Source organism: Pleurodeles waltl, chromosome 1_1, assembly GCF_031143425.1.
Source record: "Pleurodeles waltl isolate 20211129_DDA chromosome 1_1, aPleWal1.hap1.20221129, whole genome shotgun sequence".
NCBI lineage: Eukaryota > Metazoa > Chordata > Amphibia > Caudata > Salamandridae > Pleurodeles > Pleurodeles waltl.
In genome coordinates this window covers 868,872,607-870,026,039 of record NC_090436.1, presented here as the reverse complement: position 1 = coordinate 870,026,039, position 1,153,433 = coordinate 868,872,607, and the positions used below count along the sequence as shown (strand labels likewise).

Sequence of the window (1,153,433 nt, the reverse complement as noted above, 5' to 3'; positions counted from 1 at the left end):
TGTACTCATGGCCTTGGTAGGAGTAAATCTCAGACCAATTCTATTGTAGAAATGGCCTTTGGCAAAGTTTGTGAATAACCACAAACAAGTATGTGTGGGGTGTTTTATAACTTGTCAGGGTATTCTCACCCAAGAATGCACATTCCCCATGACTGGAATTTACTCATGCAAAAAGTATGTGTGAGTAACTCTTTTTAAGGGTACAAATCCATGTTTTGTTAATCAAAAACATGGCTTTACACTTACTGTCAATAAGGATTTGTAAACTGAAGTAACTCCAACATATTGCTTTTCAAAAGAAGCCGAAACGTTGTAGTGGAAATATATTTTTGTTCTTTGGTGAGACCTGTGTTTGAGTCACTTCTTTCTTGGATCCTACATATATATATAGTTGTATGGTCCACTTCAGATTATATATTATATACATGGGTTTGTCATTCGCGTTAATTAACCAAAATGCCAGGGCAACGGAAGTGAAATAAGATTGCATTTGACCTTTACTTTAACTCACACACTCAAGTTTACACATAAACTTGTGTGGCTCCTCGGGATGGGTCGAGAAGCATTGCCTCCCCACCTCCCTCTGCCCCCCGCCAGCAGCAACCACTGCAAATCCTTTTACACAGAAAGAATAATAAACTCTGTTTCTATCCTTTCTGTGTTAAAGGGGCAGGGCATTGGAGGTGACGAGCCGAGGGGAGTGCTCTGTGCACTCCCCTCGGAGCGCATGTGTGTTTGGCTGGCCATCTCGGGCTGGCCAAACACACATGCGCTGTTGGCTCTCTCCAGCCCAGCAACATAGTTGCTGGGCTGGAGAGAACCTGCACATGCTCCCAGTCTGCCAGAATTGGTGCAGGGCAGGCTGGGAGCCTGTGCCGGCAGCAGCGATGGGAGAGGAGCGGCGGGCGGGGTGGGAGCAGAGGTAAGTTTAAAAAATATATATTATTATTTCATTTTTGTATTCCTGTGCCCCGCGCCCTTTTCCCCATCCTGCCCCAGCCACGCGAGCCGCTCCTGCACATACACACACAATCACACACTCTTGCGGATAAACACACTCACCTGAAAGCATGCGTACAATATATATTTTAGTTCATTTTCTTACTTATCTTAGTTGCCAGATAGGTCTTATTTCAGCAAATTATACTCCAGTATTATAATATGATTCAATATTTGTGTGAAAAATAATGTGACAGAAAAGAAGGAAAATAGGCTCCAACTGACGTCCACTAGGACGAGCTGCCCCCATACTGTAGGCGCTGGTTTTGCCACCTCTGAGGCAAGGCGTCGCAAAGGCAGTATCAGGGGGCACTGTGACAAGCCACAGGTCATATCTGTGACCCCTGGCAACCTCTAAATCACGTCCATGGGGTTTGTTTCCTTACGCGAAATATATAATATCCCAAAGTACTATATAATTCTCTGTAAACGGAAATGCATGAAGCACTTTGAAGATTTGAAAATAAAAAAAGACCTGATAGTGTATAGGGGAGTAGGTCAAAAAGAAGAGAAGAGTAATGATGCAGACAAGAGCAAACCATGGTTAGCAATTTGGAAAGTCAGAACAGACAAAATTAATAGGAACAGAAGAAAGATGAGCGCTCTACTGAAGATAATAGAGAAGGAGCAGGTGATAAAAAGTAGTACAGGCCAGCTGCCTTCAGGATTACATTGCCCTGGTCCACAACTTTTGTCTCTCCCTTGCCTCTTCCGTTCGTGAGCCTACTGCTGGCTCTGGTGACTCAGTGGACTAATGCATCCATTAAAAAAATGTGTGTTTGTCTGCATGGTCACAGGTTCAAGTCCTGGTAGTTCCACTCTGCCTTTGATCCTTCTGAGGTTGATAAAATGAGTACTACTGAGTTGGGTAACAATAAATATCTATTATTCAGTGCCTAGATACCCTTCTGGGTGAATTTGGGCTTTATAAATACAGGTTATGCTATGTGGAGCATGGAGACAGGCAGATGATATATCTTTGAGTAAAGAGTGCAAGATGCGTCTTCCCAGAGCACAAACTGTTACTGGCATGCCAATATATTAAAACCAGAGCTGTAGAAAGATGCAAGGCAAAGTCTCCACCGTTTCCCTGTTTATCTCTGCCTTGCCAAACAAAGTAAAGTAATTTGGCACGGCAGAGGAGGAAGTAGAGCTGTGAAGACTTCTCTCTCCCTTCTTTGACAGCTCTCACTGTTCCGTAATGCCTGTTAGAGGGGGCAGCACATTTGCTAAATGCTAAAGTGCAAGTGCTCCTATGTCAAATGTATGTGTAATTGGCTTTCCATTATTGGCATAGTTGATTTACTAGTAAGTCCCTTGTACAGTGCACTAGAGGTGCCTAGGGCCTGTAAATCAAATGCTACTAGTGGGCCTGCAGCACTGGTTGTGCCACCCACATTAGTAGCCCTGTAAACATGGCTCAGACCTGCCACTGCAGTGTCTGTGTGTGCAGCTTTAAACTGCCAATTCGACTTGGCAGATGCACCCACATGCCAGGCCTAAACCTTCCCTTTTCTTACATATAAGGCATCAGTAAGGTAGGCCCTAGGTAGCCCCATGGGCAAAGTGCAGTGTATGTTTAAGGTAGGACATATACTAATGTGTTTTATATGTCCTGACAGTGAAATACTGTCAAATTCGGTTTTCACTGTTGCACAGCATATCTCTCTCATTGGTTAACTTGTGGGCTGCCTTCAAATATTATTAAAGTGTAGATTCCCTTTGGGAGCAGATAGAAATGTGGAGTTTAGGGTCTCTGAGCTCGCAATTTAAAAATACATCTTTTACTAAAGTTTATTTTCATATTGTGTTTTTGAAAATGCACTTTCGGAAAGTAGGCATTTTCTTGCTTAAACCATTCTGTGACTCTGCCTGTTTGTGGATTCCCTGTCTGGGTCAGTTTGACAGTTGGGCTGTTTGCACCTCTCCTTTAGACAGTGACACAAAGGGAGCTGGGGTATAATCTCCATATCCTGATGAGCCATCTGTGCTGAGGGGAGGGGAGGAGTGGCCACTGACACCTGAAAGGGTTGTGCCTGCCCTCACACAATGCAGTCTCCAACCCCCTGGTGTGTATCTGGAGCCTGCCCTGGGCAAGGCAGGATCTTGAAAATAACAGAGACTTATCTTTGAAGTAAGCCTACTTCATAGGCAGAAAGGGGTATAAGAGGAGCACCTAAAACCCCTGAAAATTCGATCACTTCGGAAATCAAGAGGAACCTCTGCCAAGAAGAAGAGCGGAAGAGCTGAGGAGAAGTGCTACCCCTGCTTTGTTGGGCTATCCTGCAGTTGCTGCTTCTGCCTGTCAAAAGGGACAAAGACTAGACGTTGTTGTGCATTCCTGCTTGAGAAGAATCTCCAAGGGCTTGAAATGAGCTTGCCTCGTGTTATTGAAGTCTCAGGGCCAATAAAGACTGACTATAGCAGTACACACACTCTCTGCTGAGACTCCTGCCCTGACAAGTGGTGCCCTATCCAGTCCCTGGGCCCTTGAGAGGTGAAGCTGGAAGCTAAGAATTGAAAATCCACAGAAAGGCAGCCGTGAGGGAAAATTTTTGAAGCAACACTCTTCTCGCGGCTGATAAATGATGCGCCGCTGGCCTCACGGCTAAAATCGACGCTCCACCTGCTGCGCAGCTGGAAGATCGACTCAATGCAGCTGGAGAACCAACGCGCAACACCCACAGCGACTGCTGTTAAGGACTTGAGCGCCAACGCAACATCGCTGGGCGTGGAAAATTAACGCAGAGCCTGTCTGGATCTGAGGTGCCCATCTGGATCGACGCATCACCCTCTTGCGGGAGAGAAGAAATATTGCACGCCGACCCGACCGAAGGAGGAAAGACGCACGTTCTCACTGGCAGGTGAGAAATGGACACATCGCTGACCTTTTTCGACCCCCCCTCACCCGTGCGGCTTTATTTTGACGTTACCCAGGTACTTTTGTGCGCTAAAAGTGTTCTCACTCTTTTCTAAGGACTAAGACTCTTCTTTTTTTTTTTTAAATCATATCTTGACTTGTGTATGTTGGATTTTTGTCGTTTTGGTCTTGTTTTGTTTACATAAATATTATCTATTTTTCTAAACCTGTGTTGTGTCATTTTGTAGTGTTTTCACTGAGTTACTCTGTTTGTTGGTACAAATACTTTACAGATTGCTTCTAAAGTTAAACCTGCCTGCTCATGCCAAGCTACCAAGAGGGTGAGCAGGGGTTAACTGAGAGTGATTCTCCTTTACCCTGACTAAAGTAAGGGTCCTTGCTTGGACGGGGGTAACCTGACTGCCAACCAAAGACCCCATTTCTAACAAATAACGTTAGCTGTCCTAGCAACGAAGGCAGCATCATATCCATATAAGTATTACCGTTATATAACGGCTCCCTATCTTTGGTAAATCCTTTCCTTTGGATGATAAAAAGGTCCCCACTTTATTAATCTATTTGTTTTATTTATTGTTGCTTTATGGATTCTATTTATTGAGTGTTCTTTTATGGCATGCTACCGAATGAAGATTAATTGACTTACTGACTATCGAAAAACTCCACCCTCATTGGTCAGAATGGTCTAATAGTTTCCAGTCTGCTACAGCCGGCTATATCAAATATCAAAGTCCCAGTCCCATGTTATTGACCCTTACTTCTTATTGGTTTATTAGCCTAGAAAGGGATTTTAAGAGCTAGGATCTCTCTCTGCTGTGGGCTATAAGGCCATGTTCAGTGGTATTTACAAGTATAAGCATAAGAAAAATGTAAACAAGGAATTCAAATGTGACAAAGATTTTAGGCGGACACAGGGAAGAAAGGGGAGGTGAAATAATATGTAATATAATATTCTCAAGGTGCATAGAAACTGCCAACATACATATCCTAATAAGAGAAAGGAAGAAATGGCCCTTTGAAGTTTGAAAAAAGGAATAAAAGGAGAACAACATGTTACTAGTTTAAGTATATAAATGACAAGGGATGCCAAATCAAGTAGTATAAATGTAGAGTAGGAACACAAACAGAAACGTCTAGATCTTGTATGCAGGAGAAGGAGATCAGAGATCAAAATGTTTGACAAGCCCAGAAAGTACAAAGGGTGTGAGATAAAGTAGGTAAAATATAAACTGGGATAGAACCAATCTTGAGATATCAAACGCCATACAATTCAACAGCTTTTAGCAAAGTGGATTACTTAACCTCACTGAACTACTCTATACGCCATTGGCAAAAGAGAGAGATGAAAGCCTAACAGGGACAGAAATTAAGATAAGATAATTACAGAAAAAAGAGGGGGCAGGTTGAAATGGGAGAAGGATAAGTAGAGGAAAAGCTGTGGACAAGTCACTGAAAGAATTCAGAGAGGAAAGGAAGTGCTGACTTAGGAAAGAAATTGAAAGGGGAAGAATCCAATATTTTCATTTTAAGGATAACCAATAATGTAATTGTAATTTGATAACATTGTATTAGTAATGTCTTTGAAGGAATCAGGAAAGGTGTTTGTGGAAAGTGAAAATTTAAAGAAAGCTGTGAGATTTTAAATAACAGTGGCTCCATAAGGATAATTGAGGAGGCAAGGAAGAATCAGTTGGAGCAATTGTAGTATTTGCTACAAAAAATACAAGAGATCCAGCTCTGAATTAATTGCAAAACAGGAGAGGTGGCAACTCGGGGATATAAACAAGTGGGGGTAGGAACTGTAAAGAAAAGAACATGGAAGATCAAGGGGGAAATATTGGTTTATAACTAGGGTGACATATCAAGGGTAAGGAGTCGAAGACCTAGTATGAGATTGTCCAGAATCAATAAATCTTTGAGCCCACACAGAGGCTTTGTAATTTTCTTATTATGTACTTTAAAAAAATATTAATAAAGTTATGAAAAAACATGCAAAATCATAGATAGCATGCAACAACACCAAGAAAGGAGTCAAATTTGTTGGAGATTTGGACATTTCACAACACCTGTTGAGGGCAAACTAAGGGGTATTTACTTAAATGGTGATCTTGCTGCACTTCCCTGCACCATAGGGAAAGGGCAGAAATGCACTGTATTATGAAATATGGCACATTATTGGCTTTTTCGCCTGCTCTGGTGCAGTTTTGGCAGCCTAGCGTTAACTCAGGCACGCTCGCACCGTGGTGCAAGGCTGCCTCCATTGCATGCAGGATAGTTTTTGTGCGGAAAGGGGCACCTTTCTGCACAAAAATAATCCATGGAGGCATTTTCCTCTTTCTATGTGTGCTGCACAAATCACAAATAAAGATAGTTTTCCCCATTATGCCTACCCTACGGGGACGTAAGATTTTGACGCATTCCCAGGTTTACAAGTCCTTGTAAAACTGGGAATGCATGAAAACCCGTGGGAGTTGCATGTGAAAATACACTGCAATGCCCATGGAAAATGCCTCCCTGGTGCAGATTAGGGCAATGCAGCGACTTGTGCTGCCTTGTCTTACTCCCTATCTATGACCCCATGGAAAGCCATGTAAACTGGCTTTGCGTGGCCTCAAATATTTGGGCCCATATTTATAGGAAAATGATGAAGTGTGACACTGCGCCAAAATTAGCAGCACTACTCCATCATTTTAACAACGCAGAGATGCACCGCATTTAATTGAATACGGCACCCCTGTGTTGTCCCCTACGCTGGAGCTAAATTTAGCTGCCAGCTCCAACACAGAGATCCTTGCACCATTGTGCAAGGTTGTCTGCGTTGACGGATGTGATTATTTATGTGCGGGAAGGTGTCCCTTGCTGCACATAAACAATCACTAATGGCAGTTTGGCACTTCTGTTTATGTGCAGGAAGGGACACCTTCCCCTTACATAAACAGTCATTTCTGGCATTTTGCTCTTTCTATGCGTGCTGCAGATTGCAGCATGCATAGAAAAAGCAAAAAAACGAGGAGGAATAAAAGTATTCCTCCTCGTTGTGCCTTGCTAACGCCACCCCTGTGGTGATGTTAAATCTGAAGCAGCATCAAAATGCAATGGGTGTGGCTGTGGCACGCACACAGCAACACCCATTGCACGTCCCCCTGATGCAGAAAACTGCGTTGGGGGGGCCCATATTTACAAGGAGACGTAATGCCACAAAACATGGTGTTACACATCCTTGTAAATATGGAGCAGAGGTTAGTGCCACTGGATCATCATGTAAACTGGTGGCACTAGGGGCTCTTATAAATACCCTTGGTTCTGCAGTTTGCACCGTCGAAGCATCACACTCCGGCGGTGCACTGAGCTCGTAAATAAGCCCCGTATTCAATGCAGACTGCAGTCTCACTGCCTGATCAACTTATCATGTAATCATTAAGAGCTTCACCAAAAAAAAGGCTTATATATATTGCTGTCCTGGAAACCGTCAGTCCAGATTTGCAATTCTCTGGTAATAGACAAATAACAAAGGGGTCCAATATTGGCCGAATATTACAAGTTATCAAATGAATTGAAGTTATACTCTGTCCATAACATAATGTGCTTTGTTCAATCACACATAGTAATCACTTGGTGCTACCTGGCTCATATCTAAAGCTACATACTAGCATAATACTGGCTGAGCTCTTTTGTGGCTATTCCTAGAACAGAAGCATTAAGAGCCAGATGTATAACCTTTTATTTTGCAACTCACAATTTGCAATCCATTTGGGAATCGCAAATTGCGAGTCGCAAAACAAAATGTACAACAGTGTTAAGCACACTGTTTGTGATTCCCAATGGAGTCGTAAATTACCTACCTCATCCATATTCATGAGGTACATTGCAATTTGTGACTGCTCTGGAATGGCTGTACTCACAGGGATGGTGGCCTGCTGGGGACAGCAGACCACCATGCGTGTAACTGCTTTTTAAATAGGGCAGGTTTTTTTTGGAATAAGCATGTTTTCCTTGCAGGAATACAGGATGCATTTCACACAAAAAATGAAAAGGTTAATTTCATTTTTTCAGAGTAAGCAGTTCATTTTTTCAAAGTAGGCAGTGGTCCGTGGGACCACTACCTGCTCTGAAAAACATATTTGCTTCCATTCACAAAGGGTAAGGTGTCCCTTGGGACCCCTTCTAGTTTGCGAATTGGTTAGCACCAATTTGATACTGATGTTAACTGTGATTATTTTGCAACTGCAATTGCAGTCACAAAACAACCATACATGCAACTCGCAATTAGGAGGGGACGCCCATGGAACGCCCCTTCCTAATTGTAAGCTGCAATCCCTATTTTGTGGATCAGTATTTGCATGTCGGCTCACAAAATAGGGATGGTACATAAGGAAAGGCCATTTTGCGGTCGTAAAAGAAAAAAAACATATTTTGCAACTGCAAAATTGCAATGTATCTCGGCCCTAAATTCTTCCTTCAAAGGGACAAAAATGAAATTATCTTTACCCATTCTGCCCAATACATTATCTGCTGGCCTTCCTCTGTTCTCTACTCTGTAAATTATATCATGCCCCTTTCCTTATGTCAAATACAACACATGAGCTTGGTTCATCTTTCTTGCTGAGGAGCAAATGAAAAAGAGGAAAGAGGTAGTATATGAGGCTGTGTAAATCATAGCTGAGACCAACACCCCCAGTGTTTTAGAGGCACTTAAGCTTTCCGTTGACATGTGTCTATGTTCTGCAACAATTGTACATTTGGTGCATAAAACAACCCACAAACATTTAACAAATAAAAAGAGCTATTTTATCCAAAATTGAGCAATGTAGAAAGTGAACAATGGAATTAAAAAAGAACAAAGCCCTCAGATATGATCCCTTTTTCACAAACTAGTTTCTAAAGGTATTGTACTGCAGAATAATTAGTCGTTTGAAAGGAGAGTGTTCATTCATTAAATAGACTGTGTATAAGCATGCATTTAAGGTCAGCATATTATTAATCAGACTTCAAGCAAATCTTTACCTAGTTCAGATTTTCCATGGAAAATCTTGCTATCTCCCACAACGTTCTCAAGATTACTTCCAGCCGTTGTTGGATGAAGTGCTCCAAAGCACTCCACATTGGTATTGCCATAATTAGTATGCAGTTCTTCATCTCCACAATCACTAGCTTCACTTTCAAAAGCCAGATCTTTCTCAATCCTGTTATCTTCCAAGTTAGTTATCAAAAGTTGACTTTTAGAATAACTCTCTAGGGGGAGTACAGAGGAATCTTTTGATAATGAAGATGCTTGTTTGCCATCTCTGCTTAGTCTATTCATGCAGTAATAATATTTATCCAGTACACTAGAACCAATATTTGAAATAACATCTGAATCATTGTCCCAACATAGCTTTTTGTGGTCCAGTGTTCCCTTCTTTAGTCTGAAGATTTCCTCTGAGCTGGATTCTGAACATTCAGTTGATTCGGAACCTGTCCTTGATGATAGCTTATCAGCTGTCATGATTCCCTTTGTTAAGCTATTTCTATGACTTTTGTCAGTTCCAGGTGAATTACCAACTAAAATAGAACCACACTCAGCACACCAATTGGAATCTGAAGTGTTAGCAGTGGAACAGATGGGGCATTGCTTGTCTGAAATTTCTTCATGAGGTTTCACTGCTACTCTCAATGATGATCTACTGCCTGTAATACCTGGCTCATTTGTGCATATAATGGGGCCTACTTGCTTATGTTCTTTTTTGCTGTAAATGGTGGTATCACTGTCCTTTTTAAAGTCGAATACTCTTGTCACAGTCTTTCCTTCTCTCATGTTATTTACAATGAAGGTCCTGTCAGTCATATCTCCATGTTCAATTGCTGCTTTACTTCTATTACCTATAAAGGTATAAGGTGGTGTAAAATCCTGTGTAAGAGTCTTATTGTCATCTTTTTTCAAGTAGTGTTCCACAAAAAAAGAACTATTTTCAAACTGCTTTTTAGTTTCGCTTTCAGAAAACTTTCCTTCAAAGAAATGGCTATCTTTGTAGAGTGAAGTATAATCTGTATGCTTATATTGCTGCAAATTGTCTGACATCCACTTTTGTGTTGTGTTCCACCCCTCTCTTGTGATGTTACCAGGCTCTTGTATGGATGAAGAACTGCTTTCAGGGTTACTATTGGACAAATAAGGCAAATGTTCATGATTTTGGGATAAAGTACTGTAAGAAGATCTATAAAACTCTTTGTTATCTGTATTAAATGTAATATTTGACTTTTTTGTTCCCAATTCAAATTCATCCTCTGAGCTATCATCAGGTGGGACCCAAAAATAATTAAAATCCTGAGCTGGATTTGGGGTTCTACTTATTGACTTGTCATGTATGCTAAATGTTCCGCTGTTAGACTGTGTGTGGATACTGTCCATACACATAGGTAAAGAATGCATTGTACATCTGTTATTTCCATATTCATGGAGTCCGCCAAGTTGTACTAAGCTGTCTTCTGAATCTGACTTAACCCCAGAAATGTTGATATTTGCCTCCTCTTTCCAGCCTTTCTTTTCCTTGATGTCATACTGATACTTCTTTTCAGAGGCTAATATACTATCCTTGCAAAAATACAAAGATGCAGCTCCTTCTTTAGTATTTTGGTTTTTACCCAAATAGGAGCTAAGACAAACTTCTGATGAAGGACTAGATTTGTAATCATGTGACTGGTGACGCTTTGAAAGTTGCAATCTTTTGGTGTCCTCTTTCCTGATATTTGGTGTTCTATTGTCTCCAGTAATTGGTGAAATCTCATCTGATTCAGATACTGTTGCGCTTGCTTCAATGTCATCTTCGCATTCACGCTTCTTGAGAAACTTCTGTGCCCAGCCCATAACATGCTTTAGTTTCTGTGTTTCTGGGACATGTACATCGTCAAGTAAACCATCATCCAGATCAGAAACATAACTTCTTCTCATAACGCTTCTGTCACTTTTGGGCTGGGTGAACATTGTTTCTTTCTTTAGCCTATGTAAATAAGGCATGGTTGCCTCTTGAGTGTAGTGATGGAGTTCATGGTTATCTTGTCGAGGTTCAGGTGGCCTGGGGGTTTCTTTATGGTCACTGGTGCTCTCAGTAGACTCCTCTGTGCTACCCCTAGATTTGTGCTTTTCTGAGACACACAGATCTTCGAGTGAAGGATCCTCCAAGCCTGATACAAAACTTCTCACCAAAAAACATGCATTCTTCTCCAGCAAATTTGGCCTAGGTGTTTCTTGAATTCCATTGTCTGCTTCATGATTATGTTTTGGAGAGCAGTCTTTATGTTCAGTAGTGTTTGAAGACTTCTCCATCACATGACTAAGTTTCTGTACCTCTGGGACACATGTGCCCTCTACTAAGCAACTGTCTAAATTCAGAACGACACTTCTGTTTGTATCAGACAGTGAAAGCATTGTTTCTTGCTTTTGTTTGAAGGAATGTGAAGGTGGGGCCTCCTGCACAGCATTGTCTTGTTTACACTTAATTTGTTGAGGTTCACATAACCTGGGAGTTTGCTTTTGTTTGTTACTGCTCTCAGTAGCCTTGTTCTTTAAGTTCTTATCACCAAGTGAGCTTTGCCTCACGTTCTTTCCACAAGAGCTTCTCGCCTTTTCACCAGTGAAGAACGCCAAACGCTTGGACCGCAAAAAGTTTAGATTTTTTGTGCGGGGTGTATCTAAATCATTTCCATCTTCTGACTGAAGCTCATCACTTGATATTCCCTTTGGGTGTTCCATCTGCTAAGAAAGTGAGAAAATATATGCTCTATTAATATTCATTTGTTATACTACATGGGAAAATATTTTACTTATTCAGCAATTGTTTCCTGTACTTTAAATTGGTGTGTGCACTTCCATTTTTTTGCATTAAATCATTTTTTACATTTTCCAAAAGAACCGTAAAATGGTATCATGAATTAACATTCTCTATCCTATTACCTTGCAATGTACAGAGCACCTTGCTGTGCAATCAATATTTCCTTTCAACAACCTTGCAGATTGCATCCTATAGCCTTCTACACCACTAAGAAGTGTTGCCATGTGCTGTGTACATCGCAGTATATTGCAACAATTCATGGTGCTGAAGAAGGCATATGAGGCCAGATGTACGAAAATGTAACTTTGCATTTCTTAAATAGCGACTTCATAGAAATCGCTATTTAAGAAATGTGAAATGCTATGTACAAAGATACTGATTTCCTATTAGCAATTCCTACTTTGTAGGAATCGCTATTAGGAAATAGGTATTAAGAAATCCCAATGCATTCGAGCCAGTGGGACGGTTTTCCACTTCCTAAACAGCGATTTCTCATTAAGAAATCGCTACTTAGGAAATGCAAAACCAGGGACGGCGATGGGAAAAAGGCCCCTTTTGGCGCACCCTAAAAATAGGGGTGCACCTTTAGAGCACACACATGCCTAAGGTGCAGGTGCGTGCTCTTTTGCAATTAAAAAAAAGCACCTTGGGGTGGTTTTTTTTTAGATTGCACCTAGTTACAACCAACTTCCAGTCTGTGGTAATTGCATCTCAAAAAAAATGCCCGAATCGCATTTTGGAAATGCATGGTCCATCAGAACAGGAAATGCTAATAGGAAATCATGGTAGAAATCGCAATTTGTGATTCCATAAAGGGCTTTGTACATTTGAAATGCCTAGTTTGCATTTCTTAATGGCCTGAAATACCAATTCGGACCATTGAGAAATGCAAACAGGCTTCATACATCTCGCCCATGGATATATAGAAAATGAAACGTCAGAACATTTTTGAAGTACCATAGCTAACTCTTCAGAATCCAGATAGTTCTTCTTCAGACTATGGGCCTGATTCTAACTTTGGAGGACGGTGTTAAACCGTCCCAAAAGTGGCGGATATACCACCTACCGTATTACGAGTCCATTATATCCTATGGAACTCGTAATAGGGTAGGTGGTATATCCGCCACTTTTGGGACGGTTTAACACCGTCCTCCAAAGTTAGAATCAGGCCCTATGTGTCTGTCATAAGCGCTGTACGGTATTCAGGATATCTATATTAATTCGATGCACTTACTCTGAGTGAACAAAATTGTAGCGTTTCTTAAACTGCCAGCGAGGATAGACTTAAAGCCATGGAAATACGCGTCCTTTAGGGCGGAGGGGCCACGCCCCACCACCTTTTGGCCCCCATGAAGAGTGTTTGTCAGGCTGAACAAAGGTCAGCCTGACACTCTTCATGTTCAGTTCAGACAGCCAGGAGCAGACATGCGCAATTTGCGCACACTGCTGGCTGCCTGAGCTGAACTTTGCTGGGCTGAGGAGGTCACAGCTCCTATGGGTGTGACCTCCTCGGCCCAGCAAAGGTACCTCGAGGCGCTCCCGTGGGTGACGAGGAAAGCGTCACCAATTGACACTCTCCCTGGGCGCTTCAGTTTAAGCCCTGAAGGGCCCAGGGCGAGTGTCAATCAGTGACACTTCGTCACAAAGTGGGGTGGGGTCAGCAGTCTCACTGACCCCATCCCACTCTGTGACGAGGCTGGGACTGCTGCCTTCCCTCATTGGGAGGGAAATCAGCAGTCCCAAACCTCCTGGGACCTGGAGGCCGAAGGTAAGTGTGTGTGTGTGTGTGTGTGTGTATGTGTGTGATGTTTCAAATTGAATGTTTGGTGCGTGCGTGCATCTTTGAATAGTATGAATGTTGTGAATGGATGTGCGTGCGTGCGTGTGTGCGAAAGAATGAGTGTGTGTGAAGTTTTAAAATGAATGTTTGGTGCATGGGTGCATGTTTGAATAGTATGAGTGTTGTTAATGGATGTGCGTGCGTGCGTGTCTGTGTGTGAAAGAATGAGTGTGTGTGTGTGCGTGACTGTGCCCGGCCCGCCCGCCTCCCTCCTAAAGCTGCCGGCCGCCACTGGAAATACGTCTGTCATTCTCAATACTTTTTCCACCCTGTTTTCACGTCTTTTGAGCCCTACAGAGGCAGAATCATGTAAATGTAATGTTTCGTCTTCTTCTTTTAGGGTTCGAATTCCCTTTCTTTGAATTTCCTTTGTGTTGAATAACGCGTGTGATATTTAATTCATCAAAAGTAAATACATGTGATGAAATTAAATGCACATTATCTTTCATAATGGTCTGCTATTTCATATATGATAATCAATCTTAAATGAATATAGCTGTATTTAATCATTGCTTTTGATCATTTATATGTTTCAACATTATTGTGAAATAATAAAGTTCCTAGACGGTGGATGATGCCTGTTACATTTGTTGTCCTTCTAAGAGAGCACTGTCTGGAAGATTGAAAATAGCTGAGAAAGGAATTATGCCCCTCTGTTAAATATTGATCCTAAAAATCTTCAACAAAACCTAGAATAAGCTATCAAAAAAACAGACATAAAGAGCTAAAAGTCAGAAGGGACTTCAAGCCAGGCGATGGAAGGATACATGGACAACCTGATTGCGTACCCACCTTAATTGAAGCTGCAAAGCTTCTGGCCTGCACTGATTGCTTGGCCTATAGTCCCGAAGACTGTGCCATACCATGGGGCACAGCTGCCTTTGTCAAATGAAAATAGAATTTATTATTCTGGAATAAAGAATGCAGCCGCGAACTATATTTGGAACTCAAAATATGCTTTTATTGTAACTTGCTATTATTGTTCTAAAACTAGAAGTAGTGAATGTTATGTTATAAGGGACTGATAGAGCGCAAGTACAACAAAAGGTCTCTTGGAGCTTAGGTAGTAGAAGTAGCAACTAGCAATAAAAGTTAGCCATAAGCTCGTCTAAACAGCCACGTTTTTAAGTGTTTTTCTGAAACCCACATAGATGGCTGTAGATTTGTTATCAGGGGAAAGAGTGTTCCGAACGTGAGAAGCAGTCACGGAGAACCTAGCCCCACCCAGCCTCTTCCTTTTGCTTCTTGGAGCAGTTAATAGGTTCAGGTAGGCTGGTATAACATGATGTATGGAGGTGTAGCTGAATTCTAGAGGACATAAAGGTTGGACTTTTATCCTGAAGCAATTTTAAAAAAATGCAGCCTGCTTTAAACATGTTCCTCTGGGCTACAGGGAGCCAGTTTAGCATTTACATCAAGGGCTTAATGTGGCAATGTCTAGGCTGATGAAAAACCAGCCTGATTTTGATTGGGTGTATGCTTTAATCAGTTGAAATGTTCATTGTCACTTGTTCTTTTGCTATGCCATTTGCTATTTTTGCATTAAAGCATGTTAGAATGGTAAGCCTCTCAACATACCGACTTTTCACCGTGTACTGCGATTTCCCATTTGACATAGATGGCAGTGTTGGCAACCCCTCAAATACTTTAGTTCTGTCACTGAAAATCAATCCTACGAGGTATCCTTTGCCACTTAAATATCTTTCTAAGGCCAGACTCACAAGCTCTAACATTTAATATCATTAAATGGATTCACTTCTGTCTGTCTAAAAGGGAACAATTTGAGTCCATGCAGCTTTTTGAATCTTCCCTTAGTATGTGAATTGTGGCACACTCTAAAATGCATCTTCTTCTTTTTTGCTATTTTGTCTGTACATGTAATCCTTGGCAACCACCATCCAATCACTACCATGTTCATGTACTCCAGTGATGATTTGATTCCAAGGAAAATGGTTAGAGACAAGTAGACAACAGCACAGGACTCAGACTGACTTGCTGACTTTTATAAAGAATATCTGCCAAATGACTCAAACTCAATCCATACAATTCCTTGACCCAGATTATTTACAATAATCACAGCCATTACGTATCTTCCTTCCGGGTAGATACCCTATGCTTCTGCCACAAACTGTGCACTTGATTCTAACTGAATGGATTATTGTTGGTATCTACTACTTTTTGGAACGCTAAACAAAAACAGTTAATATCTAACATTGGCATACTTTTGATAAAACCTTTTCTCCTTTCCATGTTGAGATGTATGAAAGATTATGTATTTAGTCATTCTGAAAAACTTTTAAATCAGCCACAAAGAGTTCAGAAGCCAATCGCCTCTCATATTTTAATAAAAATTTAGTAATGCACCTGGTTCTTCTTTGTTTCATTCCATACATAATGAAGCATGTTGCCTCTTCACAAACATTTGAAGCTCTTGGTTTCAGTCCAGAAATCCCTTTTTTCTTTCCATGACTAACCTCATCATGCCCCACTTCCACTATTTGCATAATAGATGAGAGCTACGAGAACATCCTTTTTTACTTGTTCGTCTCTCACAGATGCATCTCAAAGTCTGGGGAAGGCAGTTTCACTTGAAGCCTTGTGCCAGTGGCCTTTGCAAGTTTCCCCTTCATGTTAATTTAAACTAAGGATCTGAAGAAGTCACAATTTTCCTGCACTCCCAGATCAGGCAGGGACAGTATACTGATGTCAGAATGATAAATGTGAAGCTCAAGCTAGATGAGTGTGACAAGAGGTTACCCGGTACATGAAGCTTCAAGGGAGACAGGTAAGTGCCACTTTGATGCACATAGGATCATGCCTATGAGAAAGAGATCCAGGAAATCATCTGGCATGTCCTATTCAACATACCCTTCACTTCCTCACAAGCAGCACAGGAACTCTGACCTGCCTGCAGGAGAATTGTTGCCAAACTGCAGGACTCATGTACATTCATTGATTTACAAAGCAATATCGAAACCTATGGCTAAGACTAGAAAGAGATGTGATGTCACTTCATCAGATTTTGAAATGTAATTGCCTTAATGAGCAGAATAGCCCCTCTTCATGGTAAAGGAATTGTTGCAGCAGTTTCTAGGTTCACATGAGAAACAAAGTGGGTCTGTTCCCTGTTCAGTGGATTATGAAGATGCAAAAGACATCTTTGACTGTTTTGATTTGCTGTCGGCTTTTGCGTTCCAGTTATACAAATTATAGAAGAATGTGGTAATAATGGAATGGAAAGATTTAAAAAACTACTCACCTAGTTCACATTTATGACTAGGATGTATCCAGTTAGTGGGAAAGAATGCATTTGGCTGATCAAAGACCTAATGATTTTATGCTTCTAAATTTAGCTGAGAGGTTGCCCATGTTTGCACAGGATATGTTATCAAAAGATTCAGTTGACCATAAGATGAATGCAATGTTGAAACAGATATAGTTAGGATCCAATCTCCCTGAGAGTTGGAGTACACTCTACCTATGTTGCTAAATCTTTGAAGCTTAATTTGGAGTCTCTTTTTATCAAATACAGATCAAGCAGGGCTCCTCTGAGGTTCTTTCAATGATAGACCAGAAAGTGGATCATATGGCAGACTTGACTTTTGATGCTATCAGGACTGCAGCATTCACTGGAAGCTTGGCTGCAACTCCAAGATGAATATTGATCAGGGAATGGCATATAGATTCTACGTAAACATGATTATTCCTTCTTATGTGTTTTCAGGGACTAAAGTTATTTTGGCATATGGTGTGAAAAGCATCTGAGAATCAGACATGTGCTTACACATTTCATGGCCAATCTTCATTTGGCTCTGGCAAAACCAAGGAATCTGATGTTTGGGTTTGGGAGTCTAGTCCTAAAGAGGAGAAGGCTAGCTTTCAACCATCAGGCTAGAAAAATCTAGGTGCTGACTGCTTGTTGACTCCACTGCTGGATATCCCAGTAGGAGGGTCGTCTCCCCATGTTCAGGATTTTTTGGCACCAGTCTTCCCAAGATTTTGTAGGTGCTTTTGGTGGTCTCCAGGGATTACCAGTTGATAATTTCAGAGGTAACAGGCCTATTGAGACTTGTGGTGGCTCCAGTTTCCAGAGATCTAGCCAGCAGGTTGGTGATGTCTACAGGTCTTATATTTTTATTAAGTTCAAGGCCATACTATCTTTCCCAAAGAAAGAATGTGGTCAGGGTTCTGCTCTGTAGCATTTATGGTTCTGAAGAAGTCAGGAGGCATTTAGTTTAGTGTTAGAGTTTAAGGACTTGACCTCTGGATTATTGGTATCAAATTCAGGTTAGAAACTCTACAACAGATTATTCCAATGTTTTCTTCTCAGGTGTACATGATATAAATGGATTGTCAAGACTCCCACATATTTATTTGTGACTATTTGGTAACCTCACCTGAGCTCTCCCCGATGTGCCATGTGTGGAGGACATTTTCAGTTCACAGCTTTCCCAGCTCCCTGAATTTTCACCAAAGTCATGGCTCCATTGTCTGGCTGTTACACACAGAGGCGTTTATAGTATTCCCTTATTTGGACGAATGGTTGATACATACCCCTTCCTGTCAAATAGCGGCTCACAAGCAGAAGATCTGTTCAGTATCACTGGAGCAAAGATTTATAAACATCCAGATGAAATCTCACTTATTGCCCTCCCAGTCATTGTAATGCACAGGGAGTGGCTTTTGCACTCACCTGGGTGGGCCTTCATAGCAAAACGCAGAATGAAGGTACTGCAGTCCAGATTGTCAGCTCTATTGACCGCCAACAAGGCTTCGACCTGTTGAAGGTATTTTGGCCTTAATAGTGTTCCTGGTCCCTTGTGCTCAGGTTAATTTGCAACCCCTGATGCATCATTGGTTAGGGTCAAGTGATCCAGCATTAGAATGCTTCAATCTTTTTATAACATTTCACACTCTCTTCAGACTCAATTAAAGTTGTGCCTTCACCCTTTATTCCTGAGAAACGAGATGGCTCCCTTGTCCTGTGCGTAGTCACAACAAATGCCAATGCTGTGGGAACGAAAGGCTTTCAACAGCAATATTAACCTATATGACCACATCCTGCTATTTTGGGCATTTTGTGTAAAAGTAGAGAGAAAATAAATATATCCTGAAAGTTGAGTTCATGCCTTTTGAAATCAGGAATGCATTATGATAAACCAGCTTAAAATAGAACACAACCAAACTGATATCCTTCAAGTAAAGGATCGATACAGAAGATGGATAGGTACCTGATAGGTATTCCCCTGCCTAACTTATGAAGGAAGCAACATTTATAGGCTCACGATCTGACAGAATAAATCGTGAAATCAATAGAAACACAGATGCTGCACATCTTGATGCTGATGGAGATAGCTAATGACCCTGTGAAACCTTTTATCCACAACCATTTACACCATGCAGCCTCCATTTTTAATATGCTCCTGGCTTCGTGAAGGTAGTGAGTACATTTAAGAAACTAAAGTCCCAATCATACACACACCCAATCATACACACTACCAATAAAGACCCTTCTGGTTGTGGGTCACATAGTGCAATATCACTTAAGAACGTGAGCAAAGAGCTCTTCATTAAGATGGTGGCATCTAAATTAGAGCAGTTTCTGTGCATCCTGGAGGGTCAAATTGGATTCATATTGTAGGCGTGGGAATTGGGTAACATATGAAAGATTGTATGCCTAATCCATACACATTCAAAGTTTAATGAATGGTGTGGTCATCACATCTGATACAGAGCATGTTTTCCTTAGATTCAAAGTGGTTTTTCAGGATGCTCAAGCATTTAGCATGGGGCCTAGTTACATAAATTAGATTGTTATGTGCGTTAGTTATACCGTAGAACCCCTTCCCCAAAGCGCAATTAATAGTATACAGAGTATCAGACGACCACATATTTACATATCAAATCCCCTCTTACAGACTAATCACAACCTTGCATGTTTTCTGATGGGATACCAACACCGCAGTTTCAAACCACGAGCGGTGAAAGACTACAAATAATTAGATGCCCAGGGTCACTTTTGACGTGTGAGAGCACTCTAGAATAAGAAAATATCAGACATGTTCTCACTTTCTGCCCTTGTGCCCCAGGCTTGCAGCAAGGGTGCAATAGTTGCTCTCTAGGGACGCCATGGCATTACGCTGCCAAAACTAAGAACACATCTAGACCTCCTACCTCATGACTGAAAACGGGACTGGTACATCTCCTGGGAAGACACACATATCAGGGGGTGGCTGGAAGGTGTTCTTGTTTATAGGCTATCCTAGAGAGGAAATACTTGTTTTAAATATTAAAAACAGGTTATGCGTGAGATGTCTCTCTGTGGAGCGTATGCACCTCAGTGACTCAATGGCCGTGATGAGAGAAAATAATCTGGGAGAGGGACAAATATTAATGACAACGCATTTGGCAGGCTGTAAAGTAAAACAATGTATATCAAATTTCACGTTTCGTTCACAAAAAAGTGAACCTGGGCTGTATTTATTTGGTAAATTGTCCCACTGTGAGCATTTACAGAAGGCTGGCATGGTTTTCCACCCTATTATCTACGTTTTAACACTTTTTAATCTCTCTCCAATTATAAAATGTTTTTTTTTTTTTATTTAAACAAAACCCCTCATGTGTTTTTTTTGCAGTGTGCAATCTCGTCTACTCAAAACACTTACAAATAGAACAGCTTTCACTAAAAACGCAACATATGTGTTGAAAAAGAAAGCATCCAAGTGTTAAACGGCATAATCTGCAATCGCCTATTAGTGATTTTTTGAATTCGCAAAATGATTAGATCGTCATCAAATGTGCTTGGTGATCCACCAGATCAGGTGCAGTCAAGCAGGTGCATTGTCTCTCAAGCACAGCAGCACAATCAGGCAAACAATACTACGTAGCCATGTCACTGACAAAAATACATTTATGTGAGGCGTCGTACGTTACCCCAGAGCATCAGTGTTTTGAGCCAAGACAAACTCCAGGTGTGATGATCCCAGCAGTTCCTATGTCTTCACAAAAAGTGTTCCAAAGTCTGCAAGAAGAATGCAGCAAGTCAAAACGGCGGAAGACTAGAAAGCATACACAGTGACCATAGTAACTACCCGGGCCACTTAGAAGCAGGGCTTATGAAACCGGAAGTTAAGAGCTCTTGCATGTGTTGGCATGGCTACTATACAGCAGTGTGGGAGCCTGGAACATAACGCCGTAAGCTGAGTATGCTTACTTAGTGACCATGACAACCACGCAGCAATTCATGGCGCCCTAGGCTCTCTGCTAGCAACGGCAATGTTACAGTGTAGTGATTTTAAGTATGTTCTGCGTTTCTGAAAAAGTTATCTTTGCGAGACAATATTTGAAAATAATCTTATTGGTTATTCAATTCTAAGTGCAAACGTCTTACACGCACAACAAACGAATTAAGGAGCGAGAAAGGCGCTTTTAAAAAACGTAAACGGAGCTGCAAGGTGACAGGGTTACTGAGAGAGAGAAAGAAAAAGGCACTGGAGAGATGTGTGTGCGAAACAGAGGTAGACTAGAAAGATAACTGGCAGAGTGCTTTCTAAATGGGCAATTAATTCTTCAGTGTTTCCTTGAATACTTCAGAAATGCTGGGTGAGTGTGCAGAGTCAGCGGTGTTTGTGAGTAGGTGAACGGGTTGTAAGTGTTGCGCAGCAGAATACAATTTTCTAATACCTAATTCTAAATAATTAAATACATAAGTAATCAAGAAATAAATAATTCTGCAACAGTTTAATGCTCTTTTGCATCGTCCCTCTAGTTTAAAAAAAGGCATTTACTCTGGCCATTCATTGCAAACATAACATTTACTTCGACCACTGAGTCTGCAGACATTTAGCGAGGACGTGCTCATTCCCTACTCGGATTTCACCATTAAAGACCTGCGTGGTCTTTTAAATTCTGGTTTGGTTAACCTCGCCACCGGGAAGCTCTAAGTTGATATGAATAACATTGATCTGGTGTGCCTGATTCACAGTGAGCTTGTAAAGTGGACATTCAAGCCGTGACGTGTCAGTGGCGCATTTTTGTGGAGGGCGGGAAGGCCATTTTTGAGTTGTCACAGAGGAGAAGAATTGAGTTAGTGTGGGAAACTGGCACTTTGTTGCACGACCCTCCCACATTTTGCCTGGTTTCTGGATGCAACTTGGACTGGAGTGCACTGGGATCCTGCTAACCAGGTTCCCAGTGGCAGTGTTCTTTCCCTAAAATTGCAAGGGTAATTGGCAACACCTTTAGCTGCCACTATAAGCCCCTAGTAAATGGTACTTAGATACCCAGGGCATGGGTTACTAAGGGTAGGCCCCTGAGGGCAGCAGCACTTATGGTGCCACCCTCTAGGGCCATGCATCTAGGTGCACCCACACTGCCATAGCAGACTGAGGGCCTGATTCTAACTTTGGAGGACGGTGTTAATCCGTCCCAAAAGTGGCGGATATACCACCTACCGTATTACGAGTCCATTATATCCTATGGAACTCGTAATACGGTAGGTGGTATATCCGCCACTTTTGGGACGGTTTAACACCGTCCTCCAAAGTTAGAATCAGGCCCTGAGTGTCCTGGTGCAATCCTAAAATGCAAACTTGACATGCCCAGATCACTATACCACACAGGTAAGTCACCCCTCTGTCAGGCCTTTCAGCCATAAGGCAGGGTGCACTATATTGAATGTGAGGGAATAGCTGCATGAGCAATATGCGCCCATTGTGTTCTTGCCAAACCTGGGCCATAGTGAGTGAACAGAGCAGCTATTTTAAAAGCATGTGCTGGACACTGGTCAGTACGCATTTCACAGCTACATGATGGCTACTCTGAACCCTGGGTTGTTTGGAATCAAACAACTAAGAATGATAAATCCAAACTGGTACCAGTACTGGGTTTATTATAAAATGCATCCAGGCGTCACCTTAGAGGCTTCCCCTGCAAAAGCTAACCACCATCGCATGGTTGCCGACTGATCATCTCCAGCCTGCCACCTCCAGACACCCAATCTACAAATCTTGGGGACAGACACATCTCTCTGGTTTGTGGAACAATGCCCTTCCTGGGTGGAGGTGCTGACACTCCCTCCCTCACGAATGTGCACTGCCCTGCTGGTGAGCTCCAAAGGGCTTACAACCGTTGAAACTCGACTCCCAGGCATCCCGCTAGCAGCAGATGTTCTCCCCTTTGCAAATCCCCACTTTTGGTGGGAGCAGAGGTGGGAAACTCCACAAAGGGTAGGAGGAGTGGCCCCACCTGGCATGCACCACCCCTAGGGTGTTGCCCGTGAGGTGGACACTTTATTTTATTTTCCTTCATCTTAGATGGAAGTGATTCTTCCCACAGGAAGTGGTCAATGTATTGGGTGTAGCCACCCAAAGGTAACTACCAGGGTCCCCGTAATATGCCACCTAAATCCAGTATTTAATGGGCATCCCTAGACCAGGTAATGAGATTCGATGGACAAAAGAAGACTAGCAAAAAGAAGATCAAAGGCACAAGAACTGTGGACCTGCTGCACAAAGAAAAGGTGCCAAACTCTCCCTGCTGTACCCAGGACCCAACAATCACCACTTAGGAGCTGCTGGAACACTGGAAAAACTCTAAGGAACCCCAGAGGACCTCCAGGCTTCAAAAATCACCCAGGATCTCCCTCCAAAGTGGAGGTACCGCTCTGCAACAAGAAGAAACCAGCAAACCAGTAAGGGTCACTTCACTGACCAACCACTAACTCCTTAACCAGACATCACAGCTGGACCTGACAACACACCAATGACCGCGAGCACAAACCCTGCAAGTATGCCATGTTTGGTGGCACTGCACCCTCCAGTGGTCAAACTATACTAATACTCTGGGTAATGGTCAACCGACATCGGACACCAGGAAAACCAGCCCGCCTGGTGCTGGAAAAGGACCAAGAGGAAGCCCCAGTTGAGGGGCTTCAGGAACACCCTGGACCTCCCACCTGAGTGCCCCCGTTGTCCTGTAAATGACCCTTCAACCAACTTACCTCGAGCTCCAAAGGGCATGTTTGTGCACAGCTCCTGGCTCACCGATTCACACTGCACTGTCTACCCTGTGGCCCTGCAACAAAGAACTTGCTGAGCCCTTAGGGTCCCTCCCCTCTTGCGACCTCAACACTCCAAGGGGACCCCAAAGACCCACCTCTAAACTTACCTACACAGACCTTTTTCAAGTGGTCCCCCCAGTGGACCTGCACCAACTCCAGAGACCTTTCACCACTGCTCCCGCTGGAAGTGGGAACTGCCCACACTTTTCCAGCTGGCATAGTGTGCCCACTGACAAACTTGACAAACTTGCTAGAGAAGAACTTGGTAAAGCAACTATGTGATCTTATATTTATTTTTAAAGGTGACTTTCCATTGATTCCTAAGGTGCACTATTATGCACAAAAGTCTATTTTTATTAAACTTCAAAAAGTACTTAACAAATTTTGATAATCTTGGTATTAAAATTACATAAAAATCTGAAGCATGTTTATAAATTGGTCTTGAGTTATTCCATTGAGTGATTGCGCTGCATGATTGATACTGTGAGTACAACTAATGCTTTGCACTTTTCCAAGATTGGCCTAACTGCTCGACCAAGCTAACTTAAAAATTAGAGCTAAGGTGATCTAGTTTTTACCTCTGTAAACCAACATGTGGTTGCCTGGACCCCCTGCACAGTGCACCTAGCTTTGCAAACTACCTAGAGGGCCAGCCTCCTACAGTTAGGTCACTTTAGATTACTAAATCTGACAGACGTGATGATTGTGCATTAGTGAAGAGATATGAACATGCAGGCTAAGCAGAGCTATCTCACTGCTGTCAGTTCAGTTATGGCACTCAGGAGTAAATGCAGAAATAAACCAGGTTATTTAAAAACAAATGAAACGTGACCAAAAGCAACTAATGTGAAAGAAAGAGAATTGTGTACTAGAACATCACCAGACGATTAGGTACTCAGATGCAAAAAAATAAATTTCCAAAACTTGTTTCAGTCATAAGATCACACATGACATACATTGGTTAAAGAATTAAAAACTACCGTATCCCTGTGCAAACATTCCAGCTGACAAGTAACAAACACATGGATTGGACTGGAACCAGTTAGTGCAATGCCACCTGGACAAAATTGACACTTGCTGTAAAAGAGCACACACAAGCTTACCAAGCAGGGATAGTAAATGACGTGAAGGCTTTGTGGAGTGCGGGGCTCAGGGCTGAAAGCAAGGCTTGGAGAACGATGTGTTCCAATCCTCGTGTAATAATAAATGAAAGTAGCAAATAACTTGGAGGCGTTGCAGAGGGCGGAGCTTAGGGCTGAAATCGAGGCTTGGAGAATGATGTGTTCAAAGCCTCGTGTAGCAATAAATAAAAGTTACAGAAACAAGAGAACAATGCTCACACTAGAGAGAAAGCACACTAAAACACTGACCTTTGTCGGCAACAAGACAGCCACAAGGAAATTACGTAAAGAGCGGAAGATAAACAAAACAAGCATAGCAAAAGCACTGTGCATCCAAAGCATAAAAAAGTTCACCAAAAGCAGCTGTAAACAGTACTTGGGCCCCAGGACACTGATAAGAGCAAACAAATGAGGATGAATAGGAAATCGTATGCAACAGCCAATTAAAATGGAGGAAAAGTAAGTGGCAAGCACAGGAACCAATGAAAAGCAAGGGGATGGGATGAAAGTCCCTTTTGAGATATATAATAACTATACATTTTGCACAAGCACAGTGCAAGCGATGTGCAAGCGACCTAGAAAATAATTGTTTTCTTGTAGGAGACTCCAAGAAGGGAGAAAAATAACCGGACAAAAAGTCTTGCACTTAGCACTCTAAATCACCATCGATATGAAGACTAGAAGCTCCAAAAAGTAGTTTGTGACCAAGTTAAACTTTTCTCTTGCACTCTGTTATTCTGTTTGCTCTTGCTAACGAACCATAAAATTGTATTCTGCCTACCAGAGTTATGATCTCATGGTAACTAATATGTTCTAGTACTGTTCTTAACTTATTCCAACTGCTAGAAGTTAAAAGAAAAAACAGAGGAGCCTCAAAGATTTTGAAGTAAAAAAATGCTTGAGAATAGTAAGTGGAAGTAATAGGCATTGGTTAACAGATAGGCGATACTCAAATAATATTACCACTATGAACTCTAATTCGTTTGAAAAAGGCACTTGGGGGGCTGCTGGGTAAATGTAAGAACTCATTTAAATTGTATGATAATGAGATCCGTTGTCTCAGAGAGTGGTGTATGAGAATTAGGGTGGTCAAGAACACCGAGTCCCCCACAACATAAACCACTAACAAAGCTCTAAGTTACCTATAAAACATATGTAATAAATACATTGGATGGGTTTTAACCCCACAAAGCAGTAAATAAGGGATGGTGCACGTTTAAGAATACAAAATCTACTGCTGCTGGGTTAGGCTGATCTACACACAATCAGTGGCAGGACAGGGTAATGGAGATTATTCATGACACCAGCCCAAATAGGTCCAAGTGCACAGTACAAATAATTAAAGACTGAGCGACAAAATGACCCACATAGAGAGAAAGCCATGACAGAGTTTCAGAATGAAGGAAGACTATGGAGAAAACTGCCCCCTCACTATTTGCTAAAGCAGCTGTTTTCAGTGTAACAGCAGAGCTGAAATATTTAGAGAACCCAGAAAACACCTATGCAGTCCGTTACATCTGATTCAAGCTACTGGAAGGGGAGTGGAGGAATTTGTAGTGGGACAAAGGCTATCCACATACTGCGCTGAACATTATTATTGGTTAGTTTAAAATTGTGGTTATGGATGGCCAAATGTATGGAAGTATTATTAGGCTCCCTAGCAAAATAGATACTAAAAGAATGGGCACTGTCACATACTGCAGAGCCGTAGCCTAGACTGGGCATGCTACTCATGGAGTTAAGTGCTACTTACAATATATTTGACAGAGGTGAGACAGCCACAATTGTGGGCAGTGCTTAAAACATTGAAAGCATGCACCACAGGGATAAAGTAGAACAAGCACTGGCAAAGTCATCAGGAATTTGTTTAATGTGCTGAAGCAATACTGACCTGGTCAGTGCATTGCTCTGCCTCCCGTGGCTCCACCTTCTAAGTAGAGCCCTTTCCCTGGCTCCTCTGAACTCCGGAACCCTGTCGGGAGTTTGAAGCCCTCCTCCACCCGCAGGCTTCTGCCTGGGACTCATCCCTGGTGTCTAGTAGAGGAGCTCTGCTCTGCTCTCTGCGCCACTAGTGTCTCTTAGTGCTCCTTTTCCTTGCTTCTCTCTCACTCTGCTCTCACTCTCTCTCACTTTCACTCTCCTCCTCTCTCTCTCTCCCCGCCGCTGCTGCCCCCGTGGCCCCACCCCTTTTTGAGCCCCACCCTCTTTTCGGTTCCGCCCCCTTTTTCGCGCCAGTTTTCATCCCCCTCCTGCCTCCCAGCTGTCCTCTCCTCCCCCCACCTCTCTACTTAATGGCGGCCGCTGCGTGGCCGTGCAGCGGACGCGCTCAGCGGGTGCGCCAAAGGCAAACCCATCCACACCCGTCCGCACCCGTCCACGGCGTGACCGCGCCCAGCGCCAGAACCCCTGGCTCCTATCACCCCACCGCCGCCACGCACGTCTTCACTACAACACCGCCACACTCCACGCCCTCAACACCGGCCGCTCTCCCGCCTGCCTTCAAGCCTCCCCGCAGGCCACCTGCGACCCTTCTCCTGCTGGAACTGCGCCTTCACCAGCCTCCACGCCAATAACACACCCACCAAGGCAGGACGCAACCATCTCAGATGTATCCTCCTCAACACCCGCTCAGTCCACAAGCATGCAGTAGAGCTATGGAATCTACTTGACTCAGCCTCCCTAGATGTTGCCTTCCTGACCGAGACCTGGATGAACCCCTCCTCAGCACCTGACATCTCCACAGCCATCCTGGATGGCCACAAGATCACCCGCAGGGACCGCTCCAACAAACCAGGAGGAGGCATCGCCATCATCCACAAGAACACCCTCAGGATCACGACCAACACCGAAGACACCCTCTACACCGCCGAACTCCTGCACTTCCTCATCCACGCTAACCCAAACACCACCCTTCGAGGGACCCTGGTCTACAGGCCTCCCGGCCCACGACAGCAGTTCACTGACTCCATTACCAACATTATCAGCGCGCACACTCTTGCATCCACTGACTACATATTTATTTATATTGTTTTATTTTATTTAGAGAGTTTTCTATAGCATTGGCAAGACCAGAGGGTATCAGAGCGCTTTACAACAGTACAGGCAATCAAAAGAACATATTCATAATTATACAGGAAGGTTTCACATGGCATAGAAGATGGAGTGTTGGCAGTGGTGGGGGGGTAGGAATTAGAGTGAACTGTGACACTTTTCTGAGATGTTGGTTGGTTGAGGAGGAATTCTTTTAGTTGCTTCTTGAAGATGTGGAGGGAGGGGTTTGATCTTATGTGAACTGATATGGAGTTCCAGATTTTGGGGGCGTTGCTTGTAAAGGAGCATGCCCAGGTTTTTTCTTTCTGAGTTTTGGGCGGGATGAGGAGAAAGGTGTTTGAGCTTCTTAGTGTTCTTGTCTATCCTGCTTTCATGAGTTTAGTGGCAAGGTATTCTGGTTTCCCAGTGTGTAGGGCTTTGTGAGTTAGACAGGCAGTTCTGAAGTTGCAGCGGGCCTCGATTGGGAGCCATTTTAGTCTTTTCAGGGCAGGGGAGATGTGGTCATATTTTTTAATTCCTGTCACCATTCTGGCCGCTGCATGGAGAGTAGATCTCATGGGAGAAAGCTGGAATTTAGCAGTGCCGGTGAGGATGGAGATCTGGTGCTCTAGTCTGGAGAGCACCAGTGCTTGTGTGGCATGTTTAGGTCATCTGGGGGTATCACGCCGGTTTGCAGGGAGCTGTTGATGATCTTGGTCCAGATGGGGGTGAGAGTCTGGTTGAGTTTTTTTGCCAGGGAGGCTGGGAGAGGGTCTGCCAGGTGAGAGGATGTTTTGGAAGTGCCCAGCAGTTTGGAAATATCTGTCTCCATGAGTGGGTCGCAGGTCTCCCAGCTTCAGGGAGTTGTCGTAAGTTTATGGGTAGCATGATACCCATCAAATATTATTGGAGTTCGAGGAGAGTGAGCAGTGGTTTTTGTTGTCTTTACTGGGAGATATAGGGGGTCATTACAACCAAGGTTGGACCGCCGGGCGGCCGCCAAAGCGGCCACACTCGCGCTGCGGCCATCATGAGATCCCCGCTGGGCCAGCGGGCGGAAACCAGGCGGAGATCTCGGCCGCAACACAGGAGCCTGCTCCAAATGGAGCCGGCGGTGTTGCGGCTGTGCGATGAGTGCAGTTGCACCCCGTCGCGCTTTTCACTGTCTGCACAGCAGACAGTGAAAAGCAGCACGGGGCCGTGGTTGGGGGCCCGTGCACTGCCCATGCTGGAGGCATGGGCAGTGCAGGGGCCCCCAGGGTCCCCAGGACTCCCCTTTCCGCCAGCCTTTTCATGGCAGTTCAAACCGCCATGAAAAGGCTGGCGGGAGGGGGACTCGTAACCCCCTGGGCAGCGCTGCAAGCAGCGCTGCCCTGGAGGATTACTCACGCCGGGACAAAAGTGGCGGGAAACCGCAGGTCCCGGCGGTGCAACCGCAGCGCTTCTGCCGCGGTCGTAATACCCTGGATTTCACCGCCAGCCTGTTGGTGGTGAAATCCGACTAAACAACCCTGGCGGTCAAAGACCGCCGGGGTTGTAATGACCCCCCATAATCTCCGTAGTTGGCAGAGTATCCGTTTCCAGGGAAATCTCAATCCTGGTGATTTTGTCATTGAAGAAGTTAGCAACGTTGTCACAGTGTTCTTTAGTTGTTAGCAGAGGTTTTGGGGTGGTTTGGAGGTTTGTTGTTTGATGATGTTGAAAAGCTCCTTTGGGCGGTTTTCGGCTCTATCTAGTGCGTTGCGGAAGAACATATTTTTTCATTCGTTATGTGTTTTTTGTAGTTTCTGTGTTCTCTTCTGAGTTGTTCGAGGTGCGCTGTGGATGGGTCAGATCTCCAAAGTCTTTCAGCTGCTCTCAGTTGTCTTCTTTCTGTTTTAAGATATTTATTAAACCAGGCTCTTGAGGGTGTGTTTCTCACTCTTTTCATTTTTATAGGGGCTAATTGGTCTAGTATGGAGGAAACTGTTGTGTTGTACTGGGTGGTGAGCTCGGTTGTTGAGAGGTTGTCAGATGGGGGCGGTAGAAGTGAGCTGATTCTTTCTTCTAGGGTTGCTACTGGAATTTGATTCATGTTTCTTTTCCATTGGAGAGACTTTTGTGTGTGGTTTGGGTGTTGTGGTTTTTTATTAAGATGGAATAGAATAATGTGATGATCTGACCAGTCGACAGGGAGGTTTTCATCAATCATGAGTGAATTTTTCTGAGCTATTATGGCATCCAGTGTAGTGCCTTTATTGTGGGTTCGACCCTTGCAGAGCTGGGCGAGGTCTTTCCTATGTAGGAGGTCATTTAAGGATTGGATTACAGTATTGCTTTCATCATTCCATTGGAGGTTGAGGTCTCCTAGGATGATGAAATTGGTGCATGAGAGTGAGCAGTGTGTTATTAGATCAGCTAGTTGTTCCCCAAAAGGGAGGGTGTTGCCAGGAGGGTGGTAGAGTAGGTGGCAAGTCACATTGGTGTTGTCATTCATTCTTATGGAAGCGTTGAGATGTTCAAATTAGTTGCAGTTGAAAGTGTCTTTTATCTCTACGTTGATGTTCTTCTTGTAAATGACGGCAATGCCTCCGCCGTGGTGGTCTTTCCTATCTTTGTTGGTAATTGAGAACCCTGGCGGTACTAGGGTATCCATGATCGGTTGTGAGTATTCATTCAGTCACGTTTCTGTGATGAAGGCCATGTCAATGTTGTGGTTTAGGATTGCATCTGCTAGTTCCATAGCATGTTTGACTGTAGATCTGCAGTTGGTTTGACATTTATTCTTGAGGTCTTGAGTGATTGGGGACAGGGGATATTGATGAGGTGACCTGGAGGCCTGGTTGTGGTCAGAGGTGCGTGGTTTCGACCTAGACCCGTGATGACCTGGATTTTGGATGGGGGGTTAGGTATAGATCGGATCAGGTTGTACGACTGTCCGAGTTCCACTGCTTCACTATGTGACAATGGAACACTCGTTCTTTTCGGTCTTTGTGCATTGAGGTTGCGGGGCATGGAGGGCCAGCTACATAGTTGGGGATTGGTTCTGTCAAGGCATGGTGTGTGGGAGTGATTCAGTGAGGGGATCAGAAGTGGATTGAGGCTTCTTGCTATCATGTTGATGCCCTGTATTATTGTTTCTAGTTGGGATTCTAGGTTGGTTAGTCGCTCATTTATTTTTAATGTGGGTGTCTGATTGTGGGGGGTGGGTGTTGTGTTTATAATGTGCGGGGCTGATGAGCTTGGGTCGGATGGTTTTCAATAGTAGTGGGAAGTAAATTGGAGGAAACAGCAGTAGAGCGGTTTGATTTGTTATTGGGGTCTTCGTGATTAACAACATGACATGTGGGGGGATCTTGGGGGTCTCTTCGGTTTGTGGCCCTTAGTCTATTTTTGGGAAGTGGGAGCGGGGGTTGAGACTGTGGCCACTCTGAGGGTCTCCTGGTTGTTTTTTGGGATAGGAGCGTTATTGTGCAAGGGAGTTGTGGTGGTGTAGGTTTGAGTGCACCCCAGGTTGTTGGGATTGTTGTTTGCAGGGTTTAGGGTGCTGAGAGTTGCATCAGCGGGCGTTGTGGAGGTGTGTGTGCATCCCGGGCTGTTGGGTGTGTCATTTGCAGGGTTTAGGGGCTGAGAGTTGTTTCAGGGGGTTTTGTGGTGGGACTCAAGGATATTTCCTTGTGGTTGAGGATCCGAGAGGAGGGCTTGTGGGGGGGGTTGAGGTTGTGATATGGCTGTTTTTAGCATAGGGAATATGGATTCAAAGGAACGTAGGTTAGCATCATTAGCTTGTATCATGATGGTTCCATTTTTTAATATGGAAATGTTGTCATTGTCCTCGAATGAGGGCGAGCTGGAGATCCTGAGTTTGCAGCCATATGGGATGTTGGTGGATTTGGAGGTAGTTGGTTTGGAATGTGTTCCACCTAAGCGGGCGTTTGGTGAAGAAAATGAGGTCTGTTCTTTCTAGGCCTTTAGAGGCGTTGAAGTAGGTGTCGGCAATTAGCAGCTCAGAGTGTTGCCTGATCAGTTTGTGTTTGAGGTTTTTAGATGCTGTGAGGGAGAGGTTAGTGAGGAAGGATATGAAGAAGGAGTTAGGACCGCAGGTTTTCAGGAGGGGGGATATAGTAGGGTTAGCAGGTTCTGTGGGGGTCATCATCCTAGGTCCTGTAATTGGGAGTAAAAATTATAAGTTGGGTGCAGGGTGGATGAGATTTCTGTGTCTTCAGGTGTGGACTGTTGGGGGTAGGGTTGGGGATCTGAAGTATGCTCTGCTTAGTTATGGGGGTGGGATTATCACTCACTATTAGAGCACTAGAATAAGTATTGGGAGGTAGGGGGATCTGCTGGGGTGGGGTGTTTAGAGGACGGTGGTCCAGAGACTCTCTATTTGGGAGTGGTCTCCCGTTGGGGTGAAGAAAAGTTAGGTGTTCGGGTGCGCTTCAGGGGGGTTGGGGAGTCTTTCTTTATTTCTAATGGTGGGGAGAAAAACTGGTTGTGATAGTCCTTCTTGGAGTTGAGTTAAGAAGTGCTTCTTGATTTTTGGTGGGGTCAGGGAGTCCTCTTTTTAATTCTGGTAGTGGTGAAATTCAGGGGTGCTTACTGATTTTTGATGGGCTTCTAAGGATTCAGGGATTTTTTTTAAAAATCTAAGGATGGGGTCAGAGAGTCCTCTTTTAGTTTCTAGTGCAGATGGAGGGGGGTGGGGTTGGGATGGCTTTATTGGTCCTACTTTGGTGTTGTTGCTGGCTCAGGTTATTCTTGGCCCGACTTTTGTGTTGTTGCTGGCTCAGGTTATTGTTGGTCCTACTTTTGTGTTAATGCCAGCTCTGGCTTGATTAGGACCGATTAAGGTCTGAGAGAATGCAAAATGGTGGGCCTGCAACCCCCTAGGGTGGGGGAGCTTAATGTGTCCAAGAGAGGGTTCTTCCCAAAAAGGATATTTGTTCCAGGGCTTATTGTGTCCATGAGAGGATTATTCCCAAAAGGGATATTTGGTCCAAGACTGTGGCCAAAACTGCTCCATTTCATTCAGGGGGATGAAGGGGTCGAGCCCTCATAGCTCTGGAGGGCCTGCACTGAGCCCCAGTAGCCGTGGGGAGGACTGGGAAGCCTTGGGGGCAGGTTAGGGGTCAACACGCTCATAAGAGCCGCGTCAGCATCCCCAGCAGCAGTCAGTGGCAGCGTCACCCTGTCTTTGCCGAGAAATCGGCTCAGGGGACTCGGATCCGTCCAGCCAGAGCGATCGCCCTGCTCCGACCAGACTTCCAAGTGCTGGGGGTGGAAGGACGCGATCTGGTGTGTCCCCTGGGGGAGAGTGGCAGCCGATGAAGGAGCGCAGAGGAGAGTGGGCTCCCAGGGCAGTTGGACAGCCTGCGGCTGATGGCGGATGGTGGGCAGCCGATGGAGCACCCAGGGAGAGATCGTCTGTCTATCAGCAAAGCACCGAAGGTGAGGAAGCTCTCACCTTCGTGAACCCGTGTCCGGATTTGGGGCTTCAGTCGGCTGGACAGCAAGCAGGCGGCCGATAGCAGATGGAGGAGTCTGGTTGGTTTTCATTTGTTAGTTTCTTTTCCGTTACTTGTTTTCCGTTACACTTTCTGTTCTTTTGTAGTTAGGTATCTTCACCTGAAGACTCGATGAGGGAGAGGATGCCTAAGGGAAACCTGTGATTTTCACAGATAGTGATCCCGTCCCTCAGGAGCTTGGGTAGATCCTTCCTCTCTCACGGCCATCTTGATCAGAACAGCTGAGTGTTGGCATTGCATTATCAGGTTGCTCTTCCCCATACTCTTCTTCCAAAGGCTCAGCAAAGGCTGATAGTTTACCACGTTTAGAGTAGATAAACTGAGAAGCTGTTGCTGGTGATATGCAGTAATCATCCTCCACAGACTGGCCATACACGTCGTCGTCATCAAAATCTTCGTCGTAGTTGTATCCGTGCACATTCCGGTGCCGCGACATGGCTGCGGGGAGAGCTGCCCGTCCTCAGATGGCCAAAGGCCAGCGCGTGCTCTAAAGAGAGCTGACTTCTCTCCCCAGAATGGACGGCCGGTGCCCGAGAAGCACGTTGGATGCATCTCCTCAGAGACTTAATCTTCCACCTCGAGAACACCAATGACAACAACACCGCCACCCTGCTCAACAACCTCTCCAACCTCAGCCTCAAACAGCTCGTCATGACACCAACCCACTTGGCAGGACACACACTGGACCCTATTTTCTCTGCCAGCAATCACGTCTCTTCCAGCCACGCCACCGGACTCCACTGGACAGACCACTACTGCATCCACTTCTCCTTCAAGAAACCCACAACACACCACCACCCAAAACGGATCCCCCACCACAGTTGGAGCAAGGTCACCGAAGACCAACTTATCGCGACCCTCTCCCAGAACCCATCCATGGACACCACCCACACTGATGCAGCTGCCCGCAACTTCAGGCAATGGGTCAACACCAGTGCGAATACTCTCGCCCCAATCAAGAATCCTTCCAATAGACGCATCGACAGAAAGGCCTTCTGGTTTACCCCGACCTCCACGAATCCAAGCAAAGCTGCCGAAGACTTGAAAGAAAGTGGCGTCAAGATCAGACTCTGGACAACCACACAGCCTTCAAAAACTCCATCCGCAGACACCACCAACTCATCCGAGCTGCCAAAAAAAACACCTTCAAAGACCCGAATCCACAACAATGCACACAGCCACAAGGAGCTCTTCAACATCTTGAAGGAACTCTCCAACCCCAGCTCCAACGACAACGGCATCCCGCCATCCCAAGACCTCTGTGTCTCCCTAGCCTCCTACTTTCACCGCAAGATTGCAGACATCCACGTCTGCTTCAGCATCCAGACCCTCCCGGCAACCACCAACACCATAGATTCACCTCCGACCAGCCTCCTGCTCTCCTGGACCCCCGTCAATGACAACAACACCATCGAAATCATGAACACCATCCACTCCGGCTCTCCATCTGACCCCTGCCCTCACGACATCCTCAACAAAAAAGCTCCATCATCGCACCCCAACTACAGAAGATCATCAACATCTCCTTCGACTCCGCCACCTTCCCGGAGAGCTGGAAACACGCCGAGATCAACACCCTCCTCAAAAAACTTCAAGAACTTCCGGCCTTTCACCCTGCTCCCCTTCCTGGCAAAAGTCATTGAGAAAACCGTCAACAGAAAACTAAGGAATTAGATGCCTATTGATGTGACAATGGCAACAAGATGACCAACAGCTGCCTGTAATACATAAACGATAATGTTGAGTAGGACTAATCGGGGCCCCAAAAGATGTATATATACTCTAATGATGAATAGTAAGTTACGGGTAAAGCGCTAGATTGTTAAGGAACCCTCTATGGGATGCTTCAATATTCTCAAGTATAAGCAACATTTCAGAAGGGGAAATTCAAGGCTCAATACAAGTGCCAGTTGGGATGAATCCTAACAGGCAAACGTGGTGTCTGTATATGTATGTCGCAATATTGCGAACACAAAGGGAAGTTTGTTTTGTGTTAACATGAAAGTAAATAGTGTTTATGTCCAATTCTTTGCTTTTAGTACAAGTCTGATGATTATATGGGGCTAAAATCACTTGTGTGCAGCAAAGCTGTCAGTATGTAAGAAAATGCACAATGTTTACCTTTGAAATATGAAGTAATTTTAGTCGCAGTTTTGGTTTATTGTTCTGTAAGTTTAATGGAGTTTTGTCGGAAAAAAATGACTTAAAACATAAAATTGACTGACCAGATTTTATGGTCCTCCTATTTAAGGTATTTGGGAAGAAATTGTAAATTATGAGGGGCAACGAAGATGTGACTATCATACACAAACTCCTGTATTTATACTTTTTTAGCGCTGCATTTGCGCCACTTTTTGACGCAAAAGCGACGCAAACTTACAAAATCCAATTGTATTTTGTAAGTCTGCGCCACTTTTGCGTCAAAAAATGACGCAAATACGGCACAAAAAAAAGTATAAATATGGGCCTAAATATTTAAACTGATAAAAATCAGGTCTGCCTGAACGTTCAACCAGCTGAAATCCAGTCATTCAGCTATATAAATTGACTGTTGGTCGAATAAAAGAGAGAAATACAAAAGAAATAACTGTCACAAACGTAAAGAAGTGTAGATTGCTGCGCATGTTACAGTAGTGGGAAAAAACACAATAGTTCAAGACCAAAAAGCAAGTTTAAGATACCCAATGAGCAAAGACATCTATTCAAACTTCAGCAGTACATAGTCACTGCAGTGCTCGGAACTGTGGTCATAAAGTACCACGAAAACTATTCTAGGTTTATAAGGATCTCCAATTGTACAAATCATGAGACCTTTAATAATGATCATGTTTATTTTTTCAAGGAAACGTATTTACTTTTACACCATAAAGAGGCATGCATGGGAAAGTCCGGGCAAAGTGCAATATTAAGAGTTTAAAATATGTACAATGTAGCGGCCAAGACAAACTGGAAAAGCTTCATACACAGCAGTGTGTTGGGATTCCAGTGAGATGCCAGGCACAGCTTCTCCACTAGGGCGGAGGAGCGCCGCCCCCTGGCCAGCAGCTGCTGCTGCAAACCTTTTACCAAAAAACAATAATAAACTATGTTTTTTATCGTTTTTTGGTAAAAGGGGCAGGGCCCCAGTCTGTGATGAGCACTGAGGGGGAGTGCTCAGCACTCTCCCTCACTGCTCATGTATGTTTGGCCGGCCGTTTTGGGCCAGCCAAACACATATGCGCAGAAGGCTGTCTCCAGCCGGCACTGTGTTGCCAGGCTGGATAGAGCAGGCACAGGCACCCTGGCTGCGCGCACCCAGCCAGTCCTAACATTGCTTTGAGCAGCATCAGGTTTGGCCGCAGGGCAGGCTGGGAGCCTGTGCTTCTACCCGGTCTGCACAGGAGAGGAGCAGAACGGTGGTGATGGCAGTGGCCGCAACGATTCAGGTAAGTTTTATTTTTGTATTAATCCCCCCAAACACTCTCACCCCACCCCCGCCAGCATGCACGCCTCCCCGCCCCTCTTAGTACCGCAAGCCGCTCCTTTCAGACACATGTGGAATAAATTTATTTGGACGGACTTTAACAGCCTTCCCAAAATCCCAACACAATCATGGTTCAGGTGATCTCGATGATAAATCCCCTTCTGTGCTGCTGCAAAGGTACCCTGAGCTGAATCCAGTAAACACCACGAAAGACTTAATTATCAAACATTTACAACATAACTCTGAAAATGGTAAATATTCTAAACATACACAATGTCAGCTGCAAATGCTCATGTGTTAGTGGTGCGAAGACCGAGTTCTCTAAAACGCTTGACAAAAATCTACAGACAGCACTGACACTCTTGCAAATTAGTTTCGAGCAACGCTGACCAACACCACCAAGAGTTAAAAAGAGATTGCTAGTCTGTGACTCAACATTACGAAGAATAGCAAGACCTTCACTGCAATATATTTTGTGGCTAACATTTTTAGATAATCAAATTACAGGATCGAGGGGAATCAATGGAATCCTGGCTGCAGCAGGATACCCACCTGGGTGAGTTCTGGCCTGTACAAATACACAACATATACCATTAAACTTTAGGCATCTTAGTCGATGCAAGGGAATCTTATTTTGAAAGCAAAACAATTGCACATTTAAAAATCTCTAGTGTTTACTTTACATGCTTAAGAGTCTCTCTCTGTGGAAATCCCAAAACATTGTTTTTCACATGGCTCTACTGTCAGTTTGCCAGAATTCACAGCGAATCCATTGGTGCCGATTGCTGTGTAATAGAAACAACCTCGCCCAGAATAAATTAAAGCCAAAAGCATGAACATTTGCTTTCAGACAACACTTCTCCACCACTTCACGGCCACATTTTTTTCAAAGGAGGTGGCTAATAAAAGATTTCACTTTGTGACAACACCCTTGTGATGGCTGAGACCATAGGTTGTAGATCTCGGTCCGCTTTCACGTAAATGATGAACATCACTAGTTGCGGAAGGGAAATAAGATCAGGTGCATTCAGCAAAATAAACAAAGGGAGGTGGGATTTTGTGAACAGTTTGTGTGGTCAACTGAAAAAAACACAACGGAGACTGTGGATCAGATGAAAGACAAGCTGGCCGATGATGCTTTGGATAACATAATTGAAATGCTTTTAAAGTGTGTATTCCAAAGGAGAGTCCCCTATCCTATATGGTGAGCTCAGTCGTAATGGAGAGGAGAGACAACGTGGCGTAAGGACTTGAGTGGCTGAAGTTGAAGCTGGGGAATCAAGTTCCAGTTTCAGCGAGAGACTCCTAAAAAAATCAAATAATGGGATGTGCAAGGGATTATGCAAATATAAAAATAGAAGGGATTGCAGGAAACAACAGGGAGACGGCAGAGGTGATAGGGAGCACAAACAGAAAACACGCATTTGTATAGAGTGTGAAGATGAAAAAGAATGAAGCAAGCTTGAAATGTGAGCTGCAAAGGAGGGATTAGGTAAAGGGCAGAGAACAAACAGATCAAGTGCTGTGCAAGCAAAACCTAAAGAAAGAGCTCTAAAAAGGGGATGAAAACAGTACTTGGGCCTTAGAACACTGATAACAGCAAACACATGAGGAACAAGGAGCAAGCATTGGCAATAGTATGCTAAAGCCAATCGAAACAGGAGAAAAGTGGCAAAGACAGAAACCAATGAAAACCAAGGGCTGGATGTAAGCCCTTTTTAAGATTTACATTGAATACAATAGATTTCACAAGCACAGCACAAGCGCTGTGCATGCAAAACCGAAAGAATATGCACGCGAGTGCACAAATAAACAAGCGACCTAGTTCTAGAATGCAGCAGAAATCTCAGTGGCTTACTGCTTTTGTTGCAGAGATCCCTGTGTTACACGCAAGCAGGTCAAAATTTACAGTCTTTGTAATACAGTTTAGTGAACTTTGAACGGGCACCAAGGCCAAGGAGCTGCATCCAAACTACAAAGCATAATGTTGTAATGAATGAACAGGAGACAACACTTGAAGACAGGAACTTTATTCCAACTCCTCATCGGCCATCACAGATCCTCACTGACTCAACATTCCATAGTAAACTCCCATCTAGTCCACTACTCTCCACATTCTAAGGTGAGTCAGGACCATACCATTACCAACTATTTATAAATAATTGAATAAATATACAAATTAATCAATTTCCTCACAGAAGAATGATTATATATATATATTACACTTAAAATATAACAATAATAACAATGAATAACTGCAACTTATTCTTACATGGTACTGGAACAATAGTACTGGTTAATTATACATGTTCCCTCAGTGACTTGCTTACAACATATCTCCCTTCCTTAACGAGAGAGAACAAAGTCCTTAAACCTTGCAGGGTTCCTTCTGACCCAAGTGTTACGTCGTTGCTTGTTCTCCGCTGGATCAAAGGATCCACTTTCCGCCGTACATCCTCCTTTCCCATCATTTTCCAACTCCTGATGGCTCACTATACGATCCATGCTCCAGTATCTACCATCTTCCAATCTGACGACATTCTTAAAAACTTCTTTGATTCTGAGAGGGTCTGAGAATTTACTAATTCCATGTTGCAAACGATCAGGGAGTTTGACTTTTACCTGCTTGCCATAACCTGTCTTTAGTGCTGAATTTATCGTTGTACCAATTCCTATATTTTTCTTGTTTATGCTTAACGCGTTCAGCAGCCACTTCCCTTCTCTCACCTACTTGCTCGCCACCCTTCAACCAGTTAGGATTTAGTCTAGTACCAGGAAGTCTGCCCTTCAAGGATTGGAATGGTGATATACCTGTAACCGCATTAGGTGTGGTGTGATAGGCCCACAACATCTGTCTCAATGCATCCTCACACAACATGCCTGATACACTCGTCTTTGTATGCATTCTTTAATCATTCTATTCATTCTTTCAACCAACCCATTTGCTTTAGGATTATATAAGGCGGACCTGCGGACCTGAAATGATGAATGCCCCAGTTTTCCAAGAAAACTTTCATAGCATCGGATGTGAATTGTACACCATTATCTGTCACTAATGTGCTAGGGATTCCTTCACACATAAAAGATTCAGTTCGAAATTTGACAACGACACTTGTCGTGACCTGATTTAAAATTTTGAACATCGTCCAATGGGAATGATAGTCAATCTAGACACAAATATAACGTCCCCCACATCCTAAGTGATACATTGGTCCTAAAATATCCAAGCCTAGCTTGTCCTACGGTTTCATTGGCACACTCATAGGAGACAAGGGTGCTTTGCGTGTTCCGTTGGTTTTGTCGCTCTGGGCACACGCTGTACATTCTCTCACAGAGTTCTCAACTAAACCATCCATTTTCGGGAACCAATATGTAGCTCTATATTTGTTTTTCGTCAGGCTCCTCCCTAAATGACCTTCATGTGCTGGCTCTATTAGTTTATTCCACAACTTCTCTGGAGGTACAACTCTTTCCCCCCTCATGATTAAATCACCCGAGAAATGGAGTTCAGATCTGACATCCCAGTATCCCTTAAGGTCATCATCCACATCTTTTAATTTATTTAGCCACCCATTGATGATTTTCCTCCTCAATAGGTTCAGTACTTTGTCTTTCTTAGTTTCTTCTACCCATTCCTCCTTAGTTAGACTTGCCAGTTCCACCCATAATACCGGTTCAGGAATATATGTTTCCTCCCAACATTCCTGCACATCGGTATCTTCCGACTTGTGCTTCATGGACCTAGATAAATAATCGGCTACTGTGTTTTTACTGCCTGGAACATCTATTACATCAAAATTATAGCTTTCCAGACCTAACATCCACTCTGCAATGCGAGGAGTGGCACGTTCCCTGCCCTGAGTGGTAAACACACTAACTAAGGGTTTGTGATCCGTTCTTACTGTGAATGGTAAACCCCAAAGGAAGAACTTAAAATGATTCACAGCCCAGAAGCATGCTAACGTTTCTCTTTCAATGGTTGAGTAGTTTGCTTCCGCTCCACACAATGCTCTTGAGGCAAAAGCAACGATCCTCTCCTGACCATTGACAATTTGGGAAAGAGTAGCTCCCAACCCTTGACTACTGGCATCTGTGGTCACCCAAGTTTTAAGTTTGGAATCGTAAACTCCCAATTGTGGTGATCTAACTATTGCTTCCTTGATCTTATCGAATGCCTGTTTGCATTCTACATCCCAAACAAAATGTGTATCTTTTTCCAAGAGCTTCCTCATAGGTGCCATAACCATGGCAAAGTTCTGTACGAATTTGGCCATATATTCAGCCAGCCCTAAGAAAGATCTAAGTTCTTGTTTATTTGTAGGAGCTAAGGCTTCTTTTATTGCCTTCACTAAATCGTTTTTGGGTTGGACTCCATCTTTCGTGATTCTATGTCCCAAATATTCTACAGAATCAACCCCAAAACAGCACTTTTCTTTTTTTATAGTCATTCCAGCCTGACTCAATGCTTTGAACACCTCCCTTTACGTGTTATCATGTTCTCGTTCACTGTTGCCATAAAGTAGCATATCATCCTGGAAACATCAGACATTCTTGATGTCCTTTAGGACATTTTGCATAATTCGTTGGAAAACAGCTGCCGCAGACGCCAGCCCAAACGGCATTCTACAATATCTGTATGCCCCAAACGGCGTGATAAAGGAGGTGAGTGAACGCGAAGAGGGGTGTAATTCAACCTGATGGTAAGCTGAGGAAAGGTCAATAACACTAAAAACGTTAGCTGGGCCCATGGCACTCAACATTTCATTTATTCTGGGTAAGGGGAACCTTTCTACCCAAATGTTAGCGTTTAAATCTCTGAGATCTACACATACACGGATACCTTTTCCCTTTGGTTTGCGGGCCACAACAATGGGAGCTAGCCGCAATGAACTCTCAATTGGTTCAATCACTCCCATTTGTTCCAATCTGCACAACTCTTGCCTCAACGGTTCACGCATGAGGAATGGGACAGGTCTCACTTTGTGGGAAACAGGAATTGCTTCTTCTTTCACTATAATTTTGTGTTGGTAGTCAATCAACCGGCCAAGTTTGTCATCAAACACACGGGGGAACTCTTTACATATTGTATGGTCACTACTGATATTTCCCACCACCAGAACAGGTTCTTCTAAATTAGGATCCAGCCATATACGAAACTCCCTTTGATGTTGCCACCCTAGAAGATTGGATCCCTTGCTGGTAAAGTAGACTTTGCCCTTGGTTTGTCTATCCTTGAACGTTATCTGTAAGTTCATCATTCCCTCCAATGGTATTGGATCATTGTTATACCCACCAGGGGATATATCCGCCGGTTGTAGTACATAACCTTTCTTCCTGAATATATTTTCGTATATGCTATTATTTATAAATGTAAACGGGGAACATGAATCTGCGAACACTTTTACATTCTCACCCTCCAAAGTAATGTTACACGAAGGGTAAGACTCATTAGTGTGCTTCGTCTCACCACCATCCTTTACCTGTAACACAAATTTACTATGGTAATCTTGCCCTTCCTCCACTTTATGTACAATTTTTTTTCCTCCCACTTCATTCTTATCACTTTTACACATCCTGGCATAATGTCCTCTAGCTCCACATTTCCTACATATGGAACTCCTAGCAGGACATTCCGGATTGTTTGCCCAATGTCTATTATTACCACACCTATAACACTTATTTTTAGTGTTATCTAAAGGGTTCTTCCTATGTAGCACTTCATGAACTTTACATTCCTCCTCCCTCTTGATTTCTCTGCTATCCAGTTTGGAATTGACTTTGACTTCTCTTACTTCTTCCACAACTGTGGAATTTTTAATTCATTTTATACATTCTGCCGTATGCTTGATACCCTTGGCAATTTCAATTGCCTCCTTCAACGAAGGGTTTAATATTAATAGCTTTTCTTGCACTTTGTTATTATTAGTGCATCTAACTAATTGGTCTCTAATCAATGAGTCCTCAAGACTACAAAAATCACATGTGGCTGCCAGACCCTTCGCACAAGCTATATAACTTGACACTTTTTCATCCTTGACCTGTACCCTACAGAAAAACGTGTGTCTTTCAAGTACAACATTAATTCTTAACCCAAAATTATCCTCCAATTTCTTGAGAGTTTTCTCATAATCATCCAATTCCTGACCTTCTTCGCCCTCATCCTCCGGGTCTGGTAGGTTGTCAAAAACTTTCCTTCCCTGTATTCCTAAATTATGTAAAATAATATGCTGCTTCCTTAATGGTGAACATGTTTCACCCCCTATGGCTATTATATAAGACTCAAACAATTTTATCCACTCCTTCCAAGGTACACTTGGCTCCCCTGCTTCATTTAGGAATGGCAGAGGTTGGTTCATACTAGCAGCAGCCGTGATACACTGAGATCTATGTGCATTGTGTGGTTAACTAACAGAAAAGGAACTACACACCCCTTGCTGAATTCTTCAGATTCTTAAGCCTAGGTTATGTTTACAGGAAATCAACAAAATAATAATAAAACTCTCCTACATAAATCAGTAATCGCTAATAACTGCTCCAATCAGTGACCGTTGGTCATCATTCAACGTTGAACATCAAACAGTTAGTGTTGTAATTATATGTGTAATAATACAAGTTTTTTTTTCTTCTACAGGACTCTTAAACAATTTAAGCTATTACTACTTTTGTCCAACTGAAAATATGTTCATTCGGTTGCTGAATGCGCTCACAGTGCGCGTGACCACCTTCTCCACATAGAACCGGAACAAACAGACATCCGATCCTTCCCCTTGTTAGCCGTAAAAATATGCCTCACACTAAGGCCCGTATTTATACTTTTTTTGCGCCGCATTTGCGTCGTTTTTTGACGCAAAAACGGCGCAAACTTGCAAAATACCATTGTATTTTGTAGGTTTGCGCCGTTTTGCGTCAAAAAGCGGCGCAAATGCGGCGCTAAAAAAAGTATAAATACGGGCCTAAATTCTTTCAGGACTTCCGACGTCCTGACTCCGCCCTTCACAACCAGCTGCTCCATCGTTCAGGAATACTCGCTGTTATGACAGACGCTGAAGATCTGTTGCCTGGCAGCAGATTTGTGAGTTTACACTTCGGTCCGCACACCACGCTGACTCCGCCCTTTACAACCAGCTGCTCCGTCGTTCAGGAATACTCGCTGTTATGACAGACGCTGAAGATCTGTTGCTGGCAGCAGATTTGCGAGTTTACACTTTGGTCCGCACACCACGCTGAGCGTCGCTTCATCTAGCAGCAGGTTTGTGATTTTCTCCAGAGCGTCCGGAGCGTCCCGTTGTGCCAAAGCCCACAACAACAACTATTCCGCGCTAACACTTTTCCGTCCGACGGCTTCCTTTTCTTTTCTACTCGCACATAGTCCCTGAATGCCAAAGCTGCGCGCGATGTTTTCCTGATGACAGCTCACACAATTTCTACGGCGACACTAAATTGGCACCCAAACAAGGTCTATAAATAAATGTCAGTTCCTCACAGTTAGGATTTCGATGTACCTCACTACATTTGGGCCAGAGACAGCCTTATATAGATCTTGGTCTTGGATTACTCCAGCAACCGCAACAATACTAGACACAGATCCTCACTGGATGGCTAAGGAATGCCTTCTTGTCCGAAACACCGGCATCAGGGGTGAGGAGTTCCACTGTACCCTGCACAGTATCCCACCCTCGTCGCCAATTTAAGTGTTGTAATGAAAGAATAGGAGGCAACACTTGAAGACAGGAACTTTATTCCAACTCCTCATCGGCCATCACAGATCCTCACTGACTCAACATTCCATAGTAAACTCCCAGCTAGTCCACTACTCTCCACATTCTAAGGTGAGTCAGGACCATACCATTACCAACTACTTACAAATAATTGAATAAATATACAAATTAATCAATTTCATCACAGAAGAATGGTTATATATATATATATATATTACACTTAAAATATAACAATTATAATGAATAACTGCAACTTATTCTTACATGGTACTTGAACAATAGTACTAGTTAATCATACATGTTCCCTTAGTGACTTGCTTACAACACATATATTTAAAACATTACTGTGGTTTTTCAATCTGTCATCACTCTACCTGGTATGAAGTGTTATATAAATTATTATCATTAGTGTAATTACTCTTACAGACATATATAACTTGAAAGTTTGAATACATGCATATCACTAACATAAATAGATTGAAATTATCAAAAACCTGCCCCCAAATTGTAGCTTTTCTCTTCGGCATTTGCAAAGTGATAAGTCTATTGGCATCAAGCTGAAGAATTTATGTCGGGCCCAGCTGGAACTGAAAATAGAAGCCCTTTGTTTCAGGTGATAAGTCATTTTTTTAAATAAATATGTTTGTAACTGATGAATTAATGCTGTTTCACTTAAAACGATTTTGCTTAGATGTTTAGATTTGTGGGCTTCATTTACAAAGTTTTGATGCAGAGAAGCGCTGCAAGCCTTCTCGCTGCACAGCCCTGCATCAAAAGAAAAGGGCAGGAATTCACCTTATCTACAAAATACTGCACATTCCTTTCCTTTTCCTGTGCGCTAGCATACAAATTGCTGCAATGCGCAAATGCAGGCACCCTTGCACTATGGTGCAAGGTTGCCTGTGTTGCAGGGGTGGTTGTTTTTGTACAGCAAGGGACACCTTCCTACACAAAAACAATCATGAGAGGTGTTTTCCTCTTCCTATGTGCTGCAAAATGCAGCACCCTTGGAAATGCTTCTCTGATGCAGAGTAAGGCAACACAACAACTCTGCGTTGCCTTACTCCATGTCTACAAGGCCATGGAAAGCCATGCAAAGTGACTTTGCAGGGCCTTGTAGATATGGGTCAGCAGCGTGTGCCGCTGATGCATCACAAAAAGTGACGCACTGGCGACGCAGACCACTTGTAAAAAAGCCCCTGTGTTTATCAATGATTGGTTAGTTATGCCACTGTAGGAAAGGTGAGTATTATGCAGTGAGGCTGGGTAGGTCTCACTATACAATGCCCTAACTTGGGTCCTTTGGATTCACAATAATAAATTCCCAGTTTAGTCCTGGTAGTGTGACACAAAGCAGTCAGGCTTTACAAGAGTACCAATATGGACGATAAGTAATTGGCATGACTCAAAAGAATGGAGACACCAATTTATAAAAATAGAGCAGATTTTTATATAAATGTAGACACAAAAATTAAGTCAGTCAGGTACATATAACCAAAGTAATGTATTTTAGAAAGAAAAATAAATCAATGCAGTTCACAGCTGTCAAACTTTAACACTGCGGTCAATGAAGAAAACAGTGACAATCAGTCACTTGCAATTCGAGTCCAGTGGAAACCATGGTTAAGGTAATGTGGATCCCAGCATCAGGATTCAGCACCCAGTACAATTTCACCTGGCTGGTAGGACCTGTGTGCAACATTGCTCGGCTGTCCTTGGTGTGGTAAGTGGGACTCCCAGTACGTGACATGAGCTCGCTTGTAGGTCAAGTTCAGGGGAACCCACTGGGGGTTAAGCTGATGTGGATCCCTGGACCAAGGTTTACCAGGCAGTTACATTTTACCTAGATCGTACGGTCTGGGAGCAGAGTGCTCTTGGCTGTCCATGGTACTGAATGTGGGAACTGCGGGTACTGGTTTTATCACGTAGACGGTGTTGATGTGGAAGGGGATGCAAAAACTCAGCAATGGAGCCACACAGGTGGAAGGTTGAAGGTGCGGTGGGGTTCTCTTGGGGTGAGGGCTTAGTTGGCCACCAACAAGTCTTGGCAGTAGTAAACACAGCTTACAGTTACTTCAATGTCCTGGAGTCCGGGGGAAAAACAGAAGGTACTTGAAACTTGCTGGACATCAGGATTATGTTTCCTATAATGCACTAGACCATTTACGTTTGGGCTTTCCTTTGGCGGATCTGATAGCCAATGATTCTTTGGCTCGAGGAGCGTGCGTTTACCTGTGGACTACAGGGGATTAGTACCTTCAGTCCTAGGGAGTTCCCGAGTTGCCTTTGGTACTCAGAGAAGATCCTCATGCCTTTGAAATGGGTCTCTGATCTGGGACAAGTCACAGTTGTGCAGTTGCATGGTGGTTGTCATTGGTACAGAGTACGTCTTTGCTTTATGCAGGCCATGAAGTTGCAGATTCTGGTCTTTTCTTTGTCTTTTGTTGCAAGTTTAATCACATTTGAGGGTATGGTGTCAGGGGGGTCTCTTAAATCCTAAATGTAGACGTTATAGGGGTGGTGGTGCTAGTGGCCAATGGGCTGCCAGCTCCAGTGGCTAATCCACCCCTGAGGTGGCCACATTCATGGGTGTGTGCTACCTTTGTGACCCAGAACTCTCCATTCCAACACTTACAGACCAGGTAGCAAGCCATAGGGATGTGTCTAGCTTTCTGGCAGTGTACACCTACTGACTATCTAATTTTCCCACCCACCTGGGTGCAAATATGACTGGGACAGTAGGATGGCTTTGTCTTCCTTTAAGAGGCAACATGCTTGCATACAGAGGCTGAGTGGTCTTTGAAGCTGACTACCTTAATGTGCAACTTCATTAGCCATCCTGTCAGGGGAGGAAGTGACATCTCCTTCCCAGGCAGGCCTTTGTCTCTGACTCCTGGGAGGTTTCACACTTCCTGACAGGAGATCAGATTCCTGTCTTGGTGGCAGCAGCTGCAGGCTGCCAGCCAGTTGGGCAACCAGGTGGGCAACCTTTAAAGTAGCCACCTGGGTGCATGTCACATCAAAGTCAACTTGGGAAACAGGTCGGGTTTGATGAGACAAGTTGTTTGATACCAAACACGATACCTTTCAGTGGGACCATCACGGAGTTGGCAACCCTGGGGGGCCCAGGTGCCAGTCCGTGTTATCCTATGACCCTCTGAATACTTATAGTAGCTTTTAATGAAAAGAGTCCACTATAGGGACATATAGGCTTGCACTTATATATATCCATACCTTTAATATAATGCACCCTGCCTCCTGGGCTCAGGAAGCCTTCCTTAGGCGTGACTGACATTTATTAAAAATAGTGCTGTGACCTTGCCACTTATTGTGAGGGTAAAGTCGAATTTGTGCAGTTTGCACTGTTCCTGTACTCTGCAATGGCAGGACTGCTGTGTGCTATTTACTTGGGCCAATCAGGGAGGCACAATCAGTGCTTCAGGCCCTGGTGACCCCTTTAGCTCCCATGCCCTGGGTACCACCTCCCAGAGACTTATAAGGGGGTTAGAGTCCTTGCCAATTGGGGCTACCTATTCATGTTCATCACATTTAAGGAGAAATCACTGGCATTGGGGCCTGGAAAGCAGCCCCAGAACACTTTCAGAGTCTAAACCATCAGCATTGGAGAAAAAAGTGTGGTGGTGACCATATAAAAAGGGCACTTTCCTAGAGTCATATTTTATTAGAGGTAACATTTGTATTAAAATGAAAGCTTTTTTCCTAGTATTTTGTTTATTTTGCCCCTGCTCACTAACCCTCCCAATGAATGTCTCCATGCAAGTCTTCTCTCTACACAGTTTTCACAGAGCACATTACATTGTGATGCTGGTGATTATTTTCCTTCAAGAGTGTTGATTTGGAATAAATTATTTGTTAATCCTACGCTTCAAAATCTCCACTTACTACTGGACACCAAGGCAATAAAACTTTGAGGCAAGTGAGAAGGTAAAGAGCTGCAATTCAAAACCATAACTTTTTTCTTTTTCAAAGTCAATAATGAGAGATTAGGTTATATTTTAAATTTCTATTAATTAATTTGTTCATCATTCTCTTTATTAACCAATCACTTAGTCAATATACAGAACAAGGTAACCAGCATGTTCCATGAAAACTAGTCCCTAATCTTATTTAGTTGCAGGAAAAATAAAGTTCAATAGACCTCTTTAAGTTTGTCTTCTTAGATGTGAAAGCATAGAGGTGGTCATTATGACCCTGGCGGTCTCCTGACCGCTAGGGTTAATGTGGCGGCAACACCGCCAACAGGCTGGCGGTGAAGATCGCCACATTAGCAGTGTCTCCACCCATACTGCCATGACGGTATGAACCGAGGTTCATCTCCGACCCGGCAGTCCACAGAGGACCACCTGCGGTATTCGGTGCGAGCCCACCGTCGTAGTTTCCGCAGCAGTAGCACTGCCACGAAAACCATGGTGGTAGGGCTACCGGTGACAGGGCTATCCTGTCACAGGTAGACAGCTCCTCCACACCACCAGCAAGCACCTGATACCCCCACCCCTCCCACAGTCACAGCAGCCCCCGTCCCCCTACTCACATAGCACCACCCACTCCCCTACTCACATAGCGCACCCCACCCCCCACTCACATAGCATCCATACATACATTCACTCACACATACTCACACGCATCCATACAAACATTCACACACACATACTAACACTCATTCAGGCACGCATACACACAAACATCCAAATGCATACAAACATGCATACACACTGACATGCAGACACGCACTAACTTCAGCATTCATGCACGCATTTACTCACACGTGTACAACTATGCATACACCACAACACTCACAGTCTCACTCATTGACACACACACACACACACACATTCATACACACACACACACACACACACAGACACCACACACTCACACAAAACACCCCCCACCCTCCCACCACCTCCCCTGTCGGATGCCTGACTTACCTTGTTCAGTGAGGAGGTTGTGCGGCAGGGAATGGGAAGTGGCGCTGCCACCGCCAGCAGTGCCCCACCAGCAGGACACCGCCAGGCCATAATAATGGTCTTAATGCGGCTGGTGGCGTCCTACTGGTGGGGCGGTGCAGGTTGTAGCAACGCCATAGCGCCACTGCCCGCCAGCATGGCTACCGACGGATATCCACCCACAGTGTGGCAGAAATCCAGCAGTACCCATTACATGGCGGGTAGAAGACCGGCAGCACTGGTGGTCATCTAGCGCCTGTGGCTTTGTCATATGAGGGCCATAATTTCTAGTCAAACATCTCAATACGATTTTCAGTAGAGTCTCTCAGTAATAAGTACAAGCAAGATAAAATCAGTCTCAGATTGAATCTAAGACATCGGCAAAGAGAATAGAACAAAAAGAGTCAGAGGGTTCTCAGAGTCCAAGAGTGCCTCTTAAGCAAGAGTTGGCAAAAGTTTGAATGTGTCTTTAACAGTATGAAAGTCTCTCTCTCTCGCTCCCTCTCTATCTTAGGGCCTTATTACAAGGCTGATGATGGTTGGACCACCGCAACTGCGGTGGAACAACCGCCACATTACAACCCTAACAGGCAGACTGCCAGGACACCACTGTACCCGCCAGGAACATGGTTCCCAACAGCTTGACAGTTGTCTGTTTTGTACTCAGCCAGGGTGGTGCTGAACTCAACACCGCCTGGCAGATTACAACTCAGCTTTCTGTCAGCCTTGTGGAAAGCCAGTGCCAGGGCCACAGGTGGTTCCCTGAACTGCCCAGGCCTAGGGCATGGGCAGTGCAGGATCCCCCCTGTGCATCACCCTCAGAATGTGCACTGTCTGCTTTGCTTTGCAGACAGTGCGCATTCTTAGGATGCTGTATGCTACAATATTGGCCTCGGCTCCCTTAAAGGAGCCGAGGCCAATATCGTAGTACGTCATAATATGGACAGCCCGGCGGTAACATTGTAATATGACAGTGGGAGCACCACTGGTATGACGGTGGAGTCATCCCCGCAAGTTTGGCGGTCGGCTCGTCTAGCCGCCAAACTCGTAATGAGAGCCTTAAGCTGGGAACACAATTAGTAGCATGTTAGGCTGAAACAGTTGACAAAACATGTGTAAAGAATCTTCACCTTTAGCCAATCAGTATTCAAAGTCTTCATGTGAGCAGGACAGCTTTAGTCAATATGGCAAGTTTTAACAGAGAACATTGAAGTACTCAATACATTTTACTATTTTTCTAAACAGCAACAAAACACTTGTGTTTCTTCCCACTGTTGTCTGTCTATGAAAGAAAGAACAGTTAAGTAAGTACAGCACATTTACATGATCTCATTTCCATTCTCAAACATCTTTCTACCGTAAACTCATTCATAAAGATAAAGAAACATTTCACAGGTTTAATCTATCATTACAGTAATTCTTTTCATAGGTTAAATGGTCAAGAAACAAAGCCCTTATATTCTCTCTATTTATTTGTTTGTTATAATAAGACTTTTGCAGCATGAAATGTTATACTTATAGCCATTACACAAGTCAAAACTAACAAAGAGAAAGAACACGGAGAAGAGAAAATAAATGCATTCTTGTTGACAGTGCAGCCAAGTACATGTCAATGCGCAGACTTATCAATGCAAAACACCTATGTTTGAATGCAATGTTTAGTTAAGATCTATAAAATTCTTTTGTGCAGCTCAGTGATATAGTGTTTTTATTTTTATAAAACATACTCTCTCTCAATTCCCCCATCTGATGGTTTGGGCCCGTCACAAAATCACATTCACAGAGCTATTCAGAGTTCTCTCTCATCTTCTGCTGAATCTCTACTTTTTCTCTTTAGATATTCTTTTTCTTTCAGTCTGTTATACACATTATTAATATCTGCACTCAATTCTTAATCTTTTGTCATTCTCTTGTTCATTTGTCTACTTTTCTTTTTTATTAACACCGCCTTAATTGTCTTGTAATCTGCTCCTACAGATAGAAAACATTCAATTACTATTAGCACAGGAACTAAAATAGCTTTGGTCATTCCTTCTCCTGCTCCTTTTATCAGGTTCCCATTGAAGAAATTCCCTTTGTAAAGCTTTGTACTATGCTTGTAGTTTCTAAATGTTCTAAGTCACGTTTTAGGTCAGAAATATTCTCTGCATGATCTATAATCTTCTTACTTTCATCCAGAGTATGCATACAATAATTTTCAATTTCACGCATCTTGCAGACACAGACCTTTTCTGAGAGTAAAATGTCTGAAGTATAATGGTTTTGAAGTACCATTGATCTAATCACTACTAATTCTGGGCCTGATTTACAGTTTGTTAGATGGGTTACTCTATCACAAGTGTGCCGGATATTCCATCCACCATATTACAATTTCCTTAGGATCTAATGGAATTGTAATACAGCGGACGGTATATCTGTCACATCCAAATCAGGCCCTAAGTGTTTTGAACTAATAAAGCTTCAGAAGTGCTGGTTGCTAATTTGGCTACTACTGTTGAAATCTTTCTAATCTGTCATCATTGAATACTACTGCTAAAGCTTGTATAATAGCTCCAAATATGTCTCCCACTAGGTGTGCTTCTTCATTTACACTGTGTGACTACCTATGTGCAGATGCCATTGTAAATCCATTTAGACTTCGTTCATGATACATCTTTGGAAAAAGCAAACCTATATTGCAAATTCTCTCCCAATCAGGTGGGAGTCTGAATAAGCATTTACTCCACAAATGAAATACACTCCAGGTATAGTAGAATCATCCTCCTGAAAGATGTGCCATGTTCTCCTGACAATTCAAAAATATAGTCACAATGACTATTCCCTTCTGGTTTCTTTTTTCCTGGGATTCTTTTGTTAAGAACACAGACTTTTCCCTTGTGTATCTTATCTAATTTCAATCTTGGAACAGGCATTTTTATTTCTAAACTCATCCTGTTCCCTTCTCCATACATTCTTCAGGACATCTTCCGTTTTATAAGCATTTTGTGAAAACTGTGCATTTCTCTCATCTAAAATTAGAATAAAAGATTTTCTAGTGAGTTCATTAAGCAGGTTAGGTTACTCTCATGCACTTTAACAGAGTTTGCAGGAAGAAAATATCTAAAGTAATATCAAGCTATCTCCATCTCTTTTGCTTTTGGATGTAGATTCACAATGTTCATTAGTGGAACTTTGGAAAGAACCATGTAAAAGTAAGGGAAATATATTCAAAGTGTCTCTGTCTATTTACAAAAGTAAGCAATATACTGCATGATATGGCATATGAAAGAGGAATGTGATGATACACTACTTGTTCATCACCTGAAGAAGGCATGTGTGTGCATACATAGCAGTCTTTTACATCAATAGCTCTAGTACAATCTTGTACTAATCTGCAACATTTGTTGAACAATCTTCCTTCTTGTAGTCTACAAAAGAGTCTTTTAACTCATCTTTATTAATACCTGGTCTAGAAGTTGAGTTAGTGAGTCTATCCACAGATTTATCTGTCTGTGGTGTAAAATGTATTACTAATTATGTTACAAATGCTAACAAAACTATTAAAGAAAATCTAATTCCTATAATAATTTTACATCTATTTCTGTTTAGGCACACATGTTTATCTAAAGTCAGATCTTGTAGAAGCTAAATATGACTGATAGCAAAGGTAATTTCCTAATTGCAATGTGCAACATTTTTTGGTTATCTTCTTTTAATTCATTTATTTACATCAACCTTCGTACAGTCTTCCTTAGCCCTACTCCCTGTTCTTCTAAAATGTTCTCCCAACTCTTCTCCTTCTGCCTTGGGCATACGTACTCTTCTTATCTTCTTACAAATGTATCATTTTTAAAGTTTCATTTTTTATTACCACTGCTCATGTAATAGATTTTGGCCATCTAACAAAACATTAGTGTAAAACAAATGATGCTAATGTGTAAGTAGATGGCGCTAGGAGCTCCTAAATATGCCCCATAGTATGTTCATTCAGGTGCTCAATATCTTCAGCAAGGTATGATAGCTCTTTTGGATCTTCTGAGTGTTTGTTGGTCTCCTTCTGTGTCACTTATACATCTTGATTCTGTCTCCTTATCAATTATTGGTGGTATGTATACATCTTGTCAGAAGATTACCCATTAAATCAAACTTCCACAGGAGCAGATGCCTTTTACCTAACTCCCTCCAACAGATCCGTGCTCAGACTTTAATTGATTATCTGAACCCTGCATCTGCTAGGGGGAAAGGAGAATGGGAATAGGAAAAGAGAGACTGCCTCCAGATCCACTTCCAGCCTGTGTTTTCCACTTGAAGATAGGATATTCAGTGTGTGTCTCTGAAAACTTGCACTTTTCTTCTTATTGGGATTTATTTAAAGGAAGGACCTGGATCTTTTGAGAGACTAACCTCTCTCTAAGGGAACAATGTTAACTTAAAATCTTCTTTTCTCCAGGAGTCAGAGGTTTCCAAGGTTCTCTGGAGAACAGTTCAAAAGTTGACAAATAAACAAACTACTAATGTATTTTACAGGAAACGAAAACTCCTACTCAAGGTTCAGTTTTCTCAATTGCAGTCTCTAGGAATTAGTCTGAGCAGTGAGGTTTGTCTCGAAGACTGACAAGTCCCCAAAGCAAAGAGTTCGTGAATATATATGTACATATGATTATTGGCAAGTCTGGAAATCATATAAAAGGATTCCTTACTGCAGTTGCTTGAAGTTCTGTTAAGCCAAAATGAATTCTCCTCAGAAAGACGATAGCCAGTTGTTGGAAGAAGGAAACAACTCAGCTTCTTCAATAGGGAAAAAGGAGCTGGTGTGCACACTGTAACAAGAAAAATAATGAATTACTCGAAACTGGAAGAATTCTCTGTGAAACGAAGCGCCTCAGGAACACTGCTCATTCTCCTCAAGATGTCAGTTGAAGTGCAGGGCTCCCAGAGAGAAACAGCTGGAGGGAAGCTTCAGCACAAGACTATGGTAGAAACATTATAGCACTGACCTCACAAGGATTTGCGGCCACCATCTTGAGTGCCAGTTAAACCTGAAGAAGCGATTTCTAAGAACAGCCTCCACAAGAGCCACAGGGGGTGAGGACGCCGCTGCAACCAACATGGGTACAAGGAAAAGGGGAATCGTTTTTGCTGAGGGAAGAATTTAATACTGGAAATAGTTTTCCTGACACAACTGATACACTTGAATTCAACTTCTTTTGACTATGGCCTTTGGCCATTTAGCATTATGGGCATCGTTCATTGTTCTTGAAATAGAACATGTTCCTCCTCATGTAAATTCTTCTTGTTCTTAAGATATTTAAGCTATTTAAGCTATCACTTCAGCTTCAGTTCCCGTTTCTCCACTTTCTATGTCAAGAGCTCCAATGCCACTCTGTGAGAAATCTGATAATTAGAATTCTTCATCTGCCTGCAGATCTTCACCCCTTTTTTCTTGTTGATTCTGATCACAATCCCTTTTTTCTGTATTTGAGTATGTACAACTTGTGGTGGTGCATCCGCCAGTGTTCTTTGTTTTGCCTCATAGGACACTACTTCTTCTTAAGGATCTCTTGTTCTATGGGTATGAGAGACATGTACCCAGTTTGGTACTCCAGCACACTTGACAGCTGTATACCTGATCAGAATCACCTTTTAGGTGTCTTTCCAATTTGGCTCCAGACAGGAGTTTCTCACATGTTTCTTGACAAGGACTCAGTCGCCTGGACTAAGGTCATGACACTGCTCCTGATGTGGATTACCGGTTACGGGTCCAACCTGTTGAGACACAGAATGTACAACATTAGCTAATCCTTTTAAAAAATCAAGTACCATGTCATCTGTTATGTTCACAGGTGCATTTGCAGGAACAGCAGGCAATCCCATCTCTCTACCCATAAGTATTTCGTGTGGTGATAAAACAGTCTTTCTATCAGGTGTACTTCACAGACTTATTAACACCAAAGGGAAAACATCAGACTATTTCAATGAAGTAGAAGCACAGATGTTTGCCAATCGGGATTTAATTGTCCCGTTGATCTGCTCAACAATTCCAGAAGCTTCAGGTTGAAAACTGCAGTGTAGTTTTTGCTCAACTTGTAACACTGCATACAACCTTTTAATGATCTCATTGTTGAAGTGAGTTTCTCGATCTATTCCAGAGAAACTGGTATGCCGTACCTTGGGACTAGCTTTCTCCTTGTTAGGTAGGCTTCCATCCATGTTGAGAATGTTTCATATTGCCCTGTACATCTCCGGACTGTTGTTGTTTTAGAAGCTAATGGAAGATTTTCTCTACCTTAGGAATGAGTTAGTGCTAAAATAAATTAAGTGATGATTGTTATTCTAATTTGTTCAGCATTTGTTATAATTAGCCATGCCATGCTGAATTATCAGTTTTTTATTATTTCCTACTCATAAAATGTGTATAGAAGCCCTGGGTTTGTGGGTGATCCAGAAGCTGAATTCTTTTCCTTTGGGGACTCCGATTATTTAGAGGCCTTTCATTTTCCTCATAGGACTTTGTCTATTCAGAGATAGTCTTTCCCTCTTAATTCTCAGATCTCCTTGTGTAGTTGTTATGACTGTATTTTCTAGTGGGGATCAAACTGATTTCTGACTATGTACTCTGTATCTGATCCTTCATTGTATTTACTGCATTTCCTTGTTCTGCCTTTTTTGGAGATTTTGTAACAAAACTTTTCAACTTTTTGTTGATGTAGAAGTCAGGTATTGAATGATTCAAGTCACTATTTGATTTACCCTGCTAATTTGTTGGGTCTGATGTCAAGGAAGATGGTGACTCTTCACAAGATCAAGGCTGCAGAAGCTGAGTTACGAGAGGTAAATTTTGGGATGATTAAAATAGTGGGATGCAGTACATTTTTGGGGTTTGGGCTACCAACTTTGGTACCAGAGGATGGTTGCATAAGAGCACCTCTGTCTGGTATTGTGGTGTATAGAGCGAGACATTGCTTACACATTGATAGGGATTCTGAACCAATGAGATTTCCTATTCCAGGTTATGTGTTAATTTGGGTTGTTGATTCCTGCTCTTGAGTGCGCAGGAGCAAGCACACTGACTAGGGTAGATGACTGCTGGACGGGAGTCTGCCTAGTGTAATTTGAAATACTTTGTGAATCATTATTTGAATTTCCGTTATTGATTTTTTTTTTGTGTACTTGTTTCTGATGTTTCACATTTTCCAGCTGAGGTGTCTTACTTGATTTACTGACTTTTCTTTTCTTTCTAGGGTAAGCAGACAAGGCTTTATTTATTTTATTGGATTTAAAGATGTTTTGTGATATTTTATTGTTCATGGATAAGTCGTGATGATTGGTTGGTCAGCCAGGTAGCCAGGCTGGAATTGGTGATGTCATCACAAAACACTACTCCAATTGGTTGCATACTGACAAAAATGCACTGTGATAGGTTGACCTTTGACAGAGCCATGGTGCAATTGATTATCATTCACTACTTTGTATGCTGTGATCTTGAGATGATATTCTGGGTTTGGTTTGAGCAGAAATAAAGGGATGTTTATTATCAAAACCTAAGAGCACTGTCTTACCTAGGGAGGGTCTGAAATTACCAGCAGAAGAAACATCAGCCTACAAGATGATGAAGGACATTGGGTAATACATGTGTAGTTGAATTTCATATTTATGTAAATATACTACACATGGTGATGTTTAAAATTTTCATTAAAGGGTACTTTTAATCTTAGAAAATTAGATTTCTTAAGGCATACTATATATGCTATTAGGGCAATGCCCAGACCTACACAATTTGCAGTGCTTAAGAAATGGGATCACATGGCATTACAGAAAAGGAGAAAGAAAGCAAAAAGCAGGTGAAAAGTTAATTTGAACAATGCCTTGAGAGCAAAATGGATTGTCTAGAAAAGAGTTAGAGGAAGGATAGAATTGAATCTGTAAATTAATTCTCTGCAGTAATAACTGAAAATGATGGAAAAGGTAAGACAAATGAAAAAGAAAAACACGCAGATGATTCTGATGATGATACATTTGTAAGTGAGCTTTTGAATTCCAGACCTCCTCCATATACAGACAGAGTGGCGATACAACTCCTTCTGCTATGGGAGTAGACACAGATGCTGGGGGAGATAGTATAGTGGTGCAACCTTTTACTGGAGTGGCACCCAGTGCACCACCAGAGTTAGCAGTACCTGCCACACTTGTAGAAATAGTGGTGATTGAAGAGCATTCTAAATAAGTTGCCATTAGCATTTTAAAAATAGGATTTGGTGAGATATTTCAGGGCAATGTGGATTTGAATATGTTGTTAGCCTACCTGATTAAATAAATGAAACATTTGATTAAAGAAGCAGCCAGATGTGCAAATGACGCAAATAGATTAGGCGAGGCATTTGAGATTGACATCAGTAATTTGAACTATGTGAAGCAAAACTATAAAATCAACTTGACACATGATGAAATCAAAGAAATTAGTTTAATTTCTTTAAAAGCTCATATCAAAGATTTAATTGAGTGATTTGAAAAAAGTGAGAGCAAAAAAAAAGAGAATGAAAGGACCCGAAGGTAAGGTAAGAGGTGTTGCAAGCAATTCAGAAATTGGAGTAGGGACAGGTTAGGAGTTTCCTCCGAGAGAGGTACATGGAAGGAATCTGGTGCTTGTGCCATGGACACAAGCTGACTTATATGCATTTACTCATATTTTTCCAAAATTGCGAGAAGATGCAGCAAAGTAGTACGATGTGATACATCGTACTGGCACATATTTCTTCGATGTGGTGGGCGTATTTGAATTCATTATATGAGATTATTTTTCTTGGAAATTTGTGGCTAGAGTGTAAGGTTATGGTTGGATGGCTAACACAAGAACCTCCTAGAATTGGCCCTAATCTGCCTGGTGCAGAGATAGGAGCCAAATATAAGGTTGTGATTGATTATTTGAAAAACAAATAGTTCCTGAGAGAACATAAATTGGCATTCACTTTTGGGCACCTCACAACAGCCAAAAGAGTCAGGACATTCTTTTTAATGAAAGGCTAATGCATATTTATAGGAAACACGTCAGAGTTGAAAATCGTGAAGGCGGTAGGGTTAGTGGTTTTCTGTCTGCTTTTGTGAATGGACTAATGCCATAAATTAGTAATCATAGTCAAGAGAGTGTGCTATGCTGACAGACCATGGGCATTTATGAGCTCTTGATGTTAGCAAGAAATAGTAGTGATTGTTTTGAGGCAAAGCAGAAGAGGCTGAAATAGAAGCTGATGAATTCCCAGATGAAAATGTATGAGAAAAGGTCTTGGAGTCAAATGGGTTCAAATATTATATTTTTGCATACTGGAGTGAACGGATTGAAGCAGGTGCAAATCCATAGTGATGGTAGATTTGATGGTGTGAATTTGAGCAATGAAATGATGAAAAAGAATACAGCTTGTCACTTCTGTGGGAAGATCAAGCAATGGAAGAGGGAATGTCATCAGAATCCTAACAAGATTCAGAAGAATACAGAACAAACTTCATAGAAATAATATGATGGTTCCAACTAGGCAGAAATCAAAGCAGAATGTGTAGTCTCAGAAATCATTTTGAATGTTAAAACCAACAGCTCCAGTGTTTCAGCAAAACATGACAAATAAGATACACTATAATGCAGAGTACCGGCAAAAACCCAATGATTCTGAGTGATGAGTTGGTAGGGACTAGCCCACAATGACCGTGCCTTATGGGGGGAGAAGGATTGCCCACTTGGAACAGTCCTAGAGGTAGACCAAAGTGGCTCATATGTTGGCGGAGAAGTCAATGGTCTTCCTAACCATTTCTAATTGATTTGGGGCTACTCATTCTATAGTTTGTTCTGTGGAAGTCCCAAATATACAGCTCTCTGGAAGAGAAGTCCACGTTGTAAAGATCAGTAATAAAAAAATGTCAATCAGGTTACAGCAGATATTCCAGTTAAAATAGGCCAGATGGAGAACAAACACCAGTTTATTTTGTGCGACTCAAAGTCCTGTGAATGAATTGCAAAATTAATTTCATGAGTTATGGCACACTAGATGGTGTTGAAATCGAGTCACAAGATGAGGATTCTATGTTCAAAATGAGTTAATCAGATTTGAGAATTGAGTTGTTCCCAGTTTTAACTAAGAAAGACTTGTCTCTGGATTTGGGACATACTATCAAAAATGTGATATGGAATTTTAATGGAATAGAAATTAGATTGATTAGAAGAGCAAATCTGGTCAAAATAAAGATTAAACCCACTCACTCTAACCACAGCACCAGAAGATTGTGGTTGATAACTACAATGAAATGCCTGGTTGATAATAAATGCTGTACAGATTATTTGCAAAACTTTCATCTTGAAATGGGTCATGCGATCAGTTGCAATAGAAATCAGAATGCCAAAGTGCTCTATGCCCTCCCTCAACAACAGATTAGCAACTGAAAGGGTGTCTGCTGTTCTTGTGGTAAATGTTTCTACCCATTTAGAAAATAAGCAGATAATTATCAAGACATACTTCAAACCATTACAGTTTGACATCTCAATAAAATTTGCTTGGAGTCTTTAAAGGGCCTTCTGATTTGCCAATATGATTCATGACAGGAATTGTTCTCTTGCTTTGATAATTTTAAATGACAAACCAAACATCGATTGCAAACATAGTCTTCAAAATTTCTGTATTTTCTGAGTACTTCATAAAAATCCTAACTAGTCTATCTACCTGCATCATTTGATTATGCAACCACTTACACACAGGATGTAGCATCAAATCAGGATGCGCCTTTTGTAGGCTCTACATTTAAATACAAGTCCTGAAAATGATTTTTTGTAGCCTCGTCTTTACCATTTTCCTTTTTAAATTTTCTTGGGGCACCTTCCAGCGAATCTCCCAGTTTACTCACCAGCAACTCTTTCTTTCTCAGCAACAGTCTGTCTTTGTCTCTTTACTCTCCAAGGAACTTTGAGTTGGGGTCAGACTTGAACTCAAACTTGAACTTGAACTCTGATCAGCTTTGTCTCTGTCTGCTCTGTTCACATTGAACTTCTTTACTTTGATGCTCTTTATAATGTTAATCAGCAAATTTCCACTGCTCTGACCAGAGACTACTTCTTCCTGCTGTCACTCATGCTTTTGTCTCTCTTCATTCTCTCCAGCTCTTCATTCTCTCCAGATGAAAATGAACATTGGGAATTTTAAGTTCTTCATCAGAGTTTTCACTAACCTGAAACCTCACCATTTCAGATTGCTGTGTCTCTTGGTCTTCACCAGTTTTAGTTTCAAAATCTTCACTCACCTCTGGATTCACTCTGCAGGCCTGAGATTGACCTTGCACTCTAATCTGTGCACTCTTTTCTGTACTACTCAATTCATCCACTGCTTAAGCTACTCTCATTCTCTTTGTGTGAGCAGCAGGGATCCATGGCAGCACACCTGCACACTTTACAGCAGGATCACTGAGGAAGGCCCTATTCAGTACTCATCAAAACATCCCTTGCAGACGTATTTTTAGATTACAATTCAAATTCCCAGGCTCACTCCACAACACTGAATATCTTTAAATTCTTCCGTTGCCATATTCACATGATAAGAGGCAGATATCAACATATCAGTCAGACCCTTGCAATAATCTAGCACAATGTAATCAGTTGTTAAAACTAGAGCAGCTGAAGTATATATGCAAGCCTCATTGCCCTGCCCATAAACCAGCTTTTCTCTCTGGAGTAATTCTCATGCTCATCGAAACAAGAAGAAGTGCCTCAGTACAATTTAAACTAGTTGAAGCACAAATGTTTGCCAGCATATTCTAAAGAGTGCAGTATTTTCCCAAATGAGAACATTTAGATTTACAAAAGAGGCAGAAGAAGGGATAAAGTCAGTCATTGAATAGATGATTGAGCAGGAAATCCTCTGGAAGATATTTGATAGTCCTTGCAACTCTCCTTTGATAGGAATTAAAAACCTGAATGGATAATGAAGAAGTAAAGGAGATCTCTGCAGGATTAATGAACTTGTTGCTCTATGTTATTTAGTGGTACCAAATCCAGGAATTATTTTGTTTCAGATTCTGTCAGAAGTAGAATGGTACACAGCCATCAATTTATGACAAACATTCTTTACAATTCCTTGAAGAGTCATAATTCCTTTTTGCATTTCAATTCTTGAATTTATTTATTTATTTAAAACATTTATAAGGCTCACTATTACCAAACTGGTATCCTGGCGCTGCAAGCCTTGATGAGGCATAAACAGCTGCACATATAAGTGAAAAATATACAATAAAAGATTACTTTGGGAAATGACAAGTTTTCAAGGCTTTTCTGAAGTGCAATAAATCAGCTGAGGATTATAGGGAAACTAAAAGTGTGTTCCAGAAGTGAGCGTCTGTAACTATAAATGCTCACCCATCCTGTTTTAGCTTTCTGACTTTAGCGATGCATATGAGGTTTGCAGTTGAAGAACATAAGCATCTCCCTGGAGAATATCTTTTTAGACTGTCGTGCAGGGATATTGGGCTCAAGCCCTGAAGTGCTTTGAAAACTATGCACAAAGATTTGAAAGCTATTCTTTGTTTCACTGGTAACCAGTGAAGCTTCTTAAATGCATTAGATGTAGATTATTCCCTACGTCTGTTCAGAGCCAATGTAGTGGTAGAAACTTGGACTCTGTATAGGCCCTCATTCCAACCCTGGCGGTTTGAAACCGCCAGGGCAGCGGAAGCACTGCCAACAGGCTGGCGGTGCTTCCTGTGCTATTCTGACCGCAGCGGTAAAGCAGCGGTCAGAAAAGGGGAACCAGCGGTTTCCCGCCGGTTTTCCCCTGGCCCAGGGAATCCTCCATGGCGGCTCTGCTTGCAGCACCGCCATGGGGATTCCGACCCCCTTCCCGCCACCCTGTTTCTGGCGGTTTACACCGCCAGAACCAGGATGGCGGGAACGGGTGTCGTGGGGCCCCTGGGGGCCCCTGCACTGCCCATGCCACTGGCATGGGCAGTGCAGGGGCCCCCTAACAGGGCCCCACAAAGATTTTCACTGTCTGCTTAGCAGACAGTGAAAATCGCGACGGGTGCCACTGCACCCGTCGCACCCCTGCAACTCCGCCGGCTCCATTCGGAGCCGGCTTCATGGTTGCAGGGGCTTTCCCGCTGGGCCGGCGGGCGCTCTTTTGGAGGGTGCCCGCCGGCCCAGCGGGAAAGTTAGAAAGGCCGCCGCGGTCTTTTGACCGCGGTGCGGTCATTCGGCGGTGACCGCCATAGTCTGTTTATCAGAAATTCCGGAGCTCCTAATAGAATGGCGTTGCAGTAGTCTTGCCTACTCAATATGACACTGTGCACAATCAGGGTTGAATAAAGTTATTGTGTGATGTTGAATCCCACATGAGTATGTGGTAAGTCCTTAACTGTTTAGCAAAAGAAAGATCTAGATTGTCTTAAGCTGCTGTGTAATTCAGTTGATGCAATATATTGATGACCTACTGGTTGAAACGAAGACAAAAGAAGACTGTGAACTTGATACAATTGCCTTGTTGAAATATCTAGCTGAGAATGGAAATAAGGTTTCCCCTGCTAAAATGCAGTATTGTAAAAAATAAGACATGCGTTGCAGCCGCCATATTGAAAAAGGTGTCAGAAAATTCTCAAAAGAGTGTGTTTCTGCAATTCGGAAATTGAGTCAACCAACCATCCAGAAGGAGATTGAGATGTTTCTTGGGATTGTTGGATACTGCTATCAATGGATTCCACTCTTTTCCTTGATTGAAAAACCTTTAGTAGGGTTTACATGCAGTGATGTCCAAGATCCAGTACCATTTGATGATGAATACACTGACACATTGAAAAAACTGAAAGAAAGTTTGTGTAATGTGCCCACAGCCAGGATGCCTGATTACTATTTTTTCTTTTGATTGTTAACCAGAAACATGGAGGTTAAATGGGTTCAGTGGCATATCTTTCTGCTGTATTGGATCCAGTAGCTGCAGGTCTTCCAGGTTGTTTGAAATCCGTTCCAGCTGCTTGCCTTGCTAATGAATAAAGTAAAGGTATTGTGATGGGCCATATCTTAATTGTCCATGTCTCGGAAATACTTTGGATAAGGGTGAGAACCCAACATATAACAAATAGTAGACTGAATCACTATGAGCAGATCATGCTTACAGCCGAGAACATTACTATCTAGAGATGCAATGGCTTGAACCAAGCAACACTGTGTACTATTTCAAACTAGAGTTGTGAAGACAGGGAGAATTATGATAAAACAGACGATGAACCAGACCATGATTGTATTGACGTGATGAGTTATGTATAAAACCAAGATCGGATATTAAAGAAACACCTTTGGAAATGGCTGATCTGACTTTGTTTGTTGATGGTTTTTGATTGTTGGAGAGTTGAGCGCTGCCTATGCAGTATGCTCCATTTCTGAGAAGTTGGAAGCATTTTCTCTGTCAAACATAACTTCAGCACATGTGGCAGAACTGATTGCCTTAACAAGAGTTTGATGCATATGAGAAAATGTATATATGACAATCTACACAGACAGCCAGAATAGTTTTGGTGATGTTCATGACCACAACAGTGTTTTATGACATCTTCTGGAGCACCCGTTAGGAACTGTGTGTACATATTAAAGTTGTTGAAAGCCATACTGAAGCCAAAGGTAATTGCGGTTGTAAAGTGTATAGATCATAAAACAGCAAAGGACACGGTTACACTTGGAAACAAGAGTGAGACTCAGTGGCAAAATATTGTGCATTACAAAATGAGTTAGTTCTTCAAAATGAAACTGATCCAGTACAAAGTGCATGAAACATTTTTTTTCTTTATGGATTCAAAGCAGACTAGGAGGTGGTGTTTTTAAGGCTATACTAAGTGAAGTCCTGTAATAATCAGATTGATTTGTGCAATTGTCCTGTTTCTTTTGCTAAATATTTCAGAGTGCCAGATTTGTAAATATAGAAATAAAGCTGAAAGTAGGTTAAAGAAAATGAAAGGAACAATGAAAATGGAATTGGAGAGATTTCAGGATTGTGTCTAAACTCCACAACTAATTAAAGATGGAGAGGAGAATTCCTGAGAAAACCAAAGATGATGGCATGTACTGACTGACAGTTGACTAATGAAGTTTATTAATAGGTTTTAAGTGATTATTAAAAAATAATCAGACTAGGGAAGTTGTTTAAGTGATTGTTAAAAAATAATCAGAGTAGGGAAGTTGTTAAAGCTTATTTCTAAAATGCACAATTTCAGATAACAAGTAATTTATGAATACTAATGATTTGTATAATAAATATAGTCATAACCAATGAATGAATGATGCTGCACTCAAAACGATTTTGCTTAGATGTTTGGAAGTGTGTTTATTTACAAAATATAGCTATGCCACATTTTTGTAGAGGCACCATTTTATCAACATCTTCTCTGTTTAGTCTTTTCCGCCTTCTGTGCTAAGCCGTTTTTTTTCGCTATTTGGGGTAGTTTGCACTTAGGTCTCCATAACGTTTTGTCCACATAAACTATCTGTGCTAAATTTGTGTCCTTTTTTCCAATATCCTAGGGCTTCTAAAGGAACCCAGGGGACCGAGAATATAGCCAAAATACAGCTACATATGGGAGTTTGAGGAAAAATGGGAAAAAGATGCTGCAGAAAAAAGCATGCAAATGGCATCAACAAAGGGTTTGTGAAGCTAAAATCACCATCTCCCCAGCTTTCAGAAACAGGCAAACTAGAATCAGAAAACCACATATTTAAACACAGTTTTTCCATTTTACTGAGACATATTCCATTTTACTATCTCTTGTGCTTTCAACCTCCTTCCAGTCAGTGACAGAAATGGGTATGAAACCAATGGTGGATACTGAAGGCTATACATTTCTCAAAAGCAGACAAACTTCTGACTTTAGAAAGGAGTCTTTATGTAGATCCTTCAGATTTCCTGTACAAAGTAACAGTTGAAATAAAAAATATTGAAATTGAGGTGAAAAGGACATCAATTTCTGTCTGTAACTTTTTCCATCTATGGACGATTTTCAAAAGCAATATACCGTTACAACGGCTGGACCCTTCTGGTTGTGGGTCCAGAAAGGGCTTGTAGGTTCAACAAGTACCCAAGGTACCCAGAGCCAATAAATGAGCTGCACCTTGCACCGGGTTTTCACTGTGTGCTGGATATACAGCAATTCATTTGGTAAAATATAAAGTGTGAAAAATAGGTATCAGGTTTTCTAGAGTCGGTAGATTTTCCCTAGACAAAACACGAGCATGCTACCAAGTCTCTTATTTCTATGATGTCCCAAACACTCAAATTGTGAAAAAAATGCCCTTAGGTTTCATTCAAAAGACCCCTCACCCACTAACCTAGTTGGTGGCATGCTTCATCATTGGGGTCCCATCTCAGACACCTAGAATGTCAGAGGTGTGGTTCAATGCCTGACTACAGCAGGGTGTGTTTTTTTTGTGAGTTGAATTCCCAACTGGGAGAAGTGCAATTAAATTGTCTTGAGCTTACCCACCAGTATGGTGTGTTTTTAATTGTGGTCACCTTGGGCAAAGGTTAAAAACTGTGATATTCATCATTTGAGAGTTTGGGACATCACAGAAGTAAGAGACTTGGTAGCATGCTCACTTCTTGTGGTTGTTGATAGTAATTTGGGAAGGTGAGCAAGCTCTCTTGTCTCACTCCTTTTATTGGTACACATACATACTGGCTGGATTTGGCACAAGGGTGAGTGAGGGTTCAATATATAAAATTTTATTAACAACAGATTTCACAAAAATGAATGCATTGTTAATAATTGAAAGGTCAAAAAACTGGACCAGTGACTCACAGCTCGCAAGAGGTAAAGCCACGAGAAGACAACAAGGGGGTCATTCCAACCCTGGCGGTCGGTGATAAAGCGGCGGCCAACCTGCCAACAGGCAGGCGGTAAAAAAAATGGAATTCTGACCCTGGCGGGAACCGCCAACACAGCCCGCCACTTTAACACTCCGACCGCCACGGCGGAACAAACAAACAGCGCGGCGGTCACCGCCAACAGGCAGGCGGCAGACAATGTACCGCCCACCCTATCACAACTCACCAATCCGCCACCTTTTCCGGGGCGGGAGCCCTGCCGATAAAAACACGGCGGAAACAGACTACGAATGGGAAAACGCTCACCTCTATACACTCCACGAGGAATCTGGACAGCATGGAACCCGAACTCCACATCCTCCCAGCTATTGTCTACCTGCTCCTCTACCAGGAGCACGAACGCCGGCGCAGACGACAACGGTGAGTACTGCACCTACGACACAGGGGAGGGGGGTGGAGGAAAGGTTACGGGCACACACATACGCGATACAGCCCCCCCCCCCACCTCTCCTCCCCCAAATACCTACACACCAATGCAGAGCAACAAGTCAGAGTGACACCCCACAAACCCCACGGAATAATGCAAAGACAAAATAAAATGATCATTAAAATTGAAGTATATTATAGCACATCTGAAGTAATGAGAAATATGAAATATATAAATAAAATAAATAACATCATGAACAATATATACATAGGCTAAAAGTCCCGCACATTTTGGCAACCTTCCATTGTTCGTGGGCCAATGTGAACAAACACATGGGCAAAGCCCACACACGAGACCCGATTCCATTGGAGAGAACACTGCTGGGGCATCAGATAATAAAACTACAGGCACCTCAGGGGGAAGGGAAGGGGGGGCACCTCAGCCACATGAGTCCACGACGCCAGATCCACGAGGGGCCTCCATGCCCACTGTACCATCCTGGGGAGTGCAAAGCCACAGTCTCTCAAGTCTCTACAGTGGGTGGATTGCCCACTGTGCCATCCTGGGGAGTGCAAAGCCACAGTCTCTCAAGTCTCTACAGTGGGTGGATTGCCCACTGTGCCATCCTGGCGAGTGCAAAGCCACAGTCTCTCAAGTCTCTACAGTGGGTGGATTGCCCACTGTGCCATCCTGGGGAGTGCAAAGCCACAGTCTCTCAAGTCTCTACAGTGGGTGGGTTGCCCACTGCTGCATCCTGAGGAGTGTAAAGCCACAGTCTCTCAAGTCTCACAAGTGGGTGGGTTGCCCACTGCTGCATCCTGGGGAGTGCCAAGCCACAGTCTCTCAAGTCTAAACAGTGGGTGGGTTGACCACTGTTACATCCTGGGAAGTGCAAAGCCACAGTCCATCAGGTGGATTACAGACTCCACTGGTTATGGAGGAGGCATGGTGCCCAGAGTGATTCGTGAAGCCCTGCCCGACACAGATCCGGCCCTGCCAATGGGCCAGCGGTGCTTGAGATGAAGGGCCCAGCGGAGCGGTGCTTGAGATGAAGGGCCCAGCGGAGCGGTGCTTGACAGGAAGGGCCCAGGGGAGCGGTGCTTGACAGGAAGGGCCCAGGGGAGCGGTTCAGAGACAGCGGTGCCCAGTGGAGCGGTGCTTGAGATGAAGGGCCCAGTGGAGCGGTGCTTGAGATGAAGGGCCCAGCGGAGCGGTGCTTGACAGGAAGGGCCCAGCGGAGCGGTGCTTGAGATGAAGGGCCCAGCGGAGCGGTGCTTGAGATGAAGGGCCCAGGGGAGCAGTGCTTGACAGGAAGGGTCCAGCGGAGCGGTGCTTGACAGGAAGGGCCCAGCAGAGCAGTTCAGAGACAGCGGTGCCCAGCGGAGCGGTGCTTGAGATGAAGGGCCCAGCGGAGCGGTGCTTGACAGGGAGGGCCCAGCGGAGCTGTGCTTGAGATGAAGAGCCCAGCGGAGCGGTGCTTGAGATGCTTGAGATGAAGGGCCCTGTTCAGCGGTGCTTGTCTTGCTGGGGCCCTGTTCAGCGGTGCTTGTCACGGCGGGGCCCTGTTCAGCGGTGCTTGTCACGGCGGGGCCCTGTTCAGCGGTGCTTGTCACAGCGGGCCCTGTTCAGTGGTGCTTGTCTTGGCGGGGCCCTGTTCAGCGGTGCTTCTCACAGCGGGGCCCTGTTCAGCGGTGCTTCTCATGGCGGGCCCTGTTCAGCGGTGCTTGTCACAGTGGGCCCTGTTCGGTGCTTGTCACGGCGGGCCCTGTTCAGCGGTGCTTGTCTTGGTCGGGGCCCTGTTCAGCGGTGCTTGTCACGGCGGGCCCTGTTCAGCGGTGCTTCTCACGGCGGGCCCTGTTCAGCGGTGCTTCTCACAGCGGGCCCTGTTCAGCGGTGCTTGTCTTGGCGGGCCCTGTTCAGCAGTGCTTCTCACGGCGGGCCCTGTTCAGCGGTGCTTCTCACGGCGGGCCCTGCTCAGCGGTGCTTGTCTTGTGTTCCTAGGGAACCAGATCTGGCCAATATGTCCCGCTCAGTCGCCATCCGACCTTTCGCTTGCGGGCCCTCCTGTGCTGGAGTCCTGGGCCCGTGGGTGTCCTCCGTCACACCCCAAATGGCCTGCTGCCCTTGCCCTCCTTCGCAGAATCTCTGGGGCCCTTGCCTCCCTTTGTGGATGTGCCAGGTGACGGGGCAAGGATAGTGTCCTTGGGGGCAGCCGTCTCAGGCCTGTCGCGCCGGCCCTTCACTTTTTTGGTTCTCTTCCCAGGGGGTGGGCTGGCTGGCCCCTCGCTGCTGGCCGATGTTCCTGCCCTAGGAGCTGGTGGACTCCAATAGCCCTGAACTATGGTCCTAGTAGATGCAGGGCTTGTGGTGGCTGAGGTGCTGATTGGAGTCTTATGAGATGGAGGGGGTGGGTCAGTTGTTGGAAAGAGGTCAAGGTTGGAAAGGAAAATCAATTTAGAAAGACAGGGACGGGTTGTTGTAGTGGGTATGGGAGTGGAGGAAGAGGATGTGGTTGTAGGAGAATCAAGTGTGCTGTCTTTGGGTGCAGGTGCTTGTGACGGAGGCTATCATGAGGTGGATGGCTGTTGGGTGGGTGGCTGCCTGCATTTGTGTGGTTTGGAAGAGGGGGTGACAGACACAGTGGGAGAGGACACAGGGGACGTGTAAATGGCAGTGGGGGTGGTGACTGCACGTGTGCGGAGTGTTCTGGAGGGTGTGCTGGTGATGGACGTACTGGCTGATGGTGGTGTGCATGCAGGTGTGAGTGGAGACGTCACAGGGAGGGAGGAGGGAGACGAGGGGGACACAGAGGAGGCAGTGGCTGTTGGCATGTCTGCATGTGGATGTTGCTTGGGTGAATGCTTGTGTGATCTGTGGTGCTTATGTCTGGATGAGCTGCCCTTGGGTGTTGATGTGTGTGCAGGCTGGTCTGTAGGTGTGGCTGGGATAGGCAGAGGAACAGGGGAGGGGGACTGGGTGGAGGGAGTTGGAGGAGGGAGGCTGGAGACAGGGACAATGGCTGCCGTCAGTGCTGAGGCCAGAGCATTGAACGATCGCTGATGGGCAGCCTGACCCGAATGAATGCCCTCCAGGTATGCATTGCTCCGATGCACCTCCCTTTCTACCCCCTGGATGGCATTCAAAAGGGTAGACTGCCGAACAATGAGCGTCTGGAGGAGGTCAATGATCTCCGCACTGAGGGCAGCAGGGGTAACTGGGGCAGGGCCTGAGGTGCCTGGGGCGAAGGAGATGGCCGGCTTCCTGGCCGAGCGGGCACGGGGCGAACGCTGAGGGGCTGCTGGGAGGGCGGGGCTGGTGCGCTGGGTGGCGGCTGTACCTGTTGTAGCGGTGGGCACGGATGTTGCCGCCACCACAAGGGAGCTCCCTTCCGAGGACGTGTCAGTGTCGCTGACGTCTCCACGGGTCCCCGTTGTGGAGCTCCCCTCGCCCTCCATCTCACTGGTGTACTCGGAGTCGGTTGCATGGCCCTCCGGGGCCATGTGAGATGCAGCTCCCTCGTGCACCGATGCCACTTCTCCTCTGCCTGATGATGCTAATGCACACATGAACAGGAAGACCAAAAAAAAGGGGGGGGAGAAGAAATAAAGACATGTTGAGTGCATGCATTGGCGACACCGTTGGCGGAGAGGACAGACACAGAAGCCCACTGCACTACGCAGCGCACTTGGGGTACACTACTCAATCACTGGGACATGGCCAACAAGCCTATGGACGACAACTGCACACATAGATGACACAGGGCCATGAATAGCTGTACTAGGCACCCTACAGAGGTGGGGGGCGGGGGCACAGGGCCATGCCTCACGGAGGGGCCTAGCCTACAGAAATCGCCCTGGCCTAGGGATACCCACAGCCCTCCTCCCCCACCCAGGCACCTCCACTGCGCGCATAGATAGCTGAATGTGCTGGTACTCAACCCCTTGTGTCTGCTGTGATGTCCTCATGCGCCCATCCAAATCGGGGTAGTCCACCGCCAGGATCCGGGACATCAGGGGGGTCAAAGTCCGATTGGCACCCCTCCTAGGTTGGGAGGCCATCCCCAGCAGAGCCTCGGCGGTCTTTCTGCTCCCGCGGCGAATGTCCTCCCACCTCTTGCGGCAGTGGGTGCCCCGTCTGTTGTGGACCCCCAGGGCCCGGACGTCCTTGGCGATGGCACGCCAAATGTCGATCTTCTGATGGGCGCTGACCTATGTGACATGTACAGGGTGGGAAAAGAAACATCATCACTTTTCTGCATCGTCGATGTGAGTGGCCCCCCCTTCCCAACCTTGCCATGTGGCACATGCTCTCATATGTCGTGCAATGCATTCCTCATTTGCTCACCTCACCACCATCGTTCATTCACCCCACTCAACCCAGACATTGCCCACTAAGCATGGTCCCAGTGTACTCACCTGTTGGTCTGGAGGACCGTAGAGTAGCGCATACTGGGGGAGGACCCCATCCACGAGTGTCTCCAACTCTTCTGAAGTGAAGGCAGGGGCCCTTTCCCCAGTCGCAGCAGCCATTGTCACTTCCAGACCGAGGTCACAGCAGCACTTGCAGTATAGGTCCTCTCCTGTGGATGATCAGGTCTCGAGTGATTAAGCAGATAGAAAATGGCGGTCACGCCCACGGCGGTGCGTACCGCGGAAGTGCGTACCGCGACCGCCGGCGCACATCCTCATTGGCTCCTGAAACCCATAGGGTTCAATGTTAACCAATGCGGCTTTGCACCGCGGTCTTCGACCGCCTACCGCCACGGTGTGCCACGCCAGCGCAATGAGCTCACATCACATTGTCACACTTCACAGGTCAGGCCCCCGCCATTTCAAAGGCCCACATGGCTTAATTTCTACTGCGTCACACAGGCCTAGGCCTTGCATTGCCACTCATACATGCCATTCAATGCATAGAGAATCGTGTACAGTGCAAGCTGTGTGAACGTATCTGTGGGTTGATTGACTCTGTGCTCCATGTTGTCCTTCCTAGGCACCGTCCACAGGGACTTGTGAGGAGATGGAGGGCTATTCCCGTGTACAGACCGCTGTGTCGACAATGGAAGAACGACATGTCATACTCACCTACAGACTTGACCGTGCCACTGTACAGGAACTGTGTGCCCAGCTGGAGCCAGACCTGATGTCACCCATCCGCCAACCCATAGGGATTCCCCCTCTAGTGCAGGTTCTGTCAGTACTCCATTTTTTGGCTAGTGGATCATTCCAAACAACAGTGGCCATTTCATCTGGGATGTCTCAGCCTATGTTTTACAAGGTTTTATCCAGAGTGTTGCCTGCCCTGATGAAATACATGCAGAGCTACATTGTTTTCCCTGAGGTGGAGGATTTGGCTACAGTGAAGGGTGATTTCTATACCCTTGGACATATTCCCAACATCATTGGTGCCATTGATGGGACCCATGTGGCTTTGGTACCCCCCAGAGGAAGTGAACAGGTGTACAGGAACAGAAAAAGTTATCATTCGATGAATGTCCAGGTGGTCTGTTTGGCTGACCAGTACATCTCCCATGTAAATGCCAAGTTCCCTGGGTCAGTGCATGATGCGTACATCATGCGAAATAGCAGCATCCCTTATGTGATGGAACAGCTACAGAGACACCGTGTGTGACTAATAGGTGACTCTGGTTACCCCAACCTGTTGTGGCTACTGACCCCAGTGAGGAATCCCAGGACCAGGGCAGAGGAACGGTACAATGAGGCCCATGGGCGTACTAGGAGGGTGATTGAGCGGACCTTCGGCCTCCTGAAGGCCAGGTTTAGGTGCCTGCATATGACAGGTGGATCCCTAATGTACTCACCAAAGAAGGTGTGTCATATCATCGTGGCCTGCTGTATGCTTCACAACCTGGCTTTGCGACGCCAGGTGCCTTTCCTGCAGGAGGATGGTCCAGATGGAGGTGTTGTAGCAGCGGTGGAACCTGTAGAGAGTGAAGAGGAGAAAGACGACGGGGATGACACAGACAACAGGGACAGAGTGATACTACAGTATTTTCAATAACACACAGGTAAGAATCAACACCGGCATTTTACAGTTACTTACAGTCTCCTGCCTCTCTACTGTCTGACCTATTCCCCCAGTGTATGTAAACTGAGTTGTGACTTTCCCTTCCAATTTCAGGGATGTGGCCCCCACTGCGTGACCTGTGCTTTGTTTCCCCATGGACTACAGCTGTATGACAGTGGTATGTTTTCATCACTGTGTAACTGGACATTTTGGCAGCATTATGTTCAATACATTTGTTCACAATACAGGCAGACTCCAGATTGTTTTTGTGCAATAAGTGTTTTTATTAAAATGCTGAATTTAGGGACATGGTGGGAAATCGGTGATGGGTGATGGTGGAGGAATGTCCATGGCAGAGTCCAGCTTTTCAGTCTCACAGGTGCATTGTCCATATGCCTGTGGAAGGTGGAGCAGGTGCAGTTAAAGGTTGGACAGGGTGACAATGTGGGACAGTGGGATGACATCAGGGGGTATCCTTTGCTGGCGGGGGTCTTGACATCCTACTCTGTCTTCTTACGAGATCTCAGGCCCGCTTGCGGGGTGGTTTTTCTTCTGCAGGAGGTGGGGTTCTGGTGGCCTGTTGTTGTGTGGGGGCCTCCTGTCCACTAGCGCCGGCGGAGGTGGTTGCCTGTTCTTGGTCCATGCTAGTGACAGGGGCCCTTTGTGGTGCCACATGGTCCCGCAATGTGGTGACAATCTGGTTGAGTGCCCCTACGATGGTGCCCATTGCGGAACTGATAGTTCTAAGTTCTTCCCTGAACCCCATGTACTGTTGCTCCTGCATGACCTGGATCTCCTGGAACCTGGCCAGTACCGTCGCCATCGTCTCCTGGGAGTGGTGGTATGCTCCCATGATGGAGGAGAGGGCCTCGTGGAGAGTGGGTTCCCTTGGCCTGTCCCCCCCCTGTCGCACAGCAGCCCTCCCAGTTCCCCTGTTTTCCTGGGCCTCTGTCCCCTGGACTGTGTGCCCACTGCCACTGCCCCCAGGTCCCTGTTGTTGTTGGGGTGGTGGGTTAACCTGGGTTCCCTGTAGTGGTGGACACACCGCTGATTGACGTGTCCTGGAGACAGAGGCATGGGCCCGCTGGGTGGGAGCTGTGCTGGTGTTCCCAGAGGGGGTTGGGTCTGCTGTGGCCTGTGGCTGTGTGAGGGGAACCAACTGTCCAGAGGTCCACGATGGTCCGGGCTGGTCATCTGGGTCCAGGGAGACAGAGCTGCTGTCATCACTGGTGGCCTCTTCTGGGGGTGGGATGGACATTTCTGGACCCTCCTGGGCGGTGTGGTGGCGTTCGGGTCCTGCAGGGGTATAGAGGTATGGTTATTGCTTCAGTGTGTGCCATATCGGTCAATGGGTGGGTGCCCGTGTACCCCAGGGATGGCATTCCTTTGTGTGGGCGTTTGTGAGGGTGGCTTGTGGGGGAGATGTGTATGTGCAGTGGGCATGCTTTGGTGATGGGTGTCCATGCTTTGTGGACGCATGCAGGTCTTGGTGTTGGGATGGGTGGGTTGTGATGGTGAGCCATTTGCAGGGAGTAGGTGTGATGGGGGTGGGGGTGAGGGTGGGGGTATGTGGTGGCATGCAGGTGGGGTGGGGGTGGGAAGAAGTAGTTAAGATTTGACTTACCAGAGTCCATTCCTCCAGATACTCCTGCGAGGCCTTCAGGATGCAGGATGTGCAAGACTTCCTCCTCCCATGCTGTAAATTCTGGGGGAGTAGGTGGGGGTCCGCCGCCAGTCTTCTGCACCGCGATGTTGTGCCTTGATACCATGGAACGCACCTTCCCCCGTAGGTCGTTCCAGCGCTTCCTGATGTCATCCCGATTTCGTGGATGCTGTCCCACAGCGTTGACCCTGTCAACTACCCTTTGCCATAGCTCCATCTTCCTGGCAATGGTGGTGTGCTGCACCTGTGTCCCGAAGAGCTGGGGCTCTACCCAAACTATTTCCTCCACCATGACCCGGAGTTCGGCGTCTGAGAACCGGGGGTGTCTTTGGGGTGCCATAGGGTGATGTGGATGAGGTGTGGGGTGGTGTATGTGTTGATGAGTGTGGTGAGTGTGGTGATGTGTGGTGTTTTGTGCGTGGATATTGTGTGGGTGATGGTGTGGTTTGCCTCAGTGTGATGGTGTTGTCTAAGCAGTGCTGTCTATCTCTGGCTTTCTGTCGTTTTTTTTTCCGAAGGGGTTTGTGGGTGATGTGGGTGTGTGATTTATATTGTATTGGGTGTGTGGGAGTGTTGTTTGTATGTGTATCAGGTGTGTGTGTTTCAAATTGTCCAATGTGGTAGTGTTTTGTAAATGTGTGTGTATTTTGACCGCAGCGGTGTGTACCGCCAATGGGATACCGCGGTAGAAAGACCGCCGCGTGGATTCGTGGGTCGTAATGGCATGGGCGTTTTTCTGTTGCCGTGATGGTGGAGGTTTTTCGCTGACCTTTGGTGTGGCGGACTTTTGTGGATGTCGGGTTTTTGGCGGTTTGCCAGTTGCGGGTCAGAATGACCGTGGCGGTTTACCGCGGCCGCAGCGGTGTTATGGCGGTCTTCTGACCGGCGGTAAGCGCCTTTTACTGCCGAGGTCAGAATGACCACCCACGTGCTTTACAAGCTATTCACACTCCTTTCATATGTGACACAAACAGGATCATTCACATCGCCAGCTGCAGGCCCAGCACACGATAAAAGATAATGTAGAGACAATGTAAACCCTGGCAGAGAAAGAAAAATAGACAATTATTGCTTCTCAATCATATATTCCTCAAGTACACACACTTACTGGTTGGATTTGGCATGAGAGTGGGTGATGTTTCAATGTATGAAATTTTAATTAACAAGAAATTTCAGAAAAATGAAATGCACTGTTAATAATTGAAAGGTAAAAAAACTGAACCAATGACTCTGTTCGTGAGCTGTAAATCAGAGTCAAGGCACCAACCACTTTACAGTCCATTCAAACACCTTTCATATGTGACACACAAAAGACCATTCATGCCGCCAGCCACAGGCCCAGCACATTACAACATTCACAACAACAGACAGCACCATTCAAGGGCCCATTACTTTCATATGTCCACATGCCTGCCACAGCAATCACACTGGCTAATGGAGTGTGTGGACTGGTGTTTGGTTAGCAGTATGTGTAGTGACCAGCAGCAAGTCATTACTCACACAACGCCATCCAAGTGAAAGCTCACACACACTGCCAGCCAAGCACCAGCTCACTCACACCACCAGCCAATCACCAACTCACTCACATCAATAGCCAAGCACCAGCCCATGCACACCGTCAGCCAAGCACCAGTCTCCACATACTGCCAGCTAAGTATCAGGCAATGCACACCGCCAGCACATTGTTTGAACAGAAAAGAAAACACAAACAAACTGTAAGTAAATGCAAAACTACAAACACACTAATGCCAACTGTGAAACTAAACAAAAAATATAAACGCTCATGTGTGCTCCAAAATATTCTTTTTCATGTGGTACATTCTAAAACAAGCGGGCACACAAAGCCCAGATTTAGAAAGACAACCAAGGCAGTGCATGTGGCTCTCCTTCCGCATGTCTCTTCGCATACTCTACATCGCTTACAGGGATTGCTTTTTTTGGGCGTGGGCCGAATATGATCAGCAAAGTGGGGATCTTTCAATCTAGCCACATCCTCCACCACTCCAACACTAGGTACACTTCCCTGTTCTACTACAACAAGGCTGCTCATCACAGATTCCTTACACTGAACAAAATACATCTTTGTCTCTGGAGAACAATCCTTGAACACAACAAAAGCATTAAAGGTTGCTAAATGGAAGAGATGGATAGCCAACTTCTTATATCAAACATAAGCCTTACGAACAGCTGTATAAGGTTCTAATCTTTGATCTACTTCATCTACGTCACCCATGTGCTTATTGTAGTCTAAAATGCACACAGGTTTGTGCACTTCAGCAACCTTATCTTAAACAGGCACAGGTGAAGTACTTTCATCATGGATGGACAGTATCCCTCCTGTCTGCAAATTTCACAGCTAGCAGTTCATCACTATGCAAGGCACTGCCCCACTCACGTTTTTTACAAACAAGCTCCTTTAGATAACCTTTGCGGTTAGACCGGACTGTACCACAAGCAACACTGTCCACTTTGAACAATTCCCTGAGCGATTGCATACCAGCGTAGAAGTTATCTGGTAAAAATGGTGCCTTCGATAAAATGTCCTCTATCAAGTTTCCATACATTTTTCTCAGTAACTCTAAAAGTGGACGGACAACCAGAGGGGTCAATAGTGGAATCCCTGCCAGTGTACACCCAGAAATTATAGACATTTGCTGCACTACTCTTAGCCAGCATATTGATCTTAATTAATAATATGCACTCTTACTGGGAATATGCTGGCTAAAAATCAAACAGCCCTTGAACAGGGCCAAAGACTCTTCCACAGCTATTACTTTCCAGCCCTACTGCCCCAAGGGGGAGGGGGTTAGAAACTATTAGACAAAAAAATGCAGCATCTGAAGCAGAAGCAAATACTGATCATGACTCATGATTGCAGGAAATATGGCCTTTGCTACCAAAGGGACTGGTAGACCAATAGGAAGACAGCGACGGCTTCCTTATTAAGCTCATCAAAAAAGTTAAACCCAAGAAATCTTTCAACTCTTCCAGATTTGTGGGAGTCCACCGGGTAGCTCTAGAGTGGGGCTTAAGTCTGGCACTGTTGTCCCTCAAATGCTGTTTAGCATACAAATTAATCTGCTCAACAATCTCACCGAGAATGACATAGGCAAAAAGTTTTCATTGTTCACTCTACACCCTGCAACACCAGTACAGACATACAACGCTGCCTGCACCATGTTTGGGTCAACCCAGAGTTCAGATCTTCCAACTGGAAGACTTTCAGCCCCAGGCTGCTGCATCCTCATCACATCAGTGTCCTCCTCTAAAACAGGAACTCCATCCTCACTAAGAGTAGCTTCATCATTAGATGATTCCTCTCAGACATTAAGGCCCTCATTTCGACCTCGGCGTTCATTTTTAAAGACCACCGAGGTACCGCCGTGCTGAAGACCGCCAGTGCAGGCGGTTTTCCGCGCAGCGTATTATGACTGCTGGCAGCCCTCCGTCCTTTTTCCACAACAGCTACTGCAGGGACGGGACCTGCATTTTCATTATTGGACACGTTTACCAGCTATCAGTTGTGTGAGGCCCCAAAAGCAGTCCATGACACCGTCCCAGAGGCCCCTCTAATGTTTACGATGCTGGAGGCCACTCTTACAATCCTGTCCCCATATAGGCTGGTCACGAGGCTCTGCATAGGAATGCAAGAGATTGCACAGATACAGATGCCCAGAGTCTGGCAAGCATGGGTTGTGGACTTCTCTGGCCCTCTTACTGATGAGCAATGGAAGTATTGCTGCTCTCAATCTAAAACCCTTTCCCCGAACTAAAGGTTGCGATTAGTCCATTTCAATTACCTGCACAGGCTGTACCACACACCTGAGAGGATGTACAGGATTGGACTAAGCGCTGATGTGGACTGCTTGTGCTGGTCAGTGCCTAATGCTGATTTCCTGCATTTAGCATGGGACTGCACCAGAGTGAAGCACTTCTGGGAAACGATCTTCAATTATATTTTAAAAATCACAGGCCATGCCCCGGAGCATCCTGAGATTCACACTTCTCAGCCACATCAATGAGGTCCTGCCAGAGTTGCACAAATTGACAGTTATCCTGCTAGTGCTGGCTAAGCGCCTGGTGGCGATTCATTGGGAAGGCACCCGATGCCCTGGAGGGATGGGTGGCCTCAGCATGAGGCATACTATCGGGAACAGGTCTACCTGAGTGCATAGGGTGGTGCTAGCGATGCTGCTGCCAATTCAGATCAAGAGGGGCTTGATCAGGGGATTGCCCCCTGGCCTGTTCCCTTGGCCGCATGGTGTAGTGAAACTCACCCTGTTATTGCTGCATGGGATTGTGATGTAACAATGGCTAGCACCACCTCTGCAGGATTGACGTTTAGCTGAGTTGCTGTTTTGGGTGTATGTATGCTGTGATTTCACTGCAAAAATTCAAGAAAAATAATTTATTTGTGTGTAAATTTAATTCCTGATACCTTGTTAATAAACTATATATGAATTAAGATTTTTGTATTGGATTAACTCAGGGTTTATTTTATTGTTTGACTTCCAAATTTTGCAGTTATGGACAGAGGTACAGTGACATAAACTTGTTTCTCCAGTATCACACCATTTGGCTTAGTGCAGAAGCAGGGGTTTCAGCCCTGTTTTTTAATATGCAGTACAATTAAGACACAACAGTTGACCTCCCTCTGTCTCTATTTTTGGAAGGGAGGATAAAGGTTTGTACATACTTGTGTTTAATTAGTACGCTTTGTTTTGTTTTCAGTAAAACTGACTGGAAAAGTCTACACATCTACATGGCACAAAATAAATATTTGTAGAAACAAGTTGGGTAAATAAATTGTGATTCAGTGCCAACGGATTACCTCAAAAGTTAGTATAACACTCTCCAACAAACTACGTTTATTAAAATGTATATATGTTCTCCATACAACAAAGATAAATGTATGGATAACAAAGTACAACACTGTGTCTCAGTATCAATGGAGGTCACTGATTTAGCATGCAAACTTATTTCAGGAGTAGACCCATATTGCTATATTACCTCTTCCAGTCATCTCAACTAATACTTATCTCCCTGACACACATCCATCACCTCATATACACCGCATACATTCATCTCCAAAACACATCAACACCCCATCTAACACTCAAATTCCACTTAACAGCACTAACTCACATACAAGTCCCTCACCAAAAACAACTACACCAATAGCCCCTCTCATTATTCCACAAAAACAATACCAACCACAAACATCAGCACATCAAAGCAACACAAACTTACATTACACTCATCATCATACCCACTCTCACCCCCAAGACTACACAAAGGATACAAATTCCACCCTATCTCCACCCCTACCCCCCCACTCTTCACAAACACCTACCACAAGCACCCCATCCCAGCAACCTTCATTCAGTCACCTCTCCTCCATTGCACAATTTAGAGCCTTACATCATGATCCACATGCTCCTCCACTACCCCTAACCCATACTCCATCCACACTAAACAAACGCAAACAAAATAAAAAACATGCCACTCATAGCAACCTCGCATCCCCTTGTTTGTTTCATAATAAAACTACCCTACAAAAAACACTACACTCCTCATGGCTCTCTCAGCCACCAAGTTCACCACCCACACACACAGACCCAACAAAATGCCTCCTTAACCTGCTGGAAGAGGAACACTATGTTGAAAAGCAAGACTATTGTGAGCCTCAAACAGTTAACACAACTAGCAACACTCCTGCTTCAAGCTCACATTATACTACTTACCCTTCTACTAAACAAAACAACACTACCACTAACACACCCTATCTAAACTGCCAGCTCATAAATGCTCGATCACTCTCAAAAAACAAGCACCACATCTACGACCTTCTCACAGACACACAACCTGACTTACTATTCATTACGGAAACCTGGTTGGGAGATGACATGGCACCAGTATTGCACGAAGCCCTTCCTCCGGGCTATCAAACCATCACACAAAACCGTATAGGCAAGAGAGGAGGTGGACTAGCTATTATATTCAAACAGGCAATAAACCTCAGTAAAACAGACAACATCTCCATACAAGGTTGTGAAGCCCTCCTTACCAGATGCCACCCTACTCCAACTTCCACCTGTAACTTTCTCCTCCTTTACAGACCTCCACCTAACAACTCCACTTTCCCAGATGCCTTTCTTGACATAGTCTCAAACCTTATTACACTATACTCCAATCTATGCATTCTTGGGGATCTAAACATTTGGTTTGACAAACCCAATATGCCCCATCCAAAAGCTATCACCACTGGCCTACTCGCATTGAATCTACATCAGATTGTACACAATCCCACACACATCGCTGGTCACATCCTAGATGTCATTTTTGCTAAGCCTGAACTTGTTACTATTCATAGCATCACACCAACCACCTGGTCAGACCACCATCTGATAACTTTCCGACAGACAACTCCACAAATCAACACACCCCACAACCACTTACATACATACACCTATCGACCATGGAGAAAACTCAATTTGGATCACTTAGAAACACAACTAACAGCAAACACAGATCTAGATACAATCAATTCTATACCTAAACTTTATGAGTGGCTGCAGGAAGCTTTTGATATCCTAATACCACTCAGAAAAACTAAACATGACAAAAGAAAACCAACACCTTGGAGAAACACAGAACTTAAAAAGATTAAAAAACAAATCAGAAAGTTGCAGCGGACCTGGCTCAAAACAAACAACAGTCAAGACAAACTGCAGCTACACAAACTTAACAGGATATACAAATCATCAATCAAAAAAGCTAAAAAAAGATACTACTCAGACAGAATTCTAAATGCTCAATCTACAACCAAGGAATTTTACAAAATTCTCAATGAATTTCGAAAACCCACATGCATGGAAGGAAGTCATCCCACCACTCAAGATTTCACAAACAAATTGGCAACTCACTACACAACCAAGGCAGACACATTGGACTCCTATTTAAAACAGAAGAAAACCAAAACCATCAGCACCAACCCCTTTACTAAAATACCCTTTAAGAATAAACCATCCCAACCTCTACTGTCCTTCAAACAAATATCCCAGGATGAATTTATGGATTTGGTCAAAGCAAGCAGACCTTCTGGTTGCCCTTCTGACCCTTGCCCACCACAGATCTTCAAGAACATCCTGCTATCTACTTCCGCTGCCACACCTGTAAGAAGAATCATCAACAACTCTTTAACTTCAGGAACTTTTCCTACAGACCTGAAAAAGGCATACATACGACCATTATTAAAGAAAACAAATCTAGACCCGCAAGACCCCAACAACTACAGACCTATCACAAATGGACCTTTCCTGGGCAAATTGATAGAAAGAGCAGCATTCGCCCAGATGTCACAATTCATTGAAGACAATTCTATACTTTCAGACTTCCAAACTGGATTCCGCCCAGGAAGAAGCACTGAATCGGCACTCATGGCAATCTGGGACGATCTTAAAAACACAGTTGACCGAAATGGAGTTGCTGCACTACTTCTCTTGGACCTCTCAGCTGCCTTGATACGGTTGACCATGACACCCTAACTCAAAGACTCCACGAAGCCGGCATACAAGGGATTGCGCTCGACTGGATTACTTCCTATCTCCAAAAAAGAGCAAATATCATCCACTCACCCCCCTTCTCATCCGAACCCTACCTCACAAAAACAGGGGTCCCCCAGGGGTCAATCATCTCACCTTTGCTTTTTCACATCTACATGATATCTTTACCAGAATTGATCAATGATTTCCATCTCACATGCTACAACTATGCAGATGACACACAATACTACTTCAATTAGAAGACCCCAAAAACATTGAAAACTCTCAAATCTTCAGTTGCCTCAGAGCCGTTGATCAGTGGATGACCTGGAGCCATCTCAAACTAAATACCTCCAAAACTGAAATACTCACATGTGGTGACTGGAAACATTATGACCCTCTGTGCGTCTGGCCTGACGATCTCGGACCACCTCCTCAATTATCCAAGGAAGTGAAAAACCTAGGAATCACCATGGATTCCAAACTAACTATGAATGCCCAAGTAGACAAATTAGCACGCACAAGCTTCATCACCTTAAAGACTTTACGACGCATTTTCCCTCACCTCGGATTTCCACACAAGGTGCAAGCTACTATCTCACTTGTATTATCCAAACTGGATTATGCCAATAGCCTCTACCATGGATCATCTCTATCTGTTATGAAAAAACTACAACGTATCCAGAATTCCGCAGCCAGGCTACTACTACATATAAAGCCGCAAGCCCACATCTCCCCTGCCTTGAGAGCACTACACTGGCTACCCGTTGCCAGAAGATGCACTTTCAAGCTGCTTTGTATCACCCACAAAGCTATACATGGAACAGGACCGCTTTTCATCAGAAAGAAAATTACCAAATACATCCAACAAAGAACCCTCCGCTCAAGACTGGCACCCCGCCTTAGAACACCACCATACAAGAAAAAGACTGTAGGTGGTACATCCTTCTCCGTCCAAGCAGCTAAACTATGGAATTCATTACCCCCAACTATAAGAGCCACAGATAACTTTCTTGTTTTCAGGAAACTACTCAAGAGTTGGCTCTTTCCTTCATTACCACCTTTTTCAAACAACTATGAATTGCATATGCCTATGTGGATAATTATTTTTTTCAGATTATATGTATATTTCTATTTATTTATAGTTTCTTTGGAAACTAAAGCAAGGCTGTGCGCTCAGAGATCCCATAGCAGAAAAAGATCTAGAATCCTTCCTGGAGGTGAACTGATGATGTACTAGAGCGTAATCTGTATCTGACTGTGACGCGCGGGTTCTATCTCCCTCTCCTGGAGACACAGAGTAGAAGGTTCTCCCTTTATAAAGCACCTGTAAGCTCCGCCCGCTGAGCCACGCCCGTCCACCCTCGAAGTAGGTAAAGGAATTCCCGCCTTTTACCAGGATCATGGACAGCTTTCCAAAACGACCCCAATGCGTTTACCGCCGATTCCGGTGGTGCGTTGTTAATGCTCAGAAGCACGAGGACATCTCCACAAAGACGCACTAGTAACAATCACATTGCCAAAGGAACACAAGGTTGCTGGAGACGTTTTCCCCGTGGCCCATCACGTACCCTTAGTGTACAATATAAACGGGGCGTATAAAACATGCTAGGTTACGCTTACTAACATACTCGTAGAAAATACTCCGGTTGGGTAGGCCACGATGCTCATTTTACAGAAACTAAACCTCAAAGGAAGCACTTGCAATTATAATCGTAGCAGGTGCCGCAGTTGAAGCTCAGCTTCTGGAAAGGACAAGCCACCCTAACTCTTGGGCTTGGCAAAGATAAAGCACGGCTGTGCGCTCAGAGATCCCATAGCAGAAATGATCTAGAATCCTTCCTGGAGGTGAACTGATGATGTACTGGAGCGTAATCTGTATCTGACCGTGACGCGCGGTTTCTATCTTCCTCTCCGGGAGACACAGAGTAGAAGGTTCTCCCTTCATAAAGCACCTGTAAGCTCCACCCGCTGAGCCACGCCCCGTCCACCCTCGAAGTAGGTAAAGGAATTCCCGCCTCTTACCAGGATGATGGACAGCTTTGCCAAAACGACCCCACTGCGTTTACCGCCGATTCCGGTGGTGCGTTGTTGATGCTCAGAAGCACGAGGACATCTCCACAAAGACGCACTAGTAACAATCATATTGCCAAAGGCACACAAGGTTGCTGGAGACGTTTACCCCGTGGCCCATCACGTAACCTTAGTGTACAATATAAACGGGGCATATAAAACATGCTAGGTAACGCTTACTGACATACTCGTAGAAAATACCCCGGTTGGGTAGGCCACGATGCTCATTTTACAGAAACTAAACCTCAAAGGAAGCACTTCCAAATATAAACGTAGCAGGTGCCGCAGTTGAAGCTCAGCTTCTGGAAAGGACAAGCCACCGTAACTCTTGGGCTTGGCAAAGATAAAGCAAGGCTGTGCGCTCAGAGATCTCATAGCAGAAAAAGATCTAGAATCCTTCCTGGAGGTGAACTGATGATGTACTGGAGCGTAATCAGTATCTGACTGTGACGCGCGGGTTCTATCTTCCTCTCCTGGAGACACAGAGTAGAAGGTTCTCCCTTTATAAAGCACCTGTAAGCTCCGCCCGCTGAGCCACGTCCCGTCCACCCTCGAAGTAAGTAAAGGAATTCCCGCCTCTTACCAGGATGATGGACAGCTTTTCCAAAACGACCCCAATGCGTTTACCGCCGATTCCGGTGGTGCGTTGTTGATGCTCAGAAGCACGAGGACATCTCCACAAAGACGCACTAGTAACAATCGCATTGCCAAAGGAAAACAAGGTTTCTGGAGACGTTTACCCCGTGGCCCATCACGTACCCTTAGTGTACAATATAAACGGGGCGTATAAAACATGCTAGGTAACGCTTACTGACATACTCGTAGAAAATACTCCGGTTGGGTAGGCCACGATGCTCATTTTACAGAAACTAAACCTCAAAGGAAGCACTTACAATTATAATCGTAGCAGGTGCCGCAGTTGAAGCTCAGCTTCTGGAGGTGAACTGATGATGTACTGGAGCGTAATCTGTATCTGACTGTGACGCGCGGGTTCTATCTTCCTCTCCGGGAGACACAGAGTAGAAGGTTCTCCCTTTATAAAGCACCTGTAAGCTCCGCCCGCTGAGCCACGCCCCGTCCACCCTCGAAGTAGGTAAAGGAATTCCCGCCTCTTACCAGGATGATGGACAGCTTTCCAAAACGACCCCACTGCGTTTACCGCCGATTCACGTGGTGCGTTGTTGATGCTCAGAAGCACGAGGACATCTCCACAAAGACGCACTAGTAACAATAACATTGCCAAAGGCACACAAGGTTGCTGGAGACGTTTACCCCATGGCCCATCACGTACCCCTAGTGTACAATATAAACGTAGCAGATGCCGCAGTTGAAGCTCAGCTTCTGGAAAGGACAAGCCACCCTAACTCTTGGGCTTGGCAAAGATAAAGCACGGCTGTGCGCTCAGAGATCCCATAGCAGAAAGATCTAGAATCCTTCCTGGAGGTGAACTGATGATGTACTGGAGCGTAATCTGTATCTGACTGTGACGCGCAGGTTCTATCTTCCTCTCCTGGAGACACAGAGTAGAAGGTTCTCCCTTTATAAAGCACCTGTAAGCTCCGCCCGCTGAGCCACACCCCGTCCACCCTCGAAGTAGGTAAAGGAATTCCCGCCTTTTACCAGGATGATGGACAGCTTTCCAAAACGACCCCAATGCGTTTACCGCCGATTCCGGTGGTGCGTTGTTGATGCTCAGAAGCACGAGGACATCTCCACAAAGACGCACTAGTAACAATCGCATTGCCAAAGGAAAACAAGGTTTCTGGAGACGTTTACCCCGTGGCCCATCACGTACCCTTAGTGTACAATATAAACGGGGCGTATAAAACATGCTAGGTAACGCTTACTGACATACTCGTAGAAAATATTCTGGTTGGGTAGGCCACGATGCTCATTTTACAGAAACTAAACCTCAAAGGAAGCACTTACAATTATAATCGTAGCAGGTGCCGCAGTTGAAGCTCAGCTTCTGGAGGTGAACTGATGATGTACTGGAGCGTAATCTGTATCTGACTGTGACGCGCGGGTTCTATCTTCCTCTCCGGGAGACACAGAGTAGAAGGTTCTCCCTTCATAAAGCACCTGTAAGCTCCGCCCGCTGAGCCACGCCCCGTCCACCCTCGAAGTAGGTAAAGGAATTCCCGCCTCTTACCAGGATGATGGACAGCTTTCCAAAACGACCCCACTGCGTTTACCGCCGATTCACGTGGTGCGTTGTTGATGCGCAGAAGCACGAGTACATCTCCACAAAGACGCACTAGTAACAAGAACATTGCCAAAGGCACACAAGGTTGCTGGAGACGTTTACCCCATGGCCCATCACGTACCCCTAGTGTACAATATAAACGCAGCAGATACCGCAGTTGAAGCTCACCTTCTGGAAAGGACAAGCCACCCTAACTCTTGGGCTTGGCAAAGATAAAGCAAGGCTGTGTGCTCAGAGATCCCATAGCAGAAAAGATCTAGAATCCTTCCTGGAGGTGAACTGATGATGTACTGGAGCATAATCTGTATCTGACTGAGACGCGCGGGTTCTATCTTCCTCTGCTGGAGACACAGAGTAGAAGGTTCTCCCTTTATAAAGCACCTGTAAGCTCCGCCCGCTGAGCCACACCCCGTCCACCCTCGAAGTAGGTAAAGGAATTCCCGCCTTTTACCAGGATGATGGATGGATGACTAAGTATTTTTTACCCATGATTCTAATTATGTATTGTATGTGCATATGTGTGTGTAGTCATGTGTGTGTGTGTATTAATATATATATATATGTGTATGTATGTGTTGTTTCTGTGCCTGGCATGTTTGTGGATCATTGCATGGCTCTTGTTTTTTTTTTGGGTTGTTATACTAGATATCTATGAATTTCTGCTCTCTTTTTATCACACTTATCTACTCATCACTCTTATGTCATGTCTCTATCAAACTATCCTCCATTCTCACTCGGACTCATCCCAAATCCCTTCGACCACTTTCATCTCCTAAATATCTCTGCCTAAGCTCTTCCCTCCACCTCCACATCTAACTCACCAAACCTCACTCTACCTCTGTGACCTCCCACACAACCCTACTAAATTCTCCTGCATTCATCTCACCCTGCTACTATGCTCTCCCTAACCCTTCCACATCCTCTTTCCCCTCCGCCCCCCCTTTTATTCATCTCAAGCCTTTGGATTGAGTAAATGAAGGATAAACTCCCTTCTGGATTTCTTTCCACCCCTCCATTACTCCAGTCAATCTAACTAACAAACTCTCATATCTGCAACTCAAATTAACTCATAATAATACTAAAACTGTACTCCTTATTAAATTATACTAATCCATCACTAATTCTTGTTGGGTACCGGAGTAGCGTGCTACTCATCGAAAAGCGCTTCAACGCCTCGTCAGGGGTAGTAAGCGCTATATAAATACGATTACAATACAATACAATACAATAAACGTGATGAAATAGATCACCAAGATTTGTTAAGGTCACAGATAGTGGACTGGAGGTTGTGCTCAGGTTACTGGTTGGCAGTTGAAGAACCAGAACCTTATGGGCCTGGCGGCGCAGGGTACGCCTGAAATCTCCTTGGATTCACCTGCCTCAACTAACAGAGACACGGGACACTCTGTCAGGCGTAAAAGATCAGATTTTATTAGCTGCAGCTAGTACAGTTGTCCAAGAAGTACACAAGGTATGTTCTCAGGAGACTGCCACTTTACTTTGTGGCGCACAATCTTATATACCGTATAAAAACCATTTATTAACTACATACACTCCCAGAACACATAGAAAGGAGCCAGTAAGAATAATGTAAAGATAGAACAGAGCCAATAGAAATGTCGGAAAATAAGACAGCACCAATAGAAGGAATTGGAAAACAAAGTATCAAGTGACTTAAGGTTGCCTCCCCTCCAGCTGTGTTTGTCACCCCTCCCTTGAACTAATTCATTAACCGATCCACAACGAAGTTGCATGTGGTGTGATAAGTTTGTGTGCGTTTGGAGGACAGTTGTGAAATGAGAGAATACTAGCAAAGGACAGCGAAGGCCAGACGATAAGATAAGATCGGCGGAGAATAGTGTGAGCCTACAGATAGTTGAAACAAGGATTAGAAAACCAGACAGGGATTAGTGTACTCGGTCAGACCTTAATACCAGCCTTGTAAAGATAGAGGCAGAAGGCTGTTTTGAACACCATGTTGCAGAATAAGCAGAAAAGGCAGAATGGACTTCGTTCGCTGTGCTGCCTGAGTGAAGGCAACATAAAATGGCGGCGGGCCACAAAATGGCGGGTCGATACGATCGTATTAAAAATCGAATTTCCTCAGACCCTCCTTTTGCCAGAACTCAGGCAAGATACACAAACTCATGTTAATCTGAGTCGATGTCTATGGCCATGAGGTCATCAAGCTGTTGCTGTACCATCATTTTGATATTCTCTGCTCTTTGTGACTTGGGTTTGGGAATACATGCAGTAGCACATAGGTTACAGATGGCAGGACCGCAGTGCATACAAAGACAACAAGAGAATATAAAAGCTAAAATTACTCCAAAGAATGTCAATACCTTCCAACCCCATTTGGACAGTATTCCCCAAAACCACTCTGAAAAGGACCAATCTCCTTCGTCCTGATGAATCGACTCGGAGATTATGTGTAACTTAGAGATAGCTTGGTATACTGTCGGAGCGTCATTAGGTATGAAAATACAGCAACTTGATCCGATCAATTTGCATACTCCACCACGGTCCGCAAGAACAAAGTCTAAGGCAACACGGTTCTGCAAGGTCATAAGACGATCAGCCTGTAGTTCAGCTGTAATGTTACTTAAAGCTCCTACAGTGATGTCTATGGTGGTTTCTACGACACAAACCAATTGCCTTATATTTCTGCTGTTGGCCATTGGACCCCAGAACGGAAGAAATCCTTTGAGGAAATCTCCTCCCTCTTGTCCTGCTGTGTCTTTCGAATCCACAATCCCTCTGCCATATCTATTTTTATGATGGTTCGCAGGAGCGGTGTATGTAGGGGGAAGAAGAAAGGCTATATAACAAGTACCAGAGAAATCAGCTGGCAACCATGTATAAGCCCTATCGTGGCAAACGAAGTATGTACCTTGAGATGGTACTAACGGCAGTGAATTCAGGGCTGAATAAACATATGTATGGGAACATAAACTTTCTCTTTGTCCGGTGTTTGGAGTTCTACCATTTATTTGCAGACAGAAATTTCCTTGTTGGGGTATGACCCGTATCGGAGGAGATTTTCCTTGCTCAACCTTATCATTGAGGCTGGAAATGTAATTAGTTATGTTCCAATTGGTATATGCTTTTCTTTCATCTATGGAAGCTTCACTTTTTTCCATGATTTTAGCCATAGCTACCATTCCCTTTATCAATAAACTATGACTGAAATCTGAACCAACACTATGTGAACTGACAGGTTGTTTAATTTTACTTTGATATGCATTATTGAAAATGACAAAATAAGCCCAAGCGGAACCTTCATAGGAGAATGGAAGAACTAAATATGGCATTCCTTTTTCTACCGTATGTGGTATGAGTCCACACACCCAACAGTCAGTTGTATTGATCACTAACTGATGTTGATGTAACAACTGGACGAAGGAATTGTTAAAGTATTCAGTTCTTCTGATGAGTTCATGCTGGGGAAGAGTGTGAAATAGGTGCGGAGAGATAGTAGAAGAAGATGTAGAGGTAGGAGAAGAGACAACTTTTTGCTGCAGAGTAATAATGATCCAGTTTACAGATGCCAAAAGAATACACAACAATATAATGACGCATAGAGCAATACTACAACGACTATATATTTCTTTACAATTATTCTTTACATTTTTACTTTCTCTTTTATCTAATGTAGCCTCCATCTTTCTAAGTGGATGCTCACGGCAATCTTCCTCAATCACTGTAGTCACGATTATCTACCGTCCTATGACACTGTGAGGTCCTGCAGGCCTATTGCCACTTACTCAGGTCGTAACTAAGACTCCTACCGTGACCCTGCAACCGGGATAGAGTACTACATAGGAGAGAAATTTACAAGTTCTTTGGTCTTGGTCTCAAATTATAGCGTTCCTGTCCAGAGGCAGTCTGGTTTTGAAACAATGTTCCTGGATTTGTCGTGTTCAAGCGACGATGCGATGGTATTGCTTCTTGAAGGATGTCGTCGTCCTCTTTCTCAGAAAGTGTTCCAATTAGACGCGCATCACTGAATGGTACAAATTGCGGAACTTTCTCACTTTCAGAGTCACTGATGCCTCTACGGACCCACTGATCGAAAGGCAAGGGCAAAGGCACTTTCTTGCAGTGCACGGCATGCACCCAGTTTTTCTTTCCTTCGACTTTAACTGCTGTTCTTGTGGTCAAAAGAACCAGGCGTGGCTCTCTCCATCTGGGCTCCAAATTTCTCTGTCGTTGGAAATTTTTCGTGCAGACCCAGTCACCTGGTCGGATGGAATGACCTGGGTCTGTGGAAGCCTCTGGTAGAGCACTCTGAACCTGTTGATGAAGAACACGCAATTTAGTTGTAAGGTCATGCAAGTAGTCAATCAACATCGGGTATGGCAAGTCTGAGTATTTCTTAGGGCGAGGAACTCCCCATACATTAGCTGGGCGACCAAATATCACTTCGTAAGGGCTAAGCCCCAAACGAGAGTGTACTGCTGTTCTGGTGGACAGAAGAGCCAATGGTAAAGCATCAGGCCAATTAAGTCCTGTGCTAGCTTGCACCTTAGCAATTTTAAGCTTCAAGGTTCCATTGTAGCATTCTACTAAACCAGCCGACTGTGGGTGATTCGCCGCGTGGAACTTCTGTTTTATGCCAAGACCTGCACAAACTTTTTGCATGACTTGACCCACAAATTCGCTCCCATTGTCACTCCAGACAATGCGCGGCAAACCAAACCTAGGGAAGAATTCTTTCAAAAGTATTTTGGCAGGTGATAAAGCAGTATTGTCCTTCAGAGGGTAGGCTTCTACCCATCTAGAAAAAGCACATACTACCACCAGAACATATTTGAGGTTGTTGCATCGTTCCATGTGAATATAATCGATCTGCAACACCTCAAATGGATATGTTGGAGGAGCAAAATGACCTGCTGGAGTTGGGGTTCCCTTTCCCGGATTGTACATCAAGCAAACAATACAATGTTTTACTACATTGTTTGCACACTTTGGGATCCCCTCATTTTGCCACACTGGAGCCAGAAGTTTACATATTCCTTTTGCACTTAGGTGAGCTGGACCATGTGCCATAGTAACTACAGGTAGTACATAAGCATCTGGTAACAGCCAGCGTTGATGTTCTGATAATTCAACCCAACATCCCATCTCATCTAACATTCCTGTACTTTCCTTCCACTTTCTCAACTCATTCTCCGTAGCCTCTCCTTGAATTGATTTCACACTCTCTACTGTATCTTCACACATTCCCTTTTCTCTTACGCAGTTTGCGGGACCTGCAACATACATTCGACTTGTGTTGTCTCTGGCTGTCTTTTTCGCTACCTCATCTGCAAATGCATTTCCTCGACCAACATCGTCCACAATCTTTTTGTGTGCACTACACTTCACGATCGCTATCTGAGTAGGCATTGTAAGTGACTCAAGAAGTTCAGTCACTAATGGACCATGTTGTATCTTAGTACCATGGGAAGTAAAGAATCCTCTTTCCTTCCATAAACGCCCAAAGTTAAACGCTACACCAAAAGCGTATTGGCTATCAGTGTACACGTTTACTCTTTTTCCTTTGGATAACACACACGCTCTAGTTAAGGCTATCAATTCAGCTGCCTGAGCTGAATTATGTCTAATGCGTGCTGTCTCCACAATCGTATGCAAAGTAGTAATAGCGTAGGCTGAAACTGTATCTCCATTCGGGAGCTTGAAACAAGAACCATCTACCCATAGTGTTCCATCTGGATTCACTAATGGCGTGTCTTTTAGGTCAATTCTACCCTTAGTCTCTTCTTCAGTACGGAGAAAACAATCATGCTGTTCAGAGACATCTCTCTCTTCTGGAAGAGGCAACAAAGTAGCTGGATTCAGGGTATTACATCGTTTGATGTGTATGTGACTAGCCAAAAGCGTCAGCTCATATCCGGACAACCGAGCACTCGTAAGATGCTGCGTTTTTGTCCTATTTAGTAAAGTATCCACTGCATGTGGCACCATAACAATGAGAGTATTATCTAGCACTACTCCAGCAGACTGTCGAATAGAAATTGCTGCTGCCGCTGTCGCCTTAAGACAACTAGGCAATGCTTTAGCTACTGCATCTAACGTAGCTGAGAAATATGCGCATGGTCGCTGTTGATCTCCAAAACGCTGCGTTAAGACTGACAATGCACAACCCTCTCTTTCGTGGACATAGAGCGTAAAGGGCTTACTGTAATCAGGAGTACCCAATACAGGAGCAGAACACAAAGCAATACGCAAATCAGTAAAACTCTTCTGACACTCGTCAGTCCACGGAAGAGGCTGAGGCGTATCTTTTAAGGTTAGCGCCAACAGCGGTTTAGCCAATAAAGAGAAACTCGGAATCCACTGTCTACAATAAGAAGTAATGCCCAAAAAGGCACGTACCTCTCTTTGTGTGGATGGCACCGACATTTGTGCAATTGCCTGAATTCGTTCGGGGGTCAATCGTCGTCCCTCCTTTGACAAGAGATGACCCAAATAAGTCACCTCGCGACAGACATATTGTAATTTAGAAGGAGAAACCTTGTGATTCAGATCAAACAAATGACGCAACAGTGCAACGGTCACGTTTTTGCAAATCTCCTCTGAATCAGCGGCAACTAATAAGTCATCCATGTACTGAATGAGAGCGGCATCGGACGGTAAGGAAAAGGCATCAAGATGACATTTTAGAGCCTGACTGTAAATAGAGGGACTTTCACAATAACCTTGAGGTGCGCGTTTAAACCGGAAGCTTCGGCCTCCGAGGGAAAAACCAAAAATATCTCTACTCTCTTCGGCGATGGGAATACTAAAGAAAGCATTCTTTAGATCAATAACTGAAAACCAAGTCGCTCTAGAAGGTATCATCGTCAACAGAGCAGTGATATCTGGGACTACAGGAAACTGCGGTACGACAATCTTGTTTACCTCCCGAAGATCAATTACAAAACGATAAACAGGAGGCTGAGAAGGATCAGTGCGTTTAAGAACCGGAAGAACAGGACTGTTACATGTATTTCCTCTCGTTTCCTCAACCACACCCTTCTGAATCAAATCATGGACAATTTCCAGAAGTGCTTTCTCACCTTCAGTAGAGATTCTGTATTGCGGAATACGTGGCATTTCAGCATTGGTCTTAAGAGTAACAACATAAGGTGGGATCTCAAGACAACCAACGTCATTCGGACCCGTAGCCCAAAGCGTTTCGGGAAGAGAAAGCAATTCAGGTGGGAATTGATCTTTTGATAAGTACATTGGACTAGTCATTTTCTGTCCTAGAGTGAGGTATACACCAGAAGGTGAACAATATATCGTAGCATGCATTCTTTTTAATAGATCTAAACCCAACAGATTTTCACCACAACCATTCGTCAGAAGAAGCGGAGCTTCTAAATCATAAGGGCCTATTGAAACAGGCAAAGGGCAAGAAACTGGATTGCGAACAGGGGCGCCAGAAAATCCTACAGATACATTCGTTAAGCCAGACAAAGGTGCGCCAGGGAGTTTAGAATGAATGATAGAGCTTCTCATGGCACCAGTATCTAAAAGAAATGGCTCTGAAACACCCATTGTAGTGACATTAACATAAGGTCCATTCTGATCCACTGGAATTGACGTAACCCCCTTACTTTGTCCATGGCTGTCCTATTCAAAATGAAGACTTTCATTCCCTCCTTCAATATACTGATCCTCACTGTAATACTGTGTAGACCTAACATTTTGCTGGTCGAAATAATTTCCGGAATTTGGAGGAACAAAAGAACGCTGCTCTTGGGTTAACACACCTCGACCTCTACCTCTATTTGCTGACTGAAGACCACCACGACCTCGTGAAGCAGATGTTGCTCCATTACGCTGCAACAATGCCGGACAATTGTTCTTAAAATGACCTTCCTCCCTACAATCAGCACATTGATTGGGACCTAGCAAAGGTCTTGGAATGAATGGTTCAGGCTTTTGATACAACCTCTGAAACTGCGGAGGCTGTTGAAACTGAGGCTGAACATAACGAGGAGGATAAGCCTGTTGCAAGAGAACTTTAGTTTTTAATTCTTTCGTCTTTTTCTCTTGTTTTTCCCTTTCTTCTTTGTCTCTATTTTCATAATATTGTGCAGTAGCCAATATCTGGGCGGAAGAAGAAACTGCCCATGAACTCTCGGAGTCTTTTAGCTTGTGTGATAGTTCAGGAAGCAAGTTATATACGAACTTATCCACAAATAATCGCTGTCCCCCTTCTGTAGCCATATCTTGACCACTGTGATCAATGAATGTCTCCTCGAATCGGGTAAAGAAATCGGAAACACTTTCATCTTTCTTTTGTTTACATACTGCTAGCTTATCCTAATTAACTCTCAAAGCAGGCATCATTGTTTTCATTAATGTAATAATCCTACCAGGGAGTTCTGAGATCACAGCGTCGGGCTTTGCACCACCTACTTGACCTCTATCTGCGGCAATAATAGCGTTCCAATCGCCGCCTAATTCTTGAGCGTGATCCTCTCTACGAATTTTAGCCCATATTGTCTGTGGAACTACATTTCCCATCAATATGTCAATATCTGCTAGATTCATAGTACATGCATCAACTGTTTGCGACAACTCTTTATAGTAACCAGCAGGATTTTTGCGTGGATCTGGTAGTGACTGTTTAAGTGCTAAAACTTCAGACCTTTTCCAGGGGACATGTATCCATATGCGCTGAAAATGCGCAGGAATAGCTGGATTAGCACCTGCTGCTGCAACTTCTTCCTTCCATATTGGAGAAACCTCTCTCATGGGATAGTTTTTCAGTGCTGTCCTAACTGAAGGATCAGAATCAGGAAAAGTCTGTGAGAACAATAGGGATCTGAAAGAAATAAGTGTTCTGACAGCGTTTTCAACCTTAGGACCCACAATAAGTCCTTTGTCAAAGTCAGCCTGAACATCTAACAGATCCTGTGGGACCGAACCCAAATTCATATCCTCCCATTCTTTAGCGAGAGTATCGCACATAACTTTAAAAACATATCTCTGCGTAGGTGCATTCCATTGCAGAAAGGTGGACATAATATCAGACGTACTATATTGGGGACCCTTCTTGATCCATCTACAAGCAAGTGAGTCCAATTTTTCTCGCTCTTCGGAGTCTGGGAATTGACTACGAGACTGTCTTCGAGAAAAAGCTGGAGACACGTTTAAAGCTTCAAAGAAAGGTGATAAGAGACCAGAGACAGTATCGGTAAATCGCTTACGCATAGATGGAGAATTTGACATAAGGATAGGGGACAAGGTATTAGGTGAATTAACTAAAGGAGCATTAGGAATTGCCAAAGGAGCAGAAGGCAAAGGAGTTAAAGGCAAAGCTGGCATAGGCAATACTTGAGGAAGCAAATGTGGAAAAGCTGGAGCAGGCGGAAGCACAACTGGCGGCTGAACAGGCTGTAACATCGGGGGTGCATTAGCACCTTGTACATAGGGCGGAGGCAATTTCAATAAGTGGGACATTAAGGAATCTTCCTCAAAATCTTTTCTCTTATCAAGGGAAGAGATAGGCAACGTCGGATAGCATTTATCTATTGCCATTCGATGCTGTCTGTCTGAAATTTCCATTGCATTATCTATTTCATCATCTTTGAATTGCTGAGCAGCCTGTATAATCGTCATTCCCTGTGTTTTCCTATCTCGTTTCGCTTGTTTAATTTCTCTCTGTTTGGCTTCCTTACGCCAAAGGCGAAAAGAGTCAAACATTGCCGGCCGGGCTTTTCTTTTAAATAACGTTGCTTCTAAATTATCTAGCACATCAGTTTCGAAACTACCATTTTCTGGCCATTTTAAAACACCATCTTTCTTTGTATATCGGGTCCATGTCTTATTAAAGGCAATAGGACCAACACCATGTTTAGAATAGAGCTCATATGTGGGAGTTCCAACCGAAGGAATCGGACAGGAGTCCTCAAGCTGGGAGTCCCTATTACAACCAAAGCAACAAAGTTTTCCAAACTTAGTCAGACCAGACATCTCACGATTTTTACTGGCTGTTCACAAACATCAAGGGGGTAAAACTTTCAGTTTACACAGCACAAATGCACTTACCCCTCGGCTTTGGCCACTGCAATGGCCAAATCTAAGGACCTAAGGACAAAACAAAGACCAAAATTTGTGGGCGCGACCCACCAAATACTTAACTAAGGATGTCTTCTTACACCAACAGAGGCCCGTCTATCGTCTCGCTTTACCATACATCATCAAAGAAAGGGCCAAGGCAGGGCGGCAGTCAGGGCAGCAGTCGTCAGTAGCCGTCAGGAAGGAGTAACCGCGCTGAAAAAGACCTTCGGACCACTTCGACATACAGGGGTCGCTTGACGTGGCTCGCGATTCCTCCAGAATTTTCTTGCGGGGTTCCTCACGACCTTCAGGCAGAACCGGTACCGCTGAAGCCGCCCCACGTTGGGCGCCAGTTGAAGAACCAGAACCTTATGGGCCTGGCGGCGCAGGGTACGCCTGAAATCTCCTTGGATTCACCTGCCTCAACTAACAGAGACACGGGACACTCTGTCAGGCGTAAAAGATCAGATTTTATTAGCTGCAGCTAGTACAGTTGTCCAAGAAGTACACAAGGTATGTTCTCAGGAGACTGCCACTTTACTTTGTGGCGCACAATCTTATATACCGTATAAAAACCATTTATTAACTACATACACTCCCAGAACACATAGAAAGGAGCCAGTAAGAATAATGTAAAGATAGAACAGAGCCAATAGAAATGTCGGAAAATAAGACAGCACCAATAGAAGGAATTGGAAAACAAAGTATCAAGTGACTTAAGGTTGCCTCCCCTCCAGCTGTGTTTGTCACCCCTCCCTTGAACTAATTCATTAACCGATCCACAACGAAGTTGCATGTGGTGTGATAAGTTTGTGTGCGTTTGGAGGACAGTTGTGAAATGAGAGAATACTAGCAAAGGACAGCGAAGGCCAGACGATAAGATAAGATCGGCGGAGAATAGTGTGAGCCTACAGATAGTTGAAACAAGGATTAGAAAACCAGACAGGGATTAGTGTACTCGGTCAGACCTTAATACCAGCCTTGTAAAGATAGAGGCAGAAGGCTGTTTTGAACACCATGTTGCAGAATAAGCAGAAAAGGCAGAATGGACTTCGTTCGCTGTGCTGCCTGAGTGAAGGCAACATAAAATGGCGGCGGGCCACAAAATGGCGGGTCGATACGATCGTATTAAAAATCGAATTTCCTCACACTGAAATAGAAAACAGGCTCCAGTCCACAAAGCCATACTAAACGACATTCAGAAATATACAGCACTCTATAAAGTACATGCTACTAGTGGGTTACAGCACTGATTGTGCCACCCCCTCAGGGAGCACTTTCAACATGCCTCAGGCCTGCCATTGCAGACTGCGAGTGCAGTTTTAAACTGCCATTTCGACCTGACAAAACAAACCTTTTGCCCGGCCTAAACCTTCCTTTTTGATACTTATATGTCACCCTTAGGGTAGACTATAAACAGCCTATAGGGAAGGGTGCAGTGTATCCTTTGTCCTGGTAGTGAACATTTCTCAGATTTGTTTTTCACTACTGGAAGGCAAACCTCTCCCATAGGGTGACAAGGGGTTACCCTATTACATTTAATGACTGATAACGTTCTATTGGAAGTAGGTAGGAATGTCATGTTTGGTCCCTTAAGAATTGGAATTGAAACCCCTCTTTAATGGTAAAGTTGAATTTTAAATCACAGTTCTGAAAATGTAACTTTTAGAAAGTACTTATTTTCTTGTCCCATTTGGTGCCTGCAGCCTGTATCCTGGGCCACATGACTAGGTGTAGCTGGTGGTTGTTTTTTGTGTGTTATTCCTAGACAGTGAGACAAAAGGGGAATAGGTGTTGGAGGATGGGCTATCTCTGACTTGATAGAGGCAGAGCTGTCACCTATCACATTTGTACATTACAAATACATCACAAAAATTCTGTCTCAGCACACTATCAGCAAGTTTTACATTAGTGTTGTGTTCCCCTAGAAAAACTGGGGCTAGGGTAGGAAGGTAGGAACTTACACCTCTGTACGGGGAGGACTCTAGAAACTTCTTCCACTTCAAAGTGAGCACCAGGAATGAATATTGGACCGTCAGATCTTGTTTTCAGTACACTTCTGGGCCTCTGGAAGACTGACTCAGAAAAAGGACTGCTGTGCTCCATTGCTGCCAGAAAGACTTCTCCACTGCCCTGCTACTCTGCTGCCCTACTGCCTGAGTGGGAAGGACTGGACCTGAATCTTGAACCAAGGGCGACCAAAATGACTCCATGGGCTAGTTGGCTTGCCTCCTGATCAGAACCTCAGGACAGAAAATGCTCCAACCATCTTAACCCTGCTCCTGGTCTTTTGCTGTGAGTCCTATCCCCACACCCCAAGTGGAAGTGGTGCCCTCCCACCCTGGACCTTTGGAAGTGGGGTTAAATGTGTTCTGCTGGCCCAGCTGTAGTCTCTAATAGAACCAATGCAGAGTGACACAAACCCGACACAGAACCTCACAGCACCTCATTGGAACCGATGCAGCCATGACTCAAGCCTGCATCACAGCCCTCGCAGCTCCTCCAAACCACCCCTGCACAACACATCTTCGCCGCAGACCTCACATCACTTCATGGTCAGCCTGAAATTATCTCCAGTTCTATTGATTGGATTGTTGTCGTTTTGATGTTGAATAGTTTACCAAAGTTCACCTTTTTTCTAGATTGGTGTGGTATTTTATGTGTGGTGTTCTAACTTTACTACTGTTTGTGTGCTGTATAAACACTTTACACATTGCCTCTAAGTTAAGCCTGACTGCTTTTGTGACAAACTACCAGAGGGCTGAGCACAGGATAATGTGGGGGTTGCTTGTGTTTCACCCTGACAAGAATTGTCAGGAAGTGAATTGTCAACCTCAGCCAGTAACCCAATTTCTCATAATACTTTAACGTAACATAACATAACATAACATAACATGACATAGCATAACAAAACATAACATAATAAAACATAACATAGTGTGAATTTGAACAGGCTGTAGGCTGGCAGATATGTGTCCACTTTTGTGCAGTGTATTTAACCTGCAAGTTCAATGGAAGCCAAAAAAACCACATTTATACTTTATCTATGCCCATGCTCTTATATGGCACTTTTACATTATTTATCAGGCTGTTCCTTGTGTTTTTTCATTTACAAAACCACATAAAGAGGAGGCAGATGAGGATATTAATGGTTGAGTATCTTCAAGAAGTATGCATTCCAGGAGTAGGTCATTAGTGCTTGATTGATGCTTATGTTAGTTCATTTCCCAGAATGCATCTAAATGTTACACACAAGGGTTAGATCATAAATAGTTACCAGTACTTGAAGGAATTATTGTTGTTTAGTTTTTTTTAAGGGCTCAGAACCTTCGAGTGGGACAAGGCAACATGTTGTATCAATGATGAGTTCCATGAGGCCAGATACATTTCTAGCCGAGGCCCTCCTGAAATGGATTTGCTGCTATGGGGAAGCTCCAATCGAGAGAAACCTTTTTCTTAAGCCCAGTGAAGTTGCATCTTGGCTGGGATTGTCCCCTTCTTCCAATAGCTGGAAGTCCAAAGAGATTTTAAAGTTAAAATTATCAGAGATTGTAGGAATAGTCCAGTTAGACTCAATCAAGGGTCCAAGGAAGATCAGGTACACCACATATCGACCAGGAGTCACATCAGTAGCAGATACCACCATGGTCAGTATCCAGTTGTAACAGCTCAGTGGGCAATTCTAGAAAATTGTCTTTTGAAACTTAGGGGCATATTTATACTCTGTTTGCGCCGAATGTGCGTCAAAATGTTTGATGCACAATTGGCGCAAACCCTGCCCCATATTTATACTTTGACGCCCGACTCCGCAGGCGTCAAAATTCCACCATGTGCGTCATTTTTTGGAAGGGGGAACCAGCCTTGCGTTAATTATATGCAAGGTAGGCGTTCCCTTCCAAAAAATTACTTTAAGGCCTGTGCCCCTTATTTATACTCTGGCGTCATTTTGACGCACAGGAGGGGGTGGGCCTTAAAAAACGGCTCACAGCCAGATGTGCACCGTTTTTTAATGCCTGGGTCAGGGCAGGCGTTAAGGGACCTGTGGGCTCGGAAGGAGCCCAGAGGGGCCCTCCCCTGCCCCCAGGGACACCCCCTGCCACCCTTGCCCACCCCAGGAGGACACCCAAGGATGGAGGGACCCATCCCAGGGAAGTAAAGGTAAGTTCGGGTAAGTATTTTTTTCCGATTTTTTTTGTGGCATAGGGGGGCCTGATTTGGGCCCCCCTACATGCCACTATACCCAATGACCATGCCCAGGGGACATAAGTCCCCTGGGCAAGGCCATTGGGCAAGGGGGCATGACTCCTGTCTTTGCTAAGACAGGAGTCATGTCAATGGAAGTTGGGCGTAAAAAAAAATGGCGCAAATCCGGTTTGAGGCCTAATTTTGCCTCAGACCTGACTTGCACCATTTTTTGACCCACAACCCCCATTTTCCCATACGTCGGCGCTGCCTGGTGTGAGTCATTTTTTTTAACGCACACCAGTCCGCAGCGCCGGCTAACGTCATTCCATTAATAAGGCGCCCGCATGGGGCGTTGGAATGGCGTTAGCCGGCGGTAAAATTTTTGACGCACAACTGCGTTGGCGCAGTTGTGCGTCAAAAAGTATAAATATGGGCCTTATTGTGTTAACGTAACCACACAGGAGGTCAGCCAACTGAACTTTGGAGATCAAATGGGAGAACATCTAGTACTTCAGGTCTACTAACAAGCAGGCATAGTCCTTCTTCTGTTCTTCCATAGGTCCAGAAAGTGTTCTAAGGAGGGTGCCTTAGGGTGCCACATTTATGGATGTCACTAGCTAGTGGGTGGGGGGACTCCTGATTCTTCCCTAACAACTGGAGTAAACCGTCCTCACTTTTTAGGAGTCCCTAATTGCCTGACTGCAATCAACCCTAGAGTGCACCTAAAACCAAATGGGGAGCCATTTCCCCCTTGTGCAGAATCTTTGTGCCTACCAAGAACTGTGGTCAGGGAAATGAACAATTCCCTCCTCTGAGGTCAATTAAAATTCATTCTGGAGATAGTGTCTCTCTCATTGGGGTGGCTGGGGGAACAAAGGCTTGCCTTCCCCAGTCCTCACCTTACATTTACTTGTAAAAAAGACAGGCATTTTACGAATTGTTGATTTTCAAGGGATCACCATGTCTTCCTACATGAGGAAATAAAACACCTCCCCACACCTAGGCCATTATTTTCTGTTCTGGAAGCAGTTTTCATACATTATTAAGGTCAGGCATTGGCCAGGGTAACGCCCTAATGCAAATTAACCTCCAAGAGCTTATAGCAGGTAAAAAGTAACTTACTAAAAGTTATTTTTCCTAAAACGTTTTTAGAAATCTGACTCCACCATTGAACTGGATTTTGTAATAAATATTTAAAAAGTGGTTGAATCATTTTTCTAGCTGATCCCAAACCCGGGGTCTTAAAATCAATGTTTCAATCTATACTCTAGTTTTCTCACAGGACTGCCGGAGCCTTCCACAATGGAGATAGCTTTGGGAGTTTGTCACCTGACCTTGAGGGGTACATGGTCTACATAAAGGTGACTTATTAATTTAAAAAATGTTTTCTCCTGTCAAAAGGGTTATTTTGACAGGGATGACTGTAGGCTTAAAGCAATCAGTCTACATGCTTCAGCCTGAAGTCTTTTTTCTTTTGTTTTACTACTAGATGGCACAATAATTGTCAAAGTCCACAGGTGTCATCTACCTTTCCATGCTATGGGTGTAAATACACCATATATTGTGGCCCTATAGAAGTTAAATATGCCAATCAGAGATTAGCCTATGTTTACATGAATTATGGGTCACAGTACATACACTGGTTTCTGGATAGCAGTGCCACACTGGGCAGAATCTAAAACCAGCAGTAAAATACATCACGAATGGGGACTATGCAAAAAAGGCCATTTTCTTGCACTAGACAATACACAGAACCACACAAAATGGCAGACTGAAACTATCTGTCAGGAAACAGAAGCTCATTCCTTCAGCCCAGCATGCAGCAAAAGATCTCAATGCAGGTCTTGGGAGCAATATAAATGAAGCTTGTTACATCAACTTAGAAGGACAAATACAACCTAGTAGAAAACCACTATTTAATACACACAATTTCCATGTCCTTCACAGGACACCATTTACCCTGCACATAATTTCTCAGGTACACAGCATACCTTTAGCATGCATGAACAGTAAATGCTGAATCGCACACCATGGGAGAAAAGGAAGGATCCAGTTGTGGGGGATTAAGCAACATTTATAGGGGAAAACTAGTATGCCCTCTTTCCTCCACGTGTGCAGGTAAAAAGGTCTGTTCCCCTGAACTAAGACTGCTGCCAGCAACAACTGGACAAACCATAATGGTACAGCTTCACTTAAATAGGTGGGAAGTTTACACTCCTGGTCCAGAAGAGACCTCTGCTGGTGAATGTCACATAATAATGGAGCTCCGCATCTGGGATCTCAGGTTGTTAAATCTACTAGGAAACACACAGGAAAGTCCATAAAACTTCAAAGGGGTGCTGTGATAGATATTTCATAGCCATGCAAGGGTTTTGTTCCTACAGTGTCACATGCTAGGATGCTGTCATCTAATGCCAGGGTGATGGGTAGTGTTTTTCTGGTATTACACTGTGCTGGAAGTGGCAGATACATGCTATGTAAACAAGTATGCTAAAGGACTATTTAGTAATGTCAAAGGGTTGCACAATTACATCCCTTCCACATGACAGCTATTCCCTTGAAGCAGTTCTTCTGTATTTTCATGATAGTTAAACATACGCTGCACTGAGTTCCCTTCAGCAAAGTCTACTCACTCACAGGGGTATTTGAGGCAGAGCTCCTCCAGCCAAAAAGAAAGGAGGATAGGGTATCAACAGACTGTTCTACTCCTTTCACACTGTCTAGTGGATCAGTGGGAGGGTAGCAGAGAACTATAGAGAAACCAACACTGTGCATGTGAAAGTGGTGCAGTCTCAGGTTTGCCCCAAACCTCCAGTGTATGTGAGTGCATGTGTGCTTGAGTGTTTGCCAGCCTCTGTGAGTTACTTTTCATGGTTGTGAGTGGTAATGATTAGATATTGGTACATAGTTCTTGGATTTGAGAACATAATAATGGTGATACCTGACACAGTGGTGGCATTGACTCATTGTCGTCATCATTAACATATTGCGCCCTTATCCAGTGGCATAATGGGAGCTACCTGTGGAACGATGGTGGGCACTGTAACTTGTTGCAATTTTCTACAATTTTGGCACATTTGTTTGCATCATTGGCTTACTGTGAACCCCCTTTCTTTGCACAATGGTGTTTTTTCTTGGCTTAATAGTAGGCCTCAAAAACTGTGGGAACAATTTTTATGAATAGATAGTGGTCCTTGGGACTGCTGCCTGCTCTTAAAAAATAGAGGGGCAGATGTATGGAAAATAGCACTGCACTGAGTGCAGCGCCACTTTCCCTGGGCTCCTTAACCCCCCCCCCGCCCCCCACAGCATCGTTGGGCAACATAAACATAAAAAACAATGACATTAATGTGTCGCAAGGTGGCGCTAGGGCATTATGAATATGCCCTATATTTTTTTTAAATTCTCAAAGTGGAAGAGAATTTCCATTTTAGGCATTTTGAAGATATTTATGACAACCTAAGCTACAATTCCTTGGGAGGTAAATCTTTGCCCCTTTTGGTTTCCGCCTATAGTTCTGTTAGTAGAGGCTAGGAATGACATCCCTAGGTCCTATAGGAGTCTCCTTGGACTTATTAAAATCCAATGCTACTTTCTGAGACCTTTTATTGACCTTATATATTAATAGTATCTTAAGACATTGCATACAATCCACCTGGCCTAAATCAGTCAATATGCATGTTTTTTTTTAAAGGCGCAGTGTATGAGCCCCACTGTTAGCACCCCATCTCGTTGATTGATTCAACAGTCAAGGTGTTAGGAAGAATGGTCCGTACTAGGCTGATGCCTGGGCCAATGATCATCATTTCTTTCTGATATTCAGTATGGTTTTCGTACAGGTAGAGAGACAGCCTATCAATGCCTGAACCTATTACTTTTGGTCAATAAGTATACTGTGGCCTGATATGGAGCCACACATCTAGCTTTCATGAACATGAGTTCTGCTTTTGATTGACTGAACAGGGATAAGCTTTGGGCCATCCTGTTTAAGATGGGGTTTAACAGGGGCCTGATCTTCTTTTGCGGGAATTACACTAGAATGTGTCTTCTGTAGTTAGATTTAGTGCTCAGGGTGAATGCACAGAGTATTTGTCACTGAAACAAGGGGTTGGACAGGGTAGTATCCTTGCCCCTTTTTTGTTCAATCTTTATGTCAACAAATTGAAGAAGGTTCTGATTACTGAGAAATGCCAATTTGCCAATGATATGTTGACAGCCCGTCCCAGCTTTAGTATATGCAGACAACACCGTGCTGATTTCTAGAACTGTCCAAGACTTAACTCGTTTTGTAGTTACATGGATAGTTTAAACCTAGGCATTAACTCTGTTCTGTTAAGTCTCACACTATGATCATTGGGCCTAAGTCTACTAAAATCAGAACCATATTGCCAGGGGCAGCATCGTTAGTAAGGTGATTTAATTCCTATACTTAGGTGTTATGATCGACTAGCTTGTCAGCTGGATTCCTCATGTTAGAACAAGGAGGCACTCACTTGGAAAGAATGTTGCAGTGGTTTTACATTAGTCAGCCAGGTTGGGACATAAAAGAGGGGCTGCAATACTCAAGATCTATAAAGCAAAGTGAGTATCTATAGCTGCTTATGGCAGTGGCATTTGGGGTTACACCAACGTTTCTGCTGCCCAGATTGTGATGAATATATTTCTGAAATGTTTACATTTACTCCCAAAGAGCACAGCCACATTCAGTGGCATATTTACAAGCCCTGTGGTGCAGGGCAGCACAGCAAGTTACCTTGCTTTACTGCCCTGCGCCACAGGGAAATGGAAGAAATGCACCATATTTACAAGGCATGGTGCATTTCTGTCCTTTCCCCATGCGCTGGCACACAAATTGCTGCCTACAGCCAGCACAGGCACCCTTGCACCATGGTGCAAGGGTGTCTGCATTGTTGGCAAGATCAGTTTCAGGCAGGAAGGAGCTCCTGCCTGCACAAAAACAATCCTGGGAGGCCTTTTCCTCTTTCTATGTGTGCCGCAGAATGTAGGACACATACAAAGAGGAAATAATGAGGAGAAATAAAGATAGTTCTCTCTGTTGCGCCTGCCCAGGGGAGGGATACAGTTTTGACACATTCCCATGTTTACAGATTCTTGTAAATCTGGGAATGCTTCAAAATCCAGGGTGTTGCATGGGAACACCCACCACAACACCCATGCTGTGCCTCCCTGACACAGTGTAAGGCAACACAGCGACTTGTGCTGTGTTGCTTTTCACCAGCTCTGCAAGGCCATGAAAAGCTACACAAAGTGGATTTGTGTGGCCTTGCATATATGGACCTGCAGTATGCGGTGCTGGTGCATCACAAAAAGTGATGCACCGGCAGCACACAGGGCTTATAAATCTGCCCCTGAGTGTCCATGAGAAAGAAGGGTTGGGTTTTATCACAGATATCTTTCAACTTAAAGCATTGCTGTTTTGGAGTTGCAGCTTAACCTGTTGATAATCAGTGATTGATTGTACCCTGATCATGTGTCTTTTTGTGATGCTGCGGGTGCCCGCGGCATCTCAATCTTGGGCCGCAATGGGGTCACGGTCCCCTTTACAGGCTGTCGGGCTCACTGCGGGCCCCCTGCATGGAACTGTGTGCAATGGCCGTGCCCAGGCGAAATTGGTCCCCTGTGCTGGCCATTAGGGTGGTGGGCATGACTCCTGTCTTTTCTAAGACATGAGTCATGTTTTAGAATAGTTGTGCTTTAAGACCATGGAGGTTTCAGCATAAGATGTTGTGGAAACAGCTCAGTTGCTGATTCATACAGTGCAACAACAAGCCCAAGAATTGTAACAACTACGTGCTGAAAACACTGCATTGCTACAAGCCTTGGTCTCTAGAACTTGAGACTTTCCTACCGTCTCTGCTACTACACCACATTTTTATGGAGACATTGGGGTGGTGTGCATGACTCCTGTCATTTCTAAGACAGGAGTCATGTTTTAGGATAGATGTGCGTCTGAAAAAGACGCAAAGCTGGTCAGTGGCATTTTCTTTCCCGATAACCAGCCTTGCGTCATTTCCAGACACACAACCTTCTATTCCTATACCTCCACCCCACCCAGTAAGCGTTAGCGCAGTTTTGCGGCAAAAAGTATAAATATGGACCTAAGAGAATTTCTTGACTTCTTGATGGTTTATTTTGCATTCTGACCCTCTAAATTTACTCAAGACAAGACTAAAGAAGGATATTTAATTAGCGCCCTGTCTGGTCCAGCTTTAGCCTGGGCTACTCCTTTGGTAGCCACAGAAGATACACGGTTGTCTAGCTATACTACCTTTCTTAATGTCTTCAAACAAATGTTTGAGCAACCTGGATTGGAGTCAGCTGGAGAATAAGCCTGAATAAGCCTGTTGCGACATAGAGTAAGGCAACCTGGACATCCTACAATACATTACACGTTTTAGGCAATTGGTAACAGAAGCCACTTGGGTAGAACGCACCCTCGTCATCCTTTTTCGCAGGGGGCTATGTGACGAAATAAAAGATGAATTAGTACATTTTACTCAAGTGGATGATATGATGGACTTAGCCTTATACATAGAATATCGTCTTCATGAACATAGATTAGAGGAACGAAAGGGCCACAGACGGGAGCCACATGTACAATGGTACATTGCCTAGAAGAGGTCACCCCTACCTCGGCCAGACCAGAACATGTAAGAAACGAGGTTGTACTCCAGGTTCTTTATACCAGGACAGTACGAGAAAAGGAGATTGTGACACTTGTATTCTTTGGCTTAAATATGTTTGGACAAATCTTTCAAGGTTGGCTTAGCCTGACATGTTATTTCAAACAAAGTACATTGTCAGGGAGAATATTGCTTGGGTTAGACATGCCATTCGAACACTTAAAAGGAAAGAGAGGGAGGTCTCTGCCCTTTCTGAGGTCTAACACCCTACTAAAAACAACTTTGTCAGCAGATCTTTACCTGTTCTTTTCACTTTCTAATACATATTTTACTTACAATTATTTCAGCATTTTCTGACCGTTAATAAGGGCTGGTCCAATGATGATGATTGCCTTCATGGTGCACTTACACCCTGTGACCAAATGATGCTCTTTTAGCCAAAAGCATTGTGCACATACACAATGTGACTAATAAATGTGACTGCTGCAATTGCACCCTATGACCAATAGATGTCCTTTTAACCAATAACATGATGCGCATTCACCATGTGACCAATAAATGCCACGTTAGCCAATAGCATTGTGCATTCGAATATTGTGACCAATAGGTGTCCCTGTAGCCAATAGAATGGCATATTTCCACCATCTGAGCAATAGAGGTCCTTCTAGCCCATAGAATAGTGCAGTTACACCATGTGACCAATAGATTACTCTATGGCATGTAGCATGGTGCAGTTACATCATGTGACCAATAGATGCCCCATGGTACATACCATGGTGCAGTTACACTAAATGACCACTAGTTGACCCTTTAGGTAATAGCATGCTGCTTTTACACCGTGTGACTGATCAATTTCCCCTGTAGCCCAAGGCATGGTGCAGTTACACCATGTGACCAATAGAGCTCTATGTGGCACATAGCCTGGTTCATTTACACTATGTGACCAATAGATGTCCCTCTAGCTAATAAACTGTGTGACCAACAGTTCTCCCTTTAGCCAACAGAATGATGAAACTACACTATGTGACCAATAAATGTCCCTGTAGCCAATAGCATGGTGCACTTGCACAATGTGACCAATAGAACTCCCTGTAGCCAATAGATTGTTGCACTTACACCATGTAACCAATTAATGTCCTTGTAGCCAATAGCGTGCTGCAGTTACACCATGTGAACAATAGATGTCCCTGTAGCCAATAGAATGATATAGTTATACCATGTGACAAACAGATGCCCTATGGCACATAGAATTGTGATCTTACACCATGTGATCAATAGATGAACCTTTAGCCAACAGCAGAATGCACATACACCATGTTACCAATAGATGTCCCTATAGCCAGTAGCATAGTGCACTTACACCATGTCACACATAGATATCCCTTCAGCCAATAACATGGTGCAGCTGCACCACGTGACCAATAGATGTCCCTTTCACCATTAGCATTGGGCACTTACACCATGTGATCTATATATGTCCCTTAAGCCAATAACATGGTGAAGTTACACCATGTGACGAATAGATGTCCCTATAGCCAATAGCATGGTTCACATACATCATGTGTCCCTGTGGCACATAACATGGTGCAGTTACACCATCTGACAAATGTAAGTCCCTTTAGTCAAAAGCTACTCTGACTATTTGAAGTAATTGCATGGAGAGACTATTGCAATAACAATCTCTCTCTCTCTCTCTCTCTCTCTTCCATTCCACCTTGGAATGGAAAAGAGAGAGAGAGAGAGAAAGTGAGAGATTCAGAGAGATAGGTAGAGAAATTAAGATAAGAGACTGACAGAGAGAACTTGAGAGAGGGCGAGGTAGAGAGAGAGGAAAGAAGATTTTTAGGCCTTGATCAATGATATACGTAGATTGAGATATTTTAGGACAAATTAAAAAGAAAACGTTATCAGTTAAAATGAGTGAGATCAGCTTTCAATATGAAACTTTTGAAGTTTGAAAGAAATTAAAGAAGGGAAAGGACATCAGTCAGAGTTGGAGGAAAACCCTTAACTCTCAGAGTGAAGGTCTGTAACCTTAACCATTAAGCCACAGGTTACACTTTACTCAGTTCCTTTTAGTCATACCAATGACATTCAATCCACAGAGTGTAGTAGAACACATGTGAATGGTCCATCAGTACGAAGGTATAACAAACAAAACACTACGAAATAAACATGTGCACTGCCAAGTGATACTATGAATTGAACCTTCAATCTACTGAGGGATTGCACAAGACCGTCACCATTAGGCATGAAGAGGCTCTGTACTCGGTATCCAGACGTAACTATAACACTTGTATCAAACATCTTGCTACTCTGACTATTTGAAGTCACTGCAAGGCAACACCATTACAATGATAATCTCTCTCTCTTTTCCATTCCATTATGGGATGGGAGAGAGAGAAATAGACAGAAAGTGAGAGATTGAGAGAGTGAGGAAGAGATATTAAGAGAAAGAGATTGACAGAGAGAACTTGAGAGACGGGGAGGTAAAGAGAGAGTGATTCAATTTTAGGCTTTGATGAATGATATATGTAGAATGAGCTATTTTATTACAAATAAAAAAGAAAAGCATATTTGTTAATTAAAACTGGGATCATATTTCAATATGAATCTTAAACTTTTAAAGTTTAAAAGAAATTAAAGAAGGGAAATGCCTGCAGACACATGTGGGGTAGAACTCTCAACTCCCAGTGTGAAGATCTTAACCTTAACCATTAGGTCACAGTTTTGCTCTGTTGTCACCAGACATACCTATGACATTCCATCAACATAGTGTAGTAGGACGCACATGAATGTTCCAACAGTGTGAAGGTTTGCCAATCAAAACACTAATAAATAAACATAGGCCCTGCCAAGCGATACTAGGAATTGAACCTTCAGCCTACTGAGTGACTATACAAGACCTTGAGCGTTAGGCTAAAAGTGGCTCTATACTCTGCTTTCAAAAGGAACTATAACACTCGTACCAAAAATCTTGCTACCATGACTATTTGTAGTCATTATATAGAGAGACCATTGCAGTAACAATCTCTTGCTCACTCTTCCATCACATTATGGGATGGAAGAGAGAGAGAGAGAGAGAGAGAGAGAGAAGGAGAGAAATTAAGTGAAAGAGATTGACAGAGAGAAAGAGGGATAGAAAGAGAAAGAGGTTTTTAGGCTTTGATGAAAGATATCTGTAGAATGAGATATTTTAAGACAAATGGAAAGTAGAAAGGTTTAACAATCAAAACAGTACTAAATAAACAAACGCAGTACAAAGCGATTCTAGGAAATTGAACCTTCAGCCTACTGAGTGATTATAGAAGACCTTGACCACTAAGCTACAAGTGACTCTCTAGTCTGTCTCCAAATATAACTATCATACTTGTACCAAACATTTTGCTACAATGACTATAAGAAGGCATTGTATGGCGAGACCATTACGATAACAATCTCTCTCTCTCTTTCTCTCTCCCATCACATTATGGGATGGATGAGAGAGAGAAAGAGAAAGTGAGAGATTGAGCGAGAGGGGTCAAGAAATTAAGAGAAAGATACCGACAGAGAGAGTTAGAGATGTTTTTTAGGCTTTAATGAATGATATATGTAGAATGAGATATATTAGGACAAAATAAAAAGAAAAGTGCATTTTCAATTAAAACGCGTAAGATCAGCTTTTATTATGAACCTTACATTTTTGAAGTTAAAAAATACTTAAGAAGGGAAATGACTGTTGACAAAGCTGGAGTAGAAGCCTTGCCTCTCACAGTGAAGGCCTGTAACTTTGACCATTAGGCCACAGGTTATGCTCTGGTCAAGTCTCACCAGACATACCTATGACATTCAATCCACAGGGTGTGGTGGGACACACTTAAATGCTCCATCAGAAAGAAGGTTTAACAAACCAAAACACTACTAAATAAATATATGCATTGCCAAGTGATACTAGGAATGGAACTTTCAGTCTACTGAATGATTGCACAAGACCTTTACAATTACTCATTATGAAGTTCTTACCAGATATACCTATGACATGCACGAATGTGGTGGAAGACACATGAATGTTCCATCAGTAAGAAGTTTTAATAATCAAAACATTACTAAATAAACAGACGCACTGCCAAGCAATACTAGGAATTGAACATTCAGCCTACTGAGTTATTGTACAAGACCTTGACCATTAGGCCAGAAGCAACTTTGTACTTTACTGCCAAACGTAACAATAACACCCGTACCAAATCTCTTGCAATTCTGGCTATTTGAAGTCATTGTATGGAGTGACCATTCCAAAAACAATCTCTTTCTCTCTTCCATCCCATTGTTGGATGGAAGAGAGAGAGAGACAGAAGGTGAGAGATTGAGAGTGAGAGGAAGAGAAATTAAGAGAAAGAGATTGGCAGAGAGAACGAGAGAGAGAGAGAGGGAGAGGCATTTTTTAGTCTTTGATGAATAATATACGTAGAATGCGATATTGTAGGACAAATTAACAAGAAAAGTATATTTGTCTATTAAAACAAGTGAAGTGAACTTTCAATATGAACCTTAAACTTTTGAAGTTTAAAAGAAATGAAAGAAGTGAAATGACTGCAGACGCACCTAAAGTCAAACCCACAACTCTCAATGTGAGCGTCTGTAACCTTAACCCTTAGACCACACTTTAGTCTTTTATCAGTTCTCACCAGATACCTACGACATTCCATCCACAGAGTGTGGTAAGACGCACATCAATGCTCCATCAGTACGAAGGTTTCACAATCAAAACACTACTAAATAGGCATACGTACTGCAAATCGACACTAGCAGTTTGAACCTTCAGCCTTGACCATTACATCAGAAGTGACTCTATACTCTGCCTCCAAATGTTGCTATAACATTCGTACCAAACATCTTGCTACTATGACTATTTGAAGTCATTGTATGGGGAGACCATTGTAATAACAATCACTCTCTCTCTCTCTTTCATTTCATTATGGGATGGAAGAAAGAGAGAGAGAGAGACAGAGGGACAGAGATACAGAAAGTTTGAGATAGAGACAGAGAGAGATGTATTAAATAGAAGAGATAGAGAGAACGTGAGAGAGGAAGAGAGAGGGAGAGACGTTTTTAAGCATTGATGGATGAGATACGTAGAATGAAATATTTTAGGACAAATGAAAAAGAAAAGTGTACTTGTCAATTAAAATGAGTGAGATCAGCTTTCAGTATCAATTTAAACATTTGAAGTTTAAAAGAAATTGAAGAAGTGAAATTACTAAAGAGACACCGGGAGGAGCACCCTCCATCCTCAGTGTGAGGGTTTATAACTCTAACCATTAGGTCACAGGTTACTCATTATGGAAGTTTTACCAGATATACCTTTGACATGCATACCACAGAGTGTGGTAGGACACACGTAAATGCACCATCAGTAAGAAGGTTTAAAGATCAAAACACTGCTAAATAAACAGACACACTGCCAAGTGATACTGCCAATTGAAACTTCAGCCTACTGAGTGATTATACAAGACCTTGATCATCATATCTATTGGTCACATGGAGTAAGTGAGCATTGCTATTGCCTACAGGGACATCTATTGGTCTCTTTGTGTAAGTGTGCCATGCTTGTGGCTAAAGGGACATTGATTGGTCATGTTGTACTGCACAGTTCTATTTGCGAAAGGGACTTCTGTGTGTCATATGGTGTAACTACACCTTACTATTGGCTAAAGGAACATTTATTGCTCATGTGGTGTAAGTGCACCATGCTATGCGAGACAGAGACATCTATTGGTCACTTTGTGTAACTGCACAATGCTATTGGGTACAGGGACAGCCATTTGTCACATGATTTAGGTGTGCCATGCTATTGGATAAAGGTACATCCACTGTTCTCATGGTGTAACTGTGCCATGCTATTGGCTAAAGGGACATCTATTGGTCACATGGTGTAACTGCACCATGCTTTTCACTAATGAGACATATATTGGTCAAATAGTGTAAGTAAACCATGCTATTGGCTAAATGGACATATATTGGTCACATGGTGTATGTGCATTATGCTATTGGCTACATGCACATTGATTGGTCACATGGTGTACATTCATCATCTTTTGGCTACAGTGACATCTATATGGTCACATGGTGTGAATTTACCATGCTATTGGTTTTAAGGACAACTGCTGATCACATTGTGTAGGTGCATCATGATGTATGCTACAGGGATAGGTATTATTCACATGGTGAAACTGTATGATGCTATTAGCTAAAGGTATGTCTGTTGGTCACATGGTGTAACTGCTCAATGCAATGACTAAAGGGACATCTATGGGTCACATGGTGTAACAGCACCATGCTATGTGCCACAGGCACATCTATTGCCCCATGGTTTGACTGTGCTTTCAATTGGCTTCAGGAGTATCTATTGGTCCCATGGTGTAACTGTGCCATGCTATTGTTTACAGGAACATCTAATGGCCACCTGGTGTAAGTGTGCCCTGCAATTGGATACAAAGACATCTATTGGTCATATGGTGTAACTGCATCATTCTATTGGCTACAAAGACATCTGTTGGTTATAAGGCTTATCTGTGCTATGTTATTGGTTGCAGGGGTGTCTATTGTTCACATGGTACAACTGCACAATGCTAATGGCTAAAGGGACATCTATTGGTCACAAAGTATAACTGCACAATACAATAGGCTAAAAGGGCATCTATTGGTCATATAGTGTACATGCACCATGCTATGTGCGACAGGGACATCTATTGGTTACATGGTGTAACTGCACCATGCAATAGGCTAAACGGACATCTGTTGGTTACATGGTGTAAATGCACAATACTATGGGCCCCAGGGACATATTTTGGTGACATAATGTAACTGTACCATGCTTTTGGATTTGGGGACATCTATTGGTCCCATGGAGAAACTATGCAATGCTAATGGCAATCTGGACATTGATTGGTCACATGGTGTAACAGCATCCATGCTATTGGCTAAAGGGACGGCTATTGATCAGATGGAGATTTGCAGATACTGTTAGCTACAGATTCATTCATTGGTTACGTGGTGTAACAGCACCATGCTGTGCGCTTCAAGGTAATCTATTGGTCGCATGATATAAGTATGCTATGCTATGGGCCACAGGGACATCTATTCATCGCAATCTTATAACTGCACCAGGTTATTGAGATTTATTTTAGTCACATGGTGTATGCTCTTGTATCCAGGGACATCTGTTAATCACATGGTGTAACTGCATCTTGCTGCTGGCTATAAGGATATCTATTGCACCATGCTGTTGGCTAAAGGGATATTTATTGGTGAAACGGTGTCACTTCAGCATGCTATACGCTACAGGGACACCTATTGGTCACATGGTGTAAGTGTACCATGCCATTGGCTGCAGGGACATCTATTGATGACATGGAGTAACTGCACAACTCCATTGACTAAAGGGACATTTATTGGTCATATGGTGTAACTGCATCATTCTAATGGCTAAAGGGACATTTATTGGTCACATTTCTTTCTTCTTCCTACTAGGAATTTGTGTTTGGTTCAGGTACAGACTATCGTCACCTTTCACGAAGACCTCTTTGATAGTAAGACATAGGTAACAAACTTGACAACATGTGTGCAGGCTATCCCTTTGACCTTTTACCTATTAAGGAAAAAGGTTGTGTTAGTCAAAACAATACATTACATTGTATCACTTTAGCATTACTACACCTGACTTCATCTTATCCTCCTCTCCCCACTTGCCTTTCAGGTCCTGGGGTGAAAAGAAAAGACATAACAAGTTAGTGGACCCTCCAGGGCCCCCAGTGTGATGGTACAGAGGCGACCCCTTTGGGTACTCAGGCTTTATCGTCGCTGTCATTGTCTGATCCGTCCAGTGCTGCAAAGTCATGCAGGAAGCTGTGGATCATCTTACAGCAGGCCAGGGTCGATGTCTCCTTCTTACTTACCACGAGGCAGTTTCTGGAAAAGAAAAGAACATCTTGAAAACAGCACAGGAGCCTCCAGCAGTCCTAGAGGTGTCCAACTTGTGTCTCCCTGGGAACAAACCATACATTACCGAGAGAGCGGGGAAGCATAATTTTGGTATCCAGACCTCAAGCTCATTCCTTAGGGCCTTCAGCAGGTCCTGGGTTTAGGCGTATTCCTAGAACAGGTGGTAGGACATCTCATTTGTGATGCATCCTCTCGGGCAGGACTTGTATGGATTGAGCCCTCTTGCATGCATGAAGGCTTTCACTGGCAGACCTCTTTTGGATGGCAAGCCAGGCGATGTCTTTGTGGTGGTTGGTCAGGCACTTGGACTCAACGTTCTCTCACAAGTGATCAACTGTGGAAGAGGGTAGGGCGTGGATTGGTTTGCTGGCATCCCTCGTATGGATCATGCATTGTACGATCTTCGGGGGCCACTAGTTTGGGACTAGAGCCACCATACCAAACTCCTTGATGAACCTTTCCTTGTAAAAACCACAGAATATCCCAGTTGCACGGGACAGCGCTCTCAGACAGCCAACATGACTCTTTTTTTCAGTCCTCACTGTGTTCTGAATGCAGTGGCACACAAAGATTCCCCTCAAGATGGTTACGATGTCCGGCACTCCTTTGTCTTCTTTGTCGTGGGTCTTGAACATCACCTCACTCTTCCATGTTAGAGTTCCAGATGAAGAAAAATATAATTCTCGTGTTTAGAAGCTGCACTAGTTACACCTGAGTGATGCACTAGCAGGGTCTCATTGGGCATGACCAAAGACTTCCCTTTGATCATCAGCTTCCGGAGACTCCAGAGTCTCAGCTTCTGTTTTGTCGTCACCAGTCTCTTCCTATGACCTCCATGCCACACCTTCTCTGCTGAACCAGACTCCACGGACCTTCAGGAAATCTTGCATCATAGGGAATGGCAGTGGGCCTTGGGTGGGGGTGCAGTGGTCGAAGTGTAGGGTTTCTGACTTGGTGCTGTTGATGTTTGCTCCAGATAACTTTCCAAACTCGATATAAGTCTTCTCCCATTCTTTTATAGAACTACTGTCCATGCAGAATACCAAGAAGTCATCCATGTAGAGGGAGCACTTCACTTCGTCCTTCCTGTTGCTTCCCGGCACTGCCACTTCTCTGATGTTCCTGTTCTGCCTGATGTATTTAGTGATGAGCTTTATAACACAAATGAACAGGAAAGGTGAGAGTGGACAGCCCTGCCTAACACCCGAAAGGACAAGGAAGGGGTTGGTTTTCCATCTGTTAACCAATGCCGTGTTAGAGATATCTCTATGCAATGTGGTCACCATGACTCAAATAAGTCGCCCAGTCACAGTGCTCTGAGTGTCCAGTCCACGAACTCATGAGAGACATGGTTGAATGCCTTTTCCAGGGCTAGACTGACCAAAGACACCTGAATCTTTCAGCTCTTGACATACTCAATTGTGTCCCAAACCAGGGCCAGATTTGTCTGCAATCTGCCTACCCGGCATCCCACAAGACTGTTCAGGGTGAACTATCTTTGCTATCACTTTCTTTAGACAGTTGACCATTGCCTTTGCTAGGATTTTGTAGTCCACATTGATGAGCGAGATGGGCCTCTAGTTCTTGAGGTCCTCCCTCTCTCCCTTCGGCTTGTACAAAAGAGTTATGATGCCTTCATGCAGGGATTGCGGCATACTGCCCTTGACCAACGTTTCCTCATAGAGGCCCAATCAGGTCCGACAGTTTGCCATAAAGTTCCACTGGGAGACCATCACATCCACATCCAGGGGTTTTGCCTCTCTTTGAGGTTGTAGCGGCCAAGTGCAGCTCTTCCATGGTGAAGGACACTTTCAGGGTCTCTCTCTCTTTCACACCCAGTGTCTTTGAGATGCCTTCCAGGAAACTGTCCACCTGGAATCTCTCTGGCGACTTTGGTGAGTAAAGCTCACCATAAAGGTCGGTCACGACTCTCATGACGTTGTCTTTCCCACTCTGGAGGTTGCCCTCCAAGTCCAAAAGCTCCACCAGTGAGGTGTGGGCCATGTGAATTTCTTGTAGAAGGAGTTGCATTTCTCCCCCCTCTCGAGGTTCTCGGCTGTGGTCCAGAAAATTATTTTTCTAGATTCCTCCTGGAAATGCTCTGTAAGTTCTTTTGGGGTTTCCCCCACTTCATCATCTATTTCTCATCCCCTGAGCTCAAGTTCATACAGTTGCTGCTGTTTGCTTTGCAGCCTCCTGAACTCTCTCTTCTTTTCCAATGCAGTAGCTCTACTTGCATCCTGGAAGATGCTCCGAAACCTGTCCTTCATCCATTCCCACCACTCACTGTGGAGTGAAAGAGGCCCTTCATGTCCATCCACACTACATACGCGCCTCTAAGCTTCGCCACTAACTCCTCGTTTTCCAGCAATGAGCGGTTCTGCTTCCATAATCTGGGACCAGTGGGGAACTTCCTTGTAAGATCCCCCTCAAAAGTGACTGCTCTGTGGTCAGAGAAGTGGACAACAACAATGAAGCTTTGCTCAGGCTTTACCATTGGGGAGGTGAATAGGAAGTCGATGCCTGAATGCCTGGATCCTTTTTGACATACTCCAGGAGAAGTTCCTGGCGTTCAGCCCAATGCTCCTGATGACATTCCGCAGGGGCGCCTCACCCATCAACTCCACCAACAGCCTGACCCAGTGTGTCCATTCACCTCTACCGTGCATTTGAAATCACCACTCATCAGGATGGTCAAGGAAGTCACAAACTGCATCCTGAGCACACTAAACATCTCGAACCATTCATTCTTCTGCCAGGGGCATAGACATTGATGAGCTTAACAGGCTCACCAGACCACAAGCCGTCCACGACCAGCACTCTACCATTGACCTGCTCAATGACCATGTTGGTGGTGAAATGCTTTCCCTGGATCAGAATGGCGACTCCAGATGATTTGCAGTCATTTAGTGCACTATGTTATGTGCTGAAGGGACTTCTATTGGTCACAAGGTGTAACTGCACCATGTTATAGGCTACAGGGATATCTATTTGTCACATTGTATTACTACACCATACTTTTGGCTACGGGAACATCTAATGGCCACATGGTGTAAGTGTGATCTGCAATTCACTGCACAGACATCTATTAATCACACGGTGTAACTGCACCATGCCATTGGCTGATGGGACATCTATTGGTCTCATGGTGTATATGCACCATGCTATTGGCTACAGGAATATCTATTGATAACATGGTGTAACTGCAAAATGCTGATGGCTAAACAGCATTTGTCACATGGCGTAAGTGCACCATGATATTGTGTAAAGGGTATTACTATAGGTCATTATTGACCATATTTTGTACATGCAGGTTGCTATGTGCCACAGACACATCTACTGGTCACATGGTGCAACTGCACAATGCGATTTGTTCCAGGAACGTCTATTGTTCACATGTTGCAATGATGCCGTGGTAGGATAAAGGGACCTCTATTGTTCACACAGCGTAAATGCACTATGCTATTGGCTACAGGGGCATTTCTTTGTCGCATGGTGTAACTGAACAATGCTATTGGCTAAAGGAGCATTTATTGGCCCAATGGGTAACTGCCTGATGTTTTTGGCAAAAGGGACATCAAATGGTCACATGGTGTAAGTGAACCATGCGACTGGCCACAGGGACATTTATTGGTCACATGGTGTAAGTGCATGATGCTATTAGCTACTTCTATTGGTCCCATGTTGTAACTGTGCAATACTATTGACTACATCTATTGGTCACATTGTATAAGGGTGCAGTGCTATAGGCCACAGGGATATCTATTGGTCACATAGTATAATTGTACCATGCAATTGGCTATTGATACATCTATTGGTCACCTGATGTAAGTATGCCATGCTATTGGCTACAGAGACATCTATTGGTCACATGGTGGAACTGCACCATGCTGTTGGTTAAAGGGACATCTACTGGTCACGTGGTGAAGTGCACCATGTTATTGGCAACAGGATCATCTACTCGTAACTTGGTGTAACTTCACCATGCTATGTGACACAGGGACATCTATTGGTCATATAATGTAAGTGCAACATGCAATTGCCTACACTGCCTTTTTTTGGTCACAATGTGTAATGCACCATATGTGCTGTAAAACATCTACTGCTCACATGGTAAAAGTTCACCATGCTATCTGCCACAGAGACATCTTTGGTCATATGGTATAACTGTGCTGTGATATTGGCTAGGGACATCTTTGGTCATATGGTATAACTGTGCTGTGATATTGGCTATGGAGCCTTCCATTGGTTACATGGTGTCATGCTTTTGGCTAAAGGGAAATTGATTGGTCACATGGTGTTACTGAACTTTTCTAGTTGCTAAATAGACATGGAGGCCATACTATTGGCTAACAGAACATTTATTGGGCACATGGTGTATGTGCACCACACTCCATGCCACAGGAATAATTAAGGGTCACAGGGTGTAACTGCACAATGCTATTGGCTATATGGAAATCCATTGCTCACATGGTGTAAGAACATGATGCTATTAGTTACAGGGATATCTATTGGTCACATGGTGTAAGTTCACCATGCTATTAACAAAAGGGACATCTATTGGTCCCTCTGTGTAACTGCCATGCTATTGGCTACTGGGACATCTCTTGATCACATGGTATAACTGTGAAATGCTACTGACAACATGGACATCTATTGTTCACATTATGTAACTGTGACATTCTATTGGTCACATGGTGTAAGTGTGCCATGCTGTTGGCCATATGGTGTAAGTGTGCTATGCTATTGGCCACATAGATATCAATTGGTCACATTATATAACGGCACAATGCTATTTACTAAAGAAATATATACTGGTCACATGGTGTAAGTGTATCATGCTAATATCTAAAGGGACATCTATTGGTCATATGGTGTAAGTGTGTCATGCTATTGGCTACAGGGGCATCTATAGTTTGCATTGTGTAACTGCATAATGCTGTTTGGTAAAGGGACATCTATTGGTCACTTGGTGTAACTGCATCATACTATTGGCTAAGGGGACATCGCTTGGTCATATGGTGTAAGTGCACCGTGCTATGTGCCACAAGGACATCTAAACGTCACATGGTGTAACTGTGCCATGCTATAAGCTACACAGACATCTATTGGGCACATATTGTAACTGTACAATGCTATTGACTAAAGGGACATCTATTGGTCACATGGTATAACTGCAACATACTATTAGCCTCAAGGGCATCTATTTATCATATGGAGTAACCGCACAATGCTATAGGCCACAGGGATATCTATTGGTCACATGGTATAACTGTGCCATGCAATTGCCTATTGATACATCAATTGGTCACGTGGAGTAAGTGTGCATTGTTATTGGCAACAGGGACATCTATTGGTCACATGGTGTATGTGTGCGATGGTTTTGGCTAAAGAAACATTGATTGGTCACATGGTGTTACGACACAGTTCTACTTGCTAAAGGGGCATCCATGGGTCACATGGTGTAACTATACCATACTATTGGATAAATAAACAGTTATTGCTCACGTGGTGTAAGCGCACCGTGCAATGTGCCACAGAGACATCTATTGGTCACATGGTGTAACTGCACCATGCTGTAGGCTACAGGGACATATATTGCTCACATGGTGTAAGTGTGCCATGCTATAGGCTACAGGGATATCTGTTGGTCTCATGGTGTAAGGGCATCATGCTATAGGCCAAAGGAACATTTATTGGACTCATTGTGTAACTGCACCATTTTATTTGCTAAAGGGCCATTCATATGCACATAAGGCTATTCTCTAAAGGGCATCTATTGGTCACATGGTGTGCATGCACTTTACTACTGGCTACTGGGACATTTATTGGTCTCATAGTGTAACTGCACCAAGCTATTGAGTAAAGGGACTTCTATTGGTCATATTGTATAACTACAGCATGCTATTTTCCACATGGTCTTCAATTGGTCATATTGTGTAGCTACTCTAGGCTATGTGCCCCATGGCCATTAAAAGGGCACATGATGGATGTGCACCATGCTATTGGCTAAAGATACATCTATTGGTCACATGGTGTCAGTGCACTATGCTATTGCCTACAGGGACATCTATTGGTCCCTGGGTGTAAGTGTACTATACCATGTGCCATGCTGTGTGCCGCAGGCACAATCTGTTGGTCACATGGTGTAACGGCACTGTGCTTTTGGCTACAGGGACATCCATTTGTCACAAGGCGTAAGTGTACTATATCATTAGCTACAGGTACATCTGTTTGTTACATGGTGTAAGTGCATCATGCTTTGTGCCCCAGGGAAAATTAATGGTCACATGGTATAAATGCACAATGCTCTTGGCTATATGGTCATCTACTGCCCACATGGCGTAAGTACATTCAGGCCCATATTTATACTTTTTAGCGCTGCATTTGCGTCGTTTTTTTACGCAAAATCGGCGCAAACTTACAAAATACAATTGTATTTTGTAAGTTTGCGCCGATTTTGCATAAAAAAACGACGCAAATGCAGCGCTAAAAAAGTATAAATATGGGCCTCTGTGTTTGGCTACAGGGACATCTATGGGTCACATTCTGTGAGTTTACCAAACTATTAGCTACAGGGCCATCTATTGGTACCACAGTGTAACTGTGCCATGCTATTGTTTACAAGGACATCTGTGGTCACATGTTATAGCTGTGCCTTGCTATTGACTACAGGGACATCTATTGTTCACTTCTTCTGACTGCACTATGCTATTGGTTACAGGGACCGCTATAGGTCACATGGTTTAAGTAGCTGTTGGCTACAGGGACATCTATTGATCACATGGTGTAAGTGCACAACGCTATTGCCTAAAGGGAAATCTATTGGTCACTTGGTGTAAGTATGCCATGCTATTGGCTACAGGGTCATCCTTTGTTTACAATCTGTATATGCATAATGCCTTTTGGTAACTGAACATCTGTTGGTCCCTACAGGTAACTGCCCCATTATATTGGCTAAAATGGCATTTATTGGTCACCTGGTATAAGCGCACTATACTATGTGCCACAGGGGTGTCTATTGGTCACATGGTGTATGTGTGCCATGCTATAAGCTACACAGATATCAATTGGTGTAGCTGCACAATGCTATGTGACACAGGGACATCTATTAGTCACATGGTGTAACTACACCATGCAATAGGCCACAGGGAAATCTATTGGTCACATGGTATAACTGTGCCATGCAATTGGCTATGGATACATCTATTTGTCACATTGACTAAGGGTACTATGGTATTGGCTTCAGTGTCATCTGCTGCTTACATGGTGTTAATGCACACTGCTGTTGGCCACAGGCACATCTATTGGTCACATTGTTTAACTACACAATGCTGTATGCTAAGGCACCATCTATTGGTCACATGGTGTCACAACACAATGCTTTCGGCTAAAGGAACATCCATTGGTCACATAGTGTAATTGCGCCATGCTACTGAGTAAAGGGACATTTATAGGTCACATGGTGTAAGTGCTTCATGCGATGTGCTACAGAGAAAGTTTTTGATTACATGATGTAACTGCAACATGCTAAATGCTACAGGGACATCTATTGGTTACATTTTCTAATTGAGCAATGGTATTGGCTACAGGGGCATTAATTGGTCACAAGGTGTGAGTGTGCCATGCTATTGGCTACAGAGAAAACTATTGGTTACATGATGTAGCTGCACCTTGCTGTAGGCTACAGGATTATTTATTGGTCACATGGTGTAAGTGTTTCATGGTAATGGCTAAAGGAACGTGTATTGGTCACATGGTGTATGCACACCATGCTACATGCAAAATAGGCATGCATTGTGCACAATGTGTACATGTACCCTGCTATTGGCTACAGGGACATCTGTTTGTCTCATGGTGTAACTGCACAAAGCTACTGGGTAAAAGCTCATCTATTGCTCACATCGTTTAACTGCATCTTGCTTTTAGCCACAGGCACTTCAAATGGTCATATAATGTAACTACATTATGCTCTGTGCCACATGGTCTTCTATTGGGCACATGACATATCTGTTCCAAGCTTTTGGCTAAAGTGACATTAATTGGTCACAAAGGGGCATACTTATACTCTGTTTGTGCCGGATTTGTGTAATTTTTTTATGCTAGACATGTCTAGTGCCAAAATATTGGAGTTAAAGTCATTTTTTGCCTGTGGAAAACTACCTTGCGTCAATAAGATTCAAGATAGGCTTTCCTGGGCAAAATATGACTCAAATGTCCTAGCGTCTTAATTATCCTCCCATGCAAAAATCACACACGGGAGGAGGAGGGCCTTAAATAATGCCGCTAAGCCTGCTTAGCACCATTATATAATGCCTGGGTCAGGGCAGGCGTTAGGAGACCTGTGGGCCTTTTTCCATGGTCAGAGACCATAAAAACAGCCCACAGGTGCCGTTCCCTGCCTCCAGAGACACCCCCACCCACCCGCACCCACACCTGGAGGACACCTAAGGATGGGGGGCCCATCCCAGGTAGGTCCAGGTAAGTATTTATATTTTTTTTGCAAAGTGCCATGGGGGCCTAACTTGGGCCCCCCTACATGGCACTATGCCCAATGGCCATGCCCGGGGAACTTAAGTCCCCTGGGCATGGCCATTGGGCTTGGGGGCATGACTTCTGTCTTTACTTAGACAGGAGTCATGTCCATGGGGGTTGTGTGTGGAAAAAATGGCGATACTCAGGTTAGAGTCATTTTTTTTACTCTAACCTGACTAGCGCCATTCTTTCATGCACAACCTCCAGTTTCCCCTACGCCTCCCCCACCCGGTTAGCGTCAATAATTTTGACGCTAGCTGGGCCTTACCGCCGCCTAGCGTCATAGCTTAAATATGACACCCAGCTGGTGTCCAGGAATTCCGCTAGCCAGAGGTTTACTTTTTGACACAAACCTGCGCTAACGCCGGTATAAATCAGGGCCATACTCTCAATGCACCATGCTATTGTCCCCTGAGACATTTATTGGTCACATGGTGCAACTGCACCATGCTATTCAGTACAGGGGCATCTATTGGTCACATGGTATAAATTCACCATAATAGGTGTCAAGGGGACTTAAATTAGTCACATGGTGTAAATACTTATTGCTATTGGATACAATCCCATCTGTTGGTCACATGGTGTAATTGCATCATGCAATTTGTTTTAGGAACATCTATTGATCATATTGTGTACTTGCACATTGGTATGTGCCACAAGGACATCTATCAGTCACATGCTTTAACTGCACCATGCCATTGGTTGCAGTGACATCTATTGGTCACATGATGCAACTACACCATGCTATTGGCTACCGGGACATCTATTAGTCATATGTTGCAATTCTACCATGCTAGGATTAAGAAACATCTATTGGTCAAATGGTGTAAATGCACCCTGAAATTGGCTACAAGGGCATCTATTGGTCAAATGGTGTAACTGTGCAATGCTATTGACTAAAAGAGACATTTATAGGCCTCATGGTGTAACTGCATCATTCTTTTGGCTAAAGTGATATCTTTTGGTCACATGGTGGCAGTGACAGGGACATCTATTGGTGACATGTTGTAAATGCACCATGCTTTTGGGTACATGGGCATTTATTGGTCACAAGGTTTAAATGCACCACACAATTGGCTACAGGTGCATCTATAGCTCACATGGCGTAAGTGCACCATGATATGTGCACAATTAACCTATAGCTCACATGGTGTAAGTGCATTATGCTATTAGTCATAGGGAAATCTAGTGGTCACATGATGTAGGTGCATGATACTATTGGCTACAGGGACATTTATAGGTCACATGGTGTAAGTCCACCATCCTATTAGCTACAAGGACATCTATTGGTGACATGGTGGAAGTCCGCAATGCTGTCAGTTGAATGGACATCTATCGGCCAATTTGAGTAAGTGTGGAATCTATTCGCTGCAGTGGGATCTGTTGGTCACATGATGCAACTGTGCCATGCTACTGGCTAAAGGAACATCTGTTAGTTCCATGGTGTAACTACACCATCCTATTGGCTACACGGACATCTATTGTTCACATGATGTACTTGTACCATGCTATGTGCCATAGGAACATCTATTGGTCACATTATGTAGCTGTGCCATGATATAGGCCACAGGGGCATCTATTGGTCACATGGTGTAACTGCACAGTGCTGTTGGATACAGGGACATATTTGGTCCCTTGGTGTAACTGCACCATGGTTTTGGATGCATGGGCATTTATTGGTCACAGGTTTTGAATGCACCATGCCATTGGCTGTGGGTGAAATAATAGCTCACATGGTGTAAGTGCACCATGCTATGTGCCACTATGACTTCTATAGCTCACATGGTGTCAGTGCACCGTGCTATTGGCCACAGGGACATCTATTTGTCACATGATGTAAGTGCATAATGCTATTGGATACAGGGACACCTGTTGGTCACATGGTGGAAGTCCACCATCATTTTGGTTAGAAGGACATCTATTGGTTCCATGGTGTAACTGTGCAATGCTATTGGCTGCAGGGACATCTGTTGGTAAAATGGTGTAACTGCACCATCCTGTTGGCTATAAGGATGTATTGGTCACACAGTGTAAATGCACCATGCCATTGGCTACAGGTACATCTATTGGTCATACGGTGTAAGTGCACCATAGTATTTGCCACAGGGAAATCTACTGGTCACATGGTGTTACTGCATCATGCTTTAAGCCACAGGGTAATCTACTGGTCGCATAGTATAACTGCACTGTGCTATTGGCTACTGCTGACATTGTGTTGAACATACATCTATTGGTCTCATGGAGTAACTGTGCTATCTATTGGCTGCAGGGACTTCTGTTGGTCACATGGTGCAACTGTGCCATGCTATATGCCACAGGGACATCCATTGGTCACATTGTGTAACTGTGCCATGATGAAAGTCACGCGGACATCTATTGGTCACATGGTTTATATGTGCCATGCTATTGGCTACAGGGATTCTATGGGTCTCATGGTATAACTGTGCCATGCTATTGGCTACAGGGACATCTATTGGACACAGGGTGTAGGTGCACCATGCCTTTGGCTACAGGTACATCTATTGATCACAGGGTGTAAATGGGCCATGCATTCTTCCACAGGGACATCTTTTTGTCACATGGTGGAAGTCAACCATGATATTAGCTACAGGGACATCTATTGGTCACGTGGGGTAACTCCTCCATCCTATTGGCTACATTGACATCTATTGGTCACATGGTATAACTGCACAATGCAATTGGACAAAGGGATGTCTATTGGTCAAATGGTGTAACTGCACCATGCTCTTGATGAAATGGACATCTATTGGTTACATGTTGTAACTGCACAATGCTGTTGGATAAAGGGACATAACATGGTGTGCATGCACCATACTTTTGGTTACAGGGACATCTATTGGTCTCATGGTGTAACTGCACCTTGTTATGTATGTGCCACAGGGACATTTATTGGTCACTTTGTGTAACTGCTCCATGCTGTATGGCACAGAGACATCTATCGGTCACATGTCTGTAACTGTGCAAAGCTATTGGCTACAAGGTACTCTCTTGGTCGCATGGTGTATCTGACCCATGCTATTTGCTACAGGTACATCTATTGCTCACAGGGTGTAAATGTGCCATGCAATGTTCCTCAGGGACATCTTATGGTCACATGGTAGAAGTCCACCATGCTATTGGTTACAGGAACATGTATTGGTCACATGGTGTAACTGGGCCATGCTATAGGCTACACAAACATCTATTGGTCACATGGTGTAACTGCATAATGCTATTGGTCAAAGTGACATCTAATGGTCAAATGGGCTAACTGCACCTTGCTATATGGTACAGGGACATTTATTAGTCACAGAGTGTATATGCCCCTCCCATTTGTACTACAGGTCACATGGTGTAAGTACACCTTGCCATGTGCCACAGGGACATCTACTGCTCACATGGTGTATGTGCACCATGCCATTGGCCTCAGGGAAATCTACTGGTCTAAGCAAATGGCTACTGGGACATCTATTCAGATGGATCAAATGGTGTAAGTATGCCATGCTATTGGCTACAGGGACATGTATTGGTCACATGGTGTGACTGCACCCTTCCTATTGGCTACACTTACATCTATTGGACACGTGGTGTGCCATGGTTTTGGCTACAGGTACATCTATTTGTCTCACAGTGTAACTGCACCATGCTTTGGCCACAAGAACACCTAATGGTCACAGGGTATAGGTGCCCAATGCAATTGGCTACAGGTAGATCTATTGCTCACATGATGTAACTGCACCATGATATGTTCCACAGGGACATCGGATGGTCAGATGATTAAAGTGCACCATGCTGTTGGCTACAGAGATATATAGAGATCACATGGTGTAAGTTAACCATGCTATTGGCTAGAGAGACATCTATTGGTCACATGGTGTAACTGCACCAAGCTATAGGCTTCATATACATCTATTGGTCACATTTTGTAACTGCACAGTACTATTAACTAAAGTGGCATCTATTGGTCAAGTGGATTAACTGCACCTTGCTGTATGCTATAGGGACATATATTGGTCACAGAGTGCATATGTCCCATGCCTTTTTTGTGCTACAGGTCACATAGTATAAGTGCACCTTGCTATGTGCCACAGAGACATTCACTGCTCACATAGTGTATGTGAACCATGCTAATGGCTATAGGGAAATCTAATCTACTGGTCACGTGGTGTGAGTACATGATGGAAATGGCTACGCGGACATCTATTCCCATGGATCTAGTGGTGTAAATGTGCAATGCTGTTGGCTAAAGGGATATATTTTGGTCACATGGTGTAATTGTACCATGCTATTGACTACCACAACACCTATTGGTCACATGGTGTAACTGCACCACTCTATTGGCTGTACAGACATCTATTGGACCCGTGATGTTAGTGTGCCATACTATTGGCTACAGGGACATGTATTGGTCACATGGTATAACTGCACCATCCTATTGGCTACACTGACAACTATTGGACATGTGGTGTAAGTGTGCAATGCTACTGGCTGTAGGGACATCTGTTGGCCACATGATGTAACTGCACAATGCTAATGATGAAAGGTACATCTATTGGTCACAAGGTGTAACTGCACGACGCTATTGGCTAATGGAACATTTATTGGTCACATGGTGCAAGTGCACCATGCTATGTGCCACAGGGACATCTATCCGTCACATTCTGTAACTACACCATGCTATAGGCCACATGGACATCTATTGGTCATGTGGTATAATCATGCACTGTGTGTCAGGAGGCCTCTGACACTCTGAAAAAAGCTGTGTTCAGCACCATTGTTGCTGGTACCCGATTAGCAAATGTGTGGTTCAAACAGATGCCTCAGAACATGGAGTTGGGGTAGTGTTGACACAGGTAAATGAAGAGGGCCTTCATCAGCCAGTTGCCTTCAGCAGCAGCCGACTTACCCCCATGGAGCAAAAATGAAGTGCCATTGAGAGTGAAGCCTTTACTGTGGTTTGGTCCCTGAAAAAGCTTAGACCATACTTGTTTGATACACACTTTTGCCCAGCCAATGAACTGTGTATTCAAGATTGTTCAAATAGTGGTACTCATGACACTGATAAAGGCCAATGGTAGAAATGTGTTTGTTTGTTTCTTTTGTTTGGAAGTGGCAAATTCATGGAATTTACAAACTCTGTGACTGTGCAACATTTTTGTATGTGTATATAATATATATATATATATATATATATATATATATATATATATATATATATATATATATATATAGTCACTGAAAAAAACAAATGTTAAAGTAATTTTATAGTTAGGTGAATTGCTCAGTGACAACTTTAACAAAAAGCACAATCAGCAGTAAAAGTTAGTAGTACTAACTATAACTTGCACCCCACCATGCACTGCTTATGACCTCACATATGACATCACTCATGACATGTTCTAGGACATCATTTGTGACATCACTGATGACACTGAGAAATTCTCTTAACTTTAACGTTACTTTAACCTTTGTTTTGTTTATTTAATATCTCTCTGTCAATCTATTTATCTATCTAGCTATCTATCTACATGTATATATATAGATATATATTTATATGTGTGTGTGTGTGTATATATATATATATATATATATTTTTTTTTTTTGTTTATTTGTTTTTTCACTGAAAAAACAAATGTTAAAGTAATGGTATAGGCAGGGAATTTCTCAGTGAGAATTTTAAAATTTTCAACTAAAAACACAGAAAGTCAGCAGTTATAGTTAGTAGCACTAACAATAACTTGCGCTCCAACATGCACTGCTTATGACCTCACATATGACATCACTCATGACATGTTCTAGGACATCATTTGTGACATCACTCATGACATCACAAATGACAGCAAAACTAACGTGTCCCTAAGAAATTCACTTAACTATAATATTAAGGCCTCCATGGTCCCAGCTCACTCCCTGTCTCCTGCAGGAGCAAGCATTGCTGTCACTAAAGCAGCTTCCTCTTTGTGAAAGCAGATTCCTCTGTCTCCCTGCCTGCATCTCCGTGGGCAGGAAGTAGAGTGTTTGCTGTGACTTGGCTGCAGCTGTCAAAGCTGCAACCAAGCCACAGCAAACATATATGTTCCACTGGTGGGCAACCCAGGACAAAACAGGAGCTGGCCCTGGGGGATGATGTTCCACAGGGCCAACTGAGGCTCCCAAGGGCTCCAACCTGCATAGGCCAAGGGAGGTGGTGGTCCCCGGGGCCCCCTTCTTTCATTTTTTTCTAGCCTCAGAGAGGTGGTCAGCCCTGGGGCAGCGGGGGAGGTTCATGCAGCCCCGCACAATATTTGTGTAAAGCCCCAGGAAAGTGGTGGTCCCTCCTGGGGCAGCGAGGTGGGCAGGTGGCTCCCCGACATATTAGTTGTAAGCTCCATGGCGGTGGCAGTCCCCGGGGCAGCGGGGGGGACAGGCAGCCTCCCCATATTAAAATATAAATGCTCCAGGACTTGGCCCACCTGGGGGCTTCACAATAAGGAGCCCGCACTTCTTTTTAAAAATTTTGCTGCACATTCACAAGCCTGTTGCGACACGGCTGCAAAACATTTTCTTTAATGCTTTTCAGCCCTGGGGAGATCCTTCTGGGACCGCACCACCAGGGCTAAGAGGTTTTTTGTGGGCCCATGAATCCCAACATGGCTGCCAACACTTCTTTGTTGAAGTATTGACACTCATTCAGATCTCAACATGAGACGGGAGGGGTCACAAACCCTTCACGACCCTATATATACAAATTTACATTTTCTTTAATTTCTCTAAAACTACTGAACGGATTTACCCCAAATGACAAAAAAAGTCACTTTCTGGACCAAGAGCTACATTTCTGCCAAATATTGTGTATTCCCGGCCAGTGGTTTGGCGCTATCGCTGTTCGAAATCATTATGAAAAAAATAGATAGAGAAAATGAGTTTTAGGACTCTCCATTTTTCTCGCCCCCGCTTGACAGATCACTCCAAAACTTTCCAGACAGCAGCTGACATGACTGGTAAATTGTTTGGGGAAATTCTGTTAAGATTTATCAACCCACGACAAAGATATAGGCAAGTAAAAAAAGAAAATGCGTTTTCGATAAAAACTAGGTCCTAACTAGAACTACCTACTGGGGACCACCAGTAGGTTTTGAATATATATATATTATATTATATACATACATATATAAATGGACAGTTGCCAGAAGGTAGTTATATTGAGGACATAGGGGGTTATTCTAACTTTGGAGGAGGTGTTAATCCGTCCCAAAAGTGACGGAAAAGTGACGGATTTACCACCAGCCGTATTACGAGTCCATTATATCCTATGGAACTCGTAATACGGCTGGTGGTATATCCGTCACTTTACTGTCACTTTTGGGACGGATTAACACTCCTCCAAAGTTAGAATAACCCCCATAGTTTCCATAGAAAAAGCATATATTGACTTGCCTATATCTTTGGTACCATTCAATGAATCTAGATGAAATTTTCCATGAAATTATCAAATTGTGTCTTGCTGTACATGGAAATTTTCAGGATGATCTTTCAAGCGGGAGGCAAGAAAAAAGGTGGGGGTCAAAAAAGTGTGTTTCACATGTTAATTCCAATAGACTCTTTAGGCAATCCTACAGCTCAAACCAGTGGACGGTTTTACACCAAATATGGCAGAATGGTAGCTTTTGGTCCGCAGATCACCCTTGTTTAATTCGGTGTAAATTAATTCAGTAGTTTTGGATATATTAAACAATTGTATATCTAAGGCCACGGATCCAGAGACATCTCCTGCTGAGATATGATTGGCTGCCAACACTTCAAACAAAAGGTGTTGGAAGCCATTTTCAGACTCACCTTAAGCTCTAACTTGAAAAAAAGAAAAGGGGCAGGGAATTTATACCCTAACCCCCTAGTCTTGGTCCAGGGATCCCCCTGTCACTGCCTCCCAAAGTTTAAAATTATTTTAGTTTTTAATCACTGTGAAATTTGCAGCTGGACCTGCATAGTTTGCCAAGATTTTTTTTTTAAATTGCAAAGTTTTCTTGTTATTTTGACCACCACCTCCCCAGGGCAATATATTTAGAAATTACTGGGGCTGAACCTATGGACGTCCCCCGGAGAACAAGGTCCGCCACTTCCCCAGGGCTACAAAATGATATTTGGAGGGAGTCCCTCGTAGACGGCCGGCCCCCAGGGGCTACCACCTCCCTGGGAAAAATAGAATAGAAGAAGGGGGCGCTGCACATACGCCTCTTGAAGTCATACATGACCCTGGGGACCGCAACCCCCCCAGGCCCAGCACGGGCTACCTCCCAAGGCTCCCACCTTTGGGAGGTAGCTGTTTGCTCTTGCTTGAAAAAGCTTCCACTGCCTGAAAGCAGAGTCATCATCGCTTTCCCTGCCCCCTAATGTGTGGGCACGGAAAGAATGAAACCATTGCTCCCGCATTCAGGGAGGTGCTCTTTGTAGCAGCTCCCTGCACGTGGGAGCAATGCCACCTCTAGCAGGTGATGGAATCTGGTGTGACCGTGGAGGCCTTGATGCTCCACCCACACTCCCATGAATATATACTGGGGCACGAGGGGACAAAATCAGCCACATGGCCCCTTCCCTTTAAAAAAAAAAGTATTTGGCCTGGGGAGGTGGTGGTTTTTGGGGCCCAGGGGGTCCTTGTTGCCCCCCTATAATTAAGAATCGCCCGGGGAGGTGTTGATGCCCAGAGCCTGGAGGGCTCTGTGTGAGCCCCCCATATTGTTTTAAAATGTTGCTCCGAAGAGGTGGAGGTCCCCGGGGCCTGGGGGTCCATGTGGCCCCCAATATACTTTTTTAATGTTGCCCCAAGGATGTGGTGGTCCTTGGGATTCTGGGGGGGCTTTGTGCAACCCCCCCTAAGTTTTTATATTATGTAGCCCCGGGGAGGTGATGGTCCCCAAGGCCCGGTGGGCCGTGCGACCCCATGTATATTTTTTATGTTGTCCCGGGAAGGTCATGAAAGCCGGGGATTGTGCGTGGCCCCTGTACTTATTGTTCATTAAGTAGCCCAGGTAGATGGTGGTCCACATGGTTCAGGGGGCTGTCTGTGCAGCCTACATATATTTCTTTAATATTGTCCTGGGGAGTTGGTGGTCCCCAGGTGGTCTCCATGCAGCCCTCCTGAGTTTGTTTCATTATGTAGGCCCAGGAAGGTGGTGCTTCCCTGGGCCCAGGGGGTCTGTGCAGCCACCTCCATATAGTTGTAAAATGTAGCTCTGGGGAGGTGGTGGTCTTTGGGGCCCAGGGGCTCCATGTGGCCCCTCATATACTTTCTTAATGTTGTCCCAGGGATGTGGTTGTCCTCAGGACATGGTGGGCTGCACAGCACCCCTGAGTTTTTTTATTATTAAGCCCAGGGGAGGTGGTGGTCCCCAGGGCCCAGGAGGTCCATCCGTCCCTCCATATATTTATTTATTGTTGCCCTGGGGACATGGCGGTCCCTGGGGCCCGAGAGGGGGTTTGTGTGGACCCCCAAACATGTTTATTAGGTAGTCCCAGTGAGGAGGTGGTTACCCCTGGCAGCCCCTTGAAGCCCACCTAAATATATATAATTAATGTTGGAAACTTTAAGCTCCAAACCCCTTTCGCCATGCATGGAGCAGGGTTGGCCAACCTCCTATAACCACTGACCTCTGTGCCTCACACAGCCTTCAACCTTACGCAGGGGTGATGGACGCAGAACCTGGCCTGTGACCAGGGCCCACAGCCATCTCCCTATAACCACCCAACCCCACACTACGTCATGGACTTTGGCCATGCAGAGTGGCGGTTGGCCTTTAAGCTCCAAACCCTGCACCTAGGCTGTTATTGCAAACATTGCAAACATTGCAGTGACATCAAAGATGGCATACAAGATCTCATCAATGACATAAGATGTGTAGTAATCAGCTGTGCATGGCGAAGGCACGAGTTATAGATGCCTTGGGGTGCAGGATGGTCACAGGGCCTGTCTCTGTTAATGGATGTGAGTGGGTGTGTGAGTGTCTGAAAGTGAATGTGTGAGTCTATGAGTGGGTCTAAGTGGGTGCATGAGTGTCTGAGTGGGTGTGTAAGTGGGAGCCTTAGCCTCTGAGTGCATGTATGAGTGAATTAATTAGTGTATGAATGTGTCTGTGGTTTTCTCACAACTATTTCTATAATCACGAATATTTTGCAAATAAGTTGCAGAGTTATGTGAAAATTTGTGAATTTCCGTGAATGTCATGCACCGTGATGCAAAATTATATAAAATGTATCACTTGCCCCTAAAACACACCTATATCACACCCCTGGGGTCAGGGTACCTTCACTCTGACCCCTTATGCCACTTTCAATTGGAGTTTTCATCCCCGGGGACCGAGTCCCATTAAATAAAATAACGGTCACAACCTTCTAGTCAGGTTATGGTCAGCCAATTGCAACGTTTCTTTTCACTGCATATTCGGGAAAATTGGAATTTCACGAATTATCCGCAGCCAGAGATGTACAAATTTATTTGCCCTTAAATATCTCCTAAACTACTGAATGGATTCACACCAAAAATCACAAAAACAACACAAAAAGCACAGTCTGCATACCGGCAGCTAGTTTTCTGCTATATTTGGTGTAATTACATCCTTGGTACGGGCTGTACACCTGTTGACAGGTCCTATGGAAATTAAATGGTAAACACAACGGTATTTGAGCCCCATTTTTTTCGGCTCCCGCTCGATGGATCACCCCAAAGCTTCCTGTGAGCAACAAGAATCACTCAGCCACTTCTTCTGGAAATCTGGAAATTTACATGAAGATACATCAAACAGGGCCAAAGATATGGGCAAATCAAAAAAAAAAATCTATTGAAACATGGTCTTAACTATAAATATATATATATTTATATATATATATATATATATATCAACAAAGCATTCCATGAGATTCTTCATGAACGACCGCACTCCGGGACAAAAACACCCACCCCTATATATATATATATATAATATATATATATATGTATATATATATATATATATATATATATATATATTCACAGAAAAAAAGGCTAAAGAGATGTTATAGTTAGGTTCTGAAAGTAATCGCACAAAACCAGAGAAATTCAGCAGCTATAGTTAGAGTTATTTCAAGTAACTATAATTTGTGGCCTAAGGTAACTATAACTTGTGCCTCCGCCAAGTCAGAGCACACAGCTATGTCAGCTATGTCCTAGGGGTGGACGTAGCAGGAACTGGCCCTGGGGGGTGGCAGTCCCCAGGGCACAGCCCCCTCCAATATTTAACCAGCCCTGGGGAGCTGACCCCCCCCACTATAATGAGAAGATTTTGTCCCAGGGATGTGGTGGACCCCGGGGTGCAGGGGACCATATGGTCCCGCTATTCTATTTGATTTAAACCCTGGGGAGGTGGTTGCTCCCAGAGCATGAATAAGCCGAGGAGGGGGTCCCCATGCACCCCTCCTTTATTTTTTATATGCCCCAGAACATGGCCTACCCTGTGGCTTTAGTAAAACAAAGGCGGGAGAACAGATATGAGAAGGGGAGCTGGGTGTGAGAGTGGGTGTGACACTGTCCGCCTGGGTGACAGAGTTGGTGTGAAAGTGTCTATGTAGGTGTGAGAGTGAGTATGAGAGTGTCTGTCTGGGAGTGAGGGAGTCTTTGAGTGTGAGAGTGCCTCTGTAAGTGAGTGTGTGTGTGTGTGTGTGTGTTTGAGTGGGTGTGTGGGTGGGTGCATGAATGTCTTAGTGGGTCTGGGAGTGGGTGCTTTAGTGTTTGAGTAGGTCTGTGAGTGGATACATGAGTCTCTGAGTGCATCTGTGAATAAGTGCATGAGTTTCTGAGTGGGTCTGTGAGTGAGTGCATGAGTCTCTGAGTGAGTCTGTGAGGGAGTGTATGAGTTTCTGACTGGATCTGTGAGTGCATGAGTCTCTGAGTGCATCTGTGAATAAGTGCATGAGTTTTTGAGTGGGTCTGTGAGTGAGTGCATGAGTCTCTGAATGAGTCTGTGAGGGAGTGTATGAGTTTCTAAGTGGATGTGTGAGTGCATGAGTATCTGAATAGGTGTGTGAGCCTGAGCAGGTCTGTGAGTGTCTTTATGGGTGTGTTAGTAGCTGCTTGAGTGACTCGATACAAAGGAAATGTACCTGTCCATTTTTCCAACGAGAGTCCACATTTTGGCACAAACATTTCCCCATCTGAAGTACTTTATATTGGTTGGTTAGTAAGTGCTCCCTCATTGAGTAAATGTCAAGTGTGTACTCTGCACAAAAGCTGTGTAATGGACCATGAGGAAATGTCTCCAGGTGAACTTGTGTGAGTTTAGCAATGTGATTGTTCCTTGTGCATCTTTCTCCAGAATTTTGTGATAACGTGAATCCTGCTATAGAGACGCCAACAAGACTACAAAGATGTAAGGGCCAGATGTAGAAAGCATTTTTCATGGTGCAAACAGCGAATTTAGCTGTTTGCGCCATGCAAAACGCACATCGCGATGCTCATTCCCATTTTGCAAGTCGGTAACCTGGTTACCGTCTCGCAAAATGGGAATGCAACTCGCAAATAGGTAGGGGTGTTCCCCTTCCTATTTGCGATTCGCATCGCAATGTAGAATTGCTTTTTGACCGCGGTCGCAAAGCAATTTGCAGTTAGCACCCATTTCAAACGGGTGCTAACCCATTCGCAAAAGGGAAGGGGTCCCCATGGGACCCCTTCCCCTTTGTGAATGGCTCTGAAAAAATGAAACAAAAACGTTTCATTTTTTCGTGTGTATTGCAACTTGTTTTCCTTTGAGGAAAACGGGCTGCAATAGCAAAAAAATATACTGCTTTATTTAAAAGCAGTCACAGACATGGTGGTCTGCTGACTCCAGCAGGCCACCATCCCTGTGAGTGCTGTGAATCGCAAGGGGGGTCGCAATTTGCGACCCACCTGCGACCTCCTTGCGATTCACAGATGGTGTCAGGGACACCATCCTGCATCCGGGGTTTTACCTACAGCTGGCCCTTAATGTCTACCAAACCAATGTCCTTCCTCATATCTATTTGACATAAGTGCTTCTTTGTTTTGTGAGCAGCCTTCATTTATTAGGGGAGAGAGGCCATGTGGCCCTGCTCCAGGGGACGATTTTGGCCCCTGAGGCCCTATCCCAAAGGGAACCGGACTTCAGTTAATAGGGGAGGAGGGACACATGGCTCCTTGCCCTGAGCTGATTTTTGCCCCAGGGACCCCTTCTCCAAGGCCCTCCCATGTCTCGTGAGTGCTCCCCAGAGCACCCAGTGTGCAATGGGACCACAGGGGGAGCCTCAAGGCCCCCACAATCCCAGCCAGCTGTCCACCTCCTGAGTGAGCTAGCATTGCTCTTGCACACAGGGAGCTTCCAAATATGCAGCTACCTGTGTGCAAGATTTATCGTTTCATCTCTTTCCCTGACCCCATATCTGGGGCAGAGAAAGAGATGAAAGCTCTGCTTCCAGCAGGCAACAACATTTTGACAGCTTTCACCTGCTGGAAACAGAATGTTTGCTCTGAATTGGCAGGGGCTGTCAAAGCTCTTGCCAAGTCATCGCAAACAGCTATGTCCTGGGGATGGGCATCCAGAACATAGCAGGAGCCAGCCTTGTGGAGTGGTGGTCCCCACATCCATTATTGCCTCCAGGAGGTGGGCCATACGGCTTCCCTCCAGCCTCTAATTTAGTTCCAGGGAGGTGGTACTCCTTGGGCCCGCAATAGACCTCCTTCATCATGCTATTTTATCCCCAGGGACGTGGCGGTCCCCAGGGCTGCGAGTGGGCGGCATAGTCCCCCTTAATTGCAATCAATTACCCTAGGTAGTTGGAAAGTCCCTGGGGTTGCATGGGGGCCACAGGCCCCCCTGCACAAACTTCATATTTAGCCCCAGAGAGCTGGCTGTCCCCAGGGCTGTGAGGGAAGCTGTACAGATCTCCCCCATTACAAATAAACATTTTGCCCCGAGTAGGAGGGGGTCCCTGGGGTGTGGAGGAGGTTCTGTGTGGCCCCCCTTGCATATTTTAACAGCATCACTCTGGGGAAGTGGTGGACCCTAGGGCTAATATAAGCCCTAGAATGAGGGCCTTGTGAGCTCACCACCTTTTTTAATGGAACTTGGCCAACCCAGGGGCAAAATAAAAAAAAAGTGCAAGAGACCACCCCGTTTTGTTTTAAAAATCTCTGAAAAATCTGCAGATCCGGATCAACAGATTTTTCAGAGATTTCTTTAAAAAAAATGCTTTTTAGCCATGGCGGGGTCTGTGAGGGACTCCTTGACCAAGACTAGGGGCTCAGGGTGACCCTACCCTGGTCCACTTTATTTTTTTAACTTTTTTTTGTGGGACTCGGCTAAAGCTGAGTCCCTAGATGGCTGTCAACACTTCCTTGTTGAAGTGTTGGCAGCAAGTCAGATATCATCATTGGACAGTTGAATCCGTGAAAGATCACATCCCTAGATATCTATATATTATAAACTTTAATACCTCAAAAACTACTGAACGGATTTACACCAAATCACAAAAAACACATTTTTGGGACCAATCGCTAGCTTTCTGCCAGATTTGGAGTAATTCCATCCAGTGGTTTGGGCTGTAGTCATGTTGAAAGTCCCTATGGGAAAATGCATGGGGAGAATGTGTTTTGGGACCCCCCCTTTTTCTCTGCCCCCGCTTGATGCATAACCCTGAAACTTTCAAGACAGCAGCTGAACCCAGTGAAGTATACGTTTTGAAAATGTTGTGAAGATTCGTCAAGCAGCGACAAAGTAACTGGCAAAACAATAAATACTCTTTCTATGGAAACTAAGCCCTAACTATAACTACCTTCTGGTGACTGCCAGTAGGTAATATATATATATATATATATATATATATAAGAGTTAGAGACCCCTAAAAATAACTAAACAAGCATTTGCAACGCCAATAGGTCTGCCATCAAACGAATGTTGTATGGTCATGTGAAGCATCATAAGTAAATAGCATGGGAGTGGATATGTATTTCTGTGGAAGCAAAGAACTGTAAAATAATATTGGTATAGATTAAAAGATCAACTTTCAGTGTCAAGCCAGACTAAAAATCCATGTAAGTCAAAGTCTGCCCTCCTTCCACCTGTGCTGCTACCAGAGAAAAACAACATGAGTTATCTAGTTATCTAAGATAATTTAATGGCTCTACAATGTCATGTGTGTGCTCCTGAAAGCTCAAGTTTGGGCAGCAAGATAAATAAAGGCAATGATCATAGCTGTGTGGAGGGCAGGCACTTTTTGTGGAAGTACGTAACTTTTGTCTAATTAAAGCATGTTCTCTGGGCTCCCAACATGTGGGTGGAAACAAAGCCCCTCACATAATTGTCTGGTGAAGGATGTGCTGTCAAGCCAGCCCACAGAAAGGCTCTTGGCTCTGCAGTGAGCCAACACAGCTCTTCTTGATACAGACTCTGGTCACGAGTTCCTGAGCAATCTGATTTGATCTAAGACCCAGGGTCTGACTGGGCTATGAGAGAAATCAGGCATTGCTCAATGGGCTGGTCCGAACGGTCAGTGTGTGGGCCGGTTTTATAGCAGTTTGTGGGCCTGTTTTATGGCCTGGTGGGATTGTTTTAACTATTGATTTTCCTGATATTACCTTAAAGATTGTCTGTAGAAAACACACATATATGCAGTCTCCCATACCTTGCAAAATATCCATAAAGCATGTCTTTGCAAGTTAGAAATTGACTTGATTTGCAAATGTGGGCCAATTTTTTAGCTATCTGGTTTGATGATGGGGGCTACTTTTATTTTGCCACCCTGGACTATTTTTTATCCCAGTCCAATGCACCCTGGACTACTTTTTGTCCCAGTCGAACCATGCTAAGACTATGCTGTCTTACTTATTTAATAAATGCTGTGGCATGATGGCAAGCTAGCTTCTTATAAAATGCTACCATAAATTTCGATTTGGTTGGATATGCCCATAGAAAATTGAGCTCATTACAAAGTTGTGCAGGAAACAGTTTATTTTTCTAAAATGATCTTCTAAAAATCACTAAAGACACTGTTGCTTTGCTCTCTTTCCTACAGCAAGTGCAACCAGATGCAAAAGTTCTATTTAGTTTTAGGTTTCCATGGCCTCATCTCATGAAATTGCAAAAGAAGGATGTCTCCATTTAATTTTAAAATAATATTGACAGCTGTAGTGTCCCGGGTCCCAGGCCTACATGCTGAGTAAAAGGAAACCACAGACACTCCGCACAGTGGTAGATAACTGGCAAGTGCGCCCGGCCCTTTTACTAGTAGGGTACCTTACTGGTGACACCTGTGTTGAAAGGGTGAGGGATGGGTGTTAGTCCCTGGGGAGGGGCTGCATCATGTCCAGCAGAACACTACATCCGTCCACAAATCCAAATGAATAAACAAGTCCAAACTGTGGAAAACAAAACATACTGTATATCACGAAGTCCATCAGTCTCTTTAGTCAATCAACAGGATAGCAGAAAGTACTTGGACTGATGATGCTGGCTGCCCTAGGACATTTTTGCTGATCTTCATAATTTATCCTGAGTGGTTCAGGACACGAATGCTGGATCGGAGAAGTCAGGGACATACTGGCAGTTGGGTGAAATCATGTCCTTCAACTTGAATTGGTCCACTCTGCTGATGCTGATGATGGTTTGTGGTTGGTGTCAACAGTTCGAACACAAGGTGCATCAGGAGTGTTGTTAAAGTCCATTGTGAGGTTCAATTATGGTACTGCTTAATCCACTGAAGACAGTCTTGGCAGGCTGTGACCTGCTGGGATCTCCGTTACATAGCCTTACTACATCCTGGAATCCGTTGGTGGGGAAATGTCAAGTCCATCTCTCATGCTTGTGGAGGCCCCTTGATTGGGTTGCCATGGGACTGCCTGTAGGCTGCCCTGGTGTTTCGTGTGTGCCATGTCTGGGTCACTGGTGCTTCTTGTCTGTAGTTCTGATAGCAGCGTTGGACTCCACTTGGCATATGTGTGGCTCCATGCATGACAGTGATGTTGCACTAGACAGGGGCTGGAATGATGCAGTTGCCAGTAGCGTGGTGAACCTGTACAACAGGTGATTGTGACTTGCCTTGATGGTTGCAGTCCTCCTTTCTTGTGTCATCGACAAGTGAGAATGATGGTGGTCATATGTTTCCATTCCTTCTTTGTGGTGGCATTTGCATCCTTGTGCCTGGATGTTTTGGGTTGCTGAGCCATCAATGACTGTGTCTGGGCGGATACCCTTAGAAGTGTGGGGCAGAGACTTCAGGGCATATTTATACTCTGTTTGTGCCGGATTTGCATCATTTATTTTGACGCAAATTTGGCGCAAACTTAACTCTTATTTATACTTTGGCGCTAGACCCGTCTATCACCAAAGTTATGGAGTGAGCACCATTTTTTGTACATGAAAACCTACCTTGCGCTAATGACATGCAAGGTAGTCGTTCCCGTGCATGTGCGCCTTATTTATCCTCCGGCATCAAAATGACACACAGGAGGAGGTGGGCCTTAAAACATGGCGCCAAGCCGGATTTGTGCCGTTTTTTAATGCCTGGGTCAGGGCAGGCGTTAGGGGACCTGTGGGCTCATGTCTATGGTGGGAGACCAGGGACACCCCTTGCCACCACTGCCCACCCCTGGAGGACACCCATGGATGGGGGACCCATCTATGGTAAGTCCAGGTAAGTTTTGGTAAGTATTTTTTTTTAAGTGGCATAGGGGGGTCTAACTTGGGCCTCCCTACATGCCACCGTGCCCAATGGCCATGCCCAGGGGACAGAAGGCCATTGGGCAGGGGGGCATTACTCCTGTCTTTGCTAAGACAGGAATCATTTCCATGGGGGTTATGAGTCAAAAAATGTGGCTAGTCAGGTTAGAGCCAATATTTTTGACTCTAACTTGACTTGCACCATTCTTTGGCGCACAACCCCCAGTCTTCCCTTCGCTTCCGCTGCCCAGTTACCGTCATTTATTTTGACACTAACCAGGCCGCAGCGCCGGCTACCGTCATTCCATAAATAAGGTGCCTGGCTGGCACATTGGAATGGCGGTAGCCGGCATTAAACTTTTTGACGCAAATCTGCGCTAGCGCAGAATTGTGTCAAAAAGTATAAATATGGGCCTTAGTTCATGCATGCTTGTGGCTTATTCTCAGTTCTCCCACTGTGCTGTTGCCAGGTCGTCCTCAGTTCACCCCAGTGAATTGCTGCTTGAGTCACTTAGATGCACCCAATTAGCAGCTCAAGTCTTCTCCGGTGTGCCTTCTGGTGTGGGCTTCTCTTGATCTTCTCTCATGGGCTTAGCTGGTCATCAGGTTTCCCAGTGTGGACCAGCAGATCACATCTCCTTGTCCTCTTCCTTCTTGGTGCTTCAACCTAAACCTTTCTGTCCAATGATAATTTTGAGACTTCTTGTTGTGAGTCTTCTGGATGCAGTGGCATGCACCATCTTCGGGACAGGCCAACAGTGGTCGACTGTCTCCGTAGTCTGCCCACTGGCCTCAGGTGTTGGGCTAAGGCTTGGTGGTGATCAGGGCAGTCACTGATCCCTTTCTCTTCTCTGGAGTGCTGCATGTCATCTAGCCATATGTCTTGTGTTCCCCTTCAGGGACATTCCTGGAGCTCCTACTCTGTAGGTGATATTTGTGGCTGACTGCTTCGGGGATCTTCCCGCTGCCTGACACACTCTTCAGTGTCAGTGTGGCATCATACTATGTGGTGCATGTTCCCTCTTTCTGTAGCCAGTAGGGAACTGTGCTTCTACCCCACTTTCTATTAGTCAGTGGTACTGGGTGGATTGCACCTTGTGCTCTGGGTGTCCTACTGTGTTGCCTTCTCTCCGCACTTCGTTTTGGAAACAGACTTTGCTTCTGCTTTACCTTCTCTTTATGTCACAGAGGCTGTGCAGTGGCTAGTTATGGTTACTGCAGGTATGTTTCAGTCTGTCTTCAGTGTGCCGGTTGATTAGTCGTGGGGTCAGTACCAGAACCTCTAGTGCAGTGTCCTTACATCCTTCGTTCAGTCCAGCATCGTTTTCTCTGGGCCTTGTCCTGCCTGGGGTCATGTGCGCCTGGCAGGCTTGCTTGAACAGTGTTGGGTGTCTGGGTTTTCGATTCCGCTGTCTCTATGCTTGGTATCATCCTGAGTCTGAAGCTAGTGTTCTTCTCACCTGGTAACCATCAGTGGCTCTGAGAACTAGGCAACGTGATTCAGAACGCTGGGGGTTATAAGCCACTCTTGCAGTGCCGTCCGGCGGTGTGTGCCTCCCTGAGTCCTAAATGTGGGGATGTGTACGGAATGCGATGTTGCACGTGGTAGTTGCACTTCCCCTCGCTGGGAACTTCTTTTCCTCTTTCTGGCCCAGCTGCTGACCGTTTGGTTGCACAGAGGCTGCTTAGTGCACTCCTATCTCCACTTTGCTATTATCTGGACAGCCCGTCCATTCCAGGGTGGCAGCCTTACCCAAATCCAAGTCCTTGTGTTGAGTGACGGACGGAACCCCAGCCTATTCTGTGGACTGAGTGTCCTGTGTGTTGGGCTACAAAGATGTGTGCTGCTGGATTTGGATTTACATCCCGGTGCAGAAGTTGAAGCTGTTCCCTTGACTAGCAGTTTTCAGGTGCCCTCTAGTGGTCTGTCTCAGGCAATGCACCACAAAGGCCCTCTTCCTTTTCCTGCTGGAAAAGAGTCTACAGCGGCGTCCAGTGCTGTTCTGCATCATGTCCCGCCTGGAGACTCTAGCCAGATCAGGGGCGTAGCTTGGTGAGTAAGATTGAAGGGGTGTGAGCTTCAAATTTCCCAACAAATACGACAAGCCGGGCACCTGAGAGGGGCTAAAGGGGCAGAGAGAAGGGAGACGAATGTGGATTGGCAGGGGTAGTAAGTGCGAAAAAAAACGAGATTTTGTCAAATAAGCAGCATTTTTGAAAACTTTCAAAGCAGAAAGGGAGAGTGTGTGTGTACGTTTTTGCCTATGTAAAATTTTCCTGGTGAAATTTAACAGACACCTCACCATACCAGCAACTGCACTGTACATTTTTCAATTCACTTCCCATCGGTTAAGTATGTTGGTGTGTGCAAAGCACTCATTTCCTGTTTTCCTTTTCTCTCTATTTTTTTGGTACACAGCGCCCTCTAGTGGGCAGCTACTGTGGTCGTGCTGTCCTGTTCCCGACTACCCGCTTCATTCGTCCCTGAGTGACAGACCGATCTGTGCTGTCAGACTCTCTTTCACAGGAGAGCGGTGAGATCGGGCAGTATCTGGGAGGACTAATGGACAGCTACGTCTGTATGTGGTCTGGCGGCAGCCTAATACTACGTGTCCTGTGGCTGCATTACTATAGCCTCACACCTTCTGCCTAGGAGAACATAGACATGGAAGCCAATTCTGGACAGGACTGTAAAGAAAATCATGATAAAAGGCGCAAAAACTCTGGACAAAAGGTCAATTTTACGAACATATCCAAGGAGTGTCTATACCCCAGTACTTTGCGCATTTATTTACTTATGTCCACATAGCATTATTTATTCACTGTGGTCTATTGTGATTGCCTCCAGGTGGGCAATAGTCAGCACATTATGATCTTGTTCAATAGTAAAATAATGCCATTCAGCATGGTGTCAAGGGCATCAACCCTGTCCAGATGTACCCAAGCTTTCTTGAAGAGAAAGCAACAGCAACATTTTGATTATATTTCTAAACATTGTAAAACCTATGACAACCAGTTGGGGAACCATTAAGGTAAGTGACCTTATGCTGGTTTAGACAAGTTGAACAAAAACATCTGGCTCACTTCAACCTCCAGTCAATGTTAAACCTAAAAACAAATTAATGAGGCAGAGCAGATGGTGTGGGCGACAGTCTCACACCTAATGTCAGGATGTGAGGTGCAGGCAATTTGTCTGTAGCCTTACAGCACCAGAGTGTGCATGCGGGACTCTACATTGATCTCAGAACAGGGAGACCAGACCACCAATCAAAGAGAATTAAAGAGGAGGCTGAAATTGAGATCAGATGGGAGATCCACAGTAACTAATTCAAAGGGTTGTTACTAAGAACTGGAGGAATAAGAAAGAGAAGAACAAGTTGGGACAATTTGTTAAAATCAGACAAGGTGGATCCACAATGAGTATCAGAAAGCACTGCATGCCTGGGGAGTTGTCTTAGAAGAAAGGCTAAAAACTGAAGAGGCACTGTCAAGTGGTTGAACAAGCAACATCTACCAACCCTGGCAAACTCTGCTGGTGCAATGGTCTGCTGGTCATGCGCGTGAAGGGTGAGCAGGGGCCAACCCCAATGGAAGGTTGTGCTGGGCAATTTCTCAATTTCCACTCTGTCCATGTCTTAAAATGCTTCTGCAGTTGAGCCAAAGCCGGACCAGTGATATGGCTCATCCTTAAGTGCCAGAGTACATGCAGAATTTTCAAAATATTTGTGATGTAAATTACACAAGCAAAATGTAAAAACATGATAAAGATTTTCTAATGTAAGACGTGTTTCCCCTTTATATACAATTAGACCTCAGATCGAACTGGGAATCAATTACCTTTTGATACGTAGGGATTAGTATCTGCCTTTTCCCCACTGATTTGCAGGATGGAAATCTGGACAAAGCGATGTGTTCCCTCCGAGCCAAGTTTACCTTTCGTTCTTCTCTTCCATTTGTAGTAATGGGCCACATGGCACTAGTGAAGATGGTGTTGCTTCCCCAGTTATTGTATTTGTTTGCAAAAATTCACCTGCTCACCCGTCGTTCCTTCTTCAGATACTTTAACATGTCCCACGTCAGAAGTGGTCCTATTGGGTGTATTCCCCTGCCTTAAGTTTGAGAAGCCCTCGGCCAAGTCCCTCGGCCTGGCTCTTCTTCTAGTAAATACAATATTACAGTGGTCTGTAAGGATTCACTTCCTCCTCCTCTATACAGTAGTAGTTGTTCTTGCCACATCTAGGCAACCACACAAAGCAGTGGTTTAAAGGATCCTATTTGCAACACACTGTCATGATTTCCCTACTAGAACACATTCTTCTAAGCACTACAGAGGGTAATTGCTTTGCTTCCCTACGCTGATAGGTAAATCAGCGGCAACTGGACAGGGGGTGGGGAGGAACAATTTATTATGGGCCAGTTTGTTACACAGATTATTTTTTTTAATGGTATGCTAAGTCTTCATAAATAGCACAGCACTGTTCTGTAACTGCGATGGAACCTACTGCTACATACCTGGCTATTGTCATGCTATGTAACTTCTTTTGGCATACAACAATATAATCTTTAAAAAAATATATGGTAGTGTTTCAGTTTAGTTAATTACATCACAACATTGCATTGACATTTATTTGAAGTGAAGCTTTCTAAACATGAACTTTAAAACAGTCATTAACCCTTCCTCTTGACAACACTAGGAGTGAACAAAGTGAACCAATTATCTGGTGTCCCTTGCATCAAGGCCAATATTGTAATAAACGAATACAAATGTTTTTTTTTGTATAAAGTCGCTCTTAAACTGAATTACTTGAAAGTATTCTCAAATGTCCCTATCAAGTAAATTAGACACATTAATTCATTGATTTGAGTTCGCAGGAAATCCAGGATTTGAAACCAGCCTTCCAGATGACACTTAAGGTACTGACTAGATTAGTTTATTCAACAAAGACATTGTTTTTGTACAATTCTGTTAGAAGAATAGTATACTGTGGTAAATACAGATCACATTTTAATGTGACGCAATATAAAAAAAAAGGTCCATAATGAAGGTAAGGGAAGGCAGGACAACATATCCTAATATCATGGACTTTTTAGATATTAAATACCTATTCTAGAGGTTAATGAGCACTGAAAGCATGAGCCAGGCTTGAGCCTGAAACCCGGCTGTGGCTCAGGATGAGGTCCTGTTGGAACTGTGAACCCATACCGAACCAAGCTTTCATGTGGCTTCCGCCTGCCTCCTTCTTTCTAGCCAAGATGTGGCATTAGGGCCACGCTGCTGGCTTTGGAACTGGGAAACCAGGTTGGAGGCTCAGCATTAGCTCAACATCCTGTGCTTCTGGGCAAACCACTTAATCTCCTTTTGCTTATAAGGAAATTAATGTGACCTTGTGTAATCTAGGAAGTAAAGTGCTGCAATACCTTAGGGTCAAGTTCACACTATATTAAAATTGCAGAAAAATGTACAAAGAAAGAAAAGAAATCCTGGACATAAAGAAAAACAAATACCCATTTCCTGGCTTATTTGTACAAAGTTACATTAGAAAACTGAGATGAACTGCGGCTTCCCTACTTAAATTGTGTGATCTTAGGCTAATATTTTACTTCACCAAAAAAAACTTTTTACTTCAGTAATGCATATGAAAGCACTTTCAAATACATGAGTACGAAATACTAGTTGTGCAAAAACCTATTGCATTTGATTTAATAGACTTTAATAGACTTTAATGTGACTTATTAACGTCAATGCTTCACAGTTAAAAAAATACACTTGTCTTGAATGTCATCATATTTTACATTATGATTGTTATATTATTTAGACTGCAAAAATATCACGGCTTGACTCCTGCATGGGCTCTAAGATCCAAGCCTGATCTTTCGCTCAGTTTTCCTTGTAATGTTTTGGCTTTCCCACCTCAAAGCTATTCACAGCAGAGCTTGAAGTGCATTAAAAAAATTATGGATACTGACATGGGGACGGGGTCAGTGAGTGCAGAGATGGAATCAAAGGCATGGCTAAAAAGAGCAAAATAGTCTGTAACTATCTTGTTGCTCTCTCACCGTCAAGTTACTAAATATAAAATAAAATACACCTTAACTGAAAAATAAATAAAAGTTAAACTAATCAATGGAAAATATACTATTTTAAGTTATGAAACCTCTATTGGATAATGCAAACACTCCAGATGTATATGTGTGCAACCAGAGGCCCACAGAATTGAATCTTGTTTGGCGCAGCAGGGAAAGTGACTTGTATAGTTTCAGTGCTAGAAGGTCCCTGAAAATGCTGTGAATGTTTGAACTTTTTTGGAATAGACTTTTTACAGTTTTAGCAATGTTAACCTATAATGTATTTGTACACTTAATGCTTTCCTATGGGACAAAGAACATTCACTGCATTTGTATACCTGTAATGTGTTTCTGTGGGACCCCTTTTGGTTGTGAGGTGGCAAAGGGATAAGGACCAAAGTTCCTCTAGCAGATCAGACATTTCTGCCATGGTGAGTCAGGATGCAGAAGCGTTGAACGGGTTGGTAGCACTCCACTCTAGCCAGCATAAAGGAAGAGGGTGACCCCTAAAAAAAAGATGAGCATGTAGAAGCAGTCCGTTCCTCTAGGCCCAGGCCAGACGGCTCAGATGCAGAATGTTTGTCATCAACTGGCTTTCATGCATCAAGGCACTCATTGTCATCGGTCAGAACCGGCAAGGGGGACAAAAACATGACTGCTGGACCAAAAGTTGCCTTTGCAATGCTGATGTCCCTCGTCTCTTGGTCATCGGTGAGCTCGGACTGGACTTTCAATAAAAGCTTTGGTCACTGCAAGGATCCAGTACCTCAGGTATTGGTGCAGAAGGATTTGAGGAGGGCCTGGCATCTTCAGTCTTGGAAGAAAGACAGGCCTGACCGTCTCCTGGGTGGGTACTGTTCGGTGTACCCCGTGGACAACACCTTCTTTAAACCAGATGTCTCAGTTGGTGCGGGCTTTAGGAGAGTAGCTCCTTTACTCCAAGGGAGATGCTGGCAACTTGGCAAAGTGCTGGCAACCACCAGGGTTTTTGGAGAATACACAGCTGCAGGACAAGTCGGGTCTTTGTAATTGTTGAGTTTCTGTGTGACAGAGTAGGTTTGACACCAAAAGTCTGCAGCAGTCTTCAGTTCTTGTGGGGTTTAGCTCTTCAGTGTCATCTTCTTCTTTTAGTCAGTGGAATCTAAATATCTGGATTCAGGGAGCCCCCTAAATACCAACTTTAGGGGTATCAGGGGAGTGGAAAGTAGTAGCCAATGGGCTACCTACCCAGGAGGTCACTACACCCCCTACATGACCACTTCCTGCGGGAAGTGGGCCTAAGCCTGTCTCAATATCCTAAATTATAATATCACCAAGATTTTGGAAGTTTTGCAGAGCGGGTCACATGAGGCAGCTCACCTTAGTGGTATGTCTGACCTGGGTGTACTCCTTGCCTCTTAGTATAGCTATGTTTTTACCTGTTCTGGTTCCAAATGTGCTGCAGTGCAGGGGGTGGCATCTTGTAGGTCTGGGTGATGCCAGGGTCACAAATCAAAAGCAGCAGGGACTTTGAATTCCCTGGCCTTGGTGTGCTAAATCACTAGCCATCCGGCTGGAAGAGGTTTGAACACCTTCCTCTGGAGCACACATTATTCCTAGCCTCCGAGAGCATGGGCTATCACCAACAGGGGGTTAGAAACCTGTCTCTGGTGGCAGGCTGGACTTTACCAGTAAACCAGCACACTACAGGACTGGTAGGTTTAAGGAGTACCTCTTAGGCATGTGGGTGCATGTATTAATATATCAGTCATTGGAATCAGTGTTGGTTTATTAATATGAGATGTTTGATACCAAACACCATAGGTTTCAGTGAAGCCGTTATGTAGTTGGGAAAATTGTTTTGACAGTGATCAGTACATACTTTATGATGGTTTCCCTGTTCTCTTTTAATGTCTGAGAACGATTTAGACATTACAGAGGCATATCTGCTCATGCAGGTATGTCCACACATGTAGTATAATACACCCTGCCTTCGGGCTGTAAGGCCTGCTGTAGGGGTGACTTACATACATTGCATGTAGTGTCTGCAGGCATGGAACACAGGATGTGGGCCAAGTTGTGTTTTCACTTTTGTCTGCACCATGTCACACAGCCTGCTATTGCAGTCTACATGACTGTGGGGAGGTGTCCCTTAGGGTGGCACAAAACATACTGCAGCCCTTACGATCCTCTTTAGTTACCCAATCCCTAGGTACAATTTACTATGGACTTAAATTGGTTATAAAGGTATTGTGAATTGCGGAACAATTGCACAGTTTTAGGGAACGAGATCTGGCACTGGGGACCTAGTTATCAGGAACCCAGTGCCCTTCAGTCAAAATTGCATTAAAAAAAAGGCAAAAAGTGGGGGTGACCATGTCAAAAAGGACCACTTACCTATACCAGTGACCAGTGACCAGTGGCTTCTGCCAGTTCTTCAAGCCTGTTCAGGGACAGCAGTGCTAATTTGACCTCTCACCTCTCCTGGAGCAGGGGCTCCCCTCTGGGCGTCGTGCAGAACTGGTTTCACTCCGGGACTTCTCTTCTCACTTTACTGCAGACTCAGTATGCCTCAGCTTGTGGACGGTGAGCTCTGTCACAAACACTCGGTGACCACACAGCAGCATTGCAGCCGGGCCCCTTCTTTGCCCTTGGAGGCCCCACCGTTCAGTGCCATTCCCTCTGCTTTGATAATTAGCAAACTCCCAGCTTGGACTTACGTCTCTTCCTTGCCTGGGGCAGCCTGGGGCAGCGGTCATGCACCATGTCCACCGCAAGTGGATGGCGGTTGTCTGCTGGTGTAAGATGCCTTCTCCTCGACTCATCACAACAGCATTTGAACCAGGGTTGCTGCACTTCTGAGAAAGCGGTACCAAGGTGGACTCCGTTGACACCTCCCCCAGGAGAAAATGCACTGCTCCTGGCTCTGGCACCCTCGTCGCCTGTGTAGTCTTCTGGACCCTAGGCCCACCTACTGAGTAAAAGGAGGAGATGGACACTCACGTTAGTGATAAACAACTGCCCCTTTGCGTGTGCCTGTGTTGGACGGGTGAGGGGTGGATGTTAGCGTGGCCCCTTGGGAGGGTCTGAATCATTACATGTCTAGCAGGGCACTACAAATATCCAGCATATATTTGCCCTTATTTAAAATAGAAATAAACGGGGCCACGAAGATCTTTCTACTAGAGTGAACAGAAATCAGTTCAGCGATCCGGAATCATTGTAGCAACCCGGGCACATGTTTTGTAAACGACACAAATAAATAGCTCATACCGTACTAATCTCGCCTGCACGTTAGCCTGGAAATCCCCCTTAGCTTAGTATCCTCATCATTGCAACTTCTGTTCACAATCATCATGCATTTTGATTGTTTTGGTATTTCACTTTTACACTTCACAGATAACTTCTGATGTGAACATGTAATGTGAAATAAATAAAATCGCTGTATAGACCGTTCTTAAAATGCCACATGGCATTATTTGCAAAAACTAAACCGAGTAAAAGACAGTTGTGTTTTGGAAAAAAACTTTTTTCTGAAATCATAACCTGTTCAATGCAACGTTAAAAAGAAAAAAAACAAAATATACACTATTTAAGTCAAACGTTGTTTAAGTAAATAAATGTGGTCTTCTTTATAGAGTATATGGTCTGAATGAAAGTATTTTTGTGTAGTTTTGTGAAACTGGGAATGAGGTGAGCGCATTTTCTTTGAGTGTGCAGGGGCGTAGCTTTCATTGATGAGCCTTTCTGCTCCCCCCAGATGGGAGTACTAATGATTTTCCCTGCCCAGGGATGGGAACCCTGGGATACTGCCACTGAGCAGGCTGGAGGGATGGAGATTCCGGGGCCATACCTTGCCTCAGGGAAGGGAGCCACATACTCTCATCCCCTACATTTTATACACACCCCCTCTGTATCACATTTAACTCAGCCCCGGAGTATGAAGTCCCCAAGGCCTGGAAATGGCCTGGGGAAGTGGTCCACATGCCCTCTTCCCATTTTTAAATCAATCAGACCTGGGGATGGGGTCCCGAAGGCTTTAAAAAAAGGTTAGAGAAAGGAAGCTGAATGCCTCCCTCATCATTCAAAAACGTAGCACCACCCACCTGGCACAGGCCCATCACAGAGTTTTTAAAAATAAGTTTTTAGACAGCATGGGTCTGTCTGGGACCACCCCATCAGCCTGAGGGGCATATGATACCTGTGGCCTCCCCCCTATATGTTTGTATACTTATTTTAAGGACAGGGACTGAGACCCCAAGTCCTAAAATGGATGCCATCACATCTTTGTTGATGTGGTGGCAGCTAATCAGACCTTATCTCTAGATCTGTCTGCTCTGCGGATCCTAAGCAGTGTGAAATGTACATAGAGTTTGAACCTTAATTTCTTCAAAACTACTCAATGGATTTACAGCAAATCTCAAAAGGCACGCTTTCTGTACCAAAATCTAGCTTCCTGCCAAATTTGGTGTAATTCTGTTCAGTCATCTTGGCAGTAGGGGTGCCTTAATTTTCCTATTGACAGTCGCATGATGAAAATGCATTTTGTGACCCCCCTTTTTTCGCAGTTACCAGTTGACAGATTACCTGGAACCTTTCCAGGAAGGACCTGAGGTGGATGAGACCCTTTTTTGAAAAGTTTCATGAAGATTCATCACTAGCACCAAAGTTATAAACCAACTAAAAAAAAACTTTCTTATGGGAACATTGTCCTAATTATAACTACCCAGTGGCAACTGCCACTGGGTAATATTTACTGGAAAAAAAATAAACATTAAAATGACGTTAAAATTAAGTATTGAAATAATACAAAACTAATGTTTAAAAACAAGAACAAAAACTACATACAAAAATTCACCAGTTATAGTTTACTTAACTGAGCTAATTTTAACTTCAACCCCCACTGCGCACTGCTTATGATCTAACATATTACAAAACTCATGACATGTTAAATTAATTTAGAAGGTTTTTTTTTTTAACATTAACTAAAATCTTATTACCTTACCTAATTATGATGTCACTTTAACCTTTGCTTTTATTAAGTGAATTTCTGTGAAAGTATTACTGTGCCTAACAGGAACGTCACTCTAATCTTTGTTTTTTTTCAGTAATTTTTGTTTTTTATCATATTCAGCAAATTCCCCTGGAGCACAGCTTTGAGCTGTGCTCAGCATGGGGTTGTGCCAGGGCCTGGTCCCTCTAGATCCAACCAAGAAGTGCCAGAGAGTCAGGTTATCCCTACGCAAGTATTACTGCAACAAGTGTCAGTATTTCAAAGCCAATAATTGGCTGCCACACAGTTCTTCACAAACGTATTATGTTTTCTTCCTCAATAGTCGATTTAGGCTTCTTTTCCTATTTAGTGGCATCCGTCCACTTCATTGGTAAGTGATTGGTGGCTACTGAGGATGTTTTTTGTGCGTTGGCTTGTCTCATTCTCCCGTGGCACCTGCACACTTCATCGGGCATCACGTCAGAAATGCCGTGAATAGACCTTCAGCTTCAACAACCCTGGTGCAATTGCATCATATAGAACACAGGTTACTTTAGTTCTAGCACAAGCAGAATCATGCACAATATTTGAGTCCGGGGAACATATGCATGTGAGCCCATCCGAATGATCTGCAGCAGCGAATGGCACGTTGTACTCAGCCAAAAACCCTCTGGACTTTATTTCTGCCTCACTGGTAAGAGTCTCTTCATGGGAATATTTATTTTTCGGGTAGCCTGAGATGGGCTACATTCTCATCTTTCTGACCTGAAGGGATGTGTGAGCTTTCTATTTTTTTAGTAGATCATTTTTATTGGGTTTTTCCAAGTATATCTAAAAAAGTTACCATCTACATCACTTAAACAGATGAAGACGAATGGCACTTCATCCAGGTTGTGCAGGTGAAGGACACAATGAAATAGCTTTAAGTGTGCTAACTAAAAATATAGTCCATTAAAAGGGCCATAAGGTGTACATACCACAATAAGCCAGGAATAAGTTGACAAGACTGAAAAGTGGGGTCTAGATAACACGCTAGGGTAAACGGGGAAGCAGAAAGCGAGGTAAAGAAGATATTGCAAATGTTGACTAAGATTTGAGGTAAAAAGGGGTCAGGATTCACCTGGTCATGGAGGAGAGGTGGAGGAAAGAATGTGGATTGGACTGGGAGCTGGAGGATCGAGGGCTATTGTTATTGCAGTAAGAAGGAGTGGTATGTCAGCAAACATTTCAAGGGGAAAATCGTTCTTCCCAGTGTGCTGTAGGAAGTGTGAAAGAAGGGTGCCCAGTGTGAGGAGATGCGACGCTCGGAGAGGTGTTGTACCTATTCAGACCGTAGGGCGTCCTCTTCTAAAGTCCCCCATCTGCGGACTGCTCCATACAAGGCAGCCAAGGCGGGGTTCACTAGAGAGTTCCAAAGCAGTGCAAGTGTGCGCTTGGCAAGAGGCAGGGCCAGGAGGTAAAACGGGTGCAGACTTTGTGGTGTTTCCACCATTTAAAAAAAGCAGAGGGAGCATGCTTCCCACGTGTCAATGTCCGTAAGTTCCATAACCTGTTGCAGAATGACCTGTACATTTTCCCAGTAGTGGTGTAGGGCAGGCCAGGACCAGAGCATATGAGTCAGGCCTGCATCCTGGGTAGGACAGCGTGGGCAACATGTGCCCGATTTGGGGAAAAAACAATTAATTTGTGCAGGAGTGAGATAGGCTCATGGAGCATAATGAGCTGAAGATTTTTTAAATGTGAGTTTTGTGACACCTGTTAAGGGAGCGCTAGAGCTATACCTCACCCCTTATCATGTAGAGCAGTGGTTCCCAACCTTTTGATTTATGTGGACCCCCATTTTAACATTAATGGAACCCAGGGACCCCCACTGAATCATCATTGGAATCCGGGGACCCCCACCTGAGTCATTACTGGAAGATGGGGACTTAATTTGTCAATATTTGTTAATATTTTTTAATTTTCTAAGCAGTCGAGGACCCCTGAGAAGGATTTGCGGACCCCCAGGGGTCCCCGGACTACAGGTTGGGAACCACTGATGTAGAGCACACCCAAGCTCGACCTCCCACTTGTGCATCCAAGGAAAGCATCATAACTTCACGGATGGCTTTACATATCCAGGTGATGAGGTGGGGGCTGGCACTCACCGTAAGTAAAGTGTGTAGATCAGGGTGGATTCTGGACACCGGTCCCATGACGTTCCAGAGGGTATGATAGATGTGTGTAAGCCGCTGGTGTACTGGGAATTGTCCCGGAGGGAGATCATAATCTGTCATCCAAGGAAAGCATCATAAGTTCCCAGATGGCTTTATATATCCAGGTAATGAGGGGGGCTGGCGATCACCGTAAGTAAAGTGTGTAGTACAGGGTGGATTCTGGACAGCGGTCCCATGACGTTCCAGAGGGTATGATAGATGTGTGTAAGCCGCTGGTGTACTGGGAATTGTCCCAGAGGGAGATCATAACCTGTCATGAGTTAGTTAAATGGAAAGAGGTGACCATTAAGGAAATGGTCCCTGACCATGAGGCTGGATCATTCTGTCCAACTGACCAAATCTCAATGGGTAAAAAAGCCAGGGAATTTAGGGAGGGCAACTAAGGGGAGTGCAGGAGCATAGGCCAGTGTATCTGGGGCCACATGGTATTTCTGTGTCATGCATGTCCGGGTGACAGCCACCTGAAGAGGTTGTGGAGAAGAACGTGTGAAGCCAAAACAAAAGGCGGTGGACTGAGGGCAATGCAAGGACACCATGAATGTCACAGGTCTCTCCCATTTGTCTTCCCGTCGTCCAGCATGAGAGCCATTGCAGCTGTGTCGTAAGGTAATATGCCTCAAAGGAGGAGGCACTGAGCCTCCCTCGAATGATGGGAAGCTGCAATTTTCAGAGGACAATACTGTGTCCTCGGCTCCCTCAATTGAGAGTACCTAACAGGGAGTCGAGTTCTGCAGAAAAGAAGCATGGTGAAACTACGGGAAGACTGGTGAAATAGTAAGTAGATGAGGTAGTATGATCATTTTAACCAGCGCTGTTTTACCAATAGGGGGGAGTGGTAATGATTGGAAAAAACGGTTTTGTGACTTTGGGCCAGATGTAGCAAAGGATTTGCGCGTCGCAAACGGCGAAAATCGCAGTTTGCGAGGCGCAAATGCCTCTTTGCTATGCAGAAATGCATATTGCGAGTCGGGACCGACTCGCAATATGCATTTCAGAATCGCAAATAGGAAGGGGTGTTCCCTTCCTATTTGCGATTCGGAGTGGAATGCAATATATGCGGTCGCAAAGGGTATCGCAGTTACCATCCACTTCAAGTGGATGGTAACCCACTCGCAAATTGGAAGGGGTCCCCATGGGACCCCTTTCAGTTTGTGAATGGACCCAAAAAATTTTTTTCAGGGCAGGTAGTGGTCCAAGGGACCACTGCCAGCCCTGAAAAAATACCGAAACTAAAGGTTTCGTTTTTTTTTTTTAAGTGCAGCTCGTTTTCCTTTAAGGAAAACGGGCTACACTTAAAAAAAAAAAAACTGCTTTATTGATAAAGCAGTCACGAACATGGAGGTCTGCTGACGACAGCAGGCCTCCATGTTTGCGAGTGCCTAGACTCGCTATGGGGCCGCAATTTGCGACCCACCTCATGAATATTAATGAGGTGGGTCATTGCGACCCTATAGCGAGTCGCAGACGGTGTCTGAGACACCGTACTGCATACCAATTTGCGAGTTGCAAATTGCGAGTCGCATGGACTCGCAATTTGCAACTCGCACATTTTTTTTTTTTTTTTTTGCTACATCTGGCGCTTAATGCCCAACAGGACAACCCGAAAGTTCCCTTCAAGATGTTTGTGGGAGTGTGGTAAAGAAGGATCCCTAGGTATCCAGTAGATGCTCCTTGTCAGTGGAGGGGAGTGTCATCAAGGCATATGGAGTGCAGCCGTTGGCCAGGGTGGATTGGGTGAATGGTCAACTTGTCCCAGTTTACTCTAAGTCTAGCAGCACTAGCATACATTTCAATTGTGTTACGTAATGGTGTAGGTAAGTACCATGTATGTAAGTACCATCTTTCTTGGCATGTTACCCCAATGTTTACCTGTATGTCAGTATGTTTTTGCCTGTTTCACTGGGATCCTGCTGGTCAGGACCCTGGTGCTAATAGTTTGTGGCCTAATGTGTGTGTTGTGAATAATGCTTAACTGTGTCACTGAGGCTCTGCTAATCAAAACTTCAGTGCTTATGCTCGCTCTGCTTTTAAATTTGTCACTATAGGCTAGTGACTTCGTTTACCAATTCCAATTGGCACACTGGATCCCCGTTATAAGTCCCTAGTATATGGTACCTGGGTACCCAGGGCATTGGGGTTCCAGGAGATCCTTATGGACTGAAGCATTTCTTTTGCCACCCATAAGGAGCTCAGACAAACCCTTTCACAGGCCTGCCATTGAAGCCTGCGTGAAATAGTACACACATTATTTCACAACCATTTTCACTGCACTTAAGTAACTGATAAGTCACCTATATATCTAACCTTCATTTACTGTAGGCTAGATGCAAAGTTACTAAGTGTGAGGGCACCCTTGCACTAGCAAAGGTGCCCCCACACTATCCAGGGCCAATTCCCCAGACTTTATGAGTACGGGGACGCCATTACACTCGTGCACTGTCACAAAGTCACAATGATAACTCCGAACATGGCCATGTAAGGTGTCTAAGATCATGGAATTGTCCCCCTATTCCAAATCTGGTCCTGGGGAGCCAATTCCATGCATCCTGGGGGATCCACCATGGACCCCCAGTACTGCCAAACCAGCTCTCTGAGGCTTACACTGCATCTACAGCTGCTGCCACCTCACAGACAGGGTTCTGCCCTCCTGGGGTATGAGCAGATCAGTCCCAGGAAGGCATAACAAAGCATTTCCTTTGGGAGGAGGGTGTTACACCCTCTCCCTTTGGAAATAGGTGTAACAGGCTGGGGAGGGGTAGCCTCCCCCAGCCTCTGGAAATGTTTTGAAGGGCACAGATGGTGCCCTCCTTGCAAAAGCCAGCCTACACCGGTTCAGGGACCCCCAGTCCCTGCTCTGGAGCGAAACTGGACAAAGGAAAGGGGAGTGACCATGCCCCTGTCCATCACCACCCCAGGGGTGGTGCCCAGAGCTCCTCCAGTGTGTCCCAGACTTCAGTCACCTTGTTTTTCAAGGTGTGGGGACACTCTGGAGGCCTCTGAGTGGCCAGTGCCAGCAGGTGATATCAGAGATCCCCCTGATAGGCCCATACCTGATAAGGTAGCCAATCCCCCTCTCAGGGCTATTTAGGGTCTTTCCTGTGGGTTTCTCTTCAGATTCCACTTGCAAGTTTCCAGCAGGAATTCTCTGCAACTAATACTTCATCCTCTGACCACAGATCGATGGCAGACTGCTCCAGGAACCTCTGTAACAGCAACAAAGTATCCAGAAGGGCTACTTTTCCTCTGCAAATTCAGCTCCAGCCAGAAACTGCAATGGTTTCCATGGTGTGCATACTCTGGGGACTTCCTGTCTTCACCCTGCACCAGAAGGACTGAAGAAATCTCCCATGGAGTAACGGAGTCACTTCCCTACTCTTGCAGGCACCTTTTAAGTCAACAACTGGTTCTCTTAGACTCCTCTCCTGGTCACGATCGTGCTCCTTGGAACACAGGGGGTGGACCCCTTCGACACAGACTGTCCTAAGGTCCTGCCGTCCAAATTTGGAAGAGGTAAGAGCTTGCCTTCCCTGTAAACGACAGCACCCCTGTGTAGCACGTCATCTTCACCTCCTGAGACCTCTGTGCACTATTTTCAAGAATCCTTCGTGCACAGCCTGGCCCAGGTCCCCAGCACTCTATCCTGCGATGCTCAACTTACTGAGTTGTCCTCGGCAGCGTAAGATCTTCTTTTGTAGTGCTGCAACAACCGCAATCTGCACCTTCTTTGTCCCCGTGTCCTGGAACTTCCTGGTCATCTGTGGGTTCCCTCCAGTGTTGTGAGCCCCCTCTGCCACCTCAGTCCAAGTTGAGGACCCCAGGTCCCTCCTGGGTCCAGGCAGCGCCACTTTGATGCAAAACACAACTTTGCTTGAACCAAGGCTTGTTTGAGGAATCCAGTGCCGAAACTCACCTGCATCCAACATCTCTTCATGGGACATCCATTGCATTATGCAGGAACCCACAACCATCTTCCCTTGTTGCATTTCTGCAGTCTTCATCCAACGGGCAACTCTTCCTTTGCAGCCTCTTCTGGGTTGCAGAGGCTCCTGTCCTTCCTGGAACTTCTTTCGACTTATGGACTTGGTTTCCTCTCTTTGCAGGTCTTCAGGTCCAGGAATCCACCATTTGTTGTTTACAGTCTTGCTTGGTTCTTGCAATAACTCTAATCCTGACTTGTAGTGTGTCCTAGGGAAACTTGCAGTACTTTACTCAAACTTTCCTGGGCTCTGGGGTGGGGTATTTCACTCACCTTCGTGGCTTTCCCACTCTCACAGCAATTCTCTACACACTACATTTGTCTAGGGGGTAATTTGTGATTTGCATTCCACTTTCTCAGTATATGGTTTGTGTTGCCCCAGACCTATTTTCTCCTATTGCATTCTATAGCATTTCATATTGTTTGTGCTATTCTATGTCTAACTACTTACCTTATTTTGATGTCTAGTGTATATATTGTGTATAATACTTACCTCCAGAAGGAATAGTGCCTCTAAGATATTTTTGGCCTTGTGCCACCCAAATAAACTACCCTTATTTTTGGTAGCACTGAGTATTGTCTTTATTTGTGTATAAGTACTGTGTAACTATAAGTGGTATTGCAAGACCTTTGCATGTCTCCTAGTTCATCCTAAGCTGCTCTGCTATAGCTACCTCTATCAGCCTATGCTGCTAGAACATTTCACTAATAAGGGATAACTGGACCTGGTATAAGGTGTAGGTACCCAAAGTACCTACTACAAACCAGGCCAGCCTCCTACATTAGAAGTTTGACGTGATGTCCTTTGGGGTAAATGAGGTCGTCCGCTTATAAAGATACTGCATGTGCAGTAATGACTCAAACCAGGCAGCGCCGGCGTAGGGGACAATGGGGGTAGTGCGTCAAAAAATGGTGCAAGTCAGGTTTGAGGCAAAAATCATGCCTCAAACCGGACTTGCGCCAATTTTTGACGCACAACCCCCATTGAAATGACTAATGTCTTAGCAAAGACAGGAGTCATGCCCCCTTGCCCAATGGCCATGCCAAGGGGACTGGTCATTGGGCACAGTGGCATGTAGGGGGGCCCAAATTAGCCTCCCTATGCCACTTAAATTTTTTTTTTTTAAATACTTACCTCACCTTACCTGTACTTACCTGGGATGGGTCCCCCCATCCATGGGTGTCCTCCAGGGGTGGGCGAGGGTGGCAGGGGGTGTCCCTGGGGGCAGGGAAGGGCACCTCTGGACTCAGAGACCATGGAAGTGAGCCCACAGGTCCCTTAACGCCTTCCCTCACCCAGGTGTAAAAAAACGGCGCACATCAGGCTGTGCGCTGTTTTTTAAGGCCCGCCCCCTCCTGTGCGTCAAAATGACGCTGTTGTATAAATAAGGCGCATAGGCCTTAAAGTCATTTTTTGGCCAGGAATGCCTACCTTGCATGTCATTAACGCAAGGCAGTTTCCTGCATCCCAAAAATAACGAACACAGAGGAATTTTGACATCCGCGGGCTCTGGCGTCAAAGTTTAAATATGGGGCAAGGTTTGCGCCAAATATGTGTCAATATTTTTGATGCACATTCGGCGCAAACAGAGTATAAATATGCCCCTCAGTGTTGCTTCATATAGGGTTGCCAGCTTAGGAGCCAAAATGGGGCTAAAGGTGGCATAATATTCCAGAGGTAGGCCCTAAAGTCCAGGGGTTCTATGCTGGTCAGGCCCCTGATCGCCTGTGTGATGTCTTCACCGGTTATTGTGGTGTCAAGAATGAGTTTAATAGAGACAGGACAAGGGGTTAGGGTGATATCCACAATGAATGCATGGGTATAGCCCTTGAGATAAGCAGGCAGGGTCCAATATAACATGGAGTAGTAGGAGTTGTGAGATTTTCACAGGATCATGGTATGACACTTTACCCAGAGTGGCAAGCTGCCTCTCGGCAATTGTTATTTCTCTGTCCAGCATTTTACATATGACTATGACTTGCTCTATACATAGGCCCCTCATCTCCACTTTAAAGCTGTTCCATTCTATCAACCTCGTGGAGGCTGTGCCATTGTTTTCCACAAGGTAATGATAGAAATGGGTGCTCTGTTCCTCTTTAAATACTGGATCATGGAGGCAGTCACTATGGAGACGCCAAAGAGGGATGGGTGGTCTAGGACTAACCCAATGTAAATCTATGTAGTGAGCAGTGTGATCGGAGATCACATGGCCAAGATAGTGTTCTGCTTTCCTGCTCTTATCTCATGACCGAGCTTACAGAACTTCTCTGGAATGCACTTCTTTGTTTAAAGAAGACATTTATTGCTATTATTACTTCACCACGAGGTTCCTGAGAGACGAAATTAGTAGGTTGGAAGCACACGTTCAAAAGTAGTCGCAGCAATGAAAGCAAAATATATCAAAGTACTTCTCAGTTGCAATGTACACAGTAAATACATGTGATTATATTATAGCATAACTTCAAAGCAAAGCATAAAAGTCAAAATTGCATCACCGTAGGGATGTAGGGCCTATCCCTATGCTTCATCTTTCTGAGGTCTGCAAGTTGATGACTCAAGTTCAACTGCTAGAAAGAGATTTTCTACCCAAACGGGAGACAGGCAACTGACGTCTAGCTCCTGTCTGAAGTCAAGATAGTTTCAATCTAACTCACTCTGCCGTTGCCCAGAGCCATTGTTCCAAAAACGTGCCCCCTCCTCTCAGACTCGGGAAAACTAAGCAAGCCTTTGGAGACTGGCCAGATCTCCTAGACCCCTCCTCTTCCCAAGGCTGAGTAGAAAGGAAAACACCAAATGTGCTCTCTCGTATCAGCTATAGTCTGGTGTGAAAAACACAGCTTGGTCTATCATGTGGAAAAACACAGCTTGGAAAAACACAGCTCATCTGCAATGTCTCAACTGCAATGTCTAATGTCCATCATCCTCTTTTGCTTCTTCTACTTTTCTTCTACTTTTGGATAGGAACAGTAACCCCCATACCTGATGCATTGGAGATTTCGGAGCCTAGGTACTGGACCTTTAATGGCTTTGTGTGGCTTCAAAAACGTGGCTTAGAGGTTTGCATCATGCATCTACCACGTTGTGCGGTGCAACCATGATGCAAAGCTCTCACAAATTTGCCCCTTAGTGATATTAGGAAATTGTTGGACTCTTCACACTTCAAGCTAATCATAAATGAAAAACAAAAGGAAAAGTTTCAATAAATGAATTTAACATTAAAAAAAATAGAAAATAGTATTATTTAAAAACTAAAATCTACAAAATTAATACAGGTATTTCAAAAAAACATACATATAATAATATCTGACATACATTTACTTTCTCATTACAACTTAACTCACAAAATGTCATTTTTATTTGAAACAATTAATAATGTGTTTCTCATAAATAAAACAAATTAAAAATCATAACAAAATTCCAAAAACAAAACCTTATTTTAATCAAAACAGTGACAAAATGTGAGTAAAATGTTAACCAAAAAAATAACAAGACCAAATTGTTTTAACAATTTAAAATGCCACACACTCAAAACTCATTTAAAACACAATCCAAAAAATAAATAATAAACAAAATAAGACAGAATAACATTAGAATATTAATTAGCTTCACATACATTGAAAACATTTTAAGACACACCAGACACAAATCCCAATGTTTTGAAAAATAAATAACATTGCACTTAAACAACTATTTTTTTAAATGTATATAAAAATATTAAAATTAGGTTAGCTTACTAAGCAAAAAACCTGAAACCATTTATTAAATTATAATAACAGATTTAATTAAAAAAATATATATTAAACAAGAAAAAGTTTAAGAAATATCACAGCAAAACACAATCTTTCAAAAGAAGTAAGCAATCTTTATAAAATATTTAACACATAGCAAATTACAATTAGGAAATGTTCTAATGGGGTGGTTTAGCATTTACAAATTAGCAATTTCCTATTTTGAAACTGCTAAACCAAGGATGGCTATGTGCATAATGCCCTCCGTGATGCACCCCAAAAATAGTTGCTCAAATGTAGAGCACACATATGTCCTGAGGGCATGTGTGTGCTCTATTGCACTTTTACAAAAGCATCTTTGGGTCCTTATTTGAAATTGCACATGGTAACCATTGACTTGGAGTGGATGATAATTGCATTTCCTAAATCCCCACTTTGCATTTAAGAAACGCTTTGTACATGTGAATAGGAATCACAAATAAGTAATTCCTATTTGTGATTTCCTATTTAGGGGATCGCAAATTGCAATTTTTACTGGGTAGAAATCATAATTTGCAACCGTTTACAGGTCTTTGTACATCTGAGAAGCCCATTTTGCATTTCTTAATGGCCAGAAATAGTGATTCATACTGTTGAGAAATGCTAAAAGAATTTGTACATCTGGCACCGTATACTCACCATCAATATTCAAAACTTTGTTATGATGGTACTCATGATATTATGACCTTAAACTTAAGGCCCATTGGGCACAGTGCCATGTAGGGGGGGCAAAGTGAGCCCCCCCATGGCACTTTAAGAAAAAAAAAAAAACATCTTTACTTACCATCTTTACTTACCTGGGATGGGTCCCCCCATCCTTAGGTGTCCTCCAGGTGTGAGTTGGGGTGGGTGGGGTTGTCCCTGAGTGCAGGGAAGAGCACTTGTGGGTTGTTTCCATGGCCTCTGACCATGGAAAATGGCCCACAGGTCCCCTAACGCCTGCCCTGACCCAGGCGTTAAATAATGGAGCTAAACAGGCTTAGTGTCGTTATTTAAGGCCCTCCTCCTCATGTGCGTGATTTTTGCATGGGAGGATAATAAAGACGCATAGGCCTTAGAGTCATTTTTCCCCCGGAATGCTTACCTTGCATTTCATTGACGCAAGGTAGTTTTCCGCAGGCAAAAAATTACGTTAACTCCAATATTTTTATGCTAGACTGGTCAAGCGTCAAAATATAAATATGGAGTTAAGTTTGTGACCGGATTTGCGTAAAAAAGAAATTACTCAAATCCAGTGCAAACAGAGTATAAATATGCCCCTAAGTATTAGTTTTAAGTTTAAGTACCATAGGTATTCTGCCATCGATATTAGAGCCCAACCCTGTTAGGGCCTAGTGTTTGTTGTTGTCAGTCTTATTTTTCCCGGAAGTCGCTCTACTTTTTTTAAGCCAACAATGCGGTTTTTCACTATTTACAACTATCTGACATTGAAAATATTTGTTATTTCTTAGAAGTCAGACTTGTTTGAAATACACACCACTGATCTATCACCTCTAGCAGTACTAATTAGAAGTACCAGCTCCCAAGTACCATTGAGTCTGTACCAGTTGTACAACATCAAACTCCAAAACTAGAACTTCAAAGTTTAGGACTTACTGCCCATCTAGGAAGCCATGGCCTCTGTTCTGCTGTGCAGTAGCTGTTTCTATTCAGTGTAGTCCTTAAAAGCTTATTGAGAGCACCAGCACTTAAAGATGGGGCACAGATTTTTAAAAAAACATACACACATTGTATTTTACTTGTCTAGTAAGATATAATATTATTTATAGGATGCATCATTATACTCAATGTATAGCATAAGTAAAAATGCACCTCCATCAATGTAAAATAACATTTCAATGTGATGTTAGCAAATGGAATTCAAGCATAGGATCATAAGAGCGATTGAAGAAAGGAAGCAGTTAGTGAAGAAAGAAGGTGGAAAAGTTGAAGTATGAGCTACTTTGTTAAACCGTTACCTGGTCCTCAGCCACTATTTCTCCACTTCTCAGCTGCCAAAACTGCAGGGTTTAATAACTGCAAGAGGATTTACCTGGGGGGAATTCTACCTAGTGCAAGTTGCATGTCCTACACTTGTGAAACTTTGATAGTCCAGGAAAAGGTAATTAAGGAAATGTTTGAAAAGCATTATGTTGACTGAGAGGATGGACTGCTTAATAGTGAGCCAGTGAATCCTGAGCCTGGAGCTACCAAGAGGATAGTGATTCCCCTGGTGCATTTGAATTGTCTGTTATCACTGGCAGACAAGAGATACCTCAGCCTTAAAAACAAACCCAGAGTAGTTGGACTCTGCTCTCCAAGGATACAGAGAGACATTCTGAAGAACATTTCCTACTAGTCAATTGAGTGCCACATCGTGATGTAAGACCATGTGCCATTACTGCAACTGCTAATAGTAGGTGTTCTGTTCCATTGGTCCTTTTGACCCACCCTTGAGCTTGTTGTGGTGGATCATGCTACCAGGTTTCTAGAGGCAGTAGCTCTGAGGAGCACAACTGTGAATGTAGTAGCTAGGGTACGCCATCTTTAGGGTAGGAATTTGTATGAAAGTAATTTTCAAATGGGAAATAAAGTTTATCTCCTCTACATGAGACAGATGGGGGAGCAAGCAGGAATGACCTATTACTTCTCTACATCATGCCACCCACAAGGCAATGGGTTGATGGAAAGATTTAACAAGACCTTTAAGGGCATTATGGAAGCTCTGCAGTATATAATCTCTATTCTATATATCTAATATTCTTTAAAAAAAAATCCTTAATTTGTTCTACACAGAAGGAGAGCATCACATTAGTGTTTGACTTTTATAAGATGGAATTATTTCAAGGTCGACACAGGGCAACAGAACATCAGATGGCTTGGGGTAGAGAATGAGATGGGGAATGGATAGCTTGTACCATAGAGGATTGTGTGTCTAGTCTTTTGATGGGATTTTAGTTATATGACAAAGTCTAGTTGAATTAATAGATTGATGGAGAAAATTACTCATCTTCTCTTTCAGAATAGATAAAGTGATGAGCCCAGGTATATTTGGATAGAGTGGCGACTGATTATAATTTCTTTCTCTATACACTGAACAGTTTATTTCTGGTTCTGGAATGTGCTGCATACTTCTGAATTTGAAGGGAGATTTGAAATTTTTTAGTGAATGCAAATGGCAGCCAATGTTCACAGAGCCCGCACTCTGAGCACTCTTGATAAGTAGATACTTGTAAAATGATTCTTGGGTACATGCAAAATGAATCTTACATAACACTGAGCATTTTTTATTGTTTTTGTTATTTTCTAGATACCACATTAGAGGGAATTTTTGATTCTTTGAAACAAGGAATGAACGTAACACGCTAAATATACTGGTAAATTGGAATATATATCAAGTGAGTGACTAACACACAATTATTTTACATGTACTGGAGAGTGATTTGAGTTTTCAGCATCAGGCTTTTGCAATGTTTGGGGGATGGATAGGAGACAGAGGGCTTCATTACAAGTGTGGCAGTCTTACGACCGAACGCCAGGGAACCGCCAGCTCCACCAGGATCTTGGATCCAGACGGTCTGGCAGCGATCCTAATCTGCCGCCGAAAACCGTCCGTCAAACTCCTAATCAGGCTCAGAATGATGCATTAGTGACATAAAAACTATAAATTAAGGGATATTTAAGATGAAAAATATTAGAAAAACATTAGAAGGAGAATTTAGACTAAATATAATTTTAGTATTTGTGTGAGACAAATACATTAGGTGGCGAATGCCATGAAACAGGGTAATCAGGTGATGGATGTACTCCATAAATAGGAAATATAAAAGTGACTGTATAATGATGGGGATTTATGAGATTATGGCCCTCATTAAGAGTTTGGTGGTCTCAGGACCACCATGTTGGTGGCAGCGGTCATACCACCAAAGGCCCAGCAGTAAAGACTGCACAATTATGACCATGGCGGTGTTCCCAACATAACACAGCCAAACTATCGCCAGTACCGCCAGTGCGGACTGGGTGCCGCGGATGGCAGTAGGCACCTTCAGACTGGCCTGGAGCATGTTTCTGTCGGACGCATTATGAGGCTGCACACCACCAGCGTTTGTGCCGTGGTTTCACCACCACCAAAGCAGTGGAGGAAACCAACTCTATAAAAGGAAACACTCACCTTCAGGAACATATACCTGCCCGGAGCAGCCATGGAGCCTGAACTCGAAGTCCTCCCACTGCTCCTGCTGGCACAATGATTCTGGAACCAGCAACAAAGACAGCAACTGTAAGTACACACACCTAGCACACACTGGAGGGAAAGGTATAAGTACACACACAACGCACACATCCGGGACGGCTGGCGGCAGACACACACACACAAACATACACACACCCACACATACCACACAAATGCACACCCAAACTACACATACCACGACCAACACACACGTGCCATACACACACCAACCCGCACACACACAGCACCGCCACTGTCTAACACAATCATACACAACACCACTGACTCACACAGTCGACATCACAACTGCAAGGACACAAACGCTTCGCCAACCACTCTCATTGCACACCTCCACATGACAACACATACATACAACAACACATAACAACACCACAATACCAATCAACAATATCACACTGCCATAAAACGAACCATTTGGCACACCATGCACACACCACAAACAACGAATAGGACACAGTCAACACCACACACACTGACACACACCACCACCATCACACATTCCAACATAAATTATACACAATTTGGCTACACACATGCATGTACCAAACACAAACGTATCCTACACACAAAACACAGCAATGACAACAGGACCAATGGCAGGGTCACACACACACATGCAGCCCAGGAACAACAGCTAGCACAACCAACACACACACATCTCACACACACACACAATCCAAAGCCCACAAACACTAAACAACCATATAGAAAGAAAGGCAGGACAAGTATGTTACCATCGATACTAACAGAAGGTTGGGCTAGATGTATTAAAATATTTAAAGATTTAAAAAGAACTTTATCCGAATAGAAGGCCATTGGCCAGTCCATAGTCATAGGTGCCCAAGGCACAAATGGCACCTCACTGTGCCACAACTTGACTCCTGACTGCAAAATGACCTCCACTGGGTAGGGGCATCAAGGGGGCAGGCACCTCAGGGATTACTGGGAGTGGAGGGGGGTTTGGGCTTGGGCTTGGGAGATGGGGCTTGGGCTTGGGCTTGGGATGGGGTCATTGGGCCTGGGATTGGGAGGGGCAAATCTATTGGAGGGGGAGGTGCATGGACACTAGAAGGGGGGTCAGGGGAGGACTTGGACGTGGAAGGGCTGGACTTTGGCAAGGACACAGAATGCTTGGGGGCCTCAGGGTGTGGGAGAGGAGTAGGGAACAGGGACAACTCCATGAGGAGATGCTTTTTATGCACACAGGGATGATCATGGCAAAAGAGTTTGGGAGTGGAGGGAGATGGAGTGGTTGTCAAATGTGTAGGTGTGGATGTCTTGGGTGCAGGTGCATGCGTGGAATGCTTGTGGGTGTGGGGTGTCTGTGGGTGGGTCGGTGAGTGCAGGCATTTAGGTATTTTGGGAGGAGGGGGGAAGAGATGCTGTGAGATGCCATGGTGGATGGGTGACTGTCTGTTGGGGTGGTTTCTGCAGGTACAGTACATGTGCCGCATGTGGGGGTGTCAGTGGGTGCAGATGAGGTGATTGGGGTGGATGTCTGCGGGTCTGCTATTGTGCTGACTACGGATAAGATGGGACTGGTTTCTCAATCTGTGCCTGATGGTGTGGTGGCTGCAGGTGTGTCTGGTGTAGTGTCTGTGAGGGAGGGGGTGGTGTGGGAGTCAGTCCAGGGAGTGGATGCTAGTGTGTCTGCAGGTGGGTGTTGCTTGTGGGCATGCCGGTGGTGGGTTTTGTGGTGCTTGTGTTTGTCTGAGCTACCCTGGTCTGTTGAGGTGTATCCATGCCTGTGTGTATGTGTGTGTTGGATAGGTATGGGGAGAGGGGTCTGGGATTGTGAAGAGGTAGTGGGACGAGAGACAAAAGGACACTGGCTGCCATCACAGTTGAGGCCAGAGCCGAAAGGATCTCTTTAGGCCAGCCATGGCACCATAAATACCCTTCAGGAATGCATTGCTCTGTTGGACCTGAGCTGCCAGTCCCTGGATGGCATTCACGATGGTCAACTGACCCACTGATATAGACCTCAGGAGGTCAATAGCCTCCTCTTTGAGGGCAGCAGGGCTGACTGAGGCAGGGGCAGAGGTGCCTGTGATTATGGAGATGCCCACCCTCCTAGGTGAGTGGGCAAAGGCAACTGTGCGGGGAGCTACAGGGAGGGTGGTGATAGTAAGCGGGGTGGCAGACAAAGATGGAGCTGGGGTTGTCCCAGATGGGTCTGCCACTGCCAAGGATTGTCCACTGGAGGAAAGACAGTACACAGCAGTTCAGCTCATGGAGGTCTTGCTTGCCAGTGTCAGGAGTCAAGTGAGCAAGGCTGCAGAAAATAGCGGTCACAGCCGTGGACTACAGGACCATCACCACCGGCGGTGATCACCATTGGCTCTACTGTTTCATAGGCATCAATGTAACCCAATGAGAAGTTGCACAACAGTTGCGACTTCCTACCACCATGACGTCAGACGCCAGCAGACTTAGGTCACTTCCTTCTGCCCAGTGCAGCAGGACAGACGGCTGCCATTTTATGCACATAGCATGCCTTGATGCTTGGAAATTAACTGCACCATATACTTTTTTCACCTGAATGCGGAGTAGGCCTATGTTGTGGCATCATGGTTTGGCTTGTATATGTGACATGCATGACTCAGTGGCCTTATATTGCTGGTTGTCATATAACGTGCATGTCCAGATACTCGTCGGCGTAGAGCCGGTGTTACCATATGGGTATACACCATTTAGCAGCTGTGCGCTATCCTCTGCTTCTTGACATATGACGCATTCTTGACTGGTCAAAAGGGTTGGAGGGTCAATTCTTATCCGTAATTGATCCAGGTATCGTCTTCTAGGGTAATAGCTGCATATGCACATCACTGTTTAGGTGTCGGGTAGAATATTTAGTTTTTGGTTTGGAAGAACCACTACAGATCCTTTCCTGGGTCCATTAGGCGTAAAACATGTTGACCTGAGCACAGATAGAGACCACAGCTACTGGGGTACATCATTGGGTCATAGTAGCCCCAACCTCTTTTTTTTAACACTGTCAAGGGAACCACCATATTAAAATTTAGTATGGTATCTCCTAGACAGTTTTAGCTCCCCTTTATATTTCTGAACACACACTTCACCTTACATATTCACTTTGCCCTCATATAGACGTTTCTTATCATACAACAAACAAATAAAAAGATCTCCACTAAAGTGACACTTCGGGGGACCCTTAGGGCATTGCAGCATCAGCCCAATGAGGAGCAAGTCCTATGATGAAACATGATATTCCTAGGGATGTGTGAGGGCACGAAGAAGCACTCTTATGATTCCCATTACCCATCATCCTCTTTTGCTTCTTCTACTTTTGGATAGGAACAGTAACCCCCATACCTGATGCATTGGAGATTTCGGAGCCTAGGTACTGGACCTTTAATGGCTTTGTGTGGCTTCAAAAACGTGGCTTAGAGGTTTGCATCATGCATGTACCACGTTGAGTGGTGCAACCATGATGCAAAGCTCTCACAAATTTGCCCCTTAGTGATATTAGGAAATTGTTGGACTCTTCACACTTCAAGCTAATCATAAATGAAAAACAAAAGGAAAAGTTTCAATAAATGAATTTAACATAAAAGAAAATAGAAAATAGTATTATTTAAAAACTAAAATCTACAAAATTAATACAGGTATTTAAAAAAAAATACATTTAATAATATCTGACATACATTTACTTTCTCATTACAACTTAACTCACAAAATGTCATTTTTATTTGAAACAATTAATAATGTGTTTCTATTAAATAAAACAAATTAAAAATCATAACAAAATTCCAAAAACAAAACCTTATTTTAATCAAAACAGTGACAAAATGTGTGTAAAATGTTAACCAAAAAAATAACAAGACCAAATTGTTTTAACAATTTAAAATGCCACACACTCAAAACTCATTTAAAACACAATCCAAAAAATAAATAATAAACAAAATAAGACAGAATAACATTAGAATATTAATTAGCTTCACATACATTGAAAACATTTTAAGACACACCAGACACAAATCCCAATGTTTTGAAAAATAAATAACATTGCACTTAAACAACTATTTTTTTAAATGTATATAAAAATATTAAAATTAGGTTAGCTTACTAAGCAAAAAACCTGAAACCATTTATTAAATTATAATAACAGATTTAATTAAAAAAATATATATTAAACAAGAAAAAGTTTAAGAAATATCACAGCAAAACACAATCTTTCAAAAGAAGTAAGCAATCTTTATAAAATATTTAACACATAGCAAATTACAATTAGGAAATGTTCTAATGGGGTGGTTTAGCATTTACAAATTAGCGATTTCCTATTTTGAAACTGCTAAACCAAGGATGGCTATGTGCATAATGCCCTCCTTGATGCACCCCAAAAATAGTTGCTCAAATGTAGAGCACACATATGTCCTGAGGGCATGTGTGTGCTCTATTGCACTTTTACAAAAGCATCTTTGGGTCCTTTTTTGAAATTGCACATGGTAACCATTGACTTGGAGTGGATGATAATTGCATTTCCTAAATGCCCACTTTGCATTTAAGAAATGCTTTGTACATGTGAATAGGAATCACAAATAAGTAATTCCTATTTGTGATTTCCTATTTGGGGGATCGTAAATTGCAATTTTTACTGGGTAGAAATCATAATTTACAGGTCTTTGTACATCTGAGAAGCCCATTTTGCATTTCTTAATGGCCAGAAATAGTGATTCATACAGTTGAGAAACGTTAAAAGAATTTGTACATCTGGCACCGTATACTCACCATCAATATTCAAAACTTTGTTATGATGGTACTCATGATATTATGACCTTAAACTTAAGTATTTAGGCCCTGATTTATACTTTTTGACGCAAACCTGCATTAGTGCAGGTTTGCGTCAAAAGGTTTACCGCCAGCTAGCGCCATACCTGGACACCAGCAGGGTGTCATATCTAAGGAGTGATGCTAGCGGACGGTAAGGTCCGATTAGCGTCAACACAAATTGCGCTAACCGGGTGAGGGAGGCGTAGGGGAAACAGGAGGTTGTGCGTGAAAGAATGGCGCTAGTCAGGTTAGAGTCAGAAAATTGACACTAACCTGACTAGCATCTTTTTTTGATGCACAACCCCCATGGACATGACTCCTGTCTTAGTAAAGACAGGAGTCATGCCCGCCTGCCCAATGGCCATGCCCAGGGGACATATGTCCCCTGGGCATGGCCATTGGGCACAGTGCCATGTAGGGGGTCCAAAGTGAGCCCCCCCTATGGCACTTTAAGAAATTTAAAAAAAACATATTTTCTTACCTGGGATGGGTCCCCCCATCCTTAGGTGTCCTCCAGGTGTGAGTTGGGGTGGGTGGGGTTGTCTCTGAGTGCAGAGAAGAGCAGTTGTGGGTTGTTTCGATGGCCTCTGACCATGGAAAATGGCCCACAGGTCCCCTAACGCCTGCCCTGACCCAGCCGTTAAATAATGGAGCTAAACAGGCTTAGTGTTGTTATTTAAGGCCCTCCTCCTCCTGTGCGTGATTTTTGCATGGGAGGATAAATAAGACGCATAGGCCTTAGAGTCATTTCCCCCCCGGAATGCTTACCTTGCATTTCATTGACGCAAGGTAGTTTTCCGCAGGCAAAAAATTACGTTAACTCCAATATTTTTATGCTAGACTGGTCAAGCGTCAAAATATAAATATGGAGTTAAGTTTGTGACCGGATTTGCGTAAAAAAGAAATGACTCAAATCCAGTGCAAACAGAGTATAGATATGCCCCTAAGTATTAGTTTTAAGTTTAAGTACCATAGGTATTCTGCCATCGATATTAGAGCCCAACCCTGTTAGGGCCTAGTGTTTGTTGTTGTCAGTCTTATTTTTCCCGGAAGTCGCTCTACTTTTTTAAAGTCAACAATGCTGTTTTTCACTATTTACAACTATCTGACAATGAAAATATTTGTTATTTCTTAGAAGTCAGACTTGTTTGAAATACACACCACTGATCTATCACCTCTAGCAGTACTAATTAGAAGTACCAGCTCACCAGTACCATTGAGTCTGTACCAGTTGTACAACATCAAACTCCAAAACTAGAACTTCAAAGTTTAGGACTTACAGCCCATCTAGGAAGCCATGGCCTCTGTTCTGCTGTGCAGTAGCTGTTTCTATTCAGTGTAGTCCTTAAAAGCTTATTGAGATCACCAGCACTTAAAGATGGGGCACAGATTTTAAAAAAAACATACACACGTATTTTACTTGTCTAGTAAGATATAATATTATTTATAGGATGCATGATTATACTCAATGTATAGCATAAGTAAAAATGCACCTCCATCAATGTAAAATAACATTTCAATGTGATGTTAGCAAATGGAATTCAAGCATAGGATCATAGGAGCGATTGAAGAAAGGACGCAGTTAGTGAAGAAAGAAGGTGGAAAAGTTGAAGTCTGAGCTACTTTGTTAAACCGTTACCTGGTCCTCAGCCACTATTTCTCCACTTCTCAGCTGCCAAAACTGCAGGGTTTAATAACTGCAAGAGGATTTACCTGGGGGGAATTCTACCTAGTGCAAGTTGCATGTCCTACACTTGTGAAACTTTGATAGTCCAGGAAAAGGTAATTAAGGAAATGTTTGAAAAGCATTATGTTGACTGAGAGGATGGACTGCTTAATAGTGAGCCAGTGAATCCTGAGCCTGGAGCTACCAAGAGGATAGTGATTCCCCTAGTGTATTTGAATTGTCTGTTATCACTGGCTGACAAGAGATACCTCAGCCTTAAAAACAAACCCAGAGTAGTTGGACTCTGCTCTCCAAGGATACAGAGAGACCTTCTGAAGAACATTTCCTACTAGTCAATTGAGTGCCACATCGCGATGTAAGACCATGTGCCATTAGTGCAACTGCTAATAGTAGGTGTTCTGTTCCACTGGTCCTTTTGACCCACCCTTGAGTTTGTTGTGGTGGATCATGCTACCAGGTTTCTAGAGGCAGTAGCTCTGAGGAGCAAAACTGTGAAAGTAGTAGCAAGGGTACGCCATCTTTAGGGTAGGAATTTGTATGAAAGTAATTTTCAAATGGGAAATAAAGTTTATCTCCTCTACATGAGACAGATGGGGGAGCAAGCAGGAATGACCTATTACTTCTCTACATCATGCCACCCACAAGGCAATGGGTTGATGGAAAGATTTAACAAGACCTTAAAGGGCATTATGGGAGCTCTGCAGTATATAATCTCTATTCTATAGATCTAATATTCTTTAAAAAAATCCTTAATTTGTTCTACACAGAAGGAGAGCATCACATTAGTGTTTGACTTTTATAAGATGGAATTATTTCAAGGTCGACACAGGGCAACAGAACATCAGATGGCTTGGGGTAGAGAATGAGATGGGGAATGGATAGCTTGTATTATAGAGGATTGTGTGTCTAGTCTTTTGATGGGATTTTAGTTATATGACAAAGTCTAGTTGAATTAATAGATTGATGGAGAAAATTACTCATCTTCTCTTTCAGAATAGATAAAGTGATGAGCCCAGGTATATTTGGATAGAGTGGCGACTGATTATAATTTCTTTCTCTATACACTGAACAGTTTATTTCTGGTTCTGGAATGTGCTGCATACTTCTGAATTTGAAGGGAGATTTAAAATTGTTTAGTGAATGCAAATGGCAGCCAATGTTCACAGAGCCCGCACTCTAAGCACTCTTGATAAGTAGATACTTGTAGAATGATTCTTGGGTACATGCAAAATGAATCTTACATAACACTGAGCATTTTGTATTGTTTTTGTTATTTTCTATATACCACATTAGAGGGAATTTTTGATTGAAACAAGGAATGAACGTAACAAGCTAAATATACTGGTAAATTGGAATATATATCAAGTGAGTGACTGACACACACAATTATTTTACATGTACTGGAGAGTGATTTGTGTTTTGAGCATCAGGCTTTTGCAATGTTTAGGGGATGGATAGGAGACAGAGAGCTTCATTACAAGTGTGGCAGTCTTACGACCGAACGCCAGGGAACCGCCAGCTCCACCAGGATCTTGGATCCAGACGGTCTGGCAGCGATCCTAATCTGCCGCCGAAAACCGTCCGTCAAACTCCTAATCAGGCTCAGAATGATGCATTAGTGACATACAAACTATAAATTAAGGGATATTTAAGATGAAAAATATTAGAAAAACATTAGAAGGAGAATTTAGACTAAATATAATTTTAGTATTTGTGTGAGACAAATACATTAGGTGGCAAATGCCATGAAACAGGGTAATCAGGTGATGGATGTACTCCATAAATAGGAAATATAAAAGTGACTGTATAATGATGGGGATTTATGAGATTATGGCCCTCATTAAGAGTTTGGTGGTCTCAGGACCACCATGTTGGTGGCAGCGGTCATACCACCAAAGGCCCAGCAGTAAAGACTGCAAAATTATGACCATGGCGGTGTTCCCAACATAACACAGCCAAACTATCGCCAGTACCGCCAGTGCTGACTGGGTGCCGCGGATGGCGGTAGGCACCTTCAGACTGGCCTGGAGCATGTTTCTGTCGGACACATTACGAGGCTGCACACCACCAGCGTTTGTGCGTGGTTTCACCACCACCAAAGCAGTGGAGGAAACCAACTCTATAAAAGGAAACACTCACCTTCAGGAACATATACCTGCCCGGAGCAGCCATGGAGCCTGAACTCGAAGTCCTCCCACTGCTCCTGCTGGCACAATGATTCTGGAACCAGCAACAAAGACAGCAACTATAAGTACACACACCTAGCACACACTGGAGGGAAAGGTATAAGTACACACACAACGCACACATCCGGGACGGCTGGCGACAGACACACACACACAAACATACACACACCCACACATACCACACAAATGCACACCCAAACTACACACACCACGACCAACACACACGTGCCATACAAACACCAACCCGCACACACACAGCACCGCCACTGTCTAACACAATCATACACAACACCACCGACTCACACAGTCGACATCACAACTGCAAGGACACAAACGCTTCGCCAACCACTCTCATTGCACACCTTCACATGACAACACATACATACAACAACACATAACAACACCACAATACCAATCAACAATATCACACTGCCATAAAACGAACCATTTGGCACACCATGCACACACCACAAACAACGAATAGGACACAGTCAACACCACACACACTGACACACACCACCACCATCACACATTCCAACATAAATTATACACAATTTGGCTACACACATGCATGTACCAAACACAAACGTATCCTACACACAAAACACAGCAATGACAACAGGACCAATGGCACGGTCACACACACACATGCAGCCCAGGAACAACAGCTAGCACAACCAACACACACACATCTCACACACACACACAATCCAATGCCCACAAACACTAAACAGCCATATAGAAAGAAAGGCAGGACAAGTATGTTACCATCGATACTAACAGAAGGTTGGGCTAGATGTATTAAAATATTTAAAGATTTAAAAAGAACTATATCTGAATAGAAGGCCATTGGCCAGTCCATAGTCATAGGTGCCCAAGGCACCAATGGCACCTCACTGTGCCACAACTTGACTCCTGACTGCAAAATGACCTCCACTGGGTAGGGGCATCAAGGGGGCAGACACCTCAGGGATTACTGGGAGTGGAGGGGGGGTTGGGATTGGGCTTGGGAGATGGGTCTTGGGCTTGGGCTTGGGATGGGGTCATTGGGCCTGGGATTGGGAGGGGCAAATCTATTGGAGGGGGAGGTGCATGGACACTAGAAGGGGGGTCAGGGGAGGACTTGGACGTGGAAGGGCTGGACTTTGGCAAGGACACAGAATGCTTGGGGGCCTCAGGGTGTGGGAGAGGAGTAGGGAACAGGGAAAACTCCATGAGGAGATGCTTTTTATGCACACAGGGATGATCATGGCAAAAGAGTTTGGGAGTGGAGGGAGATGGAGTGGTTGTCAAATGTGTAGGTGTGGATGTCTTGGGTGCAGGTGCATGCGTGGAATGCTTGTGGGTGTGGGGTGTCTGTGGGTGGGTCGGTGAGTGCAGGCATTTAGGTATTTTGGGAGGACGGGGGAAGAGATGCTGTGAGATGCCATGGTGGATGGGTGACTGTCTGTTGGGGTGGTTTCTGCAGGTACAGTACATGTGCCGCATGTGGGGGTGTCAGTGGGTGCAGATGAGGTGATTGGGGTGGATGTCTGCGGGTCTGCTATTGTGCTGACTACGGATAAGATGGGACTGGTTGCTCGATCTGTGCCTGATGGTGTGGTGGCTGCAGGTGTGTCTGGTGTAGTGTCTGTGAGGGAGGGGGTGGTGTGGGAGTCAGTCCAGAGAGTGGATGCCAGTGTGTCTGCAGGTGGGTGTTGCTTGTGGGCATGCCGGTGGTGGGTTTTGTGGTGCTTGTGTTTGTCTGTGCTACCCTGGTCTGTTGAGGTGGATCCATGCCTGTGTGTATGTGTGTGTTGGATAGGTATGGGGAGAGGGGTCTGGGATTGTGAAGAGGTAGTGGGACGAGAGACAAAAGGACACTGGCTGCCATCACAGTTGAGGCCAGAGCCTGAAAGGATCTCTTTAGGCCAGCCATGGCACCATAAATACCCTTCAGGAATGCATTGCTCTGTTGGACCTGAGCTGCCAGACCCTGGATGGCATTCACGATGGTCAACTGACCCACTGAGATAGACCTCAGGATGTCAATAGCCTCCTCTTTGAGGGCAGCAGGGCTGACTGAGGCAGGGGCAGAGGTACCTGTGATTATGGAGATGCCCACCCTCCTAGGTGAGTGGGCAAAGGCAACTGTGCGGGGAGCTACAGGGAGGGTGGTGATAGTAAGCGGGGTGGCAGACAAAGATGGAGCTCGGGTGGTCCCAGATGGGTCTGCCACTGCCAAGGATTGTCCACTGGAGGAAAGACAGTACACAGCAGTTCAGCTCATGGAGGTCTTGCTTGCCAGTGTCAGGAGTCAAGTGAGCAAGGCTGCAGAAAATAGCGGTCACAGCCGTGGACTACAGGACCATCACCACCGGCGGTGATCACCATTGGCTCTAGTGTTTCATAGGCATCAGTGTAACCCAATGAGAAGTTGCACAACAGTTGCGACTTCCTACCACCATGACGTCAGACGCCAGCAGACTTAGGTCACTTCCTTCTGTCCAGTGCAGCAGGACAGACGGCTGCCATTTTATGCACATAGCATGCCTTGATGCTTGGAAATTAACTACACCATATACTTTTTTCACCTGAATGCGGAGTAGGCCTATGTTGAGGCATCATGGTTTGGCTTGTATATGTGACATGCATGACTCAGTGGCCTTATATTGCTGGTTGTCATATAACGTGCATGTCCAGATACTCGTCGGCGTAGAGCCGGTGTTACCATATGGGTAATTGGCATGACTACATACAGGCTCAGTGCAGAACAGCTCAGTGTAGCACATATGTAACCTGACACATGTGATGTATGTCAGAGACTATTGATCAGGGGCAGCAACGTGCAGCTAGGATCAAGTCCATTCTCCTTCAGCATGCCCAATTTAGTATGTGTCAGCAGTGTGGGGCATGTCTGCAGTGTTAGGTGTGTGCGATTATGATATGTTCTGCTAATGTGTGAAGTGCATATCACATTGTTCATTCACTCCTCTTTATCCTAAATACCCTGTCATGAGGATATTGAGACATGCACCAGTGTACCGTCCACTATTGGACCTTGCAACCCTGGAGGAGAGTCATATCATTCAGACCTATTATCTGAATCGTCAGACCTTCATGGAACTATATACCCAGATGGAGCCAGATCTATTGCCTGCTAAACCTAATCCCTATGCCATCCCTCCCACAGTTCAAGTTCTGTCAGTGCTATACTTGCCACAGGCTCCTTTCAGATTACAGTGGGCTTGGCAGCAGGGATGTCACAGCCCATGTTCAGTCTTGTGTTGAAGGATGTACTGTGTGCTTTCTTGAAACACCTGGACAGCTACATAAAGTTTTCCCCAAACACGGGATTTGGCCTATGTGAAGGCTGACTTCTATGATGTGGGACACATCCATCATGTGATAGGGACCATAGATGGCACCCATATAGCATTGGTCCCTCCCAGTGCCAATGAACAGGTATATAGGAACAGGGAACAGCAAAAAATACCACTCCATCAATGTGCAGGTGGCGTGTGTGGCAGACCAATACATCTCCCAAGTGACAGCCAGGTTTCCTGGATCTGTGCATGACTCCTACATTCTGAGGAACAGCAATGTCCCCCACATGAAGGCAGAGAGAGAGCTTGGCTGATTGGTATGTATACATTTGGATGTGTGTCTCTGTGATGGCACCCATCATCACATTATTCCCTGTGGATGTACCTGTATTGTAAAAAGTTGTACCTCGATGCACACAGGTGACTCTGGCTATCCTAACCTTCTCTGGCTATTGATACCAGTGAGGTACCCTACCGCTGAAAGGGAACTCCATTTCAATGAGGCCCACGGCAGGATGAGGCGTGTAATAGAAAGGACATTTGGCCTTCTGACGGCCAGATTCAGGTGCCTGCACGTCTCTGGAGGTGCCCCCCTCTACACTTCCCAAAAGGTATGCCAGATCATGGTTGCCTGCTGCATGCTACACAATCTGGCCCTGAGATGTCAGATACCCTTACTAGTTGGCGATGAGGAGGCAGCTGAACCAGTGGCTAGTGATGCAGAGGTGGAAAGTGACGAGGATGCAGATGAGGAAGGTGCAGCCGACTCTAGGGCTGAGCTCATCAATCAGTACTTCCAGTAACGTACAGGTATGTTGTGTGTGTATTTGCATGTGCACTGTTTCAACATAGTTTGCTGTCAATGGTCCTCCTGATTTGGATTATCATTGGTGGTATAATGTGTTCCTATACCTATGTGTGTGTTGTGGAAGGTGACTGAATGCATGTGAGGTGCTGACTTAAAATGTATTATCTCTACCATGTGTACTCTCTGCAGGTTGCAAGATTCACATCTACGTTGGGCAGGCCTATATTGTGCTGTGTGCACTGCATTCTCCTGTTCTCATGTCATTTCAAAAGTGTCTGAGTACGGTTAATCTTTGGCTCTCCTACCTAGTGCTTGAGCCATTCATGATCATTAGCCTTTGGTTACTGTTCACAGAGTAGAGTTTAGCACGACATATGCCAGCTACAGTGTTTTGTGATGTATTACATGAGACTGGTGATGCAGAAGTATAACTGTTGTGCCCTGTTTAGATGGTTATCTACACTGGACAGAACAGCTGTGTACTGCATGTGTCCTTTGTGTGGTACCATGCCTACTATCCTGATGGTTATCTCTGTCATGGTATTTTTGCAGGTTGGATAAGTGGATATACTCTGATGTTTGCCTGTACTACTGATTCCTATACCTCTACCCTGGGACATATCTGTTGTACTGTGCCTCCTACAGAGGATGCCTCCCTCTGCAGTCCATTTCACTGCCTGTTGGATTAGGGGGGCAATACCCACATAACATTTTGCAGACCATACATTTGTATATGTGCAAATAAAGACACAAATGCAGTAGCTGTGATGTATGGTGTTTATTGTGTATTCAGTGACAAACAGGTGTTGAGTGGGGTCATGGTAGTTGGAATCCTCGGAGTAGGTGGCACAGCTGTTTATAGCACAGGTCCAGTGTCCATGAGGCCCTTGGAAAATGGAGTAAGGTCATTAAACAGTCAACAGGGTGTTTTAGTGGCACACAAGGGAGAGTAATCAGGAGAGGGTCACTTCCTGGCAGTGGGTTTTGTCTTGGCATCTGCTGCAGCTGGATGTCTGGATGGACGTCCACGTTTGTGGGGGGGAGGAGGGAGGTCTTCAGCTACAAAGGGAGGGGTACCTGAGGCCTGTGATTCCCTAGACAGGGCCTCCATTCCAGTACCAACCACAGATGTAGAAAGCTCTGATGGGATGTGGTGAATAGAAGGGGCCTGCTGGTGGGTGAGGAAGCCTGCAGGGTGGTGTTAATGTTCTTGAGCACCCCCTCAATGGAGGCCATGGTGGCACTGTGGGCCTGCCACTGCTACATGACCTCCTGGTTGTATTCCCTCTACAGCCTCAGGTTTTCCCACAAGACGGTTATGATCTGGCCCATCCTGTCTTGGGATTGTTGATATGCGCCCAGGCCTTGGTAGATAGTTTCCTTATCAGATGACTCCATTGTCTGCCCAGTCCTCTGGCCCACAGGTCCCCTCCCACGACCCCTGCCCCCATGTGCCTGTGCCACAGGCATGGTGTGCTGCCTCCTAGTGTCAGCAGGACCTTCATTGTCTTGGGTGTGAGGGGGTGACTCAAGTCCCTGTACTGTGGGGCACACAATTGATTGACCGTCCTTGGGGCACAGACTTGTGGACAAAGGGTTGGCTGAGATGTTGGTGCCACAGGGCGGGGGGTTGATGTGAGCAGGGTGAGGCATGGAGTGGTAGACTGACCAGGGGTCCCAGATAGGCTGTCACTGTCCAGACATCCGGCAGTGTTGCCCTCACTTGGGCCTTCATCTTTAGGAGGGCTGTCTCTCTCTGGTATCATCTCTGTGGTAGCAGTGGTAGGGGTACCTGTGAGAGGAGGGTTACATGGTGGATGATGCATACAGTGGCTTGACTTGATTCCAAGCAATGGCAATGACAGGTGCAGCAGTGCTCACACAGTTTGTGGAGGGTGGATTGTGACATGTGTTCCATGCTCCTTGGGGTTATTGTGTATCAGGCTTGGTAACTTTAGCTCGGTGGGTGGGTTCTATTCCTTTGCGATGGTTCACATGACAGGTGTGGCCTGTTAGCTGGTGGCCATTCTGGCTTGCTAGATGTGAGTGGAATGGCTGTAAGTTGCAGCATGGTGTCCAGATGGGGGAGGGTAAGTGTGTATGCTAGGTAGCTCATCCTGTCTTTGCATGTTGTGCATGGAGTATACCTTCTTAGTTCCTGCCCCTGCTCAGTCCATTTCAGGGTTGTTGATCTGGATAAGTGTCCCTTAGGTTTGGTGACAATTCTGTGTCTGTGTTTGGCGTTGCTTGACATTGTGTTGTGCCATTGCATTGCTGTCATTGCCATGAAGTGGTCCTCCGTCAATGCATCCAGTTGTTGTAGGTAGTGTAATAGTCGTACATGCAAGAGATGTGATGCGAAGTGCACATTGCAGGTTTTGCTGTAGATGGGCTAGTGCATTATGGGAGTCATAGTGATAGTAATTGGCTGTGCAATCTGTGCACTTGGCAGGGAGTATATGGTCATTGGGGAAGGGTGGTGGTGTGGCATGCAGGAGAAGGGCATTAGGTGGTTAGCCGGGAGGTATAGTGGGAGATGGGGTGAATTTGGGGGTGTTTGGGTGGTGAGGAAGCATGCTGGACAGGTCGAATTAGTGCCAGGGGAGTGGTAGTTCCTCACCAGAGTCCAGTCCTCTGGGTATTCCAGTCAGGCCCTCAGGATGCATGATGTCCAAGACCTTCTCCTCCCACGATGTGAGCTCTGGGGGAGGGGGCGGGCCCCCCGCTAGACTTCTGCACAGCTTATCTGGTGTCGTGAAACTATGGAATGCACCTTCCCCCTGAGGTCATTCCACCGCTTCTTGATGTCCTCCCTTGTGCTTGGATGGCTGCCCACTGAGTTGACCCTTTTGACTATTCTCTGCCACAAATCCATTTTCCTCACTATGGAGGTTTGCTGTACCTGTGCTCCTAAGAGTTGTGGCTCTAACCTGATGATTTAATTGACCATGACCCTCAACCCATTGTCACTAAAGCATGGGTGTATTGATGTGACATGGTGGTTGTGTTGTGGGTGGGGATGGGTGCTGTGTGTGTAAGGTGCTTGGTGGGGTGAGGGAGTTTGGTTGTGAGTGCTGGTAGGTCACGATGTTTGTGTGTAGTTGTGATGTGTGTATAGTGCTCTTCATGAAGTTGTGTGGTGTGTGTGAAATGTAAATGTACCTATGGTGTATAAGTGCTAGGTAATGAGACTGTGGCTTCTCAGTGTCTGTGGTGGTTGTTTTTGTTGCAAAGGATTGTGGGTTGTGTGTGGGTGTGTTATATAGTGCAGTGAGTAGGTGTGCCTGGTATGTGTATATGTTTCAGGTGTGGGGTAATCGAACTGTCCAATGTGGTGTTGTTTTCTGACAGGAGTGAGTTCTGAGCACAGCGGTTCGGACTGCCAGTGGTTTTCCGCCATGGAATAACCGTTGTGGTGATTTGAGGGTCGTAATCTGGTGGGTGGAAGGTTGTCAGTGTGGTAGCGCTGGTGGTGGGACCGCCTCATTCCCTCCCTTCTGAGTCCTGGTGGTGTTGGATTTGTGGCTGTGTTTTGGCAGTCTTCATAGTGTGTCTCTTAATACGGCGGTCATATTACTGCCAACATGGCAGTCTCTTGACGGCCACCACCGCAACGGTCTTGCCAATAGACCGCCAAAGTCGTAATGAGGCCCTATGTGTCATAGTTGAGAAAGTGACGCAAATACAACAGATTATGATCTGCATAGGGATTATTATGTTCTGCCTGTGGCACATAGGGGAAATCACTTATATAAGGAAAAACTGTTGCAAGATCACTTTATTTGGGAAGGTATTGTTTGAAGGAGTGAGTCTACATTGTGGGACAGACTTTACAAGGTATATTTGGTGACGTGTGTATGTGTGAAATGTTAAAGTGCAAGGTGTTATTAATTCTGAATTGGGAAACAACTAACTGAGTATTGATAAGAAAGAAGAAGAGTGTAATTCCATTAACAAATTAATATTCAAGAAATTAATGAAAGTGTGTACAAGAATTACTTTGGAAAATGTGGTGATCTAAATATTTTTACCTTAAAAACATCGAAAGTGTTTTTATAAAATGTGTTTTGGAAATCTATGTACACATAGAAAACGTTTCTTGTGATACACTTATTTATGTAAAGATTGAGCGGTGTTCTCCCACATTTTAATCAGTCTGAAGTACAATGGTTGCTAATAGTTCATACGTAGTGTAAGAGGGAAGGAGGAATTTAATTGTTTTGAATCTAAGATTTTTTACTGGAATATAATGATTGTGTATAGATTTTATTACAGAGGATTTTACCTCGACACATGTTGGCTGTCTGGTGTCTACGATGAACGGAGTCTTTGTGTTGTGTATTGAATGAAAAATAAATATTGGAGTACAACGTATTTGGACTTTGATTCTGAATTACATTTATTAGAGTTACCTTCCTTTAAGTAAGATTGTAATACAAAATGCACTGTTGGGGTACAGACCGGAAGGCTTGCAATGGTGGGCTATGTAAGTCCTAGACCTTGAAATACATAATAAACTCTGCCAGAGAACCTCTAGAGGAAGTCATGTCTTTTACTCGCCAACATAGAAATTACACAGAAGGAAATTGGTTGCAATCCTTTTGAACTTGTGTTTAGGTACCCAGTGCATGGCCTACTCAACTTAGACAAAGGGTGGACTATGTAATTGGCCTCATGAAGTGATAGCATAATACATAAGTCAGGAGAAGGAAAAAACTTTAGGGGAACCAGGAACTGATGAAGGAATGGTATGACCAGAAAGTGACATTGACTGGGTACCAAGAGGATCAGTAAGTGTTGGTGACAGTAGTGGTGTGGTTCTAACTAGATAATACCAAAGGCCCTCATTACAACTTTGGCGGACGGCAACCGCTGCCCGCCAAGTTGTAACTGCCGTGCGGCCGCCAATGCGGCTGCACTCCCATGGAGGCCTGCGACTCCCCTTTCCGCCAGCCTTTCCATGGCGGTTCCTACCGCCATGAAAAGGCTGGCGGGAGGGTAATTCGTAATCCTCTGGGCAGCGCTGCAAGCAACGCTGCCCTGGCTTATTAAACAACCGCAGCACTTCCGCCGCGGTCATAATACCCAAGTTTGCACCGCAAGCCTGTTGGCGGTGCAACCTCCAAAACAGCCCTGGCAGGCTTTGACCGCCAGGGTTGTAATGAGGGCCAAAGTGTTCATACCTAAACTACTTAGTAGATAGATGTACCTCAAGGGAGATTAAGCCATGCCGCTGGAGAGATTGCACAGTAAGTCTCATGGCAATGACAGAGTAAGTTGGGGAAGACAGTGAGATTGCTCCGTGAATGGGGTACTGCTTTCTCCTGAGCTAATGCTTGAGCAATATGGAGAGGTGCTAGGATGATTTTGCCAATTATTTTCGCTGGCTTTAGGTCTGGAGCCTCTTTGGTTACATGTCATAAATAGAAGGGACAGCATGCCACTTAAGAGCAAGGTTAACTGGATGTTTGACCGAATCCAGCACTGCATCAGAGAGTGGTTGTCAAAATGTTGGAGTCAGGGTTGAGCATTCCTGTAGGCCTAGGGCCATTCCAGTCAAATTGGAAGCCAAGCAAGAATCTACAGATTTGTGCTTTTGTCTGCACATCTGGACACTCAAAGAGGTGATGAAGACTGATGTTTGCCCAGCTCCCAGAGTTGATGAGTTAGTAGACTAGCTGTGTGCTGCTTGCTACTTGAATACCTTTGATCTCCCCGGTGGTTCCTGGCAGATCGCCCTAGCACTTAGTACCAAGGAGAAAACTGCATCCTCTATGCCATAGAGATTGCACCAGTTTAGGGTTATGTCTTTTGAGCTTAAGAATTCTCCTTCTACTTTTCAACACCTGGTGAACCCTGTTCTTTTACGGCTGGAAGACTTTGGCATGGCCTACCTTGACAATACTGTCTTCTTTAGCAATTCATGGAAGGACCAGCAGAGACAACTAGATCTGATGCTGGTCTGATACAGGGAGCAAAAATGACCATCAAGCCTGTAAGGTGCTAGATAGAGCAGTGCACTGTTGTCTGCAAAAGGCATAACATGGGATAAATACTTAAGTACCAAGAGCCACTCCGTGTTGGATTTAGAGGTTCCTACCACCCACACTTAAGTGAGAGCCTTCTTAAGAATCATTGGCTCCTGAAATTTTTTTAACAGACACCTAAGGGACAATATTTATGCACTTACCAGCCCTAACTTCCAAGAAGCAGCCAAAGAAAGTCATTTGGAAAGGAGAGTGTCAGAAGGCTTTGATGACCTGAAGGCTGTACTATGTAATGTACCAAACTATGCTCATTTCTTCAGCATACAGACTGACACTTCAGATAAAGACTTTGGCATTGTACTGACTCAACTTGATAACAAGGGTATAGAGCTATTATTAGCTGCAGGCTGTTTTGTGGGGAACCTAGCTGGGCTGACATTGAAAAAAATGCTTTGCAAGGGTGTGGGCTTTAAGCAGGTACCTGTCTCATGTGTTGAGTACCAATTTTTGGTCCAAATAGATTATAAACCATTCACGTGGTTCATGGTAATGATGGGTGAGAACCCAAAGTTGCTAAAATGATCTATCTCAATACAAATATTGAAGCACTGAAATTCAGATGGACTTTCTGTTGCATCCACAGCTTCTCAACTACTGGGTGCCCGAGCACTGCAGTGCTTTGCCAGATTCCGTGGTTCCCATGGCCTCAGAAGACACTGTACAAAGCCCGCAGCTGCAGGTGGGGATAGTCTCTCACTTGGGCCTGTTTTCTCATGATCGTGTGCTCCTGGCCGCTGCTCCTTCTTTCTTTAAGTCTAAAATGGCAATCACCGGCCTGAGAGTTTGCTGCTGCCTTTAAGGTCATTGCGTAGCTCATCCACTTTAGGTTTTAATTTTCTTTTCCCTTCCTTTCCATTCCTTTCCATCATGGCTGTTCTTCCCTTAGTTTCAACCTGACTTTCCCAATCCATCATGTTTCCTGTCATTTAGAGTTTGATGTCATTTCTTGTTTCTGTTCTTTCACTATTTAAAGGGCTCTGTCTAGCTTGAGAGTGTGTTGCAGCAAAGTCTTGTTCATCTGCTTGTTTATTTTCTCCCTCCACTTGCTGATGCTGACTCTTTTTTCTTGGGACTTCTTCACCTGATTCCTGACTCATGGTGTTCTCTAATCCTGCGAAGACTTCATCAGCAAGAAGGTTTTTTAAACCTTTGCTTTTTCCTCCTGATAAACTAGTAGCTTCTCAAAGGCATTTATCTACTACATATTCCAGTGTGTGGTGACATTGTGGCTTCCAGGAGCAGTTGGCCTTACCAGATAAGCATCAGGGTATGAACACTTTCCTGCTGGTTTTGTCGAATTGATGACCAGACTTCCTCCTTAGTCAAGTAGTTTCCAGATAGTCTGATCTGGGAGAGGCATTTGTTGGGACAGTATCAATCCCTACATGAGAAATGGGCATGTACCCTTCCCTGAGTGTCCAACTGTAAGTGAAACTGGTATTCTGTGTTTGTTAATCTAAAGTGTACACAGAGACCTAGGCCTCTCCTTCTTAAAGCAAGGTCAAAAACCTTGTATTTGACCTTAAGTGGTGCTCCAAGCTAGCTATCATAGTAGACAGTAGACTACTGCCCATGCCCTGTGTGCATCACATTAAGTGGTGGTGGCAGCATACTGTATTTTGAATCTTTAGTTTGACAAGACCTTATTCCTAATTCACTGTGTTTACACTCTTGTGACCCCACTCTTGGAAAGTTCCGCTGTAATGTGAAACCCAGAATCTTGCAATGAAATTCCATGTGAATGTGGAGTGTATGTGTGTGTGCGGTACATTTGTTGTAAAGGCATGGTGGTAGGGCTTGGGCCAGAGGAGTCCATTTTGAATGTTACTGGTTTAGAGGTGGATGAAGACAGCTTTCCCTAGGCAGCAGAAGTATATGGACTGCATCCCTGTAGCTGGAGACCCAGGATAGAGAGTGGGCTCCCTTTACAAATCCCATGAGATCTTTATTAGCAGAGGCTGCTGCTTATTTCTTCCCAAGCACTGCCCTCTTGTCTGACTCTATTTACTGTTTTAGGATGGTTGTTGACAGCCAGCTACAGAGAACTCACTCTTAATTGTGTCCATGTTAATTATATACAAGGTTGGAGCTAGCCCCCCGGCTCTCTGCAGTGAGAGACATCTCATTTCACAATGGTTGTGTCTAGAGAGTTGCCAAAAATTACCTGAAAACTTAAACTGGTTTGGAAATTTCAGACAATGGATCCACATCCATGTCTGCGAAATGTGTGTAAAAGTGGGTTCTAAACAACCACATTTTGTTCCAGACCACCTCTTTCTTGACCCAAAAAGGGGGTTTTCACAAAGTACTTGAACCGCTGCTGTGTGACCAGGGCTACATTTGACTTAACAGCCAGATTCCCATGTGTGAGTGGACATCACCTAAGTCAGCACTTTTTCCTGCAGAAGATGAGGGTCTGCCTAAAGAGCCTAGATGCATGCCTGCCTGCTGAGAGAGCACAGAAGTGTGCCTGGCCCTGCAGGAAGAGATATTGTCCTGGAGTAGATGACCATTTCTTCCTGGCATGAGGGACCCCTGAGGAAGCTGATGACCAAAGAGAGTAATTCATAAGTAGCCTATAATTTTAAATGGTCCAAGGGTCTCTAGGTGCAGTTAACATGTGATCTGTATCAAGAATGTACAGAGGGTGTATTCCCGTCAAGCCCAGCAGTCTGCAGTATATTCAAAAATCTGACACAACTATTGCCACTGAGAAGAGGACAACCGTATCACTGTCAAAGTGAAGAAGTCTGACTGGCATGGAGATCACAACTGCACTCAAGGAACTTGACCTGAAAGTCATGACTGCCACTGCTGAGCACTTGACCACAACTGAACAGGAGGGCTGCTGCAGCTGGACTTGGGTACTGCTGAAGATCTACCTCCTCATGTCTGTCCCTCGAAACTTGTCCCGAGCAAGACTACTGCCATGGTACCTCTACGAAAGAAGAGTCTAGCTGTGAAGGCAGGGTTGCAAAACGCATTGCCAGACAACCCAAAATACTGCAAGCAGCCAGCAAATAAACCACTGAGCTAGTCTGTACCTAGTGACTGAGGCACATTAGCCAGATCAACACCCTGCCTTGAAAATATTTGCAAAAGGAACAATAAAACATTGAGTTGAGTTGCTTATCAGGTCAGTGAGGTTAGTACCTCACTGTTAGAACCAGCCTCTTACAACCCTCTATGTACTACTATTGAATTGTGTAGTATTAAGTACTGCTGTAGTGTTAAAGTACTTTCTTTGTTCATCAAGGTAAACACTGGGCTGGACATTAGGTGATTGTGCCTGTTTATGTACGATTGAGTTCTGAGCTCTTGTCGCACACACTACCTTCCTTAATAGGCCATGATTGCTCGACCTTGCTACCCTGCAACTTAAGTTCAGAAAGGGTTGTACGTGGGTAGCTTGCAGTAGGAGGAAGTCAAGAACACCAGTGGCAAACAATCTTAACAGTAGAGTCTTGCATTACTTAGAGCGGAACCTTTAGGAATCCATATCAGTATGTGATGTAATCACTAGAACAGAATGTATGAGAGCTTGGTTTAGAATGTTGCCGTTCACAGATACACACAGAGGAATAAAGAAGAGTGATTTACAGCTCCATCTGAGGCCTAGTCAATCAGTGGTTACTGGGCTGGGGAAGAAGCTAGAAGTGGCAACAAGGTAGGAGATAAGTAACCCGAATAAGAAAGTGCTCTCCTGGACAGTTCACGTGGCCCAAGCATATTTCTTGTGCATGCCACATGCGCCTTCGTCGACAGTTAGCATATGTGGAGTCAAAGCGCAACTCCAGCCAATGTGAATGGAAAGAGAGCTTCACAGAAACATCTATGCATCATTGGTCAAGAACGTACAACCAAGATCCTCCATGGAAAATAAAGTTATACAATATAAGGAGCGTTAATGCTAAAGGCAGATTCAACCAGGTATACAAAGTGATATTAAAGACAGTTATCAAATATCAAATAGTGCTACGAGCAGATCAACCCATTGTAAAACAATGCAAATTGAAATATACAAAGAATAAAGTAAATGGCTCACTGAGCCATTTGCTTGCATATTGTACTTGTGCCCAAATATGGAGTGTGCTCAACGTTCTGGTTCTGTACTGCTTGAGAGTTGCCGTTTGTGCCATCACCACCTTCTCTCTCCTTGATTAAACTGGCTTTGTCACCTGTTCAACTCTATTACCTTGTGGTTTAATATCAATAAAAATGTGTTTATAAAAAAAAAACGACTCACCGAGCCTGCTAAAGAGAGTTGCTGCATCACGCCAAATGCAGGGCATCCGAAAAGGCACGGCGGTTGTGCTAAAGGAGCGGTCCATAGTTACAGCGGCCAGAAACTCAGCACAAAGCCGGTCTGCTGATGGAGCCCACAAAGGATTACCCTGAAGCTGGCCCATTGCAGGACCAGGGCCGGGGCATGAATGGAACGTAGTCTGATTTCCAATCAGAGAGGCCAGGGAAAGTTCTACTGTCAATGTTAGTAGGTTCAACACCAATTTACAATGCTGCCGCCTTCCTCAAACCACCACCACTATTCAACACTGCCAAAAAGAAAAATATTGGTGGTAGGTGGACTGCATAGATAGAGACATTTGAAGATTTCATTTATGTACTTGAAGGGACAGATAACAGGAAGATTATCAAATATCTCAATTCTCTTGCTGGTGATGGTGTGAAAGAAGTCATAAACAAATGCTAGAAACTGATGAAGAAGTCACATACCATCATTTTAAGAATGTGTTGAATCTGGAGTTCAATCCAGTGCCAAGCGTCAATTATGAACAATATTTTTTCAGTCAAGAACATCAAAGATTTGGCAAAACAATCTATAAATTCATGGAAAGGCTTGACACACTCATCAAACACTGTAAGTTCAATGAATTTAATGATGAAGTAGCCATGAGGCTTAGAATGATTGATGGATGCTTGTCCAGTTCATTCAGATGAATGCTGAGAGAAACTCTTAGTCTAGAGCGAGTGTTGGTGGCTGCCAGAGCTGAGGAATGTGCTGAGAGATAAGCTGCTGACATGGAGGCCAGAGGTGCCCAGAGAGAGCCAGTCATGAGTGTGAAAAGTAATTTGAAACAAAAGTCTTGAGGACACAAAGTGATGTCTACTTGCAAAAAGAAGATGTGTTTCAGATGTGGATTTGCATTTTCAAATGGAGGAAAGTGTCCCGTCATTGGTCAGATATGCAAAGGCTATAGTAAAGGGAACCATTTTGTGACAAGGTGCAGAGCAAATGAAAAAACAAGTGTGTCATGGTGTGAAGACAAAATGGCTCCCAGAACATTCCAGAAGCAGAGTTTCAAGCACGCCCACAAGGCCAAGCATCACAATCAGTTGAGGTAAATAGATACTAAACAAAGTTGATCATCATCCAAATCATCATCAAGGAGTTCTTCAGCCTCAATAATAAGTGAAAGTGAAGAAAGCGATTGTGCCATGTCAGTGCTTACCTCAGAGAAAAGTGCACATGTCGGGCTAGTTGCCTGTGGTGGGAAATGTAAGTCAAAGAAAAGTTGACATGTCAAAATAATTAAATCATACAAACACTGTCCAAAGATTGCACTGAAAAGATATGGATGTTCAGTATCTTTCATTATCGAGAGTAGTGCTTCAATAAATATAATGCCTGGAGAAAAGTACAATGAGCTGTCTCTGTTACTATGGCTCATGCCACCAAAGACCAAAGTATACACTTGGGCAGCACTGACACCCTTGAAGAGTAAAGGTTTGTTTATGGCGAAAGTGAAACATAATAAAACAAACATCCAGGCACAGATCCATGAACTTCAAAATACAGCAGCAAGTGCCCGTTTGCTGAGTTTCAACACGACTGCTGACATGGGACTGATTTCAGTGAATTAGAACATGAATTCTCCTCTAGGGATAGTAAGTTAATTCTCTTCGATGTCCATCCTGTTGCCCAGAGACATAGATGAGGTGCTTTTCAATTACAACAAGCTGTTGAAATAGAACTTGAATTTTTGCTAAAGCATGACATTATTGAACGTTACACTGGTCCAACAACATGGGTTTCTCCCATAATAGTAGTTCCTAAATGGGACCATGACAGACCTGAGAACAAATGCTTTGACATACACCAAGCGAACAAAGAAATAGAACGAGAGCTGCATCCAGGGCCGCATATTGCAGACATGATTAATGGTAATTAATGGCAATTAAATGGTACCAAGATCTTTTCTCAACTTGAATTAAGAAAGGCTATCATCAGTTAGAACTAAAAGAAAACTGCTGATATGTTAGAACGTTTGCTGCACATGTTGGTTTGTTTAGATACAAGAGACTTAGGGCCAGATGTATCACGTTTCCCAATAGCGACTACCAAATTGCGATTTTTTGTGGATCGCAACTGAGTAATCGCTATTAGAATGTATGAAACTCCAGGAGTTTCATATAGCGATTCGCAAGGGTTTGCAAATGGAACTACCGCATTTATATTCATGAGGTAGGTCGCAATTTGCGACCCATTGCGAATGGCTACAATCACAGGGATGGTGGCCTGCTGGGCTCAGCAGACCACCATGTCTGTGATTGCTTTTCAATAAAGCATTTTTTTTAAATGCAGCCCGTTTTCCTTAAAGGAAAACAGGATGCATTTAAAAAAGAAAAATTAAAAGTTTTCTTTTCATTTTTTAAGAGTAGGCAGTGGTGTGGAGCATGTAAGACTAGAGCAAACTCCTATCATAAAGACTAGAAATGGCAGATGGCTAGCTAAGGAACAGAAGATGACTCCTTCTGGGCAGCGTGAAGACAGCAGGCTAACTCCAGAAGAACTAACTCTGAGGGGCATATTTATACTCCATTTGCGCCGAATTTGCGTCGTTTTTTTTTACGCAAATTCGACGCAAACTAACGCCATATTTATACTTTGGCGTTAGACGCGTCTAGCGCCAAAGTTCCTGGAGTTAGCGTCATTTTTTAGCGTGAACACCTTCCTTGCGTTAATGATATGCAAGGTAGGCGTTCCCGTCTTAAAAAATGACTCCCAGGCATGTGCGTGGGATTTATACTCCCGGGCAAAAATGACGCCCGGGAGTGGGCGGGGCAAAAAAACACGCATTTGCGCTGGATTTTAGCGCCTGGGTCAGGGCAGGCGTTAAGGGACCTGTGGGCTCAGAATGAGCCCAGAGGTGCCCTCCCAAGCCCCCAGGGAAACCCCCTGCCACCCTTGCCCACCCCAGGAGGACACCCAAGGATGGAGGGACCCATCCCAGGGAAGAAAAGGTAAGTTGTTGTAAGTATTTTTTTTTTTTTTTTTGTGGCATAGGGGGGCCTGATTTGTGCCCCCCTTCATGCCAATATGCCCAATGACCATGCCCAGGGGACATAAGTCCCCTGGGCATGGCCATTGGGCAAGGGGGCATGACTCCTGTCTTTGCTAAGACAGGAGTCATTTCAATGGGGGATGGGCGCCTGAAAAAAATGGCGCAAATCGGGTTAAGACGATTTTTTTGCCTCAACCTGACTTGCACCATTTGTGGACGCCCATACGCCATTTTCCCCCTACGCCGGCGCTGCCTGGTGTACGTTGTTTTTTTTCACGCACACCTGGCAGCGCCGGTCGGCTAGCGCCGGCTAACGCCATTCAATAAATACGGCGCCCGCATGGCGCTTCAGAATGGCGTTAGCCGGCGCTAATTTTTTTGACGCAAAACTGCGTTGGCGCAGTTTTGCGTCAAAAAGTATAAATATGGGCCTAAGTTTAAAAAGTCTCTTCCTAACTATAAATGTCCATGATGGTTTGAATGGTTGACCGAGCGGTCCCATACGTAGCAGATCGATCAACATCCAAACGGAGGCCTAAACGCCCCTCAGGTTTGCAACATCACTAGATTGTCCCATGAAAGACGCAAAGTAATTTCTCCTTTCGTATGACACCGGCAGTAAAGTGTAACTCTGTAATTTTAATTGCAACATTTCAAACTTTTCCTAGGCACATTACAGTCTTCTTCCTATCTCATGAGATCAAGCATTTCAAATAATGGGGACTGTTTTAATCTTCAATTCTCCAGTGTTCAGGATGTACTAATTTGAAGGTCAAAAACTCACACATAATACAATAGGACTCTTTACCAAACATGTGACACCTTTCTTATGGGAAAATTCAAGTTAGAACAAGAAATGACTCAGCCTTTCCATTAGTACAGTGAATGTAAAATTTCAGGCCTAGTCTGACTAAGAAAACCTAAATATTCAATTAATTATTAATCACTTATGCCAAAATAATTCATAAATGACTAACACATATGCAAACAAAATCAGTTACTTGTAATTGTTATTAAAATTTAAAAAAACAAAAGCAATGTAAATGTGCATTTATTTTTCTGCACACATTCAACTCCATGTTAATAAAATTCATACGTCATTAAAACTCTGGTAAATCATATTTGTTTACCACTCATGTTATACTTTCTCATCTAATATTCCACTAAAATAATATTCTCATTTTGAATCTTATGTAAGTACTTCATTTTATTCAAATCCACAACACCTGTTATGATAAATCTTAATTCATAAACACTTAATAATCACAATGTCAACCATAATCCAAAGCTGCACTCTTTTACAGTGCATGTTAATATTCTCTGTTAGGCCTTTAAATCAGGGTTATAAATCACTAGATGCCGAACTCTATGCCACTAGTGAATTGATCAAATTTTATCGCTAACAATCCCTCCTCTGACAGCAAAAATGCCATCACAAAAGAACACTCTCATTTACAATGAGACAATTCAAAGTCTTGTTGTATTATAACATATAAGTCTAGATCTACTGTCATTCTCAATTCTTTTCTTTGGTTTTATAATATCGGTTTCTCATATTTTCCATTTCAATCTCCTCCCTCCTCTGTTTAGATTTTGCTCTTTGTACCTTCCTGAGTTTCTATTCTTTGTAAAATCCAAGTCTGCACATTACGCACACACGTACAGTCAATAAAGGTTTCAGTATCATTGTCTCAAATCTGTTCCTTAGATCCTACTCTTGAAAATCCCTCACCTAATGTCTCTCAGACATTTGTCTGTTTCAGGGCATTTAGGTCACCTTTAATGTCAGAAATGTACTTTCTTATCTCCTTACTGTTATCAGGTATAGGGCAAGGTTGCGCCTTTAAATCTCAACAGACTCCGCCTTCTTTTGCTAAAAGGGTGTCTAATGCAAGGCAGTTCTGAAGAACCATTGATCTTACCGCTACCATTTCCATGTCCATTAGAAGCATTGCTCCTGCAAAATCGGTTGACATGTTATCTAAAATAGTTCAGACTCACTCCCACTGATGGAATGATTGCACCAAAGCTTTCTCCAGAAATCTCTGAACCACTTGCTCCTCTCTTGGTTCTCGGTTTAGATTTCTCATTCCATACAGAATTGTCAACATTTTCCACTTGAAAAATCTTTGGGAAACCAACCTCTAAATAGCATGTGCCACACCAGCCTTTCAGTAACCTATAATAGGGATTTCTCCCACAAATATAATATGCACCAGGCACAGTGGGGTCTTGTCTATTTAACATGCATTCCCATTTATTCTTAAATAAAAACATGTCTACATTCACTTGTTTGCACAAATGTATCATCAGTTTTTGACTGCAGCCTATATATACAAAGCTTCCCTACATGTTGCCAATCTAAAGCTAAGCATCCTTGTGTATCAGGTGTGTTGTGTTTGAAATCCTTCTTGTAATCAGGTGAAAGTTTGCCCTTCTCTATCTTTTCTTTCATTGCTTTCCTCCAGTCATAAACCTGATTAATGAACTCCTTCTCTACCTGTGTAAGAATACATGTCAGATTGTTTTTGTATGCATATGCGTTTCCAAAGGTTAGTATGGGCTCAAAGAATCCTCCTACTGTGTCTATGTTTCTGATTTTTGCAATGCTGCTCAAATGCTGATTAATAGGAAAAAAGAGAAAACAAAAAAAAGTTGGAATAGGGATACTGTATGTACTTTTGAGTGTACAGTTGTGTAAATAATAATATTCAACTAATACCATATGTCAATGGCAAACTATGATAGGTAATTCCTTCCTGCACTGATGAATCTGGGTGCACACATAACAATTTCATGCATTCATAGTGTCCACATACTCATAAAGCAAGCTATAATATATATTGGAAGACAAGTCTCCCTTTGAATCATCTAAATGAAGCAATCGCTCATCTCTGTAAAACTTATCCAGCTTGGGTGGTGTTGTTCCCTGTACTTGAAATGCTGTGCTTTGCACCCTCCCTTCTACTGAAACACTTAGCCCTGCAATCAACAATATACTAACAAGGATACATACCATTTCTAATACAATGCCTACATATTTACATTCACTATGTTTACCCTGCTCGGGGTTCATAACTACTGTAGAATTAGCAAGGAAAAGAAAAAGAAAATTTCAAAACAAAAAAGAAGGCAAAACAAAAATTCTAAATGGGCTTTTCAAAAAGATTTTTTTTCTTCTCCTTTCAAACCGTTCTTGATCTTCTAGAAAGTTCATCAGGTTTCAGTAAAGAGATCACAGTTTCACAAGTTTGTCTTGAATAAATCAGTCTGGTGGTCTCTTATTATCACCTTCAGTGTGTAATGTCTCTATTGATCAATTGGCAAGGTTGTTTCAAAGCTCAGTTCAAATGCAATTTGCAATTTTAAGTTCCAGAATGTTTAGCTGAATTCTAACAGTCAAAACAAAAGGCCATAAACTTGTCCTCCCATTCATTTGCAGCAAGATAAGTCCATTCAGGTGATGAGTATTTTCAACTTGGCACTCTTTTCCTCTTTGTTTTTCTTACAGCACAGATTCCACCTTCTCTTTGATCTGATTCATTGGCTACTTCTGTGATGGTTGGGAGTGTATCAGCAACTGGGTCTGGTGCGGTTGTGACCTACTGATCTCCCTTTACAGTTCTCTTTTTAGATGCAAGTGGATTCTCAACGTTTGTTGCGTTGGCAGGAGCCTGCTGATTTTGACTTGACTCTCCCGCACCTTCAGTTGCTCTTGAGGTTCTCGGATTTCCAGCAACTCGCTCAGACTCTACTTCTGCCACTCATTCAGTCTTCACAGCTTTGTTGGGCTTAACACCGTCACTTTCTGCATTTACATCTCAGAGAACAGACTTGGTGTCATCAAGAGGACACAGTACTTTGCTTGTGTGGCTTGCATTTATCCATTTTGGAAGATCAGCACACTTCACAGCTGTCGTAGACACCAAGATGATCTAATAGGGCCCTTTCCACCTAGGCTCAAAGCAGGTCTTCCATATGTGCTTTTTCACTAGAACCCAATCACCCGCCTTGAGTTCGTGACACTGTTCCTGTGCCGTTTGAGCTGTGGCTGCTTCAACCTGATGACATAAAGAGTGAACCACATCAGCCAGACCTTTGCAATAATCCAGCACCAAGTCATCTGTTATATTCATGAGTGCATTGGTAGGAATCGGTGGCAATCTCATGGCACGCCCAGTGAGAATTTCATGGGATGACAGTCCTTTCTTCCTGTCAGGGGTGGTACACATGCTCATCAGGACAAGTAGTAATGCATCAAGCCATTTCAACGTGGAGGAACAAACCGTTGCCAGTCAAGCTACCAGTGTTCCATTCATTTGTTCCACCAATCCAGATGCCTCTGGTCTGCAACTGCAGTGCAACTTTTACTCAATGTTCAATGCTGCACACAACAATTTTAAGATCTTATTGTTAAAGTGAGATAATTTATCTGATTCTAATGAAGTATTCAAACCGAACATGGGTATTAACTCCCTGAGCAGCAGCTTTGCTACAGTAATGCTATCATTTCTACATGTTGGATAAGCCTCAATCCAGTGGGAAAACATGCACACGACAATCAAAACATACCTTACGCCATTGCAAACAGTCATTTCAATAAAATCTGGTTGGATTCTGTTAAGTGGGCCTCCCGATCTGTCAATGTGACTCAAATTGATCACAGTGCATTTCCCTACATTCATCTATTAACATGTCACACATCTGTGGCACACTGCTTCTGCAACTTACCTGAACCTAGGGTTGTTTAAATGTGTGAATCATTGCGTCTCTGCCGAGATGTACTTGGCCATGATAATATCTTGCCATGGATGTCAACAAATAATTTGGCAAAACCACTTTCTTTTAATTCATTAGGACATTTTGACTTGTTCCACTGGTGTCACTTCCACCACCCCACTCTTCACATTGAAGGTGATGCAATAGAGTGCAAAATATCTGGAAATTTGGTCAGCATAGGTATTACCCAATTATACATAGTCATATGACTTTTGATATGCCATGCACTTCACAACAGCAATTTTCTCAGGTAACTGCAGTGCATTCAAGAGTTGGTGTATTCTTTCACCATTTCGAATGGGTGATCTTGAGGAGGTCATGCAACACCTCTGGGACAATAACAGTCCAAAATCATGCACAACACTAAATCCATATTGGCTGTCTGTAAAAATTGTCACTTTAATCTGTTCTGAACTACAGCACGTTCTTGTAAGAGCAATCAATTTGTCTACTTGGGCAGAAATGACTCATTGAAGGCAGGAAGCTTCAACCACTCCTGAGATGGTGCAAACTACAAATTCAGCTCTCATGGTTGCCTCATTATCTCTTCAACAGGAGCCATCAACAAATATAACTTCATCATCCTCCTTTAAAGGAGTATCCTGAATGTCAAGTCTGGGTTTGGTGCATAGTTCAGTGACATCAAGACAGGCATGTTCCTCTTCATTTATATCATTAGGATCATTAACATTAGCAGGCAACAGTGTAGCCTGTGGGTTCAGAGCTGTACACTGCTTAATTGAAATGTTCGTGGAACCAAGGATAAGTAACTCATAACGGGTCAGGTGAGCATTGGTCAGATATTGGGTCTTGATCCTTGTTAAAAGGACCTCAGCTGAATGTGGGGCATAAGCACTTAAAGGATGTCCATTACAATGCCTTTGCATTGGCTGATGCTGGCACCAGTGGCAGCCACATTCTTTAGCCTTCAAAGCAAAGCTGCAGCAAAAGGATCCAATGTGGCAGAAACATATGCCACAGGTCTGTTTACTCCTTCATGCAACCATGTTAAAACAGAAAGAGCACAACCATCACCTTCATGACAAAGCAATGAAAAGCTTTTGGTGAAATTAGGCATTCTCAGAGCCAGAGCTCTGCACAAACGTTCTCTCAGCTCAGTGAAAACATCCATGCTTTGTTGATCAAATGGGACGGGGTCCATAATTTTCTTGTGTGTCAGTTTCTGCAAAGGTTTAGAAATTACAGAAAAATCTGGGATACATTTGCAACAGTAGCTTACCATTCCTAGGACTATGCTTGCATTCCTCTGTGTGACTGGGGGATTCATCTGCAAATTGGCTGCAACTCTCACCTGAGACACCTTCCTTGTACCTTTCTCAGTCTGGTTACTCAAATACTATACCTACTTCTGACAGCATTGTAATTTTGTAGGGGAAACCTTATGTCTATTCTCACCCAAATGATTTCACAAAGCTATGGTGTCCTGCCTACAAGCTTCACATGTATTGGATTAACCCATTAGATTGTCAATTAACTGGACCAAAGAGGACTGAAATGGCATTGTCAGGGACTCCAAATTATTCTTTAGAATCTGAATAAAAATGGACGGTGATTCTGAAAACCCCTGTGGAGTACAGCACCAAGAAAACACACGGTTGCCGAATATAAATGAGAAAAGGAACTGACTTTCCTTGTGCAACAGCACTGAGAAGAAAGCCAGGGACAAATCAATGACTGAAAACCACTCTGCTTCACATGGAATTTGGAATAAAATCACTGCTGGATTTGGCACCACTGGGCAACATGACACAACAATTTTGATCACCTTTCTCATATCTTGAAAAATGTGATACTTACCACTTGGCTTTCTTAATCCTGTAGTAGGTGAGTTACATGGACTGCCCATCACTTCTTTCATGACTCCTTGCTCAACAAAATCTTCAATTATTGGAGTGATTCCCTCAATCACTTCTGCAGTCATGTTATACTGTGAGGTTGTCAGGAAAACTGCATTAGGCTTTACAGTCACTTTGACTGTCTCAACTGCTCAGATGAGTCCAATATCTTTCCCTGAAAGATCCCAAACTCTCAAAACTACTGTATCTTATCAGGTAGGTCTTTGACCATCATTGCCAGGAACAATGAAATGAGAGGATAAATCTCATCAGTTTGACTGGAAGTTTCAGCATCACAGTTTGTCTGAATTGCTATCCCTTCATGAGTACAAGTAATGGAGATTTGTATTTACACAGTAGGTCTCTTCCCAATAGACTCACAGGTCTTGATTCACAACCCCACAAATTGGTGTAAATCCTCAAAGGTTCCTATTTTAACTGGGATGTACTCCATAATTGGATTGACCAAAGGCTGATTTGCTAATCTTACCACCTGAACTGTTCTTCCAGAAAGGGGCAAATTGGGTACTTCTGCAGATTGTACATTAGAACAAGTTGCTCCAGTGTCATCCAAAAATTAGACATCATGACCCATAACATTCGCTTTCACATAAGGACGACGCTGATCCACCTCTAAGGAGGCAGACAACACACATTCTTCTTCATCCTAACTCTTACTCTGACATTCCTCACTCGCTTTATCCTCACTGAAATCAATGAGTGGATATTATGGGGGTCATTACAACATTGGCAGTAAAAGCCGCTTACCGCCATGCAGAAGACCGCCAATACACTGCTGCGGCCGCGGAATTCCACCACAGCTATTATGACCCACAGCACGGAATCCACCGAAATTCAGATACCCACACAAGTCCGCCACAACAAAGGTCAGTGATCAACTGGTGAAAACAATTCCTCCACCGTCACGCCAACAGAAACACGCCCATGCTATCACGACCCACGAATCCACGCTGAGGTCTTTCAAATGCGGTATTCCATTGGCGGTACACACCGCTGCGCTCAAAATACACACACATCTCCAAAACACCGCCACATTGGACAATTCAAAATACACACACCTGATACACATACAAACACCACTCCCACACACCCAACACAATATAAAACACACACCCACATCACCCACAAACCCCTACGACCAAAAACTATAGACGAAGGCGACAGACAGAGACCACAGCAATAGACAACGCCACCACACAGAGGCACACAACACCATCACTCATACAACATCCACGCTCAAAACACCCCACACCACCACACATCACCACACTCATCAACACATACACCACCCCACACATCACCTACACCACCCCATGTCACGCCAAAGACACCCCAGGTTTTCCGAGGAGGAGCTCAGGGTCATGGTGGAGGAAATCGTTCTGGTAGAGCCACAGCTATTTGGATCACAGGTGCAGCACACCTCCATAGCCAGGAAGATGGAGCTATGGCGAAGAATCGTCGACAGGGTCAACGCTGTGGGACAGCATCCAAGAAATCGGGAGGACATCAGTAAGAGGTGGAACGACCTACGGGGGAAGGTGCGTTCAGTGGTCTCCAGGCACAACATCGCGATTCAGCGGACTGGCGGAGGACCCCCACCTCCTCCCCCACAACTAACAACATGGAAGGAGCAGGTCTTGACCATCATGCATCCAGAGGGCCTCGGAGGAGTCGGTGGAGGAATGGACACTGGTAAGTCAAATCTTAACTATCATATCCCCCACCCTACCTGCATGCCATCACACACCCCACCCTCACCCCCTCCCCTATCACTCCAACTCCTCACTAATGTACTAATAACACAAACCACACATCCCAACACCAAGCCCTGCATGACACAACTAAGCATAGACACCCATCACTAAAGCATGCTCACTGCACATACCCATAACACCCCCCCAACCATCATCACACAAGCCCCCACACAGGAATGCTTGCACTGGGGTACACGCACACCCACCCATTGCACACCATGACACACACACATACAATAATCATGCTCTTATACCCCTGCAGGACCACTACGTAACGTCACCACACAGGAGGGTCCAGTCATCTCCACTCCACCCAGAGAAGAGGCCCACAGTGACGACAGCAGCTCTGGCCAAATGGATCCAGATGACCAGCCCGGACCATCGTGGGCCTCGGGACAGTCGGTTCCCCTTGCACAGGCACAGCCCAACACTGACCTTCCACACTCTGGTAACACCAGCACAGCACCCACCCAGCGGGCCCATACCTCCGTCCCCAGGACACGTCAATCAGCTGCGTGTCCACCACTACAGGGAACCCAGGATAACCCACCACCCCAACAACAACAGGGACCTGGGGGCAGTGGTAGTGGGCACACGGTCCAGGGGATGGAGGCACAGGAACACAGGGGAACTGGGAGGGCTGCTATGCGACAGGGGGCGGACAGGCCAAGGGAACCCACTCTCCACGAGGCCCTCTCCTCCATCATGGGAGCATACCACCACTCCCAGGAGACGATGGCTACAGTCCTGGCCAAGTTTCGGGAGACCCAGCGCCTGCAGGACGAACAGTATTTGGGGTTCAGGGAGGAGCTCAGAACCATCAGCTCCGCCCTGGGCACCATCGTAGGGGTGCTGAAGGACATACAAAAGACCATGAGGGACACAGTGGCACTCCAAGGGGTCCCTGACACTAGCCTGGACGATGAACTGCCCACCACCTCCGCCAGCGCTAGTGGACAGGATGCCCCGCCACAGGACCACCACACCAGCACCCTACCCCCTGCAGACGGAGAACCACCCCACAAGTTGTCCCTGAGATCCAGGAACCGGACAGAGCAAGATGGCAAGACCCCCGCCAGGAAATGAGACCACCCTGATTGTCGTCCCACTTTGTTACCCTGTCCAGATTGGACCTGCCCCAGCTCCACTTCCTATGCCCATATGGGCAGTGCACCTGTGAGACTAATAGGCTGGACTCTGCCATGGACATTCCTCCACCATCACCCATCACAATTTTGCCACCCCCTCCAATAATTAGCACTTCAATAAACACCCTTGAACCACAAAACAATCTGGAGTCAATCTGTGATTTTGAAAATGTGTATTAGCAATGACAGTGACAAAATGCATTTTCAAATGTAATGGCAACATACTTATGTCACACATCACAAGTCCATGAAGGATGCAAGCAGATGACACACGTTGGTAACCACACCTGTGAAACCGTAATGGAAATGTACAACTCAGTTACAAAATACTGCTTCTAATTGACAGACAGGATAGAGGTAGAAGTGTGAAAGTGAATGTAATAGTAAAAAAATTGTTCTCACCTGTGTGTCACTGGAAATATTGCTGTATGACTGACTCCCTGTTGTCTATGTCTTCTTCCTCAGCTTCCTCCTCATCACTGTCCACAGGCTCCACAGCTGCCACAACACCGTCATCTGGACCATCCTCCTGCAGAAAAGGCACCTGCCGTTGCAAAGCAAGATTGTGAAGCATCGAGCAGGAGATGATAATCTGGAACACCTTCCTTGGTGAGTAGAATAGAGAACCACCTGTCATATCGAGGCACCTGAACCTGGCCTTCAGGAGGCCGAAGGTGCGTTCGATCACCTTCCTAGTCCGCCCATGGGCCTCATTGTAGCGTTCCTCTGCCCTGGTCCTGGGATTCCTCACTGGGGTCAATAGCCATGACAGGTTGGGGTAACCAGAGTCCCCTAATAGCCACACACGGTGCCTCTGGAGTTGACCCATCACATACGGGATGCTGCTATTCCGCAGGATGTAGGCGTCATGCACAGAGCCAGGGAACATAGCATTTACCTGGCAGATGTACTGGTCTGCCAAACATACCATCTGTACATACATCGAATGATAACTCTTCCTGTTCCTGTACACCTGTTCACTCCTGCGGGGGGGACCAGAGCTACATGGGTGCCATCAATAGCACCTATGATGTTGGGGATATGTCCCAGGGCATAGAAGTCACCTTTAACTGTAGCCAAATCGTCCACCTGAGGGAAAACTGATGTTGCTCCTCACGTGTTTCAGCAGGGCAGACAGCACTCTGGACAACACGTTGGAAAACATAGGCTGAGACATCCCTGATGCCATGGCCACTGTTGTTTGAAATGATCCACTTGCAAGGAAATGGAGCACTGATAGCACCTGCACTTCAGGGGGTATTCCTGTGGGATGGCGGATTGGTGAGATCAGGTCTGGCTCTAACTGGGTACACAGTTCCTGGATTGTGGCACGGTCAAACCTGTAGGTGATGATCAAATGTCGCTCCTCCATTGTTAACAGGTCCACCAGCGGTCGGTACACCGGAGGATTCCGCCATCTCCTCAAATGTCCTAGCTGATGGTGCCTAAGAAGGACAACAGCGACCACAGAGTCAACAAATTCTCAGGTATGTACCCACAGCTACACAGAACACGACACCAAATACAAAACTCTTCCTGTATGTGTGTTGAGTGTAAGCCTAGGTATGTGTGACGCAGTAGTAAATGAAGCCATGTGGGCCCCTGAAATGGCGGCTGCCTGACCTCTAAACTGGGACAATGGGATGTGAGGTATCTGCGCTAGCGTTGTACACCGTCGCGGTAGGCGGTCATAGACCGCGGCGCAATGCTGCATTGGTTAACATTGGACCCTATGGGTCCCAGGAGCCAATGATGAAGTGCGCCGGCGGTGATGATACGCACCGCCGCGGACGTCTCCGCCGCGGACGTGACCGCCATTTTCTATCTGTTCAATCACTTGATACCTGATCTTCGACAGGAGACGACCTACACTGCAAGTGCTGCTGTGACCTCGGTCTGGAAGAGACAATGGCTGCTGCGTCTGGGGAAAGGCCCCTGCCTTCACTGCTCAGGAGTTGGAGAAGCTCATGCACGGGGTCCTCCCCCAGGACACGCTACTCTACGGTCCTCCAGACCAACAGGTAAGTACACAGGGAGCACGTTGTATGGGCTATGCTGGGTGGAGAGGGCTGGATGTCAGTAGGAAGGGGGCAGAGTTCTGCGATCATGAAGGAGTGTGAATGCATGTGCCACATGGCAAGGGTAGGGATGGGGGCCACTCACTTCGACGGTGCAGATGGTAATGACTTCTCTTCTTCCCCGGTACATGTCATATAGGTCAGCACCCACCAGAAGAAGGACATTTGGCGTGCCATCGCAAAGGACGTCCGGACCCTGGGGGTCCACCAGAGACGGGGCACCCACTGCCGTAAAAGATGGGAGGACATTCGCCGCTGGAGCAAGAAGACGGCGGAGGCTCAGCTGGGGATGGCCTCCCAACGTCGGAGGGGTGCCCGTCGCACCATGACCCCCCTGATGTTCCGGATCCTGGCGGTGGCCTACCCTGAGTTGGATGGGCGCTTGAGGGCATCACAGCAGACACAAGGGGGTGAGTACACTCTCATTCTGCGGACTTTGCGCGCAGTGGAGGGGTCTGGGTGGGGGAGGAGGGCTGTGGGTTTCCCTAGGCCAGGGCGAGTTACGTAGGCTAGGCCCCTTCATAAGGCATGGCCCTGTGGCCCCCCACCCCACCTCTGTAGAGTGCCAAGTACAGGTATACATGTCCCTGTGTCATCTATGAGGACAGATGACACTCATAGCCATGTAGGCCATATCCCAGGAACTGCATTTGTAGAGGCAAAGAGCACGGCGTAGTGCAGGGGGCTGCTGTGTCTGTGTTGTCCGCCAACGGTAGCGGTAAGCCATGCACTCAACCTGTCTTTCTTCTGTCGTCCCCCCCCCCTTTTTGTGCTCTCCCTGTTCTTTTGTGCATCAGCATCATCAGGCGGAGGTACAGTGGCACCGGAGCACGAGGGAGCTGCATCCCACATGGCCATGGAGGGCCACACCACAGACTCTGAATACACCAGTGGGACGGAGGGCGAGGGGAGCAAACAGCGACACGGACTCATCTGCCGATGGGAGCTCCGTTGTGGTGGCGGCACCATCTGTGCCCCCCACTTCTACAGGTACAGCCGCCACCCCCCCTACCAGCACCGCCCTCCCAGCAGCCCCTCAGCCTAAGCTCCGTGCCCGCTCACCCAGGAGGGTGGGCATCACCTTCGCCCCAGGCACCTCAGCCCCTGTCACCCCTGCTGCCCTCAGTGAAGAGGCCATTGACCACCTCAGGTCACTCACTGTTGGGCAGTCTACCATTGTGAATGCCATCCAGGGTGTAGAAAGGGAGTTGCAACACACTAATGCATTCCTGGAGGGCATTCATTCTGGTCAGGCTGCCCATCATCGAACCCTGCAATCTCTGGCCTCAGCACTGATGGCAGCCATTGTCCCTGTGTCTAGCCTCCCCCCTCAAACTTCCTCCACCCAGACCCAATCCCCTGTACCCCAGCCTATCCCAACCACACCATCAGACAAGCATGCACACACATCAACACACAAAAGTAGCTCAGGCAAACATAAGCACGACACATCCCACAGGCACTCATACAAGCGTCACCCACGTACAGACACAGCAACATCCACTGCCTCCACTGTGTCCCCCTCCTCGTCGTCTCCCTCCTCCCTCCCAGTGTCATCTACACTCTCACCTGCATGCACTACATCTACAGGCACTAGGACTCGCACCAGAACACCCAGCACCACACCCCGCTCACCTGCACTCACCACCCCCACTACCATTTACACGTCCCCTGTGTCCACTCCCAGTGTGTCTGTGATGCCCCCTCCCAAAGTACACAAACGCGGGCACCCACACACCCAACATCCATCCACCTCATGACAGCCTCCAGTACCTGCACCTGCACCCAAATCACCTAAAGTTACACCTCCTACAACCACCTCCTCTTCCTCCACTCCCAGACCCCCTCCAGCTACCCATCCTAGTGTTCGTCAGAAACTCTTCCTCAGCAACGTTGACCTCTTTCCCACCACCCCCACCCCTCCAATTCATAGGTCCCGTAGTAGCACCTCAGCCAAAAAAAGTCCGGTACCAGTCGTGCGTGTTAAAGGTCTGTGGAGTGCACCGGCCACCAGGACAGCCAGTGTGAAACGGAGTCAAAGCACGGCCAGTCCACCCCCTGTAAAGCACCTTAAGTTGGAAAGTGCCCGACGGGAGAGGGTGAAGACTCCTGCCATCAAAACAGCTCACAAGGGTCCTGGGGGGAGTGCCTAGTCAGCTGTGACTCCTCCCAAGGTGGTGAAGGGGCAGAAGAAGTCTCCAAAGTCTGGTAAGAGCAGCACGGCGGAGAAGGCCGCCATCGTCCCAGCCAGCCGGGACGCCACCGCCAGCACTATCATCATTGGTCCGGAGACCACCGCCAGAGTCAGTGCCCTGAGGGCAGCAGTATCGTCACTGGTCCGGAGACCACCTCCAGAGTCAGTGCCCTGGAGGGCAGCACTATCGTCACTGGTCCGGAGACCACCACCAGAGTCAGTGCCCTGGAGGGCAGCAGTATCGTCACTGGTCCGGAGACCACCGCCAGAGTCAGTGCCCTGGAGGGCAGCACTATCGTCACTGGTCCGGAGACCACCGCCAGCGTCAGTGCCCTGGAGGGCCCTGGCAGCCACAGACCCGCTGGGCACTGAGGGACCGTCATGCCACACACCACTGCACAGGTCAGAGACAGCAAAGTCAAGCACCGCTGAACAGGGCAAAGACCGCCATGGTGAAGACCGCTGAACAGGTCAGAGACAGCAAAGGCAAGCACCGCTGAACAGGGCAAAGACCGCCATGGTGAAGACCGCTGAACAGGGCAAAGCACCGCTGAACAGTGCAGAGACCACCATGGCAAAGCACCGCTGAACAGGTCAGAGATAGCAAAGGCAAGCACCGCTGAACAGGGCAAAGACCGCCATGGTGAAGACCGCTGAACAGGGCAAAGCACCACTGAACAGGGCAAAGACCGCCATGGTGAAGACCGCTGAACAGGGCAAAGCACAGCTGAACAGGGCAAAGACCGCCATGGTGAAGACCGCTGAACAGGGCAAAGCACCGCTGCACAGGGTAAAGACCGCCATGGTGAAGACCGCTGAACAGGGCAAAGCACCGCTAAACAGGGGAAAGACCGCCATGGCAAAGCACCGCTGAACAGGTCAGAGACAGCAAAGGCAAGCACCGCTGAACAGGGCAAAGACCGCCATGGTGAAGACGGCTGAACAGGGCAAAGCACCGCTGAACAGGACAAAGACCGCCATGGTGAAGACCGCTGAACAGGGCAAAGCACCGCTGAACAGGTCAAAGACTGCCATGGTGAAGACCGCTGAACAGGTCAGAGACAGCAAAGGCAAGCACCGCTGAACAGGGCAAAGACCGCCATGGTGAAGACCGCTGAACAGGGCAAAGACCGCCAAATCAAGCTTCGTTAGCCCATGTGCAGCTGGGACAGTGACGGAACTGGACCGTCACGGGGAGCTTGATGCACTCGGGGCACCATTCCCCCTCCAGAACCAGTGGAGACCTGCATCCACTCCATCTGTCCTGCACAGGGTGAAGCACTCTGGGCACCAGTCGCCCTCCAGAACCAGTGGAGACCTGCATCCACTCCGTCTGTCCTGCACAGGATAAAGCACTCTGGGCACCAGTCCCCCTCCAGAACCAGTGAAGACCTGCATCCACTCCGTCTGTCCTGCACAGGATGAAGCACTCTGGGCACCAGTCCCCCTCCAGAACCAGTGGAGACCTGCATCCACTCTGTCTGTCCTTCACAGGATGAAGCACTCTGGGCACCAGTCCCCCTCCAGAACCAGTGGAGACTGTTATCCACTTGAGAGACTGTGGCTTTGCACTCCCCAGGATGGTACAGTGGGCAAGCCACCCACTTGAGAGACTTGAGAGACTGTGGCTTTGCACTCCCCAGGATAAAGCAGTGGGCAAACCACCCACTGGAGTGACTTGAGAGACTGTGGCTTTGCACTCCCCAGGATAAAGCAGTGGGCAAACCACCCACTGGAGTGACTTGAGAGACTGTGGCTTTGCACTCCCCAGGATAAAGCAGTGGGCAACCCACCCACTTGAGAGACTTGTGAGACTGTGGCTTTGCACTCCCCAGGATAAAGCAGTGGGCAAACCACCCACTGGAGTGACTTGAGAGACTGTGGCTTTGCACTCCCCAGGATACATCAATGGGCATGGAGCCCCGTCGTGGATCTGGCGTGGTGCTGTAATCCGGCTGAGGTGCCCCCCCTTCCCTTTCCCCTGAGGTGCCTGTTGTATTTCTATCTGATGCCCCTGCAGTGTTCTCTCTGTTTGTGGACAGGTATCTAGTGTGGGCCTCGCCCATGCATTGTGGGCCCAGTGGTCCACGGACATTGATATGTGCATACCTGCAGTACTAATCGTGATGTATGATTTTTCGAATGTTTATATATATCTGTATATATTTGGTTACCGTATTTTGATACATTACAATGTTTGAACTGATTTCCTTTTGTCTTTGCATTCTTCCGGGGGGGGTTGTGGGTTGTTACTGTGCTGTTTGGAAATGCATTGGTGTGTGTGTTGTAGTGGGTGAGGGTCGGGTTGGGGGTAGGGGTGTTGCGTGTGTGTGTCCCTGACTTTTGTTTCCCCCCTCCCCTATGTCGTAGATGCAGTACTCACCGTTGTCTTCGGCGCCTACGTTGCTGGTGTTCGTAGAGGAGCAGGAAGACAAGCGCAGGGAGTATTTGTAGTTCCGGCTCCATGGTGGCCTCCTTCCTCGTGGAGTGTGTTGAGGTGAGCGTTTTCCCATTGTAAGAGCTGTTTCCTCCGTGTTTTTATCCACGGTGAATCCGCCCTGGAAAAGGTGGCAGATTGGCGGGTTGTGATACTGTGGGCGGTACATTGTCTTCCGCCTGTCTGTTGGTGGTGACCGCCGCGCTGCTTGCCTGTACCGCCGTGGCGGTCGGAGTGTTAAAGTGGCTGTCTATGTTGGCGGTTTCCGCCACGGTCATAATTCCCTTTTTTTGTCCGCCAGCCTGTTTGCGGTATTACCGCAGCTTTAACACCGTCCGCCAGGGTTGTAATGACCACCTATGTGATTAAACTTGCTTCATCCTCACTTAAATCAATGAGTGGATATTGTGTGATTAAACTTGTTTCATCCTCACTGAAATCAATGAATGAATTTTGTGTGATTAACTGATTCGCATTTTCATTTACTCTTTGGTTTGCATTTTGGTGAGGAACCATTACCTGTTGCTGTGCCATCTAAGCTTGTGGAATCTGCATTTGCTGGGGGCCCTAATTTGCTGTTGGGGAAACTGAACTTGTTGGGGACCTTGCATTTGTGATATTCCAGTAGGAAGACTCACATTCTGGTTTTGGGGTCTCTGAACTCTTTAATTTTGAAATTGCCTGTTGTAAACTATCTGTGTCGCACCACCTTGCATCAAATTATTTACATTACTGTATGGACACTCCCATCTCCAGTGTCCAATGTTGCCGCACGCAAGACATGGCAATAATTGCCTCCGAAATTGAACATCAGCCACATTGTCATTCTGATCTACTTTAATTCCACAACCTCAACCTCTAAACTGTGGCACCATATTGCCCTTCTGTTATAATCCCTGCATTCCATCTGCATTCATCATCCCTTGAGGGCCCTACACCACTCCTGATTGGGCAGCTTTAATTTTTATCACAATCGCCTTTTCCTTTAACTTACTCAGTTTCAATTCAATCTCATCACTGCCGTATTTTTCATACTGCAATACTTCATCAATCTGTTTACTCTGCCAGCAAATCAAGTGATTCCGAATCATATTGCTAATCTCAGGTTTCAATCCCTGCATGAATTTGAACACAAAATGAATCACATCTCTTGATTCAATAACCTCATTACCACAGTACTGTTTCAGTGCCTGCAACAAACTCTCATAATAGGCATGTTATGAGACTCCTTCACTATCTGGGCCATTCTGTCAACCCTCTGCCAATCAAGATCCTTGGGGTAGACTCCCATTTTCAGAAATTCAATCACTTTATAATAGCTTTTCATCACCTCTTCAGATGGCGCACCTGTCACTGGGTCTCTTGGTGGTTCACGAGTTAGCCAATCAACACTACGTTTACACCCAACCCACAAATCTGAAGGAACCCAATTTCAAATAAAGTGTTCAGATCTTCCCACAAACAATTTGCAAGCTTAACAAATCTCTCTGTTTGCTTGTACTCCTGCACTGGTTTTTCCCTCAGCTTTGGATAGTTATTGGTGAATGACAATATGTCACTCCTGCTTCATGAAAAATGAACATAATTCCCTACCAGACTTTCTCTCATTGGCATCATCTTTACAGATCCCTCAGCATGCTACGCACCATTCGAGGGTACAGTCGGTTACTTTTTCCAATCTCTACTCTTTGTCCATCTGCCTACCCATTTATCTAATACTCCCCATGTTTGCATATTTTCCATCAATTCCCTAATGTGAATTTTCATGCCAGGTGATCTCATGTTTGCAATGTCTCTAGAATCAAATTCTAATCTATAAATTATTCTCAGTGGTTTGGATCTATCGAGTTCAATTTCGTACTTTTGTGCCAAATCAGCTAATTTCCCATATACCTGTCCTGTTCGGTGTGTAACATCCTTGCACATAAAATGCAACTCATCATCATTGTAAGAGTCCAATCTGTCCATCTCAAGTGTTCCCTCAATCATTTAATTTAATTCTAATTTTAATCTAGCCAAATTCAGTGTCTTTCCACCCTCTGGTATGCTTCCCACAGATGACGCTCCACTCACACTATCTAGCCACTTAGCTCGCCACTGTGCTGATAACCCTTGCAAACTAATGTTGTTGCCTCGGGACATGGGTTGTGGAATATTAAATGGTGTTCTCATAACCTGTTCTGGAGTAAGCAGAGATGTACTGCAGAACACAGGGGACATGTCACATCAATCAGTGGTCCTGTTTTGACATATATCTGGTGGAACTAGAAGAATTAATTGGGGTCGTTGCTGGCACAGTAGTGCTCAGTCTTTTCTTTTCTGCACTCATTGAAAAAGGTGAACGTACTGGTGATACTGGATTTAGAGTCTGGGGAATACTCACAATGTTACCCTGTGCATACAAAGGAACAAGTGGACCTATTGTCACTGGAACTGTTAATGCATCTGGTCCTGACAGGTTTGTCTGGCTTGTTGGGAACATTAATCCTGCACCCTGACCACTTAATGTTGTACCATGGGTCTGATTCAATTGATTTGGAGCAATATTCTGTGGTGTTAATATTGGAGAATACATGGGCATTGTCTGCATCTAATTCACAATTTGTGCAGTTGTCATTACACTAGGCATAGACTCCATCTGAGTCAATTCTAAACTCTGAGATGGCTGTGGCCTGGCTGGAACTGCAACATTCTGAGCTGTATTAACAAATGAAACTGCCAAATAAATTGCTGGCACCTGGGCTACAGTAGTTGCAGGTGGCTTTGAATTACCTGAACCTGGCTTTGCGCAACTTGGGCTGTAGCCCCACTTGACGCTACATTTGTGTTCACTGATTCAATTGCATTCTATCGTGGAGGACAACTCTATAAAAGCTGAATTATGAACTCATCATCTGAGTCACGCTCATTCACTATTGCCTTTTTGCATTTATCTAGTTTCTGCTCTGATTCTTCTGTAGACTGCTTTTTTAATTTAGATCTCACACCTACATCTCCCTCCTGGGTTATTGCTGGGAATAGTGTGTCAGCTCTCCAAACTTTCAATTCATCATTCCATCTAGCTTCTGCCAATGTCTTTTCTACCTTTCGCATTCTCCTCTCAAACGTCTGTGCTTCTTTCTGCCTTGTGGCTAATTCCTAAATGGCAAGTGCTTCAAATTGTGCAGGTCTGGGAAGAGGTTTTAATTTAGACAACAATCTCCAGAGATTGTCTATAACCCTCAAATTAAATGTTCAGTTATTGGGACAAGGTAAAGCACCTTCCTTCTCTGTAATTTTGCACCATTGTGTTATCCAAAGACATGCTGAAACTCCTCTCTCTTGGACTACCTCAAATGCTGGCGTACACTCAGGTGGAGTAGGCTCACCCTCTCTAACTGGAATAAAGACATCTCCTCTTAGTGTGCTCCTTAAAGATTTGAAAAACTTTGGGCCAGCTTTAAAAAGCCCTATTGCCACCAGAGCATCACTGTTAGTGATGCGCCGGTGGCGCTATGCGCAGTGCCATATTTACAAGGTGGAGTTAAGCCACTTTTGGTGGCTTAGTGCCACCTTGTAAATATGGCCTCTTCACACACATCACTTAATGTGGAAGGGGCATGCCAGAGGTGTAACAGCACATTATTGTCCACCAATCCATGTGCGTCCCTTCTCACTAACTGACCTATGTCAGCACGGACCAAATGATGTCACACTCACTTCACTCAGAAGTTACGACTCTCTTCACAACCTTCTCATTCGCAACTCTCACATACAACTAAATGTAAATATTGCTAGCACAAAAAACAAACCTGTTTGCTCACTACAGGTAGGACTCAAATGCTTTGAAAGCTGTACCGCTAATCTCTTACCACTGTGGCTTTCACACATTCGCTAGAAAGATTTGACCCGCAAACCTAACTCCGAATGATACGGATCCTCTCTGTGCACTCAGGATTCACCTAATACCAACCAAACATTCAGACACACTCAAGGAATCTAGTGGTATTGTTGACAGTGCTTAATCGACCAACTTCTCACTGCAGACAATAAATTAACAAAGTGTCTCCATAAAGTTGTGCAGTACTTCGGAGTCATAGGCCTAGCTGGACCCGTCACAACAACAACCACGTGGGCAATTTTTTAGCACAAAGCGCAACACTCACTTGGAGTATGCAAACTCCCCACTCACTTGGAATACGCAAACTCCATAAACATTTCACACATTACACTTCACAACAATTTAGCAAAAGCCTTGCAAGCGCAAACCCTACTCAAAACACATACTGTACACCTGTATCATAATGCAGGAATTTCATCTACCGCTATACTTCACCAAGAACAACTCACAATGTGGCAAAATCTTCTTCCCCTCCTCATAAAACAAAACCATATATCTGCTACCAGAAACTGCAAACACAGGTTTGCATCATCCAGTTCTGATTTAGGAAAAATCCAGCGTTGGCGAGACGCAACCCCCTACACAGAAACCGATGGACCTTTGAACTTAGCAAGTGTGATAATCAGATACATACAACTCAAACCTATAACCGCGTTCATCTAAATACACAAAGCACCAAAATCAATATATTCCCTAAATCAAGATCACAACTAAACTTTCCAAGCTTTATTATAACCACAAGACCAATGTAATGTATATGAAATGCAAAACTAAGTTATAAACATACATGAAAACCATAGGCTGACCAAAACGGCTGAAAAGATTTAGGCCCTCGTTACAACTTTGGCGGTAACTGCTGCCTACCACCACGGCCCCAAACATACCATCGACGTAGTTGCCAGCCGTCCACGCGTATTATTGTCAACACCACAGCAATACGCGCTCTATTGGCGACAGAAATGCAAAAACCCAGCACTCTCAAAACAAAGTAATTTATGCATTGTGCTGACATGTTGTGGTTTAACCTTTTGCATTGCAGAGTTCAATCCTGAAAACTTATTTTCAATATGCTTACAAATACTGTTCCTTTGCAATGTATTGCTGCAGGTTTTCAGAGTGTGTTAGGGTGTGGGACCTTTCCAGGGCCTTCCAGAGATTTTCCCTGCAACATGCCTGGGCGTGGTTCTGGGCTGGGCCAAGACTCTATAAAAGAGAGCCAGCCCAACTCCCAGTGCTATTTATTCAGAGGTCCCGGTGCAGAGCAGCAGCTTCTTTCTGAGCTCCTGTCCCGGCGGCCTATTTGGATCTTCCAGTCTTCTGCCCTAATCCTTCATTGGTGTTCATTGTTCCAGGCGGTAAGACAGTGGTTGGACTGTCCCGACACCGTTATTTAGAATTTTCATATTCTTGGTTTAAATTCTTAAATGAGTAACAGATTACTTGCGCGCTACCATTTCTTGACATTTATATGGTAGTTTACAAATAGGCAAGACGCGCAATTTATTTTATAAAGGTTTGACTGTTATTCATTGCGCGCTACCATTTCTTGACATTTATATGGTAGTTTACAAATAGGCAAGACGCGCGATTTATTTCATAAAGGTTTGACTTTGTTATTCATTGCGCGCTATCATTTCTTGACATTTACATGGTGGCTTAAGAATCGGCAAGACGCGCAATTCGATTAATGATGATTTGACTTTGATATTCATTGCGTCTTACCATTTCTTGGTATTTTCCATGGTAACTCTCGAATTGGCAAGACGCACGATTCTCTCTTCTAGTTTAATTAATGTTTTTATTGTATGCTACTATTCTAAGATATTTTTTATGTAACATTCGAGTTGACAAGTTATGTGATTTGTTTCCTGAATCATTATGAACTGTGGCGGGAAACGCGCCAAGTCCTATAATATTACTACGGCAGATGGGAGAGTAGAAATCGCACAAACCTTTTCTTACTTGGGCATAATGTTTGACAAACAGGGTTCCAGGACTAACTGTAGGAAGATGAAAAAAGCTCAGCTTATTAAAACAACGATGTCTCTAAGGCTTTTCTCCAAAAAAATAGGGGGGATCACCCCGCCAAATATGATAAAAATGTATAAAGCCAAGTGCACCCCAGCTGCCATGTACGGGTCTAAAATCTGGGGATACACCAATTGTAATCTGGTGCAGACGGTTGAAAATGATTTTATGAGACACCTATTGATGGTACCAAAAGGTACATCATCATACATAATCCACTCATAACTGGGGCTCCCCTTTATTACTGACTTGATAAAGATTCAACCCTTATTGCTATGGCACAAAGCTTGGACCTCAGAACATACTGAACTAAATAAGGCCATTTTGACTGACTGTATGGAGTCCATATACGCAGCAAGGGTGCCATGGCTACGATACATTATGACCTGTTTTGAAAACATGGGCAATAAAGCCTATTACACAAACCCAGCCTAGCTGGAGAAAATCTCTAGGAAGGACTTGAACGCTTTGGCATTAAAACATCTATAAGATTTACAATGGGAAGTCGAATCAAAAAAGCCTACCGTCATTTACAATCAAATAATTCTGTCGACAGAGGTCATTCAGCCTTATTTGACGAATGTGATAAACCCCCGCCATTGCTTCGTTCTTACCAGATTGAGGCTAGATATATTCCGCCGTCTAGTGACCTTTCCAACTATGAATGATTGGAGCACCATCCTGAAGGCTTGTCCATGCGATGCAAAGGCACTCCAATCTACAATTCATGTGGTTTTATTTTGTAAATTCTATGCCAAGCAAAGAAAGCGCTTAGTAGCCCCTCTTCTAAGGTTAATCAATCTCCCCCAGTGTTGTACCGCGTATGCCAGCCTTCAGGTGTTATCCTCGATTGAGATGTGCGGAATCTTGGCCAATTTTCTATGCTCTGTATTAAATACAAGAAAGCACATGGGGGTAGTAATGTAATTTTTATCTAGTCCACCCAATGGTTTGTTTTTAGGAAATTTTTCCTTAAAGAATTTTAAATATTCCTCATGTTTGGATCTTTTTATTATTGTAAACTATTAATATTTTTAGCTTATTTATTGTATTTATTGTATATTGAAATGCAGAATACTTGATACTTTTATGACTTGTGGAAAGTCTAATAAAGGTTTTTTGTACTTGTACTTGTTTCCTGAATCCATTTTGTGTTATTCATGGTGCACAATCCTTTTATGGTGTTTACTATATATATATATATATATATATATTTGCAATATGCGAAATTTGTGTTGAAACATTTTAAGAGTACACAGAAGGCCAGAGTTTCTAGATGCAATATTGTATGGTCTTAGTATACATTCTAAAAACAGGATTTATATGACTGGTTTAAAATTTAGTCAGAATGTTTTTTCTGATTCTCATGTAAAGGAAAGTACTTGAATAAGAAAGTTTTCATTTAATTCATCTTGATTCCCCTACAGGTATCCGGCCATCTTGAAACTTAGTCATTTTAAACTTAACTCTTAGATTGTTCATGTTTTCAGAGTGACTAGGCTTAGAATCATAGTCTAGCATTGATTTCAGGAGATATCATTTTCATATTGTGTGTTCCCAGCTGTTCCCTTCCTAATCCCCTCTTCCCCTCTTGGACTGTCTCAGTCTCTGTGATTTATCTATCAGAGTCTTGGAGCTGTTCAGTGGTGGACGTGTGGGAACGTGCACAGACCCCAAGGATATCGTGACTCTGACAAATTATGACCGTCGACATAATTCCACCAGAAGGCTGGCAGAATACCTCTGACGGTCATGGCAGCGGAGAGCGGTAAGGTGGTGCTGCCACACCAGCAAAACACCGCCGACCGTATTATGAGCAATGATACGGCCTGGCGGTGTTTTGCTGGCGGACGCTGCTGCTGACAGCAGCGCTGCATCCCGTCTCCCGCCAGAGGACCCCCTGCAAGCAGGTAAGTCGGGTCCTCTGATAGGAGAGGGGGTGTTGTGTGCGTGTGTGGGGGAGACCGAAGTCTCCAGCCCAGCAGCCGTTACCACCCTGGCAGTCGGTGTGTTAAAGTGGCTGTCTGTGTCAGCGGTTTCCGCCGTGGTCATAATTCCATTTTTTTTAAACCACCGGCCTGTTGTCCGTATTACCGCTGCTTTATCACCGACCGCCAGGGTTGTAATGAGGGCCTTAATATACTAACCATCAACACAATTAAACACTCTAATAATATGACACAAATTAACAACACGATAATTTGCACAACAGAGGCAGATTTCAAAGCAGATGATTGTGACATCAGTTAAAGATCAATTTTCAAATTCAAAGAAGAAGGTTATTTCATTAAACATTTCCATTCAGGGGATGGTTCAATATCAATGATCAATACATCAAATTTTAGGGGATGGTTTATAGAAACATTAATAATTCAACAATATATAATACGATGATGATTTCCTGGCAATCATTTAGGGGATGGTTTTTTGAAATTGATCAACATTGGAACTTCAAGTTGGGTCATCCCTATTTCTATAGCAAATTTGGACATGCATGTGAGGGGCAGACTTGTCACATGTGGGAAAAACAAAAGGAAAGCAAACAAAAATAATTTAGAGGAGTCATCTAACTAGGGCAACTCACTATCAAAATTACCACTGGCACATATCCTCAAAGCTGAAAGGGAAACAAGGAAAAATTGCATTTCGGTTATACCTCTCCTCATGAACAGCTAAAAATACTTGTCTCCTAGTAATTCCAATGATTTAATAGATCCCTTGGAGGCAGTAGGATTAAAAAAGGGCTGCGGAAGTGGGGGATCTAATGTACCTGACTTCCTAGTCACATTACATCCCCCACTTCTGCAGCCCCTTTTTAATCACACTGCCTCCAAGAGATCTATTAAATCATTGGACTTACAATGAGACAGGTATTTTTAACTCACCTAAGACCCCACCACTCCTATCCATCCTGTGATTCACGTTTAAGAGACTACTTCAGTGCTCCCACGTATCCCATAGGTCGCAGCACGCCCGCTCTGTAGCGGAACAGGAGGAAACCCAATGATGAAGCATGGTGATAAGACTGATTTGCACATGGCTGGGTCCAAACTGAAATGTCAGGGGTGCAGAAAAACGATGGATTTAGGCCCAGATCTCTGTACTGGGGGTGAATGTTTGACATTGTTCAGCATTCCGTCCATCACTTGTTCTTTTTGCACAAAGCATGGTGGTAACCCTGATGGGTGAGGGTTTTTCTAACAGGAAAATCCTTTTTCCTATCTATCCTGTGGTAGTTCTTTTAGCTGGACCTCTTTTGTAATGTTACATAAGAAAACCTAAATACACAATTAATTACTAAACACTTATGCCACACTATATCATTAATTGACTAACATATGCAACAAAATAATTTACTTATAATTGTTATTAAAATAAAACATCAATGTTAAATCATATTTGTTTACCACTCAGGTTATACTTTCACATCTAATATTGCACTAAAATAATATTCCTGTTAGGAAAACGCATGTAAGCACTTCATTTTATTTAAATGCAAAGCACCGGTCAAGTTAATACGTAATTCATAAACACTTAATAATCAAAATGTCAACCACAGTCCAAAGGTGCCTGTTTTTACAGTGCATGTTAATATTCTCTTTTGGGCCTTTAAATGAGGGTTATAAATCACTGTATGCCAAATTCTATGCTACTAGTGTATTAATAAAAATTGGGTGCTAGCAGTTTTCATACCCGGATGAAAGAGTTGAAAAGGAACTAAAAGCCTGTAATATACGCAACTCCCATTCAACCAAAGTCACTCAAAATACACTAAATATGTGAGAACTCCCCTAACATGCCTGCGGAAAAGTAGCTATTGATGTCTTTGGTCCATTTGACAATGGACATCATTAAAAGACAATAATAATTGAAATATTCACCTTTTCCATTGGTCGAAGATCTCTCATCCAGGACACGTGAATGAGTACTCGAAAACTTTTATTACATATTTGCAACATTGGTTTTGTCTGCCATTGAAAATCAGGCAGTGGTCCACCGTTTAATACCTGAGAATTTAAGGAATTTCTGGAGAATCTGAACGTCAAGCATCAAAAGATCACACCATTGTGGCCACAGGCCAATGTTCTGGTTAAAGGTTTTATAAGTACACTACAGAAACCAGTGCAGCGTGCAACTCTTGACAAACTCAGTTTAAAAACAGTGGTGAACTCTACTCTACGAACTTATCATTCGACACCCTACTCGATCACAGGTGAACGTCCTGCAACTTTGATGTTCGGGAGAGCAATGGCAACCAATATACACCAAAGGACCACAGAAAGAGATACTAATGAAAACTTGATCCATATGGAGGGACTGGGTTCAAAAACAGAGAATGGAAATGTTTGCAGACAAGAGACGACATGCAAAAGACCTCTCATTCCAAAAGGGAGATGTAGTGATTGTGCAACAGCTATGTAAAAGGAAATTTAGGCCCTGATTTATACTTTTTGACGCCAACCTGCATTAGTGCAGGTTTGTGTCAAAAAGTATAGGGCCTGCTAGCGCCAGCCGGACGCCATATTTAAGGAATGGTGCAAGCACATTCAAAATACATGACGCTAACCAGGTGAGGGAGGCGTAGGGAAAACTGGAGGTTGTGCGTGAAAGAATGGCGCTAGTCAGGTTAGAGTGCAAGCTTAGTGCCATTATTTAGGCCTGCCTTCCTCCCGTGCACCATTGTTGCACAGGAGGATAAATAAGGCGCTAGGGCCTTTGAGTCATTGTTTTGCCCGGGAACGCCTTCCTTGCACCTCACTGATGCAAAAAATGACTTTAACTCCAATATTTTGGCGCTAGACATGTCTAGCGCCAAAATATAAATATGGAGTTAAGTTTGCGCTGAATTAGCATAAAGAAATTACGCTAATTCAGTGCAAACAGAGTATAAATATGCCCCTTAGTGCTACCAGAAGGACACATGGTGACTGTCTGCCGACCAGGGACATCCCATAATAGAGACTCTTATCACTTTAGGTCTGTGCTTCATCGGTCTTCAGCTTGAGATTCCTTACAATCATTGGCAATTTCCAAAATAGTAGATGACAGTTCACAGCTTCAAGTAACCAGGGGCCAGATGTAGGTATATATGATTTTGTGACTCGGAAATTGCGAGTCGCAAAATCATATGCAGAATGGTGTCCATAACACCATCTGCGAATCGCCAGGGGGTCGCAAAGACCCACCTCATTAATATTAATGAGGTGGGTCGCAATTTGCGACCACCTTGCGATTCCCTGCAGTCATAGGGATGGTGGCCTGCTGGAGACAGCAGACCTCCATGTCTGTGACTGCTTTTTTAACAAAGCAGTTTTTTTTGTATTGCAGCCCGTTTTCCTTAAAGGAAAACGAGTTGCAATACAAAAGAAAAAATGAAACCATTTGGTTTCATTTTTTCAGAGTAGGCAGTGGTCCACTGCCTGCTCTGAAAATTTATTTTTGGCGACATTCACAAAGGGGAAGGGGTCCCATGGGGACCCCGTCCCTTTTGCGAATGAGTTAGTCCCCACTTGACATGGGTGCTAACTGCGACTTGCTTTGCGACCATGTTCGCGGTCACAAAGCAATTCTGCATCGCAGTGCGAATCCCAAATAGGAAGGGAACACCCCTTCCTATTTGCGAGTCGTAAAATGGGAAAGTGCATCGCAATGCCCGTTTTGCATGGCGCAAACTGCGAATTTCGCAGTTTGCGCCCTGCAAAACGGTTGCTACATCTGGCCCCAGATTGGGTGGATAGATTAAAGCGCCGAGCACATTAATGAAGAGATATATCTGTACATGTTTCTGTGTATATCGATTTTGTGTCTGTCTGATGATTTTTTTTAAAATACATTGCAATATTTCTTAAAACAGAGGCGGAGATGTGGGCCCAGATTCTGAAATGTGTCATGAGGCAGCAAAAAATGCTGCTCTGCACTGCGTGACAAGGAGAGAGCAGGAGAGCGCCGTATTCACATAGAAATGGCACTCTCGTCCCCTCTCCCTTGCGCCGGTGCTGATTTCAGCTGCTGTGCACCATACACACACCTTAGCGCCATAGTGCTATGGGATTTGTGTGAGGCTAGCATATATTTTGTATTGGAAGGATACTTTTCCTGTACAAAATACTATGCGTAGACAAGTGGAAATGCTTTTCCTACTTTGTATGTGTGCTGCACAGTGCAGCACGCATGCAAAGCTGGAAAAGCAGGGAGAAATAAAAACATTTCTCCTTTCAACACCTGATTTTCAGCTGTGTAAATGTTTTGCACTAAACCCTTTCTTCTGATGTGTCAGAATAGGGTTTAGCGTAAAAAAGCATGGGTGGTAGCACGGGTATGCCCATGTACATGCCCATGTAACTCTCCCTTGACGCAAAGTAATGCAAACCAGTGTTTCACTCTGCTTTGCATACTTTGCCACACAAATCAACGCAAATACCAAATTGTGTTGGTTTGTGATGTCAAAAAAATGTTAGCATCAGATTAGAGTTACAAAAGTAACGGTTTCTCAACACCAAACCTTTGAGAATCTCAGCCGTAGTGTCTTGCATGATTTAGAACAGAACCTTTATAGCCCCCAAGGACTCCATATCAGTGTGTAACATAATTGCTAGCACAGAATGTATGAGATGTTGCTTTAGAATGTTGAAGTTCACAGATAAACGCAGAGGAATAAAGACATGACTTACAGCTCCATGTGTTGCCTAGTCATTCAGCGGGTACCAGGCTGTGAAAGACGCTACTTTAACCACCATGGTTGGGGCCCAGTACCAATTGTCTGCTCTGTGCCTCCCTCAAATTAGGTCTTACAAACGGCATGAACATATTGTGCTGATCAGTGTCTCACCAGTGAACAAGGTCTGGATTATTGCTATATCATGCTGAATAGTGAGGGCTATGCAGAGCTGCACACTGAGCATGTCCCATCGACCAGGAATTCGTACAAGGACAGCTTGAGCCAAGCAACAAACATTGAACTAAAAAACAGATCTCCGTATCTGCGCAGAAAATGGCAAGTTGTTCAGTCAGCCCTTGAGTTTCATTTGCATACCAGTGTAAATGCCTACAACAATGCATTAGACAAAGAATGTAAATAACTACATTTACTGCTCTTTGAACTATCTGAGGTTATTCTAATTTTCATCTCTTAACACTTTCCGTTGCTAATGTCTTAGCATATCCTGTTGTTCTTTCTAAGAATGTCATGCTAAAGTGCTGCCTCACACCATATGATCACACTCCTGCATTACGCTATATGTGTCTGTGAACATGCCTCCTATGTAAACATACTCTGTAGTTCTTCTGCCTGAAGATGCCCTGCTCTTCAGTACCTTTCTTATCAGCAGGCTCTGAAGCGATCCTCTCTTGTCACATGCCCACTTATCGCAGGGACTTTTCTTCCCTCTCCATCTGTGACCTGGTCACATATCACCTAAAACCTATGAGGTATTGTTAGACCAAATTTTTTATTAATACATTAGTGGCACATAAGTCAGCATTAGGCGACTCTATATTTGTATTTAAAAGCCTAGCAGATGTGAATTAACATGTAATGTAAACTGTGCACGCTTGAAAAATGGTGAGCGTTGTGCCTACCTACGTTGAGCATCGCGGTTACCATGGCAGGGGTTGTGCCTACTTACGTTTATTAAATTCTAACCAGAATTACAACAATGTTTGAGAAGAATATATTTTTAGAATTAAATATCAAGAGTAGATAATAATTATGAGTTCTGTTGATTTTTATGACTTTATTAACGTTAAGTAAGACGTGCAGAAAAATAAATCTACATCTCAATTATGCTTAATGTGATGCGTTAACAAAGATTGCAATTAATATTGAAAATACTTTACATATTTTATGATGCATTATTAATGAGATTTATTCATTAGTTTTTATATTTGCATGTTTTTGTTAATGCTTCTATTAATGCATTTATTTCTTGTATTAGCACAACTAGTCCTGAAATTTCATATCTGCATCCGTAATGAAAAAGCTGAATCATTTCTTTCCCTTTAACCTGAATTTTTTCACTAAGCTGTTTCACATGTTTAGTAAAGCGTTCTATTGTGTTGTGTGTTAGCTTATTCAGTAACAACCTTTAATTGTTGCAGCATTAGAACATGAGGATTGGAAAGTAAAGCAGTAAATTGTTCGCTCCCATGTGAAAGGAGGAAAATGTTGTGAGCCCTGGGAAGATTTTGGAATGTATCAACTAATGTACAGAGTTGCTAATAACTGCTGGTACTGCACAGAGGAAAGATGACTTCACACCTACCCTGAGATGATCTGGAGATGTTGCATACTTACTGAGCTTTCTAAATTTCATTGGATATTAGTCATTTTATGATATATGGTTCTACATAGTGGACCAATCAAATTTCAATGGACATTTCTAGTTAGGGAGAGACTTTTTAAACTTTTAGTTAGCCTTCATTTTGTCCCCAGGCAGATAAGTCATTTAGATGCATCTGATTTTAAGTCCCCACTTGATGTTTCTACTCTTAAGTCCTTCATGTATTTCTAAAATTGCCCTTTGAATTTGATTGTTCATTTGCCCCATGCCCTTTCCTGATATGCAGCCTCTGTTCTGCATTTTCCTGATGATGATCTGACATTTGTTGTTGTGATTTCTGATTCACTTGCTATTTGCTGGGAGAGACATGAAGTAGCAATGTTATTTTTAAACCCTGTATTATTTTGATTAGCTTAGCATGCCAACACCCATTTCCTTTTTATTATACTAGTTAGCCAAATCTAGCCCGAGATAGATTTTTTTTTCAAATTATTTTTGTCTTCTTTTTCTTTTTCTTTTTGCTTTTGCCCACATGTGTTAGTCTGTTTCCACACATGATTGTCCTAATTTGATAGTAGTAGGGAATAGCCATCCCTTTAAGGCTGATTAATTAATTTTCATGAACCATCCTTCTAGTGATGATAGGTTAAAATACTTTAACCATCCTCCAAATGTTGATGCATTGATTTCTGTTGATGAACCATCCAGAAATGTTGGGTAGGACAGCCATCCTTATAAGTCTATATCTTTGAATTTAAAATTTGATTATTGACCAAAGTCACAATCAACTGATTTAAACACTGTGGCCCTCATTACAACCCTGGCGGTCGGTGTTAAAGCGGCGGTAATACCGCAAACAGGCCGGCGGGAAAAAAATGGGATTATGACCGTGGCGGAAACCGCCAACATAGGCAGCCACTTTAACACTCCGACCGCCACGGCAGTACAAACAAACATCGCGCCGGACACCGCCAACAGACAAGCGAAAGACAATGTACCGCCCACCCTATCACAAGATGCCTATCAGCAACCTTTTCCGGGGCGGAACCAGTGCGAACAAAAACACGGCGGAAACAGTACACAAAAGGGAAAACACTCAACTCTCCACACCCCACGAGGAACCAGGACGCCACGGAGCACGATTTGCAGATACTGCTGATGCTGGTCTTCCTTCTCTCCTATCAGGAGCACCAATGACGGCGGCGACGACCACGGTGAGTACTACACCTACAACACAGGGGAGGGGGGAGGGAAAAGAGAGTGACACACACACGCAACACCCCCACCCACAACACCATACACATAAATACATGCAGCAACAGTACACATACCCCCCCACCCCCTGGAAGAACGCAAGGACAAAAAGAATTGATTTTAATGAATGTAATCATGTGAAATCTCATTATCAAAGTTCAAAATCCAGTAAACACAATTATGTACACCAACTACACAAGTCCGGATTGTGCACCAATCATTGTCCGTGGACCACTGGGCCCAAAATGCATTGGGGAAGCCCACACATGACACCTGACTGGAAACGGAGAGAACACTGCAGGGGCATCAGATCGAAATTAAACAGGCACCTCAGGGGGTTGGGGGTACCTCAGCCAGACGAACGCACGACGCCACTGCTGCATGAGGGGGCTCCATGCCCATTGATGTATCCTGGGGAGTGCAAAGCCACAGTCTCTCAAGTCTCGCCATTGGGTGGTTTGCCCACTGCTTTAATCTGGGGAATGCAAAGCCACAGCCTCTCAAGTCTCTCAAGTGGGTGGTTTGCCCACTGCTGTATCTTGGGGAGTGCAAAGCCACAGTCTCTCAAGTCTCTCAAGTGGGTGGTTTGCCCACTGCTTTATCCTGGGGAGTGCAAAGCCACAGTCTCTCAAGTCTCTCCAGTGGGTGGTTTGCCCACTGCTTTATCCTGGGGAGTGCAAAGCCACAGTCTCTCAAGTGGATGCCTTTCTCCACTGGTTCTGGAGGGGGCTTGGTGCCCAGAGTGCTTCATCCTGCCAAGGACTGAGGTAGTGGATGTGATACTCCACTGGTTCTGGAGGGGGCTTGGTGCCCAGAGTGCTTCATCCTGCCAAGGACTGAGGTAGTGGATGTGATACTCCACTAGTTCTGGTTCTGGAGGGGGCTTGGTGCCCAGAGTGCTTCATCCTGCCAAAGACTGAGGTAGTGGATGTGATACTCCGCTGGTTCTGTAGGGGGCTTGGTGCCCAGAGTGCTCCACGTGCATTGTGGCCGGTACAATTCCCTCACCTGGGTATGTGTGCCATGAGATTGCTGAGGTACAGGTAGCATGATACGCCATGGAGGCTTCGACATACCCCACACTGCTGCGGCTTCACATTCCACCTGCAGGTGACAACTGTGATGACAGTAATGCTTCATGGAAGCTGCCCGGGGTCCTCAAACTCATCACCAGCCTCGGACGACTGACCACTGGGGATGGTAGGCATGTCTGCAGTAGTGCCACTGTCCAAGGACGTCACGGGCCGCTTGCGGTGCTTGCGGCGGTGTCAGTCGTGGCGGTGCTGGCTGCGGGGTCTGTGGCGGCGGTGCTAGCGGCGGGGTCTGTGACGGTGGTGCTGGCTGCGGGTTCTGCGGGGTTTGTGGTGGCGGTGCTGGCTGTGCTGGAGGTGCTGGCGGTGGGGTCTGTGGCAGCGGTGCTGGCGGCGGGGTCTGTGGCAGTGGTGCTTTTCGGTAGGGTCTGTGGCAGCGGGGCATGTGTCAGCATCTGCTGAGGGAGAAAGCTGGATGTGTCCTGCAGCCTCGGATGGCTGCTCACCAGGGAAGAGGCTGGGGACTGTCGCAGTGGCTATAGAAGTGCCCAAGGCGGTGAAGGTGGCGGTGTTCGCCGCCGTACAGGTTGGCGTGGACGTGGACAGAAGGTGTGACACTGGTCCCTCACTCTGTGCCACCATGCCCTCTCCTGACCTGCCCTTCAGTTTTTGGCCCTTCCCCACCTTTGATGGTGGCGCAGTTGTCTTGCCACTATCCCCTTTCGTTTTCGCTGACCCCTTGATGGCAGGTGTTTTCGGCTTCTCCCTCCGGGATGTGGACACCTTTTCCACCTTGGCAGGTGGCGGAATGTCCTTCCCCTCGCTCCGTGGCACACTGGCAGCCATGACGGTTGACGCACTCCATGACCCCGCAGTTGCCTGGCCCTAGGGGAAGGACGGCGAGGGAGATGTAGGGAAGAGGTCAATGTTAGCCAGGAAAAGTTTTTTAGACACACTGGGACGAGTAGATGGAGGGGGTTTGGGAGTGGAGGAAGAGGTAGTGGTTGTAGTAGGTGTACGTCTGCTGAATTTGGGTGAAGGTGCATGGGCTGGAAGCTGTTGTGAGTTGGATGGCTGTTGGGTGGGTGTGTGCCTGCGTTTGTGTACTTTGGGAGGAGGGCTCACTGACACACTGGGAGAGGACACTGGGGATGTGTGAATGGTAGTGGGGTGGTGAGTGCATGTGAGCAGTGTGTGTTGATGGGCGTGCTGGTAATGGAGGTAGTGGCTGAGGATGTAGTGCATGCAGGTGTGAGTGGAGACGAGACTGGAAGGGAGGATGGAGACGTGGAGGAGGGGGACACAGTCGAGGAAGTGGATGTTGGTATGTGTGCATGGGTATGGTGCTTGTGTGAGTGTCTGTGGGTTGTGTGGTGCTTATGTTTGCCTGAGCCACTCTTGTGTGTTGATGTGTATGCATGCTGGTCTGATGGTGTGCTTGGGATAGGCTGAGGTACAGGGGATTTGGTCTGGGTGGAGGAAGTTGGAGGGAGAGGCTGGACACAGGGACAATGGCTGCCATCAGTGCTGATGCCAGAGCCTGAAATGCTCTCTGTTGGGCTGCCTGGCCAGAATGAATGACCTCCAGGTATGCATTTGTTTGTTCCAAAAGCCTCTCAACATCCTGGATGGCATTCAGAATGGTAGACTGCCCAACAGTGAGGGATCTCAGGAGGCCAATAGCCTTCTCACTGAGGGCAGCAGGGCTGACTGGGGCAGGGTCTGAGGTACCAGGGGCGAAGTAGATGCCCACCCTCCTAGGTAAGCGGGCTCGGGACACACACTGAGGGGCTGCTGGGAGGGCGGTGCTGGTAGGGGGGGTGTCAGTTGTACCTGTTGATGCAGTGGGCACAGAGGGGCCCGCCACCGCAAGGGACCTCCCATCAGAGGAGGAGTCGCTGTCGCTGGTCTCTGCTCCTGTCCCCGCCGTGGAGCTCCCCTCGCCATCCATCCCACTGGTGGCTTCAGACTCCGTTGCTTCACCCTCCAGGGCCAAGTGGGATGCAGCTCCCTCCTGCTCCGGTGCCAATGCTCCTCCATCTAATGATGCTATTGCACACAAGAGACCACAAAACGTTGGGGGGAAGACAGAAGAAAGACATGTTCAGTGCATGCAACACCACTACCGTTGGCGGACACAACAGACAGTGAGCATCCCTCTGCACTACACCATGCACTTATAGTTCCTAGATTAAACACATGCCCATGAGGTACGAGGTCTAAGCCCAATTGCTGAACACCTGGACGTCACAGGAGCCTGAATAGGTGTAGATTGCTCTAACCACTAGTGGGGTTGGGGTGCCACATAGCCTGCCTCACAAGGGACCTTGCCTACAAAGATCGCCCTGGCTTAGGGGAACCCACTGCCCACCTCCCCCGCCCAGACACCTCGTAATGCGCACAAAGTCCGCTGAATGAGAGTGTACTCACCCCCTTGTGGCTGCTGTGATGCCCTCAAGCGCCCATCCAACTCCGGATACGCCACCTCCAGGATCCAGAACATCAGGGGGGTCATGGTACGACGGGCACCCCTCCCATGTTGGGAGGCCATCCCCAGATGGGCCTCCGCCGTCTTCTTGCTCCAGCGGCGCAGGTCCTCCCATCTTTTCTGGCAGTGGGTGCTCCGTCTGTGGTGGACCCCCAGGGTCTGGACGTCCTTGGCGATGGCACGCCAAATACCCTTCTTCTGGTGAGCGCTGACCTAGAGGTATGGTACAGGGGGAAAGGACATTACTTACTCATCCGGACCGTCATACTCATTGCCCCCCCATCCCCACCCTTGCCCTGACGCATATACACTCCCCATCCGCACATGCAGGCTCAGCCCCCCCATGTATCTTCCATCCACACCACTCAAAACAGGCACTGCCCATGCAGCATGCTCACAGTGTACTCACCTGTTTGTCTGGAGGACCGTACAGTTGCGTGTAGTGGGGGAGGACCCCATCCACTAGTTTCTCCAACTCCTCCGAAGTGAAGGCAGGGGCCCTTTCCCCAGACAAATGAGCCATCGTCGCTTCCAGACTGAGGTCACAGCAGCACTTGCAGTGTAGGTCCTCTCCTGTTGAAGGTCAGGTATCAAGTGAGTGAACAGAAAGAAAATGGCGGTCACGTCCGCGGCGGTGCGTACCGTCACCGCCGGCGTACATCGTCATTGGCTCCTCGGACCCATAGGGCCCAATGTTAACCAATGTAGAATCGCGCCGCAGTCTTCGACCACCCACTGCGACGGTGTAGAACGCCATCGCAGTTACCTCATATCCCCTTATCCCACCTTACAGGTCAGGCAGCCGCCATTTCAGGGGGCCACATGGCATTAATACTGACTGCGTCACACCTATGTAGGCCTGGAATACTCACAGGTACAGGCACATTGCAGATTAATAAATTTGTGCAAATTACATTTTGGGATACCTCAGCGTTGGCTGATTCTCTGCTCGCTGTTCTCCACCACAGGGCACGTCTGCTGGGGCAGGTGATGAGATGGCGGCATCCTCCGGTGTACAGACCCTTGGTGGACCTGTGGACAATGGAAGAGAGACACATAATAGTCACATACCGACTTGATCGTGCAACAATCTAGGAACTGTGTGCCCAGTTGGAGCCAGACCTGATGTCAGCTATCCGCCATCCCACAGGGATACCCCCTCTAGTGCAGGTCCTGTCAGTACTCCATTTCCTGGCAAGTGGTTCCTTTCAAACAACAGTGGCCATTGCATCAGGGATGTCCCAGACAATGTTCTCTAACGTGTTGTCCAGAGTGTTGTCTGCCCTGCTGAAACACATGCGCAGCTACATCGTGTTCCCTCAGGTGGAGGATTTGCCTACAGTGAAAGGTGACTTCTATGCCCTGGGACATATCCCCAACATCAATGGTGCCATTGATGGGACACATGTGGCATTGGTACCCCCCTGCAGGAGTGAACAGGTGTACAGAAACCGGAAGAGCTATCATTCTATGAATGTGCAGATGGTGTGTTTGGCAGACCAGTACATCTCCCATGTGAAAGCCATGTTTCCTGCCTCAGTGCATGACGCCTACATTTTGAGGAATTGCAGCATCCCTTATGTGATGAGGCAACTCCAGAGGCACAGGGTGTGGCTAATAGGTGAGGCCAAGGACCCAATACAGTATGAATAGGTGTCTGGGTATGGGGTTGTCCCTAAGGGTTAGTGTGTGTCTAACAGTTGTCCTTCGATATTTGCAGGTGACTCTGTTACCCCAACCTGTCATGGCTACTGACCCCAGTGAGGAATCCCAGGACAAGGGCAGAGGAACGCTACAATGAGGCACATGGGCGAACTAGGAGGGTGATTAAATGAATCTTCGGCCTCCTGAAGGCCAGATTCCGGTTCCTCCATATGACAGGTGGTTCCCTCTACTACTCACCAAAGAAGGTGTGCCAGATCATCGTGGCCTGCTGTATGCTGCACAACATGGCTTTGAGACAGCATGTGCCTTTTCTGCAGGAGGATGGGCTAGCTGGTGGTCTTGTGGCAGCTGTGGAGCCTCTGGACAGTGAAGAAGAGGAGGCAGAAGAAGAGGATATCGACAACCGAAACAACATAATCATGCAATACTTCCAGTGAGACACAGTAAGGAACATGTCACTGCCTCCCACATCTCATACACTTTCTGGAGCTAGCATAAGTCTGTCATTTTCACTCAGTGTATGGACCCTGACTTGTCACTTTGCCTTTCCATTTCACAGATGTGGGTCCCACTTTGTGCCCTCTGCTATATTTCCTCCAGGCCTACAGCTGTGTTACATCGGTATGTGCACAAGTAAATTGACATTGCTATGTTCCATGGTTATTGGAATCACACGTTTGTGAAAGCGCAGACTGACTCCAGATTTGTGATTGAAGTGTGTTTATTTCTGCACAAATAAGTGGAGAGGGTTGTAAAATGGGCTGGGGGGATGGTGGTGGAATGTCCATGGCAGAGTCCAGTCTATCTGTTTCACAGGTGCATTGTCCAAAGGGTCATAGGAAGTGGAGCAATGGGAGTTGAAGGATGGACAGGGTGATAAAGTGGGACAGAAGGGTGACATTCAGGGGGGTCTCATTTCCTGGCGGGGGTCTTGGCAATGTTCTCTGTCTTGTTCCTGGATCTCAGGGACCATTTGCGGGGTGGTTCTCCATCTGCAGGGGGTGGGGTGCTGGTGTCGTGTTCCTGTGGCGGTGTCTCCTGTCCACTAGCACCGGCAGGGTGGAGGGCTGTTCATCATCCAGGCTGGTGTCAGGGGCCCCTTGTTGTGCCACTGTGTCCCTCCTCGTGTTAACAAGGTCTTGCAGCACCCCTGCAATGGTGACCAGGGTGTTGTTAATGGACTGATCTCAAGGTGGTGTTCCTCCTGCAGCCGTTGGGTCTCCTGAAACTTGCCCAGTACCATTGCCATTGTCTCCTGGGAATTATGGTAAGCTCCCATGATGTTGGAGAGTGCCTCATGGAGAGTGGGTTCCCTGGCCTGTTCTCCCCCTGTTGCACAGCAGTCCTCCCAGCTTCCCTGTTTTCCTGTGCCTCTGTCCCCTGAACCGTGTGCCCACTGCCACTGCTCCCAGGTCCCTGATCGTCCTGTGTTAGTGGGGTTGCCTGGGTTCCCTGTAGTGGTGGACACACTGCTGATTGACGTGTCCTGGGGACAGAGGTATGGGCTCGCTGGGTGGGTGCTGTGCTGGTGTTTCCTGCGGGGGGAAGTTCAGTGGTGGTTTGGGACTGTGTCAGGGGAACCGACTGTCCCGAGGTGGGCCGGTCATCTTGATCCAGTTGTGCAGAGCTGCTGTCATCACTGTGGGTCTCTTCTGTGGGGGGACTGGCTATGTCTGGCACCTACTGTCCGGTGAATTTGGGTAGGGGTCCTGTAGGGGTGTAAAGGCATGATTATTGTATCTGTGTGTGCCATTGTGTGCAATGGGTGAGTGACCATGTACTCCAGTGCTTGCATTCTTGGCTTGGTCCTTGTGTGATAGTTGGTTTGGGGTCTGTGTGGGTATCTGTCGTGGACATGCTTTGGTAATGGGTGTCCATGTTTTGGTGTCGCATGCAGGGCTTGGTATTGGGATGGCTGGATTGTGATTGTGGGGCATATGTGAGGTGTTGGAGTGATGGGGTGAGGGTGAGGGTATGTGATGGCATGCAGGTGGGTTGGGAAATATGGTAATAAAGATATGTCTTACAAGAGTCCAGTCCTCCTGCTACTCCTGCGAGGCCCTCAGGAACCAGTATTGCCAAGACTTGCTCCTCCCATGTTGTTAGTTGTGGGGGAGGAGGTGGGGGTCCACCGCCAATCCTCTAAACAGCAATCTGGTGTCTGGAGACCACAGAACGCACCTTCCCCCGTAGGTCATTCCACCTCTTCCTGATGTCATCCCTAGTTCTTGGATGCTGTCCCACTGCGTTAGCCCTGTCGACAATTCTGCACCATCGCTCCATCTTCCTTGCAATGTAGGTGTGCTGCACCTGTGATCGGAATAGTTGTGGCTCTACCTGGACAATTTCCTCCACCATGACCCTGAGCTCCTCCTCAGAGAACCTGGGGTGTCTTTGAGGTGCCATTACGTGGTGTGGGTGATGTGTGAGGTGGTGTGCGTTATGATGTGTGAGGGGATGTGTTGGTGTGTGTTGTTTGAGGTGCGCGGATGTTGTGTGAGTGATGGTGTTGTGCGTCTGTGGGTGCTGGTGTTGTTTTAGGTAGTGTCTCTCTCTGGCCTGCTTTAAAATTTCTGGTAGTAAGGGTTTGTGGGTAATGTGGGTGTGTGTTTCATAGTGTTGTGAGTGTGTGGGAGTGGTGTGTGTATGTGTATCAGGTGTGTGTATTTCGAATTGTCCAACGTGGTTGTGTTTTGTATATGTGTGTGTATTTTGAGCACGGCAGTGTGTACCGCCAATGGATTACCGCAGTTGAAAGACCGCCGCGTTGATTCGTGGGTCGTGATAGTGTGGACGTATTCCTGTTGGCGTGATGGTGTCGGTTTTGTTATTGCCAGTTTATCACTGACCTTTGGTGTGGCGGACTTGTGTGGGTGTCTGTATTATAGCGGATTCCAAGCTGTGGGTCGTAATAGCTGTAGCGGAATTCCGCAGCCGCACCGGTATGTTGGCATTCTTCTGCACGGCGGTAAGCGGCATTTACCGCCAGGGTTGTAATGAGGGCCTGTGTCTGTTGCAAAAATATTATCATTGCTTGTTTGCGTAATTTTATTGGAATGTTTAATGGTACTGATGTTGAGTAGACTAAACTTGTTTGACAGATTTGGTTAGCCTATGGTTTTCATTTATCTTTATAACTTTGTTTTGTGCACTATTTACATGACTTTGGCTTTGTGGTTGTAATAAAGCTTTGGATCGTTTCATCGATTGGAGTTTTGTTTTCATGGACAAATTTGGCTATGGTGTTGTTATACTGATTGAGATTTGATTGATTGTGTTTGGTTTTACCACACTCTTCACTGGGTCCAAAGATTCTATCAACCTCGAATGCTAGTGTTTTCGAATCCTGACTGGGAGGAGAAAATGATCTGGCAGTATGCGCAAATCATTCGCCACTTTGTTTTTTAGGTCTGTATTTCCAAAAACACATCAGCTTTGACAGTAGGTAAATGTCGGGATAATGCTCACGATTCTCTTGTGTGTCTTCCCTCAAAATCTAGCTACTGACTATGTGGCTCGACAGGCAACAGGTATCTACACACAACTTTAGGTATCTGTGATTGAAAGACATATTATTCAATGTACTTTAACAAATACCTAGACTAGGCTTTGGGTCAGTCCACTGCATGCATTGACTTAATGTGTTGTTCCCATTTTAGCCAATCACATTTTAGATCAGCTCACAGGTAGCAGTCTTGCTCACCTCATGCTTTCTGAGGCCTTCCACAGCCTATCCAGTGTTGGTACTGCAGCACATGAGAAACCTTACATTATTTATGATATTATTTATGATATTGGAGTCGGATAGGGTGGAATGGAGGAGACTGCAAGCCCCAAAGCCAAGAATTATAATGTAAACTGAAACATCGAGGACTGAAACATTCAGTGACATTAGTATCTTGTCTTCGTGTGTGCCTTTGTGGAAACAAAGGGCCAGATGTATCATCACTACCCTTTGCGATTCGGAAACTGCGATTTTTAAGAAATCGCTATTTCCGACTCGCAAAGTGCCATGTATCACATTTGCGATTCGGTAATAGCTATTTCTTAAAAATCGCAAATGCTATTACTGAATCGCACATTGCGATACCGACCCCATTCACAGTTATGGGCCTGTTGGCCCATATCTGTGAATTCTTTGCATTTCCAAAATTGCGATTTCTGAACCAGAAATCGCAATTTTGGAAATGCAAAACTCCAGGGGACTGGGGGCCCAAGGCCCCCCTCTGCTGCACCCCAAAATGTTTGGGGGGACATGTAAGGTGCACACATGCCAAAAGGGCATGTGTGCTTCACATGTACAATTTAAAAATGCATTTTAAATGCATTTTTTAATTTTGCACATGGTTACCACCAAGTTCAACTTGGTGGTAATTAGCGATTTCTTAATGCCCAATTCGCATTAAGGAATTGCTTCATACATGTGCTTAAGAAATCGCAAATAAGGATTCCTTATTTGCGATTTCTTATTTAGAGAATCGCAATTTGCGATTCTATAAATGGGGTCGCAATTTTAAGGAATCGCTAATTTAGCGATTCCTTAAATTTGCTTTGCGAATGCCTTTCTTATATTCAGAAAGGTGATTTTGCATTCGCAAACGGCTGAATTTAGCAATTCGCACTGTTTGCGAATGCAAAATTCATTGATACATCTGGCCCAAAGTTAACACCTTTAATGGGGAGGTCATGCTACTTGCCCTCTGCACTGCGTTACCAGTGTAGAGGATATGAACATCACGTCCAGTGAGGTGGGTTGCGAGGAAACTACTGCTGGTTGCATTATATGCGTCCTCCATTCTTGCCTCTGGAGACTGAGGCCGCATCGCTTCTGCTTCAGCCCCTATCACATCTGATTGATGATGTCAGCGCGCTGTGGAGAAGCAGACATAATTATTCCTCCCAATGACTTATCTGCGGTGTGACCCGGCCCCCTGCTATAGTGACTGACACCCACGCGGGCTGGGGGCCCAAGGCCACCTCTGCTGCACCCCAAAATGTTTGGGGGGGACATGTAAGGTGCAAACATGCCAAAAGGGCATGTGTGCTTCACATGTACAATTTAAAAATGCATTTTAAATGCATTTTAAAATTTTGCACATGGTTACCACCAAGTTCAACTTGGTGGTAATTAGCGATTCCTTAATGTCCAATTCGCATTAAGGAATTGCTTCATACATGTGCTTAAGAAATCGCAAATAAGGATTCCTTATTTGCGATTTCTTATTTAGAGAATCGCAATTTGCGATTCTATAAATGGGGTCGCAATTTTAAGGAATCGCTAATTTAGCGATTCCTTAAATTTGCTTTGCAAATGCCTTTCTTATATTCAGAAAGGTGATTTTGCATTCGCAAACGGCTGAATTTTGCAATTCGCACCGTTTGCGAATGCAAAATTCTTTGATACATCTGGCCCAAAGTTAACACCTTTAATGCGGAAGTCATGCTACTTGCCCTCTGCACTGCGTTACCAGTGTAGAGGATATGAACATCACGTCCAGTGAGGTGGGTTGCGAGGAAACTACTGCTGGTTGCATCATATGCGTCCTCCATTCTTGCCTCTGGAGACTGAGGCCGCATCGCTTCTGCTTCAGCCCCTATCACATCTGATTGATGATGTCAGCGCGCTGTGGAGAAGCAGACACAATTATTCCTCCCAATGACTTATCTGCGGTGTGACCCGGCCCCCTGCTATAGTGACTGACACCCACGGGGGCAATTTAATTTGGAATATTTTCTCTTCTGTGGGAGGATACTTGGACCTCGCCTCACTGATCAGCTTCTCCAGGAAAGGTATAATGGCAGCCACCATTTTCAATTCAGCATCTCTGCACATAGGGGACTTGCACTGCTCCTCAGGTAAATGCAAGAGCAGTACCGCTGGAAGGGGGCCCTTTCCAGTGGCACCATCTACAAAAAACCCTTCTCAGAATCATTTCTAGACTGTGGTCACGAAGCAGGAATCATCCACTAGAGCACAAGGGATTTTTGTTGGGCCATCAGCCCCCTCCCTCATGGGAGCTGAACCTTCTTTGGGGCAATTTTAATTAGGTCTCACATTTTTATGGCATTTATTTCTTAACGTTCCTGTCTGTATTTATCCATATTCCATTCTTGATCATTTTATTTATGTTTATCCGTATCTGTTTTGTGATAAAATTAGGCTGAAACTACTTTATTTCCACTTGTAAACTCGCACTTGAATGTCATTATATCAAATAATAAAATCATATGCTCGAACGAAAACAAGCACATTTCATTATTGATGTAGCAGAAACGTTAGTATTGTCCCTTTTGCACAATTATCATCTATATATGACATTTTATGCATTATGTTAACCAAAGTATTAATAATTTGATTGTAAAGTGATGCACTGAGAAGCCATGTTAGTATGCATGTACTCTGGACTAGCTACCAGAAACCTATCTGGTATAGAAATCAAATTACGGGTTTGAAGAATTAATCTATAATTGTGTTATATTTTAGAGTCTAAACAAATAGTCTGCATTAAAACCATATTAGATTTCTGATTAAAAGAGTTTTAAACTAGTACATAAAAATAGAGAAATGTACTTCTGTGCATATTCATAGAAATGTAGTAAGAGTTATTTCTCATTTAAAGTTATTGTGGCATAAATGCTAATAGATGTTTATTTATGTTGAAATTATAAATGAGTGTTTTATGAGTGTATTATGGGTTTTTTGCATGATTTAATGTGCTGTTTAATTCATTTGCATTAGCCTGAGGCCTGATTTGTGACTGTGCAGAAAATGTCAAGTCATCTTGCTAACGTGTACCTTTCTTCTAGATTTCGTTCTCATGAACCTAGCTTGTTAATAGAACCCCTATTGTCTTACGCATAGAGAGCATAGAGAGTATGTGACTTTGTCCTTGAATAAGGAAAATTTAGTACTGTGGACCGACATTATATTCACATGTTTCAATCTTGTATGGAAGAGTACAGATGGACTCCGTTCTCCTGACAAACCTAAGAATATTAGCTGATGTTTCAGTTCGAGTCACCTGATCGATTTCTATTGGATGTTACACCTTTAATGCCAATGTGGAGTAATAGACTGACAAATCATTTTACCCTAAGAACTTTAATATGTCGTCCTCGCAATTCTGGCAGATTCCTTTTGCCTGTCTTCAGACACTGAACCCCTTAGACTCTGAGAGGTATTACCTTTTCTACCCTTGCTACTTTGAAATATTTCGCTGTGACCTAATCCTGACCCCAAGAAGAAGATTCTTGACCGAGCTTCTGAGATGCTGACACCTTTCCTTCTAACCTATTTTTGCCCACTGTACTTAGTGACCTGTTGCCCAAGAATTCATTTCTCCAAATTCTTTTTGCCCCTCTTTTCTTTTTTGTCGTCTGTTCACATGTGTTCGAACCCAGCACATGTTAATCCCTGATTGGCTAATTTGTAGCATTTTCCCAGGCCCAAACTACCTGTATTCAGGTGGTTTAAATTACCTTAATGCCTATTAGAAATGAGCAGCACTTGTTTTTTCTGTACATCAAGTTATTTTGCTGATGCTCTGGAGTTTTTCTTGTGTGGCCACATTGGTCATACTGTGTAATTGAATTTGGTATGTACTGAAATGTTATGACTTGTTCTCCACACCCTTATGCTGGGTCCAAAGTTTAATTGACCTCGTCGAGAATTGATTCCTGCAAAGGAAGAAATGCACGAACAGAATCAGCCTTGTGCACACCTACAACTGTTTAAGCCTCATTAGATAACTTTCTTTCTTTTCTGACTCCTTTACAGATCAACTCGCAAAGCTATTGGCATGACAGTCATGACTTAAAGCACTAGGAATCATTCAAAACAACATCATTTCTGTTTCTATCCATATTTAAAAGTAAATACAGGAATAAAATTTCATGTCATGATTACATTTCTGTATTTATCTGTAAAATAAGTAACTGGAGTCTTACTTATAATTTAGAGCATTTTTACTTCTCTTGGAGCCGCAGCCCTCTATGTTTTCCCCCTACACAGAAGAGAAAATGGCTGATGACATTTTGGATTCACCTCCTTTGCGTCCAGGAGCCTTGAACTCCCCACCCCTGATGAATATAAAATGTGTGCCAACTCCTCTGTCTGTTGAAGTTTGCCCATGAAATGAAATGTAATCCTAATTTGAAAGCACATGATAGTTTATGCTCTAATTGTTTTTGTCATCCAAGAATAATCATCATCTGTATAGTTTTGCTTTATTGTTTTTTAAATGTTTTTTTGAATGTTATTTTTGTAATTGCATTTTATGTGCCTTATTGATGTTTGTATTGGAAGCTGAACTAACATTTATATTCATTGGGTGTATTTTCATTGAGTGTTTCTGATGTTGTTTTTCCTTTTTTGTACCTGATTCTCACTTGCACTACAGTGCATTCACATTTTCTGCTCATATTACACACACTTATCAACATTTTTAGTGCATAAATATTCCCAGGATGACCTCCATGTTCTACCTAACATAAACAATTGGGGGTGTAAATTTTTACATATGAAGCTGGCACGGCCTTTCATTGGAGTACTGCTACCCAGGATGTGGGTCAAATAATTGAGGAGAGCTCTGAGTTCTGATACTGAGCCTGCATCTGAGAGAAAGAATCATGAATCAGATTCTGGAAATGATTTTTCAGTTAGTGTCCCATCAGATGATGACTCCTCTTTAAGCGATTGTGAAGGACATTGCCAGGCAGCACAGCAAGGCAGTTGTGGTGAGGCTTCACAAGAGTAGCCATAGCAGCAGAGAGGCAGTGGCTGCAGAGCACAATCCAAAGTGGAAACTCAGAGCACAGCAAGTGTGTTCATATGGTAACTCCCTAATATAAGTCTCTAACTCCTCCATAGGGCTGGTGAGTGTAAAGTTACTACTGAATTCTTTTTTCCTATTAACTGGGGAGTGCAAAGCCACAGTCTCTCAAGTCTCTACAGTGGGTGGTTTGCCCACTGTACCATCCAGGGGAGTGCAAAGCCACAGTCTCTCAAGTCTCTACATTGGGTGGTTTGCCCACTGTTCAATCCTGGGAGGGCAAAGCCACAGTCTCTCAAGTGGATGACAGTCTCCACTGGTTCTGGAGAGGGCTTGGTGCCCAGAGTGCTTCATCCTGCCAAGGACTGAGGTAGTGGATGTATCTCTCCACTGGTTCTGGAGGGGGCTTGGTGCTCAGAGTGCTCCATCCTGCCAAGGACTGAGGTAGTGGATGCCTGTCTCCACTGGTTCTGGAGGGGGCTTGGTGCCCAGAGTGCTTCATCCTGCCAAGGACTGAGGTAGTGGATATATCTCTCCACTGGTTCTGGAGGGGGCTTGGTGCCCAGAGTGCTTCATCCTGCTCGTGACAGACTCAGTAGCATCAGTGCCCTTGGCGCTCATGGGCCAGCGGTGCTTGTGGCAGTGGTGACCTGTTCAGCGGTGCTTGTGGCGGTGGTGCCCTGTTCAGCGGTGCTTGTTGCTGAGGTGCCCTGTTCAGTGGTGCTTGTGGCGGTGACCTGTTCAGCGGTGCTTGTGGCGGTGGTGACCTGTTCAGCGGTGCTTGTGGCAGCGGTGCCCTGTTCAGCGGTGCTTGTTGCTGTGGTGCCCTGTTCAGTGGTGCTTGTGGCGGTTACCTGTTCAGCGGTGCTTGTGGCGGTGGCCTGTTCAGCGGTGCTTGTGGCATCGGTGCCCTGTTCAGCGGTGCTTGTGGCAGCAGGGCCCTGTTCAGCAGTGCTTGTTGCGGCGGGTTCCTTTGCAGTAACTCAGCTGCTGACGGTCCTTCATGGCCCAGCGGGGCTGGGGCTGGCGGTCCTTCATGGCCCAGCGGGGCTGGTGCTGGCGGACCTTCATGGCCCAGCGTGGCTGGTGTGGCAGTCGTGTCTGGCCCAGCGGGGCTGGTGCTGGCGGTCGTGGTGCTGGCGGTCCTGTCTGGCCCAGCATGGCTGGTGCTGACGGTCCTCTCTGGCCCAGCGGGGCTGGTGCTGGCGGTCCTCTTTGGCCCAGCGGGGCTGGTGCTGGCGGTCGTGTCTGGCCCAGCGGGGCTGGTTGTCCTTCATGGCCCAGCGGGGCTGGTGCTGGTTGTCGTGGTGCTGGCGGTCCTGTCTGGCCCAGCAGGGCTGGTGCTGACGGTCCTCTCTGGCCCAGCGGGGCTGGTGCTGGCGGTCCTCTCTGGCCCAGCGGGGCTGGTGCTGGCGGTCGTGTCTGGACCAGCGGGGCTGGTGGTCCTTCATGGCCCAGCGGGGCTGGTGCTGGTGGTCCTTCATGGCCCAGCGGGGCTGGTGCTGGAGGCCCTTCATGGCCAAGCGGGGCTGGCGGTCCTTCATGGCCCAGTTGGTGGTGTGGACATGTGTGGACCCTCTGGTCTGGTGACGTTGGGTAGGGGTCCCGCAGGGGTATAAAAGGATGTTTATTACATCTGTGTGTGCCATGGTGTGCAATGGGTGGATGACTGTGTACCCCAGTGCTTGCATTTCTGTGTGGGACCTTGTGTGATGGTGGTTTAGGGGGGTGTATGGGTATGTGCAGTAGCCATGCTTTGGTGATGGGTGTCCATGCTTTGTTGTTGCATGCAGGGCTTGGGGAGGGGATGTGTGGGTTGTGATAGTGTGACATTTGTGAGGAGTAGGAGTGATGGGGTGAGGGTGAGGGTGGGGGTATGTGATGGCATGCAGGTAGGGTGGGTGATGTAATAGTAAAGCTTTGACTTACCAGAGTCCATTCCTCCATCTACTCCTGTGAGGCCCTCAGTATGCAGAATCGCCAAGACCTGCTCCTCCCATGTTGTTAGTTGTGGGGGAGGAGGTGGGGTTCCGCCACCAGTCCTCTGAACCGCAAAGTGGTGTCTTGATACCACGGAACGCACCTTCCCCCATACGTCATTCCACCTCTTCCTGATGTCATCCCTATTTCTTGGGTGCTGTCCCACTGCATTAATCCTGTCCACTATTCTTCGCCATAGCTCCATCTTCCTAGCTATGGAGGTGTGCTGCACCTGTGACCTGAATAGCTGTGGCTCTACCCGGACAATTTCCTCCACCATGACCCTGAGCTTCTCCTCAGAGAACCTGGGGTGACTTTGCCGTGCCATGGGGTGGTGTGGGTGATGTGTGGGGTGGTGTGTTTAGTGATAAGTGGGGTGATAGTTAGTGGTGTGTTGTGTGAGGTGCTTGGAAGTTCTGTGGGTGATGGTATTGTGTGCCTGTGGATGCTTAGTAGTTGTTTGTGGTGTCTCTCTCTGGCCTTCTCTCAGTAATTGTGGTCGTAGGGGTTTGTGGGTGATGTGGGTGTATGTCTTATATTGTAATGGGTGTGTGGGAGTGGTGTGTGTATGTGTATCAGATGTGTGTATTTTGAATTGTCCAATGTGGTTGTGTTTTGTAAATGTGTGTGTATTTTGAGCGCAGCGGTGTGTACCGCCAATGGAATACCGCGGTTCAAGGACCGCAGCGTGGATTCGTGTGTCGTGATAGTGTGGGCGTATTTCTGTTGGTGTGACGATGGAGGTTTTGTTATCGCCAGTTTATCACTGACCTTTGGTGTGGCAGACTTGAGTGGGTGTCTGAATTTTGGCAGATTCCGTGCTGTGGGTCATAATAGCTGTGGCGGAATTCTGCAGCGGTGTGTTGGCGGCCTTCTTTTGCACGGCGGTAAGCGGCTTTTACCACCAATGTTGTAATGAGGGCCTAAATGTACTATGGATATGAATTTATACTTTAGTATATTGTAGCTGACACAACTTTAGGATCATATATAGGTACTTCTAATATATCAGAGCCTGAAAGTTCATTGGCTATGTGATCCACATTGCATAAATGGCAAAAAACTTTAGCCCTCATTTGGACTTTGGAGGTCAATGTCACTGAACGCCAAACCCCAACCTGCCAGACAACCGCCAGTGCTGGTGGTCAGCAGACCTCCATATTAAGAGTGCTGGCTGCTTTCCACCATTATTAAGGTGGAAAGCAGCCAGCAGTCATGCTGGCGTTTGGCACTGCAGAGGTGGTTCCCTCGCCGGCACCACCACGCCAGCAGGACTCCGCACGCCGTATTACAAGTCCTGCTGGCGTGGTGGTGGTGAGGGAAGACCTCCAGGCCTGTTCTCTTCCGGACGTCCCCCTCAACTGAGAAGGTAAGTGGGCATCTGAAATGTGGGGGGAAGGGTGTCTGTGGGTCTGAGTGTGTGTGTGTGTGTGTATTTGCAGAGGGGGTGCTGAATGCATGCGTGTCTGCAAGTGAATGTGAATGTGTGTGTGCGTGTAGGTGCGCGTATATGGGGGTGTCTGTGTGGATGAATGCAAGTGAGTGAGGGTGTCAGTGTGGATGAATGCGAGTGAGTGGGGGTTTTTGTGTGGATGAATATGAGTGAGTGGGGGTGTCTGTGTGGATGAATGCGAGTGAGTGGGGGTGTCTGAGAGCATGTATGTATGTGCTGCAAGTGTATGTATGTCAATGCATGCGAGCATAAAGGGGTGGGGCCACGAATGAGTGTGTGGACAGATGGGGGTGTGCGGATGTGTGGGGACATGTGTGTATGTGTGTGCCGGGGACAGGAATGAAGAGTCCTGTTGCCGGGTGCGTGACCGCCAGGGTTTTCGTGGTGGGGTGACTGCAACGGATAGCTTGGCGGTGTGCAACCTCGTAATCCGGATGGCAGTCTGAGGCCTGCCATCTGGTTGGAGGTGCTTGTCGCCGGCCTCGGCGGTGGTGCGACCGCACAAGTGGGCCGGGGGAGTTGTGGAGGCTTGGCGTCTGCCAAGCCTCACAACTCTTAATGTGGCGGTCCTTACCGCGGGCTCCACAGTGGAAGGAACGCCATGGCGAGGCTGGCGGTCTCATGACCACCAGCCTCGTAACGAGGGCATGTGTCTGTCATAAAAATGGCAGTTCACACACATGGAGATGCTGCCTGAAGTGCGTGTGTTAAATCTCCCTTCTAGTGCATTTTATTGGATATTTTTATTTTTTGTGAAGGAGGTTGGACATAATAATTGTCTCTTTACTTCAATTATGATATGTTTATAAAGCTTCTCCCTTGTGTATTTGTTTCACAACAGCAGTGATATAGGATTAACCTTTTCCAAAATTACAAAACAACACGTATTGGAGTAAATGTTAGAATAATTGCTGTTGTATTCGTTATTTATTAGACATGTAGTAGATACTGATTTTTTTATTTCTCACTGCATAAGCAAGCGGTGGAAGTTCAAATTCATCTTAGGCAAGTCCACCATGCTGGTTCGATCTTCACTAATGGACCTATGTGACTCAGTTCTTTCACCTGTTAGTGTAAACAGTGCCCATGCGTAGAAGGAACTCTACAGACATGGGAACCGACCTCCAGTGAATCAGTTAATAATCTCGGGAATGCACACCCTCTTTTCTGACTACAGAAGGCCACAATTATAAGACTTTCACAATTTTAGACGTCTGAAAATTAGTTGAGACAATGTCACTCTCAAGCCAATGAAAGCCCACAGACATGTCCAAAGCATACACGTTGGTTACACAATAAGGTGACCATTATGTCCACAGCGAAACACGTTTTACAAAGGTGATTTTTGGTTAAATATTACATATACAATCATGTTTATTGTAAAACACAATATTTTAATTTTTGCCTTTTTAAGGTGCTCCTTTACCCGCAACGTCTTGACCCATTATATGAATGCACACTTCCTTCAAGCAACCACACCTTGCTTGTACAATCAAACAATGCAGACTTTTTTCCTTTACTGTGTGGACCTGTGAACTCAGTCAATGAAATTGTGATGTACTGGTTAGTGTCATCAGTATGTGGGAGAGACTTTTTTGATTAAGGTACATTTATATATATATACATATATATATATGAACTAATGTGTACATGTTCTAACTGTTTACTTGTATTGAATATGTTTTGTGCTTACTGGCTAAGGAGAGTGGGACTAAATCAATGATTATATCCTTTAGGCCCTCATTAGATTTAGGGGCAGATTTAAGAAAAGTGGCACTGCACCTAGTGTTGTGCCACTTTCCTTGCACCCCTAAGTGCTCCCTACTGCCACCATGTGTGCGCCGTATTTAAAATACAGCACAACTTGATGCAGGGTAGGGGGCTATAGTGTAATTGTTTTTTTTTGTTTTTGATGTACTCTGCAGGAGTAGCAGCAAAATTTTGTCACTACTCCTGCAGAGTACACAGGGGTCCAGTATAAATAATGGAAGGCCCCTTTTAAGGCCTGCTCTGAGCAGGCATTAAAAGTGCTAAAAGAAATGGTGCAAGGAAATCGCTTAGATGAAACATGCCATACTATGTGGGTGTTTGTCTTACTTCCTATACAACTTCTACCAGATAGTCAAAAGAATAATACAACATACTTCTGCGAAGAGAGAAAATGTAATGAGTACACCACTAGTCGAATTTTAGTATCTCAACTGTAAGTCTAATTTTGCCTATCAAAGAGAAATATTGTATTCATCTCAAGCTTCTCCCAACACAAATTACACCTGGTGTGTATGTGTGTGTTTTTGTATGGGAAACAAAAGTCTAACATTGCATCAGACTTTACATAGCATGTGTCTTAAATATTTGGGTTATGGAGCAACCGGAATCTAGGAAATCCTCCACTTCTCAGACATTTCTGAATAGTAGACACTCTGGGGAGTCTGGGGTGGTGTGTCCTTCTATAGATCTGTACATGCTTTTTTAATCCACCTGGCACTTGCAATTTCAAAGAATGGGTGACCAAAAATAATGCTCCATACATTTATGTGATTGAAAAGCTCAACAACATACAAAGAATGAAAAAGTCTTACCGACCTGCATTTTCACACTACTCCTGATGCAAACAGTAGCCCGTGTGTGGGAGGGAAAATTGCCTAAAGTAAGAATGGACTAAAGGAGTAACAATGCACAGCCACAATGATAGTACATTTACTTTATATGGTCACTCCATCAATCAATCAATCAGTCCATTTGTAGAGTGCTACTTGTCACCCGTCAGGTGCTGGCAGAGTTCAATTGATTTGCTTAATAGCCAAGTCTTCAGGCACTTTCAGAACTTTGGAAGTGATGGGAAGGTCTGGTAGATGAAAGGGTAGTATGTTCCAAGTCTTCACTGCTAGGTAGGAAAAGAAACAACCTCCACATCTGCTACATTGGAAGCAGGGGTGAGGTTTAGAGAAACGGACATGGAGAGGAGATGTCCATTGGGCTGACGGAAGTTCAGGTGGTAGTTCAAGTAGGTGAGTCCACAGTTGTGTAAGGCCTTGTATGCATGGATCAGGAGCTTGAGCTGGCATCTCTTCTGTACAGGGGGCAGTAGAGTTCCATGATGTAGGGGGTTTGTCTAGGGAGATCCATGATGAGTCTGGTTGCAGCATTCTGCATGGTCTGTAGTCGTTGGAGGAGGTGAGCTGCGATGCCTGCCTAGAGAGCAGTGCCATAGCCCAGTCGATTGGATTAGAGCCTTGGGGTTGGTGCATCTGGAGCTCTGGGGTAGCCATTTGAATCTCTTACGAAGTATGCAGAAGATGAAAAAGTAGGAGGAGGAGATGGAGATACCTGACTCATCATGTTTAACTTGTTGTCCAGAATGATGCCTAGATACTTAGTGTGGTCACTGAGGGTAGGAGTAGGATCGAGGTCTGAGGGGCACAAGGTTGCATCCCATGGTGAGCTTTTGTTTCTGAAAATCAGTGCCTCTGTCTTCCCTTGTTGAGCTTCAGGCAGTTGTCCATATGTTCTTATCTGATATAAGAGGCCCAGCCATACAGGTGCGGTATCATTTTTAATAATTCCCCTTTGCATTTGGAGACTTCCCTGTTGCATTGGTGACTGGCCATGCCACACAAGTGAGGTACTGTCGTTATCTGGAGAAATGTGGGAACGCTGGGCGGTAGGATTTTTTTTTACCCCCATGGATTTTGGAACATTCCCTCTCAGAAATGTAAGAAAAGTCAGCATTTGTTGTTTCAGGCGATTTTGGGTCTGAAATGGTGATAGGATCCACATAGGCCACACCAAACTAGACTTCCCCAGCTGTCAAGTTTTCAGAATTGTCTAGGGCTGGCAGGTTTCCTTGGGTCCCAGCCAACGCTAGGCCCAAATACCAGAGTTACACACTTAGCTAATTTGATTGAAAATCAAAGGAAAATTTTAAGTTATTGTGAAGGAAAGGACACTTTTTGTAATATGCCCTTCTAGTCACTTGCCATTGTGGGTGACCCCAAATTCAGTCCAACAAATAACTACTGTTGCTTAACTCAAATTCGTGGGTACATTTACAAAATGAAGCTTCTCTCATACCCCTTTTCCAGTCATTAGATTTTACTTTATGAATCCAGGCATAGTCAATACATAATGAAAAATAATTTTAAACTGTACATCAGGTAATGGCTCTAGGTAGCTTGCATTTTCAGACAACCAACAAACGCTGTATATTCCTGCAATTAGAAGAGATTGATGGGTGTAACAGTATGATAGTTTTGGAAATCAGAACGAAGAGATGACACGTTGCTGAATTCAGAATATTGTCTAATTTTCAGAAATATACAGCTTTCAGGTATTGACTGTAGGTTTCATACCTCTTTACCACTAAAAACTGAACATCTGGATAAACTGCAAAAATAAGAAATATTTACTACTACTCAGAAAATTGCAAGATATAGGGTGAAAAGCTGATGGTTTTACAACTCTGCTTGTTGCACAAAATCTTTTGTTGATGCTATAACAAAAAATCATACACTTTGTGCACAGCACTTCTTATCCCGATTATCCAAAAAACAGCAAGATTTCAGTATTTTCTCCATTCCCCTCAAAGGAGTCCATGAACAGTCCATGAACAGAGCACACCTTTAGAATTTCCAGCACGTGGGAAAAAGGGATGTAAGTTTGGCTTGGATTTATTTTGTAGAAAAACATTATGAAGGCTTAAGTAAAAACTGCCAAAACGTGCAGAAAAAAGGGATCAGTATGGAGAAGGGGGAGGGGTGATGTCACAACACTTAGAGGTTTTAAAAAGTGTATGTTCTGCCAGAAAATTTAGATCATAGCCTCCAATGTCATCACTCCCTGCTATCCCTCTCTGCTCATCCCTAATAAGGGAGATCTATGTACCAATGCTGTATTATTTTGATAAATTAGGGGATAACTGTGAATTAGTCTCACTTTGCGAAGAAACAACAAATGTAGCACAGAAACATTGGATACAAAGAAGTGGTTACTTTAGTTTCTGTTTAATTAGGACGTTTCAAGAATAGTAACATACAAAACATTCTGAATGTAGACATACAAAGTTTTAATTTACTATACAAATATCATAAGGCTCGTAAAAGGGACATTTAAAACCATTTAAATAAACAGTAAAATTTTGCTTCTCCTGGAGCTGTTTTTACAAATATTAGAACAGCTACAAAAAGTTCAAATACATAACATATTACAGTACATGTCAAGCACAAACGTAAATACACAATACTTTTCCCACATGTTCTTCCAATTCTATTCAGCACTGAAGAAAACAATTTTTGATTGTGTACACACTGTATGCTTTTGCAAACAAATACATAATGAACTAGAAGTTCAAAGAGAGTTTGTTTTCTTAAACAGGAATGTGTTAAGGATTCTTATCATATTGATGCAAAACATTAACAACTATGAGCTCTAGTCTTCCAATGTACACGGGCTTCATTAGCAATACAAGGGGCAGATTTAAGAGCCCCTAGCACCTCCTTGTGCCACATTAGCTTCATTTTTTACATTAATGTGACCCAACGAGGCAAAAATTGCTGTGCCAAAATGCATGCATTGCGCCACTTTGTAACTCTTTGCACTATTTTATGCCTGTGCTAGTCACAATGTATACAAAGAGGGTATTCTCCCATTAGGGGGGTTGAAAAAATGGCTCAAAAAATCTAAGAGATTTCTTTGCATCATTTCTTTTGGTACCTTTGACACCTGCTCAGAGCAGGTGTTAAAAGGAGACTCCCATTGGCTTCAATGGGCCTTTGGGTGCTTTGCAGGATTAACGTCAGAATTTTTTATGCTAACCCTGCAAAGTGCCAAACTAGCATGACAAATTCTGACACTAGTTCCGTAACTACTGCCATGGTGCGCCGTATATTAAATACAGCACACAGATGGTGGTGTTAGGGAGGCACTAAGGGGTGCAGGGAAAGTAGCACTGCACTAGGTGCAGGGTCACTTTTTATAAATCTGCCCCATAGTATCTTGCATTCATAAGGGGGTCATAATATGCTACTATCCTGCTGTGTTTTATAATGATTGCTTACGTCTGTTTCTGGATTGTCTGGTTGGGATATTTCTTGCACTCAGGAAGTTTTGAGTGTCTGATACTAAAATAAAAATGTACATGTAAATGTTAATGATAAAGCAAATTAAATAACACAATTTCCAATTTGTCTAAGAAAGAATGTATAAACATCCAGCTGCAGATCTTACTAAAAGACAGCTCTTCTTCAGAAGCTTCATCCTTCCATCACTAAACCATATCCCATCTGCAGTTGGCCCTCTCCACTATGCCACACTGCACCGCCTCCGTAGGCCACACCACCGCCATCCCAATAGAGAGCATGACCTTCTCTGTCAAAGACATCTCCTAATTTACTATTTTTAACCAGACCTATCTTCTCTTAGAAGTTGATAGGTTTGATGTATTCCATTCAACCACTTGACTAAATGAATGGAAAATAACATTCATCAACTGCTATAGAAGGTGCTACATTATATTCTAAAATTTGATCACTAGTTTAGTAGCACACCTTCTAAGCAGGGTACTTGTAGAAATGACCAATGTTATGTGGATTTGACAATGACATACTTTCAGAATGAAAAATACAACAAATGTGTTAATAATGTTGACATCACCAGTGGCAAGGGTTCATTACTCTCTTCTGGTTGAGGTATGATGCTATTCATCTTGCAAAGCTGCTCCTGAGATCCCCATATATTGGAAAATGGATACTTTGTTTGAACTTGGTGAAATATATCTGTGCATGTTAAGTTTTGGAATCCAGCATTGCCAGATACATTAATACTGTGAAGGTATAATGTAAGTTATCTGTAATATTTGTTACAGGTCTCTTATTATAAATCCTTTACATTATGTCCCAGAGTTATTGTGTCTGGCGATTATGGATTCCAGCTCTGAAATGCACTGTCTAAAAATGCCGTAAAATATTCCTAGAGGCAGGTGTGAGTATGTGAAGTACTACTCATGTAGCAATACTTTTCATACCCTTAAATCTTTGTAAATTGGCCCCAAACCATCTAAAATGAGAACACGACGAGAATATTCAGAGAACATTCATACACAATTCATACAGATAAAAAGGAATGTGTCCTCTTCGAGCTTTTGCTAATAGGTAGTTGAAATTTTAGAGGCTGATTCAGAACGACATTTAATGAGTGCGTGAAGTCTCAAAGGCAACTCAACTTCTCTCTTTATTAAAATGATACCGAACTCTGGGGGTTATTACAACTTTGGAGGAGGTGTTAATCCGTCCCAAAAGTGACGGTAAAGTGACGGATATACCACCAGCCGTATTACGAGTCCATTATATCCTATGGAACTCGTAATACGGCTGGTGGTACATCCGTCACTTTACCGTCACTTTTGGGACGGATTAACACCTCCTCCAAAGTTGTAATAACCCCCTCTGCGATTTATGGTAGAAAAGTAAGATACGTTTCTTTTGTTTGCAAAGTCAGGAGAAACTTAAAATAATGAAATAAGTTGTACTTAAATTCATGAATCAGTGAGTTGGGCAATAAAAAGCTCCAAAATTATGCAGGAAGATTACCTAAATTATGCCCCAAAATGCAAACTATACAGAACGACTTGTTGGTGTAATCTCCAAATTATGGCGGTCATTCTGACCGCGGCGGGCGGCGGTCGCCGCCCGCCATGCGGTTACCGCCGATTGACCGCCCCGCGGTCAAAGACCGCGGCGGCCATTCCAACTTTCCCGCTGGGCCGGCGGGCGACCGCCAAAAGGCCGCCCGCCGGCCCAGCAGGAAAGCCCCTGCAACGAGGAAGCCGGCTCCGAATGGAGCCGGCGGAGTTGCAGGGGTGCGATGGGTGCAGTGGCACCCGTCGCGATTTTCACTGTCTGCTAAGCAGACAGTGAAAATCTGTATGGGGCCCTGTGAGGGGGCCCCTGCACTGCCCATGCCATTGGCATGGGCAGTGCAGGGCCCCCAGGGGCCCCACGACACCCGTTCCCGCCATCCTGGTTCTGGCGGTGACAACTGCCAGAAACAGGCTGGTGGGAAGGGGGTCGGAATCCCCGTGCAGCGCCGCCATGGAGGATTCCCTGGGCCAGGGGAAAACTGGCGGGAAACCGCTGGTTCCCCTTTTCTGACCGCGGCTTTACCGCCGCGGTCAGAATAGCCCAGGAAGCACCGCCAGCCTGTTGGCGGTGCTTCCGCTGCCCTCCGCCCTGGCGGTCATGGACCGCCAGGGTCGGAATGACCCCCTATGTGGCAAATGTGGCATATCCACAATTATGCAGTAAACCCTACAATCACAGGATTTGCATAAATCCACTGTCCTTTACCATTCCCCATTATTTTTAAATGATTTATTCAAGAAAGGTAAATGAAACCTTTACTTTTCGCAAATAAATTGTTGCTAAATCAATATGGCAATGGTGAGGGCAAGTGGATGTATGTGACGCAGTGGATGCAGACAATGTACGTGCCTCACAATCTTGTTTTCTTTTTAAACCGTAATGTTGAGGGGGTCAGTACTTATGTACCCAAATCTTCCACAGTGGCAATCATTCTTTAAGAAATGCTACTTTTTTCACCAGAAAGGTACGTTACTGTTTACTTCTAAACTTTTGGATATTAACAGTTTAGTTTAGTTTTCTACCTTTAATAAAATCTGCAGAACATATTTATAACGATGATAGAAATCTACAAAAAAGCCTTTGGTAATACTGCATTTGGGACTAGGCTCTTAAACTGGGGTGTGCAGGAATGCAGATGCGAAGGTATACACTTGAAATTACTGACAGCAGTTTTAGTAATTCTGGGAAGCAGGAATACCTCAATATACCTTTGTGCCTTGCGCTGTCCCTGTTGTGCCTATCAGTTTCTCCCATGCACTCGTTCTACAGTGCGCCTTGTATCATGCATGATCTAATTTCTTTATTGTTTCTTATGTAGTGAGATGCAGATTTGTAGAGCCATCCTGGCCCTGCCCATTCTTTTACTTCTTGCTCTCTCGTCTACTTATATCTTTTACCCTCCATCCCCTTTTCACCTCACTCCTCCTCTGTCCATTGTCATTGTCACGCCCCACTATCCCTTTTAAACCCTTCTCACGTTCAGCCATGTTTATTCTACCCTCACTCTCCTCTGTTTCTTGGCACACTTCTTCACTCTTCACTGTCTTCTTGCCCTTGTTCTTGTGAATCCCTCTAATCCCGCTCCGTACCCCCTCACCACCTCAATGCCCCAGGGGGTCTATAACCCACCTCACTCACAGATCGAAGAGTTTAGGTACCCTTCACACTCCGCCCATAATTCTGTACTTTGTTTCACATGCTGTGCCCTGAGTATCTCCCTGTGTCCCATGTCTCTATCCTCCTGTACCCTTATGAGCTGGAGGCTATACTCCTCCTCGCTATCAGTATCTGGTTCTTCTGTAACAAGCGTCTGGGCCTGCTCTCACTCCTTCCTCTATTTTTACTCTGTGTCCTGTATTGTCTTTAAATGTAATAGTTTTGGTAAAGCACCAACAAGCTGTGCTTGGATGCTTCTAGGTGATTTGCTATGGTGTCATATATAGTGGGCTGGCAATTTGGAATGGATTACATTTCAGTACTCTGGGTTTTCTTGCAGGGATTATTTGGATTGCTTCCCTGAGTTTAGGTATCCATGTACTGCAGTAATCTATCCCACAGCCATCACGCGTTTCTGACTCCAGCTTGGGCCGATGAGCAGCTGTACTTTTTTAAAAGCTGGAAATAATTCGTCCAAAATATGGAGTAGTTTACCACACCCCAGGAATACTTAATCTATTCCAGTTGCAGATTTCCAAGAGTACTGCGCCTCCACTTCTATACTTTATCACTCAGGCTGTCAAATCCCCCAGGACAGAAGTGATGACTTGAACACACAAAAAGTGATTGATTGAATGCTCAAATGATTCTTTAGTATGGATAATTGCTCCGAGAAACATTCCATAATGTTTTTGTTCACTGTGTAACTACGGTCAGGGACCAACCACTTTTAATTATTAATGCTCCCTCCGTAAAAAAAGACAGTCAATCCAAACTCCAAGGGCTTATCCCCTGCGAATGAAAACACAAGAAATGCCACACATACTTCAGTCATGCTCAGCCATATCATGGAAACATAATATGAAGCGAGGTTGTATATTGATATACTAGTGCCAAGCAGACCCTTGGCTCCCGTGGCTAATCACAGAAAAACACAGTGGGTGGAAAAGCTTGAATTATTCTTAGCCACTGGCAGCTGCTCAAAGCAGCATTTCTAAATGAGTTTTTGCTCACTGTGCCATTATGGACAGTAACCAACCATATGCAAACAACTTTTGCCTCAGTCACAATGGAATGCTGACCAAAGCAAATGGAGTGGTTAAGATTCAATCAAACACGTCCAATCACCACTTGTTACTTTTCTGAGGAAATTTGCATTTTCATATTGATGTAACGATTCTCTTATCATCAAAGGAAAAAAACCTTTCTTTACATGTCCAGGAAATTTGGAGGTGTTCATGTACTACTTCCCATTCCCACAATAAAGGCAGATTTATTTCATCATGAGTGTTTCCAGGGTGGAAACGGCCATGCCAAATATTTGTGCATGCCCACTGATATATGGGTTTGTTGGTTTCCCTTGCATTTTCCAGAGCACCTCCCAGGGCACTCTTCTTTGTAGTCCATAATCTTTATCTCACAGTGCTTTGGAAGGGGAAAATGTTGTAATGCTTAATGGTGACTTAATGGAGTACTTTTGAATCCTAAAATTACACATATGCTTATCCCGTGACTCAGGATGTAGCATTTATGATTGTAAATGTTGTTTTCATGCACCACTACTTCTTTGAATTTGTCCCTCTGTTCTATTGCTCCAGTACTCACTCATGCTCTCTCTCTCTCTCTCTGCCTCTCAATATAAACAGAATGTGCTCAGCAGTTTCTCTCTCACCCTTTATGTGCTTTTCTATGCACTGACTCTATCCCTTCTGCTTCTGTGCTCCACAGCAATCCCTACAGAATGTGTTTCTAAACATCAGCCTCATTTTCTGTCAAGTTTCCGCCCCCTCCCTCTGAGTGTCGATAGACCCTTCACTCTGCCCAGCACACCACCATCTCCCAATAAATCTCACGCCCACTTCTTCCTGTACTTGCCAGTCTTCTGTACTCCTTCTGTGCCTAATGTTGTTCTGCATCCCCCACTCTCTGATCCATGTCCCACTGCTCTTTGCTTCACCCTCCCTCCCATCCAACTGTGTTCTATCTTTTACTCTGTTCTATATGTTCCTGCTTCCATACTGTGTTATCAACTGACTGAGGGGGTCATTCCGACTTTGGTGGGCGGCGGAGGCCGCCCGCCCATGTAACCCCGTCGGAAGATCGCTCTGCGGTCAACAGACCGCAACGGTCATTCCGACTTTCCCGCTGGGCCAGCGGGCGACCGCCAGAAGGCCGCCCGCCGGCCCAGCGGGAAAGCCCCTTCAACAATGAAGCCGGCTCCGAATGGAGCCGGCGGAGTTGAAGGGGTGCGACTGGTGCAGTGGCACCCGTCGCGATTTTCAGTGTCTGCAAGGCAGACACTGAAAATCTTAATGGGGCCCTGTTAGGGGGCCCCTGCACTGCCCATGCCAGTGGCATGGGCAGTGCAGGGGCCCCCAGGGGCCCCACGACACCCGTTCCCGCCATCCTGTTCCTGGCGGTAACAACCGCCAGGAACAGGATGGCGGGAAGGGGGTCGGAATCCCCATGGCGGCGCTGCAAGCAGCGCCGCCATGGAGGATTCCCTTGGGCAGGGGTAAACCGGCGGGAAACCGCCGGTTGCCCTTTTCTGACCGCGGCTTTACCGCCGCGGTCAGAATTGCCCATGTAGCACCGCCAGCCTGTTGGCGGTGCTACCTCTGGCCTCCACCCTGGCGGTCTATGACCGCCAGGGTCAGAATGAGGCCCTGAATGTGTTAGTGATCTTGTTAATGCCTCAACAGAGAGTCATGCACATGAATGATCTGGTTTCAAATCTAAAGGGGGTGCAAGGGAAAGGCACAACCTACGTTAGATGTATCAAGCCACGCACAAGCATTTTGCATGGCCCTGAGTGGCTTGATAAATTTGGAGTAACGCAAGGCAGCACAAATCACTGCCTTGCGTTACCCTACCCCAGGTAGGAGTCCGTAGGTGGAGTATGGGTGTTCCCACACATCTACCCATAGATTTTGGGGCATTTCCAGATTTACCACCATTGCTAAATCTGGGAGCGCGTCACAATGCTATGCCTTCCCAGGGGAGGCGCAACAAGGAGAATTATCTTTATTTCTCCTCGTTGTTTCCTCTTTGTAAGTCTGCTGCATCCTGCAACTGCATCCTGCAGCAGACTTAGAAACAGGAAAATGCCCCAGAGGATTGTTTTTTTGCAGGCACGTGCCCCTTCTTGCACAAAAATAATCCTGCTTACAACACAGGCCCCGTGCACTATGGTGCCTGCATTGGTATAGAACATTGTGTACCAGCACAAGGAAAGGACAAGAATGCGCTGTATCATGTTAAATAAGGCACATTCCTGCACTTTCCATTTCACGCAGCACAGCAAGGAGGCTTGCTACGCTGCATGAAATATTGATAAATCTGCCCCTAAGTGTGGACAGAGCATGTGGAATGAAGCGGGTGTACTGCTTCAGTGACTCATGGATGTTCTGGTGAACACAGTGCTCACTTAGTGTACTGTGTAGCTATGAGGACCAGTGTATGACAGGAAAGGGGAGCAGATATGACCACTGCATGTGCTGATATTTCCTTTAAGCCTGACTGGCACCTGTGAAGCCAGGTATAGTGATAGCAAAGGTCATGGAGAGTACATCTGTGTTTGTATCTTTTTAAACATGCAGATGCACCATCCTACCCTGGTACACTGGCTAGCTCCATCTGCATGCAGAAGGATTTCAGCACTCCTCAATGTGCACAGGTGATTCTATGCCCACAAGGGAGGTATTTGTGAAAAGGGCATGCACCTTTTAAACTATTTTTGAATTGTGCAGTGTATGCTATGATGTGAGAGGTGGATGATCTGGTAAGTCAAACATGCAAATACCTGATTGTGTGCTTCATATGTAAAATGTTTTGTAAATTAAAAGAGCATTTGTTGTTCAAACAATAGCACAACAGGCTCCTCAATAAAGCCTGTAGCCATTGATTGCAAAGTTGAGACAGCAGCCCTTAGAGAATAAGGAGGCTCAAAAGCATGGACCCTGTTACACTGTGGTAGACACAGCAAAGCCATCTAAGTTGAAGCAGTCGAGTTGGGGCTATCCTCTCCTAGAGGATTCCATCTTCCCATAACCACTGAGAATCTACAATGTTAAGGCTGCACTTAGGCAGCCCTGAAAAACAGCCAGAGCGGACAGTCTTCTGCACAGGCCCAGAGGATGGGATACAAATAATTTGACCATGCTCAGAGGCATCTCAGGGCCACCCCCATTAGCTAGTAAAAACATGATCACTGTAGAACCCACCATTAACTAGACCCTTTATTGGGACACATGACCCAAACCATTCCGATGGAGGGTAAGGTACTTTAACTCCCCCCCCCCCACATTGCATTTTATTAAATATTTGACCTCAATTAAATTCATAAAAAGGACTATAAAGCATACCTACAAAATATACACTTCTTTGGAACAAGAGTCTAGATAAATGTCAGTCGTGAACTTCCATCTACCAGCTGAAATGCAATAATGGTATTAATGGTATTAAGCGTGCTTAGACTGCCCATCAACAATCTGAACATCATGAAGAGTAAAAACAACTCTTCCAAGTCGGACAATCTCTGCCTGAAGAGCTGCATTCAAAAGTATGTATTCAGGATTTGTTCATAATAAGAGCCACCCCATAGCAAATGTTCATATTGCTGCCTCATGGCACAACTCAGCATTCCTTTACTTAAATCCTTTTTGCGTGGTTAGATCACTCCAGTGATTTCCATTGAGTGTCAGCAATGAATCAATGTCACTAATCACAATTGCAGAATGGTAAATATGCCATGTAATGGTGCACAAAACGCTATAGAAACACTTTGTACCATAAATGATGTAGTAATCTGGATCTATTTGCGCAAGAGTGCCTGCTGTCTAAAAGAAATGTAAATGTGTGCAATTGGTTAAACAGCTAAACTAAGGCTACTTGGGAGCCATCATGTGGCTCTAATTGATGCAGTCATTTGAGGCATTTGAGGCTTCTTGGTGACAAAGATTTAGGGGCATATTTATGACAGGGGTTGGTAGCTCTTGCATCACGCAATTTTATGCAAGTGCACGCAAGCCCAAAATGCGATTTATCAAGCCACGTAAGGTCACCTTGTGTGGCCCTGAGTGGCTTGATAAATATGGCATAATGTAACACAGCACACATCGCTTTGTTTCGTTACTCTGCCCCAGGGAGGTGTTCCATGGATTTTGTGTGGGTGTTCCCATCAACATCCATGGATTTGATGCATTCCCAGATTTACCAAAAGTGGTAGACATGGAAATGCACTAAAATGCTACACCCTCCCAGGTGAGGCATAACAAGAAAAGCTATCTTTACTTTTTCTTGTCACTCCCTCTTTCTATGTGTGCTGCATTCTGCAAAGAGGAATATGCCCCATGGGAACAATTCTCCTTACAACACAGGCACCATTGCACGATGGTGCAAGGGTGCCCTCATTGGCGCTAGGCAGCTAAAATGGTGCCAGCACAGGGACAAAGGCAGGAATGTGCCATAGTATTTTAAATACAGTGCATTCCTGCCCTTTCCCTGTCATACAGCTACAGCAAGGCAACTAGCTTTGCTGAGCTGCATGACTTTCCCATTAAAATATGTATTTTGAAAACACTTGTTACATCTTAAAAACTAAGGACTGATTTAGAGTTTGGCGGAGGGGGTCAGCTCTATTACAATTTCATTATAGCCTTAGGGACCTGTAATACGGCAGACAGGATATCTGTCACCTTAGTGACAGAGTAACCTCTCCACCACACTTTACATCAGGCCCTAAATCTCATAACACAGTTTGCAACAGCCTCTCACATAGTGAATTCAAGCTCATTTTAGAAGAATGGTGTGCACATTAACACTGCTTTCATTCATAAGCTGGGGCCTCGGAGCACTATAAATACAGGCCACTGTTCCCCAGTGTGCCAACTAGGATTCAATTCTATGACTGTCTGGTTACACACACAGACATCTGTAGTGACTGCATTTACCCATTGAGTTTTCATAACCTAAGAGTGCATTTCCCACCTCTTAACTTGCATTTATTTTTCAATTATGGTATGTGGTTTATATTTTATATGTATTTACCTGAAGGTAAAATGCAAACAAAAGAGTTGCAGAATATTTTGTACCTTTTAGTATTGGATATGAAAAGGATCAAGGGCCAGATGTATCAAGAATGCATTTTGCGAATCGGAAATAGCGATTTTTAAGAAATGGCTATTTCTGATTCGCAAAATGCAATGTATCACATTTGCGATTCGGTACTATCGATTTCTTAAAAATCGCAAATGCTATTACCGAATCGCAAATTGCGATACAGCCCCCATTCGCATCTATGGGCCTCTCTGCCCATATTTGTGAATATTTTGCATGTCCCAAATTGCGAATTCCTAATTGGAATTCGCAATTTTGGGAAATGCAAAGTCCAGGGTGCTGGGGGCCTAAGGCCCCCTCTGCTGCACCCCAAAACATTTTTTACAACATGTAAGGTGCACACATGCCAAAAGGTAATGTGTGCTTTACATGTAGATTTTAAAAATGCATTTTTAATGCATTTTTAGAATTTGTACATGGTTACCACCAAGTTCAACTTGGTGGTAATATCGATTCCTTAATGCCCAATTCGCATTAAGGAATTACTTCTAACATGTGCTTCAGAAATCACAAATAAGGAGTCCTTATTTGCGATTTCTTATTTAGAGAGTCGCAATTTGCAACTGTCTAAACATGGTCGCAATTTTAAGGAATCGCTATTTTAGCAAGTCCTTAAAATTGCATTCAGAATGCCTTTGATACTTTCTGAAATGGCTTTTTGCATTCACATTCGCTCGTTTGCAAATGCAAAAAGCTTAGATACATCTGTCCCCTAGTGTTTTGTTGCAGGGAGGGAAATGAGCTCTTCATCTGCCGCCTCTTTCTATGGATGTTCTATGAGTGATGCAAACTTAACATAGTTAAAGAATGTAATAAGGTCATTAGAGATAATTAGGGCCCTGGATTGATTTCCTGCTCCAGTGAACACCTACTAAAACATGCACACGGAAAGATTAAACCGTTTGTTCAGAGAAACATAATTTCATTTTTAAGAATACATCAGACAAAATACCTACTGGGCCACGTGACCCCTAACATTCAAGTACCATAGTCAATACCTGCTACTCTAGGTACATGATCAGCTACTGGTACGAGTGTATTCCTCCTATTCATCTTTACATTATATGTACAGTAAATATACACAGATTGAAGAGGCCCACCGACCTTTTTCAAAGCATACTCCTGCCTTCATCTGCACTGGCTGATATGTAGGCTGACCGAGAACAATTGGGCTTGCAGTCATTTCTTTGCTTTTGTGCCCTTTTAAAGAATAATTACATCCCGACTTGTAATCTCTCCCGCTATCTGCAAACCTGACAAGCTACCAAAGCAGAAAGTCACCTCGTATATTGATATTACAAACTGAATGTTTCACCAAAAGTTTAAAAAACATGTTTAAAAAACGTCTGGCATGCCCTTGTGCATTTTTATGTTACTCAATCTATACATTGAAATAATTTAAGAATTTTCATTTTTTTCCCAAAAAGTTTACCAAAATATTTTAAACAAATACAATAGTAAAAAAAACACCAGCATAAACTTTGCTTGTATAGGCAGTGGTTAAGATCACAATTTTCCTTATCAGGTTTGACAGACTTTCCAAGTTGCCATCTCGAAAGAATGGAAGTTGAAATTCAGGGTCCTGTGAATGTAATGCTAAATCAAACCTACTTGTAACACAAGACAAAATGGCGACTCATGTAGTGCCTCTACGGCTTAAAGTAGAGAGAAGTCAACATTTTAGAAAATTCACCTGCTTGTTTGTGTTGAGTTCATTTTAGAGTCAGTTGATCAACGGACAAATCGGTGTTTAATTGTCAGTAGATGGGTTTGAAGGCTTTTATGTATAATCAAAAAGTACTGTCCCGCGAAGAACCTTCCGGTTTCCTGTAGGCCTTTCAGGAACCTGGCAAGAGTGTAAAAATTCACCCCTTTTGGATGAAGCCCTCAGCGATGTTGAACTGATTCTTTACGAGTTGCCCATCATTTCAAAGATGAAGCTAAATTTGCTAGCTAGCCACTGCCTCAGGGGACAGTAGTACTCATTGTGGAACTGTTCAAATTCTGGGGTCTGGCGGATTTCATGAAGGAAAGAGACATCAATGCCCGATTCTAGTAGCAGTAGAAGGAGTGGAAAGACGACTAGCACCAGCAACAGTGCCACAAGGAAAAGCCTCGAAAAGCTCCTAACAAAAGCATTCACTTGCATGTTTCCCAGCAGAATGTCACAGCCCCAGGTCAGGGCTCTCCTGGCTTCCTTCATCTCTTCTTCTTCGGCGATCAAAAAAGCATGTTCGTCTACTTCCAGCTCCTCAAACGAGTCGGTATCATCCCTTGCAGCTTCTCCGCGGACAGAACTTTCAAATAGCATGTCTATGCCTTCGTCCACAGGGGTGGGCAGAAGGCTAGCACTGGGGTTATAGACAAGATCCGAAATGGTTAGGGGTTCCTCTGCAATCTTTTCTTCTTCTTCATTTTTAAGGTCTAACATCACCACCAACTCCTTGACTGGAGAGTTAGCTGGCAATGGAGCGGAGCTCTCCTCCTGCTGGACAAGCATGATACCTGAAAATAAAAACACAAGGAAAAAAAAAAACAACTTTAATATCATTGGAATGTTGATTTACAGATGATGCCTTTCATTTTAATCCTTTATAGCAGGCCATACATGTGTACTGTTTGTACTCCACATTTTCATAATAGCATGCACTTGTATACTGGCTTTTGATCAGGCTATCCTGGATAGCCAGGCTTCCGCAGTGCAAAAGCTGAAATCTGAACTGTCATAACAGCACTTTTTCACAGGTGCAGACCTCCCTTTTAAACATGAGGAAGTCCACCTATGTATTAGGCCTTGTATCCCACAAGGTGGATTTCATAGTTTTAAAAAATGGGACAGGTAGAAAAATATTACCACATCACTATAGCTACAAGGCCCTAAAAACAATTTTCACAAAGGACAGATAAAAATACAAACACTTTATTTCAGGAATGGGCCAGCTAGAAAAATAATTAAACAACTATTTTTTATTAGTTATTTAAAATACAACTCAAAATTAAAGTCAGATTTTTATCACATATTGAGGAAAAGTAACTTTTAAAAAGTTACTTTTTCCCTCCTTGAAGTTTCTGGAGACTAATTTGCATTAACTCTCCATCAACTCCCAGCCTGTGCCCGCCAGGGAAGAGATATGAAATTCGTCCATGAGCACGAAATAGGCTGACTTAAATTGGCAGAGATGACTTCTCTGAGCTCAATAGACTAGGGAGGATAGGGCCTAGTTGGCATTTTGCTGACACCATAGTGTCAAATTTTGCCCAACAGGCCTATTGAGCCAAATGTAATTCTTTGGTGCACTTGAAAGGGAGAGAACAGGATGTCAGGACTATTCCTGTGTATCCACTATCTGGTTGCAAAAGGACCCTGCCTTTGTCCCACCTGACTTCTGAATCTGAGTTTGTTGTTAGTACACTGCCTGCTTCAAAATGGAGTTTAGTGTTAGATGTGGAAGCAAACTAGTGATAACCATAGTGCACTGCTTAACATATCCGCAACCCTCAGAGTCCAAGTTTAGTGTGGCCAAAGACTTTTGCCATCTTGAAAATGCACTAACACATGGTAGTTTGAGTCCATGTGCAGAATGGCTAAAAGGAATTACTGAAAAAGTGGGTAGGATTACCTCTGGGTACTTTTACCCCATTGGTCAGGAAGTGCCCAGGAGCACCCACCCCGCTTACCAGCTGGGACCAGGCATATATGGCACTAGGACCAGACCAGCCGTCTCTGACCTAAGTGTGGCTCTGAAGGACTGGGCCTGCTTCCGTTTATACTCAGGACAAAGATGTGGCCTCCAAAGGCCAGTTGGCTGACCTCCTTTGTGGCTACAGGGACAAAGAAGCTGCAAGAGACATTTTCTCTACTATTCCCAGCTGACCACTGGCTAATGGAACATGGGAGGGAGTTTGCTGGTGGCCTCTGCCTGCCACCTTGAAAGGCATTTAGGTGCCCTCCTGAGATTCTGTGGGGTTCAGAAGTGTACTTCTGTGGTTGCTTGAACAGCAGGAAAAAGTTTGGAAATTTGTGAAAACTTTGGCTCCAGAGCCAAATGGACTTACTACAAAAAGTACCCAACCAGCAGTTTCTCTGCATTGGATTAAAATGCAGATTTGTTCCCCTGAAAGGCTCAAGCATCTCTAAAAAGTAGCAAAGTTTCTTTCTGCTTTGGGCCTCAGAAATGTTTTGAAACAAAACCATTAAAAGCTCAAGGTCCATAGTAGAACCACCCTGCAGCACGTACCCAACTGGCCGTTCCATTGCAGCAGCTACAATTTCTGATTTGCCTAATAAGTAGATAGCTTTTAATTCAGAAAAATGACAGAGTCCTTTTTAGATTTAGGGCTTTAAAACTTTAGTGAACTTTTTGACTTCCAGGCTCTCACCAGGACAAATCCACTTGATGTATCCAGCTGGGGCTTCATTGCAGTTGGTCTCAAATCGCACCTAGTTCTCGGTATACCGCCACCACTGGCTACCACTGTCTACCATAGGAGCTTTGTACTTTTTGGCTCTTTTTTTAGCCAAGTCTTTAAAAATTCATATCACCTGTTTCCCTAATCAGATTTTTGTCATTTTGTTTACTAAAATTCACTCTGTTGTTGTACCTTGTTTTGTGATTTTTATATCTTGGTGTTTTTACTTTTTTACTTTTTTTCCTGCATTAATACTTTACACATTGCACTAAGTTAAGCCTGTCCGATGTTTGCCATAGCCAACAGGAAGTTAAACTCATTTAATGAATCAACTTACAAGAGTCGTGATTATCCCATGAAAGGGGCATTACTCCCCCAAAAAAATATGAATCCAAATTTACATATGTAGTACTGTATTGCTATCCAAACAAATTAATATTTTTTACCTCCATAAATTATTTTTAAATAAATGTCTATGACTACAACAACACATTTTAATTCACTTTGTTTTCCTGATCACTGTGCAATTTGTAACTTTTTTATTGCATGAAAATTGGGCGAGTTTATGTGAGCTGGTGCAGTATCTCGCTGACTTCAGAAATTAACTATGTTTTTACGTTTTCTATATGGCGTTTCAATTTCTTTTGATAAGGAAACCGATTCCCAGACTGCAACTGTATTTTCATTTGTTTTCACAATTTTTTAAAACTGCAACATGAACCTCCCATCACTATATGAATCCTCATAAATCTACTAAAAATAAAGCAAAAACAACAATAGCAATTTTATAGTGGCTCTCTGGATCTAAGGATCTAAATGACAGAAGGAGTGACTATGGCAGTTAAACAATATTCAAGATATCAGTGATGGACACATGAACAGCACCCACATATACCTTCTTACTTTGTACAGATTCTGTACGTAAAGATCCTAAGTTAGGTACCTATGAGTTTTCTGAATAACTTGCTCAGTTTGGATGCAGAGAACAATTAATGCTTCTCAGAAATATACATTTAGTTTTAATAAAAACAAAATGAACACATGTACATATTATGGATTCTTTGCAGAAAAGGTCAATACACGTCTATATCTTGTTTAATACTGAAAGTGAAATATTTATTTGTGAAGCCCTCGAATCATGTTCTTAATAACGCGAGGAGAAGAAATTAGCAGTGTTTCGAAAGTGGCACCCCGAGAGAGTGGCAGTTAGGACTCCAAGAATGACGCACCTCTGCAGTACTCTTGATGCCTGGGCGGCCCATCGAAATGGCTGACAGTTTTAAATAGTTAATTGCCTCATGTGCAAGGAGAAGTACAACTGCCTTTTGCGCTGTCTGTTTTCAGTCTACAAGACTCGTTATTCCTATATTGTAGCACCTTGTGTATTTAGCCGAGCCCCATACGCTATCCTCTGTTTTGTGCACCATGCTTGTAGAGGCCTACTGCGACAGAGACCGTTGGCGACCCCACTAGATGCATGGTTGACAGTGTAGATGTAGAACATTGAAGTTTGTAGCCCATTTTATTTGTGAAGCACTCACCCCAGTTGGGTGCACCCATGTGCATTAGCAAACTTGTTAGCTGCTATGGTAGCTCTCTCACTGTGTTTAGTGCATTGCAGAGGTTTTGGAAGGGCAATGGACAAGTTTTCTGTTCCTTCAGTCTGATTCGGGGTGCCCCTCCAATTGGCTGGTGCTGCCTGAACTGGCCACTGGCAGCACTGGAACAGATTACTTCCTTTGTGGCTACTGGTTACTGTGATTTGATGAATTTGTGTCTTCCATTCTTACTGCTGGATTCCGAGACCCCAGACCATGAATGTAAGCCTGAGGGAATTGGATCAGCATGCTGCAGATTAATTTACTTGTGTGTTAGTAGTTGTAAAAAATTGGGTTGTTGGTTGACTGGGGTGTGAGACCTGGGCAAATAGTAACCACACCTGTTGACTTTGGTGCCACCCAGTGGCCTCAACTACAATAGCAGACTCATGGTACATTCTCACCCAATATTGTGGGGCTCCATCACCAGTTCAGATACAGAGCATGAACTGCTGCCCAAAGAAGGTCTGCACCAAACCTCTTTGGTCCTTGACCTACTTGTAGATCAATATGATCAATATGATGGGGAAAATGGGAGAAATAGCAGTCTGACCTTAATTCTGGCTCCACTAAACCATGTGTCATAAAAATGTCACCATGGGTGCTGTTGTCCACATAAATCCAAGCCACCATTGTCAAGAGTTATTTGTGATTAAAAAAAAGTAATTAATCCTGGCTAAAACTGAAGGCTGGGAAAGGTATTTAAATGAGATGATCTAAAACAAGAGTGGAATACATAAATACAAGCTAGGCCGTAAAACATTCAGGTACCTCAGATGAGGCAGTGGACTTAATTTCCTCACTGGATGGCCTAGTCATCTACTACTCACCGTGTTGCAATCATTGCAGACAGGGCATGTCAGAAATAGAAAATAGACTGACATTCTTCAGCACAACAATTTCAAAATATTGGTGATCTCCAAATCAGGTACGTCTCACAATTCCTTTCTCATTTGGCATAAGTCTCTGATCAATTTGTTATCAAACATGCTCACAGATCACTTGCATCCCATTCATTCCAAAACACTTATCAGGGGCACATTTATCTAAGGGCCTCATTCCAAATACTTCGGAAAGCTCGATGCGGCCAGTAACAAAGTTACGGAACACGTTGGGGATTGCAAGGTCTGCTGACACATCACAAGCTGTCATAAAACCCCCTGAGATCAAATTTTCAGGGGGAATCTTTGGTGCAGAATAAGGAATCGCTGCGAAAATCAGACCTGGAATTACTATTACCACTCACCGCTCAGAAGATTCTCAAGGTTCAAGCCAAAGTCATTGTAAATTGTGCACCAGGTCCTTAATATAACCCACTGTAATCTGTGATGCAGAATTGCCACCAGCAGCCCTAGAGCACTCAGGTCCTTAGTGTCCTTTAGGCCAATTAACTGGGTCACTTTTACTGATGACTGTGAATTCTCATTGTGGGAGTGGACAAAGTTTGGAATGTTAGGGTGTTTAAACTGTTACTTTATCTGCAGTGGGGTTTCTATGATCTTTAGATGCATAAATATGGATGACTGTAACGTTTTTAACATATCCCCCTTTTGCTACAGTAAGTAATTAAACTAGTCCTGATAATGGAGATCTGTAAATCCATTTTGATTACCTTCACAACATATAATGTCAGGAGTCTCAACAATGGTGTCAATAGTTCACTTATGTTGGAACACACCATTATTATTGCAATATTTATAAATACAAATCTGACAAAGAAAGGGTATGCAAGGTCAGAAATCTTGGCTGTCATCACTACTTTTTATTACTTGGCTTTAACTCTTATGTCATTAATATTCATATTCATAAAAGTATCCTATTTTAAGGTTGACAACATGATATTGCACCTGGAAAGGATATTTGTGCTTGTGCATAGGGCATTGGCTGATTTTTTAATAACAGTTACTAATGTTTATGTACTTAATATATAATCCAACTCCTGCCACAACACTAAAAGGGATCAGCAGACATATCACCCCTTTCTGGTGAAGCCTGATCACCTCATCTTTGGCTCAAGGTCAAATTCCAGACTGTCTTAAAATAGGCCAGGCCACCCCTCTCCTAAAAACAATACGATCTAATCTTGAGCAATTCAGTTTCTGCCCAGTAACAAATCTCCACATCCTATTGAAAAACCCTTGAAAGCAGAGCAACAACTCAACTCAATTAATTCTTTGTGGATCTCAGTGTGTTCAATGATCTTCAGCCAGGTTTCCGAGTCGGCTCCAGCACAGAAACGGCTATTTGAAAAAAAGTTGACGACAGGCTGACTTTTTGGCAACAGTGACTTCTGTCTTCTCAACCCATACACCTACCAGCAGCCTTTGTCAGACATTAAGAGAAAGAATCTGGCTAAAAGTAGTTGCATTGTTTGCCTCTTATCTAGAAAACTACTCCAAAAAAAACTCTTTAATTTGTACTCTCATCAAAGAGCTGAAACAAACAGATATATCACATCATCTCCCTTGCAATGATACACAACTATATCAAGAATTTGTCAACCCTGATGACAAAATCCTTTTAGATCACACATTAGAGAACATTGAGACTCAAATGGCTTTTCATCATCTTAGGCTAAATCCGCTAAAGATAAAATCGCTACTCATTGCCTTGCCACAAAAAGCAATCCCAATGCCGTCATGTTTTGACTCATGTAACATACTAGACTGCAAACCTACAAAATGTAACCTTTAATCAATCATAAATGCAATAACAAAGACTGCACAGTACCAGTTGATACGTGTGTGGTGGAGGTCAAACTCTTTGTACCTGCAGTAGACTTCAATATAGTTTATAGGTATTTCTAAGCTTCATCTGGCTCTTCTGCAGCAACTCTACAAATAGCATCAGATTTCATTAAAGGAGTGAAATACTTCTAACAGAAATAGACAGTTGTTATGAGTTTTAGTTGGCTTCTCATAGGAGCTATAAACATTTTCTAAATTGCCTCCAAAACACACAAATCCATTCACCATGATTCCCATAAAACAGAGGACAAAAACTTACCACGACAGGGGCAGCTACTCCTGTGAAGTGCTGAATCCATACGAAGATAAAGAAAACACCTCTTGTTTTCATGTAATAAAACAAAATAAAGAACTTGATTCCCCCTCATTATGCACAAACCAATCACATGGGTCTTGCCAGAAGATCTGAAACAACTAATGATTAATTGTTTTCTCAAGTGATACACCTTTCATCCATTGCAAGCTCTGAACTGCAGTAGAACACCAACTATAGGCACTTAAAGGGCACTAACTTAACATATCGTGAACAACAATATTACATAGAGGAATATTAGCATTGAAGCAGTTGATTATATTGAGGATACCTGGAGTATCTGTAATGTCTATATCAGAAGGGATTACACAGCTTCCAAAGCAGGTGAAAGAGTATCTATAAGGGAAATTAGGCAAAAGTAGAAGACTTTGGGGCAGCAATAGATAGGTAGGCAGAAAAGGAGTATCTTCGTAGGCCACAAACCTCGGTCAAGAAAGCTTAAAAGGGTTCCAGAAATGTACCTGGCAATAAGGAGGATCAATAATTATTTCAGAGTTAAAAATCTCAACATAGAGTGCACTTTTGTAGACTGCCATACAAACATATACTTCAAATACTGTGGCACAATGCTTTATCAAATTACCGAACACCTTGCTCAGATCACTCTTGCATGGGTTAATGTCAGACAAACTTTAAATAAACCAGTTTCGTAAAGGGGACTAATGGCTGAGTTTCGCTGGCTGGACGGTTGACAGGAGAAATAGAAGAAAATCAAACTTCAACAAGTCCTTCTCTGATTTGTTGACAGTTAATGTAGAGCTGTGCAGAGTTAAAGGGGAAAACCGTCATGCAGTACAAAGGGAGAACTGATTACTTTTTAACTAAAATTACAGAAATCCAGATAAATTGAATGGAGTCTGCACCCTACTATCCCCTTTTCCTAGTAAACACTAATAAACATATACAATACAGTAGCTGTTAAATATTTGTGTCATGTCTAGATCAGTATGGCTTCATCCCAAAAGGAGTACTACCAATAATTTAGGGAGTTAATTTAAAAACTTGACCAATTTAACCCTGATATCCACATGGTGTAAGTGATGTCTGATGCCAAGAAGGCATCTAATGGTTAAACAGTTATTCCCATTTTAAATTCTCAATATGTTAAAATATGGTAATTTTTCCTTTCTTTGGTCTCTCCATTGTATACAAATCTGATAGCCAGAGGGTACACTGATATAGTCACATTGGTAAGTCTAAGGGTACCATGCATGGTTGCCCCTCTTTGCTCATTGTTGTTTTCACTCGTAATCAATACACTTGCTCACCTAATTGACAGATGGGTGAGACTAAGGGAACACATTTTCCACTATACAAGCTAATCATAAATCTGTATGCAGACAATATCACTTTATGCATTCTCAAGTCACAGGACAACCGTGCCCTAAAGATGAACAAAACTTCCAGATTTGGGATTGTGTCATCTTTGAGCATCAACTTGAGAACGTCAGATAATGCTGAATAGCAACTATGGTACAGCGGAGACAAGTAGCCATAACTATACTAATCAAAATAATAGTTTTGTCCAAATTATTTTTCAATTGTTTAATAGTTTTAATTATCCCACCAAACATAGGCCTTCATTATGACATTGGCGGTAAATCCCACTTACCGCCATGCTGACTGCCGCCAACATACCGCTGCCGCTGCCGCAGATATCTGCTAACCATATTATGACACACACACACACACACACCAATCCGTCACTATACAGCCATACACACAAATCCGCCAGCCCAAAGGTCAGTGATAAAGTGGCGGTGTCAAAACCCACACCGTTACGCCAACAGAACAACGCCCACAACATTAGGACCCTCGAATCACCACGGCGGCCATTCCATGGCGGTAAACCATTGGCGGTACATACCGCCGCGCTCAAAATACACACACACTAACAAAACAGCACCACATTGGACAATTCAAACTACACACACCTGACACCCATACACACACCACACCCCCACACACACACCACTATAAATCACACACCCACATTACCCACAACCCTTCATGAAAGCCAATAATTGCCAGCAGAGAGAGACAGCAAGAGTACACACACAACCAGAGCCACATCCCACCATCATCTATACACCACACACGCACCTTACATCATACACCCCAACACATCCCCCTACACATCCTCACCCACACCACTCACACTACACCCATGGCACCACAACGACACCGAGGATTCTTTGAGGAGGAGCTAAGGGTCATGGTGGAGAAAATCATCCGGGTAGAGCCACAGCTATTTGAATCACAGGTGCAGCAGATATCTATTGCAAGGAAGATGGAGCTATGGCGGAGAATCGTGGATAGGGTCAATGCCGTGGGACAGCACCCCAGAACAAAGGATGACATCAGGAAGAGGTGGAATGACCTACGGGGGAAGGTGTGTTCCATTGCAACAAGACACCAACTTGCAGTACAGAGTACTGGCGGTGGACCCCCACGTTCTCCCCCACAACTAACAACATGGGAGGAGCAAGTCTTGGCAATACTGCATCCTGAGAGCCTGGCAGGAGTAGGAGGAGGACTGGACACTGGTAAGTCAACTCTCAACTACTTCTCCCCCCCCCCTACCTGCATGCCATCACATACCCCCACCCTTACCCTCACTCCCATCACTCCAACACTTCCTACACACCCCACCATCACAACCCACTCATCCCAATGCCAAGCCCTGCATGCAACACCAATGCATGGACACCACGCACAGCTCTGCATGGACACCTATCAATACAGCATGCACACTAGAGACAATCAGCTACCCCACCAAATAACAACTCACACATGGCAACACTGCCAGGGCAATAACAACCATAGAGGGAAACCCACCCATGTACAATATGTCACACAAAGAAACAATAACACTGCATTTCCATCCCTACAGGTATCCCAGCCAATGTCACCGGAGAAGAGGTGCCAGCAACATCCAGTCCCCTCACAGAAGAGGCCCACAGTGATGACAGCAGCTCTCCTCGCCTAGATGTGGATAACCAACCTGGCCCATCAGGGACCTCCGGACAGTCGGTTACCCAGGAACAGTCTCACACTACCACAGAGCCTCCCCCTCAGGAAACACCACCACAGCACCCACCCAGCAGACCCATACCTCTGTCCCCAGGACACGTCAATCAGCAGTGTGTCCACCACTACAGGGACGCCAGGGCACCCCACAAACCCAGGACAATCAGGGACCTGGGGTCAGTGGCAGTGGGCACACGGTTCAGGGGACAGAGGCACAGGACAACCGTAAGCTGGGAGGACTGCTGTGTGCCAGGGCATGGACAGGCCCAGGAAACTGACTCTCCAGGAGGCACTCACTGCAATCCTGGGAGCATACCAACATTCCCAGGATACACTGGGCCAGATACTGGACATGATGCAGGAGAACATGCGGCTACAGAAGGGACAGTACCTGGGGATCAGGGAGGACTTGCAGGCCCTGGTCACCATTGCAGGTGTGCTGGCAGACATGGCCAACAGTATGAAAGAGGCAGTGGCACACCAGTGGGCCCCTGCCACTAGCCAGACTACTGAACAGGCCTCCACCTCTGCTGCCACTAGTGGACAGGAGGACCCACCACAGGACCAACAGGCCACCAGCACCCCTCCCCCTGCAGAAGGCGAACAACCCTGCAAATGTTCCCTGCGATCCAGGCAGAAGCCAGAGACTATTGCCAAGACCCCCGCCAGTAAATGAGACTCTCCTGATTGTCACCCTTGTGTCCCACTCTGTCACCCTGTCCAACTTGAACTGTCATAGCTCCCCTTCCTATGCCCCATTGGACAATGCACCTTTGCTACAAATAGACTGGACTCTAACCTGGACTTTCCTCTATCATCACCCCAGCCCATAACACTTCCCTCTTTGCGTCAGAGCACTGCAATTAAACACACTTAAAAAAAATACAAGTATGGAGTATGTCAAATGATTTAAGTGTGTATAGGTCTAACTTGCTTTAAACATTGCAATTCAACTGTACAGTAATGTATACATAGTAAAGACCTGTGGTTCGCTGCAGTGAACACACCAGGAGCAATAGTGGGGCACCAACAGCTGCAAAAAGAGATGCCAATGGGTACAATGAGTGGGCATAGAAGTAGGAATTCACAGCCTGCCAATGACAATGCCACACACCAGACTGTCAATGAAATGTGAAATAACACTGTCTGACCTGTGTGTCACTGGAAGTATTGACGAATGACTGCACTTCTGTTGTCCTCATCCTCTGCCTCCTCATCTTCACTGTCCACAGGGTCCACTGCTGCCAAACGGCCATCTCCAGCCTCCTCCTCCTGCAGAGAAGGCACATGGGGGGTCATTCAGACCCCGGCGGGCGGCGGGAGCCGCCCGCCTGGCGGGAACCGCCGAATGACCGCACCGCGGTCAAAAGACCGCGGCGGCCATTCTGTGTTTCCCGCTGGGCTGGCGGGCGACCACCAGAAGGCCGCCCGCCAGCCCAGCGGGAAACCCCTTCCCACGAGGACGCCGGCTCCAAATGGAGCCGGTGTAGTGGGAAGGGTGCGACGGGTGCAGTTGCACCCGTCGCGAATTTCAGTGTCTGCAATGCAGACACTGAAATTCTATGGGGGCCCGCTTACGGGGGCCCCTGCAGTGCCCATGCCATTGGCATGGGCACTGCAGGGGCCCCCAGGTGCCCCACGACACCCCTCACCGCCATCCTGTTCCTGACGGTCGGAACCGCCAGGAACAGGATGGCGGTGAGGGGGTCGGAATCCCCCATGGCGGCGCAGCAAGCTGCGCCGCCATGGGGGATTCCTCAGGGTATCGGAAAACCGGTTCCCGCCGGTTTTCCTGTTCTGACCGCGGCCAAACCGCCGCGATCAGAATGCCCTGCGGGGCACCGCCAGCCTGTTGGCGGTGCTCCCGCCAACCCCGGCCCCGGCGGTCCTTGACCGCCGGGGTCGGAATGACCCCCATGGTGTCTCAAGGCAAGGTTGTGCAACATGCAGCATGACACGATTATCTGTCAGACCTTCTTGGGTGAGTAGCACAGGGATCCACCTGTAAGATGGAGGCACCGAAACCTGGCTTTCAGGAGGTCGAAGGTACGTTCAATAATCCCTCTTGTTCGCCCATGTGCCTCATTGAAACATTCCTCAGCCCTTGTCCTGGGATTCCTCACAGGGGTCAGGAGCCATGATAGGTTGGGGTAACCAGAGTCACCTGCAAATATTGAGGGACAACATTTAGCCACACACTATCCCTTATGGCCCACACCATACCCATACACCAACATCCACTGGGGGGGGAACCAGGGCTCACCTATTAGCCACACCCTGTGCCTTGTGCCATCACATTTGGGATACTCCTATTCCTCAGGATAAAAGCACCATGCACCGACCCAGGATACTTTACATTGACATGGGAGATGTACTGGTCCGCCAAACACACCATCTGCACATTCAGCGAGTGATAACTTTTTCGATTTCTGAAGACCTGTTCATTTCGCCGGGGGGGTACGAATGCAATATGTGTCCCATCAATCTCACCAATGATGTTGGGGATATGTCCCATTGCATAGAAGTCAGCCTTCACTGTGGCCAAATACTCCACTTGGGGGAAAACAATGTAGCTGCACATGTGTTTAATAAGGGCACCCAACAAACGGGTCAGCACTATTGAGAACATTGGCTGTGACATTCCTGCTGCCAAGCCCACTGTCACTTGGAAAGAACCTGTTGCCAAAAAATGGAGCACTGATAGCACTTGCACAAGAGGGGGGATCCCAGTGGGGTGACGGATAGCAGATATCAGGTCAGACTCCAATTGGGCACACAGCTCTGTGATTGTGGCCCTGTCAAGTCTGTAGGTGAGGATAATGTGCCTGTCCTCCATTGCTGCCAAGTCTACAAGGGGTCTGTATACAGGGGGATGTCTCCATCTCCTATTTATCCACAGCAGTTGCAATCTATGGAGCAAAAGAATGAGCAGCTGGTCATTATCTGTACATTGTAACCACTACAGTACAATGCATATTGTGATTGCTACAATATTTAGGTGGCATATGTCCAGAATGTGAAATTGTGAATTGTGACGCAGTTAGGATCCATGGCCTGTCCCCCCCTTGGAAATGGCGTCCGCCTGTCCTGTATGGAGGGACAGGTGGAAATGAGGTAATTCCGCTGACGTTGTGCGCCGTTGCGGAAGGCGGTCAGGAACCGCCGTGCAACTCCTCATTGATTATCATTGGGCCTATGGGGTACAGTGGCCAAAGGTGATGTACGCCAGCGGTGACAGTATGCACAGCCGCAGACGTCACCGCCATTTTGTATCTGTTTTACTCACTTGCTACCTGACTCAACAGGAGAGGACCTACACTGCATGTGCTGCTGTGACCTGTGTCGGGAACCTACTATGGCTCATGTGACTGGGGAAATGGCCCCTGCCTTCACCTCAGCAGAGTTGGAGAGAGTGGTGGATGGGGTCCTACCCCAGTACCGACTTCTGTATGGGCCTCCAGACCAACAGGTGAGTACACTGTGAGCATGATGCATGGGCCATGAATGCATGGAGTGCTGTGTGTGAAGGCCTCGTGTGGGGGTGGGGGGGTTGGTGGATGGGCCCTGGGCAGCGTGCAGCATGTATGCTGAGGCATGTCTGTGCTAATGGGGATGTTAAGGGGCATGGTGGCCCATGAGTGTACCAGGCAGGACGGTCTGTCTAATACCTTTCCCTGTGTCTATTTCCTCAGCGCCCATCAAAAGAAGGGTATATGGCCACTGTCACAAATGGTGGGAGGACCTGAGACGCTGGGCACGGAAGACGGCGGAGGCCCAGCTGGGGATGGCCTCCAAATGAGGAAGGGTGCCCGTTGAACCCTGACCCCCCGATGGCCTGCATACTGGCGGTGGCCTATCTGGAGCTAAATGGGCACTTGGGAGCATCACAGCAGAAACAAGTGGGTGAGTACAGTGCCCTTCATCACTATTTATGCCTGTTGGGGTGGTATCTGGGTGGGGGAAGTGGGCCTGTGGATGCCCCTAGGCCAGGCCTGACATTGCAGAGTAGGTCCCATGATGGGCAGAGTTCTGATGTGAAATCCCTCCAACCTAGCTAGTAGGCATCCACTACTGGGCAGGGGTGTGTGGGTCCCAGGTATGCTGCAGTTGGCGGTATCTGTCCCTACCCGTGACCTGGTGACTAGCATTGTAACTGGTAGTTGTGAGAAGGTAGCCTCTTTCTAGCCTTGTTACCCCCACTTTTGGCCTGTTTGTGAGTGTATGTCAGGGTGTTTGTCACTGTTTTCACTGTCTCACTAGGATCCTGATAGCCAGGCCTCAGTGCTCATAGTGAAAACACTATGTTTTCAGTATGTTTGTTATGTGTCACTGGGATCCTGCTGGTCAGGACCCCAGTGCTCATAGGTTTGTGGCCTATATGTATGTGTCACTTGGACCCTGTCACACAGGGCCCCAGTGCTCATAGGTGTGCATGTATATGTTCCCTGTGTGGTGCCTAACTGTCTCACTGAGGCTCTGCTAACCAGAACCCCAGTGGTTATGCTCTCTCATTACTTTTAAATTGTCACTAACAGGCTTGTGACCATTTTTTCCAATTTACATTGGCTTACTGGAACACCCTTATAATTCCCTAGTATATGGTACTGAGGTACCCAGGGTATTGGGGTTCCAGGAGATCCCTATGGGCTGCAGCATTTCTTTTGCCACCCATAGGGAACTCTGACAAATCTTACACAGGCCTGCCACTGCAGCCTGAGTGAAATAACGTCCACGTTATTTCACAGCCATTTTACACTGCACTTAAGTAACTTATAAGTCACCTATATGTCTAACCTTTACCTGGTAAAGGTTAGGTGCAAAGTTACTTAGTGTGAGGGCACCCTGGCACTAGCCAAGGTGCCCCCACATTGTTCAGAGCCAATTCACTGAACTTTGTGAGTGCGGGGACACCATTACACGCGTGCACTACATATAGGTCACTACCTATATGTAGCTTCACCATGGTAACTCCGAATATGGCCATGTAACATGTCTATGATCATGGAATTGCCCCCTCTATGCCATCCTGGCATTGTTGGTACAATTCCATGATCCCAGTGGTCTGTAGCACAGACCCTGGTACTGCCAGACTGCCCTTCCTGGGGTTTCACTGCAGCTGCTGCTGCTGCCAACCCCTCAGACAGGCAGCTGCCCTCCTGGGGTCCAGCCAGGCCTGGCCCAGGATGGCAGAACAAAGAACTTCCTCTGAGAGAGGGTGTGACACCCTCTCCCTTTGGAAAATGGTGTGAAGGCAGGGGAGGAGTAGCCTCCCCCAGCCTCTGGAAATGCTTTGTTGGGCACAGATGTGCCCAATTCTGCATAAGCCAGTCTACACCGGTTCAGGGACCCCTTAGCCCCTGCTCTGGCGCGAAACTAGACAAAGGAAAGGGGAGTGACCACTCCCCTGACCTGCACCTCCCCTGGGAGGTGTCCAGAGCTCCTCCAGTGTGCTCCAGACCTCTGCCATCTTGGAAACAGAGGTGCTGCTGGCACACTGGACTGCTCTGAGTGGCCAGTGCCACCAGGTGACGTCAGAGACTCCTGCTGATAGGCTCCTTCAGGTGTTAGTAGCCTATCCTCTCTCCTAGGTAGCCAAACCCTCTTTTCTGGCTATTTAGGGTCTCTGTCTCTGGGGAAACTTGAGATAACGAATGCATGAGCTCAGCCGAGTTCCTCTGCATCTCCCTCTTCACCTTCTGATAAGGAATCGACCGCTGACCGCGCTGGAAGCCTGCAAACCTGCAACATAGTAGCGAAGATGACTACTGCAACTCTGTAACGCTGATCCTGCCGCCTTCTCGACTGTTTTCCTGCTTGTGCATGCTGTGGGGGTAGTCTGCCTCCTCTCTGCACCAGAAGCTCTGAAGAAATCTCCCGTGGGTCGACGGAATCTTCCCCCTGCAACCGCAGGCACCAAAAAGCTGCATTACCGGTCCCTTGGGTCTCCTCTCAGCACGACGAGCGAGGTCCCTCGAATCCAGCGACACCGTCCAAGTGACCCCCACAGTCCAGTGACTCTTCAGCCCAAGTTTGGTGGAGGTAAGTCCTTGCCTCACCTCGCTGGGCTGCATTGCTGGGAACCGCGACTTTGCAAGCTACTCCGGCCCCTGTGCACTTCCGGCGGAAATCCTTCGTGCACAGCCAAGCCTGGGTCCACGGCACTCTAACCTGCATTGCACGACTTTCTAAGTTGGTCTCCGGCGACGTGGGACTCCTTTGTGCAACTTCGGCGAGCACCGTTTCACGCATCCTCGTAGTGCCTGTTTCTGGCACTTCTCCGGGTGCTACCTGCTTCAGTGAGGGCTCTTTGTCTTGCTCGATGTCCCCTCTCTCTGCAGGTCCAATTTGCGACCTCCTGGTCCCTCCTGGGCCCCAGCAGCGTCCAAAAACGCCAAATGCACGATTTGCGTGTAGCAAGGCTTGTTGGCGTCCATCCGGCGGGAAAACACTTCTGCACTACTCTCCAAGGCGCGGGGGATCTATCCTCCAAAGGGGAAGTCTCTAGCCCTTGTCGTTCCTGCAGTATTCACAGTTCTTCAGCCTAGTAAGAGCTTCTTTGCACCAACCGCTGGCATTTCTTGGGCATCTGCCCATCTCCGAGCTGCTTGTGACTTTTGGACTTGGTCCCCTTGTTCCACAGGTACCCTCAGTCAGGAATCCATCGTTGTTGCATTGCTGATTTGTGTTTTCCTTGCATTTTCCCTCTAACACGACTATTTTGTCCTTAGGGGAACTTTGGTGCACTTTGCACTCACTTTTCAGGGTCTTGGGGAGGGTTATTTTCCTAACTCTCACTATTTTCTAATAGTCCCAGCGACCCTCTACAAGGTCACATAGGTTTGGGGTCCATTCGTGGTTCGCATTCCACTTCTGGAGTATATGGTTTGTGTTGCCCCTCTCCCTATGTTTCCCCATTGCATCCTATTGTAACTATACATTGTTTGCACTGTTTTCTAAGACTATACTGCATATTTTTGCTATTGTGTATATATATCTTGTGTATATTTCCTATCCTCTCACTGAGGGTACATGTGAGAAGGTAGCCACTTTCTAGCCTTGTTACCCCCACTTTTGGCCTGTTTGTGAGTGTATGTCAGGGTGTTTGTCACTGTTTTCACTGTCTCACTGGGATGCTGATAGCCAGGCCTCAGTGCTCATAGTGAAAACACCATGTTTTCAGTATGGTTGTTATGTGTCACTGGGATCCTGCTGGTCAGGACCCCAGTGCTCATAGGTTTGTGGCCTATATGTATGTGTCACTGTGACCCTGTCACACAGGGCCCCAGTGCTCATAGGTGTGCATGTGTATGTTCCCTGTGTGGTGCCTAACTGTCTCACTGAGGCTCTGCTAACCAGAACCTCAGTGGTTATGCTCTCTCATTACTTTTAAATTGTCACTAACAGGCTAGTGACCAATTTTACCAATTCACATTGGCTTACTGGAACACCCTTATAATTCCCTAGTATATGGTACTAAGGTATCCAGGGTATTGGGGTTCCAGGAGATCCCTATGGGCTGCAGCATTTCTTGTGCCACCCATAGGGAGCTCTGACAATTCTTACACAGGCCTGCCACTGCAGCCTGAGTGAAATAACGTCCACGTTATTTCACAGCCATTTTACACTGCACTTAAGTAACTTATAAGTCACCTATATGTCTAACCTTTACCTGGTAAAGGTTGGGTGCAAAGTTACTTAGTGTGAGGGCACCCTGGCACTAGCCAAGGTGCCCCCACATTGTTCAGAGCCAATTCCCTGAACTCTGTGAGTGCGGGGACACCATTACACGCGTGCACTACATATAGGTCACTACCTATATGTAGCTTCACCATGGTAACTCCGAATATGGCCATGTAACATGTCTATGATCATGGAATTGCCCCCTCTATGCCATCCTGACATAGTTGGCACAATCCCATGATCCCAGTGGTCTGTAGCACAGACCCTGGTACTGCCAAACTGCCCTTCCTGGGGTTTCACTGCAGCTGCTGCTGCTGCCAACCCCTCAGACAGGCATCTGCCCTCCTGGGGTCCAGCCAGGCCTGGCCCAGGATGGCAGAACAAAGAACTTCCTCTGAGAGAGGGTGTGACACCCTCTTCCTTTGGAAAATGGTGTGAAGGCAGGGGAGGAGTAGCCTCCCCCAGCCTCTGGAAATGCTTTGTTGGGCACAGAGGTGCCCAATTCTGCATAAGCCAGTCTACACCGGTTCAGGGACCCCTTAGCCCCTGCTCTGGCGCGAAACTGGACAAAGGAAAGGGGAGTGACCACTCCCCTGACCTGCACCTCCCCTGGGAGGTGTCCAGAGCTCCTCCAGTGTGCTCCAGACCTCTGCCATCTTGGAAACAGAGGTGCTGCTGGCACACTGGACTGCTCTGAGTGGCCAGTGCCACCAGGTGACGTCAGAGACTCCTGCTGATAGGCTCCTTCAGGTGTTAGTAGCCTTTCCTCTCTCCTAGGTAGCCAAACCCTCTTTTCTGGCTATTTAGGGTCTCTGTCTCTGGGGAAACTTGAGATAACGAATGCATGAGCTCAGCCGAGTTCCTCTGCATCTCCCTCTTCACCTTCTGATAAGGAATCGACCGCGCTGGAAGCCTGCAAACCTGCAACATAGTAGCAAAGACGACTACTGCAACTCTGTAACGCTGATCCTGCCGCCTTCTCGACTGTTTTCCTGCTTGTGCATGCTGTGGGGGTAGTCTGCCTCCTCTCTGCACCAGAAGCTCCGAAGAAATCTCCCGTGGGTCGACGGAATCTTCCCCCTGCAACCGCAGGCACCAAAAAGCTGCATTACTGGTCCCTTGGGTCTCCTCTCAGCACGACGAGCGAGGTCCCTCGAATCCAGCGACACCGTCCAAGTGACCCCCACAGTCCAGTGACTCTTCAGCCCAAGTTTGGTGGAGGTAAGTCCTTGCCTCACCTCGCTGGGCTGCATTGCTGGGAACCACAACTTTGCAAGCTACTCCGGCCCCTGTGCACTTCCGGCGGAAATCCTTCGTGCACAGCCAAGCCTGGGTCCACGGCACTCTAACCTGCATTGCACGACTTTCTAAGTTGGTCTCCGGCGACGTGGGACTCCTTTGTGCAACTTCGGCGAGCACCGTTTCACGCATCATCGTAGTGCCTGTTTCTGGCACTTCTCCGGATGCTACCTGCTTCAGTGAGGGCTCTTTGTCTTGCTCGACGTCCCCTCTCTGTGCAGGTCCAATTTGCGACCTCCTGGTCCCTCCTGGGCCCCAGCAGCGTCCAAAAACGCTAAACGCACGATTTGCGTGTAGCAAGGCTTGTTGGCGTCCATCCGGCGGGAAAACACTTCTGCACGACTCTCCAAGGCGTGGGGGATCCATCCTCCAAAGGGAAAGTCTCTAGCCCTTGTCGTTCTTGCAGTATTCACAGTTCTTCAGCCTAGTAAGAGCTTCTTTGCACCAACCGCTGGCATTTCTTGGGCATCTGCCCATCTCCGAGTTGCTTGTGACTTTTGGACTTGGTCCCCTTGTTCCACAGGTACCCTCAGTCAGGAATCCATCGTTGTTGCATTGCTGATTTGTGTTTTCCTTGCATTTTTCCTCTAACACGACTATTTTGTCCTTAGGGGAACTTTGGTGCACTTTGCACTCACTTTTCAGGGTCTTGGGGAGGGTTATTTTTCTAACTCTCACTATTTTCTAATAGTCCCAGCGACCCTCTACAAGGTCACATAGGTTTGGGGTCCATTCGTGGTTCACATTCCACTTTTGGAGTATATGGTTTGTGTTGCCCCTATCCCTATGTTTCCCCATTGCATCCTATTGTAACTATACATTGTTTGCACTGTTTTCTAAGACTATACTGCATATTTTTGCTATTGTGTATATATATCTTGTGTATATTTCCTATCCTCTCACTGAGGGTACACTCTAAGATACTTTGGCATATTGTCATAAAAATAAAGTACCTTTATTTTTAGTATAACTGTGTATTGTGTTTTCTTATGATATTGTGCATATGACACTAAGTGGTACTGTAGTAGCTTCACACGTCTCCTAGTTCAGCCTAAGCTGCTCTGCTAAGCTACCATTATCTATCAGCCTAAGCTGCTAGACACCCTATACACTAATAAGGGATAACTGGGCCTGGTGCAAGGTGCAAGTACCCCTTGGTACTCACTACAAGCCAGTCCAGCCTCCTACATTGGTTGTGCAGCGGTGGGATAAGTGCTTTGAGACTACTTACCACTCTTGTCATTGTACTTTTCATAAGAGAAAAATATACAAAACAAGGTCAGTGTATATACACATAGCCAAAAAGTTTTGCATTTCCTCTTTTCACTCTTTTCTAAGTGCTGAAAAGTACTTCTAAACTTTCAAAAAGTTCTTAAAAGTTTAAAAAGTTTTTTCTGTCTTTCCAAAAAGTTCTGGAAACTTTTTTCTCTTTGTCTATCACTTTAACTCTCTCTAAAAATGTCTGGCACAGGCCAAAAAGTTGAACTGTCCAAACTTGCATATGATCACCTTAGCTGGAAAGGAGCAAGGAGTCTCTGCATAGAGAGAGGTTTGAGTGTAGGGAAGAATCCTTCCTTAGAACTGTTAATTAATATGCTTAGAGTACAGGATAAGGCCATAAGTGCCCAATCTGTAGAAAAAGTAGCTAATGGTTCTCAATCTGATCCAGGGACTCCCCCAGGAAAAGGTTCAGGAAAGAAACTTCTCAGCCTGCCCATTACTAGACAGTCTAGCATAGTTGGTACAGAGGTTGAATCACATCATACTGATGATGTGCTCTCACATTATGCTGGTAGCCAAGCTGTTAGGGTGCCCTTGGTAAGGGACAGGTCTCCTTCTGTTCATTCCCATCATACCTCTGTATCTAGAAATGTCCCTCCCACCCACCCTGATGACAGATTGTTAGAAAGGGAGCTCAATAGATTGAGAGTGGAACAAACCAGACTGAAGCTCAAGAAGCAACAGCTGGATTTGGATAGACAGTCTCTAGAATTAGAGAAGGAAAGACAGAAGTTGGGTTTAGATACCCAAGGTGGCAGCAGCAGTATTCCCCATAGTCATCCTGCAAAAGAGCATGATTCCAGGAATCTGCACAAGATAGTTCCCCCTTATAAGGAGGGGGATGACATTAACAAGTGGTTTGCTGCACTTGAGAGGGCCTGTGCTGTACAGGATGTCCCTCAAAAGCAGTGGGCTGCTATCCTATGGCTATCATTTAGTGGAAAGGGTAGGGATAGACTCCTTACTGTGAAAGAAAGTGATGCCAATAATTTTACAGTTCTTAAGAATGCACTCCTGGATGGTTATGGCTTAACCACTGAACAGTACAGGATAAAGTTCAGAGAGACCAAAAAGGAGTCTTCACAAGACTGGGTTGATTTCATTGACCATTCAGTGAAGGCCTTGGAGGGGTGGTTACATGGCAGTAAAGTTACTGATTATGAAAGCCTGTATAACACAATCCTGAGAGAGCATATACTTAATAATTGTGTGTCTGATTTGTTGCACCAGTACCTGGTAGACTCTGATCTGACCTCTCCCCAAGAATTGGGAAAGAAGGCAGACAAATGGGTCAGAACAAGAGTGAACAGAAAAGTTCATACAGGGGGTGACAAAGATGGCAATAAGAAGAAAGATGGTGAAAAATCTCAAGATAAGCATGGGGATAAGGGTAAAACCAAAGATCCCACTTCAAATCTTAAACACTCTTCAGAGGGTGGGGATAAAACAAATTCTTCCTCTTCTTCCCAACCTGCACACATTAAAAAGCCTTGGTGCTTTGTGTGTAAAAACAGAGGCCATAGGCCAGGGGATAAGTCCTGTCCAGGTAAACCCCCTGAGCCTACCACCACTAATACATCAAGCTCTAGTGCCCCTAGCAGTAGTGGTACTAGTGGTGGGACTGCTGGCAACAGTCAAGCAAAGGGTGTAGTTGGGTTCACTTATGGGTCCATAGTGGAAACTGGGGTAGTCAGTCCCAAGACAGTTTCTGTCACACCTAGTGGCATTGGCCTTGCCACACTGGCTGCTTGTCCCCTTACAATGGATAAGTACAGGCAGACAGTTTCAATAAATGGTGTTGAGGCCTTGGCCTACAGGGACACAGGTGCCAGTTTCACTTTGGTGACTGAAAACCTAGTGCCCCCTGAACAACACATCATTGGACAACAGTATAAGATTATTGATGTCCATAACTCCACTAAGTTTCTTCCCTTAGCTATAATTCAGTTTAGTTGGGGTGGAGTTACTGGCCCTAAGCAGGTGGTGGTATCACCTAGCTTACCTGTAGACTGTCTCTTAGGTAATGACCTAGAGGCCTCAGGTTGGGCTGATGTAGAGTTTTATGCCCATGCAGCCATGCTGGGCATCCCTGAGGAATTGTTCCCTCTCATTTCAAGTGAAATGAAAAAGCAAAGGAGAGAAGGCCTGAAATATCAGGATCCCTCTCCATCAACAGGTAAAAAGGGTATCACAGTATCCCCTAACCACCCTACCATTCAGGATACTATTCCTGTGGTGGGAGAAACCTCTCCTGGGGTGGCACCTGTTCCAAGGGAATCATCAGCTGGCAAAGCTGGACTCCCTGAGGTGGAAGTACCTCTCTGTGGGATAACTAACATTGGTGAGAAAAACAGCACCATGTTAGTTAACATGGAGCATCCCTCCAACCCTCCCAGAGAAACTTTAGTGCAGAAACCCTGCACTACCTCACAACACTTAGGACAGCATCCCTGCCCTAGTGTGGAGCTCATAGGACAGCATCCCTGCCCTGCTCCAACTCAAGAGAAACAGCATCCCTGTTCTCTCTTCCAGCCAGATGGACAAAGTTTTTGCCCAGCTATGGCTTTTCTGAGACAGCATCCCTGTCTGGCATTTCCATCACTACAAATAGGTTCAGTGGACAATTCCCACTGCTCTAAACTAAAACTTACTGATAGAAACTCTGAAAATACATCTTCACATTGTTGCTTAGCTAAAAAACTTCAAACAGGGTGGTTTACATCCCCACAGGGAAGTAACCATATAGTGGATGATAAAGGGAGTAACCAGTCTATTGCAGAGCTACTCTCTACTTATCACCACTTAGACAATAAAGTCTCAACTGGCCAAGGTTAGCCTTATTGTCCTTCGTTTGGGGGGGGGTTGTGTGAGAAGGTAGCCACTTTCTAGCCTTGTTACCCCCACTTTTGGCCTGTTTGTGAGTGTATGTCAGGGTGTTTGTCACTGTTTTCACTGTCTCACTGGGATGCTGATAGCCAGGCCTCAGTGCTCATAGTGAAAACACCATGTTTTCAGTATGGTTGTTATGTGTCACTGGGATCCTGCTGGTCAGGACCCCAGTGCTCATAGGTTTGTGGCCTATATGTATGTGTCACTGTGACCCTGTCACACAGGGCCCCAGTGCTCATAGGTGTGCATGTGTATGTTCCCTGTGTGGTGCCTAACTGTCTCACTGAGGCTCTGCTAACCAGAACCTCAGTGGTTATGCTCTCTCATTACTTTTAAATTGTCACTAACAGGCTAGTGACCAATTTTACCAATTCACATTGGCTTACTGGAACACCCTTATAATTCCCTAGTATATGGTACTAAGGTATCCAGGGTATTGGGGTTCCAGGAGATCCCTATGGGCTGCAGCATTTCTTGTGCCACCCATAGGGAGCTCTGACAATTCTTACACAGGCCTGCCACTGCAGCCTGAGTGAAATAACGTCCACGTTATTTCACAGCCATTTTACACTGCACTTAAGTAACTTATAAGTCACCTATATGTCTAACCTTTACCTGGTAAAGGTTGGGTGCAAAGTTACTTAGTGTGAGGGCACCCTGGCACTAGCCAAGGTGCCCCCACATTGTTCAGAGCCAATTCCCTGAACTCTGTGAGTGCGGGGACACCATTACACGCGTGCACTACATATAGGTCACTACCTATATGTAGCTTCACCATGGTAACTCCGAATATGGCCATGTAACATGTCTATGATCATGGAATTGCCCCCTCTATGCCATCCTGACATAGTTGGCACAATCCCATGATCCCAGTGGTCTGTAGCACAGACCCTGGTACTGCCAAACTGCCCTTCCTGGGGTTTCACTGCAGCTGCTGCTGCTGCCAACCCCTCAGACAGGCATCTGCCCTCCTGGGGTCCAGCCAGGCCTGGCCCAGGATGGCAGAACAAAGAACTTCCTCTGAGAGAGGGTGTGACACCCTCTTCCTTTGGAAAATGGTGTGAAGGCAGGGGAGGAGTAGCCTCCCCCAGCCTCTGGAAATGCTTTGTTGGGCACAGAGGTGCCCAATTCTGCATAAGCCAGTCTACACCGGTTCAGGGACCCCTTAGCCCCTGCTCTGGCGCGAAACTGGACAAAGGAAAGGGGAGTGACCACTCCCCTGACCTGCACCTCCCCTGGGAGGTGTCCAGAGCTCCTCCAGTGTGCTCCAGACCTCTGCCATCTTGGAAACAGAGGTGCTGCTGGCACACTGGACTGCTCTGAGTGGCCAGTGCCACCAGGTGACGTCAGAGACTCCTGCTGATAGGCTCCTTCAGGTGTTAGTAGCCTTTCCTCTCTCCTAGGTAGCCAAACCCTCTTTTCTGGCTATTTAGGGTCTCTGTCTCTGGGGAAACTTGAGATAACGAATGCATGAGCTCAGCCGAGTTCCTCTGCATCTCCCTCTTCACCTTCTGATAAGGAATCGACCGCTGACCGCGCTGGAAGCCTGCAAACCTGCAACATAGTAGCAAAGACGACTACTGCAACTCTGTAACGCTGATCCTGCCGCCTTCTCGACTGTTTTCCTGCTTGTGCATGCTGTGGGGGTAGTCTGCCTCCTCTCTGCACCAGAAGCTCCGAAGAAATCTCCCGTGGGTCGACGGAATCTTCCCCCTGCAACCGCAGGCACCAAAAAGCTGCATTACTGGTCCCTTGGGTCTCCTCTCAGCACGACGAGCGAGGTCCCTCGAATCCAGCGACACCGTCCAAGTGACCCCCACAGTCCAGTGACTCTTCAGCCCAAGTTTGGTGGAGGTAAGTCCTTGCCTCACCTCGCTGGGCTGCATTGCTGGGAACCGCAACTTTGCAAGCTACTCCGGCCCCTGTGCACTTCCGGCGGAAATCCTTCATGCACAGCCAAGCCTGGGTCCACGGCACTCTAACCTGCATTGCACGACTTTCTAAGTTGGTCTCCGGCGACGTGGGACTCCTTTGTGCAACTTCGGCGAGCACTGTTTCACGCATCATCGTAGTGCCTGTTTCTGGCACTTCTCCGGATGCTACCTGCTTCAGTGAGGGCTCTTTGTCTTGCTCGACGTCCCCTCTCTGTGCAGGTCCAATTTGCGACCTCCTGGTCCCTCCTGGGCCCCAGCAGCGTCCAAAAACGCTAAACGCACGATTTGCGTGTAGCAAGGCTTGTTGGCGTCCATCCGGCGGGAAAACACTTCTGCACGACTCTCCAAGGCGTGGGGGATCCATCCTCCAAAGGGAAAGTCTCTAGCCCTTGTCGTTCTTGCAGTATTCACAGTTCTTCAGCCTAGTAAGAGCTTCTTTGCACCAACCGCTGGCATTTCTTGGGCATCTGCCCATCTCCGAGTTGCTTGTGACTTTTGGACTTGGTCCCCTTGTTCCACAGGTACCCTCAGTCAGGAATCCATCGTTGTTGCATTGCTGATTTGTGTTTTCCTTGCATTTTTCCTCTAACACGACTATTTTGTCCTTAGGGGAACTTTGGTGCACTTTGCACTCACTTTTCAGGGTCTTGGGGAGGGTTATTTTTCTAACTCTCACTATTTTCTAATAGTCCCAGCGACCCTCTACAAGGTCACATAGGTTTGGGGTCCATTCGTGGTTCACATTCCACTTTTGGAGTATATGGTTTGTGTTGCCCCTATCCCTATGTTTCCCCATTGCATCCTATTGTAACTATACATTGTTTGCACTGTTTTCTAAGACTATACTGCATATTTTTGCTATTGTGTATATATATCTTGTGTATATTTCCTATCCTCTCACTGAGGGTACACTCTAAGATACTTTGGCATATTGTCATAAAAATAAAGTACCTTTATTTTTAGTATAACTGTGTATTGTGTTTTCTTATGATATTGTGCATATGACACTAAGTGGTACTGTAGTAGCTTCACACGTCTCCTAGTTCAGCCTAAGCTGCTCTGCTAAGCTACCATTATCTATCAGCCTAAGCTGCTAGACACCCTATACACTAATAAGGGATAACTGGGCCTGGTGCAAGGTGCAAGTAGCCCTTGGTACTCACTACAAGCCAGTCCAGCCTCCTACAGTACACTCTAAGATACTTTGGCATATTGTCATAAAAATAAAGTACCTTTATTTTTAGTATAACTGTGTATTGTGTTTTCTTATGATATTGTGCATATGACACTAAGTGGTACTGTAGTAGCTTCACACGTCTCCTAGTTCAGCCTAAGCTGCTCTGCTAAGCTACCATTATCTATCAGCCTAAGCTGCTAGACACCCTATACACTAATAAGGGATAACTGGGCCTGGTGCAAGGTGCAAGTACCCCTTGGTACTCACTACAAGCCAGTCCAGCCTCCTACATTGGTTGTGCAGCGGTGGGATAAGTGCTTTGAGACTACTTACCACTCTTGTCATTGTACTTTTCATAAGAGAAAAATATACAAAACAAGGTCAGTGTATATACACATAGCCAAAAAGTTTTGCGTTTCCTCTTTTCACTCTTTTCTAAGTGCTGAAAAGTACTTCTAAACTTTCAAAAAGTTCTTAAAAGTTTAAAAAGTTTTTTTCTGTCTTTCCAAAAAGTTCTGAAAACTTTTTTCTCTTTTGCTATCACTTTAACTCTCTCTAAAAAATGTCTGGCACAGGAAAAAATGTTGAACTGTCCAAACTTGCATATGATCACCTTAGCTGGAAAGGAGCAAGGAGTCTCTGCATAGAGAGAGGTTTGAGTGTAGGGAAGAATCCTTCCTTAGAACTGTTAATTAATATGCTTAGAGTACAGGATAAGGCCATAAGTGCCCAATCTGTAGAAAAAGTAGCTAATGGTTCTCAATCTGATCCAGGGACTCCCCCAGGAAAAGGTTCAGGAAAGAAACTTCTCAGCCTGCCCATTACTAGACAGTCTAGCATAGTTGGTACAGAGGTTGAATCACATCATACTGATGATGTGCTCTCACATTATGCTGGTAGCCAAGCTGTTAGGGTGCCCTCTGTAAGGGACAGGTCTCCTTCTGTTCATTCCCATCATACCTCTGTATCTAGAAATGTCCCTCCCACCCACCCTGATGACAGATTGTTAGAAAGGGAGCTCAATAGATTGAGAGTGGAGCAAACCAGACTGAAGCTCAAGAAGCAACAGCTGGATTTGGATAGACAGTCTTTAGAAATAGAGAGGGAAAGACAGAAGATGGGTTTAGATACCCATGGTGGCAGCAGCAGTATTCCCCATAGTCATCCTGCAAAAGAGCATGATTCAAGGAATCTGCACAAGATAGTTCCCCCTTATAAGGAGGGGGATGACATTAACAAGTGGTTTGCTGCACTTGAGAGGGCCTGTGTTGTACAGGATGTCCCTCAAAGGCAGTGGGCTGCTATCCTATGGCTATCATTTAGTGGAAAGGGTAGGGATAGACTCCTTACTGTGAAAGAAAGTGATGCCAATAATTTTACAGTTCTTAAGAATGCACTCCTGGATGGTTATGGCTTAACCACTGAACAGTACAGGATAAAGTTCAGAGAGACCAAAAAGGAGTCTTCACAAGACTGGGTTGATTTCATTGACCATTCAGTGAAGGCCTTGGAGGGGTGGTTACATGGCAGTAAAGTTACTGATTATGAAAGCCTGTATAACACAATCCTGAGAGAGCATATACTTAATAATTGTGTGTCTGATTTGTTGCACCAGTACCTGGTAGACTCTGATCTGACCTCTCCCCAAGAATTGGGAAAGAAGGCAGACAAATGGGTCAGAACAAGGGTGAACAGAAAAGTTCATACAGGGGGTGACAAAGATGGCAATAAGAAGAAAGATGGTGAAAAATCTCAAGATAAGCATGGGGATAAGGGTAAAACCAAAGATCCCACTTCAAATCTTAAACACTCTTCAGAGGGTGGGGATAAAACAAATTCTTCCTCTTCTTCCCAACCTGCACACATTAAAAAGCCTTGGTGCTTTGTGTGTAAGAACAGAGGCCATAGGCCAGGGGATAAGTCCTGTCCAGGTAAACCCCCTGAGCCTACCACCACTAATACATCAAGCTCTAGTGCCCCTAGCAGTAGTGGTACTAGTGGTGGGACTGCTGGCAACAGTCAAGCAAAGGGTGTAGTTGGGTTCACTTATGGGTCCATAGTGGAAACTGATGTAATCAGTCCCAAGACAGTTTCTGTCACACCTAGTGGCATTGGCCTTGCCACACTGGCTGCTTGTCCCCTTACAATGGATAAGTACAGGCAGACAGTTTCAATAAATGGTGTTGAGGCCTTGGCCTACAGGGACACAGGTGCCAGTTTCACTTTGCTGACTGAAAACCTAGTGCCTCCTGAACAACACATCATTGGACAACAGTATAAGATTATTGATGTCCATAACTCCACTAAGTTTCTTCCCTTAGCTATAATTCAGTTTAGTTGGGGTGGAGTTACTGGCCCTAAGCAGGTGGTGGTATCACCTAGCTTACCTGTAGACTGTCTCTTAGGTAATGACCTAGAGGCCTCAGGTTGGGCTGATGTAGAGTTTTATGCCCATGCAGCCATGCTGGGCATCCCTGAGGAATTGTTCCCTCTCATTTCAAGTGAAATGAAAAAGCAAAGGAGAGAAGGCCTGAAAACTCAGGATCCCTCTCCATCAACAGGTAAAAAGGGTATCACAGTATCCCCTAACCACCCTACCATTCAGGATACTATTCCTGTGGTGGGAGAAACCTCTCCTGGGGTGGCACCTGTTCCAAGGGAATCATCAGCTGGCAAAGCTGGACTCCCTGAGGTGGAAGTACCTCTCTGTGGGATAACTAACATTGGTGAGAAAAACAGCACCATTTTAGTTAACATGGAGCATCCCTCCAACCCTCCCAGAGAAACTTTAGTGCAGAAACCCTGCACTACCTCACAACACTTAGGACAGCATCCCTGCCCTAGTGTGGAGCTCATAGGACAGCATCCCTGCCCTGCTCCAACTCAAGAGAAACAGCATCCCTGTTCTCTCTTCCAGCCAGATGGACAAAGTTTTTGCCCAGCTATGGCTTTTCTGAGACAGCATCCCTGTCTGGCATTTCCATCACTACAAATAGGTTCAGTGGACAATTCCCACTGCTCTAACCTAAAACTTACTGATAGAAACTCTGAAAATACATCTTCACATTGTTGCTTAGCTAAAAAACTTCAAACAGGGTGGTTTACATCCCCACAGGGAAGTAACCATATAGTGGATGATAAAGGGAGTAACCAGTCTATTGCAGAGCTACTCTCTACTTATCACCACTTAGACAATAAAGTCTCAACTGGCCAAGGTTAGCCTTATTGTCCTTCGTTTGGGGGGGGGGTTGTGTGAGAAGGTAGCCTCTTTCTAGCCTTGTTACCCCCACTTTTGGCCTGTTTGTGAGTGTATGTCAGGGTGTTTGTCACTGTTTTCACTGTCTCACTAGGATCCTGATAGCCAGGCCTCAGTGCTCATAGTGAAAACACTATGTTTTCAGTATGTTTGTTATGGTTCACTGGGATCCTGCTGGTCAGGACCCCAGTGCTCATAGGTTTGTGGCCTATATGTATGTGTCACTGGGACCCTGTCACACAGGGCCCCAGTGCTCATAGGTGTGCATGTATATGTTCCCTGTGTGGTGCCTAACTGTCTCACTGAGGCTCTGCTAACCAGAACCTCAGTGGTTATGCTCTCTCATTACTTTTAAATTGTCACTAACAGGCTTGTGACCATTTTTTCCAATTTACACTGGCTTACTGGAACACCCTTATAATTCCCTAGTATATGGTACTGAGGTACCCAGGGTATTGGGGTTCCAGGAGATCCCTATGGGCTGCAGCATTTCTTTTGCCACCCATAGGGAACTCTGACAAATCTTACACAGGCCTGCCACTGCAGCCTGAGTGAAATAACGTCCACGTTATTTCACAGCCATTTTACACTGCACTTAAGTAACTTATAAGTCACCTATATGTCTAACCTTTACCTGGTAAAGGTTAGGTGCAAAGTTACTTAGTGTGAGGGCACCCTGGCACTAGCCAAGGTGCCCCCACATTGTTCAGAGCCAATTCACTGAACTTTGTGAGTGCGGGGACACCATTACACGCGTGCACTACATATAGGTCACTACCTATATGTAGCTTCACCATGGTAACTCCGAATATGGCCATGTAACATGTCTATGATCATGGAATTGCCCCCTCTATGCCATCATGGCATTGTTGGTACAATTCCATGATCCCAGTGGTCTGTAGCACAGACCCTGGTACTGCCAGACTGCCCTTCCTGGGGTTTCACTGCAGCTGCTGCTGCTGCCAACCCCTCAGACAGGCAGCTGCCCTCCTGGGGTCCAGCCAGGCCTGGCCCAGGATGGCAGAACAAAGAACTTCCTCTGAGAGAGGGTGTGACACCCTCTCCCTTTGGAAAATGGTGTGAAGGCAGGGGAGGAGTAGCCTCCCCCAGCCTCTGGAAATGCTTTGTTGGGCACAGATGTGCCCAATTCTGCATAAGCCAGTCTACACCGGTTCAGGGACCCCTTAGCCCCTGCTCTGGCGCGAAACTAGACAAAGGAAAGGGGAGTGACCACTCCCCTGACCTGCACCTCCCCTGGGAGGTGTCCAGAGCTCCTCCAGTGTGCTCCAGACCTCTGCCATCTTGGAAACAGAGGTGCTGCTGGCACACTGGACTGCTCTGAGTGGCCAATGCCACCAGGTGACGTCAGAGACTCCTGCTGATAGGCTCCTTCAGGTGTTAGTAGCCTATCCTCTCTCCTAGGTAGCCAAACCCTCTTTTCTGGCTATTTAGGGTCTCTGTCTCTGGGGAAACTTTAGATAACGAATGCATGAGCTCAGCCGAGTTCCTCTGCATCTCCCTCTTCACCTTCTGATAAGGAATCAACCGCTGACCGCGCTGGAAGCCTGCAAACCTGCAACATAGTATCGAAGACGACTACTGCAACTCTGTAACGCTGATCCTGCCGCCTTCTCGACTGTTTTCCTGCTTGTGCATGCTGTGGGGGTAGTCTGCCTCCTCTCTGCACCAGAAGCTCCGAAGAAATCTCCCGTGGGTCGACGGAATCTTCCCCCTGCAACCGCAGGCACCAAAAAGCTGCATTACCGGTCCCTTGGGTCTCCTCTCAGCACGACGAGCGAGGTCCCTCGAATCCAGCGACACCGTCCAAGTGACCCCCACAGTCCAGTGACTCTTCAGCCCAAGTTTGGTGAAGGTAAGTCCTTGCCTCACCTCGCTGGGCTGCATTGCTGGGAACCGCGACTTTGCAAGCTACTCCGGCCCCTGTGCACTTCCGGCGGAAATCCTTCGTGCACAGCCAAGCCTGGGTCCACGGCACTCTAACCTGCATTGCACGACTTTCTAAGTTGGTCTCCGGCGACGTGGGACTCCTTTGTGCAACTTCGGCGAGCACCATTTCACGCATCCTCGTAGTGCCTGTTTCTGCCACTTCTCCGGGTGCTACCTGCTTCAGTGAGGGCTCTTTGTCTTGCTCGACGTCCCCTCTCTCTGCAGGTCCAATTTGCGACCTCCTGGTCCCTCCTGGGCCCCAGCAGCATCCAAAAACGCCAAACGCACGATTTGCATGTAGCAAGGCTTGTTGGCGTCCATCCGGCGGGAAAACACTTCTGCACGACTCTCCAAGGCGCGGGGGATCCATCCTCCAAAGGGGAAGTCTCTAGCCCTTGTCGTTCCTGCAGTATTCACAGTTCTTCAGCCTAGTAAGAGCTTCTTTGCACCAACCGCTGGCATTTCTTGGGCATCTGCCCATCTCCGAGCTGCTTGTGACTTTTGGACTTGGTCCCCTTGTTCCACAGGTACCCTCAGTCAGGAATCCATCGTTGTTGCATTGCTGATTTGTGTTTTCCTTGCATTTTCCCTCTAACACGACTATTTTGTCCTTAGGGGAACTTTGGTGCACTTTGCACTCACTTTTCAGGGTCTTGGGGAGGGTTATTTTCCTAACTCTCACTATTTTCTAATAGTCCCAGCGACCCTCTACAAGGTCACATAGGTTTGGGGTCCATTCGTGGTTCGCATTCCACTTCTGGAGTATATGGTTTGTGTTGCCCCTATCCCTATGTTTCCCCATTGCATCCTATTGTAACTATACATTGTTTGCACTGTTTTCTAAGACTATACTGCATATTTTTGCTATTGTGTATATATATCTTGTGTATATTTCCTATCCTCTCACTGAGGGTACACTCTAAGATACTTTGGCATATTGTCATAAAAATAAAGTACCTTTATTTTTAGTATAACTGTGTATTGTGTTTTCTTATGATATTGTGCATATGACACTAAGTGGTACTGTAGTAGCTTCACACGTCTCCTAGTTCAGCCTAAGCTGCTCTGCTAAGCTACCATTATCTATCAGCCTAAGCTGCTAGACACCCTATACACTAATAAGGGATAACTGGGCCTGGTGCAAGTACCCCTTGGTACTCACTACAAGCCAGTCCAGCCTCCTACAGTAGTGCATTGCCTAGTGCGTAGGGCTGTTCCCTGTGTGAGAGTGTGTTGTGTACGCCAATGGTGGTGTTGGTGCCGCCATTGACCAAGTGTATCCTTTGTCTCTCCCCCCCCCTTTTTGTTTTGCCATCCTGTCCTTATGTGCATTGGCATCATCTGGCGGAGGAGCAGCGGCCCCGGCGACGGAGGGAGCTGCATCCCACAGGACCCAGGAGGCAGAGTCCACCGACGCTGAGGGCACCAGTGGGACGGAGGGCGAGGGGAGCACCTCAGCGGAGACAGGAGGGGACACTTCGGGCATGGATACCTCCTCTGATGGAAGCTCCCTGGTGGTGGCAGACACCTCCATGCCCACCCCAGCTACAGGTACAGCCGCCACCCCCTGTACCAGCACCGCCCTGCCAGCAGCCCCTCAGCGAGTTGCCCATGCCCACTCACCCATGAGGGTAGGCATCTCCTTCGCCCCAGGCACCTTAAGCCCTGCCCCAGTGAGCCCTTCTGCCTTGAGTGAGGAGGCTATTGACCTCCTGAGATCCATCTCTGTTGGGCAGTCAACCATTGTGAATGTCATCCAGGGGCTGGCACCTCAAATGCAACAGTCCAATGCATTTCTGGAGGGTATTCACACTAGCTTGGCGGCCCAACAGAGATCAATCCATGCTCTGGCCTCCTCTCTGATGACAGCCATTGTCCCTGTTTCCACCCTCCCCCTCCAACTTCCTCTTCCCAGTCCCATTCCCCTCAACCCCAACCTATCCCAAGCGCACAGGCAGATGGGCATGCACACAGGACAACACACAAGAGTGGACATGGCAAACACAAGCACCACACTTCATCCCACAGGCACTCACACCCAGATGCAGACATACCAACATCCACTTCCTCCACTGTGTCCCCTCCTCCTCCTCCCTCCCAGTTCTGTCTACGCTCACACTTGCATGCACTACATCCTCATCCACTACCGCCATCACCACCACACCTAGCAGAACACACACACCTCCCTGGCAGACACCACCCCCACATCCATACATGCGTCCCCTGTGTCCTCTCCCACTGTGTCTGTGCCCCCTCCTCCCAAAGTACACAAACGAAAGCACTCAGACACAAAACAGCCATCCACCTCACAACAGCATCCAGCCCATGCACCTGCACCCAAACACAGCAGACTGACACCTCCTACAACCACACCCTCTTCCTCCACTCCCAGACCTTCTCCCTCTTCCCACCCCAATGTCCCTAAGAAGCTTTTCCTCTCCACCGTTGACCTCTTCCCTACCCCTCTGCGCCCTCGTCCTTCGCGTCAGGCCACGGTGGTCAGAACCCAGACAAGCACCTCAGCCACCCAGTCCACGGGCACAGTAGTGTCCCCAGCAACTCCATGTGGGAAAGGATCCTGGCCACCAGCCAGCCAGACGGAAAGGGTGCCTGCCCCAAGTGCTTCAAGGAAGGCAAGGAGCCAGCCACAGCTGGAGGAAGGAAGGGCAAGGAGCCAGCTCCAGCTGCAGGAAGGAAGGGCAAGGAGCCACCCCCAGCTGCAGCAACGAAGGACAAGGAGACACCCCCAGCAGCAGCAAGGAATGGTAAGAAGCCACCCCAGGGTGCTGCCAAAAGAAGCAAGGAGGCATCCCCAGCTGCTGCCAAAAGGAGCATGGAGCCATTACCAGCTGCTGGCAGGAAGGGCAAGGGGCCTGAACCAGCAGGCAGTAAGGACAAGGGGCCTGGTGCTGGGACTCTGTCGGAGCTCACACCACCAACCATGGTGGTGCAGCCATCCGAGGCTGCAGGGGATGGGCTTGGGCCTCCCCCCATAACCACCACCAGCTCCGCCAGCAGCACCGCCACCAGCACCACCGCCAGCAGCAGCAGCACCAGTGGGCAGCTGTCCGAGGCTGGAGGGGATGGGCTGGAGCCTCCCCCCACAACCACCACCAGCTCAGCCAGCAACACTACCACCAGCTCCACCACCAGCAGCAGCAGCACCAGTGGGCAGCCGTCCAAGGCTGCGGGGATGGGCTGGAGCTTCCCTCCACAATCACCACCAGCTCCGCCAGCAGCACCAGTGGGTAGCCGTCTGAGGCTGCAGGGGATGGGCTGTAGTCTCCCCCCACTACTACCAGCAGCAGCAGGACCAGTGCCTCCATGGGCTGTTGTGCGGCTTGCCCATTGCAAATCCTGTGGATATGACACCCAGCTGAGAGACTGTGATCTTGCAGTCCCCAAGATCTGCATAACAGGGCACGATGCCCCCTCCAGAACCAGTGGAGATGCCATCCACTCACCCGATCCTCCCTAGGATGAAGCTCACTGGGCACGATGCCCTCTCCAGAACCAGTGGAGAAACCATCCACTCACCCCATCCTCCCCAGGATGAAGCTCACTGGGCACAATGCCCCCTCCAGAACCAGTGGAGAAGCCATCCACTCACCTCATCCTCCCCAGGATGAAGCTCACTGGGCACAATGCCCCCTCCAGAACCAGTGGAGATGCCATCCACTCACCCCATCCTTCCCAGGATGACACTCACAGAACACGATGCCCCCTCCAGAACCAGTGAAGATGCCATCCTCTCACCCCATCCTTCCCAGGATGAAGAAAACAGGGCACGATGCCCCCTCCAGAGCCAGGGGGCAAGTTGCACACTTGAGAGACTGTAGCCTTGCACTCCCCAGGACAAAGCACAGGGCATGTTGCCCCCTCCAGAGCCAGTGGGCAAGTCACCCACTTGAGAGACTGTGGCCTTGCACTCCCTAGGACAAAGCACAGGGCATGTTGCCCCCTCCAGGACCAGTGGCGTTGTTCCATCTGCCGGCTGAGGTGCCCCCTGTTCCCCGTCCCCCTGAGGTGCCTGCCTATTTTCTACCTGATGCCCCTGTAGTATTCTCTCCGTGTTATTGCAGGAGTGAAGTGTGGCCTTGGACTTTGTAATGTGACTCTGTGGCCCACGAACATTGAGGACTGGGCAGTGTCCCTTCATTTGTAAATATGTATATACTTTTTTATTCGGATGCACGTATTGCTACTATTTTATCTTATTACACTCACTTTTCTCTATTGGAGTTGTCCTTGCATTATTCCTGAGGGGTACCGGGTAAATATGTTATGTTACTGCATCTGCTTGTGTGTATGGTGTTAGGGGTGGGGGTGTTGCATGTTGCGTATGTGTGTCACTCTCTTTTTCCTCCCCCTTCCCCTCTGTGCTAGGTGGCTGTACTCACCGTGGTCGTCTTCGCCATTTTTGGTGTTCGTAGTGGAGCAGGATGTAAATCAACATTGGGAAGAAATGCAGCTCGGGCTCCATGGCGGTGTGGTTCTTTCCAGAGTCTCCACAGGTGAGTCCTTTGACTTCTTAGATCTGTTTCCTCCAGGCTTTTGATGTCATTGGTACCGCCCCGGAAAAGATGGCGGTTTCCTGTGTCTCAATCCAGTGGGCGGGACATTGGTTTCCGCTTGGCTGTAGGCGGTTACCGCCGGGGGGGGCCTGTCGATTCCGCCCTGGCGGTTGGTGTGTTAAAGTGGCTGTCTGTCTGAGCTGTTTCTGCCATGGTCATAATTTCACAGTATTTACCGCCAGCCTTTTGGCGGTATTACCGCCACTTTATCACCAACCGCCAGGGTTGTGATGAGGGCCATAGTCTCTAAAGTATTTTAAGTAACTTGATTGGCAGTTGTGAGCAAGCTGCTGGTGGATGGGAAGTGCTTATCATGTCATTCAGCAGGAAGCCACTAGTAATGCCTGTTTTAAAAAATATTTTCCGGAGCCCAGCCCAACAGTAAAGCCTGATATTGTTGGATCGGTGATTGTATCCAGCAATGGAAAAATTTCATGGAAAACACTCGTGTGACATAAAAAAAAAAGCAGATAAGGCTGTTTAGTTTGCCAGTGGCATTCTCCTCATTATTGTGCAATTTAGTATAACCAGTGTTCCATAGGACAATGGTGAAAATGACCTTGCACACCTTCACCAATATTCTTGCAGGTGATCAGTGTATCACACAATGTAATAATAAAGCTGTTGTGTTCTGTACTTTCCGGGATATGCAAATGTATTTCATGGATAAATATAGTATTAGTCCCTTTCTGTGCACTTTTCATTCTGAACATATTCAATTAAGGAAACTGACGTTTGCTACAAAGCATCTGAAGGGGTAGTGTCAGGTATTTATTATTTTTGTGAAATGCATTTTCATGTTTAGCTCTCATAGAGAGACTTTAGCATGAATATGACGATCAAAGTCCGAATATTCACTGTTACAACATAAAAACATTGGTAAACAATAGTTCCCCACTGTTGTTACGTCTCTCCAGGGGAAGCCCTCATTTTATCTGTTATTCCTCTAACCCAGTCTGACCCTGTGCCGACAGTGAGGAAACTGAATAGTGGCTGGCAGTCTCCCCGACTTCTTCCACCTCTCGTATGCAGCCACAAACCTGCTGAAAGCAGGTGCACTTGGGGGGCGCACAGCCTTCACCAAACAACGCAGTCCTGACAGCCTGACCAGCATTTCACACAGGTCTGTGGTGAGCACTGTCAGTGTGCCTCCAGATCTCAGCTTTGAATGAGTGAGCAGAAAGACTAACTTTGGGGTGGGTATTGACGGAAAAGTACAGAGGGTGGGGTGTATGAGTGGACATCGGAGAAATATATGTTTTAATATCGGGGCAGACGGATTGAAGAGAGGTTCATGTGGGTGGGCAGCAGGATATAAGAATGTTTTTTTTTAGTTGCATTTCCTAAATAGCAAATTTTAAGAAATCGCTATTTGAGAAATGCAAAACGGTATGTATGAAAATAGCGAATCCCTAATAGTGATTTCTTAAAACTTGCAATCGCTATTAGGGAATCGCTATTAGGGAATGGGTGGGACTCCATTCATCCCTATGGGCCTTCAGGCCCATAGGTGCGAATGGTCTTGCATTTCTTAATTTGCGAATTCCACTTAGGAATTCGCAACTTAGGTAATTCAAATCCAAGGGTGCTGGGGGCCTAAGGCCCCCTTTGATGCCCCCCTCAAAAAACATTGTGCACATGTAAAGCACACATATGCCTTAGGGGCATGACACTTTTAAAAATGCATTTCTAATGCATTTTTAAAAATTGCACATGGTTACCACCAACTTGGATTTGGTGGTAATTACTTTTCCTAAATGCCCAGTTCACATTTAGGAAATGCATGATACATGTGCATAGGGAATCGCAAATAGGTATTCCCTATTTGCGATTTCCTATTTAGAGAATCGCAATTTGCGTTTTGCAAATGTGAGTCGCAAGTTTAGGGAATCACTATTTTAGCGATTCCTTAAAATTGCACTGTGAATGTCTTTCATAAATTGTGAAAGGCTATTTTGCATTTCCAAACGGTGGAATTTTGCGGTTCGCACCGTTTGGGAATGCAAAATAGTTTCATACATCTGACCCTTAGTGTGGTTGGGTGTGAGTGACAAAAGGCCTGCGGTTATTTTTTTATTCGTAGCAAGGATGAAGCTGTGTTATCTGTGCCCCACCACCTATTGCTCCTCTGTCCCTGAACTGCTGGTGAAAGCTGAGCCAATGATTTGGGTGCATAGATAACATAATATTGTACATGGCTCTGAATTTAGAATTGAAGCTAAAGACTGCAAGAATCACAGAGAGATGCAAGATCCGAAGAATCATTTATCTATGCATATCCCATTACCACTTGGGTCTGCTGGATTTAACTCGGGATTGATGCTCCTTACACATGACTCTGGAAACAAACCAAGAGTAGGAAAACAGCTATTATTGTGCTTTCAGAATTGGGATGGTAGAACTGTCTCTTATTAGATGGTCCTCCACTTTAGCCTGTGAGAAGATCGTTTGGCTGACTGAACTGAGAAATATTACCCTTTGAGGTAAGTCTTGATAAAATAGGAACCAACAATCCACCCTCGGATTTAAGGGCCCTTTGCACCTCCGGAATGTCACTTTTAGCAACAGTCAGGCCGTGTGTGACTTTTCATGGCCATGTACTAAGTCAATGCAGCGCAAGTTGCTTCATTGATACACCATGCTACATGGAGGTGTTCAATGGGTGTCGTGGTGAGTGTTCCCACGCCACACCCATGGATTTTGATGCATTCCCAGATTTACAAAGATTTGTAAACCTGAGAATGCGTCAAAAGCCTATGCCTCCCCAGGGGAAGCATATGTGAGGCAGCAAAAAGAGAAATAACTTTGTTTCTCCTCTTTTCTTCCTTTTTCTATGTGTGCTGCATTGTGCAACACACGTAGAAAGAGGAAAACGCCTCTTGTGATAGTTGTTGTGCAGGAAGGTATGCCTTCCTGCAGAAAAACAATCATCCCCCCAATGCAGACACCCTTACACCATGATGCAAGGGTACCTGCATTGGCGCATGGCTGTCCATTGTATGACAGAGCAGGGGAAAAGGAATGGAATATGCTTTATCTTGTACATACGGTGCAGTGGCGTGGCCCTATGCCAAAAGCTTGTATATATGCCCCTCAGGCTCCATCTGTTATGGTACTAGCACAGATTCTATTGTAAAATGTTGTACATTGGTTCTACACTATGGACCAATGTTAATAGACAGATTTAAATGATAAAAACATCAAGGAGCCCTGCGTTTTTTTCCAATTTTGTCCTGGCTGTATTTCAGCAATGACATCTTTAGGGTATTCCAACAAGGACCCAAGCAGCAATCTAAACTTGACCTAGAGACACACTCAAACAGATACACAAAATATCACTGCTAATCCTATTCACTAAAGTTCCACATTCTATAGCCTTACAAAACATGTCATCTTGTAGTGTATATACAATTTGAATAGCCTCAATGTCATTAATAATATGAATATTATAGCTGCAATTATATTAATTCCATAAGTTCCTCTGCCACTTACAAGAAAAAAGTGCAATGGGTAAATTTCAGGAGCTGTTAGCTCACAACCATCTTTGAAAGGTCCCAGCCTCCTACTCTACTGCAACTGGCATGCCAAACTCCCCAAAATTTTAAAAATCTCCCCTACGCATCTTGCTCCATTCCCCACTACTATTATTTGTAGGACAAAGAAATGAAAGTGGATTAAAACAGGAGAGGGTGCATACAACAAAAGAAAAAGATCAAGGAGGAGGAGGCAATGGAGCCCCGCTAATCCAACTGCAATGGTAAGGGAAGGACAAAATGCACAAGTATCTATGTCTACAGATTTTCACTTTGAAGCCCCTCTTCTCAACTGCCTACAGTCAGTCTTGTTCAAACACCTTTTTCATTTACCAAAGCGTTCATCCCAAGCTCAGGTGAGGTTGGAATTTGGACTGTTCCATCAAGCTCCAAATCGTTGACACTTCTTGTGTGTTTGTCTGGCGGTCCTGTTAATGAGAAAGAAACTGCTATGTTCCCCACTGAAAGCCCTTCGAATTAGAACTTGTTGTTCAGCGGTGATGGCGCTCTTAGATGGCCAAAACTTCCAGCCTGCGACCAAAGCTACTGAGTTCCTCTTGTGTGTTAAAAAATGCTCTCCCAACTGGCTGAGACATAGGAGGGTCTTCTGATCTGGTCCTGAACAATCACGATTGTCTTCTGTTTCCCTATGCTTCAGTGACAATACGGTGTAGTATATGGTGTAGTATGGTGACATTTTTATTGTTTTCTTTTACTTTCTTTTATCTTGTATATTTATAGTGCAATGGTTTTAATTAACTATGCATTAATAAAATTGACTTGACCTGACGACCACTTTGAAGCATTTGAAAGAGGTAACTTTATGAAATGATAGACTGGAGTAGGGAAAAATATATGACTACAGTAAGGTTAGTCAAGGTGGTCGCATTGACATGAACACGCCCCTGCTACAGCTATGGATTATAAAACACAGTAAATGGAAACAATCCCACCATACATAGGCCTCTGTCAAATGTATCTTGGGTGTACTCCTTGACAGTGAGGAAAGCATATTCAGAGGTGGGGATAGGCATGGCCAGATTGGCCTGCCAAGAACCATAGCAATCCCCTGGGAGGCTGACAGGAAAGATGGGACCAGCTGGAGTAATATGCACACATAGTGCACACATAGCGGTGTCACACCATACCAACAGCCTTTTGTAGTGCCCGGACAAATGTGCATCCACACTATGAAGTTAACTGGTTCTCACAGTATACTTTCTAAGTGGTATTATCACTACTGTGTGTCTGTGAGGGAGCGTGAGCAGGCATGTGTGTGTGTGTTTTACTTAAATCCCAGATCTGTCCCATCATCTTGGTAAACACTTACAAAGTCAGACAAATACCATCTGTGTGAAGATGACCATGCTGTGAGGAGGTGTGTGGGTGTGAATCTCCTTCCTGTTTCCACTTCCTAATTTCTTTCTTCCAGATTACAGAGGGTGGTTTTGTGCTATGGAAACCAAGTGGATTGCTTTTCCTTTCCAAATTGTGGATCGAAAGGCAAGATCAATCTGAATGGATCTTAAAGAGACTAATGGCATAACCCAATCCCAAATTCAAATTCTCTATAAAATCATGTTTCTTGGGATGACAAACGAGGTGTTGATGAGACTACTACTAGAGGAACCATTTATGCACAAGACATGGTCAGTCAATCTAATATTTTTGCTGACCGTTTAAAGAGTGTTATAGGAAAAGAAGTAATACTTTTTCCTGGAAGCAGGTCCTGCCTCCACAACAACAAAGTCAATTTCATCCCTTTCATTTCAGTTCCATTCTTTTCATATTCTATCACAACCTTGAAGCTGCAGTCATGTCTACACACTGCTCTAACTCTTAGGGCCCATAAACACCCTCTCCTGAACCTCCTCCAAATAGACCCTCTATAGAACCTGTGCTTTAAGAGTGGTCAGAATGTTAGAGAGAGGGGCCAACTCCATTGCCCTCCACATCCACTCCTAGGCACAACACAGCCCCATCAAATGATGCACGGTCAAGCCCCAGGCATTTGCATGATCAAGGGTAGGCATGGTAAAGTACTTTGCATGGATTGTGCTATTGCCTACTATGTGTATTAAGCAGTGCAAGTCTGTTCTGGGGAACATCTACTGTTACTTTGTTTTAATTTTGGAAAGTATTTGAGGACTCTGTTTAAATGCTTAATTCTGACAGCATGCTCCTACGCATGCTCATGTATTGTTAAAAGGGTAGCTGAGACACAGAACAAATTGTATTGATCCCTTTCTCTTACATCACCTCCTTTCTACTCCCAGCAGCACTTTGAAGTAACATAAGGTAGCACTAAGCACTACATAGGTCACAAAATGATAAAATACTGAATCTATGCAAAAAAACCACACAATACCCTAAATGAACTGCCAACAAAATCTCATCAAACCCACAACACGCCTTGAAAACATGGCCAACAGTTCACACTTTGCCATGTGGCAAAGAAACATTATGCAGTTAACACCCATAAGGAAGGAAAAAAGTCACAAGACCTATCCATGCGCACGCCATCTTCAACACAGCTCGTGCGTGGAAACCCACAACACACGCATGGCAGCATGCAAACCTAGCCTCATAAAGGTGCCAAAAGGTCACGAAATCTGTGAGAATGAGCTGTTCGGAAAGTAAAATTCTAGAATCTCCGTTCTTCATCACTAGATTCATCTCTTAGTAGCCAACGTGTCCCTTCGTTTCTGGAAGAATAACTGTGTCTCATTGTTTTTCACAAATCATGATATCCTGATACCCTCTTTTCAGTAAAAAGAACCTTACTGCAGGGGGGAAACAACATGTTTCCTACCGTGGCACTGAACAGCTACGCTCTCTGCGTCCGGGATGGACAGGAACCACGCTTGACTAGAGACTTCGATCAAGCTCTTAAACTTTTAGTCTTACCCATTTGTTGTCAGATGGCCTTGGTGCACACTGAATCAAGCATCAGAACTGCATCACTTGTCAGTAGTGGATCGCAGTATGATTGGGCCCCCCAGAGAGCCATTAGGTTTAGAGTGAACGAGGGACCTCCTGCCCCACAAAGGCTGCAACGGCCTGCATTACACCCCTGTGACTTGTATACGCACTTGCACCAATAGAGACTGGCGTAACGAAACGGTTAGTATTTGGGTGCCTAATCCCAATGCATTCCTTTGTGAACGAGGGAGGAGCTGTCATTGGTGCTTTTCAGTGCATACCCACAATCCAGTCACTTTTATGCAGATGTGCTTCAGAAAATGTGTTTAGCGAATTCTCACATTCCTCTCCATGTGGGCATCAGGGCAAGCAGACCTGTGCAGCAATGCTGGCACTTAACCACGTGTTTTGAATGCACTACTTACTACTCGATGTCCTTGAAGGCCATGGCTGAAGCAGGCATGATGACAGAGCGCCTTACTCTTAATTTGTACGAAATGCCACGAGTAACAAGGTAATCTGAAGTAGATTTTTGAAAAATTTGAAAATGGCAAGAAGAAACTGAAACTTTGTGGAGCCAATTTCACTTAGCATAATTCCTCACAGAACTAACATTCTAACTTACTTTACCTGATTAGTGTCTTTACTTTGCTTCTATCAGCTTCTGACATTTTAATGGTACATTCAAGTCACCATGGAATAAAACAATATTTCAACGCGCTTACTGATGCTGAATTTCCTCTAAGGTACAGTGCACTTTAAAACCCATGACCTAGTTTATAGAGGAATGCTGATGTTTTATTCAGTAGGCTCTCCAACAATGCCTCGTTGTTTCAAGGTAGAGTTAGGGATCAAAAATGAAAACGGAGTATTACAAAAGGAATATTACGCATATTCCGTGCCTCACGTCCTCCCAGTAGCCCTTTGCTTCCACAGTGCATGCTCTTCCCTGGAGAAAAGGAAGTACCCGTGAGGGTCCGCCACCATGGCATTCTGGGAAAGACAGACTGTCCCTCTTGAATTGTCTTGGTATCTAGCTTTTCCCTCGAGCCGTGCAGCATTGTTGACTCCCTTCATAAAGCGGTGGGTATTCAGATATTTGCAATGAATAGCACATTTGTCGCAGTACTCAGGAACATTAGGTCTGGGCTCAAGAGAAAGAAATTGTACTCAATCCACCAGTGTGCACTCTCCGCTCTTTTGGGTGTGAAGGGTAGATGCTATATACTAATAAAATGAAGCATAAGAATAAATGACATGTTTCATTGTTTTTAGTATGTTTTATGTACCGTATCTAAAAACAATCTAAAATAAGTATTTGTTAGTCTGAATGTTGAGTCATTTTATACTGGATATTGAAGTGTCACACTCCATATCATTATTCACACCAGCAGGGGATATTTGCTACTGTCTAGTAATACACAAACCTCTCCTTTCTCTTCATCCATTAATTCAAATACAATGAGTACTGAAAGGCTGCACAAGTTACCTGTCAACCTGTTAACGCCAAAATAATAGCGCAATCACGTCAAATGATAAACTGAGCTAACATTGATCTGCTCCCTAAGACTGACTAGGGCAGTGCCAACAAAACCCAACTTCACTAGCACCTCTTGCTGTCACCCTTGGTCCAAGCCTCAGCAAGCGGACGCGCACTTCATGGTCAGAATGGTTCACCATGCGTAGATGAATGCTCTTCCTGGTCTGAATCTTCACCAGGCACTTCATAGCGTTGGCGCTTTATTGTCGCGCTGCCTTTCAGAGGCGCTGATATCCCTCAGTGACTGCGCGGCTTTGGGTGCAGTTATTGTATCAGGTTATATATATAGAGAGCACAAGCATGTTTCATCAAGTGACTCAACAATTAACCTTCAAACACAGCCAACACAAGCATGAAAGCAACTACAGGAGAAGGGGTCCCTGTGATATCATTCCAAAAACAGCATCATGCCCCCTATTTTTATCAGTAACAGAATCCCCAGCATCCTTTCACACCAGGCTTTCTCTAATTAAACGAGCTTTAAGCTGGCAAGGACTCAGATAAAGGAATCTAAGCGTGGAAAGGCCCACTGCAATCAAAAGAGGTCTAAAAGCAGCGAGACAGCGGCACAAAGCAGCTGCGTGGAGTGACTCACCAGAGTACTCCCATCACATGCGAGTGCATTCGGTTCCCCACATAAAACAAAAGGCTTGCGTACTGCTGATATGTGAATAGCAGATGCTAAATATTTACAGTTAGCATGAAAATAATAAGATGAGTGCATCCCTGTAAAAACCACGAGGATTGCCTACTCGTGCTCCGCAGCAAAGCGGTAAGAGACAACAATGGAAAAGGATTTATTTTGGAGTAGGTTCAGAGATGACCATGACAAACTAGATTTACAGCAATCACCTTGCTTCCTGTCCACGGAAGTTTGCTCAATAGCCAAAGTGAGGCTGCCTGAAGCTTGTGCAAGAAGTGTATGTAAATAACTAGTGTCAAATATAGATCTGTGAGATCCAAATCCATACTAGATGTTCAGGATAGCCACTAACTTTAGAAAAAAAATCTATGTATATTCATTGTACATATAGGAATGTCATGTGGGTATTTCCTGACTTCTTCATCGTCGTAATTTTGTCTGGCTTCCTGATATTTCCTTTATGGCTGTTACTGGACAGGGTGTGTTTCATTAGCACCAAGATGCTTCTACATCTACAGGTGGATGTTTGCGTTTAAAGATTAATCAATTAAATTAGATCGAATGTACATACATTTTAAATATGGCATGGATTCAGCCCTCTTGGAGCTATGGTGGAAATCCCTGCATTAAATGGATGTATTACTACTGCTTGTTGTATAGTTTGAATCTAGCTGAGAACGACAGAGGGTTCTACATTGAGGTATCAAGGTGCAGGAACGGGTGACGACTATTCGTGGTCCGTGAAATAGAGCCAGTAGGTTAACTTAACGAGTTTGATGCTTGCTGCTTACACACGGGGTGGTGTGATGGGCAACTGTTTGAATCCCAGGAAGTAGACTCAGCCTCCCATCCCTCTGACATGAGTAAATTAAGTACCATACATTGGAAATAATATCTATCTTTTACAGCACTCATAAACAGCAGAAGTGCTACATAAGAAACAGGTTATTGCTATCCTGGCACGACCTGTCATGAAATTTCATTGGTTTGGTTGGAAGCTTCTGTGGTGGTGTTCATGTAGCAAGTGATCTTAGCTTCTGAGTTGAGTTTTATTGTTGTAGTTTACCTAAAACCAATATTTGTGAAATGTATTGCCACATAGTCACACCAGAGATTGTCCAGCATGTATAGAATCAATATATTTGCAAAGTATAAAATTAAAAATTGTAAAATGCTTTGTAAATGTGAAGCAGTTTGAAATTGGAGGCTAAAAGTTAAGTTGGCATTAATATCAATTATAATATTAAATATTTGATGTTGATAAGAAAGATAACAAAAATATCTCATATTCATATATATTATGTCATAGCCAAATTTCAATTATGTTATTTAAAAACTGAAAGTGCAATCAAAGTGCTAGGTAACAGGCACGGCTCATTGGAATATATTCCATAGAACGAGCCTGACTTCTTTTCAGAGGTTTTGGAGGGTGTTGACTTACACTCACTTGCGCTCAGTCTTACTCTCTTACTCACTCTCACTTTTAGTTACTATGACTCACTAAGACCCACTCAGTCTCACTGACTCACACAGTCTCACTCATTCTCACTTTGACCCACTCGGTCTCACACATTCCCACTTACCATCACTCATCCCACTGATTCTGATCCACTCAGTCTCACTCTGACTCACTCAGTCTCATTCATGTGCACTCACTCTGACTCACTCAATCTCTCTGTGACTCACTCATTCTCAATTACTCTCACTCCCACTCATTCTCACTCAGTCTCATGCATTCTCACTTCAAATCACTTAGTAACAATGATTCATTCAGTCCCACTCCTTCCAGCTCACTCAATCTTACTCTGAGTCAATCATACTCACTCAGCCTCACTCACTCTCCCTCAATCCCATTTAGTCTTACTTGTTCTGACTAGCTCAAAGTCACTCTGATACACTTGTCCCACTCAGTCACACTAGGTCTCACTGATTCATTCAGTCCCACTCATTCTGATTCACTTAATCTCACTTACTCACTCAGTCAGACTCGTTCTCAGTCAGTCTCACTCATTTTCAGTTAGTCTCACTCAGTCGCAGTTAGACTTACTCAATGTGAATAGCTATGAATCATTCAAAAGGAGAGAGGATATTTAGAAAATGAACAGAGATGGTTACAAAACGTCAGAACGTGGAGTTGCATGATATGCAGTACTCACATGGAGTTCTATTCAATTTAAGGGGGAACGAGGAAGTGTTGATAACACACACAAACAGAATATGATAATACTGGGATGCAATAAAAAGGGGCCGGCATGGGACCCAAAACATTCACACAGTATGAATGGCCAAGCTTACATGAATAGCAAAGGTGAAGGTGAAATGAGGGACAGAGAAGTGGAGCGAGTAACTCGAGGGACTTTGAATATGACCCAAATTGAGAAACGTGAAAGAGGGATTGGGGAATTCGGTAAAGAAGAGCCACTTACTTACCTGCAGCCAAAACTGAAGGGCCAGCCGTTGCATGGTACCGCAGTAGGTTTACAGTGCAGTATGACCTGGCATTTACAATGCAGTAATTTATACAGTACTATGCTCGCCAAGGAGGATACTGCATCTAGGAATGCAGACTTTGGCCCGGGGTTATCATGTCAATGGACTTTTGCCGGCCCAAAGGGAAGACGATCTTCCAGATACTCCTCACAATGCTGAGTAACCATTAGTGCTTTAAACTTACATCTTTGCATGATAGGAAGCCAATGCAATTGCCTAAAGCCCCAACGGATGGACTGACTTCTGAGAGAATTCAGGATTGGTCTTGCTGCCGCATTTTGCACTAGTTGGAGCTTATTTATAAGTTCAGCTGGTGACCCCAAATGTAAGACATTGGCAAAGTCTAGCTGTAACAAGGGCATGAACAATGTCTTTTTGTACATGAACAGAAAGAAATGGAATGATCTTTTTTTAGTGATTTGAGGACTGAAAAGAACGTGGCCACAATGGCCCATTCTTGTGGCTTAAATAAGTCCTTATCAAATTTGATGACCAACCCTCTTACATAGTTTGCATTCAGCCATTACGTGCACAGGGAAATTCTTAAACCATGTGAATTTATAATGGAATTGTCCCTTGCATACCATACCTTCATCCAACGGAGTCTCTTCCTCTTCACAAGGGGACGGCAGCAGGGGCTGCAGAGGTTCCATGTTAATTATCAACTGTTTATTCAAAGAGTACGAGCTGCGACCTTGTGATATCAGTGACCTGGAAATAATTTATAAAATAAAACATCTCATCAAACACAGAAAAGGATCTGCTGCGGCCCCCTACTTTAACACCACCAAATTAGTGCTGCAATGACAGCACAAAAGCTACCATTACAGTCTACATATGACCCAATTTCATGTTAGAATGTACATTTGAAAAAATCCTTTTTATAACTTCAGCCTCCCATAGCGCCGGTCCTCTGAATTGGTTGGGTCACATCAATGTTCTGCCTAAAGTAATCAGATGTCCAATTGGGAATATCAGCACTATACAAACACCTCAACAAAATACAATAAAACAAAATGCCAGATATTTTTTTTTTTTTTTAATGTGTGATTTAAGGTAGAAATGTAGGCAATTGAGACTGCAATTTGATAGCATACCGAATCACCCACTGAACTGCTCTCTGTGATGTCAGTCAGCTAAGTGTTATGCACATATTGACTGCAACACTCACACACTCAGACATATTAGGGGCATATTTATCATGGTTCCGTTGTGCCACTCAAGTGGGCTCAAGGGTGACACAAAACTTAAGTCAGATTTATCAAGTCAGGAAAGGCCACCTTGCGTGGCCCTGTGTGGCTTGATAATTCTGAAGTAACGAAAGGCAATGCAAATCGCTGCCTTGTGTTACTCTGACCCAGGGAGGCGTTCCTTCGGTGGTGAGCCAGGTAGCAAAGAATAGACCTACCCCTCCCACAGTGACTAATGTTGCCTGTGTCAGTTCACTGACATAGTCTGACCACAACTGTGATTTACTGCAGGTGGATTAGAGGCATTTTCTCGTTTTTACAGCTAGGGTCTGCAGTTTGTTGCATTTGTTTTTGCGATCATGGCACCAAGCCTTGTTGGGATCAAAGTTCCTACCTTTGTACCCACCCTCAGGTTATGAGGATTGTTGGGGCACACCCTACTGAACAGTTTTAATTCACATCACATTAAAATGCAACTCTTATTGGTGCAAAGAAAATCTACTCTTTGCTTTTGAGTACTATAAGATGAAGACATAGTTTAAACATAGAAGGGACACGAAAAAAAGGATAAAGAATCGAAAGATGCCATTTCTCACAGTTCAAGAGACAATAGTTGAAGCTGACCCATTGCGTCATGCTGTAATTTGTGACTGTTGGAAGTAAAATGAGAATTACTGTAGACTGGAACAATTGATGAAGAAGGTTGACCCAAAGACCATATGTAAATGTATGTGTACATGTATTTGTTTTTTATTTATGAATTTTTTATAGTATGAGTCTGGCTTTACAGCTAATGTTGTCTCTAAGCCAGACCTCACATTACAACAGTACTGATTCTGTATGAAGATACCCTTTACTACAAGCATTTAGAGAACAGAGACATATGTACCTCCAGTGGAATGTAACAGTTTACGAATTAGGTATAGATTGAGGCAGCTTAATATTCATGCCCCGCTCCCTGCTTGTTTTATAGCATAATCAGGCTAGCTTTATTTGTTCTGAAACAATGTTGAGATTTTAGAATTGTTTTCATGTGCCGTTTTTATAAATTTTAATGTTTTAAAATTAATTGTGATGTCTAGTGTAGAATTGTCTGATCTCCGCAACATGGTGAATGAGCATTTTGTGGTGCTGATCATTGTCCAAATCTACTCCTCCCTTTTAGGAAATGTTTTTTAGGAACAGTGAATATGAAATCTTAAAGGTGTTTCACCAATATACCTGTGCACTTCTGGGGGTTCCCGCTGAATGTTGGAACTTGCTTCAACCACTTCTTTGGCGACCCGTCCACTAAAACAAAACAGAAAGATCATCAGTATTGTTAGCTGCTTTGTTTTTGAGAGAGTGGGATGGAAAGCGTCCATTCAAGAGAGTGGCACAATGGTGGGGGCATTCCTTATGTTTATAACAATTATTACCCTGTGTGTAAACAAATGGATGGTTCAGACTGATAACTGGAGAACCGCAAATAAATGTCTACTAGGACTGCTTTAATAATTAATTCTTACTCCTGCATCTTCTACCTTCTTGAGAACTACTGTAATAACGATATGTTGTTTTTGTGTAGCCCTTGCTTTGGCATTTTTAATGACTGTTACTAACCAAAAGGATAGCTTTCAGAGACTATTAAGGAAGTAGGTAAGACTAGTAAAGGCAGATGCCTTCACTACTCCTGTATGTCATCTTCCAGTTCCTATTACCCTCGTGGATGGTGAGAACAGTGGGGTTGTGCCTTCAAACATACATTCTGAGTGCACACAGGTCACACCAATATGAGGTTGAGAATGATTAGTGGGTCTTTTACTAGTCTGTTTACAACCCGTCAAAGGGATCAAACTCCAACGTCACATGCAGTATTCAGTAGGGCATGGTCAAAGGGCCTGGCCTTTGGCCATTCACTGGGACTGCTTTGGGCTGCCAGCCCTCTCATGGCACAGCCGAGGGCCATATACAGCTGTAGTGGACCAAATTAACTTTTGTATAACAAATGCTTTTCAGGAGTCACAAATCCTGGGAAGGATTAGCAAATCCTCATGAAGGGGTATGGGACCTAGGAGGGTCTAGGATTCACAAATTTGGTACAGGCTCCAAGAATCTTGTGATTTCAAAAAACATTTTTTAATGTTCATTTTAATACCAGATTGGTCCCCTTATCACACAGCCCCTTTTTGTTTTTAGTTTTCACAACATCGTACACCATCTAGGAAAGTAGCACCACAAAATAAATGTATCTGTGATGATCAGACAATCAAAGCATGGTGGACTTGTGAATCTATATGACACATATGGTGATAGCACCTGGGTTGTTATGGCTACGTCGCACTTTCCATTGAAAAGGAATTTTTGTTTTGACTTTGGCGCCATTCAATGAATCCACACAAAGCTTTTGAAAAAAAAGTCCATTTTGGGTTCTTCATGGAAAGTTTCTTGCAAAAGGCCAAAAAAAGAAGGGATCCCCAAAGGACATTTACTGTTTCTTAGCTTCTCAATACAGAAAAATAAACTAAAGGTAATTACACCAAACTTGGCATTTTAAGTAGATTATTTGCTCAGGTAAGTGCTTTTGCATTTTAGTAATAAGGACTAGTAATCTGCACATTCCATTCGGATTTGAGAGTCCACAGAGGAATTTCTAATCCAACAAAAACATAAACGCATATCATTGGACTAGGGAGCTATTTCTCCTGTCATCATCGTGGATTAATTAGCGAGCTCTGCTTGGCTGGCTTTTTACATTACTAAAACCCTGCAATATTTTGCTCTTTGCAGCCATAATTTGCATGTCATATGCATTTGACAAAGTGGTGTTTTGAGCATGGTGAGGTGTCACTTATGTTGCATATTTTGCATTACACACTTTAATAACAAATGTCAGGGCTTTACCCATTTTTGCTCACAGAAAAATACTTAGAATTAGCTAGGGTTGTTTGTTTGCTGGTTTTCTGATATTGTTTTACAATGTGCTGTATCAAACTTTCCACCCATCGAACGCATGGGATTGGTCTCAGGGCTTAGTTTTCAGCCATAACCAGCGCACAGCCTCCACGGGCTGTCCTTCCCACTGCACATGGCCTTTAGCTGTGTGTAGACGGTGTGGAATGTAGGACACTTGCACTTCCTATACTTCAGTCTTGCTCGCAGAACTGTCTTATATGAATATTCCTTTTTTTTAGTTTACCTAAAACTTGCAGTTTCATGGAAACCCCTGAGTTCGGGAATATAGTGCCCATTTCTTGCAACAAAACTGTGTCTGTTTACGCACAAATGTTTGCCAGTTTGTGAGTTTACAGCGAACCAATTTCATTCTTCGCATTTTTTTGTTCATTTTTTCTATGCCTATGCATACCTATCTGCTCCCCTTCATAGACTAATACTAGTCATCGGGTCGCACCTTTTCTGTATCATCAAATTTCCATGGCTAAAAGCTCACAAATGTTTGCACATTCCCATGGTTAAAAATATTGAAGCCAATCCTCATATTTGTGCTAAATTTAAATTGTGATTGACATGTCTTGAGTTTCTAGCTCATGAGGTTAAACGCATAAGATACCTCTAATTTTCAACTCTTTGGTGACCCCTGACATAATTTTGATATGATTGTATCTCAAAAACTACTGAGATGAGAAAATCGTGCTTTCTGAGTGAAACTGTAGTCTCATGTCAAGTTTTGTGTAAATTTATGTTTTATACTGGAGTGGAAATCAAAATTTCCTGTGCGAGCTTCAAAAGAAAATGCAAATTTTTTCACACACCCCGTCTTAACTTGTTTTACCTGCACAAACCAGCATGAAACTTGGCATATCAAACATCAGTCATTTTCATTATTGCTGTACATAATGTCATGCAAGTTCATGCTGATTCTTCACATGAGGCCAGCCATTAGCAATCCAAAAAATATACAATGGAAAGTGCACCTGAAACATTACTACAAAGGCCCTGATTACAGCCACACAAAGTGGAATTAATGCACTGAAGTCAGCTTTGCTTGATTATTATTGATTATAAAGTGGTAGGTTTTTCCACACCTGGATTTTCTGTATATGGGAAGTCCATGCTTCCATTCTCCTGGATGATAAATCCAGCCAGAACAATTGCACGAGACTTTGGCTGCAGAAGCAATTAAGCCTCATTCCATATTTTTTTCTGATAAGGGCCAACATACAATACACCACCCTACCCTGAATTACCTTTTCCCTCCACCCCTATCCCTTCCTCCTGTCCACACCACAGAGCAGGTGGCAAATATATGTGTTAAACGCCACCAAACTGGGTATGTAGTTTTACAACTGGAAAAACGGTCTCACATGATAATTCTCAAATCCAGGGGGTTTAACTCGTAATTTGACGCACTGGGGTGGATTTACCGTATTGTAACCATAAATTCACATGCAAATTTACCATTAGCTCAGTACAGTCCAACTCATATCAGAGTCACTATCTCCTTCTCTGTAATATATATAGGCCGCTTTAATTCCACATCACATTTTGAGAAGAAAACCAGAAACAGTTAGTTAATCACAAGAGAACTCGCCACAGTATCCTCTGAGGTAAATCTCACACTGTCCCTCGATAAAATTAAAGAAAATGTAACCTACCTGTATCGAAACCTGCTGCCTTTAAAAAATATATTGCTGCTTGACATTGTTTTGATTTGACTGGATTTTGCATACCTGCAGGAAAAACAGAATAGAAGGCTTATCTGCTGCGACGTGAATCCTAACAGTATCATGGCAACTTCTCATTTTATGTTTCTATTTCTAGGGAAAGTAATGAGCAATATATATGGTGCATTAAAGCGAATGTAGAGAATGTACAGTCGCGGTTGGTGACTTGGCATGGTGGCGGGGGAGTCAAACAAATGTATATATCTAAAAAAAAAACTTACAAATGTACTTACCTCTTTGCCGCGCTGCTCCTGCGATCCCAGCCTGCCCTGCGCCCATCATGACACTGCTCAAAGCAGCGTCATGACCGGCTGGGCGCTCCAGCGCAGACTGGTAGCCCATGCAGGCTCTTGCGAACTTGGCACTACAGTGCCGGGTTGGAGTGAGCTCTTGTGCGCATTTAAGTTTGGCCGGCCCGAGACAGCCGGCCAAACATACATGCGCACTGAGGGGAGTGCTCTGTGCATTCCCTCACGCTCGTCACCCCATGGCCCCGCCCCTTTAGAAACAAACCGACAATAAACAGTGTTTATTGTCATTTTGTTTCTAAAGGTTGCAGCTCCTGCTGCTGCTGGCAGGAGGGGCTATGCTCCTCTGCCCTAACAGAGGAGCCCCCCCTGTTTAAATCAACATGATACGTTGACAGGGGAAAAAGTCCCCTGCATAGCCAGTTGACAGATGGATTCACTACCAAAAGTCAATCATTTTGGTGTTGAGGTACCCAACAGTCCCTACGGTTCGTGCATTATTTCTTACTCAAAACCTGCAGGCAACAGTGATGTCCACTCAAAATTAAATACATTTTTTTATACTGCAATTTTATTGAATTTTATAAGTATCACAACATTAAAAGCAGATAAGTGATTGTGTAGGCTTTAAGATTAATAAAATGTACCTTGTACAGAAATAATCCAATGGTACTGGACCCTGTGTAGAACTTCTCAAAGAGATTGAGAAATTATACCATGTATTTTTTATGCCATTCGGAAATATGCCCACCACGGCCCCTAAACTGTGTTTGTTTTCTGGATCACCCCATCTCTCCACGTGCCACTTCTCATAAAGACAACAGAAGTGCATTTCCTGGTCCCATCCATCTAAAAAGTGTGCTTTGTTTGCCCATCAGTACCATGTTATGCTCCATTTTGTCACAAGGATTCAGAAACCTATTACTTGTATGTAAATAATTCCAAAAAAATGAAAAATCACTGCGCAAGGTTACATGGAGGAATATATTCGAAAATATAATTTTACTATCATTACTGTTTTTCAGCCCAACCGTGAACAGCGCAGGCAGGCAGGCAAACATTTCAAAGGTCAACAACATGAATGCAGACTTCAACGAGGAACCGCCCCTTCCACAGCATCTAAACCATAAACTACAAACTTAATCTGGTCTTCACTGCATGGCTGGCACCTTAACCAGAAGGCCAGGTAAGATTCTCACGCTCGCCCACAGAGGCCATTAGACGTAATGGGCAGCACGCTAACGTGGAGCATTACATCATTTGTATCACACAGTCACAGCAGAACCCCCTTTCCAGGGGTTTTTCAATCTCATGTCTGACTTACTTGTAAAAGGCCTGGTTCTCCACCCCACATTTCCAAAGATGCTTGCAGGCTGCTGGTGTCGAGGTATGGAAAGCTAACATGGCTTTTTTCTAAAAAGAAATAAATAACATAAATCATTTTCAGAAAGAAAAACATATCAGGACTTGCTGAGTTCTCATCCAGGGCAAATAACCACGTGCTTCGCAAGTGGCCATCACCTCACGTTGCCCTACGATTTATCACCTCTTGCCCCTCACCCCACCACTACTCCCCACCGACAGTTCACCTTGGCCCTCCGCCAACCCTTCTGTACATCATTCTGATTCTCTTGCTGTATATTTTTACATTATGTATTATTGGTCTCGGTGTACAATTTATGTTGTTCTCCTCTCATTTACATAAAGCCATCCATAAAGAAGTAACTAGAACCGGTTCAGACAGCAGAATAAATAGAAATGAACGATACAGCAGTGTCTTCTGTAGTGCCATGCTCAATGCTTTCTTCAGAAATTTTTGTCAGCTGTCAGGAAGGTAGCTTTAGGAATCTCCTTGTGGACATGGGCCATAGGCTAAGCTGTAGCAGCAACCTACTCCAAGGTAGGGTGACTACTAGGGGTGGGCATAACTACAGCACCTCAGTGTAGCACAATCATGAGGAATTACTTAAACATTATGCAAGATCATGCAGAATTACGTGAGAGAAGAGTAATTCTGAGTTTAGCACTATTTCTTAGTGCCACAATACTCACCTCATGTCCAAAATGGATGCAAGTATGTATTTTGCGTTATCAACTAGAGAAAACGTACACCAGAACACAAATAGCCGGAGTGAGGAACTGCTTATGCTCACTAACTTTGCTCTTGGGGTAGGATTTTCCCCAACTTACTCCTGGCATTTAGCACTACTTTCTTCACCAAAAATGCACCGTTGCATGCCAAATGGACACAAGGATGAATTTTGTGCTAAAAAATAGTGTTAAATGCAACAGAATGCCAATAGCAAGCACAGGCGTCCACTCATGTTCCCTAAATTTGCGCTTGCAGTAGGATTTTCCCCCTAAGTTACTCTTTATTACACGAGCAGGAAAAATTACATTATTTTGTGTTGAGTAAAGCAAAATTACCAAAATTACTCAGGCATAATTAAATTCCACCCAGGCCTAGTGACTACATCCAGCCAGCTCATTAAGGACACTGTATGCAGTTCATGACTTCTGTGTGATAGCTCAATGCATTCTGTGTGTTGTAGTTTTGTTTTGCTTCCATGTAACTAATTAGACTAGCAAACCTGATATGAATGATTTCTAAGTGAGAAGTTAAGGGCTGGAGCCAGTGTCTGTGAAGACCTGGAATGAGGTGGCCACCCTACTCCCCAGATTGGACACCATTTTATTTGGGACACACAGGTTTCTATAATCTCCCTACCTCTTACTAAGAATCAATTAGGACGTGGTTCCTGTGAAGTGGTCTATGCAGAGAGAGATATTTTTCCATTTGTAGGGAGCATAATAGGTGAACTTGGCATGGTTACTGGGAACTGTAAACATTAGAAGAGAGGGGACAAGACCCGTAAAAAAAACATTGCAGACGCACAAAATGCTAACTCCTATCAGAGACCTGCATTTCGGTGGTTAGAATTATAACAAGACCCCATTTGCACCTGTCTCTAGGTCGAGCAGATGCAGAGGTTCGTGGTGAAAAGAACACTGGTTTCTTTTTTAGAAGTGGTATAAGCTGCAGGCCACCAGGATAATGGAAAGGTGAAACCTCCCGTCATCCAATGCAATTGAAGGCCTCATCACTACAGTAAGTGGTACACAGGATGAGTCTAAGATAACATAGCTGATGATGAGTTCCAGCTACATCTTCAGCTAAAACACAAATTAAAAGTTGAGTCCCATCCCCTAGCCATGAGAGGGCTATACAGTGGATTTGACCACAGACAACTGGACAGCGCCAGCTGCTCTTAACTAGGTAGGCCACCTAACACCAAAAGTAGTAGTGTGTCTTGCTAGAACCTGCCATGAAATATTGCACCAGATTAGACATGCTGTGCTATGACCCAACATGGGCACTGGCCTCCCCTTCAAGAACCACTTGAGGACACTACCAGAGGCCAAAAAGGATGAGAATGAATGAAGGGAAAGTTATTATGCAGTGTAACCGTGGCATGGATATACAGTTTCCACCCATTGTGAGGTGGGGACCTCCAGGACCAATAGTCAATTAGTGCCCCGAACTGTACCATCAGTTGATAAGGTGGATGGTAGGAGTGGACTACATTTTGTTTTCTAATCATGAGAATATTCAATATGTATGGCAATATAAGGCAATCTCATTAGGAATCAGGGCTTGTATATTTGCATTGCCTCTTCATATCAATGTTTATGGGAAATCTTACTTTCCATCCTTTTGAGGTAAGCATCACGGACGTTTCTGAGTTACCCCCTGTAACATGTGATTTTAAATGCGATGAAGAATAACTAAGTTTAAAGAAAGATTAGAAGAGGCTGGTGTAACAACAATCTTTGGAGCCCAAGAGTCCTGTTAAGACCTTTTAATGTATGTGACAGAACCAATGTCAGAAAAACCATGGGAAAGATCCTTGTCAGGAAAAATCGCATGATGCATGAGTCTCTTGTGAAATGCCTATGCTTATCCCCCTATGAAACTGGTATGCACGCCTTTTGTGTCTTTCTGCTTGGGCCACCATAACACTAACAATACATGCATTTAATCTGTAATTAGCGTGCCGGGTACAAACAAGATTTCAGGTATTTCAGGCCACCTTGAATGGCATATGGTATCCGGCATGCTTTCAGTCGTGACTGTTGTATCAACCTTTCTGGCTTCATATGTTTCATGAGTTTGTTCATCCAAACGCTCGAGTAATCACATTCCTCTGGTCCGGACTTATTGGTGCCCTGACTATACCACCAGATCCTACAGCCACTATTTCATATTCAACTTGGCATCATATATGAAATTATTCCTGTCCTCTCTATTAACATTTCTTTAATCACAGTAACAAAATTCCTCTTCAAGCTCAACAGCAACAATAGGTAGAGGGAAAAGGTCAGAGGTAGGATAAAATACAGTACAACTATACTTTTGTGAATTTCTCGCCACAGTGCACTGAGAAAGCAAAATTAACCACTGAAAGCGTACCAGACATCGGATACACAAAACATTAACACAAAGACAATCTGGTTTTCATCAGAACTTTGCCAAGGCAGCAGATCTGAAACCAGAAAGGTATTATAGTTGAATTCACGGTTCTTTGAACTCGTCCTAACTCCAGTGGCGGCTAGTGACATTTGAATGTGGTGGGGCGTCAAAGTTAGGAATTACTTTTAAGTAGCGAGCGAGCACTGCATTTTCTTTTACTTTCACCTTGACATTATTTTAAAGACTGTGTACCCCCATAATGGGGGCCCCATCATACGTACTTGCACAGAATCACAATTACAACTACCTGTGACCACTCCCCTGTATACTGTGCAAAGAGGCCAAGGATTGGATGGCTATGTATTCTGAACACGTTTTTGATGGACTGACAGGCACAGTGATAAACTCACACTCCCTTCAGCTCCACACAGGAGCACTGTGCCAAAGTATGCCACACGCGACGCATCGCCATGAGACTACCTCAGTGTTGTGTGCCACTCACCTGCGGCCTTTGCTCCCTGGATGGTGTCTGTCTTAGAAGGGATCTCTTGTCCTAGTAGCCCCGAACTGACTGACAGCAAGTACTCATGATTTTCTGTGTTCCAGGTCTGGCTGAGAGCAGTAAGTTCCAAAGGTAGGGAAGGTGAAAGGCTTTCCAAACGCACCCCCAAAGGGAGATAGTGAGGGTACTGAGAGCAACCTTAATGTTGCCTCTTGACACACCACAGAACTTCTCAGTGCATAACCTGCATTAGCCTACTGATGTGTGGTCCAGCGTTATGCCACGCATACAATGTATGTCTTGTTCTATCTGCATACTGCTCAGGGAACAAGGACTCTTGTATCTTTTCCACCCACACACCTAGCACTGTGCTCGCAGAGTGACTGGACTTTCTTAGCCGCAGAGTATTTACTTTTTCACACCTTGCAACATGAATTTATTCTATGGTCGCCCAGTTCTCTAAAAGAAGGAAACAAAGGTACTCATATCTGAAGTAATTATCCAAGGATCACACAATGTGTACATAAAAGACGCCAAATTAGAGTCACAAACCTGTAGCCTGCAAACACAGAGTTAAGAATGGCTCCCATGATCCATTGATCCCAGCTCACTAGTCTCCACAGGTGAAACCATCAATTATTTTAACAACCATACAGAAGGCGGAGCACAGCTCTGTCACGCTCCCTTTTAAATATGTATTACGCACTCTACCCCTGCAGCCTTCTTTATTCATGAGGGAGTTCTTAAGCCATAAAACAGATCTCAGCCAGGTCTGTGTAGCAAAGCAGTGCTTATGGGTGGAGTATGCGCATTTACAGAGTTCCAATAGGAATCAGCAGCATATCTTAATATCTCCATGCCAGCAAGCTAACAGTTAAAAGTAAATCAATGGCACATTTTGTGTCTTTCTTCGATACCAAGAAAACAACACGTAGCGAATCCAAAGAAACACAGCAGATCTCGGGGCTCACGGTTAACAGGTTCAGCTTTATAGCTCTGTATTAGCCAAATTTGATAGCGACACACTTTACTTGAGTTAGGTAATCCATTGTTTTTTTTGCACTGCTGCAGGTAACCCGAGCCACCTACTGTCACCCAAACGAACACCACAGAATAACTCACGAAGTGCACTGAAAACACAGCTCACCCATGCAGCACGCCAAGCCCACTGCCCACAGGACCCGCGCCGGGCTCATGTTCATGGGAGAAGGTCGCAGTCAGGACGTGCTACAAACACCAGCCTCGCTAAAAATGTTTTCCTTTCTCGGAGTTGCCGGGTCTGGCAAAATCACCTGACTAATCGAGAGCAAAACTTGTTGCTTTTGGGAGAGAAAAAAAACGTCTGCCCTCTTGCCTTCTGAGCTCACCCTTAACAACTCGAAAACGGGCTGACAGTTACAACACAAAGCACACAGGGACAGAAAATGTTGAGGGAGAGAGGCCATGGCTGTGCACTTGAAATATGAGGAAGTCATGCGCCACCGACCGCGGGTTGGAAACTTATTACTCACAGACTGGAGCTGGGAACTGCTGCATCCTCTCTTTCTTCACTTCTTTAGAAGAAGGGATTCTACCGTCCTACTGACTCCCAACAGCAGCGCGGGAAGCAGACACCTCGTGTTTGCGCAGTTAGTAACACAAACTGCGCAGACTCGATTTTGAGCGTGCTGTCTGCAGCCTCTACCCCGCCCACCATTTCCCAACTTGTCACAGGGCTGGACTCACCCTCCGTGACGAATTGGGAAAGGGTGGGGTGACCATCCTCCACTATCCTGACTGACGTGAAGCCCCTAGCGCTACAGGGCTTCAGCCTGAAGCACCCGGGGCAAACTTTATCCACACGTCATTAGGGGGTGGAGACTGGTCCTCGGAGCTATGTCTTTGCCGAGCTGATGACCTCACAGGCCTCAGGCTGTGAGCTTATCCGCCCGGCAAACATAGACTCAGTCAGGGGAGGGCCTGGCCTGATCCTGCCAGTCTCTTGTCACGTGACACAGTAGCCCGAGCCAGGCCCCAGCCCCAAGAAGAGTTGTGTGCATTTTTGTTTTAGGGATTAAGGGGAGTTTATTTTCACATTTTTTTTTGTTACGAACTTAGGAGGGCGGAGCCCCGACGCCCTTATGCAGAAACCGCCACTGCCTAACTCACTCAGCAGTACAAGTAAACAAGCAAATGATCTGACCTCTTTCTGTGTTCCAACAACGTAAAACGTCTTCCCTTCATACTTCAGTTTGCAGACGTCCGACCTGGAAAAATAATACTGGTGTTAGAATCCTAAATATAGCCAAAGGATGGCTGAAGCACTGTAGCAAGACTGACTGCAGATGGATACAAACCATAGCGCTATCCCCATAAGAGCCATTAGCCTGGCAACGCAACAAGCTTTCAATGCATGCTTCAATAGGTCAATGCTGATTGGCCCCCAGGAAGTGACATCATCCTGCAGAGACAACTACAAATGCACTCAAAATGCTGCTGATGGAAATGTGCACAGCAACTTGCCGTGGAAGTGCAATGCATGCAACTCGTCAGAGCGTTTACATCTGCAGCAGCAAACCTCGAGCACAATGATCGATCCCGAAAATAATGGCAAACAGTACAGAAAATATTTTGCAATGAAAAGAAAATACTGACATAAGTTTTATAACCAGCAACACTCTGGTGGGAGTTCCTTGGAAATGATCAGACTATGTCTGTGACTGCTTTGTATGGCAAACTATTCTAAAGTATCTTGTAATAAATACAAGTGCCTAAAGCTCAAGTAACAGCCTCCCCCTGAAAGAGCAGATGAAATGTAAGAGACTGGGGTTACTGATTCCCCACAAACCCAAATGCGAGTTATTCTAAATGATTCAGCAGGCTCTCTCTAACCACTGTGATCTATCACACCAGTCGGCCCCTATAAATGATTTGCTGTCCATCCCCAGGACCTCCTACTATCTTATTTTCCACTTTGAATGTCAATTATTTTTATCAGAGAATATTGAAATCAATTTTCAATAATAAGCTGGCTATTAAAATTAGTTCGTTTATAACGCAGTGGCACAGGAGCAGAGCAGTGTGATGGGCCCATTTTTTCCCAGTTACTGCTGTCTGTTACTTCAAGAGAGTGGGGCATTTTACTTCCTTGCATTAGATCCCATAGCTCCTTACTACACCACTGAAGGAAGTCAGTGGTTGCAGTTGCATAAAGAACGCCACTGGGATGTACAGTGTTTACTCGTGTGTTTCGTTGCTAACATGGAGAACGAGAAATATTGTAGTTTCTGGAGAAAATGCAAAATATGGAAGAGGGTCCAGCAGAGAACAAGTCTCTAGGTAGAGTCAATACAGTGGAGGACATATAACTGAGAGATTTCCCTTCCATTCATCATTCCCAGGAGAAATTCACAGATTTCCATTACCATCCACCTCTAAAAAAACTACTAGTAGTAAGGTTAAGGATGTCCATATATGTTCCCCACTGGTAAGACACTTCATATCATGTGGCTCTCCAGTCCTGCCTTTATTCTAATTTGCTTTATAAATAACTTGCAAAGCAGCAAGACACTCAGCGGGGGGAGATGGTAGTGTCTTGGGCTATTTCTGCTTCTGAACTTTATAGTGGTGTTTAGAGAGAAGATTTCAATTTGTTCTTACCTATCCTTTATTCTAACACTTATCTTGGTATTCAATACCAACCATGGGAAATTCTTCAATGTCAGTTTCAATGAATTATTGTCCTGCGAGGAGACACTCACTCTGAGAGATTGCCTCACTCTGTTTCTCTGGTATTTCAGGGGACCTGGATCTGGTGACATAATCCTTCTTGTCAATCTTTATACCAGAACTGAACACTCAACCTTCTAATGACCTACTAGAGCTTTAGAGGGCACAGAGTATTAGCTCAAGATCCCAGCAAAAATCTGACTCACTGTGGCCAGTCACAGGATGCTTCCTATGCCATCACCAGACCTGCCAAATGAGCTCTGTCGCTGAACAAAAAAAGAGTCTTCTTCTCCATGGCCCTCACAAAATCTATATATCTGCTGACCTGTCACAAGAAACCAGTTTAAAACTGAAATATTCCTGGCTCTGCATTCACAGCTTCATAAATAAGACATCATATAAGGCCCTGTTAGAGCCCACAACAATGCTCCTGCCAATGAATGGCAAAACAGAAAAAGAAGTGATGGAGACAACTGGTACTAATGATGAAACTATAAGTGTCATCAAGGTCGGAAACTAGAAGACTGATTAGAAGGAAATGAGAACACTATAAAATGAAAAGTTCAACAAGAGATACAGACAAGTCAAGATCCCTGCTGAAAGCTTAATAATACTTTTCATGTTCGCAATAGTCCTTAGTTGTTTTATGATGTTGCTGATTTGACTTGAGTTGCTGCCAATCTGGACCCTAGCAACCGCCAAGGAGCCTCTATTCGCCGTGAGTGTGATGTCCACATTGTTTCATCTTCTCCTCCTATTTACTAACCGACTGCTGCTTTGATGATCTTACACCCAAATATTTGACACTGGTGACCTGTGAAGGACTTTATCTCGGTATCTGTTTGAGGTTTCAATGTCCCAGATACTCAAATGTGAGAATCCATTTTCTCCGAGTCCCCTGAAGGTCAAAATATCTGTGCTATCCCCTACCAATGGTTATTGACGATATGCCTTTGAGTGACCGTTTTTTTGGACAGGGGGCATCAGTGTGTTCTTATTTCAATGTTCCATTGTTCTTATACTGGTGTGTGGGCAGCTGGATAGTTGTTGGCCAGGTTTGCCTGTTTCAAGTTATTTTACAGCCTATTGCAGTTAGGTTTAAATAGGGTTCGTTGGCACTGATTAGCAGGACTCTTTCCCATTCTACCACCTTCTTCTCCTATTCCTAAATCGAGTGGGAAACTTAATATGCTCTATTGGAACACCGATGGCTATGAGCCTCCGAATCATCTCTTTGCACATCTCTGCCTATAGGCACCTTCCATCTTTCACACCACCTTCTCTCCCCGACTCTTTTGGTCCTCCAGTCAGCACAGACTCCCCTACCAAAGTACATTGTTATTTGCACGTCCAGCCCAAGCAGCAACCTGCTATGAGGATGCCTCACATTAAGCCCAGCAAACTATTGTCGCTTGATGTAAATGGTTTGACTAATTATGTTAAACTAAAAAGGTGCTATTGTATCTGGCTACCAACGCCCCTGACATTGCACACCTTCAAGAAACATACTATATCACTTCTGAATACGAGAAATTTAAGGTTTAACAGACATTGATTGTAAGGGTGTTGAGAAACAGTAGACTGAGAAACCAAGATGGTTCCAGCCAGAACACTACATCGCCTGCCCTTCATTTGAAATGGTATGTGATGGCTATTTTGTTTTTGAAAATCTCTTCGATAATTGATTCTGAAAAACTGAACTGATCCCCAGGGGTGCTCCCATTTGGAGAGTTCTCACAGAGAGTTTCCCCCTCACAGATGGTGATGAGCAGTGACGGTAAGATTGCCCTCAACCCATTAAAAGACACTTTCGATCCAACTGACAGACAAAAGGCAATAGCTAGAGATATTCTTCTACATGTGATTGATAGCCATGGCCTGGGTAACCCTTACCCAATACAAACATTTCCCCCTGGACTTATTTTTGCAATCCGATCATTCAGTATGTGGATGCTTAATTAGAGTACAACAAATGCAACTTCAATATCAAAAGTAACCAATTATGCCCCAATCACAACATTTAGAATCTCATGCATATTTAATAAAAATGCACATAAAAACTAGCAACATTTGCTAATATGGTTCATCACCATATTAGCAAATGCATCAATAAATACATCAATAAAATAATTTAGTTAAAAAAACATAAAATGACTGTATATAATCAAGATACTAGAAAAAGGTTACTGTATAAGTGCAGCGTTTCAGTGACTTCTTGACCTTTATCCCACCTTCTTCAGGATTGTACATTATACTAAAGGTGCTGTGCTTTTAAGGTCCTTCCCCAATAATTAAACAACAGTCTGGGAAGGGGGCCTGTTTGAAATAACAGATTTTAAAAAGCACCTGCTGCAGAGATCTTTGTATATCCAGCAGTTTTCAGGCAACAATTAAAATGTCAAGGTAACTCTAGTACTTAACGTTCCTGCTGGAGAAAGAGTGATGTTTTGTCTACTGGCAGCTTACACTCATGATAAAGTAGTGCAGACGGTTAATGTAACTGTTGCAAAGAACGTGTACCAGTCATATCACTACATTTTATGTGAATCACTCAGTAGGTTATGCTTTTGTCACAGAGATCCTTTTGTTACTTGTAGTTCATAAGGTACAATACTAATATAGCACAGTGAGATATGAACTGCTAGTGAAGAGTTGTTGGCAAACTGCATGGTATAGGTTAGAAAGTTATGTTTTTTTCTCTACTCTCTCATTACCCTAATGCTAAAAAATGCTGAAAAGGATTCATTTGGGTTAAAATGCATCTTAGTTGTAAACCAACCAGTGTGGTACATTTTAAGTCCTGAGTTTGTGCTTCTCCAGGTCAAACACTCTTTAAATATATTGCATACTTGTATCAGTGACTTGTGACTCCTGCACCTTGCTACTCGCATTTTCTTACATAACATATTCTATAGACTGATTTACACAGTATGATACATTGGTTCTGTAAAGTGTGTATGTGATGTAAAGGGCGCTGACACCCTAAACTGATCTTAGTAGCACTAAAAAACAAACGAAATACATGAAACAGAGAGACTATGGAGAGATGAGGGTCTCTGGTGGAGCATGTAGTGAGGGAATTTGTGGAGAAAGATGTTTTGGGGAGGTGCCAACAAATATTGTCGCACCGGGAAGTACCCCATGCCTGGTGAAACACCCTGTAGGACTGATGCTCTTCCAAAGCCTTTGCAGTGAACAAAGAACTACACCAGAGGTTTTAGGTATTTCTCTAATTAGCTTTTTTTAACAGAGGAAGTGCATTGATAAACATGCAGTGAACCTTCAGGGGACTGGAGCCAGAACAGCATCATGGCAGCTCATGCACACGGGCCCTTGCACTTTTTTCAGAGTTATGAAGCACATGCTTGAGGTCACCTTGCCTGGCTTGGGTTTTCCAAAAGTGATGTATGTAAAGGAGACAGTTACAACAGTAAATAAACCTGTTTCATATACGTGTGCTGTTTTTATGCTGTATTCAATTCACAATTAAAATATTTAAATTTTTAGAAAATATAACCTTTTTCTAACTTGGGTGACAACCCTTTTTTCTAAACCTGTATATGAAATTAAAGAATTTACACCAATTTATACAACTGTTTAAAAGCTCATTACCAAATAGAAAAGAGAAATACATTTTACAGTGTACCACTTACCATTTCAACAAATGAATTCTTTTATTTCCCTGGAAGACTACAAACCCTGTGGCAGTGAATCCCAAAAATGTTGTGGTTCCCATTGAATCCTTACAAGAAAAAAAGGCATGTGAATTAGATTAATGAGTTTAATGTTGTAGATTGAAAAATATTTAAGAGACAGATGATTTTGATTTTGCACATAGTTGCCTCCTCCCATTTACAAATCGTGATTTTGCTCTCTTTGAGTTTCATTACTACATTAAAAAAATCTTGCACTGTGCATCTGACGAGTTGTCAGCGCGAAATCAGTGTGTGGCCATTTGCCCCGCAATGGTGGTAAGTGATACTCCCAGCAGACAGGGCAGAATAAACATGGACATTAAAAGTACCACATGTGCTAGAAATCCTTAATCTAGCATAGATTTGAAAAATAAATGGCGTAGTTTGCAAAAAAAGAGAATATCCTAAATTAGGACATGTAAATCTTTTTTGTCCTAGCTTTGCTCTAGTTTGGTGAATTTATAGAATTTCAGATGGTTATCCAATGGCCTAAATTTACTTTTTTGTGACGCAGCCCCACCGCAAACTCTATTTTGGCATTTACTAAACCATAAAAAGTGATTTGCATGGATTTGCATGGATTAGTAAATGCAAAGAAATTGCAATGCTGTGCTGAGCGCTGCCTCACGTTACTTTGCATTGGTAGGAGGAGCGTGGGCATTCCTGTGCATCCACCCATGTACCTGGGTATGCACCAACGCGACAGAGTTGTAATGAGGACAAATATTTATACGTTTTGTTACTTCCTTTTTCAAGTTACTTCCTCTGTCTATGCGTGATGTGTTCTGCATCACGCATAGAAAGAGGAAATTGACTCTGAGGATTGTTTTTGTGTGGGAAGGTATAACTTCCTGCACTTTGCAGCATGACACAAGGGTGCCTGCGTTGGCGCTAGGCAACACACAATGCGCCAGCATTAGGAGAAAGCAGAAGTGCCCTACATCTTAGTAGATATTTCTGCTCTCTCCGTTTTACACAACAAAACACCACAAGATGCCTTGCTGCATTGTGTGAAATATTATTAAATCTGCCCCTCCGTGTGTAACATTTATGTGACGACTATTGCTAGCCCTCTTAATACTAATCAGTATTTGAACGGGTTTATAGTGCATTTTGCATTTTATTGCAAAACTCATTTTTTCCACAGGAAAATGCTTTCCATCAGGGGTGTACCATCTTGATTTAACCTATGAAACATGGAAGAGATCCCTCCCTTTTGCCACCCTATAAAATCACATTCTCTCATGTATTGTAAGAGTAATTTTCCATATTTATTTTATCATGAGGAGCACCATTGAAGAACTGTGTGTGTGTCTCCAAACTTTCTACTTTCTGGGTGAGGGAAAGAGTTTGTATGATCACCTTCTAACACTCACCCTCCTGCAAAACATTTTTCCTCTTCTGTAACCTCTCTTAATTCATGCATTGTTAGTCAAAGAAAATCAGGAAAGTTCTACATTGCCTCCTTTTTTACTCCTGACATGGCTTCCGTGGCCAAAGGTGCAAAAAGAGTCCAGCTTTGACCCGTAATTTAAACCCTCATAAACTGTACTCATTCAAATCATCTAAGCTCTTAAATTTAATGTAAGCCGCCAGTTATTTAAAAAGCAATCTTTGCCATATTTTCAGACTGAATATATATATGTATATATTTTCACTCATGACCAAGGGAAGTAATGACTGCTCAGGTCAGCCTGTGAATAACATATAAGGAAAATTCAAGTTACTCGGACAAAAACTAAAGTAGCATTCTGTAGCCAGAGTTCCCTGTCTCCCGGAAGGGCCTTAAATTGTTTGACTAAGGATAGAGTTTACTGGTTTGCCCCCCTGGCAGTCAGTCTTAGCTCACTTGAGACCCATCGCCAAACATGGAGGAGCGAATCCAGCACACCCTGGCAAGTGTCGAGACATGACTAGAGTACCACAGCATAGTAGGCTCTCTTTCTCTGCCTTTCTCTCGCTCTTTCTGTAGTGGTAACTTGAAAGCCACTCTTTCTTCGCTGCTGGGTGCACTCTCTACCCCTTGTCATTTAGTGAGAGAAAGAGGGGGTTGTATGGTGATATGGAGAAACTGTTCTTCACAGCCGAAAATGGTTTGCTGAATTTGCCCTCTCTTCATTCCTGCCTCTGTTGCTTTCCCTTTACTTGGTGCTGAAGACTCAATAGCTTTACTGCCCTTATTTGTATTGTAGTAGCAGCCAATGACATCACCTGCAACTCTGATCTCTAATTTTGGGAAATTAATACCTGCTGTTGCATTGTAGGTGTAGATAATACTTAATTAACAACATAAATATGACTGTTCAGAATATGCACCTGGAAACAGAGGTGTTGCCAAAAAGCACTGTATGTTGCTCTTTCAAACACAACCACTAAATGCTTGAGCCAATAACGCCACTTCCATAAAAAGACACATGCCTTTTGATGAATGGCCTGATTACTCGTTGGTATTCTTCATTACTCCTAGTCCTACTCGTTCTTGCCCCAGTCATTATATGTATGAGAAAATATGCTTATTTACAAGGAAAGGAAAACAAAATAGGAAAAACTATTTATAACACCACCCATCCTCAGCTGGGTTGTCCATATAAAACACCCTCCCCCGAGACATCAAGCAATTCAAAGCCTCGTCAAATACCTGAACCATATCAATGACCGCAACAAGGATAAGTAGGATTTAGAATAATGAAGATTACCAGTAAGCGGTAGATTACAACTATGTCCCTCGTCCTCTCCCCAGTCCTTATACCAATGCAGATACCATTACTACAACAACGTAACACCAAACCCAATGCATTTTAATCATTGTGTAGCGAAAATGAATAAAGTACCATACAGAAAGATTGAAACCAATAAAACAATAGGAGATTGTCATGCCCCCAACCCAAAGTTTTTTTCTGCCCACTTTTCACATGAGGTTTCATGAAAATGTGATCTCAGACCCAAATCCCATTTCAACAAATCTCTTCCAATTATACTCCTTGCAATTAAGCCTAGGAAGTTGACACTGATTTGACTGAGAAGCACAAAGTGCCACCTGGAATAGTCTGCTCTTAATTCAAATAAACCAGTGTAATAGACTCTTTCAAGAATTGACTTATAGTTCTTTTAGTTGCCTTTCTACCTTGACCAGAAAGATCAATATTTATAAACAGCAAATGTATCTTCCTGAATGCAGTGAATCTATTGAGATAAATAGATATAGCACACTTAACATCCAAAAATCTTAATAACCTTGCTTCATCAGCAGAAACAGATGGATAAAACTGGTAATGTAGTTTCCTGAGAAGAGTGACATTTTGAAATAATTTTTTGGAGTAAACGTACAATCCAGCCACAAAATTACAGCATCATCCACAAATCTCTAAAAGGGTGGAAAACAAAGCAGAACTGCGTTTCCTCACTCTAAGTGAAGAAGTGACTGCCGCCAGAAGGAAAACTTTCTACAAAAGCAACGTAATATCTACTGTTTCTAAAGGTTCAAAAAGAGTTGACTAAAAGTATCTCAAAACTAAAGGAAGATCCAAAGGGTGGTGCAGAAGAATGAAAGAGTGGATGTGCAATTGACAAACTCTACAGTAAACCATTCACCAAAAATCTCCAGCTCGTGAAAGGCAGACTCTGATTCACAAAAGCAAACTACTGAACTTTTATGGTGGATAAATCCATTTTTCTTTAAGCTATCTACTATGAGTTGCAGAATAGATCACTATGAACAAGAAGTAGAGACTAGACTCTGATGACAGTATCAAGCATCAAAAGTATCCCAATGCCTACAGAAGAACTTTAAAGTAGATGACTTTCTAGAATTTTCAATTACTTGAACCAAATGAGGAGGTAACCTCTGCCTTAAAAGAGTCAACCTCTCAACTTCCAGACCGACTGGGTGAGAGTCTTGTTAAGGTTGAGGGTCTTCAAAGGAGACGGCAGATGAGGTAGAATCCAAGGCAAAAGCAATGCCAACTGACTTAGAAGTGAAAAACAAGTTCTGCAAGGCCAACAATGCACCACCCCAATCACAAATGCTCTCTCCTGCTTGATCTTCCACAACAGCTTCTGACTCAAAAAAACTGAGGAAAATCATCCATCAGTTACCTTGGCCTGGTCACTTCATAAGCAAAGTGTCTAATTCCCACACTGTCTTCTCTGAATATCTCACAAAAAATCTTGGCAGTTGAGCATTTATCCTGGATGCAAAGAGATCTGTGTATATATGGTGGCAAACCTCTCCTGTTTATTGTCAGATTCTGAGAGAAAGCAAACATGTGGCTCAGTTTATCTGCTTCTCCATTGTCCAAAACCCTGAAGTGCACTGCTGTTAGTGAGAGGAGACTGTCCTCTGCCCAGAGACTTAGAAAACATGCCCCTTTCTTCAGGGATATCCAGTTTGTTCTGCCTTGATGGCTGATATAGATTGCCAACACCAAATTATCTGTCCTTTTCACAACATTAAAGAGAAAAAGGAAATTCTTTCAATGGAGCACAACCCTCAACATTGCACTCAGTTCCCTCCAGGTCCAGGATCATTTTGCTTGATAAGCCATATTAACCATCACCAAGCCTATTGCACTGACACACGCAGACAGTTCCTGGCTTGTAGGTATCCCCTTCTGATTACTGTACAATGTCAGCCTGCTGTATTGAGCTTTCCTGATATAATTAGTGATCAGAATCCTTTTTTCAGAATCTGAAGTGAAGATAACCAGTGTGAGTACAAGTGCCACAGAAGAGGTCGATGGTTAAGTTTTACCCACTGCATGGTAAATACGAAGGCTGCTATGTGCCCTTGTACTTCCAGCCAATTCCTCTGTGTTGCATCCTTCTTCACTAACAGTACAGACAGGAGCCTTTGAAGATTTGAAGATATTGAACTCTTTCCATTAGTAGAAACACATTTGCCCCAATGGAAATTAGAAAATCTATTTGATATCCCTTATTCAAAATGTTCAGAACCCACATGCCTGAGTAGACTTTTCCCAACATTCCAGAAAATTATGGATCCTGCCATTGACCTGTGATTCCCATCCATTACTTTCCTGGCACTAGGCACAGTGCAGAATGCTGCTCTTTAGAAGAATCTTCCTTGTGTTTCTTATTCTATTTCTGCTAAAACATTTTGGCTGCAATTGTGTGGTGTGAAAATTCTGCTATTTTTAACAAGGTTGTCTGAATGGCGATTTGTGCCTGAAAAATCCTGACATTTTAGGCTGCTGTCTTCTAAAAGATGAGGAGTGCTTGCTTTCCTTAAAAGAATTCATGATGTCTTTCTTCCAGCTCAACCCAACTAGTTTTACTCCCTCCAAAGGAATTCTCAGAGCAGCTAGTATCTGGGGATAAATCAGTGTTCCAGTCTTTCAAATATAGATTACAGGTTTACCACCACAGCTGAGCCAGTGCCGAAACCCTTAAAGCATCAAAAGAGATATCAAAACAAACTCCACAAATGCCTCTTTTTTCTCCATATTCTCTAATGAAGTTTGTGACTCTTGACCCTCCTGGGCTGCTTTCAAGAGTTCCTTAAAGTCTGAAAGGAATGACTGAGCTGTATTAGCACTATAGCCCCTGTACACAGAGCCAAGTGTGAACCAAAATAGACATTCTTAACCACTGCATCAACTTTTTTGTCTGCTGCATCTCTTAGGACATTCCCTTCAGTCATGGAGGATCTACCTACATGCCTTGATACCCACCAGTCTACATGAATATTATCTGCGATCTTTCCCATTAACCTAATACGATCTGCATCTTTCCACTCAGTAAGCACTGCATCCATGACATGCTGGAGATTATGGACTCCCACAATTTGTAGCCTATTAAACTGACAAAATACAGTACCCTTAGAAGGGCAAGCTAGTACTTCCATAGAAAACCCCATAGTCTTCCGGATGTCGTTCAACAGTCTGGCATTACGTCTTTAAAATATATATTTTCCTTTCAACTACGGACGTTGAGGTCACTGTCTCATTCGATAACACTGATGCTGAAACCTTGTACTATATAGACCTTCACTCTGAGACCCCCAGTCTTCTTCTATAGAGAGGCTGGAGAACAATATCTCCAAGATCATATTTTATGTATCCTTTATTCCATCTCATCTCCACCCTTGGACCTTTTGATAGGAGGTGATCCAGGAGCAGAAGAACCAGAAGAGGAAAGGAAAGGAGAATGGTGTCTTCTCTTCTGTGTATGTTTGCTGATGGTTACCAGTCTATCAAAATAACAGCCAAGAAACAAATACTAATGGTGAGGTCCAAACATTTGCTAAGTATAACAAGGACACTCATCTCTGCTTCCTCATCCATTACAAAACGACCTTTCACCCCTCCCTGTAAAGCATGCATCGAAAATAGAAAGTACACGCATGAGTGGGCCACTCTTGTCACACATACAAGTGCTAATCCTGACGGTTCTTATTAAAACAGAACACTGCTTCCTCGCACATGCGCTAATCCGTAGGCCCGAGAGCCACTAATATAGAAGTTGCCCCATGCTGCAGAAAACAATCCTCAACCCAACATAACTCCTTTTGGTAAAGTGATATTTTCTTTTTTCTCTGCTTATATCTACTCTGTCCGCAAAAAAATAAAACAATCTCACCTGTCTCAACTAACCAAGGCTGTATATGATAGACTGTACTTACAACACATTTCTTTGTTCGAGAGATTCCATGCCTAACTTCCCTATAGCCTACGTGCACCATGGACAGCATACAGGTACTCCCTAAGCCCAGGAGGGAGAGATACCTATACACAAAATGAACTCAAGTAATAGTCCAGTGACCTCCTCTGCTCCAAGTCCTTGTTCCAACAGGGAACAAAAGAGGAAGTGCTAGGGAAGGTTATTCTATATGTAATAGCTATTGAAACGTGAGTTGGATTATAAACGTGATTTCCTGTTTTGATTCCTGTTCCTTCTCATTGGGCATATTTCTTCATAGAAGTAATGTTAGAAATGGAGTGGTTGGTTGACTGGGGTGCAAACCTTAGTCAAGCAGCAACCTCAGTCCTGGTCAGGGTGTCAGGCAAACCATAAATGAACCCTTGCGCAACCTCTGGTAGGCTACCACAGACCAGTCAGGCGTAGCTTAGAGGCAGTGTGTAAAGTACAATAAAGCAGTGAAACCACCACACAAAATGGATCCACATCAGTTTAGAATATGATTTGATAAAAAAAAACTACACCAAAATCACAAAAAATCCAATAACTAGAACTTAAGAGTTATGAACTTTAAAATAATAACCTGCAAACTAGCGCTTAAAAGCAATAAGCACCAATTGCGGATATCGAGTTGCCCCAGATTGGGTCTAAAGTTTAGGTCAACTGCAATGGAACATGGGTCAGTTACAGGGACCCAGTTAGGCCCATTGAGCAAAAGTACCTTAATCCTGGTTGCAGAGTGCTGCATTGGTCCTAACCATGTAGTAGAAGTGATGTGTCGAAATTCTCCACTCAACAGTGGCGATGCATCGGTTCCAAGCTTCAGCTAAATTAGGGTGCAGGTTCCTGCAGCATCGACATTGAAGATCCAGGCACTGAGGCTTGTGATGCGAAACCCAGGGTTAAGGATGCGTAGTGCAGTCAAGGTGATGCGTTGGTTCCACTGAGTGCAGAGGCTGCAATGGAGACTTTCGGCGTTGGCACTGAGGCTGTCAGGACTATGTGCCATGAAAAGCTTCGGAGTGGCTGTTCCCAAGGTGATGCACCAGTTCTGCTCCATGCAACAGCAGCGATCTGTCAATTCTGCTCCCACAATAGATGTGTCAGTTCCTCTGCAGCAGACCCCTTAGGCTCACTTCCAAGTACCCAGGAATGGGGTGACACCACTTGTCAGAGCAGACTCATAGAGTCTAAGTGCAGGAGCAGGGTGGTTGGTAGCCATTTATGCTCCTAAGACTTCGGATCTGGATACCAGCCAACTAGCACTTAGCGGTGGTTCAAGTGATGCAGGTCCAGTCCTTCTCATCCTGGCAGGAGAACAGCAGGTAGCAGTGCAGCTCAGCAAGGCAGGAGTCCAGCAAAGCAGCTGTCCTTCAGCAGCACAGTAGTCATTCTTCCTGGCACAATAGTCACAGGTCCAGAATTGCACTGAGTTGGTGGTGTCAGAGGCCCAGTGCTTATACCCAGTTGGGACTTTGAAGTGGGGGAGACTTCAAAGGCAGGCCTTTGAAGTGCACAGAGGTCCTACCCTTCTTGCCCTGGCTCCACACATACTACAGGGGGTTATGAAGCCCTCTGAATGGGGACAGTACACAACCTATTTAGGTGTAAGTGAGGCTGTGGTCAGCTCCTCCCTCCCATCCTGCGACGATAGCTCATCAATGCCCATCAAGTCACACCTACACTCACATGTTGTGGGCAGACTAGGGGGAATACACTAAGCTCAGCTGTCACCCACCCCAGACAAGTGATCAGACAGCCAGCAGGCACCAAATGGCTAAAGTCAGAAAATGCCAACTTTACAAAAATGGCATTTTCACAATTATAATTTAAAATCCAACTTCACCATAAGTTGTGATTTTGATATGTGATTCCAGAGGTACCTAACTCGAAAAGTTGATCTCTTTCAGATTGTGAATTATACCTATAAGATGTAATAGGGCAATTGCAAGGTTTTCCTATGGGAGAAATAGGTCTTGCAGAAGTGAAAATTTACTTTGAGAGTGTTTTGACTACCAGGACATGTAAAACTTAAAAGTACATGACCTGCCTTTTAAATACATTGCACCCTTCCCTCTGGGTTGTCCAGAACCTACCGCAGGGGTGACATATGTGTATAAAAAGAAAAGATTTGGGCATACAAAAATGGTTATTTTGCCAGGTCAACATGGAAGTATAAAACTGCACATATGGGTTTGGCAATGGTAGGCCTGAGACATGGCTAAAGGGCTACTTAAGTGGGTGGCACAATCAGTGCTGCAAGCTCGCCAGTAGCATTTAATATATAGGCCCTGGGCACAGGGAGTACATTTTACTAGGGGCTTATGAGTAAATACAAAATGCCAACTGGGGGTAAGCCACTGTTACTATATTTGGGGGAAGAGCACAAGCACTTCACCACTGCTTAGCAGTGGGTATGTGCACGGAGCCCTAAAGCCAAGGTCAGAAAAGTGGAGGAAGTAAGAAAAAAGGTGGGGGAAGACCACCCTAAAACTGTCAGGTCTAACAAGTAAGGGCTGGTTTAAGGACATGGATGTAGAGGTGTTGTAGCTTATTTGTTTTTTTGTTGTGTAGTGGTAGACTGTAAAAGGGCGGAGTCACCATAATGTGGTTCATTCAGGAACAAGCTAGTCCTAGCCAACCGAGAGAATGAACAACAATTACACCATAATTTTTCTCCCATAAACATAAAGAGAAGAGAAAAACATCACGTTACCTTGCATGGATGAGGGTCCACACCATAAGTTTCCAAAGAGTGTGCTTTCAGTAGTAAGTTAAACTCAGCCACAGCTGTGCTCTGACCTCTGGAATGAGAAAAAGAGAGTTCAACTGTGGGGTCTATCACATATGAGAGACCTACAATTCATACAGAGGATAGCTGAACCCTCACCCCTCATTTAGGAAGCGCAATAACATACCGCTGTAGAAAATTATAAGCTGGATGCTCAAAGTGCACCACATCTATTATATTGTTACACAAGCCAGCTTCAGACTTAAAAGATCCTATGCACCTGAGCCCTCCTACTATTCCCCCTTCCTGACAACCCCAACTCACTCAGCCCCAGCGAAGACAGAGGAAATTAGGTAAGTCATTCTGCTGGTTAGATTGTTTTGTGATGATCATGGAGGACGCTCTTATATAGAGATTCAGGAACATTGCTAATGTGATTATGACTGACCAACTGTTTACTCTTCCTGTCCCCTCCATCACACCATGCACCATACAAGCCCATTTTATCACCTACTTTCCTTTTGCAGGCTCCCTCTTTTATTTTCAAGGTGCTCCCCCTACTGACGCTTGAAAATAAGACTGCAGTTACACTCCACCATAATACCCCATTGATTAAAGGGATGTTTTAGTTAGGTGAAAATGTCAGTTAAGACATATTAAACAAACCAAAATGCTTTAAATCACCAGTTGCAGCTATCTCAAGTAACTACAACTCGTGTTCTAAAGTAACTATATCCCATTCCCCCACCATGCAAGTGCTGTCATCAATTATGACATTTCAGATGTTGCAATTACGTTATCAATGATGTCATAAAACATGTCTTCAATGATTTAATATGGTAGGTAATTAGCAGCGCATGGTGAGGGCATGAGTTACAGTTACTTTAGGGCATATGGTATAGTTACATGCAATAACTATATCTGGTACATTTCAGTTGTTTTGTTTATTTAAAACCGAATGTTTAACTGACATTTGAACCTAAGTACAATGCCCCTTTAAACTTTATTTCAGTGAATTTCTGAGTTTTTTTGTTATTATGTAACATATTATTACAATTCCTAACTATAGCGTCACTTTAACCTTTTTGTTTTTAATGTATTTCTCTGTTTTTTTAACTTAAGATTTCTATCTGCTGGTCCTGCGCTTAACTCCCCCGCTAGCACCCAACTCCCTGCTGGGCACACCTCAGGAAGGTTAAAAAAGGGGGGAGAATGCTATATTCTCACAGATGTTTTGCGCATTCACAGCACCAATTTAAAAAAAGTCCCAAATGGACCCCCTACCAGCCCTAGGGTAGCAGAGTATCTCTAACCTGCCCCCCTATATGTTTTGGTTTACTTTATTTTAGGACAGGAGACTGAGTCCCTGAGTCTTAAGATGGTTGTTACCACATCTTTATGATGCTAGTGTGGTGGCAGTCAAACAGATCAAATCTTTTGACCATATGGATCTGCAGATCCTATACTGTGCAATATATACAATTATTTATTGACCTTAATTTCACCAAAGCTCTGGAACAGATTAAACCACATCACAAAAAAGCGTGCTTTCTGAACCAAGATCTGTCTTTCTGCCAAATGTGGTGAAATTTATTTTCGCTGTTTTGGCTGTTGGTATGTCTAATTTGTCCTGTGGAAAACTGAATGAGTGAAACTTGCTCTGGGACCCTCTTTTTCTTGGAACCCACCTGGCAGATCACCCCAAAACTCTCCAGGAAGGAGCAGGAGGATAACGCTTTTCATTTGGAAACTTTTGTGATTATTTGTCACTTTGGAGATAGTTCTCTAAAATAATTCAGTCTAATGTTTCTAGGTTCGGACTTATATGATATGCCATTTGGGAGAGGTGGTGTGCTTTATAGTATGTCCCAGGCGCAGTCTCAGTCGCACTGAACTGGTATTAGCATAAAGTTTTGACACTGCATTCTTTGATGTAGGTGAATCCCAGATGTAGCTTTGTGCCAGTTTGTCAATTATTTGGGATCTTGATATGTAACAGTCTGAAAAGATAACATAGCAGAACGGTATCGCCACCACCAGCTTTAGCATTTGGACCCTTACCTCGAAGTAGAGTTGTAGTATTTCCCATTTAATAAATTCTCCTTTCAATGAATCGATTAAACTCATCATGTAATCATTTTCCATATTGTGTACTTCTCTCCTGACCAGAATGCCTAGGCATTTTAGTTTTTAGGAGATCCTTTAAATGGCAGATCAGCAAAAACAGCTGCAGATGTGACTGGGGTCATGGGCATGGCCTTGCTTTTGGACAAGTTTATTTTATACCCCTAAAATGTGGAAAATTCAGTGCCATTAGCGCTGGTACTGATATATCCAGGGAGCAGATGTAAGATATCATCTGGATATAGCATTAAGTTAAGTTCACCAATTACAGTGTAAATGTCCTTTATCACTGTAGAGGACCTGACCTTTGTTGTTAGGGGTTCCAGTAATAACACCAAAAGTAGTGCCAAAAGAGGACAACTTTATCTTGTGCCTCTCCCGATATCTATGGATGTGAGACCATTGTAGATTAACCTTACAGGTGCTTTGTGGTGCAGTGGTTGGACCATTAATATGAATGTATTGACCAATCTGAACATTTTCAGAGTTTAGACTTGATCAAATATTTTCTCAGTGTTGAGTGATAGTGCGAGGTTCTCGTCCTTATCCTGTTTTGCCGCCCCCTTAGCAGATATACTGGTGTTCACATGTGATTCTATGAAGAAAGGTTGGGCAAGAACTCTAATTGTTGTTTGCGTATTAATAAGGGTATAACCTTGTTTAGTCTTAAGATCATGTTTTTTGTCAATATTTCATGTCACAATTATAGAGTGATATTGGCCTATAATTAGCACAATGTAGGCTATTCCTTTCGATTTTGGTATCAGGGAGATGTAAGCTCTGTTAAATTCAGGTTGGATAGTTACTCCTTCAATCTTCTCCCAGAACACTTTCAATATTAGTGTGGTGAGTAAACCATTTTCATATTTACACAATTCAGTAGGGAAGCTGTCCTCTCCTGGTACTTTAAGAGTCAACATAAGTTTGATGGGCTACACAACTTACTTATTAGAAATCTGATCTAACTCATCCCAGAGGTCCTGATGTAATTGAGGTAACTATAGGTTTGTCATGAAGTTTTCTTCTTGAGTGATGTCAGTGGGTGCCTCAGACATATACAGTTTTGAATAGAAAGATGTAAATTAATTCATAATGTCCACCGGGTGTGAAAGCAGTCTCTCCTCTGAATTGTATAAATAGTAGGTATGGCTGTTTTACACCTTTCTCTACTTGCGTTGCAGCACCAGCAATGGACCTGCAGTCTCTGTTTGATTTAAGTTCTTTCCTTTAATAGAGGAAAGGGACTTCTCAGCTATGGAGAATAAAATGTTATTTAATTGAAGTTTTGTATTCATTGACAGCCTGACTGGTGTTGTCAGTATTGTTTCTGCAGCACAGCTGTTTCCTTCCTTTATTGCTTTCTTTTTTGTGTGTACCTCAGACATGGATCCCATCATAATTCACCTTAAAATGATTTTCCTTCTACCAATATTAGTTGTGGGACTAATATTCATCATTTCATTGAGGTCCATGTATTCTTTGAGGTGGCCCTGCAACTTTTTTTCCTTGTTAGCGTCTGTTTCACTGAGGTGATCTGCCATGTTTGTGTTCAGGACTGTTATTTGTTAGTCCAATACAACATAGACAGGGACATGATCTGATACATCACAGATTTCTATTCTTCAATCAAACCCTTTAGGATATATATGTCCATCAAACAGGAAAATGTCTATTCTTGACTCTGTGCCATGTGTGTTGGAAAGCAAGGTATATACTTTAGTCATTGGATATAAGAGATGCCAGGAATCCAAAAAAGTGTGGCATTCCATCAGATCCCTAAGAAAGCCTCAGTCACTGTGACCTCTATGTACAACGGTGCCTGTGTTTTTCCTTGGCTTGGTCTAAGATGATGTCCCAGTCTTTGCCTACTTTAAGTTTGGAGCACCCAAATTCTGTAAATATTCTGCGTAGTGTCGAAATGACACCTTGGTTTGTGTCATTAGGAGCATATACAGACCCTACAAATAAACTGGAGCTTTGTGTGGAAAGTTTATCGAATGCATAACAACTTGCCAGGTCTATCCATGTTTTAAGTAGCATGGGCAGTGTTTATGCACTGAAAGGCAACTTCACATTTCCCACGGTTCATAGTAAGTTTCTGGGGATTTGTGCACTGTCTGGGTAATTTAGCATATTTGGTTTAGGAGATATGAATCTCTTATAAAAGGGTGATATTTGTCTTTTTGGTAGCTAGTGAATAAGGTTTTATTTTCACTCAGCATAATTAGAAAGTCTGTTGATATTAAGCAATTATATAGCGAGTTCCTTAGGTTGGCACATACTTTGACTCAATAAGGGAATTAGGGAGTATTTCAATTGATCAGATATTGGTGTCAATTCAGTTGTACATCTGGCTTTAATTCCCAGTGTTCAAGTTCAGAGAAATGGCCCTCCTCCCGAAGTAAGATGCAATATAGTTGGTGTACGTTTGTGCAATAATAAGTAAACTAAATGCTGCCTTTATTTAAAATGTTAGTACTGTAATCTAAATGACTTCGAAGAGGTTTGTAGATGCTACCTCTATGAAAATAACTATACTATGGTTTAAGGAGATTGTTAAACAAAGAGGGCTGAGTCTCCATGAATTCCAATAACCTTTTCAACTCCTCTGAGTCACTGAATTCCCTCATTTTGCAGCTTTGGCACTAGCATTATGGCTGGATCTAAAAGGACATGCCTGAGTTCTTTTTCTCTAGGTTTTGGGTATAGAGCAATACATTTCTTTCAAATTACATTACTCTCCTTTGAAAGGTCACCTGAAAATGTAACCTAGTGGCCATTGTAAGCGTAAACTCCATGTCTCATTAACTTTGTAGTATCCGTCTCACTTGGCGGTGTCACAGGAGACATGCAATAATGGGCTTGGGTGAGTCAGCTGTGTTTTGTCATCTCCTCTGGATCCTAGGGGAGGTGTCTAATCCCATCAGTTTTGGTATGCCATGAATGCCAAAAGCAAGTCTCACATGTTTGCCCCTTTTCTGACTCTGGGGCCCTGAAGAATCCGATATGATCTCTTCTGATTTGATCTTCAAGGTCTGTTACTATCTTATGGAGGGTCCACATTTGGCTCCCAAGTTCTGGGGCTTCCAGTAATTTAGGTTTTAAGGTGTCTAATATCTTATCCGATTTATTCAATTGTGTCCTTAGAGAAGTCTTCTTGTCATGCATCAACGTGAGATCCTTATTTCTTTCCATTGTAGACATCTCCACCTTGATGTTGTTAACTTGAATCATTTAAGGTTGGTCATAATGATTTCTAGTTTTATGGAAGTCATATCCGTATATTTAGGTTAACTGTTTTGCTTTTTAATAACAAGAGCTTTCAAAAATAGCAACTGTATGGAGTATGCAGTGCCAGACACTGATAGTGTTAACATTGCATTTGTGCAGTCTTTTTCCCAGAATAGCAAGTGGATATCGGGAGTCCAAAGTATCTTTCATGAATGTGGTAACAATCAGATTCCTCAATGATATATGACTAATCAGTGACATAATAGAGGGTAAAACAGGACATTAAATAATGATACCTCAGAACTTCCCAATGTACAAAATTGTAAACAAGTGCTGTCAGCAGTCTCTTTCATTTATAGTGTTGTTCTAATCTATCACCCCACTACAGTTATAAGCTCTTACCAGAAGGTGAGAAACATGCTTCCATTTTTTGTTTCCATCTGAGAAAAATGTGGCTCCTTTCGTAAGTGAAGGACATGCCTATAAGTGACCCAGCTATGTACAACCAAAGTCTGTGCGCAGCAGCTGTTATCCGTAAACCGCAGGTGAGGTACAATGAACTTACGTGCAGAATATGATAAAAAAAACAAGATAGTCATTGAAAAAAACCAAAAGTAAAAGTGAGGTGGTGGTCAGTTTTAGTTATATTACCTAAATATTTGTTTTAGAAAACCTCAAAAAGCCAGTGGAAAAAAACAAACTTAAAATGCAATTATACTTACTAAACAAAATCTAAAAGCCACTGAAATTACAGGTTCAGTAATCTAAGCATAATACACACCCAGTCATGCACTGTTTATGACCTCATGTATGCCATCACTTGTGACTTATAAAATTACATCATTCATAAAATCACTGATGGAATCTCAAATGACATCTTTGATAACATTGCTCTTTATTCATCTATTTCTTTCGCTATCTCTTTCTCGTACTGCCACGTATGTTACATAGTAATGGTTACATTTTGCTCTCCCTAAAAAATGCATTTTTTTATTTTTAATAACTTTGGTATACTTTCTAAAAATCTTTTCGAATGTTTGATAAATCCACATCAAGCCGATAATGGAAACTTCGTGGTGATTCATCAAAGGGGGCAAAAGCTCTAGTTGGGGCCCCAAAGGAAATTTTCCACATGTTAATTCCTATAGGACAAAATGGTGTTTATATGCACGAAAAGCTGGATGAATTTTTACCAAAGTTGAATGAAAAGAAGCAGCCCGGTATAGTGAGTGATTCTTTTGTATGGTGAAGAAAATTTGGTCAGTAGTTTTGAAAAATTATGCAAACTAAGGGTCAAATTAAGTGAAAATCAAATCTGAATTTCTGACCGATAAAAGTGGTTGGTGAAAGCGTTCAATGTATAATTTTTCCCCAGCAATCAATCCTGATTTTTCTTATATGGCCTTGATTTGGTTAAATAGAATTTTTACCAACAAAGCATTTTTTTAATTCGCTTATAACTTTGGCACGTCATATGTGATCTCATCACCGACTTCATGAGTGGTGTCATTTAAGATGTCATCAGTGCTGTCAAATGTAAGGTCATGAGGCGCACAGGGCAGAGGCATGAGTTATGGTTTGCAAAGCTTACCATGTCATGAAATCTCAGTGGTTTTCACGTTTTACATTCCATAAAATCACTTTTTTGCCATGTGCTTTTAAGGCATATATACACAGTAGCAGGAGAATCGCGTTTTGAGAGTCTATTTAAATGGCGAACAGGTTGTGAAGTCTGATGTCAGGTCGATTACTCGCTCCACTCAAAACAGGAACATAAAGATCCAACCTGAAAACCGATGAACGTATCTGCTGGTGCAGATTAGCCCAGCCAGGCTTCAACCTCTCCCTAGGAGACCTCCCTGTCGCCTGAAGCATAATTTCTCAACTCCCTCCTTTTGCTTGTCCAATACAAAGCCGTCAGATTCAAGCGCACTGTCTGGTTGTTCAGGCAGGTTTGCAGTGACAGCAACTGAAGCCTCTTTCAGACAGGACCATTCACATTTTTGCTTACAACATCCACAGCACATTGCACAAATATTCATCGAGGCGCACAGACTCTTCCATGGGTGCCTTAAACACAGCCTTATATCATTTTTATATGAACAGCAGTTACATACATTGGCTGGAATTCGTAAAACCTAGGTGGCAAATTTGCTAGGGAGAAAATATCCCTTTTTCTTTTGCCAGAGGGCCCGATTCATAAAGGAGATCTGTGACCACTGCAAAGGTCAGGGAGTGAGAGAGAAAAAATGCTGCGCTCTCATTACAGCTCAGCCCCTTTTTGAGTAATAAAGCAGCAGGTGTGTTTGTTGTTTTATTATGCCTTAGGTCCCACGAGCCAATGGGCATGAGGATGCTAGCTTTACTGATGCCAACTCATGTCACCCAAGGGGGCAGAACTGACAGGTAAGTACCTAAAAGGGCCAGTCCCTGTCCATAGTTAGATTTAATTTTTCTCAACCAAGTTAAGGATAAGAATGTAAATCTGCAATGGACTTCTCTTTTACCACATGGACAGGTAAAGTATACGTCTTCAATGCAGGAAGCGAATATTTCTGTACCGTGCCTCCATTGTGTCCTCTTCTTTTGGAACCATTCACTACACCAAGGCAGTGTTAGGGAAAACAAAGGTGCACCAGGCCCACAGTTCATTGCATCGTTCTGTGAATGATGGGTTGCGCTAGAGTCTATAATTGTTATTGCCATGGTACACCACACAAACCCAATATTTATTGGAGGTAGTATGCATGTGCTCAAATCAATTTGCCTGCACAAATCTCGTTTTCCACACACAGAATTCCACTTTGTGAGGCTATAATATGCCCTTTTTTCCGGATTTGACCTAGATAATGCAGATTGGATACAAATTTAGGCCCATATTTTACTGAAAATGACGGAGCGCAATGCGGCTGCAAAATTGTCAGCGCCACGCTCCGTCATTTTCACAACATAGGGATTCACCCTATTTAATTGAATACAGCGCACCCCTGTGTTGTCCCCTGTGCTGGCACTAAATTAAGTATGCATAGCACCAACGCAGGCATCCTTGCACTGTTGTGCAATGATGCCTGCGTTGAGGAGTTTGATTGCTTATGTGTGGGGAGGTGTCCCTTCCTGCACATTAGCAATCACTGATGGCGATTTGGCACTTCTGTGTGTGCTGCAGTGCCAAAGCGTCATTTTGAAATGATCGTTTATGTGCAGGAAGGCATACCTTCCTGCACAGAAACAATCATGTCTGGCATTTTGCTCTTTCTATGGGTGCTGCACGCATAGAAGAAGCAAAAAAAGTGTTAGAATTTGGTGCCGCCTTAGGTTTACAAAAAATCGTAAATCTGAGCAGCGTCAAAATGCAATGAGTGATGCTGTAGCATGCCCAATGCACCCCTCTTCCACGTGAAGGGCTGCGTGTGGAAACCATTTTTACAATGTGGCATTAAGCCACAAAAAGTGGCTTACCGCCACCTTGGGAATACGGTGCAGTTCTTAGAACCACCCCGGAGCATAACAAAAAGTGACACTCCGGGGGCACTAGATGCTCATAGATATGTCCCTTAGTTTGCTGTTTAAATTGCTTCTGCCAAACAGTAGCAGATATCCCGTCGAGCTTATTAAGCAAAGATCGATGTTAATGGCACTCTAAGGACACCGGACGAGCCATCCACAACTTTTTGGCCCCACTTTTTGGCAGGTGTCCACACTCGAAATCAAGCTCCATCTTCTATATTCGTTAGACAATTCCTGGAAGGATGTATGTCCTAGGATCAGATACCTGTGCAATATGATATGATGTGTAATATGATGTTGCTTTTGAAATCCCTACCTGCAGTAGCCTGCCATCTTATTGGTGTCATGATTATATCTAATAAACTGTTATAAATCTGACAATGAATAATCCGCAGGGTTGCCAAGATGGTCTTCGGGCATTCGTATTATCCCAATTAGACATTTCCGAGCCTCCCCCTATAATCACGATAATAGACTCAAAAATTAAAACACTATACTGACATTGCATAAATCACACAGGAAACATGTGATTAATCATTTAGCATTGTCCCTCTTCGCTCCGACAAATCACATGTTGGAACTTCCTCCCCTTAGGGATAGCACTCGTGCTGTTGCCCTAACACAAGTCCCATATTTATTTACCTTACTTCGTTTTTATGTATTTCTGCTATTTTCTTTTCCAGCTTTTGTGACTGTTTTGGAAAAATCTTGAAGTCGCTGATGTAGTTCTCGGGATGTTCATCAGGATCAAAATCGCCAATCTCAGCTGTACCCAAAATATTAGAAATAAAATATACGTTAAAGGTGCTGCCTTCTACTAGTATAAGCCCATACCCAAATCCGGAGAGTTTGGCACATGTTGCTGTATTAAAGCATTTCTGAACATAGTGATTATTTGTTTATTTCATTTCAAGTATTGGGTGGTGCGTATAGTGTCTTATGTGAGGAGCTGGGCGCTTCAGAGAGTTAAGAAGTGTGGAAGATGATTGCTGATGGGAGGAGAGAAAAATGGAGGACGAGGCAAGGCACAAGAGTGGTAGAGGGCGAGAATCAATGTGACTATGACAGGGTATGAATCAAGAGTTCAGGTGGAACATAAGGTTACGAACATTCAAACACTTTTGTCAGAAAACTAAAATAAAGGAATAGGTGGGTTTTCATACTCTGGTGAAAGTGAATATAGTATGGCTCAGTAGATTCTGAGTGCTAACAATCCGTGCATACATCATTTAATATGTGAAAAGCATTCATAGCCCATTTTGATTTAGTTATCTGTTTTCAAGACCTCTTACATTACTCTCCACTGCATTCCAAGCATCTGGAGCTCACAAAATAGGGTTTGGACGAAGACTTGGCTGAAGGAGAAGCATTGGCACATGTTTAGCCACTTGTTGCCTAAATCCGGTTGAGTTTCTGCTGGATTTATCTTCACACTCAGATTCATCCTTTCTCATTTCAAAAACCTGAACCCATTTAGGGACCTGACAGGTTTGGGAAAAACTGAGAGGACAAGTTGAGGCTTTAAGTGACTTGTATAAGGAGAGCATTAGCTCTAAAGGTGCATAATGTTTCACACATCCACATGCAGTTTCATTTGCATATGCAGAAACGATTACACAGACCAGGCCCTAACACCAACCCCCGCCGTGCATGGCCAAAGGCCGTGCACGGCGGTGGTTGGATTAACGTATAGTTATTAAAATTACTTTACGTTAACAAAACCATAGAAATTCACTGAAAAAAACAAAGGTTACAGGGACGTTATAGTTAGGAAACAGAATTAAAACAATCATAGAAATTCAATTTAAAAAAACAAAGGTTACAGGGATCTTATAGTTAGTTTCTGAATTTACTCATACAAAACCATACAAATTCAGCTGTTATGGGTATTTCAAGTAACTCTAGCTTGCGCCCTTGCCATGCACTGCTAATCACCCCAGATATTACAGCACTGATGACAACTTTAATAACGTCAATAAAAATATCAATGAAACATTGGCAGTGAAGTGATTGAAGAAAAAAATGTGCATGGCGGGGGCACGAGTTATAGTTACCGTAGGGCATGAGACGCCCAGAACGACGTCAGGACTGGCACCGCACTCTCATGACACGCTGCTTGCACTGGAGCCGCGTTCCTCACAAATTGCAACCTCTGCCACAGGCCAGCACCTCCAAAGTCCCGCTACTGCGGGAATCCAGAGCACCATGTCGCATATGTCCATGGCACCTGACTCCGCCGCACTACCTGCAAACCCGTGAAGGCATCGCCTCATGTCTTCTGGATCCATCAACCGTGCTGTGCTGTAAGGAACTGACACTCAGAAAACAAAGCTGCTTCAACTCCTCTGCAACCATAAGGAACCAACACCTCACCTCCCCTGCCTAGCAGTAAGGAACCAATGTCTCACCTCCCCAGTAGCAATAAGGAACCAATGCAGCACCAGCTCCAGTGACGCCTCACCTCCCCATCTCCATGCAACATCTTTGATTCCTCATCAGTCCCAAGGTTCTGTATTTGGGGGTCCATGCGACTCCGTAACCAGCCAGCATTCCCCGCAAATGAGTCGGACTGTTGGAAGCGACTCCATCATGATGTTGTGGTAGCCCCAGTTGGAGCTACTCTGTTTCTAAGTGATATACTACATTTTATCTTTAAAAATTCATATCTTCTCTTGTGAATGTTGTTTTTTACCAATTTGGTCCTATTTTATTCAGATAAATATTATCTATTTTATTAGACTGGTGTGGAATATTTTGTGTGGTGTTTTCACTGTTTTACAGTATGAGTTATTGCACAAATACTTTACACATTGCCTTCTAAGTTGAGCCTGCCCTCTCTGTGCCAAGCACCGGAAGGTGAGCACAGGATAATTTAGGTTGTGGTGTTACTTACCCTGTCTAGGATTGTGGTCCCTCCTTGGACATGGTGCATACCTCTGCCAACTAGAGACCCAGTTTCTAAAAATGACCATTCCGGCTGTGTCAGTGAGGTATCATTATATTCAAATCAATAATTTTGCTGGATTCTGATATTATTTAGTCTTTTTATAAGTTGATGGTGGTCTTCGATGTCTAGTGCTGAAAATAAGGGAAGTAGAATTAATGCTGCTACTCTATTGGAATGTATGGTGTTCTTGAGGTCATCCCAGAGTACGATTAGTACTGATATAGTGCTCCTTCATAGTCTGAATCTTATTTATCTCTATGAAATTAGTTTTTAATGATCCATGAAGGTGGCGATCTGGAATAATGTTGTCTTTTCAATGAGTTTGCTTTGGAATGGTTTAGAATGGATATCGGTCTGTAAGTTGCTGAGTTGGATTGATGAAGTGTCTGTTTGTTTAGCATGGGTTTCATGGAAGAGGTTTTTAGGTTGAGAGGAACCTATGAAGTTGTTAGGGAGAAACTGATGATCATTCTGGCAGGTATGTCAGGAAAGGCTTCTTGGAGAATTATTTCATATATCGTTGGAAGACAACGCTTTGTTGGCAGTCCTTCTACATATATAGTTTGGATTAGCTCACAGGTCTCTTATGATATTCAACTTGAAAGAGCACATTGTGGGTTGTTTTGTAGAGGTAGCATGACTTGGCAAAGTATGCGCTGAGGATGTTACTACCTTTGTTTAGGGAAAAACTGGGCTTCTAGATTATCTGACTTTTCAATGCAGTGATCTATCAACAAGTTGCAGAGCTCCCAAATTCATTCTATGCTAGTTGAGGTACAGGTTTTGTTATAAAATTCAGAGTGAATTTTGAAGAGCTTTATAGTACGGCATGCAACGTCTGAAACAGAAACAGTGAATTGAGATCTCTTGACTTTCATGGAGATATTCATAATATTCTGCAAACTGTGCACTTTCCTTGCAGCCATTTTTTGTCATTTTTTATGCATATTTGCATTTATTGTTTTTCGAAGCTCCTGGCCCTCGTTTGACCTAGGTTTACATTTTTTGATCCTCACATCTCTGGTGATGGAGTCGACAACTTGGTGATAAGTTAGGGGTCACCTCGATGAGAGCTTTTATCTTCCATAGTGAAATTTCTTCATAAACATTGCAAGGTAAAGAGTAGCAGTGATATGTGCTTGAAGGGAGTTTGGCTCAGGTTTCTCTTAGGGTCTAGCAGACATACTTGTACTAGGTCCAATTATTGTCAGTGTTGCATGAGGAAGTTCAGGATGTGCTGATCTTTATAAATAAGGGGGATATTTCCTATGACAGAAGTTAGTCCCTTTGAGGTGAAGATAGCATCAAGAACGTGGCCCGTTGAGTGAGTGGATCCTGTGAGTAGCTTATGGACATCAAATGCTTCAAGCTTAGCAGGTAAGCAAGAAGCCTGATATACTGCTTGTGTCTTCAACCAGTTGTTGCCATCTTCTCCTAAAATAGAAATGTTGGGTGATTAATAGTAATGTTCAATTGAGTCCAGAAGACCATCAGCGAAAGCTGGGTTATTTAGGGGTGTTCAACAGATGAGAAGGAAGGATGCCAAAAACTGAACACTCCAGTCTGTATGTATACACTGGAGGTTCGTAAGGTGCTTTTGTGAATTACTGCTAACCCACTGTCACTCATTTTATTTGGGCAGTTTTGAAGAAGCTCAGGTACTTGCAAGGAATAGCCTTGTGTATTGCTTTGTCGGAATGGTGTACCAGCCAGGCTTCAGTGATGAGGAAGAAGTCTAGGTCGAGGTCAGGTAGATGGCCCCAAATATGGATTCTGTTTTTATCTACCAATCTGGCATTAAATAGTACAAAGAATAAGTAGCTTTTGGGTTTACTATTAGGGGCCACGTTTTATGATTTTTTTAAATAATAGATGTTTACTCTTCCGAAGTGCACAATAAAAAGTGGTGGAATGTTGTGGGGTTGACAGTAGCTCTAAGGAGATCATTAATGAAGGTCCAGGCAATTCCTCTAATGATTCCTCCTGCTGGTATGGAAGTAGACATGTGAATATTCAATCCTTTGCTTGATATGCAACAATGGATCAAAATATTGTAGCAGTGGTGTTTTCCTAGATCTGCACTGAGGTCCACAGACTAGTTTTGTGAAGTTGACAAGGTAGCAAGGCCAGCAGTGTTGATTATTTTTGTCTGGTTTGCATAAAAAGAATAAGATGTTGTTGAGAATGTTTTGAGCTCAGGCTCCTGAGATGAACAGAGGTTGGCTGTGAGTAAGTAAGCAATAACATTTTATTGCATAGTTACTTTAAACCATTGCAGAACACACAAAGCCATAAAAACTAATTATAGAATGTAATGCCAGCTTACAAAAAAATAAAATCATATTTCCTAGAGAAGCTTAAGGGGTGAACATATATAACCCGGCAGCATTTGGTAGAACCTGTCCCCCGCCTGGACTCAAGCTGCTTTTTGAGGCCAAAAACCCTATTTCTTAATAAGGGTGCCTTGAGGAACTGCCTTGCGCATAGTTGCAGGCTAGGGTCCCTCCCTGGGGACCCAGGTAAGAGCCAGAAGCCAAGGTGCTAGTGCCAGTGCAAAAGCCAAGAATATCTTGTGCATTTCTTAATAGCGGAGCCTTCAGCAATTTAGCCTAAGAGCTCATTCATTTCACAGGGCCGTACAATGAAAGGAAAACCCAGGGTGCAGTTCTGCGCCTCATAGTGCTGACTTGTGCATCGTTATGGACCAAGGCCCATCCCTAGGAGCCCAAATACAAAAGCTAGGAGTCAAAAGGCCAAGGGACCAGTGCAAAGAACATACAAGGGCCGAAAGTGACTTATGCATTCCTTAATAGCAAAGATGACAACAATTTAGCCCAAAGTGCTATGTGCAATTCACAAGGCCAGCGCAACAAATTTTTCAAATCGGCAGATCAGCTGAGGGTCTCCAGGGGTGAAGCAGACCATCACTGCCTGCCTCCGAGATCAGATTCCCCTTTGGTTGAAAGAGGTTTTTAGCAAATGTTTTCTTCCTTCAGCAGACCCCCACTGGTGCACAGTAAGTGTGGCATGTCTTCCAGGTATGTGCATAGTCTACAGACCTTCGTGGTATTGACTCTCTGCCATTTGGAGAGGTGCTGGGAGCAGGGCATCAGACCCAGATGATGTCTCAGAAACTTCTCTTTTATAAGAATGGAAAAACCTAAGCTTAGATATTTTTGGGGTGCTAACGTAGTGTTGGTGTGCAAGACCAACCAAGCGTGAGCTCTGCCACAGAAGGTTGCCTTGTCTTCCTCTAACGATTGGAACTTAATGGTCCTCCACACTACTTTTTTAAATATGGTGTGACAGGTCGGGGCTTCTCACAACTCAGTCTTTCGGATGGGTTCTGGCTGGTGATGTTTTCCTCTGTTGTAGTGGTTAAGTGAGTCCGGTGGCACCTTCCTTATTTTGTCCCAGAAGATGATGAAAACTCCTTGTCTTGCCAAAGACTGTTTCAACAGATCAAACTCTAGCTTGATTTGCTGGAGAGGTGTGCTTTGGGAGACTAAAGATTATTCTGTATGCCTTCACTAATGAGTGTGCTCAGGATTTTTGCATCCCTGCCACTTTGGAGTTCGCTGCCATATGTTAATGTTGGTAAAAGTTTGTCTTGCAGTACCTGAAGAAGAGGAGACAGAGTTGACCCGTTCAGCTTTGCTTTAAGGTTCTTCAGTGACACTGACAGTCCTTTTGTTATTATTGCCTCCGTTTGGCATGTGAAATTGCCTTCATTGTTAAATAATACCCCTAGATATTTGCATTCTGTCGTTGACACAATAGCAATGTGCCCCAGCACCATGTCGGCAACTTTTTCCGGTGTGATCTATGGACATAGTGTGTGTCTTGTTAAAGTTGACACTTATACAATTTTCATCTGAATATTTCTGCACTGTGTGGAGAAGGTGTTGCAGGCCCAGTGGGTTGTGGCCCATAAGACGATTTAATCTGCATACAGGAGGCTCAACAGCAGCAGACCCCCAGCTTCTGGTAATTGTATTTACTGTTGTCAAGTGCCAAGGTCAGATCAGCCAGGAATAAGTTGAAAAGTGTGGCAGCCAGGACAAGCCCCTGCTTTCACCTTTTGGTTGTTGGTATTCACCTTGAGAGGTGTGTCCCTTCACCCAGCTTAACCTGCACCCATGTATCTGTATGGAGAGTGATTAGCATGTTCAGGAGAGATTCTGTGATCTCCAACTTGCCAACTTGCTCCAGAGTCTGGCCCAGTCCACTTGGTTGAAAGTTGCCCTGCAGTTGATGAAACAAAAGTGTAGTGATTGTTTTAAAGCTTTCACCCTGTCTACAAGTAGTGCACTGGCCATGATGTTGGTAATCGCCCAGAGGTTTTGTCAAAAAACAGTTTGATTAAGTAGGATTGTTGATTTTTTCGTTGCCCAGGCCAAGTGTTCTTCAAGTAGAATCCCCACACATTTTTGTCTCATTGTCAATTAGGGCAATTAGGCAATAGGTTTTTTGGTAGTGATTTATTCCCACTTTTATATATTGGTAATATTAACGATCCTCTCCAGGAATCCAGGAATATGCATGTGAGCCTAATTTCTGAAAAAGTGTCTCTAAGGCACCTCCCAGAAGTATGCATTCTGTTTGAAAATTGCCGGCGGAATACCGTTTGCATCCCGTGCCCCTTCCTTCCTGCATTTGCCAATTTGTCATCTGACTAATTTCACTATGGTGTGCCTGGTGAATGCCCAGACCCATTTGTTGACCAAATTAAGTGCATTGGGGAATTCACTTTTCTTGAAGAGAAACTGCAGAGAGTGTTTGTTACTTTCATGCCACTTTCCCAATCTATATTTGGGGCAATACCACCTTGGTTGAAGTGTTCCCTCAAGAATGTAGCCCAGTCCTCTCCTGCTATCTGCAACGTTATACCTCCATGCAATTGTTTATAGTTTTCCAGAAGCAAGTCCCTTCATTGTGCTTAATGTCGGCAAGCAATTTGCCCAGACGTCATACTCACATATCTTGTTGGCAGCCCACTTCAGCTTCTTTAATGTCATTTCATGCTGACGTAAGGCGGTTCACAGAAGAATATCCTGGGGATGTAGTTGCAGAGATCTTTAGGTGCTGTTTATGGATCTTTTAAGTGACCTTATCTTGGTCCGGTGTGCCATGGTGATGCACCCTACTAAGTCAGAGTTATAGCATGGCTTGGTTTTAGAAGATGTAGCAAAGGTTTCCACTTGGCTGTGAGTAAATAGCATCCACCTTCTTAGTTTGCTAATAGCCAATACCTTTTGTAGAGGTAGCATGACTTGGCAAAGTATGCGCTGAGGATGTTACTACCTTTGTTTAGGGAAAAACTGGGCTTCTAGATTATCTGACTTTTCAATGCAGTGATCTATCAACAAGTTGCAGAGCTCCCAAATTCAATCTATGCTGGTTGAGGTACAGGTTTTGTTATAAAATTCAGAGTGAATTTTGAAGAGCTTTATAGTACGGCATGCAACGTCTGAAACAGAAACAGTGAATTGAGATCTCTTGACTTTCATGGAGATATTCATAATATTCTGCAAACTCTGCACTTTCCTTGCAGCCATTTTTTGTCATTCTTTATGCATATTTGCATTTATTGTTTTTTGAAGCTCCTGGCCCTCGTTTGACCTAGGTTTACATTTTTTTGATCCTCACATCTCTGGTGATGGAGTCGACAACTTGGTGATAAGTTAGGGGTCACCTCGATGAGAGCTTTTATCTTCCATAGTGAAATTTCTTCATAAACATTGCATGGTAAAGAGTAGCAGTGATATGTGCTTGAAGGGAGTTTGGCTCAGGTTTCTCTTAGGGTCTAGCAGACATACTTGTACTAGGTCCAATTATTGTCAGTGTTGCATGAGGAAGTTCAGGATGTGCTGATCTTTATAAATAAGGGGGATATTTCCTATGACAGAAGTTAGTCCCTTTGAGGTGAAGATAGCATCAAGAATGTGGCCCGTTGAGTGAGTGGATCTTGTGAGTAGTTTATGGACATCAAATGCTTCAAGCTTAGCGGGTAAGCAAGAAGCCTGATATACTGCTAGTGTCTTCAACCAGTTGTTGCCATCTTCTCCTAAAATAGAAATGTTGGGTGATTAATGTTCAATTGAGTCCAGAAGACCATCAGCGAAAGCTGGGTTATTTAGGGGTGTTCAACAGATGAGAAGGAAGGATGCCAAAAACTGAACACTCCAGTCTGTATGTATACACTGGAGGTTCGTAAGGTGCTTTTGTGAATTACTGCTAACCCACTGTCACACATTTTATTTGGGCAGTTTTGAAGAAGCTTAGGTACTTGCAAGGAATAGCCTTGTGTATTGCTTTGTCGGAATGGTGTACCAGCCAGGCTTCAGTGATGAGGAAGAAGTCTAGGTCGAGGTCAGGTAGATGGCCCCAAATATGGATTCTGTTTTTATCTACCAATCTGGCATTAAATAGTACAAAGAATAAGTAGCTTTTGGGTTTACTATTAGGGGCCACGTTTTATGATTTTTTTAAATAATAGATGTTTACTCTTCCGAAGTGCACAATAAAAAGTGGTGGAATGTTGTGGGGTTGACAGTAGTTCTAAGGAGATCATTAATGAAGGTCCAGGCGATTCCTCTGCTGATTCCTCCTGCTGGTATGGAAGTAGACATGTGAATATTCAATCCTTCGCTTGATATGCAACAATGGATCAAAATATTGTAGCAGTGGTGTTTTCCTAGATCTGCACTGAGGTCCACAGACTAGTTTTGTGAAGTTGACAAGGTAGCAAGGCCAGCAGTGTTGATTATTTTTGTCTGGTTTGCATAAAAAGAATAAGATGTTGTTGAGAATGTTTTGAGCTCAGGCTCCTGAGATGAACAGAGGTTGGCTATGAGTAAGTAAGCAATAACATTTTATTGCATAGTTACTTTAAACCATTGCAGAACACACAAAGCCATAAAAACTAATTATAGAATGTAATGCCAGCTTACAAAAAAATAAAATCATATTTCATAGAGAAGCTTAAGGGGTGAACATATATAACCTGGCAGCATTTGGTAGAACCTGTCCCCCCGCCTGGACTCAAGCTGCTTTTTGAGGCCAAAAACCCTATTTCTTAATAAGGGTGCCTTGAGGAACTGCCTTGCGCATAGTTGCAGGCTAGGGTCCCTCCCTGGGGACCCAGGTAAGAGCCAGAAGCCAAGGTGCTAGTGCCAGTGCAACAGCCAAGAATATCTTGTGCATTTCTTAATAGCGGAGCCTTCAGCAATTTAGCCTAAGAGCTCATTCATTTCACAGGGCCGTACAATGAAAGGCAAACCCAGGGTGCAGTTCTGCGCCTCATAGTGCTGACTTGTGCATCGTTATGGACCAAGGCCCATCCCTAGGAGCCCAAATACAAAAGCTAGGAGTCAAAAGGCCAAGGGACCAGTGCAAAGAACATACAAGGGCCGAAAGTGACTTATGCATTCCTTAATAGCAAAGATGACAACAATTTAGCCCAAAGTGCTATGTGCAATTCACAAGGCCAGCGCAACAAATTTTTCAAATTGGCAGATCAGCTGAGGGTCTCCAGGGGTGAAGCAGACCATCACTGCCTGCCTCCGAGATCAGATTCCCCTTTGGTTGAAAGAGGTTTTTAGCAAATGTTTTCTTCCCTCTAGCAGACCCCCACTGGTGCACAGTAAGTGTGGCATGTCTTCCAGGTATGTGCATAGTCTACAGACCTTCGTGGTATTGACTCTCTGCCATTTGGAGAGGTGCTGGGAGTAGGGCATCAGACCCAGATGATGTCTCAGAAACTTCTCTTTTATAAGAATGGAAAAACCTAAGCTTAGATATTTTTGGGGTGCTAACGTAGTGTTGGTGTGCAAGACCAACCAAGCGTGAGCTCTGCCACAGAAGGTTGCCTTGTCTTCCTCTAACGATTGGAACTTAATGGTCCTCCACACTACTTTTTTAAATATGGTGTGACAGGTCGGGGCTTCTCACAACTCAGTCTTTAGGATAGGTTCTGGCTGGTGATGTTTTCCTCTGTTGTAGTGGTTAAGTGAGTCCGGTGGCACCTTCCTTATTTTGTCCCAGAAGATGATGAAAACTCCTTGTCTTGCCAAAGACTGTTTCAACAGATCAAACTCCAGCTTGATTTGCTGGAGAGGTGTGCTTTGGGAGACTAAAGATTATTCTGTATGCCTTCACTAATGAGTGTGCTCAGGATTTTTGCATCCCTGCCACTTTGGAGTTCGCTGCCATATGTTAATGTTGGTAGAAGTTTGTCTTGCAGTACCTGAAGAAGAGGAGACAGAGTTGACCCGTTCAGCTTTGCTTTAAGGTTCTTCAGTGACACTGACAGTCCTTTTGTTATTATTGCCTCCGTTTGGCATGTGAAATTGCCTTCATTGTTAAATAATACCCCTAGATATTTCATTCTGTTGTTGACACAATAGCAATGTGCCCCAGCACCATGTCGGCAACTTTTTCCGGTGTGATCTATGGACATAGTGTGTGTCTTGTTAAAGTTGACACTTATACAATTTTCATCTGAATATTTCTGCACTGTGTGGAGAAGGTGTTGCAGGCCCAGTGGGTTGTGGCCCATAAGACGATTTAATCTGCATACAGGAGGCTCAACAGCAGCAGACCCCCAGCTTCTGGTAATTGTAATTACTGTTGTCAAGTGCCAAGGTCAGATCAGCCAGGAATAAGTTGAAAAGTGTGGCAGCCAGGACAAGCCCCTGCTTTCACCTTTTGGTTGTTGGTATTCACCTTGAGAGGTGTGTCCCTTCACCCAGCTTAACCTGCACCCATGTATCTGTATGGAGAGTGATTAGCATGTTCAGGAGAGATTCTGTGATCTCCAACTTGCCAACTTGCTCCAGAGTCTGGCCCAGTCCACTTGGTTGAAAGTTGCCCTGCAGTTGATGAAACAAAAGTGTAGTGATTGTTTTAAAGCTTTCACCCTGTCTACAAGTAGTGCACTGGCCATGATGTTGGTAATCGCCCAGAGGTTTTGTCAAAAAACAGTTTGATTAAGTAGGATTGTTGATTTTTTCGTTGCCCAGGCCAAGTGTTCTTCAAGTAGAATCCCCACACATTTTTGTCTCATTGTCAATTAGGGCAATTAGGCAATAGGTTTTTTGGTAGTGATTTATTCCCACTTTTATATATTGGTAATATTAACGATCCTCTCCAGGAATCCAGGAATATGCATGTGAGCCTAATTTCTGAAAAAGTGTCTCTAAGGCACCTCCCAGAAGTATGCATTCTGTTTGAAAATTGCCGGCGGAATACCGTTTGCATCCCGTGCCCCTTCCTTCCTGCATTTGCCAATTTGTCATCTGACTAATTTCACTCTGGTGTGCCTGGTGAATGCCCAGACCCATTTGTTGACCAAATTAAGTGCATTGGGGAATTCACTTTTCTTGAAGAGAAACTGCAGAGAGTGTTTGTTACTTTCATGCCACTTTCCCAATCTATATTTGGGGCAATACCACCTTGGTTGAAGTGTTCCCTCAAGAATGTAGCCCAGTCCTCTCCTGCTATCTGCAACGTTATACCTCCATGCAATTGTTTATAGTTTTCCAGAAGCAAGTCCCTTCATTGTGCTTAATGTCGGCAAGCAATTTGCCCAGACGTCATACTCACATATCTTGTTGGCAGCCCACTTCAGCTTCTTTAATGTCATTTCATGTTGACGTAAGGCGGTTCACAGAAGAATATCCTGGGGATGTAGTTGCAGAGATCTTTAGGTGCTGTTTATGGATCTTTTAAGTGACCTTATCTTGGTCCGGTGTGCCATGGTGATGCACCCTACTAAGTCAGAGTTATAGCATGGCTTGGTTTTAGAAGAGGTAGCAAAGGTTTCCACTTGGCTGTGAGTAAAGAACATCCACCTTCTTAGTTTGCTAATAGCCAATACCTTTTGTAGAGGTAGCATGACTTGGCAAAGTATGCGCTGAGGATGTTACTACCTTTGTTTAGGGAAAAACTGGGCTTCTAGATTATCTGACTTTTCAATGCAGTGATCTATCAACAAGTTGCAGAGCTCCCAAATTCATTCTATGCTGGTTGAGGTACAGGTTTTGTTATAAAATTCAGAGTGAATTTTGAAGAGCTTTATAGTACGGCATGCAACGTCTGAAACAGAAACAGTGAATTGAGATCTCTTGACTTTCATGGAGATATTCATAATATTCTGCAAACTCTGCACTTTCCTTGCAGCCATTTTTTGTCATTCTTTATGCATATTTGCATTTATTGTTTTTTGAAGCTCCTGGCCCTCGTTTGACCTAGGTTTACATTTTTTTGATCCTCACATCTCTGGTGATGGAGTCGACAACTTGGTGATAAGTTAGTGGTCACCTCGATGAGAGCTTTTATCTTCCATAGTGAAATTTCTTCATAAACATTGCATGGTAAAGAGTAGCAGTGATATGTGCTTGAAGGGAGTTTGGCTCAGGTTTCTCTTAGGGTCTAGCAGACATACTTGTACTAGGTCCAATTATTGTCAGTGTTGCATGAGGAAGTTCAGGATGTGCTGATCTTTATAAATAAGGGGGATATTTCCTATGACAGAAGTTAGTCCCTTTGAGGTGAAGATAGCATCAAGAATGTGGCCCGTTGAGTGAGTGGATCCTGTGAGTAGTTTATGGACATCAAATGCTTCAAGCTTAGCGGGTAAGCAAGAAGCCTGATATACTGCTAGTGTCTTCAACCAGTTGTTGCCATCTTCTCCTAAAATAGAAATGTTGGGTGATTAATGTTCAATTGAGTCCAGAAGACCATCAGCGAAAGCTGGGTTATTTAGGGGTGTTCAACAGATGAGAAGGAAGGATGCCAAAAACTGAACACTCCAGTCTGTATGTATACACTGGAGGTTCATAAGGTGCTTTTGTGAATTACTGCTAACCCACTGTCACACATTTTATTTGGGCAGTTTTGAAGAAGCTTAGGTACTTGCAAGGAATAGCCTTGTGTATTGCTTTGTCGGAATGGTGTACCAGCCAGGATTCAGTGATGAGGAAGAAGTCTAGGTCGAGGTCAGGTAGATGGCCCCAAATATGGATTCTGTTTTTATCTACCAATCTGGCATTAAATAGTACAAAGAATAAGTAGCTTTTGGGTTTACTATTAGGGGCCACGTTTTATGATTTTTTTAAATAATAGATGTTTACTCTTCCGAAGTGCACAATAAAAAGTGGTGGAATGTTGTGGGGTTGACAGTAGTTCTAAGGAGATCATTAATGAAGGTCCAGGCGATTCCTCTGCTGATTCCTCCTGCTGGTATGGAAGTAGACATGTGAATATTCAATCCTTCGCTTGATATGCAACAATGGATCAAAATATTGTAGCAGTGGTGTTTTCCTAGATCTGCACTGAGGTCCACAGACTAGTTTTGTGAAGTTGACAAGGTAGCAAGGCCAGCAGTGTTGATTATTTTTGTCTGGTTTGCATAAAAAGAATAAGATGTTGTTGAGAATGTTTTGAGCTCAGGCTCCTGAGATGAACAGAGGTTGGCTGTGAGTAAGTAAGCAATAACATTTTATTGCATAGTTACTTTAAACCATTGCAGAACACACAAAGCCATAAAAACTAATTATAGAATGTAATGCCAGCTTACAAAAAAATAAAATCATATTTCATAGAGAAGCTTAAGGGGTGAACATATATAACCCGGCAGCATTTGGTAGAACCTGTCCCCCCGCCTGGACTCAAGCTGCTTTTTGAGGCCAAAAACCCTATTTCTTAATAAGGGTGCCTTGAGGAACTGCCTTGCGCATAGTTGCAGGCTAGGGTCCCTCCCTGGGGACCCAGGTAAGAGCCAGAAGCCAAGGTGCTAGTGCCAGTGCAACAGCCAAGAATATCTTGTGCATTTCTTAATAGCGGAGCCTTCAGCAATTTAGCCTAAGAGCTCATTCATTTCACAGGGCCGTACAATGAAAGGCAAACCCAGGGTGCAGTTCTGCGCCTCATAGTGCTGACTTCTGCATCGTTATGGACCAAGGCCCATCCCTAGGAGCCCAAATACAAAAGCTAGGAGTCAAAAGGCCAAGGGACCAGTGCAAAGAACATACAAGGGCCGAAAGTGACTTATGCATTCCTTAATAGCAAAGATGACAACAATTTAGCCCAAAGTGCTATGTGCAATTCACAAGGCCAGCGCAACAAATTTTTCAAATTGGCAGATCAGCTGAGGGTCTCCAGGGGTGAAGCAGACCATCACTGCCTGCCTCCGAGATCAGATTCCCCTTTGGTTGAAAGAGGTTTTTAGCAAATGTTTTCTTCCCTCTAGCAGACCCCCACTGGTGCACAGTAAGTGTGGCATGTCTTCCAGGTATGTGCATAGTCTACAGACCTTCGTGGTATTGACTCTCTGCCATTTGGAGAGGTGCTGGGAGTAGGGCATCAGACCCAGATGATGTCTCAGAAACTTCTCTTTTATAAGAATGGAAAAACCTAAGCTTAGATATTTTTGGGGTGCTAACGTACTGTTGGTGTGCAAGACCAACCAAGCGTGAGCTCTGCCACAGAAGGTTGCCTTGTCTTCCTCTAACGATTGGAACTTAATGGTCCTCCACACTACTTTTTTAAATATGGTGTGACAGGTCGGGGCTTCTCACAACTCAGTCTTTAGGATAGGTTCTGGCTGGTGATGTTTTCCTCTGTTGTAGTGGTTAAGTGAGTCCGGTGGCACCTTCCTTATTTTGTCCCAGAAGATGATGAAAACTCCTTGTCTTGCCAAAGACTGTTTCAACAGATCAAACTCCAGCTTGATTTGCTGGAGAGGTGTGCTTTGGGAGACTAAAGATTATTCTGTATGCCTTCACTAATGAGTGTGCTCAGGATTTTTGCATCCCTGCCACTTTGGAGTTCGCTGCCATATGTTAATGTTGGTAGAAGTTTGTCTTGCAGTACCTGAAGAAGAGGAGACAGAGTTGACCCGTTCAGCTTTGCTTTAAGGTTCTTCAGTGACACTGACAGTCCTTTTGTTATTATTGCCTCCGTTTGGCATGTGAAATTGCCTTCATTGTTAAATAATACCCCTAGATATTTGCATTCTGTTGTTGACACAATAGCAATGTGCCCCAGCACCATGTCTGCAACTTTTTCCGGTGTGATCTATGGACATAGTGTGTGTCTTGTTAAAGTTGACACTTATACAATTTTCATCTGAATATTTCTGCACGGTGTGGAGAAGGTGTTGCAGGCCCAGTGGGTTGTGGCCTATAAAACGATTTAATCTGCATACAGGAGGCTCAACAGCAGCAGACCACCAGCCTCTGGTAATTGTAATTACTGCTGTCAAGTGCCAAGGTCAGATCAGCCAGGAATAAGTTGAAAAGTGTGGGAGCGAGGACAAGCCCCTGCTTTCACCTTTTGGTTGTTGGTATTCACCTTGAGAGGTGTGTCCCTTCACCCAGCTTAACCTGCACCCATGTATCTGTATGGAGAGTGATTAGCATGTTCAGGAGAGATTCTGTGATCTCCAACTTGCCAACTTGCTCCAGAGTCTGGCCCAGTCCACTTGGTTGAAAGTTGCCCTGCAGTTGATGAAACAAAAGTGTAGTGATTGTTTTAAAGCTTTCACCCTGTCTACAAGTAGTGCACTGGCCATGATGTTGGTAATCGCCCAGAGGTTTTGTCAAAAAACAGTTTGATTAAGTAGGATTGTTGATTTTTTAGTTGCCCAGGCCAAGTGTTCTTCAAGTAGAATCCCCACACATTTTTGTCTCATTGTCAATTAGGGCAATTAGGCAGTAGGTTTTTTGGTAGTGATTTATCCCCACTTTTATATATTGGTAATATTAACGATCCTCTCCAGGAATCCAGGATTATGCATGTGAGCCTAATTTCTGAAAAAGTGTCTCTAAGGCTTCCTCCCAGAAGTATGCATTCTGTTTGAAAATTGCCGGCGGAATACCGTTTGCATCCCGTGCCCCTTCCTTCTTGCATTTGCCGATTTGCCATCTGACTAATTTCACTCTGGTGTGCCTGGTGAATGCCCTGACCCATTTGTTGACCAAATTAAGTGCATTGGGAAATTCACTTTTCTTGAAGAGAAACTGCAGAGAGTGTTTGTTACTTTCATGCCACTTTCCCAATATATAGTGGGGACAATACCACCTTGGTTGAAGTGTTACCTCAAGAATGTAGCCCAGTCCTCTCCTGCTATATGCAACGTTATACCTCCATGCGATTGTTTATAGTTTTCCAGAAGCAAGTCCCTTCATCTGGGGATGTAGTTGCAGAGATCTTTAGGTGCTGTTTATGGATCTTTTAAGTGACCTTATCTTGGTCCGGTGTGCCATGGTGATGCACCCTACTAAGTCAGAGTTATAGCATGGCTTGGTTTTAGAAGATGTAGCAAAGGTTTCCACTTGGCTGTGAGTAAAGAACATCCACCTTCTTAGTTTGCTAATAGCCAAGGTCCATTGGACTTGCAGGAGCGCCACTGCAGACCGAGATGATTGCTCTATTTTTGCCTGGGCAAACTTGATCTTTTTGTAGTTAATTGTGTAAGGAGTGTCCGGGGCAAAAGACATTTGGGCAAATGCAGACAGTATTGTTAGTAATGTTATTTCTTGAGGCCGATGATCACTATTTCCTTTGTCTCCCAGTTGAAACGAAGCCAGTTGGTGGAGGGGAGGAAGGGAGGCAAAAGAATAGTCTATTGTCGTTTTCGGGGTGGAAGAGTGAAAGGATGCTGCCGATGGGTAATCGTCTGCAGGCCTGCCATTCAGTTCCCTGAGTTTAAGCTGCTCTAAATCAATCAGGAGACCTATCCCTGTCTTTGACGGGCGACCTCATATGTTTTCTCCTTGTGACGGTATGTCCCAGATCAAAGTTCGGACAGCCACTGCGTGGGTAGCCATAGCTAAGAGAAACTGGGTTGTTGGTTGAATGGGGTGTGAGCCCTGGTCAAGCAGCAACCACAATCCTTGTCAGGGTGGGGGCACAAGCCAACCCTAAATTAACCTCTGCACAGCCCTCTGATAGATGGGCACAAAGCAGTCAAGCTTAATTCAGAGGCAAAGTGTAAATCATTTGTGCAACACTTCAAACAGGAATAAACTGAAAAACTCCACACAAGGAAATCCCACACCAAATTAGAAAAATAGATTTATTATTTTAAATAAATACAAGACCAAAATAACAAAAATGTAGTTAGTAGAACCAGAGATATGTAATTTTAAAGATTTCAGTGAAAATAGCACCAAAAAGCACAAAGTGTCAACTGTGAAAATCTGGTTGTGCTGAACTGAGGCAAAGTCACAAGTTCAGCCCAACTACAAGGCCCCAGTACAAAGTCCCATAAGTCCTGGTTTGTGGAGTGCTGTTTTGGTCGGTGCCGAAGATGCGTCATGTAGCCAAAGCGATGCATCGATTCCGAGCTGTGGAGAGATTGCAATCCAAGGTCCTGCATCATTATCGAGGATCCCATTGATGAGGGCTTGCGATGTGAAGTCCGACATCAAGGATGCATCGCACAGTCTAGGTGCTGCATCATCCCAGGAAGATGCGAGGCTGTGATGCATCGTCATCAAGGCTGCCATCAATGAGAGATGCGGGGGCTTGGACCTGAGAGTGAGTTGTGCAGTGGCAGTTCAAAGGCAGTTGCTGGCTACAACTGTGATGCAGGTCTTTGCGATGGGGTTGAGCTATTTAACAGTGCAATGTGTCTGTTCAGCTTGGGGTTGCACTGTTCAGCATAGGTGATGCATCAGTTTCACTGGGTCAACATAGGATGGCAGAGCACCTTCAACCCACTTCCAAAAGTCCAGGACTGGGGTACACCACTTGGCAGGGTTGACTCACAGATGACAAAGTCCATGTTCTGGAGTCAAGATTGTTGGAGTCTTCTGTCCTTGAGGTTCAAGCAACTAGGTCACACAACTAGCCCTTGGAATCTCTCTGGTGATCGTGGGTTCAAAATATGCTGATCCAGTGCTTCTTACACAGGCAGGAGGGCAGCAGGCAGCAGGTCAGCACAGCAGGAAAATAGTCCTTCAGAGCAGCAACCCAGCAGAGTGGCAGTCCTTTCGGCAGTACAGCAGACCTTCTTCCTGGCCGAGTATCCACAGGTCTAGGTCTGTACTGAGTAGTTGATGTTTGCGGTCTAAATTTAAACCTGGACCTTCATTTGAAGTGGTAGAAGCTTCTAGAGATTTCACTTTGAAGTCCCCAGGCCTCCTGCTTTCCCTGTCCTGGTTCTAGGCTAACTACTGGGAGTATGCAGCCCTTTCTGCAGAGGCAGGACACAGCCTACTCATATGTAAGTAGAGCTGTGTCCAACTCTGACTTACCACCCTGCCAGTGATGGCCAATCCAGACACAGCTAAGATGTCTATTGTGTATGGCTGTCTAAAAGGAATACACAAAGTCCAACTGCCAACTAAACCCAGTCATGTGATCCAGAGACAGGCTGCAGACACTTAAGGCGGTCATTCCAACCCTGGCGGTCCGAGACCGCCAGGGTTGGGGACCGCGGGAGCACCGCCAACAGGCTGGCGGTGCTCCCTTGGGCATTCTGACCGCGGCGGTACAGCCGCGGTCAGAGATGGAAAACCGGCGGTGTACCGCCGGTTTTCCGCTGCCCTGGGGAGCTGCGCCGCCATGGGGATTCCGACCCCCATACCGCCATCCTGTTCCTGGCGGTTTCGGCCGCCAGGAACAGGATGGTGGTATGGGGTGTCGTGGGGCCCCTGGGGGCCCCTGCAGTGCCCATGCCAATGGCATGGGCACTGCAGGGGCCCCCTAACAGGGCCCCACAAAGATTTTCAGTGTCTGCCATGCAGACACTGAAAATCGCGACGGGTGCAACTGCACCCGTCGCACCCCTTCCACTCCGCCGGCTCCATTCGGAGCCGGCATCCTCATGGAAGGGTGTTTCCCGCTGGGCTGGCGGGCGGCCTTCTGGCGGTCGCCCGCCAGCCCAGCGGGAAATCCAGAATAACCGCGGCGGTCTTCTGACCGCGCAGCAGTATTCTGGCGGCTCCCGCCGGCCCTGCGGTTACCGTGGCCGGCGGGAGTCAGAATGACCCCCTAAATGTCTGAGATATGAAAATGCCAACTTTCTAAAAGTTGCATTTTCAGAAGTGTACCTACATATCCAACATTACTATGGTATAGGGTTTTTTATCACAATTCCAAAGACACCAAAAATGAACTGGTTACCTGCTCCCATTTGGTAATTACAGATTACTAAATGTAATAAGGTAATTCCTATATTATCCTATGGGAAAGGCAGGCCTTGGAGTAATAAAAAACAACTTTAAGAGACTTTCACTACCAGTGTAACTTAAAGGTACATGTCCTAGTTTTTAAATATACTGTACCCTGTCCTCTGCCCAGTCCAGGCCTATTCTAGGGGTGACTCATATGTATTAAAAAGAAAGGTTTGGGCCTGGCAAAAAATATATTTTGCCAGGTTGAAGGGTCAGACACAGGCTGCAATGGCAGGCCTGATAGATATTTTAAGTGCTACTTAAGTGGGTGGCACAACCAGTGCTGCAGGCCTACTAGAAGCATTCGATTTACAGGCTCTCAGCCCAGGTGGTGCGACTTTACATTGACTTACAAGTAAATTAAATATGGAAATTAGGTATCAGTCATTTTTCTACCATGTTTAAGAAGAGAGCACAAGCACTTTAGCACTGGTTACCAGTGATAAAGTGTGCAGATTCCTAAAGCCAGCAAAAACAAAGTAAGCAAACATGATGCTTGAAGGCAAAAAGTTGAGGTAAACCACGCCAAGGATGCCAGGTCTAACTTTGGCTGACAGGTTTAGTAGTGGCTTTAGAGATTACCCTGGAAGACGTAAAACCCCAGATATGGTGATCTGATTTGCAGTAACACGCATCACAACTCAGTGGACCTATGTGTAAACGCACTGATGAGCTCTTCATAAGGTCAGAGACCACTAAATGGTGGGATGTTAGCTACATTCCATGACACTCAATAATTAAACACTGGGTCAGGTGTCCAAATACATTTTTCAATGTTCTCGTGCGGGCAGTTGCAGGAGTTAGAAATCGCCAATGTACGGGAGTCAGACGTTACTAGATTTGTTTTAAAACATGATACTTATAAATAACAATGCATCAATGGAGATGAAGACAAGAGGATGAAGGCCAGACTCACTATGGTTTTGGAAGTAAATCACCTGTCTGCAGAGACATAAGCATTCATCCAAACCATTGTCACATGTGGCCTTAATCTTCGTCCCTTCTACATGTGTCCCCAAATGATTCACAGTTGATTTTAAACATCACGGTCAAATATGTTGCTTCTGAGCAATATGCCTTACTAGATAGCATGCCTTGATCTAAATGTGAGTGAAATCCTCTTCATTTAATGTCACTATATTAAATTTGTGTAGCTCCTTCGCCAAGACATAGAACCGAAAATAAAAACAATAAGATCACAATGAAAGCAACATCAGATTGCAAGGTATGAACAGAAAATGATCCTCGAGAGGCACTGGTAGGAGGTGATCCTTCAGTACCAGAAGGAGAAAGTGAGGGCTAGGCATAGAACAGATAGGGACAGGCAATGCATTCCAAGGCTTAAGATCCAGGAGAGAAAAATATTGAAATCGTGATTGAGCACATGGTGGGTGGTAGGGGTGGGGGGCGGTAGGTGGCTCTTTGGAATCGCGAAGCAGACTGTAAAATTAAGTCAAGGAACATATAAAGAAGGAAGCGAAGAGAGATAATGTTGTTTGCACTAGGCCATGGATGCATTTGAATACCACAGTTTGGAAATTAATAAGAATCTGGACACAGAAGCTACAGTACAAAAGCCATGAACGCAGAAATAAATACCTTGTGGAGGCAGGAAGGACGGAATATGGAGGAGCTAAATACAGAATGAGGAAGACCAATGGAGTAAAAAGAAAAATGGTACGAGCGAGAAATAAAGAGAACAAAAATAAAAACTATATGAAACAAAGACAAAAATATTAATAAAATGAGTGCTGCTTGTATCGAATATTTGGTCTCTAAGACAACAAGGTGTAATGTGTGGTCAGAATAGTAAAAACATGCTTGAAACAAATCATTGAGACAATTTATAGATTCCATACCGGCTCTGATGTTGAGTTAGAATGAAATATTCTGCTGCCTTATCTTGTAGGCAAACCACTTTTCTTACCTTGCACTATACAGGCACCCAGGAAGGCAGCATCAGCAAAAGAGCAAAGGAGGCGACCGTGGAAGATATCTCTTTTAAGTTGCAGATACAGAAGATACCTACAACGTAAGCAAGAGAAGAGAATGATGCATTTAAAACGTGTCCACGTCATCAGCATTTTGTAGAGATGTTCTAACTTGAAAAGGTACCCTTCCTCTTAGTAATCCCAGGCATCCTTTGTGCAGACTCCTGTTTTTTTGTGGAGGGGAACTATCTGGTTTTCCACATGGGCAGATGGAATCAGAACGCTGCAGTGTTAATGGAACGTCTGCTCTAAAGTAAGCCACGGAGGGTATCTAGTGGACGTCAACGCTTTCTTTCTCACATGCTCTTATTTCTCTATGGTACAGTTGGCACCTGTTTTTCTAAGATAAATATGTTCAGAGGTTTAGGGCACTTGCTGCTTTAGACCTGCGGAATAACACAAGGTGTAGGTGTAGTCCTACTTTCAATTTTGCAATGCCTTCTCCTTCCTCAAGAGACACTCCAACATGCAAAATACCTCATTCTACAAACCAATGAGTCAGAAGACATAAAGATGTTGGCCTTATTTCAAAATTCCGTTCTGAAAAGGACATCCTTTGAGCTGTGTCATTGAAAACGAAACCAGTCCTTAGCCACCAGCACAAAATTGACAACAAAATCGCTCACTAGCGAACAGCACAAAAATATGTTTGGCCTTCCACACTGAAACGCCACTCCTATAAAATGATAAACAACCTCATAAGAGGACATATTATATGCTCCTCTGCAGAAAAACCCATGACAACAAGGCATTCACCCTCTGATTTCAGTACCATAGATGTTGGGGATCCCACAGCCACTTTACATCAGTGCCAGTAACCACACTACTAACACATGCTAATAACTAAAACAGCCAATATGAGCACATACCAGGACACACAAACCAGGTTATTCAGAATGAAACCCACACCACTTTAGCACATCCCACCTAGGTTAATCAAATGAATGTTGTGAGCGGCACCTGAACCTACTGTGAAACACATCACCAGCAGATGTAATTCTATTAAATCTCCCAACAACATTAAGAAACATAGGTAAATACTAGACTCCTCTAACTTCGAATTACATATTCGTCTGAGTTCACTTACATAGAGTTTGGGTAGTTACAAGACCTAACATTCCCTTTCCCCTACAATGCCCTACCATAAGAAGCCGTCATGGCTTTTCTAATCTGAGAAGGCTACTGTGCTAAGAGGCACTGACAGAACTTGAGGAATAGAACTGCTTAGCACCCTGAAGCTCATAATTAAAATATTTTCCCAAATATGTTTTCAGATTTCCAGCTAGCTCTTGTTTCCTCTAGACATTAGTACTACAGTTAGCTGTTCTTGAATCTCAGAAATGTTGCTCTGAATACACTGTCACTGGTCCGAGCCACAGCAACTCAACTAGGGCCTGCCTCAAATGGTAGAACCCCATCTCGGCCAAACGTCTGGGGCTATATCTTAAGCACATCAGAAAAGTAGTATAGTGATCTCTAAACCACGCTACATGATCTAATTTTGGGCAATAACAATATCACAAGTGTTTTTCCACAAAGAACGGTGCATTGCATTTGCCCTAGACATTTTGAAACTTGAATACCTGACAACCTAGCTAGTGGTGATAGTAACTATATTCTCTATATCTAAGTAAAGATGGTTTTACATACCCAGTATAAAACAGAACAAAATGACCATATACTATTTTAGGAACTAAAAACCAGAATGTGATAATGTATATTTGTTCCGTTCCAGGCGGAAATCTCATGATCTCTTTGGACCACACAAAACGGAGGTTCTGCTTTTATTTTTGCTACTTTTTTTGTGGGGTCCCTTCTTGCATTTCGTCTCCTCTCTTTAACCCCTTAGAGCATTTCCCCCTTTTCTCATTTTGAAATATGGCCTCAATGCTGAATTGGATATGTTTATGATTATTGTGGCCCGTTGGATATATTTTATTTTTGGAGCATAAGAAACTATAATAAATGGTGTCTTTGAACGACGTACTCTTTCTTTCAATGTAAGAATTGTTGCAAAAAAGAACGAAAAGCACATCCTACATTGTACATAAACTACCTTCAAGTAGAACCACATCACCAACATATGCACACCCACTCACTCCATAGGCCAGCTCAGGGGTCTTAAACCTTTTCTATGACAAGAGCTACTTCTGAACATGAAAACAGTCCAGAGCAACTGACAGGCTTTTACAACTGGTGCAGTAGTGAGCACATCAGAGGAAGTTACAATAGCTGGCACCTATTACAGGTTTACAAGAAGTGGCCACCCGGATGTGTGTCACAGTACTGGATATAAATAGGTGTTAAGAAAGATAATAACAATATACATACCTTCATGATATTGTGTTAGGCTATCTTTCTTGATAGAATATTTTTGCTGGATGATATTTAAAATTAAATATTGTAGTAGAATGCCAACCACGCGAGACATAAAACAAGGTTACTAACAGCAGTGTTAGGAAACGTTTTATCAAAGTGAAATGCTAATTGTCTACTGCCTCAAACAAATTACCACAAGCTACAAATCTCCACAACTCGATATAAGCTATCATTCAAAAATCATTCTAAATACGTTTTTGGATGTTCAATCATTTTGTTTTCTGCGAAGGACTGTTCTCCTCAGCCCAAGTGGACAGAAGCCCACCATATTTAGGGTTCTCTGACAGGCGTGGAAGATCTTTGTGCCTTCCGCTGCCTTTGCTATGAGGGTATAATGATCCACGTGCCTGCACAGAAAAGTGTTTTCTTTTTAAACAACAAATTATTGAAGCAGGGAGTTTGTAAGTGAAAAAACAAAAACAAAATAGCCCTACACACTGAGAAATTTCTCCCAGAGTGTTAAAAGCATTTATTCATACTCCTGTTAAGGATTGGAAGGCTTTCCCTGGCAGTCCTGAACAGAAAAGAATATGTCAGGCTGCCTTCCCTAAATATGGTGGAAAGCCTAGTTACTTTTACAGATGGTTAATGTAAGTCCACTAGCAGAAGAAGTAGACAAAAAATGGAGGTAAACACAATTTTAACCAAGTGTTAGGGAACATCCAACTCTAAATACGCATCATACTCTTTCAGAATTGTTCAACTGATTTTGAATAAATGTCAAATTACAGATAAATATAGTAGGATTCTAATTACAGTGAAATACTCTAAAATGTCAATTAAAATATTTGCATAAGTATGAGCTCGTGTACACATTGTCTTCAAAAAGCAACCTTGTCTTATCGAATGTGCATGCATCTGTGTTACATTACACTACTGAAGTAATGAGTCATAATATATGCAGATTGGCCATAATCACACAGCTACATAAGCTAAGTAAATTCTTACTTCACAAAAATGACATCAATAAAACCTTTCAATTAATTCTTATGATTGTCGTATTCAAATTATCGATTTTCCTTAACTGGGTAGAAGGGAAGAAAGTGGTGTTACAAAGCCTAAAGGTGCATCAATCTTGCTTGTACCTAGCTTATCTAATTACAAGTCTAAAGGCCTGATTTAGATCTTGGTCAAGGAAATACTCAGTCGCAAACGTGACGGATATCCCGTCTGCCGTAATACGATCTCCATATGATTTAATGGGATCCTAGTTCGGCGCACAGGATATCCGTCACTTTTGCAACATAGTATTCCCCTCTGTCAGTATCTAATGAGGCCTAAGTCTTTCTGGCTGCTGACATAAGTGTATACGTATATATAGATCAGTAAAAAGTGTGCCATTAAAAACATTTTGCAAAGCCATTTTCGACTGCAAATGAATACTTACGTCCGAAAATGTGTTGATTAACACATGCTAGGTATTCACTAAGGAATATCTATCAGGGAAGGTGTAAATCTATTTACTCCAGCAAAACTGTATGGTATAATTGCATACATTTATGTAGGTGTAACTTCCAAACAAAAGATTTGTGAGCCTTATGAGTGTGAATTCCCACAAGCATGTACTTTTGTGAAGAATCACAAACTCCTCTCCCATCCTGGTCCACACTGTAGGGTGCTTTGAGACCAGTCAAGGTGCAGAGTGAATCCCACTCCAGGGTGGAAAGGGAAATGAACACCTCCAAAACTGCATATGAAAAGTGGTTTCTTCATTGGAATTTTTTTTCCCATGGAGCAGAAAAAAATGAAAAAAGTACAATTGCACATTTGCACTGCCTTCCTTGAATGAGAATTGTACTTTGGGTAATCCGCTTTATGGGAATACCAAAGTCTGAGCATGTCACACGAATTTCCCAGAAGTACATCTTGAAAGCCATGACTCGTACAGTTTTCCAGACATACTACTGGGTAGTTTTGTGACTTACCAAAAGTTGTACACCTACACTCTTACATAGGGATGCGTGGGTAGGCAGGTTTAGATGGCTTTTTTTAGTTAATCAGGCATAAGACTTTAATTTCCTCACTTTCTTTTTGCCTTTATTGCAAAAGCTTTCACAAATTCATTCACCAATTCTTAGGCCAAGATTTAAGAAGCTGTAGCACCACATTAGCGTCATTTGTTTACGCTAATGTGGTTTTAGGCTTCAAAAATCTTCATGCCAGATTTACAAAGTGGTGCAATGCATGCTTTGTGCCACTTTGTAACCCTTGTGCCACATTAAGCTTGCGCCAGGCATTATGTATGCAAGGAGGCGTATCCCGGTTAGGGGGGGGGGCAAAAAATGGTGCAAAGAAATTTAAAAGATTGCACCACTTTGTAACCCCTTGCACCACATTATGCCTGTGCCAGGCATAATGTATGCAAGGGGGGCGTATCCCCATCAGGGGGGCCAAAAAAATGTTGCAAAGAAATCTAAAAGATTTATTTGCGCCATTTCTTGCGGCATTTTTAGCGCCTGCTCTAAGGCAACCTCAAATAATACGCACAATGCTTGTCAAGGTGAAATGCTAAAGTCACTAAATTAACCTGAACTCAACCCCCTAGTAGCTATAACACAGAGCAGGCAGGCTTTACTTAGAGGCAATGTGTAATGTATTTATTCAGTACCCAAAGCTTAATAAAGCCAATAAACAAAACAAAACAAATCCCAAACCAATTTAGAAATATAAAATATACTTTAATAAATAAAATGACACCAAAAAAACAAACATTCAATCAATAGAACTGAAGTTATGAATGTTCAAAGTTTGGGTTCAAACCAGTGCTAAAAAACGGTAAGCAACTGCTCAAAAAGGCCTGCGTTCTGAGAAAGATATTCCTAATCAATAAATAATATTTGCTTGATGCCATGAGTGATTTGCATTTGAAACAAATTTGCTGCACTCAGCAGACCTGTCCTTTGCTTTTAAGGCCGCTAAACTAAGGCCTAACTCCATTTTGGAATACAAAACAAACTGTGTTTTTATTTCTCCACTCTTTACATTCAGCGAAACATACAAATTTAAAGAGCTTTCTGATATTGTTTATTCCATATTAATAATAATATGTTGTTCTTGGTAAGATCCGGAGGAAGCTTTCCTTCCCAAATGTAACTGTTCAAGGTCCTTCCTACGTTAAGATCAGTTAGCCAATTCAATTTATAAATCTGTCACTGTTTTACAAATAACAAGAGTTGTACTGTCACATCCGATGACATTAGGGCAAATGGCGGCTAACTATTATTCATTTAGGAAATGTTATTAGGTATGGTTGCATTTTATTATGTGTTGTGATTTGTGGAGCCTATGTATCATTGTGGTAACTTTATGTTGACTGTATAATTTTGTTGTTTATTTTGGTAGAAAAGAATGCTCATTTTGGAGGTGAGCCTCACTTGCTTTCTCTAATTCTTTGAGAGCAAACATGTCTTTGTCAGATATTATGCTGTATCTATTAGCCTAATGCTAGACCATATTTGGTTTTAGCTATTGATTTCTGCCTTTATCGGAGCTCTATGCTAGCTTTCCTGTATATCATTGAATGACTAACTATATTTTGCCTTCTGGAAGGATCTTAAAACTTTAATAATCCTTCATGGTTTCTAAAGTTTATCCATTTCAAGGTGGCTTATTTTATTGAATAACTTATACGATTTGTAGACATTCCTAATCTAGTAAGGAACAATGTCCTCATATATTCTTTAGGTAAACACCACCACCCCGATCCTAAATAAGTGCTTTTCATTCTCTTTATCTTTAGATTATCTGATAAAACAGCATAATCAGTTCCTACAATAGAAAAAAATATCTCCACACAGGATTATATGAAATATAAATAGTATATTGTACATACATTCGGTGCATATTATGCAAATCCTGAAATAATACTTGTTATCCTGACAGTACAAATTTCAAAACGATATACATTGGAAAATCAGGGCATGAGATGCAACAGTGATAGTAATAACAAGCACATAAATCACCAGGTATCATTATGAGTACACAACTCACCATATATCAACATAAGCGCATCAGTAACAAGAAGCCTTCACAGGCATTGGGACCCCTGTCCTCCTATTAGCAGGATTATGGTACTTCTAGAGCACCTGGTCGAAAAGGGGGATGTAGACTCAGTCAAAGGGCACAGAACCTGTTGCGCACCTACAAGGGGTGATGCAGTAAATAAGCATGTTCTTGCATGAGGCAAAGCCACTTCCCGGTGGCAAATGGGGTCTCCGCGGAGAGTTTACCCTGCAGGGCAAAGAACCACCCAATGAACCAATGCCCCCAAGGTAGGTGCAAAAGCGGGGGCACAACTTCTGCAGAATGTAGTTGGGCATGCAGGGTAATCACAATGCACAATCCATCTGCCGCCACCCAGTGAAACTTATCTCTTGTTCCAGAGCAGGCCTACCCACATAGGAGCACGGGATGGCGGTATCTCCCCCACTGTACCTGAAGGGGTCCGGCATTGACCATTAAGCAGAGAGAATGGTGCTCAATGAGTTTCACCTCTCCGCTCAATGAGGAGCACAGTACCGCTTACAGGGGCCACCCAGACCAGTTAAACTTCCAGACTTCCTAAGATAAGCGCATAAGGTTGGGGTGAAGAGCCAATAATATCTGGCGCCAGGTTGAGTGAAGGGGCTGTACAATGTCACCTAGGTCTAGATGGGGCCACTAAATGCAGGGAGTAGCGACCTCTCTTGCAAAGTAGTGGGCAGGGCCAGACATTGCTCAGACGACACTTCCACACTGGAAGGCAGTAAGAGGATCTGGAACCTATTCTGAATCAGACATGGCCGCAGGGGAGAAGTGAGGCCCTGAGGAAGATGTGCATGGTCCAGCAGGAGATCAGGACCATCTGGACCTGGGTTAGCTGGTGCAGCTCCTTCACTCGCTCTGGTGGCGGAGATTGTTGGCTGCTCGCCCCAAACCTGCGGCCCTATCTGAGGAAGTCTGGAAGTTTAACAGGTCCAGGCGGCCCCTGTAAGCAGTACTGTGCTCCTTGCAGACTGCTGAATGGACAGGGGAAAATCCTTGAACACCATCCTGTCTGGGTTATGATCCTCCAAAGCCCTGAGTTCTGGACTTCGTCAGGGGAGCTTATGTCAGCTGTCACTTGGGGAGTACCAAGAGATCACCAAAGGCTTTGCTATGGATCCCAAAGGCAAGAGCCCATTCCTCAGGTTCAGGTAGGCCAAATAAAGTGCTCATCATGTGCTGGCTTCAAAGAGACACATTTTAGTCTCCAGGGGCACAGCGCTGGGGCACACAGTGAACTAGGGAGCTGCAAAACAACATTAACCCACACTGGCCCCTGGGAGAACACTGGTGGGGAAAACACACGGCAGGCAGTGGTAGGAAGGTAGACCAGCACAACCAGATCAGCAGTCCTAATGGCAATCTCTCTTGGCAGCACCATAGTGCCCTCACCTTCAGAACAGAGTCAGGGAGCAGCTGGCAGCAGGTCAACAAACAGAAAAGCAATTCATAAAGTCTTTTGTCAATCTAGCAAGTAGCAGGCAGCAGGGCAACAGCAGTAAAGCAGTCCATATGAGTCTTTTGAGCAGCACAGCAGTCCTCCTGACAGAGGTTCAGTCCCAGTTCCAAAAGTGCTCGAACGACATTGAGTCAGAGCCCCTGTACATATACCACAAAATGTATTTGATGTAAGGGGTGACTTCAAAGGAACCCTTTCAAGTATAACTAAACCCCTTTCCACCCAGCCCTGGCCCCAGACATCAGTAGGGGTAAAACAACCCTTTGTGTGAGGGTAGGACACAGCCTACTGACATGTAAGGTGTGAACGACCTCTCACTATCCCAGCCCAGGAAGACTATTAGTATACAGATGGAGGCAGATGCCTCTCCTGTCACACTCATCCCTTTCTGAGTTGTGGCTGTCCAAATAGTATGCACAAAGTGTAACTGTCACTAGACGTGGATTGGAGTTAGATGGCAAAACACTGGAGGTATAAGCACAGAGAAATGCCCACTTTCTAAAGGGGGCATTTCTAAAATAGAAATGTAAAATCCACCTACACCAGTAAGCAGGATATCACACTACTATTCCAAACATACCAAATGTGTCAACAATACTCCTTTCAGATCAGAAATGCCCACTTATAAAGATATTAGGGAATTCCCAGTGCTAACCTATGAGAGGAGAAAAACAATATAGGCTGTTTGTCACTACTAGGACATAAAAGTACATGTCCTACCTTTACACACATAGCACCCTGCCCTAAGGCCTACCTTAGAAGTTACTTAGGTGTAGTAAGAGGAGAGTTTAGGCCTTGGCAACTAATTTGAAATGCTAAGTCAATGTGGCAGTAAACTATGCACGCAGGCCCTGCAGTGGCAGGCCTGAGACAGGTTTGGAAGGCCACTTCTGTGGGTGGCACAATCAGTATTGCAGGCCCACCAGTAGCATTTAATTTACAGGCCCTGGGTTTATGGTATACCACTTTACAAGGGACTTACAGGTAAATTAAATATGCTAGACAGGTGCAAACCAATCATGCCATGTTTGAAGGGAGTGAGCATATGCACTTTAGCACTGGTTAGCAGTAGTAAAGTGTCCCGAGTCATAAAACCAACAAAAAGATCTGAAAAATATGAGGAGGAAGGCAAAAAGTTTGGGGATAAACCAGAAAAAACGAACAGTTCCAACACACACAAATAATAACATCCTTAGACATGCACTAATCATGAAGCTAAAAGGATAAATCTAACTTCTCACGCCAAAAGACAAACATGGTCTGTCTCCTTCACAGTGACAAAGATAAGTGCAAGTCAGAAAGGTGGAGCTCCTGCACAGATTGGATTTTGAGAAAAATGAAAGGGATAATTAAATGCTTTATGTTTTATTAATAATCACAATAAATACATGTATTTTTATTTGGTTTGTAATGCCACTGTTTTGCTACTTTTTTAACAGAACTCAAGTCATCCACATAGGAAGGATGGAATTCTGAGATGCCTTTATCTGAATTCAGTCTTGTGATATACAGGTAATTCCAAGTGTCAGCAGCAATCGCCCAACTCACTGATTTATTTTGGGTAAGGATAGTCTTAAGGGCAACAACTCTTTTTTCCAAGGTGAGGGTTCTCTCTTTATATAGATACGACAGAGGGACAAGGGAGTGATTGAAAGGAGGAAATTATGCCTTCCACACTCCTACTTATCGCTCTCAACCTCTCTATTCTTCATCCCCAGAGAACCAGGAAAAGTAACAACAAGGAAACTTCAGGGTTTGCATCGCATGTAAGACAACTGGAAGGAAGACATCGGGGACATTGACAGAAGAGGTCTTTCAACCTGGCGATATGCCAGATGAAGCTGGTGTTTTACGTAGTATATCGGATCTGATACCAACATTTATTTTTGAAGCACCTCACAGAGGCCAACAAAGGATGTCACAGCCAGCAGTCATAACTGAACCTCCATTTATGTGGGAGCTGTCAAAGCATGTTTATCTAATTTTTGTCAAACTGACACTAAACGACAAAGGCCCTGAAGCGCTGTCAGCTTTCTTCAGTAGCAGCTTCAATTTTATCTGATGCTATCCTTCTAATTTTCTACACTAAGGCCCTGACTCCGAGTATGTCGGAGAAATAGGGCCAATTTATCACATCTAATACAATCTGACATTGCAGACTTCAGAATGTATTGAGTGAGGTTAGTAGCACCTATTTGGATTTTTTACATGTTACGTAAATACCGTACTATTTTCTCAAATTAAAATATGACCAAAGGTGAAGTATTTATTGCACTTGGTAATTAGCGAGTGCAAAAAAAAACAATCAACTCAGAATTTCGACCTGTGTGCTGGTAGGGATTTCCACAGAATTCCGAAAACATTGACCCACTCATTATCAGTGCCTAATTGGGAATTCACACAGGCGTTTATGAATAGGTGAAGTACTACCCCTCGAGTACTAATCCACATACTAATAAACATTTTTGTGAATTGGCCACAGAGTTTTGAATTCAGACAAGTATGAAAAATGTTGTTCATGTGTACCAAAAGAATGAATATTGGTAAGGGAAGCCACCAAAACTGAAACAGTGATTATCTTTTAGCTTACACATTGTGGGGCCACTTCACAAAGGCATTTATCAGTACTTCTTTAAAAACATATAAGCTCTTTTGTGAACTGCTCCCTATGTTTTTTGCATATTAATTTTGTATTGCTGGAAAGACAGGTGTCAGAATGCAAATTTAAAGTATGCCCCTTACAGGTAACTCACTATTAAATAAAGCAATCAGTGTCTTCCCTAATGGATGTCAGTTCTCTGTCTCCGATAAAATAAATATTAATGAAGCAAAAATGTATGGTCTTCTTTTAATTAATTACTAATTGAGCTACACAAGAGTGTGTACTTTCAACAGGTGTACCAAAAGAAGAGATCGTAGTGTCCTCTCAAGCCTGGAAGCATGCAAATGAACATGCCACACGCGGCGCTCGGAAACAAACATCTTTATTTCTCAGCATATGATCACGCACTCCATTCTGGCTCAGTCATAATCGTTAATAACCATACCTTAACACCTCCCAGAAAGTTGTGCAAGGGTCCTAGTGCACATAGTCACACAACACTACATCTCCCCCTTTGTTAAATAAAAAGTATAAACGGTCACATTATATTTCTTCAGCAAGTTTTCGAGGGGCTCGCATTATTCAGACAGATCCAGTGGGATGAGGTGGTTGAGATGCACTCTGTATGTGCAACAATTTCACAGGTTCTGATGCTTGATCAAGACTGTTAGCCAGGATCGCCTCAATAATAATTGCAGAAGCTTACAAAACTTCGAGGTAGGTGCTTAAACGGAGACGAGTCCCATGTGATGGACTTTCCATGACGATGTGCCATCACAATGTGTCTTTTGCATATCACATCCCTCAGAGGATCGACAGCAAACAAAAGTGTCTGTTTACTGCTTTCATTTCTGCTTGCCCAGGACCAAGTTACCTTCATTGAAGACTGTTTCCTGAGCTCGTCAACACTGATTGGTTTATGTTTTCATTTTACACTTTCGAGAAGCATATTTGACACAAACCTTGTCAGCATTCAAGGATCATTCCACTATCCACTGTGGCAATTTTGTTCAGATGGCTCTCCCAGATAGCAAGGTGGCAGGACTCTCACCAGTTGTGGGGTGGGGAGTTGAATGAGAAGCACAGAGGGCTTGACATAGGGCCTGGTTTAACTCGACCCCCACCATCGATTGTTGTTGAATTATTCATTTGAAGGTACTCATGAAACGTTCCACAACACCAATGGCTTGGGACCAAAGAGGTGTACTCTTTTATTGCTTGAAATTCAGTCTGATTAGAAACTCCCTGAATTCTTTGCTATTGAGTGGCAGACCATTGTCATACCTCACAATGCAAAGATGTGATACAACTTCTCGATGGCCTTGTCATGGGTTGTTGATGATACCTTTTTTGCTAAAGGAAAGCATGACTACCATGAGATCACATCAGTTTCCTAAGGCCCAAAGAAATCAACAGCAACTCTTTCCCAAGCCTGTGCAGGAAGCTCAAACATTGACAATGGAGGCACCATCACTTTGGAGGAAAGACAGTTGTAAAGATGGCACTTTTTCCAGTTCCCTCTCAACTCGCTCATCTAGACGCAAACCCATACTCGGTCTGTTAGAGTTCTTTTGGTGGCTACAATGCCATGATTCACTAGTTCAATGACTTGCTGTTGTAGTCTCTCATGTATGAAGATTCTCAAGCCTCTCAGTACAACACCTACTCTGTCATGGACAGTTCATTCTGTACGTTTTTGAATTTTTGAAATTCAACATCGTCAACAAAATATTGTGCACTCCTCTTCCATGACTGAGTTGAAATTATGTCTTTGAGGATAAGCATGTTCTTATCAGCATTAGCAGAAGCAATAATCTGTTCAATGGTAGGGCTGCTGGCGTGCAGGACCTCACAGCGAAGTTAACGTACTCCTCAGCTGTTTCAGATGTCGCACTGTGACAATGCAGTGATACTCATGAAAAGTAATCAGCAAGGTTCTGATCTTCACCGGGCTTGTGTACAATTGCATAGTTGTACTCTTGTAGTCCCAACCATCACTTCTCAATGCGAGGAGGCATCTTGGCTTTCTGGTTTCCAATAATAATAATAAAAAATGGTCATCTGTAATGTTACAGAAACATTTTTCGTATAGAAACACAAATATGTTCACAGGCCCACACTACAGCCAGACTCTCCTTCTCCTGTTGAGAATAAAGACATTCTATGTCAGACAGGCTTTGACTGGCACAGGCCACAATGTGTCTCTGGGCATTTGGCTGACACTTATGTTGAGCAAGAATTGTTCCCAGCCTCACCGTGCTCACATCTACTGTGATCTTAGCATTTAAGTTGAGGTCAAAATAAGTCATCTCAGTAGCATTCTCAATGGCATGTTTTATTCTTTTGAAGATTTGATCACATTCAGCAGAACATTGGAAAGCGACATTTCGTTTTGTCAAATCTCTCAATGAGGCACTCACTGTAGCAAAGTCACAAATGTACTTGAGCAATAACTGCCCATGCCTAAGAAGGATGGCAGCATGATGACATTTTGTGAGGGGCTAGTAGTTGACAGTTCTTACACTTTATCTGGATCAGTAGTCATTCCTCCATCAGTGAATATGTATCTAAAGTATTTAAGTCTGGTCTTGTGAAACACACACTTTGCTGTGTTCAGAGTGACACCTGCATCAGCAAGTAACTGGCACACTTGTGTAAGAGCCTTGTCATGCTCCTTTTGCTCCAAATACCAGTATGTAATCACTGTAATTAAAAGCATGCATGACAGGCTGAATTACTCAATGTATAACATCCTAAAATATGTATGGAGCTGACAACTCAACAAACCACAACCTTTTGTATCTGAACAAACCAACATGAGTTAAAAAGTAGTGATGTATCTACAGTTCTCTTCCAACATGACTTAATGGTATCCCTTGTTTAGGTCAAGGCGGAAGAAGACTTTGGCCATGTGTATACCTTTGTGTTTGACAGGTTGCGGCATGGCACAAGAGACAGGCTATTTAACTTCTCGACTGGCATGATGTTAATTGACGCACCACTGTCTATGATAAAAGTTATAGGACAACCCCTGATCTTTATTATAATCTTGGGGCAGTGTCCAAATGAATTTGGTTGTTTCTTTTGATGGTTTGCCATTTTCCTCTGTTCTTCCTTGCAAGCAGGCAAACCAGCATGTGCCTGTCGTTCCGTGGGCGATACCATCATCACACATCCATCTTCTTCACTGGTGCTTGATAATGGCATTGAAGATCCATTATAGGATGAGTTTGATGACATTCAACTTTGTCTGGTTTCTCCTTCTTGTAACTGATGTGGCTTATTGGTATTGTGGGTGTGGAAAGGATGCTTCCTGAACCTTCTGACATCCATTTTCACTTCTCTTGGAGACGTATTTGGTTTCTCTTTAAAAATAATTATGAAGTGGTTTCCTTTCCTGCAACCTTTGCACGTTTTTCCTATGATTGGACATTTACCTTCATGAAGAAGTGAAAAGCCACATCGGAAATACAACTTTTTCTTCTTTGAAGACATTAACTTTAATGCATTTACTTTGTACTTGTGCTTGCTTTTCATGAGCAAAATTGATTCACTTTTCGCTGTTCCAGCTTCCATATCAACAGCTTGTTGATATGCTCTTTCATCTGCTCTTGAAGCAATTAGTATTTTCTCGAAATTGAGCGTCTCTCTTAACATGCTTTTCTGAAAGAGTCTGAAAGACAGCCATTGATGACTCTGAGGCATATGGCATCTTCATTATTAAATTCACTAAACTTACAGTGTTTGATAAGCACATCGAGCCTTTCAACTAACTCATCCATCGTTTCACCAGCTTGCTGTCTCTCTTGATTGAAAATGTACTCTTCATAGTCAACATTCGCCATTGAGTTGAACTTGGTTCTCAAAGTTTCTTTGATCTGAAGGTACGATATTCCATCAGTCTGCAAGGTTTTCTTCAGCGCTTCTTTTGCTCTGTCACCGAAAATTCTTTGAATACTTAATGATTTTTATTATCATCTACTTCTTCTAGGGTTTCAGAAACACAGCTGCATTGTATATTGTGCTCCCTTTTGCAGCCATTGAAAATATTCACTATTCCAAGGCCTTTTGTTGCACTGGATGCAACTTGCTGCTGTGCACGCATTGGTCTCTCCGCCTGGCATGGGTCGTCACACCCGATTCGAGGTCTTGTGGCATTTCTCTTGCTGGTGCTGGTAAGTATGTTTGCGCTTTCATACCTGGTTATCACTGCTTTTAGCGTTTGCTTCGCATGAATGTTGGCTCTGATGATGTCTCTGTGTTACGGTGCAATCCAGTATTTCTTCTTTAAACCTTAACAACGGATCCTGGTGGGCTTTTTCAAATGTACTCCTCCACAGCTCCTTCAACTTCTTTGAGGGCTGTATGTGGGCTGGAGCAGGGCTTCGATTCCGCACACCAACTCTGAACTGCTTCTCATCGATTTGGCACATGTTGTACGCACCAGTAGTTTGCTGTATCATTGCAAACTCTCAGGGAGAGCAGTTGTTTTTCTTTGGGGCACGTACCCCCACTCATTGCCAGTTGTAGCATCCTCCCCAACTCGGAAGCATGCAAATGAGCATGTCACACACGGAGCTCCATAACAGGCCTCTTTATTCCTCAGCATGCGATCACAAACTACACTCTGATTACGTCATAACCTTTAATTACCACATCTTAACACCTCCCAGCAATGTGCGTAATTCCTCTGTTGAGTTCACCCAGAACTGCAAGGGCCCTGGTGCACTACAGACATTACATTTCTGAACATTTTATGCACATTTAGAATGGATTAATAAAAAGTATGAGAAAGATTCATAAAGACCAAAGTCTGAGTAAGTGTGATTTGGACTTCTCCTGGCTTACTCCTAGAATTTAGAAGTACTGCAAGAGTATGTCACAGCACAATATTTGTGAATCGGGTCATAGATGTTCACTATACTAGTTATCAACAAATATTCAAAATATATAGAAAAAAAGTATAAAAACTGATGGATCCCATTAGGGTCAGGGAAAACTGAAAGTATTTATATTTTGTAAATTGAAACAGATATTTATAACTTTATTAGCTATGTACAGCTAATCTGAATATGATACCTATACAGGCACTTTTGGTGCCCACACATCCGTCCAGTGTTATTAAAGAGGGTCACAGCACATTTTCTAGTAGCTTAGTGAACTAAGACATTCACTAGAGGGTTCTGTAATGGTCCCTTGGTCAAAGGTTAAGCCTTTCACCCCCTAGGTCCATAACTGAGATGGGTAACAATAAACACCAGTTAGTAGTGCAAAGATATCCAAAGGGGTGAATGTGTGATTTACATATACTTGTGTTATGATACGGAGCTGTTCTATGTCCCATTCAGAGAAGGGGGCACACACTGAGTGGTAACAGAAAAGGCTGCTTTGTGTTGCCTCGGCTGTGGTTGATAGTATGTGGTGTGATGTGCGTGGTCTCACTTCTAAAACAACCTAGATTTTATTATGTAAAATCCATGAACTGTTTGGGCCCCTCGCCAGAGGCCCAAAGACAGTCATCCTGTATGCCACACACTCTTTATTTTATGAAGGATAGAGGAACAGAAGTGAGATTTACTCCTAGGGCACACTAGGGAAAGTGTAATCTGTTATGGGTTGCAACATATATACACCTAGATGGGGAATCACTAAAACTGCATGCCTTAGTAGCCTCCCCACCTCTGAAGTCCAGATGGTGGAAATGAGGCTACCATCTGGGTCCATCAGACAGTGAGACCAAGCTATTCTATCCCATTTCCGAGTGTCTTTCTCTAAAGATTCATTTGGATGCTTGGTTAGAAAAGATCTTAACTATAGACAAGAGGATAATCAGGGAAGGGGGCAGTCCAAGGCCACTATAAAATAAAATAAAAACAGATATAGGACTACCCATCTGAATTCAGAAACAGTTCTGTGGATACTCTTGACCATAAATGGAGGCTTTAATTAAAAATGGAGGCAAAACCTCACCCACCATCCTAGGTGGCATGCTTCATCATTGGGTTTGTTTCCCATCAGTCCAACATTTGTAGAGGAGAGGCAGCCAAGTGTTTGGGAGTTCTTAGAATGGGCATGCAAGTACCTCTTGTAATGGTATTGGAACCGACACAAATGCTTAGGAGGTTCAAAATTATTTTTACTGTTGCACTCTATTGGGATATTAAAAATTATTGAGCATGGAATTTTTGGGGGATATTTATTAATCCTACATCCCATATGCCAACATATTTTAGCCATTTTAACAGTATCCTATGAGGTCTATGGCTTTCTTCAGGACCTGGATATGGTGTTTGATTACACCCAATCTTGGCGTATGTCTGTCCCAAACTAAGTTGGGAGGGTGATGTTTTCTCATACATACACATGGCATAGTTTTTATACTTACTTTGGAGGTTGTAGGTTTTCTGTTTAAGTACCCTACTCAGAATTAAAACCGACCCCATGGAGAGAAGAACTGAGGGAGCCTTTTTTAGTCACATTGGCATTCTGTTTGTGTACCTGTCCTGGCACCTGGCCTCTGAATATTGAAATGGGCAGCACACAGACCATGGATGGCAGGTGTTGAGGCCAGGGGCAGCAGGCTGACCTAATTAAGCAGCAGGGAGGAGAAAAGTCAGCACAACAGACCACAAAGGGCAGGTGGGAGGTGGCAAGGGAAGCACATCGACCACAGATGGCAGGCCAGGGAGACAGTGACAGCAGGATGACCTCAGAGGGCAAAAGGTGATGGTCAATGGCAGCACAACAGACCATGGACAGCAGGCAGGATGTGGAAGTGACAGCACATGGACCATGGAGGGCAGGCCTGGGGGCCAGAGGTAGATCGATGACCTCAGAGTGAAGTAGGGAAGGGCAGCAGCAGCACAGGAGAATAGGGAGGGCAGGTAGTAGGGCGCAGGGGCAGCACATGAACCATACAGAGGACTGGCTGGGAGGCCAGTGATAGCAAAAACAAGAGCATTGAGGGTGGTAAGTGCATGGGCAGAACAACAGACCATGAAGGTCAGCAGGAGTGACATGGGCAGCACACAGACATTGGAGGGCAGGTGGGAATGGCAGGGGCAGCCAGCTGACAATGAAGGGTAGACAGAAAGGGCCAGGGCAGCAAGCTGACAAAGCAGAGCCATTGGAAGGGGCAGTGTGCGGTGGGAGTTAGTCACTAGGAGAGAGTTGGGTGCATGGCTAATGCATCTCCGTGCACAGTGAGGGGGTTGGGTGCCCATTGGTGGCTAATTGCAGGGCCTGGCCTTCCCAACCTTTTCTCTCTCAGATCCCTCCATAGAAAAGCATTGCCATAATTCACTGTTATGCATCTACAATTCCATATGTTGTTTATATTGGTCCATTGACAATGTTAACTTTCCTGAGTAGTATCCTAAAATATGGGAGTACTGATTTCTTCCATGTTTATTCATAAAGGAGCAGCAAATTTCCTATTCCTAAAATGGTTACAAAGGATAAAGATATTTTGTTTGAAAATGTCTGGGATCAGGCTGAAACATCTTACATTGCCCCCACACGCCTAATAAATAAGTAAAATTAATTGAAAATACAACATTTTTCAAGGCCTGGCTGTGATGTTTCCTCAGACGACAAGGAGAGCACATGCCAGATAGATAGATAGAAAGATAGATAGATAGATAGATATATAGATAGATAGATAGATAGATAGATAGATAGATAGATAGATAGATAGATAGATTTCTGTGCATATTCATTTTGTTGTATTTTGGGCTAAATCCTCTATTTTATAATCATTTATACACAGTCCTTTTCATGTGCTTTAATAAGTAAATATATTCGTATAGTTTTTGTCTAAGATTTTTAAGGGAGAATAACGCTACTGTAAAATATGTAAAAGATGTTTTTGAAAAGTGGCTTTCACAAAAGATGTTTTTGTAAACCATATTATCACATGCACTTACTGTCCTGCGTCCAGATTCCAAAACAATGCCCTGCCAAGTATCTCCACAAGACAGTCCTGGGCGTCGCCGGCAGACGCTTTCGCCCTAATATATGTCAGTGTTGACTGAGCCCCAAGCCAGAAGAATAACTGCATTCTAAGCATGTGTGTACTTTATTCACGGTATATCACAGCATCAGTGGCGTAACGAAACTTGGGGGGAGCCTGCAGAGTACATAGAGGCCCACTCCTCCAACTCCCTCAGGAGCTCTCAGGCCAGGGCACTGTGCTAAGGGTGCCCCCGGGAGCTCGGGGGTGAGGGGCTGCCCACACCGCGAGGTCTGCAGGGGCCTTTGTTACACCACTGCACAGCATATGAAAGTCCCCTGCTTTTCAATGCTTTCCCAGCTTCCCAATAAATTCTCTACATCAGACTGAAATGATAAATCTATGATCAAGGAGAAGCAATTAAAGCATGAATTGATTGATATATTATTAGAGTATTACATTTAAGGTACAGAGCCCCCATCTACTGTTCATCCAGGGTGGTCCTGAGATGTGCCAAATACAATGTTATAATTTTCCTCTGCGTAATGAGGCAAAGAATTATGAGGGTCCCAAAGAAGACGTTGAAAAAGTGAGGTTTTAAATTTGTCAGCTTTATGTGCTAGTACAGATCTCTAATTTCAATGATTATTGCTTTATGGTATTACAAATATGCACCACAAAATATTTTACATGAATGCTACATGGACTTGTATGTTTTTCTAGTCCCTCATTACGAGTCTGGAGGTCCTTGAACTGCCAGACTTGCGGTGGCGGTCTTACTGACACCAGGCCGGCGGTTTGGCTGAAGCCAAACCACTTAAATGCTGTCGGTACCACCAGGGCGGTCGGTCCACCAGGCCAAAGGTGAACACCTCCGGCCAGGCGGTAGCCGTAATACAACCATCGGTATTACGACTCAGCAGACTGCCAGCATTTTATTGGCAGTCGCACTGCCACGAAAATGCTGGCGGTCATGCATCCGGCAACTGGAATTTCCATTCCTGCTGCCAGCAGACACATCCCCACAAAACTACACACCTACATTCACGCACCCCCACTCACCCATGCATTTGCTTACATACACCCCCACACACTTGCACCTAAACACGCACCCAGATGCACCCAGATACACCCATTCACTCACACACATGCCCACAAACACACCCATTGACGTGCACACATGCACTCAAACAGACACGTACACTTGCATGCATGTACCAAACAGACACCCCTTTCCCCCTCCGCATTTACACAAACATACAAACACTCACACACACACAACACTCCATTCCCCCCTCGGCATACACGCACTCACAAAAGCACGAACAGACACCCCAATATCCCCCTGCATTCATACACACACTCAAACACCACACACATTCACACAACACCCCGCCCTACCCCCTTCCTTTCGAATGATCAACTTACCTGCTTCAGCTAGGTGGCCATCCGGGAGGGTCACAATGCTTTCCACTGCCAGCACTACACCGCCGTACAGGAAACCACTGCACCGTATTACGGATCATAATACGGCGGTGGCGTCCTGTTGGCGTGGCAGTGCCAGCGGTGGAAACCTCCTCTATTACAACGTCGGACAGGCTGACGGTGTCGGACTTCCACCTGAAATCGGGCAGAAATCAGCACAACATCAGTGGCGGTGCCCGTGGCTTCGGCGGTCTTTCGAAAAGACCACCAGAATCAAAATGAGCACCATAGTGTCGTATGTCATGTTGCGAGAGCAGGCGGAATGAATATTGTGTGATGGTCTGGGACCGTGGTGCATTTATGAATGGATATCCGCTTTAGTGACATGTTCAGCTCAGATAATCTTGTGCAATTTCAAGACATAAAAATACATTTCAGATTGTGTGAAAACGAATGCATTCTGCACGGATATTGCAAAGAATTGATTCATAGGAGATTTTTTAAAAGAGTTTCCAAAATTATATATGCCGATAAACTGTTTGGGAATTTGGCCAGTGCACGTTAATTAAAGTGTGACAAAATAATTTATTGATAGACCACTTAAAAGAGGGTCATGAAACCTGTTCAAAATAGTAATAATTTGTCTCTTGCAAATCATCAGTAATAGTAGATGACATCCTGTCTTGTTACAAAGGGGACATTTATAGAAAATGTCAAACTGGATAAATCATCCACACAGTTTTGCACAAGTCAGTCAGCTTAGAGGCTGCACTAAGTTCTGACAACTGTGCAGCAGAGCCCTCGCTCAATCAAATAAATGTAACATCTTCATTCATTTGGCTGCAAAATGTAGTCAAAATTACAAGGATCAAAATGATGACCTATTGTAAGTGGGATCACTCAACTAAAACATGTATGTAGTAAGGCTTTAATTAACCATCATATTTTTGCAAATTTCCTGGGTTTGCGTGTTTGTACCTTTTTGAGTTTCTAAATCAAATATTTGTGACTGGAGGATGCTATTCCTTTTTCACTACCTCTTACAGACTTGCTTAAAGCAATCTGCCAGTCAATTCTTCAAACACATGGCATTAACACAAAACCTCAGAAAGTAGGGAGGACTTGTACTAACCATGGGCAGTACCTTTGTTAGCCCAGCTCAAACCTAGCTCCTTTCTGGGGGGGAGTTTCAACATTCTTTTGTGCCTCAAACCCACAGGACATTAGGGAAGAGTACCAGCAGGCATTTGATTTGCGTTGAGCTGAATTAGCTTGATTTTGTTTGGAGTTGATGAGGAAGGGAGTGCTCTTTTGCCACAAAGCTTTTCTTCAGCCATTTTTAATTTTAATTTTAAAGATTTATGAAAGGATATTGGTGCCGTTAGGCAGTTAAATGTTATTTAGGATTGGACTAGGATCACCTACCCAAGGAACGCTAGTTCCTCTTCAAATTTATGGTTTAATTCACTGACACTCTAGAGCCAGTTTACACTCAGAAGAAGGTAGAAGGCTGTCTGCCTTCCTATTGCAAGATAATTTTCTGTGTCTGACAGCGAAATATTGGACAAATACGTTTTTCCCTCTGTCTTAACTATCTGCTCAAGATCTTGATTCCTGGTCTGTGAGAGACAGATTGGACCTACTTCTATTGGGAAAAGAGGCACCTCATTCAGGAATCCTGGATCCAGAAAGTGTGTTGACTGCAGAAACCCTAACCAGGGAACTAACTTTAGTGGAACCAGACCTGAAGAACTATACCAGAATTAACTTTAGGCAAGACTGCATTTTCCTTCTTTGAACCTTCAAACATGTAGCAATATATGGACTGAGCTAAAGCCATACTGAAGCACCTGCCACTCAATCAATATTGGGTCATGGATTTAGCATTCTGTTACAGCAAGTTTATTCACTGAAGCAGCACTGTCCTCCTTGACATTCCCTATCCATGAGGTTAACATCCTTGCGGCAAAGCTAAAGATGTTACTTGATTCGCTTTAAAATCTTTAAAATTCAAACTGGTCTTGGCAAGGATTGCAAGGTTATTGGACCCACTGAATCTTGAGCAATTTTGACTACCTCCTCTACGTGTCTTGTTGCATTCAAGCCCGACTTTTGACAACTTAGGCCCAGAGCTTTCTTCGCCTTTTGACTTCAAGCACATTTCAACTGGATCCCTTTGATGGTGGCTTAAGAGGCATGATTTCCTGAACTGCAAGAGCTTGAAGCTGAAAAAAAACTCCTCAAGACAGAATATTTACCTTCCTTGCCACCTAAAGACTTCCAGTAAGGGGCTGTGATAATTTGTGTTCCAACTGATTGTATGGATTTAACTGCTTTCAATATATATTTCAGATTCTTTAACTAATATCATAGTTTTTGCTTTGTTTCATTTTTCTCTTTTACTTAAATTGATGTGGACCTTCACAGTCTTTTTAGTATCTGTTCTGTTGTTCAGTTGTATCTTTTGATTTCAAAATATGTTATTGCATTTTGTTTACCCAAAGAGCAAAATACAGCATGTGGTCATATTCTGAGAGGTTACTATATAATTAAATAAAACAGTCAGATTTGTAACAGAATATTGATTGTATGTGTTTGATTATATGTGTATCCTGAGTATCTCATATGACATGGTCTTTAAGAGGAAGGGAAAAGAATGGGGGGCGGGTGGCAAGAGAAGAGAAGAAGAAGAGCCTAGGGATTGTATAAGACTTGTACATAAAGTCTCTTTACATACCTTAGGGGAGGTTAATCTTTTGCAAATAAGGTCAAGTTTGGACCATAGAAGACGAGAACACTTTTCAGTAAAAAATCAATTATGTATAAGGTATCAGAACCCCTGAAAAGCATACCCCTGGCCTCTACATGTGCTACGATAAGTTGTTATAATTTTATCAGTTTGCAGTGATCATTTTAATACCTGTTGCAAGCAAAATGTCAATGAGGAAACAATCCCAAAATGTCATTGAGTTTAGTGTATTTGAGTCTATTGCACATAGACCCAGGGAGATTCTAGTATGTGATAGTGGAATTTGTTTGTTGAATATGTTTGTGGGTAATGCTTGAATAGAAAGCCAGAGGAAGTTATGTGTTTGCAGTAAAATAGCAGATTTTCTAGATCACCTGACGGATGTTGCCAATGCCAGCAAGCAGCTGAAAAAAAAAAAGACCATGTTTATATAGCCAGTCCGGAGTCCAGAATGCCCTATATGTCGTCCATAATTTGCATTGTAAGATGAGTGGCGAAACTTTATGCATTAGCATAGACTTCCATATATCCGGCAGTTGAGATGGTAGTATGGGGTCTATATTATGCCTAATGAATGATGCATCCCGTGTTTTTTAGGATCGCTTCCATAAAAATAGGAGAGTTTTTTTTAAGTTTGTTTGTAGATTATGGAGAATTTATGACTTTTAGAGTTTAAGGTATGGAGGAAGTTGAGACAGTCTACTTTATGTGTTTTCTTAAAACTTTTGAGGGCAATTTTGAGGAACAAGAAATTATATAAATCCATTGGTTGGAGAGCGAATTTGGCTGCTAATGTGGCAAAAACTAGTTGGCATTCCAGGGGTACAATGTCCTTGACATATAGTAAACGTTCCCAGAAACACCGGTTAGGATCAAGTTTTGTTAATGGATTGAACCATAGGGAGGAAAAGTTAGAGTCTTTGATCCTATGAGGAAAGCATTTCTCTACTCTTTTGACAGCTGCTAGGGAATCTTTAATTATATGGTAAGAAAGCGGAACTTTAATGTGTTTTGTTGTTAGGATACTAATGGAACTCTATGTCCACCCAAGTAGGGCGTAGAGGAATCAATGGGTAGCCACCAAGTCATTAGTCTAATTAAGAAGGCAGTTTGGTAAAAGAAGAAGTTGGGGAAATTAATACCACCCTGTTGTTTGCTTGATTACAGTTTATGTAAAGAATGTCTTGGCTTTTTCCCTTTCCAAATGAACATTGTAATTTGAGCATTGAGAGATGTGAAGTAGGAGTTGGAGAGTTGCAGAGGTAACACATTAAGATAAAACTTGACTTGAGATGCAATTAGCATCTTAACTGTTTCAGCACTCCCCCACCATGTCATGAATTTCGGAGACCATTCCTCAGTAAGCTTTATAATCTTTGCAAGGAGGAATGTTTCTACATGGTTCTTAGTTTCCAAAATAGACCTTGCAAACCGATACCTAAGTATTTACGTTTGCTTGGCTGCCTTTTAGGATTTGCAGGTGACTCCATAAATAGAAGACATGAATTGTTAGGGGGAAAGATTTCAGTTTTCTCCCTTACTTAAAGAGTACCCAGCAACCTTGGCATACTCTGTGATTACATTTAAAATTTCAGCAATGGCACTCTCTGTCTTGGTGGAAAAGATCAGAACGTCAACTGCATATGCAGCCAGTTTCTGAGACCTGATTTGGAAAGGGATACCTTTAATTTTTTCATTAATGCGAATGGAATATGGTAGAGGTTCAACTGATAGAAGAAATAGAAGAGGGGATAAAGGACAACCTTGCCTCATTACTTGAGCTAAGCCAAAAACTTCCAAATATGTCCATTAAATTTATATTTAATATGGGCATTGGGTTACAGTAGATAGCCATGGCCAAGCAAATAAATCTAGACTTAAACTTCTCTAAGGTGGCTTGTAGAAAGGGTCAGAAAACTTTGTAAATTGCCTTTTCTGCGCCCAAAGTCATCGCCATGGTCGGAGAGGGAAGAAGTTTTGCTTTTGCTAAAATATGACAGGCGGTCCTAATTTTATTAGCCGCAAGGTGGCCTTTTACAAAACCTGTATGGGAAATATGTATAAGTAATGAGGGACTCTCTCAAGTCGTAGTTCCAAAATTTTAGCATACATTTTGTAGTCAGTATTTAATAATGAGATTGGAGTAAAATGTTTTGTATCAAGGGGGTCCTTTCCCTCTTTAGGAATCACCACTATAGCCCTCATTACAACCCTGGCGGCCGGTGTTAAAGTGGCGGTAATACCGCCAACAGGCCGGAGGTAAAAAAAAATGGAATCACGACCATGGTGAAAACCGCGAACTCAGATAGCCACTTTAACACTCCGACCGCCACGGCGGTAGCAACAAAAACCGCGGCAGTAACCGCCAACAGACAGGCAGAAGACAATGTACCACCCACACTATTACAAGGCACCAATCTGCCAGCTTTTCCGGGGCGGTACCAATGCCATCAAAAGCATGGCAGAAACAGGAATTGGAAGGGAAACCACTCACCTCGAAACACACAAGGAAGAACCAGGACGCCATGGAGCCCGAAATGCAGATCCTACCCATGTTGCTGTATCTATTAATATACCACGAAGTGGAAAGAAGGCGGCAGCGGCAACGACGACGGTGAGTACTGCACCTAGCACACAGGGGAGGGGAGGAGGGAAAAGAGAGTGACACACACAAGCGACACGCAACACCCTCACCCACAACAACACACACATATCCAATAACATCACAGATACACCCTGTCACCCCCTGGAAGAACGCAAGGACCAAACGAAATGAGTTTAACTAGTGTAATATTGCAACAACCAGATAGACCAAGAGAACAGCAAATAATCAGTATAGACAAATATTTACAGCAAGTACACAAGTCCGTACACTGTCCCATGAAATTTCCGTGGACCAGTGGTCCCAAAAAGCATGGGCAAAGCCCACACATGACACCTGCCTCAAAACAGAGAGAACACTGCAGGGGCATCAGGTCAAGAAAAAAACAGGCACCTCAGGGGGAAGGGGAGGTGGGTCACCTCAGCCGGGTGATGGTACGACGCCACTGCTCCTGGAGGGGGCTCCATGCCCACTTCTTGGTCCTGAGGAGTGCAAAGCCACCGTCTCTCAAGTCTCTCAAGTGGGTGGTTTGCCCACTGCTTAGTCCTGGGGAGTGCAAAGCCACAGTCTCTCAAGTCTCTCAAGTGGGTGGTTTGCCCACTGCTTGGTCCTGGGGAGTGAAAAGCCACAGTCTCTCAAGTGGGTGGGTTGCCCGCTGCTTGGTCATGGGGAGTACAAAGCCACAGTATCTCAAGTCTTTCAAGTGGGTGGGTTGCCCACTGCTTGATCCTGGGGAGTGCAAAGCCACAGTCTCTCAAGTCTCTCAAGTGGGTGCACTGCCCACTGCTTGGTCCTGGGGAGTGCAAAGCCACAGTCTCTCAAGTGGATGCCTTTCTCCACTGCTTCTGGAGGGGGCTTTGTGCCCAGAGTGCTTCATCCTGCCAAGGACTGGGTTAGTGGATGCCTTTCTCCACTGGTTCTGGAGGGGGCTTTGTGCCCAAAGTGCTTCATCCTGCCAAGGACTGGGTTAGTGGATGTATCTCTCTACTGGTTCTGGAGGGGGCTTTGTGCCCAGAGTGCTTCATCCTGCCAAGGACTGGGTTGGTGGATGTATCTCTCCACTGGTTCTGGAGCGGGCTTTGTGCCCATAGTGCTTCATCCTGCCAAGGACTGGGTTAGTGGATGCCTTTCTCCACTGGTTCTGGAGGGGGCTTTGTGCCCAGAGTGCTTCATCCTGCCAAGGACTGGGTTAATGGGTGTATCTATCCACTATTTCTGGATGGGGCTTTGTGCCCAGAGTGCTTCATCCTGCCAAGGAGTGAGTTAGTGGATGTATCTCTCTACTGCTTCAGGAGGGGGCGTTGTGCCCAGAGTGCTTCATCCTGCCAAGGACTGGGTTAGTGGATGTATCTCTCCACTGGTTCTGGAGGGGGCTTTGTGCCCAGTGATGCTGCACCTGAGGTGTGGCAGTTGACTCACCTGGGTATCTCAGTCACGCGATGTACCTGGAACAGGTAACATGATACTCCATGGAGGCAGACCCACACTCCAGCCAGCGGCAACTTAGGCTGCAAATTGCTGGTTCGTGTCAGTGCTGGAGGTGGTGTCTCAAGTGGCGTGTCCCGGGTCCAGGACGTCACCTGCATACTCTGATGGCTGTACACTGGAGATGGGGCTGACGTCCGACAGAGTGGCATCGGCTGTGCACGTGGCAGTGCTGATGGTGGTGTAGGTGGTGGTGTCTGCTGCAGAGATGCTGCCAGTGCTGGCTGTGGTGTAAGTGACTGTTGGGGTGGATGGAGACACCATACCGTCTCCGCCAGCCTCGGATGGCTGATCCTTGGGGAGGATGCTGCAGACTGACGTTGTGGCAGTGGCGGTGCAGGTGGCGGTACAGGTGGTGGTCGGAGCGGCGGTGGTGACAGTGATACATGTGGCTGCAATCCCTGATGATATGGTGGTCACCAGCTCCTCACCAGGAGACATCGTGCCCAGAGGTGATGTGCCCTTTGGCTTGTGGCCCTTCCCCATCATGATAGTCGCTGCAGGGACCTTGGCACTGTCCACTCAGTGTGTGGGCGAGGCCTTGCTGGGTGGGTGGTGTGCCTGTCCCCCGCTGGAAGCTGGCCCCTTTTGACCTTTGCAGGTGGTGGAATAGGGTGGTCCTTCTTTTCTGTCAGTGGCACACTGGCAGCTCTGACGGGTGCCCCTTAGACCGTACTAGAGTAGCAGGGATCACAGTGGATGCAGATTTTGTGGCTGAGGTGCTGAGCTGGGATCTAGACATCCTGGCCCTAGGGGACGGATGGAGGGAGGTGTAGGGAAGAGGTTCAAGTTAGCTAGGAATACTATTTTTGACGCACTGGGACGGGAAGATGGAGGGGGTGTGGGAGTGGAGGAAGAGGGAGTGGTTGTAGGAGGTGTACGTCTGCTGAGTTTGGGTGAAGGTGCGTGGGTTGGAGGCTGTTGTGAGGAGGATGGCTGTTGAGTAGGTGTGTGCCTGCGTTTGTGTACTGTGGGAGGAGGAATCACAGACACACTGGGAGAGGTCATGTGAATGGTAGTGGGGGTGGTGATTGCACATGAGCGGTGTGTAGTGATGGGCGTGCTGATGATGGAGGCAGTGGCTGATGATGTAGTGTATGCAGGTGTGAGTGGAGACGAGACTGGGAGGCAGGTGGGGGACGTGGAGGAGGGGGTCACAGTGGAGGAAGTGGATGTTGGTATGTGTGCATGGGTATGGTGCTTGTACGAGTGCCTGTGGGATGTGTGGTGCTTATGTTTGCCTGAGCCACTTTTGTGTGTTGGAGTGTGTGCATGCTGCTCTGATGGTGTGCTTGGGATAGGCTGAGGTAGAGGGGATTGGGTCTGGGTAGTGAAAGTTGGAGTGGGGAGGCTGGACACAGGGACAATGGCTGCCATCAGTGCTGAGGCCAGAGCCTGAAATGCTCTCTGTTGGGCTGTCACGCCAGAATGAATGCCCTCCAGGTATGCATTTGTTTGCTGCAAATGCCTCTCGACACCCTGGATGGCAATCTCAGGAGGTCAATAGCTTCCTCACTGAGGGCAGCAGGGCTGACTGGGGCAGGGCCTGAGGTGCCTGGGGCGAAGGAGATGCCCACCCTCCTGGGTGAGCAGGCACGGGAAACATGCTGAGGGGCTGCTGGGAGGGCGGTGCTGGTAGGGGGGTGGCAGCTGTACATGTTGTTGGGGTGGGCACAGAGGTGTCCACCACCGCCAGGGAGCTTCCATCAGAGGAGAAGTCGCTGTCGCTGGTATCTCCTCCTGTCCCCGTCGTGGAGCTCCCCTCGCCCTCCGTCCCACTGGTGCCTTCAGACTCCATAGATTCACCCTCCAGGGCCATGTGGGATGCAGCTCCCTCCATCGCTGGTGCCTCTGCTCCTCCCCCAGATGATGCTAATGCACAGAAGGACAGGGTGACAAAACAAGAAGGGGGGTAAGACAGAGGACACACATGGTCAATACCAGCAACACCACTACCGTTGACGGACACAACACACAGGGAGCACCCCTATGAACTAGGCTATGCACTAGCAGTTAGTAGGAAATTTCTAGGCCATGGGGTACTATGCCTAACACCATTTGCTGCACACCTGGAATGCACAGGAGCCTGCCCAGTTGTAGGTACCCACTAACACTATTGGGGTTGGAGTGTCTCGGTGCCTGCCCAACAAGGGACCTACCCTACCAAGTTCGCCCTGGCCTATGGGAACCCACAGCCCACATCCCCCACCCAGACACTTCGTGAAGTGCGCAGAGTCAGCTTCATGACACTGTACTCACCCCCTTGTGGCTGCTGTGATGCCTTCAAGCGCCCATCCAACTCCGGATATGCCACCGGCAGAATCCGGAACATCAGGGGGGTCATGGTGCAACAGGCACCCCTTCCACGTTGGGAGGCCAGCCCCAGCTGGGCCTCTGCCATCTTCTTGCTCCAGCGGCGCAGGTCCTCCCATCTCTTGCGGCAGTGGGTGCTCCATCTATGATAGACCCCCAGGGTCCACACTTCCTTGGCGATGGCACGCCAAATACCCTCCTTCTGGTGGGCGCTGACCTAGAGGAAAGGTACAGGAGGAAAGGGAATTACTCACCCGTCCGGACTGTCATACTCATTGCCCACCAGTTCCCACCCATGCCCTGATGCACATACACTCACCATCCTCACATGCAGGCCTCAGCCCCCACCCCACATGTATCTTCCATCCACACCACTCAAAACAGGCATTTCCCACGCATCATGCTCACAGTGTGCTCACCTGTTTGTCTGAAGGTCTGTAGAGTAGCGTGTACTGGGGGAGGACCCCATCCACCAGATTGTCCAACTCCTTTGCGGTGAAGGCAGGGGCCCTTTCCCCAGATACATGAGCCATTGTCGCTACCAGACTGAGGTCACAGCAGCACTTGCAGTGTAGGTCCTCCCCTGTTGGAGGTCAGGTATCAAGTGAGTGAAGAGATAGAAAATGGTGGTCACGTCCACGGCGGTGCGTACCGTCACCGCTGGCGTTTATCGTCATTGGCTCCTGGAACCCATAGGGCCCAATGATAACAATGCTAAATTGCGCGGCGGTCTTTGACCGCCTACCACGACGCTGCACAACGCCAGCGCAGTTACCTCATTTCCCCTTGTCCCTCCTTACAGGTAAGGCAGCTGCCATTTCAGGGGGGCACATGGCATGGCACCTAACTGCTTCACAGCACAATTTGGCAGATATGGGGACAAACTACGCCACACACGGATTTACTCACATTACTGAAAGCACACTTGTGCAACCTATGTGGTACATGACCCTCTGCTCACCATTCTCCTCCATAGGGCACATCCGCTGGGGCAGATGATGAGATGGCATCATCCTCCGGTGTACAGACCCCTGGTGGATCTGTCGACAATGGAAGACAGACACATCATTATCACCTACAGACTTGATCGTGCCACAATTGGAGACAGACCTGATGTCAGCTATCCGCCATCCCACAGGAATTCCCCCTCTAGTGCAGGTCCTGTCAGTGCTCCATTTCCTGGCAAGTGGCTCCTTTCAAACTACAGTGGCCATGGCATCTGGGATGTCTCAGCCAATGTTTTCTAACGTGTTGACCAGAGTGTTGTCAGCCCTGCTCAAACACATGCACAGCTACATCGTGTTTCCACAGGTGGAGGATTTGCCCACAGTGAAAGCGGACTTTTATGCCCTGGGACATATCCCCAACATCATTGGTGCCATTGATGGTAGACGTGCGGCATTTGTCCCCCCCGCAGAAATGAACAAGTGTACAGAAATCGAAAAAGCTACCATTCTGTGAATGTGCAGATGGTGTGTTTGGCGGACCAGTACAACTCTCATGTGAATGCCAAGTATCCTGGCTCTGTGCATGACGCCTACATTTTGAGGAATAGCAGCATCCCTTATGTGATGGGCCAACTCCAGAGGCAGCGGGTGTGGCTAATAGGTGAGCCCAAGGTCCCCACACAGTATGAGTAGGTGTCTGGGTATGGGGTCGTCCCTAAGGGTTAGTGTGTGTCTAACAGATATCCCTCAACATTTGCAGGTGACTCTGGTTACCCCAACCTCTCATGCCTACTGACCCCAGTGAGGAATGCCAGGACAAGGGCAGAGGAACGCTACAATGAGGCCCATGGTTGAACTAGGTGTATTATTGAGAGGACGTTCGGCCTCCTGAAGGCCAGATTCCGGTGCCTCCCTCTAACAGGTGGCTCCCTATAGTACTCACTGAAGAAGGTGTGCCAGATAATCGTGGCATGCTGCATGTTGCACAACCTGGCATTGCGACGCCAGGTGCCTTTTCTGCAGGAGGATGGGCCTGATGATGGTCTTGTGGCAGCGGTGGAGCCTGTGGACAGTGAGGAAGAGGAGGCAGAGGAAGAAGATATTGACAACCGAACAAACATCATCATGCAGTATTTCCAGTGACACACAGGTAAGAGACTGTCACTGCTCCTCACATATCTGACTACTGTAGGACATTGTATAACTCAGCCTCTTCACCTCTGTCTATGGACACTGACAGTTCACTTTGGCTTTCGATTTTACAGATCTTGGTACCTCATTCTGCCTTCTGCCTTCTGCTATATGTACTGCTGCCCAACAACTGTCATACATTGGTATGAGCAAATGAACATTTACATTGATATTTGTTGGTAATATTGTAATTATACATTTGTGAAAGGACAGACTGACTCCAGATTGGTTTATGATTCAAGGGTGTTTATTTAGGGGCTAAAGTGTATAGGGGTATGTGGAGGGGCTGGGGGGATGGTGGAGGAAGGTCCATAGTAGAGTCCAGTCTCTTGGTATCACAGGTGCATTGTCTAATGGGGCATAGGAAGGGGAGTAATGGCAGTTCAAGGTAGACAGGGTGACATAGTGGGACAGAAGGGTGACAATCAGGAGGGTCCTATTTCCTGGCGGGGGTCTTGGCAATGTTCTCTGTCTTCTGCCAGGGACCATTTGCGGGGTGGTTCTCCTTCTGCAGGGGGTGGGGTGCTGGTGGGCTGTTGTTACTGTGGCGGGGCCTCCTGTCCACTAGCGCCGGCGGAGGTGGAAGCCTGTTAATCGGTTTGGCTAGTGTAAGGGGCCCTTTGTTGTGCCACTGCCTCCCTCATGGTCTTGCCTATGTCAGCCAGCACCCCTGCAATGGTGACCAGGATGGTGTATATGTTGGTGAGATCCTCCCGGATCCCCATGTATTGTCCCTCCTGCAGCCGCTGGGTCTCCTAAAGCTTGGCCAGTACCGTGCCCATGGTCTCCTGGGAATGGTGGTATGCTCCTATGATGTTTGAGAGTGCCTCGTGGAGAGTGGGTTCCCTTGGCCTGTCCTCCCCCTGTCACACAGCAGTCACACCAGTCCTCCCAGCTTCCCTGTTGTCCTGTGCCTCTGTCCCCTGAACCGTGTGCCCACTGCCACTGACCCCAGGTCCCTGATCGTCCTTGGTTAGTGGGTTTGCCTGGGGTCCCTGTACTGGTGGACACACTGCTGATTAACATGTCCTGGGGACAGTGGCATGGGCCCGCTGAGTGGGTGCTGTGGTGGTTTTTCCTGAGGGGGAGGTTCTGTGGTGGCTTGGGACTGTGGCAGGGGAACCGACTGTCCAGAGGTCCCTGAGGGGCCAGGCTGGTCATCTTGATCCAGGCGTGCAGAGCTGCTGTCATCACTGTGGGCCTCTTCTGTGAGGGGACTGGATATGGCTGGCACCTCCTGTCCGGTGACGTTGGGTAGGGGTCCTGTTGGGGGGTAAATGCACTGTTATTTTATCTGTGTGTGCCATCTTGTGCAATGGGTGTGTTTCCCTTTATTACTGTGCTTGCACTCTCGCCTTGGCCCTTGTGTGAGTGGTGATTGTGTGCCCTGGGTGAGTCTCTCTACTGGACATGCTTTGGTGATGGGTGTCCATGCATGTCTGTGATGGGTGTCCATGCATTGTTGTTGCCTGCAGGGCTTGGTTGTGGGTTGTGGGAGTGGTAGGGCGTGATGGTGGGGTATATGTGAGGTGTTGGAGTGATGGGGGTGAGGGTAGGGGTAGGAGTTAGTGATGGCATTCAGGTGGGGGGGATAAAGTAGTAAAGATTTGACTTACCAGAGTCCAGTTCTCCTGCTACTCCTGCGAGGCCCTCAGGATGCATTATTGCCAAGACTTGCTCCTCCCATGTTGTTAGTTGTGGGGGAGGAGGTGGAGGTTGACCGCCAGTCCTCTGTATGACTACCTGGTGTCTTGCAACCATGGAAGGCACCTTCCCCGTAGATCGTTCCACCTCTTCCTGATGTCATCCCTTGTTCTTGGATGCTGTCCCACTGCGTTGACCCTGTCGACAATTCTCCGCCATAGCTCCATCTTCCTAGCAATGGATGTCTTCTGCACCTGTGATCCGAATAGCTGTGGCTCTGCCCGGATGATTTCCTCCACCATGACCCTGAGCTCCTCCTCTGAAAACCTGGGGTGTCTTTGAGGTGCCATGATGTGGTGTGAGTGATGTGTGAGGTGATGGTAGATGTGATGTGTGGGGTGATGTGTTGGGGTGTATGGTGTGTTGTGCGTGGATGGTGTATGAGTGATGGTGTTGTGTGCCTCTGGATGCTGGTGTGGTCTTTGCTTTTCTCTCTCTCTGCTTCTTCAAAACATTTCGGTGTAAGGGGTTGTGGGCATTATGGGTGTGTGTTTTATATTGGATTGGGTGTGTGGGTGTGGTGTGTGTATGTGTGTCAGGTGTGTGTATTTTGAATTGTCCAATGTGGAGTAGTTTTGTATGTGTGTGTGTATTTTGAGCGCAGCGGTGTGTACCGCCAATGGTTTACCGCGATTGAAAGACCGATGCGTTGATTCGTGGGTCATGATACTGTGGGCGTATTCCTGTTGGCGTGACGGTGTGGGTTTTGCTATCGCCAGTTCATCACTGAACTTTGGTGTGGCGGACTTGTGTGGGTGTCTGTATAGTGGCGGAAATCTCAGTGTGGATCATAATACCCGTTGCTGATTTCCACCACGGACACAGTATGTTGCCGGCCGTCGGCAGGGCGGTCTGCAGGATTTACCGCCAGGGTTGTAATGAGGGCCTATAAGTGCCTCTGAGAAAGAACTTCTGAGTTTGCCCGTTGAGTCACATTTATGAAAGTGGGTAAGAATATAATGCTGTAATATTTGTTGGTACGTACAGTAAAAGGAAGCTGGAAAACCACCCGGGCCAGGAGCTCTGTTTAATTTCAACAATTTAATGCCTAAGCCAATTTCTTCCCATGTAATAGGGTTATTAAGTTGAGCAAGGTCCTCCTGTGGGACTGTGGGCAGTTGGAGAGGCTCTAAAAAGGATTTACATGCAGCTGCATGGTCATTATTTCCTGGGTCCGCAGGATTATACTATCCTAAATAGAAGTTTGAAAAAGTCTCTACAATTTTTGCGGGGTCAGTTTGTACTCATCCTAAATGATCTTTAATGTCCGAAATGTTGATAGATTCTTTTGTATTCTTGAGGGTAAGATCCAGCAACCTCCCAGCTTTATTTTGCTCTAATATGTTTCTGGATTTAAGTTTGGTTGACCACACAATGGCTCTTTCACTAAGTATCTTGTCTATTCTTATTTAAGATGCTTGATTTTGTAGGAATTGTAAGACTTAAGGTCTTTGATCATGTCCTGTTCTAAAACTTATATTTCTTTCTCCAAGATATTAAGTTTAGAGTTTAGCTGCTTGTTTTTATTTGCCATGACGCCTAACATCACACCTTTAATGGCAGCTTTCATAGCATTTCATTGGGTGCATACATCAACATCAGAGGCAATATTTACATTGAAAAAATTGGTTAGCGCTTGTGCCACTATGCTCTTGGAAGTCAGACCCTCAATAACCACTTTGTTCATTCTCCAAGATCTAGTTTTGGGAGGAGAATTAGTGAAATTTAGAGTAATGGCGATGCACTTATTGTCTGAGACAATAATAGGTTGAATGGAAGGATTATTTAACCAGGGAGTTGCTGATAAAAAGTAATTTATTCTGGATAAGGGGTTTTGAGTATCCGTTGGGTTACGAAGGCGCCATATATCGGAAAGTTCAGACTCTTCAGTAAGTTTGTGAACCAAAGCATGTGAATTGGTTGCTCTATATGTACACTGTGATAATCTGTCCAGTGTGGTCTTATAAGGTAAATCAAGGTCTTCTGCCTGGATAAGCTTTTTGTTTGATAGGATTTCAAGAAATCGCTGGTTTAGAGAAGTCCAGAATGTTGGATCATCCATTGTTGGAGCATAGATGTTTGCAACTTAAAAGTAGGAGTTGTTTTTGGTGATTTTGGTAATAAGCCATCCTCCTTGATCTTTCCAGGTGAAAACATCGTTTTTCTTATGGGCTGGGGAACACACATAGTCAGATATCCGATTGTGTTGCATGCTAAGGGCTTCAGTTTGGCCGGCTCTTATTTCTTGGAGTAGACGGATATCACTTTTCAGTTTACGCAATAGTCTACAATCTTTTTCCTTTTGATAGGATGGTTTAACCTTTTGGTATTGAGGGAAACAATCTCAAGAGGGACCTGAGACATATCTAAAGTTTGGTCTAGATTGGGCATTCATCGTGTGTAAGGAGGGAGACTCAAAAGAAAGAGAGGGGAATAGAAGATGCATAAGGGAAAGGAGAAGGACACACTTAGTTGTGTGTGCACAATGCACAATAATGGTACATGAGATAAGCAAACATTTGTTTCTGACTTTCATTTCACCTCAATAATATACAAACGAACCACAACCCCAGCCAACCACTATCCGGAGGGCCCAAACCCAAAGCAAGTACGAGGGTGTAGGAAGCTGGCTCTGCATATACTACATCAAAGTGAGATTTAGTGTGCACAGATTCCAGGAGTTCCCCAGATGCTAAACAGAGGCTAAAGTAGATAATACAAATGCTCTCTTTGTGGTAATGCAGTCAAGCAGTTAGGCTTTTCAGAGGCTAGTGCAAAACATTTGTTGTACACACACAGAAAATAGAAGACACACACACTCAATGACTTAACTCCAGACCAATGGTTTTTAGATTGCAAAAAATTATTTTCTTAATTTATTTTTAGAACCACAAGATTCAAGTTGCAGGTAAGAACCTTAAAAGTGTTGTATTTCACACATTTATCAACAGTACTTTGGTTGAAATAGGTAAGTAATACAGTTTTTGAATTATTGGTAAAAAGCTATTTTAAAAATGGGCACTGCATTTTTCAGACAGTCCCTGGGAGGAAGAAAAGTTAGATCTCTTTGCAGGTAAGTACAGCAGTCCTTCTTCTTTTTGTAGGTCGCCAAGAATCTGGTGAGCTGGGTTCAGGGAGGCCCTTAAATCATAGATTAGGGGCGTGTTAGGGGTCAGAGGGCAGTAGCCAATGGCTACTGTCCCTGAGGGTGGCTACACCCTCCTTGTGTCCACTCCCTTTGTGGAGGGGGTCACATTCCTATCCCTATTGGTCCCTGTCTTCCAAACCAAGATGGAGGATTCTGCAGGGAGGGGGTCACCTCAGCTCTGGACACCTTAGGGGTGGTCCTGGCTGGGATAGTCACTCCTCCCTGTTTCCCCTAATTTTCCCTCCAGACTTGCTGCCAAAACTGAAGCTTTGTCCAGGGGGCGGGCATCTCCACAAGCTGGAGTGCCATGGGGTACTGCAACCCGAGGCTTGAGGATTTGAGGCTCACCACTGGATGTTCCTGCAGGGGAGGTGTGAAGCACCTCCACCCAGGACAGGCTTTGTTTCTGACCACAGAGTGCACAAAGGCACTCACCCCATGTGGTCAGAAACTTGTCTGAAAGTGGCAGGCTGGCACAGACCGGTCAGTCCTACACTAGCAGTTGGGCTAACATACAGGGGGCATTTCTAAGATGCCCTCTGTGTGCATTGTTCAATACATCCCAACCTGGTTTCTGTGCGGGTTTATTGTGCTGAGAAGTTTGAAACTAAACTTCCCAATACTCAGTGAAACATTAGGGTGCTATGGAGTTCAGAGTGACAAACCCCCAGACCATATACTCAATATGGCTACACTGTACTTACAATGCCTAAGAACAGACTTAGACACTATAGGGGCATATTGCTCATTCAGCTATGCCCTCACCTGTGGTATAATGCACCCTGCCTTAGGGCTGTAAGGCCTGCTAGAGGGGTGACTTACCTATACCACAGGTAGTGGTTTGTGGGCATGGCACCCTGAGCATGGCACCCTGAGAGGGGTACAATGTCGACTTTGTCTTTTTCTCCCCACCAGCACACACAAGCTGCAAGGCACTGTGCATGTGCTGAGTGAGGGGTCCCTTAGGATGGCATAATATATGCTGCAGCCTTTAGAGACCTTCCCTGGCCACAGGGCCTTTGGTACCATGGGTACCTTTTACAAGAGACTTAACAGTGTGCCAGGACTGTGCCAATTGTGGAAACAAAGGTACAATTTAGGGAAAGGACACTGATACTGGGGCCTGGTTGGCAGGGTCCCAGCACACTGTCATTCAAAGTTGGCATCAACCCTTGGCAAAAAGTGGGGGGAGAGAACCATGCCAACAGTGGGCCTTGAAGGCTTCGGAACAAAAAGATAGCAGCCAGAATGTGAGACCAGACCTGAGCTGGAATATGACAATATGATAAGCAATCTTAGGCCCTCATTACAACCCTGGCGGGAACCACGTTGGTCCCGGCAGATTTAATTTGCAAGGGCAGCCTGCTTGCAGCGCTGCTCAGGAGTTTACGAGTCCCCTTCCCGCCAGCCTTTTCATGGCGGTATGAACCACCATGGAAAGGCTGGCGGAAAGGGAGTCATGGGGCCCCTGGGGGCCCCTGCACTGCCCATGCCTTTGGCACAGCCCCACACAGCTTTTCACTGTCTGCACAGAAGACAGTGAAAAGCGCGACGGGTGCAACTGCACCCGTCGCATCGCAGCAACACCGCTCCATTTGGAGCCGGCTCACATGTTGCAGCTGACATCCCCGCTGGGCTCAGTTTCCGCCTGCCGGCCCAGCGGGTATGTCGTAATGGCCACCGCGGGAGTGTGCCGCATTGGCGGCCGCACAGTGGTTACAACTTGGCAGGCTGCAGTTGCCGCCTGCCAATGTTGTAATGAGGGCCTTAGTCTGATATGATCATCATACAAAATCTTGTCATGGAAGGAGTATAATAGAATAGCAAACATTTCTTTAGACGATTCACCATAGAAGATTAACTGCAAAAGACTGAACATATAACCTCGATAACCTCAATAAGGAGCATGGCTTTTTCATATATCAAACATATATCAAACATTAATCCAACCACAGTTTGGAAATATAGAAGACAAAAATAAGACAATTATGGTTAGTGCTGAGATCAGATTTAGAGGATCATGGCAATCCTACAGAATATGATGAGGTACATTTACTGGTTTAAACATGCATGTTTAACCCTATATGGGCCATCTCAGATATATATGTGTAAAATGAACACTGCCATTGTCCCAGGGATTATATAGTACAGTAAGCAGAATATAGACCTAATAGAGAAAAAGTAAGTACTTGTTAAGGCTGTATTAAGAACAGAAACAGTGAACAGAAACAAGTATCCAACAACAGATGAAAGTGAGTCTACTAGCAGAACAACAAAGACCAATAAACCACAAAGGCATGTCTGAGGAGAACTTGTGAGACACAAAGCCAAGCACATCAATGCAATATGCAATATGGTGTCTGTAGTCAATGGGAAATCTGATTGTCGATTATTTGGTGTATAAGAGTTTCTACCTCTCTTTGTGAATCGAAGATGAGTGGGGTACCTTCAAAAATGATTCACAGCTTTGCTGGTCCAAATAAAGGAGAAAGGGATGATGAGAGAGCGGAGATCTCAGTGAAGAGCTAGGAGCTTTTTTCTATGCTATACTGTAGGCTTTGAGTAGTCTTGTCCAATACTGATTTTTTTTATCTTTCCATATGAGAAATGTGATTTTTTTCATACGGCTAAGGATCATTTCTGTATGCTACTAACTTGGAGGTATGAAAATGAGGGCCCCTGGTGTGTTTTGTGGATTGGCAGAAATGTGCGTTGAATTCCTGCCTGTTCGATCTCAAAAGTATTGTCAAAAGTGAGTTCCATGTCCAGAAGAATCCAAGCTTCTAGAAAAGAGACGCAAAATTTGGTGGAGTCCTCTGATTTTCTACCTAATCCAAATATTCTGAGGTTGCCTCTCCTGTTTCTATCTTCCAAGACCGAAATCGCTCTCTCTAAAGTCATTATATCAGATGAATTTAGAGCAGAGCACTGTTTATCTTCAACGTTGCTGATGCAAGATTCCGCTTCCTCCAGTCTGATAGTGCTTGTACATCCTGTCTAAAGCCACCCATTTCTGACTGAAGGCATTCTGTGTTCACTTTGGTTGACTAAGTAAGATCATGAAGAGCATTGAGTTTTGTCAGTATAATGTCTATCCCATTTGTGAAGTCCTGTTTTCCTATTACCAGTGAATCCGGTGATGCCAAATCTTGTTTTCTTCTTTTTTGTCCTGGTTTTTGATACCTTGGGTCTTTATGTTTTGATCCACGCGTGTCAAGTCTGTGATCTTTTTCTCTTGTGTCTGCTATGGTTATACAGTTTAGAGTATTATCCAGTGTAGAGTATAGAGGGTGAAAAGGATAAGATCTTATCATTGTTTAGTTGTAAAGGATTCATGATGTAGATGTTCGAGACACTACTCCTTGATTCAGTAGCGCTGAGTAACAAGACGTTGATTGTAGATGTGGAGGAGTAAGCAGAACAACTGCTGAAACGTGGATAAGACCAGGTCCCGTGATTATAGTATTCCCACAATAGTTGACCTTGGGATAAATGCAGGTATGGTGAGTATAAGGTAAATGTGCTTCAACTTTGGGCTGTATGGACCATTTTACATTATACACAATGGCCACTTTAGACACCTTGGCCTTTGGAAAATAAGAGGATTTGCATCAAGCTTAGCTAAATCAATGGGGCCTACAGAGATACACAATTGTTTGTCTAAGTTAGGCAGTACCACTCACAGCCACAACGTGAGATGGTTGTAGGATAGAGTATACAGCGCTAGAGGTGACAAGGAAACACCCAACAAAGTTTTCTAAAACAGCCTTCAATACACCTGCCGCCACTATTTAGTGGCATTAACCACTACACAGATGCTTGTCACTAGGTAGAGGCCTTCTTATGTTCAGCCAAAGCAAACATCATTCTCTGACACCATATGAAGCAGCTTTACCAAATTTGGCAGTGTTTGCCAGTATTTGATAGTATTTGACAGTACTTCACAGCTCACCAGAGGGAACAGAAAGAACAGTGGAACATAAGCACATTACCCTTGAAAATGTGAGATTCAGTAGGTACAGAGGCATTTGTGCATGTTTAGATTCATTTTATAGTGGGGCAAAACAACCCGTTCTGGATATGCAATTCTAGACACTAGTCCTATCCACTTTTTACATCGCACAATTCATCTTGTTGTTGAGATACTTTCTCAGTACAACGCTGTCTGACAGATTTATCCTCAGTATGCAGCCCTCAGTACTTTGTCATATTTAGCCAAGTCAAACAAATTGACACGTTTGCCCTAATAGCTTAGCGATGTTTCAGAAGTAACTACATTGAGAATAGTGTTTTAGATAGAATCACATATCCTTTAGGTGAAATATCTCAGTTGGAGGCCCATTAGTGGAACATTATCGGAGCCTGTGCATTGCTTGTGGCCGCCATTTTGAGGAAAGGATTCAGTTATCGTGTCTTAACAAGATTTCGTCATAAAGTACTTTCAGCTTGACACATGAAAGCCTGTTAAGCATCTCCCAGGGGATAGTGCGGGACATTGTGGCCCACTAAGCATTAGGGAATTAGTTTAAACACCACAGTGAGGTATTGAGTTCGGATTGTCAAGAATTTGAGGAGAAACGGGCACAATTTTAATTAACAGAGATGTCAGGATCCAAACACGCCAGATCACAGATAAGCATGCCGCACCAAACAAACCTCATGGAGCCTTCAATAATTTGTCACTGGAGCCTCATTGGTATGCGGGATCACTTTTGCATGCCAAATAGGTGCTCGGGGAGATCAAAGGCTGTCTTATAGTGCAGCTCGGGTTCAGAGCTCCGCTGTCACGTCGCCATCTTCATCAGGCGCTAGCCGCTTCCCTGTTCAGTTGTATCTTTAGACACAACACCTCATGCATTGTCCCCATGGGCTGCTTTGATGTTTTGGAAGAGCTAAGAAAGATAAACCAAGGAACCCTTACAAAAAACCCGTTTGTTAGAGGAATGGGCAGCTGCCCCTTCTTGGTTTCTCTCAAACATCAAATGCTTCAATTTGTGTTTTCCGACTGTGAACCTATAAAGCACCCACACTATCCCTGGGAGCATCAACCCACCTGAATAGAAAGAAGTATTGCTTTTTAGTCCTGATGTATGAACATTTTCAGGGTAGAGCGCGCAAGCGCTCTGGCCTATTGTAATCTCTCTCTGTGGGCTTTGAACAACCCCTACACTTGCTATTCATTTTTTGCTGTGCTTGTCTTAAATGCTTCATTTTTATTGGTGCATTTTGTGAAATGTCCCTCCTTTGTGTGCTGAGTTCCCTCCCCAGGTGATTTAACTAAGTGAAAATTTTTGTTGGTCATCACACTACGTCACGGTTCCTCCTCTTACAGAGTGTGATGGCCCCTCCTCTGGTTTTGGTTTGCCTTTCATTCCAGCTGGCATTCTTTCTAGACATTCACGCAGGGAGCCAATAACTCTTACCCTCACACTCAGCTTGCTTCTGTCAACTATTTTACTTTTCATTTTCAATTTATGTGGTAAGAAAAGTCCAGTTATGAATTTACAATGCTAATAGCTCTAACTCGAGACCCATTGCATTGCAAATGCTTGTTTCTAATTGTAGGTGAGAATAATTGCCCAGCAAAGGGTGTACATTGGTCTAAATGCAGATGTCTGTGTTTGAAATATATGTGGTTAATTTAGTCAAAAGTGTTGCAGTTCAGGAACATTTCAGGCAATCCTGGCAAACACAAGCAAAGGTCTAAATGAGTATTCCCAAAAAAGTGCAGGTGTATTTCCCACACTATTCAGCACTTGTAAATCACATCTGGAAGATCCATTTGTAAATGGTGCTTAAAGTATGGAGAAATGCACCAATCATACTAGTTTTGTCAGAACTACAGAACTTGAGAGGTAGGTAGACGATAGACGTTAACAAATGTATTAGTAGTCTGAACTGAAGAAAATGATTTCAACTTTAAAAAACAAAAATCCTAAATGTAGAATGCACATTTTATGCAATGTTTACCAATGTTTACCATATTAACACTAAGGATTAGGAAACGGATGTAAATGTGCCTTGTTAGACTTAATAGCAGACACCTTTACCATCAGTTTCTTCCAACACATTCAAACTACACCAGTTTGGGTGATTCAGTTACATGTATGAACTAAATAGATGTAACTGACTCCATTGTGGGAAGAGACTGAACCCATAGGAAACTTTGGGCCGAATTTATAAAAAGTGGTGCTGCATCCAATGCAGCACCACTTTTCTTGTGCCCCCTAATGCCACCATGTGTGCACCGTATTTAAGGTACGGCGCACCATGGTGGTATTAGGAACAATAGTGTCAAAATATTTGATGCTATTGTGGCGCTTTGGTCCACTAGCGTCAAAAAAGTTTACGGTAGTGGAGCAAAGTGCAAGGAGGCCCATTGATTACGATGGGTGTGTCCTTTTAATGTCTGATTTCAGCAGGCATTAAAAATGACACAAAAAAATAGTGCAATGAAATCTTGTAGATTTAATTATGCTAGTTTTGCAGGCCTCCTTGCGCCGGAATGCCCCCTTTGCATAAGTTATGCATTACGCATGCGTAATGTGGCGTGAAGGGTTCCAAAATGTATTGCGCCACTTTGTAAATAAGGCGCTTGGAAAAGGCCACCCTAGTGCCGTCCTCATTATCAAAATAATTACGCTAAGGTGGCTCTAAAGTCATGCAAGGGGCTCTTAAATCCGCAAAGTTTGGGAAATTATATGGAAACTTCGTACATGAAGAACTTCTTTCACAATACCTATATGTTTACCTAGTGAGGGAAATGACACAGCCAAAGTTAAGCTGTACACAAAGCAGCATTTATTTTTCAAGGCAAAAAGCATTACTTATTTTCGTTAAAACGTGTACTTTGCTTTTTTGTACTAACAGAAGGAGTATCAAATAAGTATGCAAATAATCGTTCTTTCAAAGCACTGATTTATTTTTCGCAAAGCAAACAGTTTTATTTACAGTTTAAAAGAATCAGACACTGTACATCAGTGCACCCACTGATTTCCAGTTCTCCTTCCTGCAGTGTTGAGTGAGCTATTTTCTTGATCACAAAACAGTGGTGACAGTGAGTGGGTTGTGAGGCGAGGGGGAGATGTCTTGAATACTTCCATGAATTGCACTGAGCGAGCAAGCAAAGTGGGTGACCCTGACTTCCTACAGTATTAATGGGAAGGTGTTCTGCCCAAATATTAGCTATAAAATGCATTTACAGCACAACCTTGGGTTCTGAAAGTGCATTCATGCAACATTCTAGTACTTTTGTGGTGTTCAAATAAAGCTCAACTCGCCCTTTCACGGTTCACCAGTCCTAAGAGAATCCTGAGAAATTCTTTTTGTTTTACCATCTTGCCCCTTCAAAGTATATTCATAGTCTGTTGTGGCTTAGAATCTGCAGCAAAGGATGACACAGATGCCAAGAACCACCACCAGGGGACAGTATCATATGACATGTGGGTGTATTAAAAGTTCATAATTACCATGAACTACAACCTGGTTTCAACATGACCTTTTTTAGAAAGCATCTTTTGATAACATTAATGTTTCTCAATTTCAGTTAGAATTGACATTGTTGGAAAATGGCCTCTCTGAAGAGTCAACCCAAACTTTTTGCCTTCTTCCTCTTCTTTTTCTGACCTAATTTTGGCTGGCTTTAGGACTCTGGAAACTTTACCTTCCGCTAACTAGTGCTAAAGTACACGTGCTGTCTCCCTAAAAACATGGTAACATTGGCTCATACCAAATGGCATATTTAATTTACTTGTAAGACCCTAATAAAGTTCACTATGTGTGCCCAGGGCCTGTAAATTAAATGCTGCTAGTGGGCCTGCAGCACTAATTGTGCCACCCACATACGTAGCCACTTAACCATGTTTCAGGCCTGCAATTGCCAGACCTGTGTGTGCAGTTCCACTGCCACTTCGACTTGGCATTTAAAACGACTTGCCAAGCATTAAACTCCCCTTTTTCTACATTTAAGTCACCCCTAAGGTAGGCCCTAGGTAATCCATAGGGTGCTAAGTAGGTAAAAGGCAGGACATGTGCTTATGTGTTTTACATGCCCTGGTAGTGAAGAACCCATAAATGTGTTTCCCACTACTGTGAGGCTTGCTCCTCACACAGACTAGCATTAGAGCTGCCCTCATATTCTTTTGAGTGGTAGATTCTGATCTGGAAGGAGTGGCTCTGTCATGTTTAGCATTGCCAGAATGGTAATAGAAAATACTGCTTACTGGTGAAGTTGGGTTTAATATTACTATTTTCGAAATGCCACTTTTAGAAAGTGGGCATTTCTTTGCACTTACTGACATCTGTGCCTTACAGTCTGTCTCCAATCCACGTCTGGTCTGTGCTGGTTGACAGCTCCCCGTGTGCTTTCCACAGAGACAGCCATAAACACAGGACACTCAGTCACATCTGCCTTCATCTGCGTACTGAATGGGTCTCCCTCTTACGTTTCAAAGGCCAGTGGCCTGCCCTCACACAAAGGACTGATAAACCCGAACAAGGAGCCAGGCAGACAGAGTGGGCTGAAAGGGGAACTTGTGCACTTCAAAACCACTATTTGACGTTTCCCCCACTTCAAAGGCATTTTTGGGTATATCAACTGGGTCTCTAACCCCACCAAATCAGACACTTCTGAATCTACACCTGGACTCTGTCAGAGAGACTCCCCGGCTGCCCAAAGGACTCACCTGGACTGCTTTGCTGAAGGACTACTTTCCTGCTTGTTGCCCTGTTGTCTTGTACTCATGACTCAGCTGGAAGGACTCTGCCTTCCCCCTTAAGTGCTCTCCAACGGCATGGATTGAGCTTGCCTCCTGTTTCTTAAGTCTCAGGGCCAACAAAGACTTCACCTCTTCAAGAAATACTCGTGCGTTGAAAAATCAATGCAATGCCAGCAGAAATCGATGCAGCACCTGCATCACGGCTGGAAAATCGATGCACTGCCAACCGGAACGATGCAGCGCCAGCCTCGCAACTGGAAATCTGATGTACCGCCTGCCTCTCAACTGAAATTTCACATCACCGACCAGATCTACACATCGCCTGCTCCTTCTCCCAGTGCATCAAGGATTTTCAACGCATCGTCTCTGGTCATCAAAATATCTCCACATCGCAGTAAGGAACCAATGCTGCGCTCCTTGAAATCGATGCATCACCTTGCAGCATGGAAAGAAACGACACATCGCCTGTGCTGCACCAAAAAATCCGACATAACACCTTATTTTTCCATTCATCTCCTCCTTTGCAGTCCCTGTGTATTGTTATTTTTGATGTATCCAAGGTACTGGTTGTTACAAAGAAACAGTTACTGTTTCTTATGGATTGAGACTCTTTTAAATCTTTCAATAGTGATATTTCAACTTGTGCTTAATGGATTATTGCTGTTTTGACCTTACTTTGTTCAGATAAATATCTATTTTTTAAAACCTGTGTGGTGCATTTTTGTGCTGTCTTCACTGTGTTACTGTATGAGTTATTGCACAAAAGCTTTACACATTGCCTTCTAAGTTAAGCCTGCCCGCTCTGTGCTGAGCCACCAGAGGGTGAGCACAGGATAATTTGGGCTGTGTTCTGACTTCCACTGACTAGGATTGTGGTCCCTACTTAGACAGGGTGCATACCTCTGCCAACTAGAGACCCAATTTCAAACAATAGTTTACTAAGCATAAGCCTGATTTTGATTGGGAACAGATAAGCCTCTCTCTGACTTCTCAGTTATGTTTTTCTACTTGTTATATATGTAAATTTATAGCAGATCTTTTCCTTGTTCTACTGCTCATCTGGTATTGATCACAACACGAGAGACTCCCCAACCCAGTTGCACAAATTTACTCTGCAAAATCTAACCACTACTACAAATGCACGGATGTAATTTACAGAGTAGCTGAATCCATGCAATCTATACAGTTGCTGTATTGAGAGCAAAACAGGTGTTAAGGTGTGACTGAACTGTATACTTGCATTAAAAGAAATGAGTTTACACATCCAAAACAGTATTTAGATGAATATCTGAATAACAGTTTTATCCACCACCATCAGTCCCAAGCAGCTGCGCTTTCCTGTTTTATCCAAGGGTAATTTGAACATGTATTGAAAACCATACATTGAACCACATAACAAGTAAAATGGATGCCCACTTCAAAATCCTAATACTACTGGATCAAACAAAACATGCCACAGTATTCTATAATTTGGACATATGTGCCTTCTCTGATGGGCCACTGCCTGCTCCTAAACATGTTTTTGTCTTAATTCCCTTTGGGATCCCTTCCCATTTCCAAATGGTTGCCACCAATCTAGATCTGATGGGAAAATATTCATAACATATACAATTAACACCTTTTACACGTCTCTTTCAAATACACAGTCTGTATATTGTCTGAATCCCAAATTGCAATTTAGTAACGTTACCAAATTGCAACATGAGTTTGCACATTTAGAAAAGTAATTTGACTTTTGTGACCGTAAAATCACTTTGTGAATCAGACTGTGTCTACAATTTGGGCATAAGTGGCACAATCTTCCATTTGAACTCAATACAAAGATAAGACCTACAGACTATTGACCCAATGGTACCTGACCCACATCCACTGAAATGCCATGCTTTACAGGTCTGCCATATTATGGACAGGATGAGCTGAATCAAACAAAATGCTGCACAATTGACAACCTTTTGAAAGGTAATCCTATCATACAGAAAAGTGATTACTGGTATTGAATAGAAACGGATCTACTTGTGTTCTTATTGGGTGAATTGGGACAGAAGGCCACATACCCCCTCACCACAATGGTTTCCACTTTTAATTCTCAGATCTAAATTGCAGCTAAATTGTTTATAGCCTATTCCTGTAAGACACCTGACCCTCCTCTTACTGCCCTTTGGTGGTCTAGACTTTGAAATATTCGCGCACTGGAAAAATTACCAGAAATAATAATAAATGGTCCAGTAATAATATTGGGGGAACATGAAAAATGTGGGCTCTCTTTCACATGTACGTCAAAAAGATGGACAATCAAATGTATGTTGAGTTTCTTCCGAACTGACGATTAGACTTAAAAGGTTGTTCTTAGATACCACTGTGATGTAGAGTGGGTTTTATTAAGTGGTCTGCCTAGGAGGTCCGTCAAATCTCTAGTAATTATATGGAAGTCTCTACTTAAACTTCGAAATACTGCGTTAAATTATTATTTTTCTCATGTTTCGTCATTTCTTTTTGTAGGTCAAAACATTAAATTAAGTTGTACAGAAAGGAAAATTGAAGGATGTTGAGTCATCAGAAAAAGAGATAAATACCTCCAAAATGCCATAAATATGAGTTTTCCGAAGGAAACAATGAAAAAAATATGAAAATCTGAAACTTCACTGGAAAATATTCCCACAATGGTACTTAAACAATCAAAATAATATTACTTAAGGACGCACTTATGCTTAAATACCAGACGCAGAGAGTGTTAATGACCGTGATGATCATAGATATTTCATTTAAAACTCATCGCCTTGCTGGTGTGCTGGAGTTCTTTTCTCTTCTCTCACCCAGATGTTTATTTTTAATCAAACCCAGGTGCCTGATTAACTTTTGCTAATTTAACTCTAGGGTGCTGTAGTTACAGAAACGCCTGCGGGTCATACACCAAACATGATCTCCTATTAGTGTCACCATGAAACCAGAGGACAATTTACTCACACTATTTCGTGCAGTGCTAAATGCTAAACTTACTAATTACAAATCCATATGCTATTTTAGGAGAGACCTAAGTATACGTTATAACAACATTTTCTTCGGAGGCCTGCACTATGAGAGAGTTTTAACATCTACAAACGATTGCTTTCCACATATTAGGACACAAAAAGTAAGGCAAGTATAAATCCTCTAGAATAATGATATCACAATTATATATACTTGCCAACCATGGTATATTTGACCAGTTGCACTGTTATCACACTAGCGTATTTACTTCACAAATTCTTAGGTTAGCTTTCATCTCTCTTGATCTTAACAACCTCTGTTCCAACCGATATACTTCTAGTCAGGAATCTGGGGGGCCTTTTTATGGGGAATTGGCATAGGACAGCGCTGCACGTCTTCTTGTTGCGCTACCCTACGTCAATGTGAAAGGGCAGGAATGCACCCTATGTATGCAATATGCTGCATTCCTGTCCTTTCCCCCCTGCGCTGGCACACACTGAGCCACCTAACACCAAAGCAAGCACTCTTGCATGGTGCAAAAGTGCCTGTGTTGCATGCAAGATTGTTTATGCGTAGGAGGAGCACCTTCCTGCACAAAAACAGTCCCAAGAGGCATTTCCTCTTTCTATGAGTGCTGAAGAATGCAGCACACATGGAAAGAGGAAAAAACGAGGAGAAATGAAAATATTTCGCCTCATTACGCCTGCATTGGAGAGGCGTAAGGTTTTGGCGCTGCCCCAGGTTTAAGTGATTAAGTAAATCTGGATGTGCAGACATGATCATGTACAAAACTGGTGCAGTTCATCATTTCACTGATACCGCTACAGGTCCAAGCACAAGAACGTCTGAAAGATGTATGAGTATCTTCCTTTCTACAATTGGCGTCATTTAGGGGTCACTAGGGATCGCAGCTGCGACCCCTGGCTTGCCCTTTACGATCCCTGGCACTGACTTTGCGACCCCTGGCCTCAGATGTGTCAAATTCAGCACCAGGAACACAGTGGCAGCTTGTCCTTATGTCAGTTGGGGCTCCACTCTTAGCTTTCTGTCAACTTTTTATTACATAATAATGTATTTTTCACTATTAGTCTAATAAAATGGACTACAATTAGCTGGAATACGCCTTCCATGGCAGCTGAGGTAAGTAAAAAATGTTTTTCGAAGTATGTTGTCTGATGTTTGCAAGTGAGAGTGTGTTTATGTGAGAGAGAGTGTATGTGTGTGTGTGTGTGTGAATGAAGGTAGAGGTCAAGAGGCATGTGGTGACATCCATACTTTCCACACTTTGAAATCCCTAGTCAACAGCCTGTTCATGACCAGGATTGACTAACACAGCCACCTCCCAGTCAGACTATTACAGTACTCCTTCTAACCTGTCATCAAAACCATCCACTATGCTCTTTGCACAACCTTTTATCACCCCAGGCAGACATACACCTCTCACAAACAGGATCAGACTGGCTTCTCATTCACTAATCACGGGCCACACTTTGGGGCATATTTATACTCCGTTTGCGCCGAATTTGCGTCGTTTTTTTCGACGCAAATTCGACGCAAAACTAACTCCATATTTATACTTTGGCGTTAGACGCGTCTAGCGCCAAAGTTCATGGAGTTAGCGTCATTTTTTGGCGTGAACACCTTCCTTGCGTTAATGAGATGCAAGGTAGGCGTTCCCGTCTTAAAAAATTACTCCCAGGCATGTGCGTGGTATTTATACTCCCGGGCAAAAATGACGCCAGGGAGTGGGCGGGGCAAAAAACCCCGCATTTGCGCCTCTTTTTAACGCCTGGGTCAGGGCAGGCGTTAAGGGACCTGTGGGCTCAGAATGAGCCCAGAGGTGCCCTCCCCTGCCCCCAGGGACACCCCCTGCCACCCTTGCCCACCCCAGGAGGACACCCAAGGATGAAAAGGTAAGTTGTGGTAAGTATTTTTTTTTAAAAAAATTGTGGCATAGGGGGCCTGATTTGTGCCCCCCTACATGCCACTATGCCCAATGGCCATGCCCAGGGGACATAAGTCACCTGGGCATGGCCATTGGGCAAGGGGGCATGACTCCTGTCTTTGCTAAGACAGGAGTCATGTTAATGGTGTCTGGGCGCCCCAAAAAAATGGCGCAAATCGGGTTAAGACGATTTTTTTTGCCTCAGCCTGACTTGCCCCATTTTGGGACGCCCAAACGCCATTTTTCCCTACGCCGGCGCTGCCTGGTGTACGTCATTTTTTTTCACGCACACCTGGCAGCGCCGGTCGGCTAACGCCGGCTAACGCCATTCAATAAATACGGCGCCCGCATGGCGCTTCAGAATGGCGTTAGCCGGCGCTAATTGTTTTGGCGCAAAACTGCGTTAGCGCAGTTTTGCGTCAAAAAGTATAAATATGGGCCTCTATGCGCCTTATCCTGGTCTTCAGGGCAGCACATGGCACGTCCCTCCCCCACCTCTTGTTGACCCATTTCCTGCTATGTCCCAAAAGAAGTACTACAAATCAGAGACCTCAATCTCTTTTCTTTTCCTTAGAAGGCCTCTACCTACCTTCTATCAAGCCCTTTAAATTATTAGCAACTCTCCACTGGAATGTGGCCAACAGTGAACTAATTTTAATAAATTGTATTATTTTCATTTTTAAATTGAAGAAAATTCTGTAGACCAAATACTAGTGATATGGGGCTACATTTCAATAACCTTTCTCTGCTTCCTGCATCTGATGTATTCTCACTTATCGAGAGTGGTAGGGAATCAATCAAGTTAATCATGGGAGATGTAAACACCGACATAGGAGTATCCTCTGAATATTTTATTATGGTTTTTGATCAACCAAGTTTGGATAATAACAACAAATACAACAACAACAATAATAATAATAATAACAACACCGATATTAATAATAATCATCATCATCATTATATTATTAATAATAATCACAATATCTTCATACCAATATACAAGTTCCTCTTATTTTCCCGCTAGTTCTATCTCTTAGTCCCCTTCTATCCCCACTCATCTTCTGGTTATGGACTACCACAAATAATACTATCATAAGCGACAACATATCTATAATATAAGATGTAATGGACTATCAGTGTATTCTTCCGTGAATAAATACATTCACAAAATAGAATCAAGCACTGTTTTCAATTATGTGCCTGAGACATGCCAAGAATAATTATGTTCCTGGCCAAAATGATTTATTTTTTTAATAATCAATTTTCAGTACTTTTGTAAGTGACTCTAATTAGCAGGTCAACTGCATACTTAATCAATTCCAAGGCAGTTCTCCACATGCTGGGTCGATGGTACATCACTGATCTCAGTTCCTGCATTGTCATGTAGCGTTCTTTGAAGAGGTGAGTCTTCTACTCTTTGCTAATTGGACTTGGGGAGGTCCTGATGGATACCGAATTATGTTCTGGATCCTGGGTGCGTAGACAGATAAGGCCTGTTGTCTATTTATTTATTTTTTTGACTTATTCATGCATTCTGATAGTGTCTTGGTGGCGGGTGTGCCAAGAATCTCCAGAGATGGTGAGATTGTCTGCAATGGTGGACGTCATTTTCCACTGGTTTTCCCAGTATCAATATTAGCTGCTTGGTCCAAGCCCAGTTTTCGTGATGAATTCAGTAAATATTAACTTTATAAATTTATTTATTTATGTGTTTATTTTATGAATTGTAAGGCTTCGCATATCCCAGAGGCATTAAGGCACTGTACTCTTAGAGGTTAATTAATAAAGTAGAAATAAAATGCCAATATATGTTTAAGATGCAAGAGTAAAGCAACTACTGGATTAAGGCAGAAAAAAGAATATGAAATCAAATGAGTAAAGTGACATAGAAGTACTAGGGACTACAGTATACAGAAGACCTACACCACCCTAGATCAAGAGGGGCATGTCCAAGGAGATAAAGTTTCGGGGGGTTGTACAACAGTTAAAAGGTGAGAGACACTCTAATACAAAGGGTGGATGAATTGTCTCTGGCCAACGGAGAACAGAGACAAACATCTTGTTTAAAACAATGTTGATTTTTAGTGAAACTGGCAGATTTGCTCTGTATTGGGTCGAGTAATGTAATTCTTTCACTCAGAGCGTGCTAGAAGTGATGGAGTGATGGGGGTGCTATGTAAACCTCAAAATTCCCTTTCACCAATTTGTTAAAGGATCAATGTGAGTACTTTAACACTTTAATCAAACCTACCTGATACTAGCATGTTGCCAATCATATATTTGATCGCATTTTTAAAAAGGATAACTGAACACAACAGAAAGATTTGAATTGGTAAATATGTTCAGAGCCGACAATTTCATAAAATATAAAAAATGTTTGTCATTTTTGGGGCAGGGACTTTATTACAAGAGGACGTGACATTAATAAGTTTGAAGACCATCTTTCTAGTGAAAAGGTATTAGTATGTGCAAGAGACGCAGGCTGAAAAAGACTTGGGCATTACGATATTTGTCAAGGTTCATGTACAGTAAGGCCCTCCTCCTGGCCAATCTGAACCCACCATAGATATATGGGGTTACAGTACAAGGACTGTTCCCTACGCTCCAGTCTGAGCCACAAAACATTTTGGGGCTCATTCTTACTTTGGCGGGCGGCGGAGGCCGCCCGCCAAAGTAACCCCGTCAGAACACCGCTCCGCGGTCGAAATACCGCTGCGGTGATTCTGAGATTTGCCCTGGGCTGGCGGGCGGCCGCCAAAAGGCCGCCCGCCAGCCCAGGGCAAATCAACCTTCCCACGAGGACGCCGGCTCAGAATTGAGCCGGCGTAGTGGGAAGGTGCGACGGGTGCAGTGGCACCCGTCGCGTATTTCAGTGTCTGCATAGCAGACACTGAAATACTTTGCGGGGCCCTCTTACGGGGGCCCCTGCAGTGCCCATGCCATTGGCATGGGCACTGCAGGGGCCCCCAGGGGCCCCGCGGCACCCCCTACCGCCATCCTGTTCATGGAGGGTTTCCCGCCATGAACAGGATGGCGGTAGGGGGTGTCTGAATCCCCATGGCGGCGGAGCGCGCTCCGCCGCCATGGAGGATTCCCCCGAGCTGTGGAAAGTCGGCGGGAGACCGCCGACTTTCCGCTTCTGACTTCTCCTTCTCGACTCCGCTTCTCGAGGGAGCACTGCCAGCCTGTTGGCGGTGCTCCTGTGGTCGGTGACCCTGGCGGTCACCGGCCGCCAGGGTCAGAATGACCCCCTTTATGTGCTGTGCATTACTGCAGAGTGTGACTTACTGAGGAATTCCCACGAGTATGACAAGGGCCTATGCAGAAATGATTCACAAAGCTTTGTTTAAAGTGAGCATGTCTCCCATCTGGAAAGTAATCTCTTTGGGCCTGATTTGGAGGTTGGCAGAGGATATCCCGTCAGCCGTATTACGATCACATATAGCCTGTGGAGACCGTAATACGGCAGACAGGATATCCATCACATTTGTGACGAAGTAACTCGTTCACCAAACTCTAAATCAGGCCCTAAGTCGGAGTAAGCATGGCTCTTTGAAAATGGTGTGTGAACCAGTCTTGGAAATACAGGTGTAATTCAAAGAAGACAGGAGCAAGGCGCGCACTTAGACATCCATAGAGCACATAGACAAAGATTCTGAATCAAGTCCTAAAATCAGAGCAGTCTCTTTGTTGTTTATTTGTTCAAGCTTTGACCTTTCATCCCTGCGCTGTCCGAACGCACAAAGTAATTGACAGCAGCACAATGCCATTCACACTACCCCAGGCAGATGTTGCCTCTATTAAAATTCGACCTTGCAGTACAGTATTTTTAACTTACAACAGTCTTGATGTATCGGCTGGTTCTTGTCTGGCTAGTTCTAGTCCCCTAGTCTTTCCTCCCCCAGCGTCTTATCTTCTGACTTAAATTGCATATGCTTTTTTAGGCAACATTAAAACTAGAAAGCACAATGATGTATCTGTTTGAATGTCCGCATTCTAATTTAGCAAACTGCTGAATAATGAACCTCAGATTCACAACGATTCTGCTATGAGTCGGTGCGATTTACTCTTGCATTTCTTCTAGTTTACACTTGAATTTCAGAATACAGGCAATAGTAGTGCTCGCTTACTCCTGGGATTAAGGACTAAGCCAGGAGTACTGCTAAATAAATTCACAAAAATCATTTGTGAATTAGGTTTACTATTCTTGAAAACAGCCAGGCAGTATACCTATAGCGGTTACTGTTTGCTATTGGACAGGCAGGAGTAGGCAGCAATTTGGGAATCTTTCCACAGCGCTAGGTGTTCGTTATCTGGCTCTTAACACCATCGGAATACATACTGTGCTCACCTTCTCAGGGGCCCTTCAGACTGAAGAGCGCTAGTGAGTGCCACACACAATACTCAAACTCAAGAGCAGAGTCCAGAAACTAAAAACTAGTTGGGCTCAGTGGTACGGTGTATAATTACACACACTTTGTGAACACTTATTCATGTACACTGATAAGTCACAAAAAAAAATCATCTCCAGCTTTAGAAAGACATTGGTCTGAATACATCGATTTCTGAAGAGTAGAGAGAGATCCTGGAGCTGTGGCATAAATGTAATAATGGATTCAAAATGATCTTTTGGAAGATACATTTATGCACTGACAGCTAGCAAAGGATACCATCCCATCAGAAATGGAATAACATTCCAAAAGGCCATGGACCAGGCTAGGTGATGCTATCCCTTGGTTCCAATTATCTTCTCTGTTCCTTATGGAAATGTTTTTTTTACAACTAATAAACACTGTAGTATATCTTATTTCTTTACTAAGAACAAAAATGTGCTCTGTTCCTTGAAGTGCCTTATCTACAAACTAGCAGCACACGCAGGTAGTTTGTAAAGAAGGACATTTCATTCCATGTAGGTCTTGGACTGGCTGTGCTTCCTCAAGGGCAGGGCAGATGATGAGGAAGGGCAAGTCCGCCAGAATAATATCCGAGCGGTGGGCCTGCCTGAGGGGGTTGAGAGATCAGACTTGGTGCACTTTCTAGAACTGTGAATCAAAATGTTCACACCCAAGTAGCACATCTCACCCTTCTTCTCCTTGGAACTAGCCCATTGGGTGCCAGCTCGGAAGCCCCCAGGGCTCTCCGCCACGACCTGTAGTGGCCAGGGTCCTTCATGACAAGGACATAGACTAAATTTTCCCTGCAGCTCAGCAGGCAGACCCCGTGAAACTGACAATCAGAAAGTTTAGGTTTTCCAGACTACACGCTGGCAGTGTAGAACCAGCAGACCTCATTCCTAGGGGGCCATATCTCACTGGTTATTGTTCCCAGCAAAGCTCAAGATCACCCACGACCAGAAGTCTGACTTTTTCTCTAACCCTCCCTCAGCCGGGACTGGATAACAAATCATGGTGGATCTGGTGGCTCTAGCCATCCTGGCCAGATAGCACCTCACAATGTAAGCTGCAGGCGGGAGCACAATAGCTGACTACTGGACTCCAAGTCTGGTCCAGGTATGGTCTGATCCCTACATCAGGCTCATGATTAATGCTAGGCTGCTCTATTAGTCATCACCTCATTCCGAGACACTGAACCCCACATAGACTTGAACTGCATAATACTTCAAGTGAGAACAAGGCAGTCTCTGTCCTGTCATCTCCACCTGGATCCAAGAAAGAGCTTCTTGTGACCCCCACATACCACGGATGTTCTCCTATCACACAAATCTGCTGAAACCATGGTCCACTGACAGTGTGCATAACTGGCATCCTTCCCTTCTTTTGGAGAGGGCTATGCTGCCAGACTGGTGCAAAACTTTTTGAAGCCAAACAGACTGAGGTGTGCATGTGACTGCCACACACAATAGCCAAACTCAAGCTCAGAGACCCCCGGCCTACAACAGATGCCCTGGGTGGGTCCCCAATCCTCTGGCCTGAACTTACCGTTGCTCACATTCTTTATACAGGGCCATCTACCTAGTCTTTACCTAAAGAGTTGGAGACCCAGGATAGAGCTCTTCAACCTATGGTTTAGACCTGAGCATTCTCCCATGTATTTGTTTAAGCTTTGCAAATTGTTTAGACGTGCATCTGTATGCTGTAGATGCCTAGTATTCTATTTGAATGCTAACACCCACACTGAACAGCCCAGCAGCCCACAGCGCACGGATACTGAGGAGCAGATGGTCCATACAGTGCCCTGTAGTGTCACATTAAACCAGTAGACTAATCACTTGCACTGTCATGACCCACTCAACTAACCTCCACTTTCTTACCTGGAATGTGCGGGGATTCATATAGCGCGCAAGTGATACTCATTAAACTCCAACATAATGCAACAGGGTGCACATATTACATTCCTTCAAGAAATGCACATGGTGATATTGGAAACTCTTAGGTTGCAAAAAACGTTGGTGAGGGTCCTTATACTCAACTAGTTTCTCAGCATATGCTAGAGGTGCCCTAGTCTGGTTGCAAGCGGGAAACCCCTTCCAGCCCCTCAGCACAGCTATTGACAGGGACAGAAGGTATGCCTTTATGGAAGGATGGCTGGATGGCATACTGGTACTGACCAGCATTTGCACCTAAACACTGATTAGCCTAGCTTTTTCTTTGCCTGTCTGGCACACTGGCTCCTGCGTTGGGATACCTTGGATTCTTGGTGGGTGTACCAACTACTTTATCAATGTCCACTTAGATAAATCCCATCCCCCCTCCCACAGTCCCTGCCGACCAACACTGCAGCACACCTGGTATGATGGTTTATGCATTTGTCGCTTACAGATGTATGGAGATGGTAGAACCAGCCATGCAGCTGTACTCACATTACTCTGTACCAAAAGCCTCTACATCTGGCTCAACAGCATAGCTTGCTTGAATGCAATATTCCCATTAGCGGATCATACCGACTCTCTGGGACACGTGATATCTGACCATAGTGCACAAATCGCTGACCTCCACATGGGCAGATCACTCCTGCCAGTCATTCATTGATTATTCCAATGCGAGACACTGTAGGACCCCCATTGCCTGTTACTTTGCCGAGAGCCAAGACACTGCCTTGTCACAGGTGATCAAATGGGAATACTTCAAAGTGGTGACTAGGGGACTGTGCATTTGCACATTAGTCGGAGCATGCAGAGAGCTTGAGCAAAGCATAGCAGACATCGAAAAGACTCTGACTCACCTAGAAAAAGATCTACAAAGGAAAATCACAGGGATAGCAGTGCTGACTGCTGCCTTGGATCAGTACGCTGCCTTGTTAGAATGGCTGCACTGCCTAAACTATGCTGCGTACACCTGTAAGACGCATGACGAGGGGGATGAGGATGGTAAGCACCTAGCCTGGCTTGTATGGAAGGATAATCAAACAGCCCCAATCACCTCCATACGCCTTAACTTGAACAAAGTCCTATATGCCCAAAATTATATATTGGGCACTTTACATAACTATTACTCAAATTTACACAATGGTATGCACATGCAGTCAATCAGTCATACATTCTTTATTTGGCTCAAAGCCATAAAAACATATGCACAAAAAAACATATGAAAACTTCAATACACTAACACTGCATATACATAATTACACTGCAACAGATGTATCAGAACGTTTTCTAATAGTCAGATGAGCTTTGATACATTTAAAGCAGCATAACTGTTAGAAATGGGTTCTCTAGATGGCAGTCAGTTTACACCCTGTCCAAGTAGGGGCCCTCACTCTAGTCGGGGTAAGGTAGCTACACAGCTCAGATAACCCCTGCTCAACCCCTTGGTAGCTTAGCACAAGCAGTCAGGCTTATCTCAGAGGCAATATGTAAATCTTTGTACAAATACACACAGTAACACAGTGAAAACACCACAAAAGGACTTCACACCAGTTTAGACAAATGGCCAATATTTATCTAAATCTAACAAGATCAAAATGACAAAAAATCCAACATACACAAGCAAAGATATGAATTTCTAAAGTAAAAAGTCTTAATACATAGAAATGAGTGGATGCAATGTTTTAGCACAAAGTAGCTGATATGCGTAAAAAACAAAGCTGCACAGGCAAGCGTGCGTCGGAAAAGCAAGCAATACTTCAATTCCTTACTTGCAGGTGAGGTCCTCCATCGATTCTTTCACCGCCGGATAAGCAATGATTTGATTCTTTCCTCGCAGGGATGCATTGATTTCCATACAGGCAGTCTCTGTTCTGTGTGGTGATGTTGAAGATTTTCGGGCCCAGGACTGATGCGTGGAAAATTCTGACTCACTGTGCGAAGAGTTTGCGTTGAGAACAGACGCTGCGTCGATTTTCCAGGTGCGAGGCAGGTGCTGCAATTAATTTTCAGCCTCAGGACAGGAGCTGCTTTGATTTCTCTGATGCGTACACAGTGGCGCATGGATTTTACCCTGCAGGTTACCAGCTTCCGCTTCTAAGGGCCAGAGGACTGGATTTGGCAGCACTTAGCAGCTCAGAATTCTCAGCCGAAGATACTGACAGATGAAGCCTTTGACGTCCCTGAGACTTCAAAATAGGGTGCAAGCTCAGTCCAAGCCCTTGGAAAAACTTCACAAGCAGGATTTCAGAAAGCAAAGTCCAGTCCTTCCCATCTTCAGGCAGAAGCGGCAGGCCAGCACAGCAAGGCAACAGATAGAGTGGGAGGTCCTCCTCAAGCATCAAGCTCTTCTCCTTGGCAGAGGTTCCTCTTGATCCAGAAGTAATTTAAAGTTGTGGGGTCAGCAGTCCAATACTTATACTAATTCCTGTCTTTGAAGTAGGCACACGTCAAAGGGAAGTCTTTGTAGTGTACAAACCCCTGCCTCTTCCTTGCCCTGCCCCAGACAGACACCAAGGGGTTGGAGACTGTATTGTGGGAGGACAGACACAACCCTTTCAAGTGCAGGTGACAGCTCCTCCCTCTAACTCTAACCCAGGAAGACTCAGCACGATCTGCAGGACATACCTCAGCTCTCTTTGTCTTACTGTCTAGAGTGAATTCACAAGCAGCCCAACTGTCAGTCTGACCCCAGATGTGTATTCAGCAGCCAAACAGAGGCACAGAATGGTTAAGCAAGAAAATGCCTACACTTCTAAAAGTGTTTCTTTCAAACTGATAATCTAATAAACAACTTTACCAAAATATGTATTTTTAAATTGTGAGTTCAGAGACCCCAAACGCCACATCTCTATCTGCTCAGAATGGGAAACTGCACTAAAAAGATATTTAAAGGCAATTCCCATGTACACCTAAGGGAGAGATAGGCCTTGCAATAGTGAAAATCGAATTTGGCAGTATTTCACTATCAGGACATGTACAACACATCAGTACATGTCCTACCTTTTAAATACACTGCACCCTGCCCATGGGGCTACCCAGGACCTACTTTAGGGGTGACTTCCATGTAGTAAAAGGGAAGGTTTGGGCCTGGCAAGTGGGCACTTGCCAGGTTGAACTGGCAGTACAATACAGAAATCTTGATAACCCTGATTCTGGTAAATGCCAAATTTTGTGCCACAATCAGACAGGCCCATGCCTATCGATGTCCCTAAATAATTCATACTGTTTCAACATGACAAATTGTATTTGCTGTGCTCTTCAGCACTGACTGTAACTTATGTAAAAAGCTATCCTGAATCCTCTGTAATGATAAAGGGATAACATAGCCCCAAAATCCTGCACCATATAGGCCAACTGCAGCACATTTAGATTTATAACTAAAAATAAGTTACTTCACTGGTCTACGTAAAAGCCTCTATGGTGTTCAAGGCACTCTGAAACTGTATACATCTAACTTTTGGTAGATAGGCTCATTTAAATTCATCATCAAAGTGAGTGCCGGAATAGTTAACATTTTTAACCCTACTTATTTTGCCCTACCCTATCAGGTGTGCATTGAGCTTAGTGAGGAGGACCACATACCATACTGTAAGATTTATATATGTAAACATTTAGATCTAGCACATTCATGAACGAAACAAAGCATTCCAACAGAATCTGTGACCCGTTGTTCTCGCAATGGGAACAGCACTGTCTGGATATAAAAGAACTGGGATTGGGCATTTTACAATTTGGGACATGTCCTACTGTGTAGACAGTGAAAAACGTATCCAAAGCATTCATGTAAAGTATAAATAAAATAAAAACAGCCAAGATACATCCCACCGAATGCCCCTAAACAATTAATCCATGATATGTACTCCCCCCCCTTGTCTATGCTGATCTATAGCAAAGGACTGATAATGTAAAGGACAGAGCAGCTCGACCAAAGCAAGCTCGATCCCCTTCGGCCTAAACAAATCCCAGATTTTTGCATGGTTGACAGTGATGAGGGCATGAGGGAGGTCCATAAAAGCGATTTATATGGCATCTCTCCTAGAATTCAAGTACTTCTCTAAAATGAGCAATAAATTGAGGCACTGCTCCTTGCTGGAAACCAAACTGAACACCTGACAGTATATTGCTGTTGTCAGGCCATATCTCCAACCTGGATAATTAAACTTGACCCAAGACTTTACAAATAGAGTCAGGCCTAGGAAATGGGATGATAACATGAAGATTGGTTTCTATCTCACTTTTTAAATATAGGGACAATGATAGCCTCTTTCCAGGACTCCGGTAACGGTTCCACAATAATTACACAGAGCACATTCATTACTAATGGCCTCCAAAAATTAATATTGGTTTTTAAAATGCCAACTGGAATGCCATTGGGACCCTGAGCTTTTCAGAGGGTGCACTTGTTTATAGTAGAAATCACCTCTCCGAGGTAAATTGATTGACATAATGTGGTTGCTGGTACTATATCCGTATGGACCCCATATTCATCTCTGCTGCTGGTGGGGGGCAACACTCCTCTGCCATAGCAGAGGAGATGCACCTGGTGTTTAAATTAATTGGGTTTGTACTCAAATTGTGTTAGTGGTTCTACCATGCCACTTACTGGGTCCAAAGATCCATCCACCTCGAAGGACATTGATTCCTGCAAAGCATGAAAATGCTCCAGCATACCATACACTCCTGAAATACCACTCCAGGGTTTGCCCAGCAGCACAGGACTCCTGACATCCAGGGACTTGTGTCACTGACTTGACAAAGGGAGGACCTGGCTTGGCAGTTCAGGCTGGACTGTTCCAAGTGGAGCAGGGTGAAGACTGATTTGCATTTAGCTGTGTCCTAACTGAGGTGATGACACAATGAACTGGAATGCGACCCGAATGGTTAGTAGTGGCCGAGATTAATTCAAGCATTCCATCCATCACATTTATATATACTTTACTAGCTTGACAAACACATAACCACTCTATCAACACATTGCAGAACACAATGGGCCTGATTCTAACTTTGGAGGACGGTGTTAAACCGTCCCAAAAGTGGCGGATATACCACCTACCGTATTACGAGTCCATTATATCCTATGGAACTCGTAATACGGTAGGTGGTATATCCGCCACTTTTGGGACGGTTTAACACCGTCCTCCAAAGTTAGAATCAGGCCCAATATCTCCTGGGACAGTTTCTAAAGCGCAGTTGGCTCCAGTGGATATGCGTTGAGGTATGGGACATCACCCAAAGGAAACCGCACACCCATGTGGTCTCACGAAAACTACAAGTAATGGGCATGGGGCATCACTTAGTTACTTGATTATACAAAGCCTTATGGGAACACTCCCTAACCCCTATTTGCAGCTTTGAGAGCGCTGAGAAATAAACTTTGGGAGGGGGCTGAATGACTCAAAGTGGTCGCTTGCACTAGAATATCCTCAGCTGGAGCCAGATTTACTAACTTTTGACACAACACAAAATTACAAGTCATCTTGCTGCGCTGCATGTGCTGATTCAAATGGGGAGAGCAAGAATGCGCCATATTTACTAAGATATGACGCACTCCTGCACTCTCTGCACTGGCAGACTGTGTGCAGTCCAACACCAATGCAGGCACCCTTGCACTATGGTGCACGGGTGCCTGGGTTACAGGCAGGATTGTTTTTGTGCAGGAAGAGACACCTGAAGCACTCATTGAAAGAGGAAATAATGAGAATAAATAAACATATTTCTCCTTGTTAGGCCTCTGTTGAGATGGAGTAGTGTTTTGATGCATTCCCAGGTTTGCAACACTTAGTGAATCTGTGACTGAGCCGAAATCCATGGGTAGATGCGTGGGAACACCCAGACTCTACTGATGGAATGCTTTCCTCACACAGAATAACACAATGCAGCAATTTACACTGACTTGTGTTACAATCGATTTACTAAGCCATGCATGGCCACACAAGGTGGCTGGTGTAGCTTTGTAGATATCACTTAAGCTCCCATGTTGCTTTGTGTCTTCTTGCATTACACAATGGCAACACAAGGGCTTAATTAATCTGGTACCGAATCTCCAGAAACACCTAGTTCAAAAATATCCACTTCTTCATTTTGCACCAAGCATACCTTACTCCTCCTAAACTAAACCAGATCTTCCAGAATACCGAACTTCACTGCCTTCTATGCCAATCCAACAATGCAGATCTCCACCACCTTCTATGGACCAGTTCATCCCTCACACAATATTGGCAAGCAGTCCTAGCCACCATAACAGAAGTCACTCACTGAGAGGGATTGGACTCCTGGAGACTGGTGCTCTCTGCATCTACAAGCACCCAAAGATTGACAGGGTGGCAGTTTGGTTTACAGACTTAGCACTCCTAATAGCTAAAAGAGCAATAACCCTCAAGTGGTGTGCACAGCAGCCCTCTCTAGCCATTTCCTGACAGAATACACTGGCCCGCCAGGTGGGGGAATGAAAGTACAGCACTTCGGCGGAAGGAGACGAGAGGCCTCTGTAAACACCCCACATAAATGGAATGAGGTGCCATGTCAATCCACCTTCAAAACATTATCAAAGATGAATCCCGCCCTCTGTGACAACACAACTCAGCACTTTCCTAGTAAATTACTACTGCCACATCCTACGACAACAACACGCTGATCTCAAACGCCCTGGCATCCCAAACTGGCTCCCAAACAACAATCGTCCCCTGCTCATCTCTTCTGTGTGGCCAGTACTTCACTGCATGCATGGCTCCTCTGCGCCCGTATCCTCCCATGGATTCCCTCCATCAACAGCAGCCCTGCGCATCCTTACTTCCTAGAACCTATGCCATGACAATTGGTTTACCCTAGTAACTATCCCTCCTGAGCTCTCACATGATTATTTAATTTAGTACAGTGCTAATCATATCTTATAAGGACAGGACTGTCTGAACTGTCTGTGTCACTGACATGTATTCATCCTGTATAACGCTTTATGTACTGCATGGATGATCTCAACACTGTAATAGAAATGCCTAATAATGATGTAAGAAAAAAAGCAACATTGGTAAACTTTGAATTATTTCACAATGTGAGATAATTTATACATGAGTAACAATTGTGCCCAAGATGCTTGGTTACAGTGAAATAAGAATACAAAAACACCTTTTGGTCCGCTTCCTGGCTCTTTGAATACACATCGTCTAGATAACCCACTTACCTATCCCTAGGAGGCCTCTGGGTATCGTAGTCTAATCAGGGAGCTGGCTGTGACAAGAGGAGACGCAACCAATCTGAGTCTAATTCACAAAGATGTCTAGTATGTGTAGGTGTGACTTACTTTAGAAAGTTAGGAGTAAGTCAGGAGTAGGTAAAATCTTTACTTTGTGACTGTACTCGAGTAAAGAACAAACAGATAAAAACATGATGGTATGTATTTTTCTCCTCATTCACACAATGAGGAATAAACGTTGCAGCATACCTACTATCTGCATCAAAGTCTTCCTGTGGTATAAAGTTGATCCAATAGAGTATTGCCTGACAACATTCCAAAGTATCCTCTGCCTGGTGTGCTGCAACATGTTCTTTGTGGCGGAATGGGATGCCTGCCCTGTGAAGCACGTTATCTCTGTACACGTGAGTGCATCCTCACAGAATGTATTGGTTTATCAATTTGTTTGGGATCTAGCGGCGTGATCCTAGTACCTAGGATTATTGTTATAATATTTCATCTAAAGGATGAGCACTGACCTCAAATCCAGGTTGCTCACTTTAAAGTGGCTATAGATTTAGGGCCTGATTTGGAACTTGAGGATGGATTACTCCATCACAACCGTGACGGATATCCGTCCCCCGAAATATAAATCCCATTATATTCTATGGGATCTAGATTTTAGAGGATGGGATATCTGTCATCACAGTGATGGAGTAACCTATCCACAGATTCAAAGTCAGGTCCTTAGATTCCCGTCCAAAAATGTTGCTTCACAGGCAGTCCTTTGTCGTGCTATTCTGTGATGGGAAGCAATGCACTAAAAGGGATCATCTGAAGTAAGCATTTGTAGCTTATTTTTTTTAATTGCAATTAAGCATTTCTACCATAATTGCGATACACATAAGTACCAAGTGATACATATCTGATTGGGTGTGTACATTGACAGAGGGTAGTATGGGTCTGAGGGCGTGATAAGTTACATAAAATAGGGACTCATAGTATGAGTAGTACGTGAGCAAAGTACAGTATCCACAAGTTATATATTTTGAGGCCCATGTCATGACGGATAGGGGTAGAAGATAGGAATAGGTCACTTTAGTGCCGCTGTGAGTACCGGGGGTGGATGTCTCTGGTGGTTTCGAACAGCAGGAGAGCTTGGATTGCTTGAAGGTCACTTATGTATGAATTCCAATGGAAGTGTCACTAGAGGATAAAGGACACAGGTTTTGAATCATGAATCTTAACATGGCTGACAGGGGTTTTAGAGCAGTCAGTAAGTTGAGGAATAGAGTGAGGGTGCAGCGAGAAAGTTTCAGTGAGGTAACTGAGGACACTTCAATACAGAACCTTAATGATAACCATAAGTAATAAGCATGGTGCCCTATTTTTGGGTAATTACCATGATCTACCTTGTGTCAGCATGAAGAGATGGATGTCTGTCTAGGAACGTTGAAGAAGGTATGAGTAGTCCAGTAAAACAATGCATTCTGGGGTAGGCCTACTAGGTGACTCAATTTAATTGTGCTATTGCTGAAATTATGAGTTATAGTTGTAGAAGTGTAAATTAGGTAATCCGTTAAATCTTAAAGTACTCACTATATAGCAAATGACAGCACCCTGAGGAGTTTGGCTGTGGGTGCTGATGTGTTTCACCTACCAAAATTGTGTAAAACAGAGTATAATAAGGAAGAGGTTTGGAAGTACAGGTTTTCAAGTTGGAGTTCAGTTTAAAGAATAACAATTAGGGTATTAGTGAACGTTTTAGGTAGCTTCTACAGGGCGACCTTCGCGCTTCCAGGATAACTCCATTGCAGCTACCCTGTCCCTTTTCTCGCTGGCCCACAAGTTGTTGCATGTCACACAGGAGAGGAACAACTGACAGCTATCCCTGTGCCCTGTTTGCTATTGGAAAAAGCGCACAGGAGCTGCTGTGAGATGTTCTGCGTGAGGATTTGGGTGTACTATATTATATGGCTGTGGGACCTCATCATGAAGTACAAATACAGTCTTGGGTGCAGTCAGACTCGTTCACTTAACCTTAGACTAAATCCCGGTTAGCTGTGGCTAGGAGCAGTAAGGCTTGGTAAAGGAACTTAATGAAAAGCACTTAACAGCACCAAACAACAAAATAAGAAAGTCACGCAACACAAAAGAAATCAGACACCATATTATAGCTTGACCGTTCTCTCTTCTAGGGCCAGACATCTTTCTTCCAGGGCCAGCTTCCTCTCCTGTAGCTCCAAGAGGATTAGCTGGGCCTCTAGGTCCTTTGGTCTCCTCACCAATGTGGAGCTTCTTGTGAGAAAAGGCCTCTTTTTGACATGTTTAGCCCCCACTTTTTGCCTGATGTATGATGTAGCCTAGAAATTGTAGTGTCCAGGGCCCCTGCTAACTAGGTTCCCTGGCCCAGAGCTCTTTCCCTAAAACTGTTGTGATGCATTGGCACAATTGGATATACTTTTAGCTACCAGTATACGTCCCTAGTGAAAGGGTACTTAAGTACCCAGGCCATAAGGTACTATGAGTAGGCCCCTGAGCGCAGCAGCACTGATTGTGTCACCCTCTAGGGCCATGCCTCCAGATGCACCCAAAGCTAAAGCTGCCATTGCAGGCTGAGTGTCCTGGGACAAACCTAAAAACACAAACTTGACATGGCAAATGTCTGTGTGTCCTTTCCACCATACACTGCATTTACTATGGGTAAGACACCCCTCTGGCAGGCCATAAGGCAGGGTGCACCATATTATATGTGAGGGCATAGCTGCATGAGCAATATGCCCCGACTGAGTCCTTGCCAAACCTGGGACATAGTGAGTGAACAGAGCAGTCATTTTAATACATGTGCTGGATACTGTTTAACACAAGTTTCCCAGCTACATGATGGCCATTCTAAACCATGGGTTGTTTGGTATCAAACAACTCAGAATGATAAATCCAAACTGGTACCAGTATTGGAGTTATCCCTAAATGTACCCCGGGGTCACCTTAGAGGTGCCCCCTGCAAAAGCTAACTACCCTGGCATGATTGCTGAATGGTTCTATCCAGCCTGCCACCTCCAGACACCCAATCTACAAACCTTGGGGGAGAGCCCTGTCTCTCTGGTTTGTAGAACAATGCCCTTCCTGGGTGGGGGTGCTGACTCCCCTCCCTCAGGAATGTGCACTGCCCCGACAGTGAGCTTCAAAGGGCTTATGGCCTTTGAGACTCGACCCCTAGGCCTGCTGCTAGCAGCAGATGGTCAGCCCCTTTGCAAACCTCTATTTTTGTTGGGAGCAAAGGAGGGGAACCACACAAAGGCTAGGAGTGGCCCTACTTGGCATGCACCACCCCTAAGGTGTTGCCTGCGAGGTGGACACTCCATTTCATTTTCCCCCATCTTAGATGGAAGGAAAATAGCCAATCAGGGATAGGGAAATGACCCTCCTCACAGGAAGTGGTCACTCTAGTGGGTGTAGCCACCCAAAGGTAAGTGTCCCATTGGGCACTATCAGGTTCTCCCTAAAACGCCCACTAAATTCAGTATTTAGTGGGCACCTCTAGACCAGTTAGGCGGATTCCAAGGGCACAAAGAAGACCAGCACAAAGAAGAACCAAGGCATGAGAACTGTGGGCCTGCTGCACAAAGAAAAGGTGCCAAACCGTGCCTGCTGCACAACAGGACTAGACAATTGTCGCTGAGGAGCTACTGGACAACTGGACTGACCTCAAGAAACTCAGCAGACCTCGAGGCTTCGCCAATCACCCAAAAACTCCCTGCAGAGTGGAGGTACCACTCTGCAACAAAGAAGAAACAAACAACCCAATGAGGGACACTTCACTGACCAGCCGCTAACTCCTGAACCAGAAGTTGCAGCTGGATCCAATGACACACCAACGACAACCAGGACAAATCTTTCAAGTGTGACAATTTTGGTGGTAATTGCACCCTCCAGTGGCTGAACCGTACCAATACCCTGGGTACTGGTCAGCTGAAGTCCGACATCAGGAAAACCAGCCTGCCTGGGGCTGAAAAAGGACCAGGAGGAAGCCCTAGTCAAGGACTTAAGGACCACCCTGTAAGCTTACCTATACAGACCTTTTCAAGTGGTCCCCCGCAGTGGCCCTGCACCAGCTCCAGAGACTTTTCCCAGAAAGAACCGGGAGCCGCCCAAACTTCCTCAGCTGGCACAGTGTGCCCACCAAAGACGTCGACCAACCTGCAAAAGAAGAACTTGGTAAAGCAACTGTGTGATTTTATTTGTATCTTTAAAGGTGACTTTCCATTGATTCCTATGGTGCGTAATTACGCACAAAAAAGCCTATTTTTATTAAACTTCAAAAATCAATTTCTCCAGAAGTACTTAACCAATTTTGGTCTTAAAAATTATATAAAAATCTGAAGTAGTTTTATAAATTGGTCTCAGGTTATTGTTTCGAATGTGTGAGTTGCATGATTGATACTGTGAGTACAACACAAGCCTTGCACTTTTCCAAGATTGGCCTAACTGCTACCATAAAAATTAGAGCATTAGGTGATCTAGTTTTTGCCACTGTAAATCAACGTGTGGTTGCCTGGACCCATTGCACAGTGTGCCTAGTTTTACACACTACATAGAGGGCCAGCATTCTACACTTCTTTCACACCCAGACATGGAGTTGTGCTTTGAACGATTTGTGGGAGCAACACTCTCCTGGCCCCACCCTCTGCTTCAAAGGGATCCTTACCATACTCCTCATCCCCACTCTCAGTAGAAATTTCATCCTCCAGCAGAACATGGGCTCTCCTTGCCTTTTCCCAGGCTTTGACAGCTTTCTCCAAATCATCTTATTTGGCAGAGATCCCTGGAAAAATGTTTCTTTCCCTGCACAGTGCTGTCAGCTCATTGATCAATGTGGGCAAGGTGGCCAAGTCGATTCCCCTGCTCTCCATCCCTGAAGACTTTGTATCAAAAACTTTTTGCAACTTTGCAACTTTTTACACTTTCTAACTTTTTCTTCTGGAAGCAAGTGCCTTTGGAATTGCACAACTTGGCAACTTTGTAAAACTTTATCTCAATGTCGATTTGACAGTCCCTTTCAGTTGGTTAATTACTTATTAGTTGTCTGGGACAGGTCAACACAAGTTCTGGATCCCGTCGCTAAGCACCAATGTGATGATTTGGGTGTAATTTATGATATGGCATTGGGGCCTTATTGTGCAGCACACTCTGAAATACTGTCTTGGGTCCAGTCATGTTTGGTTACCTAAGCTTAAGCTCAACCCTGGGTAGCTGTGGCTGCGAGCAGTAAGGCTTGGCAAAGTAATTTAGTGTAAAGCATTTAACAGCACCAAACAACAAAATAAAAATAGATTATATTTTTGTGACTTTTTACAGACCTTGATGAACAAAGTCCACCATAAGGTTACAGAGATACAGATTTTAGAAGATAATATCACTTTTAATTGTAATCACAAACTAGCATTGGTCAACAAAAACTATGGAAACTTTTGAAAAGTTTGAAACAGTAGTTCGACTACTCCGGCCTGGGCTGGATGACCATTTCCAACTGGGCATAGGTCTAGGGGCCAGAGTGGACACTTTGGACAGTTACCTCGCCTCCAGAGCATTTTTAATGTAAGTTCTAAACTTTAAAGGATGACCACCATAGACATCAACTGAGTGGTCCTGATGCTGAGGATACAAGCAAAAGATGCCAAAGGAAGTTCTGATTGTTGTGCTGTCTACGGGGGTGTCTTTGTGGATGCTCCTCGGTCCACGGGTGAAGTGGGGTGATCTTGGCCACAGAGATCAGGGTCCCTCGAAGCACATTGCAGTAGCAGGCCAGTCAATGCTGGGCTACTGGTCAGTCTACACTGCAGTTGGGACAAAATCCTTATGTGGGGGCTAGTGTCCCTTGGGTGCAGTGAACCTGGACTTGGATAGCACTCCCAGGTCAGGCAGACTTAGATGCAACATTTGCCTATCTTGGATTTGTCCACTTGGGTGCTCGGCTACTGGTAGTGGTAAACCTTTCTGCAGTTGCTACCAACTTGACAGTTTGGGCTTCTTCAGCTCTTTTGTACCTGGAGCTAGTTCCAGGAGATCAGCTGACTAATCCTTGGAGTCACTGCTTTGATCTGGGGCTGAGTATCAACTTTTACCCGAGCCAGTAGCCGCAGACACAGTCCAATCTTCACTAGCCAAAGTGCTGCAGGTGCAATCCTTCTGATGTGCAGCCTCTCTTTCTGCAAATCCAAGGGCAGATTGGCAATCCTTCTTCATTCCCTCACCAAATCCATTGTGATCTGAGGGGCTGGGTGCCAGGGGTGCAGCATTTATCCTGGAAAAAAAGTCCCCTGAGGGGACCACAAGGTCACGAGCCAATGGACTCCTGGATCCCCTACTACCTAGTGACAAAGTTCTTGTGATGTGTGGCACCTGGCTATCCCAGAGTGCAATGTTCTTGCCCCTTTTAAGATGGCATGACCCTTCCTCAGTCATCAAGTGCTTGGTAGCTTAGCCTAGAGGTGTGGCTACCAGAGGGCTTATCAGGGCCACACACCCATGGTAAAATCGGTTTGGGCTGAGTTTTCCCTCCTTGGCTCTGTCTCCACTTTGTCTGCAGGAACAAAGGGCATCCGGTTCAGGGGTGTTGGTGCTACTCCCTCACAAAGATGGCTTCCTCTTTGAAGCTCACCTTTTGGCTAACACTCTGAGTGGCCATCCTGGAAGAGGAGGTAATACATCATTCTGTGACAAATGCCTTTGTTCCTTTCCTGAGCTTTAGAATCATTCACATATCCCCCCAGGTGGTCAGAAAGCTGTCTCTGTACCAAGGCCATTGTGAGGCCGCTGGCCTAGCTGGAGTAAAGAGTGGCAACTTTCTATAATTTGCTAAACTTTAATTATGCTATTAAATTCGACCTGGGCATCAGGATGGGTTTAATATCAATTAATTTGATACCTCACAAGACCCCATTAGGAAGTCCCATTCAGGAGTTAGCTGGGTTAATGACTCAGCCAGTAACCAAATGTTATCCAATGGGGCTACTACATATCCACAATGACAATTTGGAAGTGTTGCTGGCGAGATATGAAAAATACATGTAGTACTTAACAATACACAGCTCCCTGTTATAGGACTCTGTAGATCTTCCTTAGGGGAGACATATATATTGTTAAAGGATAGCGTGGCTTTGCCATTATTGTGAATGACAAAGTCAAACTGGCAATTTAAACACTGTCCTTCCAGACTGCAGGGGCAGACTGGGAGCTATATTTTACTCTGTCATACACAGAGTGACACAAACAGTGCTGCAGCCCCAAGTGGACACTCAGCCTTACATGCCCTGGGTACCAAATACTAGGGATGTATTAGTAAACCAGTCCTTGCCAATTGAGGTATTCAATTCGACATGCAACTTGTAGAGGGTCAGAACACTGACACTGAAGTCTGGTTAGCAGGCCTCAGTGCACTCCCTAAGTTGATTTGGTAATTAGCTCTTAATTTATCTGTTCAAAAGTGACTAGATCTTTATGGTCCAATCCTTCCGGGAGTGAGTGCCTTTCCAGGTGGTGCCATTGTCCTTGAGGTGTTCTTTTTTTTTTACTTTGACTAGCATGCGGTCAGTCTTAGTTGCCTCCTCAATGACATGCAGTGGTATGGATGGCAGCATTTCTTGATTCATCACATATCTGAGGTATTCCTCTGCTGTTGTTGTGGTCTTCCTGTTGCTGAGACATATAGACTGCTGCATTGTTGTCATTTCTGGGTTTGTCAGTGATGTTGTAGGAGTACCCTTGCAGATGAATGCCCCATATGTCTATTCACTGTGGTGTCCTGGCTCTGAGGTTGCTGAATATCGTTATCAACACCTGATGATCGGTCACTTTTTAAACCATTTCCCAGATTTGAAGATGTGATAGAGCTCACATGCCCATACCACTGCCAGGATTTACTTTTCTGATTGCAAGAAGATCTTTTCAACATCTGATAGGTTGCAGCTGGCATAGAAAACAATTTAATGCTGATTCTTACTTTTTAGAAGTATGCCAGATCTCACTGGGCTTGCTTCCATAGTGAGTTCCGTGCACAGAGTTCGAAGAACACAAAGTAGATGGTTTTGCTGGTTCTCCTTTTGATCCCTTTCTGCCTTTGTTTAGTCAACTCCCAAAAAGCATTGCTGATGGTGGCATAGTCCTGTGTATACCAGCAACAATAGCTTGCCATTCTCAATAGTACTTGGACATAGCTGATGTTGGGGGCCAGCATGTTGTTCAGAATTTTGATTTTGCCAAAGTCGGGCAGGATGCCCTTGTTGGAGAAAATGCACCAGTTGACTTAAACTTCAATCTACAAAACTCAAATTTGACTCTGATGAGAGTTAGATTGGCTTTCCAAAGTGCTCAGAATAGTTGTTTTAGGGCATATGATTTCCTTCTGCTGTAGCTCCAAACTCTAGGATGCAGTCACTGTAGTAGACTCCATTGATCACTTCAAATTTCCTCCTGGGACTGACCCAGATGCGTGGTGAATGTTGTGATGTATTGTGAACCCTCAAACAGTTCCAGCTGATGATAGCATTTATTGAGATCTACTTTGGAGAAGACTCGTGTACCCTGAGGAATGTGATCATGTCTGTCACATGGGGCCCGGGGCACCATTTTATTTTACTGGCTGTATTTGTTAGTCTAATGGCAACACAAAGACACATCTTTGCTTTCTGTATTGTGTTTGAGTACCACTTCTAGAGGGAATACTCAGATACTTGGGCCTTAAGACTTTTCAATGATGTGTTGTTAAAGGTTCTTGTTGCGATTCTTACACTTCTTTTGAAGATGAATCTGCATCCTTCGGTGATGCAGGGCATCACTTTGATGTGTTCATTGATGTAAATCTGTACTGTGAAGTTCTTTATTTTGTCAAGTCCTGTGAAGACGTTTGGGCGTCAGCACGTTGTTGGACTTGGCTCTCTCTACAGAGTCATTCCAAGTTTTCCGGGCCCATTTCTGTTGGTCCTTACAACTCTGAGCATTTTGCCACTTTACCATTGGCACATTTTATTTACTTGTAAGTCCGCAGTAAACTTGTACTACATATACCAAGGGCCTGTGAATTAAATGCTACTAGTGGGCCTGCAGCACTGATTGTGCCACCCCCTTAAGTAGCCCTTTAAACACCTCACACCTGCCAGTGCAGCTTGTGTGTGCAGTTTTGAACTTCTATTTTGACCTAGCAAACTGAGGCCCATATTTATACTTTTTGACGCACAACTGCGCCAACGCAGTTGTGCGTCAAAAATTTTACCGCCGGCTAACGCCATTCCAACGCGCCATGCGGGCGCCTTATTAATGGAATGACGTTAGCCGGCGCTGCGGACTGGTGTGCGTAAAAAAAAATGACTCACACCAGGCAGCGCCGGCGTATGGGAAAATGGGGGTTGTGCGTCAAAAAATGGTGCAAGTCAGGTCTGAGGCAAAATTCAGGCCTCAAACCGGATTTGCGCCATTTTGTTTTTACGCCCAACCTCCATTGACATAACTCCTGTCTTAGCAAAGACAGGAGTCATGCCCCCTTGCCCAATGGCCATGCCCAGGGGACTTATGTCCCCTGAGCATGGTCATTGGGCATAGTGGCATGTAGGGGGGCCCAACTCAGGCCCCCCTATGCCACAAACAAAATCGGAAAAAAATACTTACCCGAACTTACCTTTACTTCCCTGGGATGGGTCCCTCCATCCTTGGGTGTCCTCCAGGGGTGGGCAAGGGTGGCAGGGGGTGTCCCTGGGGGCAGGGGAGGGCACCTCTGGGCTCCTTCCGAGCCCTCAGGTCCCTTAACGCCTGCCCTGACCCAGGCGTTAAAAAACGGCGCACATCAGGGTGTGTGACGTTTTTATAGGCCCACCCCCTCCTGTGCGTCAAAATGACACCAGAGTATAAATAAGGGGCACAGGCCTTAAGGTCATGTTTTGGAAGGGAACGCCTACCTTGCATATAATTAACGCAGGGCTGGTTCCCCCTTCCAAAAAATGACACACATGGTGGAATTTTGACGCCCGCGGGGTCGGGCGTCAAAGTATAAATATGGGGCAGTGTTTGCGCCGATTGTGCGTAAAAAAATTTGACGCACATTCGGCGCAAACAGAGTATAACTATGCACCTGAACCTTTTGCCAGGCCTAAACCTTCCCTTTTAATGGATATGTCAGCCCTAGGGTGGACTTTAAACATACCCCATAGGTCAGGGTGCAGCGTATTTAAAAAGTTGGACATGTACTGTTAACATTTATATGTCCAGGTAGTGAAAATTCTTTGTTTTTCACTAGTGCAAGGCCTGTATCTTCCACAGGATAAAATTAGGTTACCTTATAACATTTAATAACTGATAACTTTCAATTGGGAGCAGGTCGGAATGTTGAGTTTGGTCACTAAGGGGCATATTTATACTCTGTTTGCGCCGGAATTGTGTCGTTTTTTTTTACGCAATTTCGACGCAAAACTAACTCCATATTTATACTTTGGCGTTAGACCCGTCTAGCGCCAAAGTCCATGGAGTTAGCGTCATTTTTTTGCGTGGACACCTACTTTATATTTATACTGCCGGGCAAAAATCACGCCCGGGAGTGGGCGGGTCAAAAAAAATGACGTACGGCCGCTTTTGCGCAGTTTTTTAGCGCCTGCAAAAGGCAGGCATTAAGGGACCTGTGGGCTCTGAAGGAGCCCAGAGGTGCCCTCCAATGCCCCCAGGGACACCCCCTGTCATCCTTGCCCACCCCAGGAGGACACCCAAGGCTGGAGGGACCCATCCCAGGGACATTAAGGTAAGTTCAGGTAAGTTTTTATTTTTATTTTTTTTGTGGCATGGGGGGCCTGATTTGTGCCCCCCTACATGCCACTATGCCCAATGACCATGCCCAGGGGACACAAGTCCCCTGGGCATGGCCATTGGGCAAGGGGGCATGACTCCTGTCTTTGCTAAGACAGGAGTCATTTCTATGGGGGTTGGGAGTCGTAAAAAATGGCGCAAATCGGGTTGAGGCGAAAAAATTGCCTCAACCTGACTTGCCCCATTTCTTGACGCCCAAGCTCCATTTTCCCCTACGCCGGCGCTGCCTGGTGTACGTCGTTTTTTTTAACGCACACCAGACAGCGCCGGCGGCTAACGCCGGCTAACGTCATTCAATAAATACGGCGCCCGCATGGCGCTTCAGAATGGCGTTAGCCGGCGCTAATTTTTTTGACGCAAAACTGCGTTAGCGCAGTTTTGCGTCAAAAAGTATCAATATGGGCCTAAATATCTGTAATTTAAAACCCTCTTTAATTGTAAAGATGGATTTTAAGTCACAATTCTGAAAATGCCACTTTTTGAAACATTGGTATTTTATTGTCCCATCCATTTGTGCCTACAGCCTTTATCCTAGGTCATATGCCTAGATGTAGCTGGCAGTTGGTCTTTGTGTATTGCTCCGAGACAGTGATTCAAAAGGGGGAATGTGTGGTGACAGGATGGGTCATCTCTGACTTGATGGGGGGCAGGGCAGAGCACATCACAAAGGCTCTGCCACAGCACACACAAAGGCTCTGCCACAGCACACTCACACTAGTCCTTTGTGCCCCAAGATAAACTGGGGCTAGGGCAGGGAACCAGGAATCTCCAGACACCTCTGTAGGGGAGGACTCTCAAAGCTTAACCTGTGCTCAACCCTCTGATAGCTTGGCACAAAAGCAATCAGGCTTAATTTAGAGACAATGTGTAAAGTATATGCAGCACTTCAAACAGCAATAAACTGAAAACACGACACAAGAAAAAATCCACACCAATTTACAAAAATAGACTAAAATGTAATAAATTATAATTATTGATATCAAGACAACAAAAACCCAATTGGTAGAACTGGAGATATGCAGTTTCATAGATTTAAGGCAAGTATACTGCAAGTATACTGCCTAAAAGCACAAAGCACCACTTGCAGCTATCTGGTCATGCACGACCAGGTGAAAGTCACAAATTTAGGCCAAACATGAAGGAGCGCAGGCTCGATATAGGGACCAGGTTAGTTCAGATGAAAATGTTACCTTCTAAAGCACAGGGTGAATAGTCCAGTTCATGATGGAGGAGCCCTTGAACAGCAGAGAGAGCATCACAAATGGTCATCGCTGTAGCATGAATGCAGGCCGGGCATTGCAGATGGTTGTTGTGGTAGCACAAAGATCCTGACGCGCATTGCAGACGGTTCTTGCTGGAGCATCTGGGTGGCAGGTACTGCAGACTGTCAATGTTGTAGTGCAAAATGTACATCTCACATTGCCGGTCATTGCTGGTGGTCACTGTATCATGAAGAGTCGGGCTCACCATAGGTTCATTTTGGAGATCGGCACAGGTGGAAATATCTTGGCACAAACAGGCCTGGTCTCTATTGTGAAGAGCCCAAAACTTCAGGATTTCTAATTTTCTTCTAGGAAGAGCTCAACTGATGCCACACAAAAGTTTCAGCACCTGGGAGGCCCCTTTGGGGATCAGGAAGTCACCCCAGCAGGGGCCAGCTGAACTCAGGCAGGTCCAATCAGGTCTAGTGCAGCAGGTCAGCTGGGCAGTTGCAGGCACACCTCTAGAGCTTGTTGTGTCCCCGTAGCTCAGAACAGTAGGTCAGTCAGCTGACCCTTGGAGTCCCTTCAGCCTGGAATGAAGGGTGCAGGTCCTGCCTTCCCTCTCAGACAGAATGGAAGGCCTCAAGCACCAGGGGAGTCCATCTTCTGGAGTATTCACAGGTCCAGTAGTGTACTGAAGAGTGGGTCTGAGGGTCTCTAATTTGTACCTGGTACCCACGTTGAAGTGAAAGAATCTTCTGGATTCTTCCCCCTACAGAAGTGTCTGGAATTTCCTGTCTCCCTGCCCTGGTCCCAGTCTGTCTGCAGTCACAATAGGCTAATGTGAAGTTCTTTGTGTGTGAGCTGAGGCAGTGTCTTTAAGCTGCAAGTGTGACAGGTGAAAGTTCCAACCCTTTCATCAAGTCAGGATGGCCCATCCTTCCAACACCCAGACCCTCGATTGTATGATGGTCTGGGAGGAATACACAAAGACCAACTACCAACTACACCTAGTAATGTGGCCCAGGAAACAGGCAGCAGGCATAGAATGGTTAGGCCAATAAAATGTCAAATTTCTAAAAGTGGCATTTTCAGAACTGTGGCTTAAAATCCAACTTTGCCATTGAGGAGGGAGTTAAATTACAATTCCTCAGACACCAAACATGAAATTTCTACTACTCCCAAACAAGTTATAAATTATGAAATGTAAATAGGTAACCCAATGTTATTCTGTGAGAGTTGTAGGCCTAACAGTAGTAACAACGAATGTGTGAGTTTGTACGTGTCTAACTTTTTAAATATAATCCACCTTGCCCTATGGGCTGTTTAAGGTCTACCCTAGAGGTGACATGTCTATATTAGAGAGGGAGGTTGAGGCTTAGCAAAAGGTTTATTTGCCAAGTGGAATTGGCAGTTTCAAACTGCACGTGTTGCAACGGCAGGCCTTAGAAATGTTTTTAAAAGGTACTTAACTGAGTGGCACAATAAGTGCTCCAGGCCCATTAGTAGCATTTAATTTACAGGCCCTGGGTACCAGCAGTAAAACTGTACTAGGGTCTTACAAGTAGATTATATGTGCCAATTGGGTGCAAGCCGATTTCATCATATTTTAGGGAGAAAGTACAAATATTGTACCACTGTGGAAAAGTGCACAGACTACTAAGGCCAACAAAAACAAATTCTGCAAAACAAGAGGCGTGAAGGCAAACAGTTTGGGAGTGACTCTGCGGAGAGGACCAAGTCCAACATAATGAGATGATTGCATTTGGCTTGCATCTTTTTTTACCAGATTCCTTGATAAAGTTGTCAGACATCTATCCTTTCTAGCCATATTGGTCTCCTATGTTTGCCAGATGTCAGGACCAGCTGGTCTGGCTGACATCTTTATTGATTTTGTCTCTACATGGTGGTGACGTTCCCTTGTCCGTGGTTTTGCTTGATGCCTCAATTACCTTATTTGGCTCCTTAGTCTAGGAAAAATACAAGGCAGATAATAACCCCAGCTACAATTGTCATTAATATCTCAATACAATGTTTCCAAAGTAAATATTGTTTAACTTGCAGAAAACAATGTTATTCACTAACCAAAGAGAAATGCCTGGCTGTAAGTAAGATATGTTAGATCTTTCATCGTGTACACAGAATCATGTTTATAACATGTTTTGCTATAAGAATATATTTAGACAAGTGAAAACAGATCAAGGAGCCAATATGATGACAAAGTCTCCGTGACCTAACAATGCTGATGGTCTGTGGGTCAATCTGAATGTCCACTCTAACTGATAGGGTTATCAATGCCAGCTGCTCAAGCAGATCCATTGATGCCATTCGGAGGCTCTGTAAACATAACCTAACGAGTCAAATGTTTCCACCCCAGGGTTATGGAAGGCACCCCTGTAATGCCATATCTACATTGTGTTGTGTAGCAGTGTTTAGTGTGCCCTGCTCTTTAAACTTCAGTCTTACAGAAACCGTGCTCATTATTTGTGAGATGGGAGCGCATCAGACAGAACTGAACAGAAGTTGATCAAAGCATCAGAGGGTTATTGTTTTTTATGAGTGACACTTGATTGGCCGTTAAATCGTACCCTAATTCGAGTGGTTTATTACAGTAAGAGATTTTCCCATCCAAATAGCAACAGCGCATATTTGAATCCGTCCAGTGTCCTCTCAACGATTCCTAAAGTAAGTTAGGATGATACCGCTGAGGTTGCCTTTTTCACTCACTTGCAGAAAATTACGTGGAGCTTCTTCACAGTAAACATGGTTTTAGTGCACACACTCGTAAAATGTATTGTAAGACAAGTATAAGATAACGAAACTACGAGCTATGTCCTGGTAAGCCGTAGCTCACTGTATAATAACAACTTGCTTTGATATAGAGCAGTGGCTCCCAACCTGTGGTCTGGAGACACCTGGAGGTCTGCAAAGCCTCCTTAGGTGTCCGTGGCTGCTTAGAAAATTAACCAATAATAACGGAATAATAAACTGTATATAAATAAAGTGGCTAAATGTACAATTGAACATTTTAAAATGTACTATAAATGTCAAGGAATTTGAAATTGGAGGCTAAAAATGAAATTAGTACCTTCAGATTAATTTGTGGGAGCAGTGTAGGTGCATCAAACAGAATATAGTATGGATGGTGTGTGGCTTCAATTGAATTTAGAAAAGCACCAACCCTCCTATTAAAATTTGTATTATTTTTTATATATATTTGTTTGCAAATTAAGTAAAATGTATCATTTGTGTATTTGTTTGATTAATGCTTGTTTCTGGGGTTTTTTCTGTATTGTTTCGCTTTTCAAATCATCAACAATGTTTAGGCCGGGGTTCCCGGCTTCAGTAATGACTCATTGAGGGGTCCCCGGATTCCAATAAATATTCAGTGGGGGTCCCCTGCTTCCAGTAAGGCTAAGGTGGGAGTCCACAGAAGTCAAAAGGTTGAGAATCACTGATATAGAGCGCTCGATTGGAACTCGAGCTTGTGTCCAGCTGATACCACGTTTCAGCAGAGAGTGTTCAGCTCATAGAGCTATTCTGCTGGCTTTAACAGTCCTTTTCACAAAGTCCCCACACTCTTGTGTTTTTATCCAAAAGACAAACACTATGCCTGTTTATGCAAGGGGAAGTGCTTGGTCTGGAAGTAAAATGCTGCTAGATCTTGAATAGACTCTGAGAGCTAGCAATGCTAGACAAAATGTTTAGCAATACACATTGCATATTATCAAGGGTGTGTAGTAGTACTTGCAATGAATATAAATAACTATTTTAAACACAATAAGTAGGTTTAACGTCATGGTGCCTGGTACAGGCAAAGTTGATTACTCTTCCTTCATGGTTCCTGTTTGAAGCACAATCAACTCTCTGGACAGCTCCCAGTCCGGCTTCCCCAGCAATCACAGAATGGAGACAGCACTCCTGGCAGCCACCAACGACATCCGATTACTCCTAGACCACGGCCACTCCGCAGCACTCATACTCCTTGCCCTCTCAGCACTTTTCGAGTCAGTCTCCCACAGCACTCTGCGCATCAGACTCCATGACAGGAATCCGCGGAAGAGCCCTGGAATGGATCCACTTCTTCCTCTCCGGGAGGACGCAAAGGGTCAGACTCCCGCCCTACACCTCCAGTCCCACAGGAGTCAACTGCGGAGTCCCCCAAGGATCCTCACTGAGTCCCATATTGTTCAACGTATGCATGGCCCCTCTTGCTGCCATCGTCAGAAGCCACGGTGTGAACATCGTGTCATATGCCGATGACACACAACTCATCATTTCCCTCACCGAAGACCAGGACACTGCCAAAAGGAACTTTCATGCAGGAATGGAAGCCGTCGCCATCTGGATGAGAGAAAGCTGCCTCAAGTTCAACTCTGACAAGCTCATCATCTTCGGAAACGCCACCTCAGCTTAGGATGACTCATGGTGGCCCACATCCCTCAACACCCCCACGCGCTTACCGAGCACGCCCGCAACTTAGGAATCATCCTCGGGTCCTCCCTATCCATGACCCACCAAGTAAACTCTGTTGCCTCCTCCTGCTGGCACACACTCCGCAAACTCTGGAAGATCTCCAGATGGATCCCAGCAGACTGTCACAGGACAGTCACCCACACCTTAGTCATGAGCAATGCCCACTACACCGGCACCTCAAATAGGAACTTCAAAAACCTTAACTCATCCAGAACGCCGCCACCAGACTCATTCTAGAGCTCCCTTGTCGAGGACACATCTCCCAACACCTGAGGACCCTCCACTGGCTACCGGTCCAGAAGCGAATCACCTTCAAGCTTCTCATCCACATGTACATGGCCATACACAATGCAGGACCAACCTACCTGAACCACCGTGTCTCCTTCCACAACCCGCTAGATCCCTCCGCTCTGCCCAGATGGCCCTGGCCACTGTCCCTCGCATCTGCAAAACCACCTTCGGAGGACGATTTTTTACCTACACTGCAGCGAAGAGCTGGAACAACCTCCCCCTGTACCTCAGACAAAGCCGGTCTCTCACCGTCTTCAGGAAGAACCTCAAGACGTGGCTCTTTGGATGAGGCCCCCAGAACCTTGAGACCCTCACAGGTGAGTAGCTGTGCTTTACAAATACTGATTGATTGATTGCTTGAGAAATGTGACTGTATGCTACTGGACACACATGTGGCTAGTCAGAGTATTTCAGTGCCACAGACAGATTCACCAAAGAACAAGGGGCAGCAGATGCAACAAAGGAGGTTCTGGGTTCACTGAGAGTGTAACTGGCACCATCGACACATGGCTTTTAACCACAGTGTGTGTTACTGCCTTACTGAAGAAGTTGTAGCAAGTGTAGCTGCCCCAGATCTAGATCTCTTCTTACGGATTGATGATGTACCTGATGTCAGAGAAGTTGCAGGACTGGAGGTGTATATTTCAAAGGGGCAGTTGGGGTCCCGCTCTTGTTCTGAGTAACTCCATCCAATGCCTCCTTGGTCAGGGAGATTCTGAAGCACACCATAATCTGGTCTACTGTATGATATATGGCATGGGCCTGATTGCCATGCACGAAGTTGTAGCAATCGTGGTAACCATAATTAATGAAACAAGCAGTCTACAGCAAGTCACTCATGTTCGAGCTCCGCTTGATGCAGCTTTGGCAGCACTCGTCATCCCACAGAGCTTTGCTTTCTTGAAGCTTCACCAGCTCATATAGCTTAAAGTGGTTACCCTCCCAAAACAACTGCGTCCACTTGGGCAAGTGATCTTCAGGGTCAGCTGCTGATCACACACATAGTTCAGGGTGTGCCACAAGAAGGAGACTTGTTGCTTAGTAAAGAAAAGCATCAGTTGTACCTTGGCAGGCCCTTGGAGAAGAGGTGGTGCATGATGCTGTCCAGGGCTCTGCTTAGGATGGTGTGCTTGGTAACAGACACCTGACTGGTCCTCTACCTCTGGAAAGCATGAGATATATCAGCAATAAACAAGATGCTTTCCTTCAGAACCATATTTACATTATAAACGTGATGTCCATCTTGGAACAATAATGAAAACTACAAGAATAAACCAGAGGGCCACTATACGTTTATAGGCATTTGCAAGTGGTTCAGCAGCACTGGGGCGAGAAGGATGCCAAAAGTGTGTGAAAAATGGATGTGAAAGAAGCAAAGCATTGATTTATTTTATGCACCATCCATTTTTCAGACACTTTAGTTAGAACCCAATTTTCACTGGTACTGGGCAACTCACAAACTTTAAATTAGTCCCTCACGCATTACAGTAGAGGAGGAAGGATACACCCAGCCAAGTGAAAAAACAGTGTAATGGTCCTGTAAGCTGAGCCAAGACGTGACACCAATGTCTCAGAGCAATGGCTGTATTTTCTGGAGAAAAGAAACCAGTGGTTGAAGGAGCCTGACACCTTAAAGACGATATAGAGTAAAATATTATATGCTTGCAATAAATAGCACAAGCACCATACAAGTCAAATGTGGGTGGAGGGACTTGCCTTATTTTCCCATGTATTAACCAAGAGGGGTTGAATGAGTCCTTCGTCAGGAGTTGTACATCCGCCCACCCACTGCGTTTTCAGAAGGGGATCTAGATTTTCCCTGAAAGCATCAAACGTGACACCATTGACAGGGCATGGAAAGGCACACTGTTACTCCACCACACTTCGCTTAGCGTGCCAAAAGTCTGTGCACCGATCCTGGCTGGTGATGAAGAGCTCCAGCAACAAACCACTGAGGGAGAATAATCATCACCGTGATAACTGTCATTTTTGGGGGTTTTACTCACAAAAAGGCAAATGCAGGATAAAATGAAAATAACAACCACTCTTTGAAATTGTGCTCCGCAAAAATTGGTTGCCAATTCCACTTTTCCTGGCAGCCACAGAAATAAATAAATATCATAAACGTGGATTACAGTAAGTGCACGGGGTGGACTTCCAAAAAAAAGAAAATTTCCGTATATCATTTTATTGTTTTTTCATCTTGTTGTCTCATTCTTCAGAAGATAATCGTGGGTTATCCATGGGATTTATTTGTATCCATTAGACTCAGGCGATTTCCTCTGAACATTGAATTACAGCGAGTGCTGGAAAGTGTAACAGATCGCCAGCGGGAAAAGCCTGCATTCATCTAGATTATGTGTCTCCGGGCAAAAAGAACGGAAGGAATTAATAACCATATTCCAATATTATACAGTACACGTTTCAGGGAAATCAAGTTAAAATACAGTAAATGAAAGACATACGTTTCACCCTGGGTATCATAAAAATGCTAAAATACCTCATAGATATTTTAGTACATCACCAACCCAAAAGACTTCTCCTCTATAAAAAAGAATAAACAAGCATTTGCAATAGGTTTCGCATTTGCAAGAGTTACAGTAAGTTACAATGTCTTTTGTCTATATGTTTTGATTTGGAGTGTAGTGGATGCCTGTGGTGTGTAGTGGAATTATGTGAGTTGCATTGCAAATGTTAGTTGTGGAATTGTATGGTGTGGAGTGCATTTGTGTAGTGAAGTTTTGTGGCAAGGTGAATAGATAGGGATGAGAGCTGCACAGACTAGAAAGAAAGGAAGATAGAGAGGGATAGGCAGTTTGTTTAGGAAGTGGTGAATAAACCTGAGACAGAAGAGCAGAAAGAGTGTGTTTAGCCAGAGCTATTGGCTTTGCCAATGTTTTTAAGCTATGTTGTAGACCATTGTGGCTGCTGTGCAGCATGTTGAAACGTTAAAATACAAAAGTGTTATAAGCATTTGTATTTCCTTCTATATATAAACAAGAAGACATTATGTACAACTGAACAACCCTATTTAAAAAAGATTTGACATCAAAAAGTCTTTTAGTTTTTTGTCGTTGCAATGCTTGTTACTTCTTCCTGTCTGTTCTAATGCTTGTTTGTTATAACTTTTTAGGTCGAGCGAACGACCTCTTGTATACTTTTATTAGGTCGAGCGTACGACCTATTGTATACTTTTAGGTATACTTCTTCTGTGGGCTACCAGCTATGTCATTTGTTAGTTTCAGTGTGTAGGAAAGTAACATCTTCCTTGGCATGTTACCCCCATTTTTACCTGTATGTCAGTATGTTTTTTCCTGTCTCACTGGGATCCTGCTGGTCAGGACCCCAGTGCTCATAGTTTATGGCCTAATGTGTGTGTCTGTATAGTACTTGACTGTGTCACTGAGGCTCTGCTAATCAGAACCTCAGTGCTTATGCTCTCTCTGCTTTTAAATTTGTCACTATAGGCATTTACAAATTTCAATTGGCACACTGGACCACCCTTATAAGTCCCTAGTATATGGTACCTAGGTACCCAGGGCATTGGGGTTCCAGGAGATCCATATGGGTTGCAGCATTTATTTTGCCACCCATAGGGAGCTCATACAATACAGTTACCTGATAAGGTACCCAATACCCCTCTCAGGGCTATTTAGGGTCTCCCCTGTTGGTTCTCTTCAGATTCTACTTGTAAGTTTCCTTCAGGAATCCTCTGCAACTACTACTTCATCCTCTGACCTTGGATCAACCACAGCCTGCTCCAGGAACCGCTGTAACAGCAACAAAGTATCTACAAGGGATACTTTTCCTCTGCGACTTCAGCTCCAGTCAGTAACTGCAACAGTTTCCACAGTGTGCATGCTCTGAGGACTTCCTGTCTCCATCCTGCACCAGAAGGACCGAAGAAATATTACTACAAAATCCCAATCACAAGGTGTAGTGTGTCCTAAGGAAACTTGCAGTACTTTACTCCTGCTTTTCTGGGCTCTGGAGTGGGGTAATTTACTTATCTTTACTGTATTCTTACTCTCCCAGCGATTCTGCAAACACTACACTTGTCCAGGGGGGAATTCGTGATTCGCATTCCACTTTCTTAGTTGATGGTATGTGTTGCCCCTAGACCTATTTTCTCCCATTGCATCCTATAGCATTTCCTGTTGTTTGCACTATCCTGTGTCTAATTACTTACCTTATTTTGGTGTTTAGTGTATATATTGTGTATAATACGTACCTCCAGAAGGAGTATTGCCTCTAAGATATTTTTGGTACTGTGTCACCCAAAAAAACTACCTTTATTTTTGGTAACACTGAGTATTGTCTTTACTTGTGTGTAATTACTGTGTAACTATGAGTAATACTGCATGAGCTTTGCATGTCTCCTAGTTCAGCCTAAGCTGTTTTGCTATAGCTACCTCTATCAGCCTAAGCTGCTAGATCACTACTATTTCACTAATAAGGGATAACTGGACCTGGTATATGGTGTAGGTACCCAAGGTACCCACTACAAATCAGGCCAGCCTCCTACACAGTGTCATTTAAAAATCCTTGCTAGGTAGTGGTCAGTCATGTCTCTTTGAGCCATATGTACAAACACATTTTCCCATAGACACAGAATGGGTAAAACCCTTTGCTACATCTGGCCCTTTGTCCCTTCTTCTTCTTCTGTGTGGGAGCAGGGACCAACTACTGTGTAATTACGCTTTGTCCTGTTTATCTGGTCTGTAGGGGACTTTTTTTTAACTTTGTTTCCTGCTCCTTTCCAGGAAAGCTTCACTTTTCATTTGAAGAGCATTCTTGCTCTGAGCTTAGCTGTAGACAAGGCTATACATCAGGCTATCTTGGTCACATTTAGTCTTTGTGGGCTCTCTGCACCCTCTCTCAGCTGCCTAGCTGCTGCCTTTCCTTTGCTTGCATTTTCTTTACCAAGTGTGCCTGCCTGTGGTCCACTGGGTGGAGGATCGCTTGTAATTGCTTATAGCCTCGGCACCAAGCTCTACCAGGGCTCCATAATTCTCACAGTGCCCACTTCTGCTCCATACTGGGTTCCCACTCGCAGCTCCATCAATGAACCATGGTTCATCCACTCCAAGCCCTCAGCCGAGCCAAAAACCTACACACACTGTCTGTCAGAGCACCTAATTTCTTACAGTCAGTACACACTACTGTTCCAGTACTGAAACCTCGGGCGCAGCTCTATAGGGCATCTCAGTTCACACACTCCAAGCCCCTTAACTATGCGAGAACCCCACATGTTGTCTGCCTGAGCACCTCAGTCCTTACAGTTAGTACATTCTGCTGTTCCAGTATTGGGACCTCAGGCGCAGCTCCATCATTGCACCTCAGTTCTACCCCGGCAAGGTAACTTCCTTTCCTATACTGGGACCCTGCTCACATACAGTCCTGTTACAGCAGCTCAATTCTAATATTCATTCCCACTGCCACGACAATACTGGACCCAAAAGAGCAAAACATAGCTCAGCCAGTGCACCTCAAGTCTAACATCCAATGCCACTGTTGATGTGAACCACCACAGCTCTGCCAGAATCCATCAATTCTCACATTCAGTGCATGTTTCTTCTCAGTACCAAGGCTCACGCACATACATGCCCCTCGCTTCTGTGGTTCAGAGGCAAAGCCACTCCCATGCTGGGCCTGACTTGCAGCTTCACCAGGGCACCTCCAGGCTAACACTCAGAAACACTGGCACGTCAGTACTAGGTTGCACACATAGCTCCATTAACATACCTCACTTCTGGCCTTGTGTGCCCATTACTATTCCATTCCTGCAGCCCACATACAACTCTGTCAGTGCACCTCAATCCTATGCTGCAGAGCCCCATTATTCCAATACCAGGAATTACACAGCACTCTGTTTCTCATTCCTCGCCCACTTCCGTTCTGGTATTCCAGCATTGGGCCGGGACACAGCTCTGTCTATACTCCCAATCCTAATCTGAAGTACCCCATATTGCTGTTTGGGGGGTCATATACAACTCTGGTAATGCACCTCCTGCTGTTCTGCAGTGCCCACTGCTGTTCCACACTCTGACTTCTGTTTGAGGATGTGGGGGAGCCAATTAAATCTATTCTTAGCTGCCATCTTTATTTGGGAGGGCCTGTTTCACCTATCTCACTCCGTTCGTTACTTACTCTGTTTACTCTCTGTGTTTCTTTCTCCCCTACTTTTCTCTTTCCAGCTCTTAAAATCCACACGTTAACAGTTTCGCTTTCTTTCAGCTGTTTATTTCTACTCCTCTCACTTTTTTTATTTCCCTATTCCTCTTCCTCTTCCTACTTCCTCTTTCACACTCGCAAAAACTTTGTTATTTATTTTCTTGTTTCGTGCCTCATGAGGCATTCATACTTTCACTATTTTTTGTCTTCCCTTCATTCTTTCTTTGTCTTTTTTATTTGCTCTTTACTTTGACTTGGTATGTGTCCTTTCACTTTTTTTAGATCTTTCTTCATTCCTTTCTCTGGTGTTTTTCTTAATGTCAATTAATGTTTTACTATAAATTCCTCTTCTTCCCGTCTGTATGTGAAAGGCACAAGTTACTTATCGGAACCCAAAGTGTCAAAGTGGTTTTCACATTCTGTGTCTGTGGGAAATGTGTCAGTACATACATACCCTGATTATTTCGCTGCTTGTTTCTCTCACCATCTCTCTGTTTTCTCTAATGTTCATTTTTTCATTTCTTTTCATAATTTAGAAAAAAAAAATTGTCTTAATCTTTCGTACCCTAGCTTCCTTCCCTTTTTTCTTTTGTCTCACACTTTTGCTCAATTTCTTCTCTTAGTTGTGTTTTCATTTTCACGTTCTTTCTTTCCCTTTTTTTATTTATTTCTTTGCAGCCCCTTCTCTTTCTTCATTTTGTCTGTTGTATTCCTTTAGCTTCTCTTTTTCTGCCGCATCCACTTTCCCTCCTGAGGCCTAGTTATCAATGGAGCAACAGTTGCAGTGTCACCGGGGCCCAGAGACCTACGGACCTCACTCAACTCCAATTACTGCTCTATTTTGCTACAGAAATTCCAGTCAACCATTTTCCTGTCTTACTTCAGAGCCCATCACACCATTAATACACCACTGGTCCTCGCCATCTTTACTCCCAATTCCCTTTTCCTTTCACCCTCCAATCCGTCCCAAATTATATTTTTATGGTGTTGTGAGCATTGCACTCTCATGCCGAGAGGAAGAAGGTAAATGGAAGTGCTTTAGTTAAATGCTGGGCCACTGGAATTATATGGCAGGAAAGGATGAAATTATGAGGCAGGGTTGACCAATTTATGTAGCAAGAAAAGTCCATTTATGAATTTATATTGCCAATAACTCTAACTCAAGAAAAAGCAAGACCTGTTGCATTGCAAATGCTTGTCTTTGTTATAGGGTGGGGGACATAAACAACGGGAGGGTGGAGGTTGGGAAATAGTACCTGAATGATAACATGAGAAGCAGAGGGACACTAGGGACACTAAGCTTCTTGCGATAATCCTAGATAATCAACAGATGTCAGATTCCGAGGGCAGACTGAGGTGGTGCTGAGTGATGATGAGGTGGTGTGGAGGTGCTGGCGTACTGTTGTGGAGGTGATGCTCTGGTGATGCTGAATGATACTCAGATGGCGCTGAGTGATGCTGAGGTGATGCTGTGCTGGGGCTGAGGTGGTGCAGCGTGATGCTGTGATGCCGTGATGCGTGATGCTGTGTGGGTGCTGAGTGCTGCTGTGGTGGTGCTGAGTCAGACTGTGGTGGTGGTGCTGGTGCTCAGGTGGTGCTGAGCTGGTGCTTACGTGGTGCTGAGTGATGCAGCGTTGGTGTTGTGCTGAGGTGATGCTGCGCAGATGCTAAGGTGGTGCTGCACTGATGCTGAAGTGGTGGTAGTGTGCAGTGGTACAGAGTTGAGTAGAGTAGTTTAGAATGCAGGGCCATTGAGTATAGTGGTGCAGAGTTGAGAGCAGTGGCACAGAGTAGAGTAGGGTGGTGTAGAGTACAGTGGCATAGAGTAGAGTGGTGTAGATTAGAGCACAGTGGCATACAGCAGAGAGGAGTGGCGTAAAGTGGACTGGTGTAGCGTGCATTATCGTACAGTGTTGCAAAGTATTGTGGCATAGAGTGCAGAGACATAGAATTCAGTGGCGTACAATACAGTGTCAGAATACAGTGGTGTAGATTAGAATGGTGGACAGTAGAGTGCAGTTGCATAGAGTGCAGTGGTGTAGACCATAGTGGCAAAGAGTGTAGTGGTGTAGAGTGGCATGGAGTGCAGTGGTAAAGAATGATGCAGAGTAGAGTGGCCTAGAGTGCAGTGGTGTAGAATGGTGCAGAGTAGATTATAGTGGCATAGAGTGGAGTGGCAGACAGTGCAGTTTTGCAGAGTACAGTGATGCAGAGTGCAGTGGTGTAGAGTGGAATAGGGTGCAGTTGTACAGAGTGGAGTAGCATACAGAGCAGTGGCTTAGGCTGCAGTGGTGCAGAGTAGAGTGCAGTGACATAGAGTGCATTGTAGGACGATTTATAACAACAGCTATCCTAAATAAGATCAAAACTGTCATGCTTCTTCAGGTAATGTGACAACCATATAGATTGACTTCAAGATGAAGGTTATTATAGTGTAGAGGTCACTGGGATACTAAGAGAATGGAGTAATGTTTGCTCTTTACAAAGCATTGCTGACATTTTGAAAGTGAACACACATGGCATAGTGATTTCGAAGTAGGATGCAAAGTATGGCTGACATGTGGAAAGTGAACACGCATATAATAGTAATTTCGAAATAGGGCAATAAATGTGAACACAGAAGTCAGAGCACTGGAATGATGCGATAGTAGTGCTATGACAAGTTTCACATAATTATAAATTTACTGCATTTGCCACATAATCCATCATCTGATGCATAATCTGATGACTGTCACAAAAAATGTTGCTTCAAGCTCAGAGAGTTCAAAAGTTACTAAAAATGCAGTTTGGTGTGTTGCTATGTAGTAGAAGGCACTTTGCAAAGGTTGACTTGTCACCTTTCTGTAGCCTATTACACTATTTAGGTGTTACATTTGCACTTATGAGGTGCAACTAATGCCTCAACAGTGTTAACAAGTTAAAAAATGCAAAATAATGAAGTAATACAATCACAAAATGTGACGCATAATGTAGCATAATTTACCTCTTCTTGAAGCATAATATACTCAAACCTGTTGCATAATTTGACCCTCCCCTGCAGCATAATTCCAGCGCCCCAATAGACGTGCATAAAAGGATGTTCTAAGGATGAGGCTGGTGAAGCTAATAGATTGGCAAAATACTCAAGGAAAACACCTGTTCAAATATAACTATTTTATTTTGAAAACACCAACACCCCATGCCGTGAACACATCAGCGCGGGATTTATGGAAGAAGTTTCAGCGAGCACGCGTCCTGAGCAAAAGAGAGAAAGATGACTACACATCCTTTATTTCAAGCTTTATCTGGTTTGTAAAACATGGAACTCCCGAGCCGAAAACACTAGTGTGGAAAGACCTCGGGTCGAAGCTGGGGAAAGAGACCGCCATTGGAGAATAGTAGGCGTTCGGTTTCCATGCAACAGAAATCGGCTTCAAAAACTGTAATTGCTCACATCTGGCATGTTTCTGGCAAACCTTTGCCTTGTAATGTGGACTATTTACAGTTCACAAATATAAAAAGAGAGAAGTAATTAAATGCATCTTGCATGTACACTGAAAAGTAATATAATTTGAAAACGCCCCACCTGAATGGGAGCTTGGGTGGGAGCGAGGGCCAGCCCTATTTGCCCCCAGGCTGATGGGGTGTCAGTGGTAGAATTCACCACAGGATTTTCAGGAATTGGTTTGATTCAGCGGAAGGGCTGTAGTATGGGGGGTTATATATAGGGGCAAGGTGTGGGCAGCCTCTTTGACTGTTTTGTCACACCCAGTTTAAGTGTTTTTTTGAATTTGTATGAGGTAGGCCTTAGAATATAGATTTTGTTAGTTGATAGATTTGTTTGGCTGTTAGCGTAGGTGCTTTTACGGTTATTATAGAGAAGGCTAACAAGGTTGTTCAGGCTTTGAAAGTATTACAGCGCGAAGGTAGGAAGGATTTCTTGCGAGATGGAGTGTTGGAGCATGCACGGTGGGCTTACGTAGGCCAAAGAGAGTGTCCTCGGAGGGCGTGGCAGCAGCAGTAATTGCCTGCGTGTCACTGTAGTGGCAGGTATGAAGGATGCGAGGGAGCCGGATTTCATGTTAATATCTTTTATTCTTGCCACAAGAAATAAGGCCCACGAGCAGCCGGCCGGCCGCAACACTCGCTTTGTTCGCGCCTCTGCCTTTCCGCCGCGCCGCCCCCTGACGTCACGACCGTCCTCGTTACAGATTGGTCGTGGCGTCATGAGGCGCCTAAACATAGAAGACAGACTAGTTCTGTCCCTCCGGCCTCGTGCGTTAACTCACGTACGACATCTCCCTTTTCAACAGAACAAGAAAACTTAAGGAACTTCACCTCATAACAAAATCTTCGAACCTCTTGGGTGCTCGGATACGCCTAATTGGCCTGCTAGGAGTAACATACTGAAGTGAATTCGCCTTGACGGCGCACGCATCCTCTAGGCTTGACCCCATTACATTGTGACTGTCGCTCTCCACAGATTCGGGCCTGCAACCATTCTGTCCTGGGGCAGCCGTCAAGCCACGCCATGCCTTCTCGCATCGCTCCGCACTCCCCTGTCCACTTATTCCTGGCCTGGAAGGCGTATTCGCACATTCCTCCTCATCAATGACTACATCCCTGGCTTCGTGAGTTTGCCACTCGTCAACATCATCCGTGCATTCGGCCCCATCCACACGGACATCTTTCATGATGATTTTCTCTTGCCCAGCCTTGAGCCTAACTATGTCGTCCTTGCTCCGCCACCCCGCTCCTTCCAGACAGACTGCCCCTCTTGTCACTCCTTGCACACGCACAGGGGTTTGAAACACAGACTCCCCCTTCATCACCCTGTTGGGTTTCTTCACCAATATCCAATCCCCTTGCGCTATATTTTTAGTTTTGGCTCTATTCACCATGTCAGCGTACCTCTTATTGTTTTCCTGTTTGGCCACTATTCTTGCTTTGACTCTCAACCTCTCATCAGATTCTGCCTCAATTTCCCGGTTCATGTCATACCACTTATTGAATTTGGGGGTAAGCTCACTCATGCATCTTCTCCCTCTCATCAAATAAAATGGAGTGTGTCCAGTAACCTCACTGGGCGTGTTGTGGAAAGTGTTCACCTTGTCCGCCAGAAACGCTTTCACATTCATGTTGGAAGCGATCGCCTGTTGCACGCCCTCTTTGAGGAATCTATTCATACGCTCAACCTGCCCATTACTCTTCGGGTTGTACAGCGGGGTTTTCTCCTGCTTAATCCCCAACCTGGACAGAAAATCCGTCATCCGCCTGGACACTAGCTGGGTGCCGTTGTCCGACACCATGATCTTCGGCTGTCCCTCAATCGCGAAAATTTTCGTCAATACCTTGATCACTCGTTCAGTGGTAACTTCCCTGACGAACTTGTAGTGAATCCATTTGGAGAAGTAATCCGTAAGGACGATGAGATGTCTACACTCGTCAGGTAGCATTGTAAATGGGCCCGCAAAATCAATGGCAATCTTGTTCCACGGGCCGGCAGGTATGTCCACCAGCTGCAGCTCTCCTTTTGTCGTCTTCCAGTGCTTATCGGCCCTTAAGCACGGTCCACACCGATCAATGAATCTGCTGACATCGCTGCACATCCCTGGCCACCAGTAGTACTGCTTGAGGAGATTCTTTGTAGCGGTATTGCCCGGGTGGCCTTTATGGGCAATCCTGATTAGCTTGTCTCTTAAACTTTCCGGAGGTACAAACAGCTCGTGTCTCTTCACAAAGCCGCCTTCGATGGTGAGTTCGGAACTAATCTGTTGGAAACTTCTGAGTGCCCCGTGCAAGTTCCGGATAGGGGGCCAATGAGCCTTCATGTGGTCCATCACCCTCCGCATAGTCACGTCCTTCTCCTGAGCCGTCAACCATTCTTCCTCTGATATGGATCCCTCGCACATGGCTGTTGCGTCAACCATTGCCACAACGCACTCCGTGTCGTCCAGGGAATCATTCTCCTCATCCGGGATCGGTATGCGAGATAGGCAATCCGCCCTGCAGTTGAGGCCCCCTTTGATGTGTCTGACGGTGAAGTGATATTCTTGCAACTTAGACAGTAGACGTAGGAGCCTCGAGCTGGCTTTGCCATTGCCACGTCCTTCACCGTCCATCATGTATATCAAGGGTTTGTGGTCGGTGACTAATTCGAACTCCCTGCCCCACAAATTATTTCTCAGTTTCTCCACGGCCCAGACGCACGCGAGCGTCTCCTGCTCGATGGTGCTGTAGTGCTTCTCTGCTTCGCTCAATGACCGCGATATAAATGCAACAGTGTTCTCCTTCTTCCCTTGGAATTGGCAAAACACTGCACCGATTCCCTTGGCACTAGCGTCAACCGTGATTACATTCCGGAGGTCCTTGTTGTACGGTCGTAATATTGGGGCTGCGGCGATTGCCTGTTTGACGGATTCGAAGGCAGTGCTTTGTTCCTGTGTCCATGTATATTTTTCGTTCTTCCGTAGCAGTTTCCTTAGAGGCTCCACAGTGGTTGCGTATCCTTGCATGAACTTGGAATAGTATTCGCTGAGTCCCAGGAACGATCGCAAGGCGTCTTTGTCTCCTGGGCAAGGGGCATCTCGTATGGCCCTTACTAAATCATCTTTCGGCGCAATGCCATTTGGGGTAAGCATATGCCCTAAGTATTCTATCTTGTCTTCCATGAATTTGCACTTGTCTTTGGAGACTGTCATCCCCCTTTTTTGTAGCACCTCCAACACTCTGCGCAGCAGTTCTAAGTGCCCCTTCTCGTCTTCCGTGTGTATCAGAATGTCGTCCTGAAATGCTTCAACCCCCTTCATATCGCAGAAGAGGAGATCCATTAGCTTTTGAAAGACGCCCGAGGCCGATGCAAGGCCGAATGGGAGACGGATGTACCTGTATGCTCCAAACGAGGTAATAAAGGTGGTAAGTTCCTTGGATTCCTCCGTGAGACATACCTGGTGGTATGCAGACTTCAGGTCTATCAGGGTGAAAAACTTCGATCCTGCTGTGGCCGACAATATCTCCTGAATGTTGGGCAGTGGATGGCAGTTCACCAGGATATTTCTGTTCAGTGATCGCAGGTCTACACACAACCGAATGTCCCCTGTCCTCTTCTTCTTGGACACCACGATTGCGGACACCCACTCTGATGCACCTGCTTCCTCTATTACTCCTTCCCTTTTCAGCTTATCAAGAACAGCCTTAAGCTCCCCCCTTACAGAAAGAGGAATCGTTCTGACTTTGTGCTTTATTGGTAGGGCACCCTTTTTTAACCGTATAGCATGCACAAATCCTCTTACACACCCTACCTTGTTTTCAAAAACGGAGTCAAACATTTCGAGGACCTCAGCTAATCCATCATGTAAATCATCAGGCTGCACATAATTGACCCAGTCATCTCTCAGAACTATGGGATCTTCTGCCCCAGGGACTAGCATCACACCTAGCTTCGCCAGGTCCTTCCATCCCACAAGGCTCCTCCCATTTTCAGCCACATATATCTTTGTTCTCACAGTGCGCCCTCGAAAGGTGAGGGAGTCCCAGAAGTAACCTTTCATCACTATGTCGTGTTCCCCGAAGGCCTTTGGACTCACATCCGTCTCATGCAGTCGTACATCTTTCCACTTCGAATCAAATGTCCTATCAGAGATCAGGGTAAGGGGGGAACCAGAATCAGCCGTAAATGGCAATTTTATCACACCAATCATGACGGAGCCAATGGGACCCTTCACTCTACCGTCCTCACCATCAATGGACAACACCATGTCCGCATCCGCATCAATATCACTCTCGCTTACCGAGCTCACTTTCATGCCCGTATTATATTTTTTTGCTTTGCATACTGCCGCAAAGTGGCCCAACTTCCTGCATTTAGAACAGCTTTTGTGCACGGCAGGGCAGGCCCTGCTATCCGCTAAGTGATCCTTTGACCCACATCTAAAACAGACGAGCTGCCTCCTGCCTCCCCCTCTATTACTCGCCGCCCTGTCTGAAGTCTTGGGCACATGTTTACAGCTGCCCTGTACATAGAACACATTTGAAGCCTGACTAGTGTTCGCCAGTTCCTTGGAAGATACCATGGAGCGTTCCACTGCCTTTGCAATGGCAATTACGTCCTTCAGTGAAGGATTCCTGCATGAAAGCAAACGTTCCTGCACTTTCTTTGAATGGCAGTAAAACACCACCTGATCTCTAATGTACGTATCAGTCATCGCTGCAAATTCACAATCTTGAGCTAGAACACGTAGACATGCAATATACTCTTCGATAGTCTCTCCTTCCTCTTGCTTCCGCAGTGCGAATTTATGGCGCCCCACCATGATGTTGCACTCCTCTGCATACTGCAACTCAAGCCGCCGTACAGCCTCCTGGTACTCATTCAGCGGAGCTGTGGCTCCATGGGGATTCACATAAACCGGCAGGCTATCGAAAACCTCTTGTCCAGCCTTCCCCAACAGTCCGAATAACAAAGACTTTTTCCGTTCGGGGCTATACCCCTGACCATCAATTGAGATAATATAGTTCTCAAATGCGAGCAGCCATCCTTTCCACTTCATGCATGGCTTACCAGGAGAGTTCAGGAAGAGAGGAGGCACGCAGATATGACCTGTCTGCGACATGGCCGGAAAGCGGGCGCTACACTTGGAAGGACCGCGTGATACAGGTGCAGCATCCACTATGGGAGGCTACTGGGCTGCGCAGAACGGTAGGAGTCGTCAAAATCAATCGTGTGGAGATCGCAGCATCAGCGCCTTAGGGGTTGCATGTAGTCTCAAGTGAAGAGATATCAGCGCTTTCCACTGGCCTCCCGAAACATCAGGTAAGGTGGGCTACACTCGTGGGCCTTGGTAGAAGCTGTGACCCTCGTCGCCATTTGTAGTGGCAGGTATGAAGGATGCGAGGGAGCCGGATTTCATGTTAATATCTTTTATTCTTGCCACAAGAAATAAGGCCCTCGAGCAGCCGGCCGGCCGCAACACTCGCTTTGTTCACGCCTCTGCCTTTCCGCCGCGCCGCCCCCTGACGTCACGACCGTCCTCGTTACAGATTGGTCGTGGCGTCATGAGGCGCCTAAACATAGAAGACAGACTAGTTCTGTCCCTCCGGCCTCGTGTGTTAGCTCACGTACGACAGTCACCGACACATTGTCTGAAAAAATGTAGCCAGAAAAGTGTTGCAGGGCGAAAAGTCAGGTTATCGTCGGAGCGCGCAAGCGATTCTGGCGCTGTGGGTGCGGTTGGCTTACTGGCTCATGGCTTGCATGTCAGAAGAGGTGGACGAGGTTTGCGCGTCGCTCGGGGGCTTCATCTTGGCAGCGCATTGTGTCCCGAAGCAGGGGAGCCCTATTGAGGAGTGAGGTGACAGATGAGGGCCACTTGGGGGAGTGGGCCAGTGAAGCGCAGGCACGTTCAGTAACATGCGTGTTAAAGGAAGGCAAAAAACAACATCTACTCCCCTCAAAAACAAATGCGAGCGAGGGGAGAAGGCATTAGAGGAAAGACTGTTAGGGGCTGCATTAAAGATGGCCATGCCCACTGCAGGAACTCGGGAGACAGTTATAATTGTTTTAGATGAGGAGAGGGAAGCACAGCCAGAAAAAGGAAGTGTTAATACAGGTATTGAATTACTTAATACGCCTGTAGTCATGCAAGATGGTAGGTTGATACAGTTTATTCCCAGATTAGTTAGTCCCATGCTACATAAGGTGCAGGAACAATCAGACTGTATCTAAGGGAGGGGAGCATGTTGAATTTGTAGACAGAAGTGGTGTAGGCATGAGTGGTACGCTCTATGGCGAGATTGTTGGGAGGGGGAAGGCAAGCATAGCGCAAGTTAGGTTAGTTTTTTGGCAGCCAGAGTCAGTGGTATCACAGACTGGGTGTGATGGCACTCATGCATTGGGCGGACATGAGGAGCAGTCATCATCAAGGCGGCTTGGGAGGTCAGAATGCAATCACAGGATGCCAGTGGGGGTCGGGGCACCCTCAGAACACCGCACAGAAGAGAGGGCCAGACCCGGAGCGGCTCGCCCGACATCAGGGGATGCGTATGGTCTGGGTCTTCATGAGGTTCATCAGTTGGTGCATGGAGAGCCATCTACCAGCCATGGTGCTGGCTGTGTTGAGCAGGTGTACAAGCTGGAAGAGGAAGTTTTAGATTATGAAGATGGGGATGATTCAGAGGAGGGATAAATTGTGCAACAGGGGGTAGTGCAGAAAGGTGTCAGGGACCAGTTGAAAGCTCATGGAGGAAGGAGTCTTGGTGTTTTACAGGAAATGACAAAGAAGGCGGTCCAGGGCGATCGTCGGGTTGGAGGAGATTGACATACGGTCACAGACAGAAACTTACCTCAACATGAGGAGCGAAGGGCGCATTTAGAAAAGGGAGAAGGGTCCCAATTTGGCAGGTCTGAGGCTGGGGCAAAGGTTTTGGGCAAAGATATGGGGATTCAAACAGTTCAATGTGATAAAAGTGATGGTGTCATTGATGCTTCAACGCAGGTAGTCAGTGGATCAGAGAGCAGTTCAGGTAAGTCAGATTTGAGTCAAGTCGGGAAAGGTCAGGTTCTAGACAGCATTGTCATAAATGAGGGTACTGGAGGAAGTGTTCAAAACGTAAACTGCCATAAATGGGAGTGTTGATGCTTTTGGGGGGCGCATCTTACTTATGTTTTTAAGCTCCTTCACAGGGAAGTTCAGGCTAAGTAAGGTTCCAAGGAAGAGAAGTGGAAATTAGCGCATAGGCCTAAGGTACCTACTACTATTGAGAACTGGACTTCAGCCTTTTTGATATATGCAAGTATGTATTGTAAGCGTTATCCAGAAATGTGTGTAGCGTTATTCAAGTATATTTATATTGTAAGGAGGGGTCAAAAGGATTATGTCGATTTTGGATGGTTCAGATATGAAGAGGAGTTTAGGGAAAGGAAGGCCATTTATCCAGAGAGGGAATGGGGGGAGATTGATAATGAGTTATGGATGCAGTGGCTTACAACTGCAAGGAACGAGCCGGTAACGCACATGGCAAGTGGGTTGCCTTTACAATATAAGCCCTTTCCGGGGTGTCCCACCCAATATGGGGTGAGGAATGCGTCAAGAGGGCAGCTGCCTCAGAATGGGGCATGCTGGTCATTCAATACCAGTGTGTGTTCACGACAACAATGTAAATTTCGACACAACTGCTCCAGTTGTGGAGGCAGACATCCCACTTTCCAATGTTTCGGCAGGTTAGATTGGCAATGGCAGGGTGCGCATGGTAGAGGAGGTGACAGAGGAAGGGGCCACATGCAGCACTTGGCAAGAAAAGGGCCCTACTCCTATTAAATTGGAAAACCTCTGGTATTGGTTACAATTTTGTCCTAAGATGTCTGACACTAAAGTTTTGCTTTGGGGTTTCACAGAAGGTTTTAGACTACGAAGATGGGCTAGGAATTTGAGGTCTGCAAGGGAGCATCCAGAGGTAGTAAGGGCTAAGTTGCGGAAAGAGCTAGAGCTGAGGAGAGTTGTGGGCCCCTTTGATTATTGGCTGTTAGAAATGGGGTTTCTGGTTGGCTAGGGTATGCACCTCAGCCAGGCAGAACCTACCCACTCCAGTCAGGGCACGGGAGTTACACGTCCAAGATGACCCCTGCTCACCCCCTTGGTAGCTTGGCACGAGCAGTCAGGCCTATCCCAAAGGCAATGTGTAAAGCGTTTGCACAACACACACAACACATGTGGCGCAATATCCCCACCACAAAGGAAACACAACACCAGATTATATGAAAATATGTTGTATTGTACACAACGCAATTATCAGACCAAACATCACATATCAGTACTATCCTGCTACCTTAGCAGTTGTCAGAACGTTACACATTAGTTACTCTGCAAACTGGCAGTAGTTACACCTAACACACAGGTTACTCAGTATTCTGCAAAATAAGCAGTAGTCAGGAAACACGTTATTACACCAAAGCACTTGTCATAAGAATATCATAAAATGCCCATAGTAGGAACACTAGAAAACATATGGCAAGTTAGAGAAACATATTAGCAAGCATGCCCATAAAAGGAACATTTGCACACATTTGTGAAAACATCATAAAACAGGTAGGCAACATCTAATACAATAAAGTCTCTAATAAGAACTTTTGGTATATACATTGTCACTTAGAAGTACCTGGTTGATGATAAAGGCACCTCCAGTGCCTAGAAGACAAAGAAGAAAGGGGCCCCTGCCGCTCCTCTGCGCAATGTGGGGGTCTCCTTACAAATCTGGGGAAGAGGAGGCGGCATGCACCCCCTCTGCACTATTGACGGGCTTCTCCTATGGCCCGCTATCACTGGGGGCCCCTGGGCCTCCACTGGCCCTCACGTGGGGGGCCACGGTCGCCCAATACTTTTATGGAGGAGGGGGGCGGCACGAACCCCCTCCAATTTGAGGGTGGGCCCCTCCTGGGACCCACAAATGTTGTAGGGCCCCTCTGGGCCTTGACTGGCCTTTCACAAAGGGGGGAGCCAAAAAGATCCAAACTGGCCCACACAAGAGCCACGCCAAGGACCGGCAGCGCAGGGGGGCCTCTGGTGAGGCTTCCGCCCCTCCCGCAGTCCAAGAAACAGCCAGACAGCCTCGTTGGGGCCGGAGGGAACCTCCGATGAGGTTTTCTTACCCCCGCCTGGAGTAGGTGCCGCCAACCCGGCTGTCGAAGAAGAGGCAGGCACCAAAGTCGGTGCCTGCCAGTGCCCCGGGGGCGCTCCATGGAGCACGCTTCTCCCCAGGGGCACGACAGGAGCACTCGTGCTCCGAGTTTAGAAACAAAGGTACTTCGGGTGCCTTGGGGGCACGAGGAGGAGCACGCCGGCTCCTCTCTCTCTCGTCATGGGCCCTGGGGCTGAAATTGCAGCGTGCTCCAACGCGTTTCAGTGATTCACAGGGCCCGGCTGTGGCAGTGATTTCCTTTTAACAAAAATAAAAGATAAATACGCAGTCAGCAGCACGAAGCCCCAGCAAGGGGAAAGCGCGTTCCAATGCTAAGGAAATCCCCTGAGGAGCGCTTTCCAAAGCGCTTAGGTTTCGAACCAGGTGAGTCACCCCTCATGCTTCAGGGTAAAAATGCAGAGGTCAGGGGCCACAGCACCCTGCCCCTGGGGAGCCAAGTTTAGTAGAAAAGGCCCACAGGCGGAGGGCCCAACAACAGGCCAGCCCAAGGAATGTGCAGCAAGTGGAAAGTCCCCTGCAGTGACCAAGCAGGACACAGGTCAGCCCAGCAGCAGTAGTCCATGGCGGATCCTGGTGAGTTCTTCCAGCATTTCTGTGTCCAGTTTCAAGATGTTTCAAGAGTCTCCAAATTGTGGGGAAAATTCCCCTATACTTATACTCAGTCCTTACAATGTTTTGCAATGGTAGGGAGAGGAGGTTCCAGCCAGTTACAACTGGTTCTGGGAGTGCCCACTCTCTCCTTTCAGCACAGGCTCCAAACATCAGTGGGGGGTTAACGACCCTATTGTGTGAGGCCAGGGCACAGCCTTTACAAATGTAGGCGTACCCCGCCTCTCCCTTCTCTCAGCCCAGGAAGACTATTCAGTATGCATATGCACCTCTGTGACACCTCCACCCTCCCTGTGCTCAGGCTGTCTGAAAAGTATGCACAAAGCCCCAACTGTTACTCTGCCCAGACGTGGATTGGAGTCAAGCTGCAAAACACCATAGTCATAAGCACAGATAAATGCGCACTTTCTAGAAGTGGCATTTTTGTGATAGTAGTAAAAAAGACACCTACACCAGTAAGTAGCATTTATTATCACCATCACAACCGTACCAAACATGCCTAGTCTACCCCTCAAAAATCAAACAATACTCCTTACACATAAGGCAGGGCATTTCTAATGCGATCCTATGACACCAAGTTAGGCTGTTTGTCACTACCAGGACAGGCCACGCAACCTGGCACATGACCTGCCTTTCTACATACATGGCACCCTGCCCGTAGGGCTATCTAGGGCATACCTTAGGGGTGACTTACATGTAGTAAAAGGGGAGTTCTGGGCCTGGCAAGTAAATTTAGATGCCAGGTCCCTGTGGCAGAAAACTGCGCACACAGAGCCTACGCTAGCAGGCCTGAGACAGGTTTGAAAGTCTACTTTAGTGGATGGTACAAGCAGCGCTCCAGGCCCACTAGTAGAATTTAATACACAGGCCCTGGGTATAGAGATACCACTGTACAAGAGACTTATAGGTACATTAAATATGCCAATTAGGTATAAGCCAATCATACCAACTTTAGATGGGAGAGCACCTGCACTTTAGCACTGGTCAGCAGTGATAAAGTGCTCAAAGTCCTAGAGCCAACAGCGAGAGGTCAGAAAAACCAGGAGGAAGGAGGCAAAAAGACTAGGGATGACCCTGCATAAGGAAAAAAGTCCAACACTGGCCATTGCCGAAATTTGACGATTTGTCCCCTGGGCATTGTGCCTAAGAAACAGCAAGGTGAGTTTCAGTTGATTCATCACTTGTCTTGGCCTGTGGGGGCATCCATTAATGACTTCATTGCTCAAGAGGACTCCATGGTGCATTATGCGTCTGTTGATGAAGCGATCTCTCTTGTAAAATGATGCATTACTGGGGCTGAAATGGCAAAATCCGACATTCAGTCGGCTTTTGGACTCCTTCCAGTGCATCCACAGGATTTTTTTCTTTGTAGGGCATTCAGTCTGATAATGTCATTTACGTTGACAAGATGTTGCCTATGGGTTGCTCTGTTTCCTGTTCGCTGTTTGAAATGTTTAGTACTTTTATACAGTAGTTTATTTAGTTTAACTGTAGTCATAAATATGTAATACATTACTTGGATGATTTCTTTTTGGTTGGTAAAGCTGATTCAGATGAATGTCAAACAGCTCTGTTGGAGTTTGAAAAGGCTATGCTTGACATGGGGGTTCCATTGGCTCCAGAGAAAACTGAAGGGCCCTCGACTTGTCTGAATTTTTTAGGCATTGAGTTAGATTCCAATAAAATGGAAGTGTGTTTACCTAAAGAAAAAGTGCAGACGCTGGTTACAGTGTTGGAGGAGGCAGTGCAAAGATCTAAGTTGGAGCTGAGACAAGTGCAAAGTTTGCTTGGTCATTTAAACTTTGCTTGTAAGGTCGTGAGAGCAGGCAGGGCTTTTTGTAGGAGGTTGGGTTTTTCGCTGACTGGTGCTGTTTTGCCTCATCATCATATCCGGCTTTGAGCAAGTGTTAAGGTGGATTGGAGGATGTGGATTACTTTTTTTACAAGATTTCAATAGAGTTACAATGTTGGTTGATGATGATTGGTTTTGGCAAGTTCAATTTTTTTCTGATGCTTCTGGTGTGCATGGTTTTGGTCTTTTCTGGGATGGGCATTGGGCTGCTGAGAGTTGGGCATTAGCATGGAGAGTAGCCAGACATAGCACTGTTTTTTTTTTTTTTTTTTCGTTAGTTGTTGCATTGTCAATTTGGGGACACATGTTGGCTAATAGGAACATGGTTTTTAATGTTGACACTCAGACAGTTGTGAATTTAGTGAATTCTCAAAAAGCAAAAGATGAAAAAATGTTGAAACTGTTGAGACTGTTTTTCCTGAATTGTTTGAAATTTAACATATATTTCAAGATGAAGTATGTCCCAGGTGTAAATAATGATATTGGTGATGTGTTATCTCGTTCGCAGTGGCAGAGATTCCGTGAGCTTGCACTGGGAGCAGGTGCACAGAAGACAGCAGTTCCTGAGGAGTTAAGGGAGATGGGAATGGTAGGAAGTTGGAACTGGTTCAGCAGCCCATAGCTCCGTCTACACAAAAGATTTATGACCTGGCTTGGTCTGAATTTCTCAAACCAGGTGCTGTTAGGAGGGTGGGTGGTATGGTTGCTTGTAGAGAAAGAAGGGAGGACGCTGTTTGTTTCATTATGCAACGGATCGATTTGGGGCTGTTGGCGGTAACCATATTGGGTAAGTTGTCAGGTATTTCCTTTTATGGTAAGTATTTTTGGGGTTATGATCCAATGGAAGGAGAAATCAGCAAAAGGATACTCAATGGTTGGGCTAGAAAAGGATGTGATCGAAGATGCCCAATAACGTCACAGTTGTTGAAGGATCTAATTTTAGTTCTAAAAGAGGTTTGTTTTGCAACATGGGAAGTTCTCTTGATGTCCCTTTTTTATGTCATGGCTTTTTCATGGGGCGTTCAGAGTTTCAGAGCTGTTAGGTTTTAAACGTAATGAAGGCATTCTGTGTTCCTATGGGCGCATGTGGGAAGGAGTTATCTATTTGTGGTTAAGGTCATCTAAGTTGGATCAGTTGGAAGGGGTCAAGAAGTGGTGATGAAGGGAAGGGATCCCCCTGTGTGTCCGGTGTATTGTTGATCTTCTTTTGCCAGGATTTTTCCAGGTTTGTTTTTATTCATCAGGATGGTTCCAATTTGAAGTCGCATCAGTTGCTTTCAATTCTAAAAATGGGAATTAAAGGACTGGGGATAGCTATGCAATTTTATGGTACACATTCATGTAGGATTGGGGCGGCTACTGAGGCTAAACTACTTGGGAGATCAGATAAGGCAGTAATGGATTTGGGTCATTAGAGTAAATCAGTATGAGGCATGTTGACATATTTATATGCTGTCACTGAATTTTTATAGGTAACTGTGTGTTTTTCTGCCTCCCCCTACACCCTTTTGTTCAGGTTGTGTGGCTGACCTGAACAGAGTTTGTTCATTTTGGATAGTGGGACATTACTTCATGCGTTAGGCCAAGAAGCAGGTTTCTTCAAGACATTTTGTCTGGGTCTGGATGGGGCCAGGATTAAGATCAGTTTTGATGGTTAAAAGTGGGATGAGGTGGGGGGGAGCTGTTATATGCTCTTTCTAGAAGATTATCTCAGGAGGTTTGTCCTGATTTGTTAGTAGTTCATTTGGGAGAAAAGGATTTAGTGCCTTTGTCAGATATTGGACTTTTGAAGGCCATGAAGATAGATTTATTGAGGATCAAACAGAAATGGGCAGGGGCGCACGTTGTTTGGACCGAATTGGTACAGAGGCGCATTTGGAGGGGAGCTAATTCATTCAAAGGTATAGAGAAACAACGTAAAAAGGTGAACAGGGAGATGATCATTTTTTGTCATTTACAAGGGTTTTCAGTTTTGCAGCATGAAGTGATTGTGCATAAGGATGTGGATCTGTTTAGGTAGAATGGGGTGCATTTGTCATTTTTGGGCAACAAACATTATTTATTGGATTTTAGGATGAGGATTTCAGTCCTTTTAGGTGAGAATTTGTGGGATTATGAATACATACATAGCTGCTTCAGGTGGGGCAGGAAAACGCCTGGCGGGTTTTCCTGTGTGGCGGGTTTTTCACAGACAGGCTTTGGGGTGGAAGGGTATGGATGCACAAAGATGAGAGGTCAGGGAGTTTTGACAAGGAACAAAAGGGAGGAAAGGCAAGGGTAACTACAGAAGGTGGACAGCAGGACAGATGGGTACTGGATTGGTCAGGTCAAGGTGGGGATGAGAAGGGGGTATTGATGAGGGGTAAGTTTTTTAGAGGGTGGGGTGTGGTTTAGGATAATACATGTATTAGTGAGGACTTTTAGTTTTGTAAGGCTTGACTACCAAGGTTAATGTTTTATACCATACCTGTGCTATTAAAGCGGCCTTTTACCTCTAAATGATGAGCTGTGGTTTGTACGCCGTTTTGCTTGAAGGGATTTTGACTGTGGAATACGATGTTTTCCCAGATTAATGTGTATCTGTGTTTATTTTTGATGTCCTTCATGATTATAATTGAGTGCCACAGGCATTGCTACATTCTGTTCTTACATGATAGTAAATCGTATGAAGGATATGCAAATAACTTTCAATTTCAGTTTTATATGTGCTTCCTTTTAGATTAATGATTTATTTGTATTGGCTATTTTAATATTAATTGTTTTATCGTAGCACTTAAAGTAAGCACCATTAATTAATTTTACGTTCTGAAAGCCATCGCCGGAAGTTAGTGCTGCTCTTGTTCAAAATGGCAATGAGGTTAGTGCCGCTGCGAGCCTGCTCTGACTGGGTTAGTATTTGATTTATTTCAGTTTTGACTGTTTGTATCTAGATGCCAACAAAGTTAAGCTTGAAACAACCCTTTTAATGAACGTTATAGGCAGAAGGATAGCCTTCAAATAGCATGCATAAAGGGATATCTCGATGGTCTACTGCATGTGTACTAGATAATAGGCGTTAGTGCGGCTATGTACTACGTATTGACCCACTGGCCTAACGAATGAAGCATCAGCCTCCAGAGCTGGGGATTGAGAGTTCAAGCCCCATCTGGGCTGTATGTAGCACGTTTTTCGGATCATGTAAGGAATATCTAAAATACTACCAACTGTACCATCCAATTTCATCATAGTGCTCCTCTGCGGAACAAAAAAGAAAAAAGTGCAAGCCATACAGAGAGAGCAGCAGGTGGGTGTTGGGAGGAGGGGAAGAAATAGTACGTCATGCAGGGAGCCGCTGACAGGCACTAATTAACTAGAGTCAATCTGTACTTGGTCCCTGCTCCACAGAAATAACCAGAAATTACGTTTTGCGTGCACTAACCAATTAGGGAGCCTGCAAAGAAGAGTGACATAACAAGAACAAATGGTAAGCAACAGGTGGGCTCCAAGCCCTTTTCTGTATACATGAGGGTCTCACATCCACCAGACCATGCACTTGCAGGCTCAACCCCAAAAAGCTAGTAATCCCGAATGGCATCTCAGTAAAATCAGGGGAAGAATGTTGAAAGTGTCAGGGGCAAAATCTGGAACGCACTGCCTAAAAATACGAGGAAATGTTCACTTCAACTGTGACTCTGTTCATTATGTTCATATTTCATGGAGCTTATATTTTTAGTTTTGTTTATTATTGCGTACCGCAAATTGAATCTGAGTTTTGTGGCATTTGCTGTGCACTATAAATGACTTAAATAAACTATTAACAAAGGAATGCTGCAGAGATGTTTTAAGGTATGAACAAAGTGGGTAGTTACCCTGGGGCCCCTCCTTCCTTGGGCCTCCCTGAGAAAGTGAACTTTCTATTTGACCTCGCTATTATATTTCTCTTTCTAAACTTCTATCTGCCTGCCTCTATTTCTGTCACTCTATTTAGTGTCATCTTACCGCAAGACGTATTTTAGCTTTATGTGTGATACTGTTGAAATTTTAACATATCATTTAGTATTGCTTGGCACCATGCAGCCTTGAATTAGCAGGACATGGGTATTAAAATTCTAAGTTGTTCTGTACAGCGGCCCCCTAAAATACGTCTTGCCTGGTGCCCGAAAACCCTCAAGATGACAATGGAATGCTGCCTTTAAACTTTGAGAAATGCACAAAATTCACATACACTTTTCTGAATAGGTGAACTGAACTGGAACATTTCTTGTTCTTGGCTACATGAGAGAGAGACCATGGTTTTGGTATGAGCTAAGACTGAACTCCGAAACAATATGACTGCGGACACATACGGATCAACCATTCTTTCCCCTAATGGTGTCCTCTAGGTCCCAGTTGCCAGCATAGCAGAATTAAAAGACATTTCTTCAGCAAGACAAATAACTTTCATGACCAAAAGAAGTTTTAAATAAAGGTATAAAAATGCAATTTAAAAAAAAAACAAGCATTAGCAAAGCCAATAGGTCTCACCAATAGGTCCATCAGCTTTGGTAATTTGTTTTTGCCAAGTTGTACACCAGTGTGGTTGCTGTTCAGCATGGGTAAAAGTCAGTGGTGTGGAGCGTCGTACAGTTGAGTGAGGGAGCAGAGCATCAGAGAGTGGATTTGTTGGAGTAGAATGTTGTAGAGTGCAGTATTGAGAGTAGAGTGTTGTAGAGTTCAGTAGAAAGGAGTAGAGTTAAGTGGTTCAGTGGCAGAGAGTGTCGTAGAGTGCAGTGGAATAGGGTGGAGAAGGTTGAAGGGGATTGTGGAAGTGGGGTGGATTGGATGGAAGTATAGTGGGGTGGATTGTATTAGGGTAGAGGGGTTTGGATTGAAAGGAGAGGGTTGGATTGGATTGCAGTAGGTGGATTTAAATGGAGCTAGGTGGACTGGATTGGGGTGGATTTTATTGGGGTGGATTGGAATGGGGTAGAATAGATTGGATACGGGTGGCTGGGTTGAATTGAAGTGATAGGACTGAGGTGGGGTGCATTGCATTGTGGTTGCATGGGGTAGTTTGAAGCGGGGTGAATTGGAGTGGGTGGACTGGAGTGGTTTGGGTTAGATTTGGGTAGAGTCAGACTGAGGTTGAATGGGATGAATTGGGGTGGGGTGCATTGGATTGGATTGGGGTGGATTGGGTTGACTAAAGTGGATTGGATTAGATTGCGGTGGATTGGATTGGAGTAGGGTGGAATGGAGTTGGGTGGATTGGATTAAGTGAGGTGGCTTTCTTGGAGTGGGTGGAGTTTTGGAGTGGGTTGGAGTAGGATGGATTGGATCGGAGTGGGGTGGATTGGAGTGGGTGATTGGAATGGCGTGGGGTGGTTTGAAGTGGGGTGAATTGGAGTGGGTGGACTGGAGCGGGATGGATTAGATTGTCCAGAAGTGGAGTGGATTTGATTGGACTGGAGTGGGGTACATTGGATTCCTTGGTGTGTGGTGGATTGGACTAGAATTAGATGGATTGGAATGGAGTGAGTGGATTGTATGGGAGTGGGTTGGATTGAACTGGAGTGGGGGATCTGGATTGGAGTATAAGGTTGGCTTGGAGTAGGCTGGATAGATTGGACTCGAGTGGGTGGATTGAACTGGGGTGGGTTGGATTGGATTTGAGTGGAGTCAGATTGATCAGAGTAGACTGGATTAGAGTGGAGTAGTGTGGATTGGGATGGAGTAGGGTGGACTGGATTGGGGTGGAGTAGGGTGAATTGAAGTAGGGTGGATTGGATTGGATTGGGGTGGGGTTGGGTTGATTAAAATGGGTTGGATTAGACTGGGGTGGGATGGACAGGAGTGGAGTGGGGAGACTGGAGAGGAGTGCACTAAATTGGACTTGAGTGGAGTGAATTGGATTGGAGTGGGGTGGATTGGACTGGAGTAGGGTAGATTGTATGGGGGTGTATTGGATTGGATTGGAATGGGTGGGCTGAATTGGAGTGGTGTGGGCTGGATAGATTGCATTGGAGTGGGGTTGACTGAAGTGGGGTGGGTTGCATTGGATTGGGGTAAAGTCAGGTGGATCGAAATAGATTCTATTAGAGTGGAGTGGGGTGGACTGGAGTGGAGCAGGGTGGATTAGATGCGGTGGATTGGATTGGAGTGGGGTGAAATGAAATAGGGTAGTTTAATGATGTGGATGGATTGGATTGGGGTGAGTTGAATTAGAGTGGCGTGTGGTGGGCTGGATTGGGGTTGGATGGATTGGTGTGGGTTGGGGTGGATTGGAGTGGGGTGGATTAGAGGTGGAGTATATTGAATTGAGGTGGGGTGAATTAGAGTGAGGTGAATAGGATTGAGTGGGGTGGATTTGATGAAGTGGATTGGACTGGAGTGGGTTGGGTTGGATGGGAGTGGGGTGGATTCAAGTAGGGTGGGGTGCAATGGAGTGGGGTGGAACAGAGTATGGTGGAATGGAGTGAGGTGCATTGGATTGGACTGGGGTGGGTGCGACAGGAGTGGAGTGGATTGGATTGCAGGGGGTGCAATGGATTGGCGTGAGGTGGATTGGTTTCAGTGGGGTGATTAGGATTGAGGTTGGATGGGATGAATTGGGGTGTGGTGCAATGGAGTGGATTGGGGTGTATTGGATTGATTAAATTGGATTGGATTAGATTGAGGTGTATTGGATTGGAGTGGGGTGGTTTCTTGGAGTGGGTGGATTTTTGGAGTAGGTTACAGTAGGATGGATTGAAGTGGGGGATTTGGGTGGATTGGACTTGGTTGGAGTGGACTGGACTGGATTTGAGTGGACTGAATTTGAGTGGGGTGGATTGTGGTGGATTGGAGTGGGTGCGTTGGAGTGGGAGAACTAGACTGGTGTTGGGTGGAATGAATCGGAGTGGGGTGGATTGGACTGGGTGATTGAAATGGCGTGGGGTGGTTTGAAGTGGGGTGAACTGGAGTGGGTGGACTGGAGTGGGATGGATTTGATTGTCCAGAAGTGGGGTGGATTTGATTGGACTGGAATGGGGTACATTGGATTCATTGGGGTGGTGGATTGGACTAGAATTAGATGGATTACATGGATTGGAATGGATTGTGTGGATTGTATGGGAGTGGGTTGGATTGAACTGGAGTGGGGTGAGCTGGATTGGACTAGAGGGTTGGACTTGAGTAGGCTGGATAGATTGGTTGAGTGGGTGGACTGAACTGGGGTGGGTTGGATTGGATTTGGGTGGAGTCAGGTGGATCAGAGTAGACTGGATTAGAGTGGAGTAAAATGGATTGGGATGGAGTAGGGTGGAATGGATTGGGGTGGTAGGGTGAATTGGAGTAGGGTGGAGTGGAATGGGGTGGGGTTGGGTCATTTGAAATGGGTTGGATTGGACTGGGGTGCGATAGACAGGAATGGAGTTAGGGGGCTGGACAAGAGTGAAATAAAACGGACTTGAGTGGGGTCAATTGTACTGGAGTGGGGTGGATTGGACTGGAGTAGGGTGGATTGCATGTGAGTGTGTTGGATTGGATTGGAGTGGGTGAACTGAATTGGAGTGCTGTGGGCTGGATACATTGTATTGAAGTTGGCTGGACTGAACTGGGGTGGGTTGCATTGGACTGGGGTAAAGTCAGGTGGATTGAGGGTAGATTTGATAAGAGTGGAGTGGGGTGGATTGGAGTAGGATGAACTGAAATAGTGTAGTTGGATGAGATTGGTGGATTCGATTGGATTGAATTGGATTTGGGTGAGTTAAATTAGATTGGAGTGTTCTGGACTGGGATGGGTTGGGGTGGATTGAAGTGGGGTGGGTTGGACTCGAGGGGGATGGACTTGAGTTAGGTGGGGTGGAATGGAGTGGGATGGAACAGGGTGTGGTGGAATGGAGTGAGGTGCATTGGATTGGAGTGAGGTGGGTTGGACAGGAGTGGAGTGGATTGGATTGCAGTTGGTGGAATGGATTGGAGTGAGGTGGATTGGTTTGAATGGAGTGAATTGGATTGAAGTTGGATGGGATGAATTGGGGTGGGTGGATTGGACTGGATTGGATTGGGGTGGATTGGATTGGAGTTGGGTGGATTGCATTGATTTAGGTGGTTTTCTTGGAGTGGGTCAATTGTTGGAGTGGGTTGGAGTAGGATGGAATGGAGTGGGGTGGATTTGATTAGGGTGGATTGGACTGGATTGGAGTGGGCTGGACTGGATTTGAGTGGACTGAATTTGAGTGGGGTGGGTTGTGGTTATTGGAGTGGGTGGATTGGAGTGGAAGAATTGGACAGTGTTGGGTAGACTGAAGTGGGTGATTGGATTGGCATGGGGTGAGTTGAATTGGAGTGGTGTAGATTGGATTGGAGTGGGGTGGGTGGATTGGAGTGGGCTGGATTAAGGTGGTTTGGAGTGGAGTGGAGTGGTTTGGATTGGAGTGGGTGGATTAAGGTGGACTGGATTGGGCTGGTGTAGGGGGGATTAAGGTGGATTGGATAGGTGTGGGATGGATTTGAGTAGGGTGGGTGGACTGGATTGGAGCTGGGTGGATTGGGTTGCGGTAGATTAGATTGGAGTAGATTGGATTGGAGTGGGCTGGGTTGGACTGGAATGGGTTGGATTGGATTAAGGTGGGGTGGGTGTGTTGGATTGGGGTGGGTTGGATTTGAATGGGGTGGCTTGGATTGGAGTGGGTTGGGCTGTACTGGAGTGGGGTGGGTCGGACTGGAGTGGGTTGGATTGAAGTGGGGTGGATTGGATTGGATGGGACTGGGTTGGATTGGACTGGAGTGGGGTGGATTGGAGTGGATTGGATTAGAGTGGGATGGACTGTGGTCGATCGGAGTGCATTAGGGTGAGGTGGATTGTAGTGGTACAGCTTGGATTGGATGGAGTGGTATGGGGTGGATTGGAGTGGGGTTGATTGTAGTGGATTATAGTGGAGTGGAATTGGGATGGAGTAGGGTGGACTGGATTGGGGTGAGGTGAGGCAGACTGGAATGGAGTGGGGGCAAATTGGAGTGGGGGCAGACTGTTTTGGGTTGGAGTGGGGCAGAATGGAATGAGGCAAATTGGAGTGGGGCAGATTTGAATGAGGCAGATTGTTTTGGCTTCGAGTGGGGAAGACTGGAATGGGGTAGATTATTTTGGGTTGGGGAGGGGCAGATTGCTTTTGAGTGGGACATAGTGTTTTGGATTGGAGTGAGGAGCACTGTTTTAGATTGCAGTGGGGTGGATTCTTTTGGATTGGAGTAGGGCAGATTATTTTTGATTGGAGTGTGACAGAGTCTGTTGAATTGGAGTGAGGCATTTTGGAGCGGGTGGATTCTTTTGGATTAAAATGGGATGGGTAGTGGTGGACTGGAATGAGGTGGATTGGGTTGCAATGTATTGGACTGGAGTGGACTGGAGTGGGTTGGATTGGAATGTGTTGGATTGGATTGGGTTGGATTTGAGTGGACTGAGTTGGATTGGAATGGGGTAGTGTGTTTTGGACTGGACCAGGTTGGATTGGTGAGGGGTGGATTGGACTGGAGTGGGTAGCACTGGACTGGGGTGGGTTGGATTGGACAGGAGTGGGGTGGATTGGAGTGTGATACATTGCGGTGGATTGGAGTGGATTGCAGTGAGGAAAATTGGATTGGAGTGTGGCAGATTGGATTGGTGTGGGGTGGACTGGATTGGAGTGGGGTGGATTGGAGTGGGCTTGGTCGGGATATAGTGGGGCAAATTGTTTTGGATTAGAGTGGGGCAGAATGTTTTGGATTGGAGTGGGGCAGATTGGAGTGGGATAGATAGTTTTAGATAGGAGTGGGGCAGATTCATTTGGATTGGAGTAGAGCAGAATGGAATGGGTGGATTGTTTTGAATTGGAGTGGGCAGATTCTTTTAAAATGGAGTGAGGCAGATTGGAGTGGGGCAGACTGTTTTTGTTTGGAGTGGAGTGGTTTGGGGTGGAGTGAGATGGATTGGATTGGGCTGGGATATGTTGAATTGGGCTGGATTTGAGTTGAAAGGGATTGGTGTGGGTTGGATTGGATTGGTGTGGAGTGGGGTGAATTGGATTGGAGTGGGTCTGATTGCGGTTGATTAGAGTGGGGTGAATTGGAGTGGGGTGGATTGGATTGGAGTTGGGAATACGGCACATTGGAGTGGGGCAGATAGGAGCGGGGAAGATTGGAGTGGGGCAAACTGTTTTGGATTGAAGTGGGGCAAATTATTTTGATTAGTGTTGGGCATACTGGAGTGGGGCATATTGGTTTGGATTGATGTGGGGACGGTTGGAGTGAGGCAGATTGTTTTGGATTGGAGTGGAGCAGATTGCTTTGGATTTGAGGGGGCAGACTGCTTTGGATTGGAGTGCGGTAGATTGGTTTATAATGGAGTGGGGCCTATTGTAGTGGGGTGGGATATTGGAGCGTGGTGTTTTGGATTGAGGTGAGTGGTTTGGATTAGAGTGGTTTGGTGGAGTGGGGTGAACTGGATTGGTCTGGGTGGATTGAATTGAGTGGGGTAGATTTTTAATTGAGTGGTGTGGAATGGTGTACGTTGAGATGGGGTGGATTGGATTGGAATGGTTTGGAGAGGGGCAGATTGGATAGCAGTAGGGTGGATTGAGGTGTATTGCACAATTATGTATTAAAGCATAACTTTGGAAATTACACATAAGAAAGAATGTCACTTTGCAATATTTAGAACAAGATAATCGTCATCTTTTGAGAACAGCAACCACAAGCAAAACCAAAGGAAAACATAGTGCAAAGTGAGAAAAGAAGAACTGGCAAACTAAAAGAAAAGAGTTAACTATGGAGAATACAACTTTGCAATTTTGTTTTTCCTGCTGGACACATTTTTGCCAGTCACACACCTTCTGTAGGCAGGGCTTTAGAAGTTAAAAAGAATAAAATAGTAACTCAATCACGTCTGGAGCAGTGGAAAGGCATTGATCAAGTTGAATCAATCAGAGCTTGGTCCCTACTCTAAGACCTTTTTTGTTTACAAGAGTGTCTTGCAAGCGAGACGCATGCACTAGTGCATTCTATAGCAGGCTCTTCCCTAAAAATGATGGGTTAGGTCAACAAAAGGTTATAAAATAAGATCAAGCATTCCCATCTAAAATCATGGTGCATAATCAGCTCATAGAAGTCAATGGAACAGACAGTAGAAATCCTACAAGAATGACTGTCACCATTTAGGACTCTAGCAGGACATGGGGGAAGCTGAGCTGACAGTGCAAACAATTGGACCAAGATAAGAACCACAGCCAATCAGAAATTTTAACTTTGCACAGGCTATTTGAAATGGAGAAAAATCTTAATCCAATGGGACAAAGAGGAAGGCTCAGTTCATGTAGACCTCCACAAGTCCAAACACATTGAATGGAGCCCGCAATTAAAAAAAAATCTTACTCAAACAATTCAGTTAACTAATTTGTCAATGATTGATGAGTATTGCAAGGTTACCAGATTCTTACGGTCTTCGCTTGGTCAATTCTTGTTTTGCAGGCTGCAAAATCACAGCTGCTTTGATGTATTCAAAGAAAGTTCCAGAACCAAGTCAGTGTTTTGGGGACCTTGAGCTGAACTAGTTTTACAGACTTAGATTTCTCTACGATTGACAATGCATTTTCTGCATTTGAGAAACTCATGTTTTCTCAGATAGTGCTGAAAGGTCTCCTCAGTACTGCAGCAAAGTTCAACAAAAAGGTAAACCTTTCTCTGGTGGTGATACTACCATTCAATGTAGTCCCAGTATCTTCAGGACTGGGTTTAACAAGTCCAGTTCTCTTGAACACAGCTTCTAAGTGTGCATCCCATGCTGGTCAACTATTCACTAAGCCATTCCTAGCCTCCACAAAGTTATTCAAGAGGCTTCATCTACAGCAGACTGAAGATCTCTCTGTCTCCTGCACCATTCCACTACCAGGCAGCTCATGTATCGAAGGTAGGAATCATACAGTAGGTTGCGGGCTACATGGCAGACCAGAGGCCCCATCGAGCTTGAAGGCCAATCAGGAGGTTTGCTTTCCCAGCTCTGGGCACATGTTTTGATTACTGCAGTGACTGAGGCGGGTGTCACGACAGACCTCCTTGTTTTGCTACAATACTCCAATGATTATATCTTTGTCTACCCTTCTCATAGCCTGTACAAGGGTAAGAGTGTCTACAGTAGCATTGTAAGGGGTCAAGATGTTTTTCCTCCAAGTTATCCTGAAACCAAAACTTGTCTCTGGGGGATCCCACATCCCCTTTTCCACAATGTGATGTATGCCGACGCCCTTGAGGGTTAACCTAAAGCCACAGAACTATTGTTGATATTTTCTGTCTGCACAAAGACGATACAGCTGTCTCTGAGGGAGCAAGATGTTGCCATAGGCCAGATTTCCCACCCTCAACACAGAAAACAAATAGCCACGACCTATTCTAAGGTTAATTGAGCAGAGAGTGAAGCAAACTGTGAAGCAGACTAAGGGAGCTCCTACCTACTCTCCATATTCCAGGTGAGGTCAAACCAATCTTTCCTCTAATCACCTACCCCAGTGTGGTTGAAATACTATTGAGCCAGGAAACCAGGTGTTTCATTTGTGTGCTTTAACTAGGTTTACCATTCAAACACTACCATGATTTGAGCTACATCACTAGGAGCTGGGATACAAATATAACATGTCAATCTCTCACACGTTAATTTCCGTATAAAATAGTAATCAAGTGTTGCACACTTCGAGGTTTATTCCCAAATACATAAAGCTTCTGAAATTAAAGCCATAACTTATCACAAGCCAAAAAATAATAAATATTGGGAATCTTAATTTAGGGCAAGATCATCCATGGCCCAAAAGGGTCTCATCTGCTTTGTTGGCTTAAAATAAATCTCATGTGATGGTTGACAAAAACCACAAGAGACAAGGCAATGCTATCTGTAGAAATAAAATTATATACACCCCAGCTTCGCAGCTAAATAGAAATATAACTGGACAAAATTATGTTGTACATAGACGGTCAACTTACAATACACTAGTTATTAAAATTCTGCTTTTCAAAATGATCATCCGCTGACCCCTATAAGTGCTATGGCAGGGGCTCATCTGGAGAAAGAAGTGGCACTTTGAAACAGGTATATAGGAAGTCTGTTTAACAAGCTTCGTGACCCAGCAGAGCTCAAAAACTAAAACAATCTAGAAATGGGGTGTATCTGTGTAGGAGCCCAGAGATTACATAAATTTAACTGAGCAAATATAGTGCTAAAATTCATCCTAGATTTGGGTTTAGCATCTCAGGCACTTATAATCCCATTGATTTGTTTAAAGTAGCTAGCTAGAACACATTGTTTATGGGCGAATCATTCTATATCTGGCCTTTACCTTCTATATCTGGCCTTTAGCTGGCCTTTTACCCATGATGTATTTCCGCCAAGTAATCGAACCAATGTTTTGCGCCACTGCTGGCTCTAGAACAAAGGGGCTTAATTATGAAAGGCTTGCGCCACCTAAGCGTCACTCTTTCTGACTCTACGGCAGCACAAACCTCTCAACTGTATCCATGAGGCCACCTAAAACCACTTTGTGTGGCTTTGAATGGCCTCATAGATATGGAGTAAAACAAAGCTGCACAAGTCGCTGTGTTGCCTTACTCCGCGCCAGGGAGGCGTTCCACGGGCGTTGCAGTGGATTTTTCCTTGCAACACCAATGGATTTTGTCGCTGCCCCAGATTTACTTAATCACGAAAACCTGGGGGAGCACCAAAACCTTACGCTTCCCACGGGGAGGTGTAACAAGGAGAAATATTTGTATTTATCCTCGTTTTTTCCTCTTCTCATATGTGCAGCATTCTGCAGCACACATGGAAAGAGGAAAACGCCTCAAGGGATTGTTTTTGGACAGGTAGGGGCCCCTTCCTTCACAAAAACAATACTGCATGCAACGCAGACACGTTTGCATCATGGTGGAAGGGTACCTGCTTTGGCGCTAGGCAGCTAATTGTGCACCAGCACAGGAGGAAATTCTAGAAATGCAGGATATTGCATAAATACGGTGCAATCTTGTCCTTTGCGGTTGCAATTGTTACATTTCTTTTATATTTTATTGCATGCATATGTTGCAAAACTGAAAAAAAAGAAAGCATTGCACCCCGAAGCCATAGGTTTGCAATGAGCAATCAATATTAAAAAATAAATTAGTCATTGCATGCAATTTTAATGGTTACAAGCGGTTCCTAGAAGGCAGGTATATTTAAATAAGTTAAAGTAACCATTTATTTTTAATACACATCAGAGTAAAACATTTTTCGCACTTTTGCAAAAAAAAATTATATTGACCTATGGCTACTGAATTGCCAGAAGGCACAGCTTAAACTCACTAAAAACTAAAAAATACAAGAATTAAAAGAAAAAAGGCATTAGCAAAGTGAAGTATGGACTCACTAGTCCCAGTGAATTCTCATGTGACACTTAGTTGACAGATGCAGTCATTTATCGAACTGTCAGTACATTGGGTACTTTCTTGTAAACAGTGAAATCCCCATATTTACTGACGGTGAGTCTCAAAAGGAAAAAAAAATCGAACTACGGGTTGGAGAGATGTGGCTTTAATTTTCAGCTCTCAATGTGATTTTAAAACTTTGAACTTGGTACACTCTTGTTTATTCTGTGGTCCAATACTGTCTGGTAGATATTATATGAGAGGTCCGCAGAACGCGTTCTTACCTTGTGCCTCAGTAAGGTGAATAACTGCATCTCACTGGAGCATGTCGGTGTTATATACTAGCTAGCCAACCCGACCGCACTTTATAGATGAGGTGTCTTGCTTACGTCCAATTACACGAGATTATTGTAAAGAAACAACGAGATCAGCAACATTAGCCACATCTCTAGGTATAGACCAAGAAAGCAATCATTAATGTGGTTAAGTGTGGTTAACACCAAGAGTGTTTATAGTTATTTATCTAAATGTGTCTAATGAGCCGATCCACAGGGATTCGTGGGGTAATCTATTTTGCATTCAATACCCCACAACTGAGCGTCTCAAGTGCTATGATAGGCGTGCATCGGATGGGTTATGGAGGAGCTCTTTCAGGTTTGTGTGACAGGCTGGTGAGTGTGGCTGATATGCAGGCTGCATGGAGAGAGTCAGACTTCAGCTGGTTTAGAATATCTGCAAACACTGGGTTTTCAGAGAAACAGGCAGTGAGATGGACAATAGAGTTTCACGTTGACTTCTGAGAAGGATGACTTCTGAAGGGTGGGGATTCGGACCTAAGGAAAGGCTACTTCCAGGGGTTGTCTGGGTCTGAGGCTCCTCAGTCCAGGACCCAGGGCTTAGTTCACAGGTGTGCGGTACAGTGAATGATGGCCACAACTTTTTTCTGTCGAGCTCCTGGCAGGTTTTAATGTTTCAAATAGCAATCAGTAGAGCTGAAAGAGAATACATGATAGCAAACTTCAGGTATAATAGAGACTGAACTTTGCCTATACACAAATTGGTGTGGAAGGCTGATGTAAGGTGCTAGGCAAAAAGGCTAGTTGGGAAAACTAAATACTATTAAAAAGCCAGCTATTGAGAAACGTCTGAACCCATGAACATGAAGAACTGAGCTTCCCCGCATGCAAAATCCCCTTTGTCTTTCCTTCTGCTTTACACACTGTAATGCCGTTAATTATTTTCCTTTATTTGTCCCTGCCTTTTGAAAGAACAAATACTTATTACCTCGTACATTTTAATTTTAGGTGTATATATCCTTTGCCATCCAAACCTCGTCTATGTTGCTTCTCACTTAATGTATAAAAATTGCACAAATTGTATAAATCTTCATTGACATCAGAAAAACTGTCTGACTTTGTATTTGTGTACAAAGTTGTTTTCTAGATTTATATGTTCTGTTTTTTATATATTCAGTAACTCACATAGGATAGCTTTGCTTTTTGTAAATCAATAATAAATATAAGAAAAATTCATACCCTTTAAAGACATTAATCATCTAATAAAATCACAGAACAATTTCCTGGAAAACAAATCGAGGCAGCCATAAACTACCCTTCTGGCTGCGTTGAAGTGTGAGTTAGAGGTTAGGTCACATATTTATCGTTTGTTCAGGTAATGCAGCAGGAAATTTGCTGTACTGCACTTTGAGAAAAGGAAAGGGCAGGAATGTGTCATATTTATCTTATGACACATTCCTGCTTTATCCTTGCATTGGTGCACTCAATGTAGCCTAGTCCCAAAGCAGGCAAGCTTGTGTCATGGTGCAAAGGGTGCCTGCCTTGCAAGCATGATTGTTTTTGTGCCGTGGGCTATGCCTTCCTGCACAAAAACAATCCTTAGAGGCACTTTACAGTATCTAAGTGTACTGTAGAATGCATCACACTTAGAAAGAGTAAACAACAAGGACAAATAAAGATATTTCTCTTCCTTCGCATCTGGTGGGGAGGTGCACAATTCTGACACATTCCCAGGGTCTACCAATGTTGGTAAATCTGGGGATGTGTCCGAATGCATGGGTGGGTGCATGGGAACACCCATGCCCCAGCCATGTAACACTATTCAGTGAAACACAAGGCAGAGACTTGTGCTGCCTTTTGTTACACCAGATTTACCAAGCCATGCTTGTTAAATCTGATTCTAGGTTTTGTGTCGCCCTATGTCACCTTGTGTGACGCAAGGGTGACACAAAACAATGACAAATCTGCCCCTAGTTGGGTTGCAAAGCAGACTACCCTCATGCCACTTCCTCACTGGAATAGCTTTTGGAAAAATCCTGTTGCATGCCTATACATTAGCAAGTTTAATAGAGTTATTTTATTCAAGAATCTTTCCTTTTCCAACTTGTGCTAAACTACGCTTGTGCTGAACCTGCTAATACTAATCACGTTTATTGCTATGTGAACTCCAGGTGTTGGGATCATGTTTATTGCAAATGTATACATTTAAAACACATGCTTTAGCGTAGAAAACAGTCAAATAAGGCAACTCTGGCAGGGAGTGCTACCTAGATCTGGTTGTATTGTGGTATAAGAGGTGCCTGTCACTACATTCAGATAGGAACTCTACCACTAAATATCTTTTCTACCAAGTGGGCAACTGGAAACACCCCCATATGTGTCCATAGGATTAATGTTGTTAAGGATGAGAATTCGATCTGGCTAAGAGCAGGTACCAGTGGTTGAGATTAATTCAAGCATGCCATCACTTTTTTTTATTGTTCATTGTGGCACCCTAAGTGCAACAAATATGCCCAGACATGGGTCTTATGATCACTCTGCCAATGGAACAAAGCTGCCCCTGAGTGAGGAGACCTAAATAGTCTGAAACCAGTCTTCGCTTGCTTGTGCTCTGGTTTGAAAATAACCAGGCTTGGTACTTCAGGCTGAACTATTTCTATTGGACCAAGACCAAGGCTGATCTGCAAATGACTGGGTCTAATCTGAGGTGCCATGATGAGAATAAATGATGGACTGGGACCTGTCCCGAGTCATTACTAGTGGTTGAGATTAATTCATGCACTTCAGAGACTACTTTTTTGTATTGTTCATTGTGACGCCCTAAGTATGACGCGGAATAGCCAGGCATGGGTCTTGTGCTTTCTGTGCCACTAGGCCCAAGCTGCAATCAATTGAAGAGGCTAGAAGAGGCCAAAACCAGTCTTAGGTTACTTGTGCACCGATTTGGCGAGGACCTGGCTAGGCAGTTTGGTCTGGACTGTTGGAGCGGTACCAAGGGTGATTTGTGTTTTGCTGGTTCTAATATGAGGTGGCATGGTGAGAATAAAAAAGGTGGACTGGGATGCAACATTAAGTAGTTATGAGTGGCTTAAGCTAATTCAAGCATCTCAGCCATCACTTTTTTTTAATTCTTTGAGGATGAGAGGCATTTTTTATTTCTCTACTTACTTTACAGGAGTTAATAAATTGTTAGTTAAAACTGCTAATTAAGAGTTATGACCTAAATAAATGGAAGAAGACCCTTTTATTAAGTATAAACACAGAGATAAGGAGGGTTCAGCTCTAATCAGGAAGGTTTATGTCAAGAATTGAGTAATGAGATCTGTAATATTATATGTGAATGCCTGGGGGAAGTTGCAAATTACATAATAAGGTACAGTAGAAGTTGCAGTCCAGACAGGCAGCAGTGATAAATGCAGCAAAGAAAAACAAAAAGGAAACTAATGAGATTAGGCAGCATCATGGCCTTGCGAGAAGTTGCCATTTTGAAAGAAATGGAAGGTGATTTAGAAGATATGCTCTAGTGTTTTTCTGGAGTAAAGGCTTTTTAGGAGGAGCGAAACTAGAAATAACACCTCTCAACGGTCTTCTGGTCCGAGTCGTAGTATTCAGAGACTGACAACAGGATTTCAATTTCTTTCTGGGAAGTGGCAGTTTAATTGTTCCAGAGTGTCTATTGCTGCTGATTAGGTGAGCATAGCAAAATCTTGAAGCATATATTTTTTTTACTTATATTGCATACGAATTTTAAAAGTATTCTAGGACATTGTTTACTTATGCAAAGACATTTGTAATTCCTTGACTGTGACTACTAGTGATGTTTCCTTCTGAGAATGGACATTTTGATGCATTATTAATATTTGGAACTGTCCCTGATAAAAGAAGCAATGCACAATAAATATAAAAGATTACGAATTCCAACCTCTGAAAAAGTAAGCACATAGCTTAAAATATTATTATTTAGTGACAAAAAATGTAATTTTAGAGAGAACAGACAGTTGAGAATAAGAGATCATTGGGAAAGGTGAGGAAGTAATTAATATAATAGAATTATAGTTTATAAGAAGCTATATATTTTCTCTTCTTTCTACCTCTTTACACAAGGAAGATACCTATTGGAGGATGTTCAAACTGCCAGCCAGGCCCTGCTGTTGTTCTCCATCTGCTTTCCCCTTTAGACTCTGTTTGTAGAATCATCAAATAGGATTTCCAGTTAAGTGTTTTTAGGGACAAAGTGAAAGAACGTTTTAAACCTCACCCCAGCACTCGGATCAGCTGGCGCTACATTTACATTCATTCCCTGACTTTAAGGGATTTAACAAATCTCTTAAAACATGGATTTTTAATCTGTTAAATTCAAATCAGTTGTAGCAAAATTCCTGCCCCAGGACCTGTAGAGCTGTAACAGTGTTGAGAAAACCTTCGGAGGGTGAATTGTTGTGCTTAATGGGAAACTATAACATAACCTATAACAAAGAACGCAACCTGTGTTCACCTCTGAGGAATAACCAGGTTAATGACAGTTCATCTATCAGATTTCAATACTTTGAAATAGATTGTGATAGGACTATAGCCTACTTCTGAGAGCTATACCAGATTGAAAAAACAACCCTCTCTCCAAGTTACAGACCCAAGCAGCAGGTGTGGGAATAGAACTAGGAATCAGGTGTTTATCAATTGATTTTTCCTGTTGCTGAAGGTCTACAATACTATTAGAACATTCCACCCTCTGAGAATAGAATGATCAAAATTAAATATGGAGAAAGAGAAATGAAAACAATAGAGTGTTGTAGCAGATGATCTATAGCATGCATTATTGTCTCTTTGCCAGTTCCCAACATTCAAAGGATTTAATATCAAATACGGGCTGCTGATAGTCCAACATTTTTATAATACAACATTGCATGTTACAAATTAATGATATAAATATAATGAATTATAATGGTATAAAGCGCCTTAAAATGTGTTAACAATGTTCTCTGTATAATGAGTATTGTTTTTGTTGGTTTCATATATTATGTAGTACTTATGGAATTAATTACTTCAAAAGAAACTGCATTTGTTTTTAAATATGCGAAGTATGACGATTTTTGAGATGTTGAATAGATTGCACCTAGTCCACTTTATCAGGGTAAAAGGCTATCAAATCTTAGGGAAAGTGTTGAATATCTATCGATAAAAATCATACAGTTTTCTTAAAATAGTGGCTTTTTAAGTCCAATAAAAGGTCCTGTTGTTGATGTCACTCACTGGCTGAAGGATCAATTGTTGATATGGATAGTACACCCCGGCGTACAGCATCCATTTTAGGACATCCTCATTCCTCACTCCTCATCCCTACTTCTCATCCATCATCCCTACTTCTCATCCATCATACATCATCCCTACTTCTCATCCATCATCCCTGCTTCTCTTCCATCATCCCTACTTCTCATCCGTCGTCCCTATTTCTCATCCATCATACATCATCCCTACTTCTCATCCATCATCCCTACTTCTCATCCGTCATACATCATCCCTACTTCTCATCTATCATCCCTACTTCTCATCCATCATCCCTACTTCTCATCCATCATCCTTAGTTCTCTTCCATCATCCCTACTTCTCTTCCATCATCCCTACTCCTCATTCCTCATCCCTGCTTCTCTTCCATCATCCCTACTTCTCATACATCATCCCTACTTCTCATCCATCATCCCTACTTCTCATCCCTACTTCTCATCCATCATCCCTACTTCTCATCCATCGTACATCATCCCTACTTCTCATCCATCATCCTTACTTCTTTTCCATCATCCCTACTTCTCATCCGTCATCCCTACTTCTCATCCCTCATCCCTCCTTCTCATCCCTACTTCTCATCCATCTTCCATCATCCCTATTTCTCATGCCTCAGCCATCATCCCTACTCCTATTTCCTCATCCCTCAGTCATACCAACACATTTTCAGTTTTGTGAAACACACCTTCACACTGTTATAAGAGAAATCTGCATTCTATTTCACTGAAAAACAGCCTTCTTATTGCATGTGCTGGGTGAAGATGGAGGAGAGGAAATGCAACTGTGTGTTTGTTTCCAGTGAATTCAAGGCTGTACAACATTTCATTTTATTTAATTCTTTTTTTGTTTACTCAAGCCTCCACAGAAAGCTCTGTTGGTTTGTGAAATACAGGGAGCCCACAGCCTGGGTCATAAATCATCTCTTGGGGAAATAATTATACAGTTTATCAATAGTTCAATGAAAACCTTTCTGGTTTCAGAAAAAAAAAAAACAGCTCTCAGAGATAAAAGCAGCCTCAGATGTAAACATGTTATGTGTTACAAATAAAAATGAAATCAGAACAGGTTTGGATGACTTGGATTGCATTGTCACCAGAGTTGATTTTAAACATTTTTTTCTACATATGAAACTGAAACCAGAAATGTTTTCCTTTGAACTGTAAATGAACTGTATAACCCTTTCTCCAAGAGCTGATTTATGGCCCAAGCTGTGGGCTCCTTGTAGTTCCCAAACCAGCAGAGCTTTCTGAAGTAGCCTATGTAAACAGGAAAACACTTATTTAAATCAAATGAATTGTTGTACAGCCTTGAATTCACTGGAAACAAACACACTGTTGCATTTCCTCTCCTCCCTCTTCACCCAGCACATGCAATGAGATGGCTGTTTTCCAATGAAATAGAATGCAGCTCTCTCTCATAACTCTAATTGGCTGTTGCCAACAAATCAGTGTGAAGGTGTGTTTCACAAAACTGAAAATGTGTTGGTATGACTGAGGGATGAGGAATGAGGAGTAGGGATGATTGATGAGGAGTAAGGATGATGGTTGAGGCATGAGAAGTAGGAATGATGGAAGATGTATGATAAGTAGGGATGAGAAGCAGGGATAAGGGATGAGAAGCAGGGATGATGGAAGAGAAGTAAGGATGATGGATGAGAAGCAGGGATGATGTATGATGGATGAGAAGTAGGGATGATGGAAAAGAAGTATGGGTGAGAAGCAGGGATAAGAGATGAAAAGTACGGATGATGGAAAATAAGTAAGGATGAGGGATGAGAAGTAGGGATGGTGTATGATGGATGACAAGTAGGGATGATGGATGAGAAGTAGCAATGATGTAAAGGAAGTAGGGATGATGGATGAGGAGTAGGGATAATGTATGATGGATGAGAAGTAGGGATGATGGATGAGAAGTAGGGATGATGGATGAGAAGTAGGGATAAGAAGCAGGGATGGGAAGTAGGGATGAGAAGTGAGGAATGAGGATGTCCTAAAATAGATGCTGTACTGGCGATGGTCACTGTGTACCAAGTTAGTCTGCAGTGTGGAGAAAAGGCAGTTGCAACCAGAAAGACAAATAGGACCATAAACCTACTTTGTAATGTGGTGATTGCACTTAATGTTTCATCCTTATACACTAAGCATGGTACCAAAAAACACTAGATGAATTCATACTCATATGTTTCTTTATTTTTCTTGCAGCTACATATTTATTCCCTCTGTGCATCTCAACATTTTTAGAAACCATAAATTAGAATATATGTGTTGGCGAAGGTGTTTTGAGAGACAGGTGTTATTTCATTGTTGAACAAATGTTAATTTATTTATCACGTGTATTAGTTTTATTATACGTAAATTTCTTCTTTGCCCTCATAATTTAACATAACTTGACGGGTACTGCTAAGGCAAAGACGTTAACAATGTATTATAATTTTTGGGAAACGGCCTTAAAGCCGACTCCCGAACAACGAAGTCCTGGTTAACGAAAGCGGAACACAGCTTTCCTTAACCACGACTTCGTTATTTTGTGCCTTAACCACGCATGTGCTGAACAACGCACATGCGTGGTTAAGGCACAAAGAAGGGACTCGGCTGAGGAGGACGACGCGACTAGGCGATGATTCAGGTAAGTGGGGGGTTGGGGTTTAAGTTTTAGGGCGGGGTCGGGGTATTTTCTGTTTTAGGGGTGGGGGGTCGGGGTTTAAGTTTTAGGTCCGGGGTGGGAGGTCGGGGTATTTTCTGTTTGGGGGTCGGGGTGGGGGGTCGGGTTTTAGGTTTAGGGCCAGGGTTGGGGGGTCGGGATATTTTCTGGTTTAGGGGTGGGGGTGGGAGGTCGGGGTTTTAGGTTTAGGGCCGGGGGTGGTGGGGTCGGGGTATTTACTGGTTTAGGGGCGGGGTGGGGGTGGGGGTTGGGGTTTTAGGTTTCAGGGTTGGGTTGGGGGTCGGGTAATTTTTATGGGCAGGGTGGGGGGTTGGGGGGGTCTGGGTTTAGGGGCAGGGTGGGGGGCTCGGAGTAGTTTTAGGGGTGGGGGTTGGGGTACTTTAGGTTTCAGGGATGGGGTGGGGGTTGGGGTTGTTTTAGGTTTTGGGGGTAGGGTGGGGGTCAGTTTTAGGGGCGGGTGGGGGGTTGGGGTTTTAGGTTTTAGGGGTGGGTTGGGGGTCGGGTAATTTTAGGGGCGGGGTGGGGGGTTGGGGGGTTTAGGTTTAGGGGCAGGGTGAGGGGCTCGGAGTAGTTTTAGGGGTGGGGGTTGGGGTAATTTAGGTTTCAGGTTTAGGGCCGGGGTGGTGGGGTCGGGGTATTTTCTGGTTTAGGGGCGGGGGTGGGGGTCGGGTAATTTTAGGGGCGGGTGGGGGTTGGCGGGTTCAGGTTTAGGGGCAGGGTGGGGGGCTCGGAGTAGTTTTAGGGGTGGAGGTTGGGGTACTTTAGGTTTCAGGGATGGGGTGGGGGTTGTTTTAGGTTTTGGGGGTAGGGTGGTGGTCAGTTTTAGGGGCGGGGTGGGGGTTGGGATTTTAGGTTTTAGGGGTGGGGTTGGGGGGTCGGGTAATTTTAGGGGCGGGGTGGGGGGTTGGGGGGTTTAGGTTTAGGGGCAGGGTGGGGGGCACGGAGTAGTTTTAGTGGTGGGGGTACTTTAGGTTTCAGGGATGGGGTGGGGGTTAGGGTTGTTTTAGGTTTTGGGGGTAGGGTGGGGGTCAGTTTTAGGGGCGGGGCGGGGGTAGTTTTAGGGGCAAGGGTGGGGGGTTGGTGTGGTTTTAGGGGGGGGTCTCAGTAATTTTTAGGGGTGGGGATGGGGGGGCCAGGGGGGACGCATGCAGGAACAATGGATGCCTATCACTAATGCCTTTACCAGGAATGCCTTTACAACGAAAAATCGTTGTTAAGGCATTCGTGGTAAAGGCATTAGTGGTAACAACGAGGTCGTTGTTCTGACCTCGTTGTTCTGGCATTCGTTGTTCCGGCAGGCGTCGTTCCGACATACAACCCTCTGTTGCTTGTAAAGCACCAAGCAAATGTAGGTGATTCTAGAGAGGAACAAGGCTTTCAACACCCCTGCTTACACGTACACTACCTACAAGAGTGTGCTCCTGTCACTTTAAGAAGTGGACAAATCACCATGGTCTGCCGACGGTCCGGTCAGACATACGATACCCGCTTTGTGGTGAGTGTACATCAAACGCACAGACAGAGAAGAAATACCTGGTGAGCTCTTCTTTTATCTTCATTGGTTCATGCGGGTAGAATTTCACTCTAAAGCACATGGTATATGGTGGATGAGCTGAAACGTTATAAAGAAAAAGCGTGAGATCAGCAGCAGCAGAAACGTGGCTTTGATGACAATGCACGTGAGCGGGTCAACAGTCTCACAGAACAGCCTGCGGGGGTGATCCACAACTGCAGCCCGAGGCGTGCGCTAAATTAAAACAAATTGCATGACGGGGATTGGTCAAAGCATAAGCTTAATTTGCATATTAGTTAAAATAATCTGCTTTATACATGATTTTCCACTTCACAGTGTGCATTTTTTGCTTCTCGTTTCAAAATCAGGACATTTGGCAAAAAAGTTTAATAAGAGCCTTAAATAGAACAAATCTTTAAATTCAGGGGACATTAATGATGTCCGCTAATGCAGAGCAGGGATCTTACAATTCTAAACTGAAGCTAAAGCTTTACAAAATGTGACAATCTTTAAAAAAAATCAAGGCAGAGCAGTGGCGTAGCGTGGGGGGTGCAGGGGGGGCCGGGCGCAACATCTGGGGGGGGTGCGCTCGCACTCGCGAGTGCTAAAATCCACGGGTTAGGGGGCGCAAATTACTTGCCTTGCCCCGGGTGCTGACAACCCACGCTACGCCACTGAGGCAGAGGTAAACAGAGGATTGTCCGTGAATCCAAATGAAATAACAAATGGATGCTCATGCAGATTCCTTCGTGTACAACTGTGAAGTGCAAATGCTTCATGTATAGTTAGCATGGGAATGTCCATCATTCAAAATGGAGACATAAGGCATTCATGAGATCTGAGGGGTGTTGTTTGATTATTTGCAAGACACTCACCCTTTATTGCTAGTAACAATAAAACCATCGGTATCATGGCGGTATCGATTATGTGCAATCTTTTTTTTATCGCTCAAAAGATAACATAAATAACTTGAATTAAAATCAACATCATGGCAAATACGGTTCAAATATAAATGGTTCTCTTTGTCATTTTTACCCTATATTATGTTTGCTGAACACGAAGATGTGAGCAAGAGCACTAAATGAATGCTATAAAAATAAAAAGATCAACCCATAACAAATCACAAGGTCTTCTCCGAGGGCAGTAGGGGTGACCTCCATACACAGACTGTCCAGTACTGGAGGGAACAGCCCAGGACAGCCTGTGTCCGGTTCATACTGGGAACTTGAAGGAAAGAGTTAGCCCTAATTGATGACCTCAGAAGTGGACTCCTTTGGATGGAGCAAGATGAGTGAGCTGCTTCCTTTAATGGACTATTAAAGGGGCCATCTCGTGAATGATGTCACAAAAGGTGCGGCAACTCACCCACTCGTCATTAAGTAAAGGTCACTCCAGAAGCTTTCTTGTTGAGAATTCTTGATGAAGTATGGTTAGGTAAGAGGACAAGTTTTTTACTTATCATCAGAAAACCCCTTTAAGGCTGTCACCTGATCAGTTACGCCAGGCCCGTGTCTCTGAAAAGCAGGCAACCTTAGGGCATAGTCAGCCACAAGGCAGAACTAGGTCCCTAATAACCTGAAAGACTTGAGAAAGAGGCAGCCACAATCTGTCCTGTGCCTCCGAACAGAGAATTAGATTGAGGCATTAAGTATGAAGCTAGCATGTACATTTAAAAGGCTGGTGCGGGTTGGACAGAGGTGGTGACAAGTCATGCTTTAAATTGCTAGAGAGCACTACGCTGAGGTCTGTTACAAGGCAGGCCTGCCTGATAGACTAGCAGTCCTGGGAAAAGTCAGACACAAGCCTCCCTTTAATCTGCCAGGAGCACTGAGGCACAATACCTCACAGGCTCCACCTGGGTCTCAGAAAGGCTGGTTGCTTCTCAGCCACACCCTCTGTCTCTTGTTGGGTGTTACATACCTTTCACATTTTTCGTTCAGAGAGCAGTCCCTTACTTCTTGTTCAGTCGTGCTACAGACCTAAATCGTCTTATACGAGTTAGTAGACAGATGCTGGGCCCAGACTTTAATCACTGAGGCCAGATTACCAGAAATCAAGTAAATCTCTGATAAAGTGACAGGCAGGTGGAGCGATGATGTTTGTAAATTAACAGAAAACTCATCTGCGACAGTCAGTTAAGTTACGCACCCACGCACGATGACCAGGGCCACTGGGGTTATGCGATTGTGCAGCTCAGGCGATTTTTGCATGATTATAGATTTGCTGCGTTTGCAAAAGAATCCATAAACTGCCGCATAATCTGTGGATTTTAACCCAAAAAATCGTTTCTAGCTCAAACGGTTGAAAAGTTACTAAAAATGCAGCTACACGTGTTGCTGAAGGCCCTTTGCAAAACTAGTCGCCTTTCTGTTGCTTATTGCTATAGTTGGGTATTAAACTGCTAATAATGGGGTGCAACCAATGCCCAGACAGTGCTACCAAGTTGAAAAGTGACAAAATAAGGAAGAAATGTTAATACAAAATGTGCCGCATTATGCCTCATAATTTGCGTTTTCTTCCCGCATAATTGACTCAAACCTGTCGCATACTTTAGCCCTCTCCAGCTACATATTTCCAGTGGCCCTGACTATGACTAAATTTGGCCCTGCAGACATGAAATGATACAGGAGAATACCACCATTTTACTCCCTCCCAGTAGCATTTAATGTATAGATAGGCAAAACTTTTCAATCGAGGAATTGTTAATACACTTATTAGACAAACCCGACAGAACAGCCTTTCACCTATCTCCGGTTTTACATGCCTGCTCCCATTCAATTTCTCACAAACTACTACCGCATTGGGTACATCACTGGCACTTCTAGGATTTCCAAGGAAGCCAATGACTTAGGCTTGGAGTCTTTCTTGTGTTGGAACCCGAGCAGGCTGGTCCGCGCCTTTAGATACACAAGGGCTTTTTCACAGTGCTCCTACGCAGCCACTAGAAACAAGTGCAAAGCGAAACTGCAGGAAAGTCCCTCACAGAATCTGCTCCATCAGAGACACTCGAGGCACGTGTCTTCCTGCCGACCCTCTTCCACCTGTCCACCCTAACATCATGGGGAACAGATTGCCCTTATCCTCTTGAGAACCTGGTTGCACCATTGAAGTTACTATGTTGCATTTATCGCGCATTGCAAGTCAGAGTGCCTCGTGACTTTTGAGGCAGCTCAAAAGGAGTTTTAGTCAGACTTGGGAGAAATGTCTGAGCAGAAACAAAAGTATTCCATGCAGTTTCTCTACATGGGCTGTGCATACAGATTTCTTCATGTAAACTCCCTTCACTTTGTAGTCGTAGATTACCACTCCTCCAAAGCTGAGCTATGCAACGAGCTTTACCACGAGGCTTGCCTTTTTTGGCCCCACCCCTAACTGCAGTGTGATCTTGTTGCACTGGAAGAGTTCTGTCTGAAAGTAAAAGACACCTCCTCACACGTGCAACCTCGTCCCATATTTATGAGACCTTTGCATCCGCCCATGGAGTTTGGTGCATTCATAGACTTACAAAGACTTGTAAACCTGGAAATGCATCAAAATGCTACACCTTCCAAAATGAGGTGTTAAGAGGAGAAATATCTTTTTTCTCCTTATTATGTCCTCTTTCCACATGTGCTGCATCCTGCAGCACACACAGGAAGAGGAAAACGCCTCTAAGGATTGTTTTTGTGCAGGAAGATTTCCTTTCCTGCACAAAAACAATCCGGCCTGTAACACAGGCACCCTGACACTATGGTGCCAGGGTGCCTGTGTTGGTGCTAGACTGCATACAGTGTGGCAGCTCAAGCAGGGAGCAGAAATGCTATATATATTTGCAAATATGGAGCAATTCTGCTCTCTCCCTTTCACGCAACGCAGCGCAGCAACTGTGCTTGCTGTTCTGCATTGTGTAAAGGTTTGGTAAATGTGCTCCTTTGTGTTTAGTCTACATTAGAACGATGCACACAGTCCTACTGTGTTGTTTTCAGAGCTTGCCAGAATATAGCCCACTCTAGAATCTGGACTTACACAACCTCCTAACAAGTACCACAGAAGATTCCACACAATCACTTTGATGAGGGTTTCTAGACTTGTAGGCCAGGTCTTGTTTTGATGTTGATGGCCCATTTTAATTTCATTAGAGATTCTTTCCCATAGTTTTTGTTTTCTGCTTACACAGCTGCAATGTTTGTTATTAAGAAAACAAAAAGTGATGGGTTAAAATGATTAATTTAATCTCAGGCATTGGTAATTATTCAGGGTAGCATAACATTCCATCATTTTTTACCTACCATATTGCCTCAGACTATACCAGATGTATGTAAACTAGGAACGTACTACTGAACATTGACACTATGAATATCGTGGAGCAAGCATGTCATTGACAAAATATTGAACAACAAAATATCAAAAGGTAAGTGCATATAGTGGAAGTATAGGTTTATTATTCCTAAATCCTCATTTATGTACCTTGGAGTTATATATCGTCAACAGTGGTGTAACAAAATTTAAGAGGGTCCCACAGCAAAGTATCTGTATGGGGCCTGCATCTCTGCACTGTTCTGGCGGGGCCCCCCTGGAGCTCGACAAGTTACTTATATACGGAGTTAGGTACACAAAATCTATACCTCGCCTTTCCTCGATCTTCTGGCTTACGGTGGCCCTACTTCAATAAGAACACTGCAGTCTGTGACTCCTAGGGCCTGATTTATACTTTTTTAGCACAGCATTTGCATCATTTTTTGACACAAAGCAGCACAAACGTACAAAATATAATTGAATTTTGTTAGTTTGTGCAGTTTTTGCATCAAAAAATGACACAAATACGGCTCTAAAAAGTATAAATCAGGCCCCTGGTTTGGTCCCATCTGAACAAGAACAAACACCACCCTAGATAGTTTCAAACTATCTGGGTATCGTCAGTAGGGTGCAGCTTGAGTATTATGTCATAGTGGCCACAGGAACCACATCTGGGCATACCCGTCAAGGTTAGGGTGTTGTACTGAAGAAAAGAAAAAAGTGATGGATTGATGTTTCAATTAATCTCACCCACTGATAACTACTTGTGCTGCATTTCAATCCATTGTTTTTACCCACCATGTCACCTCAAATGGAAACCAGCCTTATGCAAATCGGCCTTGTTCCTGCTCTAATAGGAACAGTCCAGCAAAAACTGACTAGCCTGTTCACTTCTAAATGGCAATACAAGCTGCCCCAGGCCAGTTTCGATCTGTTTGGGTGGTGTGGTGTGACTTGAGTCCTATGGCATGTGGGTTTCATGTTCACTGTACCAGAGAACAGAAGTTATACCTCAACGGCATAGTGGGTGAAAAATTATGGGTTGGAATGCTAATCAGGGCAATTGCCAGTAGTTGAGGCTGGTGGCTACGCTTCATTGTCTGATTCAGTGGATGTGGTTTGACAAATATCCTCAATTTTCCTGATGCTTTTTTCAGTAGTGCTGCACTACTGTGCCACTCTGTGCATGGTGTGCGCTATATAGATGACACTGCTATGACAGCAATAACAATGTACTGTAGCTACTACACCTTGACTCTGAAGTGAAAAGTTCATTTAAAAGTGGGTTTTTAATAATCCCCACAACTTCCAATTTATGGTCGTCTTACAGGCTATACCAGGAAATCTGCTTGTAGCTTCAGATTATCTGGCAAGCATCTAGCTCCTTCAAACACTTCTGTGTAGCTAATATTCTGAATAGGTACAATAATGAACTGTGAATCACATTGAAATTGTTCTTGTATGTAATGGCAGCTGGTATACTTGTCAACAACCACAGACTGCAAGTGATATAACCTCTGATCCTGCTGCTTCATTATTTTAGGTTAGCTTGTTCCACTCATCTCAGGATGCTGTGGAGTAAACCACTACATTGTGGTTGAAATAAGTACCTGCAAAAATATCAGACCCACTATATCAACTACCGCCAAATTGTCTAGGTAAGTAGGTGTGAGTTAAGTTTAGTAAGTCTCTTCTTATCCATATATGCTTGATACAGTGGTAGATCATAGTGGATTCAATATTTTTGCTGGTCGATATTTCGACAATGATGTAGTGTCAAAAAGGTCTTCTCTTATTATGAATCAAAAGCATATTTTCACATTTCTCAAGACCTGTTGTGCCTATGGTTAAACCCACTGGCAGTACATCTCTACTGCTTCCATGGTCAGGCTCAGAACTTGCTCATTCATATTCCTCTGAGCCTTTAGTTCTGTTGTCACTGCCGGCGCGACAAGTGGTGAGAGTACAGCAAAAAGATCATAAGGGAAGCTGATCTAGAGCTGACTCAGCCCTAAGAGCCAAAGAACAAGCTGAGCCATCGAACGAGCCATTGTTTTTTTTAGATGTATTTTTACTTACTATGCCTGCATTTCATTAAAGGGAAAACACATTTTGTAATTTACTAATGATCATACTGGGCTACAGGATATCGCCTTCATTATTCAGGACGCTTCCTTGTACAGGACACTGCTAAGGTGCGGAATGGAGACAGAGAGATGATGGTGTATTGGCTCATCTGTGGCTCATTCTTTGATTGGGTCCCAGAGCCAAGCCAGAGACACACTTTGCATTATTCCAGGCACAGGCCTGCTGCATCTCACTCATCTACATTCATGGAGGTTCTCCTCTGCCATGCATTGGAATGGCACTGTCTCGTGAAATGGTTGAATTTACCACAGCACACGGGCGTCTACCCAACCACAGGACATTTCTCATTCATTCTCCCATAGCACGTCACACAATGCACACAGTGGACAGTGTTCGCTGGGCTCGATGGCAGTCTACCTTCCTTGTCCTGTGCTGAGGGATTCCCTTGCTTCCATAGCATGGACAACCACCTGGCTTCTGCTACAGTTCTGTTACAGCTATTACACCCCGATCCATTCTTTAGATACCTCTGCTGCTTGTTCAGTCTGTTGATTTTTGACAATTCTCAAGCCCTTTTTTTAGTAGATGATTTTGCATGTACGAGCCTTTTGTGTCACCTAAGATTGTCTCCAATTGGTGAACCTGTAAACAAGTGTGAAGAGTCCACCGTCCTGTGCGTTTGTGTCTATTTTTCTAATGTTTAGTTTTTGAGAATTCACGGTCTTTCTAAAGTCTTGTTTTATTTCGGCTCTTCAAACAGTTTCATTAACTGGGCAATTAAACAGTGGCGACTGCAGGGAGAAAAGAGCCTTTCATCTGCCTGTTGTACCTTAATGTCTCCTCCTTCATTGTGCAGGGTGATCGCGTGTATAGAATCAGACCATTTTACCCCCGTTTTCAGGCATGCGCCAAGACTCTGGCCTCCAAACACTGTCGTCCTGGTACTTTTACAACATCAGTTCTTTCTCATTGTAAGTCCCTCTTTCAGTCTTCTTCTACCTTATTGTCCTTTGCTTCAAGCCACTGCCACCATGCTTAAATGTGCTGTCAGTACGTGTACAAAAAATCACAGCGTTCCTAGAGGGTAAATCCCGATGCTTTTTCTACAAGTGTTACAAAACTGGATTAAATGTTTGCAAATAGACTGTCAGTATCGTTTGTGATTATTGACTGGCACCCCTTCGATCCACCAATCTGTTCTTTCACTGAAAGGGCACCTTCTAGAAAGACCACCCCTTTTTGCGGCTTATGCTATTTTACATAAAACAAATGCAACTCCTGAAAAACTATCTTGTCTCCTTGTTTAAACTGTTCGGGGTTGCAGGTTACAAAGAGACATTAGCTTTATGCCACCGGTTATGCACTACCTCTATTTTTCTACCCGCGTAGTCTGCTTGGCCGGCAACAAGGCAGGAACTCAAGCAGTGCCCCTTAACGAATTTGTAATCGTTTTAATGTCTTAAAGATGAACTAGTCTGTGATGCTACTGTTTAGTAATGCTGGGTTTTTCTGTTCCTATTGGACTTTGTATAGATTTTCACGGAGTCAATAAATAAATAAGATGTTATCACATACTGTTATAGAGTGGGAAAAGTTGGTTGGCCTAGGTGAAAAAGTAAAAGGCACCTTTTAGTCCACCAGTCATCCTTACACCGCACACACAACTTGGCTAGACAGGCTTTAGAACACTGCCTAATGGGATCTGGGATGCAGATCAGTGCATTGCAGTAGAAAGGAGAGATTCGCATCTGCCTGGCAGCACAACAGCTCTGAAACCAGGCCAGAAGGTGCATGATGGTCTCTGCGACTGGCAGGCCAGATGTTGGTCTTGTCTACAAAACAGCTTTAACACATTGTCCACGCCACTTATTTTCACCTTTCCAGTACACTCCTCTGAAGTTGGATTTCTCTCCTAAAGCATGGCGGTAAAGTGAAGCTAATATAAAACAGCTGGAACTGACCCTTCCTGCAGGGATATCCCCAAACATTTTCCCTTTCTCCTCCTATTTTTCTGACCCTCTTTTTGTTGGCTTTAGGCAGTGCTTAATTTGTAAATAAAAAGGTGCCGGTGCTCAAAGTCCTCCTCAAACACGCGGCTGCAGCAATTAAATGTGCGAGCGTGTAATACTGAGGCAGCGTAATTCTGAAGCCATCTTGGGCCTCTCCAATCCATTTAAAGCCACTCCCTGCCCCTTCAGCTCACTCTCACAGCATTCTACTTTCTCTCTTTGTGACACTTTTTCGTTTTTCCCTTCATCCGTCTTTCCCATATGTGTATTTTGCTTGCAGCAAATGCTCGAGGCAGAAGAATAAGCCCCGGCCCTCAAAAATAAGTGCCGGTGCTCAGCACCGGAAACTACAAGCACAAATTAAGCACTGGCTTTAGGACTCTGGGCACTTTGCCACTGCTAATCAGTGCTAAAGTGCATGTACTCTCTCCCATAAAACTTGTTATAATTGGATTTCACAATTTGGCTTATTTAATTTACATATAATTCCTTTGTAAAGTGGTATACTGTGTACCTAGGGCCTATAAATTAAATGCTACTAGTCGGCCTGCAGCGCTGTTTGCCCACCTACAGAAACAGAAGTAGCCTTTCAAACTTGTCTCAGATCTGCCACTGCAGGGCCTGCATGCACAGTTTACAGCCACACTGACCTTGCAAGTCAAACTACTTGCCAAGGCCTAAACTCCCTTTTTATTACACCTAAGTCACACCTAAGGTAGGCTCTAGAAAGCCCTATGGGCAGGGTGCTGTGTATGTAAAAGGTAGGACATATATTTTTATGTGCTTCATGTCCTAGTAGTGACAGTCTTTTTAGTTTTTCACTACTGTGAGTGCTGCTCCCCTCATAGGTTTGCATTGGGAATTCCCTTATATATGTCTAAGTGATAATTTTTATTCTGTGAGGAGTACTTTGGGCATGTTTGGTATGTTTGGAATGGTAATGAGAAATCCTGCTTACTGATGTAGGTGAATTTTACACTACTATTTTAGAAATGCCACTTTTGGAAAGTGAGCATTTCTCTGTGCTTATGATTCTGGTGCTTTGCAGCCTGACTTCAATCCATGTCTTGGGCAGAGTGACAGCTCCACTTTTGTGCATATTCGCCAGACTGTCATCCATCAGGGAGGGTTAGGTGTGACAGGGTTACATCTGCATTCATCTACATACTGACGGTCTTCCTGGGCTGGGAGGGAGGGTCGATCACACTTTACACTTGAATAGGCTCTGTCCTGCCCTCACACAAAGGGCTCATTTACCTGCTACTGATGCCTGGAGCTAGAGTAGGAGAGAAGGGAAAACCTGGGAACTGGTCAGATCTGTCTGGAACCTCCTCCCACCTTCTAGAAGCTAGGTGCCTGGAGTACAAGTACAGGGCCTCCCACTCCATGATTGGAGAGCACTATTGAGACTGGAACCGAACCTCTGCCAGAATGGCTGCTGAGCTGCAAAAGGACTCATCTCGACTGCTCTTCTGTGGTTGCCCTGCTATTTGCTGCTCCTAGGTGGCATAAAGGTCTCCCTAGATTGCTTTTGTTTTTGCTGCCCTGATGCCAGCCTGTTCTCTTATTTTGGCCTGCATAGGCACTGCTGGACTGCCAGGAGGACCACCGTCAAGGGCCTTATAGTGATGGCCTCCCTGCCCACTGCTGCCTGCCTTGTGTGCCCTTCAGTGTTCTCCCTGGAGTTCCATTGCTGCCCCTGGCCCTGCAAATATAGCTTCTAGGGAGCATGATAGTGTGTACTTGTGCCTGGAAGTATAGGTGGGGGAAGCACATTATTGCTGTCAGCGAATGAGGAGCACTGTACACTCCCCTGAAGTGAGTGCATGCTGGAGCACCTTCATCTCTCTACAAGGCGTGGACCGGATCTGAAGATTGCAGCAGGTGCAGGGGCTTTTGCTGGGAAGTGGAGCACTGTATTCGTCACCCAGGGAGGCGTGTGCCCTGAGATTGCAGAGAGCACTCTAATTGAGGAATCCCCCGGCCCTTCCCAAGGATGGAGAATGTAGGAGAGTTAGCCACCCTCCTGTGGTTGAACCTTGAGAATCTCCTTTGGAGCAGTCCCCTCCATGGGCAGCAATGCAGCTGCTAGGTAAACGCAGACGGAGCAAGTCCAAGGAGTTGGAGTCATGCACTGTGCCCGGTGCCTGTGTCCCTTCCTCCCCCACTTCCACTATAGCAGACGTAGGCTGCATCTGCCACAGGGCCGCTGCACCAGAGCCGAAGATATGTGGGGCCCCAGGGGCAATACCGCCATGTCGCATTCCTTGGGGGGGAAGGCTGGTCCAGGACAAAGAGCTTACCTTGTGTTTCTGCCAGCTACACGTGTACATGCGGGCAACTGTAACTAGTTGTCTCACACGCGGGAGACCCAGCGAAGCCTCCCCATGAAACTCTGCAGTGAGTGCCCCCCCATTGGATCTTCTTGGGGGAACTCACTGAGATATTACATGACCGGCTAATGCCTTGACAGAGGCCCCAGGTCGATAAACTACTGAAACAGAGAAATTACCAGAAACCCACCAGTTTATCACATGGCAAGTAGTAGGAGCACAGATACTTCCATTGATAACCTTTGTTTTCAGTGCCATTTACTGTCTAGTGCCTAAGAGGAGCACAGGAGCACTGTGCCCTATCACATATTGGTGATATGTATGGTACTGTTGTGCCTGGGGAGGATGCTTTGGCAGTCGCGGCTCGTGCTAATTAAAAGGGGCAGGCGGCACCCGCAGGGGGGAGAAGAATTAAATTGAGTAAAAAATAATAATAAAAAAAAGTACCTCTGCTCTCACGCCGCTCCTCTGCCTCCTCCTGTCTCTCTGCAGGTAGGCACAGGCTCCCAGCTTGCCCTGTGCCAATCCTGACGCTGCTTAGAGAAGAGTTAGGATTGACGGGGAGCGCCCAGCTAGGGCGGTGCCAGGCAGACTGGGAGCCTGTGCAGGCTCTCTCCAGCCCGGCAACTGTGTTGCTAGGCTGGAGACACCCTACTGCGCATGTGTGTTTGGCCAGCACAAGACAGTTTATGATCATATTTTGGAAAAGTTTGCAACTGCCGCTCCTGGCAGGGGGCGACACTCCTCCACCCTTATGGTGGAGCCACCCCTGTGCTTTGGTAATTTCACGTGTTTTTGCAGTGGGTTCCCTGATGTAGTGATGTGTGTCATTTACCCTTGCACAGACAGTATAGGGAGCACCCCTTTAGGAATCATGCAAGATGTGCAGTATCGCTGACTCGTGTTTTCTTTCTCCAACCTGCACACTTTCTGCCCTGATGTCCAAATATGTAATTGTGTGTTACATAGTCAGGATAGTTAATTATATCTTAGGAGTTGCATAGTGTGAGCAGGAAACATGGTCTACGTCAGTTGGTCTTTCAGATGTATTTCCAAAATAAGATGATTATACAGCATGTGTGGCAGTAATGTTTTGATGAAATGTGTAAAATATAAACCTTTTTCTATTGTACTGATTGTGGTGGATAACCATTGTCTGGTAACAGAGTAATTATTGGTACATAATGTGTTTGTCTGTACCATATAGAAACATATCTTTATATATAATCCTGTATGGAGTCTCTTTTGTGGTTTATTTATTGTGTCACTGGTGTGAGCATGTTGCACAAATGCATTACACATGACCTCTGAGGATAAGCCTGATGGCTCTGTGCCAAGCTATCATGGCGTGAGCACAGGTTATCTTTAATGTGTGTCCACCTTGCCTTGACTAGAGTGGTGGGTTCTTCCTGGCTGAGGTGCATACTCTTGCCAACCAGAAATCTAATTTCTAACAAAAATCCATACAACAGGTTTAGTAGACCCCTGTTCTTTTCTACAGGCTCACCGGTAAGATGTGAGACTCCTTCGCTTTAGCCGGGGATGGCAAAAGATGAGACCTCATAAGATGGAATCTTAGAAGGCAGGACACATTAATGATGTGATGGACCCAATGATAAAATCCCAGAATTTGGCAGGGGTTCAAGGCATGCAGTAAAAGAGAATGTCTTGTATAAAGCATAGATGTAACAGTGAGATCTGGAATACTTGTCAATGTTAGGCCCAAATGTCTGTGCTCATCTCACTTTAAGCATGTCATTCTACAACTTGTGACACCCACAGTCAAATGACGCCCCAGTGCAGGAACAGTCATGCATGGTGCCATTGGAAACAGTTGGTTTAGTGGTTGAAGGGGAGTAATGCTGCTTATTTTTCTAAAACATCCACCTCTATGTGACTACAGAGAGGCAGTCTCCATACATAAGTTTCCTGTCCCCATAATTTCTCCTTGCCAGCTTCCAGTAAGGTTGAACCATGCACAATGGCGATAACAAGGGAGACTGAGCCTCAGCCGTATGCATAAACTTTTTTACATGCACACCAATAGTAGAGTTCAAGTGCGTGAGACAATGTAACAGGCTATTCCTTTGGTCCCCTTGCACTGCCTTTGCTTGCTCTGGTCCTGGGAATCATGAAATCAGGAGCAGGACGTAAAGATGGTTTCAAGGACCATTTTGTTTTTACTTCCATTAGCTCCCGCACTTGCTCTTCCCTTAGCCACTCAGCAGTAAGTAGAAGTGTGCTGCAAGGCAAAGGGTGGGCAAGGAGTCAACCCTCTGATGTCATCTGTGCGCAGAGTGGATGATCTCACTTGTGCTACCCCAGCCTTTTGATCAATCAATGCTCATGAAAGGGCAGCGAGGGCCACGTGTTAGAGGAGGTATGGAATTGTCCAGTATGAACTAAAGGCCAAGAGTGGAGGCGGAGGGTGGGGGAAGTTCTGGCTTAGGATGGACAGTGGTAAAACCTCTGAGTAAGTAAGCCCAGCTTCCTTCATAAAATATGTGTCAAATGTTTCAACTAATGTTACTGCTTCAGCTTGTTCAGGCCTTTTATGTTTCCCTCTTCACTGCCATATCACTCCTCCTTCCTTGTTGTGTTTGAATGTCAGGACCGTTTCTTTTGCCTTCCTGGTACGTCTGTTTTTTTTTAATACTGGGAAAGACCTTGGTGCGTAGATTGTGCTATAAATTGCTGCATATTTATATCAGTTTGCTAGTTTGCAAAGCAGCAATGTCATGGAGAATCCAGGTACGTGTCTGCAGCGAAACAAGTCCAAGGTGGTGCATTCTGTACTTGGTTTAACACAGTACAGGAGGAAGGTCCAGGTACGGTGGTCATTTAGCCAGTTGTGGCTAAGTAATAAGCCACAAGTGGTGAAATTACCAATGAAAATCATCTAGAATTACGAGTCCTTTTGCCCTTCTTCTGACCTAACTACATTACAGATATCTAACAAAGGGCATTTGTTAGAAAAAGGAATGGGGTTGAGATCAGTCTTGAAGAATTCCTCTGACCGACTGCAAGGTTTGTTAGTGGGGCAAGCATGTTAACAAAACACTAGGGAGTTGCATAACACAACACCTCATAAACACAGTTTTATCCTACACAATTAAGGCGATGAGGTCCCATCATAATACCCACACTAATCAGGAGGGTTAGTGAATAAAAGCATTCTGCTACACAACCACGGAGTAAGAATCTTTAATCCAGTCCTTCATATATCTCACTGGTACACTAATCTGTAGCCCTGCCAAGAGCTCCCAAGGGAGACCGCTACGTACCAAAGAATGGCCATAGCAAGGAGGAACCGAAGGAACCCATGAAGAAAAATGCTATTGGTAGTTGTTCGGGGTACTGTCATTTTTAGGGAAAACCCTTAGAGGGGGCATTGGGTGATATCCTAATGATGCTTACTCAAGTACCCTGTTACCTTTTTGTGTGTAGCTGTGTCTCTGCTTGTACCAGTTATGATCTGGAAATGACCAGCAACAGATTTGGTGTTCAGTGGTGATGGATGTGTAGGCATTGCACCTGGGAAATGATGGGCACATAGGCAGTAACCCTAGGCAACGGTGACAGATGCAATGTTCCTGTTGAATGCTGTAATTGCCCCGCTGAATTCTGGGTACAAAGGGTCATCTTTTTGGGATTGCCAAGTGGTGCACTGTTGCTGTACGTGGGGATTGCTGGGCAATACTAAACCCATACTAATACTAATACCAACCTGTACGTGCTGTACCTAGGAGACTTGGGCACAAAAGTAGTGGCTTTGAGGATTATTGATCAAACATTGGCACATATGCTCTGTCCTTAGGAACTGTTGTCTCACAAGTGCTGCTTCTGGGGAATGTTGGACACCATGGGCCTGATTTTGACCCTGGCGGACAGCGGAGGCCGTCCGCCAAGGTACCGCCGCTGAATGACCGCACCGCGGTCAAAAGACTGCGGCGGCCATTTAGACATTTCCTCTGGGCCGGCGGGCGCTCTCCAAAAGAGCGCCCGCCGGCCCAGAGGAAATGCCCCTGCAACGAGGACGCTGGCTCAGAATTAAGCCGGCGTAGTTGCAGGGGTGCGACGGGTGCAGTTTGCACCCGTCGCGTATTTCAGTGTCTGCTTAGCAGACACTGAAATACTTTGCGGGGCCCTCTTATGGGGGCCCCTGCCGTGCCCATGCCATTGGCATGGGCACGGCAGGGGCCCCCAGGGGCCCCGCGGCACCCCCTACCGCCATCCTGTTCCTGGCGGGCGAACCGCCAGGAACAGGATGGCGGTAGGGGGGTCAGAATCCCCCATGGCGGCGCAGCAAGCTGCGCCGCCATGGGGGATTCTAAGGGCAGCGGTAAACCGGCGGGAGACCGCCGGTTTGCCTCTTCTGACCGCGGCTGAACCGCCGCGGTCAGAATGCCCTGCCGGGCACCGCCGGCCTGTCGGCGGTGCTCCCGCCGACCCTGGCCCCGGCGGTCTTAGACCGCCGGGGTCAGAATGACCCCCCATATCTTGTATGTGGGGAATTTTGAGCACAAATATGGTGTATTCAGAACTGCTGGGCACAAATGTAATGTCTGTGTCAAATATTGATCACATAACGCATGAAATCCCACAAACAGTACTGTTGCAATGGATTTCCTTCGGTGATTGATGGTCACCCAATATTGTCCATGCAGGATGAAACCATGAAATTAATGTAGAAATGAAAGAGAGATAACAGAGGAGTGATGATAAACAAGAGAACAAAGAGATGTATATTTGTAGTTATTGTGGGTTTTCATCTAGTGCTGAAAGCCTAACATACTGTGCAAAGCATAAATGATGTGGGAGGAAGAGGCTGTCACAGGTTTGCACATCAGTTCAGTTTCACAATCATCCTGCAACTTGCATGTGGTCCAAACGGAATTAGCATGAAGCAACCAGGCAGTGTGTTTATTTATACAGCACATAAATGTTTGTGGAGGGAATGTATTCCTTTTGGAGCAACTCAGTGCAGCATGCTACTCCTGGTTTCCTCCTAAAGGGGTAAGAAGATAAGATCATCAAAAGTCTCATTCAATGGTTTGCCCTCTAGGGAAAAGGGAAGCGATGTGCCCAGCAAGGCAGCTATTTGGTAGACCAGCTATACTTCCTCAAACAGTGCTGGATCAAATGGCGGTGGAGCTCTAACCTTGAAAGACCTGAATAAACAAGATGGAAGTCCATCGAGAAGGTCACACATAAAGATGACCCACTGAAAAAAACTGGAAAAACAGCCCTCAGCTAGCCACACCAGGATGAGAAGATAGACACGCATGTTTTGCTAAATGTCTCCTCTCTTCTGCAAAGAGTGCGATTGACTGCTAAGGCCTGGCGAATGTTTTCAGTACTCATCACTTGTCATCACTCACAATAAGGTAAGCAAGTCAAGCCATCGTAATTTGAAATCAATAGCATTGATGTGCCCTTCCGCCTGCTGTTCACTGCGCGCCCATCTGTGAACCTGCGCCTGATGGTTGCTTGAGTAGAAACGCAGCTTCTCATCCGCAGCATCGAACTTCTAACAGATAGCACTGAACAGAACATCTGTGGGCATTTCAAGCACATTAGACGCAGGGATTTCAACACTTACACTTCATTTGCTTGGCGATAGATTTGTTGGGTTCCAGCCAGTGCTGTGAAGGGAAAGGAGAACAGCGGTTAATGCGATAGTCGATGCAGCACATAAAGTTTACACTAAGGCGCCTGAGTACGATGGCTTTCAAACAGCAGCATGCTTTACTACAACAGCTAGTGGAGGAGGGAATATTCACGTTGCGGGAAGACTCAGCGGTTCGGAGTATAACGCGCGATAAGCAGCATCTATTACAAGTTGAACTCTCAAAAATGGAGCGGGAAATGAGATTTGGAAGCTTTCTGCAACAAAATCACAATCTCCTAGTATTTATTGTGTCTTTTCCCTAATCAACAAATCCTGCTGAAATTTACCAAGGGAAAATCAGGTGTGGTCATTATCACACTGGTAGTTCCCAGTTGTAATAAACTTCACACCCCTTGCAATTGCGACCCCTATGTAAAAGGTGTTTGCGCAGGGACAGTTAATTATCGAGGCACTTGCAATCCAGACAGATGATACATTTGACACGTTTTTAACCTATTCAGTTGACTGAAGTACTTTTTTTTCACACAATTCACAAGTCTGAGCCCATAACAGAGGTAAAAATGTATTTTCGTTTTGTTCCTATTTTCATTGCTGAGTGAATTCTCCTGTTCTCCACGGACTTCAGTTCCAGGCACAGAGATCTCAGCTCGCATAAAGACAGTGCAAACAGCGGGCAGGGGTTACTTTACCTCCCACCGTGCTGCTCGTTTGCGTTGCGGTTCTATCCGGCACCACGACGGACTTTATCACTGACAACAATGGAAAATACATTACATGGCGCTATAAGAGGGCAGGGAGCCCTGCAAAATGTACCGCTTGTAAACTCAAACATATCCAGCATCCTTTAGGCCAAGAAACTCAAATGCCATTGACAAAAATACATTTATGTGACCCAAATCCACATTACACACTGACAAGATCTGCTGTTTTGCGCAGTGTCTTTTTCTGGTAGGCACTGCTGTCTTCCTGCACCTGCAATCGTTTCTCATATTTGTACAGGTATTTAATATTTCATACCAGTTAGATCATTATTTTGTTTTATCTTTGCTGTAAAATATTTCCAGGAAGTAGAGAAACATAGTGCCTCATTTCAACATTTAATTGGATGCCAAGAAGAACTGAAGTGCAAATTAGCATCACTGGGACAAGTTATGGAGGGGCATAGATATTATTATTGCAGCAAGTGCTGTGGCACCAGGATTGAGGGGCGCGAGGGACGGATGGACTACCCCACCTTTTTGAAAATGTTTTTCTACTAAATTACGTATGTAAACAAGCACTACTCATCCATGTCCCATTACATGCTTTCTAAAGCATTGTTTGCTGTTCCTGTCCATTTCGCAGTGTTTTATAGATACATTGCCTAGAGAGTCATTCCTGGTGGGTTTTAGATTATTTGTTTCCCATTAAGGTTACTATAATGCAAATAGTGTTAGAATGCTATATATTAACATTTACTCTTTATTAGCAAAAAGGTAGTCAGTCAGTCAAACAAATCTTTATTCGGCCAAAGTAGTGGCCTCTGCCACAAATCTAAATGGGAGGGGCAGTCAGGGGCCAGGGGGAGGAGTGGAACGGGGAAATAATAAAGAAAAAACGTACCTTGTCAGCACCGTTGCCGCGTTGCTCCTCTTCTCTCTGGTGTCCTAGAAGTCCCTGGGAAACCAACACAGACTCCACATGCCATCCTGGCACTGCTCTCATGCTAAGCGTAGCATGAGAGCAGTGCCACGATTAGTCTGAGTGGCTTGTTCTGCCACTCAGACACTGTGTGGGAGTGTGTGTCGTTTCTCCAACCCAGCAGTGCAACACAGCTCGATTGGAGAAAACTAAGGGCGCATGTGTGTTTGGCCAGCCTAAGATGGCAGGCCAAACACATATGCCTCGCCTCTCTCCTGCCTATAGACCAACCCCACTCTCCCTTCACATGCTGGCTCAGCTTAGGTATGGCTCAATGCGTGTATTCATAAAGTATGCTGGGTAGCGTTCTTTGACATGTGGCTTGTGTTAAGGCCCAATAATGCAGGGGTTTTCATTTAATTCAGTCAAACCTACTCATTTAAATGATTCTTTCAAATATGAAAGCCGCACAATTTGGTCTTACCTATCTAATGATAAGCAGTCAGTAATACATGTTCTGGTTCAACTGGCCTCAGGTGTTCCCCAGATTTTAACACAGAACAATAAAGGTGCCAGGTCAATCAGATATTCCAAACATGTTAACCCCGTTTCGTTGTGGCATATTAGGGTGGCTTTACCACCCAGTATTAACAGTAGTCTGCGAGTAAAGTGGTTTTCTGCTCTTTGGAGGATACCGGTGCTACTCCATAAACCAGCGCCATATGTTCCCACCGAAATGCACTTACTCCTTTAAAGGGTAAGCATTTCTGCAATTGTTTTTGTTTTCAGTTTTTGGGCAAATCTTAATATAGCCTCAATGTTCCTGTTAAAAGACTGGAGTCTCGATGTTAAAATTGCTGACCTACTAAGAGATTAAGTAAAAAAGAATGCCTAAATAGTTACAATCCTTCACATTTGCTAAATTACAATTCTCCATTTGTGCTTGGGTGACCACAAGTCATTACATATGATTTTGCAAAATTAACTTTAAGATCTAGGTCATTCACATATGCTACAAATATGTATAAAAGAGTTTGGAGATCATTTGCTTTGCGGGTGATTATCACCGCATCGTCCGCATACAGTAGGATGGGGATAAACGTATCCCCCATACGGGGGGACATCCTTCCCATTTTTGGTCAGCTAATTATTGAGCCCATTAATGTAAAGCAGGACGAGGAAGGGTGCCAAAATACATCACTGACTAACGCCCCACATGAAGCTGATGTAGGGCAAGCCTTCAACCAAAGGACCATACCGTACCCTAACTGTGAGATCTTGGTGTAGATGTCTGATGAGAGTTAAAAGGTCAATCTCCACCTCCCATCCTTGCCATTTGGTCCACTAGCTTAGAGTGGTTAACAAGGTCAAAAGCACTTGATAGGTTGATGGAAGTCAAGTTCACATAGCTCTTCTGTGCTTCAACATATTTACCCACAATCAGTTAGAGATTTAGGCACTGTTCAATTGTCGCTATACTGGGCCTGAAACCAAATTGGACGTCTGCCAAACATTATTGGCCATGGCCCAATCTTCAAGGTGCGACAATAGACCTTGTAGGAAAAATGTGTAACATTTTCATATTGGTCATTACTAAAGCCACAAACCCAAGTATCCAAACGCATACAAGTAGCAAAATTGAAATATCTGACCTAAACAATATAAACAACATGTTTAGTATTCTGGAAAAAAAAACCTCTAGGAATTTATCCAATTGATGAATGATATCCATGGTCGACTGATTACAAATATTATAATAAAAATTAATTAATATAATATCAAGGCCGGCAGGAAATGATAAAAGAGTAACCAAAAAGTGGGGGGAGGACCAACATTTTGGTATTTTGAGATCAGTGACATTAACAGAGAAGAAGCTGATTGGACCTCCTCTCACTCTACCCACCTTAGAGGGTATTGCAGGTTGAAAAAAGGTATGGTGTTCATTAATGTGAAAATCTGCCATCATCCAAGTCTCTTGGCAACTTAGATTTTCATGTGCATTTATAAAACCAACCCAGTCCACATTTGACAATTTCAAGCATATGCCTGCAATGTTCTGTGAGACAATGTTGAGGGTATTTTTAGCGTAGGTCATTGAATGCTTATCCAGAAAAGCTACTTCTAGTTGAGAAGGGCCGGAGCTGATGATACCGGGTTCAGGGTAATAATGCTGGGTAATATGTAAGCCCGCTTTGGCCAACTAATGAGCAATATCCTGGTTCACAAATGAAGGCTCTGCTTCTTATTAACAGAAATCAAAGTAAAGTAGCTTCAGTCAGTATTCTTTAATATGATCAAGGGTTTGAAAAAATTACTGGTTGGTATGTTGAATCTGTGGCTGGTGTGGGATATTATAAAGATTAGCCTCAGCGTTAAGCACCCTAGATAAAACAGATGGTGTTTAAAAATATCCCAATGGTAACACTTGGATAGGCAACCCCATCTGCACCCGTCCGGGACCGGGGCCAGGGATGCTGCCCTTTCCGGCCTAGATGTAATAATATTTTCAGCTAGTCAACTCCTTGCCCTCAAAACGCCTATTATGGATTGCTGCCAGCACTCTTTTGATCCTGGTCTCCCACACTGGGTCTGCAACAACTGCTTAAGGACTCCTCAGAGTGTAGTCGTGCAGCGCCGAAGGAAGTACTATGGGTCAATCGTTAGGTTCCTTTTAGTCAATTGCCAATTTCTATCCGTCCACAAAATTGATATCAATTTACTGTTGAGTGACAATGCCCCAGTAGTTTTATTTCTGACTTGGCTCTGGGAGAAATCCTCTCCGGATGTCACCTTGACCCTGTCTCATGGGTACTCAATAAATCTAATAGTTAGGGCACGCACATGGGGTGGGGAATCACCATTATCTTTAAGGACTCTATTAAATGTCTCTCTCAACCTCTGATAATTCCTGACTGTGAAAGCATGTCCTTCTCCCTAGCAGTGAACCTTACATTCACATTCTCCGGGACTCTTATTTACCGCCCCCCTGGCCCTCACAATAAGTTTATTCAAGCTCTTTCTGAACAAGTTGCTGATCTAGTTGGGAGTAAATCTAACTTTACTATTCTTGGCGATTTTAATATTCACGCGGACAAACTAAGTAATGCCGTGGCTAAAGCACTACTTACAGACCTTGAGGCGCTAGGTCTCGCACACATGATTAATGGCCCTACACATACCAAAGGTCTTATGATCGACCTTGTGTTCAGCAACATCTCAGAACTTTCAGCTCAGACACCACTTCCTCTGTCATGGTCTGACCACTTTTTAATTAGGCTCATGATACTCAATACCGCCGCAGAAACAGGTCGGCTAGCAAACAAACTATCTGGTCGGCACTGGTCTAAGCTAAATTGCAAGGAATGGACCTCCACCCTTGAGAACACTAGAGCCATTCTCCTTAATTCCACCCTAAGTTTAGCTGCCAAATTCAATGAATGGGCTTCCTTAGACTCTGTACTACCAATAAAAAATATCACCCGAGGTGCAGGGCATAAAAAATCACCCTGTTTCACTCCTCAGCTACTGCTGCAAAAAAAGGGAGTGTAAATGCCTTGAAAGAAAGTAGAGGAAAACGTACGATAATTATGCAAAAAACAAATATAGGAAAGCAATTAGACAGTTCCATACAGAAATTAAAGCCACACAGTCATCATACTATGCATCTAAAATATTTCAGTCCTCCAACTCTCCCAAAGAAATCTTCTCAATATTTAAAGAAATCTTTCAAGTGCCCTCTCATTCCAATCTCACTGAAGCCTCTAATGGGCATAGCAAGAATTTGGCCTGTTTCTTTCAAAATAAAATTATAGACGTCTATTTAGCTTTTCCAGCTATGACCACCCAGAATGACGACTTTCAGGCCAGGGTCAGGTTCTTAACTCCAGAGATTCTCTATTAGATTTTCGCCCCTTACGGAGGAATGGTAACTAACTTGTTACACACTATAAAATCAGGATCTCCACTGGACCCTGCCCCTCCTCACCTGCACCTCCTCACATTTTGGCATTAGGTCCAGACATGATTGCCCCTGCTCTGACTAAGGCCCTCAACGAGTCTTTAATAACATGCCTTATTCCGTCACATTGGAAACATGCTGTCATTAAACCTTTACTTAAGAAGCCTCATCTAGATACAGCCCTATTGAGTAACTATAGGCCAATTTCTCTCTTGACTATAGCAGATAAACTGATTGAAAAACATGTCAATAGACATCTGTCAGGTTATCTTCAAGAACACAATATCCTTCATCATATTCAAATAGGCTTCAGACCCCAACATAGTACCAAGACTGCCCTTCTGGAAGTAGTCGAAGATGTTGGACGATGACTGGATTTAGGGGGCGCTGCCACCATGATTCTATTGGACACTGTAGACCATAGCATTCTACTTCATGGAATTTTCCATGCAGGCATCAAGGGGCGCGCTTGGAAATGGGTTTCCTCCTTTTTGAGGGATAGAACCTTTTAAGTTCTTGATTGCTCCTTTTTTTCCAACAGCCTTCCTTTGGTGGCGTGTACCAAGGCTCCTCTCTCAGCCCTACGTTGTTTAATATCTATGTGTCCCCTCTGGCTGAGATTGTGAAACCTTACAGCTTGTCACTGGTTTCCTATGCTGACGATACACAGCTGGTCTTCTCATGGTCAACTACCTCTAAGATAGGTCAACCCAACCTGACACCCTGTCTTAAAGCAGTAGCTAGATGGATGGCCGGCTGTAAACGTAAGCTGAAGAAAGAAAAAAAGAAGGCATATTGGTGGGTAATTATGGCCCACTCAAATCCCCTTTTCTGCTCCCTGATGGGTTGGAAGGCCCGCCTCCACCAAGAGACAACATAAAGTACTAGGGTTTTTGGCTGGACTCCCACCTGACTATGGACTATCAATCTAAAAAGCTGACAGCCACCTGTTTTAGTCTATTAAGACTTCTTTAAAAAGTATTTAAGGTACTTCCTGTTCAAGCCAAAAGACTAATCACTCAGGCTCTCATAATTTCACACCTGGATTATGGAAATATCCTCTATCTGAGTTCACCTCGATATGCACTAAAAAGATTTCAGGTGGTGCAGAACGCCGCAGCATGCCTACCTATGAAGACTCTCAGACACCTGTCTGCAAAACCTGCTTTAGTTTCCCTTCACTGCCTGTCTGTGGAACAACGGATCAACGTGAAGGCCCTCTGCACTTTGCACAGAGCTCTGGAAAATAAGGGTCCAGCCTTCCTTAAACAGATTGCAACACTCTACATCCATCAAAGGGCTCTTAGATCCTCGACGGCCTCCCTAATTAAAGTTCCATGGATAAAGAAAGCAAGATGGGGAGGTCGAGCTTTAGCATTTAGAGCCTCAAATCTCTGGAATTCCCTTCCCTTTGAGCTCCTCCAGGATAATCAAGAAATTTCCTTTCGTAAGAATTTGAACCTAGCCCCAGGGAATGCTGAGTTTAAAAGCACCTCTGTTTGTGATGGTAGAGAGTTGAAGGGGAGTTAAATTAGTTAGTTTAGCTAACAAGCATAAATAAGTTCGAACTTGTTTCATATGAAATACATTATGGAGTTCGTAAGATTGCAAACAAGGACATCAAGGCCCCGTGAGTGAGAATCCATGTCAGCCTGCTCCTTTACGGACATTGGAGTTGGGGTTGTAATGCAGGGCCTCTTGAATTTCGCTGTTCATCTTTCTTTCCCCAGACTTGCTCTCCTATGTCTAGCTACGTACTTGCAGGTTGTCTGCTTCCCCCAGAGGTATTGTGAGTACAGTTGGTGCCACCACTGACAATTCCTGAACCAGGGTAACAACATCATTATCAATATCACTCTTCTGATTGACTGTTGTGGCCGATGCAGGGTTTGTATGGGAGTTTGGAGGTGATGAAAGTGACATGCCCCTTCCACCAACTCAATGTCTTTTGAGATGACTACGATGGCTCATTGTAAAAACCCACTCAGGGTGGTCCCTGTACTGCCCGAGGCAGCAGCTATTGTTTTGCGCTTCCCCATTTCTTACAGCAATAAACAGCTTACGAGGAATGAAGAGGGGAAAAGTAGCAATTGATTTCTCTGGGTAAGTAGGGACAAAAAAAGAAGACAGTAATTCAAGACAAATTCTTTTCCTCTTTGTTATAAGAACAACCGGTGAAAAAGCTTATTAAGGCTGAAGCATAAAGTCATGTAATTCTTACCAGGCTAATGAGTTTTTTATGCAAAGCCAAGGGGGGTGGCCCTGCCCCTTCCTGTTGTTGACGGGTGCAGGATGGGCCTGCCCATGGCCCATACTTTGCCTAGGTGCAGCCAAAGCTGCAGGATACAGGATGAGCTTTTATAGCAAACAGAGGCCAGGTGGAACTCGTTGCAGGGCTCCACCTTTGCCCTGATGTTAGCTGGGACAGGTAGTTTCCTGGTGCTGGCAGAACGAGGCTCCGGAGAGGCCAAGGAGATTACGTACATCAAGCATGATGGGCAATGCTTTTACCAATAGCCGTCTGTGTCGAAGTCATCAAGGACAGACAGTTGATATGCTTAATAAACTGCAATGATTTCAGGGCCAACATAAACCTGATACCAAAAAATGAGCAATTGACAAACAAGCATCAAGGGGGAATCAGCTCAAGGAAGTTTGCGTGGCCCTTCCAGCGACCCACCAAATAAGGTACCTTTTCACTACTTTACATTTCAGTTTACATTACAGTGCTCCTCATTGGGTTACTAGGACAAAAAAGTGACAGTATTAAAATACAAAATGTATATTCATGCTAGACTATGTTCACTAGTCTACAGTGATCATCTGCTATTGTTGTTGTCTCCTAGTCCTTCAGGTTTGTCCACAAGTGTTTTCCCATGAGGACTGATTTTACGACAGTGCACTCCGTTCCCGGGCTTGCTCAATCTCTTTTAATCCTGACGACGGCACCCTAGAACATACTGACATGGTATCCTTGCACTGAGGCGCCCTGAAGGTGACAGTGGAAGGCGCAGTGACCGTGGAGCTGATGCTGCAGCATTAACACTGACCTGATCTGCCCGAGGAAGTGCAGCTGCGACACAGGAGCATGTAAGGGTTACCATGCCGGAGGCCTGCTTGCACCACTCGGCTGCTCCACAGGCCCTGCTACAAAACTGCTGGGGCTGTTGCAGAGGAGTGCATTGTGACCAACGTGGTGACGCGCCTCCCCTCCCGGCGCTCGCCCACCTGCACTGATCGCGCTGAAGACCGGCATTGTTGAGGAGTCATTTCATGGTCCTGCTTCCATTAGCGGTGGGCGAAGTTGCTATCTCACTCCATGCAGTCAGGCATCACGCTCCCAACATACAGGGGACACATGGCAGCATTTCAAAGGCAAAACCCCTGCTATGCCTAGGCCCACCCACCACAGCTCGTTGCCTGGACCTCGATCGCAGTGGGGTCCTCATCAGAAACACCTCCCAACTGCACATGTAATGGATGCATCGCTGCCCCCCATATATTGAGGACCCCCTTGGCAGGTCATAAGGAGCCCTACCCAGGCACTATTGTGGATACTGAGATAACCACTGTTGCTTGATCCTTCACACTTCGCTTGCATCACTGTCCCTGCCCTCCCTCAAGGGGGCCACTGGCAAGCCTCCTCCTCCCAACTGGGATAACGATCACCCCTAACAGCCCGCAATAACTGTGGGAACCCCGTAAGTGGACACACGTGGCCGCCACTATCGCAAACAATGGGCCGCCTAAAATCTGGGGTGGCAAATGTCACCACGTCAGCGGGACCTTCACTGTCCACCATCCCAGAGACACTGGCCTCGGACACCACTGGACCCGTGAATATGTCAGCCAAGCTGGATCAAGTACTACTGACGATTGAAAGCCCCAGATTTTGGGTAGAGACCGGGTTAGGAACGCTCGCCACAGATCTCACCTTCCTGCGAGACAATCACCGTCAACTAGTGGATAAGGTATTGAATGGGAAAAAGACACTGGCAATTCTACAACCACAAGTGACGGAACACACCATAGAGCTTAGGGGACCCTCGTGCGAGAGTGCAGTAATTGGAGACCCAGGCCGAAGACGCCGAGGGTCGCTCCCGGAGCAGTAACATCTGCATCTTGGGCCTTTCCTGGGGTGCTGAGGGTCAGGATCCCCTGACCTTTCTTGAAAACTGGTTCAAAACCTTCACAACAGCCACCAACCTCACCCCGGTTTACACCTTTGATGGGGCCCACAGGGTCCATTCGCATGTCTCCTCCCACATGGTTTTTTCCCCGACTGATGCTGGCTAAGCTGCTTCACTTTTGAGATTGGGACATCATTCTGCGGGTGGCATGGCAGGCTGCTCCTTTGTAGAGCAGATGGAAGACAAGACTGGGGCACTGGGCTCCTCTGCAGAGACTGTTTTGGCCCCACCAATTGCTCTATCAACAGGTGCAAGGGAGGATAACAGTCCTAGCGGTGGTAGGCAACTTGACAGTGGGTTTGTGGTGAATGGGGGGGATCTCAACATGGCAGCAGAAAACAAAATTGGTATCTGTGGAAGAAAAGTTCCCCATTGGTTTGTTTAGAGCTCCCGCCGGCTTGTGTCCCCTATGTGGTGGTGTTGACAAATGTCCGTGTTCTTGCCCCAGGCTCTAGTGAATCTACGGACCAATTGAAGAATACGACTAGCCGTTGACTGAGTGAAAACTGTGACTTTGCTTGTAAGGACCTTAGGGATATTTTGTTTGTTAGAAGAATTGATTGGGTGGAGCCCAAGAAAAGGAGGGAAACGGGAACTGCATCATTAGAAATTGTTGATATCCTGGCCTGGCCCAATGGCTCCTCTCCACACAAAGTATGGCCTCCCTGAGAGAGGGAAAGATCGGTATGGTCCCTTTGGGTTATTTTTATAATCATATGCGGCAGGGTGTCGAGCTTTTACCCTGGTAGGAATCAAGGTCAGAGTGTTCTGCAGCTAACTAGGAGGAGAATTGACATCATCAGAGCCCCTGACTTGGAGGGGGTGGATTGACGCTGTGCAAGGAGACATACAGCGAGACTGGTAGTACCCCCCATTGCTGATATGTCTAGGGAGGTCCAGAGTCAGAAGACTACAAAGTGCTGCCTTATCTCATGGAACGTTGCAGGGTATGACACAAAGTTATCAGATCGGGCATGGGTTAGGTGTCTGGCTCATTATGACTTTATTATGCTTCAAGAAACCTGGCCGGATGGGCAGGCAGCCTGGGATGGATATTATAGATTTGCAGTCCCGGCAGTTCGGTCCCACGGAGGCCGTCCCAAAGGTGGTTTGGTTACCCTAATCCGATTTTCCAAAATAGTGAGAGCATTTCAAATGAACTGTAACCATCAGGGCATATTGATTGTTTGGGTAATTCTCCTTAGCAATCTCAATGTTCTCTTGGTTAATTTCTATAATCCTGTCTGGGATGTGGGGTGCCAAATTAGGGTCCTTTTTCAGTTCTTCAGGTACCATAGAGTAGAATGGAGGAGGTGGGGATGGAATTCCGTGGTGTTGTGTCAGGAGATTTTAACGCCAAGGTAGGACGACATAGCACAGTGGTAAATCACTTTGAGTTTGATTGTGAGGATTGCTCAGCTGAGGGAGCTCAGGATTCTAGGGGCAGGGTTTTGATTGAGGGACTAAGGAATATGGGCCTTTTGAATATTTGTGACATTGAAGTGGTGGGCACTGATCAGCTCCCAACCTTTATAGGTAGAGGGTTTGGTTCAACAACTGATTATCTCTTTGTGTCACCACCATTAAAAGATTTGGTGACAGGAGGAGAGGTGCTAGAGAAACAGCTTAGTGCTCATAACCCCCTTGCGGTCCGCTCCAATTTCCCAGAGACTTTATGTAAACCAGGACGGGGAGGGCCTGCGCTGGTGAGGATAAAAGACCAGGGCAGGAGAGTTGGTTGGAAACAGGTAAATATCCGGCAAGTAGTAGTAAGGGTGGTGGGTGACAATTTAAATCTGATTACAGGTATACTTCTGGTAGAGACTTCCAGTCCGAAGAAAGTAATGGCTGCGATGCTGAGAGTGAATGAAGCCTTTAAAGACTGTCTGTTCTCAGCTGTTCAGTCCCCCTGCAAGAATATGGGTGGTTGGTTCAGTAAGGCCTGCTATGATGCTAAGAAGACCTTGAGGAGTGCTCTCAAAGACCACCCTAGAGATATGGATCATGTTAGAGATGCGAGGGCTAAGTATAAAAGTGTTCTGAGGGCAAGAAAGCTAAAACTCAAGAAATTAGCCTGGGATAAATTGGAATGTGCAGTAGAGCACAAGAATCCTGGCCTGTTTTGGAAGGTTCTAAATAGGGGTCTTTTTGAATCTGAAACATGAGAGGGCCTGGGCTGTAATATCGCCCCTAAGGTTTGGGTGAATCATTTTTGTAGAATTTTTCAGGGGAGCACTTTAAGAAATGATCGGGATAGACAGTTTGATAAGTCCCCCAATTTAGCTATCAGGTTTACACTCCATGAGGTTAGGGAGGCGCTCTATGGTAGCGCTAGCAATAAAGCTCCGGGCACAGATTTAATTCCCATGGATCTCTATAAGTCTTGTCCCCAGTTATGGGCGCCTATTCTGTTAAATGTTCTCAATGCAGCAGTTAGTGTGGGAATTGTCGCCACTTGGAGATCAGCTTGTATTATTCCTGTGTTCAAAAAGGGGGACCGAAATGATCTTAACGCCCTATTTCCCTTCTTTATTCTTCAGCCAAAAATCTTGGGCCGGATTATCTTAAAGCGCATTGAGGCTTGGATGGCTGAAAACGAAATTTTGAGTCTGGTACAGTACGGCTCTAGGGAAGGGGTTGGTACCCCGGAACAGTGTCTAAACCTGTTGATGGTGATTGGGAAATATACACAAGCCAGGAAAGGCACCCTATATCTTGCCTTTATGAATCTTAGCTGTGCCTTTGACAAGGTAAATCAAGCTAAGCTGTGGGAGAAGCCAAACCGGTTAGGCATGGATCGTGGAGTTGCCTCGGTACCTCCATTAGTAATGCTAATGGGAGGGTGGGGACAAATGGGGAATGTTCGGATGCTTTCGAGCTAAATAGGGGTGTGCGCCAGGGATGTGTCCTGGCCCCTACCCTCTTCCTTTTGTACACAAATGGATTGTTTGACTTTTTAGTGAAAAGTTGTAGGGATGCTCCCAAAATTAATAGTAACAGTGTCCCCGTATTGATTTATGTGGACGAAGCGGTGCCTATGGCCCGCACTATGAATGGTCTCCAAGAAGCAGTTAGAACCTATGATTCTTTTATGTTAACCCTTGATCTAGAGATTAATTGTAAAAAATCACATGTTATGGAATTTGGGAAGCCTCTTAGCAGGGTGGAGGAGCTGAAGATTAAAGAGCAAGGAATTAGCAAGGTTCAGGATTTCCCCTATTTAGGGGATGTTTTCGATGACAAAGGCACCTGGAAACCCTGTATCTCTAGAACAGGGGTTCTTTTTAATGCTATAGTTGGTGCCACGTTTGACTTTGCTGCAAGGGTGGGAAATAAACCTATTAAGCCCCTGCTTGAAGTTTATAGGTGTAAATGTCTCCCAATCCTGCTGTATGGCGCTGCACTCTGGGGGTATACGGACATCAGGGCCCCTGCAGAAGAGGAAAATCGTTTTTGCAGAAGGTTACTAGGAGTTGGTCAAAACACCTCTGGCTCTTGCCTGCACACTGAATTAGATCTTGAGTTTGTACAAGATACCACCCAGCTTGCTCCCTTCTTGCTATGGATCTCTTTATGAACTATTGAATGTGCCTTTTTTAACAGAGAGATCCTACAGGACTGCTTGGCTTGTGATCATGTGAAGGATATTCCCTGGCTGATGTATATAAGAAAGGTAGCCTATGTAGTGGGGCAGCCGGACATGTTTGATGCTCCTAGGGGTTTGACCAGCCGTTATAAATATTGGGCTAAGGTAAATTTGCTGAAAATCCTGGGGGCCGAAAGAGAGGAGGAAGATTTAAGGAAAAAATCTGTAAGGGATTTTATTATGCTAAAGATGGGGGTGGGCCCTGAGCCCTATCTTTTAGAGATAAGAAATGTGAGAGAAAGGACTCTCATCACGCGATTTCGCCTAGGGGTTATGAGAAGTAACTTATGCTTTCCGCTAGGTCAGTATGATGAAAAATCCATCAGACTCTGCCCCTGTGATGGTGTGTCTTTGCAGACTTTGATTCATTTTACTTTGTTTTGTGATTTGTATGCACCCTTTAGGTGCCGTTTCTTACTCCCCCTGTTGAGGCCTAAGGGTTTTGTGCAATATCACCCAGCTTTTTTGTGGCTGCGTATGGCCTCTGATGAATTGGTGTGGCGGGGGCAGGGGTCTTTTTTGAAGGGAGCTATTACCTGGCGGAATAATTTAGAGTATTTTTAAAAGATTTTATAATTCTTAACTTGATTGATGTATTATCTTTTTAATGAATTTTGGATCAAAATTCTTTTATTTGTGTACATTTTGTTTAGTAGGATATGATGGGATTTATATATTGGTTTAATGAAATCTGGTTTTATGTATTGTATTGCTTATTTATTTTTATGGTTGATTATTTTCATACCGAATAAAGTGTTTTGATGATGATGATATTACATATCTTTTTCAACCGCTAATAATCCGTTAAAATTAATTACAAGACCATGCTTTTTTGTGTAGGTATTTAAATGACAGATCTTCATGTAATAGATTACAGACTGATCCTAGGTAATCACATACATACATATGAGCTCGTCTAAAGTGAACCCTGCTTGTACAACAGAGCAGACTGATTAAAGGAAAGGTCAATTCAAGAATGATTCCGGGGTGGGGGAGGTCCTTTTGCTTGGAGCCCTTGACCAAAAGGAGCTCATAGTTTTTAATGATGATAGAAGAAATTTGTACCCGGCTCCTGTGAAATGTAGGAGCTGGCCTATTTTGTGGTGGGATAACGTTTAACAGGATTCGGTATATAACTTTGAAGATTGCTTCCAGATGGTTGGTCTTAAAGTACATTTTGGTGATGTTGAAACTTCATGTTTTGAAGTGGTATCCTGAGACAATGAGTTCCTCAGCCAAAATGGGTTGAGCATTGATTGCACCTATAGTGCAGGTGATAGAGCAGATCACAAGGTGAATATATAGCCGTCAAGATCTGCAGGTTTTGCTGAGTCAAATGGTGGCATACAGGGCATTCTTCATTGGAAATGAGTGGCTACTGGGGACAATCAACAAATAAATCAAATTGATTTGGTTTTCTTTGAGGCAGTTTTAACCATGCGATCCTAAATCCCTGCATTACTATCTAGAGCGGAGTATGGGGGTCATTATGACAACGACGGGAGCACCGCCAACAGGCTGACGGTGCCTCCCTGCGTATTTGGACCGCGGTGGTAGAGCCGTGGTCACACAGCCGGGTCTGGCGGTGCAAGCAGCGCTGCCCTGGGGATTATGACTCCCCTACCGCCAGCCTGTTTCTGGCGGTTTGCACCGCCAGGAAGAGGCTGGCGGTAAGGGGACTCAGGGGGCCCCAGGGGGCCCCTGCATTGCCCATGCACTTGGCATGGGCAGTGTAGGGGCCCCCAGACAGAGCCCAGTTGCGCATTTCATTGCCTGAATTTCGGGCAGTGACATGCGCGACGGGTGCTACTGCACCCGCTGCACATCAGCATTGCCGCCGGCTCAATTACGAGCCGGCGGCAATGTTGATGTGACATTTCTGCTGGGCCAGCGGACGGTAACTCTGTTACCGTCCGCTGGCCCAGCAGAAATGTCAAAATAGGGAGCCAGCCATACCGCCAGCAATGGCCGTATTCTGGCGCCCGCAACCTCGGCGGTCTGCCATGCAGACCGCCGAGGTTGTAATGACCCCCAATATGTCTTAGCTCCACCATTGTGTATTTAATGATACAATTAGGTGGTGAGGCATACTCTATGACTACTCATTAGACTCAGAAGTGTAGTTCTGATGCTTGTCCCTGTCTCCTCCAAAGAAATATATTCTCATTCATACTTACATGGCTAATTATAGAAAAGTGATTAATTGGAGCTAAATTTCACAAAAAAATAATAGACCCTGAACATTTCAAACATCCAGCAGAACATGGCATCTTCATACACTGGGAACACACCTTATCATAAATAGGATATCAGCTCAGAATTAATGGTGTTACGATGTCCTTTTCTAACAGTGTATCAAGTGACCACCATTTTATTTGGAAACACATCCTATGCAAACCTTATAACATTCATAACTGCATAAGGATCAGTAGGCGTGACCAACCCTCTCTTGCTGGCACTGTACCAAGGAGGAACTAAAAATCATTGAGCATCATTTGCAATACATATATTTAATATCCCTCAGCAAACAAGGAAACCCCTGTGGTAGGATAATAACATTTGAATGAACAATTTACAATAGCAGGTCTGCTGGCACTGACCCTTCAGATGTCACTGCCTCTGATAGTGTGATAATGGTTCAAAGAGATTTTACATAGGTACAGCTTAAAACTTTTCTTTAAATTATTCCTAAGAAGACTGAGTTGCTAGAAAATGTGAAAAGTGAAAAGTCCTTATTGCCCATGTCCTTCCATTTTCTTATTAGAGTGCTCCACATGGGATGATGGAGGGTAAGAATGCATGACAATGTCTGAGAATACTAGCTGTTGACCATGAGTATGTGTTTAACATGCCCATCACAGGGACATCACCTGCATACATCCATTCCCTGGCCGTCCTCTCATAGCTGCAGTTTATGTCCCTCATGAGAGAGCACCATGGATCGGTCCAGTAAGCGGTGTATGTGGCTGTATGTTCAGTAGGGGTTGGGTGATGGCAGTATGAAATCTAAACACTTGGGGCTCATGTAATTGGACCTAAGGCTAAGCAAGCATTAGCAAAACCAATAGATCAGGCTGTCATGTGGTACAACACACAGGAATACAAAAATGTTGCTTACGTGCAATAACACTTTAAAGGCAGATCAACTGGCTTTGCTAGTTTATGATAACTTTGAACAGAAAGGGAAATTAACCTGCAGTACCTACATAATACAAGTGATTTTTCGTACACCACAAATATGTAACGGTGACTTTGTAAAGGACAAAGAGGTCAACCTCTTTGGGCATGATATCTGCATATGTCCAGTCCTTTGCTAACTCATACCTACATTATTGGGGCCCATGAAAAAGCACATGCATTGTATATGGCAGAGTAAAAATATATACTGTGATGATTCAGTGTAATTTACATGTAATATAGTCCCTCACGCATTGCAATGGAAGCCTGCCCTAGAAGGTGGAATAATACACCAAGCAGACAGTAGTATGAAATGAGGGTGAATCGACATGTGTATTTGCATACATTCACCCCTTGGGACCTGTTGGTGCTGAATAACAGATGTTTATTTACCCAAATCACTGGTACTCATTTTTATCGAGTTCAGAAGGCTGAAAGGCTAAGTGGCCCCACCAGTATTTGAATCTGTGACTTCTAGGTCAAAGACAGATAACTGGAGTGGGAATTAGCCATGTCCCTCCTTTGGAATGGCCCCATCCCCCTTGTCACTCTTTGCCAGGATGCAATGGTGGCAGTGCTGGATTAAACCCTGTGGAGGCCCCTAAACAGTCGAAAGTTTGTGGCCCCTCAATTATCTCCTAATAGGTTTTTAATTTTACCAACCTGTAATTTTAATAAACCAATTTTATTTCACAAAACTAAACATTACAGGTACGTACCCTGCACTGAATTTTTTCACAAGCTGACAGAATTTGAGCTTTTAAGAGACAAACTGTTATGTGAATCTAATGTCTATGGCCAATGTACTTTAAGTTGTTAATGGCTATGTTACATTAATACAGTATTTTCTCAATAGAGTATTCCAGATAAAGTTTTCGTTTCTTTGAGTTGTTTTTTCTATCTTTTTGAAACAATTTAAGAAAGCTTGATTATAGTTTTCTTTCAAGATCAAATCAATATTATTTTGATCGCTTGTTGTGGGGCACATTAGCCGGTGACTACTTTGTCTGTTTGGTAATCCGGCACTGAATGGTGGAGTGAGTTAGTGTTTTGTTTTTAAACATTGAATATCCAGAAATGTGGACAGGTGAAGCGACACCTTTTATATGAGCAAAGGAGGAAGAACTTTAGAATAGCGATAAAGATTAAAATAAATAACCGGCGGCTATGGATTCAAGATGGAGACCTATTTTGGCTTATTACCTTGCAGTTGTCTGTCTCCAGGCTAAGGATGTGATACACAGTGCTTTTTTAGACTGTGACAAGAAAGACTGACCAGGGGATTGGTAATTGAGCATATGAATGTGTAACAAGGAGAATAAATATTTTTTCACTTAAAAGTTATGTCTGGAGCAGTATAAATAGCAATCCAATATCTATAGCCTAAACAAATATTTCATGTCAAGCAGCAAGTTGCTGCAGATTTAGAATAGATTTGGATCAAGATAAAGCCTGACAGTCACTGTCCTGGAAAAGACAATTAAGTCAGAACTCTAATTTCAGCATGTCCTCAGGTGTCCTTTCTGCTCCAGCTTGTTTTCCTATAAAAGCATGCCATTTGGCTAATGCAGCCTCGGAGGCGCCGAGAGCAAATGGTTCCTCTGTTCCCAAACTGCTCTTTAGAACACCACTTTCCCTGGATGTATAATGCATGACTCGACGAGATACTCTGGCTATGGAAAATGAGGTGTACCGTGCTTCAGAAAAAGAGGTTGTACAATTTCCTGGCACAGCAGAAAAGGAGAGTGGCCATGTCAACAGGAGCGAAACAAAGCCCCCCACCCCCGCTCCACGGGGTCTCCTCAGCACAGTTACCTGGCCTGAGAGTTCCGAAGTTAGGGCCAGATGTATCAACGGGTTTTACCCATTCTGTGTCAATGGGAAAATGCTTTGGTACATGTGGCCCTTAGTCTCGGAGTGGGATCCCTCCATGTACTTTGCAGGGGCTCCCCTCAAGTTTCGTTATGCCACTGCATGTCACGTGATGTTAAGGAAGGGCAAAAGTACCTGTAGGGCACATCAGAGATGTAGCCAGCATTACCCGAGTGGGCGCGAGGAGATTGCAGTTATGTAAAACGTCCTGGTGTTCAATGCGTTTTGCACAACGGGCGTAATCAGAAAATGTTCATTGCAAATACACTGACAAATGGCATATTTTTGGCACATTGCTGTGGTCTAATCCTAACAGAATTTAAAGACTAATTTACAGAGTGTTGCACAACCAGCTGGTCCTCAGAGACCCTCAGCAAGCGTCCAGACACCTCCTTTGGGTTGGAAAAGAGTGTCATAAATCCCACAACTTGCACTCAGTCACCTCCAGATAACTTTCAGAGATCATCAGTCCTCTGTGACTCTTGGCTAGAAAACATACTAGCTGGCCCTCCAAAGTCCCTGTAAGACTTTGAAAGATCCTTTGCCATGCGTTCAGATATCATTAGGAGGCCATCAATGAACCTCAGTCACTCCCTGCAGTCACTCCCTGGATGCCCTCTGTTTACTTTCTGACTTCACCAGTCTACCCTCAAACATCTCCAACTCAACTTCAGACACTCTGGACCAGCCCTCAGTGCATGTCCACGGAGAATATAAAACCCAGCTAGAGTTGCAAGAGTGAAGCAACTCAAGTTAGATTTTTCAAGCCACACAAGGCCACCTTGCGTGACTTGATAAATCTAGAGTAAAGCAACACAGTGAAAATCACTGCGTGGAATTACTCTGCCCTAAGAAAGATGTCCATGGGTGGAGCGTGGGTGTAATAGACTTGGGAATGCATCAGAATCCTACACCTTCCCAGATGAGGCAAAACAATGAGGAATATATTTACTTCTGCTCATTACTTCCTGTTAGCTTTTTCTATGTGAGCTGCATTCTGCCATGCAAAAAGGGGGAAATGCCTCAGAGGTTTGTTTTTGTGCAGGGAGGTGTCCCTTCCTGCACAAAACCAATCCTGCTGAGAGTGGCTGTCATAGAGGAGGCGTAATGTACTGTAGGAATTTTACATGAGATTGCAGTTGTATGAAAATGAGATGAAAGAGAGTTGGGTGGGAAACAAAATAGTGCTCTTAATCAAAGATAGAACTGATTTGTAAGCAACCTGAGCACAAGTGCAGAGAACCAGGTCCAGCATATAGGGGGTCATTATGACCCTGGCGGAAGGCGGAGAAGTGGCGGTAAGACCGCCAACAGGCTGGCGGTCTTTTTTTTAGTATTATGACCATGGCGGTTACCGCCATGGTCATCCACCGGTTCTCCATTCCGCCCGCCAGGGCGGAGATGACCGTCGGGCTGGAGACTAGGGTCTCCAGCCCAGCGGCCGTCACTATACCGCCGGCGGTATTTGGACCCGGCTGACTGTCATGGATTTCATGGGGTTTGAAAACGCCATGAAATCCATGGCGGTAAGCACTATCAGTGCCAGGGAATTCCTTCTAGGCACTGATAGGGGTCTCACCCACCCCCCACCCCCACCCGACTCCCTCCCCTACCCCCTCCACCACCCCTGCCACCCCCCAAAGGTGGCAGGACCCCCCTCCCCACCCCGACCCCCAACATAACATCACTCATACACACACGACACGCACGCAGGCACCACCAACACACATACACGCACACACACCGACATACATGCACACATCCACACACACAGTCAGACACGCACATCCACATTCAAACATACACGCACACATCCATACAGACATACCTACAGACATACACGCACTCATTCCCAAACACACAACACCCCCGCAAGCATACACGCACTCAACCCCCCTCTACATACACACACGCACATCCCCATGCACGCACACAACACACAACACGCCCCCATCCCCCTCCCCTCACGGACGATCGACTTACCTGGTCCGACAATCCTCCGGGAGGGGACGGGAGCCATGGGGGCTGCTCCGCCAACACCACACCGCCAACAGAACACCGCCACGCCGAATCACAGGACGTGATTCGCTGGGCAGGGTTCTGTTGGCGTGGCGGTGGAGGTGGAACAACCTCCACTTTCCCGCCGCCCGCCAGTATGGCTGTTGGCGGCTCTCCATCCGTAAAAGGACGGAGAGCTGCCAACGGTCATAATAGGCCGAGCGGCAAACCGCCACCACTGGCGGTCTTCCGTACGGTGGTCCCTCGGCGGTCTTGGAAAAAGACCGCTCAGGTCAAAATGACCCCCATAGTCTGGAACATGCGTTTATTAATTAACAAGCAGAGAACGGTGGTATATGTGTAGCTTGACAATAATTCTTAGTCCCATAGTCGAAGTGATAGGCAAATTTTCTACCTGGGTATTAAAAGCAACAGTCATAAACACCTAAGTAGCATTCAAAGTCAAGTGGCTGAAGTTCTAAAATGTTTATATGTATGGTCGAATGCATATCACATCAGTCCCCCTTCCAATGTCGGCAGTACAATATGCTTGTGATATGACCTGTGCAGCGGTTCCTTTCCCTTATCCTCATTAGAAATATTCCCAACTTGTGAAAAGGTGCTCCACTTGGAGCCAGATAAATTGAACCTTCCTGTTTTATTTCTTATTGGCGCTACTGGTTAATCAAGAGATGAGGTTCTTACTTGCTTGTCAATGGGTTGAGGCTAAGACGACATGAATCCTTTGGAAAACTCCAGTGGTTTTACCATATTACATTGTCTCTGTGAACGTAGTGCTTCCACTTTACCAAAGGTGAACTTCAACCACCAGTATCTCATTTTGGTTATACTTCTCTGATGGACCAACACATCAAAATGTTTCCATTAAGTGCTCAGTGGTGGTACAATAAACAATTGTCCACATCTTATTCTAGATGCAAAATTCTTCTTTTTATTTTAAATTTAGCCATGAAACTGGACATGAATCAATACTACACCAGGCTTAACTCTATTTGAACATGCTATTCCTCTCCTGCTGTATACGACAACCTTTCTTTCGAGCACACAGACGTCTTCATTTGACACTAGAATTACAAAACGTGTACATTGTACATGTAATGATCAATGACTAGTATCTTTGTGCACAAACTGATGAACAATATACCTTCTGTTTGCTTACCTTTCTAGACAATAGCTCCCATTTTCTCAGAGTGCACTACTCAGGGTACTCCCCTCTGTCCTGGTCCCTTTTATTCTAACAGTCCCTGTCTCAGCATATTTTAGTACCTTATTCCAAACTCTCATGAGGGTGGCCCAGCTCCTCAGTTCACTGTTATGGATCCTCGAGGTTCACCCAAAGCATTGCTTATCTTCAGACTGTTCTCTCATTTGCTGCTTTTATTATTGAGGAAGAAAGTTTGGTTCTCTGAACCCATTCTAGTGGTTACAGAAGCCATGGCGATTCTCTCAGATCTAGCCCAAGGGGAGTCTTGGGCAAGTTACCAAATATAGGTTACCTAAGGAGACCAACAGTACGAAAGTCTCTAGCCAGGTTAGTTTGAAAATGGTGTGGCCTCGAGGCCTTCCTGCTTCTGCTCTACACCAGCCTCTTATTTCTCCAGGTGCCCATCTCTCAAATCTCCTGCTGTCCACCTGACTCATCTGAAAACGTCACTTTCACCCCACAACTTCACAGGAGCTCAGTGCGGGCTGACAGCAGCATCTAATGTACAGCGTCACTCTCACAACCTCTGCCAAACTAAAAAATAGAAAATACGAATTTTAGAGAAAACCTTGGGAGATAAACCCCGTTAGGTAAGTGATACGATATACAACATCCAGTTCTGCCGAACTAACTCTGACACAGACTGTCAGCCGGCATTACATTCCGCGACGCTAGTCACTACTTAAGTAATAAAGTAAATACTCTCACATGGGGTACACATAGGAAATGGAATAAATGTAGGTTCAGAAGACTCGCACAAAAAGCAACGTTACCTGGTGACACATCATGGTTGCGTTTAAGTTAACGATGTTTTGCTCTTCAGTATTGTCTTTTATTAAGAGGTTGGGTGACATTTTCAATATAGAAATTAGGAAGGAGGTGAATAAATACTCTATCAGGAGGAAGAGCTAAACTATCTGCTACAGTATGGCGTCCCCCCTTAATTGCTGTGGTCCCTTAAGAGGCCCCGACACAACAAATGTAGAGGGGACATAATATTCCATAAAGTATAGCTGATGTGATATTTACAGCAGTTTGATTTTTGCCATTTAATGTTTCCTTGAGAGGATAGGGTATGTCTTTGCTACTTCTGTTATCCCAAATTACATTTTCTGAGGAAATTTTGAAAGAAATATCCCTAGTCGTGTAAACTCTAGCTGTCGCCGTCTATTTATATCATTATTGGTGCATGCAACATAAGCAACATTTATCACATAATACACACAGTACAAGGTCTTAAATGACAGTTATGTCACAAGAACTAGATGGAGTTCACTTGTGGTGTGCCTAATTCAAGGGACTGACTCCTTGCATCCACCCACGGCTTATTAAAGAGTCTCTTTTTGCAGAATAGAGGTTTCATGTCTTCATAGCCACAATATGGAGGTAGCTTTTAATAGGGACTATTATTGATTGGTGATTATAGTGCTATAACATTTGTACAAAAAAGAGCAATCTTACAAATCAGGTTTCTTGCACAGTGCTTATGCTGCAGTGCTGAAATGTACATAAAAGCAAGACCAACACAACACTTAAAACCATCAAGCAGAGGGCTATGCCTTCAAACGGTCATGAAGAGACAAAATTAATATAAATTATAAAGATATAAAAGGAAGAGAGGGACAGCGTCTACTAAAAGATATTTGGAGTGGAGGGACAATGGGGAAGCTAGGTGCAAATTTGTAAACAGGGCCAGACTGGGGAAACAAAAGCAGCCTTAACACAAATATTCTAACCAGCCCGCCTTCTCACCCAAACTCTCTTTCCATCCATCCATTCATTCCATCCATCCATTCTCGCTCCTTTCTCTCTTCTCCCTTACTGATCACATTCTCCCTCTCTTCCCTCCACCCCATTCAATCAGTTTCCCTTGAAGTTTCCAGTGCCTACTCCAATTAACCTAGAGGGGATGGGAAAAGAGACAGAGGCTCCAGGAAAGGCCCTGAGCTTCCAAAACCAGCCTCCAAGGTCATCTAATTGGGACATTCCCGGTGGAATAAAAACAGTGCTTAATTTAAGCGGGTGGTTTCCAGTGAGGGGCGCAGACACTTATTTTTGAGGGCCAGCACTTATTCTTCTGCCTCAAGCATCTCGTGCGAGCAAAAGTCACATATGGGAAAGACGGTGGAAGAGAAAAAAGAGAAAGCGTCACAGAGGAGAAAGCAGGAAGCTGCAAGAGTGAGCTGAAGGAGCAGGGAGAGGCTGTAAATGGATTAAAGAGGCCCGAGATGGCTTCAGGATTACTCTGCCTTAGTATTCTGTGCCCGCACATTTAATTGCAGAGGAGCGCTGTGGGCACCGGCACGTTTTTATTTACAAAATTAAGCACCGAATAAAAAGCATGCCCGGTTCTGGTTATAAAATAAAAGGCTGAAACAAACCCGATTAGGACCGATAAGAGAAGTTCAAGCAAAGGACAAGCTAGGTGGGCGAGAAACACAGAAAGTGGGGGATTGCTGTGAGGAAGTAATACACAAGACATAGACTAATAGTCGCAAAAAGATGGTAACTAACCTATGCTTTACAAGACAAGGAAGAGGACAGAAGGCCATTGAAGAAGAATGAGAAGCAATCACATGGGATTAACAAAAAGGCCACCAGTTTTGAGCAATGGGCAGCACCAATTTCGACCGTATGTGTTGGCATTGTCCACAATATATCTTTGAAAAAGCAGTTAGATTTTGTTTGCAAGTGACGCCTAAAATGACGCAAGAGTTCTCAAGTGACTCAAACAGAAACAAGGCGTTCACTGTGGAAAAAACAGGCAGATGCAGGACGCAGAACAGCAGAGAGGTAAGTCGGCAATAATCAGGTGCTTGAAACAAAGGATGCTACTGGGAGAGCTAAAACGTCCCAGAGAATTGTCATGATCAAGCAAAACAAATCAAGTGCATTAATAGTTAATGAATGCACTGATGGCACACAAGCTTGCAGGCTGCCCACACAGCACAGGCTTGGAACCAGAGAGCCATGGCAGAAGATAGCGGCTTATCATTCATGATGAACGTGCAAACCCCCTCAGTTTCCCTAAAGAAAAAACGAATGAAACGTAAAACCATCATTTAGGATGTCCAACAAAGAAAAATGGACTGTGAAGCATTCATCATCTACAAATGTGTCGTAAATGTCATTGTCAGTCCCTCAAAGCCCCCGCTGAGAGTATCTCAGCGTTTGTCAGATTCAGATGTACAATATATACAACTACACATAATTTATGCTGTTTAGCAGTGTCTGAGACTGGTACAAAAAACAATATTAGAACACAGCAAAGATTGTAGTGTAGCAGCACGTTGGGTAATAAGCAGACAAGGTGGCCTGGCAGTCATTCTTTCCTGATCTGTATATCTACGTATTCTTGAAGCCACCTTACAATTCACAAAATTGAATTTACGGATAATCAGCACGAATACAACATAAGAAGGTCCACTGCGATCATGCAACAGAGAAAGCCCAAATTTAGTGACAAGGTTGGCTAAATTATGCGGTAATGAAATTCAAATTATGCACCAATTGTGCAACACCTTTTCTCTGAAAAACAACTCTGCAGAATAACATAGTACATTTCATGTTTATTACGTAAGTGTTTCATTAGGACGTACTTTAGGTTTTAAGACGTAGGACCTTGAAAAGAGAAACAACAAATGTGTGATTCATATCAAGTCTGAGTTTTTTGTTGATATAACTGTGGCTTTGAGAGCAGTGTCTAAGACATGAGCATGCATTTGTGCCATTAGTGAAACAAACAAAATCATGTCAAAGTGGGAATCATACTAGTCATCCAGTTTGAATTACATTGAAGTGGTTATGGCTGTTGTTTGCTGTTGAAGATAAAAGCCATCCAACCAGTCCATCAAATGGGTATGTTTCCAGTCTCTGGGAACAATTGTCACCGCTTTAAATGTCTAATTATGACAATCACCTGAGGAAGGTCACCAGTTAACTTTTGTGTTTAAATTTGTACTTTATGATGGCTTATGTGGTGACTGAATCAAATTAATATTTATGGAAAAACACTGCAACTGTACAATCACATTAATGTAGTAGTGCTCAATACACAATCCCGATTTAAATATTGACGGTATTTATACTCCTTCGCAATAAATATAGGTAAGGCCACATGAAGGTCAGCCCGCCCGATTCAAATATGGGCAGACCTTTGGTTTAGCTTCGGTGGTGACTATTCCATCACGGCTGTAGCCAAACCTTTCCAAAGGACTGATGGATTAAGGGCCATTGGAGAAATGACTACATGTCTGGCCACCCTATCAAGATGGATGAATATGAAGGCATGTTTTTACTGTCCATCAGAGCCGGGTAAACCTTGGCGGTGAGGGAAAGTAAAATCAAATAATGCTCCCTCTCCCCCCACCATGGGAGATGATTCCCCCATGAGAGGAGTATTATCTTTTTTCAAAAAGAAAACCTGTTTCAGGATTTTCTTTTTGAAAATAAAAAGAGAAAACTGGTGCAGGGCTGCATCATGCTGACGCAGCCCTGCACCAAACAGCGAGCTACATTGTCTGGAACTGCTGTGATGGCAGTTCTTGCCAGTACATTATAAAAAGGCTGCCTGCTTGGTGTAAATTTCGCAGGTGACCCCTCACCATGGGGGTGGAGTAATTTACTCTGTGTCCATGATGGACCGTCAAAATATAAATCAGGTCCATAATCGCTTACTAAATTATTTCCTTCTCTCATTGAGTAATAAATCAATACAAAAAATAGTCTCAAAATAAATTCCATACCTCCAGGCACCCTTTAACGATGTCTTCCAAGTGTGCAAGAAATTGTGATTTTACAATAGCATATATCATGATTGTATAATACTTTTTACAAATGTGAGAAGTACCAGCTAGTCCTTACAGGTAAATTGTGTTAAAGTCACGTTAAACATAATTTTAATGCCTTGCTAACTATTAGCGATATTTTTGTACCATCTCCATTTATGACACTTCTTATACTTTATTTTCTAAGAAAAAACATTTTTGGGTACAATTGACTATAAAATTCATCATACATTTTAATTTTAAATGAGAAGCAAATTAAATGTCGTTCATCATCTAATTACATGTGGCTTGTGCTCTTAGGGACATTTGAAAACTATGATTCTTTTAGTGGCGGAAAATACCATTCTTGTGCTGCAGTTGACTGCTTTCTGGTCCCATTTCTTAGTAGCATATAACATTGTCCTATGGGTCTCGCAACTACTCAGCATGCATGGGAAATTAACAATTATGTCCTTCCTACATTATTAATTATCTTTTAGGATTAAGCAAACACAGTAAGTTCAATTACATCAGCCACCAATGGTTTAGGGTGACAACTTCACTCTGAGTCCTTAAAGAAACTTGGGGATCATTTCAAATTTGGCAGACAGAAAACTCTGTTCGCCAAACTCTCGACAGGGTGGCTGCTGCCTACGCGGCAACCTCCCGGCTAGAGTTATTATGGGTTTCTCGCTAGGTCGGCAGGTGGAAACTTAAGTTTCTGCCCGCTGGGCTAGCGGAAAACAGGCTACAGTATTGTCTTCAGCTCGTAATCGAGCTGGCAGCAACGCTGTAGCCAGCAAGGTGCACCAACACCCTCGCAATATTTGCTGTCTCAAAAGCAAGTGCACCCCCCCCGTGGCTCCCTGCACCTGTTCTCCACCAGCCTTTTCATGGCGGAGTTGCCGCCATGAAAAGGCTGGCGGAGAATGAGGTCGTAATCCCCAGGGCAGCGCCATTAGGACTTGAAGCTGAGCCAATGATCTAACATGAACTTACAAGACAATTCTTGGCTTGCTTTATATCCTGGTGAATTCCGGACTTACAGATCCTCAACCTGTCCATGTCACACCATGATTGGATTGTGGTGTTCGAAATACAAGCATCTCTAGGGGATCATAAACATAATTAAAACTTGGAAGGTTTGGGCAAATTAAAATCATGCTACTTATTTCACTGTTTTCTTGTTTTCTAAGTTTGCATTACTAACAACATAGTTTCATATTAGTATGGGTAACTCTATGCACTGGACTGGGATCTGTAATTCCTGAAGAAGGTTATCGACCCAGTTGGGCGTAAAGTAGTGGCTGAAACATATTGATTTAAAACTAAGAGGTGGTAGTGTGATAAAGGCCAAAAGACCATCCGCTTTTATATGATTTCAATTCTGTCAAAATAAACCACAAATAATTATTATTGATTGTATTTTTAGACAGTTTTAACCTTGTGATTCTGGCACCCCACTTTATCCTTACTGGAATCTGGGGACCCCCACTGAATCATTACTGGAATCCGGGGACCCCCCACTGAGAAATTACTGAAAGCTGGGAACTTAACCTTTTAATATTATTTAAATTTCTAAGCAGTCGCAGAACCCCTGAGGAGGCTTTGCGGACCCCCAGGGGTCCCCGGACCATAGGCCTGGGAACCATTGATCTAGAAGGGACTATATTTAGTAGTTCCATTGTTGTACAATTGATGGTACAATTAGGTTTTGAGGGATGGCCTAAGATGAAGCATACCACAAAAAGCGGGTGAAAGCGTTTCTTCCTAAGAGAGTGGTATCTTATCAGAAGGTCTATTTACTGCTATGGTTTCATCAGTCATTATGTGTGTGATGTCATAAGTGGGAGGCTGAATAATAAATTATTCATTTTCCTTTTCTTGGTGTTTTTGTATTTAATAAGAAGTCAAAATCCCGGACAGCTTTAATAGCAGAACAAAACACTCCCTGGAAGTGGCCTATACAAGGTGTAGATAGTGGATGATAAATTAACAGTACTCCATCAAAAACAGTTGAATGCTTGTTGTCATAGTGTCCTTTTGGTCATGTAGGTAGCGGTTGGTAGGAATGATCTGTCCTCCACATAGGGTACACTGCTGAGGCTTGTCACTAGGGCATGTTTCACAAGGGTTGGCTTGTCACAAATACCAGTTGTACTTGGTGGAGGTCAAAGCAAGAACATGGTAAAGGGGGTTGAGGAGTCAATGTGTGGCCAGTACAGGAGGTTAAAATATGTGGATTTTTCTGTTTCACTCTCAAAAGCATGTGCATGCTGTATGTCCAAGGGCAAAGGTTGTGGTACTTGAGACTTGGAGACTGGGGTAGTCTGAAGAAGGGATAGAGAGGGCTAACAGTGTAGGATCTTATCCTAACGGTTTTGGGTGCAGAGCCTTTGGGGTATCTGTATGTGAGGCACAGAATCTTCAATGAAATTCTGTCCTGCATGGAGGCTTCAAAATTGAAATGGGGCAAACTGGAATTTTGCATTGTTCTGTGCTTTGAGGTTTTTGGAGTGTTTTTTTCTTAATTGATACCGGAGTAGAAGGCATTGTCATAGTGGACATGCAAGCTTAGTAGGGTGCACATTGAACACACAAAATGTGATGGGAGAATGCTTGTAATAAGTCTGTCCATTGGCATTCCAACCCATAGATCTTAAACCCACCCTGCCACCTCAGATTACTCCCAGTCATATGCAGATCAGTCTTAGTGCTGCTCCAATGGAAACAATCCAGCCTTTCTTCTAGTGGCACAGTGAGTAAGGGGTCCATGTCTGGGCATATACCTGACCTCTTAGGGAACTATATACAAAATGTAATGGGAGGATGCTTGCAGTAAGTATAACCATAGAAACCCATAGCACATTGTCCACGGCTATGGGTTTCTCAGGTTATGACAGGCAAGATGTTAAAGCATTTCTGCTGGTGGAAGGCAGGTAGGGAAGGGGATGGGGGCTTGGTTTTTAGAATGAGGTTTTCACTTTGCCTATAGGTGCAGAGATATTTTTCAAGGTAATGCACTTCTTTTTCTAAGGCTCGTGCAAATCTAAAATGAGGATAAACTAAAGACGGATGCTAAAAACTCATACATTTAGTCAGAAAGTAAGGTGCTACAGGACCTTGAACTGAATGGGGTCAGGAATTAGACTAATGTTTATATTTTGCAACGTAGTGTGAAGCAAATGTATCACACTCCAAAGAAAAGACTATTAAGTAAATATTTATCTAACTATGTTTGTTATACAAATAAATTACAGAAGATAGTTCCTCCCAAAAAAGGTTAGGTTTTGTTTTCAGTATAAGTGTAAAGGTATTTGTTTGAATTCGATGAAAGTTGGACTTCTTCTGCACCAAGATGTAACACCTGGGTGCCGGGTGCTAGAGAGGTCAGTGGCCACTGGTGAGAATTGTTGCACACTGGTGTCCCAAGGCCTCTGATACTATAAAACACCACATAGGAAACTGTGTGACTCCGTTGTGCACTTCACTTTTCAAGACTAGCAAAGCCAAGAAGTCAAGGCTTACCACAGAAAGCGGCAGTGGGTGATGAAATCAGGTATAATTAGAACCGGTAACCACATTTAAAAAATCAGAGTTCTGTAAGAGCTATTACGCCTTTAATAAATAGGTCTTAATTTGTATGTAAGTAAAGTAACAAAAGTCAAAAGTAAGCAAAGTGCAAACATCAGAAAGGGCCTATATATGTCCCCTAGCAATTTTATAAAGCTAATACAGTAAGGTGCTCTCATCAGGAAAACATTGGAGTATTATCAATAATTTAAGCTACTTTACAGAGATCGCATGTCCTTTAAAATCTCTAGTTACATACTATGGGCCATTGCCAGCTGGGGCTTACTCTTTCCTCTACATCACGGTAGAGCCTCTTCTATTCAGGCAATCAAGTCCTTCGTCTTCCTATGCAGCGCACTTCAGCAAGATTTCTCCATATCCTAGACTTGGTCCTAGACTCAGTGAAAACAGCTGTGGCTTATCAGTGTCTGCTAAATTCTATGAGAATTTTATGGGAAACTGGGGGGAGTAATGCAACGCCAAGGCACATTACAATGTGTGTTATGTTCAAAATCTACATGTCGAGCTATTCTGTGGAGTAAAAGGAGGACATTGCATTTCCACTAATTTTTAGAGGGTAATATTCTCCACCCCCATCAAGCCCTTTGTTTGTTTTAATGATGTTGAGTGAATATTAATTACTGTGGATGGCTCTATTGTGAGCCTTAGTCCAATTTATTTCTTATGTGTAACTTTGCATAGATCTGACACCTTCGTGACACTTTAGAGAGAATAGAAAACAAAGTTATACCGTCAGACATGGTCTTAAATATTCCACTATCTGGGACTCGCACCATACATGAAGAAGCCAATACTGGGCTCCTGGCTGGCATTTTCTTTTAGGTTTTTAAATTTACATATAGAGCTAACTGAACCCAAATGAAATGGAGCACTTTACACGAGCACCAGATTACGTTACACAAGTTTAGATCTTTTTAGGCACAGGAACAGAAACCCTGATTTAAATGTTGGTTGATAGTGTTAGTACCGTCACCATGGCAGAGTACTTTACTCCTGTCATGGTGAGGGTACTCCAAATGCTACATTTAGAGATGTCCGCTGGCCCAGCGGATGTATCTCGCTTTTGCAAGAGCCACTGTCAGAGCGGTTCCTGTAAATGCATTGAAAGTGTGCCATGCGGCTCCATCAACATGACGGCTCTGCACAGCACGCTTTCACAATTTTTTTAATATTCAAAAATAAAATTTCAAAGCAGGATTTTGTTTTTGGAAAGAACAAAATGGCAGTGTTACCTATGACATGGGAGCCTTTGAAAAGTTTTTACTTTTACATACCACCATGTGCTTGCAGTTAGTAAAAGTAAAAACTGGTTATGCGTCTGCTCATTCTAAATCAGGTGGGCAAATATATGGTCAACCTCCAACGGCCCTTACTCTGTAGTGCCGTCAGCAGGGGAATGTAAGTGGGGGAGACTGAGTAGTCTCTGCCATTTACATACTTCAGTTTGCCACCATTGCAATAGTGTGTCCTTTTGCCAACATATAAATCAGGCCTTTAGTGATTTGCTCAGATTCACAGGTACCTGGTCCCCCAGTTTTAAAGTTGGCAGCTCTGGTCGTTAGGTCAATTCTCCTCCTTGAAGGTATGTTTTAATAAAGGTTTTCTCATGTGATCCTATGTTCAAGTAAGACTTATGTACAGTGAAGAGTGTATTTAATTTCACTCTTGACTCTGCGAGGAGGTAGTGAAGAGTTTTCATGCCTGGCTTCACATGATCACATTTCCTCAAATTCAGGTACATTTTGGCTGCATTGTTAAGCAGGCTTCACAGCCTGTCAGAGAGTTTTTTGGAAGCAATATGCTGAATAAGTTGAAGATGTAAAAGGAGCGCATCACCAGGGCTTCGGTCAGCCTCAGTTAATGGGGTGTTTTAAAGAAATGGAGGACATTGTGGAGCATTCCTAACTTTAAAAGGACATTTTAATTTATATAAAAGCAAATATTAATCCCAGATGCTTTGCTTACTATTATGTGTTGGGGGCACATTCACAAATTTTTATTGGCATTGTTACAGTATGGAGGTATGGTTGTAGCAAGGGCTGCAGCATCCCCAGAAAATGTGCAGTAATTGTAAATGAATAATGGACATAAATGGATTTTTCATGCAAACAGCGGAGTCAAAAGTTGCATGTAATTTAATGAGATAGCAAAGGTTAGTTACTGTAGGAATAGGCCCTTTTTGCCTTTGATCCCCCTATTTTTCTGACCCTCTTTTTGCCTGGTTTGGGGCTCTGCACACTTTACCACTGCTAATCAGTGCTAAAGTGCATGTGTTCTCCCCCTAAAACGTGGTATAATGGCTTACACCTGTTTGGCTTATTTAATTTACCTGTAAGTCCCTTGTAAAGTGATATACCATATACCCAGGGCCTGTAAATTAAATGCTACTAGTGGGCCTGCAGCGCTGATTGCACCACCTACAGAAGTAGCCTTGCAAACTTGACTCAAGCCTATCACTGCAGTGCCTGCATTCACAGTTTACTGCCACACTGACTTGGCAAGTCAAACTACTTGTGACAAACAGCCTTTTTGTTTCGTACTACTCTGAGGGCTGCTCCCCTCATAGGTTAGCATTGGGAATTCCCTTATATAATTTTAAGTAGTAATTTCTGATCTGTAAAGAGTAGTGTGGGCATGTTTAGAATGTTTGGAATAGTAGTGAGAAAAGCCTTCTGACTGGTGTAGATGGATTTTACATTACTATTTTAGAAATGCCACTTTTAGAAAATGGGCCTTTGTCTGTCCTTATGACTCTAGTGCTTTGCAGCCTGACTCAAATCCAAGTTTAGGGCAGAGTGACAGCTACACTTGGTGCATACTTTCCAGACAGCTATCATATAGGAGGGGCTGGGTGTGACAGAAGAGGCATCTGCATACTGATGGTCACCCTGGGCTGGGGAGAGTGAAGGTCGTTTACACCTTACATTTCAATAGGCTGTGTTCTGTCCTCACACAATGGGCTGATTACTTCCTACTGATGTCTGGAGACAGGGCTTGTTTGAAAAAGGGGTTGCGTTCCACTTGAAAGAGTTCCTTTGAAGTCATCCCTTTCTTCAAAGACATTTTTGAGTATATGTACAGGGGCTCTGGCCCCGTAATTTTCAGAGCGCGTTTGGGAACTGGAACTGAACCTCGGCTAGAAAGACTGCTGAGCTACTAAAGGACTCATCTCGACTGCTCTTCTGTTGTTGCCCTGCTACCTGCTGATGCTGGGTAGGTCACAGGACTCACTGGAATGTTTTTCTGCTTGTTGCCCTGCTGTCAGCTGCTCCCTGACTTTGGGGTCCCTAGACACTGGGGTGCCACCGGGAGGAACGGCCCATTGAGCTTCTTGCCTTGTTGTGTGCTGGCCTGCCTGGCTGCCGCCCCCTGCTCTGTGCCTAGTGCCCTCCAGGGGCTTATTAGCTTGCCCCCCTAGGGTTGGTGGCCTTTCCCCAGTGTATTTCGCTCGTGCTCTTAACAACCAGCAAATGGGGGGCGCTGTGTATGGTGCTTTGTTTCCTCAGCCAATGCGGGGAGAACACTGTATCTGGAAAGTTTATTTGTGTGACTATAGCGGATGGTGAGCGCTGAAACTTTGGTGACACCAGGACAAGTGCCTTGCCAAGGTCTGGCACTGCCCTGGCCCAAATGATGCTCTTTTTGAGCATTCAAAGTCAGAAAACCTTCTAGGGCCGGCCGGTCTTTGTGGTGACCTGCATTGCACCCACCATGCAGACACAAGTAGGAGAGCCACCTTGATCCTGACAATATGGCTGAGACAACTAGAACGGCCTCCTCTATCTTCCCAAGGTTCAGGCGACAGCCGCCCCGTAAGAATCCTCCTTTGATGGGCCCCGCCAGGTGGATCAACGCATCGAACTCCATGCTGCACGAGTGCAGCCCTTCTCTCAGAGCATAGGGAGACTGCGTAGCTCGGGACCCAGAATGGGTGAGACACTGGCAGCCCAGGCTCCACACCTATTGCTCCCCAGTCTTCCTCACGCCTCCAGGGACTGCAGCAATACTAGAGGATGTACTGTTTCTGGGGGTAGCTGCCCTGCAACAACACAAGAATGCAGTTAGTAACCTCACTCTTTTGTTTTAGCCCCCCTCTGTTCTGTACCTGAGGGAGGGCCTGGGGGGCATTGTCCACTAAGGTTTGAAGGATAATTACAGTGACCCCCAAGCAAGGAGTGGGGTCACCTCCATGACAAGCTAGATTTTTACCATATTTCCTGCAAAAAGGCACAGGTGTGCCAGTAGCCTCAGGTTCCTACACTGCCGGGGAGAATACCTCAGATACTTGCATTGCTAACACCAGTATCATGCGTCATATGTTATAATAATGTTTTGCGTTGTGTTTGCTTTACGAGGAGAGCGCCAGTCTTGATAATAGGCCGCATGTCAATGGTATTTATTGCACTATTCAGATTGATAAGTACCACCTTGGGGTAATTATTTTACTCCCACAATGCGTATGGCTCATGTTGTTTTGACCTGATGTTTTCTTGCAACACTAACGTATGGAGACTCACCACAATGGTTGTATGCCAGGCATAGTTTTCACACCTTGTATACACTAACGCAGTGGTTCCCAACCTGTGGTCCGCGGACCCCCAGGGGTCCCTGACACTTTCCCAGGGGGTCCACAGGCCTGGGCTGGGAGGAAGGCACTTCTCCAGCTGGGGCCTCTGACAAACACGTGTGTGCGTGTTTTCATATTTATTACTTCCTTTGTTGAGCAGTTTTAAATGCACTGAAAAGCTCCTTGTACTGCAAAAATAAAAGCGTCAAGCTAACTCAAGTGATTAATGTATCTGCTGGAGAGAGGTGGGAGTTTTGTGCAGTGCAGTTTTGACTCAAAGGTAGCGCAGATGGTTAATATGCCTGCTGCAAAGAATGTGTATCATGCAAAAAACAGTATTTTATGTGCATGGCACAGTTGGTAACTGCTTTTGTCACAGAGATTCTTTTGTTACTATGCAGTTCATAATCATAATCTAGCACAGTGAGCTGTGAACTGCCATTAAAGAGCTGTATGCAAACCGCATGGTACAAATTAGAAAGTTGTTTTTTTCCTAGTCTTTCATTTGTCTTATGCTGCTAAAAAGGTTTGCTTGTGTAGAAATACATTCTTATTGCTAACGCAGTGCTTAATTTGTGCTTGTTGTTTCCGGTGCTGAGCACCGGCACTTATTTTTCAGGGCCGGGGCTTATTCTTCTGCCTCAAGCATTTGCTGTGAGCAAAAGACACACATGGGAAAGACGGAGGAAGGGAAGAATGAAAAAGCATCACAAAGGGAGAAAGTAGAAAGCTGCTAGAATGAGCTGAAGCGCTGGGAGTGGCTTTATATGGATTGAAGAAGCCCGAGATGGTTTAGGATTATGCTGCCTCAGTATTCCGTGTACCCACATTTAATTGCATCAGCCACGTGTTAAAGAGCAGGGCTTTGGGCACCGGCACGTTTTTAGTTACAAATTAGGCACTGTGCTAATGTCATCGCTAATCACTGTGTTGTGTTCTGAATCCTACGTTTGTGCTTCTCCAGACCAAGCACTCTTAGAAAATGCCTACCAGTGTGGATGACATGTGAATCCTACATCTTGTAGTCCCCTGTAAAGTGCCCTGACACCCTACAGTGGTATGAGAGGTGCTATAAAACAAATGAAGTACATGTGACAGAGAGGCTAGGGAGAGATGAGGGGCTCTTATGGTTTACTTCCTTCCCCCTCCACTTATTTATGTGAAAAGGCTATCTCAGATCTTGCATACCTAAAAAATAAAAACAGAAATCGCTCCGGAAATGTAGAATCTGACTTGAGGATTCACCTTTCCTAAATAAAACCAAACATTGAAAAGGTAGTTGCCGAGATGCAGCATCAACCTTCCCAATAAGATGTTTCGATTTTTGCATATTTTTTCAATATAAAAGAATTTTATGTTTAGGAATTTGAGTATTTGTTTGGTGTGTACTGGTTATATTTTTTGCGAATTACTGTTTTAATGTTTGAAAATTAAATCGTACAAATTGCTGGGGGTCCCCGGCTTCCAGTAATAATTCATTGGGGGTCCTCAGGAGTCAAAAGGTTGGGAACCACTGCACTAACGCAATGATTTATGTGCCTGTCTGGTCATAATCTGTTCCCTCTGATATGATAACTGTCTATTGTGTTGCATTGTTTGGGATAATTAGCACCCTAAGGGTGACAGCATAGTATGAAAAGTACCTAGGAATAATTTCCATTGGTCTATATCCAAGATATAATATATATATTTTTATATAACCCTGTGTGGAGTCTCTTTTGTGGTGTATTATTGTGTCACTGGCGTGAGTGTCTTGAGCAAACCCTGTACACATGACCTTTGGGGATAAGCCTGACTGCTCTGCACCATCTACCAAGAACTGGGCACAGGTTATCTTTGCTGTGTAACTTACTTGCCATGACTAGGGTAGCGGGTTCTTCCTGGCTGAGGTGCATATCCTAGCCAACCAGGAACACAATTTCTAACAGTTGCAAACTGCAATATTCAAACATGTTATTTCAGTCTAAAAATGCCTATTAGATATGTGGCTTGACAAAACATAAGTGGAAGAAATTGACGTATTAGTTGAGGGTGGTGAGTTTTCACCTGAAATAATAATCACATTTCTTTCTTTTCAGGGTGAACCACTGAAGTAATTTGATAAACCGGTGCTTAGCTCTCTGGTAGCCTATCACAAAGCAGTTTATGCAGTACTTCAACAGTAATAAATGGCAACAGAAGATAAACCCCAAATCAATTTAGAAAACAGGGTACATTATAATGAATAAAATGACACCAAAACAACAAAAATGAAATGAGTAAAACCAGAGATATGAATTTGTACATTTTGATTAAATAATAGAGCCAAAAAGGACTTTGCGTCAACAGCAGTTATCTGGTCGCCCTAGACCTCTTAAAGTGAAACATTAAAGCCAACCGTGATGAGCGCATAACGGATACAGGGACCAGCTTCTGACTTAAAAACTATTATAGAGAAAAAGTGGTTGTTGAAGTGTTGTCAGTGGGGTAAGCTGGATTCAAAGCGGGACTGTATGGCAGCAGGTTGCTGAAAAGTGGGGTCACGGTGCATTCATCAATGCTGGAAATCTCTTAGCAAGCGAAATATCTGCAGATTGCTGCTGAGCGTCTGTCCTGATGAAGCGCTCTACATTTGAATTTAAAAACCTTTCTGGAATTCAGATCTCCTTCAACAGGGCGAACCACCAAGTTGAGGCTGATGGAGCATTCAGCACCAAAGGATGCAGCTTCAACAGCAGTCCAGGTCTCTGATGATTCTCCAGGCAGAAACTTGGCAAAAAGTGTCCAAGTCCCACTTCTTTCAGTTTGGCGTGAGGGGAAGTACACTCTAACACCAGCCAAGAGTCCAGGACCTACAGGCCACTACGTGGGGTTACGACTGACTCCAAAAGAGGCCAACAGCAGGGTTCAGGGCAGGTCCGTTTGGCACTGGTCAGTTGGGCAGTTGCAGAGAAATGTCTCTGGAACCTTGTTATGTCCAAGTAGCTCAAAAAGGAGGTTAGCCAATTGATTCTGCATTTTTGGCTTGAAAAGTCCACATTCTTTTCAATGTATATCCTCTTAAGGTACATTATTTATTTTATTTATTAAAGAAAATGGTGCTATTGCAGCAGGAGCATCACAAGGTGCCGTACATAATCAGAGTGTTTGTAGAGGTGGTTGAAATCGAAGACAGAAACTACAATGTAAAGGGAATAGGACAGCTGGAAGCACACAATATGGGCAAAACTAGCAGTACAGTAATGCCTTACACTACCCATTTGAACGTTACCTGAATGTACAGTTTGAAATGCTACAGAGCACAATTACCAATTTCTGATGCAATACAGAGCACAAGGTTTCTGTGCTACGTTTTGAAAGAGACCAATACAGAGCCATAGGTAATATGATATGGCCTGCAACTCTCTTCCCAAGTGCTGGCATACTATTAGGCTAACTAGTGCCATGCACACAACTTTACACCATAGTGCAAAGATGTACATGTGATGTCTAACATAGTATTTATACTAGAAGGGTATCCTTCCATTTCAAGATACAATGCTCAGACAAAGCTTAAAACACTTCATACATTGGAATGTGCTGTACAGTGCAACAAACATGCACATTTTTGAACAGTTAAGAGAAATTAATCAACTTAATGCCTGCTTCGAAGGAGCATTATTTTTTGACACAAAGTGCTCTCTATAGTAGATGTGGTTTTGTGTCAAAAACCATTAGTGATAGCCAAAGCGCAAAGCGCTATTAGTGTTAATTTACAGGCTATTTTCCAGCACAGATACAGTTTTACACCGGAGAGTCAACAGCTTATTACCACTGCGCTTTTTGTTGCTATTAACGTGCAAAGTGTTGATAAATCTGTCCCAAATAGTTACAATTATTTGCCGAAAACCAAGGATTTTTGGTCATATGTTGAAAGCTACATTAGGACCCAACTGTCTAATCTTCTAGGATGGGAAAGTAAGAAATGATGGGCCTGATAACGAGCTAGGAGGTTCAGTCCAACATGTGAACCCCTGTTTATGCACAGGTTGGAATTCTGAGTTGTTAGGTATTTAATGCATCCAATAGTTATGGGATGCTTTAAATAACTCAACCTGCCGAAATTTAACAGGGGAAACCATATAGTATTTACCATATCATGCAGATTTTGGTGTGTTAAAAACCAAGGTCTGCATGTTATTCGCAAACAAATTGTAGTAGGTGGTATTTATTGCACTCCATAAATAACATAATATGTGGTTTTATTACTTACCATGTGCGATAAATACTACCCATACTCGTATTCAGGGCCTAAGCCCATTAGAATGTTCTTGATATTAATGTGCAGATTAGAACAATTGTTGAATAATCAGTTTAAAAAAAAAATCTGTCTTCCCCTTTTATGAAAACATCACTCGTATCACCAGGGGTGATAATCGCATGAGATTGGCTGATAGTGTTATCACCTGTTATTCCCCATTTTAGGCCTAAGTCAATAGACCCAATCCTTTTCAATTTTAGGCCTGGTATGGACAGCTTTATCTGACTGTCACATCCTTTGATGATACATTAATGCACAGAGAAGGTCAATCGATTAGCCCCCATAGGCTGTTGTTTGCCATAAGTGTCATTCATAGGTTGGATCAGTTAGATATATGTGGTTTTGCTTGAATTAGTCAATCCTGTGTGTTGTCATCAACCTATAGCGCCTCATCTCACACCATCATTTAGGGACAATGAATTTAGAGAGAGTTTTGGTGTTGCAGAAATCACCGAGTGACCCTTTGTATTATAAAAAGCAGAGTTGCATTTTTTCAGGAAGAAGAACACTCTAAGCGACTCTGGAGAGTTAAGAGAGCTTTTATTGCCTTTTGGTATTATTTTGCATACAGCTATAAGAGACTATTGGTGTTTAGAGAGGAGTTATGCCTGTGGTTGGGTATTAAGAACATTGATCCAGGTGTGGCTTACAGGCTGGACAGCAAAGGAGAGGAATATCACACTATGTGGTCACCAACCACAAAGTGCACGCATTTTGTGTGCCTATATATTAATTAAACAAATAGGTAGAACCTTTCCATAATTGTCCTGTCTTTAATGATAGCCCAAATTATCTCTGATAGCTGAGAATGCCTGTTGAGATGTGTGTTGGAAGTGTCATGCAATTGTTTGAAGTGCGGATGAGGGCTTTCTCCTGCTGTCAAATATTCTGTGGCCCCATATTCTGTATGTATGGTTAGGGTCCAACACATTAGAGAACATTAGCCCAGATGTACTAAGTCATTTTACAGTTGCAAACCCTGTGATTCACAAATTCACTGGGTGTGCAACAGCAAAAGGGAAATTTCAAAAGTACAAAACCCATTTTATATTTTTAAAAAGATTTACTGACTTGTATAAAGGGCTTTACGTCCCATACAATTTTCATACGCAATTCATTTTTTAATAGATAAGTGGTCTGCAAACACAATACCAGTCACAACCATTGACCAGTTAAGCACTCTCCAAAGGAGTTGGTAACTGATTCCCACTTTGGAATCAGAGTGGCAGACTCAGAGGGAGCAGGGAGTGCTCCAGATGTCCACTCCCTAATCCACCTGAAGTTCCCCTAAAACGATTTTTTTAAAGCAACACTGGTTCCTTCAAGGATCTGGAGCTGCTTAGAAAAAACGGTTTCCATTTTTTAATGTAACCACAGGAAGGATGGTGTGCTAACTCGCAAAGAACAGCATCCTTGTGAGTGCAGCCAATGAGTCAGTCCTAAATTGGTACCTGCCAGTGAACATTAATTAGGTAGGTGTTTTGCAACCCCTTCCAATTTATAATTGCTTGGACTCACCTATTAGTACATAAGTTGGTTTTGCAAAATCTAATTTTATTCACAAATAGTAAACAGTTAGTGGCCACTTTTTGCAAATGGAACAATGGTTCATCTGGCCTATTGTCCAATTCCAATGCAATGATATTCTGAGTGGTATTACTCAAAAATGCATCAGCACAGTGATTCCCAACCTTTTGACTTCTGTGGACCCCATTTTATCATTACTGGAACCCGGGACCCCCACTGAATTATTATTAGAATCCAGAGACCCCGTATTGAGTCATTACTGGAAGCTGGGGGACCCAGGCCTAAAAATTGTAGTTGATTTGAACTGAAAAGCAATGCATAAAAATACACAAAAACAAGCATTCCATCAAGCACATAACCAAATTATAACACAATGCATTTAATTTGCAAACAAATAAACTAAAAAAATAAAGCCACACATCGCCCATGCTATATTCTGTTTAATGCACCTGTACTGCCCCCATGAATCAATCTGAGGATAATAATTAAATGTTTAGCCCCCAATTTCAAACTCCTTGACAGCTACAGTACGTTTTAAAATGTTTGTTTGTACATTTAGCCTCTTGATCTTTGTACACTTTATTAATGTGTTAATATTAGTTAATTTTCTGAGCAGCCACGGGTCCCTTGAAGAGGCTTCGAGGACCACCTGTGGTCCCCAGACCACAGGTTGGGAACCACTGCATTAGCATGTTGGTGATTATTGCTAGTGGATGCACAGTACTTGAGTACAGCATACAAGAGGATGTGGATATATACCATACACAGTATATCATGGTCCCTAATATTTATCTTGGCATCATATGTTTGGAAGAGCATAACTTGGGAACAGGTTTCTGGGGGGCACGCATAATTCATCTGAGCTGCAGAATTATACTATATTTGGCACTGTTAAAAATGGTGATAAATTAATTTACAAGGTCCCTTTCAAACCATTAAAATTAATGACAAGCGATTTTGATTGGGCGTCTCTATGCTTTGATCGGTTAGTTTATTTGCATCCAGAATGGTGCCGTTTGAATAGACCACCATAAGTGCAGACATCTACCCATCTGTTTAGGAATCTATGCTCCAAAATGCACAACGGAGTTCTAATCTGTCACAGACCTCTGTGAAATCCTTCCCCATCCCTTCACATGCTCACACCTGTGAAATGGGCTTAACCCTTTTGCTGCAAGCACCCGCTGATGCAGCTATACTGGTATGTTTTTTTAATTAATTTGACTGGAGTGAGCCGAGGACAACGGCCAGCACCCCCACTGTAAACATTTTACAAGCTCCCTTGCATTGGATGACCATACCACCTTGTTCTTTGGTTCTCCTATTTAGTCCAGTGTTCCATATCTTGGTCAGCTCTCTTGTTTGTGACTGTATGGGATTCAATGCCTAAATATACCTGCTGTGTAAAGTCAAAGCCTCTTTGACAATATGACATCTCATCGGACTCTTATCGAAATGGCCGCAGCATAAATGTGACGAACATGGTATTTATTGTGGTCAGACACTTTAAAACCTGCAGGAGACTAGAAGAAAAATAAAAAAAAATATGTATATTTTCAAAATCTTCAGATATACGCCGGCTTTGGGCATTTTGGCCTTTCGGTGCTTTCTATGTATGTTGTAGTGGTTTCACGTTCCTCAGAGGATAGTTTAAGTATTGCATTGACACACTGGGTGACACTTCTTAGCAATTCTAGCAGACACTAGGATACCACATTGTGTCCCACTCTTAATTAGTAATGATTGTGGCAAGCGCCTACACCAAATTAATCCTCACACCAAATATCTAACGAACTGACTGTGAAAAAAACATTTTCATTGTGCTAATCTTTTCCATGTTACACCCTCCCCGTGTTCATTTATTTTACAACTTAAATGTACCTCTCAAACCCATAAAAGAGTACTGGGCCATTGTATAACTCCTGAATAGAAAGCAATAACGAAGAAAACATTTAATACTAAAAAGACACTCCCAAATACTTTAAAATTGCAAAAAAACATAAAAGTACTCTCTAACGTAAAAGAAAACATACAAAGGAGAAAGGGCAAGAGATGAAAGAGAAAAACATGCCTATGAACGAGTGATAGTGATGGGAGTGCGGTGGGCGTGGTTAAAAGCCCAGATACATAACAACAGGTCGGAAAAGCAGCGCTTGCGCGCCGCTATGCTCGAGTGAAAAATGACAAACTTGATCATGTAGGGCAAACAAAACCGCACAGATGAAACGCCAGGACAAGCAGCGAAAAATATACAAACTAACTACCTATGATAGTGTGATAGTGTTCTACACAGTAAAAGTGTTCATATCAATTCATTCCTAATGTGTCATAAATAAAATTTGGCTTGCGGATTCCCATCACCTTTTTAGTGTAGTAAGAGCCAAATTACATTCGGTAAATCCATCCTAGAAAAAACATTTCTATCTTATATAGAAAAGACGCCTTCATTTTAGTGAATAACCATCAAAAATGGCATTTCCATCTTGAAACATGTTTGTGTCTCTGTGTGCTAATTAGAAGAATGCGGCTTTGCAAAAACGCTGGATGTCTATTAATATTCAACAAGCTCAAGTGAAATGAATGTGAAAGAAAGTATGATTTGCATACGGTGGAAAACACATCATATTGATGCAGTAAGCAGAAAAGTCTTCAGAGATTTTCCTGTCTATTAGCAATTCAAATGACTGCGGGTATGAGGGTCCCTCCGCACCATAATGATATTGGTTCTGCAGTACCCAAACACGGTTGGAGGCCCGATTTTGCAATGGTGTAACAAAACTTGAGGGGGACCTCCTGCAAAGTCAATGAAGGGGTGGTCCCACCTCCTCCCGCCCACCACCTTACACCCCACAGACCCACTCAATGTACTGCGCTGATGGGGTACCCTAGAGCTCGGGAACACCCCCGCCACAGGGTCTGCTTGGGCTAACGTTAAACTTCTGCCATTTTCCTTGCGTGCATTCGAATCTCAGGCATCGTTGCTACACAACTACTGTCCCAATAACACGTTGATAAAACAATGTATGTGTTTGATCAACAACAACAGTAACACTGTTATTGCTGGCTCGTTGTCTCCGCGGTCACAATCGCTCTTTCCCCATAAATGAAAACAACCAGAAATGGGATGAAAGGTTGTGGGGTAGTTGAGAGCAGATGGAGAAGAAGGCAATGAGAATGGGAAACTTCAGAGCAGTGTCCTTCAAGGCTAATCTTGTCTGTCTTATTACAAGTGCCATAAGATATAATAGAGCATTTTTTAACCCTTTCCAACTCCCTTGGACGTTAGTGTTTTTTTCACCCTACTACACAAGTAAATCTGGTTTATCCACACTTCGAGTTTCATCATCTTTTACTGGCTTCTAGTTAGCAAACGATTTCTATTGCCATCCCTTCATGTTGCTGGACATTAAGATATTCTGCCCCCCAACCAGAACACAGTGTTCCTGTTGATTTCTGCTTCCTCCAGCGACTCGAATAGAGTTAAGACTTTCAGTTCGATTTTGGGGTTGTAGAAGTACAGTAAGTGTTTATTAAAAGTGCACAGACAGTGAAGGTTATTCGAATAGCATCTTTCATGAACCTAATCATCTCAGAAACTGGTCATACTTCATTTAGTGGAACTCAACAGTGATTAAGCTATTTGTACAGGAAAGCTCTCTTCTAGAATGTCATCAAATTGGCTTCGTTCTTAACATCTCTATTGAGATGTTTCCAAGTCAAGGATCCAGAGTCCAGAAGCTTCTTTTCATAGCAGAAACCAGTGAGAATTATCACCATCACTATATTTGCCATCTCTAGATTTCTCGATCATAGACACTATCCTAAGAGAAAGTGTGTGATGCTGCTGTCTAAAACCACTGGGCACTCCCCGCTTGCTGTTTCATAGAAAAGTACACAAAATAGAAGGAGACTGTTGCCACCATAGGACGTTAGTGTAGGAACCTACTCGGATCCGACACATGGTCTTCCATGTAAAGGTCCCTATAAGCATCATGACTGCTTTATAATTAATGCAGGAAGTGTCTTGACAGACTACTACTAAACATGCTCTACAAGTGCAGCTTGCTACTAAACGTATGCTGGATTTGGGATTCAAATGCTTAGATTTTCAGAATATGAACATTAAAATAAGATTGATTTAACTGTAGTACAACCATTAGACTCATTGAGAGATCATTTATCAAATGGCCTTTTGCAATCTTATTTCTCCATGACAAGTGTGAAATGGGCTTCACTAAATGAGGAAGTGCGAGTTTGTGCCAAATATCAATCAAATGATAACTGTCCTTAAAGTGCTTAGAACTAGCTGATTGCATCCATTTCTGATGTACTCTTTCATGGCACTGCTTTATCTACTGCATAACCTTTGCTTAGAAGTGGCGGATCGCATCTTGGATTGGTTAACATATTACTTATTTAAAACAATTAAATTCATCCCAGTGGCTTTCCCAGTGGCTTTCTCCTGGTGCCCCTCTGTGAGTTGTCAGGTGTACCAAAATTGCTCTCAAGTTCAAAGATGATCAACATGAAGTATCTGGGAAATGTTTTTGTTTATACCAGGAACTCTGCCACCCAGCATGCTGAAAACACTCAGCTTCACCTTTGGGAACCTTCCCTGGCAGACATTCACCAATTGTGGGCCTGTCTATGTGATACGGAGATTTGGAGTTTATTCAGTTTGACTCTAAATCCTGCAAAAAGGACCTTAAATTTCTCTGGATCACAAACACCTTTTCTTCCTCTGCCAACAATTGACCCTCCTTACTTTCCTCACTCAGCATATGCTCAGCACTCTTTGTGATGTCTTTGAAATTCACTATTATTTCCAGGTATTTACCCCTCCACGTAATTATTATTGCAAGATAATGGTGTTACCATTGATCTGTGTTTAAAAATAAAAGATTAAACCAATTCAGCCCCATTCAATTTCAGCCCAGTTCCTTGTATTTTCTCAGCTGGATGGTAAGAATGGCATTCTTTTTTCCAGCTCTTTTTAATTATTTTCAGTTACAGACAATATACAGTGATTAGCCCAGAGTAAATAAAATCAGAAATAAGTTCCAAAACTCCCAATTACAATAAATATGTACCAGGTACAGTTAATTGTCCACCAATCTGGAACGTCCCACCATTAGTCCCAAATCTTATGGTATTTCTGGGACAACCCTTTGAGTTCTGTACATGCTCTTCAGCCTTTGCACAATTGTCCATATTTTCAGTCCACTCTTTGATGGTGGGGAACCTGTCCAAAACCCAGTGGTGTGCAACGTCCCACCTAGCCATCAGTAAACTCAGTGCAACAAATAATCTTGTGTCATGGTTTCCACCCCTCTCATCCATGAGACCCAGGGGTGCCATTTTAAGATCAGGTGTGACAGGCGAATGTACAGTCTGGGTCAGAATATCATTCACCTGGGCCCAGTAGGTTGTATAAAAGGGCAGGTCCATATTGTGTAGTGGAAGGTGCCTAAGAACACTTTACATTGTAAATAGTTAGGGTCAATGCATGGTTGTATTCTGTAATACATCTGGTGGAAATACTTAAATTGTATAAGCCTCAGGCATATGAACACTGCTAGGATACTGGAGGCCATCTTTGCTTTGGCACAATCAGCATCATCCAAGGGGACAAATTCCAGCATTCATCTCTTTCTGAGTTGTGAAAGGAGGTCTGGGTGTTGTTGACCAATGTACTGTGGATAGTAAAAATTCCCTTCCTGCCACGTTGTGTAATCCTGAGTTTGGGCTTCAATGGGCTACACTCAGTTAAAGTTTTGAGATTGGGTGCATAAGGCTCCAGGGCATTAGGTAGTTGTAGGTAACAGTAAAATTGTGTCTTATGAAGGTCCTAGCTGTCAGTTAAGGAGGCAAATGATAGAATGTTGTCCCCAGCTCAGACATCCCTGAGCTTTAAAATTCTTATGAGATCCCAGGGACAGAATCCCAGCAAATTGACAATGGGCCTAATTCGCAAAGTGCCTCCACAGTTATGGCGGAAGCCCCGCATTGGTGGCAGGGATCCTGCACTCATGGCAGGATCTCTGCAATGGGAAACTGCAGTACAGAGGTCCCATCATGAGTGTGGGACCCCCGCTGTGATTTTAGGGCCTTTGCTGTGACTGCGAGGCCCTTTGTGAATTAGGCCCAGTGTGCTTATCCCAGTTGCCACACCACCACAGGGTTTTGGCGAGCAGGACTCCCTTCCACCCAATCCACTTGAGAGCAGAACACCAACATGAATGCACTGTTTTAGTAGCAGAAGGAAGGTTCTAGCATATTATCAGGTTGTGTACCAAATTAAGAATACAATGCCTATCTATACATTCCAGGTCAGAGCAGACACTCAATTAGATATGATCAGCGAATAACCAATCATTAACCAATATGAGTTGGCAAGTCCAATAATACATTTTAATATCAGCTAATCCGTGTCCCCCTTCATATGAGAGGTAGTTCACATTTCCTAAAAGCAACTCCAGGTTGCTTTTCATCCCAAAAGGAGCAATGAGATGGCCTGCTGAAAGAATTAGAAAGAAGTAAAGGGAGTTCCCACCTCCTGCCACATCACCACACGCAGCTCTGGGGCGTATCCACAGCACAGTCCGAAAGCTCTGTATGCCAGACCTCATAAAGACTCACACAGTAGAATGCACCTCATTTATCCTGTGTGCTGGTTCAGATGTCAAGGCCGGACAGCGCTGAATGAGTGCCCTCCCGGGAAGCAGCTCTGCGGGCACAGACACAGCACTCATCAATGCACTCCAGGACAGAAGTAGAGGGAGAAAAGGGGACGCACCACAGGTCACTGATAGGGAGCACACCCACACCTTTTCAATCCCATCAGCTAGGGTAGACTTCAAGGCCAGCTGGCATCAGTCATGCACCTCCTCAAGGCACAGCCCAGTGGGCCTCGCTGCAGCACTCGTTTATGCAGGCCGCAGACCACCAGGCCCAACCTCAGTTATAGGTCACAGAGGCTACCCATCCACAGTCTGCATGCGGCAGGACTCCCTGCTCAGGGCCGCACACCACACTCCTGGCCTCCAGGGGAGGAGCAAGCAGGTAGGCTAGGATTATTACAAATGTTGGATGCTCTGCAGGGTTCAGCTGGTCTGCATTCACTATCTTTGCGAGCCAACTCACGGTCCTGGGAATGCTATTATTGCTGTGTTCCATCTGCTGGATTTAGTTCTCAGCCATCTTTTCTTCACACTCTCACCCATTTGACATCTGGTTTTCACTAATGTGGTCATACCACCTTTGCTCTGCTTTGTTTAACGTATACTGATTATTCTTGAACTACTAAATCAATTTCAATTTCAAATCTCTTACAATCCAAGGGAAAGTCAAAGCTAGGCCGTTTGCCTTTTACATATTCTAATCAGACATTTTGTTGTAGAATTGGTCTGCAGCTGAACAATATCTGCAGAATTCTCCCTCATTGACATCCATCTGTTTTCTAGACATGTTATATTTTTGTTCAGCACTTCTAACTTACTTTATAGACTTGAATGTCCAACTTTAATATAATGTTTTACACTTGGTGTCATATCTTTGGGACTCTCTCCCTTATATTGTGTGCCTTTCTACTTCACTAGGTATTTCTACATTTTTAACAATTGTCTATATTGTCCCACTTCTCTTTGGGGCCAGGGTGCCCTTAATCAATATCTTAAATACAATAAATAAAAATACCTCTAGGGTGAATTGAGAGTGTGTTCCAAATGACCCTGAAAAACCAAGAACTCCAATCCTTGACGCGTCCCACGCTATAAGGCTAGCACAGCATCACATTATCCGAGGGTGTCAGGTAATCTATCCCACAAATGGGACGTCAGTTGTGCCTACTCCATACAGATTGGGTTCCAACACTCCGTGACAGGATCACATCACTGTGTGTGGAATAGCACCTGGACATCATATCCTATCTTTTGCCTGAGACAGAAAGTGACTATAAACGGATACTCCAGTAGAAACACCTCCGTCCCTGACATTCCTTTTGAGGGCAAGAAATGTATCACTTTGCTGAATGGTTGATGGCATGTCCTGCTGTAGATCACATGCTGGTACGTTACATGGTATCCTTTGCAAGAAAGTAAAGACGTTTTCGCTAGTTCGTTTGGAGGACAAATAGCTCACCTTGCTATTTGTCCATCTATTATGTAAACCAGAACAATATAATGTTACTTAAGGGAATTGATTAGATATCAGATACTTACCCTCTGCTTCTCTGGGTCCACGTAGCGAATACCAAAATAGTCCTTCTCCAGCAGGCTGTAATGGTTACAGATGTGGTCAAGGAGAAACTGCCCCTTGGTTTCCCTCTGCAAAGAAATCACGTTGACAGTTAGCTACGGGAAGGTGAAACAGTTTACTACTGGTTGCACAATTGACCTTAACATGTAAAAATTAATATATATTTGCTCACTTCTGACTGACTTCATTCAAATTAATGTTGCACACTTCAGAAACGAAAGAGGGCGAATGAAAGGGGTACATCATTTCTAAAAGGCTCTCTCTCTTTTTTTCAGGATCATGTCTTGACAGCAAAAAAATATTTCCTTGCAAAATAAAGCATAAAGCATTGTTTGCTGAAGGGGAATGACAGAGTGGCAGCATGGGCTTGAACGATACTGTGCAGATACTCTTAGTTGCATTTCTTGCTGGCTCTTGAACGAAACTGGTATCTTAAAACCTTGTGCAGTTCAGTGTCTCAAGACAGCATGATTATCAATCTGAGAATGACCATGAACCCTCATTAAGAGAGATCACCAGAATGAAGGTACTGACTAAGGCTCTGAGTCTGGTGAAACCGATTCTGGCCTGTATTTCTACATCTAATTACACAAAAAGGCAAGTTAGAGTTCCTAGGAAGGAGAATAATCAGGGTGATTCATAGTTACTGATTCCTTTTCCCCAGGTTTTTTTTCCGATTTCAGGGATCTTTTTTAACCCATATTGACCACCTGCTATGAGAAACTAATTGTGATATTCAAAGATACCAGTAATCCATTATGACTTTAAGACGGCAGGTTTTATGAAGGATACTTTTAGTTATAAGAAAATCCCATCCATCCATCCGTATCCCTGGAGTAACTGTCACTGTTCTCACAACACAACACATTCCATTACCTAGTTATGACATATGAGATAATATCATGGTGTTCTAACATCACACAGAGCTGATGGTCTGCTCACTACCGAGCTTCCCAGCTACCACCACACAAAGGCAAATGATTGGAGGCCAAAGACCACCACTGTGCATGGGCTGTGGGGTAAAAACAATGTGGGTGAGAAAATCAGGCTTAGGGCTTTGGTTGGTGTTGTAGGAAGGGGCCGGGTGGTGGTGACCTTTGGGTCCAGGGCCCTTGTTTTCAACTCAGAGCCGGGTGGTATTATCTGGTACGTTTTTGCACGCAATACAATCAAGCCCAGTAGTCTGCCAACAGGTAATTTTGGATGCAGGAACATGCAAGAACTGACCACTCTGAAAGGGCCAGGGTTATTTCCTCCTGTGGATACCACATTACGGCTGATTCACAATGGTCACTGTGAAATATTTGTATTTTTTAGTGATATGAAGAAAACATGTTTTATAGGCTTGGCACAGAGAGAGCTTTAGCTGTATTGCCACCCTCATGTTTTCCTAAACATTCATAATAAACATACATACAGGAGCTTTCAGACAACCCTCTTCATCCATTGGTCTGTTCAAGTGTCATTCATTTTGCTTCCAATCACTACAACAATCATCATGGGACAATGGGTCAGCCCACTTCAGTCAATGGCTCACTTGTGGATGATAACATTTTTCTTGTAAACATGTACATCTGCCTAAAAGGTGGTCCACTTCATGCCTGGGCTGGTGGGCCGATTGCTGCTTTCATTTACACTTTCCTTTCATTTGTGCTTTGCGGGGGAATATTGTATTTGGTTTTTTTTACAAGCACACAAACAATACCATTAAACAACAGCATCTTTATTTTTTTTACCACTTTTAAATTTGTAATGCTTGTTGCATAGGTTTGAAAGAAAAAAACACAGGTTTCCAACGGACTGAACTATTGACTTTGTCAAAGCGTCTTCATTGAGTCATCTGCGAATGTAGGCATTTTTCACATAAATAACTGAATATTGAGGAATGTATTTATTTATATTTGGTGCTACTATATTTCCTTTCCGCCACTTTAGATTACATCTAAACTCTGGAAAGAAGAAGAGTAAAGAAAAGGAGATGGGTTGACAGGGGGCAGAATCAAATTAGGGGAACACAGGAAACGGATCAGAGGAGGGAGACCAGGAGATAAGAAAGTGGCATTTGAGAGCAAGGGTAAGAAGGGCAATGGAAGCTAATTGGGGGCTTTTGAGAAACGTAGAGTGGAAGAAGCGGACCGAAGAGGTTTCGGGGTATAGATGTGAGCACAAGGCAAGAGGTCAGGGCTCTGGTTTGAAATCAAAATTGAGATTGGATGAACAGAAAAGGGGTGGGTGTCAAGCAAGGATGGAATCAGTCGGATAGTGCAAGCAGGAATTGAAGCTTTTTTAAGGTGTGTTAAGGAGGAAAGCTCAAGCCAGTTGAGAAATCAGGGACTGGCTCCGAGCAATATGTAAATTATAGCAATCTGAGAGGAACCTGACCCACTATCAGAGAGATCCAGTGAGGCCGGTGACATGCTCTCCAGCAACAGTATTGTGAGTTAACATAATAATGTGCTTAGCTCCAATGTCACACAGCCGAGGCATACTTTCAATCAATCAAACTAAATGAAACCACATCCTCACCTCCACAAGCACAATCATAACTTGCAGTCAGACGAGCAGCAGAGAAGCAGCCAACTACAAGATAGAGTATTTTTTAGGTTCCAGAAGAGGCGTAGCAAGGATGCCATGGGCCCTACGGTGAGCAAGACTACTGGATCCCCAATCCACATGTTAGGTACTAAAAAACAATAAAAGTGGAGCTGTGGGCCGCTCAGACCCATCTGCTTTGTGTCACTGCACCTGCTGCATTATTGATAACTACACCCTGATTTGCATCTTGTACTGGTGCCTCCTTTCCACCCTCCCAGGGTAAAGGAGTTCTGAGCAAAGAAAGGATCTCCCTTGGTTAGCATGCGTGACCCTCGCCCTAGGTGAATCAGACAATAAAGATGCCTAATATGTGCCTTTTGTGCTTTTTCCTCCAATTTGTGCCTTTTTTGTTATTTTCTGCTTTCTCTCCCCTTGTGCGCTCCCCCGTGCTGCTTCCCCTGCCGCTGCCTCCCTGCGGCGCCGCCCCCCTCGCGCCCCCCTCGCGCCCCCATTCGCTGCTCCCTCCCACCTCCCGCCTCCCAGCTGCTCCTCCCTCCCCCCTCCCTTCTTAATGGCTGGCGCTGCGCATCCGTGCGCAGCGGGTGCGCCAGAGGCAAGCCCGTCTGCGCCCGTCCGCGCCTGGACCGCGCCCAGTGCCACCCCTCCTGGTCCGCGCGACCCCCACACCAACAGACGCCGCTACTCGGCCAGCGAACTCATCGCTCTCAACCCCGGCCCCTCCACAACATGCTTCCAGGCCACACCGAAGAACACCAAAGGACCCTTCTCCTGCCGCGCCTGCAACTTCACCTGCAACAGAACAAGGAAACCTGCAACAACCAGCACAAACCACCTCCACTGCATACTCCTCAACACACGCTCCGCACGAAAGCACGCCATCGAGCTCTGGGACCTGATCGACACCACCGCCCCAGACGTAGCCTTCCTGACCGAAACCTGGTGGAACGACTCCTCAGCACCTGACATCGCCATAGCCATCCCGGACGGCTACAAGATCACCAGAAGAGATCGCCCCAACGGAATCGGAGGAGGAATAGCCATCGCCCACAAATCTACCCTCAAAATCCACACCCACACGGACGACACCCTCAAAACCGCAGAACACCTGCACTTCCGGATCCACACTGACCCCAACACTACTCTCAGGGGAACGCTCATCTAGCGCCCCCCAGGACCACGAGCTCCCTTCAGCGACTCCATCGCCGACCTCACGAGCACCCACGCCCTCGCCTCTACGGACTACATCCTCCTTGGAGACCTCAATTTCCACTTGGAAAACAACAACGACGCCAACACCACAGCCCTGATCGACAACCTCTCCAACCTCGGCCTCAAACAACTGGTCAACACACCCACCCACATCGCAGGCCACACGCTCGATCCGATCTTCTCCGCAAGCAACCACGTCACCTTCAGCCACACCACCGTACTCCACTGGACCGACCATCACTGCATCCACTTCACATTCAAGAAGCTCATCGAACACCACCGCACCAAACTACCACCTCACCGCCACTGGAGCAAAGTCACCGAAGACCAACTGACCAGCACCCTCACCCAGAACCCGCCCACCGACCCAGACACCGCCGCTCTCAACCTACGACAATGGATCAACGACTGCGCCAACACCCTCGCACCTCTCAAAAGGCCCACCGACAACCAAGGAAAGAAAAAAGCCGCCTGGTTCACAGACAAACTCATCACCTCCAAACGCACCTGCCAGAAACTAAAGAAGAAATGGCTCCTCGAACGCACACCAGACAACCTGGCAGCCCACAAGGAAGACACCCGCAAGCATCACCAGCTAATCCGACTCGCCAAACGCTCCCATTTCACAGAACGCCTGAACAACAACGCACACAACAGTAAAGAACTCTTCTGCATCGTGAAAGAGCTATCCAACCCCAGCGCCAACGCCAACGACATCCCACCCTCCCAAGAACTCTGCGACGCCCTGTCCACCTTCTTCTATCAGAAGATCGCCGACATCCACGACAGCCTCAACACCACGCCTCCGCCAGACCCCACCTCCAACAGCTCCACCCACACCAACCGCCTGACCGCCTGGACCCACGTAGATGACTCGGAAACCTGCAAGATCATGAATTCCATCCACTCAGGTTCCCCTTCAGACCCATGCCCCCACCACGTCTACAACAAAGCCGACTCCACCATCACCCCCCAACTTCGAAAGATCATCAACTTATCTTTCGAAACCGCAACCTTCCCTGAAAGCTGGAAGCACGCCGAAATCCACGCCCTCCTCAAGAAACCCAAGGCAGACCCCAACGACCTCAAAAACTTCCGCCCGATCTCCCTCCTCCCCTTCCCGGCGAAGGTCATCGAGAAGATCGTCAACGCTCAGCTCACCCACCACCTCGAGGACAATTCCATCCTGGACCCCTCCCAGTCCGGTTTCAGACGCAACCACAGCACCGAGACTGCTCTCCTCGCCGCCACAGACGACATCAGACAGCAAATGGACAACGGCGAAACATCAGCCCTCATCCTCCTGGACCTCTCCGCAGCCTTCGACACGGTCTGCCACCACACCCTTCTAACACGCCTCCACGAAGCCCTCAACTGGATCTCCTCTTTCCTCTCTGGCAGAACCCAGAGAGTCCCACTCCCTCCCTTCCGCTCTGAAGCCACCAGCATCATCTGCGGCGTACCCCAAGGCTCCTCCCTAAGCCCGACGCTGTTCAACGTCTACATGGCCCCCCTCGCTCAACTGGCCCGTCAGCACAACCTCAACATTCTCTCCTACGCCGACGACACCCAGCTCATCCTCTCCCTCACCAAAGACCCACACACTGCCAAAGCCAACCTCCACGAGGGAATGAAGTCCATCGCCGAATGGATGCGAAAAAGCCGCCTGAAGTTGAACTCCGACAAGACGGAGGTCCTCATCCTCGGACGCACCCCCTCGGCCTGGGACGAATCCTGGTGGCCCACCGCACTGGGACCCCCTCCAACACCAACCAACCACGCACGCAACCTGGGCTTCGTCCTCGACTCCGCCCTCACCATGTCCAAGCAGGTCAACGCAGTTTCTTCCTCCTGCTACAACACCCTCCGTATGCTCCGTAGACGGAAACCAGAAAAACGGTGACCCAGGCCCTCGTCAGCAGTAGACTAGACTACGGCAATGCACTCTACGCAGGCATCCCAGCAAAAGACATCCGCCGCCTCCAACGTATCCAAAACGCCTCCGCCCGACTGGTCCTTGACGTCCACCGGCGATGCCACATCTCCCACCACCTGAAAGACCTCCACTGGCTCCCCGTGGACAAGAGGATCACCTTCAAACTCCTCACCCACGCTCACAAGGCACTCCACAACGCCGGACCAATCTACCTGAACAACAGACTCAACTTCTACGTCCCCTCCCGCCAACTCCGCTCCACCAACCTCGCCCTCGCCATCGTACCCCGCTTCCAACGCAAGACCGCCAGCGGCAGATCCTTCTCCTATCTCGCCGCCAAGACCTGGAACGCCCTCCCGACCTCCCTGCGACAGACCCAGGACCTTCTCACCTTCAGGAGACTCCTCAAGACCTGGCTCTTCGACCAATAGCAGCAGCCCCCCCTCAGCGCCTTGAAACCCTAACGGGTACGTAGTGCGCTCTATAAATACTGTGATTGATTGATTGATTGATTAATATGAAGAAGGAGCCATGATTGTACTTGTAAATATTTCATACTGTTATTCTACCAGCATTCGTATTACACAGCATGCCACTTGGCCATTTTATGTTAATTACCAAAGTATTGTGCACTTAACTATCACTCAAGACATTTTTTATCGCCTTATAGAAAAACTGTACTAACGTAATTACGAATGTACAGATGTACACAGAATGCTTTTTACGCGCATATATTAGAAAGCTCCGGGGCTGTGCCTATTTCTGTATGGAACAATGGATTTCTCTGCGCGCTAAAGGTGCGGAGCTCCTGCTAAAAAGTGACAAAGCCCTGACACCTTACAGTCCCTTAAAGCGTGATTATTCACGGGTCTGTGAACGCTGCTGGCAGTTGGCGCCGTCCCCTGAATTCATTACTGTTCGCCGCCCTCCAGCGGGGCAGCGCAGGCTCCCTCCTCCTAGAGCGCCTCGCGCCTCTTTCACACACCTCACACATGGACATTTTTCACGTTGATTCGCCGCTCTTTTTTTATCTTATCGATCTCGCAGGTGATTACATGGGCAATTAGGTTTGACTTGGCACAGTGAGGAGCAACGTCGTATAAGCAAATCCTTCATCCAGCGCCTGACCTCAGCTGAACTCTCTCATCCATTTGTCATCGTATCTAGTGGCTGATGATGTAGATTCCGCCTGAAGACACCGTTGTGATACTGGTAGCGGTGTGAAGGGCCTTCAACTTCTTTGCATGGTTGTATATACTGTACCTTATAGATCGAATCTAGAGAAGATGCAGCCGAGCTTGTCACCTAAGAGAAACCGCTGCATGTGCCCGGAGGATTCTAGGCCTCGCAAGTCCCCCGCTCTGCTGCTGACTGTGTAGCATGAAAATATACATTCACAAAGCATACTCTTCTGTTACCAAGGAAACAGGGGTAAGGTGTGTTATGAGACTGCCTCTATTGCATGCTTAGGGTGGCGAAGTGATGGTGCGTTCCTTGCCCCCGTTTCCATAGCAACAACAGATTGCGTGCCTGTAGAAAGAGACAAAATAGTAGAAAGTATATGCAAAGACAATTAAAGGCATCTCTTCCTTTGTTATCAGGGTCTAGTCTGCTAGTGCATGAGCTAGCGCTTGCGTCTTGCTTGCAAGACTCTGTTGTGTAGAGTAAAGGGTTGGAGCTCCTTGTCGCTCACCATTTGATAGTTTGCATGGCACTCTTCTTTACAGCCTCGTAATTCATCACAGCAGGCCTGGCATCATTTCCATTCCTCTGCGTGGAGCAGGGACCAAGCACTGATTGATTCAATGTAATTAGTGCCCTTCCACTGCTCTGGACGTGATTGAGGTACTATTTTATTCGTTTTAACTTAAAGTGCCCTGCAAATAGTAGGCATGTGACTGGCAACAATGTGCCCATCAGGACGAACAGAATTGCAAAGTTTTCTTTTTTAAAGCTAACTTTCTTTATTTTGCCAAGTTGTTTCTCTTTTTTCACTTATGTTTTCTTTTGTGTTTGCTCGTGGGCATGTAGGAAAGTACCATCTTGCCTGGCATGTTACCCCCATTTTCACTGTATGTATGTTTGTTTTTGCCCATGTGTCACTGGGATCCTGCCAGGCAGGACCCCAGTGCTCATAATTTTTGCCCTGTATGTGTTCCCTGTGTGGTGCCTAACTGTATCACTGAGGGTCTGCTAACCAGAACCTCAGTGTTTATGCTTTCTCTTTGCTTTAAAATTGTCACTGCAGGCTGGTGACTCATTTTACCAATTCTCATTGGCACACTGGAACACCCTTATAATTCCCTTGTATATGGTACCTAGGTACCCAGGGTATTGGGGTTCCAGGAGATCCCTATGGGCTGCAACATTTCTTTTGCCACCCATAGGGAGCTCAGACAATTCTTACACAGGACTGCCACTGCAGCCTGAGTGAAATAATGTCCACGTTATTTCACAGCCATTTTTCACTGCACATAAGTAACTTATAAGTTACCTATATGTCTAACCCTCACTTGGTGTGTGGGCACCCTGGCACTAGCCAAGGTGCCCCCACATTGTTCAGGGCAAATTTCCCGGACTTTGTGAGTGCGGGGACACCATTACACGCGTGCACTACATATAGGTCACTACCAATATGTAGCGTCACAACGGTAACTCCAAACATGGCCATGTAACATGTCTAGGATCATGGAACTGTCACCCCAATACCATTCTGGTATTGGGGGGATAATTCCATGCATCCCCGGGTCTATAGCACAGAACCTGGGTACTGCCAAACCGCCTTTCCGGGTCTCCACTGCAGCTGCTGCTGCTGCCAACCTCTCAGACAGGTTTCTGCCCCCCTGGGGCCTGGGAAACCCAGTCCCAGGAAGGCAGAACAAAGGATTTCCTCTGAGAGAGGGTGTTACACCCTCTACCTTTGGAAATAGGTGTGAAGGACTGGGGAGGAGTAGCCTCCCCTCGCCTCTGGAAATGCTTTGATGGGCACAGATGGTGCCCATCTCTGCATAAGCCAGTCTACACCGGTTCAGGGATCCCCCAGCCCTGCTCTGGTGCGAAACTGGACAAAGGAAAGGGAAGTGACCACTCCCCTGACCTGCACCTCCCAGGGGAGGTGCCCAGAGCTCCTCCAGTGTGTCCCAGACCTCTGCAATCTTAGATTCAGAGGTGTTGGGCACAATGGACAGCTCTGAGGGGCCAGTGCCAGCAGGTGACGTCAGAGACCCCTCCTGATAGGTGCTTACCTCTTTCAGTAGCCAAACCTCCTTTTCTGGCTATTTATGGTCTCTCCTCTGGGCTATTCCTCAGATAACGAATGCAAGATCTCACCAGAGTTCCTCTGCACTTCCCTCTTCAACTTCTCTTCTGCCAAGGATCGACCGCTGACTGCTCCAGGACGCCTGCAAAACCACAACAAAGTAGCAAAATGACTACCAGCAACATTGTTGCGCTTCATCCTGCCGGCTTTCTCGACTGTTTCCTGGTGGTGCATGCTCTGAGGGCTGTCTGCCTTCACCCTGCACTGGAAGCCAAGAAGAAATCTCCAGTGGGTCGACGGAATCTTCCCCCTGCCAACGCAGGCACCAAACTTCTGCATCACCTGTCCTCTGGGTCCCCTCTCATCCTGACAAGTGTGGTCCCTGGAACACAGGAGCTGGGTCCAAGTGTCTCCCACAGTCCAGTAGCCCTTCTGTCCAAATTTGGTGTAGGTAAGTCCTTGCCTCCCCACGGCAGACAGCAAACCTGTGTACTGCGTGATTTGCAGCTGCTCCGGCTTCTGTGCACTTTTCCAGGACTTCCTTTGTGCACAGCCTAGCCTGGGTCCCCAGCACTCTGTCCTGCATTGCCCAACTCGTTGAGTTGGACTCCGATGTCGTGGGACCCTCCTTTGTGACGCTGAGTTGACTGCTGTCCTCAGATCTTCTAAGGGCCAGTACTTCTGCGGGTGCTGCCTGCTTCTGTGGGGGCTCTTTGAGTTGCTGAGCGCCCCCTCTGTCTCCTCCTCCAAGGGGCGACATCCTGGTCCTTCCTGGGCCCCAGCAGCACCCAAAATCCTCAACTGCAACTCTTGCAGCTAGCAAGGCTTGTTTGTAATATTTCTGTGTGAAAACACTTCTGCAACCTCCAGCACACCGTGGGACATCTTCTCACCAAAGGGGAAGTTTCTGGCACCATCCGTTGTTAAAGAATCTTTGGCTTCTTCCACCCAGAGGCAGCCCTTTTGCACCTTCCTCCGGGGTCTAGTGGGCTCCTGCCACCCCTGGACCCTTGCGTGACTCTTGGACTTGGCCCCCTTCTTCTACAGGTCCTCAGGTCCAGGAATCCGTCTTCAGTGCTTTGGTAGCAGTTGTGGTTCTTGCAGAATCCCCTATCACGACTATACTGTCTTTCTGGGGTAGTAGGGTAACTTTACTCCTACTTTTCAGGGTCTTGCGGTGGGGTATTTTGGACACCCTTACTGTTTTCTCACAGTCTCAGCGACCCTCTACAATTTCCCATAGGCCTGGGGTACATTGGTGATTCGCATTCCACTTTTAGAGTATATGGTTTGTGTTGCCCCTAGGCCTATGTCTATCTATTGCATCCTATTGTGATTCTACATTGTTTGCACTACTTTTCTTACTGTTACTTTCCTGTTTTGGGTTTGTGTACATATAATTTGTGTATATTACTTACCTCCTAACTGAGATACTTTTGGCATATTGTCACTAAAATAAAGTACCTTTATTTTTAGTAACTCTGAGTATTGTGTTTTCTTATGATATTGTGCTATATGATATAAGTGGTATGGTAGGAGTTTTGCATTTCTCCTAGTTCAGCCTAAGCTGCTTTGCCATAGCTACCTCTAACAGCCTAAGCTGCTAGAAACACCTCTATTCTACTAATAAGGGATAACTGGACCTGGCACAAGGTGTAAGTACCACACGGTACCCTCTATAAGCCAGGCCAGCCTCCTACAAGGCGCAGTTCTCAAAACCCACTTGCTTGAAATATTGCAACAGGACTTTGTTTCTTTATTATGTGTAATTTCTGAAATGATGCTTTAGCACATAATTGTGCAGTACACCCCAATCCACCCACTCCAATACGCCCCAATACAATCTACCCCACTTCACCCCACTCCAATGAAAACCATTTATCCCAATCTAATCCAGCCCACACCCACCCCATGCCAAATCTCCTATACCACCCTCATCTAAGCAGCCCCACTCTAATTCACCTCACTCAAAAACAATATGCCACACTCCAATCCAAAACAATATGCCCCACTCCAATCCAAAACAATATTCTCCACTCCCATCTACTCCACTCCAATCTGCCTCACTCCAGTCCAAAGCAATCTGCCTGCTCCAATCCAAAACAGTGGACTGCCCCACTTTAATCTGCCCCACTCCATTGCAATCTGCCCAACTGCAATGTGCTACACCCAATCCAAAACAAGCTTCCCCACTCCAATCTGCCTCACTGCAATCCAAAATAATCTGCCCCATTCCAGTACAAAACAATCCACCACACTCCAATCTGCTCCACTTCAATCCAAAACAATCTGTCCCACTCCAATCTGCCCCACTCCAATCCAAAACAATATGCCTCACTCCAATACAATTCTACCTGACCCAATCCAATCCAACCCACTGAATCCCAATTCACCCCACGCCAATCCACTCCACTCCACTCCCATCCAGTCCACCCCTCTCCTATCCAATCCACCCCATACCAACCCAATTAACTCCACTCCACCCCACCCTATCTCAATCCAATCCACCCCACCCCATCCCAGTTCAGTCCACCCCATTCCTATCCAATTCGCCCACCCCACTACACCCTATTCCACCCCACCTCAATGCAATCCACCCAATTCCAGTCCACCCAATCCAATCCAGCCCACCCCACTCAAATCCAATCCATCCCACGGCAGCCCACCACACCCAATCCAATCCACCCACTACATTTCAATCCACTCCATCCCATTCCAATCCAATCCACCCCACCCCACTCCAAGTACTCCAATCCAACCAATCTATCTCAATCCAGTCCGCCTAATCCCAGTTCAGTCCACCCCACTCCAGTACATCCACACCGTCCCACTCCAGTCCATCCAGCCCACCCCAATCCAATGCACCCCACCCAATCCAATCCACCCATCCCAATCAAGTCCATCCCACCCCACCCCTATCTTTCCAATCCAAACCAACCTCACCAATCCATTCTAATCCACCCCACTTGAATCCACCCCAATCCCATCCACCTCGCCTCCTTTCAGTCCACCTCACTCAAATCCACCCCGCTCCACTCAATCCATCCCTCTCTACCCCAATCCAATCCCCCACTCTAGACCAATCCAATCCACCCACTATATCAATTCACTCCAGCCCACTCCACCCTATTCCAACCCACTCCACAACACTTTTTGCCTCTAAACCAATGAACTCTACTCCCCTCTACTCAACTCTAAAACACTCTACTCCTCCTACTCCACTCTACAACATTTTACTCCCCCACTCCACTCTGACACTTCACACCACTCATTTTTAGCCACGCTGCAAAGCAGCCACACCGGTGTACAATATGGCAAAACACACTGTCAAAGCCAAAAGCTTATGTGTAGGCGAGACCTATTGGCGTTATCATTGCTTGTTTGTTACATTATTAGCCAAACATACAGAAAATGGTCTTTGCTGACTCTGTGTAGCTAAACAAAATGTCTCTGATTAAATCCCTATATTCGATTACTTTTGAAACCAGCCCAGAACCAGCCATTGGACAAAGGCACCCCCACTTTATTATTCTGATGTGATCAAAATGAATGGCCCGCCATATCATTTTCTCTTCATGTGTATGTAAAAGGTTGATAAGAAAATAGGGCATGGGCTTCCCTGCACAGTTAGCAAATATGTGTTTCTGAGAGCCTGATGTAGTCGAGATCAGTGGTTCCCAACCTTTTGTTTTTTGCAGACCCTCACTTTATCATTACGGGAACCCAGGGACCCCCCCACTGAATCATTATTAGAATCCAGGGACCCCCACTGAGTTATTACTAAAAGGTGTGGACCTAACCTGTTAATATTATTTAATTTTCTAAGCAGTCATGGACCCCCTGAGGAGGGTTCGCAGACCCACAGAGGTCCCCGGACCACAGGCTGGGAACCACTGGTCTAACTTTTAGTGGTGTTCTGCATGTCATAAAAGTCATCAATATGTGACAGTCTATGCTTTATGTTAATCAAAGCACTAATGGTTTGAATGTAGAAATTGCACTTGCATGTTATTTGAAATGTGCATTTGTTTACACTGTAGTGTACGTAGGTGGTATTTGAAATAAATCAAATGTTAGAAGGATTAAACTTCTATTATAATGTAATTTAGACTCTAGACTAATAAAATATATTGAAACAATATTGAATTTCTAATGATAAATGGATTAAAATGCATGCAAAAATGGAAGAAATGTACTTCCCCATTATATCTAATGAAATGCATTAACAACATTTTCTGTTTTAAAGTGAATGTAACACAAATATTAATAAAGTCTTATTGATGTTGAGTTCATAAGTGGCATATTGAATGTGTTTTACTAAAACATATTAATTAAATGTATTGCTATAATTCTCTTGTGTTAGACTTAAGTGAGGCCTGCTCAGATTGTATTTTGTGACTGTGCAGAAATTGCTGATTAATTATTTAATGTGAGCTTTCTTTCAGACTTCTTTTCTGTGAGAAGAATAGCTTTTGGTAATAGGCCCCTATTGTTTAGACTTAGAGAGAAAGTGTAACAGTGCAGAACATTGTGGAACATGGACTGCCTTTGTATTCAATTGTTTCAAACTACGTAGACACACACAGATGGAAGATGTTCCCATGACAGATGTGGGAAGAGATGTGGATGTTTCATTTTGGAGTCTTGTGATCAATTTCTATTGGATGATGCCCCGTTCAATGCAAAATGGACTGATATCTTTGGTGACGTAGAATGCTTTATGAACTTTGATATATTAATGATCAGTTGGACTTTGGTCAGATGCTTTCCAGATTCCCCACTCAGATGCTGTCAGAGAACCCCAACAGATACAGATGCCCAAAGATGAGTTGCTGAGCCCCCTTTTGTGATTTTCTGAATGCTGCACCCCTTGCAGAGGTATATTTCTCTCTGCCTTTGCCCCTTTGAGATGTTCCTTTAAGACTTAGAAACCTTTCTTCTATCCCCTTTCAGTGGACTCTTGATCAAGCTTCTGACATGCTGACGCTTTCCTTTTTTCCTTATTGCCCACCTTATTTAGTAGCTTGCTGTCCGAGATTATCTTTTTCCTAATTATTTTTGCCCTTTTTGTGCTTTTTGTCTTTTGCCTACATGTGTTCCACTTCACACATGTATTTTTATGATTTGACAAACTGTAGGGTTTTCCAGTGCCCAGCGAAATTAATGACTCTGCTAAATTGAATTGACTGATGATTGCTAACCCTGAGCAAAGCTTAATTTATGTACCACAGACATTTCTTTTGCTGATATGTATTGTCTTTCTTGAATGTTTAGTTCTGTTAATGTTAGTCCAATTTAAGTTATTTCGTTGGTTTGGGCAACTCTTGGTGATTATGTATCTTTATAATGTGGTGCTTGAGCTTGCATTGTAATAAATCCCTTAACTTTATTCCTGACTGGAGGTTTCCTTCCGTGGCCACATAGGTCATGATTTGTAAATTAATTGGGTTAGTCTTGAAATTATGTTAATAGTTCTACCACACCCTGTTGCAGGGTCCAAAGATTCATCCACCTCAAAGGGCATTGATTCTTGCAAAGGATGAAAATGCTCTAGCTGATCTGGAAGCAGACTTATGGTTTGTCCCACAAGGAGGGAGAACCATTCAAGTATAGTATTAGGGAGTAAGGGATTAGCTCCATGCAATTGCCCAGCCCAAAAATTGTCTACCGCAAATTCTGTCCCACGGTTTGTTCTGAAGACTGATGAAACTCCAGCGTTGTGCCTACAAGTAGCAGGTGTGTGAGCATTAATATGGTTTTGCGCTTGCATTGCTTTTGGCCTGAAGATTGTGGTGAAGTGTGATATTGTTATGTGTTTTGGGGAGTCGTCGTACTCAAAGTGATTGTTGTGTTTTTTGGTGATTAAATGTCCATGGCTGTTGGTGTTCTTGACAAGTCCTTTGTGGCATAAGATCCAGCAATAATCCACAAGTGTAGAAGACACTTGGTTAATTTATTGTCTGCAGTGAGGTACTTGTCATGAGATGTTGTTGACAATGCCAATAGTTTTCCTTGAGTGAGTGCGAGTTAGCAGTTAATATTAAATTAATTCTGGATGCACATGGAAGATCTGTATCAACTGGAGTGAGAATTGCAGGCCAAGTTTCACTTATTGTATAATTGTGAAAGTTACAGCCGCAAAGTGCTTCTCCACACAGCTTTGAAGTGTTGGAGTTCCTAACAGTCTTGTGCAGACAGGTTGTTGGTTTTTGCTTGCAATATTTTGCATTAGGTGTGTGTGATTGTGTGAAACAATTTCGAAGCAACTGTAGTCCTGAAAGAGGTGAGTGTGACGTCATTCAGATAGTTTGGTGTCAAGCTGCACTGGTATTGGTGGACAGTGCTGCATTGCTATTGGTTGAGAACATTGAGAGCAAAGGATTTTGGAATTGAAGTTACTCCCTGATTTGATCAAAAGTTATTGTAATTAATTTAATTTGACTGAAAATTAAGTTTTTCAAAGCATTAAAGTGTGCCTTAAGAGGAGTTGGGTTTATTCTAGTTGGAGAAGTTATAGAAGTTCCGCCCAAGGGAACTGCAGGTCATTATGTGTCGTCTGTCAAAGGATTTCATGCATCTATGTGGCTTGAACAATGGTGCAAGACTACTAAAAAAAGGTGCCTTAGCATTTTCCCACTATGGAACATTTAATTTAAGAATTATAGATAATTTGAGGTGAATAATGCATGAGATGAGACCACCTCCAAGACCCGCACAGTTTGAAGCCGTTAGTCTTTGGAAACTCATAGAATGAGAGAAAATGACAGCTAAGTATGAGAACAGAATGTAGAAATCAACTAAGACACTTTCAGAGAGAATATGGAGAGCAAATGTGATTGAAGATGTTATAATGTTTCCATCTATTTTAAGTGAAAAAGGTGAAAGCACTAAACCTAAGACTAGAAAAGGGACAGAAAAGGCAGAACAGACAACAGAAGCTGAGGATAAAAAGACATAAACTTATGGCAGTGATTCAGATCATGAGTTTATAAATCAGATCCTGATGAATCATTTGCCTCCATATCACTCAGTTGAGGTAGGAGCAAGACGTGAAGCAACACAAAATGTAACTCCGAATGTGCCAACTGCTTCAGTTGCACATACCCCAAATCAAATAATACCAGGTACACCTACACATTTCATGACACAAGATCCAGTAGTGCATCCACCAGCTCCAAATGCTTACACAATTCAGCCAGTACCTAATCCAATTGTAAATCAAGTTGTGCCAGATGCTAATGTGAGTTAAATGGTGCAGTCACCTTATGTGAATCCGCCTGTACAAAACTGTAACACGAATTAACCTGTGCCAATGTTTAGTCCAGTTCACTTAATGCCAAATGTTATTCCAAGTCAAACAGGACAACGTTTCAGTACTGTCTTAACAGGACAGTGTACAGGAATGACAATTCCTCAGAATCAGACAAATCCTATGGGTCTCGATGAATTAACAGTTCCTGTGACTAAAAGTCCAGTTGTTCCCTTGTATGTTTCAGGTACATCTGGAAGTAATACCCATTCAATAAATGGCCTGACTTTTCCTGATACAACAGTTACATCTGCTGGAATATCACCAATTGGTATGCAGAGATCAGTATATTTGAACCATTCAGAGATGGGGAGAACAGCTTCTCTCGTTCAACTATTGTCCCTACTCGAGTTGCAAGACCCAACACGATGTTAAATAAAACAGGACTTATTCCTAGTCTGAGGTTTCTTTAGGGAGTGTCATCTCAGTTCATGCCCAGACCCAATCAGATCCCGAATATACTTTGCAGCACTCTGTAAGCAGAAGTATCACTGAGAAAAAATATCAGTTTACAAGGTTTAACAGCACAACAGTTGACAGATTGGTTAAATAATTCGAGTCCTCAAGGTGCAACAGATGTGACAAATTGCAATACCAGAACAGAAGAGACACCCGAGAGAGATAGATCAGCAAATGTTTCCCAATTGAATTTCAAATTGAATGAAATGATTTTGGAAATGTTGAACGCAGCTCAATTGGAAACTTACACAGAAGATGAACTACGGTTCATGTGCAAAGATGTTACACAACATGCAGGACAGGCTTATGAGAGATTAGCTGAAGTGGCCGAGAAATATAATATAGGGTTAGAAAAATCAAAGCCCTTATAGAGAAGTTGCAGATTAGAGTTCATCTCAAAAGACATAGGCGGTAATTCTGACCGCGGCGGTCGGCGGTCGCCGCCCGCCAAGCGGTTCCTGCCGAAAGACCGCACCGCGGTCAAAAGACCGCGGCGGTCATTCCGGCTTTCCCGCTGGGCTGGTCGGCGACCGCCAGAAGACCGCCGGCCGGCCCAACGGGACAGCCCCTTCAACAATGAAGCCGGCTCGGAATGGAGCCGGCGGAGTTGAAGGGGTGCGACGGGTGCAGTGGCACCCGTCGCGATTTTCACTGTCTGCTAAGCAGACAGTAAAAATCTTTGTGGGGCCCTGTTAGGGGGCCCCTGCACTGCCCATGCCAGTGGCATGGGCAGTGCAGGGGCCCCCAGGGGCCCCACGGCACCCGTTCCCACCATCCTGGTTCCGGCGGTGGACACCGCCAGAAACAGGCTGGAGGTAAGGGGGTCGGAATCCCCATGGCGGTGCTGCTAGCAGCGCCGCCATGGCGGGTTCCCTGGGCCAGCGGGAAACCGGCGGGAAACTGCCGGCTCCCCTTTTCCGACCGCGGCTTTACCGCCGCGGTCAGAATCGCCCAGGGAGCACCGCCAGCCTGTTGGCGGAGCTTCCGCCGCACTCCGCCATGGCGGTGGCATGGGCAGTGCAGGGGCCCCCAGGGGCCCCACGGCACCCGTTCCCGCCATCCTGGTTCCGGCGGTGGACACCGCCAGAAACAGGCTGGCGGTAAGGGGGTCGGAATCCCCATGGCAGTGCTGCTAGCAGCGCCGCCATGGCGGGTTCCCTGGGCCAGCGGGAAACCGACGGGAAACCGCCGGCTCCCCTTTTCCGACCGCGGCTTTACCGCCGCGGTCAGAATCGCCCAGGGAGCACCGCCAGCCTGTTGGCGGTGCTTCCGCCGCACTCCGCCATGGCGGTCATGGACCGCCAAGGTCAGAATGACCCCCATAGTTGACATCAGATCATCCGGAATGAAATTACACAGTAAGGAATTGACCAAACAGCTTGCAACACTCATAGCAACTAACAAAAGACTCAAATATGGGAAAAGCTACACCAAGACAGCAGAAAATGAATACACTTGCCAACTCCGGCTCTCTAAAGCAACCATTGAAATGAAAGAAAATAATGCCTCTTGTCTCACTTTTGCATCATGTCTTGCAAAATTACTCTTCAGAATTATCTCTGAATTTAACAGCTCGAAAATCTGCTGCAATTAATTGGTTCCCTCTCAAACTCATTGTAATGCTCTGAACACTCATACAAACAAGCATTGGTAAAGTCAATAGGGCTCGCTTATGCAAGAGCTATTGGCTTTGTCAATGTTTTTAAGCCATGCTGTACAGCAGCGTGGCTAGTATGATACATGGCTGAAAGTTAGAGAACAAAGCACTATGATGCAGCCAGCGCTGGATATGTCATAGAGCTTTTTCTTCTGGCGAGGGAGGTCATTCATCACAATGTGTGTTGAAGTAAGCAACACAACACGGGACAGCCAGGGCAAGCAACACACCCAGGAGGGGGACAGGGTAAGCAACACAACAGGGGAGTTGGAAGGACCGGGTGGGGCCAACAAAGATAGTGGGAGGAGGGCGGGAGGGCTCAAGAAACACAAGGAACAGTGGATGGATGGCAGGAGGGGGAAAGGAACATGACAGACAGTGAGAGGAGGGTAAGTTGGGGGAAACAACACCAAGGACAGCAAGAGGGATGTGGGAGGAAACAAGCAAAATGTACTTTTATGGAGGGCTCCCACAATAAGGAAAAGTAGCTGTGAAATCATGAGCAGTGGAAGAATGTTGAGCAAGAAAGTAGTACTTAGTCAGTGCTCCAGGGGAGGCCCAAAGACAAGAGAGTAAGCCACTCGGGCATGAACTGACCAAACAGAAACAAGCAAATGAAAGTGATGATGAAACCAATCAATGGAAAGCAATGGGTGGGCTCTAAACTTCCTGTAAGTAAACAAAATGTTCTGCAAGCAACAGATCATGCCTTGTCTCAGTCGAAATCTAAAAAGCCAAAGAGCTAGACACTCTCCTCAGCTCATAAAAACAAAGGAACAATCCACAGCGCAAGCCAGTAGTGCTTAACCAAATAACTGAAAGAAAAAAATCATGGTATTTTCTCCCCGTTTTTGACAAATCATTTAAGTAACAGCATAAAACTTGATCCCATGTCCATTCGCTATTTTCAAGGAAATCCTATTTACCAAACTTATTGCAAAAGCCACACAAATGATTATCCACGTCCCGCTCACTGTGGTTACTTAAGGAGCTAAAATGCTCATCTATGAAGCTGCTTCCAAGGAAACTGGTTTGGATGCAGGCTAACACACAAACTGCAGACCAACACCAAAATGATACTACTTCACTATATAATTGGAAAGATAGCTTATATAAAATGTGGTAAACGTATGAAAAAAAATATCAGTTGAAATGCTCAGACCTGAATCTGTCCATACAGAGAAACAGAATCAATTCTAGTCTCTACAATGAATGGAATAGGAACACAGATAAATAGTGACATGCTCCTCCACCCAACAGTACTGATCAGACTGGAGAATCAAGCCTTAAAGCAAAGCATTACCTTGATCGCCTACTTTGTATCCAACCAGAGCCACATCATCTTACTACCATTTTTTGCTATCAAACCTTACCACCTGAATATAGACATTCCCATTATCACAAACAGAAGTCCTTTTGTTTTCAATATATACCTCAGAACAATGTGTGGACTGATCCAGTCCTTCGGTCTATTTTGCCACATCAATACTGATTGCACACAGATTATCCTCAAATTCAAGAACCTCAGTTATACCACAATTTCTAAATTGGCACCATGCCTCATTGTAGTGAAAGAGTGGATTATTTACAACCACCTTAAACTCTAACCAACCAAAATTGAAATCCTTAGATGTGGAAACTGGCCACCTGCACAAGAGATCTCAGTCTGGTCTGTAGACCTAGAAGTGTCCATGCAAGCAAACACCAACTGTGGCTAGTTCATTGGGGATGAGGGGCAACGCCCCCTCTCCTTTTGCCCCTCAAGAAGAGTGTATGTCAGGCTGAGCAAACGTCAGCCTGGCAGACACTCCTCACCTTCATGTCAGGCAGTCAGAACCTAGACATGCGCAAAATGCTCAGGCTCCTAGATGCCTGAGCTGAACTTTGCTGGACTGATGATGTCACAGCTCCTGTGGGCATGACCTCCTCAGCTCAGCAAAGGTCCTTGAGGCTGTCCTCCTTGATGACAATGAATAGCGTCACTCATTTCCTCAAACCTGGCTGCTTAAGTTTTAAGCCCTGAAGCGCCAAGTGCTGAGTGTCAATTAGTGACACATCGTCACAGAGTGGGGTGGGGTCAGCCATCTCACTGACACCATCCCACTTTGTGACGAGTTTGGGACTGCGTCCTTCCCTCATTAGCTGACCTTAGATCAACCAATGAGGGAAGGCAGTAGTCCCAAACCTCCTGCAATCTCTGAGGCAGAGTTGCAGGTAAGTGTATGTGTTTTTTTTTAAATTAATGATTGGTGCATGCATGTATGTTTGAATAGTTGGTAATAAGTGTTGTGGATGGAGGGGTGTGTGCATGTGTGTGTGAATGAATGGGTGCAAATAAGTGTGTATGTGTGTGCGTGTGTCTGTCCGCCCCCTCACTCTTAAAATTGACGGCCGCCAATAGCAAACAGAACAAAAGCACAGAAGTCTCATTAGATGCAGAGGTTACCCTGGGACCACAAATATATGCTGTAGAGAAATTGTAAACACAACTTCTCAGAATATTAAGATGGTTTTTCCCATATGTACGATTTCCTCACATATTTAAAGTAGGAGTTACACTTGTACTCTCACTATTGGATTACCTGAAGGCTATGGCATATGAGCATAGGCAAAAGTCAGAAGCCAGGCTCCTTTCACACCTGAACACCTAGGCTCACATTACTCCAGCTTTTGAAACCTTGCACTGGTTCCTAGGGAAAAGCGCCCCCCCAATATGGGGGGGAGCATGGCCCCTTAGGAATCGGGGCCGCCGTGGCCCGAACCCTTCGCACTAGTTGCGCGTTGGGCTGGCCAGGTACTTCCGCCTTCACACCTCGCGAGGTGTGGGGGCGGAAGTAATTGTAGAAGGGGAATGTTGCGGCTACGACCGCCGATCCGGTTCCAGCCACCACGCTCCAGTGGGGGGCTACCTAAACGCCCCCCCTCCAGAAAGGCTCGGTCTTCTTGGTGGTGTGGCGGCGGAGGATCAGACAGAGCGGCGTTGTCGGAGTAGAGAGGTCTGTCTCCAGCCCTTGGATTGATCTTGCTCCATCGGACCAGGCCAGCAGAGAAAGGAGAGATTTGGCGGCGCCCCGGCTGAGCTTGAAGAGCGTTGGTTGCGGAGCGCCCAGTCGGAGTGTCAGAGGCCCTACCACTTTCCTGGGCTATTCAGGTTTTTTGGGGGCCCGCCCAGGCGGCCGGTTCGGCGGGCGGGGGATAGCACGCATAGACAGCTGCTTTATTTAGGGAAACAATTGTTCCTCGGGGCCAGCACCCCCCTTGTTTGAGTTGCGATTCTCCGTAAATCAACTCCCACCCCTCACCGATTAATTTTTAAGTAGTTAAGGGGCATTTGCGCTACAATTTTGGCCATTAACGCTACGGTTCCTATGAAACATTGGCTATTGGTCTTGTGGCCTGTGCCGCAGGCGGAGCATTGCGCGCATAGGCGGCGGTGTTATTTTACCCACGATTAATTCGGTTCAGCTCTCCCTCGGGGCCAGCGCCCCTTGTTTTGGTGTTTGCAGGACATTTGCGCACGTCAATAGTCGCACGCATAGCCAATTTTGGTCTCAGGGATAGGCCCATAAAATAAGCCATTTCTCGCTTGTGGATTAGTTAAGATTTGCTGCGTGGTACAGGCAAGAAAAATGTCATGTTATTGATATTTGCATCTTAAATTAGCTGTTTACATTGTCTTAAATATATGATAGCGTGTTTTTGAATGTACTATTTAAATGGCATTCAATTCTACCTGTGCTTTCTCCGGTGCCTCCTACAGCTGCAAGTTTAATGGCATGTTTAAAAATAATTTTTTAAAACTGTTACAGTGCCCCCTGGGCTTTCTAAAGTTGCAAAGTTAATGACATATTGTTGTTAATGCTTATTTACAACTTCCTACAGCAGCATTGTTAATAGCATGTTCTGGTTATTGATTAGTTAAGACTGTCACTGTGGTCGCAGAAACCTTTTTACAGTTCCAGTGGGTTTTCAAGCAGGGATTTCACTCGGTGTCAATTTAAGGCTTGTGTGGATTGTTGGGCTAGTCAACTGTCATTGAATCATGGCATCCAACTACGCAAGGGCCGGTAAGAGAAAGGGAAGGGACCCAGAATTGTCTTAGCTTTTAAAGCTGGTTTTGGCAAAGCTGGGCAATGGGGATTCGGACAGCGTGGATGCAGCATCTGAGATTGAGGACAATGTTGCAAGAATTAGCAGCCCGCTGCGGTCACATGTAGTTCCACGCGCAATGTTTCCCTGAGTGAAGCATAGAAAAAAAGGCAGGTTGCAGACACACTGCAACCATTGTCGCCCTCAGCAGCTATTACACCCCCGAGCAGTTACCTACCCCTGTCACTTAATTAACATCTGTGAGCGCTACTACTGAGCCTCACTCAGGTGTGGAGAATACTGTACCTGCTCAGGGGCTAGGGGTGGCAGCCATGTTAGCAGACATCCGAAAGTCATTAGCAACTTTAGCGGTGCCTTCTGCGGTGCCAGTAATCCAATCATCACCCCAGGCGCATGCTGTGGTGCCAGCAACTCCTCCCCTAATTGTGCAAACCCAGGCCTGCCCTTCCCCGCAGGTAACCACGCAGGACCCGACCACGCAAGCATTTCTGGCGGTGTCCCAGTTATTAGCTAATATTAATACCTTAACAACCCCCCCCCACAACTCCATGGACCACAAATGATTCTCTGCAGAACTCAGTGTCAGAGCTTAAACGGCAGGTGGAGGCATTGGCAGTGGCGCATAGTGTTCCCCCATTTCAGGTGGCAGCCGTGGGCCTGGGAGTCACACCGGCACCGGGCGCTCTGCCTCCTGCTACCCCTTTGAAAAGAGTAAGCTTGCTGAAATGAGCAACGAATCATTTAAGGGTAATACATCAGTGGAAGGGGCGGGGCTAGACACACTATTGTCAAGACCAGGTAAGCTCGCTGCTCATGTTGGTGAAGAGGTAAAAGAAAAGATTTGGAAGGGGGAATTTGTGAACATTTTTTCTCTTATCAGGGCAAAAAGAAGGGAGGTAGAAACCAAAGATAAGGAGGTGAAGGCTTCATCATCGGGTGACAAAAAAACCAAGGTGGAAGAAAGTATTACTAATTGGTTGTTTGGTTTCAATGTCTTTATGTCTGTCATGCTTGAAAAGAAACCGGAGTTGCGTATTTTCATGATTTGTTACGCAAACAAAATATTAAGAGCACACCACATGGATGGAGGGAACTCCTGGCTGGAGTATGACAGGGATTTCAGGTGGGCAAAGGTGGAGGACACAACAATTGGGTGGGTCCAGACTGAAGTGAACGTTTGGTTAGAGTGTGTGAATAACAAATTACTAGGGAAGCGGCCCTTTCGTGCACAATTCCACGGCGATAAAAAAGGGTCATGTTGGGCGTTTAATAGAAAAATATGCTCGCGCCCCCCTGGAGCATGTAAATTCAGACACACCTGCTCTTTTTGTGGACACCCATCTCACCCAGAGTTTAAGTGCATTAAAAAATCCAGAGAAGAAGTCAAAGACGGGAGTAAGCCCGGTAATTAAATCAACTTTGCCGTCACCCATAAAGATTGATGCACTACTCCCTTGGTTGCAGGATTACCCAGTTAAAGAATCAGCAGAATTACTAGTTAAGGGCTTCTCGTGGGGCTTTAGGATCCAGTGTACCCCCTTTAGAACATTGCAGGAACTTAGGCCCTCATTCTGACCCTGGCGGTCTTTGACCACCAGGGCGGAGGACCGCGGGAGCACCGCCGACAGGCCGGCGGTGCTCCAATGGGGATTCCGACCGCGGCGGTAAAGCCGCGGTCGGACCGGCACCACTGGCGGGCTCCTGCCAGTGTACCGCCGCCCCATTGAATCCTCCACGGCGGCGCAGCTTGCTGCACCGCCGCGGGGATTCCGACCCCCCCTACCGCCATCCAGATCCCGGCGGTCCGACCGCTGGGATCCGGATGGCGGTAGGGGGGGTCGCGGGGCCCCTGGGGGCCCCTGCAGTGCCCATGCCACTGGCATGGGCATTGCAGGGGCCCCCGTAAGAGGGCCCCTACATGTATTTCACTGTCTGCTGCGCAGACAGTGAAATACGCGACGGGTGCAACTGCACCCGTCGCACAGCTTCCACTCCGCCGGCTCGATTCCGAGCCGGCTTCATCGTGGAAGCCTCTTTCCCGCTGGGCTGGCGGGCGGTCTGAAGGCGACCGCCCGCCAGCCGAGCGGGAAAGTCAGAATTACCGCCGCGGTCTTTCGACCGCGGAACGGTAATCTGACGGCGGGACTTTGGCGGGCGGCCTCCGCCGCCCGCCAAGGTCAGAATGAGGGCCTTAGTGTCTGCTCTAAGGAACCCGGGAGTGGTGGCAAAAAAGATTGGGAAAGAGTGGGCACTGGGTAGGTTGGCAGGTCCTTTTCCTTCCCCCCCTACAAAGGATTTTGTCTGTTCCCCGTTGGGGGTAGTCCCAAAAAGGAGCCAGGCCAGTTCAGGTTAATTCATAATCTGTCTGCTCCTCGGGGTTCATCTGTGAATGAGACTATCAACCCTCAACTCTGCTCTGTCCGCTATGCGACTGTTGACCAGGCCCTGGCGAAGATGAGGGCTTTAGGGCAGGGTGCTTTCAGGCTTCTACTAGTTCACCCTGATGACTACCATATACTAGGATTCCAATTTATGGGGGATTACTTCTAAGACAAATGCAAGTCCATGGGTTGTAGTATGTCCTGTAGGTATTTTGAACAGTTTAGCACCTTGCTGCAGTAGATCTTTACCAGACGTACCGGTCACAAAGATGTGATACATTACTTGGATGATGATTTTTTGGTGCTGGGCCCTCCACGGTCGGCGAAGTGCTTATGGGCTCTTCAGGCCCTGACTGCTATGTTCAAGGAATTTGGGGTCCCACTGGCCCCAGGCAAAACGGAAGGCCCTTCTACTTGCATTAAATTCCTAGGGATAGAGATAGATTCGGTGGCTGGGGAGTGTTTCTTGCCTGCAGAGAAGTTATGGGTATTTAAGGAGTCCATTAGAGTTTTGTTGTCACAGAAAAAAGTCACTTTGCACCAGTTACAGGTCCTGGTGGGACAGCTGAATTTCGCTTTGAGGATTATTCCTATGGCTCACCCTTTTTCTAGGTCCATCACTAGGTCTATGGCTGGTTTGTCTGAGAAACACCATCACACTAGACTGTCTCTGGAAGTTAGAGATGATTTAAGAGTATGGGATTTATTTTTACAGGACTTCAAAGGGGCATTAATTTGGCCTCACCTCCCAGTTCCTAGCCCCACTCTAGGGTTATTCACTGATGCAGCGGGCAGCGTAGGCTTTGGCGCCATCCTGGGTTCTTCCTGGTGCAGAGCAGATTGGCCTGGGGATTGGGTCAGCAAGGGAGTAACAAAGAATATAGCTTTCTTAGAGCTGTTCCCTATTATTGTCGCTGTCACCATTTGGGACAGTAAATTTAAGGACAAGTCAGTGGTCTTCTGGTCTGACAACATGGCTGTGGTAGAGGCGATCAATAGACAGAAGGCAACATGGAGAATGGTACTCCGCCTCCTTAAATATTTGGTGCTGACTTGCTTGAAATTAAACATTACCTTTCGTGCAAAGCATGTCCCGGGGGTTCATAACAATGCTGCTGACGCTCTATCTTGCTCATTGATGCAGGATTTTCTGAGGTTCCACCCCCAGGCAGCGGAGAAGATGAGAGAGTTCCCAGCATCTCTGTGGAAGATTGGTGTCCCGCCCTAACCAGCTCTAGGAGTAACATCTCTAGCTGCCCGTACGAAGGGCGCGTACGAGAGAGCTTTTCGACAATACAGACATTACTTGAAGTCTCTGCAAATTTCAGACTGGTTTTCTGCAAAGGCTATCTGCATTTTTACAACATTTGAGAGATAGGGGTAGACCGGGTTCTTGCGCAAAAGCTTTCCTGGCCGCCATTCGTTTCTTCGCGAGACTCCGGAATCAAGAGTCCCATTTAGACACCTTTGCAATTAAGCGGGCGGTGGCTGGGTGGGCTAGAGTAGAAGGTCCTAAGTCAGACACTAGACGGCCCATAACGGCAATTTTACTGGGGAAGCTATTGAGCAGCATTCCTTCAGTGTGTTCCTCGCCATTTGAAGCAGCATTATTCGCAGCAGCATTCTCTGTGGCCTTTTATGGCGCATTTCGCATTAGTGAACTAGTAGGCGCTTCCAAGGGTGACCACTCAGGCGGACTCCAGCGGGCAGATGTGCAGCCCAGTCCAGACTTGGTGACAGTACAGCTGCGTAAGTCCAAAACGGGTCAGCTCAGTAGGGGTGCACACATTACACTCAGTGCGGCTCACGGATCTCCTTTATGCCCGGTGGGTCACTTAAAAACTTACCTGTTGGTTCGCCAGTCCACAGGGTCTCCCGCACTTTTTCTACATGCAAATGGGGAATGCCCTATCTCACTACCAATTCTCCGAGGTACTGAAAGTTACACTTAAGGCAGCAGGGGTTGACCCGCTTGGGTATTCGCCCCATTCATTCAGGATTGGTGCGGCTACGTTAGCGGCCGGCGCGGGGTTGTCAGTAGCGGATGTAAAATCCATCGGGAGATGGTCATCTAATTGTTATAAGCGTTACATTAGTCCTGAATTGGTATGATCAGTGCTTTATCGCTCTACATCCGCTACATTAAGTGTTGATTTCTCATTCAATTTTCTTTCATTACAGTTCGATGGCGCCACATGTGGTTTGGGCCTTAGGGCATTCGTTTGTTCGGCGGGCGGCCTACAGGTTGCAACAGCTCCATAAGCCTAATCCGGCGGCAAGCCAAGACGTGGCCTTTCGATGGTGCGGGGTTGGTGGAATTGGAATCACACATCTTCAACAACTCGTCGCATTGGCTAGAAGATACAAGGGACTTCAGTTCCCGGATCTCATTATTATTCATCTTGGAGGCAATGACTTGGTGAGCATGGGCCGCAAGGCACTCAGGGAAGCAATCTTTCTAGAAATCACCAAATTGTCTAAACATTTTCCAAACCCGGCCATCGCTTGGCCACATATGGTGCCTCGCCGCAAGTGGGGCCCGGACATTAAATCAAGGACAATCAATGTGTCAGTTTGGAGGCTCAACGCGGAGATGGCCAAACTATGCCCGGGTCTTGGACGCTTATGGAACATTCTGCATAAACTTTTGAAAGGTCCTGATATGTTCCACAGGGATATGGTGCACTTGTCAGATGCGGGTACAGACCAATTTATTTCAGATATGTGGTTCTTCTCTCAAAGTTTGTTTGCAGGTGGGGAGAGCAAAGGACCTTTGGGACCCTGGTCGCCTTCATGGCGGGAGAAGACGTATTAAAGTAACCAAAAGCAACAGAGGGGTCCTCAAGACTGGGGCCCCGGGATAAAACCAGAGATAGGATCCTGAAGTCCTGAACCAACCTGCGGATGTACACACCAGCTTAGGAGGTACGGAGCACAGATTGCTGGGGTGGCCATGGGGCTCCCGCTCCTGTCCGCCCATTACACCCCTTGGCAGATTTGTGTTTGGAGAGGGGGCGTAACCCTGAGCGTGTGGGCAAAGAACGGTGAAGACAGGGGAGCCGCCGCCCATAGGGATACAGGTGGGGTACGGTTCACCTGTGTGGTCCAATGGAGGTTCGGGACAGGAAGGGATCCTGTCACAATGATTTACGGTTACGAGTATAAAATCTTAAGAATATGGTTATGTTATGTTTTGAAGTTTCTTAGAAGTGATTTATGGCTAAAAAAATGTGTGTTATGAAATTAACAAGTTAAAAGTTAAAATAAAACTTCTTCCAACAAATAAGTTTGTCGGTCTGCGTATAGCCGGTGTTGGGGTGAGGGCCTGCTGGTGGTCTCCGAGTTCTAATGTCTTGACGGATCACATTCAAAGCTCAATGCACAACAAACCAATCACTATATAGAATAAGACAATCATTTATGAGACATAAAGTCTAGATCTACCATCAAAGAAGTAACTTGTAAATCAATATACTCTTTCAGCTGAAATTGCCTCACCTAAAAAAAACACCTGACTTGGAGGGCGCTCTCTCCCTCAGTCCAAGCCAGCAAGATGTGGGACGACCTTTCTACTCAGATAAGGAACTAATAAAGCGAATTTCCTTTTGAAAGGCTGCAAAAACACGTCTCTTTGAATTTTTTAAGCTTACGTGCTACCTGAGCTACTCCAAGAAAACACCCAACAAACATGTAACTAGTGACCGACAGAATAAAACACTATGATTCATTTTAACACATTTTTTTCAGGCAACACAAAGTTGCATCAAGCCTCAGCTATCTTTCTTACACATCTCTTAAACATGAGCACGCAAACCTGCATCGTCACATCCACCGCTTTATGACAAGACCACTTGTCAGGGCCTCACGCATCTCAACCAAAACGTCCCACATGTCATACTGCATCCATACAGTTCTACAAACATGGAGGTCCACCTGTAATCACTCCGACAGCTAGAATGTGACAGTGCACACAATACAAGTACCAGATTACATAACATGACCTTTGTCCCTCAGTCTATGCCTCCACTTCTATGTTAGTCAGTTTATGACCAGTAGTAGCATTTGTGTTGGGCAATATTTACCTCTGGTGTGACTTTCAATCTATTCCCCTTCCAAGTTGAAGAGCACTATCAACAAAACTTCTCATATTTAATGCAGCAAAACGGAAGTAAAGGTAAAACATATTAAAAATGCAGCATGGTAATGAAATTAGGTATTTGCTCTCAACAGATTTTTTTACTTCCTGGTACTTGAACTTTTAAAGAAGACTGAATCTGATTCGAACATGATAAGCACGAAAAAGATGGCTCTTGCACCTGTTCAAATGTTATGCTGTTGCTGAATAGATGTTTCTGAGATCCCCTTAAGTATAAGATCGGGAGCTGGACTGCTGTTTTAATTATTCTTAATTAATTGTATTTATAATATGTGGGTGTATGTGTATTAATATGTGGTATGTATTAAGTGGATATTTTGTGTGTTAATTGTAAGCTAAACAGCTGAAACAACAAAGATTTGAAATTTGAATTTGATAAGGCAGTCCGCTATGTGGAAAATACATTAGTCTGGCAAAACGAGAAAATAGCAGCAACTGTTTTAATGACTCAAAGGAAAGAAAGACATTGGATGTGCATGTATCTGTTTGACACTCTTCAGAGATCATTTTTCCTAATAGAAAAGGACTTTTTCAGAAGGCCCAGATTCATACCAGAATTTTAGGGTAGCCTCTGATAATGTAATGAGTTTCAATTAAATTAATTGGATGTATGTTTTTTCTTTTGTGGCTATCACAAAAATTCAGAATGCTACCAGCCCTTCTGGACTGACAGTGGACAGACAAGGCTACCTATTATTTTGCAATGGCAAGGTATTGTCAACAGTTCCTGAAACCTTAAAACAAAGCTCTTATTAGAAATGTAATCTGCTATAGGTAGAGCTGGGGGATTAAATCAAAGATGACAGGATAAGAGGACGGGGAAGCTTTACCAATACCTTATTTAGCTGACAACGTTTGAGAGGCAGCAAGAAACATGGGCCAAGACATTTGAAATTTGTAAAGCTAGAGACTTAAATACATTCATCAAGTTTTAATGGGCTTGATTACTGTTTGGCAATTTGGTAGCAATATACTAAAGAGCTATATGTGAACAATACTGTTTAAAAGTTTGTATGCTCTTTTTGGACCTGGCCCTTTTAGCAGGGTCATCCCCAAACGTTTTGCCTCCTTCCTCCTATTTTTTCTGACCACTTATTGTTGGATTTAGGACTCTGGGCACTTTACCTCTGCCAACCAATGCTAAAGCGCATATGCTCTCTGTGTAAATTGTATTGGTGATTGGTTTATTCCTGGTTGGCATATTTGATTTACTAGTAAGTCCCTAGTAAAGTACACTAGAGGTGCCACCCACATGAGTAGCCCTGTAAACATGACTCAGGCCTGCCCCTGCAGTATCTGTGTGTGCAGTTTTAAACTAGCAGTTCAACCTGGCAGGTGTACCCATTTGCCAGGCCCAAACCTTCCATTTTCATACATGTAAGGCTCCCTAAGGTAGGCCCTAGGTAGCCCCATGGGAAGGGTGCAGTGTATGTAAAGATGGGACATGTACTGGTGTGATTTATATGTCCTAACAGTGAAATACTGCCAAATTCGGCAGTCACTGTTGCAAGGCCTATCTCTCTAATAGATTAACATGGGGGGGGGGCTGCCTTTAAATATCATTTAAGTGCAGTTTCCCTTTGGAAGCAGATAGAGACCTGGAGTTTGGGGTCTCTGAACTCACAATTTAAAAATACATCTTTTGGTAAAGTTGGTTTTTAGATTGTCAGTTTGAAAATGCTACTTTTAGAAAGTGGGCATTTTCTTGCTTAACCCAATCTGTGACCTGCCTGCTTGTGTATTACCTGTCTGGGTCAGACTTACAGTTGGGCTGTTTGTGAATCGCCTCTAGACAGTGACACAAAGGGAGCTGGGGTGTAGCCTGCATATCCTGATGGGCTGGAGTGGAGGGAGGAGTGGTCACTTACACCTGAATGGGCTGTGCATGCCCTCACGCAATGCCGTCTCCAACCCCCTGGTGTGTATCTGGGGTCAGACCTGGGCAAAGCAGGATCTTCTGAATAACAGAGACTTTCCTTTGAAGTTTGCCTACTTCAAAGGCAGAAAGGGGTACAAGTAGGAGACCCAAAACCGCATATTTTTAGATTACTTCTGGAACCAAGAGGAACCTCTGCCAAGGAGCTGGAGGAGGAGTACTGTCCCTTTGCCTGTGACTTTGCTTTGCGGGGTTAGCCTGTTGTTGCTGCTTTTGCCTGAAAGAGGACAAAGACTGGACTTTGTGGTATATTCCTGCTTGTGAAGAATCTCCAAGGGCTTGGACTGAGCTTGCCTACTATTTTGAAGTCTCAGGGCCATCAGAGGTTTCCTCTGCCAGCATTTGGACTCTCTGCTTAGACTCCTGCCCTGCCAGGTGGTGTCCTATCCAGTCCCTTGGCCCTTGAAAGGTGAATCTGGTAGAACAAAGGGTGAAATCCACGCACAGGGAGCCCTGCAGGCAAAATATCGAACCACAAGGTTGTAAAAAATAACACACTACCCACCTTGTAACTGATTTCGAAAAATCGCCTGCATTGCGGTTGGAGAAACAATGCAACACCCTCTTGTGGCTGCAGAAAATGGCGCAAACCCCACGCAGCACGTTTTTTCATCACTAAGTGGCTGGATTTCTCATGCAACATCACTGGGTGTCAAAATCCACGTGAACCTGAGTGGATCCGAGGTGCCCTGTCTGGAAATCGATGTATCGCTCTCTTGTGGGAGAGAAAAACAACGCATCACCTACCCGACTGGAGAAGAAGCGATGCACTGCTTCACTTGCGTGAAAGGAATCAACGCATCCCTGACTTTTCTGATGCACGCTCACCCGTACGGCTTTATTTTTGATGCAAACAAGGTACTTTGTGTAAAAACAACATTTCCATTGTTTTTTATGTAGTAAGAATCTTTTTACTTTAACAGTTCATAACTTGACTTGTGCATGTTGGATTTTTGTTGTTTTGGTCTTGATTGATAAAGATAAACATTGCCTAATTTTCTAAACTGGTGTGGTGTCCATTTTGTAGTGTTTTCACTGTGTTACTGTGTGTGTTGGTACAAATACTTTACACATTGCCTTTGAGATAAGCCTGACTGCATGTGCCAAGTTACCAGAGGGGGTGAGCAGGGTTTATCTTAAGTGTGTATCTCCATTGACTTGACTAGAGCGAGGGTCCCTTCTTGGACAGAGTGCATACTGACTGCCAACCAGACACCCCATTTCTAACAGCTCTGTTCCAGACAGCTCAACAGGATCTAACAATGCAAGTGTAATTGAAGTGCTCATGGCTACTGGATTTGGTTCCAGCATCCGTATATAAACTGAAACTGAGGCTTTGGACACCTTTACTTAATCCAATTAATAATTCAGCTCACTATTGTTTTGTCATCCCAGAAAAGTGGAATGGCTACATTCTTGTATAAATGTTCCAAGGCTGTACGTTTGGACACAGAAGTCAGGGTGTATTCCAAAAATAACACTCTAAGAACTGTTGGCTTGGGAATAGGCTAAGCATACAGTGGCATTATATCAGGCCTACTTTCTTCCTGGCCTGAAAACAACCAACTACTACTCCTAGCTCTGCTACTCCTAGCCCTAGTGATATACGAAGAACAGTATCATTTTATGCCGGTTGTATTGCTTTCTCATCATTATTTGACTTTGTAACCGATAATAGCTTTGGTGGAAGCACAATAACTGGGGTATTCCAACCATGTCATTGCACACAGTCTGGGGTTAATAGGAGTATCTCTTAGCTGAGCATCAGACATAGATTATAAAACCTTTAAGAAACAAAATTAAATAAAGTGTGGGGAAAAGTTCATTGTATCACGACCTGGCTTTATTTAGTAAAAAGAGAAATGCTAAATATAATGTACTTAGAATATTTGTTTAACTTCTCAAAACTATCACATCACAACTTTGTTATACAGACAAAGTGAAGGTTTCTTATTCTTCTGGTCTCAATGATGGGCAGTGAAAAATGTAAGGAAGCATTGAAAACTTCAGTTCTCTTCTGTTATTGATGCAGTTTTTGTAATTTAAAAAAACAGTTTAATGCTCGTATTTTGTATCTATGTGAAGGCTTTATCCTAGAACGAAACTGATTGTTAAATTTGCTTTATCGTTTTGTAGGAGTAAGAAAAGTTAGGAGTGTCGTCAAATTTAGAGGTAGTATTGTAAAACTTTTAAGACTTCTGCATATGCATCTCAATATATTTGACATTGATTGAAAATATTGCCTAACGTATCTGTGTACAAACTATAGTGTATTTATTTAATGTGACTCGCATGCTACCACTGAATGCCGGTGCTCATTATGTTATGATGGGCATGCTAGGGTAAATGATTGTTTTTTTATATTAAATATACTAAACGAAGCACTTGTGGCAAGTGTTGTGATAAGTTAGGGAAGCTATTTTTGGACAGACAATGGATCCTGCTATGAATAATAATTGTCTTTATTTTCTGTAAAGTAGGACTTCCTGTAATCGATGATCCTTTTTGAGGTCCATCTCACTCTCTTGCCAGCCTTCTGTAATAAACAAAATATAACTAAAAATATCTCCATTTATAAAAAAGAGGGTCAGTCAAATGTATCTATTGGTCTGTATGACTGGCATTCACATTTTGCTTATTGGAGCATACAGTGTGGAGCAGTGGGTTAGCTCACTTCAGCCACTGGCTCTATTGCAGTGTGAGTGATGGCCTATTGTCTGATCACATCTGCACATCAGCCTAAAAAAGATGGGCACTATGGTGCCAGGGATTATGGGGCAATATTTCACTTTGCCAATGAATTGTTTATTTCCATTCTTTATCATTTTTACTGTGTTATTTATCCTTCTCTGTTTAACTATGTCTTCAGATGGGTCTTTAGCTCGGGGATGGCTCACTTATTAAGTGGTTCCTGGGTGTCCCTCTTATCACGTGATATAGAATGCTCTGATGAAGGTAGAAGTATGGCACTGAAGGAAATATATACATCGCAGACAAATGGGAGTACCATATGCACCCAGTTTGCCCACATGGGAGCCACTGCCAGGTAGGACCCTGACAGTGTTTCACTCAATAGACACCTGGATGGTGGCAGGGTATTCAAAGTGGGGAGATGTGGTGGTATAAGGTAGGCTATGCACATTCGAGGACCTGATGGAAGGGGTGACCTACGTCCTGGCCAATTTCTGTTATTATATTTGGCCCTCCATGAGGTGGCTGGTAGGATGTGGACCCCAAGAGAGATCTGTTATGGGTGCATAGACCACTAGAACTGATGCTGACTACAACAAGCTCAAGAAGATTTATATCTGTTATCTATGGAACTTTGAGTCGGGATCCATCAGATCCCTGAATTCAGAACCTTAAGGAGTGTTGGGAAGACAATTTGTCCACAGAACTAACCAATACTTCCTGTCAGAGATGTCCTGGGTCCATCAAATCAACTCCGCGGAACGTTCAATTTCACTTTATGCAACTCAACTATATGCATCACATGTACCTTCCCCCAGACAGAGTAGGCAAAATGAACCCAGGCACAAGAACACAATGTCCTAGATTCCAACAGGTTGAGGCGGATTTTATTTATTTGTTGTGGGTACACCCGGTGATCTCAGATTACTACCAATCGGTGACCTCTTGTATTTCTGCTATCATGGACTCCACCCTACCTTGTGACCCCACTCATTGCATCCTTAATGCAGAGATGGTAACAAAACAAAACAATTGATGAGCTTTAAGAGTCTGGCACTTGTCCTTGCGAAATGTCATATTGCCATGTCCTGGAAAGCAGCGACTGCCCCCTCAATCACAGCATGGCAGATGGATGTGGTTCACTGGGCCTCAGCGGAGCTCTCAATATGGGCTAGCACACACGCTAGAGACGGGAGGTGTAACCTTATGGAGCAATGGGCTGACTGTCTGACTAAGTTGAAAGACCTGCTGGCCCTGGCTGTGTGACATCCAGATAACTGAAGGGAGGCCAGGGAGCGTGACTGACCCCCTTTTGAATACCACATTGTATATACATGCACAAGAGTTGACGAGGAGGGATGACGTGCGAAGGGAGGTATTGTTTGGCTTGGTTTTTTCGATAGGTTGATATATTGCCTGACTCCACTTGTTCCACATTTTATTCCCCTAGGCATGAGAGGGATCACTTCTACATAATATTGTACATGTTTGTATCCTCTCCTTGTATCCAGATTCCTGACCGTGCCCCTCAGCATTGATGTGTTACATACTTCATTCAACTCTTGTTACTGATTGTTGAATCTGTATCTCGATGTGCACAGGCCTTTGTTATAAGTAAAATCAATACAAATATTTGCAAAAAGAAATGTGTGTTCAGTTTACAGTATTTCAAAGAGAATATTAATTACCTTTACTTTGCACAATAAGATTAATTATGTTTGAATTGGAACTTAAAAATTGGAACTGGAAATATGCATTGAAACTTAAAGGGATATCTTTCCCTGTTCTTAGTATACCTGCTTGCTAGGAAAACCACATCATTTTGTATTAAGTTATATGAAATGCTTAATATTGTGTTTGAAAATTTTATTGCAAGCCTATGGCCACCACGTTAATGGAGCAGCACATTTTTCCTTCTTTTCATTGTTATGGCCTATGTTTCTAATAAAAAAACTTTAACTATTGCATCTACTTGCCAAGGCAAGATCAATTGGCTTTTTCAAAGCATGTTATTGCATTTGTTCTCTGTGTGATTATTTTAATACATACATAAATAATACAAATACTGTAACCAAATACTATTAATTCTAGATTTCTGTTCCAACTCTGTCCTCACCCCTCCTGGGACTGCCTAGTGTTACTATGCTGTTCATTAGGGGTGGAAAACTGTGGGACACTCCATAGGGGTTGGGCCAACTCCTCCTCATAAATTACATATATTGTTGCTGAGTGTCCAATTTTCCTTCTCATGTCTTTTTGTATTTTGTTCTTAAAACTTTTTGATCATTATTACTTCAAGAATCCTCTTCATCATATGTCAAACAAATAATCTTTGATATATGAAATAATCCATCTATAGGTTTAGATTTCTTTATTTTCCTGGTTCATCATATCAGAATACAAGTAGTCATATAAATCTGTATAATCCTCCGATCAAACAAGGGTTTTTTTTCCACTGAGATAATTTCAAAAGTTTTGTGCAATTTTCTCGAGTCTATGGAATTTGCCAACCATACAAGCTATGACGTGTTCCCACGTTTGAAGAAGAGGACTTATATTCCTTCCTCTCTGCCACCAATGTATTAGCCTGTTTTACTGCAATTCTTTGTTCATTTTCCATATTGAACGAAGGCATGTAATATCCAGGGTCGGACTGAGACAAAAAGTAGGCCCGGACACCAACAAAAAAAAAGCAGCCCCTTAGCGGACCAAATAGCTGAAAAGTGGCCCACATTTACAAATCAGCCTACTTTCGAACTTGCAAAGGCACGCTGCATGGGTACTTTGCCCGGTACAGGAGACTGTATACATTTGTACTTGCTGCAAGTAATATTTGTAGTAATTTCAGGGAAATCAACAGTAAAAAACGCCATCCTTGACATAAAACAGACACACATACTGCTCAAAAACTCCCTACACACTGATCTGTCAGTCCAGCCCATCGGGCACTGTCTGATTACCCTGTAGGCCAGTCCGACCCTGGCTACATCCACACAGAAAATAAATCAGCATCTAGAAGAAAGATAAACTATGAATCTCCCTGTGTTATTTGATAAAAGTGTACAAATTACAGGGCATCAAGCAAGCAGAAACATCAATGAGTCGCATCGCATCGGACCAGCCTGCCTTCCAGGCAGTGGGAAGAGCTGTGCTGGCATCTGCCTCAGAGAGCGGCAGCTCACAAGCAGCCAGAGCTGTCATTGGACTGACCCGTTTGTATGGATTTACTTTCTAATCACTTCATTTCATTGAGTCCGCAGCTCAGGACTCAGGCCTCCAGTCCATTAATGTGATCAAGCGGCAGACAAACAGACGCGCTGCGACCCAAGCGAGGACAAGAGAACAAGCTGTGCAAAAACAGTCATTAACAAATATAAGGAAAGCAGATGCACTGGCCAGGTACAAAAGCCGTGGGAGTGAGGACTCAACAAATCAGGGAAAGCATGAGTTGATACACATTTGATAGAAAGTTATGTGGTAATTATCTATGTCTGTGTGCGTTTCACTTGTTGGCATCTTTTTTTAGGACTGGAAATAGACATTACACAAGAATGTTAAAATGGGCATTAAAATCAAATTAACAATTCTTAACGCGAAATATGTCTAAAAATGTTGGATACAGAAGACAAATGCTTCAACTTGCTATGTTTTTAGGCTTGGGTGCCGCTTTGGAACACCACTCTGACAAAAGAATCATTAATAGCTAATCACGTATTATGTCTCTATTTTGTATGAAAATAAAAAAAACTACAAATTTCAATTTGAAACTTGGAATTCACTGAAATGTATTTTTACCAAAAGTTAGTTTTAGAAATCATTACAAAACCTGTTAAAATAGGAGAGTGTAAAATGAAATATATAAATGCATTTGAAAATTCATCAACAAAATAGAGATCAATGTCATTTAACAGCCTTTATATCAGAAGGTTCATTACAAATATGTTCCTGTACATGAGTAAAATCATTTTTAAACACAATGCAGACGCGGTTTCAAACAGAATTCTCGAGCCTGTCAATTGATACTGGTAAATTTAAACAAATTTGTTTCACCATAAACTGCAAAGAGTATTCTATTACTTGCTTTTGTCACATAATAATAGTTTATGCAGCCTTAGGGCCTCCGGCAATGAGTGGTTGTCCCCTTCCTCTATGTGCTGAACATATCTCCTGATGCCGATGGTCACTCAAGAGACCTGGGGGGAGAGTTGCTCCAAGTTTCTGCAGTACTTTAGGGCAATTTAGTGGCTGCGAGGTAAAATACAATTATAAAAAACAATCATATAAATAAATAGGTATATCTGTGCATCACATGTGTCTATTTTATTGAGTAATCGCTCAAACAAATGCAATAAATATATGAATTTTAACTGAATATGGTGGGTGGGTTGAAGCTTAGACATGGCGTTCCAGATCTTCGAAACTTTACCTCTGAAGGATTGAGCTAGTGCACGTTGTTTCCTAAAGTGATGCATTTCTGTGACTGTGGCCGCCACACTTCATAGTAGTTGTCTCTGGAAGGTGTGAGTTTTTAGTTAGCCATTTGGGGCTGCCTTTGGGTGTGGAGGTCTTTATGGCCAATGCAGCTCAATTTGTAGATTCTGCTTGCTTTGATGTGTAGTCATTGAAAAGCGGTAAGTAAAAGGGGTGAAGTGCTCAAAGAGATCATCCAATTTATGCTCAAAAGATTTAGCTAAAACAATTATATATTTTTTTGCAAACCGAGTTCATGTTTTTGACAGTGCAGGTCGCTACAAGAAGGTGGTTGGGAGCCTTCAGCCATTTCAAGGCTTCATTTAAATGTTTAGTGTACCAAGGTGAACAGTTTTTTCAGCTTTTGTCTTTTTAGTTTTTTGGTCTTGTTATAGTCCCTCATTAGCGCAAATTGGTCCGTTACTCCTCGGTATGAGTAGGGTGTTGATATGGGTTTTAGGGGACATACTGCAGTCTCGCACACTGAGATGGGACTGGAAATAGGTTTAATGGATGTATGGAGTAGGTCCAGGAGGTAAGGCTACTGCAATTTGTGTGTACAAAAGAGTTATAGAGGACACCATGGTCAGTCCAGCATTTAATATCACGCAGACCAGGATGAGCTATGAAGGACTTTGGGAAGCCAGGGTCTTCGCAGCAGGTTTTCTCACACTTTTCATTGAGGTTGGTACAGAGGGTGCTTCTATGTAGGCATTTCATTTCTAGGCCCTAGGGTGGATAGGGAAGAGCAGCTCTAAGGGAGCAAGGCAGGCCAGTGGCTAATGATGAAGGTACATTGCTAAGGATTTTCAGAGCAATGGTCAGCGGTCCCCGTTAATGTCATGACTCAATTGCTTAATGTACTATGCTAGGAATAGCAACATAACCTTTGGATCAAGAAAATATAACTTTTCAAAATGTCAGAGGAAATAGTATAATTGTTTTAAAGTCTCCATCAGCAAAAACCGTTAAGAGAACATTTGTTACAAAATGGACATGAGTCACTATATGACGGATAGAAAATGAATGACACTAGCAGGTAAAATTTTGCTTTGTGATTGTCAATTTCTCTTGCATAAATTACCAATATCCAGTTTGTTCAAGTACCAGCCTTTTAACACGTTTAAAACAGTGCTTAATTTGTAAACAATTTGTAAAAAATTAAGTGTAGGGCCCTTCTCGGAAGCCACTGCAGCCTGCACCACCCATTGCCCCTGCCGGAGCAACCAATGACAGTAATAACGTAACACCTAACCATCAACCTCCTACAAGTGTGACAATTACGACTATTTGAGGCTACACAAAGCTAAAATCATGAACTGAGAGGCTGGTATTATTCAATTACAGTTGACTTAATAAACACAGTTGTTGTGCTCACCTCAAAACGAAACAGTCAGCGCCACTATGGGATGGACTGTTCCTAGAGCTGGTGCTGACAATTAAGTGCAGGTGCCAAACCACTGGCTCAAATTAAGCACTGGTTTATAATCATATGTATCATTGTGTTAAGTCTGTTCATTAAGAGGTTTTCTTGGTGCTGACGGAACACATTGATTATCATTTAAAAGGCAGGTGACAGGAAACAGATGGGTTTCCACGCCTTTTCAAAAACACATGTGGTTTGTTGTGAGGCAGTTTTGGGTCACTTGTGTAAGGAGACACTGTTCTGATGTCTATACAGGTGTAATGTATATAGCACAGATTCTGGATAGGAAGCAAGTGTTTGTTTAAAAACATACAGACTCAAAAACAGAAGCTGTTTTAAGACAAGGGAAGACCAGGCATCCACCAAATGTTCAGTTAAGGGGCATCAGATTCGCTTTTGCAAACGATAGGCTGTGTTTTGTGTCGGAAAGTGAGGGGGGAAATTACCCTTTACCAATCATGGATAAAAATCCCAACAACAGCCCTTATAAAAAAGCAATGTTAGGATGTAGGAGACCTAAGTTAAAGACCCCACCTAAGGGGGTCACTGAGATATAAGTGTAATCTCATATCAGCCAACACAGTAGTCTCTCATAATTCAGATTTCTACAGTGCAAGCCATGCCGACACTCGTATGTTAGGATGAATGTCTTTGGGCCAGCATACCAAAAGCATTGTTAGGATTTTTCCTGCAAAACAAGAAAAACTATAAGAAGCCTATTAAACATTTGATTGTAAAAGGCCGACCATTGTGGTGCTGGGAGTGTTAATGTGTAGCCAAGGGGCACAAAATGGTTGTATTGGTACAGCAATTACCAAAGCAAATCAGTCTTGATCATCTTTATACTTCAATAATTATCTTATAAAGTTGATTAATATTAATATAGGGCAAAAGGTTATTGGGCATATTTATCATGGTTTTGTGTCACCTGGGGCACAAGAACGACACAAAACCTAAGTCAGGTTTATCAAGCCACAGGAGGCCACCTTACATGGTCCTGAGTGGCTTGATAAATCTGGAGTAATGCAAAGCAGCACAAATTACTCCCTTGCATTTTACAGCACACTTAGAAAGAGGAATATGCCTCTGAAGACTGTGTTTGTGCAGGAAGGTGAACCGAAAACAATCCTGCCTGCAATGCTGGCACCCTTGTACTGCGTTAACACAAGGCAGACATGAATGTAACATATCATACTAAATACAGAGCATTTCTATTTCACACAGCGCAGCAATGTGCCTTGTTCTGCTGTGCTTTGCCATGTGAAGCAATTATAAATCTGCCCGCATGTTTTTTGAGCTGTCGAGTGAGAGCCGCAGAGAAGATTTGTTAATAGAAATAACCCTTGCAAAGCAAGGAAATGCACTTAATAAACAGCCTTAGAAAAAGTGATATAAATTCCATGTATCTGCAAAATAAAGAGATGAAATATGGAGCGTTCATAAGGGGGGATATTTGAGATAGTGGAGCATCATGTGTTATATATTGTGCACAAAGTATGGAGAACAGAGGGATTCCATGAAGGTGATTACGAGTGCCATGGGATACGTGTGGAAATGGTACAGCACTTATTAGTGTGTGAGAGTAATGGATATGGAAGACTGCAGCATTGTGTGTTGATTCAATATGTGCTTCCTGGTGAAAGTGACATTGAACTATACAGAAGTAAAGTAAATGCATACAGTAACAGAGCAGAATGGGCTTGGCATACTTAGATTTATTTAAGAGTTTTGTAAACTGCATCATTTAAAAGGATGCGAAATGCCTGCACGGCCCGGGTGGGCTGGGCACAAGAAGAAGAAATATTCACACTTGTTAGTCCAAGGACATTCCTACAAAGGGGGCAGACACCTTAACGTGACATACTCAACAATAATAAGGCAAACTAACAGGTCATGTTCACTTTGTTGGCGTTCACTAAAGATCTCATCAGATCCTTTTCACTAAATTATAACTTCATGAATGAATCACACTTGCTGGAGTAGCCCGGAGTTCCACAAAACACTTCTCAAAAAAAGTTATTCAAAATAAAAACTTTATTCAAAGCTGCACACCCCACGCAAAGGGCAATTAAGGAAGCGGCCCTTGTCTTTTACCACATAATAGTCAAATAATCAAATGCTCCTCCCACCTCAAAATGTCTCTCATGGCCAATCACCTAAGAAGAGAGGGAAAATTATATAGTTTTTTCAATTAGCATCTTGTCTGAAGAATAAATGCACATCTAAAATATGACCTTCTTCCATCTTATTATTAAAAAACACTGCTGTTGCACGCAGGATATTAATGTTGAGTTGCTCGGCTTGTGATACATATCAGCTTGAAGACAAATTTCGAAACTGTCCTGTTTCACCTTGTTGAAAATGCGGATGTTAATGGTGGCAGTCAGCTGCGTGCCACACAATGCAACTCTGCATGCCAGTAGGGGGCAACTCTCACACCCTGAGCACTGCTGAAAACCCAGGAAAGGCCTGAGCTGCAGCGCTTCAGTTCAGGATTCCACTGGGTAACAAAAAGAATGCTGAAGCCTTAGAAGCAATGACATATCCTACAGATCCAGTCACGCTTAGCAGCACCAGAAAATGACGTGATGAGGACCTCAGCCGAGAAGAAAGTACAAACAACTCAAGTAATCCCCCTGGCAGTAGATGCAAAGATGCTCACAGATCACTCAAGAAAAATCAATGGTACTGCTCTGCTGAGAGAGTATTTTCTTTCATGCATCTTACATTGATCCTTAGGATATGCGATCCAGCGCGCTCCTTCTTTGGGAATAGGATTTCTTCAAAGTGAAGTTATTTTCCGCAGTGCATTTTCTGTTATGAAGACTATCGGAGTGGGCAAGCTTAGAGATGGTCATCAATTTTTCAATTTTCTAGAGAATTTTCTTCTCAAAGTTTGAGGTTAGCAAACAATGGAAAAACTGCGGGTGCTCAAAAATGCACCTTTTTATTTCTCTCACCGGAGGGTAGTATTGAGAACTCTCACTGCCAGAGGCACTCCAAAATGACAAAATACCAGATCCACCACACTCTGTGGGATATGCAGGAAAGAGGGAAAGAAAATGCTGTTCTTAAGTGAAACTATCTTGCTTTATTAATCAAATGGCAAAAGAAAGTGATAAAACAATATACACCAGGCATATAAAGAAAAATCCACAAAGCCCTCACCCACTGCCCTCCACTACATTCAAAAGAGAGATCCTGTCCTGCTAGATGTCACCATCATCAGAAAAGGACAAATGCACATTTTTGTATTGATCTGATTCCATGTTGATAGTGTTCAGTTCTGATCAGGTATGATGCCCCCTTTGTGTGGCCAGATGTAAGCTACTGCCTTGAACGTGCCTCACAACATAGAATAAAATACAGGGGCAAGCTGCAATAGCCAACCCTGGCTACAGGTGGGGGCTATGCCTGGACCGGGGGGAGGGGCTAGCGCCAACAGCCTCTTGCGCTTAGCACCTATTGGCTTGGGGGGGCAGCAGGGTCGCCTTGGAGGTTGGCAGAGGCACAGGTAGAGGCATGTAAACCTGGCCTCAAGCACAGTATACTCACCTCGCTGTGGAGAGTGTTGTGCCCCTGCTGAACGCCAACGCGACCCCTCTCCTTTTTTACTTGAGGAGCCCTCTCCCCTTTTTCTCGTTGTCCCACCCACCCTTCCCTATTTTTATATCATGTATTATCATTTGGGTTAGGGTTAATGGGGGGTTGTTGGACATAACATTAGAGCTACCCAACAGTGATGCATCTGTATGTCGTATTTATTGGATCGTATTGCGGTGAAGGGGTCAGGTTTGACCACCTACCTGGTAGGCACCTTGGCAGTGGGGGACAAGAAGCCAGGTGAATTCCTGAGGCATTTGTTTTTCAACTACGGGCAGAAGTACTACAGAGTTTAAGGCAGGATCCAGGACACCTGCTACAGCAATTGTCCTTGGATCTACGGGTACTTTAGGACACTGCCCTGACATAATGGGGACTGGGACCTTGCGCTCAGGGACCAAAATCAGGCCAGGTTGCTCAGGCCCATCTCCCAAGGGTGCCAGGGGATTGCTCTGGCATGGCTGATTTTGGGCTCAGCTGGCTTGCTGACCCGTGGATCCTCTCTCTCAGTGAGGGGGCTGGGGGATTTCACCTTGTTCAGTGTCCATATAAATTGATGGGAGAGCCCAGTGGCTAGCACTCGGGCTCACTAGCCTTTCAGTGCGCTAAGGACCAGGGGGTGGCCAACCTTAACCTATAATCTGATGTAAATTGATTTAAGTTAGTTGAGTTATGTCTTGTCTAATTTTACAAAAAAACCTTTGCAATTTTTTCTTAATGTTGAATTGATTCAAAAGTGTTTTATACTAATGTGCCATAATTTGTAATAAATACGGCCTGAGAGTTGTATTCTCAACCTGCAAACCTATCTGTCTCAGGTCAATTTCTGTCGGGTGTTGCGGGCGGGGATGGGGTGTGACGTTCATGGCATGGGAAAGGTACCACGGAATTAATGCTCTAAGAACCCAGGCCTAGGCACGGTCCCCAACCTGTGAGACAGTCTGAATTTTTTTCCCAAATACTTTTTCATGTTTTTGTGAAAGGAAATATGGTGAGTCAGTATATTCAGGTAATGATAATGCAAGTGCCCCTTTTTAAAGAAGCTGATGAAAAACGCTTGTCGATAAACATCAGTGAGACAAATTTCTTTCTTGTGCGTGGGACTCTGAAATTGTATGCCTATTGTGAGGTTGACATGGCGCCTAACGTCCTAGAACAGTTGTAATCTTCCTTTCAAACACTCCAAACAATTCCTGGAAATACACAATAAAAGAACATAAAGGACAGCCAAATGGTTTCAGGTGATAAAGTGGTATGAATCATTCATGTTGGATAAACCCTGCTGCTGATGGAGAAATCCTCCCCCCCCCAGTCACGCACACACTGGATTCTAAGCCAGCGGAAGTGGCTGGCCTTAGGCCATTGATCAGCCAGAGGATGGTAGCAAGCCATGAAACTTTAGTGCCCTTAGCGCAGGTGAGGATGTTTAGTGCCTCGGAAGATTTAGGCTGTGTCATAGTTGTAGGGTCACAGGGCTGTCTTAAATGTTCTTTAAAATCTTCCAAAGTCTGCTTTAAGTCTTAAGTGAGGCGGTGGAGGGGCTACAGACAGATTAGCTTGAGGTGTGAAATTTTCTGCCTCCGATATTAGGATACCTCACATCAATGGTGGGAGAGGAGGCTGCGGAAGCCAAAACCAAGTGAATGATTAACTGATAAAGCATTACTACTCATCTGATAAAGCAGGACACCCTTGCAGCAGTAGTCCTGACTGTGCCTATTCAGACCCTTGTTTACTGCAAAGAAGGTCCTAAATGTCAGTCTTACTTTAATAGTCAGAAGATATGAAGTCTTCAAAGCAGGCATATTGTGGTCATAGATTCTACCTAAGGATGGAAATATGGATTAAGACTGGAACTGCCACCCATGTCGGAACAAAACATCTGCACATTGTATGTGACTACTCTCTTGACCCCAAGGAAGCACAATCACCCAAACTGTGATTAATCACCTCCCCCAACTTCATTGGCTCCTCCCACTCCTATAGACACCTCCTAATGTGGCTTTGATCCATTTAGTTGTAATATCTTACTTGAATAGTTGTAACACTATCCAAACAGTGATGCCAGCTAAAACATTCTCCAGGCTCTTGAGAGTGTAGAACCATCCAGTCCTGTCTTTGTTTTATTCTATAATGTCTACCTGGCACCTCATTGTGGGGCAGAAAGAAGTGCTGACCACTGCACCTCCTCATGTGTGAAATGGTGCTATTCTGACCAGCATAAGTATGGAGTACTTTCAAAAGTTGCATCCATGCCGCCAGATGGATTATTTTTCCATTTAATGACTGTTTCTAAAACAGGTATGTGGCATTAACAGTGTCTTGCAATGTGGAGCAAAATAAAAAATATATATAAAATACAGATTGCTCCATGAAGTATATTAAAGAAACAAAAGTAGAAGTACTGTGCAGGTGAAGTCTTAATATTAGTGGGTACTAAAAACTGTGTATTTTTATCCCAATACATTTTTTCTGCCATTTTTTCCCTTCCTCACTCGTTGCCCTCCCAACTCCCTGCCAGCCCCTCCGACCTCCCAGGACTACAAATGGAGGCAGCTGCACAAGAGTGCAGTCGGCGTGCGCAGCGGGCAAGCATAGCAGGTGCACGCAGTAGACGTACACAGCAGGCATGCCACTGGTGCACCAAGGGCAAGCCTGCCTTTGCCCATCCATGCCTCGACCGTGCCCAGTGCCAGGAACCCTGGCCCTACTCATCCCCACAGATACTCCTCTGTGGATCTCCATGCTCTCTACCCCTGACAAAAAAACAACTGCTGCCTCACATCACCCCACCAAACAGTGGGACCATTGACCTGCACCCGCTGTTGATACTCCTCCACCCCAGGACTGACCATCATCATTGCACCAAAACCTTGCCATCCCGCAGACCGAGACGGCCTCAGAACAGCTCAGATGCATCCTGTTCAATGCCAGATCGCTCTGCAAACACGCAACCGAAGTCTGGGATACCATCTCCACCCTTACCCCTGAAGTAACCTTCATTACAGAGACCTAGCTCAACCTGGCTCGGCCCCAGACATTGCTGTGGCAACTCCCCCTGATTACAAAGTGAAATACCATGACCGCACCAACAGGCACGGAGGTGGCATCACCATTATACACAAGGAATCAGTCAACTGCATTACCATCAATGACAAAACCACACCCATCATGGAACACATGAACTTCCAGCTCCACGCCAGCGACAACACCACCATCAAAGGCCCCCTCGCATACAGACCATCAAGACCAAGAAGCATCCTCAGCAATGCCATCACTGAATTCATCACCCGCTCGCCATTGAATCTGAATACTATGTCTTTCTAGGAGACCTCAAATACCACCTAGATGACCCCACCAACACCAACTCCACCTACCTACTAGAAAGATTGGACAACATCGGCCTCAAGCAGCTGGTCACCTGCTCCACACACAAAAAAGGACACATGCTGGACCCCATCTTCATGTTAAGCAACAGAATCAGCTAAAGCCACACCACAGAACTCTCCTGGTCGGACCACTACATCGTACACTTCACACTTGCCGCATCCCCCCCCACACCTCCCCATCCGCCACAGTGCCCCATCCCACAGCTGCCCAAGGTTTCTCAAAAGCAATGGACCAACGCCCTCAGCACCTCAGAGCCCAAGGTCACCACCAACTTGGATCAAGCAGTACACAATTTTAATAAATGGATCATTAGCGCTGCTGACTTGGTTGCCCCAACCAAAGGAGCCAAGACCCACAGAACCATCAAAAAAGCCAGCTGGGACACCCTGGAACTCAGAAAATAAATCAGAACCCAGGGGCAGACAACTGGAGAGAAGATGGCGCACCAGCAAGAACCATCCGGACTGAGCCACCTTCAAAGCAGCCTTCAACAACTACCACTGCCAGATCAAAGCCGAAAAAAAGAGGCCATGACCCGTCGGATAGAGAACAACGTCAACCAAACCAAGGAACTCTTCACCATTTTCTGAGAGTTTGCCTTCGCATCAGCCATCAAAATCTCCATCCCACCCTCACAAGAACTCTGCGATGCCCTCACCAACAATTTCCACAACATTCTAGAAACCGTCTGTAGTAATTTTTAGCCCCAACCCTCCAACCTCCCCAGCATCCCATCATCCTCCACTGCTGACCTCCCGCTCACCACCAGACGACACCTCAACACATCAAACACAATCACACTCCCACCCAGGAGCATATACTGACCCCTACCCCCACAGGATCTTCAACCTCGGAAAAAACGAGATAGCTTGATCTCTCTGCTCCCACTATCTGTCAAATTCCTGGAGAAGGCCATCAATCTCCAACTCACCTCATGCCGGGAGAGAACAACCTGCTAGACCCCCTCCCAATCAGATTCCAGAGCCAATCACAGCATTGAGTCAGCTCTGATCGCCACAACAAATGACATCCTCACCCTGCTCGACCTCTCTGCCACCTTCGACACAATCTCCCACCACATACTGATCAACTAACTACACCAGATTGGGATCACAGATGATGTGCTCAGATGGATGGTATCCTTCCTCATGGGATGCACCCAGAGAGTCTGCCTCCACCCCTTTACCCCACAGGTCAAGCACACCATCTGCATGTGCTCAAAAATGCACCTTTTTGCAGCGTCCCCCAATGCTCCTCCCTAAGTTCAACACTTTTCAGCATCTACATGACACCACTCACAGACATTGTGAGATCATACAACATCATCTCCTGCACTGATGACCCACAACTCATCCTCTCACTCTCTACAGACCCAACCAAGACGAAGACCACAACTGTATAGAGAACATTTCCTCCAGGATGAAGGACAACTGCCTGAAGCTCAACAAGGACAAAACTGAGGTTCTGATCTTCGGCAGACACTGAAGCCTCTGGATGACTCATGGTAGCCAGCAGAGCTTGGGCGCACCCCCACACCGAAAGATCATGCATGCAACCATGGCATCATTCTCGATAGAGAACTCTCAATGAAATGCCAGGTCAACACCATTTTCTCAGCCTGCTTCCACACTCTCTGCAAGCTCCACAAGATCTTTAAGTGGCTTCCCATCGGCACGAGGAAGACAGTGACGCAGGCCCTCACCACCAGCTGGATGGACTATGGTAACGCACTCTATGCAGGCACTACCACCGAAGTCAGGCAAAGACTCCAGATGATCCAGAACGCAGCTGCAAGACTGATCCTCAACCTTTCCAAGAGAACCCAAGACACCCAGCACTTGAAGGATCTCCAACGGCTCCTGATCCAGAAAAGATGCCTATTCAAGCTCTTGACCCATGCCTACAAAGCCCTCCATAACCAAGGACCCACCTACCTGAATCACTGCCTTCACTTCCAACAACCAACTAGGAACCTCTGCTCAGCACATATCACCCTAGCAAAGATACCATGCATATGCAGCTGCTGCGCCGGACGATGCTCCTTCTCCCACCTCGGCCCCAAAGCCTGGAATGTCCTCCACCTCCGCACTGCACCCTTGCTGACCCACTTAGAAAGGGACTGAAAACTTGCTTTTCCAATAAACACCTGGAGCAAGTGCCTGGATACCCACTCAGGTGACAATCCACCCTATACAAATAAAACCTAATTGATTGACAATAATGAACCCTTCTAAAGATGAGTGCCTAAGGAGCAGAAAACAGCTGGCTGCGTTTTATTACCTCATATGGTTGCTGAAGGTATTAGTCAGACATTTGCAGCACAAATGTATATAATAGTGCACAAATTACACAATTGTTGTAGAGGAATCTATGAATGTTTGATTCTAGGCCTGATCTCAAATAAGGATAAGAATTAGGCAGGGCTTACAGTTAGGTATTCGGAGTGTGCGGGAAGGTAGTGCTTCAGGCAATTATGCATGTAGACTGAACTACATAACATTGCCCTAATAGGAACTACTATTCTCAATAGTGTCTGACCTCTCACAGGGGTTAGAGATGGCAGCAACCATCTTGGATTGCCTGGCATAACGTCCCTCATGTATCATGGCGCCCTTGCTAGGCAATCAGCTAACTATGTTGCTGCAAGCAGGACCCTTGCTTCGTGGATTGTGTTTTTGCTAGAAGAACATTATCTTACTAAGAGTGCTGAAGAATTTATTAATTATATGGTAAAGTTGTTTGGTTTCAAGGAAGCTTTGAACTATGAGTTAAATTAGTCTTTTTAGTCAAGGCTTTGGGGACCATTTTAAGTTTTTCAACTTGAGTCATTCTGTGAAGGAACAGAAAGGATTCTATTGTCAAATCATCAGTGATTATCATATGACTTTATGAGTATCAAAGGTACAAGTGAATTATACATGTGCACCAGAGTACTAACAAGTGTACGTTTTTCAGTTGCACAAAAGACAAACTCAGAACCTAAATTAATTAACATCACACATGCATATGTATGAAGTTAGAGGTAAGTATCTTGGCAAACGAGAGGGCTTTTAATCAGCCTGTCAGTGGTCACTTATAACTTGTATGTCAGTTTCAGGGATGTCAGCGTCATATAAAAGACACAGAGAGGTGGTAAGGCAAGGATATTCTAAAGGTGTTTTTACCTTTAGATATTTATATCAATCAGTAGACATCTATACAAAGCAGGTTGACAAGGCAAAGAATGACATCCGAGTCTCTGCTTTTTCTCTTAACCTTCTCTTTTGTTTCGATCCTTAGACTTTCTGTGTCACATATTATGCTGTGTGTGGTCAGTAGTGGCTGCAGTGAAGCGTGAGAGTGTATCACATCCCTTGGAGTCAAAGTACAAGGTTAGTACATACTGACCCTGGCTTTCTTAATAGACATCAAGTCAGGGAGGAACAGCCCAGAAGAGATTTTACTAACTTGGCAACTGCAGAATGGGACTTGTGAGGGATACCCTGCTGGATCATCAAGAGAAATCAACAAGTGAGAGATTATTGTGACTGATAGTTAAATGATAGTTTGCGAGGCTGGGTCTCCCATATAAACCTAAACACCAAACATGACAACTGTAGGGATATTGGACAGGAAGCATGGGAACGATCTTAGAAGAAATGGGAAGAATTTAGGCATGATCAACTGATGAACTGTGGGCAACATACCTGGGTGGTATATGTTATCCAGCAAGCAATTAATATAAAGTCAATATGTTTTTGTACTGAGCCACAGACTGGGAATGTGTCTTGCTCATCACTCATCCATAATGTGATGTATGTTTTTCCAGCTTCTCTCTTTGAAAACCATCATGCCTTGCCCTAGTTCCCTGAACGAGGTGAAAGAGGTCCAGTGTGGATAGTACAATATCAACGGGGAGGTGATAAAATATAATGCAAAGAGTTTAAATTTTGGAGACAAGACACAAGGTTAGAACAGAAACAGAAATTCTGTACCTACAAGCTGATCACAATAAGGCCAACTGGGGTCAGGGACATAATTTAAATGGTATTAAGGTGTATCCACTGCTGCCCCTGGCTGGTTCCTTGGTAGCCCTGGCAGCACTCTTCCGACCCTTAGTCTCTTGCATCATGAAGGCCGTTCCCAGTATCCGCTTCATGAAGTGAACAATACTGTAAGAGTTATGTCTCTATACTCCTAGCCCTTCACCTACCTAATAAATAGGAAGCAAGTAAGAGCCTCTGTAGGGGCTCATGGATGGAGAAACGGTGCCATTACGTTTGAAAGAGTACATGATGTCAGTTCCGCCTCACCTGGTATTTGGTTTATTGAAGTCATGACTAAGTTTACAATGTGCATGGTTTGGAGAATGTAGATGACGTGAAAGGAGGGGGACACCACTCAAGTGAGGATGAGTCATGAGGTAAGACTGATCAAAATAAGGGATAGAGTTAATCAGATTTTTTACTACAGCCATTTTGTACACATAGGACTTCTGTGCTTTTAATACATTAGTTTGACTTTTTTTCATTCGATTACTTAGGATAAACCACCCCTGCATGCCTCTATCCTCACATGTTGGGTTTGTACCGAGTTACAATGTTCCTATGCCCTTGGGGGCTAGATCTGAATCACAAACACCCCAATAAAATAACAAAATAAAAACTATTGGAATGATTGAAATGATATGACTACACAATAGGGTAAACAATACCAACGAAGCCCATCCATAGTGCACCCTTTTTAAAAGCATGTGCTGCTATGTAGGTGAACCACTGATAGCAATAAATGACAATAGGCAATCACATTCCTTCCCAAATGCCTGCTTACAAAGCTTTCATTACATCAGATCGACCAATCATTCACAATTGTTTTTAATTATCTGGCAAGTGAACTATTGCCAGGTAGAATGGATTTCATCAGAAAGGTCAAGGTTTGCAGTCAAACAAGAAGCGACCTCTCGGCACTTTTGCAAACAGCCTCTGGCTCCATTATTTTGTCAATAGAAATTAATTACTTCTGTACAACCAACCAACCGGGATTGTAGATCAGCTACTGCGACTCAAGCAATTACTGGACTACCCCTGGGGCAATATCTGACACTACTTACAGAAAATAATTCTCCAGAAGTGACAGAGAATAAGGTAGAAAGCAAATCAGTTCACAAAACTCGGTGCTTTTGGTGTTTATATGCCCATTGCAAGTCCTTATACGCTTCTCAGGGTGGGTGAGATGTGAAAGCCGTGTGTGTTGCAAACAGTGCAAGTGTGATATTTGTGCACAGTGGTAATTAAAGCCCATGCACTGTCCGCTCTGCAGGGCCCATGGTGACGATCCCAACACGTACATTAATTGTGATACCAGTTCACAAAGAATCCACTTAGCAGATTCTTGTGTTATTTTTCTGTGATGATCAGATTTGTGTATTTTCCAATAAAGTCACCTCAGGTTGACCTCGAGAATGTTGTAGTTTTTATGGTTCAGCAAATGGTCACAATTCAGCTACAAACTGGGTTTTGAAATTGGATTGACCATCATCACAAAAGCATGACCTTGTCTCGTTTTGGGTGGAATGTGAAGCTTGTAGAAACAATGTTACTGTCAATGGCTTGAGGTGACATCTATTATCCTGTCCATGTCTCCTCTGTCCTCTAATTCTCAACTTTCTTGTCTAAAGGTTACTGAAATCTCCCTTGTAGTTTCAATGACCCGGCGTGAATAAGCACAACGCATGGATCTATCCTACAACACTAGCAGAACTATGCCCATTTCATAACAATTCAGTAGGACACCTATTTATGACATGGCACACGTGCCTGTCGCCATGCTCCCCGTTCACCTCCACGTTACAAAGACACTCTCGAGAATGTGAACTTATCTATAACTGAAACAACTGCATTGATTAACAATAATAACTAACTTCCTCTAGGACCAGTGGTTGTTACTATTTTAACCTCTGCGATCCCCCCTGAATCATGACTTAAATCCGGGGACCCTGCTCATTCACTGTTGGAAGTCGGTGACCTCTGGCCTACATAATTTGGATGTTTTAATCCTCAAAACAATACACAAAATACAAAAACAAGAATAAACTGAAAATGCTCAACTATTGAAATTTTTGGTTATTTCACTATCAAATATAGAAACGTTTTCAAATGTTCAATTCTGCTCCTTTAATTATATATATACTTTAGCGATTGTAATGTATTCATTTTAATATTATTTAATTTTGTTAAATAGTCGTAGACCGCCTGAGTAGGCCTTTGCGGATCACACCCCAGGGGTCCTCGGACCACAGGTTACGAACTAGTGCTCTATACTATTAAAAGGATGCAACTAACCAGTAGAGCAATCTTCAATAGTGTGGCTAGAATTTAAACCTAGTCTCTCCGAAGCTGCATGCTACCTATCCAGATATACTTCAGGGTCTCGTAAGTGCTATATAAATTCACAGTACAATACAAAACATTTTGTATCAAATGTATAGCTAGTAAAAATTATTCACATCGAAATTCTCACGAATACTTACCACATCAGAAGCATCACCTGTCGGCTTATTACGGTACGTGTTCTTGTTTATTTTCCTGTTGTGGATCTGAGTTAACCTGGCTCTGGCCACACCAAAGATTTAGCTTTTATCAAGTAGCTTAAACATTTTGAGATATATAAACACTTCCAACTGACTTTAATGTTGGAAAACAGGGTAAAGCCATTTCAATGTGTATTTAAGTTTCACTGCCAGGTTTTTCTTATCTCTTGAGTTTCTTGGACTGAATTCCTTGCTACGTGTACTCGAAATATTTTGGGCAGGTGCTTGACATAGGGCAATGAGCATGTTTATACATTTAGAAATTGCAGAGAACTTACACATTTTTGTAATCTTTCACTCGAAATTGTCACTGATTACAATGCAGGGATGTCGCCTGGCCATAATTATAAATAGTTAATGGGCGCCACGAACCTGGCCAGATTCAACATTGTGCTTTCCCAGGGCGTTTAACCACACAGTGCAATGTGATAAGAAAATACTCTCTTTGGGTCGGAAATCTCAGATGGGGCATACTTGCCAGTTCTTCAGACACTGCATGAAAACAGCCATTCTCAATGCCAATCCTTCTGTCCGATGTATAATAGTGGTAAAGTGTTTGCCAAGCTTCGCATACACACAGCACAGGAGAAGCTTAGATTCAGGTTTGAATCATAATAAAGCATCTTAGAGGCTTAACGTTCTTTCTGAACAGCCTTGGGTGCAAAGTGTAGGTTAAAGATGTGTACCATAGAAAGATAGCTTGGTGTATTAATGCATTTGTTTCAGGCATGCCTGTATAATTTGCAGATCATACATTGAAATCCTAATATATAACCCCGCTGTTGAGCATCCTCTCCAAACAGTGAGATGTAACATGCACAGCAAAAACGTGAAGGTTTTATCTCAAACTTGCATTACTCTGAAGTTGATAATGTGGGTCCCACTGAGTTGTGTAGTAATTACAACCAATTATGTAATACCAGTAACAAATCAGTCTGTATTGTATGCTATACACACCATCAATCTGGGTGTAATAATACAGCTAGACCTAAAAGCCTTATATATATATATACAGAACACTCATAGATCTCTGTAAGTTACTTATATAAGAGATAATAAAAGAAAGCATCTTTTCATATCTTGAGTTATCTCAAGAAAATCCTGTAAAGTAACACGTGGAGTGCATATATTCTGCATGATGAGCTACTAAATCCAGTCCTACATTAATGTAAGGCCTTTGAAGCTAGAATTACTGGCAGAGGAAATAGGAACCTCAACTTTACCAATTCCCTGCCCCAAATATTCCACTACAGTTGTAGTTCAGTGTGGCAGCACACACAAAAAATGTGCATTGACACCTCTCCAGTGCTTGCTACAATGGGTCCCGCGGTGGTAAACTGACCCTATACACAGTAAGGAAGATTCTGGTAAACTGGTTCCTGGCATGAGAGTAGCTACAGCGACCAAACCTTGCTGGTATCCCCTCGATGCCATCACTGCTCAGTGAGAACCATGGGTGTACATGTCACGACACAGGGACATCTTGCTTCTAGTCTTGGCTCTCAAGTAACAAATCGGTGCATTCTGGGAGTTGTAGTCTTGTGTCATTCTATAGAGCTGATTGGACTAACACCTCTGGAAATAATGGCTGGTATAAGGTAAACTCAGGAATGGAAAGGTTGTCTACCGGAGATATGGAGTAAATTCATAAACTTGAAGAAGGGGGCAGAAAAGGTGAGGTAAAGTGTCAAATGGGAAACTGGCAGGGGATAGCAAAGAGGGCAGAGGTGATCAGGGTAGGCCCCTTGGCATAGGAGGTGCTGACGGTGGTAAACGTGAGAAGCATACACATACAGAGTACCAGCAGAATGAAGAGCAGGCAAAGGGTTTCTTGACGCTCCTGACACCGCTCCTCCCACTTTCCCCACGCCCACCTTTAAGAGCAATTCACATATCCACTTTGCCTGCTCAAACCAACATTTCCCACATGGCATCCACAGAAATACAGAATACGCAGACTTCCATTCCAACATGGCAGAGATTTGTTTATATAAATTGAATGAATGTGTCTTCCACTGCATTGAATGGAGGCTTCACTGTCCATGCATGCCAACGGAAGCACACTTCAATAGTTTGGCAGCGTAAGGGTATGCAATGGATTGTCAGAAATGTGTGACAAATCCCCCTGCCTCCATTTCTTTAAAGATAGACTCCCATAGTTTTCTCCTAGCACCCTAAAATGCCATCAAATAAAAGGTAAATTAGGAGCATCTGGCCACACTTTAAACCGTATTTATTTAGTTAAATATTAAGAGCTGCTTCACCCACATTAAAGCCAGGCAGATCCCGGTCAGTGGGAACTTGAGTGGCATTGACATGATTGCTAGGCAGAATAAAAATACTGAAGTAAATATTTCTGCTACTCTGCCTGGTGGCTCTCCGGATCTGAAGTTAGTGTTGCGTTCCTTCCTCTCACCCGCTGGTGGGGCAGATACCACGCCAGAGATGCGCGTGCCATGTTTTACTTGCAGAGCACGAGTACACCTTTCGGATCATAGAACATCCTTTGACCTTTCTTATAGGGCATTTGGTGCAAACGCTCATCAGATTACAAGATACAAACAGGTAATGATGCGAGAAGATCAAACTTTACGCAGTTTAAGCAGTGGCATTGGGAGAGGAGCAGGATACTTATGACCCACTTATGCAACATTAATGAAAGGCACAATTTGTACCTGTGAAAACCAGGTATACAGTTGCCCGAGTCTTCAAGGTCGATGGAGATCTTGTAGTGAGGCAAATGAGTGAGTGCAACTCTGTGAGCTAATTTTACTCTGTGATTTCCTGCCTCTGCTGGCCTTATTGCATGCTAGGATCCTCAAAGCAGATGAGCATTATGAGCATTTCTTTTCAAATACCTAGCTAAGTGGTTAGCTTCTGCTAAGATCGAAGGTGAATGAAGAAGGGTTCAGCAAAGAGTGAAGTTTGCCAGCAAACCAGCGACCCTTTTATTTCCCCTTCTAAGCTCCATGAATGTGCTGATGAACTGATGGGGTAACCAGTGAGAGACCGGGCTACAATCAGTGCTTTACATAGAAATACAGGTACTTGCTGAGCTTCCAAGACGTGTCAGTACTTTTCCCAAGTGAAAAGACTCAGTACTTGATGGTACCCGCCCATTTAAAGCACTTGTTACATGTCTTGAAATCATTTTAAAGAGCCTGTTCCATTTACTCAAAGATAGGGCCATAGACTCTAATGGCTTCTGGTCCGCAACCAGTCTGTGTATAGGATTTTGGAATACTTAAAGGTGCCATTAAAAAGCACAGAGACATAATATTTTCAAAGTTCAGATCTGAATTTATGATTGATCAAATGGCTAAACGATGATTTGCTTTTGAAGGAATAGGCAGGGATGCCAAAGAAACAGAATTAGATAATAATCACAAGGGCTGAATACTGCATCCATTAGGGTGTCTAGTCATGCATGGTTCGACAGCAAAGCCCAGGCTCACAGCTTGATTCTTGCTTACTGACCTTTTTCCTACAAATATGAATGAGCGGACCTGGAGATTAGATTGGGTGACTGGGTGTGTGTGTGGCTCGTCTAGGGGATGGCAATGGAATGTTGAAGGAAGCATGCATGGGCTACGCATGGGTTTGGGTGTACTCGTTTGCAGATGGGTACAAGAGAGTGTTTGGTTGCGTTCATGTGAAGTGACAATGCCAGAGGGTTTTCTCCAACAGTTATGTTAGTGCTGAAACATGAGGGTCCTGCATGTAGCAGATGTGCAGGGCCGAGGTGCAGCCCTGATAACTCCCTGACTTGGAGACGATGATGAATTTTGATCCCTCTTGGTAGACCATAGCTTGTGCACAAGCTTCACATGATGAAAAGGAGGATCTTCCAGATCCCAAAGTCTAGCAAACTACTACAATGTTGGATCAAGCCACAGGCAAGCAGGTCCACCATGCCTCTCCTTTACTCATACCATTTATGCAGCTTCACATGTACTAGAAGTGGCAATGATGAAGGAGTCAATGAGGACCAGTATCGTAAGTAGCAAGTCACCACTTTTAAGGCTAACAATCCTGGTGTACAAGGTGTAGCTGGGACCTGACCCAGGGTGCGCGAGGCTGGACCCTTCCTCACACCCTATTAGCCCTTAAACAGCTAGCATGCCTCAGTTTTCCTACCGGGCATCCATGTATTTAGTGGCCTCAAGTATGTGCTCACAGGTGAGTTGTACCCACGCACCTGCTTGCAAGAGCCCTGTCTTGGGAAAGTGTGCCTCCTGCCTGCAGGTTGGTGCCACATTCCCACATACATATATGGCACCTCATAGAAAGGTAGAAGATCAATTTCGTGAAAAAGAGGCTATGCCTGTTACACCTCTTCGCGCAGCTCTAGCCTCTCTCTGTTTGTCTATATTTATAGGCTTTTAATTTATGTTCTGTTGGTTTCTTTACAAGTGGTTGAAAAACATACAGAGCATTTGGTTCAGATCTCCTGAATCTACTTCATCAAGTGCTACGTTGGGATCATTAAACATAAATGCGCTCGCATTTCTTAGAAAGAACTAGCCTCACAGTGTGCGCGTTGTCCTATTTAATGCAGTGAATGCTGATCTTCCAGGTACTAAATCTGGCTGTGAGTGAAAATAGCTCCATGGTGTATCTTTAAACCCTGCAAAATAGGTCTCCAAGGGATCCCCTGGGAATCTGTGTGTCAGCAAATATACCGCAACCTCCTTCTTGGCTAACGATCCCCATTACCTGTGGAGGGTGAGCGGCAGGAGAAGGAGAGCATAACAGCAACACACTTTTTAGTATCTAAAGTGTAAAAAGAACTTCAAATCGATTTATTCTCTACATAATATATTTTGGTACGTTCTGATTGCATTTGGTAGTATACATCCATAACAAAGCCAATTTCTTTAATTGGCAGTCGCGTTTCCTGCTGTACACGTTGCAGTTATCTTAATAAAATCCTTGAATATCATTTTTCTATTCAAATACCCTAAATATAATTTGAATTACTCTAGAGCCTTGATCAAGTGGTCTTATCCACGTGACAAGTGTTGACTGTGTAACTAAGAAAGTTTATAAGGTGATATAATGATGTACAGAACATATAGGCAACCTATCTTAATTGAAGAAAATATAATAAACTATCATCTTCATATGTTGGATAGCAAGAAAAATGAAACGTAAAATATAATGTACATCAGAAGTACCTGAATGACATTAAGACTTCAATTTTCATGAGTTACAAACTGTATGAATTGTTGTACCTTCTTTATTTGTTACGATCGCCACCTTTCTTTCACATTTTTCCATTCGAATTACCTCCAGAATTTTGAATGCAATTCGTGAGTGGTGTGCAATGAAGTTATCGCATTCAATATACCTTAAATATAGTGGTTTTATCTGCTAAACCTTAAATGAACACATTTTGGCAGGTTTCAGCACAAAATTCCTCCTTGTTCTCATTTATAATTACACCTTTCTTCTGGTGCATGCCACAATGGAGCTATTGCAGTTCACCACAAAGCTTGAGTTGGGCCAGGCGTGGTCCGGAACTGTGTAGTTTAGAGTGATATCAGGAGGAACTCATGTTTAATGGGCTCAGTTTGAGGTGATGTATACTCATCTATAACTGGATATCAGCCAGAACTTGGGCAGCAATATATGTGTCTTTGCGGAAGGAAATGTTCAATCAAGGTTGAGCTCCATTAACGTAAAAATGGGCAGCAAATCTAGATTGATTGAGGGAGGAGGCAAGTGGCTGCATGTAGAGATTTACAGGAGCCAGGCAGGGAATGGAACACCTTGTCAGAATTCTGAGGGGTCAGAAAGAGGGTTAGCAAATGTTACATGTTGACCACGATTCTCAGCATAGACGAGTGCCAGTTCAGAACAGTTCCACTCAGCTCGGGTCTATTTTTAAGAATTTAAAGTGGAGTTATTACCAGTGTCAAATGACCCCGATTGATCCAGTAGGATGAAGCTGCAGATTCACCTTTGTTTCAAATACAAAGTGCATCGTCACCTATTTTTAGAACTATTGTTTCTGTTCTGCAAGCAAGTCTAAAGCAAGATTGACGCCTGTCCTGGACCTTTCCAGGAGTTACACAAAAAAGAGTAGGTTTGGCATGGGCCGAAAATTATTTAGATGGTCAGTGTCCGGTCCTTTGCTTTTCTAATAGGGATGCAACGTGACCTACTTTTAGGCAGTTCAAGACTGAAAGTTGTGCTACGATGGAGTTAATAAGGTTCATCAGGTAAGATGCAACTGAAGACCGTCTCTTTTTGACAACTCTTTATGCTATAAGAAATTATATGTATTATGTGTTTGGCAATGATGTTGATCACTTCTGAGTGAGTCAAGTTGTGAAAATGACTGTGTGATCTTAATTTCTGGAGGTTGTTATGGCATTCCTGGAGAACCACAGGAGGAATTAGGGAGAGCTCTACATTTTCACCTTATCCTCAAAGAAGGTAGAAATCTTCTCACATTTGTCTTTGCAATTTACAACCTCAGAACGCTTTTAGAGCACTATTTTACTCAGTCAGTCTCAATTCTGATAAGGGTACACTCTATTTTCTAAATCTGTTGTTTGTATTTCTTTCGCTCAGTCTTCGATTAGACTAATGTCGCAGAGGAAGGGTTATTACACCGTCTTTGCTCTATAGCTCTAAGAATTTTATTTTTTTCATTCAGGTATTTTGCTTATCATTGCCCTGATTTATTAACGTAGTTATTAGTTATTTCAGTGCTGCTGTGTCAGTGATTTTCCCACAGTCTATGAGTATTGTCTCACAAGCCTAAATACTTCTTGTTCTGTAGGATTATATTCTAGGTATTAGGCTAAAATATCAGATAGGGAGGCAGGGGGCAGATTCCTGACACACTGTTTGGGGCGTCGAGTTGGCTTGAAGTCAGGACTTCAGAGAAAAGGAGACAGAAGCAGATAACGGATTGTTCTGTCTAACCAACAGAGATCAGTGTCTTGGCCTTAGGGCATCAATTCTGTAGCCATTAGGAGGTCTGGAAAGGGGAGATTGGATTGGGTAAGAGTCGAAACAGTTTAGTACAGATTAATTTAAGAAAAAATGAAGGGTCTGCAATACAGACAATTCTCTCAGTGCCCCAAAAATTAGGTTAGGTCAAGAAGTTAAGAAGAAGTTGGGCACAAGTACAATTGGTTAAAGATCTTGATGAGCTGCTCCACAAATGTTATGCCGTAAAACTTCGCACTTGTATAGCGCACTACTCACCCGTTAGGGTCTCAAGGCGCTGTACGCATACCACTGTGGAACCCCTCCTGGCTTTTCCCTGTGAGGCGCCCACTCCTGGACAGCCCCGGGGTGAAGCCAGGCATCCAAGCGCTGTGAGGGTCGTTGTGGGGATTAAGCAAGCAATTGCCCAGAGTTACAGAGTGGGACCCATTAATTAGATTAGGCACTGAGGTGAGAATTATCTGGTCCAAGGGAATTGAGCAAAAGACACCCGTGATGGGAATTGAACCCTGGTCAGAGCTCTGCATCAGGGTCTGCTGCTCTAACCATTGTGCCACACTTCTCCACCATCACCCACCAGGTTGCAGATAACAAATAGACTAGCTTTGACTAGGCCATCCATTTTAATTTCCATTGAAAGACATTATAATGATTTGAATTTATCATTTTTTAGACTTTTACATTTGATTCTCAGCATATGGTTGCTGTCCTCCTGGTTTCTTTACCCAAACAAAGTAAATGATAGCGTGATCAAATGACATCAGAAGGTCTAGTGGTGGGTGTAATAATTAATTTGGCCATGTTTCAGTGAGGAACAAGGGGCTGAGGTTTGTAGAGGCAATTAGATCACCAATTTCAGAGTTCCTACTTAGGTCACACTACTAACCCAACCAAACACATCCTATCTAGTGATTTGCTATCCGTCCACCACAAAGCGACATTAAGGGCTGCACAAATACAACTACAATAAAATACAATTTCTTGGCCCTAGTTCTGCAACTAGTTTCCCATTCCATCAGCTAAAAACTCAGCTTCAAAGCATTCCCTATCCTTTCAGGTTATTGGTTCTTGGTATTCTGCAAATCCATCTGCAATGATATTTTTAAGTAGAGGAAAAAAGAACATTGAAGGTTTGTTGTTTGCTTGCTCTGCGGTTTACTTTGTTTACAAAGACATCGTTTGCTTGTTCTCCCTTTGAAGTGGGTTAAATTTAGTAAGAAGCATCCTGTAAACTTCATAAACAAACAGGACAAATGATGAGCGTCGAGCATTAAAGGAACCCGAGATTGAACCAATGAGTCAGAAAGCTTCTCTCATATATGTCTCTCAAACCTCCCTTAGACGTTAATCTCTTTTAAGAAATGCTTTCAATGGCTAGCTGTCACCGAGCTCATACTATTGTCATGTCTTCATTTTCAGAGGGGATGTGCAATCCAGATGCAGAAAGATCAGTTGCATTACCAGAATGCACCCCGTGCTGTGGCTTCTTTGCAATGCTGTGACAAACACCACTGCCACGCTTTACCACTATGGCTTCTCTCTGTTGTACTGGGCATAGTTCTTCCATTGGTTAGTAGGGTCCAGGTACTACTGGAAAGAACTCGAAGCTATTTGCAAATGTGAATGTTAGGTATTCATAGTCTATTACTAGAGCTCAGCCAGTAATAGAATCCCTCAGGGGGGCAAGGGGAGCAGTAAAGTGTCACACTTACCATGCATGTCAGGGCCGAATACTGTACTAAGGCAGAATAGTAACTAGACTGTATACAGGAACCTCAGCTAAACATGCACTGAAAGCTGAATTATGAGTGACAGTATTGTCCCTGGGAGCTCCCATATTTGACTAGTGGTGTTACAGACAGGCAGTATGACAGACAGGTGCTCAGCAGAATGCAGAATTAAGACGGCTGATATGCCATTGAGCATGGTTCTTAGATTGTGGGTGCACAATGTGCACCAAATGACACATGTGACAACCTAGAATGGGAAAGAGGAGGCCAGTAGTGCATGTTATTCAAAGGCAAGTTGTAGAACATTTGAGCCACATAAGATCAGTTAGTAACAATGTCACTCCTTCCCAAGAATTGGTGGACACCTATTCTACTTTCTTGTACAAGGAAGCGAACAAAATGAGAAATAACTGACCTCTCAGGCTGCAGAGAAAATTAAAACATATTTTAACCCCAGATCAATTTGAAAGGACGCCTATACAGTTGTTACACCATGTAGGAGGTAAGAAAATGATGTTTAGTAATCCCTCAGGCTCCAAGTTGGACGTCTGTCCCACAGCAAGATAGGGAAACTTTAGCCACTCCACTCCCACGGCGATTGCTCATATTATCAATACATCTCCAGCAAAATTAGAGTTTATGTATAACTCTAAGGCAGCCGTTGCTCGTCCATACTAACCACAGAAACCTACTCTTGACCAACTACAAGTCTATCTCTTTTTTGTCATACAGGACTAAACTACTAGAAAAAGTACCTACTCCACTCCAAACTTGTAGAAAATAACAATTTGTTAGAGCTCAACCAAACAGGCTCCAGTCCAGGGCTAGGTACTGAACCAGAGATCACCTCGGACATAGATGACCTCAGGATGACAGCTGACAGAGGAGGCCGCTGGGAATAGTGATGCTTCTTAACCTATCAGCTATTTTTGATACCACTGATCATATTATACTACCTCAAAATCCAGAGAATGCATCCATCAAAGACAATGCTCGTAAATAGCTATAATTCACACATCTCTGACAGAACCTAACACATTCAATTAGTTCCTTCCCATAATCATTTTTGGGTGTCATTCACTGGTCAGCCCTGATCACAATTACTTTTTAATTTTACATTCAACCTCTGGCCTCACTGTTAAGGAAGAGAAACACAATAACATATCACAGTGTGGATGATATTCCAACCCTGATAAACTTAAAAGATGGTTCTGGCAAACCGATAATGGGTGTCACCCCCAGTATGAAGGCTTTGTGCTCTTGGATGAATCATAGTTCCCAACAATCTATCCTAGTCAGCAACTCTTCTTGTTTATACTAAAATAAATCAATGGGATGCTCCCCTTTGTGAGTAAATGCCCTATACCTGTGAGTATGAGTATAGATTCTGAACGCAACCTAGAGAATCAAATCTCCCAGCTCAGCAAGACCTGCTCTTTTCAGCTATGTGTGCTGTGATGCATACTTCATTATGTATCACGTAACTACAGAATAAGAGTGCAAATGCTTTGGTAGATTTGGCCAATTCACCATATTCTGGCTTATCACAAAACATTATCCTTCAATGGCAAAAATCCAAAATGCCACAGCCAAATGTCTTCAATCTTTTAAACAATTGCCTCTGTATCTAGGAATTTATGTCAGTTATTCCGTCTTTCAGTTGAAAACTGCCTCATCCTTAAATCTACATGTATGATGCATATGACCCTATTCTCAACTTAAAACCTCAGAATAAACGAACGGTTGTATTCCCACTTCCCCTGTGAGTCAAAGCTTAGTGTGGGCGAAGACTTTCACCAACTTGAAATTGCCCAAATTGGGTATGGTTAGCTTGGAAACTTGTAACCCAATGGTCATTGCAAGCCCAGGAGCCATTCCCATCCATTATCTCATATCAGCCATAAATATGGCATCTCCAGGCACCCACTTCAGGACACTACTGAACCTGAGGAACCACAGAAGAGGACTGGATTGGCTGTCTGTGACATGAGATTACCCCTGAAGGACTGAGCCTGCCCCTTCTTGTAAACAGGGAAAATAAGAGGACTTCAAGCTTCATAGGGCTATCCTCCTGTTTAAGCTACAGGGATAGAACAAGCTACAAGAGGCCTTTCCTAAAACTGCCCCGCTGACCAGCGGTAACTGTACCTGGGCAGAACCTTGCTCGCAGGCTCTGCCTGTCACTCTGTGAGTCTCTAAGTGCCTTCCTCGAGGTCCTTGGGAGGCTTGAGAAATGTACTCCTTCTCAGGTTAATCTTTACATCCCTCTTGTACAAATTCAAATTCTAGCCTACTAAGTCCACCCGTGTCAATCTGTGAAATGTAGCTAGCAGTGCCACGATGTCTGTCAGTGTAGGTCCATTCCACCACTCCATGGCCCTTGTTTAGGTGTCACTAAGGGTTGCAGCTGTAACCGCTGGCTTGCCCCTTGCAGACCCTAACACTACATTTGTGACCCCTGACTTCAGAAGTGACAAAAGCAGGGTCAAAATGTCAGCTGTTTACTTTCTTCAACCATCTGTGATACATTACACTTTCTGTGATGTAATATAAATGTGTTATTCAGGGCAGCACTGTTTAGAATACATACTAATAAGAAACAGATTTAAAAATACGCATTTTTTAAACTTGTTGCCATGCTTCATCATTGTAAATACATGAAAAACAAGCACTGGCAAAGCCACAAGGTCTTGGCTTGCCAAGCTGGTGAGATGTTTATTTTTTTTTATTATTTACGGATATGCTACAAAAAGACAAAAAAACAGGCCATATGCTTGAAATACCAAATATAAATCAAAAAAACATTTGAATAAAATTTTAATTGAACAGCCTATGCTCTTCCTGGCAGACACGTATGACTAGAACCAGTATTTAAACATTTTTTTAGTTTTAATGCACATTACAAGAAAATATGATTCTTATTTGTGAAAATGAAGGTGCTATTGACACTGAATTAGGGTAAGCAGAAAAAGTTTAAACACACTAGGATTATTAAAAAATACAAAAGAATAAAGAATAGAAAGATAATAAAAACATTTGAAGGGTAAAGTATTGGTCCACCATCCCTGATCCAGAAGTGCAGGTCTTGGTAGACCGACGTACATGAGGGCTCAGGCAAAATGCTGCAACCCACAGAACAAGGCAGCCAGTGGATGTAGTGGACTGATCCATTGCTCTATGCTGTATGCTGCAGTGGGTGAAAAGAAAATGAGTGGCAGTTGCACAGACCAATGGATGAAGAGAGATAACCTAAAGACCCTCTATGTGTGCTTATAATGGTATTGTATTTAGGATATTTTTCATTGCACAAGAATTGTGAAAAGATAAAGCTGTTACCAAATTATGTGTTTGAACAAAACAGTCACCTCTGTGCTTCACATGTGTAAAGGTTCCTTATAAGGTATCATGAATCAAAACATGTCAAGAGTGAAAAAGAGTAAATAAAGACAATGACACAGTTAATATGTAACATATAGTTCATATGGATTATTACCAGTAGGCACAACCATTAGCATTTGTAAATCTCTTTTTTGGAATCTCCCTGCAGCTAATAAATACATTTTTCTCTTTGAAATATAAGCTAGGCTTCAGTGATCAATTATTGTGATGACCTCATCAAGGTCATGTGACATAATTTCCTGTTATTAAAGGTCAAAGGTCATATACCATCTTCTTTAATGTCATTGCAAGGTGCTGCCTCCTACCCCTGGTATTTTGGTGAATTGAGATTCATGTCCAATCCTGAAACTCATTTCCTATTAAGAGCAATGAGAAGATGGGGTCAGTGCGGTTTGCTTTACAAAAAAAAGAGGGGCTTGTTGGCTTTGTAAATGTGAGTGGTGTGGGTCCGTAGGATACTCTCACACCCCAGGGGACTTGCGGAAACCTGCTGGTACACACACACACACACACATACACTACTGAAAAGAAGACCATCAAACTCATGGTTCTCTTTTCAGTGGTGTGTGTTGCCTTCCGCCACCGTTTCCACACTGCCAATACGGCATTGGAACTGGCAGAGGGCGTGGGATCACACCATTTTTGTGTAGCAAGCCCCAAGAGTACCAGAAATCATATGAAATTCCAACTCCTACAGATGATGAGCACAGGCTTCTGCTGCTGGGATTTACATGAAGGATGATCCTCAGTAACCACAGCTTCTGTGGCCCTCAGTAACCATGCCTTCTAGCACGTACAAGTACATGTGCCAGAATTCCTGGGATGCAGAACTCAACTAGTTGACATCTAAAGCCATCACTGAACATCGCATACGTGAAGTCATGCGAGGGGGTCAGCGTTGCAGGTAGTACTGATTTCCACATGACTGTATGTATAGTTTCACAGTCAGAGGCGGGCAAGATTACAGATTCAAAGAGAGAGCTGAGCCAGATCCAAGCCCAGTGTCTGGCTCAGATCTTAGAACCCATTCACGAGACGAGCCCTGAGAATGTTTGCTATGTAAGCAACAAACATCACATTATATATGACACCTCTTCAAAATTCAAACGTGTTTTAACAAGTGGAAGCTTCAACATTAATACATCACAATATGCACTGCAGTGAGAGTATCAGTTACATTATACTAGATCACATTAATTTTTAATAGGGTAATATTAAGGCCCTGATTTATGTGGGCCTAGCGTCATTCCAAAGTCACATTAGCGTAATTGTTTTACGCTAATATTGCGTTGGGAGGCCAAAAACGCTGCACCATATTTACAAAGTGGTGCAATGCTTGCATTGCGCCACTTTGTAACCCCTTGTGCCACATTATGCCTGCACCAGGCATAATGTATGCAAGAGGGGTGTTCCGGCACTATGGGGGTCGTAAAAATAGTGCAAAGAAATCTACGAAATCTCTTTGCATCATTTGTATCTGCATTTTGTAACACCTGCTAAAAGCAGGTGTTAAACAAGGCCCCCATTGTGTTCAATGGGCCTCTGGGTACTTTGCAGGATTAGCGTCATCATTTTTTATGCGAATCCTGCAAAGTGCCTGAGTAGCGTCAAAAATAATGACGCTAGTCCCCCTGAATACCACCATGGTGCGCAGTATTTTACATACGGCGCACATATGGTGGCGTTAGGGGGCGCTAAGGGGCACAAGAAAAGTGGTGCTACACTAAGTGGGAAACACCCGGAACAACGACTCTGAAACCACAAAGTCGTGGAAAACGAAAACTAAACAACGTACATGCGTGTTTAAGGCACAGAATAAGGGAGTCGGAGTTGATGCGGTGAAGGAGGAGGTAAGTTGGGCTGGAACTGGGGCTGTTTTTTTGGGGGGTGGGGTGAGGGATTTGGGGTGATTAGGGTTTGGGTGGGTCAGGGTTTAGGTTTTAGGGGTGGGTTGGGGGGTTGAGGGGTTTAGGTTTTAGGGGCAGGGTGGGGGCTCGGGTATTTTTAGTTTTTGGGGGGTGGGGTGAGGTGGGGGCTTGGGGTAATTAGGGTTTAGGGGTGGGGGTCAGGGTTTAGGTTTTAGGGGTTGGTTGGGGGTTGGGGTGCTTAGGTTTTAGGGGCAGGGTGGGGACTTTGGGTATTTTTAGTTTTTGGGGGTGGGGTGGGGGGCTTGGGGTGATTAGGGTTTAGGGGTGGGGGTCAGGGTTTAGGTTTTAGGGGTTGGTTGGGGGTTGGGGTGCTTAGGTTTTAGGGGCAGGGTGGGGACTTTGGGTATTTTTAGTTTTTGGGGGTGGGGTGGGGGGCTTGGGGTGATTAGGGTTTAAGGGGCAGAGGGGGGTCAAGGGTTTGAGTTTAAGGGGTGGGTTGGGGGTTGGGATGGTTTAGGTTTTAGGGGAGGGGTTGGGGTTGTGGTAATTTTGGGGGTGGGGGGTTGGGGTGGTTGTGGGGGTGGGGGAATAGGGGCAAGCATGCAGGAACCGTGCATGTTGATCACTAATGCCTTTACCAGGAATGCGTTTACAACGAAAAATCGTTGTAAAGGCATTAGTGATACCAACAAGTTCGTAGTTCCGAACTCGTTGAGCCTTGGGTGCTTGAAAAACTCGTGGTTTCGAGATATAACCCACTAAGCGCCACTTTTCATAAATCTGCCTCTAAGTGTTTTCCAAGAATGACAGTTTGCTGAGCCAATGCCAAAACTCGATTCTGGTTCCACACTTCCATCTAGATGTAATGTCACATTTTGGGTAGAGGAAGGGTGGCAGGGAAAAGTTGCTTGTAGGCTCGGCTTGTTATGGGCTCTAGTTTCCAGCAGCACCTCGAGCTGAGCCAGAGACAGGTTTCAGGCTCGAGGCTGGCTCGGGCTTTCAGTGGCTCGCCCATCTCTATTCACAGAGTTTGCTGCCGTTTGTCTACATAAACGAAAGAACGGGAGCTGCAATCGTGCCGAAACAATGTTGCGAAACCAATCTGTTACTAGCACCAGGAGTGCTGAAAAACTGCTATCGAAGAATTTTCTCCACTTGTGGGAAATTAAATGGACATATTTTCATTTCTTTATAATTGTTGACCAGTCTGATTAAATACAAAGTGTTACAAGAATTCATGGGTTTACACCCGTTTTCGTTTTGCTGAAGCAACAATTCACGCGTACCACAACTGCTGATTATTAAAAAGTAAAGCAAGATAATGTCTCGCGTAATTAGTTTTCTATTGATCCGCCGAGGGGATGCTTTCTCTGATTCGGTCAATTAGTCTGGCTCGTTCGCCTGACGAGAACCACTAAGTCTCAATCAAGACAAGCAGAGGAAAAAGCACTCCACTGCATTCATCACCCGAGCTCCATTAGCGCTGTCTTCTTGGTATTATTCCAAGGGACTATTGATTTTTTCCTACTAAGGCGCTGAGTGCATACATCAACAAAGGTTTGGGGGAATTTCATACATTCGAAAATCAATCACAAACAGAAGGTGAATCTGGTGTATCTGTTGTGTGCTGCTTCCAGGGATGCATAGGTGGCTTGCGGTGGAACAGCGCTTCCTAACACCCATGCATTTAGCTGACAAGAACGATACACGAAGGTTTACGGCGACGTGAGATCTGCGTAACCCTGTTTTAGTGCGTGCGTAACTAGCAGTGTGCTTTGCCCTCCCCTGGTTTAGTGCGTGTGTGACTGACAATTTGCTATCCACACTGACATATGTCTAGCCGCATTGCTATAAATGGAAATATTAAAACCCTGGTACTCACTATGACAGTACCCGTTTGCTCCTGACAAGTGCCGGTACTCTCCCGTTAAACGTACTGCAGCAGTGCTGAGAAGTGCAAGTAGGAGGTCATTGCCTGGTGTTCTGGGACCAGAATCCTGCACAGCAAAGTAAACAAATGTCTCTGGATACTGTGGTGAAAATTTCCCATCTTTCTGATCTTCAAGGGCCAACAAATGAAGGGGGTGGCACTTAAGGGCACAGGTGGCAGACAGGAAGTCAGATGTCTGAGGGAGCCCGCTGATTTTATTCCAATTCTACTTCGAGTTTATGTATGTTTGGGTGGGGGAATTAATAAATGCAAATATAGCTAAAAATGAACAAACCCCTCTGGGTGCCTAGGAGAAATGTACTTATATGCCCAAATCTAGACACAGATCCATCAAACTCTGTCAGCTAAAAGGCACAGGACAAGGGTATTGTAATCTAGTCCTGAAAAGGCCGGACAATCTAAGGAGCTCCAGGAGAGAGTAGGGCTCATAAAGGGTGTCACCCACTACTGAACAAACCACATCCTTTGAAGTAGTCTTGGAGACAGGCACTGCAATGTGTTTGGCTGAAAGAGCGGTTGCAAACATAGGGCCTGATTTAGAACTCGCCGAATAGGTTACTTCGTCGCAATGGTGATGGATATCGTGTCCGCTGAAATCTAAATCCCATTCTATCCTAGGGGGTTTAGATTTCGGCGGACGGGCTATCCATCACCATTGTGACAGAGTAACCTGTTCAGCGAGTTCTAAATCAGGCCTGAAGTGTCCAGGGTGCTGCGCCACATTACTTGGAGAAGGACAACAACAATCAGTAACGGCTGAAAGTGGAACAGCAGCCCATTTGTTACCCACGTGAAGCACAAATGATGTTTATCTCATTATAGATGCATCTACACCAGTGAAAATAATGCTTGTTACTACTACAGCATTGTGCTGATCAAAATTTTTGTTCACCTCTCTCATTGGGTATCTTTTGTGCAACACAAAGAGGTGCTACCTTTGCTATCCTTGGTGTTAAGTTAATAAATAAATGAAACCAGAAAAAAATAGAGAGAATCCCACATGTCACATGATCTATAACTTCAACAATTTTCACCACATACTGCCACTCATGGGTGTAGGAAATGTGGGGGATATGAGGGATGTATCCTCCCCTCCTAGATTTTGGAGTGGGGGAGTACGGGGACAAGGGTGGGGGAACAAGGGGATTAAATAATTTCCCCTCTCACTTTCATGATTCGCAGGGCCATTAGCACACAAAAGACCTACCTATATTGGCCCTGCAGTTGAGCTGCTGACCTGCTTTTAGTTATCTGTGGTCAATTTCATGTTCACAGAAAGAAGGTGAGGCAGAAGGCCAACTATGCCCTTAGCCCTTTTCTTTGTGCTGTTTACAGCTGCTCACATTCTGTAAAGAGAGAGAGGAGGAGAAAGCTGTGTTTCTTTATTTCTCGACCATCCCCCGCACCTGCCACTTTGAAGAGGATCCTTGCAGGGCAATGAGGAAGATCTAAAGAGGGAACAGAGTCTCACTCAGCTTGACCCCTGTAGGCTGAAAAGGAGGCTAAGTGACAGACAGTATTTGCCTCGGATAACACTATTTTGGTGAAACAGAGAGCTGAGATTGAGCCCAGATTTTATCTTTTCACATTTCACTTTTCAGCTTCTAGAAGTGTGTCTCTTGCTGACATCTTTGTCTAATGCTTTTACCAAATATTGAAGGGTTTGGTTACAGCGTGGTGACAGGGAGAAGCTACATTTTTTAGGCAGTTTATCCAAACTTTATTTATGTTATCGTTACATACTTTAGCTTATTGGCATATATTATTATGATCTCTTCTGTTTTTAATATTCTCACGTAACTTGCACCATAATTTATTTAATAAATGTTTGAGTTTTATGAGCACAGCCAAAAAAATTGATGAATAAAAAAAAATAATGGTTTCACGTCAGGGTACATTGTTGATTGTTGAGCAAAAGCATCAGCAATACAGTGTTTCTATCAATGCATCTGCATACATCTGCACACATTTCACAAAGTTATAGGGAAATACAATGAGTGCATGTCCATAAAATAGAGTGCAAAAGGCCCTAAATATCAAGATACAGTTTGACAGTCACAGTAGTTAGACTGCATTTTGTAGTGCAGGCTGTCAGATCTCTGGCTACTGGCAGCATATCTATCACAAGCATAGAATGCTAACTCTAATATGTGGGTTGGACTACAGGAGGTCAATGGTTCAACATTGTCATCTTCAGCAGCGTGGAATAAAAAGGTACATAGTAGGTCCTAGATACTTTTGGGTCATTAAGAAGAGCATTGTAATTGCGCATATATTCAACTTCTTGTGTTACAGCGGGCAAGATGTCTTAGCCAGTCTTCTGACATGCATCATAATTGATACATCATGAACAGGAAATCAATTAATATTCCAATTCACACAGCGCCCCTCAATGTGATGTAGGGTGGCAGATGGTGCACAAGCCTGGGGAACAGGGTATGGAAGTTCAGCGTGCAGGCTCACACAGCCTTAGATGGGGTTATATTTCCAGTAAACAATTCTTAAAGTAGAGTGTAACACCACGAACATATTCAGTGTGAATGCTCCAAGTTTTGACTGATGTGGAACTGCCTAAGATCACACAGAGGAGTAGGACTGTAGTCTCAGAGCACAGTTGACAATTGTTGTCCATGGTCGCTTTTGACATCTGCAGTACAGCATTAATTTGGTGGAGGAGAGGGGCATGATCAGCGCAGGACAGAGGGTCTGAGGAGAGATGGATGATGTGTCCTGGTCACAGTGGGTTTTCAGAGAGGAGGATGACCTGTGCTGGGCATCTAGGGTCTGTGGAGAGGGGTATGATCTTTCCTGAGCACAGAGAGGTTGGGGGGACAAGGCTAGTTTATTAAATCAAACACAAGAAGTAATTGTACACCTCACATCCTGAACTCACAAATTTGAAGGTGTTGTCATATGTGACAATGAAGAAAAAAGAAGGCTTTAAAAAATAAAATATGCTTGGGATCAGACCGCTTGATCAAGTGAGGAAACCGGGATTGACCTCAGATTTTGTAGTTTTACATTGTGCAATTCAGACACTTGATGGTACCTCTCTTCGGTTATACTTCAAAGGTTAATGCCTTGTCTTGTAATTCTTAGTGCCTGAGACTAGAGCCATACAAAAGATCAGCTCACTTTGAGTTCGAGCGTCCTAGAGGAGCTCGAGCTGGGCCAGAGCCGGACTATACATTTCTGCCATATTGCTAAAAGGCTATGGGGTGAAGTTCACTTTTATTTCCGGGAGCGGTTTATTTTTTACAGCCGACAAGGTATCACACAGGCCAATCTAACCCCTTCTTAGCACACACTGGAAGAGAAAGCTAAACAAACTCACACCGCCTGCTCCAAAATGTGACTCTGAATTATGCTTCCCAGAAGATGTCATAGACTGGCTGAAGACTGCAAACAATGAGAGACAGGGTACGCCTGCTCTCCCAGATGCAATAAACATAATCTGGTCCTTATAAGTAACTTTTACCCAAATACCTTTAATGGCCGGTATAGCCTGCTACGGCGGGTTATAAGTCTATATTAAATCCTACATGAGTGAGGTTTCTACATAGCACATACCTTGAACTGAATTTCTTCAGGATGGTTTCATGTTTGATAATTAAAACAAGTCACAGTAAAGTGAAGGGATTTGTGTAGGAGCACACACTTTGGTCAAGTGGGGAAGCTAGACATTCAACTCAGGTTTCACATTATGCATTCAGGAACTGGATGAATATCTCCTTCTTGCTCCATTTCACCACCAAATGATACTGCTATGCCTTCACTAGTTTCATGACTTAATTAGTAAACTATGTTCAACAAATACAAGTATCACATGCTAATTTACTCTGGCACAATATATATGCATAAAATGTCTTTTTTGAAAAAAAATACAAAGATAAATATAAGGGAAAGAAACTAATTGTATGCTAATATTACTGTCTTTCTCTAACTTACCAAGCAGTAAAGAGAGGATCGGCTCTCACAATGACAATTACATCATTTAGAAAAACAAAGAGCAGTGCGACGTTCTGCAGACTTTTCAGGTATAGAGTATCCATACACAGGAACTGATGCTCTGCTGCAGACACACACAGCTAAAAAGCACCTTTCTTTGAGATTTTATGCGGTCAGCCCTCATAAATTTAGTGTTTTTCGTTTTTCAAACACTGCAATAGGAAGGGTAAAACGTAGAGCCAGAGAAGTTTAGTTCAGCTCTATTTTGGCTCTCCAATCCCCACGGTACAAGGGAAGAGCTAGTCTCGGGCATTCACCTTGAGCCAGGCTCCATCCTTGCTTGCTTTACTCACCTCTACATTGCTTGTGGCTAGGGATTAGACTAAGGGGCTCAGCATGGTGGGCTGACAGTCCGGCCATTTGGGAGGTGGAACCCCCGCCACGAGTGGCCAAGCAGATACTCACCAGTTGTATGAAATAGTGGGAAATGTTTACCGTACTCCAGATGACTTGGCAAGAGCAATTTTGGTGAAAAGCTAATGTGAATGGGTCACATGGCGGCCTGCTTGGCATGGGCTTTGCTTCACAAAAACAACTCTCCAAAGGAAGCAGTTGTTTCTGTGAACCAAAATAGCCTGACATACATGGAGTTACCTTGCAACACCTGGGGAGCCATTGCTGATTTTTCCTGCCCAGGTCCACCATGTATTGAACCAGAGCTTCACAAGGCTTATCCACCATAAAGATGGCCTTGTGAAGCTGTGTAGCAAGCAGCCCCTAAACAGGTGAGGCTAAGTGTTTCTGGGAGCTACAATGGTTCAGGTTCTGCTCTAAGAAACCCAGTGGTTCTCCAACCTCAAAATGAATTTGAGGGAACAGTGAGGTTTACAACTAATGTCCCACTGCAGCCAACCTCTAAATGACCCCTTAAATCATAATTTGGATTGGAGCCAAGATAATGGCATTTGGTAATACTTCTGCAATTATACTGCCTCCATTAATGGAGAAAAGCAGCTGCCAGAGTAAGCACTGGCCTGGTCAGACATATTATGCGCAAACTTTCGTGCTGCACAGATGCAATATGTAAGCAAAAGCGCTGCACAGCAATTTGAGGTTTCCATAATTGGTGGAATAGGTACCCTGAAAAGGGAACGTATGCTAGGATTATTTACAATATGGACATTTCTCACTACCAGGGCATTTTTGTTATTCCATGAAAGATATGGTAAGCAGTTTCAAAAAAACTTATCACAGCACAAGCTTCAGGGCACCTGATGTTGGCAAGCAGAACATTATGCATGGATCTACTGTTCAATCTTCTCAAATAAAAATTCTCTTATTACATTTCTCGCCAGCTTACCGTATTTATCATGTTAGTACTGCCCCTCCTGAAGAAAGACCCAAATCTACAGTAGAATTACAGTGGGAAAAATATTTAGATTCTTCTTTTCCAATGTACTTATGGAATAAAGTTTGAATTAAAATATGAAAATCGTCAAGAGCAGAAAATCCAATTCAAACTTTGTTCTTTGTGTATAATAGATTATTAATTACTCCATTGTCATTACACAAAATTAACTTTGCTTCTCCTTCCTCTTGTTAGTCCTGCAATGTGCAATGTTCCGATCTTAACATATGTTAATTGAGTGTCCTTTCACATATCAATTTTAGGTTAAAGTTTGGAATAAAATAAATATTATATTTAATACTCAAATCACTTTTAATTTCAGAAATGTTTTTTGGGGAAGTCTTGCAGAGGAATGGTTTCCTTATCAGAAAATAAATATCCCAATTTTATAGTTATTATTAGCTGTTGCATCTCAACAAATGACTAAATCTTGAAAAGACTCTTCAAAATTGTCCTTTCAGGGTTGGTGGTACGGTGTTTGCTATAACTATAAACTAGATAGAGCGTATGCATCCCCTTTATCCCTTGCTTTTAAAAGAGACATGTTATGGATACCAATTACAAATTTCCTAAACTCTTTAGCTTACTCTTCACATACTCACTTTCCTAAAAATGAAGAGATTGTTAAATCTCCATAAATTGATTTCTGTTAAATTTATTTTGCTTACAAATACTTTTAATAGTCTAATATATACACACACATATAGACAGATAGATAGATAGATAGATAGATAGATAGATAGATAGATAGATAGATAGATAGATAGATAGATAGATAGATAGATAGATAGAGAATGTGAGCTTAAAATAATGATATTAATATGTACGTTGTGTTCTTAGAGATAATTTTCTCTTGTAGCTACATTTTTACTGTATCATTTATTCAAACTATCAATTGTATTTATATTGTTTGATTATTGTATTCATGATTAATACATTTTCCTTTAAAACTTAAAAAGAACATAATGTATGATGTGGGCATGGCTGGCGGTCGATGCTGAGGCTTTCTCATCACATCAAATGTTATGTGAAGGTTGGGCTGGGGGCACTGTGCCATGCACGGGCAAGATTAGCTCTTCTTCATGCATTTAATGTGCCAGGAGGGGGAAAACATTGGATTCTTGCACACTATCTAAAAGAGGACACTGCTGCACCATTCAGCTGCTGTGACATATTTTAATTACTTTTGCAGCCTTGTCTGGATTAACATGAAGAATCAAGCGTTTCATTAATTAATTTCTTTTTTTTTAGGTATTTGATGTTTGATGAAGGGAGACACCGACTCTCAGGGACAAACCGAGCATTTTACATAGACAATTATTATTGCAGATGGAGCATTTCCAACACCATGACAGAATAATGATGCCATGGGGAAACTTGTAATGGAGATGGTCCTAGGCAGCATCCCTATTTATTGCATCACAAAAAATTATACCTGGCGCTTATCTGCATTCCACAACACGTTCACAATCTGACAAGGTCAATAAGTCTGGCTTTTTTGTAGTAAAGATCTTGAGCTAACTGAATATGCTGTTGTGTTTCTGGGAGCACAAAGTGGTCATTTCTACAGGTGTTATTGTGGGCCCTTGGGTGGGAGTGCAGTGTTGAGGGAAATCCGTCCTACGGGGTATAGGTGCAGTGCCGGAGGTGCTAGAGTGGCACTGAGGGTAACAGTGCAGTGGTGGTGGGATGGTCGTGTGTAACTGTAGGGTAATAGCTCACAGTTGGGAGTAGCACTGCATTTCTTGGCAAAGTAGTGCAGTACTTTGGAATGGAAGTGCAGTGCTGTACAGCGATATTGTGATGCCCAAGATGGTACTGCTCTCGTGTACGTGAGAGTGTGCTGCTGGAGTCATCTAGAGTGATACCAGTTCAGAGGTTGGAAGTGGAGTTGAAGTAACATCGTATTAGGGCCTTGTTTGGTGTTGGCTACTTATTTTAAATGCAAATTTATCCGAAATAGTGACTTCTACCTTGTGTCTGTGTATTTAAAAAATTACATATTTAAGCCTGATTCACAAAGGTACATTTACACTTTTGTGTAAGCTTAGTGCATTTAGGCATTCACAAACTATTTACACCAAATCACAAAAATCACTTTCTGGACTAAGATCTAGTTTTCTGCCAAATTTGGTGTACATCTGTTTAGTGGTTTTGGATGTAGCTGTGTCTAATTTTCCTATAGAAAAATGAATGGGGAAAATGCATTTTGAGACCCCACTCTTTTTTTCGGCTCCTATTTGATGGATCACCCCGAAACTTTCCAGTTAGGAGCTGAGGTGGAAGAACATATTTTTTGAAAGTTTTGTGAGGATTCATCAAACAGTGTCAGAGATATTAGGAAAACAAAAAAATGATTTACCTGTGGAATTATGATCCGAACTATACCTACATAGTGGCAACTACACACACACACTTACACACACACCCACACACTAACACACACACACATACTTCACCAATACTAGGACCTGGAGCCTGCTAAACTTACTAGTGCCACTGTGATAATACACTATGGGGCTGATTCTAACCCCGGCGGTCTTCGACCGCCGGGGCGAGGGTCGGCGGGAGCACCGCCGACAGGCCGGCGGTGCCCCGCAGGGCATTCTGACCGCGGCGCTTTGGCCGCGGTCAGAAAGGGTAAACCGGCGGTCTCCCGCCGGTTGACCGCTGCCCTCAGAATCCCCCATGGCGGCGCAGCTTGCTGCGCCGCCATGGGGGATTCTGACCCCCCCTACCGCCATCCTGTTCATGGCGGGAAAGCCGCCATGAACAGGATGGCGGTAGGGGGGGTCGCGGGGCCCCTGGGGGCCCCTGCCGTGCCCATGCCAATGGCATGGATACGGCAGGGGCCCCCGTAAGAGGGCCCCACAAGGTATTTCAGTGTCTGCCTTGCAGACACTGAAATACGCGACGGGTGCTACTGCACCCGTCGCACCTTCCCACTTCGCCGGCTCGATTACGAGCCGGCATCCTCGTGGGAAGGGAGTTTTTCCCTGGGCTGGCGGGCGGTCTTTTGGAGACCGCCCGCCAGCCCAGGGAAAAACTCATAATACCCTCCGCGGTCTTCTGACCGCGGAGCGGTATTATGGGGGCGGAATTCTGGCGGGCGGCCTCCGCCGCCCGCCAGAATTAGAATCACCCCCTATGTCTCAGTCCTCGGCCTAATACTAAAGGCGAGGAAGCACACACTAATGTGCCAGAGTCACATCATACCCTTTGTAAAAATATACAGCCCTCCCTGGTCTTTGTTTAAAAGCTATATGAACTATCTGGGCATTACAGGGTGCAAGTGCAGACAAGCACATTTTGCTCTGGTGCCAGGAACCTAGTGCCATCCCTATCCCCATGCCAGGGCCTTGTGAGGTAAATCAGGGGCAGGTGTTGACTTCCCAGCTTTCCTTGCTCCCTTTGGGTCTGATGAGGACCTGCCTGGAGCCAGAAGGTGGGCATTAGTTGGGCCTAGTGGCACTTACTCTTTTCTTATCTGTTAAGATAGGAGTACTCTGTCACATGTCACCCCCATCCCTTGGAGTGACAGAGACAGGTGTCCCTCTGCAAGAGGCAGAGTCGTAATGCATGCCCACTGCACCACCTCTGGTGCGGGGGTACAACTCTTCAGGGGCTTCGTTACCCATCAGGCAGCCCCATTCAGTTGTGAGCTATGGTAAACTCTAGGATCCCTCTTTACAATCTTGCAGGGGTGGCTTAGGGGAGATCCATCATTTTGCTTAATGCCACTGGCAAGAGGGAAGCGAAAAGCTGTATTTTAGTATTTCGATAGAAGTGTATTCACTATGACAAATTACTGAATATTGTACTGGATGAAAAATCCAGCAACACATTTTTTCAAAGCCCAGCTTTGTTGTGGAAGTGGATAATGAGATTCATACCAGTGCAACCCTATCCCTGACCTGCATTCCTTAGAGCAAATGTGTCTCTACGGTCAAGATGTTGTGCCCTGATGCTAATACGATTTTCAAAACATGACAACATTGTCTTTGATCGCACCAAAGCATAGCTTTTCGTTTCAATATACAAACATTTGTATTCAATCATTTGCATCCACGAAGAGAGTGCATGTGAGTTACGAGCCAGCGGATCAAGCTTTCGCTGGAATTGACTCCAAAGTAAGATGTGTGCACGTAGGGCCACATTACAAGAGGCCTGTGCCACCGAGGCATCACTTTTTATGGCGCTTCGGTGGCGCAGGCCTTCCAATCATATCCATGAGGCGACGCAAAGCCACCCTGCGTGGCTTTGCATGGCTTCATAGATGTGGTGTACGGCAAGGCAGCGCAAAGCACTGCCTTGCCTTACTCTACTTCAAGGAGGTGTTCCATGGGAGTTGCAGTGGGTTTTCCCACGGAACACCCAGGGGTTTTGACACATTCCCAAATTTACAAGGATCTATAATCCTAGAAATGCGTCAAAAGTGTGCATCTCCCCATGGGCGGTGTAACAAGGAAAAATAATGTTATTTCTCCTCGTTTTTCCTCTTTCTATAGAAAGAGGAAAACGCCTACATTGATTGTTTTTGTGCAGGAAGGTGTTCCTTCCTGCACAAAACCAATTGTGCCAACAATGCAGACACCCTTGAACCACGGTGCAAGGGTGCCTGCTTTGGCGCTAGGCACCAATTTTGTGCACAGGCGCAGGCGGAAGGGACAGGAATGCGCCACATTTCATTAATACAGCACATTCCTGCCCTTTCATTTTTGAAGCTTGTAAATGAGGCCCTTGGTATGTACAACAGGTAGAATGTGCTTTTAAAAGTAATTGCTTCCCTTCAGAACCATGACAACATACGCTCATTCACCAGGGTCCGAGTGTAATTGAATATCATTTAATTATAATGATGTAGGCCGACGCAATCATGTGATTTACATCCATGCAGCAGCACTCACATGTTTTTGTGTTTATTCCAACCTTGATAATGTGAAAGTAGCAAAACAAGATTTTTTTGCCCTACAATTTTTCTTCAAAAAACACGCCTATGGGTCATTTTTGTATTCTAGTATAAACTAATTGTAACAATCATTGCGCGACTTTAATCAATTAACATCTTTTACAAAAAGATAGAGAACTTCGTTCTGGTTTAGCAGCTTCTCGTTGTTGGTTCACAGGCCATCTATACAGTTATTTCCGCGAACTGGGCAAATGCAATTTATGAAAGATTTGGAAGACGCTATGCGCAAGGGCTTCCCCCGAATATGTAGAGAAAACCAATGGCCCCAATCCATAGGTGCCAGTCCATGTCCCGCTGAAACAACAGAAGAGCTTATGTTCTTTTAGGCTAAGGCCACCAACTTCGCTCGTGTTGTGGAAGCTCAACGTATTGTGAGTTGCTGCTAACACAGTAGAGCATTTGTGGCAAAAATGCTTCCTCTGGGACCGCGAGGCCACTTTCTGCGAAGACGTAATGTTGGGCAAGCAGCCATTTCACGGAGTCCTGATCTGCGTTTTATTTTGTTACACAGAAACAGACCGCCAACTGGACTTTGTTTCTGTGAAACAAAAAAAAATGATCCTGATAAGCTTGGAATTTCCTCCTTGTGCATCGAAGATACTTTTTTGTTTTTCCTGCTTTTGGTCCTCCAAACCTCATAGGGCTTACCAGGGCAGAAAATAGGAATTTCTGAATATCTGCCCTAAACAAAGTGAACTTGCTAACATTTATTAGTCTGCATCCTCGTGCCGGATGGGCTGCTGGCTAACAGTTTCCAACAGCAGTCAGCTGACACTCCAGAGCTGGAGACCTGCCAATTCATGGCGGTTCCCATGCTCCTTTAAAACCTTAGGGGACCCACCTAGACTTAGGGGGCTATTTAGAGTGGAAATGGAGTTGGACATCCCCTATAAATTAGTGTATGTCCAATTGCCCCCAACTACAATGCCCGCATCTGATGGAAGATCTGTCAAGGGAATGATGATGTCACAACCTCAGTCAGCTCCAACGTGGGAAATCCTTAGCCAACTTCTTGTCTGCCACAGGACTGTTGGTTTGGACAAAGATTTTTCCTGCCTGGGTCTGACCCTGGGTAGACCTTTAGCCGGAAACATCAGCAATGATCACCCCCATGTGTTGGAAGAAAACACCCAGCATTTCAGGACCATTGCTATTTTGTTTCACATAAACAAGTCACTGCTTTGAGGATTTCTTTATGTGGAATAAAAACAATGTTGTGCGGGCTGCCATGACATCATGGTCCGGCTGGCACTGGCATTTTCAATGAAAGTGTTCCTCCCTTGTCAGCGGAGCATTTTTCTATGAAATCTCCGCCCCCTTCCCCCCCCCCCCCCCCCCCACGGAATGCATGAAAATCTAAGTTAGCAGGTGAGCCACTGGTTTAGAAACTAATCTGCAAATGTAAAACGACTCTCCCAGTCATACTCTAGGAGTGTTGTGTTAAGTACATATATTTCTCACTTATAATACTAAAGAGCATCTTTCCATTTTGCTCCTTTACTGGTAGAATAATACCCTTGAACAAATCCTTGAACAAAGTGAATATCATTTCCACGGTTCTTGCAACTGTTGGCTTTCAGCGTCTTCACAATTAGCATATCAGTTCAATTCAAAGTTGTGGTTGGTTCTGTTGTTTGTTCTTAGATTTAACCCTTGGAGTTTAATCTCCTAATGTACACCTTTCTTATTGACATTTCCCCTATGCTCTCCAGACCTTAGATTACTATTTAGTTCTGAATTTATTAAGGACCCTCTAGGGGCAGTGGTGACTCCACCAGTAGAGTTAGGCTTGTAACTTCATGTCAGCAAACCAGCATATTTAGAAGATACTGAAACCATCACAGGATCAGGCAGGATATTTGTGACTCTTGTCACCCACATGAGTTCCACATGAGTGTAAATACCATGTGGTGTAGGTTCATCTTTGTGGCATGTGGGGAAGCATAAACTAAAGAGGAAGAGGAATGTCAGGTACAATCTTCTGCAAAATAATGTACATGATATATTTGAGGCCTAGAGCCAAATAAGAGGGCATCTAATGAATTATCCATCAGGCAGTATCACTACGAAGCCCAAATCAATTAGAGTCTAAACTTTTTAGATCATGCCAACAAAGTGATCACATGCCAACTTTGAGTCCTGGGAGCAAAACATGGAAAAAAATGATCTTGTTGACTTCAAGATTCGATTCCCTTTAACTCTCCTTGAAGGTATGGGAGAGACACTAAAAGGTTGTATTGATTTCATCTTCTAGGGAGCGAAGGGCATGATCCACATATACTGATAAACATAACTGCATGGGTCACACATACTTGAATGTCAAGGACCTGTCGTATGTATTTTTGTGCCATCTTCTGTGATTCCAAGCCTATGTAAAGAACACTGATGACCATCTTCTGTTCTGAGAGGGAGTTAAAACCTGACTTGTCTCTGCATCATTTCCTGCCACACCATTATCTTGTAAGATATATTATATGAAATCTTCGGGTGGAGCAGTCTGTTACAAAAACACATAACGTAACGCGCAAAATACATTTCTTATGTGAGAGAGGTTAGAGACAAAAAAACTGAAGCACAGACAACTTTTTTATATGAATTCTCCCCTGACATTATAAGTCGAACTAAAAAAAAGATATGTTTCCTCTTTCCTACTGTCATCGTAATATTGAAATCAGATGTCTTTGCTCAGTAGAGTAGAATAGCTCTTTTCAGAACTGTCACTCTTATTTGATGTATCTTATATAGTTAAAACATTCAGATTCAATTTTACTCATATTTCAGAACTTGCCATTATAGTGGTTAGCACTGACATTTTAAATGTTGGAAGCATGTCTATGTATCTCGTATCCTTTGTTATTCTTTGGCCTCGTAGCTTGTTGTTACATCTAAAAAGTAATCACAAATAAAGAGCTTGTGAAAGGTGCTACATCGGCAAGTAGTTCACTGCCCCGAGCTGAGAACATCAACAAAGCTATCTACCAGAAGCACTAACAATGCAATCACTGTGCCTTGAACCTAACAATAAGCCTAACATTGCCTTGGACGATCACACCTTTGCTAGAGAAGCTAATTCAAGGTAAGAGACAACACTCATATTTATGATATTATTCAGGTCTAAAAAAATAAAATCACTTTGGTTACCACATAACTAAATTTCGATGGGAAGTATAACTCAGTAACTGCATAGCACATACATGTGTACAAATGTGTATTAAAAAATAAACGGTGTTACCATATAACAATTTTGAGAGGGCTTGGGCCATATTTCAGTCTAGTTTTACTTTTATACATCATTTTGCTATGTAGACTTCGTCCAGCTAAGCCAATAGTGGTGACTGGCAATCATCGAAGTGTATTTCTCTCAAGATGGAAATTGACAGCCATTAAATAAAGCAATAACAACATTTTCATACTACATTGCATGACATAATGTGACATGAGCCAACCATCTTGAAAGCATGAAAACTACTTTTGTATGATTTAAAGGCGGCCACTGTGTTGTGTCACACCATGTTGCATCATGTAACTTGGTGGCGATCTTGAATGTCTGTAAAACACACTTTCAAGGTGTCCCCAGTATTGGTTTTGCCACTGATGGTACTTTCCAATAGCAGCCTGTATTGACAAGCTCAATAGTTCAACCAAATAACACTAACAAAGGTAGACCGATTGGCTTTTCTGAAGTTTGTTGCCATAGCTTGTGGCACCCACTGCTAAAAACGGCTCTATGCTGCTCTGTGGAGGAGTTTGCCTAGCAGCCCTGTACCTTTCAAAGAATGGTTTTAGGACCCATGTGTGGTTTAGTGGTGGTTTAAGGGATCCCTAAGAATCTGTCCTGAAATTATCTTGTTATCTTGTTATCCTGGAACCTTGTCTGTGCTGCCAAGATCTGGGAATCTGGAGTTATTCTGTGTATCCCTTCTGGCACGTAGATGTACCTATTTATGTATTTTATAATGTTCTTGTTGCCATCTTAACGTATATTCAGGGCACTGGTTTGTACATAAAAAAGAAAGAAAAAACATGAATTTACTTAAATATCTGTCTAACGTGTTAATAAATGCATTACACTAATGAAACCAGAACTCTAGCTAACTTAGCAAATGTAGGCCACATACTCTATCTTGTTTGCTACGTTTGTTGCCAATGTTCTGCACCACATGGATACCTTGTATGTACATCAGCAAAGTTTGTTGCCAATGTTCTGCACCAGATGGATACCTTGTATGTTCATCAGCAAAGCAATGTTTGAATGTGTTTTCAAAGGCAAGTCTCAATCTTCACAAAAAAAGTTAATGCTGTTTCAGTGCATTTTCAAGGTTACATTGAGCTGTCTTATCAGAGTCACACAAGACTATAGCAATATTTTTTCTAGTACAGGTGGCATTTCTGAGAAGCTCGATGTTGTGTAAGTATGAGAGACTTTCAAAATGTATGACTTCCAAGAGTTTCACTCTGTTTGATTTTGATTTGTCTATTTTCTGGGAATCGCGTACTACTGTATTGAATGTATGAAATCCATTGTTCAGAACCCTATAAAAATATGCTCCTTTCGGATGTGTTGAAGACCTCTCTCCTCCTGACCTTAGGAGGTGAATCCATACCAGATTGATCTCCCGTTTTATATTTTTGTATTATGAAGACCTGTACTCTACTTAGTTCTTCTGATTGATTTGGTATCTTAACTGAGCTTTGCACTCTGATTATTGATGAATTGATTTGGATTATATTACTCTATTTCTCTATGGCTTATAATAGGAAAATAAAACTTTAAGGTGTAAGTTTTCCCCGTCTGTCGTCTCTGTAGAACCAAATTGGTTCTACATGTCCATACAGAAACTGTCCTTTAGGGTGTTTTTAATGAGACACAGGTTCACCAAGGAGCACCAAAATCTGTTAAGCGACTGACACTATTCCAAATCCATCAGTTGTGCAGAGAACAAAGTGTAGCACCACAACACATGCTACCAATAATATAAAAATAAATGGACAGGTATGGTCAATGACTTCCAGACGGGCGTATTTTATGATTCTCGTGATTCACTCATTTTGGATTCCCAGGTATCATATTTTTTTTATATAGTATAGTGCAGGCGCAAATTAATATTTTATTGAGTTCTTGTTGCTGCAGTGTAGGCACTGTGAAATGGGCACCTAGCAGAAACAGGTACCAAATGAGTGAGGAGGCATAGGCACAAGGGGAGGACATGACCTGGTATCCTGTTCCACATGTGCCTCACAAATGAACTGTTGAATTCACCGGCCTCTGACCAAAATTAGACTTCTTAATGCATGTCCCTATTGCTCGTGACCTCGGAGAAGGGGGAAGAAAACCAAGCAACTGGAATACCAAGAACATAATAAAGAATGTAATAAAAATAATGTAACACAAAAGTCAATCACTCGTTAAGTAACCATTCCTTTTCTACCACATCTTTTGAATTTCTTAAACTCTGAAACATGCCTGTTGCACATCACTGCGACTATTACACTTACAAGCAATTTGTAAATTTCACTGCAATTTTGACAGCAAAAGGACTCGTTAGACTCTGTGTTGTAAAATATCATAGAGCTTGCAAACACAGTAACTCGACTGTTTAATCCAGGCAGCAATGTATTTGGATCAAACAATCTGTAATTATAAACCACCTGCTGGAATCAATGGAGGCGTCTGTGTGAAATGCATTGAAGTCGCCTTCAAAAGGTAGGCACCAGTTTTGCAAACCTATAATCTGCTGCCAAAAGCTGCTGGTGGGAGAACAATTCAGTGGAGCTGTAATGAATAGTGTGTTGATAAAAGAACGACCGCAATGAGCAAAGCTGCCTTAATTCTAAACCCTAATGAATTTTCATTAAAAAATTGATATCTTATAGAACTGAGGGTAGACACGACTGCTGCACATTTGCATTTAGTTTGTTTCTTGCACTTTCATTGTAATGTTTGATGTTACTGTGTCCCCCTGTTGGCTCATGTGTAGTTTGTTTCCTTCTTTCTAACATTCAGGTCGTACTTTGTAGAGAATAATGCACTCCTGGATTCTCATTTGCGGTATGGAGATAAATCCAAAAACCTCTGGAATGGGTATTACCACAGAAAAAAGACTGCATCCTCCTATATTCAGAGTAATGATAACATCCCTTCAGTATAATCCTATGGTCTCGATTATAAGTTGGGCAGAGTGCTCCATCCAATTACAATCAGACCGGGGTTCCTACCCCTGGATGTCCATGGTGTGGGAACACTGGACCCAACCATACCGGACAATAACATCACATGATAATCAGGCTGTAAGCGCAGGTCGGCCTCAACCCCCAACCAAGCCATTCCATGGCACAGGGATCACAGCACTCTCCACCCACCAGCCCTCAGCCTTTGTTGTGCCTTGACACCTTCCATACCCTGTCCTCTTACCTCACGCACACCAGTCCCCTTGGTTTCAGTTACCACCTGCTCATAGTATGTGGTAAATTAAAGCAAATTTGTCCATAGAACAGGGATGTCGCATGCAGATTTTGTCCCAGAAAACACAGGTCTGCCTGTTGTTCCCCATTCTATAAACATATACTCTTGATAGTTGGATATATGTGCATAGCTACTGTCTGGAAACATTATTTCCATCTGCCAGGTAGTCACATATACAAATCCAGACACCAGATGTTCATGGGTGGCGAAAGCCTGCAAGTTTCAGGCGCACAGACTGGCTGGCGTGCTTTGAACCAACCAATCAAGAGCACAGGCAATGGGCTTCGTGCTGCTTGAAGGTGGGTGCAGACAGCACCCCCAGCTCACTGCAACTGCCAACTTTGGACTTGGATTGCTGTCACGGATTGCTGTCACCTTTGGAGCGCACCTTCAGCTTCCGCGATCCGGCCCTCCTTTACCCCACCTGCCTGCTGGAGCTTCCTGCCACTGGATCCTTACCTGCTGGCTGGATGGGAGAGCCGGGGGGGTCCCCTCTAGATCTCCCCACCAGCTCTCTCCCTTCAGGGAAACACTGGGAGTGCTGCAGCACCACCGGGGGCTGTCCGTAGGCTGGTTAGAGTTGGGAGCCTGTGCAGGAGAACAGTGATTGTCAGTCCCACAGCTTTCTTAAAGGGGCAATGACAGTCACCGTTGTCGGAGCAGCCTCAAAAGGGCAGCACCACTCATCCAGCGGTCCCTTTTAAAGGGGCAACACCACCTGACTTGCACAAGGGATTCTTAGGAGAATTGCTGCTGCAGTGGTGGTGGTGTTGATTAGCGTGCAAGGAAACAAGCAGTCCTAGGAAAGGAGCAAGGAGGAAGGCCACCAACCACAGGGCGTGTGAGGAAGCCTTCTGCCTGGTACAGAGAGGAGTGTGACACTGGGGCAAAGGGACAGGGAGGGAAGCAGGACAAAGCATCGCCCGGACGGTGAGGAGCTGCTATCAAAACATCACCAGGAAGGGATCACAAAAAGGGACACTATCCCATGGGACCAGGACCTACCTAAGAAGTGAAAGACAGGCTGGGCACCCCACCAGACAAGCAGCGTGGGAGGGGCAAGGAGAACAGTACCCCACACAAGGGCTCAGTGAGCTGGGTGGTTGCAGCTAGAACAGTGGCCCTACCAAATCGCGCAGAAAACCAAGCCTACAAAGAGGGCCATTGCAAGACAGCAGCCCCCACCACCGCCCAGGTGTGGCACAATGGGGCAGGTCAAAGGCGCAACCCACCTACCCCCTGAGAAAGTGAGGAGTCAAGTGACCAGGGCAGTGAGGATGACCAGGAGGAGGAGCAGAACAGGGCACCTAGTGCCAGCACGACAGTGACCTCCGGACACATAGACAACACAGGAGAGTGAGCAACCTGTGCAGCCTTATGGGCTTACACAGGGCAGCGCCGGGGTGGCCTGTGGGAGCATAGCGAAGTTTGGCACACAAGTTGGGGTAGTGAACAAGACACAGCAGTAACCGGCTGGCATCGATTGTGATTACCATGGACAGTCATGCCTTTGGGCAGGTGGCATGGATTTCTGGCCCAACAACACCACGCTATGTCACTCCCACCCCCAGATGGCTAATGGTGTGCTCGACTACCCCTATACCTTTCATCCCACTGGGCTGCACCCCCTTTTTCTCACCAGTTATGGTGCTCTGGCAAGAGCAGGCAGTTGGGGGTGGAACCGGAGAACAATTGTCCAGGGCAAACAGAAACAGTGTGGCAGGTTCAGGGGCAGCTAACAACAAGGAGATCCAGGACCAGGACCAGGGGGACAAGCAGGACTCTGAGCAGGCAAACAGTTTAAAGAAAGGGCAGGGAGGGGAAATAGGGCATCCCCCCCAAGAGGATCGATGCTGCTAAGGCATGGTTAGGTGGCACATATTAGGGGCTGGGCACAGGGAAGCCAGTGAGTGAATACAGACAACCATAACTTTGCGACCCGCCTACAATGGCCAAGGAAACAGGCCTCACTAGCCTGACCCCTTAGCAGTCAAAGATAGGATTTGGAGGAAGAGGTTTATGATATTTTCTCCCTTCTTGAAGTGTGGCAAGCGGGGTTGGATCTGTCCTCCCACAACAAGAAAGACGAGGATTCAAGAGAAAGGATTCAAGAGAAAGGTGCAGGCCAAGGGTAGAGAGGTTTATTGAAAATTGGCTCTGCAACTTTCTCACCTTGGCCTGTGAATTTGTAGAAACATTCCCAGAAAGCTCAGCAGAGCTATTCTTGCACTAACAGAGGGTGCATGCAGCTCAGTTAGAATATCAAGGTGATGCATGGCTGAGGTACGACGAGTGCTTTCGGGGCAAGATGCAAACATGTCCTCTCATTCAATGGGATCAGCAGGACATAGAAGGGTTCACCAGTCACATGGTGGCAGCCAGAGAGGACGTAGGCCCACACAAGCATATTTTTCACCCCTCCTCTGGGGAGAAAGGCGAACAAGCTATGTACACCCAAGGAAGCCGGGTGAGACACTAGCCAGAGGGCAAATCTGGCAAGACCCACTCCACAATCTGCTGGAAGTACAAATAAAAACAAATGTAAATGGGGACCAGCCTGAAAATGTAAGCATAACTGCAGCAACTGTGGGGGGGAGTGGGTATATCCAGCAGCCGAGTGTATGAAAGGTAGAGGACCGGGCAATGGCAAAGAGAGCAGCAACAGGAAGTAGGTCAGACAGGTGAGGGGCCATGGTGGGAGTGGCCCTAAGGTACACCAAACCTCTTCCCACTCCCATAGAGATAACCCAGCTACTGCAATGCTCAGCACCTACCCAGAAAAAAAGAGAGGGGCAGCTCCTGGCAGAAGGGTTCACTGCAGGATTCCCCATCCGTTACAAGGGCCCACAGGGTCACCACATGTCCAGAAACTTGAAATCAGTCACAGACAACCTGCAGGTGGAAAGACAGAAAGTTTCAAAGTAATTGTCCCTGGGGAAGGTAGCCGGCCCATTCCCAGCCCCAGCTCCACCTTTGAACACTTTGTAGAATTCCCCCTTGGGGTGGTGCGAAAGAAGAAGAGTGGGAAGTATAGGCTAATCCACCACTTGTCCTAGCAACCAAGTGGGTCGGTGAACGATGGTTTGGACCTCAGAAGTTGCTCTGTGTCCTATGTCATGGTAGATGACGTGATGGACTAGATAAAAGCTTTAGGAGAGGGTGAATGGTTGGCGAAGACTGACATTGAATCTGGTTTTCGTCTCCTTCCGGTCCACCCAAAGAGCTATAATCTGTTGGGTTTTCACTTGTTCAAATTCTAATATGACAAATGCCTACCAACGGGCTGTGCCATATCTGTGCCTATTTTGAAGTGCTCAGCTCCTTCCTAGAATGAGAGCTCCTAGGAAGATGGGGGAATGCACACATTATCTGGACAACTTCTTTTTTATAGACAGGGCAGCCACCAACAAGTACGAGGCACTTTTGCAGACCTTTGAAGCATTAGTGGAGGAGCTGAAGTTTCCACTGGTGGGGGGAAAAACAGAGGGTCTGTGACATGTTCACCCTTCCTGGACATAGAGCTGGACACCATGGAGAGAAAATGCAGGCTACCCCAGTCTATGGTGATGGAGTTAAGGCGGAATATTGAGGCCATGCTTAGTAAGAAAAAGGCAACATTGGGTGAGGTACAACAGCTCTTGGGTAAGCTCAACTTTACAAACAAAGCAATTCCAGCTGGGTAGCCTTTTGCCAAGTGCTTAGCCTGGCTAACCATGGGCCTTAATGAGAAACACCACAGAGTGCGCCTTACGCAAGAGTTCAGGGACGAGTTGAAGCAGTGGCTAGGCTCCTGGGAAGTTTCAAGGGGACACTAATATGGACAGAACTCTGAGTCTCCGCTAGACAATTTGAATTGTTCATGGACGTGACAGGCAGCAAGGGTTTCGGGGAAATCCTGGGATCAGCGTAGACAGTGGCCAGATGGCCTGTTGCATGGCCCCCCACAGGGTCACCAAAAATATCACGGTGTTGGAGCTTTTTCCTATAGTCGTGGCATTCACAGTATGGGGAGACAGACTGGCAAACAAGCAGATCACACTATGGTCTGATCAGCACGCTGTGGTACAGGCAATAAACCTTGGGTCAGCCTGGTGTCCATGTTGGTCCGGCTTCTGGGCCATCTGATGGGGTGTGAACTGAGGGGCAATATTGCAGTCAGAGCTAGACATATTCTTGGTTGTGAAAACTAAATTGTTGATGCGCTGTTTCACTTCCAAAGGCAGGAGTTCCAGGAGCTGGCTTCTCGGGCAGGCGTATGTATGATGCCAATACCTGGACAACTGTGGGGGCTCCTGGATCACATCTGACGATGTTGGTGGACAACGCACTGGCCCCTAAGATGGCAGCAAGATACAGTAAGTGCTGGAAGGTTTTTCAGGAGGTCACCGGTGCGACTGGTCAGAGCAAGGTCACTTTTGAGGAGGGGCATAAGTTCATCCACAGGACCTTCACAGGGTCCAAGAACAGGTCATGGGCGCAGGCTCACCTCAGTGCCATCGCATATTACGAAAAACTGTCCTCTAGATCGGACCCCACCAACTCCTTTTACTGCAGGCCAGCCATGAAGGGATGGGCCAGGCTGCAACCCAAGCAGCAGGACTAATGCTTACCCATTGACATCAGGGTATTAGGGGCACTGCCACACATTTGCAGGATGGAACACGAGAGAGTGCAGTTCAAGACAGCCTTCACGCTTGCGTTGTTTGAGGCCTATCAGTTCAGCGAGCTCATGGCATCCTCCCAGTCCCACCCCAGTATAGCACGCCTGCACAGGTGAGATGTCATGATGAGGGACCGACATATGACAATCTATCTGCTCAGGTCCAAGTCAGGCCAAGGGGAAAAGGGGAAGTACTCTCGTCTAAACTGCTTGGACGAGGACACACTGTGCCCCGTGTGCTGCGTGCGGGAGTACATGAAACGTGGCATACAAAAAGGTCTGCCACTCTTCCGGCATGTGAACGGCTCGTGCCTTAGCCGTTTTCAGTTTACAGTGGTAATGAGATGGCCATTGGCAGAGCCGAGCTCCCTGCTGGTAGGTTTGGATCGCACTCCTTCTGCATTGGTGCAGCGGGGAGCAGATAAGACACATGAGCTGCTGGGCATTGAGTGCATTTAAAAGTTGCATATGACCAACGGGCCCTTAAGTCCTAATCCCCCCACCTCTCCTTTTTACAACAGGCTCCCACAGCAACATATGCAGTATTTGGATCATAGAACACTCCTACGTCCCACGGGCAGAATGCTGGGCCATGCAGAAGAACTACAGTGGACTGGCATTGCAGGGCGCAGTGATCTGGCCAGGGCAGCAGGGAATAAGATGCTCCCAACTCCTCCCCTCCCTGCAGAACACCCTGCAGCGGTTAGGCGGACCGGATGCTGTAGTAATCCACTGGGGGGAATGACAACTTGCCTGGGTAGGTGGGAACTGTTGGGAGCAAAGGTGTTGGATCTCCCACCGGTGGCAAGTCTTCTGCGCCCCACAGGCATCTGGTGGTCTGAGATAATAGCAAGACCAGAGTGGAGGGGGGCAAAGGATCACAGGGCGGTGGAACGATCAGCAAGGAAGCTAGATATTTCCGTGTCTAATTTTTGTATAGCCAATTCATCCAATGGCTAAAGTCTGAAGAGCTAATTCAGATAATTCCTTGTAATCCGAATTGTGCGGTATTATCCTTTGTGGTAAATATGATAAAGTTGAAGAGAAACACATCCAACAACCTGTAGTACCCAAACGTAGGTGCTAAACTCAAAGTGCCTTCAGACATAGCAATTAATAGTTGTGCCCCGCTCACTTCTACATGGTGGCAGCAAAAGATTTCTCTACAACGGCCACTTACAGGATTTGCGATGAAAATAGGTAGCATGAATCTCTATTTTTTTGCTATATCACCGTTCACAGAATTGAAACTGGATAGCACTAAGGCCAGCATTCCAACAGTTAATCTGTTCCTCGTGATGGAGTACAGTCTTTTGGGTACCACTGGTATTTTTGTAATGGTAAATTAATTACTGGTCGTTAGTAAATTTAGCAGACACAGTTCAACAATTGTTTAACCCTGCTTTGTGCACAGTAGTGCAAAATCCATTTATCTGGCTGCAACTCCATAGGCATGTGCCCACCTCTTGGAGTCAGCAATGTTGTCTGCCCCTCGTTTTATTTTCCTGAGTATTAGATTTTTACTTTGTATAATGCGTTTGGCCTTATTTTTACATAGCTAATCTTTAGGCGTACTCAATCAAGTGACTGTAATTAATCGGATGCTGCAGTTTCCCACTTAAAAGGCCCTGAGTATCCCTCCTTCTTAAGCGACAATTTTATTTGCCATATTTTTGTAGTGGCCTGTGATAAAGGGTTAATATTTAAATGAGTGAAATAATCAACTTAAAATTGATCTTAAACATAAACATTTATGTTTTTCCTAGTCAACACCATGTATTAAACTTGCAGTAACATATGAACAAAGCAAAGTAGGACGACCGTTTGCTATTTAACATTATTTAGTAATTTCACAAAAAAATTGATAACATTAACAGTATTCAAACTATATTTGCTCCACCCATCAACTGGTCACTCTAGAAGTGAGAAAAAATGTTTCAATGAATCTGTCGTGTATTATTTTTATATATATCCTTATACAGAATTCCAGGTTCTTTTTAACTTTTTACAGCAGTCCCTTATAATCCATTGTAACGGATTTAATCAATTTCTTTAAAAAAAGTATAACATATCCTGGGGTTTCTCCTTTCTCATGAAGGTGTGCACTGTCCTAGAACACTTTAACTTTAAAATGCACCCTCACCCCATTGGAAATTCGATTCAAGGCTGTACATTTCATGCTCTGTAAGAGCCCCATCACTTTATTTCATAATAGTTTTTACATTTTTGATATTCCAGCTGGGCCACATATCAAATGTGTAAATAAAGTTCTAAACTCAACCTCTTTTGTATTTTTTCAAATAGTCGGCATGTCTGTTTTTACTTACAATTGTCACCAACAAACTACGCATGAACCAGGTTTCACAATGTCAAACTATACGTAACATGACTAGGATTTTAACACCTCCTTGCTGATGTAGATGTAGCTCAGTGCTAAATGAAATCAACAGGGCGAGGCATTGCTTGGAAGTACCAAACGCTGCTCCTAGCTTGTTCTTTGGCACCCAATGCCCTGCACTTGCTTCACTGTTCTCAGGAAAGTTACCAAGCCTATTCACAAACTGCATTTTGTAGAATGTTTCATAGTACTACAATACTACTACGATTTATAAGTACTGCTAAATGCTATTCACAACCTAAAACACATAAGGGCCTAGTTACAAGTTTGGCAGACCGTGGACCGCCATACTGGCTGTGGCTGTTGGACCGCTCAAATCCTGCCGGTCCGACCACCGGATTACGACTGTCATGAGACTGCTGTCACCGCTGGGATCAGGACTGTTTGGCAACGGTCAAAGTTGTGGTCAGCTACGGCGGTGCCGACCTCGGCATCTCCGTGCTGATCATGACTTTGCTTTCCACCAGCCTTTTCATGGCAGGGTCCCCATCATAAAAAGGCTTGCAGAAAGGCGCTGCTGGGTGCCATAGGAGGGCCCCTGCACTGCCAATGACCATGTCCATGGCTATGTCTTGGGGAGTGCAGGGCCCCCTGCCAGCACCCTTGGAATGCGCACTGTCTGCTGTTGCAGATGGGGCGCATTCTGAAAGTGCTGTGTGCGATGACATTTGCCTCCGAGGCCAATGCTACCACACTGTTCCCACCAGGCTGACCCACAGGAAGGTCGTAATATGACATTTCCGCTGGTCAATCTAACTGGTCAATCCAGCACCACACATGGCCAACCACTGGTACAGCAACACTTTCCCATGGAAAGTAATGGAGAAATGGACTTGAAAAAAGGCTCCTGGAAAATATTGTTAAATAAAAGTAATAATATAAATAAATATATTTGAATATAAAAAAATATTTCAAAATAAAACATATTTATTATTTAATTATAAAATATTTGAACACCATTTTTATTTAAAATTAATGTAATCCTATTTAAAAAAAAATTCAATCTATAAAATAAAAACAATTAAATTACTTTTAATTAATTGTATACATCACTCTCAATAACTATTATGTCAGATAAAATGTGCAACCATAAGAACTGTTGCAAAATATTTTTCCACCTCGAGGCGTTAGAAAATTATTCTTGTGTGCAAAGTCGTGGGGACCTCTAGCTGTGGAGACACAAATTACCATCTCTGAAAGCTGAGACTTGGAGTCTGTTTTCACTAGGCATGATTGATTGTGCAGAGGACCCAGTAAATGTGGGCTAGCCAAACTGTACAAAGCGTGCAACATGGCCACTACAGGCATGACCAGCTCCCTTTGCAGTCTCCCTCACTAACACAAGTAAATCCCTGTGCACCAGTGATGCTGCTGGCGTGCAAATGGGGTGTTGGCGAGAATGGAGGAGTAGTGGAGAATTCTGCACAGCGAGCCATGTCAATAATTATTAAAACTAGGATTTACAAAGCAATCCCATGCAGTGCATTTCAAACCTGAAAAACGTGCAACAAAAATGAATGAATTCATAAAACCAGACATAGCCAATAAAAAATCTCACATAGCGCCATTGGCACATAGTACACTGTAAATAAGTAAAATAAGCACTCTCACAAAGCACATAAAAATGATTAAAATAAACACTTTCACACAGACAGAAAACAAAGACCTGCACTAATAGGCACAAAATTAGAAAGTGCCACAGCGACGGCAAAACTCGAACATGGTTCACCATTTCCCTAGTGTCTATTTCTGACCAGGATGTGATAGCCACCCAAACAAAAGTGATTTAAAAAAACACTTGCGCAGGAAAGGTATTAGACCCGAACTAAGACCTCAACTAATATGCACGCAAGCACAACATTTTAAACCATTTCTGAAGTGTGGCTTGCTGACTGGAATGCGGTATTGATGCAAACAAAAGTATGTTTAAAATATACACTTGCACAGAGAAAACATTTCAACCGAACTTTGACCTCAACTAATAGGCACCCCATTAAAAAACATTAAATCGACACGGAGACTCCAATAAAATAAACACTTATGTAGAGCCACTGCAGCAGAGAAAAGATTTCCCTGATAAGCAATCTGTAATGCAACTGGTGCTCGTGTACAGCTCTCAATGCCTTGAGTGGAATTTGTGCTCTGTAAAAAAAAAAAAAAGTACAAACAGCGGGAGGGAGTGGTAAACAAAGGAAGTGTGTTAAACAAGACGGGTAGGGGGCTGAAAAGGGGCACAAATGGGACACATGCTCTTATATGTAGTAACGGTAATAGATTTAAAAACAAGCATTTTCAATGCAACGTGTCTCGCATTAGCTCAAGTTAGAGCTATTAGCGCTGTAAAGAAAAAAACGCAGCGGGATCGCACTATGTAAAATAAAGCACGATCGCGCTGCGTGGAAAATAAACAGATAAAGTAGTCCGGACACCATGCTGAAAACATTGAGCCTCGTATGTTTTTAGTAGTTTACCAGTGCTGTGTAGGTGGACTAAATACCGGAAAAGGCATGACGTATGCATGCCTTTCACAAATAAAAGCAAGCAGATTTTAAAAGGCAAGCCCACAAACCAATGTAAGTGACTGATGTGACATGGGCTTGGTTTGAAGCCCAAAGAGAGATTACAGAATGGGACGGAGCGCTTTGCGCTCGCCCATAAAGAAGTACCCCAAAAGCACATGGCCAGTGGAGGGACACCAACTGTCAGCCACTAACAGAAACAGTACTTTGTCCAAGCTCCACAGAACAGTGAAAGCTGAGGAAAGAAGACAGGAAATGCAGCCTGATGATGTGAGAAGCTGCTGCTGACCACTGACAAAAAAGAAAACAACAGTGAACAGCGGAGCTACCAATGGTAAGTGATGTGTGGGCAGACTAACAGTCCCTTTTAAGATTTTTTTTATCACAATAATTTCGTGCACACAGCGCACAGCGGGTGCAGGCGAACACAAAAAAATATGGGTGCATTAATTTCTAAATTCAAAAAGGTTGGTAAATAGTTTATAATTAAATAATAAACTGGCTTTAGTTATATATATTTTTAACATCAAAATATATTCATTTATATTTTAATCTATTTCTAATAATTTAATTTAATTTAACATGATTTCCTATGTGGTTCATTTAAGTCCCTTATTTTCTATGGTGGGTGTTGTAGTATCAGTGGTTGGGCATGTGTGATGCTGGCTTACTACTGGTTATTTTTGGCAGTGGTATCTCACACGTGTAAATGTGTCTCCCCCCCCTTTTTCACAGGTAGAGACAAGTAAGTCTACACTTATGAGTAGTTTTAACCAAAATTTGTAAGGTATGTACCTGTAAATTACTCATAAGTGTAAGTTATCTTTGTCAACTGACCTGTCAGTCTTTCATACCTGATTCTTTTCTCTTTTCTAGAATCAACTCCCTCCTAATCATATTTAAACTCCCTTTTGTAGATGACCTATAAGACGTCGAGTCTGCGTGTGCATTCACAAATTGTTTGCCTGATACCTCACTGAACATTAAAATTCAGGGATGACAGGAATCAAAGAAGAATTAACCATCACTGGCAAAGCCAATCAGTCTCGGCAATGCAAGAGCTATTGGCTTTGTCAATGTCTTTCAGCCGTGTTTTATAACAGCGTCATAGGGTGTCTTTGCCTGACTTTCAGCCTTGCTGACCAGCAGCCAGCAGCTATACAACATGGTTAAAATCCATTGACAGAGACAACTGCCCTTGCGTTGCAGTTTTAGATTTTACTGCAGATCATCTGCGCTACTGTTGAACAGCATGGCAACAAAACATTGGCAAAGACAATTCCTCTCATAAGCGAGAACTATTTGCTTTGCCAATGTTTGTTGGGGACAGGGGCTTGTTTTTCATCATCAGACATTGACAGTGCAGGAGCGAGAAAGCTGAAAAGGAAAAAAAGAATAAAGAGAAAGACAGAAAAACAATGACAAAAGGAGAAAGCAGAGAAGAAAAAAAGGTGGTGTGACACGCAATGCAGCATGGAAGTTAGAAACCGGAAGCATAGCTAAAGGCCCCGCACATACATGGTAGGTCCAAAATCAAGTTAGGAACACCCTAAGCACACTGTCTCACATAATGTCATGACTCGTTCCCTTACTCGTTGGACAGAACAATGCCATAAAACTCTAATGACACTTTGTGCTGCACACCCTTAATGACCACCAAGGATCTCCTTCTGCTTCTCTCCTCTGCCCGCTTTCTTCCATCTAACCAGTCTCCACTCAGGAAGCACGGCACTGACTGCCCCGCCTACCAAGGCATCACGCGCTGACTCCGCCCATCTTTTTCATGGATTTGACAGGACAACATGCATGCGTTAACACAAACAGTCATTACTGTTTATATTCTGACCACTTCTTACATCACTTCCGGTTAAGGCTCTGCCAGTCTAGAGGAGTGTCCCCAGCTTCACTTCTCCAACAAGAAGCAGACCAGCCAATGCCATAGGCTGTATTGCCCCACCATTTTAGATGTAGCTAAAACCAACATGAAACATTGTATTGCCAGATATGTAAGTTTACCAGTGTTATTAAAATGTTGCGGCTTGGTTTTACTTAAATTTGTATTGTCTGCGATAGGAGAGCAAACTGAAAAATGCTTTTTTGCCTTTTCCAGTAGGTATGTGATTTCAGTAGACCCTAAAAGCGTCTCCATAGCCAGTTGTGTCCACCCATACGTCGTTCTGCCAACAGCAATTTGATTAGTGTAGTTTTGCTGTTAAAATAATATAGGCTGAAAAAACAAGCAAACAAACTGATGTTGTTTTTACATCAGCCCTGGTTAAAGAGGAGAACGTATCACCAATAACAGCAGAAATAATCTAGTATAGTCGAACTGCGGCTCATATGGGGAATTCTGTGAAGGGGGAGTGTTAGGGCACTGCTGCCTGCTCGCCATGCACGCAGCAGCATCCTCAGGCCAGGAGATGATGTGTGGCCGAGAAGGGAGGAGCCCTTCACATTAGGAACAATGGCGCTCCTAATGTATGGTGGGGCCAGTCAGCCATTGAAATCCAAATAGAAAAGTAGTCCTGAAACAACGACAATAAATTGGCCGCTGCGTAAATAATCAGTATTTGGCAGGTGCTCTCGGGGGCGGCTCATCAGCAGAAAAGGCATGACACATGTATGCTCTTGAGAAATGGGGATACAGAAAAATGGAGTGACAATGGTGCCAGCAAATGGAAAGGCTATGGGCGGACCGAAGCCCTTGGTGTAGACAAAGCAGTTTTGGTTTGAGACAGTGCATGCGCGCCATCTAGAGCCGAGACCTAAAAAGCATTATAAGTCAGCTTGAGTGAACACTTATATGACTTTTCACCAGTAAAATGAATTTAACATTTTTTAAAGAGGCAAGTGTACTATATCCACCCATATAGCCCTCGTGTATCTGTAGACCAAACACACATCAGTAGTCAATGGTTGGCATCCAGTATACAAATTATTACTCAAAGTACACTTAGGAGAAGCTTACATTAATGAAGGTTCCCTGGAGAAATATTGGTTTCTTTTGGAATTCTCTTGCAATTTTTAACCTCTTTTCATTCAAGTCATTGACAACTCGAACTTTTACACAGACTTTCTCAAGGATTATTCATCAGTGTTCAGGGTAAAGGCAAAATTACTCTGAGCCTGATTTAGAAATCGGCGGACAGGGTACTCCGTCACAAAAAAGTGACGGATTACCCTCCCACCGAAAACTAAATCCCATAGGCTACAATGAGATTTAGATTTTTTTGTGGACGGGATATCCATCACCCTTGTGACAGAGTAACCCAACCACCAAGTTCTAAATCAGGCTCTTTATCGTCACCTGAAGTCACATATCTAAAAAATAAGAACCTAGCTATTTCCTTCAGCCTACATTCCTTCTAATCTCAAAATCTGTGTAGTAAATTGACTACATCCATAGTTGATAGCAGAAGCAAACCCCAGAAGCAGTCCTGACTTCTGTAAATAACATCATACTGCAGCTTCGTGCTTGATTACCTTATCAAGATATGTGTGTTGGGATCTGAAGGAGCTCATGTCTGTACTTCATTTTGGCAATGTGTTCATGACGTTAAAAGATTCCTACCCACGAACAAGACGGAAAAATAGATCTTGGAATCCATCTTAACAATATCATGGTTTAAACCATGTCAACATTCTTCGGTAAATAAATGAATGAATGAGGGTATTTGTACAACGCACATACACCAAAGGCCCAATGGAGCTAGGACCCAAAGAAGGAGAAACGTTGTATTAGCACCCTGAATAGATGTACCTGTAAAATACAGATGTCTGTAAGTATATGTCTAGAGACCCCCATCAAATTTTGGGCAGCCTCCTGCTCAGTCTCGACTTACAGCTGACTCCATACTCACACATGCATAGATGATGACCCCCCCCCCATAACATTTCATACACAACAACTTTCAGGTTGTGCCACGGCAGCACTTGAATGGGCAGATTCAAACACATCTCTTTCATTTACAGTGAACACGTAAACTGATATATGTGTCAGCACATTTAGGGGCAGATTTAAGAGCCCCTAGCACCTCCTTGCACCACATGAGATTAATTTTTTTATGCTAATGTGGCCCAGCGAGGCCAAAATCACTGTGCCAAGTTTACAAAGTGGCGCAATGCATGCATTGCGCCATTTTGTAACCATTTGGGACACATTATGCCTGCACCAGGCGTAATTTATGTAAAGGGTGTGTTCCCCCATTAGGAGGGCTGAAAAAATGGCACAAAGAAATCTAAGAGATTCTTTTTCCTCCTTTTATTCCAGCACTTTTAACGCCTGCTCAAAGCAGGCGTTAAAAGGAGGCACACCATTGTTTACAATGGTCCTCAATGGGCTTTGAAGGATTAGTGTCAACATTTTTTATGGTAATCCTGAAAAGCTCAGAACTACTGTCAAAAATGTTGACGCAAGTTCCCTAGGTACCACCATGGTACACTGTATCTTACGTACTGCACACACATGGTGGCATTAGGGGGCGCTAAGGGGCGCAAGAATAATCAGGGCCATAGACTTTAACAAGATTAGTAAACACTCCAACCAGGAATTAAATACATTGCCTAAAGCAAGAGCCAGCCCCCCACCCAATGGAAGGTGAAGGGTAATTCACACTAGGCTTATCCCTGTAGTACAGCATTCGGAACAACATTGCACTCAGCCTATTAAATGATACTCCGTGGAACATCCATCACTGCTCCCATTGCTGAAATAAGCTGTGCCACACATTATGCCACTGCATTCATGCTCTGATTGGACACTCGGACATTCAGCACATTTGCAGTCACCCTATCCTAGGCGCTCAATGCATTCTACTTGTTTGTACTCACTGTGTCATAGTATACTCCATGCATTCTGAATCGACGCACTCATTGCTGACATGGGGCATTATGTGTAAAATACCACTGCTCCCAACTTGCCATAGGGCACTCTGCACAACATTCTCGACTGCATTCATTCCTGTCATAGAACATTCCGTGCAACATACTGCTGCACATAGGGAACTCCATGCTTTCAGAACCACTTCACTACCCCTATCATCGGGGCCTCCATCCTTTCTATACTTTTCCACTCAACCGCTCTTAGGGCCCTCAGCACAACCCACATCACTGCATTCACCCTTTCATGGGGCATTCTGTGCTCCCTGAACTCTGCAAGCACACATTCGTAAGGTACTCCATGCAACACACATCACACATACATAGCCTTCTTTTCGGGAATTCTATGCACGCAATAAGCTTCGGAAACCAAACTAACCATCCCATCAGTGTCCAAGCTGATACCATACATCATCAGTGGCATGTGATCTGGTGCCTCGCACACTCTGAAAGTGGCCTTTCTACTATCCACAGTGATACTCCCCACAAAAGGTTTACCAGTCCCTCATATGATGCACCCAATAACCACTCACCAAATAATCCCTTCTGCATGCACTAGATACTTCAGCTGCTACTCCATATGTAGCTCCTATCAACTTTCTGTGCCAAGGATCACCTCATAAAATGCAGTCCAGCAGATTGATATTAAGATGAGAAAACCTTGCCCTTAAAGTCCATCCTGCAGTCCTTTAGCGCGATGTTCTCTTCCTGATAGGATGGCCGTCACAACAGGAAGAAAGATGAATGGTAAATATGCACCTAATGAGCTGGCTCGCTGCTCTCCAGTAGTCATGGAGACCAACTTTACAAGATGAGACCGATAGCAGACAAGGCTATTACAGTACATCTCTGCATAAGAGCAACTCAAAGGCAAGATATTTAATAAGGAACACAGGGTTCATTACAGAATATGACATACATCTCCTTGGACTCTGCATTTATCAGTTTCAGACACCATAGAGAAACAAGCTCATCAACGCCTCTTTAGCAGAATCTTTCATTCATTTTCTATTTCTTCCCATCCACATTCAGTTGTCCAGCGGCCACGCCAAAACTGTTTCCTCCATCCTAAGTCTGCCCCCTGAAGTTTCCTGAGAATGGGGTGTTTGATAAATTCACAGGAGCTCTCCTCAATAAGACCAGAAAGATATTGTCCTCTTGAGGGTTCCCCACAACCATAGGCCGTTCAGCACAATCTCAGACATCCTCTTGTAACGCTCTGATTTCTGGAGCCAGGCTGTCCTGTTGCCTTTTCTTCTACGTCCATTTCTTTCCTCTCACACCTTGTCCTTTAAATCTCTTGTCTAGTGTAAAGCTGTACACAAATGGCGGTCTGAGGTGCTCATGCAGGCAGCCCCTTTGGTGGGGATACAGATGATAAGCTTTGGTGCTCCATCAGGAGCTGTGCCGCTTCCCGCTCAACCTACTACTCCCACTGATCTCCACATTCATATACACACAGAATGGCACCTCTTACAGAACCTCTTCCAGGATTGGCAGCAGCCCAAAAAGGACCTTGAAGAAAGAGACCCTAGCAAAGGAGTAATGAAACTGCCTCTCTTAATCAGAATACTTAGAATCCTGGCACAAAGTACTGTGGAATACCAACTATCTAGGTTCAGTGGGAGGGACATGACCAGACAAGCAGTGGGCTTCTTTCTTAACATCTTCTGGGTGTGCTCGTGGTGGGGTATTAATAGTATTACTGCCCACCTACAGTCAGGAGTTAAATGCTCTTAATTGCTCTTCCCCTCATTATGTACCTTAGCTTTTGATCTGATTACATAGTAGTGAGAAGGGCAAGTAACCGGGGTTAACATGCCCGGCTGAGCTCTTGAACCAGTATTAAAGATATGAGCATAAGGCATTGGCCATTATTAATGAGGAACGTGCATGACTATAAAATTCTGATTTTCGTAGTCCATATAAATGGAAATCTAGGTTTCCGCATTAAATATCTTCAGTATCTTTTATTAGCTTTCTTTTCCCTTTCTCTCAGCGCTACTTCGTGGGAAAATGCCACAATTTGAAAAACACGACTTTTCGAGATCCCTGCTATCCAGTGTTGTCTTCGCCTGTGCAACTGATGATTACCCATTTGTGGGTGTACACGGGTGAACATGTGATGGACTATGCCTACATCATTCATAGCCCCCCCCCCCCCCCCCCCCAAAGACTCAGGGGGCACGTGGTTTTGCGTTTTCCTCTAAGTCCTAGATTTCCAGTAAAGAAAAAAAGCTGCATATTTGCCTGCACATGTTTATTATAAAAATGAGATGGTCTCTCACCGAAAGTGCGAACATCATTATTTACTGAATTACTGTCGTATCTTTTTTGGCTCATTTTGAAAAGATGAATATTCAAAACAAAGGCAGAATCTGTCCAAGTGATGGATAAACATCCATGGCGTGTTTCTATAAGGTGATGTGTAGGCAGAAAAAATTTATTAAAAATGCTGTTATTCAGTTGGTCGCACCCTCTTTCATGATACAACTGCTCAATTAATTTCTGCCGTGCCGCATACTTCCGCGGGATGGTACTGAGCGTGGATACTGCAGGATGCAAAATGAATGAACACTGGCACTGCTTCTCTGCTTTGGGCAGATATTCAAAACTTACAGTTGCCATGGAAATGGGTAAAAATCTTCAGGAATTACTCATTGGAAAGAAGAGAAGCAAGTCTTCCTCCAACCTATTTCCAGGGAAACAAACAATCTGCTATAGAATAACGTTTTATGGATGTTTTTTTATGTGTTATTCTCCATATTTTATCCTAGAGTACTCAGTGACAGTGTAAATGTTCCAGAACATCTACAATGCAGCTCTGTATTGGGCGGGTTCGAGAGAACTCAGTCCAAGCCAAAACAGCATGACCTAAAATAGAGGAAACTGCACACACTGGCATAATTTTAGGTGCCTTTGATGAGGAATTTGCTTTGGTGAAATCTGTCAGTATTAAATCTACTGTAAGGCCCAACTATTATTTATACACATATTTACGCATCTTAAGACTTAAGGGCCTGATTATGAGTTTGGCAGACCAACTGTCAGCCCACCAGACCCGTGGGGAGGAGACCGCTGGGACCCGTCGGGATCCATGATCTTGGCAGTCACAGTGGTCCCCGGCTGTCTGATCGCGAGGGTCATAATCTGGCCGTCTGACCACCAGGACTGCAGAGTTCCAAAGGCGAATTTGGCAGTTGCAAGACTGCCAAACTCGTAACTAGGCCATTAAACCCCATTGAAGGGGCAACTATTGTGAAGACCCAGATGTACTGAGCAGTATTCTGTGTGGCTTTCTCAGTTCTGTGTGGTTTATGGCAAACACTTACCACCTGCTGTGTGGTTTAAGGGACACATTTGTCACCCGCTCTAAGTAGGTGGTAAAATGTGCAGGGGGTGGTGTAAATGAGGGAATGAAAAGAGGAGGATGTGTAGGCTGGAGGGGGGAAGAGGTGAAGGTTGGATAGTAGGTTGTGCATTATAAGCAAGGTCAATGGAATTATGCAGCCGGGGAGGGCCAAATTATGCGACATGGTTGACTAAATTAAACAGCAAGAAAATGAAAATGATGCAGCAGATTTTGTGATATTACTTCATTATTTTGTCATTTTTACGCTTGTTAACACTGGCTGGGCATTGGTTGTACCTCATTGGTACTAGTTTAACACCCAAATACAGCAAGCCTTCCACTCCGCTGCAACACATGTTCCTGCATTTTTAGTAACTTTCAAAGTGCTTGAGATAGAAATAATGTTTTTTGTTAAAATCTGCAGTATATGCACCAGATGATGGATTAGTTAGCAAATGCCACAAATCTATAATTATGCAAAAACAATGCTGCTGCATAATCTCATAATTCCACCCTTTATGATTATAAACTCCTCTGTGTCTATTCTCAGGGTCATGGGAAAGGCCCCTTTCCAAGACAATTTTATTGATTGGATTTCTGGCCTTTACAATCGGATTAGATGTTCTGGTACACAGTAAAAACAAAATTCGGGAACAAGAGTGTACTCATGATTGAGAGAACCAGAATACTACATGCTCATTATCCGGGCCTAAATTTGTGGGGGGGGGGAGATGGACAGAAAGAGACAGAGAGAGAGAGGGTGCTTCCCACAGAAGATTCATCAGCATTCATGAGCTAATGGGTTTGGAGAAATACTCTTTCCACATACAGTATCTGCCCAAAGTTGTCGCAAAGCCAAATATGGTACTATGTGTTCAAATTTCTAGAATATTTAACGTGTGGTTCTCCATAAAAGTAGCAGATTCGCCAAATATGCATGAGTTGATTAGGTCACGAGGAATGTTTCCACAATATACAAATCAGTTTTGAAATTATTTCATAAGTGGCTCTGTCTTGCAGGTGAGGTGTCATAAACATGGAGAGGAACATATCGCTATAACTTACAAAATCTTTGAAACATGGATAATAGGATGTTGCATAGAGTACCTGCACCTGCAAGGTTTAATAAAATATATCAGAAAAACAAACTTACATGTTCGGAAACTCAGCGTTACATATAACAGTAAGGGGCATATTTAAAAGCCCCTTGCACACCTTAGCGCCACTGTAGCATCATTTTTTTAATGCTACGGGACACTAATAGGCCCTCACTCTGCGCTGTATTTACAAAGTGGCACAATGGTACCATTGAGCCACTTTGAAAACACTTGCCCACATTATACCTGCACCAGGTATAATGTATGCAAAGTGAGGCGTTCCCCCGCAGGGAGGCCTTGAAAAATGGCGCAGTGAAATCCACAAGATTTCACTGCACCATTCTAGCGGCCTTAAACTGATGCTAGTGCTGTGTCCTATAGGCCTTGCTGAGCTTTGCTAGACTAATACCAAATGTTTTTGCGCTAGTCCAGCGAAGCACCACATGGCGCAGTTGTGCTAACGAGTGCCATAGTGCTCTGTATTATAAATACAGCGCTACCAGGGTGTCATTAGGGTGGCACTTGCAGCACAAGGAAACTGGCGCATCGGAGCCAGCGCACCAGTTTCTTTTAAATATGCACCATAATCCCTTCATGGCAAACTAGCGCACTCTCTAATCACCCGTGCCCTTTAAAAAAACACCTCCACTTTTACACTAATGTGCTCTAACTATCCCTCTTCTCTGCCCAGTTTCTCTAGTCTTCTAGCCTGCTCCTATTCCTTGACCTGGACTAACCCAGTTATCTTTTCTTGACCTGATCCTATAAAGTATGATGGTCCACTAGACAACACCTGCCAAAAATCAAAATAGTACTTGTATATCTCCAGCATCTCTAACTCCCAATAAACCAAATCCACTTTGTACAAAGTTGAGCCTAACTCTCCTTCTGGTGATTTACCAGTGGCCTAGCCCTCGAGAAACATCTTGCAGAAAGGTGGAGAGTCTATCCGGCTCAACATCATCAAACCAGCACCCCTTTTCTCAGCAAATGAAAGGGAGATGTAGATGGGAAACTTCTTGAGCTGCAGAGAGGAAAGAATCTCTTGCCCTCAACTGTCTTGCCCCTCAGTGCTGATGCCCTTAGCTGACCAATGACAGGCACATACTAGTTTGTTGTACGGCCATCAGCTCCTCCCCTCCATGAGTCAATGTCCATGGGCAGTGCTAAAGTCTGCCTTCCTTCCATTCAAGCACCATATCACGTGGAATGAGGCATAGGAGCCACAGGAATATTTTATGGTTGATAAAAAGTTGATTTATTGCTTTGACACATTGATGTGAGAAATTGAGTTGTTGGTTAAGTGGGTTGTGAGCCCTGGTCAAGCAACAGCCACAATCTTCTGCAGGATAAACCACAAAAAGTCACTAAATTAACCTGTGCCTATCCCTGGGTAGGATGGCACAAAGTAGCAGTCAACTTAACTTAGAGGCCATGTGTAAAGTAAATGCAGCACACAAACAGTAATAAAGTGAAAACACAACACAAGATAAATCCCAAACCAATTTGGAAAAGCATAGTCAATTTTAATAAATGATTTTACACCAAAATGACATGATTTTTTTATGTTTAAGGTTCAAAAAGGGCCTAAAAGATAAAAGTGCCAACCTTAGACATCTGCTCACGCAAGACCATGTCAAAGTCAAAAGTTACAGCCGACTGAGACAGAGCATGGTTCTGATACAAGAAGTGTATTGGGCCCGGTCAGTGCTTACCTTTGGACTTTTGAAATTTTGAAGAGTAAATGTCTGAAAATGTAGAAGGTTAGTGGGGCAAGGCTGCAGGAGTGTCTGAGGAGGGTGTTTCATCATCGGGTGGCCACAGAGTTAAGCCGCAGTGAAGATTTTACCTTCAGACTTAGTCGCCAAAATGGAAATCGGAAATCTCCAGTGGGAAGAAGCAGAAGGCTGTAACCAAAGACAATTCCACAATGTCAGATACCCCTTTGGAGAAGAACATGGCAGTTGAAGCCATGAAGTTAATCTGACCAGCGATTCACCTCAGGTGGATAAGCAAGCAGGTTGATCCCAGTCTCCTCCTGGGTCTCAGAGCACTTTTGGGACAAGTTTTGTTTGTCTTCGGTTTTAGAAAATATCCACCTGGGAACCTTTAGCACCACAATCAAGGGTCCAGGACAGTGATAAGGCCCTCTCAGAAGTTCAGGATTCACTAAGGCTGAGTCCAGGGATGGGTTCAAGATGAAGAGAGCCTGTTATGTCCCTGTAGATCTGAACAGGAGGCCAGCAAACTAGCCCTTGGAGCCACTTCTGATAGTCCTGGGTACAGATGTAGATGCAGGGCTTAACAGCAGGGCTAGCCTCTGAGGGTTCAAGGCAGGCTCCAGGGAGCCAAGCTGTACTTTCAGGTACAGCTACAGTCTGGAAGAGTGCACAGCAGGTCATAGCAGCAGGCAATCCCCTGAAAGTCCTTCTGCAGGTCCAGTGGTGAACTAAAGAGTGGGCCACAAGTTCCTATTTTGTATACCCTGGTCCTTGGTCCCATGCTCCTAGAAGGTGGAAGAAGGTTCTGGAAAGGCTGCAGTGACAGTACAGGGTTGTTAGGCCTATTGTGAAGAGATGGGACACAGCCTATTCAGGTGCAAGTGGGATTGTGCTCAGCTCTGCCCCCATCCTGCTGGTTAATGACCCATTAGGGCTCAGATAAACCCACTTTTGTGTGACTGTCTGAAACTAATTCACACAGTCTAACTGTCAGCTACACCCAGTCATGTGCCCCAAGACAGGATGCAGGCACAAAGGACTAAGGGCTGGAATATGCCAGATTTCTAAAAGTGGCATCTTCAGAAATGTAGTGATAAATCCAACTTTACCATTAAAGAGGGTTTATCATTACAATTCCATAGGTACCAAACATGATATAGCTTCCTCCTGTCATTTAGGAATTACAGCTTATTAAATGTAACAAGGAGTCCCTAATGTTATCCTATGAGAAGGGTAGGCCCCACAGTATGGAAAAAACAAATCTGGGAGTTTTTCACCACTAGGACATGTAAAACTTAAAAGTACATGTCCTACCTTTTAATTACACAGCACCTTACCGTATGGGCTGCCTGGGGCCTACCTTAGGGGTGACCTATGTATATTAGAAGGGGAGTTTAAGGTTTGGCAAGAGGGTTTAAATATTAAGGCGACATGGCAGTAGGACACTGGATTTAGGCAATGGCAAGCAATTTTTAAGGTGCTACTTAGGTGGGTTACACAATAAGGACTGCAGGCCCACTGGTAGCATTTAATTTATGGCCCTGGTTATATAGTATATCAGTCTACATGGAACTTTAATTTGCCAGTTGGGTATATACCAATTAGACCATGTTTTAGAGAGAGAGCACATGCACTGGTTAGCAGTGATAAAGTGCACAGAGTCCTAAAATCAACAAAACAAATTCAGCAAAATGTGGAGGAAAAAGGCAAAAAGTTTGAGGGTGACCCTGCAGAGAGGGCCTGGTCCAAAAAATGCTTCTACATTAGTAATGATCCCTAAATATCAAAGTAATGCAATATTCTCTAAATTATGTCTCTCATCGAAAATCAAAGTAACTCTTCAATTTGGTTGTAACACTGCATATTTTGCACAAATTCTCAAGTTTCCTGTCCTTTTTCCCTTCTCTGACTTTCTTATTCTTCTACCAAGCCCATCAGCCTCTTTATTTCTACTGTCCTACCAGTTATTTCCTCACTTGCTCTTATTAGTTCACTCTCAAGCACGTCTGCTCACTGGAAATGTATTGCCTTGGGACTCCAGGCACTGCCCAAGAGGAGCACAATGCTGAAAACAGTGCTGTGGCTTAGTGAAAAAACTATGAGCGGTAGTGAGCCACTCTGTAATGGGCCATCAGTAAAATCTTTTGTCACTCTTATTCTGGTTAGGAGTACGCATCAACAGAGAAGGGTCTCAAAATAATGCTCAAAGTCTCTCCCCATTTCTGATAAATGATCGAAGTGTGAATACTTTTACACTATAGGAGTATCAGGCTGTCTTATAACATGCTGCCGGTCATGTATTTGTTTGTATTTTTAATAGGCATAAATGAATATAGCTGCAATATCTGAACTTTCAAATGGGCTTTCAATGTTCCTTTGTCTATTCTTTTGAGTTCTCATTTTTTACTCTTGATGTCAGAGCATGATAACACTGTAGCAAGATCATTCATTCCACAGTACCACAACAAATGGTGTTACTTTTATACCCTACTCACTTAGCTAAGCCTTCCCTACAAACCTCTGCATTATTTAATTGTAAAGGCCAAACTATGCTCACCATCCAGTGGCTTTTCTGAACTCTAACATGCCTCACACCTGTTCCAGCGCACCTTATCTTTCAAGTAAATGGTTTCCTATTTGTTTTTTCCATTCCCATTCTTTAGGTTGCAAAATGTATTCTCTATATACAGGCACATCTATAAGTCTTGGTCACTAAGCTTCATCCTATCACAGAACTGGCACCTCAAAATAATGTACTCACCGACTGCCTTCACTCCTAGAAAAGGGGGAGTGTTGGAGTCAGCTCTTTTTACAGATTCCACCCCAGATTTCTGCGTTCTGTTGCTGAACCCATTTTTGTTGGCATTAGGACTTTGTGCACTGATTCCCTCCTAAACAGTGGTAAAGTGCATATTCTCTGACCCTAAAGCATGGGTCCATTGGCATATTCCTGATTGGTGCATTTATTTAATTTACTTCTAATTCTCTAGTATATGGTATTGGCATATACCTAATTGATACATTTAATTTAATTGCAAGTCTATAGGATAAGGATAAGGTAATACATGTATCCCGGGCCTGTAAATGAAATGTTACTAGCGGGCACCAGCACCAGCACTCGTTGTGGCACTCGCTAAATTAGCCTTTTAAAACATGCAGTCTGTAGTAGAGTTTTAAACTGCCATTTTTACCTGTCAAAATAAACCTTTTGCCAGGCCTACACCAACCATTTTAATACTTAGAGGTCCCCCCCTGGGTAGGCCCTGTGTGTTCATAGGTGAGGGTGTATTGTATTTAAAAAGTCAGACATGTGTACTTATGTTTTACATGACTCGGCATATAAAGTTGTTTTCCACTGTTGTAAGGCCTATCTCTCCCATTTACTATAACTGGGTTACCTTATTATATTTAATAAGTGACAAGTTTGGATTGGGAGCAGATAGAAATATGCTATTCACAACCAAATACATTTTAATTTAAAATCCTCTTCAATAGTACAGTCAGATTTTAAGTTAGAATTCTGAAATACCACACTAATGGTTAGGGCAAGTTTTTTTGTCCTAACCATTCTTGCCCTCTGCCAGTGTCCTGGGTCACATAACTGTGAATGAATCTGCTGTTGTCTGCTGTTGGGTTTTGTGTATTGCTTCCAGACAGTCACACAAAGGGGGCTTAGGTGTGGAGCGGACTGTCCATCCTGGCAGGATGATTGGAAGGTGTTGTTCCCAGTCTTGCTTGCATTTAAAATGGCTTTGCCTCCTCCAAAGGAATCTGACAACAGGCCTGCTCCGTCTTTAGTCACCACAGAAAGTTTGAAGCCATGACAGGGGAAGGGGAAGAATGTTTCCAGAACCAGGTGTTGGCCTAGGACAGGGAGTACCCCACACAAAGGCTGGTACCAGGTATAAATATTGGATCTCCACAACCACTCTTCATGACACTCCTGTGCCTGTGGACATTGCAGAAGAAAGTCGTCTAGCACTGATTTAGAGCCAGAAGACTGTCTTGCTGCTGAAGGACTGCCTTGCTGTCTGAGAAGGAATAGTGGACCTGTTACCTTCATCCCAGGCTTACCTGTGTGATGCTAAGGATTAGTTGGCTGACCTCCTGTTTGAGCAACAGGGACATAACACGCTCCAGAAGCTTCCCTAGAACTGACCAGCTGACCTGCTACAACGTGACCTGCTTTGACCTGCAACTGGACCTGACTGAGCCATGCTGGCCTCTGATGGAGTAAGTTCCTTATATCTAAGAGGTGCCCCCCTTGTCTTGGACCCCTGGATGGAATGAGTCTAAGCTCCTTTCAAGATGAAAAGGTGAAATCCTGAGGTTTGGGCTCTTCATAACCACAAACAGGCCCTTTTGTGTTTCGATTTTTCCACCAGTGACAACTGCCAATGCAAAGCTCCGGTGAGACCTGCTCTTTGAGCTACAATGACGATCGGCAATGCAAAATCAGCACTACAGAAATGTCAGACTGTGGTGACCGCTAACTTGAAACTCTGGCAACGGTCATCCACAACACCCGACCAGCTCTTCGCCCTATAGCAACAACAGCCTATGATGACCGCCAAAGCGAAGCTCAAGCAACGATCATCCACAACGCTTGACAGGCTCTTGCTGATAGAGCAACAACAGCCTGTGTTGACCACCAATGTAAAGCTCCAGCAATGACAATCTGCAAAGTATGACTAGATCTTCATGCTACAGCCATCAGGCAAAGCTTTCCCTGCTCCTCGCGGCCCCCTACACCACAAACTGATCCCTTCATGCTGGACTTTCAGAAGGTAACTCTTTCAGCACAACAAACCTGTTCCATGTATCCAACCTGCACTCCATCATAGTCTTGTGAACTTATGACTTTTCCCCGGTCCAGCAAGCATAGATGACCGTGAGTGGTGCTTTGTGCTTTTAGGTGCTATTTTTACTTTTTTCTTTAAAATTGTATATCTCTGGATCTACTGATTGGATTTGTATCATTCCTATATAATTTTATTTAATAAAATGTACTCTATTCTGATAAATTGGTTTGGGATTTCTCTTGTGTTGTGTTTTCACTTTATTACTGTTTATGTGCTGCATAAATACTTTAAACATTACCTCTAAATTAATCCTGATAGCTTTGTGCCAAGAAATCAAAATGTTAAACACCTGCTGATTTAGTGGCTTTTGTGGTTCTCCCTGACAAGAATTATGGATGTTGCTCACCTTGACAAGAATTGTGGTTGTTGTCTGAGTGGGGCTTCCAGACCCCTCAACCAATAACCTAATTATTTGCAGGAAGGAAGCGGTGCCACCATGCAGCTATATCCAATAACATTTTTTGACAATCTGTATGATGGTGACAATACCGTGATTCCAATACTGTTCTGCAAAGATCTTATTTGCCCAGAACAAAACTTTGTGCCTGGTCTTGTGATGCAACAGGCAATTAATTAGTTTGGTAAGACTTGATAAAGCCTACATGCATTGATAGAGCCTTTTCACACATTTTAAGAAACATATAAAGGAGACTGGTCCACCAATTGTGTCGCCATGGACTACACTTCCAAAATGCATGGGGGAAACAAACCCCATTAGTCATCCCTATCCACTTGAGGTTTGACTTTTACCCCAAAATCTACGTTTTTGGCTGGGATTAGGGAGTGGAGAGATAACGAGAGTCTTGTTTGTACATTTTACATTTATCACAAGAATAATGGTACAGAAGAGGCTTGGTCTATTGATCATGATCATGACCACTTTGAGACATACACAAAGAAAAAAAAGTTGTGCCCAGGTTGCTCAGGTTTCTGGAACACTTAGCAGTAGATCCAGTGTTAGAGTATCATATGCCTGGAGTAGAGGATTCTCTGAAGAAAATCACAAGTAGTTGTGCTTTAAACTAGCATGCCATTTATGCAAAACATTCAGCAGACAGCCATTGTTGGGTTTGTGACCTGGGCTGTCAATTGTCTAATGAGCAATGGACTATTGCTTGTATGAGAACATGAAAGGCACATCTCAATCATCAATACCAATTAATACATTGAATATTTATGATGTTGAACATGGTGGATCCTCCCCTTCTGCATATCATGAATTTATATGTTTAGAAAAAATGTCCTAGATGTTCTTAAGATTCCCTGCCCTAGGTGTTGAAGGAATAGCTTGAAAAAAGCAACAGAGCAAATTCACAATATTAATAGGTCCTCTGTTGGGCAATTCAATAGTTATTGGAGCAATCACTAAAAATATTTCCAATATAGACCACATTTTCAAGTCTAGTGATAGCTCTGGGATTGCTCTTTGCTATATTAGAATTTCTGCTCATGATTTTGTGCTCCAACACAAGATATAACATAATAAGACGTCTTGCCATTGGCACCCAAAGACGCTTGGTGGCAGAGGTTATGTAGCCCTAAGAAGGCATTAGTTTGGGATTCTAACGGGGAAGATGATTATGCAAGTGAGATCTGCCTTGCAATTGCCTCCTAGGTGTAACTGGGTAAAGTGGATATGTTTGGCTCTCATGACAGTATGTATGATGTATTTAGGTTACAGTAATGTTTTCATTTAAGAGCATGATAACTTTATTTGGGCAGAAGAGAAGGAGAAACAAGAGTAAATAAGCTAAAAAAAAGTCCGACGCCGAGTGGCAATAAAAAGAGGCAATCATGGCGAAGTCAATATATCTTGGCTCTAAAATGTCTAGCCAGTACCTTTTATACTTCTTTTAAGTCAGTTAGAATGATTGGTTATACACGCAGAGGAGGAGAAAAGCTGAGAGAGAGTAAACAATATTTTTGCCATGGAAGTCGCAACACAAGTGATCGAGATCACCTCAGTCAATGCAATGCCTTTACTCCAATCAAGGATTTCACATAGGTTGGGGATTATGGAATGTAGCTTGAACTGGGGCACCTGCATGATCATGTTTTAGGTTCTTGCTGCTGAGTACAATTTCTGTAAAATCTGCATCTCTGCCAGAGTTAAAAAGTGAATATTTATTTCTCCATAAAGGGTCAACATTCAAGCAGTTGCCAGTAGCCTCGCAACTGCTCTTGAGAAATGTCATTAAAAAGCAGGCAAAGGATTTAGATGATATGTGCCTTGAATATTCTGAAGTGATTAAGCAATGGAGCCGTCGGCTCTGCAATCAGAGCATGAGAAGAATTGAGCGTATACACTCACCATTGCCCTTACAGACAGAAAAGAAAGGATTGAAATCCATTATGGCAATACAATACCTTTACTCCAACCAAGAATTTCCGAACTTTTGGGAACTTACAGAAGTGCAGCTTTGACTAGAACACCTGTTTTGTTCATATTTGTAAGTGCTTTTGATTGATGTTTACTTTTTTTTAATTGAGCATCTTTGGTAAAACGGAAACCTACATAGATTGTTCACCAAGACAAGTCCACAATTTGGCATCAAATGTCCACCCAACAGGATATCTTTTCATTGCTTGGTTACTACGTTTTTTGTTGGATGAAACAATATAGCATAAGTTCCAATAAGCCCATGTGACTAAACCGATCACATGTGCCTGCATTTTCTGCCATGTGTTGCTTACTTAAAATTTGTTGATGGGATTGGAAGATTTGCTACTGAAGTTCATTTGAAATAGAAGAAGCACCCAAAATATTTAAACAGGGTATACCATGGCAACCAGAATTGTTGGCCCTGGTAAATGCACCTTCCTCCACCGAGAGCATCTTTGAAATCATTTATATTATTTTAACAAATTCATTCAAAGATGGCAGTTGAGGAGGCACCTGAATCCACTGAGGACATTTTTGAATTCATTTAAATTATTTTATCAAAATCTTTGACTATGTGTCCTAAATAAATACAACCATTCAGGGGTCCCCGCCAAGTGTGCTTATGCACATGCAGTGGCAGATGGCAATCTTAAAATGGGGAAAAAACGTTTTACGATGCATGATCGCCAATAGTGCGACAAGCCCCCGGAAACTTTCAAATAAATGAATAAATATGATAGTTTTGCAAGCAGGGAGGGACAGGTGAAGAATAGAATAAGCTTAGGGAGTAGTGTAGTGGGAGGATGAGTTGGAGCTAAAGCTGTCTGCAGCCAAGGTCTATACAAGGGAATCATTTCAGCTTAAGAATAATTATTCAGGGTTAGTAGAGCTACAAGCTGGGCTGCTTGTAGGAATGAATGAAAACAGAAGAAAATGAGAATCAACAAATCACAAAAATAAGACAAGATAGAATATTTCAACTCATTATCAAAAAAGTAATACTGAAGATCATAAAATGCAGTAAGGGGAGTAAGAGGAGAGCAGAGGTTGAGAAGAAGGTCAAAACAAAAACAGATCCATTAGGAGGAGGGCAAGAAGATGAATTAGCACACACCTAGGAGGCAGCGGCTCTAGGGAAGGTAGGAATCAAACCAACAATGGGGAGGCCCATAACTCCCAAGAGACGGGTTTCCATGCAAATGGAGTGCCCTAACATGTATAAAAAACGTGAATTTTGTTACTCGTCATTCTTACACCTTTCGAACAGACATAGGAATTTGATTTTTTTTATTATAAACCCTTTACAACACCAAACAGGTATTTCTTCTTAATCATAAACCATGTTTACTAAACTGCCTTAACTTATTAAATTATTTTCAAATCAGATAGTTCAATTGTAATTGTTTTGTCAAAATCGATTCTCACAAAAAAGACATCCCTTCAAAATAAATTGTTTTTATTGTGTATTTTTTAATTCTTACTGTTTGTTTAAGGGGGAAATTCTATTACAAACACCTCACTCTTGTTTCATTCAACTCACCATGATCTTATTGTCACACAGGAGGAAACAGGTAGGTAGACGCCAACTTTCTTTGTTCTCTCCCTGATGTTGTCGCTTCAGTCGCTTCCATGCATATCCATTCAGCTTTGTCCTGCTTCATGTCATTCTCCCCAGTTCCTCCCACAACACTTTGTTCTCTGTTGTACAGCCTTAACATCATCCTTGCATTACAGCATGGCTATATTCTTTTACTCTGGTCTAAAAATGTTTCCATATTTTAAGTTTTTGTGTTGGAAACAACTATATATTATCGTTTTGTAGCAATGCTCTGTCTCTTTCTGGAAAGGAGATGAAACCCACAGTAGAGTTCAATTTTGGACAAGGATAATTTCCAGCAACACATTGTACTACATAAAATTGCCAGCAATACATGGCGTAATCTTGAATAATTATTGGAATTACTGAATTGTTTATCCTTGTCCGGTTCTTATACACAAATAACATTTATGTGAAGGTAATTGGATATATAGTACTCTTAAAACAATGCTAAAGTATTTAGGGCCTGATTTAGAAGCCAGCGGATGGGTTACTCCGTCACAATGGTGACAGATATCCCTTCTGCCAAAATCTAAATCTCATAGAATATAATGGGATTTAGATTTTACCGGACGGGATATCGGTCACCGTTGTGATGAAGAAACCTGCGCACTGAGTTCTAAATCAGGCCCTTAGTGTTTTGAAAGTAGTGTTGCAAATATGTATTTGCCTTCGTGAAGGCCATAAAAATCACTGTTGATACATTTTTAGAAATCTCCTCAAGGTAACAAAATGTATTTGAAATAATATACACAGAAGAGAAATGGCTAAAATTAAATTGATCTTCCTTTAGTGTTATGGTTCTTAATATGTTATTATGTACATTATGAACTATTTGACATTAGGAAATATTACTTTGGTTAATACAGTATTTTTTGTAAGTAACGTTTTTAAAATAAATGTATGATTTTTCAATATTCTTTTGTGTATTGGCTCTCGTTGCTGAACCATTGTCATTTTAAAGTCTTATGCAGTTACAAATTAAGATGTGGATAACAAGAAATCAAGATTTGTTAGTATCCAGTTACTTCCAAAAAGTATCTACCAGTGAGCTCAAAGGAATCGGTTTTCTTTTGGTGGAAGACATATATTATTTAAAATCTTTGGAAAACAGTGGCATCCTATATATCCTAATTTGAATGACACAGGTTTAATCCTTCTTTATTCTTATATGTTATCTCCAAATAATATAACATTAATTAAATGTTTCATTTCGTTTTTTGTCCCACTACTTCTTGCCTCAGTGCACCTGGTAGGCCATTTGGGTGACTGATTCAAATTAAATATAATCAACTAATGGTTCCCTATTAGCCAAGTGGAAATATGCACATCTTTGTGTAGGCCATTTAATACTTTTGAGTTACGTTTACTTGCCAAGAACAGTAAACAAGATATGGTACAAACTTTGCTCAATGACATAAACCTTAACAGCTTCAAACCCCAGCTTTAATCAAGTGACAAGTCACTTGAATTCACCCTGGATACCAACCTCACCCGCAAGGAACACATTACCAAAACAACGAAGAGGGCTGCTACCAGCTCTCTTCTGAAGAAAGTCAAATCATTTCTTTAGGAAAGCAACTTCAGAATAGCTGTTGAAGCCCTCATACTGTTACATCAGGGTGGTGATAATGCCCTACTCCATGGCCTCCCAGGTGCCACACTTGCACCTCTTAAGGGCATCCTGCATGCTGCAACACATCTCATCCAGGGCCTGAAGAAACATGATCACATCACTCCCACATCCTGATAGAACTTCATTGCCTCCCCTTGCTGGCCTGCACCATCATCAAAGCCAGCTGCATCATTTGCAAACCCACAACCCTGTTTATCTTGCAGACAAACTCAACATCTCTAGTGTGTCCTGACACTCCTCTAGCCAGGGCCCAATCAGACTGCAGACTAAGAAATATGAAAAAAAGAACGAAACAAGGCAGCCATCCTTCTCCAACTATGGTCCCAGGATCTGGAACAGCATCCCCAAATCCATCAAGACCACTGCCAATACTGCTCCAATTTCAGAAAGAGTTGAAGGTTCATCATGTTAAACAACATTGCATCACAATGCATTAACCATCCTCAACCAAGCTATATGTCCATTTTTTTGTTGACTTTATACTTGCCTTCAACCATGTACATGGCTCCGCTGCTTTATGGATAGATTTTCACTATAGAAATACCATATATATATTTATATATGTATATATATACACATTCTTTATTGGCTATACATTTGAGTGGCTAGTTCACTCTGTTATGCTCATAAAATTACTGTTCATAATTACAAGAAAAATAACATCATGCTATTGCTAACCACAGTGAATATTTCCTCTATTTATGTTCTTGTTTTAATGTTCATATGTATAGTCTTCAAACTGTCTGTACACAATCGCTCAATTACAGAATGTCTGGTCTTACAGGCAGCTTTTCCAATTGGGTCTGTAATCATTACTAAATAGATTAACGCTGAGGCCATCAAGAGGACATTTCCTTTTTAGCATCTCCAGGTACAGTGCTTATTCACTTTGTTTAGTTCAATATCCTTCCAGCCTTCCAGGGAAATGGTTTATTTACCCCATTACTGTATTGTAACAGCATCTGAGCGACCACAACATGATTTAGTTAAAACCATTCTACATTCTAGAGAGTATTTCACCAGCCATGGTTATCCCATAAATTACAAATAGTAAGAACCACCAGAGTGAAGTAGTGGTGGGGGTCTTTCGTTCCAAGTATTTATATCATTAAAAAAAACTTGTTGAAAATAACAGTAGCCAAAAGCAACCAGCCATCCATCCATCCATTTATCCCATCTGCAATTTCTAGTGCTCATATTTTGCATGAACAGAATCCTAATTTGATATCAATGACTAAAAACAGCTCATTGCCTAGAAGGACAGAACACAGCAGGTTCCCATGCTTCACCAAAGCACAATGCTGGCTGCCAGTAGAAAATTACATTTTTGTTCTGAGATCTCTTCAGCAAGCAAATAGTACTCCCATTTCCTCTTGTGTATTCATATTATGGAAAATATTTGCCACATTAAGTTTGCATTCAAGAGCCTTTGCTGATTTACAAAAATGTCTGAACACCTTTTGAAAGTAGTCCCTGTTTTGCAGTTATCAGATGTCTCTAAATCACAATGTTTAGATGAAGAATATCACTTGGGAAAGCATAGAAGGAAGACAGAACTTGGGGCCACAGCTATCTGTATGTACAATGCATTTGGTAAAGTGGTCACAATTTGCGCACAAACTTTTATCAAATGCATTGGTGTTTTGCAAATTGACCTATGTGATAATAAGTTGGTTCACAAACACCAAATCTTAGTGGGTCACATTTGTAGATATCTCATTATTATTGACGAGGTATGTCAGCACAACATAATGTCTGTGATTGCTTTAAAATAAAGCTTTGGTTTTGGCATTCAGAAAGAGAAAAAACTATAAGATTCAGTGTCGATCACCAATTAGCATTTTTACACCTAATTCCAAACACATTTCTGCATTCACATCTTACCAGGTTGTCCTGGCAAAATGTAAAGGGGGGAGTAATTCAATGTGTGGATTTTCTACCATAATGTGCAATTCTTTTTAAGATGGAATCCCCAGTGTCACCTCAATTGGGATTTTTCCAAATTTGTGATTAATACCTATGATGAGAGTCTTCTTCATATGAGCCTACAATATACCCCTAATAAGAAGCAAAACAGTACTAATCATTTTATTGAAAAATTTAAACAATATTTTCATCAAAATATCCAGCACCTTGTAGATCATTGCCATATGTGGATATTTTCCAGATATCACACTTACAACAGTTTTCTTGGGCAATGATAAGGAAATTGACAATACCTTTTGCATCGCCTTGAACCACACGAGCAACTGAGCAAAACTTTAGGAAATGTGGGCTTAAATGCTGTGTGTGCAGCCATACTGGAGTTTGAAGGTAAGCCAGGCTGGAAATAACTGTGGAAACGTAACCCATTCAGTTAATAAGAAGTATAGATAAGGTACCCCCGCCAAACATTATAAGGATACTGCAACTCCTCATTGAGAAGCATTGTGACCTTCTGGGGGAACAAGGCCAAAGGTCATAGAACTATGAGGCGACCTACAATATCCTTATATTGCATAGCATGGGTACTTTATTCTTTATAGTATTGGTCACACCATCATCCTTTCCACAAATTGCTTAGGACCTTAGAGCGTTGATCTTTCCTATGAAGAAAGATAGGATCGTTGCAGACTTGAAGAATGATGCAGTGGAAATTTAAACACACTAAAATGAAGTTGGGGAGGCCTCGGGGGCTCTACTCAGGAATAATGTTCTCCTTACAGAGCAGGATATCGCCCTCCATGGACACCAAACACGGCAACCCCCAATCACTGAGTGACTCCACTGTATGGGCTGCTGTACCCAGATGGGGGAGGTGATTTATAAAATCAGAGAATGCACCCAAAAACAGAAGAAAATCTGGGGACCTTGGCTGGAACACTTTGAAGCCGAGATGCTGCGCCCAGATGAAAAAATAGGAAAACAATGTGAACCTGACGAGAAGGCAAATGTTTAAATGCTGAATATTTCAGATTATTCAGATGTGTATGGCAATGTGTATTTAATTAGACCCAAAACATCTCAAATGGAAACAAATGAAAATATTCAGGGAATATTCATATACAATTAAAGGACCCTACTCATTCACTAATAGGGAGTTGGACGTTTCAAGGCCATTCACAAAGGCACGTAAGGATATCTTAAAATCGATTCCTGTAGCACTGCTTCCTGTACTGCTAAACGCTTTCGTGAATCAGCTCAAAGTTGTTTACTTTTTGCTTCCTTCAGCTTTAAAACATCACTAACTGCTGCAAGTAAAGGCTGCCTTTGAAGGGGGTGCAGTTGCGGCCCATACCTTGTGTCTTACATCGCCATAGCTTCCTTGATTTGTTTTTCCGTACAGAATGACCCGATCTGAGTATGGGCTGAGGATACTGCATTCAGGCTCCTCCCCCCATGTATGTTCTGCTGCACACACCCACAGAGATGTTCTTTGTGGGCTTTGTGAAACTCCTCACAAGGAAGCTCCACACTTAGGTGCCTGGTTGTGCGCACGCTAAGGGACAGGCAGTGCATTGTTCATCCCAACGGATAACGTAGGACTTTTCAATTTTCTATTAACGAGAATAGAAAACTACTTCTGAAGGGAGATTCAGGGTCAATTGTGAAATGTAATTGATTGTGACATTAATAATCAAGGCTGGTGCCGGGCAGGTTCACAAATCTGACCAACTTGCATTTTATTTTTAATTAGTGTAGGACTCCTTTATGAGCTGGATGTTAAATACATTAAAGAACGAGGGTAACAAGTCAATTATCTTCCATGACACTAATGAAAACTAACTATAGTCTTGAGGTCTTAACAGGTCCTGCAGATTTAGTCATTACTTCATTGTATTCACATGGTTTTGATGTGCTGATCTGCTGTGTAAATTTAAAGTAAATTTCCTCTATCACTTTCGGACTTTCTTCCACCACGTGTTGTTGGGCAAAAGATTGCCACAGTTGGTAAACTAGTTCTGCATCCATCATTAGGAGCAATATCCTATGTGTACGCGTATGTGTACGCTTATTGCTGAGAAAAGGGGCAAGAACTAGGAATTAAACAATGCAAAATGCTGATGCCTTCCAAAGGGTGCAGCACTATATAAGGACATTGTATTGTGATGATGTGAAGCATTTTTTTGTTGTTCAGACAATCACGATTTCAGTGCGCTTTGTGCAGTAGGATCACTTCCAACTCACCTTGCTATAAGCTTAAATGTACATGACTCCAACTTGGTAAACCCCACAACAACTCACATATCAAGGAGGAGTGAAGGAGTTATTTTTTGATAGTATCGATGTTTGCATAAGTGTCACAAAGCAGTCTGAATAGTCAAAGTGTAGAATGGGATACAAGAGATATGTGATACCACAAAAATAAATCCCCATTTTACCACCGTATAAATCACTTCAGACAAATGACCTGAAGTATTTGGTACTTATGGTCAAATCTATGCAATGTTTCTTTACACCAGTATCTCTTTGACAAGTTCTTGATTTTTGCCATTACAAAAGCTTGCAAAGATTCCTTGTTTACTTTCACCTGTGCAAATGTATCCATACGTAGCCTTTGATATGGTCTCCCACCACACACTCATCTCAAGACTGCACAACATAGGCACCCAAGGAGCCGCTCTCAGATGATCGCCTCTTTCCTCACCAGAAGAATGCAAAAAGTCTGCCTTTCCCCCTCCACCTCTTAACTCAAGGAAATCTTCAGTGGAGTACCCCAAGGATCCTCGCTCAGCCCCACCCTTTTCAACACTTAAATGATTCCTCTGGCCAGCATCATCAAAACCCACAGACTCAACATTAGATCCTACACAAAAACGACACACAACTCATCCGCTCCGAAGACACCACCAGCACCAAGACCAACTTCCACAACTGCATGACTGACGTCACCAACTGGATGAAGGGCAGCTGCCTGAAGTTCAACACAGATAAGACAGAGAGTTCTGATCTTCGGAAACAAAAGCTCTCTATGGGACGCATCCTTGTGGTACTCAGAACTCGGACCTACTCCTACCCCCCAGTGGCCACGCTAGGAACCTAGGCATCATTATGAACAACAAACTAACCATGATAACTCAGGTCAACGCCACCTCCTCCTCCTGCATCTTCTGCATGATTTGCTAGATATTCAAATGGCTACCCCAAGCACAAGACGCACCATCACTCAGGCCCTCATCTCCAGCTTACGGGGCTAGGGCAATGCTCTCTATGCAGGGATTGTAGCTCAACAATTACAGGCCATACAGAATACTGCAGCCAGACTTGCCCTGGATCTTCTTAGATGAACCCCCATCAGCCCCTACCTCATGGAACCACACTAGCTCCCTGTACAGAAAAGATGCCAGTTCAAGATCTTGACACATGCATACAAGACCCTATACAATTCAGACCCGCCTACTTGACCAATGCCTGAACTTCCATCAGCCCACCAGACACTTCCGCTTCACTTCCCATTCTTTAACCTTCACCCCCCACATCCAACATAGCTGATGCGGAAGTCGCTCCTTCTCCTACCTAGCAGCAAAGACATGTAATGAGCTACCCTTTCTTCTCTGGACCTCCTCCTCTCTTCCAGAGTTCTGAGAGTCCCTGTAGACCTGGCTATTTGGTTAATCAACTAGACGCTTGGATACCCTCACAGGTGACAAGAAGCACTCTACAAAGCCACTGATTGATACATTGGTTGATTGATTGATCTGTACCTCATGAGATCATTTTCAAGTCAAAGCAAGATGATTTTCTCTCACAAACTGGAAAATGTATGCACACTTTTTCTGTGCAAGTTAACAAGTTGGTATTTTGCAGGAGAGCACTGTTTTCTGCAAAGCACATCTTTACAGAAAAATGTGATTAGTGTCAAGAATATTTAAGGATATATGCAACATAAATGATCACAGAAGACACACCTTTCCCATAAATATGGCAAATCAAAACCTTTGTAACTTTTGCCAGGGTGCAAAGTTTTTCACAAATTCTTGCAAAGTTGGCAAAATAAACCTCTGCACAATGTCACACCCATAAAACATTGTGTACATCTGCATCAGAGATCTTGCTAATGGAAAGGCATAGACTTAAATCTGCATCAACTGTAACATGGAGTTCAGAAGGGATGTCCTTTAGAGACATTTAAATGGTGTAAACACAGGTACACAGTTCAGAGCATAGAAACAGAGCTCTGCTAACAGAAGCAGGGGCCCTTAGTAAAAGATTTATCAAAGGCTGGGAAGTATCAACTGCCTTGCAGTAAGAGTTGTAGCACAACATTAATTGCAAAATTGAAAAGGGCTGCAACAAACAGAGGTGTAATCATAGTGTGATGGCAAAGACATAGCCAGGGCCACTGAAGTTAGATGATTGTGCGGTGCTGTGTTTTTTTGCATACTTATGGATTTGCTGCATTTGCCCCATGATCCATTATCTGCCACATAGTTCGCAGATTTAAACAAAACAAATATTATTTCTACCTCAAGCAGATCAAAAGTTACTAAGAACTGAGAAACGCATGTTGCTGAGCAGTGGAAGGCCCTTAGCAAAATATGACTGGTCACCTTTCTGTTGCTTATTGCTATATTTGTGTGGTATTAATGGCGTGCAACTCATGCCCAGGAAGTGTTAACAAGTGCAAAAGTGACTACGTAATGAAGTAATGCTGTAATAAAATGTGCAGCATTACACCACATAAATTGCATTTTCTTGCTGCATAATTTACTCAAACATGCCATATAATTTGCCTATCATCTGCAACATAATTTCAGTGACCCTGAATATAGCTGCAAGATCACCATTCAATCGGTGGCTGGTTGGCCACCATAGGCTTGGGTCAGAAGAGGTTCTACCATACTAATGACTTCTCCACTGCTCTGGCAGGAAGTTTCTCAAATAAGAGGCTTTGTTTCGGCAAAACAAAACAATCCCTTGCCACACCAGTGCCTATAACCCCCAGAGTTCCCTAAAAAGGATTGTGCATATTTAAACATTACTGAACCTTACAATGATGGACAGATCTCCATTGACCGCTCACACACACACACAGTGGCAAAAGGCACCCAGAATCCTAAAGCATAAACGCTCTCATACAAATAAGCAAATGTGCTAGACAATTCCAGATAACATACAAATATCTCTTCCTCACAAAACAGCAGATGGCAATAAATCTAAAAACGGCGTCTAGCGCCTAGTCATTATTCAAACACACCGGTTATCCATTCCCGTCCTACTGCTGAATTCAATACATTTCTACCTTCAGAAAGCAACTATGTTTGGGGAAGAAGGACATTTCACAGGCTTGTTGTGTGTAAAAGGCCGCTTTATTGGAAACAGGTGCACTCACATTCATTTATACCCAGGGCGTTCCGCCTCACAAAACTAAAGCCTCACTAGACATCAGGTTTCCTATCACCTCTCTCCCCCACACCCCTCCCCCTTCCGCCCCCCTCAACTTACTTTAGACTGCATGTCGTATTAACCTTCCGACTGTAACTGTCCTTGTCATAATCCAAACTTCCATGTTACTGGTCTCCTAAAGTCCAACTATCTGTCCTAATTGTCCTGCTGTCCTCCGACACAAAAATCCCCTACCACCGGCCACCGTGTCGCCACCAACAAAATGGTTCCGACACCTAAGATGGCCAGTATAAATACCCGATAGCACATAGCCCAAAAAGAGCCCAACGGCGCCCGCGGACCATGCCACTTCCCCAAACATCCGGGGGGGGGAGGCCTCATTCTTCGGCGGTCCCCCCCAGGGCCTCCTTTCTTTACAGTTTTGATGTCTTTGATGATCGATTCTACAAACCAATCCACTGGTTACTGGAAACAATAGCACATTCCAGTTTTAAGAAGTGCAATACAAGCCGTGGAAACGCAATGCTAATTCATAGCTTGTAAAGCAACATGGAATCGACAAGCTTCCTTTGATGTGTTCTAATGTGGAACTGTTTGGATACAGTAAAGGTTTTATGAACCATACTTACACACAAGAAGCACGCCCATGGAACACAGACATTGAATACACATCTTAATAAGTAGATATGAATCTGGGAATATGATACAGTAGATCATGGCATCTTTTGCAAATAGCAACACCAAGGCAGTTACAGCAGACTGCAACAAGCAATGGCAAAGCCAACAGGTCGGTATATGGCTTTGCAAATACTTGTTTGCCAATACCATTTAGCTTCCGCAAAAAATAGTTACTGCCTATACCGAACCAGGGTGGCTTGGGGGCACAAAATGAAAGTAATTTACGCTGTCCGCCTTGTTTTCGTATAGAAGAGCCAAATATCTCAGTATAAATGTCACCTAACTACAGCTGATAGTGAATCGGCTCGGAACCAGCGGCTTCTGCAGAGAGCTCAGAGTGTGGGGAGACTGCTGCCCCAGCAGAGACTGCAACAGCTTGAGATCAAGCATTGGCAAGGTCAATTGCACTCACCTTTGCAACCTATACAAGCAGAGGAGCTGGTGTGGGGTGGGGAAAAAGCAGCCAACGAGAGAGAGCAAAGATGGAGACAGGAGGGACAAACAAGTGAGAAAGAGCAACAGGAGTTTGGGGTGGGAGGGGAGGGACAACCCATAGATGTGAGTAAACAGCACAAACCCGGGGATGGGGGGAGGATGTGACTTTATTGCTAAAGCTGCCAACTATGGAACTGGGGAACCAGGCAGGAGTCTCTTCGTTAGGTCAACATCCTGTGATTCTGGGCAAATCACATAATTTCCCTGTGCCTCCGAAAAAATATAAATAATACTGTGTCCTCTGCTAGGTGATCGGTGTTAATGTAAAGCACTCCCACAACTTCGGTTTGAGTTGGTCCTGCAAAAAAAAAGAAAAAAACAAGCTGCTACACGCTGACCTTACAGAAGCCAGCATATGAGGACTGTTTAACGCTAAAAAATAAAATGCATAAAGTTGCGGAAGTGCACTTGCATAGTCTGTTTAAAACTAAAGAAAAAAGTAGCTCCCACAGGAGAAGCAGTGGAATGACATAAGTACTTGGGCCAAGCTCCATAAGAGGGTTCAGCAGACAACAAAGTAAGTCAAGCCATCATGCACTGACCACACAGAAGCAAGCATAAGAGTGACAATGAAGCCAACCAACGATAAGCAATGGGAGTGCTGTAAGTCTACTGATAGTAAACAAAATGCCTCAAAAAGACAGCGCATGCACAGTCTACACGAGACCTAAAAATCAAGATGGTTCCATGTTTGTGAAAGCCAAGAAGCAATTTCGATGTCGGCTGACCACCAAAGGGATAAAATGAGGAGTTAAATTAGGAACAAACAAGAAGAGAATAGGAGGCTGCAACTACTATTTTGGCACCTATGGTATTGTTCTCTTGGGAACTTCTTGTCACACTGTTCTATCTGAAATGTCCAACTCAAACACTTGAAAACACCTGAAATATTTTCCTCTGAAGCAAAGGTGCCCACACTCCTGCAGTTTCCAGGCATGAATATTACATTGTGACTTCATACCTGGAAAGACGCCACTAGAAAACTGCAGACACAGGGCCTGATTCAGAAAAGTCAACTTACACTTTTATGTAAGTCTACAATTTTTTTGGGTATTCACAAACTACAAGTTAAATTTTACTAATAGTAATTTTTGTGGAAATTCTGCAGTTGAGGCACAGAAGTCCGCACATAAAAGGTTTGCACAGGCCTAACTTTTTATGTTGAGAGTCTTCACCATGCGTGTGGAGTCTCCGCAGTCATAAAATCCCCACCACGAGTGCAGGGTCTCTGCAGTCATAAAATTACTATTAGTAAAATTCAACTTGTAGTTTGTGAATACCAAAAAATAGTAAACTTACACAAAAGTATAGGTTTACTTTTGTGAATCAGGTCCACAGATTATGACCCTCACTAGTAGAGGTGTCTGCTCTCTCTGAAGTCCGAAATCCGCTGTGGCATAACCTAAAATGATGGGGGCGCCCTAAAGATCTGGGAGCTCCCCAACACCGCAGAGGCTGCAAGGGCCTGCGTTGCACCCTTACAAAATACTACAGCAAGATCAGCAGTGGCCCCTCCAATAGGGCAGAGAAGTGTCATCCCCCTGATGCCAGTGCCGGAAAAGGTGAAAAATAAAATGGTAACAAAGTGAAGTTATTAACATTTTACTTTTCCCTTTCCCCAGCCTGAGCTGTTTTGGGGGGCGGGGCCACTGCTGCTGACTGGCAGCAGGGGAGTGGTGCTCACTCCACCAGTTTACAGTGCACATGTCACTTTCGCTGGCTGTCTTGCGATGGCCAGCCTGACATCCACAGTGTAAACCTCTCTACTCAACTGTCTAAGAAAAATTGGTGGAGAGCAGGCACGGGCCCCCAATGCCTTCAGCAACATCAAGGAAGAACACTCCAGCCAATCCTGGTGGTGCGGTTATGCTGCTAACATTATCAGCAGCATGAGAGCAGCATTCGGATTGGCGTGGAGAATTGCTGCAGCCTGCAGACCAGACCATCACCAAGGACCTGAAGGAGGAGGACCTGAGAAGAGACAGTGCGTGCAGCAGGTGAGTACATTTTTATTTTATTCTTTTAAACCCACTGATGCACTGTACGACTCGCACTGCCTTCAACTTCAACGGAAGATTTCTCGATTGTGGTTCGTTATAAAGTATGTTTATAATGAGACATGACTGACAGCTTTGGCTTTGACAAGGCACTGCTGGTCGGTGGCTGCCCCCCAAATAGTTGGGGTGCTAGCCGTCACTGAGCAACATCCTAGCACTACAATGCATGGGCGTAGGAAGTGTGGGGGGTGCGGGGGACGTATCCCCCCCAGATTTTGGAGGGTGGGGGACGAAGGTGGGGGGGGACAAGGGGACAAAATAATTTCCCCTTTTACATCTATTATTCAGAGGGCCATTAGCGCACAAAAGCGCTACTTATAATAGCCCTGTAGGGACCATCCTCCAATCTGATGGTAACAGAATGACGGTGAGTACGGAGGCCCCCTGCGCCGTTTTGTTTGTCCTCTTCACAGGTGTGGGCATTAAGGGTGCTCATAAGAACAAAGGGTGCGAGGAGGAGAAGAGTTTTGGATAATTACTGTCTGCATCACCTGCCGCCTTGAGGAGGAGCACTGCAGGAGGCCTTCAAGAGGAGCTGCAGGACAATGAGGAAGATCTAAAGAGGAAACAGAGTCCCACTCACCCTGATGCCTGCAGGCTAGAAAGGAGACTCTGCAAAACACAGTATTTGTATTTGCCTAAGATCACACCAGTTGGTGAAACAGTGAAGTCGAAATTGGGCCCAGATTTTACCCTTTCCCACAACAATTTAGGTTTTAGAAGGGTATATTTTTCTAAGATTTATGCTTAATGCTTTTTTATCTAGGTAATGAAGGGCTTGATTATAGCGTGGCTAACAGGGAGAAGCCATATTTCATTTTGGGCCGTTATGCCTAGCGTTATTATTTATGTTGTTGTTATTGTTACATACTTAAGCATATTGAAGTATATTATCTTTTCTTCACTCTACTCTGAAACAATCTACCCTATGCCACTGCACCCGATACCACTTTTCTCCACTCTGTGCTACTCTACGCCACTGTAATCTATGCTGTACCACTCCACTCTGCATCACTCTACTCTGCAGCACTCTACACTACGCCACTGCAATCTATGCTATTCTACTCTAACCATTGTACACTACACCCCTGCACTCTGCCAGTGCACTCTTCACCACTTTACTAAAAACCAATGCACTCTATGCCAATCTACTCTGCACCACAGCACTCTATTCCACTGGTTTCAATGCCACTGTACTCTGCGCCACAGCACTCTAGGCGACTGCACTCTATGCCACTCTACAATACACCACTGTACTCTGCGACCCTCTAATCTGCAACAATACACTCTGCCACTGAACTCCACGCCACTCTACTCTGCACCACTGCATTCAATGCCACTGTACTCTGTCCCAATGAACTCTTTTCTGCACCACGGCACTCTAATCTACTCTACTCTACACCACTCCACTGTAGGCACTTCACTCTACTTTGAAATCATCTCCTCTATGCCACTGCAATCTACGCAATTCCACTCTTTGCTATGCCAGTCCAATCTACCCTGCACCACTCCAATGTACCCTGCGCCACGCCAATCTGCCCTCACTGCTCTATGCTACTGCACTCTACATCACTATGCTCCACTCTGCAACAATCTACTCTTCACCACTATACTGTACTCTGCAGCAATCTACTCTATGCCACGGCACTCTATGCAACTCTATTCTACTCTGCACCATTGTACTCTAAGCCACTCTTCTCTACTCTGCATCACTCTACATCACTGCACTCTACACAAATGCATTCTATGCCACTCTACTCTACACCACTGCCCTTTATGACACTCTGCTCTGCAACACTGCACTCTGCCACTGAACTATACTCCTCTCTACTCTGCACCACGGCACTCTACTCTGCACCGCTCAACTATATGCCACTCTACTGCACTCTACACCAATGTACTATATGCCACTACACTCTATGCCACTCTACTCTGCATCACTGCACTCTGCACCAGTTTACTCTACCTTGCACCACTCCACTCTACCATGCACTGCATCACTCTATGACACATCACTCTGAACCACTGCAATCTATGCTGCGCCACTCCACTCTGCTCCCCTCTACTCTTCACCACTCTATGCTACTGCACTGTACGCTAAACCAGTGCAGTCTTCGTCAATGCACTCTACACCACTTTACTCAAAACCAATGCACTCTATACCACCACACTCTACACCAATCTACTTTGTACCACTGTACTCTATGTCACTTCACTCTAGACCACCCAACTCCACTCTATGACACTTCACTCTGACATTACACTCCATGATACTAGACTCTGACACTCTATTCCATTAAACTCTAACACTTTCTCCACTCTGTAACTCCCTACACAACTCCCTATACACCACTCCATTCCACTTTACTCCACTGTATGCCACTCCACACCACTCTATGCCACTTCAATCTACGATACTCTACTCAACGCCACTGCACAACCTTCTATGCCACTCCACTATACAACAATGTACTATGCTCAACAGCACTCTACCCAACTTTCTCTATGCAAGTTCACGTTACTTTACTTCACTCTACTCCAGTTCACTCATATTTATGCCTTTCCACTCTACGACACTCTGCCACTCCACTCTATTACACTGTGACACTACTCCACTCTACTACTACTTTATGGCATTGGCACTTAATTAGAGATTCAGATCTCCATTGATTGCCTTGTCACTCATATGAGACTTGAGTCAGATTTACCTTGGCCGTTTTAGTTACAAGCACTCTGTAGCCCTTTTAACTCAAGCTTAACGAAGGCTTAGGATGATCCTGATACTTGTCTAGGGGATCGAAATATCGTCGGCCAAAGTACCTTGACTTGAATTTGTGATATTGTACATAAGTTGGCATAAGCATAGGTATTATGAGCTAATGACTTCTTGATTCACTATTTGCGTCATTCATGTAAAAGTGGGTGTATAAAAGCTTGTAAATCATTATTGTGGATGCTTACCTTGTAGGAAAGTAGCCTCTTTCTGGCTTGGTTACCCCCACATTTGGCCTGTTTGCCAGTGTGTTTAAGTGTGTCTACTGGGATCCTGCTAATCAGGACCCCAACAGTTATGCTCTCTCCCTTAAATTATGGTTGTTGCATACTGGTAACTCAGTATTTCACCCAAGATTGGCATACTGGTGCCCCCTCATAAGTCCCTATTATATGGTACTTGGGTACCCAGAGCATTGGGGTTCCAGGAGATCCCCATGAGCTGCAGCATTACTTCGCCATAGGGTGCCCATGCAAAGGCTTTTGCAGGACTGCCATTGCAGCCTGCGTGAAAAGGTGCATGCACCCTTTCACTGCCGGTTACACTGCACCAGGTCACTTATAAGTCACCCCTATAGCAGGCCCTCCAGCCCTGAGGGCAGGGTGCAGAGTACCTGTGTGTGAGGGCACCCCTGCACTAGCAGAGGTGCCCCCACGACCTCCAGGACCATTTTCCTAGACTTCAGCAATGCGGGGATGCCATTTTACACGTCTACTGGAAATAGGTCACTCCCTATTCCCAGCTACATAATGGTAACTCCAAACATAGGTATGTTTGGTATCAAACATGTTGGAATCATACCCCAAGGCTTTTGCAAGCATTGGTTGTATGATTTCATGCAATCTGGGGGCTCCTTAGAGGACCCCCAGTATTGCCATTCCAGCCTTCTGAGGTTTTCCAGGCAGCCCCAGCTGCTGCCACCTCTCAGACAGGTTTCTGCCCTCCTGTTGCTTGAGAAGCTCAAGCCCAGGAAGGTAGAACAAAGGATTTCCTTTGGGGGAGGGGTGTTACACCCTCTCCCTTTGGAAATAGGTTTGGAAGGGGTAGCTTCCTTCCCCAGGCCACTGGAAATGCTTTGAAGGGCACATTTGGTGCCCTCCTTACATAATGCAGTCTACACCAGTTCAGGTACCCCCAGTCCCTGCTCTGGCACGAAACAGGACAAAGGAAAGGGGAGTGACCACTCCCCTGTCCATCACCACCCCAGGTGTGGTGCTCAGAGCTCCTCCAGAGGGTCCCTGGGTTTTGCCATCTTGGATTCCAAGTTGGCAGCGAACTCTGGGAGCATCTGAGTGGTCAGTGCCAGCAGGTGGTGTCAGAGCCGTACCCTGATAGGTGCTTACCTGTTTAGCTGACCAATCCCCCTTTCAGGGCTATTTAGGGTCTCTCCTTTGGGAGGATCTTCAAATTCAGATTGCAAGACTCCAGCAGGAATCCTCTGCATCCTTTACTTCACCTTCTCACCGAAGAAACTGCATCTGGACCCTCCAGGAACTAAACTGCAACAACGAAGCAAAGACGACTTCTGCAACATTGTAACTTCAGCTCCTGCCAGCAACTGCAGCTGTTTCACGGTTGTGCATCCTCAGAGGACAGCCTGTCTTCAGTCTGCACCAGAAGAATGAACGAATCTCCCTTAGAGTGAAGGAGTCACTCCCCTGCTTCAGCAGGCACCTCTCTGCAATGATGACCATCTGCATGGGTCCCCTCTCCTGACGAGTTGCATGGATCCTGCATCACGGGTGGTAGACTGAAGTGGTCCCGATGGTCCTGACGTCCTACTGTCCAACTTTGGTGGAGGTAAGAGCTTGCCTTCTCACGCAAGACAGTACCCCGTGCACCACGTGCTTTTTCAGTTGCCAAGGCGTGTGGCATCCTTCTATGAAATTCTTTGTGCACAATGTAGCTCCGGCCCCCAGCACTCCTTCCTGAGATGCACAGCTTCCTGAGTGGTTCTCTGGCGGCGTGGGATCCTTTGTTTTTGTGCTGCGTGGGCCTCCTTTTGCAACTTCTTTGTCCCCGTGCTGGGGGACTCCTGTGTGTGCTGGCTGGTATTCTGTGGGCTCTCTGAGTTGCTGAGAGCCCCCTCTGACTCCTCCTCCTGGGTAGAGTCCACCAGGTCCCTCCTGGTCCAGGGCAGTGCCATTTTCCACTAACCATGAGCTTTGCCTGTGCCAAGGCTTGTTGGTGGAATCCAGTGATGCAAACCAGACTGCAATCATCCATCCGGTGTGGGATATCATCTGCACCAACCCGCATCCATCTTCTTGGGTGCAGTACTGACTGTTGTTCTTCACCAGTGGTTCTTCTTTTGTACCTTGATTTGGGTTAGCGGGGGCTCCTGTCCTCACCTGGACTCTTCTGTGCTTTTTGGACTTAGTCCCATTCTTTCACAGGTCTTTAGGTCCAGGAATCCACCCTTTGTGTCTTGAAGTATCTTCTAGTTCTTGCATTATCTTCTTTCTCATGTTCTTGTGTGTTCTGGGAAAGTTACTGTGATTTACTCCTGCTTTCCTGGGCTCTGAGGTGGGTTCTATTACTTACATTTGGTATTTTCTAATACTCCCGGCGCCCCTCTACACACCACACTTGCCTATGTGGGAAACCGACATTCGCATTCCACTTTCTTAGTACATAGTTTGTGTTTCCCCTAGGCCCATTTCTAACCATTGTGATTTTCACTAATTGCACTGTTTTCTGTTTTTATTGCTATTGCTGCATACTAGTGTATATAATTGGTGTATTACTTACCTCCTAAGGGAGTATAGTCTCTATGGTATTGTTGGCATTTTTGTCATAGAATAAAGTACCTTTATTCTTGTAACACTGAGTATTTTCTTTCATGTGTGTGAGTACTGTGTGACTACAGTGGTATTGCATGAGCTTTGCATGTCTCCTAGATGAGCCTTGGCTACAGCCACCCCTAGAGAGCCTGGCGTCTAGGCACTGCCTACATTTCACTAATAAGGGATAACTGGATGTGGTATAAGGTGTAAGTACCATAGGTACCCACTACAAACCAGGCCAGCCTCCTCCACACCACTGTACTATATAGGTTACTTTTTAAATTTTTCTTGTAATTGGCGACATTGGGTCATCCAGATAACTTGTGTAATGCCCGAATACCAGTCTTTCTCGATTTCTCCTGTTGATGTTTTCCCACTACATTTGATCTTTTATATTTTGATTGAATAAATGCATAAAACATTCCATTTGCATACTACTTTAATATCATTGTTTATGGGAGTGGTGTTGCATTTTTTTCCAGGGACCCCTGTTCCTTCAAAGTTAAGTTTACTGCTCCATTCTAGGACACTCTACTTAATCCATGATACTATGCCACACCAGTCGATGACACATCATTCTCCTTTATGCCATTAACTTTGAGCCATGCTGAATGATAGTCTCACTAGTGTACAGCATAGCTAAAACACATTGGCAAAGGCAATAGAACTTACATAGGCGAGACCTATTGGGTTTGCCAATGCTTGTTTATAAGGTATGAACTTTAAGGTGACTTGCAATATCCTTATGTACACAGGGGGTATTTTACCCCATATAATACATGGTCACACCACCAACTTTCCCACAAACCACTTAAAACCTTAGTGCATAGGTTCTGTCATTCCAAGCTATTAAAGTAGAGCAGAAGAAAGAAAAGCAACATTCAATTCTTTGCTTTAAACAGCTTTATTAATTATGCTCCTTGACCTGATCTGCCTTTTACCTTGGCTGCTAGCTCTGGCAGAAGGCATTGTAATGTCAGAACTCGACTGTAATAACCCTATCATAGTCATTTTCTGATGTCTTTTCTTTATAATCAGTGAATGTCTTTTCTTTACACGCTGTGACTTGGTGCATCACAAACAGCTGTTTCTAAAGAAATTAGTGACTGCAGTTTATACAGAGATTAGAGAATCCGTGTTTATATAGACTGTAACTCCAAGAGTTTCTTCAGTTGAAATGCTTCTAGTTATGACTGATGTGGAGCTGAGCTTCCTAAGATCACACACAGGAGTAGAAGTGTTATTAGAACTATGGTTTCCGAGCACAGTTTACAACTATTGTACCTAATCGCTTTTGATCTCTCCAGTGCGGTTCCAATTGGCATGAGGCGAAGGGCATGATGGGTGTGGGGCGCAAAGGGTATGTTCTTCCTTTTTACCCTCCTACCTTGATTTGCTTCAGGCATGAAGATGCAAGGTTAATCAACATGTTATTTTCACATTTGAGCTAATTACTTTGTGAATATAAATAACAATAAAAGATACTTTCAGACTGTGAAAACATGCCTTCCTTTCTCCCTATTTCACTTCCAATATATATGATTGTGTATATTTATCGGAGCCTGCAGTTCATAAACAACGAGCGATTTGCATAGGGTTGATTGAAAGTCCCCAAGGCTGTCCCTGTCCCCCCCAGAAATTTATTGTCTCCTACGCCCCTGCTACAATGCCACACTGCATACTTCTGTATTAACCACAATCCACCACACGGCATGGAAAATGGAACGCGTTTTCAGCCTCCGTGGGACTCTGAAACTTTTGTGCTTTGCATGGTACTGTAAAGCACACTTTGTACTTCGGTATTTCACATTCATCCATATCCTCGAGAAAAAACAGCCTCAGGGCGATTGCATGACACTGTTTTGTGAGCTACCTGCCATGAGTAAACCTGGATGTACATAGATTAATAAAGTGTGTGCGTGTTTGCGCACGCACGAACATCCGAACATGCGCAGTAATGAGGCAGAATCCACTTCATTTGATGAAGCTCCTTCTCTCTAGGCATCATAATGCTACAGAAGTCATATTAGGGCTGAAATTAATATTTACTCCTACTCATGTAAACACCCCTCTTTATCATCTTGAGGAATTCCTTGCGGACAATATGCACTTACATCTGCATGCTGCCTCAGTGCTTACATGCTAATGTGATCCAAAGACTGCGAGCTTTGTTCACGCAGAAGTGACATTTTACATTTCTAGAGGGCACTCTTCGAATTCCAGGGAGGGTGAGGGACACAAACAAGCAAGGCTCCTAGCAGACGCTACTTACAGAAGCAATTGTAATGGCTAAACGGGTACTTCATTTATCAAAGTGTCTGCATGTATTTACTCAGACGTGCTGGCCTAATAACCAAGTTGCTGTGCAAGATAAATACATTACATAAATACCACATTAAGTTCCTATTGCCCACAAACACCACAACACATTCCATTTGTTATTTTGCTAGTCAGAATTGAGGCTTATAAATATAATTTCCAAACAAATCTGATCACAAGGTAACATTGCCAATGACTATGGCCCTTCGTCGGGTAAATCCATTTCACATGCTTACATATTTCTGGACAGTTAGGTTCCTTGTTTAAAAAAGAACTAAGAATGGAGTATTGTAATACAGTTTGTTCAATAACCTCACCTTTCGTGGAAGCAGAACCTTGACAAATGCAGAATTTAATGGACTTTCCGGTAATATTTGGACAATCGCAAAATGAAAGACAAGCACACATAATGGAGACTGTTCAAGGATGTTGCCAATAAGGAAAAAAGTCAAGCAATCATTGTGCTAAAAAATTACTGTATTTTCATAAATGCATAAAATATAATGTGCTCGGTGTTTCAGTTTGCCATTGTGCTTATGTACATAGATTGTTCTAGGATTCATCCATGTTTCCCCAATAAGAACTGTTGTTTTTCTGTTATAAATTTTCACCCTGGTTCTTTCCTGTTGAATAGATTTCCTCGTATTGTTGTTACAACTTTTTAAAAGTGGCAGTTTCAGAATGGGAACTTAAAATCTGACTGCCATCCAACATGTTTTTAAATTACAATTCTTTAGACACCAATCTCAACATTCCTACTTGCTTGCAACTGAACGTTGTTGGACTTGGCCCTCTTCGGGTCGTCCCCAAACATTTTACCTTCACTTTCTTGTTTACTAAACTCGTTTTTGTTGGCTTCTAGGACTTTATATACTTTACAACTGCTAACTAGTGCAAAGTGCCTGTGCTCTCTCCCTAAACATGGTAAAATTTGGCTTACACCCGATTGGCAAATTCAATTTACTTGCAAGTTGCTAGTAAAGTTGTTATACATGTACACAGGGTCTTAATAAAAGTTACTACTGGGTTTGCAACACGTATTGTACCACCCACTTAAGTAGCATTTAAACATTTCTCAGGCCTGAAAATGCAGCCCCCTGTGTGCAGTTTTAAACTATCATTTAAATCTGTCACAATAAACCATATAAGCCTCATCCTGGGTAGGCCCTAAACACCCAGTAGGGCAGGGTATTCCAAAAGTTGGACATGTGCTTTAATCTTTTACATGTCCTGGCAGTGACAAACTCTTTATTATATTTTATGAATAGGTCACGTTGGTCTAAATTGGTGATGTATTCTTTTTTGATTTTAGATGATTGATGATGATTTGTTTTCACTACATTGGACATGATGCTGTGGCTATACTATTGATTAACATTCTATGTGAGCAACCTCGTGTACTGTGGTGGTATACTGGTGATTGTTTCCAAACCATGGTAACTTCCTTTATTGGGAAGGTGTTAATATAGTTTAATTCAATGGATGGGGGCCTACTGAAATGGTGGCATAATTCTTGCACATAGAGGTGTTTAGTGGTGTTTCTCACATTTAGGGTGTTTTCTATTTTGTGTGCTATAAAATACTCCTTTTTCATAGCAAGGGTGTGATGGCTTTTATGTACCGTTGCAAATCTATCATTTTTATTTTTTATATTTTTAAAACATATCCTTATTAGTATTGAGTAACATTTAGTGAGCAGTGCAGGAAGGATCATATTACAGTTGTATTCACCCCTGTGTTACCTATACATTCCCGTACAGATTACCTCCATATTAGCCCCAAATATACACAGTGTTTTGTTTGTGAACTCTCCCCTTTCCCATGGTACATGTGTCGGTAAATCTATTAGTTACATATGTGGAGGGGTTTACCACTTACAGAAACATGCAATTTTCAAATGTCCTCACCTTCATGAGGTTAAAAGGCATGGTACTCGCTGGGAATGTCTGAAAGAACGTATGTATGAGGTGCAGGGGATTATGAGTGTGCTATAGGAGTGAATGTGGGGAGGTTATAAGTAGATATGTAGAAACAAATATAAACAAACATACCAAACAAACTAATGGTCTCTGGAGATTGAGCCTTGATTACTGCAACGTAGCATGTCACTAGGGGGAGCAGTTTGGTCTTTTTGGGAATAGCCCAGGTTTATACATAGCTAGTCTCTATGGGGAAGGAATTGCTCAAACAGTAATGCAGTGCATCCCTCGTGTAATTGTATTGCTTACAGTTTGTACTTAAAGTTGGGGTAATCGTCTCTTTCTATGGTTAGTCCTGAATCTGTGATGTCTTCCTCTCAACTGTACCCAGCTCTGTGGTACTCCTGTCACTCTCTATATCTCCAAAGTCTAAAGCAATTTGGTCTGAACCTGAGACTCCATCTGGGTGTTCCAAGTTCTCTAAAACGTCAATGTACAATATCGCCACAGGACACCTTCGGAGGCCCTGGGCATTATCCCAGCGGAGTATGGTTTCCTCAGCTCTGGCTCAAGTGGTGACATCCTTTGCCCATGCTTCGCCCCCTGGTCCAGTCTGCAATTTCCATGCTAATGCAATTCGTACATGGCAGTGTGTGCCCTACAGCTGTGTTGACGGGACGCAGGACTGAGGTCCAGTAAACTTACAGTACCGGGCATCTCCACACCATGTGACAAAAATCCGCTTCAGGTGATTGACATCACGGACATCCCCAGGCATCCCCTGTATAGATAACTCGTGGTCTGTATGGAGTTAGATACATCATGTGTAAGAGGTTGAATTGTAGCTATATCAGCCTTGAGATACATGAAATTGTCTTAGGGTAGGCTAACATTCTGTCCCAGTCCCTGTCCGGTACGTCATGCCCAGAATGTCTGTCGATTGATCCTTGAGGGTTCCCAATTGTTTCTGTCCCATGTCATTTCGGGCCTTCTATATCCACATCACTTGTCGCCTTGCTGAACCAAGGGAAAACAGTAAATGAAGAACTGGGTGCTGCGGGGGCTCCTCTCGTCCTGGGTCCAGAGGCTTGCGTAAGACTGCATTAATGTCTTGTAATTAAGATAGTGGCCACTGGGTAGGCCACAGCGCTCATGTAACTCCTCCCTCCGCTGGAGGAAGCCAGCTTTATATCAATCCCCTACCGTGGTCAAGCTGGGCGAGGTCCAGGCTCAAAGCAGAGCAACAGTGAAGCATCTGATTGGTGTTCCATGGGGCAGTCCAATCAGTGGTACAACTGGTGCAAACAGTGGAGCCCTTCCGGTCTTCATGATGCCCTGTTGCCAACTGCGTAAAACGCTTAGCCTGGGTATCTGCACCTCAGTTTGCAACAGTTTAGCAAGTAGAAGTCTCTGATGCGGTGCCAGCCCTAAAGTGTCCAAGATGCCCTGGTGAGTGTCATCTAGCCACCTGGTCACCCACTGCAATTGTGCTTCTATGTAGCATAGTTCAAAATCAGTGGCCCAAAGGCTCCCTTGTTCAGGGAGGCGCTTCAGCGCCTCACGGGGCACCCTATGTCAGCCTCCATCCCATAGAAGCTCCTTAAACAGACCTTACAACTGTTGAAACCATGGCCCGGGGATATTAACTGGTAGGTTGGCGAAGAAGTATAATAACCGCAGGAACATCACCATCTTGGGGATGGACACCCGGGCCATCAGCGACAAGCGCAGAGATCTCCAGCAACACAGGATCGCAATGATCAGACCATCTTGTCCAAGTGCCCCTCTTTCATGTGGTCTAGCTGTTGATATACCGCAATGCCCAAATGTTTAAATGTCACTGGTGACCAAGTAAGCCCTGCTGGGAGGTTCATTGGTTCTGGAGTGCATTGATTACAGGGGAATAGGCATGTTTTCATCTATTAGCCTGCAGGCTTCATATCTTCACAAAGTTGTCCAAATGCATTATGTCTTCACCTCCGGACAGGTAAAGGAGGAAGTCGTCTGCATAGAGAGAAATAATGTTAATATGTTTATGGCCGTCTGTCACTATACCGCCCCTCTTCTCTCTCTCCTAAAGCATTCAGCCAATGGCTCAATGGCCAGTGCAAAGAGGAGGGGGGACAATGGGCAACCTTCTCTAGTGCCCTGATAAATAGCATAGGAGGCAGAGATGGTGGTGCAGGTCTTAACCCACACTGTCTGTTTCATATATAGTGGGTTTACCCATCAGATCCAGGCCTCACCCATACCCGGCTTGCACAGAACCTCTGTCAAGTAGTCCCATCTCACCGAGTCAAAGGCCTTTTCAAGGTCTACCAACATAGTAGTGCCCCTGGAAGGTCCTGGACCTCGGGATCGTACAGGAGGTGATATAACCCATTCAGACTGAGGAACATGCTACGGCTTGATTAGAGCCATTCTGGTCCCCATGAATCGGACCCATCATATAGGGGATCAGCCTGATCGCAAGTGTTTCACTCAAGATTTTAAAATCTAAGTTAACCATCGACAATGGGCGAAAAGTATTTATATGAATGTTTTAGTATATTTTTTGCATAGCACTCATCAACTCTTGTCTTTTGAAGTTAAATTATATATTGAACGTGGAGTTCTATGGTTACTGTTTAATTAAAGAAATGCAGTCATTGTAAATGTGTTTTTCTTGCTTTTAGCCCTGTCGAAGTTCCATAGGTTATTTATGAATGAACAAAATACGTATTAGTAAAGAAGTATCTCTATATGAATGGAGCCATGAAGACTTAAGATTGAAAAAGGCTTTGAGAGTAGATGTCTAGAGTGTGCGTATGATCTTAAATGTACAGTTCAATTCACACGTTTCGATACAGGCAACAGTGCAATCAAAGCTTGTAGCAGCTCTGTGTTTTAACTACTGATACCTCCACTCCAAAGTCATTAAAAAGGAACATATCAGGGATAAACATGGCATTTTATGTACAGTAGCCTCTTTCAGCAACGTCAGATGCAAAACACTACTTAAGTATAAAAAAAAGTCCCATTACAACTTTGAAAAACTTTGGAGAGAAAGCAAAGTATATGAAAAACCTGTCAATAAATACGTCTCAATGATTGTTTCTTCATTTTGGTACGACACCAATAGTTTTTTCTATTTCTGATAAGGTACACAAAAGCAGGTCATTGTCAGCCAAGGCCGTTCATATAAAACATTTTAGTTGAACATAGAGGGGGATTTGGCCATGTGCTGTGAGACAATTTTAGTACTGCATTTGTATCAAATTTTGGCAAAAATCATATTTTACAGGCCAAAAATATAATTTGGGCCTCTTTGCACAGGGAAGAGCTATTTTGTCACGCAAGCATTCCAGCATAAGTATAGGTCATCTGTATCAAAATGCTTAACTAAATTCATGGAGTGAGAGAAGAAGTTAATCAGCAATTGCACAATCACTTCTTTGTGTGTACAGCTATACTTACTAAAATCATGTGGCCTCGAAGATATGACCCTTAATTTTATTCGTATGATGTGTATGTGTCATCATACAACATTAAGCATAACTTACATGACACTTTATGATTTTAGTTTTTTGGATTTTATAGCGGTGTTCTACTTCCTTTCCCTCTAAAAATGCTATTCCATCCATATGTTAGCAGCAGTAATATCATAAGTTACATGTTAGGTGATGTAATGTGGTTTTGGGGTTGGAAACAATGTCTGAGGTTGTAAAGACTCATGATGAATATGGGCCTTAAGGTTACATTACAATCTTAACTTTTTCACTCATCCCATGATTCAACCTTCACTAATATTTAACTAAAGTTTTTGGAGATTTTCTGTGTTTTTAATCAAAATCACAATTTGAATGAGGATAAAATATTTAAAATGTATTGAGGTAAGACACAAAGGGCCTGATTTATACTTTTTTAGCACCTCGTTTGCGTCATTTTTTGCATAGCTTCTTTACCATCCTTTTCACTGGGTGACCTGTCTGAATGCTTACATTCAGGAACATGGTGCTTCCTCCCTCAAACCTACATCCACATGCTTCCCGTGTTGCTCCGTCTCATCCCAAGAATTGTTCATTGCATCTCCTGCTGAAATTTTTCCAGTTTCATTTTTTATCGTCTCCAACTCTTCCTTTGCTTCACCGATCCCTCACACAAGCACTTACTGCTCCCCCAACCACCCCACCCACTCCTCTGTTGACCCCCTCAAAGTCACGTTCTTTTACAAAGAAATCTTTTTTGGAGGACTCAGCATCTGTAATTTTCTGCCAGGTCATTTTTTCCTAAAAGAAAAAGATGGCATACTTTTTAACTTTATATGTCTTGCTAAAATGTACTGCTGCAAGCTGGGAGTCCGCCATCTTGGAATGGCAAATTAAAACATGCATGATGACCACTTAGGTATGGTGATGTTGGGGCCCCCATGGCATCATGACACATGTGGTTGTACGCATCATCACACTTTTTTAATTTTTTACTTTTGTCTCTGCCAAACCCAATCAGGTGCAAGTTTTTGAGACTGAATATTGCTAATTAGTTATTTTGTTAGCCTGATAAAATATGGATTTGTTGTTTTCTTCAGATAAACACTATTTCTCTGATATTCTACTAAAAATGTACAAGGAACCTTACATACAGAAGTATGTATTAATTCTGTACCCTTGAAAAAACATATAGCAGTGCACTGACACATGTAAGTGATTTGATTGTTTGTAGGAAATGCACCCAAAGCAACAATATGCTACAATAACACCCGTTCCCTTGTCGGTCTGCCAATGTTCAACTGATTTTCACATAAAACAAATGAAGTAAAAGCAACTTATGAATCCCTTATTCTTAGACAATTAATCAAAACCACGACGACTTCTGCGGCCCACCCTAACTTTCTTCAACATATTCTGAGGAGCAGCTGATGCCACTGGTTACAGAGCCCTCTGCGCAATAGTTTCCTTTCCCCAGCACACTTTCCAGTCTGAATATTATCCGAATGTGCCCGGCTGGCAGACAAGCCATTGCAAGGCTGGCCATCTCGGCGCTCCTTTAATGAACTACCAGTTATTGTACGAGCTACGGTGACGTAAATACAGTGCCTAATTTGTAAATAAAAAGGTGCAGGTGCGCAAAGCCCTCCTCTTAAACACGCGGCTGCCGGCACTAAATGTGGGAACAAGGAATACTGAGGCGGCGTAATCCTGAAGCCATCTCGGGCTCTTCAATCCATATAAAGCCACTCCCTGCCTCTTCAGCTCACTCTTGCAGCTTTCTACGTTCTCCCTTTGTGACACTTTTTCGTTTTTCCCTTCCTCCATCTTTCCCATAAGTGTCTTTTACTCGCAGCAAATGCTTGAGGCAGAAGAATAAGCCCCAGTCCTCAAAAATAAGTGCTGGTGCTCAGCACCGGAAACAACAAGCACAAATTAAGCACTGCGTAAATAGCAGATCCATACAAATAGAGATGAGTCAAGAATGGATCAGCTAACAGTCAGAAGACAAAGAAATTAAATGCAGGTTAACGCATCAGAATCTTAATCCTCTTCGAAACAGACATAAAGAGAAGAAATCTTTTAATTTATCCTTGTTTTCCTTTGCATATGTGATGCATTGTACAGCAGACATCCAAAGCAGTAAAGGTGTTAAATGGATAATTGTGTAGATATAGCGTGCTTCTGCTCTCTTCGAAATGCATCACAGCAACATTAGTTGCTGCACTCCTTTGTATGAATCATTCTTAAATCTAGACCCCGGTCTCATTTTACAGGTCTTTCTGTGCACATCCACTGATAATGTAAGGCTGTGGACTCCAGCTTTCTGAAGAAACTCTCTGGTCTACAAATAGAAGTGCTTTCAAAGTATTAGAAAAATCATAATGCCCAACGAAAATCTGACACATACGATTACAATTGAGCAAGTTACACAAGGTGTGGTTCATGTTAGAAGCACACACATATATTAGCACTTGAGCTGCTATGCTCTGAACTTAAATATTTCCTTTATTCCAAATCGACCTTTGTGTAGAACTGACCAGAGTGCTTATACTAATGCAATTTCATCTACACTGGCCTCCCCAAAACACTCCATCCCTTACCCTTGTAAACCAGGATCAAGTGCAACGTGCTTTGCTCCTTTCACGAGATACATAAAAAACCTAGGCCCATATTTATACTTTTTTAGCGCAGCATTTGCGTCATTTTTTTACGCAAAAGCGGCACAAACTTGCAAAGTACAATTGTATTTTGTAAGTTTGCGCCTTTTTTGGGTCAAAAAGCGGCGCAAATGCGGCGCTAAAAAAGTATAAATATGGGCCCTAGTATTAAACTATGCTCTAGCCAGAAACATTTGCACATCAGCTGCTTACCTGATCCACCTTGGGCATTCAAGTGGTCAAAACAAGGAGTCAGGCCTCATCCTCATTTGAAAGGTCGAAGGGATGGTCTCGATTTCAGTGCAGACGCCACAATCTGTTTGACATTCCTGCTAAGGCACTGTTGAAGGCTGAAAAGCACTAGACCAAACACTAACCTGTCATATCAGGACACAAATCCTATAAAAATAGTGTGGGGGTGTGAAAGGGGGTAACTAACATATTATGCAGTGACATCACAAAAAGTTACGACATGCTCCTATAACATCACGCAAGACCGAGGCGGTTTATACATAGGAATGTAACTATAGCCATACAGTGTATGTATTTGATACAAAAGAGGACATAATTCTGTCCTTGAATAAACCGTTTATGAGCAGTCTTTGTAATAGTACAATAAATCAAACTCTTATTTCATTTAATCTACTATGTTTTATGGAGTGTCTCGCCAGAGTGTTGTTACTACATTATAGAACAGGTTTACAACATAAGAACACAAAGCAAGAAGACACTTACAACGTTGTGCTACGTTTTGTTGGTGTCTCGTTGTTTGTGTTAGGCTGCTGTTGTTGAGGTATGCTATGGTGTTTTTTTTTCTATTGCTTTGCTTTGTCACGTTGTTGCATTACTGTTCTTTTAGGTTGCACCGAGTTCTTTCAATACTGTGTTTTTGTGAATGAAAAGTGTATTCGCGTTGAAATGTGGTTGTTTTGTAGATTTTGAGCATGTGGTTCGTCGAGTCCATTTGAAGCCGGCTACCTTTGAGGCATGGCAACTGCCCGGGCTTCAGCCTTCAGGGGCCCCCTGGGAAAATGAACTTTCACAGTATTTGACCTCTGTCTTTTCTATTTCTCTAGCTGAACCTCTCTCCCTTTGGGCCTACATCTACCTCTAACTCTGTCTAAAGACCCAGGTTCATCTTAAGGATTTTTGGCAAACCATGCAGGGCATATCTCAGCTGTTTTGTGTCACAGTGTTTAAATGTAACATACAGTTTAGCATTGTTTGGCATCATGTGGGCTTGAAATGGATAATAAAATACACAGGAGCTGGGGGCACAAGCAAGAATCTTCAATTTTCCATCTGTTGGATAAAATATTGGCAGCCAACTCAGAGATTCATTTTGTTCTTGTGACGGGAATCTCTTCTTTGAACCGAGTGGCACCGCCCAAGAACTGTCTAATGTCGAGGACTTAATCTGGGAGTTCCCCGACCTTACCTCACTGGTGAGGAGAAATCTTTGGAACTCGCCCTGATGCATTGCCTTTGAGCCTGCAATGGCTGCTCATCCTCTAACAAAACTCCTGCTCCTAACTTTAGAAGAGGGTCTCACTGCAGCTTTACTAACTACATCCTTTTGGACTCTGTGAGATTCTAGAGTCAAATGGGTGATATGATGGTGTTGGAGCAAGACAAGAGTTATCACAACCCTTTAGTACTCAAATGGAACAGTCAACCCCATTGTTTTTTCTTCCCAAGTTGGAATGACACCAGGACCAGATAGAAGTCATGAACAATTGGAGAAATGTCAAGTGTGGGTTAATGTGTTCCTTCCCCACTGCTGTCTCTGAGTTATATTCATTTGTTGCCTCCCAAATGGAGACCATGTTAGACAACTGGGGGAACAATGCACTGATTCTGATGGAGCATAATACAGCCTTTCTAAAGCTTAGGGACTTTTTCACAAAGGGAGCCTTTGATCGAGTTAAAAAAAACTCCTCAAAAGGGTGTTATAACAAGTCATTTAGAGCTGCAAAGACCAAGCTTTTTAAAGCAATTAACATGAGAGCTCCTTGAGATATAAGGGAAAGTAGGGCTTTATTTTGGTCTATCCTAAAGCAAGCTAAAGCACGATGGGAAAGCAACATTTGGACTGACCTTTTGAAGGCATCAGTTGATAATGACCAGAGGAAATTCTGGCATCTAGTCAGTCTTGGTGAGGGGGCATTGGGGAAATCAGCTGAATCTTCTTTTTTACCCTGTGGGTGCTCTGCCCGTTTTGGAAGCCCTTATTCAAGCATGCACAAATCATAGAGGGTTTCCCCCTTCCCCCAGGGGAGATAGGTATTTGCTCAGCTCCCATCTGCCCCCACTAGTTTGTTCCTGGAGGAAACTGCTCATGCAGTGACTTCTTTCAGAGAAGGGAGAGCTCCAGGGCTTGACAAGATCCCTGCAGATCTCTCTAAATCTGATAATTCTGTTTGGGTTAATCCATTTCTAATGTAATTATGGCGGAGGAGGGTATTCCTACATCATAGAAGGGTGCTGAGATAATGTCAATCTTTAAGAAAGGGAACCCTAGTATCCCCTCAAACTACTGTCCAATTAGTCATATAGATCATTTACAAAAGGTTTTTGTAAGCAGGTGCTGGAACAACTTTTAGACTGGTGTGACAATAATCAAATCCTATCCAACTTGAAGGCAGGTTTCAGATCCAAAAATAGAGCTGTTGATCAGGCCTTCCGATTCCTTCTGGTGAAGGGGAAAGTAGTGGACATAGGAGGGGGAGATCTCTTTGTCGCATTCATTGATCTTCATCCTACATTCGATCTGGTGCCCAGGGAGAAACTGTGGGAGGCCCTTCGAAGGATGTGAATTCCGCCCAACCTACTGCACATAGTTATGCTTTTCCTTAAGAGAAATTTTGCCAACATATGGTGTGACACGATTGCGGAGTTCACTGAGGCTAACCCAGTTGAGCAAAGTGTGAGCCAAGAATGTGTTTTAGCACCCACACAGTTTCTTTTACATATTTATAACTGTGTTAGATACCTGCTGATAGTGTTAATGACTCCCCATCCCTGGCGGGACAAAAAAATCCCAGTGCTCTTGTTTTGCTGATGGCACCCTTCTGCTGGCCAAAATCATGACAGGCGTACAGAACATGATCGACACCTTTCACCAGTTCTGTTTGGAGTATGGTCTCAAAATTAACACCACCAAAACCAAATTAATGGGCTACTCAAAAAGAGGCAAGCCAAGGGGGTGTCATCAGCTTGGGGAAGAAACCATTGTAAAGGGTGCACATGTTTGATTATTTAGGAATTCAGGTAGGAAAACCAGGGTCTTGGGAACCTCAGAACCTAAAATACTCAATTGTGGTTAAACACAGAGCAGGGGCTATACGCAGGTTTGTTAAAAGACTTACATGGTTGCCAATTCTTCGAGCTGTGGAAATCTACAAGGCTAAAGCAAGGGCAGCCCCATATTGGGGTGAGTTATGGGGCCAATTCAATAAGGGTGCAGTGAGTGTTGCTGAAAATAACTTTCTCAGAGCTCTCACATGCCTAGAGAGGGTTACGGCATAAGTGTCATTATGCTTGGATTTAGGCATTATAGGAATAGCTGAGCTGGCTGCACTGATACCAGTATTATATTAGGTACGCATTTGGAGCACCAGCAAATTGTGCCACCATAGAGATGGGGTAGTAGAAATTTTAAGAATGAGACCAGCAGCAAAAATAAAATGGTTGTGTTTTGTGAAAAAAAGCTTAGGGTGACCTGTCCCTGGAAACATTTCGTGAAGAATGCTCTTCTATTCACGTTGGTGCCACACAAATGGTGAAAAAATGGTACCATGAGATAATTGCTACTCTCAGGGAGCATCAAAATCATTTATGTAATTTAACTAGATCCTTTTATTAAACAAACCTAGTAGCAAACCTGTGAAATTCTTAAATTTCATCTGCCCATGTTTTTACAGTTTAGGTAGGGACCCTCCCGGTTGCAGCCTTTCTTCCTTTTGGGAGGTTGCAAAGCCGGGGACACATCATTGTTTCTTCTGTCAATCTGTTGTAGAAACGTTTGTTTTTCTTTTGTCTCCTGTACAAAGTAACAGACGTAAGTGGAAAGTCCCCCAAACTGACCTTGATGGAAAGAGGAGAAGCATTTAGGATTTGTAAAAGTGACACCTCAACAGTAGTTGTAGCAGTCGTGTCAAAGTTCCAATATGCAGCTTAGTTAATTAGGCAACAGCTATTAAGCAACATGACAAGATGATATTTTTGGGTCCCGTTCTTGATGTATTTTATACTTATTGCTGATCTTTTTGATCATGTGTATGTTAGGCGTCTTGTGTATTATAACGGCTATGATTTTACTCTGTATTGTTTTTACAATATTAATGATGCAATTGTATTTAGATATATCAATAAGTTTGGAAATATGGAATTTGGATGATAACATTGAAATTTGTTTTTTGTAGACAGGCCCCCAAGATATGTTTTGACCAGGGCACCCAAAACCCTTAAGATGGCACTACATAAAGCTACTTATGGTGTTTCTTTTGTTCACATTTTAAAGCTCTCAGTGATAAAGAAGGAAACGAAAACAGAATTGCACTCATTTGTTTACTTCTTGGAAACAAGAGACACAATGCAGCATAGTGTGTTGATTGATTGAATTAGTTACCAGTAATTTTCATTACTCAGGAAATCTTCTTCTTGCATCAACACTTCCTTAAATGAGGTGTTTAACCTCTACCCAGGCACCATGTGACTTAGCTAGAACCAGTAACAATTTTTAGCGCTATATGCTCCCCCCCATTCCAAGCCCCTCCCACCAATATGGTGGATAAAGTGGAATGGAGCCCACAACACTTCCTGTATGTCCCGAAGCCAACATGAGGATTTGGGGTGTGTGGTAGGTGCTGGGAGGGAGGATACTAAGGATTGGTACAAGAAAAAGGTATTCAGAGTAATGAAGAATACTTGTAAGTAACTGAATCATTACCTCCCAAACCTCTATCTCAAACCAACACTTACTTAAATTAGGATATACCAAAGTCATGCTGGCACAACCTGAATCCCTAATAAGACACCAAATCTTGGATAGGGCAAAAGAAAATAGTTTAGTCATTGCAAACCATGAGAGGAGAATAAACAGCAAGCAGAGGGTTCAAGGCTGAATCGCAGCCAGAACCTTTGTTCCAAAATTTAAAGAGTCTCCCACCTCCTGACAATAATGGGAAATAAAGGTAGACAGGGATGCCCAAGAGGCTGCCCTACAAATGTCAGCAATAGTAATACCAGCAACTTCACCCCAGGAAGACGCCATTCAACAAGCAGATCTCCCCTGTACCCCGCCTGGCATTGCCTGTTTTGTGAGGCGTAAACTAAAGAAAGCAGAGACCTGATCCACTGACTTAGGGTAGAAGCGGATGCCTTCAGACCATGATGGAGAACACCAACATTTATAAGCAGAGTCTCGCATTGTCTGAAATCCCACGTCCTGGACAAATAGATGTTCACCACCCTTACAACATCCAATGTATACCACACTTCTTCCTCAGGAGTAGAGGGAGCTGGAAAAAGGAGGGCAACATTATTTACTGTTCTTGATGAAAAGAGGAGATACCTTTAGAGAGAAACCCCTGGCCGAATTCTTAAATCAACTGATCAGGAAAGAAACATAGATAGCGAGGTCAACTAGACAGTGACTCCAACTCCCTCAGCCGGATGTAATAGCCACGAGAAAAACCATCTTGCAAGAGAGACATTTAAGGGAGACACTCTCTAATGGCTCAAAATGAGAAGCCTGAAATGCCCTGAGCACCAAAGGAAGATCCCAGTCAAGAACAGTAGACTTAAAGGGAGGCCTGAGCAAAGAAAACCCTTTCAGTAAGAAAGAATCCAAACCATCCATCCATCTCCTTGAAACCCCAAGGTGCCTGAACAGACTTGATCTCGGCCCACTGTACTTTCAAAGTAGAAATGGCCAAACCCTTCTGGAAAACATCCTGTAAAATTTGGAGAACCCATGAAGGGTGACAAGTAGTAGGGTCCAGAGACCTGCCTTTGCACCAGGTGAAGAAAGAAGACTGATGATGTCCGTAGAACTTCCTAGTGGAGAGTTTTATCGAATGTTGAAAAGAGTCTGTCACAGAGGAAGGTAATCCCTGTAATCTCAGACTCCTCCTTTCAGTAGCCGTGTCATCAGACATAGGTGGTCATTCTGACCCTGGCGGTCTTTGACCGCCAGGGCGGAGGACCGCGGGAGCACCGCCGACAGGCCGGCGGTGCTCCAATGGGGATTCCGACCGCGGCGGTAAAGCCGCGGTCGGACCGGCACCACTGGCGGGGTCCCGCCAGTGTACCGCCGCCCCATTGAATCCTCCGCGGCGGCGCAGCTTGCTGCACCGCCGCGGGGATTCCGACCCCCCCTACCGCCATCCAGATCCCGGCGGTCGGACCGCCGAGATCCGGATGGCGGTAGGGGGGGGTCGCGGGGCCCCCGTAAGAGGGCCCCTGCAGTGCCCATGCCACTGGCATGGGCATTGCAGGGGCCCCCGTAAGAGGGCCCCTACATGTATTTCACTGTCTGCTGTGCAGACAGTGAAATACGCGACGGGTGCAACTGCACCCGTCGCACAGCTTCCACTCCGCCGGCTCGATTCCGAGCCGGCTTCATCGTGGAAGCCTCTTTCCCGCTGGGCTGGCTGGCGGTCTGAAGGCGACCGCCCGCCAGCCCAGCGGGAAAGTCAGAATTACCGCCGCGGTCTTTCGACCGCGGAACGGTAACCTGACGGCGGGACTTTGGCGGGCGGCCTCCGCTGCCCGCCAAGGTCAGAATGAGGGCCATAATCTCCTGCATGTGCCGGGAGAAGAATTGGAGACCTGAGCGTGCAGGGGTGAGAAGGGAAAACCCATTCTTGAGCCATTGCAATCAGTTGCAGTAAGGGGAACCAACCCATTTGAGACCAGAAGAGAGCAATCAGAATGAGGCACACTTGTCCCCTCTGCACTCGGGCCAGGAGTTCAGGACTCAAGGGGAAGAGGGTAAAGGTGAACAAAAGAAGGGAAGGAGGGCTAGGGATGTGTGAGCGCATCCACCCCCCAACACCCCGGAGTCGGGAACCTGGACAGGAACACAAGGAGGACAGGAATTGTCTGAAGTGGTGAACAGGTCCACATGAGGGGTGCAGGATCTGTGACATACTTGGGCGAATATACCTGGTGCCAGGCAGAAATCGTAGGAAGACAGAAGGATTCTGCTGAGCCTGTCCACCTGTACATTGTAGATCCCAGAGAAGTAAGCTGCAGACATATAAAGCAGATGAGTCTCCGCCCAACTGACAAACTGAAAACCGAGAGCCGCCAGGGACTGAGAACCTGTCCCCGACTGCTTCTTGACATATCTCTTTGCCACCATTTTGTCTGTCTGAACCAGCACCACCTGATTGTGAAGAAGAGATGAAAAGTGCAAGAGTGCTAGAAAAATTACTCTCAACTCTCTCCAGTTTGAGGAGCGAAGTGATTCATGATGCAACCACTTTGCCTGAACTGAAAGAGCCTCTAGGATTGCCCCCCACCCTATTTTGCTTGCATCTGTAGTCAAAATCCTGGGATGAGGAAGTGCCAATAGAAACCACCTGGACAGGTTCATAGGGTCCAAACAAGATTGCATTAAATGCCAGATGTTGGGAGAGACCTGTACAAGATGCTCCAGTGGCTGCAATCCCAGCTTCCAAAGAGACAGCAGGTGAGGAACCAGTAGCCCAAGGTGGAGTCGAGGTCATGGGAACATGAACACACAGGCCTCCTGTAAAAGAAACAAATGTGAAATTGCCCAAAAATAACAGCATGGATAATGCAACCTGGTACAGAAAAAAGGCTACCCACCATGTGTCCCTGCAGGCGTAACAAATCTCCTGCTGATACTGCCGGTCTGCTCTTCAGCTGCAACTCCAGTTCCCTCACAGTTTGTATCTAGTCCTGTAGGAGGCTGACCAGCCCCAGATCAATCTGAAAGCTGGCACCTATGAACTGAAGATCCTGGGTGGGTTAGAGAGGAGACTTTTCCCAGTTGACAAGATGTCCAAAGTCCAACAGAACTTGACAGACCAGCCTGATCTGAGATAGGAGGACAGTTCACGATGGGTGATGGAGAAGCCAGTCATACAAATAAGGGTGGTGCAGAACACCAAGCTTGTGGAGATGGGCGTCGACGGGAGCCAGCACTTTGGTGAAGACTCTTGGAGATGTGGACAAACCGAAAGGCAGCAGCCGGAACTGCCAATGATGGCCATCTACACAGAAGCGTAGATACTGCTGATGTGGTGGGTAAACTGGGATGTGAAGGTAAGAATCCCGTAGATCTAACAAGGCCATCCATTCCCTTGGCTGATTGAGAGAAATAATCTTCCTGAAGGCATCCTTCTTCAACCTGGGCTTGTTCAGAAAGACATTCAGATCTCATAGGTTGAGGATAAATCTGGATTGCCCTGATGTCTTCTGGACTAAAATTATCATAGAATAGAAGCCTTCCTGGCCTTTTGGAACGTGGCCTAGATCCGGGAACTGTCTCCAGAACGGTAGTGTCACCACCCCCACATTCTGGGGATGGGCAAGAGAAAGCCAAGGAGAAAGAGAAAGACGTAGGAGAAGGAGACTACCTAGCAGCGGGGATGGGAGGCTCCCGGGAGCTTCAAAAGGTATTAGATAAAGAACAAAGCAGAAGCTGCAATTGGGCTTCAGAAAGTCCATACTTCTCTGAAGCGGGCAAAGGGAAAGATCTCTCATGATGACGACCCCTCTTATGATGAGGGCCACTATCAGACCAATGACACTTCTTAGCTATGGGCTTCTCGTGCTCCATCGTGACGAGTGATGAACAAGAAGAACAATGCCCAACAATTAGTCCAGAAGGACCCAAGGCTGGCCACCAAAATGCCTGGTTGGAGCAGTGGCTGCAGCAGAGACCTTATGGTAGAATAAGTCACCTTAAAAAAGCCCAATTCCCAGAAAAAGGCAGGAGCATTAGTACATGGATACTGAATACCACAACAAGAGCCCACCAAAGACAGCTCAAAACCAAAGTAGCTCCATGCTCCACACGAGGGCAGTAGAGATTAATAACAGGCACAGCCGAAAGCATTGTAACCCCAAAGTAAGCCCGATCTGCTGAGGAATGCTGTGAAGACAAGACAACTGCTGCCTACAATGAACACGTAGATTTAGCCAATAAAAGCCGCTTGCCCGACTCCAATCATAGCTGTTTTGCCGGCAAAGGTCCGCGCACTTCTAGGACACCCATTCGTGCAGTGTGCGATATTCATTAGAAACGGCATGCCCAGGACTGGCCTGCCGCACAGCCAGGATGGTTTGAAATTGTAGGGAAATGACAACAGACTGGAACCCACATCCTTCAGTGTGACAGTTTGAGACCTTAACCACCAGTGACGACTCCTTTAACAACTTATGGTAAAATGTACCATGCACTACCAGGACAACCCGACCCTGCAGAGCGTGGTAATTAACAAAAAAATGACATGCCTCATCAACTGAGAACTTGGCCGCGTGCAAGCAGGACGCACCCGTCCCGAAGCATGTGGCCCACCAAACTGTCAGGAATGGACAACATGTGCAGCTGACAGCTTTAGGAAAAAGAAAGACCCTGGCTACACCTAACAGGTCTCTCCAAGCAACATGTAGGTCCATGAAGGGAAGACCAAGCCTCCTATGCCTAGGGTCGATAAAATCAGGGAACCCAAAAGCCCCACCTTTCCAAAACTGGGGACAATAAAAACAAAGAATGCCCCTCATACTCCAGATGCTTTGCCCAGAAAAGTACCCAACTTACTAGGAGTAGGTGGGGAACAACCGTGAGCCCCACACCTTGAGAGACCTTGCCTCCCCTGGCTTAACTGAAAAGGGGTTCCACAGGCTCTAAGGTTACATACTGATGAGCAGACAAAAAAAACACGAAGTGTTGTGGGATTCATCTCACTTTATCCACCGTATTGGTGGGAGGAGCAAGGAGTTGGGTGGAGCGTATAGCGCTAAAATTTGTCATTGATTCTACCTAGGTCACGTGGTGCCTGGGTAGAGGTTAAACACCTCATTTAAGAAAAGTATTGGTATGAGATAAAGGTTGAGGAGGTAATCCCGGCTTTCTGAATGTCTGAGGGGACCAAGAAGATGGCCTGACTTTGATACAAAAACAAAATACTCACATATAACTTATTTGACAAACACTACACAACACGGATACAGGCAGACTGTATTTTTGTGTTTTTTAGGTGGATCCAATATTGCAAATTGGTGAACATCAGCCAGCGCCACTCTCACATTACATGCATTTTTTATGGAGTGATGTGAGTACTGGCACCAGACTTGTGAATAATTCCTATGTGATTGTCGCCATAAAATATTCACGTGGGACACATCTTGATACCATCTCAAAAAGCGTTTAATGATTTAATGTTCACATGGAGTACTCAAATAATATAACGGTAATGAGCTGAAACACCAGAGGTCTGCTTATTTCAAAAATGATGTATTATAATGGGACACATCAGTGCTCTAAGCCAGACCGGCTGTTGATTTTACAGCACAGTTTCTAATGACAGACTGAGGTGCCTCAGCAAAATCTATTTCCGTTGTTTGATAGAGCGCCAAGTCTGCGTCTTCCAGTCACTCCACGGGCTTTGAGTCGTTACAAATACGCTTCCGATGAGTATGCGGAGCACCGAGATGGTTTACTAAGCAGAGTTCACGTCAGGCATGACACGAGCAGTGTCCTTCAGTGAGAAAGGTAGACACAGGTCGCTAGGACTGAGGAGTGGGAATTGCAGAAGGCCTTGAGGTTGAAAGGGAATAGTTGCTGATTGTGGCCCTTATGTCGACGCGGCTGAAGGTACCGTCTTCATACAGACCGTCCCCCTTCGAAACCCACCAGTTCCTGCCTGGCCCCACCTGGTCGACAGAAAGCATTACTTTTAACAGGAGGGTCCAGTCCTGGCCATACAGAGGGAACAACGGTAAATTGGTGGAACTCATCTTTGTAGAACACTTCTTGGATTTAAGAAATCCCCAGACTTCCACCATCACTTCTGGGTCGCCTGGTGGAACATGGGCACCACAATGTAGTAGTTGGTACAGAAAAGCAGAAGGAACAAGAAAAGTAGTACAGCAGAGCATCACTGATACCTCTACGGTTCGGTGGACCCAGTAATCTGTAGGATTACCTTCCCTAGAATGTGCAAGCACCAAAAGAAAAGTCTACTGGACAAGTAGTGAAGGCAAGCAGCTCTCCACGACATTCCTTTATTTCTATAGCTCTATTGCTGGGCTGCTTTTTCACCTGTGGTAAGGTTATCATCGTGACAAGGAAAGTACCGCAATGTGTGAAGACCACAAAACTGTGTCACCAACCCCTGGCCACAGAGAGACTTCTTGCAGTGACTCACGGGCTGAGGGTGACACAGAGGCATAATGTGAGTTGATATCGGATAAAGCCATCATGGCAATCAGCCTTCCCATCTAGGAATCAGGCGCACAGGAGTAAGCAACAATTAATCATAGGACATGCTTTCTTAAATCGGGACATTTCTGTGCCTTCCCAAGTACCACATTTTGGATTAAGCTCACAAGGACAATTTTGCTACCTGCCTTGGCTTTCAGAGGCCATGTGTAGGAAAAGCGCTGTACTTCCTTGCCCACCGTGGTTTCTTGCATTTTCAATTTAATATATGCTTAGTAAATTAATGCATGCGTGCCCCATTTTCATTTAATAGATGCACATTTTCAATCAAACAAAAATGAAATAATACAGCACAGAAGCTTCAATGATTAAATCTGTTTTGGAGGTAGATCTACATTTATAATAGCTTTCTTCTTTCCACTTTAATTAATATATGACTGCCTGTGATGTCCAGCATGAATACTGAGACTCTGTTAGACAGTTTTTCTAAATAAGAGAATAAGACTTTCTGAGAAGACAAATGGTTTACTGCAGGAGCACAATTAACTCCTTATGGTGTATCTCGAATGAACCTGTCATTTTTCTTGTAGGCATGTCTTTCACTGAACAGATAAGTCTGCCATGAAATACCACACAAATCCATGGGACTATGAACTTGCTGTGTGGAAATTGTGCAATTAATTTCATTGATCCTGGAACAATCGCATTTTGCCAGTCGGGGCATTCCTCTTGCATTGATATACAGCCAATGTTTAGGGTAATTTGTTGTAATTCGGCACCAGCACTGGGTGGCGCTTTAAGTCAGTTGGCTTACTTCACCTTACAGGGGCATAGGGCCAGATGTAGGAAGATATGCTTTTGCGAGTCTGAAATTGCGAGTCGGTGCGACTCGCAATTTCAGACTCGCAAAAGCATATGCAGAATGGTGTCTCAGACACCTTCTGCGACTCGCTATGGGGTCGCAAAGACCCACCTCATAAATATTCATGAGGTGAGTCGCATTATACGACCCCATAGCGAGTCCCTGCACTCACAGGGATGGTGGCCTGCTGAAGTCAGCAGACCTCCATGTCTGTGACTGCTTTATAAATAAAGCAGTGTTTTTTTTTTCATTTTGCAGCCCGTTCTCCTTAAAGGAAAACGAGTTGCAAAATGAAAAATAAACCGAAACCATTTGGTTTCGTTTTTTTCAGAGTAGGCTGTGGTCCGTAGGACCACTGCCTGCTCTGAACAAATATTTTTGTCGACATTCACAAAGGGGAAGGGGTCCCATGGGGACCCCTTCCCTTTTGCAAATGAGTTACCACCAGTGTGACACTGGTGGTAAATGCAAGTTGGTTTACGACCGCATTCGCGGTCACAAAGTAACTCTGAATTGCGATGCGAGTCGCAAATAGGAAGGGAACACCCCTTCCTATTTGCGAGTCGCATTCCCAAATTGCGAGTCGGTACCGACTCACAATTTGGGAATGAGCATCGCGTTCGGCCGTTTGCATGGCGCAAACTGCAAAAATCGCAGTTTGCGCCATGCAAACGGCTTGCTACATCTGCCCCCTAGTCTCTACTGATGTTGTATGTTAGGTTATCTTGACAGCAATGTGGCAGGAACCAATAGGGCACATAACCTTATTCCATACATTTCAATGGTACCAGCACTTAGACAGACAGCCAATGTCACATATAAAATGAGGAGATATTAGCCTTTAAATTGCGAATGTCTACATGTTTAGATTCTAAGTAGTCTTTTATGCAGCGTTTTGTGTGTGTGTGTGCGTGAGCGTGCGTGTGTGTGTTTGTGTGTCTAATAGGGGTGAAAGCTTGAGACAGCACTCTACAATTGTTTTTGTACATGCTCGTTAACCCCATCCCTGCCCAAAGAAATAATGTCAATAGGCTTTCATTTTTGCGAAGGGCTGACTAGACTGAGTGAGAGCTGTACAGATGATGGTAAATGCAAAACTAATATTTCACTCCACCCTCACAATGGGTCCAGCCCTACCCAAACAGGAAAGAATTTAGGAGTAACTTTTAATTCAAATTTCACTCCTGCAAATTGGGGCATCTTTCAACCTCACAGTTGACCTCTTTCATTTTAGGGTGTGGGAAAAAGCAGTCAGCTTCTCCATCAGAAACATCACTGGGGGTAGTCTGACAGCTAATATTATATCGGAAATCCCCCCTATTTATTCTGGGGATTCCAGCACCCTGTCCATTTTTCAATCACAGGTTCAAACAAGCATTTTCAATGCAACGGGTCTCACATTTGCTCGAGTTAGAGCTATTAGCATTGTAAACCCCTAACCGGAGTTTTCTTGCCTCACAAATTTAAAGAAAGAAAAACGCAGCGCGATCACACGATCGTGCTGAAACTGAAAACTGAAAAACCGAGCACGATCGCGCTATGTAAACCTCAGCACTATCGTGCTGCGTGGAAAATAAACAGATAAAGTAGTCCAGATACCATGCTGAAAACATCGAGCCTCATATGTTTTGTAGTAGTTTGCTTGTGCTGCGTAGATGGACTAAACACCGGAAAAGGTATGAAGTATGCATGCCTTTCACAAATGAAAGCAAGCGGATTTTAAAAGGCAAGCCCACGAACCAATGAAAGTGACTGATGTGACATGGGCGTGGTTGGAAGCCCAAAGAGAGATTACTACAGGGGACAGAGCGCTTTGCGCTCACCCCTATAAACAATGAATGTCTCTCATATACAAAGAAAAAATGCTGGGCACGACAGTACCATAAATTTTTCATGTTGCAAAAAGAAATTCCCACTTAGCGATTTGCGTTTGGAAAATGGAAAAAAAGGCAGCCAGTTTGTCACCACCATGGCGCATTGGGCCAGCCAGCATAGTGTGCTTCCACTGAAAGTGCTTTGCCTTGATGAGGGAAGCACTTTTGTTGTAAAGGTTCCCTGGCACCAACAGCAAACCTTCAATTTAGTGGGAAGGCACGAACTGGGGCAGGGGATGATGTGCCTCTGATGCCCTCGCGAGTTTGCTATTCAAGCCACCAAACTATCAATAAGGCACTAAGGCCAATATTTATGACATGGGAGTGTCATGTTAGCGTAATTTTTTTTACGCTAACGCCCTGCTAACTTAACTCCATATTTAGATCTTGACACTAGTCTAGCATAAAAATATTCAAGTTAGTGCCATTTTTAGGGAGCACTAACCCACCTTGTGTTAACGATATGCAAGTAGGCGTTCCCTTACTAAAAATGGCGCAAACACCCTAGCGCCATATTTATGTCATGACACTAAAACGACGTACAGGTGAGGGGAGGACCTAAATAATGGTGCTAAGGCCGCTTAGCTGCAATATTTAACGCCTGGGTTTGACCAGGTAGTAAAGTGCAGGGAGGCCCATTTCCATGGTGACACACTATGGAATGGGAACAAAGATGCCCACCCCAAGCCCCAGGAACACCACCACCCACACCACAGGGACACTACAGGAGGATGGACCCCATTCAAGGTAAGTTTAGATGAGTATTTATTTATTTTTTGTAAGTGCCATGGAGGCCCCTTGCATGGGGACTCCTGCCTAGCACCAGGTTTGTGGGGCTTGCCCAGGGGACACTAGTCCCCTGTGGTGGGCATTGGGGTGATGGTAATGACTCCTGTCTATACTTAGACAGGAGTCATTTTTTGACTGCTTGGGTGTCAACAAGTGAAGCTAGGCTACTTAGTGGGATATATTTTGCCGCTAACCAGTCTAGCATCATTTCTGACCCACTAGCGTCATTTTCCCTAGCACCATCCCTCACCGACTAGTGTCTTTTTTTTTAGACGCTAACCATTCCTTAGCGCCCTCATGCTTCATTTTATAAATATGGCACAAGATGGCTCTAAGGAAAGGCATTAGCCGGTGTTAATAAAAATGACACAAAACTGCGTTGGTGCAGTTTTGCTTCATTTTTCATAATTGTGAGCCTAAGGGTCTGACTTACACTAATCTCTGGAGAAAATGCTAAATGTGGAGCAGGATCCCCTGGCTGAATTTTCTCAGTCACAGGGATACTAAGGCCGACGGCGTTGAGTCAGTGGCTGTATTTGGCATTTCTCTTCCAGAAACTGGACGGTATGCAGCTATCCCCATACATTAAATGAGGCCGTAGATACCTCAACTAGATGTTAAAGGGTAAAGGGACATTTGTCAATTTTAGTGGAAGTCCTGTACACCAGTCCTTCTATCTCCACCTCACTCAGAGTTCAGATGACAGTAGGTCTCAGTCTGTTCTTGTGAAGCCCCAGGGAGCTCGGCTCTCCCTTCATTAAACACTCCCCCGGGCTCGGCTTCTTCTCTTTGCTGTCAAGCTTCCAGGTCTCCTCCAGGAGTGAGCTTCTCTGCCCAGGTTGTGTGACACCAGCCAGGGAAAAACAGCTCTCTCTGCTCAAATGCACCCATGCTGCTTCCTTCGTTTTGATTCGCTGTCTCCCTAGGGTACTGTCACGGAATGTAAGCATCACACATATTTACCGCATGCATTATCCGTGCACAACAACAGCGCAGACATGGTGACAGCCAAAGGAACTTCTGCTCGGTATCTCTTGGACTGCCTCGTTTACGAATATCATTTTCGACCCCATAATGAACAAAGACCTACAATTTAGGTCTCATTCAGCACACTTTCGCCAAGATTGGCGATTCGCAGCAGTTAGCCACAAGCATTTTTCTGATATCTTTCTTGAGAAACAATATAATAGAGCAAAAAGTGCCCGATTCTTGGGGAGCAGACTGCAGTCATGCCTTTTCCAGCCGCGTAAAAGCTCACTTTTGCTCGGTTTGGCTAACGGGCACTTAAACACTTCACTTCATTAAGATTCTCAGTGTGGTCTGCAGTGACCCACTGTACGGTTTTAATATTCTATATTGTACAATGACACTGACATAGGGTTTCATACCCCTGAGCCATGAAGTGCTCCGATGTGCATTGGCTCCTGGTTCCTTTTCAGAGTCCATGGATTTAGCTTACACAGCATGGGAGGTGTTGAGTGAAGTGTTTGAGGTTGAAAGAAATAGTACTGAATTAAAGCTGGCGGGGAGAACAGTGTTGTACATAAGCAGGAGATGTTACAGAGAGTCTCAGAGTAGATAAAACCCCCCAAAACTACCATTTTAGGAGTGGCAAGTATCCTATTAAGGAATTCATTGAAACTGACTGCTTTATGCTAGCTATCTTAAAAAAAAAAAAAAGAATACATTCTTTTGGTGTCATTGTTAACACAGGAACCTTCCAGCAATCACGGACAAAACAGACAGGGGGTACTACATGGTGTGCGATAAAACCACGGCAAACTGTAAAGCAGACTCGCTGCTTGCCAAGGGCAGCCATGATGCAGTCAGTGTGCATCACTTCACACTTCCATCGCCTCTCACGCTGAAAGGCGGTGTCACAGGAAAGAGTCGCTGGTGGGCTGAAGGGGTTTTTACTGGTACACATCCTGGCTTCAGAAGCGGACACAAGACTGAGGCAGTGAAGCTGTTAGACCGCCTCAATACACTCAAGAGGGGTCTTCCGGGTCTACAATAACGAGGCATTGCAGGACATACTACTGAATACCTTTCCTTTTAGTATTACATTTTAGCAATTACACCAGGATGGAGGTACTGTACATTAATATCTCAACAAACAATAAACTGCACCTCAAAAATTGTAGCTTGTAAAAATGTAACTCTGAGAAATAACATGTCGCATCAAAGGTTGTCCTTAGAACCAGTGCTAACCAATCACAAAGAGTCTCATCTGATTGTAGTGTAGGTAAGTGCAAGTGCACGCTAACGGGGTCTCTGACACGTGCCACCTTGACGCAACAGTCTACTCTGTTTTTTCAACCAGAAAAATGAGTTTTGATGCAAAGCTGGTGGTTCCAGGCTAGCTTCCCATACTCTCGCGGTGGCTAGGCATTCCAAACCGTTAGTAAGACTGGTTTGTTGACACCGCAGAACGGTAAGCTATTAATCACTTTGATGCAAAAACAATGTTACCTCCACCCTAACGTTTTTGTTGTGAGGCAAAGGAAATCAAATGATAAACAGGAGAAATAGTGATTACTCAAAGGTGCAAGGAAGATAATCGTACATTCTAAAAAAAAATAAACATTATTACATGATAAATATCAACATAAAAATATAGTTAGAAGTAACATAGCCCATAATTATTAGTCATAGTGTTCCTTATGCGAAGGCAATTTTAGAGTGAACTAAGCAATTTAGTTCCTTTAGAATATTATGCACAGAAGACGCCGCACAAGACATGGTTATCAAGAACATTATCACCTACATTCTTAAGATTTCTACGATTCACTTCCTGTGGTAAAACAACTTGTAGAAATCCTAAGGTCCCCTTGAACCTTTATGTACTCATTGTCTATTCGATGATCCAGAAAGTAAGGCCAGATTTGTTACCACATTAAAGACGGAAGTAATATAGGACTCCAGAAGGCCAAGATCTAAAAAATGAAGGACTGTGAAATAAAGATGGAGTGCACTTGTTAGCTGTGCGACTGGATATTGTCTCAAGGGATCTTCTGTACACTGTTGTATGGTACTGTTTTGTACAATAACATTTTCATAGGGCTTTGTCCCTCTAGCTAGACCAGGTAGTGCTCTGATTTAAATCAGGTTCTCTGAGCCTTTTCGGAGCCCATGGTTGATAGGGTAACTTGAATGCAGATTGGCCTTTATGGGAGGTGTTGGGTGAAGTAGATAAGGTTCAAAGTCATGTTTCAAACATGGCCACATAAGTATGAAAGGTTACGGGAAGTGGTCAGCATCCTAAAGTCAGGACCATCATAGACTGCACGTGTACACCAGTTGAGGTCCACCAGGGCGCACTCTCAGAAGAGAACCAAGAACTGCTTTTCAGCCAGAGCACAAACTCTGAAATGTTCACCCAGAAGCTGGCAGCGCTACAATCCAGCCTACTAAAATCCACTTGATGTAGGGTAGTCCTGTGAGAAGTAGGTGTTTCAAATATATAACTAGCCACGTAGCACCAACTTAGTCAGGGGAGTGGCTGGGAACTGTGTGTCTTTATACTAAAAATGTAAGAAACTGCGGAAGGCTCAGTAATCCAGGTTTTTCAACATTTGCAAGGCAAGGCTACGACCAAATTAGTGAAAATATTGTAAATGGGTAAAATATTAGTTGGAGAAGCAATCAAAGTTTGTGACATGAGCAGGAGATGTGAGGATTTTTTTAAATCAGGAATAGTGTCTACTGCTGTTCCAATACAACCCAAAAGCAGATAGTTCACAAACTTTAAGGTCACTTATTTCACCTACACAACCTACAGAGGAGACAGGAATTTGCAACCGAAGGGCCTCTCATGTCTCCAAAGGCTCCCAAAGTCACTGGTCAAGTAAGCCATGAGGGATCATGTTATAAACCCTCCCTCGATAGGCATCTTACACTTGTGAGGGGAAATGTAAAGCAACGCATAGCATGCAGATGGGGCAAACAAGACTCAATCAACCTGATTCAAGCTTAACACTTTCTTTACATCCTAGAGACTCTTGCTCTTTTAAGTTCTCACTACGAGGCATCTGTCTGCCTTCTAAAAAACACCTCTCTGACATTTTATTCTTCCAGTGTTAGTAAGGAAGGTATTTCTGTTAAAAAAAAAAGAAACAATGTCCCAAAAGCACATTTACTGTGCTGTCACAGGCTTAGCTTGGACACAAGCATTGCGTGGGATTATTCTTAGGTCTTGCCTGAGCACATGCGTTTTCGCTTGTGAGAGATTTTATTTACTAAAAAGGCTTCAAATCCACCCATTGCTCACCATTTGTTGGCTTCATTGTCACTCTTATTTGATGCTTCCTAATTGACCAGTGCATGTCGGGTTCACTTCCTCTTCTTTCGTTTGGAGCATGGGCTAAGTACTGATTGCTTCAGTTTGATTAGCATCCTTCTGAAGTTTGCATTGTAACTGAGGTACTATTTTTTCTTTCCTTTCACCCTGTCCTTCTTGTCACTTTTTTACTAACTTTTAGTCATGCTGCACAACCATGCTGCTGTACAACACGGCTAAAAGCATTGTCAAAATCAATAGCTTTTGCTCCTATTGGCTTTGTTAATGCTTGTTACACTCTTAGCCCAGGTCTTCTCTGATTTCTTCTAAGAAACAGCTAATCTACACATCTCTGCAAGTTGTTCTTCATTCCTAAATCCCCTCAATAGCCTATATCACTGAGGATACCTGGAATGAGGGCAGGGCAAGGATAGCCTTGGTCAAGCTGAGACAGCTGAGGGGCTACACCATTAATAACATTATCTTACCATATTACAATGCCACTCTGACGCGTTAGCATGTGAGGGCAAGTGAGGCTGCTAGGGGTTCCAATGAGAAAGTTACTGGAATTGCAATGGTCAAACGAGAGTATGAACAGCAATTATTTGGAAATGGGGTAGAGGCGGTGCAGCATCACACAGTAATTTTCCACTATTCCGGCTCTTCTGCCTCGCTTTCTTGGTGCGAGCCGCCATGTTAATGCCGCAATCAAACCTGGTAGGTAACACTAGGAGAATTAACAAAAAGAATAAAAGTAAGTTTCTGTGGGCTGGAAAAGCACAGTGCTGGCAGCTACTGTGCACTGACCGCCTAGCAGAAGGTGAACGGACTGGGAGAACAAGGAACAAAAAAAACACACACTTCTAAAGAACCCCTTAATTGTAGGGAAAGCAAAACAGGGGGCAGTATAAACATTTCTTTTCAGTTTTTGTTATCTTCACAGTGACAGGACATGAACTCAGCTGTTCAACGTCCCCCACATTGCTCAGAGCAGCATCAGAATTGGCTGGGAGAGGGCGTACTGGGAGCCTGTGAAGGCTCTCTCCAGCCCAGCCCAGTGTTGCTGGGCTGGAGAGAGAGTTGTGCGCATGTGTGTTTGGCCGCCCGAGGCGGCCGGCCAAACACACATGCGCTCTGAGGGGGAGTGTTCAGCACTCCCCCTCACACTCGTCACGCCTGTGGCCCCACCCCTTTACAAGGAAACGATACATGTAGAACACAACTCACCCACATACAACACCATAGCAGCCTAACTATTGTACTGACTGACAGTACAGACTGTCTTCATTAGGAAACAGTTAGCAAAAAGTTTTATCTAGTCCCTGACCACATGCGTATGGCTGACTGAATCATAACTTTAGTACAAAACAGTGGACATATTTAAAGAGAATCATCATTTATCAGTTAACTTATAAATCCAGTAAACAGCCAGTGGCAAAACACTTCAGTGAAGCGTAAAATTCTTTCTTTGTAATCCCAGAATTCCAACTTCTAAGATCATTATAATAATACTGATCTTTCTAGTTGTTCCTGGGCTTAATCCATAATTTTTTAAGTGATGCATTTTATGCAAGCCAAGCCAAACTCACTTGGAGTTAAACTGGCACATTTCAGTTTGGCTGCCTCCATTGCACAAGGTTGCCAAACCTTCACTGAATATGCTTAAGATGGGACAATACGTATTCTGGTTTTGCGCATTAATTGATATATTGCCGGAGGAGTGCAGGTCTCTTGGGCCTTCAAAGATTTACCTCCAGTGCTGTGTTTTCAAGTGGTGTGGCCTACAATGTTATCCAATGGGTGAATATCCTCCATATGTGGGACCCTTAGATTTACACATCTTTTTCAAACACAGAAAATGTGATGGAAGCTACGCTTGCAAATACTCTAACCACTGCCAATTGTTCGGGGTAGCATTCTGGCCCATCACTCTTTTGCACACCATGCCACCTCAGAATAAACCCAGCCATATGCTAATCAGTCTTGGTCCTGCTCCATTAGGTACATTCCAGTCCAAACTGCCAAGCTAGGTCGTCTCTGAACCGGGACACAAGTAACCCAAAATCAGCTTCAGCCTTATCAGGCATCTTCAGTCAGGCGCAGCTTCGATACAGTAACACAGTCAGCAAGCAACCCATGTCTGTGAATACCCTTGGCCACTTGTGGTGTTATATCAAGCACAAAAAAGGCGAGGAGAGGGATGCTTACCTTTAGTCTACCCACTGACAATTGCTGAGGGTAGCATTACAACACTCCTTCATTCTTTTGCCCACCATGCCACCCCAGATTAGACCCAGCCATATGCAAATCAATGCTACCAAGAGTGATTGCAAGTAGTTGGACAAATTCCAAGCATTCCTCCCATCACCTTTTGTGTTTTTACATAATTGTTTCTCACCATTGCTCTGTATTGAAGGTACCATCGTCCACCATCTGCGAGATAATCTGTAGATTTCACATTCAAGGCTGGAACCTGCCATACACTAATTGTAGCTAAGGATGCTATATATGGAATGTAATGCTGGCTCAATACACTTTTCAGTAGTTATCGACTCATCTTTGACCTTCTGGGTGTTACATTCAGGCATAAATGAGATCAGAATTTTGTCCAGATGATGTTAATAATCCTGGTGTATTTTGTTTTTTGCAACACCCCAAAAAAAAAATATGACATTTTTAAATCCATTGGAAACAAGAACAAATGTTGAATTATTTGTCATGCACGTTTTGTTTTTTCTGTTTATGCAAATCAACATCTACATCACTATGTATTTAAAGCATTACAAGAGGGCACTAAGAATTTAGAAGAATCAAAAATATTTTGTATCCATTTTTATTTATTATTTTATTTACATGTCTTTTAAGGAGGTAATAACAACACCCAGGTGGCCTCAGAGAAGTTTGGTTGATGGGTACATTTTGAGAAATGTGGGTAGAATGTAAAACAATATGTCCCAAATATGGCACATTCTTAATAGAGCAAATACCTGAGACAACTGTGAGGACTGTAGGTTGGTTTTAGGCATCTGGTGCCTTCAATCTTACTGATTCTTAGGCAACTGACTGTATGAATATTTTACATAATAAAATATTCAGTGTACATTTCGTTGTACTGGGTTATTTCGTTTTGGAAAGTGACACTTTCAAAAGCCCTATCGTGTGATTAATTAATGCACCAAACAATGAACTCAAGGAGAAAGATTTTAAAACAGAGACAAGATTAGAAACATTTTAGAATTTGTGTGTACATTTTACTGAGAGCACACTTTTATGTGTTACACAATTTATGTCCCTTGAGAGGTAGAGCACACAGCATTAATAAAACGGTTGTTATTTGCTTCCGTGCAGGGCAAAACCATAATCTGTGGATGGAAATATCTGACTGTGTAGTTTTTCTTAAGAAACTGAATTTTCAAAGGTGGAGAAGTCTGTTATCAATCAATACCTAAGCATGTTAACATTTCATAACAGCACTAAAATAACACCAAAGAATGGGCAGAAATATTTACCTTTAATATGTGAAGTAATCTGATTTTACCTTACCTCATAATTCTGTCTATCGTACTGCATAATAACATGATCTACCTTGCCACATATTTCATGTGTCCCTTACCATATGTTTTCTCTTTCGTGATCTCTGGATCTTGTTTTGTGAGCCATGACTTTGGGTGCCAAAAGTATGCCAGGCTCAGGCTTCTGCCCAGTATCTTTAGGTCCCTCGGCTGAGTGACATAGTCATGGGAGAGATGGTAAGGCTTCTTCTAAATGCCCAATTGCTTCTGGACTGTCATTGGAAAGTAGACAATTACTGACCTGTCTCTCTTATCTGTAAAATATCTCTGTGTAGCTAAGGTCATCCCTCTTTTGAGATCTAAATTGGTAATTATTGAATTTGTTCTAATTGTTTGTGGTTCCTAAAAACAAAATGGTCAATTTCACTGTAGAGTTAGAGCTCATCCCTCTGTGGAATCGAAAATTCCGTCTATCAAATACAAGGCTCTCACAAGCTTTGTGGGGCTGGCCATAACTTTTGGTGAGAGCCTACGAATTAAGAAAAGGTGAAAACAATCACCAAAATGTGATTGAGGTCAAATCTGCTATTTTTTTAAAAATGTGTCTGCTAACAGAAATTGGATTAAACGCATGTTTGCTCTGCAGGCAAACTAAAGATGCAGTCAGATTTCCAGTCCAATTGCGCCCCTCTAGACCAGTGGTTCCCAAACATTTGACTTCTGTGAACCCCCACTTTATCCTTACTGGAACTGGGGACCCCCCACGGAATCCTTATTGGAATTCAGGGAACCCACTGAATCATTAATGGAAGACGGCAACATGGCCTATACATTGTCAATGATTTGAACCGCAAAATAATACACAAAAGTACAGAAACAAGCATTCCATTTACAAACAAATAAAGAAAAATCTAATTTTAAATGTAATAGGAAGGCTGGAGCTTTTCTAAGTTCTATTGAAGCCATACATAGTCCAAAATATATTCTGTTTGATGCTCCTGCACTGCTCCCATGAATCAATTTCAGCATACTAATTTAATTTTTAGCTTCTAATTTCAATTTTTTTTTACTTTACAGTATGTTTTAAACTTTTCAATTGTACATTTAGCCACTTTATTTATATACATTTTATTAATCTGTTAATATTAGTTAATTTTCTAAGGAGTCGCGGACCCCCTGAGGAGGCTTTGTGGACCCCCAGGGGTCCCCGGACCACAGGTTGGGAACCACTGCTCTAGACAGTAAAATGTGATCCAGAAAGATATGCACTGCCCACAGCAATTCTGACTACAAGCAACCAATCAGCATAAATTTTAATGTAGGGACTTATTCTGATGGTTTGAAGGGGTTCTCAATCAGATGCAATTCTTTCAGCACGCTGATTGGCCACCATTTCAACCAATCAGAATATGGTGCAATGTTAAACCCACTCTGATTGGCTGATAACAGTTAATTTTAGAACTGCTAGTACTCAGCACTTGGGCCAGGCATATTGTAGCAAACCTCAGAACGTGGCAAAATAACCAGCTCTAGGTAACGTGATTTACCCAATCGCTGTAGGTGTAGCTATCATGAAAATGGTGGATTTGCAACATGAGTCACATCTGTGTTTCACAGCCCTAGTACTGGGATCAAACAACAAAGCACCTCGACCTTTTTACTGCTAATATCCCCTGCCATTTAAGATGAGAGACTGAGACATAGCAGTAGCTATGCCGCTGCACCTCACTCCTGCCACGCAGGACAAACTATTATTCAAAATTCCACATTAACCCTACGATGGGACACACAGCTCTATTACCGTCTGACCTGTGGTACTCTTTGCCGGTCCATTACTGGAAATTACACACAGCTCTTCCACAACACCCCAATCAAATCCTGCGGCACAATCTACTATTCCAGCAGTGAAAGATACACTGTAACTTGACAGATGCACCTCAAAAGTGACCTACAACGGCCCCTCCTCTTCGACTAGCTGGAGTTATGGACAACATTTCGAAAAGACTTGTGTCGCACCTTGCATCAACCCATCTCTTCCAGGAGCGGACAGACACAAGGTCTGTACCAGTGCACTTCAGATCTGTCCAGGAGCAACTGCTACTATTCAAATGCTTGAATCCATCTGCATCTGTTCACTGCAACTAAAGGTAAAGGTCACATGCAGCACCACTGTTATTCCAGTCCAGGAAACACACAGACTTGTCAATGCACATCACTACTAACCCAGAGAAATTCTTATGCTCCCTCTTCTAGGACACATAGGCGGTCATTCTGACCCTGGAGGTTGAAAACCGCCAGGGCAGAGTGCCGCGGAAGCACCGCCAACAGGCTGGCGGTGCTTCATGGGCAATTCTGACCGCGGCGGTAAAGCGGTCAGAAAAGGGCAACCGGCGGTTTCCCGCCGGTTTACCCCTGCCCCAAAGAATCCTCCATGGCGGCGCTGCTCGCAGCACCGCCATGGGGATTCCAACCCCCTTCCCGCCATCCTGGTCCTGGTGGTAAAAACCGCCAGGAACAGGATGGCGGGAACGGGTGTCGTGGGGCCCCTGGGGGCCCCTACACTGCCCATGCCACAGGCATGGGCAGTGCAGGGGCCCCCTAACAGGGCCCCATAATGATTTTCAGTGTCTGCCTAGCAGACACTGAAAATCGCGACGGGTGCCACTGCACCCGTCGCACACCAGCAACTCCGCCGGCTCCATTCGGAGCCGGCTTCATCGTTGCTCGGGCTTTCCCGCTGGGCGGATGGGCGGCCTTTTGGCGATCGCCCGCCCGCCCAGCGGGAAAGTCAGAATGACCGCCGCGGTCATTTGACCGCGGTGCGGTCTTCTGGCGGTCTCCGCCCGGCGGTCGGCGCCCGCCGCCCGCCGGGGTCGGAATGACCCCCATAGTGACTTATGATTATGCAACTAAATGCTGACCTGCAGCAATCATGTCCTAATGCATGGACCTACGTGCAGGGATTTGCCACAGAATCTTAACATTAAACAGTGATACAATTTCATATCACAGTTCTAATATTACAGACCCTACACAGCTCTGTAAATGTTCCTTAATCCTGCCCTGCAGCATATTCTGCCATAGCCGTACTGAGACCCACCAGGCACTTCCGGGGTACTTAAAGCCTCACCTGCATCTCACCAAGCACTTAGATGACACTGCTGTATAATGTGAACTCTGTGGTAATGAGATGACTACCGGTACAGGGACACTTTTGTTCCTGTATCCTTGGTTTAGTTTAATTGATCCAAATGCACCATGACATCTTAAATCAATAATACTTAAAATAATCTACATCTCAATCATGACATGAGGCATCAAGGATAGACCAGGCTCTATCCCAGTCCTGCACAAAGCTCTGTCACCTCACCTCGACCCTCAGCTCTGGAACTCTTCAACACTGACAAACTGGGATATTTTGCTTTGCTCTTGTAAAAAGCCCTCCCTCTACACCTCCCAGTTTGAAGGAGAAAATGTCCCTTTTATTTCCTGAAAGGGGAGTTACTTCAGCTCTTCGTTGCAGTAGAACTCAGACCCTTTTAAAGTGGGAAAGGGTTGCATCAGAGTTTGTGCATGCCAATACCACACAAATCTGTGGGCATTCACACATTTTTAAAGTAAGTTACTATTTTTTTCCGTCCACTCCCCACTGTTTGATTTCACCACACGTAAATTCAGTAGTAGAAAAATTTATGCCAGCCAAATTTCCTCCTCTGAATTCCTGACAAATGTAAAGGAAGCCATCTCTGGGCTTAAACCTATGTTTACTCCTGAACATGGCTTTGTAGACCAGATTCAGAGAGTTTGCATATGTCATTTTTTACATGTCTTTTCAGCTCTACGGGCTATGAGGGACCATATTACAAGGAAAAATGCACACCCAAATGTATGTAATGAGGAATTTGCAAGTTACCTCAGATTTGTAAGACCAGTGTGTCAAATGAATATCAAATCAACAGTATTGATGGGACAGAATATTGAGTACAGAATATCGAAAATAAAATATTGACAGGTAAGTAAGTCTAGATTTTGTATAATTAACTCCACATCTATGTACCTAATCAGCACAGATATATTAAAGGCACGTAGATGTGGTGTTAGTAATTATAATTCTATACTTCACAATACACTCTTACCCTTCAATATTTTGTCCCTAGATATTCTCTCCTTGCTATTAGTATGCCACAGTTCTGTTGCTGTTGATAGTAATCCAATCACAAGACTAAGGGCCTAATTTAGAGTTTGGCAAAGGGGTGACTTCGTCAGAAATTTGACGGACATCCTGTTCGCCGTATTACAAGTTCCATAGGCTATAATGGAATTGTAATATGGTGGACGGGATATCTGTCACCCCCTCTGCCAAACTCTAAATCAGGCCCTAAATGTGCCTTCATGGCCCTGCTTAGTGATCTGCATTAGCCTTAACATGTACAATTGATGGTATTTGCTATACCATATGCTTAACGTTGTAAATTACTGCTTCTCTTTTCTTTTTGTTTTTAAATTAGGACTACCTGACACACATGTCTTCTGTGTTTACATTTTTTCACAAGAAGGTTCTGTCCAACATCTTTTAAGGTCATGCTTCCCTTGTCACAGAAAAGCAACCATAGAGCATGGACTCAGTCACTAACAGTGATTCACCTATAATTCAATAAGTGATGAAAATCACTGACTGAAGTTAAAAATGTATCAATGACTTTCTTGCCTGTGTGTGTCTCACATACTATCAGGTGTTATCAGTTGTTAATTACCCTTACCTTTACCCTCCTTATGCGCCATGCTTTCAGCTTACATTCATTCCTGAGGGGCAGCTATTAACAGTGATTAAAGCCATGGATGTTATTTAGGGGTCACCAGGGATCGCAGCTGCGACCCCCTGGCTTGTCTTTTGCAACCCCTGGCACTGCCTTTACGACCCCTGACCTCAGAGGTGCCACATTCAGTGCCAGGAACACAGTGGCAGGTCAGCTGGGGCTCCACTCGCTTTGATTTCTCATTTCTGTCAATTGTTATTACTCTATTAGTGAACAATAATATATTATTCATTATTAGGTTAGAACAATGGAGTGCAATTAGCTGGAATATGCCCTTCCATGGCAGCTGCAGTAAGTAAAAAAGCTTTTAAGTGTATGTTCTGTGTGAGCTTGCAGGTGAAAGTGTGTTTATGTGAGAGACTGTGTACACCAGTGTAATTTTGTGTGCCTGTATAAGTATGTCTGTGTGAGTCAAAGTGGAGGTCAAGGGGCATGTGATGTCACTTCTGCTACCCCTGGCATTTTTGTGAATTGAAGTCCATGATTAAAGCCCTCGCTGATGATATTAATCACTGTTAACTCTCTGACCAGCCGGCAGCAATAATATGTGTTTTTAATGTCTTTGCCAAGCAGCAACAGTAAAACCTATTTTCCTTCTGATATTCTCCCACGTGGATTCAGCTGAACCAGCTCCGCTGCAGGAAACGGTCTCTCCGTTTCCCCTCTTTCACTGTAGTGAGGCAGAAGCTGAGCTTTAAGAATAATACATTGTCCTGCAGGGCTCAGTTCGACTGAAGGCTTCCTATTTATTTCAAGTATAGGATGCCCCAGTTACCTATTTTTAGCTGTGTCCTTAATTAGCACTTCACTGGCCCCAAATGTCATCCCTTTCAGATTGAGTGATGTTTTTTCCAGACCTAAATCTGTTTAAGAATTCAAAGCATATTTGCACAACCTGTCAAAAAGTACATGTTCCCTTTGGAAAGTCAGTCTTTGCTAGGTCGGCAGCATTACCTGGAGTTTAAAGCAAGCGCACAAGTACAATGCGGCAAAAGTACTCCTTCATGTAGAGGAAGGCTACATGCAATGTATTTGATTTTGGTTAGGACTAAAAATATTGTTTCGAGTTTCGGCTTTGTTGAACTCCATAGTTTCAGATTTTTTTCTGGCCATTACATTTTAGAAATCAGCTTATGTTCGATTCGTAAAAAGAAATAATAAAATGTAAAGAAAGCTGTGGGACGAAACACGTATAGCTGCAGTGTCTATACACATCTTACAAGGCAGTTCGAGGTTGCTGGGCAACAGCTGTTGCTATGGAACCTTGTGTGTTACTCCCAAATGAGGGCCCAATCCACTAAGAAACTAGAGGACGATCTATTTTTCTTGCTAGTTAGAGAAAAAGACGGGATAGCCGCTGACGAACTCTTAATTATTGGCAAAGGTGAGAAACATTGACAGATAGCACCGCTGGAGCACAAATGTCTCTCTGCAAAGAGTTACATTTACATTGAATTAAAGGCATGCCCTGCCTCAGCCATGAATTCACTGTAGAGTCAATCTCTGTTTTTGAAGGCAATCCAAACTCTCTGGATTTTGATGTTTTTTATTAGACTAACTGAAAATAATATGCAACAAAGGCACAATGAAAAAGATTTCAGAGTTGTGTAATCGTTCGTCAGATGGCTGTTGTACAGACCTACTTAAAATTAAGCGGGGTAGTAAAGACCGTGGTTCCAGACCACCGTGTGTCACATGGTTGGCCAGGCTGCAAATGTGGACAAATTGATCCAACCCTGGATAAGAACAAATGTGCAGCTCCTTCTCCTGGTTTTTGTTATAGTCTTCTTTTTCCGAATGATGGGGTTTCCACTTACCTAGATGTGGTTCCGCTGCCTTCTGCTGTGACACTAATTTGCTGAAAGCTTTGCTTCTTCAGTGTTTGATACTTGTTCAAGCGTCTCTGGATGACATTATCACAGAGGTTGTTGAATAAGCTATTAGGAATGGGATGGTGCTTACGTATTACGTTAATAGCTTGTATTATTCTTATGTTTTGATTTGCTAAAGAAATGACACTTTTGCTCACACCATGATGATTATTCAGTTTTTCTAATTTTATATGGAAGAATGGTAAATAAGAGCCACTTGATTTTGGGAGTGAGCCAGAGATTTTCATGAGCTTTCCTATGCTGCTTGCTAGAGATACTGCCTGATTTCTTCTGATCTTGATGCTCTCTGAGACTTGGAGTACTGCTATGATTTTTTACATGCTCTGAGTAACATTGCATCTGAGACCCTTGATGGCATTGAATCTGTACCTCTTAGTTTGAATTTCTGTAATAAAGCTCTTTAATGTTTCATTGATCTCAAACTCAATTACTGAGGGGGCCCCATTATTTAAGGAACCTTTTTTACTCATCTAATTGATGTTTTGGCATGTGCCTTAATGCAGGGACACATTGCCTTATGAAATTGTAGTTTAGCACCATCTCCAATCCAGTAAACTGTGGGAGAAGCAAATAGGTACATTTTGTGGTGTCTGGATTTGGGGTACTGATTTTCTCCCACACCATCCCAGCTCCATACACCTATATATTTTCCAGCTACATTAACAGTCCCCCCTGAATTCAGAGAACCCTAAACTTTGTGAGCTAACTTTGGACAGATCATTGCACAACTTCCCTGTTATAATAAAAGTCTTCCCAATGAAAGGGCTTGTCTCCACCGCTCGCTGGCACAGGCAGCACTAGCAGGAGCCCAGGGGTGTTTAAAAAAGCAGAGACAGTCTGGAAGTGTTCCGTGCAAGTCCAGTCACCATCTAGGTGGGAATGCCTCAGGCATTAAGTCTCTAGTATGAGGAAGCCTCAATGTAAGCATCTCCCGGAAAAGATACAGACAAGGAAATGAGACAGGGTACATCCCTCTAAAAGGTTTTTGATGTCATGAGGCCATGTGATATCACCAGAAAAATCCATCCAGTGCAAGGTTCTCTCAGTGGTGAGCTTGGTGAACAATGGCCTGAGCAGCCCCTCGGGATTAGCTGTCCACGCTGGCAGTCACCCTGGTTACTGAATGGTCTGGCTGCCAGGATTGGAAGCATTGTTTTTCTATGGAAGAAGCTGTGATCCTGTTTGCTCTTGTGTAGTCCTGCCAGCTGGCCTCGTGCTACCAGTCTAAAACCTGAAGGATACTAAATTTAGATGGAAACTCCCTGGAATTATGCATTGGGCCTGCTGTTACAGCCTGCTTCAGCCAGCCTTCAAGGCTGGAGCATGCTGGTTTTCTTTCACAGGAAGTGCTACTGCAGTCTGGCAGACCAGCCCAACTCCAGTTACAGATCCTGGCAAGAAAGCAAGACTTATCAATTTTCTTCTTCTATTTCAAGAAGAACTCAGAGACAAACCCCTTTCATCTTTCCCCACAGGGTTAGACCATCGGTTTGAGAAATTACCAGATCCCAAAGACAGCAAAACACTTGTAAGTAGTCTGAACGTAAAATACAGACTGTTTAGTTTTATTTTGGCCTTTATGAGTGAATCCAGTCTGCTTTAGTGTCCTGTCCAGCAGCCTCACTTATTCACCCTACTACAACCAGTCTGCCCACAGTGACATCTCTGGTGCAGTCCCTCTGTCCCATCTAGGCATCCATCTGTTTCAGGGCAGTGGCCCCACCTGTTCCACTATCAGCAGCAACATCTAAACATCTCTTCATCTATCACATCTGCCACTGCAGGGGCTCAAGCTCCAACATCTGCAGCACCCTTCCTGGGTCATTATTACCTTCTCTACTGTGCACCGACTTGGAGTGCACGCTGTGGAATTGTGTTAACGGGCTTTGCGCAATTAATGCTGAGTTTGGGTACAGTTTATGGTGGTCCATAGTCTTTGATTATTTCAACAGAATGTAAATTGTAAGGGGAGAGTCCAGTTCTCTTACAGCTTCTATCAGGCGAGGTCCGTGGCCAGTCGTCTTTCCACCACAGAAGATCAGATTCCTGAGGTAAGGTGCACTTACGCTCACCAAGATGGGGAACCGTGTACAAACACCCCTGGAGACACTATTGTCTCTGCGGCGCTGCTGTCCGCAAATCAGCTCTCCTATCCCTCCCTGGGATGGTCCATCCTAGCAAGAGCTGCAAATCTCCTATTTGCCTACTTGCTTTTCCAACTTGCTTCAAGCCGCTGCTACACTATTAGCATACATTTTTCTGAAATATCCCAGAGTTCTCTCCATTTCGACATTTTAGCCTGAAGTTGAAATACTGGCTCTCCTTTACGTTTATCTTGCTACACAATAGTCATGTGAGAGAAGTGCAAAATTCCCCTGTTTAGATTATTATTTCTCCACTGATAGCCACCGGATGATTGAAGTCCAAGAAGGACGTGTAGTCAGAAGTACCGTATGGTCAGGCACATAGCAGACCATCTCTAAAATGGCTGCTCTCAGAATGAGATTGGCATAGAGGCTACTGAGTCACTGAACAAACCAGGCGTCTCAATGCCGGATGGTAGGCTGCACACTGAGTCTTTGCTTTCATGTTTCATTCCCAGGCGCATCTCATGTTCAAAATGCCCCTCTAAAATTTCAGCTCTCTGATGCAATTTTAATTTAAAGCCTGCTGGATGCTTAAAAAACCCATGCTCAGTATTCCACAAGGAAAAATGTGAGGCGTTCTTTATCCTTGACACAAGTAGGATGTTCTATTTTTGGAAAATAAAAATAGGATGTTTATAAAAATGGATTTTCTTCAGAATCATATTTCACTCCCTCCTTGGAATAAAAATATGTGCACAGATGTGTTGTATATCTCTGTGTGCAGGAGCACCTGGCTCTTCACGGGAGGGAGGAGGGATGGGGAGTCAGGATTACAATTGAAACAAGCATTTGCAATGCAATACGTCTCGCTTATTTCGAGCAAGTTAATTGTCATCTTCTGACAACAGCGCCCACGAGCAAAAACAAAACAAAACATGAGTGGAAAGCAAGAAAAGGCGACTTAACATAATAAAAGAAAGTTCGTTTTAAAAAATAAAACTTTGTAATTTTGTTTGTCCTGCTGTGCAAAGTTTTGCCACTCACAAGCCTGCAGTTTGCGGTGCACTGGGAGTTAAAAGGAACAAAAAAGTACCTCGATCACGTCAGGAGCAGCTGGCAGGCACTAATTATGTTGAAATCAATTACTGCTCTATCGCTGCTCCACACAGAGGAACGGAAATTATGCCAGGCATGCCTTGACGAATTACAAGGCTGTAAAGAAGAGTGCCACGCAAACGAACAAATGGTGAGCGACAGGCAGGCTCTAAGCCTTTTACTGAACGCAATAGTGTCTCGCATGCGCTAGCGCATGCACTCACAGGCTCGACCCTAAAAAAGAAGTATCACCTCCATTTTAAAGTTAAAGAAAAGTTTGAAAGCCATGAGGCTAGTATTCAACTCTTGGGCTTGAAAGTATAAACAACCCACGGAAGACTAGCACACTTTTTAAAATGATTTAACAAAAACTCAAGGTTTGTTTCTGATGGATCTTATTGCCAACTGAATTATGTTTCTGATGCTCATGCTTGCACTCTTACATTGGTCCTTGCTACTACATGTAGCTCCTCCCTATCCCCACCTTTTCTAGGGTCCAGTTTGACAGTACAGCTGTAGCCAATTATGTGAGTATTACTAGAGGGACTTTGGCTCCGCCCACATGTTTGAAACCAGGAGTATATGTTTTAATTGGGAAGAAGGTGTGTTCTTCCACAAAAAGGTGTGTGCCCTCCACGCAGCTGTGGCCATTTTGTCTAATTATCTAGCTACCCCAGCTTGAACCTTTGGTGGCACACACATGACATTGTAATGCTGTAAAAGCATCTTTGATAACCAGAAAATTTATAGTGTTTGTCTCTGGTAGCAGCACAGATGGAGGGAGGGCAGTTATTAACCTCCATGTATGTTTAGATCTAGCTTGACAGTGCAACTGTCACCTGACCTTTTAACTTACGCCAATATAAAATCTTGCTTCCACCCAAATATACATCTATTACCATGCTATTTACTTGTAATTCTTCACATTGCCATACCACATCCGTTTAAATCAGCTCTATTTGGCACTGCCAATGCCTGTATCCCTTTTACTTACTTTGTACCACTCTCATCACCCCCCAGGTTCAGCAACATCCATGGTGGAAATCTAGGGTCACGTCACCATAATCATGGGCAACCTTTGTTTCAGAACGGTCTTCATGCTATTTAAATTATATTTCATTTTTTTCTGTATGAAGTCGTTCTCTGGTTCACTGTTGAACCTGGTGCCATAGGGGCACATGGGCGTTGACCCCCTACTGCTGTGAGTCACTACTCTCAGGCTTATTCTGGCAAATGAAATTAGCCCTGTATGGTCATACCTCCATTCAATTGTATTTCCTAATAAGGTAGGGTTGCAGAGTTATCAGTGGGTGGGACGTGCATGTCAGATTGGCCAGTATAAATACTATGGCCGACCTGACATGTGCAGTTCAGGCTTCCACACTGAGTGCTACCCTGAAGCTGCGTCAGCTCAATTGGTCTTCAATGGAGCGTTGTACATGTATTCATCAGCCAATCCTAGCACTGTTTTTACGCTTCTTAGTATTATATGCAGCATAAGAGCAGTGCTTGGATTGGCGGGGAAGCTCGGGCTTATGTTTTCTGACCAGGATTGGAAGCACATCGCGAGACAGCAGGATTAACCTCGGGACATGGAGTGCTTGAAATGGAAGAAGGTCATTGAGGTAAGTCTCTGTTATTGTATATATGTATGTATATTTTATTCTATTATTGTAATGCCCCACCATTTGTAAAGTCAGCAGCCGCCACTGGCTGTGCTCCTATGTTCAAGAGTGTTCCCATTGCCTTCCTGTATAAAATAGATATCCGAAAACCTTGTTGGTAATGTACAAAAATTTCTTCTATCATGATGGCCAACAGCTTTCTGGACCCCAAGATGATGAGGCCTAACGACAGGGGGCTGTCACGTGATGCAAATTACCTCATACGCACCTCACAGTGCATCCTTGCCAAGAACCTTTCCGTAAATGATATCTGAGTTGAGGCCGACTTCCCATTGTGACAGACATGTTTGCCCCTGTACAAAGTTGATGGGCTCCGGGCCAGGATCCCACTGCATGCCTTGGCACCTAATCTTACAAAACCGTCTCCCAAGCTAGGTGACCAATGGGATAGCAGGTAATGACGTAGTTTCTAGAACATTTTCGGACGGAAAATTATAGCAGCAGCCGCCTATACATATCTGGCTTATTTCTGTCCCCCTGAAAAGTACTTTCCATCCAATGATACTGGGCCACGTGTTACCAAATTTAACGTATTCGTCAAACTCAAGATGTCCCATAACTCAGTTTCTGTTTATTTAGCTACATTCTGCGACTAGTAGTCTTGCACTTATATTAAGAAATGTACTTGCATCAGAGCAGAAGGAAAACCAGGGCTGGGTGATTATGCATGCCTGACAAGGAAGACATGAGAGCTCTGCATGTGTCCATTTATTTCTAAAACAGATCCTTTGGTCAGCTACTCCAGCTCACAGTGTAAAGCATTCTTAAATCTGGATACATTAAAAAAATTGTTGCTAGCTTAATGTGCTTACAAATGCACTGAGTCACTAATTTCCCGAAAAAATAATTCCATAACACCAAACCCCCTACTTGAAGTAGCCTTTAAATTCCACAAAATGCTAATCAATATGACAAGGCCTCTTGGGGACCCAAACTTATTTTCCATCATGAGAAACTGACTCACAGCAAGAAAGAAAAAGGCAGAAAGGTGCAAAAAAGGAGGAAGAGAAGAGAGAGAAAGGAAAAAAGGAAAGGGACAAAGAAGGAAGAATATAAAAATATAAAAATATTAAAATTAACAAAAGGAGAACGCAAAAATAACCTGCAAAAAAACCTGAAAGACTAATATAAAGAGACATGAAGTAGAAGGTGGTGGATGATAGACGCACATGTTCAAATGAGGATTAAGCAGCATTGGTAATCTGCACCCTCGGCACAGAGAGCGTCAGCCTCATACTTCCAAGCAAAATGTTATGCCCTGGATTAACTTCCTTTTTTTTTAATACAAAGTAAGGGCTGGGAGTGGAAAGTTTATGTGTTGATACTTCACGCTTCCTGAAAGCTGATACATTTACCAATTTTTTCCAACTTTGTCCATCTTTACTTTGTGAGAGAATACTTGGTCAAGAGAGTTTTTTTCAGTTTTCCCTCATACCTTTTTTGTGCAGAAGGTTTAACAATGTTTTCAGATACATGAGGTGGACTGGGCCTGGTCTCTGCTTACTTCAGATTTAAAAGACATTTCGAAAAGTAATGTCTGAGAAGGTGAAGTTCAGTGGGACAAGGCAGCTGGCAGTGTCCGAGTAGGAGGCATAGTCGTCGGGGAACCACAGGATGAAATGGAGATTCCTGTATTCAGACTTTGTCACTTTTTTGGAAGTCGAAAGTCTCCAGTGGGATAAAGCTGCAGACTGTACTTGATGAGGGGTTCATGAGGCTGGATATCCTTCTGAAGAGGAGCCCCATGAATAGGATTTCCTCCTGTGGCAAAGAACAATGCTGGAGCTACCATGAAGTCATGACAATCAGCGCCCCTTGGACAGATCGGTGAGCTGGTACATCTCAGTCTTCTGTTGGTTCGCAGGTCACTTTTTGGTTAAATATTTTTCCAAGTCCCATGTTCCTGTTTTAGGCTATTTGGGCACCTTTGCCATCACTTTCAAGGGTCCAGAACTGGTGAGGCATCAATTGGAGGTAAGGACTCACTTCAGTACAGTATAGTTCTGTAAAGAAATGCCTCCTTCTGCATGTCCACCCCACATTTTTGGATTGATGCTGCTAGTTTTTCAACTCTGAGAGTACACCAAGGCCTGCTAACCAGACCTCTGAGCTAGTGTTCTAACCCTTTACAAAGTGTATGTCGAATAGGCTATACCGATTGGGCAAGTACTGACTTACTTATAAGTACCTTGTACATGGTACCCAGAATACCAATGGCATGTAAGACAGAGTGTCTACCCAGAGCTGCAGCACTGATTTTACCTCCCTGAGTGTGACAAAGTACAAAATGGCTCTCAACCTGCCACTGAGGACTGGAAGGGCAATGTTTACACTGCTAGTTCAACACTGCCATTTAAACGAATTGCAAATACACCTCTTCCCTTAAGAATATATGTAAGTCTCCCTTAAGGCAGGCCTATAGAGCCGAACACCCAATAGTGTTTGCACCGCCACTGAGAGCTGCTCTACCCATACAGTGATATGAGACATCGAGGCTTATTAAGACCGGTTGGAATAAGGGATTGCAGGGGAGGGGCCTCATGCTGTTTGGTATTGTTGGACTCAGGATGACAGGCCTAAGCTGCTGGTAATGGTAGCTTTGTCACCTGACCAGGCAATCACACTTCTGGAAAGTGGACATTTCCAGGCGTTGGGACTTGCTCTGGTGCCACGTAAATAAGGCTTCATTCCAGGGGTCCTGAGAGAGGACCACATCTGCACATTCCTCAGATGACCGTTATAAAACATGGGTATCCAGAGCAACAGATCCCTGCCATTTGGGGCCTAGTGAGATAGATGGGGGGAGAGGTTGTGACACTTGGCATCCTGGAACCAGAGCCTGGGACCCATAGAGATAAAGGTCTGCATTTCAGAACTCCAGGGCAGACATGGAGGAAATTAAGGGGAGATATCTATGGTTCAAAGGAACACCCTTCACACCACCCCCCCACTTCAAAGCTTTTTCTTACTATAAGTAGGGGTACTCAAAGTCTGCAACTTAGAGTACCACCTACAGATATGTGGTATCAGTGAGAATGGACCGCGTTGGCGCACTGGGTGTACAGGAGGATAACTGTCCAAGGAAGGGAATCTGTGCACCCGTACCAATTAGAGACTGGCTGATTGCCCGCTGCTGTGTAGCACCCTGAAGTGGCTCTCCAAGGGTGGGTTGGCTTCCCCCTGTTCTCTGTCGAGGTCTCAGGGATATCAAAGACGTCCTGAGAGGGACCTACATTGTGACTGATAATATCTGGAGATCGTGCCCTCTGTTTGCGCAACCATTGTGCTGGACTCCACCTGGCAGGAGAAGTGTGCATGTGGACCAGGAACTAATTCTGGAGACTGGGCACACCAGGCACGGGGTAGCAATGTACTGCTCACACTATTGGTGTGTGATCCTTCATTGTGGGGACCATTACACCCTGAGACGGCTTGTGAAGTGAACGGATCACTGTTGTGGGACTCTGCTGGGGGCTCATTGAGGTTGAGTGGAAGAATTTCTCTTGTGTGACACTCAGCTGCATGCTGATTGTGTGTTGTGCCCGTTCATAGGTTGGAACCTGCTGAGGTGTGGGTACAACGTGAGGAGTGCTTTACATGGCCTAGTATTGCAAGACGGAACTTCCATCCAGTGTGATCGTCCAGAGAGTCTAGTACTGCTAAGGTCATAGCGTACTGGGCAGAGTACCTCAACCCAACAGGGTACGGAAACCAAGTCGCAAGTGGATCTTGAAGGTCTTTTGTGGTTCAAGTCATGCACCACATTAGTGCTTCCTGTCGAGGGGGAGTATGGTGCTAGGAGTTGGTTGAAGAAACCTGGTGCCAACTGGGAAATCCCAGTCACTGGGAGCACGGCACTGAGCACCTTCTATGTGGGATCAAACCTGTCTGGGGCTACTGGAAGTTCACAGCCACCAGACAGGGTGTCTCCAATCCAGAGACATGGACCTGGTAACTTATTGTGTGCGCCCTGAAGTGTCGAGGGTGGGTCAAGTCAACAAACCCCAATGGCGCCTCTCCATTCCGGAGGTGCTGAATTTGATTACTATTTGATAACATTGGAATGTCTGGGGTTAAATAAAACAGTTATTTTTTTTTTTCATTTTGCAGGCCGTTTTCCTTAAAGGAAAACAAGTTGCAAAATGAAAAAAATACCGAAACCATTAGGTTTCGTTTTTTTCAGAGTAGGCAGTGGTCCATAGGACCACTGCCTGCTCTGAAAAAATATTTTTGTCGACATTCACAAAGGGGAAGGGGTCCCATGGGGACCCCTTCCCTTTTGCGAATAAGTTACCACCAGTGTGACACTGGTGGTAACTGCGAGTTGCTTTGCGACTGCATTCCCGGTCACAAAGCAACTCTGAATTGTGATGCGAGTCGCAAATAGGAAGGGAACACACCTTCCTATTTGCGAGTCACATTCCCAAATTGCGAGTCGGTAGCGACTCGCAATTTGGGAATGAGCATCGCGTCAGGCCGTTTGCATGGCGCAAACTGCGAAAATCGCAGTTTGCGCCATGCAAACGGCTTGCTACATCTGGCCCTAAGTTCCTTTGTGCAAGTCTTGCTGCTTGAAAACCATAGCTATCCAGGTTTGAGCTTAAGGTTGTTCAAATACGCCTGATTTGACCCAAAACAGTTTTTGAAAGTGCATTCCATGATAAGGCCCCGCACCTAGCCACCCTCCCACCCCCCCAAATACTCACAAGTTCCCTCTGGCCACTGATAACTTTTGCAGCAAGCTAAACGCCTTATCACATTACCCTGAACCTGTACTTCCCTTAAGCCAACTCTTCTCGCTTTCGTCACTGGCCCTATCCAAATACAGATAATAAAAGTACACAGCACCAACTTGATTTAGCACTGAAATTGTACATTACAGAGGTACATTATATACTAAGATTGAACACAGCATGTGCCGATCTGTAATGTTGATATGTTTCGTGGTATGGCATCCAAGACATGAAGGGTCTGATTCTCAAAAATAAACGTACACTTTTGTGGAAGTTTATTACTTTTAGATATGCATAAATTAGGTGAAGGATTTTACGACTTTGCACTCCCTATACTTATGTGTGCAGACCTCTCCATGCCTGGAGACTGTGCAATGAGGGCAGAGAACTCCGGCCATGCACAGCATGGCTGTCCACACTGGGGTTAAGAGCAGGGCCTGGCTATAGGCTGAGACAGAAACCAGAAGCATTGGAAGAATACTGTCAATAAAAGAAAGCAGTACTTGGTCAGTGCCCCAAAATGAGAGGAAACACACATATAGAAAGTGAAGCCAAAGTGGAGCCAGCATGTGCTGAGCAAACAGAAGCCAGCAGACTGACAAAGAAGCCAACAATTGGTAAACAATGCCTAGGCTTTAGGCACTCTGGTCCATATTTATACTTTTTTAGCGCCACATTTGCACCGCTTTATGAATCAAAAACGGCGTAAACTTACAAAATACAATTGTATTTTGCAAGTGTGCGCCGCTTTTGCGTAAAAAAAAGACGCAAATGCGGCGCTAAAAAAGTATAAATATGGGCCTCTGTATGTAAACAAAATGTCTCGCAAACAATAGTGCATGCGAATTCTCAGGCAAGACCTAAAAAGATATACATATAAGCAAATAGCTTACTGTTAAACCCAAGACTCCATACACTGTAAAGAAGGATAAATTAACCAAAAATGATTGTAGGTAGTTTCGTTAAAATCCCATGTTACTATTGTACTTATATTGGAAATATTTTATTTGTTCTCTTACAATTCATTCTTGGACATGCCAAACCTCTTTACACTCATAATTTACTATCTCTATATCTATTCTATAATACGCCCGTGCAACGATGGGCCCAAAGACCACCGTGGTACACAATGCGGGACCGCCTTTGGTATCAAGAGGAGCTGCATTCGTTTGGATGGTAGGAGGTTAGTCGCTGGGAGCAGGTGGAAAGAGATCAGAAAAAGACAGGAGTAGAGATTGGAAGGTTAGGAGCAGAAGAGTATGGCGAAAGCCTCTTCGAAGTGAGGAGACGAGGCTGCCTGAGAAAAGTGCAGGCAGGTGAAGAATATGATGGAGAAACAGGAGTTTTTAGTTAATTGTGTTAAGGTGTTAAAAGTTATATGGGGATAGGAGTTGTAAACCCTTAAGAGTGGATATTGTTTAATGGTGGGGAGTGGGGTAGGAATTTTAGTGTTAGAACTGAGTGATTTAGGCTGCGTGGCGAAGCCCAAAGATTGTTAGCGTTTGTGAGTTCTGCATGCTTGCTGTAAAGCGGCCTTTTTCACAATACACGAGCGCCAAGAGTGGACCTTCTGTTGCATTTGAACATAAAAATCAAATTGAAATTTAAGTTTTTTTAACTGGAAAAATATTTCAATAACTACACTGGCCTGTCCTACAAAACACAGTAATGTCAACATCACTATACTTGGTTAATGCGCGCGCCCTTCCATCCTGGAAACTATGACGACTCAGAACGCCCTTGCTGCTTTCGTACATAACATCTTTTGATGCAACTGGTAAACACGCTTGGGTTTACATTCGGGAATTAATGTTCCGCTTCGACATCTCGCAGCCTTTAAAACTGCAAAAATCACGCAAGCATCCTGCACCTCGGGGACCAGGCCATATGCGCGAAATAATTGTTTTGTCAGAGAGGCCCTGGAAGGCTCTGTAGCGGCGTCGCTGCTCCGCGGCTCTTCCTGGTGCCGCTGCACTGCGCGCACCAGGCGCCAGTGAGGCAACCGGGCATCTGCTCACGGAGGCACCGCTCTTGGCTAACACCAGTCAGTTCGCCCATGAATGCGGAGCCTCAAGCTTTCCAGCTTCTGAAGAAGGAGAGGGTGAGTGAACCTCCTGTGCATTTTACTTCAGAATTTACCTGATTGTACAAATGTTAATTTTATATCAGATTTCCTAAGCGCAAACAAAACCACTTGATCCGTATACAGCACCATGCTGTTGTATGAATCAGAACATATAAACAACAGAACTCACACAAACCATCTAATTGGGCCAATTAGCTGACCTGGTCAGTCATGTTCACATTGGGAGAGGTGACAGAAGATTCTTTTTTCCAAGACCCTGACATCAGAACAATACCCTTGCTGCACATCCAGCGATCAATCCAGAAAAAACACTAAATAGATTTGTTCACCAACTCTGTGCAATAGCCACCTACAAACTATATGAAGAACGTCCTCCCACTCCTAGGGTACCAAATACAACCTTTTCTAGGAGTCAACAAGCATTCACCACTGACCCTAGTATACAGACAAGAGGCTATAATTGTACCCATAATTCATACAACCAACACTGAAGACTTACTCCAACAACTCATCCCAGATGATACTAGATTGGATGGCAACCAAAGCTCCTAAGCACTGTAAAACCTCACTGCCATTCTACATTGACTCTTACAGTATGTAGAATTATAGATGGTTAACAGAGAAGTACAGGATATTTTTCACAGAGGGGTTCTAAGTGACATTAAATAGATAACAAGAGCAAAGTTCAAGTTGTCTATGATATTACTCAGAACCCAAGGCAAAAAAAACATCTCCAGTATTCACGTTTTGCCCATCTGTAATATTATGTTATGAATGGCCCCCAAAATCATCTGCCCCTACTTTCATGGGCATTAGCGAGCCATTCATGACATGGCCTGTCCTAACTGTACCAAATGTAAAGGCCATCTCCTCCCAGAGCTGTTCTAGAGCCTGTGTTCCTCAGATATGCTCTCTGGGAGCTCAGTTAGAGCAGTCAGGAATTCCTTTATGACATAGAAACAATGGCAAACCACCCTCACTGCTGCTAGGTCACAGCAGTAAATATCCAGATTTAGAATCTTGTATTCACAAAGTAGTCCACTTCATATCTGAGTCTGCCGTGTGCTATTTGGGCCAAAACATTTTTTTTTACTTTTTATTTAATATTAGGGAGGGCATAGCAGCTCCCACAACAATGTTAAAGAATAACCATAGCAAAAAAAAAAAAGTATTGGCAAAGCTTAAAGGCTGGCAGCCAACACTAGACCCAAGGCCAGCCTGGCCGTAACGGGCATCAGGTGTTTTCCCCGGGAGACTGGAAGGGTGGGTGGCTGCTTTTGTGACTGGGGGCCGGTTTTGTAGTAGTACAGCAACTCTAAAAGCACTGCAGAATTCCTTGTATATCTTTCTCTTATAGAACATTTCCTACAGATGCACACACGTATGAGTCATTGGATCTGTATAATGTGTGTGTTACGTAAAGTGCTGTGACATGCTACACTGGTATGAGTAGTGCTTTAAAAAAATGAATTGCATTTGAGAGAGGGGCAATGGAGAGATGACAGGCCATGTTGGAGGGTGTGAGTGAGGGAATCCGCAGACAAACAGATTGGGGGAGGGAGGGGACTAAAAAAGATTACCCCACCAGGAACCATCATCTGTAAAGATGACCCTGCATGGCATAATCTTGTCCCCAGCTAACAGGACTTTAAAAACGAAGTCCATCCGTTGGTTGTGCTAGGTATGGCTCATCACAATAGCTATGTAAAGTACATTAGGTATTTTGTGAAATGTGGCATGCACACATATTATACTACATAGAGTGTGCCTGGTACAGACTGTGGCACTTTAAATTATAGGGTCTGAAAGAGATTCTCTCACTAAACTATTGTGCGAGCCCATTAACAAAATTATTACAGAAATAAGTCTTCTTTTATGACTGGACATGAAAACTTTGAAAGGTCAAAGCTAAGCCTAACATGTTAACGTAGTGAACACACACTATAATGACAATTACCACATGCAGCAATTATGAGATGAGAGATACGAGATGGCCTTTCTTTTTAATTTGCATAGGTCACTTGCTTTTAAAGGTTTTGTGTAGTCGTTTCACAAGCATTTACAATGAAATCATGAATATGCATTTGGATGTACTGTCATGAAATGATAAGGTCCATCATTTAATTAGATATTAAATGGTGGAAACTAAAAACTGTGATGTATTCATTCATTTACAACACTTACATTTTAGTTTAGTCATCAAAATGGGTATTAATATGCACCGTTTGGATGTGCAAAATGCAGGGCCTCTCCTAAGGAACAGTGGCTGCTGGAAAATAGTTTAAAAATGCTGTTCTTTACTTTACTCTAGCAATATGTCATCCATTGTATGGTGGGTAGAGATTTTACACATACATTTAGGAACTGATCCCCGTCGCACTTTGAGGTTCGCAGACAGAACAGAGCAGTCGAATTTTACAAGATACATAGTCACAGCTGGGTTTTATACAGATATAAACAAAAGCACACAAACTGCCAAATGTGCTTGAAATCTTCTAAAGCTATTCAAAATGTAAATAGGTGTCAATTTGCTACCTGGTGCCTGTGTTTGATTTGGCGACGATACGAATCCAAAATTACCCGAAAGTGAGTAAAAGTGAGCATTCCTTTATGGGTGCGACATTACACCTAAGAGTAATCAATACATCTGTAATCTGTAATCTCTTTCACAGATGGGTGGGGTCCAATTGAAATGGCCAACCCATGATGCATCCCACTGTTCACTCACTTATTAAGGGGTTCACTAAAGTAACCCGTATGCTTGTTGCATGGTTGATATTGTATATTTGACAGTAATTATCGATGAGCATCAAGTCCCTGAGGCCTTATCTGCAGGGGTTACAGGCTACAAGTGAACCAAAACCAGTCTGACTAAAACGTTTAAATGTTAAAAGCTGTTGGTCAGCCAAGTGTATGTGTGTGTTATCTATCATAAGATACTGATTTTTTAATTGTCAAATAGTCACGTGAAATTGATTTTCGAATCTACTTCAATGTTGTCACTTCCTATGACGATACTGGGTCAATGGTCTTATGATTTGACTTCCTGAGATACTAGAGGTGGGCAAAATGGGAACATATGCCTGAGGTACCACCTAAAAATTGTGCAACTCTAAAATACCACATCAGAGACACCAGGCGAAATGGCATGCTATCACAGTGATACACTCAGTCAGGAATAGTAAATGTAGCACACCTTCCCAGAAAGCATAAACAATCTGATCTGGGAACATGTCAATGATAGATAAGAGCAGTAAGAATCCTTGTGTCCCTAAGAAGCATAATAATTTCCCTAATTTTTGGAAGTCTGTCTGTATGCCTTCTTAGATCATCACATACTCTTATAGTACCTGAAGACTTCCTGACAGCTACAATCAGACTTAAGTTTGCTATCCTCAGTGATGCGATAACAAAAGCTCTTCTTTACAGCACCTCTGAAATGTATAGGTGTATTACCTCTTGTGAACGACTAGCTTTTTGTGTCAATGTTCCATACTGTGTGAGCAGCTACCTACCACTTTCTATGTGTGCTTCAACTAATGCAACACCCAGCTCCCCCTGCATATGGATAGTTTCTCACCATGTCCTTATGCTTATGACAGGACACTTCGGCTCATACTCTGCTGCAGGGAATACAAAACTAGGATTACTGTTTCCACTCACACTGGCTGACGGATGGTCAAGTACAAAAACCTTGTGCTACTATATGTCATTTTTCTGTGCACCACACATACACATGGCACATACAAACTCAAATGATTAATAAAGTTAACATGTTCCAGTAACAGGTTACTGCCTCCCCTCTATGTACACATAGGCAAATGCGTGCTGTAAAAACATGTTTTGTCACATAACAAACTGGTACATGTACCCCCACAAAAAATACCATCCTCTTTCCATAAATCCCAGGTTCAAGGCATCCATGCTATCAAGTACCACTGACCCGTCTTTCCTAGGCTGTCCAGGACAGTTGACAGCTTTACATAGTAAAATCTTTACAAGGTAGATCACAGTGGTCCTAATAGAGTCACTAGTATAAAACAGGAAAGTGTCCAAAACCAGCTGATTTAGCTAACAGTATCAGGTTACACAATAACGCCCTATACACATCAGGGTAGGGAGGATTAAAATGCAGCCGGTTCAACCTCTCTGGCATTACACAGACACAAAACTGACTGCCCTCGCAAATAAACTAGATCCCTAATCTTAGTATGTTTTAGTGGGAAGCCCTTCTTGGTTAAGGACCAAAGCCCTTACCCATTCAACGGGTGGCATACTTCATCATCAGACCCCCCCTGACATCTCTCCTATGGAGTAGATGTAAACTACTACCCTTTGAGATATAGGGGAGCTTAGGGGGATGGTGCTTGGTAAGTAAGCTATGCCACCTATCTCGTCTCGGATGCTGTATGGGTGTGCAGAGTGGAAAAGTGTGGGTAAAAATAAATGAATAAAATTACTTACTAAGTTCAAAAACATTCTTTTTATAGGATCCTTAGAGGTGAACTAAAAATGGTGACGAATAATTGTGGCTGTACCTTTCATCAGTCAGTATACATTAGAATACTCTCATAAATGACAGAACATGCAGGTCAAGGCTTTGATGTCTCTATGTCTCAAACTATTTTGACTACATCAAACCTTTTAGACTTCAGTATCACAAAGGCAATCCCCCAGACTGAAGACTGGGAGAAATTGATGGCATTGAAGAAACCGCAAGTCAGAAAGGCTTTACATGGACCCTTCATGACTGACAGGGCCACTGGAATTATGTGGCAGAGGAGGGCCAAATTATGTGGGATAATGTGCCAAATTTGTAAATAATATTATTTCATTATTTTCTCATTTTTAGGGTTGAGCGCAAAGCGCTCTGTCCCTTTTGTTATCTCTCTACGGGCTTGTAACCATGCCCATGTCCTGCCCATGAGTTTGGTTGTTTCGTGGGCTTGCCTTTTACAATTCGCTTGATTTCATTAGTGAAAGGCATGCATATGTCATGCCTTTTCTGGTGTTTAGCCCACCTCAAGGGCACCGACCACCTACTGAAAACATACGAGGCTCCATGTTTCCATATGGTTTCTGAACTACTTTTTCTCTTTATATCGTAGGCAGCGCAATCTCGCTGGGCAGTAGTCGAGCACTTTGATGACATCTACTCTGTTACATGGATAATTGCACTTTTGGCAGTTATGTGGATAATTGCACTTTTGTCGGTTACATGGATAATTGCACTTTTGCCAATACGGTTCACTGCGAGCGAACTTCTGTTTCCTTTTGAGTGTCCGCATTGCGCTCATGGCGGCCATCGGCTTGCTTATGTGAAACTGTTTTACTTTTCAGTTTATGTGGTAAGAAAAGTCTGGTTAGGAGTTTACAACGCTAATAGCTTTAACTCCAGTAAACGCGAGACCCACTGCATTGCAAAGGCTTGTTACACTTATTAACACCGTCTGGGCATAGGTTACAATTCATTTGTAGCAGTTTAACAACAAGAAATAACAATAGACAACAGAAAGGTGACCAACCAACCTTTGTGAGGCACCTTATACTGCACAACAACACGTTGCTGTGGTTTTAGTACGATAATACAGCACTGTGGTAAATCCAGCAAATCCATAACTGTGCAAAAGCACCACACCATCCCATAATTGTAGCGGTCCTAATGACTGAGTAACTGAGGAGCAGTAGTGCACCTCAAGGTTTAATCATTAATATGAGCCCAGGGCTTTTTCTGGAAAACAAAACCTTTAAGAAGGACTGATCCCTTATCTCATGAAGATGTACAAGGGACTGTTCATCCTCATCATCAACACTGCTAAAAGAATTTCTGAGGAACTTATTTATTCAGATTCAAATCTTAGAATCCAACATGAAAACCAAAGTGAACCTCTCTACATTTAAAAAGCTCTTGGAAGAGGTTAAAAAAACTATTGCAGGGAACAGGGAATTCTTAACCCAAAGTAAGATAAATGGGAAAAGGATGTAGCCCAATTTTCTCACTCACGGGTGTATCCACTCACGGCGGATGATTACCATAAAGACACATGTCGAAAGAATATGAGACAGGGAAAGGAAAACACACAGGACTGAATTTAGGATTCTGACCCATGCAGTACCAGCAGTGAAAGTTCGAAAAAACAAAAGCGACGATTGAGAAATCCACTGTGTGATACACAATAAAGCACACCAAAGGACAGCAATCTGGCAAAGGTAACAGCCAGTATCCAAGTGCCTTCCTCAAAGTAGGATTCCAAACTGCAAATTCCACCGTGGAAATGGGAGGTAAAAGAAGGTAATGTACACAAAAGAAACAGAACATACTAAGGCATCAGACAGTTGCACTACAAAACACAAACACTCCCTGTTTTGAACCTTCGCAAAGGCAGCCCCCAGGTCAAGCTGAAAATAAAAGCTTGAAAGGGCAGCAAAGACGAGTCACTGGTGCTGGGAACGAACTGCACTCCACATTTTAAAACAAACTTGTAATTAATATTTTCTAAATGTACACAGGGCAAACAGAAATCCACTGACTTATTTTACACATAGAACACTTATGCGTATTTTTAATGAAATATTTAGAGATAATAACGTTTTAAATGAGCCATACTGAGAAAAAGAAGCAATGTGACATACCACAAATATCTGATCTTTGCATGACTACGTGGATCTAAACTCGGGAATACAATACAGATGCAGAGATGTACTCCAACTTTTAAACATAATATTACAAATAGTATAGGAAACAGCAGACAAGTTCACAGAGGGTCTCCGCATCTACAATAAAAAGCATTCATGTTGATCGTATGTGTTCTCAATGGGACCATTCGCAGCTAGGCCAGGCGTATCACAGATTGCTACTTACCTTACACGCCCTAAGGAAAGAGGTAACTTTATATAACATCACCCTGCACCACACAATATCAGCTCGTACTTGATACCTTAGACACATGTTTGCTGCTCCCTCACCAAGGTTTACACTATGGTGAATAAACCTACGACATTTTACAACTAGCAAAAATGCCAAACATTGATTTTACAGCTTGACCATTCACAAAATCAGAAACGGGTCAAATCGCAATAGATCTTTCCACATCTTCATATGCCCAAATTGGAAGCAAAATACATTTTATGACAAGACCGGAGGCTCTATTATGTGTTATTTTCTTACTTTATTTTAAATAGCAGCAGTCAAGAAACTACAGCTCCCAAAAGGATTAGCAACAGGCTAGCCAATGGGAGTAAAACAGGAACTAAGGCTGGACCAATCAGCAGAAGCCATAAACCATATAGTGTACCCTTGACTGCAAACAGCCCTCTTTTCGTGCTGCTCGCAGTCAAGATAAGTACACTCTTTTGGTCTTCCGTCTACTTAAATGATTATTTAAACGTTTTATTATGTAGTAATGTCTCCTTAAGGTATTATATTGTCTGCATATGGGGCTGCCTACTCCTTTGCCGCTACGCGTCATATTAGTACCCCTTTCCCCCCCCCCCCCACCTTCGTGCAGCCGTTTGTCTTTGTACGCGCGCTAACCGCCGCGCGTTCTATTTAGCCTTCTCTCGCCACGTTCTGTCAGCGCACTCCAAAACGATCACACATCTGACAGACGGGCCTGCCCATACCTTCGTGTGTGCCGTAGCGCGTCCTGAAGCGGCTTTTCGGGACTCTGTCTCCACGTCGGATCCAAACCGGCTCAGTCTGCTTCTTCCGACGTGCCTCTTCGCAGCTTTATCTCCTGCCCGGCTCTCCCTTTCGTCCCCGCCCTCGGGGAGGAGCTATATTGTGCACTGGAGAGCGTGTTGCTCTCATTAACCCCTAGCTACCCAAGAACTTTCTTAGTCCAAAGTAACCTTATTTATACTTTTGTGCTTTTATTCCATTGTTACCTCACACAACAAATTTTATTATGGATCTTGGCAGTTCACCCTCAAGGACTGACTCTGAGGAGGATGAGGAATTCTTCAAACAGGAGTTTAACAAATTTATACAATCCTCAGTAAAAAATGCTCTAAAAGCATCAATGGATAAAATGTCTAAAAACATTGAGAGCTCAGTAATGTCCATGGTGTCCAATTCTATGGCCCATTCTGTGGGGGAAAGCAGAAAACGAAAAATAACTTCTTTTAAATCAAGTAAAGGCGCACAGACAGAGAGTGAGCTTGCCTCACACCAGACTGAGGACTTGATTCCTCCCAGGCTTCCTACTAAGAAGGGGAATTCCGCCAAAAAACCGGCATCACAACTAAAATGTAAATCAAAAACAAAACATATCCCTGCGCCTAAAAAGATTGTTATTTCAGAAATATTGGACACGGATGATGAGGACATGGACGACTTATCTCAGTCAGATAATCCTGATGATACGTTTTCCCCTTCCTCTCCTCCCCCAAACGTATCAAATTTTCTTCAGGTGGCCCCTCGACCACCGTGGTTGATTCAGAGGGTGTTCCCATGTTTGATCCGTCCCTCATTCACCATCCTAATTCAACTGAGTGGCTCCCGTTGGACCACGTGGGTGAATATATTTCTTCCCGCCTACGTCTACCTTTAGACAAACAGACACGTTCCAAACTAAAATCAGAATGTCCTAGACCATCGTTGGATTCCAACATTACAGTAACTCCAACTATTGGCGAGTCTCTCATCACGTTCTTTACTAAATTCGGTAAAGATCCCCGTAAGGGGGTAGACAAAGCCTGGACCACGTGCCAGGATAAACTCCTGGACGTGGTCGGCCCCCTAGCAAGAATATTTGATTTAGCCGAATCAGCCAGATTAGAGGACTCCCCAATCGATCCCTTAGATCTTTCCCTTTGGACCCAAAGAGCCTTTTGCCTTTTGGGCAATGCAAATTCAGCTATCATTCACGAGAGACGCAAGGGTCTCCTCCTCAGAATGGACCCTAAGTTGGCTAACCTGGCTACTCGGGATCCCGGCATTCAGGCCAATGGTAAACTCTTTGGCGACTCATTCATCAAAGATCTTAGCCGATTCGTCTCGACCTTTTTGTCTCTGGACAAAGCCCAACAATCATTGAAAAAGGTCTTTAACCAACGTGTTTTTACCCGGGCCGGTAGAGGTAGGAGCCGCTTTACCAGCCGTTCATATAGGAATCAAGGCTCAAGAGGATATTCCAACTCCCTCAGTTCCTACCCCCAAGAATTCAAACCCCACTTTTACCCGCAAAGATCAAGGGGTTTCCGCAATCGTGGTCAGCGCTTCTCCAGATCGTCCAATAACCAAGGTAAGCCAACTTTCTGGCCCTCCCGTGGGAGGACTCCTTTGCTTCTTCCTTCAAAAATGGAAGTCAATTTCTGCAGACCCATGGGTTCTTTCCACTACTCAGGGTTACCGTATCGAACTCCTTTCTCCTCCGTACCAATCCTATCTTCCTCCTCTTCCAAGGTTCTCTCTCGAAATGTCATCTCTAATTTCGTTAGAAATTCAATCCCTATTAGAAAAAGATGCCATCCAATATTGCACCCCAGATTCTTCTGGCTTCATCAGCTCTATCTTCCTCATCCACAAAAAGAACAAAAAACTAAGACCAGTAATCAACCTAAAATCCTTCAACCAATTTGTCGTCTATCGACACCTCAAGATGGAGACTATCATCCATCTCAGGGATATTTTACTCCAATACGATTGGCTAGTCCGACTGGATCTGCAAGACGCATATCTGACCATTCCTATTCATCCTTCTCACAAAAAATATTTACAATTTCATTGGAATTCAAAAACGTATCATTTTTCCTCCCTTCCTTTCGGCCTATCGTCGGCACCGTGGTGCTTCACAAAACTATTAAAACCGGTCGTAACCTACCTTCGATCCCTGGGCATCAGACTTATTATCTACCTCGACGATATACTAATTATGCACCAGAGCAAATCTTCCCTACTGGCTCATCTACAGATAACATCTACTCTCCTTGCAGAGCTCGGTTTCCTCATAAATCACGAAAAATCCGTGGTAGTTCCCTCGCAACAAATAGAATTTCGGGGCTTCCAGATAGATTCGGTTTCGGCCTCCCTGCTCCTTCCCCGTTCCAAGCTTTCTGCAATCAAAAAAGAGTTTGTTCTAACTCTTCAAAAAGATTCTATTTCCCTCAGAGCTCTAGCAAGAGTCGTCGGTTTTCTCTCTTCTTCCATCCAGGCCATCTTCCCAGGACCCCTTCATTACCGTGCCCTTCAGCGTCTCAAAATTCTTCATCTCTGTCGAGGTTTGGCTTTCTCCGACCTCGTGTTTCTAGATCGAGAATCCCAAATGGAAATTCAACCGTGGATATCCCATTTAGAGGCTTGGAACGGCAGATCCATCTTCCCCTCTGTGCCCGATTTTGTGTTAGAATCAGATGCAAGTCTCACGGGTTGGGGCGCCCGCTGTGGTTCGATATCGACTGGCGGTATATGGTCCGCAGAGGAGTCCAGATTGCACATAAATTGTTTAGAGCTTCTTGCAGGCTCCTTTGCGATCAGAAGCTTTACGAAAAACAGAGCACGATGCTCCATTCTGCTCCGCATGGACAATATATCCGTGGTCCGTTACATCAACCACCTTGGAGGCACCAGGTCCAGGCCTCTTGCTCTTCTGGCCAAGAGCCTCTGGGAATTTTGTCTGTCCCACAATTTTTCCCTCCTAGCCGAGTATCTCCCAGGCTCCTTGAATTCCAATGCAGACTGGCATTCGCGCCATATCTCGGACTTCAGCGATTGGAAATTACACCACTCAGTCTTTCGTCAAATAGAAAGAAAATGGGGCCCATTCCAGGTAGATCTCTTTGCGTCCAGACTCAACTCTCAACTTCCTCATTTCTTCAGTTGGCGCCCGGATCCTCTGGCCATAGCTACAGACGCCTTTCTCCAAGATTGGTCCAGAACTCTCAATTATGCTTTCCCTCCCTTTATTCTAATCAACAGAGTATTAAATCAGGTCAGACGTCAAAAGGCGTCCCTTGTCCTGTTAGTCCCCTTCTGGCAAACGCAGGTTTGGTTTCCACCCCTCCTCGAACTTACGGTGGACTTTCCAATCTTACTTCCGACGTTTCCGTCTCTCCTTCTAGACCCTTTCGGTGTCCCCACAATCTGATTCTCAACAAATCATTAACCCTTCCAGCCTGGCACATTTCCAGTCTACCCAACAGTCCTTCCCTATTTCGTCAGAAGCTTCAGAGTTTATCAATAATGCATGGGCACCTGGCACAAGGCGAGCCTACAAATCAGCTTGGACTCTTTGGTCAAGCTGGTGTGTGAGAAAATGTGCCAATCCCTTTTCAGCAGATTTAAATCTAATTATCAATTTTCTAGCTGCCCAGGCGGGTTTGGGTAAGTCATATCGGACAATAAACCTTTACAGATCCGCTATTTCTATGAACCGCTCGAATATTGATGGCAATCCTATCGGGACCCATCCCTTAATTTGTCGTCTTTTAAAAGGTGTGAAACTCTCGAGACCCCCTACTGCCAAATATTCCCATGTCTGGGACGTTTCCTTAGTTCTGAATCTACTCCTTTCTTGGCCAGACAATCCAAATCTTTCTTTTAAAATGCTTTCTGCCAAGCTTACTATGTTGCTATGCTTAATTTCTATCAAAAGGATTTCAGATGTTAAGTCTTTAGACGTGTCTGCTCGCCAGTTTTTACCCTCAGGTGTTTTATTTCACATTTCCAAACGCACCAAAACTAATTTACATTCAGTATTCTATCCTTTCTTCCCTGATAAACCAAAACTTTGTGTGGGTCTTTGTTTAAAAGAATATGAAAAAAGAATTGGTAACCTGAGAACGTCCTCTTCCAATCAACTGTTGATTTCCTTTCGCAAACCCCACAATCCGGTGACTTATGCAACTCTGGCCCTCTGGGTTAAATGGATTATGTCCCTAGCGGGGATTGACATCTCCGTTTTTGGAGCCCATTCTTCCAGGGGGGCCATGGCCTCTAAGACTTTTGCTCTGGGGTCTAGTTTGGAGGACATTCTCAGGTCAGCAGATTTGTCTAATGACAATGTTTTCAAAACCTTCTATTGTAAACCTGTTAGAACTGCTTCTTCAGTAGTTATTGACAAGCTTTAAACTTGCATAATAGAGCCTCCGGTCTTGTCATAAAATGTAGATTTTCCTATTAATTTATGACGGAAAGTCTTAATTTTATTAAAGACACGGAGGCGAATATTATCCCACCACAGTACTTCTATTAATATGTACTTTCTTTCTCCCTCCCAGCGACTCCTGCATTGCCTCCAGCTTCCGGATAACGCCGCTGGCTCCATCCTCTCCTCCTTCGAGAAGAAACCTTTGGATGTGTCATCGCAACCTTCTCAAGATCATCTCCCTACTTCATCGTACTCTCGGTTTACTGCTGTGGTTCAAGAATTTTGTTCCGTTTCCTTGGCTTTGGCAATTGTCGGACTTATTTACCCATTGTTTTACGATTCTATCTGACTTGCTCGTTCAAGAAAAGAGGGCTGTTTGCAGTCAAGGGTACACTCTATGGTTTATGGCTTCTGCTGATTGGTCCAGCCTTAGTTCCTGTTTTACTCCCATTGGCTAGCCTGTTGCTAATCCTTTTGGGAGCTGGAGTTTCTTGACTACTGCTATTTAAAATAAAGTAAGAAAATAACGCATAATATTCGCCTCCGTGTCTTTAATAAAATTAAGACTTTCCGTCATAAATTACTAGGAAAATCTACATTTTCTTCTTTTTCTTGCTTGCGGGGAGGGGAATGTTGATAGAATATGTCCCATTTTGTGATTTTCACCAAATAATGAAGTGAAACTGGGGAATCGCGTACGTGCATCGTCCCTCCCAATTATTGCAGATTGTTTTTTTTTATTATTATTTTTTAATTATTGTGTAACAAGCATTGGCATAGCTAAAGCTTTTACTTTGGATAGCCAGTGCAATAGTTTATTATTTAAATTCTCGAAAAAGCATGCCACCAACTAAGTGTGGCGGTCATTAGCTTGGCAGCAAATTGTTAAAATGAAAACAATATTAATAACCATTAAATTTTACTTTATTAGAACAATATGGGTGATTCTACACAGGAAACTGTACTTAGATGTAGAAATTATTTGTATTTTTAATACGCATCAGTGTAAAGTATGATTCTAATTAATGCAGAGAAAAGGTACTATTGGCTTTGAATTACTATAACCTGAAGACTAAGTTTAAGCACCAAACATGACAAAAAAAACAAAAAAAATGATAACGAATGGAAAGAAAAAAGCATTGGTGAATTAAAGAATTGGTGTAACAACTGTGGCTCTGAAATGCATTTAGTTTCCAGCAGAGGCACTCATGTGAAAAATAAATTCACAGTACAAGAGATGCAACGGCTAAAGTGAACTGACCTACGGCCGCACACAGTGTGCTGTGGTGAGTGGAAGGAAAATATAAATGACAGTTGAACAGCCCAATGGATTAAAAGTTCCTAACCAAAGCCCTCCTATATATGTATACCTCTATTTTTTATTTATTCATATATTTTATTATATGGGGCAAGCAAAACTGCCTGGCTACCTCTAGGCCAGGCCTAAAAATAAGTTTGCAACACTCTCAATTGGCTGCTTCATCTTCCAACCACAGAATGCAGCATATTTGCAGAAAAAATCCTATATATTGACTTTGGTTTTTCAGAAAAGTGGATACCAAAAAATTGGACAACAGTGTGCATTGGTTGCATTGGGTGTCCCATTTTAAAGGCAAGCCACACAAAGCAGACAAGACAGCCAGCTGGAAATGCCCATCTGTGGGCAGCCTCTGAAATACTCACTAAGGGGCATACTTGCAAGCTTTTGGCACAGGGCAGCTCAGCAAGTCACCTTGCTGTGCAGCATTGCGTCAAAGGGAAAGGGAAGGAATGCACCGTATCTATGGCATATGGTGCATTCTTGTCCTTTCCCCCTGCACTGGCACCTTTTTGGCGGCCTAGCACCAATGCAGGTGCCCTTGCACCATGGTGCAACGGTGCCTGCGTTGCATGCTGATTGTTTTTGTGCAGGAACAGACACCTTCCTGCACAAAAACTATCCTAAGAGACATTTTCCTCTTTGAAAAAACAAGGAGAAATAAACAAATCTCTCCTCGTTGCGCCTCCCCTAGGGAGTGTAAGGTTTTGGCACATTTTCATGTTTTCAAGGACTTTTAAATCTGGAGATGCGTCAAAATCTATAGGAGTTGCAAAGCAGTAACTTGAGCTGCTTTGCTCTACTCCCTATTTATGAGGTCACTCAAAACCATGCAAAGTGGCTTTGCGTGGCCTCATAAATGTGACTGACAGACTTGCGCCACGCATGTACCACTTTGCATGGTGCAAACGTGATGCAAGGCTCTCATAAATATGGGCTAATATGACCAAGAAAACATTAATTAACATTTACAGGCAAGAAAAGCATGCCATCCAAGGATGCCAGGCTGCACCAGCTCTGTAACGTCTACCATAAGTGCGCCTCCATTTCCTAGTGACAACATCACTCACTAACTCTTCTCATCTGACTTGCTGAGAGTGCAGCCTGTGTATTGTGGTCATGCCTGGGTGTGGATGAATTATTGAGTGACGGTGCCGGCGAGGTAACCTATTATTCATGAGGCAGAAATAATTTGCAGCTAGTTAAAAGGAATCTTTTGCATCAAACGCACAGATTTGTTTTCTTTCTGAAGCTCGTGTTTTCATATCAATTCATGCCTCTTTTAGGATGCTTGAAGCGGAGAGGCATATGACAGAAGGATGCAAAATAATACAATACATCCGCTTCGCAAGTAGAGAGTGGGGGGTGAGGAATTTATAAGGGAATTAGATACGATTCTTTTAAGTGAGGTGAGAATTCCCAAGGCAGATCCTATAGGAGGGCAGGGAACAATATTGTCCATCTGGAGGTGGGGGGTTCGGAGAGGCAGGTATGATAACCAGGCGATGATGCTATGACCTGAGGGTCTTCAAGTTTCAGCTCAAGGTGTCATTCCCTCATGCACCAGTGGTGCCCTTTTCCCTCCCAGACACGATGGTGTCAATGAAGAAGTTGCAAGTCAGATGAAAACAGGTGTGCCCCCTGAATATCAAGGTAGGAATTTCGAAGGCACTAATTGTCGTGAACACAATATTGAAGGGCTAAATATTGAAAGGGAAGGGAGTATTTAGATGTTCTATACCTAACTACATACCTATGTTCCTTGATTACTTTGACTATATATATATATACATATATATATATATATATATATACAGGGAGTGCAGAATTATTAGGCAAATGAGTATTTTGACCACATCATCCTCTTTATGCATGTTGTCTTACTCCAAGCTGTATAGGCTCGAAAGCCTACTACCAATTAAGCATATTAGGTGATGTGCATCTCTGTTATGAGAAGGGGTGTGGTCTAATGACATCAACACCCTATATCAGGTGTGCATAATTATTAGGCAACTTCCTTTCCTTTGGCAAAATGGGTCAAAAGAAGGACTTGACAGGCTCAGAAAAGTCAAAAATAGTGAGATATCTTGCAGAGGGATGCAGCACTCTTAAAATTGCAAAGCTTCTGAAGCGTGATCATCGAACAATCAAGCGTTTCATTCAAAATAGTCAACAGGGTCGCAAGAAGCGTGTGGAAAAACCAAGGCGCAAAATAACTGCCCATGAACTGAGAAAAGTCAAGCGTGCAGCTGCCACGATGCCACTTGCCACCAGTTTGGCCATATTTCAGAGCTGCAACATCACTGGAGTGCCCAAAAGCACAAGGTGTGCAATACTCAGAGACATGGCCAAGGTAAGAAAGGCTGAAAGACGACCACCACTGAACAAGACACACAAGCTGAAACGTCAAGACTGGGCCAAGAAATATCTCAAGACTGATTTTTCTAAGGTTTTATGGACTGATGAAATGAGAGTGAGTCTTGATGGGCCAGATGGATGGGCCCGTGGCTGGATTGGTAAAGGGCAGAGAGCTCCAGTCCGACTCAGACGCCAGCAAGGTGGAGGTGGAGTACTGGTTTGGGCTGGTATCATCAAAGATGAGCTTGTGGGGCCTTTTCGGGTTGAGGATGGAGTCAAGCTCAACTCCCAGTCCTACTGCCAGTTCCTGGAAGACACCTTCTTCAAGCAGTGGTACAGGAAGAAGTCTGCATCCTTCAAGAAAAACATGATTTTCATGCAGGACAATGCTCCATCACACGCGTCCAAGCACTCCACAGAGTGGCTGGCAAGAAAGGGTATAAAAGAAGGAAATCTAATGACATGGCCTCCTTGTTCACCTGATCTGAACCCCATTGAGAACCTGTGGTCCATCATCAAATGTGAGATTTACAAGGAGGGAAAACAGTACACCTCTCTGAACAGTGTCTGGGAGGCTGTGGTTGCTGCTGCACTCAATGTTGATGGTGAACAGATCAAAACACTGACAGAATCCCTGGATGGCAGGCTTTTGAGTGTCCTTGCAAAGAAAGGTGGCTATATTGGTCACTGATTTGTTTTTGTTTTGTTTTTCAATGCCAGAAATGTATATTTGTGAATGTTGAGATGTTATATTGGTTTCACTGGTAATAATAAATAATTGAAATGGGTATATATTTTTTTTTGTTAAGTTGCCTAATAATTATGCACAGTGATAGTCACCTGCACACACAGATATCCCCCTAACATAGCTAAAACTAAAAACAAACTAAAAACTACTTCCAAAAATATTCAGCTTTAATATTAATGAGTTTTTTGGGTTCATTGAGAACATGGTTGTTGTTCAATAATAAAATGAATCCTCAAAAATACAACTTGCCTAATAATTCTGCACTCCCTGTATATATATATATACACATGCCTGGAGATTCATCAAGCGACTGTAAATTTCTACATAAAACACTTTTCTCTCTCTCTCTCTCTCTATATATATATATATATATATATTTTCTTTTTTTTTTTTTTCCTCTGCTGCGAACGTTCGGAACACCCTTCCAATGGGTTGGGACTAACGTAGCAGGCTTTCACCCGCAATATATTACACAATAATCCACCTTACTTATCCATGGTAAAAAAGGCAAGCCACACCAACGGAGTTCGTCAGATACTTTTAATGGCAGAACAAAAACAACACGTTTCGAGCCGAATTGGTCTTGATCACTTGATCTGTATTCAATATGCCATTATTAAAATACTATAGTTACATAAAACAACAGACTTCTTCATCATACTCCAATATAATGCTTAACGTGCACATTTCAAAACAAAATTCAAGTAAATCAGTAAAAACTGAACTGGTGAAAGTCAAAAAAGAAAAAATGAGAAAGATCATGAAACTTATAATAGTTTTCTATTCTTATGGAGACACTTCCTATACCTGATGCAAACAATATAAGTAGAATAGCTTCTACATTAAAAACGACTTGTTTGTCCGTATATACAAAATCAATCAAGTTCACCCATTGACAATGTTACATTCAGTATTACGTATTGCCAAGTTCTATATACATAAATGGCTGTCATTGAAAAAGCGCTCATACCACAATTGCACCCAGCAACTTAATATGGGTTCAATGCTGCGTTCACATTCAATTTAGATTCTAAATATAGTATTTAAACATCAGCTCTAAATTCAATGATGAATTTCAAATAACACATATTAAAAAACAAAACACGTATCTGGGCTTCCAGTAGCCAAAGATCCATGCATATCCCCATGAGATTGTCTCTTGAGCAAATGTTAATCTCCGAAATTAAAAAATGGTGAAAATGGTCCATCTGAAAAAACACTTTGCATATATATGGAATATATGTTTAAAGTGCATAGGTGTGGTTTTAAGAATAGTAAACCTGTTATTCCTTCATATGCTCCCTCTATATTTAGTCCATGATAATACCGTAGGTGGATATTCCTAGCCTTGATATTCCATAGTACACGAGCAAGCAGGGCACAGTGGAGGTTCAATGTTGTTGTATTAGTCATTGTCACAGTAAACAGGTGGGAAAAGTAAAAAGCATACAACATGCAGGGTTAAAGCAGGAATGAGGGTTCAGCTGGGGGTGGGGGGGGGGGGGGTAAGCAAAAGAACAGAGACTTGACTAAGCATGGACCTAAGGCAGGCCAGCTGTTTGAGAGACAGTTAGGCATGAACAGGGCCATACAGCATGGAAGACAAAAGTCATTTGGTAGGCCTGGATGAGACTGATAGACCTGCTAAAGTAGAAAGTGAGATGACGTTGAGAAAGCAAGACAGGGAATGGTGTTAAAGCCAATATTGCCTGATTGAGTTATTTCAGGGTGGGAGTAGTTATATTTGTATAGTTGTGGAATGAAGAAAGGGCATATAAGTATTTACCCAACAATGGCCGGTGATGCCTTCATCGTGAACTAGGAGTCCTTCACCCCTTTTTATCTGAGGTGAGCATGCTAAAATGTGGACGCCGCCCACAAATCTTCACTGCACCATAGGTAGCAGTTCGTTTCATGGGCTCTGAATGCTTAATTTGAGCCAGTGGTTTTTTGCTAAGGCCTATCAGCCCTCACTTTTTGGCATCAGCACTTATTGCTTTTCATCAGACTTTCACCCACTTCAAGAGAATAAACAAGCATTTGCAATGCAATGGGTCCTGTGTTTGCTTGAGTTAGAGCTATTAGCATTGGACTTTGCTTGCCACATAAATTGATGATTAAAAGTAAAACAGTTGACATAAGCAAGTCAGTTCAAAAGGCCACAGCCGCCATCATCGTGTGCGCGAAGAAGAGACACAAAAGGAAAAAGTTCACTCGCAGTCAAACATATCGGCAAACGTGCAATTATCCATGTAACAAGGTCGGTCCCCCAGGCGGTAACAAAACCGCCCCAAGGCGGGACAAGGGTAAAACATTTACCAATGTCATCAAAGGATGTTTGAAAGGCAAGCCCATGAATGAGTGAAAGTGATGGGCGTGAGATGGGTGTGGTTAAATGCCCACATAGATACCAATATGTCGGAAAAGCAGCACTTGTGCGCTGCCATGCGTGACCTAAAAACGCACATGTGGGGAAGGAGGAAAAGAAAGACAGAAACACTGTGACAAAGGGAGAGATCAGGCACCTACAAGAGTGAGATAAAGGAGTAGGGAGCACTTGGTGGTGGATTAAAGAGGCAAGAGGAGGAAGCAAGACTATGCAGTCTTGTTATTCGGCACACAGACATTCAATAGTGCTGTTTGCCGGCTTCTGAGCAAACCTTTGGGCTACGGCACTTATTCTTTTACATATGAAGCATGGAGCTTCATATCATTGTCAGGAAAATTGTAGCACTGCACATTAAATAACTATGCTTAGTCATCAAGAATTATTTTCTTGTCACTTAATCAATATAAATCCCCTAGCACCATTTCACTGCTCAGAACGTTTCACAATTCTGCAAATTTGAAAATGCTAGAACGAATTCGGTATATGAGTACAGTACAGGAGATAAGTTTCAAAATAGCATATGCAAAGAAAACCCTGCATTACATTGCTGTGACTAAAACAGTATATTCATATTGGTTAATTCTTTGAATTGCCTATGCTACAATATTTACGAGGTTAGATTTGAAACTCCGTACATCAATGGTTAATATGTCGTCACTTTAAGTTCTTGCTAGATTTTTTTTCATTTTCCTATCTCTTCACCAGCCCCACAAAGGGGAATATTTACAAGGAACTGGCACATCAGCTCCGGTGCGCCAGTTTCCTTGTGCTGCCTTGTGCCTCCTGATGACACCATGGTAGCACTGCATTTACAATACAGCGCACCATTGTTCTCGTTAGCACAACTGCGCTAACATTTTTGCCGCAGTTGTGGCGCTTTGCTGGACTAGCTCCAAAAATGTTGGCGCTAGTAAAGCAAAGCTCAGGGAGGCCCATTAGATATAGCACTAGCAACAGTTTAACGCCTGCCCTAGGCAGACGTTAAAAAATTATGCTAGAATTGTGCAGTGAAATCTTGTAGATTTCACTGCACCATTTTTTGGATCCTCCCTACGGGGGAACGCCTCCCTTGCACACATTATACCTGGTGCAGATATAATATGGCACAAGGGTTTACAAAGTAGCACAATGGTACTACTGCGTCACTTTGTATATACGGTATAGGGTGAGGGCCTGTTTAGCGCCGCCGTAGCATAAAAAAATGACACTACGGCAGCGCTAACAGGGGCTTGTAAATATACCCCCTTTGTTTCTGCCCCTCTATGCAAGGACAATGATTGGGAGGAACTAACCACCGAGCTCGGCAGCCATTAATGGTCGCACATAAGACCAGCTAACACTTATAGGTGGAAATTCAAGTTCTGCATGGAGTATGGACCTAGTGAGAGTGTCTGGACCACTAGTCTGTCCTGGCCGTCAGAATTAATTTACGAATGCAAGGTGTGAAAGGCGCTACACTATTCACCCCCTTCCAATGTACACTATGCTTATATGCCTACAAGAGAGTCCAATCTATTATCATTTCCGACTAATAGAAGTTACTCACAACTACTGGTAAACTCAACTATTTTGGTATTTTTCTTTTTGTACACCATTATGTGCTAACATGTAGATGAAACAACTAGGGGCTTCTCTAATTCTTAGCCCACAATACATTGAACAAGAAAGATCCACCAAAAGTTGGGATTGGCACTTTGGCAGTGATTTTTATTAACTTATGTGAACTGAGACCTACAATGAGGTCCACTCTCATGTGGATATCCAAATAAGCAATACTGATTTTATACTTTGGTTCAGGAGAACTAGTGTTACATGTTTGTATAGATAGGTGGCTCTCAACACCCCTGCCTCTAGTGCTCAACTTGTGCACATCTCACAGCGGGGGGCTGTCCGAGGGACCTTTATTTGTCCCCGTTTTTTCCTCTTTCTAGAAAGAAACACCTTTTGTGATTATTTTTCACAGGTGTCCCTTCCTGCACAAAAACAATCATGTCCACAATGCAGGCATCCTTACACCATACGCAAGGGTGCCTGCATTGGTGCTAGGCAGCAATTTGTGCATCAGCGCAAGGGGAGAGGACATAAATGTGCTATATATTGTAGATATGGTTAATTTCTGCCCTTTTCTTGCACCACAGGACTCGTAAATGAGGCCCTAAATGTAATGGTAGGTGGATAACAGCGAGGCATACTAGATACAACCATATAGAGATACATGCAGTGCTTAATTTATGCTTGTTGCTTCCTGTGCTGAGCACCGGCACTTATTTTTGAGGGCAGAGCTTATTCTTCTGCCTCAAGCATTTGTTGCGAGCAAAAGACACATATGGGAAAGATGGAGGAAGGGAAAACCGAAAAAGTGTCACGAAGGGAGAAAGCAGAAAGCTGCAAGAGTGAGCTGAAGAGGCAGGGGGTGGCTATATAGGGATTGAAGAGGCCCGAGATGGCTTCAGGATTACGCTGCCTCAGTATTCCGTGCGCGCACATTTAATTACAGCAGCCGCGTGTTTAAAAGGAGGGCTTTGGGCACTGGCACGTTTTTATTTACAAATTAAGCACTGAATACATGTCAGTTTCTAAAAAATACTTAAAAGAGATCTTAAGAGAAAAGGAGTGCCATGATAAATTGGAATATTGCTACTATAACTTCTGGAAAGCATGCTCATGTAAGAAATGAACAGATTTGTTTTTTTTACATACTTTTTCACTAACGACGTGTTTATCACTGTTTTGTAGTATAGAGGATTCAGCACTGACGGTGACTCAAGGTTCACTGATTGTCCACTATGAACGACCAGTTTTACCTTTTGTGAGTCATTTTTTATCTACCTATTCTATTATATTTTTTATATTATTGTTTTGATGAAATGTAAAACAAAACAAAGATACAATAACAGTGAGGTTGGATGGCTACATTGTCAATAGACCTTATTAAAAGAAGAAAAAAGGATCCTAGGATGTATTAATCACGATAAAAAAAATCCGAGGACAGTCATTACATCGCCATGTTGTCACATGCACCCTGTACCATTTCTAGTCATCTACCAATTGCTAGTTAGATCCTTCTTTTCTTCTTCCTGTCTTTTTTTTCCAATCCGACCCTCTATCTCTCATCCTCTATTTTCTCCCCCTTGTCTCTCCTCTTTCTCTTTTTTCCATCCCTCCCTCTCACACCCCACCCCTCCCCACTTGTCCCTACCACCTAACTCCCAGTCCTAAACTGTCAGCAGACATGTCATTTCCCATAACTGCAAATCTTCATTTTGGCCACTGCTAGAGCAGTAGCAAACCAACGGTCAAGCTGCCGGGTAATAGCCAGATATTGAGTAGAATCATGTAACAGCACTGACAAGCCAACCAGGTCTCCCCCATCATGTATAGTCTTCCAGACATTGCTCTGTTATAATTCTGATGCTGGACAATCCCAAATAATTCATAGCATGTGAGGTTCAAGCAGTGGCTTAACAGAAAATGATGCGTCCCGTGGAAGAATGTGATGAGAGCCCATGAGTCTCCCATATCTCAAAGATGTTCATTGACCTTAGCCTGATTAGGGCCCCCTGAAGGGTTGGTGGTGGCTCCCATGTGGGGCTGCAGGGGCTTGGTATACACCCATGCTAGAATCTACTGAAGTGTTCTTCTCCTGCTAAAGTACAGTTTTTGGAGGCAGAAGTGTAACATAAAACAATAGGGACCGCCTGGGGTATGGGAAGAGGGGCCCCTGAATCTCCCATATCTCACGCATATTCTTTGGCCTTGGTTTAATGGGACCCCTTTAAAGGCTTTGGGGGGCCTGAGCCACAGGGACGGAATGGGCCTGTTACGCCCCTGAACACCCTGTGGTTATGGGCAAATCACTTACTCTCCAGGTGCCTGAAAAATTAATGTGCCCTTGTAATGTAACAGGTTCTCATGTAAAGCTCTCCAGTACTTTAAGGTCGAGTTTGCACTATTTAAAGCTGCACAACAAACCAGGGCATGCTATACAGTAATCCCTTTGTAGGAATCAATCGTTCTCCAGGCATGGGGTCCCATTCACTAACTGAGGGGGCCTTTTGGCAGTTTCTCCTAAATGTTTGTTCTTGTTTTTTGTTATTTTTCAAGCTTCAAGTAGCTGCTCAAATGAGTGAAGCCTACAAACTAGTAAAAAAGATAGAGTAGGTCAGAAAAGCAAACACATAGGCTGAGGGGCACCACCTCATTATGAGGCATGGGCCCTCCCGCAACACAGGGACCTGCGGGGGTGTCTGTTACTCCTCTGAATTCAAGTGTTTCAATTATATTGAATTGAATGAGGAAAACTGTTATTTCCCATACCACTCTTTTTAGTGTTAATGAGTGATGAATAGCTATGCAAGTGTTTACGACTATTGATTAACCCTTTGCCATTATGAGAGATACAGTGCTCTACTCTGCTAAAGCCAGAATGGTCACTTTCTCCCAAGATCAGCATTTGTACCTGTTCCTCCTTCCTCTTCACTTTAAAATCAAGAATAATTTGCCATTGGCCTACAGTCTTATTAATGATTGTCACAATTCTTGACATTTGTTCTCTAAACAAATAGAAGCTAAAAATCAGTCCTTCTTCCTTTAAATCATCATTTGTCCTAACACACTTGTTTCACAGTTGTCTGTGCTGGTAAGCGTCTGTTTGAGATTGAACGTCCTCAACACTCCACTGTTGTGATTTGGCCTGCCTGTCACAAAGCCTTTTTGCAAGCAAATGGATATGTGACGGGACTGGCTGAAGCGAATGACAAATCGGCCATCCAGCCATGGAGCCTCCTCAAAGGAATACCTCACTAAAAGACGTACAAGAGATGTGTGACAGACCAGACCTTATCCCACCCTCACAGAGCAAACAGGAGGTTGAGAGAGTGGCAAAGAGAGACAGAGAGGAAAAGAGATAGCGATAGAGCACATCTCCACATGCTACCTCCCTCCATGGAGGTGGTATGTCAGAATATTTAAGTCAGAAATATACTCTGACATAAGTTGATGGTCCTGAATATCGACCTACTGGATGAAGAGTTTCTCTTAACAACTAGATATGGGAGATATTCTAATAAAATAAATTTAGGACACCATATTTATGTCAGACTTTATTCTGACTAGGACATTCTGGTCTTGCAGTCACTGTAGAAGCAAGTTCTTGAATGAGAGGCTTCTGCTTGGCAGTAACTATATAACACTCATCAAGCAGACTTGCTGACACATACAAAAAAGCCCACACAAATCAGTAGGTAATAATGAGACTTGCTGTTATTAAGGTAAATATAAATAGTGCAGGTGAGCATAGCAACTTGGGGGTTATGGGGAAAGCACCACTGGAGTTCCATCACAGAAGAGAACACATATAGCACAGTTCTTGCAATCGAAGCATCTTAGGGAACTTGACAAACCAATCTAAATCCATTCTGTGCGCATAGGTTTTGGGAAGCATATTCTGCCATTAAATAATATTTTGCATGTAGACAGCACAAGATGCTTTAAGAAAAGGGAGCTGCATGATGAGGGATTGGCATGTGCTAGTCTATGGCAAACCAAATGTGAAACAGTAGTCTGCTCGGGGGTAAAACTATTTTCCTCAGTGTTGAATATTTCTGTCTGATGGTGGCTGCAGTTTTATAGAATTTGACTTGTGCCTACCAATATTTCAAGTAACTGTGTTTCCATGTTGAATCAAAATGGAGTGGGTACATGATTTGACCAAAATAATAGGAGCATGGCCTGTCCACATAGTTTCAGAATAAGACGCCTTTTTGAGCTCTATCCTGACACTGGGGATGGGCGACCTTATTGATTTAACGAGTAGAACTAAGTAAGTGTCTGCTTTTTTCACGCATTGTTGATTATTTGAGTTTAATTTTTGGAGAAGGTTTTGCATTGGTCCTGATGAAGCGTCATTGGATCTGGCTGGACCACCTAGACGCGAAACATGTAGACCTGTTACAGTGAGGTACCATAGTTGGTTTTATCCTCCCTTTCTTTAGTGAGAGTAGGTGAACATTACTAATCACCCATTACTCCTCCTTTTGTTTTTAACCTTGGTCCCCATCACACTAAGACTGATTAAAATTATGATTTATATTTGCTGATGGTGAACCAATTTTAACGTTCTATTCTCTCCACTTTTGCTTGGGTACTTAGAATTGGGCACCCGATTGAAACGATTTGTTTCGCATCTGCTACTATCTGAGCAATTCGGTTAAGAGCACCCCCTTTGGGGAGCCCGTTAGGCATTGCAGCACCGGCCTGACGAGGAGCTTTCCCAATGATGAAGCCAGTCATCCAGTGTGATGCATGAGGGTTCTCGCTCCTGAAGAATTTGGTTCGCTCCTGTTATTTTTGTTGGAACAGTGTACTATTTTGTCTTATATTGGTCATTGTAATGGTGTCATCCAAGATTACTTCAAAGACTTGCAAAGGTCATGAGGTAATCAGTCAAAGCCTTGCACTGCTTATAAAGATGATCCAGAAATTCACTAGTGCTAGAAGCCACCCTCCAACAGATCAAAGAAAGAATTAGGCACACTGTAAGATGAAGGAAAGTGTAAATTTAAACAGGTGGCCTTTGCAGCCTTCATCATATCTTCCAGTCGCCTTGCATTGAAAAGGAAGTACTCTGCTAAAGTACATCTGCACAATAGTGTAGATGCTTCAAACCATCATGACTAATGGCTGTTGTTCGCCGAGCCACAGGACCCACTTGCAGACAGTGGAGAGGAAACCACTCATTGGTGAAACACTAAAGCTTCTAAGATGCATCAGTTGACCTGCCAGACTTGCCCAAGCACTGAATGGCAGGCTGTTAGAAGCAGCTTGCTCAGTATAATCACACTCTGCAGACTCCTGTTACGTAGGTGTCATTATTGTCAGCAATAAAAAATAACATGAAATGAGGAGTCACACCCGAAGTCCACATTCCATCAACAGGTCTACATATCACATTATTGACTAGTCTAAAATCTGACATCTACGGTATCTGCATTGTGCAATGGTGCATTACCAAAATATGGATGTGCCATGGTTTACATTGAATGTAGTGGTGATATGAACATCACTATATGGAGCCAGACATTTATTCAATCAATTCATTTTTAAAAAACTGACAACAATAGGTGGCTTCTGCCAGTTTAGTAATGGGCACTTCTTGTATTCCGTTGGACACACAACTGCACATTGTGGTGTCTGAAGGGTCGCTAGACTCTGAGGCTAATGGAATGTATCAGGTGGCGGCAGGAGCGTAGCTTTGGGGGGAGCGGAGTGCTACATACCCGAATAAATGAATTTTTTGATAAATAGTTGGGTACAGATGCTTTCAGTCGGGTATGGTGAGATGTCTGCCGATTTCACCAGGAATTTTTTAATATTCAGACAAAAACGCACACACACACTCTCCCTTTCAGGTTTTAATGTTATCAAAAAGATTGGTCATTTTACAAAATATTGTGTTTTCCCTCACTTAGTACCACCACCACTCCACATGTCTCCCGCTTTTCACTGCCCTTTAGGCCTCTCCCATGCACCCTGGTTGTTGTGTAATGTATTTAAACATTATACGCCAGCCTGATTGTCGGAAAATCTGAAGCATCTGTCCCACACGCAACCCCCTACACCCACCCACCCACCCCAGCAATCTTACTGACCAAGCTACGCCCCTGAGTGGCGGACACCAAGAGCAGTAAAACTGTGAGTGGCAAGGGGGCTCCGAACCAGACATACAATGTTTGGGCCTGTACATAAGCCAATCCACACCAAACCTACCATGGGGTTATTAATTAATACTGTTACATAGCAGAATAGACTTTCGGCAGTTAACACACAACACTTTGGCCAGAGCTCTTGACAACCAGCATGAGCTGGGAATAAACAATCTCACTGAGGTCACCTCACACACAGAAATACGAATCCCCCTTCAGAGACTCACAAGCTAGACCCCTGCAAGTCCTTGGTGGAACCTGGTCTCCTCAGTCCCCAGCCCTCCCCACTACTACGGCACTCAAATCAGCTATGACATACACAATCTACATAAAGCTCCTTTATGACGAAGTGAGTAGAATGTCTCTTCGCATTTAAACTGTCTCAGCGATGGCGCAGTTTAATCCAAGGTACGGCGGGAACGCGGACATTCATTCTCGCTCCATTATCACGCCCAAGGCCGCGTGCAGCACGTTTGCGTTGCCCGTGGAGGGGATAAATGAAAATGCTTAACAAAAACATCAATTTGGCACCAGCCGCACGGCGCATTACAAATACAATAATCTGTTGCTCTCTTCTGAGTAAAATCTCTCGAATATATCTCCGGAACATCTGCTGTGAGATTAAAATGAAAAGGCTAGTTGCAATGAAATTATTGGTTTGGCACGGACCCACTCATAAAAATGGCAATGTTTTCTTATTCACTATGATACCAGGTAACCTTGCTTCTCTGAAGTACCTTCGTTTCTGTAGATAAACGCTCGCCACACCAACAGTCCTTTTGGAACCTTTGACTTTCTACAGAGTAGACGTTGGGAGGGTAATACAATACCCAGGCAGGATTTTTAGGAAATAGGACGTGCATTTTCCAAGAGCATTAACCAGCTAAATCATGGATTGGGAACCAAAAATCACCGTTGGTAACAATATTTAGTACAATCCCTCCCCTGGTTCTGTCCTCTCATCCGTTGCTCCAGCCGCCATGTCACTCACTATCAAAAGTGCTCTCAGAAAATGTCACCAGACATCCAGTATGGAAAGAGACAGCTTGTCTGTTTTAAAAGCACATTACAGGAGCAGGGTTTTAAAAAAAACAAGTTTATTGTACACTTTGCAAAGTGAAATTTTTTCATTCATTAAAAAATAACGGAGACCTTGATTCTATCACACAGCTTGATGTCTTCAAGCTAGGTAGAGTTATTTGGGTGATTAAGAAGCCGCTGGTAAATACAATAATAATGGCAGTGGCTGTAATAGCATTACCACCTGGTCACTACCACTCTGATTAGAGGATGTTGCATAGAGGAAATATTGTGAGTAAGATTAATGGAAAAATAACCTCAGCATCCTCAATCCTAATATGTTTGTGATAGTTACTGGACGACTTGACGGTACTACCATCACGCAAATGTATAATTGCTGGTGAGCTGAAATAACTGCCAGGAGCCAGTTACTGGACATTTTTCCCTCTCTACCTCCATACTACCCACCTCTAAAGGAGGGACCTCGTGCTCTGGCTGAGTGACATAATGTCTATATCCATACATTTTCAGTTGCTACCTCACTGCCACACACAGACACCCTCTGTGCCCTCATCCTCCTATCACTCTGTATCACTCTCATTCTATTGCTTGTCCTCTCTCTCACACACGTACCCTTATCTATCTCTAACTCTCATCTTTTCTACCAACCCACTCATGCCCTTATAGACATCCTCCTGCCACACCCATCTTCTCTGTCACTCTCCTACAGGGCAGAACTGGGAACCAAAAGCCACCCAGGCAGCACAATTAACAATTCAAATGTTATTTATGTTTAGAAACTCAGAATGAGGTCCACATATAAAACAATGGGATAAAATGTATACATGGACAGTCAAATACTTTACCCATCCACCCATAAAAGCACAAACAAAATCATGGATAAAAAAGGTACACACAAACTGTACCCAACTACTCATAAAGTGCATTAAAATAAAGTGCCTCAAATGAAAGCCACATATGAAAGACCAAAAGATTAAATATGAGCAAAGACCGTCAAATACCTTGCTCATCCACACATAATAACACATAGTTAAATATGTAGAAAAGCACATACATACCTTGCTTATCCACCTTTGAAATATAGGTATAACAAAGTGCGTCATAATAGGAGATATCTAATTATATTGTTTCATACAGAACCCCTAACCCAGTTCCCACGTAAACCAATGTACCTACTTTATGATGCATATACTTCGAATAAATATAACAAAAACATTAAAAAAAATTAAAAATTATGAAACAAAACAGTTCATTGGGAGGATCATACAAGTCTCAGAGAAACTCAGGTGCAGACCACAAAGAGAGCTGAAGACAAATAGGCTTTAACCACTTACGCCAAAATGAGACAAGGGATGGACAATTAAAAAAGTGGTTTAAATCTTGGGTTTCGGCAAGACAAAAATTGTACTCTTTAGCTGAGCCATGTCATTTCGCCAAAAGCACGTTCAAGGGAAGCAATCCCTGGTGGAGCAGCCTCCAAAAACACCTAACCCTATGTGGGATATTCAATGAAACATAGGGTTGTGCTTTTTTTTTTACAATTAAAGAATTTGCTAAATTAAAAAAATAACTCTTTTTCGCACAGCTCTCAAGGTCTAGCCAAAAACGTAATAACCACGTTGCCTGCTTTAATCCAGTTTTCAATTGTAAGGGAGGTATTGCCAAGACCTGATAACGGTCTAGTTCCAATCTTTCAAGATCATAGAAGAAGTTCTTACAAAGGGAGTACTTGACGTTATTATTATCTAAAAAGATTTCTTTCCTTAGCACAGACCTTAGAGTATTTTCCTCGCTCCTTATAAGCGAAGCGGCCCAATGTATGACCCATGCTAATCCTTGGACATACACACTTCTTAGACCCCTTTTCAGCCTTAAGGGTGCCGCAGAGACTGTATCAACAGACAAAGATTTTGCCTTCCAACTGATTCAAGAACCCCCATTTAGAGGTATCAATAAATTCCAAACCGTAGTGAAGGGACGCAGGGATTTTAGCTGGATATACTGATAATAGGTATGAAAAATGCCTTCTTCCTGTATCTATATATAGGGCCCCTTGACAATCGGCTTTAAATTAATTGGAAGAAATATGAGCTGTATCACTAAGACTAGCACAAACTATTTTCCCTAAGAAGAGATACAAGTTCACGATTTCCAGTTTTTGCTTTCCTAATGACCAGTGAAAATTATTAGGAAATTTCATCTTTTTATTTCCATGGAAGCAGAGAACCTTACTTTTTGAGGCATTCATCTTTAAAAAGTGGGACTCAGAGTACTTTGACAGAGACTGGAGACGATTCTGTAGGCCTTTAGGAGTTAAGTCGAATATTATAATGTCATCAGCATATAATAAACAACAAACAGAGTAGCCACCTATTTGTGGGGGAAAGCCCTTGCTCTGAAACAGGAAAAAGGGAAAATCTGAGATATATAGGGAAAAATGCAAGGGCGCCAATAGACACCCTTGTTTTAGTCCATTCAGATTGGATATCTTTTGGGATAAGCCTTTATCACCCCATAGGAGAATTCTACACCAAGTAGTGGAGTGAAGTGCTATTACTAACTCTATGAGAATCAAAGGCATACCCAGGAGTGAAGTGCTATTACTAACTCTATGAGAATCAAAGGCATACCAAAATAGGCCAACTTTTTCCATAACAAATCTCTGTCCACTTTATCAAATGCCGTTGAAAAGTCAATGAAAGCAGCATAGACCACTTCACCTCTTAGTTTCACATACTTTTCAGTAATAACTTATAGCGCTGCAATGTTATCCAGGGTACTATGATTGCACCTAAACCCCGATTGCTCCAGGGGAATAATGTTATTCTCCTCTGCCCAAGTGGTAAGTCTGAAAAGCAGACATTTAGTAAAGATCCAAAAGGGAGCTCTGCCGGTAGTTGGCAGGACAATTACAATCACTCTGGGGAGAATGTTTCTAGAGAGAAAGCACTTTCTGAAGACCACAAATAAGATCTTACTCCAAGAGCAGATGTCTTGTTTTATTACAGAAATGGGAAGTTTGTCAGGGCCCATTGCAGCAGAAAGATGCATAGAGCGGATGGCCAGTTTTATCTCCTTTACTGAGGGAGAGGTGAAGGAATGTGTCCCATTACTTTTGGGAGGCCAAACGGTTCTACCCCATTTGAAGCATACAGGGAGGCAAGGAATTCAGACCAGTGGGCTTCAGCTATGACAACAGAGGACGATCAAACTTTGGACCCACAGTCTTCACCCACCAGTGCCCAAAAATGCCTGGCCAGACCCTTCACTGCTGCTTCCCTAAGGTGGATCCAAAGCCTATCTCCAGAATCTGTTGCAAGGCGGGCCTTCAAATGCCTCCTTCTCCTTTTTAACAAAGCCACCCTGGAATTCCTTTCAATTGAATACTCTAAATACTGGGACCTGACCAGGTTATTTATTTCCCTGTTTAATTTAAGTAATGGGTGAGGGATCCTCCTCTGGTTATTTTTTGAAGCTCCGGAAGAACAGTTGGTTAACAACTGCTTCTTGAATTTAGAAACATTTAGCAATTCATTCCCCTCCCAATTAACCAGTTCAGCGACCACAGTCTCCAACATCTCCAATACACCAACAACTCTTTTGAGATCCCACTGGGACCTCCCTGTCTTTTGATAAAAGATCGGAACTAACCCACCCAGCTCCCAAGACCCTGTCAATGGCAAGTTAATTTCTAATGTAAAAAGAAGCAGGTTATGGTCACCGAGAGGGGTATTTATGATCTTTACATCATCCAGAAGCCAATAAGTGGAATAACCAAGCCCCAAATAGTCTAAAATTGCCTTTACCCCCTGAAGAAATATGCATAAAGGAGGCAGGAGAATCAGAGAGGGACCATCCGTTAGCTATGATGCAATCATTTTTCCTAAGAAGGCTTCCCTCTTTTATTTGTTCTTATCGGGGGGAAGACGCAGGCTGGAATTCACAGCGCAGCCTCTCAGCTTCGCACACTTGACATACGGCATGGTTGGATATCTTGCAGTTTAGATCTCCCACTAATACTATAAATGGGGGGAACTCACTATCCAAACCATTCTCTTTATAGGCATAAACCTTCTGTAACAAGGAATCATAGGCTGCTTTAGGAGGAACATAAACATTAACTAGTAACAAAGGGGTAGAGCCCTGAGAAGTGTTATGCAATTGAAGGTTTAAGGCCATAAAGAGGTTACTGGGGCCTTTATAGCAATCAAACTTCCATTTAAGTGTATTTGACAACAAACAGGCATCTCCCCCTTTAGCTTGTCCCCTTTGAGAGGTAGTGGCCTTGCAATCAATAACAAAATAGTCATCCCACAATAAATCTGTATCAGACCAAGTCTCCTAGAGGCAGATCAAGTCAGGGTTTAGGGAGCTAAGGTAGATAGTTTTTCCCTACTGAATTTTAACCCTGCCGTTCCAGGAAATAATGTTTAGGCCTATGCTAGTTGGAGGGTAGAGACAGGGACCTGGACCACCGCGCCTGGTTTAGGACGCTCAGGAGCCAGCCCCACTCATCCAGAACATTAATATTTTCATGCACAGGTGTAAATCGTAATTCCCGCAATAGCACCCTCCTTTCATTCCCTATTGGGGAAACTCTGAAGGCCTGCAGATCTAATCTAGATCTAAATACAGAATTTCAGTATATTTAAAGAGCTCAGGATATGAGTAACACTCAATGGCCTGATCTACTACCTTGTCCCTGTGGGACCAGCGTGACCCAAAAAATGAACGACATCAATCCCATGACATTGCAAAAAGTAGCATTTTGAAGGACCAAATTCGCAAAATGCATGGAGCGAAATGTGATCATAGACTTAAGTCCTGCATTACAGTCCAATAGGGAAACAATAGCAATGTCAGGGCTTTGAATTAGTTTCAATGAACTGGACTCTGAAAAAGTGGATCTTTTCAGAGTTAAGTCTGCATCAAAAATTGGAATAAAGTCTACTATGTGGGAATCCGCATTATGACCTATTGAAGGAGCGCCTTCCCCAGATGAGAAGACATTAATGTCATTAAGGTCACCCACCGGCCTGGGAGGCAAAATTGGCATAGCTGCTGGATTCATAGCTGAAGGCATTTCCAAGGGAAGGGTGGGAGGATGTTCAGTCTTAAGCTCCCTTTCAGACTCCCTGGGGGAAACACTAGGTTGTGACGCCAAGAGAGAATGAGGGGACAAAGACGATGTCTCCGGGCGTGTTTACAGAAAAACTGTCATCTAAGGGAAATGTACTTTCCTTTTGCCTTTCTTATTAATCTGCCGATTTGGTCTTTTCGGTCTTTTCCATCTTTCCATGCCTTTAGCTTTATCTCCCTTATTTTTTCCTTCTCCTCTAGATGGTAAAAAGGGTGACTCCATGGGACTGTCCTTTTGGCCGGGCTTAATTTAAAAAGTTGGGAATACCTCCTGCGCAGGCTGTTTTGACTTTGCTGATCATTTACACTTGACAGGTGGAATATCAAAGATAAATTGAATAAAATCCACTGGGCTATACAACGATGCCTTTGCATCACAAGACCTATTACACTGGGGTTTGCCGGCTTGTGTACTCACCTCCACTCTCAAGCATACCCTAGGAGTAATCCTAGGAGTTGCACTAGGGGTCATCTGATCATTTAATAAGTGCGAGGGGGCAGCCCTTGTCCTCGATAGGTCTAAGATTGTATCCCCCTTTTTATTATCTTTAGTCAATTCCTTTAAAATTGCTGTCACTGAGTCAGGAATAAAGTCTCACCCTCCTACAAATTCCTCCAGAAGCTTTAAGATTGATGAAAGTAGATTTTCTAGGCTATCCAAATATGCCAAAAGCCTGACCTCCTGGTAAGGGGGTTGACTGGGCAGGATATTACTTACTTCTTGAGCAGGGGTCACAGACAGATGAGAATACATTGAGGCGGTCATTCTGACCGCGGCGGGCGGCGGATCCCGCCCGCCAAGTGGTTCCCACCGAATGACCTCTCCGCGGTCAAAAGACCATTCCGGCTTTCCCGCTGGGCCGGCGGGCGACCGCCAGAAGGCCGCCCGCCGGCCCAGCGGGAAAGCCCCTTCACCAAAGAAGCCGGCTCCGAATGGAGCCGGCGGAGTTGAAGGGGTGCGACGGGTGCAGTGGCACCCGTCGCGATTTTCAGTGTCTGCTTTGCAGACACTGAAAATCTTTATGGGGCCCTGTTAGGGGGCCCCTGCACTGCCCATGCCAGTGGCATGGGCAGTGCAGGGGCCCCCAGGGGCCCCATGACACCCGTTCCCGCCATCCTGTTCCTGGCGGTAATTACCGCCAGGAACAGGCTGGCGGGAAGGGGGTCGGAATCCCCATGGCGGCGCTGCAAGCAGCGCCGCCATGGCGGGTTCCCTGGGCCAGGGGTAAACCGGCGGGAAACCGCCGGTTGCCCTTTTCTGACCGCGGCTTTACCGCCGCGGTCAGAATGGCCCAGGAAGCACCGCCAGCCTGTTGGCGGTGCTTCCGCGGTCCCCGGCCCTGGCGGTCATGGACCGCCAGGGTCGGAATGACCCCCTGAGTCTTTTAAAGAAGAAGTATTATTGAACAGGTGCAAACCTGTGAATGGAGGTATAAGCATGGGCATGGGGTCCCCAGGAGGTGAAGGGTAATCATTAGCCTGGAAACCGTATCTCTGACAGAGATCTAAATCCAAATCAGACAAGGTAAAATCTTGAGGCCCTGGAACCGAGGTCGCTGTAGATAGCAGAAGGACACAGGCTTCTTGGGGACTTTTGATTGCCATGAGAGGGTTTCCGATGGACTCAGCTGGTGGAGGTAGACTACTTAGGTAGGTGAATAAGGAGGGAGGAGAAAGATGAGGCTGTATCCTGAACAAGTTCTGAGAGCTCTGAGTGCACCAAATGCTCTGAATGTTCTGAATATTCTCTGTGATCTCTAAAGGGGGCTCCAGGTGGGCCTGTTCCAGATCCTCAACTCCCCTTCCCTGTTTTTTATCCACGTAATAGGACTCCCTTGAAGACCCCTTAAAAGGGATACCCTTTGGCTCCATACCAAGTGTCGTACCAAAAGGGGCAACTCGGGTTGATTCCTCATGTGGGGTTTTTATTTTTTCCAAAAAGTAGATATTTGTGTCTGACTCTTCAACTGAACAGCCAGATTTGTTTATTCCATACAGGGTTGGATTTAGTTTTTACACATGATCTTCCTGGGAGCAGGTGCCCTGAGCGTAACTTTTTCATGGTCATAGTTATGCTACACACTCTTGAATAGATCCTAGTTGCTAATCTTAGAAAGTATCTCAGAGAGTAAGCTGAACAGTGTACAAAGGGCAGACTCCAGAGCCCTCCCAAAAAGAACTGTCCAAAACACTCCAGTGTTTGCGCCTGGCGGGGGTGATCGTCAAAGTTCTAGGATAAGTGCCAGAATAACTGCCCCTGGACAACAATACATGACCAACCGCTTTCGCTCCTGGAAAGCTGTCCACTGCCTAGTACCTTCAAGACGCTATTTGAGCCAGACTCCAGGCTCCGAGCTCCAGACTCCGTAAGTGCTATGCTACTCCCTCTGCCTTATGAGGCTGTTAAGGTGTGCCTTCCACCTTGCAACTCAGGCAAAACGGTGTGTAAAGAGAGATTCGGCCCGGCAGGCGCCATGCATTCCAAGACCATCTTCCAGTATCCCTATATCCTGGGGCATTCTCAGAAAATGTGAAAAAATGTCCTCGTCTGCCCACACCCCTGCAAACAATTCCCACCACCATCTTTCCCATCTTCGCCATTGTTGTTCATGCATAGTATGAGCAATGGAGGACCTTCAACTGGACCACGTGGAAATCAGCCCTTATGGCCACCATCCTAGGAGACGCAAGTCCCTCGGTTCACTCACTCTCCTCCAATCCCTCTAGGCCTTGAGCCCATTGCTGACCTGTAGGATCTGTGGGGCATTAGGCATGTAATAGTGGACTTGTATGTAACAATATATTTCGGTGGGCACTGGTTGACCGTCTCGCTGCAGGTTGGACAGGGGGATGGCATCGCCTTGGGTCCAGGTTTGTCCCACCCAAGAAAGTCCTAAGAGGTCCCATTTGTCAAACCCTGGTTGTTTCCTTACTGTACTAAGGATTTCAGTGTCTCATAGTGGTGTCACCTGATCTTATCTTTCCAAACCAGGGCCAGCGTTGTCTCTTGCCAAATGGGAACCGCAGCATACATGGAAATGGGTACGTCAGTAAGCTTAGGTCTTCCATAAAGGGCCCTGATGTACCCTCCGGGTTCCAGAGCCACTCCATACATCTTGAAAGCAGGTTCCATTTGGGGGAGGAAAGCCCAACATTTGATGGTACTGAGTTGTGCTGCCCAGTAATATTTTGTTGTATGTCAGGCAGTGCCAGCCCTCCATCATACCAGCCCCGTATGAATTTCTGAAATACTATGCGTGACGTGCCTCCATCCCAGACTAGCATTCTAACCTTCCCATCCATCACCTCAGTGTATTGTCTGTGTATTGCGTGCAGCGTATTTTGAAGGGCATATAAAAAACATGGGAGGGACATCATTTTCAACAATGCAGCCCTGTCCAGGATTGACAGAGAAAGAGACCTCTAATGTTGCGCGTCTCTTTTCAGCCGCTCTAGCACTGGGGCTAAACTACTGTGGAAGACAAGACCTGGATCCTGTGTGATCTAAATCTCCAGGTAATAGAACCCTATGGCTGCGACCGTCACTATGCAGTCACCCAGAAGCAACAGGACCTCCCCCAAAAGTGGGTATTTCAAGGTCTTGTGCCAAATAATGGTATACTCAAAATAGCAGCTGAAAATGGCGATAATATCCATCAGTCTGTTCAATGTGTTTTCTGGGTCTGATATGTAGAGCAGCACATCATCTGCATAGAGAGAGATTTTATCTTCCCACTGCACATCCCAAATTAAGACTCTTACTAATGGGTCTTGTTGAATTAATGCCACCAAGGGTTCCAAGGCCATGGCAAAAATTAATAGTGGCAGTGGGCATCCCTGCCAGGTATCCCTCTCGAGCCTGAAATTTTGCAACAGACCCCCATTAACTTTAACCTGTGCCAGAGGACCAGAATACAAAAGCCACACCCACTGCACAAAAGTCAGACACCTCAAAGATATAGTCCCATTCCACAGTGTCAGACACAGACACCAAATTTGCACTAGAGCCTGTTCTTGGAAGCCGGCTGCTTGGGCTAGCACACTAGGTAAACATCAGATTTTTAAGGTTGTGGTCCACTGGGGTGTGAAGCCCAATTGATCTTGGTGGACTAATGTTGGGATCACTTTGATGAGGAACTGAGCCAGCACCTTGGCTAATATTTTGACCTCAACGATTAAAAGCGAGATAGGCCTGTGTGAGGCACAGTCTTTGGGTGGTTTCCTGTCTTTGTGGATGAACACAATGGTCTCTGACCTTGTGGCAGCGCACCCTTTTGCTTGCTTTCCTTGAACACGTTTAGGAGGTGATGGGCCAGTGTGGGTGCCATGTAGAGTTCGATTGGAACTGCAATGGGGCTCACTGCCCTGCCTGGACGGACCTCTTGCATCGCTGTTACAAGCTCCTCTTCAGTAATGTCTGCATCTAGAACCTCTCTCCGAATCGGAGAGACCTGGCATGTAGATGTCAGACAGGAATATCCTGGGCGTCATTAGCCACGGTGGTTACCGCTACGGAGTAAAGCTGGGCATGGTAGACATCAATGTCTTCAGCTGTTTGCTGTCTCTCCCTCACCATCATTCCGTTCTGATTCTGAACTTCCAACACTCAGCGTCTGGACTGTTCCATTTTAGGGTAGCCCAGTAGACTGATTTGGCAACTTCCATAGCCATGTCTGTATACTCTTTTTGGCTTAAAGCTAGTGTGTATTTGGCATCTGCGTTCTGTAATGTGGTACGTCTCTGCTCCAGAGTTCGAATCTCCCTCTCAAGCTCTTCTAACTTGGCCCTTTTGCCTTTTTGTGCCCGCTATAAAAGAGATGACATGGCTTCCTAAGTGTAGTTTTGTAAGTCTCCCAAAGGGTCTGGGAGGAGTCTACAGAGGGTATGTTCTCGTTAAAGCAGTGTACTGCCATTTCTTTCATCCACTCCCTCATGAGAGGTAGTTTGAGCTACCATGGGTTTATAGCCCTGACTCCTCCCCCCCATCACTCTGTGGCCTAATCCGAACACCTCCCATGTCAGAGAGTGATCTGATATGCCATGCTCCAAGTGGCGCACTTCTGAATGCAGGTAGTCTATTCGGGAGAGGCTGCAGTGTGTTCCTGAATGAAGAGTGTATGGCTGTCCCTTGGGGTTGTGTGGCAGCCATGTGTCTGCCAGCCTAAAGACATTCAGGAAGTCCAAGAGCAGTCAGTGTCGTTCTTTCCTTTAGCCCCTCACTGTACCTGCTCAAAAAAACAGGTTGGGCTTGGAGACAGAGGCAGGTCTGTTAACCTTCAAAACATGCAGCCAATAGCTCCAGCCCCCAGGGGGAATGCCCGATGGGATAAATGGCCATTTTGGCTCTGCTCTGACCTCTCTCTATTCCTCCCTATTTCTCTCACTATCTCTTTTTCTTTTTCTCTCACACGTCTTATAGTTTACTGACCTACTTCTTTTCTCAATTGTTCTCTCTCCCTCTATCATTGTCTCCTTCTGGAATCATCTTTCTCACTCTTCTCTCTTTCTCTCAGTTCCCTCCCTTACCTGTTCAGAATTTTTACAATGGTCTATGTTTCCTCATTGTGCAGTCCATCTCTAACATGCGTCCATCCATCCTGGTCTCTCCATCCTTTCTTTCGTCCCCTCTCTGCTGCACCATTGACATACCCTAGCTTCTCTAAATGACGGGGCCGGTGCTCCAGCTCCATTTGTTCTGCCCCCCCCCCCCAATCCTTGCAGTGCACCACCAAAGCTGCTGGATGTAGCCTTCAGCCAGGTGACATCCTGAAGAAAGACAGACACCGCACCTTGCCACCCATAACAAGTGGTGAAAGGTTAAGGCAATGCTTGAGCCTACATGTTTTGCTTAAAATTGTTTATTATGAATTTATATATGATATATATTGGACCAAATTACACAGGTACCCATGATGTAGTCTCTGTTTCTACATACCAATATACACACACATGAACAGGCACCATTTGTGGGTGGCCGTATCAGTTTCATATATGGCCCATTACATGTCTCTTCCTAAATACCACTTCTAGAGAGGCCACTATTGACAGACTACAAGCCCAAAGAAGGGGGCTTTGTAATCATTATCTATGCTGCTAGGAAACTTGCTGTTGCTAAGACTCTCCCTCTTGGTTCCTCGCGGTATTGCCTACAGCAGCTGCACCCACACATGACCTGGGACCTCAGTGCAGCCTTTAAACTCACAAGTAGTTGCTTCACCTTTAAATATTTTCAGATCCATTACTTAAACAGTGTCTTGTGTCGTTACAAATTCACTCTTCTGTGAAATCAGCACCTTCCTCACCATTAGTGGGCCAAACTTATTAACCTCTCTCTTTCACTAGGTGAAGTCTCTGACTGCCTCAAGATAAGTGAGCCACAACCATTAATAAAAGGTGCAGACCCTTGTGGTCCAAACTGTGAGGACCTCCTTGTTTCAATGTTTTTTTTATTAAGAAACATAATTTCGTTTTAACACTTCTAATTGCACTTGCACCTCTTTCAAATGTAAATGTGTTTCATTGGTATTAAGTGTAGTGTGACTCTTTAGGTAAACTTAAATATGTTTCCTTGTACAGATAAACTAAAAGTAACTACACCATTCCTTCCAACACCATAAACAAATGTACAGCTGTGAAACTAAACAATTGCAATCACAGGAGTACCTCTAACACCTACCCTCTTAACCTGATACCCCTAACCATGAACCCTATAGCCCTTAATCTCTATACTTCAAACCCTTAAACCATTACCCCCAACCATCAATGCTATATTCACGACTCTTTATCCCAAGCCCTTGAACCTATACACTTAACATGTAAACCAACACCTATATCCTCAATAGCATAAACTGTATAGAGCAAACCCTTAACCCCAACACCACACACGTAACCCCTATACCTTCAATCTTATACCTCTCACCCTTAACCTCTCAATCCTTAATGCTAGACCCCAAACCTTATTGATTCACCATAACCCCTGAAGTTATTCCACAAACGTTTAACCCCATACCCGAAATCCTTAATCCTATGGCAGAACATTAATCCCTGTACTCCCAACCCCATACCCTTGACCTCCATACCCCTTAACCCTATGCCATAAACACCAAAAGCTATACTTTAAAACTTTACTCGTGACTCCTACACACGTAATCCTAATACTGAAAACTGTTACCTCTATACCAGAACTACCCCCTTATAAATATACACTTGCGACCTATCCTAATACTTTTAAAACCTCTACCCTTCACCATGTACTTAAGCCACTAACCTTTAACCCCAACCCCTAAATGCCTAATACCATAGCCCGTCTTTAACTTGTAATCCACCAGACCTAACGCTGATAACCATGCCCCTACCCCTATGCTCTGTCTCCCTTGACTCTAATCACTTAGCCCATTAACCCCCTTCTGACAGCCCTTGTAACAATATATATTTTGGGAAAAACGCATTTTGGGAAATGTCCCTTTTTTAAGTTTATATTTGGAGAACTTATAATTGACAAGTGTCATTTTTAAAAGTATTGATTTTAGAGTTACCATCAAAACAACCTCAACGTTATATATGGAACCTTCCACTCATTAGAAGACACTCAGAAATACTGGGGTCAAGTGTACCTTGTCATAGCCATCATGTCCTGCGCCTGAACATGTGACCTATTGTGGAGGTCAAGTTACCCTTTATAAATGCAGAACCTGAATATGCTACATGGGCAGTGAGATTATTGATGCACTGTTGATCTCTTTACATAATCTTGGAACATACGCCATTTCTCTCTCATAGGTTCTCTACTGGTATAGCTTTTTATACTTTTTTCTTTGTTATTTTTATTGTTTTCACCGGTGTTTAAAAAACAAAATCTGTTTTTAAGAAACATTCTTCTGTTTTTGGCTAACTCTTAAAAACTGTTTGGAAACTCAGTTAATGAAATTTACTGTGGAAACAAGCTTCTCTGCAATTTTCAATCAGGTTTAAGATTTCAGTGTAGCATAGAGTCTTTAACCCTTCAACTGGTGGATGATTCACTATACATGCTAAATAAATACAATTCCTGTCTTCTCATCGAACTTGACTTATTAAAAGCGTTTAACATGATAAATCACTCATCTATCCAAAAACCACTGAGGAACAAACGGGATTTTAAAGGACAGTTTTTAAATAGTTTTCTCCCTTTTTAAAAAAACGCTCTGTAGAGGTGTCCAACTCAGTCTCCCAGCTCTCTTCTTTCCCTCTGGGGTACACAAGGCTCTATCCTACCCCTAATATTCTTTAGCTTTTATACAGAAGGCATTCTGCTGAGAATCCTCTGAACATTTTGGTGCAGATTTCAACCTACTGCATGTGCAAATTGCTCTTCCCTGATCCAGATTATTACTACCATCCAGTCAGAGATTTCTCTCTAATATTTAAAATGTTATCCTGAAAAAGGGGTCCCCCTGATCCTAACACACCCAAATGTCCCACTCTGATCAAACCTGGCTTGACACTCTTGCTAAGCTTGGCCATCTATCACTGACTTTTCCAAATCTATGGGATTTATGCTGACACAACCTCCCTATAGAAACACACCTGTTTGCAAATAGGACTCCTCTGAGGGTTTAAACAATTCTTCATGGGGCTGATTTGAAAAAAGTGGTGCAATCCATAGTTATATTCGAAATCTAGGGAGCTATGATACCCTCCAACTTAAACCTCAATTTTCAAGGAAAAAAGAATACTCATATGCGCCTTCGCACTTAAAGAACCCATCCCAGGAATGGTACATTTTGTAGATCTCTTCAGTACGCTAAATTATCTCTGGACCAGAATGGAGTCTCTGCTGGCCCTTTGAACTATGACCAGTAATTCTCCCCTATGCCCCTACTTACTGCACAATATCACAAAGACGTTTGCTTAGCAGTTTTCCTACACTCCATAGAGACAGTGTCCAATTGTACCCTTGCTCACAAGGACCCTCTTTCCAGATTGATTGATTGGTGGGTTATTGGCCTTTAGACCTGGTGCTGCAGCAAACGTTTATGCAAATTAAGCAACCCTTCTTGACACTGAGGATTGGATGAGGTTAAGATAACAGACAGATTGATCATCATACTAGATGATTACAGTTTCGCAAAACCCTGTGCCCAGGAAAACACAGGCCATAATGTTTCATGTTGAGCAGAGTATAGTGTCTTACCTTGTAAGTGGTACCATACTCTGAAACAATACCTCGCACTAAACCAGTTTTGAGATATATTCCTCTGTCTTACTGGTGCACAGAATATAATTAAGATCCCTCCCCAAAGTCTTTAAAGAATGATCAGGGCTGTGGCCCAAAATATGTACAGGCCTTATTTCCAACCTAGGAAATCATATGCAACTTGAGATCCAACAAGGCAAATCTGAATTATTTTACAGATTAAAATAAATGGAAGTCTGAGAGGTGGACAACAAAACAAATTCTGAGTGCCCAGTTCTCGAAATATTTGTGTCCAAAACAGAGAAATCTCCCATATCTGGCACTATTTAATAGAATCACATATCAAGGCTCTTTGGAGAGGTTTTCTTACCAGCACATAAAAAAAACACGAGAAATACCCCCACCCCATCAAACAGGAACCCAATTGTTGAGCGTGACTTTCTCCGCTGCCAGAAACTGCATTGATTCAGAGAGATAAATGTGCTTGTTGATGGGGCTTAAGTTACCATGACTGGGTTGGCAATGGCTGAACATTCATCTTCTCATTCATCTGTGCTACATAGTGGGAAAATGTTATAAGCTAGTGAATTAAAAAGAAAAAACACATAAGTAAACATATTTGGGTCCATATCTCAACCACAGACAGATTTGTTATGCCTCAAGGGACTTACTTTTACCACATAAAACAAATACCTCTTCTTTAAAAAAAAGATATAGCTCTTGCTTGATATGATTTGATCGGGTGTGTTTAATGTGTCATACTGTATCTAAGTTCCAAAGCTAATCTCAGCTGCTAGAAAAACGTCTTGGATCCTTAACTGTGCTACCTTGGGGAGCCAGGAATAACATGCACGGGCAATGCCAACACATCTGGCTTGGACTTTGAGTCCTGACAAAAACATTAACTAGCCTCCTTCATGTGCAAATCTCTACATAAATGCGTTCTATATAAAAAATATCTATGAGATAACTAATTTACTGTGGGATGTTTCAGAGTGCTGTTCAAATGTAAAATACTACCCAATGCAAGCACTTCATAGGATGTGGAATGCTGTCAGCCAATAGCAGACAGTAATACTCTTCTGGGTGGAGCCAAACCCAACTCCACATATATTTGAAAGAAATTATGACAACAGATTGAGTGACAGCTGTGCTGTCAGGCCAGATAAAAAATGGAGTACTGACTATCCAATTGCAATTGGAGTACACAGTCATTGTAGGATCAACAAAGAGTGGTTGTAGGTTCAACACAGAGAAATCACAGACTGCCCAGGACCTGATGGAAAGTGTTCTCATTTCTTCTGTCACCAAAGGCCAATGGCGCATTTCTGTGGACCATATAACTTTGCACGCCAAATGAAAAGAGAGGAAGCAGTCCGCTATTACATCCTCCCAAAGTTATCACAACATAAACAGTATAGCGAACCCTCTGGAGACCCATTTTTAGGATCTCGGTTAAAGAAGAAATTCCCTTTCTTACATAATAGGACCCTCACACATTCTGTAGCATACTTCATCATCAGTTCTTATCTCATTCTGGTTATATCTTTTCAGGATGGACTTAATCTCTAAAAGGGAGCTCTGATTTTACAAGGAGGGCAGTGAGCAGATAAGATCTAAAGTTGTCTTGAGGAATCATCCTTCAACATTATTATGGGTTCCTCTGGCAAGATTAAAAAACAAGGTGGATTTTATGGGGACCTAATTTTCTCTACATCTTATTCTCTTCCACATGTCTGAGCCAGTCAGTAAAGCCAAATCTGGCCTGTGGTTTGTTCAGGACCTCTACATCCCTACTATGGAGTCCCTACCATATGTTTGCCATGATATTGGTTTGGAAGACACATTCAAGTCATCTGTCAACAAGAGACGATGGAATATATCTGTGGACCTTAGTCATGCACCCACTGAAGGTGACATTACTGTGCAGCAGTGACACACTCTGATGTAAAATGCAAGTCTGATTCCTCCACGCACATACATCAGCCAAATGCATAGTGCTATGGCAGGTGTGCATGGGGCTAAGGTTGCAAATAGGTACCTTTATACATAAGGTGCTTCAAAATGATATGGTAAAGACTAGCCATGCCTACACCTGTGCACACACTGAATTTATCTTAACTACCTTTCCGGCCAGTCCCTGGATTGTACTCTGTGCACCACCCAAACAGTAGTTCATCTCAAGCTACTAGAAAACGTCACCTATGAACAGGAGCACAGGCAACCCCAAACTTACTTTGGCATAATGGAGTGGTACATCTTGAGATCATGTATAAAAACAAAATAATGGAATGGAGTGCTGACCAGCATTACTAGTGGCTAATGCTGAATCAGCATTTGCATCCATCACTTTTTTTGCTGTCAAAGCACATATTTTCATGTAGTCTAAGACACGACTCATAGTTCAAACTTTGCCTCTGCCAGATGAGTAGTGGCAAGAGCACATTAAATTCATGTTCACACTATATAATTTATCTCACTCTCCCGATCTTCAGTATGCAAAGCCGAACACTGCATTTGGCCATTTCATCGACAGCTGGACTAAAGTCTTCAATATCCGCAGTCGGCTGGTAGCTCCTTTAGAATACTCCCAAGTGAACGAAGACCAAAGGGCGGCCTGACTAACGCAGGAAGAGCACGTATGGGACGTCAAAAAGAAACATTGTTCACTTAATCGGAACAACAAATGAAGAGTGTCCGGCATTGGGAGGTTTGGCAAAGGGTCATCACAGGAACAACAATGTGATACACTGCCCTACAATTACCAGCTACTAAATCCCCAGAGTCACAATGTGTCATCCCTAGCACAGAACCGGGAGGTCAAGAAAGTGAAATGTCAGATTCTGGCAATAAGCTTGTTCTCCTCTGACCCGTGCCTCCATGAGGGATGCTGAGTGGAGTTCACGCGCTTCAAATGTTCTCATTGTACGTCTTGATTGTTGCGATTTGAAGTACACAGTGGTCAAGAAACGATTGTCAATGTTCAGCGCAGGCTTTCCCCAGCCTTGCCACATTAATATGATTCCATATTGTCTGGAGAATGTTGGTGCTCAGCGTGTAATTCAATTTCAAAGCAGTTATCAATCAGTGAAGGACTGACTGTGAGTCCAGGGCCGCCATTACATGCATCTGTTGCACTGTGCCCTGAGAGTAGACTCAAGCCACAGAGGCCACCCTGCAGTCAGCTGCAGTGGACACCTGTCCGGATCTCGCTCACTCCAAAGTCCGACCCCATCAAACTCAACACTGTCTGGTCAGATGTGTACAGAACTGGTGCCCACAGAGGAATGGGCACACTTTTCCAACCACTCATTGCACAGCACTTACAAGCTGACAGGGAACACCTTTCGCAGTCTTGCAATGGCAACAGTTTTTAAAAAAAAACATAATTGGGAAATGGCTCTTCCCCGCATAAATCGTCCACAGTAATAAATGGCGAGAGCCACGAACATGTAGTGCTTTCAACAGAAGCAACCCATTCTTCACATTTTACACCAACTACCAGTGAAGCCAAGAGTTAGACTTGCAATTTCAGCTGCTCTCTTTCCTAGACTTTTTAATTAAAAAATCCACATTTTCTGAGTTCAACCTCTGAAATATTGACCTGGTCCAATATTTGTTAATGGCGAGCTGAGACTTCACCTGCATTTTAAAGTATAGCGGGGTTTGTTGTGTCAGACAATTTGGACGCAAGGGTTCGTTCTATTTTTATATTTCTACATACTCAGACCTGGTCAAACACTTCTTGCCAAGGTGGAGACTGTACCCAACAACGGTGTGCCAGACAGATGGCCAGTGATTTCGTCTATTTATTCAAAACAAAGCTGCACTCAAGTACATATGCAGAGATCACACAAACAGTGCAACCCGGCAGCCAAGATTGTAGTGTATACACTTCAAGTACGGAGCATGGTGATACCACTGGAGCCTCCAGTAACACAGCCAAACTTAAATGTGTTTTATTGGCCCTTGCAGCCCTGACACCTACTAAAAGAGTCATATCTAGCCGAACAAGACTTCTTTACTCACGGATGCACCTGCCAACATCACACGTGTTCTCGAGCTCGATGCACGCACTGTTCTGGAAAAGCAAATGTTCATGTGTCACTTTACAGAGCTCCATGGCACATTGGCACTGTTATCAAGTATATACTGTAAGCAGCCATCGCCTTTGGCAAAAGCACTCCACCGAGTATGGCACACGCGAGTTTTTGGCAATGGCGCTTTCGAGACTACTTTCATCTGACTGGAGAAAACAAATAGCTCGAGAACGACCGTCAATCGGGGTAGTACTCGTCGCTTTCCTTTCTGTGCCGCTTACACCGCCCTGGTCATGGTGGTCTCCCAAGCCATGAAGACGGCGCATGAACAGATATCAAGCATGGGCCTAAGAACGCTTTACTTTCTTTAGTTTCAGTTCTTGTGAGTCGACGTACATGCCCGAGCGCACAGAACTCTGCAGCTCGGCCAAACCCGTCTACTGGAACACTGCAGGGTTTTAAAATACTAAATATTTCAGAGGTCCAGGGCGGTGTAACAGCCCTCGTTTGACTAAAATAGGCTTGAAATCTAGGTCGGGCCCTTGAACTGAGACTTGTACCAGCAGACGCCGCGCCCCAAGGCGCTGCTGTCACCCCTCCTTAGAAAGGACAGGTGCTGAATAAATGCCAAGCCGCTCGCTGCCTACACCTAACATTTCCCGGTCCTCAAGTTTCTCTTCCTGCCGTAAAGCTCGTCTAGAGTGGCGGCTTCTCTGGTGACAGAAACAAAGAACAGGTCACAACCCCTAAGGAACGAGACAGGCTGTCCCTGCACAATACAGCAGCGTCAAGCACTCTGCCCAGTGCACATGACACCTGATACGCGCTTCTCACCGCTGTCACACTCCACTCTCTTACTGGGCAGGGGAGAGTATGACGGAACCACGGGGAGTTGGGGGAAGGGGCTAACTGTCCCTCTCACTGGCCTGCATATATTATTCTCAGGTGTGATGGGTATTTCACTGTGCCTTGAAACAAAATGCCCCATTGAAGAGTTGGGGCACCCATTGCTGGTGCTCATGTGCCGTGGAAGGCAATTTGCACGTTTGCACTGGCTGTGACACATACTGAGGGTACAGAGGTTAACGAGAGAGAGACAGAAAGAGATCGAGAGAGACGGGGTCTTACCAGGTGCCTAACTTCCATTGGAGCAGCAGGAGCAGTGCACAGGGGCAATGAGCCCGAGGGGCCCAGTTCACCCCCGATTATAGCTGTATTTTATGATTCAAACACTCGGGGGAGATCTCCTCCCCTGCACTAGTGCCCATTACACACTGGCCACGCTATAGATTCCTACTGTTAAAGACTGCCAGAGGATATGTACGGGGCCTGTGAAACTGTGTCCCGGGGGCAAGGAATGCCTCGCGCAAAGCGCGGGAACCAGGTGATCCGCAACAACGGAGAGACGCTGTGCTGCCTCTGCACCGGCACCAGTGAAGCAGGTGCTATGAAACAAACACTGACGTGGTGCTGAAGCGGTGCTTGACAGCACAAGAGCCGTTCAGGCGTGCTACACTGAGCCCACAGGGCTGGCTACAGGAGCCGAGGCGTGTTCCTCGATGCTGCGAGCTGCACAAAGCGCCACCGCACCTCCCGCAGAAAAGCGCTCACACAAGAAAAACTAACTAACTGGACAGCAACTCCTGCCAGGACTGTTTCATACACATCACTTGAAATTTGTCTCTGAAACCAGCAAGCACGGCAAGTCATCCACGACTTAAAACTGACACCACTCGCAACCACCAGCCTGCCGTCTTGGGGTCATTTTATTTGGGCAAGCAATTCCTGCACACGTCTGTGTTCTGCATCGCATTTCAAATAGTCCATATTTTTGTAAACAGCACAAGCCCCCAAGCCTCAGGCATGCGGTTTCTTCTTGGAACCAACCATCCTGCTGCAAGTACACAATCGGCTGGCGTCCCCTGTGTGGCTTGTTACTTGCGTAGACGCGGTGTGGCCGCTTCACCCAAGCAAAACTTTTCAATATTTCAAACCCATTGGCGCACAGACCTCTCACCCCTGACAGAAAATGCAAAGGAGAAACCTCCTCAGGGGATATGAGCGTACTGCGCGCTCTCAAGGGACAGAAACAGAATGGGACGCAGTGAACCAATCGGAAATACAACCTGCTCCTGTCAGGCAGTGTCCCTGCTGGTGGTGGCCTGTGGTGCCTGCGCGTGCATGCCAGCAGCCCTCCTCCGCACCAGCAGCGGGCAGGGTTGTTTTGTTGTTGTTTCCTTCTCATACTCATGAATGCTGCTCTTTACATGCGTGCCTCGCTGCTGGCCGCCCGAATTGTTGCTTTTTGAGCCCGCACCGATCCCTGTTCCTTACCTGGATGTTGCAGGCGATCTCGGAATCGTCCAGCAGCCGGATGGTGCATTTCATTTCCAGGTTTAAGGACTTGATGCTGGAGCTCCGAAAACGGATCATTTTCATGGTAGCCCCTTTCTCCTTGGTGCACTCACAGGAAAACATACAACCCACTCAGAAAGGCTAAAAAACAGAATAATCCAATCGTGGCGCGCAGGCAGCCCTCTGTTCAGAGGAGAAAGCAGGGCTTTTCCCAGCCGGAATGTGGATACATTGCTCCTTCCCTCCTCAGCGCTGCTCTACGCTCTGACAAGCCATCTGACAGCCACACAGGCGAGCGGCAGCCAGGAGAATGGGGATGGAAGCCCAGGCAGGGCAGCGACAGAGGGAGGGGGAGGATGGAGGGAGCAGGGAGGGCGCTGCGTCAGGATGGTGAGTCTGAGGGAAGGGAACGCCCAGCGGTACCACCTCTGACTGTTGCTGACAGAAGCTGTAGCAGCTACGAGCGGAGCGTAGTAAGCACATGGGAAGCTAGTCACAAGAACCGCACCCCCATACCAAGCAGGCCACTATAAGTAGCCTAGATGTGCCCCTTTTAACTGACGCACTGATGTGTCAGGCATAGGTGAGGCAGGTTATGTCATATTAACGGAGATGTGTGTAGGACTGCTCCCACAACATTGCGAGAGTTGATTCTTCGCGCTGGAAAACTCAACTGGATCTACAGGGCTAGGCTGCTTGTGAAACTGCACGAACAGCTTTTGTTTTACTTTTTAATTCATGTTAAAATACATTTTAAAACGAAGGTTCCCTTTGATCAACACACATCTACTCCATCACAGATGTAATTTAAGTTTATTTTGGAAGTGCAGATGCTGTGAAAGGAGTGCTGTCAATGTTTGTTAATAAAGTCTTCAAAGTCACGCCGGTTGCATGACACAACTGGAAACACCAACAATTCCTCTTCTGTAGAAACATTCACACATGGTTGTACTTCTGGACTCAGGCTATCACTGCACACACTGCAGATGTACAACATGGAGACACACCAAGAGAAAGACCAACCATTCGGACCTCTTACATGTGTGGGAATCCCGGCTACTGGAGATATTCAACCACAAGCATGATAGACCTCCACAGGTAGTGCTGGGTGCATCACTAGCTGCAGGGCCGGCTTTTGGGCGGTGCGAGCGGTGCGACCGCACCGGGCGCTGAACTCAGGGGGGCGCTGTGTTTATCAATAGCTTCCAAAACTTGTGGTTTAAAAGCACCTGCTGAAAAGTTCCTCGTGCGTTTACCCTTCAAGAAACAATTAAAATGTCAAGATACCTCTTGTGATTAATGTTCCTGCTATAGAGAGAGATGGGAGTTTTGCCTAGTGGCAGCTTTGACTCAAAATAAAGTAGCATAGAGGGTTAATATGCCGGCTGCAAAAAACAGAACTATGGGGCATATTTAAGAAAAGTGGTGCTGCACACAGTGCTGCCCCACTTTTCTTGCATCCCTTAGCGCCCCCTAACACCACCATGTATGCGTCATATCTAAAATATGGTGTACCATGGAAATAGTTAGGGGACTAGAATTTTTTATGCTAGTCCAGCGCTTTGCAGGCTCAGCGCCAATTTTGACGCTACTCTTGCAAAGCACCCAGAGGCCCATTGTAGCCAATGGAAGCCACCTTTTAGTGCCTGCTCTGAGCATGCGTTAAAAGTACCGGGAAAAAATGACACAAAGAAATCTAATAGATTTCTTTGTGTCATTTTTTTTGGCCCCCCTAATCGGTGGATGCACCCTTTGCATACATTATGCCTGGCGCTGGCATAATGTAGCGCAAAAGGTTACAAAGTCGCGCAATGCCTGCATTGCGCCTCTTTGTATATATGGTGCAGCGTTTTTGGCCTTCTAACGCCCCATTAGTGTTAAAAAATGACACTAATGTGGTGTTAGAGTGGCACTAGGGGCTCTTAAAAATACCCCTATGGCAGTGCTTAATTTGTGCTTGTTGTTTCCAGTGTGGAGCACCAGCACTTATTTTTGAGGGCCAGCGCTTATTTTTCAGCCTCAAGCATTTACTGCGAGAAAAAAATACATATGGGAAAGACGGAGGAAGAGAAAAATGAAAAAGCGTCACCATGGGAAAAAGCAGAAATCTAAAAGAGTGAGCTGAAGGTGCAGGGACTGTTTGTAAATGGATTGAAGAGGCCCGAGATGGCTTCAGGATTACTCTGCCTCTATTCTGTGTTCACACATTTAATTGCAGCAGCCGCATGTTTAAGAGGAGCACTTTGTGCACATACACCTTATTATTTACAAATTAAGCACTGCCCTATGGGGCATATTTGAAGAAAGTGGCGCTGCACACAGTGCTGTGCCACTTTTCTGGCGCCCTTTAACGACCCCCCCTAATGCCACCATGTGTGCGTCTTATTTAAAATACGGCCCACCATAACAGTAGTTAGGGGACTAGTGTCGGAATTTTTTATGCTAGCCCGGCGCTTTGCAGGATTAGCATAAAAATGTTGACGCTAATCCTGCAAAAAACACCCAGAGGCCCATTGGAACCAATGGAAGCCTCCTTTTAATACCTACTGTGAGCACGCGTTAAAAGTGCTGGAAAAAAATGATGCAAATAAATCGGTCAGATTTCTTTGCGCCATTTATTTGGCCCTCCCTAATGGGGGAATGCACCTTTGCATACATTATGCCTGGCGCAGGCATAGTGTAGCACAAAGGGATACAAAGTGACTCAATGCATGTTGCACCACTTTGTAAATATTGCACAGCGTTTTTGCCCTTCTTACGCCACATTAGCATAAAAAAATGACACTAATGTGGCGTTAGAATGGCACTAGGAGCTCTTAAATATGCCACTATATTTTATGTGGCTAGCTGAGTGGATTAGTAAAGCCAGCCTTTACAAGTGCTTTAACACACACAAATGTATGTGAAAGGGGAGCAATGGAGAGATAAGGGGCACATTTGCCGAGTGGTAGTGAGTGAAACCGAGAAGGAGGTCATGGAGTGGGGGGGGCGCCACAATAAACTGTCGCACAGGGTGCCACCAGTCCTAAAGCTGGCCATGACTGGCTGTATAGACAGGCTGAGGTTCTCAAAGCATGTGGTTCTGGCCTGAATGTAGGGGATGCCTCTAATAGGATGGTGGTAATGTAAGTGGAGAGATAGATTGTTCAGTGAATGTGCTGTTTATGAATGATCTGGAGTTAAGTGGAGCGTTCCCATCAGATTAAAATTCACAATGAAAGGGGAAGTATTATTTCTAATGGCCGTAGCTAGTCACTACACATTAAAAGCACACAAAAAAGGGGTTTGAAGCAATTCAGTGGAGTTTACTTAAAAAAATGAAGACATAGGGGACAATCAAGTAGTTGTGTTGCACATGATGAAGGTTATCTTTACAACAATGATTTCAGATATATTGACCAGTTTTATGCTGAAATGACTGGAACTGCTTAGCAGACTCCAATGTAGCCCCATCGTATGTAAACATATTCATGTACTACTTTGAATCAAAGTATGCGGTTTACACTGAAACACTAATTTCTGGTTTAAATAGGTGGAAAATAAACATCAATGCAATGTTTGGCATATATGATGATAACAGACATTGGGGGTCATTATGACCCCAGCAGTGAGTGTTAATGTTGCGGTACATGCCGCCACATTATGAGATTGGCGGATTGGCTGCAGCCAACCGGCCACTTCTCCACTGATACTGTCATGGCGGTATGATCCGCCGGGCCGGAGATGTGTATCTCCAGCCCGGTGGCCGGATAGTACCGCTGGTGGCATTATGAGCCTGCCTATCACCAACCATGGTGGTAAGCCCTACCGGTGACAGGGAATTCCTTCCCTGTCACTGGTAGGCGGCTCCCCCACCCCTCAACACTCACCTGACACCCTCCACCCCTCCATCCAAACACCCCCACCCCTCCAATCCTCAGACACACACGCCCACTCCTCCGATCCTCACACACACACACCCTACCCCCTCCGATCCTCAAACACACACACCCCACCACCTCCGATCCTCAGACACCCCCACCCCCTCCGATCTTCAGACACACCCCCTTCACCCCCCATACACGCACACACCCGCAGACACGCACCATGCATACATCCAATGACTCACACTGGCATACACGCATTCATACACGCATACATCCAGACAGGCTCACACACATTCTTACAACGATCACACTGACATGCAGACACGCACTCACTTCACCATTCTTACACACATTCACTCACATGCATACACCTACGCAAACAACACAACACACACAGACACATTCACGCACTCACTCACACATTCATGCACACACTCAGACACACACACACAACACTGCCCACCCCCCTACTCCCTTCCCCTGTCGGAAGCCCGACTTACCTTGAGCGAGGAGATCTTCCGGCAGGGATCGGGAAGTGGCGCTGCTACCGCCAGCAGCTCCCCGCCAGCAGCGCCCTGCCAACAGAACACCGCCAGGCCGTATGAATTGTCACAATACACCTGGCGGGGTTCTACTGGCATGGCGGTGCTGGTGGTAGCAGCGCCACCTTACCACCTGAACACTGCAGGATTTCCGCCCTTCTTGTGGCGGAAGTCTGGCAGTGCTCATAATGGCAGATGGATGGTAGCCATGGTGGCGGTATTTTGGCTGCCGTCACCGCAGTGGTAGACGGTTTTTACCGCCGATGTCATAATGAGCACCATAGTCTTTTGGATGTTGTCGTGGATATCTGAACAAATGAAAAGGCAGAATCATGTTCATGATAAATGGTGGTAAATCAGACATCGATTTCCTAGATGTAATGACAGTTAAGCAATTAACCTACTGGCCACACGAGGCTGTAAACAAAACCTATGGATACAAAAATATTGGATAAGAGTTTTTACTCACAACATCAATTGATGGATCTCCATTACAGCCATTACGCTGAATAATGTAATATCAAATCGACACATCTCTGAAGAAGATCAGGAACCTTTACCATCTGGATTAAACCAACAAAACATTTTAAAAGAAGCAAAAATTAAGGTAATGCAGGAGGACTGAACTGACATATTCAAGAGAAAGGAGCAGACTGAAATGTACAGTTACTTTAAATACAATACTCAACAGTTTCGTACAAGATCAAGAAGTTAGGTCAACAACAATTATAAATGACTAGCAGTGGTAAGTATTTGAAGAATATTTTCCTGGAGAAACTGCAGTTTATTTATCAAAAATCAAAAAAACCTGAAAATGATGTTATTGCAAGCCAAAAAAACAAAGATGTCACCTATTCAGAAGAGATTCAGCTCGCTACAGCAAGGAACATACCCTTGTTTCTCTTGTATTAGCTGTAACATCATAATTAAGGGTGATGTTGAATTGCACCTGCTTACAAAAGAATGATAACAATACAGAGATTTACTCTTGAGATCCCACCATTGTAACGCACAGCATCAAAGTCATTGTGGACTGTTCTCTGTAGGGCAAATATCATAGAAAGCCAAAGTGGTTTTGTGAATGAAAATCAAGCACATATACATTTACTCAATCAGAAATCACCAGTGACTAGATATGCATTGGATAAAAAGCATGTCATAACATGAATAAAATTGTAAATTTTTAAACACATCCCAAAAATGAGTAGAGGAAGCGGGGACAGGACTGTAACCCCTACAAGCCCTGCAGCAAGGAAGGCGGGGCCTTTAATTTACTCCAGTTGGGTTTTTATAAATAGTGGACTCTCTGCCCAAGATACAGTGTAGGAGGCTGCCCTCTATGTAGTGTGCAAAACAAGGCACACTGTGCAGGGGGTCCAGGCAACCACACATTGGTTTACAGAGGTGAAAACTAGACCACCTAATGCTCCAATTTTTATAATGCAAAAAGAACAGACGAAGGACAGAATGCTGAACAATGCAAACTTTTACCCAGAGTCACAAAAATCTGGGTTTAATCCATTGTTTTTTTGCTCACCACGCCACCCCAGTTTGGACCCAACCATATGCAAATCCGTCTTGACCCTGTTCCTCATGGGAGCAGTCCAACCCGAACTGCTAAGCCAGGGCCTCCCTGGACCAGAAACAAGCATCCAAGGACCGGGTTCAGGGTATCGCCCTTCATCAGTTAGGCTAACTTGAATCCTGGGGCGCCGTGAGCACTGGACCAGCAGCTGGGCATACCCTTCCCACTTAGAGTGACAAATGCAAAAAAAAAAAACAGATGATGCAGAGAATGCTGAACAATGCAAACATTCACCCCCATTCACAAAGATCTGGGTTTAATCCATTGTTTGTTTGCTCACCACACCACCCCAGATGGGACCCAGCCATATGCAATTCAGTTTTGACCCTGTTCCTCACGAGAACAGTCCAGCCCGAACTGCCAAGCCAGGTCCTCCCTGGACCGAAAACAGGAATCCTAGGACCGGTTTCAGGGTATCCCCCTTCATCAGCTAGGTTAGCTTTAATCCAGTGGCGTAGTGAGCACGGGACCCACATCTGGGCATACCCTTCCCACTTGGGGCAACAAATGCAAAAAGAACAGATGATGGACGGAATGGTGAACGATGCAAACTTTCACACCCAGTCACACAGGTTTAATCCATCGGTTGTTTGCTCATCATCCACCCCATTTTCTGGTCCAGGGAGGGCCTGGCTTGGGAGTTCGGGCTGGACTGTTCCAGTGAGGAACAGGGTCGAAACTGATTTGCAAATGGCTGGATCCAAACTGGGGTGGCATCTTGGAGAAGTGCAAAGCATTTGTTGTACTCACATTACCAATAAATAAGACTACACACTCAAAAAGGATAACTCGAGACCAAAATACAAATAGACTTCCAATTTTTATATAATTTTTGAGACCAAGATCTTTAAAATCAGGTAAGTACTTTTTAAGTTATGAATTTTTGAAATTTAATAACAACAGTCTTTTTGTGCATAATTACACACCATAGGAATCAATGGTGAAATACTTAAAAAATGTACACAAAATCAGGCAATGCGTTTACCAATGTCTCCTTTTACAGGTAAGTCAAGGACTTCTGTGGGCACTATGGATCAGCTGGAGAAGTTTGGGCGGCTCCAGGTTTCGGGGTACATTTTGTAATACATCCAATACTGCTGCCAGTTTGGATTTATCATTCTGAGTTGTTTGATACCAGACAACGCAGCATTCGGAGTAGCCATGATGCATCAGTGGAAACTGTACTGACCAGTGTCCAGCACATGTATTAAAATGGATGCTCTATTCACTTACTGTGTGCCAGGTTTGGCAAGGACACAGTAGGGGCATATTGCTCATGCATCTATGCCCTGACATACATTATGGTGTACCCTGCCTTAGGGCTGGAACTCACTGTCAGGGGCCCAGGCAACCACACATTGATTTACAGAGGTAAAAACTAGACCACCTAATGTTCTAATTTCTATGATAGATTGGTCGAGCACTTAGACTAATCTTGGTGAAGTGCAAAGCATTGGCTGTACTCACAGTATCAATAAATGAGACCACACACACTCAAAAGAAAAACTTAAGACCAATTTACAAAAATACTTCAGATTTTTGTAAACATTTTAAGACCAAGACCATCAAAAGTAGGTAAGTAAATTTCAGTAAAAACAATCTTTTTGTGCGTAATTACGCACCTTAGGAATCAATGGAGAAAATACTTTGAAAATGCATATAAAATGAGGCAATGCAATTACCAATGTCTCCTTTTTCAGGTGTGTCGAGGCCATCGGTGGGCACTATGGACCAGCTGGAAAAGTTCAGGTCGCTCCCAGTTTCGGTTGGAGCAGTTGCAGAAAGTTGGATTTGGTGGAAGGCCACTGTGGGGGACCACATGGATAAGCAATGAAGAGGCGGACTTAAAGGTAAGTCCAGTGGGTCACCTTAGAGTGTCGAAATTGCAAGGGGTCGTAGATCCTTAGGGCACAGCTGGATCTTTGGTGCAGGGCGGCCGGGGGCAGAGCAAATTGGTGATCCAGGAGCTGTGCAAAAAGGTGCCTTTCAAAGCAGGAGGTAGGTCCCTTTGGGGGTCAGTTGCAGGTCACCATGGGTACTCTGGTGGGAGGTCCTGGTGATTACTGAAGTCCCTTGAATGGGGCTTCTTCTTGGTCTTTTTACAAACTAGAAGGGACTCTCCTTCTTGGTGTCCGATGAGGTAACCAGTACCTAGTGCTATTGCACAGTATAGCCACTAGAGGGCGTAGTGCCACCAAACTTAGCACACTTCAAGGGTTTGTCCTAATGGTCCATTGGGTGGAGTTCAGTCCAGCTGTAGCATCCGGTTCTTTGGTCAGTGACCGGTCAGTGAAGTAGCCTTCACTTGGTCTTTGGTTCCTTGTTGCAGAAGAGTGATGCCTTCACTCTGGAGTGAGATCTTTGACAGTTGTTGAAGAGTGGAGGTCCTCTGGGGGTTTGTAGATTCTTTCCAGTGTCCACGCAACCCCTCAGTGGTGATTGTTGAGTTCTGGGTGAAGCAGGCAGGGTTTGGCGCCTTATCTTGGTGCAGCAGGACTTCAGTTCTCAAGCTCTGGGTCTTTTTTGTTGCTTGTCTTTTTTTGTCCTTGTATCTAATTTCTTGGTCTAGGGATGCCCACTAAATACTGTATTTTGTGAGCGTTTAGAGGAGTATCTGGTAGTGACCAATGGGTCATCTACCTTAGTGTGGCTACACCCACTAAGAGATCACTTCCTGTGGGCAGTGGTCACTTCCCTACACCTGATTGGTTATTATCCTTTTATGCAAGATGGAAGAAAATGAAATGGAGAGGTTATCATGCCTGCAACACCTTAGGGGTGGTGCAAGCTGGGGATGATCTATCCTCCTATCCTTTGTGTAGTTTTCCGCTGCTACTCCCACCAAAAGTGGGGATTTACAATGGGGGCAGCCATGTGCTGCTCGCAGCAGGCTTGGGGGTTGAGTTTCAAGGGTGGTAAGCCCTTTGAAGCTCGCTAGCAGAGCAGTGCACATTCCTAAGCGAGGGGGTGTTTGCATCTTCACCCAGGAAGGGCTTTGTTATGGGACCTAGAGAGCAGGATCTCTCACCTAAGGTTCCAGAATCTTGTCTGATGGTGGCAGACAAGCCAGCAAGCCTGCCAGTGTAGTTAGCTTTTGCAGGGGCACCTCTAAGGGAACCCCTGGGTTCAGTTTGTAATAAATCCAATATTGCTACCAGTTTGGATTTATCATTCTGACTTGTTTGAAACCAAACAACCCAGGGTTCAGAGTAGCCATCATGTAGCTGTGAAACTCGTACTGACCAGTATTCAGCACATGTATTAAAATGGCTGCCCTGTTTACTTACCATGTCACAGGTTTGGCAAGGACACAGTAAGGGCATATTGCTCATGCATCTATGACCTCACATATAGGATCGTGCACCCTGCCTTAGGGCTGGAAGGCATGCTAGAGGGGTGACTTACCTATTTTGCATGCAGTGTATAGTATACAGGGCACACAGCCTGTGTGCCATGTGAAGTTTGTCTTTTAGGATTGCATCAGAACATTCACCCTGCAATGGCAGTGCTGGGGGCTTCTGGATGCATGGCCCTAGAAGGTGGCACAATCAGTGCTGCTGCCCTCAGGGGCCTACCCTTAGTACCCCATGCCCTGGGTACCTAAGTAACCATTTACTAGGGAATTATAGTGGCAGCCTAAAGGTGTTGCCAATTGTGCCCATGCATCACAAGAGGTTTGGGAAAGAGATATGGCCCAGGGGACCTGGTTAGAAGGGGCCGTGGGCACTAAACACTTTGGCCCATATTTATACTTTTTTAGCGCTGCATGTGCGTCATTTTGTGATGCAAAAGTGGTGCAAACTTTCAAAATACAATTGTATTTTGTAAGTTTGCACCACTTTTGCATCAAAAAATGACACAAATGCGGTGCTGAAAATGTATAAATATGGGCCTTTGAGACCAAATGAAATACCAGGCAAAAAGTGGGAGCTAACCTTGCCAAAAGAGGCCTTTTCTCACACTGCCCCCCTCCCCAAACGAAAGAGGATGAGACTACCCTTTCTCTAGTGAACCTTCATCATCTTAGTAGAAAAACCTAGAAAGGCCATCTGCATTGGTATGGGCAGTCTCAGGTCTCTGTTCTACTTCAAAGTCTATTCCCTGTAGGAAATTGGACCACCTAAGCAGTTTGGGTTTTTTACCTTTCATATGTTGTAGCCATTTGGGAGACCTGTGGTCAGTCTCAACCATGAAGTGAGAGCTAAACAAGCATGGCCTCAGCTTCTTCATGGCCCAAACCACAGCAAAGGCTTCCCTCTCTATGCACTCCATTTCTGTTCCCTAGGGAGTAGTCTTCTGCTTATAACAGCAACAGGCTGGTCATGTCCTTCATCATTTTGCTGGGCAAGGGCTGCTCCTACCCCCGGTTCTGAGGCATCTGTTTGAACAATAAGCTGCCTGGAGTATTCTGGAGCTTTTACGATTGGGGCAGAGTACATAGCATTCTTCAGAGAGTTAAAAGCTCTTTGACAACTCACTGTCCAGTTAATATTTTTGTTTTTTTCATGTGGTTAAATCTGTGAAGGGAGCAACTATAGTGCCATAAACTTTCAACAATTCTCCTATAATACCCAGTAAAGCCAAGGAATGTCCTCACCTGTGCCTGGGTTGTGGGAGCTTCCCAAGCGAGAATGGTCTGAATCTTGGGATGGAGGGGTTGAACTTGGCCACCACCAACCAGGTGGGCCAAGTAAACAGCTTTCCCCTGCCCTACCTGTCAGTTACTGGCCTTAATAGTGAGGCCTGCCTTCTGCAGGGCCCCAAGAACCTTCCCTAGGTGGATCAGGTGATCCAGCCAGGTAGAGCTATAGGCAGCTATGTCACCTGGTTAAGCTGTACTAAAGGATTCCAGCCCAGCAAGAACTTGGTTCACCAACCTTTGGAAAGTGGCAAGTGCATTCTTTTAGCCCAATAGCATAACAGTGAACCGATATGCCCACTAGGAGTGGAGAACGATGACCTCTCTTTTGCTCCTGGGGGTCAGGCCAATCTGTCAGTACCCTGATATTAAATCAAAATTACTCAGATATGTGGCTGCCTCTAATCTGTAAGTGAGCTTTTGGGATTGAGCGTGCATCGTTTTTTGTCACAGAATTGAAGCCACTGTAATCCACACAAAACCTCGTCTAATTTTACTCTCCTTTTGAGTGAGGTTTGGGGACTAAAACGACTGGGCTAGCGGAGGGACTCTCTGCGGGTTCAATGACACCCAAATATCTAACATCTTCTTGACTTCAGCTTGTATGCACTCCCTGACATGATCTGTCTGTAAATTTTGTTTTTGACAGATAAGCTGTCACCAGTGTCCACACATGGCTAAACCAATAAGTCTTCCCAGGGGTCAGGGGGAATAACTCAGCATACTGGTTGTGGACTTACCTGCAATCAGCCTGCTGTTTTTCTGTGAGGGTACCTGACAAGACCACTCCATCCACAGAACCATCTTGTGGGTTGCTGAAGAGGAGATTAGGGAGAGATTCACTCTCTTCTTCCTTTCCCTCATCTGTAATCATGAGCATGGTCACATCAGCTCTATGATAATCGGGGTTTAGGCGGTTTGCATGTATGATTCTTTTAGGATTTTTGCAACTGCCTAAGTCCACCAAATAGGTGACTTCCCCTTTCTTTTGCAGAATGGGATAGGGCCCAGACAATTTGTCCTGGAGAGCCCTTGGAGCAACAGGCTCCAAACCCACACTTTCTGCCCTGGTCTGAACTCAAAGATAGCAGCTTTTTGGTCACACTAGAGCTTTTGCAGCTCCTGGCTGGCCTGAAGATTTTGACTAGCATTTCCCACATACTCTGCCATCCTTGAACGTAGGCGAAGTACATAATCTACAATGTCGTGCTTGGGATCTTTTGAGAGGCCACTCCCAGCGTTCCCCTAACAGGATGCCCAAACACAATTTCAAATGGAAAGAATCCTACTCCCTTTTGTGGCACTTCCCTATTGTAGGAGGCTGACCCTCTATGTAGTGTGCAAAACTAGGCACACTGTGCAGGGGGTCCAGGCAACCACACATTGGTTTCCAGAGGCAAAAACTAGATCACCTAGTGCACTAATGTTTGAGGTAGCTTGGTCGAGCAGTTAGGATAATCTTGGAGAAGTGCAAAGCATTATTGTACTCACAGTATCAATCGTGCGTTTCACACATTAGAAGGAATAACTCAAGACCAATTAATAAAAATACTACAGATTTTTATATACATTTAAAGACTTTTAGGACCAAGATTATCAAAATTGCTTAAGTACTTTTTAATTTATGGATTGTTGCAGTTTTAATAAATTCAGGGCCATATTTATACTTTTTGACGCAAAACTGCGCTAACGCAGTTTTGCGTCAAAAAAATTAGCGCCGTCTAACGCCATTCTGAAGCGCCATGCGGGCGCCGTATTTATTCAATGACGTTAGCCGGCGTTAGCCGCCGGCGCTGCCTGGTGTGCGTGAAAAAAAATGACGTACACCAGGCAGCGCCGGCGTAGGGGGATATGGAGCTTGGGCGCCAAAAAATGGGGCAAGTCAGGCTGAGGCAAATTTTTCGCCTCAACCCGATTTGCGCCATTTTTTTCGACTCCCAACCCCCATTGAAATGACTCCTGTCTTAGCAAAGACAGGAGTCATGCCCCCTTGCCCAATGGCCATGCCCAGGGGACTTCTGTCCCCTGGGCATGGTCATTGGGCATAGTGGCATGTAGGGGGGCACAAATCAGGCCCCCCATGCCACAAAAAAATAAATAAAAAAAACTTACCTGAACTTACCTTAATGTCCCTGGGATGGGTCCCTCCAGCCTTGGGTGTCCTCCTGGGGTGGGCAAGGGTGGCAGGGGGTGTCCCTGGGGGCTTGGGAGGGCACCTCTGGGCTCCTTACGAGTCCACAGGTCCCTTAACGCCTGCCCTGACCAGGCTCAAAAAAACGTCGCAAAAGCGGCCGTACGTATTTTTTTTTGACCCGCCCACTCCCGGGCGTGAATTTTGCCCGGGTGTGTAAATACGGCGCACATGCCTCGGAGTCAATTTTTTAGACGGGAACGCCTACCTTGCATATCATTAACGCAAAGTAGGTGTCCACGCTAAAAAATGACGCAAACTCCATGGACTTTGGCGCTACACGTGTCTAACGCCAAAGTATAAATATGGAGTTAGTTTTGCGTCGGAATTGCGTAAAAAAAAACTACGCAATTCCGGCGCAAACAGAGTATAAATATGCCCCTCAGTCTTTCTGTGTGTAATTACTCACCATAGGAATCAATAGGCAGTCACTTTTAAAATACATATAAAATACATATAAAATCACACAGTGTGTTTAGCAGGTTCCGCTTTTGCAGGTTGGTCGAGGTAGTCAATGGGCACACTGTACCAGCTAGAGAGGCTTGGGTGGCTCCCGGTTCCAGCTGTGGATTTTTGCTAATAGACGTAAGCCCTGAAGAAGTCCTATTATAGGACGAAACACATGTCGGCTATATCTTCAAATTGAATAGGCGGCAAAATATTTCCTTAACCTTTGGACTGAGACTATAATCTCCAATTGATTGGGCGAATGATTCAATTCACAACTATTTGGACAGAAATCAATATCAATTCATGAAAATACATTTTCGGTGGCTATAATCTTCAACCAAATGATTGAGGATGTGGACTGAAAGTCACAACGATTGGATTGGGCAAGCACAATATCTGGTTGTACAACATCATCCCAAGAAATGTATTTGTATTGTTCATTTTGTAGGATAGTATTGTATAATATTAAAATGATCAAACCTAATATTTAAATAGGTGTTTACAATTATCTTTTTCCATATATGTACTATATAGTAATCGCACTAGGATGTCCTTAATTGACTCGATGATTAACTACTCTAGGATGTTTAGAATTGATTTATTATAGATTATTGAACACATGTTTGGAATTAATAGTTATTTACATATGTGTGCCTCACTTTTTTCTATTCAGTGTTCTTAGAGTCCCTTGACTGAGACTTCCTTCTGATCCTTTTTCAGATCTGGGGGAGCTGGTTTTCTTATTGTCCGATGTCAGTTGACCAGTACCCAGTGTATTAGTACAGTCCGGCCACTAGAGAGTGCAGTGCCACCACACTTGGCACACTTGCAGGGTTTGTCCTGGCAATCATTGGTGGTTCGGAAGATATTGGCCAGTCAATGAAGTGACCTTTACTGAAATGTTAGTTCTTTGTATGTTGCAGAGTGGTACCTCCACTCTGGAGGGAGATCTTGGGTGACTGATAAAGCCTGGAGGTCCTCTGGGTTTCTAGAGGTAAGACCAGTGTCCAGCTCCTCTGCAGCAGCAATTGTCGGGCCCTGTGTGCAGCAGGCAGGGTTTGGCACCTTTTTCTTGTGCACAATTGCAGTGCCTTGGTTCTTCTTTGTCCTTTTGAATTTTATTTTTTGGTCCAGGGGTGTCCACTAAATACTCAATTTAGTGAATGTTTTAGGGGGAACCTGGTAGTGCCAATGGGACACTTACCTTTGGGTGGCTACACCCACTACAGTGACCACTTCCTGTGGGAAGGGTCACTTCCCTAAACCTCATTGGCTATTTTTCTTCCATCAAAGATGGAGGAAAATGAAATGGAGGGTCCACCTCGCAGGCAACACCTTAGGGGTGATGCATGCCAGGTGAGGCAACTAATCCTACTCTTTCTTAGGTTTCCTGCCTGTGATCCCGCCAAAGTGGGTGTTTGCTAAGGGGGATGCCATCTGCCACTAGCAGCAGGCTTGGGGGTCGAGTTTCAAGGGTGGTATTCCTTCGGAAGCTCACCGCCAGGCAGGGCACATTCCAGAGGGAGGGTATGTTAGCTCCTCCACCCAGGAAGGGCATTGTCTTTCAAAACGGAGAGGTAGGGCTCTCCCCTAAGGTTTGTATACTGGCTGTCTGGAGGTGGCAGCTGTATAGAACCACTCAGCAACCATGCCAAGATAGTTAGCTTTTTGCAGGGGGCACCACTTAGGGATAAATCCAATACTTGCACCAGTTTGGATTTATCATTTTGAGTTGTTTGATACCAAACAACCCAGGGTTCAGAGTGGCCATCATGTAGCTAGGAACTCGTGTTGACCAGTGTCCAGCACATGTATTAAAATGGTTGCCCTGATCACTTACTATGTCCCAGGTTTGGCAATTTAACAGAGTGGCATATTGCTCCTGCATCTTTGCCCTCACATATAGTATAGTACACCCTGCCTTAGGGCTGGGAGGCCTGTCAGAGTGGTGATGTATCCATAGTGCATGCAGTGTATAGTGGACAGGGCACTCAGCCATTGTGCCATATCAAATTTGTCTTTTAGGATTGCATCAGAACACTGAGCCTGCAATGGAAGTGCTGGGTGTTTCCGGATGCATGGCCCTAGAGGATAGCACAATATGTGCTGCTGCCTTCCGGGGCTTACCCTTAGGACCCCATTCCCTGGGTACCTTAGTACCATTTACTAGGGACTTATAGTGTCAGCTAAATATGTTGCCAATTGTGCTAATACATCACAACCATTTTAGGGAAAGAGATGTGGCCAAGGGAACCTGGTTAGCAGAGGCCATGGGCACTAACAACTTTGAGACTGCATCAAATACCAGGCAAAAAGTGGGAGCTAACCATGACAAAAAAGGCCTTTCCTCACACCCACCTCAATACTAATTCACTTTCCAGTTTCCATGTTCCTCAAGATGGTGGTTTAATGTATTTCAGTCCAAAGAAATTGTATTTTGTTGGGTTAGGAAGGTATTGGTCAAAGTGTTCAGTTAGTGGTGGACAACTTTCTGTTATGTTGCTATTATAATAATGTTCCTGTATTCTGATGTGTAAGGGTCTGATGGTACTGCCAACATACATTTTGTTTCATCCAGGGTACAGTGTGTCACTGGAATCAAGCTATACCTGGCTGATAATCCCTAACTAGGGATAAACCAGTCCTGGACAATGGACTGGGATGCATCCCTCAGTGGCTGAGAATAATTTAAGCAGTCCATCCATCACTTTTTTTGTATGCTTTATTTTTATTCCTCTCTGCAGTGGTATATCACTATACTGCATGCAATATATCACATGGCAATAAAGCACAATCATTGCTTGACCTACCACTACATTGTAAGGTAAGTACCTCACAATGGCTGAACCTCTCCCTTATGCCATGCTCGTGCCCGTCCTCTGACCTCCTACGGTGACCCCGTACTTCCAATTCACAAGAGCTGAGGAAAAAAGAAACATGGAGAACTGCGCACTTCACAACGCTTCCAAGGTCTGCTGAGCCATCTCAGCCACCAGTGGGTCGGCAGCTGGCTTTGCAATGACAAGGAACAGAGTGGCAGTGACCCTCATGGTTGTGCAGACCTGCTGGCCTTTGCTGCACCTCAAGGGGTGGGGACTGTTGAGCCTCCTGAGTCTGATCTAACCAGCCACCGTGCCACACTCACTGTGCCACGGAAGGGGGGTGCTGTACACACCTGACTCCCGTCTTCACAACACTGCACAACATCAACAAACACCATGAGGAATGGCTGTTGGGCTGCCAGAGGGTGGAGGAGGCAGATAAGAGGAGGTAAGGGGAAGCCATCTGGCCTTCATCTCATTTAGTAAGCAGGTTAGCTGATTACAGCAGCTTTTCCTATGCACCTCTTACCTATTTGCCTTGTAAGACCTGCATGCCCTGCATGACCTTGCATGACCTTGCATGACTGTTTTGACTGGTGGCCACTGGTACTATATCAGCTGGGCATTGCATATTTCACCCTAAGCATCATGTACTCTGTACATTTGCTTGGATGAATAGCGTACACCAACTGGAATGTTATAATAAGTCACAATCAGGCAAAATATAAGAGGCCACCCTAATGACAAATTGCTAGCAGGGATATTGAAACTACTCAGGAACAGGCTACAGCCCTTCCGGCCATATACTATGCCCAGCAGCTTCAACCCAACCAACAGTCGCTGGTCCCTTATAAAGCCCACTGTCTTTGAAACTAATCGGAAATTCTCACACAGGGTGTTTCTAATGAGAAGGAAATATGTAGCCGACGCTGGGATTAGGAAGGAACAGGATGGCTGCCAGAGGAAAAAACGTTCAGCCAATAGCTCACTGGCTCTCAGTTACAGTAATATGGCCCGCCTCCCCTGCCCCCCCTCAACCACCCCCCCACAGAGGCTGGTAGCTCAGGCATTGACCCTGGTGTCCCTAAATGATAGGAAGGAGCCAGCGATAAACTCTCAGATTCCTCAACATAACAACAGGAAAATGGAGTCAATGATAACATTGGTAATAAGGATAAGGGCAAGGAGTTGGCTCCGAGCCAAGGGCAATTTGCTAGAAGTGCCTCGCAAATCAGCAATTAAGACAATGGCACTACTGCATCATAGCAGGGCTGAATTGAAGAGACTACCATACATACCCACAATTGAGATATCCTCCATTTCAACACAAGACAGTGCTTTGGAAGGAAGGCCAGAGGAGGACAAGAAGGACCACTCCATTAGGTTTGAGATAAGCAATGCCAATGTAAGGTTACTGGATTAAACTGAGAACACACAAAGTGATTTCAGAAATGTAACTATGCCGCTGGATTCTGCAAGGAACGCCACATCACTAGCATATCATACTATTCTAATCTCAATAAACTTTGCCCTTCTTGCAGCCACCAATGCACTGACATCATAATCTCACAAACTCGAATTGCAGGTGGATTTACTACAATCAATGGCAAATAGTATCTCAAACACATAGCAATTGAGAATAAGATCAAAGGTTATTGTGCCTGTGTCCCCATTGTGGACAAACTATGCACTCTTCCCGGTATGCTAGCACTCCTGGTGGAGAGCCTTAAGAAAATTACAGGCAATCACGGAGTCTGAGTCGAACCCAATCAAGACGAAGTATTTATAATCGGGCAAGGCACCCTCCCAAAATCAAGTGCCCTCACAAACTCCAAACCAGCATTTAAGGAAGAACCACTTTAAAGGATCTCACAAAACACCCCTGGCCCTAATTGTCTCATCCCAGCTAAAAGCCTGGAAACCACAGCAGACATGGCTGAGGGACCTGAAACGTTAATACCCAAAGGTCAGCAAGAAGGACGCGAACCAACCCGAACTTTAACAAGGAAGGGAAAAAAAGTCAAAAAAATAGGACAAAATAGGCCATGCAGCAGCATCAGTTAAGTCTTGAAAAGGCTGAAGCAACCAAAGGACCAGCAGGATGCCTAAACTCCCCTATATTCAAATGGGAAAAGTAAAGGAAGGGCTTTCTCACTTGAAAGATGACAACACGTGGTGGTGGTAACATGGTTATACCATCAACAGAACATTCAGCTTCTGCAAATACACAAAACCATGTTAAAAAAGCTAAATATTTCGGTAATCATACTTAGTACAACTATACCAGAACAAGAGGAGTCACCAGCTCTAAGTAGTGATGCAAAAGGGCACCTAACAGAAGACCAAATACCCAAGGATAGCACAACAGACATAGTGATAATGCACAAAAATTACATAATAGCCTCAGCAAATGATTGCCCCAACTACTGCTAAGAAAAAAAGTCACCTACCCTGAACTGCAAGTCCCAACCAGGTGACCTGCCATACAGCATCAGTCTTGGAAGCCTCAAAAGCATATACTGAATCGATTTGTCAACTGATGGCAGTAACCATATCATGTACAATGACCACATGCAGTTGCAACACCTCTAGGACCTTCACATTACACTTGCAATATGAATAACTAGACTTCCATGCTGGAGGCGTGAGCATCAGCAATGAGCTAGAGAATCATATCCAGGAAACAACATTCAGCCAAATTATGTCTCAAAAGGGAGGCAAGATACACTAAGTAGAGCAAACATACTATACTTTTTACAACACACTCCATCATTAAGGCACATAAAATCAGAAACATAGCTAGAATTCATTTTCCTGCAAATAGAAACAGCCTACAAATGAAACAGCAATAGTGTCCTGGGTGTCGAGGGCTACGGCAACGCTCGTTTTAGCAGAGAAGCAAGTGTTTGCTCATTGAGGAATTGACATCAAACCCATGGAACCAGAGAAATATCCCTTTTAACTTCTGAACCAATGTGGAGACACAGACCAATGTCCAAAGAGGAACATCATTTTAGAAGGTACAAAAGACAACAGTTCTAATATCCTACCCAGAATGCCAGAATTGTGCATTCACCTTAATGCAAGGCACTCGCAGCCAACTGATCAACGGGAAAGAAAGTGCAAACTGCTACACATCTGGCAGGCTTATAATCTCTTTTCCCTCCAGGAATCACACTTCCCAAGTCATCCAAGCTTAAGCACGCAAAACAGGGGTCTGCCTTTGACTATAAATTTACATCAAGCCATTTTAGCATGCATGGTAGGCAACTGGCAATTTAGCACCAAAGTGAAAGTGATCACTTCTCATTAGTTAGTTTTGACACTACGTATAGTGTGGGGATTAGTCTGCCAATAATTGGTACGTCTTAAGGGGAAAAAAATACCAAAGTAATGAAGACAATAAAATGGTGCAAATTAACAGAAAATCAGTTTAAATGCTGGCAAACTGTCTCTAATCAAATCTCAATCCAGCAAAGCTTCAAAATGACCATGAATCTCATAAGAAGATGGAAAGATACAATAACTTCTATCAATACGTCATCAGCAGACAAAGGTCAGAATTTTGAACCCAAAACATATCCACCCTGTGGGAAACTGGCACTCTGTTGCAGTACCACCCCCCCCCCCCACACACACACACAGGGGGTGATTCTTTCCCGCCGCCCGCCAAGCGGGAACCGCCAGAAGACCGTACCGCGGTCAAAAGACAGCGGCAGTCATTCTGGGTTTCCCACTAGGCCGGCGGGAGACCGCCAAAAGGCCGCCCGCCAGCCCAGTGGGAAACACCCTTCCCACGAGGAAGCCGGCTCAGAATGGAGCCGGCGGAGTGGGAAGGTGCGACGGGTGCAGTTGCACCCGTCACGAATTTCAGTGTCTGCAACAGCTTTATCTGCACTATAACGCCCTAGTAAAAAGTACTTAGGTTCCTAGGGCATGGGGTACTAGGAGTAGGCCCCTGAGGACAGCAGCACTGATTGTGTCACTCTCTAGGGACATACATCCAGATGCACCCAGAACTGCCACTGCAGTCTGGGTGTCTTGGTGCAATCCAAAAATGCAAACTCGATATGGCACACTGTAAGTGTGCCCTATCCACTACCCACTGCATACAATATAGGTAAGACACCCCTCTGGCAGGGCTTTCAGCCCTAAGACAGAGTGCACTATACTGCCAAACCTGGGACATAGTGAGTGAACAGAGCAGCCATTTTAAATGCATGTGCTGGACACTGGTCAGTACAAGTTTCACAGCTACAGGATGGCCACTCTGAACCGTGGGTTGTTTGGTATCAAACAACTCAGAATGATAAATCCAAACTGGTACCAGTATTGGACTTATTAGAAAATGTACACAGGGGTCACCGTAGAGGTGTCCCCTGCAAAAACTATCCTGGCATGGTTGCCAGCCAGTCACATCCAGCCACCCACCTCCAGACACAATTCTGAAACCCTGGGGTGAGAGCTCCCACTCTCTGGGCTTCAGAACAAAGCCCTTCCTGGGTTGAGGTACTAAACTCCCTCCATCAGGAATGTGTGCTGCCTTGCTGGGTAGCTTCACAGGGCTTACCACCCCTGAAACTCAACCCCCAGGCCTACTGCTAGCGGCAGATGGCTGCCCCTGTTCCAATCTCTCACTTTTGTTGGTAGTGACAGCGGGAAAACCAAGCAAAGGAAAAGAGGAGAGACCCCACCTAGCCTGCACCACCCCCAAGGTGTTGCGTGTGAGGTGACCTCTCCATTCCATTTTACTCCATCTTGGATGGAAGGAAAATAGCCAATCAGGTGTAAGAAGGTGACCTCTGCCCACGGGAATTGGTCACTTAATGGGTGAAGCAACCCTAAGGTAGATGACCCATTGGTCACTACCAGGTTCCCCCCTGAAACACCCACTAAATACAGTATTTAGTGGGCATCCCTATACCAAGAAATCATATTTAATGGACAGAAGAAGACTAGCATCAAGAAAGATAGAAGTCATGAGAACCTGGGACTTGCTGCACCAAGAAAAGGTGCCAAACCCTGCCTGCTGCACCCAGGACCTGGCAATCTCCGCTGAGGAGCTGCTGGACAACTGTAAAAACTCTAAAGTACCCCAGAGGACCTCCAGGCTTTGCCAATTGCCACAGAACACCCACACCCAAAGGAGTGGAGGTACCACTCTTAATCCACAAGAAATCAACAGGCCAGCGAGGTCCACTTCACTGACTGGACACCAACTCCAGAACCGGATGACACAACTGGACCAAACTTCACACCAAATATCACGAGGACAAACCCTGCCAATATGCGGAGTTTAGTGCCACTGGGCTCTCCAGTAGCTGAACCACACCAATACACTGGATATTGGTCACCTAGTTTTGGACAACCTGAAAAACAGTCCACCCAGGACTGTAAAAGGACCAGGAGAAAGTTGAGGGACTTCAGAAACAACCCAGACCTCCCGCCAGAGTGCCCCCATTGTCCTGCTATTGTCCCTTGCACCGACCTATCTCCTGCTGCTGAGGGCATCCTTGCGCACAACTCCTGGCTCATCAATTCACTCTGCATCTGGCTGTCCTGTGCCCTGCACTGAAGAAGCAGCTGTGCCCTAATGGTCCCTCACCCCTTGAAACCTCGACACTCCAAATGGACCCCAGTGTTCACCTTTAAACTTACCTGTGCAGTGCTTTTCCAAGTGGTCCCCTGCAGTGTTCCAGCAGCAGCTCCAGAGACCTTTCCCTGCTGCTCCCACCGTAACCGTGAGCCACCCAAACTTCTCCAGCTGGCAAAGTGTGCCCGCTGACAGCCTTGACCAACCTGCAAAAGAAGAATTTGGTAAAGCCACTGTTTGATTTGTTATGCATTTTAAACGTTATCCTCCATTGATTCTGATGGTGCGTAATTCTGCACAAAAAGACTATTTTTATTCAAAATTCATATCTCGAAAACTACATAATCAATTTTGATGATCTTGGCATTAAAATTGTCATAAAAATCTGAAGTAGTTTTATAAATTGGTCTCAAGTTATTCCTTTGAGTGTGTGAGTTGCAAGATTGATGCTGTGAATACAACAAATGCTTTTCACTTCTCCAAGATTGGCCTAACAGCTCGACCAAGCTCCAATACAAATTACAGCAATAGGTGGTCTAATGTTTCCAAAGTGTGGTTGCCTGGACCCTCTGCACATTGTGCCTGGCTTTGCACACTACATAGAGGGGCAGCCTCTTATACACCCTCCTTACAGCATGGACAGAAAACCTTGGTATAATAAAGAGCTTAAAAAAACAAAGCTTAAGGAAAGTCACTATGGCTTATAGGCAAGAGAAAACTAATGAAAAGATAAAACTCACTCTAACTAAAAACAGAAGACTGCACAGGAAGAGTCAGTGGAAGGCAAAGAAAAGATACTATGATGGGGAATGGCTAAACCTTTATGCCTTAATAGGAAGGAGATATCAATAACAATTTTGGCATTATGTTAACAGTCTACAAGAAATAGTGTATCAAAAAGGAATTGTGTATCCCAGAAAACATGGTTGGTCTACATAAAAGATCAATACATATCAGCAGCAATAAGCACAGCTAACATAACCCTATCTCTGATGTCACCTCCCACCCTGATTCAAGCAGAAGAGAATATCAGTATCAAATCAGTTAAAAACAGTACTTCAGGCAATTCGTAAAAATGCTGCTCTAGGCCCTATTGGCCTGCCTGGCTACCTATTTGAATCTGACATGGAGATTTGGTCTAAGCATCTAATGCAGCTTATTCGTCCACATACGTCCCCAACTTGTGGTGCAGGTCAATATTGCATCTCATACAGAAAAAAGGAGACACAAACGACCCGCACATTACCGCTTGATAGCACTATTGGATGTTGAGGTCAAAGTCTATGCAAGAATCTTATTAGAGGAACTCGAAAATTGGGCAGAAAAGCTAACCTAATACCATACTATCAGACAGGATTTAGGCAAGGTGCTAGAACTATAGAAAACATAGTTGCACTCTCACATCTCACTCACAGGTCAAATGGGTCCCCAAAGCCTCCAATAATTGAATGCTTTGTGGATTATTCTGCCACATTTGATAGTGTAGCTCGACAAATCATTGGGAAAAAGTAGTGGATACCTTACCTCCTTGTAATGCTATGTGTATTTAACCACTGACTCCATTTTGTGCGCATGATTCCATTTTGTGCCCTGCTGCAGGGCAGCACAAGTACAAAACATGTTTTTCTCTTCTCTGTGCTGGATCAAATCATGTGGGATGCAGACTAGAGCCAAGTTCACTAGGATGAGAATGTCTTTTCAGAGGAATGTACCATTCTGTCTCAAAGCAAGCACTGGGAGTATGGCCAGCTCTTCTTTGCATGATTTCGATGTCGACGAAGCCAGCTTTTGATTTCATAACCATGGGAAGGGTGCTCTAGAATGCTCTCCTAGCTTGTTTAAAGTATAAAAAACGGGGAGACTTGGCGCTAAGACAGGAACTCACCTGCGGAGCTGACACGCTGCTCAGGGTCAATTTGTGATCCCAATTGGGTCTCCTGCCTGGGCTGTTCTAGGGTTCCCCGGTCTGCTGCTGGAAAGGACGATGATGCTGATGAAGCCTACTCCATTGGAGATGCTTTTTAACTTTTGATTATTTAACTGATACATATTAATGTTCTGTTGCTGCATTATACACTTCTTTCAGTAAATGCTTAACTGCTGTGATTATTCTTGTATAAACACGTTTTATTCACTTGAAATACATGCTCATTTATATGTACTTGTGTGCTTTTATTTGATATCTGGGAAGTGCCTTAATAGAATCATTACTTAGACTAAGAGTGCTGCATTCTTTGGCATCATTTACTCTTAGTTCGGACAAAAGTAATACGAATTGGCATCACTTGCAGTATTCAAAGTGAAAGATTAAAAAGTGAAAAATGTTTGGGAAAAAGACAAAGGCAGTTTCCTAGATGCCAAGTGAAATACGGGTTTGGGAAAAACTTCCTTACGATGTACTCGCCCATGAGTGGGCTTACAGTGCTGGTTTGAGTGAGAATTGGGATGCATGTATAGCAGAATCTGAGTCAACAAATGTATGAGCAAATGTATTAGCTTGTTTCCAGGAAGTGCCAGTAGAAAAACGAAAATAATTAACTATTTTAGGCCAGGGAGGCTGGATCATTTTGTATGCATGAGAAATGTGTTCAGTTAGAACAGGAACGTGAACAGTTAGAAAAGCAGTTGGGTGGAAGCCAAAAATACTTCCACAATGTTATCATGTCAGAATAAATTGCTGCAGGATTAAGTTGATACTTACCAGACAGTGTCTGAATGGGCCGCGGTGCGCATATCTCAATATAAATACAAGAAACAATGGGGAAGAGTTACCAAAAAAAAGGTTAATTTAGACATTGTTAAAGCAGGGCTCGACTGGAATCCTGATGAAAGGGATGCTATTATTTGGGATTCTTCTGAGTTTTCAGATTCTGGTGAAGAGTGTTGCTAAAATAGAGGTGGTCAGGGTGAGGCAGACAAGCAGAAAGTGTTTCGTGCACAGCATATATTTAGACAGAAAATACAAGGCACCCCCACAAAATCCAGGGTGGGGGGTTGAGATGCACTCCATGGAAGATTACTCACAGCAGGAGATAAATGATAAAGTGGCTAGGTTTCGTCAAACACCTGAGGAAGAGTTGCTTACGTGGCTGGTGTGATTGTTTGATACAGGAGCTTCTGGAGGTGCTTTGGATGTGGGTGTCATGACCACACAAACTTGCCAAGTCAAACCAAAGAAGTGCATGAGAAAAGCAAAGAGATATCCTCAGTGGAGACAGCAAAGCCCAAACTGGAAGAAGCTTTGCAGAGTAATCTTGCGCTTATTTCAAAGGAAGAATCAAGAAGAGAAGATCCAAGATGGCCGCTGTGAGTCCTGAAGGTTAGTTACAGTTCTAGTCTTGCAATCGGTTGGTTGCTAGGTAACGAGCTCTCCAGCTGGAAGCCTTGCACTTCAACTGAGGTCTGACAGGAATCAGCTGTGTGGAGAGAGAGCGCGCTTCAGAACAGAAACTCCTGTGAGGTAAAATTACATTTGAAGATTATATTACAGAAAACGGATAAATATTGTCAAGGTTTATTCGAAGAGTTTGATAGTAGACCGTTCCCGTGGAAGTCGGCAAGGCTACATAGTTAATGTATGAATTAACCTTATGTTTACAAGGTTCTTGTTTAAGATATTAAAGTCAAAGAAAAAACGAACTTTAAAAGAGCAAGTATCTACAAATGTCAAGGTTATAAACAAAGACCAAGTTTAAAGGGGAAACGAACTGTTAACAAATAAGCATTTACAAATTCAATGGTAATAAACCAAAATAGAGTTTAAAAGAGAAACAAACTTAAATAAACAAGCATTTACAGCTACAAGTTATCAACAGATGTCGAAGTAAGGAAGGAGAAACTAACTGTAATAAACAAGCATTTACAAATACAAGTTAGCAACAAATGTCGAAGTAAGAAAGGAGAAACAAACTTTAATAAACAAGCATTTACAAATACAAGTATTGACAGAAGTCACAATAAGACAGGAGAAATTAAATAACATCAGCTGATTTGAAGAACGCATTATCACCAACTATATATATATATATATATAGCAACATAAAACCAATCTCTAACAAAGGTTGAGAAGTTCTTCCAGAATCAGTAATAAGCATTTTTTTAAGAAGAGCTATCATTTACAGAGAGAAGCAAGGCTACAGAGAACTCAGGGTGAGTGAAGAAATAATAGAATTAAAGAGAATTAAGTGTTGAGAGTAGAAAGTGAAAAACTGATGTTGTATGTCCCTAGTAATTGCGACTGTGACTCTTGCAGGTGCTGTATCCAATCTTAGATGTGGAGAGGCAGACTGAGTACTGGCGTTCATCATCTCTGTGGCAGTCTCTCTACCATCCCATTCCCTTTTCCCCATCCGGGGTACTCAGCACGAAGGATTAATATTCGTTGTGAGTAGCTCGGGTCGGGACTGAGGAGTTATCTTCTGCTTCTGAGGAAATCGAATTGAAGTATCCTGACAGATTTAAGTGCCATCACACTAATTTTAGGGAAAAAAACTGATTTCCTCCTGAGCAGAATGGCAGAAGGAATTGATATAAAAGCATTAGCCACCGTTTTAGAAGGGTTACAGAAACAATTAAATAACACCATAGAAGAAACAGTCCAAATAAAACAGCGAATAAATGAGTTAGGGAACACCGCTAAATCAAATGAATCTGTGTTTTCACAAATCCCCAGCCCTTCACAGTCTGCAGGTATATCCACTCAAGTAATTCATGTGGTTTCCCCTATTATTCCTTTGGCTCAACCTGAGCGCTTCGGTGGGGATCCAAATAAGGCGCAGATTTTTCTGACCCAATGCTCATTGCATTTTTTATGTAGACCAGTCATTTTTTCCGAAGACCAGTCCAAAGTGGCATTTATATTGTCTTATCTGACAGGAGATGCGGCCGCATGGTCCATGCCAATAATTTCCAGAAATGATCCTGTTTTATATAATTTCCAAAATTTCAAGGAAGAGTTCTTAAGAATATTTGATCGGCAAACTGCAGCTCAAGCCACTGACAATGAACTACTGGAAATCAGGCAAGGTAATAAAGATCTAGTAGCCTATCTGGCTCATTTCAATAAACTCATTGTAGAGACTGCCTGGCCGGAGTCAAAAAGAGCCGCCATATTTTATCGTGGACTGAGAGATTAATTGAAAGATGCCTTAGCACAAGTTCCAAATAGACCCACCGAAATTTCGGAGTTAATTGATCTTGTGTTACAGATTGACCACCGGTTAACTGAACGAAGAGCAGAAAAGAGAAGAGAGTATCGACCATTTCCCCTGAGAATTGATTGTGTAAGAAATGATCATACAAGAGCCGGAGAAGGGATAACGATAGAAGAACCAATGCAAATTAGTTCCATCCGAGGTCCTTTATCTAAGGAAGAAAAAGAGAAAAGAAGAGTGAATCAACTATGTTTATATTGCGGTGCATCTGGGCATTTTGTTAAAAACTGTCCCAAGAAACCCAAAGCTCTTCAGTCGGGAAAAGGCCAGCTTCATCAGTAGAGGGAGTTGCCCTGATGAAAGCAGAACCCAAGACAACTCCTTTAGATCAATGAGTGGTGAATACCTTACAAACCGCAGCGCCACATTTGGTACAAACAGTATCAGTTAAGACTCTTGAGAAGGAAATTCAAGGGATCTCAGTTATGATAGACTCTGGAGCTACGGGCAACTTCTGTGATATCAAATACGCTTGTAAAATGGGTATTCGATTTATCAAGAAATCTACTTTGAAAGTAGTAAGAGCTGTGGATGGAACCAATCTTTCTTCAGGACCCATTTCCCATGAGACCGAACCAATTCAGATGCAAGGTTTTGGTGGACATCAGGAGCAGATAATCTTTAATTTGATAGATGCTCCACAATTTCAACTCATTTTGGGTCTGCCCTGGCTTACAGAACATAATCCACAAATTGATTGGAGCAAATGAACGATCAAGATGAATTCCTCTTACTGCAAAGAGAATTGCTTTCATGATGGAGTGGAAGTGTCCACCAAGTCCCAAGTGGCCTGTTTATCATCACACTCTTCAATGATCTGTGCACCAAAGACAGCAGAAATCCCAAAAGAATATGAGGATTTAGTCGCCGTTTTTGATGAAAAGGAGGCTGAGAAATTGCCACCACATCGACCCTACGACTGCAAAATTGAACTGGAGCCAGGTGCGATATTGACATGTAGCAAAATATACGCATTGACTGAAGCAGAGAATCAACATTTAAAAGAGTATTCGGATCAATATCTTGCTAACGGTTTTATTCGTCCTTCTGAATCTCCAGTGTCATCCCCACTATTTTGCATACCAAAGAAGGATGGGAGTCTTCGAACTTGCATTGATTATCGAGCCCTCAATCAGGTTACCATCAAGAATCGATACCCACTGCCTTTAGTGTCAGTTTTATTAGATCAAGTAAAGAATGCTAGAATCTACACCAAATTGGACCTGCGAGGAGCATATCATTTGATTAGAGTGGCTTAAGGGGATGAATGGAAAACCGCTTTTCGGACTCGATACGGATTAGTTGAATATCAAGTGATGCCTTATGGGTTATGCAATGCTCCCGCTGCCTTCCAGCATTTCGTTAATTATATATTACGAGAATTCCTCGACCGGATTGCCGTGGTTTATATAGATGACATTTTAATCTTTTCCGACAATCTACAGGAGCACATTTCCCATGTTCGATCCATCCTCACAAGGTTGCAAGAAAACCATCTCTATGTAAAATTGGAGAAGTGTGCATTTCATGTGGAACGAGTTGAGTTCTTAGGATTCATTTTGTCACCAGAAGGAGTTAGTATGGATCTTGCCAAGATAAAGACAGTGCAACATTGGCCTTCTCCTTGCAATGTCAAAGAGATCCAGAGTTTCTTGGGGTTCGCTAATTTTTATCGAAGATTCATATCCAATTTTTCTCAAACAGTTACACCCATTACTGGATTGTTGAAGAAAGGAGTGAAGTTTGAGTGGACAAAAGAAGCTGAAAATGCTTTTAATTTTTTGAAAAATTCCTTCGTCTCAGCTCCAATCTTGCTCCACCCCAATCCAGATGAGCCATATTATGTGGAGGCAGATGCTTCAGATGTTGCCATAGGAGGTATCCTTTCCCAGCGTCATAAAGATACAGGTCAATTACATCGAAGTGGCCTATTTCTCTCGAAAATTAACACCACCAGAGATAAATTATTCAATTGCGGATAAGGAGCTATTGGCAGTCAAAGAAACTTTTCGTGAGTGGAGTCATTACATTTTGGGAGCTAAGCATAAAGTGACCGTTTACACGGACCACCGAAATTTACAGTTTTTAAAATCAGCTTGAACTCTAACAGCTAGACAACTGCGTTGGTCCCTATATTTTGCAGACTTTGATTTTGTTATCACTTTCAGACCAGGAAAAGTAAATGGGAAGGCAGATGCTCTATCTCGAATTGATACCGGTGCAGTTAAAGAGCCTCCAGAAAAAGAATTGATTATTCCACAAGAGAAGTTCATATCTGCCATATTGTATGAAAATTTAACCAAAGAAATTTAAAAAAACTTGACATTCGAAGGAATGCTGCAGTGGTCCAAAGAAGGCCAAGGAAGAGAAATCAAAAAAGGTTTGCCATACTTTAAAGGTGCACTGTTTGTTCCGACTGTGGAGCTGCAAGAAAAAATTCTTCAGGCTTATCATGACGATCAATTGGCTGGACACAAAGGAATTCAAAAGACTCAAAATCTAATACAACGAGAATTTTGGTGGCCAAAAATGAAAACTCAGATAAGTCAATATGTGCCAACTTGTGACAAATGTCAAAGAGGGAAATCAAATAGAACAGCTTCACAAGGTCTGTTAAGACCTTTGCCCACTGCACCCCATGCCTGGCATACTGTTACTATGGATCTTATAGTGGACCTCCCTAGTAGCCAAGGTTTTAACACTATCCTAGTTTTTGTAGACACTTTCACTAAAATGGCGCATTTCATTCCTTTGAAAGAAATCCCTCGAGCCCCACAGGTTGCACAGTTGTTTACACAACACATAGTACGCGCCCATGGTATCCCAAAAATTCTAGTTTCAGACAGGGGGTCCCAATTTGTTTCTCGCTTTTGGAAGGCCTTTAGTAAAAGATTAGGAATTGATTCTCGTTACTCTACCAGTTACCATCCTGAAACCGATGGGCAAACAGAGAGAGTGAATCAAGAGTTATAACAGTATTTAAGACTCAATTTATTCGATAAAGAGAAGGAATGGCCCGAGTTGATGTGGGCAGCTGAATTTGCTTACAATAATGCTGTTCATTCCACCACTGGGTTCACCCCCTTTTATCTGGACCATGGTAGACATCCTAATGTAATATTGGGTAAAGAAGATGATTCAGTGCCTGCAGTAGAAGAGATGGTATGGGATTTGCAGACCACGTTAGTTAGGGCTAGAAAAAACATAATTCAAGCAAAAGACTCATATAAGACTCAGGCTGATAGAAAAAGAAGAGAGAGCCCCATTTATTCGAAAGGAGACAAAGTTTGGTTATCCACTCGTCATTTACGTCTCAAAGGAAATCGCAAATTTCAGCCACGATTTATAGGCCCATTCAAAGTTGACAAGATGATCAATCCAGTGGCAGTTAAATTGCAGTTGCCAGCTCATCTAAAGATACATCCTGTTTTCCATGTCTCCTTGTTAAAGAACAGTCCTCCAAATTTACGTCAAAACTCCACTCCAATTCCTATCCAGATTAGCTCTGCAGAAGAGTATGAGTTCAATCAAATCTTAGATTCCAAAATCCATAATGGCCAGCTTTATTATCTAATTGATTGGAAAGGTTATGGTCCAGAGGAACGATCCTGGGAGCCGCACGAGTATGTACATGCTTCAAGATTAGTGAGAAACTTTCATAGAACCTACCCAAGCAAACCTAAATTGGAGAACTGTTCCTTGAGGGGGAGTACTGTCATGACCACACAAACTTGCCAAGTCAAATCAAAGAAGTGCATGAGAAAAGCAAAGAGATATCCTCAGTGGAGACAGCAAAGCCCAAACTGGAAGAAGGCTTGCAAAGTAATCTTGCGCTTATTTCAAAGGAAGAATCAAGAAGAGAAGATCCAAGATGGCCGCTGTGAGTCCTGAAGGTTAGTTACAGTTCTAGTCTTGCAATCGGTTGGTTGCTAGGTAACGAGCTCTCCAGCTGAAAGCCTTGCACTTCAACTGAGGTCTGACAGGAATCAGCTGTGTGGAGAGAGAGCGCGCTTCAGAACAGAAACTCCTGTGAGGTAAAATTACATTTGAAGATTATATTACAGAAAACTGATAAATATTGTCAAGGTTTATTCGAAGAGTTTGATAGTAGACCGTTCCCATGGAAGTCGGCAAGGCTACAGAATTAATGTATGAATTAACCTTATGTTTACAAGGTTCTTGTTTAAGATATTAAAGTCAAAGAAAAAACGAACTTTAAAAGAGCAAGTATCTACAAATGTCAAGGTTATAAACAAAGATCAAGTTTAAAGGAGAAACGAACTGTTAACAAATAAGCATTTACAAATTCAATGGTAATAAACCAAAATAGAGTTTAAAAGAGAAACAAACTTAAATAAACAAGCATTTACAACTACAAGTTATCGACAGATGTCGAAGTAAGGAAGGAGAAACTAACTGTAATAAACAAGCATTTACAAATACAAGTTAGCAACAAATGTCGAAGTAAGAAAGGAGAAACGAACTTTAATAAACAAGCATTTACAAATACAAGTATTGACAGAAGTCACAATAAGACAGGAGAAATTAAATAACATCAGCTGATTTGAAGAACGCATTATCACCAACTATATATATATATATATATAGCAACATAAAACCAATCTCTAACAAAGGTTGAGAAGTTCTTCCAGAATCAGTAATAAGCATTTTTTTAAGAAGAGCTATCATTTATAGAGAGAAGCAAGGCTAAAGAGAACTCAGGGTGAGTGAAGAAATAATAGAATTAAAGAGAATTAAGTGTTGAGAGTAGAAAGTGAAAAACTGATGTTGTATGTCCCTAGTAATTGCGACTGTGACTCTTGCAGGTGCTGTATGCAATCTTAGATGTGAAGAGGCAGACTGAGTACTGGCGTTCATCATCTCTGTGGCAGTCTCTCTACCATCCCATTCCCCTTTCCCCCTCCGGGGTACTCAGCACGAAGGATTAATATTCGTTGTGAGTAGCTCGGGTCGGGACTGAGGAGTTATCTTCTGCTTCTGAGGAAATCGAATTGAAGTATCCTGACAGTGGGAGATGCAAGGAAGTTTTGTACCCCTAACACTGACCCAATTATACAGGAGCAATGTAAAGGTTCTGAGGATAACAGAGCAACTAATTTGTTGCAATTAGTAGTTATAAGGTGTAATCACAAATATCATACAGAGTCACACTGGCCACTAAATGATAAACCCTAGTATACATTGAGAGATGCGATGCAGAGAATTAAGGAAGAAAGTATGGAAACTGCTGTTCTTTTGAATGAGGCTCACACTTTGTTGGATGCACCACTGACTGTGTACGTGCAAAACAAAATCATTGGGTTAGCTCCTCCAGCATACAAGCAAGTGACAATGACTCTGCTAATTAACAAAACAGGACACTTACTTAAAGATGTACTTGAGGCAGTCCGTGAGTTGGGAGAGCTGGGAAAGGGAAGTAAACCTGAAAGAGCTTCTCGGTCTGAGGGCCATACTGACAATAATAGGGTATTTAGAAGGGATATGTTTATGGCATTATTGAAGGATGGTGTCAACAAAGAAGCGATGTCTGGGATAGAAACCAAGAGTCTGTGGGAGATGTATCGCAAGTGAGGGCTGGACAGAAAGGAGGGGAACAAGATGGTGAATAAGCAGGATAATAAAAGGGTGAGTCAGGGCAAGTCAAAGAAGGAGAGAGAATACAATGTTTCCCCAAAGGTGAAGGAGGAGGAAGATCTAGACACTGATTGGTTGACTGCTGAGAACAGGGAAGGAGAGGAATCTCCCGGCAGGTATGAAAGCATATATCCAGTTTTTACATGGGCAAAGGTCAACAGGTTCAAATCACATTAAGAAATAGGCCAAAGTCCAGTACAGGGATGGGCTCATAAGGATAATAGACCCCATGTTGATTTGGAAAAATAGAAATGTCCAGAAGGTCAGGGTCCTGGTGGACACCAGAGTGGAGGCTTCTTCAATATATGGAAATCTAAAAAAGTTCACAGGTCGGCTCTACACCATCACAGGGTTGGGTGGAAAGAAAACCCCCACTGTGCAAACTAAGGTTGAAATGAAAATAAGGAGAACTCCAAAAAGAGAGTACACTGTCTTGATAGTACCCCTCTTTGAACATATTCTTGGAATTGATAAACTGAAGGGAATTACTTATTATTTGGAGGATGGGTGTTATCAATTTGGATCCAAGAGATACATTTCACGGGTAGTAGTGAGGATGGGTCGTTTTAAGTTACCCCCAGTGAAGGTGCCCCCAGCCACTGAGGTAGTTCATTTGAAGCAGTACCGAATCCTGGGAGGGCATGTGGAGATAAGTAAGACCATACAGGATTTAGTAGAAGCAGGGATGGGGCTATGGTCATCATTGCGTGGAATAATACTGTGTGGCCTGTGCGCAAACCGGATGGGAGCTATAGAATGACTGTTGATTATCGAGAATTGAACAAATATACATCCCTTTGACCGCAGAGACACCATTACTTTGATTGAAAGGATACAAAAACGCATAGGGACCTCGTATGCAACAATATGCGACAATTGATATTGCCAATACTTTATTCATTATACCATGCCCCTAAGAACCAAGAGCAATTCAGTTTTTCAAGGCTTGGAAGACAATTTAAATTCTTAAAATTTCCTATGGGGTTTGCACACAGCCCCACCATCTGTCACTGGCTGGTGGCAGAGCACCCTGACAAAGTACCTGTCATTCCAGGGGTGCAGCTGTCTCATTATATTGATGACGTGATGATTCAGGGAGAAACACAAGAACAGCTGCAGACTCAGCTGGACAGGGTTGTGGAACATTTGCAAAGCAAAGGGTGGGTGATAAATCCAAACAAGATGCAAGGGTCCCCTCAAAATCTGAGGTGTCTAGGAATTCAGTAGAATCAGAGACATAGGGAGGTGTTGCCACAGGTAAGACAACATATACTAGAATTTGCCACACCCCATAATAAACAGGAAACTCAGTGATTCATTGGATTGCTTGGCTTTTGAAGACAGCGTATTCCTACCTTAAGTCAGATTTTGGCTCCTCTGTACAAGGTGACTCGAAAGAAACATGAGTATGAATGGGGAGAGCAGCAGCAGTGTGTGTTTGAATTGGCAAAGGAGGCGATTCAACATGCTTTAGACTTGTGGCCTGTACAGGAGGGAGCCATTGAGTTACATGTGACAGTTAAGGGGCGATATGTAAATTGGAGTATGTGACAAAACAGGGAAGAAAGAGGGTGCCCCTAGGTTTCTGGACCAAAAAGTTACCTGACGCTGGAGAGCGGTACACTCCCTTTGAATAGCAGTTACTGGCATGTTATTGTGCTTTAGTGAATACTGAGCAAATGGCAATATGGCATAATGTGATCCTGAGGCCCAAGATCCCAATAATGCAGTGGGTGATGAGTTCCCCCAAAACTCATTGAATAGGGCATGCATAAGAAGCAACTGTCATTAAGTGGAAATGGTACATAGAGGACATGGCCTGAGTGGGACCAGCTGGAACCACGGCCCTGCATGAAAAGGTGGCACAGGCCCCCGTTGAGGATGAAGAGGTGTTACAGGAGGTGCCAGAGATAAAAGAGTCACCCGTGAGGTGAGCCATTTGAGTCCTCGTCCCCTGAGGATGGGAAGCATGTATGGTTCACGGATGGTTCAGCAAAGTATGTGGGGGCCAAGAGACATTGGAAGACAGGGTCATGTAATCCCGTAACCAAGAAGCTGCTTTCCACTTCGGGCAAAGGGAAGAATACTCAATATGCATAATTGTACGCTGCGTATCAAGCCTTAAAACAAGAATTACCTGGGAAATGTCACATTTATACTGATTATTGGTCTACTGCAAATGAGTTAGCCAGCTGCCTCCTCACATGGCATGCATACAACTGACAACAATTCTAAGGAGGTGTGGGGGAAGGAATTGTGGCAGGAAATTTGGTAAATGCTAGAGCAAAGTACCATCACTGAATATCATGTAGACTTACACTGTCCTGCTGACTTACTAGGACAATGGTTTAATTCCCTTGCAGACAACATAGCCCACATCTTGGAGTAGGCAGAAGTGGCAACACAGGATTCTGACTTGCTGGGGATGGCTGAATAGGCTCACCAAAAATCCAGACATCTGGGAGAGAAGGCCACTAACAGGTGGAGAGATATTCCACTAGATGTGATTAAGACAATCATTATGCAATGTCCTATTTGTCACACACGCAACAGAGATATGTTCCACAGACTGTCAGAGGCCAGTTGGGGAGAGGTAAGTTGCCAGGGCAGATATGGCAAATTGATTACATCAGGCCACTACCGAACAGTCACAAGTGTCAATACACCTGCATGGTATTGAATACTTAGGCCCATATTTATACTTTTTTTGTGCCACATTTGCATCATTTCTTTATGCAAAAGCAGCGCAAACTTACAAAATACAATTATATTTTGTAAGTTTGTGCCACCTTTGCGTCAAAAAATGATGCAAATGTGGCGCAAAAAAAGTATAAATATGTGCCTTATTCTTGGTATCTGATCGCGTTTCCATGTAAACATGCTACTCAGTTCAATACGATTAAGACACTAGGCTTGTTGATGTTGTATTATGGTGTTCCACTCCAGATTGACAATGGATCACATTTTAAAGGTAAGTTTGTGCAAGACTTCTGTTCACAACACAATATAGAGTGGATTTATCATATTCCATGTTATCCACAAGCTGCAGGATTGATTGAGAGAATGATTGGCTTGTTGAAATCCCAATTTACAAGTTGGCAGATGGTAGGTTGAGAAATTGGAGAGATCATTTGAATGAAGCCTTACTACTACTGAATAACAGACCTTTAACAAATGCAGAGACTCCTTTGATGCAAATGTTGACCCCAGCATTACGGATAAAGCCTCATGTAGCGACTAATACTATTACAAAAAAAGGAGCTTTAGCTCCGTACCAAGCTACAACAGAATCAGCAGGTCTTGATTTGCATGCTTTGAACATATACAGACTGAAACCAAGATATATGATTCTTATTGAAACAGGTGTTGGAATACAAATTCCCCTGGGAATTTCTGATTGATTTCTCCTCGATCTGAGCTGGCAGTCAAGGATATTCAGGTCTTGGGTAAAGGGTATTCAGGTCTTGGGAGGAGTAATCAATGCAGACTACCAAGGAGAAATTAAAGTTATTCTGTTGAGTAGTGGAGAAACTGATTTGATAATACAAACGGGAGACAGAATTGTTCAAATTACGATTATTCCAGTGTATGGAGGAGTAGTCTCAAAGGGGATTGCCCCAGCCCTTTTTACAGTGCATGGGGAGGGAGGCCTTGACTCAACTGACAAAATTCCAGGTGCTAAGGTGTGGGTAGGATCCCCAATTTGCCCCCCTGAACCAGCAGAAATCATAGCAAAGGGCAAAGACAACATTCTGTTAGTCTTGAAACCAGTACAAGAAAAATGGGAATATGTACCAGCAGATAAATGTTATTTGCAAGAGTGATCATGCTTGTCTCTTTTACAGCTCATACTATGAGGTGTCTTTGTGCTGATTTTGCTGCATGGACCATTTTTGCATGTGTCCAAGTGGGGTCTAGAGGGACCAAAAGCCCCCAGCTCCAAAGTAATCAACCGACAGCGACGATCGACACCCTTGCTGCACCAGTCCAAGAACGTTTGGATACACTTGGCTCAGACCATTCTGAAGGGGTCAGACTTCTGCATGACAAATATGAAAAGCACAGTTGATGTCATTTCCACCTGCCTAGTTGCTATTCCAACCCCTGCCAGTGTTCTGCTGCAAATATTCAATGGCACCATTGCTGATGGAGCGGTGTAAGAAAGTGATGTACTAACTCATCTAGCTCTCTGAGTACTGTAGGTTTTGCTAAGAAACTACTGAAGAGAGATGTAACAACCTAACACATGTAATCACTTACAATATCACTGACGGTGACATGTGTTATAATTTAACATGTATGCCAACAACATTGGCAAATGTGCCCAGATGTGACTCAAAGAGACTCAAGCAACCTCATGCAAGCAACAGACTTTGGGGGTTATTCTAACTTTGGAGGAGTGTTAATCCGTCCCAAAAGTGACGGTAAAGTGACGGATATACCACCAGCCGTATTACGAGTTCCATAGGATATAATGGACTCGTAATACGGCTGGTGGTAAATCCGTCACTTTCCCGTCACTTTTGGGACGGATTAACACCTCCTCCAAAGTTAGAATAACCCCCTTTATGTCAACACCCAAATGACCAAAGGTGTTAAAATGTAAATAATAGCATGTCTTGCAAGAATATAATGTCTGCTATGTCACATTAAGCATGTCAAGTTACCTGTTGGATGGTTAGTTTCTTGTGGAAATATCACTTATACATATACACCTGCAAATATAACAAGTGGGCCGTGTGCATTCACGCGGCTAGGACTCATAATGTTTCCATTACACGTGATATTACATACTTGCAACACAAGGGAAAAAGTTCAACTAAGTGAAGACTGTGACTCTGAAGTTCAAATATTATCTAGATCAGAATATGAAAGATTACGTCTTTCTATGGTAGGAGTTCCAGATTTAACTGTTTATAATACTTGAGTTATTAACAAATTAGCATGTTTGATGGTTAAGAATATTAATCATACATCTATTGCTTTACAGAACTAGTACTAGATATACAAAGCACCAGAAAAGCTGCCTTGCAAAACAGAGCAGCCATTGACTACTTGATTCTGAAGCACAACCATGGCTGCTCAGAATTTGAAAGAATGTGTTTTTTTAACCCATCAAATCATTCTAAATCTATCCAGTCTCAAAGTGGAGCCTTGCACGAATTGGTGAAGGTACAGAAGCAGGATGTAGATAAAGGGTGGTGGGACAGGTTATTCAACTGGCTGCCTGATCTTGGTCAACTTTATTCTAGCTTAGGTGGGATAAATATAGTAATTTATATTATAATAATGCTATGTTGCTAAGTACAATTCCTACCAAATCTAATGACTATGATGGTCATTATGACATTGGTGGTGTCTGTTAATGTGGCGGTAATACCGCCAACAGGCTGGCAGTAATTACCGCCAAATTATGACCATGGCAGTGATAACTCCCATAGACAGCTAATGTACCGCACCAACCACCAGGATGTTAACACCACTGACTACAGAGGTAGCCATCAACAGTCAGGCGGAAGACAAGGTACCGCCCACCATATTAAGACATAGCAAACCACCACGATTTTCAGGGGGATACCAACGCCATCAAAAGCCTGGTGGAAACAGAACACAGAAGATGAAAGATTCGCTATCAGAGATACAAAGAAGACATTGCCGCCTTGGAACCAGAACTTCAAGTCTTCCCGATGCTCTTTTATGTTCTGCTCCACCACGAACACCAATGCCGACGAAGGCGATGACGGTGAGTACAGCCGCCTAGCACACAAGGGAGGGGGGAGGAAAAAAAGAGTGACACACACACGCACAACACACACCATTCACACATACACCATACACACAACCAGCTGCAGAGGAAAACCAGTCTCACAGGACACACGTCATAATAATGCAAGGACTACATTATCCAGAACTAATAGTGTAATTTGATGCTAACATCCACCATATTGTCCATGTGACAAGAAATACATGAGTCACTGCTCAGAAAGGGCCAATGGCCAGTGCAAAGTACAAAGGCCCACATGGCCAGAGGGCACAGTCCAAAGCCCAAAGCAGGGGCATCATGTTGGGAATGGCCAGGCACCTCAGGGGGAATGGGGGTGGGGGCCCAACTGAAGTGGGGAACCTGCCCACTGGTTCTGGAGGGGGCTCTTTGCCCATTTCACTGTGCTGGGGAGTGCAAGGTCACAGTCTCTGAGGTGGGGAACTTTCCCACTGGTTCTGGAGGGGGCTCCTTGCCCATTTCACTTTGTTGGGGAGTGCAAGGTCACAGTCTCTGAGGTGGGGAACTTGCCCACTGGTTCTGGAGGGGGCTCCTTGCCCATTTCACTTTGCTGGGGAGTGCAAGGTCACAGTCTCTGAGGTGGGGAACTTGCCCACTGGTTCTGGAGGGGGCTTCTTGTCCAACAGTCCCTGGAGGGTGGCCTATATGCCCTCTGCTGTGTCCCAGCTGGAGGTGAGGGATCCTTGCCCACTGCTGTTGGAGAGGAAACCCTGCCAGCCTCAGATGGAGGTGAGGGCTGCTGTGTCCCAGCTGGAGGTGAAGGCTGCTGTGTCTCAGCTGGAGGCAAGGGCTCCTTGCCCACTGCTGTTGGAGGGGGGCTTTTGCCTCTCTTAGTTGGTGGAGTGGGAACCTTCCCTTTCCTGGCTGGTGGAGTGGGATCCTTCCCTCTCTTGGGTGGTGGAGTGGGATCCTTCCCTCTCTTTGGTGGTGGAGTGGGATCCTTCCCCCTCTTGGGTGGTGGAGTGGGATCCTTCCTCCTCTTGGGTGGTGGAGTGGGATCCTTTCCTTTCTTGCCTCCACGACTGGGAGGTGTCTCCACTGTCCCCGTGGACTGTTTGGCTGAGGTTCTGGGCTGAGTCGTTGGGATCCTGCTCTTACTGGAGGGGCGGGGGTGAAGGGGAGGGAAGAGGTCAAGTTGGGCAAAGAAAAGCAAGCTTCTTAGGGATGGTGGTGTGGGATGAGGGAGGAGGGATGAGAGTGGAGGTTGAGGGAGTGGTTGTTGGAGGTGTATGTCGGCTGGATTTGGGTGCAGGTGCATGGGCAGTGTGCTGATGTGAGGTGGATGGCTGTTAGATGTCTGAGTGTGTGCGTTTGTCTCTTAGAAGGTGGGGCAGACAGGGTGGGAGAGGACACAGGGAACACGTGGATGGATGTTATGAAGGTGTCTGCAAGTGAGGTGTGTGTGCTGCTTGGTGTGGTGATGGTGCTGGTGGCTGTTAATTCAGTGCGTGCTGGTGGGAGCGCGGATGTGACAGTGAGGAAGGAGGACAGGGAGACAGTGGAGGCAGTGGATTTTGCTGTGTGTGCAACTGTCTGTTGTTTGTGTGAGTGCTTCTGGCCTAAAGTGTGTTTCCTGTATTTGTCTGAGCCACTCTTGTGTGATATTTTGTGTGCATGTTTGTCTGTATATGTGCATGGGATGGGTTGGGGTTAAGGAGATTGGGACTGGGAAGTGGTAGTTGGAATGGGGACGGTAAGAACAGGGACAATGGCTGCCATCAGATAGGAAGCCAGAGCCTGGAACGATCTCTGTTGGGCCACCAATACACCGTGAATGCCCTCCAGGAATGCATCGCATTGCTGCATCTGGGATGCCAGCCCCTGAATGGCATTCACGATGGTTGACTGCCCTACAGAGATAGATCTCAGGAGGTCAATACCCTCCTTACTGAGGGCAGAAGGGCTTACTGGGGCAGGGCCTGAGGTGCCTGGGGTGAAGGAGATGCCCACCCTCCTGGGTGAACAGGTACAGGCAACTCAGTGAGGGGCTACTGGGAGGGCAGTGGCGTCTGTACCTGTTGCTGGGGTGGTCCCAGAGGTGTCCGCCACCATCAGTGAGCTTCCATCGGAGGAGGAATTTGAGTCAGTGTTGTCACCTCCTGTCTCCTCTGTGGTGCTCCCCTCACCCTCCTTCGCACTCGGCGCCGGTGGACTCTGCCTCCTGGGTCCTGCTCCCTCTGTCACCGGGACCCCTGCTCCTCCACCAGATGATGCTAATACACACATGGACAGGTTGACAGAAGAAAAAAGGGGGGGAAGAAAGGGAGCCCTGGGTCAATTGCAGCACCAACACCACAGATGGCATACACATTACCGTCACACACAGGGATCAGGATTGAGCACCATGCATTGCACTGGCATTCCATTGGCTAGGTACCACAGCAAGATGTGAGCCAACCCCCACCAACTGCACCCCTCCTGGGAGTCACTAAGCCCTGTCTGACTTGAAATAAAACCTAGCTAGGTTATCAGATTTAGCAATACCCCATTATCCTTGAGCTGTATCACGTGGGGATCTCTGACCTGGCATAAAGGGGCACCCACTAACTGACACCCACCACCAGGATCTCATGCCACCTACCAATCACAGTTGTAACGCCCACTGTACTCACCCCCTTGTGGCTGCTGTGATACCCTCAAGTGCCCATCCAGCTCTGGGTAGGCCACTGCCAGTATGTGGGTCATCAGGGGGGTCAGATTCCAATGTGCACCCACCCCCGTTGGGAGGCCACTCACAGCTGGGCCTCCACGGTCTTTCAGGCCCAGCGTCTCAGGTACTCACACCTCTTCCTTCAGTAGGTGGTCCGTCTGCTGTAGACCCCCAGGGTCGGCACGCCCTTGGCAATGGCATGCCACAATCCCTTCTTCTGATGGGCGCTGACCTGCAGAGGAAACACAGAGAGGAGGACACCATTACACATACAATCCAGCCTGTCACACATATGACCCACAAATCCCCTTCCATCTCTATTGGCACACACATCACCCAGCGCCCACCATGTATACTACCACCAGACACACGACCCCCCCAAATGACACGATGCTTGCACATACATCTCCATGCAACCTTGCACATGCATCGTGCCCAAGATGTACTCACCTGTTGGTCTGGCGGCCCATACAGCTGGCCATACTGGGGTAGGACCTCATCCAACAAATGCTCCAACTGCTCCGAAGTGCAGGAACGGCCCCTTTTCCCCTTTCACATGAGCCATGGCAGGATCCAGACACAGGTCACAGCAGCATGCAGTGTAGGTGTTGTCCTGTGGAAAGTCAGGAATCAAGTGAGGTTATAGACAGAAAATGGCAGTCACGGCCACAGGGGTGTACACCATCACCGCCGCCAGTGATCCCCATTGGCCACTGTACTCCATAGAGCCCCATGTTATCCAATGAGGAATAGCACAGCAGTGCAAGACCGCCTTCCGCCATGACGCGCAATGCCGGCGGAGTTTCCTCATTTGCACCTGTCCCTACCTACAGGACAGGTGGTCGCCATTTTATGGTGGTAGACAATATTCAGATAATCGAGAACCGCGCCATTTCTATAATTTCCACATACATTGCCATTCCCATTCTCCTATCACATTACTGCTCTATGTAAACTGGGGTGGTGGTTCAAATTGTGACAGCCTACTCACTCTTGTGTCCCTTAGATACCTACCACTGTGGAGGAATCGGAGGAGGAGACAAGACCGCATGTACAGACCCCGTGTGGACTTGGCTACACTGTTGGACAGGCACATAATACTGACCTATAGACTGGACAGGGCCACAATCACAGAGCTGTGTATTCAATTGGAGCCTGATTTGAAATCAGCTATCCGTGATCCCACTGGGATTCCCACTCTAGAGCAGGTTCTATCAGTGCTCCATTTCCTGGCAGCTGGTTCTTTCCAAGTGACAGTGGGCTTGGCAGCAGGAATGTCACAGCCAATGTTCTCAATCATACTGGCAAGGGTTTTGTCTGCCCTGGTGAAACACATGTGCAGCTACATTGCTTTCCCCCGGGTGGAAGATTTGGTCACTGTGAAGGCAGGATTCTATGCAATGGGAAATATACCCAATATTATTGGGGTGATTGACGGTACACATATTGCGTTTGTTCCCCCTGCCAGAATTAACAGGTGTTCAGGAATCGAACGAGTTTGCACTCACTCAATGTGCAAATGGTGTGCCTGGCTGACCAGTACATCTCCCACGTCACTGCCAAGTATCCTGGGTCAGTGCATGATGCCTTTGTCCTGAGGAATAGCTGCATTCCAAATGTGATGGCACAACTACAGAGGCACAGGGTGTGGGTAATTGGTGAGCCTGACTCCCCACTCAATGTATGTCAGTGTATGCCTTCTGGTGTTAACCCCATACCATTGTGTAAGGCTAATGTTTGTCTCTCAATACTTGCAGATGACTCTGGCTACCCAAACCTATCTTGGCTCCTGACCCCTGTGAGGAATGGCAGGACAGGGGCTGAGAATCGTTATATTGATGCACATGGGTGAACCAGGAGAATTTTTGAAAGGACCTTTGGCTTCCTAAAGGCCAGGTTCAGATGCCTCCATTTAACAGGTGGATCCCTGTGCTACTCACCGAGAAGGTCTGCCAGATAGTAGTGGCACGCTACTTGTTGCACAACCTGGCCTTCAGACGACATGTGCCTTATCTGCAGGAGGAGGAGCTTAGAAATGCCCCTGTGGCAGCAGTGGACCCTGAGGACAGTGAGGATGAGGAGGCAGAGGATAAGGATGTGGAAAACAGAACATCAGTTATACGTCAAAACTTCCAATGACACACAGGTGAGACAGTGGAACTGACCTTTACTCTGATTAGTGATGTTTTCTGTGTGGCTGTAGCAGGATGGCATTCACTTCCTTTGCATCTCTACTTACATTTACCTATGGCTTCTCATTTTGCAGATGTTGGTGATATAACAACTGTGTACTGATGTGATGACTAAAGACAGATACAGGTTATTAAATGTATGCCATCACAGTGTTCAGATCATTTGCACATGATGTGACTGTTTCCATATATGCACATTTTATTCACATAAAACACTTTCACTCAGGTTGTGTTCAAGGGTGTTTATTGTAGTGCAAATAATTGAAGGAAAAGTGCAATGGAATGGGGTGATGGTTGAGGAAAGTCCAGGGTATTGTTTCAGTCTGTTTGAAGCACAGGTCTAGTGTCCAAGGGAGGCATTGGAAGAGGAGCAAAGGCAGTTCAAAGTGGACAAGGTGGGACACAAGGAGAACATTCAGGAGGGTCTAATTTCCTGGCAGTGGTCTTGGTCTTGGCAAGTATCTCTGGCTTCTGTCTGGGTTGCAGGGAACGTTTGTGGGGTGGTTCGCCTTCTGCAAGAGGAGGGGTGCTGGTGGTCTGTGGGTCCTGTGGCAGGACCTCCTGCCCACTAGCTGCAGCGGAAGTGGTGGGCTGGTCAGTAGACTGGCTAGTGGTAGGGGCCCGCTGGTGTGCTGTCTATTCCCTCATAATGTTGGCCATATCTGCCAGCACCCCTGCAATGGAGACCATGGTGGTGTTGAAGGCCTGCAAATCCTTCCTGACCTCCTGATGGTGTACCTCCTGCAACCGCTTGTTCTCCTGTATGTTGGTAAGGATCTGGACCATCTTGTTCTGGGATTGTTCGTAAGCCCCCATGACATTAGTGAGTGCCTCCTGGAGAGTCGGTTCCCGGGCCCTGTCCTCCCCCTGGCACACAGTGGTCCTTCCAGTGTTCCTGTTCCCCTGTGCCTCTGGCCCCTGAACCGTGTGCCCACTGCCTCTGACCCCAGAACCCTGATTGTCTTAGGGGTGAGGTGTGGACTGGGGTCCCTGTACAGGTGGGCATACTGCTGATTGACGTGTCCTGGGGACAGAGGTGTGGGGATATTGGGAGGGTGTTATGGTGTTGGATACTGATGGAGGAGGCCCTGTGGTAGACTGTGAGTGGGCTGGGGGGACTGACTGACCAGTGGTCCCTGATGGGCCAGATAGTTCATCCTGATCCTGAAGCCCAGAGTTACTGTCATCACTGGGGGCATCTTCTGTTGGGGGACTGGATAGTCATGGTACCTCTTTGCCGCTGAGATTGGCTGGGGCACCTTTGGGGATGTAAGTGATATATTATACTTCATGTCTGTGACATATTGTACATCCCTAGCTTCCCCTCTATTGTTGCTGTTGCCCTGCCACCTTTGTTTGTGAATGGTGATGTGTTGTGTGATTATTAGTTCTCCATGCTGTGCATGCTTTGGTGATGGGTGTCCATGCAGGGTTGGGAGGGCTGTTCATGCATTGGTATGACATGCAGGGCTTGGCATTGGGGTTAGTCATATGTGTAGGTACAGTGATTGGGATGGAGTGAAGTTATGGGAGTCAGGGTGAGGGGGTGAGATGGCATGCAGATATGGGGGAGATAAGTAGTAAATGTCGACTCACCATTGTCCAGTCCTCCGGCTACTCCTGTGAGTCTCTCAGAACGCAGTATTGCCAAGACTTGCTCCTCCCATGCTGTGAGCTGTGGGGGAGGGGGGTCCACCACCAGTCCTCTGGATGGCGAGCTGGTGCCTTGCTGCCATCGCCTTCCCCCGTATGTCGTTCCACCTCTTCTTGATGTCGTCCCTTGTTCTTGGATGCTGTCCCACGGCGTTCACCCTGTCTACAATTCTCTGCCATAGCTCCATCTTCCTGGCAATGGACATTTTCTGGACCTGTGCTCCAAACAGCTGTGGTCTACCCTGACTAATTCCTTCACCTTGACCCGCAACCCCTCATCTGTGAAACGGGGGTGTCTTTGTGGGGACATGGGTGTTGTGTGGTATGTGTTGTGCAGAGAGTGTTAAGTGATGTGGTGGGGTGTGGGATGTGGGGTGCATGATGGATGGATGGGTGTTTGTGGTATTTGTGTGTAGTTGTCTCAGTGGTTTTCGTGTTAGTCTTGTGGCGCTTATTGGTATTCATAAAGGGTGGTGTGTAATGTGGGAGTGTGTTTTATAGTGCTACAGGTGGGTGTGGTGTGTGTATCAGTGTCAGGTGAATATTTCTGGTACTGGCCAATGTTGTGTTGTTTTTTATTTGGGTGGCCATTCTGAGCACGCCAGTGTGTACCGCCAATAGTTTACCGCCATTGAATGTCTGCCGTGGTGATTCCTTGGTCATAATGTGGTGGGCGTTGTTTTGTTGGCGTAACGGTATGGTTGTTCATACCAACATTTTACCACTGACCTTTGGGCTGGCGGATTTGTGTTTGTGGCAGTATTCTGTTGGTTTGGTGTATAAGTGTCATAATATGGTGAACGGATATTCGCCACCACGGCGGTATGTTGGCGGCCATCACTGAAGCGGTAAGCGGCATTTACTGCCAATTTCATAATGAGGGCCTATGTTTAGACCACAAAGGGTTACTTTCAGACCAGTGTGCTATGAAAGTCAGTGGTCAAAGGTTGGAATGTAATGCTATGTGAATTTAATCACCAACTCCATGTTTAACCATTGACTCCATTTTGTGCGAGTGATTCCATTTTGTGCCCTGCTGCAGGGCGCACAAGTACAAAACATGTTTTTCACTTACCGTGCTGGAACATATCATGTGGGATGCAGACTAGAGACGAGATCACAAGGATGAGAATGTCTCATCAGAGGAATCTACAGTTCTGCCCCAAAATAAGCACGGGGAGTGTGGCCAGCTCTTTTTTGTGTGTTTTCAATGCAGATGAAGCCAGCTTTTCAGTTCATAACCAACGGGAGGGTGTTCTAGAATGCTCTCCTAGCTTGTTTAAGGTATAAAAGACAGGGAGACTTGGCGCTAAGACAGGAACTCACCTGTGGAGCGGAATCCCAATTGGGTCTCCTACCTTGGCTGTTCTAAGGTTCCCCGTTCTGGTGCTGGCAAAGATGATGACGCTGATGAAGCCTTCCCTATTGGTGATGCATTTCAACTTTTGATTCTTTAGCTCATACATATTAATGCTCTGTTGATGCATTGCACACTTCTTTCCGTTAATGCTTAACTGCTGTGATTATTCTTGTATATAATATACACATCTTTTATTCACTTGAAGTATATGCTCATTTATATATACTTGTGTGTTTTTATTTTATATTTGGAAAGTTCCTTAATAAATTAATTACTCAGACTGAAGGTGCTGCATTCTTTGGCATTGTTTCCTCTTATTTCAGTCAAAAGTAATACACCCTCAGTAAAATCAATAATCTCACCCTACTCGAACATGTGGGTACAGGTCAAATTTCACCAAGGGTGCAGGGTATCTAAAAAAACCACAAAAACAATGGTGTTGAACAAGGCTGTGTATTAGCCCTATTACTGTTTAACCTTTGTATCTCAGATCTGGGGATTGAAATCGCAAATGCCATGTTTTTTTCTCCATGCAATGGCCCACAAAATTCAAATATTATGCAGATGGCCTAGTCATTCTGGATCAAACATTAATAGGCCTCCAGAAAGTGCTGGACCAGCTGGATCAATATAATCAGAGCAATAATTTGGTGGCAAATGCAAATAAAACTAAAGTAATAGTTTTTGGGAAACTTAATGAAAAAAAAAGTTTGGAAACTGGGCCTATCTAGAATGCATTGCTAAAACATCTAACTATCTAGGCATCTGGTTAGCCGATTCGGACAAAGAACACACAGATCTAAGATCAATGACACGAAGTCTAATGTTTGCATTATGCAAACTAAATGCAAGACCACAAAGTCCATATGCAGAGGCCATAATAAGAGAAATCAAGACCAAACTGATTCCAACAATCTTGTGTGGCTAACAAGGCTTCCCATAAAAAATGGACACAATGGCAGACAGATTACAGTCCCCTGTAAAAGGATTTTCAATCTTCTTCTTTAAATCAGACACATGCAGGTGAACCTTGAATTTGGCTTGGCAAAACAAGATCTCACAAACAAGTTCCAATTCCTTAAGTATAGCCACCAGATAATCCATTCTGCAGCAGAATCCCTAAAAAAAAATTTGCAAGTCATTTTCAAAGGGCCAGCCATTAACTGGACCAGATATCTACACTTAGCATGTGCTGATCTGGCCCTTGATCCAGAGACAATAAAAGACAGTGCTCTGTCAAACACAGCACTCAAGCAACTACTTATAAAAAGGGACATGGCAAAATCCAGAGACGTCAATAAACAGAGCCTACAACAGTAGAAACAGTTCATTGTTATTCTCCTCTTTTATTATATTAAAGGTCAACAATGCTACGTGAAAGTACCATTAAGTAGGATTTGCAGGAGAAACATCTTGGTCGCAAGGTTACTTGCCCTCCTGCCTAAAGGCCTTCAACTGCTGTGCTGTCACAGACCATTAATAACCCCAAAGTTTATATTCTGCTATCACAAAAATGAGCCCGCCCATTTACACCTCTGTTGCCCGAAGCTTGATAACCCTCGCCACACCCTCCTGAAACCTTTGTTTCTGTCTCACAGATGTTGTACGTGCAAGGAGGGTATATCACTTCATCTTACCTCTTCAGATACCATGGTATTGCCTTGTTATGTGAAATAAAAAAAATAAAAAATTAAGCTAATTTAAGAAAGGGCCTTAGGCATATCATAGTATGTTATTTTAGACAGTCTGACTGATTTATAGATGATACTATGTTATTGCAGACCGCCTGCCCCGTGTATGTTTTATACCGCATCAAAGTTATGACATATTTTGTATTCAATTTTACGATAATGATGATTGTATTTTGGATGATTTTCATTATTCAAGCAATAAAACTTAAATATAAGTGGGACTAAGAATAGTAAATATATACTTTAGAATTTAGTACAAGGTCAATGTAGTGGATGCAATATGATTCTTGACTTTGATATAGAGACAAACTGCCACTCTGTCCATTTTTAAAGCAGATCACAAACACTTCTTTACACCACTCTGAGATTTCAAACATGCTTTAATCAAACCATTCGTAAGTAATTCCTTTACTTATTACCTTCTTCAAACAATTCAAGGCAATGTAGCCAACAACATGCCATTTCACCTCCTCTTTTTGAGAAAAGGCCTCTTTTAGCATGGTTAGCCCGCACTTTTTGCCTGGTATTTGATGTAGTCTTAAAGTTGTTAGTGCCCAGGGGCCCTGCTGACCAGGTTCCCTAGGACAGATCTCTTTCCCAAAACTCTTGTGATGCATTGGCACAATTGGCAACACCTTTAGCTGCCACTATAAGTCCCTCTAAAATGGCACTTAGGTACCCAGGGCAAGGGGTACTAAGGGTAGGCCCCTGAGGTCAGCAGCACAGATTGTGCCACCCTCCAGGGGCATGCGTCCAGAAGAACCCAGCAATGCCATTGCAGGCTGAGTGTTCTGATGCAATCCTAAAATGCAAACTTGACATAGCACACAGCCCTGTCCACTATACACTGCATACAATATAGGTAATTCACCCGTCTGGCAGGCCTTCTAGCACTAAGTCAGGGTACACTATCTTGCATGTGTGGGTATAAATGCATGAGCAATGTGCCCCTACTGTGTCCATGCCAATCATGGGACATAGACCGTGAATAGAGCAGCCATTTTAAATGCATGTGCTTGGCACTGGTCAGTATGAGTTTCACAGCTACATGATAGCTACTTTGAACCCTGGGTTGTTTGGTATCAAACAACTCAGAATGATAAATTCGAACTGGTACCAGTATTGGATTTATTACACAATTTACCTTAGAGGTGTCCCCTGCAAAAGCTATCTTCCCTGGCAGGGTTGCTGGACAGTCACAACCAGCCTGCCACCACCAGACAGGATTCTGGAACCCTGGGATGAGAGATCCTCCTCTCTGGGTCCCAGAACAAAGTCCTTCATGGGTTGAGGTGCAAACAACCTCTCCATCAGGAATTTGCTCTGCCCTGCTAGCAAGCTTCAAAGGGCTTACTGCCCTTGAAACTTGACCTCCAAGCCTGCTGCTAGCAGCAGATGGCCGCCCCTGTTGCAAACCCCCATTTTTTGAAGGAGCAACGGCAGGAAACACACAAAGGAGCGAAGGAGTGGTGAGCCCCAGCTTGCACCACCCCTATAGGGGTTGCTTACAAGGTGGCCCTCCTTTTCATTTTCCTCCATCTTGCAGGGAAGGAAAATAGCCAATCAGGTGTAGGGAAGTGACCTCTGCCCACCGGAAGTGGTCACTTAGTGGGTGCAGCAACCTTAAGGTAGATGACCCATTGGTCACTACGAGGTGCTCCCCTAAACACCCCCTAAATACAGCATTTACTGGGCACCCTTAGGCCAGTGAATCGGATTCCAAGGACAAAAGAAGACCAGCAACAAAGAAGACACAAGGCTCAAAAACTGAAGTCATGCTGAACCAAGAAAAAGGCACAAAACCCTGCCTGCTGCACCCAGGACTCAACATTGCTGAGGGGTTGCTCAGACATCAGATGGGCTGTACAAACCCCCAGAGGATCTCCACACTTTGAAAATCACTGAAGATCTCCCTCCAGAGTGAAGGCATCACTCTCCTGCAACAAAGACCAAAGACCCAGTGAAGTCCACTTTACTGACCAGCTGATGACCAAGGAACCAGATGCCACACCCAGACCAAACTCTACCCAATGGACCGTGAAGACAAGCCCTTCAAGTGTACCAAGATGGCATAGTGCCCTTCAGCGGTCAAACCTTACAATATCCCCAGTTACCGGTCACCTAAAATCGGACATCCAGAACTAAAGGCCACTCCAAACTGAAAAAGGACCCGGAGGAAGCCCCTGTCGAGGTACTTCAGAAACCACCAGGACTTCCCACCAGAGTGCCCCTGCTTACCTGCAAGCAACCCTCAAATGGACCTACCTCCTTCTTCCAAGGGCACCTTTGCGCACTGATTCACTATGCACCAGGCCGCCCTGTACCGAAGATCCAGCTATGTCCTAAGGGTCCCTTGTGGCCGCGACACTCCAAGGGGACACACCGGACCTATCTTTAAGTCCACCTGAGAAGTGCTTTTCCAAGTGCCCCCCGCTCCCTCTTCCGGAGTGGCCTGGCACCAGCTCCATCTATTTTCTGCAGCTGCTCCTGCTGAAACTGTGGACCGCCGGAACTTCACCAGCTGTTCCATAGTGCCCACCATTGACCTCAACATACCTGCGAAAGGAGACGTTGGTAAACACCTTGCCTGATTTTACATACATTTTTAAAGTATTTCTGCATTGATTCCTGTGGTGCTTAATTATGCACAAAAGACAATTTTTGCTAAATTTTAAAAATTCATAACTCAAAAAGTACTGACCTGATTTTGATGATCTTGTTCTGAAGTATTTTTGTAAATTGGTCTTGAGTTATTCTTTTGAGTGTGTGGTCTCATTTCTAGATGCTATGAGGACAAAAAAATGCTTTGCACTTCTCCAAGATTAGCCTAACTGCTCGACCAAATTACCATAAAAATTAGAGCGTTGGGTGGTCTAGTTTTTACCTCTGTAAACCGATGTGTGGTTGCCTGGATCTTCTACACAGTTTGCCTAACTTTGCACACTACAAAGAGAGCCAGCCTCTCACACTCTTAAATACACACACCATAAGGGGTTGCATAAGGCTGTCTACTTTTGCTGGATCTTCATTCATTACATGGGGCTGCCAGGAGCAATAATTAGTAACTGTTGTATTTGGGTAGTTTATTTTTGGAAGTCTTCTTTAAGGAACTATTGTGTGGGAATCTAGAATGCCGGGGGGGAAGAACGCGGTGAAAAAAGAACATAGGTTTGTAGATTCGATGGATAGGTTAACGGGAGTAAGAATTGTCATCTTTAATTGAAATAAACGTTATATAATTTTACTGAGCCCTGCGTGAAGATCACTACAAATTTGGCGAAGAGGGCTTGCGAACACGATTCCCACGTGTTGGCCTGCATTGGAGGTCCGAGTGAATGGTTTTCGCCGTGATCGGAACAGAATCCATTGTCGGAACGGGATTTTGAATCCTGTTCGTAGGCTGCTTTCGCTTGCAGCGGAAAGCAGGGGCCCGACAAAATCTGCGGAACTGAGGAAATCACCCAGGCAAGTAATGGCATATTGCCCAGTTAATTTTCTACGCATTTCTTTGATGACAGGCTTTTTTATGCATCTGTTACTGTTGCGTAGCAACGTCAACTTCATGGACTACTGTTCGCGAGCGCATTTTGAAAAACACTTGCTGTATTAAGCGCCTCTATCGCTCTCCGCATATCTTAAAAGTGGTTTATGCACAATGAAACCAACGCACATGATTTATTAAAGACATTCTTACCGAATTAGAAGCAGCATATTGCCAGTCAAGTGTTTTTTCCCTTCTTTATTTTCTGTTTCCTGATCTCCCTGCTTACTTCATGTTTCACAGGAAAGAAAAGATTGTTAGTCTTTCCTTCATTGCAATTGTAGTTTTTTTCCACAATAATATTATAGAAAAAAAAAGAAGAAATGCAGTTTGAGCCTCCTGCAAAAATTTTACAACTTAAAGGGGACCCACCTATACCATGGTCTAGGTGGAAGGAAGAATTTTTAACTTATTTGAAGGCTATTGATGAAGATGGAATGTCACAGGAAAGGAAGAAGAATATTTTGTTAAATTGCTTGGGCTCTGAAAGGCAACTAATTTTTAGAACGCTACCGCAAGGAACCATTCAAGATGAAGAAATGTATATCTTTAAAGATGCCCTGAGTAAACTGGAAACTAGATTCAAACCGACTACAAGTATAGCTTTGAATAGATTCACATTTTATACTAGAGTTCAACATGAAAATGAAAAGTTGGATGAGTTTTTGACTGGATTACGAAGTCTGTCCATGTACTGCAATTTTTGACCTATTACCAACGAGATTACCAGAGATCAAATATTTGTACATGTGAGAAGCAGAAGAATTCAGGAACAATTGTGGGTGATGGGTGATCCAAAATTACAGTATGTGATAAATACAGCAAAAGCTTTGGAACAATCAGAAAAATGGATGAAGACAGTGCAAGACACTGAGAAGAATAAAATGTCAGATTTGGAAGTTGTTGGAGCAATTGGGGGTAGTGGAATTAGCAACAGTGTTACTTCCCGGAATACTACATGGAATAAGAAAGATGAAAAAATAGGAAAAATGATAGAGTGTCATGTTATCGATGTGGGAGTTTAAGTCATCTTGCTAATTCTCCACAGTGTCCTGCAACTGGAAAAGAAAGCAAAAAATGTGGGAAATTAGGTCATTTTGCGAGAGTTTGTAAGGATGTTAAAGGGGGTGATGGTGGTGGTAAAGGGAAAGTCTCATATGTGTATGAGGAGAGAGGGAAAGGGGTTGTGTTGTCCATCAAAAATGACTCTGTCAACAAAGGTGGGAGAGAAGTGAAGCAATCTAGATGTACAATATTTATTGAGGGTCAGGAACTGGAACTCATGGCTGACTCAGGATCTCCTTGGACAATTATCACCTATGATTATTTTGTTCAGTAATTTAATCTGGTTTGGAGTGTGTCCGACTTAGCATACTCTGATATTGTTGCAGAAGGTTTTGATGGCACTGCAATCAGTATCATGGGATATGTAAAAACTATTATATGTTTTAAAGAGAGTTCTGCAGAAATCAAAATGTATGTGGCTGAGAAAGGAGTTAATGTTTTGGGGTGGAGAGACCAAGCAGAGCTGGGGATAATTTTGAATCCTAGGTCTTGTGAACCCTTGATGTTGATTGGAGAGGGTGAAAAGAGTAATTGGATTGTCTCTAAATTTCCGCATGTCTTTTCTGAAGCCTTGGGTAAGTTAAGAAATTACAGTCATAAGATTAGACTGAAAGGGGATGCTAAACCGGTTGTGCAAAAGTTAAGGAACGTTCATATTGGTGTGCGTGAGGAATTGGAAAATATTTTGATGGAGATTGTTAAAGAGGGAGTTATTGAAGAAGTGGAATCCTCTGAGTGGGTTTGCACCCATTGTTTTAGCTCGGAAACCTGATAATTCCTTGAGGCTGTGTGTAGATTTGAGGGCATTGAATGCGAACATTATAATCAACTATCACCCTTTCCCTAATATAAATGAAGTTGTTAGCATGCTGGATGGGGCAAAAAGTTTCTCTAAGTTAGATTTGAGATCGGCATATCATCAACTTGAACTCACTGAAGATTCCAGACACCTCACTGCGTTCATCACTCCACAGGGACTATTCCAATTTAAACGTATGTCCTTTGGGTTGGTGTCTGCGGCGTCAGTGTTTCAGAGGGCAATGTTTATCTTGTTCAAAGATATGGACAAATTTGTAAAGTGCTTTCAAGATGATGTGTTGGTCTATTCTAAAGACGAAGAAGCACACAAAGATCATTTGGTTAAAGTGTGTGAAGAGTTCAACATGAATGGGTTAACTTTGAGATTCAAGATATGTCATTTCTTTGCCAAATCTGTTGATTATTTGGGACATACTGTCTCTGGGGATGGAGTGGTGCCTAAGCGTTCGCTTGTCAAAGCCATTATCGATGCACCTACACCAAATAATCGTGAAAAACCTTTGTCCTTTGCAGGATTGTGTGAATACTATAGCAAGTTCATTTATAATTTTGCAACCAAGATGGAGCCTTTGAGAGAATTGACCCGGAAAAATGTGGAGTATGAGTGGTCTGAAAGGCAGAAGAGTGCATGTGAAACTATTAAAAGAGAAATTGCTTGTGCGCCTACTCTCAAACCGTTTAACGTTAAGGCGCAGTGTATAGTGACGGTTGACGCAAAGTATGTATGGTGTTGGGGGTGTACTGTCTCAAAGATGTATGAAATGTTACATTCGCTTCACGTACCTTATATTTCGCTGAAAGGAGGTATGCTGTTATTGAATAGGAGCTAGTGGCTTGTGTTTGGCTATTGAGCATTTTCAAAATTACATTTGGGGTTAACGGTTTGTTATTCAGACAGATCATTAACCTTTGGTGGGCATTCTATCTCCGGGTGGTGGTTAGAATGCAACAGCCCGTATTGCAGGATTAGTCTCAAGATTGCAGGAATATTCTTTTCAAGTTGAGTATGTGCCAGGAAAAAGTAATTCTGTGGCTGATTGTCTATTGCGGCTTCCTCAGAAGCGTTCAGATAATGTGGATGCATGTGCTTCTGGTGATTTGGACATTGTGTCTGTTGAGTCTGAATTTATTTTTGAAGAATTCAGGGCTATTGAGGAAAGAGAATGGTTTGAAAAGGATCAGGAAGATTTGACTACAAGAAGTCAGGAGTTGTGTGAGGTTTGGTTGGCCAAGGAAAGAAGGTATTTTAGAAGAATTGCGTCTTTCTTTAAGGTAAGAGATGCATTGGAGATTGAAAATGATCTTGTATTCAAAGGAGGAAAATGTGTTCCACCTGAATGCATGCAATCATTTTGAAGTTGGCACATGCACAGCATCCTGGAGTGTCATCTATGAAAAGGTTGATGCAAACTTCCTTTTGGTGGGCAGGCATGGATAAGATGGCGGAGAGGACTGTCAGGGAGTGTGGTGTGTGTGTGAATGCTGAGAAGATGTTGAGGACGGTGCCAGCTCCTTCCGCCTTTACGTCCGGTTCAATGGCCCGATTCTCCATGGTAAAAATTAGGGTTTGATATTTCTGTTCCGTTCCCATTGTTGCCTTACGAAGCACGGTTTGCTTTGGTATTAGTGGACTATCATTCTAAGTGGCCAGAAGTGAAACTGGTACCTCCGGTCACGTCGGCCGTTGTCATTGAGTTTTTTAAAGAGGTGTTTGCCAAAGAAGGGTATCCAGAGATTCTGATGTCGGACAATGGTGTTCAATTGGTGTCAAAGGAGATGCAAAGATTCCTCAAGTATTGGCACATGCAGGGCATCCTGGAATGTCATCTATGAAAAGGTTGATACGAACTTCCTTTTGGGGGAACAGTAACATAGGAATATTTATCAACCAATAAATTAATAATTTTCAAATGTAACTAAAAATCTCTTGTAACAATACATCACGTGCCTTATGTCTATGAATGCCACTGAAACCTAAGTGTATCTTATTTACCTAAAACGTAATACCTAAAACAAAACATATTTCTCCATGTTGAATCTTTCTTGTCTCATTTGGGAATTCACCCATGATCAGGGATAAAGAGAAGTCTTTTTCCTAGAATTGGACTTTCACAGAGTTAACAAACCCCAGTGCGTGAAGCAAGGCTGTTACACCAAGAGGATTCTGGACTCAGGAAGTAACATAGACCCAAATCCTATGAAAAATCTTTGTTTCAGAAAAGGCGTACCCCTTATTACTCATGCTACGGATGCATCACATTGTTGGGGCTCTATATATTTTGAAAATATATGAAGATCCTTCTTATCAAAACAATTTTATCAAAACATTTCTCTTGAAAGATTTTTCCACATTATGACCTTGATTTCTTTTGAGTTGTGCCAGCTGCCCTGAAATATTTCCTTAAAGACTGGTGCTGACACCGGGTACACCCTCTAAGAGGCTCCAGTAGCTCCTGACTTTTTAAGTGTCCTATCCAAGTGACCTTGGAATAGTCCAGGTAGGAATGGTCACCCTGGCGACCATTCCTATCTGGACTATAACAAGGTTACTTGTCATTGGTTTCTTCTGACTGCTTCCCAAATGCTCCATTACTCTTTCTCATAGCGTTGGGCATACACCTTCTAATCAAAGCTCTAGGTACACATTTCAAATGGCTACTAATGTATATGCCCAGATGAATGAAGGCATATTTTAATTGTTCCGTATAGATGTTAATGTATATTTTTGTTGAATCTAATTTTACCTCCCACTTGACCAATCAGACACTTATCTGTCAAAATGTTGGACCATTTTGTAGGAAACTTGCATTTAACTGCCAATCGCAGTTACCAAACCTACTTTATCAGAATTGTATACAGAATTGTTTCAAACCTACATCAACCCAGTATAATCATGCCACTTGCACTTCTCATCTTAGCTCAACACTCCACCAGTGACTAGCTGAAAGGCACATGTTTAGTGGGTCCTGGTACAAGTAAGGAAAACATTTCGGCAAGCCAATGACAAAACAGGTCATTGCACCACTTCTCTTCTAACGCAGTGTTTTTGCCTTCACCTTTGCATGCTTCTCCTCCTGCCTCCTGCCTGCTGCCTGTTCTCACTCTACCATTCTTTTCTTCTCTGCTAGCTCGTCTTACCTGCCTCTGTTCTATCTACTCACTACTTATTCCACCTTTGCTGCATCATCAGTTCTTCTTTCTCCTTCGCCCCTTTTACTGTCTAATTATTCCCGTAGCTCACGCCTCTCTCCCATCAAGCCTATTATTCTCTTCTCACTTTACCATCCCTTTCCCCCTGCCTTTCTGCTCTTCTTCCTTCTCCTCTCCTAAACTGTCATTTAAGTGGTCAGAATAATTTCGTCCACAGGCCAGCGAGCAACAAGGAAGGGAAAACAGTTAACTAACAGCTTTCATTGCTTACTGTACTGTTCCAGAAAGGTATAGAAGATGAAGGTTTAACTACATAACTCGATTTGCTGGTCTTTAAAATTGTCAAGAATTCCTTCGTGTAAGAATCCCATAGGCGAGTGTGAATTGTAAACGATTATAGTGACAGATTTTGTTCAATCACACAACACAAACCTGACCGATAGGAGTGCATAGCACCTCCATTTTATCCATTCTTGGCTCAAAGAAAAGTCTATCAATGATTCTTGCTCCAGAGCAGAAGAATCTTATTCTTTTCCAATACCGGGGTCCACAAAAGTGCAACAATGCACCTCAGTCTTCTAGTGAGTTGGTGAGTCACCGAACAAGTGAATGAACAATTCACTCACTCTTACATTCAGTCAGTCATTTTTTCATTGAATCACTTTATTATAGTTTGCATCCCCTGAAAACTTACAGTTGTTAGAATATAAAGAAATCTTCATGATAATGTAAACTAGGGGGCATATTTATTCTTGTTTTCCCTCGAATTTTCGTCATTTTTTGATGCAAATTTGGTGCAAAACTAACTCCATATTTATACTTTGGTGCTAGATCCGTCTAGCACCAAATGTATGGAGTTAAGGTCATTTTTTGGACGTGGAAACCTACCTTGCGTTAATGAGATGCAAGGTAGGTGTTCCCATGCAAAAAATTACTCTATGGCCTTAGCGCCATATTTATCCCGTGCTAAAATCAGGCACGGGGGGAAGAGGGATCAAATAATGTTTCAAAGCTTGCTTTGTCCCATTTTATAATGCCTGGGTCAGGGCAGGTGTTAGGGGACCTGTGGGCCAATTTCCATGGTGGAAGACCATGGAATAAGCCAACAGGTGCCCTCCCCAGGCCCCAGTGACACACCTACCCACACCAGAGGGACAGCGGAGGCTGGGGGACCCCATCCCAGGTAAGTATAGGTAAGTACAGGTAAGTATTTATTTTTAAGTGCCATTGGGGCCCCTGAAATGGGTCCCCCTACAAGGCACTGGGTGCAATGACCATGCCCAGGGGACCCTGGTCCCCTGTTCTGGCCACTGGGGTGGTGGGCATGACTCCTGTCTTTTCTAAGTGTGGTATGGATGGTTTTGCATCAGAAAATGACTCTAGGCAGGTTAGAGTCATTTTTTGAACTCTAACCTGCCTAATGTCATTTTTTGGTGCAAAACCCCCTTCTTCCATACCGCCAGCCCACCCGACTAACGTCATTTTTTTTTTACGCTAGCCTACCCTTTGCACCGGCCTGCACCATTCCATAAGTATGGTGCCCGGCTGGTGCACAGAAATGGTGCTAGCCGGTGCTAAACGTTTTGGTGCAAAACTGGGTTAGTGCAGTTTTGCACCAAAAAGTATAAATCAGGGCCTAGGTACTTAGGAATTGTTGTGGCTTAAGTCACTGCACTCTTTCATTCCCAAATAACAGGTGCTCCCCTCCTAGGGCTTACTGTCCCAAGAAAACACCCAATTGCAAATAGATATATCAAAGAATAAGGGGGAAAGCACTTTGTACGTATTATTCCAAAAACCAATAGCGTTAAATCAAAAAATTAAGGGGAACAAATAGATCGTTGCAAGAGTCTAGCTTCCTGGTCAAGATACCATGGACAACTGTACATGTGTATTAAAAGGTGTTCTTTATTTTCATCTTCTCAGACACGAAAAGGACATGGACGCAGCAAACGCGTTTCGTCCCATGGACAATGGGATTTCTTCAGAGCACATAACGAAACTCCAACGTTACACTTTTCTTGCACCTCGTTAGGACCCCCCTAACACCACTATGTGTGCACTGTATTTAAAATATGATGCACCATGGCGGTGGTTAGGGGACTAGTGTCTGGATTTTTTATGCTAGTTTGGCGATAAGCACCCAGAGGCCCATTGTAACCAATGGAAGCCTCCTTTTAATGGCTGCTCTGAGCAGGCATTAATAGTGCTTTATAAAATGGCGCAAGGAAATCTCTTAGATTTCCGTGTGCCATTTTTTGGCCCCCCTAATGGGGAACTCCCCCTTTGCATACATTATGCCTGGCACAGGCATAATGTAGGGCAAAGGGTTACAAAGTGGCGCAATGCATGCATTATTTCAATGGCGCATTATTTTTGACCTTCTAAAGCCACATTAGCGTCGTAAAAATGATGCGAATGTGGAGTTGGAATGGTGCTAGGGGCTCTTCAATATGCCCCATTGTGTCGAAGGTCTACGATAATTATAGATTTTCCAGGAATTGGTGATTTTACAGTATGTAATAATGGGATTGCTATTGCTTGTGCCCTAAATAAACGATCTGGATACCTTGTCAGTAGATTATTCATCTACTCTGATCCACTTCAAACAACGTGAATCTAACTACAATCCCATATAATAACACAATAATTTCTATATATTACAGAAAGTATAGTTTTCTGCTTTTTCAAGAGAGTCTGTGAGCAGCTGGGAATGGAATGGTAGACAAAACACGGCCAAAGTTATGTCTTATATTAATTCTTCAACGAGAAGGGTTGGAGTGATGGGACTGTCAGAGAACCCTGTTACCTCGACGACCACCCTGAATTGGCAGAGGGAAGGTCGGATGTGTTGGCAGATGCCTGGATAACTCAACTTAAATATTTAGACTACATCACTGCCAGGTCATTTCATTGGGGACGAGTAAGCAAATGGGCGAGCTGCACTCTGCCAGACCGTTGAAATGGCCAGACGTCTCTCAAAGGGAGATACATGATGAGCTAGAAAACGGGAAGACAAAACAATGTCTAATGTGCAATAGGCAGGGGGAATTCCTTGTGAAATTCTACATACTGCAGAGTTCCCTGCAGACCTTTATCAGACATACTCACCACAGAATCATGGCTCTGCATTCAGAGTGAGTAAGAAAATATTCCTCTATTTAGCTTCAAAACGATCAAGCAAACACTTACAAACTGTCATATTCAGAATGCCGCAATTTGTTACCTTCGAAAGAGAGAGGTCTTGATTTCACACCCTACTTCACGTCCAAGACCCTGCAACTTGCGAGTAGCCAGTACCAGGGTGCACATCTTGACCAGCAGTAAACTCTCTCCCCTTCCATTGTAGTGAAGCCATTTGAGTTGCATTTTTGGGCATGTTATTTTAGCAAATAGGCCTGTTGCTTATGCCCTTTAGCTTAGTTATATTTCATTTTATTCTTTTAGAAATGATCACATTTGTGATGATGTTTTATTTTCCTCTATCATGCTGTTCTTTCATCTAAGAGTGCATTTACATTTATTAGCATGACAGTCTTTCACTCCGCGCTTTGTTCCAAGGCTACAACAAGATAGCGTTGCCGGCACAAAGTGGTACATCGTGTCACTAACATTTCACAGAAACATATGTATTTTTGCATGGTGACACTTTACTCAGAACACTAGCTGTTTTATTGTAAAACATCTCTCTGCCCCCTGTATGTTAGAGGAAGGTTTCCGCCAGATGACTGCCACTGCATGGTGTTTGACTTCGCTACAGCTGCTTGCTGAGACTGCCTGTTTCCTGACCTAAGTTGTCTCAATAGACAGCAGGCTTCTTCACTACTGCCATACTTGGGTATGGGGGATGATGTCTTCCCGGGAGGTCCTGAAAGGCGGATTACAGTTTATCCTGCTGTGCTCCAACATAGAACATTGATGGCGTAGATAGGAGTCATACATCTTTCATAGTGACAGTATGGTGGGACTTTTCAGTGTGTTTCACTTTTCTTGTCATCATTCTGTTTTTAGTATGTTTTATCATCCTAATTATTCCAGTCCATGTCTTTTTATCTAGACCACAGCACAGCTGATCCAATAAAACGCACTGAACTATTTTCTACTTCTGCTTGTCTTTGCAGGTCTGAGACGAATGTAACTGGTAGAAAGGGGCAAGATCTGATCCACCACAATTTCCCTGAGAGGTCATAATGTCATATGCCTGGCTGCCACAAACCACCCCTTCTCTTGGGCATAGGTGAGGCGCTGCTAGCTGGCTGGAAACAGATTGGACCGTCAGTTGTGAAATGGTATGAGATCAAACTCAGTTCCCCACAATTCAGGTGATGTTGCCACCCAAATCCAGCAGCCTCATTGGTACAATGAGAGCCAATTCAACAGTATCTTGATGTCTCCTCACTTCTCAGGTCAGCTGGACAGTTTAACACTAGGGAGATCCTGTTGGCTAAAGCCAGACATCCCTCACTAACACATATGAATGCTTAGACAGAAGCCTGCGGCCAGCCGTGTGTCCAAACCCTCAAAGGCAGCCAAACCCATGCCATGCATGACTTTAAGACCAAGCCTAGTGTGGGGTTGGCCGCAGGGCCTGGCCTGCATCCGTGCCTTAAATCCAACCCCCTGCGGGGGTCAGAATATCAGCATATATAAAGTACATAGTTTGTCAAAAAATGTCCAGTAATTATATTAAATGTATATTTCATTAATTCGGACAGTTCAATGTTTAATAAAAGTGATTGTCATTAAAAAACAATAAAGCATTTTTTAAATAAACATCAACACTGTCTTTGGGTGCTTTTTAATATTTTTCAAGCTACAAAGTGCACCCACAGAACTGACCGATTTTTGTTGAGGACTGTGGGGTAGCCCCAAAACTCCTGCAGTCCTAGCAGGAGTCAACAATTCTTTTCCTTTTTTAAGAAAAAATTCGTAAGGGGGGGCATGTGCCCCTCCTTCCTTTCTGAGCCAATAATGGCCAATGGCAACCCCATTCTCCCAGGACTTAACATAAAGGGGAGGGAGGATGAGTGGATCCCCTCCACGAACCAACATTGGCTCTGAGGACCCCATTCCCTGGGGCCAATCTTTATTTAATGGGGAGTGAGCGCGGGGCTCACTCCCTGAGTCAACAGTATCCCGGAGGACCCCACCCCTTTAGGCCTAAGGTGGGTGCTCCAGTGGCCACCCAGGGCACCCACAAGTCAGCTTTTGATAGAGACCATGGAGTGCAGCAGGAGCTGTCTTTGCTCCCGCCTAGCAGGGGTAGGTTCTTTTCTCTGCTCCTGCCAAGCGGGAGCAATCTCTGTTTCCCTAACCTCAGAAGGGGAGACAAGTAAAAAAATGTTTGCTCCCAATCAGTGGGAGAATTTTTGCCTCAAGGTTGAGCACACTTTGATTTCTAACTGCGCTCATGCGGGTAACAGTGTCCAAAGCGTGGGCTTCCCAGGACACAACAGTAGAGCCATCCATGAGGGTGGGGTCTCTGGGACCTTTTGAGCTTTGGAGAGGAGGGCTACACAGCTTCCTTCCTTTCAAAATAGCTGCCTGAGGGATGGGGCCCCCAGGGCCTCTCGAGGTATGGGGAGGGAGGCAACATACCCCCTTCCCTTTCAAGTACTTTCAGCCCAGTGAGAAGAGTCCCCAGAGCCTTGGACAGCTCAGGGAGGAAGCTACACTTTTCCTCCCCTTTAATTTAGAATTGGCCTTGGGGTGGAGTTCCTAGGGCTTCAGGGAGGCTCAGAGAGGGAGACTGCACTCCCCTCACCCCTTTAATTTACCATCGACCCCAAGGGATGGGATCCTTAGGCCTCAGGGAGGCTTGTGAAGGGGGGGGCGCGCATGCCCCCTCCCCTCTAAAATTGATTGCACTACCCCTGGTCCCTTGCCCACCCAGAGTGTTTTGTTTTTTAAAGCCTGTTTAAAAAAAAAAAAAAAATGTTAACACTGATTTGTGGGTCCACTGCAAATTCACTGTAAAATTCAATCAGTGATTTTCTATGTTTTCTTAACGTAAAGTAATATCTCAATGATACAGGTTTGTGACCAACCCCGACTGTGCACAGTGAGATGTCATTAGTGATGTCATCAACAATGTAATTTACCATGTCATGAGAGATGTAATATGTAAGGGCATAAGCAGTGCATGGAGGAGGCCCAAGTTCTAGTTAGGTCAGTGAGACATAAGTGGTAATTTTCAGCATTTTTTTGGTTGTTTTTTTACCATTAGTATTATCTTATTTTGGCACTTTACTTTCAGTTGTTTTCAGTAGACTTCTAGGTTACTTTAACCACTTTTACTCGTGGTGGCCAACCTTGCTGGGGACCCCACCTGTACAAACTGACCACGCACGCAACCTTGGCTTCATCCTCGACTCATCCCTCTCCATGTCAAAACAGGTCAATGCCATCTCCTCCTCCTCCTACAACACCCTCTGCATGCTCCGCAGGATCTACAAGTGGATCCCAACTGAAACAAGAAAAACAGTAACACAGGCCCTCGTCTGCAGCAGGCTCGACTACGGCAACGTACTCTACGCAGGTATCCCGTCCAAGCACCTGCAACGCCTCCAACGCATCCCAAATGCCTCCGCCCAACTTATCCTGAACATACCCCGCCGCAGCCACATCACCCCCCACCTGAAAGATTTGCACTGGCTCCATGTCGACAAGTGGATCACCTTCAAGCTCCACGCACACAAAGCACTCCACAACACCGGGCCAGCCTACCTGAACAAAAGACTCAGCTTCTACACCCACACCGACAGCTCCGCTCTTCCGACCTCGCCCTCGCCTCCGTTCCCCAGCATCCAACGAAAAACCTCAGGCGGCAGATCCTTCTCCTACCTCACCGCCAAGACCTGGAACACCCTCCCGACCGACCTAAGGAAGATCCAAGACCTGCTCACCTTCAGAAGACACCTCAAGACCTGGCTCTTTGAGCAGTAGCAGCAACCCCCATCTTATGAATCACAGGGCACCAGAGAACCTGACTGCAAGATTGGCATCATTGAGTGAGGCTCTGCCGGCTGGAGTATTTTATCTGTAATTTATCCTCCCTAAACGGGGGCATCAGGGCTTGCCCAGGGGTGCCTGCGTGCTTCTCGCTTTGTAGCAGCTTAGAAACCCTGAATTTATAACTTGGGAGCTTTTATGTGGTAAATTGCCACAGTGGAGCTGACTGCAGTCTGCATCAGACTGACTCTTGCGTGAAGCCTGTGCATGGACTACTGGTGCACCACATCGTAATTGGTGGACAGAAGATGCTTGGAGAATGAAGCGTTCTGGAGAAGCGAGCAGGTGGACAGGCAGCGACGCACACAACCAAGTCAGGTGAGAAACTTTGGGCCGGCAAATCACTTGCTGCTCAGTGGATTGGAGCAGGTGTGGCTGAGCCCGGCTAGCTCGCAGCGGAGGGTGGCGCAGGGCAGACTGCAGCAGCCTGGGGCCAACGCGGCGAGTGGAGGTGGGCATGCCCTGTTTGACTGCCCTTCACAGTGCCAGAGCTGATGGACCAACAACCGGGTCTTGGAGCACTCTCCTTGCTGAGGGAGCACCTGATGGAGAGTATCGAACCCTGGGTGAGTGATTTGTGGCCACTTACCTGTTGAGCGATCACCTGGAGCAGGTCCCGGCTGGTCCAGATTGTGGAACGCGCTGGAATGTGCCCTGTTGGGGGCCCACGTTGAGCTCGCCCCACCACACACTGGACACCCTGGGAGAGGGAACAGTTCACCGTTCTGGGCATTAGAGGTGAGCGGATGGCCACCCCTCGTGCAACACATGTGCAGACTTTTTAAGCGATTGGGCATGCCGGCTGGCCGCTTGTAACACTGGGGCTGGAGAGTCACCCCGGACCCGCTACCCCTGTATGTCTAAACAGAGTGCTGAGTGCACTGCATGGTGCCCTAGAGCCAGCATAATTTTCCCTATCTGCCCACATTCTCAGAGTAGGTTAGGGCCAGTCACTGTAGGTGATACCGGGACCCTGATCCCAGTGCCTGCAGAGCAATTGAGGGACTCCTTTCTTGTTCCCTGAGCTTGTCATGAAATGACAAAGGGGTGATAAATGCATTGTGGCCCAGACACTGCTACATTTCACAAGCCTGGTGCACATTGGCCTGCATGTGCCCCCCACGGTTGCTCTCCTGGGGCATGGTGGGACCTGACAGTGGAACTTTTGGGGTTCTTCTTTTCTGTGCCTTAGTACTGGCATGCGACCATGCCTGAAGGGACTGCAGTCTGGTCAGTTGGACTAGCTATCATTCTGTACATTTGCTGGGCTTGAGTGAGTGGGGTCTGCTCATGCCCCCCCATCTGCCCAATCTGGGGAAAGGTGGGACCCCAATGGTGATGACGGACATCTGTGGAGTCTGCTACTGTGTGCGCCGTTTGCGGTCTCTTGAGCCTCGCTAATCTATACACAATACAGAATGAGGACAACTGATGATAGGCAGTCCAAACTCTCCTTTGAACCTGACATGAGTGGTGGATTTCCCTCCTGATGGTCTGCAGATGAGTCAGATGCATGGAGAGAGCTGCTCTCAAGAGCTGACATTTGCAATATGTTCTTGGATCGCAAACATAGTCTGACTGCGATTTATACCAAAATTGACCTGCTAACTGACAGGTTAGATAGCCCAAAAGAAAATGTTAACAAACATGATGAGCAAATTTACCACCTCGAGTGTTGCAGCTCAGAGGAAGATGGCAAACATTCGGCTGGGGAGAAACTGCTTAAGATGGAAAAAAGTCTTGGAGGTCATCCACAATAAGAATAAAGATCTAGAGGCGCGCTCAAGGAAGAATAATCTGTGCATCCTCTGTGTCCTGGAATTGTCAGCGAAGGGTCGTATGGGAGATTCTGTGGAAGCGAAGCTTCGCATATTGTTTGGGAATGCACTTTCTACCATGCTTATTGTCGAGCGGGCGCACAGATAACTTTGACAGAGACCTCCCCCAGGTGCAACTGCCGGCTGATAATAGCCAAGCTGTTAAACTATAGAGATCCAGATATGGCCCTGCTACTGGTAAGAGACCAGAGAACCCTCCATTACCAAGGCAATTAGATATCCATCTTCCCAGATTACATTGTTGCTGAACAGGCCGCAAGGAGGAACTTTCTGCTGACCAAACGCTCTTTGCAGAAGACGGATGCCAGATACTCTCTCATTTATACTTCCAAGCTATGGATAAATCAATTTGGAAAGACCCATTACTTCCCAGACCTGAAAGTGGCTGCTATATTTGTCTAAAGCATTCAGAAACCTGTGATGTGGACACCCTGGAGACTCGAGTCTCCAATTTGAGAAATCTCAGTGAAGATGGTTGAGGAGCCATGTGATTTCTGAATGATCGATATAGGAGTACTGTTTAACGATGTGAACAGATGCTCCCCCTGAGACTTTTCCTAGTGCTGCTTACCACGACATTGTACTGCAGCTGCAGTATTAGCAGCAATGGTGTCTAACATGGTGTAGGAAGTTGGCACTGTATATACTATCTCAAAGTGAGAGATAGTGTGCACAGAGTCTGAGGGTTCCACTTAGAGGTTGATAGTGGCAAAATCAGATAATACTAATGCTCTAGTTTGTGGTAGTGTGGTCGAGCAGTAGGCTTATCAGAGGGTAGTGTTAAGCATTTGTTGTACACACACAGGCAATAAATGAGAACACACACTCAAATACTTAACTCCAGGCCAATAGGTTTTTATATAGAAAAATATATTTTCTTAATTTATTTTAGAACCACAAGATTCAAATTTTAGGCAAGTACATAAATTGTAAGGTACTTCACACAAGTAAGTATAGAACTTTGATTTAAAACAGTAGTACACACAGTTTTGGTTAAAATGGCAATAAGCTATTTTAAAAGTGGACACTGCAAAAATCAACAGTTCCTGGGAGAGGGAAGTAATAGTTAGTTTTTCAGGCAAGTAAAGCACTTACAAGTTCAGTCTCCTGGGCATAGGCAGCACACCGTTGGGGGTTCAAGGCAACCCCAAAGTCACTGCACCAGCAACACAAGGCCGGTCCGGTGCATAGGTCAAAGGAGGGCCCAAAGAACATAGGCGCCTATCGAGAACAGGGGTGCTCTGGTTCCAGTCTGCTAGCAGGTAAGTACATGCATCCTCGGGGAGCAGACCAGGTTTTTTTTTAGAGCACTGGGGAGGGGGACACACACAGGCACACAAAACACACCCTCAGCATCACAGGGGCAGCCGGTTGCAGTGTGCAAAGTAGGTGTCGGGTTTTGGGTTTGAAAGCAATGGAGAGACCCGGCGGTCACTTTGGCGATGCAGGCAGGGCACAGGGGGGCTTCTCGGGCCAACCACTGACTGGGCTAGGATGAGGGCTGCCTGCTGGTCACTCCTGCACTGGTAGGTGGTTCCTCTCGTTCCTGGGGGATGCGGGTGCAGTGCTTGGTCCAGGTGTCAGGTTCCTTTGTTACCAGGCAGTCGCGGTCAGGGGGAGCCTCTGGATCCTCTCTGCAGGCATCACTGTGGGGATGCAGGGAGGTCGACTCAGGGTGTTCACGTCGTTGGAGTCACCTGCACTGTTGGTTTCTCCAAACTCGAGCCGGGGGCGTCAGGTGCAGAGTGTGAAGACTCACGCTTCTGTCAGGAAGTTGGATTCTCTTTAAAGTTGGTTTCTTGTTGCTGTTTTTGAACAGAGCCGCTGTTCTCAGGAGGTTCTTGGTCCGTTAGGTGCAGGGCAGTCCTCTGAGTCCTCAGAGGTTGCTGGTCCCGCTGGATGCATCAATGTGCAGGTTCTTTGAGTCTGGAGACAGGCCGGTAGGGCTGGGGCCAAGTCAGTTGTCGTCTTCGTCGTCTCTGCAGGTCTTTCAGGTCAGCAGTCCTTCTTCTTGTTGTAGGTTGCAGGAATCTGGTTTCCTGGGCTCAGGGTCTCCCCTAAAGACTCACTTTAGGGGTGTGTTTAGGTCTGAGGGGCAGTAGCCAATGGCTACTGTCATGGAGGGTGGCTACACCCTCTTTGTGCCTCCTCCCTTAGGGGAGGGGGGCACATCCCTATTCCTCTTGGGGGAATCCCCCAAAACAAGATGGAGGATTTCCTAAGGCAGGAGTCACCTTAGGGGCTGTCCTGGTTGAAGGGTGACTCCTCCTTCTTTTTCTCATTATCTCCTCTGGACCTGATACCAAAAGTAGAGGCTGTGTCCGGGGGTGGGGTGGGAATCTCCACTAGCTGGAGTGCCCTGGGGCATTGTAACATGAAGCCTGAGCCTTTGAGGCTCACTGCTAGGTGTTACAGTTCCTGACGGGGGAGGTGTGAAGCACCTCCAAACAGTGCAGGCTTTGTTTCTGGCCTCAGAGAGCAAAAAGGCTCTCACCCCATGGGTCAGAAACTCGTCTCAGTGGCAGGCTGGCACAGACCAGTCAGTCCTGCCCTGAAGGATTGGGTAAAATACAGAGGGCATCTCTATGATGCCCTGTGTGTGCATTTTGTAATAAATCCAGCACTGGCATCAGTGTGGGTTTATTATTCTGAGAAGTTTGATGCCAAACTTCCCAGTTTTCAGTGTAGCCATTATGGAGCTGTGGAGTTTGTTTTGACAAACTCCCAGACCATATACTTAATATGGCCACACTGTACTTACAATGTCTAAGAATAGACTTAGTCACTGTAGGGGCATATTGCTCAGGTAGCTATGCCCTCACCTGTGGTATAGTGCACCCTGCCTTTGGGCTTTAAGGCCTGCTAGAGGGGTGACTTACCTATGCCACAGGCAGTATTTTGTGTGCATGGCATCCTGAGGGGGATGCCATGTCGACTTTGCCTTTTTCTCCCCACCAACACACACAATCTGCAATGGCAGTGTGCATGTGTTAGGTGAGGAGTCCCTTAGAGTGGCACAACACATGCTGCAGCCCTTAGGGACCTTCCCTGGTCACAGGGCCCTTGGTACCACTGGTACATTTTACAAGGGACTTATCAGTGTGCCAGGGGTGTGCCAATTGTGGAAACAATGGTACATTTTTACTGAAAGAACACTGGTGCTGGCGCCCTGGTTAGCAGGATCCCAGCACACTCTCAAGTCAGTCAGCATCAATGCCAGGCAAAATGTGGGGGTAACTGCAACAGGGAGCCATTTTCCTACACATGGCTATGGGGATGGGTCAGCCTAGTGAACCCTGGCCATTCAACTGTTGCTCTCTGGGCATCCAACTGTTCTCTGGCTGGGAGAGAGTTGGTCCTTTGGATCACCCCCACGGAATGATTACCTGGCTGATCTAAATGGTTCTAAATTTTGGGTTGATAAATGGGTGGGATGGTCATATTTGGGCTGATTGGGGGGGTCAAAGTTTTGTTGGGGTTTTGTCAATGTTCATAGGCCCATATTTATACTTTTTGACGCAAAACTGGGCTAACGCAGTTTTGCGCCAAAAAAATTAGCGCCGGCTAACGCCATTCTGAAGCGCCATCCGGGCGCAGTATTTATTCAATGACGTTAGCCGGCGTTAGCCACCGGCGCTGTCTGGTGTGCGTTAAAAAAAAACGACGTACACCAGGCAGCGCCGGCGTAGGGGGAAAATGGCGTATGGGCGTCCACAAATGGTGCAAGTCAGGCTGAGGCAAAAAAATCGCCACAACCCGATTTGCGCCATTTTTTTACGATGCCCATCCCCCATTGAAATGACTCCTGTCTTAGCAAAGACAGGAGTCATGCCCCCTTGCCCAATGGCCATGCCCAGGGGACTTCTGTCCCCTGGGCATGGTCATTGGGCATAGTGGCATGTAGGGGGGCACAAATCAGGCCCCCCTATGCCACAAAAAAAAATTACAAAAAATACTTACCTGGACTTACCTTAATGTCCCTGGGGTGGGTCCCTCCATCCTTGGGTGTCCTCCTGGGGTGGGCAAGGGTGGCAGGGGGTGTCCCTGGGGGCAGGGGAGGGCACCTCTGGGCTCATTCTGAGCCCACAGGTCCCTTAACGCCTGCCCTGACCCAGGCGCTAAAATCCGGCGCAAATGCGGGTTTTTTAGACCCGCCCACTCCCGGGCGTCATTTTTGCCCGGGAGTATAAATACGACGCGTATGCATCTCAGTCATTTTTTAAGATGGGAAGGCCTACCTTGCATATCATTAACTCAAGGAAGGTGTTCACGCAAAAAAATGACGCTAACTCCATGAACTTTGGCGCTAGACGCGTCTAACGCCAAAGTATAAATATGGAGTTAGTTTTGCGTCGAATTTGCGTCGAAAAAAACGACGCAAATTCGGCGCAAACGTAGTATAAATATGCCCCATAGCCTTTGGCTGGAAAATGTTTGTTTGCATCCATCCCCTTTTTCTGACCACTCAGAGATTTACTGTATGTTCTTGCATCTGGCATTTCTCATGTGTGATGCTGATGATGATTTCCCACCTATCATTTGCTCCCAATCCAGTCAGATAAATGCGTGTCCTAGAATATACACAAACTCAATGAGAGACGCAAAGCACAACATGTGAATGTTTACCTACAGCAACACATGATTGATATAAGCATGCTACAGGGGTTGCATCTTACAGATAGCACTCAAGGGCACTTGTGAGCAGGATGGATAGGCGAATGCCACATTGCCCATTACTCAAATTATGCCCGTCGGGTGGCTACATTCATTTATAAGGGCTTACCATGGCCCACACACCGAGTTCTTTGTGACCAACAGGGCTGGTATTTTACACTATCGGGCACATTGTAGGGCCACCCTTTATAACTGCTGTCAGTACAAGCCCAAAAGACGATATTCCCCTGCTTCTTTAGTGAGATTTGGGAGCAAGTGGTCACAAGGAGGCCCAGGGTGCTTCAGTTAAGAGGGGACTTCAACGTGGTCCTGGATCTCAGGGCTGATCGCTCCAGCGAATCACGGCACCCACACCCGAATGCAGCTGCACAGTTGCTCCTAATGATGAGTGACAATCACCTCACTGACCTTTGATGCTGTAGACATACTGATAATGCAGAGGGCACATGCATACCTGCTACCCCCACCACATGGTCGTGGATAAACTACTGGCTGGCAACACGTGATATAGATGCATTGACCTCTAGGATCGAGTATCTGCCACGGACATTGTCCAAATATCCTCCAGTCATGCTGGAAATGAGTCCACTGTATTGCGCTATGCTTGCCTTTACGTGGTGCTTCGAGTCTGGGGCCCTGAGGGATCAGGTGTTTCGGGAAGAAGTTAGAACCACTATTGTGGACTATTTTGAGCACAATGAGAACTCAATGTCATCGCAGTCCACCCTGTGGGAGGCCTTCTAGGTTGTGATAAGGGGGGTCTGCATAGTGAAGCAGGCAAGTGTGCTACAAGCGCTGCGTGGTGAGCTTGCACGCCTTGAGGTGGAGATCCGCACCTTGGAGCGCCAATATTTTGAGAACAGCATTCCATCTACACTGTCAGCCATCTGGAGTAAGCTGGTCAAATACCAAGAAGCAGCATAGAGGGAAACTCAATATTTGGCAAGAAAGGCCTACACTTGACGTTATGATGAGAGTGATATTGCTGGTAAGACCCTAGCTAATTTGATGCACAAGCCTTGAGCCAGTGATTACATAGTAGAATTGCAGAATGACCAGCTACACGATCATGTTCAGTGTATGGCTTTACAAAGGGAGATGACAGCTTTCTTTTCCACCCTTTACACAACTAAGCAGTCTGTGCCTCCTCCAGACCAGGAAATAGGGCCCCAGGCTTTGGCAGCTTCACTGCAACTTTCTACAAAGAGTATGCACAGATCCTGCCCACACATCTCCTCTCATTATATGAGGAGTCGCTTGTAAGTGGTGTTCTCCCCCCTCCTTGTGAGAGGCACTGATTGTAACGATACTTAAGCCTGACAACAATACCCACGATGTGAGTCATATCAACCCTTATCCATGATTAAAAAGGATAATAAAATCCTTGCAAAGTTGATTGCCTCCCTGCAGCTTTCGTGGCATATCTAGTATGCCGTGCACAGTTTTCTCAGCAATAATTTTACTGCAAATGTTACGGTGATATTATCAGTGATGTCATAGAAAATGTCATGAGTGATGTAATATACACTATATCTATTAGTGGTATGCAATGTCTTTCCACCATTTTCACAGGATGATGGACAGCTTACTAAAAGAACCCCTCAGCGCGTTTCCCACCAATTTTGAGGATGCGTTCTTGATGCACAGGAAAATAATCAAACCTCCACCAAACAAAGAAGCACTTCATTAGTAGCCAGGCCCTGCAGCCAATTACCACCACGCACGGCTGAAGGCCATGCACAACGGAAGTTGGATTAACATAATGTAATGAAAATTACTTAATGTTAAGAAAAACATAGCAATTCACTGAAAATACAAAAGTTACAGGGACATTATAATTATTCTCACATTTCAAATGTACAAAACCATAGAAATTCAGCTGTTATAGTTGAAGTTATTTTGAGTAACTATAACTTGTGCCCTAAGGTAACTATAACTCACGCCCTTGCCATGCACTGCTAATTACTCCACATAGTACAGCATTCATGACATCTTTGATAACATCCTTCATAATGTCAATGTAATATTTGCAGTAAAATTATTGAGGAGAAAACTGGGCATGGCAGGGGCGGAAGGTAAAGTTACCTTAGGGCACAAGTTATTGTTACTTGAAATAATTCTAACTATAACTGCTGAATTTTTATGGCTTTGTGCGTGTAAAAACTGAACCTAACTATACCGTCACTGTAACCTTTGATTTTTAGTGAATTTTCAAGTTTTTAAAATTCTATTTCCTAACTATAACGTCCCTGTAACCTTTGTTTTTCAGTGAACTTCTAGTTGTTTTTTTTAACGTTAAGTAAGATGGCCATCATAATGCATGATGGGGGATGGGTTGGACGCAGGGCCTGGCCTGGCATTGCGTTGTCCCCCCGACCAAGATTGCAGTTCCTGCTCCCCCTCCTTCTTGCTATCCGATGTCCAAGCGCATGTACCTGCTCCCTCATTAAATTGAAATGTAAACATAACTATGACATCCCTGTAACCTTTGTTTTTTTAAGTGTGTGTATATATATATATATATATAAATATATATATTTATATATGATTATATATATATATATATATATTATTTATTTTTTCAACAGAGACAACCATAACTACATTGTTGCTATTGAGACTGTGTAACAAACATACATATATATACATATGTGTACATATATATATGTATATATATATATGTACACAAATGCATCTTTTGGTTTGCTATTAACGCACACAGTCGACAAATCCGAACATTTACCACACAATTAGTGCACTTGACTATGTTTAAGCATGCCAAGTTTTGTGAGCATCAATTCAGGGGAGAAAACTGAAAGAGGGTGTCAAAAATGTGCTTCCCATTCAAAGTCCCATACGAATATTTGCTCTCCAAAACGTACTTAGGTGTTTGCACAGAGTAGGGAATTTTGGGAATTAGTGTAAATCTATCTTTCTGAGATACATGAATTACAAATAAGGGTCAGGCAGGCTTCAAAAAGTTAACTGATTTTAATATCTCATATCCAGCACCTTAAACCTTGCCGCACTCCATTTCGACCTGAATGTCAAGCACCTATCTGAAGCTGAACTCAACCAACATCGAATTTCTGTTATTTGCCAAGAACAACAAGCAACAACTAGTCCAATAATGGTTGAATGATATAGCTCTGGACACATTCAAACCTCAACTTTCTGAAAATGCCAAGCTGCTTGGATTGAGCCTGGACTCAACTTCAGCCTCAAGGAACACATTCTCAAGCAAAGAAAGAAAGCCTGGTGCCAGCTCTCTTTATTACAGAAAGACCGTTTTTCTGGTGAGCAACTTCAGAACTGCTGTTGAAGCCATCATATTATTGCATTTAGATAATGGAAACACACTCTTCTATGCCCCACAGACTCAATACTACTCCCACATTATGAGCATTCTACACACAGCAGCACGTCACATCTGCGACCCGGCAAAATAGAAGCACATCATCTCCATATTAATGAAACTCCACTTGCTAGCCTTGTTGGCTTGCATCATCTTCAAAGCCAGCTGCATCATTTACAAGTCCACTACAATCAGCACCCTCATATACTGGGCTAACAAGCTCACCTTCTACAGAGGATCTTGGCAGATCCACAGCCAGAGCACCATCAGGCTGGAGGCATATAAGTGCAAATACGAGAAAACATGGCAATGAATCGTCTCCATTTATGCACCCAGAATTTTTTTATTGCATCCCTTTATCCATCAGGACCATTTCAACCCTACTTCCATTTAGGGGCAACGCTGAAGATGCATTTATTTAAATAATACTACATCGTAATGCAGTAACAGTCCTCTTTTGCTCCCAAAGCCTAGCTACCTCTCCAATAACTTGTTGACTGTATCGTTGCCTTTGACACTGTACAGCAGTACATTGCCTTTTGGGTGTTTTCATGATATACAAACAATGCTTATTGTCGTATCCTTCTTGTTTTGAAAAGTTTTGATTACCTTGTACTCGTACCACATAAGGATGGTTGTGAGGAGCTACCTGCAATCCTTTTTGTAAGCTAGATCAACTACGTGTCTCCACATAGGCACTGCTGGCCACCGTAAAGGAAAACAGAAGCCTAGGCAAGAAACAGCAAACTAGTTTCTGTCCCAATAGAGACAGGAATGCCAGCGCAGATACAATCCATCTTCTAGGTAGTAGAATTTAAGACTACAAGTACTAGATAGCAAAGAAAAAACAGGACTTGGTGAGATTTTCCAGCCTGATCTAGGTCAACTTTAGATGATTTAATGGGGCCTGATCGTTCAATCAAGGATGCTGCTAACACTGTTAATATTCACATACAAAGAATGTGTTTCTGGTACTCCAGCACATGCTACCACAATTGTGTTCTTCTACAGAACTGTAAATAGCAGCTGCAACTATTTACCCTTCGCAATGGCTGTCGTTTATGTCAGAAGGGGTTTGCAAGATGCCCTATATCAGGGTAAATAGTAGGTTTGATTTGTTTTTGTATTGTGGGGCAAACATATATTTTTCTTGATAAGTGCGAGTTTACACGTATATGAATGCAATGAAAGCAAGCAGTAGAAAACCTACAGGCCAGGCAATATCCAATAGCCTCAATACCTCAAGTAATTACTAGATGTCATTCTCTAATCAGAAGCAACAGATTCAAGTCTTTATCAAGGCTGCAGTCCCACACGACCTTACTAAATGGTGCTCTTAAGTCAGAAGCTACAATCTAAAAAGTATTTTATGAAGCCACAGTTCTTCAGTCGGTGACTAGATGCACCTCTCAAGTCAAATCCGACTGCTTGACATTTTTACAAAGCTGGAGTACCTCAAGTCATTACTAGACGCCCCCTTCAGAACGATCTAGTTGTTTAAATGCCCGTCAGTAAGCTGAGGAGGGAGGGGGTTAATTCACTATATAAATGTGCATATACACTTTCTCTACTCTATTGAGGTTTGCTTGTTTTCCACAGACTAGGTAATTATGCCAGAGCTGGTCTGAGTCAAATGTTAAAACTTTCAATTAATGTCTTGATCATTATGAAACACTGTAATGACACCCTCATAAACATTGGTTCTAGCAGTCACTGGTAAATTTAAATATAGTTAAGTTTATTTTTATTTGACTACCGTTTAACTGGAGTTGGATGTATGCCTATAAAAGTGTAGTTGCTTTTAGAGAGGAGATCTAATCTCTTGTATAACACTGTGTTCTGTGAGGAGGTAACAAAATCTCAGTGGTAGTAAAACAAAACAATCAATAGAGAAATTTGATCAAAACTCTTCTAATTATGTGTGTATTTATTTTCGCTGTGATTTTTTGGGAAAACTTGAAGCCAAGACATTCACAGACCTGCAGGACTGCAAGCTCTTGCTAAATGTCACTGCAAGTCTCAAAACATCTGGTCTCCCACTCAGTCCGGCGAGTCAGATTTGATCAGGACAGCTCTTTTTAGAGCCTACTGGCCCGTTTGGGAGAGTTCAGATGGCAAATAACAGGTGTTCTGTTCATTCAGAAAGTGAATTAGCAATAACTATCAGGGCCAGCTTTAGGGAAGTGCAAGAGGTGCAGCCGCACCTAACGCTGACTTTGGTGGGGGAGGCACTTTAAAAAAAATAACAATTGGTTTAAAAGCATGTGAACTTCTTGTCCATCCAGCAGTTTTCGGCAACATTAAACATGTCAAGATAACTCTGGTAATTAATATTCCTAATGGTGAGAGGTCAAATTTTGTCTAGTTACAGTTTTGACATGTACCATGCAGATCACAGAACTGAGTGTGAGTGAACTATGAGTTGCAGTATAAAAAATGAAATGTATGTCAGAGTGTGGCTATGGGGCAATGAGGCTCACTTTTGGAGAATGATAGTGAGGAAATATATGGAGAAAGAAGTCATGGGTGGTGCCAAAAAAGACTGTCACACTGATTGCCACAAACACTGAACTCTGCCATGGTAGCGATACCTGAATATCTTGTTTTTATCTTGTCACATTTGCTGTTTATTTAAAGGCAGATGTCCTCTTACAAATTCCTGCGTATTTTATTATATAGAATGGTATTTACTTTTCTTTCACTGACTGCAAAGCTATAGAATTTTGTAAAGTGAACTGTTTGTCAATGATGCTGGCCACACAACACTTAAATAGTTTATAAATGAACTGGACAAACATTTTACAATACATTTCAGTAGTTTGGATAGCACTTTGTCCGTAATTCTAAAGTCAGGTGGAAACCAAGATTTTATAAAGCTAAAAACAAACCAGAATACTTTACTTGGTGACATGCACAAGATAAATATTTGCTGAAATCCAATTTGCACACATTGTCAATGTAGTTTATATAGTTTTATCAGTAAAGCTACATATCAAGGGGAAGGCGTGTGCCCATTTCAATGGAAAATATCTGTCTGTAAATGATAGTGTGCTACCATACCATGTTTTAGTAATTTATTAAGTGAGAGGTTTTAAATATGGCCTGAGAAATATTCCTGCCCAACCCTGACAGCAATGCCATCAGTGAACTAACAGGCAAGTCAGGAGTTATGGGTCCCCTATATGTGGACTAGACGTTTATTATACACATATCAAATGTTTAGTCTATTAAATCTAACAAAATATTTTTTTAGGTTTTGCCTGCACAGCAGCCCGTGCTTGTGCACTGTCATGCAAACTCTTTTGTTTTAAAAAAAAATCTTAAAAGGGCTTACAGCCCACCCACAGGCCACACATTACTTACCATTGATAGGGTTCACCCTTCACTCTTCTTTTCTTGCTTGTCATTGGTGAGCAGCCACTCTGATATCATCAGGCTGCATTTCCTCTCTTTCCCTGGCTTGAGCTGCTGTTCCCTGGTGCATGGATGAAGTACCTTTTCTGGTTAGCGTCACTGGCTGGTGGCCACTGTGATTCCACTAGCCGCAGTTCATCACTGCAATAACAGTAGACATGACAGCCCACCATGCCACCCATAAAACACACCAGCACCTCCAAAAGCATATATTTGCTACTACTTGTTTTCAGATGCTGTCTCAGCAAAGGCGCCAGTCTAACAGCTGAGTACTTCTTAACAGGGGTTGGGGGGTGCTTGTCCCCCTTCTCACGTGCCTTAAACTAACACAGGTCTCACAGAAAGCTCTGTGTTCCATGGACAGAGATGACTGTGTGTTGCTGGGACCCAGCAAACGTAAATCCCTTGTTCCTGCTTTCCCCTTTCCTCACTTCAAGCCCCCCACCCCACCCTCTTAGGCCCCATTTGTTGTTCAGGATGTCTTGAATTCAGAAGGCCAGTCTCAACATGAGCTGTGTGGTTTCCAATGTTTACAAAGGCTAAACTTTTCTGACTGCATACAGTATAGGCAAAGTGCACTTTTGCCATTTTCTGCACTGCACATGGACTAAAACAACAGGCTTCCCATAGTGCACGTTTTTGCATTTACATGCCTCATGGATGCAGATGCTACATTCCTGTACTCTCAACAGGCTGTTATTAACCTATCCCCCCGCCAGCTTCCTGCCATTGTTTTTTAACTCAACCCCACCCAAGCTTTCAATCTGCCCCCTCGTCATTGATTTAATCATCCCAATGGTCTCCCCACCCGAACTGCCAGTTATACGTTTCCCACTTCCTGCTGTCCATTGTTAGTGATTTCTTTACCCTACTCCTTTGCCTAACTTTCCAAAACAATAGTAAAACAACCCCATCAACAATGTTTTACATTTGTCAGAATTAAATTGTAGCTCTCGGAATTTGAAGGCACAGAGAGGATGTAATGAAGCGGAGACAGAGGAAGAGGAAACATCTGCTTTATTGTTTACTATTTCCACAGAATGAATCACAACCATCCCCGTTGACCATTTTACCCCAATATTTCAAAGACTGCGCACAGTGTGAGCCGCGCGCACAGACACACAAGGATAAACAAAGGGAAACGTATGGCACATAGGGCTAACAATAACATAATTTTTCAGCGTTTCAACAGGACATTACATCTTTTCCCTTTTATCAACAATTAGTTCAACACATAATCCTTGACCCTGATAGGTGGTACAATACTTCTTCTGGTCATTACAGCACCCTTTGTATTGGTTGCAACTGTAGTTGAAGACATGTTAGAAGGTTTACCATTTGTGACATTTTCATGGCTTGTTTTTGATTCCCCATTGTGGTTTGCATTTTGGCTGTGTTTAGGCAAATTATTATGAACAACTTAATGGCCCTTACCTAGTTCTGGTAATTTAATGCTGATTACATTTGATCCATTCCACCATTGACCATTACCCAACAAGACAGCTGTGCCATTAGTCTTGACTACCCATCTTGTTCCACTGTATTTGCTCATATTAACTCATTTCTTTCGATATCTCACACTCACCAAATCACCAGCACATACATTCATTTCCTTGACTGCATTTCTAGCATTATAGTTGCTATGGGTGCGTTTTTGATGCTTGTCAACTAACTTTCTCATTTCGATCTCCTTTTCCTCCATGTTCTTTTTTACCATTTCATCCATGCCACTGACCATTTTGGCTGCAATTGCGTGATGGCCACTCCACCCCTGAGCAACTCGAAAGGTGTTCCACCTGTGGTGTTGTGTGGAGTGGTGCGATATGACCATAGTCTATTTCTAAGGGCTGCCTCAATGGGAATATGAGACCTTAATGCCATCTGAATGGTTTCTTTGACTAAGTGATTGGCCCACTCAACCTGCCCATTGCTTAGGGGGTGGTATAAGGATGACTGAATGTGCTCCATGTTGTTTACTTTCAGGAACATATTCATTTCTTGTGACAGAAATTGAACTTCATTGCCTGAGACCAGTTGATGTGGAAATCCCTGACTACCAAACACATCCTTCAGGAATATTGTCACTTCAGACATGGTGGGCTGTGGTACAAACTTAGCCTCAATCCATTTACTAAAGTAGTTAATAATAAAAATTGCATACCCCGATTCCGATCTTTATCCACAGGTCTTCAGGCAACTAAAAAGATGACATTGGACATTGTTGAGTAGACATGGTTTTGTCCGCTTTAGTACATATGGAACATTGGCTGACAAATATATCAACATCACGATTCATGGATGGCCACCAATACCTTTCACTGAGCTTTTGTTTAGTTCCTGTCATACCTACGTGGCCTTCATGTGCAAAGGCCACCAATCTCCCGCTCAATGACATTGGTGCAATAAGGGTTTCACCTCGAAGAAGGACCTCATCAATAATGATAATGTCATCTTTAATTTTCCAATATGGTTGCAATTTTTCTCTCAATTGCTTTTCACGCGGCCACCCTTCAAATGTGTACTTTTTATTTCTGTAAATATTTTGTCATTTCTAGTGGCTTCCTTCCACTCTTGTTTTGTAATAGCACTATTGGGCTCTTCACTATTAGACAAACATGCAACCAGCACATCATCATCACACTTGCCTTCTTCACAATCAGTTTCACTAACACATGGTGCCCGTGACAAGTAGTCAGCAGTAACATTCACTTTGCCAGAAATATACTCTATTCTGAATTGGTACTCTTGTAACTTACATACAAGGTTTGCTATTCTTGGAGTAGGTTTACGCGAACCTTTTCCTTCTAGAATGCTGACTAATGGCATGTGATCTGTACGTAAAATTAACTCTTTTCCCCAAAGAAAACATTTAAACTTTGTAACAGCCCAGACACAGGCTAATAGCTCACGGTCAGTCACTAAATACTTCGACTCTGCTCCTCCCAGTTTTCGTGAACAAAAGCAGCACTTTTCTCCTCATTAACTGCTGTCTGGCTGAGCACTGCCCCAATCCAATTTGGCTAGCGTCAGTGATCACTATGCTTTGTAGTTTTCACTGAAGGCCTGTAAGGATGGCACTATCTGAAGTTATTTTGTTTATGTTTTTCATGCTTTGTTCACACATTTCATCCCATATGAACTCTGCATCCTTCTTTGTTAACTTTGGAAGTGGTTCCACTTTTGCTGCATACTTTTTAATGCATTTAGAGTGAAATTCACACATTCCCAAAAATGATGCAAGTTCTTCCTTGTTGCTTGGGGTTGGTGAGTTTGAAATCACAGATATCAGGGATGCCTTCGGTCGAAAACCATGTTCATCAATCAGGTGTCCAAGGTACTCTACTGTTTCTTTGAAAAATTCACAGTTGTCTTTTTGTAACATTAAACCACTGTCTTGAATTCTTCGTAGTACTTTTCTCAAAATAGACAGGTGTTCTTCCTCTGTTTTGCCGTAAATCAGTATGTCATTCTGAAATGACCTTCCACTTTCCATAACTGAAAAAAGTTGATTCATTATTCGTTGGAAGACCGCTGACGCCAAACACAGCCCAAAAGGTAATCTACAGAACTGGGAAGCTCCTTCAGGAGTGATGAACGCTGTGTAACTCTTTGAACCTTCTTCCAACTGAACTTGATGGTATGCTGCACTAAAGTCTAGAGTTGTGAAGAATTTTGCTTGGTCCAAAGTCATCACCATCTCATTTCTTAGAGGTAATGGTTGACAATCAGCTACTACCTGGCTGTTGAGTTGGCGAAGATCAATGCACAACCGGATTGAGCCGTTCCTTTTCTTAGCTATGGCCATGGGTGATAGCCACTCAGACGCATTGATGGGTTCAATTATTCCTTCGTTGAACCAACTCTTTAAAATAGCCTTGATCTCAGAGCGGGTAGACAATGGTATGTTTCTTACAGGTTGTTTGATAGGTTGCACGTCTTTATTTAAAATTATTTTACGTTTGAAATTCTTTAAGCACCAAAGTTTTCCACTGAATACTTCCTTGTACTCTTCAATAATGTCTTCCAAGCTGTCTTCTTGGATGCTAAACACATAGCGTGGTTGGCACGGGTTGATCAACATTCTCCGTCTCTGATGCTCCAACCAACCAAGGATTTTCACATTGCAGTCTACCACAAATGCCTTTGAGGATGTATTTTTGGCCTTGAACTTCAAATCAGCATTAAATACCCCTAGCTTTATTTTGTAACCTCCATTAGCTCCTGGAATGATCTTGCTACCATGAAGTGGTGCTTTGCATTCTAAGGTTTCGTAGGTGTCCTTTGACAAAATAGTAATTCTAGATCCAGTATCAACTAACATTTCCACACTTTCCCCATTTACATGAATGCTGCATTTGGGTTGATTATGTAAGTCTTCCCTATTGATGATGGCCACAAGTAACACTAAATTCTCCATCATTTCACTGTCATCTGAGTCTTCGTCTGATTTAGATTCTTCCACCTTGAAGACTTTCTTCACATGAGAAGATTTGCAAACTTTAAGGAAGTGTCCAACCTTTCCACATCCCTTGCAACTTTTGCCCATTGCAGGACAATTAGCTGGATGCTAAATGGGTACTCGATCCGCAGCGGTAACATGCCATCTTGTTACTGCTCGAATTTGAACTGTGTTTTCTATTGTTTTTTTTCATTTGACTTGTAGATGCTTCACCTTCTTTGCAAATTACATTGCCCTCCCCAGGACGGTTATCTGGTTTGCACAGCAATTTTATTCCCTTTGCAGATCTTTCCATACTTTTAATGGTTGATACCACCTTCTCCAAGATAGCGTTACGATGGCACCACAGCTTTTCTAGCGCTTTAAAACAAGTGGTGCGCATTACAACCTGATCGCAGATCATTTAATCCATGTCTCTGAAAAAGCATGTTGTTGTTAACATCCTCAAAGTTGCAACATAAGACTCAATTGATTCTCATTGAGCTTGGTAACGGTAATAGAAGTTATATCTTTCCATAATGACACTCATAGTTGTATCAAAATAGTTATTCATTCTTGCTTTGGCTTCAGTGAACACATCCCATTCTTGTTCTTCCTCCTCTTCTTTCTCAATAGGTGCTATGTGATCAAGCAACCTTCTTCCTTCTACCCCCAGACAGATATACATCATGGCTTGTTTTCTGCCTGGATCATACTTGGTTCCATCAATAGCCTCCAAGTGTTTTTCAAAACATTTGATCCATTGTGTCCAGCTTTCTGTAGGTGGTCCTGGAACATCTGAAAAAGTGCTTGGCATTGCCACCGCATTCATTATGCCGGCCATGAGCTTGTTAATTTGAAGGGATTATACTTATAATGTATACGTAATAATCTATCAATTGTTTTAACTTCACAGTTTTCTATTATACAATGCCTTTGTTTAGCTTTTAATATCACTTTTTAGGATCTAGCCCCCTTCTGTGTCGATTTAAGGTATAGCACTCTTCTTAACTCAGGGGATGAAGTCCTCTCAGGAGCCAGTGAAATCAGGGTCAGGAGGTCATAACTTGCCAGCAGGAACTCAGATGCCTGAGTGGATTTGTTATTGGAGATGCTGGAATTGAGCGGACACACCTCGGACTTCTTCACATGCCTTCACGATCGAAACATGCACTTAGGTAAGCCACTCCAGAGCTGTAAACATGGCCCTGCTCCTCGTCAACTGGAGTTATCGATATAATCCTGTCTTTCATTGCCAATTTCAAATATGTAATGACGAGGAGATGGAGGATGAGGAAACGTCTGCTTTATTGTTTACTATGTCTACCGCCAACATTCCAAAGACCGCGCACAGCGTGAGCTGCACGCACAGACACACGAGGATAAACAGAGGGAAAGGGAAACACATGAAACATAGGGCTAACAATAACATACTTTTTCAGCGTTTCAACAGGACATTACAAGGATATGCAAGAACATTGCTGTGTAGATCTTAAATATTTTAAGTGTTAGGAGCTGGGATGTTGGTTCCAGGATGGGCGCTCTTTATTGATTGCTTGCCGTGTGGGAAGGAAAGCATGCTTTAGAAGGAGTTGTAATGGAAATGCGTTGTTTGGACGTGTGCATTTGTGCATTTGGCATCTGCAGCTTACATTATGTCCCCAGGAGCCCTCTCTTCCTATGTCATTGAAATTGGAGTGCATATTAGGAAATCTATTTTGTTTTTCACTACTAGATGCCACAATTACAGATCCTACAGCTGTGGGTCAGAAAAAGCTCAGTTCTGCCCACTTGATGGTCTTATTCCGAACAGTTCTCCATGTGGACTGTGCCTCCTCTATGAGGGCCCCTTTTAACATTTTTACCGTGGCATCTTACGTAGCACGTATTCATTTCATCCCATTTCGATCATTTCAAAAATATGATTTATTTGGGGTGTCTGGTGGGGTGTTTCACTGCAACAGGAAACATCACAGAGAACACCGTCGGAGTCCAAGTTTTCACTTTGCAGCTGCAAATCAGAGTTTGTAGCTTTCAGATCTCGGCCTTTGGGGTGCTGGAACCATGAAGAGCCCGTCGGCCCTACGTCCTCAGCATGCGCCTGGCACTGCTTATTCGGAGCCCACTTTTGTTTAACACTACTATAAGTGTTCAAAGTCTCTGGATGGTTTTTAATTATAAATATTTTGTTTATCGTGGTCTGGGGTGGGGTCTGCCCCCATATACACTAGGCACACTTGGGCTTTCCGGGTCTTCTCTACACTTGCTGAGACTCCTGCTGACAGCTGGATGTGTTACTGGGGCCTGTTCGAATGAGAACGTGCAGCCTGCGTCTGCCTGTACAGCGCCTGGGGGAGGGGCAAGGGGAACTTAAAGAGCCACCTGGAGGCTCTTGGCAGGAAGGAGGGTTCTGCGAGTGAGCGAAGGCCTCGCTAACTCTACCTCAGTTGTCAAAATAGTATTCTGATGACTTTTCTCTAAGTGCGGTATAAATAGGAAAACCCTGTATCATTTTACAGCTCACAATGAACAGCTGGGATGAATAGATGTGGACAGACAGTCTGTGGTGTGCAAGACACTTAAGACGTTGTACCCACAATGATTTTTTTTTAAACACATGCGAATGTTCTAAAATATTTGTAACTGTTTTCTCATATCAGGCAGATTTTGCTTTAACAGATATTTTCAAATGCATTACAAAAGTTCATTCAGACTTTCTATCACAAAATGGCTGACTGGATTCATGTGCTATTTGTTATTTAATTTGCTGCCTTTATTGGACTTTAACCCCTGGCATTAAAGCGCACCACAATAGATATCTTATCTGTTGTCGCCAAAGAACAGTGATGTCTCAATATCACCAACTGTGCTTTTTAGGTTACGCCTGCACAGTGCTTGTGAAATATCAAATATTTTTAAAAAATTGACCAGCCCAATTGGCTTTGTTAATGCTTTTGTGTACAGCAGACGTGCTGAACTCACTCATTTGAATGTGCTCTTGTATGATCAAGTTGACTTGGCGAAATAAAACATTTGCCTAGGATCTCACAATTTGAGCTGAGTTTTATGGGTCAGGCGCTTTAGTTAGGTCAAGTAGATTATTCAAGTCATAAGAGCCAGGACTGGTAACATTTTTCTGATTTTTCTTTGCGCTCTCAAGTCAGATCCACCTGCTTGAAAAGATTTCCCAAAGCTGCAGTACCTCAAATTGTTACTAGATGTCCTTCTAGAGTCACAATCAGCAGCAGGCGAGCTGATCAAACTCCCAAAACTGCATTTGGTTTGAACAATTCCTTTGTAAAAATGCGCACTCTCACAGGCCTCTGTAAAACACAATAGAGTCAAGGTGTTGGATGCAAAGTGAGTCTAATTTCAGGGCAGCGATGATTTTTTAGTTTTAAGCATTTTCGTTTTTTAAATATTTGAAACCATGCCACGAGGCGCAACGCTGCCCATTCACAAAAGAACGACAACAACGAAAAACATGGATAGGATTCCTAATATAAGTGATTTCCCACAAAGGTAGCAGAATCTACATTGTTTTGTTTTGGGGTATTTGGATTTTAGGGATGAGAAAGAAGGCGGCACTGGCTGACCGTACCATGCATCTGGGGTTCTCAGGTTTTAGTTTTGAGGCCAGGCAGGATGGAATTCATGCATTACGTTTTTTTTTCCCGCAAAGCCATGTACATCGGGCCGCGCATGGCGTCGTAAGTGCCGGAATAGATTTTGCATCGGGGCTGAGCCATAAAAGTTACCCAACCACGACACAAAATCTTAGTATATCTGGGCTGGTGTTTTTGGTCTTCCACTTTTTATGAAAGCGAGGTTTTCAAGTTATATTTAAAGCAGGAAGACTAGGGAGTTAACTTAAAAAAAAGTGAGTGATTATTTTAGATGGATCACTCTTCAGGAGTCCCCCTTCAGACACCCCGTAAGAGACAGACATGTTCTGCATTTGATGGGTTTAGCATGGGAAAAAGTGCTGCCATCCTGCTCTTAATGTTTTCTAGGATCCCACTAGTATCCCAGCGTTGTTGATGGATCACACAGTCAAGTACAACTAACAGCATGTTGTCAGTGTATTAGTTGAAAGCGGTGGCGCACTGACCCCATCCACCGCCCTGACTCTACATTCCGCACATCATCAAGGTTAGGAGGTGCTGCATAAATATTTATAGCATATAACCTAGATTAAAGAATGCAAATTAATTTGTGAAGTGGCACTAAGGCATCAGTCCACGCCATTTGTGGCCTCCAACATGGAGTCTTCTATGCAAGCCTTTGTATCAAAGCTACTAAAGTATGGGAACACTCTCTATGCATAGGCCCCATTTGAGTCAATGAGTATACTTCACTAAGCACTGTGACGTAGCGCCAACTTCAAGCAATGCACTCCTGTCCCATGCCCCCAAAATTGGTTGAGTGATGACTCCGAACGAGTGCAGGGTAGCCTTGTGGCTGACAGGGATTTAAAAGTTCAGGCCTTGTATGATGTTGGTTAACCCTTCAGACTCCAGATGCACGTCTTCAGCATTGATTATTCCATTCACCAAGGGTATTACATGGAATTAGGATTGCATCTCTCAATTGTATGGCAGGTACTGCGCATGTCTATAATCCAAGCCGTGAACATCTATAGCCCAGGCTGTGTTCATTTCTGTAGCCTGAGCACAGAACATGCCATTAGCCTGAAGTGTACACATGAATATAGCCCAAAGTGCATTTATGGTTGCTGCCTGAGCAATGTAGGTCTGCAACTTTTTTTGAACATGTATGAACATGTATGTAGGCCATGCTTGCTTTATTCCTGTAGCCCGAGCAGTGTATGTAACCTCAGAAGCATTCATATCTGGAGCTGTGAACATACCTGATACTTTAGACCCAGTACTGTGGGCTCCTCGCTTGAGCTGTGAACATGTATGTAGTCACAGCTTTGCACATATAGAACAGAACTACTCTAGGTGCATATTCATATTCCTCACCTTATGCTATGCACACGTCTTTGACCCCATCGGTACACCTGAGCTGAAGCTACGCCGATGCAATGCAGCTGACCAGAATAAATGTGTAGCTTGAGCAGGACAGATACCCGTGACCTCTGGCCTCTTCAGCAAATCCAGGAGGGATGGTTATGTTGAGAGCGACCTACATAACATCTTAAGGAACACCTCATGTTATAAGAATCCTAATAATTAGCCACAACCTTACCTCACTTCTCCTTTAAGGAGTTATTTATTTTTAGGCAGGCGGCCCACAAGCCCACGCTTTGGTGAGGAGGCCCTCGTCCCTCCCCACACATTTACAGCAGGACTTACAGCCCACTAAACCTTCAATGACCCCCTACAAATGGCTTTATATTTATGTAAATATCAGTGCTGACATGTACATGTTGAACATCCACCACCCTTCAAATTCAGTACCCCCTCTGCACCCTCCCTCCTTAATTGATAGCTGCTTCTGTACATGTACCCTGTGCTGCTGTTGTATAGAGCATTTCTTGTAATGACTTCGTTACATCATCAAATAAATACATAGCATGAACACTTGGCATGTCTGTAGCCAGAGCTGTACACTTTTAGTCTGTGCTGAGTTGCGTGTATATCTGCAGTCTAGCTATGCACCTGTAGATGTGCCTGTCTGTTGCTTCCTCTATGCATACAAGACAATAGATCCGATTTAGGAGGGAGACTCCTGTTTTTTTAAGCGAAAAACTGCTTTATTTTGGCGTCTCCCACCTGAAATCGTCTTTGCTTCAAAAGAAGTCAGTGGGGAAAATACATTTCTCTGATGTTTTTTCCACAATCTCCCACTTTCCTACTCTGAAATGTTGGCATGTATGATAATGTATCTCTTTAATGAGCGCTTGACACAAGTCTCTTTACAGCACATGCCTGTGGAATCCGCTGGGTGCTTGTTTTTTAGAAGGGGTTTTGTGCAATGCACCTCTCAAGCCCCAACTGTAGAATCAATCTGGTTTCGTCCATCCTCACCCACACCCTCTAGAGTTCGCAACAAGGATTCAAGGAAGGCTCATCGAAGGTGCTTTTTATTTTCACATATAGTGGCAGACCATGTTACCTTCAGTAACCTATCAACTCCCGCTCCCAATACTGGGGCTTCACAGAAGTGAGCATAAATCTCCAGCATCAGAAAATGAGCACTGCTTTCTGCCTGGCCTATGTGACTGATGGCCTGCTGCTCTGCTAAACAGACTAGGGTCTCATAGCCTCTTGTAACCAAGACAGGCTACGTGATACATGTAACCCGTTTTAGCATAGATAGAAATTAGATGGAATTATTTTGCGCTTTGAGCAAGTGTCTGTCCCAGGCCACTGCAACTAGCCACCGTAAAGTAACAGGCAGAAGACAAAATATGCATACTGTAGTAAGATCTGCCAAACAATGCCGGCCAGTGGAGGATTCTAACTTAGGGCCTCGTTTATATATTGGCAGATAGCCCATTGTTCCACCAGGGCTACAGATTAAATTACTCCATCGCCCTAGTGGAGGCGCTGCTCACAAGATTTATAAATGACAGCCAAGCTGATGGTCATTTATAAAGCAATGGCTGGGGCCTCCATCACGACGGTTCCTGTCACTGCATTTTTTTGTTTGGTATAGTGCTTCATCAGCAGGAAGGAGCCCTCGACCAAACATGTTCCTTCTTTTATTTTCAAAAAGGAAATCCAGAGACGTGATTTTCTTTTTGAAAATAAAAAATGCAATGTTACCTTCACATGGCAAGGGGAGCGCTTAGCAGTTTTCACTGCCCCTTACAGTCAGGGTTTTCCTGGTGGTGAATGGGCAATGAAAACTGACCTGCCATTCTGACCATCTACATTTGGTGGGTGGAATGAGAGGTCAGCCTCCAACACCCTTACTCCGCAGGATCATCCGAGGAGATTGCATATTATAAGGCACCAAAGCCTACATTGTCAAAAAAAGTGTAAAGAAGTACTGAAGAGGTCAGATGGGCACCTCTCCTCATTCCACTCAAACTGTGTGCGGGAAAAGAGAGGCAGATAGAGTCACTAATAAAAAAGACCCTCATTTTTGTTGCAGATCTCATGGACTAGAGCCTGGAGTTGTGGATCAGAGGGTACATTGCCAGAATATTGTGACAGCACCTGACACTACACATGGGTGTTCTTCATAGTTCTTCACAGTACCCTACACTTAATGCCAGACCTGATTGTAGTCCAGACGTCTTCAAACTCAATAGTTATCTCGGAGACTTAGGGCCCGATTATGAGTCCGTGGTGAGACCTCCAGACCGACCCGGCTCCAAGACAGAGTACTCTGCCGAGCAGCCGGCCTCCCCGCGTGCACTATCATGAGTTCCCTGTGGGGCAAGCAGTGTCACTGCGGCAGAGTAATGACGGCGGTACAAGCGCTGCAGGAAAGGAGCCAGATATTAATGTTGGCCACACATGCTGACTGCTGGACACACCCAAAATGTCAGCCATATGTGTTTGGGTTATTGACACAGCACAAACCCGGACAGAAGGTATTGAATCGCTTTACATGTGCACCGTGAGGATACATAAGGGCACACTGACCCTGGACACAATTTGAGGACATATAGGGGGTGATTCCGCCGCCCGCCAAGCGGGAACCGCCAGAAGACCGTACCGCGGTCGAAAGACCGCGGCGGTCATTCTGGGTTTCCCACTGGGCTGGCGGGCGACCGCCAAAAGGCCGCCCGCCAGCCCAGTGGGAAACAGCCTTCCCACAAGGACGCCGGCTCAGGATTGAGCCGGCGGAGTGGGAAGGTGCGACGGGTGCAGTGGCACCCGTCGCGTATTTCAGTGTCTGCAAAGCAGACACTGAAATACAAGGTGGGGCCCTCTTACGGGGGCCCCTGCAGTGCCCATGCCATTGGCATGGGCAATGCAGGGGCCCCCAGGGGCCCCGCGGCACCCCCTACCGCCATCCTGTTCCTGGCGGGAGACCCGCCAGGAACAGGATGGCGGTAGGGGGTGTCATAATCCACATGGCGGCGGAGCGCGCTCAGCCGCCATGGAGGATTCTCAAGGGCAGCGGAAAGTTGGCGGTACACCGCCGACTTTCCGTTTCTGGCCGCGGCTGAACCGCCGCGGTCAGAATGCCCAGCGGTGCACCGTCAGCCTGTTGGCGGTGCTACCGCGGTCATTCGCCCTGGCGGTTTTTACCGCCAGGGTTAGAATGACCACCATACTACCTTTCTGCAGACTCCCACATGGCAGTGTCCCCACCAGGTAAATGTTGGCGGAAATGTAGTACATAATCAGGCCAGCAGTAAAAATGGCGGCATCCCCTCCATGGCCCACCTGTACCTCTCCCGCCGCAGGAGCACAAATGTCAGCAGTGGTTCCAGTCTTGAGGTGGTCTTCCTGCTCACTTTGTAATCCGGCAGCTGCATTGCCAGGAAAGTGGGTGGGAAGATCACAGAAAAGCAATGGCGGTTCCCTTACCTCTGTCATTGTAATCAGGCCCTTAGTCCCAAGTTCAGGGACCTGGACTAACCTACCTCAAGTTGCTTTAAGGCCTGAATAAGAGGTTGCATTGTGGATACGCTACGCATATCATATTCTCCAATGGATAGGTTTATTTTTTCCGAAACCTCCAAGACCTTTCAACTCACACAGTGCCAAAGTGTGTCACAGAATATCGGCTCCCATCACAAGGTCACCCGGTGAGGAGTCAATACCAAACAGTGAGCACACAATTAGCTGGAAACCACTGCAGAGAGTAGGTTTACAGCTCATTGTTTGGAGGTTCTGCTCCGTTGATGTCCATTACGCAGTGTAAATACTCCCCAGGACATCAGCAGCAGCCTTAAAAGCTCTGTTTTCGATTTTGCTAGTGGGAGGGTGATTTCGGGTGAGGGGGTTTTGAGGCAGTAAATTTAAAGGTGCACCGGCCTGTGCTCGACACTAAGCCCCTCTACCTTCAAAGCCCCACTCCCTACTCACACGTGAAAAGTTTCACGAGTTGGCTGGTCTGTGATTCCAATCATGGAGGTTTTTCACTTCTTGCTCTTCATAACCACACCACGTTCCTTTTCGGAAACTGAACCCTATCTTTGCGTTGGTAAAGGCCTAGGCCTACGTACCATTGTATAGGGTAAAACAAGTGCTGGCTGACAAGTAGAACAATATATAGCCTAAAAGATTTAGCTCTAAGGAATTGTTTTTTTTAAATTCTGAGTATGACTCACTTACAGAGTTGCCACCTTTTCTAAGCGAAAAATACCGGTAATTTGTTGTTGTTTTAACAGTTTAACAAAGGCCTGGTCTTTGATAGTGAATAGAACTTTGAACAAAATCAGATGTATTCATTTGTAACATGTCTTTTTATGTTAACTCAGCTCTAGAACACATTTAAAAGTATTCACTATTTATGTTTGCTTATGAAGTATGTACAGATAAGAGCTAAAAATATACAAGCCAGGACATTAAAATAAATGTGGTGCTGGTAGAAATCCGGCCATGAGGCAACCTTACTTCACAAATCGTATGTTGAAATGTTTCATGAAATCATTACTACAACTACCAGAAACATCCAAATATTACTGTGTTGCTATCTGCATTGGAATCCTTCTATCTTTAAATTAATAACTCATAAAGCAGTGAGAATTTGGTAGAAGCATCCACCATAGGCTCAACAGATGTGTTTGTATCATAAGACGAAAGAAAGTGAACAAAATAAGCTAGCAAAATTGTAACATTGTTCTGCAAACATATTGAGAGCTCTCCTTATCTAGATGTAAGGTGTTCATATTTAGGTCACAGCCTACCAGATAGCGCAGCTATCTAATTTTCTACAGATATCTTGAGGACTTTCAGAAAGTTGGTCCAGGAATGCATTCTGCTCGTTGATTACCATTGGTTTTCTGGGTTGTAACTCACACTTTCTGGCTTTCCATTTGCTGGCTTGATTTGCTTCAGGCTCTCCAGGTTCAGTTCATCCCTCCTGTTGCCTAAACCGTGTTTACGGTATTCTTTTACGAATTTGCTTTCTGTTAACAGATCTTTAAATCGTGTTCTTATCTTGTCACATTTGCTGTTGCATTCAAAGACCGAGGTCAAATGTCAGGCACTCTCTTCCCAGGGCTCTTGTTTACTTTACTTTCTCTGACTTCAAAATCAGAGGAGTTATGTGACAATCTTGCTGGACACTGGGGGTAGGAAAGAGTTTTATTCTAGGACACAACAGTATTTAAATTAACCGTGTAAGTACTTCAGAATGTATCAGAATTATGAATGCACAAATGAAGCATATATTTTGTTATTTTTTAGCTGTGTTGGAAACCGATACTTTAATGTGATTAAGATGAATCATTAAACAAGGTGATGCAATTTCCACACATTTTCATCTGTGCACTGTAAAGTTTTATTAGTAAAACTGTAAGTGTGTGCAAATGTAATGGTCATTTCATTTGAAAATGTATTGCCCGTAGTGGCAGTGTGCTACCACACCATGAATACCCCACTCTACACAACTCCACTCTACTCTGCTCCACTCCACTGCACTCTAGTCTGCACCATTCCACTTTACACCACACCACTGCACTCTGCACCACTCTACTCTACGCCACTGCAGTCTATGACACTTCACACTACGGCTCTCTACTCTAACCTGTACCACTCTATGACAATGCACTCTTGGCACTTTAAACTACACCACTGCACTCTTCACCACTGCACTCTACTCCACTCCAACCTAGGTCATGCCAATCTACTCTGCACAATGCCACTCTATGCCAATATATTCCATGCCTCTTTGCAACACTGCACTCTACGCCACTGCACTCTATGCCAATACACTCTCCGCTAATGCACTCTATGCCAATACACTCTACGCCAAGGCACTTTACTCTGTAACACTCAACTGTATGCCCCTGCGCTCCACACCAATCCAGTGTACGCCACTCTAATCTACTCTGCACCAATGCACTCTATGCAACTTCATTCTACACCACTTTACTCTGTGCTATTACACTCTATGCTACCCTATGCAACTCCACTGTACTCTGCACCACTCAACTCTACACCACTTCACTGTACTCTGAAACAATCTATTCTACGCCACTGTACTCTATGCTACTCTGCTCACACCACTCTATGCCACTGTTCTGTAAGCCACTCTACTCTTAAACACTGCACTCTATGCAAATGCACTCTACACAACTACACTCTGTCACTGCACTCTATGCCACTGCATTCTACTTTGCATCGCTGTTCTCTATGCCACTACTCTCTCCGCCATTCTACTCTACACCACTGCACTCTGATACTCTTCTCTGCAACACTGCACTCTCCGTCACTGAATTCCATGCCACTCTACTCTGCACTGCTCCACTCTATGCCACTGCACTCTAAGCCACTGTACTCTATGGTACTATACTTTACTCTGCACTACTCTATGGTACTCTACACCACTCTACGCCACTCGTCTCTACTCTGCACTCCACGCAACTGCACTTGATGCCACCAAACTTTTCTCTGCGCATTGCCCACTGCATCACTCTAGCCCACTCCACTCTGCAGCATTCTACGCCACTGCACTTTGTGTCATTCTTCTCTACTCTGCACCACGCCACTCCACTGTACAATGCACCACTCTAATCTATGCCTCTGCATTCTACGATGCTGCATCCTACACCGCTGAATTCAATGTCAATGCACTCAATACCACTGTACTCTACGCCATTATACTCTGCAACCCTCTATGCCAATGCACTCTACACCAGTTCACTCAACTATATCATTCCGATACACAACATTCTGCCATTCCACTCTACGACACTCCACACCATGCTCCTCCATGCCACTAGCTTTTAGACACGTTGAACTGCAGCCAAACTGGTGAACAACATGGCTAAAACACACTGGCAAAACCAATAGCTCTTGCACAGGCGAGACATATTGGCTTTGTCAGTGCTTGTTAAAGAGGCGTACCACGCAGATTCCCCTAAACAATCTAACAAGCCATGAATCACTAAAGTCTCTGACAAGCCCCGCCCTTTAGGGGCATGGAATCACAACCAATGGGAGGAAGAAGATGGGCGGGATTAAAAAGTGCTGTCTCGCCAGCCGTGGGTTGAAAGAGGACGTCCGTGTTGTTATCACCACAGAAAGCATGCTTATCGTCATTATGGGAGTCAGCGGCTCGGGGAAGTAGGTATACACGTTTGCACGTTCAGGAATGTAAGTGCTTTGCGTTTCCAGGTCCTGCCGGAGCTCACAGCCAGTGTGAGGCAGGATGGCACCGGACGGAATGGAGCGAATTGTGCTTTAGCGCCTCATGCAGTGTTTTGCGTCAGTCCTTTCCTGTCTACAGCCGCTTCTTATAAATCCCATCAGCGAGTGGTGGTGCCCTTGTGTATTCTGCTTAGTGCTCTGTTGTGTTGACTGGAGTACAATTTTCCTTCTGTGTCAGAGTCTGCAAAATGGCACGAATTGCTTATAGCGCTAGTAGAAAAGAAGCCGAACACTGCAGAGTTACTCTGTCCTTTATTTATCTTGGCAGTTGGCACAGGCTACCGGTTGCTGGTAACCCATTTTATTACACCCATGACCTGTCACACCAATCCCCACGGTGTATATCTAAACCACAGTTCATCGTTTTTTCCTCTTTCTTCGCACAACAAAAAATGGGCAAAGAAAGGATTACATTACAATGTAGCCAAGATTTTGTTCTTTGTAATTCGTTTGGGAAGGTCCAACTCATTTGAAAACACAGGACAATCTATGTGTTCATCTCCAACAAAATGTTTAAGGTGATTATTTAATCCAGCACCTAAATTGCCATTGAATCTTTTCCTGCTATTTTTTATTATGTGCCCTGAGTGGAGTTAGGAGATTTCAGTCTACTGACGTTCAGCCAGGGGCAGATGTCTGTTTACAAAATTCGCTTTCACCTAACATTGTTTTGGCTGTCTACGTAGATGCCTAGGACTGAAAGAGCATATGCACATAGATGCTGTGATGTACATGCAGGGTGAGAACACAAAGCTCTCCTAATCTACCAGAGGATATACCATAGAGTGCTTTAAAGCACTGAATGGGAACCTTCTTTGGCCTGTATTGATAATTAGTATTGTGCATGCCTCAACCCGAATTGTCTTCTGGCAACTGGACAGTAGGCAGAATTGTTTTCCAATTCTGTAACATATTTTATTGATCTGGGTACAGTGAAAGGTATAACTCCTCGTTGTTGGGACGCACAGCGGTGCCTGTACTCCCCGGTATATATCTACCCTACAACCTTTACTCGATTAGCACAGCGCCGTGCACTCTAATGGCCAAAATCAGGGTTCCTCACAAATATAGCGGTGACGAAATACTGCAAATTTAATTCAGGCATAATCTTGCAAGGTAAACCAACGCGTTTTGGCAAACACATCGCCTTGGTCATGGGTGTGTGTATATATATATATATATATATATATATATATATATATATATATATAGGATTAGTATAAATAGTGCACATAATGGATTGAATAATTACCGTGATCAAGACCGGGAAGGTCGAAACGCATTGGTGTTAGTTTGTTGGGGTTCTTTTCATGTAATAAAAGAAGTTTGACGGAATCCTGTGAGTGCCGCATCCTTGACTTAATTGTCAAACTTTGTGTGAAGATATATATATATATATCTCCTACTGGCAGTCGCCAGACGGTAGTTATAGTTAGGACCTAGTTTCAATAGAAAGAGCGTTTTTTGTTTTGCTTATAATTTTGGCACCACTTGCCGAATTTTCACAAAAGTTTCAAAACTTATACTTTGCTAAGTTCAGCTTCTGTCTTGAAAGTTTTGGGGTGATCTGTCAAGGGTGGTCCGAAAAAAAGTAGGGGCCTCAAAACACGTTTTCCATATTTTTTCATAGGACCTTTAGATATGCCAACAGCCCAAACCACTGAATGGTATTACACCAAATTTGGCTGTTCCGCAGATCACGCTTTTTGTGATTTGGTGCAAATCTGTTCAGTAGTTTCAGAGAAATTAAAACATATAGATATATAGGGGCCCTGATCCTCCGCGGATCCAACTGTCCCTGTGCTGATATCTGATTGGCTCAGAACACTCCAGAAGAGAAGTGTTGGCAGCCATCTTGGGACTTGGCTTCAGCCAAGTCCCAGAAAAAAAGAAAAAAAACAGAAAAGGGGCCAGGGTGGAGTCACCCTGACCCCTTAGCTCTGTGCCGGGGTCCCCAAGAGACCCCCCCCAGGGCTAAAAAGTATTATTATTTTTTTACACATAAAAAATCAACAGATCCAGTCCGCGGGCTCCTGCTCTTTTTATTTTAATTTGGCCCTGGATGGGCCAGGTCCCGGGGGCATCAAAGAGGAGGGGGGCGCACAGGGCCCCCCTCTTTGGCCTATCATAAGCCCCGGGGACTGCCACCTCCCCAGGGCAAATGTCAAAATAAGAGCGGGGGGGCCATTGCCCCTGCACCACAGGGAGCATAACCCGCTGGGGCAAAAATGTTTTTAAGTAAGTGAGTTACAGCCCCGGAGGCAACCACCTCCCTGGGGGCTATCCATTTAATTATAACTCGCGCCCCTGCCATGCACAGTTTTTCATAAACAAAGATGTCATAAGTGCCATGATTTGTGGGTAATTACCAGTACATGGCAAGGGTTATAGTTATAGTTACCTTCGGACACAACTTATAATTATTTGAGATGACTCTAACTATAAGTGGCAAATTTCTAAGGTTTTGTATGTTTAAATGTGAGCCTAACTATAAAGTCCCTGTAACCTTTGTTTTTCAGTGAACTTCTATGTTTTTTTTAAATTCGATTTCCTAACTATATATATATATATATATATATATATATATATATATATATATATATATATATATATATATGTAACAGAGTGGCGGTAGCCACTCTGCAGTTATTGTTAGGGATACCAGATATAGGGATTACTTGGATTTTTGTCCCTTAACAACTTTGCTCCCGTTTGACTAATCTATAAGAAGCTTTGCAGACCTGTTGCACCTGTTACATTGTCGGAGGATTGAACGTTTCACAGCATTTGGTCAAGGGGGTGCATAGAAAAAAGGAGGGTCCCAAAACAAGTTTGAAATCTAAAGCACTTTACATAGACTTTAGTATTTCACGGTGCAACAATACAATTAAATGGATTGCATTGAAATATCAGAACAATGTATATTAGACTATGTAGATGATTCTTTTTGCTATTGCAAGTGATGTTATGAAGTGGTTGTGAAGTTATGAGGGCCAACAACTTAGTGATATCTTGTAGCACAATACTACTAAAAGTAGCTAGGAAACCCAAAACATAAACTAGACTTCATATGTAAAGTTTCAGATTTACTACAAGAACAACTGAAGAACCTGTAGGAAAGTGCCTCTTTTGACATGGTTAGCCCCCACTTTTTGCCTGGTATAGGATGTGGTTTCAAAGTTGTAAGTGCCCTGGGCCCCTTCTAAATAGGTTTCCAAGGACAGATCTCTTTCCAAAAACTGTTGTGATGCATTAGCACAATTTGCAACACCTTTAGCTGCCACTATAAGTCCCTAGTAGATGGTACTTAGGTACCTAGGGCGTGGGATACTAAGGGTAGGGCCCTGAGGGCAGCACCACAGATTGTGCCACCCTCAGGAACGCTGCATCCAGGTGCACTCAGCACTGCCATTGCAGGCTGAGTATCCTGGTGCAATCATAAAATACAAACATGACATGGCACATAGCCTGGGTGACCTGTGCACTACACACTGCATGCAGTATAGTTAAGCCACTTCTCTGGCAGGCCTTCCATTCCTAAGGCAGGGTGCAATATACTGCATGTGTGGGCATATGTGCATGAGCAGTATGCCCCTACTGTGCCCTTGCCAAACCTGGGGCATAGTAAGTGTTCAGAGCAGCCATTTTAAATGCATGTGCTGGACACTGGTCATTACGAGTTTAACAGCTGCATGATGGCCACTCTAAACCCTAGGTTTTTAGGTATTAAACTACTCAGAGCAATACATCAAAACTGGTACCAGTATTGGATATATTGCAAAATGTACCCAGGGGCCACCTTAGAGGTGACCCTTGCAAAAGCTAACTACCCATGTTATGGTTGCTGTCCAGTCCTAACCAGCTTGCCACCACCAGACAAGATTCTGGATTCCTGGGGTGAGGGCCTTTGCTCTGTGCTCTCTGGGACCAGAAAACAAAGCCCTTCCCGGTCAGAGGTGTTACACCATCTCCCCCAGGAATGTGCACTGCTGCACCCAGGACTTGACAATTGCCACAGAGGGGTCGACTGGACATTGGACGGACTCTAAGAAACCCCAGAGGACCTCCATCCTTCTAAAAATTGCTAAGGACCTTCCTCCAGATTTCACTCCCTGCAACCAAAAAGCATGAACCAGTTCAGTCCAGTTCACCGACAGGCCACTGACCAAGCAACCGGACACAGCAGCTAGACTAGATTTCACGCTACGGACCTGTAGGACAAACCCTGCAAGTGTGCAAGTTTGGGGCACTGCGACATCCATTTGCTGAACCACGCAATAACCAGGGTTACTAGACCCCCAACATTGGTCACCCATTAAGAAAGTCCCCTTCGCATTCTCTGAGGACCAGAAGCAAGCTTGCTGACCTGCAAAACCACACTTCAAGTGACCTGCCTCCTGGTTTCCAGGGCACCTTTGCGCACTGCTCTTGGCTGACCCATCTGCTCTGCACCTAGTCTTCCTGGCCCCACAACTGGAGAAGCAGCAGTGCTCTTAGGGTTCCCCACCCCTTGTGACCTCTACACCAAGAGTACCCTCCTTACTTACCTTGAAGTCCGCCTGTGCAGTGCATTTCCCCTGGTTTGTCCTGCACCAATTCCAAGACATTTAGCAGCTGCTTGAACCAGGAACTGACCAAACTTCTCCAGCTGGCTCACAGGACCCCGACCTGAGAACAGAAGGAGACGTTTTAAAATGCATTGCCTGATTTCATATGATTTTCTCCCATTGATTTCTATGGTGCGTAATTACGCACAAAAAGACTATTTTTGCTAAACTTTGAAAAATCATAACATAAAAAGTACTTGTCCGATTTTGATGATCTTGTTCTAAAAAATGTTATAAAAATCTGAAGTATTTTCGTTAATTGGTCTTGGGTTATTGTTGTGTCCACTTTATTGATACTGTTAGTACAACAAATGCTTAGCACTTCTCCAAGATTGGCTCGACCTTGCTACCACAAAAATTAGAGCATTAGGTGTCTAGTTTTTACCTCTGTAAACCATGGCGGAGTTGCTTGGACTCTCTGCACAGTGCACATAATTTTTGTACACTATATAAAGAGCCAACCTCCTACATAACCCATGAAACCTAAATACATAACTAATAGAATACTTCCTAATCAACATAAGTTTTCTTTTCATGCTCTCTGGCTGACAAAGTAAAACTAGCTCAACATGCCAAACAAAACCATCTTTTGTCGCGTAGGTTCTCATTGTCCGAATGAGACTACTGGATTTGGGTGGCAGAATCACCTGAATTGTAGGATACTGAGTACAATCCCACACCCTGGAACACCTGTCGGCCCAATCTGGGTGTTTCCTGCCAACTAGCGGTGCCTCATCTCCACCCGAGAACACGGATGACTGTGGCAACCAGGCGCATGACAGAGAGGACTCCTCAGGAGATTCGTGGTCGAGTAGATCTCATCCTTTTCTCTCAGGTACATTAGTCTCACACAAGCAAAGATGAACAGAAACAGTATAGTCCAATAAGGTTTATTGAAGTAACTGCATCTTAGATAAAATGGCATGTATTGCAATAACTAGGGTGATAAAATGCACTAGAAGCAAAATTGCGACGAGGAGAGGCAAACACAGAAACAGTCCCACCATACTGTCACTAGGAATGGTATAGTTGTTAACTACCTTAGCTATGTTAGAGCACAACGTGATAAGCCCTAATCCGCCTGTTAGGTTCTCCCCCGACCCCCGGGAAGACATCATCCCCCATACCTGAGCAAAGAAGCCTGTTGTCTAAGACACCGTCTCCATGTAGGCCAGAAATTCGGCAGTATAAGCCAGCAGCTGTAGCGAAGACATTCAGCAATCGGCATGTAGTTTTGGTCATCTGGCTGAAATCTCCCTCTAATGTGTATGGGACAGAGAAGTGTTTTATAATAAAACAATTGATGTTCTAGGAAAATGTCCCCACATAAGGATGTGTATGTTTCTGTGAATATTGGAGACACAGCGTACCACTTTTGTCAGCAACCCTATCTGACTGCAGCCTTGAGGAAAGCACAAAGTGAATTTAATGCATTGCTAAGAACGTGATGATTTCCCAGGCGAAAGAACAACTAGATAGAGAAAAAAAAAACAACACTGCAAATGTGGTTAATGCTAGAAAAATAAAGCGATGCTGAATAAACTGTAACTGGGCTAAAGTACACAACGGCAGGCGTAATTTGCTAAAATATTGTGTTTAAAATATGGCTAAAATAGCTATGCAACACTTTCTTATGCACCTGTGCAACAGAATGAAAATTTGACCTGGCAGTGAGACACAAAATCTACTATTTGGAGGACATGCTAATGGGCCCCTCTGAGTTTGAGTGTGAGAGTGTCTGTGTAGATGTGACAGTGGATGTAACAGCATCTCTGTAGGTGTGAGAGCGGATGTGAAAGTGTCTGCCTGCATTATCAGACTGGGTGTGCTAGTGTCTGTGTGTGTGTAATACTGAATGTGAGAATGTCTCTGTTAGATTTTAGTTGTTTTTTTAAAAACATTTACCGGGCTCCACAGATCCACCCACGGATTCACACCGGGGGCCGCTCTGAGCCTCTCAGGGCGGGTGGATCTGCAGATCTTGCGAAGTGTAAAAAAAAAAAAATCTGCATTTTAAAGCCATTATTTGTCCCATCACCACAACTATATCACCCCTATTGAGTCAGAGAACCTGTACCCTGATCCCATCAACTCAATTGCCCCCCACATTTCAGCCCTGGGGACCGTTTACCAACAACCGAAAATGGCGGCAGCAACATTTTTCTCAGGTTGTAGGCAGCCAATCAGATTCTTCCTGTGACTCGTGGATCCGCGGATCAACCTGCTGAGGAGCCACAGAGGATCCGCTTCCCTATATATCTATATTTGTTTGGCCTTAAATTTGTCCCAAAATACTGAACGGATTTGCACCAAATCACACAAAGCATGATCTGTGGAACAGAATGTAGCTTGGTGCCAAATTTGGTGTAATTCCTCTCATTGGTTCAGGCTGTAGGCATGTCTAAAGGTCCTAGGGAAAGATGAATGGGGAAAATGTGTTTTGGGACCCCCACTTCTTCTCGGCCCCCGCTTTTTCTCAGCCCCTGCTTGACAGATCACCCGAAGCTTTCAAGACAGAAGCTGAACTTAGTAAAGTATACGTTTTAATTTTTTTTTAAGATTAGTCAATGCTGCACCAAAGTTATAGGCAAAACAAAAAACGCTCTCTCTATAGAAACTGGTCCTAACTATAACTACCTAGTGGTGACTACCAGTACGTAATATATATATATAAAAAAATATATCAACTGTACACACATTTCAAAATATATTTCAGTAGTTGTGAAAGCCCACTTGTTATACTTCTGTGTGATGAAAAATATTTTTATATGATGAAAAACAAATCAGAACACTTTACTTGGTGATGTGCAAATGATACATATGTTTTCTGAAACTCATTTTTCACAGATTGTTTATATATTATATAGTTTTATCAGTAAAACTGTAAAGTAGTGGGAAGGTTTTTGTTTGGCTATTTCTTAGAAATCTGTAAATGACAGTGTGCTATCACATAATGCTTTAATAATAAATATTAAAAGTGTGAGTGTTTAAACATGAATTGAGAAACACTCTTGTCCTGCCCTGAAGGCAGTGCTGTTAGTAAACTGAAAGGCAGGTCAGGTATCATGTGTATCCTATGTGCGGGCTAGATTCAGATCACACAGGAAGCAAATGTTTAGTCTATGTAATCAGGCAAAAGAGGTTTGTTGTACAACAGAAATGATGAACTTACATATTTGAAGGTGCTATTGTTTGAGAATGAAAAAAAAGGTGACTGTAAAATAAAATATTTGCCAATGATCACACAACTTGAGACCAGTTTACGGGTCAAGTACATTACGGTTAGGTCAAGTAGGTTACCAGACATGGAGGTCTGGTAACATTTTTATGATTTTTCAAGGCCTGATAATATTTGGTGATTAATGTTTGTAATCAGTTGCATTTTACAACTGCACCCCCTCTCCTTATTGCCTCCCTCCCTTTCCTGCTGTGGTTGAGTTCCTGCCTCTACATTTCCCAACTCTATGCGTAGCACAGGAAAGGCTCAGGTGCAGTCTAAAAGCAGTCAGTTAAGTCAAAGCAGTCTCAGTAGTGAGCAGAGCAACGAGGGTCAATGTCCTCTTCAATACTCTGTTAACATGCTTGGCGGTCATCTCCACATGTGTCAATCTGTCCCCATATGAAGGCTAAGCCTTGCATCTACCTGCTCTTGATTGCTTTGCAGTTGAGACTGTATGTGGCCACTGGTCTTTTCCTTGAAGAACCACAGACTTGTTCAGGTCAGGGTTTGCGGAGTAGACTCACTGGGCAGGTCTGTGCAGTCCCACCAATCTTTAGTACGGACAGCCCTTGTGATTGGCTGCAGACCTGTGATTCAAACATAGCGGTTGTAGCCTCCCAGCCAAGTTTCTTCACAATGATGTCTCTGTAGCAGTTGCAGCCTCCAGTACAATCCTGGCCATGGCGGTAACTCAGCTATTGTTTTCTGCACTTGATAGGAATCTTCTCTGTGGTGCATTAGTGATACAGTTCACTCCAGAACTACACAGGGAAACTGGGACGTCTTTGCAACTTGGATCATTCCAGGTTTACTTTCTTGTCTGATGTGCCACCGGGTCAAAGCAGTGCCTCGCCGATGAGGCCTAATAAACCTGAAACCTGTCTGGGGTTGCTTGTGTTTCCTTATGGAGGGTGCCTTGTCTGGCAGTTCGGGATGGACTGTTCCAAGAGGACCAGGGTCAGTACTGATTTGCTTAAGGTAGACTTCCCTCTAGAGTGGCACAGTTGGTGAACAAATGATGGGTTGGAATGCTACCCAGAGCGATTGCCAGTGTTTAGACTATTTGCAAGCATTCCTTCATTACCTTTTATTTAATTACAGTGCTCTGCATGCCGACAACATGCTGGGGCCCTCACCCTGAACAACCCCTCTTTTTGCAGGGCCAGGCACAGTCCTTATGTTTCTCAGCATGCAAGTTTCTTGGTTCGTTAACCAGATTGTCTTCTCCTGTCAGCAGAAAGTGGAGACTTCAGATGATGTCCCCTTACCTCTGAGAGATTGGCTCTCAGCAGACACAACTCTTCAGTCAATCGAGCAATCAATCAGTGATTTCTAAAGCGTGGCTAATCACCCATAGGGTCTCATGGCGCTGTTTGAAGGCTTGCTGCTCAGTCGAAGAGCCAGGTCTTGTGGTCCTTCTTGGACTGCTTCAGTGATGAGATCTGCCTGAGTTTGAGAGGTAGCCTGTTCCATATCCAGGCTGCGAAGTAGGAGGAGGATCTTGGAAATGGCTGCGAGGGCTAGCTGGGAAGAATGGAATTGTCTGTTGGGTACGTAGAAGGCGAGGTAGTGGTTGAGGTATGCTGGTCCTATGTTGTGTAGTGCCTTGTATGTGTGGATCAGGAGTTTGTATGTGATGCGCTTGTTCACTGGGAACCATTGTAGGTCTCTGAGGTGGGAGAAAATGTGGCTCTGTCGGAGGATTCCAGGATGAGTCTGGCTACTGCATTCTGGATTCTTTATAGTCTTGATTGTAGTTTCTTGGTGATGCTGGCATAAAGTGTGTTGCCGTAGTCCAGTTTGCTAGTGACGAGTGTGTGGGTGGCTGTCTTCCTCGTGTTGTAGGGGATACACTTGAAGATCTTTCGAAGGAGTCAGAGTGTGTGAAAGCATCACGACAAAACAGCATTGACTTGGCGGGTCATGGATAGAGAGGAGTCCAGAATGTTCCCCAGATTGCATGCGTGGTCCGTGGGAGCGGGGGCGTTTACCAGCGTGGTGGGCTACCAGAAGTCATTCCAGGCAGAAGGGGTGGAGCCAGTTACGGGGATCTCCATCTTGTCTGAGTTGAGTTTGAGGCAGCTGGCTTCCATCCTGGTGATGACTGCTCTCATCCCACTGTGGGAATTTCTCTTGGCCTTTACAGGGTCGTCAGACAGGGAGAGGATCAGTTCGGTATTGTCGGCATAGGAGACTATGTTTAGCTCATGTTGGATGTTGAAAAGCGTTGGGCTGAGTGATGATCCTTGGGGCACTCCGCAGCATGTATCTTTGGATTCTGACGTGAACAATGGTAGTCTGACACTCTGTTCTCATCCTGTGAGGAAGGACCTGATCCTTTCCAGTGCTTCATCTTGGATGTTGGCATCGTGGAGTCTGGCGCAGAGGGTGGAGTGGGAGATGGTATCAAATAAGGAGGATAAGTGCAGCCATGGTCAAGTATAGTACGTATGTCGATGGCTGCTAAGAGTACTGTTTTGGTGCTGTGGTTGCTTCTGAATCTGGATTAGGATGGGATTAGGATGGATCTGGTGTGTCTCAAGGAATTTGTTGAGTTGCTGGTTGACGGCCTTTTCTAGTACTTTGGCTTTGAAACAGAGCCAAGAGATGGGTCTGTAGTTTTTCAGCTTCCTTGGGTCGGCGGTGCGTTTCTTGAGTAGCGGGTTGATCTCAGCATGCTTCCTGTCTGATGGGAAGGTAGCTGTCTCGAAGGATTGGTTGATAATTCGGCAGAGCTCACATGCTATGGTGGCGCTGGCCAGGTTGAGGATGTGAAAAGGGCACGGATCCGAGGGTGCTCCAGAGTGGATGGAGTTCATGAGTCTTTGGGTGTCCTCTTTGGTGATGGAGGTCCAGGAGTTAAGGATTTGGTGTGGTGCTGGGTCTGTGGTGGTATTTGTGGGCAGTGCGGGTGGGTTTCGGTTCATGAAGCTTTCGTAAATGCCCTGGATTTTTCAGTTAAAAAAGGTGAAGATGTTGTCGCAGAGGTCTTGGGAGGGAGGGAGGGAGTTGTTTGTCCCGGGGTTCTTGAACTCTTTGACCATGGCGAAGAGCTCTTTGCTGTTTTGAGCTCTGGTGCTGAGATGTTCTTGAATGGTGGCTTTTTTGGCGGCTCTGATTATCTGGTGGTGCGCAGTGACTGTGTTCTTGTAGGCAATGCGGTCTTCGGTGGATTTGCTGTTCTTCTTTTTCCATTCCAGTCATCTCCAGGTGTGTTTGGACTCTTGTAGGTCTGTCATAAACCATTTAGGTGTTTGCTTATGACGGTTTTCTGCTGATTTCCAGAGTGGGGCTCCGTTGCTGGTGCACTCCGCTAACCAGCGGTGTGCGAGTTCATTAGCCTCTGCTGCGTCTGGTGGGAGAGAGTGGCTGAGAGCGTTGGTGAGTTGTGCTTCTGTAACTTTGCCCCAGCGTCTGCCGAGAGGCGCAGGGGAGCATAGTGGCGTGCTGTGTTCTTCGTGAAGGTAAAGGGGACGCACTTGTGGTCGGTCCAGTGCTGTTCAGAGGTGTGAGAGATGGTGATGTTGTTCCCTGCTATGAAGGCGGGGTCGAGTATGTGTCCCGCTCTGTGGGTTTGGACATTGGCTAGTTGTTAGAGGCAGAGTGTTGCAAGGTTGTCAAAGAGGTTTGTGGTGTTGGGGTCATCGTAGATATAAAGGTGCAAGTTGAAGTCGCCCAGTAGGATGTAGTTGGAGGAGGTTAGGGCTTGGGAAGGGTCGAGGTCGGTGGTGTATTTGCAGAATTTAGGTCGGGGTCCGGTCGCCCTGAAGATGAGTGTGCCACCGAGGGAGGAGTTGGGGTTGGTCAGAATCTGGAAGTGTAGGTGTTCATGGGTTGACTGAGACTGTGCAGTATTGGTGGTTGTCAGGCAGAGTGTGTTCTTGTAGACTATGGCAATGCCTCCTCTAGGCCAGTTGGCTGTGTCCTTGCGGATGATTTTGTAGTTTTCCGGGTTGGCCATGGCGATGTCTGGGGCCGAGGTGGGGATGATCCACGTCTCCGTGAGAAAGGTGAAGTCTGGGGTGGTTGAGGAGGTCCCAGATTCTTCTGCGTGCTTGAAGAGGGAGCATGTGTTGAGGAGTATGCACTTGAGATGGTCGTCCGTGCTTGGTACGGGATCGTGTGGTTGTCCTTAGAGGGTTTGGGAGCGTGCGTGGCATGAAAAAGGTCCATGAGTTTTCCTCTGGTCGGCTAGGAGGCAGGACCAGGATCTTCCCGGGTTGAGGGCGCATAGTGTGTTGGAGTTGAACCGGCAGATGGAGCGAGGACTAGGGTGCATAGTGCCAAGCGCGGTCCAGGCGAGGATGGGTGCAGATGGGCTTGCCTTTGGCACGCCTCTTGATTATACAGCAGCTCTTTGACCATTCTGCATAGCACTTAATTGCTTGGTTAAGTTGAAATTATGACCAAAACAAAGTAAGTGGTGTAGATCCCGCTTTAATATGTATTTTCCAGACAGGGGATATGGAACCATGGTTTGCAGTTTCAGAATACGTTTGGATTTTCCTTTTCTTCTAATGTCATTTCCAGGCTACGCTCCAGACACAGCCTTTGTACAAAATTATGTTTCTCACAGCAAGTAGAAGTGTGACTGTTTTTAATCAGAACAACCTAAAAAAGGGCACAATAAGTGAGTTTTCTGAATCTAGCTGTCATCAGCCTTTCTAAAGGAGTAATAGGAAGAAGATAAAAGAGAAGGCCCTGATTAGAAAGTTCCTTATCTTAAACTGCAGAACCTATAATCCAGTCCTCAACCCTATCATCCAGAGGCCATGTTCAGGACGATTTAATGAAAAGTCCTTTGCTAATTAGGATTTCATACAATTTCTAAAGGGGGACCTTTATATGTCCCCCCTCACTTCAGAGTCTGGGTCTTCATCCACCAGCTACAGGAATTCAGCAATACACTTCCACTGTTTGGAGGAACTATCTTCATTCTCCATCTTGTGCCGTGCCAAACAAGGTGTATCCAAAATGGATCCCACTGACCCCAGTACTGAGGGACCAAGCACTGATTGATTCAACCGAATCCAGGTGTGGTTGCGGTACTATTTTCTTTTTTGAACAAAAAAAACGTGCGCAGCAGGACCAACAAAATTTAAAAGTTTTATTTTTTTATAGGTTTTTTGTTTTAGTTTGCCAAATCTTTCTATCACTTTGCACTCATGTTTTGTTTTTCAGCTTCTATGGTCCTGCAAACAGAAGGTCCATGACTGCCAAAATGTGCCCAGCAGGACAAATAAAATTGCAAAGTTGTATTTTCTATAGTGCACTTTTTGCCAAGTCTTCTTTTCTCACTTTGCACTCGTGTTTTGTTTTGTTTTTGCTGATGGGTGCTGCTTTCAAAAGATGACTATTATCTTGTTCTAAATATTACAAAGCAGCATTGTTTCTTTCTTATGTGTAATAAAGCTTTAACACATAATCGTGCCACCCCACTCCAATCCAAACCACTCACCCCAATCAAAAACATTCTGCCCCACTCCAGTCCAAAATTACCTGCCTCAGTCCAGTCTACTCTTCTCCAATCCACAACAATCTACTCCACTCTAATCAAAGATAATATGCCCCACTCGAATCCGAAACAAGTTGCCCTACTCCAAAACAATCTGAATGAATTCACAACAATTTACAGAAGTAGACCACGAAATCGTACTTCTAGAAAATGTTTGTGAACTGTATTTCAGCGTATTTCAACGGAAGCAAATATGCATGTGCAGATTTTCTCAAGCAAAACCTATGGTGTATTTACAAATTCACGTTCCCTCCAACCACTGTTTCCCAAACAAGGAAGAACCTCTACTTCTGCCCTTGTCAGGAGTACATTTCAAACCTTTCTCAGTATCTACCATACTCCAATACAGAATAATCTTCCACATTCCAATCCAAAACAATCTGCCCTACTTCATTCCAAAATGGTCTGCCCTACTTCAATCCAAAAAACTGGCACCACTATAATCCCCAAAAATCTGCCACACTACAATCCAAAACAATGTGCCCCACTCCAGTCTGTCCCAGTACAAACCAAAACAATCTGTCCCTCTCAATCTACTCCTCTCCAATCCAAAACAATCTACCCTACTCCAACGCAAAGGAATCTGCCCCATTCAAATCCAAAACAATCTGCCCTACTGCAATCCAAAACAATCTGCCCACTGCAGTCCATAGCAGTCAGCCCTGCTCCAACCCAAAGGAATCCACCCCATTCCATTCCAAAAGAATCTGCCCCACTCCAACCTGTCCCACTCCAATCCAAAACAATCTGCCCCACTCTAGTCTGTCCCACTCCAATCCAAAGCAATCTGCCCCATTTCAATCTGCCCCATACAATTCAAAACAATCATCCCCACTCCAGTGTGTCCCAGTAGAAACCAAAACAATCTGTCCCACTCCAATCTACTCCTCTCCAATCCAAAACAATCTACCATACTCCAACCCAAAGAAATCTGCCCCATTCCAAATCCAAAAGAGTCTTTCCCACTCCAGTCCAAAACTACGTGCACCACTCCAACCTGCCCCACTCCAGTCCAGAACAATCTGCCCCACTCCAATCTGTCCCAGTACAAACCAAAACAATCTGCTCCACTCCAATCTAAAACAATCTGCCCACTGCAGTCGATAGCAATCCCCCCTGCTCCAATTTAAAGGAATCCGCCCCATTCCATTTCAAAAGAATCTGCCCCACTCCAATCCAAAAGAAGCTACCCCACTTCAATCTGCCCTACTCCAATCCAAAACAATCTGCCCACATCAATCCAACCCGCCCCACTCCAATCCAATCACCCTACCCGATCCACCTTGCTCTGATCCACCTTACCCTCACCCATTTTAACCTAATCCACCCTACACCAATCTGCCCAACTCCAACATAAAACCTTCTGCCCCACTATATTCTAAACATTCTGCCCCACTACATTCTAAACAATCTGCTCCATTCCGATCCAAAACAATCTGCCTCACTCCAATCCAAAACAATATACCCCACTCCAAAACAATCTGCCCCACTCCAGTGTGTCCCACTCCAATCCAGAACAACCTGCCCTACTGCATTCCAAAACAATCTGCCCTACTTCAATCCAAACCAATCTGCCCCACTCAAATCCAAAACAAAATGCCCCACTCCAGCTGGCCCCACTACAGTCTGAAAAATCTGCCCGACCACAATCTGAAAAAATCTGCCCAGTACAATCCAAAATAATCTGCCCCATTCCAACCTGTCTCATTACAAACCAAAACAATTTACCCCACTCGATTCAAAACAATCTGCCCACTGCAATTCATAGCAATCTGCCCGACTCCAATCCAAAACAATCTACCCCACTCAAATGTAGAACAATCTGACCAACTCCAATCCAGAACAATCTGCCCCAATCCAATCAGTCCAAAACAATTGACCCCCTCCAATCCAAAACCATCTGCCCCATGCCAATCCAAAACAGTCTGCCTCACGCCAATCGATAATAATCTGTCTCACTCCAGTCCATTATAATCTGCCCAACTCCAGTCTGCCCCACTCGTATCTGTCCCATTCCAATCCAAAACAGTCTGCCCCACTCCATCCCAAAACAGTCTGCCCCATTTCAATCCAAATCAATCCGACCCACTTCATTCCAAAACAATCTACCCCACTCCAATCCAGAACGATGTGACACACTCCAATCCAGAACAATCTGCCCCACTCCAATCCAAAACAATTTACCACCTCCAATCCAAAACCATCTGCCCCACGCCAATCCAAAACAATTTGCCCCACTTTAATCCAAAACAATCTGTCCCAATCCAATCCATAATAATCTGTCTCACTCTAGTCCATAATAATCTTCCCCACTCCAGTCTGCCCCACTCGTATCTGTCCCACTCCAATCCAAAACAATCTGCCCTACGCCATTCCAAAACAGTCTGCCCCACTTCAATCCAAACCAATCTGGCCCACTTCATTCCAAAACAATATGCCCCACTCCAGTTGGCCCCACTATAGCCCCAAAAAATCTGCCTCTCTACAGTCTAAAGAAAACTGCCCACTACGATCCAAATCAACCTGCCCTACTACAGTCTGTCCCAGTACAAACCAAAACAATTTTCCCCACTCCAATCTGTCCCAGTCCAATCTGTCCCACTCCAATCCAAACCAATCTGCCCAACTCCATTCCAAAACAGTCTGCCCCACTTCAATCCAAATCAATCTGGCCCACTTCAGTCCAAAACAATATGCCCCACTCCAGTTGGCCCCACTATAGCCCAAAAAAATCTGCCCCGCTACAGTCTAAAGAAAACTGTCCAGTACGATCCAAATCAACCTGCCCTACTACAGTCAGTCCCAGTACAAACCAAAACAATTTTCCCCACTTCAATCTGCCTCACTCCAGTCCAAAACAATCAGCCCCACCCTAATCCAAGGCAATCTGCCCCAATCTAATCATCCCCACTCCAATCCAAAACCATCTGCCCCACTCCAATCCGAAACCATCTGCCTCACTCTAATCTGAAACCATCTGTCCCACTCCAGTACGAAACAGTCTGCCCCACTTTAATCTGCCCCACTCTAGTCCATAATAATCTGCCCCACTCCAGTCTGCCCCATACAAATCCAAAACAATCTGCCCCAAACTAATCTGCGCCACTCCAATAAAAAAAAATCTGTGCCTCACTCCAATCCAAAACAATCTGCCCCATTGCAAACCAAAACAACCTGTCCCACTCAAATCCAAAACAATCTTCCCCAATCTAGTCCGCCCCACTCAAGACTTCCCTGCTCTAATCCATTCCACATGACCGCACCTAATCCCAGTTCCCCCACTCCAGTCCACCACAATTCACCCCACAACAATACAATCCACCCCAATCCAACCTTCCTCACTTTAGTCCAATCCAGTGAACCCCAATCCACCACATTTCAACCCACTCCAGCCCAACCCACCTCACTCCAGTCCAACCCACCCTACTCCATTCCAACCCACCCCTCTCTAATGCAGCCCATCCCACTCCAAACCACCACATTCCAACCCAGCCAACTCCAATCCAATCCACCCAATCCAGTGTAACCCAATCCACCCCACTACATTCCACCCACCTCACCAGAGACAATCCCATTCCAATCCAGGCCTAATCCATCCCATTCCAATCCAGGCCTAATCCAGCCCAGTCCAATCCAGTTAACCTTAATCTACCCTACTCCAGGTCAGTCCACCCTACACCACCATAATCCAGCCCAACCCAGCCCACACAATCCAATCCACCGCACTCCACCCCAATCTAATCCACCCCACTCCAATCCAATTCATCCCACTCCAATCCAGTCTACCTCACCCCACTCAACCTCATCCCAAACCAGTCCATCCAATGGCAATCCAGTCCACCCCACTCCATCCACCTCACTCCATTCCTCTCCACCTCACTCTACGTCAGTTCATCCCACTCCAGTCCAGTTCTATTTCAATCCAATGCACTCAGCTCCAATCCACCCCATTCCAGTCCAGCTCACACCACTTCACTCTACTCCAGTCCACTCCACTCTACCCAGTCAAATCCACCCCACCCTAGTTCAGTCCACCCCACCCTAATCCAATCCACTCCACTCCATTCCATTCCTGTCCAATTCACCTTAACCCACCCACTCCAGTCCAATACATTTCACTTTAATCCACCCCACCTCCTGTCCAATCCACCCCAATTGACCCAATTCCAAATCACCATTGTCCAGCCCACCACAAGCCACACCAAACCAATTGATCCCACACCAATCCAATCTACCCCACCCCACACCAATCCAATCTACCGCACACCAATCAATTCCACCCCAGTCCAATCCATCCCACTCAATCCAATCCACCCCACTCCAATCAAACCCACTCCAGTCCAATCCAACACGATCTACCCTACTCAAATCTCCTGCACTCTAATCCAACCCATCCCACACTACTCAACACAAATTCACTCCACTCCAATCCAGTCCACCCCACTCCAATCCAATCCACCCTACCCATTCCACTCCACCCCACGCAATCCAAGCTGCCCCACTCAATCCGATCAGCCCCGCTCTATTCCATCCCACTCCACTACAGTCCAATCCACCTCACTCTAGTCCAGTTCACCCAGCTCAGTGCAATCTACCCCACCAGAATCCACCAAAATCCACCTCACTCAAATCCTTCCAGCCCCAATCCACCCCACCCCACTGCAGACAACCCCACCCCAATTCAATTCAGTCATCCCCACTCCAATCCACTCCACTCACTTCACCCTAGTCCACCCCACTCTAGTCCAGTTCACCCCAATCTACCCCAATGCAATCCATCCCTGCTCAATTCACCCCACTCCAACCCATCTCAACCCGGCGCACCCCACCCCACCCCACTCCAGTTCATCCCACTCCTATCCATCCACTCGAATTCACCCTACTCCAGCCCTCTCCAGTCCAATAAATTCACTCCACCCACTCCACACCAATTCTCCCCACTCTAGTCCAGTCTAATCCACCCCATTCCAATTCACCCTACTCAAAAGCACTGCAATGCAATCCACCCCACCCTGGTTCCAGCACTTAATTCAGTCCATCTTCCCAAATCCAGTCTAATCACCCCACTCCATTCAGTACACCCCACTCTACTCCAGTCCAATCTACCCCACTCTACCCCACCCCACTCTACTCCAATCCACCTCACTAACTCAGTCCTTTGCAACCCACTCCACCTTATTCCACCCCGCACCACTCCCTGCCATTGAACCATTGAACTCTATGCTCCTCCACTCTACAACACTCTACTCCCCCACTCCACTCTGACACTCCACGTCACTGACTTTAGCCTTGCAGCCACACTGATGTACAACATGGCAAAAACACATTGCAGAAGCCAGTAGCTTTTGTATAGGTGAAACCTATTGGCTTAGCCAATGCTTGTTTAGTTTGGCAAGACAGCTTTAGCTAGATATCCATAGCACTTTATAAAGTTGCACAGGGAGGTTTAAATTACATTTCAAGAAGCTCTTTAATTTGAAACACTTTAAAAAAATGCACCCAGGCAGTGCACTCATCGGCTTTCCTGGAAGTCAGTTACCTTCCAGTTTAAAGGAGAATCCAGCTGCCAGACTCTACGCAACCCACCTTTTTTGAAGCACTTTTAAAACCTGCATTTCAAGTAAAACTTTGGTCAGGTGCCCCCGGAGCAAGCTTCCTCACTTCGCCAAATAGCTGACCGTCAAATCAAAACTTCCCTGTGGGGTCTCAACACAAACATTGTCTAAGGCAAGTTTGTTGACAGTTTTATTGCGTATAAATGTTATTGGCACTTCTTTTTCTTTTAAAGCCTCATTGTTCATGTGCAGTTACACTATCCAAATGATTTTGTAAAAATATGTTTTTGTTGCAATTGATGCAGAAACCAAGACATTGTAAGGCATTACAGATCTATGGCAATACAGTTGACACAAAGGGCCTGATTTCGATCTCAATGGTGTTACCGCCAATCCACGTCAGTGGCAGACCCGAGTAGACCGTCAAGTCGACAGTGTTCTGCCTGCCGTATATTTAGATGTATTGCGTCTGAGCCGAAGACTGCTACGCCAGAGCGCTCTTCTTAGCTGTCTGGCAGACAGGTTCCCTCCAACTGTATTTAGATGTCACAGTTAGACAGGTGGTGTACTGCTGGCGGTTGGCTGACAAAGTGAGGACTTCGCTGTACCCAATAGGCATTGGACAGTGCCAGTGGCCACGGAATACAGGTAAGTCTCACACACAAACACACACTCTACCCTTCACATGTGCACCCCCCTGCATCACACAAGACCCAACACACCACATACACACTGATATCCATTGCCATTCCAACACAATATCCACATGCTACAAACACACATGCATGTACATCCATGCCACAAGGTACACTAGTGACACTGCACCCACACACGACACGGCCACAACTACACACACATCTACACAAACACCTGCACACACAGGCACAGCTATACACATCACAACAGCCACACAACAACATGCACTTGAATTCAGCACGCAGCAACACAACACAACCACATCCATACCATATACAAGTGGCACACATACTGACACAACCACATCATCCACTACACCTCCCTCCACCTCATACAGCTGGTCGCATCACACACACACATACACATACTAACTCACACACACAACTTGAAGCACAACATGACAGGTACAAGTCCCCTTGCAATGTGCACATATCGGCACAGTTCACAAGTGTGAAAGTACAGTCATTATGCTGGCACCATAATGAATGCTGGCACCATAATGACAGCTCTGCCTGTGTGCGATATGTGTTGTGTACCAGTGTGTCCCCATCCGTGTCTGACCCACGTGTTTCCCCGAAATATGCATGTCACAGTAATTTAACAAATAACTGTAACATATCAGTCTGCAGTAGCCCTGTGTTCATGTGCAATGACCTCTGCACCAAACTTACTTAGCCAATGCATGTTGCCTACCTTTGTGTCCACCAATTGGGGAGGGGAGAGGATTGTGTTTTCTCCGTGGTCCCACGGTAGCAGCGACTGAGGGTATTGTGCAGTTGTGTCCAGCCGGAAACAGAAGTAGACTTGGGAGAAAAAGTCAGTTTTCACCCCCTGGTCTCCCCAGTGTGCCAACTCAGAAGTGGAGGTCGGACTGCCATTTTTTGCTTGGCGGTAAGACACATACACATCTGCTCAGTGGTAAGGGTGACTGGAGTCCCGCCTTCAGCCACACTTTCCTATGGCACCGTCAGTGCTCTTGGGAATGCATGGCAGAGTCGATGGGCCTCGGTCAGGTTAAAGTCTGTGGGACCCCCAACATCTAAATCCGGCGGGCAGATTGTCATGGCGGCGGATGGGTTTTCAGTCGAAAACTCAACAGCGGGACAGTTACTGCCAAGATCTAAATCAGGCCCAAAGTATCCATGTCCACATCGAGTCCCGTATGTCCAAGAAGGAGATGATGGCATTTGCTGTCAAGTTGCATATTATCATTTTAAAACTACGACTCAACAAAAAACCCTATGGAAAAACGTATGTATGTACAAGCAGCAGCAAGCTGTCAGCACAGTATCTTGCCAAGGGTGGGGTACCACATCTCCACTCCCCCCATGGTGGGGAGGGGGGAAGGAGGACACAGAGCAATAAAGAAAGGCACATTGGGTAGGCACTGGAGGGGGGAGGGTCAGACTCTCTCTCACAGTTATCTTTATCTCCTCATGACCCCTAGCCAAGTATTCATTCAGTCACTCTCAGTCTTCGTGCTATCATTCCGTTGTGCCCCCAGGGGGGTCTCACTCTCCCGATTCCAAGGGGTGTTGGTGGAATCGTCCTCTAACAGGTTCATGTCTGACAGGGCGTCCACCATGGTGTCCCATATTTCTAAGTTGCGGTCCGCATTCTCATCTGTGTGCACTGTATGTAATTGTCTTTCTTCTGCCGTGCCCCATTCAAGCATGTTTGTTGTCCATTTGTCAACTGTTGGGGCAGTGCAGTGCAGCCCATGAATGGACATCTGCCTCTTTGCCAGGATCAACCCCAATAGCATGAACAGGTGGTTTATTTTGGCTCCACGTTTAGGTGTCAAGAGTACTCCAAGTAATCAGTGGCTGATGAATGCCTCAGCGCACACCTGTGTCACCTCCCTTAACACCCTTATGATTCCACTCCAAAACCCATGTAGTTTACTACAAGTCCATGTCATATGGAGGAACTATGCTGGTTGGGTCACACACCTTGGGCACGCCTCAGAATGGGCTCTGTTAATTCTTGGTAAACGCTCTGGGGTTATATAAGCTTGGTGTAGGTCATAAAACTGTGTGAGTTTGAATCTTGCATTGCTAGCCACTTCCTTGACCTGGGCAAACACTGTTATCCAGGCCCCTTCAGAAATGAGCTCCGTTTGGCTCTCAGTTCATTGGTTCCGGATCCCCATCACATCTGTGTGGCGATCCACTTTTAAAGTGCCTTATAAATGTGAGGGATCAAACCCCGCATTGATCCGGGATCCAATATCACCCGCAATGTCTATGACTTCTTCGGTTCAGCTGGAAAGTCAGTCCAAGTCCCCTGAAGTGTACAGGTTATTTTGGTCCTGGTCCTTAGCAAGTATTTTTGTGTCTAACCCCAGCATAGAGAGAGTTCTATCAGCACTGTGGTCAGATTGGTCCCTCCCCATTTTGGGGAACATGAAACAATGATTTTGAGCCTCGCGCATAGTTTGCAGAAGCATCCTACACCCATGTGCCTCCTCAAGTGTTTTCTGCAAGCGGGGAAGGAGCAGCTCCACGTATGATGGATAGTATTGCACTGTAGGCCATCTGGCCTCGGTGTTCTAAAGTGAGCCAATTCCCAGACCGCCTCCGTCAATTTCTTCATGAGGAGTTTCCTCTCCAGTTCCCAACTCTGTTCCGTCGTAAGTCGAGGAAGTGCTATTTAGTATCACCAAGCACCTTTGGGCATAAACGCCACAGTGGTACTTCGGGTCTATCTCAGCACCTACCCCACTGTTTTTGTGTTGTGGATTGGGGCATAGCATGTGTATTCTCTGGGATGTAGACTCCGGGGTGTCTCAAGCGCCAGACATCCAAACAGCCCTTGCATCCCATCACTTCCTTCAGTGCAGCCACCATGTGCGGCTTTGTGTCCTGTCGTGGGGGGTGGCGATCCCCACCACCATCCAGGACACATTTGAAATCTCCTGCCCACAGCAGAAGGGTCTCAACACATAACAGAAGCTCTCTGTCAATGTCAAGTTAGAAAGTCCCATCATCCAAGTAGTACATACCTCCCAACCGTCTAACAGGCTAAACAGCAGCATATGTCTTCCCTCAACATCTGCCTTAAAGTTCAGAACCTAGAAAAGGACCTGCGGTGTGGTCCATGTGGAGACTCCGCACAGTTAGAGTAGGTAGTGGAGTAGAGTTGTCCCCTCTATTTCCTTCGCAATTTCTGGGCCTCTTCTTCTGTCAAATGTGTCTCTTGCAGCAGTGCAATCTGAGTGCTCTGCCACCACGTTGTCACTTTGACACTCGAAGCCATAGCACCCCATAATTCATATCATCCCATCCTAACCCTGTCTCCCCCTTTTGGGAACCCCGCTGCTGCTGCAGAACAAAGAACATATCAAACAGGAACACCCCATCCCTCCCACCGGGTAAACACAACTGAACAATTTGTGTTTGCCCAAGCAGCTTAGTCCCTCTACTCCTCCAATTAATCACTCCATATTAAAGCAAATCTCTCAAACCCCCATTCTTGCCTCCTAAAATCCACAGGCAATCCGCAATTGCAATGTACTAAAATGAGAGGGGAGGCTGCCCGGGGGAGGGGGGGCCAGGGGGTGTGGGACCACAGCTATTCGCCGTGCCCAGTGCTTCTGAGCCCTACACACCAACTCGTCTCACACCAGTCACACTTCTATAAAAAATACATCCACCCACTTTTGTTCAAGCCCTCTGAATCAAGTAAGATCTCTTACAGAGGTACAATACTATTCTAACGAGCTAACCAGCTAGCTAACTATCTACATGGGCGAGAGTCGGACCGCCTGCTCTATGCAGCTCGTACCACCCATTTGCCCTCTCTCCCACATCCATGCCCAGAGCATGCCATCCATTTTGTCAGTCAGTATCCAGAGAATCCCCAGAAACCTGTTACTCAGCAAAATAATTAGGTTTAATCCCTGCTAGGCAGGAGATTGCATCACCACTGACCATAGCACAAGTTCAACTGTGGTATCAAGTTTATACCCAATGTCAGGTTTCACTCTGCCCTGGTGTCTCCTCCACCACATCCCCCACACTTATGTCTGAGTTAAAGGCTGTAACCACCTCCACCAGCACCATCACCACTTCCCTCTGCAACCAGTGCTGGTCTGTGTCTCCTGTTCCATCTTGTCGGGTCAACGCTCGAGAGGTGGACTGCGAGGCTCCTCCACCCTGTCTTCTCTGCTTTCCTGACGGTTGAAAGTGATCTGGGTTCCCAGTCCACTGTCCGAGCCGCGGGGGAGTCTACAGAGGGATCCAACTGTCCCTGTGAATCTCCAGGCAGTCCCACATCGCCTTGGGGTGGTGAAGAAGTGAGACTGGTCATTATTGAGCATCTTCAATTTTGCTGGCTATAGGAGCATGTAGTGAAGTCCTATAGCTCTCAGTTTTTGTTTTAGCCTTCCAAAGGTCTGTCGCATCTGCTGCACTTGCCTTCTGTAGTCCGGAAAGATATGGCTCACTTGATTCTCAAATTTGGGCTCTCTCGACTGCTGGAACACTTGTAAAATAGCATCCCTGTCCCTGTAGCTAAGTTTTTCAGCTATCATAATTTGAGGGGGTGCACTCACAGAATGCTTTGGCACCAAGACACAATGAGCTTTCTCAATCACAAAGAAGGGAGGCAGTTGGGCCGAGGGGATCATCTTTTTTACCCAGTGCTCAAGTAGCTGCTCTGGATCTCTCCTGTCCTCCCTATCTGGAAAGCCAACGAAGCGGAGATTACAAGGCGGGACCGGCCTTCCGAGTCTTCAGCTCTCATTAATGTGTTCACCCTGGCCAACAGGGCATTTAGTTCAGCCCGCAAAGAGGTTTCCTCCCCCTGCAGCTTTGAAACATCCTGCTCCTTGGCCAGTGAATACTGCTCCACCCTATGGAGGTCCATCTTCAAGAGGACATCATCCTGGGAAACCGCTTCTATTTTGGCCTGTACAGTCACACAGGAGGCCTCTATTGCTGCCAATATCCGTCAAAGCATCCGGACAATCCTGTGGTAAAGGGTACGTCACTGCATTCAAACCCGGGCCGTAAACTGGTCTATCTTAGTCTGCTCTGCCCCCTCTGTGGTTTATCCTTCCCCATAATGGGCTCCACTCAGCAAGTACAATCGGTCAGATTACCCACAAGCACCCACAGCAGCATCCACGGGTGCCCACAATCTCCCTCTGCAGGTCACCATCTCACTATCTTGGGGAGACAATGTAGGAAACTGGCTTTGTGAGGTATAGTATGCACAGAGTCCAAGGGCTCCCGAGAGGCTTAACAGATGCTGTAGTAGTTAATACTAATGCTCTCTTTTGTGGGAGTGTGATCGAGCAGTTAGGCTTATCAGAGGGTAGTGCAAAGCATTTGTTGCACACACAGTCAAGGAATGAGGCACCCACTCAATGGCCAATTGTTTCTATATAGCAAAATATATTATGTTACTTTATTACTAGAACCAGAAGGTCTTTGTTGCAGGTAAGTACAGTTGTAAATAGGCATCAATCATATGTATCAAGTGTACTTTGTTTAGGTTTTGTACATAAACCAGTTTACAAGTAAGTGAATCTTTTCAGTTTCAAAAGATGACACTGTGCAATTTTTCATAGGAGTCAATAGAGTCTGGGGGAAGGGGGAGTGTTTTCACATTTAACAGGTAAGTACATGATTTCGATTCCAGTCTCGGGGATTAGGATGTCCACAAGGAAAAGTTTAGGTTGACCCCAAAAGTGCACCGGCATCACGGGCAGGCTGGGTGCAGAGGTCAAAGTTGGCATCTGGTTTTCAATGGAATCCCATGAGGACTGGGGGTGCTCGGTAGAAAGCAGATTGCAGGTAAGTACCTGGGGTTCCATAACACAGGCATGGGAGGTTTAGATCAGCACCAGGAGGGTAGGGGGCCACAGGACAGTACCAAGCACACACTCAGCAGCACAGGGGCAGCCGGGTGCAGAGTACAAACACAGACCTGGATGCCAAATGCTTTTCGGGGGGGCCCAGGGGTCACAAAAGATGCTGCAGGCTGGGTCCAGGGGGTCGGGTCTAGAAAACCAAAGGCTGGAAACATAGGAGAGGCACACCCTGGACGTTGCTGGAACATCTGTGGGATTCCCCAAAGCCAGGGGGCTGTGGTTGCAGGGGTCTCATTGGGAATCTTCGTCTGATCCTGTCATGGTGGGGGGGGGTCCTCTGTATTCAGGCTGCAGGCATTGTTGTGTTGGCCAAGAAGGGGTCTACCCAGGGTGGACTTGTGGTCAGAATCCCCTGGGGACCTTCTCTGGTACAGTGGGCTACCTGGACTCGGTCCGTGGGCGTCAGATGAGGAGTGGGCAGGGTGTGCAGATCCGGGGCGGTTCTGGAGTCCTTTTGGAGGGATCTTCTGGACAGGGCTGCTGTCCTCTGGAGTTCTTAGTCCTCTGCTCAACAGGCAGTCCTCTGGGGGTTTGGAGAAGTCACTGGTCTTGCAGGATGCATTGTCTTTTTGGAGCAGGAGTCCTGAAGCTGCAGATAGGTTGGTAGGGCTGGGGCCAAGTCATTTGTCATCTGGAGGCTTCACTGCTGGGGGTCGGCTTTGCAGTCCTTCTTTCTTCTTTCTTCTTGAGTCTCTAGGAATCTGGTGAGTATGGTTCAGGGGTGCTCCTAAATACTAGATTTAGGGGTGTTACAGGGGTCAGAAGGCAGTAGCCAATGGCTACTGTCCCTGAGCATAGCTACACCCTTCCTCTGCCCACTACCTTTGAGAACGGGGGCACATTCCTAACCCTATTGGTCCCTCTCCTCCAAACCAAGATAGAGGATTCTGCAAGGAGGGGGTCACTTCAGTTCTGGACACCTTAGGCGTGGTCCTATCTGCAGTGCTCACTACTCCTTGTTTTACCTAATTTTCCCACCGTACCTGCTGCCAAAAGTGGTACCTGGACTTGGGGCAGGCATCGCCACTAGCTTGAGTGCCCTGGGGCACTGTAACAGGAGGCCTGAGCCATTGAGGCTCAATCCAAGTGTTACAATCCCTGCAGGGGGGAGGTGTGAAGCACCTCCACCCAGAGCAAGCTTTGTTTCTGACCCAGAGAGCACAAAGGCTCTCACCCCATGGGGTCAGAAACTTGTTTGTCAGTGGCAGGCGGGCATAGACTGGTCAGCCCTGCACTAAAAGGTTGGTAAAATACAGGGGGAATCATTAAGATGCCCCCTGTGTGCATTGTATAATAAACCTAAGACTGGCATCAGTTTGGGTTTATTGTGCTGAGAGGTTTGATACCAAACTTCCCATTCTTCATTGACGTCCTTATGAAGCTCTGAAGTTTGTGATGACTAACTCCCAGCCCATGCACTTAATATGGCTACACTGCACTTACAATGTCTAAGAATGGGCTTAGACACTGTAGGAGCATATTGCCCATGCTGCTATGCTCTCACCTTTGGCATAGTGCACCCTGCGTAGGTCTTGAAGCCCTGCTAGATGGGTGACTTACCTATGCCACAGGCAGTGGTTTGTGGACATGGCACACTGGAAGGGGTGCCATGTCGACTTTATCTTTTCCCCCAACCAGCACACACAGTTTGCAATGGCAAAGTGCATGTGCTTAGTGAGGGGTCCTTTAGGGTGGCACAATACATGCTGCAGCCCTTAGGGACCCTCCCTGGTCACAGAGACCTTGATACCACTGGTACCTTTTGCAAGGGACTTAGTTGTGTGCCAAGGGTGTGCAAATTGCGGAAACAATGGTACAGTTTAGGGAAAGAACATTGGTGCTGGGGCCCGGTCTGCAGGATCCCAGCACACACTCAGTCAAGTTAGCCTCACTGTTAGGCAAACAGTGTGTGGGGGGAGGGGAGTAACCTTGCCAAAAGGAGCACTTTCCTACAGACAAGATCCGATCAGCAGATTCGAAGTGAGGTGAACTCCCCCAGCATCGAACAGTAATAGTTTGCAGCAGGTGTGCGGATACAGGGGCCCTGGCCTCAGGGTGCCCGGACAAATGGGAACTGCCAGTCTCAATCAGGACCTCCAATCAAGACACTGGCTGGGACGTAGGTTGAGTAAGGAGATGCAGGGGCATATTTATACTCCGTTTGCGCCAAATTTGCGTAGTTTTTTTCTACGCAAATTAGATGCAAAACTAACTCCATATTTATACTTTGGCGTTAGACGCGTCTAGCGCCAAAGTTCATGGAGTTAGCGTCATTTATTTGCGTGAACACCTTCCTTGCGTTAATGAGATGCAAGGTAGGCGTTCCCGTCTTAAAAAATGACTCCCAGGCATGTGCGTGGTATTTATACTCCCGGGCAAAAATGACGCCCGGGAGTGGGCGGGGCAAAAAACCCAGCATTTGCGCCTCTTTTTAACGCCTGGGTCAGGGTAGGCGTTAAGGGACCTGTGGGCTCAGAATGAGCCCAGAGGTGCCCTCCCCTGCCCCCAGGGACACCCCCTGCCACCCTTGCCCACCCCAGGAGGACACCCAAGGATGGAGGGACCCATCCCAGGGAAGAAAAGGTAAGTTGTGGTAAGTATTTTTTTTTTAAAAAAATTGTGGCATAGGGGGGCCTGATTTGTGCCCCCCTACATGCCACTATGCCCAATGACCATGCCCAGGGGACATAAGTCACCTGGGCATGGCCATTGGGCAAAGGGGCATGACTCCTGTCTTTGCTAAGACAGGAGTCATGTTAATGGCGTCTGGGCGCCCCAAAAAAATGGCGCAAATCGGGTTAAGACGATTTTTTTGCCTCAGCCTGACTTGCCCCATTTTGGGACGCCCAAACGCCATTTTTCCCTATGCCGGCGCTGCCTGGTGTACGTCGTTTTTTTTCACGCACACCTGGCAGCGCCGGTCGGCTAACGCCGGCTAACGCCATTCAATAAATACGGCGCCCGTATGGCGCTTCAGAATGGCGTTAGCCGGCGCTAATTGTTTTGGCGCAAAACTGCGTTAGCGCAGTTTTGCGTCAAAAAGTATAAATATGGCCCGCAGTACCTTCTAGAGGAGCAAGTCTAAAGGCACACTGCCCCGTCTGGCTCATGGGGTCCGGTCTATTCACTCCTGCATAGGTCTTTCCTCTGAGTGTAGCCCTCTGGTTGTTCCTTGTAGCATCTCCTTGTTACAGGGCCACAGCTGTCCCAGGAAAAAATGGAGGCCAGGGAATTTAAGGCAGTCTTGGGGCAGAGCAAGGGGGGAAGGTACTGCAGCTCAAATAGTCCTCTGGCAGAGGGGCCTGACTCATCAGGTGGTGTCAACCTGCATTCCCCGTGCATGTCCCCCAGTACGAACAAGGAGCAAGGAGGCCTTTTAGCTAAAGTCAGGCAGTTGTAAGGCGGACGGGGTACTGGAGTAGGCATTGCCTCTGTAGTCACTGTGAGTGTCAGTGCCTGGGGTATGTCAACACAATAGCAGTGTGTGCTCTAGGTCCATCATTATATGTGTGGGATGGGTCTTCTAAATATTATCAACATACAAGACCTGTGTCTCGTTGTGGCAAATTACATATGGTATTGTCGGGCGATGGTGGTTGAATTGTCACTGTGTCAGGGGCAATTGTTGCCGCGTGGTACCTCTACTGGACAATACCCAATGCTAAAATGACTACAAGTCCCAGCTGCCCTTGTGGCAGCCATCTTGGGTGTGGCAAGTACTATTTTAAGCAGCCCCACCCCACGGCTGATGCTCACTATTCTGGATCCCTTGTTGGACTTGGAGCTCCAGAGCGGCTTTGCCCTTTCTTGACGCGCTATTCTGGTTCAGGTTTTTTTTCATTCTGGGACAGAGCTGCAATCTTCCTTTCAACTCTGGAGGATCTCTGGCTCAGAGTTCGTTGGTCTAACTGTGGGGTAAGACGGAAAGCTGTTCTTCCCACAATCTGTTCCATTGTTCTACTGTCATTCATTAAGTGATTAACAAACCCTCTGAAAGATACATTCTGTATGTGTTAGAACGTAAAGGAGTTTTGGTTTAAAGCTTAACCCTTTTTTATCACTGATACATTGTTTCTGGGGCAATCGAATCTCTACGACAATTTTAGTACTTGATTTGTGAATATCTTGATCAAACGTTTGGATTTAAAATGAGTGTGAGAATCTCATTCAAAGTGTGATGGAACACTTTGAGTGGTTTGTTTAGAATGTGTTTATTCCTGATATTCTTCAAACATTTCTTGAATAGCTGATTAAGCAGGGATATGCAGCTTCCAAGAACAAAGAAGCCCAGAAATTCTCCTTGAGATCTTAGGAAAGCAAGAAATATTGTGGGGGTCATTCTTACTTTGGCGGGCGGCCTCGTCAGAACACCGCACCGCGGTCGAAAGACCGCTGCGGTGATTCTGAGATTTGCCCTGGACTGGCGGGCGGCCGCCAAAAGGCCGCCCGCCAGCCCAGGGCAAATCAACCTTCCCACGAGGACGCCGGCTCAGAATTGAGCCGGCGTAGTGGGAAGGTGCGACGGGTGCAGTGGCACCCGTCGCGTATTTCAGTGTCTGCATAGCAGACACTGAAATACTTTGCGGGGCCCTCTTACGGGGGCCCCTGCAGTGCCCATGCCATTGGCATGGGCACTGCAGGGGCCCCCAGGGGCCCCGCGGCACCCCCTACCGCCATCCTGTTCATGGCGGGTTTCCCGCCATGAACAGGATGGCGGTAGGGGGTGTCTGAACACCCATGGCGGCGGAGCGCGCTCCGCCGCCATGGAGGATTCAGAAGGGCAGCGGTAAACCGGCGGGTGACCGCCGGTTTACCCTTTCTGACCGCGGCTGAACCGCCGCGGTCAGAATGCCCTTCGGAGCACCGCCAGCCTGTCGGCGGTGCTCCCGTGGCCAGTGACCCTGGCGGTCACCGGCCGCCAGGGTCAGAATGAGGCCCTGTGTGTTTTATTTTGCATACTCCTATTATTTGTTTCTTTGTTGATTTAGTGTCTTGGCATTTTAATTATTTACTTTCGCAGATTTCCTTCCCCGCTGTTCCCTTCCTACAACCCTTCCCCTCGCCTGCACACTCTAAAGCTATGTGCTATTATAGCAAGTAGAGTTAGAGCTGCCAGAAGGTGGGCCTTTTGATAGCTACGTGTAAATCCTGAGGATTGGTCTCATTGACAGGATACTCACAGGCATTAAGCTCACCCATATTTCGCCTTCATACTGTTCCCCAGTAGTAACTGCTTACCCCACAGAGCCCAGGGAAAGGCGTTACAGGTCAAAGCGGGACTTTGGCCGGTCTGGGAGGTTCCAGGTGGCAACATTATATCTCCCACTCCTCGTTATGGGCATAGGGAGCGTGATCCCTAGCTCTGATCAGGATTGGTGTCTGCGCTGCTGGTGGTCCATATGGCCAATATCTGGTGGGGAGGGCAAGCTGTGAACAGGACCTGTGTGCGTTGTATCCCTTAAGCACACCAGACAAAGCACAGTTCCACAGTGAGTGCCAAATATCGCCCTCCAGAATGCCGTTGATGGGTGAGGAGGGGCCGTGCAACTCCTTTATCAACTGACAGGCCCCCTGGCACTTCACTACTAAGGGACAGCGGGTGTCGGCGGTCCTGTGCACCTCAACCCCAAGGTAGACAGTACTTTGATGTCTGTGTGGACCCAGCCGAGTCCATGCTCGCCCCCACTCCGTCTGCTCCTCGCATCCTCGGGCTGCTATTCCCACGGTGGTTGCCAGCACCACTGCATCCCTGCCCAGCCGCCCCAAGGCTAGTCTCACATGAGGTTGGGCCACACACGGCAGAATCAGGGGCCCTGATGCAGAGTTCCTCAGTGATAACAGTGGGTGTCAGTCATTCAGGCAGTGCAAGTGTGCACCAATAGCAGCACAGGTGCAGGCGGCCTCGCGCACCACAGCTTCAGAGCAAGTGACAGTCTATTCAAGGGACAGACCCATATGGGTCCTCTCCCACCCCCTATCCAGTAAGGTTCGCAGGCCAAGAGCCGGGGGGACAGTTGCTTGCCCCGCTTCATTCCTGTACAGCGGCAGCCTGCTTGGGTGAAATTTAGGATGGACTTAGGAGAATCAAGGGCACCTCTCCAAGGCACCCCATTTTCCCATGGCAGCGGGTGCGGGCACCCACACCCATCAAGTGCTTCGCCACCAGCGGTAGCGATGGTAGTGTATGAACCCTGTGTGCGTATGGGGCCACATTGCCTGAGGGATCATTCAAGATCCACTTCGCGACTGAAACCACTCTGATACAGGAGCGCTGCTCAGTAGTAAGGGCATCAGGTAGTGCTTTATTACTGTGCGAGGCACCTGGGCAGCATTTCAAGCCTTTGTTGAGGTGGATGGGATGGATATGTGCAGGATAATGTGCGGACCGGCCCGGTAGTTGTATACATTGCATCCAATGTGGACGCCATCTTGGCCATGCCCCCCACTATCCGAATGACGATGGGGCACTGTCAAATTTCTTTAAGCGTGTAATGTTTTTATTTAAATTTTTGCTGCAGTTGTTATGTTATTGTAATGACTTTAAATAATTGCATAGTAAACTTCGCTCTGATTCTGACACACTGAAAAAAGAAATCACTGCTGCAAAAGACAACACAAGACAATTTAAAGAAAACTCTGACTAATTAGTTTGCACTATACCAATTAATTGAGGCCAACAGCGAATACAGCACAATGATAGATCACTTCTGATGTCTGCACTAAAGGGAATATTGGGCTGGAGGGATACTGGCTTGGCTGGTGAGGACAGAATCGCCTCAGACACTTATATAAATTGCGAACTCTCAAACCACAACATTGCCCTTGTTAAATACTACAAAAAGCTATCCACCTCTCTCCTAACCTAGGACACAGAGCGGCTCACAAATTATCTCAATGCCATACCAACCCCACATATCACACGTGAGTAGTGAGCCACAGTAGAAGAACCTCTGACGCTAAATAAAATAAAAGTGTTGTTGGGGCGGAAAAAAACTCTTGCCTTGAGTACCCAACTGTACTGTTGTCTGGATCACTAATACTGTTTGTTTTTTAAAGTTTTTTTTAGTAATAGGTGAACACGGATCATGCGTGTGCGCTATGACACAGGCCTTTCTCACGGATTTCGGTCTTGTTGGACTCAGAGGGGTGTCCGAAGCGCTAACCTCATCGTGGTTGAAGGCTACTGCCTTCACTAGGAGTTAAGCACATGAGCATGGTAGTGGCAGCATATTGTGTAGTTATCAGTAGTAGTGAACAGGACCTTTTTACCCTGTATCACTGGAGTGAGGCCCACAAGCTCACTCACCTTTTTAAAGTTCCACTGCTGTGTGCTTAAGTCAACCATTGGCCTACGTCAGGTAGATGTGGAGTGCTGTAAGGAGTAATGACTACGCTGGTTACATTTGTGCCTGGGAAGGGTACAGGAAAGGAGAGGGGTATGATAAAGAAATCATAAAGAATAGGGCTCGGGGTCTGAGATTAACTTTTTCATGCTTTGATGCACACATCACTCTTGCTGACATCCAGGTGTGAATACTGGTCACTCCCATGAATTGCATTGTGGGGCAATCAGCTTTGGAGTTTTGCTTGCTGTGACAGACTGTCGTTCATGAGGAAAGAAGAAAAAGATAAGTGTCCACTTCAAAAGAAGCAGAACCCCAACATAAAACGTAAAAGACAAAGACCTTAAATTACATTTTGGTGTCTAAGTGATCTAGAAATGGAAATGGAGACCCCAAACTTTCTCATCTGCCAAATAGCCACACAGGCTGCGAGAGAAGGGGAAGCTCTGCAAGACTTATGCTTGTGACCAGGACTGGGGACAAAGCATTGCTAGTCTTCCTGCTTGGGGAAAAGGGCATTACCAAGGACTCCAGGATAACTTGCCCTGTGAGGAAGAGGAGAACATTGGAGGAAGCGAGGTCCACTAAGTAACCCTGCAAGAAGATCCTCTGAGTGAGGGTGAGGCTGGGCACCGACCATGTTGTTGCCCAGGTGCTGTGCCAGCTCTGTGACCCCCATATGCCAGAAGAGGCATGCTGGAGACTGAGCTGACTTAGAGTGCCGTGCAGGTCTGGGCGAACCCCTACCGCCACTCTGCAGTGACTTTGTATGCCAGAGGGGCCACCAGTAAAGGTTCCACAACTGAATCGCTGAGACCCATGACTTTCTCAGCGTGGGCCTGTGCACCAAGAAAGATTGCACCAAGTTTTCCAAGTACTGCGGCAGCCCTTTATGCCAAAAAGGACTGCCGGTCCCAACGTGCCAAAGGATTCGGTTGAATTTGCCAGCGCTGCTCAGAGGAGCCTGTACTGCCAATGCTGCTGCAAGCAGCCCAACTTTTCTGAACTGAGCAGGATTCAAGAGTGCTCGCTTTGCGGGCACCCACTGCTCCGCCGAACACCTTGGTGCTGCAGGAGCAAGTAAGAAGTGAATTGGGCCAGTTGGGCCCCAGGACCTGGTGCCAACAGTGCTAAGGCACCATAGACACTTTTGACTAAAATCCTGAAGAGTCAAAGGGGAACTTTTGAGTGTAGACTGATAGTTTGCATTCCCTGGATATGTCCACCAGAGAAGGGGAACCCACCCTCAATACTTTACACGAAGAAGGGTGGAACAGGGATTTGCCTGAGCTGAACTACTAGGCCCCAACCTCCAGGAGTATTGTGTTGTTGCTTGTGAATATTGTATACCTTTGCATGTGTACAATTAGAAATAAAATACTTCTGTTGTTTGACTGGACACTGAATTATTGTTCGTACTGTAGGCCCTTTGAGCTATGAGTCGTGTCCACTAACCTGTATCTACACTGCCCCACGAAGGCGCCTTTAGTGCTCGACAACAGTTACTACTGAAAGTCAAGTGCAGAAGAGGTTCATGACTTAGGGGGTCATTCTTACTTTGGCGGGCGGCGGAGGCCGCCCGCCAAAGTAACCCCGTCAGAACACCGCACCGCGGTCGAAAGACCGCTGCGGTGATTCTGAGATTTGCCCTGGGCTGGCGGGCGGCCGCCAAAAGATGCCCTTTGCCACCCATTGGCGATTGCTATGGAACCATTGGCTTCTTTGCTCAGACAGAGGAGCCAGGAATTCGGCAGTTTAGTAACAAACCAATTTCATGTACTTTCTGTACACAGACGATGCCTGATTAAACCTGCATGTCTTGACACATAGCCTAACAGAAAAAACAAGCATACTCACTGATTTTGGACACACATTTGGGTTAAGAGTTAATTGGGGAAAATCATGCCTTTTCTCCTTTAGGCAGAGAAGTGAAACCGTGCAACTACTGTGGGCAAGCAACCCACTTTAATGGGCAATATAAATGTTCAAATATTAAGGGACAGAAATACACCAATGTGAGGGTAAATAGCTGGTGGTAATTTGGGTCTAGCAGTGTCTGCAATCAGACAGACAATACTATTTTGGTGCGCATTTCAACCCACCCCGAGCCGCCCCGCGCAGGGTTTCATTTGCAAAAATTGTAGTATTACCATTCTATCATCTCTTCTATGGTTTTGCTGCACTGACCTTTATAGTCAACAGGAAAGCCTCTTTAAGCCGAGCGCGCAAGTACTTTGACCTGTTGCAAGTATTGTGGGCTTTTAACCAGGCTCACCTCACACCCATCACTTTCGCTTGTTCATGGGCTTGCCTTTCAAAAATCACTTGATGTAACTGGTATTTGCTTTACGTTTGTCCTGCCTTGAGGCTGTTTCATTCACGCCTTGCATACTGCCCCTGTTGCATGGATTATTGCAGGATTGCCAATATACTTCAGCGTGGGCAAACTATTTATTTTGTCTCTCCCCTTCGTGCTGCATGCTGACCATGGTGCTCACAGCACAAACAGGGGCAACAGCATGAACTCGATCAACGGTATTGGAGCACTGGTCACATTGTTCACTGTTACCTAATCATTAATTTCTTGTGGCTCTCCCCTTAAAACACTTAAAATTGGTAAATGCTTTACATAAATCAGAAATCCTCAATGCGAAAACAGCTGTCCCGGCACAGCAGGGAGCCAATACTTTAATATTCATTGCACTTGGGAAAACTCAACCCATAATGCTTAGCAAGCATTCTTTTTCACAACATTTGTGCCTGTAACTCACCCTAGGACAATGGCACTACCACCAAAACGTTCAGCATGACGTGCTCTTTCTGTCTTGGTAATCTTTGGGTCCCCGCACTAGGTTAGTGGGTATCCCAAATGATAACACCTACCACCACACAATGTCTGTTTAAGCATTCTTGTGGCTGGAACATTTGTTTTCTAGTTGGGAGTAGCTTGTGTTTGAAGGGTCATGGCTATAATATCATTGCTTTAGGCCTGCTATTCCTGAAAATATGTAATGCACTATGTCCTCGAAAGGCTATATAAATGGTTACTTAGCATTATTTATTGTCAATTTCTTTTTGTGTGGTTATGCCCTATAGGGGCTCACTATATACATGATCATGTTTCTCACAAATGCTATTTTTATTGTGGTGTCCTCTAGGGGCTGTTCTGAGCATTATAGTCATAACATATTAAAATATTAGTCGCACGGAAACTTGCCCCATAATGCTTTACAGGGCATTACTTTCACAAAACATTTTTGCTCATACCTCAGCCTATAGTGGTCCCATGGCTAAGGGACCACCTTCAAAACACTGACCACAGTGTACCCGTTCTGCCTACATCATCACTGGGGGCCCATACTATGTTAGTGGTGACACCAAAATAATAACCCCTCCCACCATTCAATGTCTTTTAAGCTTTCTCATGACTAGAACTTTTGTTTCATAACCAGGAGAAGTTTTGTTTTAAAATACCTGTTTGTAATATTATTGTAGCAGACTTGCTAGTCTTGAAGATTACACTGCATTACTTTCTCCTGTTTCAATTTTCATGGGGTTATGCACTCTAAGGGCTAGCAATATAGTTACATGACCTTGTTTCATTCAAATGATATTTTTGTTATGGTGCCCTCTATGGGCTGTTTTGAGCATTACAGTCTGTGGCTATCTTGTGCCTTTTTTGTGGAATCGTGTTAGCCAGCCAGCAACTCTGATGGTGGGGTGGTGAAACTGGTATTCTATTGGAATTAGCATGGCAGATTTAAACAAGGATCCTAAATGGCAACATTTTCATTTTTTCCTGCAGATAGAAGAAGGTAAATGGAAGTGGTTTTGTTATATCCTTGACCACTGGAATTATATGGCAGGAAAAAATGAAATTATGAGGCAGGGTTGACCAATTTATGTGGCAAGAAAAGTCCAGTTATGAATTTACAATGCCAGTAGCTCTACCTCAAGCAAATGCGAGATCTATTGCAGGCTACTTGGGGGTTAGGGAGCGGAAAGGATAGAGCTTTAAGAGGCCTCTAGATAAGGAAGGACTCCGCCCCAAACCTTGCAGCTTACTATTTTGCTGCTCAGCTGCAATTTTCATTGAGATGGCTAAGTGCAAGTGCAGGCCCAGAAGAGGAGGAATTAATAGCCGAAGCCTCAGATTGTGTACTCTGCGAGGTGTTCTTGGTAGATATAAAAGTCGCAAAGCCCTACTCTAGGGTGATGCGCAAAGACAGATGTTGCTGACAGTGGTTCATAAATTTCTGTACATGACTGCAGCATATTCACCAGAAATCCCACTGTGGTGCTACCCGAGATTTCGAGAAATAACACACACACAGCATAAGCACCCACGGTCAGAAGCTGTCCTACAGAACGTGGAGACCTATACAAAAATGGAGCACTCTGCGCATTTGAAACAATTAGAGAGAATAGGAACAAGCCAGTCCATTGCATGCAGAGGACTGATTAGAGAGATTATATTGACTTGGGTCGAAGAATCAAATGAACCCCTAAATCAGAAATACTCCATGTACGTTTGACACACTGTAAATGTGCTATGACAATATTATACAATCCCATAGAACATTTCTTTTATTCAGGTAGTACCAAGATAAAGGTGAAATAGGAACTGAAACTTGGAAGGGGGTCTCTGAACTTGATGGGCAAAATCCCTGGAATTTAATAAAGTTATGTCAAGAAATGCATTATTTTCTATGCAATTCAGTTATTACACCAAATGTGTCTCTCCTAAGTGAAAATAGTCAAGAAATACCCAGGTGCAGCAGATTGCTGTCCCTGGTTAACACATTTATAGCTGTTTTTTTTACCATATGACACAGAGGGCCTGATTACAACTTTGGAGGAAGGTGTTAATCCGTCCCAAATGTGACGGATATACCACCAGCCGTATTACGAGTCCATTATATCCTATGGAACTCGTAATACGGCTGGTGGTATATCCGTCACATTTGGGACGGATTAACACCTCCTCCAAAGTTGTAATCAGGCCCAGAATGTCCTGTAATCACAGAATAGGTGTTATGTTGCATGTGTCTGAAATATCAAGCAAGGGAGTGGAAGCTACATTGTTGGTAGAATTGGTAGGCCGTATACAATAAAATAAGACGCAGAAGACAATGTGTAGGTTTGTGGACTTGGCCCTAATATAGGCCAAAACAATATCGCATGTATTGGAGAGCGATTGTGGCACGAAATGTTAAGATCTAGCTGATGGACCTGAAAAGATGGACCGCAGCTAAAAGCACTGCCATTGCACCACACAGATAAGATCAGGCGGGGGTAACATTAACATGGCAGTCATAAAGTCCAAGACATATGAATGCTGTCCATGAATAGGAGGAACCCTCCAACCCTATCGCCCAAATGGTACACTACAAAGATTACATAAATGAAGTAACACATTTGCCACACCTACGACCTCTCAACAATGAGTTGATTATGAAACAGATACTAAGAAGAATACAAGAAATTGTGATCAACTTTGACGGCCCATACTATATATGTGAGAACTTGAAAAAGCTGATAAACATTTTCACCAGCACCTTCACATGCTATGAGTAGACGTGATCAAAACAAAATCAAGTTTGGCATTGTTAACAATTAAGTTATAAAGATTTGTTATTATGTGCAGTTTTGTCCTTAAAGCCTGCTCAGGCACATCACAGATTTATTATAAGATGTATAACAAAGTTGGTGGCCAGCCGCTCACGAAGTAAGACGTGCTTCAACGAGCCCTCCCGGCCGACAATGCCCTTGGTGGATCCTGACAAGGGGCTGCTTCCTGGCAATCCCCCTGATCGGTGTGAACACAGGACCAGACGCCTTGTAATGCCAATGAGTGTGGCTCTGACTGTGCCTGGAGGCATTTCACCATATTAAAGTCAAGTTTGGAATGACGCGGCTTGAAACGAGATGATTGTTGCCAGCTCCGCAGTAATCCTCTAGGACTCTGAGGGGCAGATTTAAGTGCCCCTAGTGCCACATTTGCGTCATTTGTTTATGCTAATGTGGCCCAAAGGGGCAAAAATCGCAGTGACAAATTTACAAAATGGCGCAATGCATGCATTGTGCCTCTTTGTAACTCTTTGCTCTACATTATGCCTGTGCCGGCATAATGTATGCCAAAAGGGTATTCCCCATTAGGGGGGCCGAAAAAATGGCACAAAGAAACCTAAAAGATTGCTAGCCGTGCTGCCCCACAGGATGGCTGATAAGTGCGGGTCACAGTGCTCGTAAGGGGTGGGAGCTAGCCTTGGAAATGCTGACGTCCAAGCTGGAGAATTGAGCACTGCTCTAAGGAAGGCTTCACTATTTAGGCTGCTGTGCCCACGGGACATCTACTTCCATCTAAATTAAGTATCACTTGCTGCTGGGTGGGGCCCTGGAGGCTTGACACTCGCTATGTCTGTTTTGGGTGATACTATGACACACCGTTAGTGGACCTACAGATTTGGGGATTTGAATGTTAAGCCCTGTTGGCAGACTGTTTTGTGGGCTTGTGAATCCCCGAGCCCTTGTTGTTAGCTGGGGGGAGTACAAAACGGGTACTTGCTGGTCATTCTGAACTGGAATTGCTAAGGCCTTCCTGCAGACACAGTTCCGGTGTTGTCCAAAAGAGCAGTGAAGAACTGGAGCCCTGGCAGGGACATTGGTAGGGGCAATGGGCCTGGCCTGATGGCGCACTGGTGACAAGGAGAATTGGGGGCTTACCCTAGCAGCATAGGAAGTGATCTGCCTAATGATTTGGTGGCTGTCTGCACCTGCCATGCTTGACAAAGGGTGTGGAGTAGATGTATTGGTGGGTTTGTGCCATTAAATGCTCCATGGTTCCACCCAAATTGCCCTGTGGGGGTCATATTTGGGAGCTGTGATGATTCGTAAAGGAACTACCACTCTTGAGAGACAGGCAACATTGACAAACTACACTGGGCAAGGCTCATGGAGGGCTGAGGCTGTTCATGTTGTTGAACTCTGGGACCGCCCTTACTTCCCTTTGTTGAGAGAGCACTTTATGGCTGTATACTGTATCTCTGCATTAAAGTATAAGGTTGTTACAAGTGCACCTCCCTTCTGCTGAAACTTCATTTTCCTTAACAAGTGATTCGCTAGACAAGTTATTAATATAATTCCAGAATTCCCTCAACTTATTTGGTGCTAGCATGGAATGTACAGGGAGTGCAGAATTATTAGGCAAGTTGTATTTTTGAGGATTAATTTTATTATTGAACAACAACCATGTTCTCAATGAACCCAAAAAACTCATTAATATCAAATCTGAATATTTTTGGAAGTAGTTTTTAGTTTGTTTTTAGTTTTAGCTATGTTAGGGGGATATCTGTGTGTGCAGGTGACTATTACTGTGCATAATTATTAGGCAACTTAACAAAAAAAAATATATATCCATTTCAATTATTAATTATTACCAGTGAAACCAATATAACATCTCAGCATTCACAAATATACATTTCTGACATTCAAAAACAAAACAAAAACAAATCAGTGACCAATATAGCCACCTTTCTTTGCAAGGACACTCAAAAGCCTGCCATCCATGGATTCTGTCAGTGTTTTGATCTGTTCACCATCAACATTGCGTGCAGCAGCAACCGCAGCCTCCCAGACACTGTTCAGAGAGGTGTACTGTTTTCCCTCCTTGTAAATCTCACATTTGATGATGGACCACAGGTTCTCAATGGGGTTCAGATCAGGTGAACAAGGAGGCCATGTCATTAGATTTCCTTCTTTTATACCCTTTCTTGCCAGCCACGCTGTGGAGTACTTGGACGCGTGTGATGGAGCATTGTCCTGCATGAAAATCATGTTTTTCTTGAAGGATGCAGACTTCTTCCTGTACCACTGCTTGAAGAAGGTGTCTTCCAGGAACTGGCAGTAGGACTGGGAGTTGAGCTTGACTCCATCCTCAACCCGAAAAGGCCCCACAAGCTCATCTTTGATGATACCAGCCCAAACCAGTACTCCACCTCCGCCTTGCTGGCGTCTGAGTCGGACTGGAGCTCTCTGCCCTTTACCAATCCAGCCACGGGCCCATCCATCTGGCCCATCAAGACTCACTCTCATTTCATCAGTCCATAAAACCTTAGAAAAATCAGTCTTGAGATATTTCTTGGCCCAGTCTTGACGTTTCAGCTTGTGTGTCTTGTTCAGTGGTGGTCGTCTTTCAGCCTTTCTTACCTTGGCCATGTCTCTGAGTATTGCACACCTTGTGCTTTTGGGCACTCCAGTGATGTTGCAGCTCTGAAATATGGCCAAACTGGTGGCAAGTGGCATCGTGGCAGCTGCACGCTTGACTTTTCTCAGTTCATGGGCAGTTATTTTGCGCCTTGGTTTTTCCACACGCTTCTTGCGACCCTGTTGACTATTTTGAATGAAACGCTTGATTGTTCGATGATCACGCTTCAGAAGCTTTGCAATTTTAAGAGTGCTGCATCCCTCTGCAAGATATCTCACTATTTTTGACTTTTCTGAGCCTGTCAAGTCCTTCTTTTGACCCATTTTGCCAAAGGAAAGGAAGTTGCCTAATAATTATGCACACCTGATATAGGGTGTTGATGTCATTAGACCACACCCCTTCTCATTACAGAGATGCACATCACCTAATATGCTTAATTGGTAGTAGGCTTTCGAGCCTATACAGCTTGGAGTAAGACAACATGCATAAAGAGGATGATGTGGTCAAAATACTCATTTGCCTAATAATTCTGCACTCCCTGTATATGTAAACATTCATTTTCTGTATGTTTTTGTTTTAGCTGCCAAACCAGTTTCTTATGCACTTTCCTAGCTCTTTTTAATTTTTCTTCTGAATGGCAGATTCTATAGTAGGCCACAGAACGGCGACAATTTTGTTTGATCTCCAAGAAGTCTTTATTTCCAGGAAATATAGGACCCCCATTTTTTGATGAAGACTTCCTATGCTCATTTCTGGATAGGGCTTCGACTAACGCTGTAATTATCGACTCCCATTCTTTCTGTGGCATTGTAACATTGAATGCTAAAGTTGAAATGGAGGCCGAGGCTTTCCAAGATGCATACCTAATCTTTGCCACTTGACCCCATTTCATCCGTCTAATAATTAGGCCTACATTGCATGAAAGTGGTTATTAAATCCATTCCTCCTTCATGTATGCTGTTACCCTTGCATTCAATACTATAACTAGCGGGTAGTGGTCACTTTCTGATCTCTGCCGTACTTGAATGCAACGAAACAGTTCTGCAAATTCCTTCATTAGAATATGTAGTCTATTAGCGAGATGTTTTTAAATGTTTGAAGTTGTAGGCCATTGCGATTTGGCAAGCCTAAACCAAACTCGTGAAAGTAAGCCACTAGTGGATGACATATGGAGCCCCTAGTCTGTGTAGCTGGGTGGCCAAAATCAAGTATGTTAAAGTCCCCCTCAATGATACATTTGTAGGCAGGATATTCATACAGAACAGATCTCATCATTGTGACCAGTTCTTTAACCTTTACTGGTCGGGTTGCACTCCAGGGGTTGATGTACAGGTTTAATGCTATAATGGAAGTTGGAATGCCAGTTATTACCAAGCCTTTAAGCACAAGCGCCTGAAAATCATTAGAGGGGAGACTAAGTATTGTTACTTCCATAAGTAGGTCCAATTTTACATAAATGACAAGGCCTCTCATAGGCCTCCCAAGTAGTTTTTCTTTTAAGGCTGGTACATGGACTTCATGAACCCCTTGAATGGCGATAGGCACCATCAGGCAAGTTCCTTGAAAAAGAAGGATATCCCCTGTTTGCAAGGATTCCACAGTATTTGTGTTGGATACTATGGGATAAAGGCCGGCCACATTCCAGCTTATCACCTTAACTGTGGCTCTGTGTGAAGCCGTGTTACCCCCCTTGCAACTTGATGTGAAGCTATCTCTTGTGTGATCTATGCTTTTCCTAGTTGTTTGACGTGCTGAGTCTCTAGAAGGATGGTTACCTTCCATGTCTTGTGTGATTTGGATACGAATCCTTTTCCCCCAATTAGAAGGCCTTTCCTGCTTTGTCCCTCGCAAAATGCTATAGGCAGGCTTATCCTGTGACGATGCACTGAATTTATGAGGACTGCTCTGGAGGTTTGTCGGACAGAACTGTTTTCTGTCTGCCAGGATGCACAGATACTTTTCCTGGGTCACCGTGCACACGTTAATTTCCCACTCCAATAATTTCCCGGCTTCAGCCATGATTTTTCTGGTGTCTTCAGAATTGGACCATTCCATTAAGGGTTACACCTTGTAGTTAGTTAATGCACTGTTTTTAAACTGCACGGACAGCAGGTGCATTGTTGTAAGAAACTTAAGTGATGGAATATTACAGTACAAAATGTTGGACCGATTTAATATATCCCAAGGCCCTCTGTTCTGCTTTCCTTCTCTTATCTTATGACCGAGCTTACAAAACCTCTCTGGAATGCACTTCTGAGTTTAAAGAAGACATTTATTATTATTATTATTATTATTATTACTTCACCACGAGGTTCCTGAGAGACAAAATTAGTAGATTGGAAGCACACGTTCATAAGTAGTCGCAGCAATGAAAGCAAAATATATCAAAGTACTTCTCAGATGCAATGTACACAGCAAATACATGTGATTATATTATAGCATAACTTCAAAGCAAAGCATAAAAGTCAAAATTGCATCACCGTAGGGCTTTAGGGCCTATCCCTGTGCTTCATATTTCTGGGGCTTCAAGTTGATGACTCCGGTTCTACTGCGAGGAAGAGATTTTCTACCCAAACGGGGACAGGCAACTGACGTCCGTTCCTGTCTGATGTCAAGGTATTTTCTTTCTCGCTGTTGTCCAGAGCCATCCTTAAGAGCAAACTCAGTGTGAGAACCGAATAAACTTGGAGAGTGGCTAATTCTCCAGAATTCACTCGTTCCCAGACTGGATTGAGAGGTAAACACAAAATCTACGGCACTCTTATCAGCTAGGGTCTGGTGTGAAAAACACAGCTTGATCTATCATGTGGAAAAACACAGCTTGGAAAAACACAGCTCATCTGCAATGTCTCAACTGCAATGTATAACTCCACGTTAAAGCCAATAGGCATCTAACCTAAATACCAAATGTAATGTCTAATGCCATGTTAAAGCCAATAGGCAGCTGGCCTGAATACAGAATGTAATGTCTAACTCCATGTTAAAGCCAATAGGCAGCTAAACCCAAATACCAAATGTAATGTCCAAATGCCACGTTAAAGCCAATAGGCAGCTAAACTGAATCATGTGCTACTGGTGAACATTGAGCAACTAATATGCGCAGTGGTGAAACACAAAGTCATTGGTCAAACATAATTAATAGCATCACACCCTCTTGTCTTATAATATGAGGTAAAGATCAGGACAGTGTTAGGGGGTGCCGTCACTTGTGCCGAATAATCTCTGTAGGTGGAGAGTTGCTGGCCACCTTTATTTTCAATTCCTGCACCCTGGTCCTTGCCAACTATCACCTTCATATGTTTTGCGTCAGCCTGAGCATGGTTTCGCTTCATAGAGTGCAAAGCCTTGTGTTGCCAATGCATGACATCAGTATACGTTTTCACTTGTATACCAATTTGTTACTTGGCTTTGTCGATGGATTTTTGAGCAACATGCTTCAGGTTGAAAATTAGATAGTTTAGTGGGACCTCTTTGGTGGTACCCATGCTGTTTACTTGACCATTGATGCATTCATTTACAGTACAACATGTTTCCTGGGTGGTATAAGATGAGTTGGAGGGATGACTCAATCTTCTGATATTTTTTGATAGGCTTTCTTAATTTTTTCTTTTGACAGAGTGAAATTAAGCCTTTACCCCTCGTGCTTCCAGAATCCGCCCCACCTGCCTGATTGGCTAGCTGCGGGCCATTGTAGATTCTCTCAACTTGTTCCACAGACCCTCTCTGCTGATTTACCTGATTACCAGTTTTATCACTTTCCATATTGGGTACAGATGAGTCCAACCATGGATGACGCTCATTACCTTCTGGGCCTGTTGTCCTATTAGGTTGAAACCTCTCCGAAGCACGCCTGTCTGTAAAGTCTTTGCCCATACAGCCTACGTTCGCAAGGCCCCCCTGTGAAGTTTGAGTAGTAGATTTTTCGTTGTTTGTGGCATCCAAATGCGTAGTCTTGCAAAGATTTATTAATGATAAGAGAAGCTCTGGTAATAAAGTGAGCTTGTCTGTAATGGCGCTATTTGTTGTATGATCGTTGTATTTTTGGGTGAGGCAATGATCGACCTTCATGCTCAAGTTGTCCATCTTCTTATGCAACAACAAGACACCCTGCACCAGCATGTGTATTAGTTCAACCTGAACTTCTAACCTATGTGACTGCCATGTGAGTGCCTTGACCGCCGCCAGTAACGAAGAGTTGATGGTGGTAATAATGTGATTGGCTTTGCCATCACTGAGTGCTTTGGAATCTGGAGAATTATCATCTAATAAATTGGATCCTTAGTACGCCTGCTGTTCCCTCTGCATGCCTATTTCCTGTTCCCCAGGATTGGCTAGTGGATGAGTCGGTAGTGCATTGTGACTTGTAGGGGCAACCCAGCTCCCCTATTGTTCTTCTCCATTTGTCAGATAGTGTAGAGCACATCTGAACATTCCCCTCCTGCACGTGGTTCTGCTCATGTCGATGTACTGTTGCCTCCATAATAAACTTGTGTCCTAATTCTGATGGGGCAGGTCTCAACTCTACTGAGCCTGAGGTATGGACCGAACCATGGCTGTTACTCTTGGTATTCGAAGACGGTTCAGTTGGGTTGAGGCTTCGATTGCAATTTGTTAAGTAACTACTGAGTTTGCTTTTGGGATTTTTGTCTCCCTCTTCCAGTGTCAAAGAGATCTCGAAAAGTTCAGGCCCTTCTGTCTGCTCATTTTTGTTCCATTAAGTCATCACTGAATCAGCTAACTCCACCATCTTGGTGATTATGGACTCCTCTAAGCTGGTGCTTCCAAGGCTACTAGCTTCCTGAGGTGCTAGCACCACCACCTCAGGGTGTGGTGGTTCTGTCTCTGTTATTTCGCCAGCCTCCAACTTTCTTCTCGTCAAGTACTTGTGTAAAGTGTTTTTTAAGAGCCAGTTGCCTTCTGCATCTGCATCTACGATGAATGTTATGGCCTTCAGGAGCATGTTTACCTTGCCCAAACCCATATCTTGCTGGGGGCCAAGATCCTTATGTGGCCTCTCATCACCCAACACGGCCAGTGTTGCTATTCTTCTTAACTTTGAGCTTGACCATTTTGTTAAATGCTGGTATGCCTAATCTATCTAATGCTTGTGACTTTTGGATTCCTAGTGTTCCCAGAGATCTTTGTGTTCTTCCTACGTGTCCTTTGGATCCTTTGTGGCCTACAAACCTGCCTTTGGGCCACAAAGATTCTGTGCAAGACCTTCCAGCGTGTGTAGAAAGTCAAAGGCAGTTGTTCGCAGCTCCCTATGAGGCTTCTGTGGCTTAGACACAGCCCTCGCCCCGAGCTCAGCCTTGCCTGACCCTTACTCCTCAGAATAGATTATTCAAGTTGTTCAAGGGATTCCGCTTGGTATAGCTGTGCTGATTGATAGGCATTATTTTATTCAGCACTAGTGGTGACTGTTGGCCAGCCCTTCCTTTCTTTCTTGAATCCTGCATCTCTCTTCCAGTGCCTCAACCATGCGACAGCCCAAACCCAAAGCTAAGAGGACAGTAGGTTTCTGAACAGGACACAACTGCCTAACCCACAAACCGCACCCAGTCCTAGCTGGGCCACTTCTGTGGGAAGGTTGGGCACACACTCTGTGGAGGGCGACTGCGCCCCGCACTCAAGTAACCTTCCCCTTTAGAGTGCCTGCAATGATTGAGTGCTTGAGTGCAAAAAACAATGCTTAAAACCAGGAGGGTGTCTCTCAGATGACTCACAGTATCCCTAAGCCTTGAAAGCAGCCCATACGAGGGCTGCTCCCAGTTCTCCATCTCCGCCTTCAGCTTCTCCTGACTCAAGGGTGGACATTCGGTGAGCTCAGCAGTTGGGTCGGCTATCCAGGTTCAGCGTTTGCTGCACATCGCTCATCTCTTGTTCGGCAATGCCTCGCACCTTGCCGTATACAATGCCATATATCTCCTGTGTTGGCCTACGTGGAGGGCCAACCCTGCCATTCTACCGCCACTGCCCAACTCTCATGTCTCGGCAGTGGCACTGCAGCTGAACGGTGGCTCATGTAGCAACTCTGATAGCTCCGTGGCCTCGAACTCAGCTGGCTCCGCCTCCTACAGTTCTCCTGACATTCCTGACAAGATAGGATAGAGCAGTGATGTCAGAGAAAACAGTGGCACAATAAAGTACACTTCTGGCCCTGAAGAGACTCTGCTAGGAAAGGGATTGCTGTGCAGCTGAAAGGGCTGTCACTCTTTTGGACTTCTGCCTAGCAGGGCTGCTGCCTTTCTGCCCTCCTGTCTGAGTCAGAGGGATTTGGACTTGCACCTGAAGCCAGGACTCCCAGAGGGGCTGGAAGGGCTAGTCTGGTTGCCTCCTGTTCAGAGCCATGGGCCATAACGGGCTTCCAACCACCTGAACTATCAACCAGATCCAGCTGTAGCAAGCCCCTGACAAGCTGGGTGTGGACTGCTTGAAGACTATGGTAACCTTTTGATCCCTCGCCTCCTTAAGATCTATAACTCGGCCTGGGAGAAAGGCTCTCTCCCCTTTTCATGGTAGAAGCCCCGATTATACAGATACCAAAGAAGCAGGGTGACACCACGGATAAGAGTTCACATAGGCGTCTCTCCATGACAGCGCTGGATTATAAAATCCTCTTTAAGGTTTTTGCTTTGCAACTTCAACCGTATACAATCATTCTTACTCACCATGATCAAAATGGTTTTATTCCCACACAGAATACTAATCATAACATGATGTATCTCCTCAGAGTTATACAGGAGACTCCCTTATTGGACTATCCTGAAGCAGGCCATGGTGTGGGCCTGAAATGGCAATATCATTTTCTCTTCTTATCCTGCTTACCTTGATGCTGGGCAGACATATCCTTACAGCTGTCCATCATTGGTAGAATCACTTTGCTTAAAATGGTTACATAGCCAAGACTGTTGCATTACTTTAGTTACTTACCTCTCTGGGTACTAGCTGCATGGTTCCAACGACTGAAGGTCTTGATATAAGACTTAATTTGGGCCTCCATCTCTCACAGAGAGTCCCTTAAGGGCCTTCAGTTACACTTGCCAGAGGGGATCTTGAGGTGTCTGTCGTTGAACAGGTGGAGTGGCTTCCCAAGTGTAAAAAACAAAAACAAAAGGCATACGTACGCCCACTGTGAATGTAAACAAACATTGACCCTTAAGACCCATATGATTACAGCCCTAAACTACTTGTGGGGGACTACATATCCCAGACTCCTCTTGGCCCCTGGAGGCACCATTTTGGGGGACCAGCTGCTCACACTTGAGTCCACCAACTAGCGCTATAGAGCGCGGTCAGATCACTGCAGCGCAGGATGTGCTAAACTACTGGTGGGGGACTAAATATCCCAGACTCCTCTTGGCCCCTGGAGGCGACCATTTTGGGGGACCAGCTCTTCACACTTGAGTCCACCAACGAGCGCTATAAAGCGCGGGCAGATCACTGCAGCACGGGATGCGTGCAGGACGTGCCCGAGTCAAGGACAGGCCAATCCGTGCCCGTCCGCCATTGGAAGAGGCTGGGCTGAGCCCACTCTCTTGGTTTTTTAATTTAATTATTTCTTTTTATGTTTTTATGCATGGACACTGAATGTTGACTCATATAGTATAGAAAGTGGTAAGTAAAGTAGGTTGCTCAATAAGGATTGCTATAGGGCTATAACAAGTTTAGGACCATTGGTGGCGGGCTATTTTATACTAGAAAGCAGTCATGGGCAGGAAGAGGGAAGCCTGCAGTAAAATGCCCATAGGGTGCAATTCCACAACCATCGATTCCTTTTTAGCGTGAGCCGTGAGTGTTGTCTCTAAGGAGATTGATTTGCTAGAGAGGTGGTTATCTTTGGGTTGCACAGGTTGCCCGATACCGATATTTTAGGTACCCCCGACGTAGAAAATGAGACAGAAGGGCAGGCTATCATCGCCTTAAATGGCTGTATCCCTTTAATTAGTTCAGATGCCCCTATGGTTAGTAGTAGGGTACTTCATTCTCATGTGGAGCACCCAAACCAAACCATAACTACAGCCTCACCTGCCACTAAGTGTAAGAGGAAAGCTAAGACTATTGATGCCCCTTCACCTCCTATAAGAGGGTCAACTGTAGGAGAGCATGGTGAAACAGTCAATCAGGGTACGGTACGAATACCGGATTGGGATATAGTCGCCCAAAAGTTTATAATTTCCTTGAATGAGTGTTTAACTCCCCTGAGAGATAGACTGTGGAAATAAGAAGTAGCAGTAGAGAAAAATGTAGGATTATGTCAGAGTCAACAAAGGCTGTCACCGTGGGGGCCTATTGTTACTTCAGTCGTTCTTGAAAATACCCCTTCGGGACACCCTTCTTCATTGAATGCTCTCCCCCCTGAAAATACTACACAGGAAGAGATAGCAGGAAGCAGCCAACTGTGTCCTGGCCTATGTTTGCATAATAAGCGACCTGCATCCATTTTAGCTCCTGGAGTTAATCATCTGCTCCCAATATGTCTTCAACTGCCCCTGAGGTGGCGCCACAAGAGTCTTTAGCTGTTGCATCATCTCCATACTTACCAGTGATCAATCTTCCTCCTGCTTACTGCCCATGTGTTGTTGTTTTGGCTGTCGTTCCTTCTGCGTTAAACTCACCTTAGAGTCTACCACCCAACTACAAAACAAGGTTTGTCACTGCTTAGTTAATCATTTTAAATTTGATATCTGTGATTATGGAAATATCTTGCTGACTCATTGTGTCACCTGGATCAGTCCCTCTAGTAAATGTATCCCTGGTGACTGTATAATTGTTAACTTTAGGTATCCACATCTGGCAAAGAAAATTCTTTCCTAGCCTTTTGAGATTCTTGGCAATTCAAGTAAAATTAGAGTTTTACCTCTTGGCTTTTTCTATAGACCAAATAACCCCCAAAAGCCCATGATTCCTTCCTTGACAAGCGTAGCACAGCCCCCCTAGATGTTTCTAGCGTTATGTGTAAAAAACGTTTTGATCCTTTGGTAGATCTTAACAAGATTCCTTCCCTGACTTGCCTAACACAGCCCCCTTAGTTGTTTCCAGTGTTGTGTAAAAAATCGTTTTGATCCAATGGTAGATCTTAACGAGATGGACTGACTGTATAGGGGCCTGCAAAAGGCAGTTCCATGTTTCATTGATAGGGATTGGACGGGAATGTCTCCTTTAGACCTGTTTCTTATCATAGTGTGTTTTTACATCATGACGAGCCTGCCTTAGGACGGGTGTCTTCCATCACTCCTTTGCCAAACACCTTATCGAGGGAAAGAGGTCAAGAAAGTGAGGCGTACTGTAATAGCCAGGGTAGGGATAGACAGCTTTCCCTGTTAAGCTGGAATGTGGCCGGCTTAAGAAACAAAATGTCCAATCCAGAGTGGACATCCTTTATTGAAGGTTATGATTTTAATGTATTCCAAGAAACTTGGGATCCCACTTCTGTAGTTTTAGATGGCTTTTCCTGTTATTCTTGGCCTGCCGCTGCTGCTCAACATGGAAGAGCTAGTGGCGGTCTTGCTACCTGGGTAAAGGTTAATATCAGAATTACTGTTACAGTTATAGATACAGGTAGTTCTGCTTATCAGACCTTATTCACTAGAGACAATAAGCGAGCGTTCAGTTTGTATTTAGTAAATAGTAACTTTTTATAGCAGTAACTTTTCCAACACTTATAGTGACCTGTTTGAGGAGCTATTTAGCATTATTGGAGGCCTAAAGTCTTATGGGAAGAGCATCACTCAACAACCGAGCATTTTAACTTGTGGCAATTTTAATGCTAAAACGAGCATTGATGATATGGATTTTGGGCTAAGGAGTAAGGTTACGGAAAAAGTGCCCTGTGATGTGAGATGACTGCAACTGCAGAATCTAGTAGCTCAATATGACTTTTCAGACTTAGTTAATTTCTTTCAGGGCTCTGGTCCAGATAAGCCAACGTACAGAGGAGGAGGTCATGGTTCTGTTATTGATTATATATTGGGCAAAAAAACTGTCTTCAGTGGTCTAAAAATAGCATGGTGTTAGAAACTTCAAGGAGTGATCATAATGCCATCCACTTAGATGCTTGTTTTCCCTTGAATAAGGACGCCAACTCAGAAGTTTCTGAAGGCATTAATAAACATACGAGGGATGGCTTAAGGGTAGTGTGGCATTTAAAAGACCCTATAGCAACACTTACGGGCCTTATAAGAGACAATCTCTCGACTATCTTGGGATGTTTAGAGGAAGGTTCTGGGGCTGAGTTGTTCCATTGCTATATGCTATTATGTGAAGCAGTAAGTAATATGTTATCACACCCTTTTAAACCTGAATAAATTGTCCCCATTGGTTCGATGCAAAGTGTTCTATTGCCAATCGCCGCTTCAGCATTAGTGAACCTCCCCAGGGATAAAAAAGAGGCTCTCTGAGGCAAGACAATGCGGCCATAGAAGAAAGGAAGCACACTATTTAAGAAGGACTGGGATGTGTTGGAACGGGCTGCTGCTTAGAGTAATAGCAAGGTGTTTTGGGAGAAAGTTAACAGCCTCTATCAAAGTGATGTATCACAAACAAACCATCTAAGCAGCAGTATTTCGGGTAATGATTGGGCAATGCACTTTAAAAAAATTTACTCACAGGTAGCTGATAGAGAGTTAGAGAACGTATTGCGGAGGGCACTTGCATTTGCTGGCGCACTGCAAGTAACAGTTCAGGAGGTTGAGATTGCTATTGTTTCGAGCACAGGTGGAAAGGAGCCAGGCCCGGATGGGATCCCTATGGATCTATTTAGATGTCAACTGGGTCTCTGGGGACCCCTAATTGCGAACTTATTCAATAACTCTTTATGTAATAAGATACTTGAGTCTTAGTCACTCTCTTCAATTGTCCCAATTTTAAAAAAAGAAGACTGGGGATCACCTAAATGTAACAGGCCTGTATCTTTAGTTGATAGCTCTGTTAAGATAATAAGGAGAGTTATTTTTAGTCATTCACAGGATGGGACCACAGAGAACAAAGTATTGTCCCCCTGTCAATAGGGTTTTCGACCCGGTGGAACTATAGAGCAGTGCTTGAATTTACTTCTCATTGTAAGTAAATATACTGTTGCGAAGCGTAGCTCACTGTACCTGGCATTTATGGATCTGTCTACAGCGTTCGATAGGGTAAATAGAAGTAAGCTCTGGATGATGTTAATCAGCTTAGGAGTGGATGTCGCCCTAGTGAACTTTTTGTATGGTCTACATAAAAATCTAGGTGCTAGGGTGTGTTATGGCCGGCAGGGTGAATTATCGGACACCTTTTCTTTAGAAAGTGGTGTTGGTCAGGGGTGTGTTTTACTACCTCTCCTTGGACATGGAAAAAGATCAGCAGTGGCCTTGAGAGTGGGAAAAAAATCCCTCAGTACTGTTAGGAATTTTTGTTATATGGGACTGGCTTTTTCTACAAACAATTCCTGGTCAAATCAGATATCTGTAGCCCGCCAGAAATTGGGTTGATCTGCTAGTTCTCTACTTAATTTAGTAAAGGAAGACGGAAGGTCCAAGATCATTCCATTTATGAAAATTTACAAAATGCAACGTATACCGACTGCGATTTATGACGCAGGTGCGGGGGGTTATCAAAATTCCTCAGCAATTCAGATGGAAGAAAATAGAATCTGTAGGCATATACTGAATCTCCCGCCTTCAAGTGCCAGTTTTAATTTATCCTCTGAATTGAATATGGAATACATTACGGATGTGATAAAATGGTCTCCTCTCTTGCTCTGGGTTAGTGTGTGGTGTACTAAGAAGGCGAGCCTTAACAGGAAAATAATTAGGGATTGTTTGAAATTGGATAAAGGGCCCACTATCTCATGGCTAAAGTACATAGCTAATTCCCTGACCAATATTGGCCTCCCGGACTTGTGTAACAACGCTGATGTGATTGTCAAATCAGATAAGATGGTGGTGAGGCGGACATTGCTCTTAGAAAAACAAGTATCTGTAATTTTTTATTTTACTCTGGCGGATGGTGATACTCCCTTGTAGCTTACGTTAGAACTAAAAAGATGGGAGAAATCAATACTTTTTAGGTTAAGGTCAGGTACTGTATGACGTCTACTCTGTTTTAATGATGGAAATAATGAGTGGGGTACTTTGTTGCCACCTTGTCCTTGCAATGGCAGCGCAAAACAGTCCCTACTTCATTTTATGTTTTTCTGTGGTTTTCATAGGAGATTTTTCCAGACATACCTTAAGCCCTCATTAAGAAAATCAGCTATCCGAATGTGCAAAGAGGCTTTAACCTTTCTTCAGCTGCTAGGTAATACAGATGTCTGCATTGGAGTGTGTAGTTTTTTTTAACATGCTATCCGCAGTAGGAGAACAATGGGGTACAACTAGGCTGGGTATTTATTGGAGTGGCCCCGTTTACAATTATATTGTATGCTAATGTTCATTATTAAACTCCCTATTCGACTATAAATGATTTTCTAATTATATATATATATATATATATATATATATATATATATATATATATATATATATATATATATATAAATCACCAAAAGTATTCACTGCACTCCACAAGGTTTTCAATAGTGCATATTTATTCCAAATAACAACCACCAACGCGTTTCAACTCCCACAGGAGTCTTGTTCACAGTCTGTGAACAAGACTCCTGTGGGAGTTGAAACGCGTTGGTGGTTGTTATTTGGAATAAATATGCACTATTGAAAACCTTGTGGAGTGCAGTGAATACTTTTGGTGATTTGTATTCTTCGAGACTGGTCCTCTCCGTCACTGGCACCGGCAGTGGAGTGCGCCGCCCAGCTACTTTTAGACCATTCTTGTTTGAGGATATATATATATATATATATATATATATATATATGTATATATATATATATATATATATATATATATATATTTGCACTTTAAGCGGTTATGTCCCCCTGCTGAGTTGAGCGATTTAATCTAGTATGGTTTTGATAATTTATAAATTCAAAACAGATGCCAAAATTAGAATTTTATGTCCAAACGCTTTAGAGGGTTTTTAATATTTCATGTAGTATGTTTGTAAATTTAAGATTTGAATGGATTTTATTGAAATACTGTTTAATGATTTGCTGCATCTACAGAGAATTAACAGGATGATCTTTAACAGAGCTCTTGGCATCGGAAATATATTTTAAGTATTGGTCACATTATGTTGGTTGAGGCCTACTGAACAAACTGCAAAACTGAAATTTGTATGATTTCTAACTGACTGATTTTTTTTGTATACTTTTATGTTTTTTTGATTAGCCCAATAAAGTTATTTTGACTTGACTTTGATTTGACTATAGCCCTATAGCAAATCAATGATTCCTAAGCAAACCTTTAGAAAGAGCGCACTTTGCCCAAGTGTCACAATTCAGTGATGAAAACTCCCCACTTTCAAACTTCTGTATGGGATTCTGTCCAGGGAGAGGCACGGAATCAGTCCAACCTTAAAACACAGTAGACCACAATGTGGCTGGACTAAGGGGGTCATTACGACCTCGGCGGTCTTGGAAAAAGACTGCTGAGGCCGCGGGAGACAGAATACCGCCATTGCCGGCGGTATTCCTGTCTCCCTATTATGACATTTCCGCTGGGCCAGCGGACGGTAACAGTGTTACCGTCCGCTGGCCCAGTGGCAATGTCTCATCAACATTGCAGCCGGCTCGTAATAGAGCCGGCGGCAATGCTGATGTGAGCGGGTGCAGTAGCACCCGTCGCGCATTTCACTGCCTGAAATTCGGGCAGTGAAATGCGCGACGGGGCTATGCCTGGGGGCCCCTGCACTGCCCATGCCAAGTGCATGGGCAGTGCAGGGGCCCCCAGGGGCACCCCAAGTCCCCTTACTGCCAGCCTTTCAATGGCGGTGTTTACCGCCACGGACAGGCTGGCGGTCAGGGACTCATAATCCCCAGGGCAGCGGTGCTTGCACCGCTGCCCTGGGGATTATGACCGCCAGGCGGAATTCTGGCGGTATATTGGAGGGGCCGGCGGTATGGGCGTGGCAATTGCGCCACGGTCATAATTGCTGGCGGAACACCGCCAACCTGTTGGCGGTGTTACCGCCACCTTACCACCGGCCGCCAGGGTCGTAATGACCCCCTAATTCTTTTAGACCTTTCAGCTGCTTCAAAACAGCTGGTTATGACTCTAGCCCACAAAGACTAAAGGAAGGAGGTATAGAGGGTTCTGCTCTCACTTGGATCTCTTCTTACATACAAAATAGAACAAATGTGATCCATGCATCTTTTTTCACATCATCATCCTACAGCTTAAAAGCAGGAGTCCACCAAGACTCAATCATGTCACCACTGTTTTTCAACATGAACTCCTTACCTAAATTGATCAATGTGTTTGGGTTTACCTGCTTTAACTACGAAGATGACAGAGATACCTCTTCATTTAGAGAACACCAAGGACACTGGCAACTTCAAACTCAACTTGAATGCTTTTATGTACGACCCTGTCTGTACCTGGCCTGACCACCTTGGATCACCACCACAAATATATAAGAAGGTATGAAACCATAGAATTCTCATGAACTCCAAGCTGACTAGAATGCCCAAGTGTATAAGCTATCTAGATCAAGTTTTCTTACCATGAAAACACTGTAAAGCATCTTCCCACAAATAGTCTTCTGAAGGTCCAAGCAACCAACTCTCTTGTCCTATCAAAACTAGAGTATACTAATAGTCTAATCACAGCTCACCTTTTTCAGCAATTAGAAGATTACAGATTATTCAGAACTCTGCTACCAACCTACTACTACATGTAAAGCCACAAGCCCATTGTCCCCCTCCTTTAAAGGCCCTCTGCTGGTTACCAGGAGCCAGAAGATCGTCCTTCAAGCTAATTTGTTTCACCCACATAGCTATACATGACAAAGGACCACTTTTTATCAGGAACAAAATCACAAAATACATCCATCTTAGAACCCTACACTCTACAGTGGCACCCTATCTCAAAATACCAATTTATAAGAAAAAAACATGGGTGGAAGATTTTATCTTTCTATGCTCAAGCAACTAAACTGCGGAATGTGTTACCCACAAAACCAAGATCCATTGAGAACTATCTCAGCTTCAGAAGGCTAGTCAAGGGCTGGCTCTTCCTGACAAGGTTAGAATACTCACAAAAACAACAACATACAGCAGTGGTATGACCAAGACATTATAAAAGCAATACATGTGTTTAAGTTTGTGAACACATCAGCATATATAGGTCTGTATGTATCTTTGTCTATATGGATAGAAAACTGTGCTGTATATTAGAATGTATGTATCTTGATATGTAACTGTTGTGGTATGCATATACATCTGTACATCAACATGGATTTAGACTATGTATGCGGATGTCCCTACATACATGTGTGTGTGTGTATGAATACATATATATTTACCAAACAAAAATTATGATTATGTTGAGGAGAATCCATGCATGTTTATGCATTAAATAGGTGTGCGTGTCTAGCTATTTAAATGTAGCTATGTGCATATAAAGATATCTAGATACTGTAGACAATGCATTTTCTGAAGATATAAGAATAAATATATACAGAAACAAATAGCCCCCACAGCGGCCAATGACGCATTCCTGGCCAATCTCCCATGGTCAGGCACCCAACCACAGACACTCACCCTTCATTCTTGATTTGTTTTTTCACAGTACTCCTGTTGGACAACACAGAAGGATCATGCTAGGTCTCAGAGAGTCCCAAGTTACCTCCCGGAACGTGCAGCACAATTCTTTTTTATTTAGCCCCAGGCTAAGAGGGTCTGGGTATCCCTACCATGCCTCTTTAACCCTTTTTTTTTGTTTTAACTTCACAACACAGTACCCATGACCGGTAAAGACTGCTGGGACATTTGTTGTTTTGTGGCCAGCCAATCAGATTCCCTGGTACTGCTGACCTGGTCAGGGGAGCCCTCTCAACTGATCAGACAGCTCTGTGTTTTGAATGTTTGGACCTGCAGTACTCCCATGGAACCAACTGTTCAGATATCACTGACTTTTGAACTGATTTACAACAGATACCTTTCTGAGTAAAGATATAGCTTTATGGCAAATTGGGTGTGATTCTTAAAATTCCTATGGAAAATTGAATGGTGAAAACACATTTTGAGAACCCTGCTTTTTGTTGGTCCCTCCTTGACAGATCACCATGAAACTTTCTAGGAGGCAGCTGTGGTGGATGAACAGTTTTTTGGAAATGTTGTGAAGAGTTGCCGAACGGCATGAAAGTTATTAGATCAACAAAAAAGCACCCTGACCCAACTATAACTACGCAGTGATAACTGCCACTCTGTAATGTATATGTAAACATAATATTTTAATAAAAAAATAGGCAGTTCTCTGGAATGTTGAAGTCTAAATTCATTTACTTCTGTGTATAGCAACTGGTTAATAGCAAGGAGTTGTAGTTGCCATATATACAAAAACCCCATGTACTTCTGATAGGGCTGCACATACATTACAATTAATACATTTAAAGCATAATTCCATCAGTCTTTATACTTAAGTGTGAATCAGCATCATATCACCATGATTGAAGCGACCATAGATTAATGTCCAGTTATGCATGTTACAGATCAAGGCCTTTAGTCTCATTTGTAGAAACCATGGTATAATTCACGTCATGTATTGACTATCACTGGAATAACATGATCTTGACTCTTTGTATATTTGATATACATTATAGTAAGATTCTCAGCTTTCCTGTGTTTTGAAGTTTCTCTGGTGTGGGGTCACTGGCCTGCTGTATCAAATTAAAGTAAGACTTCTGAACGTCGATTACATCGGAAAAACTTATTAGCTTGACCTTTATGTTTTTGCAAGTGCAGACAGTTTAATACAGGGAACGTCAGAATGGCTCATTCCAAATATGCAGATTGCATGACAAGAAATATATTGAGTATTTGAAAGCCCAGTGCCCCTTCACCTTTTTGAATGTGTGAAACAAAAGGAGGAATGGAATAATAATCTGCAAGATATGGAACAAATGCACTACAGGCCTCGATCAGCTGTGTTGTGCGGTCTACAAATGCCCACTCTGTACATCTGCTCAGTTGTAGTTGTGGTGAGTTTGCATTGTAAACCAGTAGTGGCAGAAGATCGGAATTTGAACAAAGAGAAACCTACTGAGCATTGTTCATGTAATATTCTGCTTTTATCGTTTTTTACAGAAGCACCGTGGGCGCATTGCTGGCGAGCAAGGTACAGTGATACAATATTTAATACAGTTCTTCAACAAAGTTTGGCAAACACTTTGTATCTTTAGATATGGGTATATAAGACTTGAGGAATATTTTTCTCTGTACCAGTTTATCCCTCCTGTGATGTAAGTAATTTGGAAACAATCAGGCGAATTTTGGAACATTTTATAAAGGTTGTTTTATTTTGCTGGGGTGATGAGAATCTTAGATTTTCAGAAAGCAGCAGCACAATCGGTAAGAATTTGGGGAGACGGGTGTGCCTAGGCTACATCTGATCCTCCTTTTCGACTGGATAGATCACCACTGTTTCCATCCCTTTCGTGCAGTCACATCATGCCTTCTTGTTTACTTATTATTATCCAGTTTCCATCTCCAGTGTCAGAGAGTGACGTAAATATTCATATGTTTAAAGATAACTGTTTGAGTATTAGATTAAATTTCCCTAATTTGTGTAAAATTATTAACTTGTTAGCCAAAATATTACCATCTCTGCTATTGTAATTTGCCGACATTTGCCTCTCTGGCAATTTTAATAGTGCAATTTACAGAGATTAACATATGAGGCAAATGCAAAGATTGTAGCATTATTGACGCAGATTGGTTGCACCATTCAAAACATGGTGCACTGATAAAGGACCATGCAGATTTTAGTTTGCTATGTTCCCTAAATGAGGAATGTTTGATCCCTCTCAAAAATAGAAAGTGACCTCAACGCCCTGTCAAATTATAGGTTCATTATTCACACATCTAATGTATAGGATCTTCCTGCTATCTGGTGAGTCTGCAAGACTGAAAGCAACCATTTCGGCTTTCAATTAGGATTTGCTGCAGATAGTTGACAAGAGCCACGCAGCAGTGCTGACTTTTTGTTTTTGTTTTTACTTACTTGCAGCCTACGATTGGACAGTGGCAAACTGTTGGCAAGCTTGGTTTTGGTTGTGAATGCAAGTCAAGTGACCATTTCTATGTTGAAAATATCCTTTCCCCTTAAAAATTCAACGATTGTTTAATCTGTCACGCTTTCGAACATAGTCCTTCAGGGATCCCTCTCCCATTTTAGGCCACCGATACATGGGCAATAGATTCTATTAGACAAATACGTTCTTAGCGAAGAGCTGTTCGTCTCCAGATGATATGTATTTGTATTTGCATGTTTCCAGCGCCAGATGCTTCCTTTGAAGCCTCCCTAAATGCTCTCTAGGGCTTGAAACCTTTCTCTTTTCATCACGACCTTTGGTTTTCCTCTGTCTATAACCCATATCGCCCCAAGAGGAAAATGTGGGGTTCTGCTCGACAGTAATACAGCTGACCTCTTGGTGTGGATAACCAGCAAACTAGTTTCTTCTAAATCGGCAAGCTCTGAAGAATTCCTGCTCCACAAACTGAACATTACTCGTTGGCATGGCTGTTAATTCTCATCTGTGCCATTTCCGTGTCCACAGCGAGGCTCTCCTCTGATCAATCTAGCTTGATTGTAACTGACAGATTCAGAATTTTGCGCAGTCTCTGGCGTCAGGTTGTACTTACTATCACATCATGCAGACTCACACAGCCTTCTGTCTTCAATCCCCTTGAGCACAGTATCACCATGTCTTTTAAATGTTTACATAGTTCTGTTCAGTCAGACCTAGCGACAGAGGTTCATGGTATGGCTTAATGAACTAGCTGCACATTCCATTAAAAACACAACATAGAAACAAAACCCCCAAGTTGTACTTTTTTCTCATGTGGAGAATGTTTCCCATGGCAGGAGCACATTCTTCGTGTGTGACTGTTGCAGGAAAATACATATTTACATGTATGTACAAATTCGGCTTGTGGAAGGAAAGCAGGGCCTGTAACAGAAGCTGGTATAGCCAGCTTCTGTTGCCAAATTCTAAGTGATATTGCACTGTAAGTGCATATGAAATAGAGGCTTTTTTCTTACACGGGCTCTGTTTGGGTTCATTTTTAAACCACATAGCTGCCGGAAAAGAAAAAAAAAAAGAGAGAGAGAGAGAGAGAGAGAGATCTTTATCTGTTTTCATTTCTAAAAACACAAAGATAATTGTATCTTTTTCTGTGCAACACTATAAATATTATTGTTTTGATTTCCCACCATACTTTGTGAACAGAGATAATGCATTGCTTTTATCCTGCTACTTGCTTGAAGTAAATGCATCATTTTGGGACAAAGGCCTCTTTTTGACAGGGTTAGCCCCCATGTTTTGCCTGGGATGTGATGTAGCCTAGAAGTTGTTAGTGCCCAGGGCCCCTGCTAACCAGGTACCCTGGGTCAGAGCTTTTTCCCTAAACTGTTGTGATGCATTGGCACACTTGGAGACACCTTAACTGCCCCTATAAGACCCCAGTAAATGGTATCTATGTACCCAGGGCAGGAGGTACTAAGGGTAGGCCCCTGAAGGCAGAAGCACTGATTGTGCCTCCCTCTAAGGCCATGCATTCAGGTGCAAGCAGCACTGATGCAAACCTAAAATGCAAACTCAACATGGCACACTGCCCGCGTGCCCTGTCCACTATACACTGCATGCATTATGAGTAAGACACCTCCTCCAGCAGGCCTTACAGCCCTAAGGCAGGGTGCACTTTACTGCATGTGAGAACACATCTGCATGAGCAATATGCCCCCACTGTGTCCTTGCCAAGCCTGGAACATAGTGAGAGAACAGAGCAGCCATTTTAATAAATGCGCTGGACACTGGTCAGTATGAGTTTCACAGGTACATGATGGAAACTCTGATCCCTGGGTGAATCTAACAACTTAAAAAGATAAATCCAAACATACCCTGGGGTCACCTTCGAGGTACCCCCTGCAAAAGCTAACTACCCTGGCACGGTTGCTGGCCGGTCTCATCCAGCCTGCCACCACCTGATACTAATCTGAACCCCTGCGGGAGGGCGTCTGCCCTCTGGGATGTAGAACAAAGCCCTTCCTGGATGGAGGTGCTAACGCCAGCTCCCTCAGGAATGTGCACTGCCCTGTTGGTGAGCTTCAGAGGGCTTACTGCCTTTGAAACTCGACCTTCAGGCATGCAGCTAGCAGCAGATGGCCGCCCCCAATGCAGACCCCTACTTTTGGCGGGAGCAACATCGGGAAACTCAAAAAAAGGACAGGAGGAGTGGCCCTACCTAGCATGCACCACTCCTAAGGTGTTGCATGCGAGGTGGGCTCTCCATTTAATTTTCCTCCACCTTGGATGGAAGTAAAATAGCCAAACGGGTGTAGGGAAGTGACCTCTGCCCACAGGACGTGGTCATTTAGTGGGTGTAGCCACCCTAAGGTAGATGGCCCATTGTTCATTACAAGGTGCCCCCAAAACACCCAGTAAATACAGTATTTAGTGGGCATCCCTAAACCAAGAAATCAGATTAACGGACAGAAGAAGATCAGCACCAAGAAGATCCAAGGCACAAGAATTGTGGATCCGCTTTTGACGTTGTCCCGCGTTCTAAACTGTGGGAAGTTATGAGTAAAGCTGGAGTCCCCGGCCCCATGCTTAATATTATTAAAGTTCTTTATTCAGGCAATTGTGCGAGAGTACGATGGGGTTTGGCAGGCGAACTGACTTCAGCATTCCCCACAGTCCGCAGTGTGAGACAGGGTTGTGTACTTGCGCCCACCCTGTTTCTTTTATTCATCAACGCATGTATTCCCTACCTCTTGGATTGTTCTAGTGACCCCCCTATTTTGAGAGGGCAGAAGTTTCCATGTCTTTTATTCGCTGATGATACTTTGTTACTTTCTCGAACAGCCATGGGCCTTTCAAGTTTGCTTGCAAGATTTCTGGAGTTTTGTAAAGATCATGGTCTGGAAATCAACTCATTAAAAACGAAATATATGGTGTTTGGAGACAAAAGGCATAAAATAAAAAGACCTGTTTATCTAGAAGGCGCCTTACTGCAAAGAGTGGGGACTTTTGACTACTTAGGTGTAAAACTAGAAGATTCTCACTACTGGCATGCCCACCTCCAGAAATCATTAATATGTCTGAAGCAAAGGGCGGGCGGCCTTGTGAGATTTGCAACCTGTTCCCTTAGTTTTGCCTTGACTCCTGCTCTCGAACTGTATAAATCACAAGCCGGGGGGGGGCTTTGTATGGTGCTGAGTTATGGGGCCACTGCAACTTAGAGGACCTGGTTAGGGCAGAAAACCAGTTTTTACAGACGCTGTTAAAAGTTCCTTCAAGTACTCCCTCATTGCCTATCCAAATGGATTTAAATCTTTTTCCAATTAACCAGATCGCCGCTTTAAAGGCCACTACTGTTTTGGATTCGGTAATGGTCATCTGATGCTCTTATTCCATTTAGATGTGGGTTGCCCACACTGATGGCCACTCATTTTAATGCCAAAATCAAGTGGTGTGCTTATGTTGAACGGTCCTTATTTCTTCTTGGCCTGGGGTCCTATTGGAAGGATCCCTCTTCTATCCCCAAAAATGCCATTCAGATCTTGAAGATGCTTTCTGGCTTAAAGTCCAAACTGCACAATTGACTGAAGTTGTCCCCTCTTCCATGACTGACAGGTTTTTGCAATTTAAATGTCACTGTGCGTTTGAGCCCTTTATGGATGCAGTACTCTCCCCATTTGCGCGTGCTCTCATCATCAGATTTAGAATAGGGTCTCTTCCTTTGTGTTCTCTAACTTACAAATGGCCCAATTCTACTAATAAGTCCAAGCTATGTCCGATGGGCTGCAAGTATGAAGAGACTGATTTTCATGTTCTTTTTCAATGTCATGCATATGGTAAACAGAGATGGATTATTCCCTTATGTAAACAAATGGGCTTTAGGAATTGTTTATCTGCTGAGAGAGTATTTAAAACAGACCCATCTGTACAAATAGTTTGTTCTGTGGCAATTTTTTTTTAATCAATTTGGCGTTTTAGATTAGCGATTTTAAAGAATAAGACATGGTAGCAGATTTTCGAATGAGGCATATAGTGCACAGCCGTTGTATTTAAGTGTAAGTCTATTAGTCCGATGTTTTAGGAGGGATTGGATGTTTTTTAACTATGATATTTATGGAAAAATAAAGTTTTTATGTTATTGTTTTATCTTGTTGTAATATCTCATTTCTTAAAGTTTGTAATTTATTTTATTTGCACTTTCTTTGCACAATTTCTTTCTTGGATTGTATGTACTGTACTTTTATGGTATGTTTTTACCGAAATAAAGTAAAGTGATGATGAACTGTGGATCTGCTGCACCAAAGAAAAGGCGCCATACCCTTCCTGCTGCACCCAGAACCTTTCAATCTGTGCTGAGGAGCTGCTGGACAACTGGAAAAACTCTAAAGAACCCCAGAGGACCTCCAGGCTTTGCAAATTGCCAGAGAACTCCCTCCAGAGTGGAGGTACCACTCTAAATCCACAAGAAACCAACAAACCAGTGAGGTCCACCTCACTGACCAGACACTAACTCCTGAACTGGACACCGCAGCTGGACCAAACTTCACACCGATGACCACAAGGACAAACCCTGCCAGTGTTCCAAGTTTGGTGACACTGCACCCTCTAGCGGCTGAATCGTACCAGTACCCTGGATATTGGTCACCTGACTTCGGACACCAAGAATGACATCCCAGACTGTAAATGAAGCAGGAGGAAGCCCCAGTCAAGGGAATTCAGAAACAACCCAGACATCCCGCCAGAGTGCCCCCATTGTCCTGCAATCATCCCTTTAACCGACCTATCTCCTGTTTCTGAGGGCATCCTTGCGCACAACTCCTGGCTCACCAATTCACTCTGCACCTGGCCGTTCTGTGCCCTGCACTGAAGAACCAGCTTTGCCCTGAGGGTCCCCCACCCCTTGCAACCTCTACACTCCAAGGGTAGCTTCAGGATCCATCTTTAAACTTACCTGTGCAATGCTTTTCCAGTGGTCACCAGCAGTGGCCGTGCACCAGCTCCAGAGACCTTTTCCCGCTGTTCCCGCCCGAACCGGGAGCCACCCAAACTTCTCCAGCTGGCACAGTGTGCCTACCGACGGCCACGACCAGCTGGCAGAAGAAGAACTTGATAAGCCTGCTGTCCGATTTTATATGCATTTTTAAAGGTTATCCTCCATTGATTCCTAAGGTGCGTAATTTAGCACAAAAAGACTATTTTAATTAAACCACAAAAATTTATATCTCTGAAAGTACTTAACCAATTCTGATGATCTTGGTTTTGAAAACTACATAGAAATCTGAAGTATTTTTATAAATTGGTCTTGAGCTATTCCTTTGAGCGTGTGAGCTGCAAGATCGATGCTGTGAGTACAACAAATGCTTTGCACTTCTCCAAGATTGGCCTAACTGCTTGACCACGCTACCATAAAAAATTGAGAATTAGTTTGTCTAGTTTACCCCTATAAACCAACATGTGGTTGCCTAGACTCTCTGCACAGTATGCCTAGCTTTGCACACTACATAGAGAGTCCGCCTCCTACACATTTCCATGAAACACTTCTTCTGGACTTTACAAACTTCAAACCACTGTTTGAACATAAATTAAAAATCAAGATTGGCCTAACTGCTTGACCACGCTACCATAAAAAATTGAGAATTAGTTTGTCTAGTTTACCCCTATAAACCAACATGTGGTTGCCTAGACTCTCTGCACAGTATGCCTAGCTTTGCACACTACATAGAGAGTCCGCCTCCTACACATTTCCATGAAACACTTCTTCTGGACTTTACAAACTTCAAACCACTGTTTGAACATAAATTAAAAATCAACCCCACATTTATACATGGCAGAGTTTAGGGAGCACTTTATGGTTCTGAGGAACAGGCTGTTGTGCTATGTATCACTTGGATAATGGTGAAACACGGATTAATTAAATCTCTTTTTAAGCTCCTGCTGAGTGCCACTTCAGTTTTGTTACATTTCGACCTAGGCCTCAAAATGATAACCCATATCACCAACCTTAAATCACTGCTATTCTGGCCCCTTATTTAGGGGGTCATTCCAAACCTGGCGGTCGGTGTTAAACCAGCGGCCAAACCACAAACAGGCTGGCGGGGAAAAAAATTGAATTCCGACCCTGGTGGAAACCGCCAACAGAGACCGCCACATTACCACACCGCCCGCCACGGCGGCACAAACAAACAGCGCGGCGGTCACCGCCAACAGACAGGCGGGAGACAATGTACCGCCCACCCTATCACAACCTACCAATCCGCCACCTTTTCCGGGGCGGTATCCCCGCCGATAAAAACACGGCGGAAACAGCCATTTCGAAGGGAAAACGCTCACCTCCATACAGCCCACGAGGAATAAGGACAGCATGGAACCCGAACTCCACATACTCCCAGCGATTGTGTACCTACTCCTCTACCAGGAGCACGAACGCCGGCGCAGAAGACAACGGTGAGTACTGCACCTACGACACAGGGGAGGGGGGTGGAGAAAATATTACGGGTACACACATACGCGACACACCCACCCTCACCCTCACCCACTACAACACACACATCAATGCGTACCAACACATCAGAGTGACACCCCCCCAAACCCCCCGGAAGAATGCAAACACAAAAGGAAATGATTCTAAACATAGGAATATATTGTATTACTGGCTGAAAAATATAATTCTACATCAAAAACTGTTATATACATATATGTACAAGTCCGAGCATTGTAGCATGTATTGTCCGTGGACCACTGGGCCCAAATCACATGGGCAAAGCCCACACAAGATACCTGACTCCAATGGAGAGAACACTGCAGGGGCATCAGATAGCAAAACTACAGGCACCTCAGGGGGAAGGGAAGGGGGGCACCTCAGCCAGATGAGTCCACGACGCCAGATCCACGAGGGGCCTCCATGGCCACTGTTCAATCCTGGGGAGTGCAAAGCCACAGTCTCTCAAGTCTCTACAGTGGGTGGCTTGCCCACTGTTATATCCTGGGGAGTGCAAAGCCACAGTCTCTCAAGTCTCTACAGTGGGTGGCACAAGTGGATAACAGTCTCCACTGGTTCTGGGTGGGGCCTGGTGCCCAGACTGCTTCGTGCAGGCCTGCCCGACTAAGATGCGGGCCAGCCCCTGGTGCTCATGGTTCATCAGTGCTTGAGATGAAGGGCCCAGTTCAGCGGTGCTTGAGACGGCGGTGCCCAGTGCAGCGGTGCTTGAGATGAAGGGCCCAGTTCAGCTGGTGCTTGAGACGGCGGTGCCCAGTTCAGCGGTGCTTGAGACGGCGGTGCCCAGTGCAGCGGTGCTTGAGATGAAGGGCCCAGTTCAGCTAGTGCTTGAGATGAAGGGCCCAGTTCAGCTGGTGCTTGAGACGGCGGTGCCCAGTTCAGCGGTGCTTGAGACGACGGTGCCCAGTTTAGCGGTGCTTGAGACGGTGGTGCCAGTTCAGCGGTGCTTGAGACGGCGGTACCCAGTGCAGCGGTGCTTGAGATGAAGGGCCCAGTTCAGCTGGTGCTTGAGACGGCGGTGCCCAGTTCAGCGGTGCTTGAGACGGCGGTGCCCAGTTCAGCGGTGCTTGAGATGAAGGGCCCAGTTCAGCGGTGCTTGAGACGGCGGTGCCCAGTGCAGCGGTGCTTGAGATGAAGGGCCCAGTTCAGCTGGTGCTTGAGACGGCGGTGCCCAGTGCAGCGGTGCTTGAGATGAAGGGCCCAGTTCAGCTGGTGCTTGAGACGGCGGTGCCCAGTTCAGCGGTGCTTGAGACGGCGGTGCCCAGTTTAGCGGTGCTTGAGACGGCGGTGCCCAGTGCAGCGGTGCTTGAGATGAAGGGCCCAGTTCAGCTGGTGCTTGAGACGGCGGTGCCCAGATCAGCGGTGCTTGAGACGGCAGTGCCCAGTGCAGCAGTGCTTGAGACGAAGGGCCCAGTTCAGCGGTGCTTGAGATGAAGGGCCCAGTTCAGCTGGTGCTTGAGACGGCGGTGCCCAGATCAGCGGTGCTTGAGACGGCAGTGCCCAGTGCAGCAGTGCTTGAGACGAAGGGCCCAGTTCAGCGGTGCTTGAGATGAAGGGCCCAGTTCAGCGGTGCTTGAGATGAAGGGCCCAGTTCAGCGGTGCTTGAGATGAAGGGCCCAGTTCAGCGGTGCTTGAGATGAAGAGCCCAGTTCAGCGGATCTGGCCATGGCGTGGAGCTCATTTGCCACCTGTCTTGTGGCTGGCGGGGCCCTCCTGGGCTGCAGTGCCGGGCATGTTGGTGGCCTCCTGCCCACCTGGGATGGGGCTGGCACGGCCCTCCTGGGCTGCAGTGCCGGGCATGTTGGTGGCCTCCTGCCCACCTGGGATGGGGCTGGCGGGGCCCTCCTGGCCAGCTGGGCTGATGGCGGTCTTGTCGGGTGTGGTGCCCTTCCCAGCCTTCCCTGATCGCCTGTGGCCCTTCCCCACCTTGGGCGGTGTGACAGCTGTCTCCACACCTCCTGCCGGAGCCATGGTAGGGTTTTTTGTGCCTGGTGTCTTCACCCTCTCGCGCCGGCCACTGCCTATCTTTGATTGTTTCTCCGGGGGTGGGCTGTCCGTGCCTTGGCTCCGTACTGAACTGGCTGCCCTAGAGAGTGGGGGACTCCATAGTCCATGGCAGACTGTCATGACAGGGCCCGGTTTTGTGGTGGCTGAGGTGCTGACTGGAGTCCTTTGACATGGACGGGGTGGGGGAGTTGGTGGAAAGAGGTTAAGTTTGGACAGGAAAAGCTTTTTAGGAGCAATGGGAGGGGTAGGTGTAGTGGGTATGGGAGTGGAGGAAGAGGATGTGGTTGTAGGAGTTTGAAGTCTGGTGTCTTTGGGTGCAGGTGCTTGGGCTGGAGGCTGTCGTGAGGTGGATGGCTGTTGGGTGGGTGGCTGCCTGCGTTTGTGTATCTTGGAAGAGGAGGTCACAGACACACTGGGAGAGGACACAGGGAACGTGTAAATGGCAGTGGCGGTGGTGACTGCTCGTGTGCGGGGGGTTCTGGTGTGTGTGCTGGTGATGGACGTAGTGGCTGAAGATGTAGTGCATGCAGGTGTGAGTGGAGACGTGACAGGGAGGGAGGAGGGAGACGAGGAGGAGGGGGACACAGTGGAGGCAGTGGGTGTTGGTATGTCTGTATGTGGATGTTGCTTGGGTGAATGCCTGTGTGATGTGTGGTGCTTATGTCTGCCTGAGCTTCCCTTGGGTGTTGAGGTGTGTGCAGGCTGGTCTGATGGTGTGTCTGGGATAGGCAGAGGTACAGGTGATAGGGTCTGGGTGGAGGAAGTTGGAGGGGGGAGGCTAGAGACAGGGACAATGGCTGCCATCAGTGCTGAGGCCAGAGTGTTGAACGATCGCTGAAGGGCAGCCTGACCAGAATGAATGCCCTCCAGGTATGCATTACTCTGGTGCACCTCTCTTTCGACACCCTGGATGGCATTCAATATGGTAGACTGCCCAACAGTGAGCGTCCTCAGGAGGTCAATGATCTCCTCACTGAGGGCAGCAGGGGTGACTGGGGCAGGGCCTGAGGTGCCTGGGGCGAAGGAGATGCCCACCTTCCTGGGTGAGCGGGCACGGGGCAAACGCTGAGGGTCTGCTGGGAGGGCGGTGCTGGTGCGCTGGGTTGCGGCTGTACCTGTTGTTGCGGGGGGCACAGATGTTGCCGCCACCACAAGGGAGCTCCCTTCAGAGGACGAGTCCGTGTCACTTATGTCTTCCCGAGTCCCCGCTGTGGAGCTCCCCTCGCCCTCCGTCCCACTGGTGAAATCGGAATCCGTTGCATGGCCCTCCATGGCCATGTGGGATGCAGCTCCCTCGAGCTCCGATGCCACTTCTCCTCCGCCTGATTATGCTAATGCACACATGAACAGGAAAACCACAAAAAAGGGGGGGGGGAAATAAAGACATGTTGAGTGCATGCATTGGCGACACCGTTGGCGGACAGGACAGACACAGAAGCCCCCTGCACTACACCGCGCACTTGGGGTCCACTACTCAATCCGTGGGACATGGCCTACAAGCCTATGGACGACATATGCACACATAGATGACACAGGGCCATGAATAGCTGTACTTGACACCCTTCAGAGGTGGGGGGCGGGGCACAGGGCCATGCCTTACAGAGGGGCCTAGCCTACAGAATTCGCCCTGGCCTAGGGATACCCACAGCCCTCCTCCCCCACCCAGACACCTCCACTGCGCGCAAAGTCACCAGAATGAGAGTGTACTCACCCCCTTGTGTCTTCTGTGATGTCCTCACGCGCCCATCCAAATCGGCGTAGGCCACCGCCAGGATCCGTAACATCAGGGGGGTCAAAGTCCGACTGGCACCCCTCCCACGTTGGGAGGCCATCCCCAGCTGAGCCTCCGCCGTCTTCCTGATCCAGCATCGGATGCCCTCCCATCTCTTCCGGCAGTGGGTGCCCCGTCTCTGGTGGACCCCCAGGGTCCGGACGTCCTTGGCGATGGCACGCCAAATATCAATCTTCTGGTGGGCGCTGACCTATGTGAAATGTACAGGGGTAGAAAAAGAGTCATCACCTTCTGCACCCTCAATGTGAGTGGCCCCCCATCCCTACCCTTGCCATGTGGCACATGCTCTCATCCGTCGTTTGATGCATGCCTCAATCGCTCCCCTCCCCACCATCTTTCATCCACCCCACTCAACACAGGCATTGGCCACTAAGCATGGCCCCAGTGTACTTACCTGTTGGTCTGGAGGACCGTAGAGTAGCGCATACTGGGGGAGGACCCCATCCACGAGTTTCTCCAATTCCTGAGCAGTGAAGGCAGGGGCCCTTTCCCCAGTCGCATGAGCCATTGTCTGTTCCAGACCGAGGTCACAGCAGCACTTGCAGTGTAGGTCCTCTCCTGTCGAAGATCAGGTATCGAGTGATTAAGCAGATAGAAAATGGCGGTCACGGCCGCGGCGGTGCGTACCGCGACCGCCGGCGCACATCGTCATTGGCTCCTGAGACCCATAGGGTTCAATGTCAACCAATGCTGCTTCGCGCTGCAGTCTTTGACCGCCTACCGCCACGGTGTGCCACGCCAGCGCATTTACCTCACATCCCATTGTCGCACTTCACAGGTCAGGCAGCCGCCATTTCTAGGGCCCACATGGCTTACTTTTTACTGCGTCACACATACCTAGGCCTTGCATCAACACTCATACAAGCCATTCAATGCATTGGGAATCGTGTTTTGTGCAAGCTGTGGTTACGTACCTGTGGGTTGATTGACTCTGTGCTTGCTGTTGTCCTTCATAGGCACCGTCCGCTGGGACATGCGAGGAGATGGAGGAATCTTCCCGTGTACAGACCGCTGGTAGACCTGTCGACAATGGAGGAAAGACATGTCATACTGACATACAGGCTTGACCGAGCCACTATTCATGAACTGTGTGCCCAGCTGGAGCCAGACCTGATGTCACCAATCCGCCAACCCACAGGGATCCCCCCTCTAGTGCAGGTGCTGTCAGTGCTCCATTTCCTTGCAAGTGGGTCATTTCAAACAACAGTGGCCATATCATCAGGGATGTTCCAGCCTATGTTTTCCAAGGTGTTGTCCAGAGTGTTGTCTGCCCTGCTGAAACACATGCGGAGCTACATCGTTTTCCCTCAGGTGGAGGATTTGCCTACAGTGAAAGGTGACTTCTATGCCCTTGGACATATCCCCAACCTCATAGGTGCCATTGATGGGACCCATGTGGCTTTAGTACCCCCCAGCAGGAGTGAACAAGTGTACAGAAACAGGAAGAGTTATCATTCTATGAATGTACAGATGGTGTGTTTGGCAGACCAGTACATCTCCCATGTTAATGCTAAGTTCCCTGGCTCAGTGCATGACGCGTACATCATGCGGAATAGCAGCATCCCTTACGTGATGGGTCAACTCCAGAGGCAACGTGTGTGGCTAATTGGTGACTCTGGTTACCCCAACCTGTCATGGCTACTGACCCCAGTGAGGAATCCCAGGACAAGGGCAGAGGAACGGTACAATGAGGCCCATGGGAGAACTAGGAGGGTGATCGAGCGGACCTTCGGCCTCCTGAAGGCCAGGTTCCGCTGCCTCCATATGACAGGTGGATCCCTATTGTACTCACCAAAGAAGGTGTGCCAGATCATCGTGGCCTGCTGTATGCTTCACAACCTGGCTTTGCGACGCCAGGTGCCTTTTCTGCAGGAGGATGGTCCAGATGGTGGTGTTGTAGCAGCTGTGGAGCCTGTGGAGAGTGAAGACGAGGAAGCCGAAGAGGACGACATAGACAACAGGAACGCAGTAATACAGCAGTATTTTCAATGACACACAGGTAAGATTCCAACCCGGCATATTACATATACTCAACCCCTACTGCCTCTCTACTGTCTGACCTTTTCCCCCAGTGTATGGTAACTGAGTTGTGACTTTCCCTTCCAATTTCAGAGATGTGGGCCCCACTGCGTGACATCTGCTTTGTTTCCCCATGGACTACAGCTGTGTGACAGTGGTATGTTGGCATCACAATGTAAATATGCATTTTTGGCACGGTAATGTCTAATACATTTGTACAAACTCACAGCCAGACTCCTGATTGTTTTGTGCAATAACTGTGTTTATTTCAGTGCTCTATATTGGTGGGTGGTTGCAAATCGGTGAGGGGTGATGGTGGAGGATTGTCCATGGCAGAGTCCAGACTATTTGTATCACAGGTGCATTGTCCAAATGCCTGTGGAAAGTGGAGCAGGGGCAGTTTAAGGATGGACAGGGTGACAATGTGGGACAGTGGGATGACAATCAGGGAGGTATCCTTTCCTGGCGGGGGTCTTGGCATCTTACTCTGTCTTCTTCCTGGATCTCAGGGCCCGCTTGCGGGTGGTTCTCCTTCTGCAGGGGGTGGGGTGCTGGTGGCCTGTTGTTCCTGTGGCGGGGCCTCCTCTCCACTAGCGCCGGCAGAGGTGGTAGGCAGTTCTTGGTCCATGCTAGTGTCAGGGGCCCTTTGTGGTGCCACTGTGTCCCGCAATGTGGTGACTATCAGATTCAGAGCCCCTACAATGGTGCCCATGGCGGAACTGATGTTTCGTAGTTCCTCCCTGAACCCCAGATACTGTTCCTGCTGCAGGAGCTGGATCTCCTGAAACCTGGCCAGTACCGTCGCCATCGTCTCCTGGGAATGATGGTAGGCTCCCATGATGGAGGAGAGGGCCTCGTGGAGAGTGGGTTCCCTGGGCCTGTCCCTCCCCTGTCGCACAGCAGCCCTCCCAGTTCCCCTGTTTCCCTGGGCCTCTGTCCCCTGGACTGTGTGCCCACTACCACTGCCCCCAGGTCCCTGTTGTTGTTGGGGTGGTGGGTTAACCTGGGTGCCCGGTAGTGGTGGACACACCGCTGATTGACGTGTCCTGGGGACAGAGGTATGGGCCTGCTGGGTGGGTGCTGTGCTGGTGTTCCCAGAGGGGGGAAGGTCTGCTATGGGCTGTGGCTGTCTGAGGGGAACCGACTGTCCAGAGGTCCCCGATGGGCCGGGCTGGTCATCTAGATCCAGGTCGACAGAGCTGCTGTCCTCACCGTGGGCCTCTTCTGGGGGTGGAGTGGACATTTGTGGACCCTCCTGCGCGGTGACGTGGCGTTCGGGTCCTGTAGGGGTATAAAAGTATGGTTGTAGCATTTGTGTGTGCCTTAGCGTGTAATGGGTGGGTGCCCGTGTACCCCAGTGCTGGCATTCCCGTGTGGGGGCTTTTGTGACGGTGGTTTGGGGGGGATGGGTATGTGCAGTGGGCATGCTTTGTTGATGGGTGTCCATGCTTTGTGGTCGCATGCAGGGCTTGGGGTTGGGATGGGTGGGCTGTGATGGGGAGACATTAGTAAGGAGTAGGATGTGATGGGGGTGAGGGTGAGGGTGGGGGTATGAGTTGGCATGCTGGTAGGGTGGGGGGGATGAAGTAGTGAAGATGAAACTTACCAGAGTCCATTCCTCCTCCTACTCCTGCGAGGCCCTCAGGATGCAGGATTGCCAAGACCTGCTCCTCCCATGTTGTAAATTCTGGGGGAGGAGGTAGGGGTCCGCCCGCCAGCCCGCTGCACCGCAATGTTGTGACTGGATACCATTGAACGCACCTTCCCCCGTAGGTCGTTCCACCGCTTCCTGATGTCGTCCCTATTTCTTGGGTGCTGTCCCACAGCGTTGACCCTATCGACTATTCTGCTCCATAGCTCCATCTTCCTGGCAATGGTGGTGTGCTGCACCTGTGTTCCGAAGAGCTGTGGCTCTACCCGTACAATTTCCTCCACCATGACCCTGAGTTCATCCTCCGAGAACCTGGGGTGTCTTTGTGGTGCCATGGGGTGGTTTGGGTGATGTGTGGGGTGGATTGTGTGGTGATGTGTATTGGTGTGTTGTGTGAAGTGCGTGGAAATATTGCTGGATGAAAGTAAAATGCGCGTCTGGGTGCTCAGTTCTCTTTTTCTCAGTGCGGGGTCCCGATTCTGTAGGAGTGGGGGTTCGAGGGTGATGTGGGTGTGTGTTTTATATTGTGTTGGGTGTGTGGGAGTGGTGTGTGTATGTGTATCAGGTGTGTGTATTTGTAATTGTCCAATGTGGCTGTGTTTTGTAGGTGTGTGTGTATTTTGAGCGCGCCGGTGTGTACCGCCAATGGTATACCGCGGTTGAAAGACCGCCGCGTGGATTCGTGTGTCGTGATAGTGTGGGCGTATTTCTGTTGGCGTGACGGTGGAGGTTTGGTCATCGCCAGTTTCTCGCTGCCCTTTGGTGTTGCGGACTTTTGTGGATGTCTGTATTTTGGCGGTTTGCCTGTTGTGGGTCAGAATGACCGTGGCGGTTTACCGCGGCCGCGGCGGTATGTTGGCGGTCTTCTGACAGCGGTAAGCGCCTTTTACCGCCAAGGTTGGAATGACCACCTTAGTCTACTGAAGTGTTGGAGCCATAAAGGACAGCTCTCATAGATGTTCAAAAGATGAACAAAGCATCTGATAGTCCATGGCTGAAATTTGTTCAGACATGTTTTTAATGTTTGGGGATAAATGAATATTGGTTCATCACAGAAATTCTTTTGCCGGTAAGCGTAAAAACTGTGAAAATACACTACTTGGAGTTTGTGGTCAGAAAATGGTTCTCAGATATACCAGTAGGAGGGCTAATTGATTCTCTTTTAAACTGCAAATATATTTTGAAGTTTCTGGGCATTCTTAACCGTCAACAAGCTAGTGGGTCGTACTTGAAATTTAGACTTGAGATCCTCCCTCTAGCAGAATTCAGCCATAAATGGTCCAACAGAAAGGTTGAAATACTTTCCCCTATTCAATAATGGTATTGAGACTGAGAATCATGTATTATTATTTTGTGATGCTTATGTACGATCAAGAAGGAAATGGATTATGCTGCAATGTCAGCACATAGGGATTGGGCAACAGTCAGTTGCTCATAGAATATACCAACTAGATACAAATAGTTATATGGCATTTGCTATTGCCAGATTCTTACCTTCAGTTTGGTACAAAAAAGTGTGTTGCCTTGTTATATCAATCTTTTACTTTTTTAGCATTTTATTGAATTTATTGGGTATTTATGCTGTGTTTTCTGGATTTAAATGTTTTGTTTATAATTGTATGTGTTGATCGAATTATAAAATGTAATTGAGAACATGCATGTGAAAACTACAGTCTAAAGTTTGTATATTCAAGTTATCTTCATGTTTATATTTCATGTATTGTGTCAATGTCCTGTAGCATGTGATGTAAGCTCTTACTGATACCAGTTATAAAGATTCTGTTTAAAATTGTTTTGAATTTGTGTGCTTTTGACTAATCTTCTGTATTGTTTCGAAAAGTAATAAGTTGCACTTGATTCCTATCTTGCAGTTTTTTGAATGGTGTTATTGCCTTGGAGGTAGATGATACTTTTTGCTTTGTTTTTACAATATAGTGACAAAAACGTTTTTTGTGCACTTCATTCAGTTTTATTTCTAGGTAACATTGCATTATTTTATTTCAAAGTATTTAAAATGTTATTCAGTCGTTGCCAATTTATTGTACTCATTGTAGCCAAGTGAGTGAGATTTCCGAAGATTGTCAGAAGTCATTCTTTTGAAAAAAATTGCAAGTTCAATTTGTCAGTTGATTTGATGCATCATTCAAGTTTCTTACAGTCTTTGGTTATTGCAAGTGTTCAAGAGTTGCTGTAGTTTGGTTTTGCATTGAGTGACGTCTCTGGAGATTAATAGTATAAGCGGTGATTAAATACTCCTACTCCTACTTTACGATTCGACATCCTCAGATATTTTGTAAAAGGAACAGTGTGAAAATAAGGATGATAGTAACTAAACCTTCCACATTCTTCTTGTTTCCCAAACAAAAGTAAAATGTGCTATAAATAAAATACTTATTTATAGAGCTTTACAACAAACCTATCACAAGTCACCCCTATCTCTTGATGCCTCTTCATAAAATCACTTTGGAGCGGTTTCCCATTCCACAGTCCACTCCCATGAAGTGATCTCTTCATCCAGAGACTCTCATTGAGTGTGCAGAATATGAGACTATCTCAAAATGTGCTTCTTAGAGACTATTTCTGAGTGTGCTAAATAAGAGTCTTTATCAACTTCCTAACTATTTTTTTTTCACTTATCAGATATTAGGATACCCAATGTTGTATGTTTTTTTTATTTTTTTCTAAGCTCGGATGGAAATTCTATGATGCAGACGATTATCACCCTGAGGAGAACAAAGCAAAAATGGCAAAAGGAATACCACTCGATGACCAGGTAACCAGAACGTTGTTAAAATGTTTTTTGGTGTCTGACAGTTTTGGTTTCTTGCCTTATCTTTGTACTAAGGCATGTGTAACTTTCACATCACTTATTGATTTTGAAAATCTATTGGCCACTAACGAACTGCCCTGTTGTGGAGAACAAAGTCACTGAAGTCTCCATGTTCTAGTTACACGTTATAGTTACTTCATTCACTGATGCTCAATAACTTACCTCCTTCCTCGTTCCATTCCTTTCAATGAGGTTTACCTCATGCATCTCCATTTCTAACAATCTCAAAAGCTGTTTTCTCTTGTTTTTTATTCTGATTCTCTTCTTAGCCCATTTTATCTGATAGAGACTTCTAGTTGCAGATTCCTTACCTTAGAATTTTCCCTAGGCACAGACTGCATCCGGAGATTTTTCTTCGAGCAGTACCCCTGTGTGCCTTCAGGTGGCATCGGTCGCCCCGTGGGTTTTGTTGGCGTAGGGGTTGCCGTGATGACATCACAATCGTATACATAGGCGAGCTGACGTCAGTTCTTTTCTTTCCTTGCCAGCCTTAGTGCAGATCTGGAGAAGAGCTACCCCTAGTAATCTTTTGACTAATTGCAACACTTTTATCAAATACTTTTTGATGAGTTTTGGATACTTTGAGGGATGTCCCGGGAGACCGGTTTTAAACCCTGGGACTCCTGTCACCGAATGATGTTGGTAATGGATCTGCATCTCTTCTGTCTTTGGTGTCTGGAGCACGACCACGACCCGAAGTCTTGCTCTGAGTATTGGGCCATGAACCCAAAGGCTTTGAGGGAGCGGTCCCTGAAGCTAATGGCGGCCCGGCACCCAACTCCGCATCGCTCCCGGCCTCATTTAAAAGGAAGGTCATGAGACTGCACACGGAGGCATCACCACTCCTCTTTTTCCATGTCACTGGGACGATCGGGTCACAAGAAAAAGAAGTCGAAGGAAGCCAAATGTTCTTCGACTTCAACCCACCGCTTGGACGATGCGGGAAGAGTGCTGACACTATGGGCCTGATTCTAACTTTGGAGGACGGTGTTAAACCGTCCCAAAAGTGGCGGATATACCACCTACCGTATTACGAGTTCCATAGGATATAATGGACTCGTAATACGGTAGGTGGTATATCCGCCACTTTTGGGACGGTTTAACACCGTCCTCCAAAGTTAGAATCAGGCCCTATGTGCCTTCGGAGCCTGTGTCTGGGTCGGCCCCACACCTCCCCCACTTTCGAGGAGCGGGTGCCACCCCTATCCAGTTGAAAGGGTTCAATAAGGCCAGGCGCCTAATTTTTGGGTAGACTGACCCGTCCTCGGTGCCTTTGGGCCCAGGAGAGTCAACGAGGCCACCCTCGGGTTCCACATTGGCAGCTTCGGCCCTGGCTCTGGGGGGCACCCCTGGATCCATTCTTGGATCCATACAGAGGATGGTTGTGTCAAGCTGATCTTCCCAGGCGTCGGGACAGACGCCGATCGTCAATGCTCTCGACGTAGGTTGGGACCGCAATTGACGTCGATCCTATACTTATCCCCTACGACCCGGAACGGCGTCGCTCAACGAACCGATTCCATTTTCCATAGGCTCTCCTGACCCTTCTTTCTATGGGTATGGATATGGGAACAGGGTAGACGGTTTGCTGGACCCTTTAGAATACCAGCTTGACCCTGACATGGACTGGGTTCAGGATTTGGGCGACGCTAGCAGACTAGATACTTCTCCTGATGCTGGCATGCTTTCTCCCCCTACCGTGGCTACGGAGGAAGGAGCTTCATACTCCATGGTGGTAAGAAGGGCTGCTGAGGTTTTGGACCTCAAGCTTCCTTCTATGGAGGTGTCTTATCCAGGTGGCTGGTTGACACCTGTTCGGTATAAGTCAATAAGGACGCTCAATGAAGGACCACACGCCAATTATAAATACAATTTAGCTTTACTAGAATTGCAGGTAAATGTAGGCATTTAGCACATTAACACTAGTAGAATAAGAATAGCAATGAAAAGCATCTATTTATATATAAGTACACTACAAAGAGCATCTATGCATATATATATATAAGCAAAGAGTTAATTGACAGATATAAGTTTTGATTAACTGTATACCAAAATGCATCACACTACGATGTTCAAGAAGCAGAATATAAATGAGTTGAATACTTCAGATAAGCTTTGATTTACTGCACACCAAAATGCATGTTTCAGTTACTGTAGCAGGTTCATACTACGAGGTTTAGAAAGCAAAATATAAACAAGCTGAATACTTCAGGTTATAAACACAGTGCAAGCATAAATAATCAGTCATAATAATAGAGCAGAGAAACAAAGGCCTTTCATCCCTGTGTGGAACCTAACTTAGTCCACGAAATGCTGGGAAGCCCTCTACCGCCTGCTTGGACCTCTCTCCCCCTCAAGTAGCACTGTCAGCACAACAGGGAGGCAGCGCTGGGCCATGGCAGCTTTCACAACTCCATCTGCGAGCTTCAAAATCCCTCACCCACACTTCAGTGCTTAAATAACTCGAAGCTTGGATTCTATCGCATTTTGGCATTTTCTAGCTATGTTATCAGTACTTGGCTGCACTGCCCTTCTCCAGCGTTTGTTTTCATTCCATCTTCTCCCTGTACTCTCGTTCTCAAGGTTGAGACGGAGTCTTCTACACAAACAAGCTTGAAAATAATATCATTAACTTTTCCACATTGTTTGGGGGGGTGGGGTGGGGGTTTCAGCAGGCATCACACTCAGCTACACTGTTTAAGCTAATTAACCCTTTGCGTCACAATGTCTTCCGCACCTTTCCCTATACTGATCACTCCACCCCTTAGATGAGCGTGATGCATGCTGAAACGGATATCATTTACTTTGACATTCCGCTAGCTAGGTTGCTACTAATACTGGTCAGCGTTATTCTAAGCGCCTGCATCTTTAGTATAAAGCTGTTTGGTACATACATATAGTCTACATAGTATAGTCATTAGCGTAACACAAACAATCAATAACCAAATTAGCTGTTGTAACACTATATTTAGCGTCTTCATAGCTCCTAGTGCCCAGCCTAAGAAGATGTCATACAAATGATGCTCAGTTATTTGCTGGATGCATGAAGCAGTGTGCATAAGCTGTTTAGCGTTTATGGTCATCAGTATGGCTGTATCCTTGGTGTATTTACCTGCCATATCACATTTAGCAAAGGTAACTTGTGCGTAGTGCCTGATTGCCTCTAATCTGGGTAGCTTAACAACAAGCGAGATGTTCCACTCTAACTGCGCACGCATTTGCGTCTGTAATGTGGTTATGGTGAACCTAGTCGGTCGGTACAAGATGTGAGTGCTTATGTCAATAATGCTAGTAATATTGTGCATACACATTACTTGCTCTCCGGTGGTTTGTATAAATCCGTTAATAAGTAAGGGATGATTAATGACATAACATATACTCTCTGTCCCTATCTGATATACATCCGTGCCATTTAATAGGATAAGATAACCATTCACATTCTCCCGGTATTGTGTGAAGACACAGATCTAGCACCCGTCCAGTGTAGGTACATACCCACCCCTTAGACCAATCTGCACATCTAGTGGGATCTACAGTGTGATTTGTTTAATCAATCTACTTTTTGTCAGTGTGAGGTTTCCACCATTCTTTTACTTATCACTACGGGGAGCAATATAAAGGGGCACCATATGTCAGGAGGAAGATTACTTCCTACTATATCTAAAAGAGCATAACACATTTCTTCCTCACCGTGAAACTGTATGGGCTTTACCCATATTTCTTCAGGCAAATGCAATTGTTGTCTCCAATATTCACCCCGAGGCTGTCCCCATTCTGCGTTAAAGTCTGCATACTGTAGATTAACAATGCTTTGCCATTGTATGCACTGGATGCCCTTAGACACTGCTTGTGTGCTTTAAAAGCTTTTTTTTTTTTTTTTGAATTGTCCATAAGTGAAATAATTCCATTGCCAATCGCGATACAACCCACGCAGGACTTCTTCTTGTGAGTGTGTGGGCCCCCATTGAGAAATTACTTTTATGGCCTCTCCTGTACTATATCCTGTAGAAGATAGCTTATTCCTAATGGCTTCAACATCAAAAGAATTCAGGGCCCCTACCCCGATTCCGGTGGCCCCAGCTATCAAGGACCCTAGATCTCTTCTATTGCGTAACTTTGGCAAGGGCCATAACTGTGGTGTCCATGGGGCACATAATGGATCATACTTTGAGACATTCCCCTTGACAATATTTATCTGTAACACAATACGATTAATTATGCTTGCATGCAGAACTTGCTTACATCCTATTCTATATCGCACTATAGAAATGTTGCTTAAGTTTAGGACTAACCTCCTGACCTAGGTGCTGCAGCCTGGGGCTTCCAGTTTGGAACCCCTTCTTTCCTTTAATGAAACCCTTACGGACGTCCTACTGGATTCTTGGTCAAAACCCAGCACAGGGCCTCCTGTGAATAGGATGGTTGCCCGCTGACATTGGTCTGCGCCGACCAACCCAAAATTCCTGACCCAAAATCCTACACCTGAGAGCCTTGTGATCCAGGCCTTTTCGTCATCTGGCACATTCCATTCCGCTCCCCCGGATAAGGAATCAAAAAGACTGGATAACCTTGGGAAGAAAATGTTTTCTTCTGCCAGTCTAGCGATGCAGTCCATGAACACCACATGCCTTTTGGGCCAATACTCCCGTACTCTATGGGATACGGTCACGCAGGTGCTGCCTCGAGTCTCGGAGGAGTCCCGGGCAGTTCTCTCCCAAGCTGTTACTGACGGGAAAGATGCACCCAAGTCAGCTGTATGGGGAATGTCCAGAAATCTCTGATAGACATGCCCTTTGAAGGCACCCGTCTCTTCAGAGACAAAGCAGACTCAGCGCTCAATCGCTTTAAGGACTCCTGGGCTATGGCTCGTAGCTGCTTCTCGCCCTCCACAGTCCGCTTTTCGTCCCTTTCTTGGCTACAGAAGGAGCACCCAGCCACGTTCATTTCCAACCAGCTACTGACCCGTGCAGCCACAGGATCCTATGTGCTTGTGGATCAGGAAGTCAGCGGTCCACCCAGTCCACCCCCTTCCCCTCCACTTCCTCCAGTTCTTCCTGGCCCATTGGAACATCCTGAACCAGTTGGCGGTAAGATTTGTTTTCACCTGCCCCACTGGGAATCCATCACCGTGGACAGGAGGGTATTGCAAATTGTCTGAAGGGGCTACTCTCTCCCCTTCGAGACATCCCCTCCGACCCTGCCACCATCATATGATCATCTGTTTGAGAATCATTTGGCTCTTCTCCACGAGGAAGTCAAGACTGTCTTGGCCAAGGGCGCCATAGAGAGGGTCCTTGCACAAAAGTAGGTCATGGTTGTTATTCCCACTACTTTCTGGTGCCCAAAAAGGACAAGGGCCTTCTCCCTATTCTCTTCTCCCTATTCTCTGCGAAGTTTCAGTCTTCCCCTACCTCGACGACTGGCTGTTGAAGATGAACTCACCCCAGGCTGTCCTCTCCCACCTCCAGACTTACGGCGAACCTCCTGCATTTGCCGCGGTTTACTATAAACGTGCCGAAGTCACACCTGACTCTCTTTCATCAGAGCTGTTCTGGACACAGTGCTGTTTCAGGCTTATCCTCCCAAAAAGTGAGTCCAGGATATTTGGGCAATGATCCCGATGTTTCAGCCTCTATTCTGGATTTTGATTTCGGTGAGAGTGACTCTGAGGGTACTGGGCCTAATGTCCTCCTTCATCCTTCTGATCCAACATGCCGGATGGCATATGCGGGCTCTGCAGTGGGACCTAAAGTTCTAGTGAGCGCAGAATCAGAGGAATCTCTCCGACAAAGTCCAGATGTCGGAGGGGACTGCACTAGCTCTGCAGTGGTGGCTATGGAATCCAGATTGGATCAACAGCAGATGTCTCTCCCTTCCCCAACCAGATCTCACAGTAGTGAAAGATGCGTCACTCCTGAAATGGGGCAGCCACATAGGAGAGGTGGAGATCGGAGGCCTCTGGTCTTCGGCGGAGCCCAGGCTCCACATCAGCCTTTTGGAGCTCTGGGCGATCCGAGTTGCATTGAAAGCATTTCTTCCCTCTCTCAAAGGAAAAGTGTTACAGGTGTTTACCAACAACACCACCGCCATGTGGTACTACAACAAGCAGGGCGGAGTGGGGTTGTGGACCCTCTGTCAAAAGGCTCTTCGCCTCTGGACATGGTTGGAATGCCAAAGCATTTCACTGGTGGTTCAACATCTGATGGGATCTCTGAACGCCAGAGCAGATGAACTCAGTAGTCGATGCAAATTCGATCACAAATAGCATCTCTATCCGGAGGTGGCGCAAGGTCAGAGATCCTCCTCCGGATAGAGACGCTGTTCACCTCCGCAGAGAACGGGCATTGTCAGCTGTTTTGCGTGTTGGAGTTTCCAAGGTGACACTCACTCAACAATGCTTTTTGTCAAGAGTGGAGCTCAGGCCTCTTTTACGCCTTCCTGCCATGCCACTTCTGCCCAAGTTCTGAAGAAGATCAGGCACGTCTGGGCCCAAGTAATCCTGGTGGGTCCGTACTGGGCACAAAGAGTCTGTTTTTCCCAGCTATTGAGCATGGTCATTGATCCTCCGATCAGGAGGATCTTCTGTTGCAGCAGCAGGGAACAGACCTTCACCCAAACCTGTCCAGTCTCTGCCTCCTTGCACGGAGATTGAGCGTCGGCAGTTGATAGCTTTCGACCTTCCGCCTGAAGTCTGTGATGTTATCTTGGCAGCCCGGCGTCCCTACACCAAAACTGTATACGCCTGTCGTGGGAACAAATTTGTGGCATGGTGTATTAACAAATCTATTGATCCCCTTTCTGCACCTCTCTTGCAGGTTCTCTTCTTCATTCTCTCTCTTGCCCAGCAGGGCTCTGCTCTCGGCACCCTCAACGGTTATTTGTCTGCCATCTCTGCCGTTTTAAGGCTGCCAGGCCAACCTTCTCTGTTGAAATCTTCCATTGCTGGGAGGTTTCTTAAAGGTCTAACCCACAAGTTCCCTCATATTCCACTCATAATGCCCCAGTGGGATTTGAACTTGTTCTTCACATATCTCATGTGTGCTCCTTTCGAGACTCTCCACAACTGTCCCCTGTGGCTCTTGACTCTTAAAACTGCCTCCTTGATTGCCAACACCTCTGTTCATAGAGTGAGTGAGCTTCAGGCTCTCTCTTCGAAGCCACCATTTCCAGCTGTCCATCCTGACAAAGTGGTGCTTCGTACCAGGGCTTCCTTCCTTCACAAAGTGGTGACACCTTTTCATGTAGGCCAATCAATCACCTTGCCTACATTTTACGCACCATCACATCCATCTCATGAGGAGGAGAGACTCCACCGTCTGGATCCAAAAAGAGCATTGGCGTTGTACTTCAATCGTACCAAAGATTTCTGGGTGGACGGTCAACTCTTTGTGAGTTATGTGGGTGCGAAGAAAGGAAGGGCGGTGCAGAAGTGGATCCTCTCGCAATGGGTAGTCCCTTGCCTCAAAATATGCTATGCTTTGGTGGAAAACAACCCACTGAGGATTTGCGTGCTCATTTTACCATAGCAACTGCTGCAACAGCAGCGTTAGCATGCAGAGTTCCAGTCCTGGATATCTGCCAGGCAGCGACGTGGACATCCCTGCACACTTACACTAAACATTTTTGCCTGAATAGTCAGGTCCGCAGATACAGCTACTTCGGCCGTTCGGTCCTGCAGGACTTTTTGGTGTGATCTTAGTTCGCAGCCCACCACAGGGGATGGTGTTGTTGGGTTATCTATTCTAAGGTAAGGAATCTGCTACTAGAAGTCTTTATCAGATGAACAAGTTACTTACCTTTGGTAATAATATATCTGGTAGAGACATATTCTAGTTGCAGATTCGTTACCGACTTGCCCATCCTCCCTGCTCGAAGGAAATTCTCCAGATCCAGTCTGACGCCTGGGGGAAATTCTAAGGTAATGAATCTGCAACTAGAATGTGTCTCTACCATATATATCGTTACCGAATGTAAGTGACTTGTTCCTCACAATCTGTGGGGATTAGGAGTTGAACGGGCGCTTTCTAACTTTATTTTACTATTTAATTTTATTTCTCTTTTCATTTTCATTTTAGCACCTCATTCCAAAGCTTGGGCTAGAATTATTTTCATTCCCGACAGAATAATTCTGGAATATTATATGTAATAGACCCAGATTCCGAGGGCTACCAGGTCCACCCCATGTATATTTGAATGACCATAGATAATCATGTGCGCTAGGGCCCGCTGGCTGCCTTATAGACAGGTAATGGCTTCTCTGGTGTAGTACAATGCTGTGAAGCACTTGTGTTTTACTTAACTGATTCCATTTTGGTTATTCACTGTACATACAGCAGTGCTACGGACAGTTTTAATGTTAGTGGAATTGCATTTGTAATTGCTATCTTATCCTGTTATATGGTCTTAGGTCCTTTGTTATTCTGAAAAAAAAAAAAAGAAGAGAGGATGTTTCTTTTATCTCTTTTGGGTGCCTTTCTCGCTGCCTGAAGTTTTAGTGTTTGAAATTTCTTTTAACATTGTAGGGCATTATATATGTCTTTCTATTTCTGCTGGTTTATTGTTTTTTATTTAAATTACATTCCTAATTACAATTTTTATCAGGCTTTTTTTTTAGAACCATCTCTGTGAGAACCCCGTGTCAATATTTAAATGTCTCTGGCCATTTTTCTCAGTGTTTCTGATGCAAACTTGGTGACACAATGGGGAAACATTTGCAAATGAAACTTTGTCTTTCCTCTCCTACTCCAAGGGAAACTTTTACACGGAAGGTCGTGTCCTTCCCCATTTGCTGATGGAAAAATACTATAGGGGATGGTCAGATTGCTCTCTGAGCCATATGACCGTTCCATGGCAACCGTGTTTCGCCCTCCATCAGTTTCCTCCTTCATCAGTATCTTTACAATTTATGGTTTCTTCTCCTTCGTCTGATTCTTCCTGGGCTTCTCCTGGTTATGAAGAAGAATTGTGGTTCCCTGATAGCTCAGCCATCCCTAGGCGAAAGTACACCCAGAAAGAGGACAATAGTTTCCAAACTCTTTTATAATCTGCAGCTTCCAGTGGTCATTGGTTTTGCCAGTTCAAGAGGCCCACGGCACCCAAACTTTCTGTAACTCCGGCCATTCACTATGTGTTACAAAAAGAATGGAGCGACCCAGATAAGTTAACAGGTCCACTTTTTAGGTAGACCTTATCCTTTGACGAAAAGAGGCCTGGAGTTTCCTAAGGTTTTGTCTATTGACCCTCTTCTGACTAATCTAGTGGGCCAGCCTTCTCTTCTTACTGAGGATATTGTGGTTCTGACACAGTGGATAAAGAAGCTGAAGGAGCTCTGAAAAGAGCGTTAGTGGGATTTTCTTTTTACGAGACCCAAGATATATTTGGTCTGCATTTCTAAATCTTTGGTTGAAAAAGTTCAGTCACTGTCTACAGGTATTCAAGAAGTAGATGAGTCGAATGGGCTTTGATCCGAGGTTCCTGTCATGGGTGCACCTATTATACATGGCAGCAAGAGCAAGAGTGCACACAGGACTGGTGGTTTCTGACTTCTTCTGTATTGAGCGTGGTATGCAGCAGAGATGCCCGCTGTTGCCGCCTCTGTTTGCGCTCACCATGGAGCCACTGATGATCTACCCTAGGAAAGCACTTCAGGACTTGTGTGCATTAGTAGGCATCACAAAATGATGACACCCTATTAAATTTATCAGTCCCGGAGTTCTCAGTGCCCCTCCTTGTGCAACATTTGACCAGGTTTAGGGAGGTCTCGGGCCTCCAAGTTAACCGGCACAAGACAAAGCTCTTCCAAATGGCATCCCTGGCTGGGCTTGCAGCCCCGACTTCCCCGAGGTGGCGTCATCGATGGAGGCTCATGAATTTTGACATCTGGGGTTGCAGGTGACACGCAACAACCACCACCTAAAGTATGATTTAAATATGGGCAGAGTACTTGACGTCCTTTTGAACTCCGTCCAGTTCTTGACCACACTGCTGCTATCAGTCATGGATAGGGTTGCCCTGAGCAAGATGATCCTACACCCCGTTGCCTTTACACAATGCAGAATTCGTCCTGCGTATTACCATCTTTATTTTGTCGACTCATCAAGTTGCTGGTGTCCCTGATCTGGGTGGGAAAGAGATGCAGGGCTGGCCTAGCGGTCTTAAAATCAGATCTAGCCGAGGGCGGCCTGGGTGTCCCAGACCCCCAATTATACTACATGAATGGCCTGCTCCAATAGCGGCCCTGAAGTGCAAGGGCGGCCCCAACTAGGAGAAAAAGCTGCTGGAGGGCTCAGTGGGGATAGCTGAGTTCCCTAAATTACTTAAGGGTGGTTCCAGACTCCCGGCGGGCACCCTCTTTGCTGTCTCGCCGGTAGCCCGGGCGTGGACGGTCACACAATTACTGCAGCAGACGCCCTTTGCTCGGCTCCTCCCAATTTGATGGCTACGCCCATTTGAGCACATAAGAGACTCCATGGATATTTCAAGATGGTTAGAAGGAGGCTGTCAAAGACCAGGCAACGTGTATTAGAATGGCTCCTTCATGTCCCTGGAAGAGATTGGGGCTCATTTCGAAATTGGCCCGGAGCAATTTTTGCAGTATGCAATCATATCTGGAACAGCCCGAGAGATCTGGACATCCTTCCCAGAGGAACCTGTCGAATCCCACCTATTGCAGATGTTGCTGGACCCTGGCTCTGCCAGAGGTATCCTCTCCCGCTTATAAGCTGTCCTTAAGAAGGACAGACGGATGTGTTGTTGACACGCAGAGCTTGGGATGTGGATTTGGAGATACTGCTCACTGAGCAGGAGTGGACCAGGGCCCAGGCACTAGTACAAGAGGTGTTTAGCAATGCCACGTTTAAAATGACACAATTTTGCTACTTGCACAGGGCATACCTGACACTGCAGTGTCTGCATAGATTACCTGACATGTCCTGCTACTTGTTCAAGCTGCGGCATGTACCCGGACTCGTTTGGAGATGTCACATGGGAATGCAGGATGTTGCAGCCCTTTTGGACTGAGATAATAAAGGAGGTGGGCAGAACAACAGCAGTAAGGGTGGAACAGACAGTGCAACAGTGCTTGCTGGGTCTGCTACCTCTCCCCAAGAAAGGCAAACAAATGCCATACAAATTTGCCCAGTTAGGGCTAGCACTTGCACAATGGCGTATTGCTATTCACTGAGCCAGCCTGACCCCTCCGACCCGGAACAAAGGTAGACCGATTTACTGGAATGAGCAGCAGCAGAAGAATCCTGTATCCAAAACGTCTGCACGTACGATCATGCGGAACGAGATTTGGAGTTTTGGGGCGCAATGGTGGACCGTCTGGGGGAAGGAGACACAATGGCCTTAGCTGATCCGGCCTTGAGCCCAGGACCGGTGTCGCTCCTGGGGTGTCTGCTGGTTGATTCGGGGAGACAGTCAAGGTCCCACGGAGGCAGAGACCCAGAGTTACTGTAGCTATGCATATTACTGTAGAGGATGCTGAGGGGAACAAGGTGAGAGATGTTTGCCCCCTTCCTTCAACCCAGGGGGATTTATATTGTATTGACATAGGCACAAAAAATGTCCACTGAGATGATACATGTAGTTCCCCTTCTTCCCCCGTTGGGAGGGGCTTTGGCTCCCACAATTCATGAAAGTCTCAGTTACAGCCTAGATCACAGGGTAACAGTTCGTACCACTAATAATTTAGGGAAAAGGGAAACCCAAAACAATGTTCCTGACGCTGCTGAGATCTTCATGAAACGGGTCAGGTGGAGGTGTTTTGTACGGTCCTTTCTAAATCAGTGGATCTCCACAAAATCAGCAGAATGGGTTCTGCAGATTCTATCTATAGGATACAAAATATTTTTGTGATAGACCCGCCCAAGTCCAGATTTTTTCCTACTCCCCTTCCTTCAAATCTAACAAAGAAAGAGCTATTGATGGACAGTGTGCTGGCCTTGGTTCAAAGACAGTGATACGTCAAGTTCCTTCAGAACAACGGGAGAGTGGCTGGAACTCAGGTATGTTTCTGGTCCAGAAATCTTCAAGGAATTTCCGTATCATTATAGACTTAAAAGAATTCACACAGTTCATTTCAAGATGTGTTCTCCACAGCAGGTTATCCCTGTGGTGTGTTGGAGATTTTTTTTGATGACAATAGACTTCCAAGAAGCATATCTACACATCTCAATTGCTCTGCCATGTCCAGTATTTCAGATTCGGTGTAGCAGAAGAGCATTGGCAATTTCTGGTTCTTCCTTTTCATATGAACACTGCTCCAAGAGTGTTCACTGAAGTTTTGGTTCCTGTGATTGCACTCTTTCACGACAAGGGGGATGAAAACTTGCTGTTATCTCGATGACTTTTTAATTCAGGCCCAATTTCACACTCAATCAGTGAGCTATACTGAGGAGGTCTACTAAGATCTGGAGAGGTTTGGGTTTCTGATCAACCTGAAAAAATCTATTCTAGTGTAATTACAGACTCTGGAGTATATAGGTACCAACTTCAGGACAGATTTGGGGAAAGGGTTCCTTCTAGCTGGAAGGAAAAAGAAGTTATGCAGCCATTTGGAACAGATCCTGAGTAAATAGAAGGCTCCTATTGGAGAATGGCTCCAAGAACATGGGCCGAAAGTAATTATTACTCTTACTGGTTATTTTTATATACAAGTAGGCGAAGAGGGATTTTTTTTATTTCTTTCCTTTTTTGTTTCAGGCAGCAACCACATTCATCATTCCTTGATCAGGTTTTCACCTAGGCCAGGTGGTTCTGCACCTGTGTCGATATTGGGCTCAGAGAATTATAACAGTTGTATTTCACTGACTCCTTTTGTCTTGACACAGATGTCGTACTGGATAGAAATGTTCACTCTGCATTAAGGGACCCCTTTTGCGCTTCAAAATCCAAAGCTCTTGACTACAGATGTCCGTAATCAGGATGTGGTGTAGTTCTAGGGGATTTATTTGCTTTGGATCTTTGGTTAATCAAGGTTCAAACCAGAAATTCAGCTGGAGAGAGTTAATGGCAGTGGAGAGGGTCTTGAATGTCTTTCCTCCTCAGATCAGGGGATGAGTCTTAGTAATCAATAAGGACAATCTGATAGCGAAATAATATATTAACAGCTAGTTTAGTCTGTAAACCAGAAAGCTCAACAGATAATATCCTAAGCAGAAGATGAATCTTCTATCTATGAGGGCAGTCCACATCTCGGAATGTCGAAACGTTTAAGTGGATAGATTGAGCTGTATTTTTCCCAGCTCTGAGGATTTCATTCTAACCCGTTCAGTCTTGCAGGCTCTGTCTCAGATGGGCGACCCAGATAATTTAACAGGCCCACTTTTTTGGGTAGACTTTATCCTTTGGCGAAAGGAAACCTGGAGCTTCCTAGGTTTTGCCCGTTGACCCTCTTCTGACTGTCTCAGGTGGGGCACCCCAGTAATAGACCTGTTTGCAGATAAGTTGAATTTGCAAGTGCCACATACTTTTCAAGGACAACTAATGAACAGACTCTTGGAGTGGATGCATCCTTAACAGAGTTCTCTCCTTTATTCCTTCCTTCCATTCCTGATGATATAAAAGGTTTTACTCAGAATGCAGTTCCATTCTGCCTGAGAAGTATCTGGTTCCCTTTGCTTTGATACCTGGCAATAGACCAAGAGTGGACTCTTCCCTTGTCTCCTCCTTTTCTAGAACATCCAGTTCGAACACCCACATCCCTGACTCGTCTTTGTTATTGGCCTGGCGGCTGAGAGGAAGAGCCTTCTAAAAAGAGGCATTTCTTTACCTATTTCTCTTTCAATTTAGGCCTTCAGACTAGACTAAAAAAATCATACAGGCACCATTGAGCTTCATTTGATAAGTGGTGTATTTCAAAGGTGGTGTCTCCTTTACAATGTCCTAATAAAATACTCAATTTTCTTGAAGAGGGGTTTGATAAGAATGTATTTCCACCAGTGGTCGGCTTAGAAGGTTTTCAGAGACCCTTGGAGTGGTCTTTCCACATTTGAGGGTGTAGACTCCAGACTTTAAAGGCTTTCTTTTGATTAGGCCTAAGGAGGAATTTTTATTTTTTCCATGGTTTTGTCGTTTTTACCGTGTCCTTCCTTTTAACCTCTGGTTGAGGTGAGAAAAGACCCCTGCTTCCACATCCCTGACAAGGCAGCTGTTTGAAATTGGGTCTCTAGTTGGCAGAGGTATGCACCTTGTCCAAGTAGGGACCACAATCCTAGTCAGGGCAAGTCAATGACACAACATAAATGAGCCTGTGCTCACCCCCTGGCAGCATGGCACGCTTAACTTAGAGGGCAATGTGTAAAGTATTTGTGCAACACACATGCAATAACCACCAGAGATACACCATAAAAAGAGACTCCACACAGATTTAGAAAAATAAAGCTTGTTTATCTAGTGAATTTAAGATCAGCACAATACATATCCAACTTGTAAATAGCAAAGTGTTTGCTTTGCAGACTCAAAAGAAAAAGTATAAAGCAATGTTGCTGAACAAATGCAGAGATCAAAGAGGTGGTGCCCGGGGCTCCTCGGCACAGGTGTGCATTGTTTTTTATGGGCTAGGGTACTGTCCTAGTTGTGCTCCTCTCAGGCAGTGGATGGATGATTCATGGTCATGGTTGCCAGGCGAAGTTTGGCAGAGGCGCTTGGGCCGACTGTGAGCAGCGAGCAGCAAAGGACAGCAGGGGTGCTCCTGGTGGTTCACAGAAGCAGTGGCAAAGTTTGCCAGGGCCTCTCGGGTTGACTGAAAGTAGCGAGCGGCAAAGGAAAGCAGGACAGCTTTAGATGGTTCACAGAAGCAAGCAGTGAGGTTTGGCAAAGTTACTCGGGTTGACAGAGATTAGCGAGCAGTAAAGGAACGCAGAAGCCGCTCAGAGTCACTCTGGGTTTGGAGAGCAAGTCTTGGGCTATCAGGCAGAAATCACCAGACAGCAAAGCAGCACAGTAAAGCAGGGCAGCAGTTCCTGGCAGCAGTCAATCCTGGCAGAGTGGCAATCCTGGCACACAGCAGCCTTTACTCCATCAGCGTTTCCTTGAGTACAGAAGTGTACTGACTGTAGTGGGTCAGGGACCCAGTACTTATACTAGAAAGTGCCTTTGATGTGGAAGGCCACTACAAAGAGTTCAGTGGGAGGTAATCAGCCCTTTTGTGAGGACTCTGGTCACTACCCTTTGAGGTCTAAGTGTGAGCCCTTCTCAGCCTCATCCCCAGGAATACTCGTCAGTATGCAGATGCAGCTGAGTATCCTTTGTTGTGGGTGTCTGGGGGGGAATGCACAAGTGTAGCTGTCAGCTAGCCTAAGCCAGATGTGTATTGGAGACTGGCCGTGGGCACAGAGGACAGTGAGTGAAGAGAAATGCCCACTTTCTAAAAGTGGCATTTCTAAAATAGTAATAATAAATCCAACTTTCTTAGTAAAGAGGACCTATTTCACAATTCCAGTGGTACTAAACATGATGCAGCTACTCCTCTCGGATCAGAAATTACAACTTAAAGGTAATATAACGAATTCCCAGAGCTGGCCTGTGAGAGAGGCAGGCCTCACAGTAATGAAAAACAACTTTAAGAGTTTTTCATTACCAGGACATGAAAACTTAAAAGTGTATGTCCTGCTTTTTGCTTACATGGGCACCTAGGGTGTATTTTAGGGGTGACATATGTAAGAAAAGGGGAGTTTAAGGTTTGGCAAGAGGTTTTAAATGCCAAGTCAGGGTGGCATTGAGACTCGACACACAGGCTCTGCAGTGGCAGCCCTGAGGCATGTTTAAAAGGCTACTTAAGTGGGTGGCACAATCAGTGCTGCGGGCCCACTAGTAGCATTCGTTTTACAGGCCCTGGGTATATGGTATACCACTTTACAAGGGACTTACATGTAAATTAAATATGCCAATTGTGGATACACCAAAGTTACCATGTTTTAATGGAGAAGCACACGCACCTTAGCACTAGTAGCAGTGGTAAAAGTGCTAAAAGTCCTTCCTAAGGCTAACAGCAGCAATTTGCCAGTTAGCCAGCCTGTCTGTGTACCAGCTCATTAGTGGCACGATGACTAATAAGCTTGTGGTGCCGTCCATTTTATGCCGCTCAGCCCCAGTGATAGGCAAAGGGGGTGGTCAGGCGAGGTGTGTGCGGCTTTAGTTACTGTTACTATAGAAGGTTAAACTTGGTGCCACAGAAGCGGCTAGTTAAGCTCAGGTGCAGCTTGTGACTCTGGTGCACTCCCTCTCTCTCGGCCCAAAGGACCCCCCACCCATCCCATCCCAACACAGCACAGGACCTGCAGACACAAAACTCACTCCTCTTGAGTCAACATCTTTCTGACAAGAAGTGGTTACACGGTTTCCTGCGTTAAAAGCTGCAATGAGGTCCGGTCAGACGTGGGAGGTGCTATCAATTAATCTGAAATGCAAGAAGCTGGTTGAAGCAGCTAACTGAGTCGCACTGCAGCAGGTTCTGTCTCTAATTTTTCTCCCACAAACTCAACAACCAAGCCAGGTGAGGCCAGACCTGGGCACAGAGCCATGACAAGTTGGGCTGCACACTCCTACAACGACACTTATTTTTGTTAAAAAATTACTAAAATTGAACCAAAGCTGCCTATGCAGGGTGAAAGTTTTTTCCATAAGATTTTATGGAGCCCCTTAATGCCATGGGGACCGCATGGGCAATTGTTCATTCAGCCCGCTGCCTCCAAAGGAAGGCAGGTACATGAAAACAAGTCTGGAGGTGCTTGCAGGGAAGCAAATTAATCCAACTCAATGTTAGGCAGAGTTTTCCTCCTGCCCCTTTAGTTGACTGTCTCTCCGGAGGCTTACCTACACACATGTTGCCACAGGGCTCTTTGGGGGCCACCACACCTCGGCTTTCCTCTATCATTCCTGGATGTCCCATTCTTGGGCCAGCATTAGTCCACCATAGAATTGAACGTGACTGTGACACAATTGCTCAGGCTGCAAGTCTGACACATGGTGTCCCCCAAGGAGGTGATTCCTCACAAAAAGTGGGGCAGTATCTTTGGAGTCCTACACAAAATGCCCCTTCAGTCCACCATCTCCTCAGCAGGATCATGCCAAAGCAGCGAATATTGCTCTGTTATCTCCGAGTAAACCCTCTCAGCTGGGAGCCATTGGCAACAATCAGACTAACACTACTGGTCTGGAATTAAATGACCAGTCACTACTGCAGCTTTCACTTTTTTTTCTGATGAGCCCTGCAATTGCAGTACCACCAGCAATGCCAGTCCAAACCGCCTCTTGCCATTTCTAGTACTGGACTCCATCTAATTACAATTTTAGCAGGCTTTACAGTCCAGGTTACTGCCCCAACCATCATTCGGGCAAGTTGGACCTTCAGGTTGATCTTTTGATTACCATATCATTCTTCATCACTGGGATAGATAACAAGCTTTACAATCTGATTAAACTGATGACCAGAGTGCAAACAAGCACCAGCTTGGTATAGACAGTATGTTGCTGTTCAGCAACTGTTGATAATTTGTCTTCTCTCCCTAAACATTGTACTAGCAGAGATAAAAGACATTAGAGCAGGGGCTGGGAAATGTATGACCATGCTGAAGCCGGTAGTGATTGCCTACTTTGAAATTCAATCCTGGACAGAATCCTATACTATTAAGCCAGCAACTACAAGGCCACCTCTGGCCAGTCCTGAAAAACCATTGTCATCAATTCTTTCTGCATGTTCCCTAAGTAAAAGGGTAAGCAAACACCGTCAGAAGCACCAAAATAAAGACTATAGACGCTTAACTGTAGTACGCCAACAGCTAATGTTCCGGATGCTTTAAAAAAAAGTGGGCTTCGTGTACAGCTGTAATGGATAAAGGGAGTGGCGCCCATTTATATTCAGAGGTATCTCGATTGGCCACTGTTGATTCAAACTCCTATCCAGACTCTTTGGGAAGGAATCAAGTGATCAAGAGTAAAAGGAAGAACTCGATGCCATAAGGATTCCAACACTGCTGCTGGCCTCAGGGCAAGTCACCAGGAAAGGAGGGAGGAGCTGGTCTCCCTCGTTACCCGGATATTATAGAACCACACTGGTGCAGGAGGAATCTCATAGGCTTCTGTGTGCGTGAACCCTGAAAGTGTTGAATTTCTGACACACTATGTAAATCTCCTTTGCCCCCGGTACGTGCAGAAGATCTAATGGGTGTGCAAACTGTGGACAACAGGCCTAAGAAGGATTTAAAAATGGACCACCCGCTAAGTGACAATCTGGCACTTCAACCCAATCCTCATTAAACTCAAGCAGGAGTTTTGCAAAGCCTTCCGACCTGCATCAGTCCAATGTCAAATTGCTATTCATGCCAGAATACCATTCTCCGATTCCCTATGAGATTTTGAATCAGAGAAACATTTTAAGTCTAATGAAGGACATTCCTGAGCTTAGTCATTTGGAGTTAAAAGACATTGTCGCAGTTGAGTTCCTGACTCCTACGAGATCAGAGACGTCTAATCCAACGCTGACCATGTGCAATCGATTTTGTTAAAAGAGGAGGTGTTCACCACTTGGGGCATTAAAGTTAGCATCTGTAAAGAAAAGGGCTACCCATCGGTTCTCTTGAAACAGAAGGAAGTGCTGTCAGCTTCTAAGTAAGCGCTCCATTCACGAAAAGTGCAATATGCTGCACTTCACCAGCCCCTGAAGATCAGTGCATGGAGATAAGCAAAAAATTCCAGTGACAAATGGAGCTGGCTACTGTCAGCCCTTGCCTGTAAGCGCACTGAATGAATTGAGAAAAGCATCCTGCCACAGATTCAGGAGCACTCGCTCCTTTCACTATGCTTCTGTAATATTTGTGTCTTTGCCCAAAAAACACATAATGTAGACCTCCTGGAGTACTGGGCGGGATTTGAAATCCTCACCCTTCAAGAAACCTGGACCATCGAGGAGTGCCCCTTTAATGGTTTTCTTGAGCTTAACAAGTTTGCTATTAAAGAGAATAGGAACATCAGTCCTAGAGATGGACTTTCTCTATACACGTCTATGAATCTGTAGGTTCGAATAGAAACCACAGACTTCAAGTGATTAAACTGACAAATTGGAGACCAATCCGTCCTCTTCTGCTAATGAACACTAACATCAACCCATGCTCGAGGGGAAAAAAGGCCAAAGCTGACTAGTCTTATCTCAATACCATGATCTGGAAAGGGACCTCCCCACAACTGACTGCATCATAACCAGGGATTTCAATGTGAAACTATTCCAAGACAGGAGTGAAGAGGCTGCAGAGCAGCCCCAAGACTGTTTATGGAGCATCCCTGAGCAGGTTAAGCCCAGAGCAAAACAACGGAATCCGCTGGGCGAGCTGGTGATTATGCAACTGAACAGCCTTGCCTTTAAGGTTTTAAATGGAAGGTTTCCACAAGATGTTCCGCCTAAATGGACAAGATCAGACATCTACTCAAGGTCATATTTTGATTACACAGTGGAGCATAAAAATGCGCAACCTTTTTGGAAAGCTGTGGCACAGTGTCCCGCTCAGAGAGCAACCATCGCCCCCAAGTTATGAGATTGAACACTAGTATGGGTCAACACACCCTGGCTGGTGCTTCTAGTAAAGGAATATTTACTGACAATCTTAGGAGGCTCAAACAGAGGGAGGAGTCACATGGAAAAATCATGACAGAATGTGTTACAACTGCAAATAAGGCCGTCGCTGAGAGCACGTCTCCAGTTGCCAACTGGAACAGTCTAACCACTTAGCTACTGGTGAATTTGTCCTGCACTACTGCAGTTAAAATGCAGCTTCCATCTCACTCAAGAGTGTTTCTTCCTACAGCTACAATTGTAAGGCTGAAGAAGGCCTTGAACGTCTCCCTGAGTTTAGTGCGTAGAACCCCTGGCTGCAGAAACCTAGTGTCTGAGTCCAAGCAGGTTCATAAGCGCTTTAAGCAAGCAATATAGGCTGAGAAGACCAGATGCATTAGTCAGTTTTGGGCCAATCTACTTTTCGAAAGCAAAAAGCATAACTTCTAGAAGTTTTGGCCTATGGTTAATGGGCACGCAAATGGAACAGGCAGAGCCAGCAGTGCTAATATCTCCAAACCGAAGTACAGTCAAGAGGTCGGCCCTGCCTCACAAGCTCTGTGGAGGCCTTTAGCCCTGATACTTCTTGTGTTGGGTCTGTCTTCTCCTACTCAGCATTTAAAGTATTCTGTGCAACAGCTAAACACGCTTCTGGTGAAAAAGTAGTGCTGTTTTGTGGAATTTAAGCAGCGTTCAAAAGTGTCCCCACTCGGGCCTTGCGGAAGAAGCTAAAGAACTGGAGAATCCCGCAGAGCCTTCTTGACACCATCTATACCTACATCCTGACACATGGATTCGTGTCAAGCTGGGGGATGAGACCCGTGTGTCTTGGAAAATACCTACCTTGCTGAGATTAATCAGTGGTGCGTATTTGCCCATTGCTGTGCAACTTATATATTCCGACATGCCCAGTGCCCTCAATAACATGAACATTCACCCCCGCCAGATCGAGGGTGAGCATATAAACAATCTGCGTTATGCAGACGATCTAGTGTTCTTCAGCCACACAAGAGTCGGTTTGTAGCGGTTATGAGACGCCTTGCACTCCTGCATTGATGCAAACTGTCTGGAAGTCAGTCTAAAGAAAATTGAAGGAAATTAAGGCCAAGGTCATGTCAACATTGGTTTATGGCAGCGGGTTTCTGTCGGGGAGGAATGGGAAGCTCCTAAACAACCTGGTTACTAAGATCCATAAGGCCACCCTTCTCCTTCTGAGATGCTCATCAACTTCGCATGTCCGACTGGAACTCGGCCTCCTTGATCAGGGGTGGCCCTTGCTGGTGCATTCTTAAATATTTGCCACAACCTCCGAATGGCCAGGGGATGAAGCTAAGAGGCATGCTATTCAGTCAGGCGGGGCCAGATGACCTCACTCGATGTACCTTTAGGAATGTTGCAAACGCCTGGGCGCTGCAGAGCTTTGGAACTTACACGTCTCCCAAAACGAATTCAAAGAAAGCATCAGAAGGCGAGTAACATTCCCATCTCGCCAGCTTGATATGAATGTGTTTTGGCAAAGTGTATGCACTCCTGGGCCGTTATCAGCTCTTACCAGCAGAGGCTGCAACAGTCCTATCTGGTCTTGGCATATTCAAAATATAAAAAACTCAAGCCTGATGCCGTAGACCATCAGAATCAACAACATTCAGGGGTTGTGGCAGTTTTAAGGAATCGTTCCAGCACATCGTTTGTAGATGCCCTGCCCTGTTGGAAGAACGGAAAGTGCTTCTAAAATCAGAATGGAACAGATTAGGCGTCCGCAAGGCCCTGGCAGGCTACCTTCAATGCCCTCAGTCCAGACAACACTTATAAACATTCAGAGGGTCAAGTTTGTGGACTTAGGAGAAAACAAACTAAGTAGGCAGAATGTACCTCATGGTGAGGCATCAGCTAAAAGGTTAGACGGCAGGCCTGACCAGTAATTAGACCTAAAAGTAATTTAGAGGTTTCCTTTAGAAGATAAGTTCTCCACAATAGGCTGCATAATGGAGAACGGTGGCTCCAGCACGAAGGAGTGGATAGCCAGTAGCTCAAAGGAAGTGCAGAATGTGTTTTAAAAGCTTAATGTACCATATGAATAGTTACGTGTAGCCTATACTGAGGTTCTTTTAGGTATTTATCGCTTCAACGAATACCAAGTCTAATTACGGATTTGTTTCTAAAGGAAATAACTGGTCTCCATAACCGATTTTTTTTTCTATTTTTTGTTTTATTGAAACAAGTTTACGGCTCTCATGCACTTTGCATTTTGCTCATCCCAGTACCACTGTTGTTTCTTCTTAATGTAGATGTATTTTCATTTTTAGCTGTTTTTTGTTTTTCCATTGAGTTGTCTTGTTAGGTGGCTCAGTAACACCAATTTTTGTAAAAGTAAAAACATTAGAATAACTGCATAGTAGTAGTGGTAACCTGAATTTTGGGAAGTTTCTGAACATTAAATAATAATGCACTAATATGCTGGATTTACTTTGTAATGGTTTTAAGTAACTGCGTATAAATAAATACCCTCTAGCTGAGGCTGCAGCCAAGTTTTTGACCCTTAAAGTTTTTCTTCTAGGTTGCCATTATCTTTGCCAGGAGAATATTAGTTTGGATTCTCTTCACTGACGTTATCCGTACTTGAATATATTTCAGAATATAGTGTACTTGTGTTTGAGTCATAATTTCCTTTAAAAATACATTATTTCACTGGAATCAATACATTATTCTCCTTCCCAATCTGGGTTTTCCTCTACACATTCCTCTATGTTATTGTTTTATTCCCAGAAGTAGTCAGAGCTCTTACTATTTATCTAAAAAGAATTTCAGATTTAAGAAATTCGGATAGCCTGTCTAGCAATTTTGGTTCTGCTAACAGAGCTGGTAGGTCTTCCACACTGGTTACATGGATCACATCTATGACTTCTCTAGCCTATAAGCACGCAGGCAGAGACTTTCAACACAATCGTTAGCTCAGTTGTTTTCTCATTCCTCTAGGGGCATGGCTGCCCCATGGGTAGAATCGATTGGACATTTGGCCTGTTACAATATGGGCTTCCTTGTCCACATTTATTTCCCATTGTAGGCTCAGAATAGCACAAGATAAAGAGCTACCTTTTGGATCTAGTGTTCCTTGTAAAGCTGCTTCCAATAATGCATTGTAATAATTGAATTTGTCAAGATGTAGTTCTGCTTTTTGTGCAATACACCAGGGTCGTTTTGCAATAAAAATGTTGGTTTGCCCTTCTGGTAGTATTTGGTTCTTTCTCTTCTTCTATATGATGGTTATGATAAAAAGGACCCTGATTGGGCATAATGTAAGTAAGGAGCAAGGAATCTGGTAATCTTTATTACTCTGACTCTCTCTTCCTCATCCCAGTACTTACAACCCTCCTTCCGTCCTTTCCCCCTGGTGTTCTTGCCATTTGAAGGGAGGTTTTATGGGGATTGGTCAGGGCTCAGAGTTACAGAATGAGAAAACAGCTTTGGAGATTGTAGGATATGGAGATGCATGAGAGGTAATCACCACAATGTAAGTACTCCAGAATTTGCTATAGCTGCTGAAGTATCGAAGGCTGACATGTTGCCTGGCGATTTAAACCTGTAAATAAAACGCATGTTTCAGCAGGCGACCTAACCCACTCAGTTACCAACAAACTAGCCCAGTTCAGAAAGTCTCTGCAGGCCACTGAAAATTGTTTTGTGTCAAAATTATTTTCATACAAGAAAAGCTTTTTAAAGTCCTAGCTTTAAGTTTTTGGATTGCTCATATACTAACCAAAGGACAGTTTACATACTGTGGTTCTGGTGAGCGATATGGTGAGCTTATGCCTTTCTAATGGTGTGTGTTTGTTGGTGAAATAAGGCACTATATTGTTAATTAAGATATTTGTGTGGTATTAAACAGAAGGGTTAATATTATGCCATGTTATTTATTGCTTACCATGCTGTAGTGTTTGCTGTTTGTTTGCACTGTGAATAAAAGTTGCAATTACGGTCTTCAGAAGGATGGAAGTTGTCCATTTTGCAATATGAACTCTTGGTTTGTAAGGACCATCAGCTTTCAACTGTGAGCTGAAGTCTTGCTTGTCAAACGCTTAACTTAACAAGAAACTTTACCCTTAATAAGATATAGGGGATAAAGTACCCCTCTGCCCTACATAATAAGGATATTTCAAGTCACAGAAGAGTTCCATAACCCTATAGAGGAACGAGGCTGGAGTGAGTTTCCATATCCTTATCATGTACGCCAGAGGTACTTTATCCCATTTAATACATGGTCACAACTATCACCTTTCCCACAAACCACCTAAAACCTTGGCCCATAGCTCTTTCATATGAAAGAGCGAGCATGTTTGCAAACATGAAGAATAAAAATAAAACCTGCTATTATTTGGTGCTAACAGATGAGAAACAGTTCAATACAAGTCCGTTTTTTTAAAATAAAGATGCACTAGCTTGCAATGTGTAGAAACATGCAGAAAGATTCTAGATTTTCTCTAACTATTTCAGACGTGTAAAAATAAACATGTCCTCTCTGCTTGTCATTGTAAGCTAAAAAAGAAAGAAAAGCAATGATCTGTTTTTTGTTGCTTTACGAAGCTGCTTCATTTATGCTCTGTGACATGGCCTGCCTTTCACCTCGGCTGCTAGCTCAGATAGCAGGCATTTTGATGTCAGAACTCAACTGTAATAACTTATAATAGACAAGTTCTTATGTCTTTTCTTTATATTCGGCGACTTGATGCATCACAAGTCGCTGAATATAAAGAAATTAGAGACAGGCGTTTATATAGAGATTATAGAATCCTGTGTATTATAAAGAAATAAGAAGCTGGCTTTTATACAGGGATTACATAATTTCTTGTATTCTAAATCAGTAATGTTCTGTCGGCCCCGTTCTATCATGTTGCTTTAAAATATTGTGAGAAAGTTGGCAAACCAAGAGGGTTGATACAGCAAAATATTTGCTTTCAGAAACCCAGTGTAGCTGATTTGTGAATGAAGTGTCTTAGAGAACATAAAAATGCAATGCGAGTTGTAATAAGCAATGCAAACTGCAACGCCTGTGCTGCAATTCTTTGAAATTTCTAAGGGAAGCATTCCTGCCCCCTTGTGATTTGCAGTGGAACCCCGACTTGCTTTGCAACCGATTTTGTCTCACAAAGCATGGAATGTTTAGTCAGTGCCTTCTGACGACAGGTGGCACCGATTTACAAAGTGTAATCCGTCAAAATTTCACAATTTACACTCTGAAACTGAACAGGTGGGTCTAGACAGTGCTACTGAATGTACCTCTTCCACCCCCCTATGTCACATTCACAATGTGCTTTCTTATGATATTCTTATCCCTAGGTCTTTGGAGGACAAGGTTCACATTTGAATTGTGAATTCAAATGCAGGCCCTATGCCGGCCTCTGTTCCAGCATTTGTTACTTTTCACACTGAGTCACAATCTGATTTACGCCCTATTTATGAGTTGGGATGGTTAAAGCTTGTTGTGAAACTTCCCTTTACGAGCTAAGGGATTTTGGTATTGCTCACACCGAAACAGAAGAAATTGGTCCCAACTCAATGCAAACTCTGGTGCAACCAGTCACTTATGTTTATCCAACCTCATTAGTCTTGAATCTTTATGCCCTATCTTAGAACAAAAAGTACTCTTTAAAATTGTGCCACTCGTCTGTGATCTACAGTATTAGATTGATAGGTCTTTTTTTAACCATGGCAAATTTATTAGCTTTCTGTGCGCACAAACACATCACATACAAGCATAGCTTACAGAGTAGAGTAATATCTTCCATGCAGTAATAAATCCCATATCGTCTGAGTGTTCAGTTCTGTCTATGTAAAGTTTGATAGATAAAAAAGAAACAACTTGGGATAAAAAAAATCAAGTCTGGATCAAAACATCCCCCCTCCCCTACCCAAGTGTACCCAATATATCCACAGCCTTTTATGACTTCTTGCCCAGCTCACAGATAAAGGTCTCACTTTTTCATACAGATATATCCCACTCCCAAGTAGCCAGCCCAGAGGAGAGCTGTAAGCTCAAGTTCGGTGGCATGTGTAGCTGCAGATACACATGCTGTGCATAGTCCGCCGTCTGGTGTTGGGTCGGAGTGTTACAAGTTGTTTTTCTTCGAAGAAGTCTTTTCGAGTCACGAGACCGAGGGACTCCTCCTACTTTGGTTCCATTGCGCATGGGCGTCGACTCCATGTTAGATTGGTTTTTTTCCGCCATCGGGTTCGGACGTGTTCCTTTTCGCTCCGTGTTTCGGGTCGGAAAGTTAGTCAGAATCAACGGAAAATTCGTCGGTATTGTTTCGTTCGGTATCGGGTTAGATTAGAGTCAACACCGAATCCAGAAGAGCTCCGGTAGCCCTTCGGGGTAATTTCGATCCCCCGTCGGGGCCTGGTCGGCCCGACCGCGTGCAACATCAAGACTGATGGAACGGACCCCGTTCCGATTCTGTCCTAAATGCCACAGTAAATATCCCTATACAGACCAACATTTGGTCTGTAACTTGTGCCTGTCACCCGAGCACAAAGAAGAGATGTGTGAAGCCTGTCGAGCGTTTCGGTCGAGAAAAACGCTCCGAGACCGAAGAGCCAGAAGGTTACAGATGGCGTCCACGCCGACAGGACAACAAAGGTTCGAGGAAGAGGGAGAAGAAGAAGCATTCTCCATCCACGAATCAGATTCGGAAGAATTCGACGTCAAAGAAACCGTGAGTAAGACGTCGAAACAAACATCACAGGGGAAAACAGACAAAGCCCAGGTGACGCCACTGCCGACAGGCCATGGCTCAACCCATAAAGTAGGTGACCGTCCATCGGCACCGAAGAAGGGCGAGACGGTGCCGAGATCGTCCGACTCAGGTCGAGACACAGGCACGCAGCAATCTCGGGACCGAGAAGGTGCCGCGGAAAAGGGTCGACACCGAGATAGCGGCACCGAAGCTGCTCGACACAGAGACAGCGGCACCGAAGCTGCTCGGCACAGAGATAGCAGCACCGAAGATGGTCGACACCGAGAGGGTGCGACGCCGAAAAAGAGGAAAATCTCGTCGGAGCCGAAAATAACAAAGGGCACGGTTTCGGTGCCAAAACGCCCAGCAACCGAACCGAAAGCCAGTTCCTACTCAGAGGAACAATCACTGTCCTCCCAACTTCAAAAACACAGGTTTGAGGAGGAATTACAAACGACTGTGGATCACACGCAAAAGCGGATCTTTATACAAAGTGGTACAGGGAAGATCAGCACCCTTCCCCCAATCAGAAGAAAAAGGAAACTAGATTTCCAACAACAAGAAACAACACCACAAGCAAAATTGGTGAAGAAGGTAACTCCACCACCCTCTCCACCACCGGCACCTCCTATATCACCGGCACAGACTCCGTCACAATCACCAGCTCATACCACCATGAGCCAAGATGACCAGGACGCATGGGATCTCTATGACGCCCCAGTATCGGACAATAGCCCTGAGTCGTACCCCACTAAGCCCTCACCACCTGAGGACAGTACAGCGTATGCTCAGGTAGTGGCTAGGGCTGCAGAGTTTCATAACGTATCGCTACATTCAGAGCCTATCGAGGATGACTTCCTTTTTAACACCCTGTCCTCCACCCATAGCAATTATCAAAGCCTTCCTATGCTCCCTGGAATGCTAAGGCACGCTAAACAAATCTTTAAGGAGCCAGTTAAAAGCAGAGCAATAACCCCAAGGGTGGAGAAGAAATACAAGGCACCACCCACAGACCCTGCTTTTATTACATCACAACTGACACCAGATTCAGTTGTCGTAGGAGCAGCTCGTAAAAGAGCCAACTCGCACACATCAGGCGACGCACCACCTCCAGACAAGGAGAGCCGAAAGTTTGATGCAGCCGGGAAAAGGGTTGCAGTACAAGCTGCAAATCAGTGGCGCATCGCCAACTCGCAGGCACTCCTAGCGCGATATGACAGAGCCCATTGGGACGAGATGCAGCATCTCATCGAACACCTCCCAAAAGAATTCCAAAAACGGGCAAAACAAGTGGTTGAAGAGGGACAGAACATTTCCAACAACCAAATCCGTTCTTCTATGGATGCAGCAGATACAGCTGCAAGAACAATAAATACTGCTGTAACAATAAGGAGGCACGCATGGCTGCGCACATCCGGCTTCAAACCCGAGATACAGCAGGCAGTGCTTAATATGCCGTTCAATGAACAACAATTGTTTGGCCCAGAAGTGGACACTGCAATTGAAAAATTAAAGAAAGACACTGATACAGCTAAAGCCATGGGCGCACTCTATTCCCCGCAGGGCAGAGGCACATTTGGCACATTTCGTAAAACCACTTTCAGAGGAGGGTTTCGAGGTCAAGCCACACAAGCCAGCACCTCACAAACAACACCGCCTACCTACCAGGGACAATACCAAAGGGGAGGCTTTCGAGGCCAATACAGAGGGGGCCAATTCCCAAGAAACTGGGGAAAATTTCAAGGTCCGAAAACCCCTCAAAACAAGCAGTGACTCACAGGTCACTCAACCCCTTCACACAACACCAGTGGGGGGAAGACTAAGCCAGTTCTACAAATCTTGGGAGGAAATAACAACAGACACTTGGGTCTTAGCAATTATCCAACATGGTTATTGCATAGAATTTCTCCAACTCCCTCGAAACGTCCCACCGAAAACACACAATATGTCAAAACAGCATTTAGACCTTCTAGGACTAGAAGTTCAGGCATTACTGCAAAAAGACGCAATAGAATTAGTACCAGGTCCACAAAAGAACACAGGAGTTTACTCACTGTACTTTCTAATACCCAAAAAAGACAAAACTCTAAGACCAATATTAGATCTCAAAACACTAAACACCTACATCAAATCAGACCACTTTCACATGGTGACATTACAAGACGTAATCCCACTGCTGAAACAGCAAGACTACATGACAACATTAGATCTAAAGGATGCGTATTTCCATATACCGATACATCCCTCGCACAGGAAATACCTAAGGTTCGTATTCAAAGGAATACACTACCAATTCAAAGTGTTGCCATTCGGAATAACAACAGCGCCAAGAGTCTTTACAAAGTGTCTAGCAGTAGTAGCTGCACACATCAGAAGGCAGCAAATACACGTGTTCCCGTACCTAGACGATTGGCTAATCAAGACCAACTCGCTAACAAAGTGTTCACACCACACAGATTATGTTATACAAACCCTGTACAAGCTGGGTTTCTCCATCAACTATGCAAAGTCACACCTTGTGCCGTGTCAAACACAGCAATACTTAGGAGCGACAATCAACACAACAAAAGGGATAGCCACTCCAAGTCCACAAAGGGTTCAACATTTTCACAAGGTGATACAAGCCATGTATCCAAATCAAAAGATACATGCAAAAATGGTATTAAAACTCCTAGGCATGATGTCCTCATGCATAGCCATTGTCCCAAACGCAAGATTGCACATGCGGCCCTTACAACAGTGCCTAGCATCACAATGGTCACATGCACAGGGTCAACTTCTAGATCTGGTGTTGATAGACCGCCAAACATACATCTCGCTTCTATGGTGGAACAGTACAAATTTAAACAAAGGGCGGCCTTTCCAAGACCCAGTGCCACAATACGTGATAACAACAGATGCTTCCATGACAGGGTGGGGAGCACACCTCAATCAACACAGCATCCAAGGACAATGGGACGTACATCAAAGAAAGTTACATATACATCACCTAGAACTGTTAGCAGTATTTCTAGCATTGAAAGCATTCCAACCCTTGATATCCCACAAATACATTCTTGTCAAAACAGACAACATGACGACAATGTATTATTTAAACAAACAGGGGGGGACACACTCGACACAGTTGTGTCTCCTAACACAAAAAATATGGCATTGGGCAATTCACAACCACATTCGACTAGTAGCACAATTTATTCCAGGGATCCAGAACCAGCTAGCAGACAATCTCTCTCGGGATCACCAACAGGTCCACAAATGGGAAATTCACCCCCAAATCCTGAACAATTACTTCCAAATTTGGGGAACAGCTCAAATAGATCTATTTGCAACAAAAGAAAACGCAAAATGTCAAAACTTCGCATCCAGGTACCCACACCAGCAATCCCAAGGCAATGCTCTATGGATGAATTGGTCAGGGATATTTGCGTACGCTTTTCCCCCTCTCCCTCTCCTTCCATATCTGGTAAACAGATTGAGTCAAAACAAACTAAAACTCATACTGATAGCACCAACATGGGCAAGACAACCTTGGTATACCACACTACTAGAACTGTCAGTAGTACCTCATGTCAAACTACCCAACAGGCCAGATCTGTTAACACAACACAAACAACAGATCAGGCATCCAAACCCTGCATCGCTGAATCTAGCAATTTGGCTCCTGAAATCCTAGAATTTGGACACTTGAACCTCACACAAGAATGTATGGAGGTCATAAAACAAGCTAGAAGGCCATCCACTAGACACTGCTATGCAAATAAATGGAAAAGATTTGTTTGTTACTGCCATAATAATCAAGTCCAACCATTGCATGCATCTCCAAAAGATGTAGTAGCATATTTACTACATCTACAAAAAGCAAATCTAGCTTTTAATTCCATAAAAATACATCTCGCAGCAATATCTGCTTACCTGCAGATTACTCATTCAACTTCCCTATTTAGAATACCGGTCATTAAAGCGTTTATGGAGGGCCTAAAGAGAATAATACCACCAAGGACACCACCTGTTCCTTCATGGAACCTCAACATTGTCTTGACAAGGCTCATGGGTCCACCTTTCGAACCCATGCATTCTTGTGAAATGCAATACTTAACGTGGAAAGTTGCATTTCTCATTGCCATTACATCTCTAAGAAGAGTGAGTGAAATTCAGGCATTTACTATACAAGAACCATTTATTCAAATACACAAAAATAAGGTAGTTCTAAGAACCAACCCAAAATTCTTACCAAAGGTCATCTCACCGTTCCACTTAAATCAAACAGTAGAATTGCCAGTGTTCTTTCCACAGCCAGACTCAATAGCTGAAAGAGCACTACATACATTAGACATCAAAAGAGCACTAATGTACTACATTGACAGAACAAAACTAATTAGGAAAACAAAACAACTATTTATTGCATTTCAAAAACCTCATACAGGAAATCCAATATAAAAACAAGGTATAGCTACATGGATAGTTAGGTGCATCCAAACCTGCTATCTTAAAGCAAAGAGACAGCTGCCTATTACACCAAAGGCACACTCAACCAGAAAGAAAGGTGCTACCATGGCCTTTCTAGGAAATATTCCAATGAACGAAATATGTAAGGCAGCAACATGGTCTACGCCTCACACATTTACTAAGCACTACTGTGTAGACGTGTTATCTGCACAACAAGCCACAGTAGGTCAAGCTGTACTAAGAACTTTATTTCAAACTACTTCCACTCCTATAGGCTGAACCACCGCTTTTTGGGGAGATAACTGCTTACTAGTCTATGCACAGCATGTGTATCTGCAGCTACACATGCCACTGAACGGAAAATGTCACTTACCCAGTGTACATCTGTTCGTGGCATTAGTCGCTGCAGATTCACATGCGCCCACCCGCCTCCCCGGGAGCCTGTAGCCGTTTGGAAGTAATCTTCAACATTTGTACATTTGTAAATATATTACTTTAACATTCATGTTGTACATACTTAGTCATTCCATTGCATGGGCACTATTACTAACATACACAACTCCAACCTCACCCTCTGCGGGGAAAACAATCTAACATGGAGTCGACGCCCATGCGCAATGGAACCAAAGTAGGAGGAGTCCCTCGGTCTCGTGACTCGAAAAGAATTCTTCGAAGAAAAACAACTTGTAACACTCCGACCCAACACCAGACGGCGGACTATGCACAGCATGTGAATCTGCAGCGACTAATGCCACGAACAGATGTACACTGGGTAAGTGACATTTTCCTACGCATACAAACTATTGTCAATTCAATGATGTTAACCAAGCAGCCCTGTCCATCATTTTACAGATCTGGATTCACACATATTAGGCTGTTAGAAAATTTAGATTTTTCAGTTGTGGCAGGAGGGCAGTTGTGGCAATCCTTTCTGATAGGTGAGCAATGACAGGACCACACAGAGTGTCAAAGTGCACCCTTGGCTGACCTAACCAAACTTGTCAACTAAAGATCGGAATCCTTCTTTCCCTACCCAGCCAAAGCCTTGGGAAAAGCCATCAACTAGCGCCTCTCTGAACACCTTGCCAAAAACCATCTTCTTGAGAAGACACAATCAGGTTTGAGACCTAACCACAGCCCAGAAGCTTTCTTCATAGCAGCAATCCTCAACAGGAGGCTATCCCCAACCCTCATCCATCTAGACCTATCAGCAGCCTTCAACACTGTCTCCTTTCTCATCCTAATCCAATGACTCCACGAAGCAGGCATCCACAAATTCGCCCTCAAATGGATCTGCTCCTTTCGCACTGGAAGAACCCAGTCTGTCAACATGCCTCATGTAAGCCTCTGAAACACAAGCTCTTATTTGCTGAGTCCCACAGGACTCCTCGGTCAGCCCAAAACTCTTCAACATCTACATGACCCCATTGGTTGTCATCATACAAGCTCACAACATAAACATCCTCACTTACATCAATGACTCGCAACTGATATTGTCTCTCTTAGACAAAACACCTAACACCAGGGACAAGTTCACCTCATGGATAAACGAAGTAGCCACTTGAATAAAATCAAATTCCCTCAAATTGTTCTCAGACAAGTCTGAGGTGTTAGTCTTCGGGAAGAACTCCTCACTATGGGACGCCACTTGCTGGCTCACAGACCTTGCTCTCACACTCATGCCATGCTCGCAAGTGAAAAACCTCCTCATTATCATAGAAAACGAACTGCACATGACACCCAAGTCAACACAGTGGTCTCTACTTCAACACAGTAAAAAAGCTGAAGAAAAACATCAAGTGGCTACCAGACCACACCAGGAAAATGATCACTCAAGCCCTTGTCACCGCAGACTAGACTATGGAAAAACCTTGTATACACGGATGACAAACCAGCTCACAAGAAGACTGCAGACTGTCCAAAATGCAGCAGCCAGACTAGTCCTCAACCTCCCATGCCAAGCTCGCACCTCACTATAGGTAACTCCACTGGCTCCACATTTTCCCACTTTAAACTCCTTACTCACACCGCCGACAAGGCTCTCAACAACACTAGTCCTGTCTACCTGACCTGCAACATTCTCCTCCACCAACCTTCAAAACACCTCAACTCTGCCTATCTCTCATTAGCACACACCTCATGCATACACAAAAGCAGAGCAGGGTGCCTGCCTTTGCACACCTGTCCCCTAAAGCCTGGAACAACTTCCCGCAGCACCTCAGACCATCCTCCTTTCTTCTTCGCATTCGCAGGAAGCTGAAGACCTGGCGTTTTGAGTAAGCCCCCAGGGCTAACCACTCACACACATGCTACACAGACCCTGAACACCCTTAGAGTGGTTAGCATAATATAAAAGAACATTAACATAACAACAACGTTTACCTTTCTTTCCCTCATCTTTGTAGACATTTTCTCAATAGCTATGAGGTTCCATATTCCTTCCTTTTTTGACCCTTTGATCTTTCAAATGATCACACTTAAATGTAAGTATTGTGATTTAGCTGCGAAGCAGATAACCTAGAAATTCAAATATGTATGATTAATTTCAGTTTTAGTTTTCCCATGCACATTCAAATGAAAGAAGCATTTACAAAGAGTCTGGTATGTGGCATGTGTGTTTAACAAGGTAAAGTTTTAAGCATTTTATAATGAATATGTTACCCAAACAAACAGTGCTCATTTTTGGAATCACAGTTAATGGATTGGAAGTTGTATTATGAGGTTCACATATCACTTAAAAAATAAACTTCAAACCTACCCAGGTATGTGTAGTCATACAGTCTTAAGTCATTTTTCTTTTCAGCTCTTTAGTGTCACCTATGAAAGAAAAAACATACTTATTTCTATTTGGAACAATTATGTGCCGCTCTTACCAATGTTGGTTTAATGTCCTGTTCTTTATACACCTGGTATATATGCAGGCTCAGATTTACTAATAAGTAATGCAGTGCAACACAGCACAGTTAAAGCTGCTGTGTTGCGATGTGTGAAAGGGAGAGAGCAGAACAGTGCCATATCGTCTTTAATATATGTTGTTGCTTTCTTCTCTCTCTTCTCTGGCACACTTTTGGCTGCCATGTGCCAACAGAGACGCTTGCACCATGTGCACTAGTGTGTGTGTGTGTTCTGTAAGAAATACTTTTTTTGTACTAGATTGGGGCTTGTCAAAACCCATCAGAGCTTGCATGTGAACACTCATGCACCACCTGTGGAAGACCCCTTGACGCTGTGCAGCGCAAAGCAGCACATTATGCAACTTTGTGTTGCTTTTAGAAACTATCCAGCTTAAATCTTGATTTGCGTTGGATAGTAAATACCAACATAACACTTTGCATCAAGTTTTCATTACAAAAGTAACACAAACCTGATGTAAGTTTTAGTGAATCTAGGCCACAGTCTCATTGTTCCTGATTGTCCAGCTTCCTCTGACAGACAGACCAGAATAACTGTCCCTCTTTTACATACCTGTAACTGATCGTCATGCCCTCCGGGGTTCTGGAGTCCAGGGGACCTAATAACATTTGGATCATAGCCATCAGACTGCCAGGTCTCCCGTCATCCTGTCACCTTGCCTGAACACCTCAATATGTATCTCCTCTCCTAGTGACCTCTCTATCGCATCTTTTCCTGTGCTTGATTTGTTGGGCCTCAAGGATGTAGCCGGCATGTTGCAATTTGGAGTTTTGCTAGGACAGTCCCTAATGCCATAAATCTACCTTCTGTTCTGTTGTTTTGGGGTTTGGGAATTTGGTTAATTTTCAGTTTTTGCAGGCTGCCAATTAAAGGGTGTACTCCGGTCATGACTTCAACCCTGCATCCTACAAATACTCTCAATACAAATACTATAGCAACACTATAGCAAGTTATTAGGAGCCTCAGCACATCTCAGAAAGATGATGATGACACCAGGTAGATTTTTGGTTTTAGTAGATTCAGGTATGCCCTATTCATGTAGTTAAACTAGTTTAAATCTGGCATTGCTCGAATCTGAGCACGCCACTTCCGATATCTGTTTACGGTACCAGGCAACCAGCTTCTCAGTGTCGCTTTGTGGGCTCTCTAATTCATGATTTATTTGCTATCAGCCTTTTGAATAGGTTGTATATTAATCCAAGCCCTGTCCCATTTTCAGGAATCTGACCAACGTTTTACTTGTTATGAGGTCACCAAATAATTTGTCCAGACTTTCCTTCCTGTCTGCCACAGTTCAGCATATTGTATGATTTGCCTGCAGCTGGCGTCTTTGAATGTGATGAAGGTGTTTTACAGGTATAAATCCCATAAATTATTGCATGAGGGTGTTTGTAGTAAATAAAATGTAAACAGCAGTATTCAGATAGGTAATTTATGTCTTAAGCTACATTTGTAAGTTTACTCTTACACATTTGAGTAACGTTGCCACTTTGGGCTATTCAGAAAATTTATTTTGTTCCACTTTTCAAATAAATACGTGAAACAAATTTCCGTTAATTGTTAACATGTACATAATGTATTCTAACATTCAATAATATTTTTAATTTCCCCAATACTTTATCATAGGCAAATTGATCCTATGAATGTAGAGTCTCCCTAGGGTAATGTTTAAGGAACAGTAAAACAAAGTTTATTTATGTAGAACAAAATTGAAAAATATTTGTATGTTCAGAATAATGAAAAGTAACTTTATATACTTAAGTGTAAATGTAGAGCAAAATAAAAAGATTATATAGCATTATTACCTCAATTTTGAATTACATCTTTAATTAGTTTAAATATATCAAATAAAGAAACTCTGAAGGTTAAATTAAAAAATAAATTCCCACCTAAGCTAAAAAAAATATTATGCATTAATAAGTACTAATAGTGGTAAATAGAATGAATTAAGTAATTTAGGGACGCAAAACTCTGCTGGCTGCTTGTCTGCACTGCCTGGAACTTCTCCCGTGGCTTTGCTGGGGTGGGGCTACATCCCCAAGCACACCGTGTGCCAGAGAAGGGTCCAGCTGCTCAAGATGCGCTGTAAAAGAGCTTGCTAGTTCCCGCGGCGCGGGACACTCACGGGACGCGCACAGGCAAAGACCAGGCGCTGGACCAACTCTCTTGGCTCTTTGGCTTTGCACCCTTCTCTGCCTGGAATATCTAACTGCCCGCCCCTGTTCAGGTACTCTGTGATGAATGGTATTGTATTATTACTTTTTCCTCTGGCTTTCCTACTTTCTGAGGATCTTTTTGGGGTTATTATGAGCAAGAGGAAGGTTCCTCCTGGGTCATCTATGCTTCCTCAGTTGACTTTGTGCACTACAATAGATAGTTTCTTGACACAGACAGTGAATCTTGCCTCTAACGAAATTAAAATGGCAGAGCACCGCCTTTCACTTACGACTGAGGACCTGTAATCACTACCTATCCCCGTGCCAACTCGTTGACCTCCTCTTATAGCTATGAGCTATGGCCCTTCCTGTTGCCTTGCCACTTTCAACCGTGCTGGATAGAGATAAAGATAATGGCCTTGTCTGTGTTGGGCCAGATGATGGGGTCGAGCAAAATGTTGGATCTGTGATAAATGCTTGTTTGCCTGACCCAGACCCAGGGCAGTCAGTAAAACGTAGGAGAAAGGCTCAAAAACCAAAGTTACTGGAGCCTAAAGTTAAAACTGGGGCACACAGGATGGATGACTTAGGCATTATGTCTTCCCCGACTATTGCTCTTTGGGATAGTCTGATTGTGTGCTTAAGCAAACTGTTGGATGCTAAACTGAGCCTGGTCTGTGACCGACTTGCTGCCATTGAGCCAAATCTGAGCAAGATGTCTAAAATCCTGGAGGCAGGGTCTGTTTGCCCCCAGAAGCCACAGATACTCCCAACTCCTGGATTGAATCTTTTGATCAGTTCTGCAATTCCTGCATGCAGCAACCAGTATGTAATGAAAATATAAGGAGCAGAGGTGATACCTACAACCAGTCCATGACTATTGCCCCAGAAATAGCCTTGACTACACCACCTCAGGTGGAAGGCCTCAAGCCGTTTTAGCTGTTGCTGCCAAGCAGGGGTAAAAAAATACCCAATTTTGGAATCTCTCCCTGTGATTGACCTCCCCCCAGCCTCACGCCCGCAAGTAATTGTATTAGCTAATATCCCTAGTGTGTTGGACAGTCCACCCTAATCTAAAGGGGCTCTCAAGAACAAATACATTTATTAGCTAAACAGTAATATGCGTGGCCAATGGGACTTTCATAATGAATTTTTTTTTGTGCGATCGGTGGGAGGCATCGGACGAACAGGGAAGTATTTTCCTGGTGATATAATAATCATTAACGTCCGCAGTCCTGCGGGTTGCAGGCGAAGTCTTGGTGCTAGCTAGAGCTGGCATTATTAAATCAAGTACAATCAAGATCTTGCCTTTGGGATTTTTTTTAAACAGGAATTTGGACCCAGTTTCTCCAAGGTGTGGTGGAGCTCCAGTTTTTACTCAGTCATTTTATAGGGAGAGTGTTTGTGCACCTGAGGTTGCGGTTTGTGGGGCACAACCCACACGTTTTACAGCCCTTCTGTCTGTGTGATCACTCTCCTGGTGGTTGTAACCTTGGGCTTATCGAATGCAGGACCTGATGTTGAATCCCCCGTGTTGACCTTTGATGATTCAAAGGTGGAGGTGTGTGGAGCTGTTATGAACAAGAATAATTTTAATATTAATTTTCTCAGTTGAAATGTTGCTGGCTTAGACTCAAAAATCCAAACTGTGGGTTGGCAATCCTGCATCAAAGATTACGATATTGTGTTTATGCAGGAAACATGGGATGTGAATGAGATTGTCTTTGATGGGTTTACATGTTTTAATCTTCCTGCCCTGTCCTCTCCTGTGGGTCGCACCAAAGAGGGTTTGGCAGACTGGTTTAAGATTGACATTGGTTGCACAATCCTCACTGTTGCGTCTGAATGGACGTGGTACAGGCCTTTAACCTTTGTTGGGGAAGTAAATTTTGCTTTTATGTGGTGACTTTTTATAAATGATTTTACAACAAAGTGCAACTTAAATTTCCAGGCACTGTTTTCATTGGTTGCTTCTCTAGCCAAGAAGGAGTCACAGGCCGGTAGACCATTTAGCCTCCTTCTGGCAGGCGACTCTAATGCCATCTTTGGTTCCCTGTCTCCCTTTTAGCCATTAATATTTGACCCTCTTATCTTGGATGTAGACCTTAATGCTATGGATGCCAGGGGACGCCAACTGTATTAGTTTCTGATGACACATGATCTAGAAAACGTGGTTTCTACCTCTGTCACATCAGTAATACCAACTTTCTCTGGGAGAGGATATGGGTCCACTATAGGTTATATATTTACTTCACATAGTTTGTACCCAATAATTACGGGGGAGAGGTGCTCCCATTAGTGTATAGCAACCAGAACCCCCTAGTATTACAGTTTTCTGTTCCCCCGAAGCATCGATATCCAAATGTAGGGATTAGTGAGGTGTTAATCACCAAGGATGCTGGGCGCAGGCTGGTCTGCCGCCATGCTGACATGAAGCTAGTTATGAACAACATAGTCAATAGCTTCATGGGTTTGGTGAACTCTTGTGCTTTGGTTGCCCAAGAACCCAATGTGGTCCTCAGCTGTTTTGCGGAACATATGCTTCATGTAAAAGGCATTCTGACCCGACCTGTGGATAGGGCTCCCCCTTTGGTAAATCATAGTTTGACAAAGATTATAGGGCAGCAAATGACAGTATGTGCAGGGCCATAAAGCAAATCCCTAGAGATCAGAGCTTATTTTCAACCAGTATAAAGTCTTTTGCTTTGGCACTGAGAAATAGGAAGTTGGCCATTAAGGATGAGAAGTGGGAGGCTTTTGTGTTTGCCAGTCAGAACAAAGACTCCAAGGCATTCTGGAAGGCGGTTTGGGGAGGCCTACCACCAGTCTTGCCCCCTGATAAAGTTATCATTCATATCCCCACTGAGGTTTAGATTGAGCACTTTTCTGCTGTACTAGGGGTTGATTGACGGATTTTCATACAATGGACTTTCTTTTGGGTAAGAGGAAGTCCTTAAAGCCATCAATGACAGTCCATGCAAAAAGGCACAGGATCTGGACGAGGTCCCTATGGATTTTTGTTTAAAGAGGATCCTGGGTTTTGGATCCCCTTGCTTACTAGTGTTTTTAAATCAGCTTGTCGGGAGGGCATTCTGCTTTCTTGGCATTGTCGTACCTATCTTTAAAAAGTGTAATGGACAAGACCCAAGGCGCTATCGTCTGATATCCCTGCTCAATTCCACAACCAAAATAATTGGCAGAGTCATATTGCTACATCTTGTTTCCTGGTATTATCCTCTGTCTGGTGCAATACTGTTTTAGGAAGGCCCTTGGGACAATGTAACAGTGCCTTAATTTACATCGTATCATTGCCAAATATAAATACTCAAAGGGCACTCCCATCCATTTTGAATTCATGGATTTATCAAGTGCATTTGATTTTATCAACAGGCCTAAACCATGGCCTATTTTTGTGTCCATGGGCCTCGCTCTGGTTTCCTTGAGACTCCTTCCACCAGGATCTCTTGGCCTGAGTCAGATATGGGAAAGCTGGGAAAGCTGGTGAGTGTACTGCACCTTTTAAAGTCAATCGTGGAGTACACCAAGATTGTGTACAAGTCCCTATACTCTTTTTACTTTATATGAATGATGTGGAGAGCACTTTGGTGTCTGCCGGGGCTAGCGTACTGTATGTTGAGAAATAAGCTGTGCCTGCATTATTACACATTGACGACTCCGTACATCTTGCTAGAACAGCTAAAAGCCTGAATAATTTGATATCCAGCTTTGTGGCATTTACGAAGCAGTTTGATTTGGAGACTAACTTTTAAAAAAAAATTATAATGGCCCTAGAAACACTAAAGCACGTACCCTAAGACTAGAGGGGAAAAATTGGATAAGGTGAGCTCTTTTTCATACCTTGGATTGGAATTTGATGATGCTTGTACCTGGTATGCGTGTCTTAGAAACAGATTGACCCGTGCCTCTTTCGCTGTTGGTACCATCCCGATTTTGATGTATGTTATGGGGCTACAGAAATGTTGGGCCTATCCAAACAGAAGAAAATAGATTCTGCCAAGGCCTGCTGGTAGCTCCTCCTTCGACCCCTCATTTCGCTCTGCATCAAGAACTAGGCATAGAGTATCATCAATATCTCATTAATGGAGCCCCCTTGGTCCCTCTGGTTCTTGATTTGGACAAACATGGAAGCAGAGCTTAATTGAGCTGTTATTAGAGATTGTCTTCTATGCGATCTTCTATGCGATCTCGGGCTGAACATCTCGTGGCTAAAGTATGTGAGACACCACTTTGGCCTTGGGCTGTGCATATTTGTTTGAGAACCCAGATACCAATACTAAAAAAGATGGAACCTAGGTTCGGGATTTTCTAAGCATAAGCTGGCCTCCTGGGAGGCTGCAGAGGTGGTGAAGCTAGCTGTTAGAGACCACTGTTTGATTCAGATGGTTACAGGAATTGCTTCTTATTTACTTTTTGTGCAGATTGTGTATGAAAGTATGTTACTGACTCGATTTAGATTAGGGACGATACGCTGGGTTTTATGTTTCCCACTAGGGTAATACTCTTCTGTTGACAAATCTATTTGACCATACCATTAACAGTCAACTCAGGTCCTATTGCACTTTGTTTTCTTCCGTCATTTTTATCTTCCTTAATCTAGATCTTTATTGCCACTTCTGCGTAGGCAGACGTTTACAAATTATAAAGCTCTTGTACTATTTTTACAGCAACTTAATGACTATGACACTTGTTATGCAGATGAATGCTTTTTGAGAAGTATTTGACGCCAGAGGAAGAATGGTATTTTAACTAATGGTCGTTCATTCTAACTGCACGTTATGCCTTGGTCTTTGTAGCCCCTCATATAAATTTAACAATGTGATTTTGTTTGTTATGTTTTATTGGTGAAATTCTTAGGCAAGGTATTATATTTTTGGTTAGCGTTTTTTAGCATATTTTAAATATTTTACATATTTATTGAATTATTTTAAAATACGTATTTTGTAGTGTGTTTATCTTTTATGGTCAACCTTGGTATGATTGAATAAATATTTATGATGATGAAGTAATTTGTTATATTTTAATAAAAGGTAATGTTAAATTCATTCATAAACCCTGAAAAGGTTGTTGAAATACTTTATGATTATATAATAAATGATGTATGTGTATTCTTAATCTTATATTTACAACTAGGTAAAATAATTTATTTAAACATTATTTTATTTTAAGTCCCGGTCATCCTTATTTTCTATGCGAAACCTATGATTGGCCAGGTGTTGTGCTGGACTTACTTCAGCTATGAGCTTTAGCAATTTTGTGTCCCTTTGTAACTGTTGTAACTTTAGAAGTGCAGTTTGTGAACATAAGTGGGCCTACTCTTTTTTTGGTGGGTGCAGATCCCTCCTTAAGTCCCTCCTTACTACTCTCCAAACCCTTTCTATTTAGTAGTAAGGATGCCTTTTTCTCCCCGACACTCCCTTGTTCCCTCCTACATTTACCATTAAGTAGTAAACTTATATGTATAAGGTTCTCTCCATAGAAAAATGATAAGAGATGTGGAGGTGGAGATTTACACTTTTAAGTTTGAGAAAGTATTTTGAAATACTTTAGTAATATTATTGTAGTACTACTAAAAGTACTACAAAATGCAGTTTGGGAAATAGGCATCAAAGAGTTTAACTTTTGAAGCTAGGGTGCCATTCCCCAAGTGAAATCTGGAATAGAGCTGCTGGTCTCATTGTTACCGAGCTAGAAACCTAAGGGTAGTATCACACTTATATATGTCCCTCATGCACTTGACACTAACCGTTTTCTCACTCACTTACATACTGCAAAACGTTCTAGGTTGAAAGATTATTGTGTGTTTTGCGCTCACAGAGTAAAATGTGTTTCTCCTCTTTTAATAATTTTCCAGAAGTAAAGGTTGAGTCATTGGGCAGTGATTGCTCTCTGTGGTGTGGTACCTGAGTATTATTGTCAGGATGTCATATGTCATACAATTTGTGCCCTTAATATAATAAAAATATTGCCTCATTAGAGTTTATAATAGAACATCTACTCCCAATGTTTTTATAAACTATGTTTAAGACACATTTTTTATATCTGACAATATTTATGAGATATATTCTGACATGCAACCCTTTCTACAAGAACATTTTAGGCCACCTAAATCACTGTTTAAATACTTCTACTCCAACAATGTGACCTAGAGATCCAAGCTTTCTTCCATCCCTGGAAACCAAGGCCAGACATGTCCTTATGTGCCCAGAACTCTCTGTTAAACCCCTTGCTGCAGAATGCAGATTAGTAGCTATCCAACTTATCTACAAGACTTAGCCTTAAAAGAAAATTCGTGACTCAAGTGCTGAGACAGTTACTCTGACCATTTGCAAAGGCCAGAAAAGACTCCACACTTTGAAACCCTTGTAACAAGTTTATCCCCTGTGGCTTGCAAAAGAGACAGGAAGGGTCTATGCGTTTTCAAACATTGGCATAGTCTACCCAGTCACATAAAATCCCTGAAAATCATCATCTGCTTTATGAAGGCCATCAAACAACCAAATAGACACTAATATGTGTAAATGTGTGTCATCCAGGTAACATATAATCATAAATGCATCAATACAATGCAGCAACAACAAAGTGATGCGAGACAGGAGAATAAATCCTACATTTCTCCTTTTCCTGCATACCATCGGTTGCTGTGGATGCGCTGGGCAGCACGAATTGAGGTCCTGATGCACAGGATGTAGAACTGGGCCTTCTGCGGTTCAGAGACAGCAATGTAGAGGAAGGAGATGGGAAGAGTGGGTGGATGCCGCCTATCAGCCTGTGGAGGAGCATCTGCCTTGTGAGGGGTGGCCGGCTGTGCTGACAGCAGGTGGACGCTGGAAGGCCTCCCTGCTGCACACAGAGGCAGAAGAGAGGGCCCGGCGGTGGTGAGAGCTGCTGCGCTGAGTGCGGAACGCTCAGGCACTCTTAATAACACAGCAGCTCGCGTTGCGGCAGAGAAGAGGGGCGCGCCTGACCAGACGAGGGCCCTGAAGATTGGGAGATACCCAGTCGAGGCAAAGCTCCCCCGAGGCCGTGGATCTGGGCGCTATGGGGACCCATGATCCGGAGTGAGCTCCCGGGGGACTCAATGGAACATAACACGCAGAGCGGTATCTGCCCTTTCCTGCGGCCCTGCTACAAAGGCGACCCGGGTGGAACATCCTCTCAAGGAATAAAGAGAGACTTCGGCCTAAATTGACGATACCTGCTGGAGGGAGGAGCACTTGTGGGATACGCTGAGTGAGTTGCAAATGGACCTGGGTTGTGAAGCATGGTGGGAAGACCCTTAGGAAGGTGCTCAGCTCTGGGGCTGGTGAGCTGAAGGAGGATATGAACTAGCGCCGAGGGGACCCACCTAGCCCCGGGTCCTGGCTGAGCATTGCTGTGGCACTAGGAAGGTGAGCATCCTGGGTGTGTGCAAAGGAACACTGTCACATTAGATCTTAGGGGATGTGATGGCCATGGGCCGCCAGAAAGGAGGGAAGGAGCACTAATGAGGCTGCCCTCATCTGCCCCTACAATCAGGCGTGCTGTTGGACACTTTTACGCTGGACACGAAGCTCTACAGGGCAAAGTTCCTCCAGGAGTGTGAGACTGCTGATCCTAAATCTCGCCCTACCCGAGGTGTGACCGGCTGAACTGGAAGACTGCCGCTATGGGTAAAACTGATCACAAGCAAGCAAAACTCACATTTGAAGGCAGGAGAAATCCAGCCTTGCCAGTAGAGTATCCTTGGATGTGACCACAGCGGATTCACTTCCAGAGGAGGATGAGTAATTCTCGTCCATTAAAGCTATGTTCCTGGACGTTGCGCAGAGTCTTGCTGGCATAGATACTAAGTTGGATCATCTCACAGACCGCATGGATCGGTTAAAGGACAGAGTAGGTGATCATGGCACCCCGATTGATCAAGTGGAGACCCCCACTTCTGATTTAGAGGATGGGCACCATATATCTGATGAGAGACTTCTTCAGATAGAGCGTGTGCTCGAGGTGATCCGCAATAAAAATGAGGATGTTGAGTCTCGCTTCAGACGAAATAACCTCCGAATCCTAGGTTTCTCTGAATCCACAGGCATGGGTTGTATAGAGGACTATGTGGAGGACGTGTTGAGGTCGCTTTTTGCTGGCACACTGTCCTCGGTGATGGTGGTGTAGCGGGCACATAAATCTCTGGGCCTACGGCCTCCACCGGGGACTACGGCCCGACCTATTATAGTGCACCTACAAAACTATAGACACCGGGATACAGTTCTCCGCTTGGCCAGAGAGCACAGCCCATTAGTCTACAACAACAACACGCTTACAATTTTTCCAGATTACACCCCTGGAGTTCAGGGAGCGCGCAGGTCCTTTTTGCCAGTGAAACGCTTGTTGAATCAAACCGTCGACAAGTTTTTCCTAATCTACCTGGCAAAATTAAGGATCCAACACAATGGAAAGCTGTATTTCTTCACAGATCGTAAGCAGGCTACAAAATTTGTAAAAAACTATCCCCTGGAAAACTGAATTGGCTTCTCCTTAGGGTGACGTGGAACACGGTCCACCTAAGTGACAATGATTCATTGAACACAAACTGTATGGGTCATTTACTGTATAGCTGATTTGCCCCATCTCTGAACAGTTCTGCATTATGACTGGAGACATTGATGGTTCAAATTTATATATTTTTCTTGTCTCCTGTCCACCCTTTCCTATGTCAGGTAGGGACTTCTGGCATCTCTGGCACCCCCAAGGATGAGTCCATGGTTACTGATGGGGCCTCAGTTATTGGGGCTCATTGTGGGAATTATTTGGGTGGGTGTAGAATGTCTTACCCAACTGAGGGACAGACGTGGGTGGTGAGTGGTGGGTGGTATACAGGATGTTACACACCAAGTTCAATGTGGTTGAGTTATAATTGTCCCCTTCCTTTCCCTCTCCTTCACTCCTGCATATAAGGCGACTGCTGGGAGGAGGCGGTGCAAATGTATGAATTGAGTGATTTCTTATACTGCCTCAAAACATGAATACAAAGTTGAACTGCTTGTCTTGGGGTATAAAGGGGCTAAATGATAGGAGCAAAAATGCACTTGACGTCAGCATATCTTCGCTTACATGACATTGATATTTGTATGCTACAGGAGGTCCACTTGAAAGCGGAGTCTAAGTCGTGGCTGCGTGCCGGGTGGATGGGTGAGTGCCACATAGTTGTGTATTCATGCTACTCTTGTGGTGTGGTGATCATTATCCTTAAGGGGCTGTCATGGCATACTAGGGCTGTGATATGCAACCTGGAGGGGCATTATGTTTTGATCTCAGGAGTGCTTTTTGATCAGCCATTCTGGCTGTTGTCAGTATGTGGCCCTAATGTGGACAACCCAGAGTTTTTTGCAGAGATGTGGGGATTGGTGGGTACGATGGGCAATAGGACGATCTTATGGGGGGGCAACTTCAATGTGGCGCTGAATCCAGCAGTGGAACATAGTGGCTGTGCACGACCACAGCATCCTGCTGCTGTAAAGGGTTTGACCCATATTATGAATGAGAATGACCTAGTTGATATTTTGGGCGCTAGGCATGGCACGTGTATGGAAGGCACTTGTGTAATATCTGGTCCCATATTGACTTGTGGCTTGGTACTAGAGATGTGGCTCTCTAGACGGCTGACGTTTGCCGCGGATATTATCAGACTAGTCTCCAGTGTTTCTAGAGTTGTGGATTCCGGGAACGTAAGTAGAACCTTTACATAGCGGCATCCCCTAAGCGTGTTGCATGATCAGGTTTTCAGAAGGGAGGTGTGTGAGGCTATTGCTGATTTATTTTCCCTCAACAAGGGATCGGTGTCCTCTCCTAGTACTCTCTGGGAAGCTTTTAAGGTGGTCATCCATGGTATATGCATACACGAGTTGACGGAGCTGGAGGGTCAGCTTACATGGCTGGAAAGTCACATTTACAAGTCACTAGATAGTTCCTTCCTTGCGGAGGCCAGGTCAAGATGTTGCAGTATAATGAGGCAGCGCATCGTGAAGTCTGTTTCCTGGGGAAGGAGGTGACTGCAAGGTGATATGGAGAGGGAGAACCGCAGGTAAAGAACTTGCCTCATTGCTGCATAAGCCTTGGGCTAGTGACGATAAAGTAGAGCTCAAAGACGAGGGGGAGTGGCAAACGTGGGGACAGATGAGGTTCAAATGCATTATGAAGGACTTTTACTCCCCTTTGTACTCTGTGGCGAATGATCCAGAGCCAGAGGGTTACATTGCCTATTTTGATACGATCAGTCTTCTCTAGCTGGGGAATGGACACAGGCATTATTTGGACTCCCCAATCTCGGAGGAACATGTAATCCGGGTGTTTTGTGGCCTCCCAAGCAACAAGTTGCAAGGTCTAGACGGGTTTACAGTAGCCTTCTACAAGGAAAATGCAGGAATGCTAGTGCTGCATTTACTTGAAATGTTTACTGAATCCCTGAAAGATGACACTCTTCCCCCCTCGCTTCGAGAGACACTTATTGTCACTAGATTAAAGCCTGGCAAAGACCCTGGCGTTTGTGATTCCTGCCGCCCGCTGTCCCTAAACAATGTGGATAATGCGAATCTGGTGAAGTTGATTGCGTCCAGATTACAGCCTCTACTCCCTACCATTGTGCTGCCGGACCAGTCGGGGTTCGTACCTGGTCATTCAATCGCGTTTAATCTATGCACTTTCTTTGCAGTATCCCAGGCAATGGACCTGGAAGAGCAGGCTGCAGCGATTTTTCCAGATGCCACTAAGGCATTTGATTCCCTCATGTGGTACTTTTTCTTCATGCTGCTTGCCCGGTTGGGGGATAAGCCCTAAATTTATACAACTGATTTGATTACTTCATTTACATCCAAATGCGAGATTGAGAATTAATGGATGTATAATTGAGCCCGTCAGGGCTGCCCCCCTTTTGCCGCTGCTCTTTGCAGTGGCATTGGAGCCACTGACCGTGAGATTGAGGAAGCATCACAATAACAGGGGGCTGTCCTTCCAGAGCAGCCCATATTGGTGTCGATGTATGCTGATGATGTCACCTTGTATGTGCGGGACCCATATAATAATCTGGAGCCATATAATAATCTGGACCCTATTATACAAGAGTTCATAAGGCTCGGGTGGCTCTCGGGCATTACAGTAAATTAGGCAAAGTGGGTTGTCCTTCCACTGATGGACACCACGGCCCCATACGCCATGAGGTGCCCACTTCGTTGGCCGACGGAGCCAGTGCGCTATCTAGGGATCTGGCGGTGCAGGGACGTGAATGATTTATGGACTAAAAACTATGGCAGAGCAATCTCCTGGCTGGAGGACAAGATCATGGCCTGGCGTTCTCTTTCCCTCTCACTCACGGGGTGGATCGCGATCATTAAGATGATGGTCCTGCCAAAATTTCTATATTTATTCATTAATATCCCCATGTCTCTCGCCTTCTGTTTTAAAAAGAGGCTCCGCTCGTTAATATCTCTGGTCTGGGCGGGTAGATAGCTCATAATCTCATGAGAAATTCTGACCCAGCATTTGCTCATTTCTGGACACATCCTATCCGATATCTGCCACATACCGCCCCCAAATCTGACTTTATTTGTCCCATGCACTCTCTAGGGCGGTATTCTTTCCCCCGCGTCAACCACGAGCACGTATTGACACGGTTGCATGTACAGGTTTGGCTTAGCGAGTGGCCTTTCACCAGACTGGGGCTTTAACTCTGTTCGCGCCTTCTATGCCACTTCTAGATCAGCTTGAGCTGCCGGTGACGGGGAGTGATGCGCGAAGACGTCTTTACAATATGAAGTTGACCACTATGGGCTCTCTGTACCCGGAGAGCCAATTTGTGACTCCTTCAGCAGTGCTTTGCGCACCCCACAGCACTGCATTATATTATTATACATATCTACAGATCCGAATGGCGGTTAGTGCATGGAGTTATGCATTTCCTTCTTCCTCCCCGATTTTTCAGGTGCTAGAGCTGCTTCACTCCGCCCCAACACCAAGGCGGTTAAATGCAACCATGCAGGGTTCTGCTCCTCTGCCAGGCCACACGCTAGGGCGCACTTGGAACAGGATATTGGCGTTCCCTTAACTGAAGACATCTGGAAATACTGCTGTGCACATCTGCGTGCCCTATCCCCAAATTATCAGCCATGCTTGATACACTTCAAGTTTATTAATCGATTATACTACACCCTGCTGTGGCTTTGTCACATGGGTTTGCGCCCGGACTCAGGCTGCCCCAGATGCACGAGGCGTGATGCAGACTTGTTACACTCCGTTTGGAGTTACATAGTGATTCAAGCCTTTTGGCAGGATGTGTTTGAAGTGATTGACGGAATGGTTGGATTAGTGCTCTTCCACACCCCGCTGCTTGCACTTTTAGGTTATGTTAAAGATATACAGCCGGATTATAGGAAGCTGGTGGGATTGCTACTCACCTTGGCGAAGCGCAGAGTTGCCATGTGTTGGGGGCGTGAGCGTAGCCCGCTTACAGTGGATTGGCTGAAGGATGCGACTTATTGTCAGGAACAATTGAGGATATACTGGGACTTAATGCCGGTGGATGTGCGACCTATTGACATATGCGCCCCTCTACAGGCATTTCTTCACACGCAGGTTGCACTGCCTGAATTCTAGTTGGTTATGAAATTTTGAACATTGTGGGATCTAGCTGGTCGGTCCTCCGCTCTCATGCAGAAGCTGCCCAGGATTCACACTATTAAGAATGATAAAGTGATTTGTGGGATTGTATGTCTTTCCCCCCTACGTTCACCTGTTTACAGTCCCTCACAGTCCAGGTGTTTTTTTGCGATATTGGCAGTCTCGTACTGCAATGTATAGATTGCTGGAAGTCATTATCAAGATATCTGATTTCTTGTACATTGTTTGCAGACGATACATCAACACGGGCAATACATGGGTGAACCAGGGGGTTCCAGTTGCTTCTGCTAAGTGTTGTACCTATTATGTTAAACCCAATCAAAAAATATTTTTTAAAAAAGCTGGATTGCAGCTCCTTGTTTTTCTTCCACCACTCCATTCTAGAAAAAGGTTTGCCTGATGTAAATCCGTACGGGCCCTGCTCCTCATGGGAACAATCCATACCAAACTGCCAGGTAAGGGCTCAGACAGAAGGGACCACATGCAACCTCAAACTGGTTTTGTCCTGCTCGTGGCTTGTTAGCAGGGTGTAGCTTGAGTCCTGTGGCACAGTGAGCACAGGGCCCATATCTGCATATACCCATCACATTTAACTGTCAGATGCTACAATAAGGTGATGGATAGAGTGCTTAAATCGATCTCAGCTAAAGCAACCGCTCGGGTTGCATTCCAGTCTGTTGTCTGAAGAGATCAAACTAGGATGAAACTGGTTTTGAGTTGCTTGTGTTCTGGTTCATAGAGGACCTGGCTTGGCATTTTGAGCTGGACTGTTCCTAGTGAAGCAGGATTAAGGCTGATTTGCATATGGCTGGTGTTTGAACCCCTTTAAGAGGGCCACAGGGCAAGCAGAGGTTACTGGGCCCAAACCATGGGGGTGGAGGCCTTTTACTCCTGATGATTCAGGGCCTGACCTACTATGGATTCTGAACACCTGGGCTAAGAACTCCCTTCAGCACTTGATTCTCAGGGTTACCTTGGTCCGGGCAGTCCAAGGCTGCCTCAGACTGGAGGTGTGGATACAAAGGAGTGAACACAGGCTCACAACTCATAATGTGTGCAGCAGTAGCAGTAAATCATTGTCCAGCTCAAATATTCACTTGTATGACAAACAAGAAGTATTTTATTTCTACTGCTAACAACATAAAGGAAAAATACGACATTCACACTCAACTACCCCATTCTACTGAGGTTAGGGCACTAGTGTTTCTTTAGGTGGTACCCTGGGCCCCACTCCCTCTTTGCTCTGAGAGATGGTGGTTACTTCCCATTCACTACAGGTAACCTACAGGGTAGGCCCTACTAGTAGTCGGAATCTAAAGAGTCCACTCTGGCTCTGTTTTAAAGTCAACAGTGTTCCAGCACCGCAACGCTAACTAGCAAGCAAGTTCCCCCAGGGTTGACTGGCCCAAACTCAGTCTTACTCTGCAGGCTTCCGGTTCAGGGAGGACCTGGCCTGGCAGTTCGGGCTGGACTGTTCCCATGAGGAACAGGGTCAAGACTGATTTGCATATGGCTGGGTCCGAACTGGGGTGGCATGGTGAGCAAAAGAACGATGGATTAAACCCAGATCTGTGACTGGGGGTGAGTGTTTGCATTGTCAGCACTCCGTCCATCATCCTTTTGTGTTACTGCATGACTCACCGGAACACATACGTCCCACACCTATATTTAATATGCACACACTGCACAGCACTACATCCTTCATCTATTGTACCATTCATAGGCACACATACGTCCAGCATATGCATTTACCATGCACTAATTGCACAGCAATAAACTCTTCATGTATTGTACCACCCACTCATAGGCATATATACGTCCAGCACATGCATTCAGCATGCACAGACTACACAGTACTGCATTATTGTACCTTTCACATGCACACATACACTCAGTGCAAATACACCACTCATGTGTTGCGAGGCATCCCTCAACAAACCAATGTAGGTCAAAGGTGAGTAAGCACACAGCGGTGAAACTTTAAATGAGCAGTTCGGCCTCACTAAAGTGACCCAGATTAAAAAAGGACCTCCTACTCATCAGTACACAGTACGGTGCCACCAGCGTGCTCATGCTGATTAACTCCTGGTGAAGACATAGCGCCTTCCACCACTGCGGCTGGCGCTTTGCGAGTCCCTCACAGTCCAACAAGAACACAATTCGCGAGACAGGCCTATGTCATGGTGCATATGCATGATCCGTGTTTGACTATGGCATAAAAAATCAGCATTAGGGATCCAGACATCAGTATAGTTGTGGCACTCAGGGTAGGGGTGCACATCCATTACCATGTGCAGCACTTTTCTGTCTCAACAGCTGGGTCTAATCTGAGGTGGCATTGTGGGCTAAACAGTGATGAACTGGGATGCAGAGGGAGTAGTGATCAGTGGCTAAGATTAACTTGAGCATCCAAACCCATCACTTCTTTGTTAACTTTTTTTAATGCAGCGCAGATCCTACAACATTTCATGTTAAAACAAAATTAAGCATCTGCATGTTCACTTATGCTGAACATACACATTGGTTTATCTGTCTTCTCACCTCCTTGTGTATGCCTGTCATCATACTATGTCATGGAATTGGGCAATCATGAAGCATGTCGCACAGTGAACTGCTATTGACCCAAGCCCTCGTCAGTAGCAGACTTGACTACGGCAACGCACTCTACACAGGCATCCCAACAAAAGACATCAAACGACTCCAGCGTATCCAAAATGCATCCGCCCGCCTGATCCTCGACATACCCCGCCGATGTCACATCTCCCCTCACCTGAAGGACCTCCACTGGCTCCCCGTGGACAAGAGGATCACCTTTAAACTCCTCACCCATGCTCACAAGGCTCTACACAACACCAGACCTACCTACCTCAACTCCAGACTCAACTTTTACGCCCCCACTCGTCAACTCCGCTCTGCCAATCTCGCCCTCGCCATCGTCCCCAGGATCCAGCGCAAGACCTCCGGCGGCAGATCCTTCTCCTTCCTCGCCCCAAGACCTGGAACTCTCTCCCCACCTCTCTACGCCAGACCCAGGACCTCCTCACCTTCAGGAGACTCCTCAAGACCTGGCTCTTCGACCGCTAACAGCTCACCCACCCCCCTGTCCCCCCCCCCCCCAAGCGCCTCGAAACCCTGACGGGTACATAGTGCGCTTTACAAATGAAATGAAATGATTGATTGATTGATTGATTGGATAAATGCAAACACTTGATTAATGTAATCTGTAATGGCCATGTTTTCTTGTCAGTGCTGAAACCTATAAACCAAAAGTTCCTGTGTCATAGCCGTGGTGAGGATCACTCTTGGCACTTGAAATTGTAGGTTTAAAAATTGTTGTATTTTGATGTATGATCACCTGCGCTCAGTATAATAGTAAACTTTGTGAACATGTTACTGATTCTGGAACTTTACAAAGCTGGGTATACATGTGTGTACTGCCTTCCATTGGGGAACACGTTTCTCTTCCAGAAGTTGGTGGACCACTTGCCACATTTTTCATTGATCCATTGACAGATTCAACTGAAAGCTGAACTTAAAGGTTTTCTTCAACAATTTTAGTGCATTGGTTGAGAATCACAACAAATTGACCAGCAGTGACAGTTAAGTTTGAACAGTACCTCCACTCTATGGACCAAGTGGTGCCAGAGGTAAGATGAAGGTTTCCCTTTGATTGTACTTTTGTAAAGGATGGCCTGGTACTTAACTTGTCAACCAGGTCAGAGAGTGTTTTGTGAGTGGAACTTTGAATGAGTCTGTTTTGCTTTTATTCACATAAATAAGGAGCTTTTTTGTTACCATAACTATTGGAATAAGGATGCCTGGCAGGGTGTAAAAGGATACAGTGGTCTGTTGGGAACATGAGAACAGGGGATTGGATGATGGGGGTACTAGGAAAGACTGTGAGTGAAATCCAAAAAAGAGCTAGCCTTTTGGGAGGAACATTGTATAATTCCTAAAAACCAGTATGGACTCTATTGGATGAATACCGTTGACAGTTGGAAACTAGTTCATGCACCCCAGAACTCTCTGAACTCCACCAGATTGTGATCAGAAATTTCCCTAATTCAAGGAACATATTAGTTAAACAGGTACAAATGTATAATTTGTTCCTTCTTTCCCCCAGGTAAGAGCTGTCAGACCTCCTAATTTCCATAACCTAGTACTGCACCTCCCTTCTCAGTCTACGAGCATGAACTGCCTTTGTTATGGGGCAGACTGCTTTATCCTTTGTACCATTGAGGGTAAGATAATTTACATCACTCCCATCCACTTTATAGCCAATATTATGGGGGTCATTCTGACCCTGGCGGTCATTGACCGCCAGGGTCAACGACCGCGGGAGCACCGCCAACAGGCTGGCGGTGCTCCCAATGGCATTCTGACCGCGGTGGTATGGCCGCGGTCAGAAACGGAAAACCGGCGGTCTCCCGCCGGTTTTCCGCTGCCCTGAGGAATCCTCCATGACGGCGCAGCTTGCTGCGCCGCCATGGGGATTCCGACCCCCTCACCGCCATCCTGTTCCTGGCGGTTGTGACCGCCAGGAACAGGATGGCGGTGAGGGGTGTCGTGGGGCCCCCGTAAGAGGGCCCCTAAATGATTTTCAGTGTCTGCCATGCAGACACTGAAAATCGCGATGGGTGCTACTGCACCCGTCGCACCCTGCCCACTCCGGCGGCTCCATTCGGAGCCGGCTTCCTCGTGGGAAGGGGTTTCCCGCTGGGCTGGCGGGCGGCCTTCTGGCGGTCGCCCGCCAGCCCAGCGGGAAACACAGAATAACCGCGGCGGTCTTCTGACCGCGTAGCGGTATTCTGTTGGGGGAACTTTGGCGGGCGGCCTCCGCCGCCCGCCAAAGTTAGAATCACCCCCTATATCCAATAATGATAAACCATGTACAGGTATTGAAGCGCATGCTTTTCTGAACTGGGACAAGCAAGCCCTCAACTGCCAGAGAAATCTCAAGCCAGAGGTATTGAAGAGACCCAAGAAAAATGAAGATACCAAATTAATCATATGAACTTAGAAGTAATGCTTGTTCCCCAGCTGCACCACCTTCTGCTTACCTATTTACCCGGGTCACTTATGATATTGGAAAGGATAGAGGGGAGGATCACTTAGGTTTTTAACCTTTCCCCCATCTCGGGTGAATAGAGCCAGTGTCCTTGGAGGTGCACCTATCAGTGCATGAGCAGGTTGTGCATTGTCAGCTTCTGGGCAGGCTGATGGAGTGCAAGCAGATGTGGTGCAGTTAGTCGGAGCTCAAGTGGGTGCAGCAAGGGTGACAAGCTGCAGTGTGACGAGGACAGGGTGTGAGGGTGACACTACAACATCTCACAGGTTCCCACAAGGTTGCAGTCAGCTCCTCAACACCCTGGTGTACATGGTTGGAGCAGACAAGTCTGAGTATTACCTGGAGTATTATGACACCAACTGCTGAGAAGAAAGATATTTGTTTAACATTGAGGCATAAATCTTGTATAAGGACTCCTTTCCTCAGTAGAGATTGTCAGTCCTTTCAATGAATAAATTAAAGGGTTGAGACTGCCTGCGTCTTCATAATGCTTGATGGGAATTTGCAAGACTAAGTCCAAGCAAAGTAATAATACAATTTCATGACACTAAACTCCAGGTTAAACCTTTTGGGTTCATTCCTAATTAAGATTATTAGAAAGCAAAAGTAGTTACACAAATTAAAATCAGTTTAAATAATGAAACAAATAATGCAAATGCGAGAGCAACAACATAAGGTCTTTTCTAATCAAATAAATAGGCAGAATCATAGTATACTGTAGTTCAGCAAGAGGACCAACAAAGAGTCTGCACAGTTTAAAAGTCCAGAAAAAGTCTATGTATAAATCAGAAGACAGACTAGTGCAGAATCTGCTCAGATACAAAGTGCAAAATAAACTTGGCACATTGTCAAAATACAACATGTTTTATAGGGTTTAGGTAGTAAACCGATTCACCTGACCAGGTGAGTTTTAATTTCATAGGCTTGCACTGATATTATTACACATGAAAGCAGCAATCACGATTGAAATTATCATGATACATGAAATTAGAAGCATTTAGGAACACCTCCTTTGCTGCACATTACTAACCAAAATATGAATAAAAAAAGATGACTGCCCATTTCATAACAAACAAATACAGTTACACATTCAAGCAATGAATAGCCCATGTAAGAGCTGGGTGTAGCGCAGAAACCCCTCTGCTTTAAGTAGGAACTAACTGAGTTAGCTAGCATGATGCAAGTTAGTAAGGTGGGGGTAGCTGGTGCCAATGGTGCCTGGGTTGAAGGGGTAGTATACTCTCCTTGTTGCCCTCGTATTCAGAGTGCCACCCTGCCCTCTGTCGGTTCAGAGTATAACAGTTAGTGATGGTCAGCATTGGAGGGGTTTGGAGTCCTCAGATTGAATAGGGTCATCCTCTGATGAGAAGATGTGTGGGCCTTTATCGTCATTCATGGCTACAGAGGCAGGACCCAGGCTTGCTGCAGGCTGTATGGCTCGTCTGCGATCGTCCATAATTTGCTCTAGGTTGGGAGAGCTGACTGGGGAGCTGTGTGATGGCAGTCTTGCACTGGGTGTGTCCCGGCACCGCAATTTGTTGGGGTCCAGGTCCTAGCTGGTGTGGGCCGATATCAGTTCTCTTTGGTGATGGTTGATCCAGTCCCAAGCTTCTTTGGGGTTAATGAAGAAGACCTTGGTGCCACTTGTCACAACCTTGAGCTGGGCAGGGAACAGCAGCAAGTATTGGACCCCCTGTTGGCAGAAATGCCACTTGATGTCTGGAAATGAGGAGTGTCTAGTGTAATTAGGAAACCGTATTATAGCCTTAGCTTCCATCCGGATGGGGCCCGCCCGCTTGGCTGCATGGATAACTGTGTTGTGATTCTTGAAGTGCAGCAGTTTCGCCAGGATTGGGCGAGGGGGGAGCTCAGTGGTGGGTGGCGGGCTGGGACTCGGTGTGCTCTCTATCTGAGTAGAACGGGGTGAGATCCGATGTCTGGGTGAAAGTCTTGAACCAGGTTTCCAGGTAGGTGAGTGGAGCCTCGTCCCCCACCCCCTCCGGAAGCTCGAGCATGCGGATGTTGCTCCTACAGGAGTGTCGTTCTAAGTCCTCCGCTCTGTCCTCCAGATGTGTGACTGCAGATCGCGAAATGCCGACTGATTGTCTTTTGTAAGGGGCTGTATGACAGCCAGGGTCTTTTCATCGTCTGCGGCCCTGTCCCTGAGCTTTCAGTGGTCGTCTCAGGAAGCCAAAGTCTGCAGCCTAGGAGCCGAGCCTGACTTCCATAGATGTCCTGGTTTGTTCTTTCGCTGCCAGCACCTTGTCTAGCTTATCTGACATTGAGAGGTTCTATGCATCCATCTATAGTAAGGTGTCCGGGATTATGGATGGTGGGTTTGCCGAGGTTGTCAACTTAGTCACAGTGGTGGACTTCAGCATGCCCAAGTCGATGATGAGCCTTTCACTGTATGCCGGATATTGGGTGGAGCACCCCGGAGCGAGTGATGATGTATAGTGGTGAAGTGGAAGTCTGAATCTGCTGTTTTTTTTATGGGTGGGCTCATGCCATGATTGTGATTTTGGTGCTCGAATGGGGTATGGTGTGTGCCACCCGGTTTTGTCTGCTTGCTGCGTACTGGTGACTTGTTGTTCAGTGCATTTGGCCCAGTCAAGGTGGTCATAGGTGGGGGCTGTTATTAACCACCTCCGAGTCGTTGTGTTGACCCCCTGGGATCAGAGTGGGGTGCCCTCTGGTCTTGTCCTCAGGCCTGAGGTTGGTGGCCTCTTGGGTATGTGCAGCACTGTCTCCCCTTCACCTGTCCTCTCCCATGGGGGTCCTCCACCACAGGGGAATGGGGGGGGTCAGCCCCGTGGCCCAGACCTTTGTGCTCACCTGAGCCTCTCCTGTGCGAGTGATAGCGCCAATCCGCAGCCTGCGCCATGGCAAGGGGACTCTGCTAGGTTCCCCCTCCTCCCTGATTGAGCTAGGTGCAAGGGCAGCCCAGAGACTTTGCTGTGTTGTGGTGGATATAAGGGGCCCCCACTTGCTAGGGACCCCCTGGTGAGCGATGGTCCTCCTGTCAGCTACTTAGCCATATGAGCGGGCCAGGTGGGGGAGGGGAAAAAGCAGGGAGCTCACTCCCCTCCCCTCAGTGTGGCCAGCCCAGCTCACCTGCCTCTCACCAGCCTCCCCTCGCTGGCTGGTGCATCCAGGGCCCTCCTGTGGTCGCCTCGCCTCTCCCCACGTTGGCCTCAGGGGCTGTCATGGGGTAGGCCAGTCAGCCTCACACCCTCACACCAACCCTATGTTTGCGCAGCCCTAGGCGCCCGTCACGGGGCGGGGGGGGGGTTTGTGGGTCTGGCTCGGCCCGCTCCGTTAGCCTACGGACGCCGCCATATTGTCTGCCAGAGCGGAGGCTCGCCGTCTTTCACCTCATGATGTCGCCTGGAACAGCCTCTGCGCCTCTTGCCGCCGGCAACTGGTCACTCATCTTCGTCCATGTCACCTGGGAGTGCCCCGCCATGCTACCAGCTTGGATGAGAGGCGATTGTTGGGCCGGTAGTTGGATCACTAGGGAAATGCACCCGCCATTGTGGCTGGTTAAGCATTGCTCCACTAACTTTCTTTGTAATGGTGAAACCTTAGTTTCAGCACCCTTGTGTTTCCACTGTTCTTCTTCTGATACTTTGAAGAGAATGAGGGGAGTCAATGATTGATATATACAAATAAGGTACATTCCTACAAGTCTTAAACCAATATAAACAAAATTTAAGCCTCTCTTCTTGTAATGTGTGTTCCATGTGTCCATGATTCCAATAGTGGCGTACCTATGATTTTGTCCCATTTGAATGGGAAGATCAGTTCATTGAAGGACTAGTTTGTGAGAAAGGATTTGGCAGTGGTTTTGGGGATCACGGCCACTGCAAAACGCATGTGTGCCAGTACAAAAAACCTATTTAATTTAGTTTTCTGAAACGAATTTGCAGAGAGATGGTTTTCGTTCAAAAGTGTTGTTCATCTAAAATAGTACAAATAAAGAGCCAGGAACAGTTTACATTTGTGGCAACAGAGCTAACATGAATCTGCTAAATGATTAGTCTTGCTCCTGTTTTTCGTCTGTGTGGTTCCAGGAATCATACACTTGACTGATACTCTACTCACAGACAGCAGCATGATGGTTCACCAATATGCTGTCTGTCAGATTGACACTCTTCTCCTGGGCGGCACTTTGCCAGTTAATTTGTTGCACATGCGTGCGGATACACAGTCTTTCTTTATCCCTGCAACTTCTTGGACCTTCTTTACTTTAATCTTTGAAGACAGAAATATTTGGCAGACGCAAACAGTAACTTTCCGGGAATTTGTATTAGGCTGTAAGGGAGCGATAAACATCTCATAATGTGGTGGCCATTTCAGAATGATAGAATTTTTAATTAAAGCAATCTGCAAATGTATAAATTCGCCCCTCGGTTATTGTGAACCTGGGGTAGCAGACGGGCTCTTGAGAAGGAGCAGTGGTGCTGGTCAAATTTGGCAGGTCTGCTTCCTCTGAGTGATTTTCTGTCAATAGCCTGGATTGAAGGGACCTCTGGTTTGGATTAGAAAGTATATCTGAGGATTGGAGGTCAAGACATTGACGGTAATTCTCATAATTTATTTTGTATTTTCCTTCATTCTTTTGAGTCTGAGTGTGTAGTGCCTCGATAAGAAGTTGTGAACACAGCAAGAAAACATCTTATTATCCAACTAACTCATTTGATGATGATGTTGATAATGAATATGATGTACAAGACTGGGAAGATGGTCAAGGGCAATAAGTATTTCATTTGATGAATATAAATTTTATTCAGATATGTTGAGTTGCACTGTGAATAGCGCACAAGGGAGGAAATACATTGGAATTGTTCAGTCTAACATGAATGTAAAACATAACTGACCTGTTCTCTTGACAATGCCGAAAACTGTTCAATAGAAGTTCTTATATCTGAGCTAATGTGATGAACACTTGATACTCAAATATGTGATTTTCAAAAATTCTTTGTATGGAGAAACTATGTGCTTGATATCGAAAGGCGAAAAAAACCATTCAGATGTGCAGCTACAGGCCACCCTTTAACAGTAGGTAGTGACCCCAACAAGGGATAATGAACAATAGAAGATAGACATGGAGATGCCATTGAAGTGACTCTGTACCAAGAACAAACAAGAATTAGAGAGGCCTGAAAAGTGATTATCCAGACGATGACAGCAAGCAAAGCTCTTGTTATGGATGCCCACATTCTCTAGTAGAACTCATTTCGACATGTTCGACTTGCAAGTTCTAGAGCCTAGATAGAAAATGTTTGTATATGAATTTCATGTACTAGTTTTGACTCTCCTATTAAAAGATACACTTTTATTTTGCCCATTTATTTAGTAAATGGTCTTCAAAATGCCTCCACATTAGCTGGTTCAGTTTTATGGTGATGCTACATCTACTTACAGTGTGTGTAGCAAATCTCTAGGCTTGCACCTTGTTTAACCCCGCTCTCTCCCCCCAACACACTGATTCATGACCGAGGAATCATAACACATAACTATCTCCCCACATCTAAAGTAAGCTGAGCAATACATGGTCCACCACCAAATATCCGCTCACAGTCCATAAATTACATAATAAATATCAGACAAGATTGTTTCGAGCTGAGTGTAGAAAATTAGAAGGAGAGATTCTAGAGGAAAACTGATGTGCTTGAGGAGGCTGCCCAGATATTCCTGGTCACTGAGAGGCACTGACGAATGTAACAGGATGACCACTCCTCTACCCCTCAAGTGATGCAGCAAACCTGCTGAGGTTTTCAAGTTGGGACAGTTGCTAAATACAAACCAGAAATAAACTCAGGCAATGGAGGAGGGGGGTATGTGCTGTGGGATATCCTTTATAATGACATCCAGACAATTAGATGAATGTGGAGGTGTTCAATCATGGAACCAATGAAGAGCAGGATGCAGTGGACCACAATTTGCTGGAGACATCTCACTGCCAGGTGTACTTGAAGTCCATGCAATCTGAGAAATAAGAGGTAGGCCTACATACATTTTACCTGTTTTTTGACACCACTTGCTTTGGCCTTTGGTGAGCTGCTGCACATATCCTGTATTAATGGAGAGGAGCATTTAAAGGCATTGGCCGTGTGTGGTGAATTGGTGGTATAACAAGAATTCTTATTTAAGAGGCAGGCATGTGAGTCTGCTGGAAAGCCGAAGCTAGGATTCCACCTCAATGGGACCTACATCCAGGAACATTTCACTGGGAAGCATGACACATAGTTAAGTGGATCTAGCCGCACTAGATAAAAAATAAGAAATAATTTCACACAGGCATTAATATTGGGGTTGTGAGTAAACTGCCATAATGTTACAGGACACGAAAAGGCAGTAATTTGAACTGTAGCAGAAAACACTTGTGCCTTTTTCATCAGGAACCATTAAAAAATAGGTCAGGAATTGTGGGGTTTTCTGTGTAGGTATTTTCAGAGTTAAGGCCTCATTTACACAAATCTGACGCATCGTCATCGATGTGGCAGATATATTGTGCCTGCCACACATCTCCTAACAGCACCATGGATGCGCTGTATTTACAATGTTTTCACAGTTGTGTCAGAATTTCTGACGCATCTGTTGGCGCTAAACTGACACATTGCTGGAGTTTCGTCGTTAAACTGACACAACTCCAGCAATGCGAGGAGATTCCCATAAGAAAAAGCCCTGCATCAATTTTACGCCTCCTCTGAGTAAGTGGTAAAAGTTTGACGCAGTGAAGTCGTAGAATGATGCAGTGAAAAGTTGTCAATTTCACTGTGCCAGTTCTACATGGCTTTTTCCATACTGTATACATTATATGTTGGCGCAGGTAAAATGTGACGCAGGGCTTTTCAAACAAATGCATGGGCACAATGCATCCGTTTGTAAATGTAGAGCAGTGTAGTGCACTGATAGTGCCACCACTAAAAAGAAATGATGCAGCAGTGGCGCAAAGGTCTTGTAAATTAGGCCCTTAGTCTGCAATATATTTTTCCATAGCTTCCCTGCAAACAAGGTTGGAACAGTCAACTGAGTCCATTGTGGTTTTCAGAGTACTTGCTCTACTTTGATCACATGGTCAAAAGCTGCCTAGGCTGCATAGTGTTTGATGACAACTTACCCACCTATCCTTCAGTAAGGTTAAAGTAGGATGTTTTCAGAGTTGCTTGGATGAAGGTATAGAAGAATATGCTTGATTCATAGTTTATTGGATGCCTAGGACGAATTCATAACAGTTCATGGTCTGGAAGGAAGTAACCTTTTTCAGAAGGTTATTTTTTTCAGGGAAGAAGAGGCTAAATTACTGGTGTGTTCCTGTCAAGAGCAGAAGTTAGTGGCAAGGGATGGGATTTATTGTTTGATGGACAATGGTAGATCATGAGAAATATAGTATGGCTACAGAAGAAGAAAAGGAAAAAAAAGACCTTCATTGGACCTTTCTGCCTGCCATAGGTAGCTTTCGACCTATAGTGATATTACTAGTGGTTAGTACTTGGCTAGGCACTGTAGTGACTCAAAACAAAATATGACATTTGGATCTGCCCATTAACCTGGATCACAATCAGTCGGACTATTGACCTCATCTTCCGGTAAAGGCTGCTCTTTTTGACCTATTTTTTGTCACATTAATAGCTGCTGACAGGGGCTACCTTGCTGTGTTGTTCCTGTGGTTCCTCACAGCAACTTTAGGTATGATGGACCACTTTGCCCTGGTCTACCATCTTGATTGAGTAGCAGGAATAAAAACGAATCAAGTGGAATAGTTTTCTTAATTTTTTACCACTTGGATTCATTTGGTCTGGCCTGGCCTGTATGAGGTGCTCCCTGGTTTGAAAATTGTATCTTCTGTAAATTTCCGGTCCATATCAGCTGTATGCTTACTACTTTCAGGTTTTTACTGACGTGGTCAAGATTTCTAAAAAAAAAAAAAAAACAGTAGGGTGTGTGGCCTGGCCGTGAGGCCGAGAGCCCTGAGCTCTCTCCTCCTATATGGAGGTTTTCCTCCATAAATCCTGACTAATCCTGCCACCCAGCCGATTCTACTGAGGGCACCAGGCGTGTAGCGAGTGGGGAGCCTGGTATCCCCAGAAAAGAGCTCCCTCTGGCTGCAGAACGCAGCGGGATGTCTGCAACGGCTGGTGCGGGCCGGGAACCCAGCGCTTGGCATTCGGTGGCTTGGAGGCGAGGGAGGGCTGCCAAGGGACCGCCTCCTAGCCAGGGTGCCGGTGATCCTGCCAATCGAGCTGGATTGAGACTGGCTGAAGCGAGCGCTGGGGGTCTTAGTGCGCCCCATATATGTCCTGGAGCAGCGGGGCTCTCAGCCCTTAGGTGGGCCCTCGCCAGACAGTGTGCCCGGCAGCGAGAGACCTGCAAGAACGCGAGGATTAGGCCGACCTTGGACCAAAGTGGGCAGAGATAAAGGGGTCAGCGCCGACGGCTGGCCTGTGGCGGCCTCTACGAGCCTCCCGGTCCACCTCGATTTGGAGCCTTGGTAAGGGAGTCAGTGGAGCAGCGGGCGACTTGCTTCCTCAGGGGTGTGCAGCTCCTGTGTGGAGATGTATGGAGGCCGGCAGAGCGGAGTGGCCTTGCCTCGCAGTCGGGAGGCAGAGCTCTGGACCGCAGGGGAGAGCCCATTAGGAGGTGAGCTCTGGCGACACAGGACCAAGGAGGAGGTGCGAGGAGGACGCCGCAGGACGCCTGCAAACTGGGGTGGTGGAGTGTGCCCTTATTTCCATGTGGGACATAAGTGGGCCCTGCAGGGGCGCTTCACCGCCGGCATGGCGGGCCTAGAGGGCGCAGAGTCTGTTTTTCACAGCGGGTGGCCTCTGGACTGGTTGCTGGTGGCCGTTGGGACCTGGAGCAGCGGGGGGACCCTTCCCACGTGGACTGGTGGCATAGGGCAGTGCCCGCTGACTGACGGTAGGGGCCCCGGGGGTGCCCAGTGAATGGTGGGCTTTGGTGGGGCCGGTGACTGGTTACCTTGCCCTCCCCCTATACCACCCAGGGGAGAGGTGACACCTTGGGAGTGCTGTCTGGTGGCCCGGCCAGGGTGGCTGCTGGGCCCCAACGGATGGGATATCGTGTGGAAAGATTACCTTGATTGTTTGTGATTCACATTCTTCTTGCCCCCTGGCGAGGACGCCCTGGGACTACAGGGGCACAGACGAAGTGCGCAGATGGGGAAAAACAGAGCGGCGAAGGCGGCTGGAATGCACTCCATCACACAATATACTACCTGCGACAACCTACGCAGCGGCTCACGCGGCAGGTGGGGGAAGGCGATAGGGTCCCCCTCCCCGAGGGAGAGGTGGAGCCCACAAGAGCAGATTTGAACACTGGATAGAGATTGTGTTCATCGACCTTAACTTATTGAGGGCAGACCACTGCAAAGTCTCAGAGAAAGTGAAGGCAGCGGAAACAAACATAGGGACACTCCAAGGGGAAATGGCCACACTGGAGAGGCAGATGACCACTGTAAGCAACAAACTAGCTGAGCTTGGAAGGAGCGCGAAAGATGCAGAGGGACGCTCCCGGGGAAGCAACATTCGGGTGCTGGGGTTCCCAGAGAAATCAGAGGGGACCTCGGGGGAGTGACTCCTGGAGGACTAGATCAGGTTGTCACTGCAGCCCTGTGGTCTGTCAGAGGTTTTTGTCATTGAAAGGGCACATAGGGCCCGGTCCTTCTGTGCCCTTAGGGGGCCCCGCTGAGGGCCATTATTGTGAAAGTCCTAAATTACAGAGACAGAGACTGTATCCTGAGAGCGGCCCACGAGCAGCAGGTCCCCCAATATGGAAACTTCCGTATTGCCATATTTCCCGACTATACCAAACAGGTGCAGGAACACCGCAAATCCTTCTTGGCAGCAAAACAGAAACTAAAGGCCATGGGACAGACATATATGTTGTATCCTGCTAAATTGAAAGTCCTCCACAATGGCAAAGCACACTTTTTGTAAAAGCCACAGGAGGTGTGGGACAGGCTTGATTATGGTGCTGTGGGCCGGGGCCGAGAGATCAGGAGAGGGAAAAGGACACAGGATGAGAGACCATGTAGAGCTCCTACCCATTCCGGCGGTGAGGCCCGGGAGCGAGACTCGTCGACCTCTCACAGAATCTGCATAGGGGAGGATGGCACTATGCACATGTTGCAGTCAAGCTCCCAAGGGAAGGAGAGCTGGTCACTGGAGCGGGGATCTTCGGGGGGTTTGTCCAGCATAGCGGGGCTCCAGTCCGAGGATGGCGTTGGATGTGGCCCCCTGCGGGGGGCACTGCTGGAGGGCTGACGACCATGGCACCAGAGTGGAGATGTAGGGGTTGTCTGTTAAGAACCCTGGGGGTCCAAACACTTGGCAAGGAATATGTGCTCGCCAAGTGGCCACAATGGGCTGACTTTTCCTAGGTTTGCTATGCCACATACCGCCACAGGGTACAACTGAGACGACAAGCTGACTTTCATACATGCTTCAGGTCATTATAGTAAGCAGATAGCAGGATGCCTTGATGCTGTACGAATGTTGGTATTGGGGGGAGTAGACAGTTGAGTGCACAGGTCCAGGTTGGACCGGTAAGGGGAGTGTCAACGTCCAGACAAAATAGTGGGTGGGCTCCGACAGGCTTACGTTCATGCTACGGTTGTCTGCGGGAGCTTTTTGGGGAAGTTCTGGTTTCAGTTGTTTATGTTATACATATTGGTTTGTGTTGCACACCATGGCCTGAAGGGTCCGAAGGCGCTCCCACAGCGGAAACATTTAGAATATCAAACACAATGGTAGCCCAAACCACCTACACACTTCTCTCTTGGAATGTGAGAGGGCTTGGTACTGCTACAAAAAGATTTAGGGTGATGTTATTGCTTAAGCGCCAGGGGGTCAGTAATGTTGCCTACAGGAAACTCATCTAGCGGACGCCGAAGTGCAAAAGCTGGCCAAACTATGAACAGGGCAAAATTAATATGCTACTTTCTCATCCTTTGCTTGGGGGGTACGTGTCTGGATAGCCCCGGGGGTCCCATTTACCTAGCACTCAATGGAGGCGGATATAGAAGGCAGTTACATCCTGCTTAGGGGGGCCTTGGATGGTCAGCAATTGGAGATACTCAATTCCTGTGCCCCAAATATGGATGACCCCACATCAGCTAGTGAACTGTCCATGCACATGGAGTCTGACACTTTCTGGATGGGGGACTTCAAATGTATTATAGACGGGGACATGAACAGATGTCTCCCAGACAGGGCACCAAGCCTAGAACGACTGCAGACTTAAAAACAAAAATGTCACACCTAGGGTTACAGACATTTGGAGGGATACGCACCCAGAGCACGTGCTATTTGAATACACATAACACCTTTAGTCGACTCGATCGTATACTGCTCACCCAACATACCACCCCCAAAGTACAGAGGGTATCCCACCTTACAAAATATTTGCCGGACCATGCTCCAGTGATGTGTGTGTTTGAGTGGGGCTGTCCCTCCCGATCTCTGTATAGCTGGAGATTCCCCTCACAGATTCTTCAGGATCCGGTGGGCAGAGACACAATTGCACAACCACTAGCAGACTACATGGAACACAATTGGATGTCCACACCCATGCGGGCAACAGAATGGGAAGCATGTAAAGCCGTGCTCCGGGGAGGATGTATAGGGATTACGTGTGGAGTGCGGAAGGCATTGCAGGCAGAATTGACTGACAGGGAGGATGTCCTGGCGGCGTGACAGCAAAGTGCAGTTGGGGGGGGGGCAATTGTCAACAGGAGGAAATTAACCTTCTCCGTCAATTGACTGAAACCAGAGATCGACTTGGACGCTACACCTTAAAATCATATTGACAACTCCTACATCACGAGGGTGACAGCTCGAGGAGGCTTCTTGCATGGATCCTCCGATTTAAACAGCTGCGCTCCTTAGTACTCCATCTCACAAACCCACAGTGGGGGTGGTGGGGGGGGGGTGAGCACACAACATGATATAGTCACAGTCTTCAGGGATCACCTTGAGGGAGCATCTGAGAACCCGGGGGACCCAGACCCAGAAAGATTAGTAGAATACTTAGCAGGGGTGTGCCTTCCTCTATTGGGTGAGACAGTGGTGCAGGCGCTGGAGGCTGGCCTTACACTTGAGGAGGTGGAGGTGGTCATTAACTCTCTCCCACTGGTGAGAAGTCCTGGAAGTGACAGCTTTATGGCAGAATTCTATCAGACATTTGCGACTGCACTCGCTCTACAGCTTTTGGCTTTATACAAGGAAGGGTTAACTGCTGATATATTGCCAGACTCTATGCAGGAAGGCCTCATTGCGATGATCCGCAAGTCAGGGATTGCTTCCTCTGACCCAGCGTCATACCGCCCTATCACAATGATTGACCTCAATGTAAAATCCTTGCGACGGGACTTGCCCCTGAGGTGACCCATTTGGTGCATCTTGAGCAGTGCGGGTTCGTGCCAGGATGAAATACGACTATGAACACCCATAGGCTCATGCATGTCCTTCATGGAGTTGAGGATAGTGAGAAGGACTTGGCACTGGTCTTGATATAGCTAAAGCGGTTGATACCGTCTACTAGGTTTACCTTCTCCAAGTCCTAGATGCCTGCCTTTGGGATTGGGTCGCAATTTCAGAGGTGGGACAAACTCCTTTACACGGAAACAATCAGCGAGGGTCAGAATGGGGGGACATTGCTCAGACATACTGAAGATACAGAGGGGGACACTACAGGGGTCTCCTTTGTTGCCATTGCTTTTTGCAGTGGCCCTGGAACTGTTGGTGCGGAGACTTAGGTGCAACATGGAGAGGTGGGGCATTCTTCTGGGTGGGACATGCCACCTACTGTCATTGTATGCCAATTATACGCTTTTTTTACCTGAAGAATCCCAGAGTCTCACTCCCTATATTGATGCAAGAGCTGGAGAACTTTGGGCATTTATCTGGACTGCGTAAATAAATCTCTGATATTTTCCCTGGGGGGCCTAGCGTGGCCCCCACCGGGTTCACTGCCGATCATGCCCCTGTGCTGGGAGATTGACTATTTCAGATACCTCAGTATTATGGTGGCCCACACAGTCCAGCGCCATCATCAACTTAACATTGAGCGGGTACTCACAGGCTTGGAAAGCTCGGTGCAATTTTGGAACACCCTCCCATTATCAATAATGGGGCGAGTGGCGGTTGCAAAGATGGTATTTCTGCCTCAATGCTTGTATACGTTGCAGAACTCGCTTGACAAACTCCCTTCTTCAGTATTTAGGCGTCTGCATTCCCGGCTGGTGTCCCTCGTATGGGCGGGGGGCCACTGCAGAGTGAAGCAGGATGCCCTTCAATCTCACGCGTTGAGGGGGGACTGGCATTACCCAATTTAGAGTACTACTATTTAGCCTCCCAGTTACAACATGGGGCGTTCTGGCTAGCGGAGGGTGTCATTTTGGAAAAAACCCTTCTTAGGGATGACACCCGGCGACCAGTTACTGCACATGGGGGGTGAGGGGAACCAACACTCCCATATATTATAACACATACAGCAACGCTGTGGATGCGGGCTGTGAAAGTGACCCTGCACCGCGACTTTGAGTTTTGGGATCTTCCCGCGTTTTGACACTTGACCGCTATGGTGGGTGTTTGACCCTGGAAGGAGGGTGGTTGCTTAACGCTGGCGGACCTCTACCCCAGCGAGACCCCTTTGAGGGGGCATTTGATAAGTTCGGGTTGAACCAGGGACAGTTTTTAACGTTTGCCAGTATACTTAATATAGCCCGAGAGATAAAGCCCACTTATCCGGAGGCCCCCCTCCTTGGTACTGTTTAGGGTGCTCCTGGAATATGGCGGGGCAAACATCTTATATCCCACACATATAAGGCCATGGTGGCAGATACGCCTAGGTCTGTTCTGTGGGCTCGAGAGGCTTGGGACATCGAACTGGATGCCCCATTAGAGGAGGCACAGTGGAAGGCAATATGTGCCTTGCTCCGCCAGGGGACCTATAATGCTAGATTCAAACTAATACACTTTAATTACATACATCGCACATATGTCACCCCTGCCTTCCTCCATGGAATTGACCCTAGCAGGGTTGGCGGTTTCCAACGCTGTAGTGCATGAGACTCAACCTTCCTACACTTAGCATGGGATTTTCCCACAGTACAAACCTTTAGGGAGGTAGTGGTCCAAACTTCAAGAGGGGTAGGGGGGTGAGACTTGAACAGACCCCCGTTCAATGCCTTCTTGGGGATGTCTGGAGAAAAAAAGGTAAAAAAATGGAATGGAAATTGATGCATCTGGCCCTTGTGTTGGCCAGGTGTAGGGTGGTGATTGTCTGGATGAACCCAGCCTACAGGGTCGGCTTAAAGACATCAAGGAGTAGGCGGTGGCAGAAGAAATACGGTTACAGCAGGTTAGCTGGGATGATCACCTTGTGGAGGATTTACAGACATGGCAGGAGATACTTACACAAATTGATGTGGTTGACGAAACTGAGCAGGATGTCTCCCTGGGTATACCAGAATAGCAGATGTGCAGGCAATGTTATCAGGAACAGTGCTTATAGCACGAAAGGGAATTCAATGACTTGATGTACAATGCACACCTTTTGTACCTTCTGAATTTGGGCAAGGGTCTACTGCTGAGATGGAATGTCATTAAGGAGTATGGGGGGACTGTCCTATATGTGCATACGTGTTAATGGTGCACTGTTTAGAATGTACCGCGAGTTGAAAAATAAAGTTAAAAAAAAAAAAAAAGATTGCCTAAAAAAGTTATTGCCTGATCGCAAATATTTCCTGGATCTGGCTTTAACAAAACTGCATCCTGGTTTATCTGAAGATGAACCTTGCTGAGACTGAAGTCTTCCTCTTTGGCAGTCAAATACTGCTAACTGTAGTAGGGAAAAGTATTTCGTACAATGTAATAGGCTTGAAGAAGTGATCACATGGTTCCCAACAATCTTCGACATAGTGTTGTACGTCCACCCTGAGTGTCAGAATTGTCTGTGCCTCTGTTCCGTATCTTAGAATAGCGAAGTAATTCATCCCCAAAAGTACGATCTTGTGCTCGCCTACGAAGAACGAATCATGATTTTGTTGCATGGAGTGTGCAGCCCTGGTTTGATGTAAACACCTGAAAATTTGCTGCAGTGTGTCTGTAAAATAGATTGCAATTCTAACAAAAGTATGCGCCTATTGAATCTCTGCATTGTATTACTCAAGCTCCAAACCATGTAGTTTCCATGGAGGGTGCCACATTTTTCACTGTAAATTTGTCTTAATTCTCTTTTTTTAAGCTAAAGTCAACTGGAAACATCTCATTATACCTTTAAAACTCTGGTTTAAAGGATGCACGCTGGCAAACAACCTTCAGAAGTGCCCAGAGACAGTGTATTCCCTATACTGCGCTCCGTTACATACCGAAACATTTACTTTTACTTTCAGGGCCTCGTTAACAATCTTTTGGCACAGAGCAGTGCCGCAAGACTTCTTGTTGTGTTGCCCTGCATCAAAAGAAAGGGGCAGGAATGCGCCGTATCTAGGAGATGAGGCGCATTCCTGTCCTCTTCTACTGCGCTGGCGCACAATTGGATGCCATGCTCCAACACAGGCACCCTTGCACAATGATGCAAGGGTGTCGGCTTTGTAGGAAAAAAACATTTTGTACAGGAAGGGACACCTTACTGCACAAAAACAATCAATGGAGGCTTTCTCCTCTTTCTATGTGTGCTGCAGAATGAAAGAGGAAAAAACGAGGAGAAATATTTATTTCTCCTCACTACACCTGCACTAGGGAGGCCTGGGCTTTTGACGCATTCCCAGATTTACAATTTTTTGTAAATGTGGAAATGCGTCCAAATCCATAGGTATTTCCTGGGAACACCCACTGCAATGCCCATGGAATGCCTCCTTGATGCAGAGTAAGGCAACGCAGCGACTGGCGATGCATTGCCTTACTCCATATCTACAAGGCCATGAAAAGCCACGCTAAGGGGCTTTATGTGGCCTTGTAGATATAGGCCTGCACAGCCGGTGCATCAAAAAAAGTGACACACCGGCGGCTCAAGTAGGTTGCAAATAAACCCCTCAGGGCTCATCTATGAGCTTTAGGCGCAGGGCAGCATCACAAAGATTCTTGCTGTGCTGCCCTGCATTAAAAGAAAAGGGCAGGAATGCAGCGTGTTTGAGATACAGCACTTTTCTGTTCTTTTTCCCCTGCACTGGTGCACAATGGGCTGCATGTTCCAGTGCAGACACCCTTGCACCGTGGTACAAGGGTGCCTGCGTTGTAGGGATGATTGTTGTTGTGCAGGAAGGGATACCTTCCTGTACAAAAACTATCATACGAGGCATTTTTCTATAGAATAAGGAAAACATTAGGAGAAATAAAGATATTTATTCTTGTTGCATCTCCCTTGCAGCTCCCCTATGAAGGCGTAGTCTTTTGACACATTCCCAGGTTTATGAAATCTCGTAAATCTGGGAATGTGTCAAATGGCTTGGGTATTACTTGGGTGCACACACGTGATGCCCATGTCATGCCTTCCTATCCCAGGGTAAGGCAACACAGTGACTCAGCCCATCTCTGTAAGGCCATCAAAAGCCACGCAGGCTGGCTTTACGTGGCTTTGTAGATATGGCCCTGCAGTGTGCACAGCCGGGCTATCACTTGAACTGACGGTCAGACGGCTCACAGGAGAATGTAAATAAGCCCTTTAATGTCTAGTCTGTGGTAGATGTAACTGAAGAAGCACCTAAGGCTGTATCATGGGTTTATTAATTGCAGAGAACAGATATAGAAAGGGCCCGTGCGTTATATTTTTTGCAGTATTGCACTGTCTGTAGCTTATACTTTAACGTGGAAAATCTTCAGGGTCAGTGTGCGAACTGTGAACTACACCGCTCAGAAACACTGAAATTGCAACCACTTCTCTCTGTTTCCCAATTGTGCAGTTTGCAGCTAAAACTATAAGGCCTCATTATGAGTGCCCGGTGCCATAATTCTTGCATCTAATACAGATCTACATTGGTGTTTGGAACTTATGTGATAACTATCAACTGTTTCTAGTTTTACCAAGAAATGGGGCATAACAGACCGATTTTGGCACCTTCTGCACCAACATCCGCATGTCTTTGTATTTACCTGGGATTCTCCCCTCATAAAATACTGGCAGGTTTGACCCTTAAAAACTTACCTAGGAAAAATGTCATTGATGCGTTGTTTACCAGAGGATTCAATCAATCAGTCAATCAAAATTAGCTTTACTCGGTTTTAAGTAGAAAAAACATAAAAGCACATACAGAGTATGACACATCAAAATAAAATACGATGTCAGTAAATCTCAAGGGGAGTCATAATTTCGATATGTGACGCAACATGAATTAACTAATTGACATTTTAGAAATTTCCAGGGCACTCTTACTTAAGGCCTCACACTGCGATTTAGCAATTAATGTATTAGCTGCAGACAGGGCAATTTCAGGAAAAACAAATGCATAGAACCATTGTGCTTTCCCAGTCAACCCTGAATGTCTTCGTTATACGGCCCATGATGCAGGAGCACACACAGCATGTGGAAGTATGAGCGGACAAAGGGGCATATTTATAGTACCCCAGCGCCACCAAGGAGGCTGAAATCCCTGCGCCGTATTTAGAGTGGCACAATGCATGCATTGCGCCACTCTGTAACCCTTTACGCTACATTATGCTTGAGCCAGGCACAAAGTATGCAAAGGGGATGTTTCCCCGCTATGGGGGTGGGCTGAAGAAACGGCGCATTTTTACAGCACTTTTAACGCCTGCTCAGAGCTGGTGTTAAAAGGGGGCTTACATTCTTTATAATGGGCCCCTCTGTACTCTGCAGGAGTAGCGCTAACAGTTTGGTGCTACTCCTGCTGACTACATCAATAGTGTCACATTGAATGACGCTATTGCTCCCAACCCTGCGCCATGGGGTGCCATATTTTAAATACGACGCACACATGGTGGCAGGAGGGGGGCGCTAAGGGGTGCAAGTAAAGGGGCCCTGCAACATGTGCAGGGCCACTTTCCGTAACTTGCCGCTTAGTATCTTCACAGTCATGCTATCTTCGTAAAACTTTTGGCACGCTATTTTTGGCTTGAGAATTCCCTCCCACAAAGTAGGTCTTACATGTAGTTTTCCTTACACAAAATCTGTTTTTTGTGGATTTTTTCTTCCATTTACAGGCCGAACTGTGTCTTCTGAGTAGTACCTGATATGTATTTTGAACTTTTCACTTATCAAAGATCAGATAACCAAAACACAAAGGTACCAACCTTTTCTGTGGGTGCCCTTGAATCTAGTGGGCTCTCTTTCCCTTCTCAGTTTTTTGTCCTCTCTGCACAGGGTCATTATTTTCCACGGTTTTCAGGACATGCATGCCGTGTACTGTGAGAAAGCTGTTAAACTGCATAATAAGAACATCATGAGACGTTAGGAAAAACTACTTCACTGCAGCTGTTCTTTACTGTAATGCAATGAATCCATATATTGTTGAAGACTTGCTCAAACATGTTTGTTGTGTTTCTCTTTACATAGGACCGGATACCATGGCTTTGTCTTTTACATGACCTGATAATGAGGTAAGTAGCATTTACATAACAGGGTGAGAATTGTGTACGTATGGAGTGATGTTAGATTACAATCGAAAATTATACCTATGCCTACAAAAAATAATCTGATGTATTTAATTATATCTAAATAACTTTTTTGCAGTTTTAGATATAAAAATATATTGACATTGGGACCTATTCATGAAAAAAAGAAGCAAATCTGCACTGGAGGTCGGTGGGTGTCACCTGGGCAGTTTTGTGTAACATGGAACATTTGAGTTTTTTTAGATGGATGAATGCAGAAATTGATGGGGATGAGGGTGGATAAAAAGAAGGATTTAGAGGATGGATGGAAAGGATGGTGAAGGGAGGCATGGAGAAAAGGGATGATGGAGAGCAGATGGAAAGAAAGAAGAATGGTTCGCCGGATGGAGATAAGGGTAGTGAAAAGGATGAATGGAAGATGAATGAAAAGGAAAGAAGGAAAAGACAAGGATGGAGTAAAGGAAATATTGATAACTAGACATGAGAGAAGGAAGGATGGATGCACGGAAGGAAAGGACAGAAAGGATGGACGGATGGAAAAAGAAAAAGCATGGAAAGAAAGAATAAAAGATGGAAAGACAAAGAAGGATTGAGAGAAAGAAGGACATAAAACTGAAAGGAGGATGAAAAAAAAGAAAATAATTTAAGAATTTAAAATTCCCGTAGGGAGAGCATCTGGCGAATGACTGCTGGGTTTGTTTGCCTCACCGACTCACTTAGATGTATTTGGGACATGTTTGAAAGTGGGCGGTATTTTAAAGGCAAGTCATGCTTTGAGATGCCAGTTTCCCTGTAGTGGATTTTTATGGTTGTGAAGAGCTCCACGATTGTGGCAGACACTGCAGTAATTGCTGCCCGTGTAAATCGGTTTATGCCTGCCAGGATTCCCTTTGTGGTTTCCTGGCAGGCATATAAAAGGCATATTTGTTTGTAAACTTAAGTTTACAACCAAATTTACCTTTGCGAATGCGGTCCATTTATTTTTGTGGTATAAAAGAAACTGATTCTTTGAATACAAGGTGCATGCATATGAACCTACAGTTACTGTGTCCTACCTTTGAGGTCTGGACTAAACATGCCTTTACCATTGCACAGCTTCAGAAGTTGCACTGAAACGGTAGGTAAGTATTAGTTCGAGGTGCAACTAGTTCTCAGAGGCCAACATTTTATCAGTTGATTCTCTCCAGGAAAAAAACTTGTGGATTCAGAGGGCAGAACAGTCTTACAGCCAATGCGCATACCATTGCGCCATAGTGCAAGGGTGTGTGTGTTCTGTAAGAAATCGTTTTGTACTGGAAACGTTTTCTTCCAGTAGCAAAACTATATTTTAACAGTTTTCCTGCTTTGTATGTGGGCTCTACAGTGCAGCATGAATGCGAAATAGGAAAAACATTTCTCCTTGTTGTGCCTGCCTCAAGGAAGCGTAGGATTTTGGTGCAAATCCTGTCTACAATTGTAGATTGGAATTTGCATCAAAACCAATGGGTGGTTGCATGCACCACCCTTAGAATGCCTCCTTGAGGCAAAGCAACGCAACTTTGCATTACTTCGGGAAACTGTCCAGCACAAATCCTGATTTGTGTTCGATAGTTAATCCCAACATAAAATTTTGCTTCTGGTTTGCCTTACTTTTGTAACACAAACCTTGCCCGCTGTGTTAGTAAATCCAGGTCCAAGTTTATTTCGTAAGGTAGAAGGGCCCTTGACTCACCTGAATCTTCTGCATAGATTTAATTTCCCATTTAATAGTACATGGAATCAAGAATTAAACTGTCCAGAACAATTGCGAAATAGGTGCCCTCTGTTTAAACTGTTTAATATTTGAATTAATAATATGGCTGCAATAGACTTTTTATATTGTCCTTTAATGTTTCTTTTTTTTGCTTCCCCTTCTATTACTCCTTTCTTTCCACCGAAGCAATGGTTGGTGCCTGAATTTCAACACTCATGGCCCCTGCTCGAGTTGGCCTCTCTACCAATGCTTGGAAGTTACCTGGTTAGTGCTGTGGGCATTCTCAGTCCTTCTGAGCTTATTCACTGCATGTAATTTTAGATATATGTAGTCAGTGAGTCACCTGCAGTGCTTTTATTCTTTCTTGTACATATTCCCATCTCCTGTAGCTCCCTAGAGAAACAGAAGATACTTACCGCCCCATCCTGGCTACAACTGGTTCTTAGGTGCTTTTTATCATTGCTGACTGGTCACATTGTCAGTGACTTAAGCAGTTTTTGCCCTTTTAAGTGGAACCACTGCCCCAGAATATGCCAGCAGGCGTGGCAAAAGGGCACCCATTGCAAGCGACTGAACTAAGGATAGGCTTACATCACAGAATACTTCTCAATTTGTTCAACTCTCATCAGGAGTTATCATTGCTATCCTGCTGTTCTACTAGAAAACTCTCTAAATAAACATACACTGGTGAATCTAGCGTACAAAAAGTTCACTCTACTACCAAAGTAGGATTTGGGAAGAAAGAGCCCAATATAATGGTTTCTTAAGACAAAGATCAGCTTGGACCTTCGTCATGAATTTAAAATCTCCAAGCTATCATAAAAGAATGATTCAGTTCTGTTAAGAACACGGAAGCAGGGATTGTGCAATACGTTCCCAACTCATACACAACTCAATAATGAATATCAAATTTCATTGGGAGAAAAAAACTATGGCGGTCATTTTGTACATGGCGGGCCGAACCGACACATTATGAAATGGATGACGGCCGCCAGCGGCAGCCGTCACCCACCGCCATGCTCCCGCCGCCAGGCAGCCTGGCGATGGGATGAAACACCTTCTGCCAGGGTAGCTGCGCTACCCTGCGGATAATGTTTCAAAGGCTGGCGGAGGGGATGCCCCGGGGGCCCATGCACTGCCCCTGCACTTTGCATGGGCAGTGCAGGGGCCCCCGTGCAGGCCCCCATCGCGCATGTCACTGCCTGATGTACGGGCAGTGACATGCTCGACAGGTGCTGCTGCACCCGCCTCACACCAACATTGGTGGCGGCTCCTCATGGAGCCACCCTCAATGTTGCGGCCGTTTTCCCCGCCAGACCGGCGGGCGGAGACACTGTCTCCACCTGCCAACCTGGCGGGGAAAACATTATACGGCCAGCGCGTTTTCCAGGAGGCTGGCGGTTGATGGAAAGACCGCCAATGTCTCTGCAACATAGTTGTCACCATGAACTCCACCAATCAGAACCTGCGCCTGTGCATAACCATATCAGTTTCCCCCAAATAACGTCCGTTCCTGGCGTAGAATTTCGGATTTTACAGAAAAGTCACTTGTCATTGTCGAAGCTCATGAAGGATTATCTGACAGTCAGCATTTGTATCTCTCCTACACTTACATCCATCACGTCCGACCTAACCATAGAGCTTCCTTTTGTAATAGGAACTCCAGATCTGCCAACGAAGAGCTCATCTAATGAAGCAGAGCAATATATAGCTCCCTTAGAATTACTGGTCTGTCTTTTAATAAATACCTTTAATATGTGCTGTAACGCTAGTGATGAAGGAGCCCCAAGATGGCGCGTGAGAAGCTTCAATCAAACCAAAACACACATTGTTAGGCAGATCATTTTAATTTGCAGAATGCATACCTGCCATGCTTTCTGATTGCTCCTGCCTGACATTACTATGGTTTAGGCGTGTGAGTGTGTGACATTTATTTCTTTACATGTAGCATTGCGAGTTCAAAAATTGCAATTAACATCAAGCATAAAAGCCCCTTTAAGCTAAATATCGAACGTACCCTCTTTGGTGCAACATGAGGCTCTAGAAGTAAGTGTCACTTGCTTTTTGTTCAAATGTACTTAACCTGCACTGAGACAGTGTTACTCACAGGCAGCAGGTTATCATTGAATTTAAAGTTAAAGACCTTTATTGAACTCAGTGAGAGCCCTGAATTCAACATATAATCAGCTGGTGAGGCTAGGCAGACTAATAACTGACTATGTACACCAAATTCACAATACTTTCGTTTAACTTTGTTTTTTTTTTTAATGTGCCTCGAGCCTGGGTGAACCTCTCTGCACACAGGTGGTTTGTCTAGATTGGCTAACTAAGTGCTCAGAAGCCTGGATTATCAAAGGAAAAGTGACTGAATGGTGATGTGACCCAATGCTTTCTAAGAACAGTTGGCAATTGTTGAGAAAAACAAGATAACTACCCCAGTAGGGCCTAAACCTTATTGGAACTATCATGATTTTTGTGCTCAGTGCGCATTTCACTTTTGTATTTGCTGATCACTTAGACTAGAGGAAACAGCGGAGAAGTGCTGACAGACATCTTACAATAGATCATAGCTAAGTACTTCTTTGCTAACCCTAGTTGCCACTGCCTGCTAGAGAAGAAGCTGTATTTTCACTTTCTGTTGTGGCAAATTAGTCTAGGTCTGGATGACCCTACTGCTAGTTAATTCACTGGGGTGGTAGAAAGGTAACCTTTATTTATGACAGTGTGATATTATTGCATGTGACTGCCAAGATCCACAACATTTGAGCCTCTTAAGATAGATGTTGTTCTGCAATGCTCTCTGATGTAGAACATAAGTGTTTTGTTGTCCTTATCCACTAGCACAGCAGCAGCCCCTTAAATTTGACAGAGATCCCCTGCTTCGGCACATGAAAATGTCTGTTACTGTGCGGGTGAAGAGCGGGATGGGGCTCCTGAAGAAAAAACCTTTGGTGACATGTTTCTGTTGTTGTAGCTGTCATAAGGCAGCTTCATTTGTGGTATGACATGCACAATATTCTCCCGTGATCCCTTGACTTGTAGCCACTGGCATCCTGGTTTGTCCTGAATCAGTTGGACAAGGAAACATAAATGTACCAACAGGATACTGCAAGACATCGGGGAGGTGTGCTGTCCAAGAAATCGTTGGCAAAATTCTGTAGTATTTTTATTATTACTACTATTATTATTTTAGAGCTTGTGGTTTGCTTTGTGTTCCCCTCCACATCCCCCTCGCCCCAAACTGTAAATGTGAAGGTATCAGGAGAGACCTGGGCAGGCCCCTTTGAAATTCTGAGCTTACACACTTTAGTTAGAATTATTTTTGTAGGAATCGTAAAGGACTTTGAAAAGGCTCATGTTTACTGATGAGTAGTCAAAGGATGCTACCAATGGAGATGTCATTTTTTAGCATATTTGACAAGGGGGGGTGTACGGGCATTTTTCATTGTCTGCGATGTTGTCCACAAGGATGCAGTCAATGAGGGTGCCATTTATCAGGACATAGACTACAAGAATATAATCTACAAATATATTGTAGATGTGGATTTTGCCAAAAAATAGACTGAACGTGCATGGTGAAACAATACAAGCATTCCTCATGGGTGCTATCCATCGAAGAGTTTCTTTTTCCCTCCAAAGCAGAATGCATTCTATCCAGCTCCATCCATTCGAATCTAATCCTGTACCAGTCATCTATAGCATCCCAGAGGGCTCGCCCTTGAGACCCATGCTTTTTCATATATATATGGCACCAATCGAGGAAATAGTGAGAGTTAAGGGCTTCAAATTGTTCCCTAAACACATGGTACTCAGTTATATCAATTGCTGAAAATGTTAAAGCTACAAGATTTTCATTGTCAAAAAATCATTGTCCAGGCTCCGATCGACAGTCCCGTGCACTGTGGAAAGGCTCGCTATGTGGACATGGCAAGTTACATATTCTCACAACTGCTAACTATTAAAAATACAGCAGCCCACCTGGTACAAAACCTACTGTAGGAAATTGGGTCTCTAGTTGGCAGAGGTATGCACCCTTGTCCAAATAGGGACCACAATCCTAGTCAGGGTAAGTCACAACACAAATTATCCTGTGCTTACCCTCCAGTAGCTTGGCACAGAGCTGTCAGGCTTAGCTTAGAAGGCAATGTGTAAAGTATTTGTGCAATAAATCATACAGTAACACAGTGAAAACACTACAAAAAATACACCATAAAGGTTTAGAAAAATAAATAATATTTACCTGAATAAAATAAGATTGGAACGATGAAAATCCAATGTACACAAGTAAAGTTATGAATTTTTAGCGATTAAATCCCACGAAAGCACGTAGAAACACAATTGCTGGGGCGATCACGGCGTCGATGACTGAGCCAACAACACAGGCGCCAGTCACAGAGTCGCACGGACCCCCAGGTACAGTACCCATTGAAACCGAAGAAACAAAGACGTCGCACGGAGTCAGGAGGATATAGAGTCGCTGGGGCTGGTGCTGTGTCAGAGCCTTGCGGCGTCCGGGGAGATGAGTCGTTGGTTCCGCACTGCGAGGCAAGTGGAGGCGAGCCATTGGTTCCGTCCGGTTGCAGAGAGAGCTGGTGAGGCATCGGTGGTGATGCGTTGGTTCCTTGTGACCAGTCAGGGGCGATGGATCCAGTCAGTCAAGACATGATGTGTTGATTTTGTAGTGTTGCGATGACCCTGCATGATGTCACCGGTATGGCAGCAAAGTTCGCCGCATGCAGCGATGTCCATTGAGCGGGAGCAAGCTGTGCAGTCGGTGCTGGCATTGCTGAAGTAGTTCCCGGCATCGCTGAAGCTGGAAAAGTAGCTAAAAGCCAGTAGATGAAGTCTTTGCTTTCCCGAACACTTCAAAACAGGAGGCGCAAGCTCAATCCAAGCCCTTGAAGAGCACTTTTGGGGAAGGCATTGTCCTTCCAGCAAAGTCAGAGTCCTCAGCAAAGCAGTCCAGATGAGTTCTTTGGGCAGCCAGGCAGTTCCTCTGACAGAGTGCAGGTGTAGATCCAGAAGTATCTGATTTGGTGGGGTAAGAGACCCAGTTTATATACCCAAAAATGCCTTTAAAGTGGGGAGAAACTTCAAAGAGTGGTTTTGAAGTGCACAAGTTCCCCTTTCAGCCCAGTCCTGTTTGTCGGTATCCCTGTAAGGGGTTATCAGTCCTTTGTGTGAGGGCAGGCCAGTGGCCTTTGATATGTATGAGAGAGCCCCTCCACCCATTCAGTATGCAGATGAATGCAGATGTGAGTGATCTGTGTTTATGGTTGTCTGGGTGGAATTCACAAGGAGAGCTGTCAACCAGCACAAACCAGATGTGGATTGGAGACAGGCTGTAAGGCACGGATGGCAGTAATTGCAGAGAAATGCCCACTTTTTAAAAGTGTCATTTCTAAAATAGTAATATTAAATCCAACTTCACCAGTAAGCAGGATTTTCTACTACCATTCTGGCAAGACTAAAAATGACAGGGCCACTTCTTCCCAATCAGAATCTACCAGTGCAAGGTATATGAGGGCAGTTCTAATGCTAGTCTATAAGAGGAGCAAGCCTCACTGTGGAGAACAAATTTATGAGATTTCCCCTACCAGAACATGTAAAACACATAAGTACTTGTACTGCCTTTTACCTACAGAGCACCCTGCCATATGGGCTACCTAGGGTTTACCTTAGGAGTGACTTGTATGTAGAAAGAGGGGAGCTTAAGGCTTGGCAAGTAGTTTTAAATGCCAACTCAAAGTGGCAGTGAGACTGCTCACACAGGCCTTGCAGTGGCAGGCCTGAGATGTTTAAAGGGCTACATATGTGGGTGGTACAATCAGTGCTGCGGGCCCACAAGCAGCATTTAGTTTACAGGCCCTGGGCACATGTAGTGCACTTTACTAGGGACTTACGGGTAAATTAAATCTGCCAATTGGGTAGGAACCAATGTTACCATGTTTAGGGGAGAGAGCATATGCACTTTAGCACTGGACAATGGTGGTAACGTGTGCAGAGTCCTAAAACCAGCAAAAACCGTGTCAGAAAAATAGAGGGAGGCAGGCAAAAAGTTGGGAGATGACCACCCTAAGGCTGTCAGGTCTAACACCTACCTAGCAGATCACCTTCATCCCCAACCTTAAAGTGTCTGCACTAGCTGCCATTTTGGAAGCAAGCCATTTTTTTAGACTGATTTGTCACATAGATCAAGCCCTCCATGCTGCAGGCCCATATTATGTGCACAGCAGAGTTTACTTTTACAAACCGTCGAGGCTTCTTAGATCAGCCAAGTTAGAAACTATTCTTACAAGACGGATTTATTGGGCTAGAATGGGCAGCCACTTGTTTATGCATCTGGCTGCCATCCACTGAAATGCTCTTCCTCTGAATCTGCGGCTTACTGAGACACTATTGCAATTTAAAAAGCTTTTTAGACCCAGGCTTTCAAGGATTAAATGATGGTTGTCTGTTTACGATCCTTGGGTCTCCCTCAGCTGATTTTTCCTGCTATACATTACTCTAACCTCTTTTGACTGTGCAAGGATATACTTGCAGGAATGAGTGTTGCTCGTTTTACATCACATTAGCATACCATAACATTATTTCTTGAATCAACATGCTCATATCTTCTCCCTTGCCCTCTTTCATTTGTAGACATTTACCCATTACATGCTAGGGAGGTCCTAAAGGGTTCACCTTGGTCAACTACCATGTCCTACAGTTACTGTTCTTTTGGCCTGGAACTATGTACAGCAAGGTGGTGGAAACAGCAGTGTCAAACAATTTCTTTTTGCTAGAATTTCGGGGTACCAAAGTTTTTATGCTAGTCCACTGCAAAATGGCATTACATTTCATACAACTGTATATTTTTTTTTTAAATGAGCAATTTAGGATAAAAAATTATTTGTGCGAATTAGCGATATTAATAATATATATGGTTGTAACCGATAAACAATTTATGTTGGACTTAACTGAATAATGTAGTGTAGTTATGCCATATTTTCACATGGGATATTGTTTTATTTAAAATAAATGCAGTTTCTGGTGTTCTGTTCATCTTGCTCCTACTCATTCTCCCTCCCAGTCAATGGCCTGCTGTGAGTCTTCTCTCCCCACAATTTCTGTAGAGCAAAGAGTGCTATGATGCATAAGGACAGATGTATTAGAAAGCATGCACTATGAATTCAACTTTCTATTGTGTGCCTACTGTATCAGTTTGAAGGATTTCCGCTGCAAGTTCCGATACAGGGGTGCAGAAAAACATAATTCTACCAGCTGTTGTTTGAGAAATCTTTCATATTATGTTGTACATGAGTGCAGTTACTGAAGAAGCAAGCTGAAAATGTCTCTTGCTTTAAGAAGTGGGTTAGTGTTACGATGATTTAATTAATACCAAGTTGTTGGTTTTCTTGTGCTATCTAGCCATGATCATACCATGCTGAATTTGAAGGTTTTGCTAATTGTTATTTATAAATTATGTACAAAACACCTGGATTTGTGGGATTTAGGGTGACTTCTGATTTTCTCCCTTATTTTGAGACTTAATTTTCCTCACTTAGGGTGCTCTCAGTACTTTTAAGGAGTTTGACTCATGGAATCTGCAGACATTTAATTGTTTAATTAGGAATTCCTAAATGACTTGTGTATTCTGTATTTGCGCCTTTATGGCAATTTATGCATTTTCTTTTGTATCATTGCATTTCTGCATTAAAATCATTAAATATAATTTTAATTTATCTCAGTTATTGGGTTGTTCCAGTTTCTATTTGAGTTCCACTCTGCTAAATGATCAAGTTATTGATGGGGATGGTAGTCTCTTGCCACCAGATAAGCAAATGATCCTGGAGCATAACTGTTTAAGATACATTTTGGAATGCACAGGATATTGGGGTTTCTGAAAATTATCGGGGTTCAGCTCCTGCACAGCCAAACCCTTGTTCATGTATACATAGCAGCAAGAAAGGCTCAAACAACCCTACAATTCAGAACAAAGCCAGCTCTACTAAAGTTTTTGTGTGAAATCCTAGTGCCATATGTAAGCATGGACAAAAATGAGTAAAGAAAATCACATGATTTTAATGTGCTTCTCGTGTAATTTCTGTAAAATTACTCCTTATTCGATTCCCCATGGTGGGGTTCCTTGCGTACAAAGTTTCCCTCAATTACATATCTCATGCTACATACACTCTCTTGCCTCTGTTCCTTGGAGCCATGCTTAGTGTTATGCAAAACAATCATTGATATGCGACTCTTTGTATATACACCACTATTAATGTAAAGCCAACACAACACTGCATAACGTTCTGTAAATCTGGTCCTTTGTTTAATATATACGTAGAACCACTTGCTACTGGTGTTTGGTGGTGCAGCTGCTTAGACTGGATCAGGATTGTGATGTTTTTAAATCTCCCCTCAAAATTTATTTATTGGCTGTGGACGATGGAGAAATTCCTTGCTGAATGCCAGAAATACGAGTCTCTGATGGATATTTCTAATCACAGATTTCTCACCTTAAGTATATTCCAAGGTGTCAACCTGGAGAACTTTCCCCAGCAATGCTCCTGCGCGCTGCTATGTGGCTCTCCAATTACTCCGCACCACCTGGAAATGACAGAGCAGAACATCATATAAACTCCACCATCATTTACTGTTTTCACGAAGATCTGGAGACAACGTGCCAGGAGAGATGTTCCTACTGAAGGAAGATGATGCCAGTCGTGAACCCGAACAACGTGTGCCTTTTGGTGCTAATGTTACCAGTCACGGCTCAGAGTCATGTGATAAGTTCACCTGCATGCACCTGATGGCGATTAGAGAATGCGAGGTGAAACTCCACTTCACCACACGCAAGAAGAGGTCATGGTTGAAAAATAGATCCATTCCAAAACACAGGTTGTGCACTATCCCGTTAAAGGAGTCGGTTCCAGGGAAACTCATGTTCCTGCTCAAAATCATCCAGGAAGCCAAAGTTGCGCAAGGAGGCCAAGCAGAATTTGAATAACATCCTGTGTGAAGGCATCATTCAAAGGGTCATAACACACAAGTATCTTCTGATTTCTATCTGGTCATAGGCTTCAATTCACCAAAATGCCAGGTGTAGCAGAAGTGACATGACACGCCACACCATTTGAACTTTACTTTCACTCACACACACTTACACATATAAACACACTCTTTTTCACATATACACACTCTCACCTGCAAACATGCATACATGATACATGTAAAGGCATTTTTTTTATTTACCTTAGCTGCCAGATAGCGTCATATCCCAAATGATTGTACTCTATTTTTTAATCACACAAAACTCTGACGAGGTTCAGGGTATGTAAAATGGTCCCCATGCACAAATGATGATGATGATGATGAGGAGGTGGACAACCTGTACCCACTCACTATACTAATGATGGGCTATACCTGGACTTAGAAAATGTCAGTGGGCTAGATTCACCAAAAGGCACTGAGTTGGATTAGCCACATGGATCACAAACAGAAGGAAATGCCTCCTTTGCAGTAGTTGTAAGAAGGGCAGCAGAAGTGCTTGACTTACAGATGCCTACTTTTGAAACCAAGGCAAACTTGTTTATTGAAATCCTCAAACCAGGGCCATCTTCTTTTAAGACATTATTGCAGTTCAACACGGCTCTTACAGGCACCGTTATGGCTACTTAGGCCATCCTTGGCATGTCGTCTGGGCAGGTACAGCCATTCTTTTTAGGACATGGCAGGAAAACCTTGCTGCTGTCCCAGAATTGTTCAGGACATCTTAGCTCAAAAGATACATGATGGACAGTGTAAGGAAACAGGCCATTAGTTGTGTGGCCTGAACAAATCATTTTTCCACATTTGCCCTCCCCTGGAATCAAACACCCCCCTTTGTAGCACTTGACTTCCTAAGGGTAGCAGGGCAGAGCAGTCCAAGGCCTACTCAAGAGAGATGGTGTGGGATAGTAATCTCCTTTCGCTGGCACACAGTAATAACACTCAATAAATAATTATCCCTTCTATGCCTTTTCTTTGGAAAAAGGAAAAGTACATTTATTACACACACATTACTCAATGCTACGAAGTAATTTAAAAATATATATAAGGCTTATGGAAAAATTCATTAAAATGTAATTATCTAAGCCCCTAACATGCTTAACATTTATGGTTACAAAGCATGCAACCATAAATTTCACCACTAGAGGGTGTGGTACAACACATACTTTCCTTTAGACGCCTTTCAGCCACAATAACTGTGACCATGAACTTAGCCCCTAGAGGGTGTTGCACTCCCAGTCATACAGCACACGCTCCAGCCTGGGGAGTGCTTAAAAAAGTTGGTAAAGCCTGGAGGAGTCATCCTTTCTGTGACCCTTCCATCTTAGGGTCCATACTTGTAGAACATGTCTTTGGGCCTCCTGGGGGTAAGTTGCTGTGCTTCTACAGCTTCCCTGCATCCTTTTTATGTCGTGGTGGCCCCACCTCCTGGGGCCACCACAAAGGGGAAAAGAAATGTGCCAAAGTGTACAGTTCCGCAGGGCATTATGGGGTGCTCTTCCGGGAGTGTGCATATTTCATTAGCAGCTCTCCCGCTGAGCAGGGGAGAGCTGCTGCCTTTCTTGAAGCTGTGTAGCCTTGCACCACATGGCCTGAATTTTCTGTTTTTTTCCTGGGGGTGCCCTGCTCCACTTGGGCACCCCCAAGTACATGACAAGATGGGGCAGCTGAGGTAGCCCACCACAAGCTGCCCAGCCAAAGGTCAAATCCCTCTAAGGCGATACACTTCAGAATGACCTGGTTCCACTGGCTCCCCGCACCATCCTTTGTCCTTGGTTTTCTCTAGCCCTTTATCCTCCATGCCACAGAAGTCCAGTCTTTCTCACAGTTAATTCTCAGGAGGAGTAAGGGGAACAGCTTCCTTGGTCCTGAGGAGAGCCCAACTGGTCCTGGGGTCAACTGAAGTTAGGGTCCTTAATGCAGATAGCATCAGGGGGTTCTTCCTTCCAATTGTCCATGGCTACTGCCTCCAGTGCCAATGTCCAGCAGAAAGATCACAACCTATAGAGAGCTCTCCCCCTTGCACACAAGGCCTTTTAAGAGGGGTGGAATTTTCCAGAAGTGAGGCACCCCTGAACTAACTTAACCTATCCTATCCTATCACCTCTCCGCCCCTGACTCAACGTTTCTGCACAGCCTGCTGGGACATCGAAATGGCATCACCCAGGAGACACTAGTCACATCTACTATGGAGGCCTCAGTTCTCCCCTTCGCTGACACCACTGCCAGGGCCTTACCCACTAAATCTTCAAAGGGAGCCCCGTCCTGTGTTGGCTCCAGAGGTCTGGGCTCCCTCCTTTTGTTAAGTGGGCTTGAGTAGGTCCATTCCTGGTACAGTGTGATAGCTGATTGAATGACGGAGGGCATTCCGCCCACCTCTTTCCTCCTCAGAAGCTGAGTGAAGTACTGTTAATTGCTCCCTTTGTTTGTGGAGGCCGTTGTTCTTGGCGCTAGAGGGAAATGTTATTAAAAAAGCCTGGGGTCTGGTCCTGAGCTGCACCAGAGAAATATGATAATCCTGGATGACCAGGGCTGCAGAGATATGTTTTTGGAACTTGCATAATTTATTTTCTCACACAGGTTACACCCCATTTTGATATGTCACTGGTCTCTGTAGGTCAAAGTGAAGCTGCCCTTCCAACAGGTGTATAATAAGTGTCACTGCACACAAGACAATAAGCCACACTGTCTTTCCCTATGAGTGTACTCTAACATTATGAGGCCTACCCTAGGTCAATATCCAATTCTGCAGAGTCCCCTCTGTGCCCGGCTGCTTATGCACAGTTACTGGGCTGCGCACAACAGGAGCCTCCCATGCACATGTGTGCATGTGTAACCAGCCAAGTGTCCTTTATCCTTGTGTCTCAGCGGCCTTATCTTAAAAGGCAGACACTGGCGGTAAACACTTGCAGTCCATTTACCACGCATTTACTGTGGGTAAATTACAGTAAACTGTAAAAGGTTGAAAACCACATCATCAACAAGCAAAACATCCAGGTCGATTAGATGGGCAGAACTCATCTTCTCGCAGACAGAATGTTGTGAAGAACAACATTTGTGCTGGTTTGAACACCACAAATTGTGTAGACAGAGCTGTTGGCACCAATGCAATGCTTAGAAAGCATGCCTGAAAGTAATCAGCCGGATTTTGAGGGATGTCCTGGCATCCTTTATGTACATGCCCCTTGATGGCTCTAAATTGTTTGGGGGTGAAGGCTGATTCAGTGATCTAACTAGCTAAGGACAATTGAGTTGTAACACAAAGCAGTTTCACCAACAATACAGAAAGTTTAGAGGTTACTTCAGGGGTTAGATTACCAACCATGCCAACCTGTGTGCACCGGCAACAGGCACTGTCCTCTTGTGTCAGAGTTCCAGGCGGAGGCCAAGGTAATTTCCGCTAGCAGGGACAACTTTCCTTTACCTCTTTTTCCTCATTATGCAGCTACAAAGCCATTTTAACATGCCCTCACAGGTCAAAGCTCAGCAGGATATAGCTTTCTTTCTCCATAGGAGAACCATTATATCAGATAGATGGCTCCAACAAATCATTCAGAAGAACTATGCTCTCCCTTGCATTTCCTCTACGCTGTGTCTTACCACATCAGGGCAATTATCAGAGGATCATTATCCAGTCTTCCTGCAAAAAGTAGACCTCCTGCTTGCCAAGGGTGCCGTTGAGCATATGCTGGCTTGAGAGAGAGGTGCTATTTCAACTAGTCCCTTGCACCGAACAATGATGGAGCCTTAAATGTATCCTAGACATACTTCCAGTGAATGCCTTTTTACTGAAAGACAAATTCAAGATTTTTACTGTGTCAGACTTTTCTGCTCTGGACTGAATAAACTAGATGGTGTTGCTAGCCTTGCTGGATACGTATTTTCATATACCTGTCCTGCAGTCTCATGGGTGTATCTGTGGCTCACAGTTGGTTCGGATTCACCCTGCTCCTCTTCTGCCTTACCTCAGCCTGTCAAGCAGTTCACAGAAGTGATGGCAGTGGTCACTGCTACCTTCAGAGGTCTATAATAGATGTGCTTCTATACCTCATTGACTGGCTCATTGCAGTCAGTTGTAGAGCACCTCAGGATGACCGCTGAAGCTCTGACATTTTGGTGTTCTCCGTGAACAAGCGGAAGTTCCACCTGTGACCCATGCAAAGTATTTCTTTCACTGGGGCTGTTCTGGACATAGTGGCATTCAAACCCTTTCCACCTCTGCAGCTAGTCTGGGTATTTACGTTATGATCCCAATTAATCTGGCTCAATCCTTGGTCTCGTGAGGACCGCTCTTAGGGTTCTTTGAATCCTGGCATCATGCATCCTCTTCATCCTGAACACCGGATAGCATACGCAAGCCCTACATTGAAACCTCAGGTTGAAGTGGGCCCCGCATCCAGGCTACCATTCAGACTCCATCCAGATTCCACAGGAGACAACGTAAGCTCTTCTGTGGTGGCTGGCCAGTGCCAAACTGACCTGTAGCAATTTACCCTCCCTTTCCAAACCAGACTTCACATTGTGACAGACTTTGGTGGGGCTAGTCATCTGGAGGAGAAGGAGATTAGAGACCTCTAGTCTTGAGTAGAGAGCCATTTCAAACATCAACTTTTTGGAATTGTGGTGATCTGTCTGGCCCGGAAAGTCTTCTCGCCATCTATCAAGGGGAGGCGGATGCAGGTCTTCACAGACAACATAATTGCTGTGTATTACTGAAACAAACAGGATGACGTGGGATGCTGGGTTCAGTACTAGGAGGCCCTTCGCTTGTGAAAGTGACTGTACCAACAGAACATCTTTCTGATAGCTAACCATGTGGCACGGTCTCTGAATGCCTGAGTAGGTGACCTCAGCAGACGTCAGCTGATGAATCACAAGTGTCATTTCCACTCAGAGGAAGCAAGGGTGTGTTTGATCAATTGGGTATGCCCGGGTTAAATTAAATGAAAATATGATTTATAAAGAGCAAACATGCTCAAAAAAGCTTCTTGGTGCCATTGTACGATTCTAACCATCCTAGCCAGGACCAAAATAAGAAACAACAGCCCAAAGAACAAAGAATCTAGTGAAAGCCTTCCAGAAAAGCCAAGTTTTACGATGTTTAAAAAGAGGGGCTGATACACAGTCAAACAGAGTCAATGGCAAGTCGTTCCATAGTTTAACTCCTAAGAGTGCAGTGGAGCTACAACCCCATCTGAAAAGACTTGGGCCCATATTTATACTCCCTTTTCGCCGGATTAGTGTCATTTTTTCTCACGCTACTCCGTCGCGAATTTAACACCATATTTATACAATACCCGTCTAACGTCAAAATATCCTAGTGTAAACCATTTTCTGGATGCGTGAAACCGCCTTGCGTCAATGAGATGCAAGGTAGGCGTTCCCGTCCCAAAAATGACTTAAACACCCGTGCGCTATATTTATCTAACCGTGGAAAAATGGCGCACGTCTGGTAGGCGAAGCCAGAAAATGGCGCAAATCGTGATTTGTGCCAAATTTTAACGCCTGGGTCAGGGCAGGCGATAAAATGGGGCAAACACACCACTACTTAGGGAAAACTCACACAAGCAACATCATTGCTCAAAAAGGAAGACATGGAGGTGATACTCATGCAGCATGCACGAAGACGCAGAGCACAGGAGCAACAGCAGCACCTAACAACACACCAACATGTACCCCAAGGGCAACGCAGAAGGCAGGAGAGGATATTCCGGTCCAGGACAACTCTTCAGGTACAGACTAAACTGGCAAGCCATACAGCAGGTGCTGCACCACATTGAGCCACAGTTGGCACGACACCCCACATCATTTCACTGGAGACCAAGCTGCTAGCTGTCCTGCACATGTTTTTCAAACCACAGGTGCCCTGGTTGCCAGGATCTCACAGCCCTCATTCTCTGCCTTCCTTCCCAAGGTACTTGATGCCATTATCTCCCTCACACCCCACCACATCAGCTTTCCTAACACACAGCAGAAGCAGCAGGAGACAAAACAGGGGTTTTTATCAAATTCCTGGCTTCCGCACGTGCTTGGTGCCATTGACTGCACACATGTCCAGATTGTGCCACCTGCTGCCACTGAGCACCTATACCGCAACAGGAAGCACACACACTCCATCAATGTGCAGGCCATTGTGGATCACCGTGGATTGTTCACCAACATCATGGCAAAGTATCCTGGGAGTGTACATGATTCATTCATCTCCCACCACAGCACCATCAATTTGGCACTTCCAGGATGGACGATATGGCAATGGCCTACTTGTTGGTAAGTACAGAAACCTAGTAATTTACACACAGCACAGAAACCCTGTAGAACACCCAACACATACACCACTACATTGACACGTGGCCAGGAAGACACTGAGGTGTGACACTGGTAGTCATGTTTGATATCCTAACCCAATGGGATACACACCTATGGACAAATGACAGATGCAAATAACAAGGGTTTGCCACTACAGAGCCACACGGAACCTATATAAAAACCACAGAGTGACAATGACATGGCCTTAACTGGCAGTACAGCTTGGAAGATGAACCTTTCTAAATCACATCAATAACACTCAATCCCACACCCTTCTAAAGCAATACGTCCTGTGTAAGGGGTGTGTAATGTGAGTTGCAGCAGGTCAAACACCATGAAACACATAGCATGATGACGCTGACTCTAATGAAGGTGACATTGAATTATTGAGGCAGTACCAACATCTTGTATCACTCCTGGGGTGACATTGCCAGCTAGCAATAAGGAAGTGGACTGTGCTATGAAAACATGTGAATATGACACTAATGCAAAGTGCACACTGCTACACATATGGATTGAGACAATTCCCCATATACATAACAGATGTACAGGCAGATGGACCTTCCTACACTAAAAACTTCACCCCCACAACCAAGTGTTCCAGCTTACCTGGAGCAACTTCAGTGGTGTAGGTACACGTTTGCACATGAGCCAACTCGGTGAGGGCACAAAAATAGTCTTGCATAGAACTTGTCACACATGGGATAATTGCGCATTGTCAATTGTGAACACTTCAGTACTGCCAACTGATGGAGATGTGTTGTGCATTGTCACCTAGCCAAATCAAAGGGCCTCGCTGTTGCATTTCACCTGCAATTACATATGTCAAATTGGATGGGATGTTCAGGCCATATAGTGGAACCATGTTACCACCACAGTGGAATCGATTGTGTGTGTGTAAGTATCATGTCACCTCCAGTGAAGGCACACGAACACTTATTTCACATTACATAACGTATGGGAGATACACACTGAACAGCAAGTTTCTAAATATATCACTGATATCATGTCAACCAGCCAAACACCTGTTTTGATAGTTAAACAACCCAATGCAGAAAGAACATCACAGAAGCCTAGGATCCCACACAAGACCACAAACACAGATGAGTCACAGACGACACAAGATAGTAACTGCCATGCAAAGTGACAATCACGGTGCAACCAACAACAAAATACTTACCACCATTTTCTCTTTAAGCTGATCCGGGTTACGGGATCCAGCTATGGATCATGACCCCAATTGCCAACCCAAGCACAGCAGCAGAGCTTGCCTATAATGAGGCACACCATAGGACACGCACCATAGTTGAGTGGACTTTTGGCATCCTGAAGTCCAGATTCAGGTGCCTGGACATCACCGGAGGTAACCTCCTATATTCCTCTGAAATGGTCTGCAAGATAATTTCGACCTGTGCCATCCTGCACAACATTTGTGTGAGGAGGAACATTCCCCTATATGAACCAACAAATGCCTTAAGAAGAGGATGCTGTCCGTGAATATAAGGGGGAACATCCAAACACAGCTGCAGGATTGCGTCGGAGACAACACATCGTACAAAACCTCTTCTAACTATAGTCACCATCACCACTCTGTTATCATATGTAATTAAACACCTCACTTCATCACTCAATCATGCTCTGGGTAATTAATTATGCATCACATGATCCCTAGGAATCATAATCAGAGTTTAGCCTCATGGAGCATTGCAGAAATACAAATTTGCATACTGAAAAAGCCACATCACATTTGATGGTTACGAATGTACAGCAAACATCACACACAGTGTTAATGACATATATCCTGTCTATTTCACATTTGAAGGGCAATATCAGAGGACCACAGCTATGAGACACATCCATGTTGCCAACATAGTCCATTGCAGCATATGACACACAACTAAGACACCATCAATCATAAGGTAAAATAGTGCTCCATACATGAGGCTTTGGATGTGCAATTGCATTGGTAACAAGAATGTATGACCAGACCCTTGACAGCAGTAAGTGTGACATCCGTTATCTCTGCAAGGAGCATGCGTGACAAGAAGTGCATCAAACCTGAAAATGGATAGCACCAGTGCCCCAGGTATGACAAGCATTGCTCACAAGACATGCCCTCCACAATCCATCCCAGGTAATAAGTCCTGCCACTGCCATGTTTTAAGTCTCTCCCCACCCTTCGCTAGTGGGCGCTGTAAATTGACTATCTGTACCCTGAGAATCTTCATCTACACACAACCAGACTCCCATTCTGACTCCTGTGTGCTTCCCTCTTCTATATGGCATGCCATAGTCATAGTTCATCAGTCTGCATGGACTTCATGTCCGATAATGCACTGCCTGGTAGTCTGTAGGACCTGTAATCACCTGTCCATTGCTTCCCATGTGAAAGGTCCAGTTGGCCCTTTGAACTTGATTCACAACTCCGGGACTTGTGAGAGACTGAAGCTGCACACACCTGTGAGCACTTTTATGCAGACCAGCCATTTGAACCTGCCCTGCCCTTGCTGCTGCCTGGAACTGCTTAGAAGCTGCCATTTTCTGAATTGCCTTGTTGTGCATTGGCGTACAAATAACTTGTGTACCAGAGCCCTTGGTGGATTGTGTAACAGTGCAGACCACAGCAGAAACAGTTTTTTTGTTCCCAGAGTGTTGTTCCTGCTTGTCCCAATCAGAGTCTGCTGACTGTGTATTTGCCTTGTTCATGTTTGTTCCTGACAGAGCCTGCATCCTGTTAGCCAGACTGCCTCCAGTCTTTGCGTTAACCATAGAGGTTCCCTGTGGCTACATTTGTCTCATATTTGCTTTCCAGGCCCTCTGTTTTCTCCTGGGGTATTGTCTGGTAGGTCGACGATGAATCCTCAAATGTACAGTATAGTTCAATTAGTTTACTTATTGTATTCTGTTCTGGGACATGTATTCAAATGGCCTAATCCAGCCCCCATCCTTTGCCTGGTTTTGCATGTATTAATTATTGCCAAGCTGTGAAAGAGTGCCATGGCTGTATGCACGGATTTGGTACGGTGCCTACAGCACAACAAACAAGGGTTGCTAATGTGTATGTACGGACAAAACATGCTTGTGCCCTGACGGTCCAAACACAGATTTACTTCTGCCACCAACTTCTGATGGGGCTTGCGTGGTGACTACCCGTGAGATTAATCAGCACAGAGGCACTGATGTTCCCTGTTGCAGTGGGAATTTTAGAGCCCACCCTGTGTACAAATGTTGTGATGAAACTTGCCTGTTTCCTATTACTGATCCATAACGTATTAGAGCACACCAAGTTTGCTCTGTCATCAGCCTTATAAAAGTTCTTCAGAGCCATAGCTGGACTATCCCCATGGGTGTCGTTAGTTGATCTTTGGCTTTTGGTCAATTCTGCTTTGAAGGATTTTCTGTCAATTCAAGGGTTGGCTCCACAGACTTGTTACTAGACCTGCACGTAACTGTGACAACATGGATGCCAATACTGATACAGGGTACACATGGCCACACACTAGAACTGGACACCTTTGTGCAATGAACCACTGGAAATATGTGAACAAATGCAGCATGGTCTGCTGGTCCTCCACAGCCACAGGAGAAATATAGGTCATTTACATGACTCAAACTGTGATGTACATAACAATTTTAGGATTGGATTTGAGACCCTGTGTCACAAACACTTTACCTACCTAGCATGTTCAAATGATGGACTCATGGGTAATATACACACAAGTGACCATGAAGTGGTATCCAACATTTCATTACATGTGAGGGGTAACATATCTGACATAGCCATTATCAACCGTTCTCTATCTATCCTGTGTATAGTTCGTCATGGGAAATGTTTTGTCCCCAAAGTCAAGGAAGTACACACAGCATAAGATGCAACAGATATAACAAACATATATCATGACTGATGCACCTCAATGAATGGCATCTAATGGTTATACACATTTATAACACATTCATACATGCACACTACGCCAACATTTCTTGTGACGTTCCCACGGAGGCTCAACAATACTTTGAACAGCCAATTCACAGACATAAACACACAGGCCATGAGTCTATTTGTTTAGTTGCGTAGCCGTGCTGTCCTCTATTGATGCAGCACTTGCTCAAACTAGAAAAATACCAATTTTATTTCCAAAATTTGTGTTGCTGTTGCGTCAGTTAAGAGAGCTAATCCTGCACAACAACATGAGTATTATGGGCCACAGTAATATGGTCTGCCACATGTGCCCGAACACTAGAACACACACTGCAGGTCATACCATCCTACCTGCATGCATGTAAAAAGTAGAAAAATCACACAAACACAGTTTAAGATAGATTGTTTGATGCAAACTTGTAAAAAAAGACACATATGCGTCAAAATATAATGCATATGCGTGAAAAAATTACACCCACACACATTATACATCAATTGGTCCTAGCGTTAATTCCAACACCGCACCCCAGGAAATTGATTATCCACTTAAAATGTATTGATCTGTGAATGCAGGGGAATTTTCATGCATATGCATCAAAAAATATTGACGCAAACCCCGTAAGCATTATAAAATTACACGCAATACAAAATAAAACAGCCCACAATTGAGACAGGAAGTGATGTAATAGGATATCCCATTTACAGAAATGGTACAGTGGGTGTACTTTCACTTTCACTTTACAGTCTTTGATTATTGTGAATTTGTCTCCTGTGTGCTATTGCTATTGTATTTTGGTGTTTTATAAGTGTTCGTGGTAATCTGTGTAAGTGTTTGTTTTGGCATTTATTGTGATTAGATTTGTCTTTGTACTGTTGGGATTGTGTTTGTGGGTATTGTTAGCTGGGGTATTGTTGGGCTGTCTGTGGGTTAGTTAAGTTTACTTTACATAGCTCCTTTCCCTGTTTTTCCCTCTTTACCCTTTTCTCTCCTATTTTGGTTGATATGTTGGGAAGGCCATGTCTGGGGCGAATGGGTGAGGAGGAGCTAGGGACATTTGTGTGGCTCGTGTGCCACTTCCTCCCCCTGATGTTGGAGGCTGGGGGCCAGGTAATACAGGGTTATCACACGGAGGCAAGGAGGCTCAGGTGGGCAAAGGTGCTGTTCCACCAAAGAAGAATATTCAACAGCCAGTGCAATGACCACCAGTTGAAACATCATTGTGCTGACCTTGTGGCCCGAGAGCAGGGCCTGCTGGACTACAGGGGTGTGGTGATTGGTGGCCCTGTTGGTGAGTACAAATTTGACTGTGTACAGTACAATACTCTGATTTTGTGACATGCTGCATGCAATGTTTGTGGACATGTGGAAGGCAAGTTGAATAAACTGTGGCCCTGATTTATACAAATTTTGCAACACATTACCGTCATTTGTTGACGCAAAAGCTGCACAAACTTACAAAAGACAAATTTATCTTGTAAATTAGTGCCTCTTTGGTGTCAATAGATGATGGTAATGCGGCACAGACAAAATTATGAATCAGGGCCTGTGAGTGTACCAGGAATGGGATGTATTTCACATGCTAGTGCAAGGAACCAATGTAGTCCCCAGTTTTTTTAAACCATGTCTGAACAGTATTCATGGCCATACATACAAAGCTCTTCCTAACCTCTGCTAATATCCTACGCCGATATTTCTACTTTGTTTGTGCTGCATTTGCATTATTTCTGGATGTAAAAGTATAGCACACTTGCTACAATCAAATTTATTTTGCTAATTTCCATAGCTGTAGCGTAAACAAATGAAGCAAATGCAACACAAAAAAAGACACATCTGGCCCTAAGTTTATTGTTTCTGTGTGTTTACATCTGGACAGAAAATCTATCACATGACCAAACCCAATTCTGCCAGGATGTTACCAGATTGCAGTAGCACAAAAAAGGTTCATTTCGTGGCTTTTCGGAGTAGGCGTTGAAATCCTATCATTGAGTAGCAGGGCCCAACAACATTTTTGGCTTGGACGCTATTGCTGGTACTGAGCTAGTGCAGTTACCATCTGTGTCACTTTATAGCCACACAATTTTGTAAAGTGAATGGCTCATCATGGGATCCCTGCTCTTTGTGAATGCATGGTCACAAACTATTTATTAGCATGATGTTGTGCAAGGGACCACTGACTACTTCCATTATACCATTTACGTGCCGAAACAGGTTGTTATTTTACTTTTGGTACACCGATGCTGATAAGGTTCAGCATATTTACAATTATCAGCTACTCATTATGAAGGCTATCACAGACATGGTAGTATGCTTAGATCAGCAGGCCAGCATTCCTGTGAGTGCCGCCATTCCCAAGGTGCATTCAAATAGAGACCTAACTTATCATGATTGCAGAAGTAGGACATTTGCTAATCCATGTTTTAAAGAGCGGACAGTGTCAGTTTGGTTGTACTAACACTGATCACCCAACTTGGCAATTCTAAGTTAATGAATCTGGCAAAGTGTGATTTACAATACCTGATAGATGTACACAGGGCCCAGAGTAACACATTTCATGTGCAATGACTACACGTGTGCCCATGCATTCTGTCACGAATGATCAAATTAGACACTGTCAGCATACATCTTTTTGTTGTTTAGAATCAGATAAGTGGCCACTCCATGTTTAGCGTAACACTGTCATCAAGTAACACACTGGATCCCTGCCATCATTTTGTCATGTGGGGCATATACGGCTCTGGGTACACTGCCAATGTGACATTTGTAACATACATACAACACTGGCACACATATAATGGACCACTGAAAGCACAATAATTCCTGAATGCAAATCAACCAACATGAGCATCACACAATTACTCATTGTCTTTTGATGCACAAGCCACAATACCTGACTCACTGGTATTGCAGTGCACCAAGAATGTGGCATTGCATGGGTCTCCCAATTACAAATGATGAAATGGAGTACCATCTGGAATGAATTAAGCACAAAATTGAGTATTCATGTTTGGCACCACATGATTGTTAGGGCCAGTGCATGTGTGCATATGTGTGACTATCACTCACTGGAGTTACAGTGTCAATGCAAGTTTGCAGTACTATGTCTGTTGGGGTGTCTACATGCCTGATGTGCAGCTCTATCAAATAAAATGTCACACACTGTGATTTGCTGTTCCAAGTTTTGTACAGTGAGCAGGCATTGAGCACATATCACCCTTCCATGTTTTACAGGTGGACCAGCCCCCTACACAGTTGGTGAAGTGGCTCGATTTGCAGACCCAGACGTATCCAGTAAGTGTTAATATGTTTGTCCTCTGTTGTGTTTGCAGCTGTCGTGTGATTGACTCCTGTGTGTTGGACTCATTGCAAGGTATGATGTGCTGGCACATGATCTGATATGTGACTAGACTGGAGGTTGACATTTTGTTCCATGGTAGAGTTAGACATTCTGTGGCGGAGAGTCATATATTGGGAGTCGAGTGCCGCGCAATAGGCATGGGCAGGTGAACAAGGTGATTTGTTGCTCCATGTATGCCAATCATTAATTTGGAGGTGGCCAGTGTCATAATTTAGTCAGCAAGTCATACCCTAATTCACACAGACCAGTGATGCATACGTTTTACACACAGACTTGCGCATCCCTGTTAAGTAATGAACATGTAGGACTGTATGGGTGACTTTCCCGCAGCATCTAGGTCCACATGTTGTACTCCATGTACGTGGCACTTGAGTGAAATGTCATAGGCGTACATGCAGGTCAAGGCCAGATGGGTGCTTGCATCAATGTGCTTGATTTTGGAAAGGTGTCAGTGAGATCTACTGATGTTGACAGTTGTCCACAATTAGAAAAATAAATGTAGATGTGATTGTCCAATGGTTGACTCAGTCCTAGTTGGCAGGTCTCCTTACCTGTGGTGGACTGACTAAACCCATGGACAGCTGTCCAAAGCTTTGTGGTTGTCCTTGATGTTTGAAATTTGTTTGTTTGTTTGATTTTGTATGTGTTGCATGTCCATCCCCCCCTGAGGAACAGGGTTAGGGGTAGAAAAAATGTGTAGCTAGGTGTGATGATCACAGTGTAGATGATAGACATGTTATTCAAGCATTCATGTGTTCCAAGCTACAATGCCCCCTCATGATTACCAACTGCATACCGTCCTGGCAGTTCCATATACAAATCACAGGTCTTGTGTGCCTTGATTTTGATCCTGAAGATAGTTATTAGTCGGCCTGGCACATGTTGAGTATTTACAGCATTTGTTATGTGACTAATAGCAGTACAAATATGCATAGATCATTTAATTAAGTGCACACCTTGTTGTGCACTGCTATGCTGTTAGATAGTTGAAGGGTAGGCTGCTTTGGCATGTCATTCCTCAGGGACATTCTATCATCCGTACTGTGATTTGGACTGTATGTGCTATTTTTGATGAAGTGTTAGAATATCATCTGTAGATGTATCACACAATGATGTCACTAATGTTTGGCTGTCTCTATTTTTACAGCTGCCAACATGAATGCCCAGGAGATACAGGAATTTCAGAGGCAGGTGGTGCGGTACCACCACATACTCAATGTGGAGGCTGGGTTCCGCAATATGGCATGGAGATATCGACATGAGAGAGCCACATGGGTATGGAGGGCATTTGTCCAAGGGGGGCCAGCATTGCCCACAAGTGCCACCACCACCACAACTCAGACAACAGTGGCCCCAGGGATGACAGCCACTCCAGCAGGTCCCTCGACTTCGTCAGCCCAGGGCCCACAAACAGCACCTCCTGCACCTCCCCCTCCAACCACGGCACAAGCACCAGCTTCTACAAGTGGTACCCAGAAAACCACCAGCTGCTGTAGTGGACATGACTACATTCCAGACACTAAAACGTGACATGCAACGTATTTTGCACAGGATGGACAGGCTGCAGCAGGAGGTGGCCCGCAATAGCAGGAGACTGTGGGGTATTAAGAAAATCCTGTGGAGGGCCAATTTGTGACTTTTGGATCCTCACCCATAATTCCCTCCCCTCCTTCCTCTTTCCACGTTATTTTCTTTAGTGGGTTTAGGGGGCTTAGTGTTAGGTTAGAGTAGGCTGTTAGTTTAGTTAGTATAAGTGGGTTGGGAGGTTATATTATTACATGTTTTTTTGTGGGTGGGGTATGATGTTGGGGTTTATGTATATAAAAAAAATACAAAAAAATATATATTTGCTTAGGATAAGTTAGTATGTGTTTAGGTTAGTATATGTTACCCTACACATGTTCTGTGTATAAGGGGGGTGAGGGTTTGATGTTTAGAGTGTTTAGTTAAATGTGGTAAGTAAGTTTAGCTTAGGGTAGTTAGCGCCAGTTGTGGGTAATGAATAGTTAAGATAGGTTATGTTAGTTAAGGTGTTTCCCTAGTTTGTTTCCTTTAATACTGATATAATAAAGTTTTAGGTACTCCTTTACAGTATGTGTCATATGCTTGGGGATCAGGGCCTTTGCATGGGTGTACAGTGTCAATTTAGTATTTGTATTTGTGTTCCACCCTAAATCCAAATCCCATTCTTGACGTGGTTATTCCCACTCCCAAATGAGCTGTCACATTGACGGCTACAACAAAGCTACTTCTCTATGCATCTGCCATCCAATGCACCCACCACTCAAGGTATCTATGGTTCCCAATGTGTTGTAAAAGTTGGTGTGTTTTTAAATCTGTCATCGTTTGAGTCCTGTGTTGGAATCTTGGGCACACTGTGACGTCTGCCTGCAGCCTGATGTTCATGTGAACCCTGATAAGCTGAGTGATGTTATAATTTTATGAAGTTCTGTATACATAACTCACACCTATCATTTCTTACATTGTACTCCCAGGTTACATAATTGTCCATACACTCGTACACAGCCATTCCTGCTGTATGGTGTGTGTGATTAAAGTTTATAGTCAGATGTCACATACATAATGATTGTCTTGAAGGGAATGTTGGCCACATTGAGTTTCATTTTGTACGTACTTTGGAGCTGACATTTTCAGTTCTACACAGCATTATACTGTTTGTGATTTTTTTACTTCAGAAGTAAGCCCAAGGAAGCACATATGATGATAAAATCCAGACCTCTGTGCATAGTTATCAGCCCACATTCTTTCTACACTGTTGTATTGATATTCTGTGGCCATTGACATGTTACATACATCACAAATCTCCTACACAGTTGATGTGTCACATTACACAGAGACAAAGTGGTTGTGTAAGTGCTATTTATTTTAAAGTGCTGTAGTGCAATATTTACATAGTCCAGGATTGTAAGTCCATTAGTGTGCCGCCTTTTATTGTGATGCAACACAAGTGCAATGGTGAGGGACATGTCATTGGACATGATGTGGTGAAGTGTCATTCAGTGCAGAGGAACATGAATTGCCAATGAGGTAGTGAGAGACAATTGCAGTGCATAGAGGTAAGGTAAACAGTGTGCTGGAGAACAGTGCATGTTACCAACTGTAGCAAGACTGGCATTTTAACAAGCACAGGACATAAGAAATCAGTGCCCATGTGGCATGGACTTGTGCTACCGGGTACTACTACTGGTGAAGGTGATCTGTTCCACGTCTTCATCTTCTGATGTGTGTGTCGTCTCCTCTGCCCTTAGTGGTGGTGGGTTTGAAGGGGCAACACACACTTCAGTATTTGAAGAAGTGAAGTCCGAATTCCCGGTAGCTGGCAAGTGTGGGACTATGAAGGGCATTACTGCAGCAAGGAGGAGCTGCTGGTTCTTGAGTATAGCAGCTACATCACTGTGGTAGGCAGCCAGGTCGGCCCTGAGGGGGTCCTGATTGCATTTGTGCATGCAGTGAAAGGTTTGGGATGCCACGTGTTATGGCAACTCCCTAACTGCGGTGGTGAAATCCCTCACACATTGTTGTAGTCCATGCAGTAGGGATTGTTGCACTTGCTTGGCTGACTGTTCTGCAGATGACATCATGCACATGCGCATCCTCTTAAGGCTGGCTGCCATATTTTGCTCCCCCACCCGCACCTACTTGGCCAGCTCCTGCTGTAGTCCCACTAATGTCCTCTCAAAGGTGGTACCAGTGCTCTGTGATGGCTCCTGCATCTGTGCTCCTCCTTGCAACTGAAGGTGGGGTCTGGAGGGTTCCAGGGACTACTTGGAGGGTTTGCTGGCTAATGGTTGTCAGCTCGTCATCCATGTCATCAGGGAAGTCCAGGACAGGCATATCCACAGGAGAGCCATCATCCTCCGCAATGAGATATTGTACAATGAGTGTGTCTGTGTTGTGGCAGTTGTAAAGTGATGTCACTGACTTCCTATCAGTAAGACATTGTAATCCTGGTTCCTGTTGATTGTTCCTGTCATTAATAATAGCATTCTCACAGGCCTATGCCCTACCTGTATGTCACATGTAGTGTGGGCAGTTTGGGGCATTGTCTGCGTAACATCCTCTAGGTGTAGGCTTTGTCCAAATTGTGTGTTGCCACCTTCTTGTCCTACTCAACCCTCCTTCTACTTCCATTAGCATGGTGAGGCCTTACAATGGCTTTGGGTGTTCTGATGCCACTTGCACCACACTTGACAATATGGGACTGACCCAGTCTCTGATATTTCACATACACCTATACGTTGCTGAGACCTAGCACATACCATGTATAGCATTGGCATGGCACGATACAGGTGTCAGCACTGGTAGTGTGTCATGTTGCGAATTTGTGCTACATTGGATTGCACAGATGGGCCTGGCAGTGTTCCATTTCCTCTTATGACTGTGTGGGTATGTTTAATTAGCTAGACACATATGTCCTCCCCCTAAATGCTGTTGTCTTATCAGTATGACAGTTGGGATTTTGCAAGGTGGCATTGCAGCTATTGTAACACAGGCACGGAGTGGACCCTGGAATGGGCAGCATGGGTAGGACATTACTGCTGTGTACTTCATAATGTAAGTAACAATACCTGATGTTTAACGCGCCTATAGACATGAGCATTTGACAGGATTGACACTTTGTTAGGAATTAAAGGGGATTGATAACGTTGTCATCCTGAACCCTATATTTTGGGTGGGTTTGATCCATGGGCACCTAACTGCCATTTGCTACTTGACTAGCACACACAGCACAGGTGGTAGTGGCAACTGTTGTCAATGGTACATGCCACTTGCGGATATGGCCTGAGACTGGAAATTGAGCCCTAGTTCATGTGACAATACCAGCAGTCCTGTGACAGCAGGCCAGTTTTATGTTCTACCCTTCCCACCTGGACTGGCTTGGCTTTTCCAACAGCCTTGGCATGGAGTACCCCCATGCAAAGCTTGTTGGTGTAGTGTTGTGCTTTGCCCCTTTCCCCTTTCCCCTGCCTGATTTCCATGGCTGATATGCATTGTGTAGTGGGTATGTACCTCCCTCCCCCTGCTTGCAGTTAACATTTAGGCATTTATGGCCCCCATGCAACTTACCCTGCATCTGTGTTGTTTCCTGGTAGTCTGCGCTGTCCTGACCTTGAATTCCTGTGACAATCTCCTCTGGGATGACGGCTGCTACCTTCTCCTCCATCTGGTCCAGTGCCTCCTACGGTGCTGGAGTCTCACCTCCAGTCTGCAGTGCTGCCTTCCTGCCCCTTGCCATTTTTTCCTTGGTCCTGTGCTTGCAGTCATGCCAGCATTTCTTGCACTCAGTGACTGTTCTCCGTACCTCTGCCACACTGTTTATCTTGGCCACAATTTGTTGCCAAATTGCCTCTGTCTTACCAATTGGCAATTTTGAGGTGACAAAAAGTTGATGCTGGTGTTCCGTCACCTCTTTCACCAGTATTTCCTGCTCCTCTGCACTGAAATAGCACTTCTTTTTCTTCTTCTCCCTCTCCTGGGTCTTGTCTGGGTCCTCCTGGCTGGATCCTGGTTGGCTGGGGTCTCCCTGGGGTCTCTCCTGGCTTCTGGGATCCATTCTGGGGCTCCTTAGCACTGTTTGCTGCATTTGCGCCGCTTTTTGATGCTATTGCGGGGAAAAATGTCGCGTATCCAGTTTGCGACGTCGTAAACCGGTTTAGAGTCATTTTCTCTGCGTTAACATCCTTTTGCTTTACAATGTGGCGCAATGGTTAGAGTAAAAAAAATGACTCTAACCAGTGGTTTGCGCCACAGAGCACCAAAGTATAAATTTGACACCCGGGTTGCGCAAATAAATGGTGTTAGCTGGCGTTAAACTTTTTGAGGCAAAACTGCGTGGGTGCAGTTTTGCGTCAAAAAGTATAAATATGGCCTTAAATCTAGGTAGATGTAAAATGAAAGCATTTGCAGACCTCAGATGTCCTGCGAGAATGTAAAAAGAGAAGATACTCTACAGACCTTCATAAACAGTTTCATTAATATGAGATTGCATTTTGAATTGAATGTGTTTGGAGACTGGAGCTACTGAAGGTGCTTCAGTCTAGAAGAGACTGAGCGGTGTTTTGAAATGTTTGGTAACAACCTGGCTGCGGCAATCTGTATATCACTGGCAAGAACGCACAGTGTCAACTCTAGTGCACATTCGTGTTTCCTCTTCTGAGTGCAATAACAGGTCTTTTGTAGAGGGTCTTGCCTCTGCCTCGAGTTCTGAGAAAAGTCAGGACAGACTGAGCCTAAGTCATCTTAATAGTTTGACTAGGCCAACAGTGCATAGTATGTAGAGCTCCAGAGAATGAGTATTTGCCCTCCAGTCCAGCTACCACTATAGAAGGACCTCCTGTTTCTGCCGCAGGAGGAGCAGTCCTACATCTGAGCCTCTGGAACTACATGTGAGGAGATTGAGCAGTGAGAGGTAAATGCATTTGTAATCTATAGTATCCAAAGATCCCGCTGTCCTTTGACAAGGTCCATGTACTCTGAGAACCACCTTGTGCGGCGCTCATTGAACCGACCATCCAAAGGCCAAACATTCGGGTGTGTTATTGTCTGTTTTATCGTTTCCCCGGCAAGTGCCTTCAGTGGGCACAGTTAAATGTTACCTGTCAAGCTTTTCTTTTCTTACCTGATCAACTATCTCTCACTAAATCCATTGTGATAGGTTGTTTCTAAGGTCTGACTTATCTTTCCCCAAAGCCATTTGTCATCCTGCATTGGCACTTGAATTTAGTGTTGACATTTACGTGCACGCCTTTTGATCCTATTTACAACTATTCACTGAGAATACTAACCTCAAAACAGTCTTCCTATTTGCCATCACCTCAACATGAGTGAACTGCTGTCACTGTTGGTGCAACTCTCACCTTCTTCTTGGACAAGCTGAGGATCCGGACAACCTTCTTACCCAAAGTTGTGACGCCTTTCCATGTTTGCCAATGTATCATTGTGCCAGTATTTTTCACTCCACCTCACCCTTGGAAGAATGTGGAGAGACTCCATCGGCCTAACCCTTAAAGAGCATTGAGCTTTTACTTTGGCTTCACAAAGCACCATCCTGTGGATGACCAGCCCTTTATAGGATTTCCTGGAGCAAGGAAGTGGGAGACAGGGCAGAAAAGGACCTTGTCAAGATGGATAGTTCTTTGTGGGCTCATTCCTCCAAGGCTGCCACAACAGCAGTGGCAAGGGTGTACTGCCAGTTCTGGATATATGACAGGCTGCAATGTGGGTGCTGGTGCATACATTCATGAAAAACTACTGCCTTAACAGGGAGGACCGATGGTTGGGCCATTTTTACTCCTCAGTTCTGCAAATCTTTCTGGTCTGAGTCCACAACCCAGGGCCTCCAGCTTTGGGAGGTACTGCTTTGGTATGTATCCTTAAAGTGTGGAATCTGCACTTAGAACTTTTCATCAGAATAACACGTTAAGGGGCATATTTATACTCTGCCTGCGCCGAATTTGCAGCAAAAATAATTTGATGCAAATTCGGCCAAACCCTACACCATATTTATACTTTGACACCGACCCCGCGAATGCCAAAATTCCGCTGTGTGCGTCATTTTCTGGATGCGTGAAACCGCCTTGCGTTAATGACATGCAAGGTAGGTGTTCCAGTCCCAAAAATAACTTAAACACCCGTGCACCATATTTATCCTACCGCACAAAAATCCTGCACGGCTGGGAGACGGAGTCAGAAAATTACGCACAGCCCGATTTGCATCAAAAAATAACACCTGGGTGAGTGGCAGGTGTTAAAATGGGGCAAACACACCACTACTTAAGGAAAACACACAGAAGCAACAGCAGAGCTAAAAAAGGAAGACATGGAGGTGCTATTCATCCAGCATGCACGAAGACCCAGAGCACAGGAGCAGCAGCTTCCACCACACCAGCAGGGACCCCAAAGGCAACGCAGAAGCAGGAGAGGATATTCAGGACCAGGACAACCCTTCTGGGACTCAGGCAACAAGACATCATCCAGAGGTACAGACTAAACTGGCAAGCCATTCAGCAGCTGCTGTGCCACATTGAGCCACAGTTGGCACCCAGCATGCAGACACCCCACATCATTCCACCAGAGACCAAGCTGCTGGCTGTCCTCCACATGTTGGCAGGTGGCTCTTTTCAAACCACTCGTGCCCTGGTTGCCGGAATCTCACAGCTCTCATTCTCTGCCTTCCTACCCAAGGTATTGGATGCCATCATCTCCCTCACACCACGCCACATCAGCTTCCCCAACACACAGCAGAAGCAGCAGGAGACCAAACTGGGCTTCTGCCAAATCAACGGCTTCGACGCGTGCGTGGTGCCATTGACAGCACACATGTACGGATTTTGCCACCTGCTGCAACCGAGCATCTATACCGCAACAGGAAGCACACACACTCCACCAATGTGCAGACCATTGTCGATCACTGCGGTTTGATCACCAGCATCGTGGCAAAGTATCCTGGGAGTGTACATGATTCATTCATCTTCCGCCACTGCACCATCAATCAACACTTCCAGGATGGACGATATGGCAATGGCCAACTAGTTGGTAAGTACAGAAACCTACTTATATACACACAGCACAGCAACCCTGTAGGACACACAACACATACACCACTACATTGACACGTGGCCAGGAAGACACTGAGGTTGTGACACTGCTAGTCATGTGTGATATTCTCACCCAATGGGATACAGACCTATGGACAAATGACAAATGCAAATAACAACAGATGCCAGTCACCAGACACAAGGGAACAATATAAAACCACACAGTGACAATGACATGCCCTTAACTGCCAGTACAACTTGGATGATTAATCTTACAATATCACATCAATAACACTAAATCACACACCCGAACAAACAATATGGACAGTGTAAGGGGTATGCAATGTGTTTCGTTGCAGGTATAACACCATGACACACACAACATGATGATGATGACTCTAATGAATGGAATCATTGAGGCTGTACCATCATCTCACATCACTCCTGGTCTGACATTTCCCACTACCAATAAGCAAGTGGACTGTGCTAAGAACACATATCGATGTGACAATATTGCAAAGTGCACATTCATACACATACGGTTTGAGACAATTACACATATACACAACAGATGTACTGGCATATGGACCTTCTGACACTTAAACCATCAACCCCACAACCAAGTTAGCCAGCTGAACTGGACCAGGTTCAGTAGTTAGGTACACGTTTTGAACATGAGTCAACTCGGTAAGGGCAGATAATTAGGTCTGCAGAGAACTTGTCACACATGGGATATTTGTGCATGGTCAACTGTCAACACGTCAGTGCTGCCAACTTATGGAGATGTGCTGTACATTGTCACCTAGCCAAATCAAAGGGCCTCACTGATGTTTAACACATTCTATTGCATATGTTTAAATTGGATGGGATGTCCAGGCCATATAGACGCAACTGTGTTACCACCACTATGGAATTGATTCTGTGTATGGAAGTATCATGTCACTCCCAGTTAAGACACATGGACACCTCTTTCACATGACATAATGGATGGGAGTACACAATGTACTGCAAGTCTACAAAAATACTGCTGACATCCGGTCAATCAGCCAAACACCAGTTCAGATAATAAAACATCCCAATGCCGATGGTACATCCTAGAAGCCTAGGATTCCACACAATATCACAAACACAGATGAGTCACAGGCAACACAAGAGAACAACTGCCATGCACAGTGATAATCATGGTGCAAGCTCCATCAAAATGTTTCACTTATTTTCTCTTTCAGCTTATCAGGGGTATGGGATCCAGCCATGGATCATGACCCCATTTGCAAACCCAAGCACAGCATCAGAGCGTGCCTATAATGATGCACATAGGAGGACACGCACCATAGTTGAAAGGACCGTTGGCATCCTGAAGTCAAGATTCAGGTGCCTCGACATCACCGGAGGCAGCCTCCTATACTCACCTGAAATGGTCTGCAAGATCATTTTGACCTGTGCCATTCTGCACAACATTTGGGTAAGGAGGAACATTCCCCTCTATGAACCAGACCCACAAATGCCTGAAGAGGAGGATGTTGTCCATCAACATGAGGGGGACCATCCAAACACTGCAGCAGGATTGCGTCAGAGACAACGCATTGTGCAAAACTTCTTTTAACTCTACTCACCATCACCACCGTCTTACCATTTGTCTTACCATATGTCAGTAAACACCTATTCAAATCACTAAATCATGGTCTGGGTAATTATTTATGCATCACATTATCCCAAGGATTCATAATCAGAGTTTAGCCTCATGGAGCATTGCAGATATTAGGATCCTGAAAAATCCACATCACATTTGATGGGTATGAATGTACAGCCAACGTCACACACAGTGTAAATGACATATATTCTGTCCATTTCACATTTGAAGTCAATATCAAAGTACCACAGCTTTGGCACACATACATGTTGGCAACATGGTTCATTGCAGCATATGGCACACAACTAAGATACCATCATTCATAAGGTAAAAAACAGCTTCATACATGAGGCAGTGGATGTGCTATTGCATTGGTAACAGGAATGTATGACCAGACCCTTGACAGCAGTAAGTGTGACACCAGCTATCTCTGCAAGGAGTATGTGTGACAAGAAGTCCATGTACGCTGCAAATGGATAGCACGAGTGCCCCAGGGATGACAAGCCTTGCTCACAAGACGTGGCCTGCGCAGTCCATCCCAGGACATAAGTCCTGCCACTGCCATGTTTTCAGTCTCTCCCTACCCTTCTCTAGGGGGCCCTGGAAATTGACTATTTGTACCCAGATAATCCTTCATCTACACACACCCAGACTCACATTCGGACTCCAGTGTGCATCCCTCTTTAGTATGGCATGCCATAGTCATAGTTCATCTGTCCGCATGGACTTCAGGGCAGATAATGCACTGCCTGGTAGTCTATAGGACCTGTAATCACCTGTCCATTGCTTCCCATGTGACAGGTACTGTTGGCCCTTTGAACTTGATTCTCACCTACAGGACTTGTGAGAGGCCGAAGCTGCACCCCCGGTGAGCACTTCCATGCAGACCAGCCATTTGAACCTGCACTGCCATTGCTGCTGCCTGGAACGGCTTAGAAGCTGCCCTTATATGTATATCCTCGTTACGCATTGCCGTATAAATCACTTGTGTAACACGGGCTTGGGGTGATTGTGTAGTTGCAGTCCACAGGACAAATACAGTTTTCATTTTCCAAAGTGTTGTTCCAGCTTTTCCCAGTCACAGTCTGCTCACTGTGTATTTGCCTTCTTCATGTTAGTTCCTGACAGAGCCTCCATCCTGTTAGGCTGATTGTTTCCTGTCTTTGTGTTACCATAAAGGTTCCCTGTGGCTACATTTGTCTCATAGTTGCTTTCCATGCCCTCACTTTCCTCCTGGGGTATTGTGTCTAGTAGGTCTACGATGAATCCTCAAATAGATTGTATAGCGTAATCAGTTTACTTATTGTATCATGGTGTGGGACATGTCTTCAAATAGTCTAATCACGGCCCATCCCTTGTCTGGGTTTCATGTATGCATGAGTGACAAACAGTGACAGTGTACCATGGCTTTATGCATGGATTGGGTATGGTGCTTCCAGCACAACAAACAACGTTTGCTAATGTGCATGAAAGGACAAAACATGTTTATGCCCTGACGGTCCACACACAGATTCACATCGGCCCCAACCTATTGATGGGGCTTGCGTGGTGAAAAGCTGTGAGATTAATCAGCACAGAGGCACTGATGTTCCCTGATGGAGTGGGAATTTTAGAGGCCACCCTGTGTACAAATGTTTTGATGAAACCTGCCAGTTTCATATTACTGATTCATTAACTTTGTGAGCACACCAAGGTTGCCCTGTTGTCAGTCTCATAAAACTTCTGCAGTGCCATAGCTGGACTATCCCCATATGTGTTGTCAATTCCTCTTTGGCTTTCGTTCAATTCTGCTTTGAAGGATACTCTGTTAATGCAGGGAATGGCTCCAGAGACTTATGACTAGACCTGCACGTAACAGTGACAACATGGACCCCAATAATGACACAGGGTACACATGGCCACACACTTGAACTGGACACCTTTGTGCAATAACCCAATGGAAATGTGTGAACACATGCTGCTTGGTCTATTGGTCCTCCTCTGCCACAAGAGAAACATATATCATTTATATGACTCAAACTGTGGAGTGACATTACATTTTTGGATTGGTTTTGGGACTGTGTGTCACAAACACCGTAACCACATAGCATTTTCAAATGCCTGACTCATGGGTAGTATACAAACAAGTGAACAGGAAGTGGTATCCAACATTCCAGTACATATGATGGCTTAGTCTTGTAACATTGCCATTATCACCTGTCCTCTATCTATCGTGTGCATAGTTTGTAATGGGAGATGCTTTTGTCCCAAAAGTCAGGGAAGTACACACAACATTTGTTGCTACATGTATGAAAAACACATTTCCTGACTCATTGCCACACTGAATAGCATCCAATGGGTATCTACATTTACAACACAAGCACATTTATGAAAACAGGTCTTGTGATGTCCACACAGAGGGCGAACGAAAAATGAAATGGCCAATTTACAGACATTGACACACAGGCAATGAGTTAATGTATTAAGTTGCATAGCCTTGCTATCTTCTATTGACGCACAACCTGCTCAAACTGGGTAATACCAATTTGTATTCCAAAAGTTTGGGTATCTATTGCGTCAGTGAAGAGTGCTAATCCGGTACAACAACTAGAGGATCATGGTCCGCAGTAGTGTGATCTGCCACATGTGCCCAAACACTGGAATGCACAATGTAGGTGCAAACAGCCTGTCTCTGTAAAGTTACAACTTTCATGTACTATAAAAATGTGAGAAATGACCCAAACCCAGTAACAGACATAAATTTTGACGCATACGTGTCAAAAAGACGCATATGCATCAAAAATTGCTGCATATGCGTAGAAAAATGATGCTCACAGGTATGTAATTCCTACACTGTACCCCATGAAATTGGTTAACAATGCAAAATATTTGGAACTATGGATGCAGGGTAATTTGTAAGCATGTGCGTCAAATAAAATTGACGCACAGACGGTAAGCGTCATATTATTTTGACGCATCATAATAAAAGCGCACCACCTTTGAGGCAGGAACTGATGTAAAAGAATATCCTGTGTACAGAATTGGTACAGTGGGTGTACTTTCACTTTCACTTTGCAGTCTGTGATTTTTCTAGACTGTGTGGCTGTGCTGAGTTTTGTCTGTCCCAATTGTGATTTTGTCTCTTGTGTGCCATCCAATTTGTCATCTGTGTTATTTGTAATTGTCTCAGTTGTTCATTGTAAGTGTTTATTTGTCATTTTTGGTGTCTAATTTTGTCTTTGTACTGTTGGGAGTCTGTTGTGGGTATTGTTAGTTTGGGGATAGTTGGGCTGTTTTAGGGTTACTTTTATATAATTTTCCTCCCTCCTTTCCCTTTATTCTCCTCTGTACCCTTTAATTTTCATATTATTTCTATCTTGTTGGGTAGTCCACGTCTGGGGAAAATGGGTGAGGAGGAGCTTGGGGGGTTCATTGGGCTGGTGTGCCACTTCCTCCCCGTGATGATCGAAGCAGGTGGCAGGGTGATACAGGGGTATCACACAGAGGCTCGAAGGCTCCGGTGGTCAAAGGTGTTGTACCATCTGCGTCACATCTACAACACACCACCGACCACCAACTAAAGCACCACTGGGCTGACCTTGTTGCCAGAGAGCAAGGCCTGCTGGACCACCTGGGTATTGTGATTGATGGCCCTGTTGGTGAGTACAATTCAGAGTAATGTGCACATTTATATGCTCTGTAGTGACAGTAGCAGATTTGTTGATATGCTGCAGGCAATGTTTTTGGACATGTGGAATGCAAGTTAAACATACAGTGGCCCTGTGTTATACAATAATTGCTACACATTACCGTCATTTGTTGACGCAACAGCTGCACTAAGTTACAAAACACAACTGGAGCTTGTAAATTAGTGCTGCCTTCATGTCAATAGATGATGCTAATGCGGCTCTAACATATGTCTTATCCATGGTCTGTGAGTGTACCAGGAAAGAGATGTTTTTCACCAGCTAATTCAAAGAATTAATGTGTTCCCCAATTTTTTCGAATACATGTCTGAACTGCATCCTGGCCCATATGTACCAATTTTTTTCTAACCTTAGGTAATATCTTAGGCTGATAGTTTGACTTAGTTGTTCCGCAATTAAATTAGGAAAGGATGCCAAAGTAATGCACATGGGTTCATTTCGAAATGTTTGGTGCTACTTTCCATGGCTGTAGCATATAGCACGAAGCAAATGATACAAATTGAGGGATAACAACTATCCTTGGCCCTCTGTTCATTGTACCTGTGTGTTTTAAATTGGTCTTGGGCAAGGTAGCTGGAACAGAGCTAATGCATTTCCCATCTGTGTTACTCTATAGCCATGCACTTCTCATAAGTTATGGGGTCATCATGGGATACCTGACGTTGGGGAATGCATGGTCACATTGTATTACGTGCATGATATTGTGCAAGGGATCCCTGACCAATTACATCATACATATAAAGTTCCCTAATACTTTGCTAGTTTTGTTTGGTACACCCCAGCTGATCTAGTGCAGCATATGTACAATAACTAACTTCCCAGTATGGAGGCTATCACAGACATGGGTGTATGCTAAGATCAGAAGACCAGCATTCCTGTGACTGCTGCCATTCTGAAGACACATACAAATTGAAACCTACATCATCATCATTGACACAGTGGTACATTTGCTAAACCATGTTTTAATAATGTGACAGTGTCAGTTTGCTGTATACCCGCTGATCTTCCAACTTGGCAAATGTAAGATGATGAAGGTGGCTAACTGTGATTTCCAAAACCCATTATGGGTACACAGGGCAATGAGTGCCACATTTCAGGTGCAATGACTACACCTGTGCCCATGCATTCTGTCATGGATGACCACAAAATACACTGTCAGCATATATCTCATTGTTGTATTAAAATATTAAAAATGGCCAATCCATGTCTTGCCTCAAATTGTCACCAAGTGACGCACAGGATCCCTGCCATTATGGTGTTATAGGGTGCATATGTGGCTCATGGTACACTATTAATGTAGCATATGTAACCTACACACAACACAGGCCCTACATGTAAGGGACCATAGAAAGCATGATAAATCATGACCTTCAATCAACCCACATGAGCATCACACAGTAACTGATTGTCTCTTGATGCACAATCCACAATACCTGAGGGACTGGTATTGCAGTGCTCCAGGAATGTGGCTTTGCATGTCTCTCATTACTACAAATGATGAGAGGAGTACACTCCATAAATGAGTCTGCAACCAATTGATGGAGCATTTTTGTCACCACATGATTAGGGCCACTGCATGTGTTGAGATGTGTATGTATCACTCACTGGAGTGGCAGGGTCTATACATGTTTGCAGTGGTATGTATGTTGGAGTATCATCATGCCTGAGAGGCTGGACTTTCAGATATAATGTTACACACAGTGATTTTATTTGAAAGTGTTGTACAGTGCACAGACATTGAGCATATTTCATTCTTCCATGCTTTACAGGTGGACCTGCCCCTTACACAATCAGAGAAGTGGCTCGATTTGTGGACCCAGACGTATCCAGTAAGTGTTGATATTTCTGTTCTGTGTTGTGTTTGCAGCTGTTGTGTGATTGACTCCTGTGTGTTGGACACATAGCAAGGTATGTTGTGCTGGCACATGATCTGATATGTAACTTGACTGGAGTTTTACTTTTTTTCCATCTTTGAGTTGGACAATCAGTAGCGTATAGTCGTATTTTGGGATTGTAGTGCAGCCCTGTAGGCAGGGCCATGTGAAGAGGGTGATATTTGTTTTTAAAAAAATTATAAAGAAAAAATTATCAGAGGGCCATACTCATGATTTAGTCAGCAAGTCAGACCCTGAATCTCATAGAATAGGGATGCCAAAGTCTTATCCACAGACTTGAGCCTCCCTGTTCACTAATAAACATTTTCGACTGTATGTTTGACTTCCTAGCACATGTAGCTCCACATGTTGTGCTACGTGTATGTGGAACTTGAGTACAATGTCATAGGTGTGCATGCAGTTCATGCCCAGATGTGTGCTTGCATCTATCTGCTTGTTGTGGGACAGGTATTAGTGATATCAAATGATGTTGACAGTTGTCTGCAATTACAAACATAAGTGTGGATGGGATTGTCCAAGGTTTGTGTCTATCCTAGTTGGGCACCCTCCTTACCTGTGGTGGACTGCCTAAACCCAAGTACAGCTGTCCAAAGCTTCCTGGGTGTCCTTGATGTTTGAAAGTATGTGTTGCTTGTCCATCCCCTCCCGAGGCACAGGCTTAGGGTTATGAAATGTGTACCTAGGTGTGATGATCCAGGTTTAGTACACAGACATGTAAATCTGTAAATCATTTGTCCAAACCTAGGATACCCACTCTTGATTAGCAACTGCATACCATCCTGGCAGTTCCATTTACAAATCACAGATCTTGTGGCCCTTGATTGTCATCCAGAAGATATTCATTAGTTGGCCTGTCACATGTGGAGGACTTGCAGCATTTTTTACATGACTAATGGCTGAACAATGATGCATAGGTCATTTAAGTTGGTACACATCTTTTAGAGCATTGCTGTGCTGTTAGATAGGACATGTGTAGGCTGCATTGGCATGTACTTCCTCAGGGAGAATCTGTGATCTGTATGGTGATATGGCCTGTTTCAGCCTCATTAGATGTATTGTCTGATTCTTATCAGTAGCTATATCACACAGTGAAGTACCTAATGTTTGGCTTTATCTTTTTTAACAGCAGCCAATATGGATGCCAGCCAGATCCGTGAATTTCAGCGGCGGGCGATGCGTTACCGCCACATTATGGATGTGGAGTCTGGGTTCTGCCACATGGCACGGCGTTATCGCCATGAAAGAGCATGAGGGGTGTGGAGGGCATTTGCCCAAAGGGGCCCTTCGGTGTCCACAACAGCCGCCACCACCAGCACCACCACTGCGACCCAGGTGGCACCAAGGTTGAAAACCACCACTGCAGGACCATCGACTTCCTCAGCTCCAGGACCAATGACAGCAGCACCTGCACCTCCCCCTCCAAGCATGGCACCACCAACCGGACCACCCTCAACAACTGGCACTTAGACCACCTCTGCTGCAGTCATTGACCCTGCTGATTTTCGAGCTATGCAACGTGATATGCAACGGATGTTGCGCAGACTGGTCAGGCTGCAGCAGGAGGTGTCACAAATAAATAAGAGGGTGCGTGCAATTAAGAAGTCCCCGCGGAGGGCAAACTTGTAAATCTGATACCCTCACCCATGATTCCCCCCACTCCCTCCTCTTTCCTGGTTCTTTTAATTAGTGGGTTTTGGGAGCTTAGTGTTAGGTTAGAACAGGCTGTTAGTTTAGTTAGTAGTAGTGGGTTGGGGGGTGGGGGTATGATATTTTTACATGTTTTTTTATGTGTGTGGGTGGGGATGATGGGGTTTTTGTGTTTTCATTTTTTTTTTTTTTTATATATAAAAAATCCCCAAGAATATATATTTGTTTAGCATAAGATAATATGTTTAGGTTAGTATATGTTGCCCTCCATGTGTCCCGTCATATAAATTAGAAGACAATATTTTTCTGCTTAGACATCCCTTGAAGAAGACTTATTCTGTCCAACAAAGCATTATACTGTATAGTTTCTAGTTACCTCAGAATTAACCCTCAGGAAGGGTAGATGATGGTACAGTCCAGACCACAGTGCATAGTTATCAGCCCACATTCTTTCAGGCCAGTTGTATTGACATTCTATAGGCATTGACATGAGGCAAACATCACTAATCTCACTCACTCAGACAAAGTGGTTGTGTAAGTGCTATTTATTTTAAAGTGCTGTAGTGCTATTTTACATAGTCCAGGATTGTGAGTCCATTAGTGTGACACCGTCCATTGCGATCCTACACAAGTGCAAAAGGACATGTCATTGGACATGCTGGGGTGAAGTGTCATACAGTGCAGAGGGACATGAATTGCCAATGAGGTAGTGAGAGACAATCACAGAGCAGAGTGACAAGATAAACAGTGTGCTGGGGACAGTACTTGTGAGCAGCTGTTGCAAGACTGGCATGTTACAAAGCACAGGACTTTGGTTATAAGTGGTCATGTGGCATGGACTTGTGGTACAGGGTACTCTTACGGGTGAAGGTGATTTGTTCCACGTCTTCATCTTCTGATGTGTGTGTCGTCTCCTCTGCCCTTGGTGGTGGTGGGTTTGAAGGGGCAACACACACTTCAGTGTTTGAAGACATGGAGTCAGAAATCCCGGTAGCTGCCAACTGTGGGGCTATTAAGGGCAGTACTGCAGAAAGGAGGAGCTGCTGGTTCTTAAGTATAGCAGCTACATCACTGTGGTAGGCAGCCAGGTCGGTCCTGAGGGGGTCAATATTGCATTCCTGCACGCGTTGAAAGGTTTGTTGTTGGAGGTGTTGTGTCAACTCCCTTACTGCTGTGCTGATTTCCTTCACACTTTGTTGCAGTTCTTGCAAGATAGATGTTCGCCCTTGCATGGCTGCTGCCTGTTCTGCAGTTGTCATTATGCACAAATGCACCCCCTCTAGGCTGGCTGCCATATTTTGCATCCCCACCCCACCTCCTTAGCCAGCTGCCGCTGTACTCCAACTACAGTTCTCTCAAAGCTGGTGCCAGTGTCTTCAGAGTCCTCAGCTGGGTTGGAGCTGGCAGGTCGTAATATTGGGGTGGTGGGTGAGTCCTCTGTGATGGCTGCTGTATCTGTGCTCCTCTTTGCGACTGAAGGTGGGGTCTGGAGGGTTCCGAGGACATCTTGGAGGGTCTGCTGGCTGATGTTTGTCAGCTCGTCATCCATGTTATCAAGGAAGTCCAGGACAGGCATACCCTCAGGAGTGCCATCGTCCTCTGCAATGAGATATGGTACATTTAGTGTCTGTGTTGTGGCATTCGTAATGTGACGTGCCTGACTTCCTAATAGTTGCATATTGTGATATTGGTTGCTGTTCATTGTTCCTGTCATTAATATTAGCATTCTCCCAGGTCTATGCCCCACCTGCATGTCACATGTAGTGTGGGCAGTTTGGGCCAATGTCAGCGTCATATCCTTTAGGTGTAGGTTCAGCCCAAATTATATGTTGCCACCTTCTTGTCCTAATCAACCCTATGTCTACTTCCATTCTCATGTTGTAGCCCTGCACTGGCTGTGGGTGTTCTGATGGCACTTGCACCACACTTAACAATGTGGAACTGCCCCAGTCTCAGATATTTTACATCCAGCTATATGTTTCTGAGACCTATCATATACTATGTATAGCATTGGCATGGCACACTACAGTTGTCAGCATTGGTAGTGTGTAATGATGATGTTGGGGAATGTATGCTACATTGGATTGCACTGATGGTCCAAGCAGTGTTCCATTTTCTCTTCTGACTGTGCGGGTGTATTTCACTAGCCAGTTACATATGTCCTCCCCCTCAATGCTGTTGTCTGAGCAGTATAACAGTTGGGATGTTGCATGGTGTCATTGCAGCTATTGTGACCCAGGCAAAGGGTGGACCCTGACATGCATCATGGGTATGACATTACTGCTGTGTACCTCATAATGTTTATGACAGCTGATGTTTGTAGCGACTATTGACATTCATATTTGACTGGTTTAGCACATTTTTATTGATTTCAGGGGATTAATACCTTTGTCATCCTGAACCCTCTAATTTGGGTGTGTTTGATCCATGGGCATGTAACTGGCTACTTGACCTGCACACACAGCAGGGGTTGTAGTGGCAACTGTTGTCAATGTTAAATTCCACTTGCGGATATGGCCTGAGGCTGTTAATTGAGTCCTAGTTCATGTAGCGACAATACCAGCTGTCATGTGGCAGCAGGCCAGTTTTACGTTGTACCCTACCCTCCAGGACTGGCTTTACCTTTCCATCATCCTTGGCATGGCAGCATACCCCAATTCTAAGGTTGTTGGTGTAGTGTAGTACTGTGCCCGAGGTTTCCTCTGAACAGCCCATGCCCCCGTGCCGTGCCCCTTTGCCCATTCTACTCCCTGAATATCATGGTTTCCATGCATTGTGTAGTAGGTAGGTTCCCCCTGCTTACAGTTTACAAATCACCATTTTTATTCCCCATGCGACTTACCCTGCATCTGTGTTGTCTCCTGGTAGTCTGCACTGTCCTGTCCTTGAATCCCTGTGATGATCTCCTCAGGGATGACAGCTGCCACCATCTCCTCCATGTGGTCCAGGGCCTCCTGCGGTGATGGACTCCCACCTCCAGTCTGCAGTGCTGCCTTCCTGTTCCTGGCCATCTTTTCCTTGGTCCTGCGCTTGCAGTCATGCCAGCATTTCTTGCACTCGATGACTGTTCTCCGTACTTCTGCCACACTGTTTATCTTGTCAACAATTTGTTGCCAAATTGCCTCTCTCCTACCAATTGGCAATTTAGAGGTGACAAAAAGTTGGTTCTGGTGTTCATCACTTCTCTAACCAGTATTTCTTGCTCCTTTGTATTGAGCAGACACTTCCTTTTCTTCTTCTCCCTCTCCTGGGTCTTGTGTAGGTCCTCCCGGCTGGTGCCTGGTCTGTTGTCATCTTCCAGGGGTCTCTCAAAGCTTCTGGGATCCATTTTGGCTCTCCTTTGCACATTTTGCAGTGTTTGCACCACTTTTTTATGCAATTGAGTAAAAAAAAGGCACATACCCGGTTTGTGACGTCATAAACCGGCTCAAAGTCATTTTCGCGGCGTTAACGTTGTTGTTCTTTACGACGTGACGCATTGGTTTGAGTAAACAAAATGACTCACACCAGTGTTTTGCGCCGCCGCACCTCAAAGTATAAATTTGACGCCCGAGTGGCGCAAAGAAATGGCATTAGCAGGCGTTCATTTTTTTTAAGCAAAACTGCGTTGCCGCAGTTTTGCATCAAAAAGTATAAATATGGGCCTAAGTACTTTACGTAATGATGTTTCTCCTGGATGCTCTATCTAACCGCAGATTTCTCACTGCCTTCCCGTGTCCCCTTTTATGTGTGGTGGACTTTTGAAACATCATAATAAGGCTTCAAGCTAGATTTTGGCCCACTCTCACCTACAATTTGTTTGAAGTGGTCTGTATCTGAGGGGGTAAAAGGAAAATAATAAGAAACTGATGTCAGCGTGCAGGGGTGGCTCTGCTCAGCCACTTCTGTGGTGGTATTGAGTCATTGTCAAGCCATATGATGCCAATTATCAGTGAGAACGAATTTTGTTGGGAAAATTCTTCAGATTTAGGCCCTCATTTCAACCTTGGCGGTCTTTTACTAAGAACGCCGAGGTTCCTCCGGGCCGAAGACCGCCAGTGGTGGCGGTCTTCCGCCAACCACATCATGACTGGTGGCAGCCCTCTGCCCTTTTTTGGACGGAGAGCCCCCAGCAGCCATTCTGGCGGTCGGCGGTGAAGTGGAGGCTGCTCCATCATCACCGCCACGTCATCAGAACACCACCCACCAAATTACGTCCCAGTATTCTGCGTGGTGGTGTTCTGGTGAGGGGGTGCTGCCGGCGGAGCAGCCCCCATGGATCCCGTTTCCTCCCGAAGGATCACCGAAACAGGTAAGGTGATCATCCGTTAGGGGAGGGGGGTAGGGGGTGTGTTGTGTGCGTGCATGGGGGTGTGCATGTGAGTGTGTAGAGGGGTTGTGTGAGTGCGTTTATGCATGCGGGTGTCGTAATGTGTGTATGGGAAATGTGAGGTGTATGTATGTGTGCATGAATGTGCGTGTATGTGTATGAGTGGTGTGGTGTGAGCGTGCGTGTAGGGGGTGTGTGTGGGCGTTACTGTGGGTGTGGGGGGGAGGGGGATGGGGTCCTACCACCTTTGGGGGGCGGTAGGGGGAGGACTCAGGGGAGGGGAAGGGTGAGACCCCAATCAGTGGCAGGGAACGCATTTGCTGGCACTGATAGTGCCTACCGCCATGGATTTTGTGGTGATACAAAACCCCACGAAATCCATGGCGGTATGCGGAGTCCTGATACCACCGGCGGTCTAGTGACGGCTGCCGGGCTGGAGACCGAAGTCTCCAGCCTAGCAGTTGTTACCACCCTGACGGTCGGTGTGTGAAGGTGGTGGTTTTGAATGGCGGTAACCGCCATGGTCATAATCTCATTTTTTTTCCCGCCGGCCTGTTGGCAGTATTATCGCCGCCCTCACACCGACCGCCAGGAGGACCTAAGTCTGGTGCCTGGTAAATTCCTAATTCGAGGTTAGATAAGGAAATTAAGACAATGTATGTGATGCTTCAGTTTGGCTCTCAGCTTTGGGTGCCTTTCTGACCCCCTTGACATTGATTTTAAAAAACTGGATCTCGACAGAGTTGAGACTTTTATTTAAGTATTGCAATTAATTCAGCTGCAGCACCTTTTCCAGAGGTTGATAAAGAAAATGCAGGCATTTATTACCATCTACCCAACATGCTATATTTATTATTTATTTATTAAGGGCATGATAAATGTTGTGCAGATGCATCTACCGTGGGGTTCAAAAGTGTTTTCTGGTAATAAAGGTGCATGACTGTCAGATCTTTGAATATATTAGTTTCCATGCAGGTTTCATGGAGCTTAATCTGCCAGTGCCAAGATTATTAGCAAATCAAAGATTCTGTCATTCCCCAACCTCCACCGATAATGTTGTTCCGCCTTGATGGAACTAGATGAAGCATGTTAGACCAACAATAAGCAAAACATACTAAGTCAAAGAGCACTAAAGCTATAAAATGAAAAAAGTCTTTCCAATGTGCTGTAGTCTGAGACCATGATACTACTGTAGCTATTGTTACTTGTTATTTTCCACTGAAATAACTTTTTTAATTGCTAATAACAAATGGACAGTTTGAGGAATTATGGAATACTCTGAGTGCATTTGACAAGGTTTTGGCATGTCAAGTTTCATGCAGTGCCCTCATGGAGGGGTTTGTAGTGTGATATTAAAGGAGGCAACGTTAAAAAATGTTTTCCTTCTTGCTCCCATTCAAATGTTTGCTTTCTGCTACAGCAAAAAGTGCTGAATGCAACAACACCAGACTTGTTGTGAAACTAGAAATTCACTCACAATAGAACATTTTTGGGCTGTGGTATGAACCTGATCAGTAGTTTTTGTGACAGTTGAAATCCATGCATAAAATGTTTACAGTGCTTTGTTAAGTTGATCATCTCTGGATACCATGGACACAGTTCATTTATGCCTAATGCATGTTATTCGTGCATTGCCCTATGCCAATGAAAGTTACTGTACTAGCAGAACATCTTTCTGGTAGCTAACCATGTAACAGGTTCTCTGAATGCCTGAGTAGCTGAGCTGAGCAGACATCAGCTGATGGATCACAAGTGGCATCTTCACTCAAAGGTAGCAAGGGCATCTTTAACCAATGCGCTATGCCCTGGTTAGATGAAATAAGATGAAATTAGGATTTATAAAGCACAAATAGATGCTCAAAAAAGAGCTTCTAGGCACTATGGTGCAATTGTAGCCATCCTAACTAGGACCAAAATAAGAAAAAATTTCTCTGAAGGACAAAGGATTAAAGGTTACCTGTCACCTCTTTCAGCCTTTCTGTGCTTACCTGATCAACCATCTCTCTTTAAATCTATTGTGATTTGTTTTTTCTAAAGTCTGACTCATGTTTTCCCTGAAACCATTTGTCATGCTGCAATGGCACTTGAAATTAGTGTGGACATTTATGTGCACACCTTTTGAGCCTATCTATAGCTATTTACCAATTTCCATCACTGCAATGTGCAATATGCTGTAGCTGTTGGAGCAACTCTCCTATACTACCTTCTTCCCGGACAACCTGGACCTCCTTCTTAATAAAGTTGTAACTCCTTTCTACAATCTTTGAGACAAAAGAGGACTGAGTTTGCGGAGCGGGGAGGTTTGTTAAGGAATCTGCGGATAGATCCTGTCTCTACCAGATAATGCATTACTGAAGGTAAGTAACTTGTTCATCTGATGTAGACATCTACCCGCAGATTCCTTACTTTAGAATCAGATACCAAAGTTGTACCATCCCTGGAGGAGGGTCTACAAACTGAGACCATTAAAAGTCTCTAATTAAAACAAAACCAGTCTAGAACAAGAGAAAAAGACCAGACATTCATAATATTTTAGGTGAGCAATAACATACTCTGCAATATAAAAACCTGTGGAAGGAACCACAGGTAAAAAAAGTCATAAGAAATTAATAAAAAGCATATGAATACAATTATCCATGTTAGTATGACAAATCTGTGTCAGAAGCCGCTCAACAATATGAATATAGAACTATTTGCACCCTTAATGGGATCCGAATCCATGCATGCTCACCCCAGAAGAACTGGTAAAAGGGCCACAGTAATAAAAGTCATAAAGACATTGAAAGCATGGGGATAAAGTTACCCATGACAGTAGGATAAATTTGCCAAATTACCCTATGAATATAACATAATTTGCTCTTATATCCTGATCCGAATTGTGTGTTCAATACGTGTAAAACACAGATCAGCAGGTCATGCCACTGAGGGATTCCTCTTGCCATATTAAGTTCTATGCTAACCAGACCTGCTCAGTAAAAACACTGAGGAAGGTCCAACTCCTGTGAATAAAGCATCAAAAACTCTCTATTAAAAAGAATTTGGAGACAACAATAGCAACTGTTGGAATAGAGTCAGTCTTTTCCATAGGAAACTTAACTAAAGATAATACAAATACCTCTAGGATATGTCCTAATATATATATATTGACATAGGAGTATATTAACAAAGTGCATATGTACTAACAAGAAAAATTATTACCTATAGATATAAAAATAAAGCAGAGTAATCAGTCAGACAATACTGACATAACAGTGTGGAACCTATAGTGGGCATCATACTGCTTGGGAAAGTAACAGCCAACCAAACCGTCAGAGTAATGCAAATTGCCTGAGACACCACCATCAAGCAATAGTAGTATAAAGTTGAGTAGGATAATAAGTTTAAAAAAGAAGCCATGATAGCCTAGCCAAAACCAAGGTTAATACGTGACCCTACTTTATGAATAGAGACCTAGCTACAGATGATCTAGATAAGGTCTCCCAAACTCAAACCAGAAAATTTAAAACAATGGTATAACAAAAAGAGTCTGTTTAACCCACAAAATAAACATCAATTTGTATATTCCATCTCGGGAAACACACTTCACAAAGTGTGAACCCAAACTACAAACAACCAGTCAGCTCGGTGGGGAAAATAGTTATCTTGAAGAGCAACGATCCTTTAATATAGTAAGAAAAGTCTTCTACAAAAAGTAGAAGTTATGAGGCAAACACCTATTCCCCTCATATATATATATATATATATATATATATATATATATATATATATATATATATATATATATGAACATTTTCATAGAGAAGACAAGATACACTTCAGAAATGAATGAAATCGTAAGTAATAACATAAAAGCATCATAACCCGTAAAGAGAATAGAATTGGCAGAGAGACTTCGTCTCCTTGGAGATGTATAATAGCATTACATAATCCCAGAAAAATGAAACATTGATGTTCAAAGAACATGTATAAACCAACAAAGTCTACATGATGGTGTAGAATAACCACCAAACTGTAATGGCTATAAGAAGGAACCTTAAGAGCAAAAAAATATAGTGTCTCAAGGCTCACAAGACGACAACTTTGTGGTTTACAACATACTAAATCTAACAAAAGTAGAGAACTTTTACTATCAATCATAAGTAATGTCATCTATCACTTAAATATGATGCGAGTTTCAGGAGCAAAGGAGAACCAACATAAACTAATAACAATGTAGCCTACACGCTACCTTCTTTGAGAATTCAAGAAGACAGTTTGAGATGGGCATCCTCAATGTTGTTATCACTGGAACACCAGTCTGCTGCTGAATGCCACAAAATGAAGCATAAGGTCACCCAATACCCTATAAAAGTACGAGACACTTGAACATATTAATCAAGACTAATAAGAGAATTATTATAATTAAACACTCTTATCAAAAGGTCAATCATATACGGAGACTCCCATGGAGTTTCAGACATCAAAAGTACCCTATATTGGATACATAGGGCCTCATTACAACATTGGCGGGCGGCTACCGCCGCCCGCCAAGCTGTAACCGCTGTGCGGCCGCCAATGCGGCCGCACTCCCACGGTGCCCATTTGGACATCCCCGCTGGGGAAACCAAGTTTCCGCCCGCCGGCCCAGCAGGGATGTGGGCCGCAACATGGGAGCTGCCCTGGCGGATTACAACCGCCGGGGCCATTGTGGTGGAAAACCGCCGGCTCTGGCAGTGCGACCGCGGCGCTACCGCCGCGGTCAAAATACGCCGGGAGGCACCGCCAGCCTTTTGTCGGTGCTCCCATCGTTTTGGCCCTGGCGTTGTAATACCGCCAGGGTCATAATGACCACCTAAATCTCTTGAATTTATTATTTTGTAAGTTAGAGAAAATAACTCTTCACAGTCGGTGAAACTCTGTAACGTCAAATGAGGATCTAATAGTTCATGAGCTGAGTAATCCGAGCTCAGTATATATATATATATATACACTACACTGATTGTCACCAGATGAAATATATATTCCAAATCAGTCATGTATAAACATCAAAAGTCAGAAAGAAATAATCCACCCAGAACATTCAAAGACATTTCTAGGTGGCTTTGTCATACCGACCAGCTCTAAATCGCTGCAAAAACGAATCAGCATGCACACCAAATAAATGTTCACTATCAGACAGCATATCTATTAGGCTGTTGTGTACAGCCTCTGAAAACCCAGATTGATGCAGCCATGCATGTCTATGCAGCGCAACTGACTGAGCCATAGCCCTACCCACTGATTCTGTGGTGTCCATACCACATTTTATAGTGAATTTAGCCATTTCCTAGCCATCTTGTACCACCTGTAGGAGTTCACCCCCGGTTTCCTCTGGAAGAGAAGGCAGCAGACGCGCCACTGAGTCCCACAATGCATGAGAAAATCTGTCCAGAACGCATGCCGTGTTTAATGACCTCAATGCTGAACTCGTAGAGAGAATATATATTCCTCCCACAGTGTTCCAGCCATCTGGACTCGTTATATGGTGGAACCAAGGGAAGGACACTAGGGTCTGCTGAAGCCTTACCAGCCTGCACCACCATACGCTTTGTGATGAAATGTTGTAAGAGACAAACTGGGTCCCGGGAGGGTGGGAGGGAGGTCACCGCCTATAGGCTATAGCCCAGTCAGCTGGAGCTCCCAACTGGTTTCACCCAAGACCCTAAAAAGAGAATAATTTAGAGACTCATTATAAGGGGGTAAATGCTCCACTCCTGTCTCACCTTGGTGAAGAACATCCACTAAAGGGTCTGTGGATAATTCCACTGAGGGAAGCCTCCAATCTAAGACCACAGCTGCTGTCCTGAATACCTCAGCATAAGAGAAATTCACCTCAGTTGCCATACCTGGTGGAAAATGTAAATCTGAAACTAGAGAGGACTCAAGTCCATTAGCCTCACCTAGTTCAGTTAGCCAATTTTCCTCCAAAGGAGACAGGGACAGTACTGCCCAAAGTGTTCTGACACCCTACATTCTCCCCTTCAAAAATGTATGTTCCAGTAGTGAAAACAGGATGTCTAAAGCAGATGGCTCCATGGCGCCAGTGCGGCGTTGCATTGACATTGGAAAGAGTAATATGTTCGGCCTTGATCGGTGCCACAACTTAATTGGCTGACTCGATGCCGAAGATGGGAACCCGAAGGGCTATGCCCTGGTGCAGGTACAAAGCCAATAGCAGATTCAGAGGGCCCAACTGTCACCGAGGGCGAACCCACCTGCGTGGATTCTGTCAGAGCACCTGTAACATCCTTGTGGCTAGAAAGTACACCAGACCGGGGACTGAGGCACAAAGACTTCATGCAGGGATTTGTAATACTCACAGTTGGGCTAGAGTCGCCCCGGCTCCAGGAAATTTAGGGAGGAGCGGGATGGATTCCTGTGAATGCTCCTCAACCGAAGGTTAGGAGATGGCACAAACTTATGTGTTGATTATTTCTGCTTTGGAGCCTCCTTTGATGTCCATGGAGAAGGCCTCTCATGTGAACAGCTCCTCGATCGGTCTCTGGACTTAGACGAGGACGGATGATGCTGCTTTGCCTCAGATAGCTGTGCCACCATAATTTTTATGCGATGCTCTCTCAACACCTTCTGCCGAAAACTATGACAGAAACCACACTCCTCGGAGCCATATGGATTTCCATGGCACCACATACAGATGGTATGAGTATCTGTAACTGAAATCTGTTTGCCACAAAATCCACCTGGCTTAAACCCTGGAAACATTCCTAAAAGCACACTTTCCTCAACAAAATGTTGAGATGGACTGAAAAATGGCCTCCTAACCACTAATGATCCGCATTGCAAAAAAAAGAATTTCGGTTCCAGTCTTGTGCCTGGGAGAGGATTCTAAAGTAAGGAATCTGCAGCTAGATTTCTCCGTCAGATGAGATGACTTATGAGTTGGTCCTGTTATGAAGGTCAACTCTTAATTTGTACCACAATAAAAAATATGCCCTTGAGGGGAACAGCATTATCAACGACAGCGGAACCGCGTAAGCCTTTACAACGAAGGCTTCATAATGAAAGTCTTTACAACAACTTTTACCACGAGTATGCCTTTACAACGAATGTTATTATAAAGGCATGAATAGTAAAGGCATGCGCCAGGTAAAAAATCTACATGTACATGTATTTGGGAGTATTTGACAAGTATTAGGGCCTAATTTAAAGTTTGGTGGTAACAGTTCTGCCATCGACTTTTTCAATGGTAAAACCGCCCGCCGACTTGACATTCCAGGTAAAACATAGGCGAAAGACCGCCGATGGTCTGCCGTCACCGCAAGAATAATTCCCCGCATTACCGCCACCATAGGGTAAAGAGGCTGGTGGCGTTAGAACCACCCCTTTTACTGCCAAGCCAATCACGATGTACAATCCCGCCGACACAACTGTGGCGGCTAAATCTCTTCACCTGAGTTGGCGGATTGGCAGCTATAAAAACACGAAACACACCTTTTGAATGCCTTCCACATATCCTGTCGCCGTGAATCTGCTGCTGCCAGTCCTCCTCTTGCTCTTGGGCCAGGTCCAAGATAGGAATAAACCCTGTCGCCGCCGGAACAGAAGGTAAGTCATGTGCATTCCTGTTACCCTAGCACAACTGGACTTGTGCATGCCTCAAAATCTTTATAACACCACCATACTGATACACAGTGCGCAATTGTGTAATGTGGAAATATGAAATTGTTCAGAACAGACCCCTGGGCATAAGCAGCACCCACCAATTAGTGATTGATTGCCTACATTGCAATGGACACCTACACAAAGTCTCAACAAATAGGAACCTGTCCACAAAGGTGGGCGCAAAGGTGTGTGCAAGAATGTACCCAAACATTAAAAATTAAAATTTGAAAAATATCTCCAAATGTCACTAAAAAAACATTCCAATGTAGCACAAACGCTACAACATGCTACAGGTGGTTTTACCTAGAATGTAACACAATACTCACTGGTGAAAAACGAACATGTCAGATGTACGAAGGTCACATATCCCCTTGGTGTGTGCAACATATCACAAACATATGATCACATAAAAATGTAAAGTGCAGGTCATCTGTGTAATGCATATGTGCATATCATTGACATATCATGTCAAAATAAACACACAAGCATTCTCCAGTCACAATAACATAAACGCATTTAATTTTGGTGGAAGTGTCCAGTAACATGATGAATGCTTGCACCAAAATTAATATGCCCATTACAAATGTACTACACGGATATATGCATTTAAAAAAACAAAAAAATAAAATAAAAATACACAACCTGTGCTTGTCGAAAGTTACAAATGATAGGGAGTGTAAGGAAATGCCTCCTTGGCATGGTTACCCCCTGACATTTTGCCTGATATTGATGCTGACTTGACTGAGAAGTGTGCTGGGACCCTGCTAACCAGGCCCCAGCACCGGTGTTCTTTCACTAAAAATGTACCATTGTTTTCACAATTGGCACACCCCTGGCACACTGATAAGTCCCTTGTAAAAGGTACCAGTGGCACCAAGGGCCCTGTGACCAGGGAAGGTCCCTAAGAGCTGCAGCATGTGTTTGTGTCACCCTAAGGGACCCCTCGCCTAACACAGGCACACTGCCATTGTAGATTGTGTGTGTTGGTGGGGAGAAAAAGGCAAAGTCGACATGGCATCCACCTCAGGATGCCATGCACCCAAAATACTGCCTGTGGCATAGATAAGTCACCCCTCTAGCAGGCCTTAAAGCCCTAAGGCAGGGTGCGCTATACCACAGGTGAGGGCATAGTTGCATGAGCAATATACCCTTAGAGTGTCTAAGTCTATTCTTAGACATTGTAAGTACAGTGTGGCCATATTAAGTATATGGTCTGGGAGTTTGTCAAAAACGAACTCCACAGCTCCATAATGGCTACACTGAATACTGGGAAGTTTGGTATCAAACTTCTCAGAATAATAAACCCACACTTATGCCAGTGTTGGATTTATAAAAGAAATGCACACAGAGGACATCTTAGAGATGCCCCCTGTATTTTATCCAATCCTTCAGTGCAGGACTGACTGGTCTGTGCCAGTCTGCTGCTGAGAGACGAGTTTCTGACCCCATGGGGTGTGGGCCTTTGTGCCCTCTAAGGCCAGAAACAAAGCCTGCTCTGGGTGGAGGTGCTTCAGACCTCCCCCCTGCATGAACTGTAACACCTAGCAGTGAGCCTCAAAGGCTCAGGCTTCTTGTTCCAATGACCCAGGGCACTCCAGCTAGGGAGATGCCCGCCCCCTGGACACAGCCCCCACTTTTGGCGGCAAATCCAGGGGAGATAATGAGAAAAACAAGGAGGAGTCACCCACCAGTCAGGACAGCCCCTAAGGTGTCCAGAGCTGAGGTGACTCCTGCCTTTAGAAATCCTCAATCTTGATTTTGGAGGATTCCCCCAATAGGAATAGGGATGTGCCCTCCTCCCCCCAGGGAGGAGGCACAAAGAGGGTGTAGCCACCCTCCGGGACAGTAGCCATTTGCTACTGCCCTCCTGACCTAAACACACCCCTAAATTTTTTATTTAGGGGTACCCCAGAACCCAGGAAATAAGATTCCTGCAACCTGAACTACAAAGAAGGACTGCTGACCTACAAGCCTGCAGAGACGACGGACGACGACAACTGCTTTGGCCCCAGCCCTACCGGCCTGTCTCCAGAATTGAAAACCTGCAACCAGCGATGCATCCAACAGGGACCAGCAAGTTCTGAAGCCTCAGAGGACTGTCCTGACCCCCAGGACCAAGAAACCCCCGTGAGCAGGGGCTCTGCTCAACAACAGCTACATCTTTGCAACAAAGAAGCAACTTTCAAAGAACTCACTCTTCCCGCCGGAAGCTCTGCACCCGACGCCCCCGGCTCGAGATCCTGAGAACCAGCACCACGGGAAGGACTCCCCAGCAACTGCAACCCCATGAGTAGAACGAGACGACCCCCCTGGAACCCCACAGCAACGCCAGCAGAGAGACTCCAGAGGCTCACCCTGACCGCGACAGCCTGTAACAAGGGGCCCGACACCTGGACCAAGCACTGCACCCGCAGCCCCCAGGACCTGAAGGAACCAAACCTCAATGCAAGAGTGACCGCCAGGCGACCCTCTGCCTAGCCCAGGTGGTGGCTGTCCCGAGAAGCCCCCCATGTGCCTGCCTGCACCACTAGAGTGACCCCCCCAGGTCTCTCCATTGTTTCCTATCTGTAAGGAAATGCCTCCTTGGCATGGTTATCCCCTGACTTTTTGCCTTTGCTGATGCTAAGTTATGATTTGAAAGTGTGCTGGGACCCTGCTAACCAGGCCCCAGCACCAGTGTTCTTTCCCTAAACTGTACCTTTGTCTCCACAATTGGCGCAACCCTGGCTCTCAGGTAAGTCCCTTGTAACTGGTACCCCTGGTACCAAGGACCCTGATGCCAGGGAAGGTCTCTAAGGGCTGCAGCATGATTTATGCCAGCCTGGGGACCCCTCACTCAGCACATGCACACTGCTTCACAGCTTGTGTGTGCTGGTGGGGAGAAAATGACTAAGTCAACATGGCACTACCCTCAGAGTGCCATGCCAACCTCACACTGCCTGTGGCATAGGGAAGTCACCCCTCTAGCAGGCCTTAAAGCCCTAAGGCAGGGTGCACTATACCACAGGTGAGGGCATAGGTGCATGAGCACTATGCCCCTACAGTGTCTAAGCAAAACCTTAGACATTGTAAGTGCAGGGTAGCCATAAGGGTATATAGTCTGGGAGTCTGTCAAGCACGAACTCCACAGCACCATAATGGCTACACTGAAAACTGGGAAGTTTGGTATCAAACTTCTCAGCACAATGAATGCACACTGATGCCAGTGTGCAATTTATTGTAAAATACACCCAGAGGGTATCTTAGAGATGCCCCCTGAAAACATACCCGACTTCCAGTGTAGGCTAACTAGTTTCTGCCAGCCTGCCACACACCGGACATGTCGCTGGCCACATGGGGAGAGTGCCTTTGTCCCTCTGTGGCCAGGAACAAAGCCTGTACTGGGTGGAGGTGCTTCTCACCTCCCCCTGCAGGAACTGTAACACCGGGCGGTGAGCCTCAAAGGCTCGCCCCCTTTGTTACAGCGCCTCAGGGCATCCCAGCTAGTGGAGATGCCCGCCCCTCCGTCCACTGCCACCACTTTTGGCGGCAAGGCTGGAGGAGATAATTAGGAAAACAAGGAGGAGTCACCCACCAGTCAGGACAGCCCCATAGGTGTCCTGAGCTGAGGTGACCCTTACTTTTAGAAATCCCCCATCTTGTGGATGGAGGATTCCCCCAATAGGATTAGGGATGTGCCCCCCTCCCACAGGAGGAGGCACGAAGAGGGTGTAGCCACCCTCAAGGACAGTAGCCATTGGCTACTGCCCTCCCAGACCTAAACACACCCCTAAAATCAGTATTTAGGGGCTCCCCAGAACCTAGGAAACTAGATTCCTGCAACCTTAACCAGAAGAAGGACTGCTGACCTGAAGCCCTGCAGTGAAGACGGAGACGACAACTGCTTTGGCCCCAGCCCTACCGGCCTGTCTCCCAACTTCGAAGAAAACTGCAACAGCGACGCATCCAACGGGGACCAGCGAAATCTGAAGCCTCAGAGGACTGCCCTGCAACCACTGACCAAGAAACTCCCGTGAACAGCGGCCCTGTTCAACAATCTGCAACTTTCTTTCAACAAAGAAACAACTTTAAAGACTTCACGTTTTCCGCCAGAAGCGTGAGACTTTCCACTCTGCACCCGACGTCCCCGGCTCGACCTGCGGAAAACCAACACTACAGGGAGGACTCCCCGGCGACTGCAAGCCCGTGAGTAGCCAGAGGCTCCCCCTGACCACGACTGCCTGTAACAAGGGACCCGACGCCTGGAACCAACACTGCACCCGCAGCCCCCAGGACCTGAAGGAACCGAGCTCCAGTGCAGGAGCGACCCCCAGGCAACCCTCTGCCTAGCCCAGGTGGTGGCTACCCCGGGGAGCCCCCGTGCCTGCCTGCATCGTTGAAGAGACCCCCGGGTCTCCCCATTACTTCCTATCTGAAACCCGATGCCTGTTTGCACTCTGCACCCGCCCGCCCCAGTGCCGCTGAGGGTGCACTTTCTGTGCCTGCTTGTGTCCCCCCCCCCCGGTGCCCTACAAAACCCCCCTGGTCTGCCCCCCGAGGACGCGGGTACTTACCTGCTGGCAGACTGGAACCGGGGCACCCCTGTTCTCCATTGAAGCCTATGTGTTCTGGGCACCTCTTTGACCTCTGCACCAGACCGGCCCTGAGCTGCTGCTGTGGTAACTTTGGGGTTGCCTTGAACCCCCAACGGTGGGCTACCTTGGACCCAACTTTGAGACTTGTAAGTGTTTTACTTACCTGTGAACTTAACCTTTACTTACCTCTCCCAGGAAATGTTGATTTTTGTACTGTGCCCACTTTTAAAATAGCTTATTGCCATTTTTACAAAGACTGTTCATGCTATTGTGATTATTCGAAGTTCCCAGAGTACCTAAGTGAAATACCTTTCATTTAAAGTATTACTTGTAAATCTTGAACCTGTGGTTCTTAAAATAAACTAAGAAAATATATTTTTCTATATAAAAACCTATTGGCCTGGACTAAGTCTTTGAATGTGTGTTCCTCATTTATTGCCTGTGTGTGTACAGCAAATGCTTAACATTACCCTCTGATAAGCCTACTGCTCGACCACACTACCACAAAATAGAGCATTAGAATTATCTATTTTTGTCACTATCTTACCTCTAAGGGGAACCTTTGGACTCTGTGCACACTATCTCTTACTTTGAGATAGTATATACAGTGCCAACTTCCTACAGGGAGTGCATGGCCCACACAGTCGCAGAAATAGCACCATAAGCAAATAATTAGTAACAATTCAAAAATAAGGCCAGGACAAAGGATTTCTCAAAACAAAAATGTATTATAGAAATGAGATAACTCTCTCATAAGTCAATAAAAGGAGATTGTAAAAGAAAACACAAAGGCACCAGGCCAGGAGCCCATAGTGTGGGTGCATGCCTACAACTTGCCTCCTAATATTGCTGCCAGATTAAACCTCCTCTGGAAGGGGCATCCGTGGGGCAGACAGCAAGCACCTCAAAGATTTTATAGGGGGGGGGAGGGGGCCTTGGGGTTGGTAGAGGTGGTATGGGATTTGGAAGGGGTGGATTTGGGAAGAGTAGATTGGGATCTAGAAGGAGTGGGTTGGGATATAGAAGGGGTCAGGACCAGGTAGAAGCACAAGCTCTCCTTGGGGAAATGCATAAGTTGTTTGGTACTGAGTTGGGTTTATGCGGTAGAGGGAGTGGCCATATCGGTTGTGCATGTGTCTGTTGAAGGTAGGGGTACATGAGGGTCTGGAGTATGTGGTGCATTTGTAAGTGCGTTTTTTAATGTTGGTCTGTTGGGTGTGGGCGTTTGTGTCCAGTATATGTGTGTGTGGATGTGTCTGCTGTGGTGTGTGTTGCTGTGCGTGTGCATGCATGTGTGGTGGCAGCTGTGATTGGTGCTGTGTCTGTGGTGTGTGTGTGTGTGTGTGTGTTGGGTGCAATGACTAGGGGTGTGCTGGTGGAGTCAGTGGGTGTTGATATAGTGGTGGGTGTTGTGTCTGGGGGACGTGACTTTGGTGGTGTGTGTTGTGGCTGCATGTGTCTGTCTGTGCTTATGTTTTTTGCCGTGTGTGTTGGGATGTGCTGCATGTTGCTGTTGTAGGTGGATTAATATGTTTGCATTTGTTTTGGACAGGGCTAGATTGAGGGATTTGGGATGTGGAAGGGGTGGGAGTCTGGGCATGAGGCTGGAGTGGGTGGGAGGCTGCAGCCAATGAGGAGGCCAGAACCTGAAATGACAGCTGTAGGAGAGACAGAGCACCATAAATGCCATCCAGATAAGCCAGCATCTGGGTATTCTGGGCAACCAGCCAGCCCCTGAATGGCATTCAGTAGTGTGGTCTGGCCTACAGCGTTTTTTCTTAATAGAACCCTGGCCCCTTTAATGAGCTCAGCCTGGAACATTGGGGCAGGGACAGAGGTGCCTGTAGCAAAGGTGAAGCCGCCCCTTTTAGGGGGGTGGCTGTGGCCAGTGGGGGGGGGGAGGGCCAAGAGGGAGAGTGGAGCTGGGAATACAGGGGGCGGACAAAGATGTAGGTGTCACAGCCTCTCCAGGGTCCACCTCCACTAGGGACATGTCTTTATCAGAGGCCGCTGAGGAAGATGTTGAGTCACTCGTGGCATCCTGGCCAGTCCCCTCACCCTGCATGCCACTGGGTCCCTCAATGCCGGTGGTCTCAGCACCCAATCCGCAGTGGCCAGCTTCATCCCTGCCAATGTGGCCGTTGTCACCTTTGCCTTGCTCAGTTAGTGCTGAAAAACAAGATACAACAGTTATAGGGCCTGATTCTGGCTATGGCGGACGGCGGAGGCCGTCCGCCATAGTCCCGCCGCCAAATGACCGCACCGCGGTGAAAAGACCGCGGCGGCCATTCACACATTTCCTCTGGGCCGGCGGGTGCTCTCCAAAAGAGCGCCCGCCGGCCCAGAGGAAATGCCCCTGCAACGAGGACGCCGGCTCAGAATTGAGCCGGCGTAGTTGCAGGGGTGCGACGGGTGCAGTTGCACCCGACGCGTATTTCAGTGTCTGCAAAGCAGACACTGAAATACTTTTTGGGGCCCTCTTATGGGGGCCCCTGCAGTGCCCATGCCATTGGCATGGGCACTGCAGGGGCCCCCAGGGGCCCCGCGGCACCCCCTACCGCCATCCTGTTCATGGCGGGTTTCCCGCCATGAACAGGATGGCGGTAGGGGGTGTCTGAATCCTCATGGCGGCGGAGCGCGCTCCGCCGCCATGGAGGATTCCCCCGAGCAGCGGAAAGTCGGCGGGAGACCGCCGACTTTCCGCTTCTGACCGCGGCTGAACTGCCGCGGTCAGAATGCTCGTGGGAGCACCGCCAGCCTGTTGGCGGTGCTCCCGTGGTCGGTGGCCCTGGCGGCCACCGGCCACCAGGGTCAGAATGACCCCCATAGTGTTTCTGTGAGAACACAATTGGACATCAATGTTCATCACACAACTTTTGAAACAAGTTCAGGTAACCCCCATTGCTGCTCCCATATCATGTATTCATTTGTCACTTATACACTTGTAGTTCACTCCATAACAAAGGGTTCCAACAGCATTAGTGAACACAGAGCCTGGCTACATCCTTGAAGCAGTAGAGTACAGAGTTAATATTGGTTCCTTTCCCCCAAAGGCTAAGATTTTTGGATAGAATTTGCCTGCCCAAAATGGGACACCACAACATCTATGTGATGTAATCTTCCACATGCAAATGTCCCTCTCAAGATCACATTGCTCACCATCACCTAATTACCCTCTGGACAGGACTAAGGACACCAAAATGTTGACTCTGGGACGCACAAATCGCTCACCAATGTGGACACATTCTTGTCTGTTGCTTACAATACATTTTTGTAAAGAAATGTATGTTGCCATTCACAGACAGGCTTACATGCACAATTGTGATTGGCTAAAGACTCAGGTCCACCAATTACTGTCAACATAAAGTATCATAATTTTGCTGGGGAAGCTGCTGTCAAATGTGTCAGCTAAGGAAAGATGTTACTGTACACAGAATATGAAAACCGTTAGTGCAGATGCACATTCTTACATTGTCATGGCACCAATTTAGGAAGGTGAAGTGAGAAATATCAGCTGCTTCACAATTGTGCAGTTTGCCACAGTCACCATTGAGGAAGCCTACATCCACTGCACACATTTATGATGTATCATCACAGCTAACCCAATCATGAGCTGGGGCACGTTTATTTAAACTGTCACTCATGTCATTGTGTAAATGCTGGCATTCTCTTGTGTGCGTGCAGCCTTTTGTCTGCCCACAACAGTAATTGCCTTGGGAGGAGGAGTCTAGTGGCATGAGACAGCCCAAAGCAACACAACACACACACATAGCATTAGACACAGACTGACCAACATACATCTCCAGAAATCATCATGGGCTTTGGATGAGTACCTTCCTCGCAGTTGCTGGCATAAAACATGGCTTGGAAGTAAAGAGGTTAAACCACAACAATATATCAAAACAATTACTTACCCCCTTGTTGCTGCTGCTGTTCAGCCCTCAACTGCCCATCTAGCTCCTGGTAAGCCACTGCAAGGTTGGGGGACATTAGTGGGGTCAGGGTGCAGTGCACCTGCCTGGATCGGTGGAAGGACTGCCCAACTTGGCTTTCGGCAGATTTTCTAGTTGCCTGATGCAGGTCCTCCCACCTCTTCTGACAGTGCGTGCTATGCCGCTTGTGGATCTGAGGGTCCACACCTTCTTCGCAGTGGCCTTCCATATATCACACTTTTGATGGGCGTTGGCCTGTAAAGATGACATAAAAGAACAGGAAAAGGCAATTCAGTGTCACTGTTAGGCAGCACTGCAGTGACATCACATATTCCAGATGAACATGTACATTTACAAAACAGTTGCAATTTGTTTTGTCAACAAAACAGTCATAGGTAGAGTGGAAGTACTGATTTGCAGTGATGTCATATGCACCATCAATACTTGCTAGATCCTCATGCTACCTGCTCAGGCCTACATCATCATCTTGGCCAGAGCTATGCAACCAATTCTGTTTTGAGAGCCACCCATTATCACTCACAATCATTGTGAGCCACTGTAGGCCAAACCAATTGACAGTCCTTGCACATTATCATACTCAAATCTTACATTGGCTTCCTGCCTAAACTCCCAAGAGTCAGAACTCATGGTCTACATCACATACACTGACTGAGGACAACAGACGAGGGTTGTAATTTGTCAATGAGAGCAGGGGTTATTTTGAGATTGTGGATTCTAATAGGACAGTCTGGAATGGATGATGGTGAGCCACTGTCATCTGAACTTGCTGCACCTAAAATAAGTCTAACTATATGTGGCTTTATGACAGGTTGAAATCATACAGCACTAAATGATCAACAATAAGTGACAGTACAGCATCACACAACTCCAGACTCCTAAATGTTTCAAACCTAACTACTGTTTTTTCAAACATTGGCTGTATGGTGTTGGTCTTACAGCTTGTACACTGTCAACTTGAAACTGTCAGGGGGGCGTGGCCTGACCGCCGGGCAAGATGGCCGTCACTCTGTGAGGCTCTGCCTGGCCCGGGGCCGTTTATCCGACTATTATCATATCCAACGGTGCTGGCGAGCGTGAGCCTGGCGCGCTCTGCTCAGAGAAGCCCCTGGGCTGCCTTCGGCGGCTCAGGAGCAGCGGAGCGGTCGGAGCAGCGGTGAAGGAACGCGGGCGGGCCTGCTGACGGCCGCGCTCGCGCGGCTAGAACGCGGTGCGAGCGGACGAGCGTGGAGGCCCGTGGCGGCTTCTGAGGAGTGTGGCCGTGCGTGGAGCTACGCAAGGTGCATAGCGTGCGGGTGGACTTGAGGCCCGCGACTGCTCCCGGAGGTATGTGATCGGGCGCGAGACTGCGCCTGGGGGCCATTCGGCGTCGTGGTCGCGTTGCGGCCCTGCAATAAGCTTGGCCCTGGTGGCGCTAACGCGGAAGAGGCTCTGACGGGCCCTGAAGCTATCTCTGGGCCCGGCGGCTTAAACGGGCGAGGAGGAGGCCCGTAAGGAGACAAGCTGTCGAGACAAAGCCTTGAGGGGGCCCTCGAGGTTCGTAGCTTCATTTACTTGGTATCTGGGAAAACGGACTGATCATTCGGGCGGGCCCCTCGGGCCGCTAACTCAGGGATACGAAGTGAGGCCCGGCGGAGGGCGGTGAAGGCTGTGACTGCGGTGGCCCAAGGAGGGTGTACGAGTGGCGACTACCCGGATGAGCAGTGCGGGCTGATTGGGCCTGTGAGGATAAGCCGATGTTCTGAGATCCCGTTACTTGACGAGCCCAGCTGCTGAAGCAGGAGCCCGTGGTGGGCTCTGCGTTAACTGGAGAGGTTGCTGGGGTCTGGGCCTCCCTTTGCTTGGCTCTACTTACCTGGACCTGGTCGGAGGTGTTGAAGCAGGGTGGAACTATGGGTAAGGCTGATCAACGTCAGGCCAAACTTACCTTCGAAGGGGGGAAAAAAAAGAACGCTGCTGCTAGCTCCCAGCCCTGTGAGGAGCCGAACGGAGAGGATAGCCCTGAGGTATCGGTGAAGTCCATGTTTTTGGAACTTAAGGCCAGCCTGGCGGGCATTGACACCAAACTGGATCATGTCACCGAACGGCTTGACCGCATTAGGGCGCGCGTAGACGATCACGACACCAGGCTTGAGGCCTTGGAGTCACGTACATCTGAGATAGAGGATGCACGCCGGGGTGACAGGGAACAGATCGCACGTATGGACCGAATCCTTGAGGTCATACGTAACAAGAACGAGGACTTGGAATCAAGACCACGCCGCAATAACATTTGAATTGTGGGACTGCCGGAGGCGACCGATATAGGGTGAATGGAAGACTTTATTGAACAGATGTTGTCTGAGTTGTTCACCAGTGAGCTCTCTCGGATGCTGGTGGTTGAGAGAGCTCACAGATCTTTGGGACCCTGACCCCCTCCGGGGACTCCCCCACGTACAATTATTGCACGTCTATTAAACTACCGTGATCGTGACGCTGTACTCCGTCTGGCAAGGGAGAGACGTCCGTTACTTTATAAGAACTCCGAAATAAATTTCTTCCCAGACTATACACTTGGGCGGTGATTCTAACCGCGGCGGGTGGCGGTCGCCGCCCGCCATGCGGTTACCGCCAAATGACCGCACCGCGGTCACAAGACCGCGGCGGCCATTCTGGCTTTCCTGCTGTGCTGGCGGGCGACCGCCAAAAGGCCGCCCGCCAGCACAGCGGGAAAGACCCAGGAACGATGAAGCCGGCTCCGAATGGAGCTGGCGGAGTTGCTGGAGTGCGACGGGTGCAGTAGCACCCGTCGCGAATTTCAGTGTCTGCTAGGCAGACACTGAAATTCTTTTTGGGGCCCTCTTACGGGGGCCCCTGTAGTGCCCATGCCATAGGCACTGCAGGGGCCCCCAGGCACACCCTACCGCCATCCTGTTCCTGGCGGGAGACCCGCCAGGAACAGGATGGCGGTAGGGGGTGTCAGAATCCCCATGGCGGCGGAGCGCGCTCCGCCGCCATGGAGGATTCTCAAGGGCAGCGGAAAGTCGGCGGTACACCGCCGACTTTCCGTTTCTGGCCGCGGCTGAACCGCCGCGGTCAGAATGCCCAGCGGTGCACCGCCAGCCTGTTGGCGGTGCTACCGCGGTCATTCGCCCTGGCGGTTTTTACCGCCAGGGTTAGAATGACCCCCTTGGTGTGCAGTCCCAGAGACGTGCCTTTCTGCCGGTTACAGGCAGGTGTGAGCTTTGCCCTGTTATATCCTGCCAAGCTGAGGGTGCGACATGAGGGTAAGATGCACTATTTCACGGACTTGAAACAAGCGACCAAGTTTGCTTGACAGCTGCCGAGGGAGCGGGAGACCACAGAGCGCCGTGGCCGCGGCAGTGACGGCGCTGCCCTAAGTGACAATGACTAATATGCTCCGATCGACCTGACACCCATTGTTGGAACTGCTGGGGCACGCCGGCTGCTCCTTGCCTGGTCCCGGCTGCTAAGTGACTGGTGATTGGCCCATGGGCCCTCTCTCCCGATGCCATCTGGGTGGAGAGATACTAGGCCGGTCATAGCCCCTGGGATGAGACCTATTATTCACTGTTCTTGTTTTCGAGGAGGGTTTTGGGGCCAAGATGGGTGGGTAATTAGTTGGGTCCGATTGGGGGGCCTGAGTGGGTGGGGGGTTTCTCACATGTTAGTGGGGTATTGTCCCTTCATTTATGTATGAATGTTCTATTTGTTTCCTTGCAAACTTTATGGCAGGTGGGGATTGGCCTTTGCGTGCAAGACTGGCTGACTGTGGATGGGGCCCAGAGGTGAGGAAGTATCTGGGATCAGATGTTTGACTTGGAATGTACGAGGGCTTAATGATAGTAGGAAAGCTCGACTTGTGGCTGCATATGTTAAGAGACATGCAATTGATGTATGTATGCTTCAGGAGACACACTTAGTGAAGTCCACAACACACAGACTAAAATCTGGGTGGGTAGGTGAGATGCATTGCTCAACATACTCAGGTTACTCCCGTGGAGTCGCAGTCCTTATTCGCAAGGGTCTGCAGTGGCGAACGAAAAAAGTTCTGGTAGATCCCAATGGCAGATATGTACTGATGAGTGGTGTGTTACTGGACAAGCCGCGCCGCCTAGTCGCTGTGTATGGGCCGAATGTTGATGATCCAGGTTTCTTCATGGAGCTGTGGCGCCTGGTGGAGTCGTTGGGGCCGGGTGCGGTGCTTTGGGGGGGAGATTTTAATGTCGTACTTGATGCCAAGCTGGACAGGGAGAGTAAGGCCAGGATGCAACATGTTGCGGCGGCTAGGGCCTTGGAGGCCGTGATGCGTGATGGTGCGCTAGTTGACTTGTGGCGGCAGCGGCATCGAGTGGCGAGAGAGGGTACATGTCTGAATTATGTGCATGGTAGCTGGTCTCGTATTGACCGCTGGCTGGGTTCCAGGGACATGCTGGCCTGGACTTGAGCGGTTGAACATCTTCCTCGTACGCTGTCAGATCACTCGCCGGTGTGTCTGGAATTGGAGATACCGATTGAACTAGGTAGATCTATTATGTGGCGGCTGCCTAGGGGGGCGCTTCACGATGCGGCCTTCCGTGAGGAACTGCGGGAGGTGATTAAAATGTACTTTGCAGAGAATCAGGGATCGGTGGAGTCCCCAGGAACCCTTTGGGAGGCATTTAAAGTTGTTATCAGAGGGGTTTGTATCTCGAAACAACACGGTATAGTTAAAACACTGAGACGAGAGATGGCTGAAAATGAGTCACGGCTTGCTGAGCTGGAAAAACAACTGGAATCTAACTGGTCTAATGAAGTCCTTGCGGAGATCCGCCAAGAGATATCGCTGTATGAGGAGGTTTCTCTTAGGGAAATTTGCTTCCTCAGGAGGGAGGCTCGCGCACGTCAGTATGGGGAGGGTGAAAGGGCTGGACGTACATTGGCAGCTTTAATTCATAAACCTTGGGCCAATGACTATGTCTCTGAGGTCATGGATGGAGGGGGTGAGAGTGTGTCGGGATCGGGAGGAATTATGCAGGTGTTCACTGAGTTTTACGCTGGGCTCTATGCAGCTCCGATGGGAGCTGGTGTGACTGATGCACAGATGCCCTTTGAGGATATTGCGTTAATATGGTTTGATGAGGTGCATAGGAAATGCTTAGATGAACCATTCACAGTGGAGGAGGTGACTGCGGCCATACGCGGCTTACCTGGAGAGAAGTCACCTGGACTGGATGGCCTAACCTCTGCGTTTTATAAAGAGTATGCGGATATATTAGCCCCTCGGCTATTGGAGGTCTATGCAGAAGCCCTGGTGACTGGGTCGCTCCCGACCTCACTCCGGGAGGCACTGATAGTGACAATCCTGAAGCTGGAAAGGATCAGACCCGATGCGACTCGTACCGCCCGCTTTCCATGATAAATATTGACAACAAAATCCTAGCGAAGATGATTGCAGCGAGGCTACAGCCTCTTCTCCCCAGTTTGGTGCTCCCGGATCAGTTGGGTTTTGTCCCGGGAAGGTCTACGGGCCACAATTTGCGCACCTTTTTCGCGGTAGCGGAACACTGGTAGAAGATGACAATGCGGCAGCTGTTTTCCTGGACGCAGCTAAAGCATTTGATTCCTTGACATGGGACTATATGTTCGCTCTGTTGGGTCGGGTGGGAATTAGTGCGCGCTTCCTCCGCTGGATTAGATTGCTGTATACATTGCCCACTGCTAGATTGCGCCTTAATGGGAATGTATCTGCCCCGTTCCCTGTTGCGCACGGCACACGCCAGCGTTGCCCGCTATCCCCTCTCCTTTTTGCTGCGGCAATGGAGCCCCTGGCGGCCCGGCTCCGACAGAATTATAACGACAGAGGATTGCAATTCCGGCAGCGACCAATATTGATATCTCTGTATGCAGACGATATTGCATTATATGTACGGAATCCCGACCAGAATCTGGATGCACTACTTGATGAGATCGTGCGTTTTGGTACCTTTTCAGGTATTAATATTAATTGGTCTAAATCAGTGGTGCTGCCTTTGACCCCCAGGGTGCAGCGGTATGACTCTCGATACCCTCTGGTGTGGGCGGATGGACCGGTGCGGTATTTGGGTATACAGCTGAGTTGTGATGTGGAGGAGCTGTGGCTGGCTAACTATGGCACTTCTCTGACGTGGCTGGAGGGGAAGGTAGAGTCCTGGCGAACCCTCCCGCTGTCATTGATAGGACGTATTTCTATTGCAAAGATGGTAGTTCTACCGAAATTTTTGTATCTATTTGTGAATCTCCCTCTCCCGCTTCCGAGAAGTTACCTGAGGCGTCTGCGCTCAGCACTGATCTGCCTGGTATGGGCGGGCCAACGCGCGCGTATTTCATGGGGGAGGCTGACGTTGCCATTCGAACTAGGTGGGCTCGCTGCGCCGGATATGGAGCTGTATTATCTATGTGCTCAGGCGCACTATGCGTACTACTGGCTGAATCCTATCCGTTATCTGCCGCACCTGGCGCCTGAGAGCGACTCTGTGTGGCCGGATGACCTGGCGAGAGCATTCGGAGGACGTGTACCGTCCCGGGTGCGGGGGATTGACACGGTGGCATGTACGATGCGGGCGTGGGGTATGTTGATGCGGCGGTCCGGGGTTTCGGTCCCGTTCGCTCCTTCCTTACCGGTAATGGCGATAGCTGCCGAGCAGTTGTATCGTGACGGTGGAGTACGTGGGTTTCTCCGAGATGCTGGCCTAACTGAGTTGAGAGATTGGATGATCGCTTGCTTGATGTATCTGAGATACTGGCTGGTCGCGAGTGCACGACGCTTCAGCGTATGTATGTGATCCGAGTTCGTTCTTTTTTGCGGAACCGCTTGTGGAGTTTGGATGAGGCCCCGGTGGAGTTCCGCGCTCTGGAGTCTCTCTGCTGCGCGCGGTCGCCTAATAGGCTGGTCACCAAATTATATAACTGTATGCAGGAACAGAAGAATAATCTCTGGGAGCCGTCTAGACTAGCGTGGGAGGCGGATCTGGGAGAACCCATCTCGGAGGCTCTGTGGCGTACCTGCTGTGCGCATATGAGAGCGTTGACGCCAAATTACAGGTTTAGATTGCTGCATTTTAAATTTTTGCACAGACTATACTATACCCCAGTGCGGATGCACTCCTTGGGGTTGCGCGAAGATGCGCGCTGTGCGCCCTGCCGGGCGCCGGAGGCTAGTTTTTTACATTTGGCGTGGGAATGTGCGGAAGTTTACGCCTTCTGGGTGGCAGTTTTCAAAGCAATCTCTGAAATGATCGAACTAGAAATTCCTGCCACTCCTAGAATCGCGCTGCTTGGGTGCGTGGAGGACATCAGGGCAACACACAGACGCTTAGTGGGCCTACTATTGCTGTTAGCCAAGCGTAGAGTGGCCATGTGCTGGGACGAGAGCGCCGCACCGCTCTGAATGGCTAAGAGATGCTGTTTTTTGTCATGATCAGCTTATAGTCTTCTGGAGCCTGATGCCTGAAGGGTCTAGACCCAAAGATATTTGGACCCCACTGAATAATTTCTTAGCGGCCCAAGACGAGTGAGTGATATAACCAAAGAAGCCCGGACAAATTACTGACCCCTCTGTACGCTGGCATCTATGTCAGGAAGGTGAATGGCTGTTGTTGTCTGGTTGTATTCCCCACCTGCCCCTTTTGTTTATATCTGTTGATATCCCTTATCCAACTGTATGTTATCACTACTGCATCTCTGGCACTGTTGTTCTACTTTTATATATTTGATATGATAAAATCAATAAAAAAAATAAAAAAATAAAAAACTTGAAACTGTCAGTCAGTGGCCTGCAGTTTCTGTGAGGAAATAGGATTTGTGTGATACATAGCCACACATTGCAGCTTCTACTCTCAGGTCGCTTAACATTGTCAAGCACAGAACAGTCATTCATTGGTCACAAAAATCTGTCAACATACATCATTCTATCAACTCAGAAGCAGACCAACAACCACATTACGAAAATGGAACCAAATATCCTGTGAACCACAAAGGAAGAGGTTACGCAGTCAGACATTCCCCAATCAGGCATGTACGTGTTCCTCTGGGGTTCCATAGAGTTGGCTGTACAGGGACAGAACCTCCCTGCTAAGGAGCTCCAGTTTTTCAGGGGAGAAGGCATGGGCCCTGTCACTTGCATTGCACAGCATTCTGGCTCCCAGATATTGTTAACAGCAGGAAAAATCGAGGAGGTCTTGATGGCTGCTGTGCTAAGAGGCAAGTGTTTTTTTTTTCACACAACGTGGCGCACAAGTACACAGCCGACGCAATCCATGACAGAGACAGACACAGCCAGTGGCTCTCGTGCATAGTCATCACACACATTAGCCCATGGCAGGTACCGTCATGGAGGTTCCCACCTACTACGTGGTCAATGTCAGCTGACGGCCTTCAGCTATGCAATGTCCTGATGGCAAGAGCAGGCAGACGCTATTTTGAGTGTTTATCTATGCATTTTGCTAATGTATATGCGTCACTGGCACTCAAAATGGGGGATAGTGCATTTCTAACAGACAGATATGAACAACACTTTCTGGGAAAGATATGATAAATATAAAAATGCGTACCATGAATGTATTTGTCAATGATAGTGCTGTGGGTTAGTACTTATGCTGACAATGGTATATAAAATAATATATATATATATATATATATATATATATATATATATATATATATATTTATATATATATATATGTGTGCAAATAAATAATACAGGTCGAGTGTACTATTTGCACAACTCATGGCAGTACTGCATTTTGTATCCCCTGGCACCATTCAATACACTGTAGCAGTATCTGGGGGCATGTCCCAGCCAACTTTCAGTGGTGTGTTACAAGAAGTCCTTGTTTCCCTGATAAAGAACATGAACAACTACATCCAATTTCCACATCCACAGGATTTAGCCACCGTGAAGGGAGAATTCTATGCTTTGGGTGGAATACCACATGTGGTTGGAGCAACAGATGGCACCCATATTGTGTTGGTGCCACCACACAACAGAGAACATGTATATCGCAATCGGAAGAACTTCCATTCCATCAATGCGCAAGTTGTCTGCTTACAAGGCTTATACATCACAAGTGTGAGTGCCCTCTTCCCTGTGTCAACAGATGATTCCTTCATACTACATAACAGCAATATACCCATGCAGATGTCACAACATGCCTGAATCTTAGATCTGATAGAGACTTCTAGTTGCAGATTCCTTACCTTAGAATTTTACCCCAGGCGTCAGACTGGATCCAGAGATTTTTCTTAGAGCAATACCCTTGCACGTCGGTAGGTGACGTTGGTCGACTCTGCGGGCCTCATTGGCGTCGTAGTCGCCGTGATGTTGCGGGAGTAGTACATGGAGGCCGCCCTCACGCAGTGACGTCAGTTCTTTTCTTTCCACGCCACGCACTGATCTGGAGAAGAGCTACCCTGGCTATTTTTTGGCCGAATTTGACCATTTTGTTGAATATTTGGTGCGCTGAGAATGTCCCCAAAGACCGGTTTCAAGCTGTGTGAGGACTGTCATCGCACGATGTCAGTGACGGATCCTCATCGGGTTTGTCTGTGGTGTCTTGAGCGTGACCACGCCCCGAAGTCGTGCTCCGAGTGCTGGACCATGCACCCCAAGGCTTTGAGGGAACGGTCCCTAAAGCTCATGGTAGCCCGGCATTCGACTCCGCGTAGGTCCCGGTCTCGCTCGAGAGGAAGGTCTCGAGATCGGTCTCGGAGTCATCACCACTCAGCTTCCAAATCCTCGGGTCAAGGTAAGAAGAAGAAGTCGAAGAAGTCACAACACTCTCCGACTTCACCCCACCGGTCAGCCAACACAACGCGGGAGGAGCGTCCAAGCACAAGGCATCCATCCTCAGAGCCTGCGTCTGGGTCGACTCCGCGCTTCCCTGAGTTTCCTGGAGCCGGACCGACCCCTGCCCAGCTTAAGGACTTTTATGAGGCCATGCGCCTCATCTTGGGGCACTCCGACCCCGATACAGCACCTTCGGCGCCCAAAGGGTTCAGCTGAGGGGCCTTCGGGTTCCGCACCGGCGGCTTCGCCTCCGGCCACCGAGGTCACCACCAGATCCACATGTGGATCTGCACCGACGCTGGTCACACCCTTGAGACCTTCGCCCGGTGCCGGGTCGTTTGTCGGCGCGCCTGACGTCGGTAGTGGCCACTATCGACGTCGACCCAATTCTTATCCCCGACAAGTCGGAGCAGCGTCGGCCGGCGCTGCCTTCGACTTCGATAGGGCCTATTCACCCCCAGGTCGGATTCGGACCCTTTTTCTTATGGGTACGAATATGGGGAGGGATTGGAGGGGTCGCTGGACCATTATGAATACCAGCATGACCCTTCTATGGACTGGGCTGAGGAATTGGGTGAAGCCAGTAGTCTGGATACTTCTCCTGACGCTGGCATGCTGTCTCCTCTTACTGTGGCTACGGCGTAGGTAGCAACTTCTGGTATGGTGGTCAGTAGGGCAGCTGAGGCCCTTGGTCTCGAGCTTCCCACTGTTGGGGTCAGATCTAATCTCCTGATAGAGGTGCTTGAGCCTGGGGCTTCTACTTCAGAACCCCTTTTGCCATTTAATGAAGCCCTCACCGATGTCCTTTTGGGTACCTGGTCCAAACCCAACACAGGGGCTCCTGTGAATAGGACTATCACACGTCCCCATCGGCACGCTCCGAACGACCCTAAATTCCTGTCCCAGCACCCCACGCCTTAGAGTCTTGTTATCCAGGCTTCCTCTTCTTCAGGTGCATTCCCTTCCGCACCCCCGAATAGGGAATCCAAAAGGCTGTGACAGTTTGGCAAGAAGTTGTTTTTTTCCTCCAGTCTTGCGCTGCGGTCTGCGAACACCGCATGCCTTTTGGGCTGCTATACCCACTCTTTGTGGGTTACGGTTACGCAGGTCCTGCTGCAGATACCAGAGGAGGCCCGTGCTATCGTCTCCCAAGCTGTGAAAGATGGGAGAGATGCAGCAAATTTCACAATCCGTTGTGGGCTGGGCACGACCGACTCTCTGGGCCGATCGGTTGCTACGACGGTGGCCTTACGACGCCACGCTTGGTTCCGTACTTCTGGTTTTCTGGGGATTTTCAGCAGTCACTCATGGACATGCCCTTTGATGGCTCACGTCTCTTCGGAGACAAAGCGGACTTAGCCTTGGAGAGATTAAAGGATTCCCGGGCTCGGTCTTTCCTCTACCCCTCACCCCCAACAGTCTGCTTTTTTCCACTTTTGTGGCCGCAGAAGGGGCTCCTTGCCGCATCCTCCACCCAACCACTGTGCCGCCCACGCTGGTCAGCCTCTGTGTGGCCAGGGACGGGGAATCCCACGTGGCCTTGGGGCAGGGTACCAGAGGTCTGCCCAGTTAACCTCTGCCCCCACTGCAGCCTCCAAACCATCTTAGTCCATCTCCTCACTCCAGTCCAGTTGGTGGCAGGATTCGCCATCACCTGCCCCACTGGGAAAACAGCACCATGGACAGGTGGGTTTTGCAGATAGTTCGAAAAGGCTACTCCCTCCCTTTCGAATCTGCTCCACCAACCATGCCACCATCCTTCAGTCACCTTCCAGAGGATCATTTGGCACTTCTCCGCCAGGAAGTTGCAGCTTTCTTGGCCAAGGGAGCTATAGAAAAGGTCCCTGTGCCAGAAGTAGGTTGTGGTTGTTATTCCCGCTACTTTCTGATACCGATAAAGGACAAGGGCTTACGTCCTACCCTAGACCTTCGGGACCTAAACTACTTCCTCAAGAAGGAGATATTCAAAATGCTTACCCTGTTCTGCCTGAATTGGACCCAGGAGACTGGATGGTAGCGTTGGACTTGCAGGATGCATATTTCCACATCCCCATCCTGCTTGCCCACAGACGTTACCTACGATTCGTGGTAGGTCACGAGCACTTTCAGTTTACCATGCTCTGCTTCGACCTTACCAGCGCCACTCGGGTGTTCACAAAAGTGATGGCGGTGGTTGCAGCTCATCTGCGCTGGTTAGGGGTCTCAGTCTTCCCGTACCTCGACGACTGGCTGTTGAAGGCAGACTACCCCCAGAAAGTAGTATCCCACCAGACTACGGCGAACCTCCTGCACATGCTGGGGTTTACTATAAACGTGCCGAAGTCACACCTGACCCCCTCTCAGACGCTCCCTTTCATCTCAGGGGTTCATCACGGCAACTACGATGCCAATGACTCCCGCGGAGTCGACCGACGCGCAAGGGTATTGCTCGAAGAAAAATCTCTGGATCCAGTCTGACGCATGGGGGAAAATTCTATTGTAAGGAATCTGCAACTAGAATATGTCTCTACCAGATATGTTGTTACCGAAGGTAAGTAACTTGTACTTTAGGAAGGGACAATGGTTTGATCAGATAGCAATCTGTTGATGTATTGCTTCTGTGTAGGGGACTAAGCATATCCTAACCGACCGTGGTTATTGGCACCGCTGAGGAATCCAACAATGCCAGGGAAAGCCCACTTGGGATCGACAATCCTTTTCCACAGTCAACGTGCACTCTGATGGCATGGAAGTTCAGAAGAGTGCAACTGACCTGTTTTCTGAGTGATGCTGCTATCAAGGCAATAGGTGCCACTTGAGTTGCTCAAACCACATGTGTATGTGAAGGTTTAGTATACTTTTCTTCCTTCACATTGGCTACACCTTCAGGTTGTGGACAGTGAAGGTAGCTTTTTAATCTGTTCCCATTGAATGATCCCTTTCCTCCATGGTATCAAGGTATTGGAGTCTATAGACCTGATTGGCACACACAATGGGGTTAGGTCTGTTTTTTGTTACCCAGACTCCATTTCTACAAGAACTTGTTTCCCAACTTTGTATGTTCCACATACATTCTCAGTAGAGTTTATCTTTGGATATTTTTTGGACACTTTCCCTCTTTTTAATTGCTATTTTTTTCTGCAAAATGATTGTACATAGTGTTCCCAACATGATGTTGGTATATGGGCATGAAAATAGAAAGGTCTCAACAAATCAAACAAGAGTCTTATACTCGGTGCCCATTACATTTATTGTGTAGAAACAAAAATAAGTGTGAAGTAAATCAAATATATATATATATATTTTTTTAAAGAGCCTGTCATGGTAGATGAAAGCATGGTAGTAGAGCCACAAATATTTTGGAGTCCAATGTAAAAAATACTACAGTCCTCAGAAAAGGTGAATGTGTCCATGAGACAGTCCACAGGGTGAACGGTAAAAACATAGGAGAATATTAGGTTCAGTGTCTCTTGGAGGTGGTGATGGCGTTGGTCTTGCCATCTTCTGCTGCTGATCCAAATGATCATCTGCTCTGGGCGGGGGTGCACAGGTACAGAGACTGGGGTGGTAGGATCAGGCTCCTCTATTGGCAGGGCCTCCCAGTTTGTGGTTGGCAGAGTTGTAGTTTGCCCAGATCTTGAGGGACCACAGAGAGGGGCAGATGGACCAGGAAACGCCCTGCGCATGAGCTGGTGGATGTCATACATCACCCCAGTCGAGGAGCCCAAAAGTAGAATTGATGTTTTCTTTCTGAACCTGCTTCAGATCCTGGATCTCAGTTAGGACCTGGCCGATCATGTCTTGGAACTGCAGCCATGATCCCAAGACTTGGTCAAGGGTGGTCTTGCTCACCAAAACCCCAGTAGCCTCCCTTGGCTGGTCCACATTTTCCATCTCATGACCCCTACCCCAAATGGCCTCTGCCCTTTAGGTGTGCCCCAAACCACTGGTTCCTGGCAGACCTGTTGCCAGGGTTCTTGGTGTCTCAACATGATCCTGGACTGGGGAACATGGTGGGTGTGCTGACGCTTGGTACACAGGTAGTGGCGGTGTCCTTCTGCTGAGGCTGTCTTGCAGCAGTCTTGGGAGATGTTTCTGTGGACTGGGTCTGACTTACTGGAGCAGTATGGACATACCAGGAGGGCCAGGTTGCTCCTCATCATCTGGACTTGCAGCATTGGGGTCCTCACCGAAGGCTTGATCCTGGGCCGGCTTGGAGGTCTCCTGGTTGCCAGGTGGTGGGGCACTGGTCTGGGTGTTTGGACCTGTGAATGATACAGAGGATATGTAAATTACATTTTCTTAGTGGATTTCATGTGTCTTTATTTACATGAGGGCCAACCTAAAACCTAGAAAGGGAGAGATTGACTGATTAGGACTTTGTGTGATTTTCACCGTTTTACCCATGGAGCCTGATTTACACAGATGGAAACCCAGTCCTGACCTTGTAGAAATGTCATGAAACGAAAAAGTTCAAGTTCAGATTTGTGGGTTACATGTGACAGACATTGGTGTCAACACAAGAGTCCTGAACCCTTCCAAGGCCTAGCAGGCTGCAAAACATTGACTACACAATGGTTCATAACGCACATGATACTGCACTTGAACATCATATGGACAGTGACATTTTCCTTGTGTGTGGCTACTAATTCTGTTCTGCATGCCACTACATATCTTTGTATGTCTTGGATTAAACAAACAATGACTTATGTGAGCATTTTCAACACTTCAGTGCAACTATGAGCAGGTGTCTACATGGTTGAGATGCACAAGAGGTGATATTTAATTCCTACACATGACATGGTGACTGACAAATGCATCTGTATATTTAGATGCGTATGCATATTGAATTGACAGTGTTACAACATTACACTCCACTTTTGATTGTCAGATCCAGGACTTGAGATCATGGTAGTTGTAGTCATCTGTTAACACAAAGGACAATACTGATTTTCTGCAGTGGAATGGCAGAGGATCATGGTCTGAAATATAGTGTCTTATATAGTGTGTTTTGCAGGCATTCACAATTGTTCAATTTGCAACAGGTGTCGGCTACTATCATTCAAGCAATGGCCACAGCCATTGTACTATATTGAACGAGTCCCGTTACGGACTCCCACCGTCATAGGCCCGCTGGTGACACATCGCAGCACTACTATGGGATCTAAATAGGCTTGGTGGTATACTGCCTTCGAGACAGAGATGGAGTGCTAATTGTCGGCATTGGAGTCTGCTGCGTCGGATGCTGGATGCAGCTGACACAACGGAGTACACTCCGTCGTGTCGGTCGTTTCAGGCCTGCCTCCAATGCACCTTGCCGGTAAGACCGCCAACATCTAAATCAGGCCCTGAGTGGTATATATATAGATATATATAAAAATATATATATATATATCCACACTGCAATTCAGCGTTGCCAGTCAGCTCCAGACTGCCAGCGGTGCCTCCATGATGCTACGCCATTTGCTCCCAATATAAACACAGGTCTCTTCTTATTTCGGAACAAAGACTCCAGACACTCTGTGTGTGTGTGAAACAAACATTTATTCCAATATGATGGAAACAACAGAAAGCGTTTCAGCGAGGATGCCTTTTCTAACCTGTTTGTTCCTCCATTTTGTCCGTATATAAATCCACCACCTATGCACTCTCTTTGTGCTCGACATCACAAACAAAAAATACTACTAAAACACCCTTTTATAAGTCAAGCTAAGACCAAATATCCAAAATATTAAAATTGCACGAAGAAGTACTTCATTACAAAATAATCTCAAACACTAATTCATTCGCGATCCACTGTTCATATAGATTACCCACTTCTAATTATTATTTTTACGTTGCACATCTTTACATTACTTTTTCCAAAATAACTAATTACATACATACGTATGTACACATGCACGGCACGGACTGTGGCCTCCGTTAATGCTTAAATCATGGAGCCATATATCTGAACCTGCATATTCCACTAAACAATTACCCTTTAGCATTTCAACACGGGTCAAATACCACCATTGCAATTCAAATTATCAAATTCAAACATCAGGTATACTTTCCTTTTGCATCTACTGTACCAATAAAGACAGATCTAATGGTCTCCTTTGCTCCTCTTGAATTTCAGATTGCCTTCCCCCAGTTGTACAATATAAAATAATTTAAAAACCATAATTTCTTAAACAGAACATTATTCCGTCTACATATTACCAGTTATGAGAATTGCTGATTTTCCCTGTACATAATTTGGCAGAATTTTCAAGATCTCTCGCAGGTGCACATATAGGACCAGATGTACAAAAAAGCAATTTTGCATTTCTTAAAAAGCAACTTCATAGAAATCGCTATTTAAGAAATGCAAAATGCTAAATACAGAGATACAGATTACCTAATAGCAATTCCTACAAAGTAGGAATTGCTATTAGGAAATCTATACGAAGAACCCCCATTGCATTTTAGTCCTATTAAGAAATCACTATTTAGGAAAGGCAAAACTAGGGATGGCAAAATGCCCCCTATGGTGCACCCCAAAAATAGGGGTGCACCTATAGAGCACACATATGCCAAAGAGGCATGTGTGTGCTCTATTGCAATTTAAAAAAAGCCCCTTAGGATGCTTTAAAAAAAAAAATGTATTGCACCTGGTTACCATCGACTGTAAGTCGGTAGTAATTGAATCTTCTAAATACCCAAGTCACATTGTTTGAGATTATTTTGTAATGAAGGTCTGTACCATTCTTTGTGCAATTTGAATATTTTGGATATTTGGTCTTAACTGCAATTATAAAGGGTGTTTTTGTAGTATTTTTTTAATGCTTTGATGTCATGCGCAAAGAGTGCGCAGAGGTGGTGGATTTATATATGGACAATATGGCGGAACAAACAGGTTGGAGAAAGCATTCTGTTGTTTCCATTGTATTGGAATAAACATTTGTTTCACATGAGGTGCCTGTAGTCTTTTTCCGAAATAAGAAGAGACATATATATATATATATATATATATATATAATAGGGGTTAGGGTGGGTACGACATTTCCTCGAGTTAGAATGCCCTTTTTTTTGTATTTGGAAGGAGAAGTGGTTGATGTTATGGCGAAAGGCGGAACGCCTCACCGAGCACCACCAGCGATTTGGCAGCACTCTTCCACCGCAAAAGTTTTTTAGTGTAAATCTATTCAGTAGTTTTTGAGGAATTTAAGAAAATCCTAATTGGTATATATAGGGACCCAAAGGATTCGCGACCCCTCATTATCTCGTGCTGAGATGTGTTTGGTTGGCAACACTTCAACAAGGAAGTGTTGTCAGCCATGTTGGGACTCTGCTTGCGCAAGTCCAAGACAAAAATGTAAAAAAAATAAAAAAATAAAAAAATAAAAAAATAAAACATAAAAAAATAAGAAAAGGGGCCAGAGTACAGACACTGTAACCCCTTAGCTCTGGTGGGGGGGTCCCAAAGGGACCCCCCCCCCGGGCTAAAAAGCACGGACTCCTCTGCTTCATTTTTTTTAACCCCCCCAGGTGGGCAAAGTCCTGGGGCAATCTTGATTTATAACTGGGGGAGGTCCAAAGGACCACCAGCACCACAGGGCGATGATCTACATTAAGGGGTGAGCGCAGCCCGGGGGACCATCATCTTGCCCGGACAAACTGAAAAAAAATGGAAAGGGGGTCCTGCATAACCCTGGGGACCACAACGTAGTGGTATGCCACATTGGAGGGGGGCCGTCGTGCGACTCCCCTCGAGGAGCCACTAATGGGGCCGGCTTCTGCTATGTCCCGTGATGCCCATCGCAAATTCACAGCAAACGCTCCGCTATTTGACACTGGGGCCTGTCAAATAGGTCCTGTTGTCAAAATGCGGAGTTTTCATCTTTATTGCCTGCACGCAGATATGCAAACAGGGAACAGAGATGGAAGCTTTGCTTGAGCAAGCACGGAGATGCTACTTAAATGCTACTTAAAGCAGCTTCTGCTTACTGTAGTAATGGGACCTTGGGGGAGGCCTTGAGACTGCCCCCACAGCCCCAGATAGCCAATAAATGGCTGACAAATATGGAAAAATAAATAAAAAAATACCTCGAGTGTGAAGGTCACAGACAATGAGCATTCAAATCCAGGTGTGTCCATGGTCGTTTCCCTCCTTTCTTTTTTTTATTTTTTCAAATGTTAAGGCTCATAGTGAAAGGTGATCCTACTGTTTTTAAATGAAAAATACATCTTTCTTTTCAAATTGTGCAGAAATAGCTCATTCCAAGTATATCATACATCAAAGCTTAAAAAACTGTCTCTCTCTCAATATTTCTCCCACTCACACACCCACTAACTCACACTTCCACTCACAGACCCACTCAGACCCTCGTGCACCCACTCACAGCCCTACTCCGACCCTCACACACCCAGTCACAGAACCACTCTATTAAGCACCCAGTCACAGACCCATTCACTCTCACACACTCACTCAGACCCACTGACCTTAATCACCAACTTACAGACCCGTGCACACACTGATGCACCCACAAAAACACTGACTTATACACTCTCACACCCCGACACTCTCACAGCCAATCTCACCCCCAGATACACCCGCTTCACACCTATTCTCATAGCCAGAGGCTCTGGCCTACTCTTGTGGCTCAAGGTCAAAGGGTCAAAGGACTGTGCACAGCATGTGGTTATGGAGGTTGGCCGCAGGGTCTGGCTGCAGGCCAGGTCTTGCAGGCAACCTCAGCTTTGCACGGACAAAGGCTGTGCACAGTGCAAGGCTGGGTGCTTAACCCTTTCGCTGCCAGGCCTTTTCCCCCTCCTGTGCCGAGCCTTTTTTTGGCTATTTGGAGCAGTTTGGGCTTAGGCCCTCATAACTTTTTGTTCACGTAAGCTACCCACGCCAAATTTGCGTCCTTTTTTTCCAACATCCTAGGGATTCTAGAGGTACCCAGACTTTGTGGGTTCCCCAGAAGGAGGCCAAGAAATTAGCCAAAAAACAGTGAAACTTTCATTTTTTTAAAAACATTTGGAAAAATGGGCTGCAGAAGAAGGCTTGTGGTTTTTTCCCTGAAAAGGGCATCAACAAAGGGTTTGCGGTGATAAAATCACCAGCTTCCCAGCTTTCAGGAACAGGCAGACTTGAATCAGAAAACCCAATTTTTCAACCCAATTTTGGCATTTTACTGGGACATACCCCATTTTTACGATTTTTTGTGCTTTCAGCCTCCTTCCAGTCAGTGACAGAAATGGGCATGAAACCAACGCTGGATCCCATAAACCGCAACATTTCTGAAAAGTAGACAAAATTCTGAATTCAGCAAGGGGTAATTTGTGTAGATCCTACAAGGGTTTCCTACAGAAAATAACAACTGAAAAAGAAAAATATTGAAATTGAGGTGAAAAAAACATCAATTTTTCTCTAAGTTTTACTCTGTAACTTTTTCCTGCAATGTCAGATTTTCGAAAGCAATATACCGTTACGTCTGCTGGACTCTTCTGGTTGCGGAGATATATAGGGCTTGTAGGTTCATCAAGAACTCTAGGTACCCAGAGCCAATAAATGACCTGCACCCTGCAGTGGGTTTTCATTCTATGCCGGGTATACAGCAATTCATTTGCTGAAATATAAAGAGTAAAAAATAGCTATCAAGAAAACCTTTGTATTTCCAAAATGGGCACAAGATAAGGTGTTGAGAAGCAGTGGTTATTTGCACATCTCTGAATTCCGGGGTGCCCATACTAGCATGTGAATTACAGGGCATTTCTCAAATAGACGTCTTTTTTACACACTGTCTTACATTTGGAAGGGAAAAATGTAGAGAAAGACAAGGGGCAATAACACTTGTTTTGCTATTCTATGTTCCCCCAAGTCTCCCGATAAAAATGATACCTCACTTGTGTGGGTAGGCCTAGCGCCCGCGACAGGAAACGCCCCAAAGCGCAACGTGGACACATCACAGAAAACAGACCTGTTTTTAGCAAAGTGCCTACCTGTAGATTTTGGCCTCTAGCTCAGCCGCCACCTAGGGAAACCTACCAAACCTGTGCATTTCTGAAAACTAGAGACCTAGGGGAATCCAAGATGGGGTGATTTGTGTGGCTCGGACCAGGTTCTGTTACCCAGAATCCTTTGCAAACCTCAAAATTTGGCTAAAAAAACACATGTTCCTCACATTTCTGTGGCAGAAAGTTCTGGAATCTGAGAGGAGCCACAAATTTCCTTCCACCCAGCGTTCCCCCACGTCTCCCGATAAAAATGATACCTCACTTGTGTGGGTAGGCCTAGCGCCCGCGACAGGAAACACCCCAAAGCGCAATGTGGACACATCACAGAAAACAGACCTGTTTTTAGCAAAGTGCCTACCTGTAGATTTTGGCCTCTAGCTCAGCCGCCACCTAGGGAAACCTACCAAACCTGTGCATTTCTGAAAACTAGAGACCTAGGGGAATCCAAGATGGGGTGATTTGTGTGGCTCGGACCAGGTTCTGTTACCCAGAATCCTTTGCAAACCTCAAAATTTGGCTAAAAAAACACATGTTCCTCACATTTCTGTGGCAGAAAGTTCTGGAATCTGAGAGGAGCCACAAATTTCCTTCCACCCAGCGTTCCCCCACGTCTCCCGATAAAAATGATACCTCACTTGTGTGGGTAGGCCTAGCGCCCGCGACAGGAAACACCCCAAAGCACAATGTGGACACATCACAGAAAACAGACCTGTTTTTAGCAAAGTGCCTACCTGTAGATTTTGGCCTCTAGCTCAGCCGCCACCTAGGGAAACCTACCAAACCTGTGCATTTCTGAAAACTAGAGACCTAGGGGAATCCAAGATGGGGTGATTTGTGTGGCTCGGACCAGGTTCTGTTACCCAGAATCCTTTGCAAACCTCAAAATTTGGCTAAAAAAACACATGTTCCTCACATTTCTGTGGCAGAAAGTTCTGGAATCTGAGAGGAGCCACAAATTTCCTTCCACCCAGCGTTCCCGCACGTCTCCCGATAAAAATGATACCTCACTTGTGTGGGTAGGCCTAGCGCCCGCGACAGGAAACGCCCCAAAGCGCAACGTGGACACATCACAGAAAACAGACGTGTTTTTAGCAAAGTGCCTACCTGTAGATTTTGGCCTCTAGCTCAGCCGCCACCTAGGGAAACCTACCAAACCTGTGCATTTCTGAAAACTAGAGACCTAGGGGAATCCAAGGAGGGGTGACTGGCGTGGCTCGGACCAGGTTCTGTTACCCAGAATCCTTTGCAAAGCTCAAAAATTGGCTAAAAAAAACACATGTTCCTCACATTTCTGTGGCAGAAAGTTCTGGAATCTGGGAGGAGCCACAAATTTCCTTCCACCCAGCGTTCCCCCACGTCTCCCGATAAAAATGATACCTCACTTGTGTGGGTAGGCCTAGCGCCCGCGACAGGAAACGCCCCAAAGCGCAACGTGGACACATCACAGAAAACAGACCTGTTTTTAGCAAAGTGCCTACCTGTAGATTTTGGCCTCTAGCTCAGCCGCCACCTAGGGAAACCTACCAAACCTGTACATTTCTGAAAACTAGAGACCTAGGGGAATCCAAGGAGGGGTGACTGGCGGGGCTCGGACCAGGTTCTGTTACCCAGAATCCTTTGCAAAGCTCAAAAATTGGCTAAAAAAACACATGTTCCTCACATTTCTGTGGCAGAAAGTGCTGGAATCTGAGAGGAGCCACAAATGTCCTTCCACCCAGCGTTCCCCCACGTCTCCCGATAAAAATGATACCTCACTTGTGTGGGTAGGCCTAGCGCCCGCGACAGGAAACGCCCCAAAGCGCAACGTGGACACATCACAGAAAACAGACCTGTTTTTAGCAAAGTGCCTACCTGTAGATTTTGGCCTCTAGCTCAGCCGCCACCTAGGGAAACCTACCAAACCTGTGCATTTCTGAAAACTAGAGACCTAGGGGAATCCAAGGAGGGGTGACTGGCGGGGCTCGGACCAGGTTCTGTTACCCAGAATCCTTTGCAAAGCTCAAAAATTGGCTAAAAAAAACACATGTTCCTCACATTTCTGTGGCAGAAAGTTCTGGAATCTGGGAGGAGCCACAAATTTCCTTCCACCCAGCGTTCCCCCAAGTCTTCCGATAAAAATGATACCTCACTTGCGTGGGTAGGCCTAGCGCCCGCGACAGGAAACGCCCCAAAGCGCAACGTGGACACCACCAAAATTTTGGAAGAAAACAGAGGTGTTTTTTGCGAAGTGACTACCTGTAGATTTTGGCCTCTAGCTCAGCCGGCACCTAGGGAAACCTACCAAACCTGTACATTTCTGAAAACTAGAGACCTAGGGGAATCCAAGGAGGGGTGACTGGCGGGGCTCGGACCAGGTTCTGTTACCCAGAATCCTTTGCAAAGCTCAAAAATTGGCTAAAAAAACACATGTTCCTCACATTTCTGTGGCAGAAAGTTCTGGAATCTGAGAGGAGCCACAAATGTCCTTCCACCCAGCGTTCCCCCACGTCTCCCGATAAAAATGATACCTCACTTGTGTGGGTAGGCCTAGCGCCCGCGACAGGAAACGCCCCAAAGCGCAACGTGGACACATCACAGAAAACAGACCTGTTTTTAGCAAAGTGCCTACCTGTAGATTTTGGCCTCTAGCTCAGCCGCCACCTAGGGAAACCTACCAAACCTGTGCATTTCTGAAAACTAGAGACCTAGGGGAATCCAAGGAGGGGTGACTGGCGGGGCTCGGACCAGGTTCTGTTACCCAGAATCCTTTGCAAAGCTCAAAAATTGGCTAAAAAAAACACATGTTCCTCACATTTCTGTGGCAGAAAGTTCTGGAATCTGGGAGGAGCCACAAATTTCCTTCCACCCAGCGTTCCCCCAAGTCTCCCGATAAAAATGATACCTCACTTGCGTGGGTAGGCCTAGCGCCCGCGACAGGAAACGCCCCAAAGCGCAACGTGGACACCACCAACATTTTGGAAGAAAACAGAGGTGTTTTTTGCGAAGTGACTACCTGTAGATTTTGGCCTCTAGCTCAGCCGGCACCTAGGGAAACCTACCAAACCTGTACATTTCTGAAAACTAGAGACCTAGGGGAATCCAAGGAGGGGTGACTGGCGGGGCTCGGACCAGGTTCTGTTACCCAGAATCCTTTGCAAAGCTCAAAAATTGGCTAAAAAAACACATGTTCCTCACATTTCTGTGGCAGAAAGTGCTGGAATCTGAGAGGAGCCACAAATGTCCTTCCACCCAGCGTTCCCCCACGTCTCCCGATAAAAATGATACCTCACTTGTGTGGGTAGGCCTAGCGCCCGCGACAGGAAACGCCCCAAAGCGCAACGTGGACACATCACAGAAAACAGACCTGTTTTTAGCAAAGTGCCTACCTGTAGATTTTGGCCTCTAGCTCAGCCGCCACCTAGGGAAACCTACCAAACCTGTGCATTTCTGAAAACTAGAGACCTAGGGGAATCCAAGGAGGGGTGACTGGCGGGGCTCGGACCAGGTTCTGTTACCCAGAATCCTTTGCAAAGCTCAAAAATTGGCTAAAAAAAACACATGTTCCTCACATTTCTGTGGCAGAAAGTTCTGGAATCTGGGAGGAGCCACAAATTTCCTTCCACCAAGCGTTCCCCCAAGTCTCCCGATAAAAATGATACCTCACTTGCGTGGGTAGGCCTAGCGCCCGCGACAGGAAACGCCCCAAAGCGCAACGTGGACACCACCAAAATTTTGGAAGAAAACAGAGGTGTTTTTTGCGAAGTGACTACCTGTAGATTTTGGCCTCTAGCTCAGCCGGCACCTAGGGAAACCTACCAAACCTGTACATTTCTGAAAACTAGAGACCTAGGGGAATCCAAGGAGGGGTGACTGGCGGGGCTCGGACCAGGTTCTGTTACCCAGAATCCTTTGCAAAGCTAAAAAATTGGCTAAAAAAACACATGTTCCTCACATTTCTGTGGCAGAAAGTTCTGGAATCTGAGAGGAGCCACAAATTTCCTTCCACCCAGCGTTCCCCCACGTTTCCCGATAAAAATGATACCTCACTTGTGTGGGTAGGCCTAGCGCCCGCGACAGGAAACGCCCCAAAGCGCAACATGGACACATCACAGAAAATAGACCTGTTTTTAGCAAAGTGCCTACCTGTAGATTTTGGCCTCTAGCTCAGCCGCCACCTAGGGAAACCTACCAAACCTGTGCATTTCTGAAAACTAGAGACCTAGGGGAATCCAAGATGGGGTGATTTGTGTGGCTCGGACCAGGTTCTGTTACCCAGAATCCTTTGCAAACCTCAAAATTTGGCTAAAAAAACACATGTTCCTCACATTTCTGTGGCAGAAAGTTCTGGAATCTGAGAGGGGCCACAAATTTCCTTCCACCCAGCGTTCCCCCACGTCTCCCGATAAAAATGATACCTCACTTGTGTGGGTAGGCCTAGCGCCCGCGACAGGAAACGCCCCAAAGCGCAGCTTGGACACATCACATTTTTTCATTGAAAACAGTGCCTACCTGTAGTTTTTGGCCTGTAGCTCAGCCAGCACCTAGGGAAACCTACCAAACCTGTGCATTTCTGAAAACTAGAGACCTAGGGGAATACAAGATGGGGTGACTTGAGGGGCTCTGACCAGGTTCTGTTACCCAGAATCCTTTCCAAACCTCAAATTTTGGCAAAAAAAAACGCATTTTTCACACATTTCGGTGACAGAAAGTTCTGGAATCTGAGTGGAGCCACAAATTTCCTTCCACCCAGCGTTCCCCCAAGTCTCCCGATAAAAATGATACCTCAGTTGTGTGGGTGGGCCAGGTGCCTCCAACAGAATAAGGCCCAAAACTTGTAGAGATACAGGGGATAGTACTGCGAGTTTATAAGGACATATTCTTTTATATATCTTTAGACTGACTCTGCTTTGGGGACCCACATACGTGAGGTGTCATTTTATTTGGGAGACTGAGGGGAACACTGGGGAGTAGGAATTTTGTGCTGGAGTGGTGTTCGTACGAAGAAAAGTCAGGAAAATATGCTTTTTTTAAGCACATTTTGAGGTTTACAGAGGAGTCTGGGTAAGAAAATGTTGGGGGATCCACGCAAGCCACTCCTCCCTGGACTCCTTGGGGTGTCTAGTTTTAAAAAATGTCTGGGTTTGGTAGGTTTCCCTAGATGAAGGCCGCACACAGGACCAAAAACATAGGTGCCCTCTCCCCCCCCAAACACAGGTAGTTTTGTAATATATCGTTTTGATGTGCCCACATACGTCCGTGATGTGCCAAACACTAAAATTTTGAAAAGAAACACACTTAGGTTTTGTGAAAAAGACCCCTCACCAACCAACCAAGTTGGTGGCATGCTTCATCATCGGGGTCCCACCTGAGGCACCTAGCGTGTCATAGGTGTGCTGCGACGCCTGATTACAGCGGAGCAGGTTTGGTCATTTTTACCACACATACTGGTTGGATTTGGCACGAGGGTGAGTGATGGTTCAGTGGATCAAATTTTACTAACAAGAGCTTTCACAAAAATGAAAAGCACTGTTAGTAACTGAAAGGCAAAAAACTGAACCAATGACTCACAGCTCGTGAGCTGTAAAGCCGTGACAAGGCACCAACCGCTTTACAGTCCATTCACACAACTTTCATACATGACACACACAAGGCCATTCACACCGCCAGCCACGGGCCCAGCACATTACAACACTCACATCGACAGACAGCGCCACTCAAGGGCCCATCACTTACGTACGCCCACATGCCTGATACAACAATCACACCAGCTGATGGGAGTGTGTGGACTGGTGTTTGGCTGGCAGTGTGTTGCAGTAGCCAACATCAAGTCAATATGTACAGTCTCAGCCAAGCCCCACTCCACACACAATGGCATCATATTTTTTTTTATTTTTTAAACAGAAGAACCCCTAACTAAGTAGAAAGAATTACAAAACAACAAACACAAAAGCTCTAACTAAGAACATGATAGAAATGCTAACCATGAAACTAAACACATGAAAATACAAAACAGACATGAGTTTACACTCATGGTTGTTCCCAGAAATTCTTCTGGGTGTGGTAATTCTTAAAACAAGCACCGACACACAGCCCAGGCTTTGAAGGACAATCTGGGCAGTACATTCGAGACTCCCTCCGGATACCTCTTCGAAAACACACTCTACATTTCTTAGCTGGAAAGTCTTTTTTGGGTGTGGGAGGAATGTGCTCAGCAAAGTGGCGATCTTTCAATCTAGCCACATCCTCCACCACTGCTTCTCTAGGAACTCTGGCCTGTTCCACCACAATAAGGCTCTCTATCACTGACTGCTGAAATTTCACAAATGTCATCTTTGAGTCTGGAGACCTATCCCTAAACACAATAAAAGCATTGAAGGTTGCTAAGTGGAAGAGGTGAAGTGCTAACTTCTTATACCAAACATAAGACTTACGAATAGCAGTATAAGGTTCCAACCTCTGGTCAACTCTATCTACACCTCCCATGTGCTTATTATAATCTAAAATGCACACAGGTTTGCGCACTTCAGCAACCTGGCCCCAAACAGTCACAGGGGAAGTACTCTCATCATGGATGGTACTTAGCATGTAGACATCCCTCTTGTCTGAAAATTTCAAAGCTAGCAGCTCCTCGTTCCGCAAGGCACAGCACTGTCCCCTCTCAAGTTTTTTACAGACAAGCTCCCTTGGATAGCCTTTCCGGTTAGAACGGATTGTGCCACAAGCAACTGTGTCCACTCTAAACAATTCCTTGAACAACTGCACACCAGTGTAGAAGTTATCTACATACAAATGGTGACCTTTGTTGAACAGTCGTCTACCAAGATCCCACACTATTTTCTCAGTAACTCCAAAAGTGGGAGGACAACCAGGGGGGTCAATATTGGAATCCCTACCAGTGTACACACGGAAACTATACACATATCCTGTCCTACTTTCAGACAGCATATACAATTTAATTCCATATCGTGCCCTTTTGCTAGGAATGTACTGCCTAAAAACCAAACGACCCTTGAAGAGGACCAAAGACTCGTCCACACTTATCTCTTTGCCTGGAACATAGACCTCCGAAAACCGATCTACAAAATGATCAAGGACAGGCCTAATCTTAAAAAGACGGTCAGAATCTGGGTGATCTCGTGGCAAGGCTAATGCATTGCCAACAAAATGCAGCATCCTAAGAAGAAGCAAATACCGATTACGACTCATGGTAGCTGGAAATATAGCTGTTGCCATCAAGGGACTAGTAGACCAATAAGAAGCCAGTGACGGCTTCCTTATCAACCCCATCAAAAAAGTCAAACCCAAAAACTTTTTTATCTCCTCCAAATTTGTGGGAATCCACTGGGCAGCTCTAGAGTGTGGCCTAAGTCTAGCAGCGTTGTCCCTCAAATGCTGCTCCGCATACAAATTAGTCTGCTCAACAATCTCTTCCAAAAACACATCATCCATGAATAACTCAAAGAAATTGATAGGCATAAAGTTCTCTGTATTGGCGTTACACCCCGGGAGACCAGTAAAGGCAAGCAACTCTGGCTGCTCCATGTTTGGGGCAACCCAGACATCAGGTCTTCTAACGGGAAACCTTTCAGCCCCAGGTTGCTGCACTATTGGCACATCAATGTCCTCCTCTAAAACAGAACCTTCATCTGCACTGAGTGTGGCTTCATCATCAGAAGATTCCCCTCCAACAGAAACATCACTGCCAGAATCTCTGACTTCCTCCTCTGCCTCAGATGCAGAGTCTGTCTCATAGTCATGATCAGACTGTGACTCAAAAAGCATACCAACCACCTGCTGAGCGGTCATCCTGCGGCTAGCCATGATCTCTCCTGCTAAAATTAACTGGACAAATTCACCACCAACAACCAGCACTGTGTAAGACAAGTAACAAAGTGTAGCTTTGTTAGTAAGAGTTACAAACTCAAAAACTATACCGCTCACTTGCCTGAAAAAGCTTGATTCACCAGCAACTACACAGCAATCACCAATGATATCCCACTAAAAAGAAAGAAAGAAAGGCAAATTAGAAATAAGACAAAACAAATATCATTGTGCACAAACCTAAGGACAATTTCACACACAATCCTGCATTTAGTACACCCCCTACAAACATGTCATTCATGCATGGCAACAATACTCCTTTGGAGTAAATTGTTTTTACTTACCTAAAACATGCAACTGTGCAAACTGCAGGTCAACCACCGCCAAAACCGCAAGGAGCCACAGCAAATAAAGCAAAAGCTTTGAACTAGAACAAAAAGGAGGAAAACATTTTTTATCACAAATGCAAAGACTTCTTCAGTTGACAAACACCCCACCATCAAACATTTTAGAAATTGGTGCCTAAGTGGATTCTGCCATAGGGGCAGATGGGCCTACTAAAAAAATAGGCCTGTCTGCCCCAAGGAAGCCAAAAAATACCTTTAGTACTGTGTCCCCATGGAGAGCGACCCTTGCCAAAGGGGACAGCCCTCAAACAAAAAAAAACAAAAAAAACACACACAACACTATCCCTGGTGCCTAAGTGGCTTCTGCCCCCTTGGGGGCAGGTGGGCCTAAGAAAATAGGCCCATCTGCCCCCAGGGGGTGTAGAAATGGCCAACAGGTCAATGCCCCCCTTGGGGGGGCGCCCCGTGACCAAGGGGACGCCCCCCCCCACAAAAATAAACAAATAAAAAAAAATCCCTGGCGTTCTAGTGGTTTCTGCCCCCCTTGGGGGCAGATCAGCCTAAAAATAATAGGCTGATCTGTCTCCAAGGGGTGCAGAAATGGCCTGGGTACATGTGCCCCCAAAGTGGGGGGCGACCCTTGCCCAAGCCCCCCCCCATCCACTAACACACACACACACACACACACACTATCCCTGGTGTCTACGTGGCTTCTGCCCCCCTTGGGGGCAGGTGGGTCTAGAAAAATAGGCCCATCTGCCCCCAGGGGGGGCTGAAATGGCCAACAGGTCAATGCCCCCCTTGGGGGGGCGCCCGTGCCCAAGGGGACGCCCCCACACAAAAATAAACACATAAAAAAAAATCCCTGGCGTTCTAGTGGTTTCTGCCCCCCTTGGGGGCAGATCAGCCTAAAAATAATAGGCTGATCTGTCTCCAAGGGGTGCAGAAATGGCCTGGGTACATGTGCCCCCAAAGTGGGGGGCGACCCTTGCCCAAGCCCCCCCCCATCCACTAACAAACACACACACACTATCCCTGGTGTCTACGTGGCTTCTGCCCCCCTTGGGGGCAGGTGGGTCTAGAAAAATAGGCCCATCTGCCCCCAGGGGGGGCAGAAATGGCCAACAGGTCAATGCCCCCCTTGGGGGGGCGCCCGTGCCCAAGGGGACGCCCCCACACAAAAATAAACACATAAAAAAAAATCCCTGGCGTTCTAGTGGTTTCTGCCCCCCTTGGGGGCAGATCAGCCTAAAAATAATAGGCTGATCTGTCTCCAAGGGGTGCAGAAATGGCCTGGGTACATGTGCCCCCAAAGTGGGGGGAGACCCTTGCCCAAGCCCCCCCCCATCCACTAACACACACACACACACACACACTATCCCTGGTGTCTACGTGGCTTCTGCCCCCCTTGGGGGCAGGTGGGTCTAGAAAAATAGGCCCATCTGCCCCCAGGGGGGGCAGAAATGGCCAACAGGTCAATGCCCCCCTTGGGGGGGCGCCCCGTGCCCAAGGGGACGCCCCCCCACAAAAATAAACACATAAAAAAACATCCCTGGCGTTCTAGTGGTTTCTGCCCCCCTTGGGGGCAGATCAGCCTAAAAATAATAGGCTGATCTGCCCTCAAGGGGGGCAGAAATGGCCCTAAAAGACATGCCCCTCAAAGGGGAGCGACCCTTGCCCAAGGGGGCGCCCCCCCATCCACTACACACACAATCCCTGGTGCCTAAGTGGCTTCTGCCCCCCTTGGGGGCAGATGGACCTAAACAAAATAGGCCGATTTGCCCCCAAGGGGGGTAGAAAAGGCCAACAGTTCTCTGCCCCCTTGGGGGGGGCGCCCCTTGCCCAAGGGGGCACCCCCCCCCCACATAAATACACATAAAAATAAAAAACCCTGGTGATCTAGTGTTTTCTGCCCCCCTTGGGGGCAGATCTGGCTAAAAAGTAGCCAATCTGCCCTCAAGGGGGGCAGAAATGGCCCTAAAGGACATGCCCCCCACAGGGGAGCGACCCTTGCCCAAGGGGGCGCCCCCCCATTCACTACACACACAATCCCTGGTGCCTAAGTGGCTTCTGCCCCCCTTGGGGGCAGATGGACCTAAAGAAAATAGGGCGATCTGCCCCCAAGGGGGGCAGAAAAGGCCAACAGTTCTCTGCCCCCTTGGGGGGGGCGCCCCTTGCCCAAGGGGGCACCCCCCCAACATAAATGCACAGAAAATATAAATCCCTGGTGATCCAGTGGTTTCTGCCCCCCTTGGGGGCAGATCCGCCTAAAAAGTAGGCCAATCTGCCCCCAAGGGGGGCAGAAATGGCCATAACACACATGCCCCCCAAAGGGGAGCGACCCTTGCTCAAGGGGCCGCTCCCCGACACAGAAACAAGAAAGTGAAACAAAAAAAAGAAAATCCCTGGCGTCTAGTGGGCATTCCTGCTGCCCGATCGCAATGCGATCGGGCAGCAGGAATGCTCAAAGAGACACCGGGGGAAAGGAAAAGCCTTTCCTTTCCCCCGGTGCCTCTTTAGCCCAAACCCCCCACCCACCGGGAAGAGGAACTCACCTCTTCTCCGTTCGCCGCACAGGAAGCAAATGGCTTCCTGTGCGGCGAAATCCCCATAATGAAGTCAGCGCGCGATCGCGCGCTGACGTCATTATGGGGGGGTGGGGGGGGTCGGGGGTGGAAGGGGAAGGGCTTCCCCTTCCATCCCTGACTTTGGGGGGTGGGGTGAAGCACACAGAGGGAGCGAGAGCGCTCCCTCTGGGCTGTGTGCCGAGGACGTAGTGGTTACGTCCTCGGCACAGCAGCACTGTGCCGCAGGACGTAACCACTACGTCTGCGGCACAGAAGGGGTTAAGGGGGTTGGCCTCAGGGCCTGGCTGCAGGCCAGGCCTTGTGGCCAACCGCTTCAGCCATGCAAGATGGTGGTTGGATTAATGTACAGTAATTAAAATTACTGAACGTAAAAAAAAACATAGTAATTCGCAAAAAAAAACAAAGGTTACAGAAACGTTATACTTTGGAAATAAAAAAAAATGTAACCAGAGAAATTCACTGAAAACAACCAAAGGTTACAGGGATGTTCAAGTCAGGCTCACATTTTAAAAGTACAAAACCATAGACACTCACCAGTTATAGTTAGATTTATCTCAAATAACTATAACTCGTTCCCTCGCCATGCACTGCTAATTACCCCCACAAATTACAGCACTCATGACATCTTTGATAACATCATTGATAATATCAAGGTAATGTTAGCAGTAACATTTTTGATGAAAAAACTGCATGGCGAGGGCGTGAGCTATTGTTCCGTTAGGGCACAAGTTAGTTACTTGGAGTAACTCTAACTCTAACTGCTGAATTTGTATGGTTTTGTATGTTTAAAATGTGAGCCTAACTATAACGTCCCTGTAACCATTGTTTTTATTTAACTGAATTTCTGTGGGTTTTTTTTTTATTCTAATTCCTAACTATAACATCCCTGAAATCTTAGTTTTCTCAGTGAAAATATATATATATATATATATATATATATATATATATATATATATATATATATATGGTCCAGTCAAAAGTATAAAGGCGAAACTCGTCAACAACACCAATTTCCCTTTGGACTGTTTGCACTTTATGAAAGCACGGGCAATGAAATATAAAAACAAATAAATGATATTGGTAACTCAAGACATTGTCCACGGTGTTGTGAATCTGACCCTGGAGGTGGGATGGATGTGAACGAATATGTATATTTATTTAAAAAGGATTTATACTTAGCTGTAATATACATACATTCTCGTGGTAAAGGTATTGACTATAAAGGCATACTCGGTAGAAAAAGTATCTGTAAATACTTGCAAAGACTGTGTTTTATTTTAAAGGCATTTGTTGTGAATGCTGTTGCTATTCCGAACATTTCCTGCCCCCGAAGTTGCTTAATGTCTATTCCTTACCTCAAGGGGGACTAAGGCACACCCCATACTGTGGAAAAGACCTTATGTTTTTAAAAAGTACATTTTTGACCATGTAAGATGTGAGTCAAATGTATATGTACTGTTAGAATTTTATATCATCTCTTTATCTTAAAGTGGATGGAAGTGTTTTAGCAGTCTGGTTGGCCACTGCTGAAACATAATTCTTCAAGTAGAAGGGTCGCTCATTGGTGTACTGGACACTATGGGCCAGATTTAACAGACAATTACGGTGTGTGGCGGTGTGCCAAATTTGGCAGCGTCACGTCACGCACCGTCATTTTCAAAACACAGGGATGTGGACGTATTTAAAATAATACAGCACACCCGTGTTTTCCCCTGCGCTGAATTTGCTGCTGTGTGCCAATGCAGCCACCCTTGCACCATAGTGCAAGGATGGCTGCGTTGAGTGGATGATTGTTTTTGTGCAGGAAGGAACCCCTTTCTGCACAAAACAATTCTAAATGGTGATTTGCTGTATGTGTGCACAAATAGAGCAAAAAAGGTGGAGAAATGAAAGCATTTCTCCTGGTTGTGCCATGCTAATGCCACCCATGGGGTGGCTTTAGATTTTGACGCTGCCTCAGGTTTATGAAAACCCATAAATCTGAGGCATCGTCAAAATGCAATGGGTGTTGCTTTGGCACGCCCACAGCAACACCCATTGCACTCCATTTACACGGACAGTGCTGCCTGTGAAGGGGCCGTATTTACAAGGTGGCATTAAGCCACAAAAAGTGGCTTAACTCCACATTGTAAATACAGTGCATGGCATTGCGCCACAAGAGCGTAACCAAAAGTGATGCTCCGGTGGTGCTAGGGGCTCTTAAATAGGCCCCCATATGCCAGAAGCAATTCCCAGTGCTAAGTGGATGTGGTTACTTGACACAGTTGTAGGTGGTTATTGCAGACATAAGTTCTGGAAACGGGACAAAGTGTAACTATGCCCAGCGTTTCCCAAAGCAGTAGCCTCAGTGCATGGCTTAAGGTTCCACCTGGGGAAAATGAGCTATTACTTACCGACTACAAGTGTTATCAGATACTGCATTCATGAGCATTGGGTAATGACCACCCACTTTGCCCATTGGTTGGTTCATTAAGTGGGTTCTGCAGGCACTAGACATGTCTGCAAAGGATACTGCTGGCAGAGGTCCTACGAAGGACACACCAGGGCCCTGATTTATCAAAGCATTGTTTTGCTCCTGCTTTAAAGCCGGGTGACACAGGGCAACACAATCCTTAAGTCGGATTTACCAAGCCACGCAGAACCACCTTGTTTGGCCCTGTTTGGCTTGGTAAATTTGGAGTACCACAAGGCAGCGCTAGTTGCTGCCTTACCTTACTCTGTGCTGGGAAGGAGTTACATAGATGAAGAATGGATGTTCTCATGCATCCACCCATGCTACACTATGGGTTTGTTGCAGGACACGAGAGTACAGTTTTGACACATTCCCAGATTTACCCAGACAAGTTAACCTGAGAATGTGTCTAAACTTTACGCCTTCCCGATAGAGACACCGCGAGGAGAAATATCTTTATTTCTCCTTGTTTTTTCCTCTTTCTAACTGTGCTGCATTTGGAGGCACAGATAGAAGAAAATACCTTTAATCGTTAGTAGGCAGGAAGGTATCCCTTCCTGCACAAAAACAATCCTGCCTGCAATGCAAGCACCCTTGCACCTCAGTTCAAGGGTGCCTGCTTTGGGGCTAGGCAACACCCAGTGCACAAGCGCAGATCAAGAGCAGTATACAGTTGGTAAATAAGGCACATTCCTGCTCTCTCCATTTGATGCAGAGTAGCAAGTTGTGATAAATCTGTGCCAAGATCAGGGCCCAGCCCCTGTAGGAAGTGGCTATGCTGTTACCTGCAAGTACAGGTCATTGCGTGGATGGAGTGCCTGAAAGCCAGCCCTGTGCCTAGTACCAGAAAGTTATGACCTGTGGCTAGTGGCAGTAGGACCATTGAAATAGGTAGAAACTCACAGAAAAACAACGTTATTTGAGGATGTAATAGGACCGTTAAGATAAGATTACTTGCATACATTATGGCAATGAAACTTCAGTTCAAGTGATGTAGTCAAACCTAAAAACCATTGGAACTGATACTATGGTAGTTAAATACACTCACCAATGGTTTAAATAGTTAAACTGCGTATATCACCAACGTTACAACTGATGTGGCATTACATAGAGGTAAAATGGGTGGTTTCACTGACAAACAAATGCTATACGCCAGCCTGTGTCGTATAATGGGCAGTGGTAATTGTAGGAAAGTACCATCTTGCCTGGGATGTTACCCCCATATTTCACTGTATATATGTTATTTTAGTCTATGTGTCACTGGGACCCTGCCAGGCAGGGCCCCAGTGCTCATAAGTATGTGCCCTGTATGTGTTCCCTGTGTGATGCCTAACTGTCTCACTGAGGCTCTGCTAACTAGAACCTCAGTGGGTATGCTCTCTCTGCTTTCCAAATTTGTCACTAACAGGCTAGTGACTAAATTTACCAATTCACATTGGCATACTGGTACACCCATATAATTCCCTAGTATATGGTACTGAGGTACCCAGGGTATTGGGGTTCCAGGAGATCCCTATGGGCTGCAGCATTTCTTTTGCCACCCATAGGGAGCTCTGACAATTCTTACACAGGCCTGCCACTGCAGCCTGCGTGAAATAACGCCCACGTTATTTCACAGCCATTTAGCACTGCACTTAAGTAAACTTTTAAGTCACCTATATGTCTAACCTTCACCTGGTGAAGGTTGGGTGCAAAGTTACTTAGTGTTTGGGCACCCTGGCACTAGCCAAGGTGCCCCCACATAGTTCAGGGCAAATTCCCTTTGACTTTGTGAGTGCGGGGACACCATTACACTTGTGCACTGTACATAGGTCACTACCTATGTACAGAGTCACAATGATAACTCCGAACATGGCCATGTAACATGTCTAAGATCATGGAATTGTCACCCCAATGCCATTCTGGCATTGGGGGGACAATTCCATGATCCCCCGGGTCTCTAGCACAGAACCCGGGTACTGCCAAACTGCCTTTCCGGGGTCTTCACTGCAGCTGCTGCCAACCCCTCAGACAGGTTTCTGCCCTCCTGGGGTCCAGGCAGCCCTGGCCCAGGAAGGCAGAACAAAGGACTTCCTCTGAGAGAGGGTGTAACACCCTCTCCCTTTGGAAATAGGTGTGAGGGCTGGGGAGGAGTAGCCTACCCCAGGCCTCTGGAAATGATTTGATGGACACAGATGGTGCCCATCTCTGCATAAGCCAGTCTACTCCGGTTCAGGGATCCCCCAGCCCTGCTCTGGCGCGAAACTGGACAAAGGAAAGGGGAGTGACCACTCCCCTGACCTGCACCTCCCAGGGGAGGTGCCCAGAGCTCCTCCAGTGTGTCCCAGACCTCTGCCATCTTGGAAACAGAGGTGTTTGGGGACACACTGGACTGCTCTGAGTGGCCAGTGCCAGCAGGTGACGTCAGAGGCTCCTTCTGCTAGGCTCTTACCTCTCTTGGTAGCCAATCCTCCTTCCTAGGTAGCCAAACCTCCTTTTCTGGCTATTTAGGGTCTCTGCTTTGGGGAATTCACCAGATAACGAATGCAAGAGCTCACCAGAGTTCCTCTGCATCTCCCTCTTCACCTTCTGCCAAAGGATCAGCCGCTGACTGCTCAGGACGCCTGCAAAACCGCAACACAGTGGCAAGATGATTACTAGCAACCTTGTATCGCCTCATCCTGCCGGCTTTCTCGACTGTTTCCAGGTGGTGCATGCTCTGGGGGTAGCCTGCCTCCTCTCTGCACCAGGAGCTCTGAAGAAATCTCCCGTGGGTCAACGGAATCTTCCCCCTGCAACCGCAGGCACCAAAAGACTGCATCACTGGTCCTCTGGGTCCCCTCTCACCATGACGAGCATGGTCCCTGGAACTCAGCAACTCTGTCCAAGTGACTCCCACAGTCCAGTGACTCTTCAGTCCAAGTTTGGTGGAGGCAAGTCCTTGCCTCCCCACGCTAGACTGCATTGCTGGGTACTGCGTGATTTGCAGCTGCTCCGGCTCCTGTGCACTCTTCCAGGATTTCCTTCGTGCACAGCCAAGCCTGGGTCCCCGACACTCCTTCCTGCAGTGCACAACCTTCTGAGTTGTCCTCCGGCGTCGTGGGACTCCCTTTTGTGGCTTCGGGTGGACTCCGGTTCACTTTCCTTCCAAGTGCCTGTTCAGGTACTTCTGCGGGTGCTGCCTGCTTCCGTGAGGCCTCCCTGACTTGCTGGGCGTCCCCTCTATCTCCTCCTCCAAGTGGCGACATGTTATGTTATGTTATTGAGACTTATATAGCGCCAGCTACCCGGAGGCCTGGTCCCTCCTGGGCCACAGCAGCACCCAAAAACCTCTACCGCGACCCTTGCAGCTAGCAAGGCTTGTTTGCGGTCTTTCTGCGTGGGAACACATCTGCAAGCTTCATTGCGATGTGGGACATCTGTCTTCCAAAGGAGAAGTCCCTAGCTCTCTTCTTTCTTGCAGAACTCCAAGCTTCTTCCATCCGGTGGCAGCTTCCTTGCACCCTCAGCTGGCATTTCCTGGGCTCCTGCCCACTCTCGATACTGTCACGACTATATGACTTGGTCCCCTTGTCTTACAGGTACTCCGGTCCGGAAATCCACTGTTGTTGCATTGCTGGTGGTTGTTCTTCCTGCAGAATCCACCTATCACAACTTCTGTGCTCTCTGGGGGTAGTAGGTGCACTTTACACCTACTTTTCAGGGTCTTGGGGTGGGCTATTTTTCTAACCCTCACTGTTTTCTTACAGTCCCAGCGACCCTCTACAAGCTCACATAGGTTTGGGGTCCATTCGTGGTTCGCATTCCACTTTTGGAGTATATGGTTTGTGTTGCCCCTATACCTATGTGCTCATATTGCAATCTATTGTAATCCTACACTGCTTGCATTACTTTTCTTGCTATTACCTGCATAATTTTGGTTTGTGTACATATATCTTGTGTATATATCTTATCCTCATACTGAGGGTACTCACTGATATACTTTTGGCATATTGTCATAAAAATAAAGTACCTTTATTTTTTAGTAATTCTGTGTAGTGTGTTTTCTTATGATACTGTGCATATGACACCAGTGGTATAGTAGGAGTTTTACATGTCTCCTAGTTCAGCCTAAGCTGCTTTGCCATTGCTACCTTCTATCAGTCTAAGCTGCTAGAAACACCTCTTCCACACTAATAAGGGATAACTGGACCTGGCACAAGGTGTAAGTACCTCTGGTACCCACTACAAGCCAGGCCAGCCTCCTACATTGGTTGTGCAGCGGTGGGATAAGTACTTGTAACTACTTACCACTTTGTCATTGTGTACTTTTCATAAGAGAATAATATACAAAACAGTTCAATTTATGTACACCTAACCAAAAAGTTTTGCTTTTCTCCTCTTAAATTTTTTTCAAAGTGTTGAAAAGTATTCTAAAACTTCTAAAAGTTTCTAAAAAGTTAGAAAAAGGTTTTTTCTCTGTTCTTTAAAAAGTTCTGAAACTTTTTCTTCCTTCTCATTATTTCTAAACCTTTTACTATCATGTATACAGAAGATTCTACTCTTAAAATGGTCAATACTAATTATGACAATTTGAATGATAAGAGCCTAAGGAGTCTCTGCTTAGAGATAGGTTTAGTGATAGGAAAGAACCCTACCAAAGAATTTCTATTTAGCATGCTTATTGTGAATGATGAGTCTCAAGCAGGCACTTCAAATGAGAGGTTAATAGAAGGTTCCCAATCTGACTCAGGGGATCTCCTTGAGGGAGGTAGGGAGGGTTCTGATCAGGATTTGCCCTCTAACAAGACACCCAGTAATGTTGGTAGTAATGGAGGTTCCCATCACAGTAGGGAAGTCTTTATTCCTAGAGGCCAAGTTGCTAGGGTTCAGTCAGTTAGGGACAGATCCCCCTCAGTTGTTTCCAATTTATCTTCTGTGTCCAAGCATTCCCAACCCACCCACCCTGAAGACAACATGTTAGAAAGGGAACTCAAAAAGTTGAGGGTTGAAGAGACCAGACTGAAGCTTAAACAGCAACAGCTGGCCTTAAATAGGGAATCCCTAGACCTGGAGAAGGAGAGACCGAGATTGGGGTTTGGACCCCATGGTGGCAGCAGCACTATTCCTGATAGTAATCCTGTTAGAGAGCATGATTCCAGGAATCTGCACAAGATAGTCCCCCCTTACAAGGAGGGGGATGACATCAACAAGTGGTTTGCTGCACTCGAGAGGGCCTGTATGGTACAGGGGGTCCCTCAAAGGCAGTGGGCTGCTATATTGTGGCTATCTTTCACTGGAAAGGGCAGGGATAGGCTCCTTACTGTTAGAGAAAGTGATGCTAATAATTTTGCAGTTTTGAAGGATGCACTCTTGGATGGATTTGGCTTAACCACTGAACAATACAGGATTAAGTTCAGAGACACCAGAAAAGAGTCCTCACAAGACTGGATAGACTTTGTTGACTGTTCAGTGAAGGCCTTGGAGGGGTGGTTACATGGCAGTAAAGTTTCTGACTATGAAAGCCTGTATAATCTTATTCTGAGAGAGCATATTCTGAATAACTGTGCGTCTGACTTGTTACACCAATATCTAGTGGACTCAGATCTGACCTCTCCCCAAGAATTGGGAAAGAAGGCAGACACATGGGTCAGAACAAGAGTGAACAGAAAAGTTCATACAGGGGGTGACAAGGATGGCAAGAAGAAGGATGGTAAGTCTTCTGACAAGGGTGGGGACAAAAGTAAAAATGAGTCTTCATCAGGCCCACAAAAATCCTCTGGTGGGGGTGGTGGGTCCAAATCCTCTTCAAATCAACCTAAAAAGCCTTGGTGTTATTTGTGTAAAGTCAAAGGCCATTGGACAACTGATGCCAGTTGTCCAAAGAAAAACACCAAACCTTCCACTACCACAACCCCTACTGCAAATTCTAGTGCCCCTAGTAATAGCTGTGGTGGTGGGAGCAAACCTACTAATACCCAATCCAAGGGAGTAGCTGGGCTCACTTTTGGTAATTTAGTTGGGGTTGGTCTTGTTAGGGAGACCACAGAGGCTGTGTTAATCTCTGAAGGTGCCATTGATTTGCCCACCTTAGTTGCTTGTCCCCTTAATATGGAGAAGTACAAGCAACTTCCCCTAATAAATGGTGTTGAGGTTCAGGCCTACAGGGACACAGGTGCCAGTGTTACCATGGTAATAGAGAAACTGGTGCACCCTGAGCAACACCTACTTGGTCAGCAGTACCAAGTGACAGACTCTCATAACAACACTCTTAGCCACCCCATGGCTGTTGTGAATCTCAACTGTGGGTGGGGGAGGGGGGCTCTGGTCCAAAGAAAGTTGTGGTTGCCTCAGATGTACCTGTAGACTGTCTACTAGGGAACGATTTAGAGACATCAGCTTGGGCAGAAATGGAGTTGGAGGCTCATGCAGCAATGCTAGGCATTCCTGGGCATATTTTTGCTTTGACAAGGGCTCAGGCCAAAAAGCAAAAATGACAGTGTAACTTGGATCCTGGAACAATGGACCAAGTGTTCCCTAAAGCTAGAGGTAGCAAGGGTAAATCCCTACCCACTACCCCTCCCTCTACAGATAATTCTCCTTCTGAGGAAGAAGAATGTCCTCCCTGTGCAGAACCTTCACCAGATGAGCTGGCAGCAGACACTGCTGAGCTTTTGGGTGGAGGGGGGCCTGCCAGGGAAGAGCTGAGTGTGGCACAGCAATCCTGTCCCACATTAGAGGGTCTCAGACAGCAAGCTGTCAAGCAGCAAAATGTGGATGTCAGTGACACACATAGAGTTTACTGGGAGGACAACCTCTTGTACACTGAGGCAAGGGACCCAAAACCTGGAGCAGCCAGGAGATTGGTCATTCCCCTGCTGTACAGAGAGTTCCTCTAACTCTAGCACATGACATTCCTTTGGCTGGGCATTTGGGCCAGATCAAAACATGGGAAAGGCTTGTCCCCCTGTTTCACTGGCCTAGGATGTCAGAGGACACAAAAGATTTTTGCAAGTCTTGTGTGACCTGCCAAGCCAGTGGCAAGACTGGTGGCACACCAAAGGCTCCCCTAATTCCACTACATGTGGTTGGTGTCCCCTTTGAAAGGGTAGGGGTTGACATAGTTGGCCCCCTTGACCCTCCTACTGCTTCAGGCAATAGGTTTATCTTGGTGGTTGTGGACCATGCCACTAGATATCCTGAAGCAATTCCTCTAAGGACCACTACAGCACCTGCAGTGGCAAAAGTCCTCCTGGGAATCTTTCCCAGGGTGGGTTTCCCAAAAGAGGTTGTATCAGACAGGGGTAGCAACTTTATGTCTGCATACTTGAAAGCTATGTGGAAGGAATGTGGTGTAACCTACAAATTCACCACTCCTGATCATCCACAGACTAATGGACTGGTAGAGAGGTTTAATAAAACTCTCAAAGGTATGATAATGGGACTCCCTGAAAAACTCAGCAGGAGATGGGATGTCCTGTTACCTTGCCTCCTTTTTGCTTACAGGGAGGTACCCCAGAAAGGAGTGGGCTTCAGCCCCTTTGAACTCCTCTTTGAACACCCTGTAAGAGGTCCACTAACACTTGTGAAGGAGGGTTGGGAACAACCTTTAAAAGCTCCCAAACAGGACATAGTGGACTATGTACTTGGCCTAAGATCCAGAATGGCCGAGTACATGAAAAAGGCCAATAAAAACCCTCAGACCAGCCAAGAGCTCCAGAAGCAATGGCATGACCGGAAGGCTGTTCTGATCCAGTACCAACCAGGACAGAAGGTGTAGGTATTGGAGCCTGTGGCCCCAAGAGCACTCCAGGACAAATGGAGTGGACCCCATCTAATTGTTGAGAAAAAGGGCGAGGTCACCTATTTGGTAGACCTGGGCACTGCCAGGAGTCCCCTTAGGGTGTCAACCGCCTAAAACCCTATTATGACAGGGCTGATCTCACCCTGCTCATGGCAACAGATAAGGGACAGGAAGAAGAGAGTGACCCTCTCCCTGATCTCTTTTCCACCACTGGAAATGATGCTTTAGTGGAGGGAGTAGTTTTGGCAGATTGTCTGACTGCAGAACAGAAAGACAACTGCATAAATCTCCTTGGACAATTTCCTGAACTCTTTTCAACTGTGCCAGGCACTACATCTTGGTGTGAACACACAATTGATACTGGAGACAGCATGCATGTCAAAAGTAAAATCTATAGGCAGCCTCACCATGTCAGGGACTGCATAAAACAAGAGGGTCAGAAAATGCTTGATCTAGGAGTGGTTGAACCTTCTGAAAGCCCATGGGCGAGTCCTGTGGTGCTTGTACAAAAGCCTCACTCAAAAGATGGAAAAAGGGAGATGAGGTTTTGTGTAGATTACAGAGTTCTCAATCAGGTAACAAAACCTGATGCTCACCCTATACCCAGGGCAGATGAGCTCATAGATACACTGGCATCTGCTAAGTATCTAAGCACCTTTGATTTGACTGCAGGGTATTGGCAGATCAAACTGGCTGAGGATACTAAACCTAAACTGCATTTTCAACTATAGGAGGGTACTACCAATTTACAGTGATGCCCTTTGGTTTGAAGAATGCACCTGCCACTTTTCAGAGGTTGGTGAACACAGTCCTGGAAGGGTTGGAGGCTTTTAGTGCAGCATATCTAGATGATATAGCTGTGTTTAGCTCCACCTGGGATGAGCACCTGGCCCACCTTTGGAAAGTTTTGGAGGCCCTGCAAAAGGCAGGCCTCACTATCAAGGCCTCAAAGTGCCAGATAGGGTAGGGAAAGGTGGTTTATCTGGGACACCTGGTAGGTGGAGAACAGAGTGCACCACTGCAGGGGAAAATCCAGACAATCATGGATTGGGTTCCCCCTACAACACAGACCCAGGTGAGAGCCTTCTTAGGCCTCACTGGGTATTACAGGAGATTCATTAAAAACTATGGCTCCATAGCAGCCCCTCTTAATGATCTCACTAGTAAGAAGATGCCTAAAAAGGTATTGTGGACAGCTAGCGGTCAGAAAGCTTTTGAGGAGCTCAAACAGGCCATGTCCTCTGCACCTGTCCTAAAAAGCCCATGTTACTCCAAGAAATTCATTGTTCAAACTGATGCATCTGAATTAGGGGTAGGGGCAGTCTTATCACAGCTGAATTCTAAGGGCCAGGATCAACCAGTTGCTTTTATCAGCAGAAGGTTGACCCCTAGAGAAAAGCGTTGGTCTGCCATAGAGAGGGAGGCCTTTGCTGTGGTCTGGGCACTGAAACATTTGAGGCCATACCTGTTTGGCACTCACTTTATTGTTCAGCCAGACCACAAACCTCTACTTTGGCTAAAACAAATGAAAGGTGAAAACCCTAAATTGTTGAGGTGGTCCATCTCTCTACAGGGAATGGACTATACAGTGGAACATAGACCTGGGAGTACCCACTCCAATGCAGATGGACTCTCCAGATATTTCCACTTAGACAATGAAGACTCATCAGGTCATGGCTAGTCTTATTGTCCTTCGTTGGGGGGGGGGGGGGGGGGGAGGAGGTTGTGTAGTAAAGTACCATCTTGCCTGGCATTTTACCCCCATATTTCACTGTATATATGTTGTTTAGTCTGTGTGTCACTGGGACCCTGCCAGGCAGGGCCCCAGTGCTCATAATTATGTGCCCTGTATGTGTTCCCTGTGTGATGCCTAACTGTCTCACTGAAGCTCTGCTAACCAGAACCTCAGTGGTTATGCTCTCTCTGCTTTCCAAATTTGTCACTAACAGGCTAGTGACTACATTTACCAATTCACATTGGCATACTGGTACACCCATGTAATTCCCTAGTATATGGTACTGAGGTACCTATGGTATTGGGGTTCCAGGAGATCCCTATGGGCTGCAGCATTTCTTTTGCCACCCATAGGGAGCTCTGACAATTATTACACAGGCATGCCACTGCAGCCTGCATGAAATAACGTATTTCACAGCCATTTACCACTGCACTTAAGTAACTTATAAGTCACCTATATGTCTAACCTTCACCTGGTGAAGGCTGGGTGCAAAGTTACTTAGTGTGAGGGCACCCTGGCACTAGCCAAGGTGCCCCCACATCGTTCAGGGCAAATTCCTCAGACTTTGTGAGTGCGGGGACACCATTAATCGCGTGCACTGTACATAGGTCACTACCTATGTACAACGTCACAATGGTAACTCCGAACATGGCCATGTAACATGTCTAAGATCATGGAATTGTCACCCCAATGCCATTCTGGCATTGGGGGGACAATTCCATGATCCCCCCGGTCTCTAGCACAGAACCCCGGGAACTGCCAAACTGCCTTTACAGTAATGGACTCAGGGCATGGTCATTCGTTGTGCCCATTGGGTTGTGTGAATCTGGGTGCTGGGTCTAGGTAAAGGTTTCACATTGTTTCTAGTTCCTGCGGGACAAAGCTTAAGGTTATGTTTAGCAGGTGTTATGGGTACTGACGATGGCGCAATGCCATGCCAACAGGTATTTAGGTAATGAATACTTGGCACAGGGTCATCTGTGGATGGCTGCATGCTACACCTAGTGAGTCCTGCAGACAACAAGTAATGGGGCAGAACTTCTAACCACATCCAAAGGCGGTGGCCAATGGGTTACTGCAAGCATGACTACTGGGCATGCAGAAAGCCCCCTCCCAGAGCCTCTTGAAATTGGCCAACACTGACTGCTGTTACAAGTGGCCAATTAGGATGAGCTGACCAGCAACTACCTCATGTTAAACACTAGAGAACTCATGCACGACATCAATGAGGGGTCATAAAATATTAACTTTTCACACAATTGGAGACTCTAAGGATATGCATGAACCTTTCCAGTAAATAATGGCACCGTCAGGGAATACAACAGCCACAGTTTTAAGTCATTTGATGGTACTTTTGAGCAAAGTAGCATTACTTTGTGGCCGTGTGAAAGCACTTCTTCGACAATTCCATGGCTATCATGTGGGATAGAGGTACAAAAGCATTTCTATTGTTATGTCCAGTAGACCCATGCAGGCTTCTAGAAGGCAACAGCATTTTATTACCCTCATAGTCACAGGTTAAAGCGCCTTGTGAGCTACATTAGTTAATATCTTCATTTCCTTTGTATTATGACAGTTATCTCAAGGAATTGGCGCGGTTATAATATGCTACTCTATGGGTTTGCAGCAGGACACGAGAGTCTAGGAAGCCATAGGTGGGCCATATGAAATAGTTTGAAAGAAAGAGCTCCGCTAAATTATCAACTTATTTCAGGAATAGTGTATAAAACGGTGTACTGATTACTTGAAATAAGTCGTTTGTAGAAAAACGACAGCATTGTTTCTGACAGTAATACAATATTTTTTCTTTAACAGGGAAGAATCTACTCGCCAAAATACGATCCTGGCTTGCTCAGCTCTAAAGAAAACATATAGAAATATATTACGACAAGGAGACCGCGATACTCTCTCACAGAGTAAGCCGCCAGATGGAACGAAAGGGCTTACAGTGGAAAAAGCACTTTTTGTCCATTTAGATGGTTCCCGTGAAGTTCTTCACAGTCGCCTGGAGGAGAGAAGAGGGCATTTCATGCCTACCATTTTGTTACAGTCCCAGCTGAACAGCCTTGAGCCCCCATCCTATCCGGAACACTTTATTACTATCAATATAGAAAATAATGTATCAGACATAGCTTGTCATATTGAGAGGATATTAAAACTAAAACAATAGACAAATTTTAAAAAGTCTCCTAAAAGATAACGATACTTTGACAGATTGTTTTACCGTAAGCCCTTTGTTTTTTTATTTAATGCTATATTTGATTTTTTATTGCTATTAAATGTCATTTTCAAACTTTTTTTGTTATTAAAAAAAAATCAGGCTTGTGACATTTCTACCCCACCACCGTCTTTGTTTGGCACTTCTCATCAAGTTATCATTTGGTAATATGCTTGAGTGGGTTTATTTCGGCTGGGAGAGTAGGATGTACTTGTAGACAGGAACACACATAATAGACTAGTCACATGAACGTATTTGTAAGTTTTGGTTTTTCTATGGCACAAACCTATATGGGTTGCAGAGTAGCTTTGTACGTTTTCAGGACAGAGATTTAGAATAGTCTACAAGAAGGGTATAAGCTCTTCCACCGAAGAGCTAGGACCTTCCTATACTATATCCTTGGAGAGGTGTTTATCCCACTCCTTATCCAAATGCCTAGGGAAGTAACACATGTCCTCTTATTAGTAAGTCATTTTACGTTAGGTCGCATAGCTTGAGAAAACTTGTTTTCTGACCTTTTCCCGTGTGCTGCTTTTAATCTCTATTTGGAGATGCCAAGACTACATGTGAAGTGCAAGCCACCTGAGACAGCGATTTTTTATTCCAGCCAGGTATAATAGCGTACTGTTATTTGCTGTCTTGGAGATGAACACAGTAGCCCACATTTATACTTTTTTAGCGCCACATTTGCGCCGCTTTTTGACGCAAAAGCGGCGCAAACTAACAAAATTAAATTTTATTTTGTACGTTTTCGCCATTTGTGCGTCAACAAGCGGCGCAAGTGCAGCGCTAAAAAAGTATAAATATGGGCCAGTGTGGCTAAAGATGGTGTAAGCCTATTAAGGGAGGCAGAGTAGTTCGGTTAAGGTCAAGGTGATGTGATTAAACTTCTTTAGATCCTTGTAGAGCCAAGCAGCAATGTACAAATGCTCATTAGTAAGTTTAGATGTGTACCTGGAAGAGCAGCAGGCAGGGTGATGAGACCATCTAAGTAAGAAAAGATCAGGACTGAACGAACACATCTAAAACACCTCAAACAACACCAAGAAAAGTGTTATAGGTAAGGATTACTCCTATAGCAAGCTCTAGGACCATCACCCCATATCAGAACTTCTGTACCCACTCTCCCGGTATTTCAGTCAAAAGATCAGCAACATCTACAACAATGTCGACCCTAAGCCGGTCCCATCCACCACCACAGCCCTCCTGGGTAATGGGATGAATCCCCTGGACACTGTCATGACCTGCTGACTGATCATCACTACAGCAGAAACCGCAGTGACCATGTGATTAATTCACTCACTAGCTTTGTTGGGTCACTGTCCACACTTAATTTTTATTAAAAGTATGGACACCATCTGCACAGCCTAAAACGCTGACATAGCTACTGACTGATCTACTTGCTGCCCTAAACTGCCAAAGTCTTGGATAAGAGCAACAGCAAACTAGTGGCCAACCATCTGAAGAACAATCAACTCCTCAAACCCACCCAATCCAGATTCAGGCCAAACCACAGCACCAAGACTGCCCTCGTTGTCACCTTGGACGACATAAGATTGATTATGGACAGAGGAGACACCACAGCCCTCATCCTACTCTACCTATCTGCTGCCTTCAATACCGATTCCCAACCCATCCTCATTTAATGCCGGCATCTGAGGGCCTGCTCTCAGATGGATCAGCTCCTTTCTCACCAGACACACCAACTCAGTCAGCCTGGCCCTCTACACCTCAACTGCCCTCAACCACATCTGCTGAGTTTTCGAAAGAACGTCTCTCAACTCCATGGTGTTCAACATCTACATGACACTGTTCACCAAAATTCTCCGTTCTCAGGAAATCAACATCATCTCCTATGTCTAGGACACCCAGCGCATCAATTCTCTCTCTGACGAAACACCCAACACCCCGCCTAACTTTATCTCCTCCATGTCCGAAGTCACCAGCTGTATGAAGACCAGCTACTTGAAACTTAACTCAAACAAAACATAAGTGGAACGCTTTGGTAAGAACATTTCCCTATTGACCGCTACCTGGTGGCCAGCACATTTTGGACCAGCAACCTGCCCAGTCTATGAAGCCAAGAACCAGGGAACAGTGTTGGAAAACCAAGTCTGAATGATCAACAACTCAACATGGTCATCTCATCCTGATTCTAATCTGTAAAATCTTCAGAAAAATCATCAAATGGCTCCCAATCAACACACTTGGTTGGTATTGTGGACCAGAAGACTTCAGATGATACAAAACTTGTGTCCAGACTCCCACACAAGCTCGCTCCTCGAACATGCACCTCCCCACACCTCAAAAACCTCCACTGACTCCGTGTCCACAAACACACAATCGTCTCCTCACCCATAGGTACCAAGCTTTGCACACTCTACCTCAACAGCTGTATCACTTTCCACACCCCAGACAGAAACATCTGTTTGGCTGGCCTCCTGCTCACTCAAATCCCCCACATCCACTAAGCCTCAGCTGGCCGACAGCCTTTTTGTACCTCACACCCAAGGCCTGGAACAACATCCCCTGCACATCAGTGCTGCCTCCTTAGACCTTGAGTCCAGCAAGAAATTGAAAACATGGCTCTTTACCTATACTTCGGACTCAACAAGTTTAGTCCCCTCTTAGCTAGCGTCTGGGTACCTACCAGGATGAGATGTGTGCTCTACAAATAGTAGAGCATCATAAAATAAACTGCACAATGGTCCTGAAATCTGTTTCTGGGTTTTGCCGTTTTATTTTAAAACCAAAGTCCACAGACATGAAAGGGGCAAATAAATCAATATGTAATTCAAATAGGGTTAACTTTAATTTATTAAATTATGTCCAATGCATGTTTTGTGATACACAATTGCTTCCTCAGAGCCACATTAAGTACACTAATTCACTCAACTATAAAATGAAAAACAACATAAATGACTTCAGAAAAGGAGATGTATACATAAACTTAAAATCAGTATAGTAGATTGTGACAAATCACCACCTCCAATCAGTCAACAAACACAAAACAATATATTTCATGTATATATATAAGATGTACCACACATGAAATACAACCATTAACATTAAATCTCTATTACTTAGTCTTTGAGCCCTAGGTTTACTTCATTTTGCCGGCACAAGCCCTACATTTTAACTATTATTGTTTGCACATGCTACCTTGCTTGGTGTGCTACCTATCCTATACATATCAACTGCAGAACCTGTCATAAAGCAATCCATGCACAGAACCTTAATGTTGATTCATATACTTCATTGTTTGACTAAACTCCAAAAAATAAATCATTGTTTTACTTCAATCTTTCTTGCTCCCAATTTATTAAATAGTAAAGAGTTTAATTACTTATCTATTCTGTCCTCTTTATCAAGCATCATTTACTGCATTTTAATCACTTTAGTTATGCAAAAGCCCACAAAACATATGCCAGTAAATATCTAGTATTTGTGTTTGAGTACAAGATAGAAAAAAGTAGAAAATATAGAAGAAAGTATAGAAGAAAGTCTACGTCCATTGTTACCCCTAATGTATGCAGTATAGTGCCTTATGTTATCCATCCATTTTCTGGCACAAACAAATCTTTTTTTTTTTTTTTTTAACAGCTACCATATTTAAATTGATGTTTTAAGGCAGTCACCACCACTATTTTAGATCTTAAGCCATTTTACTACTGTCATCATTATAAGAGGACCACTGCTGTGTTGAAGATCTTGACCCAAATTTAAATTTAGAAGGGCCTATCGCCTCCTTGCGCCACATTAGCGTAATTTTTTATGACAATACTGTGCTCAACAAGGCCAAATTTGCAGCACCAGATTTACAAAGAGGTGCAATGCATGCATTGCACCACTTTGTAGCCCCTTGTGCCACATTATGCCTGCACGAGGCATAATGTATGTAAGGGGGGCTCTTCCCCATTAAGGGGACCATAAAAATGCCGCAGTGAAATCTATAAGATTCCACCGCGCCATTTGTTGCGGCATTTTTAACGCTTGCACAGAGCAGGTGTTAAAAGCAGGCACACCATTATTTATAATGGGCCTCTATGTACTTTGCAGGATTAGTGGCAATATTTTTGGCGCTAATCCTGCAAAGTGCAACAATAGCGTAAACATTTTTGACGCTGTTGTCTCTAACCTGCACCATGGTGCACCCAATATTTAATATGCTGCCCGCATGGTGGCGTTAGGGGGGCACTAAGGGGCACACAAAAAAAGTGGTGCTGCATATAATGCAGCACCACTTTTCTTACATTTTGGCCCTATTTCCCATCTCCACTGTAAAGGCATTTTCTCATTTCATCAGACTTTACTGGCCAATCCCAGGCATTGACTGTCTGCAGGAATTTCATTACCAAGGAAGCACCTTCCATTTCTTAAAATAGCAAAGGCTAGCAATTCTCTTTTGTCTATTACAGTGGTTCCCAACATGTGGGCCGGGGACCCCTGGGGGTCCGCGAAGCCTCCTTAGGGGGTCCGCGACTGTTTAGAAAATGTAATAATATTAGGTTCCAACTATCAGTAATGACTCAGTGGGGGTCCCCGGATTCCAATAATGATTCAGTGCGGGTCCCCGGGCTGCAGTATTGATAAAATGGGGGTCCGCAGAAGTCAAAAGGTTGGGAACCACTGGTGTATTACAATTACCTCCACAAATCTTCATATTCTATTCAGGTAAATGTTTTCATGCTGAACAATTTTAAGATATCCTCTCAACGATTTAATGAAGTAAGTCCTAAAACAAAAATGTATCAAAGAGGTATCCCTTGACATGGCATAATTTAGTATCGAACATCCTAGAGGCATGTTCTTTAACAATACTCTACTTGTTTATTTGTAAACTACCATGTCTGCATGCATTACAGTGAGAGTTACTGGACACCTTATCAGAAGAACCTTGAAACATTTTTAAATAAATTCTAAAGTATTTATCTGAGTTATAAGTAATTTGAAAAAAATGAAACCTTTAGAAAGTAAATCATTTCAGAATAAAAATACACATACATAGCTCAATCAGAAATCGAACACTACCGGCATTTCATTTGGCTTCATTTAGCATGTTTCTTATTTATCCCTGAGCTAAAGGCTTCGAAAGAATTAGTTAATGCCACAAAGCGCCTTATATATATATATATATAGATGTAAATATATATATATTTTTTTAAGTTTAAGACAAACTACATAAACAATATATATATATATATATATATATATATATATATATATATATATATATATATATATATATAAAGCATTAGCAAAGTGGTCCTACATATTATTCATCCAGACTAAGTGGCGGATGGTGACTTTTCAAAGTTGTGGGCTGTAAAAAATGCATTGGTGCATCATACATGTATAATGCGACATGCAGCATAAGCGTGAGTGCAGAACTAGTTACCGGTGCTGACCATTGTGTGCATGAGCCTTTCATTGACAAGAGAGTCAGTTTTTGGAAGACTCCAGCGCCCTGTTCCTCTGGAGAACACATTTGAAAAACAAGCATTTGCAGTGCAACGGGTCGTGCATTACATCGAGTTAGAGCTATTAGCATTGTAAACTCCTAACTGGACTTTTCTCCCACACATTAAATGAAGAAAAAAAAAAAAAAACGAGTGCGATCGTGCTATGAAATAAAGAGAAAAAGTAGTCAAGAGACCATACAGAAAACATAGAGCCTCGTATGTTTCCAGTAGTTTACCGGTGCTCTCGAGGAGGGCTAAACACCGGAAAAGGCATGATGTATGCATGCCTTTCACAAATGAAAACAAGCAGATTTTAAAAGGCAAGCCCACGAACCAATGAAAGTGACTGACGTAACATGGGCCTGATTAAAATCCCCCTAAAGTGAGATTAGAAGAGGGACGGAGCGCTTTGCGCTCGCCCCTAATAAAGTATCAGGATAAGAAGGGGTGTGTGAGGGCTATCTTCACACCTCCTGCTAAAGTAATCACAGTGGTTCACACTTCACATTAGCAAGTGCACACAAATCTTTAAAGATACCACGTGGAAATGCTTCAAGCACTTACACAGTTGCCTTTTCAGGCTCACACATCTCTACCTCACATGCTCACTTACAAAGGGAGCCATGCATATGTGGCTTCTGCAATTATGTCTATAAGAGTCAAATAGCAAGTTTTACTTTTTTACTGCACCTACATTTCCCTTCTTATATACGAGATCTGAGGGACTGGCTCATATTGACCATCGCAGGGACATCTATGAGGTCAAAGGTGGCAGAGTCGTAGCAGTATGATGGTGCAGATTGTCATGATGGTAAAGTTACCAGTGTGCTGTTGGCGCGGGCTGAAAGTCTCCAATCTCTGCCCAAATGGCACTCTGCTAGCCCCCTTACGAGAGGCGCCGCAGCCAACGTGGTCGAAGTGAGGATTCATGGGCAAATTATACAAAGAAAAATTCTGCTGCTGTTGGGCACGGGTGTGCTCCCAAATTCCTTAAAGAAATAATGACGACAAGTAACCAAGACTGACGCAGATGCTAGCGTACCTGGTCCTTAGTAAGTAAACTTACAAGAGGACGCGTATAGGTCGATGAATCTTTTGAATCGCATGGAGTATCCTAGTCATGCAGTGACCATTGAATCAATAACTAACAAGAATCATCAGGGAAACACTCCATGAAAACACAACGTTATACCATACTAATCAAGAATAACCACCACTCACGAAAAGGGTTAACAAGTTACATTTCCCTATTGCTTACAATTCTAAATCATCCGTTAGATCAACTTTATTCAAATCAACTCTTTATTAATTCATTAATTTAAAAGACATTAATGCTTAAAGAAGACATATGCGACAATGCAATACCATAAGCTATGAATACCAACATTAATAATGCAATTCAGCAATTGAGTTCATCAGTCATTTGTCACTGTCAACGTTACCCTTAACAGCGTACCTAACCAAGATTAGCATTAGCATGGGGGTCTTCATGTGAAAACAATTTAGAGAAAACATCAATTTAGAAAAATCTACCTAAGTGAGAATCTCTATAATCAGCGCAGTTGGTACTTAGAAGAAAAGGCACAAAAATTGTCAGTCACATTTTCATAGCTACCTATCCAGGATGGATCAGCAACAAGTCAGTCTTCGTCTTCAGGTCATCAATCAGTCAGCTACGGATCAGGCTCACAGAGTATGAGCCCAATATCAGCACCTCGGACAGCGTTTCCTGATGCCATCAATTTTCTCCCCGCAATTCTGATTCCTCGCATCTTGTCATTACTTTTTATTAGGGTCTCCCAGTCCATCCTCCTAATTGCTAATTGTTCAGTCGGTCAGCAGCAATGACTTTAACCTATACTTTTTTTTTCATAAATTTCAAGTTACAAGAAACGGATTGGTTCTTCATGCGATGCCCTCATCATCTGGCCTTTCAGTTATCAAAAATGCTGCATATGGCCCTCCACTCAGTGCCTCTATTGTTCAAGTCCTGGGAAATTTAGCCTGCTCTACACATAATTGTTTCAAATTGTCTTCATCATCTCCTGTCCGCCGGTACATTGCAGTCCACGATTTCCAGTCCTTTGCAAGGCGTTCAGGGCCATATTTATGCTCTACACATAATTGTTTCAAATTGTCTTCATCATCTCCTGTCCGCCGGTACATTGCAGTCCACGATTTCCAGTCCTTTGCAAGGCGTTCAGGGCCATATTTATACTTTTTGACGCACAACTGCGCCAACGCAGTTGTGCGTCAAAAATGTTAACGCCGGCTAACGCCATTCCAAAGCGCCAGGCGGGCGCCTTATTTATGGAATGACGTTAGCCGGCGGAGCTGACTGGTGTGCGTAAAAAAAAATGACCCACACCAGGCAGCGCCGGCGTAGGGGAAAATGGAGCTTGGGCATCAAAAAATGGGGCAAGTCGGTCTGAGGCAAAAAATCTGCCTCAACCCGAGTTGCGCCATTTTTTTTGACTCCCACCCTCCATTGACATGACTCCTGTCTTAGCAAAGACAGGAGTCATGCCCCCTTGCCCAATGGCCATGCCCAGGGGACATCTGTCCCCTGGGCATGGTCATTGGGCATAGTGGCATGTAGGGGGGCACAAATCAGGCCCCCCTATGCCACAATAAAATAAATAAAAAAATACTTACCTGAACTTACCTTAAGTTCCCTGGGATGGGTCCCTCCATACTTGGGCGTCCTCCTGGGGTGGGCAAGGGTGGCAGGGGGTGTCCCTGGGGGCATGGGAGGGCACCTCTGGGCTCCTTCCGAGCCCACAGGTCCCTTAACGCCTGCCCTGACCAGGCGTTAAGAAATGACGCAAAAGCGGCTGGACGTCATTTTTTTGGACCCGCCCACTCCCCTGCGCCATTTTTGCACAGGAGTTTAAATAAGGCGCACATGCCTTGGAGTCATTTTTTAGACGGGAACACCTACCTTGCATATCATTAACGCAAGGTAGGTGTCCACGCTAAAAAATGACGCAAACTCCAAGATCTTTGGCGCTAGACGGGTCTAACGCCAAAGTATAAATATGGAGTTAGCTTTGCGTCGGATTTGCGTAAAAAAAAACGACGCAATTCCGGTGCAAACAGAGTATAAATATGCCCCTCAGTTTCTCAGAGTGTACGAGGCCCAGTGGAACTAGGTCTTTAGTTCAGCTAACTCAATAATACAAAACAGAGGTTATGCGTATCGTTATGACACTTTACTATATTTTTCTTATAGATTTTCATAATTTTTTCACATTTTCAGTCATTTTAGTGCAAATGATGATCATAACCTGAGGGCACATTTTTCAAACATGCACATTATTTTTCTATGATTAATTTCTCTATGCATTTTCACATTAGTAACAACATATAAATCATTAATAATTTTCTTAATTAGCATATCTGTTTCAACAGTCCTTCCTCTGATGACTAAATATGTCATCACACCTTCCCTTATCATAAAATTTACATTTGTGTTTCTGATGTCTCTTGTCTTCTCCTTAAATTTTCTCTATTGATTCTTCTCCTAGGCTGTTCTTCCCTCCTCTGATCATTTTTGGACTTCCTCAATTTTATCTTTTGCCACAAATTGCATGTACCCCATAATCCCAATATAGAAACAATCACAATTAATATTCCCTGTACAATTTTCCATAATATCCCATTCCAAATCTGACTAAACCAATTACCCACGGAAGCAAATCCATGTCCAACCTTTTCCCAAATTCCTGGTTCTTTCAATTCTTTCAAGTCCTTGCTTGAATTAGTTAAGTTAGTAAGTAAGTCTCTTATCTCCTTATCATTTTTGGGTATAAATGAGCAACAATGCCTAGCATTAATCATTTTTACAGACTCTGTCGTCTTTTGCTGAAAGTATGTCTAAAGCAAGCCTATTTTTAAGCGTCATAGCTCTATCCGCAGCCAATTCGGTATCTACCAGGAGTATTGCCCCTGTAAAGTTCATTAGCATGTTATCCACAATAGTAGACAACTTTCGTATCTTAATTGCATTCAAAATAACTCCTACAGAAGGAATTACTGCACCAAGAATATCTCCCACAATTGCAGAAGAGGTTTCCCTCCTCTGTCGCTCATAATGTAATTTAATCACTTTCAGAATTTTCTTTATATCATCTATCTGATAAATTTTAGGGAAAACTATCCCCAAATAGCATGTCCCATACCATCCTCTAGGAAGACGGTAATAAGCATTAAGTCCACAAATATAGTAGATTCCAGGAATTGCAGGGTCCTCGCCATTCAGCATAAAAATCCATTTACTCTGAAACAAAAACACATGCCTACATTCACTTGTTCCCACAAATAAAGTGTCAGTGCGTGATTTCGGCCTATATATACAAAGTTTCCCTACATGTAATGCATCTAAAGCTAATTTCCCTTGCGTTTTAATAGCAGTGTAAGCATAATCATCCTTATAAGTCCTTTTCTCCAACCCCTTCTCTAACTTCTTCAATGCCTTCCTCCTATCATCAGTATGCCCTATTAATCTCTTTTCTAATGGAGTTAGTAAGCAGGTTAGGTTGTTTTTATGTGCATAAGCAGTACCAAATGTCAGTGTTGGCTCAAAGAATCCCCTAACTAGTACTATATCATGCTCCCTAGCTATTTTACTCATATATCTAATAATCGGAACAAAGGAAAACTCTACATCATGGTTAGAATAAAAATACTGAATATACTCTTGGTTATAGAATCTGGTTAGTAGCAAACTACAAGTTATGCCATAAGTTAACAGCAGACTATGGTACGTAACCCCTTCTTCCACAGAGGAAGGAATTTGCGTACACACTAGACAATTCCTTGCATCCATCATCTCAACATACTCACTCAACAACCAATAGAATACTTTAGAAGAAAGCTCTCCTTGTGCATTAGTATAGTCATGCAAATATTTTTCATCTAACTTAAACCTCTCTAAAGCTGGTCGTGTAGTAGTCTCAGGAACAGAGGTAATAGTAACCGCTTTCATTTCATGAACGGACATTTCCACAATCATTATTATGAACATTATTCCACACATAATTGACACTACCACACTCAAACACCTCGAATATCTAATATTTCTAACACGGTTATTTAACACAGCCATGATCCATAAAGAATCAGAAAGTAGAAATAACTCTTAGATAAAGTGCAACAGAAAAAATCAAAGATGAGGAAAAAAATAATTCTTTCTCGCAGTTCACTTTCTCACATAGGAACCCTTTTCTCCTTTGTCAAAAATCAGTTAGCAGCTTGTCACATCCAGGTTTTTAAATGTCATATCAGGTTATCAATGTCCTTTCCAGGTTAATTTCGACAGTCTCTTTTCAGATTTCTTCAGATTAGCTCAACAATTCAGTCTATTGATCCCTTTCAGGTTGCATCAAAGTACTGATTCAGAACTTCTCTGTCAAAACAAAAGGACATGAACTCGTTTTGCCATTCACTTGTTGCTGCATATGCCCACTCAGGACCTGTGTATCTTCGACTTACTACTCTCTTTCTTTTCAACCTTCGTTCTCCACTTAATTCTCCTTCACTCAATTCTTCTTTTCTCATAGTATCCACATCTTCCTCTGTTGGTTCATTTATGACCAACTCCTTCTTTCTTCTATTTCGCGACTCAGGCCAATTGTCTCCTTTTCTCGTTCCTTCAGTCAATATTCTCCTCAGAATTGGACCCTTCTCTTTTTCTTTTTCTATGGTGTTTTCTCTTGATGGACCTGCAACGGGTTCAGGAGGAGTCGGACCACTTTGACTTTTAATCCGTCTCAACTCTCTCACCTTCTTGATCTGTCACTTGCTCTGCTTGATTTTCAGCACCGTCTGCTTCTGGGAGAACCCCTGCTGTGTTCGGTTCTGCTGCTGTATCCGTTGAGTTAGACTCTTGCTCACCCTCCTGTAATTCTTCACTTTTGTCTCTTACAGGGGTGATTGATCCATCTTCCACAAGCTCAGGATCAAACTCAGGATCAGCTTGTTTTTGTTCTGACTCATTTACAGTCACTTGCTTTGCTGTTGTTGGTGCTCTCAACAACACCTCTTCATGCTCTTGCGGGCTCACCACTCTCTTTGTATGACTTGCATGTATCCAGTTCGGCAGTCCTGCACACTTTACAGCTGTCGTAGTTGTTAGCACCACCTGGTATGGACCCTTCCAACGCAGTTCCAAACAGGTCTTTCGAATGTGCTTTTTGATGACGACCCAATCTCCAGCTTTCAGATTGTGACCTGGGTCATGGATGGGTGGCAGGGTAACAGCCTGAGAGAAAGAGTGAACCACATCAGCCAGACCCTTGCAGTAGTCCAACACAAAATCATCTGTAATATTTACAAGTGCATTGGCTGGAATTGCTGGCAATCTCATTGTTCTGCCCATGAGGATCTCATGGGGCGACAGTCCTGTCTTCTTGTCAGGAATATTTTGCATTGACATCATTACCAAAGGTAAGGCATGTGGCCATTTCAAGTTAGTCGCGGCACACATTTTGGCAATTCTCGATTTGAGTGTACTATTCATGTGCTCCACTAGTCCTGATGCTTCAGGGTGATAACTTCATGCAACTTCTGCTCAGTGTTTAGTGCTGCACATAAGAGTTTGATTACTTTGTTATTGAAGTGAGATCCCCTATCTGATTCTAAAGAGATCGAAAATCCGAACCGTGTTATTAACTCTCTAAGCAACAGCTTTGCCTCTGTGAGACTGTCATTCCTTCGTGTGGGGTATGCTTCAATCCAAAGACTAAAGACACACGCAATCACAAACATGTACTTTAACCCACCACATGCAGGCATCTCAATGAAATCCAACTGCATTCTGCTGAATGGTTTCCTGCTCTTCCAAGGTGGCTCAAATTCACCACTGTCCCTTTCCCCACATTTAGTTGCTGACAGATTACACATCGATGACATACTGCCTCTGCTGCTTGTCTGAATTTCGGATTAAACCAATCAACCTTAAACAATCTAACCATGGCATCTCTTCAAATATGTGCTTGGCCATGGTAATACCTGGCCATCTGAGTCAACAAACTGTTTGGCAGTACCATCTGACCCTCCTCAGAAACCTAAATCTCATCAGGTCTTTGAATGCACTTTAATCTGACCCAAAGTCGCTTCTCCTTCTTATCTGCGTTCTCTTGCAATGTTTGTAATTCCTCCAGTATATTAATTGCTTTTAAAGCAAAATTTGCACAATTAATTTCTTCTTCAGGCATTAATTCCCACTTGTCTTTAAACAATATACAGTTCAATGCACAAAACTTATGACTTGATCTGCATACCCATTTCCCAATGAAATGTAATTCCTGTGTCTTTTGATGTGCACTGCATTTTGCCACAGCAATTTCTTCAGGTAACTGTATGGTGTCCAACAACTCTTTTATTCAGTTGCTGTTTCTCACTGGTGTTCCAGTAAAGGTCATAAAACCTCGCTGCGACCACAACTGGCCAAAATCATGAACAATTCCAAATCCATATTGACTGTCAGTATAGATTGTCGTTTTTTTTTACGCAAATTCGACGCAAAACGAACTCCATATTTATACTTTGGCGTTAGACGCATCTAGCGCCAAAGTTCATGGAGTTTGCGTCATTTTTTAGCGTGGACACCTTCCTTGCGTTAATGATATGCAAGGTAGGCGTTCCCGTCTAAAAAATTACTCCGAGGCATGTGCGCCGTATTTATACTCCCTGGCAAAAATGACGCCCGGGAGTGGGCGGGTCAAAAAAAATGACGTCCAGCCGCTTTTGCGTAATTTTTTAGCGCCTGGTCAGGGCAGGCGTTAAGGGACCTGTGGCCTCGGAAGGAGCCCAGAGGTGCCCTCCCATGCCCCCAGGGACACCCCCTGCCACCCTTGCCCACCCCAGGAGGACGCCCAAGGATGGAGGGACCCACACCTGGGACATTAAGGTAAGTGCTGGTAAGTATATATATTTTTTTTTGTGGCATAGGGGGGCCTGATTTGTGCCCCCCTACATGCCACTATGCCCAATGACCATGCCCAGGGGACATAAGTCCCCTGGGCATGGCCATTGGGCAAGGGGGCATGACTCCTGTCTTTTCTAAGACAGGAGTCATTTCAATGGGGGTTGGGAGTAAAAAAAAATGGCGCAAATCGGGTTGAGGCGAAAATTTTGCCTCAGCCTGACTTGCCCCATTTTTTGATGCCCAAGCTCCATTTTCCCTTACGCCGGCGCTGCCTGGTGTAAGTCTTTTTTTTTCACGCACACCAGGAAGCTCCGCCGGCTAACGCCGGCTAACGTCATTGAATAAATACGGCACCCGCATGGCGCTTCAGAATGGCGTTAGCCGGCATTACATTTTTTGACGCACAACTGCGTTGGCGCAGTTGTGCGTCGAAAAGTATAAATATGGCCCTTAATCTTGCAGAAACATAACATGCTCTAAGAGCTACTAATTCTGCCACTTGTGCAGAGTATACTCCTGGAAGCCATGAAGCTTCTAACATGCCTGTAATTGTGCACACTGCATATCCTGCTCTCAGTGTGCCTGTTCCATCTCTGAGACACAAACCATCAACAAAGATAATTTGGTAATTTTCTTCTAAACGTGTGTCTCTAATATCAGGCCTCGGTTTTGTGCACAGTTCAGTTACCTCAAGACAATCATGCTCAACGTCTTCTTTTTCAATTTCAACAGTATCACTTGGAAGCAATGTTGCTGGATTCAGCACTGTACATCTCTTTATGGAGCACCCAATATGCTCGTCTCATACCTTGTCAGTCTTGCACACGTCAAGTATTGGGTTTTCGTTCTTGTCAGTAAAATCTCAACACAGTGTGGTACCATTACCGTCAAAGGGTATCCCATGACTACCCCGTCATTGGGAAAGACTTTGACCAACTGCGGCTACTGTGCGCAGGCAACCTGGTAAAGCTGCTGCGACCGGGTCCAAGGTAGCTGAAAAATAAGCTACTGGTTAATAAGTACCTCCATGGACCTGTGTCAAAACAGACAAAGAACAAGCATCCCGTTCATGACAAAACAAAGTGAAAGGCTTTGTGTAATGAGGCATTCCCAATGCCGGAGCTCTGCACAAATTCTCTCTCAATTCAGTGAATGCTTTCATCTGATCTTCATCTAGGGTAATAGGATCTGTAACTTCCTTATGTGTCAACTGCTGCAAAGGTTTAGCAATCTCAGCAAAATTCGGAATCCACTGTCTGCAGTACCCCACCATTACCAGAAACATCCTGACATCTCTCTGAGGAGTCAGGGGACCTCTTTGCAGAATCATGGCAATTCTCTCCCTAGAGATTCTCCTTAATCCCTTTTCAATTTGGTGTCCCAGGTATTTTACTGATTTTTGGCAATATTGCAATTTCACAGGCAAAACTTTATGTCCAAATTCTCCCAAATGGTTCAATAGGGAAATTGAGTGATGTTACACTCGTCCCTTGTTCTGGATGCGATCAACAAATCATCCATGTACTGTACCAGTGTCGATTGGCATGGCAATTCCAATGATTCCAAGTTCTTTTTCAAAATCTGATTAAACAGATGGTGACTCCGTATATCCTTGTGGAAGACTGCACCAGCTGTACACTTTGTCTAGAAATTTGAAACTAAAATGAAACTGACTATCCTCATGAAGAGGCACAGAAAAGAGAGGTTGTGCAGATCTACCATTGTGAACCACTCTGCTTCGCAAGGAATCTGAAACAGTATCACTGCTGTATTTGGCACTACTGGACAACATTTAACCACCAAATCATTCACTTTTCGCAAGTCCTGCACAACACGCACTTTCCCACATGGCTTTTTTAAACCCATTATTGGTGAATTACACAGGCTACTCAACACTTCTTTCAAAACTCCTTGCTTTAGAAAGTCTCCAATTATTTGTGCCACATTCATTAGAACATCTTGTGGCATGTTGTACTGTGGAAGCTGTGGAAATACTGCATTGGGCTTCAGAGTAATCTTTATCAGCTCTACTCCCTTAATCAGACCTACTTCTTTCCCTATCAGGTCCCAGACTTCTTCCTTCACTGTTTCCTGCAAGTCTGCATGCAATTCATTCACAGTAAACATCAGGAAAAATTCAATCAACGGGTACTCTTCATTAGCGCTGTTAACCATCATTTCAGTTACCTTTTCTTCTCCATCTTCACTATTTGTTTGGACTTCTATCCCAGTGTCTGAACAATTAATGGAGCACCTTGTCTTACACAGTAAGGGTCAGATGTAGGTAGATATGAATTTGCGAGTCGCAAAATCATATGCAGAATGGTGTCCATGACACCATCTGCGAAACGCAAGGGGGTCGCAAAGACCCACCTCATTAATATTAATAAGGTGGGTCGCAATTTGCGACCCCCTTGTGATTCCCTGCACTCACAGGGATGGTGGCCTGCTGGAGACAGCAGACCTCCAGGTCTGTCACACCTTTTTTAATAGAGCATTTTTTTTTTTTGTATTGCAACCCGTTTTCCTTGAAGGAAAACGAGTTGCAATAGAAAAGAAAAAATTAAACTATTTGGTTTCATTTTTTCAGAGCAGGCAGTGGTCCGTTGGACCACTGCCTGCTCTGAAAAAATAGTTTTGGCGACATTCACAAAGGGGAAGGGGTCCCATGGGACCCCTTCCTTTTTGCGAATGAGTTAGCACCCACTTGACATGGGTGCTAACTGCGAATTGCTTTGCGACCGCGTTCGCGGTCACAAAGCAATTCTGCATCGCGGAGCGAATCGCAAATAGGAATGGAACACCCCTTCCTATTTGCGAGTCGCATTCCCATTTTGCGAGTTGGTACCAACTCGCAAAATGGGAATGTGCATTGCGATGCCCGTTTTGCATGGCGCAAACGGCGAATTTCGCAGTTTGCGCCATGCAAAACGGTTGCTACATCTGGCCCTAAGTCTCTTCCCAGTAGAGATACAGGACTCTAATCACACACCACAAATCTATGCAGTCCTTGGTAATTTCCAATTTCAACCTGCACTGGTTCTGTGATTGGGTTTGTCAACTGTCTATTCTCCACTCCCACAACTTGAACTGTTCTGCCTGAAAGAGTTAGATTCGGGACTTCTATACTTCTCACTGTAGAGCGTGTAGCTCCTGTATCCACTAAGAATGAGTCCTTGTATCCCATTACTTTTCCGTTCACAAAAGGTCCTCTCTGA

At 44.6% G+C, this 1,153,433-nt stretch overlaps 3 protein-coding genes across 9 annotated transcripts in view; 1 reads left to right on the top strand and 2 right to left on the bottom strand.

The window, feature by feature from the left end:
* LOC138288410 (uncharacterized) overlaps positions 1-20,568 on the bottom strand; it is a 22,181-nt gene extending 1,613 nt beyond the window's left edge. Inside the window, exons 1-2 of one of the 2 annotated variants that reach the window (XM_069229970.1) lie at positions 20,459-20,568; positions 1-11,609 (exon numbers count right to left, since the gene is read on the bottom strand). The exon at positions 1-11,609 is cut by the window's left edge and continues 1,613 nt beyond it. In XM_069229970.1, the coding sequence (XP_069086071.1) occupies positions 8,859-11,606 (2,748 nt within the window). In that variant the 5' untranslated portion in view covers positions 11,607-11,609; positions 20,459-20,568 and the 3' untranslated portion in view covers positions 1-8,858. The remainder of the gene's footprint in view (positions 11,610-20,458) is intronic. The other variant, XM_069229977.1, reaches the window with a different exon arrangement.
* Positions 20,569-258,501: 237,933 nt separating this feature from the next.
* On the bottom strand, positions 258,502-788,737 carry FRMD3 (FERM domain containing 3). Its single transcript, XM_069229965.1, has 14 exons — positions 788,405-788,737; positions 555,503-555,607; positions 506,835-506,877; positions 490,548-490,626; positions 365,135-365,232; positions 343,717-343,840; positions 334,198-334,285; positions 324,783-324,871; positions 319,604-319,667; positions 313,773-313,861; positions 312,132-312,206; positions 308,758-308,826; positions 306,936-307,057; positions 258,502-259,588 (listed from the first exon to the last, which is right to left on the bottom strand). The coding sequence occupies exons 1-14, from the start codon at positions 788,546-788,548 to the stop codon at positions 258,993-258,995; spliced, it is 1,785 nt and encodes a 594-aa protein (XP_069086066.1). The 5' UTR covers positions 788,549-788,737; the 3' UTR covers positions 258,502-258,992.
* A 92,918-nt stretch (positions 788,738-881,655) lies between these two features.
* Positions 881,656-1,136,933, top strand: IDNK (IDNK gluconokinase). 6 transcript variants are annotated; one of them, XM_069229954.1, is made up of 8 exons: positions 881,656-881,778; positions 940,063-940,093; positions 957,652-957,738; positions 992,728-992,790; positions 1,029,862-1,029,905; positions 1,031,839-1,031,916; positions 1,054,137-1,054,196; positions 1,055,411-1,056,352. In XM_069229954.1, the coding sequence occupies exons 1-7, from the start codon at positions 881,663-881,665 to the stop codon at positions 1,054,162-1,054,164; spliced, it is 447 nt and encodes a 148-aa protein (XP_069086055.1). In that variant the 5' UTR covers positions 881,656-881,662; the 3' UTR covers positions 1,054,165-1,054,196; positions 1,055,411-1,056,352. The 6 variants fall into 6 exon arrangements, with proteins under 6 accessions (XP_069086055.1, XP_069086034.1, XP_069086059.1 ...); XM_069229933.1 differs by lacking the exons at positions 1,054,137-1,054,196; positions 1,055,411-1,056,352 and adding an exon at positions 1,136,421-1,136,933; XM_069229958.1 differs by lacking the exon at positions 1,031,839-1,031,916.
* Positions 1,136,934-1,153,433: the final 16,500 nt, after the last annotated feature.

Coding starts and splice junctions, on each gene's coding strand:
- FRMD3 (XM_069229965.1), bottom strand. CDS start 788,548: ATGTTTTCCTGTGAGTGCACCAAGGAGAAAGGGGCTACCATGAAAATG. Junction 490,627..506,834: donor TATCGCCAAGCAAATGAAGT/GTAAGTGTTGAA, acceptor ATAACGTTTCAG/CTCATCCACCATATACCATG. Junction 312,207..313,772: donor GAGAACCAGGCCTTTTACAA/GTAAGTCAGACA, acceptor TTTTTCCTGCAG/GTATGCAAAATCCAGTCAAA.
- IDNK (XM_069229933.1), top strand. CDS start 881,663: ATGGGCGGGATTAAAAAGTGCTGTCTCGCCAGCCGTGGGTTGAAAGAG. Junction 992,791..1,029,861: donor GTGATGAAGGTGTTTTACAG/GTATAAATCCCA, acceptor CTCTTTACATAG/GACCGGATACCATGGCTTTG. Junction 1,029,906..1,031,838: donor TTACATGACCTGATAATGAG/GTAAGTAGCATT, acceptor TTTCCACCGAAG/CAATGGTTGGTGCCTGAATT.